Raw genomic sequence first — 1,153,433 nt, forward strand, 5'->3', positions numbered from 1 at the left:
TGTGGTCCACCGACTATGGAATCAGTTTGAATCCGAGGATTCTGTGTCTAGAAGACATATTTCAGACAGATCTAGAGTTACAATACCTGCGGTAGACCGTTATTTTTTCTCTTTCGGCCCGAAGGAGCAGTAACATTACTGTGCCTCAGCTTATGGCAGATCATTTAGTGGCAATAGGAACTAAAATCTCAGCTACTTCAGTACGTAGACATCTGCACAGTACAGGTCAGTATGCAAGACGACCAGTTGTTTGTGTCCCCTTGTCCCGAGATTACAGAGTGACCGTTTATGTTGGGCAAGAGAACACGTCTCCTGGACCAGTCAATAATGGACCTCTGTTCTCTTCACAGACGAGTCCAGGTTCACATTGGAGAGTGATTCAGGTCGTCAGCTGATTTGGAGGGAACAACGCACCAGATACAACCAATTCCACGTTGTGGAAAGAAACAGTTACAAAGGTTGCTGCTTTAAGTCCTCCTCCAAGGTCGTTAGATAAGCTTGAACAGGGATTACTCCGTGTCTGGTCGTTGCTTCCCATTTCACTGACCGACAATTTAATTGACACCATGGAACATCGCTACGGCCAATTTATTGCAGCTAGGGCTGGACACATTCTTTATTAGAAACCACTTTTGCAATGTTATCCTAAAAATTTTTCCTAAAAAAACTCCCAAGACTGGATTTCTCTGCCAAGAGTGCAATTTTTTGTTGTAATTCATGTTTGTGTTGAACTTTAGAAACATTCTATGTCGGATTCATTAAAGACTGATAAGTGAAAATGTTCTTTAAATTTCTGGTTTCTATGTTTCTTCGCTCTCAAATTAGACAAAAAATAAAACAAGCTGTCCTTAACTTTTGGAGGACAACGTATGTATATCCCCTCTGTTACTCGGCTCAGTGAGTTCAGTTTTTCTTATTCTTATATGCTGGTAAATTGTGCATTTTTTGCTTTAAAAATGATTGAATTATGTTGTTTTTATCTTCCGGTTAAGGTTTTTATGCACGTAAGGCTTTAGTAATTTTTTTCTGCATGCAATAATTGTAGAACTATCAACAATTTAAAAATTGTTTAACCGCTGCTAAGCCTAATTTTTTACCATAGCAGCCATATTTGTTTACATTTGAAACTTAGCGAAATAGTGAATTAAGTCTTTCTGCACCTTCAGTGTCTTCTTGCCAAGTGGAATAAAAAAAAAGAAAAACTTTTAGTTTTGTGCACTTAAAAATTTGCCTTCTTGCATGTTGACCGAATTGCTTGTTTTTGCGTTTTAATTGTAAAAATTGTTTTTTTTAATTGTTTTAACTGTATTTGGTGTTTTATTTTTTCTATATTTTTCAATTTTTAATGAAGATATTTTGAGGTTATATGCATTTTTGCCTTATCGCGAAGTGAAAACTGATTTCATTGAATGACAAATATATCTCTATTAAAATTCGATTAAATAAATTTAAATGAAATATAGCAAAAATGAATATAATTTAATATTCCGTATAAGGAAATCATGTGGTGTCCACATCTGATTTTTTTCACATGAATTACTTATAATCTTCAAAAGAACGTAAGCTCTTCTGGTAATTGAATTTTTAGTTGAATATAGAAAGCACATCAGATATATCTGACGTACGAGAAGTGCTTTCATAAACGATCTTTACAAGTCTTCCTACTTCTGCTTTACTATACGCCTAAGAAAAGCTGTTAAATTTCAGCCGTAATTAAATGAATATTTTTAGCTTTCTTTGGAACTACATTCGATTAATTCAATTTGCAACTGCTTGATTTATTCTAGTGTATTGTGTATTGAGAATACGGCAAAGCACACTAGAGCTATCTGCCTAAGGGGAGGGATGCCTTTCGTGGAGGACTTTCTAAGGGAAAGTGGCTCGTATACACATTTATTCTAGAAACGACTGAAACTGGCGGAATTCTGTAGTTTTATCTGCGTCGATAAAATAATTAGCTGTCTTAGGAAAGCAGAAAATTCTGAAGTATTTTGGAAAAACTTTTTAAAAGATTTTCCAGATAACATAGATTTTATTTTTTAAGCCATAATATTTATTAGGTAACTGAATCATATTTAAATGAAAGCAGAATTTTATATATTCTTGTCTTTCATGGTTTCCCATTTAGTTCTTACTGTTCTTGGAATATTCTGAAAATGTAGTTTTAAATTATATCTGTATTATAAGACTATAATGATTAACAGTTAAAAACAACAAACAGAGTGAATTTAATTTACCATAAATATTCGCTTCAGCTTTAGCATTTTAAGTTCAGTCTGTGAAACCTTTTGAAACAAAGAAACTGATCACTACGAATAAATATTCGTAGTATTTTTAGTAGATATTTTAAGTAGCATTTAAATATAAGTTAGATAATTTGGTTCTCTAAATGAAAACAAAATGTTTATAATAAAAGCAATTCTAAAGCTAAAATTTTATGGTGATAGAAGATGACATTTAAGCCATGTAACGATGTACGTAATCTATAACATTATAAATATATTTTATTAATTAAACTAATGTTTCATATATTCATAATTATCAACTGGATATATTACAAATTAAAAGCATTTAAATAATATCAGTTATACACTATTATAAATAAAATAAATGTTTAAATTACTAAAAATGCGTTAAGTGCTTTAAACTGATTAATTTGTTAATGAATACATTAATAATCTAAAAAATAAAGACATCATATATGTTGTAATGGCAGTATTTGCCAGGTCATGTGGATCATAATTGGCATCCAAGCGTAACGTAATGTAACAGCTCAAAAATTTGAAAACATTTCATTAAGGAGATTTTTAAAGACAATTTTTTTCCGAATTATGTGAGTATGAAAAATTAGGCTATTTATCATTAATTCGATATTACGAAATAAGTAACAGAGTTGTTTTCATATAATTTGTGCGAGAAACTGAAAATCATTACTGCGAGTTGTCAGTGCAGCCTATTTGTCTGGACAAGATTATTAATATAACGTCATAGTAAACAGTGCGATTTAAGATTGCAATAAAATTTTTAAAACATCCGTTCAAGTTAATTTTGAGAAATTTCAGGAAAAATTGTTTTATACAGAGGAAGAGCTAAATTCGGTAAGTAGATAACCGAAATAAATATTTTATATTATTTCTAAAAAAAATTATCTATTCGCATAAGTATCATATTATGTAATAAGTAAATGAAAAATAATAAAAGCAATTCCATAAAAAGTAACAAAACACAAAACCTCATTTTGAAATAATAAAGCGCCAAAGAGATGCAGCGCTAGAATAGCATTCCAATTATAGCTGCTCTCGCAAATGCTTAGTCTTTATTTCTTTTATTACTTTCATCCCAGCAAAATGATCAAAACAAAATTTCACCGCAAACAATTGTTTCCAATACTAGTGCAACAGGCTCAAAATTCCCTCCTCGCTCCGACAGGGGTCGCTTTACATCATGCCGTGCGTATCGGCATCCCATGTATGGATTCTCATATCTTCCGTTAAAAGCTTTACAACTGCAGACTGGTTTGGCGTGTTTACTCGCGGCGCGCTCCTTATAATCCTTTGCGCCCGATTTCAACAGTTCATTAATGTGTCCGAACGTCACACCTGTTGCCACCCAATTTCTTTGCCGTCCTAATTTTGAGCTACGTTACTTTCAAGAAACGAAGGGAAAAAAATATTTTTCAACTATTTAGTAAACTTTATGATATTTTTACAATTTTTCTTTCAAAGAGTGCAGTCTTTAAGTTTATGTAATTTTTATTTGGCTTTAAAAAGGAATTTTTTCTAGGGGGAAAAATATTTAAGAGAGAAAAAACTGTAGAATGTGGTTCGTTAAATAATTACGGATCGTCTGCGTGTGTGTTACCGCGTAATTCTGAAATAACGGATTTTTCATGGAGGAAGTAGAAGGACCTAACGTGGTGATGATGGGCAACGGTGTGGAGCCCCCAGATTTCGAAGTGACCCTCCTTGAACCTAGACCTTTTAGACCCTTCAAAAGTTCTGAGGAATATCTATATGCCATGAAGGAAGATTTGGCCGAATGGCTGAACGGATTGTATGAAGGTCTAGATCTGGACGCCGACAACTTCCTTGAGCAGATGGAAACCGGCGTTATCTTGTGTCAGCATGCAAATAATGTGGTGCGAAAAGCTAGAGAATATTACAGGTATGATAAAGAAGAACGTACTTTTTGCTCCTCTATTTTAATTAAAGTAAAAGTTTTTAACTTTATTTAAAAAGTAAAAGAATTTTTCTTTTATAAAATCATTTTTCAATATTCTTTTTTTATTAGTTTTCTATCATTTTTAAATATTAATTTCTTTACTCTTCTTCTGCATGCATTAAAATGTTTTAACATACTTATGTACACATTTTTTTCAATCACGTAATTCAAAAATTCCTATACGCCTATTTTATACCTAAATGATTACGAATACTTTTTATTAGTATTATCAAGGAAAAGTTTTTATGTAAGTTAGTCATTTATGTATTTTAATTAAGATTTTCCTTATTTAATTACATGCTTAAATATCTCTTTTTTCTATCTTTTTAAATATTCTCGCCCATAAAATTCTAGATAAATTTCTAATGGACTTTTATGTAAATTTTGCTTCTTATTCGTGTAAAAGATTTTCAACAAGCCTAATTTTTAATTTACATATAATGAAATGTGTTTCATATTATTTTACTTAAAATATTGCCGTTTTGTTGGTGTAAATTTATTTTGCTTGTTAAATTTTAGAAAATAATTTGCAATGCCCTCCCTCCAAGGAAAAAAAAAAGTGGTATGGAGTATGTGTGGTTCTAAACTGAAATTAGCGAGAACTAATAAAACAAAAAATTCTGTTAATATTTCATCTGAAAATATTTTTTTGCTTATCATTATCAAGATGCCTGGCGCTAAAAAGCGACGAAATGCCAGAAAAAAAAAAGTGTTTTTTGAACAATGTGCAAAGTGCAATGGTAAAAATTTATTTTCTTTGCAATCTCAATTGCTTAGAAATTTTCACTTTAAGTCCAGATTACAGAATCCCATCTTAATTTTTATGCTCAATTATGTTTTGCAGTTTTGTTGTTAATTAATAACTTGATTCAAACAATGATTATGAATCTACAGTGCTTATTTATAGAATTACTGTCACTCTGTAAGCCATAATGTTCACTAAAAAATTGAAAATTAATTATGTTGGACAAAAATATTTGGATTGAAACAAATATCCGCCCGCAAATAATTGCACAAGTGTACGGGTATAAATTTCATATTTTAATTTTGATAAAAGATTAATTAGTGTCATAATATACATAACGTGGACAGAAGCATACATGAATGCTTTATGAAATTAAAAGTAGTAAACGTTCACATTGCCTTTTCCCAAATCCTCTGACCTTTAAGTTAAACCGTTAAACTTGAGATTGTAAAAATTCATTCTCCATTGCTTTTTCTCTTGAGTATTTGATTCTATACCTTCTAGAACATAAAAAATGTATTTCGATAAAAGCCGGTGTTGAGGTGTTTGTTGTCTGATCACATACATATGCATAAGAGTTACCTGTATAAAATCCTGTTGTATCTGCTTAAAAATTCTACAATAATTCCATACTTATGCGTTTTTTCCTCTCAAATCTTGATAAACAAACACGCTGTTGTAAAACAATACTGAAATCTGTATAGAACAAGGATTCTCAACTTTTTTTGGCCTCGTGCACTTCTTACACTATTGCTATTCCTCCCTCCCTCCCCAAAGCTCGAAAAATTACGTACACTTATCTGGATTTAGATTAATTTTAACGTGTTTTATAAATTAAGAAAAACGTAGAAAATGTTGATAAATACCAAAGCTTGAATAATAGTAGTTTTGTATACTGATAAACTAAACCTTAAAAATTAAATAAAAAGCTGACAGCATTTTCCCCCTGAAACTATGAAATTTGTCCCTTAGGAGAATCAGTGCTTCTCAACCAGGTGGCCTGGTTGGAAACCCCTGATATAGAATAATATAATGCAAATCTTACTTTTAATTCTGTTATCCATTGTTTGTTGATCTTTTGTTTTCTGAATCAATTTTTAAGCGAAAGACTTCTCAACAATTTTAAAATTTAGACAATTTGTATAATTGTAAAACACGAAGGAAAAAAAAAAAAAAGAAACAAAAAAATTCTAGACAACGAATACATGTGAGATGTATTATGTAATTTTTAAACGAGTACATTCCAAGAATACAGTATGTAAATTGAATTTCGCGCAACTAATTATTATATTTTTTCGATTATAAGCCGACTCTGCTTCGAGGAAATTGAAAACAAAAGTAAATAAAAATGGATTGTAACAACCATATTAATGATACTGATTCGAAGCCGACGGACATTTTTGGAACACTGAGAAAAGTTTTAAAAAAAAGCTCGGCTTGTAGTCGGGTAAATGCCGGTAATATTAAAAGAAATTTAATAACGACGGTCTTTATTTCTTGAAATTTATTTGAATATTTAGTAGCACTTTTTGGTTTTGGACAACTAGTAAATTTTTTTTTCTGTTGTCATTTTACTATCCATTTCCATCAGAAGCATTTATTAGCCTAAAAATGTAATTGGCCTCATTTGCATTAAAATAAGCATTGAAATGTGTAAGTTTATGAATGAATGTTAAGATCGAATTTTGTAGTTTTTCAAAAGTTGCTGTATAAATTATTTCTCCCGCCTTCTTAGCATGCCTTCGTAGTATAGTGGTCAGCACGCTGGATGCGTATTCCAGAGCTCATTTTTTATCTTTCCTGCTTCCAAAATACCTAATGAGTCTACAGTTGTTATCTTGTCCATGTATTTCATGGTAAAATAGTTGCCAGAACCTCAAGGAGATTAGGGTTCTGCTTCCATCCCACTTTTGAGGAAGAGCACGCCGGGGGGGGGCGAGGGTCTACCACCGAACCACACAAAAGGACTTTCAGCATCCTATATTTAGAGTAGCTCCATGCCGCAAAGGCACTATAATATTTACAAACATCCATGCCTACTCCGGGATTCGAGCTCGGGTCCTTTGGTACCGCAGTAGGCTTCCTTAACCATTGTACTGTCTGGATAGCTGAAAAGTTCTTAATTTCATTTATCTACAACTTTCTAATTTTATGAGTTGCCAACGGTAAAGTAATGTAATTTCTTCAATATAATCCAGATTAATGGTATTTTACTGCTAGATAAAGCGTAATGTAACTGAGCCAAGATGAAGACATAATCAGATAGTGGCTTTAATTTCAGCGTTGAGGCTTTATAAATTTTATTTATCATTTGTTTGCATAATTTATCCAGACTCGTGGAAATAAGAAGGAAGGACGCGTTATAATGAATTTAAGTAAATACAGGAATATCAACTTAAGAGAATGAATTTTTATGCCCTTGTTCTCTCTCTATAATATGCCCGGTGGCGCAGTGGCTAGCGCGTCGCGCATCAGCCCCACAGGTCCGGAGTTCGAACCCAGGTCTGGGCAAGGTCGACTCAGCCTTTCATTCCTTGATTTCCATCTCTTGAGTCGATAAAATAAATACCAAGTTCGCTTGGGGACTAAATACTGGGGGTCCTGCGACCAAGCTGACCACTTGTTCAGGGCATATGCTTATGCACCCCGAGGCCCACGTTCAAGAAAGCAGATTTCGGGGCACTGCAGGTCTTGTCCCATTAGGGCTGTTTGCGCCACTGAGTTTAGTTTAGTTCTCTCTAGATAATCATTCATTCTTAATTTCTGATTCAGCATTCTGGAGCAGGTGTCTTGTTTTGCAGCCTAAATATTTGCGTTTTGATAATAATGTTAAGTATTATATGTCAGAATCGATTAGTTGATGGCAAATGTCCTTGAAAACTCAAGCACGATGATGGGAGAAAAATGCTCCCGCCCTTCAAGAAGAAATTGATATGCTTTTATTGATATGTTTTGTACCTGCGGCTGTTCTTTTTTAAATGGAATTTTTGCTCTGTACTATTTTCAGTTGTAACATAAACATTTAGAATATTTGCTTCAATAATTTATTAGGAATTATTATTTTACATATTTTATATGAACCAATATTGAAGTAAAATTCTCATGCTATTGCATAAATGTTCGTTCTATAGGAAATTAAAATGACCGTTATTTGCTGATCTTAGAGACATCTTTATCGAAGTTTTTCCATTTCGCGTTTAACCAATTTAAATTTGGCAAAATGTAAGATTTTTAGTTCATCTTTCTAATTTAATCAGTGTATAACTGCGTAATAAACTGAGTGACCTAAAATAATATATGTAATTTTGAAACTTTAATTTTTAATATCTAATTTATGTAAATTAAAATACGTTAATGTAACGAATTAAAAAAAGATGTTTTTAATGCCGTACAGTGTTTCCGGCACAGAATCGTGTAATTTTCTTTCTTTGCAAGGGAATAAAAAATGAATAATTTATGTACGATCTTAAATATATTATGACAACTAGTGTTACTTTTATCTGAAGTTAATTATTTTAGGCAACAAAATATTCATTCATATAAATTTAATAATTTCGTTTTCCGTTTGCTTGTACCAGCGAGCACTGATTTTTAACTCCCATTGATTTTTCTTGAAAAGCCATTTCTCCCCAACATCTTATCGAAACATTTTATCGATATGTATGATTTATTAACCACAAGAGTTGTAATGCGAGCCTTAGCTTCGAATAGCAAAGAAATCGAGGGCGTCGTATCGAATTCTTACGGAATACGAGAACGTTTAAGAAGCGGAAACTGAAATTACTATTCCTTTCACGCTGTCAAAATGTGCTTTTCTTCTTTGCCAACAATCAAAGCCGTGTCCGAGAATCATCGTTGTAGAAATGGTTACATGTATGAGCTTTGCACATTATTTCCTGGTATTCCAAAGAAAGCTAAGGCGAAAAGATGAATTAATGGACAGGAATCCATCTGCTTAATGGATGCTGATGTAATAATCTGAATGGAAGTCCCTATTTTCCTGTTAGGATCTGTGCAGGGCGTTTCCGTATTTCTGTCACGGAGATTTAGCACTTTATTGATTCATAGAAAATAGAATATTTACTTAAAGAGTTATCATGAAATGAACCATGGCCCATGTCGTGTGGCATGTTTCCTGTATTTTGTATAAATCGCATGCTTTTTAAAATAGCTCCTTCTTTAAATTAATGGTATTAAAATTAAATCGCATAATTAGCGATAAAGGATTTTATAAATGAATCCTAATATAATTAATAAAATTAAATCAGTTTTTAAAACTGATTTACGAATTTTTTTAGATGAATACAATTGTTATTTCATCTTCATTATTTTCATTCTTAGTTTACCGTATACTTTCAAATATAAGCATGTCTGTGTTTAATCCAAGCGGTACGATTTTGCTACAGAAATTCAGCTGAAATTGAAACGTCGTACAAAAGTCACATATGAAATTGCTCTATAAATTCAGGTATATATTTTCAAAGTTCAAGTAATTATGTCGTCTAACTTAACTAGATCTATCAGATAAGCTGAAGGTGAGCCCATGTATTCTATTATTCGTAAAATGACTCAGAAACGACCACCGGATCATTCGAAAAATGTTGTATCAGCAATGCTTCTTAGTTTCTAAAAAATACATATTTCTGTTTTGTTTTTATTTTTTACCGACGTTTTATATCCGATTTCACCATCTCTGTGACACCTGTTGGTTATATACAGCGTTATCTTTCTTTGCCTATGTATGTAAATTGAGATTAGCCACTGCTGTTGTCATTATCCTATTTAAACTTCCTAAAGTAAATTTCTCGCTATCATATTCTTGATATGGGCAAGAAGTAAAAATGTTATCACGCTTCACGCAAAGAAGAAAAAATTTGTGAAGTCGGCAAGTGTTAAGCATTTGCATGCCTAGTATGATTTTTTTAATCGCACTTTTGACGTGTCTGAAAAATTGGAAAAATGAAAGTATAATTTAATATTTATTTAACGATAAAGTTTGATTTTTTATAATGGCTGCGCTGTTGCATCTTAAGGTCCATCAACACGGGAGGACAAAGTTTGCTCATAGAACCAACAAGTGGCGTGTTATTTTGTTATTAGAGTCAGCATGTTATATTTGTTATAATTGTAGTAAATTTTCGCCGTTGACTTATTGGTATTTTGTCCACACAGGGCGTTCTAAAAGTTTTTCTGATTTTCTGAGTTACTCAGGCAGTTGTAGAGGTATACGTGACGTGTTTTATATCCAATAAGAGACTTCCAAAGAATTGATAAAAACTCAGTGGCGCAACAGCCCAAGGCCAGCAGTGCCCCGAAATCTGCTTTCTTGACCGTGGGCCCCGGGGTGCATAAGCATATGCCCTGAGTGAGTGAGTGACTGAGTGCACCGCTATGATGGCTTCCGACCACGGACATGAACCAAACGGAATTATATACCATCACGGCGGGGAAGACTCCAGAGTAACAAGGTTGAACATTATAAACTAATAACAGTTTTTACATATTGTTAACTGCAAGGCACTAAGCGTTATTCTGGTTATCTGCTTTAAGTTCTGAACTTTTGATACATTATAATATTATCCACGGTTGTTTCTGCTTAGGCAGTGTCCTGAGATTTTCTCTATTTTATCAAGGGCTATTCTGTTTTTGAGTGTGTTAGTCGTCCACATTGCCCAGGCACAGTCCGCTGGTTTCTTCAAGTGCCAGGTTCTTGTATGTACACAATGGAAGTAATAATGGTCCGTGTCGCCTTCCTCTCCGCATTCGCAGAAAGGAGTATCCCTAAGTCTGAATCTGTTCAGGTATACTGGGAATGGTCCAGTGGTCAGCAGGGACCCCCAGTGTTTAGTCCCCGAGCGACTTGGTACTCATTTTATCGACCCAAGAGATGGAAATCAAGGGATGAAAGGCTAAGTCGACCTTGCCCAGCCCGGGGATCGAACTCCGGACCTGTGGTGCTGCTGCGAGATGCGCTAGCCTCTACACCACCGGGCCGCATAGAATTGATTAGCAAACTTAAATTTCGGCGGATGATAGCTTAAACACTACTGTACAGCCGCTTTTTACTTCATTTTAAGACTTTCTTCTTTAAAGTAACTTTTTACTAAGAATAAAATTAGGCATTTTATTTAATAGCATTCCTATCTGTTGATTTTACTCAAGAAGGAAACTTGTAAGAACAAGCTCACTCTCACAATGAAATGTGACCGCTTAGATGTAGCAATTAATCTCGTCAGTAAAACGGATAAAAACCATTTAAGAATTCAGAAAAAACTTAAGTTTAAAAGGAAAACAATGTATATTTTAAACTTTTCGAGATAAGTTAAAATTTTATCTCATTTTATTTAGAAGAGCAAGCCCATCGTCTGATAAACTCATGTGTTGCTTTTGTTTTCCATTACTTTTCTGTAATGCACAATTTGGATTTTTTTAAATCATTTTTTGGGCGACTATTTTATGTAGTACATTAGTAAAGTAGATAACCCTCTATCTAACTCTGTATCTACTGTTATTGTATCATTAGTTTGAAGTAAAAAGAACGTTTAGATAAATATACATATTATTTTTAAAGAAACCGATTGTAACCTATTCTTTACGTTTGCTTCATTTTTTAATGACATGCATCTCATCTTTGATATATGAATTAAAGTGAATAAAGAGACTAGTTAAAATTAACAAAGGGTTACTACAAATGATTAAATGAATTTATGAAAATTGTATTTTATAAAGTAAGACGTATAAGGCAATGAGTGCTAAGTAAGAAAAACCATAAATTATCCGAATCTTAGTCCTAATAATTTACGTTCGATGTCATATCCTTGCGTTAGTATAGTTTGGCCCACATGCTTTGTAGCATTTTCTCCTTGATGGTCATTATGTGAGATCTAATGTGTTTGAAAGCATGGAATGCTAAATATATCTACTTAAGAGTTCGTATCTGGTGACTTCTCACACAGGCGCGAAGATGAACACAACAGGGAAATTATGTAAAAGATCCTTTATAAGGTATTTCTCCCGCCTTCCTATCATGGCTTCGTGGTGTGGTGGTCTGCACGCTGGGCGCGTATTCCAGAGGTCCGCGGTTCGATTCCCAGTGAAGGCGTTGCTCATTTTTCAAGTCTCCTGCTTCCAAAAAAATACCTAACGCCTCTACACCTTTATTAATCACAAACTGTACAACATGCTTACACGAAACACCGACCATTTGCGGAGAGAACTTAAAAAAATTATTTTAACAATAAATTTAAAGGTAGAGATGTAGTGCTTGACTACATAGTTTAATTTAATCTAACACGTGACTCAGAAACCTGCCCCGGCGATATACTGACTAGACGACCAGAATGCGTAGCCGCAACTAAGATTTAATAGATGGAGGACAAAAATAGCAAATGTGCGCTTCACTAGCGAAATCACGCTTTGTCTAACCTTCCCTTTTCAACCGTTTAAATACTCTCGTTCACGTACTTAATTTGCATCATGGCCAGGAAATAAAAGAATTCGGGAAAGGCTCAATTAAAATAACTGTTAGTAAAACTAAACAGGATCCTATAATTAAAGCAGCATTAATATGGATCTAAAGTTCATTCAATATTGATGGCATGTAAACGACGCCTTCAATGTATTCCTAAAGGCAAAAGTGGAAAAATGTAAGTAAGATGGCCATCTAATGGTCGTCTTAGCATCTAATTTAGTTCACTCCAACAGCATGGAAGTTAATTCATCGTTAGATTATGTCATTAGCTTGACATATCTCAATATGCCAATGCGTTAGTGCCCAAAATTGCTGAAATAAGTGGTAGTCAGAATCAGTTTTCAATACATCGAGAATGTCATATTTATTAAGTGGTATTAATGAAATGAAAGGAGCCATTCCCCTTTTTAATGAAAATGCGTCCCGAAGGCATGAATTTTGTGAAACATGAACGAGTTTTGTCAAAAATCCCGTTATATTTCCGAAAAGCGTCTGACATTTCTATAGTCAGACACTACGACAGTTCACCTTTGCATTTAAATGAAATGACATTTCGTCACTGAATGCTAGTAATACTTCTTGCACGAAATTATAAAATTCGTATCGTTTAAGGTAATCGCCTTTTGTAAATATTTGAACACATATGATAAGGTGTTTCAATTATAATCGACATCATGAAATCGTTCAAAAATACGTAAACTTCACAATGCGAACATTTGTAAACTTTTATGTTCTACGTTCACAAAGTTTCTGTTAGAAACGCTAGGAGCTTTTACCGAGACAGCCTATGTTCATGAACAGTAAGAAACTTTTAAATTAGTCTGACTATTTGTTATATGATACTGTCTTAGAAATGCACAAAAACCAAGGTATTCATATTTTCCACATTCCGAAGCGCAAAACGCTTCTGTTGCATAATTGGCAACTTCTAAGAGTTTGTTTTGTCACGTAGAAATGCGCTACTGCTACAAGGGAGTTTGTAAATGCGAAATTTAACATTTGAGATGCTTTTTCCATAATGTGATTAGTATGAAAGAATGCATTTGATAAGATGGAAATTATAGAACTTCAAAAACTATTGAATCATTAGTAATAACACGAAATTATGTACTTAAACGATTTTAGACTTAAAATTATTATTCCTCATGAAAAGTATAACTGAGAAACTAGCAGCCTGAAATTTCAATTTTTAGTAAACAACAGTTTACCTATATGAGAATAATCGCGCATGAAGTAAAAATAGCGCTTCATTTAATAAAGAAATCTTTGGCTTTTATTTTTTTAGTTTTAGTAAAAATTATTATTGTTTATTATTATATTATTTAATAAATATTCCTAATTTTTTTAAGGAGTGGCAATGCAATTCACGGGGATGTACCGATCCCAGATCGCGATGTGGTATATCGCTACGACGTTTTGCCGGAAACTTTCCATGCGAGGGACAATGTGAGCAATTTCATTAGCTGGTGCCGTTCTCTCAACATCAAAGAATGCTTGTTATTCGAAACAGACGACTTAGTGCTTCGCAAGAACGAGCGTAGTTTCATTTTATGTCTTTTGGAAGTAGCCAGGAGAGGAGTGAAATTCGGTATGCCTGCACCCCTTTTAGTGCAACTGGAGCAAGAAATCGATGCTGAGATTGCAAATGACGACGATGGCTACGAGACACTCTATACCAGACAGCCCCAAGTTGTTACCAATGATCTTAGAAGCCTTCACGAAAGAGTAAGTGGAATTGTTTTTTTATAATGTAGTAAGAAATTCTGCAAAGTTCTTACGTTTTTCAGACATGGTATACTTAAATAGGTGGTATCTTCTAGTTTTTCTTAAAACTTTTAAATAAGCATTAAAAAAGATAAGGGTACGATTACATAATGAAAATTCATATGATAATCGTGTAAAGATCTTCGCTTCAATTAGGATTCAAATCCAGGATCAATTTTCAGTTAGTTAACTCCTTACCGTTGCATTACCAAAACTGGCTACGAAATTTTGTTAAAATCGTATTAAATGTTTATCAGTCACGTGAGACTTCAGTATCTCTTTTATACTGTGGAATTTGAAGAGTTCATCCTTTTACCATTAGTAGAGGACTTCTATTCAATTAGGGATCTGTTTTAGTTAATTGCGTTTGCGCCAACAAAATCCGAAAGCCTTTTTTAGTATTTCTTTGGAAGCTCGATGAAATCTGCATTGTGAGTTTTTTGGGCAACGACAACAGACATGGGAACAAAACATTTTAGAAAAACATTATCTTGATTTTTAAAATTTATCTCTTATATTTGTTTATTTTTAACGTAAATATATTTTTAAATAACATCCATGTGTCATTTTAAGAGAAAACAGGTACTAATTTATGAATTTAGAATTATAAACAAATCTGAAACTCTTCAGATTTTAACGGTCACTCAAAAGGGACTTTTAAGGTTTTTTACACTCTCCGTGAGCTCGCTGTCTACCACTCTTCTATTGCACTTACTCCTACGAACCCATTCTTTTTTTAGGGGGAGGAGTCTTTTTAACTTTAACATTAAACATTATTTTCTTCGCACTTACTCCAGCAAATATACAAAAAGTTTAAAAGTAGCAATCTATGATTACTGCTATAGCAGCAATCTTTAGAAATCCCGATGCAATGTTAGTTGTCGGCATACATTTTTCTTTCTTTTTTTTTTTTTTTTTTCCAAGTCTTTTCTAAGTTCATCATATCAGTGTTCAGTTTTCATTGACTTATTTTATTAAATAACACGATAATAATCAATAGACATTTATTAAATAACACGTTCTTTGCATTTACCCCACATAAAATTCAACTCAACAGCAAAACCACAAAATACTTAAAAACAGCCTATCTTTAGAATTTCTGATTGACAGTTTCTCGCGCTGGAGATAAAATGTTTTATTCCGTATAGTGTTGCCAATATTCGTTTCTAAATCGTTGAGTTTCTTAATAAAGAAATTATTAAAATTTTACAACATATGAAATGTAAAATTCGAAATTCAAAATTCGGGCTTCCAAGTGCACATGTTCGGGTAAAGGATTACGTTATTAAAAATTTGATGGCTCTAGGAACCGTCCGTTTTTTTTAATTGAAGGGAATATGCATCACATGCCGACTCTCCATTATTTAATTTTTTTAATACAGGGCGTTATTATTTGGTGGCAGCAATTTGAAAAGTGATGCAGCCGTTTATAGCGGGTGACACAAAATTCCATTTCGAGACTAATAACCTATTCGGAGTAAGGCTCTTTCAGCCTAATAATTCGTTTGATGCTCATTTATTCGATTTGAAGCATGTTTTCGAGGGGGATAAAATTACAGTTAGTAAATTTATTAGTAAAAACATCCAAATTAGGTTTTTAAATTTTATATACAACGATCATCTGAAAGCCTTTCTGTGACGTCGCCGACGAAAGACAAAAATCTTTCAGATGTTCGGAAGCTTAAAGTAACCTACCTGAACGTTAGTGAAGCACTACCTTCACAAGTAATATCAATCTCAATTTAACATTATAAAGTTTGTAACGGGAAGAGGCAGTGTGAATGCATACAAATCGGTTTGCGAATCATTTAGTACCTGATTCGCAAACCGATTGTGCAAACTGATTGTGAGCTTGATTTCTGTGTAAATTTCGGAGTTCGGTGATTCCAAAAGTTCTCTGATGTCATCATTTGTTGTATCGAATCAGATGTATTAACACTCTAACCAAAAATTTTGTGGGAATACCTATTTCATCCTATTAAAATGTCTCAGTACAATAGGCAGAATACTTGAAAGCTTGTAAGTAGCGTTGCCACCTCTTAGCTGTCAAAATCCGGGAGAGGAAAAAAAGTTTCCGGGAAAAGAAAAAAAAGTTTCTTTTCAGTCGAAACTGAACAAAATCTCTGCCTCCTTAATCTCGTTTAAAGTGTATTTTTTAAGCTGCAGGAGCAAGCACACTCTCCCAAACACTTGTACATTTTGTTCTACCACAAGAAATCGTTTTTGGCAAAGAAGAATCTGGAAATAGAGTGCTATACAATTTGTGCAATCCTGGCTATTAAAAGTGTGATGGTGCTTAATCCTATGATAGACTGAAATAATTTCAATTGCTGATATACTGTCTTGTTCTTCTGAAGATTTCTTCATAAAAAAGTTCCAAAACCATTGCGAAGAATCCCTATGCAATATTAACGACTGGTGTTTCTTGTTTTGTGAATGTACAGTTAAAGCTCTAACATCCTCGTACTTAATATTAACCGTTTTCCGACATACTTTACATTCTCCGTTAAAATTGTCTCTCTTCATAAGCTAATCAAATTCAGTTAACCACTTGTCTTGAAACGACGGTGAAAAATACGCACTTGTTTGTAGATAGATAGCTAGCTAACTGCACAGTAAATGAAAGAATGGATTGAAAATGAGAGGATGAGGGGAGACGACGGCGCGTGCGCGCGACACGCCGGCATGAAACCACGATTCATCCCGTAAGGCGCTTACTCACCGCTCACCGTAAATCGCTGCTGTAAAAGAATATTGTATTGACATTGAAGTTCTTTGGGTGCTGTGCGCGGTCGTGTTTGATGTTCGATGCTCTCAACCATTTCGTGCCGTGCACATTTTGTCATTATTTTCGAGAAACTTGATATTCCGGGAGAGTAATATTTATTTTAAATTCCTTCCGGGAGCCGTGAGATTTTAATTTTCAGGCCTTAATTCCGGGAGAAATGGGAACCCTACTTGTAAGTAATAAGAAATGCGTTCACGAGCCTATGTAAATGATTATCACTACCATTTCAGACGTAAGACTAACCGAACTGGCATCTTGATTCATTATTTCTAATAGTTATTGCTAATACAACTATTAATTATTTAACTAAGCATATTTTAATATAGATTAAAAAAATAATTAAAAATCTGAAAGCCTTCAGATTTTATATTACGCCCAAAGGGGCTTTTTTTTTAATGTTACCTTTATTTATTAAATATCATGTTCTTCCAACTTAAACCATAACATTCAATTCAACAGCAATATCACAAAATGATTTTAAAATAAGCATATCTTTAGAATTTCCAATACACAGTTACGCGCGCTGGAAATAAAAAAAAATTTTTTTTCGTACAGTGTTGCCATTGCTCGCTTTGAAATCATTGAGTTTCTTAATCAAAAATTCGTTAAAGTTTTACAAAATATGAAATAGATTAATGAAGCAAATTCCAAGTTCGGGCTTCCAGATCCCCATATTCTAGTGGAGGACAACTTATTGAAAATTTGATGTCTCTAGGTACAATAACTCTAGGTACTACTATAGGTACGTCGTTTTTTCGCAGCGCGAGAAACATACATGCATTCATGCAGAGTCTTCATTATTTAATTCCTTTAACTATAATGAAGGGCTCTAATATTTGGTGGCAACAATTTGAAAAGTGAACCGACATTTACAGTGAACCAACGCAAAATACCAAAACGAAATTAATAGCCCTTCTGAGCTAACGCCCTTTGGGCTAAAAAATGTTGTATTTAAAGTTGCAGTTAAATGTGATCAAGAATTTGCAGTCCAACGTTAATCATCTCGTATGTTTACCATAAACCTAATTGCATTATAATATTGTCAGTTATTTTTATAGGGACCATTGAGTTGTTTCAATGCATTCCATTTTACTTATTCATAACGAATTAAAGCAGAGGTGGCTAATCTTTTTTGAGAAGAGTGCTACTATCTTAAAAAAAAAAAAAAAAAAGTTATGCGTGCGACTTCCAACATACTATAAAAAATATAAAAAGATAAGCAAAATGTTATTTATAGGCGTATTATGGGAGTTTTACGCAAATAGTACATTTTGTATGGAAATGGACATTTAAAAAATAATATAATAAATAAAAAAAACGTACACACTGGGCTTTTATTATCAATAATTGTTTTTATTGCTAATAAACATTTTTAAAAGTCCAATCAGTTAGGTTAAATATAGTCAGTTAGTTATAAAACAAAAATGAATAATTTGAAACATTTAATTCTAAATAACTGTTAAGCAATCAGTTCTTAATTAATATAGTTTTTGAATATGTAGTTTTTTAACCAAGTTGTCTACATTAGGGTTAGTTCTTGAAGATACCAACAAAATTAGGTGTTTCAGTTGCATATCAGTTAATGTTGAACGATATTTTGATTTTGTTATGTTCACGATAGAAAGCATTTGTCCACAAACAAACATATGTTGATCCAAACCTATAACGATATCTAACAGCCAAATCGTGTAAATTTAGAAAATTGCTTTGTTGGTAAAAGTTTCCAAAATTCAATATAATTTGGTTAATCTGTAGTTGAAATAAGTTCCTTATATTTGCTTTTCATTGTAGTATGCTGTAGGTCAGTAATTTCGATTTGGATTTCAGTTGGGTAACAATTAACATCTTTCAGGGAAACCGAAAAAGGATTTGTGAAAGTATCAGCATTTTTTTTTATCATCTTGAAAATCACCAAATGTAGCACTGAATGAATCCTGTAGAATGGATATTAAATTTTTAAATCTATCATAGTTCAGAGCATAATTGACATGATTGCCAATCCCTGCATTAATGTGAAATATGTTAATTTTATTTCTCTGAAATCGAGTTTGAAAAGCAAACGCTTGTTCACAAAAGAAAATATATGACCAACTAGGGTAGAGAAATATATAATCTTAAATTTAATAATTCCCTGTAATCTTAAATTTAAATTATTTAAATGTCCCATAAGTGAGAAAAGCTAAATCTCATAGCCAATCTTCAATTCTGAGCAGCAAGCACTCACTGGGCATTCATAGTTTTCTTCCAGATATTATGAAACACACTCCTTCAAATTCCAAAATCTCGCAAGTGAACTTCGAAAGCTAGCACACACTACAGTGAAGGAGTAACTCGCCATCCTCTTCCATTTCTTTTAGGTTTTCTAAAGCTCACGAAATCGTCATCGATTCAGAGTTCGAGCTGGTACTTTGTTGATACAGCGCGCTACAGGGTCAACAACAGAAGACAGATTTAAGTCTGTGGCACAAAGATCTTCTTGATGAATAGTACAATGGAACTTAAAAACTTCCCTAATAATTTTCAAACAGTGTAACGGAAACTTTTATCCTGATAACCATGTAAGACGCAGCATCTGTGCAAGCAGTATCTAATTTTATTCACTCTACTTTCTTCAGTTCAACCTGTAGTTAAAACTAGTTAGCGCAAATCAAGAAGTTCTTCCACAATATCAAAGTTATCATTCGTATAACGCACAAGTATGTTTAACTGAGGACTGTCTGTGATGTCACAGCTTTCATCCATAGTTAAAAGTATCTGGAAAGTTGAAAAGTATTTGCAATATTGTATAGTCTAGAGACAATCTGTGTGATAAAATCCTGGCCCATGTCATCTATGCGACGCATGACGGTATTTCTAGACAAAGCTATTTTATCAACCATATTTTTGACATTTATATCACCGATATTTTGGGTAAATATTAAAAGGCTATTTTTTATTATCTCTACCTCTCCGTCAGAATAGGGTTCTCCCATAATACGTATATGGGAATATAATCTAACAACAAAGAAAGTTCATAAGAAACCTTCACTATACTTTCCATTTTGTCATTTCTTTTCTGGATTGTTGCCTGGCTGCAGATTTTTTTTAACTGATAAATTCCGTTCACAAGTGTGATCCGGCAGGATATTTTCTGTTAAAATGACTATGCAATTCTTTGACTGTAGGTCCAGTTTAAATTTTTTAAATACAAATTCCACATATCAGACAAACAGCCTTGAAAGTATTCTGATGTGTAAACAAAAATTGCTCTTCCCAGACAGTTTTAAAATCACGAATTGCAGTGTCCTCTTCATATTTTATTTTCGATAACAAAGATTTATTCATGGACATAGTGAAAATAAAATTAAGTGAAAATAAAATTAAAACAACAACGCTCGAAGCTAAAATCTCAAAATAGTTGAAATAAGTGTACTAGGCACTTTAAAATCAACTGAGCCAACGAAATAGTGAAGGAATATGCCTGCAGTTTGTGTGAATTAGAGAACGCTTAGGAGCGGCGCAAACGTCGTAAGCGACGCTCAAGCGTCTCTGAATTTTTTTGAATTGTTTTATTTCTCTTTTATACCACTGGAATTTATTTTGGTATTTCCATAGAACATGTAGCAACGATTCGATAACTGATCATGTGATATATTTGCTTCTGCATTCCACTTCTGTAATGGAGCTGTAGTTGAACTTCGAGAATAATGCCGAAGTGTCACTATAGTGAAATAAACCTAAAATTCAAAGAGTTATTATACTTACTCTAATGTGTTTATATGTGATCTGTCGACGGAGTTGATAGAGATGTTTCAAATTTTTTAATTTTTCAATAAGTCTTCGCGTGCCACTATTAAAACTCCACCGTGCCACACTGTGGCACACACGCCGCAGGTTGGCCATCCCTGAATTAGAGGACATTTTCTTCTTTCAAAATTTAGTAATTCTTTTATATTGTTCAAATGTTCCAAACCTTTGCAATTAAAAAAGACTTTCTGTTCGCTTTATATCCAAGATTTAAAAAAATCTGATGTTTACACCACATGATTTTCCTGTACAGAATATTAAATTATACGCATTTTTTCCCACCTTTCATTTAAACTTACTTCTTCGAATTCCGTTAGAGTTATATTTCTCATTCAATCAATTCAGTTCTCACTTCGCGACAAGGCAAAAATACATAAAACCTCAAAATATCTATATTAAAAATTGGAACATATAGAAAAACATAAAACACCTTATGCAGATAAAGCATTAAAAAAATTATATATAATTAAAATTACAGTTTCTACGCAAAAACAAGCAATTCGGCCAACGGGCAAGAAGGACAAATTTTCGGTGCACAAAACTGAAAGTTTACTTTTGGTCTCATTCGGTAAAAAGACACTGAAGGCATAGAAACTGACTTGATGATGATTTCAAAATGCACTAAGTATGATTTAATTCGCAATAATAAAAGACGACGTTACTTTGTTGTTGCGAAGCTTAGTTCTCTAGATTGGCAACAAATCCATGTAAACAAATACGGCTGCTATGGTAAAAAAGTTAGGCTTAGCCGCATTTAAAGAACTTTTAAACTGTTGATAATTCTACAGCTATAACATGCAGGTTAAAAACCTTAACTGGAAGATAAAAACAACATAATTCAATCAATTTGAAGCAAAAAATACACAATTTACTAACATATAAGAATAAAAAAACTGAGCTCACGGAGTGGGAATTTACCAGTATGGACTAACTCTTTTAAAATAATTCTACTTTAATTAAACTTAGGAGATAATATAATCAATTAATCAATATTGTTTAGGAAATAAATTATTATTAACTTATTTTGCAGCAATTGCGCAAGTAGTAGTAACTTGTTTTCGCACTAAATGAATTTAAGATCATACAACATTTGTATATATATATATATATATATATATATATTTATATATTTTTGATGTGGCCGATTACCACCAAAAAGGGAGGTGCACAGCTACAGGTTATAGCAGTCCTATATACAAAATTTCAACGTTCTGAGGTTACTCGCTTTTGAGTTATGCGAGATACATACGTACAGACGCCACGAAAAAAATCTCTTCTGAATCCATTTTAAATCAGTTTTATAATTCATTTGGGGAAAGAGAGTCCCTTATTGTATCCTTACGTACAGATGTCACGCAAAAACATCGTTAAATTGCAATCGATAGCGGTCAAAATGGATATTTTCTGTGAAATATGGTACCCGGAATTTTTCGTGATTACAATACTTCCTTTACTTCATACAAGGAAGAAATAAAAATGTCTCTTAAGAATTTTCCCTTTATTTTCTTTCATTTTTTTCTAGCAGATAGTCAAATAAAAAGTTTTTTTAAAATGGTGGGAGATATCCTATGTCATCATTTTCTGAATATATTGCTTAATTTCATATGTATCTTATCAATGGTTCTGTTGAATTAGAAGAACCAATTTAAAATAGTATTTTATACTTAACTCATAACTAATTTAAAATAATATTTTATGCTAAACTGGATGAGATATTTTTTTCTATTTTCTTCCTTAAAGTCTCTCCTCCGACTATTGAAAAATATATTAAACGGAGAATACATAATTTATGTACCTGAAATGTTTTCTTTTGATTAAAATATTCTGTCCTAAATATTCTATCCGTTATTTTGATTGAAATATTCCGTCCTAAATATTCTATCGGTTCTTTTGATTAAAATATTCTTCCTTGACTTCCGTAATTTAATCGAAATGTTTGGGAAATTGAAAATCATTTTCCATTGTTATCTTAAGAATATTTCATTCCTACTTGAAAGTACTTCCTTATAATAAAAACGCTATCAGTTAAATAGAAATCAGCCTTTTCTCAGATAATAGATGGCTATGCATAAGTGGGCTAATGTTTAAAGATGTTTCTGGGTTGCCTGGCAACTGTTCAAGCAGAATCAACTTCATAAACGTGATCCTAGTGAAACGACGAACTGCACCCTGTTTTTAATCTCAGAAGATCAGTTTCGTGACAGACTTACTTATTAGATACAACATTTTTATTGTAGCAGAATGTCTTTTCGACTGCAATTTAGTTTCAGTAGAAATCAAATGTATTTCTTTGTTAATCACGGAACTCGACAATAAATGGCACTGCAAAAAATAATGCAATATTGTTTCTTATCATTTCATTGTTACATGGTAGTATGTTCTCACTTGTAGGATGATGAAAACAAATGGTAGAAAATTTTGATAGTATTGTGAATTAGTTAAATTCTAACAGATATTAAAATGGTCCTCATCCGATGTCTCAGAAATAGTTCATTTAATCATCTGTAAAACAACGTTGGTTTCCTTCCTAAGCTGTATTTGTGCTCTTATTTAGGCTTTCATATCTGAATCGAATCTAAATGAAGTTCTGTATAGGGCTGGGAGCTCAGAAATTCAACTGACTTTTCTAACTGGGTATGATGCTACTATCAATCATTACTGTAAATATGAACATAAATAAATTTAAAAAAATCGTAGGACAGTTTTGCGAACCTTAATGATTATTTTAAGGAAATTCTTGAGGAGTATTTGGTATTAGCGTAACCACCTTGGCGGCACAGTTTAGCGGTCCCCCCCCCCAAAAAAAAAGTGATTTGGTGAGTTTTCTGATTGCGGTTTACAATGGATATGGTGGTTACCTAAAGAACTGTTATGCGCATGGCTGCGATTTCTACTAAGGTAGTTGCAGTATTGCGTAAGTGCCGAGTATTTTAATCATTATTTAAAATAATTTTATTAAGCCGTGGCAGTTCAGATTAGTTCTGTTTAAGTTACGTTTTTGTTTATTTAATTTTTTAGCTATGTGTGTATATTTTTTAGCTATGTTTTATAGCTCTTAAGTTTTTAGCTACATGTCATGTTCAATCGAAATTTTTCACATATTACCTCTGAGTGCTTCATTGAAATAAAACCAAGGTTCCAAGATCTTAAACCTTTGGGACCCAATTTTGGTATGCGTTTGGATCTATATGTCCCTATGAGGCCAAAAAGGTTAAATAAAATGTTTTTATTTCAAGAAAAAAAAGTCCAAAGAACATTCTTTCCTTTAGGCAAATATATTTGAAATGTTTTTCTTTGATCTATTAAGAACCAACCAGCTGAAGGAAAGTGGTTCGTAAAACTATAATTTAAAACTGTTGACTATGAAGATAACAAGATAAGTTATTTCATTACAATGTCTCAAATCCAAATGCTGGTAAAACCAGAAAATTGCAGTGATCACATAAAGTAAAACACCATATCCTTTAGGAAATATACGTTTTCTGAATGACACCGAATCTGAATGAGGATGGTCTTGTCTAGCGTTTGGTTAAAACAAAGATGTAGGAAAATATCCCCCTTTTCGATTATCAATTGTATACTGAGAGAACCAAATACCAAATACGAAGAGGTCTATGCCAGTTGGCAGTACATGAGAAATGTAAAACAGAATGTCTATTCTCATATCTCATTCTTTACAAGAATATGTTTGAAACTCTAGAAAACAGTTAGGAACCCTCAAAATATGGAAGTTTAGTCTGGGAATCTCCGTATTCCGAAGACTACGAAACAGTTTCATAAGTAAAAATCAGGATCAAATTAAAAGATAATTCTTGAAGGCTTCGAGTATTTTTACAGCTTATTTTTAACTCCGAGCTATGCTCTGGACTGGTGCTTCAATGAGAGAAGCAAATTTCCTCTATTCGTGTAAAAAATAATGGCTAAGAAAATAAAATTCGCTAGTTACTTAAAATTGCAATAATTAAAATGCAACAGTTTCATATGCCTTTACTAATTGAAACTAATTTAACGTGTGCACATTGACTTTCTTTCCCTACTAATTTGGAAAGACTAATCTATGATAGCTCTCAACTCAGTAACTAATTTGGAAAGACTAATCTATGATAGCTCTCAACTCAGTAACTAACTTCTACTATCCTATCTGAGCGATCGAATAAAATGAATATTCACTCCTAAAGGATTACTGTCAAGGTTCGGAAATCAATTATGCTGCCAAACTTTTATTTATGTTTGAAGCAGGAATAGCAGAAAGTATTCAGATATTCTTCAAGGTCTGATAATAGCACAGGAATCAACTCAATAATTGAGTTGATTCAACCCATTATATCAATCAATCAATATTTGTTTTTCCTGCCTTCTTCTAAAAAAGACATCTTTTTTATGTTCATTAAATGCTCTGGAAATCATTGTTCGGAATCATTTTTTGGACATAGTTCATTGAAAAATAGTACATATAACAAAAAAGTTATCTTTTTCGCATCTTGGCAAGGATAATTAGGATAATCCTCCTTGGCAAGGATGATTAGGAACGTGGAATAAATTGTTAGATATTTTCACTCTTTTAAATAATTTCAAACACTCACAGCTACGTTTTTCTAATCTTTTTTTTGCTTATTTTGCTTTTAGAAGAAAACTTTAGAGATGTATGTGGTTCAAATTTTTCAATTGGTATTCCTCGAAACCAGGGTTTATGCTAGAAACAGCGATGTATAAATAAATAACATATCATGATTTATAATAATTTTTATAATAAATCTTTGTGACATGATTATTATTTCCGAACTTCCGTAAGGATGGCCGTTAGCAAATAATTACTGTCTTTCAGATTATGTTACCTGGTTTTCTTTAGTTAACGAAAGTAAACAATTAATCAGTAAACAAAAACGCTAATATGTAAGTAACAAGACGTGATTTTCTGAGATCCTAGCTAAATGTGGCTCTTCAATCATCATTGATCCTTTCTATCTGCACCTAGCTTACTTTTCATGTCTTCCTTTTTAAGTTCTATGTGATCTTCTGCGTGAACGTGATCACTTATTCTGAGTTTTCGGTAACAGAGGTTGCATGTCGGCCGAACATAGAAAAATATGTAAAATCCACGAGAAAATTACGAAAGTAGTATCCGTACCTAATACTCGCAATACACGTTTTTTTTCTAATCTACGTCTCTGAATTCGTTCAAAATCTGTTCCAAGTCTGAAAGATTGTCGGTATCCATTTATTTAATTTTGTGTCACTTCCCCGAAGTGCTGTGTTTCAGTATTTGATGAAATAACATTCTTTATGTTTTGGTTAAAAAAAGAACACGATTGAATTATTATGAATGGCAAATTCTTTTGGATTGCACATGTATAAAAATAATCAATACACAGTATGATCTTTGCTAAAAGTCCAAGAAGCAGTATATATGTGTTAAGATTGCATTTTCCATGTATCACGCGTCACTTGAAGCATAGCACAAGAACTCTTTTTCTTTTATCTTTATTGACAGTTTTGTATATCTACAGGGTTTTTGATGTCTTTGTTTATATATAAATTTTTATGAACAGAAGTTTTCATCTTAGTGTGGTATATATTTAAAAGGAAGGGAAACAATTTGTCAGTTAGAAGTACCTTGTGCATTCAGTACACATGCACTAAAAATTTGCATCATTGTTGTATTAGGAAACTCAATGGATATTGGGAATATGAGAAACTTAAATCCCCAGGGAAAGAACAAAAAGTCTTTATTTAATACCTATTACTCCTGAAACAAAAATGTTTTCTGGAGAACTGAAGATATTGAAGATATTTACAGGTGTTGACACTGAACAACTAACTGTTAAGAATAAGTGTAAATTTTATATTAAAGGTAAAAAAAAAGAGTCCCTTTAATGTATTCATGATTGCTGTGGCTTGACACCAATAACGTTCATTAGCTTACAATTTACTTGCATAATGACATGCTATTAAGGTTCTCTGTAGGCTTCTTTCCTTTGTATAATTTCTCTCAGATTGTGAAGAATCTTCGAATAATTCGATTCTTTCATAATTTTCGAATATGCATGCACGTTCTTCGAAGAAAGAAGGAAAAATCAGATTGTGAAATATCATAAATGAAATATCAGATCTTTCTCTCAGATTGTGAAGAATCTTCGATAATCTTCTAATATCTCACACAATCTCTCAGCAGGCACAATCTCTCAGAATGTGCATGAATATTGGAAGATTGTGTTAAAAAAAATGTGGCCAATGGTAACCATAAATGAGTTTGGCTGACGATGTTTATTGTGAAGAAATGGCATGGCGTCCGTTTAATACCTTGCGGTCATCAAAGAAAATCAGAAACATTTTATAGTTGTTCATGATCCGGGCCCACTGCGCATACAGCGAATTGCATTCGTAGAATTCTTACCTGATATTGCCTCTGGATTTAGACTAAAAATGTCTTTTTTTTTTTTTTTTTTTTTTTTTTGTACTGTTTTTATATGGGAATCTAAATATAGAATTGTGCTTTCCATTAAACATATATTAGTAGTGTGAGTTACGCTATTAACATGTTATCATCAGTGCCGCATGTTAAATATATGTTACATACTAAATACATGCTACATATTAAATGCATGTTAGCAACAGTGATGCAACTGTCGATTAAAAAAAAATATTTTTATTGGAAATAGGAAAATCAACAGTTGCATGTTTTTTTCCTATGAGTGCTACATTTACTTCTCGTTGTGATGAAAAATATAATTTAATATCGAATAAAATTGTGCTTAACGGCTTGGAAATAATTTTCTGTTATGTTGAAAACTATAATTTAAAATTCAAGAATAGACGGTTTTCTTAAAGTGGCAACTTTTTAAATGAAAATTGTTATCCGATGAAACTGAACATTTAAATCTATCCTGGTCGTTCCAATGATCAAAGCTAATGTGTACATGTGTAGGCAAAGTGAACAGAAATCTTAGCCTTGAATGTTTTCCATTTATTTGATTAAATCCAAATAAAAAAAATTAGAAAAAGCATAAATATCTAGATTCTGGTTATGAAAGAAAATTATTTAAAAGAGGATCTTCGTAAAGTAAGAAGCACTCATATTGCAGGGATCGATGGAAACTGAATTCTTCTCTGAAAAATAAACAAAAATATCGTAGGAAAATGTAACTACTGAAGTGATAAACGTAATTGTGCAAACAGGAAGTATTTGCGAAAGGAGTGCCTTTTTCGGATGTTGTGTACTTGTATATCAGTTTTTAAGTAATGAAATGCTGCTTGGTTCGAAAGAAGTACGAAATGTTAACTGAACCTGCATCCACTATGCATACAGTATTCTTGATTTTATCATACAACGAAGAATGGTAAAGCATCATGTCACATTTAATTGTGTCATCGTCTACTCTACGTTATGTTTCATCAAATCGATTCTCAGAGCTCCTTGTCTTTTTTTCGACTCAATTTCTCGTCTTACTTTTATAGCTTACTGAAACAGAGTTGCAGTTCCTATTGTAAATGTCCTGTCTAGTTTCCATTTTGAGTCCCATTCCGAGAAGAAAAATTCATTCAAAATTAATGTAGATTCTCCCATGATCTGATTAAAAGAAAAACGATGTACACTTCCTGTGAAAGCTCTCTTCTTGCAGTGCTTGTTCAGCTAATTGGAGAATATAAGGTCTCGCTTGCCGTTGCCATTACTAAGCTTGGAATGAATACATTAAACAAATACCGGAATTTTCAACCACAGTAATAAGCTTCGCCGACAGATCGTCAGTTGAGTTAATAAATGGCTAATTGGTGATTCAGCAAGCAGTAAGGTCGAATAAGATGTAATCTGCAGTGGAAAAGAGGAACCCCACTTGCTAATTCGTTAGCAACTGAGGGTGATTCATTCCGGTCTTTGCCGTATTCGCAGAACTTCCGTGCTGGTCACAGCGTCTAATGTATAAATGCCATGTTAAAATCCAGCACGATAAAAATAATTTTTAGAATTCGGCTCATGAAATTGAAAATGGTTTTTAAAAATCGGAATTTAAAATTGTACGTAAATCGAAATCTTCCGAATAGCTCTTGTTAGCAAATATTATTAGTGCATATAAAATACTTTTATAAGTAACGTAAATATCGTGCTCTACGCCATTTTTCTGATCCTATAGAGATTGGTTATTCGCACATTTTTTGAAACGATGTTGATTAAGCAAGAAACTGACATGAGCAAAGCATAAAAATTGCCATTGGCAGCAGCTTTTTTACACTGGGAATAAATTACCATCTATTAATAGTGTCCTCTATCCTAAATCACTACAATTAAAATTTTCAAATCTCAAAAACTAATATAAATTCATTTAGGATTGAATACTACATTTTTACACTTTCCGAAGGAAAATATTCTTATTTTTTAATATCAGAACGTTGTAAAAATCTAAGAATCAAAGTATCTATAGGCACAAAGGACTCAATATTATTTATAAATAGAAGGAAAATCGAAAATCACTGGTATCTACAAGAAATAGAAAGTTAAATGTTTGTCCAAAAACATTCGTTCTTCTGAGATCATTTGAAATATAAATCATTTCGAATTATCCCAGATCATTTGATAAATAGTTCTAATAATCTACCTACTCACCTGGCAATATCATCGGCTTTAAATTGATGTCTTTGTTGTGAGTGAAATGATAAACAACGCTTTAAACTTTAAAAAAAAAAAGTTTAAAAATATTTAGCAGCGCATAAAACCAAATGTAAAATTCTTTATGAAAGTTATTTTTTGTAGGAGAAATGGAAATTTGCTATAACATGAATGAAACATGGCTATGTTTCAATGATAATCATAAAGAGCTATTAATTTACTATTGTAAAACAGGAAATTAAGAAAGCTTTGAGAGTCTTAAGGCTTTTATAATCATACCTGGTTATCAAAACAATAAAAATTAAGAACAGTCAAAAAAAATGTTATATTAAACTTTACATATTACCAAAAATTAGATCTGGCCTCTTACTCTTACAATACTCAGTAGGTAACGTGGTGTAAAAGAGAAACCACAGTCACACGTTTAAGACTAAATTTCTAAAAAAGTGGAAAAAAAAGACTGTACATAGCGCATAATCTTTTCACGTATTCCAGCAGTCTCCTGGTAAAGTACTAATAGATTATACTTTCGAATCCGTTTTCTACATGTCCACTGAAGATAATTGACGGAATATGAAAAGTAGTACGAACAGAAGGGGGAAAACAATCTCACGACAAAATTAAAAAAGGACATTTTGTCTTGTGAGCAGTTTATAATAATATATGTTTAGTAATTTATTTATTTATTGGTTAATTTATCTTGTACTAAATTAGACCAAAAAGTGCGCGAAAATTTTCTACATTTGAATTATGGTTGCTCTGATTCATAGTTCGAAAAATATCGAAGTAAGAATTTCCCACAGACAAAGTTTATTAAAAATCTATTATTATTCATTGCTATTTTCTTTCTGGATAAGCTGAAGTCGAATATTATTTTCAAATATGGAGGTCAGGCTTCGTACCTCTTTGGTAAGACCTTTAAACATGAAGTAAGTATTATGAGCTACTCTGACTTTCCTGACGCCTCTAAAAATTCCCTTAAACATTTTTAATCATGTATGTATTTAAAAAAATCTGATGTGCACACCACATGACTTCCTTGTACGGAATATTAAATTATACGCATTTTTTCTTGCATTTCCTTTAAACTTATTGGATTGAATTAAATCTACTTCGCCGACAGCGCATAAGCCACAATAGAATAAATACATTCTTTAAAATTCACTCTAGTATTTGTTTACCATAGCAACACTCTCTGGCTAGATTCACTTAACAGTATTATATTTCGTTCATATTATAACTCATAATGCACAAAATTTATATCATTTAAAGAATAGAATTATCTAATCGTTGCCACATGTTCTATTCAAATACTATAATAAAGCTAGAATGATGTATAAAAGAAATTAAGAAAACAAAACAAAAAAAAGAAACAGTTTTTCACAGACGATTGAGTATTTCTCATTCAATTAATTCAGTTCTCACTTCGCGAGAAGGCAAAAATACATAAAAACTCAAAATATCTATATTAAAAATTACGAAGTAAATCTTAAACACTTATTTCCTCGAAAAAATTCCAGAAAGGATTAAACATGATTTAATTGGCAATAATAAATGAAGCCGTTATCTTTGTTGTTGCGAAGCTAAGTTTCTCTAGATTGGCAACAAATCCACTAGTCTGCTGTTTCAAATATAAGCAATCAATGGCTGCCATAAAAAAAAGGTTTAGCGGCACTTAAACAACTTTAAAATTGTTGATAATTCTAAAACTGTTGCATACAGATTTACTAAAGGCACAAAAACCTTAACCGGAAGATAAAAACAACATAATTCAATCATTTTTAAAGCAAAAAATGTACAATTTTCAAGCATATACGAGTAAAGAAACTGAGATCACTGAGCCAGGTAACAGAGTGGATATATATATAAATACATTTATATACGTTTAGTGCGGCAGATTGCAACAAAAATACGAGGTGCACATCTACATGTTATAGCAGTCCTATATACAAAATTTCAACGTTCTGAGGCTAATCGTTTTTGAGTTATGCGTACGTACATACGTTCGTACAGACGCCACGAAAAATTATCTTCAGAATTAATTTTAAAGCAGTTTTATAATTTTTTTGGAGGAAACGAGTCTTTTATTCTGTCCTTACGTACAGATGTCTCGCAAAAACATCGTTAAATTGCATTCGATAGCGGTCAAAATTGATATTTTCGTTGAAATATGCTGGCTGAAACTTTTCGCGATTACAATACTTCGTACAAGGAAGTAAAAAAAAGTGATTTTAAAATTTTAAAATGTCTTATAATGAAAAATGGGTTTTATTTTAGAAGTGCGGTATGTGTTTTTTATTTGGAATAAAGCAAAACTGAGGCAATTATTTTTTTATACTTTAATGATTACATATTTAATGCATTTTCTTTAAGAAATCGAAATATCATGTCATAAAATATTGTTTATATCGAACTGTTCACAATCATAATATTGTTTTCACGTAATATTTCTGGTTTGGGAAACAAATCTTGAGAAATGCAATGAAGCATAGTCTTAACTTTCATTCGCATATGGATGTACTATATCATCCAATTCTGCATTAGAAGTAATATAATTTCATTCTATTTTCACTTTTTTCATTCTACTGATTCTACTATTAATCTTTTTACTATCAGTCGGGTACTATTTTGTAACCGTTTTCGAATGCAAGTAACCGATTAAAATTTAAAGTCTTGATTTTAATCATATTTCAACATCTTTTTCTTGTATCGAAATAATTTTTCATCAATAATATGCAAAATAATATTTGTGCTACTTTTTAACTATATCTGTATACCTATTCCTGTAGAATCACACGTCTTTTAACAATTTTAGCATATTGTCCTAACCGGGGATATATAGTGAAAAGCACGATTTAAAAAAAAAGAGAGAGAGACGCGAATTTCAGAAATAATGGCTTGTAGAAAATTTAATACGTAATTTAAAAAATTTTTTCCCTTTCCTTCTATAGCTGCAAATACAACATACATTTGATATAAATATGCAAAAAATTACTTTCAAAAAGTCAAAAGAATTGTTCAGTACTTGTATAATGGATTTATTTACATTAAATTTGATCTTAAGCATGTAATATGATGGCAGAATTCCTTAAAATGAGGTAGAAAAGGATGTAAAAAGCTTAATAAAAATAATCTCAGCAGAGTGGATGAAAAAGAGTTCTGTGAAAATATACCCAAATTTTTACATTGTCTCGTCCAGTATAAAATTCTGATGATAAAACGTTCACTGTGCTTTCAGTAATAAAAATAGATTCCATGTACAACATTTCCTGAGATATACGAGAACGAATTTATAAACTGTGGTCACCTTATATGTTTATTGCACAATTAAACTCGAGAATTTCTAAGAAAATTTAGACAGCAGGTACAGAAGTGAAGCTGAGCGTTTTGGCGTTTAACTGTTCGTTTTGGATCAAAATTGCATGCGTTATTAAATTTTTAGGCAGCTGTTTCATTTTCGGTGGAAATATTTATTGAATGCATCTTTATGTGATTTCCATATGAATATACACAGCTTTTTTTTTTTCCAAAGTAATTGAAGAATAGTGAATATTTCGTTAGCTAGAAATTTTTTCTGTAGATAGACCATAAAAAAATTAATTTTCTTAAAGAACTGTTGAACCCACTATTTTGAGACCATCTGCGTAAAATTCGGCACTTTATTTTAAAACCCTTTTTTAAACTATGTATTTACGAAGTTATATGGCAAGTATAACCTATGAAATAAAATCTTAGCCTCAATTTTTTAACATACTTTGCATGTATTTGTATAGTCTCGTGACCAAGGGAGAAGAATTAGAATTGGCTTTTTATATCGTTTTCCTTATCAGACGATATTTCTTCGATTACCTTTAATTTCAATATATTCCTTATCTTCACCGTTGAAAGCTTCAGTTATAATTAACCTTTTGTATTCTCGTTAATAATCATTCAAACGACATATAGAATAAAAAAGTGGAGATATGTCGGCAAGTGTTATAATAGCAGACGGTATCAGTAGTGCAACAGACTTATATTTTCAGTTTAAGGGTTTTTTTTTAAATTATACCTGAAAATATGAACTTTACATGGAGAGCTCCAATTTGAATGGTTCGGGCTATGTTGACGTGTGAACACGTTGAATATTTATCTGATATTGCTTATTTTGAATTTATCTACACAAGTAATTTATTTCATGCACTCTTTTCTTTGTTCTTAAAAATAAAATAGATGACCATTAAGACGAGATAACACTTCAAAACCAGTTTTCTATTTAAATTGGGAAGATTTCACTGCAGCTGCATTCTGCCCACGCGACAATACATCGCTTGTTTCTGTCATCTCAATGTTATTTTACCATTTTTCAACTTTCAGTTTTAATGAAAAGGTTAATACAAAGTAGTGCTTCTAAATTTCTATATACAGCGGGAAAAATATAATTTTTGAGTAATGAATGTTATGTTCTTTCTGGTTTGTAGCCAGTTTCTGAACATAACTTCTAGGAATTTTATATTCACAGTTTATGGTTTTCTTGTTTTGTTATCTTTTATATATCACTTACATAGTTAAAAAATTTCATCTTTATCACAAACAAATTGCGCATTTAATTGGTGATATCCCTTTTGACTTAACCCTTTCAAAGCATCTGTACTCCATCACTGACGTCACTAGTCTTCTGCAGTAATCCGCATTGCTGTAAGCATTCGCCCCGTCGCTATTCGGGATTCAAACAAAGGATCCAAGCTTATAAATGCTTCTGCTTTATACGCGTTTTACTTTTTCCCTGCTGTCGCTTTATAAGCACATAATTAACCACTCGGTATATTCATCCATGATGACAATGTAATCTGCTTATATAAAATTGTGGGGTGCAAATTGCATCCATTGTACTGTGCCAATCAAGAAGCTATATCTTAATTGATTAGTTGTAAAGTAATAATGTCATGCAGTGGTTATCCAGTAACTTTTGGGTTTTCCTGAATTCCATTTAGTCGTCTACGCAACAGTTTCAAGCTATCTGCTATCACCGTTACCACCACGACTTCTACGTAATTGATTTTCTCATCTGCCCAAATTATTATATATATGCATAATTTACAGCATAAACTAGCAATAAATGATAATATATGTAATATTTTTCATTTATTGCTGATTTTCTGTTCATACTTTTAGAAATCATTAAATTAATATTAAAGTTTAAAAATAAAATCATGCGCATGGCTAAGAAATGGATACTAGCATATGAAATCCAATATCAGTAGGCTTAAAATACAAAATATATTTATAAAAGGAAGTTAAAATTCAAATTTTAAAATCAAAGATATATTTATTTGTTAGATTATCTTAATTAGCTATTTTATATATAATTTAACGATGTGTTGTTCATATTCCTGTATATTAATATTGATTAATTCTTTTTTCTCAATGTTCCTAAATTTTTCTTTGAAATTCCGATCTGTTTTCCAATACTTCTCAAAGCCGTAAATTTTAAGAAAACAAGCATATCGACAAGCAATAATCAATAATTTTACTAGCTCTCACGTAATAGAAGTAGTTACTGCAGCAACTAGAGCACTGAAGAATCGTTTAGCAAAAATAATTTTTTATAGTATCAATGGTATAAGAAATATATCATTTTTATAATATGTGTAAAATTGCTTGTTTTTATGGCATAAAATCAATGTAAACCAATTTTAAACAGAGCAACGGTAGTGGTTGAGTTTCCATTTCCATAAAATGTGCAGTATAGATAAACAAAATGCGTTCACTTGAAGCATAAAAAAAAATTATGTGATGCAAAGTTATAAAATGTTCTATTGATTAAAGTCGTGTATTCAAAAAGCGAATTATAAATAAAAAAACAAGTCTTCAGACTTACATGCTTATTTATTTGCTAAATATATTTGAAAAAAAAAATACAGTTTTTACTTTTATAGACAACCAAATGTTATTTATAATTTTTTAGTTTAATACCGTTTTCTTCAGAGACAAATAATCGATATTCTCTTTATTTTGTTTTTATTTCATGCTGTTTATTCTTAACTTCACTACTGTACTGTTTTTTTAGTATTTTATGTTTACATTAGGATTCGTTTCTTTCCTATTCACAGTATATCTAAGCAGTATTCACAGTATATCTTCAGAATTCAGTAGTTAATCAATTATTTTAAGATGTAACTTGTTAACTTATTGCAAGTTAAATTCACAGTATATCTAAGCCTGTATCTATCTGAGTAAAAATTGAAACGTGCGTTATTTAAATATAAATGCATATCAGAGTTTATAAAACTGTACTGACAATTTACTATAAAAAACATACTGTAAAAAAGGGCAATTCAATCTGGCATTTTAATTTCAATTTATTAAGAAGGTATGACTTTAATTTCTTTTAACTTTAATTTTTGAGCATTTTTAAACTTTGATTATTAATTTAATTTACACCGAAATACATTTACTTTCAAATTAACGTTTAGACTTCAGTATTTTTAAAAGAAAAGCTATATTTAGTGCATATCCTATATTTGATGGATTATAGTTTTAAGAAAACATAAAGTAGGATTTTAGTGGAGGCGGTAAATGTGTAATAAGGTAATAAATAAGTTTAACCTGTTTTGTGCCGCGTTTTAACTCGGAGCGTTAACCGCATTGAGCTGAGTTTTTATCGGAGTTAAGCCAAACGTGCGTCAAGGCTTAGAAAAAGAATTGTTTCAGCCCGAGTCTTCTCAAGAGCGACACTGAACGGGTTAAAGAATATTTAATAAGAAATTTAACACACTGTGCAAGTGCATCCATTGGTGGTGTAAGTATATTCATATTCCAGGCTTTAAAATATTGGCAATATCTTTTCCCTAAAGCTTTATTTTTAAATAAATGACATAAAAATTTTATTCCTTGCTAACCGTAAATTAAGCTTAGTTAACTAATTAATTATAGTGAAAAATCTTTTTATATATTATAATAATACCTTGTACTATATCTGATTTCTTCTATCTTCAGAGCAAGCATGTTTCGATCATTAGTAACCACATGTTTGCTGAGGATAAATAAATACAGCTGTGTATTTAATAATTAATAGTATTAAACTTCTGATGGTGACCCGGTAAACGACCACTTCTAAAAGTTACCAGTACCACTTCAATGTAAAGAACACCGTTTGGAACCGTGAGTGGGGTATCTTTAGGAAATTTCATTGTAATATTAGTATGTGGGCATTCGAAAGAATCCAAATGAACAGCTAAATTCTTTGAAATAATAATATTATGCTTCATCATTTGAAATAATAATATTAAGCCTTCTTTATTTTTAGCTATTTTGTATCTTTATTGTTTATTTATGTCTTCTTCTTATTATTATTTTTGAAATCGCCAAACTTTTCTTGTCTCGGATTGCTTTGGTAAAAAGTCTGGTCCTGGTCTGGTCACATTACTTCTGGAGGAAAAGGCACGGAGAAAAGAACCTGAATGAAATTAAAATATTTTTTCAGCTGCGTCTCGTCAAGATGAAAGAGGCTTTTTCGTCTTGGCACGACGAGAATTTCGATCATGCTGTTATATGACTCGCGCACATTTTTTTTTCTTGCTAGTGATAGGGCTTCTGCTTCACTGGCAGGAAATGTGACGTCATGTTTCTATTTCTATAAAAACTGAACATCTCATATCAAGCGTTTTTAAAAATTGAAGCGTTTCTGGGGCTTTTCAAGGTGTTAAATTCCCTTTTAGTTTTCATAACAGCATCTATAAGCATAAGTATTTCAATACTTAGGTTGTTATTTAAGAAACATTTTCACAAAATTTTGTGACTTTTAAATGTTTTTTTATAAAAATCTGAGGTCTGATTTGATACTGAGAATTTCGCATGTTTTTTCAGTCCTTAGAACTGAACATTTTCCTGGATGCTTACCAAGAATATCGGAATTAACTTACATTTATTTTTAACATAATAAAATGAAATAAATCCTTGCCAGAACAATTAATTTGATAACAAATCTTTAAACAGTCTAAGAATAAAAATAATTTACAGCTGTGTTTTTCATTCAGGTATTTTCTCTCAACAGTACTCACGTTTAGTTTAAGAAATTTCTCAATCAGAAATCATGGAACTAGATTCTGAAAAGAGAAACGTGTTTTGCATTAGTATACTTAATAATCCTCGAACTCATTGAATTCCTGATCAATTAATTAGCAGGTAATATTAATCTACGGAATTCTTCTATCCACTCTGCTTACGTATTCCTCTTTCCTTTACGAGCGCAGAAAAACTCTTCTGACTCTAAGAGCTGTGACGACAGCTTATATGAAATTTGATACTGAAGATTCAATTTGGTGAGACGAAAACCTGCTGACAGATAATTAGAAGGGAATATAGATCGATTTTGACCAGAAGTAAAAGGCATAAAAAATCCTCAGAATGGGGGGAGGGAATGGTTATGTGTTTAAAATAAAGATTATTTTAAAAATACAAAAAATAAAGTGCTCTTTCATTGCTAAATAAAACTTGAAATAAAAAAGGCTTCGGTTTTTCTAACAAATGTAGAATATATAATTATTATAGGCAAAGTTACTTTAATGGCAGAAGAAAGCAGAGAGTCTGATCTCTTGTCTGGTTTACTGGTTTGGTTTATTTAATTACGGCAAAGTATTGGAGGCTACCTGCCTAAGAAAAAGGATGCATTCCTGGAGGACATTGTAAGAGGAAACTGATTGATAAGCGCATTACGCATGGGAAGACACACGAAAATGCCCATGCAGCCTTCCGTTCGCCGGGATTCGAACTCAGAGTCGAATTACCACACTTCAGCGACTTTACCGTTCTGCCACAGGTAGGCCTAATATCTTATCACTGTAAAAATTACTTTCCTTACTATACGTTGCCTAATTTTTACATACTATAATTTTAATATAAAATAATTTTTTCTGAATTTGCTCAACCGTTTGTGGAATCTCCAGAATAATAAAACTTCCTCGAAATTTTCTTAGAAATATCGAGAAATACAAGACTGGATAGTTGAAAAGTTTCAATTCTAAACTACTGAATTAGATGCACACTGTAGAAATGTCCGTCATTTAAATTGAACATCCATTTCGATAGTTGCTACAACCTTCGTGTATTTTTATCAGTTCCATCAAGCAAAAAATACCTCAAAAGTTTATTTGTGAAGAAAACTGTTTTATATTATTGCAGCACTCGATTACGACATTAAATATTACTCGTATGGCTTTTATGAAATGTTAACATTTTATTAATATAATTGTCGAGTTATTTTACGTTGAAAAGTCTGTTCTTCTCTGTTTGTATATAAACAAATAAATAGGTTTAGTTTATTTGATTACGGCAAAGCACTCGAAGGCTATCTGCCTGAGGTGAGGGATACCTTCATGCAAGTCTTTCTAAGAGAAACTGACTCGTATACACGTTATACTTTTCAAAAACCACAAAAATGCCGATGCAGCGTACCCGTTAGCCAGGATTTGAGACCCAGACAGAACTACACGAGTGTTCAGGGACTACGAGCGTGGCGCTCAGGCGCTGGTTGGCAGGAAAATATTAACAGTTAAAGTATTGCAATCTGAATGATATGTTTGGCATTTTTAAATGCTGTTTTTGATCTTGTGCAAATATGTATGGCTTTTGAATTTTCAACTAGACGTTATGACTTATTTAAAAAAAAGTGGGCCTACGGCTTGCGCCCGCCGCTTTCCAGTCTTGCAGATTTCTTTGCTCCTGATGAGAGGGACCTATATCTGTTTGCTCTCGAAATCGGTAACGTTGTTGCATTGCTTATTTTATTTAAAATAATTCTTATTTTTATAATGCAAAACAAGGATCGTTATAGTAGTTCAATGTTATAAGCTCTTTAAAGAAAACTGTTTCATATTCAGAAGAATCAGAAGTGTGAAAAAAATATAAGCATCAAATTATTCATGCTATTAGTAAAAGTGAAATATTCTGTAAAATATCATATTAGCGAGTAGGAATTCCAGAAATTTTACCAGTACTTTCTGAGATAAAAAGAGACGAAGATTTCTGTATAATTAATTTAAAATCAATTTATTTGTTTGTACTCTTAAAATATTTTAGTAATTTTAGTCCAAAGTAGCTTTGTTCCTCAGGGACTATTGTTTTCGTTTTGCGATTTTTCATCGAATCACTCTGAATGTCAGTTTCACTTTTCAAACTGTTGCCACCAAATATTATCGCCCTGTATTATACTTGACGAAATTAAATAATGAAGAATCTGCATAAATGTATGCATGTTTTTCGCATTGTGATAAAACAACGCTACCTAGAGCCATCCAATTTTGAATGACGTAATCCTACTGCGAATATGGGCATTGGGAAGCCCAAATTTGAAATTTGGAATTTGTTTTATTATCGATTTTTTATTTCGTAAAACTTTAACGAATTTTCGATTAACAAAAGGATTTCAAAGCGCATTTTTATCTCCAGCGCATGAGACTGTGTATCGGAAATTCTAAAAATATGCTCAATTTTAAATTATTTTGCGATATTGCTCTTGAACTGAATTTTATGGTTTAAATGCGAAGGACATGATATTTAATAAATAAAGGTAGCACACAAAATATTTTAAAAACGCCCCCTTGGACGTAATTTATAATCTGAAACTTTTCAGATTTATTTTTGTTGTTTTTTTTTATTTTAGATTTAAATTTGCTACGGTATGCATTTCTTGTAGTAATTTATCATTATTATTTTTAATTTGTAACCAGTTTTGGTACTGTTTGTTATTTCTATGGTACCGTGAGCATAGTTTACCAGTAAATACTATATCCTATTGAAATCCCATATAATATTATGTATTTCTAGCTAATAAGTATACAGGTAATATCCGCTTCTTTCAAAGGTAATTCCTATCCTTTGATCATATGGCTGACCTTCACTTATCAATGTTCCACTTTCATAACCTGCTTTCATGACTGATGTACATATAATCTGAATACAAAAACTGGTAGTCTGCTAGTTTCCATCCTAAGAAATTAGGGAAAAGCATAACATACTACTCAGCAAACTGAGTGGAATAAAACAACGTTCATTTATCAATTCGGTAACTGACGCCAGATAACGTTTGTTTTATTTGTAATTAGTTTTACTTGATGTGGCATTCTTTTCCCTAATTTCTTTAAATGAGAATTAGCAAGCTCCTAATTCTTTGCCAATATAGCATAATTTTTTTAAAAAAGCTCATGACACTGTAAACTCGAAAGACGTTTAATCATGAAACTGAGGACGGAGGAAATAAAGAAAGGTTACATACGCGGCTAGCAGGAATCAGCTGTGATTATAAATAGTTTCAACGGGTAATCATATATTAATTAAATTTTCACCAAAAAAAAAAAAAAAAAAAAAAAAAAAACACTCAGGCATTATTATTAGTTAATGTTCCTTATGGGCACAGTTATCTGTAAATACGTAAGTATCTTTTTTTATATCCAACTATAAAAATATGAAACGAATCGTAGAACTGTATATTGGATTCCAATATGATAGATTCCTGCTGTAAAAAGATTTGCCAGGGGCCGAGCGGTAAAGTCGCTAAATACTGGTAGCTCAGTCAGGGATTCGAATCCTGGCGAACGGGCTAATTATCTGAGTGTTCTCGTGGTTTTCCCCATGTGTAACTTTTATACGAGGCAGTTTTCCAAAGAAAGTTTTCCATGAAGGCATCCTTCCCGTTAGGCAGAAAGCCTCGACTGCGTTTCCGTAATTTAAATAAACAAACCCAATGCAAAAAAACCATAAGCAAAACGTAATCTCTTTATTTCAAATAAAATTTCATAAATTTTGAAAAATTAAAAAAAAACATTAAGCATAAAAATTAAAAAATAATTTGTATATATTCATAATTAAATGTTCAAAAGTAATTTTAAAAATCAGTGAATATTAACTTGTTTAATAGGAAAAGCGAGCGTAGAATGCTACACATAATGGCTAAATTAAAATAATTTGAAAATCATAGACCATTCCAGAGCAATATGTATTTTAAGTGATAAATAAAAACCCATAATATTTTATGATACAGAATTACCAAAGTTAATGGGTATTAATAAATTCTCACATGTTTTAGTACAAATTTGTTCTGTATTTCGAACATGTAAGAGTTTAAGACGTAAGTATTACATGTATCCTAATACATAAGTCGAATAACATGTACAGAGAGTTTCACGTATTTGCAAAATAGTCGAATTTATGAATGAAAATATATGGCTTGCGGATTTATTTTTACTTAGCAAAGTTTATTTATAGAAAGAAAATACTAACAATGTCTTAAATGTAACGCAAGCCCCCTGACCTAGAAAACTCCAGATTACAATATCTTGATCTACGCTTCCTGAATTGTAATGATTTCCTTGATGCTGACGGATATGGATTCTTCTAAATCTTTGATCTTGGCTGTTGATAATTCTGGAAAAGATGCACGAGTGGTGCCTGTTGATGTAGATCGAGTATTCATTGGGCTTGTCTCGCAGTTAATACATCATGGTTCATCATCATCAGGCATAACAAAATCGATTCAAATTTGCTTTTCCTTGTTGCATTTTTAGCCACATATCTTCTACTTTTATTGTCACACACTTAGAAGTAACGTTTTGAAATAATAAGTTAAATACTGCGTGAATTTGATAGTAGATATTTTAAAAGAGTCAGATATTTATTTTAGAATGCGATTTGTATAATTAAGATAATTATTCCGAAGTGTTGAATTTAAATTTGGGATAGCATTGAGAGGAGAATAGTGTAAAACTTGATGGCCTACCAAAGGAGCATACTTGCTGAAAGTTAAACTTTAATGTGTGCTTTTCTTGAGCTTAACGAAACCGATGAGCAAGATATGTTAACCGACGACATGTGAGGAATACATATATGATGAAGATGGATAACAGGTGATTAACTTGACTAATATGTCAGCAGGTACTTGGCTGCAACAATTCTATACGATACTTCATATAAATGCTGTCGGGGACACTCTGCTATATTCTTATGCCCGTTTCAGTCTTAGACAGCTATTTAGGATTCCATGCATCACATTGCCGAACCACGCTGGAGAGAATCACAGCTACTCGTCCCGTCGATAATCACGTACGGCATACACTACGGAACTTTACGCCTCTTCAGCACTGCGCGGTCGCAAGTGAGGATGCAAATTTCTCAACACAAAGCAACTGTATAATTATGTCAAATATTACTGAAGAGACAGGGTTGTTTGGTATATCTACTGGAATATTAGAAGTTTAAACATGACTAGGAATAGTAAAAAAAGCACTAGAATAGGACAAACTTAAATAACGTTCAGAAAAACAAGATTGTAATCGATTAAAAGCCATAAAATATGTTTAAAATCGCAAGTAAAACTGAAAATGCATGTACCCATGGTAAATATACAAAATATTCGAGAAGTGATGGCATTGGTTCCTTTTCTTAATTATTGATCTTAGATACACATTTCTAATTGAAGTATTTCTTAAAATATGAGTCAGAATTATTGAAAATAGTTTCAGCAGCATGGATGGGAAGGAATCTGGAGGAAAATGGGAAGAATAATAACAATAACTTAACATTTTATGTAATTTCTAGTGTGAAATTTTGAATTCGTATATTTATTCTTTTTTAAAAAAATAATTAATTTATGCCCAGTGAATATTAATTGAGTTTAATAAATATTTCCATTTAGAAGAAAGCACCCATTTACCAATTTACTACTGGATATTGTTTTACTGAAATGGAATCTTTACTCATAAAGACAAGTATTTATATAACTGCTAATCAAAATTAGTTCTGAGAAGTTCTGAATTTAAAACGGTAAACAAACTGGTCAGTAATTTAAAATGGAATCTCTCTCCGAATTTTGCATATAAATGGAATGGAACATTTTAACTAATTAAAACATGATGCATATTTCATTAACTAGAAATTTTACTTTACTGAGACTATATAATAATTAGATTTTATTTTTTCAGTATATCCTTCCACCTGTAGCTTTGAAACTGTCTGCGTAAAACTCTGTTCTTAGTTTTAAGAAATTTTATAACTGGAAGTATACAATTATATAGATAAATAAATGTCTATATTATATTATATACTTGAATGCTTAAAGAAATAAAGCCTGTAACCGCCTTTTCCAGACGTTCTGTCTGTAGGAATTGCGGGATTAAATTATTACTGTATTCGAAGAAAAGTTAATTCTTATGAGAAACTTAGGATATCTATGAATTTAATTTTTGTATATTATGGTTTAAGTTTTCCCCTTATTTCGAAGTTTTTCATTTTCCTTTGCACGATTTTTTTTTTTGTAACGCAAAAGCTTGTAAAGTAGGCCATTCAAAGTTTTACTGAAATGGTTGGTCAGTTATTTCATTATAGCAAAGCATACGAGAGCTCTCTGACTAAGCAGTGTGTTGCGTTCATGGAGTATTTTTAAGGGGAACTGGTTTGTGCAAGGGCATTCATATATAAACGCGACTATTGGGGTTACAAATCACTATTCATGCACAGCGTTGTGTATCGTTTAGTGAGTACAGCCACTATCCCCGCCTTACCTCCTGTGCAGATAATAGCATGCTTAGTCAAATTAAGCATTCGCGAGAGTGATGATCGAACAGTAGCTGCCTCGGAGTGCGAAACAATGCATTGTAAGTAAACTTCCCGTTCGAGAAAAGGAGAAAATCTCACTAGGGGGAAGAGTGTCTTTATAGGACCCATGGCTTGAGTAGTGTGTGTATAAATGCTTCACAGAGGAACGAGAACATCCATCACCACGACAAACACTGATCCTATAAATGTGGTTATTCGTGAGATAGACGCATCACTATCAAAGAACTTACTTCGATGCGTTGAATCAGTATTGGTAGGGTACAAACCATTGTGAAAAAACATTTATTTGCACTATGGCAAGGTGTATACCCAGTGGATTCCACACATGTTGATAGACGAGAACAAAGTGCAGGTCTCTTCTGTGGGGGTGTTGAAATTGGAGGAGATGCATTTTGAAAACCATAGTGACCGCAAAGAAGCGTGGGTCCACTACTTCAGTGCTGAGTCCCAGGCTTAAATCCCACTTAAAAGGAATGCAATTTGTGGATAAAGATGTTGTCAGCTTAAGTGTTCAGGACTGGATTCGTAACTCTTCTATGAAAAGAGCATGAAAATGTTTCCAGAACGCTGACAAAACTGTATCAGCTATGGAAGGGAGTACATTGAAAGATGACATATTCAATTCTTTTATTCACAATAAAGGCTTTGGTAAAAAAGATTCCTGTCATATTTGAAACACCTTGTATTTAGTAATTATTATATGGTAAAAGGTAAGAAACCACCCACGCAGCCGACCATTCTCCGAGACTTAAATTCGTGTCGAACTACCATTGTTCAGCGATTTTACTGCTTGACCGCTGGTGGATGCTACAGAAGTGATTTAATTTAAGCAGTTTTTTATGGAACTAAAATTAGGAGATTTCACTGTCTAGTTTATTCGCTAATGCTTTTCGTTTTAAGAAATTCATGATCCAGTTTACTGTATTTATTCGAAGTTTTAAATTGTAAGTTAGGAACAGAAATTTACATGAAACTTTAAAAAGCTTTGCATGTAGAGTTCCTTTGTCGAAACATTAAAGGTAAATATTCATTTATGACATCCATTAGTAAAATGCATATTTCTGACTCTGACATCATTTATTTTCAATTCAGTTAATCATGCCTAATTTAAGTGAATAAGTTTTATCTGATATTTAAAAAAAATCATCTGGCTATTGGGGAAAGAATTCGAAAATTGCTACGCTGATCGCCTGACGGCCTCACATCTCTGGTCTTGGTTTTTGATGTAAATGTTTTGATGAATTTGTTTTTTAAATTTGAGTAAAATCTGTTATTAACCTAAAAAGGAAATATCGTTTTAGCAATAAAAGTTGGTAAATAAATTTAATTAAGACTTTTCTGACAATGAAAAAAAAATCAATTTCCAGCATGCATTTTAAGAATCAGGATCTAATTGAAGAAAAATGTCTCACTTTGTAATCTTTATTATACGCAACGGGAAAATTTAGAGCACGATGTTCTCAAAACGGTGAGGAATTATAAATTTATAAAGAGAGTCAGTTCCGTGTTCATTCATTAAATAAAAATATAAAAATCCATTTGTTATTTTCTTTTTCAGCTATCAAAAGTGAAAGCTTTACATATTCTAACACAAAATTGCTACGATTAAATTTTGCAAATAAGAAGGAATTTCTAATCAATAAATAGAAATTCATCAAAAGAACCTTTTATTGGGTTATTTAAGATTTAGGAATATTTAATTTAGACAAATACATGAGAACTATCTGCCCAAGCTGTAAACCCAGTTTGACTCGAAAGACCAGATGATGAAATAGAAGAGTCTTGTACTCTTTTTGCCTTAGTTTTAGTCTCTCGAGAGGACTTTCAGATAGATGTATTTTAAGTGCTTCCATTTTGTGAAGATACTGAGTTCCAAACATCCATACATTGTCGTAATACATTCATATTTTGTCAAATAAGCGATTAGTGGGTGTGCAGTCCAGCCTTTGTAAGCCATAATATCCAGAGAGACAGAGTTACTTAACGTTGCAGGGCTTACAAAATGAAAATTTAGTCTAAAATAGGAGACATACACAAGCTTGAAGTTACTTAGCTAATCAGTGACCTCATCTTCTAACTTAGCCAAACCAATGTTTCTCGCATCATGCCTTACTTTACAGTTTTTCGCAAATCAATACTAGACCACTTTGCGATATTCTTTGTCTGGAATGCTCCCTTAAAAGTTACAAACAATGAACTGGCATATCTCATTAAAGCTAATTGTACGCTGTCAGCTAGAAATTAAATTAAGTATTCTTCTCTTTGCAGCATTCTTTAAACATTTGCCATCTATTACTTAAATGACGAATTGGTGGCTGAATTTAAAGATAAAAGAAAGCTTTAGAATTAAAAATGTGAATTGTTAATTTAAATGATATTTTTAGTCTTTTACGCATTTACTTGAATGAGTGTAATTTCTTTCGCAGGTGGTGGAACTACTGAGTCGATGCACATGCCCGTCTCAGTTTCCTATGATACGTGTAGCGGATGGAAAATACAGAATTGGAGATACCAAGGTTCTCATATTCGTTAGGGTAAGTTTTCTACAATATTTTACAGTTTCATTCATTGAAGAGGTAACAAATAGTTGTGGTATTTTCTTTGAAATTATAACGGTTAAATTTTATTGCGTTTTTCATCCCGGAGGGACGGGTCCGAGGATCTTCCACACCTCTTACCCTGCCACCAACTTAGAGGTCTTTTGGCTCGCCGCATATTTCCAGTGCCCCCCCCCATGCCGCACCGACATTACATTTACAAACATCTATGCCTTCTCCGGGATTCGAACCTAGGCCTTTCGATACGGCAGACAGCTTCCATGCTAACCACTTTCCTGTATGGACAGCTATATTTAATGTATTACAAATGACTTATTTCCAGTTCTAAACAAAATTTATTAACAGACGATACTGCACTCTTTATTATTCGTTTGTAGATTATCATTACTTCGTATAAAGTTATTATATAAATTACGTCATATATAGAGAGGCATCACATGAAAGTTATAATAAAAACTGATGGAACTCTGGCTTTCTAGAAAAAGTTTCAACAGAAGAATTTGACTAGAATTTGACAAGATGATGATAAAAATACACACAGACACAAACAAAAAAAAAAAGTGTCCGGGGACAGTCTTCATACAAATGGTACTAGTTAGACAATCATTCAAAATTATCCGAAACAGTTTGAAAATACCCAGCTTTGTTTTATCCGAAACCAAATAAAATGAATTGACGGCTGCGTAAAATATCTGATATAGCTAGCATAATACCTTTCGCTAATTCCGTGTTTTAAATAGCAACGAGCTTAAAATAAAGTATCATTTCCGGTTAATTGTGTATAAATAAAATCTAATCGATTGTTCCAATAAATATAAAGGATGGTAATACGAAATGTTGGATTATATCTCATTAGGTGTAATGGGCCATGTGTAAAAACTTATTTTTGTGAATTTATATTAACACAATCAAATGTTTGCTCCTTTATTTCTTTTCATTCAAAAATTTATTTTATTTTCCAAATAGGCAGTTAAATGAATGTAATTTAATTGGTTTTTATTTAAAGCAAATTAAGTATTTATAATATATTTGAAATAATTACTTTGAAACCAATACCATTATTTACTTTTCTTCTATGTTATTTCTATAGTATCACAAATCTGAATTGTTTTACTCCCCGTACGTATCAGTGAACAGTGCTTGTTAATTTTTGAAATTATAGCTAAATAGTGACTACCGTGCGTTTCGGGATCAGTAAGAATTAAAACAAGAGGTATTTTCTAATTTTCTGTTTGCTCTTATGCCTCGTCATCATTGCAAGAGAATAAGAAATGCATTTTTGGTAACATGCGTGCCTTGAATTTCTGAAAATGACACACTACTGTAAAAGTCATTCTCTTCCACAGCTTGATACAAATAAATATCATGCCTAGATACAACAAAACAGCTTTAATATGTGGTGCATTATTTAAGATTAAATTCTTATTGTAGTCATTCTATGTATTTCCACGAAAATCTGTTAAGAGTTCAAAGTAAAGTACCACTTCTGTTTTATCATATGTAGTCAAAGGCAAATATATTATTCTTAGTCATGATTTTATATTCAACGTATGTGCATATTCGAGCTTTAAATACAAAATCTGAGAAGTTTTGGTTTATAGTATAATAGAATTTTTTTCATGAAAACTGGTTCAGAGCTTCAAACAAAGTATCAAAATCTAATATGTCGTTCCTGTTCATATAAGGGTCTTAACTACTGAAATTGAGAAGTTTAGATTATATTTTAATACATTTTATTCACCAAATTATTATAAAATTATGGGCGTCTAGTAAAGTAACACTGCTCGGTTGTACATTAAAATCTCTTTTGGGCGTGACTTAAAGTACTAATTCCGGTTGTCTAGTTTTACCCAAAATCTAATCAACTCTTTAAAAGAACACAGAAAGCATATATACGAAAAACATAATTTTTTTGGAAATTTTCATTGGGTTTTTAATAATGGGTAAAAAAATCGTTATGCACATACACACAGAAAGACACATCGTTCTAAAAATAGTAAAAACGTGATGTGGGGACCCTAATTACTGTTTATTCACTGAAAACTCACCATCGAATTTTTGGACCTAAATCATTTGTCTTCCTTACTTATATGTAATAGGTTGACGGAAGATAAGAAGTATATTCCTGCTGTAGTCACATCAGGAATGTTACTCTAATGAAGATACACTAAAATTTAAGGAAGAAACGGGAAAGAAAGAAAGCGTGAAGTACCGACTTCAAAGGAAAAAACAAGAGAGAATCGAGCCACAATAAAAAGGGCTGCAGGAAACTCGTTAAAAGCGGAATCCAAGAAAAATAATAAAAAGCGCAATAAATATTGTAATATATCTTCTGAAAAGGAAGATTCGTGGGAACCATCAGGCAGGAGTAGTACAAACGATAAGTTAAATTCAGGAAAAAGAAACGATGAATGAACATTTTCTAGAAAATTTGAAACTTCTTATTGCAGAAGTCTCATCGGAAAGTCTTAAAAAAACTGTAGAAATAAATGCGTGGCAAGAGAAGTTATTCGGAAAATTAAAAAATAGTTTGGACGATGAGTATAAAAATTAAAAAATTGTTTCATTTTTAAAAGTTTCATCGTAATACCTGATAAAATAGCGTTATTGAGGTGTTGCTAAAATTTTCCGGATACCTTTTATTTAAAAGGAATTTTGCCTTCGATTTGTTTATTAAGCAAATAAATCAGTACAAATATGTCTACAGAATTATAGTGATTCACAGAGTAATGAAGCTCCAGTCATCACTTTTGTAGTGTTTGATTATAGTAGCTATCAAATAACAGTAACTATGTGATAATAGTAATTATCAAATTCTATACCGAGTAGAAACTGATGAATAATATATAAGTTCGCTAATTATTATTACGCTAATTGGTTAAAATGTTCTTTGTTCATGTGCCTGACTTCATATTACAGTTTTGGCTTAATAATTTGTAGAAAATTTTACATTATGATTGAAAGTGGCAATTTACACACCTGCACATAAAGGATACCTAAAGATGAAATCTAGCTGCAGCGTAAAGAAGTCATTTAATCGCATTTCTTATAAAATTAAGTACTAATTACATATTGTAAATATCTTATACTCATTTTTAAATAGGTTGTAGAGACATTAGGTATTTTTAGGAAGCAGAAAAGATGAAAAATATGCAACTCCTTCGCCGGGAATCGAACCACGGACCTCTAGATTACTGGCCCAGTATGCAGAACCACTACACCACAAAGGCACACTAGGAAGGCGGGAGAAATGCTTTATATACTTCCCCTTTTAAAGGGAGACTAGATGTTTTTTTAGGGAACCCAATCGCCAAATCCTGGGTGAGGAGAATTATCATCCAGCAACCTTTCAGTTCGGGCACCACTGTAGAGCCATTAGGTACTTTTAAAAAGCAGACAGGATGAAAAATATGCATTGCCTTCGCCGGGAATCGAACCACGGACCTCTGGAATACCGGCCCAGCGTGCAGAACCACTACACCACGAAGGCAGGCTAGGAAGGCGGGGAAAATACCTTATGAGGTTATATTTAAGGTAATAAAAATTTTAAATCTGTACCTCTAATTATCTTTTCTTTTTTCCATACCTATAATAACTGCAATAAAAAATGTGATAAAAATAAGAAGTACGTCCTGTTGTGAGAAGTTGAATCCAACATTAGATTCTCTCAATTTTCAATTTTCACAACCCAAAATTTTTAATGTTTAGTATAATGCTATTAACATTAATTATTCTTCATGTGCATACTTTCAAAGTAAGACGAGCGTAAGAGGATAAAACAAACGAAAATGTATTTGTTTATGTGATCTAACACACTTAGCCAGAAAAAACTCCAGTCATAAGAATGTAAAGTATAATATAAGAATTAATAAATATAAGAATGTAAAGTAGCGAAGGGTTATAGTACCCTTTATTAACTCTTTAAAATTTGCAATGCGTCAACTCGACGCTAACAAACTTCGCCTCTGCTTGGGCGGAAGATAATGAAACTAAAAATTTGAAGATATTAACAAGTGATAGAATTAAACTACAGGGCTCAGCGAGATCCTGTTACTTAAACCTCCTTCGAAACTAGTGGCAGCAAGTAAATGCAATTAAGCCACGTCAACCAGCAACAAGCAAACGTATCTACAGCAGAGGTAGCGGCTGTAACCTCTCTTCTCTTTCCCACTGAAACTCGGCTTTTAAATACTTTCCTCAAAGTAGAAATTTGCATTCCTTCACGCGCGCTACAAAATTTAAATATTCTGGCACTGACAATGAGGGGAATAAAGGCTTACAGGAATGTTTAAAATTAAACTTTAACTTGTTAGTTAAAATAAATATAAATCCCTACAAGAAAGATTGAAAAGAAAATACACTTATATTTACTTTGGTGAAATCTGCAAATATTATCTACGTAAGAAGAAGGATGGCTGTGGAGGATTTTCTTAGGTAAACCTAGCATTGTAAGATACTCTTGTTTCTAAGTCTTAACTTAAGGCATTACTTTGCCTAGTAGATGTTAAGTAATCTACAGGCGTTTACACATAAGAATAACTAAAATTTCATACAGCTAGGCCATCTCGCGGGCTGAAGTTAAAATCAAATTACGCTAATTTTATTGTTAAACAGAAATTATCTAGAGTTTCGGGTGATTGAGTTGTTAAAGATCGCTCAGAGTACATTTTGGATGTTGGATAATAATTTAATTAATGAGTTAAATTCAAATTAAATTTTTGCTATTTTTATTCACTAATTAAAGTCTATATTATTAATTAAATTGTATATTATCAGTTAAATGTTTCCATTCATTAGATTCTTACAACTCAAAAATCAGCAGTCCGAAGAGCAGCTAAGTGATACTTTATTTAGTGAATTAAATTATTATGAATTTAATGAAATACATGTGAATGAAATTCAGATTGCTCATTAGTTTAATTTATTTATAAGTGTCTCTCATTTTACTACATATTCCTTCATATGTGCATCAAAAGTTATGAGCCGATGTTATTTATACTAAAATATAAGAGTTGAGTAAATTTTGTCCTTTTGTTACCTGAGCTATTTCAATATTCACATTTTAAAGAGGGATTTAAAAAATTCTTAGCAAACTTATAGAAAAATTAGCACTCCTCTATAGTAGAAAATGCCAAATTAGTCACTCAATATTTCTGTGTATTCTAATTTAAATGCAGAACCATCCCATTATCGCCATATCAGGAAAAAAAGAAGTCAGGTAAATGACAAGCATGCTAGATAAGTTCTTAAGTTCTTGGAAGAGGTAATCGCTTCCTTGTGTTGGTATTGGACATCAACCTTTCTGAAGAACTCTGTCATTCCAGACTAATCTGTTGATGGTAATTTCCTCTGGACCCTAATAATTGCCTTCCTCAAATAAGGTAATCTTGCGTGGTGTGTATGTTATCTTATTCGATATTTACATCATTTTCCCTGTTTCGATTGGCTGATCAAATATCGTAATCACATGTTTTATCAAGCAACTGCAAATTAAACCCGCGTTGAATGATACACACAACGACAGTTTAAATTCTTCTGCCTAAATGAAAGTTTGATGGTTGTGTACGGAAGGAGAAGGACATTATTAGATAGTGTTCATAAAGATCTTAGACCAAAATTCATTGAATTGGAAGGCTTACATATTGACGTATTCACAAATATTTTGCTTTTGATAACAATAGTAAATAATTTAAGAATAATTGCTTAAGAATTTAGCTCATCTGAAAACAGCAACTAAAATTACTGCTGCTTTTCATAGTAAAGAATAAAATTTTACGGGGAAATTTGTAAAATTCTTTGAATGACAAATTCCCGATATTTGATCGCACACATTAGAATAGAAATATTTGTGTAAATATTAATTGAAAATTATTTCAGTTATCGTGTTCAGTATCATTTCGAGTCATCTTATGCAGCACCTTTAGCAGACGGAGTAAATTATTTACAGAGATCTTAATAATAAGTTTTATTTCCTTTCTTTCATTAATTTTTTTAAACCAACTAGGCAGACCCTTGCCTCTTAATAAATTTCTCGGAATGGTTAAACCCGTTAGTCATTTAACTGACTCGTCACCAGAAGCTTTATCCAGGGTGCATCTCAATGAGCAATGAATATTACACCTGTTGGAAAGGGGGGAAGGAGACACACAGTACCCAAGCATTCCGCGAGATTCGAGCCCGTACTAGAGTTGGGACTAAACAGTCAGCCTCCGCTAACCACTAGATCGTCTCGAGTGACGCTAGATGGTAGCTACATTAAACTGTCTCAATCTCAGGCGTTAATATTCATTTTAAACTACAGATTTCTAAGCTAATGTTTATCTTCTCTCGAGTGTATCACTTATACAAAACGTAACACTAGTTTCTGTACCTAAAAGTTGTACCACAAGTACAGCAGTTACTTTCAAATCTGTCTGAGCAAGGCCTTGGTTGTAAATTGTTACTTTTACTGCTGAGTAAAATTTCAGATTTTTATGCATTTCTGTTATATATATCTATTGACTTAAGTCAGAGGTGACGGATACTCATAAAAGCAGTTTGTTATTAAATAGGCTGCTTTCTGAGCTTTTAATAAGGATTTCAGTTCTTCAGTACTATTTTATGTCCTAATAATACTTTAAATAATGAATCTACGTCTTTACAGTTTACGAAATCATGCTTTTTGGAAAATAAATGTTTTAAAATTAACTCTTTTGCCGAAATCTACACCCTTTTGCGCGTATTTCTAATACATACTATACCTTCAACTTTGACGCAAGTTTTTCATCCTGACCTTTTGATAAATTAATATCATGATTAATGCCATTCAAGCCAGATTTATTGGAACATTGTATGTCGGGACTGATAATGGCTCTAAAAAAATCGTCTAATATAAAACAATAACATCGATGAGGCAATTTGTTACAAGAGTGAGGTCCTAAGGAAGAAATTCTGACGTCTTAATAGAAATACCGTAGTCTGCGTAAAATACGTAGGAATCGCATAAAAAAATTCTATAATCAAATCACTATTGATCAGTGCGATCACACATTTGAGTCGCTTGGTTAGAAATCTTGTTTCATTTTAGTTACCTTTAAGGTCTGTAATGTAAGGAATTAAAGGCGTTTTCTCCCCTACGTGTTGTGTGTTATAACGGCCATAAAAATCCTAAGTTCGATCTCCAGTAAAAGCACGATTCATTTTCTACATTTCTTCCCTCCCAACCTCTCTTCTCATTCACGGGTTTATCACTTATGCTTCAACTTTTACTTTAAGAAGAACCATATTGGTTGAGTTTTACTTCAAGGCATGCATTTCAGTTGCTTAATTATCTTTATTAAAGAAGGAACATCTGCAGCACACTTAAATACATTTTTAATACTTTTGAAAATACCCGATAACTTATGTTTCAGCTTTTTCGCACAAGAATACGAAAATTTTCTAAACTTATTCTCCTTCGCTTTTTCCTCTCCTTATCATCTTGAAATACAAAGAGGGAGAGCCTCTGACCGTTTTTTCAGTTTTAATGGCTCCTTTGTCTTCTTATAGTTGAATTTTCACATTCTGTATAGCAAAAACTGTTAAAAAAAATTGGAAATGCGTTCAGAAGTAAAGAATCAAAACTGTCTGTTTTTTTGTTCTTTCATGATTTATATATATATGCTAAGGTTTGTGTTACTGAAAATTAACTGTTAGGGCTCAGATTTAAAACTTTTTTATATCGGATTTGCAGATGATTTCATTGAGAAGATTAGTGGCAACGTACGAGTTGATGAATTTATGTGTCATAATTCATAGTAAACTATGATAACAGTGGAATATATATTTCACTATCGTCTCTTTCTCCGGATTTCTTTTCCAGACGCTCTGTATATACGACCCGGGTAATATTTTCCAGATGCTCGTTCTGTGACAACCGTAGAATTTTTTTCTTCTTTTTTTGAACCTCAGATACACATGTCAAAGAAGTTCTTTAACCACCCAATACACCTGCTGAGTATCATTTACTGAAACGATTTCATTAAGCTTTTCTTTTTCTTTTCTTTTTTGGCTTGCACGTACGTGTTGACATTTACTTTTGCAGCTTCTTAGCTAAAATAGTAGGTTCTCGACGCGAATCTTTGATGTAACCTTGCTACTATTTTTTATAAAATATCACAAAGCTATGTTCAAAGACAAGAAGCTCGTAGTTCTCAGTCATCAAACCGTGTTTTAATGATATTTGCATTATTTCCATTTGGATCGTGTTTGAATCGACCTTAAATAATTAAAAAAATAAAGATGAACCTTCTGCCGATGCAGCCACATAAGTTTTATAAGTTATTAGTTTATTTGATTATGAAAAGACACAGTAGGAGTCTGCCTAAGGAGAAGGATGTATTCGTGGAGGACTTTCTAAGGGGAACTGGCTCTATCCACGTTGCACATGAGGAAAATCACGAAGGCGCCCATGCAACCTGCCCGTTCACCTGGAATCGATTCCAGGTCGTACAGTCAGTGTTCAGAGACTTTATTGCTCGGCCGTTTGTAGGCCCATTTTATAAGCAATAAAAAATATAATAGCTAAGTTCATAGGAATATCTTTAGTCTCCATAAGGTAGTACATCTACAATCGCCCAGAGATTTATATAATATGAATGTGTACTATAGAAAATTGCCATTTAAATAGGCTGATTGCAGTTCTCTGAAATATTTAGAAGTGCTGAAAGTAAAATAATTAATTTATATTTTTTATTATATATATATCTTTTATAATTCTTTTTTAAGCTAATTCCAGGCGTTTTCTGTTTCTTTACCTAAGGCAAGTGCATCACTCACTTCACACATACTCCTAACCTATCTATTCTTTTTCGTAACTTCCTCACTTCGCTGCTGCGAACGTTAAAATTGTTTTGAACAAATTGATAAATAGGTAAACAAATAGAAAGACTAATTTATATATGTATGTAAGGTTAAAAATAATAAAGCAAAATACTAACTTTAATCTTCAATAGTCCCCTATCTCTATATTGCTAACATCTTTAATACAACTTCTACTTTATGCATCTTTATGTCTTCATCATCCAAATTACTGTACCTGCTCATATTAAATCTCACTGTACTGCGTTATTTCAGAATTAATCCATGTCATATATTGCATAACGCTGATGACGCAGTTACTTAATAATATAATATTGTAGCCAATAATACTTTTAAAAATTTAACATTAACTTACCAGAATAAAGCTAAACCAAAACTAAACCATTATGAACAGGGATATATGCGCATGGCAAATAATGCAATACTTGATGGAGTTCAGATGTGGTTGCTAATCGGAAGTAATGTGAACAACAGTGAAAAAATTCAAAAATAAATCCCCCCCTCCAAGCTCCCAAAGGAATGACATGGTGCGAGTAAAGAAATCTCATCTCCAACAATAGCCCATCTCCTCTTCCATTCAAACTCAGCAGTCTGCGTTATATGCCCCTATAGTAAGATAAATTCTAAAGATAGATAATGTTCTGAAACGCTACCTGTGCGATATACGATGAAGTTTTTGGCGCTGCATTCATTTCTACCTGCCTACCTAGACACGTCGTATTCGCTCAGTGCTTCTGTGGTTAGTTAACTTGTCGTTCCTGCTTGTGCGACAGCTTCTTAAAAATGTAACAGTTCTTCAAGAATTGTCGTGCTTACTGCGCTAGTTTATCAGTGATGTATCAAGAAGTTTCATCTTCAACCAAACCAATATTTTATCAAGAAATAATAAAACCATATTATTCTATTGCTTGCAAGTATCTCATTCTTCTCTTAAAATTCCTTACACACACACACACACACACACACATATATATATATATATATAGTATAGTATTTACAGTGTTAATTAAACGCATAAAAATGCAGTTGAACAAAGCGATATGAAAACTAAACGAATGATTTGTCTTTGAATTTCCTTTGAGTCATTCAAAGACGACTCGAAAACGAAAGTAAATGCGCCACATGGAACTAAAACTATTGCAGTTTAATTAACATATGCGTGAGAGTATCAGCTGAACAGATTCACTTGAAAACAAACACAAACCAACAAAGCATGTTTTCCGTCATCAATCGCAGCGGAACGTTTCGTGTAACACTAACTCATTAAAGGTAGCTTCACCTCTTTTTTACTCACCTTTTTTTTTTTTTTTTTCCTTAACAGATTCTGCGGAGCCACGTGATGGTAAGAGTTGGAGGTGGATGGGATACCCTTGAGCATTACCTGGATAAACACGACCCCTGCAGATGCAGATCAGGTAAGTTTTGAATTTTATATTCGCCAACAGGAAACACATTCGCGCCTTTTTGTTGTGATGTCCTTGCATATTTGTCCCTGAAATTGTGCTGCGCTATTATGCAACCCTGTCTCATCGTTATTTCCTTTTAAAGATACTAATTTGAAAATGAAATGCATCATGGAGGAAGTGTTCTAGTTGACGTAAATACGTCCTCTTAGGGGGGTTTTAAAAACTACAGAATTTTGTATTGATATGCGTGTGACAATGCGGCATAAGATCCGGAACAGAATTTCATACATATAAAAGATTTAAATACCTAGTTGTTAATCTAAGCGTTACCAATCATCTTGTCAAACATTAAAATACATCCATCTATCATATGCGTATTTTGCAAGAAGACGATCAAATTTAAAATCTAGACAGCGATTTGTTTTTATTAATGTAAAATTTTTCATTAAGCACTTGTCCTTTATAGTAACTGAAAAAAATTACGTTGAATTATTTTTATTTACATTATGTAATTGAATACAACGACCGTTTACCCTTTAATATCACAAAAAGGATCGAAAGGCGTAATCCTTTTAGGAGTTTTAAAACACAATTAAAGTTACATGTTTGCGATATCATCAATCTATGAGTGTTTTCCTGTAAATCTAAATAATTTCTTATTTCGTGATATGTAACAAAGAACGTACTTGCACGTTTCTAATTTAAGCACTTAACGACTACGGCCTTTGTTATAGTTATCATCACAGATTTAAATATTAAACTTACCTGAGTTATGATTATTTATTAACGGTTTAGGAACGGTAAAATACTATTTATAGATTAGGAGCGCAAAAATGCTATAAAACTCACACGGACTATATAAGCAATAGAGACAGTCTCCAAAGAAATTGAAACTTCTCAGACTCTAAAAATGCACATTTAAGTAACACAAAAATTATCGTTAACACATATGAGAAATTAAGCTTTCAGAGGGACTAATTATAAAAATGAATTATTCGTTTTATTCCTTCCATTTTCACTGTTTATCTTTAAAACATTACTTATATGATTATGATTAATCCCACTTCGTTGCGTGAGCTAGTTCATCGATATTCGTATAACAAAAGGAAAAAAAAAAGGAGTTTTATTTTGAACATATACAGTATTGGTTTGTGTATGTAATCTTAACAAGTGTGATGAAATCAACTTGTCTTATATATTTCAAATCGTAGTAATGTGAATTAATTTTTTTTAGAAAACTAGGATAGCAGGTTAAGAGAAAAGATTCCGCATCTTCAACTGGTATAGAAATAATCCTATAACTGTGTATGAATAAGATTTACTTTCCCTTTACATTAATGGGTATTAAAATGAAGAATTTTCTCAATACTTAATTTGGCTGTTACATTTATCACACACTTGAATGGAGCGATCTATATCACGTGGCATTTGTTACCAAGGAGACTACATTAATTCAACTTCTTATTCCTTTCACGCTGTCCAACACTACAAGTCCCGACATTCTTCCAAATTGTTTTCGGCGTCATTTGTTTCATAAAAACTGAAGAAATGGTGAAGCCCAAAACTGAACGAAATGGTCCATCCTACACTGTTCGTCAAAACAAACTAAAGGATATTGACAGAACTAAACTGATATTTACTGATAAATGATTAAAACTGATTTGTAAAAAAAGCATTATTTGCATAAATTACCATTTTGTATATTGATTAATCTAAAACTATAGAATTTTTGTCGCATTCATAAAAATTACAAAATGAAGGAATAATTATCTCCTCTGCTTTGCTACAAATCTTTCTTTATTATGGGGGTAGACGTTATTATTTATTTATTATGTTTCTTTATTATTTATTATATAGTCATCGCTTACAGAAATGCAAATCTCACATGTTGATTTCATAGAATTTTTCGAACTGTTGTTTTCGGTTTGGTTTGGTCTTATTTGATTATGGCAAAGTCTTTTAGGACTATCTGCTTAAGGGCAGGTGTGTCTTCGGAGAGAACTTTATAAGGGAAATTGGTGTGTATCTACTTCCAAACTGTTAATAAGGTTTGTAGAATTGCATGCCACTCTTCTGAAAGTGCACTTTTCAAATCCTGGAAGGTTTAGCAAAGCATTTGCGGTGCTACAGTTTGGCGACCTCAGCTTGTTAGGTGATTATTTGGTTACGTACACGTGCTTGGTTGAGTTCAAAATCTGCTGAGTAAGACTGCTAACCTATTCAAGTGACATTGTTTCTAAATATTCTGACCCCAGGGCTACTTGATGCGGACGATCATTTTCGTTCATTAATAAAAAATATGGAACAACTGCATTTTTAAGCAGCTTTATAAGGGGTCTTCAAAACTTCATTTGCATACCTGTGACCGTTTATAGAACCTCCATCAATTATCTACAGCTCAGTGCAACCACATTTAATGATTCTGTCCCAAACCATGAAACCGCTCCCTTAGGAATAGCATCCTTTATAAAAAAGGGAAGGCAGGTTTCATGTCTTTCCCTCTTTCTACATCAAAAGATGACTAGAATCGCAATTCAGAATATATCTGGATTCACTAGTAAATGGTACACGGGTCTCATTTTCCTTGGCTTCGCTGAAACTCACGACGACATCGCCTTAAAAGAGTTTCTTTGTAAAATGGAGTGGTACAAATCTTTTGTTTTAAAGTCCATCCTCATGAAGCCTTTGAGCAGTAATAGGAAGTTCATCAGGGGTTCTCAACCGGTGGTACGCGAGAGAAAAATAGGTGGTACACAAAGAAGCAAAGTATTTTTAACTATTAAATTTAAAAATTAAAACTCCAACATCCTAATTGAGTTTTTTCTCTAACACTCGTAAATTTATGCGATCTGAGCTTTGTTCAAGAGTGGTGGTGGGAGTAGTACTTTGTAGGGATGGTACTACAAGTTTTCAATTTTTGTTTAGATGGTACGCGTTATTCAAAAGGTTGAGAACCGCTGGAATATATGATTCTGAGATCCTTCGGCAGCCCAAAAGTACTGTTTTAATCATTTCATTATTTATCTAAGCCGGCATGACGGTAGACGGTCTTCAGTTGCAGTTGTTGCTGTTGGCTGTCCTTGATCAGGCTATTTACTCACGGATTCACTGCTAGTTCTAAATTCTTGATATAAAACCTTGAGGAATATTCAAATCTCAGATGACCTCCACTTGCGTCCTCGAGTCTACAAATGAATCACCACTTTAGTCCTTCACTTGAATGATAGAGTCATATATGAACTGTCCTTTTCCTCTACTAGAGTATTAAAATGTACCTAATTTAAAATATTATGTGCATTCTATATCATAGGTATAATAAAGAGATATTGTGCATCACTCAATAAATCCTAATTCCATCTGGCAGTAACCATGAGAGATGGAAAAAAAAAAGTCAGACTGCATCCAGTTACTTTAAAACAGAGCATCAATAATACTTTGAATGATTTTCTTTTTCATCTCAGCCCCAATTGCCTGTTATATCACAACCATTAACAAAACATGGAAAATAATTAATGTAATTAAATCATTGCTTCTTGGCGCAATGATTATTCAATTATTGGAATTTTTGTAATTTCAGTAATTTTTTTCGCATTCAGTTCCTATTTAATTTCAGAGTTAAAAAATGTCCAATTTAAAAAATCATTCAATTGTCATAAATGTAAATTTTACGTTGGTAACTGCTTACGAAAACGTTATCCATTTTTCTATCATAAATTCATGGATGTAAATATAAGCAACACAAGATTTTAGCAAGCGGAAAATTTAACAAGAAAATAATAAAATAAAATTCCTCTACTTTAAGAGCATTTAAAAAACATGGCGCTTAATACAATATAAACTACCGACTACACGAATAATCAGCTTTTTTCTTGCCACTTTCATAGTCTATAGCACATTTTTTAAATCAAAATATGTGCTTCAGATACTATTAATATTTTTAGTTCTAGTTATTATTATCTATGTTCATTGTTAGTTTATTATTTTCAAATCTCTCAGTTTTTAAGATGATTTAAGTGATTAAATTTGAAAGACAGTTATAAAATCTGGATATTTGCGGGTCCGCGCTTAAGATAAATTCAAAGGTAGCTTCGCTCAGCGTCAGCGTCTGTTATGGTCGGTAAATAATATTTATTACATTCTTAGATATCTCATTTTATGTATAGTAAGTGCGTACATGATTAGTTTCTTGTATTTAATCTGAAAGCTTGTTCATTATACTTGATTAAGACCACTATTACATCTGTTCAGAGAATTGCTGAATTTCAGCAAGAAATCTGCTAAATATTGTACAAGCATAACTTTTATGTACATCGGCTCTCTGAAAAATACACGAGACTTCTTTTATTGTATTAATACTTGATAGATTGCCTTGTACACTAGATGGGCGAATGGCTGAGTTATTACCCTCTTCCTTTTCAGTCGTTCAGCTGTCTTTTTAGTTTGTTTTCTGTCATGGGACAATGTCAACGTCTGGTTGTATCCGTGAAAAGGAATATATTAAGGTGTGGTCATCATTAAATCTTAGATGAAAGAATTCGTATGCGAATCCAGTTCTGTGCTTGTCAAATGCCAAAGAAAGTCCGTCACTTAGAAGGAAAATATTTGTATGCATTTATTTGAATACTTCAGTGACGCATCGGTTTGAACACTTTATGTGTCAGCTTGTTCATTAAAGTAATTAGAAAATAACAAGATTTATATCAATCAAAATTTTAACATTCTTTCGAATCTTCTATTCTAATTATATAAAGCAGGTGTTCTCAACCGGTGGTACGCAAGAGAAAAATAGGTGGTACGCAAAGAAGCAAAGTATTTTTAACTATTGAATTCAAAAATTAAAACCCCAACATCCTGATTGAGTTTTTTCTCTAACAATCGTAAATTTATGCGATCTGAGCTTTGTTGAAGAGTGGTGGTGGTAGTAGTACTTTGTAGGGGTGGTACTACAGGTTTTCAATTTTTGTTTAGATGGTACGCGTTAGTCAAAAGGTTGAGAACCGCTGATATAAAGCATTCAAAAATTGGATATGATGTTCGTGATTACCCAAAGGAAGCTTTTCATGAAAAGTAAGGACTTCCAGTCAGGATACTGCTTGTATAACTATAAGAACTAAAAGATTATTCTGTATTTATTCTTCGCGATTTGTTGCAATTCTTTAATCTGCCTCATTTCATACAAAATTTTGTGTAATATTTAAAACTTCTTATTTGAAACATGTTCTGATTAATCTTGTCCTTTTTAAATCTTTCGTACAAGCAACAATTTACTGGAACTGCTAAAAATGAATGAATCGTGCGAGCAGGTTCTCTCACAAATTAAATGTAGCGAATTATAATTATAACATAAATGGTACTGAACCAATAAACTGGAATAGCATACTAATATTCTTTAAATTCAAATCATGTTCATAGATTTTTAATGAAATGAATATGCATTTATCTTAATATTAAGTAATTAACAAGTTAATTTTTGTTTTCATAACTCATCTAATTTTATTTTAAAAGAATATAATTTCTTCTTTCTTATTTTATGTTGTTTATCTTTGATTATTCAAATTTCCTTTATTCAAATTTCCTTGAAATAATCTCAAAATATATTTTCGTGAAGGCTTTTAATTTATATTGTTGCGAAAGGCCTAGCTGCGGTAGGATAGCTTTCCCGCAAAGCGGGTTTAGGGTTGCCATAAAAAAGGCAAGGTTGCCAGATTTGATACGAAATCGCCCTTTTGGCGACATTTGAGGATATGCGATAGACGGATCGAGAACATTCTAGAGAGAATTCTTACCGTTTTTCCTCAGAATATTCTCGAAGGCAGGTCAAAAGCTGCATAAATCCTGCGTGTACGCGGAGTAGCAGTTTGATCGAGTAGTTTATAGTAAGTGTTATCATCAGTTACTATAAATCCACGAACCCGGAGAACGCAACAATATGAATCATATTAGAATTACATCTAGTAACAGAAGTATATTTCCTTATATACAAGACGTATTTTTTCTTTGGAAAATTTTTACCTAAAAACTGGATGCTCGTTATACAACGGTGGCGACGCCGCCGACAGAAACACCAAGATTGTCGATGGTATATTCGCGGAATGCGTGTTAAACCTATTATGCATGCATAAACTTTTCCAGCTGTTACATTATGACTGGAAGTTTTCCGATTCCTACATTTTTTTTTTAAATTCCTCTTTACTTTATTCGCTTGGCTGTCGCGTAACTGGACATAATCGTTTACCCCATGCCGTGCCGACTTCCGAAATTTCTCTTTACTGAGAGTGGGACTGTATGTACCCACGCGTTTCGAGAACATGCAAATACAGAAACGCGGAAGAAAAATGTTTTTCAGCTTTCTGAATTTGAATATGTAACTTATTCACGCGATTAAAGGGCAATTGCTTCTTCAAGTGCATGCTGATCTGCAGTAGTTTCTGAAGTACGTAAAGCTACTCGCTTTCTTCTATTTTAGTTCGGTTACAAAAGTAGACAACTGATAATTCCGAAGGATGAAAAATAGTTGGAAAGCTAGGAACCATAATCCCTGAGTGAGATATGCATAGTACTGAGAGATTTGCCTCGGAATATTTTGTGAAAACTCAGGACTTCCGATTCTCTAAACCACTGATAAAGTTAAAATCTTTCCCTTCAACTCACATGGCAGAAAACTTTTTTTTTTTTTAGCCCAAAGGGCATTAGCCCAGAAGGACTATTAATTTCGTTCTGCCATTTTATGTCGGAAACTTTAAATGTCCGTTTCACTTTTCAAACAGTTGCCACCAAATATTATCGCGCTGTATTACTTTTAAAAAAATTAAATGATGAAGAATCTTCATAATTGTATGTATGTTTCTTGCATTGGGATAAAATAACAGTACCTAGAGCCATCCAATTTTGAATAACGTAATCCTCCACAGGCATCTGGACTCCCTAATTTGGAATTTTTTTTATTATTGATTTCATATTTTATAACACGTTAACGATTTCTTGATTAACAAACTCAACAATTTCAAAGCGAGCAATAGCAACACTATTTAAATATATATATATATATATGTCTCTAGCGCGCGAGACTGTGTATCGGAAATTCTAAAGATATGCTCATTTAAAAATTATTTTGCAATATTGCTGTTGAATTGAATTTTATGGTTTAAGTGCGAAGAATGTGATATTTAATAAATAAAGGTATCACACAAAACGTTGAAAAACGCCCATTTGGGTGTAATGTAAAATCTAAAAGCTTTCAGATTTTTTTAAAATTTTATTTATTCATTTATTTATTTTTAAATCTCCGAAATAAATTATTCTTTGAAATAAAAACTCATACTATGACAGATAGCCAAAAGGCTGTTTTAAAAAAATAGTAATTTAGTTTTTTAATTACGTTATGCGCATAATAGTATAGTCGTAACGCAGTTTTAAACTGTGCACCATGCTGCAATTATTTAATGTAATTAAAAAATCTGATGTGTATACCACATGACTTCCTTATACAGAATATTAAATTATATGCTTTTTTTCTTGCATTTCATTTAAACTTATTGGATTGAATTAAATGTACTTCGTCGAAAGTGCATAAACCACAATAGAATAAATGCACTCTTTTAAAATTTACTCTATTTGTTTACCATAGCCACGCTTTGGCTCTAGGTTCACTTTACAGCGTTATATTTCGTTCATATTATAACTCAGAATGCACAAAATTTATATCATTTGGAGAATTATCTAATCGTCGCCACATGTTCTATTCAAATACTATATAATAAATCTAAAACGATATATAAAATAAATTAAACAAACAAAACAAAAAAGAAACAGTTTTTCACAGACGATTCACTATTTTTCATTCAATTAATTCAGTTCTTACTTCCCGTTAAGTCAAAAATACATAAAAACTCAAAACATGTATATTAAAAATTACGACGTAAATCTTAAGCACTTATTTTCTGGAATAAATTCCAGAATAGATTAAGCATGATTTAATTAGCAGTAATAAAAGAAGGCGTTGTCTTTGTTGTTGCAAAGCTTAGTTTTCTAGATTGGCAACAAATCTACTATTCTGCTGTTTCAAATGTAAACAAATATGTCTGCCATTTATTTAAAAATTAGGTTTAACTGCACTTAACAGCTTTTGTTGATAATAATAATAATTTTGTTGATAATAATAATAATTTTGTTGATAATAAATTGTTGATAATTGTACAAATATTTTTGCAGATTTACTAAAAGCACAAAAACCTTAACCGGAAGATAAGAACAACATAATTCGATCATTTTTGAAGAAAAAAATGCACAATTTACAAACATATAAGAGTAAAGAAATTGAGATCACTGAGCCGGGTAACAGAGGGGATATATATATATGTGTGTGTGTGTGTAAATATTTATATGCGTTTGGTGCGGCCGATTGCAACCAAAATACGAGGTGCACATCTACATGTTATAGCAGTCCTATATACAAAATTTCAACATTCTGATGCTAATCGTTTTTGAGTTATGCGAGATACGTACGTACGTACAGACGCCACGAAAAATTGTCTTGAGAATTCATTTTAAAGCAGTTTTACAATTTTTTTGAAGGAAAAGAGTATTTTATTCTGTCCTTACGTACAGATATCACGCAAAAACATCGTTAAATCGTAATCGATAGCAGTCAAAATGGATATTTTCGTTGAAATATGCTGCCTGAAACTTTTCGCGATTACAATACTTCCTTTTTTACTTCGTACAAGGAAGTAAAAAGCGAAAATATCATGTGACTTATTATCGTAGTTATGCTAATTTTAGAACAAGTAACGGTTATGGTGACTGCAAAAAAGTGCAAATACGGGTATGTAGGCAACATTCTGCGTTGCTAACGCACCTCAAATCTTTTTGAATGATGCTGTATCAATTGCATAAGGTAATGCGCAATAATCTATTTTTCATTTATTGAATTAAATTAGTTATCTAATGAATCATTTAAAAATTTATAGAGTGATTTACCTTCATTTAAGTTGTGGTGCAGAAAAAACAAACAGTTAATTTTAACCAAGACAAACGTATGTAAGTTGATAATTTAAAAATAATTTATAAGTGTTTTGAATTTACGTTTTTCCACTGTGTGAGCTATCTCGCCTTACTTGCTTTCAACATTTCCTAAAGGAGCATATATGGGTAGAAGGGAAGAAAATCTGTTACTTCTGTTTTTCAAATTTGTTCGTTAATTATCATTTGAGTGAAGAATATTTTACATTATTTTAAGAAAAGCTGTATCTTCTTTCGTTTTTAATTTATTCTCGGTAAAATTAGGTGACAAAAATTCTTCGAAATCTCGGATCTCTGTTTCCCTGCCATTCTATAATCTAGTCATTTAAATCGTTTTTATGATTGTCGGAATCACTGTTCTGCTAGGTAACTATTCTGCTTTGCTTTTAAACATGAAAATCAATTATCCGAAACCATTCATCGTCCCACTCGCTTTCAAGGAGAAGGGCTTCACTGTATACATAAAAGGTTTAGTTTCAGTCCTTCCACTGTGATCATCCCTGTATTGTGTAATCACGCAAGTATTTTTTAAAACTTGGCACATTTTTGTTTTCATTAGTTGCCTGCATTTCTTTCGTACTAGCGAGCTGCAAAAGTCTCCCGATTTGTTGCAAAAGTTTCGAATTTAAATACATTTCATAAAATTCAAAGGCGTTGCACGCAGTAACCATTGCATATTACCTAGAAGTTATTTATTAATGTATGGGTAATTATTTCTTTGAATATTGCCCAAAAGTGTATGAACACGACAACTGAAATATTAGCAATATTTCTCGGGCTCGGTTCCCGGCCCTGAATGGGTTAACTGTGCAGAGCTTCCGTGGCTCCCTCACGTGAAACGTAAATGTGAATCTGTTTTCGTAGAACGTTTTTCATGGAAACATACTTATTAAGCAGTTATTCGTTGAAAGTTTTACTGTAATTCAGCAATATTTCTTTTCGTATATTTGGTAAATAAGATGTCACTGAGTTAATCTTTTGAGAGGAAAATGAAGAGAATATACATGAAAGAAAGATTTCCTACCACATAATCGTCTTTATTTATTTGAGATATCATTATTTAATGATCCATAAATGCTGTTTTTTACAATGAGTGTAAGAAATCTAGATAAAGAAATAGACTAGTGCATCTTAAAGATGATTTATATGTTAATCGTAGCATAACGTCTTGACAAACTGTATTAAAACCCGAGACAGAGCAGAAGTGCTCCAGGCGACCCTCAGTGACAATTTTTTCATCAAGTTAGAGAAGTGTTTAGTGATTTTTTTGCCAGTTTGATGGTTTTCTGAAACTTTTAGGAAAATTAATCTTCGAAGTTCTGGGCGTGATTTTTTTCGTAGCTTCCAGGAGTGTGCAATACTATATCCGTACGATTCTGTGAGCCAGGACGAGTCAGTCTGTAATCGATTTTGATTCAGTTCCGAGTGCTTCAGAGAAAGACTGCGTTTAAAAGCGTTAGCTGAATTGCATTTTAGAGATTACTCTGTGACTAATATCGGTAATGTACGCTATTTCTTGTGTGTTAAGGGGGATTTGCGTAATATCTGTATTCTTCTTGAGTTATTTTTAGCTGTTTATTTGCTTATGTCATAATTATTTGTAATACTTTGTCAGTTTCTTTCGGCTCATCCGGAGTGATTATTTAGAGACACATACACAAACCAGCAGTTCGCAATTATATTCAGAATATTAACACAGTAGACGCTGCTTAATGTGATCGCGGCTAATGCTATTATACGGATATTGTTATGGAATTGCCCCAAGTCCCGCCGACTTGTGTACGAAAATATAAAAAAACAGATCGCTCATTGGAATCAACAATTTGGTTAATATTATCAAAGTATGATTCGAATAATTTTTTAACAGGTGTGATTTGCAGAACCATCAAGTTTTTCTCCTTAATACAGGGCTAACCAACCAGTGGCACGCGTGCCACAATGTGGCAGGGCGCCGTTTTAACAGTGGCATGCGAAGACTTAATGAATTAAAAGATCTGAAAAAATAACGATATTATCTATATCAAGGGTTTTCAACCGGTGGTACGCAAGAGAAAAATGTGGTACGTAAAGAAGCAAAGTATTTTTAACTATTAAATTTTAAAATTAAAACCCCAGCATCCTGATCGAGTTTTTTTTCCCCCTAACACTGGTAAATTTGTGCGATCTGAGCTTTGTTCAAGAGTGGTGGTGGTAGTAGTACTTTGTAGTGGTGATACTGAAGGTTTTCAATTTTTGTTTAGATGGTACGCGTTAGTCAAAAGGAACCGCTGATCTATATCAACTCCGTCAATATATAAACTCATACACACATTAGAATAAATATAATAAATCATTATCTGCAAGATGTTAGTTGCTACCCAACTGAAATCTATATCGAAATTATTAACCTACAGCAGCGTACTACACTGAAAATCAAATATAAGGAACTTATTTCAAATGCGAAATATCCAAATTATATTGAATTTTTGGAAATTTTTACCTACAAGCAATATTCCAAATTTGCACAGCTATTGCTGTAGGATCCAAATATGTTTGTGAACAAATGCTTGAACATAATAAAGTCAAAATATCATTCAAGATTAACTGATAAGCACCTAAAACACCAAATTTTTGTTAGCAAAAAACTACATATTCAAAACCCACATTAAGTACTGACTGTTTAATAGTTATTTAGAATTAAATGTTTCAAATTATTCATTTTATTTTATACTTAACTTAACTGACTGAACCTTTAAAAATGTTTATTAACCAACTGTACGTAAATTTTATTTAGTATTATATTATTTCTTAAATGTCCACTGCCCAGACTTGCATAAAAAATATGCTCTTTGGGTAAAAAATCCCATAATCAGCCTATAAATAACATGTTTTTAGCTTTTTATATTTTTTAGTATGTCGGAAAAATTGGAAGTGTCTCGCATACCTTCCCTCCCTCAGATAGTGGCAGTTTTCCCTTAAAGGTTGGCCATCCCTGCCTAAATACATACCTCTCTCTCCAAAATACCCCGAAAACAAGAATTAAAAATAACACACTCCAGATTTTATGAAGTAATACTGCATTTAATAGACTTCCAACTATGTTCCTTCAATATCCATTTGTTCGAACTGCATTGATAAAGCATATGTAATGATATAATAAAATGATTTCTTCTCCTGCAAAACAACTGAGTTTGTAGATACTTTGAGCTTTACGTTCGCTAAGCAATTATTAATTCGAAACTGTACCATTAGTATGTGAGATACTGGTTTTAGGTCAGCTAATACTGACTTAATAGGGCTACTTTTCACACCAAAAAGGCAAAAAAAAGCGTAAACAAGTAGCTACATAACTGCTGACGCAATATCCTTTGAAAAGAAATTCCCGTTACCTTTCAAATAAAGTTTTAACTTTTTTTATTTTTTCTCCTCTCTCTTACTTTCGTTGTTTTCTTAAAACCATCTTTTGACAATAATTACATTTCTAATGAAAGTGGGGAAAGAAATATGTACGTCTGACAAAAGGCACGAACGAAGAAATTGAGGTCAGATTCTTTCTGAGTGTTGAGGTCGTTAGAGGACGGAGATGCGGGGCAGTTCTATTCCCTCTGGGCGTTGTTTTCTTTATTTCTCTCTTTTCGTACTTGCTTATGTAGAGAAGTGTTCGTGCGTATGACATCTTTACGCCGTCACAGTTTCGATTTTACTTTCATACCACCCAAGAACGTGAATTAGTTGCGCAAAATTTCTTTGCAGGAATCTGCGTAGTAATTTCTCGCAGCGTGTCCCAATCATTTTTATTTTATGAACTATTTTAAGATAAAAGCTCTAGCTTCGAATAAAGAAAAGAATGATTGTCAGTCTTACAGAGATTGCTGAATTTTCGAAGTCTGTTTGCCAACAGTAAGCGACGCAGCAAAAAATGGTTTAGAGGTAACTCTCGTAATAAATCAGATGTTAAAATGTCTGATATGTGGAATTTGACAACCCATGAAATTAACTCTTTTTTGAATATAGCTAGAATTCTATAAAAATAAATAAATAGAAATGATTCTACCGTTAAGTGTTATAAATAATGTTGTTGCTTCATCTGTTCTTCTAAAGCCTTTCTCGTATTTATGTCTATTACACTTTTTAAGGCTCTTTCTTAATCACTTCTAAAAGATGGTCAAGCTAGTCTGAAAATTTTGAAATTATATGTTTCTTGAATATGTAATTAGCCTAATGTATTCCTTAGATTTATTTCGGAATAATTTCGTGCATAAAATTTTTAAATTCATTACTTTATTATGTACTTTAAAATGGATTAACTTTTTATTGATGAAAAGAAAGCATTTCTCAGCAATTGGTAACGAAAAACAAATTCGGTGTGCGTGCTATAAAAAGAGTTCCAAATTACAAAAAGCAGATTAAGTTTCGTGAGCGAAATCCGTTGAAAGATAAATCTTGTTTCTTCTAAAAATAATTTCAGAAGGTTTGCTTAAATTTCACACTTTATTTTATTTTCATATATTATGTGTGGTAGACAACATTATTGAGCTCCTCCTTAATAAGTGTATTTACCATACATAATTGAGTAATTACAAGCTTCAGGTTATTAATGATAAATTTTCTATTTGTTCCGAGAATATTTTTTATGCGATTTAACTCTTCTAAATTTATCATATTATGAACCAGAATTTTATTTAGTTAAAAAAAATTGATGTGAACATCATATGATTTATTTGTACGACCTATTAAATTATACGCACTTTTTGCTGCATTTCATTTAAACTTATTTTCTCGAATTTTTCTAATTTAATTAACCGATTCTTCAAGACAAGTTAAAAATGACATCAAAAATTTCAAGTTTTGAAATTAAATATCCCACTCAATTTCTGTTGTAGGGGAATCAAACTTCTTATAATTTATTTTCTTAATAACGAATATAAGTTTCCCAAATATGAGTATAGAGGCAAAAGACCGTATTAAAAGTTAGATTTCGTTATTAGACAAAAATTAATATTTTTTAATATTTGACATTGCTAAAACATGAATATTTGAGTCATTTAAAACACCTTTGTAACTGGGAATATATGACTGCGACCAACGATTACGAAAAGGAAGGACAAGTAAGGACTTTTAAGGAAATAACGGGAGGTGTATACTATATGATGCTGTAGTTTTGACAGTAAGTGGAGGATGGTGACAGAAAATAGCTGGAATATGTAAAGAAAGATGAAAATATAAATTATGGTTTAAATTAACAGTGGCCCTTTAATGCTTAATTTTAATTTGGTATTCCCCTTCTCTATTCTAAAATGTAGTAATACTTTTTCGGCACTGCGTCATTTCGAGACTAATCCATGTCGTATGACTCTTACATAATGCTGGAATGTCAATGGAACTAAAACTCAAACAGCCAATAATTATTCTACCACATTATTAACCATTCAATCAAATGCGTTGAAAACCGAAACTACCTTTTTCTGAATTGAGATTTCATCCTGAACGCAAGAACATTTGCTTTCTGCACTCCGGCCTAGATAGACTGCTGCTTGCTGCTTCTCGTTTTACTGTAAAGCTGTCCGAAATGCAGATGTTCTTGAAAAGGCCCGAGTAGTGTGGCAGTTTGTTTGTAGCCGCAAAATTTTTGCCGAAATAAAAATGAATATTTAATCTGCCTTGGCTGCCAAGTTGCTTGTTCATTACGGATCAAGACGTCAAGCAGAAAAATCGACCAAATGGATTCTATCAAAATGGATATTTCCCTTGAAATATGATACCTAAAATTTTTCTTCATTACAATACTTCCTTTTACTTCTTACAAGGAAGTAAAAATGTAGCAAAATTCAGGGTTTTCTGTTTCTCCCCTGCGCAGAATATGAGCCAGGTCCCCTTAAAAATTGCCCCCACGAAGTCATCCCTTTCATTAGGCGGATCTGTAATGCTTTCCCTTAATTGAAACCAAACAACTAATTAACATTCTTCCCACTTTTATTCGCTTTTCAGAATGAGAGAGGCTTCAAATTCATAGTAATTTCCTACCATGAAAGTATTGAAAATTCAGCAGTTAGTTCAGGTAGCTACTTTTTTACGGCAAACGTAAAGAATTTCAATGCTGCGTTAGTTAAAAAAAAGTAATAATTTGTAGCTGCTATATTCAGGCTAGGACACTGTAACATCATTGTGCACTGTGCGTTTTCGGTATTTATGTGTCGCCAGTTTGAGCTCTTTGAAAATGAAAATTAGTATGCGAGAAGCGATAAAGATGTCATTCCAGTCTTTTCTCAGTCTCGTGTCAACCTTCAAGGCGACCAGAAAAACAAGTATCGAGTGACCTTATTTTGAATTTTCATGTTTAAAAAGGGGAAAAAAAGATATTTTTATTTATTTTTCTTTTTTCTAAATCTTGTATTTCGACAATAGTTAGAACTAAATTTTGTAATTATTTCATTCTCTGTGATGCACGTTAATTATCAGAGTCTGCGTTCTTAGTCGGAAGAATTTGTGCTTCAAGTGACTTAAATTCTAAAAATATTTATTAGAATATCTCAAGACTTTATTCCATTGGATACTTTATTTATTCACATGTCCTCTGTAAGCAAGGAATTTATTAAGACACAATAACACGCCGAATAAATACTAATTCAGAAGTCAAACAACAAAAATCAGCGTTATATTCACAAAATTTTCACAGGACTAGTTTCGATGGTTTTACCGAACCATCATCTTCAGCTGCAAAACCGCAAATGAATAAGATAGGAAATAATGATTAGATAAGATAAGAAAGCCTGGACAAGAATAAGCAAGTGGCGCCATCTGCTTATTCTTGGCGAAACCAGAACTAAAACATAATTTCTCTAAAAGCCGAAGGCAAATTTGGATTGGAATTAGGATCCTTAACTAGAACACAAAGATTTTTATGAATGTGAAATGCCTCTAGAAAATCCAGTTCTCCAATGGAAGATGTTTTTTGAATAATTTTGGCAGCAGAAAAGTTGAAAGTGTGATTTTCGGACCAACAATGTTGAGCAACAGAAGACTTCTGTGTTTCCTTTTTTCTAACATATGCCTCATGTTCTTTGACGCGAAATTTTAAGGCTCTCTTAGTTTGACCAATGTAAATTAAACCACACTGGCAAGGAATCCTATAAATACCCCAGGAATTCATATCCGGAATGGGGTCCTTAAGTATAGTGACATACCTTGAGTGACATTCGCTTATCCCATCTGTTGCGAATTGTGCCAGATTATATGCTCTTCCCAAAATTCATAAAAGTGGTATTCCTTTCCGCCCTATTGTATCAAATTTAGGTACTGCCTCGTATCCATTAGCTAAATATTTAGTTTCTAGATTTTCCACTCTATTAGACAATAACATTTACACCATAAAAAATTCAATAGAGTTTGTAAAAAAGGTTAAAAACATTTCTCCTAGTAATTTACTCATGGTTTCTTTTGATGTAAAATCATTATTCACCAATGTCCCAGTGGAGGGTGTATTAAGATGTCTAGAAACCAGACTTCGCGAATTTCATTTCTCTTGCATCGAAATTGATGAGCTAATTTCTCTCACTCAACTCTGTTTGAAACAAACACATTTTGTTTTCCAAAATAAATATTACAAGCAAACTGAGGGATTAGCCATGGGAAGCCCCCTCAGTCCCATCTTGGCTGATATCTACATGCATTATTATGAATCAAAATTGTTTGAAACTTTAAACTTCCCGGGATGGTTCCGCTACGTAGACGATACTTTTACCCTGTTTGAAGGTAATAAAGATGATTTAAATAAAGTTCTTTCAACAATGAATTCTATTGATCCTGCTATTCAGTTCACTTTTGAACTTGAGACTTGCAATTCTCTTCCGTTTCTCGATATTCTGGTCACACGTAACACATCCAACTTCAGTACTACAGTTTACCGTAAACCTTCATCGGTTTGCCTTCCACCACACTTTAAATCATGTCATCCGACTAAACAAAAGTTAGCTTCATTTTATTCCTATGTTTTCCGTGCTCTTCAAGTTTGCTCCTCCAAACTAGCCCTTGATGAAGAACTAAATTATTTAAAAGCAATAGCTGTTGACAGGGGCTTTTCACCCAACATTATTAATCAAGCAGTTAAAGAATTGTCATCTCAACACACTAAAAGCCACACTCTTATTTTAGGAGATTATAAAAATTCTGTTGTCATTCCCTTCTTTCCATCAATTAGCCATAAAGTTGCACATATTTTGCAGAAATTTAACTTTCGGGTTGTTTATTCTCCCATCAATAAAATTCCAACTTCTATACTCAAGGACCCCATTCCGGATATGAATTCCTGGGGTATTTATAGGATTCCTTGCCAGTGTGGTTTAATTTACATTGGTCAAACTAAGAGAGCCTTAAAATTTCGCGTCAAAGAACATGAGGCATATGTTAGAAAAAAAGGAAACACAGAAGTCTTCTGTTGCTCAACATTGTTGGTCCGAAAATCACACTTTCAATTTTTCTGCTGCCAAAATTATTCAAAAAACATCTTCCATTGGAGAACTGGATTTTCTAGAGGCATTTCACATTCATAAAAATCTTTCTGTTCTAGTTAACGATCCTAATTCCAATCCAAATTTGCCTTCGGCTTTTAGAGAAATTATGTTTTAGTTCTAGTTTCGCCAACAGATGGCGCCACTTGCTTATTCTTGTCCAGGCTTTCTTATCTTATCTAATCATTATTTCCTATCTTGTTCATTTGCGGTTTTGCAGCTGAAGATGATGGTTCGGTAAAACCATCGAAACTAGTCCTGTGAAAATTTTGTGAATATAACGCTGATTTTTGTTGTTTGACTTCTGAACAAGGAATTTATGTTGTTTTCATACGTGTTATGCAAATATGGGTGAGTTTGTAGGGTTTTACTTGTGTAGAAGCTTTTGAACAATGTCCTTCAGACTCTACTAGACTAAGAACGAGTTAAGACACTTGTCTGAATTAAAATAAAAAGTTCTGTGCTATCCAAAAAGGCCCTACAAAGGTTTAAATAACCTCTTTATTAACACTACATGTAACAGAAGGCACCACTTGTGCTCTAAAACAAATTCTGCTACTTGCGGTTATTTAAAATAGCGCAAATGAAATTCAAATTCAAGTCAAATAGTCGGAGACTCACAAATGGTCTATTTAAACAGATGTCAGCTAACAAAGTGGCTAAAGCCGGAGTAAAGTTTGGAGATAGGACGTAAACTCAGCGACACAGCCGAAAGCTTTCAAACCCTGTCCTTAAACTCAACAACTAATTCGCATTCTAGTAAGGACTACGAAAAGAAGAATAGTAAAATAAATCATAATAGTTGAAATCATAATAGTTATTTAATTAACAAGTTTAACTTTACAAATTTCCCTTTAAAAGTTCTCTACAAAGACATTCCTGCCTCAAGGTAAAGAGGTGAAGGAGCGGCGAAGTCATAGTAATTTAGTAATTATCTGATATATAAATTGATGAGTCAATTGTGATTATCATCTTGTTTTAATTAATCTTTTTATGACTTAGAAATAAAATTTTTCTTTTAGAAATAAAATTTTGCATAAGTTTTCCAATTTCCTTGTTAACAAAATAACAAAATGTTAATAATGAACTTGAAAAATGGATACCTTTCGAAGCTGTAATGTAGTTTTTATTGAATCAAAAATTATTTTTCGTGTCTGTATTATGTGATTTTTCCAGATTGGACTGTAATTGAATATTCTGTGTGTATATAAGTGAAGCAGAGCTTCATATATGCAGATTCTAGATATCCGGAACCTAACTATCCTTCACTTTAGACACAAAGATTGCTTTTAATATGTTTAAGTGTTCTTTTATTTTTTTTCTTTGATTAAAGTAGTATCTGAAAAGTTAATGCAATGAGGTATGCATTTTAAGGTGTTAAATTAATTTACAATCCAGTTAATGGCATCTGCATTGGCTTATAAAGCTCGGCAAAGAAGTGGGCTATTAACATTGGTGGAAAAGCAAGGTTCTCGGAAAGAAATGTAAAGGCAGTTAGATAGGACTGAAATAAACAGATTTTAATAGAATGTGTGTGCCCAAATGGCACATTAAGATCTTATAAGGAGCTGTTGAGCAGAAAATAAAAGCGGTCTGTTCACGTGAATTGTCATTTCATTGTGGATTTCGACTGGTATTCATCAGTACCTGAAAGCGCAGCTTGCCTACATTTACTTCATCTGCAGAGCCGCTGATGGAAGTGCAACATTTTCTGAAAAGCTGTATATGAGAACTTTTGTTGTAGCTTCTCCAGGAGTCGACTGGGGGCAACCTCCAGCGTTATGGCCAAGACCTTATTTAGACAGACTCGGCTTCTGGGATACATTATCAGTCTTCACAGTGACTAGAACCATCGATTCTTCGGTAATAGGTTCAGGCTCGGCGGGAACCGCATTGGTACTGTCTTGTCTGCCCCTTGGTTGTGGGGACGCTATAAGGTTAGATTTCGCAGGTTGTCCTTGGAGGTTTGTCTTCCCTTGATCAGCAACGGCACAGTCTTTGACCTGACTTGGTTCTCACTGTAGGTGACCGGCTGGAGCCCGGTCGCTTTTGACTTATGTTCTTGTAATTTTGACTGTGTGCAATTTTGTTCCCCTGGGTTGACCAGGGGCTTCCCTGGATCTTCTCTGGAGGAGGAGGGGCAGTAACCGTGTTAAGGGCTTGAAAAAGGCCCAGGTCTGGGAGTCTCCCTCTTTGGTGTGTTGTCGTATACTTCTTTTAAAACACTACTCCGTTTTAACTGCAGCTGCAGAGAAAAAAAATTCATGTCGACGAGCTCCGCGTTCGTGTATCAATGCATACCGTTTGAAAACTGCACTGGGAATGACAGTGTATGCCTGATGATCGTTTTTATCTCCCTCTCAGCAGCGCTATGCATCACTTTAGTACGCTATTTTGGCTCACATATTCCATTACAAAATCTGCTTATTTCGGTCTCCACTGGTATGCCTAAATGCAATAGCCATGCCTAAATGCCTAAATGCTCCATCGTATGCAGGGTTTCAAATGGGGCCTAAATCCACATATAAAAGGAGATATTAATTAAAACGATCACCTTCAGAAATATTATATAAGGAGCGTCAATATGGACGCATCCAATGACTGCTAGGAAAATCGTAACACATAGAGCGATATAAAGACCTTTCTTATTGCAAATCACAAGGACCTACAGAAGGTGTTCTTTGCTTGCTTTGCCATGCTAATTACCTTTCTTCCATAGATGTACTAAACCAATGGTAGCCACTTTCATTTGTCTCCAAATCGTCAAATATATCTCATAGTCTCAAACTTAAAGAACTTTATTATTTTTTTTTTAAAGTTTTGTATTAAAAAACACTTGTTGTCATTTGATTAAGCCTTTTATCGTAAATTGTAATAATATAATTTATTTTTTAAAAATATGGTATTTAATTTGTAACTGGATTTGTCAAAATGTTTTATATGCTATTAGAAGTCCATCTTCATTTCTAATATTGTAATTCTGAGGCTATTTAACAGTATTGCTTCAGTTAAACTGTTCCTTGAATGGAGCTGATAATCTTCATGGCAGAGAGTCTGTTTCTCAGAAATGGGTACCATTCTTATTGCAGTAATTTTCGTAGATCAGATTCTAGACCAAAACCAGTATTTTGTTGAGGGATGGATTACATTAAAATGCACATTGTGAAGTTATTGCTAATCCGTAGCCTTGGCATATAACCCCTGTAAGAAACTCATAAATGATCATGGAATTTTAAGTGCTCCGTGATGCAAAGACTTTATGCATTTACATGCATTCTTGCCGTCTGCGAGATTCAAATCCGTGATTTAATTTAATGGCAGCTGACTTCGTTAATCAACTTTTCCGCTTATACGGCGATTTTTCCGCTTATACGGCGATGCATTATTAAAACATATCGAAATTCACATTGTTGGATCAAACTGATTTGCAAAAGTTTTCAATTTCGGCAGGTTTCGAATATTCTATTATATAATTTTCTTTGCTCTATCGGAGGCCTGGAAGCATATTTAATCTGATCAAATAAAATAGTCATTTTGCAACCATGTCCAAGTATGAGATAGGAAGTAGCTACTCCAGCAGATTGAAAATTAAAATTAATTGAATAAAATAAGATCAATACGATGTCCGCTACTGATAGATTGACGGGCGGCCATTCATCCATCGCTGGGTTCTTTGAATATGGCAAAGCACATGAAGGCTATGTGCCTAAAGGGAGGAGGTCTGTCTAATGAGAATAAAATGCGTAGTAAAGCTATTATGAATTAAATGAGAAGTAGGTTTTGCACTTACAAGATCGCCTCGAATAATGTAGAACATCAGTTAATCGGCATTCTATGCGTGTAATATCCACGTGTGTTGTTCGTGTTATCTGTATTTTACGAAAAGTGTGATATGTATATAGGTGTGCGAACATCAAAATTAATTTTCCTGTTCTTTTCCTTCAAATATATTGCTTTAGTTACACAGTTTATTTCAGTGAATCTCTAATATTTAATTAGAAAAGAAAATCTATTTTTTTATAATGTAAAGAATTAAAAATGTGATATCTGCTAAAGGGCTAAATTTTTTTCTAATAGGGCACAGGCTAGCAACATCGGCAAAGCTCACCATGCTTCAAGGAAAGAGCTCAATTCCCAGCATGCATGTTACTTACAACAGGTAACGAGCATTTCAGTATTCCTTTGTTGTCCTTTTGAAATCGTTTTCTTCTTGTTATTCTGCTATGTCACCTTTGGGCTAGAATCTGAAAATGTCACATAATTCACAGTTTAGCAGACGGCCTTGAATTGAGAAAACAGGTTAAATTCTAGTGGCGATATTTACGCTTATATTTGTAACACTCGTATACGCTGTTGCAATGTTAAGCAAAATAATTTTAATGTGATTTTTTAGAACTGAATTCAAAACACAGAGAAAGTAATGCGTCAAATATGTTTGAAAATCAGTAGTAAATATTAAAGACTCCTAAACGTGAAAAAATAAAATCGCTTAATGTTAATATTTTGTCTAATGTTTTTATCTCGGAAGACATAACTAAGTGAATGAGTTTCTCGTTGTTTTTTCCAAATATGAGCCATCAAAAGTAAGAATTGTTAATATACTTTTTGATAGTAAATAAATCTAAATATAGTAAGAAATACGAATTTTAGTTCTATGACTATTGGCAAAAATTGAACAATTATTTATCTGTGATAATCATTATTGTAAAATAAACATTTTATGCATCCATTTTGAATATAGTATATTAGTTATCTGTACTATTAAAAATCTTTGCGCCTCTGTCTATTTGATTGTTTGTTTGTTTGTAACATCATCATCTCCGTGACGGCGGAAGGAGTTGAGAGTAGGTATTCCCGGATTCCAAAATTTCGTGGAAAGCCATTTAAATCATTCTCATCTTCGTACGATTTTAATCAGCCGAGATATTAATTAAAAATTCTGAAAACCCTATATTGGCAACAAAAAATTTATTTACAAATTGGTTGTTGCGGGTTGCTGCGAGATATTAAAAACTCTGAAGACGCTAATTTGACAATAAAACATTTATTAATGAATTAGTAGTTTGCTTGAAAAGCCCGCTCATCTGGCGAGCTTTCCCAATAGTTCTTGATATGAGCTGTTTAATATTTATTTTTATATTTTTCTACTATTACTTGGATATTCTGTGATTTACGATGAGACATTGTTCACAGCCGTTAAATCTGATTGATTTTCATATACTATACACTCTAAATTCGAAAGAGTCCTATCCGACTCTAAAGGAGTGATATCCCACCTCCCTGTAATGCCAAAATGGCACCAACCTCGAAGGAGCGATATTTCACTCTAGTAAAAAGCGGTCCCTTTTTACACAAAAACAGGAGTGACTCTTCCTTCGTTCGCTCTTCTTCGATAGTCAGGTATCGCCCGATATTCGGGTGAAACCAAACACATTACAAGGAGTTATAATAATAGTCTGCTCACTCCTTGATGGTGCGATTTTTATATAATTATTTTATAGGCAAACTAAAAATTGGTATTTGCTATGTAAACTTTATAGCTGATATATTTCGCATTCAGGTTTTTTTCATTATCCTACAGTCTAAATTAATCTTTTATAAAATAGAAAAAAGGTTGTTAAACCAATTATAACACTCAATGAAAATACAAATTGTATGGGATATTTTTATGTTTTATTGTCTTTAGAGCATTTCTGTTTCTTGTAGTATTGAGAATGTTGTGATCATAGATGATGACAAAGTTGAGACTTTAAGGTTTTTCGGAAACGTGAACTATGCCTTCGACGGCATATCTTCCACATATCTCACAACTGCAACCTGGAGGAGCTACCGCTTACCCCACATAAGCACGCAAGAGAAAATGCAAAAAATTTCTTATAATTGTATTTAAAATTGTCTACAATAATAGTAGGAGCTAAAGTTACAGCTCCATAGGAAATTGCCGTATAGTTCAATAATAAAACCGCGTTTCGTACCCATATTGGGATTACATTTCAGCAGGAAATAGAATAAGCCCATTTTTAGAAGAAAGTCATAAAAAATCAATTGCTTTACATGGCTTCACTGTAGTGATAGGCATTTTCTTGCATGACCCATCAATGCGTACAATGTGTTGAGAATTTTATTGATTTATATTCACAAGTGGGTAGTCGATAGCATTCTTAATGTTTTTATTCTTGATTATATGGCAGTATATGTTTTACGTCACTGAAATTCTAAAAGGTGAACATAATTGTGTCAATATCTGAAAACATGTTCTGAGAAAATATTTAATTTGAAAGCCTTTGAAAATAAGCGACATTCTGTTTCTTCTCATGCGACATTTTGAGTGCTTTGGGTCACAAAAATGTTGAATTTTGATTTTAATTATTTTGCTTTAGTTTTCATGTTAATGATTTAAAAGAAATAAAAAATGCTTGAAAACATTAATTTGCAGTATTACCTAATATAGTACCATCAATAGATCAATCACCAAAGCTGCATAAATAAAGTGAAGGAATGCGTTGAACATATAAACCTTGAACCTTGGTAAAATTTTATTTCTGTACAGTTTGCAACATGTTCCAGAAATCCAGAAATCTTCCGCAAACACACACCGTTATGTATGTACGCAGATGTTTCCGAAATTTATAGAAATGAATATAACGGAGTACGGTTATTAAAATAGAAATGGCAAGAAGATGTATTTAGTTAACTATACAAGTGTAAAGTAATAAAGAGAACAGAACCTTGTAATAGGTGTTGTAAGTTTATACTCTTAACGTATGTTTCTAATGACATTTATGATATATGACGGACTTCTTGTATTCTATATAAATCTTTTCAGGATTATTCTGTCTCTAATCGTTATTAGTAATGTAGTATTATCAGGTTCTGCGTTCCTCCTTACTTGCTTAGGGAACATTGACTGTCCTGACTCGGAACAGGGAGCTTACTAAAGCTATGTTCAATAAATTTGGGAAGTAGACAATGCACACAAGAAGGGTATACGAAACCCTTTATTTTTCTCTCTTTGCAATGATTTCCGGACTTCGGAATACAGAGACCAACCACTTGTGGTCTGAACGTAAGAATATAAAAATATTAACTAAACTCTAACTAAACTAACTTTGGATTAATCAAACAAGTGCCTAACTCCAAGAATGGCCGTATATGAACAAAAAGCCGTATGTAGTACAGAGAACTGCTAACACTACGATACGTTTACAATTACCACGAGGATTAAACCTCTGGCCTTGAAGGCAACCAGCAACCGAGTAAAACTACTATGGCAAGCGGCCTGCTTCTAATAGCTCCTTCCTCCCTCTTGCTTGGCAAAAAGCCACAACTTATTTACTTGGCGTTCGCAAGACAAATTTGCATAAATAAGTTAAAGCTTTTAATTCTGGCCGGAAGTAGAAAATAAGAAGTGATAGTAAAGATTTAAAATAAAATAAACGTTAGTAAAACTTAAGATCCTTACAATATAGCGCCCTCTTTTGGTGAAAGTTTATTAAACAGTTACCTCCTGTTAACATCTCCTTGCGCTTTATTCCATGTAAACACATTCCATTATACTTCTTTGTTTGATTTGAAAATTAAATTTAAAAAACTGTACATTCTTTTCGCTATTCTCTCGCTGTCTGTATATATACTTATTTTTTTTATTTTAAAATTAAAATTAAAAAAAAAAAAAAATGTATACTTTTTGCTATGCTCTCTCTCGTTGTCTGTATATAGCAGGTATTTTTCATTATTATGTACTTTTCACTACCCTATATATTTAATATTGTAAAATTATATTTCTTAATGTCTTCTTCTTTTGTAACAAACGCTTTAGGCATCAAAACCTGAAAAAGTAACTTAATACTTTCATCGTTTTGACGCCTGATTCAGCTAGTATATAGTCTTTGCTAAGCAACAAAACGCCACCCAATAATAAAAGGATCTAGGACTTTTTGCCTTTGCCATTTTACCGTGGCCGTTTCGACGTCGGGACGTTTCGCCATCAAGCCATATTTTTCTTTACATGACTGTATTATATCTTGCCATATTATATTCGTATTAAAGTTATTTAGTTTAATAATTCTGTTTACGTTAATAAATGTTGCTTGTAATATATATAGTTATTTACAAGTATGAGATATAAAGAAATTACACATAGTTAGTTGGAAAATTATGTCAGTATCAAAGACAACTGATATAACAGAAGTTATATTATAGATTTTTAAATTATGTGGTTACGATACTTACATAATTAGAAAAAAATTCTTGGCAAAAATTTAATCGGCTAGTTCAGAGAAATTACTCATACAAGCAGGAAATTTACATTTTTATGAAATCTGAATCGAAAATGAAATTACTTTGGAATCTTGTCAGCACATTACTCTCTTAAATTAATATGTCATGTGTAACGGTATATTTGTATAAAACTGTGTACAAAAACATTTTATATATTACATTATATAAAATGTTTATTAAATTGAGTTATTAAACTAAACAGAGTTATTAATTTAAATCAACTTAATATAATACGGCAAGTTATAATACAGTCGTGTAAAGAAAAATATGTCTTGACGGCGAATAGTCCCATTCCCTAATGAAATGCGTTTAAATCAACTGCACGTTCAAGGCGTTTTTTCAGTATCTATAATATCAATATCTTCTTGTAGCTTTAATATTTTGCTCTTTTAAATTTTGAGCTGATTTGACTGAACTGGATTCTTGTATGACATAATCATAAAATGACACCGTTGCTTAATCTATTCTCTATTAACCCGATAAAATTCTAATTACATATGTAATGTTTAACTGCCGTCTCATATTTCATGCCGTGAAAGTATCAGTAGTTGACAAGAACTATCGGACAACACTCATGATTTGTCCCTGGAATTATCGGAAACCGCCCAATGAACAAGTCTGTCTGAACCAAAGGTCTATCAATCAAAAGAAAATAAGTTTTTACTAGTTGACAGTTATACTTATCGAATTTCCTACCGTTTAACTTACCAATTTAACAGTAACCTTATTATTGAACCTTGCCGAACGATTTATATCACGCGATCAGCACGTGCGCGTCACCAAGAAGCCGGAATTTTATAGAATTAATAATGGATGAATGAATGATAAATATAACCAATAACTTTTCTTTAATTTCGAATTTATGTGTATTAGGTAGTAATGTGCACTGTGTGTTAAAATATGTTATTATTCTAGAAGTGTTTTTGTCTGAGGGGTAGATTGTCTTCAAAATGTATTCCCGGCCTCAGTTTTGGATTAGGAAGATCTTCTGACAAAATAAGTTTTTTACCTTTATCCTTGATATCTTAATCGGAAGATAAAGTTCTTTTTTAACATTATCTTCCTATTTGAGAAGCGAATGGAAAAATAAACACGTAGTGTGACATTGCGGACCACCAACGTGATATGAGCAAATAACTTCAAGGAAGTAATTTTGACCCTGGACACACCCCTTCGCTTTCCTTTTCCTACATAAAAAATTATAAATAATAAATAAAATTCGCATTAAAAAAAGTCACCTCAGCGGGACATGACAAAATGTTATCAACGCTTTTTTCTCCTGAAGGCTTTCTTTCCCCCCCCCCCCTGTTTAACTTGGTTTTTGACTTACGTCAAATGACTGATGCTCAAAACGAGAGTTCATGATTGCCTGCAGGAAGTCAAGAAAAGTAAAAAGTTTCTTTGCTCTGCCATCTAAATTATACAAGCCCAGTGTTTAAAAAAAAATGTGTAAATTTTGCTCTCTTGTAATTTTTTTTATTTCTTTTGGGGCAAAAATGCGTCATGCATCACTTGACTGAGAAGAAAGATTTTTAAGGGTGCAAGTGAATGTAGCTTTGGATTGGTTGAAGTGAGCAAGATTTCTATGTGTTGGCCTTCAAAATTCAAACCCTTCCCTGTAATTTTTCTTTCGAATTCATCAGCGATACCATACACGTATCATCCTTGTAAATCACATTATAAAAACGAAAGCCACTTTTTGCTGAAGTGCATTGCATAGCTTTTGCTGGGTTCGATTGCATGCGGTATGTTATTAAATGTAACGTTAATATGTAAAGAATCCCCGGTATGGACTATCGGGATAGCATATTCAGATAGCAAATGGGAGATCTGTGGTTCGAATCCCGGCAAGGGCATAAATGTTTTTTTTTTCCTCACTTAGATTTAACAAAAAAAAAAAAAAAAAAAAAACTTATATTTCTTCATTATGCATATCGAATGTTTATAATGCATATCGAACATTATGTGAGTTTTATACAGTGAATGTCTCGCATAGTGTGTGTGATTATGGCAAAGCTTCAAGGACTATCTGCCTAAAGGAAGGGATGCCTTCGTGGAGGACTTTCTAAGGGAAACTGGCTCGTATACACGTTACACATGGGGAAAACCACGAAAACGCCCGTGCAGCCAGCCCGTTCGTGGGATTCGAACCTCGGACCGAACTACCAGTGTTCAGCGACTTTTACCGCTCGGCCGCTGGTGGGCCGAATGTCTCGCATAGAAAACATTCATCATAAAATTCATTAATGATTAGGTTATTTAAAGTCCAAAACTAATGTAGCAGTGAAATCACGGATACGTAAATATTTCTTAATCTTTTCATTTGCAATTTGCATTTTAAATGATATTTAATAAACGTAGTGGAATTTCAAAATTTATATTTACGACAGTTAAAGGTTCTGGGATGATTCACGCATGCGCACTTTAGCCGAACGGCGCGCGGTTTCGCCTCTCTCTCACGTGACGCAGAGTTGAGAATATAGAAGAGAATGCATGGAGGTAGGAAAGGGAGGAGGGGCCATTCCGCGCTAGAAGTGAAGCACTGCTTTGAAGCTTGGGTCATCAGAGGGGGTGTTCTTTGTTTACATTCAGAAGCTCGCTTGACAAGATTCTGATAGTATTTCGACACACGACAGTTCCATAGAAATCGAAAAAGGGACACTCTCGCATGAAAGAAACATTCATAGTGTGATGGATAATAGCAATTTGTATAGTTTACTGACATTTACGCAAAAATCACATCTTGGTTATTTTTCGATAACTAACAACAGCGATTTTGATTATGAATTTGTTTTATAAAATTATAAGCTGTTGCACTACAAAAGTATAGATTTTAAGAAAATTGCTAAAAGAGATCTGCCAAAATTTATTTTCTAGAAGATTTGAAAAGTTTGAAACTTGATGGCTAAATGTAAATATAAAATTATGTATGTTAAAATATTTGTAATTAGGCACATAGGTCAGATTAAGTTTTTATTAAATAGAGTAACGCATGCAAGGGCTATCTGCCTAAAGAGAGAGATGCCATCGTGGAGGAATTTTGAAGAAAAACTGACCTTTGAGTGGGTATTAAAAATAATACTTATAATTTTCATTCAAATTATATTCATATATATTTTTCAGGTAAAACTTTCGGGTGTATGCTAAATTAGTGTAAATTACTTTACACGAAAAATATAGTGAATGCACAGAAATTAAAGATTTGCACATGCCGGAAATGATAAATAGGAAATATGTATGGGTATTTATGCATGTGCTTGCAAAAAGCATGTATCTGCCTTTGACAAAATACTTAAATATTCATTAAATTATTTATAAATGTATTTGAAATGAAGAATTTATTCACTTATAAACAACTGTGAAAGTACTGTGAAGAAATCTAATGATTAAATGTATCTAATTTATAATGATTATAAATGTTATCTAAATATATAATAACCTTAATATTGAATTGTAAACATAAATTGAAATCCTGTTGACAAATACGTTATAAAACTATTTAAGCAAGAATTGTTCGTATTGGAAAGCAATCTGTTAAAAGGTATTGTAAAGCAAATGCTATGAGATGCGCACTTAAGAACGTAATAAAGAGTTTTGGAATATGTATTGTTGAAATGAAGGGTAAAAAAAAAAAAAAAAAAAATCTGATAAGTATAATTAAAAGAATTATTCCCTTTACATTTTATAATAACTCAGTTACAAGTTTTAAATAATACTTAAAAAAAAAAAAAAAACTTATTTTACTCCCTTTCATTCAGAAATGTTCAGAGAAAGTCAAATACTATTTAATTATTAGGAATTAGCGAAATACTAATTCTCTAATTTAAAATGAACCGAATAGAGCATTAATTATAAATTGACTTACATTTTTTGATTTAAAAGAAGCCAAAAAATCATGTCATATTTAAGAAAGTGTTTTAGGAAGAAGCTCTATAAATAGAAAAGAAATAATGCATAATTTTAATATTAATAATACAATAAACTTTGATCTTAATTTTTGTACCTTAACCGAATAAAATCGAATTACCTTAATTTTTTTTTCTTATGTAATTAACGAAAACTTGTGAAAATATTTCATTCAAATTAAACCATTCTGAGAAAACTGTCCTGTGAAAAGTATAGCATTTAATTCCGTTCAGAATGAAATGTTGTTTAAAAATATGTTGTTTTCACATACTTAGGACTCTGAAGTGTTGTAGAAAAAGAAAATATATACATATATATGTATATTTGCGACGTAATTACAAAATATTTACACCCGAACGCGTCAAATCCCATAGAACTCAATGGTAAATGACCCAATGTTTTGGTCACCACGTAGGGATCGCCGGTGCTTCAGAGCAGGAGGGCCACTCCATCTTACTTCCTACCTCCATGAGAGAATGTTACGATAATGGATGTTATGGCGCTGTAATTGCCAGCGGAATATTATGTTATTGATTTTAAACTATATTTGTTTTTGTTCTTGTTATAATAAAGTGTTCGTCCTATTAATACATATACTACATGAAAATCAGGTCACTTTCATGTAAAGCGTATCTCATGACGAATATACGACAGGAACACTGCGCGCAATATATATATATATATATATATATATATATATATATATATGTTTAAAAAATAAAAATCTGAAAGGTTTCAGAATTCAAATTGCATCCAAAGGAGCGTTTCCCCCCCATTTTGTGTGTTACATTTATTTATTAAATATCAGGTTCTTCTTCGCACTTAAACCATAAAATTCAGTTCAACAGCAATATCGTGAAATAGTTTTAAAAAGAACATATCTTTAGAATTTCCGATACAGAGTCTCGCACGCTAGAGATAAAAATGTTTTTTCTGTACAACGTTGCCTTTGCTCGCTTTGAAATCCCTGAGTTTGTTAATCAAAAACTCGTTAAAGTTTTACAAAATATGAAATCGATAATAAAACAAATTCCAAATTTCAAATTTGGGCTTCCACATGCCCATATTCGGAGTAGGATTACGTCATTCAAAATTCGATGGCTCTATGTACCTTTGTTTTATCACAATGTGAGAAGTATACATGCATTTATGCATATTTTTCATTACTTAATTTTTTCAAATACAATACAGGACTCTAACATTTGATGACAACAGTTTGAAAAGTGAAACGGACATTTATAGAGAACCAACGCAAAATCGCAAAACGAAAATAATAAGTCGTTCAGGGACAAAGCCCCTTTGGACTATAAAAAAAAAGGAACAGTTCTATTTCCTGTTCTACTTGGGCGGATTCAACGAAATTGAACTTGCGTTATGTATCAGATTTATATATATCATATGTTCTAATATAGATATTCTAACGCAAAATCAGACTTTTTCTGAAATGGCATGCAAATTTTTTTCCATATTTCGATTCTACGACTCAAATTATGTCAAGTTTCATAAAAATCGCGAGCAGTTTTTAAAAAATTAGCTCTCAAAATTTTAGCTCCTCAATGTTAATTGAATTTGATATATATTTATTAATATCTCTTTTTTATTAAACTTTCTTAATTCCTTCTTATAGGATTCAAAATTTAATCCAAATGTAATTTGCACGTTTTTATGATTTATTTTTAAAATTTGCATTTAAAAATATTTTTTATATTTTTTTCGAAAATTTTTTCCATTATAACCTATAAACGTTTTAACATCCTCTTTAAAGAAGATGTATTTCTAAGAATACTTGCAAAAAAATTAAGAGATTTTTTATTCAAAATTTCCTAAAATATACGGGAATGGTTAAAATTATTTGAAAGAATGAACGATGGATTTTTTGTTATTTGTGTTGTAAAGCAAATTTATGCTTGGTCCTCACTCGAAGTTCTCCTATTTTTATGTTTCAAAGATCAGGACCAGTGAATGTTTCAGGAATTTTGGGGGCCCCTGGGGCAGATTTTAGGAGATGGGTGCCTTTTGTCAGATTCCCTTTTAAAACTGTACTTCCTGTTCTATTGTAAGACTGTTACGTAAGTGATTATCACTAATCCTTTTAATTCGTACAAAATTTCAGAAAGTATTGTTTCAGTGAGAAGTTTACCCTATTTTTAATTATAATTCCTCTCAACTGAGTTCGTTTTGGGGCGCTTTAACAGGCTCTGATTAAAAGTAGACTTTTATTTTTATGTGATAATTTCAGAATCGCTTGTTGTAGACCTCTGATATGACATATTTTTGTGATATTTGTTAGTCTCACATGTATAGTTAATAATGAATGAAAATCCCGCTCTGGGAGAGGGGGGTATAACAAAATAAAGGTCAATGACAGCGGAAGTGCGACAGAGAAGGTTGCGGAGGATCTACGCCCCGGTATTATGCTAATTGTAGCAGTGGGTCGAGCAAAATGTGCCGATTCTTGAGAGTCAGATGCGCCTCTCTAATGCACTCTTCATGAATTTTCGATAAACTAAACCGGAAACTCGAATCGTTATCATCTCCGGAATCTACGTTGGCGTTGCAGGGATGTTCTGAAGTGGTGCTAATAAATACGACAGTTTGTTATGCTAGTGTCACTGGCTGTATTTATAGTCAGCTTTAAAATGCAGTTTAATTTTATTTATTTTTTAAGTCCATGCGTTTTGTATTTCGACTGTAAACTTTTGAATTCTTGAACGTTGCTGTTCAAGAATTCAAAAGCACGAAAGATGGGTAGCTAATTTATTACGTGAAAAGTACTTGAGGGCTAACTGCCTTGAAAGGAATGTCTTTGTGGAAGATAGTCCCCCCTCCTCCAAAATAAAATGTATTTTAAATTAACTAGCTGGTTGCATAAGAAAACTCAGCAAATTATTCATATGCATTGTCCGTTTTGCCATGAGTAATTTCAACATCAGTATTTAGACCGCTGAATACCGGTATTTCGACCCGCGTTCGAACCCAAGAAAATGGGCTGGCTGGCTGCACGTTTGTCTTGCGCTTCCCAACGCTGAGCTGAGTGTATGTGTATAAGGTATTTCTCCCGCCTTCTTAGCATGCCTTCATAGTGTAGTGGTGAGCACGCTCGGCGCGTATTCGAGAGGCCCGTGGTTGGAGTCCTGGCCAAGGCATTGCTCTTTTTTCACGATTCCTGCTTCAAAATAACCTAATATGACAAGTGATGTCACTTCACTTGTAGAAATGAGAGAAACAAAGACACATGTTTGGAGCAGACGATGAATTAGTGACGTCACACGCCGAAAGATTTCTGGTCAGGAAGAGCAAATCTTGTAGTACATTAACCTAGGTTTTCTCCATGTGTAACATGAATACTAGCCAGGTTCCCTTAAAAAGTTCTCCATGAAATCAAAAGCCCTCGTGTGCTTTACCCTATCCAAATAATCCTAACCTTTGTCATGGGTAATAGAAACTGGAACAAAGCAAGAATATGTAGTTTTGAGCATCTTTTGGAACCCCAAATTAGAAGTAGAAACGAAGAATTGGTATTTCTTAGAACTAAAAATTTAATACCAATGCTAACTAAATAATATTAATTGGCATAGCCAAGCTAATAGTCTTGCAACTTTAGCCTTACACATAAATTTGTGCATACAGTTTTAATTTAACAAACTTTCTTAAAAAAATCAAACTAACTACTCAAATCGACGCCATATCAATAAACATATTTGGTTTGGAATTTGTGGTGTTAGATATCAAGGCTTCCTCAAGCCTTTAGTATTCCAGCAGAAGCATTCTGTTCCGTTTGTATTTCATGTACGTAGAAAAATACGGAATAAAAACATTGCGCCATAAGTATTATTGATAAACTGCATCGAAAATTTGTAAACGTCTGACAATTGTTTCTTAAAAGTGTTTACTGCATGTTTTGCATTCCTTGAAGTTTCTATTTTTAGCGCATCATATTGTCTGCTACATTTTTTTTAAATTTATTTATTTATTTATTTTATGTTTTTTTTTTATTTTTATTTATTTATTTATTTATTTATTTATTTTTGTGTGTGTGTCTTAAACATTTAGTAGTAGTTGAAGGGGAAAAACTATTGATCGTTCCGCTTTCTGTGTACCGAACTTGTTCTGTTAGACTTATAATAGACGTTTGTATCATGATTAAATATCAACTTTAATTTTTAGCCCAAAGGGGCCTTAACCCAGAAGGGCTACTAATCTCGAAACGGCATTTCGCATCAAATCACTAAAAACGTTAAATCACTTTTCAGATTGGTGCCACCAAATATTATCACCCTGCCTTATATTTAAAGAAATTAAATCTGCATGAATGTGCGTGAATGTTTCTCGCATTGTAGAAAAAAACAGTGATACCGAGAGCTATGAAATTTTGAAAAACGTAGTCCTCTACCCGAACATGGGCACCTGGAAGCCCGTTTCAATTTCGATTTTGTTTTATTTTGCAGCGATTTTGCAGCGGCAACACTGTGCGGAATAAAATATTTTTAACTTCAGCCCGCATGACTATCTATCGAAAATTCTAATGACGTGCTGTTTTTTACATATTTTTAGCCCAGATGCTCTCGAAATGTGTATGTGTGTGTAAATGAAGAAAAAGCCCCTTCGAGTAAAATATAAAATTTGAAAGCGTTCAATTTTTTTTTTTTCCCGTTTTCCTTTAAACAATACATAATAAAACTCCTGCACTGAGAATTTGCACCATATTAGACATTCGAATGCCGGGATATGGGGAAACATTTGATAGCGTACTGTGCGTCATTTATTGTCATTTACTGTTATTTATTATTTAATACCAATGCTAACTAAATAATATTAATTGGCATTAAATTTTTCTCAAAAGCTAATGTTTAAATGGGCTAGGACATCATATGACTGCGAGATCATGTTCAGATTTTGAACACGGTCTGTAGAAAATAGCAATTCAAATTCGTAAATGCAACACTTGTTCCAAATTCAGAGCTCCCAAAATAAAGGTTCTAAGAAGATGGAATAAATTAATGATAAGATGGAAAGTTCCTTCGATGCTTTTGAACTTGCCATAATATAATAGTGCAAAGACCGAAGATTATGATTTCTTGCTCTTAAAAACTCCGTGGTCGAACGCGTCTTGCACTTTATGACTTACTTCGCGTAACCACTCGAGAATTATTCAAGCAAAGTTAAACGCCAGTAACCCTTTAAGATAGCATCCTGATTGTCGGAGAGGGAACTTCAAGGTCAGAATCATGACCTTCACTTGAATTTTCGTGACTGAGAATTCAACAGCTTTTGATATGTTGTGTCCTCGTGTTCATCCTAAAATCTAGCATCTTTTCCCGTTTGACAGCTCAATTTTTCAGCTTCAGTTTCCTCCTTTTTTTTTTTCCTATTATTATGAGGAGAAAAATCGATTTTTTCCCCCCTATTATTCGAGATGGTTGAATCAACACACACACATATGCATATATGTAATATAAAAAATATTTGAATCAAAATTATAATTTAAACTAACGGTAACTCTTTAATTCTCTCTCTCTGCTTTAAAAATCGTAATAACTTCCCTGAATTGCGTAATTTCTAAATCATTCCATTTTGCACGGCCTGTGCAGCGCTGATGACGTAATAATTGAACACTGAACTTTTTAACTCAAACCAAAAACTTCTCGTGTACTTCTATCTTGCATAACTAAGCGCTTCAGCTTCACTCTCTACCCTGCTACGATGTAACATCTGTCTTGCTTGCTGTTGCAGTAATATCAAAAATGTAAATGTTCTGTAAAAAGGCGCGACTAGAGTGCCAAGTGATTGTGACCACAACTGTCAACTGGAAAATAAAAATGGAATTAAAACTGCCTCGACTAAATCAACATATTAGCATACTTGATCTTAGCCAAAAGGCCGAGAAGCGATAACATATTAGCATACTACGCAATCAGATATCTTCGTCTTCAATATGGATCTATACGTACGCATCATTACTGCTCTGTTTTCTCCTTGCTATTATGTCATATATACTATATTGCGGTGTTATTGCTTTTGAGCTGTTTCAAAAACGCTAAATTTTTCTCAAAAGCTAATGTTTAAATGGGCTAGCAGATGCTTTAAGGGGATTCTTAAATGCTGGTGACAGACAAAGGTTTACGCATTTGATGAGGAAAAAGCTCAACAATCAAGCGAATGGCGCTTGAAAAAGATAAATTGTTGCAAAGGAAACCGGAGCCCTAGACTTATGAATTTAATATATATATATATATATATATATATATAAACATATTTTAGTTTCTACCTGTGTATAAATGCATATATATATAATGAAACTAGGGGGCACTACGCAAAATTTAAGTTGGAATTTAGGTGGCCATTATGCATTCAGGGACTGAGAAGTGAAAAGCAAGAAAGTTTCCTTCACGTGCTTATGGTGTTTGATAACAAGTTGCCGTGCCTGTTATCAAGCAGCACAGCTTGTTATTAACTGATTGTAAACAAAATTATGACCGTTCTTAATTAATCACCTTATTTACCTAGTTTTGATATCTTCTGGCTATTTTCTGATCTCTTAGAGGAAAATTCACCCTTAAGATGCTCATTTTGAGAGACTTTCAAAAATTGAGAAAATCATAATGACATAGTGACATAAAGAATGAAAAGTTACTTTCTGTGAATCATTGCAGAATTTCTTCTAACATACCAAGAATTGTGTAGCATGAGCTGGAATGAAAGTTTAGTTCTACAACGGCAAAATTCTTTTCGTCCAGTCCGGATCCTTTTATAAATTCAGTATCAAAACTCTGTAGAAAAGCTTTGTGTACTAAACTTTGAAACTTTTCAACCTGAATTTCTGTTGGCTTACGGGTGTAAAAAATTGACCTTATATATGAAATTTCGAATAACCAAATAGTTTGAAGTCTGTTGTCCCTATATATAAAGTTCTACTGCGTATATAGTTTACGGCAATTTTAATTCATTTAGCTTGCTGAGCACTGTCCTAATATTGGGAAAAATCACATAATATTTATTTTTCATTAAATTCTGTTTTCTCTGGCAAGGCATATGGTTCACCAGATGTTTTAGATTGCCTCTTTGATCACTGATAAATATTTTGGAAACTCTAGCTTAGTTAAAGCTTCTAATATGGCAACATTTCAGTGCTATTAACAAAATTCAGTGCTATTAGCAAACATTTTCACAGTGCTTAGCATCATTTTGTCCTATTTCCATTCATCTTCAGTTGCAATTTTATTAAAAAATAGAGAGAAATAGAGATAAAATAGTGAAATTTTGTCTACTGCTAAAATAGAAAATGAGCCATATATATATATTCTTTGTAATCCCATCTTATTAGCTATTAAGAATGAAGCTGAAAATAAATCAAGATATGATACAAATTCCTCTAAAGGGTAACTCGTAAAACCTGCTTACGAGTATATTGAATAGCCTTAGCCATTAACTACAATTAAGATTTTCAAAATATAAATTTAATTGTAAAGATTTGAGAGAGTTATAACGAAGTACTCTTAATTTTGCATTATAATTTTAAAGCAATTAGTCAACTATTTGCAACCACTGACATCTAAAAATAGATGGTAATGAAACATTTAAAACCATATAAAATTTTAAGTGTTGTCTTTACCCACCTGTTTTTAAATGACTAATACATCTTAAACTGTAGGAAGCTTATTTACGGAGTAGTGTCTTCGGTGCGAGTAATATTGCACCATTCATATATTGTATTTCACACTTGCCTGTATTCTAAAATTTTAGAGATGACCCATGCTTAAATGTCAACCTTGTCTCGAACTGTTAAGGTGGGAGGCTGATGATTTAAATAAGATTTAAATTTCATCTGTTTCATTCCTAGACCACCTCAAGCTCCCTCCAGTACTCCGTCGTCTCCTCAAGGTCCTCGTCGTTCTCTTGCCTATACATCACCCACGACAAGCCGTCGTTGTCATCATCCTTCTTCCTCTCCTCCATCGTCCCTGCGTTCCTTGCCACCACCTCCCTGCAGTGACGATTCTTCCACTTCCAGTCTTCAAGACACTTTAGAAAGGAAATCTCCCAAGAAATCCATTCGCCGTGTTTCCAAGAATGGGGCCTCTTCGTCTGATGAAGAAGATGACGCGTCAGACGATGAAAGTTACAAAAGAGCCCCCAGGAGGCGAGAGCCGAGGAGAGAGCTCATACTCAAAGACACAGTCCCATCTTCATGGAGGTATTCACCAGGAATACCTAAGAAAGAGTATCAGCAACCTGTTGCCTTCGGAAGTAGTCAACAACGAAAAATCGGGGATAGTCCTTGCAATAGTCGCTTGCCAGCGTTGACACCACGGTCGGAAATTAAACAGCCTCCAAAAGTAACTCTTTTTTTTTTTTTTTTTTTTTCATTTTGTTGATTTGTTGCTACGAAAACTCTGCTTATTCAGAAGTCACTTTGGGGTTATAAAAGTTTATGGTTCCTTAACATTTTAAAATCAAATGCATAAAATATTTTCAAGAAAGTGATAAGGAACGCTTAAAGTCCTTATTTTCTTCAGAAAGTGTTCTTGCAAAATCGTTTTAGAGTTTTTTTCATGAATTCATCCATGCTTCAAAAAAAGCGTACTTCAATTTATCTTCTTTAAAACATTTAATAAGATTATAATAAATTTGGAGATGAAATTTTAAAAGACAATCATTTATTATATAAATAAATCTATATCATTTATTATATAAATATATATTTATTATATTTATATCATTTATTATGTAAATAAATCTAATATTTCATATTATATATCTAACATTAACTCGAAGCCTCATATAATTATTTTATCGTAAATAGTATATTATATTGTAAAACCTTTTACAGTCCACTTCTGTGAATTAAAATTCACAAAAGGGGACTGTATAAGGTCTTGCCTTGAATTGAATTATTTATCAGATAAGTACATTATATACTGAAACTTTAAATTCAATATATAATGTACTTATCTGATAAATAATTCAATTCAAGGCAAGTATAGTAAAAGTAAATTACAGCTAAAACCCAAGATGAGGATATACTTGTATATACATAAAATTAAAATACAAGCACTGTTTTTGCAGCAGTCTACATTTTTTAGAAAGCTCACCACCGCTTTAACAGGATTCGACTGGTTATCTGATTCTGCAGTTGTGGAAAGTCTTTCTGCACATTAATACAAATCCATTTCTGAAGTTGAAATAATTAAGTATTTGTGTTCACTATTTAAATAATAAAACAGATACACCAAAACCAAACCCATACACATTTAAACCAAACACATACACATTAATAAACAAATGTTTATATATAAAATACCCTGAAGAAATTATTGTAGAAAATTTTAGAGTAATATCTGTCATGGAAATATTTGTGTTCTTAAAGAGAATTCAGTTTAATATATGCGTGGTATAAGCTGAAGTATTAATCTTTCTGGACCGAAGTTGTTTTTATGAAGTTTCTTTTATTTTTCTAGCATGTTTTTGATATCATACAATTAAACTTTGAAAATAAAAATATGAATCAAAACACCGTTTCTCCCGACTTTGATATCTACACTTTATAACAACAACAACAACAAAAAAAAAAAAAAAAAAAAAAAAAAAAATCGACGCACCAAGAAGGAGTTGTCCCAGAGTTACATAGTTAAAAAGTAACGAGCTCATTAAGGTGTTGACCCAACTCTAACCTGGATGCAAGCTGACACACGCATGGCATTGACTGATAAAAACTCCCGGATGGTCTTCTGCGGTATTTCTTGCCAAATTTGCTCCAATTGTCGGACTAGGTCATCAACATTCTATGGTAGAAGCAGTCGCCCTCCCAGCATATCCCAGATATGCTCAGTGGGAGAGAGATCTGACGATCTGGCTGGCCGAGGAAGTGTTTAACAAGCTGTAAGACAATTCATAGCAACACTTGTCGTATGTGGTCTGGCATTATCTTGCTGAAAAATAAGGCCAGGGTACTGCAAAAAGAAGGGTAGCAAAAGAGATCTCAAAGTGTCGTAGACGTACCGCTGTGCTGTAAGTATGCCTCTAATGATGACCAAAGAGGTCCGGCTATCAAGGGAAATGGCCCCCAGACCATAACTCTTCGTTGAGGGCCTGTGTGGCGTGTAATAGTGAAAGGAGGATCGGCATACTGCTCTGGCGTCTTCAGACACGTCTTCGATTATCGTTACGACACAGTTGAAAGCGGGATTCGTCACTAAAGACTATGCGTCCCCGATCAGCATCATTCTAACCTGATCGATGGCTCGACAGTGTGTGGCAGCTGGCGTAACGGTCGCTACGAGCGTAGATTTCGCTCTATCAACCGTCTGTGAATGGTCAAGGTGACTCGGACACTCGTGTGCGGGTCGCACGTCTCATGGTTGATAGGATGAATCAGGCGCTGTGACAACTGATCTAACAATCTAGGTTCTCCCGATCTGACTATGTTCTCTCGATATGTTGTTGCCCTAGGTCGACAGCTACCATCATGACGCTGGGATCTACCACTACCACCCATTCTTGCCAGTATCTTCTAATTCCACTCATATAATGAACGATTCTCCGATTTGCCCAACCTGCCTCTTTCAATCCAATGATGCGACCTCTTTCAAATTCTGACAGTTGCTCGTAATGAGCTCGCATCCTGCGGCGAGGCATTTTTTCAGTCGTTGAAAGGTATCCCAAACCGCAATGCAACAGAAATTTTTAACAACAGTTCAAGAACAGCACATTATATACATCTGCTGGATGCGCAGTTCCTATGCGCTGGAGATCGCACTCTTCATTCATTGGAAACTAAATTTTAATAATTTGCATATTTGGTCAAAACATGTATGCCTACGAAATTTTAGAGCAATCGTATGATTCCTTCTTGTTGCGTCGATTTTTTTTTTAGCGTGTATTTTTTTTTTTTTTTTTTTTTTTAAGTTTGTTAGGAATATTTCTTCCTTCCCATATATGCATTTCTGAAAGGTAATTCAAATTAACTACATTTAAAAATTTCTAGTATTACTTAAAAATTGAAAGACTTAAAAAATCTGGCTTGGATGATGAAGTCTGTGTAAGAGAATAAACAAGTAAAACTATAAATAATACAATTGAGTAGAGATTGAAAGTAAGCATTATTTGAACACAATGAAAAATAAAATTATGAAAATGAAAAAACATAATTATCAGAACTATATAATAAATACTTCGTTATGAAATGGAATTTAAATATATCAGAATAACTGAATGCGGAATTTTAACAGGAAAGTAATTTTAAAAGTGAATGTTTCCTCAAGCACAGGACAAAAATGTGGGATTTCTAGGAATGTAGAGAACTTTATATTAGCCTTACTAAACCATTTGTAAAAGTTTAGTATTTTGAATGCGGAATCTAAATAAAAATAATGATGACAAACGAGAATTAAAATAAATTATCCATACAGAAAGCTGAACAAAATGCAGGAAAATAAATCATGCTTAAATGAGCCTAAGTGATTCTCAGTCTGTCACTGCAGTTTATAAACACTTAACTTTGACTATAAATCGAATATCTTGCTGCCTATAAAACTATAAAAGAAACCTAAATCACAAACTATCGAAACTAGTGATTGTGCATTTTATCAATTCCTTATTTCATTTATTGGATTCTTTGACTTAACTTCAGGCTGACCAGCAAAAATTCTTCTTTCATCGCTGGTTTCTTCATCATCATCTTAATAGCAGTATTTTCTGGAACAGAACCATGCCAGTTTCAAATTCAAACCGGGAAAACCATTTACAACGGATTGGTAGAACAATTCTGTACTTTCAAGAGAGATTGTCAAGGAGTTGTTTATTCTTCAAGGAGCAAAATTATTCCGCAATTTCAGTTGGGGCATTTAATGTGTTTACGCTGAATACTTTTCCTCCTTTTAAAAAGAGGGATCTTTTTCGTATCTCATCCAATTGTATTGAGTCTTTCCATGAAAAAGCATCATTATCAAGTAGAATTTTGCCTGAGTTTTGAGTAATATTTTACATCATTAAATTCTATTAATAGATTAGTTAGTAATTATTAGGATAGTTAAATTAATAGATTAGGATAGTTAAATTTCTGCGACACAATTTTTATCGTGTATTATTATTTGTTTCATAAAAGGCTTTTCTTTCAGCTTACAATGAGTTCATCGGTATCAACACAGATATCACTAATAGTTGAGGATTTAACACTTGCAAGATCGTGATTCAGATAATGAATTTTATAATTTATCAAAAATGTTGAAATATATTAAAAAGAAATGAAGGTACTATAAGATTGGACTGAAACTTTCGCCACTCAGATACCGAATATTTTAGTTTCTTAGAAATACACAAAGAAATTAATGAAATTACCGAATTACGTTTAACCAAAAAAACTAAAACTTGAAATAAAGGAAAATAAATATTTATCGCATATTATTATCTGCATAATAGGCATATTACTTTAATGTTTTGCTTTTAAACGAACTCATACAGCTTTCAATATAGATATTAGTAAAAGTTGGGCATTTAGCTTTTACATGATGGAGGCAAATAGCCACACAAAGATAACAGATTTTATTAATGATATTAATGAATGGTATCTTACTGTAATACATATTTCTAGCCATTTTTCTGTTTTCTCCGCATATAATCGCATTCATGAAATATTTGATATACAATAAAATAATGTATAAAAGTGAGAACATGACTGTTTTCTTTTAATAGCGTTCTCTGGCCAGAGTGAAGCTTTTGAAAAATGTAATTCGCCTCTTTTTCAGAGTTAATGCTAGTTCATTCTTTGACAATATTAATGAAATTTAAAAATGATATTACTTATTAATTTGAATTTATAGTTTATTAAGTATTCTAAATGGCATTTTTGCTTTTTTCCATCTTCAGCAGGTAGGAAAAGTATCCCCTCGCCCTCATTATCAGCAGGACTGGAATGATGTGCGATCCCAAAGCTCAGAAGAATTATTTCAGACTCCGTCTTCGGGTCCGGTGCAACCGAAAAGTTTAGTTTTTCACTCTAGGGGACCATCACCTGTTAATGTTAAGGGTAGGAATATGGTTGAAAAGTACCAAATTGATGCAAGCTTCCGTAGAAATGATCCAAAGCGCCATTCGTCTCCTCGAATCAACCAGAGGACGGATCCTAAGCTTAGACTGTCGCCTCCAAAACCCCCTATTAGAAGAGTGTCAACTTCAAATAACATCCAAAATATCCAAAATGGTTCATCCTCGAGACGAATGTTCTGGTCTCCTGAAAGACAAACCCAACCGAAAATCGCAGTGACTCGTAAAAACTCAGCTCCGTCACCGGAAAAAATTTCACCAGTCTTGGAGAAACTGCTGCAACATAGTGATTTGTGCTCGGATAAGAACTTCGTTATGAAAATTGAGCAATTAATTGCCGAATTTCAAGCGAAAACTAAACTGGATGAATCTGATTATGGACAAATTCAGTTTTCATCTCTACCCACTATAAAAAGTGAAGAAGTAAAACCGGTCTATTTACATCCAAGGAGGTCTCCTGTTGAGCACAACGGTGGGAAATCGCCGTCTAAAATACCATTGCCTACGTGGAGCTCTAAATGCCATACCTAAGTCACTGTGAAATTATCTATTTTTTATAGGAATCACACTTACGCAATTTTGACTATACTCTGTCGTTTTCTTGCTGTTAGGAAGATCCTGAAAAGTGGAATTTTCTGGAAATATAATCTGGAGTAATATAAAAAATACTGAATATATTATTAAACGCTTATTTTATACGTTTAAGAAATAATGGACATTTTCTCAGTTTTTATATGGGACCAAAATAATTGTTTCTCATAGAGGAAAATAAAATGTACCGGCTATTTTTCCGTTTATAAGTTAAGTCTATGCATCCTCATTAGCCAATCAGTATGACTCAGTTTGCTTCAGAATAATTTTTCATTAATTTTGTACTCCAAAGTATTTTAAACGTGCTTGCTTCCCTTGCTTTTGATGAATGACCCAAAAATAAATTTTAAAAAATAGCGCATAAAATTGAAAAATGGATATTTATTGCTACAACATTGCTCAAATCGCATAGTATTCGATTTAGAGTTAATGAATAAGTAATCTTTTATTATATCATATATTAATTTTTGAGTGACTCCCATACAATATTTTGCTGTTAATAATAACTACTTTTTCATTTCCTTGAAAGGAAATGAGAACCTCCCTTTTGCAGGGGCTCCCACCTGTGGCCAAATGTTTAAGACCACTTAATACTAGTTCGACCTGGTGTGGGTTCGAACAGGCTGGCTGCATGGTTGGTTTTCATGGTTTCATCATGTGTAATGTGAGTACGAACCAGTTCCCCTTAGAAAGTTTTTCACGGAGGCATCCCTCATCTTAGGCATATAGCTCTCGTGGCTTTGCCTTATTCAAGTAACCTAACATTACCTACCCTTTGTCAGGATTACCCCTAAAAGTCAGCTCTATCAAAACTGTTTATTCGAAACCATCTGAAGTGCTAGAAAAAGACTAAGTATTACACTAAAAAGCCAGACCTCTTGTTTGACTTTGTTTTGATAAAGAATTGTTGTATTTAGCTGGATTTTTCCATCTTAAAAATCGCAATACTAATTTTTAGAGAAAATAGTTATTCATTAAGAAACCTTGAAAACCTTTGTATAAAAATAATATGGACAGCAGGCTAGTCCATTTTAATTATATCGCAGCAGATTTATGTGTATATATGTATGTTCGTATTTATTCATAATTTGGGTTCCATACTTTCTCTCTAACAAAAAGGTTAAAGGTAATTAAAAATTCTTTGTATCTTTAGTGTAATATAAAGAATGGTTTCAGTATTTGATAACAGGTAATTTAAAAATAATAATGTATGTGCTGTTTTGAAATAGACACAAAACAGTATAGTAAGTAATGCGACTTTTGATTAAAAATAGTAATGGATTTCAGAATAAAACAATTATCATTTTTATGTTTCAGAGACTTAATCTTATATGCTTGTTATTAAAACAATGTATGATCGATAACAAGATTTTGAAAATTAAAAATTTTAAATAGTTACTTTTTTATTTGCAGAAAATTTATTTTGGATATTTTTATCAAAATTTTTTTCCTTTACAGATTTTAAATATTCTTCTTCTTGAAAGTTAAATAATTTTGAAAGTTTTAGCGATGTTTTGATAAAAAAAGACACTTTAATAGGTTGTAGAATAGGGTAAAATTAAAATTAATTTCTGTAACATAGAATTATTTTCAGTTTCCTGTTTGTCATTCCTGTTATTATATTAATTTCGTTCATTGAAATATATGTCATTCCTGTTGAATCTTTTCTGAGCCCTTATCTCATATTAATAAAATGATTTATCTTTACTGTAGGTTATATAACATTTTATAAGAACTTTTACTAAAAATTATTAATATACCTGTGTTGATGTTCTTTTAATATATATTAAAGTGATCCAAAAATTGTTTATTACTGTAGTCATGCCAGACGTACGTAAAATTGTTTTACTAATTTTTTGTACAGAAATGTAAAATTCTGTATACATGATGCAGTTGGCTGGTTTGCGTCTGGAAACTAAATACTGTAGAGTTCGAGAAAATAAAACAATGAATGGACTTTGAAAGAGTTCGTGCCAAAAACGATCTGCGGAATTTTTTGAAAAGAGTATGTGTTTATATATTACTTGTAACTTTTGTAATAAATAATTTTATATTTTTCCTCTGCATCTGTCATTTATTTCTTGCATAATATTACATTTGAGAAACCACTTCTAATTTTACATTTTAATGCAGTTATCTTTCCCAGAAGGTAACACTCTGGATATACTCTGTATGTTGCCGATTTTGTCTTTACTCTTTCAGTTTTTGGCTGACTGGAGTGTTTAAGAAATGCAGAAGCAAAATTTACTCCTAGAGTGGAAATTATTATGATCAATTCAAAGCACGTGCAACATCTCTCTCAACAATTTGGTCTTGGAAAAAAGTAAAATAGACACAAAAAAAATTAATTACTCAACATTTTAGAGAAATTTATATTTTGTACCAAAAATATGCAATTTATGCATAGCACGTTGACAAATGACTTGAAAAAGAGAGAAATCCAAGGCCATATTCATGAAATTATGAAAATGGTTGCTTTTCTGCTAGCTGGGCGCAAGTGATGATAGCCTGAAATTTACAGCTACAGATATTAACAACTGATTAAAAGTCACCAGTTTTATGAATCTGTGAAATGAAAATTTTAATTATTATGAAAAGAAAATATAATTATTTACAGACTAAATTTGTTCTAACTTATAATAGCATTGCTTCATAATGTTATTAATCCAAAGATGACAAGAAAATTATTTAAATACTAAATTTATGACGAATTACGATCAATATAGCTTCGTATAAAACTGAATTTAATAAAGGCAACCAGAAAGTGGCGATTTAAGATTAAATTTTCTTCTAAGCATCATTCAACTATTTTGCTCGCGATTGGCACATATTTACTTCTAAAATGCTTCCTTTGCAAGTTATTCAACCAGCGAGTATGTATACTGACTTTCCGAAGTAATGGGAGAGCAATACGCAAACTTACAAGTGGTGTTCACTTTGTGTTAGGAGGTTATAAAGGTCCTTATTTGAGGTATAAAGAATGGTGTTGTGAATGTTGTTCGACTCTTGAATATCTTGTATAGCATTTAAAAACATGATAATGGCTATTTTATAAAATTTACTGTGTTTGAAGGTAAAATGAACATCACATTGTTAATTCAATGTTTTCTCCTTGCTTTATTCTTCGCGATGTTTTTATATGACGGCGTTTTCGCTTTGCATTGTTTTCTCCGCGACATCTTCGTACGCGATGTTTTTACCGCGATATTCTCGCCTGTAACCGTTTCAAGAACAATGAATGTTGATTGATCATTCATTTTCAGAGCTAATTTCATTCTTAATGTTTCCTTGATTGGCTTGTGATATTCTTCTGCTGCAATCTGTGTAACAGACGATTTTTTCTTTTATCTCTTCTTTTTCTAAGATTTCTCAAGTTCGCTTCTTTTTTTCCCTTATATATATTTTTTAAATAGTTACATATCGTATATACCGGCGTATAACGCACACGTATAATTTCAAACTACAATTTTTAATTTTTTTATTTATTTTAACTACAATTTTTTAGGTATATTCGCCATATAACACGCACCCTTTTCTTTACGAACAAATCTAAAAGCTCTTGTATTTTGAACGCGATTTATATTTTGAAGGTTTGATACTCTTATGTTTTGAAGTCCTGGGAAAAATTTTCCTAGGCTTCTGAACAATGTTATATTGAGTTGACAAACGGTAAGGGAACAATATGTGTGTGGGGGAAATGCTTGAGGAAGTAAATAAATCTTCAAAGAGGGTGGATTGTTTTCAATGCTGGTGTGCACAAGAATGTTATTCTAGGGTTGCGATAAAAGGGGAACATAATTTGGGGTAAGAACAGTCTTTCGACCCGAATGAATTAGCGGTCTGATGCTTTAGTTTTTTGAAGTGAACATCGAAGTAATCATATTTGCTTCCGTTAAAATTCAGTTGAACTACTTTTCTTTTTAGTAGTAAATATGGCTTGGCAAACGATACAAATACAGTACTGGTTTCAAATGCAAAGTCATGCGAGTCATTTCAAATGCAAAATTTGCGAAGGAAAATGGAAATCGTTCTGGAACAAGGATGTTTTGTGTTGGTGAAAGCTCCATACGTGAGTGGAAGAATAATGAAATCACAATAACCAATAGGGCCAAAAAATAAGTATGCTTTGCGTAAAGAAGTAACGAAATGGCCAATCCTAGAAGAAGGTGTTCCGAAGTGGATTCTAGAAAATAGCAAGTATGAATGAAAATTGCGTTCGTTTATTTACCTTAAAATGGGCAAAAAGAATGCAAATAAAAGTGAAAACTTTAAATCAACTTTGAGGTTCTGCAATCGATTTATGGTACGGAATAATTTAGTTTGACGAGAAAAACCAAAAGATGTGATAAGGATCCGAGAGATTTGGACAACAAATGGATCAGTTTCCAGATGTACGTTATTAACCTACAAAGGGGGAAAAAATTATTATTTGCTCTGACATATTGGAAATACGGATGAAACAGAAGTAATGTTTGATATGGTAGGAAATAAAACAATTGATGTGAAAGGAGCAAAAACTGTTCACAGAAGAACAACAGATCATAAAAAATTGCACCTCACTGTAATGTTTTCCAGCTTAGCGGAGAGTACAAATAAAAACCAGTGGTTATTTTCAAAACGAAGGCAATGCCGAAATGTAATTTCCCGAATGGTGTTTTCTTTCGTATTCACGAGAAAGGATGGATGGACATAACGGTGGGTAATTGGCGAAAGCGTCCTGTTACCTTAAAGAATTCAGAAAATTTGGGACATGTTCAGATTTCATCTAACGGATAATACGAACAACTTGTTGAAAGATTGTAATACAGGCATGTCATTTATTCCAGGCGGATTATTGCCATTTAATCAGCCTCTATATGTATGTATCAATAAATCATTCAAATAAAATTTAAAACAACACTGGAATACATGGATATTAGAAGGTGAAAAACATTTGCAAAAGAAAGCCAAATGCGTCGTGCCAGTCTAGAAATAGTGTGTGAATGGGTAATAAAATCATAGAATGAAATTAATCCCGACATAATTCGAAAGTCATTTGATAAAATGTAGTATACCCAACAACCTAGATGGCGCGGAAGATGATTATTTATTTATGGATCAGACTAACAGTGACGATGAAGATGAAACAGAATTCGATGATGTGCATGAAGACAAATATGACGAAGTTTTTTCATGTTATCCAATAATGAAAATTTTTTATATTCATAAATAAACAGTATTTAGGTACATGTAGAAATTTAATTTTTATATACTCATCATTTCCTTACATTTAAATCTATCATTTTCAGATCCAGCATATAACGCACACCCGTAAACTTCGACCTTATATTTTTTGCATTAAAAGCGCACGTTATACGCCGGACTATACGTCAGTACTAATTCTGTTGACGGTCTTGCGACTCTTGAATCTGTACCTGGAATAAGAGTACATGAATTACATGAATAAATAATCTCCAACTGAGAATTTTTAAAACTTCATTTGAATAATTTTTTGCAATTTTAAAAACATTATTCTTGATTGACTTTAAAAAAGTTTGTATAATTCATATTTTAACTTCACAAAACTCTGAAGCCGAACTTTACTTGTTTATTGCTTAGGTATATTCGCCGTATATCTACGATCCGCAAATATATACGATACATACGATCCGGATCCGCAAATCTGAATAATTATCTAAGATTTGCGGATCGGGTACAAGTCGGCGATTTTTTTTAAAGATCCCCAAACTATTGATACATATGGAAAGTCGGCAAATTGTCAACATGACAAAAGAAAACAAACTTCAGCAATTTAAATTACGAATTTTAATTATTGAATAAGAATTATGCGATGTATTAAAAATAAGACATTTTATTGTTCTCCCCATGTATACAATAATATTTTCTAAGCTAAAAAATTCAAAGAATTGCACAAACTGGCCATTGCGTACCAACCATGATCACCGAATAACGAGAGTAAGATTAGCAGAGTAAAAAAATCATTATTTAACAGCGGAATCACTAAATTTGGTGCGCGCGCATGTTTCGCTTTAGCCGCGTTTTTAATGGTTTGGTTCAGTTTGGTTTATTTAATTAAGGCAAAGCACTTGAGGGCTACCTGCCTAGAGGGAAGAACATCTTCGTGGAGGACTTTCTAAGGGAAACTGGCTCCTATACACATTACACAAAGATAAAACGCCCATACATCCTGCCCATTGAGGGGATTCGAATGCCGGACCGAACTAGCCAGTATTCAGCGATTTTATCGCTCGGCAACTGGTGAGCACTCGTGTTTTTTAATGCTATTCATAACTTACTTTTTTTTCATTTCAAATGGAGTTTTTTCTTCTCTTATTTGCTCTGCGTTCCCTTTTTGTTTCGAAACTGATTTAATTTAAGTACAAAAAGAACATATTCTCTAGTTTCTTCTTTCTTGTGTTTTTTATCCGCCATGGATTAACGTGATTTTGAGTTAACCGCGGATGTTACCCCTGATAAATTAAAAGTTCTTATAATTTAAAATTTTTGGCATTTTCGGGCATATATTCTACTATGCGTGTCATTCAAATTGCACTTCAAAGGGCTATACATGTTTGAAATTTTCATTTTATTTCTTTATAAGTAACACTTAATGTGGTTTTGCAAGTGAAATTTTTTCCCTTTAATGTGGGGAAGAAAGAAGAGCGAAAAAAAAATTTTTTTTCCCTCTGCAGGACCCCCTTCTCCCCCCAAAATAACTGTTAAACGCAGCGCAATTAAAAGAGTAGAGAATCTGTAAGTCATAAAATTTACTAATTGGCCTACTTTGAAAGTATCGTAAATCAATGCTTAAGTAATGTTAGAAAGGGAAAAAAGAAATAAAATTAGACTAAAAGCAAAGAAGGAAATGGCTGCCAAATCTCCGAAATACCTTTCATTTTTACTGTTGAAAAGGGGTCGAGTAAAAAGCTACGATTATTATGAATGCGATACGTGATGTTTCCAACTTGAGTTCAGTTTTTCGCATGCATGCAGGTAACGAAGTGAACTGAAAAGAAAAGATTATGTAAGTTTTCCCCGCTTGCTCGAGTAGTTATAATGTTATCTATCTTCTTCTTGTTGGCTTAGAGGGGGAAAATATGGTCTAATTTTGATATTTGTTATAACTTTTCCGTAAAACTTGTCTGCAGATTATAATAAAAAAGATGTTTTACGTTGTCTATACAGTTTCCTCGAGCACATTAGATAATCAGGAAGAAAACAACTGACGTAGTATCCCAAAGATTCAGGTAAGCGTTGTTTTACTTACCTCCTATCTGAATACTTTCACCAAAGAAAAAGTATCATAATATTGTCTTGGGACACAATATTATTTGGCATTCCTGCCGGGACACGAGTTGTTTTGAAACGAAATCTTATCTAATATATTTATTACTAGAATTACTATAAGTGTTATGGATCAGTTAAAAAAGTTAAGAACACCTCTTAGAAGCGCATTTACGGGCATAGCTAATGGACTTTAGAACAATGTTGACAGGGAAAATAAAAATATTGAAGAGATTGTAGTTTCGTTTGCCCAGTTAGAAGAAAAATAGAACGAGCTTAATCTTAAGGAAAAGGGAACTATAAAATCTTCTAAAAAATGAAAGTTGTTCTCAAGCGGATTTTGGTAAAGAATATGAAGGTTTTTAGTTTGTATGAAATCTGATTTGTTAGATTAAGAACAAAAGTGTACAAAATTTTAAGGTCGAAAATGATTCTCAAATAGTTGAAGAGTGATTGAAATAGAAGTTTAATCTGAATCTGTTGTGATAACTCACAAATCCTAAAATAGAATTTATTTGTTCGGCAGTGATATCAAAGAATGGTTGTCATTTTGGACACAATTTGAGAAGATACATAACGATAATGAAATCGCAAATGAGGATAAATATCAGTATTTATTAAAAGCGACTTTAAAGGTTTCAAGAGCGCGAGAACTTGTTGAATCATTTCCGGCCACAGGTGATAGTTATAGAAACGTAATACAATGTTTAAAGGGGAGATTTGGCGAACTGACATGTTAATCGAAGTGTATATTAGAGAAGTTCTTTCATTGATGATGAATAACGCAATCGGTCAAGGTCCTAAAATGCCTCTTTTTAAATTGTACGATAAGATTGAAACTTATTTAATATTTTTAAATATGTTAGATGTTTCCAGCGCAAATTATTCTTCGATTTTTTATCCGTGGGTTGAATCTCTTCTGCCTTGAGAGTCTGAGAAAGAAATTTGAATTCCATATCTCTAACATCTAAAGAAGAAACCGTTGATAAGTTTAATAACCTGCTATGCTGATGATTTGCTTTATGAAGAGGAAAAGCAAATATTATTTAAAAAAGGGAGCATGTTTTAGATGCTTGGCAGTAAGAAAAGTTTTTATGGTGGGAAGGTGGTGATTCTGCCAAGCCTAAAGTTTTCCAGCATAGACGGGTTGTGTTCGGACTTTCTTGTTTCCCTTATCTTTTGGGCGCAACCATTCGATTTAGTTCACAGAATGTTCTTCACCGTTTTGAAGAAACAGCCAATAAGCCAACAAGCCAACAAACGGAATCATTTTACGTGGATAACTGTGTTACCAGTGTGGAAAATCCCGAAGAACTTGAGAAATTTATTCAGGAATCCAAACTGGTTCTTAGTATACTGCCAAATTTGAACTTCGAGGGTGAGAGCACAGTTATAATAATCAAGAACCTGAAGATCCTTTGGCAGAAAATAAAAAGAATATTCCAGTTCTAGGGCTTGTGAAACTTAAAGAACAATGTTTTGACGGTAGATTTACGAGAAAATGTTAAAGACGATACAGCTGTGACCAAGAAAAAAATCCTGTCAGCCGTATATAAAATCTTTGACCCCCTTGGCCTGTCTTGTTATCTGTATCTTTGACCTATTCTGTCACATTGGGACCAAAAGTGCTGGAAATTGAAAGTATCATGGGATATTTAACTTCCTACCTCCATTGCAAAGAGATTTGAGAAGTGGAGACAAAAACTTTGTAAGCTGAAAGAAATAGAAATTCCTCGATGATTTATTCCCAATTGTGAAGTACCAAGAAGTCTAACATTGCGTATATTCTGTGACGCGGGTAAAATAGCTCATGCTGTAAGGATCTTAAGTTTTACTAACGCTTATTTTATTTTAAAGCTTTACTGTCTTCTCTTATTTTCCACTTCCGGCCAGAATTAAATGCGTTAAATTGTTTATGCAAATTGCACTTGCTAACGCCCAAGTTGTGGCTTTTTGCCAAGAGTTAGAGAGGGAAAGTGAGCCGCCTTGACACTATATTCTGCACGAGTTTTCAATCAGCTGCTGTCTGCCTTTAAGACCATAGGTTAAGTCCTTTTGATATTTAAAACGTATTGTAGTTTCGGCAGTTCGCGTACTGCATACGTCATAATTTAAAAGGGCAGTCTGAGTGTTAGTCAGTTGTGTAAAGCACTCGAAGTTCACTCTTATTTTTTAGTTAGTTAGTAGTTTTTGTATTTTTACATTCAGATGACAAGTGGTTGATCTTTGTATCCCGAAGTGCGGGAGCACCTGTAATATTGTGGACAATAAAGAGTAAAGTTAACCCTTCCTGCTTCTGTCGTCCATTCCACATATATTTGAATATAGCTTGAGTAACCTTCCTGTTCCTATTCAGGACACGCAATATTCCCGAAACAAATCAAAAGACGTACAAGTCCTGACAATGCTACCTGTGTTTTTTTACGAAATGAGACCGAAACTTCAACGACCTGTCAACTTGTTCAGGCGCGATGTAGAGTTGCACCGATGAAATCAATTTCTATTCCGAGAATGGAACTTCTCTCCTGCAACATTGGAGCTAGATTAGTTCAGAGTGTGACTAATGACTTAAAAATGGAAAATGTGCCGAAGGTTTTCTAAACTAACTCGGCAAACGTTTTGCATTGGATCAAGGGAAACAAAATTGGGCTCCCTTTGTTTTTAACCCAGTGCAAGAAATTCGTTCTATGGCAAATACTGAAGACTGGCATCACCTCCCAGGTTCATTGTATTCAGATCTTCCATCACATGAATGCGATGCCAAAAACCTTACGAAAATCTCAATGGTGAGAAGGACATCGTGGCTGGAGGGGAAAAAAAAAAAAAAAAAAAAAAAAAAAAAAAAATAGAAGAATGGCAAAATTTTAGCTGAAAAAAGAAAAAAGAAAGACCATAGTTAGCACAGTTAATGACGAAGAATCATCTCAGGAAAAATATTATAACCTATTCTCTTTACAACTACTTATTTTATCAATTGCAAGTTTGAAAAGTCTAATAGAATTTCTGGAATCTTGACACTAGACGAAATAAATAAAGCAGAGATCGCGTTGTTAAAAGTTGTTACAGAAGGAATCGTTTTCAGCCTGCCCGTTTGCCGGAACTCAAACCCGGACCGAACTACCAATGTTCATTACCTTTACCGCTCGACCACTGATGGGCCTTTATATTTTGTGGCAAGACAATATATTTCAAAGTTTTATTTTGTGACAAACATATTTTTTTTTTTCATTTCTGTGGCAACAACTTCTTGAACGGCGCGTCTTGAATGATATCAATTTTAATTAATGTTCCTTTATTATTTTTAATTATTTAATTGTGCAATATTTTTAATTATTCAATCTGTCATTATTTTTGATGGTTTAATCTGTGATAATTTTAAATTAAGCATCTCATTATTTAATCTGTAATTATTCTTAATTGATTCTATCATTTATTTTAATAACAATACCTTTTCTATGAATTTTAAAAAGTTGGGATTCAAACCCATAGCCTTTCACATGAGGCTCGCACACTCAACCATGATGTCACTACGCTGAAGAACTGTGCATGTGCAAGCGTGTTCCAGCTTACCCAAATCTTCTAACGCCTTCTAACGCAGCCGCGACAGCGAACGAATATATGCTTATAAAGAAACGAACCCATACTTTCAAAGAAGTATTATTTGATAAAATAATAAATACCAGATCCATGTAATTTTTCGAATATATTTGGCACTTAATTTATCAAGAGCATCATACGTAATAAGTAATTGAGATATATTACACAAAGTATGAAAAACATTTTCTTCCTCTTTTCACCATTTACTAAAGTTAAATTTATTATTTTTTCACTCCATGCTTTTTGTTTTTATGCGAACATAAATTTTATTTTTACGTCTCTTTTCTTTCTACGTGTAAATTTCTGCAACAGTTTCTTTCCAATTTTTAATTTCCAGTTTTTTATTTTACAAAAGTAATATATTTTCACAAGTTTAATTTTTCCTTTTAGCCATTTTTTTTAACTATAATTGTAACTCGTCTTTAATCTGCAACTTCAATTTAACCTACCTTTCAATAACTTCGTGAAGAGAAATTTTCTGTAATAAGGAACAGCAATATCTCAGGAGATACTCTCATGCTGATGAATATGGGCTTAAAATTCTGCAATAAAAATGAAAATAAATATATAAATGAAAAAAAACATAAAAAAATCTGAAAGGTTTCGGATTTTAAATTACGTCCAAAGGGGCGTTTTTTTTAACGTTTTGTGTGCTACCTTTATTTATTAAATATCATTTCTTTGCACTTAAACCATAAAATTCAGCTCAATAGCAATGTCACAAAATAATTTTAAAATGAGCCTATCTTTAAAATTTCCGATACACAGTTCCGCGCGCTGGAGATAAAGAGTTTTTTTTTTTTTTTTTTTCCTTTTTTTTTTTTTTTTTCTCCTGTGAGTGTTGCCAATTGCTCGCTTTGAAATCCTCGAGTTTGTTAATCAAAAATTTGTTAAAGTTTTACAAAATATGAAATCGATATAAAACAAATTCTAACTTTCAAATTTGGTCTTCCACGTGGATTCACACATTCGCAGGAGGATTACGTCATTCAAAATTCGATGGCTCTTATGTACCGTTGTTTTATCACAATGCGAGAAATATACATACATTTATGCAGATTTTTCCTTATTTAATTTCTTCAAATATAATGCAGGACTCTAACAAATTGGTGGCAACAGTTTGAAAAGTGAAACGGACATTTATAGTGATTCAACGCAAAACGAAAACAACAATCCTTCAGGGACGAAGTCCCTCTGAACTAATTCATTAAAAAAAATGTAAATAAGAAGTTAAATAGCAAGTTCCTGCGATCTTCTAAATATATTGTCTCGCGGTGAAACGCTTTATGACAAATTATTTTTTCTTTTAATATTTATGGTAATTCTTCGCCATCATGCGAATATGTATTAACCCAGTTAACGGCGAAGGTCGGTTTTAGCAGACGGAACAGGTTGAGACGACAGGTTCTCGTTGCCATGTTTGGTCACTGCAAAGGGCGAAACGGGTTCATCAGACCCGAGGGCTCTTTGCCACGCGCCTCCGCCGTTATCAGGCGTTTAAACGGCGGGGACCACGCGAAAACCAGCAATGGCAATAAAGTGCGACGCAAATGAGCGCAAAACCTCCGCATTGAATGACTCAAAAACCGGGTTTTAATTTACTTCATGATGATTGCCGAAAATTATGAGAGCAGATATTTCATAAACCTGAATATTTATAGAACATTTATAACAAATAAAAGAACATTTTTCAAACTTTTTTTGCAATCATTTTTTAAATATTAGTTATTTGATAACCAACGAGAAATACCCGAACTGAATTATTTGTTCAATAAAGATGCGCGACAATAACCGAAGTTTCTAAAGGTTGCATTTAGGAGAAAATTCATTCAAATTTCTGTTTGAACTTCAGAACGGGATATCCAGTTAGGCTTGTAAGTACGTACGAATTATACTCAAAAACTCCGAAAGTGCAGAGTTATCTGGTCAATATTAATAGTAAAGCAAAGATCCCATGTGACGTTCTTGTGGTCTAGCAAATGGAAATTCAAGAACATTTCATTAAGAAATGGCATACGAGTAGAATGTACATACTCGTTAAGATAACATTTTCCAGTACTAATTTTAAATCCTTTCTAACATAAAAGCTTTCAAAGAATGTACAATAAAAGATACCTACATATATGAATTAATTCAGAGTCTGTTTACCGAATGCGTATTTGTTATGTACATTTTTTTTTTAATTACAGATTTATCTCATATGATGTAAAGCGTTCGGATAGCGTGCAATATACAGTTTATAAGCATGCAAATCAATTCAGAAAATATTTATTCAAAACTTTTTCTGAATGCCTCTCTATTGCTAGAAATAAATCAGGATTATTTGAATAATGTCAAAGAATGCAGGGGCTATCTGCGTAAGAGAAGGTATGCCTTAATGGACGAATGTTTTAAGGGAAACTAGCTTCGTTTCGCATTACCCAATTAAGAAACCGCGAAACCCCCATGGTTTGGTTTCGTTTGTGTAATTACCGCAAAGCACGCGAGGGTTTATCTATCTAAAAGGAGGAATGCCTTCATGAAGGGTTTTGTAAAGGAAAATAACTTGTATCCACATTGTATATAGATAAATCTACGAAAAGCTCATGCAGTCAGCCCATTCGCCGGGAATCGAACCCGTATTGAACTCCCAGCATAAAGCGACTTTACCGGTCGGATGATGGTGAGTCTAGAACTTCAACTCGTTCCCCAAGATTGAATCCGAATCACACTGCCAGTGTTCAGTGACCTTACCGCTCGGCAGCAGGGTTAAAAGAGGAGAATCAACCATGGTTTATGAAAAAATGCAGTCTAAACAAATTGCTTAGTTAATTGAGTTTTCTTTAAGTATATACATTTACAGAATAATATGTAATATCACTGGCTAAAAAGCTATTTAGAAATAGATTATTGAGAGTTTACAAAAGGTGTCGTATCTTCGCTAACGCAATGATATATTATGTCTGTAAAGAAAATTTCATAGAGATTTAATAACCAGTCTTTATAACATTGGATAATTCTCGAGATATTGATCAAGCCGTAAACCTCCGTTTACTTTCGTATCATACTTATAATTCTACCATTTTTTGTCTACCATTTATATATATTTTTATATACTATTCTACCATTCATGTCTGGAATAGACAGTGTCTTCAGATATCATCTCGTTAACTTCAGTGAGATTTAACTCTTCGTTCGGTGTTGACATCATTGTATCCTCCTCCCTTGAGCTTAAAGATAAATTCCTAAATTTCTTCAAGAAAGCTTTGACTCCAAATTTCCAGATGGTCATCAAGTGCTAATTCCCGTTAATGGATATTCAAGAGTTTTGAAACATTTTTAGCATCGATTCTCTAATTAAATTCTTTTTCCATGAAAGGAATCCACTTATTAATAATGTTCGCTTCTGCGTTATTAGATGCAGTGTTCGTTATCTGTTTGAAAATATTATGCGTAATTTCCACATCAAAAACATATCTACATTGAAAGGAAATACTACTGTTTGGGCAAGAGGATACATAGTATGTAGGATGTTGTAAACTGAGGTATTGCATGCTGTATTTGATCTTAAAATTACAAAGCATTTCTAAAATAAGGGATCAGGACAGTATCGTCGGTTAATATGATAGCTGCCTTCTTTAAAAAGTTAGGAAACCTGTAGTACTGGAATGAAAAAAAGAAAAGTCACAGCTAAGTATTATACCAAGCAGTGCCTAGCTAGAACATTTAACTTTCGTGAGGTCCGAAGTTAAAGGATCTTTAGGGATCGAGCAGTACGGGCCTTCATTTATCAGTTTAGAGACTCCAGTAATATATGTGTGTTAGTCTATAACAACGATCTGTCCGCCCTTATCAGCTTTAGAGATAATGATATTAGTTACAGAATGAATTTCACGTAAGATCGCATTTTCCTTTTTGCTAAGATTCGAACCCAAACATTTATTGTTAAAATTAACGTTATGAGTAATTAGGTGGCGGATTGTATCCTTCTGCGTTTCCGAAATTTTGGAGAATTTAAAGGCTTTCTCTATAGGGGCTATGATTTGAGGAATTGAAGGTTTAGATGTCCTTGAAAAGTTGAAATTATATTTTAATACTTTTAACTGATCCTCCGAAAGATTCCTATTGGAGATATTAACGATGGGGTTAACGTTAACAGTGAGAAGATTAGCTAGATAGGTGGGACTACTCGACTGGTGTGTGAGCTTAAGGAATTTAGAAATAAGCACATTATTATGCCGTTGACAAACGGTATTGGTTCTAGACCAGGATGTATGTTCAAATGAGGAAAAATTTCCAGTTGAATTAGCAATTTTAAATGGAGGTAATATAATTCAAATTCAATTTTAGCTAAACGTTTGCGCGTGTCCCTTATAATATGACGAAAAAGTGCCAATTTGAATTTATGCACAATTTTTGAAACGTGAACGGAAGCTTTAAGGCTACATTTCACATGTATAAATTTGGGAATGATATTTTGATGTTTGCATTTAAGTAGAAACTGTAGATGATTCAAGAATTTCGTACGCTTAAGGCGTAACTTACAAAATCGGTTCCTGTCACTGGACATATTGTGAAAAGGGTACAAGCAAGAAACAAGTGAACAAAAGAAATATAATTCCGAAACTCCAAAAAAAGGTATTACTTATAACATGAAAAAACACCAATAAATAATGAAGACAATTTTCATCAACATATGACAAAAACGTTCCAAAAGGAGAGAAACATCCAATACTGAAAACCAATAGCCACGTGGAAAGAAGCGACGATAGTCAAAATCGTGCACGTGGTAAACCGATATAAAGTAGAATTTCCTCGAAAATGCCGGTTGATAGCATAAACCAAATCAGAAAAACTAATAGCCCCGTGGAAAGAAGTAAATAAAATGGTGCACGTGGTAAAACAATACACAGTAAAATATTCTCGAAAATGCCGGTTGATAGCACAAACTAAACTAGAAGAGAAACACGCTAATGTGACAATCAAAATCGTAAAAACAACCTTGTATTTAGCGTAAGTATATTGAAATACTCAATCGATTTCGAGGGCAGCTAAAGGTCCCTCCTCATCAGGAGAAAGAAAAGATCTTTAGCCGCCAAGGATGAGGAGGGACCTTTAGCTGCCCTCGAAATCGATTGAGTATTTCAATATACTTACGCTAAATACAAGGTTGTTTTTACGATTTTGATTGTCACATTAGCGTGTTTAAATATAGGCGTTTGTTTAAATACACTGGTGTGCAAAAATTAAGGACGAAGTCGAAAAATTAGCATATCAGCTGAACGAAGAGGCAGAGCGGACAGAAAGACCAATCAGGAGATTAAGTACGGTGATGTACGGTAGCACATGCGCAGATATGCAGGTAGACGTAATGGGGGAGTGTCTGAGTAGTATAAAGCATGTTATCGGTGTAAGATCAGTATTTCTGGCAAAGAGATTGCACGCCGTATAGCAGTTAAAATCACACCGAGTTGCTGCCTCAGCGAAAAATGGCGAATAATCAATCTGTTAGACGACATCTGGATGCTTTTACACGAGGTCGAATCATTGGGAAGTTGGAGGAAGGCCGCAGTGTGACAAGTGTGGCTGCAGAGTTCGGAATTGCTCACAGCATCGTTTCACGACTTTGGAGACAATTTCAAACTACAGGAACAGCTATCCGGGGGTTTAGTAGTGGTCGTCCACGAGGAACCACACCCGCAGATGACCGGTATATTGCCTTACAGGCCAGAAGAAACAGGCGGCAGACAGCGGGAGAAATCGTTAGACACACGACACAGGCGACTGGACGACCGATATCGCGTTTTACCGTGGCCAGAAGACTGCACGGTGGTGGTCTGTTTGCACGACGCCCTGTACGGTGTGTACCTCTAACGCCTGCCCATCGGAGAAGGCGTTCTCTGTGGTGCTGGGAACACCGGAATTGGAGAGACAATGAATGGATCCGAGTACTCTTTACAGATGAGCGCAGATTCAGTCTGAGTAGCGATTCTCATCGCATACTCATCTGGAGAGAGCGGGGAAGCCGCAATCATCCCTCGAACATCATTGAAAGGGACAGGTATGGAGGTGGCGGTGTTCTCGTTTGGGGAGGCATCATGCTTGGTAGTCGTACAGACCTTCACATCTTCGACGCAGGTTCAGTCAACGGGACCCGTTATTGTAACGAGATTCTTCCATATGTGCGTCTTTTTAGAGGCGCTATGGGTCCGCAGTTCCTTTTCATGGACGAGAATGCACCATGTCATCGCACAGTAGCTGCCGAACAGCTGTTAGAGAGTGAGGATATTGAACGTATGGATTGGCCGGCACGATCTCCGGATCTCAATCCCATCGAGCGTGTATGGGATTTTCTAGGCAGATGCTTGGCAGCTCGTACCTTACCACCAGTAACGATTCCGGAGCTTCGATTGGCGCTGCAAGACGAATGGGCAGCAATGCCTCAACAACTCATTGACACCCTCATTCTCAGCATGGGCAGACGCTGTGAAACCTGCCAGTCAGGGGAGATTATATCCCCTATTAAAGACCGGATGTTTCTTCCTGGACACCCATCACAGGGATGTTTCAGCCTTCAGTCGCATTGCGCTCCATGCTACTTTTTCAATAAAGCTTCGTTTTATCCCTCTGATTTCTCTTTTAGTAAGTGTTGCTTACATTACTCATGTCCTTACGTATTGGGGATCTTACGGTATTAAATGTGTTGATTGGGAAAGCTTTTGTGCAAAGTTATATTGAAAAAACCGTCTCGTCCTTAATTTTTGCACATCAGTGTATGGATTACAGTCAAAAGTCGTTCATCCGGACTCGTCGGGACTTCGGCGATTCCGAATTATAGATCATCGGTTTAAATCTGGTAAGATGGCATGCAGAAATTACAAAATTAAAAATATGAAACCGTAATTTATGAAATAAAGAACAATTATGATCTAAAGGGTATCAAAATTTACAAAAAGAAAAAGCTTAATATTCATTTGTTTACTTTATTAAACATTTCTTTCAATGTAAGTTGTTTAAGTTGCTTCGTTTCATGTGATAATACTTTCTCTTTAATTCTATTAAACAGACATAATTTCTTGTTTAGTTACAAAGTTCCGTTGTTCAAGTCCTATAATTGCTGTGTCGAGAATACCGGTTAATATGTCAATCGAAATGTTTTCGTTTTCAATAACCTCTCTGTCACTTTCTTCACCACCGGAAGCGAATTGTAATGACGAGGAACTTGATTTAAATCATATCAAAGACGGAGTACATCGAAATGAAATACTACATTTAGTAAGGAATTATAAGCCAAATGAAATAAAAACATCTGCCCTGAAGATAAGGATAGCGCTGACAGATCAACTTCCAATTCATTGCGCGCCGCTGCGTTTCTCCCCCCCCCCCCGCCGCAGAGCAGCGTGAAATTGATAAACAGATTTCGGATTTCAAAACATACTTTCGCTTTGTAGATCCTTTACATATTAGTAAATATATATCGGAAATTCTATTTGACATAATCGAAAGTTCAAGCTTACTTTTATAAAATTGCTCTAACAGTCTGCAAAAAATAATAAGCCGGATCCAATTCGAAGGTTAAGGAACAACGCAATCTGCAACATTAACTGAATTAGATAATTTAGCTTAGCTTATACTGTCCGTTATACATTAAACGCGCATGCGTAAACGTATTATGCGCTTGCGCACACGCATATTCGCAGCCGTAAAAGTGTTACGCGCACGCGTAAACGCCTATGCGCATGCGCAGAAAGTTTGTAGCTTTGAGCTCCGGATTATAGATCATTCCGAATTAACGACTTTTGACTGTATTTTCAATGTAAATTAAACAAGTATAAAACATGTTGGTGAATACCAAAATTTGAATAAAAGTGCTTTTTTATATTCATAAACTAAATTTAAATACGTAATAGGTAAAGAAAAGGTTGACTAAATTACTCTCTGAAACTTTGATATTCCCCTTAGGGCTGTTCCTCCTAATTGAGGACCCATAGTTAGTTTTTAATAGTGACTGAATATACAGATAATTTAATTTGTCACACTTCTCTTATACTAACTTTTGTTATATAAAACTTCGGATTACATGCATGATTTTTAAAAAGTTTAAAAAAAAAAAAAAAAAAAAAAAAAACTGTTTAAAATTTGTGTTGACTTCAAAAACATTCATTTGGTAGCCAGACCTAATAAGACTAAGAGATCAAATTTGAAGTATACCTTACTTATTCTTACTTCTGCTTAATAAATTATTCTTAAGAAAGAACCTTAAAAATTGGTGAAACATTTCATGCTAGAAAAAAAGATATTAGAAACTTTTGAACTCATTCAATAAGGGAAAAAATTATTCAAAACATAGCTCCATAATTAAGCATTTTTTCTTCTTGATCACAAACCTACGAGATTTATAAGAAATATCTCCTACAAGTTATGTGGCCACTATTTCTGTGTTCTCAGAATATGAAATTTGTATAGGGAAAACAATGCATTTCGAGATGAAGAAAATGACCTTAATTTGATAGTTTTTCTAAATAATAAATTTTTATATGTTTCTTTTTCTTAATCTAAGCGAAATAATATTCAACATGTAATAACAGCATAAAACCCACTAAAGAAGTATTCCAGTGAAATTAAGTTTCTAAATGCTGTTTAAATTTGCTTCATTGAAAGTTTTTGTATATAAATAATTACGGTAAATTAAAATTAACTGTTTTTAAGCGTTTACAGTTAATCGAGTAACATAATATTTTTTATTGAAATAAAAATTATTGTTAATGTGCAAGATTACTTTTCTTACAATGCTGGGTTCATGGTTCTTAAATCCTCTTGTTCTTGAGTTCAGAAACCTTCGTTATTAAAATTATTCGAATAGTTTAACTTTTATATGGTTTCATATTTTTCATTTTCTTCGTTATTAAAATTATTCAAATAGTTTAACTTTTATATGGTTTCATATTTTTCATTTAAACTTTCATACAGTTGCATTTTTAACAATATGAAAGTTAAAATGAAAAATATTACTTTTATGTAAATTTTAATATATGTAATAATTTAATTTTTTTAGAAATAGTTCAGTAGTTTTACTTTTAAACAATGGATTTGCTTCAATATAACAGACATGTTTAATTAGTTCATCAAAAAGTTGTTAGAGACACTATCGAATCAGCAGCTAGCATATTTTCCACTCTGCAGTTTTACTGCAAAAACAGTGAATTATCCCTTTAAAAGTGGTTAAGAAATATTTAATTCCTTTCGTTTTCCAATTACTGAAATTCTGACCAAATCCTTAGATAAAAAGTTATTCAAGAACTAGACTTAAGAAATGCAAGAAAGGGGTTAACTTCAGTTACAAGCGGAATTTCAGATATTGTTATTTTCTAGTAACTAACAAAAAACATTTCAAGTCCTCTTTAGTTTACTCCTGATCAACCTTTAATTGCTCTCCTGCCCACCCTCCATTCTAAGGCAGTTCTTTGGCACCCCAGGTTCGATTGGGGATAAAGCAATTAAGCAAGGCTCTCCTCTCTTTAACTGCATTTTCGCACAGCTGGGGGCAAAAGAAAAGGAACATAATGGTTTCCTGCCTGAATAGCCAGCAGCCAGTTAGAAAACTGCATGACAAAAGCCCACAAGAGGAATGCCCACTTAAAAACAGCACACATTTTCAGGAAATCCAAAATAGCTATGACTTCCTGAAAAATTTTACGAGTAATAATTATGTATTATGATTAAAAATGAAATTTCAAGTGGGAATGAAATTAATTTATGTAAAATCCAAATTGTCAAAATTTAACTAGATTATTTGAAACCGTGCTTTTAATTCATCATTAAAACAGTGTTTGTGATAGTAAACACAAATGTTTTCTTAATCATAATAGAATACAGTACTTTTATTTTTTTCGTTTAAATGAAAGTTTGGCTTTATTTCTCCATATTAAATTCATTATATGCAAAATTTTCTGCAGTGTTAAATTATTCTCTGTATCTGATGAAAATTTATATACATTTTATACAATTAAAAGAAGCAGCGTGGCCAGTATTTCCTTTCACTTGTTGGACTTATACGAGGGCACTTCCATTTGTCTCGTAAATATAAAAACAAAGTTACGCATACATGTATAAGTTTTTAATTATATTATTTTGATTGACTCTCTGTTCTATATACATATAGGATTTTAATTCAGCCGGAGCCCAAAATGAAATGTGTTCTGCTACTTAAATTATCTGTTATTCTAATTTATTTTATCTTTTTTCATGAATCTGCTTTGTGAAGCTGAAGTAAAAAGGGAAAAAATATTAATTTTAATGTAGCATATATATGGGTATGGTTTTTTGTCAGTGTGGGCTTTTATCAGCGTGTGCTTTTATTAATGTGTGCTTTCATCAGTGTGGGTATTAGTCGTGTGAGCAATTATCCCAGTGGGGTCTTTTTTGTGGGTTTTTGTTGCATGCACTTTCGTCCAGAGGGCTTTTGTCTGGTCACCATTTTGAGGTAACATTTGACAGATTGACACAAAATTAACACTTACAAACTTCAAGAAGCATTAGTTTACTGTTCTTATTCTTACTGGCAAAATCTGGCAGTAAATAATTAATGAGATTACAAATCTGACTTTGAGGAAATTACAAGCAGATTTTTTTATATGGATTTTTTTTTTCTATTTATATCATATCTCTAATGTAAAATCATGGGCTTGGAAGTTAACAATGATAATCAGCTCAGCTCACAACTGGAAGAAGCAGCAAGTAAAAGAAGAGAAGAGAATTTTAGTTCTTTTATTCACAAAACAGATTATGGTGCAGTTTCATAACAATTTAACTGTGAATAGCAATTCACAGCATATGTATTTTTAGCTATGACTTATCTCACCTTACACACATTTTAAAAGAGAAACAAAACAAATCATATTGGACCAATTTTTTGACAAGACTGAGGTCCACTAAGCCTGAAGTCAAGTGATGCTAACAGCAAGAGGAGAAAAGAAAACCTCTTTTTATAGATAGTGTAGTGCTCATCAAAAAAGTAACACCTCTTCTGTTTACATTTTCAATCCCTTTCTAACTACTCATCAATTCTCCTTCATAAATTTAATCTTTTTAATTTAATGATTTCTACTCCCCCCCCTGAAATTATACATGAAGTACTGTTCTTCTTCAATGGACAGACAGTCCAGGATGGGCCCTTGCCTTCCTCAGAATTGAATTCCAAGCTCTTCTATTCCTGGCCATGGACATCCACTTGGTTATTTTTAAAATTCTTAAGTCTGTTTCCAAACAGTTGAGCCACCTAAGTTTAGGTCTCCCTCTTTTTCGGGTGCCGAGAAGAGCTTTTTAGTTACTCGATTTTCATCCATTCTGCACAGGTGTCCTGCCCATTTAATTCTCTGAATCCTTATATATTTTACTATATCTATTTCTTTAAAGGATTTATAGAGTTCAGAGTTAGTTTTTCTTCTCCAGATATAGTTACATTTTATGCCACCAAAAATATTTCTCGAAATTTTTCTTTCAAAGACAGAAATAATACTTTTAGCTTTTTCTGTCATTGCCCAGGTCTCAGCAGAGTAAGTAAGAATGGGATTGATTAAGTTTTTGTAAATTAAAATCTTCATTTTTTTGCTAGTGAAGTTCTAGACTTCAAATATTTTTTTAGACCAAACATCGGTTAATGAAGTACTGTTATAGAAGTTTAAATAAACAATCATCTATGGTCTAGAAACAAATTAATCCATTTTACAATTTCTAATTTGAACATTAGGGTGACAAACAACCTGCAGGCAGGAATTTGTGAACCTGAAGTTCCATTGTATCACTTAATCCTCTGAGCGGCACGGGATTTTAGATCCGTCAAAAGACCTGTATTTAAGCAGCATTTTTTAAATTGAGTTTGTATAATTACTTATTTTAGTCTGTATTTTTATAAACTTACATTCATTAAGATGATATTTACATTATTAAGGAAAGTAAGGAAGCAAAATATGTTAAATTATAAGCTAATACAGTCAAAAGTCGTTAATTCGGACACCCTTGATCCGGACATCAAAGCTAAAAACTTTCTGCGCCGCGTTGACACATGCGCATAGACCTTTACGACTGCGCATATGCATGTGCGCAAGTGCAGAATACGTTTTCGCATGTGCGTTTTATGTATAACGGATGGTATAAGCTAAAATTACCTAATTATCTATTTCAGTTAATGTTGATGATTGCGTTGTTCCTTAATCTTCGAATTGGATCCGATTTATTATCTTTGCAGACTGTAAGAGCAATTTTATAAAAGTAAACTTGAACTTTCGATTATGTCAAATAGAATTTCCGATGCTGGAGCTCCCAAAGGATCTACAAAACAAAAGTATGTTTCGATGTCCATCAAACAAAAAGTGGAATTGCAGCAAAAAATGGATAAAGACATGAAGAAGGTGACAGAGAGGTTAGTGAAAACGAATTTCGATTGACAACTTAGTCAGTATTCTCGGCACAGCAATTACGGGACTTGAACAGCGGAACTTTGTAACTGAACAAGAAATTATGTCTGTTTATAAAATTAAAGAGAAGTATTATCACATAAAATGAAGCAACTTAAACAACTTACATTGAAAGAAATGTTTAATAAAGTAAACAAATAAATATTAAGCTTTTTTTTTGTAAATTTTGATACCCTTTAGATCATAATTGTTCTTTATTTCATAAATTACGGTTTCATATTTTTAATTTTGTAATTTCTGCATGCCATCTTACCAGATTTAAACTAATGATCTATAATTCGGAATCGCCAAAGTCCCAACGAGTCCGGATTAACAACTTTTGACTGTATAAGTAACCAAACTGACCAAGTAACAAAACTTCTGATGACCGGATAAAGCCAGTCATAATGCTCAGAGGGTTAAAGCAGTAGCTACAATTGTTCTTTTTGGCAGAATTTAATTTATTTGAGAAGAAAGCCATTCTACACAATAGTTTTTCCTAAAATAACAATCATATTTATTGATATAAATCATAATCAAACAAACAATAACAGGAAGAAAAATGTACTTCATTATAAAGTGACTACTGGAAATTCTGACTGCAGATTGGATAATTAAATTTGCTATATTTGTTAATAAGCGTGGTAGTCACTTTAATGTGAAAGCAAAAGAAAAACAATGATTAGGCAAAGTATTTAAGTGAAACAAATTATAACTACATTTGCTTAGACTGTCTTTTTTTATACACCCAATAAATTTCTGAAAAAAAAAAAAAAAAAAAAAAAAAAAAAAAAATTATATTAGTAATATATTAAAAAACAACAAATTTTTCTTTTCTAAAATATCCAAAAGAGCGTTTCATAAAACATTTCATGAAAGTTACCCTCAGAGAAATAATTTTTACTGTTTAGGCTCATTATTAAATCAATTGAGAAACAAGTTTCAACAAGACAACTAGCATTCATAATACATATTACAGAAAAATATGTTGTACTTTGAGTTTTTATAAAAGTAAAAATAACATTCATAAAAAAATGGCACCTATAAATGCACTGATATAACGTATTTCCTCATGTATTCATCCCCCACCTAGCTTTTCAGTGGCAAGTTCTGAAAATAAAAAAAAATATTTGCATAATTTTTCTCTTTCTCAATAACAGTCATTTCTGTCACACTAACAAAGACAAACCCTAATTAACTACCTGCAAATGTCACACATTGCTTTTCCTTTCTAACTGTTGAACTTATGCCAGCATTATACAAGAATCAAACAATCATAGAAGTAAGCACAAACTGACGTCTATGATTTCACTGATCTTCTGCTCATTCATCTTCTCTAACTATTTATATTTATGGATGACTTGAGGCCTGAGTAGCACAGACAACAATAAGAAGGAGCAAGATTCAAGTTACGGAGAAACAGACATGAAGTTGTCTTATTAGATACTGTAATGTTAATATTACTACATATTCTTATTGAAATGCTGATTTAAAGAAATAATATTGTGATAGTTGCCTGTAGTTTATCAAAAACTAATTTTATTTAGTATGTTCTTAAAGTAACCACATCCTTCAGAAATGAAATTATTTGTTCAATTCCCCCCCCTCAATTTTTGGGTGATAAAACTAGTAAAATAGGGCGGAATATGCGAGTAAATATAATAATTATCATTATTGAGCTATAACAAGTATAAAATACACTAGAATAAGTAAATTTTTAATAAAAATTAGGACCATATAAAATTTTTCTTCAAGCATTAACACTATAAGAGTTTTAACATTTTAAAATACAATTTATACAATTTTAAATGTGCAGCATTAGAGCTTTGGTTTCTTTGAATTCCCTCTAATGCCTAAGCGCTTTCTTTTTGTGCTCAGTTTACTTTTGTTTGTTATATTTGATTTATCGGGACTCTGTTGATCAATAACTGCATTTGCATCAACATTTTCGATTTCTTCTGGATTAGGATGATCAGTGATTTCTGAGTGTGTAGTATTATCACTCACCGATTCTTCATTCATAATTTCAGCATTTTCCTCTTGCTCAGGAACAACAGTGATTGCAGCTGCATTAATACGAAAATCTCTAGCAGTGCTAAGCTTCATATGACTGACTAAATTTTTCTTGAATTTCTTTGATAAAATAATCAGATTCTTTTCATATGTTTCAATCTCAAATACTAAAGCAGGAATTGTTTTAACTTCCCTTACTGCTTTGAATGTCACTGTTTTGCTTTTAGCTTTTTTTTTCTTATCTGCATCTTCCTCACATATCATCTGTATGTATGTAATAAATGAATACACCTGTGTAGTTAGTTTAATACCAGACAATTTCACAACTTTTTCAAATGCAGGTGGAAGTGATGAAATTTTATTTCCATTAAGTGATAAGTAATATTTTGTCAATGAACATAATATTTTGTAAAATTTCGTAACTAGTTTTAATATGCTATTTGCAGTATGATCAGGAGGAACACTTGTTTGTACTAGTTCATTAAAAATCAGTATTATATCTGCAGTGCGTGTACATACTCCTATTTCTATACTTTCCCTATCATAAGTTTCTTTTCTGGGTATATTGCTAAATTCTTCGGGTGTCGACACATTTGCTTTCATAAAATTTAAAACCCATTCCATGTCATCCAATACTTGTTCTAAGTTACTAATCAGGTTAAGAACAGCAGTACGGGCTACTTCTGCTGCAATAATATTATAATTAGGAGTGCCTTGTACTGTTACATCAGGATCTGTATCACCCAAATGATAATGAATATCAAATGCCATATCTCGTAAAAGGGAGAGAAAGTGTTTGTCTTGATGACCAAGTGTCAGGCATAAAGATAAAAAGGTTTTAGAAAGTGATGCATTTTGAAAAACTTGTTGAGAACACAACTGCTTAATCCATTTGAACATATCTTCACCAAAATCTTGAGTAAAATGGGAATATAATATTTTAATCACTGATATTAGAGGAACAGATTCTTTCAAATGAGTATCATTTTCAGTATCAGACAAAAATTTCATTATGGATTTTTGAATAGATTTTAAAACAAACTGCAGTGCTTGAGTAGAAGAAAGACAATCTTCATCACAGATTCCTGTAATGAATTTGCTCATATTATTCTTCTGAAATGTACTTACATAATTAAACAATGAAGCCAATCCCTCAGAAATTAACAAAGACAAATTTTCCCATTCCAGAGATGGAAAATTAGCACTTAGCCCTTCACTGTATAGTTTTAAGTAAATTTTACCAAATTCTATAATATATTTGAATGAATTTACCATGACTTGTGAAAAACCATCACTTACACCAGATTCACTTAACCTTAAAAGTTTCTGATTACATAAATTTACCATTTGAATTACAAATGCAGAATCAGCACGTAATATATTAAGGCCCTGTTGATGTTTGAAGATACCATTAACAAAAAGAGAATTGATAATTTTTGAAAAAAAATGAAGGGTTAAATGAATTGCAGTTGTAGAAGACATAGAGTTTGTTTTCATTTTTGAAGTTTTATTTTGTTTTTTAATATTAACTTTGTCAGAAATTTCTTTATACTTACAATATAATTTCAATAACTGTTCACATCCTAGAGGTTCAAAATCTTCATTCCTAATTAAAGAACACTCCATTAATGATTCATAAATATGTAGCAAAAGAACACCACGACAATCATTCTCATCAGAAGTTTCATCATCTTTATTGGTAACACATATGTCATTTATATCGATCTCACACATTCTGTTTGTTAAGTTCTGAAAAATGTCTTCTAACATTTTTTGAGCACTTTCATTATAATCCTCCTCCAAATCATCATTTGAAGTTCCTTTGTTGGCTTCCAGTAAAATGAGATGAATTGAAGTTACTAAATGAGCAAGTGGTTCTTCTAAGATATTTTTTCCATCTTGAAAGCACATATCAAAATTTAGAGGATTTTCAGTATTATCAACAATATAATATTTTTCAAATTGCCCTAATAAGAGTTCTAGAATGATATCTTTGAGAGAAATATTTTGGAGAATGACATCATAGAGTCCTTCATACAAGAGTTGTCTTATTTCCCCCTGTTGCATTAAAGCTCTTTTTAATAAGCCCATAATTTCCAAGCACATTGTTTTAGCACTAAGATTACTACCACCGACATAAACATCTGCTTTCACTTGAGTAGAAATCAAAGATGATGATGATGCCTGACTGCTCACCGATGTTTGACTTTGACTGAGAGAAACTTTTCCAAGGAAATGGATTTTTTTAAGAATCATTAAATATCCACAGATAGCAACTTTTCTTGCTTCAACATCACGGTGGAACAATGCTTTTCGCAATACTAACATTAACGTGTCTTTCAAAGGCAAACTAATTTTTAACAATGGAGCAAGAGAATGTAATATATTTTCAGCATTAGATGATGGTAAAAAATGTATGTAATCTAAAACTTCTACTAATTTGGGAAGTACATCTAAAAGAAATAAAGGGTCATTTTGCACAATCTGAGATAATATATCAATATAATGAAAAATTGGTCGTTGTGCTTTGGCTATAATTCTATTTAGAAGTTGCTCAAAGATTTCAGTTCTAACAATACGATGACTTTTAAAAGTGTCTCTTAAAATCTGGCTACCTAATTTGCAACCTTCTTCAGATACAATTTTGATTACATTTCCTAAAACATATTTAGGTCCAAATGCATCCAGTGCAGCAAAACCAAACTTCACAAGTCCTTGGCAAATATGATCCCAGCCATACTCACTACTTTTAATGGCTTCTTTCGTTAATTCTAAAATATCTGAAGTGCATGGTATTAAGTTTCTCAACCAAATTGAATTATTTCTTTTTTCTTTAAGCTGAAAAGCAAGAACTAGGGATTTCTTTAAGGAATCAAATATGTTATTTACACCATGATGCATTTTTGACAAGGAAAGAGAAGTAGCTAATGAAAATGGTGATAATATTATCTCTGGTTTATGCTGCAGTTGTTTTAAGAGATGTAGAAATTCCTTTTCTATACTTTGATCGTGCTTAGAGCTCACTGAAATCATAAGTATTACAGTTCCTTCAGTCTGACGATAAAGTGTTTGATTTTCTTCATCAATATTATCAGAATCCTCATTATCATTAGCTAATTCTCGCAAGCGGTTATCTTTCTGAATAAAATATGATACGATTCCTTGCAAAATTTGACGTCGTTTTCCTTTCGCAGACAGAAGCAGGAGCTGATAAATAAAAGGTGGCTGTTCAATTAATTCAACTTCCGGCAATAATTCAAGCAGTTTTTCAGCAATCAGTTCCATTTCATTTTCTGAAAGATCAACATCTTTAAGAACAGAAGCCAGCTGCACTATACCAGGAATATTTGAGTTTGATGAAAACAAAGATGATAAAATATTTTTTCTTAGTTCCACACCAGACATGTCAGTTCCATTATATACAATTGTATCCCTATGTGACAAACATGATAGTATTTTTGAAAATATTTCCAATCCTTTCGAACCAAAACTGTGATTATTTCTAGCATGTTCAATAAATAACTCGGCTAATTTAATTAAGTTTGACGTTTGTAAGGAATCTATTTTCAGCAGTAATACAGCTTCAAGTTCGGATGCAATATTCGTAGGTAGATTTTGATTTTGTAAAAGAGATAAAACACACTTAAATGTTTCATAACGTCTTTTCTCGCATTCATCATTTTTAAGAGTGGAACATAAGAATATACCCCGAATGTAACCTACAATATCTTTCTTCCCACTTGCTGCCTTCGCCTGGATGCTTTGTAAAAGATTCCTCAACGGCACTTTTTCAAGAATATTATTCAGATTCCCTTCAACTTCCATTGTTGAAAATATACGGAATTAAAAAGTTTCTATGAAGAACAATATTTGCTACAAATCAACCGCCAAAATAACGTTTTCCAGTTACAGTTGATTACATAATTTGAAAATTATTAAAATAAGGTTTTTTATTTAAAAAATAACGATTAAAAATGCTTATAAGGAATTTATAAAATATTTTTTTGAATGTGTATTTTTATTTTATAAGAACTATTATAGCATTATTTCATTTTGATATTGTTACATAACTTTTGGTCACGCAATCATCGCTACTTACGTAACGAACTATTATGATGTTTAGAACAATTTTCTTTTTGTTAAATTCCTCGCAAAACTGTCGAAAAAGGTGTGTGAAATCGAAGAATTATTTACTGCGCATCGACTACAGAATTTTTTTATTTTTTATTTTTCATAAAAACCTATTCTTGAAACATTTTGCGACAGCTACAACGGCAATGTGTTTTAAGTGACTAGCAGACGGTTTTATTTATTTTGTAATCACAGGGAAAACTTTGATAAAGAGCAATGTTAGGTATGCAAAACATTTTACTCATGATTTTTTTAAAATATGAAATATTATACTATCTTGTGCAATATTTTATGTGTGTGATGGTATACGAAGATTATAAAATAAGATAATTTCTTGTTTGTCACCCATTTTTATCTTTTTCATGCTTGTAGAGTAAACACAATCAAATAAACTATTTGCCTTTTATTGATATAATAATTTATTATATAATTTTGTATTTCTTGTTATGCTTTATAAAGTAAAAGAAACAATAAACATAATTAACAGTTCGTAATTGTGTTTGGTATGAATTGTAAAAAAAATATTTCGTATTGTCTTGCCTTTGAAATTTGTAATAAATCATGTAATATACTTCTTTATTTATATTTATTTGTTTTCGTTTAAAATGCATTTCTTTCATATCACAAGTACGTCAGAGATTTGAATTTTTTTTCCAATTAAAATGTTTCACTTCAAAGATATTTGAAAGATAACGAGAATTTGAAGATGATGGCAGTTGCCTCCAGAAATTTTGGTATCATCAGTTGATGATTAAATCTTAAAATCAGAATAAATATTTTAATGACAGCTAAATTTCTAGCATGATAGGATCTGGTTTTAAAGATAAAGGCAGAACATAATTATAAATGATTCCAACAGGAGAAAAAGGAAAAAAAAAAAGTAATTTTATCATAATCATTAAATTTCTTTGAATTATGTGCATTAATTATCAGGGCTGTGGAGTCGTTAAGGAAAATGACCAACTCTGACTCCGACTCCTGGAATTTTAATGACTCCGACTCTGATTCCAACTTCTTCATATATATGTAAACATATAAACATGGGTACAGCTTATTTTTTTAATATAAAAGAAGTAGTAGATGCTACAGATAAAAATTGATGCATAGCAAATTTTGTATATTAATAAGCACTTGTTATGAAATGTAAAAACTGGCTTTGTAATTTCTAAGAAACAGTAAAACTTTGGCAAGATCTTCTTTGTTAAAGGACCATAGATTTGATTTGATAAACTGCAGAATTGAGAAGAGTCTTTCCACATTGACTTGAGTAGGAAGAAGAGCTGTTACTGTTATGGCTATGTCCTTTAACTTTTCAGAATAGATTTTTGTAAGTTCTAAAAGAGGTGTCTTGCAAGAGCAATCATATTTATCTATTTCTTCAAAAGCCATGTATAAATATTGTTTGTATTTTTTCATTTTTATGTCTAAATTTAATTCATAAGGCTCTTGGTTCTGTGTTTTCATTCACTTTGCCCTAGCCTTTTCAATATTATCCAATATTTTTCAAAATCTAATTCATCAGTGGAAGAACATGATAGAGACTCAGTTGCAATATCTGCAGTTTGACTGTCCTGATTTGAACACTCCAGCTGTTCTGAGAATAATTTCATTTGTAATGAAAGTTCATAGATGGCTTTCTTTGCCTTTTTAATTTGTTTGTCATCCAACAAAATTTGGCGTTTTTGATCTACATATATTGAACCCAGCGTGATATTATTGTCTATAGCAAATTAGTTTCTCTTTTCTTCATTGAAGAAATGATTCCTTCTGCAATAAACCCTCCATTTCAGAAAGAACAAACATCGCATTCTTCCAGTCTTGCCTCTTGTTAATTCTTCAGATTGTAGCTTTTTAATGGCTATATACGATATAGAAAGAAGAGTTTCCAATTCTGCAAGGTCATTCTAGTCTTTCTGTTAGTGAAACATTAAGGTTATCTTTATCTTCTAACATTCTTGTCTCTTGTTAATTCTTCACATAGTAGCATTTTTATGGCTGTATACGGTGTTGAAAGAAGGATTTCCAGTTCTGCAAGATCATTCCACAGTCTTTCTGTTAGTGAAATATTAGGTATTTCAGAAGATGTAGGGTTATTTACATCTTCTGAAAAAGTTCTTAATCCTAACAACCACTATATCATCAAATATGTACTTCTCCATTGCGTTGCTCCTTTTCCTGCTCGTTTCCTAAGAAAGGCATCAATTTTGGGAGTTCTTGCTACTTACCTCAATTCACCATGAGATTAGTTACTAAATGAATCAGTTTAATCAATAATGACAAATATTACATCCATCCTGCTCCCTTATATTTATTTACTATTATGTCAATAAAATAGAAAATAACTATTTATTAATGTATATAGTCCATAAATAAAAATATTAACTCTGTCATTAATTTTTTTTCAATTCACTTTAATTTCATTTCAAATTCAAACTGTCTAACAAAAATTGGAGTCGATATGTTTTTTAGCGACTCCAACTCTGACACCTTTTACCCAAAAATCTACCCGACTCCATGACTTCGACTCCACAGCCCTGTTAATTATAATATCATTGTATTTTTTGTTGTTGTGGACATTAAACATTCTTAACAGTAGCTAGGATAATATGCAGCATCTTTCTCTTTTTGACAGTGGGTTCCAAATTTTAATTGTCCGTCCCCAATCAAACGAATGAATGACTATTTATTACAGCCTAGTCAGTTTTGTGAGGGAAACTGTCAGTTTTGTGAAAATCATTTATAATATGCAATTAAGTATACAATTATTGGTCTAAAACTGTCAGTTAATGGTTTCAGTATTTCTAGACAGAATAATGTGCAAGTGCTGATTAATGTTACACAGGAATATTAGTTTCATAAATATTACCTAATCAAATTAAAGTCTTAAATTGTGTTGTGCTTCTGTTAGTGTGTTTCACTGATGAAAAGAAAAGCCATAATTTGGCTACTGTTTTATTTATAGAAAGTACATTTTTTTTCTAAATTTTGTTACTTCCATCATGTATTAGGATTATTTTATTACTGTTGATTGTAATCTTTTTCTAAATTAGATCGATGCTTGAGACTGATCATCCAAAAGCAGCGGTATTACTCCACAGCTGTTCCAAGAATCACCACACATTATACCATAGTTTCCCGTGAAACAGATCCAAGATGGCAAGGTGAGAATTTGTTTTGGTAGGCATATTTATTTTTAAAATAGTATCATGTTTAGAGATACTGATTTTTCAAAATTATTAGATGTGACTTGTCTAAATAATTGTTGCACATTATGTTTTGGCAGAGTTAGAAAGCTAGATTTCTTTAAACATTTTCACAAACGCTTGTCTTATGATAAGTTTATTTTCCAAATTCAAGGCAATACCTTATAATATTTTAATGAATTTTTCTGCCAAGTGTATTCAACAATATTAATATGTGTTTATAACAGCAGCAGTATAATATGATTGTATAATTAATTAGTTTGTTTACGTGTATACAAAATATTTAGCCACTAACAATAATTATTAGGTAGTGTATTTATCAGGTTGCAAGTCAAAAATGATGCTTAAAAATTTTGTAAAACCTTTTAGTCTTGCACTTATTGTTATAGTTAGGATTATTGTATTTTATTAGTAAGAATGCAGGATCATTGGCATTAGCTGGTGGAGTGGGAGATGGAGTGCATTTACCCTTTGTAATCAAGTAAAAAATATGCTTTTTATTGATGCATGTAAAGTGTATTAATAATTCATGTGCTCTTATATTGATGCATTAGTATACTCTATGATCTGCATGTGACTCTCCAAAATAAACATTTAATAAAAATTTATTGATGCACAGTGATTTCCTGAGTTATGTAGGTAATGCGTTCTGTAAATCCTTACATAACTTGAATTTTGTGCAAGTCAAATTTGAAAATTGTTTAATTGTAACTTCATAAAAATTGCATTATTTATTATATTTAAATATGAATATATGTATGCATGTTATTCACACAGTATAAGTTACAATTATTTTACAGTTATTTATAAATGGAACATCATGAAGCAATAATTACTTGAATATAAAATATAAAAGTATGGGAAAATATCTAAAAGTGTATTTAAGAAAACTCAATTAACACTTTTCAAATTAAAAAAGTGTCTTAGAACAGCTGTCAATAATGGGGAACTGGTGCTGTGGAGATGCCTGTTTGTGAAGAGAATATCAGTTCTTGAGGAACTTCTACATCCAGTGGTGTAAATAAGGGTATGCAAGGAATGCCGTCACATAGGAGCCTGAAGGCTTAGGGAGCCCTTATTTATCTTTTAAGTCCTTAAGGGTCTATATATGACACATATAGGGAGCCCTTGGAAGCAGATGAAACAACTGTGATCAGTGTTGCACACACCAAAATTTCAACTGAAAGCAAAACAAGAGCTGTATGCTTTTGTTTTGATTCCCCATTAGTGGACAGCTTTCAAGTTATTAGTAATAACTGGGGCCAGTTTGTTGCCTGTTGCTTGGGTCCATATGAACGAATTTTGAATTTCTTGAGGCGAGCATGTGAATTCAGGACATCTGAAGTTCATTAGAATTTCCAGATCTCCCAGTTTTAGGAAACAAATTTATATTGCAGCCACATGGAAAATTTTCTCATAAATATGAAAAGAGGGACTTGGCTGAAGAAAAATTGGTACTGTTGTGTTATCTTGACCAGATTCAGAAATGTATGAATGTATGCACTTGTGTATGTATATATGTGCATACATGTGTATATGTATGCACACATACATTCATGCTCACATACATGCATATGTGAACACATACATCCACATACACATTCATAATTGCATACATACATTTCTGAATCTGGTCCTAATAACAGAACAGTACCAAAAAATTACTATTTCTGGGAATCGTAGACTTCATCAGTTCTTGTTTTAAAATTTGGTTATTATGGTTCAACATAGAATAAAATTTAAAAAAGTTTAAAGTCTTTCTTCTTCCTTTCTTTCTATTCATGTTTAACTACTTTCATAGTTTTTCACATTATTTTTCAGTAGACTGACTTGAATAGTTTATAACTGTTCTGATCCACATTAATTTCAGCAGTAGTTTTTGAGTATATAATTTTAGGGAAAAATATCCAAACCTTTTTGCTTAATTATTTTTTAAACTGATAATGAAATCTTATTTGATATGATTCATAAAGTATCAGTGTAAATATATCTGAACCCATTGCATCACATTGAAGAAAAGATAAGTTGTAACAAATGATTATGGTGAAAATTGTCCTAATATAAACTCTTATCAATTTTAGGCATTTCATACTAGTCATTGTAATAGAATGGCTGTTATAACAAGTGTCGATTGTACTAACATTTCTAGCATATAGTTTTTAGAATCTAACTATTTAGACATTTACTTTCAAACTATATATAAAGGGGACAGACAACAGTCATCTATTTATTTTGTAAATTCCCTCTTGTTTTCCCCTCAAAAGTGAATGTTAACTCGGGGCAAAAATCTTTCAATGTGTTTTGCCATATTGCTATCTGGAAGAAGCAAAATGCAATGCAATTCAATGAAAATGATATTTTTTTAAGTAAAGGATAATGTTAAAAAAATACACACGTTAAAAAAGAATTTTTTTTAACATGTGTATTTGTAAAAAAAAATATACACAATTAAAAAAAAGGAAAGCTATAATCACAAAAACACAAGAAAGAAAAATGAACAGTGATATAGTTTGAATGATGAAATATTTACTACAAAGGAGGAAAAATCAATAAAATGTATTATTTAAACTAGACAGAATATTGAAAAGAATATTCAGATGAAAGAAGAAAAAAAGATTGTAATATTAAAAAATTGCTAGGGTATTTGGTTAATATGTATGAATAAAGCTAAAACATGATCGAGCTTGTTTCTCAATTTTCATAAAATTGAATGCGAATTGCCGATTTTATAAAAAACAAATGGTCAAATATTTATTTTCGTGTATAAATTAAAACTGTTAATCAAGACATATAATTCTAAATTATATTCACACCTAGGAAATATTTGCTACCAAGGCCTATTTTCTACAGAATTCAGTGTTTGCAAAAGTTAAATGTCCCATCATTCGTCTATGAAATAGTAACTTCGTGAAGTTTCCCTAGTTTAGGAATATGAGTCAGCAGAAAATACAAGAAGTTCCACTGTATTTCCTTGTCTCTTATCTGAAAATTAAAAAAGGTGACCCCCTAAAGGAAAGCAATCCCAACTGAGAAGGGAGTGGAGGTGCAAATACAATGTCACATAGGTTCCAAAAATGTGCTTTAGTAATTGAATCTTCGCAAAGTCTGCACATAGAGGTATGGATATTTTTATTTAATTAATTAAATGATTTATTAATCAGAAATTTGTCTCGGTGAAGTCCGTATGAAAAGTTTTTAGTATATTTATTAATTTTACATAAAGTTTTGCCCAGGGAAGATGAGAGAGTTGTGTAAATTATTTACATATATTTTTACATGTGTAAATAATTTACACAACCCTTCCTACTATTCAGAAACCATTTTCATAGTATTATATGATTTATTTTAAAGATGTATAAGCACAGAATCAATATGTAATAAAATCAGCTGCAAAGACCTATTCGAACATTCTCTATTTTACAGTAAACAATTTAAAACTTTCTGTCTTTCTAAATTTTGTGATGAAACTCTTTGAATAGATATTCAGTCTGCCTTTAGTGCTGATAATTTTTACAAGTCAAATTTGAGGAAAATTTGATGTTTTAAACAACTGGTTTTACTTATGTTACATATGATAAAAGTAAATATTATCTTCAAAACTAAATTCAGGATAGTAGTGCTAGAAATGTTCAGCAACCTTACTTTCTCAGCTATTAGTCATTATGCTTCCATCAATATAAACAATAAATTGATTGAATAAGAGATATGCAAAACATTTACTTTTTAATCTGGAATATTAAGTATAATACACATGAAATGATTCTAGTAAACCAGTATGACTTTTAATAAAACAAAAACCACAACTACAAGAAACTGACATCCAGTAGATTTTATAAAAAAAATTACATTAATGATTTTGCTTCACTAAAAGGAAGAGTAATTAAATTACAGTAATTAAATAATAAGACGCCTGAAAACAGTATAATATTTTTTATTATATGGTTAAAATTATTTTTATGTAAATATTTTGTATATTAATTTATTTCTATATAATTCTTTATTATGATCAAATAACCAATAAGCAGATTTTTTTAAGTATAAATCAAAGAACTAACTAGGCATGATTCTGATACTTAATTTGGAATGAAGTTTACATAAGAGAAATCGTGGTATATTATTTACAGTTCACAATTTTCATAATATGCCTTTCACAATATTGAATATGTTACTAGCATTTCCATTAAACTAAAGTCAAAAATCAGTCCTGTAATATTAAATATAAAATTATATTTATTAATATGAATGATTCTTACAATTTATAATAACATGTATAGTGTTGGTTCACTACAAACGGCATATTACTTTTCAAATTATTACCACCAAATATTTTCTGCCTGTATTATTTAAAAAAGAATTAAATAAAGAAGAATCTGCATGTTTGAATGTATGGACCTCGCATTGCGAAAAATGATGGTACCTAGAGCCATCAAAAATGGGACAGTTCTATCTCCCGCTCTACTGGCCCTATTAACGAAATTCAACTTGCGTTTTTCATGTCTCGAAAGCGGGACATATAATATGTATTAGATTTATATAAAGCATTGTCCTAGTATAGGTATTTTGACACAAAATCAGACTTTATCTGAAATAACATACCAGTTTTTTTCCATATTTCAATTCTACGACTCAAATTACGTAAACTACCAAGTTTTGTAAAAATCTCAAGAGTAGTTTTTTTTTTAAAAATAGCTCTCAAAATTTTAGCTCCTCAATGTTAATTGTGTTTGGTATATATTTATTCATCTCTCTTTTTTTTTTTATTAAACTCTTTTGATTCTTCCTTTCACATTTCAAAATTTAGGTTCATTCCAAATAAAATTCACCCATTTTTTATGATTTATTTTTAAAATTTGTATTTTTAAATTTTTCAAAAACTTTTTGAATTATAATCTATAACATTTTTACCATCATCTTTAGGTAGACGTATTTCTAAGCATATCTGCAAAAAATTACAGTTTTTTATTCAAAATTTCCTAAGTAAGTTGAGGTGAGTAGGCAGCATTTAGTAGTGCTGGCTACTTTAACTGCCTCTTTTGGAGAATAGCCCTTAGGCGTTGGAGTACTAATTTTAATAAGGCGGTTACGCCGCGCCAATACTAAGCGAAACTTATGCGTATTGCATGTAAATGGAAAAGCATCTGGAGCCGTTCGAGCTGTGGCAGTATTAAAATAAACTAATTGGCAGGAGTCTCTGTCACGTGGTGGTTACACCATGGAACAGACCCCTAGAGTTTCATCGAAGTCAATGAAATAGTGAAAAATTAATTACAAAGTTTTGAATCAAATTACTTAGAATTCTTTAACACTCTTTACCCTAGAAGATAGTATAGTGGCACAAATGAGGAATTACAGCAATATGAGTAGCACTAACAGTTTACTAGTGAGAGTATCTGAGATTGGACAGTGGTAGTCACGTGCGGAGTCACCCTCCCGTGAACTAACCCCAGCCAACACTGCTTAAAGCACTTCGAATTTCACATCACAGTGAAGTGAAAAAAAGTCACATCACAGTTGCATTCATTGAAATTATTTACACTATTTACAGTTCCAAGACACACTAGGTCTTGAAATTGAGTCTTACTTGCACATAGCACAGCAGCGAGCGGTGGAAACACACACATTATTTAAATACATTTCAGTAAATTCCTAAGAGCTTAGGCTTGAAACCACAAGTTCGCATTAGATAAAGTCTCTGTCAGAACACACTGTTATTAAGAGTAAACACAAAATAATTGAAAAATAAGTAGGAGAATAAAAGTTTGCCGAGCTTGTCAGTGGCTTGAATCCACAAGTCCATTAAATAAGCAAGACTTATGCAAAAATAACTATATACAATATTTACACATGTTTCACCATCTGCTGCTGTGAAATATACTTCTCCGGCGCTTAGCTGCACATTCAAGGGTGAGATCATAGTTTAATAGCTCCTTAATATGTTCGTACTTTGAGTGCTCTATTTTCTGATAAAAATTATGGCTTGTAGAAAATTATTTGGTCCGCTATACGTCGAATTTTTAGCTCTTTGTGAATTTGGAAGTTCCTTACAAACCACTATCTCCCGAAGAATTTTATTTTGAAAAATTTGGAATTTATGCCTGTACGTCTTATAGACGGTGGCCCATACAGGCACTGCATATAACAAAGTAGGCCTAATTAGTGTGACATAAATTTTCTTCTTTAGGCTGTAATTTAACTTCGCATTTCTTTTGATGAGTGGATAGAAAGCCATTTTTGCTGCTGTAGCCTTGCGTAGCGAGTATTCCGTATGCTCTTTAAATAGTAGTTGGGAGTAGAAAATGACCCCCATAGGTCTTGGTGCTTGTGACAGTAGGAAGAGGTTGGTTGTTGATCTTAATGCATACATTAACTGGCGTGAACTTACGATGCCTTCTGAATAAGAGGATTTGACTTTCTGTAGGGTTGATTTTTAGCTTTCAGGAGTCGCAATAAAAGGCTATTATAATTACGGATATTACGGCGTTTTCCAGCTTATCAACTGCGTTTTGAGGCTTAAGTGACTTCGCTAGAATAGCAGTGTCGTCTGCATATTGGACGATCTTGGTGTTTAGCGGAATGGGTATGTCATTAGTGAAAATATTGAAAAGAAGGGTGCCCAAAACGCTTCCCTGTGCAACTCCACTTTTTATCCTTTTTCAGGTGGAGAGAGTATCATGAATCCTCACCTGGAACATTCTATTTTTAAGATAACTCTGCATAAGTTTAATGAAATTTATAGGCAAATGAGCAAGGTGCAGCTTGTAGAGGAGACCCTTATGCTACACCTTGTCAAATGCCTTTTCGAGGTCAAGAAAACAGCCTGCTATAGTGTTTTTCTTCGTAAACGCATCTGCAATATATTCCGTGACGTTTAGAAGCTGATGTACGGTGCTGTGTCCAGCTCTGAATCCATACTGCTCTCTAAGGATAATTTCCTTATCTTCAAGGTGCTGAATCAATCTTTTCTGGAGAACTCGTTCAAACACTTTTCCGAGGCTAGGGAGAAGGCTGATGGATGGGTCGATAAGAGTTTACGTCTCTAGGATTTTTGCCCGGTTTCACAAATGTGATTACATGAGCATGCTTCCACTGTTGTGGGAAGTAGTTCAGTCTCATGCATGCATTTATGATGTTAGTTATGAGGACAGTATAGCAAATTGGAAGCATTTGAAGGACATAGTTCGAAATGCCGTCATATTGTGGAGCCTTTCTGGGTTTCAGGTTTTTAATAATATTTCTAACTTCGGGGCGCGAGGTAGGGTTAAAATGAATCGCGTCAATCCGGTCTGGTATATGTGTAATGAAGTTAGAAACCTATTCTTTTGTATCCTCGTTATGAGTCAGATTATTTGTGAAGGTATTTTCCAGGTGCTGAGCAAGCGTTTCTGCCATATCACTGTTGGAGTACATAATTCCGTTTGCAGTGTGAAGAGGGCCGATATTATCATTTTGGGTTTTTCGTAAGGCTTTTCCAATTTTCCAGACTGAATTGGGGGCTGTAATCCATAGATTCTAGGAGGTCCTCCCAACAATTAGATCTGTGTTCACAGGGAGAGTCTTCAGATGCTTGATTTTTCTGTTAAGGATCCTCTTAATGCTGGGGGTCAGCGGTCCTGCGCCACATTTTAGCTGTACGATTTTTATCCTTGATTTTATCCACAATATGACTTGGAAGTTTGCTTTTACTGTACTCTACATGGCTATTAGCAACCTCAAGGGCTTGATTAATCTTCCTATTAATTTTAGTAATTTGATACTCAATGTCCGCGATGTCGGCTAAATCAGAATGAGCAGGAAGTCTGTCTAGGGTGTTGTTAAATTTATTCCAGTTCGTAACTTTCCTGAGGGGGAGAGTCTTCTCAAAGCGATAAAAGGTGAACTTGACTGGGAAGTGGTCAGAGGTAAGTTGATGGATGACCTGCAGAAACGGAACTTGCTGTATATTTTTCATGATCACTATATCAAACACGTCCGAGCTACCTGTGTAATTATACCGAGTGGGATCACAGGGTCGAAAGATACGAATATCATTGGTAAGAGCATAGTTGCATAGAAAGTTTCCATTAACATTGCTGCGACATGAATTCCAGGTTGGGTGCTTAGCGTTGAAATCCCCAGAAATAATTACTAGAAGGTTTAGGTCTCTAAAATTTTGCATATCATTGGCCGTGATACTGTTTGTAGGGGGATCGTAAGCCGATATAAAGACAACAGGCTCATTAGTATGCGAGTGAACTATAATTGCAGTAGTCTCTATGGTCCTGCTGCTATTAAGCTGAAAATGAGTGGCCTGCAGATGTCTATTGATGAGAATCAAAGTGCCACCTCCCCTGCAATTGCTTCTATCTGTTCTAAAGGTTCTGTACCCTTGAACTTTGAAGCCATCATTAGCTCGAAAGTGTGTCTCGTTTACGAGAAAAACGTCTCTATCATGAAAGTTCAGAAAATTGGTGACTTCAATTTTGTTTCTAATGCAGTTAGCATTGAAGTAATAAGTTTTTGAACCAGAGGAGGAAGTTCAGGGCGGAGCCTGTGTGTTCACTTTCTGCTTCTGCGTTCTGATTGGTCTACTGATTACATGCCTCATTAACATTTTTCGCGCTGTTGGGAGGGTTGTTCTTAGCTGGGAGTGGGGGAAAATTTTCTAAGTCTAATTACGGAGGCAGATTTTTCGCCGTTCTCCAAGCTTCTTTTTTATCCTCACGCGTAGCGATTTTATGTTTATGTTGTCTGGGTGCATTTTGCACCCACGGTACGAGCTGACGTGTGGGTTCCGCAGAGACTGCACTTGTCTGGGATATTCCTGTCCTTATTACAGTCAGTAGTGATATGGTTTTGTCCACATTTTAAGCAGCGAGGTTTGTGTTTGCAGTGCGCACGACTGTGGCCATATCGTTGACAATTATGACACTGCTTGTGTCCTGGAGTTGGTTTAAAATGCACAATTTTGACTGCTAAGTTCAATATATGAGTTATTTTGTAGATAGCCTTATCTTCAAGGCCACGTTTAACTTTAACCATAAAGGTAGTTTCACAATTTCATTATCAATTTTTTTGGTGATTTGCCTAACTGATTTAACAGGAATTTTATTATCCACGAGTTCTTGAAAAATGTCCTCGGGCTTGGTATGCACTGACAGCTTTTTGATAATTACTCGTATAGGCTTATCCTGAGAGAGAGGGAAGGTGTGGTAGGGAATTTCTTTGTCATCAAGAAACTTGGTAACCGCACGATAGTCAATATCCGACTTAACCTTTTATGTGGATGTCCCCACCCTTTTGGTGGCATTCCATGGAGAAGGTGAAATTTTTGATGCTATCTCTCAACGGTTTCCAATCTGTAACATCCGAGATAGTAATTGGGGGAATTCTATTGGCAGTTTTTCTGGGAGCGATAAATTCGCCGCCATTATTTCCGCTACTTGCTTGGGAATCTTGAGAGCTGACCAGATTAGTGTCTGGTAGATAAGTTGTTAGCATAGAAAATTTACAAAATAGGTCCTAAAATACTTCCTTGTGGAATTTCTGCTGAGATAACCTTGGAAGAGGTATAGGAGTTGGCGTGTCTTACGATAAAAGTCCTGTTATCCAGGAAGGACTTGAGTATCAGGATCAGCTAACGAGGTAGGTTCATTCTAATAAGCTTGTAGATGAGTCCCTCATGCCAGACGCGGTCAAAAGCTTTGTCCACATCTAGCATGAGGACCGCAACACTGAGCTTGTTGTGTAAGGAGGCACCCACGAATTCACAAATTCTGGTTTACTGCTTCGTAGTTGAGAGTGCCTTATGGAAGCCGTATTGGACATCACTGATGGCATGCAAGTACTGTTGATGTCTATGATAGATAATTCTTTCAAGAAGTTTTGCCTATGTAGAAAGGAGACTGATGGGACAATAGCTAGTAGGAGAATCCGGAGACTTGAGAAGGTTTAAGAATCATGAAAATGGATGCTTGCTTCCATGGAATGGGAAAGTAGCAGTTCCAAATACATGCATTGAAAATGTTGCATAGCGTAGTGATGTACTTATTAGGAAGGTTCTTAAGCGTTTGATTGGTGATGCCATCTTGACCTGGAGCTTTACGAGAAGGAGAGTGCTTAATAATGACCTTAATTTCAGCAGGAGAAGTAAACTTCATGATATTTTTGGGGGAGGGAGAGGAGATCCATATGCTAACAAATTTCGTAATTTCTTGATCAGATGTAGGATTTGTGGGGAAATTATTTGGTCTAAATAATTTTGAAGAAAATCAGCAGAAACTTTAGCTTTCTCGTCGTCAGTGTAAGCAGTGGAATGCTTGCTCCTGATTGGCTGGGAGTGGGGCCTGCTCTTTTTCAGCGTACGAAGGCTCGTTTTCAGCGTACGATGGTAACGCCAAAAGGAACCATGTTCTAAATTGAGTTGGTCGATCTTCTTCTGCCAGAGAGTTGAGCTATATTCGCTGATGAGATGTTAATTTTGCAATTAAGTTGATTGATTTTGGTCTTAACATCAGCATTCCAGATGCGATTAAAATTTTTCCTGAGCCTGTTGCCTTCTTTAATAACATTCCTGATGTGCAGGGAAAGCTGACCATAATAGCGATCCATGTTACATGTGGTAGTAGAATTTTCAAGAAAACTCTGAAGATTGCTAGTAAGGCGATTAATTGCTTTATATGTCCTCATTGGTACTGAAACGTGCGATGTTGTGGGAAGAGGCAAAGGCGAGATTCCTGAAAAGGTTCCAATCCGAGTTCTTCTTCACAAGAGAGCCCTTGGGGATGCTTACTCCTAATTGGGCGATCACTGGCACGTGATCGGTAGCTTAAATACCGGAGCAGCTTCAGAGGCGTGGCTATCCAAGTCATGTACCGCACTGGAAGCGAGGTTCTTAACAGACTGGTTTTTGTGCGAAGATTTTGGCTTTTTTCCTGAATTTTCCAACTTCGACGGTGAATAATATGATGAAAGAGAAGTTTTTTCTTCGTAATTTGCAAGAGGAGCGAAATGATTATCAGATAGTCTGATCTGTTGGGATTTCGTAGATGGAGGGCTTAGCAGTCGCTTGTTTCGAACTGTAGTCCAGTCCCTCTCAAAATTTGTTGTAGCGACATTTTGAGGTGAAATACTCTGCGGGAGAGGTACCGTAGAGGCTTTCCTGAGCAGGAAAAATTCTGTGATAGCCAGGAAATCTTGCAAGTTGTTATCATGCTCGTCTAAAATATCCTCCTGATTACGGCGTCGATCTTGGCGATCTGATAATTCACGCATTCGAGCATCATCTCAAGAACAGTCATGAAGAACCAGATCAGAGTAGTCGCGAGAAGGGAGAATGCAAGTTAAACAATAAATTCAGGAAAACTCAGTCACTAAGAAGTAAAATCCAGACGGCCTACTGTTACTGCGTCTGACAGTCCAAACTTGGTAAAACCAGTCAGAGCGTCAAAAAGAACAACCTTCACTCAGGAAGGGAAACCATCAACTGAAGGTCTAACCAACAATCTCAAGAGAAGAGCAACTTGCATTTACTTACACGTCGAGAAACCCTCCCGAAAAAAAAGTTTATGCAGTTACATTATTCTCTAGGTTTGGTACCTAGAATGAACTACTACTTCTCAATAGTCGTAATCACTTTGGTGAGGCCGCCTTAGTTTTAGCTAATGCAGATGATAGAAGATGGAATGTAACAGTTAAAAATATTGAAACTAATATTCAGATTCGAAATGAATGTAAAGAAAATTGCAAAATAAATTGCTCATCATTTTGAGAAATCATGCAAAATATACTGTTTCCAATATGCATAAAATACTGAAAGATGTTATTAAAATATCTTGAATTAAATTATTTACTGTTCCTGTATGCCTTTTTATTTACAGACTATAATATTAAAAAATCTTATAATATGGAGAACAAAGCTTTGAGTGGGGCTCAGGAAGGAAAGAAGAAAAAGCTAGAACAAGAAATGAAGAAAATTAAAACTGTTGATCGGTATTTCCAAATCGAAAATTCTGATCGAGAACACCATCAGACATCAAAAACTCATAGGAACAACCATCAGTAATTAGCGAACATTTAAAAGAAGCATCAGATAGTTGAAAAACAATTTTAAGAATTAAAAATGTAACAAAAATATTTCGATTGAAGACATTGAAGTAGACGAACTATTAGAAAATATTTCAACTACAGTTGTAAATGACAATGAAAGGCCAGAAAAAGTCCCGACAGCATTTCCAGATGTAAAAAAAAAAAAAAAAAAAAGAAAGATATCCATCCAATTTTAGTCCGTATTCACAAAATCTTACGAAGGAGATGAGGAGATTTATTTTAAATTGTGGTCCATAGACCAGTGGTTCCCAAACATTTTTGACCCATGGACCCCTTTTTAAAGTCAAAACTGGCCCACGGACCAAGTGAACAAGCTACATAAATGCATAGTATAAAAGTTACGAATTAAAAAAAAAAATTTGTTGAAGAATTATTTATTGAAATTATAACTTTTGTTTAAAATAAAAAGTAATTAATGACCTGGATGAACTTGATGAGATGTTATGAGTGTTATGATATCCAGCTCAATGTTTGTGAGTAGCAACCGCAAATCCTCATGAGCACTAATTTCTTGTTGGTTTCTTATTTTTGTGATGAGGTTCATAACAGCACTGAATCCACGTTCTACCAAATAGGAAGACGGGAAAGCAGTCAACAACTTCTGTGCAAAAATCCATAACACAGGATAAAAATTGGGGTATGTTTTTGTAACCAGAATTTGTGATATCATTGTTCAAACATTGGTTTAAGTTCCTCTTTGTGGATATATCAATAAGCTGCTGCTGTATGGATTATTATGTGTTTGGGATCTGAGTTTGTTCACGCGCAAAAGGGTTCAACACCCAGTCGGGAATATCCAAGTGAAGAATGTCTTGAAATCTTTGGTTCAGGTCTGCATGAAGTTAAGTGTTGATAGTAAGCAAGCAAATCTTCATCTCTATTTTGCAATTTCGAAAGATTTTGAAACTGAGAACATTCTCCTCTTCGCAAGTTTCGTTTGTACAGAAAAAGTTTTGTAACAAACGCAGGTATTACGCTTTTAGTTTTGATTAAATTTAATTGGTCACCTTGTAGTTTCAAATTAGTTTCCTTAAATTTGGCTAATAAATCAGTCATATAGGCTATGTCACTTTTTGAGTTAATTAAAATGTGTCGCAAATCATTGTCTTTGCTTTCCGGGAACTTCAACACTGAATCAAAGAACACATAATATCGATTTAAACATGCACTTTTAGATAAACAACGTACTTCTCTGTGAATAGTAAACATGGTAATTTATGAATCATAATTTATGCAAAGTGGATAAATGACAGCGAAACCAGCAGTAGACGCAAAGATGTTGGACGTCCAAGTATCATCAAAGAAAAAGAACGTCGGAGACTGTCTTGCTTGGTACAACAAATTTGGCGCCAGATGGTGACTCAGCCGACAGCCCAATACAATGCAGGTCCAAGTGGAAATGTTTTGGAACACAGAGTTGACCGGACTCTGTTGGATATATGGGACTGTGCAGCAGATGTCCCACTCGTGTATCTTTGTTGAAGTGTCATTGTCAACTATGCCTACAATAGGCCCGGGAACATCGAGCCTGGACCATGGATAAGTGGAAGACAGTTGCCTGGTGGGATGAATCACGATTTCTCATTCATCATGTTGATGTTGATGTCAGGGTATGCCGTCTTCTAGGCGAACAGCTGCTCCCCCCTGTACAGCAGGTCGTCCACTTGCTGGTGGTGGCAGTATTATGCTTGGGGAGACGTCCTTATGGGCAGCTCTGGAACCCTTAGTTATAGTAGAACAGATCATGAAAGCTGTAGACCATCTGAACATAATTGCAGATCAGTTGTACCCTTATATGGTGTCTGTCTTCCCATCTGGAAATGGAATGTTTCTTTCCAGATGCCCCGTGATGCAAGGCTGGAATTGTGTTGGAGTGGTTCAAGGAGCATACGGATGAATTCCATTAATTGGAACTATGTCTTGGCCACTTAACTTGCCGGATCTTAACCCGATAGACCACATTTGATGGAGCAGCAGCTCAGAGCTCAAATACCATGTCAGAATATCTCGACTTTGCGTGATCGCTGCTTAGACACTTGGTACAACATGTCTGCAGTGCTCTATCAAGAACTTGTGGCTTCCATACGTAGGCGAGTTGCAGCTGATTTGCGGGCCAAAAGTCTCAAAACGCGTTATTGAGTAGGCGGTCATAATGTTTTGGCTCTTCAGTGTATATAAGGTAAAAATATATAAATCTGAATTATAACTTAAATTAACAATAGCCCTTTATTTCTTCATTTTAATTTGGGTGTTTCCCACTTCTATATTTATTCATTTTAAAAACAACAATTATTTTCTGGATTGCGTTATTTCTAAATTAACGCATAGTATGACCCTTAAGTAACGATGATGGCGTAGCTAATTCAGAACTTAAAACAAGAACTGAAGCCTTTCTCTTAATAAGCTTTCATTATTAGATGACCAGGTACTTTGCTTCTTAGGAAGTCGTCTTTCTTTTAAAAATAACCATAGGTTGTAAAGACCTTATTTTGTACTAATCAGTTATTTTTTATTTTAAGAAACTTTCCCTTCTGATTTCAATTTCCTGCCAGAAAGCAAATTTAAATGATGCATATGCAAGTCTAAATGAGCTCGGAAATAGTATTTAACAGTTCGCCGTAGAGAAGTTAGTTACGAATTTGTGTCGCATGTTTGCGATTATCTCTGTAGCTGAATATTTTGTGCTAACCTCTGACTGTAATTCATATTAATATTCTAGACTCGGCTTTCCTGTTTGCAGCCGATAAAGCAGATTTAAATTGAAATAGGAGGCAGTCGTGTAGTTAAAATTGAATTTATTCTGACTGTATGTACTATTTTGTGTTAGGTTACTTAGCTATAAATGGTGGTTAAATTATGAGCATCGACTGCATGTTCTTTTCAGTTTAGTTAAAATACCTGACATTGAAAATGCTACATCAAGAAGAAATGGCCTGAAACTTGTGGAAATTTGAGAGTAGACGTACGTCACCGAGTTGAATGCAGCTCTCCAGCGAATGTTGAAGAAGATATAAGAGAAGGAACCTGCAGAAAGTTAAATTTTTTGTGCCGTTATTTTTGCTAGGTAAATCATCATAAAAAATTTGTTGTCTCAGAGGACGCGTTTAATAGCAGAGAATGCCAGGCCATTGTCAACGGATGCAGTTCCAGTAGACAGTTGATTGTACAAGGGGCACGTGACCGGACTGAGAAGGGCAGGTTGGTCCATACAGCAAATCTCAGCTGATACACACCTGGACGCATCCACAGTGCACCAGCTGTGGCGACAATAGTTGGAACAAGGAAATATGGCAAGTTCAAGAGGTGCCTCTGCAACCAGAGTGACTTCAGCATGCGTGGATCGACGCATCCGCAAGCCACTTCTACCTCCATTCTGCAGCATGTCCAAGACACTCGTGGATGTTACCATATCGACCAGATACATTTGTCATTGATTGGTGGCTAGTGGCCTGCACTCGTGGCGTCCGTTAAGAAGACTGCCCTTTACCTCACATTATAGATGCCAATGTCTGCAGTGGTGCCGGGCTTGAGCGATGTGGACGACGGAATGGTATAGAGTCATGTTCTCAGGTGAGTCATGCTTCTGTTTCTCCAACGACAGTCGCCGCGTACAAGAGTGGCGTCGATGTAGAGACAGATTCAATCCTGCAGCAATTGTGGAGCGCCCCACCACGCGACAATGCGGCATCATGGTTTGTGGTGCAATTGCGTACAATTCCTGGTCACCACTAGTTCGTACTCAGGGCACTATGACGGCCCAAAAATACATATATGATGTGCTGCCGCCGGTGACACTTCCCTACCTTACGTGAGTGCCCGTTGTCCTTTATCAGCAAGATAACGCCTGACCACACGCTGCTGCAATCAGCCAATGTGCTCTGCAAGGTGTACAGCTGCTTCCCTGGCCACCGTTCTCTCCTACCCTCTCGCCAATTGAGAACATTTGGGATGTGATTGCACACTATTTGCAGACCCTGTCATTGCTGCGTCCAGAAGACGAACTGTGGCAAATGATTGACAGAACGAACGTACGCTTATGAGACCTATCACTTCTTAAGCAGCTCATTAAGACGATTCTGAAGGTGTTTTTTTTTCGTAATAATTTGGACTATTTCTTCCCTTTTTTGATTTTGTTGTTTCATCTCATTTTTACAAACAAGCCCGAAAGAAGCTTTTCTCCTTTACAAAGGGAAGGATTCTGAGACGACTCTCCCCCTTCCTCAGGGACAAGTACCGCTTTCAACGGACCTTGTGGTTTTTTTGACTACACAAAGCGTACTGGCTGTTGTTTCAAAGGAGTAATAATTCTACGCTTAATGAATGTACATTTATGCGACTTGTGTCTTCTTAACCAGCTCATTAAGATGATTCCAAAGCTGTCTTTTTCATAATTATTTGGATTCTTTCTTTCTTTTTTTTTTTTTTTCCAACTACACTGTGATTAATGCAGATTTCCTTTTAACAGATGAAACAATGGTAGCAGGGCAGCAAAGGTAAATTTTTAATTTTCTTTATCTTGTTCGGGGTTAATAAGTGCACTTTGAATACGGAAGAAGTACCTCCTCCCATAATTTAAATACAAATTTAAATTCAATTACATTGTGCATTCATGTAGGCCCTTTTTAGGCATTTAATTGCATTAACTAAAATCTCACCTTTTCTTATCTCCATTGGGTTTAATTTTCGTTTTTGTCATTTTCTGAAAGTAATTTAAAATAGGTGTAATCTAGGGCTGCAAATTAAGTGCTGCGCTGCATTAACATAGTAGTGACAGTTAATAAATAGTATTGCATAGTTATATAATAATATAGTTCTGATTCAATTTGTGACAATTTTATTTGTAATATGACTTGGGTAATTTTAAACTGATATTTATATATTTTTTTAATAATAGCTGCTCCATTGCATTATAGTAATGTGTTTTTGATAATTTTAAATCCACGTTGTATGGCTAGTTCATTTTATTTCAATTGACTAATAATACCATCCTGTGCATTCTAGTGTTTCACCATTGAGTGTTCTATTTAAGCTCAGTGCAGTAACACAGAGCTTCCTTCATCTGTTACTTATGTTATATTATGTTCATCTGTTACTTATGTTACTTATGTTCATCTGTTACTTATGTTATATTACGTACTTGTGTATACTGATGCAATTGTGTAAATTCATTCCGTATTAACGTGTTATATTCCAATTGTAGTTAAGATTCAGTTTCCATCTAATATTATATTGAAATAATGTATTCCAGTGGTCCCGCCTCTGTTTTATGTTCTAATTTGTGATATGTGTTATTATCCGATAAGAACATTGTGTGTTAGTTTCAATTTGTGCAAATTAATATCATTCTAACGAAGTCAGGTAGTTCATCCTCGCGTTAAATTTGTGTATCGCACCCCTTTTACAGTTCTTCAGCTGTAGTAAAATTGTTATAATTCAAGCAGCCTAAATTAGGCAATGCCTCTCCGTGAATTTCACCACAATAACTAAGAGTTTACTATCAGTATATTCCATTTTGAAGTGGCTACTTTCAAGTTATGCTAACTGCTTTTTTTTTTTTTTTTTTTTTAACTGTTACTGTTACAAGCTGATCTCACTTACTGTAATTGTAAACTAATTTGTATTGCAGTGGATTTAACCATTTAATGCTTGCTCTTTATTGCATTTTGTTATTGTCAATTCTTTGTATTCACATTAATTCTGAGCCATATGGTTTTGTTTTTAATTCTGTAAACTGTTATCTCTAACCTCAACACTGTGTAGCACATGCCCGTTAGTTCTCAAGAATTACCAGTGTAAGGTCCTTTTTCACTATTATTATTTAATTACCATTACCATCTGCCTTTCGTTAATGGCTTCTACAGATCAGCAGTTGTCCGACTTAACAGTGCCACTAACCGGTTCAGATACAGAAGCCGCAGCTCCAGCAATTGATCCTGAGCACACGTGTGCTCAAAACTTTGTGTCTAGCAGTGCCTATGTTCTCAAACATCTGGGAGCTGGTAGCAGCCGCTACAAACTTAGCAAGGCTGATCAGGTCATTTATGACGTTCTAGAACTGGCACAAAAATATATAATCGAGCAAGAGACTATTATTGCAAATCTTACAGGGCAGAAAGACTCTCTGCTTGCTCAAATAGACTCATTACATAAAATTTTATCAACCACTGCACCCTCTTCTGTTAGCCCGGTAGCTTTAGGCCTTCAGCCACCACAGGGATCTTCAGGACATCACCAGCACCTATACTTCCCTCAGAGGTATTGCAATCCCCTTTTACACTGGTCCACAAAAAAGCGGGCGACAGAGACCCATACCTTCGGATCTCGTACTTATCGTTTCTACGAAAGATCAGAGCACCACACCCTCTAATATTCAGTGCCAATTAGCCTCGGGCATTAATTCAAAGAGTTTGGAATTCCCAATCCAACAGATACGTCCAACAAGATCGCAAGACCTATTAATTCGGTGCTCTACACGGGAGCAGTTAACGAAAGTAAAAGTGTCAATTACGTCTGAAAAGAATCTGAGTGAGTCTCTAACAATAAGAGAGCCCAAGCCCGTGGCAGACACTATAATTCTCTCCGGGGTGCTGCCAGATTACATGGCGGAAGATCTCAAACTAGAACTTGAAGCGCATCAGCCATCTGATAAAGAAGGAGCTATACAGCCCCGCACACCACTTCGACGTCCAGATTCTCTTGTCAACTGGGTCGTATCTCTAAACAAGGAGTACTTCCTCAAATTTGGCCCGCAAGGATGCCTTTATGTGGGTTTAACTCCTGCCCTTTCAGAAGGTACGCCCGGCCTACGTGGTGCTACAACTGCCAAGGTTTTGGTCACCTAAGCAGGAACTGCTACAACTCTCCATGGTGCATACAGTGCGCAAAGGTGCACGATAAAATTGTCAAAACTTGTAAAGAACAGCTACAGTGCACGAATTGTGCAAAATCCAACCAAGAAAGGGACACTGACTTTGCTTGCAATTTGGCAGACTCATTATGCCCGTCCTACAAAGACGCGCTCCAAACTCTCCTGAGGACCGCAGACAAGAAAACGGACATTCCATTCAGCAGAGCTATACAGCATTAGAATTTCTGCAGTGTAATTTGCAGCGCTCTTCAGTTGCTTCCAGCCACATGATTCACAAACAGTGGGAATTGGGGGCTGATATTGGGCTCTATCAGGAACCTTATGCTGTGTCCAGTTATCATTTAATAAGCACTACTTCGCATAACAAGACGTACCTGTCGAATAACAGACTAGCAGCCATTATGTACAATGGTTCACTAACACCAATGCTCTGGCTAAGCACCGAGCATATGGTATCTTGGACACAATTGAAGGTAGACTCCTAATTATCTCGGCTTACTTCCCACCTAGCCAAGATATCGACACTCTGCTCTTTGAACTAGATTACTACTTTTAATTTCTATCTGCTGGGTGGTGATTTTAATGTGTCTAGTGCTCTCTGGGACACACCAAAAGAAGATGCTCAATCTACACTGGTAATTGACTTTATCGAGTCACATCGGCTAGTGATCCTTAATACCTCAGATTCACCACCAACTTATGATATTATCAGAGCTAAGGGATGGCCAGACCTAACCCTTGCTTCGAATAGTATTGCATCTGAAATAAATGATTGGGCTGTGCAGGACTTCATAACACTTAGTGTCCACAATGCCATAACATTTAGTTTTCAAATGACACAGAGTGTGCCCATGAAGCAACATTTTAAAACAGCATATGGAGGACTCGAAAAGTTTAAGATTACCTTTTACCCATATATCAGTCTCCTGATCGATAACCTCCAAGCATGTAATTCTACAACAGATTTGGACAAAGCTTATGAACATCTGATAGATAGTTGCACCATGGCTTGCAGTCAAACGTTCCAGATGAAAAATGACAGAAACCGCACCAGTGCCTCATGGTGGACAGTAAGTCTATCAAAAGAAAGAAGCAATTTGCGACGCGTGTGGAGACTAGCACAGGCCGAAAGAGACTCGGACGCATGCCGTAGCCTATGTGCACGACACAAGCACGCACAAGCCAAATATAAAAGAACCATAGCAACAGCTAAACGGGATTTTTGGCACAAGTACTGCTCCACCAACCTAGATGCATATGGTATCACCATGCAAGGTCTTCCAAATAGCAGCGAACAGGGTCTTTAGGCCTACACTTTTACCAGCAGGCATCTTACCATCAGCACGAACTCCAGGAGACATTCAAAGATAAGACTGTTCCAAGAGGATCTTCCAAGCAATGACACAGCAGAACAAGCATACCTGAGACATAACTTCAACAACTACGTTCCCTCCAATAGGTCATCCAAACCTCTTCCCAGCAAATACAAAATTGAACGAATCGTTCAAAAGCTCAATCCAAAAAGGCCCCCGGGCCTGACAGCATAGATAATAAAATAATACAAGACGCCTTTACATATAAGACGCCTTTGACTCCATGTGGTGGCCAGACATCATAGATGCTGTGGTTACTATGGGGTGCCCGGGCGACCTTGTAGATCTAATAAGAAGTTATCTACAAGATCATACAGTGCAAGCAACTTTGGACTCTGAAATCGTCGATCATAAGATCCAGCGGGGATGCCCACAAGGATCCTGTTTCGGTCCTGTTCTCTGGACAATCTTGGCAAACACCATCCTTAAAAAACTCAAGAACTTTCCAAATTGCAACATCATCGCATACGCGGATGATTTCCTGTTAGTCATAAATGGCAGATCAAAACTAGAATCTACCGTGCAATTAGTGCTAGACGTTTTTAGCAACTGGGCAAAATCTCACAAAGTCACAATATTGATGACAAAAACGATTGCAATGTGCATAGGGACTAAACGCCCACTTCGAAGAAAACCTACAGTGAAATTATTGGGAAGCTCCATCAAAGTCATAGACCAAATTAAATACCTGGGTCTGGTTCTAGACATAAGATTGTTGTGGATTCCCCACCTGAAATATGTTAAAAATTGAATAGGGATACTAAATAATCACATGAAGAGAGTCACGGGAAAGAATTGGGGCGTTTCCTGCCCAATGTTGAAAAGGTGGTATCTAACAGTTACAAAACGAATTATCCTTTATGGCTCGGGCATATGGGCCAAAAGACTCAATACTCACCAACGTAGAATTCTATCATCTATCCAAAGGCAACATCTCCTGCAAATAAGCAGAGGTTACCGCACTACATCAACAGCGGCCTTACAAGTTATGACCGGCATCCTGCCACTCGACTTGACTGCAGAGAGAGAGGCTACCCTCACTAGAGTTCTACGACTCAGACAAGATAGCCAACTGTGGAATTTCAACCTACGGTACTCGGATTTTAAGGCTAAAACCTTCGAGATTCCATGCCATCCCTCCAGACACGATGTACAACGCAACGTCAGCTTCTCGCCATTGTCAGTACCAACAAACAGCATCACAACTTTTACAGATGGCCTGCGCATGGAAGCAGGTACAGGCTGCGGCCTTTGTATCATGGAAAGAGACGAATACATACAAACATGGTGAAGAAGGCTTAACAAATATAACTCCATCTTCCAAGCGGAGCTCACGGCAATAAAGAAGGCAGTTAATCTAACTCTCTGTTTTAACGCACAGACTAAAATTTTCAGTGACTCCTTATCTAGCCTAAAGGCAATTGCTGGCGCTATCAGCAGGAGACCCATTGTCCTCGAAGTTCAAAAACTACTTCTGAGCATGCCACTTGATCATCGATCGCTAATGAGCTGGGTTCCAGCACATACTGGCATTACCGGTAATGAGCTAGCCGATCAATTGGCTAAAGAGGCAGCAATGGGTGCATACTGACCGAAGCCGCACTACCTCTCCCAGGCTTTTAGCTCAAAAAAGTAACCTATGAATGGTTAATAACACAATGGCAAACGAGATGGGATACTTCCAGCACTGGACGACAGACGCATGGCTTCATAGCTAGGGTATCAGGTACAACCTTTTCGTTTTCATCTGCCATCACGACGTTTCTTACAGGGCATGATCCATTCCAGACCTACTTACATAGATTTGGATTTATGTACAGCGAACTATGTGAATGTGGGGTGGTGGGTTCACTGGACCACTATGCCTTCGACTGCCCATTAACTAGATGTCACCACCTAAAAAGACCCTCAGAGCGTTACTGGAAGGAATGGACCCTTCATCTTGTGAAGCACCCAGCAACACACACAAAACTTATCAAGATGCTACAAATTTGCATTGAAATAAAAAATAGAATTTCATCGACTTAGCATTTAATCTGCATAAAGTATGTGTAAAATTCTATTCTATTTTAGTCCATAAAGTATGTGTAAAATTCTATATGTTTTCTAATTTGAACATTATGTATTCTGTCTGTATATACCTATGTAGTAAATGTACGCTATCTCGATATTGCCCTTTCTTGTAAATACTCATGTCATTTCTAAATAATATATTCTAAGTAATCTCAGACAGTGCACCTGATATTAATGTATCATATACCGTACGGTATACTTAATGTAATTTATTATATTATTTACTGTATTGTTTCTCATCTGCATATTTTAAATGAAGTGTAAACTGCACACTAATCAATGCATTGTATCCTCATGTAATGTAATATATGTTCTGTACTATTTTATCATCTGCTTAATTTAAATGCAATGGAAGTGCAGAATTTAACTTTGCCTTCTAGGCAGCGCATTTTTATTATAAGGAATATACAGCAGCGAATTGTACGCAGCATCACCATGCAAGTACAGTACTAAAGTCTACAGTACTTAAGAGACAATTGTTACCTCAGTGTAAGTTACAAATGTCCTGTCGGCCAGGTTCTCTCAAATTTTCCTCTGAGCTGGCATTACTCCGCTTGGTTTGTCCTTAGGACGGAGGCCTTCTCAGAGGGTTTAACCTTTACCCTACTGAGCCGACGCTATTCTATCTCTGTGTTATGCATATCATTTCAAAATAAAGCTTACGTATTGTTTGTTGTTGTCCCTGAGTTTAATAACTTTATGGCTACTCCTTCTTGGTGTTGCATTTTCATTATCGGGTAGTGTAAAAAGGTTGTTATAACTTTCCTCGGCAGTCATCTGTTTTCTTCAAGACATAGCGAGAACACTATGTCCTGAAGTAAACAGGTGACTGCCGAGGAAGTGAAGGCAATGTTTAATATGAAACTTAATGTTTAATATGCTGCTGTTTCATCCGTATTTCCGATATGTGACAATAAATAATTTTTTTTTGCCGTAGTAATTCAGTAACATATTTCTGGAAAATTATCAGTTTGTTGTCCAATATTTCGGAAGCCTTTGTGAAACTTTTGTTTTTTCTTTGTGAAACTAAATTATTCCATGCCATAAATCGAATACACCAACTCAAATTTGCGTTAAAGTTTTTAATTTGATTTGCTTTCTTTTTTGACCACTTTAAGGCTAATACATGAAGGCTGTTTCTTGTTACAATTAATCCATTCTGGCGATTTTCAAGGATCCAGTTCGCAACACTTTCTTCTAGAATAGGCCACTTCGTTACTTCTTTATTCAAAGCATATTTATTCTTTGGCATATTAATTCTTGCGATTTAATTTTTCTTCCATTCACGTATGGAGCTTTCATAACACCAAACCTTCTTGCTACAGCATGATTTCCATTTTCTTTCGTAAATTGAATGACTGCATTTGATACTAGCACTTTGTTTCTTTTATCAGGAGCCATATTTAGTACTAAAAGGACTATACTAAACCAAGTGACAGACTTCCACTAAATCAACTGTATTTTAACTAAAGCAGACACAATGTGCTAAACCCTTCAATGTTTTCTTCAAAATCATGCCTTCAAATGACTACGGAAACAAAAAAAAAAAAATCACTCCTAATTTTGCGAATTCATTCATGTCGGAAGAGTATTCTTACCCCAAATTATGTCCCCTTTATCTCAAAACCCTAAAATAACATTCTTTTGGACAGCTACATTGAATACAACCTACCTCTTTGCATAATTATTTACTCCCTCAAGCATTTTCCCCTTACACATACTGTTCTCCTTATTGCTTGTAGAAAAGATGTAATCTGAAATTATAGGTGTGCATTATATGCTAGAATAATTGCTATGTTACTATATTTATATGCATGTTATAAAATTTTGAAATTTGTTGTGAATATTCAAAATTAAGTAATGGCTGTATAAAATTTGTACATTTGTGGTATTGTGCGAAAAGTTTTGAAAGGCCTTCCATGAACAAATATGATTATGTTTGGATTATGTATTATAGTATTACATATGGATTCTAAAACGTAAAGACTTTGGACTCAAAATTTTACTAGGCTTCTGAAATTATTATCAAGGTTTATATTTTGCAGTTATTTAAATAATTACTTAAGTCAAAATTTTTTTATATATTTCAGATTATGTTTCTCTTCATTTGTTAATGCTTCATCATTTTATTCTCTTAAAAATTCTTTTTCTCTTTGAAGTAGGAAGCATTTGTAAGATAAAAAATATGTAAATCAAAGGTGTGACTTGAATTAGTAATAGCCCTTTAATTTTTCATTATAATTTGGGTATTTTCCCTATTTGTTTTGAATATAGCAATTATTTGTAAGTTTTTCTGGACTGCATCATTTCTAGTTTAATCCATATCATATGACTTTTACATAACAATGACAACGTAGCTAATTGGGAACTGAAAATTTTGAAAACCGAAACCTTTCTCATAGTAAGCTTCTATATTAGATAACTACACACTTTACTTCTAGCTCTATTACCGTTAAGATGCTGCCATGTCACTTTCTTCCTATTGCATTCTGGAAATAGGCACCGTTAGAGTGCCAAGGGAATTGTGGTCACAAATGTCAACTGAAATAAAAATGAATATTTAATCCGCCTTGGCTACCAAGTTTGCTATTCATTATGAATCAACATCTGCAAAATGCGATATTTCTACATCTGTACCAACCATTAACTTATCTACATCATTACATCTAAGTCTGCTTTATTAGATAAATATATATATATATATATACTAAATGTCATATTAATGTAGATAGTTATGAATTGAAAATCCATATTAATAAAATAATAAAGTTTTATTTAATGTTTTCGCAAAAATCAAGACTATTTTTATAACAAACAAAATTTATTAACGATAAAATGACTCAGAAACATTCTTAATAAACATAACTAACTGGAAAAAAGTGCTAATCAAGTTACATTCGCAATAATAAATGGCTTAGAATGGTTGCTTGCAAGTTTTTGTTGAGGAAAAAGAATTTATATTTTTCAGGCCCGTTTTTCTTGCCTCTTTGCCCTTGATGGCAAGAATGGTTTAGCCGTATTTATCAAGTCATACTTCGCTAATCTTTGGTAATTTTTAGCTTTGAAAATGATCTTTTTAAATATGGCAAAAGTTAAGGAATTGTTTAAAAAAGTAAGGAAACTGTATACATTTAACAGAATGATATTTTTTAAATGATATTTTTTAAAACCAAGTTCCCAAATTTTTTAATGGTCATATTTTCATCAAGGTCATCTTGATACAACTGTGATGCCTTTATAAATTGTAAATTCTGGCGACAATATTTCAGAATAAATATCTAATAAATTGTCACACTTTTGTAGTAGTTTAGTTTCCTTAAAGTGGGTTATATAATGAGGTTCCAAAAAACCAAATCGATCTCTCATATTTGTCATTCCAATAAATTAATAATTTATTTGTGTCTAAAATGTAGTAAAATACTATATTCATTTTAAAATATTTTTCACTGGATTGAAATTTATGATGTATTGAAAACTCGTCAAAATCATTTGTCTTATTTTATGTTTTGGTTAGAAATTATGAAGTAATAGCGTATTTTCCATCATTTGTTTAGATTCTGCTAAAATAAGTTTAAATTCATTTCATAGTTTATTTGTATTTATGCGGGCATTATTTAAGCATTGCGTAGCTCCATCTAGACATACATTAATTTTTGTAATATATTTTAAACATAATTTATTTTATTTAATACTTTATGCATATGTATAGAAATAACAATAGCTTCAACGAAATGTTGCTATTTTCCTTTATATCTGCATATATATCCTTTATATTTTTTATTGTTTTTAAGGTGGATCTCAGTTTAAATTTTTTAAATGTCAATGTAATGTAATTTTACTGCATTTAGTGACATAATCCTACTTGACCTATGAGATGGGTTTAATTTTATTCAAAGCTATGTCTGATTCAGCTGTAAAATATGTTAACGATTCCCATAATACTTTATAAATTTATAATTTTTCCTCAGAATAAATATATATCTTATAATACATCAAAAAATGGTATAATTTCTTTACAGCCACTTACAGCATCATCATTGGCGAGGTTTAAATTTTGCGATGAACAGTTGATACATTCTGCATTTGCTGAATAGTTTATATTTTTTGCTGGAGATCATTATTGACACATAACATAAGCACCTGTCATAACATTAGCACTATTATTCATTACATAAGCACTGTCATATCATTAACTCATAATTCTTTTTAATTGAAATTTCGTTTTCGTTAAGAAATTGAGAATGAGATAGTTCTGTGAAGGGACTGAATTCTTTCAGTCCTTCAGAAGAATTATCTTTTGTAGCATAAAATCTGAGAAATGTTCTTGAATTATAAAATTTAGGAGTTTTAAATTATCATCTATTTCAATATGAACATATCTTAAAATAATGCTGATTAATACTTTTTCGATATATCTTGAGTAGTGTCTAATAATAAAGAATAAAAGGAAGATGCATTGATTTGGTTCATCAAATTTTTTTTTAAATTATGACCAGCACATTGAATTAATTTATTTTGTATGGTATGGCTCAAATATTGTGCACCTCTTACTGGTATTTCCAAAACTTGTTTCATAACATTGTCATATTTACTTCATAATTTAATCTGCAATAAAAATTGCCATTATAACTAGTAATCTTCACTATGCCCATGAAAAGCTAACCCATTTTTCATAATGTAAGTTTAATGTTAAATAGCCTTCCGAAAACTGTTTCCATGTGTCATACTTTTCATGCTTGCTTACACATGTGATTTTCAAGAATTGTGGGTTTTAGTTCATACCGTTGAATTTTTCCATTCTCTAATACTTGAACACCAACTAGTATCAGAGTTAAAAAACGACCGACAAGGTTTGAAATATGTAGCATCATTTATGGTAACATAACTAATGTCATGGCACTTGGCTGTACTTCATCATCGATATCTAATATGCTGTACTAAAATGCCTGTTTTCTTCTTTAGTGTGTTTTGAAAATAGACCCATAGGTTTTTCTTCATTATCGTCACAACTAATTAGGAATCTCATATTATCAGTAATGTTTTTAACTACGAGTATATAATTACTTATGTCTGCTGATGGGCACATATCTCTTTCTTTTGTATTTATATTGTAAGTTTTTCTAGTAGAAGCCACACCAGTCAATAATATATTTTCTTGTTCAGATTGTTTAGCCTTACTGGCATAGACAATATGTACTGAAGAATCTTTTACAGAGTATGATGTTTTCATAATAAAGTTGTTTAATTTTGTGACATTTTTGCTTTCTTTTTGTTTTTGGTTCCCCTCCTTTGTTTTTCTTGCTCTTTTTGACTAATAATATGTGCCGTATTTTATCAATCATTATAAATATTTTGATATTTCTTACTTCAAATTTTATTAGCAACCAACAACTAATAAAGCAGTTCTTAAGAGTTTACAGAACTGAATATACTAGCTCACAACATACTATGGGACATAACCACTTAGCTGTTCTGATTGACCCTTTCATCAAATGCCTGTGAAAAATCTAGCTAAAACAAGCCTATATGGTTTGTGATAGCAATTTGTTTTGCTATGCTTTATTACCTTCTCATGCTGCAATATAAAAAACACCATAAAAACAAGTACAAAATGATCATCACATACAAAACTGGCTAGTTTTGGTTAGATTGTGCATGCACATTTGATGGCAAAGAGACTGCAGACAAAGAAATCCATGTAAGAATGCATTATACAGCACTGGAATTAATAACAACAAACACACACACACACACACACACACCCAAAAAAAGTGGCTACAGTGCCATTCAATTTTATTTATAATTTTTATATTATTCAAATATAAGATGTAACTGTTGTTTATAATTAACAACATGATTTATTCATAAAATTTTAAATTTATATATGTAAATATAAAAGATGAATTTTGGCGGGAAAAACTTATTACTTTTTGAATCTTCAAAAATAAAAAAGTAAAGGGCTCTTAAGCATTACCTAATCTTGCCTATCTATAGCTATGCCACTGATTCTTAGAGCAGTAGGTTTCATCCGAGTTGTCATCTTGACTTTGATGTGAGCAGAATGCATTACTTACTTGCTTATTTTCAAAAGATTCTTTTGAAAAGATAAAGAATTTTTGACACTGATATGCTTTACCTTGCAAAGAGAGTAACAGACTACAACAAATTTACTTACAAATATTAGAAAAAAATTTAAATAACTGTAAATTTCCAAATTAGGATTCCGAATTAAAACTGTGATAAAGTTATTCGTTGTGTGTGCCATTTTTATCTTATACATTCTTTAACAGACTGATTTTTGCTGATGGAAAAGATGTAATACATTTAACATTTTCTTGTTAAATTTAATATTAAATGCTCCATTCAAATCTTTCTCTCATTGCAAATTTTTTATCTATATTCTATTTCAGGTATTTCTATGGAGAGGGTGAGTGATGAAACAGATGTTGTTATTGTGGGTGGAGGTCCTGCTGGTATGACAGCAGCCATCAGGTTAAAACAGTTAGTAAATGAAAAGGGAAAGGATGTTAGAGTGTGTTTAGTTGAAAAAGCTTCTGAAATTGGTAAGTTAGTTAAATATTTTTAATTAATTATTCTAATATCTGAGTGTATGTTTTTACTGCTTTCTGATAGTAATTACAGCATAAACTCCGAGATCCGAAATCGTCGGGAATTTTTGAATTTCTGAATTTTAGATCATCACTTTTAATCTATAAGATCACATGTAGACATGGCAACAATTGGGCTTCATTTATCGTTCAAGTCAGATAGAAAACTGCTTCCCTCCCACAACCACTCAAGGGCTGAAAATGCGATCCTGATCGTCATCAATGCAACGTCAATCAGTATATTGTCATTGGTCATGGTGCAATTTCCTAGCCAGCAGGTGTCTGAAAGTGACATGCAGGAATCTCAGTTAGTTCACAGAAAAATCTTTTTATGGCACCCCACTTCCTGTTATTGAGTATATTATACTAACTAGACTTTGTAAGCAGAAGGAGGGATTTTTAGTGCCATAGGTGCTATTAATCTCGGTGCTAATATTTCTCCATATCCGATTTGTGTCCGATTAACTTTTCAAAGTATTACTACCAAATATTATCTCCGTGTATTATTTCATAAAATTAAATAATGAAGGATCTGTATGTCTATATGTATGTTCCACTTATTGTGGAAAAATGACACACCTAGAACCATCAAATTTTCAATCACGTAGCCTTCTACCCAAATTTGTGCACCTTAAAGCCCAAATTTTGAATTTTTTTGTTTATTTCATATTTTGTACAAGTTTAATGAATTTTTTTTATTAACAAAGCGACTTGAAAGCAAGAAATGGTAATACTGTACAATCTAATATTGTAAAGTTTTCATCTCTTCTTTAACAGATTTTTGGCCAGCTTTCATGTCTTCTTTGAATGCTGCAAAGGCTGCCACCAGCTGTCTTAATTGCTCAACAATCGCTCTTGTCACTGGCATTCAATCCCACTTCTGACACACACACACACACACCCAAAAAAAAAAAATGTTGCGTGCGTTATCATAATAGATTGAAACACACAGGTCCGATGATAGCTTGATAAAATATCTTTTATTAAAAGAAACACCTCAGCGTTCTGGAACTTTCCACAGAAATACTCACACAGATGTTCTCAGTATCATCGAATGCAATCAGTAGTTACACTTCAAACTACTAAGAACGTTGAATACAATGCAATGCTAAGCGCATCTAAAGAGCAAAGCTGATCTGGAGATATCCCAGTACTCTGAACTCAACTCACGCTGAACTAACAGTATATTATAGTAGTTTTCACCCAGCCGTCGATATATTTCTAGCATTTTCTGCTTCTCAAAATTGCTGAAAAGGTATACGAGGGCCAGATGCGGTTACAGCTAATGTAGTGACCAATTACATTTATTCAATTATAATAAGTATTATGGAAATAAAGGGACCAAAACCAAAATGATCACCAAGTTTGGCTAATTTTGGAAATTTCTCGGCAAATTTGGCAGCCAAAATTAGTTGCTAAAATCGTTGCCAGCAGAGCATCTTTCCTCTAGATTTTCATATTACTTTATATATTTAAAAAAAAAAAAAAAAAAAATCACTAAAATTATTTGTCTATGTTCAAAATTTGTAACAATAGTTGTCACTGACTGCGGTATGATTCCATAGCCAGCAGGTGTTTGAAAGTGACTTGCAGGCATCTTAGTCTGGATAAAAATTGTATTTATGGCACACTTGCTTCCTTTTATTTAGTATTATACTAACCATTCCTAGACTTCCTAGTGGAGAGGGAGGATTCTTAATTTTATATATATTGGCTGGTTGTCGGGATATTTATGTCATTCTTGGACATCTGAATTTGGCACTTTATTCTGTATTGTTTTAAATCACTCAGTTCATTAAGCAATGTATAGTTTTAATTTGAAAGTTAAATAAAGATCTTATACGATGTTGACTTGCAATTCCGTTTAAACTTTAAATTTTGTTAAACTGTTAGGATGGTTAATGTTCTAATAGCATAACATAATCAAATGTAACATGCATCATTTAATGTTATGTATCAAGATATGAAAAATGGAAACGGTAAACTGAAATCATTCTTATATCAGTAAATTGAAGCAATAATTTAATGGATTGATGAGTTAAATCGAGATTCTCTTTACCAATAAAATGAAAATATTTGTTTAATAAGCTCTTTGTGTTGAAAATTAAGATTTTTATTTTAAACTTGTAGCATTGCACAGTAAGTAATATTTTTTTCCAGATTAATTAACAGTTGAATGTGTTGAAGATATTTATAAATTCACTTCAGAAACGACTTAGATATATGCACTGTATATAATTTTTTTTTTTTTTTTAAATCGATGCAACAAGAAGGAATCATTCGATTGCTTTGAAATTCCGTATGAATAAATGTTTTGACCAAATATGCAAATGATTAAAATTTTGTGTCCAATAAAGGAATAATGTGATCTCCAGCGCATCGGAACTGCGCATCCAGCAGATGTATATAAGGGGCTGTTGTTAAAAATTTCTGTTACATTGCGATGTAGGATACCTTTTAACCCTTTCCGGCACGCAACCTTTTAAAGTCGGAGTTTTGATTTAAAAAAAAAAAAAAAAAGTAGTGCCCAAAGTGAGCGCACTAATTGAATAGAGCTTCGAAAAGAGTGCTGAAACGAGCATTGTTGGCAATGAACTGACCGATAAAATGCGGAGAAACAAAGAATACAGACTCTCAGTTGTTCTAGATTATCGATGAGCCCGGCCTGGGCACACCTAGGATTTGCCGTTTGATTTTAGACAAGATTTCAAGGTAAAAATTTAAAACTAATATAGAATAAGGAGATTAGTATACAGCCAAAAAATAACATAAAAATTTATTTTCAAACAATTCCTTTTATACCCTAAAAAAAATCTGGAAGATTTCTTTGAAAAATGAGGGTCTTAAAAAATAAACATGGCTAAAATTGAGCTGCCATCTACTGTAAATAAAGAAGGTTCAGAGTAACCTATAGTAACTTATAAATCTTTTTTCATTCAATTTTTCTGTGCGTACAGAAGGAAATTTTTAGGTGTGTCCAGATCGGACACACTATGCCGCAAAGGGTTAACAATTGCAAAAATACCTCGCCACAGGATTCGAGCTCATTATGAGCAACTGTCAGAGTTTGAAAGAGGTCATATCATTAGATTGAAAGACACAGCTTGTACAAATCGGAGAATCGCTCGTCATATAAGTCGAAGCGATGTGGCATTTAGAAGATGCTGGCAAGAATGGGTGGATAATGGCAGATTTCAGCGTCATGGATGGTAGCGGTCGACCTAGGGCCATAACAGATCTGTAGGACAGAATGATTGTAAGATCAGCTGTCACAGTGCCTGATTCATCACTATCAACCATCAGACGTGCTACCCGCATATGAGTGTTCACCATGATCATTCACAAATGTCTGATAGAGCGAAATATATGCTCGTACCGACCGTTACGCCACCTGCCACTCCAGTCTGCACACTGTCGAGCAAGATTACAGTGGTGCTTGGCTCGATCAGGTTGGAATGATGCTGACTGAGGACGTGTACGTGTAGTCTTTAGCGACAAATCCCGCTTCCAACTGTGTCGTTACGATCATCGAAGATGTGTCTGGAGATGCTCGGAGCAGCATGCCGATAATGATTTCATTATTGCACTCCACACAGGCCCTCAACCAGGAGTTATGGTCTGGGATTCCATTTCCCTTGATAGCTGGACCCCTTTGGTAACCATTTGAGGCACATTTACAGCACAGCAGTACATTGACGACATGCTGAGGCCTGTTTTGCTACCGTTCCTTTTGCAGTACCCTGGCCTTATTTTTCAGCAAGGTAATGCCAAACAACATATGGCACGTGTTGCTATGAACTGTCTTACAGCTTGTCAAACACTTTCTTGGCCAGGCAGATCACCAGATTTCTCTCCCATCAAGCATGTCTGGGATGTGATGGGTAGGCGACTGCATCTATCAGGGAATGTTGATGACCTGCAATCGGAGCAAATTTGGCAAGAAATACAGCGGGAGTTCTATAGTATATGTCACACCACGAGGCAGCTTGGATCCAGGCCAGAGGTGGGTCAACATCTTATTGAGCTCGTTACTTTGTAACTACGTAATTTTAAAATAAATCATTCAATTCTTCTGAAATTTTTATCATTTTCTATTCAGCACATAATCTTCCACCAATTTTTTTCTCTATCGGGCAGCAACTTCTTGGTGTGTCGATTTTTTTTTTTTATTTATTTTTTTATTTATATAGAGTGTATATTCACTTCAGAAAAGATCTAGAAATGATACTGTATAAGTCTATACAGTACTGTATAGACTTATACAGTATTATTTCTAGAATTTTTAGTCAAAAATTGATTGATCAAAAGCAAGTATTAAAATATTAGTTTAACTAAACAGAACAAACCTAAACTTTTATTTTCTGCATAATGCCAGATCTGTTTAGCTTTTGCATGATATTAGCCATTATTTTCCGATCAGCTTGCTTTCAAATGTTTAAGAGTATTTCTTTTATAAAATATTTAAAAGAAAACATGCAAAATTATTTTTACAAATTATTTATGTTTCAGAAATAACATAATTTTCTTAGTTAATATTCTATTTTCATTTCGTATAGGTGGACATATTTTATCAGGAGCATGTATCGAAACTCAAGCACTGGACACTTTGATTCCAGATTGGAAAGAAAGAGGGGTACTGTTTGTTTTATTAAAACTTATTGTTGTTTTAATGAGTGTTTATTTATTGTTTTAATGGGTATATATTTATATAAGTTTTGATGTCTTGATCTTTAATAATTTGAATTTTAGAAAAGCAGTTTTGAGATGAAAAATTAGGAATGAACTAATTTATGTACTCATTGTATGCAAAATTGTCATTATATTATATTGATGCAGTTTTAACAACAATGCAAATGTCCTTTTATATAACACATATAAATCAGTTACTCTTAGAAAAATGGTACTTTCTGATGATGCTTATATGTTTTATCTTAGTTAAGTCAGATTTTAGTTACTTTGGATTCTTGGGTTATTTGAAAATAGGCTTCCAAACAACCTTGCATCATATCATGTTTTTATTCATCTTTTGCATAAACATTTACAGAATGTTTGGGTATGTGTACTGTTCTTTACTCATATTTTGGGAATCATCTAACAATTTGCTTTGGAATAGCATGTTCAATTCCAATGTATGTTTTCTAACGGTAAATTTTTGCTGTTGTAATAGTTGCATGTATCTATTTATTTATTTATTTTTTTTTTTTTTTTTAATATATTAAGGAATTTAGTTTCTTCAATGAAAATTTTGGGAAAGAGTAAAAAAATGTTGTTCTAGCTTAATGCATGTAAAGATGTTCATTTTGAAAATAGGAAGTTTCAGGAATTAAATTTTAGCTATAAACAATATTGACAGTTTACTTTTCCTCATCATCATTAATTGCTACAGTATTAGACTAATCCAAAAAAATAAGAGAAATCTAGGATGTTATACTGTTCAAATTTAGTTTTAATTAATGATTACATTTATGGAAATTGTTGTTCTGAATTATGTGTATGTAAGAAATTCCCCAAAGATTTGCACATCAAAATATTTCCAATGGAGAAAAAAAAAAAAAAAAAAAAAAAAAAAAAAAAAAAAACATTGCATTTTTTTTTAATACAATACCTGTAACAAAACTGTAGCAAATTATTGATTTCTGGTAATTGTTGCATCAATTTTCTGTTGATTTTTACTTTAGGAGCTATTGAAATGGAAGGATTGTTCATATTTGTAATACTTTTTCTTATAATTATTTCTACAGGCACCTATAAAAACAGCTGTTAAATCTGATAAATTTGCCTACTTAACAGAGAAGAAAAGGATCCCGATTCCCATATTTAAAGGTAACGAGTTTTTTTTTAAAGAAATTTCTCATAATGTTTTATAATTCATTTAGATTTATAAATTAAATTAAATGCAGTTTTCTATGCATAAAAAATCTCATTTCCTGTGAGATTATGTAATCTGTTCGAGTTTCTCTAAAGTAACAAGTATAAATTTTTTTAAAAAATTTCTCAATTCTTCTTGATTCTATATTCTTTAAAATTTGTACAATAAACTAAATAAGAATGAATATGCAAGTCAAGTTTTCGGCAAAAAGAAGGATTTAGAAAATACAAAAATAAAATTTTAATTGCTTGAAATTTTTGCTTGAAATGTATTTCGCTTTTTATTGTTTTTAGGAGGGGAAAAAATATGTGTGTATTTTTATTTCAAGATTTGGAAATTTTTATAATTATTACCGAATAATGATACCAATATTGTAATATAGTATTCTGAACCTAATTTAAGTAATGTAACTTAATTTGATAGGTTTACCTATGTATAATCATGGTAACTACATTGTGAGATTAGGAAATGTAGTTCGATGGCTTGGTCAACAGGCTGAAGAATTAGGAGTTGAGATTTATCCTGGATATGCAGCTAGTGAGGTAAATATCTTATTTTCTCATGAGTTATTTAGGCATTTCTGATATAAATTTAGATCTATATATGATGTGGATATAAATTTCTGTGACTAAGTGCATTTTAAATATTTATTTTTTCTGATGGTGTTTTAGTATTTCATTATCATTTCACTCATAATCATAACAAGGATGTCTCTTTTCTGTAGTTTGCTAATAAGACTAGTGTTTATCAGTAAATTAACTACTTCTACAAATCTGTCAGAAGTGTATTTCCAACAGAATAGAGAGGGGAACATCTGCAACTGGTATTTCATTTTGCTGTATATAGTTATTATAATTGAGAATTTCCAATTGAAATATTTTTATGATATTTTCCTACTCAAATATAGAGATGGTTAAAATGTAAGAAAACTGAGTTTGTAGTTTTATGGATGTGTAAATTATACATATGAGGTGTTTTGTCAAAACTGAAGTTCGAAAACTGTAGAATTCCAATAGAGACTTTCTTCTGTATTAGGAACTTTTGAAAAATTCGTATTGTTTTTTAGTTTGTAATGATAGACGAAAATAATTCAGAATTTATTAAAACTTTTGTTTTAGGAACATTTTCGAAACAGTTAGATATCTGTCTTTGAATATAAAAGCGTTTTATGAGCGAAAAAACATAAAATTTATAATAATTCTGTTAGTGAATATTAATCTCTCTACAGTAATCAAATGCATAATCCTGTTGCTTTCATACCTTCTTAATTTGATGCATTTAATAAAACATAGTAGAAAATAATTCTCTTCATTAAATTTGCAGTGTAAAAGTACAGAAGAAAATGTTTTTCTTAATTACTTCTTTGTCTCAAACGATTTTTCCAACCCTGCAGATTTATATCAAAATGCCTTTGATTTGAAAACTTACAAAACTACATACTGGTATTCAAAATGTTCAAAAATATTTTGTTGATAGATATGCCAAACTAAGACACCTTAGCTGTAATTAAATTTACATTTTGTGTGCCTTTTCATTTCATTAATCTTGCTTGAATTCTAAATTTTTGGTGTTTTTAATGTATATATGAGAGGGAAAAGCTATTAACTTATGCATTATTATCATATTATGATGGAGATATTTTTAACTGAAGCCATTCTTATTATTTTATGATACAGCTATGCAATTCAAACAGAATTTAGTTTCGCGAACTATATTTTCCAAAAACAGCCCAATGTTTTCAATGCAAAGTATATCTCTACATACTTTTGATAGTGTTGAAATATGCATAGGATCCTGAAGTTTGCGTGCTGTTTAAGAATGAGAATTGAAATATATGCATATAATATTCTTTCTGTTATATATATAATGATTTAGATATTAATGCATAAAAATAATAACAGTCATTCAGGCTGGTTGACCATTTCTTTTATTGTTGACACATGCAGCCACAAACAACTCAGTACAAATAGTGTATCTCTTGTTGAAGAACTACAAGAATACCTTATAGATTTTAATATATATGCAGAACACAGAGTAACAGGCAATAACAAGTTGGCAACTACAAAGAGAGAGAAAGAATTTGATGTGTGATAATTGATTGATGGAAGCTTAATTCAGATTGATTAAGCTTCAGTTTAGCTTTATTCTTCTTTCATACTAAAGTTTTGGTTCTGAAATTAGAAACCATTATTGGCTGAAACCTTATGTAAGTACCTGCATCATTAGCATTATACGAGAATTATATGAGAATGATAAATTTTGAAATGACCTAGTTCAAGAAGCAATTATTATTTTTTCAATAGAAAAGGGAAATAACCAAATTAAAACAGAGAATTGAGGGACTATTATCAAAATAAAGTTAGATTTTTGATTTACGTATTTTTTATCTTTTATGTGTGCGAGATGATTTAGGTGGTGAAGATGGAGATACTTGCAATCACGGCCTGATGAGCAACTTCTTTATTATTGACATATGCAGCCACAGATAAACTGGTTTTAAGCACACTCATTCTTTAATAAATTTTTACATGGCTAACATCTGAATTAAGAAAGCGCAGCTGACAAAGCAGAGAGAATGCAAGAATTTGTAGGTAATGGTTTTTCTGCTTTAATACTTTTAAGCTCAGAAGAAAAACTTGTAGAATCTTCGTGTTCTTTAGCAAATTCTCATTATTTATTGAATAAAAAAAAAAAAAAAAAAAAAGATGACTGCAGATGAAGGTTATAATGACCTTTTTATTTTACTAAACTGAACAGAACATGCACTCACTTAGTGCTCACAAATTACCCACCACTTGAGGCTAAATAACTTGAACACAATATAGTATGTACAGTCTCAATGAATTAAATTTTAGCTACATGACTGGCTACTATTCAATCAAAACAGCAAAACCAAGTCCAGAATATCAATATAAATTAAAGTAAATGGCTAGCACAAAATATTCAGCTACAGAGCTACTTTCAAACATGCTGCATAAATTCAGAACTAATCCTCCTACCCCTAACTCTCAAGTTCTGCTTTTTAAATACTATTTCTGAATTCATTTGATTTGCATATATATCATTTAAATTTGTATTCTGACAGAAAATTGAAATCAGAAAGGAAAGCAAAGTTTTTTTTAACAAATTTAAATTTAAGTTAATTGTTTAGTACAAAATAATGTATTTACAAACTTACCTCTTGAACTTGTCTAACAAAATATGATATGCTGTATTCTAACTCTTTCGTAGTTAGGAATCTTATTCCTTCTTGCCAGTGGCAATTTGGCGTTGTTGATAAATCTCAGACATCACACAATCACTCTGCAGTTTTGTGAAAGATAAGATGTTTGAAATTCCTGGTAACTCTTCTATATTTATTTACTCCAACTGCGCATAAAGGATGCTTCCATTCTTCTTTCAAAGCTTCCTCAAAATTTGGGATTTTTTAACAAAATGGAAATTTTGTTGTCTTTAACCACTTTGGGCTATTCCACCAAAGCTTATGAACTAACAAATTACTTGGATAAAGTCCCCATGATGCACAATCAGATCCTTTCCTTGAATGTGATTTCAATTTTCCACTGGACCAGTAGCCTGAATCTCTGACACTCAGTGTGCTACAAATAGTTGCTATTGGTTAGGTTCAGACATTATGAACAGCTGAGTCATTAGATGACCTAACATAACTAACTGCACCATAACCTTTCTCCGATGCATTACAGAAACCAAGCAGTTGGATTTTCAAATGCTCAGGTACCAGAAAATTTCTTGGAATTCGAATTAAATTTAAGTGTTGAATTTCTTTACATGTAATCCTCCACTTTTTCACAATCTCTTCTGGAATTGGATCATCCCAGGCAAGTTTAAATTTTCAAAGTTCTTGAAGAATTTTCGTTGATATGACAAAAGGGGAAATCCAACTGAAAGGATACAACACTTTTGCTATTGAGGTTAATATGATTCATTTTGTTTGAATTTTTTGAGAATGCAACATCACAAAATTGCAGAAAAATTGTTAGGATCCCACTATAGGCCAAGAACATTTATAGCCTTATTTTTCACAATTATATGAGGTTTATCTTTAGTTGAACTCCTTATGTCTGCATTTTCTAGCACTAACTTTTCATTAGTGGACCACTTGTGGAGTTCAAACCCACTTTTCTAAGCATTTGCCTCATTTTAACAACCAGCTCAAAATCATCTTGAACATTATGAGTACGTTAAGGTACAGTAACATGTCAAACAAGTATTAATTTAGAAGTCAAACAACAAAAATCAACATTATATTTTAAATTTTCACAGGACTAGTTTCAATGGTTTTACCGAACCATCATCCTCCTCTGCAAAAGTGCCTTTGTGCTTTTGCAGCTGAGGATTTTCTATTTAGTTTTAAGATTCCATCATCTAGGTTCTCTTGAATGTTAAATTATTCCTCAACATACTTCTCAATACCATTTTCTTTGCACTTCACACAACTGATCACAAATTTTAGTTCACTACTAAATACATTATACTAATCTAAAAGTAATTCATATGCACTTGTATGCTAATTTTATCCCTACATTTCATTACTCGCAGTTTTAATACTCTCTTTTTTTTAACAAATCTTCCTGATTCATGCTTAAGATAGCTGAAAACACAACTTACCACTGTAGATTCATCAGCTAGCTACCTTTTTTATGGGAACATTTACACAAAAAGTCTCCGCTATAGGCGGACCAATAGCATGGTGTTTCTGCATAGATTCTGGTTAGAACAAATGAAATTACACCATGTTGAGGTGGACTGTAACCCTTTTATTTCTGCTAGAAGACTCTAGGTTACAGATATGATTAGCACCAGTTTATCTGTGCTGCATATGTCAACAAGAAAGGAGTTGCTCAAGTGGACATGAACTACAAGTATCTCTCTCAACATCTAAATCATCACATGAATATATACATACTGTATTTTGCTATATTTTATTGTATTATATTACAAGGTCTTATTCCATGAAGATGGGAGTGTCAAAGGTATTGCAACAAATGACGTTGGTATTTCAAAAGATGGGTCTCCAAAGGTAAAAGAAAATTTGTGTTTGATATAAAGAATATTAAAAATTATATTTATCAAATTTTGAATTTTATTTTTTTAAATAGTGGCTGTGCAAATGCCCACGTAGTTACTTATATTACATAAATTCTTGTATTTCAAATACTATAAATTTTGATACTTAAAATCATAATGGAAAGTCCAAGACTTGAATACCAGCTGTAAAAATTAAGAAGAATTATATAATTACTTGAGGAGATCTTGATGAATGTGTAGGATATAACGCTATTATGACAGAAAAACAGTTTATATAAATTTTCTTTTATGTGTGTTATCTTTTTAAGCCTAATAATTTAGTTAACCACCTGTGTAAGTCTGTCTGTCAATCCAGCACTGTAAATTTGGTAGTTTTAGCTTTCATACAAAGTTATAAATGCTTACTTCCACATTATCCAGGGATGAGTCCAGCTCTTCCATACTTTTTAAGCTTTCATCAATATCTAGCTTTTCATCAACGCAGTAGTAGTCGTTGTAGAGGTGAGTCATGCCAACTTTTAGTTCCTTGACGTTCTCTAATTTTACTTCTAATTCAACTGAACTTCCTTCGGATTCTTTGACATTATTCACGAACTTTTCCAGTTTCGTAATTTTGCTTTTTATCATGCCTCTTTGGTGATATAGTTGCGTTAATTTATCCATTTTATTTTCCCTGCTTTGAATGGGCCCTGATCTCCGGCTTGACGGACCACTGTGTATGGACTGTATTCCATTAATGAATAATTTTATTCTTCTTCTAAGTATATACAAAAAATGCCGCTAGAGGGATGAGGTGCATAGGTTTAGCTAATGATGTAACAGTCAGAATGTTTGATAAAATTTTTTGACAATTTTTTATAAATGTATTAATAAATTTTTGTTAATATTCTAATTTAGTGAAAATTTAATGTGTATTCTAGTAATCGGCATTTAAATGTTTATTTCTTGTTTTCATATAATATACTTTGCAGGAATCATTTGAAAGAGGAATGGAGCTTCATGCTAAGTGTACTATATTTGCTGAAGGATGTCATGGTCATTTAAGCAAACAATTGTATAAGAAATTTAATTTAAGAGCCAACTGTGAACCACAAACATATGCCATTGGTTTGAAAGAAATATGGGAAGTTGAACCATCTAAACATAAGCCTGGAACAGTTGAGCACACTGTTGGATGGCCATTGGTATTCTCTCTTTTAATGTCTGAATATAATTTATTTCTTTTAATAAGTTGTTTTTAATTAATCTAGGACTAACTATTGTAAAATAAATTTAATGTAACTTGGGGTGGTAAAAATTTTATATCTGTGTTGACAAATTCCTTATTTTAAAATTGCTGTTATACTTTTAAATACTTTTATTTTGCATAATTTTTTAATTTAAATTTATTTTGCATAATATATTTGTACACAAATAGTGTATCGAATTTAAAACTATGTACACAAATTCTTTCTTCTTTTATAAGTGCAAAGGGCAGAACTTTGCGCAGTCTAATTTTCTTTGTTCATTTCTGCTGAGCTGCTTTTCTTGTGTGCTTGTGGTTTTGCATCCTAATTATTCTTTTGCGATCTTTCAGTTAGTAAGTAGTAACAGTAAAACTCAAATAAACAGAAAGCCCAGTGAATGCTGAATTATTCTGGATGCAGGAAAATTGTGATCAGTTGAGCTTATAAAAAAGGGATTCACGTTGGATAAGATGGGAAAATTTTCTCCTCTAGAGTATAAAAATAATTATTTTTTGTATTACCAACTTAAATATCAAAGCCTGCATTTAAAATTATGTAAGGTTTTGCAAGGGAAAGCATGCATTTCAGGCATAAAATTTGATTTATTTGTAGACTTAAACATGAAAGTAAAACATCTGATCAGAATTTGAAATCTCGCTGAATATGAAAGTTGATAGAGATGTTGTCAGTCTCTGCAACAGAAGTTTAAATAAACAGATTGTTCTTTATTTATTTAGATAATGAACAGATGCAGATGAAGGAGGAAGTATATTAAAAATTTAAATCGCTTTTCATATTGGCATTGTTTATCCACTTTCAAGTTGCATATCATGGCTCCTCCCCCCGATGCCTGTAGAGCCGGCACTAGACTTAATGCCATCTGGTGCAAACTCCACAACTCCAAAATTCTGTCGTCGTATTCCTTCATAAATTTTAATCTTTGCTGTCCCCAAATTCTGCCACCTGTTGCATCCACACTGCTAACACACGCTCGGATGCTGGCCGTGGATGCCTGGAACCTCTAACGTTGAAAATATTTCACTCTATCCCAATTATTAATCTTTCTTCCAAAATGCCCTAAGAAGGTAGAACTTATATCCTTCATTTCAAATATTAAACCGTTTTATTGAGGATTAATTAAGCTTAGATTAAATAAAAACAAACTTCTTATGAGTATTTGTGCTGTCATGCTTATCCATTATTAGCATTAAATCATACTGTTTGGAAACAATGTATATGTACTAATAGTATTATGAACTCTATAATGGCATATACATATGGCATATATAATGGCATATAATAATATACAAATCTCTTATTTATTATGTTTTTTTTTGAGGGGGAGGGAGGTATTAGTTAGTTAAATGTAATGTAGTTGGGCTTTTACTATATTTGTGTTTTTTTCATATTTGTCAAGCTATTTAAGTTGGAATTTAATACAAAAACATGCTAATACACACTCACATATATCTATTAAATTCATTTCTGTTATAAAGTTAACAAACAGAGTGATGGCTAATTGAATTTTGAACTTTATTAACAAAAAAAGTAAAGAGAACTTATGTACGTTTTATTGTTTACATGACAACTTTTTAGAATGATGAAAATCGCCATCAGTATCTTATGTCCATAATCATTTCGTATAAACAGGCAGTTGTCGGATTTACTTTGTAACATGCCATGTTCCTTCAGCACGTCAGTAAACTTCTGGAAATGAAACTGCGGTGCTGGAAGCGCTTTCGTCAGAATGTCTGCTCGTTGTTAATTACTTCTGACATAGCTTAATTGAAAATGTCCCTTTGAGAACTTATGTTGCACAAACTTGTACCTTTGGTCAATGTGTTTTGTGCGTGCGTGGAACGTTGGATTTTTGATGTACTTGATAGTACTCTGATTATCATTCATAGAAAGAAATAACACCTGTTCGAGACCTGAGTGTTTCTGCACAGCTGTTGTTATCTGCATCACTAAACAACATCAAACTTCTATCATCTTCATTATTGTACACAATGCCGTGTCCTACGGTATTGCGAAGGTACCTTAATGTTGTTTGTATGATTTCCGAATCAATCTCTGTAGGATTGTTCAGCTTTCGAGACATCAAACTCAGTGCATAAGCAATATCCAGTCAGATCTCCATTGCCAAGTACAGCAAACTGCCAACTACTGATCGGTATGAAATTTCACTGCTGAGAGGCTTCGCCTCCTTGATCTTGATCATGCCATCGTCATTTGGTTGACCATAGTCGACCTTGAGACTCGACTTCTTTACTGGGATGTGTGATGTCTTAGTATCTTCACTCTAATATCTTTCTTGTAAATGCTTCTTGGTACAGGAAGAGTGAGCCATCTTTCAAACGTTCAACTTGTAGACCAAGAAAACAATTTAATGTTGTTACTCAAAAGTTAAAATGTTGCTTGAGCTCGTCCATAAATGTGAAGAATGCTGCTTTGCCCTGAACAGTGACAATGCCATCATCAACATAAATCGCCATCTGCATCTTATGTCCATAACCATTTCGTATAAACAGGCAGTTGTCGGATGTACTTTGTATCATGCCATGTTTCTTCAGTACGTCAGTAAACTTGGCATTCCAACATCGTTCAGCTTGTTTCAAGCCGTATAAAGGTCGAAGCATCTTGCATACACGCTTACTTCCATCATTATAGCCTTCGGGTTGATACATGTAGATCTCCTCAGATAGGTCACCGTAAAGGAATGCCATCTCCATGTCAGTTTGATATAAGTTGAGATTCTCCTTGGCTGCCGTTGCAATTAGAGCTTGAATAGTGTCAAGAGACACATCAGGCTAAATGTGTCTTTGTAGTCGATATTCACCATTGGGGTGTACCCTTTTGCTACTAAACGGGCCTTGAATCTCTCGATTGAGCCATCGGGATTTGTCTTCACTCTGTAAACCAAGCGATTGTCAAGGATTTTACGTCCGTTAGGTGGCTCAACAAGTTGCCATGTTCCATGTTTGGCATGCGAAGCCATTTCTTTGTCCATGGCTTATTTCCACTCGGCGTATTCAGGAGACTTTGTTGCTTTGTCATATGTTTTAGACTCTTCCAACTTCAGAATGCTGTTATACATGTCATAGTCATTAAATCTGATAGGCCGTTGGATAGCTGAATGGTCTCGCAATGTACGCGCAGTCATCTGTGTTGGTTCATCTTCATCAGTGCACAATTCACCAGCCCCCTGTGTGTCTGCATCATCCATGTGCATCTTCCAAAATAAACTTCATACTGCTTCATAGACCGGTGTTAGATGCTAATTTTGAAGGTTGGGAAGTAGGGCAGATTTGCTGCTCATTGAACACTACATTGGCACTTTTTATCGTATCATTCCTTGATGGTATGAAAATGCGATACCCATCGTCATCAGAATAACCAACCAAATAGCCCTTTATAGCCTTGTCATCTAATTTACCTCTGTTGACATTTGATACATGTATAATGCAGCTGATCCAAAAACTCAAATTCTGTTGATTGCCAGCTTGCGTCCAAACCATTCCACAAACGGAGATTTTCTCATAGTCTTACTTGGTCCGGTTCGATTGAGAACGTAGGCAGCTGTAGATGCTGCTTCTGCCCATAGACCTGAATCCTTGATCATAGTGTGAACTGCATTCATTATTGTACGATTATCTCTTTCAACCAATCCGTATTGTTCTGGTGTATATGGCATAGTGATTCGCAGCTTGATGCCTGCATCATCAGTCAGTTTCACCAATTTATCATTGTCAGACTCATGACCACCATCTGTGACCAGTTCTTTTACATTTATACCATCTTTGTTGGTCCGAATAAGAAACTTCTTGATTTTATCCACAGCCTCGTCTTTATGTCTCAGAAAATCCACATGTCAAAACTTGGAGTAATCGTCCTTAATCACTAACATGTACTTCTTTCCACCTTTGATAAGACTGGCGATTCGAGTAACTCTGCATGTATTATCTCACCAGACTTTTGTGTTTTGAATCATTTTGATTTAAATGTTCGTCGACTTTGTTTATCATATGTACATGGCTCACAAAATAGTCCATCATCGATAAAACCTATACCATTTTGGCTCAAGTACTGTTTCACGTACTGTATTCCTTGATGCCCAAGTCGCCGATGCCAAAGTGATAATGGCAATTTTGTCCTCGTCTTCATTATTGTCTCAGGAAAAGAAGTTGTCATTTCGTTGTCAACCAAGTAGGCTGCGGCAGCAGAACCCCCTTGTGGCTTGACTGGTTTTGCACGTAGTTCAAAGAGTCCATTTGATGAACATGGGGCTTCTAGAAGTATACTATCTGGGGTCTCCTTGCGAAAGAAATGACAAATTATATTGTCTGAATTACCAAAGTTCGAGATTCCTCACTTCATTGCCTTTGAAGCTGATAACAAATTTTTGCCAATTTCTGGTGCGCTCACTCAGTGAGCTCAATAAATTTTTGTACGTTTCCAACCATCACACACATGTGATTGTCCCCACAGCCATATGCTGGTATTGTCTGTTTGTTACTGACTGTGATTTCTGCTTGTTTGTTAAAGTGATGGTACGTCTTGAAATACTCGGCTGAATTTGTAATGTGTGCTGTAGCTCCATTGTCTTTAAGCCACACATTCGGCTACAATCATCTTCTTGACAAGCAAACGCACTGCATTGAGTATTTGCAAAGAAGGTCTGCATTTTGCCATTTGTCGTGGTTGGCATGTCAGGGAAAAACTGGGCAAAATTTACCAATGTGCCCGGGTTTATTACAACGAAAACAGAAGCTATTGAAACCTTTCACACCATCACTGGTCTTACTAAGTCTGTTCATCGTTTTGTCATTATTTGTTGTCAAGGGTTGGGATTGGTTGACCATCTGAGGTTTCATACCACCCTTCTTCCATTTCTTTCCACTATGTTTTGCGCTATAATTAGTATTTGCCACAAATGTTATCATACTTTCATTTCTAAGCTCTTGATTTCTTATTTCCAGCCGCATGTTGATCTCTTCGATCAGTTTTTAAGGTGACTTTTCCGTCTTTGGCATTGAGTCCCACTGTGATTTGAACTCGATATATTCGGCCACAATCATCTTCTTGACAAGCACATTTTGGCCACAATCATCTTGACAAGCAAACGCACTGCATTGAGTATTTGCAAAGAAGGTCTGTGTTTTGCCATTTGTCGTAGTTGGCATGTCAGGAAAAACTGGGCAAAATTTACCAAAGTGCCCGGGTTTATTACAATGAAAACAGCTGCCATTGAAACCTTTCACACCATCACTGGTCTTACTAAGTCTGTTGATCGTTTTGGCATTATTTGTTGTCAAAGGTTAGGATTGGTTGACCATCTGAGGTTTCTTACCACCCTTCCATTTCTTTCCACTATGTTTTGCGCTATAATTAGTATTTGCCACAAATGTTATTGTACTTTCGTTTCTAAACTCTTGATTTCTTATTTGCAGCTGTAGTTGTGATAAGTTTTTCAGGTGACTTTTCCGTCTTTGGCATTGAGTCCCACTGTGATTTGAACTCGATATATTCGTCATCAGGAAGAATAGATAAGTTTCTTGGTGCTAGTAAGTTCTGCGGCAACTTTCCTTCGCCACTCAACTCTTGCACACGTTGAAGATCCATCCACAGTGTATGTAAACATGCAAGTGATTGCATTACACTTTCATCTTTCTCGATCCGAAAAGTGAAAAACTTTTGCAGAAGAGTGTCCAATTTCACGCTTGACACCTTCTCAAAATTACTTAATAACTGATTCTATGTCGCTAGTGCAGAATTACCATGCATACGGATCAAATTTAACACATTCGGTGATACATTTGTGAGAATGATCACAGCAACTTTCGCATTTGCCTTTGCATACGCTTTTGCGGCTTCATTGTACTCGCGTATCGTTTTTTCATTCGCGCTTTCTGCTGGAGCTTTTAGCTTGATAAGGGAATTATCAAAGATGCCCGCACAATCGTTGGTGCTACTTTGGTAGACGGTTGCACGGATTTTTGGCGATTTACGTTGGCGCGATTTTTACAATTGTCAGCCATCTTGAAAAACGCTCTTTTTACGCATAGTAAAGTATTCGAAACTTTAAAAAAAAAAAAAATAAATAAATAAATATCGTTAAAAGTAATGGATTAATTTTTTGTTGAAAATGTCTTTTTTTAAGATGACAGGCAAGTGTAAATAAGTACATTTACTATGAGTATAAAGTACTAAAGTAAGGCTATTATTACGTTCATATAGCAAAAAAGAGAATAAAAACACCGCTATAAAAACATTGTGCCAACGTTTAATTAGATTAAAATATTACTGAAATTGAATATCGAATTAAAAACCATCCTACCAACATTTAAAAGAATTAGAATATTATTAAATTCAAATACTTTAAAATACGTTATATAAAATATAATTAACATTAAAACATATGTGACAATAATTATCTCCATAATTTTTGAAAATAGTGTATTAATTTTTTTAACAAAAATTGAAGTATACAATTATAAAATAAAAGAAAAATATGTACTTACATTTTTTTGAGTAATTTAACCTCTTGTTTATTGATAAGTACCACAAAAAAAATCGAAATCATAATTGAATCGGATCTTTTAACCATCTTCATCTGTTATCCAAATATCTCGCACTTCATTGAAGAAGCAATTAGCGAGGTTTCCTCCAAAATTTCCTTTGACGCTATTAACAATTTATAAATAAATCTTTGATTAGGAAAGACAGGTTGGCCAAAATAAAGTCTCAAAGGGCAATTTTTTTATTCCAATACCAGGCCCACCAGCGGCCGAGCGGTAAAGTTGCTGAACACTGGTAGTTCGGTCCGAGGTTCGAATCCCGCGAACGGGCTGGCTGCATGGGTGTTTTCGTGGTTTTCCCCATGTGTAACGTGTATACAAGCCAGTTTCCCTTAGAAAGTCCTCCACGAAGGCATCCCTCCCCTTAGGCAGATAGCCCTAGTGAGCTTTGCCATAATTAAATACACCACACCACACCTTATTCCAATACCAATAATTCTTGGTAATTACCAATGGCAACATTCGTCTTCAAAACGGAGATATCCATTCCATTTGAAATCCGAGGAATTCGAAGAGATGAATAATAAAATTTTAAAATGGCGCGGTAATGCACAAATATTCAGTAACCAATCAGGGAGCTGATTACATCACGCATAGAATTAAAATTATTTAAATTATAATTCATAATAAAATCATTTTTAAAACAAATACAAAATTAAATTTCATTTTAATATTTAACAGCCATAAATAATGTTTAAAACATTAGATTAAATTTATAGATATTAATAAAACCAATTACTTTTTAAGTAAGGTGATGTCATTGATTACATCATCCACAGCATAAAATTATATAAAATATTATAAACAACAAAATTTTTATTTCAAATAAAAATGTAAAATTAAATTGATTTTTAATATTTAGAAGCCATAATTAATATTTAAAACACGGAAGTTATGCATAATAAAATGCATTATTTTTTTAATAAAATGACAACAAAGTATCAGTTACCATAAATAACTTATCCAGCAATGGGTTTACCATAAGTTGTATTACTCGCCAAAAGGCAAATCGCCAAAAAGTCGCCAAAATCCGTGCAACCGTCTACCAAAGTAGCACCCAATCGTTGAGCACAAATAAAGAGTTTATTTCAAATTTCCAATTAGTTCAGTTAGATAAACCATCCAATTTGGTACACTGAACAAAATATTTAGCTTCCATATTACGTCATCATTAACCAGGAAATATGCAGGAAAAAAAAAAAAAAGAAAAGAAAAAAAAAGAAAAAAAAAGGTATCGGTACACAGTAGCATCTACCTACACACTGTTCAGGTGGAAGTATCAAAATCGAAAACGAAAGTAAAAAATATCCGTGATTCAAATACATCAACATAGCCATCGTTAATTTATTTGCGCAGTTAAACATCGGTAAAAACCATAACCTGTTATAAAATTAACAAACAGAGCGATGGCTAATTGAATTTTGGACTTTATTAACAAAAAAAAGTAAAGAGAACTTACATACGTCTTATTGTTTACATGACTACTTTTTAGAATGACGAAAATGATAGTGATGCCAGATGCATAAAACATATTAAAACAATAAAACAATGATGCCACTGAAACTGCACATAATATTAATTAAATGGTCGATTCTCAACAATTTCTAAAAATAATTTTTGTAATATATATATTGTTACGTAGAACCAGGGAAGAAATAAGCGGAAGAGACACACATTTAACACAAGACTACATTTATTTGCAGCACTGAATAAACAACTTGTACTTGCACATATGCTTACTCAGCTTCAAATTTTATGGACATCAAATAGTGGAGGATTTGGTGTGAGCTTAAAATAGACATCGTTAACATATATTTAAATTATTTTGCAGGCATTATAATTTTAACAGTATATCTGAAAGCAGTGTTAAATTTTGAATCTGTAAACTTTGTTAGCCTTTTGCTAATTATTAATTATCGTGTACATTCCTATGACTTTCCATGTATTTTTTGTTCACTAATATGTATATTTAAATAACCAAAATCTGCTACTAAATTTAATTTCCAAAAGTATTTTTTACATATGCTTTAATTTATATTGCTTTTGTGTAAGTTATATTATACAGAGAAATCTCTCACAGTGACCATCTTTCTGAGATGTGGACTTCACTAGTGGTGGCGTAGTTGTGATCCCTGAATACTAATTTTGACATGGGTTCAAGCACAGACAAACATGCTGGCTGCATGGTAACATGAATACGAGTCAGTTCCCTTAGAAAGTCCTCCATGAAGGAATCCTTTCCCTTAGGCAGATAGCCCTCATGTGCTTTTCCATATTCAAATAACTATAAACGATTAAGATGTGCATTTCTTAAATGCCCAGTGTTTCTGAAAATTTATGTTATAGCAGTGTGAATAATTAATTATAATACTAATCTTTGAAAAATCCATTCCGAAACCTGACCGTCAAATATTTATTCGGACTGCCATAAGAATGTTAAATTTTGGTATTGAAGTCTTATGTTTAATTATAATAACAGATTCCTTTATTTTGTTGTTTTGCTCTGTGGTATAATCTGTCGTCTAGATTACTAACTATTATTTTCTTTTTGCATAATTAGTCATGAATAGCAGGATTAATGTTCAAGTGCTATTAAAAAAAATTCAATGCTATTCTTGGAACTGCAATCAGTGGTGTTTGTTTCTTAGTCCATTATTTATATGCAGGAATTGATTTACAAAGCCAAAACCTGTGACAGAATTTTTGGTAGAGGTCACCTGTTCTTAATTTATTTATCATTATAGTAGGTAGTACTAACACAAATTATTTCATGAAATAATCTAATAATTGAATATTTAAAAATTTTTTTTTAAATTATACTTTACTTTTTTATACACTTTGCATCCACAGCTTCTGTTTATATGTTATATAAAATATAAGTTTAGACATTTTAAACTAATCTTTCCCTCTAACTGAAACAGGAAAAAGAAAAGAATCTAAAAAATTCTTTTTGAAGGCAAACCTTAATTATTATGTTGCAGAGATAAGGCCAGATTAATCTAATTAAAGTGCTTATCAGTTTAATACTCCTACTTGTAATTGAAATATAGATGTTACATAAAATATGTTAAGTTAACCAGACGTTCTGCTACCACTAGTGAAGGACAAAAACCAAAAGAATAAAAATTAAATTCTTATATATATGTGGAACTGCATAATTGATCTAAATGAAATTAAATCAATAAATACATACCTTTAAAACTATATTAATTCAAGTTCAAATTCAAACTTATTAAATCTATAACCTGAAAATCAGGAGGAATAAATCTTCTCTGATGCCTTGATATAAAAATCATAAACTTTTGTTTCAATAAAAATGAAAATTACATTTCATTAAGCATAAATATCTATATGTTTACAAATTCTGAAAAATCCTGAAATTCCTGAAAAGACATTCCATGTCACTGATACATAGTTATTCCAAAACTTTAGAAATAGCCATTAACTTAATTCTTGTGATACCTAGATACACTACACCACAAAACACCATAGAAGAAATATCCATACATAGATAAAAAATTTGTCACAATCAGGTCACTTTTCAAGTTGTAGTTTAATTATTACTCTATTAATCAAACTTTCTTATTCCATTGTGCTTTTAATTTTTAAATCCAGGTTCAAGTGAAGCTCCATGTTTCTAGAACCTTCTGGTCAAACAATTTGAGTAAGTTGATAGACCACACTTATAAACTAAACACCTTTATTAACTTTTTAGATTAAAAAATAAACCTTAAGGTTAGGATAGCTGGCCAAGTCCTTACAGCATTTAAAAAAAAAAATAATAACTCGTATTTTAATTGCTATAAAACATTCATGCTCAGAATATTGAACAATAAATTATTTAATATTCCCTCCTTTTTCTTTAACTTAGTTTAGGACATAACTTATTGCAGTTAAGCATAAATATATATATATATATATATATATTTCTCAAGTATTAATTCAAGTCTCAATTTACAATCAGTCAATTTTCAATTACCGTTTAAGCATTAGAACAAACTGATCATTACTCAGTCACTAACTTTCAGAATCTTTATGATAATAATTAAAAACAAATGAGAAAAAAAAATCACATACATGGTGAAGTCTGAAACATATAAATCACTCCCACAGATTACAGGCCCAACTGCAAAATCCCCCAAGAATTACCTGGAGAATATGAAGATCGAAATGATTGTCCTGACAGGTGTTTGTAGTCTTGTCAGATAGAATTTTTTTCTTCTTTTTTTCTTTCTACTAGTTAGCAGACCCACTTCCAGAATTCCTGTGCATGTCTTCGAAACACCTACACTCCAAGGTTCCATTTCCACAGTATAATACTTTCGAACTGCAAGCCTTTCTTGCATGTGTTTCAAACTGGTCAAGAAGATGGGGATCAAGAAAACTGCTGGCTCAAGAAAAAGGCCCTGTTCATCAGCTGCGGGGACAACTGCACATAATTTCTCAGATGACAGAAGATGAAGCATCAGAACCTCATCTTAAACCTCATTTTTGAAGTATATAACCTAAACATTAGTCAGAAGATAAAGAATAAGACTTTCCTAAAGACCGGGGAAGCCAAGATTAAGATTATCTTACTGGGAAACAATACTCACCGGTTAATGCATCAGAATAGCTAAGGAGAAGTAGGCAACATCTGCGAAAAAGAAACCTTCTCTGTGGAAATGAAAGGGGTCCAATGCACTCATGCAGGTGAGCCCACAATAAGAAAATTGCCCTTCCTTTTTTTCTATTTCTTAATTCTTTCTTATTTCTTCAAGAACCAAACAAAATCTGTTTTCTATGCTGTACAGCTTCTGAGGAAAACTAACTTTCAATGCCCATCTAAATATTACTGACTGGAAGATAAAATTTAAATCATGCTGTGACTAATACAGTGTGAAAAATTTATCCTCACACCATCTGAAAGAAAACAGCTGTCATCAAAGCCTGTCATCTTGAACCCCATCAATGAGTTGCCAAATGCATGAGAAACAAAATACAATTCCTCTTACCTTTCCAAAATGGGAAAACTTCACTTCATGTCCTTAATGTCAGAGAAGAAAAACTTGTTACCTTTCCCTTCATTCATCCAGTGAATAATGATTGGAAAAATCCCTTCATTTCACACACCCAGTGACGAAAACCCTTCATTGGCTATGCAATGGAAAAGCGCAATTTATCTAACAAAACTTGAAGCTTCTCTCTCTGGTCAACAAAAGCTGAGGCAAAAGATGACTAATAAATTGCTTAAATTGAATAAATAATAATAAATTAAATTAAATAAATAATAAATTGCTTCTTTCTTATGGCAAAAAGTGAAGAATGGTTGACATCAGAACACTGACCAGCGTGATTAACCCCCCTAATAATATTTGCGACAGAGGATAGAATTAAAAATTTAGTTTCTTCTCATTGGGAAGAAGTAATTTCTTCTAGTATTTTTTTCCCACCATTGATGATAAACGAGTCATCTTTGCTTTAAAAGTCATAAAAATAGACAGTAACTTAAAGAATGAGCACATGATTCATGTACTAGATTGAAGATTAGTTGTATGCTTGTGTGTGCGTGTGTGTTCCCCCCCCCCCAATATATAATTTTTTTCTAAGATGTTTGTAAAGCATAAAATAATTGCTGCACAGGAAAGCATTTAAATGCTGAAACCTGATTACAAATTTTGAAAATGTTGCTGAGAATATTTCTTAAAGAGAACAGGTGAAAAAGTACTAATATGGTAAGACATTAATTTTAAAACAAATAAATAAAAGACAATTAAGCTATAAAAATAGCTAATAAATTCTAGCAATAAAGGTATAAAAATGGAACCTATAATTATATAGCTTATTATTCAAGCTGCATAAAGAAAATGACGTGATTTTGGCATCATTCTCATGCATGAAAATTCTTGCTTAGTGCTAAAATTCTTAAAGAAGTTGTTTAAGTTTTGTATAACTTGAGATCATTTCTTCATTTGATATTGTTCAATCAAGAAATTTAAGACAAACAACTCTTGTTTTTCAGGTTGTTTGTTCCTGTTTATCAGGTATTGTTTTCACTGACTATATCAAAAAATGTATTTGCAAACTAAAAAAAAAAAAAAAAAAAAAAAAAAATTACAATGTACTATTAATTTTATGCAATGCTTCTTTATCATCAAAAGATTTAATAACACTGATTTTTTTTGTATACCAATACAACTACTTCATAACCTTGGTGCCCAGAATTATAAATAAATTACATAAATTTCAATATCAACTCCATATAATATCTCTGATTGCGATTAATCAGTAGAAAATGCAGATGAACTGATTAATTAGAAATAAAAAAAACATTTGACAGATGTATTTGAATATGTGCAAAATGTAAGGAATAGGATGGATGAAAATATGTTCAAGAAATAATTTTAAAAATATGTTATTACATGATGAAAGTAACAATTAAAAAATTATAATTCTAACAGAGAATAGAAAGCAAACATTTAAATACTGAATTAAATGTTGATATAAATATCAATTTTAATGTAGATTACTTTAAATCTATCTAGATAATAATAAAAGGATTGACTTACTTTTGAAGTTCAATTGTTTTATATATTTGACTGGTAAAGGTAAAACATATCAAAGCTATCTGCGTAATGGAGGGATGATTTCATGGAGGCCTGAGACTGTTTTAAAAGATAATGATTGACCAAAAGACAAAATCAGTTGGCTAAAGAATGAGTGTTTTGACATAAATAAACAAAATTATACCGTAAAATTTTGGTATGTTTTCCTTCGTGTTAAGATCTCTTTTCAATATTTTAAAATTCGGCAATTAACAATGTATGAAAAAGTAACTGTAAGATTTTTTTCCCTTATTACTTTTATTACTCACTGACTCATATCTTTTTGTAATTAATTCATAGTTTTATTACTTTTCTGTGTTAATTAACTGCTGTATTGCACTTCTCAGTATTTTTAAGTCATGTTAAAAGCCATTATGCTAATGAATAACTATCATCACCAAAACCTGTTCTGTGAACTGATCACCTCCACCAAAGACCAAAATTATCGGGAATGATAGATACTTGTCTTAAGAGATTTCTCCATATATATTATATTATATTAAAAATTCAGTTATTTTTTTGTCTTTTTTGAGATATAGAAGGCTGCATGGAATACATTATGTATGTGTGTATATCTTAGTGAAAAATGATCATCATCCCATCGTTATCTTTCCGTCAATATAATGTTTTAGGACCCTTTTGCTTTAGATATCAATCAGATTTGAAGCAAACCTTTTTTTCCTGCCATTTATTCAACTTGGCTGTTTTGTAGAAAAGGTAGCAATCTGTTAGTGCAAATCCAAGGTTGCATGTTGAAATAAGCCAACTTTCCAGCCGAGCTTTGGTAATTTCTGGCAGATCATTCATGGTGCTTGCTGTGATGCATTATTGTGCAGGAATCAAGTAACACTGTTCTGTTTAGTGACATTTTCTCTGAAATACTGTAGCTGCTAATAGTTTTCAATGAAATACTGTAGTTGCTACAGTTATGCTTGCATTTTAAGCGCTTTTTACATGAAGGACATATCTCTGAACAATTTTCCCTCACAGACATGTCTCCTGATAGCATTTCAAGTACACAGGGAGATTTTATATATAAGTTCCTCTGATCTACTAAGCCAATCAGAGTAGTCAAAGAAGATGATGTTATTTATATCCAGTAGACTTTCATTGATCTCACAACAAACATAATAATCTGCAAAGTTTTCAATGCCTTTATCTTTTAAGGTTCAATTTTCTAAAAATAAGTTGCAGTAATAATAATAAAAACAGATGGCTTAATAGCAGACAGAAAGCAACAATGATTAAAAAGACCAATAAAAATGAAAATAAATAAATAAATAAATAAATAAGAATTATAAATTTTGAAAAATATATAAATATAATTAATCAAACAGGAAAGGAAAGCAATTAATTATGAAATATAATACATGTACGTATATATATATATATATATAAACATTATGTGAAAGTAGAAAATAAATCGATTACTTCATATATAGCAAAAAATATAACACATATTGCTGATAAATAGATTAATATTAAAGCATCAAAAAGATGCTTTAAAAAAAGTACATGAAAAAAGAAAAACAAATTTTATCGCTTTATAAATAATAAAAAAGCTAAGAATTATATTTATATAATTAAAATAAAATTATAATGCAAATAATTAATTGATATAAAATTTTATATATAATAATAAAATAACATAAATAATATTTTATGTAGAATAATAAAATAACATATATAATATTTTATGTATAATAATAGAATAACATATATAATATTTTATGTATAATAATAAAGCAACTTGTGATTATTGTATGTTTCAAGTAAAAAATTTAATAATTTTTATAGTAACAGAACTTCGCTAATTACAAAAACAATAAAATATTTATTTTCAGTAGGGAAAAAAAAAAAAAAAAAAAAAAAAAAAAAAAAAAAAACAGAAAATATCTCAGTTGTTTTCGAACTCACAATCTGCAATTCACAGAAAATTTAAATACTTCAGTAAATGTGCCAAACGATTGAGTTAGTTAGACGTAGTTCAAAAGTTGAAAAATCATTAACAATAGAAAATTGGAAATATAATCAAATGCAAACAGATGATAAATTAAGCTTTTCTTGTCTGTCAGACTTCCCAGAACATAAGAGTATAGTAATCCCCTTAAACAGGAAAAATATTTTAATTTATTTGTTAATGCTAACAATTGAGGTAAAACAATACATTGCTGTATAGCTTACAATAGTGTCAAGGTGAAAAAAATATTCTGTTTATAGAGAAATCAATTGGAAATTTTGATTCAAAAGAAATATTGCATCTTAAATTGATTAATTTTGTCAAAATAAATGCAGAAACTCCAAACGATTTATGTCATGCTATTCAGCAAACTAAATGCTGAGAGTAGCTACCCTTTTTCTGGATACATGATTTCCTTATGCTATGTTATTGGCTGTCACCAAATATGTTTCCACTGACTATGTATCCTGTTATGCACAAAGATTATGACTCCTGGTGTAGTTACTGTATCTGACGTGCCAAAGATGTGTTTCCCTGTGTAGATGAAGTGGCACAGGCACATGTCTTCCCTTGTGTAGATGAAGCTTTAAAGGATTGTGTTGACCAAATCCATTAGAAGCACAGTATTTTATTATATTGATGAATTTTTGCTTTGGCTGATGCCTAGACAATGTGTACTTTGTTTAAATTCAAATGAGCTTTATGCTGGCTTAAAGGAATGAGCCAAATTTTAGTATGGCAGTAAATCATAGAAGCAATAATTTCTACTTGCTGTTATCAATGGACAGATAATCTCATTGTTCAAACTTGATTACAGTGCCAAATTTTTGCAGATGGTAGATTTTACCCCCAAGATCTTTGCAAGATCTGTGGTGGATCATAGTAAATCCATATTTTATATGTGGATCTACTGCAATTTCCTTTTCATTGAAAATGCGGATAGTAACATATGGTTTTTAAATTTTAATTATGGACATATAAATATGTAATAATTAATATATGCCATAGTAATATAAATATCAAATAGGTATGAAATCAAAAAATTAATTTTAATTTGGTTTTAATTCACATTTTAATTAAGTGAATTAATTGATGTCATGGAATCATATTACTTTTTATATCAATTTAAGTGTCATCCATTGTTTGTTTTTATGTACTTTCAATGACTTTCATTTTATTGACTTATTCAAGGAGTTATTTATATTTTTTCTGTTTAGAACTACAAAACATATGGAGGATCATTTTTATATCATCTTGATGAAGGTGCTCCTCTTGTTACTGTTGGTTTTGTGATTGGTTTAGATTACAATAATTCATACATCAGCCCTTTTCAAGAATTTCAGAGGTTTAAATTACACCCTTCAGTTAGACCTCTGTTTGAAGGAGGAACTCGTATTGCATATGGAGCAAGAGCTCTAAATGAAGGAGGATTCCAGGTAATTACTATTTAAAAAATTAAATAAGGAACAAGACTGAAAAATTAAACAATTTTTTAAAAATCTTATTCTTTTCAGCCAAATATTTAGAGCCAGATTCTTAAAATGTTTTGGATCACTTTTTAAAAATTCAGATTTTAAAATAAATGCATAATAAATATAATAAATAGGCATGCTCTTGACAGTTAAAAATATATATTAGCATTCTTGCTATTAGTAAAATGGATTCATGAATGAGAAATCATTAAAACAAATTCTTGACTTCTTAAAATTTGTATTTAAGAGTAGTGCAAAAAGAAAAACTATGTGAATATTAAATAATGTATTATTACTTTATATTTCATCGAAAAATTGAAGTTTTTTTTTGGGGGGGGGGCGGGATATTTTTCTAACATATGCTATTATTCTCATTTCTAAATTTTCTTTTTTATAATCTTTATTCTGGTTGTTCTTTCAGTCACATATTGTGAATTGTTTAAATAAGTTTAATGTGCATATAGGAAAGTAATAATTTTATATACACTAAATACACACCTCAAAAAATTTCAAAGAACTTTAGATCACTGCTTTTAAAGTTTGAAATGAGTTGTATAAATACATATAAAAGGATATAATTATAATTAATGTTGAATATGCAATTTAATGCATACCAAGCAAAATCTCATCTTAGATATTTCATGTTTTCTTTAATGCATTAGCTTTCTAATTTTTGTGAATCAACATAATTTTCATTAACAGTATATCTCTTTAGTTTGTGAGCTTTGGCATAGAATATTAAATATATTTAATTGCTTTTGAAAAAGCTATGAGAGAATTGTTAAAATTAACTAATCATCTCTCTTTTTATGTCTCTGTTATAATAATTTTCTTCAGCAGTTAGAAAAAAATTTAAAGTTAGGGAATTTGTTAACTCATTTGTAAACAGTAGTACCTCCTGTTAGGGTACCTTTGAATAGAGACCTTAATGTGTTTAACTCTTATTAATGAACATATTAAAGGGGGGACTTAAGGGAAACTGAAAAAAGTTTCAAAAATAAAATAAAGTTAGAGAATAAATAAAAATGGAATTCTTTGTTAGTAATCTTCTGGGATTTCAAAGGCTAGTTTATGCTGAGTGAAAAATAGTCTTGTGATAAAGGAACAATGAAATATAAAAGTTTATCCCTCTGGTTTAAAAACTGCTTTACAGTAGCAAAAAGGAGAGCAATACATTGGGAAAAAGCAAGTTGTGGTGCAATCCAAAGGATATTTCACATTTTTAGAATTCAAAATCCATTTAATCTTGCTACAGTTTTCAGTATGTGAAAGAAAACACGGTTAGTGAGTTGTAAGGTAGTCCAAGACAGGTACCAATTTAAAAGAAAAGGTGGTGAGATGATTGGACCATCTTTCAAGGCAAAGGGAATCTCACAATGTGGATAGGGTGAAAACTTCTATATTAAATTCTTACTGGAACTGGGGAAAAAAAGAAATATAGTTTTGTACATGTGAGTTATTTTTACATGTGTTATCTAGCACGGCTTCAAAGAAGAAAAAATTGAAACAAAAAGTTTATATAATTCATGTAGCATAAATTAAGAAGCTTAGTTTGAGAGATTTAGGGCAGGAATTTGGAGTAAGTAAAACCGAAGTAAGTCATGTACTAAAGGATAGAGAAGAAATATAAATATTATGGATTACTAATTCAAATGAACATTCTGAAATTTAGAGAAACTTAAACATGTGAAAGTGATACAGTAGCTTTCAGTTGGTTTTATTCTGCAGGAGCAAACAGTATTCCTGTAAATGGAGTATTATTGCAAGAAAAGGCAAAAGAAGTTTCGAAAAATCTGGGACTACAGAACTTCAAAGCATCAAATGGTTGGTTAGACAAATTTAAGTAAAGACACATTACTATTAAAACTACTAGTAATGAAGAAAAATAAGTCACATGTAACAGACTGGATAAAATAGCTAAATTAAATTTGTGAAGGACATGAGGCAAAATCGACTACAATGCAGATAAAACTAGATTATCAAATTTTGCATAGTATAACTCTATGCTTCAAAAGAGGAAAGTGTTGTAGTTGTAAAAGCTCCAAAAAAATCTCATGGTGCTATATTGTAACTTAGATGGAGAGTCTGAGCAACCACTTGTACATGGAAAAGCTTAAAAACCAAGATGCTTCAAACACATCATTTAAAAAAACTATCAGTTCATTGGTATCACAATAAATAGTCATGAATGACGCAAAGCATAATGTCAGAATGGTTGATTGCTCTTGATGAAACAATATCTAGAAAAAATAGGCAGATTCTGCTATTTCTTGAAAATTCGCCAGCTCATCCATCAAATGTAAAACTAAAATCAGTGAAATTAGTGTTTTTTGCATCTAATGCAACATCAGTATTACAGCCTTTGGACCAGGGTATAATTAGAAGCTTTAAGATTCGTTAAAGAGAAACTGTTTTTATGATATGTTCTTTGTCAAGTGCTTGTGAAAAGCGTGATCAGCTTACAAAGTATATCAATGTATTGAATTTAATACAGTCAATATAAAAGGCTGTTAAATCTATATCACAAGCACTGTTTTAAGAAAGCAGGTTTTTGAAATTCCATTTTCAAGTGCCCTCAGTGAAAATACTAATGAAGAAAAGGAATTATTTGAACTTATCAAAATTTGTGGCAGTGTTCAAATGCAAGAATATTCAGAAATTGATAAAAACTTGTATACTGAACACACCAAGATTGGCATAAAATCCTTTCTTTCAACTGTAGTTGCAGATGTTAGCTTTAACAAAACTAGCTGGGAAAGGAGTGAGAAAGATGAAGAAGAGCCAGATCAAAAAGCATGACATAGAAAACTATACAGGTGCCTTGAAATATAACTCCTAATTAAAAAAGTTCACAATGACTGTTGGAGATGGTGAAAGACTTAAGATTATTAGTGACTTTAATATACACGAGAGAAAAGTGCTTGCAGCTCACAGACTTTCCAAAAATATTTTAATAAATTTTTGTAAGTCTGAAATACTATTGTTCATTTCGTACATCTATGCAATAATTAAACTTTTTTAATTAAGAATTTTCATTTTTCATTAACTTCAAGTTCAAATAAATACCTGTGACTAAGATACTTATTTATATATATCATTTATTTAAAGCCTGATTCAACCTAAATTTCTACTTAAATTACAATTTATTTATTTATTTTTTTAAAGAAGGGATACCTGCATTTAAGAGAAAAATATCTGGTCCAGTAGATATCCCTTATTGGGAGGTACTATAATATATAAGGAAGGATTTACACAGTACAATTATTTTACTATTAGTACCTAAATGAGGCTCACCAATGGCCGAGTGGTAAAAGCCACTGAGCACTGGTAGTTTGGTAAGGGGTTTGAGACCCGGCAAATGAGGTGGCTGCATGGGCGTTTTCATGGTTTTCCACATATGTAACATGTATGAGCCAATTTCCTTAAAAAGTCTTCCACGGGGCATTCCTCCATTTTCAAAAGGCAGAGCCAATAAATGCCCAAGGGTGGAACATGCAATAAGTAATAAATAAATAAATAAATAAATAAATAAATTAACAATAAAATTTAGAAGTATCTTGTAAGATACCTTGTAATGTACCTTGTATTATATCATTGACATACAATAAATGACAGATTTTTGAGTAAGACATATTTTATCACTTTATTTTGTAAAGGAATTATTTATACTATCTAAAAGATTATGTAAAATACAATAATGCATTATAAAGTATTTCCATTTTGTATTTAATTGATACCATTTTAGTTTATCTTCATATTCACAGCACTGGCAAAGATATTTTGAAGATTTAATGTATTTTTAAATTAAGTTATCATTTCTCTAATGTCAACATCCATTTCATTTCTTTAGCTTTGTCTTTTTGAAATGTATATCCAAGTGATTAATTATATTGGATTTCTTTATTCTGACTACTGTCTTAGAGCATTCCTAAACTTACATTTCCGGGTGGATGTCTAATTGGCTGCAGTCCTGGTTTTATGAATGTGCCTAAAATAAAAGGGACACATAATGCTATGAAGAGTGCCATAATAGCTGCAGAAACTGTTTATGACCTCATCACTTCAGATAACGTAGAATCAGCAACAACTGGTAAATTTTCTCGATATTTATCTTTTGATTCATTTTACACTTTTATATCAGAAAACACAAATGCTATATTAGAATATTATGAATTCTGTGTTTATATAATATACTCTATGTATTGTATAATGTAATGTTTAATGGATGAGAATTTCCTTCAAAGGAAAAAAAAATAGTTATAAATAGCATCACCAGAGGGCGTTTTACTTTGAAAACCTGTAGTAAAAACATAAATCTTTGTCGATGTCATGCAGTAGCTGTTATAAAACCTAGAAACATTCACAGAGATTTTGTTTTCAATCTGCTTGTTGCTCACAATGATGATAAAGTTTACTAGATTGCACTTTATTAGTAAAATTGTTTTGCCAAAACAGTAATTCCATAACAGCTACTCTATGGAAATTTCGGACTTTGTTTCTATGAAGTCCAAATAAATGTTAAAAACCTTCTGAAAGTGATAACAAAATAAGAAAACAACAAGGTCATTTTCTGTTCATCCTGGAAGAGGAAGGGAAAAAAACTGGTCTGCAGGAGCAGTACATAAGTTTGCACTTGAGGTTAGAGGACACAGCTTCAAACTTTCAGGCTAACACCAGTGTCCTGCATAAAGCAGAGGCGCTGAGTAGATCACGTTCTATCGATAAGATCTAGTGAAGAATAATCCGCAAGATCTTATTGATAAATGCAATGGCTGCAATGAACGTTTATAAGGATATCTTCCGATATTATCCTTATAAACTTTCACAAATGCAGCGGTTGGTTCTACATGATTTTGATGCTTGACTCTGGTTCTCACTTCGGTATCGTGTTCGTTTTGAAGTCGATTCACAATGGCCTTGGAATATCCTCTGACAGACAAAGCGCATTTTCATTTGGACAGTGCAATGAATACTCACAGCTGCCAAATTTGGGAATTAGAATATCCACATGGTGTCTTAGATGTTCCATTGCATTTTACCAAAAGTGACAGTATGGTGTGGATATTCTATGCCATTCTCTTCCTGTATTTCTTCGAGAAGTTGAATTCCACAGGCCCAGTGACATGCTTGATCACCGGGCAGCGATATGCATTGTTCTTAGAGAACAAAAGTGTTCCATCCCTGTGTGTGTAAGGCACACACAATCTTTATGCAACATGGAGTTCCTCCACATATTGCATGGTGTGTTATGAATGTTCTTAAACATCATTTTACAAAGCAACATGTTATTAGCCAGCACTTTCATAATGTGTGGCCTCCCCAATCCCCCAGACCTCAATCCATATGGTTTTTGGCTCTGAGGGCATTTGAAACATCTGGTAAGTCATGATAATCCAGGAACTTTACCTGATCTTAAAGCCAACGCCAACATTGTACGCCAGATGCTGAACTTTTCCCAGCACACACTTCGATCAATTGTGGAACATGCCATCTTGCGATTACAGATGGTAGCTGAAAATGATGGCTATCATGATGTGGAGCATGTTTTTTTGTAGCAAAATTTGTAAAATTATAAAACTATATTAAAGGCATGGCTAAATGTGTAATTTATTAATATAATGTGTAACCTATGGTGGTGCTATTTGTAACTTTTTTTTTCTTTTTTCTTTTTTGGCGAAAGAAATTCTTATCCCTTCGTTAAGTCCACCACAAAAATTTCGCAGTTTTCTTATCACTGGTTTCGTCTGTAGGCAGCTTTGAAATAAAGCTGTTTAATTATAGACACCCTGTATAAGTATTACAGTATTACAAACTTTTTATTTTAAAACAAATTATCCCAATATTATTTCTGCACAATATGCTTCTGAAAATTAATTATAGGCAAAAAATAAGAAATTTAAGACCAAATTAAACAGTTGTGGTAGATGCTGCTAGGTTCAATAAGCTTATTATTGTTGTATGTGATAATATCATCAATAGATCTGAAAGTGTGTTAAAATTTTTTAAAATCATTATCTGAAATGTTTTAAAAAATTTATGTTCTTTTGAAAACAAATAGAGGTTGCATAAGTAAGCAGAATAAGAACTTCCCATTGGAATACCATTTGTTTGTTTGCCATCTCTGAAAAGTCAATGCTGTAGTATCTGCAATATCCGATTAATCATCCCATGGGCCTCTAAGTAAAGCAAACTTATCAGCCTCAGTTTCAGAGTAACAAATGGTACTGGAATTCATTCAATAATGAGTTGGACATGGCAATTATTGTTGGATAAATTCTGCATATTTATATACACAAACGCACAGCTCAAGTACTGTCGCATCTCAACTTTAGAAGAGAAGTAACTTTAAATTTAATTTGAATGAAACTGAAAATTCATAGTATTCCGTGTGCACATCACTTACAATCTTAAAAAAATGTGAAAAAAAAGGTGCTTTGAGTCCAAGAAATGGTTTTCCCAGTACTCAGGCAATAAACAAAATTATGATTTTGTTATGAATAAGAAATTAAGTTGTTATTTTTTATTTTCTTAAATATTAGTCTTTTTACATAGGTGTAAATTATTATTTTTTTTTTTTAGTCTATTTCTATATATCTATTTGCTTTCACATTTTTCTATTCATAATTTCTTTTATAAGCATATTGATGAAGAACTTTATCTTTATAAATGATTAATAATAAATATAATATATATATATAATATATATTATATATATATATTATATTTATTGTATTATAAATACTTTATAAATGATTAATGTTTAAGCTATAATTTATAATAAATAATACATTTTATAATAAATATAAAAATTTTAGTCAGAACTCTTTCAGGTTTGTATATATAAACTGTCTGTTTTCATTTTTTTCTCATCATATTTTCTTTTGTAAGTGTTTAAAACCAACTTTATATTTTAAAGATATGCTTGGATCGTACAGAAATGTTTGACATGACAACTCTTAATGAAACTATTACACTATGCGAAGGAAAAACAAGAAAAATAGACACAAGGGGGCATGAGCTGCTCAAACAACGTAGATGGAGCTGGCCGCAAGCAAACATTGTAAGTTAGCGCCCGTCCCTTTCGCCGTTGTCATTGAGAGCTTGGACAGCAATGATGGAAGGTGATTATCACAGTCAGCGTTGGACAGTATGGTTCCTATGGAAAGAAGGGATACAGAGTAGTGAGATCCATCGTCGTATGGTGTCGGTGTGTGGGAACAAAGCATCCTCAAGGTGTACCGTATCCTGATGATTGGCCAATTTCAGCAGTGGATTGGAGACTGGAGCCAAAGGTGTCAGCACGGGATGACCAGCAACATCGCATACAGCAGCAAATGTGGCAGCCGTGTCAGATTTGATCGTGGTGAACAGGCACTTAATGTTCAACAAGATGAAGGAAGAGACAGGACTTGCACTAGGAACATTGTAGACAATTGGGCATGATGATTTGGAGATGATAAATGTGTGTGCAAAGTGGGTGGACTCGGACTATGTCTTGCTTGACAAGATGAAAGACGCAGTCAGGGGCCAACATGTTGAATCTTCTGCCGAATTGCATGCAATTGTCTATAGGTGGTGCACCAACACCCCCACTGACTGGTTTACCAAAGCCCTTTGGGATTTCCCAGCCAGACGTCAGAAGTGTATTGACATAGGCGGGAATTATTTCTAACTGATGTACTATTAGTTTTTTGTTAATAAATTGTATTTTGTTCTGTGGTAGCATTTGTGTCATTCATTTCTGTATGACCTAAATATTAATGCTTAATATATGTAACTCAGTAATAAATTTTAATTTTTAGTCAGAACTATTTAAAACTTGTGCATGTAAGCCAAATTTTAACGCTAATTTATTATGATTGCAAAACATGTTCAAAAACATATCGCTACAGGCCAATGTTCCCAAATAAGAATATGTTGAAAATTAATGACCACTTTTTCCCCCCAGAAATTCCTTTTTCTGTAGTTCTTATAACTGTGTTTTAATGCAATTTTTATGAATAAATAACATTTCTTGCTTTTCAGTCATAGCATGGGATTTAAAAGGTTAAACCACCAATGTGAGTGCAATGAAAAGCTTAACTGTAATAATATTAATCATTGCATTTAGCTTGTACTTTCATCCCCCCCCAGAGTATTTATTATTTAAGGCCACACCAAATATTTAAGGCTATGGCCAACTACAGTCACAAATATTTATGCTTGTCTAACTATTGATAGTATAAGTTCTCTTTCATTATTTTATTATTGTTTTTTTAAAGGCACACAGTTAAGAAATATGCCAGTTTTTAGCATACTGTCTAACAATATAGCATCTTCCAGACTTATGTAACAGATAGTACACTGCAAAAAAAAAGGGGGTACAGTTCGATATCTCCCATTCTACTAGGCCAATTGACGAAATTAAAATTGCGTTTTTCATGTCTTGAAAGCGCAACTTAAAATATATATTAGATTTATATATTGCATTGTTCTAACATAAGTATTTTGACACAAAATGGGGCTTTTCCTGAAATAAAATACCAATTTTTTTTTCCTAAATATAAAGTTTTGTAAAATTTGGTGCAGAATTTATAGAGAAATTAAAAAATTTAACTTGGCGCATTTTTTTTTTTAAATTTGCACCAAAAATAATTCACTTGGCGAACTTCTTAACATATGGCAACCTATTTTCCTTTCCCTTCCATTTTGCAGGAGCAGAAGAAAATCACAGCGTTCCTAGCTTTTTATATTGTGGTTGAGCGGAAAAAAAGTCACATTGTTTCTACTTTCAAATAATTTTAACAAAGTGCATACGCCACCTTTGATGTTATTAATTGCTTTCAACAAATATGCCAAATTTCAAAACGCGCCAGTATATAAATTCACATATATCTTCGTAAATTTTGAATTTTTTTTTTGCAGGTATGCTTAGAAACACATCTACTTTAAAAGATGATGGTAAAACTTTTGTAGATTGTAATTCAAAATATTTTTCAAAAAATTTATAAAAATTATTTAAAAATACAAATTTTAAAAATAAATCATGAAAAAATAGGCGAATTTTATTTGGAATGATAAAAAATTTCAAAATATCAAAGGAAGAATCAAATAAGTTTAGTAAAAAAAAAGAAATATTAATAAATCTAAATCAAATTCAATTAATGTTGAGGAGCTAAAATTTTGAGAGCTAATTTTTTAAAAACTACTCGAGCGATTTTTGCAAAACTTGGCAATTTGGTTACCTATATTAGAACAATGCTATATATAAATCTAATACATCCTAAGTATCGCTTTCGAGACACGAAAAACGCAGTTTGAATTTCGTCAATCGGCCTAGTAGAACGAGAGATATAGAACTGTCTGTCCCCCTTTTTTTGTGCAGTATACATCCAGATATGCTGTCTGGGTGAGAGTGATTGCAGTTAATTGAAATAAACACAACAAATTAACCGTAGTAATTAAATTTATAACCATCATTCAACACATATCAACACGAAATAGCCAACATCTTTCAGGAATGTTATTTGATTTATGTACTATATTTAGCTTGTCTGTGGTAAAATATACAAACAATTCAGTTTCTTGAAATTTTTTATTGGGGTGCTTTGAATCTTTTGTCAGGCATTGTAAATTATATATAGCTGTTTAATTGGCAGTGAACTAAAATATGGGCTTTCGTTCTTCTATGAAATATGTTAAAGAAAAAAAGGTCATGTTATTTTTTATGCAAATAAAATAAATCTATATTACATTATTGTTAAGCATGAAAAAATTAGAAACGTAGTGCTATTTAAATTACTGTGTGTTTTAATATGATTACAATGTTGTAAATTTTTAAGTAATAACAATAAACAATTTAATTTTTTAGCTGATGAAATGAATAAAAGTTAACACTACTTAAAATGTATATTTAAATCTAAAATAATACAATGATATTGTATTTATATGTATATTTAAATATGAAATCCATATATATCCATCCTTACTTAAATATACTTGTTAAATTGTTTTTCTTATTATTATAGCTCCTGAACCTGTAGAATATGAAAGGAAACTTAAGGAGAGTGATGTTTGGAAAGAACTGAAATCTGTTCGGAATATTCGACCCTCTTTTCATTCTCCTCTGGGTGTTTATGGGACAATGCTGTATACTGGCATATTCTATTATTTAGGAAGAGGGAAAGAACCTTGGACATTATCACATCACGGTGAGACTATGCAAAATAATGCTGTATATATTATTTCAACCAGTGTTTATCATTGTGGGTCCTAAGCTCCACAGGGGAGCAATTTGATTCTTAAAGAAAGCAAGTGGAAAATAAGTTTATGTGTTTTTGCATTATTTTTATATATATTTAATAGTCTGAATTCAGCAATTTCTTTGTTTTATTCATTTATTTGAAAAAGCATATAATAATTAATTTTTATGTACTAAAATTAAATTATTTTAACACAGTTTTTAATTTATATTATATTTATATCTTTCAGTCACACAGTAAAAGGAGTGTTGCAAGAAACAATTCATCAATATACAGAATATTTAAAATTTGGTTTCATACTTGCTATCCACGATGGTGAATGATCATCTTTTTGTCTTTTAATGGTGAATGGTCTTAGAATGTTTGACGAATGAATTAGTGAAATGAAGCTGACTTAAGACACATTTGAAGGCAAAACATAATAATGCTCATGTAAATTACTTTTAAAAAAAGAATTTTATAAAAGAGTAACATTAAAGTTTCTTTTCATTACTCACACTGCAGTTGTCAATCATCCTTAGGCTAGATATGAAATTTCCGTACTCATAATCAATCTATATATAAATCATACTGTAGAGATAATTTAATCAAACCATCAATATCAATATTTCTTAAAACAATTATGGAAAAAGATGACAAAGACATGAAAGCTTTGCCACTCAGTAACAATACTGTTAGTGGAATAGATGAAATACAACTAGTTGAAAAGCTGGAAACATGAAAATTCTCAATGTAAATGGATCAACTCTGAGAGACAGTGAAGCATTACTGATAACTACATAAAATGTATTGCTAGGGATTATTTTTCTGAAGAAATGTTATTCTGTAAATCATTAGAGGGCACCTCTACCTCCAAAGATATATATAATAAATTGCTTAGATATCAATTATATACCAATGAAAAATGTAACATGTGCTGCAGATGATCCTTCTAGTAGTATGACAAGCAAGAAGAATGGCTGCTTAAAACTGACGAAAGATGCGAATCCAGAAATGATTCTTGTGCAATGCATTATCACAGTGAGAGCTTGGTAGTTACAAAAATTTTTCCTGTTCTTAATGAAGTTCTAAAATCATACTAAAATCAGTTATAAAGTATATCAGTACTATTAAAGCTAGTGCAAGATGGCAGTATCTCTTCAGGCTGTCTAACATTTAGAGACCATGTGAGACTTTTAGTTCAGAATTCTCTCTTGAAAAGGAACTTCTTGAAGAGATTTATGGAATTACCTGAAATGAAGCATTTTTTAATAATCAATGGTAATGGTTTGTTAATGATATGAGTTATTTAGTCAATATTTTTGAAAAACTAAATATATTAAATCAACAGTTTCTAGGAACAAATACACTTTTGTTGATGCAAAAGCAAAAAGATATTCAATTTCTTTACATTTATTGAATTTTGTCAAAAAATATGTTTGTAAGAAAAATTTTGAAAAGTGTTATTGGCTGTAAAAGTAGGAAGTAATTGATACTTGTTATTGTCAACCATCTGAAAATTCTGTGGGCTAATTTAAAGATTTTCTGATTTAAAACAAATTCATTTTTCGACCTGGATGGTGCAAACAATGTTAGTGGATTTGTTTGATGTTTCACAGCAATACCAAGAAAAATTTCAAAATAATAAGTTAGTTAAAACTTTATTTAATATGAAAGGAGTGAAGACATAGCTTTGTGATGAAACAGAAATTAAATACGTAAATTAAACCAACTTTGCAAGAAAACTATTGTTATCATTTCAATCTCCATATTTAACTGAATGAGGATTTAGTTATGTAAATGATTTTTTTGCTGAAGATAAGAAATTGACTGGATATCGCAAAAGGGAAAGACTTGAGAGTGAAGCTGATTAAATTGGAGCCTAATATCCGCAAGCATCAAGCACAAGGATCTCAATAATTTAGTATATTTATCTAGAAGAGACCTTACATTGTATCCTGAAATTATTAAATAATTAAAATATTGTTAATAATTAAAATGTCATAAAAAATCTTTCACTAGAATTATTTTGTACTTGAATATCAGATCTCAGTTACATGTTTAAAAAGTTATATGTTTTAAAAATTTATTTACTGTTTTTTCTTTACAATTTCACAGTGATTTCTTCCTTAAGCCTAAGTCCTGTATCCTGAACAAGTTGTCATTTAGGCTTCATTCAGTGAATAATTCAATTTTTGAATATTCAAAATTATGTATATATTACATAGAGGGCATCAAAATTTAAGAAAGGCTTAGGTGGGGCTTGGTGGGGGGGGAAGTTTGAAAACACTGATTTAAACTGTTTGCAGTGAGTATCAGGCTTTAATAAAAATATGTAATCACCATTTGATATTTGAATGCTTTTCTTTGTTGGTTCTTATTAAATATAATTTCAGGTGCTGACTATGCTAAACTAAAGCCTGCATCCGAATGTAAACCTATAGTATATCCAAAACCTGATGGTGTTATAACTTTCGATTTATTGTCATCTGTAGCACTGACAGGAACAAACCATGTAGATCAGCCACCTCATTTAACTTTATTAGATGATTCTGTTCCTGTTGAAAGAAACTTGAAAATTTTTGATGGGCCAGAGCAGAGATTTTGTCCTGCTGGTAAGTATTTTCAGTACTTTAGAAAAATAACTATTTAATCATACTACTATAAATTAATGTTCTAAATTATGAGATGAAATGGATTTATTGATGAAATGGTAAAGCTTTATTTTTAAAAACAAATTAATTTTGCTAAAATTTAATACTAAAATCAAATTTAGTGAATGATAAAAATAATTCAAATGAAAGTTTATAAATTAATAAAAAAAATTGCTATATAACAAACTTCTTTTCATAAAATTAAGAGAAAGGATATCTCAAGGAACATAATTTAAGATATAAGGCATGGTGCGCATATTCATTTTACGAAAAATATTCACATTAAGTACAAATAAAAAGAGTAATCAGCTTGTTGTCACGCTTATTAAGCAATCTGTCCATCTGAGTTTTTTCACATCCAGTCACGTGATACAGAGCAGATACTCCAATTTTATTGGTGAGTGACAGTCATCATGTTACAGTATCTGTTAAAAGCAAAGGCATACCCTGAGTTTTCTTAAAGGGCATGCTGCTGAATACCAGATTTAAAAAAAATATATATATTTATGAATGGAAGTTAGAATTGCTTGTTTTCGAAAGTTGGCTATAGTACTGCATATTAGTATATTGTTAAATATTGCATGATGTGTAAAATTATAAAATGCATGCAATAAAAATTTTAAATTCATCAGATTTAAGGTACGAAATGCTGAAATGGAAATTTTTTCAGATAAAATTTGTTAATAGTTTATATCCAATTATTACAAAGAGTAACAAGTTTATAAACAGTTTAGTTTTTGCATGATTGATGCATATCACATTATAATATACTTTGAACTATAATCAGTAAATAAAGTATGTTAATCAGTTATTGATTCATCTTTGTGCCATATAAAAGTTGAACACTAATGCTGTCGGTGCTGGTATTGGCAAAATCAGCATCTCATTCTTGTAAGTTTCATCTGAATACTAATGGTATTTCCACATGATATAAATTTTTATGTGCAAGTTTATTTTCAATCTCAAGAAAAAAAAAAAAAAAAAAAAAAAAAAAAAAACAGAAACCATTCAGTTATAGTGTGTGTGTTGTTAAATGTATTTAAGAAAATTTTGGATAAACTGGAATAAAGAGGAAATTTCTCATTTGAGAAAGTTTACAGATTTACACTTATTTTTAGAATCAAGCTTAACGTTTTTTTTTTCTTGGACATATTGCAATTTCGCAATACAGATAATTGATTTCTCATTTTTCGTTATATATTCTTTTTGAAGGGAAAAAAAAATTTCTTTTGTGTATTGTCTTTTTGTGAAGTGTGACTGTGCTTTTTGGTTGAAATAAATTAAGAAATCACCATTTCCTTTATATGGTATTCAGGTGATTTTTTAATTGCAATTTATAAATCATTTAGTTCAAGCAATAAAAAATATTGGTATAATTCTGTTTTAGGGACCAAAAAAAAAAAAATTCCAGTAAATATAAAAAATATATATGTGAAAGCGCCAAATCTAGTAAACGATTTCAGCAAAGGTTCTCTATAACTAGGCTTGCCAGATTTCAGAAATATTCAACCGGGACACCGGAATGCCCCCTGGAATCGCAGGTATTCTAGGATACACACCCTTGGCAAGTTTTTTAGAATGTTTTAGAGGGTCGTTCATTCGCAATGTTATGAATAAATGGTTACTTAATAGGAACCTAATGTGTTCCTATACTTAATAGGAACCTAATGTGTGTAAATAAATGACACAAGCCTATAAATAAACCAATCCTTTCACAGGATTCAAACCCTCACCCTGCCATTTAGACTAGTATTCAGCCTCTGCTAATAATCACTTTACAGTCTAAGCGGACAATAAATCAAAAATAAATATTTTCATTCTGAGAAAAATAAAAATGCATTTATAGCTAGCTTAGTGGGGGAAAAATTCTTTTCTTTGCACTGAGATATATATGGATTTTTATTTGGGTTTCTAATCCATTGAAACACATTTTGACCAAATGAGTGTAGCTCAGAAAAATTTTTGGGAGGTTCTCATTTGGACTAGAAGAATTTTCTTCCTCACCTGCTGAAAATTTCTGACACATTTTGCTCTCCTCATGGAAGTTGAATCACTCATTTTGTTTGTAGTACCAAGATCAGGTTTGGTAAATATCTAACTCCTAAATAAAATACGGCATAAATATTTTCTGTTAACAATGCTTTCTGTTATTATTGCTATTCAAGTGTACAGTGGAGTTGATTTGAAGCTCCAGTAAGCTCTGGCTAGAATTACTGTTTCATTAAAAGAAAAACTGATAAGTACTGGAACCAGACTTTAGCTGAATTCAAGTCTTGATCTGAGAGAAATTTGCATGTTTTAGAATAAATACTAATAACCCACTGACATTTTTAAATTCATAAGTTAGAACTGATCATGACAAAAGAAAACCTATCCTTAATATGATAAAATATTAACTAGCTAGTATTGAGAGTGGTTAGAGTGCTAAATCTGCTTTCTCCTTATAAACCTTTTTTCACTAATTTATTTAGTTACACAATTTTATGACAAGTCATGATGCATACAATCTAAAAAATGTCTTTGGAACAGTTGCCTAGTCGAGAGGCATTTGGAATACGGTTGCAGTTAGAATTTACATCACAGTCCTTCCACCCTTTGATTAATAATGATTACACAATTAGTAATCAAAATATGCAATAAAGTTCTTAGTTAAAAATAATAATTTACTTTAAAAGCTCAATCCAAAAATCTAGGAGGTAACTTAATAATCTTTCCACTTCTTGTCACAACAGTTTTTGGTTCATTGGTGGGGCACGAAGAGATTAATCAGGCAAGGAAAGTTTCTTTTCTTTGTTTGGATCCTTTTCAACTGATGCAGATGTTTCCAAAAGAAAAATTTTTTGAATGGGTTGTACCATCTCTGTATACTCTGTTTGAACTCGAACTACTCTAATCTTTCCATCTTTACTTGGATATACATCAATTAACTTAGCCACTGACCAGAATGTTCTCCGTTTTCCTTCAGTTTAAATTAGGATGATGTCTCCAGCATTTACATTGAAGCAATCTTAAGGCTTTTGCAGATGTTGAATATGTTGACCAAGATACTCACTTTTAGATTTCTCTCTCAAAATATTTCTGAAATCTTGCTGACATCTTAACTTTTTTTAAGGTTTATTTTATTGATTTGATATAAGTTGGATACTTCAACTTCTTTAGTTTCTCCCAGAAACAATGCTGGGGTCAATGGAATAAGGTCCTGTGAATCATCAGAGACATACATAAATGATCTAGATTGTTAAGTCCACTCCACAGATCTCAAAAACAGAAGCGTCTCGAACTATATTTTCGTTAGTTAAAGATACTGGAATACTCTCCATTTTTTTAGCTTTATGATTTTTACATTTGATGCATTGGGATATAATTCTTTGAACTGCTTCCTACTTTTAAGCATCCAGAATAAATTCTGTTAGCTTATAAGGCAGCATGGCGCATCTTTGAATTCATATCTTATATTCATTCATTATCTTAATGATATATCCAACAAAGTTTATGATTACTTGGAAGCAGCATGGGGTAGATAAAATAATTTTCATTATCTTTTCTTTCAGTCAGCTTGACGTTGACTCTCATTATATTTTCTCCGTCCGTAAATAAGAAACTTATTGGTTTCAATTTCTTAACGGTTGCTAGGTCAAATATTTCTTATTACATTAACTTCACAAGAGTTTTCTATGCTGCAAATAGTTCATACACTTTCAATTCTCCAGTTTTTACTTCTTACCATTTTGTGCATTCCTAATGCATCTAAGCATCCATGCTACCATTCTTAAAATTTTCGTGTATGTCGAAAAATAACCCGTTTTCCATGAATTCATATAGCTATCGCAATTTAATACTGAAGTACCCTTTTCTTTTCAGCTATTCTTTCCTTTTTATTTTCAACTAGATTTGAGGTAGGCCAATATCTTTAGCCAATCCCAACTAACATGGCCCCTACCACCTTTTGGAATCTATTAATCTGTTTACCTCTAGAGCAGGGGTTCCCAAACTTGTTCAGTATGCTGCGCACTTACAGTTTATTTTTTTCAGGGTGCCCCTGTTGCAATATTTCTACCATAACAAAAATCAGGCTTAAAAATAAAAACAACATTTTAGTGAAAAAAGTGTAGTAATTTTAATTGATCAGAAAACATTCAAATAAAGGAATAAAAGAAACCTTCAATAAGAAATTAGAAACTCGTTCTAACAGGTAAGCTTCTAAATCCACCTGCAGTTTTTCAAATCACGGAAAATGACTCGAGACAGCTATTTTCATTTTTTGCTCCATATTGATTTTCGATTTGGTCTTTATTAGAGCGACAGCTGAAAACCAAGCTCTGCACAGATAGGATGTCGCAAAGGGAATGAGGATCCTTAGAGCTTTTTTGATTGAAATCCAAAACTTCTAATCACCTTGCAAATGAAAAGGATCTTTAGATCCACATAAATTTCTCCACACTATCTTCCGAAAAGTGTTGTTGCATGCATACGGGTTCGTAATGGATTGAATGCGCAAGTTAATAAAAAGTTAATAAAATTTTTCTTATCCCAAGAAATAAAAGAAAATGCTGAAATTTCCTCAGAGATATTCGTACAGTATCGCAATATCTCACAGTAGTTATATTTCAAACTACTAAAACATTTAATAGAACTCAATTAAAAACAGAGAAACCTAATCCGATTTCACCACGAATTCGCTGCAGTCAATAACAGCACTAAGTAAACAACTTTGCAAGCAACTGAACTGATATGTTTTGATCCGGCTTTTATAAGCTTTTTAAATGAGAATATTCTGGTAATTTTTATTTCTCGAGTTTTCTGGAAAAGCAATTACGAGATATTTATTTATTTATTAAATTTACGTGCTCCTGTATTTTAACTTTTCCGGCGTAGCTTTCTCTTCAAATAAGTCTCGTGCTGCATTGCACGGGGATGTAAAACAATTTAGTAACAAATTCTTCTAAAAATAGCCAACTAAATACAAAAGCCGTAAAATTATTTTGTGAACCAGTCAGTGAGCTTTGAAAGACGTTCCATGAAAAGAGACAGCAATTCCTACAGAACGAGAACTTTATTAGAAGTTGTGTATTGTTATAATGTAGAAAAACAATCTTGAGAGAAAGAAATGTAGAAAAACAATCGTCATTCAGTTTTTTTATCCACAACTTTAGCTTTTTCCTAAACGCTGAAATCTTTTCTATAAGTTTCAATATGTGCGTAGATTGCCCTGTAGTGACAGATTCAAGAATTTTAGTTTGTCGAAAATGCCGCCCTAATATGCTAGTGTCAGCAGAAAGTCGGGTTCGGCAAAATTCTTATCGATCGCGTGACCTTCCTTTTGCAGAAACGTGTGAAATTTTTGATGCCATCCGAAGGCAAGAGACTGGACGTTGTCACACAAAAACCATCGTGAACAATACTATAAGCATAGAGCCATGTGTTCAGCTTCCATATCTTAACATAGGTTTGTGAAAAAAATTGCTTTCAGCGGTCTAGTTTTTGTGTAGTTTCCTACATCTATGACACATTCCAACAGCATACACAGCTGAGGGCTAAGCGACTTTGACGCAAAAGGCTCCCAGTAAACAATGCCGGCGTTTTGCTGCAAATAAATGCCTGTAGTCCCGCATAGCGACTGTACATACACAGATGCACTTTTTTCAATCTGAATCATTTTCCATTATAAACTTGTCAAGCACTTTGAATAAATCACGAGCCTTTGCACTTCCAATGTTTTTTACATAACAGAATTTCTTCAACATTATCATCCAGGAAGCATACATAATGTATAATTTATTTGCATCTTTATTACTGTCAGTACCCTCATCTAATTGCAGACCGAGATCATTTTGTTTCATTTTCTTTATCAGCTGATCATTGAGATTCTGAGCTATACATTGAATTTTTCGTACACACTAGCTACACGTAGAATTTTAATAGTGTTGTTGCATGCAGGTACCTTAGAAATGAGTTTCTGTACCATAATATTAACTATGTCGATAGCAGTTTTTCTGTGATAGTGTGCGGTTTTTTGCATTTCATCACTGACGCTAGCTGTGAATTACTTGAGTTACTAGGAACTGACATTTGTTTCGTGAACGCACAGCTTTGCTTTTGTAAATCTTGCAACTTCCTACTAAAAAGAATACAAGATTTGTCAACCAATTAAGAGTGAATGGTCTCAAGATGTCCCTTTAGCTTAGTTGGGTGCATTACATATATCATCGTTGTATTTCATTGTTATTTACATCTACTGAAGTTAAAAGCAAAATCAAAGTAACTTTTTTTGTAATTGTGACGTTTTCGTTTCTTTTATTCTACACCAGTTTCGAAGCCTTGTCACTCAAACTTCAACTATCGTTACTATCTGCTTTCTTTTTTAATAAAAATCTTTTCATTTTGTGAAATATCGGTATGGATTCGTCGATTTATTGCAGTATTTCATCGAAATCAATACTTTTTTTCCATAGACATATAAGATTGTACAAACTTCTCCATCTGTTACTGAGTTTGATACTGACGGTCGCAAGCGGAAAAACGCAGCCACTGCTGAAAGCCAAATACTGCAGTCTTGTGACAGGAAGTAATAGGTGCTAAAATATATGAGAATATTCGAGTACAATCTGATGCAACAACATAAAATTATTGCAAAGTGAAAGAACTAAGTGACAGAATAAAATAGCGCTTTGAAAAACAACATTGAGAGTAAGAATGACTTTAGATTAAAAGGAGAAATAAAAATGTTAAAAATATAATTTTATATTTTAAATATAATATTTGTACCTGTTAATGTACTCTAATCTAATAGATGAATGGCGCTGTCCATCTAAGTTCTACGATGAATCTAAATGCCACATCTAAATTTCTATATGTGCATTTTAGAGGTATTTCTGCCTAAATCAACATTCAATTTAGTTTTAAAGGGAATTTATTAAAATACCAAACAAATTAATCTAATCTACATCTCATCAGCTGCGTTCAAGCTGCATCAAAACAAATCAAAAGTCAGATTCTGACTGTTGCCATTCCGAGACAGAAAAAGTTTCTATTCAAATCGGAACATCATGGCCACCCCCAGGAGTGGGTTGATATTGGAGGCTGCTCGACGAAAGATTCCATCTGATGTTCTGATGTCTACAACTCGTACTAGTCCAGCTACGTAGGTAAGTTGAAAAATAAGTTTCCCCTGTCGACTGTGGTCAGAGTTGTGTATGAAAGTCAAAAAATAGAATGAGACATTAAAGATATGACATACCTTTATTTTATTATTCACGTATGAGTACGTTGAGACATTTGTCATATCGCTTGATAAGCTTCAAAAAGTCCTCCAAGAAAAATTCACGCTTGCATATGGAAGAAGCGTTGAACGGCTATGGGTGAAAGGCGACACAGCAGGAAAACACGCAAGTCACCGATACACCATTGGGTAGAGGTTGCTGGAAATCAAGCAGATGGCGCTGTTGCAGTGCCTGCGCAAAGCGGAGACCAGCCTCTCATTTGAGCCCTGGTAGGTATGGAGAGAAAGTGCGTTTTGAATTCGTGGTCAAAGGAGGAAGTGAGAGCGGTTATCCGCTATGAATGGGCACGTGGAGTATCAGGAACAGAAATTCATAACTGCCTCGTGGAAGTCTATGGGCCAGGTGTGATATCGAAGCAAATGGTGCGGAGATGGTGTCACACATTCAAGTGATGGACGTCAGCAAGTGGAGGACATACCGAGAGCTGGACGGACGCGCACGGCCACTACAGATGCAAATGTCAGGAAGGTGGATGACATGATTAGAGCGAACCGGCATATCACCATCGATGAAGTAGCGGAAGAACTTGGAATCTCACATGAGCGAGCTCAAAACATCATCCACGACATTCTTCGATACAGAAAAGTGTTAGCACGATGGGTGCCCCGACAATTGACCTCGACACACAAGGAACACAACACATGGGGGTCAGCCTGGAACATCTCGTGCGTTACCATGAAGATGGCAATGACTTTCTGTTTCGGATTGTGACGGGGGATGAAACGTGGGTCCACCATTTCACGTCAGAATCGAAGGCCGCATCTATGGAGTGGAAACATCCGTCATCACCTTTCCAAAAGAAGTTCAAGACAACTCCCTCTGCAGGTAAAGTGCTCCTCACAGTTTTCTGGGACGCCCAAGGAGTTTTGTTGCTGGACTTTTTGGAGGTTGGAACCATCAATGCTACGCGCTACTGTGACACCCTGTCGAAATTGAAAGAGGCGATTTGGAAAAAGCGGCCTGGCCTTCTGCTATTGGATGACAATGCCAGACCACATTCGGCGACGGCAACGTAAAACCATATTGCAACTCTTGGTTGGGAGCGCCTACACCATCCGCCATACAGTCCTGATCTCGCACCAAGCGACTTCCATCTGTTTCCGGCTTTGAAGAAAAATCTCGGGGGAAGGCGCTTTGGAAGCAATACTGAAGTGAAACAAGCCGTTCAACGCTTCTTTCATATGCAAAGCCCTGATTTTTTCCTGGAGGGCTTTTTGAAGCTTATCAAGCGATATGACAAATGTCTCAATGTACTTGGTACCTATGTGGAAAAATAAAGGTATGTCATATCTTTAATGTCTCATTCTATTTTTTGACTTTCATACACAACTCAGACCACAGTCGACAGGGGAAACTTATTTTTCAACTTACCGTCGTAGAACAGAAAAGGTCTCCTCAATGCAAGCTAGTGTCCACTTAATGGGCATCTTGTTTTTCTCCTTCAGCAAAACTATTTGTCCTTGCCTTGAGATTGGATTTCACTTGATACCATTGGAACGGGTCTGCAAATGATTAAGATATTCCACACTACAGCCGTTCCAGAAATTAGATCTAAGTTTTTGAATTAAGGAGACAAAGGATCTAGAAGGCAAGGACAAAGAATCTACAGAATTATTTGGTTTTGGTATCGACAAAAATGGATCGCCTGTTAGGAAATGGAGTCAAAGCCTGAATATCTGTTTAATCAGCCGAAATAGGTGACAGACGTCGAGAGTTCAAGCAAGCTTCTATTTGTGTAATTAATATATAAAGTTCTTCGAAGTTTAAAATTGTTGTTTTTGCGACCTTTGTCAAAATTATCTTTATTGATTTATTATTTTATTTTTATTCCTCCTGTAATCTGCCAAAATGCGGTGAAGAAGGAGGAATAAATTTCCATGTTATACTTTTTTCAGAACCAAAGCGTTGAATAGGATCCGATCTACAAATTCTAAGGAGTTTATCAAGAACATTCTTTGTTCTCTTGAAGTTTGTAGCGGTATCAGTCCAAATAGTGGATGGTTTGGATCGTCTGGCAATAAACCTTCCTAAGACATGCTACAGTAGACAAACCCGATACTGCTTCTAAATGAATAGCCTTTGTACTAAAGCAAATAAATATCGCGATATATGATTTTGAAATAGCCATGATTCTTTTCAAGCTAGGCTTGGTGATATCTGAACTTGCAAATTCCAGTCCTATTTCTTCGAATGGTCTAGTTATAACAACTCTATCTTTAGGTAAGTCTCCCATCAGGGTTTATGTTTTGGTTTCTTGTCCGAAAGCAAGTCATGTATTTATTTATAACACATCTAACTCTATCTTGTCCGGAAGTTATCCGGTATAATAGTCTAATAAGAGAAAGTGTTGTTCGAAAGCCGAATGAAGAGATTTTTTTTATGATAATCTATGAGTAATTCAATTAAATGATGTCTTTTGGGTAAAAGAAGTTGATGTTTCTGGACTCCTGAAAGACTGGAGACCATCAAGAAATACATAATATCAAGAAATACATATATATATACCTTAGTATTACTTGGAACTGATCGTTTCGACAGCAGGCACTTAATTTCAGGTTGAAACTCACGTGACAGGAACACGCACCTCCTGCACCCATCCGCCTGGGAGAAAACTGATAAACTTGCACCACCTATGGTGTCTTGCTCCACAAGTGTTAAATAGGCCTAACTAGTCACATCCAATGAATGGAGCTGAACACAGACCATCAACGCAATGATCAATCACATCGAATGCAGGACTCAAAATACAGCAACAACTCCCTCCTCATTAGCATACATTTGCTGGGGGGGGGGGTTGTATGGCATCCACAGAGCCATCCTATACTTGCAAATTTGAAAAGTCAGAATTTTTTAATCTAGCACAGTTTGCCCTAGTGGTAGACTTCAGTGACATAGACTCAAGTGTCCTCTCGCACTTCACTTCTGAGTTGACCCACAGATATCACCATGAGTAAGCCTCTGCTAAAAACACCCAAAGCATCACACAGCTGCGAGTGATAAATTAACCACAGCCACTACACTAGCTGAATAAAATTAGAAAGGATAGCTGTGTTGATTAGTCAAGTCAAATGTTTTTTAATAGAGTGATTAAGGGTGCTGATTCATGGATTTAAGAATATGAAGTTACAGAATAAAGAATGGAAAAGGCAAAGGGGAAAAAAAAGTTAGAAGCAGCTGCTTCAAATCAAAATCATGATATTCATGGATTGTTTTGACCAATTCACATTGTTTTGACATTCATGAAATTATGTATCATCTGCAGTAGTTGGGCAGAAACAAATGCACTTTGCATCATAGTTTTGCTATCACATACAATATTAATTGTTCTTAAATTCCTAGCGAATTACTGTTAGTTACTGTTCTTGAATATTCTTCCTGTTTCCCTTATCTGGATGTCTATGGATTTTTTCCATCATGTGTGCTTGTCCATTATTTGTGAGTGGAAGAATAAAACTTGTATTTGGCAGTTTTATTTGCAAATACAAAAATACAAAGTTTTATTTATAAAACTTTGTATTTTTGTACTTGTACCTCTAAGGTTTTACACCAGAAATTTACTATCACTTTTTTTTTCCTATCTCTGAAAATCAAAATGGTGGTTCATTGTAAGAAACATCAACTGCAGGTGATGAAACAGTTGAAGGACCTGTCAGAAATAAATTCACAGCACTGCATTAAAAAAGGCAAAAATACATTAATGTAGGGGATTGTTTTGAAGATAGATAGATGCATTAATAAATGCCTAAATAAAGTCAAAAGTTTTACTTATTCTTTAATCCATGAATTTTTTGGATATACACTATATATATATAGGACAACAAAATCTAAATTATGTGTATTTTAATTGATACTGTCATATTTGGTAGTAATTATTTTGCTTACATAAAAATATATGTGCATTATATCAAACTTATCAGTTTTACTTTGGCAATTTATCAGTTTTATTTGCGAACTAAAAACCTTCAGTTCCAAATATTTACAAATTACATATATACTCTTAGAGATTAATAAATATTTTATTAAAAAATCACTTTTTTCAGGTGTCTATGAATATGTGCCTACAGAAAATGATGATGGAAAACGCTTGCAGATTAATGCACAGAACTGCATTCATTGCAAGACATGCGACATTAAAGATCCTAGCCAGAATATCAATTGGGTTACACCTGAAGGTGGAGGAGGACCAGCTTATAATGGAATGTAAATTCCATAGAATTCATATATGAAGTGTTCTTCCCATGCAAAATATATTTTAAAATATTTTTTTGCATAAATTTGTATTTTTAATAAGTTATTATAAGTGTTAATTAATGACTATAAAATGATATGGTTTAAAATCAAAATCACCATATAAAAAGGAATAAATTGATGATATTCTCTGATAATGAATGTATATATTATCATTCATCTAATATTGTTTTCATCGAGAAATTACTTATAAGTGTTACTTAAACTTTGCAGTATGTCTAAACTACAATCATATTAAAAGTTATAAGTGTTAATTAATGACTATAAAATGATATGGTTTAAAATCAAAATCACCATATAAAAAGGAATAAATTGATGATATTCTCTGATAATGAATGTATATATTATCATTCATCTAATATTGTTTTCATCGAGAAATTACTTATAAGTGTTACTTAAACTTTGCAGTATGTCTAAACTACAATCATATTAAAATTTCTCTTGTAAAATTATTTTATATTACTTACCCCAAAACAATACACATTATAATTAGCATTTATTAACAGTCAAAGTAGTAAATAAAACTAATGATAAAAAGTTTAATAAAAATTAAATTCATTTATAGGCGTGGATATATTAAAAAAAAGTAAAGCAGAGAACAATTCAATAACATTATATTTTTCTTTGTAACAGGTATTACAAATTATGTATTCTTTAAAAGTGCATAATAGCATGCATGCTAAAATTGTCCTTTTCTTTTTTGTAATAAAACTGAGATTAATCATATTCTAAAAATAAGAAATAAAATTAGGCAAAGATTTTGATTCTGGATGTATTTCAGAAATTTCACACTATAAATTTTTGTTTTGCTAACAGACATTTTACATAACACTTGTTCTCTCAATTATTGGACAGCTAAAATGTTTTGCAAATTTCTTGTAACGTCTTTTACATATTTAAAACTCTTCAGACTATCCTTAAGATCTCCAGCATGTTGTTCTATTATCTCTGTTTATATATATTTGGGAGTTCTATAAAAAAAACTCCCATATGTATATAAACAGAGCAGCTGAATGTGTGGTTTTTTTCATCAACCATAAGCATATGACTACTATAATTTTCAGATATCCACAAATGATTGCTGTTGCAAGTGATAAGAAATCATAGAAGATTCTATTCATCTTGTCATCTAATACTCATAATGTAGCCTGGCAATTTTTATTTATTTCTTTATGTTTGCATGCAAGTAAACACAATCATATTATACCTATATTTTTTTAGGTAACATCATTTTCAAGTTTTGTGCGATTTGGGCTTTTGCTTATTTTCTATTTACATGGTGGAAAGGGAGCTCCAAGATTTAAAGTAATCTTAGCATCTTATCAGTGAGGTTTTATAACTGATTTACAGTTAAAAGGGGAAACACGTATAGTATCATATGTGGACAAAGTATATTATAGTTCCATTTAATGCATTTGCTGTTGAAATTGTTTAGTGATCCATAATTCGTTTTTGATGTACAAATAATAAAAACAATTTTTAATATGTGTTTTGCACAAGTGCAATTACCAACTACAGTGCAATAAAAAAACACTAAAACTGTTATTAAACCCTTTTTTATGTTTAAAAAATTCATTTAAGATTTTTCTGAATTATTTAAATATTTAATCTTACTAAATATAACTAATTTTAGGTAATCAATTTTTCTACCGTAACTGCTATTTGAAAACATTGCATATTGTTTTTATTGTACTCCTGATAAAAAAATGACCTTTTACACTTCAACCAATAAGCTTAAATGATTTCTTTTAGACAATTATAAACAACTGGGCTTTTCTTTTTTCCTCTTTGCTTATTCCGTTTCGATGAAAATAAGAGGACTACTAGTTTTTAATTTCTCTTTCATTGCTAATTTGCAATAAATACTACCAGAAAATTCATAAAATTAAGAAATGTATCATTCAAAATTTTAATATATGTAATATAAAAATATAACAGATGCAAGCAGTTTTTTTTTATATTAAACAACCAGTTTTTTTTTTAATTTCAACATTTGACCATAACTTAAAAATATTTCAAAAAACTAATTAAAGCCTCTGAATGTTTAATAATTTATAGTGCTGTCTTTATTTAATAAGCAAACCAAATTTATCTTTTATTACTATTATTAAAATCATTTTTAAATTAAAAAATACTTTTAAAGCTATTTCAATACTATAAAACAAATTCTGCTATTCAAGGAAACCATGAAATGTATTGATGATTTTTGATTGTACATGTAACTTATCTAATTATCATTTAATTTAAAAACAAATTAGATATGATGAAAATAATATAACCAGATATAATTTTTATCAATATACGATTCTTCGTATATTGATAAAAAAATAGAATTACTCATAGAATTACTAGCATGAAACTCTGTTTCAAGAAAATTTTTTTAAATTTTATATGGAATGGTAATAGGGTGGAAAATAAAAATCTGTTATGCACTAGTTGCTGCTGCAAAAAATGTAATAAAATAAGAAAATTAAAAGATTTTTTTTTAAATTCGTCATGGTTGCCAAGTCTAGAAGGCACTTTTTTTTTTCAAAATTTTGTCCTTTGCCTTCAATGCTTACCATGCAAGATAAAAAATTGTCTTGTCCATATATAATATGTATGTATATGATAAATATTATATTAAAAATTAATAGTGCAAAAACTCAAAGGTTGCACCCCAGGCAGTAATACAAAGAAAGAATATATTTATAATAATAATAAATGACACAGATTATCGAAACCTAATTAATTCAACAAAGTTAAATGAAAATAAATGATTTTTTATAAGCATGAACCAGGGTTCTCTAATGAAGATAAATTTATTTTATGTTTTGTATTTTCATTTAGAAATTTTGACACTGCATATTTTATATATAAAAAATTCTATTACACTCACTTAATTTTATCAGATTAGCACATATGTACAATGAGAGTATTACAGTTACAAATTTCTAATCATTTAATATATTTTTTAAAGATTTTGTATATTATAATCCAGTTGTGTCATTTCTCTGTTTGGATATTAAAAAGTCCCTTTCATGCTTTTTCCATTCCAAATATTCTAAATTCATTTACCTAACCTAAGAAAAAATTTAAATACTATTAATGGTTGTACTTTAAAAAAAAATATTTGTATATATATCTTTTCTTCATTAATACTATAGTTCCTTTGTTTTATTATTTTATTATGCATTCCTTTAAAAGCACCTCAAATATTTTTTCTTTAGAGAAACTATTCCCAATTTATCTATTTATCTCTACTAAAAAAAAAAAAAAAAAAAAAAAAAAGGAAATACTTAATTTTATTCAAATTGTATAATGAAGTTACTAAACTTTTTATGATTTTCCTTTACCAAAAAATTTTAATCAATTCTTTCAGGTCTAAATTAGATTCTTAATAAGTATAATTTTTTTTATCACAATCCTTTCATAAATGCTTAATCTGTAAATTCTCATGCAGCCTATTTTATGCTACCCTAAAACTTGCATTCTTTTAATCTTGTATTTTCCAAACATTTGAATGTGTATGCTTAAAAGGTTTGCAATAACTTTTTAAAAGTTAATATATACAAGGTCTGTTATAAAGAAAAGTACAAAATATGTTAATTTAAATTTTTGAATTGCGCAAATATATAGCACTGCCTTGCATTTTTATGAATAATTTATATTATATAGTGTAACTGAAAACAGGAATACAACATTAGATATGAATATTGATGCATTATTTTATATGAAACAGGTTTTTATTGTAATTTACATTATTAAATCAATATATTGGTTATGACTATTTAAGATATTATTTCCTAATTTTTTTCAACAAAGAATAATTAATTATATGCACTAAAAACTGAATATTGTATTTTCCTCCTAAATTTGGTATATATATATATTTTAATATGACTATATTTAAAAAATTATGAATTTGAGCTATGTATTTTTCTGTGTGTGTTTAGTGATATTTTGTAAAAAAATAAATTATTTTCTATTTATTTTTTATTTTACATTATTTGCATGATTTTTTCAGACAATTAGATTAGTCAAAATCAACAAAAGCACAGTTATGGTATATAATTATAAATGAACCCATTTGTATTTTAAATGCTGTATTTCATTATGCCTTTCCTTAGCTTCTTCTTTGACCTACATATCATTATATATATTAAAACAATTTCATTTTGCTATATATGGCATTTTAAAGGAATTTCCATTATAGCCTTCACATTTGTTCAGGTGAATCCACACTAGATCATGCAATAATAGTTGTAAGAAAGTATAATTTTTAAAGGTACCAAAAGAATCAAATGATTTTAAAGAAATAAAAGTGTGTTGAGAATAAGATATGAAAGTTGATAACTGATATATAAATATCAATCTGCTGGACATTTTTCTTTTCCCAAAACATGGATATTGTATTTCAATTTATTTCTCTTCATATCATGCTAAAAATTTTGTGAAAAACAATCAGCCCTCCTAATAATTATTGCTATCTAGAAATAAATTATATACAATACTTACGATATTCAGTAGAATAACAAATTTTGGTTCATATCTATTTGTTCATGATTTGTGAGAATAATTTTTAACATTTTAAATATTAAGAAATCAGATCTAAACCAAGTGTACTTTCAAAAAATAATTTATTTATAAATAAAGGCACAGACTGAAGGCGCTTATAATTTATACAAGATTATTTTGGGTTATTTCATAACATTTAAATTGTAAATTGCAAAATTCAAATCAATATAAAAAAAAACTATCCATAAACACACACATACAAAAAAAAAAAAAAAAAAAATCTTTTAAATTTTGACCATTAATGTAAATAATTAAAATATTTTTTGAATTATATTTAATAACACAACTTTTGCACATGTAACAAAATATACTGATAATGAATCAAAAAATTGAAATTATGAAGGAAAAGTTTTCTTTTGGTCAAAATTTATTCAGGTATCTTTCTACAATTTGTAATGTGATGTTGAAATATTGCCATTCTCTACATATTTAAACTTAAGTGCTAAAATAATGATAACAAGTTAAAACTTTAAAATATATATCAACTGTATTCTGTGCTAATTAGATCTATACAAGAACTATGTGTCGAAAGCACCATACTAAATCAAATGAAAGTAAATCCTTTTCTTTTTGAGATAAATGTAGATTAACAAATACATAAAGTTGTATAAAATTAATTAAAAAAAATATCTGTTTAAATAATTATAAGCAAAATTTATTTTAAAACACTAGTATAAATACTGATTAGAATCTTTATACATAAGCAGACAATTTAACATTCATAGTATTAATTTAAAAAGAAAAAAAAAAAAAAAAGCCTACTTGTTACCTTTTTTTTTTTTTTGGTCATAGGATGAAATTTTTAAATATATTTGCATCTCTACATAATTAAGTTTCTTATATTTATTTTGTCATTTTTGATTACAAGTTTTTACATTTATGGGTTCGAAAAGATGAAGCACATCATGTTTCAGCTATAAAAAGAAATTCCCTTGAATTTCAAGTATAGATATTAAGCCATTTTTTTAATACTGTTGCATGATTATCGAATTTTAAGCTCATTATAATGTCAGATCAAAAGTACAGTATACCAAATTAAAGTTAGTAATGCATCTAGAGATCTCAGTGAATTTCCTTTAACCAGGAATTTATCGATAAAAAGAAGTCTAAAAATAGACATATCCAATCAACTTTCAAATAGTACGGTCAGATTTGAAGAAGAGATCTCTCTTAGGATCTGAAAAAAACTGACCTATTAGCCTGAGCAATCAGTTACCTAGTATTTTACGAGTAGGTCACTTTAAATTCAAGTTAGCAAAATATTTTTTAAATAAAACAAAATTGAGAATAATTCTCATTCAGTATTGAAAATGTGCTTTAAATTACTTATATGAAAAAGCAAAATTATATAATATACACACACACCATAATAATTCTGAAATGTATGCTCATTTCTAAAAATCACTTTCAATAATTCTAAATTGAATTTTATGTAAAATTGTGATATTTTGATGATGCCTTCTCAGTACATATGAAACTTTTTAAGGATATCCCGACTCTAAGATATCCTTTTTGGTTGATGTTTTTTAGACTGTCACGTTCAAAAGCTCTCCCATTACTCTAAACACTTACAGCTTTGTACTTTACAGCACATCATATGTTAACTCTTTCTAGGAAATCAGCTAACATATTAATGCAGTTTGAAAACAATTTCTTCTCTTACGTGGTGGCCGAACAATCAGGGTCTGTAAGATGCTGCAATAGAATTGGGGGGGGGATAAACTGTTTCCCTTCTGATACATAAATTGTTCACAATGTCAGATTAAATGTGACTTGATGTCCAGGTTTAATATCTCAAAAGTGATGTAATAAACTCGTACATGTTACATACAAAAAGATTTGGTTGGGAGCCCCCACACAAAACATCTGAGTTAGTAAATGAAGTAAGTGATCTGCTGTCTGAGTGATCTCCTAATGATATTTGACTGTATATTAATTCCTATTTGGTACATACAAATATATACAAATTTTGTTCTCTCTCTGTGTGTGTATATATATATATATACACACAACTTATGTAACTTATATATATATACACACACACACACATACATACACCATAGCTGCCAACCTTGAAATCTGAAAATCCAGAAGATTTTTACAGGAGAAATCAGGTGGTTTCTATGCTGCACATTGATGCAATTTCAAGATTGACTTAAATCCAATTTATAATGCATAACTTAGATTACTGAACTATTTATAATACAAAAATGATGTAAAACATATTAATATTTAATTAAGATATTCTAAATTACAATCCAATTTCATTTAATTTTGAAATTTTCTTTGGCAAAATCTTGGCCGAGGAAGAAAAGCTTTTAGAGTACCTTTAAATATGATAAATATTAAATTAATAACTAATGCCAACATAAAAACTAATAATTAACTTCAAATTAATTAAATAATTAGAATGCCACACATGCAGCAAAGAAAAAAGCAAAACAATCCCTTCACTTCATATTGGTTATGTTTATAATTCTTTTACTTCACTTTGACTGAAGCATTTTAGTGCATTTGGCACTTGATATTTTGGATGAGAAATAGTTCTTGTACTCTTCTTCACCTAATGCCTCATATGGTCGTATCAACTTTTCAGGTTTGTTCTGTAATTTGATAGATAAAAGAATAAAACTGCATCGGTAACTATAGTATAAGAGACTAAAAATTAAAAACTGGGAAATTCAGTGATCTGTTGGAAGACAGGAGGAAACACTAAGTATCTCCTTAGTAGCTATGATATATGTATATACAGTGTTATAAAAATGTGGCTACAAAATTCTATTTCCTTAAATATTCATCCTAGATGTACACACTTCCAACTATAGTCACAAAATAAGGTACAGAAATTTATGGACACAGTTTCAACACTGATGATAGGAAGGAATTCTTAAATGTAATTTCATAATATCTTAAATATAACTTCATCATTCTTAAATATAAATCTAACTTCAGAAGTATAATGAATAGATTTTAATACGCATGATGAAACAAAATATCCAGTATTATATTAAATGTAAAAATGTATATCCTTTTACATTCAAAATTTATGGACATAAATAATTAATAATGTTATGGGGACAGCTACCCATCCCCCCAAAAAAGACCTGTTTTACCAATTATGAAAAACCATTAAATGCTAAACTTGAATTCGCTGCTACTTTCTAAAATTAATTAGAAAAATGTTAAACTTCAATCAGTGACTGGCATTGAAAACAATAAAACCAAGTAAATTTATTTTCAAAATATCTTTGTAAATTTTATGAATACATGTACGGAATATTTTGTATTCATCTTATTAAAGTATAAAAGAATGCCTTACTAACTGTAAATTTTGTTTTATAAAGAATATATAAAAAGCCAGATTTTGTATTTACAGAAACTTCCCATTAAGAGGGTTGAAATTGTTTCCGTAAGTTCTCTAGTATATTTTTAAAAACTTTGCAATAAATTCATGCCTAGGATCAATATTTAATGAAATAAAGCCTGTAATTACATTTTTCAAATAGTTGGCATATATAATGTATTCCTGATATAAGTTACACAAATAAACTTTAGACACTTTAATATGCACAGATGTACTTGTTTTTAGGCTTTATGATATTCTTAACATTTTGATATTTTTTGTGCAGTGGAGAAATAAAAAAAGATTCTCCATTTAAGAAGCAAATATGGCAGTTGTAGCAGTCTGGGTACTATAAAAATTTTTACTATGTCCAACTCATTAGTTGTTAATCATCCACCGATCAGTTATTGATGCAAAATTATTTCCCTTTAAATCTTTACAGTTTTGTTAGAAACCACTGAATGTGTTCAGCAGATTAAAAAAAAAAAAAAAAAAGAAAATATGCAGTAAAGATGTATTAGTTATAGTATAAACAATAAAATTGAAGGATTCAGGTGCAGTGTTTTGATGATAAATGCATCCTAACTAAGAGAATTCCAAATTGCTATGAATTCCAGAAAAACAAAAATTTGGCTATAGAAAATTTGTTATATATGTTGAATAAATTTTACTTAATTCTGCACAGGCACCAAATTAATGATACAAGAATCAATCATGCTTATTTTACCATTCTAAAGATCCAAAATTAGGAAGATAAATATAATCTACTGAAACTGACCATTTTTATTTCTACAGTGTGTGAAAACAGTACCATAGGCAGTATTTAATACATTTTTAGAAATCTCTTAATTAAAAAAAAAAAAAAAAAAAACATATATATATATATATTTAAACAAATTTAAATTTAATTTTTAACAAATACGTATAAAAGTAGTGCCTACTCAACGGTCATTCACATATGCATTTAAAAAAAAAAATGTTCAATTTAATTTTAATTTATTAAATTAGTAAATTTATTTTCATGGATTGATTTTGCACTTGATTTGCTTATGCTTCTGAATTTAAATGATATTGTAGATTAGTTCGAGTATTAAATCTTTTATCTGTTTGCACATTTTTTTAAAAATTATTTTGGCTTTTCTCCTTTTTTCAGGATTTAAATTTGCTTTTTTACTTTTATACGTATTTGTTAAAAATTAAATTTAAATTTGTTTAAATTTAAATTTCATTCCTTGCAGCAATGGCGCAAAGAATATTTAATTAAATTTGTATTTAAATTAAATTTTTTTAATTAAATTCAATTTATTCTTATATATATATATATATATATATTCAAATTACAGATGAGCTTAATCTGTCACGCAAAAGGCATAAATAATTTTAAAAGTATATAGTTTATTTCTCAAAATATCTTTTTAAACCAATTTAACAATATTCTCAGTAGCAATCTGTAAATGCGAATGCATGAACTATGTGATATTATTTACTTTCAGTAAAAATTGCATTTACTCAAGTTAACAGATGCAGATGCCTTGGTTAGGAAGATATTTCTTACCTAACTTTACTTTTGAAGTGACAGTTGCATTTTTAAAAATTGAGACAAAGAAGTTAAAATAAAAAAAAATTCAGAAATTATGATGTAAAATTTTAGAAATTATTCCTATTTATATTTTACTCTCAATGCTGAAACTCATTAAAATACATTTTAAAATGTTAATAATATAGAAAAGAAATTTTATCTATAAATAGAAATAGAAAAGAAATTTTATCTATAAATATGTGAAAAAGAAAGATAATTTTATTGATGATTAATCAAAGAATATTTAAATTTCAAACACATCACAACATGCAAGAAGTAGATAACCATTACTATACATAAAATTACATGCAATATTTTTAAAAAGCTTAAAGAAGTTCATAAATTATATACCATATTGAGCTAAATATAATACAATTTTCTCCTTAAAATGTCTTACCCCATAGTTTATACATGTGGAACCTAATATTTTAAAAATATATAAAGATCATCTATTATTGATCTCTATTTATTTACACATCAGGGTATGGTAAATTATCTTTCTTGTGAGACATACTCAGCATATCAAGCTCATGTACATAAGGCCATCTTGTATGCTAGTAATCTTTTTCTAGTAAAGTACCCTTAGAAATGGGAAATCATTTTATATTTAGGCTAATATGGTTACATAAGTTTTATTTGTGCATTTCAGATGCATATTTTAAGTGTCTTGAAATTAGCAATAAATAAATAATGCATTTTGAAATATACATTAAGTATTCAAATAATAGTGTAAAACAATATATTCATCGTTCAATATTACACTTTGTTACAATAAAAAAATATTTATCTATGATAAAGGGGAAATATAACAAACAAACAAAAAAAAAAAAAAAAAAAAAAAAAGTTCAAAAAACCTATAAAAATAAAGTAATAGGTATATATTATCAAAATTATATTGGCACAAAGTTTCGGATTTGAACCAATTCAAAAGGCAATCAAATATGAATAATTTCACACAAAATGGAATGCTCAAAATTTAAATTTGCAGGAACTAAAAAAACTCCAACACAGAAGAAAAACCTAAAATAAATTATGATCACCAATTGTCCAATGCAGTTTTGTTGTAAGTTTCAAACCTCCATTTTTGAGTTTTTATATTAATATCACATGGGCTCATAAAAATCTCTTTCCTTTCTATATCACAGTCCAAACAATGACCACTTATTGGGTGAAAAAGCTGTAAATGTTCCTGTAAATATTTTAAAATGATTAAACAAGTTAATAAACTGCCATTAAGATGTTCTAGTTACACTAAACTGAAATAATTTCTTAAAAAACATAACCAAAATGAAAAGAAACATATCCACAATTATTTTTCCTCAGTTTTGCAGTTTTAACACAAGTAACTTATAAATTAATAAACCAAAATCTTTAAAATTTTTTATTGGTAATAACAATTCAAAATGCAACCTGCTGAGAAATTCCAAATATTTTATTATGAAACACACTTATTACTTTAAATTAAAGAATAATTGCTCCTTTCTGATTATCTGCACCCCCACAGAAACATTGCAAACTGGTTGATGACTCATTTTTCACCAAGTTAATAAGTGAAAGGCTACTAAATTAGGATTTGTACCTAGGCAGTCTCGGCCATGGGTCTTTAAAATCTGTCTCCATAGGACTGGAGTCATGAGCTGACGAATTCAGTGAGCCTTTTAACTGCTTGAGGCTTCCAACGGGTGCCTGGAACCTCAAAAATGCATATTCATATCCTTCCCTGGAGCACCTAACACCAACATGTACGAGGGCCATCCAGGAAGTAGATTACGTTTCCGTCTGTGTCCGCTAGGGGCGGGGCTAGCGCGGCCATCTTGGGGTCAGAGCGTTGCGCAGCTCAGTCTGCATATAGCCGTGCTAGTGAGAGGTTCGTGCTGTGCTCCGTTCAGATACTGTGACGGTTTGAAATGTCTGCGTTAATTGAAAATCCCGCGAGCTGCGAGGTGCGCTCAGTAATAAGGTTTCTGACTGCAAAATACTGTAAACCGATAGAAATCTATCGGCAGCTTCGTGAAGTGTATGGGGACAACATTATCACTGAAGGTGGAGTGCGTCAGTGGGTCATAAGATTTCAAAATGGCCGAACCAATGTTCACGACGAAGATCGAAGTGGGAGACCCAGCATAGTGACCGCCGAACTTCTCGAAAAAGTCGATGCTAAAGTCCGTGAAAATCGAAATTTCACAATAACGAAACTTTCTTTGAGTTTTCCACAAATTTCGCGAAGTTTGTTGCACGAAATCATCAGCGAAAAGCTTGGTTACCACAAGTTTTGTGCAAGATGGATTCCAAAAATCTTGACAGAGGACCACAAAAATCAGCGAATGGCTGCAGCGTTGAACTTTTTGGACGCTTACCATAAGGATGGTGACTCTTTACTCGATCGCATCGTTACTGGTGACGAAACATGGGTGATACATGTGAACTGTGAAACGAAATTGCAATCAATGCAGTGGGGGCACACAAGTTCTCCCCAAAAACCCAAGAAATGCATGCAAACAATGTCGGCAAGGAAGATGATGGCGACTGTTTTTTGGGACAGAAAAGGTGTAATTTTGGTGGACTTCCTGGAAAGAAGCACTACAATAAACTCTCAAAGGTATTGCCAAACTCTCCAAAAACTCAGAAGAGCAATTCAAAACAAGCGCAGAGGAATGTTGAGCTCTAAGATCTTGTTGATTCACGACAACGCCCGGCCCCACACGGCAAATGTCACTCGTAAAGTTCTTGAATCTTTTAAGTGGGAGTTGTTTCCTCATCCGCCGTACAGTCCCGACCTGGCACCGAGCGACTTCCACCTATTCCCAGCAATGAAGAAGTGGCTGGCTATGCAGCGTTTTGATGACGACGCACAGCTGCAAGAAGAGGTAACGAAGTGGTTGAAGGCACAGGCGGCCGAATTTTTCGACGAAGGAATTTCCAAGCTCGTACATCGCTACGATAAATGCCTTAATTTGTATGGTGACTATGTAGAAAAGTAGTATTTGAGTGTGGCTTTCATCTGTATATAATAAAATTTGTTTCCTATACTTTGTTTATTTTTTTATTCCAAAACGTAATCTACTTTCTGGATAGCCCTCGTATATCATGCCATAGTGTTAGCAGGCTGGATTAGTAGTCCGGTCTGTCTGACAGTGTTTAAGTGACTTCGTTCTGCTGTCTGGGGTTGAGGCCCCTGTTGATGGCAGATGTTTCTACCATCCCTTCAGGACGTGGACGTGGGATGTAAGTTGCTGAGTATTCCTGTCGACTCAGCTTAGTCTTAGCTTGTGGGTTCAATGGATAGGTTAGCGGCCTCTTAGATCATCTCTAGGGGGTTGTGACGTTTAACTGTGTTAAGGCAGCCTTGAGCTTGCCAGATCTGAGTGCCCCTTCCTTCCATGTAGCACATTATCTTATTTGACTGAAAGTTATAACCAGGGCAGAAGTTAATCTCTGGTATTCTCTTCTGTTTCAATTGAACGTGAAAATACTTGATGCGTATGTAAGTGCAGAAGCATTCGACAAATTGCTTAATCCTTATTTTGTGTCTACTATTGCAATCGCAGTAATTTGTGCAACATCTATCTTTTTTGCGATTGCTAGTTGTTGTTGTTATTCTACATAAAAAAAGGTATGTATAGTTAGTTACATATTATGTTAAACTTAGATTAACTTTTTTAATCAGAAAAGCAACAATTTGAGCATAATAACTCGAAAACTATTTGCTTCCCATGGTTGAATAGTTGTCGTATTCTTGGCCAAGTAAATTACTAATATCTAAACCAAAGTGTTTAATAAGAATGTTGTTTGTCCTTCACCGGTCGTATCTGTTGTAACATAAAATACTAAAAAACTTTCTTCAATACTCATGTCTGTATTTTCTAAGTTAAGATACCTCATATAAATTGATATCTGCTCTTGATGGCTGGCATCAGGGGTACAATCAAGCAAAATATTTTGCCTGTTTGACCTTATTTAAAATAATTTGCTTTATACTGCCCATGATAAGCTAATTGTTTCATTTTGAATTTTAACTCCAAGGTAATGAGGCGTATGTTTTTTAGTTTGAATTTAATATATACCGAAATGATAGGGTCAGATTTTGTGATCATTTCTATACACTTTAAAAACTTATTATTTCGTTCGAATAATTTGTTACTGGAACCAAGGAAGGCTAAGTTTTGTTTGGCTAAAAACTGAATGGCATAGATAATTCTTTCAATAACATCTCACCAATGTTTAGTCTCTTTTTTTTAAATAAATTTTGAAATTTGAATCAACAGGTTTATTCTTTCTTAATCGTTGTAAGAAATCAGACCAAAGATACAGATTCTGGAAATTAGTTTTATTTTTTTCATGAAGGTTTAAGTGCTCAATTAAGTGGTTCTAGTCATTAAATTCAGAACTACTCAATTTTATATTGCTGAAACTGTTAAAAATTTTGCAATAAAAACAATAAACAAAATTTTTTTCATCAGAATTAAGAAACCAATCCCTTTTAACTCTTGCGTTGTTTAGCAATTAAGGTTGTCCATTTCAGTAATGGACTTGGGCATAATCTGGAATCACCAGGCACAAGCAAATGCATATCTACTGCAGAAATTTTAGATTTCACTAGTATTTTTTCTGTTTTTTTTCAACTGGCTGTATTGAAGTCAAAAGGTAATTCTCTGGTGAAAACACTTTCTAATTCTTTCTGATTATTAGGTTCTTTTGGTAATTTCGATGGTAGCTGACACATTGATGCATAACTAGTGCTAGCAGCGTCAGCATGGGTTCTCTGGGTTTTGCAAAAACTGAGTAATTTTAAAGTTCTGGTTTATTAAGTCTTCCTCTCACTTTCTCTTTCTTAATAGAACTATTACATAAAACACTTCTTCAAAACACTCGGAGAGTCACTGTTTGAAATATTTTACCTTCTGAAAAACTGAGTATATCTTAAATCATTGCTTGGAAAATATATGAATTATTAGAATTAGACCATACCAAATAATTCAAGGAAGTGATGGTAATCTTTAGTTTATTAACGTAAATAAATCAATTTAAAATATCTATTTAAGACGTGATGAAATAATGAAACATTTTCCTTCGGTTTTCCGTATCGCTAAAACTCAGAAAGTGGCCAATTTTTGATTTTAGAATACCTTGTATATTTTTACTTCACTTTATATCTCAAATAGGTATATTTTAAATTCAGTGGTATTCCATAAATATGTCAATCCTTTCTTCTAGAAAGATAATAATTTTGAGTTTAATAAACAAATGGTTCATGTAAAAAAAACATTTTTCGAGTAATTAGGCTCAAATCGTCGCTTTTCTGAGTTACAAATCTAACCTAAATTTAACATAATGTGTAAGTGCACTTACCCTTTTTCTATGTAGAATAAAAATAACAAGCAATCAGCAAAAAAAAAAAAAAAAAAAATCAGAAAAAAGTTAAATGGTGCACAAATTAGTGCGATTGTAACAGTAGGCACAAAATAAGGATTAAGCAAATTGTCGAACACGTCTATAGCACAGGCCTCTAACCTTACGTACGCATCGGCATCGCATATTTTCATTCACATATATTTATTTACGATCAGCTCGTAAATATATTTATTTACGAGATCAGCTCAACTTATATCAAAAACTGCAAAAAGCAGTAACTCATAAAAATTAAATTGATATAAATCGCCAGTTGAAACTCTAAGCTATATCATAGTCAACAACATTAGCCATGTGCAGAAAAGAATTTTGGATATATCCCTAGAAATCAGCCCTAGAGCATCTTTTGTGCCCTGTTGCAATCACAGTTTGAACCTTGTCTTAAACTAGGCTGTGAACATCAATCTACTCAGTACAAACTTCTTAGATATGTAAATTAATTTGGTTTAATTGCAAGGTAATAAATAGTATTCAGCAATATATTTGGTATCCAATGCGTTTAGTATATTATTTCACTTCGCTTGCAGTGTTACTTTTGTACATCATGTTATTGTTGTTGTTGACTAATGCTGACTTATCTGACCTACAGTCAGCCCAAGCCCACGAGATTCCTTGGGGCAAGAAGCTCAAGATATGCCTGTCGTTCGCAACAGCCTTCAATATCTTACAGGCGACAGTGTGATTTAGCTCAGTTTCGCCTCCAATTTTGATGGATGGGGGGGGGAACGGGTCCAAGCGTCTCGCACAACTGTTCCCCTACCACCAACCTATCTAGAGGACTTTCGGCTCACCGCATATTTAGAGTGCCCCCATGCCGCACAGACACTACACATTTACAAACATCCATGCCTTCTCCGCGATTCGAATCTGGGCCCTTCGGTACGGCAGTCAGCAATGCTAACCACTATACCGGTTGTGCGACTTTTTATAACTTAATTATATGTATAAGTCTTCAATAAATATGTTTGAGTGTAGGTTTTAAAAAAGCACAAAATGTTTGCATATTTAAACAAATTAAAAGATAAAAAGTAATTATTTTTTTTGTTTTTCATATTATTATGTTAATAATGCTTCATTTTAAGTGTTAACTATAAGCAATTTCCCTTTAATATCGTCTCTAAACTGCTATTTATCATATAAAGGCACTCGCTAGACATTTGCATGGCGGCGCCGATTAGGCTTGGCGCTGGCCTGCTAAGTTGTAACAAAAATACTTTTTGCCAGCAATGTGGGTATCCAGATAACTATTTTAGTAATATTACTGCTTTGCCTTATGAATACTGCGCTGACAACATCTGGCGGGGATATCAAAAAGTACCAATTAATTATAAAATAAATAATTCAATAGTTTTTTTTTATGTTCTTTACTTTAAAAAACTTTACAACTGTAAGTCCCCAATCAAAACTTGTACACATAAAGCTTGTAGCTAATTTTTTAAACACTTTCCATGTTAATGAGCATATCCTTAGTTATGTTTTATTTAAATCGCTATTAAAGATTCTTTTAGACAGAAAATCTAATAGCTTTCTCACAGTTTTTATATTTTAAAGCTAATAGCTCCCAGGAATATTTTAATATAAGGCTTTCAATCTAAAGTTCTCAAGAAGCCTTTAGATTTTCCATTGCAAAAGAAGCACTAATGTAATATTTTGAAAGAGCTAAAAACTAAGAACTGCTTTAGATGAATAAACTTTATATTTGCATCAATTAATTATTAAACAAAAAAAAAAAAAAAAAAAAGATTGCTTTAAATAATTTTTAAATTCAGTATGCTGCAGCATTTTTATTATTAATAATATTTTGACTAAAATATTACATTACTAGAATCAGTTTCCCTATACTTTATCAAGTTATTCATGTATTAACTTATGTATTTTATTTTAAATTACATTAGTAAGCTGATAAATTTTAAGTAACTGAATTATTTACAGAAACACTACTTTAAATTACATAAAGAAGGAGCTAATTTTTATTAAAATAACCCCCCAAAAAGAATTTAAAAAATTTATTATTTATTAAAATGGCACAATTTTAACCCTGGAATGCTACTCTTTGAAAAACTTTCGGGAATAGTAACCATTCATCTACAAGACTAGTTGTGCGTAAGCATGTTTAAAACCTATTTTAAAAGTTCATAAAATAAAAGTATACTACCCGCAGATGATTTCAGGACTCTGAAACTTCAAGTTAGCAAGAAAGTATTATTTATTTATTCTCAAAGCAGTCTTACCAGCATGTTGTTCTCTGCGCATTACTCTGGAACATGTTTGACAAAAGTTGGAAGTCATTGTACGCAAACTGTATGGGAAAAAAGCACATTTTCTTCTTTTTTACTGTCAGATTGTTCAGGAAGTTTCAACAGTTCGCTTATAGTTGTTCTGGTTGATTGAGGCAAAGTTGGTGTGTTGTAACTCTTCTTCATCCATGGAGCAACAGCATCTTCACTTAGCTTCATTGCAAACTTTTTCCTCGATAATGCCTTTTCGAATTTTAAATTATTCACATATATAACATGTGCATGCATTAAACTGCTATTTATCATATTGCGAAATGCAGAAAAGAGGCTTCGGCGAGTTTTCTACTACATGACATCTTGTTGCATTCAATGTGTCTGCAGTCCCTTTTACGGCTCAGTCCTTTGGTTCTTTAATAAATTGATAATATTGTGAGATGCTGTACTTGTGTTGCTTGATTTAGGAACACATGATAAAATATTAAATAACAGATTAATAATAACAGATGATAAAATGGTAAATAACAGATTTTTCATGACTGAAAAAATTTTGGTATTTTTCAAATTTTAAGAATTTTCCTTTTAGGCTCTGTATTTCAAATTTAATTTTTTAACTTGTTTAGCATTTTCTTTTTTAACTCCATATTTCAAATGAAAATTTTCATCATCCTGAGTTTATTTTTCAAATATTATTTCTTATTCATCTTTATTGTCAAGTGATAATTCCTCATTTCCATCTTTGTTGCTATCTGTGAATTCGTGATTTTCAACCTCGGCAAAATCTTCTTTCTTCGATTCATTCCAAGAAATAGAATTTTATTCATCACTTTTGGGTAGCCTCAGGTCTACCCCAAAAAGTTTTTGCACAAAAACTCTTTGACATTTTCAAGGCAACACAGAAATGAACTTAAGTCGGATTCTGAAATGAAACATTACAGCTAACCATTTGTCTGTGAGATGAATATTGTTCTAAAAATGCTTTATGAGAAAATATTCTGGTATGAAAGAGTGTCTTAATCTATAGCGGAATGGATCATATAAAGGTACTTAGTCACACTTCCCAATTCCATGTTTTATGGAAGACCGGGCAAGGTTAATTGTTATGAGCTTCGTCCAGGAGACGAATGGGTAGTATTCTAGGGTTAAGTATATCTAAATGACACATGATCTTCACTATCCAGTATAGCTAAAGATATTTGCATTTGAGAAAAAATTCTATTCACTTACATAATTATACTTCCATTCTTGATTTCCTTGCATCCCATGGCAACTCCATAAGACAACAGGTGCATGGTTGTCAGATGATGACACATCAAAACATACTGTTCTTTTCTTTGGTCTAATATCTCTATGCCAAGTCAATTCAAACTGCTGTATTTAAAAATTAAATTAATGCTTTATATAAACACATGAAAGAGCAATCTTCAGCTTCTCAAAAGAAAAATGGTAATCAAGTAAGAAATTAGACAAAAAAAAAAAAAAAAAGTAAATTGAAAACAAAATTGTATCTAATTTAAATAAGAATAAGACTGAAGGTTAGTGCAGCCATTTTATGAAAGAATAAAATGAAGAAAAATTAAGCTTACATGATATATTGTAATTACAAAAAATATGCATTTTCAGATTTGAAATACAGTCAAAAGTCGTTAATTCGGACACCCATAATCCGGACCTCAAAGCTAAAATCTTTCTGCGCATGCGCATAGGCGTTTATGCGTGCACGCAAGACCTTTACGACTGCGCATATGTGTCTGCGCAAGCGCAGAATACGTTTTCGCGTGTGCGTTTAATGTATAAAGAATGGTATAAGCTAAAATTATCTAATTATCTATTTCAGTTAATGTTGATGATTGCGTTGTTCCTTAATCTTCGAAATGGATCCGGCTTATTATTTTTTGCAGACTGTAAGAGCAATTTTACAAAAGTAAGCTTGAACTTTCGATTATGTCAAATAGAATTTCCGATGCTGGAGCTCCCAAAGGATCTACAAAACGAAAGTATCTTTCGATGTCCATCCAACAAAAAGTGGAATTGCTACAAAAAATGGATAAAGGCATATCCTTTGTTTATCTAACCGTTCCGAAATCTTTTATCAATTTTACACTGCTCTGTGCGGGGGGACGTTGCGGCGCGAAATGAACTGGAAGTTGATCTGTCAGCACTATCGTTATCTTCAGGGCAGATGTTTTTATTTTATTCGGCTTATAATTCCTTACTAAATGTAGTAGTATTTTATCTCGATGTACTCCGTCTTTGATATGATTTAAATCAATTCCTCGTCATTATAAATATCATGAATACAAATCAAATAGTTTTCTGGTTGCAATTTTCTAATTTCGGCTATGCGTAATGTATGCTTTACGCATGCTCGTGTTGAAAGAAATGTTTAATAAAGTAAACAAATAAATATTAAGCTTATTTTTTTGTAAATTTTGATACCCTTTAGATCATAATTGCTCATTATCTTATAAATTACGGTTTCATATTTTTAATTTTATAATTTCTGCATGCCATCTTACCAGATTTAAACTGATGATCTATAATCCGGAAAAATCGATAATCCGGAATCGCCGAAGTCCCGACGAGTCCGGATTAAAGACTTTTGACTGTATTTGGTGCAAAGAGCAAAATTTTTCATATAACATAATTCTAATGCTTTTTATAATTTGTTTCCTTTTTTCCCTTTTGCCCTTTCCAAACAGACATAATTGTATTATTATATTGTCAACACTGTTATAAATACTGGAAACTACAAAAGAAAAGCTTAGAACAATAGAACTTATTTTTGAAGTATATACAGTATGACATGTTCTTTTAAAGTTCTTCCCATTTCCAACATACCATTTGCTGAATGCCTCCCTGGTAGAACGGTGTTTGCAACTCTAGGGTGCCTGAGAACAAGGTTCTACCCCTTGTAGAATAATTTGGTGATTGCGAAAGGTTATAAGCAATAACCGTAAAGAATAATTTTAATTATTTTTTTTTAAATTTATTTTGTGAATTTTTTATTATAGTTTTATACAGTTAAAAATAAAAATTGGGAGAAGGGAGATGTTAATAAGCTGATATAAACTATGAAAACCCAGAAGCTGACAAACTGACTGGTAACCCACGATAAAGCAACTGCAAATTATGGCAGTTTGAATCTGTTAACAAAATATGTACATGAACACAAATACAAAAGAGAGAATACAAAGCACAATACTAAGGTATAAAATCTGAGAGTATTATGGGTGATAGAATATATATAGCTTATATTTACATAATCCATACATTTAATTTGGCCATCGGCCTTGTCAATATTGCTTAAGCAGTTAAAGTCATAATCACAAATTTTAATACTCGAGTTGTCAATTTGTTGCTGCCTTTCATGAAATTTTTTATCCAATTTATAGTAATGAGTGCGGAGTAACTTAAAACCTAATTCCTCATGAATCATGTTGTTCTGAATGTTGCATTAATTATTTGGCGTAGAACACTATTTTGGCAGACTTGCAACTCTTTTTCTATTAGTCATTTTAGTATATGTCCAAACTAGACTTGCATAACACAGTAATGGATGTAGAATGGACTTGTAAATGAGTAACTTATTACCTATAGATAATACACTGTTTAGTGCAATAAGGGGCATAGTTCAGCTTTACGAACTCAAAACTTCTGGATAATAGCTGTAATTTGTGGGGACCATGCAAGAGTTTTATTGAGGATCCCCCAAGATAAGGGACTCATTTGCTGAATGATAATATTTTGTATATACCCAAAAGTTCAACTAATAAAAATAGCTAAGGAAAAATTTACTCCTAACCTCAACTGTTATCACTTAGGTTCCTAAGTGCTATTAATCACTTAGGTTCTTTAAAAACTGTGTTTTAATAATTCGAGCTATTTCTAATTATCCTCAATATTAACCAGCATTTTCAAATTTTATAATAGTGAACTTACACCATTCATGCTATACTATTCAAAAATCTAACACAGTAAATACAAACATTTTTTTCCCTTAGTACAGTTTAATGAAACTGTACATTCATATAGCACTAACCTGTTCACCCCCTTGGGCAGCATGATCTTTGATGCATTTTTCAAGACCAAATCTATCATTTTGATTACGGAATCTTGTATCAATACACAAATTACTAGCCACATTTCTAACCTATAAAGACAGAAAAGTAAAACTAATGAATTGAAGAAAAAAAATTCTTTTTTTTGCAATATATATATGTTGAAACATTTACATTCTCTATACTGAGGATGGTTAAACTTCATGTCAGTAGGAGCCACATGTTAGAATTCAGAAAAACTGAAAAGCCACAACTGAATATTCATATCATTTTAAAAGCATAAATTTTTTTTTTTTGAATAAAAAGTATTTTACGGCTTTAAAAAATTTCAACAAATTTGTCAATGATATCATATTTTATGATAAACACAGTTTACATATAAGTAATTTTGTCTACTATATGCAACATATATATTTCATTGCTTTTGTATTGTATTTAGGAAAGTATGTTTCTATGTTAAACAAATTTTAAACTTTACGATAAACTTAAATATTATAACTAAATATTTTTTTTTCTCAATAGAAAACAAAGCATTTTCTTCTAGTTTCCAATCTACCTCCAATTCTGATTACAACTGGTTTTAATAAGAGCAAATCGGAAAAGAAGGAAGACATAGTGGTCTTTACAACAATATAAAAAGCTTTGCATTCATTTAAAGAATAATTCAATGATTTGAGAAATACTGTGTTATTCTTTTCACAAATGGAATCAAGAGATTTTACTTTATTTGAAATGAAATGGAGAAGACACTCTGACAGAAATAAAATAATTATTAGAGATAAGCTATCAGCTTAGCAGATTTTTTGTATAAAAAATAACAGTTTAGTTTTCTCACACAGTTAACTTAAGGACCAATATATGAGAAGATAGAAGCATTTGCATTTAATTCCTTAAACACAAACAGGACCCTAAGATAGATTTTGTTTTTCCCAATGAAAATTACAAATAAGCATATTCATTATGAAAATGTGGAAAGCACCTACATTAATGAAGTACATGACAGATGCAGTTTACTAAATACATTTGTCTTTTCTGCTGTTCTGATAGGCTTACATGCTTTAAAAAATCATAATCTATTAGTAAATAACAAAAATTTCACACAGTATAGTATTCCTTAAAACTGCTATACATATAAGTACAAACATAAAATTACAGTTTATTACGAAGTATATTTTAGCATCAATTTGATTTCAGTTGGAATGATAATTCTAAAACAAAATTATTTTTGTTACAATATGGGCTATATTAAATGTGAATCATGGAGTCACAATTTGGTCATGCTTGTTCTATATTATAATTGAATGATGACATAATTCTTCTTCAATAACTTCAATGGTTCTAAAAAATTTTATTCTCAATTCAAAAAATAAATTTTTTTTGGGGGGTGTCCCCCTTTTTTTGGTGTGTGTGTGTGTGTGATTTTTTTAAAGGACTTGCATGAAAAAGATTTATTTCAGAAATATTTACATTTGGACTTTTTCTACTTTCAGTTTTAAATTAATGAATATATGTGGTTGTACTGAAAGTTTTTGCCAAAATATTTTCTTAATGAAGTCAAGGGAAAAAAAACATGAAAGCAGTATCTTTAGCGCGAGTAGTAATCACCACCCAAATTTATGATTTTCTGCTAATATTTGGCAGTTTTTGAAGTCTTCGGCCCAGATACTTGGTGACCACGAGTCCCAAAACAGATCAACCTGATTTCCGGTGTCCTGTGCAGAATGGAAGATCACACCAGCAAGATATAGCTGCAGATGTGGAAAAAAGGTAAAAATCTGAAGAAGCGATGTTGGGGCTATATGGTGAGTGTGCCAAAAGATCTCATTTGAGTCAGTATAGAGGCCAGCCGGTGAATGCAGACACATGTGGTCTTGCATTATCTTGATGCATTACCTTTTTGTGTTGGAATACAGTTTGATGTTTTTCCTTGATAGTAGTGTCAACACAGACTAGCATCTCAGTGCATGCCTTACTCTGTCAATGGTTTTAACTTTTTCCACATACTCTTTGTGGATAATACTACAGCAATCCTACCAGATACAAAGCATGATCTTTTTTTATAGTTAAATTACGCTTGGTCATGCTGCCGACGGGCTCACCGGGAGTAGACCAACTCCCTTTCCTGCTTGTGTTGTTGAAGTAAATCCACTTTTCATCACAAGTGATGATCACGTCCAGAATTTTGTCCTCGCATTGATATTTGAGCAGGTCTGAACATGTCTGTCTTTATCTGCTTGAGTCAGATCATGCAGCACTCAGCGACTGAACTTATACGCCAAGTTTATGTGATGCATTGTGCGACTAATGGACATGACATTGTCTAACTCATCAGTAAGCTCTTGAATGGTTGCAATACAGTCAAAAGTCGTTAATCCGGACTCGTCGGGACTTCGGCGATTCCGGATTATCGATTTTTCCGGATTATAGATCATCAGTTTAAATCTCGTAAGATGGCATGCAGAAATTCTAAAATTAAAAATATGAAACCGTAATTTATGAAATAAAGAACAATTATGATCTAAAGGGTATCAAAATTTGCAAAAAGAAAAAGCTTAATATTTATTTGTTTACTTTATTAAACATTTTTCTTTCAATGTAAGTTGTTTAAGTTTTGCTTCGTTTTATGTGATAATACTTTCTCTTTAATTCTATTAAACAGACATAATTTCTTGTTCAGTTACAAAGTTCCGCTGTTCAAGTCCTATAATTGCTGTGTCGAGAACACCAACTAATTTGTCAATCGAAATTTTTTCGTTTTCAATAACCTCTGTCACTTTTCTTCGCTATCGGAAGCGAATTATAACGACGAGGAACTTGTTTTAAATCATATCAAAGATGGAGCATATCGAGATGAAATACTACATTTGGTAAAGAAATTATAAGCCAAATAAAATAAAAACATCTGCGCTGAAGATAAGGATAGTGTTGACAGATCAACTTCCAATTCATTACGTCGCGGCGTTCCCCCCGCCGAGCAGCGTGAAATTGATAAACAGATTTCGGATTTCAAAACATACTTTCGCTTTAGATCCTTTACATATTAACAAATATATATCAGAAATTCTATTTGATATAATCGAAAGTTTAAGCTTACTTTTATAAAATTGCTCTTACAGTCTGCAAAAAATAATAAGCCGGATCCAATTCGAAAATTAAGGAACAACGCAATCATCAACATTAACTGAAATAGATAATTAGATAATTTTAGCTTATACGTCCATTATACATAAAACGCGCACGCGAAAACGTATTCTGCACTTGCGCACACTCATATGCGCAGTCGTAAAAGGTCTTACGTGCACGCGCAAACGCCTATGCGCATGTGTCAACGCGGCGCATGCGCAGAAAGCTTTTAGTTTTGAGGTCCGGATTATAGATCATTCCGTATTATGGGTGTCCGAATTAACGACTTTTGACTGTACTGATCTTCTTCCACAAGTGCCTCATAAACATCAGTAGGCAGGCCAGAGCACTCTGCTTCTTGCATGTCATAGTCCTTGTTTTTGAACTTTCAGTACCAAACCTTCACAGTGTCTTATGATACAACATTGGTACTTAAAGCAGGCATGAAAGTGCAAGTTGGCAAAAAAAGCTGAACAATGCGCGGACACAAAATTACACAAAAACTTAATGCACACATGTGACCTCAAAAAAAAAAAAAAAAAAAAAAAAAAAAACCTTTTAATATAAAAAGTATTAAGCATACACACAGAATTAAACTAAAATAATACTTGTACTTACTATTTTTGCTATTAATTTTATCTTCCACTTGTAAAAAAAAAAAAAAAAAAAAAAAAAAAAAAAAAAAAAAAAAACTTAATTTAACAGTTGATACATGAATGCTGTACACCTGTACACAACATTACAACACACTAATATACATATTTATGTTATATATTACTGCCCATTTCCAGGCAATGACAAGTTTTAGAGATAATATATATATATATATATATATATATAACTATTACTATAGCTTTCAAATAATTTAAGAATAATAAAGAATTTAATTTTATCTTCCACTTGTAAAAAAAAAAAAAAAAAAAAAAACTTAATTTAACAGTTGATACATGAATGCTGTACACCTGTACACAACATTACAACACACTAATATACATATTTATGTTATATATTACTGCCCATTTCCAGGCAATGACAAGTTTTAGAGATAATATATATATATATATATATAACTATTACTATAGCTTTCAATTATCTTCACTTTTAGTTCAATAAACAGTACTTTATATAACAACAGAAAAGTAGTTATGTGAGATAATATAGTAACAAAATAAGATAACATATAGTTAAAGGAGGAATTTTAAAAATAACTATTTTGTCTGTCTCACTCGATACTGATTAAAAATTTTTAGGGAAAAAGCTTTTTATTTTTTGCTACTTTTGCAGCCAACTTTTCTAATTTCCGTTTGCAAGCTAGTTTTAATTTCTTTTCAGCAGCTTTTATACAATCCATTGATACTTTTTTATTTTCTGCAATGTTTAATTGCTTTTTTTTTTTTTTTTTTTTTTTTTAATTCTCGCTCCTTTTTTATCTCTAGCTCTTCTTTGTACAGTTTATGAGCATTCCTTAAATTTTTACGTAGAGTTTTGTGTACTGGAGAATGCAAGTGGTTATCCGTATGTCCGACAGATGGTGCCAGCACCGATCACTGCAATTATTGAAGTCAACTCTCGTTTGACGGTTGCTTGCTCTTCTATGATTCAATATTCGTACGCATCTAGTTCCGCCTTTCTACATAAGCCCCACCTACTTCGCCTTGATGTAAAACAATGTATTTCGCGATCTCTGGCATGATGTAAAGTTTTTTTACAAAGAAAAGAGGGAGAGAGCGTGTCCTCCATTTACCCTCCCCTCACATTTGCCGGTCGCAATTTCTCAATGGTTCTACATCGATCTCAGAAACAGCCCGAGTGATGTTAAAAAAAGCGGAATACCGCGAAAACGCGGAAAACTTTCATGCCTGTTAAAGCTATACACATGATTTGAGGACATTCTGTAGCTGACTTTTTGCAATAGAACTGGAAGTAAATATTTATTCTAAAATGGTAGTATGATATTTCCATTTCAGACAGCTTGTACTTAACAATAACGATATTTTTACAAACTTCACAACACGTTCTAAAGCAAGCCTCTTTTTTTTTCAAATGCCAAATATTGTTTAATAAAATATGATTAAACACGTCAAAGTGGACTGTTTGCGCAGAAGATATTTGCGGTGGCGGGAAACTTTCGTTAAACCCCAACATATTTAATTTTTTATTATGATCATCTGTCTATTAAAACTGCATTTTGCTTATAACTAATGCATCTACTATACTGCAAAATGATCAACTGCAACCCATATTTCAGATAATATACAAAAATATTTATTACTTTACTTGTTTAGCAAAATAATTATTATGACTACTTTAAACACTAACTCCAGGTTCGTAATGACAGTCAGATGACTTGTCTCAGTAAATTAACATAAGAAGGTTTAAACACAGAAGAATGTTTAAAATAAAGTTATTTACCACTTTCTCAGGCTTATAGATACACAACCAATGTATACAAAAATCAAACACCATAACTTGTAGGAATAACTGCAATAAAATAAAATATGAGCTTTACTAGACAAAGTGCTCCTGTAAGCTTTGGCTTATGCACTCACTTTATACGAGCAATTTTGTCTAGCAAGATTAAAGCCAAGTTAAGCAATTCAAACACCAGAAAAAACAACAGCAAGGTTGTCATTGATAGTTGCCACACGCTATCTGTTTAACTCATGAGAACTCTAATACTTTATGAATATCTTAATGTGTTTAAGTAATTTGTATCCTAGTATGAACCAGCCAAAGCAGAAGAGACAGTAAAGGCAAAATGATAAGGTAGCTGATTAATAAACAATTCCACCAAATTAGATAGTTAAGTATTTTGGAATAATGCAGATTTTAAATATATGAGAAAATAATTCATGTAACTTAAAATAAAAAGTAAGCATTTCTTAGTATCAATAATAAATATCTCAATACAATAAAGTAATCAAGAAAGAAGTTACATTTAAAAAAATATGAAAATTATTTATTTTTTCTTTTTGTTTTGTTTTATGGTATACTATAATATCATATTTTTATTATTTGCTCTAATCCTTTTCAAATACTTGTAAGCATGCATGCATTTTTTATAATTATTTTCATCACAATGTATACTTATATGCAGAGCCTGACTAAGACAGGGGCATACGAGGCAGTTGCCCCAGGCCTCCTACATCAGGGAGGACTCCCAAATTGAACAGAAAGTTGATTTTATGTTTCCTTCTTTAATGAACATTTTTCTAGCTTTTCTCTAAAAGCTTTTTTCAAGTGTATAGGACTTGTCTATGGTATTTTTCATTAATTAATTCAAATTGCTAAAAAAGTCTTTACATTTTCTAATTATACATTTAAATAGCATTTTTGTCAAATTTTGGCTCTTCAGATGTGCCATATCCTTTTAATGATGGACATAGAATTATAAGAAAATCAATAAAATGGATAGAACGATATTTCGACTGACCATTGAAAGGAGGGGGGACTTTATAGCTATCGTAGGTTCTAGTCAATTTTCTTATTACATATCTATAATGAAGTGAAAAATTTAAATATGTCCATAAAGTTTTGTTCTTCATTACTGAAGTAGTGAGGCAGAAGGGGGGCACAAAAAAGTTTTTGCCCCAGGCCCCAATTAGGCTAAGTTGGGCCCTGCTTATATGTGTAATAATATAACAAATGATTTTGAACAAAAAATTCTAAGAAAATAATACAATTTTATGAATTAATTGCACTTGAAAAATGAGATACTTTGGTTTCCTTTAAAATCAGGGGAAAAAAAGATGCATACCTCTCCAGATGCAAAATTTGGTGGCTCTATAGGTGGATACTTTTTTGGTTGATCAAAAGCTATCTCTTGCATGAACCATTTGAAAGGCTTACATTTTAATTTTTCTCTCAAGGCCTTTTGTTGGGAAATATCACCAGGATCTATGTCTCGATAATGAGGCCTCCGTAGGTATAAATACTCTTTGTACTCATCCATCCATACTTCTGCAACTCGCTTGTAATTCTGCAAAAGAAAAATATTTTAAAAAGGTAACTTTTAAGAGCAAAATGTTCATAAAAGAATTCATTTAGTATTTCACTTTTATTTATAAAATCCTTTTAATTAATTCAGTAAATGCACAAAAATAGTCACACAAAACTTTTCCAATCATCTTATTAGTAATTTAGTGAAATTTTATACCAGCTCACATACATTTGATTTCTTTCTTAGCTTACCTTTATGAAAATTCTGAAGATAGGGACAATTTATATTTTGAAGGTCTTTCTGAATAATCTTTTTTCCTTCTCTTATATATAGAATTAGATTTAAAACTCATACAGTATGAAAGTTAATACGTTATTAATATCTTGTGTTAGCTCCTCATATTTTATGAAATATTCTCATGATGATTATTTATAAAAGTGATGAATACTTCTGATAACAAATAAACACAGGTATTAAAAACAAAAATGTTTTCTAAGCTGGGACCTCTTTAATCAGACCAAAGCAATCAAATATATATAAAGTTAAAAAAAAAAAAAAATCTCAAAGTTTTCAGATCTTATATTATGTCCAAAGAGGCCTTTTTTTTAACGTTTTGTGCGTTACCTTTATTTATTAAATATAATATTCTTTGGACTTAAGCCATAAAATTCAATTCAACAGCAATATCACAAAATAATTTTAAAAGAGCACGCCTTTAGAATTTTCAATACACAATCTTGCGCACTCGAGATAAAAATGTTTCCGTACAGTGTTACCATGGCTAGCTTTGAAATCATCGAGTTTCTTAATCAAAAATTCATAAATGTTTTACGAAATATTAAATAGATAGTACAACAAATTCTAAATTTGGGTTTCCAGATGCCCATATTCGGGTGGAGATGTACATTACTCGAAATTTGATGACTAATTATCACAAGGTGAGAAACGTACATACATTTATGCAGACTCTTCATTATTTAATTTCTTTAAATATAATACAAGGCTCTAATATTTGGTGGCAACAATTTAAAAAGTGACTCAACGTTTATAGTGAATCAATGAAAAATGCCAAAGCGAAATTAATAGCCCTTCAGGGTTAATTAATGCCCTTTGGGCTAATAAGACAATCAATTAAGTGTCTAATTTGACTAACAATCTTTATTTAAACCCAAAATACAGACATGTTTCAAATTATCTAAATAATCAATATGAACTAAAATAAAATGTACAGCAGTAGTAATAAAATTTTTGACAATTTGATTTATTTCAAAAACTTAAGGAGAAAATATACACGAAGTTTAACAACAGAAAATTTATTACTTTTGAAGAACAAAAGCTACAGTTATGACATTCTTAAGAATTGTGAATCAAAATATCTGCTTTTCATTTCTCATGCTCTGAACTTTTGATTTTAATTGCTTTAGAAATTGTGTACTTAATTTTATGGAGGTTTGCTTGTTTTTACAAACATGTGCATACATATGATACACAACACATGCCCACATTAAAAATTTGTAATTTTTTTGGCATACACTGTAATAAAACCAAATTATATTAAAAAATAATATTTAATATAAATATATAAAATTATTAATATTTATTTAACATACTCGCCCAACAAAATCTCCTATTCCGGGGTTTGGAAAAGGTGCGAATTTCCTGTATATATGGCCAATTCTGGAACAAGGAGCATCTACCATTTGACCTCCACACTGCCAAATCTTGAAAGACAGTTCATATTGTTCACCTCCCCAAACATCTAATCCTCCATCATAGCCACCCAGCTCCCAGAAAAAAGAACGATCTATGGCAAAAAGTCCACCAGCCATAACAGGGCTTCTAAATTATTCACAGAGAAAAAAAATTAACTTTACAAAAGTGTTGTTAAAAAAATCAATGTAATGCTAATATATGGTGGCCCAAAAGTCATGCTATCATTTAAAAACAAAATAACTTTTTAATTTTTTATTACATGAAATAATGTTTCTGTATGTGAGAAGGTAGCAACAGGAAATATTTTGGCCTAATCAGAGGACATGATATTATGCAGATGGTCTTGATTTGCTGTGCCTTTTCCAAAGCATTTTCTATGACAGGGATCATTATGCCTGATTCCATTATATGAATTCCTCCACTCATCAGTATCAATTATACTGACTCAGGATCACATTTGGTGTACGTTAACTCAGAAAAAATAATCAGCTGATGCTTTTTCAAAGATGAGAGAGGTAACGTAGGATGGGACACAATGCCATGAAATGCTAGAGAAGTCTGCGCATCTAGCTTTCCATGACACACCAGACTTTCAATGACAGCAAGGTGGAATAATTACCTACACCATGAGATAATAATATCCTAATAAATTAATTTCAAGAAATACTAACTTTAGCTGGCCCGCAAATTCCACTTCTTTAACCAATACAAATCTTTTTCTTTGGGGCCATCTAAAGAATCATATTTACAATACTACACCTTGCAATATCTAGCAGCTGAAGGAAAGCATTCAAACAGAAATTCACTTTCACTGATTTACCTCATTAAAAAGCATTCAATTAAAAAATTAACAATTTTACTTTCTATGAGAAAAATTTGTTTTAAAATTATTAAATTACCAACAATAGAAAGAAGGAGGTTAAAAAAATCTGTTAAAAAAAGTCTTCAGCAGATTTTTTACTGTTTTACAAATAAATAAGTCAGGGAACTAGCAATTCCAGACCAGGATTCTAAAACTGGAAACTTAGTTATTTATAAAATATTGTTAAGTTTTTTAATTGAATATTTTTATACACTGCATTTTACTGTAACTATTTATGCATTTAAACTCAGGTGCTATTAATTTTCATCATGTATTTCTCTAGTTCCATCTAAAGGATATTGTATCAGTAATTAAAAAAATAATAATAAAAGTTCATTAACTATTTTCTAATTTAACAATTGCTTATTATTTTCTTTAATGATTTAGATGGAAATTAAAAGCCTAGAAGCAAAATTTCAATGTTTAGTTTCAATATGTTCAACACAGAAATCTTGAAAACAGTATGTACAAAAATAAGGCATTTTGATTTTTATGAACATGAACCTGATTATAGATTTATCGTAAAAGGTTTAGCTGACAGCAGTTTGCATAAACAGAGATTCAATTGCACACACTTTTCAGTGGGAATATGAGCTTAAGAATATAAAAACAAAAAATTTGATGTGTACACCACATGACGTCCTTGTACAGCCTATTAACACTAGCATTACTATGTTTTCCGCGTATCTATAACTATGATCAGCGGTCATGACTGCTTGTTTCGAATAAAAGAAAAGGTTTGCTTTTCGCTAATATTATATAAAGTTAATGCTTATAGCAATACATTTTGCTTGTTTAATAAGTAAATAAAGTAAACCGAGTAAATACATGCAACAAAAGTAATTTAATGTAACAAAGGGCAGAATAAAGCAAAGTGAGTAAATATATTAAAAGAAGGATAATTTAATATAACAAAGGGCTAAAAGAGAAAAAGAATCTAGCTATTTTAAATGTCTTATTTAATAAATTGCCTCATACAAATTTTCAATATGAAATAAATATATAAAAAATCACACATATTAGTACATGCATTACTCGGTTTTGCAGTGCATACAGATTACTAATTTTTTTAATTTTACCTGTACAAGTTCCACAAACACATTTTTTACAGTATTCACACCTATTCGAAGTTTTGTTACCTCTACATGCATTTATTTGGCATTGTTTATGCTTACGGGAAGGGTTGACGCAATTCTTTTTTTGCTAAAAAAAGAAAGTTTCTGAATTTTAGAATGAAATGTACATCTTTCAAAGCTCCTCAGCCATATTCAAAATAAAATCACAATGGCTGATACTCTTATATACAATATATTCCTTATAAATTATCCATGCCTTTATCATGGCCAAATCAAGACTATAAAAAAAATAAAAATTTGAATTGGCCTATGGCTGGATAAGGACTTTACTGAGTATTTTCTGGCCATTGGGTCTTAACCATCAACTTTAAATTTGGTTGAATTGTGAAAATTCACAAATTCTGGTGTATTTTCTTCATCAGATGCAATTTCCAGTGTTGGGTGCATGGTCCTCAGGCGCAGGACATTCTTGTTTCTTTTTTTTCCCCCTTGGTAAGACATAAGTTTTATATTCTCATGCTTAGTAATCCTACTAGAACAGAGCTCATCCGTCATATTTTTGGAAGAATAAGGTACTTCTCTTTTTTAACAACTTACTGTGCCAATGCAGCTTATCCCTGAATTCCTCTTTTTTTTTTTTTTTTTTTTTTACTAATTTCAGCAGTTCCATCAAGCGAAAAGCTGCATGTTTACCTACTGTTTCTCCAACTGGTCTTGTTTCATCGTTTCCCAAATAGGGAAATGCATTCAATAAATATTTTGATGGCACATCAGTAGCAAAACTTTAATGCCAAATTTGTCCGCCGTTTTAGACATGTACTGAACAAATCGGCATCGAGTCTTCAGGGAAAATAATTGTTCATCCACTCTTAAATTTTCGCCCGGTTAATAACATTTCAAGCAGTTTTCTATAAAAGCATTCCAGATATCCGAAAGAAGGGCAAATGGATCAGTTTGCAGTCTTTAGGATTTTACTTTCCTTTTTCTGTGTCGTGTATACATGTTCTCCATCAGATGAATTGGATTCACTTGCACTAGTAGGAACAATCCAGTTCTTGATAACAAAACTATTCAAATGAAGTAAGGTACATTTGTATCCATTGAAAAATAAAATTTCTAAATCAAGCGAAATGCACAGACATGTGGTGCACAAAAATTTGAAACAAGTGTTTTTATTTCCCACTCACTTCTGTGAAATATGCAATCTTCCTTACCAAAAATACACTAGTTTATCTATCAGCTAACCAGAAATAACTAAAAAGTCATAAATATATTGAGAAATCTATAATTTTCTGGATACAGTCAAAATGACTGAGAGCTGTAATTCTATGAATAAACAATAATATTGTCGAAAATAATTACTTAAAATGAACAATTAAATAATTACTTAAAATGAACAATTACTTAAAATGAATTACTTAAAATTGAAAATAATTACTTAAAATGAAAATAATTACTTAAAATGAATTAATTATCATGTAATATTCATAAGTTTTTATAAAAAGTGAAAAAATATCAAAGTTATAAATAAAGAATTAAAAAAGTTATGTCCAATTAAAATGGAAATATGGTGCAAATGACGTTTCCTGTCAATCTAGTGTTATATTATACACATTTTTTTTCTGCATTTCATTTTAACTTATTTCCTTGAATTATTCTAACTTAATCAATTAATCCCTCAAGTCATGCTGAAAATAAAATAAAAAATGTGAATTTTGAAATTAAATATTCTGGTCAATTTCTATCATCTTGCATTTTTATTTTTTCATAATGCATATAAAACTTTCCTAAATATAAATATAAGAATCAAGAGACTGCATTAAAAGTTAGATTTCATTATTTGTTCAAAATTACTATTATTATTATTTTGTTTTTATATTTGACATTGCCAAAACATGAATATTTTCATCAAAACACTTCTGTAATTGGAAGTACAAGTCTACCAGCAATGACTGCAAAAGATAAAAGCCAGAAAATGGGTACACAGTCAAAAGTCTTTAATCTGGACTTGTCGAGACTTTGGCGATTCCGGATTATCGGTTTTTCCGGATTATAGATCATCAATTTAAATCTGGTAAGATGGCATGTTGAAATTATAAAAATTAAAAATATGAAACTGTAATTTATGAAATAAAGAGCAATTATGATCTAAAGGGTATCAAAATTAAAAAAAAAAAAAAAGCTTAATATTTATTTGTTTACTTTATTAAACATTTCTTTCAACGCACCCATGCGTAAAGCATACATTACGCATAGTCAAAATTAAAAAATTGCAAGCAGAAAATTATTTGATGTGTATTCGTGATATTTATAATGATGAAGAATTTGATTTAAATCATATCAAAGATGGAGTACATCGAGATGAAATACTACATTTAGTAAGGAATTATAAGCCGAATAAAATAAAAACATCTGCCCTGAAGATAAAGATAGTGCTGACAGATCAACTTCCAGTTCACTATGCGCCGCGACGTCCTCCCCCCCCCGCAGAGCAGCGTGAAATTGATAAACATATTTTGGAATGGTTAGAGAAACAAAGGATATGCCCTTATCCATTTTTTGCAGCAATTCCACTTTTTGTTTGATGGACATCGAAACATACTTTCGCTTTGTAGATCCTTTGGCAGCTCCAGCATCGGAAATTCTATTTGACATAATCAAAAGTTCAAGCTTACTTTTTTAAAATTGCTCTAACAGTCTGAAAAAAATAATAAGCCGGATCCAATTAGAAGATTAACCCCTTCGCGCCAACTGCCACGTATAGGTGTCAGCAACGAACACACTTATCTACCGGCCGACATGTAGGCGTGCCAGAGCATTGTTGCATTTACTACCGACTGTCACGTATTTGTGCCAGTACCTTGGAACGTTTTTCAAACTATAATTTCTGCCACAAGATGGCACTGTATGTCCATATGGTTTCAGATACATGTACATTAGACCTTCTACTCGAAATGAGAGAAGCATGACTCACATACATGTGTTTTTGATTGTATAAACAAACGAGGAACTAAATTTTTCCGAATGGGATTTATGACGTCTCTTTAAATCGCACTTTATTCGCCACATGGTAGTTGTTTATTGTAAGTAGAAGTTTTATATGCGCTAAAGCGTTGAGTATTTCGGTTTACAGTTCAGTTTTTAGAAAATAATGAGATCTTGTTAGACGTGAATTCTTTTTGTTTTTACCGTTTCAATGTCGAAGCATCGAAAATGTTTAACAGAGCATGAAATAGCAGAAATGATGCAAAATATTTCAGATATTGATTCTGATATTCTGATATTGATTCTGAAAGATTAACTGAAAGACATTTTCCAAAACTTTGTTCAGAAGAGACTGATAAGAAAATGAGACGACAATGCTTCATTTGTTCACATTCCCAGAAAAATCCTCCAAAACGGCAAATGAGTTATTACGAGTTCAAGGAATGTAACGTAGGACTGTGTGTAGATCCCTGTTTTAAAATTTTTCATACGAAAAGAGAATTTTAAGTAATATATTTAGTTTTCAGATGTATAATGTTAAAAGTCATAAAATGGTAAGTAATTAAAATAAAATGTGTAAAATATGCATTTAAACAAGAAATAAGGTAATTAAAGTATATATATATATAAACATCTATAAAGCATAAGCCGTTTAAATACTCTATGGAGCATTATTAAACAATGCGTTGATACTTCCGAAATTTCATGGATTTAGGCTTAGTAGCAAAAAAGCCCCCGGCCCTGGAGAGACGCTCACGAAAGACACTGCCTGCCTCCGCGATAAGCGCGCATTTTCGCTACCCGGCTCGAAGGGGTTAAGGAACAACGCAATCTGCAACATTAACTAGAATAAATAATTAAGATACATTTAGCTTAGCTTATACCGTCCATTATACATTAAAAGTGCATGCGTAAAGGTATTACGTGTTTACGCGTGCGCAGAAAGTTTGTAGCTTTGAGGTCCGGATTATAGATCATTCCGGATTATGGACATCTGGATTAAAGACTTTTGACTGTATATATGTATATATACACATATATACTTCTGATACTGTGGATTGCGATAAGAAAGGGAGGTACAAAAACTAGATATTATTAGCAGTCCCATACACTAAATTTCACCATTCTATGTCTAATCATTTTCGAGTTATGCAAGATACATACAAACGTTTTGAAAAATTGCATTTTGAATCCACTTTACAATCTGTTTTAGAATAAACAGTTCTTTTTTCTTTCTATAAGTACAGACATCATGCAGAATGGATATTTCTGTTGAAATCTTAAAAACAAAATTTTTTGCAATTATAATACTTCCTTTGCTACATACAAGGAAGTAAAAAGTTAAAATTAGCTTATATTTTTTTTTTCTGAGATTCAAATTCACAGTAAGGTAATTAAAAATAACTACCATTGTAATGATGTGATAGACTTTTATTCCTAATTTTCAAGTAATGGTAAAAAGAAAAATATTAACAAAAACATCTACAATATAAATTAATAATGTCTAATATCACTCAGCTAGCTTGAACAGAAATTTTTTGTGCATTAGATTAGATTTAATTCTATTTTTATAGCAATTGGAAAACAGATGAAAATAAATTAATACAAAGCACATAAAGATATATATTTTGCAACTCAGAAATCTTAATGCCAAAAACAGCTGGAAACTATCACTAATTTATCACTAAAGGGATATAACCTATTATTTTAACAGTTCTAGTGCTAATGTGCAAAACAAATCTACTTTCCCTTCTAGCATGTGAATAGGCATTTTTATAAATATTTCTCATTACATTCAAAATAATATTTAATATTCATTTTTCAGAAATCACAGACAGCAGGATTTTTCAAGTTACTTGAATGGTTCAGAAGGATGCTTGAGATCCTCAAGTAACAATGGCAGTCTCTTATAGTACAACTCCCAATCAAAAGATCCTCTGGCACCTTCATCCTGTGCTCTGTATGCAAATGTTTCAAAATCTATGACATCAATGAAAGGACATACAACAGTTCTCCTGTCTTTAGCAATAGGTTCTGTTAAAAAAAAAAAAAAAAAAAAAAAAAAAAAAAAAAAAAAAGGTGAGATTTACAAAATACAAAATTTTATAAAATACAAATAATGTTGTGTAATTAAATAAGTTACTCATTGTAGAACAAATCTGTTTCTTTCATAATAATGAAAGTTTCTTTTCAAAATAATGAGATCAAATATGGAGATGGTGATGAATAAAAAACATTAAGAGCAGAGAAAATATTTAATATGTATGCTCAGTATGAATGACAGCATTTGATTACTTTTATAAAAGTGAGGGTACATAAGGCAACTAACTATAGTGACTAATGTTCAAGGTACATTTCTGGACAGAGCAGGGCTGGCATCAGAGCATGTGCAGCTGCATTGTGCATCAGAATTTGTAAAATTCAGGGATTTACTGGGTGGCAGATTCCAGGAATCAAAATGTTTGCACTGCGTGGTGAAAAGGCTAGAGCCAGCACTGGGATACAGAAAGAATTCTCTTTCTTTTAAAGAAATTATAATTTATGTTCAATTATACATTTTTGTTACTTATTTGCACATTAGTTTTCCTATATACTGTTTTATTAAGTTATGGAGCTGAATTTATTTACTTATTTTGCAATTACCATAAAAACTAAATAATTTTGAAACCCCATCATATTAAAATCAGAATCGCAGTTTAAATTTTCTGTTTTGTAAATATATGAATATACACACAAAATGAAAAAATGCACTTCAATCTGCAATGTGCATGTATAAATTTAATTTTAACATGCATATTAATTTTAAACTAGTTTACATGTTTGGCTAGTTCATAATTTGTCAAAAAATAAATTTTTTCCTATCATTTTCCATTCCAGGACTGAGAATGAAATATTAAGTATTTCAATAAACATATAATGTAGACGAAATTTAAGAATTTTAGCATTAAATCTGAAAAATGATATGGCAAAAAGAAATGCAAATTAAAACTTTTATATCTAAAGTCCTAATTCATTAGTGCCTCACATAGCAAATGTAATCCAGTCCATCATGGTGTTTGTAATGCGAATCATTTTTTATATACAACACTGTTTCCCAGAGTTTATAATGAGAACAATTTTAATCCACAGCCAAGCCTGGTCTAGAATCATAAAACATTATAAAAAATTTCACAGAATATAAAAAACACCATTAAATGTTGGAAATTATATGAATTTACTAATTTATTGATACAAAATTTGGCCACCACACTTAGTTGCCTAAATTGGCAACCTCACCAAAAGCTTCAATTAGAAGTTTCAAATATTGCCAAAAGCTTAGCTGGTGGCAACTTTTAAAAGGGAATACTAATTTATTAGTTATAAAAAACACAATATGTGTATACACTCTAAGAGTCAATTTAGCCTACTGGACTTTTATAGCCTACTGGAGGTTGACTAGACTCTCCTCCTTCCATCATTATTTTTTAAGAAGGTCCTGATTTCAAGATCATGTTTAAAGTGGTTTCTCTTTCATAAGATGATTCTACCTGTTGTTATCTGAACTTCTTTTATACTTTTAATTGGACAGTTTTTCATTTAAAAAATGCGAGTCCTAATTCCACTTTTTTAAAAGGTCCTTGATACTACAGTTGGCATAGAACTTTATCATTCTCTTCCTTCTCATCAGAAGAAAATTTCCCTATTGTTCTTCGTGTTCTTAGTCAAGAACAGAATGCAGTTCTTCAGCAATAATATTGTTACGAAATGTACCGGCACAGTGAGATGGCTTTCCCACAAAGCAGTTTTAGGGTTGCCATAAAATGCCAAGGGAATGCAAAGTTGCCACATTTGGCAAGAAATCGCCCATTTGGCAACAAAATTGGCGATATGCCATGGACTGATGGAGAACCCTCTGGAACGAATTCTTATCGGTTTACCCCAGAATGTTCTTGAACACAAGCCGAAAGCTATATAATCCCTGCTGGTCCGCAGTCAGTCAGTTAGTATCGAGAGTGTGTGCCTCGTCTAGAGTGTGAGTTAGACGGTATCAAGTTGGTGTCTCGTCTAGCGAGTCAATCCCTGCAGAGTTGATCGAGTCGACAGCCTGGCAGTGAGTGCCGAGTGGGTCGTCGAGTGCACCGAAGGAGTCTGTTAGTGTAGCGCTATTAGTGCATCAGCGAGAGAGCGTGTTGAGCTCCGGGAATGACTGAACCGAAGAGTCGGGAGCTGTGCTCTGAGTGTCGTCGAGTGCATCGCGAGTTGTAGCATGGAGAGTCTCGAGAGTGCGTGGAGTTCCGAGAGCGACCAAGCAGAGTTGCGAGCTGTACTCTAGTGCTTCGCCATGAAGCCATCTTCACCGTGATAGCCTGATAACCTGGAGACTGTGTCGCTGAACGTGTCAGCATGTTTATAATAGTTCATCGCCGACTGTAAAAACGTGTTTTGGAGCTGTCCTGACAATACTGGCCAATAAAGTGTGTTTCGATACTTCATCAAGTGTCGTCATTATTCATTCCAAATCTACGAACCCCATACGAATGTGAAGGAAGAAAATAACGCAACAACTGGTGTCAGAAGAAGAAAAATGCAACAATATAATAGTAAGGAATATATTTATTTGCCCTCTACTCTGCTCGTTATCTATGTTTACACACAGATAATTTTTAACATTTATGTGCAATAAAACAAATAACAAAACAAATTTAACTCCAGATTTAGTGTGTGATATAATTTGTGGAGGATTTGTAATGCAGCATATTTTTTAACCTGTGTGAGTATCCAGTATGTGGCATTGCTATTCAATGTAGTATCTATCAGGCAAGGTACCCCTGTGTATGCAGAAGACAGGCACAATATAGCTATTTCCTATCCTCTTCAATTCATCACACTACATGTGTTGTTATATAATTTTTTTAACACGATCCATGTAAAAGGAAATTATTGTTACAAATATAAAAATCATTATTATTATTATTATTATTATTATTATCATTTTAGAAAGAGAATTTGTTTAAGATTCATATGCAAAAAGTTTTTGTTATGGTTCCTTTGATAAAACAATTATAGTTCTGAAAATAATTTATTACATCTATTTTAGCTACTATTCTAACAATTATGTGAATTTTACATAGATTAGGCTTCCAGTATCAGAAATAAATATTTTCCTCTTTTAATCTTATCTGAATAATTAATGCATATTTTTTTTAAAGTCTAATATTAAAATTATGTATGATACAAACTACTTCCACAGTACAGAAATAAAAAAGTACTACCTAAAAAGCCTGTAACTTATTTTGAAAACAATTTTTTCTATACAGATAATCAGAGTTAAGCAGCAAAACTACACTTTAAATTAAAAACAGTATGAAAAAGGATTCAGTTAATTAACAACTTTAATTAAAATATGCTTTATTAGCATGATAAAAACATAATTTAAGCCTCAAACATGAGATAAAATTTTAAGAATAATAAATTATTAACTACTGATTTGTTACTTATTGACAATATAAAAATAACAAAGAATGTCCACTGAAATGTCTGAACTTTCTAAACACTTTGATAATTTACATTTTAATAAATCCTCACTTTTACATAGGAGTGATAACTCCAGAAACATTATGATGCATATAGGATTTAGTACCCAACAGAGGAGGTAGCCAGTTGACATTTGCTTCAGTATGAGAATCAAGGAAAATCAAAACATCACCAACTGCTGCTTTTGCTCCAATTAGCCTAGCTCGAATTAAGCCTTCTCGTTTCCCAGCTCGTATCACTCTTACTTTTGGCAGATGCTTTTCAATATAATTTTCTAATTCTGTTTTCAGCTCAGCTAAGAATGAAAAACACAATTTTAATTCCCTGGCAATGAAACAGTAAAATATGCAGAACAAAATATATCTATTAACTATTTCAAAATCAGGGTTAACTTTACTCACATCCATGGCACTGCTAAAGTCACATGTGCCCCCTGGGTGGTGCTAAATTAGTAAAAGTTAGAGGCTATGGCTGCTCACTTTCAGAAGTTGCTTCAACAATGTGAATTATTTACCTTCAGGGTCCTTCAGTGAAATACAGGTGGCCTTTTGACAACAAGGCTCTCCGAATTAAAGAAAAGCATTGTTGAGATGAATGTAGATGACCTGGTTGTCCAAGAGACTAACATCATGGAACAAAATATAAAATATTATGATACAGTCAAAAGTCGTTAATCCGGACTCGTCGGGACTTCGTCGATTCCGGATTATCGATTTTTTCCGGATTATAAATCTGGTATAAATTTAAATCTGGTAAAATGGCATGCAGAAATTATAAAATTAAAAATATGAAATCGTAATTTATGACATAAAGAACAATTATGATCTAAAGGGTATCAAAATTTACAAAAAAAAAAAAAAAAAAAAAAAAGCTTAATATTTATTTGCTTACTTTATTAAACATTTCTTTCAATGTAAGTTGTTTAAGTTGCTTCATTTTATGTGATAATACTTTCTCTTTAATTCTATACACAGACATAATTTCTTCTTCAGTTACAAAGTTCCGCTGTTCAAGTTCTATAATTGTTGTGTCGAGAATACCGACTAATTTGTCAATCGGAATTTTTTCGTTTTCAATAACCTCTGTGTCACTTTCTGTACTATTGGAAGCGAATTAGAATGACAAGGAATTTGATTTAAATCATATCAAAGACAGAGTACATCGAGATGAAATACTACATTTAGTAAGGAATTATAAGCCAAATAAGTCAAAAACATCTACCCTGAAGATAAGGATAGTGCTGACAGATCAACTTCCAATTCATTGTGCGCCGCGGCGTTTCCCCCTTCCCCCGCAGATCAACGTGAAATTGATAAACATACTTCGGAATGGTTAGAGAAACGAAAGATATGCCTTTATCCATTTTTTGCAGCAATTCCACTTTATGTTTAATGGACTTCGAAACATACTTTCGCTTTGTAGATCCTTTACATACAGTCAAAAGTCGTTAATTCGGACACCCATAATCCGGAATAATCTATAATCCGGACCTCAAAGCTAAAAACGTTCTGCGCATGCGCCGCTTTGACGCATGCGCATAGGCGTTTAAGCATGCGCACAAGCGCAGAATACGTTTTCGCTGCACGTTTAATGTATAACGGACAGTATAAGCTAAAATTATCTAATTGTCTATTTCAGTTAATGTTGATGATTGCGTTGTTCCTTAATCTTCGAATTGGATCCGGCTTATTATTTTTTGCAGACTGTAAGAGCAATTTTATAAAAGTAAGCTTGAACTTTCAATTATGTCAAATAGAATTTCCGATGTTGGAGCTCCCAAAGGATCTACGAAAACGAAAGTATGTTTCGATGTCCAACAAACAGAAAGTGGAATTGCTCCAAAAAATGGATAAAGGCATATCCTTTGTTTATCTAACCATTCCAAAATCTGTTTATCAATTTCACGCTGCTCTGGGGGGGGGGGAACGTGGTGGCGCGCAATGAACTGGAAGTTGATCTGTCAACACTATCGTTATCTTCAGGGCAGATGTTTCTATTTTATTCGGCTTATAATTCCTTATTAAATGTAGTATTTCATCTCAATTTACTTCGTCTTTGATATGATTTAAATCAAATTCCTTGTCATTATAAATATCACGAATACAAATCAAATAGTTTTTTGGTTGCAATTTTCTAATTTCGGCTATGCATAATGTATGCTTTACGCATGCGCGTGTTGAAAGAAATGTTTAATAAAGTAAACAAATAAATATTAAGCTTTTTTTTTGTAAATTTTGATACCCTTTAGATCATAATTGCTCATTATTTTATAAATAACGGTTTCATATTTTTAATTTTATAATTTCTGCATGCCATCTTACCAGATTTAAACTGATGATCTATAATCCGGAATCACCGAAGTCCCGACGAGTCCGGATTAAAGACTTTTGACTGTATTAGTAAATATATATCGGAAATTCTATTTGATATAATCGAAAGTTCACGCTTACTTTTATAAAATTGCTCTAACAGTTTGCAAAAAATAATAAGCCGGATGCTATTTGAAGATTAAGGAACAACGCTATCTGCAACATTAACTGAATTAGATCATTTTAGCTTAGCTTATACCGTCCGTTATACATTAAACGCACATGTGTAAACATATTATGCGGATGCGCACACTCATATTTGCAGCCGTAAAAGTCTTATGCGCATGTTAGAAGGCGACGCATGCGTAGAAAGTTTGTAGCTTTGAGGTCCAGATTATAGATCATTCCGGATTATGGGTGTCCGAATTAATGACTTTTGACTGTATTACAAAATATAGCATGTATGGACTTTATAAAAAAAGACAGTAGCCAGTGGTATACTTGTTGCAATTAAGCAGAATTTGACATTGTAAAGAAGTATTGTGAAGTATTGTATTGTAAAATTGTAAAGAAGATGAATGACAGTGATTTTGTAGAGATAATGGCTATTTCCCTTTGGAAAGATAAAGCACGGTTTAAGATATATGGAATCTACAGTCCTCCAAATAACAAAAATTTAAATTTGGCCACACTGGCGCTTTTTAGAAATTCTATCATTATGCGGGATTTTAATGCCACTTCCCCAAACTGGGGAATTATCATATTATAATCATGTCGGAGAAATAGTGGAGGATTATACAGATTCAAATGGACTGTTCATCTTATATAATGAAAAGGGTCCTAAGACAACCTAACAATCCGAAGACTTAACAGTTAACTATGTATAGTGGTAGTTCGACCAAACCCAAACCTGGCTATGATTACCTGATAACTATGGCTATAATTACCTGATAACTATGGCTATGATTGCCTGATAACCAAATATTCCTGATAACTGTGAGAAATGTATGCTGGGTGATGCAGGTAGAAGACATAGAATGACTTTAGTGACGTTCGCTTCAGAGGTGATGACCAGTTTTTCCCACCCAAGATGTATGATCAATTTTAAGAAAGCAAATTGGCCTGGTTTTTCAGCTTATTTCGAAAACTTTGTGATGGATATACCATTATAGGTAATGTTCCATCAAGATAATGCAAGACCCATGTATCTGCATTCACCGGCTGGACCCTGTACAGACTCAAATGGGATCTTTTGCCACACCCACCTTATAGCTGCAAAACATCGCTCCTTCAGATTTCTACCTTTTATTTAACACCTGCAGCTACATCTCACTGATGCTATTTTCCATTCTGCACAGGACATCTGAAATGAGGATGGTCTGTTTTTTGACTCACAGCCACCAAGTTTCTGAGTCGAAGACTTTGAAAAACTACCAAACCATTAGTAGAAAATCATCATAGACTTGGGTGGCGATTACTACCCACACTAAAGATGTTGCTTTAGTTTTTTCTTTTACGCGCCACCCGGACAGTATAGTGATTAGGGAAGCCGAATGCGATATAAAAGGGCCTGGGTTCGAATTCCGGAGAAGCAATGGGTGTATTTGTCTATCCCCTCATAGGAGGGGCAGAGGTGTCTTACCCATTAAGTGCCTCCATATAAACATGACCACCGCTTCTGGCCTTAGTAGTGTCCAACGTCTGTGGACAGTTTGGGCCTACCATTGGGGGGGGGGGGGAAAGTTTTTTTGACACATAAAAAAGCATTCATTTTGACTTAGTTATGTTTTATTTCCTAACTTTATTAAGAAAGTTTTTTGGCAGAAAACTTTTGTTACAACCAGATAATTAACATAACAGTCCATCATTTGCTAGTCTTTCTGCCTGCCACGCGATTTGTGGATTTTGTGTGTTTGAACTTCCTTTCAATGTTGTTTTCAAGACACAATCACAAGATCATGTGCTTTTTCTCATGTTATTACTGTACTGCTCTTTCTATGCAATGGTCAAACAAATAAATATCAACAGAGTTTTTTCCCTCTTTTATTATCAGAAATTAATTAAACACAATCTTTCTACTGAATATTAGCATGGAAAGACAAAATACCTAAGAAGAAAAGATTAATACCTCTAAGGACTTCTTTCAGAAGAAAAAAAAAAAAAAAATGTACGGATAATTTAAATGCTTATTTAGCAAAAGAAAATATTTCCTATGAATGTGGTTTTAAAATATGTTATACGTTTACTCATCTTATCAATTTAATGATTGAACAATGTCTATAAATGACTAACCTAGAAGGCAAGGCCAAACTTTTTAAAAGTGTAGAAGAAAAACCTGTAAATACTATTCAGATGAGAAGTAACAGACTTATGCCAAAAAGGCAGCAAAACCAGCACACAAACGAGCTAGATCTAAATCTAGATCCTTCTTGTGCAATAGAAAAGGTGAAGAAGAACATTTAGTTCTAATATAGTCAAAGAATCAAAACGAAACTTCAGAATTAGTAAAGAATCACTTAGTTCAAAAGTAAAGAATCACTTAGTTCAAAATATTGATCCAACAAAAATAAAAGTCACTGCTAAGTTAGTTTGGAAAATTAAAAAAAAAAAAAAAAAAAAAAAAAAGTGGCATACTAATAGAAGTAGCTAGCAATGATGATATGGCACTTACTGAACAAGCAATACAAGAAAATGAAAAGCTTAAGGATATAGGGTGTTAAAAGACCCAATAAAATTATAACAAACAATGTAAATGAAGAACTTACAAAGAAAGTCTTTTAGATACTACAATCAAAAGTCGTTAATCCGGACCTCAAAGCTACAAACTTGTTCATGCATGCACATAGGCATTTACGCATGCGCGTATGTGCATGCACATAATACATTTCAGCATGCACATTTAATGTGTAACAGATGGTATAAGCTAAGCTAAAATTATCTAATTATCTATTTTAGTTAATGTTGCGAATTGCGTTGTTCCTTAATCTTCTAATTGGATCTGGCTTATTATTTTTTGCAGACTGTTAGAGCAATTTTAAAAAAGTAAGCTTGAACTTTCGATTATGTCAAATAGTATTTCCGATGCTGGAGCTGCCAAAGGATCTACAAAGTGAAAGTATGTTTCGATGTATATCAAACAAAAAGTGGAATTGCTGCAAAAAATGGATAAAGGCATATCTAACCATTCCGAAATATGTTTATCAATTTCATGCTGCTCTGCAGGGGGGGGGGACGTCGCGGCGCGCAGTGAACTGGAAGTTGATCTGTCAGCACTATCCTTATCTTCAGGGCAGATATTTTTATTTTATTCGGCTTATAATTCCTTACTAAATGTAGTATTTCATCTCGATGTACTCCGTCTTTGATATGATTTAAATCAAATTCCTCATCATTAAAAATATCATGAATACACATCAAATAATTTTCTGCTTGCAATTTTTTAATTTCGACTATGCGTAACGTATGCTTTACGCATGGGTGCGTTGAAAGAAATGTTTAATAAAATAAACAAATAAATATTAAGCTTTTTTTTTATTTTGATACCCTTTAGATCATAATTGCTCTTTATTTCATAAATTACGGTTTCATATTTTTAATTTTTATAATTTCAGCATGCCATCTTACCAGATTTAAATTGATGATCTATAATCCAGAATCGCCGAAGCCCTGACGAGTCCGGATAAAAGACTTTTGACTGTATATAGACACAAAACTATGTACATGAAGACTCTGTGTTGGATTTAAAATTTTCAGTGAAAGGTTAATTTGGTAAAAACTGGGTGTTAAAGGTGGTCCTTGTTTCTTTTAACCTTATGGTTAAGAATCAACATGTAAATCTAAAATCGACAAAGAACATGGCAAGAGAATTCCTTAGAGTGACAAAAATGCTTTAACTATGGGCATACTAAAAAATATTGCAATGCTGAGCAAAGATGCTCCAAATGCAAAGGCAAAGGATATATCAGCATAGATAGTCTAGCTGTGGAATCTTGTTGTATTAATTGTAAACAAGCAAATCAATAGTATAAACCCCTCAGGGGGCTCACTTTTGTAAGTACGGGTGTGGCAATCCCGAGGTACCCTAGCCCTTCAGGGGATCACCTTCTTGATGAGACGGGTGTCACGATCCTGAAGCCCCAGTGATCTATCCTCTTTTCCGTCTCCTCTCCTCTTGGCTGATACTTTTTCCCTTCCTTTCTCCCTTGTGGTTACTCGATATGGAGTTTGGGGCTCGTCACGAGAGACTGGAACAGACCGTCTCTAGTTTTCGAGTGGCGAGAAAACTGCCCATGTGTCTGCCATGCGTGGAGACCTGTGTCGCTGGATAGGAGGGTCCTGGTAGTTGAGGGGCGAGGTACTGTCCCCAACACACTGCTTTAGCCTCTGCTTCAGCTAAACGGGATGCACCTTAGTCGTCCTCACGGGTGTCAATCAGCTGGTCACTAGTCCTTGTGTCAGTGGCTTGGGGTCAAGCTCTCGGGAGTACTTGCTTTCGGGAAAGCCGACTGTGGGGCTTCAGTTTGCGTATAGGTCCGGCTAGCCCTAACACAGGAATCTGTGTTCCCTTGTTGGGTTCTCCGTGGTGGGCGGGGCTGTCGGACTCGAATCTTTCTTATCTTCAATATGGCAAACTCTCATATTTATCTTATAAAAGATTTTGAAGTTACTCCAGTCACTCAACCGAATTCTGAAAAGTCTACTGCTAAACCAGTCACTCAACCTAGTCCTGAAAAGTCTACTGCAAAAAAATTACGATCAGATGCAAATGCAAATAATCCTACTAGTCCCCGTTTCCTAGTTATCTCTAGTCCTTCTGGCGAGCTGCAGAAGATGTCTCCTTTCATAATAAATAAATATATTCATTCTTGGTGAGCCGAGAAATATAAAGCGTCTCCGCTCCGGAGACTTGCTTATTGATACAAACTCAGCCAACCAGTCTGCTTCTTTACTTCAAATAACTAAACTTGGGCAAGCGAATGTCACTGTAACAGCACATAAGTCACTAAATTATTGTCGTGGTGTAATCTCGGAATTCGACCTACTTTATGTTCCTGAAGAAGAGATCGCTTCTGAGCTATCTGACCAAAATGTCTGCGTTGCTAGGCGGATCAAGATGCGTAAGGAAGGTAAGTTGATCGATATGAAACACGTGATCCTCACCTTCAACACGCCTGATCTGCCTAAGAATATTAAGGCCGGATATTTAAATTGTCCTGTAAGACCTTATATTCCCAACCCTATGAGATGCTTCCAATGCCAGCGTTTCGGCCATTCTAAGACGTCTTGTTGTGGCAGCCTCACATGCGCCCGATGCTCACAGATTGGCCACGATTCTGAAAATTGTACTGCTTTGTATAAATTGCAAGGGTGAGCACCCAGCATTTTCACGCCTCTGCACAAAATGGAAATTGGAAAAAGAAGTGCAGACTGCAAAGGTTACGAGGAACATCTCATATGCTGAAGCCAGAAGATTAGTCCAAAGCACACAGCTACAACCAAATACATCTTACGCCAATGCTCTTAAAAGATCTCGCACAGTTGCCACCCAAACATCAGTTAGTATGCAGACTCCACCAAACAAAACTGAACAGACTAGAAACAACAGGAAGAAAGAAAACCCAACCCCTACAGTACAAAATAAAGAAATAGTAATTCAAAGCAAACCCAAAACTACCACACAAAAAGAAACAAATAAAAATAGAAGTTCCAGCAATAGCTCTCTCGATGGAATGGTTTCTGAATCTGCGGATTCAGACGGTATGGAAGTAGAAGAGGGTCTGGAAGTTCCCAAGCATCTACTCCCATGAAAAACCAAAAAAGAGCACAGAAAAAACAAAAACCATTCATAATGGCCACCCTCATCTCATGGAACTGTCGCAGTTTCCACCGAAATTTGCTTCACATCAAATCTATAATAAATGTGTATCATCCTGTGTGCTTAGCTATACAGGAAACAAATCTGAAACCAGAACAACATGCAAAACTTCGGAGGTTTTCTATCGTCAGAAAGGATAACCTTGCAGGTGAGCGTGCCAGTGGAGGTGTAGGTCTCCTCTCCTCACTGGATTATCCCTCAAATGTACTTTCTTTGACGACATCCCTCCAAGTTGTCGCTACTCAAATAAATCTTCATATTGTTGTTTCATTTGTTTCTTTGTATTTGCCTCCAAATGAGCACATTTATCATCAGGATTTAAATAATCTAATAAAGCAGCTGCCTGAGCCTTTTATCATAATAGGAGATTTTAACGGCCATAGTCCACTCTGGGGTAGTAAAGATACAAATTGCCGAGGAAGACAAATTGAGCAGATGATTGAAGATCATAGCCTTTGTCTCCTAAATAATGGGCAGGATACGTACTTCCATGAGCCTTCAAGGACATTCCACACTCTCGACCTTGCCATCTGTTCACCATCTCTGTTGCCATTTTGCACATTTAGTGTCGGAAATGACCTGTACAACAGTGATCATTATCCCCTTTTTGTATCTCTTGCACGAAGAGGAGCAAACCCGATGTCGAGACTCCCTCGGTTTATACTGGACAGGGCAGACTGGGAACTCTTCTCTTCCTCCGCAGAGCTCACACAGGAAATGGTAGAAGATGTGCATATCGATGACGCTGTGGAAGCTGTTACTAATACTATTATTCAGGCAGCTATGCTTTCGATTCCTAGAACATCAGGAAAAATACTAAAATATTCGAAACCGTGGTGGAATCGCGACTGTCATGAACCACTGAAAAAACAGAAAAATGCATGGGGTATTTTTCGTAGATATCCTACTCTGTGAAACCTCATAGCCTTTAAAAGAGCCAAAGCAAATGCACGAAAAGTAAGAAGGCAGAGCCAAAGGAATTCTTGGATTTCATATGTGTCGTCAATAACATCCTCTACGCCTAGTAAGCGGGTTTGGGAAAGAGTTCGAAAAGCATGCGGAATATATAAAGACCACTCATTTTCCTTTTTGGAAAAAGATGGCCGAGTGATTAGCTCTATAGAAGAAATTGCAAATACTATTGGTGAGACATTTGCTGCCGTTTCTTCCAGCAGAAACTATTCACCTGCATTTCTCTCTATCAAGCACCATTCTGAAATAAATCCCATCGCATTCAACTCTACCAAATCTGAGCCTTACAATAGAGCATTTACTATGCTGGAATTAAAGAGAGCTTTATTGCAGACACATAAGTCTTCTCCGGGTTTTGATGGCATAAATTACGAAATGCTAAAGCATCTGTACTATAAGTCACTGACTGCCCTTCTCACTCTTTACAATAGAGTGTGGAAGGAGCATATTTTTCCCAGTGCATGGAGGAGAGCTGTTGTTATTCCTATTGCTAAGCCAGGGAAAGATCCAAGGAATCCTGCCAACTATCGGCTAATTGTACTTACCAGTTGCGTATGCAAACTGTTTGAAAACATGGTAAACAGCCGCCTAGTCTACTTCTTGGAAAAGAATAATATTATATCACCTTATCAAAGTGGTTTTCGAAAAGGGAGAACAACCGTAGACAACATGCTCCTCTTAGAGACGTCCATTCGAAAAGCTTTTGTAAGAAGAAATCACCTTGTCTCAATTTTCTTCGATATAGAGAAAGCTTATGATAAGGCATGGAGATACGGTATACTTCGCGATCTTCACGAGAGTGGCTTGCGTGGCAACCTACTAATTTTCATTCAGAATTTCCTGAACGTTAGAACTTTTCAAGTAAGAATTGGCTCTGTTTTGTCAGATGTTTTTGAACAGGAAGAGGGTGTGCCTCAAGGCTGTGTGCTTAGTGTAACCCTGTTTAGTTTAAAAATAAACTCTGTATTAAAAGAACTTCCTCCCACCATCTTGGGATCACTATATGTTGATGATCTGCAGATTAGCTGTCAAGGGGAAGACATGAGATATGTAGAGAGGCAACTGCAGATGGCTCTGAATAAGATCCAGGAATGGTCAAACAAACAGGGATTTACTTTTTCCAAACAAAAAACTGTGTGCGTGCACTTTTGTAGGAAGCGAGGTCTCCATCCTTAACCTGAGTTATATCTAAATGGTACAATTATTCCAGTTGCACCCGAAGTAAAATTTTTAGGAGTGACGTTCGACCAGAAATTGAAAATCCTTCCTCATGTTTTAAACCTGAGAAAGAAGTGTTTAAAAACATGAAATATTTTAAAAGTGTTGGCAAACACCTCCTGGGGTGCAGAACGTTCCTCTATGCTTCGCATTTACAGAGCCCTTGTTCACTCTAGACTGGACTATGGCTCAGTTGTTTATGGATCCGCTCGGTCATCAGTTTTGTTAAAACTTGATCCTGTTCACCATCAAGCTCTGCAGATTTGTTCAGGAGCTTTCAGGACTTCTCCTGTCCAGAGCCTGTATGTTGACTCTAACGAACCATCACTTTATCTGAGGCATGAGCAATTGTCCCTTTTGCAATATTTTAACATTCTATCACAACCTGAACATCCCAGTAAGCTGTACTTACTTGATAATGTATGTAACACTTTATTTGAAACACATCCATCCTGTGTTCCTACCTTTCCTTTAAGACTTCGCCCTATTATTGAGGAACATTCCCTCTCTGATATGCACCCCCAAGCAGTACAGAAGTTTGAAATCCCACCTTGGGAAAATTCACAGATTCAGCTTCTTGATGTTTTCAAACATCACGTGAAGGCAAGCACTAACGAGATCATTTACAGACAACTCTTTGCTGAGCACAGGCACAAATATAGCAGTTATTATCCGATATACACAGATGGATCAAAGTCAAATGATCATGTCGGGATGGCTTTTGTATTTGAAAATTACATAGAGGGCAGATGCCTGCACCATGCTTTCTCAGATATACTGCAATATATTATGGTCTTTTGTACATATCAAAGCTCTGCCACAGAAAGTTCATGGTTTATACAGACTCGTATAGTGCTCTTTAATCCTTGGTAGCTTTTCCCAACACTCAGAATCCTGTGGTAGTGGATGTTCTCAAAATTCATATAAATTTAACGATTTGAGGATATGAAGTTCTGTACTGCTGGGTTCCTGGACATGCTGGAATAAAGGGAAATGAGCTTGCAGACATCGCACCCAAATCTGCTATTGAACCGTCCAGTCACCTTATCCCTTTCAGAGACATCTGCTGTGTCATCAAGGGAAAGGTCCGAAAAAAATGGCAGCAAATTTGGGATGTTCAGCATCACAACAAGATGAGAAACGTCAAGCCTAGAATTGAGCATTGGGATTTTGCTGGAAATCGTAAGGAGGACGTTCTTTTGACTCGCCTCAGAATTGGACACACTAGAGTGACACATAACTATCTTCTTAAAGCTGAAAATGAGCCTTTTTGTTTTAATTGTAATGTTTGTTTATCTGTTCGTCATATTTTAATTGATTGCCCATGTTTTAATAGTCTTCGCCAGAAATATTTTAATAGCTGTGACTTGCCTCTCGACCGTTTAATCGGAAGAGAGGTCAATAGTAATTTATTTTATTATTTAAAAGAGATTGGTTTTTATTACCTAATGTAATTTGTTTTGAAGACTGTGTCTTGAATTTTAATGTGTGCTTTCAACTTGTCTTTATTTGACTTCATCCTCTGGATTTGGTACATTTTTCTACTTGTTTTTATTTATTAAATTTTAATGTTATCAATTGTAATCATCCCATTTTGTGTTTGGCGCGTCATAATCATCTCTGGTTTTTGCGCCATAATCACTCACTCACTCACTCAATAATATAAATTAGATCTCGGTTTTATTCATGATGTTAAAGAAAGAATCAGATTATACAAAACAAAAATAAATTCTGGATAAATTACGTATTATTCAATTAAATATACAGCGTGGACCTTGCTGTGGACAGCGTGGATTCAATTAAATATACAGTGTGGTTAGAGGTGGACCTTGTTTCTTTTAAGCTTATGGTTAAGAATCAACATGTAAATCTAAAATTGATAAGGAACATGGCAAGAAAATTCCTTAGAGTGACAAAAATGCTTTAACTATGGACATACTAAAAAATATTGCAATGCTGAGCAAAGATGCTCCAAATGCAAAGACAAAGGATATATCAGCATAGATTGTCTAGCTGTGGAATCTTGTTGTATTAACTGTAAACAAGCAAATCAATAGTATAAATTAGATCTCAGTTTTATTCATGATGTTAAAGAAAGAATCAGATTATAAAAAAGAAAAATAAATTCTGGATAAATTATGTATTATTCAATTAAATATACAGTGCTGCAAGAGTACAACTCTACAATAGTGCAAATTTAGATTAATAAAAATCCCTGGTATTGGCTTGTAGTCAAAAACCATATATATGTCCCCCCCCCCAAAAAAAATACATAAAAAATAAAAAATATATATAATTGCACATTTTCCACTCAATTATAGCTAGTACAACAAAGACTCTAATTCAAAAGTGGCAAACATAGTATCTAATTTCAGTTTCTCAGTCTTGGAGATGTATTGTTCAGAGTATACTATATCAGTCTTAATTGCAAGACCCAATCCATTTATATTATTGTCCTATCTTTTGCCCACCATCTTTGCCTTTAGATGATATACTGATTGACATAAGTCTTTCACGGAAGTTTAATAATACTTCAGTTATCATTACAGGTGACTTTAATACCAAATATCTTCTCTGGGACCTTTCTCACAAAAACTTCAGAGGAATTCAAGTACATGATTTTGTAGCTGCAGGTTTTACGTTGTGGAATGACCCTAATAGTCCAGTCACATACATAGCCAATTGAGGCGAGTCGGCTAGATCTCACTATGGTAAAAATCGATGGGGATTTATGTATTAATTACTGGAAGTTAGAAGATAATATTAGTCTAAATGACCACTGGATCATTTCATTGAAATTAGACAAGGTCTTAATTCTGCAAAATAATAAGCAAAGAGTGAAACTGTATCGGACTGACTAGATACCTTTAAGGAAAGGTTTATCTATTGACTTTCAATATGCTGGAGATTTACATACAGAAAATTAAATAGACAAATTAATTAAATACACTACACAGGAACTACATAATCTGTATAATAACACAATTGCAAATAAAATTACCAAAACCTTTCTAAAGTCAAATAAAATTACCAAAACCTTTCTAAAGTCAAATTAAATTTCCAAAATCTTAAAGTCACATCCTTAGTGGACAAAAGAATTAACCCACAAAATCAAGGCTAATTATTGGAATAATTTTTGGGAAAATCTTTCCCCCAAGTCACCATTTGGCACTTACTAGAACTTGTCAAAAGGGAAAAGCATCTCCCCTTTGCAACTTTATTAAATACAAAAACAAGATGGTTCATTTACAATGAATGTCCAAGAAATTTTGAATACATTATTTCCTTTCAATTTCCATAAGATGATATGTTGGCAGGTACTGCAGAACATGCTTCAATAAGAGAAAAACTAAGTCTACTATTAGAACTCAAAATGATCTCTACTTTACTCATAATGAGATTAAAGATATCTTTAAAATGGGAAATAAAAGTAGAGCACCAGGTATCGATGGAATTACTTTAGAATAGGTTGAAGAACTTCTGACAAAATAATAGTGAACTTTTCTTTTATAATAGACTAATATTATCTTATAACTTCCAGTTTTCTTGCATATCATGAACTCTTGACTTAAGTTTAGCTCTTTTTCCGAGTCATGGATTGGAAAGTCACTAATTTAGTGTTATTTCCCCCAAAAGGAAAAGATAAATCAGGTTCTAGTGCCTACTGACCAATATGCCTTTTTTCTATGTGGGGCAAAATTTTAGATAAACTATTAGCACAAAGACTTGCATACTTTCTCTTGAGTAACAAACTGTTACATCAGCATCAATTTGGATCTATGCTGAACTAAGGAACAGTGGATGGATTAGACAATCTCATAACTATCATGAAAGATAATTATGTTTGAAATTAGAACACTTGTGTAATTTTTCTAGATGTGATGTCCGCCTTTAATAATCTTTGATGGCTGGATATACTTGCCACAATCCAAGATCTTAATTGTTCAGCAAATCTCTATAATTTACCAGAAAATTATCTTCATAATAGAAAAGTCATATACAAAAGAGATCAATGTTCAATGGATTATCATACAAAGTGTCAATGTTCTGAAAATTTATTACAAGGGCGTACCTAAAGGATCTAATTTAAGTCCAATTTCATTCAACATTGTAGCTAATATGGCATTAAAGTTAAAAAATATGCCACTCTTCAAGCACACGCCAATGATTTCATCATCATTACTGGTGGTAGAAATTGTACAGACTTGAAAAGAAAAGCAAAGAAAGCATTAGAGAATAGAGAAAAATGGAGTAATAAATATAAACTTAGTTTTAATAACACTAAACAAAAATGACAACATTTAAGGACTCAAAACTGGTAAAAAATCCACCAAGGTTATGATAGAGGTGTGTCCCTATTAAAAATAACAATACTTTAAAATATCTAGGGTTCGTTCTTGAGAAAAGATTAACCCGGATTCTGCACTTCCTACAAGTGCGAGATCGAATACATACAATTGATTGACTACATACATTTAATTAATTATATCATATATTTAATCTTATGATCATATATTTAATCTTATGATGCACAAATGGGGACTTAGAGGGAAAGTATGGAAAGAACTGTATGCATAATCCTCATACAGAACAAGCATACAAATACATAATTATTGGTTGCAACAAAGCCTTATAAATGAGTAATTTGTAAATAATAGACAGAACAGACTTCTGAAAAATGAAGGCGGATAACTAAAGGAGGAAACATATGATGCTGTCAGTGAAAGAATTCATGAAGGAGCCAACTGCATGATGACATGCACTGAATTTCTTAAATCATGGAATTGCAGTATAGAATATTGATACAAGACCATTGCTAAGACAAGTGTGAAATAGAAAAGAGAGAAACAATAAATGATGTTTCAAATTGAAAAATAGAGTCTAAAAATTACAAATGAACCTTGAAGATGAAACTGGCTCATTTTGTCATTTTCAGAACTGAGAAATAATTAAAAACTTTATGTCATGCAAATATTTATTTTCACACATTCTAGTATCTTTTCAGATTTGCTTTTGTACTCTTCATATTTTCAGTATTGCCTGGTGTGCCAGATGATCCCAGATTAGCCAAAATGTGGTGCCTGCCTCTGACAACAGATGTGCTCACTTGTCACCGAATGGTAGTCCATGCTTCTCTGTTCTATTGTGTGAGAGATGAACTTAGACATAGATAACAAAAGGCATACTTTGAAGCACTGGCAGCTATTGCCATTTATGTTTTGCAGCTGACAATCAAATTCTGTCATCATCCATTGCTTTGTAAATAACCTATATGTGAACATTAAAATTTTGATATAATATAAAGACATTGTAGTTGTTGCCCATTATTGGCTATACATATTTCTTTTTCATTAACTGGCAAACTCTACAGCCTCGTTATAATTCCTTATGAGAAAATTAAAAATGTATTCATATGAAAAAGCACTAATCATAAAAATAGCCATTAAATTTGAAGGTGAAAATGAATTCTCATTTGTATGTGCATGCCTGTATTGCCATATAAATACATTTTGGCAACACAATGCATTGCTTCATGAATACTTTTTGGCAGCAAGCCTGTGGATAATCAGAAAGAACCAAAAGATTTAATGGTTTCAGATGTAACTAAGTGTTTATTTTACTGGATCATTTATGTATAAAGTTTGTGACAAACATTTCTGCCAATACTTTTTACTATGTCAGGACATAAAATTCACTTACTGGAAACAATAAATAGATCTGCAAGATGTTTAATATAAATATACAAAAAGAGAAGGAATAATAATTATTAAAAACATAAAATATGCAATTACAGAAACTTTAAAAAAAACTGAAAATAATTCCCCCCCCCTAAAAATTACAAATTTATATTTTTATATTCTTAGAATGCATGTTCTCCAGACTCCCTTGAAATTTTATCATGCACATTTTTTTAACTTTGGGAAACATTACATATTTTCTGCCCCATCATTTACTTTTGATAAAACAAAGCTTTATGTACAAGACCTAAGTGTAGTCCTTAAATCACCATAAAACTAAATTATTTAGACTTTTATGTTCTGAACCTAGACAAACAGAAAATAACAAAATAATTAAATAAATAAGGTGATAACATATAAAAGGTTTTAAAAAATAATAAATATGGGTAGTCTATATTTTAGAGTACCCTTTGGATTATCATCAAGTTGTTGTTTATTTATGGTAACCTGAGTATTTTACGTTTAATGTTTTGGAACCCCTATTATGACGTGATTGATTGTAATATGTGATTGCAGTGGTTTTGATTATTGAGAAAATATTTCTCACGGCTTATTTCTGTATTGGCTGTCAGTTAGAAAGTACATAGCTTATTTTGTGCTTACTGTAAAATGGTTGTCAGTGGTAAGATTAAACTGAAGTTTCTGTACGATTTGGAATGAACAGGATAGAAAATATTGATTGATTGGTATGTAAATGAAGATTTAAATGGTTCTGTTCATCTCTCAGTAAATTATGCAGTGACATTTAAGAATTCGGAAACCATAGCTCATATCAACTACATGCAAAGTATGTGGGGTGTAATAAAAAGGGATTTTCAAAAGAAATGCCACTGGCAGTATGGAGGATATTTTTGATTTTATTTTTTTAATGCTGTTAAGAAATTCTGTGTGTCGCACACAGAAATTTCTAAATAAAGTAAGTCAATATTTCATTTTTGTACTGTGCGGATTAGTAACACGTATTTCCATTTTTTTTAAAAATTTAAAATGCAGTTTATTGAGATCATAATTTTCTTATGTTTTAATCATGTTTTGGACGCTATTTTACTTGGAAGGATATTGCACACCAACAGGAATGGAGCCAAAAAAATCGCCAATTTTTATCAAGGGTTAACTGAAATATATTTTTCCCAAAAATATTTTTAAAACATTGAAATTCTCAAATATTAGACATCAAGAGATCAAATTAACAATTTTTTTCTAAATAATTTAGTTCCTCACCTTTTGTACTAAAATCATCAACCAATATCACCTCTTTAATAAGGTGTGATGGTGCTCTATTTATAACACTGGTAGCAGTCCTTAACAAAGTTGACAGATGTTCATTGTGGAAGGGAACCACAATGCTAGCAGATGGAAGCTTCCTTAGATATTTTTTTTTCAAACAACTGGTTTCATGGAATAAAACATAAGAATTAAAATAACATTTATGATAACAGAATATATAAAATATTTGATTATTCATTAATACTAATTATTTATCAAAGCAATAAGGTCATCTCAAATGTCCACAGTAGAAACTTTCAGATATTTAACCATGAAGAAATTTTACAAAAGTAATATGCTTCTCATATAGGTGGAAAAAAGGAGAGAAAAAAAAGTTTGGTAATAATGGAATTCAGATCATTCACTAAAATGGGAAAAGTACACAATAAATTGTTCCAAAATAGCTGGATCCAAATAACAAACATATTTCTTGAAATGGATCTAAATAAGGATACATGGATATGAACTTAAGCATATGACCTTTTCAAGAAAACCTCTGATAAAAAAAGGCAGAGCTCACGACAGTAGACAGCAATGACAAAAGTGAATAGAACATTAATAAAAAATGCATCAGTAAATAACAAAAGGAGAAATTATTAGCTAGATCATCAGCCTTGGATTATAAAAAATGGAAAATTTTTCATGTATTTAAAAGAAAAATGTGATTAGCAATTAAAAGACTTCGAAAAATCAAAAACTAGAATGCAAAAAATAAGCAATGAGCAGAATTGTAGACAATCTTATTCAGAAAACAGGATATTCCTCTAGAACACACTTCAGCTCCTCTTGTTTCTGAAAATAATCAAATATTCTTTGAATAATATTAAAAAACTAACTTACAGAAATTAAATGAGTTCAGTGAACAGAGATAGCATCACATGAACTGCATAATCTTCTGCATAATTGAGGAGAGCATTACTTTGCATATGGGCTCTTCTCATTCTACATTTTGTTAGGACTTTTAAAGCTAAAATAATGGCACAAATGGCAAAGTTTGATAAAATTTCATTAACTAATTAATCAAATTTTAAAAAAAATTCAACAAATATTTATATCAATTTATTAACTTACTCTTTATGCCTGATATCAGCAACAGATCTGTTTATAGCAATAAAGTCACTAGCCAAACCATTGAAACCATTAACTTTATAAAGTTCTTCTTTCCGCTTTTCATTTCCAGGGGGTAAGTAGAATGCAACGCCTTGCTCGCCAGGGCCTTTACTTTTCTTTTCCATTTCAATTTGAGAATAATCATGCCAATCAATTCTTTCGTTGTCCTAAAAGAAGATCAGATATTAGACTTTCTGAATACATAAAGAAAGAGAAATATAAAGATTCAAAACAAACTTTTTTTTATCACAATAACACAACAGAATGAAATAAAATAATAAAAAATATTAAATCTGAACTTTTACTTGAGGTAAATATTTACATGTCTCAATAATTCTCCCATTTTTAATTCTAAAACCAAGAAACTTGAGTGAGTGAGATTTTTGGCACCAAACAAAAACCAAAGATGATTATAATGCGCCAAACATGAGGTAGGATGATCTAATTTGATGAAATAAAAACAAATTCTTAGTACATAAAAAGGTGGACAAATGTACCAAATCCAGAGGATGAAGTCATAAAAGTGCACATTTAAATACAATACACAAACTTTCAAAACAGATTAGATTAAGTAATAAAAGCCAGTCTCTTTTAAATAATAAAATAAATTACAATTGACCTCTCTTTTGATTAAATGATTGAGAGGTAAGTCACAGCTAGTAAAATATTTCTGATGAAGACTATTAAAATTATTAATATTAAATTATAATTAAATTATAATTATTAAATTATCAATTAAAATATGATGGACTGATAGACAAACATTACCATTTGAACAAACAGGCTCATTCTCAGCTTTCAAAAGGTAGTTATGTATCATTCTAGTGTGACTAATTCTGAGGCGAGTCAAAAGAACTTCCTCCTTATGATTTCTGGTAAAATTCCAATGCTCAATTCTAGGCTTTACATTTCTCAACTTGTTATGAAGCTGAACATCCTTGCTGCCATTTTGTTTCAGATCTTCTCTTTGACAACACAACAGATGTTTCTAAAAGAGATGAGGTGACTGGACAGTTCAACAGCACATTTCGCTGTGATAGCTGCCAGCAGTACAGGATCTCATATCCACGACTCATTAAGTTTATATGAATCTTGAGAACATCCACTATTACTGAATTTTGAGTGCTGGGAAAAGCTTCTAATGATTTAAGCGCACTATAGGAATCTGTATAAACTATGAACTTTTTGTGGCAGAGCTTTGAGATGTAAAAAATACTATAATATATTGCAATTAGTTCAGACGTTAAGACTGAGAAAGCATGGTGCAAGCATCTACCCCCCATGTGATCTTCATTACAAATGCCATCCCGACATGATCATTTGACTTGGATCCATCTGTATATACTGGAAGATAACTACTAAATTTATGCTTGTGCTCAGCAGAGTTGTCTGTATACGATGTCATTAGTGCTTGCCTTCCCATGATTGTTAAAAACATTAAGAAGCTGGTTACATGCATTTTTCTAAGGGGAGATTTCTAAATTCTGCATTGCTTGAGCACATATCTGAGAGGGAGAGTTCCTCAATGATAGAGCGAATTCTTGAAGGAAAGGTAGGCACGCAGGATGGACGTGTTTCAAATAAAGTGCTACACACATTCTCAAGTAAGCACAGCTTATTAGGATGTTCAGGTTGTGATAAAATATTAAAATACTGCAAAAGAGACAACTGCTCACACCTTAGATAAGGTGGTAGTTCGTTAGAGTCAACATTAAAGACTCTGGACAGGAGATGTCCTGAAACTCCAGAACAAAACGGCAAAGTTTTATGGTGAACAGGACCTAGTTTTGACAATACTGATGACCGAGCAGATCCGTAAACAACTGAGCCATAGTCCAGTCTAGAGCAGACAAGCATTCTGTAAATATGAAGCATGGAGCAACGCTCTTCACCCAGGAGGTGTTCGCCAAGATTTTAAAAATATTTAATGTTTTCAAACACTTTTTTCTCAGGTTTAAAACATGAGAAAGGAAAGTAAATTTTCGGTCGAACGTCATTCCTAAAAATTTTACTTCAGATGCAACCAGAATAATTATACCATTCAGATATAACCCAGGCTCTGGATGGAGACCTTGCTTCCTACAGAAGTGCACACACAAAATTTTCTGTTTTGAAAATGTAAATCCCTGTTTGTCTGACCATCCTTGGATCTCATTCAGAGAAATCTGCAATTGCCTCTCTACGCATCTCGTGTCTGCCCCTCGACAGCTAATCTGTAGATCATCAATATAAAGAGATCTCAAGATGGTGGGAGAAAGTTCCTTTAATACAGAGTTTATTTTTAAGCTTAACAGGATTACACTAAGCACACAGCCTTGAGGTATACCCTCTTCCTGTTAAAAAACATCCGACAAAACAGATCCAATCCTTACTTGAAAACAGTTCTAGGGTTCAAGAAGTTCTGAATGAAAAATGGTAGGTTGCCACGTATGCCACTGTCTTGAAGATCCCAAAATATAACGTATCTCCATGCCTTACCATAAACTCTCTCAATGTCAAAGAATACTGAGACAAGGTGACTTTTTCTTACAAAAGCTTTTCGAATAGACGTCTCTAAAAGGAGCATGTTATCTATGATTGTTCTACCCTTTCGAAAACCGCTTTGACCAAGCAATAGAAGGTTGTGATAAAGTAGACTACGCTGCATTTAACCACAGCTTGCATATGCAACTCGTAAGGGCAATTGGTCAATTGTTGGAGGGATTCCTTGGATATTTTTCTGGTTTAGCAATAGGAATTACAACAGCTCTCCTCCATGCACTGGGAAAAGTAAGCTCCTTCTATACTCTATTGTAAAGAGTGAGAAGGGCAGTCAATGACTTATGTCAGGACAGATGCTTCAGCATTTCGTTATTCACGCCATCAAGACCTGGAGAAGACTTATGTGTCTGCAACAAAGCTTTCCTTAATTCAAGCATCGTAAAGTCTCTATTATAAGGCTCAAAGTTGGAAGAGTTGAAAGCGATGGGACTTCTCTCAGAGCGCTGCTTGATAGAAAGAAATGCAGGTGAGTAATTTCTGCTGGAAAAAACGGTAGAAAATGTCTCATCAATAGTATTCACAATTTCTTCTATAAAACTAATCACCATGCCATCTTTTTCCAAAAAGGAAAGTGAGTGGTCTTTATATATTCCACATGCTTTTCTAACTCTTTGCTAAGCCTCTTTACGAGGCATAGAGGATTTATTGATGACACATATGCCATCCAGAAATCCCTCTGGCTCTGCCTTCTTACTTTTCGCACACTTGCTTTGACTCTTTTAAATGCTATAAGGTTTTGCAAAGTAGGGTATCTGCAAAACATTCCCCATGCCTTTTTCTGTTTTTTCAGTGCTTCATGACAGTCATGATTCCACCATGGTTTCGAATACTTTAGCATTTTTTCTGATGTCCTAGGGATGGAGAGCATAGCTGCCTGAATAATAGCATTAGTAATTGCTTCAATTGCATCATCAATATGCACATCTTCTACTGTGTTCTCTGTGAGCTCTGCAGTGGAAGAGAAGAGTTCCCAGTCTGCCCTATCAAGTATAAACCGAGGGGATCTTGACATGGTGTTTGCTCCTCTTCGTGCAAGAGAAACAAAAATGGGATAATGATCGCTGTTGTAAAGATCATTTCCGACACTAAAAGTGCAAAATGGCAACAAAGATGGTGAACAGATGGCAAGGTTGAGAGCGTGGAATGTCCTTGAAGGTTCATGGAAGTATGTATCCTGCCCATTATTCAGCAGACAAAGGCTATGATCTTCAATCATCTGCTCAATTTATCTTCCTCGAGGATTTGTGTCTTTACTTCCCCAGAGCGGACTATGGCCATTAAAATCCCCTATTACGATAAAAGGGTGAGGCAGCTGCTCTATGAGACCATTTAAATCTTGTTGATCAATGTGCTCATTTGGAGGTAAATACAGAGAAACGACTGAGACAACAGTATGAAAATTTGCTTGAGTAGCGACAACTTGAAGAGATGTCATCAAAGGTAGTGCATTTGATGGATAGCCCACTGAAGTGAGGAAGCCTACACCCCCACTGGCATGCTCACTTGCAAAGTTATCCTTCCTAATGAAAGAAAACCTCCAAAGTTTTGCTTGTTGTTTTGGTTTCAGATTTGTTTCCTGTACTGCTAAGCACACAGGATGATAAGCACTGATTATAGCTTTGATGGCAAGCAAATTTTGGTGGAAACCGCAACAGTTCCATGAAACGAGGGTGGCCATTACGATTGATTTTTGTTCTTTTGGTCAGGATCATGTGTTTTGTATCGATCAACCGATCTTCTTTATGCATCTTGATCTGCTTAGCACCACAGACATTTCGGCTAGATAGCTCGGATGCAATCTCTTCTTCAGGAACACACAGAAGGTTGATTTCCAAGATTACATCGCAACAATAATTCAATGTCTTATGTGCTGTTACAGTGACATTTAATTACCAAAGATTTGTTACTTGAAGTGAAGAAGCAGCCTGGGTGGCTAAATTTGTATCAACAAGCAAATCTCCAGAATAGAGACGCTTTATATTTCTGGGCTGACTAATACAAGAATAAATGTACTTATTTATCACAAAAGGAGATATCTTTTGCAGCTCGCCAAAAGGACTAGAGATAACAAGGAAATGGGCACTATTATTAGATTATTTGCATTTGCATCTGTACATACTTTTTTAGCAGTAGATTTTTCAGAACTAGCGCTTGAAGCGACTTGAGTGACTTCGAAGTCTTTAATTAGATAAATGTGAGAGTTGGCCATATTGAAGAAAGAAAAGATTCAGGTCCGACGGTCCCGCCCACCATGGAGTTTAACAAGGAAACACAGATTCCTTTGTTAGGGCTAGACAGACCTATATGCAAACTGAAGCCTCACAGTCGGCTTTCCCAAAAGCAGGTACTCCTGAGAGCTTATCCCAAAGCCACTGACACAAGGACTAGTGACCAGCCGATTGACACCCGTAAGGATGGCTAAGGTGCCTCCCCTTTAGTTTAGCTTGTTAATAAAAAATTCATTAAAGATTTACAAGATATGAAACAGATAATAAAACAAATTTCAAATCAGGGCTTTCAGATGCCCATATGCGGGTGGAAGATTAGGCTATTCAAAATTTGATGGATCTAAGTACCATTGTTTTATCACAGTGCGAGAAACATATATACATTTATGCAGATTCTTCATTATTTAATTTCTTTAAATATAATAGAGGGCTATAATATTTGGTGGCAACAACTTGAAAAGTGATACAGCATTTAAAGTTTTCAACGCAAAATGCCAAAACAAAATTAATAGTCCTTCTGCGCTAGCACCCTTTGGGCTTAAAAAAAAAAAAAAAAAAAAAAAAAAAAAAAAAAAAAAAAAAACTGAATATTTTCAGATTTTAAATTATGTCCAAAGGGGTGTTTTTTTTAACGTTTGTGTGTTACCTTTATTGATTAAATGTCATGTTCTTTGCACTTAAACCATAAAATTCAGTTCAACAGCTATGACACAAAATAATTTTAAAATGAGCATATCTTTAGAATTTCTGATACCCAGTTCCGTGTGCTGGAGATAAAAGGGTTTTTTTACCCCCTTAGAGTGTTGCCATTGCTCGCTTTTAAATCGTTGATTTTGTTAATAAAAAAATTCATTGAAAGCTTTACAAAATATGGAATTGATAATAAAACAAATTCTAAATTTGGGCTTTCAGATGCCCATATTAGCAGCAGGATTACGTCATTTAAAATTGGATGGCTCTGGTACCGTTGTTTTATCACAATGCAAGAAACATGCATACATTTATGCAGATTCTTCATTATTTAATTTCTTCAAATATAATACAAGGCGATAGTATTTCGTGGAAATGCTTTGAAAAGTGATACACCGTTTGTAGAAAATCAACGCAAAATCGCAAAACAAAAACAACAGTCCTTCAGGGACAAAGCCCCTTTGAACTAATAATATTGTTACGAATTTTGATATATGTAAATGATTCTAGTGAGACATATACGAAATTGTAGAATTTTTTGAATAATGTATCATGAAATGCTTGAAAGAGACGAAGCTCTGCTGGAATAATAAGACTGCAGTGGCTGCTCTTTCGCTAAACTGACGAGATATCGCCAAGCTAGTGATGATTTTGGCGACTAATTCTGGTCGCCAAAAGTAGCCAGACTTGGCGATCATTTGTTTCACTGAACATATAATGACTTTCTAGATGCTCTATAAAATGAATTCAGTAGTTTTAATAACGAACATTAATCTCATCTTAGAACATATGTATCTCATGCTTTTGAGACTGATACAAAGGAAGAAAATGGTTATAGTACAAAAACCTGTTAAATGTTAATATAAATAAATATATGTACCAAAAGATACACAGTCAAAAGTCATTAATACGGACTCGTCGGGACATCGGCGATTCCGGATTATCGATTTTTCGGGATTATAGATCTTCAGTTTAAATCTGGTAAGATGGCATGCAGAAATTATAAAATTAAGAATATGAAACCATAATTTATGAAATAAAGAACAATTACGATCTAAAGGGTATCAAAATTTACAAAAAAAAAAAGCTTAATATTTATTTGTTTACTTTATTAAACATTTCTTTCAACACGCGCATGCGTAAAGCATACATTACGCATAGTCAAAATTAAAAAATTGCAAGCAGAAAATTATTTGATGTGTATTCGTGATATTTATAATGATGAAGAATTTGATTTAAATCATATCAAAGATGGAGTACATCGAGATGAAATACTACATTTAGTAAGGAATAAGCCAAATAAAATAAAAACATCTGCCCTGAAGATAAGGATAGTGCTGACAAATCAACTTCCAGTTCATTGCGTGCCACGACGTTCCTCGCGCAGAGTAGCGTGATATTGATAAACAGATTTCAGAATGGTTAGAGAACCAAAGGACATGCCTTTATCTATTTTTTGCAGCAATTGCACTTTTTGTTTGATGGACATCGAAAAATACTTTCGCCTTATAGATCCTTTGCCAGCTCCAGCATCGGAAATTCTATTTGACATAATCAAAAGTTCAAGCTTACTTTTATAAAATTGCTCTAACAGTCTGCAAAAAATAATAAGCCGGATCCAATTCGAAGATTAAGGAACAATGCAATCTGCATCATTAACTGAATTAGATAATTTTAGCTTAGCTTATACCGTCCGTTATACATTAAATGCGCATGTGTAAACGTATTATGCGCGTGTGCACATGCATATTCGCAGCCGTAAAGGTCTTACATGGATGCGTCAATGCGACGAATGCGCAGAATGTTTGTAGCTTTGAGGTCCGGATTATACATCATTCCGGATTATGGGTGTCCGAATTAACGACTTTTGACTGCATATAAAATTAATTTCATTTATGCCTAAAGTGAGACATTTCAGAGTAATTAATTGCTGTTTTGCATAATTCTAAACACCAAGAGATATTACAAATATATTTTATGCTACAGTAAATTGAATCTTTCATAGAAATTCCAGTTGTTTTTTCTAGCCCCCTAAAAAAACAGTACTATTAGAACTAATTTCTTGGTTAATGCATACTAGCATTTAACCAAGAAATTAAATAAAGCAAATTAAATAATTACCAACTATAAAAATATTTCATCAACAATATTTTAAATGCACAGAGAAGTAAGAAGTTTTCCTTGCAACATATTTTCAAAGCATGGTCTATTTCCAATGCAGTATGTAAAAGATAAAAATAGAAAAAAGATAAAAATCTTGTATTTCTTCAAATGGGGAGAACTTTAGTTACAAAAATTAACATCCGAGTTTAGTGGCTGATTCATAATTACGTTATTCTTTTCATTTTTTAATTACATTCCAGAAAGCTTGGAAATAAAAACAGGAATGAAGTAAAATGTTCTAAGATATGCTAAAGGTATATTGATACATATGATATTATTTCCACAGACTTAACAATCAAAACTTTTCTAATAACATATCATCAGCTGTTGTCACAAAAGTATGCCTACAGCAGGATTTACATATAAGCTACACAAGCTATAGCTTAGGGTCCCACATTCTTTGCCCCCCCAAATTAAAATATAGTATAAATAGAGTATTCAAATATACAATAACAGATTATAAAGGGCCCCATATTTCACATAGCTTAGGGCCTTATCAAGTCTAAATCCGGCTCTACATGTCTACATCATTCAAACCATAATATAACTTAAGGAAAGCCATGCGTTATTACAGACTTTCTTTCCTGACCTTTCTCATTATATGACATATTTTCATTTTTTCTACAACAAGTACCTTATGTACAACTTGGTAAGATTTCCCCATTGATGAAACTATTTCAAACCAAATGTTGCATTAGATACTTTGTTTCAACAAGCAAAAAAATACATTCCACATGTTTCATACTTGCTTGTAGTAGGAATAAAAATTAATATGAAATAAGCAATAATAAAGTAATATAAAAATATTATTTCCACAGACTTAACAATCAAAACTTTTCTAATAACATATCATCAGCTGTTGTCACAAAAGTATGCCTACAGCAGGATTTACATATAACTTACTTTTAAAAAGTCTCAAAATGTTACCAGAAAAAATAATAAAAGTAACATATTAATAATCACTGTTTATTTTCTTCAAAATAATTTATCTTGAGAATTGACACGTTATTTTGAAGAAAACATCCACACCTAATGTTTTCACCACTGTTCTGGAATGCATTTGCTAATAGCAAATTGCTTTGTCAGAGCTGATTGTATAGCTGAAATATTTGCATGGTGTGGTTCTTTGAACAATCATTTTATCCAGGAGAACAGAAAGTAATCAAAAGATGATAGATCCAGAAAATATAGCTATGCATTTATCTGATGATAGACCAGAAACTATTCCATTGAATAGCCAATACATGGCCTCATGTTATTATTACGGCACAAAAATTACTTCTCAGATGCTAAAATTGCTAAAAATAGCAATGAATATATAGGGTTGTAAGTATTCTAACCTTTAGAGAATTCCTGATTTACTGTTTTTGCCCAGGAATTCAGAGCTTTTGTATAGAAATACACTTCCCATCAAATATAGCTATAAGCATCATTTTATCTACAATAACTGCATAAGAATTTGCTTGGATAGTAGCAAATACGTATTTATACTTTGCAGATTGTACTGCTAGGACTATGTTTCATGTGCAGCAGCATATGCTTCCAAAAATCTGAATTCTTACTTGCATTCAGCAACAAATATAAAAAAAGACTAATTAAACAGCCTATACTTGCTCACCAGTCAGAATACTTAGTACCAATGGCACTGAGTTTTATGTTTCTTTTTTAACAATGTGTATATTTTTATGTAGTTGTTTTACACAGTTTCAAACAAAATGTGTTGAATTAGCTATCTGCTGTTCCACAGCAAAGAAACACAAATGCATGCTATACATACAAATTTCCTATATACAACTTTGCAGAAATGTGATAAGTGGTTTCTGACATTTAATTATTAGACAATGTTATGTTATTAGACAAATGTTTAGTTATTAGACAATTCCATGAGTTCTTGATGAAATGATTTTCACACTATTATTCTAGGAAATTCTTGGATACAGAAATATAATTAGCAATTTAACCTTAAGAATCTCACAGTAAGTCACATCTGTTAAATTTCATTACAGTCATTGCATTGAAAAGTACATATGCTCTACTGCAGTGGTCTTAAACTTCAAAGTGCACGCAAGTCAAATGTACAGTCTGAAAGCAGCTGATGGGGAAGAACTTTTTTTTATACTTATGTATTATCCCATTTGAAACTGTCATCAAGCAGTGCAATTTAGTACCAATTATGGATAAGTGTGACATAACAACACTTTTACAACATCTGCACTTTTAACCCTGTTTGGTTCTCGATAATGTTTGGTTTCGTTTTTATGAACAAGGCTAACAACTAAACATTATTGCTGTATTTTTAACTTCTGTTTCCAAAAAAAAATTATTAAAATTTGACATCTGCCTTCAGCAGAATAGCAAGCAGTGGATTATTTTTAAAGTTATGAGATACTGCCATAAAAATTAGTGCGTGCCTTAAAAATACCTTCTCAGAGTTACGAAAGGAAAATTCCGCATAGAAGTATGGCTTTCTTATCATTACACAGGAAAATTTCTTCAAGGTTTTAACTTATCTAATTTCAGGTAGGATGTATATCGGAAGAAAAGGAATCGCAGTGCAAAATGAGAGAGTTGATTTTTAACTGTAATAAAGAAAATACCATTTATTCAAAACATTTTTAGGAACTTGAAAATTTCAGGGCTAAACCCATTAAGCTCAGACGGCTAATGGACACAATATGGTATTTTATTTGAAAATGGATAAACAATGACGATGCAACATTTTTGACTTAATTACAGTTCATTTATAGCTGGTTGACAGAATTAACATCCATTAAATAGTAAAAACAACAGTTAGATAACACCAACAAAACAGGGTTAGCTTGGAATAATCCCTTGTGAGAAGTCTGTATTCCTAAATTACTAAACAGAACCACCAGTAAAATCCGAGATCTAACAAAATAGTAGAAATTGATAAAAGCCTTTATATCAAGTGCAGAAACAAAGCAGATCAAACACTGATTTTTTACTAAATAAAGAGGTATCATACAGAATTCTGCAGGAATAATTTGTGAAACTTTGGTAGGATCTCCATCAACTTTCTTGATTCAATGGAGTCAGCAATCACAGTTGATGGAATAAATTATAAACACTTTTTTTTTTCATTTTAAAATTTTTAATTAAACTCTAAACTTTATTTACTAAATAAATTTACCAAAACATTGTCATAAACAATAATAATAACACAAAGAAAAAATTCAAATTTATATTTATTTTCCATTTGAAATCTAAAGGTTGGTATCTGCAAAAAATTTCTTTTGGTTATGCAGTCAAAAGTCTTTAATCCGGACCTCACAGCTACAAACTTTCTGCGCATGCGTTAACGCATGTGCATAATACCTTTACACATGCGCATAATATGTTTACGCATGCGCGTTTAATGTATAATGAATGGTATAAGCTACGCTAAAATTATCTAATTATCTATTTCAGTTAATGTCGCAAATTGTGTTGCTCCTTAATCTTCTAATTGGATCCGGTTTATTATTTTTTGCAGACTGTTAGAGAAATTTTATAAAAGTAAGCTTGAACTTTCGATTATGTCAAAAAGAATTTCCAATTCTGGAGCTACCAAAGGATCTACAAAGTGAAAGCATGTTCCGAAGTCCATCAAACAAAAAGTGGAATTGCTGCAAAAAATGGATAAAGGCATATCCTTTGATTCTCTAATCGTTCCGAAATATGTTTATCAATTTCACGCTGCTCTGCGGGAGGGCGGGACGACGCAACGCACAATGAACTGGAAGTTGATCTGTCAGCACTATCGTTATCTTCAGGGCAGATGTTTTTATTTTATTCGGCTTATAATTCCTTACTAAATGTAGTATTTCATCTCGATCTACTCCGTCTTTGATATGATTTAAATCAAATTCCTCATCATTATAAATATCATTAATACACATCAAATAATTTTATGCTTGTAATTTTTTAATTTCGACTATGCGTAATGTATGCTTTACGCATGTGCGCGTTGAAAGAAATGTTTAATAAAGTAAACAAATAAATATGAAGCTTTTTTTTTTGTAAATTTTGATACCCTTTAGATCATAATTGCTCTTTATTTCATAAATTATGGTTTCATATTTTTAATTTTATAATTTCTGCATGCTATCTTACCAGATTTAAACTGATGATCTATAATCCGAAAAAAAAAAGATAATCCGGAATCGCCGAAGTCCTGATTAAAGACGTTTGACTGTATTTTATAATTCAAACATACTAAGAGCTAAATACCACACGTAACCCATCTGGACTCGTTGGGACTTTGAGGTAACTCTGGATTTTTTTTTTTTTTTTTTTTTGGGGATATTAGATTATCAACTTAAATCTAATATGATGACATGTAGAAATTATAAAATTAAAAAAAAATGAAATAATGAAGCATTTAGAACATTAACTTTTTCAAGCTGTCAGTACAACTGTTGTACTGGGAAAATTATTTCCTTCAACACCAGCTATGGTAAAACTGTCATACCATTATTTCCTTCTTCATTTTAGAGTAATCACCTATCTTTAGATCTCTGAGTGGTCCATCAACAATGTTCAGAGTAACTGCTGGCTATGCATTGTTTTCCATTTCTTGTCAGTTTGCCTATGATTTGGTGAAAACCGCAGTTTTGTCTTGTCCCAGTATGCTTGAAAATCGAATAGAAGCTACCTCTTTCTTACACATTAAAGCACTGTTTCATAATTTTAGAGTGCTAACTTTTTATTTCACTATTTAATACTTATAATGGCACCTTGTTTCAAAGGTCTCGGTCAGAACGAGAAGTTACCGAGAGATTTAGGAAAGGAAAATTTTGCTGATACCGATTCTGACTATTCAGATGCAAACAGAACATGTTTCGAGCAATCTTTTAAAAAAGGTAAAGACTTGGAATAAATGTATTACTGAAAAAAAAAGAAAGGAAACTATATTTAGAAGATCCTAGTATAAAGAAATATGGAAAAAATATATTTAAGAGTGCCCCTCGGCAATAATTGTCTATTGTTCGGGAAAAAAAGTCACCCCCCCCCAAAAAAAAAAAGAAACCGAAAGAAGGGCACCGGAAAATAAGTCACCCTTGGTTCGCAATGGGAAATGTAAGGCATGTTTAAAAAGATTGCCAAGCTGAGAGATAAAAGTTTTATCACAGTAACCATAGCTTTGGATAACCGGGAACTTCTGAGAATGATTGCAAAAAGATGTGCGAGCTACTGCTTCTCCCTTACGGTCAAAATAAGAGTGGTGTCCAGCAGGCGAAGGCAGGTTGTCTAGCAGGTGTCATTGTCAGGTCATTAGTAATTGCTCCCCTCGCACCCCACCTAGTTATAGCCTTAAGCTGTGGTTTAGAAGAACATTGATTGTTGCATAATTGAAAATGAACTCATCTGAGCTTTGGTATAAAACAGTATTATAACAAACAGTTGTAGATGCAATTTAAAGTTGCGATTTGCAATAAGAATAGTATTCAATTTTTAGCTAATTAATTGTCGCATATTTTTTTTCTCATTTGACTTAAGTAACGTATTTGCACAGGAATTGTTTAATTAAAAGTAACGTATTTGCACAGGAAGCAATTGTTTAATTTTGCATTTAAGGCAATTAAGAGGTTTATTTCAAAATTATATTAAAATTTAAAAATCTAATTAAAATGGATCCTATAACCATGCAATCTGGATTAAAACATTTAGCATACAATGAACCCTTTTGTGGCAAACTTTTCCAAAAGAATTTCCCAGAGTAGAAATAAACGCTTGGTCTTAGCATTATCTCTCTAAGACGATCACCTCCACCAAAGACCAAAATAATTGGAAATGTGGATGATCGTCTAACAGAGGATTTAATATACTTTTACGATGCACCAGTATGTGGTCTACCTTGTTCCGGACGCGCAATGGCAGACCGCACATTCAGTTGAACAGTGTTAAATGAATTCTGCATACTGCGCATGCCCAGAAGAGAATTTGGCGCAATTTGAAAAGAAGATAAATAAATATATGGTTGATATTCTGTTATCTGGATGTAAGCAGTTTGGGGTTTTAAAATTTGTTAGGTTGTAAGTTACTTTATTACATAGAATGTACGTATCAATTGTAATCTACAGAAATTTTCTTTTAAGAAGGATTACAAAACTGGAAACATTACAAGATATATTAGCTGAACGTTAATTATACTTCTGAAGAATAAAAACAATCGAGTATTTACCATAAATTTCATTCGTACATACTTTAAAAAATTAAGAAATAAATCCAGTTTAAATTACTGAATTAAATTCAAAGAAATTATTATAAATAACTGATATTAAGTGTATGAGCAAAATAAACCAAAATGCAATGAAACAGAAGCAAATGCAATAAGCACAAAAAAAATTCCGTAGTTTTTTCAATTGTAAGCAGTCGATAAGACTTACATCACGAACAGGCTTGTATAGGGTTGCTATGCCCCTTAATCGCCAGTATTTCCTCTCATGCCAACAGTACATCACTGAGCATGCGCAGTAAGTGAAAATCGTTAACATTGAGCAACTCAATGTATGGTTTGCCATTACGCGATCCAGACCATCTAGTAGCCCATAAATGATTGGCATTCACCTTTCTAAAATGATCACTTCCAAAAGTGACCAGCATTTCTAAAAGCGTAAATAAACACCTGCACTGAACATCATCTTTCTAAGGTGATCACCTCCACAGAATACCAAAAATCAACTAGAAGCATGGATGGATATCTTAGAAAGATTTTTAGTCACAGTAATTACATTCATTACAATTATGTGTAAAACTTAAGGAAACTTATAAGTGGCCGAGCAGTTAAGTTGCTGAATACTGGTAGTTAGACCTGGGTTTGATTCATAGCAAAACTGCTTTGCGTGGTTTTTCCCACATGTAATGCAATTACAAGCGAGTTTTCCTTAGAAAGTCCTCCATGAAGACAACTCCTCTCTTAGGCAGCTAGCTTTCATGCACTTTGTTATAATTCAAACAAAATTAAAGAAACTTATTCATTTTACTCTTTAATTGCACCCCAAATAAATCATCCGTGGGAGCTTTTCATATTCAGAACCTAAAACGTATCAAAATGAAAAATTAAATAAATTTAATTATTTAAATTAATTATGCAAAATTCCAACTTTTAATTTATCCCTAGTTTCCAAAAATCTGAGTATGAATAATCATGTGATAAAACATAGATCGATAACTTTGATGACCTTCGACCACTAGCAACCGAGAGGTAAAAATCGTTGAATATTGGTATTTCGGTAGTAGAATATTGGTACTTACATAATTAAAATAAAATCAAGTCTAAAATTTATGCATTATTTAACATCAGTACTACATTTTGCATGTTAATATTTAAAAAAACTACCTGACTAAATTACTCCTGAACGACTGTTTACAAGCCTATAATTTGTTTGATCAAGTGTGACTAAGCTGTAAAGTACTAAATCATATATTCTCTTGCAAAATCTTAAGGACTTTGTGATGCCTTGGAAAAACAGAATTGCAAATTATACGTATGATTGCTAAATGTTATATTCATAATATTATTAATTGAATGAATTTCACAATCATCATAAAGACAGCCTGAAATGCTCTAACATACACATTTTCAAAACATAAAGTATGAAAAACCACAAATGCGATGGAACTCGGAGACATGAAACAAGCAGTGCTTATTAACAAAATATTGCTGATGCACTTAATCTTTGCTGGATTGTAAAAGAATACAGTACTTGCAGAACAAAATAAAAAGGAGGAAAGAGCATAAAATATGTGAAACACACTAAATTACTGGCAGGGGGGGGGGGAATTTGAAGCTATTTTACGAATTATTCTAAGGGTTAAAAATATCACTACTGTTGAAGTAGAATGTCTTTAAAAAATCATTGACTTACCTAAAAGATAAAAAGAAAAAAATACAATTACACTATAAATTTATAAAGTATTTCTCCCGCCTTCCTAGCGTGCCTTCGTGGTGTAGTGGTCCTGCACGCTGGGCCGGTATTCCAGAGGTCCGTGGTTTGATTTCCAGTGAAGGCATTTGCTCATTTTTCATCTCTCCGGCATTTTCAATTAACCTAATGTCTCTACAAATTCATTAATACAGTTGTTCTATACAAGTAAACAAATATTTAAAAATGTTTTTTTTTATTAATTTTTATATCTTACGCTGTTCATCTTTCATATTAAATAAATTATACTGTTGAACATTGAAGAATAAGGGACCATAGAGATAGTTCTAATTATTCTAAGGGGTGTATCCGTAATATTTTTTTACCAGTAAGACTTTTTCCATTGCTTTTCTTCTTCCCTTTTTGTTCTAGTGTTCTCCTGCCGAAGTTTTATGACATTCTGTGAATATCTATACGGTATTTGTCCTGCCTTCTTAGCATGATTTCAAGTTGTAGTGGTCAGCTGACTCGAGGTGTATTTTTGCTCCAAAAATCACCGCTTCGCAAGCCAAAATAACGAGTCAAAGAAAAGCACAAAATCGGTATCCATGTACCGCCAAAAGTCGGCAAGGGGTACCCTAAACTATTCTTTTACCCCCCAAAAAATCAGAGAATTGCACAAACTAGACATTGCACACTCCCTTGACTTTGTGCACATACACATCGATTTATGTTCACTTAAAAAGTCAAAGGAGCAATCAACAAAAAATATATAATCTAAATACACTTCATTTTAAATCAAAAAATGAAATAACACCAGAAAGGAAATTCATCCTAGCACTACACAAAGAAAATATCCACACTACACATAGGAAATTTATAAATAAGGTAATTATTTACAAATTTCTGTGTCTTCAGTCAAACAAAATTCCTTAACAGCATCCATAAATTTCCTAAAATTATCTGAACTAGAATCTGTATACTGGCATTGCCACATAAATTTGCAAAAATAAGACTAAAAAATATCCTCTGTAGTGCCGGTATCCTCTGATGTTCAACCACACGCATTTCCTTCCTACAAACAGGACACTTGTAATGGCTACTAAGTAAACCTTCATTTACACACCAGTTAATGAATGCTTTTCTCCCTTTCATTCCAAACTGTATAGAAACTTCAAGTTAATCTAACCACATTCAGCCATTTTACTGTGTAAAACACAAAATAACAATGGACTTCTTATCCAAAATCTGACACACAAACAAGCCTTTCCAAATCTTTTCCCATTACTCAAATTCACAGTAATCATGCAACCAATTATGTCATAATAGGGTTTCCGTAGCATTCAACTATTCACGTTATAAATGAAAGAATAACGATAATCTAAGGGGAACCTTTAAATCTACTCCAACCAGAAATGCATAACACTGAATTTTTCATGTTTTCGCCCAGACCTCGGTTCAGGTGCCAGCAAATTGTAAAAACATAAGGTAGCTATATAGTCCTTTTCCTGGTTTTTTTCATTAAAAATATGAACCGGAGGCAGTTATTCTCAGTCCTCTACAAAAGTATCACTCTCTTTAGCAAAAAACCCATATTCTACTTTGCCTTAATCAAATAATCCAATTGATGTTTATGCTTCTTCCTTCAAGCCAGTAAATATTGTTTTTAGTTACATCGTAACACCCAGTTATGCAGATAAGATCATTGAAAATCTTGTTAGATAACAAGTATCTAGATTCTAATACAAGCAAATGAACAGACTTCATAGGCTCCCTCCCCATGTGTGACGTGATTATAAATCACTTTCTCTCAAAAGTCCTCGTCGGAATTTTAACGCAGGTTCAACTGCCAAGGTTCAGTGATCTTAACACTTTTGGTGGTTCCCTTTAAGGAGGCATCCCTATTTTAAGGCAATTAGCCCTAGACTGCATTGTCAAAATCGAGTAAGCAACAAGCATTCTATTGTTACAATGGACAAAAATCTTTTGATTTGGCTAATAACATTTGCTGCATATGCATATATATTTACTTATTTAACGTTTTTAAAAGCCCTTTTACAAAGTAGATAAAATTACTTTTATTGTTTATGCTGCATTTTATACTGCAGCCTTACGTATTATACAATGCTATTTTGGCCTTTTTATTGGAGTGCGTAAAACCATTAAGCACTGTTAACTTCGTTCAAAGTTCTTCTATTATGTATGCAATTTTGTCTGGTTAATGAGGAGATAAATAAGGGACAATTGCCTGCATAATAGATTTTGTGATTTTCATCCACTGTTAATTAAATAAAACCAATTTATCCTTAGACACTCTTTTAGGATGACATCTTCCAAAAAGTATTTAAATATCACTAAGGCTCGGGTAACTCCTAAATTGAATCAACACATTAGTTACTTAGCATAAAATTTTAACCAGTTTTAATTTACTGAAACTCTTACATTTTTCAAGAGATAAAAGTAATTCAGATAAGTTGAATGATATTTTTTTTTTCTTTAAAAAAGGTATGTTGTTTTCTCGATAATAATTTCAACCAGTTTTATTTTACTGAAACTCTTATATTTTTTAAGAGATAAAAGTAATTCAGATAAGTTAAATGATAATTTTTTGGTTAATCTTTGGATCATGGTAACTTTGCAATTTTTTGGCGAAAATTTTGGCGACCAACTCTGCTACAGCAACCTGCTAGTTTTTGTTTGGACGCCATTTTGTTTTCACAAAGTAAAGGCTTTCTTTTTTTTACCCAACTTTTTTTTCCAACAATCTGCTAGCTGAATTACGCTTATGCTAGAACTTTTATAGAATTAAAGTGCTTAATCATGATGAAGATCAGGTGCGAAATTGGGAGAAAGTGCAGAATCGCAAACTGCTTGCCGCATTTTTAAGAATTGCACATACACGGTATCCATGTATACGTCGACCAATTTTCACTTAAAAAAACATCCCAGAATTGCACAAAAATGGCATTGCGCACACTCTTGACTTTATCCATGTACACTGCTAAAGTCCTAGCTAATAACCTTTATCGCCTTACCAAAATGTCGCCAAACTACCTGTTACCATATTCCAAAGATTAGCCAATTTTTTTTCTTTAAAAAAGGTATGTTGTTTTCTCTATAATAAGGTGTACTCCAACTTACTTAAACAATGCATAAAAATTAAGTTTGGATTATGACAAAGCACGCAAATGCTATCTGCTTAAAGGGATAGATTCATTCATGGAAACCTTTTTAAGACAAAATTTCTCACAGTTACATTCATGACAGAAAATTCCGCATGTAATCAGCCAACTCTCTGAGACTTGATTTGATTCGCTTACTGGATTATGCCACAACACATGACAGCTATCTGTATAAGGTGAGGGATGCCTTCATGAAGGGCTTTCTAAGGCAAGCTGGCTTGTATTCCCATTACATTTTGTGAAAACCATAAAACAGCCATGAATCCAACATGTTTGCTGGGATTCGAACCCAAGCAAGTTATCAATGTTCAGCCACTTTAGTGCTCCACTCAAGAGCTCATACAAAATTGATCCAAGAAAAATTCTTAAAAGAACTAGCTTAATTTACTAACCTATATTTATCAAACAACAATGCATAAATTAGACATTTGAGATGATTATTTATGAATAAATAAACTGTTTTGTACTTTTCTCCAATATTTAATATCATGAGGGAATTACTGCACTTCGAAGTTATTTCTCATGAGTTAATTTTGTTCAATTTTTTTAACACAAAATTTCATACTTTAAAAATACATGAGAGGATATTTCATGAAAAATGCATCATAAACAATTTTCTTAATTTTGCTTTGAAATTATTATACAGTAATCATTTTGATCACTGGAAGAAATATAAAAGATAGATTTACTACACTGTAAATGTAAACATCCAGTATGACCTTATTCTTTTGAGGATATGAAAGATTACTTTATTTAAAACAAATTAGAAAATTTAGTATGCAGAACATATGTACATCCACCTCATTTAAAATCAAGCTAAATTCAATCTTTCAATATAACGATGATTTTAGATGAAATCTGCCTACAAAAGAAAATTGACATACAATTCTTTATAATCGTTTAAAACTGTTCTGAAAAATACTTTTGATGAATTTATATTTTCTAAAATTTTAAGTCAAAGATTCGAATTCTCTTTAGCAAATATTAAAAAGAAGCTTCTGGGCAACTTGCAGGAAATAAATTACAAAATAACACACTAACAATATATATTATAAGATTTATCAAATTATGAAAAATAATAGATTTATCCTACTTTTGAAATGCCTAATAATGAGAATCACTCAGTAACTAACAAACATATTTATCTGTTGCTAAGGGAATAAAGGCAAGTTAACTTTTATCCACTTCGTACTTATTTTTAATGAACAATTTTTATTTAGAAAAATGTATGAACATAACTTCTCTGATAACACAACGAAAGAATAAAATATTAAAAAATACGATTTTTCTAAACCGCACTTGTAATCAGTAAGAACTGGCTTGCATAACCCTTTTAATATTATGTGAAATTTTACCTATATTAATCTATCAAAGAAAATAGATGTGTACTAGATCACAACTGAAAACGTGTGTCAGATTTACCCGTAATAAATCGTATAATAAAGATTAATAATAGGTGAACACAGTATACTAGAAATTATATTTTAACCATACCGATGATGTTTTGTGATTATTCGGAGCTTTAGGTAATCCTGAATACTTCTCCCGACTTTTCACGTTATTCACATCAATATCAGTTACTGAACTAAAAGATCTGAAAAATACTACACAAGCTGCAAGCAGGATTGCCGCTACAAGAAAATATTTTAAAAGTTTACGCGCATTTCTTCTCAACATATTTTCTCACCGAACAGTTAACAGGTGCAACAAGTTTAAACACATTTCGCTCTTTAAATTCCCGTAGAGAAAATCGACGAAAGCATTGCGGTTCTCTTCTTCTTTCGTGACGTTTTGCCAAAGAATCTCTGTTTGGTTTTGTTATCATTTTAAAAGTGCTCTTTTGTTCGACAACGTTCTTTAAGTACGCAAGTCTAAAAATTATAACCATGTTTGAAAGAAAGGACAAGTTATGTCAAATTCAAATACAAGCTCTAAATTATAATGTAATCATCGCGTACTAATTTGAAGATACTGTGAGACCTTCTTTTTGAAGAGCGCGACGGATAATCCATTATTAGGTTAAAATTTAAAAAAAAACGAAACACTTTTCATTAATAAAGAGGGAACTATCTGAATAAAATTTGCAGGAGCGGCTTTCCTCTTCATATTTTTTGCCCAAGAATACACTTTGACGAAATTGAGTTCAGAGATCACTAGTCTACTTACTAGGACATTACTTAAAGCGATTGCGTCAGTTATTTGTGAGAGAAGAATCTTCTTTCATCATAAAGTTAACACAAGCTAATTATTCTCAAAGTTGGATCTTCTTTTTCCAAAGAAATTGATTTGGCTGGAAAATGAACTTCCGGTGGCAGCATACTGAAATGCCCATTTCCAATTTGTGTCTCCGTGAAAAGGAAAACCAAGTGTTATACTCCGTGGGAAAATCCAAAGAGTTGTGTGTATGGTAACACTGAAGCTGTTTGATCGTGAAATAGTGTAAAAGAAAAAAATAGAGTGCAATAGGGTATCATAAAAAGTTTTTTTTTATAATTTCAAAGAAAGGTTAAAAACAAATAACACACCGTCCCAATGTTTATTGTTGTATAAGTAAACAAGCATAGTAACCAAAATTGTTTACGATATTTACAACGTCTCAAGTTATGTATTTTTGTATATGGAACTTTTTTTTATTCGAATAAAATATGACATCTGTTGTCACAGAACTGTTGCAGTCTGCAGGTGAATATAATTTTTCTGTGAGCCCAGCAGTGGCTAAGTTTTGTGTGAATATAATAGAAAATTTTAATTTGCATTAAAAAGAGGAAACAAAACAAAGATTTAAAAATCCCGTAATTTTTTTGAATTCGTGTATTTTGTTATGAAATAATATGATTAATCAAGTTTCGTACTTCTGTTTGTAATTTAAGATTGCTTTTAGATCTTATTTACAACATGAATAAATTAAAATAGGATTGATTGCGTTTATTTTAAGTGTGCGGCTAAGTAATTGTAGAAACTTTCATGTATTAGTATTTCAGTATGTAACTCATAAGTTAATTGTTATACATGCAGTAATATATATGCTATATCGTGCATTGAACTGCATTCGAGTGAAATGCAGAATTGCCCACTTATTTGGTGCTGGATTTTTGTGAATTTCTTTTGACATTTTAAGTAAAAATAGATCAATGTGTACATGGGCAAAGTCAAGGGAGTGTGCAATTCTCTGATTTGTAATTTACCGCCCGCCAGTGTCCGAGCAGTAAAGTTGCTGAACACTGGTAGTTCAATGAGGTTTGATTCCCACAAATGAGGTGGCTGCATGTGCGTTTTTGTGGTTTTCCCCATCTATAAAGTATATGCAAGCCAGTTTCCCTTAGAAAGTCCTCCATGAAGGCATTCCTTCCCTTAGGCAGATAGCCCTCAAGGTTTTGCCGCAATCACATAAACCAAACCAACCTGGCATCTAAATAAGATGATTGCTCAATTTTTTTATGCTTAATCCATACATGTCTTATTGATATAGCCTGTTTATAAAGGTTACTAAGAGGCTTTATTGCATATATGTTAACTTTTATTTTAAAGCATTTGATGGTACTTCCTTGTTAAAGCGACCAGCTTGTTGAGTAATCAAGACTGGAGAATTACTCATCAGAACTAGCAGACGTAATTGGCAGATTTTTAAGTTGCAACAGGTTTAGTTTTCAGACTTTTGCGTATGAAGTTGTCCATATGATGTTATCGATTCAGTATTTTTCTTTCTCTGAAATGTTTACTATTTTTAATTTATAGTCAGTTGGAAAAGAAATTATTATTATTTTTTTTTTACTTATAACATGCAAGATAGTTTTTCACACTCTCTTTAGGCCATGTTATATGATTGCTTCATTACTTTTCATCTAAAATGTTGACCATTTTTGATTTTCCGCTAAGTGGAAAGTAAATAGCACAGTTTCATTTAATCTCTCCTATTTTTCTTTATTTTTGCTGTTCTAAAATGTTAGCCCTATTTAACCAACCATCAAATGAAAAAGAACCAATGTCTCCTCCTCTTCTGATGAGCACAGAATTTTTCATACTGAATGAAAATGCGAAAATGGCAACCAGTTTAGTAGGAGGTAAGGTATTTAAAGATGCAAGTAAAAATCAACAGAGGATCTTCTTGCCATTAATTTGTTTTATGATTTCATTATTTCTTTTCTTATTGCTTTGTATATTGTTGGGCTGAAGAATTAACATTCCTTAGATATTGCAATAAACAGTTCAATCTGGCTGGAAATCAGACAGTATCAATATTTTATTTTATAATAACAGCAGCTGCCGAATTATGGGCAGTATAAATATAAATAATAGTATTTTCCCCAATACGTTGCAGTTTTTCCATTTTTGAAGGTTGCCATGGTGCATTTCTATTTTTCACCAAATAAATTTTAAGTATCACCAAAGTGCTTGCCGTGGCCTCTAAAAGTATCCATTTTATTCAGTTTCACTACAAATATGTATTTAATGGTTTTGTAGACATTTTTCATGTATGATGATGCCTTGTGCAACTTTTCTTATGCTGCTTTCTTTATGAAATGTGAAAATAAAAAAGGGGATTAAAATAAGTGTAGGTTAATCTTATATCTAAAGGTAACTTTTGCTGAAATTAATGTGACAATTGTTAGAACTGCTTGATGCTATTTTAATGTGTAATGAATTGCCTTCTTCCAAGCACTTTTCCTAAATGGCTTCTGAAAATTGTCAACACATTGGAACATAAACGAACAATGGCACTGATAATTATAATAATATTTCTAAAATGACTGCACTTCAACCCAACTGTGCCCATCAAATGTGCAGTATGATGTTAATCAAATTGTCTGATTCTGCTTACATACTGAACTACATTATGATCAATATAAAACAGAGTTATATTTCCGGTTCTTATTTTAACTGTAAAATTATTATTACAGTCAAAAGTCGTTAATTCGGTCACCCATAATCCGGAATGATCTATAATCTGGACCTCAAAGCTACAAACATTCTGCGCATGCATCGCGTTGACACGTAAGACCTTTACGGCTGCGAATATGTTTGTGCGCGTGCGCAAAATACGTTTACGAGTGCACGTTTAATGTATAATGGACGGTTTAAGCTAAGCTAAAATTATCTAATTATCTATTTCAGTTAATGTTTCAGATTGCGTTGTTCCTTAATCTTTGAATTGGATCCGGCTTATTATTTTTTGCAAACTGTTAGAGCAGTTTTATAAAAGTAAGCTTGAACTTTCGATTACATCAAATAGACTTTCTGATATATATTTACTAATATGTAAAGGATTTACAAAGCGAAAGTATATTTTGAAGTTCATTAAACAAAAAGTGGAATTGCTGCAAAAAATGGATAAAGGCATATCCTTTGTTTATCTAATGCCGCGGCGGGCGCGCTATCAATTGGAAGTTGATCTGTCAGCACTATCCTTATCTTCAGGGCAGATGTTTTTATTTTATTTGGCTTATAATTCCTTACTAAATGTAGTATTTCATCTTGATGTACTCCGTCTTTGATATGATTTAAATCAAATTCCTCGTCATTATAATTCGCTTCCGATAGCGAAGAAAGTGACAGAGGTTATTGAAAACGAAAAAATTTCGATTGACAAATTAGTTGGTAGACACAGCAATTATGGGACCTGAACAGCGGAACTTTGTAACTGAACAAGAAATTATGTCTGTTTATAGAATTAAAGAGAATGTATTGTCATGTAAAAAACGAACCAACTTAAACAACAACTTGCATTGAAAGAAATGTTTAATAAAGTAAACAAATAAATATTAAGCTTTTTTTTTGTAAATTTTGATATCCTTTAGATCATAATTGATCTTTATTTCATAAATTACAGTTTCATATTTTTAATTTTATAATTTCTGCATGCCATCTTACCAGATTTAAACTGATGATCTATATAATCGGGAAAAATCGATAATCCGGAATCGGCGAATTCCCGACGAGTCCGGATTAACGACTTTTGACTGTATAGAATACGGTTGGATCCTAGCAGAGCCCACAACTTTGGCGCACCCACGTATATGACGCGTATCGATGTGTACATGCACAAAGTCAAGGGAGTGTGCAATGCCAAGTTTGTGCAATTCTGGGATGTTTTTTTAAGTGAAAATAGGTCGATGTGTACATGGATACCGAGTTTGTGCAATTTTTTGACTTGTTATTTTCAAGTTGGCGATTTTGAGAAATGCACGGAGCAGTGGGGGATTCTGCACATTCCCAGTTTGTCGCCATTTTGCCTAGAATACAATAGTTAATTCAGTGTAATTGTTTTTGTCAGTTTGTTTAATTGAATAGTGATGACGAACATGATAGATATTGGTTCAGCATCATGTAATTTATAAAGCTGGCTTCATTTTTAAGCAGCTTACTTTAAATGACTAACTGCATGTAACTGTGGTGTTTATACTGACTTTATAATTTGCGCTCTAGGTAGCTGATGTTAAGTAATAAATTTAATGCTGAAATGGTACCAAAAGTAAATAAGTGTTTTTTTAATGTTATAAAAACTAGATTGATTTTGAAATTGATGGTGCAATCTATCCATATGTAATATAATGATAATTAAAAAAAAAAAAAAAAAAACCTTGGATTTAAAGTGATTAAAGAACTTGAATTTAAAGTGATTAATGTTAAATAAAAATGTTTGAAAATCAGTATGTAAATATGTAAAGGCTTTACATTTGAAACATAGCTAAAAGTTACTAATTATATAATTATATTGCTGGTTGTCTTTCTCAAATTCAGTCGATATGTAAGAATGAATTCTTTTAGAAGTGTAGAAGTTACTTGTCAGCTGCAGGTTGGTGATCTTGGCAACTATTTTTTTTTAAATGATTGTAGAGCCATCAATTTTTATTGTAAATTGGCATATGTTGAACATATCAAAAGAAAATGTGAACAGTTTAAAACACAACTTTTAATTATTAAACAAGAATTACATGATTTATCAAAAAATATAAATGCTTATCTATTTAAAAAAAATCCTTCTGTAATTTTTTCCCCCATGGTTTTCTCCATCTACACAGTGATTTCATTCAGCTAGAATAAATATCAGGGAATTACACAAACTTGGCTATATACACTGACCATGATCACAATTACCCGATAACAATTGAAACTCTTGTTGTGAAAATAAATGAGAGAATTTATTTTCATTGTTTTAAAATAAGGCATTTTAAAAATATCAAATAGCAGTAAAAAATGGAGGATACATGACTGAGAGAGAAAAATCCTACAGTTGCAGTTTATTTAAGTTATATTTATAAATAAATAAAGTTGCCAGCAAAATATTATCATGGCATATGATACCTTTAAGAAAGTTACAGTATGCTGTATAATGCAGAAAACTGAAGTCTGAGTTATCACTGAAAATGACAAAAAATGTTGTATGTGGTCCATTGCTATGATAAAATGGCAAAATTACCATATGAGGGATCATAATCTGCAGCTGCACTAGTGAATATTAATATTAAAAGCCATCCCTTGAGAGGATGCTATGCACATACAAAATTTGCTACATATTTTTTTAGTTATAACTTGTATTGCCACATAATTACTTTTTGGTGACGTTATGTGTTGCCTCATCAGTACTTTTTCATGGCTTTTCAGTGGACTGTTATAATCAGAAAATTAACCTGGTTTGCTACATGTTGTGTTCTTAAGGGTTCGTGGATTTGGAGTGATTAATGACAACACTTGATGAAGAATGAAAACACTATTTATTAGAAAGTATTACTCAGGGCAGCTCCAAAAACATGTTTATAGTCATAAAAAAACTATGCCAAACATGCTGAAACAATCAGCAATACAGCCTTCAGGCTATCAACCTGTAAGGGTGAAGACAGCTTCACGGCAAAGCACTAGAGTACAGCTCCAGACTTGGTCGATCCCTGTTGGAGCTGAACACACTCAACAAGGCACTATGATATAGTGCTACTCCACCTACAGGCAGGGTTAATATAGCTTTCGGGCTGCCTTTGAAAATATTTTGGGCCAAATCTGTAAGACTTCATTCCAGAAGCTTCTCCATCCGTCTAAGGCATATCTCTAATATTGTTGCCAAATGGACGCTTTCGGGCCAAATATGGCAACCCTGCCTTCCCTTGCCATTTTCTGGAAACCCTAAACTTGTCTTGCGGGGAAGCTATCATACGGCGGATGGACAGTTTGTAACACTGCCCCCTCTCAAGGACTGCACGTCCTGGGCAGTACAATCCTTGGTCAAATTCGATACAAGCAAAACATAATAAAACAAACAAATAAGATAAATACAGAAACAAATATTTACACTATTTACAAGTTATATACTCAGACTAACCATAACAATTTTAAATTTTATAAATTAAAGCTCAGAATGAATTTCAGTCTGAGGCTTTTCACTAAGTTATACCGGGTCAAATACTCTTTTACTGCAGTTCTGAGATGCACTTCTATTGTGCATATCACAGTCTGAAGATTCAGTCCTTTCAGACTTTTCATCTACAGGAAGATCTGAAACAGTTCATTCACTTGTCTGTAGTTTATTCACATCATCTATACAGTTCATCTTGGTATTTTCAGCAGCTGGTACATGCTCATTTTCCTCTGTTTTCTGAGAACTAGTTCTGAATTCTGCATCAGAGTCATAAATTGAACCTGATTCTTTGCAAACTGAAGCATCCTAGTTTAGAATTAAGTTGGTGTATGTGCAACTTGTATTAGGAGACACACACATAGTTTGTGAAGCGGGTGAATTTTCTTGCAATATTGGAGCACTCTGTGTATGCTGTACGTCAGCTTCTTTCATGTCAGCATCATGTGAATTTTCAGATGATTCAATACTCGCAAACTGTGACTGTCACTATCATTATGTGACTTCACTATCAGTTTCTACGAACTTAACAGTCACATTTTCACTTTCTTCCACTTCTACTTCAGGCACTTGAGAATCAGATTTCTTTCCCATTTTTTATTTCTTCATGTTTTCCGTTCTTTTTCTTTAATCCCGTTAGATATTTCATCTATCATTTTAGGATATTTCTCAGACACTTCACCAGCTACTTCCTTAATTTCTTCATCCTTTGATTCTTCAAATGCCACTTCTGTCATTTCCACATCTTCTTTTTTGGCTTCACTTCTGTCATTTCCACATCTTCTTTTTTTAGCTCCAATTTTTTCTATAAGCTCCACTTATATCTGTTGGAGTTGCTCTAACAGCTTTTCTTGGCCGACTTTTATTTCTTGTCTGGCTTTCATCTCTTCTCGTCCGGCTCTCATCTCGCCTCTCATCTCTTCATATCTGGTCTTTATCTTATGATATCCAGCTTTTATCTCATTATATCCGTCTTTTATCTCTTCTAGTCCGCTGCTAAGAAATCTGTCAATTTCATTTTCTTCACCATGGTTTTTCCTGTTGGCAGGTCACTGGCATTCCTGGTATTCACTTGCAACTCCCACTTCTGACACCGGTTGTTGCATTTCTGTATGGGTTTGTGGATTTGGAGTGATTAACAACAACACTTAATGGTGAATGAGAACACAATCTATTAGGAAGTATTACTCGGGGCAGCTCCAAAAATATGTTTACAGTCGTCAAAAAACTACGCCAAGCGCACTGAAACAATCAGCAACACAGCCTCAGGCTATAACAGTGAAGATGGCTTCACAACAAAGCACTAGAGTACAGCTCCCAACTCGGTTGATCACTGTCGGAGCTGAACGCACTTGACGATACACTATGGTATATTGCCACTCCGTGTACAGTCAGGGTTTATGTAGTTTTTTGGAGCTGCCTTTGAGAACATTCTGGGACAAACTGGTAAGAATTCATTCCAGAAGCCTCTCCATCAGTCTACTGCATATAACCATTTTTGTTGCTAAATGGGTGATTTCGTGCCGAATATGGTAACTCGGTCTTTCCTTGCCATTCTCTGGCAACCCTAGACCCACGTTGTGGGAAAGCTATCTTACCTCAGCTGGACATTTGGTAGCAATATTGTTTTGCCGATATCATGGATTGCCACATAAATACTTTTTGGTAATACAGTCAAAAGTCGTTAATTCGGACACCCATAATCCGGAATGATCTATAATCCGGACCTCAAAGCTAAAATCTTTCTGCGCATAGGCGTTTTACTCGTGCGCGCAAGACATTTACGACTGCGCATATGCGTCTGCGCAAGTGCAGAATACGTTTTCGCGTGCGCGTTTAATATATAACAGACGATATAAGCTAAAATTATCTATTTCAGTTAATGTTGATGATTGCGTTGTTCTTTAATCTTCGAATTCGATTCGGCTTATTATTTTTTGCAGACTGTAAGAGCAATTTTCTAAAAGTAAGCTTGAACTTTCGATTATGTCAAATAGAATTTCCGATGCTGGAGCTCCCAAAGGATCTAGAAAACAAATGTATGTTTCGATGTCCATCAAACAAAAAACGAATTGCTACAAAAAATGGATAAAGGCATATTCTTTGTTTATCTAACCGTTCCGAAATCTGTTTATCAATTTCACGCTGCTCTGCGTGGGGGGGGAAGGGGAATGTGGCGGCGCGCAATGAACTGGAAGTTGATCTGTCAACACTATCGTTATCTTCAGGGCAGATGTTTTTATTTTATTCGGCTTATAATTCCTTACTAAATGTAGTATTTAATTTCGATGTACTCCGTCTTTGATATGATTTAAATCAAATTCCTTATCATTATAAATATCACGAATACAAATCAAATAGTTTTCTGGTTGCAATTTTCTAATTTCGGCTATGCGTAAGGTATGCTTTACGCATCCGCGCGTTGAAAGAAATGTTTAATAAAGTAAACAAATAAATATTAGGCTTCTTTTTTGTAAATTTTGATACCCTTTAGATCATAATTGCTCATTATTTTATAAATTACGGTTTCATATTTTTAATTTTATAATTTCTGCATGCCATCTTACCAGATTTAAACTGATGATCTATAATCCGGAAAAATCGATAATCCGGAATCGCCGAAGTCCCGACGAGTCCGGATGAAAGACTTTTGACTGTATTATGCGTTGCCTCATCAGTACCTTTCCGTAGCTTTTCATTGGGAGTGTTATAATCAGAAATTACCAAAATCTCATTATTATGAATATTTTAAACTACATTTTTAATTCAAAAATTTGTTTTTTTATTTCATTTGAAGTGTGTACGGTAAATAATAGTAAATGCTATTTGAAACAGAATATTTATTTAGAAGACATAAATATAGTTTAATTGATAAATTATTTTCTGTTATTACCAACATTAAATAAGGTAATAATAATGCTTATTGTACACGGCATGGTGTATTGCTAAATAAAATAAAACAAAATACACTGTACTCCATAGTTTATGATGCATCTTTCTTTGGTATTTAAAGCACTGTAACATTTTCACCTACTATGTGAAAGATGATAAAAAATAAAGAAGCTCAGTTTCTGTATACTGTATATGATTGCATCAGAGCATATCTTTGGACCATGGACCAAGGTGTTTTGTTTACGGAGTGTCTTTGTAGTATAATTACAATGAACTCCACGTCCTCAAAATAAAAATTGAAATAACTAGATGAAGTATGAAAGAAAGAGCAGAACGCTGTTATGGGTTTAATAGCAGAATTAGATAAAAAGTAAAATGTGTGCAAGTCCAGAAATGTTTTTCTGATTTTCTTTGGTATCAAACTCATGAAACAAGTCACTAGAGTGCAAGTCTGCGATAACTCTGCTCAGCTGTCAAGCTCGCCCATCTTTTTTTTTAGATGAATTGTAATTTTAGTGAGAGCCCATCAGTAGCATATATGAAAATTTTTTTAATATCGAAGCATTTTATTTTAATAATAAGTAAGGCTTTGAAATCAGTATTAACTTCTGAATGCATTCTTCTTTTTCTCTAGGAAACTTTTTTTTATATATAAGCTAAAAAAATCAGTAGTAACTTCTGAATGCATTCTTCTTTTTCTCTAGGAAACTTTTTTTTATATATAAGCTAAAAAAATCAGTAGTAACTTCTGAATGCATTCTTCTTTTTCTCTAGGAAACTTTTTTTTATATATAAGCTAAAAAAAATTCTTATTAGGGAAGATGTTTTAATTGTTGGACGTGTTTATTATAGGATGGTGTTGCATATATTTAAAGGAATTAAGTTTATAATTTGAGTGTATGTATGAAAATTATTAAAAATAGTGTTATTTTATTGATTTCTGGAAGACTACTATTTCTACATTTTACTTTCCGAAACAAGGATGTGCCATAAATTATACTTCGAAAAGTTAAATAAGGACTTTCATGCAGTGGCGTAGTTAGGGTGGAGCAGGAGGGGGCATCTGTCCCTGGGCGCAGCATTCAGGGGGTTCCATTCTTGGAACACAGAAAGGGGCACAGAATCTTTAGGACACCCCGGGGGCTGAAAACCTTAGCTACGCCTCTGCTTTCATGTAAGGAAATGTGTAAAAAATATTCATGTGCACGTACTTGGCTGTTGGAAAACATAATAAATGTTAAAAACATAGAAGTTTTATTAGTCTCTTTGAGTATGTATGATATTATTACTTTGATCAATTCTAGATAATGTGTACTTATTGATTTAAAAGATATTTATTTCAATGACAGTATCTTTAATAGTTATAAATATTTTCTGATTGTCTGTATCACAGTTCAAGGTTTGTAAGAATTGTTGCGTTTTTTTGCGTATGTTCAAGTATACATGCTAAATAGCCAACCTGTGCATATTCCTACAACACACAGGTTTTAGTACATTTTTATTACTAGCTTTATATTTACTGAAGCCTATGACTGAACAGATAAAATGTATATGCACCATAGATAAATACACATTGACTAGCTCCGTATTTGTGTAGCGATGCATAACTATCAAAATCCTCACAGGATGATTTTTAGATTCACATTCCATTTCAAAATCTGCTTATTTCTGTCCCTTCTTCCTGCCTTTGTATTTTTGCCAGATATTTTTAAAACACTCTGTATAAAAGCATAAGAAGATTACAAAATGAAACTAGTCAAAGAACATAAAATTTAAGAGATCCTATTAAATATTAATATACTTTACATCAGAATCATTTTAGAAATAGGTGGTACTTTTCCAATTATATTTCAACGTAAATCTCGCCAAGCAGACTTTATTGGTGAGAACACACAGTATACACATAAAAAAATATTAATAATGCTGCAGGTCTTCCCAAGCAAGCTTTATTGACGACAGCACACAGTATACCCGTACAATTTGTTAACAAATGTTAGTTTTAAGAATTTTTTACTTTGGAGGCATAAAAATTTTAATACTGTTTAGCATTTTTTCAAATGGGTCTTTTGCTTCCCTTCTTTACGTAAATTCTGTGAGATAACATTCCAGATGATGACATGTCCTTCCTCTGTGTTCCATATCGCCATTTGGTGCTACCCCTCAGTCTTTCTATTTTTTTGTGTGTGCGCTCTAGCTTCCAGATCGACAAAATTGTATTTACTTTGAAATGTTTGAAACTTTTCTCTTCCAGTTTTCCAGTGCAGTATGATTTCCACAAATCGGAATATATTACAGTTCCTTTTTCAATATTTTTCTTAATCGCTTTTAATACAGTCAAAAGTCTTTAATCTGGACTCGTCAAGACTTCGGCAATTCCGGATTATCGGTTTTTATCCTAACTTTAGATACCCTAACTGCTTTTCACACTATTTAACTGAAATTAATTCTTTGCTCCAACCATAAATAGACCTCGCACACTTCAAGGAACTCAGTTTTGATGACTCAAACGATGTGTCTTCCCAGATACTTCTTTTACTGCAACAAGTTGAAAGGTTGCAGCACCATTGAATTTTGTCTCCAAAATACAATTTCAGTTTATTATTATTATCACAAGTAGAAATTTCAGGCAAAACACCTTTTACTTGAAAGAATCTAACAGATTCTTCTTCTGTTCTGGGCAAATCCCAAATTTTTGTTGATTTTTTCATCTATTTTTGACATATTAGGAAAAAGACGTGACTGATAAGAAATGGCCACAACTTGTTTTGAAAATGTGGCAGTAAAAGATAGCGGGATATTCCATTTGTATCCAGCGGGGATATTCCATTTGTATGGGTTGTATCATTTTTGGAGACTTATTCGCTTGCGCCGGTGAAATGGAAAAGTACCAATAGCTTAATAGCATGATTAATGCATTATAAAGTGAATTTAATTTACTGTGGAGGTCTTTCAAAATGACATCACCGTGCAGTTCAAAAACCTGCTGGTTTTCATATATCGAGGTTGGGAGCTATAAAAACAGCACCAATCAGCTATAAAGATTGCAAAATAAGAGTTTTGTAACAGTTTACAAAGTTGTCAATGAGTTGCCAACTTTGCCTGAGTATACAAATAATCAGAAAATAGTACCTGGTTTCATTATTCTGCAATATTTTTTAAAATTCTCCTTGCAGGAAAATTAAATAGAGAAACCATAGAATTAAAGATTAATGATTTAAAGACAAAACTTGAAACTATTAAACAAGAAGTTCAACATAGTTTGGAAAATCAGTACAAGGACTTTATCCCACAGTATCTCAAGCTTGATGATATAATCAAAAATTTGGATAAAATTAGTAGTCGATATGAAGCATTACACAACCATATTGAAAAAGAGGTAATATTTATTTTTGTTCTCAAAAATTGATGTACTTTACATAATTTTATTATATTGAAATATTATGAAACAACTGAAATTAATATTCCTTTTGATATTTACCTTCTGCAGCCTTTGTTTTGATAATTATTTTCCAAATTAATGTTTACTAATTCTTGATTGTTTTCAGTACTTTCATGCTATCTGCCCAATGGTGAGAAGAATGAACAGGTGGTGTAATATATTGCCAAAGTAGGGGTGGGCAGCCCAGAATATCATGGACTCGTATTTTATCTCGCAACCCTTGAATAAGTGCATGCATATTGTGCCAGTACATAATGGTGGCCATTTTGGAATTTCCATGAAACCAATTATTGAATTTTATGATAGTATATTGCTAAAGATTGCCAGCAAAGTATCTGAATGGGAGTAAGAAATTGGTTTACCTGAATGTTGTTTACGATAGCTTTGCTTTATTGCTTTTCTAAAGAAAATATATCTGTTAAGTTTTGCCATTTTTGCAGTTCTTATTGTCTCAATATATCTCCAAATACAGCTGTGGATTGATACAGGTATCTGTGAGAAGTGGGCTGTGGAAAAAGAATGTCAAAAAAATTGTTTTTTCTGAATAAAAGCAATTCTCTTACCCCCCCCTTTAAGTTAAAACAAAATCAGTATATATTTGAGAGCAATCCCAGTTTGCTCTATCAATGCTAAGAATTCTGCAATTCTCTAATGTCTTTTTAAAAACAGCTTATTATGCACATGTATTTAAAAACAGCTTATTATGCACATGGACCAAGAAAATAGAAAGTTAAGTGTTTTATTGTGGATATTTGTGGCACCTTTAATTTAGTGAATTTGTTATTGCATTATAAAATTATAAGTGTTTTATTACGGATGTTTCTATTATGTAATTTTTACTGTTTCATTATGGATGTTTCTTGTATTTTAACTTCGTTATTTCATTGCTGTTTTATGTAATTTTCAGCACGCTTTTAATTTTTTTTAAATGGATGCTGTTTTTTACATGTTAGGTTGACAAAAAAATAGTCACTAGGGGCTGGCAACTTTGCAAGAGTGCTGGGCAGATAATACTAAAGTATCCTGTTTTCTTTTAAATAATATGGAATATATGATTATTTGCTATTTATATACTCTGTAAGGTTTCGTCCTAGCCATATGAAGGAAGAATTTAAAAAAAAATTAAGCCCAGTATATTAACAAGACTAAGCAATGAAAGCTTTTATAAATACTATTGAATATTACAGTGAAAGTAAACATTATTAATGGAAAATTTCAGCAGTTACAAAGAAGTTATGACCCTGTGTGACCCCCCCCCATTTGTTTGAATTAAAAATAATTATTAAGAAGATGCTGAAATTTTCCAGTGATAATGTGTATTTTTTGTTTTCAGTCCTTTTGACCTAGAGGACTTCTTGATCAGGTTAATGAATTCATTGTGATGCAGGGGCAGTGAGTATTTGTAGTTTACCAGAGCCTTGGACACCTTACAGATGATAGTATTGCCCAGATCTGTCCCAATTCTCAATGCAAACCTCCCCCTCTTCCTGGGATAAATCTGAGTGTCTCCTTCCTTTCTTCTCTAGCACCAACTTCTCAGTGAGGCACCCATGACATCTCTGTAATTCAAAATTTAAATCTAGGCTCAAGGCTGTGGTAGGCATGCTAATGGGACGGCGTTTTTTGTTCTTACATATCTTATGCACTATTTTTATGTAGCTAAATTTTACAGTATTTTAGTTATAAATGTAAGTGATATCATTAAATGTTAAATAAATTTTCTTTTTTAAAATGTATGTTTTTGTAATTTTTAGCTCCTTGGTGTGTGCCACTTCAGTAAGATAATATTTTCACTGGGATCATACTTAGGGAAAAAGTTTCACCACTTAGATCATAAAATTGCTTCCTATTATTATTTCATTACGTTTTAAGGTACTTACATACTATCACAACAATCTTGGTGCAACATGGTGATCTTTTACAGATGAAAATGTAAAATTTACTTAGCATGTGTAAGTTGTTGGTTTTCGTGCTTTCTTTTATAGAAAGATTCCCAAACTATTGATATTTATTGTAAGTTTGGTAAACAATATCAACATAGGGAAAGGAAATATACTTTAGCAACTTAAAATACAAATATGAATTAATAAATAAAGATTATGTCATACATTAAAAAAATAAAATATTTATATTCTTCTTCGAATCTCTCTGTAGTTTTTCTTTTTTTTTTTTTTTTTTGGTCATTATTCTTATCCTGAAATACACAGTGATCTGTTTTCACTTAAAAAATCAGAGAAATGTGGAGATTTGGCTTTGTGCAATCTTCGACAACAGCGGCTATCTCGGAAATGCATTTCCTTGTTGGGTACTTTTCCGTTTTGCCGGTGCAGGTGATAAAGACGCCAATAATGGTACTACTGATGCCTAACAGAATATCCTCGCTAGTAACCTTTTACGCCTCATTTTCAAAACAAATCGCAGCAATTTCTTATCAAATTGATTATTTCTTTCAATACTGGCATACAATTACATAGAATTTTTACCAGATAGTTCAGTTTTATGCCCTAAGGCCATTCACGGTAATTAAGTTGATTAGGATGCAATCACACCGCTCACCCGAAGGTGAAAATATAGAAAAGTCAAGGGTTAAATTCATCAATTCTAATAAGAATGCACTAGCGAAGTAAACCACTATTGTTTTACATAATTTCTGAGTAAGCTGTTTGTATGAATTGAAATAATTCTTGCACTCCAAATTAAGATTTAACTTGAAATTAATGTAGATAATTACTAAGAGAATTATATTTTTGTAGTGTAGTTTAGAGATGAGATCACTTGGGGTCACGTGATATGAACCAGCGAATAAGGATGCTAAACCATGAAAGCATAGTAAATTCTTAAATTAATGTCTTTTTATAAACTTATTGTCTTTATTTATTGGCTTTTTACAAAATTTTAATCGATATTAAAATGTTTATACCTTCAAAATAAAAAATTCGTAAAACATTTTTTATGTGAATACTGTATGTTGTCTCCAATAAAGTCTGCTTGTCAAGATTTGTGCCGGCTAAACGGAAAAGTACCACTTGTTCCCTTTAAAAAATTTTCTGCAAAATTCTGTATTACTGCTGAAATTTTACCTCAGTTTCCTGCATTGCTAGTGAATTCAACAAGCTCATATTTTAAAACTAGTTTAAAACAAAAAATATCACGATTTGTGTATTGGAACTTGGAATGCAACAAAACAGAACGTATATGAAAATAGCGGCACTGAATGACTGAAACAATTGTCATGAGCATTGGTTGCTGGAAGAATAGTTATGCACATGGTTGCCTCAGTTTGGCACTTTCTGAAAGTTTGGGTGCTTCTACTAAGATGGTTGCGATAGTACGTAAGTACCCGTTTTTATGTTAGACCTACAAAATTTAATATGGCAAATTAGTACTTTTTTACTATAGTGACCCCAAAATTTAATCAGGAATTAACTGAAGTGTAACATACAGCAAGGTATAAGAACATATGGCGAGATTTTGACTAGATATCTTGGTTGATAGCAATTTATTCTTGGGGGCCATTATAATAAGGAAGTAATCCAAATTTGTGGTAAATGATTTATTTACTATTATATGTTTAACTTTCCTTTAGAAAATAATGCATGATATTTGCATATTTTATGTAGGATGTGTAGACTATCTTGTGTTTATTTCTCCTGAAATAAACTTAAAATTATCTGATTAAGTATTAAAATTAGTTTAAAACAATAATTTTATTATTATTGCTGTTTTAAGTAACTAAACATTGTAGAATAATACTAAAAGTACTGCAATAAATAAGTTTTCAAAAGTGTAGAATACCTTATATTTCTTTCCTAAAAGATTACATTAATGATGAGGAAAATTATTAATCTGATTAAATGCTAAAATTTAATCTTTAACATGCAGTTTAGTGCTTATTTCTTATCTTTCTAAAACAATGCTCTTTCAATAAAAGATATATAAGAGATTAGAATGTACAACTGTATGATATTGTGAATCATAGGAAAATTGGGATTTACTAGCAGGTTAACAACTGTAATTTTATGTAAAATCAAGCAAATCTAATTCCCCTTTAGCAACTAGATGAAAGGTCTTGTAAATACAAAGAAAATGACTTTTAATAGTTAATTATATAAGTCTAAAGTTCTATTAATTGCTATACGTACCTTTCTTTTCTGCACATTTTCAGATCTGAATGCTTAAGTTTCCTTCGTGTTTTTTCAGTAAACATTTATTAGTTAATTCAAAATTCTGAAATGCAAAGCTAAAAAAATTTCAGTATTATCCAAACTGGCAATCTACCGAATTTCATTAGTTAATTAATCAGTTTTGTACTATTGTTTATGCTTATTGTTTATTTCACATGTAATTTTTCCATTGAATTTGCAAAGAGTTTTTAAATACTGTTTTCGAATCTTTGTTATCAATTTACTCTCAAATAGAATTTTTTTTTTTTTTTTTTTTCATATTTACATTACAAAGAGTTGAAATAAGAAGCAAATGAAATAAAAGTTATCTTAAGCGACAATAGTGTTTAAATCTCTCCTAAGTGCATTATCTCTCTTTTTTAATACTCTGCTTACAACAAATTGTTTGCAAATAGGTTTTGAAACAATTAAATGTAGCAGTACAAAATTGGGTGTATTTTGCCTTACCTCTTATCTGTTTCATTTACTGTATGCATGGAATTCTTGCTATAATCTGTATCCATAACATTTAGTTCACTTTTAGTTATATTAATACTGAGCAATTCATTAAGATATTTAAACCAACTAATTTAGTTTTAAAAAAAAATTCACCCTTTTATTTGCACATTGAAAGTTTTCTTATACACAGCATAAAATGCAGCAAGAGATAAATATTTTGTAAAATTTAAATGCTAAACATAACATAAAGTAACTACACAGTTAAGGTAGATCGCCCATTGGGAGAATACGAAAATTCCTTTTTTCTTTATTTACTCATAAATTATTGTAAGAACATATATTTTAAATGTTTAAAATTTAAAAACATGTCTGCAATGTTCTCATTATGCGAAGATTTGTAGTTGCTTTATTTTTAGTTCTATAATTTACGTGCCAATGTTTGAAAATGCAGTGTTTTTGAACTCCGCCTTTATTTTCTACCTCAATATCTTAAAACTGTGATGTTTTTACCTTGCTTTAGTTTTTCTCATAATGTTTTGTATGATGATGATTTCCTTTTGCATTGTTTTCTTTTTGATGTTTTCGTCTGCATTGTTTTTGTTTCAATGTTTCCAAATGACAACACAGACTCTTTCTAAAGAAATTTATCCTAAAATGTGGATTTAGACTAAATTTATTGATAACAACCCACAATTTATAACAATCAATTCAGTTTTCAAGGAAATATGAGCAGATTTTGACATTAAAAATTTGAAGAGCACCCCTGATCAACCACAATCTAATACTATTGTGGAGCAGGTAAATAGAAAATGTAATTAAAATTACTTTTTGAATAAAACATTGCTTACTGATTATATGCTGCATGATATTGCAAATAATAGGTGTCCACAAACAGATTTTTTGCATCTTGAGAAGATGAATGTGTGTTGGATCATGCACGAAATTGTAACTTAACCAAATTAAAACCTTACTTTTTTGCCTAATTTTAAATTTAACATGTGTGTCTTATTCTAATCTGTTAACCTAAATCTATAAAGCAATAAAAGCATAGCACTGACAAATTAGCAGAAAAGTATTAGTTTTCAACACTTCAGTGCATAAAGCTGAGCTTTCCCAAACTGCTATTCAGCAATGCCTAGTTCAATTTTTCTCCATCCACTGCATTCACTAGACCTAGCTTCAGGTGACTTCCTTTTGCCAAAAAAAAAAAAAAAAAAAATGAAGCAGTATTTATGTTGTTCACATTATAAAAACAGCAATGACTTGAAGCATACCATTCTGGAATCTGGAATCCCTTGGAAGTTGTGGCAGATGTTTTTTCCCCCCTCTCTAATTTTTTTTTAAATCTTATGTTTAATGGATTGTCGTGCTTAATTCATTGAAATCAAAGGAAAACTATATAAAAAACTGAGAATATAATTTTAGACATTTATCTTGTACAAATGTATTGGGATTAAAACTTGCTGAATGCTCACTTCTGTAAGTATATCTTCATTTGCATTAATTTACAAAAATAAGGGCAGTGATCCTCTTTTAGACAGAATGTTTATTATTTGTATTTTATATGTATTTTAATATGCAGTTATTGTCATTCATTGCATTCTTTGCCATTTAGATCAATGTAATTCATTGCATTTTTTGCCATTTTAGCTCAAACCACAGATGGTCAGTTCTGTTACAGAATTTCATGATGTTGTAGAAGACCTAAAGAGGGCAAAAAAACTGGAAATCATAGCATCAAACCTTATTTTATTGTATCAGTATTTAGATAAAGAAAAAAGCGCATTGTTGCAAACTTCATATGTTAATGCTGCTCAATATCTAATAGACTTTGAAAATGTGTATAATTCTGTAGATTTAGAAAATCGAGCAGATATAGCTGTTTTACATTCTCTCAGAACTGAGTTTATACTGGCTAGAGAAAATCTAATATACCATTTGGGAAAAGTTTGGCAGCAAAAACTTGTAATTAGCTGGTTTGAAGAAGGTAATGATAGAAAAGTTGTGTTTACAATACATAAAAATGCACATGAAGATAAAGAATTGTTTAGAGCTTTGAAGTTGCTCAATAATCTTTTGCCTCTGTTGAAGCAGTTTGGAAAACTATTTTTAAACATGATTTGTGATACTGTGCTACTGAACACTATTAAAATTGAAAAATCAGAAATGTCATCTGTTTTAACAATCAATATTATCAGTGTACAAAGTCCAACTCCAGTAAAAGTATTTGAAGCGCTAAGTTGTATTTTTAATTTTCTTTATGAAGAATTCTTTCATTTACCAAATACTGCAGTAGAAAATACACATTCTTCTTCAACCATGAATGATTTTGGAATGGCAATTGGTGATGATTTTTGCTCTTTAGTAATTGAAAAATGCTTGAAGTCAGCAATTCCCAAACAAAGCAACCAACTGGAAAATTTTCGCAAAGAAATTCAGGCAGCTGAAAATTTTTGTAATACTCTGAAACAGCTGGAATTTTTTAGTATGTCTGAAAATAAACTTCTGAATTTTATACATAATGTTGACACCCTGCCAGTAAATAAGATGGCTCAGGTAAGCATTTTCATTTTTCATTTTAACTGAACTTTCTCTCTGTTTTTTTTTTTTTTTTTTCTTTTGATTCCCCCTTCTTCTTTTTATGTTTATGTGTGGCAGAGGGGAGTAACATTTATTATTATGTAAAAATTGAGAATTAAAAAAACTTCAAGATCATGGATCTTTACCTGAAAAGAGTTTTACGGCTTTATTAGTGGAGGGGAAAGTATTGTTCAATCTCAGTTTGATTGGCTCATATTGTAATAAAAAGTTCATGGTAAAAATTCCATCTGATGTGGTTAGAATTGACACCCAAAAGGGCAAAAAAGTTGAATGTAAGTTTTAATGAAACCAGCAAAAAATGTATTCATATTCCTTGCATAATTTTTTTACTATGATAATAATTTGTGTTAATAAATATGTAAATAAACTGGTCCTCTTAAATATAATTTCTTAATCTTTTGTGTATGCGAAAAGAATTTTTACATTTTACATTAATTTAGTTACGTTAACTACATGGAAACTAAGACTGACGCAAATGAGCCTCTTTAAAAGATAACAGAATTTTGTCACTAAGCTTAACGTACAGAAAACTATAATAAATATCATTGTTTGGGAAAATTAAATAATTGTTTTCTTTCTCTATAACTGAAAAAAGCTTTTACTAAAATAAAGTATGTTTTACTTTATTTTATTAACATAAGCAAAAGTAACGATGATCCAAAAGTAGCAGAAATAGTAAAAATTAGCAAAAATTTAGTAAAGATTTAATGATTTAAAATGTATAGACAGTTGCGAGATGTTGTTATAGAAATGCGCAGAAAGACAGAAGCCTTTTTTCTTTTTTATTAATGAAAAATAGTATTGCCAGAATAGTTTAATTTTACTCCAAGTCACATATAAGGTCATTTGTCGTCATGTTATAGAAATAACAGTTCAACCCTCTTTTATACTACACAGAGTGTCATTCCATGTTGAACAACCATTCTTGTGATGAACATTTCTTCTCCTAGCTGTGTTATGAACTGTGCTACATCAATGTATAAACTTATAGCCATCCTAAACAGTATAAGAGTAAGTGATGGTGGCTTCCATGTCATGAGGCCCAAGTTCCAATGCTGGAAAAGATTGGATCATTTTAAGTTCTCTGTGGCATAAGGAAATATTGACAAGTCTAAGATCCATCCTGCAGAGTGTACAACATCAAAACTGGAAATGGAATTGTACAATTGGCATAAGGAAATATTGACAAGTTGAAAGTCTAAGATCCATCCTGCAGAGTGTACGACATCAAAACTGGAAATGGAATTGTACAGTGGGATCATACCTGTGAGACTATATGGTTAAATTTTGGTGTATGCAATTTTCTAATGCAACTGAAGCACACCTGTGATTGAGAAATGCAGTATCTGGGCAGTGAAAATTTTCACAATTTAAAAAGAATTCCCATGCTTTTCTGGACATTTTTGTAATTGTCTATACTTTTCAAATTATTGAATTTTTACTTTTTCTGTTAAATTATTGAATTTTTACTTTTGGGTTACCCCATATATATTTATTCACATTCCTAAAGTTGAAAAGATTTTTTAAAAAATAATACTGCTTTTAAAAAGGCAAAAATATTTAATCGATTGTACCACATATCTTGTTGCAAATTGTGTAAAATTTAATGTCAGAATTTATCTGAATTCTTATGCTGTGAAGAAAGTGATTATAAAAGAGATTCTTTAAAAATGGTAATCAGGCTTCATAAGATGCCTCATATGTTGAAACTATTTCTGAACTGTGAAGCTAACTTGCATTTATAAGATCCGCTCTATTATTCATTATTTTCTGTTTGTTGCTTGAAAAATAAGATATGGTCATACAACAAATAATATGATTTTTTTTTAACTCCCACTTTCATTCTTATACTTTCCTCAGGTCCTTCCTAAGCATTCTCAAATTTCACACTAAATTTTAGAATTAAGGTATTATTTGATAATTAAAATGGTAACTAATTATTAATTTAATATTTTTATATGTGTGCACATTTAATATAGCCAATAGGTTGTACAAATGGCAAAATATTTTTTTTATTATTATTATTTCTATTGAGAAACTGAAAAATAATCAATTGTAAAATGTAGTGGTGGTACTAAAGTTTTTCAATTTTTGTTTAGATAATATGTACTATTAGTCAAAAGGTTGACAACCGCTGGTCTAAGGAATCATGAAAACTTTGAGTGATATATATTACTGTCACAGATTGTAATAAAATAAATTTATTAATTTATAGATTTTTAAAAATGTGACTTTCCTCATAGAAAATAATGTTTGGATATTTTATGACTAACTGCTTTACAGAATTGCTGTATTCAAGCAGAGAATATGTCTTTCTTTACAGCTGAAATAAGTGCTCTTTATGCACCTGAAGATGCTTTCTATTTCAAATTTCTTGTCTTGTGCACAATTTATTTCAGAGTAACTTGAAATAAATGAATTTTATCTTACAACTGTAGTAGCCTTACTGTATGCAGTGGCTTCCAAAAATTAAACAACAAATTTAAAAATTGCTATAAATCACTAAAAGTAGTTTGGAATTTGAATATGTTACAAATTTTAAGCAAACTGCATCAAGTAGCATTATAGCAAAAGAGTGGCACATGAATCGCTTTGTGTATATATGATGCATCTTAATACAAGCTTAGGAGTGTATAGCTTTTCAATGAACATGGTGTATTGAACAAATTCAAGGTATACAAAGTGTGCTAGCAGAATTACATTATAGGGCCATAGGCTAATTAGAATCAAATCAGCGATAGTAAAATGTTGCAAGTTGGCTAAGTGTTAACCATTCCATGGTGAGCTGGCTGTGGAACCAATTTCTAACTACTGGTTCAGCCTTTCGAAGTGCTTTCAAAGGTAGGCCAAGAGTTACAACTTCTGCAAGTGACCAGTATTATTGACTGGATGCTCGTCACAACAGGACCGAAAATCCATCTTGGCTAGATCCACACTTATTTCTATTCTTATTTTATTTAATTTTTTTGTCTCTTTGTAAATGTTAAACATACATATTTTAGAAGTTTCTTATGCAATTTATATTGCATTTGGTGAAACAATTTTGAAAATTTAAGTCATTTATAATTTTATGTTTCTGCTTGGTGCGAGTATAATGTGCAGTAATGAAATCATCAAATTTTGTTTATCTGAGTTGATGGCTATGCATGGAAATTATTAAGTTGACACTTTGATTATTGTATCTCCTGTAGCTGTAACCAACTATTAAATTCATTTACAAGATGAGAATGATGCATTGTGTTTGCAGATGTGTTACAATGGTTATATCCTTACTCGGTATAATACTTTGGTTAAAATTCCTGATGCAAGGCATATTTGTAAAAAATTTGATCGTTTGATTGCATAGATGTTGATCCATGCTTTTGTAAATACTTGGAGTCAAGTAGATGCAATGAGAAGTAGTTTGAAGATGTGAAAGATTTAAATATTTATTTTAATTTTAATTGATATTTATGGCCACAAATAATTTGGCATACTACCAGATAACCAAGAAAATTCATTTGAGAACAATTACTTTGGTGCATTAATATGGTAAAATTGATTCTGATGACATCATATGTTTACATTCCTTTCAGACCTTATTCAGCAGAGAGATGTTCAGTGCATCACACGTTTTGCTATGGGTTTCGTAAGAAGCACAGCCTTTGAAAACATGTTGTTGGAAAAGGAGACTTTGAGGGCTGTTTTACTTTACAAGTACAAATTAAGAAATGAAGCTGAAGAGGATGCTTAAAGAATGTAATCCATGTTTGTAGAGACATTAATGAGTGAATGGATTTCTCAAAAGTGGCTCAGCAATTTGTCTTCTGGAGATAAAAGCCTTGAAGATGAGCTTTGTGTTGGTCATCCATGCATCCTTGACAGTCCACCTGGAGGAAGAATCAAGCATAACCCTCATCAAACTGCCAGGAGTTTGCACACAGGTTTGGAGTATCTGACAAAACCATTTGATCGCATTTTCATATCGTTAGGATGACATGGAAACTAAGTAAGTGGGCTCCTCATGTCCTGTCTGAAGAAAACAAGCTGCAATGGTTGAACATCTGCTTGTCATTGCTGCCGTACCATAATAAAGCTTCATTCCTGGTAAAATTTTGGCATGTGACAAAAAGTGAATCATGTATGATAACCAGACAATAAAATATCATTGGTTGACCTCTAGTTCGTTCTCAGTGGCTGCTAAAGCAGGCATTTACCAAAAGAAGGTAATGCTGTGTGTTTGGTGAACCAGCATCGGCATAGTCTTCTATGAATATCTAGAAAGCAGAAAAACCATAGCAGCCGAGGTCTATTCGTCACAGTTGTAAAGAATTTCAACTGCACTGCACCAGAAACCTCCAGCACAGAAGAGTTCTTCTCCTCCAGGATAATGTCAGATCTCATATGCCGAAAGCTACCAAAGAAGTCATCAAAACACCAGGCTAAGAGCTTCCCGAGTGCGACGATGTCATAACGCCTGTATCACAATTTTTGGACTTCAGAAAAAAGGATTTTTTCAAAAAGGGCATTTATAAGCTTGTGTTTCATTGGGAAAATGTAATTAAAGCCATTGGTGATTATTTCGAAGAATAAAATGAATGTTTTAGATTTTTGTGAGCAGTTTTGATGATGACGAAAACCGCATGAATTTTCTTAGTTACTTAATATGCATGCCTGTTTCAGAACATTAAAATTTTTGATATCATGGTGAAAAGAGAGTACAGCAGCAGTCTGGGTAAACCAAGAAGCGAAAAACAAATGCAATATGTTCAGGATGAAGTCTTAATTCATTGTGGGTTACTTTTGATTTTGATTGGCCAGTTAATATTAATATAGAAATTGTTATTGGCTCATTGAGTTTCAGTTTGCAAAGTGTCACTAGCCATATGTAAAAGTCATGTAATATGGATCTGTCTGAAAATGGTGCAGTCCAGAGATGTTTATTATAAGCAGTTACTATTTTTAAAACAATATAAGATGCAGATTTAAGTTAAAATTTTGATTTATGCATTTTTTATGTTGCACATATGTATACAAGTCCAAGATTTGAACGTCCAATATCCGGAATGACCTAAAATCCGGACCTCGAAGTCATTAACCAACTTTGTAAAAATTTGCTTATTTTTTGTGTGCTTTACGCATGTGCATTTGATTCTCCCCACGCATGTCGAAAGTCCTGATTCATAATTTCACTTTGGCACTAAATAAAATACCTCGTTATTGATGAAACAATCATTTTAGCATAAATTTGTATGATCAATAATTTGCCTCCATAGCTGCATCTCTGCTTGGCATACATCTCAAAATGAAACATTCTACATAGATACATCATTACGCCAACCTGGCGAATCATTATTTATTATATTTTGCTTTCATCGCCGCATGTTTATCAACACATGACAACTGATGAAGCAACAAGCCTAAACATTTTTTTTATATTAGTAATTGAATAACAAAGAGTATGGTGACATTACGCTCGGCAATGATTAAAGATTTAATGCGCTAAGAAATGTTGACAGGCAAAATTTAATAATTTCTGTACGTATGTTAAAAATAAATTTAAGCTCATATGTGCACCGAGCGGCAGAATTAAGGGAAGACAAATGGAGGCACTTGGTAGCAAGAATTTAGGACCCTCAGAAACCCTTAAGTAGAAATATATTTATTCAGGACTCAGATAAACCTTAAGCATGTGCAAGGAATAGGTGTAAGTATAACAAATAACTACTACAATTTTAGGTTTGATTGTCTCAGTGCACGATAGAAGCAAGATAAAATTTAACGGAATAACTTGTCTTTAGTCTCCAGTCTCATACATAGCCAGATGTGTATAGTGAACGATAACTAAATTTAATGATGATAGCTGCGAATCTGAAGGTTTTTGGATATCACAAACCAATGGTGAAATTTTCTAATTAATGGATTTTGTAAAGAAAATTGGAGAAGCAGTAATAATGGAAGATGATATAAAAGAAGTTTTTCATTGTGATGACAATGCTCCTCAATCATCAATCAATTAACGGATGGCAAAATCTGTAGTATGGTTCTAAATCTGGAAAACACCGCTACCGATAGTGAAGAAAGTCACAAAGAGGTTACTGAAAGTGAAAAAAATTAGATTGACAAGTTAGTCTGAATTCTAGAGTCTCGACGTGTCCAGATCTCGGACTTTGTATTGTATACATATATATATATATATAAGATCAAAATTACTTTTATATTTAACCTTATACAGTCAAAAGTCTTTAATCCGGATGTCCATAATCTGGACCTAAAAATAGCTAAACTTTCTGCGCATGCGCCAACGCATGCGCATAATATGTTTACACATGCGCGTTTAATGTATAATGGACAGTATAAGCTAAGCTAAAATTATCTATTTCAGTTAATGTTGCAGATTGCGTTGTTCCTTAATCTTCTTATTGCATCTGGCTTATTATTTTTTGCAGACTATTAGAGCAATTTTATAAAAGTAAGCTTGAACTTTCAATTATGTCAAAAAGAATTTCCGATTCTGGAGCTACCAAAGGATCTACAAAGCGAAAGCATGTTTCGATGTCCATCAAACAAAAAGTGGAATTGCTGCAAAAAATGGATAAAGGCATATCCTTTGATTCTCTAACCTTTCCGAAATATGTTTATCAATTTCACGCTGCTCTGTGGGGAGCGGTGATGACGCGGCGCACAATGAACTGGAAGTTAATCTGTCAGCACTATCCTTATCTTCAGGGCAGATGTTTTTATTTTATTTGGCTTATAATTCCTTACTCAATGTAGTATTTCATCTCGATGTACTCCGTCTTTGATTTAAATCAAATTCCTTGTCATTATAAATATCACAAATACACATCAAATAGTTTTCTGTTTGCAATTTTCTAATTTCGATTATGCGTAATGTATGCTTTACGCATGCGCGCGTTGAAAGAAATGTTTAATAAAGTAAACATTTTTATTATTTTGTTATTTCAGTTTGCAAAGTGTCACTAGCCATATGTAATTAAGCTTTTTTTTTTTTTTTTTTTTAAATTTTGATACCCTTTAGATCATAATTGCTCTTTATTTCATAAATTATGGTTTCATATTTTTAATTTTATAATTTCTGCATGCCACCTTACCAGATTTGAACTGATGATGTATAATCCGGAAAAACCGATAATCCGGAATCGCCGAAGTCCGGACGAGTCCGGATTAAAGACTTTTGACTGTATACTATACTGTTTTCGGAAGGAAGAATGTAACTCCTCCAGTCACTTAAATGACAGTGTTTTCACTTTGATATCATAATCATATTATTTAAAGTTGTAACAGTCATTTGTATAGTTTTTAATTTCTGACAGATAGATTGATATGCTGTTTTCGTTCTTATCTTCAGTGAGTAAAAATATAAGATTGTTTTTGTGGTAATTCAGTCTGTTTCTGGGTTTTAGATGTATTTGATGGTAGAATCCAATTAAAAGACTGCAGTTGCCAGTGTTTTCTCAAAGAATCTTATATAATGTAACAGACATATTTTACAGACTAGAGTCATAGTTGTAAAATTTTATCTTTTAAACATTATGAATGATCATTAGTCATATCTTTATAATAAATAATGGATAATTTATAATTTCTGCAGATTTTTTAAATTATTTAAGATTAGGCTAAACAGGAAATTATGTCTTAATTATTTAAGGAGATCATCTTATCATGATTCATGTTTAAATATATGGCTTATTACTCGAGTTAAAGTTTCAGATTTTTTTATATTAAATATCAATGCTAATTTAACATATTTAAATTTAGGATATCTTGAGTAGAGCCCGATTATTGATGCGAAAGGGTTTACATGAAACTATGACCATTGGTGAAGAATCTGCTGCAGTCTTGGAAAATGAAAATTCTCATGATTTGAATGAAATCGCTAGAACAAAAAGTGGCCTCAGTAAAACTACATTTTTGTTTCCTAAATGCCAGATAAGGTATTGTGTATGTATGTATCTAAATATTTGTTTAATTTTATTAAATCGATAGTATTAAATGATAATTTGCTGTAATTTGTTCAAAAAGCATTTCAAAAGGGGTGAGACTTGTTTCTCTAAAGTAATTGGTTTAATGTTTGTATTTTATTGCTTATTTTATAGCAGAGGTTGTTTTATGTATCTTACAAATAAAATCTTGATGTAAACCATATATATATAACATTAGACTGGATTTTTAGTCAATCTAGATCATGATTTAATTCTGGGGGAAACACAATCAGCCTTTTAATAACGGCTCATACCTTTTAACAAAATCACTGCTGTATAAAATCAATTGCTTGTCAAAATCAAAACCCAATGGATGAATTCAAATTAAGACAATATGATTATAAAATAACCGCTTAATAAAATTACTGCTACTGCTTATAAAAATCAAATCGCTTTTAAAATTATAAAATCAAAACCCCAAGATCACGTTTCAAGTTTAGTGATTTTGTTCAAAATCAATTCACTTTCGCATGTAGATGCTAAAATGTTTTTATCTCGGATTGTCAAAATTCCAAGTCTGTGTGTGAAGGAGGATTCAGTTTTACAGGTGGAGCTGCAAATGCTGGAATTTTATTATCTGAACCAACCACGGGTTGAGGGTGGGTCAGTAGAGGTTTGTTAGAACTGTCTTTGGGGAAAGACGAAACATTAAAAAAAAAAAAAAAAAGTTGGGGAGAACCTGTAAAAAAAATTGTCTTTTTTTGCTTACACAGTTCATTCAGTTCATCCATCTACATTGTGCTTCTGTTGTTTGTCATGCTTCAAAATGTCCAAACACAAAGTCTTAAGTTTAAAAGATTAAAAAAAAAAAATTGAAGCAATATAATGCTTTACCAAAATGCAGCCAATTTGAAGCTTCTGTATAACTCAAAATTTCACAATCTACATTACGTACGTTGTTGAAAAGAATGAGGTAATTTCAGATGAACAAATGGCAAGTACAAATGTCTGACGTAAGTAGAAGCAAAGTGGAAAGTCTACCAATGTATGAACTGCTCTCTTGGAGTGGTTTCAAAATGCCAGGAACAAGAATGCCATGATGTTGCAAGAAATCCTGTATCAGAGACAACAGAATTTGCCAAAATGCTAGGAGAGGAGTTTGTCTCTTCTGTTGGATGCCTCACTAGATGGAAAGATAAAAACAATATTGTTTTCAGAAAAATTACATGGCGAGAAAGAAGATGTGGATTCTAATGAAGCAAATAATTTGATAGAAAAGAATTTAGCTTGACTTTTGCAAGAATACAAACTGCATTAAATTTTTAACACTGATGAGACTAGTCTTTATTACGGAGCCGTACCTCAGCACACTTTAATGCTTAAAAGTGAATTGTCAACTAACTGTAAAGGAATGAAACAATGTGTTACTGTATTATTACTGTGTAATATGGATGAAAGAGTTAAAAAGACTCCATTAGTCATTGGTGCAAGCAAAAATCCTTGTTGTTTGAAGGGCACCATGGATTTGCCTGTGTTTTATTAGAACAATGAAAATGCTGGGATAACAAGTAGTATTTTTAATGATTTTCTTATGAAGCAGTGTAAAGAACTTCAGCAAGAAATGTGGCACTCTTGTTAGATAACTGCACTACCCATCCAACTATATTTCTGGTTGATAAACATAAAATTAGTTTTTCTTCCTCCTAATACAGCTTCCATTCTTCAGCTATTAGATCAGGGTGTTATAAACACATTCGAGAGTCGTACACAGAGGAATTCGTTCAAAATGTTATTAATGAAATTGATATGACTGATGCAATGTTTTCTTCTAAGGAAATTGTTAAGCTGATTTCTTAGATGCCATGCATGTTATTTTAAATGCAAGGGATGAAGTAACTCCACAAACAATTTCAAAATGTTTTAAAAAAAGGGCTTCCATCCAACGAAAATTTATAATTCTCAAGATGTGCCATAAGACAAAGGTGACTATGAAAAAATGCATGTTGAAACTTGAAAATTTCTTGTTCCTTGAAAATTTTAGGAATCGTAGAAAATATCCAGACTTGCTGCAAAAAGAGTGATGCAGAGATCATCAAAGTTATTAGAGAAAGCCAAAGAATTAGTGACCACGAAAGTGATTTTGAAGATGACAATTCCTGATCTTGTACCAACAGACAGCAGCAGAGTCTTGAAAAGCATAAAAATTCTGAGAAAAATGCTTGAACATAAAGGTGGAAATACAGAAAGTTTACAAGCAATGTTTTATCTCTGAAACCACTATTGAAAAGCTACTAACAGGAAATATGCTACAAACTCATATGGATAATTTTTTAAATAATGTTTGATATGCTTTCATATTGTATTGTTCTGTGTAACATGTTGGAATAATTACATTTTTTCTGAATTTAGGTGGCTTTTTATTCACAGGGGGAAAAAGTAATGAAAGCTTTATTTAAATTAAAAGTGTATGTAACTTCATATTAAACAGCATGTAAAAAAAATGCTAATCTCAACAGCATAGCTGTGTGAAAAAGTATTAATCACAACAGCATAGCTGTGTGAAAAAGTATTAATCACAACAGCATAGCTATGTGCTACGCAAAAGAGGTTCAGGTATCTGCATTATTGAAATCTTATATAAATAAGTCATTTTTAAAAATTTTATTTTTGTATCTTCCCCCCCCCCCTCTGAAAATATACAACCTTTTATTCCTAACAAAAATTAAATCCTGCATGCAGTCCACCACCACATATAAAACTCAACCACTTAATTCAGTCAAATAGGGTTAGAAGGAACATGATCATATTTAGCAGTACCCACTGTACCTGTTAAATATTTAGTTTTATTCTGTGAAGATAAAAAAATTCTTTTCTTCTAATTTTGGTATTTTTATCAGCATTTTCTTTACTTTTTTTGTTTAATTTATAAACCACATTAAAAAATAATGTAAATTTAAATCATTGAATATGTATTTTTTTTTTTTTTTTATTTTTGGAAGTATCCCTTTTCTAATGTCAGTTCAAACTCTGTCTTGTGGGACAACTTTTCATTAAACCTAAATCTTTAAAATTATTTTAATCACGTAAACAAAATAATGGAAATCAATCATTAACTGTAAATTTATCATATTTTACCAAACCATGGCTGAATATAAATTATATTACATAACATTAGAAAAGTTTCAATGTCTAGCATTTTAGCTTTTAAAAATAATCAAATGAAATAGTCAAAATGCTCATTTCAAAATTAGTGACTTTCAATCATATTTCCAGTGAGAAGCAGTTAATCGGGATAGTAAATCTGCATTAAATATGATCTTTTCCTTTTCGATATGTAATCACTGCATGAAACTGTTAGAATGCTAAAGACCAGTGTTGTAAATGGGAATTCTGTGAGGAACACTCAGTGAGAAATGTAAAGGGTTGTGGTCACTAGCAAGAGATATTTGGTTTTGATTTCAGAACCAAATATGTAAGTTTTAAATTTAGGACAAGGATAACAGCAGAAGCTTCTTTTTCAATAACAGAATATTTTTTTTCCATCTCAGTCAGTTTTTTGCTAGCAAAAGCTGTTAAGTAGTCTTCACTGTTTTTATCTGTCTGAGCCAAACCAACTCGTATGGCATATACTGATGCATCCATGTAAATGATGAAAGGCAAGTTAAAACTTGGAGAGTAGCATTTTGGAGCATCTCAAGTAGCATGTTTCAGTTGGGCAAATGCATCTTTCTCTTTCAGTCGGTGATCTCATTTGAAGGTCTTCTTTTTTGCCAACATTGTTAAAGGTTGTGCTGTTGCAGAAAATTTGCATATATAAGTTCTGTAATTTGGGTATATAAGATCTGAATCTGAAATTTGGGTATGTAAGATTTGTAGATAATAGTCCTAAAATGCTACTTACATTTTTCTTAGTGTGAGAAATTTCTGAATTCTTAATGTCTTTAAACTTTTCTGGATTACACTCATATAAACCATAATGGCTTTTGTGAACCAACTATATGTCTAGGAATTTGATTTTATTCTTTATGAAGTCACCTTTTTTTCTTGAAACTTGCTTAAAACTTTATCAAGATGTTTCATATGCATATTCTAGTCATTGGAAAATATAATTACATCATCAATATAAGGTACAACACAGTCTTTATGTTTGGCAAGAAGTTTGTTCATAGTCCTCTAGAAAATTGTGCTGGTATTTCTTAATTTAAAGGATAAAATTAAAAAAGCATATTATCCTTAGTGAGTCACAAATTAAGTCAAATCTTAGCACTCATGTTTTAGTCATGTTTGTCAGTATCCTTTAAGAAGATCAATCAAAGTGATGTAATTGAACTTTGTAAATTAAATCTATGAAATGTTTCATTGAAAACAATTAATTTTATTTCATGAGTTCAGGTAACAGCAGTCCACACATAATCTTACAGTTACATCTTTCTATGACACACAATATTGGATGTGCATATTCACTTTCTGATTCAACAACTAGTCCCAGCTGTAATAGCTCATCTGTTTGCTGATCAACTTGATTTATTTAGAACTTCAGTTATCTGATCTGGATATTGGCTTCTGATTCTTTGGTACATTTTCAGGCTTGAGTTTATATTTTGCAATATTAGTGATTTTCAGAATATCAGATCTTAGACTGGTACACTTTCTTAAAACTTCTATGAAATCTTTTCTTTTGCATGGTTGAAGGTGCATAAGATGAAATTCTTCATCAGAATAATGCTCTGCTTTCAGTGGAATAATTCATGGAATGTTTTCAATGTCTCCAAAATCAATACCTGCATCATATATCACGCTGACATTATTTGCAGCAGTCTTGAATTCTCATATCTTATTTGCATGAATGTGTTTCAAGGTGTTATCAGTGTTTGCACAATGTAATTGTAATAAATATGCTTTTTGATGATCGTAGCAGGTCCAGTCCATCTTATATAAATTTTGTGTTCACTGTCAGGGACTAAGACTATAACTCTTCTTCCTTAAATTCTTTATGACAAGTCTTTTGGTTATGGTTGCGTGCATAAGTTTGTTGTTTGGCAACAGCTTAAGTCCTGCATTTTCAGCATTTTTTCCTAACTTCATCTTCATGTCATTCAGGTAATCAGTGATTGAGCTGATACTCTATTTCTCATGAACATGAGAAATAGGGTTTCATCAGTCCATCAGTTTTCAAGACAGAGCCAATGGAATATAAGACATCTTCCATAAAGCATTGTGGATTTCTTCAATTTCTTGACTTTGGAAAAACTAAATGATTCTAAGTGCTGCCCAAAATAAAAGATGGTGGACAATAATTTGTCACCACCAGGCTTTGCAGAGTGGGTCCTCTAATGCCCAGCCACCCTTCAAATGGAGGTATTTTCTCCCTCCTTTTTTTTGCTGGCCTTTGGGGTGTAACTAGATGCACACTCAATGCATATTCAATAGGTCCAGATTTTGAATCCCGGCAAGGGTACTGCAGATTTTTTTCATTTTTCTGACTTGAAAAATTGTAATGACTTTACACCCTATTACAGGGTTGCCACGCTACCTGGAAAACCGGAAAAAGTCAGGGAATTCGGAAATAGACCAAAAAATTCAGGGAAAAGTCAGGGAATTTCATACAACGATCCCGCCAAAAAAGGCGAGTTTTGCGCCGACGTCGGAAGAGATCACTTTTTTGGCGAATTGTGTATCACGTGAGTGTCATTCGGGTAGCTGGCATAGAGCCAGTTTTCGCAGCTCCAATTTGATTGTCTTTTAGAAAGGCAAAGCAAGTTTCCCGCAACTTTTGGTTTCCAGTAACCTCGAGAATCGCATGTGCAGTGCATGAACTATAAAAAGTACCTGTTCTCGTATAAAACAAAATGGGTTTAATCCTAGTATACGGTACCATGAAGGTTAGAATCAAAGAATATGTATTGTAAAGAAGGATGCGCGATATATCTGTCGCCAAAGCTCGAAACCGGTGTCGAAGTTCGAAGGTCACGTTATCAAGAGTTCATAAAATGAATATCGTTTAAAATTTCTTTAAACTCTAAAATAAAAGAAAATATTTTTTGCCGCAAGTAAATTAATTCATGGATTAGTTATTTTAAGGGAAAAAAAAAAAAAACTACGAAAATCCGTTTTTAAAATTTATTGCGAAAAATCCAATAAGAAACGTTTTATCAAAGAACGTTTTTTCCCGGATTTTTCGCAATAAATTTTAAAAACTGATTTTCGTAGTTTTCTTTTTTGTCAAAGAACGTTTCTTCTTAACACGTGTTTCTCAATTTCCTGTACACATCGCAGAGAGGGAAATTCTGGCCGCCAGGTTCCGTCGCCAAATCCCTTGACAAATTTTCCCTCCGCTTTCTAGCGGCGTAATAGCATTTACTTGTATGGAACCTTTTCTTCTTTACGTAGTAGACGTTCTTTGGTTAGAATAATCTCCATGTGTGGTAGAGCGGGATTTGGCCACAATTTTCAAAAACGTGCGAAGGCCGTACTGTATAGTACTAGGATTTTACCGCAAAATCTTTTCTAAACCTTTTTTTTTTCTTTTCTTTCTAATAAATACCTTGTCATTTTGCAGTAGAATAAAAAGTATATAGTAATATGACTGAGACTCAATATTTTATAGTAATCAGTCATCTAGGCTAACCATGTAATATAACTAGTATATTCGCTAAAATATCGTTGATTATTCTAATTCAATTTTTAAGTAATTATCTTTATTTTTATGTTATTCATATCATTTAATGTTGCTTCTTCCCTCTAAATTTATTTATCATTAGTAAATAATATTTCCAAATTTCAGGAAATTTTCTCTGGCACAATCCTGAAATTAATTCTAGCAGTATGATGACATACCATCACGAAATTTAATGCACATATTTTTTCCTTATGTATGTTGCGAAATAAATATAAAATACCTCAATTTATTAAAAAAATATTAAATAGATTTCTTTCTTTTGTTTAGCTGCAGAATGTTTGCACAAAAAGCCTTATTTTATTCCAAATTGGGCAGATTCTAATCTCAATCTTCATTGGAGAAAACAACTCCTATTATAATTATATTTGTATTTTCAAATGTTAAGGTGCCTTTTAAGAAGACACCTCACACAAATTAAATTTACCTAAAATCTAACCTAACTATTTAGCATTGTGTTGTGATTTATAAGAACCGGATTAGCCTCGTTTTAAACTGGTGATGATAATGAGTAATAATTAAATAAAATGTACAATTGTTATCCAATGTATATATCTTAAATTTTATTGCGTTTCTTAAGTGGAAAAGTAAACAAAGTGTACCAAGAATAATTAAGAATAAATATCCTCTGGGATTTATTGAATAATTAAGTGAATTTGCTACACAATACAAGTAATACCATAATTAATACAGTCAAAAGTCGTTAATTCGGACACCCATAATCAGGAATGATCTATAATCCGGACCTCAAAGCTACAAACTTACTGCACATGCGCGTAAGACCTTTACGGCTGCGAATATGCGTGTGCGCATGCACATAATACGGCTGCGAATATGCGTGTGCGCATGCGCGTTCAATGTATAACAGACGGTTATTAGTAAAAATTATCTAATTCAGTTAATGTTGCAGATTGCATTGTTCCTTAATCTTCAAATTGGATCCGGCTTATTATTTTTTGCAGACTGTTAGAGCAATTTTATAAAAGTAAGCTTGAACTTTCGATTATGTCAAATAGAATTTCCAATATATATTTACTAATATGTAAAGGATCTACAAAGCGAAAGTATGTTTCGAAGTCCATTAAACAAAAAGTGGAATTGCTGCAAAAAATGGATAAAGGCATATTCTTCGTTTCTCTAACCATTCCGAAATCTGTTTATCAATTTCACGGTGCTCTGTGGTGCGCAATGAATTGGAAGTTGATCTGTCAGCACTATCCTTATCTTCAGCGCAGATGTTTTTATTTTATTTGGCTTATAATTCCTTATTAAATGTAGTATTTCATCTCGATGTACTCCGTTTTTGATATGATTTAAATCAAATTCCTCGTCATTATAATTTGCTTCCAATAGTGAAGAAAGTGACACAGAGGTTATTGAAAACGAAAAAATTTTGATTCACAAATTAGTCGGTATTCTCGACATAGCAATTATAGGACTTGAACAGCGGAACTTTGTAACTGAAGAAGAAATGATGTCTGTTTATAGATTTAAAGAGAAAGTATTATCACATAAAACGAAGCAACTTAAACAACTTACATTGAAAGAAATGTTTAATAAAGTAAACAAATAAATATTAAGTTTTTTTTTTTTTTTTTTTTTTGTAAATTTGATACCCTTTAGATCATAATTGTTCTTTATTTCATAAATTACCGTTTCATATTTTTAATTTTATAATTTCTGAATGCCATCTTACCAAATTTAAACTGATGATGTATAATCCGGAAAAATCGATAATCTGGAATCGCCAATGTCCCGATGAGTCCGGATTAACGACTTTTGACTGTATACCTCTGAGCACAGCCAACGTACATTATGTGGATAGACTGGAATTTTCTCGAAACATACCTGGAAAAGTCAGGGAATTTAATTGTCCTGTTTGAGTGGCAACCCTGCTATTATGCTAAAACATTTTTTTCAAAATCTTCAATTTCATAAATAGTCATTTCAACCAAAACAGCATTAATAATGTTTATGTTTTTGTATTTGTAATTGAACATTTGCTTATCATCTCCATTTAACTTATTAAAAGCATTTAATGACAAAAGTAAATCATTACATAATTTACCAACGGTTACAGCCGAAAATGTCGTGGGAGAAAATAAAGCAAAGAGAAAAACAATGCAGTTCTGAAACACCATGGTACAAAATATCATCATAGAAAATAAAGCACTTAAAATCTTTGCAGTTTAAAAACATGGTTGTCGAAAATATCATGGTAAAAAATAAAATACCTACAAGTCATCGCATGACAATAACATCATAGACATGCGTTTTTTAGGCTTTAATAATTGTAAATGGATATTCGCATAATGATTTGTGAGCACAAGATGGAAAGAAGGATAATTTTTACTTTCATATTTTTATTAACAGTTTGGGAATCCAATATGATTCCATCCTGTTTCATGCTGAAGCAAAGTGATTTTCTATGGAAAAGGATTGACATATTTGATTTAACTGCATGCAGATGTAGCAGCATTTTTAATTTACCATAGCTTTTTACCAGAGATGATAGTAAATGATAAAGTCAACATATGCAAACTGCCATATTTGGCTGACATTTTTAAAATTTATCAAAGAAAAAATACCACAGTTTTTGATGAAAATATCTTACGTCTTCTTCATAAGAGAAAACTTATGTATTGGCTGGATGTACATAGGAAAGGAAGATATTGATTGCTTTTTGCTTGCAAAAGCTTCTCGAATGAAAATAACATCAAGATTTAGGGAAATTAATAGAAAAGCATTCACCAGCATTTCAGAGTATTGAAATGGTATATGAATAGTATTAAATATTTGAATATTAAAGAATTGCATGTCAAAATCAAAGTTTGTACAAAAGAAATTCAAATGTTGTCTGAGAAAGCAAAATTAGTATTTCTGCCTTCGTGAAATATATATCTTTGTAAAGCTAGATTCTCTATCTATTCAAGTACCAAATAAAATACAAAAGCCACTTAAATGCAGAATTATAGTTATCATGAATTTAACTTAAGATAATTGTGCACAAGATTACAATCACACATATCTCATTAGACATTTTTTATTACAGTTTATTCCAATTAGTAAAGTTAAATGTTTTCTGTAAGGAATAAAAAAAATTTTTTTTGATAACAAATATTGAAAAAAAAATGTGTTTTGATTGAATTGAATATAATAATTAAACTGGGGGAGCTATGTTTATTGTACAGATCTCTTTTATTGTTGGTATCAATAATCTGTTGTAACGCAAGTGGTTTGATTTATTGAATTTTGAAATAACTTCTTTTTGCATGGCAGCATTTTGACAAGACCATGGACATTGATTGGCAGTTGCATATAAGCTGAGATACTGTAAAATATAAAAAAATAATTTCATTGCAGGGATATTGTGCAGTTGTTCAGATAGATATATCTTTACTTTATATTCCATTACTATATGTTGTTTCTTCCTACCCTAATGCTACTCTTTCCTTTATAAAGTTGCACAGGGTATTATGAGCAACTTGCTGATATGATTTTCATAAAATTGAAATGCAAAAAATAGAAGTGTTTGAAAAATAACTAAAAATCTGTGTTTTAATGTAATAATATTTCATTGATGAGAATTTTGTGGCTAAAGTAATTTTAATTTTTGAAAATTATATTTTGAAATTTGAATTATATTATTAAATACATGTTCTGATTTTTTTAATTGTTATAATAGAGAAATGAAATATAAGAGGTCAAAGATAAGTGATATTTTTACTGTTGCCAATATATATAATAGGCTTTATTTTTGTATACTTTAATCATATTTAAAAAAAAGTTCTGTACTTCATATAGTCATACTAAAATGTGTTTGTAAATACAACTCTTTGAAAAACTAAACAAATGCAATATTTAGGTCTTATATTTCTTTTTCTGTGTAATCAACCTACAAAATGGTGGAATAAATAATTTCTTGCTTAGAAATATATGAGCCCTTATTCTATTGCCTTTTCATTTAATAATTTTAATATAGTACATCGCTTTCTGCACTTTTAATATTTTATTATTTTTTTATTTTATTTATTTTATTTATTTATTTATTTTATTTTATTAGCAGTTCAGTTTAAATAATAGTCATGGTTATATTTTTCTTTTAGTGTTTCAGTAAAAGAACTGCAGAATCTTCTTTATGAAGTTAAAAATGAAGCAAAAATTATTGGATCTGTACATTCTGTGCGACTGTATTATGTTGCCAGAAATATATGTGAATTGTATTGTTGTGTTGTACCTACTTTTCATAAAGATGAAATTGAAAATATACCTCTTCAAACAGGTGAGTGTTATTTATTGGATGAATAAGGTGTTTTCTTGCAGCACTCTGTGACAATATTCAACTTCCCCCCTTTTTTTTTAGCTATATTCCACAATAATTGCATGTATTTAGCACACTGCCTTTGTACTCTTGGTAACCATTACAAGTGTGATCTTACACCAAATATTCCGATGACTTTTATTGACTTGGTGCCAGAAATTCGAAAACTGGGGACAGAAGCTTTCCTTTTTCAAATGAGACATCAAAGACAACAGCTTCTTCAGTTATTAAAAGAACAGAAAGGTAATTAGTAAATTAATTTTACTAGTGATAATATATATAGTGAGATATATTTTATGAGTATTTTTAAAACATAAAGAACACACATTTTGTTTATCCAGTCAATGTAAAAAAATTATCTGAATTTATATTATTATAAAAACCAAATTTGTGAGAATTATATTTCTCATAATATTTTATTAGAAAATTTTGTAATTTTTATATTTTTTATGTGTTTAAATTGCAATAATTTTCATATAAAAATTTTCTGCTATTTAAAGTACCTCACTGTTTAAAAAATAAAAATGTGTGTTTTAATTTTATTCCAATGATTTTAGGGTATTTTTGTTGATTTGTTCTTAAATATGTGTATATAGTATACATGTTTACACATATTAATCACTTGCACATGTCTTAGTATATGTGTTACAGTCTATGCCATTAATAGTTTATTATTAATAATAACCGAATAAAGTAGTTAAAATGAGTAATTAATGAGAATTTATCATATGATCTGGTTGTTAATAATTTCTAACAATAAATGGTAAATATTGTTGCGTTCTACAGGTTCGTGGATTTGGAGTAATTGATGATAACATTTGATGAAAAATCAAAACACATTTTATTCAGCAGTATTACATAGGACAGTTCCAAAGACATGTTTACAGTCATAAAAAAACTGTGGTTATTCACGCTGAAACAATCAGCAACACAGTCTTCAGGCTCTAACAATGAAGACAACTTTCTGGCAAAGTACTGATGTACAGCTTCTGACTTGGTTGATCGCTGTCAAGCTAATCTCTGAACTCAAGATACTCTACTCCCAGGACAGGCAGGGTATATAAAATTTTAACCTACTTTCAAGAATATTATCAGGAAAACCACTAAGAATGCATTCTGGAAAGTTCTTGCTCCACCTATGGCATATCACCAGTTTTGTTGCCAAGTATCACAAAATGGACACTTTCTGGCAACCCTAACCCCACTTTGCAGGGTTTGCAACACTGCCCTCTGCCAAGAACTTCACGTCTTAGGTAGTACACTCCTTGTTCAGAAATCAGATTCAATTTTTCTTGTCCAGCTTTTATCTTTTTTTGGAGTGCAGCAAAGCCAGTCACCAGCTCTCTTAGTTGTGCATCCATATGCTTGTCACTGGCATTCAATCCCTTTTCTGACACCTAAAAGTGTTGCATGCATGTGGGTTCATAAAATATTAAATGCACACAGCTCCGGTGATAGGTTGGTAACATTTATTTTATAAAATGGAACACTTTAGAGATCTGGAACTTTCTGCAAAGATAGAACTCTTCACAATATCACAGAGCACAATCTATAGTTACACTGTAAACTACTGTGAATGTTAAACACAACGCAGTGCAAAGCACAGCTACAGAGAAAGCTACGCAGAGGTATCTCAGCACTCTGAACTCACGCTGAGGTAACAACAACTGAAAGCAGATGCTGTATCTAGCCTTATATAGTTTTCACCCGGCTGCCAAGATAAACATCTAGTACTTGCTTCTCGAAATCACTGGAAGGCAATATGAGGGTTGATTTACAGTTACAGCTAATATAGTGATCAATTACATTTTCTCTATTACAATACCTGTTACATGTGATACAGGGATTGTACCAAAATGTCACCATGTTTGGCAACTTTTGGCAATTTCTCACCAAATTTGGCAGCAGAAATTAGTTGCCAAAACTGTTGCCAGCTGACACTATCTTGGCAAATTACCAAGATACTCATTTTCTCAATGTTAACTGGATTTACCCTGTATTCTTACTTTACAGGTATAGCTAGCTCTCTGTAGATTTTTTATGTTACATTACACAGAAAAATACAATAATTTCCCATATAATTGCACTAAAATTATCTCTCTATTTACAAAATTCGTAACAGTAACTTTCAATGCGTACAGTTTGAAGTTTGAAATAAGGCATGCATATAGTTTTCCCACATCAGTGCTTCCCTATTGTTCAAACGTTTGTTTCTGTTGGCAACAGACAAACTTAGTTGTTTATTTTAGATTGAGGCACCTGCATTTTTTGAGATGATCACAAATACTTCATGCTTAACAGTTTCGATTGCTCTACATGCTTTGCAGTGGCAATTTAATGTTACTTTCATTATTAGTTACTAGCATGTGTGTAATTGTTTTGAAGTTTCCACAAATTTTACTGTATTTTTATAAGCACATTGGGTGCTGATTGTGAAGTCATGAAATCACCTCTTGATAATGATTTTGAAATCCTGAAATAAAAAAAAAGAGAAGATTATCAGTCATTTACTAGAGAAGAGTGTAATTCTTTTTTTGGCAAAAGCTAAGATAAGGCTTCTCGCAAATCACCTGAAGATTATCAGTGGCTATTTAAATATGATATTGTAAGACTCGATAATGTTGAAAAACTCATCATTCCATAAAAAGTAAAGCTCTGATTATTTATTTTACTTTTGTGGGGGACAATTTTAATTGAATTGAATGAATTTTTAATTTAATGAAATTCATATTGTGTACAGTTATGGAAGACAAAACATAATGATGGAAAAGATTAATATAAAGTATAAGAACACAGTCAAATTGTAGTCATATATTTGAACCTTTGTGGACCTTGTCAAGAAAAAAAAGAGGCATTTCACAAAAAGGTCATGTTATTAACCAATTAAAAGCAGTGATTTAAGTTCAACATGTGAAGGTGATCTCATTGACATGCAATTGCAAGCGGACAGACACATTTCAGTTTATAATGATATATATAATGATTAATGAAATTTGTTGAGCGTTAAAAGCAAAGCAAGCCAAGGCCATTGCTTATCATCTTTTGGATGTATATATATAGTGATCACTGGAATTTGGATCACTGTGCATCTTGCAAATGACAATAGCCGAGAATGTACTAATAAAATTATTGAAGTTTATAAAGACATTATCAGCCACAAGACTCATTTATATCTGGATGGAAAACTAAATTAGGTTTAAGAACTACTTGCAGTCAATGCTTTATCAGAAACTGCAAGTGAAGCAGGCCGTGGTATATTAAGCAATCACTGTGATAATGATGTCTAACATCAGACTGTAATGCCAAATAAGGGCGAGGATATAGATCTAATGAGTGATGACAATATGGAAGTAAAAGAGGATATTTTGAGTGAAGACCTGAAGGTGATAGTCAAGGCTCGGATTTTGATGACATATGCTTTCCTTTTTTTTTTTTTTTTCCATTTTTAGTCCAAAGGTGCTTTGTTCCTGAGGGACTATTGTTTTCGTTTTGCAATTTTGCGTCGAATCACTCTGAATGTCTGTTTCACTTTTCAAACTCTTGCCACCAAATATTACTGCCATGTATTTTATTTAAAGAAATTAAATAACGAAGAATTATACAATCTGCATAAATTTATATATGTTTTTCATATTGTGATAAAACAATTGTACCTAGAGCTCTCAAATTTTGAATGACATAATCCTACTGTGAATATAGGCATCTAGAAGCCCAAAATTTGAAATTTGGAATTTTTTATTTTATTGCTTTCATATTTTGTAAAACTTTAACAAATTCAAGGATTTCAAAGCGAGCAATGGCAACGTTGTACAGAAAATAATTTTTTATCTCCAGCGCATGAGACTGTGTATCAGAAATTCTAAAGATATGCTCAATTTAAAATTATTTTGCGATATTGCTTGAATTTTATGGGTTAAGTGCAAATAACATGATATTTAATAAATAAAGGTAACACACAAAATGTTAAAAAAAAAAACCCTTTGGATGTAATTTAAAATCTGAAACCTTTCAGATTTTCTTTCTTTCTTTTTTTCTTTTTTTAAATCCTTTCAAGGTTGATATATAAAAGAATTTAAATTGTGGTAAAATATTGCATGAATTGTAACTTATGGACCCTAAGAACACAAAATTGAAATATAAAAAAAATGTCTAGAGTGAAATCCTAAATTTTGAGGGCCGGTATATATTTTATACCTCTGGCCCTGTAAGACATTTTGTAACTTTTGTCTTTAAATCTATTTTTTGCACACTTCTGCTGTGCATCGGTAGTGAATATAGTTATGTAAGTCTAAAGTCAAAAACTTTTAAAATTTTGCTAGAAATTTAAAATTTTAAAAATAAAATTTTTGTTTTGAGGCACTTTGATGATGCCACCCAGCTGAACTTGCTTATTAAAATATGGCTAGAAAGCTTTTGAAAGTGATTTAAATTTAATACTATTATTTTATGAAAAAATTAGTAGATGTAACAACACTGTATGCACAAACCGTTATCATGTGACAACAAGCTAATGGTTTATGCATGCAGTGTTCTAATTGAACATTTGTAATTTTTTATTGTCGTAAAGTATTTGTTTGTGATGTAATATGTTTGTAATAAATAATGAATTATCTTATACATAAACAGTAATCATTAGTCTAAAGGTTTTTTTTTAATTTTTTTTATTGAGCAAATTTCATTGCTAATAAAACTATTAATGTGTGTAATTTCTTGCACTTCATATTACATGACATTAAAATTATGTTGGTGTTTGGGATTTCAATCTGTATGCTTAATAAATCACAGTGACTAAACTTCATTGTTAATTATTAATATTTACTGTAAATGTGAGTATTATGCATTATTTATCACCTTCACCAAAATCATGGTTATTATTAATAATAGCCATATTTTTTTGCTCTTACCGTCACATATGCATAAATACACATGCTAAGATTAATGCAATTAATATGGTTTTTTTTTTTTTTTTTTTTTAAGTTTTTGCTTTTTTATTTGGTAGTTGCTTTCTGTTTTTGTAATGTTAAGTTACCTTCCCCCCCCCCCCCCGTGGTTATCTGTTTGACAGAAAAATTATAATTCTGTATGAATTTCAATTACTATTAAAAAGGAATCACTTGCATTAAAAACATTTTTTTACCATAGCATAGAAAACATCAGTGGGAGTTCTGTTAGTTGTCACCTTATTTTAGAATCAGAAAGCATCTCACCACGAATTGAAATCTAAATAATTTTTCATACCTTTTTATTTCATCAGTTCATGAATTCTATATGACATCATGAGGCATTTGAAGTCCAACTAATTTTTTAGTTCCTCTCTCTCCTCTTTAGCATTTCAGTCTGTATTAATATTGAAATTTATATGCTATTTACTAGACATCATCAGGTCCCTTTCCTGATTTTATTTAGTTGTTCCTAAATTTGTGTTTATTCTGGTTTTGCAGATTACCAAAGTATCATGGTTGATGATGGTCTAGTTAATAAAGCTGAAAAAGCCATTCGACAGTGCCTTTGCCAGCTGCAACTATTAAAAAAAGTGTGGTCTGATGTTCTACCAGTGGAAGTATATTTTAAAGCAATTGGGACTTTACTGAATACTTGCTTAGAAGAAATAATTGCAAATATATTACTAATAGAAGATATAGCAGCAGAAGCTGCTGCAAAATTGGATAGCATCTTTGATATACTTTTAAAGGAAGGGCCTGACCTTTTCAAGGTATGCATTTATATAATTTGTTTCTTTAAATACCTAAGTAAAGGCAAATCATATTATGATTTAGATAATTAATGTAGATTCAGATAACTTGATGTAACCTTATATATGGCAGCTATAAAAAAATTGTCTCCTTTCAAACATGTGATTCAAGTTCTCTGATGAGAATTTTCAATGCACTTTCATTTGGCCAATATATGTGAAACCACGCTGACATGATAGATCGAAATTCTCCAAAAACTCAAAGATGGGATCTTTAAATATTGAATAATGTATTTTACTGATAAGTGAGAAAATGACATCAGACTTATGAAAATTCTGTAAATAATAGAAAGATTAAACAGTATTATGGTAATACTGTTATGATTATTTTTAATTGTGAAATACATTTTATGATGACAAGAAGTACCTGTTGCCAAGCAAGTACAGCTATGCATTATATATTTTTTCTTTTTACTTCCTTGTACGAAGTAAAGAAAGTATGTAATCACAAAAAATTCTGGGTACCGTATTTCAACAAAAATATCCATTTTGACCGCTATCAAGTGTTATTTAACTCTGTTTTTGCATGTCATCTGTACGTAAGGACAGAATAAAGAACTCTTTTCCCCAAAACGAATTATAAAATTGATTTAAAATGGATTCAAAAGAGATTTTTTCATGGTATCTGTATGTACGTATGTATGTATCTCGCATAACTCAAAAACGAGTAGCCTCAGAACCTTGAAATTTTGTATATAGGACTGTTATAATATGTATTTGTGCACCTCCCTTTTTGGTTGCAATTGGCTGTACCAAAAGTATATAAATACAGTACAAAGTCCATAATCTGGACGTCCAATATCTGGAATGATCTATAATGCGGACCTCAAAGCCACAAACTTACGAATGTGTGTAAAATGTTTGATGCGCGCGTCCACTATGCATGCGCGTAAAGCCAGTAAAGTGTTTACCCATGTGTGCTTCCAATAGTGAAGAAAGTAATAGAGAACATTATTGAAAATGAAAAAATTTCGATTGAAAGTTAGTCGGTGTTCTTGACACAGCAATTACAGGACTTTAACAGTGGAACTTTGTAACTGAACAAGAAATTATATCTGTTTATAGAATTAAAGAGAAAGTATTAGCACAAAAAACGAAGCAACTTAAACAACTTAGATTGAAAGAAGTGTTTACTAAAGTAAACAAATAAATATTAAGCTTTTTTTTTTTTGTAAATTTTGATACCCTTTAGATCATAATTGCTCTTTATTTCGGTTTCATTAATGGCTCCCAAGAGTCTTCCTTATGACCTTTCTGTTGGTCTTCCTCTTAGAAACTAAACTTTTGGCGCCTCTCTGACTGAGAGTTAGCGCCCTCTATACATCTTGTTTGTTGGCGTGACCCATACATCACATCCCCCATTCAAGATTGAAAGAGGGTGAAAGCCTATTGAAATATGACAAATTATGGTGGCGTCAAACAAAAGAGTTACTTACCTACTACAAAATCAATGAATACTGAAGTTGAAAGATACATAACACAATACTTATACAGGTTACTTCTACACCTACTACAAGACTTCTTCTAAAACTGTAACATACAAATTAGTAATCAAACAATTTTAAATGAAATAGAATAATACTTAAAGTCTCTATGAGAGTAGCTGCAAAAGAAAACACGCACAAAAAAATAATAATCTTAGAGTCTATAAATATCTATAAAAAGTTCTTTCTTTCACACAAATCACTCAATAGTCTCTAGTCTCAACAACACATCAGCATTGTTCAACTTAGTCCCTGGGCAAAGCAAAATTGTAGTATCATACTTTTGTAATGCTAAAGCCCATCTCTGTAACTTAGAAGATTGTGGTGCATTCTTTGTGATGAAAGTTAATGGATTGTGATCAGTTATCAGTTCCACGGGTGATCCAAAAATGCAGGTTTCAAACTTTTTCAGGCTCCAAATAACTCCAAATAACAGCATAAGCTTCCCTCTCGATAGTTAGCCATGCTTGTTGTGTTTTGGTTAGTTTCTGGCTGGCGTAACTAATCAGGTACAACTTTCTGTTTTTCCTTTGAGATAAGCGGGCTCCAGCACCTGTTGAAGATGCATCACACTGAATTGTAAAAGGTAACCCTGGAACAGGACTAGGTGCTTCCATTAGGCATTTCTTTAAATTCTCAGATGTTTCGTCGTGTTTTTCTGTCCAGCACAGCTCTTCAGGACTTTTTCTTTTAGTGAGCTCGGTGAATGGATAAGCTGTTTCGGTGTAATGTGCAAAATAATCTCTGCAATAATTACGTAGGCCTAGAATACTTTTCAAATGTTTCTTTGTTTGAGGTCTAGCTAATTTCTGTATAGCCTCCACTTTCTCTGGATCAGTATGATGACTGCCGGAACCGATGATATGTCCTAGACACTTAATGTGAGTTTTAGCAAAGGAACATTTCTTGAGATTTAAGGAAAACTTTAGTTCTAACAGTTTCGAAAAAATGGTGTCAAGATGTACTGAATGTTCAATCCAACTATTTGAATAAATTGCTATGTCATCGACATAGGCTCGAGCAAAATCTTTGTATTTAGCAAGGGCTTGGTTCATCACTCTCTGAAATGTTTAAGCGACATTGCGTACCCCGAAAGGCATGACTTTAAATTGATACTGAGCCCGATGTGTCTTGAAACATGCTAATTCTTGACTTTCTTTTTCTAATGGTATGGCCCAATAGTCTTTGAGTAAATCAATGGTGGATATCACTTTGGCTTTTCCAATGTGGAATAAGAGCTCTTTAGGATTTTCCACAGGGAAATCATCTGGTTTTGTTACTGCATTAAGAGATCTAAAGTCAATGCAAAGACGAAGATTACTGTCTTTCTTCATAACGCATACAATAGGGTAAGAAATTTCAGCATTGGTTTCTTCAACCAATCCCAAGGACAACATTTCTTCGATTTGTTTGTCTACTTGCGGCTTCAATGCTTCTGGGATTCGATAAACATATGGTTTCTTTCTTTCAGTGACATTTAATCTTATTTTATGTTCTCCTACTTTGGCAATTTGTACCTTATTTATAAATAAGTTGTCATATTTTCTTAACAAGTTAATCATGTCATTCCTTTTATCATCATTTAAATGGCTTAAGTCTACTTCGCTAAGAGGAAAATGATCAGATTTGTCACTCACACTGGGTGTGGGGTGGACTTCTCCTAATTCTTCTTCGTTCTCAAATATTACACCTACTGCATGTACCTTTGGATTAAATTTTCTAATTTTATTTATGTGTACTCTTCTTATTGTACCATCTGCCAGTTTGACTGTGTAAGAATCTGGATTACAATGAGATACTATTTCTGCAGGTCCTGTCCATCTGGCATATAATTTATTAGTGAAATCTGGAATCAGAAAGTACACTTGATCTCCAGGATTGAATTCCTTATTCCTTATATTGAATCCCTTCGATTAGCATATCTTGCATATGCACCTTCTTTTAATTCTGCAATTATAGATGCTTGCTCTCCTGCTATTTCTAAATTCATTTTTAGCTTCTGTAGATAATCAACAGCACTTTTATCCAATTTTATTGGTAATGGAATTTCTCCTGACCATGACGATTTTAATACTGACAACGGACCTCTGGCCTCTCTTCCATACATTAATTTAAATGGGGATACTCCCATAGTACAATTTGGAATTTTGCGGTAAGTGAATAACAGGTATGGTATGTGTTTGTCCCAATTTTTAGAGTCGTTTTGGTGCCTTGATTGCTAGCTATTACCCGAGGTATGCCCATTCTCATAAAGATTTCTAATAATGCGTCGCATGTTGATTTTGCTGTAATTGTTCTCAAAGGTTGGTCGACTAAAAATAGTACATATTTGTGTTATGTGCTGATGGAGGTTCAATTGGACCGATTATATCTACACTCACTGTGTCAAATGGAAATTCAGGTCTCTGAACTGGAACTATGGGTATATGATCGCTGCTTCTTTCTCTACTTTGTAATTGACATTGTTTACAAGTTTTACAGTATTCCTCAATACTGTAAAACTTGTAAACAATGTTTTACTGTATTCTTCATTTTGTTGAAAGCAAATTATTTCAGGAAAACATGGGATCAGGTGTAACTTCAAGTTTAAAAGGAGAAAAAGTACGTAGATGCAAAATGTTGTGGTTTCTTCAGTTAGTTGTAGAAGCAAATAATTTTCGAAATATTATATGCTGTTTATTTATTACTTTTAAATAAATAAATGGATGAAACACTTTATTCAGGAATTTCTGTGTGATTCAGAAATCAGTAACAAAAATTTTTAACTCTATGTATTTAAAAGATATATCAATGTAATTAGTATTGAAATACAGCATTTTTTAAAAAATTATTACGTAAAGTTTTAATTGCAATTTTAAGATGATATTGTACTTTGGATTCTAGCTTATGGTGCTTTATTTTAAACTTCTGTGACAGAAGGCAGCATTTTACTATCTTGCTATGAAATAACGTAGTATTTAGAATAACATAGTATAATGTTTATTTACCCAAAAGGATAGACGTTAGATTTTTAATATATATTCAGTTTGCTGCATCATCCTGTATATTTATTGTAAAAACTTATTGACTGTTATTTTTTTATTTTAAGAAAAAAAGTATTATTTCAGATATAAATAGTTATTTAGAATTTCAGATCTAAAACTCTGTGATTTCTTATTACGGAATTACTTAGAGTCAGGATATAAAAGATGACCAGATGTCATTGGCAGTGTTGAAAGATGTAACTGATAGCATATGTAAATAATTTCTTGAGAAGTGATTTTAATAATTTTACTCGGGTAGTTCTGGATAATGTCTGACATATTCAACATTTAAAAGGTGTATTGCGTTTTCCTGTATGTATGTCATCTGCTGGACATAACTGTAATTAAAAAGTTTATATGATAAAATTCTTAATACCTCTGATACTTTGTATATTTCTATGTTACTTGCATAATTGTATAAATTCACTGTGATACAGTTTTTTTAAATGTGTACTGCATTTTGTATTTATTTTTTATCAGAAATTTTTTTAATTTCTCATGAAACTACTGTACCATTTTATTATTGTATTGTAAATTATTTTGTAGCTTTATCTTTTAGTATATGTAAAATATCATTAGTAATCACACACTTTTGAATATGTTTAATGATGTTATATTGTGAAAAGTTTTAGTATTTAATATTATTAATGTATGTTTTTATTTCAGGTATCATCCATAGATAAAAGTAATTTAATACATCTCTATGTCCGAAGCTTGTTCAAGTTCCAGGAATTGCAATTAATATTCAGTGCTAGTATGAAAGAAATTGTTGATCGATGGGCTAGTGGCAAAGGTCCTTTAGCTACACATTTTAAATCAGAGGAAGTAAAACATCTTATTAGATCTTTATTTCAAAATACTGAAAGACGAGCTGCAGCTTTAGCTAAAATAAAGTGATATCATTTGTATGAGAAAGACCTTCAAGTGCCATCTAAATATTTCATATTTTATAAATAATTATATAAAGAAAGATCTTTTTTAACACTTTTATATAGAAAATTAAATGAATTTGTTTATTTTGCATTCTACATAATTGTTCAAATGTTTTCTGGAATTTTTCTGATTTGCTAGTAAAACACCATTCTAAGTGTTTTTTATCTCATTTATTGAACTGAACATTTGATTGAATAGATAATTTTACATGGAAAAAAATATAATTTGTGTGCAGGGCAATAAATATCTAGAGAATACAGAAATAGAAAATCTCAGTCAAATGTAAGCAATCAAAACCAGTTTTCTTTAATTACTGAAATAAATTAATGCTTTTTCCAAGTAAGTATTCAAGACTCAAACAGAATCATTAATTACTTCACATAAATACTACTGAAATGTAGGCATTCTATCCAAATGTGCTGCACGAACACCACAGCATTACAATTAGAACACTCAGTTTTACAATTGACTTCTAATATGTTATTGGTGACAATCATGATATCAAGGAATCTCTGTGGGTCTGCTGTCTTTCTTTTCCCTGTTTTTTTTCTTTATCAGATTTGATAAAGTGGGTTACCTACAAAAAATTCCCCAAGCTTCTGTCTATTGTCTTAACATTTCCTGGCATTTTTGGTTCCACTGTGGTTTTGAATTATTTGTACCTTTCCTAAGGTTACAGGTGTAGAGACCACAGTGGCTTGAAAAATAGCACCGGCTTTCACTGTGTCAATAGCCATGTCATTTACCATTTCTTCTGTGAGCTTTGTAAGACATAGATGAGTTCCTAATCAGCCTTATCAAAGACAATATATTGTATTTACTTCTGCTTTTGCGAGAAAATTATCACTATTATAAAGATCATTTCGAACACTAAAAGTATAAAATAAGAAGAAAGAAGGTGAACAGATATTAAGATCAAGTGCATGAAAGAACTTTGTAGACTCATGAAAGTAAATAGCTTGTCCATTATTGAAGAGACAAAGGCAATCGAGGTTGAGGATTTGTGTTCTTCCCCAGAATTGACTATAGCCATTAAAGTTCTGTATTTTGATAAAAAATTCAGGCCGCTGCTCTATGAGGTCATCTAAATCTCGCTCATTTCTGTGGTAATTTGGAGACAGATGAGCAGAGCAGACTGAAACAAAACTAGATAAGTTCGTTAGCATAGAGCCAGCTTGGAGGAATGTTGTCAGTTGAGGTGAAGAGACCTACACCTTCATTGGCACGTCCACCTACCTATTACCTTTCGTGGTCAAAGAATACCAGGTTGTTCATCTTTCAGCATAGTTTTCTGCACTGCTAATCTTGCAGGATATGCATTGGTCATATATTTAATGTTAGAGAGATTTTAGTAGAAATTGTGATCAGCTTCATGAAATGAGCACTACCATTATGTATGATGTTTGTTCTTCTGTCTTATGTGGAAGAAGGTGCTTTATGATAAGGTCTTCACCCATGACAAACATGTAGGCAGTTTCATTTGCATGAGAAGCTTTATAAACATACCGTGTTCATAAAATTGTTAATAATTTTAAAGTTTTTCAATGCTTTTTTGAACTGGTTTTCATATCCATTGTCAAACTTTCTGAGATTGTTTTACAAAGTTTAATTTTAATTAATTTTTCTAGCAATGACAAAGACTTCGAACCTTACGGGCACGTGAATGTCCAGTGACATTATGTAATATTGCAATAATTAAAGTTACTACTCCTCTTTTTCTATGCAGTTACCAGGTTGGTTCAAAATACATGGAGATGCAATGCTTTCATTTGGCAAGCAGCTTCTAAGAAAAATGAGGTGAAAATCGGGTCAAGTCAATGAACCTATCATGTTATGACTACAAAGGTAGTTAATGAATAAGTTGTGAAACAAAAGTTCCATAACAAAATAAACATATTATCTTGCTTCAGCTTTTGGGGTCCTGATGCCAGGCTGCCTAAATATAAACATGTCTCTTGATAAGGCAAATGCATTCAGATTTCACTCGATAGTACAAAATATTTACAGATTTATAAATGAAACAAACAGTGTAGCAGCACTTTCATAACTTTAATTTGTAAGGTTTAGTTTAATTCATTAATTACCTTTTTTATTTGTACAATCACTTCTAGTTTCGTTGCTTTTCACTAGAGTCCAAATAAGTTACATGAATATAAAAATGGAAGTTTATGAAAGATCTGTTCATAATTTAATAACTTTGCCCAATTGCTTTGATACACTGTCTTTAACCCCTTGGGTAAATTTGACGTCTGAGACACATCATTCACTTTTTTCCCCCTAGGAGCGGATGACGTGTCTAAGACGTCAAACCAAATATAAAACTCTTGGGTACATTTGATGTCTGAGAGACGTCATTCACTTGTTTTCCCTAGGAGCGGATGATTCACATACTTAGCACGAAACATTCAAATGCTGATTTGATAAACACAGGCAAAAGGAGAAAAAATGAAGGTGGCGATAGCGAAAATATTATAAAATCGGCATCTGTGCTTGAGTATAATAAAGGTATGGGATGCGTTGATAAACAAGACCAATTGCTAGCGTGCTTCTCAGTTATGAGAAAATTTGTAAAGGGTTATAAGAAAATGTTTTTTCATCTAATAGATATGGCCTTTTATAATGCTCATGTTTTATATTCTAAAATCAACTGCACAACCAAGGCAGGCATTACTTCCTTTCGTTTAACTATTGCCGAAGAATTGCTGGAGCAATTGTCATTGCCAAATTATAAACGTTGTTGACGCCCGTCAAGTAGCGATACACCATTTCGTTTGGCAGCAAAAAATTGGGCACACTTTCCTGAGAACATTCCGTCAACTAAGCCAACACCCTGGAAAAAGGTGCTGTGTTTGTTATAAGCATAATATTAGGAAAGAGACTACGTGGCAATACAAACAATGCAAAGTAGCACTGTATTTACTTATTTGCTTTGAAAAATATCACACTCTGCATAATTATTAGTAACTGGATTTTTGTTATAGCTTTAATTTATTTCATTTAGTTTTATTTTGTTGTCATTAATTTATTTTTGTTTTGCAATTATAATTACTTGAAGATATCTTAATACTACATATGTCATCAATATTTTAGAAATAAATAAATTCTTACGTAAAATGTGCTGCTTTTACATTCTACTCCAAGCAACCAAAAATTATATCCGTTCCACATGCAAAGATTTTCTCAAATAAATCCGTACCCAAGGGTTAACATACTACCGTAATGACACCCAGTCTGAATGAAGATGCCTGGTGATTCAGCTATTTCTGTCTCACGTCTTGCAAAGCTGCAAATTAGATGAATGCCGGCAAGCCCAATGGAAGGTTTAACCCATTGCCGTTTTTCACTTTGATGGCGAAAACAGACCAAATTGTCTCACAAAAGTTTTCACTTTTGTCCTCAAACCGGGGTTGCCTCCAAGACTCAGGGTGTTTCAAAACGGATTTGCCTTCAGCAGAAACATTTCTTCCTCCCACTTGTTTTCCGTCTGTTAAGCATTCAAGATAAGAGTTGTAAAACTGAAGCATAGTCAAAGCTTAGATCCTCCTAACTTTCCCCTCAGGCTATTTGGGCAGGGATGAACCATAGAGTCTTCAACTTTTGTTCTGTAAAAACGTTACCCCATCTCCCTGGCTTATTCTATGACTGAGGTATTTGTATGAAGCAGAAATTAATGTTTAGAGTTTCTACGATGTTTCAGCAAGATAGCCTTTCCAGGGTTCATAGCCACATTTTAGTTTAAAAAAATAAGCACCTATAAGCACTTTTCAAGCACATTTTAAGAAAAAAAATAAGCACCTGCCTAATTACATCATACACAACTGCGTAACCTTAAAAATTAGACTTGTAATTTAAAATATGAGAAATGAAGTACTTATTAAGAGAGAATAAGCATTACCTCAACCATGGAAAATAATTACTTTTTTTTTTGTTTTTAATTTTAAATAATAGTTCAATTTACAGAACTAGTTTACAATGAGAGAAAAAAAAAAAAAAAAAAAAACTATGAAGAACTAAACTATATTACAAGATTTAATGATGAAATTTCAGTTCAAAATAGAGAAAATAAATAATAATAAGGCATATTTATTGTATTCACTTGGAACCTAATAATAAATATAATTTATTTTTCCACTCATATTGATATTTAAATAATTTAAATCTAAATTCTGAACATTTTCTAAATTTTCATTGTATATCAGTTTTCTCTTAACAGATATTGCAAGCAAAGTAATTTAAGTAAAAAAGAGGAACATTTCTGTAATCAGAAGGCAGAAATTTGCTTCATGCAGTCATCTTTAACAGTAAAAGCTTAACTAACCCGCATACTTGGAAATTGGCAAATATTCGGACAGTCGAGCGTAACTTGAAGGAGCGGAGTCGGGGGGGGGGGGTAGACTGTAGCTGCTCTTTAGATTTTTCCGCTAAATAAACGCTTTTGACATTTCAATATGTGCATCATATAAAAATAAACCAACGGAACTAAAAAATATTCCGCTTAGCAAGCACAGTAAAACTCTTTTAAGTGCTCATAAACAAATCTCGGACTGAACATCAAAATTAATTATCTCTGCAAAATATCACAAACATTATTGCGCAATACGTGCGCCGTAATTCTTCCCTACGTGATATTACGCAATCGGAATCAACAACTGCCGGTATTGGAAGAAAAAAGAACTAAATAACTGGGGTGTTTTTCATTCTAATTTTCAACAGACAGCGTTAAATTTTTGGAATAGAATCATTCTTCGCTTGGGTTGGTAGACCGCAGAACTTTTAGTCCTATTCAATCCAGATTGAAAAGTGATCCCCCCCCCCGAAAAAAAAAAAAGGTCCGTTGCTTATTTTGCAGCGAACTGTAACAGTTTCAATATTCAAGATTTTGCGGAGAAAGGGGAGACCTCCCAACCTTCGTACTGTATAATGTATTGGCCAAAAAAATTAAATTATTTTGACTATTCGATTACTTTCCCTTTATTTAAGCCATTCCCAATATTATTCCTTAGAAAGCTAATCTGTGTTAAAACACAACCATTTTTGGAAGTTTACTATACTTCAGCAGTTACTGCAACTATGTTATTATAAACATTCATACGTATGCTCATAATATAAGCATAACGATCACAATAAACATGAATATGAACTGACCAAGCAGAACGAGAATGCAAATTTTTAAGATATTGATAGAAATTCAAACGTGTGTAGTATTTGGGTGGGAGGAAAAGAATGCTGAATGTAGCGGAATTTTCTACTGCTTTAGCAATTCTTTTACCAATAGAACGACGGGCACCTGTCTGTACTCTTCGTGCACACCAAAGGTTAACAAAAAAAAAAAAAAAAAAAAAAAGCATTAAAAGCAAAAAAATAAGCACTAAAAACAAAAAATAAGGGCTTTTAAGAAAAAGTAAGCACCTATAAGGGCCTTTATATTTTATTTTCAAATATAAGGACTTATAAGCACTTATAAGGACCGCTACGAACCCTGCTTTCCTATTAATCTAGATATTACACTTGAATTTTTAAAAACAGATTTTACAACTTACTGGCATAATATTTTATGTTTAATGTTGCAATTAAGGGTCAAAAGTTTTGGAAGGCTAACACATAAACATACAAACATATTATATATGTAGCCTTTCTTAATAATTGATACTTGCACATTACTGCATATACAAAAAGACTGACTAGGATTGAAACAAAACCTTTATTAACAACCTTTTACAACAGAACAGAGTACAGACTTTGTTTCCAGTAAATGAGATTAAAATAATCTACCTTGTTAAATATTTTGTCATATTAGAATAAAACAAAAGTTTAAATTTGGAAAATTATGTGACACACTGCTTGGAACTTTATGATACATTAGTGTCAAAGGATGTAAAGGTTTTCTTTCATATTGCAGAAACTGAAAAATAAAATTGATTCAAGGGAAAAAAAATCATTTAGCATCACAAGGAAAAAAGGAGTTTATTATTTACATTTACACAGAGTAAATTTAAAATGAGAGAACATTTTTAAATATTTAAAAAATTGAAAGATATATAACTTAAATTAGCATAAGCAATAAATAATTTAATAAATCTATGTAGAGTATGAAATGCCCATTACAGTTTAACATAAACTATAAATTAAATTTCAGTCTGCGTGGTGTCATAAATGTTTTAACAGTATTATCATCAATGAGTTTCCGTCGTTCTTGATGCTCAGCAACAATTTTTTGTAAAATGGATATCAGTTCTTTTTTCAAATGGCCAGTTAAAAGTTCTCCACTTGTATATTCCTAGAAAAATAAAATAAAATAAAAAAATAATTGTGACTTACTATGTGTATTCTGTATGACTTATATATGTTTAAAGGCAATAAATTTATTTAATATTCTACATAAGTCCTACAAAAATCAACATTATCCTGATACAGTAGTAAATCACATCAAAAATTTATTTTCAATTCATAATGAAGGTTCTAAGTTTTACAGATAATTATTTAAATGGCTGCATGAAACAGGTTGCTATCAGAATTAGGTTGTAAATTTTTGCAAGACTGCAATCCAGAAAATATTATTTCAGTATTTCAAAAATACTACATGGGTTTTCTTTGATTCTAGTGAAATAATCGCATATACTATAAAAAAAAGGGGGGAGAACACTATTTTCTAAATTCCTTAACAATGGAAAGATGACTGCTTTTTTTTTTATCATTTTGTATTTACTTCTGATTGCTATATCTTTATTTGTGGACTCGGATGAAGTTTTCAGACTTTTTCTAACTTTACATGATACACCTTTACAAAATTTTATACAATTTAAATTTTGTAAACAAAATTTGCATATATATAATATGCTACAAATGCAAGAGACCAATTAGTGCAAAAACCTGTAAAAACATAATTTGTATTGACTATAGCATATAAAAGAAAAAATATCTATTGGAACTTCATCAATGGAAAAAGAAAAATTAAATATAGCATTTCTCTTAGTGGTCATACTGTATATACAGTAAAAGCCAAATTACCTGGCATTAAACTGAAAAACGCAAGTAACCACAATATTTTCAAATTTTAAAACCTTAAAAAAGGAAAAAAAAAAAAAAAAAAAAAAATTAAGCAAATAAGAGATTTATAACTTTGTTATAAAGCAAGAATAGGACTAATATTTGGATAAAACAAGAACTGTAAACAAGCAGGGCTAATTTAGCACCAATAATGGATAAGTGAGACATACCAATTTCGCTTTATGTAAATTCCATTAATTCTTAATAAGTTGGTTTATTTTTTGTAAAAAATGATACAACTTAACTGCTGTTACCTGATTCAACTGCATTTTGAAAACAAAAAATGAATAAAGTTTGGGATTTGTCTTCAATGGAACAAACAGCATGCAGTAGAATATTTTCAGGAATCTGATATCAAGGGAAGTGCTATTTATGTGAAAACGAATAAACATTGGCTGTGCAACATTAAAATTATGACAAGCAATTTAATATTCTTTTATATGACATGTCCGTAACTTGCATATGTTGATTAATGAAATAAAGAGCAATCTATTCCTTCAAATTCTGCCTGAGTGCCAGGCACAATTTTGGCAAGATCTTTGCCAAATTATTATGGTTGACGGAACTTCATAATTAAATATGATGTTTTATTTCAGCATTTCTCAAGCTTTTTGGAGAATTTACCTTTTATTGTACTTCATTTCCAATTAATGAAATTTATAAATAATATTTTGTGCACATTCATTATGCATAAAATTCTGAATAAATTTTCATGCATTTAGCTTATGTTATAAGTAACAGCGACAACATTATGTTTCCTTACTTAAAATGTCTTTGAACCTCATTATATATGCTCATAGAAATATTATATTCATCTATTTTTTTACAGTTTAATATTAATTGGTGAGAAATAATCTTGAATTTAAAATATGAAGCCACTGTTTATAAAAACGTACACATAATGCATTACATTCTTGATTTTAATTCAACCCATCAAAATGACATCTTTAATTAGTAAGGGAAGGAATCTCATCTTTCTAATCTAAATATAGAGATAGTCTTATGGTGATTTTTTCCCTGGATGAATACAACTGAAAGTAAACAGTATTTAATATCATCTTCATTAAGGTAGGTAAAATATATCTTTAATTAGTAAGGGAAGGAATCTCATCTTTCTAATCTAAATATAGAGATAGTCTTATGGTGATTTTTACCCTGGATGAATACAACTGAAAGTAAACAGTATTTAATATCACCTTCATTAAGGTAGGTAAAATATGGAAAAGTTTGGTGTAAATTGTTTCTGATTAAGTTACAAAAATATAAACAAATTCATAATAAAAATTTGAGATATTAAAATTACAATACAAGGCTTTCATTTCACTTTTTACTAACATTCTATTTTTAACGGTGACATCAAATGACATTTTGAGAACCTGATATTAATAAAAAAAATTGTAATAAATAATTCACCTTTCGTATAGTTTCTAATCTGTCATCATCTTCTAAAAAGAATCGCAGATACTGGTATGATATATCTACATCACAATTACCTCCCTTTTCTCTGTGCTCTTCTATAGTAGCTCCACCACCAGAAAAAGCATATTTGTTTATCTAGTCAAATGTAAGCAATTTTTATTCATGATAAAAAATATGAATATTATTTTAATTAACAATAAAACATAAATTATATTTATTTTAAAATTTCATGATTGTCTTATTTTTCTATGCAAGAATAAGCTGTACTTACAATACTTGAAATAACAAATACAATAATCAAACTATCTTTCTGTGTAAAAAAAAATGTGCAATTTTGAATTTATTACTTGTTTAAAAAATTAAATGAACAAGAAATGTTAAAACTGCAGCAAGACTATAATTTCGGATAAGAAAAAAAGGCAAATTTTACATGAGAATACAATTGTATTAATTTTAAATCAAAATTAAGTACAATTACAATAATAGTTAACTAGTATCACAGAATTGTCAGAATAATATAGGAAATGCATCATGATTTCAAAGAGTACATACAGTAATTTCAGGATGTATATAGAATTTATGTCACTTTAAATAGTCTATGTTACCCAAACTCAACACACAGCCCACATGAAGCTAAGCTCAAATAAAATTTACTTGCTATTCTTACAAATAAAGATTGGATGCCACCAATGCGGTATAAAAATTTCTCAAGTGCATGTTAAAATTCAAATTTTGCATGTCTTGTAAAGCTTTAATTTTGTTATGCCACAGGTACAATTACTGTCAGATGCAATAAATATAGCTGCATGGTCATATATGCATAACCTGAACAACCTTATACTGCACATGCACAAAGTGTTCTGTAGTTATACTTTGTGGCAGTTTTTGATTATTTTAATTTCATACATTCACAGAATTGTACTATCTATAATGGCTAGAATATTTTCAAAAAACAAACAAAAGTTAGCTCACAAAAATAGATTATTTCAAAAGAAATGAGAAGGGAACTATTTTGTTGTACAAAATTTAAATGATTCAACAATTTATTTGTTTTTCTGTGAAATAATGTAACAGTTATTGTCATTACAGTATGCAAAGAAAATTACTTATAAACATGTTCCCTCATGCGTCTTTAATAACAAGTGAAAAATTAACTTATTTCAAGAAATCTTTACCAACAACAGCAAAATACTATTTTGGCAGTGAATACAAGAGATAAAGTGGTGACAAGAGCATCATGTGAAATTTATAACCTACTAGGAAATATAAAAAATGATTTACTGGTGCAGAAAGTGTAAAAAGATTCTTTCAATGTATTATTTGATAAAGTTAGTAATAAAAATCAAATAATTGCACAAATAAAAATATGCAATCTCTCGAAATTTATCTGCGATGGGCATGCTGAAAATACTGTAAAATAACTTAGATAAAAGATTTAAAGAATTGTACTTATAATTTTAGTTTGATCTTTGATTATAACACAGCTATTTCAGCAGCACAGTAGTTTCTATTTATTAGATATCACAGTGAAGGGAATTTAATTCATGAAGATTTTTCAAAACTACTTCCTGTAACGAATTAAACCAGATGCAAAGATTATCTCAATATTATTACTGAATTTCAAGAAAAAAATTACATTGATATAAAGAAATTAGTTTCTGGGTTTACAGATGGATGTCCATCAATGATAAAATCTGAAGCCAAATTTATTTTCTTGTTAAGACAAAAATATAACGTAACTAATCTCATCATTTTGTGTGTCTATGCCTGAACTACACACACCATGATGAAAATTGTAATAAATATGGTGAATTCATGAAAACTGAATCATAGAAAATCGTGTAGTAATTATAAATCTGATTTTTCAAAAACAATAGGAGGTTTGACAATCTATCAAAAATCACATCAATTTTTAAATAAAAATTTTAATATATTAAGATTTATTTTTTATTATTTTAATATATTAAAATTTACTTTTTTATTATTAATCCAAGGTATTTTATTCTATGTTGCAGCCTGTATAATGCAGCTCAGTATTAAATATTTTAAGTATAGAGACTATTAACCAAAAATGAAGGAAACTATTTCAAAGGCTAAATTTAAGAAAATTATAAAATGATAGTTTTTTGTTACATAAATATTCCTTTCCTGACATGAAATTTTACATATAAATTGTATCTCACAAAAAAGAACTTTTATAAAATGTAACTGTACACAATAAATAACATTTAAGATTACAAAAATAAGCTTGCATGTTTTCCATGTATAAGAATAGGTGCACTAATTTGTGACATACTTTGGCAGAATAGAGTTAAATTATATTATTTCAGTAGAAAAATGCTTTTTGTTCAAGATTCAGAAACTGTAAATAATTGTTTTCTATAATTCAATAAGTATTTATTTTTTAGTTAATAAATAGGTAACATTACTCCCTCTAAGCAGAATTTTACAAAATATTCTAATTATAAGAATTATTTTATAGAGGCGGTCATGATTTTAAGTATTCTCAAAGGGGGAGGGGGAATACAAATTATCAAAAGATCTCGCTTCCCTAATTAACATTTGACATATTGACAAAAGTTAAGCGCTAATCATTTTTTATCATTTAATTGTATATTTAAATCTTGCTTACAAATTTATTATTTTATCAAGAAGTTATCAGTGAAGTCATGTGTTCAGCCATTAATTTACATTACTAACATTATAAACATCTTTAACAAAGTCTTTTCAAAATTTTAGGACACTTACAATCCATTATGCTACCATGATACTTATCATTCATATTGATTAAATGGTCATTTTGTAAGTGTTGTCATTTGATATGATTTGATATCTTTAAATTATACCAGAATTTTTAGCAAGCTGAAAAATTAAAAAGCAATAACTACACTTCTGAATAATTTAAACTTTTATTTCTAATACTCTAGCTAATTTATAAATTTAAAATATGTTTAATTTATAATGCATACAATTGATAATTATGAATATTTGCATCATTACTGTAAATAATAAACTAGTTACATAATGTGTGTTATTAGAAACAATTTTTACTAATTACAAAAATGTTGAAAATATTCATAAAAATATGACATATTAGAAATCTAATATATTTAAAACTTTATCTATTATGTTTCTAAAAATTAAAATAAAGATTTAAATTAATGGGAATGCATTTACTGCTTTTATATCATTCAGCTTCAGAATGATTAACCTATTAAGCTGTTATAGCCGGAGTGAACTTCAAAAATAAGCAGAAAAATCTTATGCTTTGTAAAAAGCAACACTAAGAACTGGCTATGCATATATATGCAAAATACATTAAAGATTTTATATTTTGCATTGTGGTAATGTCTGCAAAGGACAACGGATGACACATGCTATGACAATAGATGACGGTGTCATATAATATAAAGTAATGAACATAATGGTCTGGAAATTTCTGAAGATCTCGATAACAATGTATTAAACATGAATAAAATCTACCGAGTGTTTTTTTAAATTCAGTATACATGAAATGTAAAAGTTAGTCCATGTAACTAAAAATGAACTCTTTCCTAATCACAATAAATTATTTCAGCACTTGATATACATGTTTTTCACTCACACTGAATAAATTTCACACTTATAAAGAAATCAATTTATGTGTACATAAGTACATAAAGAAACCTGATATGAGGTTAAAAATTAAAAATAAAATTTTTATATCTGTCCTGCGCTATGGCTGCAGGATTGAAGTACAATAAACTTAAAGCATTTAAAGTTAAAAGTAAATTGGAGTCAAAGCAAGGCAACTCCTCAACAATATTAATAATTACAACAGTGTATAAGAGGTTTAACACAATATCTAAACAAATAAATAATAATTCATAGTAGTACAAACTCGAAAAACAAAAGTGCAAAAGAGAATATACAAGATAATAAAAACATAAAAATTAATCTCCTTTAACTGAAACTCTAATTCAGAGGCAGAAAATATATAACTATGAATTAAACATCAAATTAGCAATAGCCCGTTAGTTCCTCTTTTTAATTTGGACACTTTCTCTCTATTCTAAAAATAGTAATAGCTTTTTAGAAACTGCGTCACACCTGAAAACTAATTCCACATTACATCATCTTAACCTTCTGAATTGCATATAGTTCTTAACCAATCAGATTAAAGACAAATTTTACTACAAACACTACTGCAATTTAACTACACTCTCTCTTTCACCTTAATTTCCTGCCCTATGTTCTATGTGCTGCTCAGGTTGCTGTATCATTTGCTGTTTGAAAATGGGCTAAGTTTTAAAATTGTGAAGGTGTATAACACACCCATAATTCTAAGCTAAGCAAATACTGTGTCTCCAAAAGCGCTTTATCCAATAATAAAATTAAGTTGAATTCGGTCATCTCTGTCTGCAAGTCCATCATTTTTCATCTCCATGGCTCTGTCAATCTATGTGCACAGTTTGGGAATCAATAGGTCATCTGCACCATCGAACCATTACAGTTATGCTTTAGCCACCAGGATTTACACCTGTCTCGTGAAACTTCAGTGAAAAATTCTTCAATGGAGAATAAAAGTGCAGTTTACCTACAAAATTCAAATAAGTATGTGTGTTCATCTGCAAATTCAAAAGTCCGATGAAATGAAATGTGGTTTTACTACTCTAATTCAAAGCTAATCTGGTCTGTCAGTCACCTCTCCAAAATTTAGAAATAATAAAAACAAATTAATAAAAGTGTGCTTAATTCATCAAAGTGACTTCATGCTTTACAGATTTAGTGATTCCAAGGTCAACGATTTGTGTTTAATGTACTTCAAGTATGTGTGCCAGAAAATTACTATCCACTAAATTACACTTCCACTTCAAAATTATTACCTTCATGTGAACTTACTCAGGTTCATTTTCCAATTAAATAAAATTATTAAATATGCTGCAGACTCTACATTTTACACCTAAATTTTGTTTAAAATTTCTGCAAATTGATTATGTTGTTTTGAAAAAATATAAAATTATTGTTCAAGCAGTGAAAGCATAGCAACTCAATATTTTTTAAAATGGTTTTGAATACATGAATTTTGTGAGTTTAATCCTTTTTAAATGTCGCTGTCATAATTTACACCAAATATTTTTCTTGAAATAAATAATTTGATCATTCATAAACATAAATAAAATTGTTTCATAAAACAGAAAACTACTAATAATTCTTATTATTTTTCCTTTTACCTGTTCCTTTTTATACTAGATTAAAAGTATAGTACTCTTATGGAATTGAAAATGATATGGTATTAGAAATTCAAATTTTGCCAATCTGGTTAACAAATTAAAGAATTTTAAAATTTTACTTAAGTATGGTTATTAACATGAATAATCCATTTTACATTATTGTTTAAAAATCTAAATTCTAAGAATTATCGAATTATTTTTAAAATAAACTGAATATAAATATTGAAGGTTTTCAACTTATAATTTTTATACATAATTATTATTTATATATATTATATACATAATTATTATTTATATATTTGAAATTAATTTTGCCTAGGCCCCCTTGGCCACCGATGTAGAACACCGGTTAATTCAAGTGAATATGCTCATAAGGTGGATATTTTGGTACTTCAAGAAAGATGTAGGGTCTTCCAGTTTGTACCAATAAGTAAATTAAAAATATCATAATAAACAGCATAATTTCAGCAAAATTACTTCAAAATGATGTTAAATTGATTGAAAGTCAGTTACACCATTTTGAAATTTACTGTGATCATGCACAATAATTAATGCACATATTTACAATTTTTACATTTATAACATTGTGCGGAGAATTTTAAAAGGCCTTCCCTCAACAAATATAATTATAAAGATTCTAAATTTAATTAATATTGCTGTAAAATTATTATTGGCTGGTTGAGTTTTAGTTCCATTTACATCATCATAATTACGTAAAAATCATATGACACAGAATAATCTCGAAATGATGCAGTGCAGAGAGAGGTTACTATTTTTAGAATAGAGAAGGGAAATTTATGTTGCTAATTTAATCTTTAACATATTCTTTATTTTTCTTACATATCCCCCCCCCTCAAGAAGAAAAAGGCGTACGAAGGAAAGGCTTTTTAAAGAGCAAGCGTAAAAGCACTAGCAAATGGGGAAGGGGTAAAAAAACATAAATCATACAATTTTGATCTTGTAAAAGCATAATTTATAAATATCAGTTTTCTACAATAAATTCTAATATTTAGAGTCCTGTTGAATTTTTCAGCATTTCAGTCTAAAAATCTTTTTGTTTGAGAGTTCACATAATCATAATTCTTCAGGGAAGGTTCTTGTTATCACAGAATATCACAAAATAAACTTTTACATAATCATTACTTATAATTAAATGTAATGCACATAAATATTTATGATACTAATTTCCATATTGATAAATTATATTTTAACATCATAAATATAATAGGAGTAACAGTTTCAGAAATTATGGTTTCACCGTTATTATCTTTCATTTACAATTCCTGATTTTACCAAACTGGAAGGCCTCGCAATACTTCTAAACAAACATATCCATCAATAGAGCTGCCCTCTTAAGCTAACCAGTGTGTTTTCTGCTTTGGTGGCCCAGGGCGCCTATGCAGTTACCTGAAAAGGCCTCCGTTTCTTGCATAAGGTAACTGGCCTTTGAGAACTGCACTAATACATTCCACAACAAAAAAGTATAATATTATATATATATATATATATATATATCTATATCTATATGGGTTCACTCTTTTAAGATACTTATACTAAAATTAATATTAGGAGATAATGTAATCAAGATTTCTTTAGTAAATAAATTATCATTATCTTACTTTGTAGCTATTGCGCAAGTATTAGAATAACTTATTTACGAACTTAGAGAATTTAAGATCATATATATGTCATAATAAAAGCACAAAGAAAAGATGGAGCAGTGTCGATGCATGATTAGATCCATATTGAAGAAGAATTTTGATTGCGTAGAAGAACTTGGCAGTCAAGGCAGTTTTAATTCCATTTTTATTTCCAATTGATATTTGTGGCCACAATCACTTGGCACTCTAATCGTGCCTTTCGACACAAGATTTACATTTTTATATATTGTTAAGATAGAAAGCAAGCCAGCGAAATTACATCTTAGCAGAGTAAAGAGCAAAGCTGAAGTGCGTAGTTATGAAAGATGGAAGCACGCGAAGAGAAAAGTTTTGGTTTACAATTCGGTGATTGGTTGTCAAGAGGCATCTGGTATTAACGGTTACGTAAGATCGCATGATTAATTTGAATCACGCAATGCAGATAAGTTATTACGATTTTAGAATAGAGAGGAAGAATTAATGTTTATAGTTATATTATAATTCTGATTCATACATTTTCATCTTACATATATATATATACACACACACTCATAAAATGAGAGCCTCCAACATTATCTTCAACATTGATTATTATCAACTCATAAAATGAGAACCTCGAACATAAAGAGGGTAAAAGGAACATCTGTAGAGAGGTAATTACAGGCCTCTGTTTAGGAACCCAGTACTCCCTCAAAATACTCTATACTTAACACACACCCATTAATTTTAACATGCATTTACCATAATTTTATAGTACTTATCTGTACTAATTTCACTTATTTTTTACATCTACTTCATTTTTAGAATAAAATTCATATTCAAAATTTTCAACAAAAATTCAAAATATAATTATTTATCTTAATAGCCTTCCTTAAAAATAATTAAAAATCTAAGAATTCTTTACTTGCTTAACTAAATTATTAGAATTCTAATTTCTAATTTCATTAAATTATATTTTTTCATATCACAGGGTTACATTTTTAATGTCCCATTTATTAAGAAAAAATATCAGTTCCCAATGGAGAATTAATTATGCAAAAACAGAAGCAAAAATAATTTTCTGGCACCTACTTTAAGTGCAAATTTAATCCCATAACTGCGAATTTATTCGCATAAGAGCTGGATCAAGATATGGCGTTCGGTGACCTTGAAAGCACTGGTAAGATTTGAAACGTCAGCCTCAGAAACCATTCATCATTTTACTATAAACAAATGATGAATTAATTTTGAAAGGCTAGTTTTTTTTCCACATTTTCATATCGCTGTTCAATTACTACGTTGCACTTATTAAATCACTGTATATGCTAGATTAAATTTCGAAGAATGGATTTTGACTTAAACATTTAAAACTTTTAACATGACTTGCTGATTCCAGGTTGTGCACATAGATTGACGGAGCCGAATATATCTTGAAGATTATAACATGAGGACAATAATTAACTAATTCGCTTTTACAATCGTAGCCACAATTTTGATGATAACACTTCTGCGGAGCACAGGTACACTTTGATGACTTAAAACACTTTTCCCTAAATATATGTGATAGTCGTACACTTCATTTTCACTGACATTAGCACTTTTGGACTTGCAGATACTCAATATCCATTATGAATTTCGGTTACACATGGGAGTTTGAAGAGATGGCTGGTTATTGCAGACACTGTGATGGCATTTCCACTGGAATTCCAACGCACAGGACATGTATCCTGTCAACTCAGGTCTAATAAAAATAAAGTCAGCAGTAACTGAAGAGCAGAAGGAGGAATTTTGATGGCTTAGAAGTGTTGATCTATAATGACTAGGAAATTGAAGACGAAGGCAGATTAAATCTTCAGTTTTATTTTTAGCAACAAGTTAAGGCACATTAAATGTGCCTGTTCCAAAAGGCTTATATTTTTTATAACTTTGTAGCAAGAAAGCAGCAGCAGACAGACAGCAGTATAGCTAGGCCAAAGCGTGGAAAGCAAGTGTGTAATATTCAGGTCAAACTGAGTTAGTTTTGGTTTTCAAAACATTTTGATTAGACAGTTAATATTGCTGTAAAATTATTATTGGCTGGTTTAGTTCCATTTACATCATCATAATTACGTAAGAATCATATGACATAGAATAGTCTCGAAATGATGCAGTGCAGAGAGAAGTTACTATTTTTAGAATAGAGAAGGGAAATTTACATTGCTGATTTAATCTTTAACATATTCTTTATTTTTTCTTACACACACACACACACACACACACACATATATATATATCAATCACAGCATAATATAAAGTATTATAATTAACATACCTTATTTTTAATTTGATTTGGTGTGTCTGTTAAAAATACAGAGCTGTTTGGATCACTTGCGCTCATCTTTGTTTCAGCCCCTTGAAGAGCAGGAAAAAATTCAGAGTGCAGAAGGGCTGGCTTAGGTAAACCTAATCTTGGAGCAACATCTCTTGTCATACGAAAATAGGGATCCTTAGATAAGAAAGGATAGATAAGAAAAATTATTAAAAATTAGAGAAAGTAAAAGAGAGAGGGAAAGGAGAAAAAAAAAAAAAGCAAATGTTTTCATATTTATAAATAAAAATACATGATTACATTAGAACTCCAATTATTGAAGTTTTAGTGTTTTTCGGGCTCAATGCAATAAATAAATAATAATAAAGAGTGTCAAAATAGACAATCTATAGACTTTTAGCAATAATTCAAACCATGAAGATATGAACACATTTAAGCTCAGCTGCCTTGATTTTTGCCTGCTTTGATTTAAAAATCAGTTGGTTTTTAGTTTTTGCACTACTTTAGCTGGTGATAGGTGCGATATGGGATATTTTTTTTACCTGTAATGTTACACCTGATTCAGCCTTTGGAACAACATATTTTAGAAAAACCTAAGAAAACCAAGTTCTTGAAACATTTATTACAAAATCTAGAAAATAACAAAACTGTTGTTGAAAGCCTAAAACAGGATAATCTGAAAGATGTCATTTACTGGCTGGGAGAATCGTAGAACGAAAGGAAACAATCTACCATTCTGAAAAGCTGGAAAAATGTTTCACTGAATGATGGCAACAGAAGAAAGGCACAAAATTAAAAAATAGATGATGAAGACTTGGGGGCTATCTTAAATCAGCCACAAGTTACAGAAGGAACAACAAATGAAAATATGAATAATTGGATGCAAGATGATGAACAATTTGAACTTCTCGTAAGGCCATTATAAATTTAGTCAAGCATACTGACAGTTTGGCCTTTTAGCAATATCATGCAGTATATAATCCTTGGTATAGAGTTTACAGTAACTAGAAAATAATTCCAAAATCCTATAATTTACAAAGAGGAGCTAAAGCAACAACTATTAGAGGAGCTAAAGCAACAACAATCAGCATAATATTCAAAAATTTGAAGGACTAGTTTTGAAGGTTTAAATACAGACTATTCTTCAGCTGCAAAAGTGGTAATGATGAAAAACAAGCCAGAAATAAGATAAAGCGATAAGGAATGACAGGAAGAAAGTTAAGCTACTGACATCATCTACTGATGAAAAAATAAAAAGAACTATGAAATAATTTCTTTAAAAGCTGAGTGTAAAGCTGGACTGGAAATGGGATCATTAATTAGAATTGAAAGATTTTTATGAATGTGAAATGCCTCTAATTTACCAATTGAAAATGTTTTCTGAATAACTTTGGTTGCAGAAAAATGGAAAATATGATTTTCTAACAGGGAATTTATGTGCTTCTTATTTTCTAACATATGTCTCATGTTCGTTCCTTAGTACAAAATTTTAAGGCTCTCTTAGTTTCACCAATGTAAATTAAACCACATCTGCAAAGAATCCTGCAAATATCGTAAGAGTTTATATTTGTAATGGGGGTCCATAAGTCAGTCTGGAAACAGCAAATTTTACTGTCAGAAGAAAAACGACTCAAAAGTTGAATGCCTGTTAAAATACATGAAATTTAATAGATAAGCGATGGAAAGGAAGGAATGACAATAGAATTCTTATAATCTCCAAAAACAAAGAAGGTGCGCTTTGATGTGTTGACATACAAATTTTTTATCCTCTCAGTAAATAATGCCAGGTGAAAATATCCATCAATAGCAACTGCCTTTAAAAGTATTTCAGTTCTTGATCAAAAGAACCAAATTGAGCCAAATTGGAGAAGCAAACTTGAAGTGCATGGAAAATGGAGGAATAAAATGAAGCTAACTTCTGCTTAGTCAAATTACATGATCTGAAGTATGGTGGAAGCAAATAAATGAAGGTTTACAGTAAACAGTATTACTGAAGTTGGATATGTTGCATGTGACCAAGATGTTGAGGAACAAAAACTTTATTTAAATCATCTTTATTATCATCAAACAGAGAAAAGGTTTCATCAGCGTAGCAGAACCACACACAGAAGTTTAATATTTCAAATAATTTTGATTAATAATAATGCATGGATACATCTAAAAGAGCTAATCCTTTCATAATAATGCATATAGATATCATCAGGACTAAGAAAGTTTCCCATGGCTAATCCCTTCATGATAATGCATATAGATAACAGTAAGAATATGACTAAGAGAGCTCCCCATGGCTAATCCTTCAATTTGGTTATAATGTTTGTTTTAGACAAAACTGAGTAAGGGAAATTAAATCATAAATTGCAACACAAGAGAAATGAAATTTATGAAGTTTCATTTCTAGACATTTAAGTACACTTTCCACTGGAACAATGGTGAATAATGATTTTACATCAAAAGAAACCATGATGAAATTTCTAGGGGAAATGCATATTTATTCTTTATAAGCTTTACTGAATTTTTATGGTGTATTTGTAATTAACTAACAAAGTCAAAAATCTAGAAACTACATATTTAGCTCATGGGTACGAGGTAATGACTAAAATTGATACACTAGGATGGAGTGGAATACCCCTTTTATAAATTTAGAGCATATAATTTGGCACAATTCACAGCAGATGGGATAAGCGATTTTTTTAGTGGTTTGGAAGGATCCACTTACAAAAGAAAAAAAAAAAAAAAAAAAAAAAACTAATCCCCTAGTTCTGCAAATTTATGAATATGATGCTGATTATTATTGTTTTAACTCCTCCAATAACTGTTATTTAGCATGTTATTTTAACTCAGATCCAACAAAGTATACTTTAAGTTGAAATATGAAACAGAAAATTATAAAGAAAATAATGAGATACAGGGTGATCAAAAAGTCAGTATAAATTTGAAAACTTAATAAATCACGGAATAATGTAGATAGAGAGGTAAAAATTGACACACCTACTTAGAATGACATGGGGTTTTATTAGAAAAGCAATAATCTGATCAGAAAAGCAATAATTAGCATAACAAATTAAGATAAAGCAAAGATGATGTTCTTTACAGGAAATGCTCAATATGTTCACCATCATTCCTCAACAATAGCTGTAGTCGAGAAATAATGTTGTGAACAGCACTGTAAAGCATGTCCGGAGTTATGGGGAGGCATTGGCGTCGGATGTTGTCTTTCAGCATCCCTAGAGATGTCGGTTGATCACGATACACTTGCGACTTCAGGTAACCCCAAAGCCAATAATCGCACGGACTGAGGTCTGGGGACCTAGGAGGCCAAGCATGATGAAAGTGGCTGCTGAGCACACTATCATCACCAAACGATGCGCGCAAGAGATCTTTCACGCGTCTAGCAATATGGGGTGGAGCGCCATCCTACATAAAAATTGTACGTTCCAGCAGGTTTTTATCAGCCAGGCTGGAGATGATGCGATTCTGTAACATATCGGCGTACCTCTCACCTGTCACGGTAGCAGTTACAAAACCAGAATCACGCATTTCCTCGAAGAAAAAAAGGCCCGATAACAGTTTTTTTTTTTTTTTTTTTTTTTTTTTTTTTTGTTCTAATAAAACCCCATGTCATTCTAAGGATGTGTGTCAATTTTTACCTCTCTATCTACATTATTCCGTGATTTATTAAGTTTTCAAATTTATACTGACTTTTTGATCACCCGGTATATACTTTCATGCAAAAAAAGATATAATAGATTTTGCAAACAGGCTGAAAGAAAAATCTGTACCTAATACATGAAAAATAATGTCTCAAATAAACTAAGAATTACATTTAAGAAACTGATAGAAATAAATACAATGTACTCTCAACTATCTGGGCTAAAGCTGAGAAAACAGGTCATAGATAATAATTCAAAAATGCAGATATTCCAAATTATCAACTTTCATGCATAATGTATATGTTTATTTCTTAGTTGAATGTGCAACACACACAGATAATCTGCAAATCAGATAATTCACATCCAGATAATTGAGAGTACACAGTAGCATTATAAATCAAACAGGATAGTTTCATCATAATCAATCAAAAAACTGAATACCTGATCAATAGCACAAGGTATAAGGCAAGGGATATCAGCTTTCTTTCCAAATATACTTGGAAATGATGAACTAAATGAGGGAGCAGCTTGAACTGCAGGAAATGCTATTTTACCAATGGAATCACTATCTCCAAATCCAAAAATCCCTTTCACTTGATTAAATGTAACACTTCTTTGCACTCTTACGACATTTTGATAAAACTGCGGACACTCTCTGTACAAAGAGAATATTTTTAGTAATATAACTTTTGATAAATTATTTAATGATTAAACATGGTTTCAACATGGTTCGTACACATTTCTGCGTACAGAAATTAAAGACTATTAATGAAATAAATTAAGAACACATGAGCAAATGGGAATTGAATAAATTAAATAAAAAATATTATGTATGCCTGATCTTCATTTTTGGTTACACCATCCTAAAAATAAAATAGATCCATAAGTATGATGCATAATTATTAAACATGAATTAATTAACATAATTATTAATAAGGTTGAGAACAAAATAAACTTTATGAAATTTATAAAGCTTCATGTAGAGTTTCAGGGGATGTTCCAAGTTTTAGATGAATTTTTACATTTTTGTGTTTTATCTTGTGATCACAATAAGGATTAATGAAAGACAATAACTATCTTTAATATGCAGAGATAATTTCTGAGGGTAAGCAATTAGGGTACAATTTGGTTTCGGGGACCGTAAAAAATTGCAGCGGAAATGCATGCGCAAAAGCGCCAAATCTAGCAAACGCGACCATTTAACAGCGCGCCAAATCTAGCATACGCGCTGATTTCAGATTGCGAAGTTTAGATAGTTCTATATTTCTTAAGACGCCATTGAAATACTAGTTTAATTTTTTAAATCCTTTTTTGATATCCTATGGATTTAACAATTTGGGAATTGCCCATGACGAAAAGTCTGCAATAGAATATTTTCAAAAGAAAGGCATCATTCAATATAGAAAATTACATTTGAACAACCAACGAGATGAAATAATGCTTTAGCGATAACTCGGTAGCGAAATAGCGATGCAGGAATCCATTCAGTTATGTTTAGTTTTTTTTTTATATAAATTACAATAATGATCTGAAATAGTTATTTACTCGTATGCTTCCATTCAGTTATGTTAAGCCTTTTTTATATAAATTATAATAATAAAAAAGCATTATATTAAATTAAATTTTATGTAAATTAAAACAATAATCTTCAGATAGTTATTTACTATTATACTTCCTTCCTATCGTTAGGGTTGCCGCAACTAATTTTGGCAGCACTGGCATCAATAATAGTTTGGCGATTTTTTACGGTCCTCAAAACGGAATAGTACCGCAATTAGTTATAAATAATTAAATTAGGTAACCTTGGCCACTATTAAATTTTATTTATTTTTAACAATATTTGTTAAAAAAGCCCTATTAAAATCATAATCTAATAAAATTTCACAATTTAAAATACATGTAACTTATTGATTCTCAAATGATATTATGATATTTACACATTGAAAGCTACAAAAATTTATATTTTGTAACAACAATACTCACCAAAATATGTATGTGTCTTTTTAATTTGAAGACTTCTCAGACATTTTGGCTAATTTGTATTGATTTTCTTCTCTTTAAGCATCTTTTCTAACAATAAAAAATTTGCCTCAATACGCAAAGCAATATTCTCACTAGTTTCTGCGTGCTTTATCTTCTAACTTGTCAACCTCTCTACAATGTACCTATGAGGGTTTACTGGATCTGGTAAAAGTTAAATAGTCCTAAACCCCCCGACAGACAAGAAGCAAATTATTGCTATGTCTGAAACTAACTATTGCCAGACAAAGGTTTAAATAAGCCTCTTATTTAAAAAGAACTTAGAATATAAAGGCATGCTATGATGCTAACAAAATCAATTATAGTTCGCGGTGATGTAATTAAACAAGAACAGTCAAATTCAAATTAAAAATGTGGACTAGTGGTCACAGACTATACAATTTAATTTTAATTTAAGCTGACTCAGTAACTCTACCCATAAGAAATAGAAATGGGAAATTAAAGTAAAGGCTAAAATTATAAACAACTGGGTAATTTACAAAATAAAAACTGTACATATCTTTGAAGAATAAATTTCTTTATGTTTACAGTTTTTTTCTTCATCACATTTCCTTTTCATTTTTGAATTTTTGGATTTAATTACATTTAACCCTAAATGGATTTAGAATATATAGTAAAAGCTGCTAATTTTAATTCTTTAGTAATATGAACATTTAGAAGAAACATGAAATATACACTGCTGGCCACCGTAAATGCATATAAATAACATGAAATTTACAAAATGCATTAGCGGTATATGCGGTTAGTATATGCAAACAATTAGAATTTCAGCACAGACACACATAATGTGCGCCTGTGGCGCCACTTCAAAGCGCTGTTTAAGGCTTGGAGTCCTCGACGATTTCAAGTTCAGCAATTTAATCAAAAATTTCTGTTATTCTAAAAAAAAAAAAAAAAAAAAAAACTAAGTGCATTTAGAATATATAGTAAAAGCTGCTAATTTTATTTCTTTAGTAATATGAACATTCAGAAATATACACTGCTGGCCACCGTAAATGCATACAAATAACATGAAATTTACAAAATGCATTAGCGGTATATGCTGTTAGTTTATGCAAACAATTAGAATTTCAGCGCAGACACACATCATGCGTGCCTGTGGCGCCACTTCAAAGTGCTGTTTAAGGCTTGGAGTCTTCGACGATTTCAAGTTCAGCAATTGTGTTTTTCTTGTGGTTTAAAAAGAAAATTATCAATTATGCCTTGTAGTAAACAGCGATCATCGTTTGATCAAGTATCTGAGTTCGACAGAGGAAGGGTAGTGGCCTACCGAGAGTGTGGATTATGTTTCAGGGATATCGGTAGTCATGTTGGACGAAATCAAACAACTGTAATGTGGATATGTGACCGTTAGGTGCAGGAGGGTACGACGGACCGACGTGTTCAATCGCATCCACCTCAGTGCACCACTTCACGTGATGACAGGAACATTGTGCGCATGGCAGTGATGGATCGCTCAGTCACATCACGAACCATAGCATAGCACATTCAGTCTGTAATGCATCATCCAGTGTCTGCGCGTACTATTCGACACTATTTACAGTAGAGTGGTCTGTCCGCAAGACGTCCATTACTTCGTCTACCCTTAACGCAGAATCACAGACGTCTCCGCTGCCAATGGTGCCATGAAAGAAGGATGTGGACGGCAGAATGGAATGAAATTGTTTTTACTGACGAGAGACGCTTCTGTCTGCAACACCACAATGGTCGGATTCAAGTCTGGAGACACTGTGGAGAGAGGATGCTGAACAGCTGCGTTATACACTACCAGACTGGTTCTACACCCGGAATTATGGTATGGAGCGGTATTGGATATCACTCTCGCACTCCTCTAGTATGCATTGCTGGTACTTTAAACAGCCAGCACTACATCTCCAAGGTGTTGGAGCCAGTTGTCCTTCCTTACCTTCAGGGCTTTCCCACAGCCATATTTCAATAGGATAATGCGCAACCACATATGGCATGCATTATCCAAGGGATCTTCATCAATCGACAGATTGAATTTCTTCCCTGGCTGGCTCGCTCTACGGATCTTTCGCCGATAGAAAATATGTGGTACATGGTTGCTGAACGATTGACCCAGATTACATCCCAAGCTGCAACACCAAATCAACTTTGGCAACATGTGGAAGCTGCTTGGTCTGCTGTAACCCAAGAACACATCCAAAGTCTCTTTGAATCAATGCCGAGGTGTGCAGCAGCGGTGATCTCCAACAATGGCGGCTACGCTGGCTACTGATTCTGGAAGGAACCACACTTCACAGAAGTCTATAAATTTAATCATTTGATAATTGGTCACCATGTTATCTACTAAATAAATTTTGTTGTGATATCTCATGCCTTTCTTGGTGTTGCAATTTGGTTGGCCAGCACTGTATACGGTACGGGCTGGTTACTGAGCTGGTGTGGCAGAATTTTTAGAATTTAGTGACACACTTAGCAATAAAACCTAGAAATGGTAAAAGTTTTAGAATTTCGAGCAGGCATTGGCAGCAAAATTCAGGATCCACAGAGACTGAATCGGGTGGGAAAATGCCTAGCACCAGCTCTGTGTATGATGCATTAAGATATATTTGCCAAATTTTTTAAATTCTTTCAAATTAAAAGTTTTCAATTTCTTTATTAATAAAAAAATTCCTTTCTATATAACGCCTGTCCATGTGATAAGATTAGAAGCACCTTTGATATTTTCCATGCTTCCGCCTAGTGAAAAGTAGAGAAAATATAAGGAAGATAAACATGTTAAGAAAAAGATTCTAGCATCAGATGTAAAACATTCAAATATTACATTTTCATTGTTCTTCCAGATGTTCTCCAAAAAGTAAAAAATTCATCGCAAACTTTTTGTAAAATACACCATTACAAGTCAATACCAGACATTTTTCATTTTGTCACATCTGGAATCTTCTAGAGTCATGGGTCTATAAATCTTGCCTTCAAATCCTATTAAGTTTTCTAAGCTGAAATGCCTAAAATTTTAAAGAAAAATTATCCCTACCAATTCAATTCTGTAACAGCAAAAGGACAGAATTTTGTGGGGGAAGAAAAAAAAGGGGGAAAGAGTGTAAAATTAATTTTACTGAGAAAACTCGTGCATATTCTGAGAATTCTGAATATTCTGAGACAAGTACATGGGAATAACTCTTACTATGAAAAAATTAAAAAGAAGACATTTTTAATTAATTACATACCTAATTTAGTTTTTGCTAAGAACTTTTTGTAAATTGTGCTTTATAGCATTATATCTTCATTTTTCAGATTCAAAATATTGTATAATAAGACGTCAAAATGGAACATTATTATATGATGCCAAAAAATAAAAATGCTGTATTTTAATGTTATTTTTTAAATATAATTTCAATATATTACCATTATTTTTATGAAATTTATCAATGTTAAAAAATATTGTTGAAAAATTCCCAGATCTTAGAATTAAAAATTTTTCTATAGAAACTGATTTTGAAATCATTATGTTTAAAATGTTGATAAGTCGCCAAATTTAGAACCATTTAATAAAAGATTTCACACCCCCAAAAGTCAAAAGTTGTTTTCGCCGTAAGAGAGCTCTTCATTAGAAAAAATTAACTTTGAAAAGCTTAACCCATGAACCCTTTCACTGATTCAAAAGACAACCCTATATGTCAGCAAATCGCCAAAAATATTCCTCCGAAATGCTAATTCCCACTCAAAATGACAGTCGTAAAAACAGACAGAAATTTCAGATGATTAAAATTAAGGACCTTCTGCCGATTTTGGCTGAAATTAAGGACTTTTAAAGACCGAAAATCGATTCCAAGAAACCTAGGGATTTTTAAGGACTCTTAAGGATTGTACCTGTTTAATTGCAACAATTTTTGCATTTCATTAAAAAATAATATCAATTTAATCAAAAGCAGGTTCTGAAACTCAACATATATTTAGTTTAAAAATTATCCAATTAACATGGCAAACTATGTTTTTATGCAGAAAGATAGAGAAACTTATTTTACCGCATTGTACACAACTACTTTTTCAGATCAAAGGCATGTGTTTTCAGGAGATTAATTTGCATTAGACTAATATATATATAATTTAAACTCCCCTAAGGAGAAAGTAATCTTGTTCCCTAAAGAAAGAAGACTATTTTTCTCCTTTTAGAGGAGGGGAATTGCCTAACAGAATTATTCTCAGAAAGGTGAACAGCCTGTATATGTGTGTGTGTGTGTAACTTATATTAATCATAAAATATAAAATGGTTATAACAATTTTATTTGTGAAGGACTGTGTTTAACACAGTGTTTGTTTATATGATCAAACAATTTAAGTAGAATTCAGTAACTTTTAGAAACAATAAAATTACTATAAAGTAATCTAAGTTTTATTACATTAATAATGCTAAATTATACTTCAAATTAAATTTTTCCTATAAAATTGATCAAACCTTAAAATAATTTCTGACTTGAATGAAATTTTTTTTTTAAATTAAAAATGTCTCCAATAACTTACCCCATATACTGGAAATCAGAAAAAATAAATGTTTTTTCGATATCAAATCCACAAGCAATAATATCTTTCGCATTTTCAAATGCCAGTCTCTGTGCTTCTTCTACTGTTAAGTCTTTCCATAAGAATTTTTCATCATCTGTTAATTGAATGACCAAAGGAACATCAAATGTTTCTTGAAGCCATCTATGAAATACAAATAATATTTTAATAACAATTTATAAAGAACATTTTTATAAGATTTCTTTTCTATATGTTCTATTATAAGGAAAGCTCAGATTGTTACTGCCTTTAGCTGTAATTGCGCCAAACTTGGCGATCTTACCATTAAAACTGAATGCCGCCAACTAGGCGGGAAAATTGTTAGTTCGTTCGTCGGCAGACACAAAGTCACATCGGTGTTATTTGTCGAGAATTTCGGTTCTAAGTAATGTATCACTTATATTATTGTCGAGTTTTAATAAAACTACTAAAAGACATTATCGCCTCATACAGTCCACATTTCGACACAAACATTTTTTGGTTCTTCGAGCCGGAGCTTGGAACTGGCTTGTGAAAATTTTGTGTAGAACTTTAGTTTCGTTTAAAATTCCCTGTCACATTGGATATGGATGAACGTTCATTTTCTTGAGAATTCTTTGTCTCTGGATATCGTTATATAGTGATCAGCTCATCGTTACCCTGAAAAAAATGGGTAAGTGAATTTTGATTTTACTGTTTTCAGTTAAGAACTGTATAATTTAAGAATTTGAATCCCTACATTTGTTTAATTTATATATTGCTTTAAATTTCGAACTGTTTGAAAAATTGTTTTATTTGAATATTCAATATGGAATTAAAAAAAATAAAGGGCTTCTTTGCGAACTATTACTACGAAGGTATTAGATAAACTCCAAATTGAAACTGAAAATTCAAATCCAAACAGTGAGGTTATAGAAGAACAACTTGCTCAGTTAATAGCTAAAGAGCAAGCCTTATATTTAGTAGATAGCGAAATAGAAAAAGTTATTGCAATTGATGATTTGGAAGATGAAATTAATAGAACAGAACAGTATAAAGAAAGAATAATTCCTTTGAAAACGCGAGCGCATAGACTGTTAAGAACTTAAGACAGCAACCAATAATAGAAAGTCAGAATTATTCAACTGTTACAGATACTGGGAGCAGAATTAAATTACCGGATATACCTTTGCCAACATTTTCTGGCCAATACTAGGATTGGAACAATTTTAAAATTCAATTTAATAGCATAATTTCTAACAATTCTCACTTATCGGAAGTTGAAAAACTTTATTATTTGAAATCGTCTCTACGAGGTGTAGCAAAACAAATTGAAACAGAAGACGAATCCTTTCAATCATTATATAAAGCATTAGAAAATCGCTTTGAAAATAAGCGCTTAATTGTTGACAGACACATTAACTCCATTATAAACATGGAAAAAATAAATCATGAATCGCCGGTCGAGCTCAGAAAGTTAGTGGATAATATTTCGGGAAATATTAGAGCTCTTAAGCATTGGAGCATTGAAAGGCATACGTTTTCGGATCTCATACTGATAAATTTAATTCTCCCTAAATTAGATAAGGAAACTCATAAATTATTCGAAATGAGTTTGAACAAAGCCTAACTGGGCAGACTTTATTACATTTCTTGAAAAAAGATGTCAGGTTCTTGAAAACACAAGTAAAATTACCAATCCAAATTCTAAGTCTTTCACTCCTAATATCAAGGCAAAGGGATTTTTAGTTAATTCGAAACGAACTTTGACAAACAATTGCAAATTATGTAAATCGACGCATGAAATTTATATGTGTGATGAATTAAAAAATTTAGCTGTAAACAAGCGTTTTGAGACTGTAAAAAAATTTGATCTCTGTATTAATTGCCTTAAACCATCGCATAAGGTGACAGAATGCAAATCAAATAGTTTGTGCAGTTTATGCAATTCACGCCATCATAGCCTGTTGCATTTTCCTCAGCGGAAAACATTTGCCGTCAAAGCGCAAAAAGAAAATCAGAAGGATTCCCGCGCAGATCCCCCCCCAACCGGAAGTAGCTTCTCACACGTCTTCACTCACCGCCTCCTACGCCCAAATTTTCAAAACTGTTTTCAAAACTGTTTTGAAGAATTTCAAAACTGTTTTGCTGGCGACAGCTGTAATTTATATCAGGAACAGAGACGGTGAACTTTGTCCTTGAAGAGCAATCATTGACAGCGATTCGATGTGTAATTTCATGACTGTTGAATGTTCAACCAGACTTTGTTTAGATCGTGAGAAAATAAATGTTTCGGTTGCTTGCTTAAATGATAAAACCTTCAATATAAAACAAAAACTTAATGCCACTATCCTTAATAAAGAAGAAGAATATTACAGAAACTTAGAATTTTTAATAGTGCCTAAAATAAATTAATTTTTAATAGTGCCTACCCAGAAATTGGATATCACATCCTTAGGAAATTTGAATTCTATTCAACTTGCTGATCTTGAATTTTACAGACCTCGAAAGATTGATCTGCTAATAGGTGCTGAAATCTTTTTTGATTTATTAAAATGTGAAAAAATTTCACTGAAAAACTCTGCTCTTATACTTCAAAATTCAGTATTTGGGTATATTATCAGCGGTAAAATTGATAGCATAACGAAACAAGATTCAGCATATTGTGGGTTAATCCAAGAACTGGACGATTTGAATCAAAGCATAAAGAATTTTTGGGAAATTGAAAGGATAGACGAAGATAAACCTGGGAAGAGTTCAGAAGAATTATTATGCGAAAATCATTTCTTAAGCACACATTCTAGAGATGAAAATGGAAGGAATGTGAAGAGCGAAGGACATTTACATCTAGGAAATTCTAAAGATACCGCATTAAAGAGATTAAATTCGTTATGGAGCAAACTGCTGAAGGAACCAAAATTATTATCCTTATATCAAGATTTTCTCAAGGAATACAAAGCTTTAGGCCATATGGAAGAAATACACGAAGATGTAAATTTGGAACCATCATATTATATTCCGCATCATGGAATCAAAACAAACTCTTGTCTGGACGATATATTCCATGATGTGGAATATATCGTCCAGACAAGAGTTTGACAAAACTGAGAGTGGTATTTGATGCTTCTGCGAAGACATCAACTGGTACATCTTTAAATGAGCAGTTACTGAATGGAGGCATAGTACAGGAAGATTTGTTTTCCATCATGATAAGGTTCAGGAAACATACTTTCGCATTTATTGCTGATATAGAGAAAATGTAGCGTCAAATTTTAATAGATCCAGACCAGAGGAAATTTCAACGAATTCTTTGGAAGAGAAATTCCCAAGAAGAAATCAAGACATATCAGCTGAATACCGTTACATATGGCACTACTAGTGCCCCTTTCCTTGCTAACTAGAGTCCTACGACACTTAGCTGAAGACGAAGGAAAGGAATTCCCTTTAGCTGTTTCAGTCGCACTTCAAGATTTTTATATGGATGATGTTCTATCAGGAGCAGAAGATTTAGAAAAAACTAAAGAACTGCAAAATCAGTTAGTGAATCTCTACAGTCGAGGAGGCATGAAGCTTCATAAATGGTTCGCTAATCACAAGGAATTGCTGATTAATGTTAATACTAAGGTTGAAGATTATTCGTTTTCCAATGAAATGAAAAATGAAACGAAGGTGTTAGGTATTTTATGGAATCCAGCTTCAGATGCTTTCACATTCAACGTAATTACAAATTTGCATGATTACTATACTAAGAGATATATTTTATCAGCTATTGCTTGAATATTTGATCCACTCGGTTTAATTGGACCAGTTATTACGAAAGCCAAAATTTTTATGCAGAAGCTTTGGCTTCTAAAAATTGGCTCGAATGATGTGCTTCCCGAAACGGAATCTCGTGAATGAAAGAATTTCATCACGTCGATGCCTAAAATTAATGGTGTAATTATTAATCGAAAAATTTTGTCTAGCAACGCTGTTAAAAATTGAATTGCATGGATTTTCTGATGCTTCAGAATTAGCTTATGGAGCATGCATTTATGTCAAATATATATTGCAATCGGGTTCCAGTTTAGTAGTTCTTTTGTGCAGTAAATCAAGAGTTGTGCCGTTAAAATCGGTTTCCATCCCAAGACTTGAACTCTGTGGTGCAGTGTTACTATCGCAGTTAATGAATAAGGTGCGAAAGGCACTTAAATTGAACTTTGATAAGATATATATGTGGTGTGACTCATCTGTTGTTCTTGCATGGATTCGGAATTCTACACATGTGTTAAAGACATTTGTAGCTAACCGAGTTGCCAAAATTCAGCAACTTACACACGAGTTTCCATGGCAATATGTGAAGTCAGAAGAAAACCCTGCTGACTTGATTTCAAGAGGTGTTAGCCCAGATCAAACTGAACATCTTAAAATTTGGTGGAATGGACCTTTATTCTTAAGAACAGAAGTAGTTGATTTGTCCCTAACTGTGTCTCAGTCAGATTTAGATGAGATTTACCGCAAGGAACTAAAGCAGCTATCCAATCAAACTACTTCAGTGAATAATGACTCTAAACTTGACTTTCATTCAACTCATTTGCAAAACTTTCTAGTCGAACCATTAACTAATGATCTGTTTTATAATATTCTAAATATTACAAATAACTATACTAAATTATTGCATATTGTAAGTTATATTTTCAGGTTCGTTTATAACAGTCAACCAAGAAAAAAGAAGGGGAATTTTATCAGTAGAGGAAGTTAATGGGGCAGAGTTGTATCTGATTCAGGTAACTCAGAGTGAAATATTTCTGGAGGATATTAAAAACCTGAAGGGGACATCTCAGGTTACAGGTAAAAGCTGTTTGAAATCATTGAACCCATTTTTTGATGAAAATCAGTTGCTAAGATTAGGGGGACGTTTGCAAAATGCTTATTTAAATTTTACACAGAAGCATCCCATTATTCTACCAGCTAATCATCAGTTTACTAAATTAGTAATGGAACATTACCATAAGAAATATCTGCATATAGGTCCACAAGCATTGTTGAATTGTGTCAGACAAAAGTTTTGGCTTCTTAGAGGTCCAAAACTGGCACGACAAATTGTGCATAAATGTGTAGTTTGTAGAAGGGCTAAACCAATTCTAGTTGAGCAAATAATGGGACATCTTTTTCAGGAGCGGGTGAGAATACGTGCACCTTTTAATTGCACAGGGATCGATTTTTGTGGTCCATTTTATATAAAGTATAAACATCAACAAAAGGGACAATTTCAAAAGATATATGTGGCTATTTTTGTTTGTTTTGTCACTAAGGCAGTGCATTTTGAATTAGTATCAGATTTGTCATCTGATGCCTTCATTGCTGCATTAAAAAGATTCTTCTCTTGTAGGTGTAGAAGCTCGATTATATTTTCTGACAATGCAACGAATTTTGTTGGTGCTAGTAGAGAATTGATTAAATTGTATAATCTTGTTAAAAACCCAGATGAATCTTTAGGAAATTACTTGACTTCTGAAGAAGTAAAATGGAACTTTTTGCCTCCTAGAGCTCCCAATTTTGGAGGACTTTGGGAGGCAGGAGTCAGATCATTTAAATATCACCTTAAATGTGTCGTAGGGGAAACAAAACTTACGTATGAAGAATTTCTGACAGTGAATTTCTTCAAATAGAAGGTATATTAAATTCTAGGCCCATCACTCCATTACCGGCAGATGACGATTGTATTGAAGCTCTAACTCCAGGTCATTTTTTAATTTTTAGACTTATTACAGCAATTCCAGAACCAGAACTTCTAGAGAAGCCTGAGAACAGATTAAGCCGCTGGCAAAAAATTACCAAAATTATCCAGGGTTTTTGGAAAAAGTGGAGTAATGACTACTTAAATCACCTCCAACAAAGAAACAAGTGGCAGTTTCAAAAAAATAATGTTAAAATTAATTCTGTAGTTTTGATAAAGGAGGATCATTTGCCCATTAATAAATGGTCCCTTGGTCGTGTTGTAGAGGTTTTCCCTGGAACTGATGGCAATATAAGAGTAGTCACTGTTCGAACCTCAAATGGTCTGTTGAAACGACCAGTAACAAAATTATCTATTTTAATGTAAATAGCTGAATTCTTGTGAATTTAGAAATAGTGTAATATCTTGATATTTTTTTTGTATTATTTAGCATATATTTACTATATTAAGTTGATTGTAATGTCATTATCATACATGTTTATTGCTGTGTTTTACAACCAATACGGAATGTTATGTATTTTTTTAAAGTAAGTATTTGTTGTTATAACTTAATTGATATTTTCTTGTATTATTTGTTGAATGAAATCATTCAACGGGGGGCAGAATGTTGCTGCCTTTAGCTGTAATTGCGCCAAACTTGGCAATCTTACCATTCAAACTGAATGCCGCCAACTAGGCGGGAAAATTGTTTGTTTGTTCGTTGGCAGACACAAAGTCGCATCGGTGTCATTTGTCGAGAATTTTGGTTTTAAGTAATGTATCACTTATATTATTGTTGAGTTTTAATAAAACTACTAAAAGACATTATCGCCTCATACAGTCCACATTTCGACACAAACACAGATAGTGCAAAATATATGTTTATAATTCTACCATAATGTAATTTTTATATTTAGAAGTAAAATATCTACTCTATTTGAATATCTGAAATGAATAATATCTAAACTTCTGATACAAATTATGTATATTTATGCATATTGTAAATTTTATACGATTACTGAATTCTTAATGCACTTTATTATTTAACAGTTATGTAGCTAGAAGTACTAAATCTGCTAGTGCAGAGAAAAATTGCTGCCTTATTTGGGTAATTTCAAGAGAATATGCTGCTTGAAGCATGCTGGTTTCAACTCAACCTAATTTCTCATCCAGATTAGTGAATGAAGCCATGTAAGGGAACAGAAGAATTCATATACCAAAAAGGGATTTTTCAGTAAACTCTTCATTCACAAAAAAGAGATAATTTTGAAATGTCTATGTTTTGATTGAGGTAAAGCCTCATGCCCAGACACTCAAGTACTGTATCTTTTAATATAAGAAGTAAGAATGAATTAAATTGATAACATGAAACACATATTTGTCAATGAATCAACAAATACATTCTTCGAAAATGTTAATTCTCACTCAAACAGGTGTAAAAAACAGAGAACGTTTAGATGAGTAAAATTTAAGACCTATTGCCAATTTTGGCCAAAATTAAGGACTTCCTATATTAAAGAGCAAAAAATCGTTTAATAATTAATCGACTGTTAAATAAAAAATTCTACAGACATTTAAGGACCACTCAAAACTTGGGTAAACATATGTATAAAACAACTAAACAAAATTTTGATTTTTTTTTAAACGTTTGTCGACTATATACAACAATAATAACAATTTATCAACTATATATAACAACAATAATAACAATTTATCAACTACATGCAACAACAAAAATAATAAAATTTTGTCAACTTACTTGGTGAACACAAAAGGAATTAGATGACCAAAATGAAGAGCACTAGAGGAGGGCCCTCTACCAGTATAAAGAAAAAATGGCTTTTTCTGCTCATGCCTCTTCAGAATTTCATACATGTCCCTATAAACGATAACCACATAAGAAGTTCAGAAATCATTATATTTCAAAAACTTTAATGACTAATAACTCATTCCATAATTTCTAAGCTTTGTAAACTTTGAATAAAATGTTACACATATTAAAATAGAATGTTAGACATATCATTTTAAATGGAATGTTACATATATTACACTAAAATTTTACTCTGCTTTCATTTCATTTTATGGCAAATAAAGACTTGCAAACTATACATGTATTAGTATACATGTATGTTCTTTTGAAAAGACTCCATTACTACAAAACTTTCTAATGATGATTAATCATAGACTTTTGTCTCAAAATCTGCCTGCATATCAATTAAGGAATTTTTATGCTCTGCATTTCTTATTTTCACACAAGCATTATCCCCAACAGAATATTCTGAATTTCTTTATAATCATCTAATCTATCATCTAATAGCAAAAATTTCATTTTGTATTTTTATATACACACATTAAAAGAAAGAAACATGCAAGATGTAATTAAAATTCTTTCTATCTGCAATAAAATTTGGCCATGGTTAAAAAAATATGGCCCACTGAGTCCATATGGAGGAAACTTCTGAATGCCGTAATTTTGTTCTAGATTTGATTCCTAGAATAAACTGCACATGATTTTTCTATGTACTATATAAATATGAAAAGTTATTCCAAAACACCCACAAAGAAATATCGGGTTTTATGAAAGTTTCCCGCCACCGAAAAATCGTTAGCGCAAACAGTTCATGCTGCCGTATTTTATCATATTTTATGAAATGATTTTTGGCATTTGAAAGAAAGAGACTTGCTTTAAAACACTGTGTTGTGAAATCTGTAGAAAAATATCGTTAGTATTAAGTGCAAGGTGTCTGAAATCAAACTATCACACTACCAGATTAGAACCATCATTTCCTTCCAGTTCTGTTGTAAAAGTCAGCTACAGAATGTAACCAAACCATTTGTACAGCTTTAGGTACTAATGTTGTATCACATGGCACTGTGAAGGCTTGGAACCGGAAGTTCAAACACCAGGCCTGAGACATTAGAGAACCAGAGCACTCTGGACGGCCTACTGATGTTGAAAAAGCCTGTCTGCGAGAACTTATGGAAGATCAGAATGCAACCACTCAATAGCCTGCTAACTGCCATGTCCATTAGTTGTGCTATGCAATGCATAAACTTGATGTACAAGTTCATTTGCAGGGTGCCGCATGAGCTGACTCAAACAGATAAGGAAAGACTTGTTTGGGCCTGTACTAATCTGCTCAAATATCAACACAAGGACAAAATTCTGAACCAGATCATCACTTGTGACAAAAAATGGATTTACTTCAACAACACAGGGCAAAAAGGAGGTTGGTCTGAGCCTGGTGACCCCATCGGCAGCATGGCACTGCAAGATTTGATAAACAAAAAGATCATGCTTTGCATATGGTGGGATTACCGTGGTATTATCCACAAAGAGCATCTGGGAAGAGGTAAAACCCTTGACAGTACGGTGCACAGTGATATGCTACTTTGTGTTGACGCTGCTTTCAAGGAAAAACATCGAACTGAGTTCCGTCACAAAAAAGAAATGTTCCATCAAGGTAATGCAAGACCACATGTGTCTGCATTCTCTGGTTGGACTCTACGTGGACTCGAACAGGATCTTTTGCCACACCCACCATATAGCCCCAACATTATTTCTTCAGATTTCTACGTTTTTTCACACCTGAAGCTACATCTTTCTGGTGCTATCTTCCACTCTGCACATGATGTTCGAAATGAGGTTGATCTGATTTTGGACTCTTGGCCAACAAGTTTCTGGGCTGAAGGCTTTGAAAAACTACCGAGACGTTGGCAGAAAATGATACGCATACTACCCATACTAAAGGTACAGCTATCAAGTAGTTTTTTTTTTTTTTTTTTCCCGAATTTTAATAAGAATGTTTGTTGGAGCAAAACTTTTGTTACAACCAGGTATCCTGCATTTCTACCCTGTATTTAAGATTACACAGATGCCTCAGATACTGCAATTTCAATTTAAAATTTTGAAGTTATCATTTGAAAAAACTTTCTATATGCAAAATAATGGTACTTTCTGATTATCTGCACCTCCACTGAAAAGCCGGAAAAAGAAAGAAAAAAGCATTCATTGTGCAATACAATATGTCACCAAAGAATACAGGTTTGCATATAGCACATATATATTTTAGCCCATGTGCAATACCAAAGTTGTGCATGATGCTGAGTTTGTGAAATTCTCCCATTTTTCTTTATAGCAAAAACAAATCAGAGTGTGCAATAGCAGCTCAAAAAATTACAGAAAGACTTCTCGAAAAGGTAAGTATTTTATCATGGGATTATCTAACATGACCATAAGTCCCTGTTCCAATTTTTTACAACTCATTTTTTGGTTCTAAAAAATAATCATGTGAGAAAGTAAAAGTTTAAATGCATGTATTTTTTTAAATAGTGTAGATTGCAAAATGAGAATACTTGCACAAGTTAAGAGACACACATCATACTGGATGTATAAACAGAGGATTCCATATCTAGTACTATTTACCTTCGAAAAAATGTAATGAAGAAGTTCTATTTCTTATTCTAGTATTTCTCTCCCCATCCCCTCAACATACTCAGAATTTATACTCACAGCTCACAGTTCCAATTCAGACTTGCAGACAGCACTGCAATTTTAATTGATATATTAATTTGATTGTGATTTGAATTTATAATATATACATATGCTAATGTTTGTGAAAAATGCAACACCATAAAGTAATTATGGAAATGAATGAAATTTATTCCCCATGTTTTTTTACTGGGAGTTATACAAATAAATGATCAAATGTACAAGACACCCCCCCTCTCCAAAAAAAGGATCATCATCGGCAATCGGTACTTTGTGTGTCCGCCATGCTAAACAATGAGAGCCTGTACAAGTTATGGAATTGAATCATACAGGTTCTGAATGTAATCCTGGAAATGGATCAATCTATTTTCAGGAACTTTCTGTTAAAAACCAGGAAGCTAAAATGAAGTTAAAACTATCATAGTAACCAGTAGTTTCGCTAACATTATCAATATTAGGGTTCCTGAAAAACCTACTTCGAGCTGCGGGCTTCCATATTTGGGGAACAACCAATACCCCTTGGTGATTTTTTCAGAAAAAAAAAAAAAAAAAAAAAAAAACCCAAGGGGTACCGTAGAACAAAGATTAGCTCCAAAAAATATACATAAATTACAAGAAGAGGGCCAAGTGTTACTATCTACATTTTATTCTACAGAACTAAACAGACAAGTTATTCCCAAGTACAATAAATAAATATCATATGGGAATTTAAGTGGCAAGCTTTAAACCATGCTTGAAAAAAAGAAAATAAACTCAAGCACAGAGCAGAGAATGTTCATTGACATTAGTTGCAGCCTGACAAATAGTACAGTCCTTCTATATTATTAAAACATTTTCTTTTGAGTTTCCAACATAGTACATAAGTAAAATTTCAATTCCTAATTTAGTCATAGTTTAATCTCTAAACTCTATTCCTCATATTTATTGCAGAATTATATAAATAAATTCAATTTTTGTATTATATTCAGTGCAAAGTACAATTTCAATGCTTTTCTATATAACATTTGTACATACACATACACAAGTGGGGGGGAAAGCAGAAAAAATGTCACTAGTGTTCATGGGTGAGCAAGAACATAAAATAAAGATTTCATCTAAGCAGGCAGGTTATAATGATCAAATGTTAAGTGAACTACAACTGAGACTATCTGCTCCTCTTGCTCTTTAATAGTGTTAAATTTCACACGGAAGTTATATTTACTAAAATATAATTTTTTAATTTCTTCAAATTTCTTTGTTATTTTAATTTATTAACTAAGTTTAGTAATCATGGGTTCTAAGTATGAAAGACATAGTAAATGATACACTGTGCTTGTCATTGTTAGTAACATAAAATATACTGAACTATCATTAATTAGAAATAGATAGGTTTATGAAAATATTACTACGTGAGGACACTGTTGTAGAACAGATAGCTGGAACTTTAACCTTCATGTTATAGACAGGCAGCTGGAAAAGTAACATTATGGATAAAAAGTACTTTTCTGTTATTCGGACTGCACTCAGAAAATGTGTTTGCATGTATGTATGTATGTGTGCATATAAATATGTATGTACGTATGTACATACATATGTGTGCAAATACACATTGGTTTCACATTTCTAGATCCGGTTTTGATAACAGAAAAGTACCAGATAAAATTCGCAATTTAGAAGACTTTTATCAAGGACATATAATAAGTGCTTGATATAAGAATTATTCAATTTCAGAAACAGTTTTAAAATTGAGGTTTTACCCATTCCATAGTATCAAAAGTATTGCGAGAGTGCACTGACAGCAGATGCTAGGCACTTTGCTGCCCAGTGCAATTTCTGCGAGTCCTATATTCTGCATCCCACGACTTCCCTAAATTCTAAAAATTTGCTGCCTTGTGCCTTCCCTAAATCTTGTTGCTTGATGCTCCTCTAAAAGTTCTAAAAACCTTCCCATCCCTAAATTTTGAAAAAAGGTGTGGTCACACCAGCTATGAGAACAGTACAAAAAGAATAATTGGGTACATTCCACAAGACATGCAGCTTTGAATGATCATTATCTTTGAAGATTCAGCCATTTTATACATAATTAGTGACATTAAATTTTAGCTTAGAATATCACTTAACAGAATAAAGGATCCATTCTAACAGGCAGCAGAAACACAGTTGCACTGTACAGGTTTCAGCAGTCAAATCAATGAGAGCACTATTTTTCTCTGCATACACCACGCTAAAAGTCTTGCAAAGTCCCAAAATACTATGATACTAATAATGTCCCATAATACTAACAATGACTGAATCACTGAGAACTGGAATTGAGTAGCACAGAGTAATGAATTTCAATTATGACATCATGCTAAGCTAAGAATATGGCACCAGCCTTATGACGCACTGGAACTACACAGGATTATGGCAGCATAGTGATTATTCCGGATGTTTTCTTATAGCAATATTTGGTACCTACATACATCTACTGAGCAATTATTTACATTTCTTGATCTGTTTTTGCCATCCAGATAGAAATTAAATGTACCAACAGGATAATTGTTTCTGACAGTTGGCTACCACAAGGAGTATTCTACTGAATTCTTTTGCGACTAAGAAGTCAAACTTAAACCCCACAGAATACCTTTAGAATTTTATGGAAAAGGGTCTGCAAATATGTCACCCACCACAAATATCCTTTAACTGATTTATGGGAACTTTTAGAAACTCTTTAACAGGCCATACCTCAAGAGCAAGCCTATAAATTTACCAAGTCCATGCACTGTCAGTTGCGAATAGGGTTAGCAGGATACCAGGCAGACGCCCTGTGGGCCGGAGATAGGCCGATCAAGAAACTCCAACGATCAAATCGACACAGATGACTCTCAGCGAGACAGCCCTTCATTTGAGAGAGACATGAATCAGCGGACCACATATCGCACTCAAACTCACATGAGATACATTAGCTGCAGGCTGTAGGGTAGGGGTAGAGTAGAGCCTATAGTCGACAGTCTTAAAGTAGATTTATGAAAATGCAGAGCAGTCATGTTCTAATTTAATTGTGAAATTGATAATATTGCATTATAACTGCAATTAAAAAACTTTCCAGCGGATTTTACTGTGTCATTGAATAATGTAAGTTGATGCCAAAAAATATTGGAGTTGAATTTATTTACATTATTTTTTAGACACATAGAATGGATAAATGAAAAATCAAAGGAAGAGTACAGAAACTTCAAGAAAAGAATGCTCTAAAATAAACTTTTGGCATGTTCGACTGCAAAGATAATTGTTTATACGTACAATTAATACATGAACTCAAAAGTATTTCTTCCAATGATATACAAAATGCACAGATACAAGAAATGACAAAATCTATTCCAGACAAAATAACAAATTTTAGAATAATTTGTATCATGTATATTTGAAAATATTTCAATATACTGAGCCAGTAACAAAATATTTGCAGACTAAAGGATTAGATTACATCATAACATATAATATGTTAGGCAAATTACAATCTCTTTAAAAGCCATTTCTAGAAACGTTGATTTAATATTTAACACATCAAACTCTTTTGCAATGGATTGCAATAATAAACTAGATAGGCAAGGTTGTGATATGATTATAGAAGAACTACTTCCTAGGAGATTCCAAAAAGTGAAGCAAATGAACAACGAAGAATTGTTCGACTATAATTTCAATTACCTTATCAAACAATTCGAACTTACTGTCTTCAACTTGTTAATGGATAACACCATTTCATCAATGGAAAGTAGGTTTAAAGAACATGGGAAGTTGTATGAAGACATATATCTTCTCAATCCCCAAAATTTTTGAAGCTATTTATGCTGAACTCTTTTGACTGTTTAATTATATTATTAGGGCACTATGCAGGTGTAACAACTGATAATTTTAAGGATGAATAGCAAGATCTAGGAAGTAAATGAGAAATATTCAAAATTATTATTTTCAATCAGATACCAAGTCAGAAGAGAGGGCTCAATCCATTAATGAGCATTCATTCAAAGCTAAATGCATATTTGCAAAAATTGTGTCTTATTGAATTGAATGCGAAAGAGCTTTTCAAAATTAAAAAAAGTAAAAAGTAGATTAAGGAGTATTATGAAGCAAGCTAATGTGGAGTCATTGCTATTGATGAACATAGAAAAGAATATTTTGGCTAAAGCAAAAACTGAATATATAACAGAGGAAATATTTGACCAGGTGCTTGGCATTAAAAAATATTTAAATGGCTAATTATGAATCAACAGCTGTTTTATTTATATAATTATTTAGTCACTGTTATTTACTGTTTGCAGTTTATTTGTATATATATATTTATAAGAATAAATTGAATTTAATTAAAAAAATTAAATTTAAATACAAATTTAATTAAATATTCTTTGTGCCATTGCTGCAAGGAATGAAATTTAAATTTAAACAAATTTAAATTTAATTTTTAACAAACACGTATAAAAGTAAAAAAGCAAATTTAAATCCTAAAAAAAGGAAAAAAGCCAAAATAATTTTTAAAAAAATGTGCAAACATATAAAAGATTTAATTCTCGAACTAATCTATAATATTATTTAAATTCAGAAGCATAAGCAAATCAAGTGCAAAATCAATCCATGAAAATAAATTCACTAATTTAGTAAATTAAAATTAAATTAAACAATTTTTTAAAAAAATGCATAAGTGAATAACCGTTGAGTAGGCAGGAGACAGACTTATCAAGGGGAAGTTGCCTCCAAACCAAACTCTCCAATCATTCAATTTGTGTTTCGTCATTCATGCAGGCAAGGGTAAAAGTCAAAACCAAAAGTAATACCAATAAAGTGGTACCCTTAGAAATTAACATTTAAGAATTAACAATTAAGAATTAAAGTTCTAAAAAGAAAATACTAATGAAGTCTTTTGAGAAACAAGTAAAGTCAAGAATTAAACTTTTTTAAAAAATTAATTTCTTAAAAATATAAGAAAAAAACCAATGTATTTTAGAAACCCTTGTCTACAGAAACCTCCCCTACACGAATATGCATATCAATATAAAGAAACTAAAAAAGAACTAGACATAATCCATATAAACCAATAAGAAACAAAAAGAACTAATTCACAATTTTTTAAAAAACATATATATATTTAAAAATATAATTTCATATTTAGAAAATACTTAAATACTACATAAAGAATTTTAAAAAATACTTAAAGCAAGTAAATAGTAAGTTTTAATTCTAACTTACCTACTATATGAGTGTTGGGGTCTGCAAAAGTGTTGTTAAAGAGAAGTAAGTGTGTTTTTCAAATTATATAGATGGCGCTTATGTAGTTAAAGTTGAGTGTCAAGCTGCTATCTTTATTATAGTAAAAAATTTTTTGTAAACATTAATATTAAAAATTAAAAATCCTAAAGGTAGTAATTATCAATTATTTAGGGAGTTAAGTAACTGAGCCAATCAATGGATATAAGTTTGCTTGAAGGAAAATAAAGTTAAGTGGTATTGTGAATAAAAAATGTAAACTGTTTGAAATGTGAAATGTGTGTTCTGTTGAAAAATTGTGTAAAAATTGTAAAAAACGTTAAGTGAAAAAGTTTTTGTGAAAATTTCAAATTATTAAAGTAATTAAGAAAAACTGAAATGTGTTAAAATTAAAGTTTTAAAGTAAAATTTCCCAAAATTTTTTAGAATGAAGTCCCTTAACCCTTTGCGACACGCATATTTAAAATATATTTTAATCTTTAAAAAAATGCCTTAGAATAAGTCAGATGGACTTACTTAAGTGCCTTTAAGGCTTGAAAAAAATTCTGCGCTTTTATTTTTTACGGTGGAAGGTGGGATACCGTTTGTCCCACCATGCAACTAGCACATGTCTTACAGCATATTGGTGTATAGCAGGGAAAAAAAAAATCCTATGTGGAATGAATAAACAAAATAAAGCGTGCATTCTAAAATATTCATAATAAACACACTAAAATGCATTTTGTACTTATTGCATATATGCATGACTTGTAAAATTTTGCATATGCACATTTTGCATACATATATTTAATATTTTTAAATTTTAGGAACAAAAGAAAATATTTTCTTGAATATTATTTTAAGATTAAAATTTGATACTCGTACATATGATACTAAATAAAATATTAAAATTGGCACTTGATTCAAAAACATTTATATATGATTAAAATTGAAAAAAAGTCATTTTTCATGAAACTTTGAAAAACATGTTTTTTCATTCTTTTGTAAGCATAGAGGCACTTCACATGTTTCACACACCCAAAATTTCGTCATTCTTCTTTCGATATGCTGCAATATGCACATCTTCTCCTGCTCGTTCTCTTTGGCGTTTTACTTACATTTTTTAGTCTCTTTTCTGGTTGTACGAAAGAGTTTTTAGTTTTTATTTGAACTGGGGATTTCAGTTTTCTTTCAGCTGTTTCTTGCCTGCAATTGCCATTAGACCTTTTATAACTGAGAGAAGAAAATCTTTCATTGTTTTTACATCATGATCAGGTTCGCGAACAAACTTAAATAGAATAAATGCGTTTACTATACTCGCATCTAAAAAGTAAAATAAAAAAAAAAATCATGTGCCACCATTTCTTGCTTTTGCGGTCTATTTCATATAGTCCTTTCAGTTGATCAATCAGTCGACATATCCCATATTCTTAATATATGACATAATGCTGTTTGGGCACAGTACTTTTTTTTTTTTTTTTTTTTGTTTGTCTTTCCATTTAGTTCTTTTCTATTAATTTCTTTCATTTCAGTTGCCTTTTCCAAGCAAGACAGGATAGAAACGGATCTTTTATCCTTCCATTTTATGCAATAAATTGAATCATCGCTAACTGAAAAGTCTATATATTCTCTTGACATAAATTTGTCTTTTAAATTTTTGGGTAGATACTTCCGATCCATATTTACAGTGCCACATGCATAGATGAGTCTATCTTTAAAAAGCGAAACAAATTATAACTACTTCCTTTTCTTCTTCAGCAATAACTTCAACCTCAGTTATTCTTTCTTGGATTTCAATTTCATCTGAATCAGAACTGACATCTGAAGCATTTGAGTTGCAATCGGATGGCAATTCAGCAAAAAGATCCAAAGCTTCCTGAGTTGTTAATTTTTTTCTAGACATTTTAGCACATCAGAGCATACAACGGATGTAAAAGCGAGCGCAATCACGAAAAAAAAAAAGATGCAAAAAAGAAAAGAAAAAATAATCGTGAGTGCTGCCATCTATTGAGCGGAAATTCAAGTGTGTGGTGGGACAAATTTTAACCCACTTATTTCAACTGCAAAATTAATGTTATAAAATATTGAATCCAATTAAGATTTTTTAAAATAAAATACCTTTGAATATTAAAAAGAATCATACATATCATAAATTGTATACCAAAATTTTTAAAATATTGAAAAATGCGAGATACATGGATATCACTTTTGTGATCCTATTTTGAATATTTTTTGCTTATAAACTTAAGCCCTGGTATAGTAGTAACATCTACTGAGAAAAATAATAAATAACTAAAATAGATTACTTTTAAAAGATTAGAAAATTTCTAACGGAAATTGCTAACTGAGAAAATAAATATTAATTAGGTGGGACATATATTGACCCACCATGTCGCAAAGGGTTAAAAAAAAAAAAAAAAAAAAAAAGAACAGAAATTTCTCAAAAATTCCTTTCGGAAGTTAATTAAAAGTTATATTTAATGAAAGGAAATATTAAAAGTTTAATGAACTTGATTTCAATTGGTATATCAAAACTTAACTAAATACTGGCTAAAGTACGGAAAGTTAAAAGAAGATTAAAATCTTCACTCAATTCGGGCTATAATTGAGACTTTTGAAAAGAGTTGGCCCTTTATTAGTAAAAGGAAAGAATCCAGTATTGATTAAATATACATATTTACAAAATATTTACAATAAAAATTTACAAGATAATTTCTCTACTCTTTTATATCCTTCATTACCTTCCTTTTTTTAGGATTTAAATTTGCTTTTTTACTTTTATACGTGTTTGTTAAAAATTAAATTTAAATTTGTTTAAATATGTATATTTATACGTATACAAATAAACTATAAACAATATATACACATGAATAAAGTGTTACTTTTCTGCAAAGGTATATTTTTATAAAATGATTTTTTATGATACTGATGATGACAGTGATAACCTATATGTATAATGACACATCATACGGGGAGCCTTAGGGCTGGCATATTTTATCTTGCCAGGGCCTATTTCTTTGTCCAATCCGCCACTGTGCACCGCCAAGTGGCAGTCATTATCAAAGCCAAATGAGTGCCAAGTGGCAGTCATTATTAAAGCAAATGAGCAGAATAACTAGTTAACTAGATATTCGCCATTCAATATATTATAATTGCCACTGCAAGTACTGGTGATGCCAACCACACAGTTCTTATCAATAAAACAAAGAATGCTGATACTGCTTACTATATTCTTAGTAAAGCCACCATCCAATATTATTATTCACCTCCTAATATGATACACTGAAATTTTTATTCATAAAATTGTAGCTAAGGAAAGATAAATTAGCACATGACTTGACAATGCAGAAATAAAGTAGAATGCTGACTTAATATAATAATTTTCCTTATATAAATAATATAATATAAATATATAAAAATTTTACAATTATTATTACAATTACAAATGTTATAAAAATTTTATACAACTGATTTGAAAACTGAAAAAAAAAAAAATAAATAAATAAATAAAAGTATCATAAAATATCTGATTTCTGGATATGTTAATACAAATCAATATTAAATTAATGTAATTCAAGTTTAGGTTAAAGAGCTCCATATAAATCTGAATTGAAAATCATAAGCCCACTGAGTGAAGGACTACGTAAGTACACATGTCAATTAAAAACAGAATTCCAGTAATAAAGAGGTATCAGTCATGGTGACAAGGCACTCACCTATGAGAGAAAAATATTCCCCTTCTCAAAAGATGATGTACGGGTTTTTGTGTAACCCTTTCAATCTCCTGAAGTAATTTATCGTCAATTTTTGAACTTCCAAAGCGGCCTGAAAAAGAAGGATTGTTAAGATATTTTTCTGATTGCAAGATATGTTTTTAATTGCTTCGTCATATAAGTAACAATATTTTGTCGTAATTTCTTACTTACTAATTAATTTATCATAATCAACTCCAGTAGCTGAACTACTAATAACATTCCAGGGATCAACAAAGTCATCACCGGATTTCTTAGATTGTTCATTATGAATTTCATTTCCGTTTTCAACGTGTATTTCCACGTTTTTATCAGAAACAGAGTCTGACATCATGAAATATTGAAAAGTAATGCCGATCTATTGAACAGTCAGACTAAAACTGCAACATCCTCTAAATAACACATAATAAACTTTTATTTTTGTTTTTCAAGTTAAATCAACTCATTAAGTTAAATCACTACACTATTTACCGTAACTATGATACGGAAGCTGACGAAACTTATGCATTTCACTTCTCTTCTTTAGTAAACTAATATTGTGCTCAAGGCGTCCTTAAAATATCAGAAAAATCCTTTAAAATGAGTTGTAAATAATTATTTTAACTTTAATTTGCATACAAATCTATAATTTACGTGATATACATCTTAAAGTTGTTTTCTTTGACAAGAAATAGTAGGATTATATTTTTTCATTGTTGGTTTATCGATTACACAATTTTCATCGTTTTCAATTTTAAAGGGAATGATTTGTTTATGGTTTTTGTGATCTAGTTAAATAATTTTTCATTTAAAGTATTTTAAACATTTCTTTTGATCGAATATATTGTGAAATGAAGAAATATAAAAATCAAAGACTTCTAATTTGTCCTAGTTTAGCTGCTAATTTACGAACTTCGCAATATATGAATTTATTTCTCTCTCTTAAGTGTCTACCTATATTTTTATGGAAATGTTTTTAATGTTTGATCTATACGTCAGATTTATTAAAGCTGTCATATAAACTAATGGTGAGACAATCTTCACTGGATACGGTCCAGGGTGGACTACTGGATATTAATTCAAGTATGGATGCTAACGTTATGTTTCAAAATCTTTTGGATTACAATGCAGCGAAGCGAGTAGAAATATTAATAGTGATGAGAAAGCTGTTAAAAAATGGTAATGGCCATTTACCATTTCAAGATTCGTCCACAGATTCTATATTTGACGTATTATACCACGTATTAGATGACTCTCGGTGGGAAGTACGTTATCAGTGTTTGTTATTAATTGGAACTGTTATTCCAAGCAGTACTTCTGAAGTTGATTCTTATATGATGCATTTGATGCATAAAATCATAGCAAATCTGGGGCATGAAAATGTTAATGTGCGACGTGCTGCTTTGCAAGTACTTCATGTTTACATGAAGCACACAAATAACCTCCAGAACTTTCAAAAAATGTTTATTCATTATGGCCTAGAAAATGCTGAGTACATAGTTCGAAAAGGATGTATTATGAGTATTGGAATTCTCTTCACAGCTGATTTTGAAAATGAGAATTTATTTCCACTTATAGAATGCCTGTCAAAGCATTTTGTTGATGGGGATGCTTCTTTGTTCTATCCCATATTTTTAGCAATGCAAAAAATAAATGATCTTGTTGGAGCTTCAATATTTGACCAGTATCTGCAGAAACTGGATGAAGAAGCTGCAAATACATATCGAAGAGTTTTAAATAAGTTTACTATCAATGATTCTCATTTAAGTAGCAGTTCAGGTAGTCGATCTAGCTTCTCTCACATTAATGGTCTTACTTCTAACATTGGAAATAAGCTGCTAAAGTATGATTTTGGTATATTTCAACCATATATTACTGAAAAAATTAAAAATGATGACTGGAAAACTCGAATTGAAGCAATAGAGCACATGAAAATTGTTATTAGAGAAACTCCAGACTTTTGTGAGAAAATATCAGATATGGATGAATATATGGTATTTTTATCAAAACTTTTAGAAGATTCAAATTTTAAAATTGTAATTCAAACTTTAAGTATATATGATTTACTGATTGATAAATTTAGGAATCAGATGAGGCGGTTTCTAAAAACATTTGTGACATCAGTTTTGAAAAGACTTGGTGATTCAAAACTAGTTGTTCGTGAACATGCTATAAGAGTGATTCATAAATTGATGCATTATATTAGGCCTACAGAGGTTTTAGGTAATCTTCTACAGTTCAAAGACAGTCGTAACCCACGTCTAAGAGAAGAAATTGTAAACCGTGTTACTGCAGCTGTTTTAACTTTTCCTAGTTACAACTTTGAATTTCTTCCTTTGTGTGAGTCTGTTGCACCTCTTCTTGCTGATATTAAAAGACGTGTAAGGCTTTCTGCATTGGAGTGTTTTGCAGCTCTTGCTCAAGCCATGGGACCGACTCGCCTTGTGCCCTTAGTCACAGCAGTTGATGCTGTAGAGATAAATTGTGATGCTGATGGTTTGCTTGCTGCTGTGCAAGCTCGTTTAGCTCGCCGTATACTTCCCAGATGTAATGAGGATGGTGCTGTTACATATGCAATCACACTACCATCATCTGCTGGAACCCAGAATCGAAATGCATCTGCTTGGGGTCCAGATATTGACTGGATAATGGCAGCATCTGGATCATCAAGTTCTTCCACTCCTCCATCAAGAAGCAAAGAAATATCTGATATTGATCAAAATGGAGAATCTTCCATTGGTAAATTGACAGACATGAATAAGTTGAAGAGTCAAGATGGAATTTTCCTTTTCAAAAGAGATAATAGTTGGGTGAATACACCTGGTGATATTTTATCACAGACTATTAATCAGGTGAAATTATTAATGCATAATGCCATATTAATATATACTTTTTAGTGTTGAATCTTAGAAAAAGTTTTAATAAATCCAGTCAAAAACTAATGAAAATATTCCAAATTTTATAGAATTTTCAAAAATTAATTTTAAAGTTTCTTGCTTAAATTTGTATGCAGAATTTAAAAATCAAGTAAAATTTAGCAGTATAATATATCCATTAGTATATTGTGAGAATGCAATCTATGCAATGCATAAAATGATTATGGAGAAAATATTTAGCTAAAATAGACCTACTTTAGTAGTATAAAAGTTTCATTTAACAAGTTGAAAAAGACTTCAGTTGTATCAAAAATTCAATGAAGCTAAGCATAGTATTATATAGTCAAAAGTCGTTAATTCGGACATCCATAATCCGGACCTCAAAGCTACAAACTTTCTGCGCATAGGCGTTTACGTGTGCGCGTAAGACCTTTACAGCTGCGAATGTGCATGTGAGCATGCGCATAAAATGTTTATGCATGTGCGTTTAATGTATAACGACGGTATAAGCTAAGCTAAAATTATCTAATTCAGTTAATGTTGCAGATTACGTTGTTCCTTAATCTTCGAATTGGATCCGGCTTATTATTTTTTGCAGACTGTTAGAGCAATTTTATAAAAGTAAGCTTGAACTTTTGATTATATCAAATAGAATTTCCGATATATATTTGCTAATATGTAAAGGATCTAAAGCGAAAGTATGTTTCAAAATCCGAAATCTGTTTATCAATTTCACGCTGCTCGGCGGGGAGAACGCCGCGGCACGCAATGAATTGGAAGTTGATCTGTCAGCACTATCCTTATCTTCAGGGCAGATGTTTTTATTTTATTTGGCTTATAATTCCTTACTAAATGTAGTATTTCATCTCGATGTACTCCGTCTTTGATATGATTTAAAACAAGTTCCTCATCATTATAATTCGCTTCCGATAGTAAAGAAAGAGACACAGAGGTTATTGAAAAGGAAAAAATTTCGGTTGACGAATTAGTCGGTATTCTCGACACAGCAATTAATTATAGGTCTTGAACAGCGGAACTTTGTAACTGAACAAGAAAGTATGTCTGTTTATAGAATTAAAGAGAAAGTATTATCACATAAAACGAAACAACTCACATTGAAAGAAATGTTTAATAACGTAAACAAATAAATATTAAGCTTTTTCTTTTTGTAAATTTTGATACCTTTTAGATCATAATTGTTCTTAATTTCATAAATTATGGTTTTATATTTTTAATTTTGTAATTTCTGCATGCCATCTTACCAGATTTAAACTGATGATCTATAATCCGGAATCGCCGAAGTCCCGACGAGTCCGGATTGTCTTTTGACTGTAGTATATTAAATATTTAAGAATTTTAAAAAGTAGAATTCACTCTTGTTTCAACATTGATTTTAAACAGAAAAATTTAGTGCATTTTGAGGGAAAACCTTATGTTGGATTTTCTTTGTTGAGGAGGAATTCTGTTTTGGTTGAAATACAACAAATCTTTTGTTGAAATGCATTAAGCACTTTTTAAATATGATTAAGGAAAAGTAAAGGTATGAGTAATATTAATATATATATATATATATATATAAACAAGCTGTAAACATGCAAAAATATCTAAAACAGGACCTTGAAGTCAAACAATGAAAAAGGCGGAAAGTGCAGAATCACCCGCTGCTTGGCACATTTTTAAGAATTGCACGTACTCAGTATCCATGTACACATCGACCTATTTTCACTTGAAAAAAATCCCAGAATTGTACAAAAATGGCAATGCGGCACTCCCTTGACATTATCCATGTATATATCGACCTATTTTCACTTAAAAAGTCAGCGAAAATTGACAAAAATCCAATTGTTCTTACTCTTGTAAAAAGCGCGAACGCCAAACAAATAAGCGGGAGATTCTGCACTTTAACCACAGTATTTGAAAGTTAATAACTATGTATTTTATAGGATCAACAATATTAAAAGTTTTTATAATATCATATACCATTTTTAAGACAGTAGCAAAATGGAGTAAAGCATTTTATCACGAAATTTAAGAAATTGTAATAAGCAGTAAATGAGCAATAAATGATCGGAAAGCTTTGATTCATATTTAAGCCAAGAGATTAGCAGATTTGGCACCATTTCGCTTCACTTGCCGACTGGACCATAATCTCCAGTCTAGCCAATTTTGGAAAAGGGTAGAAATTTCAAAATTTTTACTGGCTCATCTCTAAATGTTCTTACGTCAACTGTATGTGAACTTCGATGCTACTAAAATATGAATATGAAAATTATATAGCATGTAAAAATAATATGAATGTATCCACATCCTGAAAGAGTTGCATGTTGTATATTTCAAGCGATATGAAAATATACAAAATATCTGAAATGTAATTTTATTTCTTACCATTTCCTAAAATTTATCAGTGTCTATTTTGTTTCAGATTAGCAATATTTTTAAATTATGGACTTAAAAATAATATTCTAGGCTTATTATTTCATGCATCCATATTATGAAAAATTTTTTAGAAATTTGTGTAATTCTTCTTCAGGTTATTGGAAATGGAACATGCTATGAACAATCACGAAAATTCAGTGAAGATACTAAGGAAGACAAAGTTAAGCAGGTTATAAATTGTGAGAAATGTAAGTTACTTTTTAGATTGCTATTAGAAACAAATGTGTACAGTACAAAGTCCAAAATCTGGACATCTATTATCTGGAATGATCCAAAATATGGACCTCAAACCATTGTTTTTCTCGTAGGCTTCATGCACGTGCATTCAATTCATGTATAATAGAACAACTGGAGAGTCCCAATTCTTAATCTCACTTCAACACTAAATAAAATACCTTGTTATTGAAGAAACAATTATTTTAGCATAAATTTGTACAATCAGTAATTTGGCTTCGTTGCTGCTTATTTGTTTGGCACACATCTGAAACTGAAACATTCATACTGATTCATTCATCCACATAGATACATCATTGATCTGATGCCAACCTGGCAAATCATTATTTATTACACTTTCCTTTCATCACCACATGTTTATAAAATCATGACAACTTGAGTAATGACTCGTGTAGTGATGCCTAAGCAATTTTTTTATGTTAGTAATTGAATAATAAAGGAGTATGCTAACCTTTTATGTTGACGTTACATTTGGCAATGATTACAGATTTAAGTTAAATGCTCTAAAAAATGTTGAGGAGGAAAAATTTACCAAAAATTTCTTTCCATATGCTAAAAATAGATTTTGTTGAGGATACTTATAGACCCAAATATTACATTAAGGGCTATTTGAATTAAGAATAACTGATTTGTTATTCACATAAACCCCAAAACCAGTGCCAGGGCTCGTATGGCTGCATAATTTAGGACCCACAGAGACTGCATTAGGCAGTAAGCTATCTAACGCTGGCCTTTAATAAGGCATAAGTATATGTGGGAATTTGTTTATTCAGAACTCTGATAAGCCTTAAGCATGTGCAAGAAATAGACATAAGTGTAATAAATAATAAGCTAATGCAATTCAGGCATAATTGTCTCATTATTTTTTGCACACTGCACGATAGAAACAAGATAAAATTTAACGGAACAACTTGTTGTTAGTCGCCAAGCTCATGTTGCATAGCCAAATATGCATAGTGAAGGATAGTTAAATTTGATGATGATAGCCACTAATTTTAAAGGTTTTCGGATATCGCAAAACAAAGGTGAAATTTTCCAATTAACGGATTTTGTAAAGAAATGTGGAAAAGCAGTAATAAATGAAGATGATATAAAAGAAGTTTTTCATTGTGATGACAATGCTTCTCAATCATCAATCAATTAATGAATGGCGAAATCTGTAGTATGGTTCTAGACGTAGAAAATACAGTCAAAAGTCGTTAATTAGGACCCCCATAATCCGGAATGATCTATAATCCGGATCTCAAAGCTACAAACTCTCTGCGCATGCATCGCGTTCACTCATGCGCACAGGCGCTTACGAGAGCGCATAAGACCTTTACAGCTGCGAATATGTTTGTGCGCATGCGCGTTTAATGTGTAACGGAGTTATAAGCTAAGCTAAAGTTATCTAATTCAGTTAATGTTGCAGATTGCGTTGTTCCTTAATCTTCGAATTGGATCCGGCTTATTATTTTTTGCAGACTGTTAGAGCAATTTTATAAAAGTAAGCTTGAACTTTCGATTGTGTCAAATAGAATTTCCGATATATATTTACTACAAAGCGAAAGTATGTTTTGAAATCCGAAATCTGTTTATCAATTTCACGCTGCTCTGCGGCAGAGGGGGGGGGCAGAAACATCATTATTAGATTATGATAGATTAGAAAGATTTTGTCAAATAGAATTTCCGATATATATTTACTAATATGTAATTTGTATCTACAAAGCGAAAGTATGTTTTGAAATCCGAAATCTGTTTATCAATTTCACGCTGCGGATTGGAAGTTGATCTGTCAGCACTATCCTTATCTTCAGAGCAGATGTTTTTATTTTATTTGGTTTATAATTCCGTACTAAGTGTAGTATTTCATCTCGGTATACTCCGTTTTTGATATGATTTAAATCAAGTTCCTCGTCATTATAATTCGCTTCCGATAGTGAAGAAAGTGACCCAGAGGTTATTGAAAACGAAAACATTTCGATTGACAAATTAGTCGGTATTCTCAACACAGCAATTATAGGATTTGAACAGCGGAACTTTGTAACTAAACAAGAAATTATGTCTGTTTAATAGAATTAAAGAGAAAGTATTATCACATGAAACGAAGCAACTTACATTGAAGGAAATGTTTAATAAAGTAAACAAATAAATATTAAGCTTTTTCTTTTTGTAAATTTTGATACCCTTTAGATCATAATTGTTCTTTATTTCATAAATTACGGTTTCATATTTTTAATTTTGTAATTTTTGCATGCCATCTTACCAGATTTAAACTGATGATCTATAATCCGGAAAAATCGATAATCCGGAATCGCCGAAGTCCCGACGAGTCCGGATTAACGACTTTTGACTGTACTGCTTCCGATAATAATGTGGCAGAGAAGTTACTGAAAACGAGAAAATTTCGATTGACATGTTAGTCAGAATTCTTCAAACAGCAGTTACAGGACTTCAGCAATGTAAATGAACAAGAGATTATGTCTGTCTACTGAATTAAAGAGAAAGTATTAGCACAAAAAACGAAGCAACTTGAACAACTTACATTGAAAGAAATGTTTAATAAAGTAAACAAATAAATATTAAGCTTTTTTTTTTTTTTTTTTTTTTTTGTAAATTTTGATACCCTTTAGATGATAAATCCCGATTTTATATTTTTAATTTTATAATTTCTATATGCCATCTTACTAGATTTAAAATGATGATCTAATATCCAGAAAAATCCCAAATCCGGAATAGCCAAAGTCCCGACAAGTCAGGGTTTCGGACTTTGTACTGTATTTTTTGTAGCAGGAAATTGATTCTAAAATTTTTGGTTCTCAGTTTTTAAAAATTTTAGTGTTACTATGTAGTACTTGTAATTTTTAATTAGCAATAAGTCAGTAATATGCAGTGCACTTGATGTTTTTTTTTGTTGTGGGATCAATAAAGAAATATAATTTGTATATATTAAATCTATGTATCTGTATGAGTTTCTTGCAAATATGGCCATGGTTTTGGTTCAGTAACACAAAGATTTGAATCTTCCGGGATTTTCTCAGTTTATAATGCATATTCCTTATTTGATATGTTAAGAAAAAATTAAAAATATTCCTGTTGGCAAGCATTTTTTATAAAATAAATTTTCGTAAAAGAAAATTAATCTTTGTTAATAAGCATGCTATTCAAATCCAAAATGTCATTTGAATTTTAAAAAAAGAAAAAGATTCTGTATTTAAATAATGATATGTAAAAATAACAGTATCAGCATTTTCTATAGAATTAACAGTTTATTGCTTCATTCCAGGGCTTAATTTCTAAGATTAAAAGTGCCGGAGCCCTATGGAAGACTGTCAGCAAAGAGGAACAAGAATAAATAAATAAATAAAATGACTATTAAACTCACAATTTTAAAATTAAAGAGTTAATTATTATCAAATTAATTAATTGATAGCTATTCAATTAATGTTTATAAATTGTTATTTAATCAATAATTATTATATAATTAATTAATTATCATTTAATTGGTAATTATTAGATAATTAATTATTATTTATTGAAATAATTAAAGATTAAAGTAACTAAATAATTAAAATTAAATAAAATGTAAAGAGATAAATTGAAATTTAATACGCGATTTTTAATATAATTTTATTGTTAAAATAAAATTTTCGAGATCAAATTTCTACTGAAATTGTTATTGAATTACATAAAAGAAGTGCCGAAGTCTTCTTATTTAGGGCTCTGGTGCATTCCGGCTAGAATTATTTATTACAGAAGCTAAGAAGCACCGGAGCCGAGACCCGGTGGGCTCCAACCCAATTTAAGCTCTGATCGTAGGGGGGGGGGAAGTTATTTTATCATCCCTAAAAACTTAAATATACTTATAGCTGATGAAAATTCCAAGGCAAAACAGAATGAGGTTATAAGTGGGTGGAAACAAAAAAATGAGGGGAATTTTGGAGAGAAAGAACGTTCTCTTTGACCGCGGCTCTCTGCTGATATAATTATAGCCATCAAGCAGATGAGTGTAAGGGGTAAAATGAGTCCTGAATCTGACTCCTAAGGATGAATGGAAGGTTGCTGGCTACGCTTCCCCCAATTAGCGGATACTTTGGAAAGACGATGTATAGGACTTGCTTCAGCAGTTTATCTCAGTATTTTACTCTTATTGTACTCGCTGTCACTAAACGCACATTTAACAACACAAATTTTCCTTTCTGCGAGGATAACTAAGTGTAAGCATCAATAACAATACACTAGATACGATGGCATGGCGAGAAATTTACGCGTTCCTAAACAAACTCCCCCAAATTTATTGCTTTTCTTAAAGGGAAAGGTTTTCGCACGTGAGTGAGGGGACTTTACTTGAACGTCTCATGTCCTCATGAGTTCGTATTTCTAGGGAAATAGAGTATTGCAAGGTCTAAAACTAAACATTAGGAATTCTAAAGTTAAGTAAACTAAAACATTAGGAATTCTAAATTTTTTCAGTTTAAATTGTGGTTCAGTTTTATAAAAAGAAGTACCGGAGCTCATCTTATTTAGGGCTCCGGTGCGCTCCCGCTAAAATTGTAATTTATCTTAAAAATTGAGAAGTACCGGAGCCGGGCTCCGGTGCAATTTAAGCACTGCTTCATTCTGTCACATATTTCCTTGTGGCGATAGAGTATCTAAATTGTTTCATTTCTGAATGATTGAACTGAGACTAGTTTTTTGTGGTGTTTTGTGTGGACTAGCTATGGTGGCATTTGATGTCAGAATTTTTATAATGCCTTTGTTTTTTGTCAAATGCAGAGCACAGTATTTTGAAATTCTTGCTGTTAAAATGATTAGGTAATGCTCTGTAGTATATACAGTCAAAAGTCTTTAATCCGGACGTCCATAATCGGGAATGATCTATAATCTGGACCTAAAGCTACAAACTTTCTGCGCATGCATCAACACATAATTTGTTAACGCATGCACATAATACCTTTACGCATGCACATATGCGTCTACGCATGCGCATTATACATTTACGCGTGCGCGTTTAATGTATAACGGATAGTATAAGCTAAGCTAAAATTATCTAATTATCTATTTCAGTTAATGTTGCAGATTGTGTTGTTCCTTAATCTTCAAATTGGATCCGGCTTATTATTTTTTGCAGACTGTTAGAGCAATTTTATAAAAGTAAGCTTGAACTTTCGATTATGTCAAAAAGAATTTCTGATTCTGGAGCTACCAAAGGATCTACAAAGCAAAATCATGTTTCGATGTCTATCAAACAAAAAGTGGAATTGCTGCAGAAAATGGATAAAGGCATATCCTTTGATTCTCTAACCATTCCGAAATACAGTCAAAAGTCGTTAATCCGGACTCGTCGGGACTTCGGCGATTCCGGATTATCGATTTTTCCGGATTATAGATCATCAGTTTAAATCTCGTAAGATGGCATGCAGAAATTCTAAAATTAAAAATATGAAACCGTAATTTATGAAATAAAGAGCAATTATGATCTAAAGGGTATCAAAATTTGCAAAAAGAAAAAGCTTATTAATATTTATTTGTTTACTTTATTAAACATTTCTTTTAATGTAAGTTGTAAGTTTTGCTTCGTTTCATGTGATAATTACTTTCTCTTTAATTCTATTAAACAGACATAATTTCTTGTTCAGTTACAAAGTTCCGCTGTTCAAGTCCTATAATTGCTGTGTCAAGAACACCGACTAATTTGTCAATCGAAATTTTTTCGTTTTCAATAACCTCTGTTACTTTTTTTGGCTATCGGAAGCGAATTATAATGACCAGGAACTTCTTTTAAATCATATCGAGCATATCGAGATGAAATACTACATTTGGTAAGGAATTATAAGCCAAATAAAAACATCTGCGCTGAAGATAAGGATAGTGCTGACAAATCAACATCAATTCATTACGCGCCCGCCGCGGCGCGGCGTTCCCCCCGCCAAGCAGTGTGAAATTGATAAACAGATTTCGGATTTCAAAACATACTTTCGCTTTAGATCCTTTACATATTAACAAATATATATCGGAAATTCTATTTGATATAATCGAAAGTTTAAGCTTACTTTTATAAAATTGCTCTTACAGTCTGCAAAAAATAATAAGCCGGATCCAATTCGAAAATTAAGGAACAACGCAATCATCAACATTAACTGAAATAGATAATTAGATAATTTTAGCTTATACGTCCATTATACATAAAACGCGCACGCGAAAATGTATTCTGCACTTGCGCACACTGATATGCGCAGTCGTAAAAGGTCTTACGCGCACGCGTAAACGCCTATGCGCATGTGTCAACGCGGCGCATGCGCAGAAAGTTTTTAGTTTTGATGTCCGGATTATAGATCATTCCAAATTATGGGTGTCCGAATTAACGACTTTTGACTGTATGTTTATCAATTTCACGCAGCTCTGCGGGGCGACACATCGACGCGGCGCGCGATGAACTGGAAGTTAATCTGTCAGCACTATCCTTATCTTCAGGGCAGATGTTTTTATTTTATTTGGCTTATAATTCCTTACTAAATGTAGTATTTCATCTCGATGTACTCCGTCTTTGATATGATTTAAATCAAATTCCTCATCATTATAAATATCACGAATACACATCAAATAGTTTTCTGATTGCAATTTTCTAGTTTCGACTATGCGTAATGTATGCTTTATGCATGCGCGCGTTGAAAGAAATGTTTAATAAAGTAAACAAATAAGTATTAAGGTTTTTTTTTTTTTTTTTTTTTTTTTTTTTTGTAAATTTTAATACCCTTTAGATCATAGTTGCTCTTTATTTCATAAATTACGGTTTTATATTTTTAATTTTATAATTTCTGCATGCCATCTTACCAGATTTAAACTGATGATCTATAATCCGAAAAAACCGATAATCCGGAATCGCCGAAGTCCTGACGAGTCCGGATTAAAGACTTTTGACTGTATATAGCAAATTGAAAGAATTTAGGAAAAGGAATTATATGGGTTGTACAAATGTGATCAAGAATATTATTAAACACAGAGTAATGATTACTTTTCTATGCAGTTCAAAATAATACTTATACAAATAACACTGTATAAAATTCAAAATAATACTTACCTTTCTGTTATCTACCATTTCATATCTTGTTGCTATTAATTTGATCACCTTTTTTTTATTATGACTTCACTTAATTTGTGATATTTTAATTTTTTAATTCCCCATTTCCCATTACCTTAATTTAAATGAAATAAGTTTGCACTTGTATCTTAATATTTTGCTTAATTTTATTATTTATTATTCTGTTCATTTATTTTTGTTTGTTTATTTATCTCTTCTCTAATAGGACTCGGGCACTTCCAATATTAAAATTTAGACCTTGTGTTATATGTTAAATGCGAGAAGAAAAAATTAAGTTATACTGATGACTATTACATTTGACTATAATTTCTTTTTCTAGTGGTAAAAATATGTGTTTTTATTGTTGTTACTTATCTTTCTATTCTGAGAGAATCTTGATCAGGCTTACGAATTCATCATGGCTAATAGGAAGAGCATGCTTATCACTGGCCAAAGCGTCCGTCACTTTTAGGTAACCACATGACACATATCAGTACAACCATGCTGATGTAGTTTAGTGAATTTTTGCAAAAATATATATATTGCATAAATACATATGATTACACGTATAATATATGTTTTTTTTTTTTTTTTTTTTTTTTTTTTTTATCTTGAAAATTAATCAGTAAACTTACTTACAAACGGATTTTTTTATGTTTCTTTTTGTGAAAATTGTTTGGCAATCATTTTAAGAACAGCCAAAAATAATTGTTCGCTTTAGCAATTTTATGATAAAATACTGTGTTCCTGCAGAAATATTATCATAGGATTCAAAGTGAGGCCCAACAATATTTCAGCTAGCACTGCTAACCATCATACTGATCAGGTTGATAAGAAATTATGTTTTAAAGTTTACAGAAAAGTACCAAATTAACTAACTAAAAAGTTACATGCCTTTCTGTTAAATTTTTAAAACATTTTCTAGATGTCAGTTACTTGTTGTTTAATAAGTTTTACAGTTAAAGAGAACAAATGTCAAGTTTTTCATCTTCAAAAGCTGATTTTAATAGTCACATTTGATTCTAATATTATCATAATGCCAAAATTACAGATCCTGTATATGTATTCCTCTCTATTCTCCAGTTTAAATAATTAATTTTAAATTTAAACAATTATCTGTTGTTAATATTTAGTAGTACTCATATGTACGTATATAAAAATGGTCATTGACTAGATGTGTCTAACTGTGCAAGAAAATTATGCATATTTTCTACTAATTGGTTGCAGTTCTGTAATTTAACTAATACTGTGTTCATTTATTATTAAAGTTCCATCTGTTTCACGTGTGATGGTACACTCATCAGCATCTAATGAGAAGAAAACCTATCCAGAATTTACAAAAACAAGGCCTGTTATTGTAAACAGTAAAATTCCTGTCTTGGCTCGAGTTTCAGGTAAAGTATATATATTTATACTTCTAGCTTAGTTATACTTTATATACTCACTTTTTATTCAGTTGTTCAAGCATCATTATATATTTAATTTAGATATATTCAGATGCGAAGCAGTGGATTAATTAAGAAAGCAGTAGACACTTGAGATTAATTGTAAAAATATTTTAGCAGGATTATTTGGTATACTGTTTAAAAAGTCACAATTGAAGCAAATTCGTTTTTAATGTATAATGTTTATGTAATAATATATGTTACTATTTTCCTAGAAAAATAAACACTTCCATCTATTTTGATTCAAGTTAAACTGTCAACTTTTTTCTTCCTATGAATATTTCTAGAGAGTAAATATATTAACTTAAATTAATTAGCTTAAAATTATGACATGGAATAATTTCCTATAAATTGGTCATAAAAAGTTCATTTATCAGTCCAACTGACAGGGCATCATATAAAGATGTGTTTGAATTATGAGCTTGAAAAGTAAATAAGATATTCAGATGCTAAATTTCACAGATTTTATTATGATGATTAACTTGCTAATGATTTGATGCTGCATATTGTTAATGCAGAATAACTTAGTGTGATGTAAATAATGTTTTCTAAAATTGGGGTATCAGAAAACCTTAGAATGTTTCTTTAAAGCAAAATGCATTTTTTTCTTTTGAGTTAGACTGATTTCTAATATCAGTAGTAGCTGAATATTAATTGCATCCCATTTTTCCTTTTATTGCAATTTCTTAATTTATAGCTCTTAGGTTTCACTCATAATTGTAATGTGCCTACTAAAATAGCTCAGCTTGATCTAAAATCTTTAGTTTGACAATATTTAAAAAATCCTGAACAAAAAAGTAATAAATGCCTTTTGCTATTGGTGGTTAATGAGCAGTATTCAGCATTTAATACTGAAGCCATCTATTTATAAAATGATTGAAATGAGCAGTGAAGAGGATGATCCCAGCTCACACATCCATAAACTAACCAGCTCATACATCCTAAAACACCTGAGGATAGTGAAGTTTGCTATCCTGGAAAATGGAAAAAAGCATTAATAATGTTTAGCAAGAGGAAAACATATTCTCAAAAAGAAATTGTAAGTAAATTAGTTTATGGCTTTGCATTAAATGCTTTTACAATATGCTATTTTGTAGGATAGGCAATACAAAATAAAGAATACTTATACAATCACCTTGATGCATTGTGGCACATTTTTACGAAAGGATAAGAATGGTGACTTATAATTGAAAAGAATTATTTATGACACACATACATATTTTTTATTTTAATGAGGTATTTTATAGGTGATTCTCAACTTTTGTACATTCCACTTTCACACAGTTTGCTATTTTGCACAATTTTAAAAATTCACTTTTAAAATATTTTTGTCATCAGGATAAAAATTGTTCACTTCCATGCAATCACTTCCACTGAGCTCACACTCACTCACAGACTGTCTTCAAGACTGTCTGGTAGCTCACACTCACTCACAGACTGTCTTCAAGACTGTCTGGTAGCTCACACTCACTCACAGACTGTCTTCAAGACTGTCTGGTAGCTCACACTCACTCACAGAGTGTCTTCTAGAGTAGCAGACTTCTCAGAATTTTTGTCATGTCATTGGGGTTCTGACATGATTCTTTCTAATAAGGTCTATGGATTTCGAGGCATGGTGGTGGGGACAAAATATATGCAATGTATTGAGCAAATTTAGTGTTGCATTAGGGCACATGTTCATTGCCAATTTATTTGTTTACATTTAAATATTCTGCCCTTATAAATTTATGAACATAAGTGAGAAATAGAGAAACTGTGTTGATGCAAGGGAGGAGTTAAGGATTCATAAATTTCATACAATTGAGAAAAAGATGGAAATAATTAAACATTCTGAAACTAAGACAAAGATGGAAGTAATTAGACATTCTGAAACTTTTGCTTCAGTCAACCATTTGTATGACATGAACAGGTCTACCATATGTTTAGTTTTGAAAATAAAGAATAAAATTAAGGAATAAGTTCAAAATTGTGGAAAATATCTTAAAAGAATTTTTCCAGAATAACATGGCATTGTGATGGATGAAATGGAAAATTCTATGTCATCATGGATTCATGATCAACATCAAAGCAATATCCCTCTGAGTTTTTCAATTATTCAAGCTAAGGCTGTTAGTTTGCATGATGATGAGAAGACTAGATTAAAAAAAGAGGTTCTAATAGGATGTTTCAAGCAAATAATGAGTGGTTCAACAAATTTAAAATGGGGTATTTTGTACATGATATTAAATTAACTAGAGAATCATCTGATGCTGGTAAAGATTCTGCAAAAGAATTTACTTCTTTGTTGTCCAGAATTACTGTAGGCGGAGAATATTCTCTTAGCCTCTCAATTCAATGTAGATCAGATGGCTTATTTTGGAAAAAAATATGCCTAGTCTTACATTCTTATTGAAGGAAGAATCAATTGCTTCTGGACATAAACCTTCTAAAAACCAGTTGACGTCTTGTTGATAGAAACTTTGATGCTGATTTAAAATTGAAGCCAATGTCATTTATATCAAGCAGAAAATGCCAGAGCATTGAAAGGGAAAGACGAATTGATTCCAGTCATTTCGAAATTGAACAAAAAGCATGGGTTACTGCATTCATATTTAAAGATTGGTTTAATTTCATTTCATGCTAGCAACTAAGTAATATTATAAAGATAAAAGTTTACAGATTTATGGATTATTAATTTTGAACAATGCTTCAGGATATCCAAAGTCTCTGCTGAATTTATACTTAGAAATCAATGTACTGCTTTATACAGCCCATGGATCAAACAGTGATAGCTACATTTAAATGATATTATATGAGGACAGTAATGAATCAGGCTGTCAAAGTAAACTGACAGAGAAGGGAGGTCTACATTAACACATTCGCTGCTGAGCAACATTTTCAAAAAAATGGTTCCACCACACCAACAAATTTCAATCAATTAATTGTAAAATAGAAATACAAAACATGTATTTATGGGAAATATATATAACTGAGATAATTTTTTAACTGCTTTATTAATTATATGAGTTATATCGTAGTTGGTTTTTGTGATAAAATGTTTTATGACAGCGACAACTACAAGTATATTCATACTTGGCAGTTGCTTATAACCAAGCTTGATTATTTTTACAATTATTATAATAAAGATTATTATAAATTGCTTGATTATTGTTACAGTTCCTATGTTATTTACTTTATAATTACTTATATTATACTTATATTAGTTATAATAAATCTCTTGAATTGTACCAAACTGTTGTGTTTTTTTTTCTAATCCCCAAAGCCAAAGAAGCATGAAAAAGAGCATGAAGTTCAAAGAGCATGAAAATACTATGATTTTGATCATAGTGTAAGTAAAACAAAAACATTCTATGAAGTAACTCGTAGCTGGTGCCTAAACACAAACTTTGACCTACGACTATCCCGATAACTTGTGTTTGGCATTGAATGTTTGGAAGACCCATAATATATGAAATGCAGTATTAGAGACTCATGGGTTGAAATAAAAGAGTCAACAATAAAAGGTTCCTGGAAACAACAATACCCACTAGTTATGAGTGATAAGCTAATGCAAATAAAATTTTGAGCCTAATGAATGAAATAAATATGGATGTCAACAATGAAGACACTAATGAGTTTTTTTAATTACAAAGGCACTTGAACAAAATAGTAATTAACCTTATTACAATAACAGTAACTACACCAAAACTGGGAAAGAATAACAAATGACTGTATTAAGCATTAATAATAATAATAATAATTAATATCTGGATGTGGGAACATCCAGGAGAAAGTAGTATGATTTTAGTTTTAAAACTTTCTGAATTGAAAGTTTGAACACATTTTCAGGATCATTTATGTGAAAGTTGAGGGCTGCATATATTCCAAAAATTAATCAATAAACCTGCTTATAAGTTTTTTTTTTTTTTTTTTTTTTTTTTTTTTTTTTTTTTCATTTCTTCTGGTGAAAATTTTGATCACTGGTAGCTGCTGTTATAGAGATTCAAAGCAATTGTTCGTTTTAGATTTTTTTTTTTGCCAAAACAGTGTATTTCTATAGAAATTTGTTGTAGTTTTTTTTTACGACAAGCATATCTCACAACCACCTACTTTAAGTTGAGTTTTAGATAAAAAAAATTATAACCATGTGAGTGCATACAAAAACAGTGACATTGCTTATTAAGATTAAAGATCTGTTATGTTCAGGATTGACAGATTTTGATACATTCATTAATACTTAAATACCAAACAAAGGTTAAACTCTTTTTATAGTTCTAGCTTTGTAATATTCTTAAATCATATATATAAGTAGCATAATGCAATTAAGGCATGTGTTAGAAAAGAAACTTTGATGGAATCTCACTTGAGATTTAGTAATTATTAATTTATGAATGAATGAAAGAATGAATTATTCCCAAGAACTTGAAAAAAAAATTTACCCAGGAAATTTGCAGAAAATTCTGGAAAGGAAGAAACTGCATATTTGAGAAACCTTAGCTATAATCAACCAGAAGCTTTTCTTCTTAGATAGGAAAAAATACATCTCCTATGAATGTTAAAGTCACTGTATAATTATGCTTAAGAATGAGTTTCTGTATAATAGAATAGAAATTAAAATTTCTTTTTCTAAAGTTATTTTATCTTCTGCTCATTTAGATCCTTTGTTTTTGTCAGATTTGTGATAAATGGAAATGTTTAGTATTTTGTACAGTTTTTTAAACTTTTAATTTATTCTTTTCAAAACTCTAAAAAATTGATTGGTACTTATTTTGGAAAAAAATATGCCTAGTCTTACATTCTTATTGAAGGAAGAATCAATTGCTTCTGGACATAAACCTTCTAAAAACCAGTTGACGTCTTGTTGATAGAAACTTTGATGCTGATTTAAAATTGAAGCCAATGTCATTTATATCAAGCAGAAAATCCCAGAGCATTGAAAGGGAAAGACGAATTGATTCCAGTCATTTCGAAATTGAACAAAAAGCATGGGTTACTGCATTCATATTTAAAGATTGGTTTAATTTCATTTCATGCTAGCAACTAAGTAATATTGTAAAGATAAAAGTTTACAGATTTATGGATTATTAATTTTGAACAATGCTTCAGGATATCCAAAGTCTCTGCTGAATTTATACTTAGAAATCAATGTACTGCTTTATACAGCCCATGGATCAAACAGTGATAGCTACATTTAAATGATATTATATGAGGACAGTAATGAATCAGGCTGTCAAAGTAAACTGACAGAGAAGGGAGGTCTACATTAACACATTCGCTGCTGAGTAACATTTTCAAAAAAAAATGGTTCCATTTTTTTTTATTCCAATATTTCATTCCAATATTTCAGCATATCTGTTATAAATTTTATATAAGTATTAATTCTATAGTTGGCTATTTTTTAAATATATGTAGAAATGCGTGGTTTTCTGCTTATTGGCTCAATTTCCTTTCGTCACAGTTTTAATTAATCTGAGTTGTACCACATATCTTTACACTGTAAGGTAGACAGGTAGTCAAAATTTAATTTTGCTACATATGGACATGAAGATTTAACTTTGATATGTAAGTTGTATAATAATATTTGCTTTGCTTGTTTAAAATGTTGTAAAAGAAAATTTAATGAAACATTTTTTCTTCCCTAAAATATTTAAATCAAAATTCTCTTAAATCACTCAACTAATTACCTTTGTGAAAGTGCTGGAACAGTTCAAGAACAAGGCAAAAAAATAACTATAAAGCATTAATAATGTAATTTAAAAATTGATAGTACTTTAATTAAGATTCAGTTAAATTTTGCACAATAGCAAAATTGGTAACCTGTTGTGTAAGGGATTCCCATGAAATCTGGCATGTAATGAAATTATAGATCCTATCTAGTTTCTTATGTACATAATATTATTTTCTTTAGCTTAGCAAACCTTTAAACATAGGAAGATTGGATGTAAGGGACTTTATTGATGCTTTAAAAGGTTTTTTTTTTTTTTTTTTTTTTTTTTGTAAATTTTTTTAGGATTTCTGTAAATTTTAATTAAAAAAAATTATTAATGTTATAGCATTTAAAATTGTATATATTTAGTGTGCAAAAATAGTGATAAATCTCTTTATTCCCTCCAATCTTCGCCTCACCTTGTAGAGACATTAGGTATTTTTTTGAAGCAGGCAAGATGTGTGTATTTGTGTATTTAATTATGGCAAAGCACACTAAGGCTACCTGCCGAAGAGGAGGGATGCCTTTCGTGGAGGACTTTCTAAGGGAAACTGGCTCGTATATACGTTACACATGGGGAAAACCACGAAAACACCCATGCAGCCAGCCCGTTCGCGGGATTCGAACCTCGGACCGAACTACCAGTGTTCAGCGACTTTACCGCTCGGCCGCCGGTGGGCCTGAAGCAGGCAAGATGAAAAATTAGCAATGTCTTCACCGGGAATCAAACCGTGGACCTCTGGAATATCAGCCCAGCATGCAGAACCACTACGCTAGGAAAGCGGGAGAGATACCTTATATACTTCCCTTTTTAAAGGGCAACTGGAGTTTTTAGGGGACCCAATCGCCAAATTCTGGGTGCAGAGAATTATCCTCCAACACCCTTTCTAGTTCGTGTGACACTGAAGAGACATTAGGCATTTTTGGAAGCAGGCAAGATGAAAAATGAGAAAACACCTCTGCCGGGAATTGATTTGCGGACCTCTGGAATACCGGCCTAGCGTGCAGAACCACTACACCATGAAGGCATGCTAGGAAAGTGGGAGAGATACGTTATAACGTTTCTTAATGTTTTTGGGAAAAGGTCATATGAGGGGATTTCTGTAAGTTCTAATTTTAAAAAATTACTAATGTTATAGCATTTAAAATTGCATATACTTAGTATGCAAAATAGTGATAAATCTCTTTTTTTTTTTTTTTTTTTTTCTGTCTAATCTTTTTCCCACCTTTCTTAATGTTTTTGAAAAACGTTCATAGGAGGTAAGTGCAACATTCTGCTTTTAGAAAACCAGGATATGCAATAAACATATTTTGGAGAGTGGGAATACACTGTGGTTTAAGATTGGCCAGGATCGGATTGTAATGAAATAGCCTTCTTTTCCAGTTTCTCAAGATGTTTGTAACTTTTTATTTTTTGCTTGAACTTCATGAACTTCTAATGTATTTGTTAAATTTTATGGTGTCAAAAATTGATCCATATGTCCAGATGTAAGCACAACACATTGTATTTTGATGAAGATATTAACATCATTAAAAAAGTAATGAATGTAGCTAACATAGTATCTGTTGGGTCTATAATGTATCCATATGTGCAACTGGTGCTATATAGAAATTGTGATTTGTAGATTTCTGTTCATTAAAAGTGAAGAAAAAGTTGACAAAGCCAAGCAAAAGGATGCTGAAGAAATTGTTGCAATAATTCCCAAATCATAGAAATTGTACTCTGCTATCATTGAGATCAGTGTTTCAGAACAGGCTGATGAATTTTCGAAATTGTGTTTAGAGGCCATTTTTTAAGCTCAAATGACTGGATGGAGAGGTTTAATAAATGAAATTATTACTTTATAAAAAATTATCAGGGAATTAAAGATTTTCAACACCTTATTTTGAGATTTGGATGGCAAAAAATTGGAGATATCTTTCACCCTTATAATACAAAAGACATTTTCAGTAAAGCTAGGTTGTTTTGTAAGATGATAGTAAGTTAAATGTTAAAATTTTAAAGCAAAAACTGCTATGATAGAAAACTCTGAATGTACAAATTTAAGTTCTTGCATAATGTTAACATGGAGCGAACTAACTTGTGAGCATCTAGTGGTTAAAAAATTTCAAATACCAAGATGCTTAGAAAATTAGAGAAGTTTTCCTATTTTCTATGAAACCAACTCGTGGCAAAATGTATGCTAAAAACACATCAATGCTGTTGGAACTGTTTGAAGAATGAAAGTGGGATGAAGATATTCATTGATGAAGTGAAGGATTCTTTTTTTGATTGGCAACTGCATTGTTTATGCATATGTGAGAAAGTTACAGTGACTAAGATTGCTTTTCTGCCACTGAATGTAACTTACATCATGCAGCATATAGACAAATATAGATAACCTATATCTAACCTATAACCAACCTACATACAAGAGACTGAAATGTAATTATGACAAGCAGTTCATGGTACACTGCTCAAAAAAAAAAAAAAAAAAAAAAAAAAAAAAAAATTGGAACAGTGCTATATCTCCTGTTCTACTGGGCCGATTGACGAAATTTAACTTGCGTTCTTCATGTTTCGAAAGCGCGACTTAGGATATATATTAGATTTATATATAGCACTATTCTAACATAGGTATTTTGACACAAAATCGGACTTTTTCTGAAATAACATACCAATTTTTTTACATATTTCGATTCTACGACTCAAATTACGCCTAAATATGAAATTTTGTAAAATTTGGAGCGAAATTTACGGAGAAATTCACAAATTTATGTTGGCACTTTTTGTTCAGTTTGCGCCAAAAATAGTTCACTTGGCGAATGTCTTAATGTATGGCAACCTTGTTTCCTTTCCCGTGAGAGGAAAAAAGTCACCATCATTCTTTTTTCCAAATAATATTTATATATTTTTTATTATAACTGTTATTATTTTAAGTAATTTTTTCTTTTTCGAATTTCATTTTAATTGTTTAAATTGCATTTTTTTTCTTCGAATAACTGTTTTAAAAATTTCTATTTACCTATTCAAACTGCGTCAATAACGGTGCAGCGTTTATTTATTTATTTATTTTTTTTTTCAAATAGTTTTCTTTATATATATTTATTTGTCATAGTTATTATTTTAGGAAATTTTTAAATTTTTATACTTTTATTTTAATTGTTTGTGTTGCATTGTCTCTTCAGATAATTGTTTTAAAATTTTCTATTTATTCCTTCGAACTGAGCATTTTAAATATATTTATTAATATAAATTTTCCAGAATTTGATTTTATTTATTTGAATTGCGTTTCTTTCCGAAGAATATTTTGTAACCCAGACTATGATGCATTTGAAAACTGCATATATTAAAAGAGAAATTACAGTAAAGCACAGTTAACACGCCTTTCAATGTTCCGTTCAGAAAAGAAATATATAAATAAGAGGGATGTATAACGGACATTTTAACATAGGATGACGTGCATACACTGCTTTAAACAGTTTAATCATTGTGCCCATTGCTTTACACAATTTTATCCTACATTTGGTTTCTTAAAATGTTATTCATATTTTAGTCAAATATTTTATTTTTGAAATCGCAAGAATCAAATATCATAAGATTAAAAAGTTTTAAATTAAAAAAAAATGTAGAAATATTAAATTTTACGCAAAAATTTATTTTTTCTTTCCTTTTTCTTCAGGCATTCTACTTTATTATTGCTCTTTTTCTTTAGGCATTCTGCAAGTATATTAAAAAGCATCCAACTTTTCGAAATAATCTTGGTATTTCTGACAATCATTTTAAGTAAAGTTATCGCCTTCCATTTCATAAAGGCCTACAAACGGCCGAGCGGTAGAGAATCGTTGAACACTGGTAGTTCACTCCAGGGTTCGAATCCCGTTAAACGGGCTGGTTACATGGGCGTTTTCGTGGATTTTCTCATGTGTACCGTGTATGCATGTGCCGTGTATATTTCTCTTAGAAAGTTCATCACGAAGTATTTGGTCAGAGCCTTTATCAGTCTTTAGAGGCTAAACATTTTGAAGGTATGAGATGAAAGGAAAGTCTGGTTTCATCAAGAGGTTTTGGTTTATTTAATTATACCTAAGGGAAGGGATGCCTTCGTGGAGGACTTTCTAAGGGAAACTGGCTCGCATACACGTTACATATAGGGAAAACCACGAAAAGGTCCATGCAGACAGCCCGTTTGCGGGAGATTCGAACCTCGGACCGAACTACCAGTGTTCAGTGATTTACCGCTCAGCCGCTGTTTCATCAGGAGGAAAAAAAAACGTCTTTAGGTGACATCCACATACATCACTGGATAAACTCCTGAATCTTCAAATAATTCGACTGAGAAAATCACGAGATTCTCCATTTATGATACGATATGATGTTCTAAAACGTAATTTAAATTTATACAACCATATAGTCTACAACCAGTCGCTCTTCACTTTAATCTGTAATGATATCGTTTTTGTCTTTTCTGTTAACACAAGCTCAATTGATGGTATTTGGTGGTGGTGGTGGTGTACACGTCCAAGTGTTTTCTCTTTGAACACCTAAATTCTTTGAAGTATCCTGAAGGTATATTCAAAAGCGTCCAACTTTTTGAAACATCTTGGTATGTCTGACAGCCAAATTTCCCTGCAAATTTTTGCTTACTTTTCTCCCTAATTTTCTTCTTTCCTTCTACAGTTATTTTCAGTGCTCACACAAAAAAATTAAGATTTTTCGATTCCTAGACTTCCATAAATTTTGCATTGTTGTCAATTTTTTTAAAATATCAATTGCATCAACTGCGTTTCAGCTGAAGACAGCTTTTCATTTTCTAGACATTTTAACTATAAACAAAGTATAGAGCAAAGTCCAAAGCATAAATATTTTAATTAAAAGATTTTTGCTAAATGACAAAGAAATAAAACAGTCTAGCAGGGTTTATTCTGTACCACCGAGTGACCCGATTCTTATATCGGCAGAAACAATCTAAATCATATTAAAGATCATGTTTTTTTATACAATCTATAACGCGAGAGAAAAATTAGCTTCTTAAAACATTCCTTCTAAGAGGATTAATATAAAATATTATATTTAAATATATATATTTTTAAAGCTGGGACTTGAACCAAACTGTCAGACTTTTAAAGTTTAATTTACATGGTGGTTATAATTAAAGTTCCAATTTGAAATGGTCATAAAAGGAAAACTACTGGACCAAATGTTATCAAACTTGGGAATCGTGTAAAGGAGGTTATGGAAATTTATTTTCCGCGGGGAAAAAAAAAAAAAAAAAAAAAAAAAAAAAGAGTTCAAAAACTCACCACCAGTGGAAAAATGGCGCTGTATACAATATTGGTAAATGAAATAAGACATGAAAACATCTGTTTAAAATGTGTTTAATAGTTTCCGAAATGTGTTACAAAGCATGTTCAATGTAGCGTCCAGCATTTTCCGAGAGCAAGTTAAATCCTGTTACTGCATTCTTAACAGCAGTTCTTAGTATATCATGAGGAATGTTACGGACATTTTTCATTTCTGCCAAATTGTTTAGAATATCACCATAAACAGTGCTTTTGAGATAACCCCATAGCCAAAAGTCACAGAGATTAAGGTCTGGTGGGAAGAGGGAATTGTCGGCCTATAAGACGTTCATTCGTGAAATGTTTCCTAAGTAACTGTGCGACACACGTGAGGTGGGGCCCAGCCCTGCATAAAAATCGTAGTATCTAAAATGCCATGTTACTGCAGTTCCATGCAGTTCATGTATCACGAAACATTTTAACATTGACTCTAAGTGAGCTGCAATCACAGTGGTCCAGCTGTCGACTGCTCTTCAGAGAAAAATGGTTCCGTTATAAAACTTGCTGTCATTCAACACTAAACGGTGTGGAATGACTGCTATGCAATCGAATGCAGTAGGAGAATGCAATGGATCTAGATAGATAACATGAGGGATTTCTTTGGCCCAAATCGATTAAAAGCGTTTTGAATCAGTATCTTCCTGTTTTAGGGCCGAATTCAGGCTTCAAAAATTACAAATTAGCGATCTGTAAGAAAACGATTTCCAGATTGTACGCACTTGTGCGAGTGATTTGCGATCTCACATTTTCTAATCGCTAATTCGTGGTTTTCATGGACGAATTTCTTACTTACACGGATGGCGCACTTGACTTTTATCGAATTCAACGCTTTTAAATGGTAATTTGCCTACTTCAAAGTTCTTAAAGGTATGCAACATGTTAAACCCGTGTAACAAAAGGTTAAGTTAGATTCCGACCCATATTTCGTTTAACAATATTGCATACAGCGCCATTTTCCCCCTGGTGGTGAGGTTTCCAACTTCCTTTTTTTCGCGGAAAATAAATTCCCATGACCTCCTTTACACGATTACCAAGTTTGATAACACTTGATCCAGTAGTTTTCCTTTTATGACCGTTTCAGTGTGGAACTTTAATTATAACCACTCTGTATATTATTAAATTTTAATTTGAAGCTATGCGTTATATGTATACCAAGCGTAAATTTTTAGCTTTTATGGAAAAATAAAGAATCAAAGCAAATATACTTAGGATAATGAACCAAAACTGAAAAAATTTCCCCTCCCTCCGAAAATAAAATATTGAAACTTCAACCTTGAATTTATTGGATTATCGAAATATTTAATACTAGGACTTAGAAGATAAGTCCTAGTTCCGACAACAATTCCGTCAAAACTTCCGAATTACTTAAGCTAAAGTAAAATATTTAGTATATATTCACTGTATGTTAATAAAGTAATCAGAGTGGAATAAAAATAGATTATAAAATTTACGCTGATGCAACTTTTTGTCTGACTGCACAACATGTAATGGAAGAGAAGGCTTGTAGAGATCTGTTTTTGACATGCCTCTAAAAGTAGATGTCATACTCCTTTTGCCTCTTCGATGTCAAAAAACTTTCCTTTGAGAGGCAACTTTAGTTTTTGGGAAAGAAAAAAATCACAAGAAGACAAATTTGAAGAACATGCAGGACGATTGAGTACACATACTTATTTTCGGAACACAAGCGGTTCTCCGACTGGTTATTGAATAATGAAAAGATGCATTGTCATGCAATACAAAACATTCGGAATAGGTTTTCTGACTGAAAACGTAAGATTAAAAGTCATCTGCTTAATTCACAGTCATTTACAAGTCAACTACTCGGGAAATTGCAGAATCGTTTTGATCCTGATCTTGTAAGACAAACCTAATATCACTGGATTTAAACACTTCTTTAATCTTCCGAGAACGTTCCTTCTTTAGCTCATATTCCAAGAATATTAAGTGAATACAATTATTGCAAAAGCAATTGAATATTCATTTGCACTACGGCTTGGTAGTTTACTAACGAATTAACAAAACTTAAATTCTGCTTTTTGTGTCTAACAATACAACAATATTTTTAATATTTAGAAATAAAATATTAAATTGGAGATTTAATTGGAGCCTCACCAGTTTCCTAGCATTTGAAGATTGTTAAATACTAATTGTTTGTTGCGAAGTCTAACCCAGGCTGCATAGTTGGTTTTCGTAGTTTTCTAGGTTCTCTTTACAAAGGTTCTCTATGAAAGCATCTTAATCAAATAGCTCCCATGTTCTTTCTATGTTCAAATAACCAACTAACCTAGTTTAAGCGCGATTTCTAAGTGAAGTTACTAGCAAAACCCGAATACTCTTTAAAAATCATGTAACTTGCCAATCGGGAGTAACATGAAAGATGCGGCGCCAATAATTGAATTGCTGCTACGGTACGCTGTTTTTAAACTTAGATGGTCGTTCCTTAATTAAATAGCCCACCAGCGGCCGAGCGGTAAAGACGCTGAACACTGGTAATTCGGTCCGAGGTTCGAATCCCGCGAACGGGCTGGCTGCAGGGGCGTTTTCGTGGTTTTCCCCATGTGTAACGTGTATACGAGCCAGTTTCCCTTAGAAAGTCCTCCACGAAGGAATCCCTCCCTTTAGGCAGATAACCCTCGTGTGCTTTGCGATAATTAAATAATCCAATCCAATCCTTAATTAAATGTAATTGATTTGTAACTTCTACTAGAGCTGACGGTTAGAATTGAAGTGTAAATAAATAATATCGTGTGCAATATTTGCAATTTATAAGAAGGATTTATTAATAACCGTAATAATTATTTATTATATTACTAATGATTAGGATTCAGTTCTTGACAGTTACATTCTAAATTAGAATTTTAAGAATATAATGAAAATACGCTACGCACAAAAATACATTTTAAGATAAAAAAATGAGTTGATTTTTTATGTTTTAAAACTTCTTGAATTCATTTAATAAACATCGTATCCTCGTTGTTAATTGAATCCAGAATGTTGGGTGTCGTTTGTATAATTATTCTTACTTGTCCACAGAATCTGCTGACTTATTCAGCCATTAAGTAACTGCAGATCATTTCTACACAACCACCGAACTTCCATTAATTCAGTCTCTAGAGGGTTGTATGTTTATATCATAATTTGACTTTTATAAAAATGATTATTCTAAATCTTATGTGTCTATAAAAATATACTGTGCTTTAAAAATATGTATCAGCCGCTCTTTCAGCCACTTCAAAAGCAACAGTTTGTTTTTAGAAATAAATTATGCAGTTACTGTCATAAAATTCAAATAAACATCAAACAAAAATTCTCAGTTTTAGACAATTCGATTTAAACGAAGTAAAGCAGCAGACGATAAAACGCCGAAGGTAAAAATTTACTCATACAAAAATTTACTCTTATTTTTTTTTTAAAGATATAGAGAAATTAAAAAAAATAGTTAAAAATTTGAATAATATCATCTATAATTTAAAAAAATAGCTTTAAATATAGTATTAATAAATATTTATTACGCATCATTGAGGGAAAACAATGTCATATAATTAATTCTCCGTAAAATTTTACTTGAAATTTAAGGTTAAAAATAGCTGTGGCATGTGGTGATGGCGATAAGGAGCGCGCCTTGCGCCCTCCGATAAGTGTGGCAACCCTAGAGGAGAAGTTTCTTACGAGTAGCGAGCAGAGCGAAACAGGCAGGCTGTCGGGGAGTGTGCGCGAAGTTCCGAAATAAAGCATAATTTTTATTGTGCACTATGTCTTGTTAATATTTATATTAATGCAGTAAGAACATAATCTGTGATATGGAATTCGAGGATTGGTGGTAAAACATAACAGGAAATCTCCATAATGGTAACCCGGACTGTGTTAAATCGTATGAACAGTTCTCAAGCACTTTCGGTTTTGACTACAAGCCATCACTCAAGATCTCCAAACCAGAAGTAATGGATTACATCGGTTTTCATCCTCCGGATCACAGATGAGTAGTAATTATAGATCATTTTATAATTCTGTTTTCTACTTATCATTTAATTTCATTTTCTTTAGTTAAAATTTTTGCTTTTATTTTGGCTTAAAAACCTTGCACAATGTCTGATGTTCATGCCGTCCAAATTCCGGTTTATAACCGATCAGACCCATCTTTATGGTTTATTATGTGTGAATGTACCTTTGCTCTTGTCACCCCCAAACCTATCACAGAATCCATTACTAAATATAATTATGTAGTTGCTCATCTTCCTCCAGATATTGCATCAATAGTGCGGGATTTACTTATGAAACCAGACCCTATTGATCCATATGCAAAGCTTAAAACTGAGTTAATAAATCGTTCGGGAGAATCTTCTCAGCAAGAAATTCGCCAATTATTATCTGGAGAGGAATTAGGTTCTCGAAAACCTTCCGATTTGCTTAGAAATATGAAACGTCGAGCAGAATCTTTAAATGTTCCTGATAACTTAATGTTAGAATTATTCCTTCAACGTTTGCCTTCGACTGTTCAGTCTATTTTGGCAGCGGTTTCCAATTTAACTGTAGGTAAAGCTGCAGAAATTGCCGACAGAATTTTAGAAGTAAATCCAACTCCAGGGACTTGTGCTGTTTCTCGCATAGTCGATCAGTCTCTTGAGGATAAATTATTTAAACAAATAGAAAAATTAAACAAACGTATTGATCGCATTTCTCTTTCTCGTGGTCGCTCGCCAAATCGCGGAGATCGCAATAAGGAAAGAAGCAATTCCAAAAGGAGAGATTATTCTGTTTGCTGGTATCATAGACGTTTTAGGAAAAAGTGTAGAGATGACAAATGTACAAAACCTTGTTCATGGCAGGGAAACGAAACCAGCAAAGAATAGAGGCGACTTATTCTTTGCCTCAAGTTTCACGTCGCCTGTTCGTTCGTGACCGTAGAACAAACCTTTCATTCTTGGTCGATACCGGCTCTGACGTGTCCTTACTTCCAGCAAATAATTCTCAAAAACGGAATTCGTCCCAACAAACACTTTTCGCTGCTAATTCTTCTACTATTCATGTTTATGGTCAAAAAACACTTTCTTTGGATTTCAAATTAAGACGACAGTTTACATGGACTTTTCTTATAGCAAATGTTAGTACACCCATTCTTGGAGCAGATTTTCTCTATTTCTTTGAATTGGTGCCTGATCTCAGAAACAAATGTCTCAAAGATTTAAAAACGCATTTTAAAACCGTCGGTTGCGTGAAAAATGCAAGCATTTATTCAGTAAAAACTGTATTTAGTGATACACCATATCACAACATTTTAAAAGAATTTCCTTCAGTTACTAGATTACCAGATCCTAACCAACCTGTTAAACACAACACCGTTCATTATATCATAACTAAAGGTCCACCTGTGGTTGCAAAACCTCGTCGGTTAGCTCCAGATCACTTAAAAATAGCAAAACAAGAATTTCAAACTATGATGCAATTGGGGCATTTGAGACCTTCGAGCAGCAATTATGCATCCCCACTTCACATGGTTCCAAAAAAGGGAAGTCTGGAATGGAGACCTGTAGGAGATTATCGAGCATTGAACGCTCAAACAATAAAAGACAAATACCCTATTCCATGCTTAGCCGATTTTACTGCTGCATTGCACGGTACTAAAATTTTTAGTCATGTCGACCTGATTAAGGCATACCATCAAATACCAATTAACCCAGCCGACATCCACAAAACCGCCATATGCACACCATTCGGTTTATTCGAAAGTACCCGTATGCAATTCGGCTTATGCAATGCATCCGCGACTTTTCAACGTTTTATAGATGAAGTCACGCGGGATTTAGAAGGTGTTTACGCTTTCGTCGATGACTTGCTCATAGCCTCTAAAGATTCTGAGGAACATTGCAGGCATTTGAAAGCTTTATTTTCCAAATTTCAGGAATATGGACTTTGCATAAATGTTTCAAAATGCACCTTTGGTCAAACTTCTATTGATTTCTTAGGTTTCCACCTTAGTGGAAACGGAATTGAACCTCTTCCTGACAAAGTCAAATGTATTTTAGATTTTCCTCAACCTACCACTCTCACTCAGCTTCGCCGATTTTTAGGCATGTTTAACTTTTACAGATGTTTCATACCTAAAGCAGCACATATTCTTTCTCCTTTAATAAAATTGTTAGAAGGCTATATTAATAAAAAGAAATCTCGTTCTCGTGTTCAGGATTCATCCCCACAATTAAATTGGAACGAGAATGCTGAACAAGCCTTTATTGCTGCCAAAAATGCCATTGCTCAGGCTACCCTTTTGAGACACCCTATTCCCGGAGCCCACCTAAGCATCAGACGTCGCAATAGGCGGCACACTTATGCAGTTGTCTCAACAAACATGGGAACCTATAGCATTTTTCTCTATGAAACTCAATAAAAGTCAACAGAAATGGTCCGCGTACGATAGGGAATTATTTTCTATTTATTCTGCAATTAAGAAATTCCGACACATGTTAGAGGGCAGAAATTTTATAATTTATACGGATCAAAAACCGTTAATATACGCTTTTAAACAGAACCCTCATAAATGTTCACCTCGACAATTGCGACATTTAGATTTTATTTCTCAGTACTCTACTGATATTAGGCATGTGCAAGGTTCAAAAAACGTCGTTGCTGACGCTCTTTCAAGAATCGAAATTGATTCCATAACAAAATCTCCATTTTTGGATTTTAAAAAATTTTCGGAAGCTCAACAGCATGATCCGGAGGTACAAGACCTTCTCAAAAACAACACATCATCTTTGAAACTGAAATTTAAACCGTGCCAATATTCTGATGGTAATATTCTGTGTGACATATCAACGGACATTCCTCGTCCATTTGTTCCGAATTCCTTTCGCAGACTCATCTTTAATCATCTGCATAATCTGTCACATCCAGGAATTGCAGCTACTACGAAGCTTATTTGTTTTCGTTATGTATGGCCCGACATGAAACGTCATATCAAAAATTGGGTGAAATCCTGTGAATCTTGCCAAAAATCGAAAATTACTAGGCATACTAAAGCACCACTAGGCACATTCTCTCTTCCTGATGCACGTTTTTCAGAAATCCATATGGATATCGTCGGACCGTTACCTCCATCAGAAGGCAACGTGTACCTTTTGACTCTAATAGATAGATTCTCCAGATGGCCTGAAGCCATTCCCATCCCGGATATGAAAACGGAAACCATTTGCAGAGCCATCTTCAACTGTTGGATATCTCGTTTTGGCTGCCCATCGATCACAACAACAGACCAAGGTTCTCAAATGAGATCCGCACTTTTTGCAGAATTTACGCGCATTTTAGGTCACGGAATCACAACAACAGCCTATCATCCAATGTCCAACGGCATTGTTGAACGATTTCATCGACATTTAAAATCTTCTCTCAAGGCTCACGAGACCAATAACTGGACTGAAACACTACCAGTTGTTATGCTTGGTATTCGGACAGCCGTAAAGGAAGATCTACAGTCATCTTGTGCTGAACTGGTGTACGGCACAACTCTCAAGCTGCCTAGTGATATGATAACGTCATCTAAGATATCTCCGTATGACACACAATTTATCACGAATCTTCGGCATAGAATGCAACAATTAAATCCAATAGCAACATCTGCACATTGCCAAGAAAAATGTTACGTAAGTGCTACCTTAAAGTCTTGTACGCATGTATACTTACGTGTCGATCGAGTAAAGCTACCTCTGTGCCAACCATATACAGGTCCGCATAAAGTCCTTTCTAGAACGGACAAAACTTTCACAATTGATATTAACGGTCTGAAATCTACTGTGTCTATAGACCGTGTGAAACCAGCCTATTTGCTTTCGGACTCTAATTTGCCTGAACTGAAAACAAATAAAGACTTAAAGACAGTTCAGCAGAATAAATCTGCAAACGAACTCTCTAAGACACAAACTGTCACCAGATCGGGAAGACATGTTCACTTCCCTAAGAAACTTGCTTCTTACATAACAATTTAAAACACTTTTTTAAAATTCATATCTTAACATATTTCTTGTTATTTCATGTTTATTATATGTGTCAATACTTTGTTATATATTGAATTGCATTTTGATCTTTTCTAATTTTATATTCTAATTTTGTAATCATGTAAAAAATACCCGACAGTACGGATCCTCTGAGATAATTTCATAACCTATGTCGTTCCTTTGAATAGCCATTAAAGGAACTGGGGGGAAACTCTGTGGTGATGGCGATAAGGAGCACGCCTTGCGCCCTCCGATAAGTGTGGCAACCCTAGAGGAGAAGTTTCTTACGATTAGCGAGCAGAGCGAAACAGGCAGGCTGTCGGGGAGTGTGCGCGAAGTTCCGAAATAAAGCATAATTTTTATTGTGCACTATGTCTTGTTAATATTTATATTAATGCAGTAAGAACATAATCTGTGATATGGAATTCGAGGATTGGTGGTAAAAACTAACAGGAAATCTCCATAGGCAATTTAGTGTACAAATTTCCATAGACCACATTTGGCGTTATTATCGCTCAAAAAAAGATGCCAAATTTCAAAACTCGAAAATATGTAAATTCGTGTATATCTTAGAAAATTTTGAATAAAAAAGCCTAATTTTTTTCAGATATGCTTAAAAATACACCTACTTTAAGATGGTAAAAATTTTATAGGTTATAATTCAAAATTTTTTTCGAAAAATTTATAAAAATTATTTTAAAATAGAAATTTTAAAAATGTAACACAAAAAATGGGTAAATTTTATTTGGAATGAACCTAAATTTTGAAATGTGAGAGAAAAAATCAAAAAAGTTTAATAAAAAAAGGGATATTAATAAATATTTGCCAAATTCAATTAACATTGAGGAGCTAAAAATTTGAGAGCTAATATTTTAAAAACTACTCGTACGATTTTTACAAAACTTGGTATTCTGGCATAATTTGAGTCGTAGAATCGAAATATGTAAAAAAATTGGTATGTTATTTCAGAAAAAGTCCAATTTTGTGTCAAAATACCTATGTTAGAATAGTGCTATATATAAATCTAATATATATCCTAAGTCGCGCTTTCGAGACATGAAAAACGCAGGTTGAATTTTGTCAATCGGCGCAGTAGAACGGGAAATATAGCACTGTCCCATTTTTTTTTTTTTTTTTTTTTTTTTTTTTGAGCAGTGTACATATTTTAAAGGGTATGACAAACATACAGATTGTAATATATTCCTTTTTTGTGCAATACAAGTGCTAAAAATATTATTAAATGTTAATAAATTCACCATTTAAGATAGTTTTGGTAAATTTGTCTAACAAAAGGTGTTGAAGACAAAGATATAAAGGAATTACTTATCCTGAGGTGGCTAGGAAAAGCAGTAGTTCAGCATTTTTAGGATATGACTTGAAGCTGTTTCAGATATGTGCTAATGATGATGATGCATATAAAGATGTAAATGTCAAAAATATTGTGATAGAAATTAATTAAAAAATGTTAATATTGAAGACTTGAAGAAATACAGCTTGTGGAAAGTACACTTCTGACCACTGTGAACCACTGGACTCCTGATCATCAAAGTAGCAATGCATGTTATTAACAATGTCTTGTTTCCTTAAAATCTAGAACCAAGAATGCTGGAATAATTTTAGTTTTGGAATAAAAATTTAAAGAAAAATTTTCTGTGATCTGCTTTATATGAATAGGAAATTATATTTTTTGTAGTGAATTAATTATTATTATTTCTTTATAGTCCATTTATTTATTTATTCTCCCCCAAAAGGATTGTTTATAATTATAAATGTGTGGTTTGGAAGGGGATTATATATATATTTTGAAAGTCATCTGTCAACTTTTGCAATTTTTGCAAGACTGTTAATTTTTCTTATCAGATAACCCTCAAAATTTGTTTTGAACCTGAGATATAGCAAAGCAAAAATTTTGTGCATGTTTCTTGAAGGTTTGCTATAGTAAGGGTTGACTGTGTTTATAAGCAATCATTATTGACTGAATTTTTGTTTGAAAATTTTGATAGAAAATCATAAGAGAAAAAAATTTGAAAATGCTTTTGCATAATTTTATTTTTTAATGTAGAATTGTGATATGTAATGTGATAAATAAGACATCAAAGGCATGTTAATTATTTGGTATTATATTTATTATAGGAAGGAAGCAGACTTCTGAAGAACCCATAGCCATGACAAAACCTTTTCCTGTACGAGCATTATCAGCTGAACGTCATAACACTCTGCCGTCATTCCAAGTTAGGTATTCTGCCACACAAAGGCGGGCTTCAAATGGTGTGACATGTGAAGTATGTGTATTTACCAGTTTGTTTACACTTAGGTAGTGAAATATTAGTATTTTTTTAAGTGATGTGTTATCTGTTTACCTTTATAAATAATGCATAGAAATATATATTTATTTTCTTTCATATATAGTATTTTATTTTGTGCCAGGGGCATAGCTAGAGTTTCCAGCGCCTAGGGACAACTGAAGAATTTGTGTCCCTTTCTGTGTGCCAAGAAGGGAAAACATTTGATTAAAAAATTTCGTAGCATCAATTTGGCGCCCCTTGGATGCTGCGTCCGGGGACAGATGTCCCCCCTTTGCCCCACCCTAGCTATGCCACTGTTTTCTGCAGATTAAAAATATGTTAATTCTATAAAAATAAAATATGAATAGCAATAAACTAATTTTGTTAAATTAGCAGCATTTCACACCTGAACAAAGGATTTCAAATGTCATTTGATTTATCTTCTGTACATCAAGTTTTTAAACTGTAAATTGCTGGCCTGATAATCTTTACCATTGATGAGATGAAGTATATCATATTCTTATTTTTCACATTAATTTCTTTATATTAACATTTTTGAATTTTTTATATACTTAAATGTTACCAATATTTTTTCAATTCCTCATATTGAATTATAAATGTGTGGTTTGGAAGGGGATTATATATATGTAATGCTTAATGTTTTATTGGATATTCCCAGTGTTTACAAAAGTGTGCTGTATTCTTTCTTTATTTAAATCTGTTGCTGGTCTAAAATTTGGGAAAGAATTTGTTTAGTAATAATAATATGAAAAGTGTATAATATTTTTTTACATATTTAGAAGATTAAATGGAAACTATCAATTTATTGGTATCCATGTCTAAAGGGAAAACATTCAAAGATAACCAAATGTAATAAAGAAATTGAAAGAAAATACAGACATTCTTTTTCAAATTTTGGTGGAAATATCTAGTTTTGTCTTGTCATATTAATGTTAGCCCTGCTAAGGAAATGTCTTTAGAATGATTTACTAGAGATTTAATATTTTAGTAAGTAACTCTAAAAAGGTTTAGGAAAATTTGAACAATCTTAATCATGATTCATGCATGAAAATTAGTTGAACTTGAAGTAATAATCACAAACTAATGTAGTCTTTGCCCTATAAAAGCATAAGTTGATTTCTGTAAGTATGGAATAAAAGTAGATATTAATCAAGGAATTTTAAGTATCATGATTGAAAAAAAAGTCTGTGACTTAAAATTACCTTTTTGGTACTTTATCTGCAATTGCATTTCTCATAAATAATTCAGTTCTAAAATATTTAATAACTTTTTTGATATTGGAAGAGAAATAATTTTTATTAAAAAGTTTTCAATATACTGAAACAACATGTATTTAATGTACCATCTCATAAGAACTAATTTGCCCCATCCTGTGAACTTATCAACATTTCTGTATGATTGCAGTAGCATCTTCAGAAGAATCTATTTATTCTGATAAATTACACTGCTGGCCACCGTAAATGCAACACCCTGAAGGAAGCATACAAATAACATGAAATTTACAACATGCATTAGTGGAGGTGAGATATGCAAATGATTTCAGTGCAGAAGCACATCGCACTCACCTGTGGCACCACTTCAAAGCGCTATTTAAGGCTTGGAGTTTTTGATGATTTCAAGTTCAGCAATTGTGTTTTTCTTGTCTTTAAAAAAAAAAAAAAATAAAAAATAAAAAATAAAAAAAAAAAAAAAAAAAAAAAAACGATCAATTGTGTCTCGTAGTAAACAGCGATCATCATTTGATCAAGTATCCAAGTTCAACAGAGGAAGGATAGTGGCCTACCGAGAGTGTGGATTATCTTTCAGGAAAATCGGTAGCCGTGTTGGACGAAATCAAACAACTGTAATGTGGATATGTGACCATTGGATGCAGGAGGTTACGACGGACCAACGTGTTCGATCGCATCCACCTCAGTGCACAACTTCATGGGATGACAGGAACATCATGCGCATGGCAGAAAAGGATCGCTTAGTCACAACACGAACCATAGCACAGCACATTCAGTCTGTAATCCAGTGTATCATCCAGTGTCTGTGCGCACCATTCGATGCCGTTTACAGCAGAGTGGTCTGTCTGCAAGATGTACATTGCATCGTCTACCCTTGATGCAGAACCACAGATGTCTCCGCCACCAATGGTGCGATGAAAGAAGGATGTGGATGGCAGACTGGAATGAAATTGTCTTTACTGACAAGTCATGCTTCTGTCTGCAACACCACAATGGTCGGATTCGAGTCTGGAGACACCGTGGAGAGAGGATGTTGAACAGCTGCGTTATGCACTGCCACACTGGTCCTGTGCTGGGCATTATGGTATGGGGCGGTATTGGATATCACTTTCGCACTCCTCTAGCACGTATTGCCGGTACTTTAAACAGCCAGCGCTACATCTCCAAGGTGTTGGAGCCAGTTGTCCTTCCTTACCTTCAGAGCTTGCCCGCAGCCATATTTCAAAAGGATAATGCACGGCCACACATGGCACGCATTGTCCAAGGGTTCTTCATCAATCGCCAGATTGAATTGCATCCCTGGCCAGCTTGTTTCCATATCTTTTGCCGATAGAAAACATGTAGTGCATGGTTGTTGAACGATTGACCCAGATTACATCCCAAGCTGCCACACGAGATCAACTTTGGCAATGGGTGGAAGCTGCTTGGTCTGCTGTATCCCAAGAACACATCCAAAGTCTCTTTGAATCATTGCCAGGATGTGTGGTAGCAGTGATCTCCAACAATGGCGGCTACTCTGGCTACTGATTCTGGAAGGAACCACACTTCACAGAAGTCTATAAATTTAATCATTTGATACTTGGTCAACATGTTATCTACTAAATAAATTTTGTTGTGATACCTCTTGTCTTTCTTGGTATTGCAATTTGGGTGGCCAGCAGTGTAATAATGTAGTATATTTAGGTAGTAAAATTATGTATGCAAAATTGTCATATTTGTTATGTATATGTGCAGAATTTGCTATCTATAAATAATACATAACCTTTCTGTCTTTTATTCTATATGTGCCTCTGTCAAACATGTGTAAATATTTCAAATTTATTTTTTCTTTTTCATCTGTGGTTGAAAAGAGATATTGTACCTGTTTCACACTGAGATTGTAGCTTCTATCAGATAAAAATTAATAAGGCACTTTTATTTTATTTTATTTCATGAAATATTTCAAAAGCATTGCAATGATTATATTATACTTTACTATCAAAATGAATTCATTTTATATGGCATAGCTGCCAGCTCTTCCAGTTTTTTCATTATGTTTCCAAATCTCCCAGGGAAATCATCAGATCTCATGTTTTTTTTAATTTTCAGTTTTTACTAAAGAAAACTAGAAAAATATTTCCGAGCAATAAATTAAACTTATTGTACAAATTCCTTTGTCTTACCGCTAGTGATTTGCAGCATAATTTTCCTTATTAAACTACATGTCATCTAAATTTTTGAACTATAAGGCATTTGCAGAACTTTTTTTTGAACATTCAACCAATATTTAGTCAGTTAATATTAGTATTTAATTTTGTTTCACATTAATAAATAGTACCATATTAACTCTAATTTTATGTTCATTAATTTTATTTTATCACATTAAAAAGTACTAAATAAAAGCTTTTCTTCCATAGTTTTTTTTTTCAATGTAAGAGTGTAAGAAGATTACAAAATGAAATTGTCAAAAAAAACATAAAATTTAGAATATGTAATTAAATATTAATATGTTTTGCATTATAATCGCATTACAAATAGTTTAGTTAACCGAATTATGTACTACAAAGGAAATTTAGGTCAGTTTGGTGTTCTTTTGAAATGGTGTCATAAAAATTTGCTGGAAATTCCCCAGATTTTATGAAAATGCCTTCTGGTTTTCATCGTTCAAAGTTAGCTGATATGGTGTAGCTTTCTCTGTTAAATAAATGTAAAACATTCATATAATTTAAACATTTCTTAGGCTTAAATAGCCTAAAACAAAGAAGCTATTATTATTAATTGATAAAAGAAAATTTTTTATTGCATCCAGGCCAAAAAATAACATATGAGTAATAGAATGATACAAAATAACAAATAAAACTTAACACAAACATGTTATCAAAGAAAGTATGAGTAAATACATAGACTATTTAAAGAGAAATAATATATCATGGATGTATAAGTAATAAAAATACTTGGGGGAGGGAGATGCCCTTTCACCACACTGAGCAGAGACTTCAATGAGAAAAACATTTTAATAAAATAACATCACAAAAACATTCTAATTGTATGTTTATTTAAAACAATAAGTTTTCCCTATTGAATTTGATACTTCACTGAATATAGTGCTACAAGTAATTGTCCATATAATGAGCATTTTAATCTAGCTGTTACAACAGAGATTCATCCTGCATAATTGGGAAGACACTTGAATGCATTAAAAAGCTGAGATATAGAGATTGGGATATTAAGATGCTTTACGTTGAATGTCATAGATTATATGATAGAAGATGCAGGAGATCAGAATATAAAAAAGGGAGAAAAAGAGCATTTTTAACGTCATTCTTTGTTTAAATCAATTGAATTTGTTATGTCTACAATTTCTGTGTGTCCCCACTTTATTGCCAAAAGTATTGTCATCTTCTGAGATTAACGATTCCATATTGTTGATCACAATATGTGATGTATTTTATATGTTTTTGTATACAAACAGAACAGACTTTCGCAAATCAATATTCATATCTGAATGATAACATTAACTGCAGTCGTGTTAAGTGGTGTCTAATGTTGTAAGGATTTTAAGTTTTACTAGTGTTTATTTTATTTTAAAACTTTGCTATCCTCTCTTATTTTCCATTTCCAGCCAGAATAAGTGTGATTAGTTTTGTTTATACAAATGAACTTGCAAACTGTTACGTATTTAAGATACGGCTTTTAGGCAAAAGAGAGAGTTAGAGAGAGACTTCTTGCTGCCTTACCACACACATGCTTTTCAGTCCTGTCTGCCTTTAAGGCCAAAACTTAATTATCGCTGATACTTGAAGATGTATTGTAGTTTCCTGCATTCTGCTCACTACTTATGTGGAGTTAAGAGGCCAGTCTTTGCGTTACTAATATTTGTAAAGTATCTAAGTTTAGTTCTCATTTAGTTAAGTTAGTTTGACTTCTTATTTTCTATGTTTTAGACCATAAGTGCTGGTCTTTGTATCCCAAAGTGCAGGAATGGATGTAAACTGTGAGAAATAAAGGGTATTTTAACCCTTCTTATCGTTGTCGTATCTTCTACATGCACACGAGCATAGTTTCTCTGCTCCCATTCAGTATTTGCAGATGTTTCCAAAGATAATTAGAAAGAACAGTAGTCCTGAAAATGTATGATTTTCCTATAAATCTGTATATGCAGCTGTATGCAAATAGTGTATATAACTGGATTACTCTTCATAATAAGCTCCCATCCTTTTTTTTTTTTTTTTTCTTTTGCAAATTGTGTTAAGATATTTTTAAAAATAATCTCTCAGTGTTATAAATTCTGTCACTTAAATTACTGATGCCTTATTAATATTCTATTGAAATAATTGAATAATATAAATAAATATTTATAGCATGTATCATGCTCAAATGATTTGTAACTTTAGCAGTAATAAAATGAAAGCTAGCATATACTATATATATATTTTGGTGCATAACATTTCAAAATGGTGATGTGGTAAAAACTGTTGAATAGTTTTCATGGCACAATTTTTGCAGGCTGTTCAGAGCATTCTAATTTTTTTTTTATCAATTTACTATCTATGACTGAAGATTTTTCTAGATTTATATTTTCAGAGTCATAAAAATAAAAATTTTGATATGATTTTCAGATATGCATAAAACTGCATTATGTTTAATTTGATTTCATTCATATTGTGGAATGCATTTAACGCTAATTAGATTATTTTGTGGTATCTTTGCAATATAGTGTTAATGTGATATTGAAGAAATGAATTTAGGTGTATCACATTAAAAAATATTTTGTGTAAAATTAATTTTTATCATGAATAAAATGTAGTTTAAGTTCATGTTGAAATTAATTCTAAAGCTCTGTTATAGTAATATATAAAAACTAAAAAGATATGTACAATAATTAGACTATGAAATAGTGGAATTGGCAGTTTTTTAATATTTTTGTAGCACCTTTTCACTAAATCATATTTAAAGACTACATTTATTCTTTTTAAAATACTATAAATATTGCCATAAAATAAATCAGTGGTCTCAAATTCAAATTACATGAGGGATGAATGCAAAATCTAAAAGCAACTGATAGGCCAGATTTTTTTTAAAACAAAATAAATTTTTAATTAAATTTTAAATTTATTAATTTATCAAAACATACATAAACAACAATAATAATAACACAATGGAAAAATTCAGATTTATATTTATTTTCTATCTGAAATCTAAAGTCTGGAATTTAAGGAAATCTCTGTTGGTGTTGAAATTCAAATGTATCAACAACTAAATTTTGAATTCTCAGCCTAACATTTATTTCAAATAATTCAGGTATCTTGAATTAATTTGCTAAACTTGCATTGAATAATTTGCTAAACTAAAAATAGACAAATTATGAAAGTTTTCCAAATTTTCAGCAAAACCTTTCCAAGTGGGATCAAATTTAAGAATAAATAATTATAATGTATTCTGTTCTTTGATTTATTAAATTTTTCTTCCACATGTACAGAAACACTATGCATGTGTTCGTAACTAAATACTTTTAATTTTCTTTATTTCTTAATACAACTTAGTAGCACTTGGATTCTGATTAAGTTTGTAGCCTTCAAAAAAATACTGGAAACTATCTTCATTATGGATCATAGATGCTTATCAGCCAATAGAGTTTCATTGAATTGGGATGACATAAAGCTATATTTATATATATTTAATAGCTATATCAGCTGTATAAACTTTTGGAAGCTGTGTACCCTAATAAATAAAACCTGTAATTTTATTTCATGCAAAATCACAAAAGTGTATAATTTCTAATTCATCTTGGAAAAAATAATACTACTTCCTTTCTCTTCTACTTTTCTTTTACATTTTTCTAAAGACATTGGGTTGCAGTTTAATTTCTTACTTCAAATTATTATTATGACTTTATTTGCAACTTTTAATTCAACAAGATGAATTTTTAAAGGAAAGTAACACTCAAAATTTAAACATAGTTCTAAACAATCATTGTTATCATAATGTAGATTTAACAACAAACACAAGTAAATTGGTTATATATGATGTATGTTAATTTGCATCCATGTTTATAGTAATATAAATTGCACAGCTGTTCATCCAGCTAAAAAACTGACTGCCTGAATGACTGAATGTATTCATAAAAAGTATCACCTCAGTAAAAAAAATGGAAACACTAGGATACTGAAGTTGCACTAGTTGTTGTATGGTGACCAAAATGCACTGATTATATTCATGCAAGAATTTCTCCCACCTTTTTCCATTTATGGAGTTTGGCATACAAACACTAGTATGTGTCATACAGTAACAAAGCCCCAACCTATTCATTCTCTTTTTATTTTAATGGCAGTTGTGTACATAAACTCAGTCCATATCTAAAATTATAAAAGCAGTATTGATAACAATACATAACTAAAATGTAGTCATGAGCAATGTAAAATTCCTTTAAGGACTACATGCAACCCATATACCTCCAGTTTGAGACCACTGATATAAATGATATCTTTTATTTCTTTTTTCATCTGGTAAGGTTCGAGCATGTAATATTTTTAGAAAAGATTTGTGTCTTTTAAATCAAAAGTAGTGTTGTCTTATATTGTTTACTTCTAAATTTTTAGAGCAGAGGTCAAAACATATTGATGGACAGAAGTAATAAAGAAGCTGTTTTGTAAGTTCATTGAATTTCTCATTTAAGGTTTATATTTTTAAATTCTCATTATGGTAATATTGTAATCATGAAAAGCATATGTGCTTTAAATGATCTTTATTTAAAATATCTTGTGTAAAACAGAACAATTTTTTTTAACTTCAAATATAAACAGGTATCTAATGCCAAGAGAAGTGAAGCTAAATCAGAAATCATTAACAATTAACTGTGGAAAATATTTTTTCATGATAATGTCTGGCAATCCAAATGTGTTTTTAATGTCATTCTGGGAATCATTTGTCTCTCATTCCTTCAAATGCCACCTGTGTATTATATGAATAGGAAAGTATTGTGATAGCTAAACAGTATGTATATACATATATATATAATTCCTAAAAGTCCAAAAAGAATTTTTAAATTAAGTTCTAAGAAACCTAAGAGACGAATCTGCACATATGCTACTAGACCAAAATTAATAAACATTAAAAAGGAAATGTCGAAACAAAACGAAAAAATTATTTCTTCTTATTGAAGACCTAACCAATTTCTTCTCCAGGAAAAGAAGTAAACAAAAGAAGTACATTTAAAATTAAAAGAAATTTCAAATGCATAAACAAAACTGAAAATAATACAGAATAAAACAAAAGCATGTTTTAATCTCCTCTGTTTAAGGCTTCAAGCAGAACTTGTCAAGGAAAAAGTGTTTTGAAGTCTTAAACCTAGTTGATTAATGAGTTCCGAATACATGTTCCTCTGAATCCTTTGAGACCCTAAACCGCCTTAATAGAAACAAATTTTCACTTTAAAGCAACACTTTAGTGTTTCCAAAATGATCAGATCTTTTCCCTACATGTATTCGCAACCAATTGACACCAATATATATGACAATATAATATACAAAAGTTAAAAACCAAAAATAAAAACCTAAAAATATAAAAATAAATTTTTTTGGCAAAAAAACCGCAGAAAAATCAAAATGCTAAAAAACCTAAAAACACCAAACAAACTAATTACAAACATTTACATTAAAAGAAAACCCCCAAGAATTTTTACAATTGAAAAAACTTATTTGGGCTAGTAGTTTAAGCCTAAACAAGGGTGGCTCGAAAGCATGTTAAATTAAGCTTTTTTTCTGAATCAAATTATTGCCTAAAATTACACATAATAAAATTATTCATAATAAAAGGCTGCCAAGAACAAATGAAGTTTTAATTAAAAGGCATTATTTTTAATTAAAATTGAAAATAGGGTTGCTGGAATTTAAACCAAACTTAGCAGTATATATATATACGTATATTGATTTTTTATACATTTATTTAAACAAGAAGTTGTGTGCTATTAATATTTTAATATTGAAAATTAAATATGGTAATATGCAGGAAACAAATAATATATTTTCATGTCAGTTGTAGGCATCAGTACATGAGGTGTTGTACACAGGTAGCCTCTAGTGAATGATTTGGCTTATCTAGAAGAACAAGTAAATAAATGAGCAAAAATATGTGATACTTATGTTTGTGAAAAATGTTTTGTGGTAAATTTTGGATTTTTAACTAATGAAAAAGTCATAAAAGAGGTTTAGAGTTGCCAAAGTGTTCAATTAATAGCACTTCATTGCTTTATATAATTAATTTAATTTGTTTTGATGAAAAAATGAAATTGTATTATGCAGTCCCAAATTTTAATTTTAGTGTAAACAAAACAAAACAAAACACAAAAATTACTTAGTTCTTGTGCAAGGATTTCTTAAGTCATCAAAAAGAGAGCTCTAGGGAGCACTCGTGTCAAGAGAAAATTAAAGAGTGAGGAGATTTTAGTTAGGTGATTTGTTTTGGTGGCTAATGTAATTTAGTTAAATTATTTTAGATATGCTATTTTTTTCTGTGTATAAAAATATTTTATACACTATATACACTAATGTCTTAGTCCATGATTATAAATTTATAATTAAGGACTAAAATATGGATTAAGTTATTCTTTTTTCTTTTCAGTAATTTCCTTATACTTTTTAAATCTGTTATTTTTAATTGTATATTTGCAGTACTGATTGAATCTCAGTACCCTCATTTTCTTTATTCTGTTTTTATTGAAATTTTCAATGACATGCATCATGACTAATGGTCATCAAAACTTCCTGCTTTTATCATTTCCTATTCAGTATTATTAAAAAAGAAGCTTAATGAAAGCATCATAATACTAAATGAACTAGATTTTAAAGACTGAAAAGTTTTTCTATGAATGATTTGTATGTGCCCAGACAGTATTAATTACATTGTAAGTTTTAAAATAGTTCACTGATAATTTATGTAAGAAATAATTTTCTGTTGAAAGATTATCATTGAGGAATTTGTTAAATATGAAGGGTGTTAATGCAGTGGATAAGGTATGTGAATATAGAGTGCTCACATTCAGTTATTTAGTCAGCTAGTATAATATGCAAGGAACAATAATAAACATAAATCAACTCCATTGACCATTATTTCATTAAAAAAAGACATTAACGTCTCCATTGATATTGGTTGGGAGTTTGAGTGTAGTAAAATGTCTCCAAGTCTCTACACATTCTTAATCTGATTTAATAATTATAGGAATTAAGCTGATTAGTATATATGCATGATGACCTTTTGAAGTTATTTTTTTCCTTAGTAGACCTTAGGAGTCACTTTTGCAGTATGAATGTTTTTCATATTGAATCACAGATACATTTTTAAAGGACCGGAGTATTACCTGTGGATTTTCAGTTTCTGAGTATTTTATTTGTCACTACATAGAGATCCACAATTTTTCTAAGAAATATCACCAAACATGTATCTATCTCTTAATGATCTTTTTAAGGTATGTTATGATAATGCCTAATAATACTTTCCATTTTTTAAAATGCTTTGTAATATTGTGCAAGTAGGAATATGTGAAAATGATTAATTTATGAATGATATGAACTTCCATTGATCTTCAGTTCATTTCAGATAATTGTATGCCTTACTCAACTGATCTTCCTTCTGAATTTTGCTAAGAGATATATAAAAATAGCTGCATAGTATACAGATTTCTGCTAATCTTCAATAAAGCTTTCTGTACATGATAGAAGCTGATAACTCTTCAAGTTGCTGTTACAAGAACAACTTGTATTACTCATGTACTAGTTAAATATTCTGCTCCATCTCGACATTAATTGCATATACTGATACTAAAACAGAAATTTAAAGTTTCTGTTTTCTTTAACTAAGAATTTGTAATGATAATTTACATTTAAAACTTATTTCATTTGAAGTAAACAGAAACTTGTCTCACATTCAGTTATTGAGCCATGTATGAATAACTTTAGTGTGGCTTGAGCAGATCTGTATTACTGACATCACTGTACCATAAAGGCAAATGTCAGTTATTTATATTTGATTTAGCAAATGCTACATTGACGTCTTTCTTGTTGTAATGAGGTCTTTATTTTCATTGTGGCCATTTAAATTTGTTAAACATATTTTGAACATGAAATAATAAGCCAAATGGGCAAAGTATCTTTTTTTTTTTTTTTTTTTTAAATCTGTTGTAAATTGCGGCAGTTTGGACTGATTTTCATATGGTATGCTAATGTAACATTTTTTAAAATTTATTATGTAATTCATTATATATTAAGTTGTCACAAATTTTGTGATTCTTCTGTAATTAATGAAAATTAGTGAAATATATACAATACACATGAACAAGTTACTGAATCTCCTTCAAGTCTTCAGCATTTTAAATCTGCTGTACTAGTTAGAGGTTTGTGAACTACAGCAACATCCTTTATGGAGTAATAATTTATGTATATGTAATATAATTTGATAGGGAAAGATTTTAATATTGTTCAAAATTTGTGAAAATACTAATAATTTTTTATATATAATCATTTTATCATATCGCAGTGTAAAATATTTTATATGTATGACCACTTTTCTTCACTAGTGTCTAAATCGCTAGCAGAATTGAAGTTATTAGATTTTATGATAATTTGATGATATTCTGGAATTTTTAGCAGCCACAAAATTTAATCAGTATTTTCAAGGAGAATAAAAATCTGTAATTTTCCTCCATCTTTGTAAGTTGTATCTGTTAAAAGTAAAATATGTTATACTGCTTGATAAAACTGAACTCTTAACTTTTCATCACATCAGTTTAAAGCTATTTTCAGGTTATGTATAATTATTTTCAATAAGTGATTTAGAATACATTTTCGTTCACTGTTTTTAAGTAAGACTGCTGAGCTTTTTAGCAAGAAATGTATATTTCATGATTTGTGTTTATTAATTTATAGTGTAGTTAAAAATTTATGAAAAGGAATATTGTTTCAGAAAAGTTCAGAGCTAAACAAAAAGGGTAATTGTAAGCACATAATGTTTCCGTTTCAGATTTTTATCTAAGAATTTTAAACATTACTTTTCTAAGATTAAAAAAAAATCAGACTTAAATTATTATTTTTGATAGAAAAACCTTTTTAAGTAAAAAAAAAAAAAAAAAAAAAAAAAAAAAATTTCTTTAAAACGAGTTTCACCAGAAGGTTGAATTTTAGTTATTTTTAAATGCTTAATTGCCATCTTTCTGTTCCATTTATTTAATTAGTGATTTCATATTCATTTTTTTCGTTTTGACAACCCCAATTTAAGTATACAAATTTTAGAAATAAAGTTATTTGAAACCGAATCCACCATTCTGGATCACCCTTTTGCAGGTATATAATATGTGCAGGATATAGGATATATGTACATGGATATAGGATATATGTATTTGGAATATTTTTCTTATAAGGTGAATGGATCTTGCGCATCATGAGAAGTATTCACAATCAGTCTAATTTCAGAAAAATTTGCGTTCATAACAGTATTTTTGTACCTTTGGAGAAAGCAATTTTTTATATCATTATTCATTTTACTGAACAGTTCCAATGTGTTTTTTGTATTTAATGTTTTCTCTAGAATATCACATATTTGAATGACTGTCAGTAGTTTCTGAATTTTACATCAAAACTCATTTTTTTTAGTACGTTAAACTGTTCATTAGAATAGGAGGTTTTGCTTGCATTGCTGTTGTATTTATATTCTTGTTTATTTTTTAAAGCTTCATACATCATTTCAATTTCAGCATTACGGTGGAAACCTAATTGTTACTTTCTAGTATAGGAAACCTTTTGAGGTAAAGAAAATTTCTTTGAAACCAATTATACCAGAAGATTGAAGTTTACTTATTTTTAAATGTTTAATTGCCATCTTTATGTTCCTTGTATCTTTTGAGTAATTTCATAATAAATAGGTAGAATCGCATTTTTGTCTCTTTTTGGTTAAATTCTAAATTGCAGTATCTACATCATAACCATTTTGGTTAGGAAGGGCAGTAATGATGCTTATTAAATCCCTGGACATGCTTTAAAGCCATGAAACAATACCTTTTAGATTTCTTTCGAAATATTTTTATTAATTAATGGGAATGTTATTAATATAAATCTGATAATGAAATTTCTAATTTTGCTATTGACTTACTTGGTGTTTCTCTAGGAATGTACATAAATTCTATGAAAATCTAAGCTTAAGGAAATGTGATACCTTTAACATTGTGAAAGTTATATGCAAATGAGAATGAAGAAGTATGATGAGTTGCCTTTGTTCTGGGAAAAATAAATCTGCATTTTTCTTAAAAGGAAGCAAAATTCCAATGCATAAAATGATGATAGCTATTAATTACAAACTGATTTGATTTAGTTTGTTTTATTTAATTATGGCAAAGCATTCAGGAGCCTATCTGCCTAAGGATAGGGATACCATCAGGGAAGACTTTCTAAAGGGAACTGGCTAATATATCTGTTACACTTGAGAAAACTGGAAAAAATCATGAAAATACTCTCGCAGCCCACTTGTTCATGGATAATTGAACCCCAGGCAAAAAACAGTGTTCAGCGACTTTACTGCTTGGCCACTAGTGGGCCTAATAAGATAAGATATGTCCATTTATTTACATTATTTGTGTTGTTTTTATTATTTTCACAAATAAAAAAAGGGCAAGAATGTAGTGTGCATTCTAAATTATATGTATTGTAAATTTACATGAGTAAAATGCTTCATGAAAGGTCCTTTATGGAGACAATACTGCCTGATTGTTTATGCAATTATACCATTTTACTATTTCATTACTAATTATACCACATTCAACACATACCTTTTTTTAATAGGTTTATCTTCTCAACAGAGTAGTACTCATTCTTGTCTACATCAAAAATCCAATTTTTTAAAAATCTGTTTATTTCCTAAACAAATAATATTCTAAAGTTCTGCTTATCTGTACTTAAATGAACATATTCTTCTCTGCAGTAATTATTAGGGCTCACCAGTGGCCGAGCTGTAATGTCGCTGAATGCTGGTAGTTCAGTTCGGGGCTTAAATCCCAGTGAACGGGCTGGCTCATAGGCACTTTTGTTGCTTTCCCCATGTGTAACGTGTACACATTTCAGTTTTTCCTATAAAGTTCTGCCATGAAAATATCCCTTCCTTTAGGAAGATATTCCTTAAGTGCTTTACCATGATCAAAGAAACCAAACCATCCAAAGTAATCAATATTTTTTCAATTAAGTTTCCAAGGACTAAGATTATTATGTTTTCGGTACTTACGTATTAACGCCACCACAGCTGCAGATTTGGCAGTTTTTAAGTGCTGCCAATCTACGCCTAAAATTTTTGCAACAAATCATAAATTAAAACGCTTTATTTAAAATCAAAATACTTTCAAAAATCAAAACAATTTATTTAAAATCAAAGTAGTACATCGGATTTTGGTGGAAAATGGGCTGATATAGAGTTTAACGTAAATTCAAAAAAGTCTCTATATTTTCTTTGACCTGATACTGTCGCCATATGAACTCTGCTAAATAAGATGCTAAATGATGTCTCACTGTTCCCCTATGTCTCTAGTTTCTCCATTTAGCACTCTTCTACATTCTCTTAACTGTTTGTGTATGAACTCCTGTATCAGGATCAATAAAATTGTATTTATGATTAACTTTAGATTGTAGGAATCCTTCTTTTTCTGTTCTATTTGTTTGGTAACCTTTCCAACTGTCAGTTTCCACTTTATTTACTAATATTAATCAGGACAGCTCCAATAACACGTTTACACAGTCGTCGAAGATTTGCTACTATAAACTCGCTGGAACAATCAGAGACACAGCCTTCACACGATCAGGCAATAACGATAAAGACAGCTTCACTGCAAAGTACCAGAGTACAGCTCATGACTCTGCTTAGTCATTCCCGGAACTCCACCTACTCTCCACTTAGTCCCACTTATATATAAATATTATGATATCTGACTTTTTATACGGTCTTAAAAGTTATTTTTTATAATGAGTCTTAAAATATTCCTAAATATAAGAATAGAGGATCGAGAGGAACATACCAAAAACTATATTTCGTTTTGCAAAACTGATTTGTTTAAATTTTAGCTTGACTATTAGCTTTATTTAATACATTTTTGTATTCGGAAGTATTGTAATAAGTATTGTATATTGTAATTAGAAGTATACGACCAATGTTGCGTGAATAAAGGCCAGGTATGGACTTTTATGGATAGGGTGTGTGTATATAATATATTTGTTCCATTTATTAAATTTTTTTAATAGCGTGCTCGGTTTGTAAACGACTTTCAAATGTTCGAGCATATTATAGTGGCGAATATGCATGGTGCATATTGTGCATATTTTGTATATTGTGTGTATGCAACTGATATATCTGGAACGAAAGTTATGAAGAGGTTGTAGTCATTAAGAGTGAAGCTCCTTCTCCATATTGTATCGTAGACTCCCTGGAAATCAACAAAGAAAGCTCCTCCTCGAATTGAAACCGGTTTTAATTTTGTGAACCAACTTCAAAATTGAATTAGTAGTTGTCATGTCTTTTCTGAAAGCAGACTGTTCTTCTCCTAGAATCTCATTTGACTACAGGCAAAACCTTAGTCTGGCGGTTATCATTCTTTCCAACGTTTTGACTATAATGGAAGTCAGTGAAATTGGTAGGTACGATTCTGTATCTTCAGGTCGTTTTCCCGACTTTAGAATCGGAATTATCTTTGCCTTCAGCCAGTTCGTTGAGAGATTGAGTTTTGCATCCCAGAACTTATTGTAAATAATTAAAAGAAAATTCCTTTCAGATTGTCCCAAATGTGTTATGAATTCAGGGAATATATTATCTGGTCCTGGTTATTTACCGTTTTGAATGTCCTTGATAGACTTATTCAATTCCTTCATTGAGAAATCCTCTGCAAAACGTTTGTCTAAGTTCACTATACTTGATTTAGTACTACTTTCATGTTTTTGGCATTTCTTTTCCTGCCTCTTTTGCTCTTTACTGAGTGAGTGTCGTTCAAGATAGAAGTTATTGAATATTTTATCAATCTATCTTGGATATATATAAATAATTTTAGTGAATTTGTGTTTTTTTATTTATATATTTGATTATGGCAAAGCACCCAAGGGCTATCTGCCTAAGGGGAGGGATACCTTTGTGGAAGACTTTCCAAGGAAAACTGGCTCGTATACTCGTTATACATGGGGAATACCACAAAAACACCCATGCAGCCAGTGTTCAGCAACTTTACCGCTTGACCGCTGATGGGGTAGTATTTTGTTCAGTCCAAAGAGGCGTTAGCCCGGAATGGTTATTAGTCTCGAAACGCCTCTTCGAAATCACTTTTCAGACTGTGGGCACCAAGTATTATCCTCCTGTATTATATTTAAAGAAATTAAATAATGAAGAATCTGCATGAACGTACGTATGTATCTCGCATTGTGAAAAACAATGATACTTGGAGCCATCAAATTTTGAATAACGTAGTCCTCCACCAGAATATGGGCAACCGGAAGCCTGAACTTTAATTTTGAATTTGTTTTATTATCTATTTTATATTTTTTAAACTTTAACGAGTTTTGATTAAGGAACTTAGCTATTTCAAAGCGAGCAGTGGTTGGTTGTGTGTGGATTCAATCCATTATGAACCCGTATGCACGCAACAGTATTCAATAAAAATTAAATATGGTTGATCCATTATTTTATTGTTTTATTTTACAACAAAACTTTTCTCAACAAACGTTTCTTGGTGAGTAGTTAAGTAACAAAAACAAAATAAGTCAACTGCTAAAATAAATCCTACTAAAATAGCCTTCATTGTACACAGTGTTTCGGATAAAACATTGTTAAACAATAATAATAATACCCAAAACTTTATTTCCCTAAATTTAACGCTAAAAATTGCACTTCTAACCGATGCGATAAATGCACCGCATCCTAATAGGAAACAATTTGACTGCTGTGCCCCTTTCAGGGATTATAGGAGGGATGAAGAATTTCCCCTAGACTCTTCTAAGATCAAGTGAATGCGTTCAAGCCTCACACATTTTTTACTCTTCGCCTTTTCTAATAAAAGATTCCTGAAAGTTTACCAGAATTTGTGATTGCCGCTGGAGACACTAAGACAATATTTATAGCCAGTCTATCTCAGTAACACGAGCGGCATTCTGCCGACATATTAAAATATTTAGGCTTAACAGCATGTTAAAATTTTAGCCATTCCAATGGAAGATTTTAAAATCTAAAGAACATTGCGTTTTTAAGTGCGTTAAAGACATACGTTGCCTGTAACGCTTTAGACGAAACCAACGTTCATTCTTTCTCTCTGTCTTTCTTTTTTAAGACTTTAAATATTCTATTAACAATAAGTAGAAATCTGGAAAGACAACAAGAGCCTTTCATCTTTATTTTGTTATATATACTTAGTTTTCTTTATTGAAATTATTCAGTGAAGTAAAAGTTTGCTAAGCAAATGGAATTACATCAAAAGAGATTATGTCACGTATGAAAATGTTGTTGTTGTTTTGCTTCGCTTCAGCTTCGGCAAGTTGCATTTGCTACGCGAATATTAAAAATTGAGCCAAGGTTAATTCAGGGTGTGCTACTTTGTGTTTCATATTCAGTTTGACTTGAACATCGTATTCTGAATTTCCCGCTGGCAGCCGAGATAATTTCTGTTATACTAAATTTTATGTCTTCATCAGATTGACGTGCTAATAAATACGTTTATTTTAAACTTTTGCTTTGAGTGTGTGATTACTGTAATCAAGAAGGTAAGACGGGATGATAATTCGTCTATATGATTCTAGTAATTTGGTACTTTAAAGTTTTGTAGAGGGCGTACAAGTTCAGTATCTTGATCAAAATATAATAGTTAAAACTCTTTTTCAAGTGAGAATTGATTTTTGCCTTACAGACGGTGTGTTGGCAACCTCCCTCCCTCCCAAATGAGATACCAAATATCCACACGCAAACTTCGCATTTAGCTGCAAAATGTGTGATTTATCGCGTTGTTTTACTATTATTCGATAGCCATAGTTTATCTTTTTTTTTTTTTTTTTTTTTTTTTTTTTTGTAAAAATCGATAAATATTACATCACATGTTATTAACTTCTATCAAATAGCTAAACTTGTTTATCTTGGCTGCATGGGCGTTTTCGTGGTTTTTCCCATGTGTAACGTACATTCCTAATGACGATGCAATTTTCTGATTTTATGATTTACGTTAATTTTTACACGGCTTTATCTAATTTGAATTCTTTGTTTGTCTGAATCAGATTTTTTTTTTAAATTCACTTTTACGGAGCTGATTTTGCACGTATAAATATTTTCGACGAAAATGCTATACTTATTTCAAGCCATCCTTTTTCAAAATTCTGTATAGTTATATTTGCACAATATTGACACGAATTTTTCTTTCATATTGCCTTGTAGAAAACAAAGTCGTCATTCCAAAATTTTGCTTTCTGATGAATCGGAAAATAGTATTGCAAAGGAAGTTTATTTTGAGCCCATAACATAATGCCCTATTTTTTGACGGTATTTCCAAAACCTATTTATTAAAAAAAAAAAAAAAAAAAATATATATATATATATCCAGTATATAAAATTTCCTATATCAGCAAATCTATTACCTGTAACGTCTTGAAATTTCACAGTTTTAAAACAGACCGTTGAAACGGATGAGAAAAATAGCAATAAATAGGTGATTTTCTACCATTCGTTTTAAGTGTATTTTATTGTGATGTAATAACGCTGTAGCCTTATGTTTTGTCACATTAGAGGGATCACGTGATATTGCTTGAAATGCAGATCTTCGAAAGGAGAAATATGATATTTTTGTTATATTGATTACAAAGAATACCATAGATTCCTAAATGTAATTTGAGAATTTTTTTTTTTTTTTTTTTTTTTTTTTTTTTTTTTTTTTTTTTTTTGAGATTTTGCTGCAAAAATTCAGCCAAAATTTAAAAAAAACTGCACATAAACCGAATTTTATATTCGCCCTATAAATCTAACTATAGGTATCAGCGAAACTAAGACTCTAACTACCTATTAGATGGGCGGCCGAGCGTTAAAGACACTGAACACTGGTAGTTCGGTCCGAGGTTCGAATCCCGCGAACGGGCTGGCTGCATGGGCGTTTTCGTGGTTTTCCCCATGTGTAACGTGTATATGAGCCAGTTTCCCTTAGAAAGACCTCCACGAAGGCATGCCTTCCTTTAGGCAGATAGCCCTCGTGTGCTTTGCCATAATTAAATAATCCAATCCTATCAGATGAGTTCCAATTCATCTCCAGCTTCCATTCGAAAATAGAATTAAGCAGCATTTTCGCCACTATAATAACAGGTGCGGCAATGAAACATGCGATTTTGAAACCTCTACAAGAAATACAAATTTATTCACAGCAATGTTAAAGAAGTACAACATAAATCTGCAATGCTTGCAGTTTGTGAGGAATGCTTCTGAACAACTTGCATAGATATGTCACGGTACAAAATGGTCCATCACTTGGAAATGACATCATGTAGGAGGCCCCCATTTTTCTTCACGCACATTTCAAGTCTTTAACGGAAGTTAGACATAACATCTTACAAAGCTGGCACTGGAATTCAATTATTTTTCTCCCATATTTGATCCATTAGTTCCTGGATGTTGTGTGGTGGGTCACACTGGAAGATCTGAGATTTCAAATGACCCCAAAAGAAGAAATCGCACGCTGAAAAGTCAGAGGATCTTAGAGGCCAGGAAATGTCTCCGTTCTTAGAGATGAGATGACCAGGAAAAGAATTCTGTAGCGCGTTAATGGAAATCAGCGAGCTATGGCATGTGGCCTTGTGTTGTTGGAAGAACATGTTTCCAATTACAGGAAAATAAACAGGCTGTCGCAACGTTTTGTATTCACATTGACACCATGCCGCGATCGTTTTAGAAAATGAAGCATTTCAGAATTTTCATGTGATCAGTATCTAAAGTTTTGCTCGTTAACAAAGCCTGACACATAAAAATTGGCCTCATCGCTTATGATCAGATTGTCGCACAGTCCTGGGCTGTCATTTATAAGTTTCCAACAAATCCCGGTAAAAGTGTTGTCTCTTCTGCAGATCAGCCGCGTTCAGTTTTTTCATTTTGTGTGGATGCTATTGCAGTTCCTTTTGCAATATTCGCCAAACACTGCGATCCAGTATGTCAAGTTGCAGCGCATGCTTGCAGAACGCTTGGGACTTAAGCTGAAGGCTTTTTCCACTCTTGCAACATTCTCTGGTGTGCACATTCGCCCCTCTTTCTCTTCACTCAGCTGTTTCCTCAAAATTTGTATCCACAATTTGGTAGCATGCGCAGACGGGACTGGAGTATGACGTGAGAGATTGTAATGAACTGGAAATACACACTGCGGGACCACGTAGCTGTTGTTGTTTTTGTAAAACGCTTTCACGGCAAAAGCGCGTTGTTCACCGATCTACGGCACCATTTTGATTGAATACCGATATCAGGGTCAATGGCAAAGGTTTGTTGTCCAGATGCCACCACTCCCGTTTCCTAATTCCTAACGTAACTTTCTACTTCCAAGGGTTGCAAAATCTTCCGTTTCACTGCCGCACCTTTTAGTTTCTCCCAACTTTGGGGCATGCGCAACATTCAGCACTTGGGGAACAGCATGGAGAATTTTACTATGATTCTAAGCTGCAATAACCGTTCCCAATTAACAGTTGTCAGTTGCGCTATCAGTTTTTAAGTAAAGTGCATTCTCTGCTAAATAGGAAAGACGCCCGAACTGAAAAGTTATCACTTTTGTTGAGCACTGCTGTGCACAGATATGATGATGATGTAGGCTACGAAACGGATAACAACGATTTGCTCAGACTTGCTTCCGACAGAGACAGACTTCAGAAAATTTCTAGGAAATTCTGATTCAGACGCCGAAATTAAAGAAAAAAAAAATATTACTCTCTGCAGCGAAATCTCAGTTCACGCACATAATTCGTTCCTAATGTTCGTAACCGAAGCTCTTTCCCTTCTAGGAATTAATGTAGAATGGATTAATTCGTGTTTTTACCACACATGAAAGCTCTTTTAAACTTTAGAATAGTACTTTGCTCAAGCACAAGTGTGTGCATATTTTTTGTTCATAACGCAGATCCAATGGAAATTATTAAATAAATTTAAAAATAAATTTGAAATATGAATTCAGTTAACATTACAATACGCATATATTCAAGTAGTCTTTCCGTAGCATTGTATGCATTTCATTTTTTAAAGCAAATAAAAAACAGTATAAAGTATTTGATCAATTTTTGAGCTGCGAATTGTAACCGTTGCTAACAACCTTGAACAGCGCAATGTTCAGCACCGTACCACAGTTACAAATGTACATGTCTTTTTGGCTGTATTCAATTGCGCTTTTAGCTTATTTTCGAATGTTATACATTATAATAAAATGTACATATACATATTTTCTACAACTTACGTAAAACGGAATTATTATTTTGTTTATCTCCAATTTCGCATGGCATTGTTTATCTCCAATTCATCATGGACAGGCCTCATGAATAATTGTAGTTGGGTATATTTATTCATATCGTTGGTCTTTTTTGCCCGTTATTGAGTAATTAAAGTTGGATTATTATCAAGTGCCTTGAATACCATTGGCCGAAGCTAAGCCCTGCTGCGTCCCAGTTTCAATCAAGAACACCCCATGTGATGAAATATGAAGATATGCATTTTCACTTTTTACAATTCGCAGGAAGATTTTTCGAATATTCGAATTTGAATATCCTCACAGCGCAAATACAGTAATGTCATAAAAGTCTCTGACTTCTATGGCATTTAGTGACATTTCAGCATTAGTGATTATTTCAGCATTTTTATGGCTTTCAGCATTGAGTGAAAATAGGAGCAACCTTCGCCGAAACTGCATCGATCGAGTGGCTAACTCTGTCGTACTCTATTTTAACTGATACTCGGTACAACATCTTTATACAATTTTCTCTTGGAAAGAACTGTTTTGCAAATTCATTGTTTGGCTTTGTGCTTATTATTTTTTATTCATATTTGTCGAAAAGTGTTGTAAATTGTATTATAAATCGTTATTTGCCACATTTTAGCGCAATGAACTTTTTTTTATGAAATTTTTGAAACCACGAGCAAAGAATTCTTTGCAAGACTCATAACATCACTTCTGGATTCCAGATTATTTTGTATTCTAAGTACTTAAAAATATTTTCAGTATTTCAGAACAGGAATCAATGTATGTATTGAACAAAAAACCGTAACCATGGACAACATTTGTTGTGCATAAATTTAAATGAATCGACAATATAGTTTTCAAATCCAGTATTAAGGAGACTGTAGGAGTAAGTACATACAATATCTATATATGAAATTGCAGACTGTAAGTTTTTAATAAGAAGAATGAGTAGTTTTTTTCCAAAAATTCATAAATTTAAGTACATGGGCTTAAATGACTGTATTTGTACTTCAGTTCTCAGAAAACATTTATGAACATGTTTTCTTTTTTAATAATCAAGATGATTCTTAAGGGATATATAAGATATCTAACGACGTTTTGTTTTCGTTTAGATTCGACTGTCAGCAATTTTACTGTATTTGGTGCTCACAGTTTTGAATAGATTTAAAGACAGTTTATCATATAATAAAAAAATTGTGAAGAAAAAATATATTTTCATTCATCTGCCCTGTTTATTGCTGAAAGATGGAATTTATTTTTTAATATAATAATATATTTGCATGTAAAAGGATTAAAATATATTTAAAATAAATATAAGATTGTTAAACATGACAGTAACGTGCCATGACGATCACCAACCAAAGATGTGGTGTGGTGTATTTAATTATGGCAAAGCACACTAGGGCTATCTGCCTAAGGGGAGGGATGCCTTTCGTGGAGGACTTTCTAAGGGAAACTGGCTCGTATACACGTTACACATGGGGAAAACCACGAAAACGCCCATGCAGCCAGCCCGTTCGCGGGATTCGAACCTCGGACCGAACTACCAGTGTTCAGCGACTTTACCGCTCGGCCGCTGGTGGGCTCCACCAACCAAAGACAATCACCTTTAAGAGTGAATGGTATTTCTGTGAATATGAATAAATTGTAGGTATTGAGCATCATTTATAGTTATATCTGTTGAGTCTCATCTTGACAAAAGACCAAAATGATTTAAAACCGTGGGTGTTAGGGAAGCTCTACACTGTGGTTCCAGTTGCTCCAAAAACTGAAAATTATTTTTAAAATTTTTTTATTTATTTCTGCTCTGCAGATATTGGAGTAAACTGTTATGCTAGAGTAGAAATACTACTCTGTTATTAAAACATTGATACTTTTAACTAATGGTTGTTAATTTAAAACAATGCAAAATATCCTTTATTATATTGAGTATCCGTGTAGGGTTACTGTTGTAACTAGAAGCTAGGAATAAAGTCCTGCAGATCCTACTAGACACGATAGCAGGTGGCGTGTTATCGATATGTCTTAAATACTCACAAAGTACTGAAGATGGTTTAAATTAACCTTTTTATTTTAGTCTAAATTGAACATAAAGGCATTATTTGCGCTACAGGGAAAATCATTACTTGTGGCAATTTAAATTAAAGTATTTTCTTCCTCTTTTCCGCATACCTTCGTTGTGTAATTGAAAGCTCACCCGACGCGTTGTCGGGAAGTCCGGAGTTCGAATCCTGCCGACGGAACTGCAAATTTCCTCAGTCTGCTGCTTCAGACAAATGTAATGATCCTACCAGTAGCGCCCGAATTAAAAGGCGGTGGTCGACAATTCTTCGCCACCAGGATTTGTTGATTGGGTCCCCTCATTCCCAGTCACCCTTTAAAAGGGGGTATATAAGGTATTTTCTCTTTTCTTTCCGCGTGCCTTTGTGAAAGTACGTCTGACGCGTAATTGGAAAATTCGAATTTCGAATCCCGGCGAAGGCTTTGCACATTGTTCACGTCTTCTACTTCAAAAAATTGTAATGACTATACAGGATAACAGACAATTAAATTCAAATGTTGATAACTTACTATAAGACTACACATTTAATAGAATAAGCTGGTTGAGTTGTTTTACAGGCACGTACTAGCGAGACTGCTAAAACCGAAATATCAATTTTACGAAGAGCTGGGGAAAATATACTAAGAGCAAACGCGATTGCCAATGCAAGCTTCAAAACTCTCAGCTTAAAGCTAATTTACGTTCTGGCGAGGAATGCGGAAAGGAAAAGTTACAGTAAAGATCAGAATCATAATAAATGCTTAATTTACATAATTGTACCAAAATATATTGCTTACTGTAAAGTTTTTTACTTGTAAAAGAACTTGATTAACTATGTAACGTAATCAAGAGAAATAAATTATCTAATTTCTCCAGTAGCGGAGTAGATGAGATTATTGAGCACTGGTAGTTCGACCCAAGTTCGAATCTTGGAACACAGAATGTCACTTGCACGGACATTTTCATGATTTTTTTCCCTGTAGCATAAATATGAGTCAGTTTTATTTTAGAAACTCTTCCTTTAGTTTTTTCCTAACGCTGCATTTGTTTCGCAGTGGCAATAGATCCTGGTTTTCTATTGGTTCTGCGGTGCACACATCTTATTCCGAAGTTTTTAACACTTAATATTCCCTTATTGCTGGAAGAATTTTTTATATATCAATAATGATTTACATATCTGCAAGACTCTTCTGCGTCCCATACTCCGATATGTTTATTTTGCTGAAACATTTGTCAGTAATATAAATATGAATATTTTATAGCCACTGCACAATACATGTTACTATATTCAATTCAAATATATCTGATAAATTTATGATGTCAGAATTTACGAGGAATTTAAAGCTGAAATTCTATACATTCCATCGTGCGTGCTACTAAGATGTAAGTGGTTAGCACTTCCACCTAGCAATTAGAAAATTTGTGATGCAGATCTCTGTATTTGATTTTTTCGGAAAAACTTTATAATATCTAACAGCAGAGTTTCATTTTTATTATCATATGATGCTGTCTAAAATTGTCTCCCTGCAATCCAGTGTCTAAAACCATTATAATTCCTCCTTTTCTTTTATAAATTAATTTAATATGAATTTGTAAGTGAACTAAAGATTCGAAGACTTCAATTCTTTAATAAAATATCCAAGACCTCTAGAGTATTATATGATGTACAGAGCAAAAATATGCATCATATAGAAAAATCTACATAAGGTAATACAACGTTCATTCTTAAACGTACGTTATTAAATACATGTTTTTATTCTGTCCTTATTAGACATATTAAAACATGTATTTAAGTGAACATTGGCAAAGTTAAACTCAGCAGATTTTGCTGCTACTGTCTTACGATAAATAATCCAATTACACAAAGTATTTTGAAAGTTAGGTATATTAGTAAACTTTTCTATTTAAGTATACCAGTTGCAGATTAGACATAATAAATGTAATTTTTGGCACCATTTATTGTATATTACAAATTGCTCCTTTTTAAGCAACATTATTTAAATATTAAAAAAAATCTTTACAGACTTCATGATACACAAACATATACATACATGATACTTCATGATATGCAAAAGTTATAGAATTTGGTATTCTTTTGTTGCATAAACTAAATTCAAACTTCAAACTAACTTACAAGGAATGACCGTTATGTCTGAAAGCAACTGCGAACTCTTGATTTAAAATCAAATCTTTTTATTAAACGACAACTTGGAACATAAACGCCCTTCTCGTCCTTGATAGGATCAGCCACCACTCGTGACGATGTAACTTACAGCTAAAAGTCAAATTCAAAAACTGGAACTACGCTTAGTAGTCAAAAGACTACACAATTTAATCTAACTAAGTTGGCTCAGAAGTTTAACCGGCGTGACAATTCAAATATTGGCAGCACTAATGCAAAGCCGAATAAATTTATCTGAGCTGGAGAAACCTAGTAACGTGGCCTCGAGTGACAGAAACACATTCTGTCTTACAATCCAAAACCCTCAACTTCTACTCTCAAACTAAATTTGCATGCTGGTAGAGAAAGAGAAAGGAGAGGTGACGGTAAAGAAACTGGTTACGAAGATAATATTAACCGTACATAGCGGTCACTAAAACTTTTGCTTTTAAATATTAGTTTACGTAGCACTCGTTTATCTTTAAATAACAGAAAAGACTTACCGTGAAAAATATTTTACTCTCTTTCTTTAGCTTTTTTTTTTTTTTTTAAATACTATGTCGCCGATGTTTCAGATTATATTTTTATGCTTTTTCCTAAACAGATTTGAAATTCTTATTGATAAACGTCCTAAACATGTTCGACAAATGACTAAAATTCATTACATAGAGTGAAATGAGCTGCTGATTTATAAAACAAGATAAAATTATATCATTATTTCGTCTTTTTACAGTTTCGGTAGAGAAAATTCGTAATTTTTTAAAAAATGTATGTTACGCAAAATTAAATTTACCATAAAGCTTAGTTAGTATTTTACTCATGGTTGGAAAATAAAGTTGAACGCTAAAAATGAATACAATACTGGCACATAAATTCTTTAAATCAATTATCGCCATCTAAAGATTACAGTTTTTGCTAGGAAAGCAGCCACGCAATGAATAAATACATCATCGTTAGACATACGAATAAAAAAAAAAGTAAATAAAATTTTTGTTTCCGGAAATAAGTTTGCTCCTAAATGTAAATTTCAAAAATGATTGAATCTATCCGCGAAGCGTAAAGAAGGAAAAAATTGCAGCTACCATCAAAACAAAAATGTGATGCGAGATTCCCAGAAGACTCAGGGAGTCAATGCACCAAAGCAAAGGCGATAATGTAACCACCTTCTTTTAACGCACGAGGATCGATGTTGCTGGCCTACTTTCTACTCACCGACACAACTAGACTGATTCTCTCGCAAAGAGATATTTCACTGAAATAACTAACATCGATTCCCCCCCTTTTTTTTCCTTATCTTCTTTTTTCTTTGCTCCCTTCATAATAAAAGAAATTTCACAAGAAGTGGGACATATAATACGTGATTACACTTTCCTCTTACTTGCGGTTATTTAGATGAACCAACAACTTCTCTTGATCAGCTAAGAAATTAAACTCACGAAAATAAAAGGAGGAAAACGGAAACAGGGCATTACACAATGAAAGGGAAGGATCTACTGCAAATACTTAACAAAGTGCAGTAGAACATAAGCTGAAGTTAGTATACATGAGAAAAAAATTAACAACAGTCATATTTTTTAATTTTTAATTCAGTTATACAATTAAAAAAATTAGCCTAAGCAGGGGAACTAAGTAGTATTTACAAACGACTCATATTTTATAAAATGTATAACATTCCAATAACTGTTATTTCTCCACATGTTAATAGCATTCTGATTTTCCAATTTCTCTCCCTCGTTGTTCCCTACCTTTAAAAAAAAAAAAAAAAAAAAAAAAAACAAGAATATTGGACACAGTTCATAAAGCAATGAATAAATAATGGACAGACGCTTTCATCAGTAAGAAAAATTTGAATATATTTTAAAATAGCAGGTGTTTAGAAATGTTATTTCACTTTAAAATTAAATTTAGTAATTGCATTTTAAAAAGATGGCGCTCGTGCAGCTATACATTCAAATTAGCAAATTTTTACAGATGGCGATTTTTAAATTTTTTGGGATTCTGAATCGGTGAATTTTTTGTAACAAAATGGAAAACAGTCTGCAACTTCTAAATAAATTTGATTAAAGTCACCAGTGTAATGAAATCAAAAAAGATTTGAATGTTTGAAAATGAATGAAAGAAGACAATGTTTATGAAGCTTAAATCTATGAAACCTATGAAAAAAATTTGAATAATAATGCCAATTTATGAAGCCTAAAATTAGTCAAAACTGGACTTTTCTTTCTCTTTGAAGACAAATGAGAAAAGTGTTACTTATTTTTTTACAGCTAACAATACAAAAAAAAAAGTCTTCTAATTAATATACTGAACGCCTCTCATGTTATATGAAGACAAAATCAGAAAACGTTAAAAAATAATGATTCGTTATGAAATGAAAGTACTTAAATGCGTTTATGCACTAGCTACTTCAAAGGACACATAAACACATGCTAACTTGCTATATTCTGCCCTCTGCAGGATTCTCGGGGGGGGGAAGAATGAAATTTCATTTATTATTGCTTATGTATCAAAAATGATTTTATACCTATTAAAAAGATGAAAGAGGACTGTGTTGCAGCCGCTTTTAAAGCAAATTTCTTAATGCGTTGATAAAACAATGTCTGAACAGACCGATCTCAGTGAGTATTCGGTTGTATCATAAGAGAACATACGTTAACAGATAAGCTAAAATATAGGTGGAAAGGCATAGAGAAACATTACCAAATCCGAACTTACAAGTACAACAGGTTTTTTTTTTTTTTTTTTTTTTTTTTTTGTGCTTAAAAAGGAGCAATTTGTAATATACAATAAATGGTGCCAAAAATTACATTTATTATGTCTAATCTGCAACTGGTATACTTAAATAGAAACGTTTACTAATATACCTAACTTTCAAAATACTTTGTGTAATTGGATTATTTATCGTAAGACAGTAGCAGCAAAATCTGCTTAGTTTAATTTTGCCAATGTTCTCTTAAATACATGTTTTAATATGTCTAATAAGGACAGAATAAAAACGTATTTAATAACGTACGTTTAAGAATGAACTTTGTATTATTTTATGTAGATTTTCTATATGATGCATACTTTTGCTCTGTACATCATATAATACTCTAGAGGTCTTGGATATTTTATTAAAGAATTGAAGTCTTCGAATCTTTAGTGATAAGCAATTAAAACGAGACAGTTTTACAGTTTTATCAACAGACTGATATCTGGAAATTGTTACATCACAGTCTTCTCTTTCTTGCTGCAGTCTAAGTTTAAATGACTTTTTAAATTGCATAATAATTTTTTCTTAACATAAAAATGTGTCTTAGTATGACGCTTTCCCTTACATACGCTTTTGACAAATCCTTGTACAGTTTCCATATATTGTCGCGCTGCGGTAAATTTGAGATTTGTTTATCCAACAGGATGTCTTCCAATGTTAATATGAACCTCTTATGCATAGAAAATTAACGCTTTCAGTTCTGGATATTTTGAGATGCCTGAAAAAAAAAGTTAACAAAATATTGCTTGTAGGTGTTAGAAGAACTCCTTTGCAACATATTAAACAAGTTCCTACTTGAGTTGTAGAAGCATCAAGTCTCAAGTTAAAATTGCGTGAAAATATAAATATGGATTATAATGTGACTAACATTTGTTGTACATAGATTTTTTTAAATAATTTTTATTTATTTATATTAACAAAGTTTACTTTGCATTTTTCACACTGGATTCTTGAACGTGCTCCAAAGGTTTCCAGTTTACAACTTTGTTCGTACTCATTTATGTATTGGCTAATGTTCCAGTGTTGTCATATTTAAGGTATGTATAGAAACTAGATATAGCTTCTGACTTTTTTGCTGGAATGGGCGAATTCCTGGATACGTAATTACAGTCTGCCTTGTCTTTATGCCATGTTGACAGCGAACCCAGAAAATGTTGAACTTGCTGCGATTTTCATAGCAAATTGCAATAAATTTATTCAGACATTTTTGTATATTTTTGTCTAAACTTGCTGTCGTAAACAATCTACCGGTAAAAAGGACTCCTACATATGAAGGTTACAAACGCCACTAGCATAGCTGAAAGGGTTACGATCTGGCGCAAAGCTATTTCAGTGTCCTTTGTGTCATGCCAGTTTATAGACATCGTGTTAGACCTCCATCACGTTGGCCAAATTATTGCAAGTTTTGCTACATCGCATGTCACATTCGGAAATGAAAATCTGCCTTCTAGCACCGCGCTGAGGTGGCAGGATCGGATGTTTTCCTCATTCCGGTTGTTTTTTTGTTCAGAGTTACATTTTATATCTGATCTCGCTTGCTGCGGTTTGCTTGTGTCACAAATTACACAAATTATTTAGAACAAATTCGGTTATCTTCAGGATCATGTAAAAATGTGTACATATAATGTTTCATACCTTGTTTTGGAGTGTACGTATAAATATACAAAAAATGTCTGAATATGTTTTGCCTGTAAAACACGTTTCCTATTCTGCATCGTCGCTATGCAGGAATGCATTAAATTGATCCGAAGTCAACTGCTGTTTTTGTGGAAAATGTGATTTCACATTGTTCTTCGAATACATAATTTTAATTTTATTTGCTGTGAATAATAACCTCCAAGTCCCAAACGTATTGCAGAAGAACAAAATGATTTGTATTTTCTGTATGAAAGTTATGGTCGTTGATGTCAGATTATCGAATTATTTATAATCGAATTACACCACACACACACGCATATACACGCATATGCACTATACATCTACAAAGTAATATATTTAATTAATTAATTAATTTTAGCAAGTAAATTTTAGTTAGAGCAAAATTTTAATGAGATTGCTATAAGAATTAAACCATTCATCATAAAAATGTCCCACAATTGTACTTTACAGCTCTAACGGAAAATTTTTGTGCGTTTCGTTATTCAGTTTCTGAGTCCATAGTAACAGGTATAAATTAAATTAAGAGGGAGATGTACTCTCAATCTTCTTTCCATAAAGGGAAACTGAAATACATAAACAATCATAGCCCATAATTATCATCTAAATAGTTGTGCTAAGATAGAGAAAATTTAAACTCTTAGACTATGTACGTCTATTAATTGTGAGGCAATTTATTTAAACATGTCTGTACTTTTCAAGTTAAAATTAAATGGTTATTTTTACTTATTTTAGAGATATGATATAAGAGTGATAAAAAAAATTCATAATCATACTTTTTCTTTTCTCTCTCTTTTTTTTACCACGAGAGGTGCTATTAATCTCGATCCTTAATTTTTTTGTTCATATTGCTTTTCAAATAAGAGGATTCTTTTACCAAATGTTATCGCTATGTATTATTAAAATAATAATGTAGCGAAAATTTAAAAAATGCATATTACTCTGTCTGAAATTCTAAGCATATGCCTTTTTAAATATTTTGACGCCTTCCATCCGGGATAGTGGTGACCGCTGACTGCTGTACCGAAGGGTCCGGCTTCGAATCCCGGAGTACACATAGATGTCTGTAAATGTATAGTGTCTGTGCGGCATGGGGGCACTCTAAATATGCGGCCAGCCCGAACTTCCACTTGAGAGGTTGATGGTAGGGGAAGAGGGGTGGGAGACATTTGGATCCGTCCCTCCGCGGTGTCCTCCATCAAAACTGGGGACTGAATTGAGCAAAGTCGTACTGTCACCTGTATGGTGCTAAAGGATCTTGCCAAGGACAGGCGCAATCTTGCACTCATTGCCATGATGAATTTTGTGGCCTTGTTCTGATGTTACAGTCAGACAAATGAGATAACTCACAACAATAACAATATTTTGTGATCTTACAGTTCTTTGAAATCCTTGAGTTTGTTAATCAAAAATTCGTTAAAGTTTTACAAAATATGAAATCGATAATAAAACAAATTCCAAATGTCAAAGTTGGTCTTCCATATGCCCATATTTATAGGAGGATTACGTCATTCAAAATTAGATGGTTCTGTGTACCGTTGTTTTATCACAATGCGAGAAATATATATACATTTATGCAGATTTTTCATCATTTAATTTTTTCAAATATAATGCAGGACTCTAACATTTGGTGGCAACAGTTTGAAAAGTGAAACGGACGTTTATAGTAATTCAACGCAAAATCGCAAAACGAAAGCAACAGTCCTTCAGGAACAAAGCCCCTTTGGACTAATAAAAGAATAATAAAAGAAAGAATAAAAAAAGAACACTGTAGTCAAAACTTCCCAGGTTTTTTCGAATTTATTACATACAAATTTCTTTTTGTGTCTATATAATTAACTTCTTTTTTTGCTTTACTTTCTTTCTCTTTTCTTCTACTTTTGTTTATTAATTCGAAGGGCCGTTAGTCCAGAAGGGCAGTTAGTCTCGAGACGCACTGTTTGTCGAATCTGTAAAAGCGTTGAATCACTTTTCAAATTGTTGATGATAGTTATTATAAACCTGTACTGTATTTAAAGAAATTAAATAATGAAAAATATGTATGAATGTATTTTCTCGCATTGTAAAAAAAGAACGATACCTACAGTCATCAAATTTAGAGTCATCAAGTTTTGAATAACGTAGTCCTGCACTCGCATATGGGCTCCTGGAAGCCATAATTTTGAATTTCCAATTTGTTTTAATATCTATTTCGTATTTTCTAAAACTTTAACGAATTTTTGATTAAAAAACTCAGTGATTTCAAAGTGAGCAGTGATATCACTATACGGAATAATACATTTTTATCTCCAGCGTGCGAGGCTGTGTATCAGAAATTCTAAAGGTATGCTGTTTTTAAATATTTTTAGCCCAAAGGGGCATTAGCCCAAATGCTATGTGAAAGACGTAATATAAAATCTGAAAGCTTTCAGATTTTTTCGGGGGGGGGGACTTGGGCAATTTTTTTTAGCCCAAAAGGCGTTAGCCCAGAAGGGCTATTAATTAAGTATTGGCATCTTGCGTTAGTTCACTATAAATGTCGGCTTTATTTTCAAATTGTTGCCGCCAAATATTAGAGCCCTGTGTTATATTTAAAGAAATTAAATAATGAACAATCTGCATCTGCATGAATGTATGTATGTTTCTCGCACTGTGATAAAACATCGGTACCTAGAGGCATCATACTTTGAATAATGTAATCTTCCACTGAATTTGGGCATCTGGACGCCCGAATTTGGAATTTAAGATTTGTTTTATTATCAGTTTCATATTTTGTAACATTTTAACGAAATTTTGATTAACAAGCTCAACGATTTCAAAGCGAGCAATGGTAATAGTGTACGAAAAACAAAACAAAACAAACAAACAAAAACAAAAAAAAAAAAAAAAAACCATCGAGACTGTGTGTCGGAAATTGTAAAGATATGCTCATTTTAAAATTATTTTGCGATATTGCTGTGGAATTGAATTTTATGGTTTAAGTGCGAAGAACATATTTAATAAAAAAGATAATGCACAAAACGTTAAAAAAAGCCCTCTTTGTTAGTTCATTACAGTGGCATTGTCTGTATTCATTTTCCCGTAGAAATTGACGGAACACGATTCCTCCCACACCCACAGGAGATTAAAAAAGTATTATTATACATCATACTATCTGTACTTTTTTTTGCCAGAGTTTTGATTAAAGATCATTCTCTTTATGATCTTTTATGAAATATAGCTACATCTTCTTTACTTGCACACTGATGCGCCTCTTCAAAGAAAGATCTGGGGAGGAAAGAAATTAAGCTGAAGAGAGACCGAGTGTAACCGTTCTGTTCCAGTTAACTTACTTGATCGTCCAAAAAAAATGATAATAGTAATCTGCCTTAGACAGCTTGCGATCATTTACTCGCCATGTATTCTGGCTGTATAGGTCATTCAGCATCAACAGATAACGCATACGTATAGTTTATGTGTGTGCTTTAAACTGAGATGTGTTTCAAAATGGTCAGTTTTTTGTTGACCACTCTCGCTGCCATGGTGATGATATCGGCGGAGCAATTGGTTGCTTACCGAATATTCCGTGACGCGTCAACTGAAGACTTGCGCTAACGAGCGATTTTCCCCTAACTCTCACTGTTTTTTATCATTATCATAATGTTGATTGTTTCTGTACACGCGGGTTTTCAACGAAAGGCCTCGAAACGTTACTGATCAAAACGATGCATATTGTGTGCACCGTATATGTTAAATCCATCGTTCCTATGCTTCTTCATGTAGTACAATGATGAATTATATTTATTTTAATTGTATAGTATCTTTTGGAATTATCAACTGTGGAGCCTTGTTCACTTAAATGTTTAGTTTATGTCACGTTATTAGGAGAGAATTTGTCAGATAGAAAATTCTCAAATGAAATTTCCTTAAAAATTTAGAAACTGCGAATTAAATTGTCTGTGATCGACTTATGTGATATTTACCTTGTATGCACTGTATTATTAGTTCGTTTTAAATAGGAGACAGATTAGGCAAAAGAAAAAAAAAGTTATCACTTTTGAATGAAATTCAACCAAGATTGAAATATCGAAAATATCTTCTGTTGTTGGAACTGTGAAATGAAGATGGCACTGTGATTTTTTTAAAATTTTGTTTAGTTTTAGATATATATCTAAGCCGAATTCTTTCTTCTGTGTCTGAAGTGACCTGTAATACAATTTTTAAAAGAATGGAAAGCTGTTATATTGATACGGAATGCAAAAACACATTGTACAATAGAAATTTTCTGAAATTTACGAACTTAGTTTATGAAATGATGCTTGATGAAAATGATGCTTTATTATGAAATGATGCTTATATTATTTTAAGACGATGATAGCTCAGTAGTTAATATTCAGTAATTATTTCTTTGAGAAAAACTATGCCATTTTAACCAGTTTGTTTTTTCATCCAAAACCTTTCGTTATGAAATTTGATACTTAATATCTCTTCTTATGTTGATAATATAAACTTGGATTTCTCATCATACTTAACAACCTTAGTGAAAGATGTATATGCAAATACGTACGTTTTGAGACGCTTTTCGAGCTTAGTTTTATTTAATATTTATAAAATATATGTATATATAAAGAACTTACACTGTGCAGTGTCATCGTTTAAATTTCTTGCATAGTTTGAAATAAACAGAAACCAAAGAATAACAGTTCTGTATTGTAGCAATAAAAGCTGTATCATAATACGAATTATTTCTCAGTTTTAGAAAACAATGTAAAAATTAAGAAATTTCGTCCTGCAATGGATAAAATAACACTTTAATTTGAGAATTCGTTTTTTTATATCATTGTTATTTTGGGATGCATTATTTACTATTTAAATTTTATTCTGAGAAGATGATTAAACAAATATAATTGTTTCTGTGATCGAAAAATATCCATCAAAAATTAAGAAAACCGCCAACTAGAGTAAGTTTGGTCCGAAAAGTGAAAAAAGCTTCTGTGCTCATTTGGTATGATTTCAGTCGCCGCCGGACTGCCGGCGAAAGCGGAAGTAGAATAACTGTTCCGCTATCCATAGAAATGAGTTGAGGGTTCTATGAAGTGCTGCTTCACGTTGGGGTAAGTAACCTATTATTATGATGATTCTGCACAAGTTTAGCATACTAATGCTTGAACATTTCTCTTCATGTTAACTTTTCGTATCATACACGTGATTTAAAAGTGTCGGAGCGAATCTGCTGGGCATATTAAATAGCAATAACATTTTCTTCTTCCTACTTTTTGTAGATAGGGAAAAAAGGGCAATTATGAAAGCTTCTGACTTGGGAATAAATATTTTTTTTTCATCATCTCTAGATATAATTTTTACATTAACAGTATTTGTGAATGTGCGCAATTCTGTATGCTGTAATTGAAAAATGGAAGTCTAGAAAATTACGAAATTTATTGCCATTTGTCTTAAATCTAATTCCCTTGTTTCAGTTTTATTCCAAACTAACTGAATATGTAATGGGTGAGTTTTCTTTTAAATCCAACGTCAAATACTATATTTTGAACTTGTATTGCAAAAAATTAAAACCTCATTATATTTAAAAGAGCTTCTTTCGCTATCCTTTGTTGTTGTTATAAATACTGCTAGTAAAATAATCTCAATTTCTTCATCAGAATTACCAGTTGTATGAAGTTTTTATATTTTAAAAATGAATACGTATTATGTTCTCAGTCAAAAATCAAGCTTCTTTTGGGATTTCACTGACGAGTAAAGTAGAGTTTTTCTGATGCACAATGTTTCATACTCTCTTTAATCATTCTTATTACATTCTTTCACATTTTCTTAAAATGTATGAAGTATAATAATATTAAACTTGAAAACTGGTAAGCTTGTAAGGTTGGAATTCTAAGTTAATGTTGGAAGTAAGGAACCTAAGAAAATGTAGGGTTTATATTTATTTTATTTAACATTTATTTTAAGTTTAAACTATCTTTCCTGTCAAGCCTTACTTTCCCCTGGAACTGCCAATGCCAGAATATGTAAATTTTAGTAGAACGCGCAAGGATTCAAATTATCAGCGGAAGTAGTATGATTTAAATAGAAAGGAAACAAGTTCGGTGTGTGATATTCTTACTTCACGAGCGCGGAGGTAGTTAGCGAGAAATTGAAGAACCCCGCGTTTCGGCCTATGTGCTTGGCGGGAAGTAGTGTTAATCGTTCAAGTGAGCTTCAAGTCTGCTGAATTAGCAGCGGTATTGTAAAACGCGGTGAGTTAGTTATTTTAGAGAGCCTCGTAGTTAGAGTCTTGTCTTTAGTTTCTTTTCAGGTTATTATTTTTATTTGACCGCCGAGTTGGCGCAGTCTGTGAGCGTCAAGAGCACGCAATTGTAATTTATTACGTTGAATAAAAATGGACTTAAACCCTTCACAAGGCTCTATCTTTTATACAAGTTTTCTCAGTCACCTCTTGGTTGCGTGCAAGTTGGAGGCGCGCAACGTTATAAACAGATAAGCGAATAATCGCTAGAATTCGATGACAAGAAACAACAAGAGATAAGGGTAACTAACCCTTTATTATTTCGATAAGATTTAACAAAACTCCGCCTGGGAGTGTACAAGTAAAGTCCACACTTTGGATTTGAACTTAAAAGGCTAAGAATTAAACTAAAACTAAGATTAACTAAATAAGTATAGCCAAAGCTATCAAGGTTCAATGAGAGTTGACCCCTTAACTTATTTTACTACGAAGCTTAGCAAGGGCTTGAGTACGGCCGAGCGTAAAAACAGCTTTGAGAGAGAGAGCGGCCAAAAAGGCAGACACGCGTAGTTCAGAAAACTCTGATTCTCTCTCTGTCTCGGTAAGTAACTTCGTGGTTTAAATACCTCTCCTTCTCATTAAATATTCAGCAAATTCCAAAACTACGTTCTGGTCGGAAGTAGTAAGTTGAAGTTAAGAATTTGACAGGAAAGGAATTTTAACTTGAAATTTAACTGTTAATAAAGTTAACATAATCCTTACAAGCTTTTAAAAATAATATTATTTATTGTGTTTGGCATGACTATTTTTTTTTTTGTAGGTAAGCTGTATGTGAGCTCAGTCCCTATTGTTAATGGAGATTCTTTTTGTATCATTTCAATTAATCAGTTTCACATAAATTTCTTAAAGAGAAGAATCTTTGTTTATTTCCTTTAATTTATTCAGTGGACTTTATAGCTGTTTGAAATTTTTCCTTTAATTTATTCAGTGAACTTTATAGCTGTTTGAAATTTTTAGAACTTAAACATCAATAAACCTATATCATTGCAGTAAATGCTAACTGTTGGAAATTTTTCTTACTATAAAATATAAAATGCATTTTTTAAACCAAGGGAAAAAATCATTAAAATACGAATTGCTTTAATGCACAATTTTTATTTAGTCTTTAAACATTTCAATATGTTTTCCTTTGAAAATATTCCTGACCTGCCGTACTGTATATCAGGTCGTTAAATTTATTTCGATACAAAATATTCGACTGTTAAGGAGCATTAGAAGACCAAAAAGAAATGCTTTTTTTTCCTCGGATAGCGCGTGACGTTTTCTTTAAAACAATTCTGATTTTTGCAAAAACTATATTGTGTGATTGAACATTTATGGGTTCCATTCTGTTTGAGAGCGCGTGCTTGAAAAATTAATAAAACTGTGCTCCTCCATTCATTTCAAGCCTGAAAGCTCGCAATTTTTCTCATTTTTTAAGCAAAATGCTGTTTCTGAGGTTTTAAGTGAAAAAGAAGCTTGGATTTCGTGAAAAATATTCTGCGTCTGTTTTGAATGAATAGTAAATTTTCAAGTAAAAATATAATTCATTAGAAGGCGGAAAAAGCTAAAATCAATTTAATAACAAATTTTGTATTTTATCCTTGCATAAAATGCCCCGCCAGCAGCCGAGTGGTTAAGACCGCTGAATACCTAGCATTGGACACAGGTTTGATTCCAGGCGAACGGTCTTGCTGCATTGTTTGTTTTCGTGGTTTTTTTATTAATAGTGTGAATACGGACCAGCTTCCTTCATAAAGTCCTCCACGAAGGCATCCCTTCTCCTAGATACTGAACAATCGTATTTTTTCGTTAATATTGTTACGAATTTGGTATTTAAAAAAATTAATGTTAGTTCAATTATAAATTAAATGGTTTTATTTATCGCTCAGTGCAGCGCGTGACGAATATTAAAAGAAAGCTAAGCCGGAAAATTGAAAATACAAGAGCGCGTGCATTAAATAAATAAATATCTCTTTTTGATTTCGAGAAAGTACTAGAAAATTCTAGCGCGGGATTTTAAAATCTTATAAAAGGAGGAAAACATCTCAGTTCGTGGTAGTTGCTTAGTTTGTTGTTGTTTAGAAAACTGCTCTTGTTGACTGTAGCGAATTCGCGGATTAGCTTTCTTTAGCTGTTTTGAATTAAGTTCTCTTGAATGTTTGAGTAGTTAGAAGATAACTACTGTGATATATTGTGATACTGCACGATTATTTGAGAACATTTAATCATATTTGTTGTGATAATAATAAATTTTTGTTCATTTTTCATCGGACTTGTGCATTCATTTCGTAACGAAACCGAACGCACGCAACAATATGCCCTTGAATGCTTATGGATAAAACAGGAGTGAGCAAAATGTGAACTTTTGAGGTTTCAAATGCGTTGTTCTTACGCTGATTTTTCTTAAGGGCAAAATAACGTATTTTATTTAATTACAAAGAACTAAATTAAGGAGTACTTTAATATGTGGAGCGGAAAAAATCTTTCAGTTTTATTTTTTAAATACTGGACTTAACATACACGTGGGATGTCATAAATTTACTACTGTCAAGCGTAACAGTCTAGGAAAGAAAATATTATAACGCTTTATACTTGCTGATTTATATGCTAAGATGTACAGAATTAAACAAATTAAAATTAGGAACTGTTAAAATTCCGAGATCTGCATAAAATCAATGGTATCATAAATTAGCATAGACATAACTTCTGGTTTTAAATAAAAATAATGCTTCCTTCTGCCTTGTCATGGAAAAAAAAATTCTACAATAAACAGGAATCAGTGTTTAATTTTGTAAAATTTATGTTTGCTCTTTTTTCATGACACTACATTATCATATTATGAGTATACAATATCTGTAAATTAAAAGAGTACACTCAAATTGCATGTCCATAAAGTGGTTTCAAGAAATTTGTAAAATTACAAACGGTGATATACACTGTGTGATATTTCTTTGGCGAAATGAAGCAACTCCAATGATGGAACACAGCAATAACTTTTATTTAACACTAAAAAAAATGGCGACATACAAACAAGAAGATAAAACATATTCTCACATTTAAAAATAAATTACATTCTTCATGCGAGAGTCGCACGTGGCACTCGAGTCTGGTTTCAAATATTGCCATTCACAAATACCTTAATGTTCATCTATTTAAATTATTTAAACGATAAGATTTTAATACTATTTAAAGCTGTTACAACCTCTCCCCCAACGGAGAGACTTTTTCCGAAGGGAAAAGTTCTGTAAAATTTGACAGTTTAATAAGCTCGGCTTGCTCATTTGCTTAAAGAGAAAAGGTAACTTCTCTCATAAGTTTCCAAATTTCAGGTCAAAAATTTAAAGTTTTAAACAAATATTTTTACACCACATTTAAATAGGAAGAAAATGGACAGTGTTCAAATTAGTCTTCTATTTTTTTCTTGACGGCGCTAGATCTCTTCCAAGTTGATGTTCTAGATCTCTTCCATGTTGGACCAGTTCCTTGGCTATAATTCACAGCAAAGCCTTTCCTCAGTTCCTCTGTACCTTTCGGATAATATTCAATTGCCATTTGTTTCGGCAATTGTTTTCTTCGTCTATTAGTAGCGACTTTGATATTAAATCGAAAGCCGAAAGATGATGATAATGCTGCGTTGCAAAATGATTCTCAATATTAATTTCTTTATCGTTTTTCAAATTTACGTGAAAATCTTCCACGTTTAATTCCGGTGATTTAACTTTTTCTTCAAAGATATCTCTGGATGCTTTATTTTCTTGCTTCATAGGTTCCAACATCTACTCTTCAGCTATTTTTGTTTTCCTTTGAGCACTAGTAGAAACGGTATTAAAATGGTATCACTAAGTTTACGTTCAAGTGATGAATTAATAAAATAAGGCAATTTAATATCAACAAGAAGTAATAATCTGGTATCACTAATATTACGTTCAGTGATGAACTAATAAAATAAAGCAATTCAATATCAACAGGAAGTTACGTTCAGTGATGAACTAATAAAATAAGGCAATTTAATATCAACAGGAAGTAATAATCTGGTATCTCTAATATTACGTTCAGTGATGAACTAATAAAATAAAAATACACACGATTATTCGATCTCGGTCGGTGCCTCCAAAATAATTAAGACTGTGATGCTTCTTTGGCGAAATGAAGCAACTCCAATGATGGAACACAGCAATAACTTTTATTTAACACTCAAAAAAATGGCGACATGCAAACAAGAAGATAAAACATATTCTCACATTTAAAAATAAATTACATTCTTCATGCGAGAGTCGCACGTGGCACTCGAGTCTGGTTTCAAATATTGCCATTCACAAATACCTTAATGTTCATCTATTTAAATTATTTAAACTATAAGATTTTAATACTATTTAAAGCTGTTACAACCGTGTCAGAAAATCTACGCTTGAGGAAAAATCGTGAGCCTCGAAATTTGAGATGAAAGGCTCAAATTAGGCTGTAAATGAAAATAATGAATTTACGGAGCGATTTAGGGCGACTTGTTTATATTTAGTGTTCTATAATGCGTATTTTGACCCCAAATAGAACTTTTTCTGGAAAGGCATACCTTTTTAGTCCAAAGGGATTTGAATCCCGAAGGACTATTAGTTTCGTTTTGGCATTTTGCGTCGGACTCATAAATGTCGGTTCACTTTTCAAACTGTTGCCACAAAATGTTAGAGTCCTGCATTATATTTGAAGAAATTAAATAATGAAAAATCTGCATAAATGTATGTATATTTCTCGTATTGTGATAAAACAACGGTACATAGAGTCATCGAATTTTGAATAACGTAATTATCCAACGAATATGAGCATGTGGAAGACCAAATTTGAAATTTGAAATTTGTTTTATGATCGATTTCCTATTTTTTAAAACTTTGACGAATTTTTGATTAACAAACTCAAGGATTTCAAAGCGAGCAATGGCAACGTTGTGCAGAAAAAACATTTTTATCTCCAGCGCGTGAGTCTCTGTATCGGAAATTCTAAAGATATGCTCGTTTTAAAACTATTTTGCGATATTGCTGTTGCACTGGATCTTATGGTTTAAGTGCGAGGAACATGATATTTAATAAAGGTAACACACAAAATGTTAAAAAACGCCCCTTTGGACGTAATTTAAAATCTGAAACATTTCAGATTTTTTTTTTCTTTCATATTTCAGTTTTACAACTCCTCAAATTATACGATGATGGTTGATACTTGGTTTTTCACCAAATTTTAAAAACTCGGGGAGTAATTAATTCGAGAATATAGCTTAGCGCAATTTTTTCACTTTCAGCGAGAATAATTTCACTGAGAAAACTTCTCAGTTTATGTTAACCCTTACATTATCCGTTTTGCTTTGCACATTTCTCCTTTCTTGGATATATTTTTAGGCTGTATTATATTTTTTAACTACAGATGTTATTTTTAAATATTTTTTCACTTTTTAGAATTCTATTTTAAATATGTGAGTTGTATGCTTGAATTATAGTTCTCCAAATAATTATTTTAAAAACTTCCGTTTATTCATTTGGACTGTGAACTTTAAGCATATTTATTCATATATATATATCTTAAAATTTTTATTTTATTCATTTGATTTGCATTTCTTTCTACTACTTTCAAGACTACTTTTGTGACTTAATATCCGTCACGATGTCTTTGAAAACTGCATACTATCTTGAAAGGGAAAAACCGTGAAACACATATATTACGTCTTTCATCGGGCTGTCAGAGAAAAAAAACATATAAATGATAAAAATGTTTAATCGACATTTAAATTTGGAATGATATCCGTACACACCACTTACCATTGCTTTACAGAGTTTTATCATTGTGCCATTGCTTTACACTGTTTTATCTTCTCTTTTTTTAGTTTGTTAAATATAAACCATATTTCTGAATAAGTTTAAATATTTCATATATTAAATTTTAACAATCAAAAAGAATAATATTTTTAAAAAAAAACTAAATTTCAAGGAGGGGTATTTTTTCTTCTTAATGCTTTGATTATGTCTCCACTTTTTTAACACCTTATTCTCCCAAGAAGACCTTAATTATTTTCTTCGGGCATTATGCAGATATATCAGCAATAATATTCTCTTTTTTTATTCGCTATGTTACCATAAATACTTTGGAAACATCTTGGTTTTTGTCAGTGTTATGAATAGACGTGTTACATTCCGCTTCATCAGTATTTGGTCGCTTGAGTCGCTTGAGTAAAATACTCAAGCGATCTAAGCAAAACACTGAACGCCTTTGGAGGTAATATAATTTGAAGCATCAAATAAAAGAAAAAAACTGCCCTTAATTTAACCTAACTGGGGATTATCAACAGGCACGTACAATACGGCGGAGCGCAGTAGATTTAAGAACGAAGTAGCTGGACGGCAAACACCCGCCACTAAGGACTCCTAAGCACTCTCTCTCTCTCGAAGTAAGTTGAACCTTCCTTAAATATCCCTTATAACTCATTTGCATAAAACGCAATACTAAAAATTCATTCTGGTGGGGAATAGTAGATGGAAACGAAAATAGACAGTAACACATGTTTTAAAATTAACTGTTAGAAACTTAACCTCTACTTCGTAACATACGTTTCATTTCGGAAAGTTTGCGTTAGTATCTTCATTTTAATCCTTTAACATTTCTTATCTTGCATCACAAGTAAATGTTCGAGCACAAATCTTAAAATTTTCAGTTTATTTGTTACCTGCGATATCGTCTCGTTTTCAAACCGTTTGGGGAAAGTTCCTTTTGGATAACATTTTGAATACTTCAAATGTATTACCTCTTTCTACATTAGCTGGCGCATCATCGAATTTTCATATATTTTCCCATTTGTTTTGGTAATGCCTTTTAAGGAACAAATTGTACTAAATAGTTGTATTGGATGATTTAAGAGTTTTGTTACATATCTGGAAGATTCAGATTCAACACTACCACCACTCTAATTTAGAAAGGAAAGGAAATTTTCTTAATTTACTACTATGATAGTAATTGTCTGTGGCATTGATGTTTTCGCATGTAGAGATTTTTAACACATTTTTCTCTGAATTTTTTCCAATTTATTACAATTTATGACTTGCATTGCCATCGACTTTAAGAAAAATGTTTTATACTAATTTCTTAAGAAGCACGTCTAAGAAAATATCGTAAAATGTGCCTCTTTGACTCAAAATTATTTCTTTATCACATTCGAAACGAACAATTAACAATACATAATCACTGTATTGCACTGATTAACCAGAGTTATAATTTTAACTTACTTTATTACGTATCAAGTGAGTATTTAAAAAAAAAAGTCATGTTTTTCTTCTATCCGCGCAATTTCAAGTCAGTTTTTACTAACACATAAAAGTCTTCACTGCAATTTTAGTAAAATCTTAAAGGCTGAGTTGAAAGTTTCAATGCTAGTTTAGTAGTTCTGACTTCATTTGAGTAAAGCATTCATGACTTTCCGAACGCCGCCTAAGATAACCACTGACCTGACTTTGTTGTAAAAGTCTTACAGTGTTAATAGTCATCCTGGCAGAAGGGATTATTTCTTCCGTGTAAAAATATAAATATAAATATTACATGGGCATACAAGGCCTGTGTATAAGAATAGATAGTATGTTAATTACAAACATTGTCTTGAACAAGTTACATGTGAAAGTTACATAAAATCATGACAGTTATGTGCATATTTAAACATTATCTGAATTCATATTTACGATACGTTCACTGAGATTAATCAAAGAAAACTTGTAATGCATTTACATATTGACTGGATTTTCAATGTCATCTTTAACTGCTTTACAATATTTTTTTTAACAAGTACATACAAAATTGATAGTAATAAGCTTACATTACAACAGTTTTTGCTCTTACAGTCCTGTTACTATTCTACGGGGTGAGCTATTTGTCTAGTGTTGTAGTACTGTCTGGCTTAAATTGGGTGGGGAGTTATGTGACTCAGTTTTCTGGTACTTTAGCTGAATTGCTTGGAAAAGTTGCAACTGCTATTAAAGTTGTAGTGCCTATCAAGGGAGTATCTTTGTTACTGTTCAGTTACTTGGATATTACTGCAAGAGTTAACTACACTAATCTACTGCTCCGGTAACTGCGAGTGGTCTGCTCAATGTACTCCACTTTTGTAAGGCCTCTTCCCAGCACTTTGCATTGCTATTAAAATTATGCTGCGAAGATACAATTCTCAAGGGAGGTGGAAGAATCTCTTAGTATCATGCTGATCATAGCCTGATCACCTCCTCTATCTTAGTTTTCGTCTGCTTGTTGCCACAGGTATTCTCCGCCCATTGGGGCCAGTATTCACTGCTTGGCATTTTTAAGTGTAGTTTTTCGGTTTGTGGGCAGTTGAAGAGGTAGTGATCTGCATCACCTACCACACCACACAATTCTGATGCTCGGTTGCCGAATCTTTTAAGATAATGTTGGAACGGACCATGGCCAGTGTAGAATTGAGTTTGTGCTCCGCTGTATGTATTAATTGAGCATGTAAACTTTCAGAAAAAACTTGTAGGTTCTCCTCCCTGTGCTTTCCCTTTCCCATCTTTTCTGCCATTCTTGTAAAAGGCTATTGAGCGTAATTTTTTTTAAATGGGACTGCGGAACAGTTACTGCGTTTTCCAGTCTACTGGAGTAATTGGCTGCTGATTTCGCAAGCACGTCTGTTGCTTCGTTGCCAGTAATACCCACATGAGCTGGAACCCAGATCAGGATAGGCCTGTATCTCACTGTATAATCACTGTATTGCTGGTGGGATTCTTAGAAGAGTTTTCTGAATATCTTGCATCAAAGGACTCCTTGTCTCATGCCCTCGGATGGACTCCACACTTGAGGCAGAGTCGCTATCTATATTGACCTTCATTTCTAATTGATATTTTGCCAAATTGGTGGCTGCTCTTGATGCAAGTAGCTCCGACTGAAAGACGGTATTTTTGTCTGCCAGTCGTCTTTCCTAAGTTTTAACCACTTCTCCTTCTTGGAGTATACAGTAGGCGCAGCCTGTGCCCTTCTCCATCTTTGAGCCATCTTGTATATACAGCTAATGCTTTCTCATTTGACGGGGTGTATTGCAGGTGTATTTTGGGCGATAAGTCTGTATCTGCAAGGTGTCCAATACGCAGAATAATTTATGCATGTACTTTGACACACGTATTTGATTAATTTTCAAACCATTTCCTTATTTGCGAAATTCTATTCGTAGTCCAGTTCTAAAATATTACTAATTTTATCTCATTTCGTATGTCACAAATACTCAGTATAGAAAACTGCACTTGCTTAACATTTGTACTACATTCATAGACTGGGGTCATGTTTTAATTTTTTATTACATATTATCAGGTTCAGTGTTTCTCCTTACTTGCTTCGGGAACATTACATGACCTGACTCGGAACAGGGAGCTTACTAAAGCTATGTTCAATAAATGTGGGAAGTAGACAAGATACACAGGAAGGCTATACGAAACGCTTTATTTTTCTCTCTTTACAATGATTTCCGGACTTCGGAATACAGAGACCAACCACTTGTGGTCTGAACGTAAGAATATAAAAATATTAACTAAATTCTAACTAAACTAACTTTGGATTAATAAACAAGTGTCTACCTGAAGATTGGCCGTATATTAACAGAAAGGCCGTATGTAGTACAGAGCACTACGATACGTTTAAAATTATCAAGAGGATTAAACCTCTGGCCTTGAAGGCAACCAGCAACCGAGTAAAACTGCAATGGCAAGCGGCCTGCTCCTAATCACTCCTTCCTCTCCCTCTTGCTTGGCAAAAAGCCACAACTTAAGTACTTGGCGTTCGCAAGACAAATTTGCATAAATAAGTTAAAGCTTTTAATTCTGGCCGGAAGTAGAAAATAAGAAGTGATAGTAAAGATTTAAAATAAAATAAACGTTAGTAAAACTTAAGATCCTTACATACTTCCTGCCAGAGTTAATTAGTTTGAAACTGAGGTCTAAAACGACCTTGTTGAAAACTTTTAGCTCTAGAATCTAACGCGAGGCCAATCTTTTACAAAACATCTCTCACTAGAAACTAGAAATTTAAAAAAAAGAAATTTGTTTTTACAATAGCAGCTCCAAGGACACGCAATTTTTTCATCTGTACTGCATCTAAACAGGAGCTTTTATTCAAATCTGGTTCCTTCCAGAGATCTGGAAGGAAAACTAGTTTAATGAAATGTTACACAATTAAATGGCAAGTAACATGAATATTTATATTTCTCTTAACATTCTTATTTCATTCATGACTTTATTTAATTATCTCTCCCCGTGCTCTCTGACATGTGTTGTAAAAGAAAACACCAAACACGAATGTGTTTATGTACAAGTGTTCAACACTACCGCCTGCAATCGAAACATTAACGTGTTAAAATTCAACATAACAAGACCTCATAACACACCTTATATTCATCTCTAAACCCTGAGGTACTATTCTGAAAGTGGCTAACTCTGAAGTGTAGCGTCAGAGAGCCTAACTACATTCATTCAACCTTTAACACATATTCACAATAATTTTCTCTTTTTACAGTCACACGAATAAGTTAAAAATTTTTTGGCATTACTTTCACTTTTAACATATCACAGTATTTCTTAACGTTTAAAATAACAGTTCACATTGAATATAAGAACATATTAACATGCCGTTAATTTTACGCATTTTAAAACATACATTAGTAGTACATTGTTAACTTCTATTCTTTTCCAAGCAAGTGCCAATTCTTCTACATTGAAATACTACATTTCAAAAGTCTTTCAGACTAAAACTTTTTTCTTGCCAGAATCTTTTAAATAAAATTTTATACAATAACTTTTACAATATTCAAGTATTTACACATTCCAACATCAACTTTAGTTTTACTCGCGAGTAATTGAAAAACATAATACCACAATAGGTAACAACTCATTTCTCGCCTTTTTGGCGATAAAGGTAGACCTCACATGAGGTAAAACGTCTTGAATTCTGCCACTTGCAGTAAGAATGAAAGATTAACTTAAGGTTGCAAAGTAACATAAAATTTCACTTATCTTTGTGATATTCGGACATTCTTTTTTCTGCCCAGTCCTGGAAGGTAGCAAAGATTAGCGTTTGGTTTATCTTCCTTCTTGTGCGGGCTCCCCCTTCAGTACCTTCCTCTATGAGCTTTCTTTTCCCTCCAGTTCGGTCACCCTTGAAGACCTTCTTTTTCGCCTCTGCCTGTGGTCTTGGCCGTTTGATGGCAGCTGGTCTTGGCGGAAACGGGACACTTCTCTCTCGTTCCTGCTTGGATCTCGTTGCTGGCCGTTCAAATTTTCCTTGTATCTTTGCCTCCGCCGCAGGTGTTCCTTCCGCAATTCGTCGACATTTGCTGCGTAGAGTCCTGTCCGATGGGTAGATCTTCCGTTTGGGAGCCGGGTTATAGTTCCCGTTATTTCTCCTGGCTCTCTTTGCATTCGTCGTACTTCTCCCTTCTTCATTCTCGGGGTGGTCGTGCGCTCTCTTTTCTGGTCGGTGGAACGGCTTCTTTTTCTTGTTACCTTCAATTTTCCAACGGGGAAACTTTCTTTTCAATTGCTCCTGCCTCCTAATGGCTTGTCGTTGTTCCACCTCTGGAGCTTGTGCCTGCAGTGCCTGCCGTGCCGGATCCTGCAAAAGATCTTTAAATATTTGCATTTTATTACGGTCATAGTATGGTTTTATCTCGTCAATCTTTGCGGAGCATGTTTCACCATTCCTGGCTTTTAACACCACTACAGCATGAGTTATTTTTTCTATGACATATGGTCCTTCAAATCGTGGAAAACATTTGGCGGTTTTATCTTCTGGTGCTGAAGAAAGTGAATGCTTAATTTTTAATACTTCATCTCCTACTTTATAAGTTACTCCCCGTCGTTTCAAATCGTAATAAAGTTTTTGTTTTCTCTTTGCTACTTCAGTGTTTTTTTTTTGCTTCTTTAATTAATTTTTCTATATCACCCATTTTAAAATCTGGGGCTCTTTGTTGAACATAAAATAATTTATCTAACGGCGTTATAATCTTTCTGCCTAAAAATAAATCAGCAGGAGTTTTGCCCGTTGTATCATGTTTTGCGGTCCTAAGGGCGAAAGCTAATTCATTGACATAGTTATCCCAGCTTTTATGAAAATTTTTAACATAACTACGGATAATTTTCACTGTATTTCTATTGACCCGTTCCGCTATATTTGATTGCGGCCGATACGGGACCATTTTTAAATGACGTATGCCCAGTTTTTGGCACATGTCTTCAAATATATTACAAGTTGAGGACCATTATCCGATATAACTTTTAGGGGCGCCCCGTATTTTAAAATATATTTATTTAAAATAGAATCAGTAACTAATTTCGCGGAGGCTTGTTTTAAGGGAACAATTTCGGTCCACTTACTAAAATGATCAACCATAACAAGGAGATAGCGACTTTTATTTAACTGACTTTTTGGGAAAGAGCTCAATAAATCGATGCCAATTATTTCATTTGGAAATTCGGATTTAATACTATTTAGAAACCCGGCCGGGCGGAAATTAATATAATTAACTGCTTGACATGTTGGGCAGGACTGGACATACGCCCTTGTTAACTTTTGCAGTTCAGGAAAGTAGACTGCCTCGCGTACGCGTTGGATAGTTTTTCGAATACCAGCATGAGAAGCTAATGGGCTGTCGTGTAACTCCTGCAGGATATTTAATCTAAGACTAGCTGGGATAACAGGTCGAAATTCGTTGTTGGAATTTGTAGTTTTTGTACAAAATAATAGACCATCTATTAGTTCGTAATGGGCCGCCCTATTTCTTATCGCCACAATATCTTGGTGGCTAAAATTTTCAGGATCCTTTAAATATTCATAAATGTTTCTAAACTCAGGATCCTTACCCAGTTCGGTTATTACAGTTTCTCGGGAGTTTATTGTACATGCTGTGAGCATTACCACCTTTACAGTATTACCTTCTTCCTCTATTTTTATTCTGGATAGGGCATCTGCTACGATATTTTCCTTTCCGGGGGTGTACTTGATTACCAGATTATACTCTTGTAACTTGAGTGCCCATCTTATTAACCTTGGGGATAAGTTTTTCCCTGAGTACAATCTAGTTACCGCCGCATGATCAGAATACACTGTTATTGGCGCCCTTCCAAAATAGACTCGGAACTTTTGCACTGCTAACAGAACTGCAAGTGCCTCTCTCTCGGTCGCGGAATAATTTCTTTGTGTTTGATTTAAAGTTCGACTAAAAAATGCCACGGACTGCTGATTTTGCGAAAGTACCGCTCCTACCGCATAATCCGAAGCATCCGCTGAAATTTCTAAATTTTCATCCTTTTCAGGAAATTTCAAAACCGGGGCTTGCGTTAATGCTTGCTTTAATTTTTCGAAAGCACTATTGGCTTCGGCCGTCCACGAGAATCTTGCCTTTTTCCTTTTTAATTTTAACAATGGTTCAGCAATAGCTGCAAAATCTTTTATAAAGGAATATAAGTCCTAGAAAAGAACAGAGCTTCTTCGCCGTATTTGGCGGCGGATACTTTTGCACAGCGATTATTTTTGATTCGTCTGTCTCGATTCCTTTCTGAGATATTTTGTAACCTAAGTATTTTAATTCAGGGGCTGCAAATTTGCACTTTTCGACATTAACTTTTAGACCGGCCTGATTTAATAATGAAAACACCTGTCTTAAATCCTGTACATGTTGGTCCAGATTATCACTAGTAATAATGATATCGTCTAAATAGATAAATGTGGACTTTCCAAGAACAGGCCTTAGCACAGTGTCCATACATCGCTGAAATGTTGCCGGTGCCCCTGAAAGGCCAAACGGCATACGCAGGAATGCATAAGTGCCAGACTTGGTTATAAAAGCAGTCTTAGGCACATCTTCCGGTCTAACCCCTATTTGAAAATAACCAGTCGTTAAGTCTAAAGTCGTCATGTATTTGGTAGACGTTATGTTCCTTAGAATTTCTTCAATAATAGGTAACGGATATACCGGATATTTAGTCATGGAGTTTAATTTACGATAGTCAATCGCAAAACGCCACCTTTTTGGATGTGTTACTGGATAGTCATTGTTTTTCTTACATAAAACAACCGGGCTAGCATAACTACTTGAGATGGGCGTTATGATCTTTTTACGTAACATATCTCTAATGTGCCACTCTATAATTTTTTCTTTATTCTTATCATACCGGTATGGTTTGTGGCGAACTGGCAGTGAATCTCCGGTGTCGATACTATGGTTAGTAACTTGAGTAAATCCTGGAATATCACTAAATAACCAAGCAAATTCACTTACCACTTGTCGGATTTTTTGTTGCCGTTCCTTAGGCAGGTTGTCAAGGTTTAACATTGGTGGTTCTGTTTTCTCTTCTCGAACTGGTTTCATCGTCAGCTTAAGGGACGCTTCGTTAAAATCCAGCGTTGCTTCTGCCTCTGAAAGAAAATCTATTCCTAAGATGATATGTGCTTGCAGATTCTTTACTATAAAAAACATAATTTTTACTTGTTCGTCCTTGATACGAACGTATAGCGGTAATTTACCTATGCACTTACATCTTTCTCCCTCCGCAGCTAACACTGTCGTATTATCCGAATTATATATGCGGTATTTCCGAAAATACTTCCTAAAAAAATCTTCTGCCACACAGGAACACTGCGCGCCTGTATCCAGGAGTGCGGTGGCTGGGATGTTATTCACCAACACTTCAATCTTTGGAAGAGTCAAATTTTTCACCATTACTGTATTTAACTTGAAGGAAGAGGGTTTTTCTTGGCCTTCGAATTTCCGCACCCTCCCGTCAGCAGAAATCCGTTTTAGTTTAAATCTTGTTTTTTCCTTTCCATGCTTTCCTTCTTTTTCCACTGGCCTTCAGACTTTTTTCCTGGATTGCTATTGAACTGTCGACGTTCGCCGGCTGTTTTTGGATGCTCGGGTTTCCTTGCCCACTGATTCGCTTTGCTTCCGTAGCCGTGTGCTTGACTTTGCTGTGGTCTTGGCGCACCAAATTGGTTTCGTTGCTCATATTGGCGTCTTCTTTCAATGTGCGCCGTTCTTCTACTTTCAAACTGGATTGCTAGCTCAAATAACTTTTCCAGTGTAGTCGGATTCCTTAATTCAATAAAGTCTTGTACTTGGGGAAGTAACCTCGGCAAAATCACTTGAATTATCTCAGGATCCGGACGGTTTCCATACAAGAGTTTGAAGACATGAATTTTTCTTAAAATAAAGGTGGAAAGATTTTCGATTCGTTGCTGATATATGCTGAAAAGTTCCGTTTCTAATTTTGCACCATCCCTTACGACAGGGAAGGCTTTTACTAGGGCAGTCTTGAAATTTTCGTAAGTATAGGTGAGACTTCCCGCTTGACCCAAGAGACTTCTGCCTATAGATTTGAACCAATTAAGCGCTTGGCCCCTCAAAGCGCTGGTAGCTAAGGTGACTTTCTAGAACTCGTGCACGGGATACATCATGAAGTGGTCATCTAGTTTTCCAAAAAACTGGTTACCGGTGAGTTTCCATTAAATGTTGCTTCTGGTTTCATCGCTGCGCGCATGGTCTTGACTATGTAACCAAATCCTTCCAGGGCGACAGCTGGCATTTCTGGATTCTGAGCCGCTTCTGCAGGCAGAACAGGTTCTTCTTGAAACTCGGCCATGGTTATTCTTCTTCGTCGGGCGCCACTATCAGGTTCAGTTTTTCTCCTTACTTGCTTCGGGAACATTACATGACCTGACTCGGAACAGGGAGCTTACTCAAGCTATGTTCAATAAATGTGGGAAGTAGACAAGATACACAGGAAGGCTATACGAAACCCTTTATTTTTCTTTCTTTACAATGATTTCCGGACTTCGGAATACAGAGATCAACCACTTGTGGTCTGAACGTAAGAATATAAAAATATTAACTAAATTCTAACTAAACTAACTTTGGATTAATAAACAAGTGTCTACCTGAAGATTGGCCGTATATTAACAGAAAGGCCGTATGTAGTACAGAGCACTACGATACGTTTAAAATTATCAAGAGGATTAAACCTCTGGCCTTGAAGGCAACCAGCAACCGAGTAAAACTGCAATGGCAAGCGGCCTGCTCCTAATCGCTCCTTCCTCTCCCTCTTGCTTGGCAAAAAGCCACAACTTAAGTACTTGGCGTTCGCAAAACAAATTTGCATAAATAAGTTATAGCTTTTAATTCTGGCCGGAAGTAGAAAATAAGAAGTGATAGTAAAGATTTAAAATAAAATAAACGTTAGTAAAACTTAAGATCCTTACAATATCATGCGATTATTTAAGAAAAGTCATGTTCTTTTTCTTCTTTCTGCAAAATTTTATGCAGTGTATTGCTATTGCACAGACTTCTTTAGTTTGTTTTTTAGGCAAAACATTAAAGATACGACATAATATTTCATTGCTAATTTGGAAGGTTCTAGCCATACTCTTCTCAAAAGAAAATAACATTAAAATTTATGCATGTTATTTATTGTATTCTTGGTTTATTTTCAAACGGCTTTTTATCTATGACGTTCGATTCCTAGTCAAATATTGAAGTGATTACTAACTTTTAGCTTTTCCAGTGCATTTAGTAGTCAGATATGTCAGTCTTATAAAGCCCTACACGAAAGCATCCCTTCCCTTAGGCAGATAGCTCTTGTCTAAATCATATGATTTTTGACAATTTTCAAGACCAATTACTGACATATTAATGAGCATATTTTTTTAATTATGTGTAATAGTATGAGGGAAAAAACTAGATCTTTGAAATATTTTTTGTAAGAGAGTTAGTATTAAAAAATTGTATTTCATATATTTTTACCAAATGATGGGATATAATAAGTGTCAAATTCTTAAAGCTTAGTTTACTTTGTTAGATACTTAATTTAAAACTATGCGCTATATCGTGCATACGATTTTCGCTTTTATGATAAAAAGACAAGAATCTGTGATGTCCAAATATATTCATGTTTTAATAAGGCAAAAGTGAAGGGACACACTTCTTAAAAATATTAAAAATTAGACTTCGATTTGATATTTGTTTCAAATGGTATTTTTCGATGTTCATTTTAACATCCCTTCAAATTCCTAGTTCCGATAGCAGTTCTATCAAATATTCCAACTAACTGAAGTTCATCGACGTTTTAGTGTACGTTCACCATATGGCAATTAAGTAGTCAATATGTTTTTAAAAAATGGAATAATTGCAGAGTTTACATTGAGGAAACGTCTTGTCTTGGTGCAAATACGATAGTTAATTAAAGAGAAGGCTTGTAGAGGTCTGTTTTAGGCAAGGCTCTAAAAGCTGAATGTCACATTTCACTTATCTCTTAAGGTTACTTTGGTTTTCGGGAAGTGAAAATAAATCCAAGGAGACAAATCTGGTGAACACACGGGATGACTGAGTACACATGCTCAGCTTAAGGATAGATCGGCTCTGCAAAGTGGTTATTTACCGGTGTGGAACACATTATCGGGCAACACAATGCATTTCGGGAAAAGACTTCAGATTAAATAACGTAAGATTAAAAATAGTCTGCTTAATTCTAAGCTATATTAAAATCAACTAAGCAAACATTTAAATCTGCAGAATTCTTTTACACCTAGGCTTGTAAGATAAACCTAATATCATTTTCACCTAGGGAAGATTGAACACCTGTTTAATCCAATTCGCAGAGAGATAATCACCCCCTTTTAGCTTGGATTCGAAGAATATTGATTGACTACAATAGCAGCAAATGTAACTGAACATTCATTAGTACTACTATGACTATTTTGTAATTTGAAAAACTAACGCGTTAACAAATTTTAAACTTTGCTTTTTTGGGCTTGAGAATATAATAATATTTTAAATACTTGCATGTCATGTAGTAAGTTAGAGACTATCTGGCACCTAAAATATGGTAGTGGGTCCCGGACGCATATTTTATAAGTGCACAACTGTATCGCCACTGAGGGAGTGGCTTCTAGAATAGATCAATGGGCTTCCAATAACATTTTTGTCATTTCACACGACCTTTACCGCATGTTAAGCAAGATGTTTGAAAATGTTTTGCCAGGCAATCCTCTGTACAAAATAATTAAAGCTTCGTGGATTTCTTGTGATAATTTTCAGTGCGAAATTAGATCAAATGTAAGCAGAATTATATATATATAAACAGTAGAAGTCATATCATTTTTTATTGCAGTCTATATGAAAAAGATATTTTATAATAATAGGCCGTACACAGTTTTATTCAAAGTGAATTTTCCTAATTTGCATTCCTACACATTTAGTGTGTTAAATTTCTCATTCATAACAGTTCAATCTTAAATTTATTGAATATATTTAATTTATTCATATATAAATTTTTCAATCAGTAAGTCAGCCGAAGATCCCTGAGATATTTTAACGCGTAGTTGGCTGTTGGTCTTACCACCGACTTAGATTAACCGGCAATTAATATGCACAGCCGTAAAATAACAAGCTCGAATAGCATAGAAACAACGTGGCCGAAAGGCAGAACATGCTGTGTCTGGAGTAACTGCATAACAGGCAAAACCAAATTCTCATTCTGGCAAGAAAGCGTGAGTTGAAAACAAGAGTAATGGGAAAGGTTGCTTGAAAATAAATTTAACTGCTAAGAAAATTAAATAAAACCTTACAAATCTCTTGATTTTGTGGCATAAGTTTTGGCTTTCTCAGTAAGTCAATGTTAGAAAACCTCGAATTAATGGCTGAAAACATGCTCATGAATACTTATATGTACATAAAAATTCAGTATATAGCCAAGAATGTCTAAAGGGAATGTTTGAAACGTCACTGCAATTACATACTAATAAAATTACAGATAAGGAACTTCAGTTACAAGCGATAAAAAACGAGACCATTGATATAAAGTTTTAGAACGTTTAATGAGTATCACTTGGTATTTAACTGAACGCAATTTGGCTTTCAGAGGAAGTTCAGATATATTATTTGCTCTGCACAATGGACATTTTTAGGTTTTGCTGAACTACTTGGAAAATTTGATTTAACAATGAGTGAACATTTATGTCGGGCCGTGTCTAGAAAAACTTACGTATTGAGGTAAAAATGTTCAGAATGAAATAATTTGTTAAGAAATTCTGTTAAGAAAAATATATTGTGCCGACTTACATCAGCAAAATATTTTAGCAATATTGATTTTCTTAGAGATAGTAACCTAAACTTACATAATTGCAGAGGCCAGGACTGCGACTTTGGTTCAAATGGGAAAGAGGGAAAATAAAAGGGTCTAGTAATATTAATATCGACTTGAATTTTTCAAAGAACAGTGTCTCTCTTCTACTACACTTAGTTTATACCTAAATCTAATGGAAAATTTGCAGGAAATGAAGGTTGAAGTGGTATATGCTGTTTTTGCAAAATCGTATTAATTAATTGTCATTGATCATTGATCTGAATGAAGCATTTCTACGTCGTTTAACTGAACTCTCTACGTGAAACTGATACTGCTAGAATAAGGTGAATGGCCAGTAATCGCGAAACATTGGTAATATAAACCCTTGGTTTCATTCCTAGCAATTGAACAAGCAACCGCTTAAGGTATTTGTGGCTTTCGTTATTGCATTGCGTTAAAGGAAGTAAGAGCTGTATAGACACTTTTGGGCGCGGAGCAAAGTCTACCAGTGTAAGCTACCGGGTGTTCTCATCCTCCATTACCTGTCACCTACCTTTCAGCGTTGCCATAACTAATTCAATTCAGCCTAATTCAAAAATAAATTTATCAAAATATAACTTTTGAGAATTATTTCTGAAGAGTATTTGAATGCTTCTATTTTATTTTCCTCTTTGTTGTTCATATTTATGTATTTGTGTAAATTTTATTATCTATGTGAATGAGATTAAACCTACTAAAGCGTTCAAAGTCATGCAGGAATACACCTTATTGTTGACAAGATTATGACACAGAAACCCTGACTATCATTATTTCATTTCTTTCCTATTTTTAAATCCTGTCACTAAAACGTTTTGCTGTGCCCCATTGCTTTCCCACTTCTAACTTTCGTGCCGTAAATCGACATGATTTTGCTTCAGTTTTGTTAGTTTAGTCCCAATGTCAGACGTCTGTATTTCCATTCCCATTGAGTCTTCTTAATTCTCATTGCGTGATCCAGCAGTCGTAATATCGTGACTCTCCCATGACGTGTGAGCGAGCTAACAATTCGCACGCGTCCATCTTAAAAAATCTATTAGGACTGTGATTATTGCGGTGGGATTGCTTACATTCCAGTTTCAACGTAGGTCTTTAAAGAAAGATCGATCGTTCTTGTACTTCACGTGCTGAAAGGGATGGTAAAATGATTTCATGCTTTATGGTAATGAAATTCATCAATTTTCATTCAGAACGTATTAAATGATTGTAATTTTTTATTCTCCTGTTGTGTGTGTATACTTGTTTTTCTATGTGTCTGTGATTGAGATGATCTATGATTTTGTTTTACCTCATTGCAATTGCATTTCTCATGGATATCTACGAATTTATTTGTTTGAAATTTGGAATTACTGAGAAAATAGATTTAAAGATGGTGTCTTCTAAAGACTGTTTTAAGGATAAGCAAAGATTTTATTATTATTATTATTTATTTATTCTTTACATGGAAATGCGTTTTGAAACCGAAAGTTTTTCCGAAATACTAATTATTCTGTAGTAACAAACTTTTCGAAATTGCTAATTTTGATTTTGCTAAAGATGATTGTTAATAAAATATTTGTTAAGTGTATTTCAGTGTTTTACTTATATATTTTCTTTCCTTAGAATTTCTGCCTTAGAATAAATTTCTTCTTTTAGTAATACTTAAATAAAAGGATGCGCCTTACACTGAAAGAATTACAGTATTTTTTAAAGTTGATTGTGTGGATGTAAAATTGAATTCTAGTGATATAAAATCATAAATGATTTAATGAATAAAAATGAACAAATAAAGAAATCTCGGTTACTTTAAGATGATTGTTACGAAACAGAAATATATATATTTCAGAAATATATATATATATATTTGCAAAGAAGAGGAAAGTTCTAAAAAGCTTTTGCTTGTACATTTGATACTGTAATTCCAGAGTAAAAAAGTTACACCATGTTAGGAAGACTAACCTAATGCGGAATAGGAACTGTAAAGAGTATCAAATTACTTCCTTGCTAAAGCTGGGAAAATGTAAATTGGAAAATTTCAGTAAATCCAATAAAACATTTTGCGCATAAAGCTGCGAAAAGGGAAATACAAAAGTAAAAAGTAGTACACGAACAAAAGAGACATATATACAGAACTTATATTTTAATTATATTTATATATACAGAACTTATATTTTAATGCAGAATTTTATAAGGTATCTCTCCCGCTTTCCTAGCGTTCCTTCGTGGTGTAGTGATTCTGCACGCTGGGCCAGTATTCCAGAGTTCCGTGATTCGATTCCCGGCGAAGGCGTTGCTAATTTTTCATTTTTCCTACTTTCAAAAAATACCCAATGTCTCTACAAGTTTCTGGAAAATCTTAAAACTCATTTGGCATAAATCATCCGCTTGATCATTGAAGGACTCTTCAACATTACTTGCGTTATGGTTGAAATTTCTTTTTTTATAGCAAAGGGGACACTACTTGACGGGTTTTATTAGCTAAAGAAGCTTGAAGTATGCTGAACAATTAACACTTTAAGATTTCCAAGGAAGCACGGACCTGAGGAAGCTGACGCGAGACAAAGGCGCACCAATCATGAATTTACTCGTGGCCGGTCAACAATGTTATGGCGTGCTGTCACGAGTGTACTCGTGGCTTTTCAGCAATGTTTTGGCATGACGACACAAGATTTTACGTGGCCGGTCAGCAAAGTTTTGACACGACGTCACGAATTTACTCGTGTCCGGTCATCAACGCTTTGGCATGACGTCGAGAATTTTCTCGTGGCCGGTCAAGAACTTTTGGCATGACGACACGAATTTACTCATGGCCGGTCAACAATGAGTTAAAACAAGTATACTTACTGTTTCATAAAAATTAATTAGTGGTTTGGAGGCCGCTGGTGATTGAGACATGTGCCATATACAGAAAACATTGAATATCATACGATAGGAAGAAATGTGTCATTTATGGAATTTCGCATGAACTATGTAAAATTCATGTATGTAAAAATGTTTAAGATTAAATTTCAGTAGAATTTCAGCAAATTTTCTCGTCTTTTTTAGTTAATCTGTTCAAAACTATAAGTTACTGCATGCAATAACTAAAAAAATTTTAATTTTATTAATATGTTTTTTATAATGATGCAGATTCAGTTTTGTAATTTAATTTTATTTTTTTTATTCAGTTTTTCTTTTCTACTCTTTCTAAACGATTATGTAATTTCGCTATTTTTGTTATCAATGTGAACTAAAATTCAGTTTCAAAATCCATCTAAACTCACAGGTATGAAAGCAGATCTCATAGCAAGTGTATATAGAAATCGGTGAGTTTAATTTACGAAGCTATCTTAGGCATGCTAAACTGACATGACAAAAATTTTGAAAAACAATGAAGATTATTAATTTTTTTTCTGTATGTAGAAATTTAATTACAGCTTTTAACAGTTGTTTATTACGAACGTATTCAAAACTTAAAATATTTTGGCATCGGGATATCGAATAATAATCGCTACTCATAATTTAATTTTTCTTTTTTCATCCTAAACAGAATAAGATTAATCCATTGCAATGTGTATTAATTCTTTCATCATCGAAGCGAATTCATATTAAATTAACATCTATAATGGAAATTAACACATAAAACATGGGAAATCGCGGATAATTACAGATAACGTTTGATTTTACAAGAATTACTTAAATAAAAGACCAGCAACTGCAATATATATGTAACGGTGAAACACCGAAATGTGGAGATTGTCGACTTTCACCGGTGAATGTCAACATTCACATAGTCGCTTGGTGTATGTCCGAAATATTTTCCAAATACTCTTATTTCTGACTACACTGGTGAATGTCGACATTCGCCATGTACTAATGGTGAATGTTGAACATATAAGAATATTACATTTTCTTCTCCATAATTCAGTCGCGAAAAAACGCACTTGAGACTTGAAAAAGAACTTACGAACATAAGAACGCAGTACATTCAAAATGAGAAAGGAAAATAATAGAATATTAAAAACTTACCTAATTATATAGTACGTTCTAAACGATAAAATAAAATAAAAAAAAGCAACAAAAAACTTACTAAATTATGTGATTCAAATCTTATTTATTACAACAACTTATGAAAACTAAACTATTATGACCTCTCTTTTCGACCGACACCAGAGCATATCTGTGATTGTCGACATACACCGGTGAGGGTCCGAATGTACAAGAATGTAATGCAATATTCGATCTTTTACCGACGTATTCGGTGAATGTTGACATTCTCCGGTGAAAGTCGACATTCTCCAATTTCGGTCTTTCACCGTAACATATACATCACAAGGATGATGAATCTCGTTTAAGAGACGCAGGTTGGAGTTCCTGAAAACTTTCTCAACATCGACAGAATTAACATCGCTGTTGTAGAAATAGTAACATCATCAACTTCATCGTTGTGATGCAGTTTGGGGTTATTCATTTGAAAAATTCTTGTAAATGTCAAACAATATTTTTTGTAAATACCCGTATTAAAATAACTTTTCATTTCCCACGTTCTTACTTTTGCCATGTTCTATCACCTTTTAAAGTTGTGACCAGCAGTCCTGTTATACCCTATTTGTAATTATAGCGATATTAACAACAGGTATTGTGGCTATAACACAGCTAATAATTTTTTACCCATAATTTTGTTCTATTTTTATTATAAATAGGTTTAATTAGCAAACATATGCTGTACTTACCATTGTCTAGCTATTTGTGACAATTGAGTTCATTATTATTATTCGATAATATTCATCATATAAGCACAAACAATTTGGTGAGCCAAACCCGCGGGAAAGACAAACGTCGCAGATAACTGACATAGGTATCTGTTTGTTTTACGTAGTATTAAAGAGTGGAAGTAGTTTACATTTGTGACATATTATGTTGTCAGTTATGTTAATAACTCTAAGGTCAGTTTATTTAAATATTCTGTATGCGTAATTTTATTTATGTAGTAAGTAAAAAGCTTTATTTTGGGTCACCCGATAAGAAAACCCAATGGAGCAGCGCAAGGTTTTAATAAAGAATATTCTAGTACAGTAAGTGCCGCTTAATGTGGTCACGTTTGTCTTCAGCTATTTAAATAACATTAACCAAATCATAACATTGAACAGCGAGAATAAATATCGTTCAAAATGGCAGTGGAATTCAACTAATTTAACATGAAAATACCAAGAAACAAATAAATAGATATTTTCACTGCATTTTTTAACTAAGAAAATGTAATATTTTTTTTGAAGTGTTCATAATATCTTTAATGCTAAAGTTCATTTATTAATTGTTTATAACGTTTCTGGAAATTATTTGACCAATGCTTTTACTCTTATTATGCTGAAAGCATCCCTTATTGGAAGAGAACATGCCGAGGTAAAATTTTAAATTAAGCAAAATCGCAACCTTGTTTGTTGTAGATGTTTTCAGGGGATTTATTATTAAGGGGAAAGAAAAAATTCGTTGGGTTTTTTTTATCATGAAAAGAAACACTTGTGTCTGATCGCCCTGAAAATCGATACAGTTACTCTATTTTGACATTAATTGGCAACTTTTGTTTTAAAAAAATTATTCTATAATAATTTTATCATATTAACCGATTAACCGATCTGTTGATCACAACACACGATGTATTTTCCATGTTTTTGTTTGCAGACTTCTACAAATTGATGATAATATCCGAATAATAATAATAACCGTGATGCCATTAAGCGGCATCTGTTGTATATTGGTTTTAATTGCCTAATTGGTTTAATAAGTCTTTCGACTCTACAAAACCGACTGTTTCTTTTTAACTTTTATGACTTTCTCTGTATGTAACCTGAGTTCTTTTAGAAATCTTTTATAAAATCCTCTACTTCAAACTATTCTTTTCCTTAGGCAAAGAACTTTCGCGTATTTTGCCGTAATCGATTAAACCTTAATAGTTTTTTCAGAGTGGTTAACTTTGGTGATGCATTATAATGTTATTTGTGTTAATAACTCTGAGGTTAGTTTCTTTAAATACTTAGGTGCACAGCTTTGTTTATGGAGAAGAATAAAGCTTTATCGCAGATACGGTAGGGACTTGGATAGAAAATCTAACAGAGCCAAGCAAAATTTTAGTGAAAGATTTTTTTTTATCATTTTTCTTTTATGTTATGTGAATACGAAGTAGTTTTCCTTTAAAATTCTTTACGAAGACCTTCCTTCCCCTGGGCAGATGCCCTTCGTTGCTTTGCCATAAATGATTAACTTTTTATACTTTTTCCAGCTTGGTATGGAGTTTCGATATTCGGAACCAAAACTTCCAGTTTTATTAAAATGTTTTCAAAGATTGGACGTTCTTACGAGAACTCAAGAATAGGTTTAAAAAAAGGGGGGAGGGGAGTTTCATGTGATGAATGCAGATTGTTCTCTTTCTAACTTCATTAAATATCATTTGGGAGCCGATCTATGCACAAGGAAACCGTATTCTGAAATCGATTTAAATTATACTCATATCTAGTTTTGTTAATAAGTAAATGCAAAAATTTATTAGAAGAAAAAAGCGGAAAAAAATAATCTAAATTGTTATTTTAGAATCATTTAAAAAAGTAGCTAGCTTTTACATCCTTGAGTCTTTTCTACACCGTGATACACTTAGGAACCTTTTGCGATTGCTATCGCACGTTGTTTGAAAAGAACAGCTGTAACGTAAAATATCAGAAAAAAAGAGAAAAAAATCGTAGCAATGTTGTTAAGCGTAAAATGTAAGTCCATATTTAAGGAGGACGAATATTGATTGTATAGAATACTGAAATGCCAATCCACAACGAGTAAAAAATTAGGCATTCGAGGTAGATTTAATTCCTTTTTCATTCAAATTCACATTTTTAGCCACATTTCACTTGGCATTTTAATCGTACCTATTTTTAAAACATTTGCGTTTTAAAAATTTTTTAATGCAATTGCAACAGGAACATTGCACAGCGAAATAACGTCAAAGCAGCAACAGAGTTACAAGCGAAGTGCCTTTATCCAGTATGGCAGCTAACCAAAGGAAGGTTGATTTTGGTTTACGTTAGAAAGGTGTCAGTTCTTGAAGTTTATGTTCCGAAATAACTATGTCATCAGAATTACGCAAGTTCTGGCATAGATTAATCTAGAAATGGCGCAGTCAAAAAATGTTATTATTATTGTTAGAATAAAGAGGAAATTATCAAATTAAAAATGAGGAATTAAGAGGATGTACATATGTTACTCTAAAATATTAATAGGGAAGTCATCTTGTGTTCTATAAAGAAAAATTGTACATAGAGTTATTGAAAAATATTGAGAATCGGCAAAGTAATTTCACACACATAAAACAATTTCCTTGAATGAATAAATGATTGTAATAATAAATGGAATAGTGTTAGGCAGTGATAATTCTAAAATCTTCATGAATATCTTAATTGTTACACACGAAAACGTAAAGAATTGAGTCTGACGTAATTGTTATTTTAAAGAGATTTGTTAGATTTGAATCATTAGGGCGAAAAGAGTTTGTAAAAAAACTTCCGAAACCTTAGCTGCAGTTTTATGTTTTCGATCATTTCTACTTTGGTAATCACTATGTTCCGAATGATTTCTTTCTTCAGTGTTATAGGTTGTAAGGTAATTCTCCCATCTTCTTAGCATGCCTTCGTGTAGTGTTCAGCACACTCGGCGCGTATTCGAGAGGTCCATGGTTCGAGTCCCGGCGAGGGTATTACTCATTTCTTATCTCTCCTGCTTCGAAATAACCTAATGCCCGTACAGTGGCGCCCGAACTAAAATGGATGGTGGATGAGGATTCTCCACCACCAGGATTTGGCGACTGGGTTTCCTAATCTCCAGCCCCCCTTTAAAAGGGGGATATATAAGGTATTTCTCCTACCTTCTTAGCATGTCTTCCAAGTGTAGTGGTCAGCACACTCGACGCGTATTCGAGAGGTCCGTGGTTCGAGTACCGGCGAGGGCGTCTCCTGCTCATTTTTCATCTCTCCTGGACGCCTATTCTATGATCACTGGATCTGTCTACAACTTGAGCGAACAATATTGACTCAAAAGAACCGGTATGGACAGCCATCCCAACTTATCGGAGAAAGCCATTCTGTGGTCCTCAGTTGGAGGGCGGGTGGGTCCATTTAACTTTACTGGAAGGGGACAAGGCTTCAAGGAGCTTTAGACCAATCGCAGTACAGACCGAGTGACGAAATTTATAGCGCGCGCTGGCTGAAGTTCTAGGAATATTCTCCTATTATTTCACTAACTCACACGCTGCATTTGTAGTTCGAAAAAATTGCACGAAACAGTATTATGACCAATACATGCTGAATATGCTGCTGTGCTATGTGAAAGAAAATCTCGTTTTTTAATGGGAAAGTTAACGCAGGAATTTAGAGCTAAAAAATAAAGAGTGATATGGGATACCACGAAAGCAATGGTAATAGATAAGAGTAAATGAATTAAGCTTACTTCAAATCCTTTTAGAAATAAACCATTTTAATTATTTAAATTTATAATATGATTAATTTGCATTACAATCTAATAGCAAACTAAGTTTTTTTTTTTTTTTTTTTTTTTTTTTTTTTTTTTTTTTTTTATCCATGTTTACATTAAAACTGTTTTCCCGCAATTTATTTTACAGTTACTATTTGAAAAATATTTCTTTAAATAAGAAATTAGAAAGAAAATATTTCTTTCTTAATATTTCTTCCCTTTTTTATTTTCTTTTTCTATGAAAATTATTTCTTTCAGGAAAAGAAATAAAATTCATTCGCTATTACAGTATGGCCGATTGCTGCTGCATTCAGTTATCAGACACGCATCAAAATGCTTTATTTTAAATAATTTATTCTATAATTAACATGAAAGAAAATATTTTTTCAATATAAAATATATAACCAAAATAAAATTAATCTATCCTGTATGTGTGATTAATTCGTTTTGCAATTTTTGTCACACAATTACTAATATCTTTTTTTCAATATTACATTGCTGTTATTTTAATTTTGTATATATATAAGAACTGCTCAGTTTAATTATTCTTCCTTCTCAAAAGATTTTGTTCTGTGAAAATAATTAAAAGATAGTAATATTTTCACAATGGAAGTACTAAAGTAAAAATAATCACTGTAGGTCTCCTGCAGTTCAAGTTCCTTTTCAAACCAGCGTTTCGACACATTTTAAATAGAAAACTAATAATAATCAATATCTCTTTTAATATAAAAATAAGAATGCTATGAACAGTATTTTTATTATTTATTTATTTATTTATTTTTTTAAGTTTGCAAAGAAACAATGATTTTTTAATACTATAATAGGTTACAAAAGTACTATTCCATGAACAAACCCTCAGTCTTATAGCATTGTTACTTTATAGCATAATACAATAATAATACAGTATAATTCTGCTAACAAGCCCACCAGCCGCCGAGCGGTAGAGTCGCTGAACGCAGGTAATTTGGTCCGAGGTTCGAATCCCACGAACGAGCTGGCCGGCGTTTTCGTGGCTTTCCCCATGTGTAACGTGTATACGAGCCAGTTTCCCTTAGAAAGTCCTCACTTAAAAACCAGTTTTAAAACGTATTAAAATTACACACACACACACACACACACACACAAAAAAAAAAAAAAAAAAAAAATGAAAGCCTTCAGATTTTATATTACTCCCAAAGGGCCATTTTTTTAACGTTTTGCGTGTTACCTTTTTTTATTAAATATCATGTTTTTCGCACTTAAACCATAAAATTCAATTCAACAGCAATATCATATAATTAAAAAAAAGCATATCTTTAGAATTTCCGATACATAGTCTCGCGCGCTAGAGATGAAAATGTTTTTTGCCATTGCTCGCTTTGAAATCGTTGGGTTTCTTAATCAAAAACTCATAAATGCTTTACAAAATATGATATATGAAATGGATAGTAATACAAATTCCCAGTTAAAATTTGGCCCTCCAGATGCCTCTATTAGGATGGAGGATTACGTTATTCAGAATTTCATGGCTCTAGTACCGTTGTTTTATCACAGTGCGAGAAACATTCATGCATTCTGCAGATTCCTCATTATTTAATTTCTTTAAATATAATAGAGTGCGATAATACTTGGTGGCAACGATTTGAAAAGTGAAACGCCATTTATCGTGAAACGCCACAAAATGGCAAAACGAAATTAATAGCCCCTCTGGGCTAAAACTTATTTTTAAAAGTATCACACTAATAGTAGTACAATTACTGAAAAAAATATTATAAATCTATTTTATAGTTTTATAATTATTATTATTATTTTTTTTAAATTTTATTTTACAGTAGTGTGAATTTCGCGTAATAATGAACGGCATTTTTGTGTTCACAGTATTATTCGTAAGGTATTCAACTGTTAGATTTTAAAGTAAACGTAATTCTTGCTGTACATAAATCGAGTAGAAGCTTATCGGATGTCTATATTTGTATTAAATGAAGAAGGTTTATGTGCTTGATAAACTTATTATCTTCTACATTTTTAAAGCGTACAATTACAATTTATATCTATAATTTCAGGAATAGTATAACCTTTCTTTTAGTAGAAATTGCGTTCTTGTTTTCTGAATGTGGCTCCAAATACTCTCTCAGTTCACCCCAAATTAAAATAACTATAAATTTTGGGAATCTGAAATACGCAATGAAAACTTCTTTTGGCAGAGCAAAAGCATCAACATATTTTCTATAAATTCGCCACCGATTCAGAGATCTACGACCGTATTCTTCGTTTAAATATGAAAAAATCAGCGGCGAAAACGCATACAAAGTCATTGTCTACGTAGTACGTCAACTGGACAACCCTGATTGACGACGCGGCAACATTTTTTCACGCGCTTTCGACGACTTCCGTACTCAGAGAATATAGGATGTCGGGCAGACCTGTTTTTTACTAGCAGCGACATCTGGCGGCCCACAACTTGCTGTCGACTCTCGTAGCGTAGAATAACCGTCCTGCTTCGAAATAACCTAATGTCTCTACAAGGTGACCAAATTTCGTCTATTTCTTCCCATACATAGATTTTAGTATTACTTGAAATTGTCGTCACTATTTTCAAGGAAAAGATCCATTTGTGTTTTTAGTTTAATTTGCTAATATAATATCTCATCTTTTGAACCAAAGTAGTTATAATCGAAAGTAACCTGTGGACTGGCTAGAAATATTTTGGGTTTCTTTTTCAGTTTTTCTTTTTCTTATTTCACTTGATTTTGATTTGAATTTAATTATTTTTAACAGTAGTTTTTGTAGACAAATATATTGAAGTTCTTGATGATTGATAAAAGACAGAAGTTGAAAATACATTTTGCTTAAAGGGACTAAATCATTACCGGTAACCATAGTAATTAAGCAAACAAAATCTGTTTACTTAGCTATATCTTTTCTATGTATACATATATTTCAGGGCATTTTATTTAATGCGTGACGTCAATCCATTGTGATACGTCATGAGTTAGGCCACTCCTTATTCTCCCCTTTACACAGATGTCCTGTTGTTAGCAACAGAGAATGCTAGTCAGACTTTGTTCCAGTTAATATCTTGAATCTGACATTTCAGGATATGGATGTGTAGCAAGGTGTTCTTTAAGAATTAATTTTTTTTAAATGGGGACATTTTGGGAGGCATGTGCGACCATACGTCATGATCTAACAATTCCTTTCCGAAACAGTCCCTTCAGAAGGTGATAGTTACAATTCGCTCTTCTATTCATTTATTTGTTAATATTTTATTCTATTTTTATCGAAAGCCTGTTGACATAAAATTTAATGGAATAATCTCATTTGTTTATAAAGCTACATTAAGTAGCTTTAGGTAAAATTAAATTGGTGAAAAACGTTTGCAATCATAAACTGATTATTAGGTGAGATTTTGCATTCAAATTGATGAATTATTTCCATTTAGGTAGCATTGTCGTACAAAATTTTCACACTTATGAATATTTAGCTCAAAATCTGTATATATATGTAAGGTAAATTTGAATTTAACAAATATTCTCTGTTGTTTGACTTTTGAATTAAATATTCTGTCATTCGTATAAAGCTAATTAAAGCTAATTTTAATTTAAATTTTAAATTATGAAAATTTAATTGTATACAAATAAAAGACAAATTATTGCTGCGAACTAATTTGAAATATTATTTAAATTCAGAGAGCATATGTAAATTAAATGAAAGTATCTAAAACCATGAAAAAATATTTAATAATCCAAAAAATTAATCCTAAAAATTTTAAGAATTTTTAAGACTAAATTAATTTGCATAAAGTGAATAATTGTTGAGGAGGTAGGAAACAGATCTTTTCAAGGAGAAGTTTCCTCCAAACCTATCTCTTCAATTACTCAGTTCGTGTGTCATCATCCATATAGGCATGGGTAAAGTATTCAAAACCAAAAGTAAAAACCGAATGTAGCGAATTGTTTAAATAAGAAATTTTAACATATTAGTGAACTTCGAGAAATTTAGTAAGCATATCGACTAAAAAGCAAAATTATTAATTAAAAGTACAGATATGTAAAGCAAACTTCTGGTTGTAATTGCCTTTTTAGTCTTTATTTTAATTTGGGTATATCCCCTTTCTGTCTTAAAAATAGTAACAGCTTATATCACTCTAAAGTGCATCATTTCAAATTAATTCACATCTTACGATCTTACACAACGGTGTGCTTCGCTAAGCCCGGGAGCCAGCCGTTTCGGAGGATATAATGTTACTTCACCCCATATATAATGCGGCTTAAGTGTCTGTTTGTCGCCGATAGTCTATTGGTTGCTTGCTTAACTGTACTAGCCAATGGGGTGAAGTTGCCACTGCATAGGGTTGCCGTTTCAATTGAGACATAGACAATTTCTTGTAAAACTTGCCCTTGCTATGATCGTCAATAAGTGTCAGGGCCAAACGCTTAAGCGTGTTGGCATTTTTTTACCTGAGCCTTCATTTGGACACGGTTGCCTGTTCAAGAGTTCGTGAAAGAACGGACGTAAAATTAAAAATAATTGATGGTCCTCTGCAAGGCGAGCTTAAAAATGATAGAAAGATATACACAAGAAATGTTGTGTACAAAGAGATCTTTGACAGGTGAATTAACATTTCATTATTTAAATCACCTTTATTTATTGAGCTAGCGGAGGCTCTTAAGAAATGTACCGCCAGTGGTTTCCTTCAATGCACTTTACTTTAAGCAATTAAGCAAGTAGAAGGGGGTAACCCCGTGGGGCAGTAAGCAAAGGGGCGTCCTCGCCGCCTTCCCTGGGTAATTCAGTTTAAATTAGCAGACACCTTTGCATAAATCATTTTAATTACAATTTATAATATCTAGAACAGCGGTCATTTCGTATGACCGCCGGGCTTTCTAGTTTATAAATATCAATACTGTGGGTTTTTATATGCATCAAATGCGAAATTTAAGACCGCGTCTCTTGAAATTGAACACTTTTATTAAACATGTAAAATAAGTTACTTATTAATATACATATTGTATACACGTATGTTGTAAAAGTATGCAATTTATGCAGTTTTATGCTATAAACGTTTATGCTATACCTCTCTTGAAGTAGTTTATTTACATTAAGTTTATTTTTTTGTTTTTCCCCCCTCCAGGAGAAAGATCTCCCCAGCTAATTCTCCTGTCGGAAGACAACCTATTCTTGTACGCTCACCATCGTTAAACAGCTTAGGACAGTTACAAAATGATGTAAATTCTAGTAGTCAAGTCCTCTACGGGGCATACACACCTCATCCAAAAGGCATGGGCAATATTGGCTCTTACTTTCGTAATAGCCCAGGCGGTGTCGTTGTGGCACAGCCAGCGCCTGTGCATCTGGATGATGTGAATGTGTTCGGAGTTGGTAAGTTTCTAATCTAATTTTTTGCTTCTTTATTGAATACTTTATTTACCTTTTTAGATAAAAATAATATTAAAAAGCATAAATGGTTACATATTCTATTTCCGCACTTTCCTCAGCGATACATTAATTATGTTGGTATAGAATAGGAGTGGGCAAAAGCCGGCCCTCGCCGAATGCGACCATTTTGATTACTTAATTCAGCCTGTTAAGGAATTCTGCGCAACGACATTATATTTCTTCCTACCCAATTCCGTATGGAAATTACCAAAATCATTTGCACGAGTGCGTATCTATTGCACCATACATACGCATGACTATACTAGCGGTCAATCTGTAAGTTGAGAACATTAGATATTCTATAAAACATGTTCATCCTCCGAGGAATAGTTCTGTCATTTTTAGTATATTTAAAGTAAAAAAATGTGAAATTGAATCTTAAAATTAATTAAAATTGTATTTTAAAATATCTAACTGGAAGGAGTGTTCTTTTCTCCTCCCATCGCGTCCTGGCAAAATAACTTCCTTGTTTTACATTCGATTTTCTGAATTCCTGAATGCTGTTTTATTTGTTAATTTGCGCAATGAAGGTGATATTTTAAAAACTTGAAAATTTTATTTAGGTTATATCAAATTTAAATTTCATGTCGGTTTAATACTCTAAGTATAGTGTAAAAGTGAGCCGAGTAACAAAAGAATGTTATAGTAGTCGTATTCTACATCGTCTCCAGGAGTCCTCGTAACTCAGACTTCAGTGTCATAGAGAGCTATTTTATTGTAAATTGAATTTATTTATTGAGTACATAAAATAGTAGAGTACTTACATGTATGAATTATGTATTCAACGAATTTGCATATGAGCTATTTTAGTGTAAATTGAGTTCATTTATTGAGTACATACAATAGTTGAGTACTTACATGTACGAATTATATATCCAACGGATTTGTATGTGGTCCATCGCGCTGTACGACCATCATCGAACTAGATATACACTGGTGAAATAAATTAAGAGAATTTGCATATTTGATATACGATCTCCAGAACTACCGGACAGATTTTAATAAAATTTGATGTGAACATAGGTTGATATAATACAAACAAAATAAACATTCAATAGTTATAATAGACACACATGTTCGTGTGTAACACTCATGGGAGTCCGAAGGTCTGAAACAGCGATTGCAGGAAACACAAAAGAAATGGGTTAATAGGGGGTATGGTCTCCTCTTACAGCCATACAGGCCTCGTAGCATGATGTCATACCTGAAATAAGGCAGTTTTATCAGTGCCCGTGGCAATTGATCTCACTCATTCAGCAACGCTGTTTTCAGTTCCTGGATCTTTCTCGAAAGGATATTGCGAGTTACAAATGCCCTCCCCAGAGCGTCCCAAATATGCTCTATAGGGCTGAGGTTTGGAGACCTGGCTGGCCAATCCATCCGGCAAATATCCTCACACTCGAGAAATTCTTCGACCTTAAGAGCTGTATGTGGCCTCGCGTTATCGTCCTGTAAGACTAACTCGGGGGCCCACTGCATCCTGGAAAAGGCGAACATAGGGCTCCAAGACCTCATCCCTATATCTCACAGAGCGTCTGTCAGAGACTGGAGAGTTGTGCGGCCATCCAACACGATGCCTGCCCAGACCGTTACACCGCCACTGCCATAATTGTTGATTTCGCGGACATTAGAAGGTAGGTAGAGGGTCCCTGGCTCTCTCCATTTGAAAGTACGGCGAGAATCGATGTTTAGGCTAAGGCGGGACTTGTCGGTGAACAGAACGGTCTCCCATTGCTCCGTACTCCAATCACTATGCTGCCTGCACCTTGCTAATCAGACTCTTCTGTCCGTAGACGTGAGCGGGACACAAACAGCCGGTCTTTTGGCAAAGAACCCTCTCTCATTCAGTCTTTTGGAAACAGTCATCCTTGTTACATTTTGGCTGCATACAGGTCCGAGAGAGCTCCAGCCCCTCTATTACACCTCGCTAAAATGGACAAATAGCGATCTTCTCTGGCCGTCATGGCTCTTGAACAACCTTGACCAGGTTTTCTCTTGATGGATCCAGTATCCTGGAACTGTTACCATAGGTTATGCACGACGCTGGGTTTAAAATTAAACTCTCTGCATATCTGGGCTTGCGATTGGCCTGCCTCTAGCCTCCCCAAAATTCGCCACCTCATTTCATGATCTAAACGTTGGTGATTAATCATTTTTACTGTTCCAATGTGAATTTAACCGATTGCTGCAAGATAACACCAAGAAATTCGCCGAGGTGTGCTAGCGAACGCAATTTGTCTTATCCTCCACGCGCTTATAAAGTCTGTTTTTCTGCTGGCTCCGCTTACACACACATGTACGCTTACATATTTGCCGTACAAGATTTGCATTTTTATCTAGAAGCAGTGGTTTTTCCTTCAGTTCAGTTCTTTTCGTGCAATTCCATAAAATATGCAAATTCTCTTAATTTATTTCACCAGTGTATTTCGATGATAGTGGCTGTACTCATGGATATATGCATCTCCATGTCTTCGTTGACATGAAGACATTATATATTTTCGGAACATCCTTGACATGCTGCGGAAACATCTTTTGAAAGCCTTCCTCCACACTTTCTGGCTCTTCATTTGTTCTGTTCTGATGATGAGAAACAGGTATTAAGTAAACAAAAAAAAAAAAAAAAAAAAACTATTCACATATTATTCCTCGAAGTGAAATGGCTAATGCTGAAAGGTCTGGCCTTCATGGGAATATACCATTTCAATGGAGATGTTGGAGAACCACGTCTAATCCAACGCCTAAAGATTTTTCATTAAGGAAATCGTGCATCTGAAAACAGCATGGGCTGGAGCCCTCCCATTCTGTATCCAGACTCGATCCACGATTCCCTTCTCTCGCTGTCGAGGTGTTAATCGTGTTTGTTGCATGTGTAAACAAGAATAGCCATTTACATATTTTTCTGGAGAAAATTAATTAGAATATCTAATTTAGATAATTAAAGTAAATTTATAGAAATGCAATTAAACAATTCTTCCTCCTGCTTTATAATCAGGAAAATATATTCTTGTGATGGGCAAATTTTAAAGTAGTATAAGATAAAGATCACGTTCAGGTTTAAAAGAACTGAAACAATTGCGTGATACAATTGTTTTTCAATTTCCAGTATCAGAATAGCCTGAGTATTAACTTTTAGCCATAGTAGAGCTAAAATGTTACGATGAAATTCTGTATTAGAATACAATTGTCCTGCTAATGAATACGAATTGTGAAATTGTTCAAAATTACTGCAGCTTTTTAAAAGGGGAATCGAAACACGCAGAAAAAAACACTTGTTTCACAGAAGAAGCTAATGAATACGAATTGTGAAATTGTTCAAAATTACTGCAGCTTTTTAAAAGGGGAATCGAAACACGCAGAAAAAAACACTTTTGTTTCACAGAAGAAGCTAATGAATACGAATTGTGAAATTGTTCAAAATTACTGCAGCTTTTTAAAAGGGGAATCGAAACACGCAGAAAAAAACACTTTTGTTTCACAGAAGAAGCTAATGAATACGAATTGTGAAATTGTTCAAAATTACTGCAGCTTTTTAAAAGGGGAATCGAAACACGCAGAAAAAAACACTTTTGTTTCACAGAAGAAGCTAATGAATACGAATTGTGAAATTGTTCAAAATTACTGCAGCTTTTTAAAAGGGGAATCGAAACACGCAGAAAAAAACACTTTTGTTTCACAGAAGAAGCTAATGAATACGAATTGTGAAATTGTTCAAAATTACTGCAGCTTTTTCAAAGGGGAATCGAAACACGCAGAAAAAAACACTTTTGTTTCACAGAAGAAGCTAATGAATACGAATTGTGAAATTGTTCAAAATTACTGCAGCTTTTTAAAAGGGGAATCGAAACACGCAGAAAAAAACACTTTTGTTTCACAGAAGAAGCTAATGAATACGAATTGTGAAATTGTTCAAAATTACTGCAGCTTTTTAAAAGGGGAATCGAAACACGCAGAAAAAAACACTTTTGTTTCACAGAAGAAGCTAATGAATACGAATTGTGAAATTGTTCAAAATTACTGCAGCTTTTTAAAAGGGGAATCGAAACACGCAGAAAAAAAACACTTTTGTTTCACAGAAGAAGCTAATGAGTACGAATTGTGAAATTGTTCAAAATTACTGCAGCTTTTTAAAAGGGGAATCGAAACACGCAGAAAAAAAACACTTTTGTTTCACAGAAGGAGCTAATGAATACGAATTGTGAAATTGTTCAAAATTACTGCAGCTTTTTAAAAGGGGAATCGAAACACGCAGAAAAAAACACTTTTGTTTCACAGAAGAAGCTAATGAATACGAATTGTGAAATTGTTCAAAATTACTGCAGCTTTTTAAAAGGGGAATCGAAACACGCAGAAAAAAACACTTTTGTTTCACAGAAGAAGCTAATGAATACGAATTGTGAAATTGTTCAAAATTACTGCAGCTTTTTAAAAGGGGAATCGAAACACGCAGAAAAAAACACTTTTGTTTCACAGAAGAAGCTAATGAATACGAATTGTGAAATTGTTCAAAATTACTGCAGCTTTTTAAAAGGGGAATCGAAACACGCAGAAAAAAACACTTTTGTTTCACAGAAGAAGCTAATGAATACGAATTGTGAAATTGTTCAAAATTACTGCAGCTTTTTAAAAGGGGAATCGAAACACGCAGAAAAAAACACTTTTGTTTCACAGAAGAAGCTAATGAATACGAATTGTGAAATTGTTCAAAATTACTGCAGCTTTTTAAAAGGGGAATCGAAACACGCAGAAAAAAACACTTTTGTTTCACAGAAGAAGCTAATGAATACGAATTGTGAAATTGTTCAAAATTACTGCAGCTTTTTAAAAGGGGAATCGACACACGCAGAAAAAAAACACTTTTGTTTCACAGAAGAAGCTAATGAATACGAATTGTGAAATTGTTCAAAATTACTGCAGCTTTTTAAAAGGGGAATCGAAACACGCAGAAAAAAACACTTTTGTTTCACAGAAGAAGCTAATGAATACGAATTGTGAAATTGTTCAAAATTACTGCAGCTTTTTAAAAGGGGAATCGAAACACGCAGAAAAAAACACTTTTGTTTCACAGAAGAAGCTAATGAATACGAATTGTGAAATTGTTCAAAATTACTGCAGCTTTTTAAAAGGGGAATCGAAACACGCAGAAAAAAACACTTTTGTTTCACAGAAGAAGCTAATGAATACGAATTGTGAAATTGTTCAAAATTACTGCAGCTTTTTAAAAGGGGAATCGAAACACGCAGAAAAAAACACTTTTGTTTCACAGAAGGAGCCGATAACAGTAGATTCGCAATACAGGAATTACAAGAATTCTAAACGTCTACCAACAGCAGCTGCACCAGATACTATAATTAAAAATACATGTGTAGTATTTTGTTCTACAAATGAACACGAGTTCGATAAAAGTTCCTTATCTCTAAGTGATCATAAAGCTTGTTTATTACATCTTGGATATTGCTTTAAATTGCTTGAAAAAAAATCTCATTTTTCCAGATTTTGCCTCTATAGCCAACGGCAGTGGTTCTCAATCCGTGGCTCTTCTCCGTGAAGCCACTTCAAAGTGCTCCGCGAAAAAAATTAAATACACAATCAAAAATTGTTTCAAAAGAGAAATCAATAAAGGGTAAAATAATATTTGTATGGGATTATAATTAGCAAACGCGATTAATTATATAGAATATCGTAAACTTTGCACATTAATGCTATGACCTCATTGATATCTCTTATACTTGCTTTCTATACTTTTATACTTGCTCTTTATCTTGCTTTGTATTATTTATTGATAACCAAAAGATAATAAATTAACTTTTATGTTAGAAAGAACTTTTGGTTCGTACTACCGGCTTGAGTTTTTTTAAAACTGTAACTTTGTATCTGAATAAATTAAAATTAAAATCATCATAGAATCAATGTAAACGAGGTAAAGGCCTCATTTTTCACCCCTCTCTTTTTTTAAAGCTCCTTACTCGAACACAAACACATAGTTTGTGTTCATGAGGTTTCTCGCGTCTTCGGTTATTTGAAGGTACTAGCAATAGTGTTAAATTTTTAGTGCTCATGCTAGAGTAATTTATGTGTTCAAGTATCAATAGGCTCAATTGTATTTGTATCGACAGAGCGGTGTCTATGACACCATCAATCAAAGGATTTGTGACCTTAAGGAAAACAATTAATCCGAATAAAATATTTCATCACTGTTTTTTGTTCCGAAAAGTACTTGTCATAAAAATAGTGCCTAAGAAACTGAACGAAGTATTGAATCCAATAGTTTCCGCAATTAATTTTATTAAAATGAACCTGATGAAAAGCCTAATTTTCGAACAACTTGAATCTATAGAAACAGACCACAAAAGTTAGCTTCTGCATACAGAAGTGAAGGTGGCTGTCATGTGGAAAGGTTTCAAACATGAGTTTCAGTTAAAAAAATGAATTACTGATTTTCCCTCTTTGAAACAAAAACACAAAACCTTTGCAAAATATCTGAAAACTAATTGTTGCAGCATTTTGGCGTATTTGGCTTATATTTTTGCGTACTTTAATAGTGTCTGTATAAATATACAGGCAATAATAAAAACGTTCTTACATCGGCAATTATGTGTAGTGATAAAAAAAGAACTTTTGCTATGGAAGAGATACGTGGAAAAAAAAGAAAAAAGAAAGAAATACAGAAATATTCCCTTTGTGTAAACGAATAAATCTGCAGACTTCAATAAATGAAGCAATCACTTTATAAGGTATTTCTTCCGCCTTCTTAGCAAGCCTTCTTGGTGTAGTGGTCAGCACGCTCGACGCATATTTGAGAGGTCCATAGTTCGAGTCCCGGCGAGGGCATTGCTCATTTTTCATCTCTCCTGCTTCGAAATAACCTAATGTCTCTACAACTTCTTTAAGAATTGAACATTTAACGACAATAGAAGAATATTTTCCATTGTTAAACACTGAACAGTTCGATTAGGTAAGAAATCCTTTTGTTTCTCCAGTTGTATTTTGAATAAAAAACTGAAGTCGATCTCTTCAGATCGCAGATTAAATTTGGAGTTAATTGAAAATATTCCTGAAAAATTCTGGATCTCTATTAAAGATGAGTGCCTGGGTCTAGCAAAAAAATCAGTAAACACATTATTATTATCATTTTCTGCATCATATCTTTACGTTGCAAGATTTTCAACAATGGTAAATATTAAAACAAAGAGGCGTGACAGCCTGGAAAATTTAGAAGTGGAGATGCATGCGGCTTTATCGTTTTGTCATTATAATATGGCTGAAATGTGCAGAGATCACTAAGCTCAAGCATCATATTAAATTTAACAACTTTTTTCAAGCGTTGGAATTTTAAATGATTAAATAAGTATGTTTGCATCAATTAATGTCGTTATTTTACTCTTTTATAAAAGTAACACTTAGAAGTTGGAGTGGCGGCCATAATGCGACCTTGAGAGGATCTTTTTTTTTTCGCTTCATTAATGGAGTTATTGTTTAGAGCAGTGTCTGTTTTTCTTTGATTACGCCCTTGATTTCAAAAAGAATGGCCGTCGCTGCTTTGAAGTGTATGTTGTGTAGAGACATTAGGTATTATTTTGGAAGAGGAAAGATGAAAAATGACCAATCGCCTTCGCTGGGAATCGAACTACGGACCTCTGGAATACCGTTCGAGTGTGCAGAACCACGACACCACGAAGGCACGCCAGGAAGGCGAGAGAAATACCTTATATACTCCCCCATTTAAAGGGCGACTGGGGTTTTAGGGGACCCAAATCCTGGGTGTGGAGAATCCACACTAGAAGGGTGTGGAGTATAGTATGTGTTCCGCGCAAAAAATTATCTGAGTTTAGTGTTCCCTGATTTAAAAAAAAAAAAAAAAGAGAACCAAGGGCCATTTTTTTCACTCTGGTCATTCTTTTCACTCTGGTCGACAAACTGAAATGAAAAAACATTCTTTATATTTGGGAACAGTGACAAGAAGCTAAACGGGGAATGAAAGAAGGCAGTTGACATGAGCAATGTAAATCATATTCAAATCATTCCATTGCTATTGCAGAGACTGTCAATATGCATTTATAGATAGCTATTGCTTTGTTGATTCGGAAAGAACGGCAAGGAAAAATTAAATGTTTATTCGGAACTGAAAGCAAAAAAACTTTTATTGATAAACAGATATCTCGTAAAATAAAGTTAGAAATTATAGGTCAGAAATGTTTAACTATTTTCGATTTTGATTCGAGAGTACAAGAAATTAGATTTGTACAGTCCGCTCCGGTACTGATTCAGAAAACCAATTTGCTTTACTGAACGAATAAGCAAATTGGATTCTAGAAAGCGAAGTTGTAGCTCTTTCACAATTCACGGAAAGCTTTTGTTCAAAGCGGGCTAAAAACAGAGATGTGCTATTCGTTCGCGAGCTGATTAATTTTATTGAGCAAGCGAATGTCTGATTCACAGAAAAAGAACGGAGCTCGTTTAGGAGGCTGCAGTTGCTATTCTGACTACAGGAATCAACAGCATCAGTATTTTACTAGCATGGAAAAACTCAATAGATTTCTTTCTCTTGTTCCTCTGGATCTCAAAGACTTCATTAGACAGAAAAACAGGGCCAAGAATCTTTGGCAAACTACCTATGACCTCATGCATAAACGTATATACAACTATTTCCAATCCAAGCTAAAAGAACAGCTTAAAAAACATAGCTAGACTAAATGCAACGATTTTTTAATTCATTTAACGACTGAAGATAATACTGTTTTTGGCTCCAAAAGTTAACAAAAGTTTAAAACAAATTCTGAGGAGACGATGTGCATCGTGTACTCTGACGAAGAAAATGCTATTTGGCCTTGCTGACACTCTCGAAGACACTTTTCAGAATAATACTGAACCTTTGGACGAGACCATCATTCGGAAGTCAATCGCACAGTCAACTCTTTTCTCATGACCTCTCGCAGACTTCCTTTGGTCATTATGCGACCACAAATTCAGCTTACCACTACACATCTCAAAACTAAAAAAGCTGCTGATCCTGACAAGATCAGTAATGGAGCCATTAAGAACTGCATTTTTAAAATTATCACATGTGCCACTAAGACCTTCAACACCTGTCTTTTAACTCCAGCACTTTCCGACAAACTGGAAGTCTGCTACCGTTATTCCCTTTTCAAAGCCAGAATGAAATCTTCCATCAGAACTCTCGTCCTGTCAGCCTTTTCAGTACTTTCTTCAAAGTCTTCAAACGCATTATTCTTTAGATACTCATCACCTAACTGCAATTCTACTGATATTCTCCTTCCAAAACAATTCGTATTTCGTACCCGTTATTCTACAATTCACCAATTATTACTTCGGGTCATTAATACTGGAGTCAAAGGTTCTAACACCGAAACATACATCGGTGCTTTTTAGATATCTCATTCTACAGAGTTTGCCACTTTGGAATAATTTATAAACTTATTCACCTTAAAATCCTAACATCATCATTGACTCCTTCATCTCCTTCTTGATGATAGTGATTTTTCATCTTCATCATTGCCTCCTTTCTGAATATATCCTGGGTCGCGCTTTCGAGAGTAGTAGAATGCAAGCCGAATTTTGTCAATTGACCCAGTAGAACGGGAGATATAGAATTGTCCTTTTTTTTTTCGGGGGGAGTAACTGTACATTGCCTGCGAAATACTTGCACCTATTTTTATCCTTCCCATTGGATGGCCCACCAGCGGCCGAACGGTAAAGACGCTGAACACTTGTAGTTCGGTACGGGGTTCGAATCCCGCGAACGGGCTGGCTGCATGGGCGTTTTCGTGGTTTTCCCCATGTGTAACGTGTATACGAGCCAGTTTCCCTTAGAAAATCCTCCACGAAGGCATCCCTCCCTTTAGGCAGGTAGCCCTCGTGTGCTTTGCCATAAGCTTTGCCAATCATAATCCAATATCCTTCCCATTCGTAGCCAACCAGCGGCCTAGCGGTAAAGTCTTTGAACACTAACAGTTCGGTCCGGGGGTTCGAATCCCGGCAAACGAGCTAGCTGCATGGACTTTTTCTTAGTTTTCCCCCATGTGTAACGTGTATGCGAGCCAATTTCCCTTAGAAAGTCCTTCACGGAGGCACCCCTTCTCTTACGCAGATGTTATGTATTAATTGTTATTATTTTCAAGCTTGTGCTAACTTAATTCGGTTTTGATCAGTAATTGAAGTTCTTAATTTTTTGCTTTAGTTGTTTAAAGTTGGTTGTAAGTTTAAACTGTAACTTTTGTAAACTTTAAATTTAGGTTTTGTTGCTTTAAAAGTTTTCTTAAGTTGTTCAGTTTTAATTTGAGTTTAGGGACTTAAGTTTTGGTTTTTGTACTTTTTGTTTTTGACCCTTAAGGTTGTTTAACTTTTAATTATTTTAAAGTTTTGTTTGCTGCACTTTTAGTGTGTTAATTTTTTTTTAAATTAAAGTACTTTAATTTCTGCCCCTCTTTCTATTAAAGTTGTCGAATACATATTTTCTGACTGTTGGTAAGGGAAACCAATAGTAATTGAAACTCAATCTGGATAATGAGTGTGTATACTCAATGCTACTCAAGAAACAATCTATATTATGCTGGCATTTTTAATGAATTATATTGTTATGTAATAGTTTAAACTTTAATGCCCCAAATTCGTTTGTGTTGAATAACTATTCACTGGTTCTGAAGATTTTTTTATCCCAACCGTCGGCTTGGAATGCATTCTCAGAATCCCTTATCAGACGATTACTGCACACCGAAATTCTTTCTGCACCATCTAGAGTTGTTTTACTTAAACGGAACCTCGGTTTCGGTGACATCTCTAGCAAGGAAATGTACTACAGCGAACTATTTATGAGGGGGGAAAAGTCGTTGGATAGGAAGCTCTCCATGTTGGAGTTGCGCCTCGAGCGAGGCTAGTGCCCCCCCTTGTTTTCATCTGCAAAGAGTTGTTGACCCAGCGGAGTGGTCTTAAAGGCCGAATGGTTGAACTGCGCTTGCTAGTTCTTTCTGGTAGTCGGGAAACCTCTTCCCGTGAAGATTTCTCTGTTTGGGTTGCTGTGCTTGGCTTCCTGCTGATCATCTTCTTTGCCAAATTTTTCAAAAGCGCGCCAGCTATTAAAGTGGCTGGGCAACGTTTTGCAGAGAGCAGAGACGGAGAAGGAGAAAAGATTTTCTGTTACACCCTTTTTTTGACGGAGCTTGAGCCAGAAAGACGGAGAAAAAGAAATTTCATGAGACCTTCGAAGCACAAGAAAAATAAAAAGATGTCAACTTTACCGTTCGGCGGGGAGGGCAGCCGCTTCGTAGACGAGGAGGTGATTAGCAGGAAGCCAAGCACAGCAACCCAAACAGAGAAATCTTCACGGGAAGGGGTTTCACGGCTACCAGAAAGAACCAGCAAGCGCAGTTCAACCATTCGGTCTCCAAGGCCACTCCGCTGGGTCAACAACTCTCTGTAGATAAAAACAAGGGGGCGACTAGCCTCGCTCGAAGCGCAACTCCAACATGGAGAGTATTGGTATTGGTATTAGTGAAAGAAATTTATCCTTCATTTCTCTTTCACTGATTCTGCTTTCTCTCTTAATCTCTCTGCTTGAAAACTTATTTTCCTGATCCTAAATTAAAATTTTGTTTTGATTAACATTTTAAGTAAGATATATTTGTGATTATTTTGGTTAAACGTGTCAATTTTCTTCCTGAAAATGCTATTGTTATTTCGATTTTAAAGAGAAGTCTAATAAATGTTTTGATTCCTCTTAGTATCATCTACGCTCCCTTTGGAAACAGTACAGACAAAATTAAAGAAATTCTTAATTTATTGCTTACCATTTATTATATGATTATTTATTATTTGAAAACTAAATGAAAGTTTCTTCCCTTGGTTCAATTCTTTGCCAGGAAACTGTATTAATCAATATTGAAAGCGAATTGTAATTTTTTATAAGAAATTCTATGCTATTACTGAAAAGTTTTGTTTGAATACAATGATTTTTACCTGCCCCCATCCCAAATAAAACGCACCTGATAGGGCGGGTAGAAAATGCGGGGGGGGAGGAATCCGATTTTCTATTTGTAGAAGATTTTGAGCGATGTTATACGTAATTAGAAATACAGAAATAAACAATGTACTTTTATGAACTTTTATTTTCTCTTCCGCTCTTCACGAACAGATGCAGAAAGATCTTTTCTACAGTTAAAGAATGTTTGCTATATTTGTATTTTATTTTGCAAATTCTAAAGTATATGATAATTAGCTTTTCTTTTGTGTAATGAAAATGTTTCTGTTTCAGCTGTTCTGGATGAAAATGGGAAAATATCATCTAATCCTGCTTCTGAAAGTTGGGAGATTCTGCATCAAAGTTCTCACAGTAGCAATGATGAAGCATGGCAGAAAACTGTAGAAGCTATGCCAGAAGTCTATGAGATGCATGTTGATACACCTATTACTTATAATCAAAAAATTGTGTCTTCTCCACTGAACATCGTTGTAAGTTGTCGCACTATGTTTCATAGCATTTATTCTGAAGCAAATTCGGTATTTTTTTAAAGTTGTTTTATTTAATGTTTGATTTATAAAGTGAAGAGAGCAGGTATTGATAATCAATGTTATGACTTCCAAAGCCTTAGCAACTTTAAATTGATCTAAAAAAGTGGCTGTTAAGGATATTTGATCCATTTTTTTAATTGTGATAAAAATATATGCACCCAGAAGAAATTGAGCCACAATCACAAAGCTCGGCAGGAATGTAGTCTTGTAAGAGATATATAAATTATTTTAATTTCGCCGCCTGTGAGTAAGTGCGCTGTGCGCATATGAGATGCGCAGCCGAGAGAGTTTAAAAACGTGAGTGCTTGTGCCGTAGGGCTATTCAAACGAATCTGTCGACTTGGATGCACAGTATTGTGACTAGAGATGCCTCTGAGACGTAACCGGTAGCAGTACGAACAGTTATCGGACTTTGAGAAGGGGCGCAACGTAGACCTCAGAGAAGCAGGTTGGTCGAATAGGCATATCGGCCGCCACCTCGGTCGTAGTCATATGGTAGTTGCTTGGTATTGGCGACAATGGATCTCGGAAGAGATAGTCTACCGTCATGGAGGATCAGTGCGTCCCAGGAACACAAATGAGCGCGAGGATCGTGCAATCATAAGAACGGCCGCTTCTCGGAATAGAGCTCCATCAAAATCAGCTCCAACAAAGTCGCTAGCATCGATTCAACGCCATTTGCCACCTTCTAGCGTTCAGTGGTATGAAGGGAAATCATTCGGAAATGACTGCCCGACGCTGATATATGCTGTCGAAGTCCATTAAAATGCCTACCACTAATTATTTTGGTATAGGCAATTTCGATTGGATTTCTGCCAAAATCGGGCAAGCTGGAATGTGACCAACTGGAGGCGTGTAATCTTCAGCGATGAATCCCGATTCAAAGTCAATGCTGATGACCAACGCACACGCGTATGGAAGCGGGCAGGCCAGCTGCCCAATTTTTTTATAAAATAAAATAGTTTTTATAACTAATTTAGTTATTATAACCCGATAGTTTTTATAAAATAAGCTTTTGTTTAAAATTCATAAAATAAATTAATGACCTAGAAAAAGAAAAATGATTTATCATGTAGGTTGAAGTGTAAGGATTTATTGTATTCTAACCAGTTATTTTTAGTTTTCTTTCCTTTCCCTTCTGATTTCAGTTTCTTGCCGGGATGTAAATTTTGTATGACGTAGATGCAAATTCTAAACGTGTTTCAGAAGCAGTAGTTAAGCTGCATTTCAAGAGTTCAAAAGTAGTAGCAGTGGACTTAATTCCGATGTTTATGCTGCGAGTTTAAAATTAGCTGTCTAGTTCAGTGTTCGGCACCTTTCAGTTTATACTGATATTTCTCGCATTGGCTTAGCTGTGTGCGTTAGTTTAAACTAAGGAGCCAGTCAATAGAATTTCTTAATTTACTAGTGATTTGTTACATTCTTATTTTTCTGTTACGTGGCCATAAGTGATGATGATTTGTGAGTACGAAGTACGTGCATCTGTTTTAATTTAGTTTAAAAAAAAAAAAAAAAAAAAGGTTATTTAAACATTGCTTCTACAGTATTTATTCTTAAAGCCATAGCGAGAATTCGCAACTTCGTCTTCAACGTAGAGTTCAGGGTGTATGCTACCAAAGAATACACATAGACTCTATAGAAGGGAAAAGCGATTAAATAATTCTCTTTACAAAATTCGTATGCAATTTTATATCACGAATAATAAAAAGGTTGGTGACCTCAATAACGAAATCGAATTCTTTTGTCTAAAGAATAAGCCATAATCCTTATAAATTTATCAAAAGCGTCATGCTTTTATTATGCGTGATATAAAATTATAGATGAATAAAGAGAGTTATTAAATCGCTTGTTCCCATCAAACTCTATGACACGCTACAAGAATGCTATCTTATGAACAGGTACAGAAACTGCTTACTAGAATGTTTTATTTGTGCTGCTTACTTCAGATGAGCCCATTGAGCAAGTAAAGCATCAGATTCGGTCTACATTTCTTGCAGATTTTAGACATACAAAATCGGCTTCAAAGCTTCAAAAGCTGCTTTTTAATAGAAGTAGGAAATTTTTCGTCTTAAATTCTCCATTATTTTTAAACACTTTATTTTCATAGTTTCACATTTTATGTCAACACTGATGTCCCAGCACTATGCGCAGTACTTTAGTAGCATCAATAATTTTCAAGATGGTATTTTTAAACCATTAAAACCATTTTTTAACGTTCTGAGTTTATCCTTCCAAGGTAATTTTTAAGTAAATTACTTGGTAATATTTCTGCTGTGACGTAATTTGTAGCATTCGTGCACTGGAAAAGTAGTATCTTTGAAAAGCCGCTGAATTACACTGAACCATTTGATACTTAACCAAGAGTCGGAACTTGAAGTATGATGCATAAAAATTACCACAACATTTTCGTTTTATTTTTACCTCCTTTTTGCATGCCGTCATGGTCTAACGGTAGAGCACTCGGCGCGTATTCGAGAGGTTCAGGTTCGAGGGCAGTGCTCATTTTTCATGTCTCCTAATTCAAAATAACCTAATGGCTCTACAACACGATAAGAGTTAGATCCGAATATAGATTTGTAAAATATAATTCAAAATAATATGTGAATTAAACTATTTAATGTAGAGAATACAAACTTCAAAAGAGCATTACAAATTATAATAAGTTTTGAGGTTTTTAGAGAAACAAACAAGAACCTTGAAATGATACTGAGTTGAAAAAATAATAATTTTTTTGACAGATGGTTTCTTTTTTTGTTCAAAGTCATTATCTTGACCTTTTAGAGCAGAGGAATGTTTAAATGTAGCAAAATGAAAAAATTTGTACAATACAAACCGAAATGATCTTTTGCTTGCTGAGAAATGTCAGATTGAAAGTTCGGACTGTATGCAGAATGCATATTTTTGTTAAAATAAGCTAAATTATCATCCTATTCAGTGTCATGTTCTTTCAAACTAATCTTTCAGGTTTATATTTTTTTAATAAATTTTAAAATAGGCTTTTTTGGAGGATGAAAACTATTATCTATCGGTAAATTTCATGCTTACAGAACTTTGTCATCCTAAAGTCTGAAGTTGTTGACATAAAAATTTTAGAGGAAATTTGCGACTGAAACTACATGTCAGAAATCAGCATTTCAGGAAATAAATCCCGTATCCACCTTTCTTGAGCATCATATCTAAGAAGCGCAATATAGACTCTAGTTATTGCAACTAACTTTACTTGAAAAATTTATGTTGATAATTGGTAGTGATATACAGATGGAGGACAAAATAATGCGAAAACCTGTGAAAAAGTATGACTATTTCACACCTGCACTACAGCCGCGCCACCTGCAACAGAAGTCTGCCACCTAGTGAGCGTGAAGAAGATATCAGTCTCTCAACAGCAGTCACCTGCGTTGCATGCTTCGATCGAACTGTCTGTGAGAAGTTGAAATGTCAGACCTGTCAGAGTTCCAAAGTGGAATGATAGTTGGAGCGCGTTTAAGTGGAGCATCAGTTACGGAAACAGCAAACCTTGTGGGGTGTGCAAGGAGTACGGTATCAGCCGTTATGACAGCATACACGAAAAAGGGTAAGACGACGTCTTCAAAGCACAACAGTGGCTGATAGGGATCGACAGGTCTTGAAGCATATAGTAGCCCGAAAGCACAAGCAATAGTTATCCGAGATAACATCCAAAATGAACAGTCATCTCCAGGACCCCGTTTCAACAAAAACTGTCGAAAGGGAACTTCATGCTGCGAACATTTATGGCAGAGTGGCAATTCGTAAACCCTTGGTGAAAGTAACTAATGCTTTCAAGTGACGCCAATGGTGCAGAGATCACAAAGGCTTGTCCCCACAGCAGTGGCAACAGGTAATATGGTATGAATTGTCATTTACCCTATTTCAGATGACCGGACGCGTTTATGTCTGGAGAACGCCCAAAGAAGCGTTTCATCCTGACTGCCTCTTGCCCACTGTGAAGCAAGGGGATGGCGCCATTATGTTATGGGGTGCGATATCTTGGCGCGGTCTTCGGCCACTTGTTATTATGCATGGGAGGATCACATCCAATCACTATCTAAGGATTCTAAGAGATTTTGTCCAGACTTTATTCCATGGGGAGCGAACGCTTTTTCAAGACGACAACGCCCCTATCCACACTGCTAAGTGTGTATTCAAGAATGGTTCGAAAAGCATGACGACGCAATTGAACATCTCGCTTGGCCCCCTCAATCTCCGGACTTGAATATTATTGAACATTTATGGGTATATTTGGAATCCAAACTTCGTTACCGATTTCCACCTCCATCCGGACTTTCGAAATTAGAGATCGCTCTGCAGGAGGAATGGCTTAATAATCCTTTAAATGTTGTCCATGACCTTTATGCATCTATCTCACGTGGCATTCAATCTGTACTTCAGTCAAAGGGTAGTCCAACCCCCTATTAATAAAAATTTTCCATTATTTCACAGCTGTTCGTAATATTTTTTCCTCCATCTGTACATTTTTAAGCTTTAACATTTCAGTTTAAATTCTCTTTCAATATTTAAACTTCTAACTAAATGATGCATGTATTTCGTATCTATTCCTTCCAGATGTGATTCTTTCTAACCTCGAATAGTATTTCTGTATATATTTCTTGAAATCTCCTTAATTCAGTTTAGATTGCTGCTAGAATTTTATCTATGAAATAATGCCGGAATCGAAGTTTTTGCGTCATTCTTCTTCCTTTTAATTAGGTTATCAGGGCTCGTGTTCCTCTTTACTTGCTTTGGAAACATTAACTGTCCTGACTTGGAACAGGGAGCTTACTCAAGCTATGTTCGATAAATTGTGAAGTAGACAATACACACAGGAAGGGTATACGAAACCCTTTATTTTTCTATCTTTACAGAGCCTTTCGGAACTTCGGAATACAGAGACCAACCACTTGTGGTCTGAACGTAAGAATATAAAAATACTAACTAAAACTCTAACTAAACTAACTTTGGATTAATACACAAGTGCCTACTTTAAGATTGGCCGTAAATTAACAAAAAGCCGTATGTAGTACAGAGAGCTGCTAAAACTACGATACGTTTAAAATTATCACGAGGATTAAACCTCTGGCCTTGAAGGCAACCAGCAACCGAGTAAAACTACTATGGCAAGCGGCCTGCTTCTAATAACTCTTTTCTCTCTCTTGCTTGGCAAAAAGTCACAACTTAAGTACTTGGCGTTAGCAAGACAAATTTGCATAAATAAGTTAAAAGCTTTTAATTCTGGCCGGAAGTAGAAAATAAGAAGTGATAGTAAAGATTTAAAATAAAATAAACGTTAGTAAAACTTAGGATTCTTACATACTTCCCGCCAGAGTTAATTAGTTTGAAACTGAGGTCTAAAACGACCTTGTTGAAAACTTTTAGCTCTAGAATCTAACGCGAGGCCAATCTTTTACAAACATTTCTCACTAGAAACTAGAAATTAAAAAAGTCGTTTTTACATTATCAACTCGATGGACAAGATTTTTCATCTGTACTGCATCTAAACAGGAGTTTCTTAGTTGAAATCTGGTTCCTTCCAGAGATCTGGAAGGAAAACTAGTTTAATGAAATGTTACACAATTAAATGGCAAGTAACATGAATAATTATATTTCTCTTTTAACATTCTTATTTCATTCATGACGTTATTTAATTATCTCCTCGTGCTCTCTGACATGTGTTGTAAAGGAAAACACCAAACACGAGCGTGTCTATGTACAAGTGTTCAACACTACCGCCTGCAATCAAAACACTAACGTGTTAAAATTCAACATAACAAGACCTCAGAACACACCTTATATTCATCTCTAAACCCTGAGGTACTATTCTGAAAAGTGACTAACTCTGAAGTGTAGCGTCAGAGAGCCTAACTACATTCATTCAACCTTTAACACATATTCATAATAATTTGCTCTTTTTACAGTCACACGAATAAGTTAAATTTTTTGGCATTACTTTCACTTTTAACATATCACAGTATTTCTTAACGTTTAAAATAACAGTTCACATTGTATATAAGGACATATTAACATGCCGTTAATTTTACGCATTTTAAAACATACATTAGTAGTACATTGTTAACTTCTATTCTTTTCCAAGCAAGTGCCAATTCTTCTACATTGAAATACTACATTTCAAAAGTCTTTCAGATTAAAACTGTATTCTTGCCAGAATCTTTTAAATAAAATTTTATACAATAATTTTTTACAATTTTCTTAAGGTACCTTTCTCAAAGATTATCAATGCTTTTACAATATTCAAGTATTTACACATTCCTATTATACATTAATTTTACTTTTACTCGCGAGTAATTGAAAAACATAATACCAAAATAGGTAACAACTCATTTCTCGCCTTTTTGGCGATAAAGGTAGGCCTCACATGAGGTAAAACTTCTTGAATTCTGCCACTTGCAGTAAGAATGAAAAATTAACTTAAGTTTGCAAAGTAACATAAAGTTTTACTTATCTTTGTGATATTCAGACATCCTTTTTTCTGCCCAGTCTTGGAAAGTGGCGAAGACTACGGTCTGGTTTATCTTCCTTCTTGTGCGGGTTCGCCCTTCGGTTCCTTCCTCGATGAGCTTTCTTTTTCTTCCAGTGCGGTCACCCTTGAAGACCTTCTTTTTAGCCTCTGCCTGTGGTCTCGGCCGTTTGATGGCATCTGGTCTTGGCGGAACCGGGACAACTCTCTCTCGTTCCTGCTTGGATCTCGTTGTTGGCTGTTCAAATTTTTCTTGCTTCTTTGCATCTGCAGCTGGTCTTCCTTTATCCATTCGTCGACATTTGCTGCGTAGACTCCTATCCGATGGGTAGATCTTCCGTTTTGGAGCCGGGTTATAGTTGCCGTCATTTCTCCTGGCTCTCTTTGCATTCGTCGTACTTCTCCCTTCTTCATTCTGGGGGTGGTCGTGCCCCCTCTTTTCTGGTCGGTGGAACGGTTTCTTTTTCTTGTTACCTTCAATTTTCCAACGGGGGAACTTTCTTTTCAACTGCTCCTGTCTAGTAATGGCTTGCCCTTGGGATTGTCGTTGTTCCACCTCTGGAGCTTGTGCCTGCTGTGCCGGATCCTGCAAAAGGTCTTTAAATATTGGCATTTTATTACGATTATAGAATGGTTTTATCTGGTCAATATTTGCAGTGCATGTTTCACCATTCCTGGCTTTTAACATCACAACAGCCTGAGTTATTTCTGTGACATATGGTCCTTCAAATCGTGGATAAAATTTGGCAGTTTTATCTTCTGGTGCTGAAGGAAATGAATGCTTAATTTTTAACACTTCATCTCCTACTTTATAAGTTACTCCCCGTCGTTTCATATCGTAATAAAGCTTCTGTTTTCTCTGTGCTACTTCAGTGTTCTTTTTTGCTTCTTTAATTAATTTTTCTATATCGCCCATTTTAAATTCTGGGGCTCTTTGTTGAACATAAAATAATTTATCTAACGGCGTTATAATCTTTCTGCCTAAAAATAACTCAGCAGGAGTTTTGCCCGTCGTATCATGTTTTGCGGTCCTAAGGGCGAAAGCTAATTCATTGACATAGTTATCCCAGCTTTTATGAAAATGTTTAACATAACTACCGATAATTTTCACTATATTTCTATTGACCCGTTCCGCTATATTTGATTGCGGCCGATACGGGACCATTTTTAAATGACGTATGCCCAGTTTTTGGCACATGTCTTCAAATATATTACTTACAAATTGAGGACCATTATCCGATATAACTTTTAGGGGCACCCCGTATTTTAAAATATATTTATTTAAAATAAAATCAGTAACTAATTTCGCGGAGGCTCGTTTTAAGGGAACAATTTCGGTCCACTTACTAAAATGATCAACCATAACAAGGAGATACCGACTTTTATTTAACTGACTTTTGGGGAAAGGGCCCAATAAATCGCCAATTATTTCATTTGCTTTCATTCCCAATAAATTGCAATTATTTCATAAATGCCAATTATTTCATTTGGAAATTCGGATTTAATGCTATTTAGAAACCCGGCCGGGCGGAAATTAATATAATTAACTGCTTGACATGTTGGGCAGGACTGGACATACGCCCTTGTTAACTTTTGCAGCTCAGGAAAATAAACTGCTTCGCGTACGCGTTGGATGGTTTTTCGAATACCAGCATGAGAAGCTAATGGGGTGTCGTGTAACTCCTGCAGTATATTTAATCTAAGACTAGCTGGGATAACAGGTCGAAATTCGTTGTTGGAATTCGTAGTTTTTGTATAAAATAATAGACCAACTATTGATTCGTAATGGACCGCCCTATTTCTTATCGCCACAATATCTTGGTGGCTAAAATTTTCAGGATCCTTTAAATACTCATAAATGTTTTTAAATTCAGGATCCTTACCCAGTTCGGTTATTACAGTTTCTCAGGAATGTATCGTACATGCTGTGAGCATTACCACCTTTACAGTATTACCTTCTTCATGTATTTTTATTCTGGATAGGGCATCTGCTACGATATTTTCCTTTCCGGGGTGTGCTTGATTGCCAGATTATATTCTTGTAACTTGAGTGCCCATCTTATTAACCTTGGGGATATGTTTTTCCCCTGAGTACAATCTAGTTACCGCCTCATGATCAGAATACACTGTTATCGGCGCCTTTCCAAAATAGACTCGGAACTTTTGCACTGCTAACAGAACTGCAAGTGCCTCTCTCTCAGTCGCGGAATAATTTCTGTGTTTGATTTAAAGTTCTACTAAAAAATGCCACGGGCTGCTGATTTTGCGAAAGTACCGCTCCCACCGCATAATCCGAAGCATCCGTTGAAATTTCTAAATTCTTATCGTTCTCAGGAAATTTCAAAACAGGGGCTTGCGTTAATGCTTGCTTTAATTTTTCGAAAGCACTATTGGCTTCGGCCGTCCACGAGAATCTTGCCTTTTTCCTTTTTAATTTTAACAATGGTTCAGCAATAGCTGCAAAATCTTTTATAAAGGACCTATAATATGAACAAAGTCCTAGAAAAGAAGAGAGCTTCTTCGCCGTATTTGGCGGCGGATACTTCTGCACAGCGATTATTTTTGATTCGTCTGTCTCGATTCCTTTCTGAGATATTTTGTAACCTAAGTATTTTAATTCAGGGGCTGCAAATTTGCACTTTTCGACATTAACTTTTAGACCGGCCTGATTTAATAATGAAAACACCTGTCTTAAATCCTGTACATGTTGGTCCAGATTATCAGTAGTAATAATGATATCGTCTAAATAGATAAATGTGGTCTTTCCAAGAACAGGCTTTAGCACAATGTCCATACATCGCTGAAATGTTGCCGGTGCCCCTGAAAGGCCAAACGGCATACGCAAGAATGCATAAGTGCCAGACTTGGTTATAAAAGCAGTCTTAGGCACATCTTCTGGTTTAACCCCTATTTGAAAGTAACAAGTCGTTAAGTCTAATGTAGTCATATATTTGGTAGAAGTTATGTTCCTTAGAATTTCTTCAATAATAGGTAACGGATATACCGGATACTTAGTCATGTAGTTTAATTTACGATAGTCAATTGCAAAACAACACCTTTTCGGATGTGTTACCGGATAGTCATTATTTTTCTTACATAACACAACCGGGCTAGCATAACTACTTGAGATGGGCGTTATGATCTTTTTACGTAACATATCTCGAATGTGCCACTCTATAATTTTTTCTTTATTCTTATCAAATCGATATGGTTTGTGGCGAACTGGCAGTGAATCTCCGGTGTCGATACTATGGTTAGTAACTTGAGTAAATCCTGGAATATCATTAAATAACGAAGCAAATTCACTTACCACTTGTCGAATTTTTTTTTCTTGTTGCTCTTCCTTAGGCAGGTGGTCGAGGTTTAACGTCGGTGGTTCTCTTTTTTCTTCTCGAACTGGTTTCATCGTCAGCTTAAGGGACGCTTCGTTAAAATCCAGCGTTGCTTCTGCCTCTGAAAGAAAATCTATCCCTAACATGACATGTGCTTGTAAATTTTTTACGATAAAAAACATGATCTTTACTTGTTCATCTTTGATACGAATATATAAGGGTAATTTACCTATGCACTTGCATCTTTCTCCCTGCGCAGCTAACACTGTCGTATTATCCGAATTAGATATGTGGTATTTACGGAAATACTTCCTAAAAAGTCTTCTGCCACACAGGAACACTGCGCGCCTGTATCCAGGAGTGCGGTGGCTGGGATGTTATTCACCAAAACTTCAATCTTTGGAAGAGTCGAATTTTTCACCATAACTGTATTTAACTTGAAGGAAGAGGGGTTTTCTTGGCCTTCGGATTTCCGCACCCTCCCGTCAGCAGAAATCCGTTTTAGTTTAAATTTTGTTTCTTCCTTTCCATGTCTTCCTTCTTTATCTGCTGGCCTTCAGACTTTTTTTCTGGCTTACTATTGAACTGTCGACGTTCGCCGGTTGTTTTTGGATATTCGGGTTTCCTTGCCCACTGATTCGCTTTGCTTCCGTAGCCGTGTTCTTGTCTTTGCTGTGGTCTTGGCGCACCAAATTGGCTTTGTTGCTCATACTGGCGTCTTCTTTCAATGTCCGCCGTTCTTCTACTTTCAAACTGGATTGCTAGCTCAAATAACTTTTCCAGTGTAGTCGGATTCCTTAATTCAATAAAGTCTTGTACTTGGGGAAGTAACCTCGGTAAAATCACTTGGATTATCTCAGGATCCGGACGGTTTCCATACAAGAGTTTAAAGACGTGAATTTTTCTTAAAATAAAGGTGGAAAGATTTTCGATTCGCTGTTGGTATATGCTGAAAAGTTCCGTTTCTAATCTTGCACGATCTCTTACGACAGGGAAGGCTTTTACTAAGGCAGTCTTAAAATTTTCGTAAGTATAGGTGGGACTTCCCGCTTGACCCAAGAGGCTTCTGCCTATACATGTGAACCAATTAAGCGCTTGGCCCCTCAAAGCGCTGGTAGCTAAGGTGACTTTCTGGAACTCTGCACTGGATACAGCATGAAGTGGTCATCCAATTTTTCCAAAAAACTGGTTACCGGTGAGTTTCCATTAAATGTTGCTTCTGGTTTCATCGATGCGCGCATGGTCTGTACGATGTAACCAAATCCTTCCAGGGCGGCAGCTGGCATTTCTGGATTCTGATCCCCTTCTGCAGGCACCACAGGTTCTTCTTAAAACTCGGCCATGGTTATTCTTCTTCGTCGGGCGCCACTATCAGGGCTCGTGTTCGTCTTTACTTGCTTTGGAAACATTAACTGTCCTGACTCGGAACAGGGAGCTTACTCAAGCTATGTTCGATAAATTGTGAAGTAGACAATACACACAGGAAGGGTATACGAAACCCTTTATTTTTCTATCTTTACAGAGCCTTCCGGAACTTCGGAATACAGAGACGAACCACTTGTGGTCTGAACGTAAGAATATAAAAATACTAACTAAAACTCTAACTAAACTAACTTAATATTAATATACAAGTGCCTACTTTAAGATTGGCCGTAAATTAACAAAAAGCCGTATGTAGTACAGAGAGCTGCTAAAACTACGATACGTTTAAAATTATCACGAGGATTAAACCTCTGGCCTTGAAGGCAACCAGCAACCGAGTAAAACTACTATGGCAAGCGGCCTGCTTCTAATAACTCCTTTCTCTCTCTTGCTTCGCAAAAAGCCACAACTTAAGTACTTGGCGTTAGCAAGACAAATTTGCATAAATAAGTTAAAAGCTTTTAATTCTGGCCGGAAGTAGAAAATAAGAAGTGATAGTAAAGATTTAAAATAAAATAAACGTTAGTAAAACTTAGGATCCTTACAAGGTTGTATCTAATTATAAGCAAATTACTTAAGTTTTTTGAGAGATCTGTATTGAAAAACTAAAAATCTTAGCTAACTTTTATTTAATTTTAGATCCGTGTTAAAAGTAATATTTTTTTAATTTGATTCGTAAACATTTCTTTGGCAATCTGTTCAAATTCATTGTAATAATCGTTCTTGATATTCACAGTTCAGCATATATAAAATAATTCTTTAATTCATACATATTTATTCATTTCAGGATAATGGAAATATATCGATTGCAAAAATAACTCGTGAAAAAATGTTGAAACGTCAACAAGAAATAATGAAAGAAGCTGAAGAAAGGAGAATAGTTCGAGAGCGTGATCAATTGTTATTGGAGCAAAGAATTCATGAAGAACAAAATAATCAAAATACAACTTTAAATGTTGTGGACTCTAAAATTTTAGAAAATGTTAAAGCAGACGATCTTTTGCAAACTAAAATAGAAACCATTAATACTAATACTGATATTCCTAAGCAAAGTACGGATATCCCAAACCTTATTCCTGAACCTGATACAACAACAGTTAAAGAAATAAAGGCTTCCCCTGTTGCTCAGAATAATAAAAGAAGAGATTCTGCTACAAATAAAGGTAAAATTATGTACTAAGAAAAAAATTATTTATATATTACATGTATTTTCAGTTTATTTGTAAAGCAAATGTATTCGTGATTTAGAATATGTACTTGGTTTTAAATCTCTTGGTTTCTTGGTTGCTAAATCATATAATGAATTACGTAGAATTGAAGAGGAGCAGTAATGTTTAAAACTAGAACTATCTGCTCATGTTCTTAATATATTACATATAAAATTCCTTATTTTAATGTGTTTTTTGAGCGTTCAGTATGGCCAGAATATTAGAGACTCTGCTTTATTTGTTATTCTGTGTCATAACTGGTAACCTAAATTCACTGACATATACTAGTATTGAATAACTCTAAACAATAAGGTCCTAAGTCTATGTGTTATTATATGTGTCTATGTGTACGTATGTTACTGATTTTGGGAAGCTACCAGGTTAAGTTATTATCATAACTGACAACTAAATAAAGTTTTTTGCTTTGAATTATTTATTTGTGTAATTTATATGGGGCAGTAACTGCTCATATTCCCTGGGATGCCAAAGATAGTGGAGCCAATTTGTTACATTGTATAATCACTAACGAGTTAGGAAAGTAGTCATATTCTTTAAGAGTCTCTTCTTTCCGGGAATGACTATCTATTAAAGCGTGGACTTTGCCATATGCTAAAAAATAGTCCCACCTTTTAACCACAATATGCTACCAGTAATGGATTCATGAATGTTTTGCTCAGTAATACATGTGAAGAACGTCCTCAGTGTAATAGTGACTTTTGTGGAAAAGGAGCAGATATGGGATGTTGTATCTTCTTAATTTCTTATTCCCAAAGAATTTCATGTGAAAAAACCAGATGCAATACATGCAAAGCTTTTGGATTTAAAATTTTGTCATCTGCAGTGTGCATCTGTGTGTAAAATCTGCAATGTACAGCAGTTATAAAGCACACATAATACACCTTACAGTGTACCAAATGGAAGAGAATAATCAGTTGGATAATATTTTTAATGCTAGTGGTTATAAAATAATGGAAATATTAAGTATTAACATGAATTTTTGTATTAATAATGGTACAGGACGACGTTTGCCATGTAATAATGTCTAAATGTTACTAAGAGGATCACAGTCTAGGCTGTATCTAGATTTTTCAGTAAATGATCCTGTTCCTCTTGGCTTTATTGAACATGATGATGACAACTTAAATGGCCCTCTTCGGAAAAAGAAATAAGTGTGAAATAAACCACTGCTTTTTTTCATGTAAAGGCCAATGTTATAAAGCGTTGCTTAATGACTTCTGTGAGTCAACATGACAAAAAATGATCTCCAGATGCAATTGTTTCTCTTGGCCACCCTTGACCAGACTGTCTACTAAATGATTTGACGCTTAAAAAGCGGTTGCATCTGGTTGCATGTACTTGATGTAACAGTTTGGGATATTACATTGGGATCTTGGGGCGACCTCCATTTGTGTATGCCTATCCCCCTCAAGTCTATGACAGGGTTCGTAGCGGTCCTTACAAGTGCTTATAAGTCCTTAAGTTTGAAAATAAAATATAATGGCCCTTATAGATGCTTACGTTTTCTTTAAAGCCCTTATTTTTTGTTTTTAGTGCTTATTTTTTGTTGTGGTGTGGTGTATTTAATTATGGCAAAGCACACTAGGGCTATCTGCCTAAAGGGAGGGATGCCTTTCGTGGAGGACTTTCTAAGGGAAACTGGCTCGTATACACGTTACACATGGGGAAAACCACGAAAACACCCATGCAGCCAGTCCGTTCGCGGGATTCGAACCTCGGACCGAACTACCAGTGTTCAGCGACATTACCGCTCGGCCGCTGGTGGGCGTTTTTGCTTCTAGTGCTTTTTTTTAATGAACGCGCATTTTTCCCCCGTACCAAACCGAAACTAAATAAACAACTTTTCTTCCTTATATGGAACGTCAAATGGTGAATCATACTCCCGGAAATAGCTTTTCCCCCTTTCTGTGCATTAACATAACCTATGGTGCGCGCGAGAGTACAGACAGGTGCACTATTGGTCAAAGAATTGCGAAAACCGTAAAAAATTCCGGTACATTCGGTATTCTTTTCCTCCCACCCAAATATTACACCCGTTTGAATTTCTATCAAGATTTTAATAATTTGCATTCTCGTTCCGCGTGGTCAGTTCATATTCGTGTTTATTATGATCTTTATGCTTATATTATGAGCATATGTATGAACATTTATAATAATATAGTTGCAGTAGCTGCTGAAGTGTAGATAAACTTCCAAAAATGGGTGTATTTGTACACAGATTAGCTTTCTAAGGAATAATATTCGGAATGGCTTAAATAAAAAGAAAGTAATCGAATAGTCAAAATTTTTTTTTGCCAATACATTAAGTACGGAGGTTGGGAGGTTCTCCCCTTTCACCGCAAAACCTCTAATATTGAAGCAGCGGACCCCCCCTTTTTTTTTGTCACTGTTCAATCTGGATTGAATAGGACTAAAAGTTTTTGCGGTCTACCCAACCCAAGCGAAGAATGATTCTATTCCGGAAATTTAAGACAGTCTGTTCAAAATTAGAATCAAAAACACCCCAGATTAGTAAGTCTCTTTCTTTTCCTTTGTTTAGTTCTGTATTTTCCAAATACCGACAGCTGTTGATTCCGATTCCGATTGCGTAATATCACGTATGGAAGAATTACGCCGCACATATTGCGCAATAATGTTTGCTATATTTTGCAGAGATAATTAATTTTGATGTTCAGTCTGAGATTTATTTATGAACAGTTAAAAGAGTTTTACTGTGCTTTCTAAGCAGAATATTTCTCAGTTCCGTTGGTTTATTTTTATATGATGCACATATCGAAATGTCAAAATCATTTATTTAGCCGAGAAATCTAAAGAACGGCTACGATCTCTCCCCCCCTTCCTCTTTTTCCAGTTACGCTCGACTATACGGAATATTCGACAATTTCCGAGTATGCGGGTTAGTTAGCTTTTACTGTTAAAGGGACTGCATGAAGCAATTTCCCGTCTCCTGATTTCAGAAATGTTCCTCTTTTTTACTTAAATTACTTTGCTTGGAATATATGTTAAGGGAAAACTCTTATGCAATGAAAATTTAGAAAATGTTCAGAATTTTGATTTAAGTTAAATTATTTAAATATTGCTATGAGTGGGAAAATGTATTTATTATTAGGTGCCAAGCGAATACAATTAATATGGCTTATTATTTTTTTTTTCTATATTTTGAACTGAAATTTCATCATTAAATCTTGTAATATAGTTTAGTTCTGCATAGTTTTTCTTTCTCTCATTGTAAACTAATTCTGTAAATTGAACTGTCATTTAAAATAATAAAAAATAAATAAATAAATAAATAAAAGTTAATTGTTTTCCATGGTTGAGGCAATGCTTATTCTCTTAATAAATATTGCATTGCTCATATTTTAAATTGCAAGTCTAATTTTTCTTTTAAGGTTATGCAGTTGTGTATAATGTAATTAGACAGGTGCTTATTTTTTTTTCTTAAAATGTGCTTGAAAAGTGCTTATTTTCTTAACTAAAATGTGGTTACGAACCCTGTATGAGTTAAACACCACTTTTGATCTTCACTGAAATGATGCCTTTGAGTCATGTCTAATGAATATTGATCGCTTTCAGAAATCACAGTAGTTTTAAACAACATTATAGAGTTATATTCATGTTATCTGTATTGAACAACAATTTGTCTATTAACTAATCTTAAACTGTCTTGAATTTGTTTAATCTTTTGTTACTATCAGAAAAATTATAAAAAATATCTTCTATAAACATTTCTAGATATGATGGTAATACCTTTACTGAATAACTAGCACATAATACAAAAGGATGCCGAATGAATCCCATAATAAATACTGATGGTAAACCTTTTTTAGCAATGACTGGAACCTACTCTTAGTATCCATCACAGTGGCTCAATGCTCACTTCTAAAGCCAACGAGATTTCTTATTGGGATGTTTTTTCTATGGAAAAATCTTTTATAGCTTCATAAGACCTTACTTAGTACTATTTTTGTCCTAAGCAGTGTCAAGTAACACATCTACAACTTCAAAATGTTTTAATATCAAAATATCTAACACTAAGTAGAACTTGTTGTGCAAATATATGTGCACTTTTATGATTAAAATTTTATTGTTTCTGCAAATGCATGTTTTTTCATGATACGCTATCTATCTTACGTAAGATAATTTTTTTTTTCACTTTAGTCGTCTTCATCTCAATTTGTTTTGCAATCTTGCTATCATGAAATGCTTTTTACATGCTTCTGTAACATGATCCCATAGTGCAAATGTAATATTATGCCCAGAAACAAGAACAGTTCTGCTTTTGCTATTTCTTTTTTTCTCTGCAGATTTACCTTTTGTGAAGAATATTTTGTTAATTTTGTCTTTGGAATATTTTCATCTTTTTTGTGTTTAACCGTATTTTTATGCGCTAGTGACATCAATTTATTAACATTCTTTAATTTCATCTCACTACAAAAACAATTAGATGCACCTTCTTTATTACACTACTACCCGACATTGAAAATGCATCACCAAGAAGGAGTGGCCAGAAAGTGATGAAACTCGGCAAACAGAGAGAGAGAGAGAGCAACGAACAATAAGTGTTCTTTCTTTCGAAATGATATGCATAATACAGAGCGAGAACAGCTTCGGCTCAGTAGGTTTGGCACCACTGTGTAGGCTTCCGACCTAAAGATATAACCTAACGGAATGATGCCTACACAGAAGGGATCTACTGCCAGCTACCGCCACTGCCAAGTTGAACCCGACAGATTAGCGGCATTTATTGTTTAAAATTCAAAAAATTTTGCAAAGTCACAAATTATAAGTACATAAACATCTTTGCGAAATATCGCTAATAACATGAAAATAAAAAAGAAACTTTCAGTCAAACAATATTTCTTTTGCTATTAACTATCCGTCATATATTACAGAGAGAGTGGATATACTAATTGGTTGATCATTGAAGAGATGAAATATAGTCTATCATCTGCGTATGTAATTAATTATTAGCAAATATTTTATGTAACATTGTCCATCATTGTTCTATACTTAGTACTCAATGGCAAAAAGTCAATTACTTGTATATGATGTTCGTTATTGTAAGAAATCATATTGCCAATTAATTATTAGAAAATATATTATTTAAATTGTCCATCATCGTCCTGTACTTAATACTCGATGGCAAATAATCTATAACTTGTTTATGAAATAATATTGTTAATTAATTATTAACAAATATATTATTTATCATTGTCCATCATTGTTCTGTACTTAGTACTCCATGCCAAAAAGATCTATTACTTGCATATGATGTTCATTATTGTAATAATCATAAGGTCTTATTTTAAGGGCACAGAATTCAGCTAAATGTTATTAGTAATATATCACATGGTAAAACGGACTTCCAAGTAGAGTACAAATTTTGTAAGTAATAGCACATTTACACCAGAACGATCATATTACAGTAATTCTATTAAAAGCTACAATTTGTTAATAGCATAGTTCGTAAAAAAAAGATGGTCAATTAATCTAAATTTCCGTAATACAATAGGCATTATAATACATAAATTTTCAAGGATAATAATAGCACACATATACCATAGCAGTCAAAATATCAATCAAAGTAACATTCAAAGTACTGTAGCAATCAAAGTACATAATTTCAGCTAAAAGTTTAAGGTATAATGTTGTATCAAAATATCAGTAATACAATTGACATAGTAACACAACAGAGATTTTCTAGAAGAATGTAATATTTTAACTCTTCTACCAGCTTTAATAATTAAAAGTCAACAATTTATCATTGTTTCAAAAATGTGTTTTTCTCAAAGTGGGGTATATATGAAATAATACTTACATAAAAATCAGTTAATACATCATTGTACTGATTTAAAACCCGAACTCAACTATATTAAAGTATACAAGCGTACAAGTTCAATTTCCAAACAAATTCAACCAGTTTCAAAAAGTTTTCTATAAGTTAATACCACCATGTTATCCAATGTTCACTATATCAATTCAAGCTATTGAATGAGTTTCCCTGCTAAAACACAATGTCTGCAGTAAAATCAATTTACAGGCATTGAATAGATCTGAAGTATAAGCAAATAATACTAAGTCATATCATTAATTTTCTATTAAAGAAACCAACTGTAGATGAGCGTATCCAAAATTAATTAATCTAACACAAATGTAATAAATTGAGGAAAGAGTAAATCAAAGGATTACGTAATCCAGCAAGTGAAAGGAAATGTCAATCTACGCTCATTAGAAAACCTTCGGGAGTCCGAGAAGTGGCTTTAGAAGCTAGAAATTTATATAAATGGGTTTTGTGAATAACTCTTAAAATAATTATAAGCAAGTACTGAAATTTAAACATTGGTTGTGTTACAAAAGTGCAAAATTTTCACTATTTTTTTAAGCGCACTTGGACGATTCATTATATGCAAGGTCCATTGCTTCCAATATTGGTCTAAAGGTTTGCTTAGATGAAAAGTGCTAGTAAAGTACACGAGAAGGCGTAATGGTCTGAATGGCGTTGTTGCCCACATTGGCAACAAGGCCATACAGGCCTGCTTTTGAAAGTCCAAATCTGTATAAATATGTAAAAAAAAGGGCCATGACCTGTTAAGAAAGTAGTAAGTGCTGAAGAGTAAGAAAGCATATCCATGGATGCCTTTGGTAGAAATTGAAAGTTAGTCTTTCTGTTGTCGAGGTGTTTCAACGGTTTTGCGATTGCTTCACAAAATTTTGCAAGCTATTCTTTTCAGGTATGAGACTGGTAGCGGAAGTGAGTAAGAAGGAAGAGGCGTACCGTTGCATCTTATTTCGTTAGTGAGTCAGCACACTCATTTCCCTCAATTCCAGTGTGAGAGGGTATCCAGTAACGATTTAACCTTTATTGAAGGGAAAGATTAAGAACCAGTTTTTGAATCTCAAAGACTATTTGATTTCTGCAATTATAATTTTTTATAGCTGTTAAGCTTGATTGTGGGTCGCTACAGATTTGCACAAGATGGGAGAAACGTGTGTTAAGTTGTGGAGTGATAAGTTGATAGCTTTATTTAGTGAAACCAATTCTGCTTGAAATATGGCGTTTTCATTTTGCAGTCTTCTTCGCCATTGAAAGATGTTATTATAACGTATGCATAATCCACATTCAATTCAAACTTCCTTATGAGAATCATCTATGTAAATAACTATATCTGTAGTTGAATCAGGTAGTTGATCAGTAAAGATATATTCCTGTCGATTAAATTACGAAGCCTGGCACAAATATTCAGATACCTTAGCTTCACAGTCAGAGTAAAAGAAAGTAGTGTCCCATAGTTTGCAGTCTGTTCTAAAGCGTAGAATTTTCGTTAGAATACTTTCTCTTTCGGCTGTTAAATGTAAGTTTGGAAATCCTGTAAGGCTTTGCAATGCTGAGGTCATTGTCTTTCGGTAGGACGTACTAATTTGGAGAAGCTGTGGTTTTTGCAACGAATTCATTATACGGCGTTCGTAACTTGTCATTGCTGTTGCCCAAATACCAGAGCCATAATGAAAAATTAGGGATTAAGAGTTTTGTACCACTCTTTAAGAAGTGTAGAAAAAATTCCCCAGTTTTTATTAGTAGTGCGTTTCATGCTATTGTTTAGAATACTTGTTTTATTTTTTATATATTTAAGGTGTGGTATCCAAGAAAGACTTTTATTAATAATCAGACCTAATTATTTTAGGTTTTTAACGAATTTAATTGGTAATCTTCGATATTTGAGAAGAGACTTCTTTCGCATGTGATTTGTAGGCCCTATGATCATGCCTTGCATTTATGCAATTTACGTAGGACCAACTTGGACGGCGATACAGGAAGCAACACGTCTACGTACTGAGTCAGTGAGACTACGGATGGTGTCCTGAGGAATGGTTCTCCATTCCATGTCAACCATTTGCTACAGTTCGTCTTTTGAACGCGGCAATGGCAGAGTCTGCAAACGGCGTCCAATCACATCCTAAATGTGTTCGATTGGTGAGAGATCAGGAGAGAACAGTAGCCAGGGAAGCATCTGTATACCTTGCAGAGCACGTTAAGTGATGGGAGAAGTGTGTGGTCGGACATTATCCTGCTGATAAAGGGCACTGGGCACTCCTTGAAAGTAGGGGAGACCGACCGCAGCACATCATCCACGTATCGTTGAGCCTGAATACGAACAAGAGGTGACCTGGAATCGTACGCAATTGCGCCCCAAACCTTGATGCCGCGGTAGGGCGTTCCATAATTGCTGCCGGACTGAAGCTATCTTCACATCGACGCCACACTCGTACGCGGCGACTATCATTGGAGAAACAGAAGCGTGACTCATCTGGGAACGCGACCCTGTCCCATTCCGTAGTCCATATCGCTCGAGCTCGGCACCATTGCTGACGTTGGCGTCTATGATGTGGAGTCGACGGCAGTTTTCTTGGAAAATTTGAAATCCTTTTACACTTTTAGTATGTTGTATTAGTACTTGAAATATAACAAATTGTAATAAATATTTCTAGAATACAGTTAAGACAGTTGTAAACTGTTTTATATAATTTACAAGAAATAAAAAAATTTGACTTTAAAATTTCCGAAAAAAAGTCAGAAAAGGAGTTATTTTTGTGATGAAAATTTATCAGTCAAGATGATAATAAAAAAATCCGTTGTAGATGGAAAAACCCAGGCCTAAAAATCCCATTCTGAAGCATATGCTGTCTACTTGTTTTTCTCTTTTGTTAAATTTAGATTTTTTGAGAAATCTAAACATTTCAGACTTCAAAGATACCCATTTTTAACATTTTTAAGCTGTTAAGTTGAATCGAAGTAATTAAATTGCAATATATGTCTTCCTCTTTTTTTTGACAATATTTTTTTCCCCCGATTTCATTGAAGGTTCTGCAAAACCTCTTTCGCGGTCTTCATCTTTAAAGACTCCCAGTACAATGCGGAAATTTTCACAGTAAGTGTTTGATTTTCAAATTCTTGTAACTACCTTTTACATTTCTGTAATATGCAGATGTTCAAATTCCTTTGACTGTGTTTGATAAAAAAAATTTAAAAATTGTTTATTTATTGCTATATACTGTTTGTTTAATTTCATTTGATAGTAATGTTGTTGCAGAATACATGTTGTAAATTTAATCCTTACCCAGAGCTTAATTTCTAGTATTAAATGTGCCGGAGCTCTTTGGAAGACCGTTAGGAAGGAAGGAAGAAATAAATGAATAAAATAACTATTAATTAAAATAATTCGGACCTCGTCTTATTTGGAGCTGCCGTTAGAATTACAATTTCACTCAGACACTAAGAAATGGCTCAGGTGGCCTCCGACTGAATTTAAGCCCTGAATGTACGGTATAATGTACTATTTAAAAGGATAATAGATTTAAAGGGGGGATCTGCAAGCTTTCAGATTTTATATTACGCCCAAAGGGGCGCTTTTTTAACGTTTTGTATTTTACCTTTATTCATTAAATATCACGTTCTTTCCACTTAAACCATAAAATTCAATTCAACAGTAATATAAAAGAAATATTTAAAAACGCTTAGCTTTAGAATTTCTGATACACAGTCTCGCGCGCTGGAGATAAAAATGTATTTTTTTTTTTCGTACAGTGTTACCATTGCTCGCTTTGAAATCATTGAGTTCCCAACGAAGTCCAAATTGCAAACTTGGGCTTCCAGTTGCCTGTACTCGGGTGGAGACGTACGTTATTCAAAATTTGATGGGCCTGATTCAAAATTTGATGGGCCTAGACGTACGTTATTCAAAATTTGATGGTACCGTTGTTTTATCACAATGCGAGAAACATACATACATTTATGCAGATTCTTCATTATTTAATTTCTGTAAATATAATACAGGGCTCTAATACTTGGTAGCAACAATGTAAAACGCGATTCGCCGTTTATAGTGAATGAACGCAAAATGCCAAAACGAAATTAATAGTCCTTCTGGGCTAACGTTCTTTGGGCTAAAAAAAGTTCTTTTTCCAGCAGACCAATAAAAAGAGATAAAATGATTAACTCGTCACTAATCAGAATAGAGAAAGACTAGAAACAGATGAAGGATTCCCAAATGTATACTCTTAAGTTAGAGATGAATGTGAAGAATCTTAAGAACTAGTAAGCGAATAATTGCTTGAGTTTGTGAGGTAGAAAACAACAAGTTAGAAGGGTGAAATAACCCTTTATTATTCCAACTAAAGTTTAACAAAACTCCGTCTTGGAGTTGTGCAATAAAGCCGACACTGGGGCTTTAACTTAGGAAACTAAGAAGTAAAACTTGAGTAATCTTAACTAAAAAGATATAGCCGAAGCTATCAAGATTTTAACGGAGTTGGCCCCTTAACGCTATTTGACTGCGAAGCTATCAAGGACCTAACGTACGGCCGAGCGTAATAATAGCTTACGAGAGAGTAGCCTAAAAAGGCGGACGCGTGCTAACCAGAATATCTGGTATCTCTCTCACTAAGACAGTTGAACTTCGCGGTTAATACCCCTCTTCCTCATTAACATTCAGACATGATTCTAAAACTACGTTCTGGCCGGAACTGGTAAGTTGAAATTAAGAAGCGATAGGACAGAAAGTTTAACTCAAAATTGAACTTTTAATAAAATTAACATAATCCTTAGTATGTAAATACTGAAGGAAGTTTTAACGGAGAAGGTGTTGCTTCGATTTTTTTCCCCCTTAATGGCGGGCACTTGCCTTTAACGGCATTGGCCACCCCTAAGGCCAGAACTGGTGGCCACTTTATTGTGGAGGCACCTAATAGGCGGTCATTGTTACCTCCAATGAAGGTACAGACAATTTTACATCCATGCCTTCTCCGGGATTCGAACCTGGGCCCTTCGGTATCGCAGTCAGGCACCGCCTACCACTATACCGTCTGCGCGGCGATTCGAAAATAAAAAGAGAAGAATCTAGCTCTTTTTGATCACGATGCGATATAGTTAAGCCTTCAAGCATACATTTTCCGTGAATCCGACCCAATAACAACATCAGAATAAGCATAAGACTCCTCTGTACAAGTAATAATTGTCGTCCCCCATGTTTGGTTGCATCATTCAAGCCTGCATTGAGAAGATTTACCACTATGTCCTAAATCCAGCTCTTAGTTGATAAAATCTGAAATCTGGAATTAATTTTAATTGTAGGTTACATATGCATTTTCCTTATGTAGCTATTATTCTTTTTCATTATTTGTAGAGCTGTCTAATTTGTCTTTCTTTTCTTATATGTTACTGATAGATGGAATTGCTGTTTTCTTAATATGCACAAAAATTCTTCTGAAGTGTTCATGTATATTTTTCATAATTTTTATTTATCAGAATTTTTTTAATATGCGAAGTTTCATTTCTTAATTATTGCAGAAATCAAAGTTCAACAAAAAATTCTCAAACTTCAAAGTATAATTTAGCTGCCAGTTCATTAGCTCTATTTGATGAGTCATCAAATGAAGTTGCATCATATCCAAATCCTAATGAAGCTTTGAAAAAAGCACTGAAATCGCTTTCTACTGATACATGGTATGTTGTTTGTTTCATAAACATCGACATGAATTCTCTGTTACATATTAAAATCAGTTATTCATATAACTAATTAGTTACATAAATTTCCTTAACAGTTACGTGAATTTCCTTCCTTGAATTTCCTCAGTTCAAAATTTCCTTAACTTATGCAGTGGATACATTTTTCAATTTTAAGATGTCAAAAATTAAAATTGTTATTATTAATTTATTAAATTATTATTGGTAAAATTAAATTATTATTAATAATTAATAAACTGATTTAAATTAGAGAGTATTTCAGAAATATTTCTTAATAATATTCTCAGTTTGTCAAGTATTCTTTTGTATGCAACTTAAAACCATGAATACTTTTTAAATACGAACTTTAACATTCATGCAATGTAATTATTTTCTATTTTTGGTTATGTGGTATATATTATGTGAGTAAGATAAAATATATGTAAAGCAAAATTTTGATTTTAATTTGCAATAGTCCCTTAACTGTCTCTTTTAATTTGGATTATTCCTTCTTGTCCTAATAATAGTAACCATTTATAATAAACTTCTCTAGACTGCATCATTTCAAATTTGGTCTATGTCATATGATTCTTGCATAATGCTTATTAATCAGGTACCATAAGACTTCAGCCGATAAAAATTTTAAGAAGTTCTTGGTTAACCAGTTAAAATAAAGCAAACCAAAATTAACTCATTCCCACCCATCATGAAACTGTTAAATTCTCACTCTGTCTTCATTGCTGCTAATTTGCTAGTGGCTGCTACTTAAAATGCAATTCTAAAATATCAAAAATACCAAACAAGTTCTTCAAGAGCAGGACCTTATCGTGCCAATTTATATGTGTTTGTTAAAAAAAAAAGTGCTTTTCAATGAGGGTGAAAGAATTTTAAAATCAACGTGACTGGTAATATCTCTAATGCAGTTACTTCTTTATGAATCGGCTGTTATCAGTCAACATCTGCATCTGCCAATAACATTACAAATTATTTCACACGTCTGCATATGTGTGCAGGTAAAAATTTAGATGATTTTGATAGGGAGATGCATAAAGAAGTAATTGCAGTAATAAAGTGGTCGGTTAAACATTTCTTTAATCTTGGTATATGCAGCCAAACATAACTTGGTGCCTGTTCTTGAAGAACATTCACTAGATATTACGGTAAGAAAAAAAAAGCAGAAAAAGTGATTTAACTAGTACACATTAAAAAAAAGGAGAGCGAATGCAGCATGTCCCAGATAAAATTTCAGTTCAGAAGTGTAAGCTTTGTGCATGTGTAAGCTTTGTGTAATTTTCTTTACCGTAAGAATGAATATGCTGATTGTCTTCAACTCTTGCTTTCAATTCATGATTTTGGAGCTTGGAAGACACCATAATTATGAACTTGCTCTTCAGCAAAGGCAAAAATTCATTCATTGCTTGAATTCTATCACAAGCTGATTTCACTCGAATGGTTCTCTGTCTGATTTTTATATATCCTTGCCATTAGGAGAGTTGGAAGGCAATGGGAGTTTTGGAAAAGAGCTAGTCTAATGTAGTAATTATGCACTATGACTTTCATAAAATTATAAAATTTTAAACAACTGGTCTAATTAATTCTCTCACTCAATACAATTGATTAAATTCTCTAAACTGGTTAACTAGTGGTTCCTAAATTGAAACTCTGTTGAAAACTTAGACCTTTTTCCTTGTTCAAACATAATATTTTGGAAGGCTATTGATGTGTATCACAATAACAAAAGTCAAAATCTGCTCATCTGTTTAACCCAGTAATGACTGATATTGCTTTTTGCATCATTTTCTTTCATCTTCTGCATAGTATTTTTTACTTTAGCTTTTTTGTATATTGAAGATAAGATTTCACTTTTTCTTGGGCAAAAAAAAGCTGTTTCTTTCACACTAAAAATATTTATAAAAATAAATGATCGTTTTGGTACTTTTTTTTTTTTTTTTTTTTTTTTTGCATAGCTTTTTCTTTTGAGTATATCTCATAGAAAGCAACACCAAACAAATAATTTTAATGCAAGTCTTCTAGAAACATTAGACTGTATAATGGAATTAAAAGGTAAGGTTAATATTTTATTTTTGTTGGTAAAAAGATGCATTTTTTTAAATGTTGTGAAAATGCAACATCAGTTCAAAGCAGTATCTTTGTTATTATACACAAATTTTCATAGATAGTGATAGTTTCTTTTACAGATACCACAAAACAACTGCTCCAAAATAACAAATATTCGAGGCAATGGTTTTTAAACCTGAATGAAGCATTATAATTTATTAAGGATTGGATAAAACCGAAAAACTGGCTAATGTTCTTTCCTATTTAAATATTTTAAATGGCACTTTCATGCTACATGTGGTTTTTTTTTCAACACATCTTTCTATAGGTGAGCAAATGATACCTTACTTTGGCAGACATTTAAGTAAAATATTTTTCAAAGGAAAAACCCTTTGTTTGGTGTTTTGTGTTCCTATGAAGAGCATTTAAATCCTTCTGATATTTATTCAAGGATATCCTCAAAAACACTGACTGATCTTGGACTAGGTAGAGATGTTGTAACAGATCTTTTAAGATTAGTGGAAGTTTCTTAAAATCATTACATAGATTTGAACAACTTTTTTTTACATCACATGTGTTTTTGTTGGAATTGAGTGAGCCCATGTGGCTGGAGCAATTCTTGAGTGCAGATTGGGAAATGGTCTTATATCTGTAAACAAAATGAAAAAAAAAAAAAAAAAAAAAAGATAAAAGAAAGTGGAACATATGATACTGCATTTGATAAAGAGCATGTCGTCGCAGTAATGACCAACAGATACTCAAGAAAAGAAAAATGTCTGTGTCCGTAAAATAACCTTAACTTATCATAAATTGCATTTCTGCTTATGTAGCTAAATAAAATATATAAACTTCATAAGATTAATTTCATAATATAGAAACTTCATAAGATTGCTTTAGACCTCAAAGTTTCTCTGTTGGATTTTCAAAGAACTGTTGAATTGGGATTCCTGAAAACAAAGAATGTTCTGAAAACTTGCAGCCTTCATCTTCATATACTGATTGTGTTTGTCGACCAACTTTCCTCCAAAATTTAGCCTCAAGCAAAACGAGAAAGGTACCCACAAATCACATTATCAAGAAAAACTCCTCAACAAACAAAACTAAAAGCTGCAAATATTGTGTTAGTCAAATGAGAACTGTTTGTAATAAATGTTATGTGCCCTTTGTATAGCAAATGTTTCAAAGATTTTAAGGTATCACAAATGTAATCATTTTGACCGACAGTTCATAACATGTTGTATCTTTAACAAAAATAAATATTTCATTGACTGTTTGAAGAAGATACTATAATAGTTCATTTCCTGAATAAAGGAGCATATCATTTTTGTTTATAGTTTATATGTAAGTATTTGAAAGATCATCTTTGTAAGTGATGCTATAAATTGTAAATAATGTCTGATTGATTTTTTTAAATGTCCAAAATAAACTTATTGATGCGAATTAATATTTTGTGACTCAAGAAACAAATTAAACATGTTAAAGAAATTCTGTCATGGTTTTTGAGTGCTGGTAAATAATATAAGATTATGTAAGTAGTACTATGTTATTGCAAATACTCGATACTGTATTTCTGCATTGAGAAAATATTATTTCAGAACTCTTAAGATTTAAATAACAATTTATGTATAATTTTTTTACTTTAAATATGAAATAATAAGAAATTCATAATAAATCAAATTCTTTATAAATGATTTCTTTTAATATGGTGTATTGTGCATCTAGAATTAAAAGAGGCTTCTCATATACAGGGTGTAAAAGTACTAATGGGCACAATTTTAAGGGCTAATAGAAATTGGCAAAAGGGAAAAAAAAAAACTTGTATTCAATGCATGCGATGAATAGATATTTACAAGAAATAATGATTGATATTTATCAGAATTTTTCAAATGAAATGACCAGAAACTGCAATACATTCACCACAATGACAACAGATTTTATTTATGAGATAAACATTGAATGTCCTGAAAAGCTCGTCTCTCGTATTAATATTTCTGAATCAGAAATGTGTGACAGACTAAAAATTTTCTGCAGTGTATACCAACAGATTTAAAGTTTAGAAATAAAAACAAATGTAGTCGCAGTGTTAAATTTTGTATTCTAATCAGTTTCAAACATATTTGTGCTATCTTTGTCTTCATTAATAGGGATAATAAATTTGCCCAAAATTTTCAATTATTGGTAATTTAGTAAAGTTGTAATACAAAATCAGTTTATCAGTAATTTATGAGCATTTCTTAACAAAAAATTTATTGAGAGTATCAGAAAAGTGGCACAAAATAGATACTTTATTCAAAACTTAGCATTATAGAAAGCATATCAAACTAAATTATAATCTAAAAATGAAATTAAAATGATAGGGTATATATATGCATAATAAAGAATTCAAACTCTTTCCTGCTGTTGTACCAAATTGTATATATATATACTTGTATAACATATTATATGCATGTATAATTAAATATTTTTTATTTATACGCTTTTGAAAAACTATGCAAACCAAAATACAGTCAAAAGTCTTTAATCCGGACTCGTCGGGACTTCGGCGATTCCGGATTATCGATTTTTCCGGATTATAGATCATCAGTTTAAATCTGGTAAGATGGCATGCAGAAATTATAAAACTAAAAATATGAAACCGTAATTTATAAAATAATGAGCAATTATGATCTAAAGGGTATCCAAATTTACCAAAAAAGAAGCCTAATATTTATTTGTTTACTTTATTAAACATTTCTTTTAACGCGCGGATGCGTAAAGCATACCTTACTCATAGCCGAAATTAGAAAATTGCAACCAGAAAACTATGTGATTTGTATTCGTGATATTTATAATGACGAGGAATTTGATTTAAACCATATCAAAGACGGAGTACATCGAAATTAAATACTACATTTAGTAAGGAATTATAAGCCGACTAAAATAAAAACATCTGCCCTGAAGATAACAATAGTGTTGACAGATCAACTTCCAGTTCATTGCGCGCCGCGACGTGCCCCCCCCCCCCCGCGCAGAGCAGCGTGAAATTGATAAACAGATTTCGGAACGGTTAGATAAACAAAGGATATGCTTTTATTCATTTTTTGTAGCAATTCGTTTTTTATTTGATGGACATCGAAACATACTTTCGTTTTCTAGATCCTTTGGGAGCTCCAGCATCGGAAATTCTATTTGACATAATCGAAAGTTCAAGCTTACTTTTAGAAAATTGCTCTTACAGTCTGCAAAAAATAATAAGCCGGATCCAATTTGAAGATTAAGGAACAACGCAATTATCAACATTAACTGAAATAGATAATTAGATAATTTTAGCTTATACCGTCCGTCATACATTAAACGCGCACGCGAAAACGTATTCTGCACTTGCGCAGATGCATATGCGCAGTCGTAAATGTCTTGCGCACACGAGTAAAACGCCTATGCGCATGCGTCAATGCGGCGCATGCGCAGAAAGATTTTAGCTTTGAGGTCCGGATTATAGATCATTCCGGATTACGGGTGTCCGAATTAACGACTTTTGACTGTATAATTTATCCAAACCATTATCTCTTAAATGAAAGTATAATTTTTTAGAAAAAAAGCCAGCCATTGACAAACCTCTTTCATGTACTGTACTTGCTGGTTTAGTAATAATAAGGAAACTATATTTTAATCTAATTTAATATATTTTTCCGTTACCTTTTCCAGCTGAAAATACTTCTGTTTCCGTTTTGAAGAATTGATTAGATTTTCTTACATAATGCCAATGATGCTGATATATTGAAGAGCCAAAACATTATGACCACCTACTCAGTAATGCATTGCGTGAACTTTGGCCTGCAAAACAGCTGCAATTCGCCTTGGCATGGATAGCACAAGTTCTGGGTAGATTACTGGAGACAGGTTGTACCAAATGTCTGAGCAGCGGTAACACAAAGTCGAGATATTCCAACATCGTAGTGTTTGAGCTCTGAGCTGCCGCTCCATGACATCCCAAGTGGGTTAAGATTGTTATTGGATTAAGATGCGGCGAATTAGGTGGCCAGAATTAGGTGGAATTCATCCTTATGCTCTTCGAATCACTCCAACAAAAGCGACATGGGGCTTTGGCCTGCTGGAAAATTCCATTTCAGGTTGGGAAGACGGACGCCATTTAAGGGTGCAACTGATATGCAGCTATGCTCAGATAATCTGTAGCTTTCATGGTCTGTTCTAACACAACTACGGGCTCCAGAGCCGCCCATGAGGTTGTTCCCCAAGGCATAATACCGCCATTACTAGCTTGCGTATGACCTGCTGTACAGGGGGTAACAAATGTTCGGCTGACATGACCATCGGCATGGTGAATGAGAAATCGGGATTCATCCGGCTAGGTAAACTGTCTTCCACTTATCCAAGGTCCATTCTCGATGTTCCCTGACCCACTATAGGCGTAGCTGACAATGACGCGTGGTCAACAGAGGTACATGAAAACAGGACGTCTACTGCGTAGTCCCATATCCAACAGTGACCGTTTAATTGTGTGTTCTAAAACACTTGCACTTGGACCTGCATTGTATTGGGCTGTCAGCTCAGCCACTGTCTGGGGTTGATTTTGCTGTACTAAGCAGGACAGTCTCCGACGTCCTTTTTCTTTGATGACACATGGACGTCCAACACTCTGGCGTCTAGTGTTGATTTCACCATCATTTCTGCACTTTGCATGAATACCAACAACGGCAGATCATGAGCAGCCTACCAGTCATGCAATTTCGGAGGTACTCATTCTGAGCCATCACGCCATTACATTCTGCCCTGCGAGGGCATGGTTTTAACTGCCCGTCCCTTTATAGGGGGCAACGATGGCCACCTATTAGGTGCTTCCATAATGAAATATGCAACACTTCCGGCATTTGTATTGGCGCAAGGCTAATAGCTATTAAATAAAGCACCCGGCCAATAAAAAAAACTGCCCTCGAATCAAATTCGCTTAGATCAGCAGCTTTTCCCATCACTCACAAAAGTAAGTGCAAGAATGATTCCTTATCTTTTCCAGCAACAGTGAAATGCCATTCCCACTTAATCATGTCCTCTCCACGTCATCCAGACGAATTCATTGAATAATATGGGGATGGTCATGATGGTTTGGCTGATCAGTGTATAAATGTATGCTTTAATATGCATTTAACATTGTGTAATACTAATAAAGCATATATTTATTTCTGTTAAAATTTGCCGTTCTTCATAAAAAAATGAAAACCAGAAAAACTTAAAACTTTTAGTTTAGTTCCGAGTCAGACTGAACATCTGTGTTTCCATAGTAATAATAATTATCATGGAAATAGGACAAGTTTTAATTTTTTGTAATATTTTATGATTTTAGTTAAAATAATCGTTTTTGTGAAATAATATAATGTTTTTGAAACAGGCGCATGTTTAACAGCATGTGTCTTATAAAAGTCTAATCAGAGTACACTACAAAAATAATTTTTTACAAAAGCATCACAAAACAAGCTGTATAGCCTGAGAAACATCTAAAAGTTAAAAATCGGAAATTATTCCATTTTAAATACATATTAAAGTCTAATTGGTTGCATACGGGGGAGAGAGTTTTAAAAACTATCAAAATAAGATAGAGGATTCAGTTTCTTTCCAGTACTAGGAGTCTTTAATAGCAAAACAGTGAAGATATCTGATAAGAGCTTTTGAGCAAAGACCATAACACTGCTATATTTGTGATGCAGGAATAAAGGGGCTTAATTATATTGACAGGATAATAAACAATGAAATAAAGAGTGAAAGTTGAAAATATCAGTAGTATTACATAAATGTGTCTTTAATTCGCTGCATCTGATAAAAAGTTACAGTGAATGAAGATGCTAAACTAGGGTGGATAGTTTTTAGGAAGGTTTACATATTGCCTTTTTAATATAGTCCAAATCACATATAAACTTTTTAATTACTTACATTTAAATCCAACAAGGATCTGGGCATTTAAAAATTTTGATAACATATTTGATTTTTTTACCAACAAATGTGTGCCTAAATGTAATTGGGAATTTTTGCTCTAGAATCTCAGGATCCAGATCTTCAACAGCTTTACTGAAATCTCATAACTTTGAGTGAAGATTACAGTCTACTTTTTTTTATGTTAAATTTATTGTTTAGTTTTACCAAAATGCCGTTAATAGTCTATCTGTATTTCAAGAGAAAATATAGTGAATACCATAGATATTTGTGAATTTTTTTTCATATTATTATACTATAATATATGCTTCCATTATCAAAGATACACCTATTTTTGTAACACATTACCATCATCAATTCAGGGCTGTTTGCCAGAGTCTGCATCATCAGTTCACTTTTGTTTGTTATTGAACTTTAGAAACAATAACCATTTTCCTTAACCTAAAAGATTTATAATATGGCTTCTTGGCCAAAATTGTACTATTAACAATTAGTAACAGGAAGCAGCATGGGTGATCTCTGGAAATGAACCTTTTTTTAAACTAATATATCAGGGAGTTGAAAGAAATACGAGTAAGATCTGTTCAAGACTTTCAACAATTTTTTTTATTTCTTTCAGAATCTCAATAGAGCAATTTCAGGTTTCAAACAGACATGATTAAATAGAAATGAAATGTTAATGATTTCAAACAATAGTTTTTAATTTTTAGGTATATTCATCAAATGACTCGCACCCTTTTCTTTATGAAGAAATCAGAAAGATACATATCCGAAGCTGTTCTTTTTTCATTCATTTGAAGACTTTCCTTAGGCTTTCGAACAATTGTATACTGAATTGACAAGCGATAAGGGCAACAATATGTGTGTGGGAGAAATGCTTGAAGTAGTAAAAAATTCTGCAAAGAGGATGGGTTGTATTCAATGTAGCTGTGCACAAGAATGTTATTTTAGTGTTTGGAGAAAAAGGGGACATAATTTGGGGTAAGAATATACTTCCAACATGAATGAATTCCGGGAATTAAGAATTGTATGTTTTCTCTTTTTGTAGTTGTTTGATGTCGTGATTTTGAAGTGAGCATCGAAGGCTAAACTAAACTAAATCGCATTTGCTTTAGTTCAAAAACAGTTGATCTAGTGTTTTCTAGTAGTAAATATGGCTCCCGATAAAAGAAACAAATACAGTACTGGTTTCAAATGCAAAGCCATTCAGTTTGCGAAAGAAAATGGAAATCGTGCTGCAACAAGAATGTTTGGTGTTAGTGAAAGCTCCGCACGTGAGTGGAAGAAAAATGAAATCATAATAATTAATATGCCAAAGAATAAGTATGTTTTGCTGAAAGGAGTAACTAAATCTCCTATCCTAGAAAAAAAAAAGTGTTGCGAACTGGGTCATAGAAAATGCCCAGAATGGATTAATTGTAAGAAACAGTGTAAGTTCATTTGTCTTAAAATGAGAAAAAAATGAAAATGAAAACTTTAAAGCAGCTTTGAGTTGGTGTAGTTGATTTATGGCACAGAATAATTTAGTTTTGCAAGAAAAACAGTTTTGCAAAAGCTTACGAAAAATTTAGGCAACAAATTGGTAGGCTTTCAGAAGCATGTTTTTGACCTACGAAGACAAAAATATTATTTACTGTCTTATATTGGAAATATGGACAAAATTCCAATAATGTTCGATATGGTAAAAAAATAAGACATCATGTGAAAGGAACAAAAACTGTGCACATGACAACAATTGGTCGCGAAAAATCTTACCTCATCAATTGTGCTCTCCTGCTTAGCGGACGGTACAAATTTAAAATGAATGACAATGCCGAAATGTAATTTCCCAAATGGTGTATTCATTGATATTAAAAATATATATATATATAGATGGACGATAGCTATGGAAAATTATGGATAAGAAATGTTTGGCAAAAGCGTCCTGTTGCCGTAAAGAATACAGAAAGTCTTTTAGTTTGGGATATGTTCAGATACCATATAACGTATAATACAAAGAAATTGTTGAAAGAAACTGTACAAACATGCCGTGTGTTCCGTATGGATTAACACATTTATAGATGTCTGTAGCAATAAAACATTCAAAGAAAAAGAAAATTTAAAACGACGGTGGCATACGCGGTTGTTAGAATGGGGTAAAACATTTACAAAAGGAAGCCAAATACCGATCTAGAAATAGTGTGTGAGTGCGTAATAAAAGCATGGAATGAAATTAAAACCGATTTAATTCAAAAGTCATTAAGAAAATCTAGTATATCTAATAATCTTGATGGAACAGAATATGATTATTTATTTGTAGATCAGAGTAACAAAGATGATGAAGATGAAATAGATGTGCCTGAAATAGATGAAAATAGATGGTATAACGGAAGGCGAATATGGCGAATTTTGCTTGTTATTCATAAGCTATATCATTTCATTTAAATAAACGGCATTTAGGTACATATAGAAATTTAATTTATGTATGCTCATCTTTTGCTTATTTTTAAATCCGGTGTAAAACACGCATCCGTAAATTTCGATCTTATTTTCTGTATTAAACCCCTGAATATACGGTACATGTACTTGATTAAAAGTAATAGCATTGTTGTTTCAGTTTACCATTGTATTGCATTGATGGAAATACTTTAATGTAATTCTGATTTTCAAAATATGTTAGGAACTCTTCAGAATTTAATTTTAGCTATGCATTTATAAATAATAATTCATATATTAAGTTATGGCCTATTTTTCAGCAATTAGCGTTTCGTAAGCAAGCTTTTTTCCTCTGCGACATTATTACCTCGTATATTATATATTTATGCTCGATTCACTTGCATGCCAGCTTTGAGTGAATCTTCATGAATTATATGGAAGTGCTATAAAAGTTTTATGTGAGAAGATAATCCTTACAGAAATTTTGTAATGATTTATTGAATTCTGTGTATAAAGCAATTCAGTATATCCTCATTGAATTCGTTCTACTCAGAAAAATGCCTTTAGCGTAAGAAAGTAGTTTTAGATAGATTTCAATTTACTTAACCTTAGAAAATTAGAAAAAAAAAAAAATATTATTAGAATTAGGGGGGGGGGGAAGAAAGAAAGAAAAAAAAAAGAAAATGGTATTGGAATGTCCTTTAAAATTTAAAAACTTTCTCGCAACTTGATACACAAACGTATAATTTATGATATTGTTTTATGTGTGTATGTTGAAAACTGAATTAAAATTTTGCTGCGCATATGAATTAAATTCCCTTTCTTCTGATATTATTGTATTTCTGTAATTAATTATTTCTTGAGAGAAAAACTCTTATGAGCAATACAGAGGTGAACAATAAGGCAATTCACAAGTAATATCCCTTCCATTAAGGATTTGCAGTGATTTATGCAAATATAAACTGGAAGATATATCTTTATTATATTGTCGATAATCTTTATAGGAAAGATAAATGCAAATTTGTTTTCTGCGATTTGTTGTTTAGTAAGTTAATTTATCTACAGTTTAAAATGTTCTTTTCTTGTTTAATATTTAGGATGGGGAAAATTGAAGGTATTCGTACAGTTCAAAGATTAGCAAAGAACCACCCAGATATTCTTTTAAGCCAGTTACATCCAGTAGTTCTTGCCTTACTAACTGAAGTAAAGAACTTGCGATCATCAGTAGCCAGAGCAGCTATTCTTGCCACTGGAGATCTCTTCATTTTCCTTAAGAAAAATATGGAGCCAGTAAGTTTGTTTTTAATATATAACAATTATATATATTATACATGCTGTTAGTATATATATATAATATATTTTAAAATGAAATATGCATGGCTTGATATACAACTTTTTAATAATTTGACTGTATTTTCTTATATTTTCAAATGCTGCCGTTTATGTAAATTTATGATGGTGCAAAATATATGCTAGCATCAGTGATGTAATAATAGTAGATTTTTAACTTCAGGAGACATAGAATAATGGGAACTGTTGAGACAAAATCAGCCATGTATACAAGTCAACTGAGAACCATTTTTCTTAATGAATTTAGATTGAAGGAGTCTGAAAAAACTGCAGCTAAAGTATTAATAAAGTTCTTGGCAGAGAAACCATTTGGTGTTAGTCTGCAAAGTTTAGATTAATAGTTGGTTAGCAAAGTTTAGATCTGTAAAATAATCCCTTTCCCTTTTTCTATTTATCCTGTACTAGAAACCTAAGACTAAAGTAAACTGGATGTATACAAAGGAACAGCAAAGCTGTATTGAAAGAGATATGTTCCCTTCTACTTTTATCTAGCACGTATTCTCACTTGAAATGGCGTTGCTGTAAAAAATCTGCGTTGAAGTTGAAAATTTTGAATTAAGAAACCAGCACTAGTCAGTAATCATGGTGTCTTGATCTTTAAGGCCAATTTTATATTTAATGTTGTACTCGAAATGTAATAGATGTACCTACTAAGATTTGAATTGTGTCTTTTTTATCGATGTTATCTGGGCTTTTTTCTACGGATAATGATTTAGATTGTTTTCTGAACAAGAATTGCTTTAATACGTCTATCTTTTATGCAGTTAAATGTCTAATCGTTTCTAGAAATGCTGAAGTTTCCAAGTGCTGCATGAAAACCTGTTTATCTGTTGACAGCAATATGCTAATGCTTTGTCATTTCAAGCATTCATTGTATTCTTTTTAAAGGAAAGAAATATTTAATTTTCTTATTGATTTATAGTATTTTATTGTGTATTTGAAAATGCTGTTGTAATCAACAAAAATAAAATTCTTCAGTAAGAATTATTATTTTTTAATTTCTAGGATCTGGATCTTATAGCAAGTACACTTCTCAGTAAATGTGGTGAGACTGTTGGATTCATCCGTGAAGATATTGAAAAAGTTATGAATCATCTAATAGATGTTATAACCCCTTCCAAAGCAGCTCTTGCCATCATTGCTGGAGGTGCTAGGTAAACACATTTTGAATTATTGTATGTATTACTCTTGTACTAAAACTTCTTTTGCTTTTTATCTGTTTAATGAATCTTGATAAAAGTGGTAAGATTAGAAAATACTTCTATTTGAGGTGTGGTCTGGAAATACTTTTATGATTATAGAAGAATATTAATTATATTAAATCATAAAAACCTTATTGTTTAGTAATGAAGCAATGAAAATTAATGCTTATAATATGTAGAAAGTAATCATTGTCTATAGTGGCTGCTGACACTATGGATGAAGCTGTTGGTAGCCATACAACTGTAGTGGCTTGCTTACTGGATAGAAGATTAGCAAGATTGTGTTGAACTTGTAATTTTTATAAACTGCATTCTTCAGTAAATTTAATGTATTTGAACTAATTTGTGAAGTTTATAATTAGTGCATATGTTATGATAAGTGTAGAAAAGTGTTTGGCTGCCTGTTTAAAATTTTAGAACATGAATACATTGAGTTTTACTAGATGTGGTATGATATAATCTAATCTTGTGAAAATATACTACAAAAGAGACTAATCAACAGAGTAGAGCTCATTGAGGGCCTTATTTAAACTTAAAATTGGGCATAATAGCAACCTTAACCTGATTAATTAAGATATAGATATACCCACAGTTTAACTTGATGCATATTTGAGATAAAACTATTGATTTCAAGGGTGATTAGACACAGGTGTTAGAAATAATGATTATTCAAATATTACACTATGGCCTAGGTATAAAAAAAGTACAAATTCTTAATTGAATGAATGACTAAACATTTCAAAATATTCAGAAAAGCAAAAAGTTTACATTCTGAATTTTGTCATTATATTGAAATATTTATATTTAATAAACTAAATCCATAATTTATCATTTTTAAAAATTTCCATTTGAGTCTAATAATTTATCCCTAACTATAAGTGTTTGCATAATTTTTAATTAAATAATTTTCTTCGTGATTAAAAAAAATTTCAAAGAAACCTCTTTCAGATGTTAACTGTTTTCAAAATTTGTGGATTTCATATTCTGTCAGGATAGATTTTCATTATTTGAGGGAAGTATTTATTGCAAGTCTCATATGTGACTCCTTATCTTTATCAATGCTATAAATGCTTATATCTTCAACAGTTAAGTCTTCTATTTATTAAATGAGTGCACAAGTTTCCATGTGACATTATTTAAAACAAAATATTGTAACAATTCTCCCCCCTCCATCTTAAGAGGTTATTTTCATTAGAAGATTTCATGTTTTTATATCTTTAATTCTGAGGAACTAATTCATCAGCTAGTATGCCTATCATACTTAGCTTAAAACCATTTTAGGTTTTAAGGTGACATCCAAAATCAGATTGCAATTTTTTCTTAATGTTATTATTTTTTATATTTTCTAATTTTAAAAAATAATTTTTGACTTTTTGAAACTTAAGTGATAAAAACTCTTTGAGATATTAGACAATATATTATTGTTTTCAGCTGAGATTTTTTTTTTTGTTTGTTTTGTTTTGTGTGTGTGTGTGTTAATGTGAATGTAAAAGGCAAAAAATAACATTTTGCTATCATTTATCATTCATTTGAAATATATGCTGTCAGGGAATATTTTCAGAAAATTGAAATTACAGTTTCATTTATATACTTTATGTTATATATTACTAAATTGAGTAAAATAATATTTGTACAATAAATACTATATTGCTTCTTAAAGTAGCAGAATTGGCTTGAGAATTTTATTGAAATTAACGTTATTAACTGGAGAAAAGCAAATTTGATCAATATTAAAATCTTCAAATAACTCCAATTCACCAAGCCTTTAAGATGTTCATGAAGCTTTTCATATTTACAAAAATTTATCGTCTTTAAAAAATGAAATTAATTCCAATCCACTTTCTAATGTTTTCAAAATTCTTACAACTTAGTTTTTTTAACGTTCCATTAGTTTTTTTGACAATTGGGATTTTGATCATTTTTGCTTCACTGCACCCAATGATTTCTGTATAAAATGATTGTCACTCTTCTTAGATTGCTCTTTTTTTTTTTTTTTTTTTTTTTTGCTTCAGGAAAAAGGAATTTGTATCTGATTGTTCTTGATAGTTGTATTTAAAATGTATGGTAATGTTAAGTTTCTTTTTTTTTGGGGGGGGGGGGAAGGAGAAGCAACTTAATTTTAAATTTTATTTTAGCATGTTAGACTTCCTATTATATTATAGTTTCCCCCCCTCTTTAATTTTTAGCCACAGAAATGGTGCTGTACGCAAAGTTGCTGCTCAGTCATTGTTGGCAGTAGTTGAAAAAATGGGTGCTGCTCGAATTCTTACTTCAGCCAAAGATGTCACAGAGCGTTTGATACCAATAACAGCTCAGTTTTTAATGGATGGAATGCCTCTTACCAGGTACACTTCTGAGTTTTGTTGTATGTTGTAAGATGTAAGAAATATAAAAAAAAAATATTCAAATAATATATCAACAAAGTAATTAAATTATATATGAAGTTACTGAATAGAGATGTGACTAAAATAATTGATTTCTTTGCGTAAAAATATGAAATTGCTGTATCTATTACATAAATTAAAAAAATTTTATAAAATCATGTCATGCAGTATTCTCAGAATAATTTATGTGGCCTCAATTTTGCATTACGGTTTCATGTGAAAAAGAAGAATTTCAGAAAGATTTATGTGGTCTCATTAATTTTTTCTTCATTTTAAACTATACCAATATTATATAAATTTAAACTAAGGAAAAATTAAATTCAAAACCAAAACTCAGATTATGCACTGAAAGTTGCATTAATTCAGTGGTAATATTTAATAAATTCCAAACATCTTTGGAAATTAAAATACCAGTTTTGAAATAATCAATTGGCACCCAAAATTTGTTAATGCTACTGAGCTAAGAACTATTGTAAAAATGCTAAGAACTATTTTAAAAACATAAAAAGAATGCGAGAGCTCTTCCAAAATCCCGGTGTTTTTGCATGGCATTGGTTTGTCTGGGATTTTGGAACAGCTCCTTATATCCTTGTTAATTTTTTCATTAACAATTTTGATTTTTTGGGAGTGCATTTACCAATTTATTATTCTGAAATTGAATATACTTGAATTTGCTTAGATTATGTTTTGAGTTTAATATATGTAGACATATTTCAGTATGAGAATTATTTTAACTGTCAAGAATTTTACTTGATTTACTTAACTGAGAATAATTTTGTCTTTAAGTATTCTAAAATGATAGAAAATCGGTAATAGTTGATTAGTCCATCATGGAGCACCAGAAATACAACAGGGCATGGGCTTCACGAGCTTGTTGAAGTATTTTGTGAGCAGAGAACAATATAATGTTTACTGCAAAGCAGTGTACCATTAACATTCTCTTGTATTCTGATGTGTAGAATTTCTGTATTTTACAGGGTGTTGCTTGGCATCCCAAACACATTTAATAATATTGAGATCTGGTGACAATAGCCAAGACACTAAACTCAGATTAATGTTCTTCTAATTTGGAACATCTAGTATTGTATAAAGGCATATTGTTCTATTAGAAGAGGCAAACTAATCTAAAAGAAAAAAAAAAGCAGCATAAATAAATATCATCATAAAGTCCATATATAGTATTCACCTGTCCCAGACAGTTTTATATTCAGGGAATTCTCAACATAAGGCCTATTATAGAATTATCTGAGGTTACTGGGAAGTGCTACTTAGGATGAAAAACCCCCAGTCTACATACAAATGTGTTTAACATTCGTATGTAGACAGTTATAGACACACTGAACCTACAGAATGCTGATTAAATAAATGTCTTACAATTAAAAATAAATACTAACCTCCTGTTCACATTTAGAATACAAGTTTCTTGAATTTTCTTCTTTACGTGGATCTTCCTATCTGTATGAAAAGCTGGAAATATGACTCTTACAACCAAGTTACGCCATTTCAGTATGAAATATTCCATGGAAGTTTTCCAAGCTCAAGCAAGGCACATAAATTTGTATCCAGCATCCATCAAGGATACTTGGCATAAGTTTCTAGAAACCTATATTTTTTTAAACCTCCACACTGAATTCTAATATTTCTTGAGAATGTGGTACATGCTTGTAGCATGAATTGGATCTTTTAAGCTGGCACTGGTCATGTTTGTTCTTTTTTTAATTGCAGCCCTCCTGTCAAAAATTTGAGATTCTGCTGAAATAGTTACATTACATCACTGAAATAGCCATATGTGAAAAATTGGAGCTTTGCTTGTACTATATTTGAAATGCTATGACTAAGCGCATTAAGTTGTACTGAAAATTACTTAATTGTGATAACTTGCCATTTTCACGAAAGGTAACAGCTCTAGAAGTTTCCAGAGATTGCAGCTGTTTATATACACATTGGCATAACTAGTGACATGCACAGATACTGTTGCTATATATTCTACATAATAAAAGTTCTGGTATTTTGTTCTGAAAAATAATAAAAGACCTTAACAAAAAGCAACAAATTAATTATGCCATAACTGCAATAAAAGCTGTTGTGAAACCTAGAAATAAGTTTCAGAAATAAAATACAAAAAGCAAGCTGCTGTAAAGGGTCAATAAAGAGCTAAGTTTGCAAATATGTATTGATATTATTCTATAAAAGTAAGAATACATGGACAAAGTAATAGATTGTAATCCTGAGTATATTCGTACATCCCAAAAATCAGAAACTAACCCAACAGAACATTTGAATTTGAGAAAATTTTCTGGATGCTAAATATTCTTAAGCAGTGAATAAAATAAATATGTAGTAAATAAAAACTAAATCTCAAGAAGAATAATGGTTTACATGGGTCTTTCTGCAAATCATTATTACATCTTGGGAATTTTTTTTGGGGGGGGGCTGATGGGTTATAATTTGCTCCTTATTTTTTAGTCAAAAAGATAATTTACATTCTGATAAGAATTACAAAAAAGAGAATTTATGGTAAATTTCAAATCATAATAACAGGTTAGTTAATATAAAACCTTGCATACTAGAGAAAACAAAATGTGTATTTAGTTTCAAAATAGACTGTTATTTTTCATCTAGTCCATCATGTCTGTAATAGAAATAACTAAATATTTTTAATTATCTGTTTATAATCCTTAAATTGCTTTGGATGTCTGAAATCAGAGTTTTTGTTTCACATAAAGTACAATTAAAAGATGCATTGTTTGTTTAATGATTGATGATGGATTATATTAGAAACATAATAATTTCATGGTATTATTAAATGCTCGAAAAATTTTAAACTCTTTCTTCTGTTAGGTATTATGGTAGACGAATTTATCATTTATTAATGCAACACCCTGCGTTTGACAAATTATTGCTGAGACATGTCCAACCCAGTACACTGCGCAACATAAACAGTATTCTAGATTCAGTCAGAAAAAAGGTAAGTGGAATCATTGTTAGTATTTTTCAAAGAAAATGTAATACAGAGATGGTTCACACATTGTTTAGATGATTTTCATTGTATTTACAGAAATATTTTACCTAAAATTTTTGTGTTTTAAATGTTCCATTTGATAACCCTTATTCTTCACTATCTTTTTACACCGTAATTTACAAGACTTTAATTTACAAGACTATTTAACTTTTTTTTTTTTTTTTCCCTGAAGAGGTATTTTATTCCATTCCTCTTGAACAGCTTTCCAAAGTCAAAGGAGGGTTGTAGGTTGACGTCTGAACAATCTGCTTTTTAAAAGTCCAAAAGCGCAAAATTCCGTGGTTGATACATTAGGAGATTTAGCAAGGATATGAGTGAAGGGCCTTGATACAATTTCCATTTTTTCCAGGAAATTAACAGTGGATTTTGATGTGTGGCTGCTTACTTTGTCTTGATGCAATTCTACTGATTGATGGCACTGTGGGTAAAGAGAAGGTGTTTCATATTTGAAAACTGGGCATAAAATATGTTCCTGATAATATGTGAAATTGTCTTAAACAGTTTTCTGCTCTCTCTTTTAATTTTTATTTGTCGCTGTTTCAAAAACCAACAAAAAATTGATTATCCCTTTGGAAAACTTTCTTTAGATTCTTTGAACCATGTTTTAAGAATTGTTTCTTCTCTTTGATAATAATAAATGGATCTCATTTTATTGTGTTCATTTAAAATATACCCAAGATTCATCTATTGTGACAACATTTTTCAGTTTTGTCTAAGTATTTGTTTCTCAGAGCGAATTCTGCAGAGCGTTTTGCTTTCGGCGATATGTCATGGAGAAAAACTATGCAAATTATATTTTTTTGCCTTTTTAAGATTAAAATCAGCAATAATCATGTTATTTATAGTTGACAATGAGCATTTTAATGATTTTTCGACTGTCCTTTGACTTGGCAGATTTCCTTTTAACATTAAAGATCTTACTCTTGCAACATTCGAAACATTTCGTTTTTTTACTTGGCTGTGCATTTGGAACAATTTTTCCACTTGAAGCCAATGTTTTTTTTCCTCTCTTTCTTGTTGACAATATTACCTATCATAGCTTTATATATAGAAAAAACATGGTTTTGCACAGTGGTTTTTAAATAACTAGATACGAATAATTTTTTTCGGAAGGAGCACGAACATAGGCTATCCACTGCTTCTTTAAAAGCGCCATTTTGCATGAAAGCAAAATTGTCAAATAGCAGACATAATTTACACTTTCAGAAATATAGTTGCAGCTAAAAAAGATTTTTCCAAGCAGATGATTTTTTTATAGAAAAAAAAAAAAAAAAAAAAAAAAAAGTGAAAACAGCCTCTGTAAATGCATAAAATGAATAAATTCAGTTGAATTTTTCTTAAGCATTTTAAGAATAAAAATTTTTTTGAGTTTGGGATGCAAATACTTTATTGCACACTATAAAACAGGTGCATGTGAATAACAACTCTGTAATAGTTGAAAATATTTTGCATAATATAGTTTTAAATGTTTTTATGTTACCAAAAATTAATTAATTAAAAATAAAAAAATAAAACCAAACAATTATGTACTATGTATTTATGCTATTAAAAACAGCTTTCATGAATTAAAATGATTCTACAAATGTTCATAACCAAAACTACCAACTACGAGAGGTATTCAGAAAGTAAGGAACGTTTTGGAATTAAAAAGAAACTAAGTACAAGAAAAAAAAATATTATATGCATCAGAAAGAGCGACTAAAATTCTACTTTTCTACATAGTCACCAAACAAATTGAGGCACTTATCATAGCAGTGGACAAGCTTTGAAATTCCTTCGTCATAGAATTTTGCCGCCTGCAATCTCAGCCACTCAGTGACACGCACCCGCAGCTCCTTGTCATCGTCAAAGTGCTGTGTTGCTAACCAGTTCTTCATTCTTGGAAACAAGTGAAAATAAATAGGTGCAAGTTCGGGACTATAGGGCGGATGAAGAAAAACTTCCCATTTGAACGAATTAAGGAGTTTTTGAGTGCGATGTGCCATGTGAGGTCGAGCATTGTCATTCAAAAACAAAATTTTGGACATCAACTTTCCTCGGTGCTTGTTCTGAACTGCTCTCCTAAGGTTACGCAAAGTTTGACAGTACTGCCCAGAGTTTATTGTGGCACCACGTTCGAGAAAATCAACTAGAAGCACACCTTGCCTATCCCAAAACGTAGTCGCCATAATCTTCCTTGGTGACAAGGTTTGCAAACATTTTCTTAGTCTTTTGGGGGAACTTGTGTGCCCCCACTGCATGGACTGTAATTTTGTCTTACAATTCATGTATCTCACCCACGTCTCGTTACCAGTTACAATTCGACCCAGTAATGAATCACCATGTCTCTCATAGGCCTTCAGAAATGTCAAAGCTGCCCCCATTCGCTGACCTTTATGGTGGTCTGTAAGCAATTTCGGCACCCATCTTGCATAAAATTTGCAGTAGCCTAGCTTTTGTGTGACAATTTCAAACAATAAAGTCCGTGAAACTTGTGGAAAACTAGGCGAAAGCTCCGTTATTGTGAAACGGCGGTTTTCGCGAATCTTTTCATCAACTTTAGCGACCAGTTTGTCAGTCACAATACTAGGGCGTCTACTTTTCTCTTCATCATGAATGTTAGTTCGGCCATTTTTAAACTGAATGCACCATTTCCGGATGGAACATTCATTCATTACATTGTTTCCGTGCACTTCACACACTTGCCGATAAATTTCCATAGGTTTTAGTTTTTTTGCCAACAAAAACCGTATCACAGACCGCACCTCACAACTGGCGGGATTTTCAATTGCAGCGCACATTTTAAATTTGAATATCGAAAAAACGGGCAGCGTGGAAATGTTCCCGTTGTAATGGCTGGATGCCGACTGAGATACTGAGCACACAGACACCAAAATATATGTGATCAACGTGCACCTAGCGATGTCAGACAGAAACGTTCCTTACTTTTTGAATAGCCTACATAGATATATTGTAAATTAAGTACATTTTAAATTTCATAAGTCTAATACAGTCAAAAGTCGTTAATTCGGACACCCATAATTCGGAATGATCTATAATCCGGACCTCAAAACTAAAAACTTTCTGCGCATGCGCCGCGTTGACACATGCGCAGAGGCGTTCACGCGTGCGCGTAAGACCTTTTACGACTGCGCATATGAGTGTGCGCAAGTGCAGAATACGTTTTCGCGTGCGCATTTTATGTATAATGGACGTATAAGCTAAAATTATCTAATTATCTATTTCAGTTAATGTTGATGATTGCGTTGTTCCTTAATTTTCGAATTGCATCCGGCTTATTATTTTTTGCAGACTGTAAGAGCGATTTTATAAGAGTAAGCTTAAACTTTCGATTATATCAAATAGAATTTCCGATATATATTTGTTAATATGTAAAGGATCTAAAGCGAAAGTATGTTTTGAAATCCGAAATCTGTTTATCAATTTCACGCTGCTCGGCGGAGGGAACGCCGCGGCGGGCGCGTAATGAATTGGAAGTTGATTTGTCAGCACTATCTTTATCTTCAGCGCAGATGTTTTTATTTTATTTGGCTTATAATTCCTTACCAAATGTAGTATTTCATCTCGATATGCTACGTCTTTGATATGATTTAAAACAAGTTCCTCGATTGAAAACGAAAAAATTTCGATTGACAAATTAGTCGGTGTTCTTGACACAGCAATTATAGGACTTGAACGGCGGAACTTTGTAACTGAACAAGAAATTATGTCTGTTTAATAGAATTAAAGAGAAAGTATTATCACATGAAACGAAGCAAAACTTAAACAACTTACATTGAAAGAAATGTTTAATAAAGTAAACAAATAAATATTAAGCTTTTTCTTTTTGCAAATTTTGATACCCTTTAGATCATAATTGTTCTTTATTTCATAAATTACGGTTTCATATTTTTAATTTTAGAATTTCTGCATGCCATCTTACGAGATTTAAACTGATGATCTATAATCCGTAAAAATCGATAATCCGGAATCGCCGAAGTCCCGACGAGTCCGGATTAACGACTTTTGACTGTATTAGATAGATATAATAAAATTCAAATCATTGAAAAATGTATTTATTGCTTTTTAATTTCGCAGTTTGATAATCAATTACAGAATGTCTAAATTTAAAAAATGAATTAAGGTCTTTTGTTTTACAGAAAGAAATATGTGTACACCATGTTGTAGTTATCCTTAGGAGCCTTTATTTTCAAAATCATTAGCTGTAGACGTATAAAGTTTTTTAAATGATACAATGTTCATATTTTAATGTTTTCAATTTTAAAAAACCAGTTTTGTAAAAATTATGAAGTATAACTTTTTACATGGTCCCCAGTAAGAGTTTATACTCATTACAAAAAATAAAACACAAAAATTAATTTACAACTAAAATTGATCAAAATATTAGAAGTTTGAAATCATGTTCAGGGGTCATACACAAATTGAAGATAGAAAGATTTAAACTCATTCCTCACTAAAAATGAAATATCAATGTAGAAAAAAAAAAGTTTCTGATGTCGAAGAATTAAATGATGAATTGATAAAAAGATTAATTGGTGTCAAAATATTAACTGATAAGTACTACTATGCAGACTGTCATGAAAAGTTTTGATCACTATAATTTTTTTTTTTTCAATAAAGAGATCTTATTCACAGAACCTGGCAGAATTATTTTTTTAGAAAACGGTAGTTAGCTTCAGTATGAGCGCAGAACCAATCTATAATATTTGCATTAATAAAAAACAAAATGTTAGTTCAATGTATTTTTTTAATTATTAGGTGATAATTCTAAAATAACAGAACTTCATGCAAATATCACTTGACATATTTTTAACATATGAAAATTTATAAATTACCTAAACGAAAATCTTTTGCCTTATCATGTACAGCAAAATTATAAATTATAGAATGTTGCATAATAATAAATCATTTAAAAAATCTTTGAATGATATTATATGGAAAAAATCAATCTTGAATTATTTTAATTTATTATGTAATTGACCCCTAAAAATGGTAACAATATCAGAAGTTATTTCAAAATTTTAAATGAAATATTTCAGTCAACTACAGGAGTGTCAAACCTTTGTATTTTATCTTGTAGAATGCATATAAACTTTTGCTAGACATAACTATAGTGATTGAGAGACTGCAAAAAAAAGATATTTTATATTTAAAAATGCCAAAACAGAATTTGTTTTTCATTCAAAATATGTTTTATGATAGGAAATAATAACTACAACCAACAACTGCAAAAATCAAGGCTGCATAAGTACTTTTATGAACAACATATTGTCCATAAAAGTGCATAAATGTAAACAATACGCTATAGGAAATGTTTGTATATATAAGCATTTTCTATAGCATATTGTTTAATCACCACAAGTTTATTAAATATCAGAGCTTTTTGCTTCCTGTACACTTACAAATTTTTTATATGCATGTTCAGTTCTCTGTGACAATATCAAATAGTCTATTAAAAACCCCAATATTGGCTTTTAAGAATATTATGCAATCTTATTAATATATATTAAGATATTTATGTGGTCTCTAATGTGGCATGGAAAAAATCTGTAACTTAAGCTTGTCCTACGAAAAAAAAAGAACACATGCTTATGGCGTGTAGATAATTTTGGGCAGTCATTCTTGGCTAGTGATGCTAAAAAAATATCAATTCCATTTCATTTTAGGGACAGAATTAACCTTTTAATAATATTCTGAGAAGATTAAACATATTTATCTAACATTATGAACATAATACATACATACATCCAAATAACAAATTCTATTCCAAATATGGTATTTTAACGTTTTGTGTGTTACCTATAATGAAATGAGGTTTTGGAGCTGTGTAATTAATATTAGAAAAGAAATCACTTGCAAATTGTGGATGATGATGATTTAAGACTAAGGCAAAAAAAAAAAAAAAAAAAAATATCTAATGATTAATATTATCTCTTCATCCAGATAATCCATTCCCTTGATTAAATAATAAAATACAGATATTAATATGACTATTGTAAGACTTATTTTTTTACTATTGTATTAATTAATATTAGTCTCTTTTAGTATTATTATTATTATAACTTTGTATATATTATTTGAAAGCAAAATAGTATGTTACTTATTATTCACTTGTATAATTTTTTGCAAAGATAAGCATTAAATAAGTCTTAAATATAGGAACTTCATTATTAAAGTGGCCTTTATGATTAATTGCTAAAATTGGCACATTTAATTGCCAAAAATTTTTAATGGAAAACTTATTTTCTTCTCAAGACGTTATTCACCAAAAGATGCTGAAAGACTGCAGTTTTAACAAGGAAGTACTAATAAAAAGCAAGCTTTAAAAAATGTATTTAAATGAGGGATAAAGACCCCAAAATTCTAAGGCATGTTTAAGAATGTAAAAAACATTTACACATTTAAAAATTTGTTGAATAACACAAATGAATCAAATAAGATGGGCTTCTAGATAATTTTGGACATTCAAAATTTATTAGTAAATTTTATGAAATTAAAATTTTTATGTTGATTGTCTACAAAGAGAGTAAGTTGTTCCTTGTCCTATTTAAGATATCTCAATGGAAAGTATACATAATATGCAAAATTTGCATTAGGTTACAAAAATAATATAATAAAAGTGACTTTTACTTAAAGAAAATAAATTGATTTTATTCTGTATAATACTTAACTCTGCTAATTAACTGATTTGAATTTTAGTATGGAAAACTTCGAAATTTACCAGAGATGGTAATTTGAAAGCAGTGCTTTTAAATTAATATTTCTTCACATGAGAGGTATCTTTTAGAAATTTATATTAGAAAATTTGGTACGCATAGCTGTCTTTAGTAATCTTAGGATACAATAACAAAAGTTTTGATGATACAGAGGGTATTTACACATTTTTAGAATAATTTCAATAAAGAATTTAAAAAAATAAAATCTGAAAGCTTTCGGATTTTACATTATGCCCAAAGGACGTTTTTTTAACGTTTTGGGTGTTACCTTTATTTATATAATATCATGTTCTTCACACTGCAAAAATAAAATTCAACTTAACAGGAATATTGCAAAATAATTTTAAAATCAGCACATCTTCAGAATTTCCGATACACAGTCTTGCACAGAGATTTTTTTTTTTTTTTTTTCAGTGCAGTGCTGACATTCCTTGCTTTGAAATCATTGACAATGATTGTCTGACAAAATATGAAATAGATAATAAAACAAATTTCAAATTATGGTTTTCAGATCCCCATACTCGGTGGAGGATTACATTATTCAAAATTTGATGGCTCTAGGTACCGTTGTTTTATCACGAGAAACACATTTATGCAGATACTTCATTATTTAATTTTTTTAAACATAATACAGGGCTGTATTATTTGATGGACACAGTTTGAAAAGAGAATCAATGCAAAATGCCAAAATGAAATTAATAATTTTTTAAAGCCCTTTGGGCTTTAAAAAAAAATGTTTAGCAACAGCTTATTATTTGAAATGAGAAATATCATTTGCTACTTTTAATTTTACTCTTCTTTCAAAATGTCACATGGAAACAAGCTGTGGATTGAAGAATATGTTTTTGTGCTTTCTGAAGAGAAATATTCGCATTCCATAACTCAAAAATGTTGTAAAATGCACAGTATTAAAATTTCTATGTGCATAAGTAATGTTATTAATTAAAAAGAGAAAAATTACCCTACATGAAAGGAAGACTCCAGATGAATACCCAGAAAGATACGCAGTGCTTCTAATGTTAAATCATTGGTAATAAGAGAGCCCACCAGTAAAATTACTGAACACTTGTAGTTCCAAGCTGGATTTCGGAGGCTTCCATCCAGGCAAACGGGCTGGCTGCACAAGCATTTTCATTGTTTACCTCATGTGTAATGTGTATATGAGCCAGTTTTCCTCAGAAAGTCCTCTACAAAGGCATTCCTCCCCTTAGCGTGCTTTATCACAATCTCATTAAACCAAATCAAACCAACCACTGGTAAAAAAGAAAAAATCTGCTGATGCAAAGTCTTTAAATACATCTGTAGCTACAATAAATAAAATAATAAATAAAGATTTACAATTTAAAAAGCATAATGTTCATCAGCTTTTGCTAGGGCATGTGGCCCACAGGTGGACAGTTTGTAGAATCTTGTATGAAAAGTATTTAGCAGGAGGTAAATGAAAATACATTGTGACCCTTGATGAAACATGGGTTTACCTAAATGACTGGGGGAGGGAGAGACTATTTATTACCAAAAACAAAGCGAAAAAAATATACAAACCTAATTTTGTGGATGAAAAGAATATTTCAGTAAGGGGTTAATGATTGTCGCAGGATTCTCTTGCACTAGGAAATTAAAAATAAGAAGAGTGGGAAAAATGTTAAAATCAACTCAACATACTATCAAGAGAAAGCTTTATGTCTGATATTTATACAGTCAAAAGTCTTTAATCCAGACCTCAAAGCTACAAACTTTCTGCGCATGCATAAACACATTATGTGTCTACGCATGCACATAATACCTTTGCACATGCGCATTTAATGTATAACGGACGGTATAAGCTAAGCTAAAATTATCTAATTATCTATTTCAGTTAATGTTACAGATTGCATTATTCCTTAATCTGTGAATTGGATCCCGGTTATTATTTTTTGCAGACTGTTAGAGCAATGTTATAAAAGTAAGCTTGAACTTTCGATTATGTCAAAAAAATTTCTGATTCTGGACCTCCCAAAGGATCTACAAAGCGAAAGCATGTTTCGATGTCCATCAAACAAAAAGTGGAATTGCTGCAAAAAATGGATAAAGGCATATCCTTTGTTTTTCTAACCATTCCAAAATCTGTTTATCAATTTCACGCTGCTCTGTGCGGAGGGAGGGGGGGGGAGAACGTTGCAGCGCACAATGAACTGGAAGTTGATCTGTTAGCACTATCCTTATCTTCAGAGCAGATGTTTTTATTTTATTCGGCTTATAATTCCTTACTAAATGTAGTATTTCATTTCGATGTACTCTGTCTTTGATATGATTTAAATCAAATTCCTCGTCATTATAAATATCACGAATACACATCGAATAGATTTCTGGTTGCAATTTTCTAATTTCGACTATATGTAATGTATGCTTTAAGCAAGCGCACATTGAAAGAAATGTTTAATAATGTAAACAAATAAATATTAAGCTTCTTTTTTTGTAAATTTTGATACCCTTTAGATCATAATTGCTCTTTATTTCATAAATTACGGTTTCATAAGTGAATTTCTGCATGCCATCTTACCAGATTTAAACTGATGATCTATAATACGGAAAAACCGATAATCCAGAATTGCCGAAGTCCCGAAAAGTCCGGATTAAAGACTTTTGACTGTAGTAGAAATTCCATTTCTTTAGCCTAATGGCTTTTAAAGAGTGAAACTTCAAGACAAAGTAACAAGCCATACTTTGAAAAAGTACCACTGCATTCCTTGAAAAATACAGGTATTGCATATATACCATTCAACATAATCTTTCTAAACTTTCTATCTAAAGTATCTAAAGTAATTTGTAGATAAAAGTATCTAAAGTAATCTGTAGATAAAAGTCTAACTTTTTATCTACAGATTGTGCCTCTTTCTTGAAAAGAGGTCTTTTTGAGCACAAACCCACCATGATTGATGAACTCTAGAAATTAGTGGAAGAGGAATGGAAATCAATACACCTGAAAATTTAATGAACAGCCCTTATACCATAGAAATCATGACGTAGACTATGAAAAAAGTCCAGAAAAAAGGCTATCGGATCAAACATATAAGAAAATAGTCTTTACATTTTAAACATTAATTAAATAGCCTTGGAATAGTTCTAAAAATGTTTAAACACCCTCTGTATCTCTGTCCATTTTGATTATAGAATGACATTTAATTTTTTTTTTTTTTACTTCGCATGTGGGAAAGAATTTTGTCAATATTTTCCCCCTAGAGAGTCTATACAAAACCTTCAGTGTGTATATTTTTGCTAAAATCATATAATATAACCAAAATTGCAATAATCTAAAGGTATATCTCACTTAATTCCTTTAATTAGATGCACGGGTCTATGATTATAAAATGCAAATTTTGGGGCAGTTTATTTAATGCATATTAATCAAAAAGATCATTGTGAAAATATTTTATTTTTTAAATTTGAAGCTTTTTTTGTTAAATGCCATAAATATGGGAAATCATTATTCAAAAATAGTTATATTTAGTTTTGATTCATGAACATGTATACTTTTATATATATTTATGAATATTTTAATTTGTGATTTTAGGGTCCTGGTGAAATGCCAAAAGAAGGTGTGTCTGCAAAAACATTGAAAAATGAAACATATCGCAGTGCCCTCTTGAACAGGACTATGTAATTAAACCACCTGCTTGATTTTAAAATAAATAAAAAATAAAATAAAACAATAAAAAAAAAAAAAAAAAAAAAAAAAAAAAAAAAACCGTCCATGTGTGCAAAAGGAGTTGAGTTAAAACTTGTCATAGGTATGAACCAGTGTGAAAATGGGGAACCTAAGTGTTTGTGGAAAAACAAATCTGTGATTATACAGAATACGGCCATGGTCTCAAGCCTATAAATGTTCTATAATACTATGGTAGAAATATCATCCTGTGAAAAAGCTTAATTTGATGAACACTGCTTTTCATTTTTCTTACGGAATAAACAAACTGCATTGAGAATGCTGGTTTTATCTGAACAATATTTGGTTTACTCCAAATTGTGATATATGCTATTTCATTGCATAGAATATTCATTTTGTAAAGTACATTTACATATTCTACTTCTGTCATCATCAATTTACAATAGGATATTTTGAGATGCTATATATTATTCACCCATTTTTGTGCTGAAACCATTGGTTATGAGAGAATATTGCTGAGAAAGGTTTGTTTTATGTTAAATTTTATGACACTGCTCCGAGATTTAGCCATCTGCCCATCGAAAGAATGTACATATTAATCATTTCTAATTACTTGACCCATTCTAGAGCCTCATGGAAAAATGCTTTTGAATTTCTAATATTCTGTATTCATGTACATTTGAATAATGAATTTTAGACTGCATCAGTTTGTGACTACTGTAAAATTCATATGGATTTGAAACACTAAAAAGAGGGAGACTGATATTCCTTTTTCTTCCAAATGATGTAATAATTCTTTTAATTTAATATCAAAGAAAATTTGTAGCAAATATTTTTACAACTCTTAATACTAAATTGTTATGTTGCCTTGCAAATCAAAGACTTTTTTTGACTTGATATTTAAATGATTAGTTGACTGTTTGGATTATTAATGACTTAATTGACTGACAAAGCAAAGGAGAGCTACCTGCTGCATGAGAGATGTCTTCAAGACTTTAAAAAAAAAAAAAAAAAAAAAAAAAAAAGGCTTATATTCATATTTTACATATGTGAAAAATTACAAATACCCTTCACAGCAGCCAGCTCATTCATCAGTGACCAAACTAAAGATTAACTACCATTCTTCAGTTGTCGTATCCACTTCACCTTTAGTCAATATTTAAACAGATACATGCATTATATAATATTCTAGTCATTAATATATTCATACTAAAATCTAATACATGAAATTTACTGAACAGGGTTTGTAAATTTATCTTATCTAGAATTTTCATAATCTGAAACAGAGATCTTGCACTAGAGTGGGCCAAGTAAACATTATTTTTAAATCTGTCAAAATGAAGAAAAGTTTTTCTTATCTTCAAAAATATTCCTAAACTTTCTGGGCCCAGAAAGGGAAAAAAAAAAAAAAAAAGCCCATTTATCTGTGTTCTAAAAAAAAAAAAAAAAAAACTCTTCTTGCATTTTTACTACATAATAAACTGTATAGAAATATTTATACTAAATTCAATTTTCCTAAAGTGAATGATTATTTGATTAGGAACATTCTTTGAATACTTAATAAATATATAATTCTTCAGTAAACAAACAGCTGTATATAATACATACACTGTTTGAACATTTTTAGTGAAATTTTATTGCTTGCAATATGGAAGATAAAGAAAATCAACCAAGTAATTAAGTAACATTTTTTTGTGGAGAGTGCAGCAAAAATAATTTGATTTGCTGTAGATTTTGGATGACATCTACTAATTTAAGCGCCTTTCTGTAAAGCTTTTGAAAAGAAAGTCCTTTTTAAAAATACCTTTAAGAAAGTTTATGGGTAAATGTAATTAGAATTTCTAAATGCATTATTAAAGTTACTTTATTAATTAAGATGCAAAATGAGTATGCTTTGATAGAGAGAAATCATTTACCATTCTCAAAATGTTCACTGAATTTGTATTTTTAATTAAGCAAATGTGAACATTTTTTAACTATTCTTTTCACATCTAAATGTACACATACATGTGCCACCTGAATTACCATGGTTATTTTTTTAGCAAACATGCTGAAATAATTTATTCTAAATCAAAGACCAAATAGCATTATTGAATTCTATTCAATTTACAATTTTCCCCAAATAAGATTAATTTTAATTTAAACTTTTAAACAAGTATTTGAAATAGTTCTGTATAATTCTGAAATTTTACAAACACTGTATAACAATCATTCAGTTGGACACTAGTTATGAAAACTTAATTAGATTTCAGATAAGGAAGCTGTAAAAATCAATGGGTATAACATATTCAATTTAAACGCAATTCTCAGTTGCTGCAAATCAATAAATCAGTCCCTCTTCTCTCCCAGCAAGGAGAGAAGAGTTTCAAATACAACTAGTTTGTTGTCATTTTACTTGAAATCATTTTCATGCAGTTTATTCTAGTCACTTTGCACTGAAGTTCCTCGATTCAAATATATACCTTTTAAATGTCAATTATAGAATACAGGCTGCTATATTCTTTTCCTCTTTTTGAATTCCTTTCATATTTATAAATGAAACATTCTGATTCAGTTTAATAAATTTCCATACTTCATGCTTATTAAATCAATGTTTTTAGCGAACTTCTCAGTTTAAAAAAAAATGATAAAAATGTTTAAAAATCCATGAGATTAAAACAAGTACTGTATGTTATGCTTCAAAAAATTTTAAAACCATTCTATTTTTTGTTTTCAAAATTTTTAATCTGAATTAGCTTCTTAATATATACAAAGAGGCTTGCATTACTTGATACAGGGGTTGGACAAAAATATGTTTCTTTGCTTAATATGGTGTAGGAAAACCGTTGGCATATAAAACAGTTTGCAGTCTTCTCGGAATGGATAAATACAGTTCCTGTATGTTTGCCAAGGGAATATTATACCATTCTTCCTGCAAAACGGTGGCAAGTTCAGATAACGGTGGATAACGAGAATGCACTTTCCGTTCCAATTTAGACCACAAAGGTTTGATAATATTCAGGTCTGGTGACTCTGGTGACTGTGGTGGCCAGGGGAGATGGGACAACTCCTCCTCGTGCTCAGAAAACCAGTCCTGGACAATGTGAGCTGTGTGAACAGGGGCTTTGTCTTGGAAGACACCATCACCATCGGGGAACAAAGTTTGTACCATGGGATGAACTTGATCGGCCAAAATGTTCACATAAGTCTTGGCAGTCATGTGCCCTGACACAGTTATCATGGGGCTAGCAGAGAACCACGATACGGCTGCCCAAACCATAACAGAACCCCTGCCATGTTTCACTCTTGGCAACAAGCAGTCTGTATTTTAGGCTTGAGATGGCGTTCTCCAGACATAAACTCGGCCAGAAGTAGGAAACAATGTGAAAGAAGACTCGTCAGACCATATTACTCGCTTCCACTGCTCTATAGTCCAGGCTTTATGACTTAAACACCACCTTTTCGTGTTACGGGCATTAGCATCACTGATGAGTGGCTTCTCAATTGCAGCACGGCCAGCAATTCCCTGTTTATGAAGCTCCCTTCTAATTGTTTTGGTACTCACGGGGTTCGGTAACACAACATTCATTTCAGCAGTAACTTTTGCAGCTGTTGTCTTTTTATTTTTCGTCACAATTGCCTTTAATGATCGTCTGTCACGATCACTCAGGACACACTTTCGTCCGCGCTGTGATTTAGCAGATGATGTTTTTTCGCTTTTCAAATATGCGGAATAAATCTTCGATACAGTACCTCTTGAAACACTAAACACCTCGGCTACCTTGCTCACGGAAGCACCTACCATACGTGCTCCAACAATTTGCCCACATTCGAAGTCTGTTAACTCTGACATAATGCAATGACAACCTCACATAACAGTACTCCGACAACAACTGAACTGTTTAGCACATTTACGAAGTTGTATAGGTGGTGTCAGTAGTCAAAAACGCCAGCGCCACCTACATATTTCATTAAAATCAATCTTTCTTTTCAAACATGCATTTCACAAGGTGTTTCCATATTTTTGTCCATCCACTGTATGCCTCAATTCTGAAAGCATTTAAACATTGAAATTATGAATTAATCTCTAAATACATATTGAGTAAACATAAGTACAGATATTTTGATAGAAATTCATCTTAAGCTCAATGTTTTTTCATTAAGGAAATTTTGTTTGTAACAAAAAATAAGTAGAACATTATAAACAAAAATAATCTTATATTTAAAATAAAAATTCTTTGCTTCTTTTGTAAACATTAATGATGATTGAGAATTCTCAGGAATGCAATTTTAGACTGTGTTTTAAGTTTTCAAGTAGTTTATTACAATTCACTAACAGAAGCAAAATATTTTAAAGACTGTTTATTATTTATTTACACTTTTATGTCTTCATTTTCAACCATATATTTTTTTCCAAAATATATAATTTAAGCTTTAACACTATTGCAATTTATTTATATTCACATGGCTTCTTTTAATGCAGAAAAAATGTTCACAAGTTATTACGGCATTGCTTATAAATCTAGTCAAGTATCAAAGTCTTAGTATATACAATAATTATTTTTTGAGCAAAGTTTGTTTATCTAGTATTTTCATGTGATTAACCTGGTGTTAACTATTATAAAAATTTTCCTTGTTTTTATTTGTGATATGTGAATATTGTAGTCTATTATAGAGAAATCTATTTTCTGTTGTAAAATTGTTATACATTGAAATAAAACAAGTTCTCGAAGAAGGGTTTTCATTTATATTGTGAAATTTGAACACTTAAAAAAGTTTCTTTTTATTATCAGTATTACAATATGTACATAATATGACACGATATTTTAAGTGATCACTTTAAATTTGCTGCAAAATATTGTGTCCTTAAATAAGTGATTAAGCACTCCTGCTATGCAGCATGAAAAAGTTCCCAAACAATCAAACAAATGGACAGAATATATTTGAAATCTATCACTCTCTTCAAAAATTAAACTTGCTGGTCATGGTTATCTCCTCCTTGCTCAGGAGCAGAATGACCCTGCTCTTGAAACCTCTGGAGCCGCCTGCGCCGCAATTCTTCATGAGAATCACTGACTGTTGTGGTTGACTGCAAAGGCTCTGTACTGCTAATGTGACCTAAAAACAAAAATTTGCATTGAAAGAAAAATATTGTAAAACTCATTCATTACTATAATTTCCAAGTGATTATGGATTTCTAGAACATTAAAATGAATGTTGAAAATATATCTGATTCTCTATCTAGTAATAAATTCTTAAGTTATAAATCAGTTTGCTTTCAGTTATATTAGCATTATAATTAATTTATTAATCAAGATGAACACTATTCCTAATTGCACTGGCAGCATATATGTATATTATTAAATTTTTTCATAAAAATTTTAGTACTTTCTGATCAGCACCCCACCCCCCAACATTTTGTCACCATAATAGGAACTATGTTAATTGGTGAAAATTATTTCTTTGGCTACCTTTATAGCACACTAGTACTATTCTGTTTATAATAAATAAATAAAATAATAAAAAAACATTTCATAAGAAACAAATGTAATGAGGGAAAAACAAACATCTATATATGCCCAATATAATCATTTTTATAACAGATACTGTTTAGTTATGGCTTTTAAAATTTCTTTAAAACAATCTCATCTGTTGAAAATTTGTGTGTGTAATATGCACTCACAATGGTTTTTTGTTGTCAATATGACAAACAAATGACAGTTCTTTTGATTATCGAAACTATTTAAAAGCAATAGATGCAGTTAAGAATATCTTTTTTTTTAAATTTTTTAAATCTGATTTAAATAAAAATGCATTTAATTCATGATATTTCTATTTAAAAACATTACATATTTTCATAGAATTCTACTACATATTTTTTTTAAATTTTAAAATATACAGAAGATATATGTTCCCATTTAATATCCTGTAAAATGTTTTGCCATTCCTCCTGGGCCAACTTGATTGATAATCTCTGTAGATAAACAATATTAAACTTTAAAAGAGCCCTTTTGGGCAATTGTAAAAATCTGAAGTCTTTCCCTTTTTCAAACAAGCTTAAATGATTTCCCAATTTATACAATTACCCTACCACAATTAAATCTTTTTTTTTTCATGCATTAATGAAAAAAAAAAGTCTCTATCAAAAAATAAATTTATGAACTCGCTGAAAGGCTTGCAAACTATTACTGTCTTATGACACTTAATTTTTTTGTGGTACCCAAATCTGGCAGCCTATCATGTCCTAGACATGTTCGATTGGTGAAAGGTCTGGTGACCTTGCTGGCCAAGGAGGAGTAAGAACCACACGAAGGCAGTCCAGAGATATGCGAGTGGTATGTGGCCTGGCATTATCTTGTTCGAAAATGGTTCCAGGATGATGTGCCATGAATGGTAATGCAACTGGCCGCAGGATGATATCAACATACTGTTGAGCTGTTAAAGATGTATGGAGGATGACTAAAGATGACCTGCTGTCATAAAAAATAGTGCCCAACACCATCACACCAGAATTTAAGGCTATATGCCTTTGTGAAACAAAGGCTGATTGGGACCGATGTCCTCGTCCTCTCCAGACACAAACACGTTGATCCATCTGCTTCAAGAGTGAAGCAGGATTCATCGCTGAACACTACACAATACCAGTCTGATGGCAGCCATGATGATCGTCTGTGACGCTACTCTAGACTACTCCACTGATGTTGTGGGGTAAAAGCCAAACGTCCTAAAGGGCTCTGTGAGCATAACCCTGCCTTAGACAAGAGCCGTGAGATGATGAACAGTACCACAGGAGGCTGTAATGTGTAGAATAGTCGATAATGATACTGTTGGGGCGGTTTAGGGCCTGGCGAACAATCATCCTATTGCCTCACATTTGTGCTCCTTGGTCTTCCAAAGCCTTCATTTCATCGATAATTTCCTTGTAGCAACCATTGCTGCCAACATCTTTGCACAGCAATGTCTGTACGCTGCAGGTGGTGGCCAGTTGCTCGGTATGACCACCCAGCTTCATGCAACCCTACAATGCGACCACGTATGAAGTCGTTTAGTTATCTGTAAGGTGTTCGATATCATCATAATGACATTTAATGGCAGCAACAAAAAAAGATAAATTTTACACGTCTGTTGCTGGTTTTATACTTTGCGAATTGTGCACTAGAAATGTGCATTATGATCGAAATTCCTGCTCATTTTCCTTGAACTTTGATCATTTGCCTGTTCGATTAAGATGTTTTTGCATACCAAATTCCATCACGATTGCAAAAGTCATTCTTGGTTCTTAGATTTTTTTGCAGCAGAGTGTATTTTGAAAAGTAAAAAACAAATGCAGACCTTTGAAATTTAATATCAAGTTCAGAAATCAAAAGATATTTAAAAGCTATAAATCCAAAATGCTGTGTGGGCTTTTTTTAACTTATGGGTTTTGCATCCTTGATTTACGCATCATAAAATTCTTTTTCATCAATACTTTTTAAAAATAAGTGCTCTTAAGCTTCATTTACACTATGGTTTTAAAATCATAACAGGTTTAAGCTGAGCTTTGTTGCTAAACAACCAAACATTGACGTATCACAAAAACTGCTTTAAGGATTTTGCCTAAAAGTTCTAACTTTTCAACTTTATATAAAGTTGGTATAAAAATCCCTAGGCACAGCGAAACAAACATCGGCCGATGGTTTCACAGAGTCAACTACACATTTATGTATGTGCACATTTCCTTTCCCTAATTGTTTATGGCTTAAACCCTGCTAAAAGACCTGTGAATGGACTTAATGATATTTATGCCTTAAACCACAAAGATTTATGACGACAAAACTGAATGAAGCTTTACAGATTTCTGATACTGCTAAATTTTCGCAAATCCTTGAACAGCATTTTAATATGAAATTATTCAAAAGAATTTACATTAAAAAACTCCACATCACTATTTTGATAAGTAATATATCACTGCAGCCAATTTTTATGGTTGTTTTTAAAAATTTATTTCATATGATAGGCATGGCTTCAATACATTATATTTTGCATTAAGTAATAACACAGTCACTCGACATCACTGACTCACGGTCTGCTTAAAAACAGCTATTCCCTTTATGTCTTTGTCTTCTCTACATCTATACATTAAGTGATGTCACTGAACTTGAGAATTAAAAAAAAACCCTTATGGTTACCGCCTCTATTGGCCTTGGACAAACACAATGTGTTACACATTACGTTTTATGCCTAAATGAAATGAGTAGCAATGTTATATACTCACTTTCAAAAGTTAAACACGGAGAGGAAAATGCTAACTTTTGGAAGCCAATCAGAATTGAAGAGGATGCAATTCGCTGCAGAGGTAGGTGGAAGTATGCAAATATGTTAGGTAACAGCCAATCGCAGTTTCATGTCAAGAAATATAAAAAAAAAAAAAAAAAAAAAAAAAAAAAAAAAAAAAGGCAGTCTTATAAGAAGCCAGCTATATGAAGGGTTACAGAAGTTGATTGTAAGTGCTGATAGAAGGTGTTTAAAATTTTAGTACAATTTGTTTTCAAGAAATGCGTGTTTCTATGACTTCTAAAAGACGAATGGAAGATTCTGAGCGCTGGCGTGCTGTGGGGTGTATTGAAGCAGGACAGTCGATCACAGATGTTGCTCTTTTCTTCGGCGTTCATCATTCTGTAATTTCACGTTTATGGAAACAATTCCAAACCACACAGATAGTTGTCCAAAGGCCCGCAGAAGATCAATATATTGCTATTGTATCCAAGCGGAATCGCAAAGCGACCTCCACACGTGTGACATCTATGGTTACAGCGTCCATTAATAAGCCAATATCAGCGCTAATGTACGCCGAAGATTACATATGAGTAGACTGTACGCTACTTTCCTGCCGAATTTTGTGTCAATCAAAGCAGTATTTGTTGATTTTTTTGCATTTTACAACTTCGTGCTTAACTTTTGGAAGTGAGTGTAGTTTTTAAGAAAATATTACGAAGAGGCATTATTATGGATTTCAGATGCTGATAAAATATACAAAATTAATGCATGAAAAAGCTAAAAAAATAGAAAATATATACCTCCATTCATAGTTGGCACATTTTCAGATTTTGAGATATTTGGATTTTTTGCAACATTCTGACTTGTTGAATTCACACTGACAGTTCTGAAAAAATATAAAAATCATCACGGATAAAATAGTACTAAAAGTATTTACAGTTTTTAAATAATGGTATTAAAAATCAAATTCTTACACTCCATAACAAATATCAAGTTCTATGTGAAATATTTTTAATTAAATTTCTTTTTTTCTTTTCCTATAGAATTTATTTTTGATAAAATATTTCTTAATTTGAATTTTCATTTTTTGTGTTAATATTACATATGGACATATATTTAGTCCAATTTTATATCACATACTGCAAAACATCTGCAAGTATATCAAAAATGTAATATAATTTTCATAAAATGAAATACGTTAGTGTGCAAAACTTAAGGAACTTTTCTAATTTCGACTAATTCCAGAAAAAATCAACTGTGAAACATGAAATTCATGCTACAAAGGCATAATGTAGTATTTAAAGAAAGAGAAAAGTACAACAGAAAAAAAAAAAAAAAAAAAAAAATGAATAGAATGCATACAGTATGGAACAAACAGAAAAAAAAAGGGGGGAGGCTTTATTGACAGTATGGTATTGGTACAAAAACTTGTCAGTCCAAGACAGAGAACAACAAGCCAAAGAGGCTTAGTAAGAGGCATGACAAACCTTAACTGCAATGGTTGCACTCCATCGTCTGTCAATACTCAACATCATATTATCTAACAGTTATTAGTGTATTTCTATTCTTCAAGAAGCATCTGTCTCAGTTGCCTGGTGTTGTCCAGAGGGTAAGACTTTTCGCAGGAAATCTTCCTAAAGTATCCCACACATTTAAATTAGGGGAGCATGCTGGCAAATCCATTCTGTGGATATCTTCACTTTCTAGAAGGTTTTCAACAGAATGTGTCCCATGTGGCTGTGCACTGTCATCCATAAAAAAAGTCGGGATCAATGGCACCTTAGAAAGATTCACATGGGAGAGGATAACTTCATACTAGCAATCTTTGGTTAAGTGAACCTCTGTCAACAACATGGGGCTCTGTCCACTCGTTCATCATAACACCTCACCATATAAATATGCCAGAACCATCCCAGCAGTCCTGATGTTGGGATGAAAGCACATCTCTACCTCTCTCCCTCATCAACTGGCCATGATAATCATTTGTCAGACTGATATGACTTTGATGGATAAAGAGGTCATGATCAGGTGTCCATTCTTTGTGTTCTTTTTGTTTGCATTGCTGCCACTGGGCCATTGTCAATGATATGCTGCATTTCAGACAGTGGTCAAATAAGGCCACCTTTATGAAGTCATATACAAAATGAACATTTTAAGTCATGGCCATAGAAAATCAGCAAACCTGTTGTCCATTTACCATGAACAACTGCTGAGCAATGTTGCCTGCTGCTTGGTTTTGACACCTTTTCACCTGCAGGGTGATATAAATGTCAGCAGTCACTGTTGTTTTCCTTGACCAACCGGTGATAACTTTTCGGTCATTGACTTTAATTTTTAAAATACAATGAACGTTTCTAAAAAAAAATGCATTGAAACGTTTTTGTTTTTTCTTTGTATTGTCTGATCTTTATCTATTTTCAGATACATTATGTAAAAACATTTGGTAATTATAAAATTATTATAATAATTTAAAGAAATATCAAAATTTCTAAATTTCTGGCGACCCCCTACTTCAAGTCCCGCAACCCCAATTGGCGTCGCGACCCGCAGTTTAAGAAACTCTATACTAGACTAATAATCAGGTGGTTATGGCATAACTGTGTAGTAGAAGGATGAATGATTTGCAGACAATCATACTGTGAGTAAGCACATAATTTATTTTTGAACATTACGGCAGTGAATAATACCAGAATTTATGAAATCATATTTCTGAAACAACAGAAGAAACCAAGCAGCGACAGACGATGCAAGTTTTTCAAATGAGAAGAGAGGTAGAAGTTTAAGTACACGGTTATACAATATGAAAGTTCACACACAAAAAAAACTATATATAAATAAATAAAAAAAAAAAAATAAATAAATAATAAAAAATAAAAAATAAAAAAAAATAAAAATAAAAAAAAAATTAGAGAAGTTCTGAATTAGAGAAGTTTCGAATTAGTTATGTCCTCAGCATTATTAAGTTATTGGATTTACCTAGAAGTGACACAGTCGAGATGCACATTGCAGATGCTAAGAGGAGAACATATAAAAATCTAAAAGAGGAAATTTAAAGGACTATTGCTAATTAAGTTAGTAATTTATTTTTATATTTTACATATATTATTATATGTATATAGACTTTATCTTACACTTTACTTTTCCCATTTTTATATTAGTTACATATATGTATGTTTTTACAAAAACAAAATTGGTTTGAATTTTTGTTGTACTTTCACATTTGACACTGTAGAAAATATAATTATGATAGCTTTCAGATATTAAACTGAAAAACAGATTATTTATGTATAACCTTTAAATCAAAACTATTAACTTTATAGTGATGCCACAGACCACACAAAGATTAAAAAAATTCATGTGTGCCCTCTCCTCTCCCCAGTCTTCCAGCTGTTATCAGATGTGAGATGACATACTCTGACATTACACAAGCAAAAACTTGTTCCGTGATGCTTCCACTTAAAATTACAAAGTTTCATAACCAGTGTCAGAAGACTTTTGTGATCTGCAGTGCATCTGTCATCAAAACCTCTAGACACAGGAGGGCTGACCAACTAATGATTCTGCCAGCTCTCTGGCATCATCTTCAACTACAATGAATCAGATGCCATAAAACACAACCAAAAAATTAAAAAGGCGTGATTAATTCAATCTGAAAAATGTTCCATACAAAGCAAATACTCAGAATGCTCCGAAAGTCTTGTCTACAGACTCTTGCCTCTAACAAGATCTTCACATAATGAGGAAAACTACTGTACTTACCTTCTAAATAATTGCTTCTATGTATTTAATCTTGATAATCAATTTGTTATCATGATGGAAGGAAGTGCATTTTGATCCTGAGTATCAATTAAAAACGACTGCAATATGAATTAACTCAAATATTGGAAATTAATACAGAAGCTCTGTTGTGATAGCAGTATAGCATTTTACTGCCAGGTAGCAGATCCACAATTGAATCCAAAGGTAATTTAACATCACAAGGACATTAGGAACTTGCACTTCCCATCAATGCAAATACATGGCGATACAAGCAAGCAGCAAAGATCGAAAAGTCACAGAGAGCATCACCCCTTGAGACCACCACAGTGGTGACCCAGACATAATAAGAACACCCACCTCTGCCTATCTGGAAAGAAAATAAGGAACTATATCGCATGTGCCATGTTCCACAACAGGCCCAACTAGACATACTGACAGCTCATGGCCGGCCAATGCAGGAATAAATCAATCATTTCACATGGCTCGCAGTCATGCCCACAAAAAAGGCTAAATTATAATGCAAAGTCGCAGCTCCTCATATCGCATTAAAAATGCTAGGGAGGATGTAGTGATTTCAAGAACCAATCAAAAATGTTTGCACCACAAAGCAATTCAAATACTGGAAACTTTTGCAATAGCAGCACGGCATTTAACTGCCACATAGCAGATCCACAATTGAATTCAAGGTCATTTAATGCTACCAAAGACATCAAGAACTCTTACACTGCACTTCCTATCAGGGCGAACAGATAGCAATATGAGCAGCAAAGACCAAAACTTCACATTAGGAAGCATCACCTCTTTGGACTGCTGAAATGTCATTCATCCAATTATAAAAATTAAAAATACTAGGAACAATGACTGGCACAAAAATGAATTTGAAAAGAGAATAATATGGATGCAAAGTAAGTTACACTATAAAGCTGTTACAGAATCAAGATAATTTATAAAAAATATGAAAAGGAAAGTAAATGATCATGCTTACATGAAAAATAAATCAATAAATTATTAAAAGTCAATGGAGAAAGATTAATCGTCATAATGTTAAGACGGATATTATTTTTTAGTAATAAGTACAGTTTTAATGTACCACAAAATTCTGACAAATATTATTAAAATAAAATCAAAATTCTTATTTTCTTCATTCTCTTTATCAAACAGAAATGAAGCAATCGGAATTTTATCAAATATTCTATACTTCCTCTGACATTTAGCTTTGTTCTCATCTATCTGCCATGTATTACAGATGCATTTCTGATTACATAATATTACACATGCCCAAGAATGAACACATGGGACTGAGGGGGCTTCCCATGGCTAATCCCTCAGTCAGCCATGAAAAGCCCTCTCAGTCCCATCCTGGCTGATATCTACATGCATTATTATGAATCAAAATTGTTTGATACTTTAAAATTCCCGGTATAATTCCACTACGGAGATGATACTTTTACCCTGTTTGAGGGTGATAAAGATGATTTAAATAAAGTTCTTTCAACAATGAATTCCACTGATCCTGCTATTCAGTTCAATTTTGAACTTGAAACTTGTAATTCTCTTCTGTTTCTCGACATTCTGGTCACAAATAATACATCCAACTTCAGTACTACGGTTTACCGTAAACCTTAATCGGTTTGCCTTCCACCATACTTCAAATCATGTCATGCGACTGAACAAAAGTTAGTTTCATTTTATTCCTGTTTTCTGTGGTCTTCAAATTTGCTCTTCCAAACTATCCTTTGATGAAGAACTAAATTATTTAAAAGCAACAGCTTTTAAATAATTTAGTTCAGGGGCTTTTCACCCAACATTATTAATCAAGCAGTTAAAAAATTCTCATCACGACACACCCAACAGGCAAACTCTTGTTTTAGGAGATTATAAAAATTCTGCTGTCATTCCCTTCATTCCATCAATTAACTATAAAGTTGCACGTATTTTGCAGAAATTTAACTTTCAGGTCTTTTATTCTCCCATTAATAAAATTCCAAGTTCCATACTGAAGGACCCATTCCAGATTCTTAGGGTATTTACAGGATTCCTTGCCAGTGTTGCTTAATTTACATTGGGCAAACTAAAGCCCCGTTCACATGCAATGCTCCTTTGCACAGCTGCTGTTAGCAAGAGGAGAAAAAGGAGACATGAAAAAGTTTTGTCTTTAGGACCCGTTCAGAAGACCACCGCCTTCCTTCCCTTTACATCTAAGACTCGGTGAACAATCACGTCTCCGAATTGGCCGATTTCTAATACTGTTTACACATTTTTAACGTTGTTTACTATTGTTAATTTTGTAATCTTTACTTTCACAACTGGTATCTGAACTTTTGTAATGGTTCCTGACAAATATATGCTTTTTAATTATTATTATTATTTTATAAGCTGTTATTTAGTTCACTCTTGGTGCTTGTCGTTATGGTTAAAGATTGTCATGGATTTTTAAACTGCTTCCCGATAAGATATAGAACTCAAACTTTGTACATACACTGCTTGTGGATGTGGTGTCATGCTTTTGATTTTTAGAGGAATAGATTTTTTTTTCAAATTTAAAGTTGAAACGATTTTTTTGCAAATATTAACAAATAAACAGAGAATCTCAGAATATTATAGTTTGCACCATAACACACACACACACACACACAGAAAAAAAAAAAAAAAAAAAAAAAAAACAAAAAAAAAAAATTAGCATAATTTTTTTAAAAAATATTTTGGGAGAATTTTTTAAAATCGTTCCTGTTTTTAGACTTTCTGACGGCCATTAATTTTAAAATTTCATATCTAAAAATATATCAGTTAGAAACTTCCGACATTTTCACAGCTTATAAAACAAATTTTTCGCATTTAAAAAAATGATAAAGGAAATTAATTAGATGTTTTTTTCACTTTTTTAAAAGATATGCAATGAAGCAGAATGGGAAATATTGGTTCTTCTCTGGCATCAATTCAAAACATTGGTTTCAAAGTAATAATCTCATTATACCACACTATTTCTATGACATTACTTATACTATATAAGTTGTTATTGTTGCCAGTTGTTAGTTCAGCATGAGATTGGAGATATTTCTGAGTTAACTTTCTCTTAAGATGCGTTTTGCATTCTGTTGTGTTTAACGTTCTTATTAAATTGAAGCATAACTACTGATTATACTTAGTGATATTCTAAACACTTGTACGAGTATTTCTGGGGAAAATTCCAGAACTTCGAAGTGTTTGTCTTCATAAAATAAATTTAATTAAGTTATCATCGGGTTTGAGTGCAATGACAATCATTTATGAACTATTATCAAACTATTACAAACCCGTACGCACACAACAATATTATAATTAATTAATGTATTAAAATTGTTTTGAATGTGTTTTACAAAACAAAAACAGGTAACGAAAAATTCTGCTTGCGTTTTATGATTTTTTGAAATTTTTCTGGCCACATAAGGTTTTAAAAAAAGGTTTGTAATTTATGTTTATATTTACCAATTGAATAAATAGCACTAGGTTTGATTTATATATATATGTGCGTATTGAAATTCAGTAACAACATATACAAGTATGGACTAAATTATTTATTTTACTGCTTATTTAAAATTATATACTTTATAGAAACAAGGATGGGTTTCGCAAAATACTGAAAAGAAAAATTATTTGAAATGAAAATGTGACTGAGATTATATTTGTTTTAAAGACTTTAGATAAGAGAGTATTTTTATTTTTTTCTCAGAAATTAATTCATTAATTGCAAAATCATTCCTTGAAATTATTAAGAACACTCTAATAAATACAATAAAGAAAAACTGGGGGGAAGACACTAATGTTGTAGAAGAAGAAAGACATTTTAATTGTAAAAGTTTTCTTCAAAAATTTAAATTAAAAAAAATTACTAGCAAAAACTTTTTTTTTTTCAGCTTAAAATTATTTTGTCTCACAAAACCATTTAATACGAGGGCTATCCAGAAAGTAGATTACGTTTTGGAATAAAAAAATAAACAAAGTATAGGAAACAAATTTTATTATATACAGATGAAAGCCACACTCAAATACTACTTTTCTACATAGTCACCATACAAATTAAGGCATTTATCGTAGCGATGTACGAGCTTGGAAATTCCTTCGTCGAAAAATTCGGCCGCCTGCGCCTTCAACCACTTCGTTACCTCTTCTTGCCTTCCATCTTGCACAAAACTTGTGGTAACCAAGCTTTTCGCTGATGATTTCGTGCAACAAACTTCGCGAAATTTGTGGAAAACTCAAAGAAAGTTCCGTTATTGTGAAATTTCGATTTTCACGGACTTTAGCATCGACTTTTTCGAGAAGTTCGGCGGTCACTATGCTGGGTCTCCCACTTCGATCTTTGTCGTGAACATTGGTTCGGCCATTTTGAAATCTTATGACCCACTGACGCACTCCACCTTCAGTGATAATGTTGTCCCCATACACTTCACGAAGCTGCCGATAGATTTCTATCGGTTTACAGTTTTTTGCAGTCAGAAACCTTATTACTGAGCGCACCTCGCGGGATTTTCAATTAACGCAGACATTTCAAACCGTCACAGTATCTGAACGGAGCACAGCACGAACCTCTCACTAGCACGGCTAGATGCAGACTGAGCTGCGCAACGCTCTGACCCCAAGATGGCCGTGCTAGCCCCGCCCCTAGCGGACACAGACGGAAACGTAATCTACTTCCTGGATGGCCCTCGTAATATTCATACAAAGTAGATGAAAATGCTTAAATTCTTTTTTAAAAAATCATTCAAAAGATACCGAGTTCCTTGTCGTGTTGAAGCCGATATGCACTTGTCTTAACTTTAGTTTTAATTCGAACGATATTTCTGGAATACCTAGCATCAGATAACATTGTCTGTATTAGTCTATAATTTCCGTATCTTGTACAGTTATATCTAATTTTTGAGGGGATGCACGTCTATCAGCGCGATTGTTTCACTGACAGTCCAGCGAGCAGAAACTAAAATTAAGTGAACCGCACAATCGCGCAGTATAGTACGGGAAATCTTCCCATTTGCCCTGCTCCCAAGAGGTAAGGAACATTCGACCAAGTTCTACCCCCAATTCGGCAAGGCAGTTAATGCTTGTTCCCATGTGAATGGGACACGTTGGAAGAACCGGTTTTCACTACCGGTCGAATATGCTCTTGTGAATGGGGCTTAAGAGAGCCTTAAAATTTCGTGTTAAGGAACATGAGGCATATGTTAGAAGAAAGGAAACACAGAAGTCTTCTTTGGTCCAAAAATCACACTTTCAATTTTTCTGCTGGCAAAATTATTCAAAAAACATCTTCCATTAATTAGTGAACTGGATTTTCTAGAGGTATTTCACATTCAAAAAAATCTTTCTGTTCTAGTTAATGACCTTAATTCCAATCCATCTTTGCCTTCAGCCTTTAAAGAAATTATGTTTTAGTTCTGGTTTCATCAACAGATGGCGCCAGTGGCTTGTATCCTGTCCAGACTTTCTTTCTTATCTAATCATTATATCTTACCTCGTTCACTTGTGTTTTTGCAGCTGAGGATGATGGTTCAGTCAAACCATCGAGACTAGTCCTGTGTAAATTTGAAAATATAATGCTGATTTTTGTTGTTTGACTTCTGAATTAATATTTGTTTGGCGTGTTACTGTATCTTAATTACTATCAGTATGCATAGTATTGAAAAAAAAAAAAAAAAAAAAATTGCCATACAAAAAAGTGAAAATTGATTCCACAGTTTAGTAAATGAAATCACTTGTATTACAAAATATTATTAATAACAGCAACAATAAAAAACATGTAATTAATGCTGATCCATCAGTTTAATCATCGTATCCAGTTCAATTAAAATACATATTTGTTCATTATTTGTTATCTAATATTTTTATATTTCATTACAAAAAACACCTTCAATTCTTCGATTTAATTTTCCTAACTTACACGTCAACTACAGTGAATTGCAGTGGAACATTAAACCTAAATCACGACATAACATAAAATAACATATAAACTATAATGAAATATGTACGACTGCATTTTTTGGCCAATAATATTATTTTAGGTTTCTTATTTTAGGTTCAATGGATGATAATTGCAGATGAAAACCTGGTTCTGCATTTAAGCATCTTCTGTATTTTCTTTTATTTCTTCTACAGATAGAGAATTCTGCTTCACAGAGATATAAAGCTGAGAAATTAGCAATACAGATTTTGTTTTAGGTAAGATTTTGAATATACAGCTGAAACTCTGGTTGAAAACTGATGGTTTTTTAAAACCACAATTTTTGGTTCACTGTTAGATGTCAAATCTACTACGATTATGCACTTTGCTGATTTTACGCAGGATAGTTTTTTTTTAACCTGAACCCATTTAATGTCTGCAAGCACTTTCATCACCTGCCAGAAAATAATGTTCAAATGATTCTTTCAAAGTTTCAAGATGCACATAAATATTTTATTTCTTGAATTACTTTATTTTCATTAAAAATCTTTTTGCAAAAGGGATGTATCTTCCTTTTCCATGCATTCCAACTAATACGGTTTTCTCTTAAAAGGTTTCACTTAAGTGTTTGCATTAAAAATTAAGGCACTTTTTAATGGTAATGGTAGATTTATTTCAATCATTTTGTTAAAAATGTCAGCCAGGGTAAAAGTATATTGTAGGGTACCTCTTGGCGAAACTTGGCAATTTTTGGCAGTACGTGGATACCGAATTTGTGCAATTCTTTGATTTGTTATTTTGGTTTATGTAGCGGTGATTTTTAGACACTAAAAACCAGAATAACAAGAGAAAGAATTGCACAAACTCGGTATCCACGTACACATTGAACTATTTTCACTTAAAAAAAATCCCAGAATTGCACAAAAATGGCATTGCGCACTCTCTTGACTTTATCCATGTACACATTGACCTATTTTCACTTAAAATAATCAGAGAATTTCACAAACTAGGCTTTTACTTTGTCCATGTACATATTGAACTATATTCACTTAAAAAGTCAAAGCAGCAGCCAACAAAAAAATATATAATCTGAATAAACTACATTTTAAATGAAACAATGAAATAACATAAAAAAGGGAATTCATCTTAGAACTACACGAAGGAAATATCCACTTACCTTATTTACGAATTTATGCGTCTTTAGTCAAACACAATTCCTTAACAGCATCCAAACACTTCCTAAAATTATCTGAACTAGAATCTGTATACTGGTACAGCCACATAAATTCACAAAAATAAGAGTAAAAAATATCCTCCATTTGAAAATATCCGATGTTCAACCATACGGATTTCCTTTCGCCAAACAAGACACTTAATAATGGCTACTAAGTAAACCTGTATTTACACACCAGACAATTAATGCTTTCTTCCCTTTTGTTCCAAATCCTACAGAAACTTCAAATTAATCTTACAACATTCAGCCAATTTACTGTGTAAACCACAAAATAACAACGTACTAATCCATCACACAACAAGCCCTTACTCAAAATCCTACACACACTTTCCAAATTTTTTTCCCATGATTCAAATTCACCGCAACCAATTACGTCATAATAGGGTTTCCATAGCATTCAACTGCTCAGGTTGTCATAAATGAGACAACAACTTGGCGATAAATGAAACAACAATTTTGCGATAATACAAGGGGTACCCTAAAGTCAACTCTTAACAGTCAGCCAGATATGCCAGTTTGTATATCTCCAGGCTTCATCATTTAAAATAATTCCAAATCCCAGAAAGAGGCTGCCAATCACTTCTGTTAATCACATGTTTAAGTATCTTTCTTCATATTTTTGCTTTTTATTGGAGACCTACTTCGATCGTATTTTGCAAACAATAACTTAGTGACACCACAGATTCAGAATTTTTCTTTCTTTTCCTAGGAAACTCTTCAGACAGAAAAATGTAGGAGTGCAATGACTGTTATCAGTTTTTATTTTGTTCTGTGAAATTTCACTACTTGGCCACAAGTTTTTCCATCATACACCTCATTAACTGGTGGTACATTTGAGTTACAAGAATATTCTGAGCCTTTAAAATCATATTATGTTTATTCTTTCAGTAATAGACTATTTTTCTAAATGTGCAGCCAGTTTGAACTGTTAATACACATCTGTAGCAGGTATGAGATAACTACAACATTTATACACATGACTAGTGCCATCTTAGGCACTTCTGTGTCAAAATCAGACATCTATTATATCCCATGTTTAAAATGATTCTTGTAATTTTTCATTTTAATTTATCCTCATGAAAAGCTAAGAAGACAAATTTAAATTTTAAAAAAATTCAAGTTGTTTATTTTATTTTCAAATAATAATTTTTTAAACATTTTTCCTCTAAGGTTTTATATCTCCTAATCAAATGGTTTGATGGCATTTTCAAATATAAGAAGGGAAAATATAAAGATACTAATTACTGTCTACCAACTGTTACCTTAAGGATGCTACAACAGAACTGTATTGTTGCATTTGCATTACTGCAGCATCCAGCAGAGTCTGTATATTTCGCAGACATCGTATTCTTGCTTCTAAATTCTCTCGTTCTTGACCTTCCAAAGCTTGAAGTTCTTCTACAGACAAAGAACTCAGATCTGTAGCAGGAACAGGTGGAGGTGGAGGTAGTACTGAAATTCGCAAAATATAAATTGTGTTATATATAATAAAAATACTTGAAATCACCTCTATGTTAAAGACTAACATAAACTTCGTTTACTCAGGGCACTAAAGTTTAACAAGACTTTTCATTATTAATTTTTAAATCCTTTTCTCCCACTCCATCTAAAAATTATCACAGAAACAAAAAAGTTATCTTGCATATTTAAATGAAAATTAGTTTATTTACAAAAATGTTTAAATCTTAGTAAAATTGGGTAGCATATTTTAAGAATAATTTTAATGCAAACTGAAATTCTCTTTACCTATAATTTATATATGTGAGAATAACTATAAAAATTAAAACACCATTTGTTATACATTTGATTTAGAAATTTAATAGTCTCTCAGGACTTGGCTTCAGTTGTTAATATGAAGATTCCTAAGGTTTTAAATACATAATATCCACGACAGCAAATACAACTGTATTATTTATCAATTAACCCTTTGGCTGCTCATCCTACAATTTCCACGGGCAACTCAAATGTAGCAAAATCTGCCCATTCTGCGATTTCCGTGGGCATGTGTGTTTTTCTCCCTTTATTGAGAAGCACATCTCGTTTTTTCCCCGTTTAATGCCTGAAATAAATTATATACAGTATTTGACATTTAGTTTATGTTTTGGCCAACAGATATTGTTAGTCATCCACTAAATTGCGGCGTTTGAAGGCACAAGGTATTACCGTTCAAACTCCACTTTTTGCAATTTTTTCTTACAGAAATGGCTGCTAGAAAACATTCAGCGATTATTTTGATTATTTAATTGAATTATTGAATTATTAATTAGATTTATTGATTAGATTAATAATTAGATTTATTGAATCTGGTGCAAAGACTGTGAAGTTGGACTTTGCCTTGAACCCTATTTTGAACTCTATCATACTAAATTGCATTTCTAAGGTATTTTTCCCTCAGTGCTTTATATTTTCTTAAATTTTATATGTTTTATTTTTTTATATTATGCAATAAATAGAAATTAACTGTAATTCGACTGAAATTTATTTAAAAAAATTTTTTTGGGGTGATAAATTGGTTTTTCTGGCAACTTACATTCTCATGATAAAAATCTATATAAAAAAATATTTTCTAGAAAGGAAAAATGCATTTTTCAATTCTCCAATATATATAGATTTAAAATATGGGGGGAACACAATTTTTGAAGCGATTTTGGACCACTAACTGAAGAGTCACAGGGTTAAAATGCAAGTCAAGTTTGACATGTAAAGCATTCGGCTGTACTGTGTTACGTTTCTAAAACTCAATTATTTTCCAGCTTCTGATGTGCATTAATTTGCAAGATATAATTATTTATATCTCATGATTACTACTTTTAAATTGATGCATACTTACAGAAGGGCATACATGGGAAAGGAGGCATAAATACAGGACTGGTATTAGTAGCATGAGATCCACTATTGGCAGCTGATGCAGATGCTCCTGCAGCTGATGATGAAGATGCTTCAGTAGATGCACTAGCCTGACTTGAGGCAGGAGCTACAAATAAAGATCACTTACATTTTAAACCAGTTTTGATAGATGAATTATGTACATTAGAATAAATAAAAGAAATCAATATTTCCTACAGCTTTTGATGTATCAAATTGATTCAGCTAACAAGACTGTAAAAAGAGGAGATAATACGTAAAATAAATATTGATGTATAATCTACTGTTTTTCAGAATGATAACTGGTGGCATGACATGTGAAAATCAGTGGCTCCAATAACATAGCAGTTTTTAAAAAATGTTGTTTATAACAGTTTATGGATTACAATAGATTGAAGCAATATACTTTTAAGCATTTTCAAATAAAAATGTAGAACTATTAATGTTTTTAGTTACCCTATATATCATGTGTTGGATCTATCTACTGACAAATTTTTTACTGTTATCAAAGTAAACACGTCTAGCTTTATTTACTTCAAAAAAGATCATTTCAGCTACCGTTTTATTTCTGAAATAAGATGTTTTAGCATCCACTACATTCATCATAAATTTTTTAATCCCTTCATTCTTTTTCATAAAGATGAAAGCGTTCAGGAAAATTTGTTGGAATTTTTGATAATTTTAGAAGAAAAGCAGAATGAACTTCTAACTTTAAACTTGAAAATCGAAGACCTGATTCATGATAGTACAATGTTCAAAACAGAAATTTGAAATTCACTCGATTATAATGAATCTATAAGTAATGTTAAATTCAAAAGAAAAAAAACTTAAAAAGGTATAAAACTAAACATTTTAAATCTTCTCAAAATGCTAACGTTTGTAATTCGAATATTCACAATACATCATAATCTATCAAGTTGCATAAATTACGTATTCCCATTTTTAATGCTGATTCTAGAATTCTTTAATAGTTTCTCAAGTGTAATTGACTCTAATGAGCCGTTAAGTCATGTTGACAGGTTCATATAACTAAAATCTTTTCTTTCGGGTGATGCTTACAAAATTCTTTTGGGATTCATGGTCACAGACGAAAATTATAAATCCTGTTTGGATTTGTTAAAGGAGTGATATAGTAAACAAGAACACTTGATTAGTTGTTTCATGAATAAACTATTAGAAATTGAGCCAGTTAAGTTTCCTTTAAATATCCTTGCACTTCGAAAACTGTATGAAGAAAGTGAAATTAGTATAAGAAATTTAAATTCTATGGGAGTTGCATCACTCATCTGCTAATACCAATTTTATTAAAACAATTACCTCAGGATTTAGTAATAGAATTTTATTGCAAGAAAGATCCAAAAAATTCTAGTGATATAAATCAGGTAATGAATTTTATAAAACTTGAATGTAGGGAAGCTGCAAGAACTGTTTATGGGCTTTCTTTAAAGACACTTGAACCTTTAAAAGGAAAGGATCACTCTCAACCTCAGGCTAGATTTAAAACCAATATTCCAACATCAGCTGCATTAAATACAGTACTGAAGATGCGCGACTTTTGTAATTCTAATTCTCATTCTGTATTAAAGTGTAAAACATTCACCAATGAACAAAAATGACACACACTAAAAAAAGAGGGATATTGTTATAAATACTTGGTTAACAAACATTTAAAGTAAAAATAGAAGCTTGTGAAATTTCTCAGATTTTACAGCATAATTCCTTATTCTGCCCCACAACGAGGAATAAAAATGCATCGGAAATTAAGGCCCGTTTCCACTGCTGCGTACACGTTGCGGTGTCTACGCATTTCTCCAATCAGCGAGCGAATTCACTTTGATTGACATCTGCAATCCGGTCGATGTGCGGTGACGGGTGACATACAGATGGAGTTCAACAATGTTCAACTTCTATCCGTATGTCTGCGGATGTATTGGGGTCATGTGGTAAAAAAAGGAGCAATCAGGTGTTGTCACCAAAAATAAATTGCGTCAGAAGTAGTGATGAATGCTGGCTTAGGGAAAGAATGTTATGCTAAAAAATATTTATTTCTAAATTAACATTATAAAGAGAAATCTGAAAAAGACAGCAACCAGCTGAATTTAGTAAAAAAAAAAAAAAAAGATAAGAAAAATAAAATAACTGCAACTACAGTACTAGTTCGCCTAGAAAATCAGGAAGTCAAGAAATTCAGTTCAAGAAAAATCAGGCGCAAAAAATATAATTTCAAGTCCAGGAAATAGCAAAATTTGTCCTGACAATTATTTCCTAGTTCTGCATACGCATTTACCTTTAATGAAACTGAACGTCTGACTATATCAAACTGCTGTAGCAAATCAGAAATAGCATTAAAAGAGTTATTATTTTTTCTTTTGAAACAGGTAAAAACTAAAAACGTTAATTATAAATTAAATTTGACAGCCTTTTAAATATTCCACTGCATTAAAGAATATATTAAATTTGTATTTCTCTATTTATAAATATACCTTTTTGTCTAACATATATTTGTAAGCACATGGAATATATTTTTAGCACCCCGTTTAACTTCAATCAGAATGCCACTTTAAAAGATAATATTTTTTGTAAGAAATGTCCTAGAAGCTGAAGAACAAACTCTGGTGAATTTTTTAGACGATAGCACACTGAAATAGGACCAAAAAATGTAGTTTTAAGAATTCATTTACTTGATGAGCCAAACTTGCATAATTGCAGTGTGGTATGCAATTTTGTCATAGAAGCCAAAATTGCATAGCTTAGTGGTAAAGCTGATGGTAACGTGGTTTAACTTTTGGAGTCGCGAGTTCGAATCCCATACACTTTTTCCAGCCTGTCTGCAACTTTCTTAGCTTCTTGTTCCAATTTGATCTATGTTTATGTTTTATAATTTATTTCTATTATTATATGCATTAAATTTATTGTTTTATTTATGCTCTTGTTTATTTAAATTTTCCCCACAAAAAATTTTGACAATTATATAATACGAATTTAAAGCGTATATATATATATATATATTTTTTACATATATATACATTGTACGTATATATATATATATATATTTTTTTTTTTGTTTCACTTTTATGTAAATGTACATACATGTGCTCAAACTTTGTTTCCAGCTGTAAGCTTCCACTAACAATTACCATGAGGCAGTATTAATGTACTAAACATTTAAAAAAAAAAAACTTACTAAAATAATTGCTTTTAAATTCAGTCCTCTCCAGCTGAAGCAGAGGAATTAATTAATTAAATATTTCCATTTTCATTACCTAATTTGTGTATATATATATATATATATATATATATAAAGCTTATTTTTATAACTTCTATAAAAAGAGATATGAGTATTTGGTATGAGTATTGAGTATATTTTTAATTAAAAATAATATTTTATGGATTATGCATAAAATATAACTGTGCATAGTGCATTTAAATCAAATGAGATTTCTAATAAATTATCCAGCTATGACCCTGAAGAAATTAAAAATGAAGAAATCGATGCTAAAATTTTATATATTACCTGCTTTCTCCCTAAATTTGGGCATATTTTAAAAATATACAATCTCACATTGCAGTCATATCACATGGCATATTGTGAACCTTTCTTTACAGTTGCTCTGCATTTTTAAAGTACCAACTAATTTTTAATTCATTTAACTTTATTTTATTTATTTATTTTTAGTTTTAATAATACATACATTATTTTATTAACATTTAAGGCTTCTAGAAATGCAAAGAAATTTTTAAAATTTACTTCAGCTTCTATGCAATTAGTGATGTTCATAATATGCATTATAACCTTACTTATCTAAAAATTGCTAGCATACTTTACTTTCGCAGTTCGTAAGCAGAAATAAAAATTTCCAATAACATGGAATTTAGTAAACAAAACTTTTCTGCATTTTACGTCAGGATTCATATCAAATCCAAAACAAACAATACTCATCTAAGCGGGAAAAATTCAGATGTTCATCGCCGTAACTCGTGAACTGGTTGTTTAGCGCCAAAATATTACAGTGACATCTAGTGGCAGAAAATGAAAATAATCTATGGATACACGGCAATGGAAACCTTGGTACGGATGCCATAGGCGTGTCTTCAATTGAAGCAACACGTTTGTATGCAGTAGTGGAAACGGGCCTTTAAACCATCAGAAAAGGCTGTATTCAAAATTCTGATAAACAAGCTGTGATGTTTTTTGTATTTAAGTCACAAAACTATGTACAAAATTACACTACTTTACTTCAGACTGCTTGCGTACAAATGGAAAATAATTCAAACGATTAAGTGGTTTGATGTTTATTTGATTCGGGCTCGCAGAAATCATTTATTCAAAAAGATTTAGTAAGGGCTTTAAATGTGCAACCCTTAAAAAAAGAAAAGTTTTTAGTTTATACTTTTGCAAAACGTAATCCTTATGAGAAGGATTTTGAAGCCATTAATATCACTCTTAGAAGCAAATATCCTCCTTAGTCTAGCATAGACATTCAAGTTTTAGTAACTGATGAAATCAGCAGAGTTCATATATATTCTAATATTAAACCTAAATTATTAAAAGATTTAACTCCACACGGCTATGAAATTTCTGAAGGATTACAAGATAACAAACCAGTCCAGGTACTCTTAGATGCCGATTTTATGTATTCGAAGTTAAAAAAACTTATATATTCAACAGACATTATTCGATGATACTATCACAGGGCAGATTCAGGAAAATCATCTGCATAATTCTACTTCCTGTTTGAAGATTGCATGTACTTTGGTAGAAAATGATTTGAAATGTTTATGGACTTCTGAATCATATTTGCTTGAGAATGGAAAAGAGAAAATCTTGGATAATATTACAGAATTTGAAATGCAGTTACGGTTTATAAATGAAAGGTATGAGTCACCACTTTTATGAAAGTCAGAGACTTTACGAGGAAATCTGTTTAGTAATTCAGAAATTACGGCAAAAAGATTTGCTGCATTAGGAAAGACGTTTAAGGCTGATGAGTTATTATTAGAGAGATACAATGCAGTTATGAAGGAACAACTAAATGATGGGATTATTGAAATGTGCAACAATAGTTGTTTCACTGGATATGTAATGCCTCATAGAGAAGTTTTCAAGATTCTTCTAGTACTAAAACTAAAGTAGTTTATGATGCCAGTAGTAAACAAGGAAGTTGTAATAGTCTTAATGAATGTTTCCTTCCCGGAAAGAATTTAAATGCTAATCTTTTGGATATTATTTTGAAATTTAGAGAATGTAAAATTGGATTCTGTGGGGATATTGCATGGGCATTCCTTCAAATTCAAGTCATGAGAGATGACTGAAAATATTTGTGTTCTGTATTATAAAAACAGCCGCAAAAATACAAAAGCTTTGATCCATCTGGACTTATCTCTCCATTTCTAGTTCGTGTGAAGTGTATGTTACAAGAGCTGTGGCAGTTAGGTCTAGAAAGGGATGAAATGTTTTCCGGAGAAATTAAAGAAAAATGGCAAGCATGGTGTAATGAAATTAAAGAACTTCAAAATTTGAAAATTCCTTGATATTTTTTCCTGCCACAAATTTGAAGGGGAAGAAGATTAGCAGATCCATATATTCTCTGATGCTTCATTAAAAGCGGTAAAAGCGCAGAATAGGCTGCATCAACAAAGTTCAGTAGGCGGAGCTGTGTGACGTCCATAAATGGGTGGGACTAAGCTTGTGAAGTCGCAATGTAGAAGGTCCATGGTAAACTCGGATTTACACTACGCGTATTTTCTCTTAAAAATAACAATAATAAATTGTTTATATTGTAAATTAATATCAAATTCTTTACTTTTAATTTACATTTATAACATTTAAGCTTAGGCATTACTGATAATAAGTATAATAAATTGTTTATATTTAAAATTACCATGATACAGTGAGCGAATTCTACCAATTATTAAAACGATAAACAACGTCGCAGTCTCTAATACATGTCAAGCTTCAATATTTACAAAGATTTTTATTAAAGCATTTATACAAATAAAAAAAAATTTAATTTAAATTCATATTGTGGAACATTTCAATTTCATCATTTTTACAAATTACCTTCTTGCTACGTAACGACATAATTCCTGACATACCAATAATTAGACAATTTTCATTATTTTCTAAAAATTTTAAACTTTACATTAATAAAGAAAGAAGAATATTTTTATTGCATATAAACATCATTACACAGCTTTCATATCAGTTTCTAACATTCCTAAATCCCGCCATATTCTGTGTATGCATACTAGAATTCTACGCATTAATAAATAAAAAAATCAAATTTCTCAGAACGAAAGAAAATAATATAATAAAAGAAATACTACAAACTTGGAACACTAAGCAATGCTTCACATACGCGCACACACATATTATCAATGAACTCATATTATCAAGTGCAATTACGATACCAAACACTACGTATTAAACTATGAGGTAAACGTTACTTAAAGGGTTAAAGTTTACAGTTTTGCTGATGTTGAGTAGATCGTCAGGCTAGCGATATATAAGTCGGAAAGCATTATAAACATCTCAAAACCAAAAAATTAAAAATATAATTTAAATGAAAAATGATGTCTTAAATATAATTCACAATTAAAACAACAATACAAATTTAAAATACACAAACGATATGTTAAACATTGCACATAAATAAAGTTACATTACTGCTCAGTATCACACACAACCTCGCTTTCCCTTTTACACAACGATCAGTATTCGCTGGAAAAACATCAAAGAATTCCACAAACTCGGTATACATGTGCTCATCTATCTATTTTCACATAAAGAACAATCAGAGAATTGCTCAAACTCGGCACTGCCCACCACATTGACTTTGCCCATGTGCACATCAATCTGTTTTCACTTTAAAAAAAATCCCAGAATTGCACAAACTCGGCACGGACTACACTGGCTTTGCCCATGTGCACATCAATCTATTTTCACTTAAAAAAAATCCCAGAATTGCACAAACTTGGCATTGCACATCACATTGGCTTTCCCATGTGCACATTGATCTGTTTTTACTTAAAAAAAATCAGACATTGAATAAATTATCCATTACTTATATACTCAGAAAGCTGCTTTCACTTAAAGAAATCAGAGAATAGCAGAAACTTGCGCGTAACCAACTCCATTGATTCGTGTTGCAAAAAAAATGTGTCCAGAAAAATGATACAAAACAAAGCTGCCAGAATAAAGCAACTACCGAACATTCAAATTGCCATATTAGAAAAGCGCCCAATATTTTACTTAAGTCAATAATAATAAATGAAACTTACCTTCAGTCATCTCCTTTTGCAGAATATATGGCTGTGATCTCACTGAGAAATATATGAATCAATTGGCTGGGGTCGGATTTCTTGTGTTTCCTTCTCCAAATGTATTCTGCAAGATGGGAATCAAACTGTCCTTTTGCCTTAATACAGCCACGGAAACTTCTTTTGATTGCTGCCCAAGTTCCCTCAATACTATTGGTATGCGCACCTGTTTCTGGATCTTTAAAACCCAATATTAATAAAATGCAAGCTATGATTGACTTTCAGATGCGCATACCCTTCAAACTCGAGACAGTCGTACGCTTTCCAACAATCCGATATAGCAATCGATTCTGGTAGAACATTCTCTTTAATTATTTCTAGCAATGTTTCGGCACCTCTGTTTTCAACAACTCTAAAGACGCATTTATCTGTCCCTCTCTCAACCAAACCAAAAACCTATCTTCCTTTGACTCTTTTCCCTCTATGATACTTTTGCTTGCCAAACTTGCTTTCTTCGATTTTGACAATGACGCCTTCCCCACCCAACATCACATTCTTCTTCAAACATAACTCCATGCATACTTCCCTACAAAAACTTTTCCAATCTGTCACCGTATGTTTAGCAACACGTAATTCCGTTCATTTAAAATTATTCCTGCACTTACCCAACCACATATAGGTAACTCGCAAAACATCACACATGCTCAATTTACTCTTCGCAAACCAGGAGTTCTTTCAAACAGACCTTGAAATTCGATGCCTACATTCGCCTCCAGTAACTCTACACATCCACTCAAAACCGTCTATACGGTTTTTTCGCTCTACTAGTTTCATATTTGTTACACAAATTGGCCACTTATACAATATTGCAATCAAACTTTTCTCCATACACCACTCAATTATGCTCTTTTTACCTCTTCGCTCCAACTGATAAAAAAAAATCCAGATTCAGATACTCATCCATTCTGCAGCAAGCACCGATTTTGACACACTCATCAATAATCAAAACATTCTTTCAGCAAAAGAATTCTTTTCTATATTTTCAGAAGTTACGGTTATAATTTTTAATTCATGCATTCAATATTTTCAGTCATTTGCTAATGATCGTTTTCAATCGTTTGGTATCTTAATATTACATTTGTGAGAGATAATTCATTGCATTAAATGCTAATGCTACCACACAACACACAAAAGTAGATTTATAATTAAAAAAAATCTCGCGCAGAACATTATAAGCCTACCATTTAAACTCAGCTAAAATATAATTTAAGTTTTCTTTAAATACGAAGCTATAGCATACTTATAAGTTGTTTTTAAGAAGAGGCGTAACCAATTTTACGTCATAAAATAGCGTGCCCAAGCATAAGAGAAGTAAACACAGCATCGACTGATGCAGCCTATTCTGCGATTTAGCCATTAAAAGCTTTTGGAGCGGTTGCATACTTTAGGTACAAGACATCGCATGGCACTTTTAAAAATAGCTTCACAGTTTCCAAATCACGAGTTGTGTCAATTAAAAAAAAGAGACGTTGCCCCAACTAGAATTAATGGGTGCAGTAATTGTGGCAAGATTAGCCAAATACTGTAAAAATCTTTTTAAAAATTTAGAAAAGATTGTTCTGTGGAGTGATTCAACAATTGTGCTACACTAGATAAAAAGTACGGCATCTAAGTGGAAGCAATTTGTTTCAAACAGAGTATTGTAACGGGTATATTTACAAATACCTTCTCTTTTGACGCACTAGAGGGCACTACATTCTTAGTCAGCTAGCGCCACTCCCATGATCCTCTGGGAGCACAGTATTAATGATGTAGTCGTAGTGATCAGTCATGTTTTGTTTAGTGTAATTTTGTTTCTTTGTTATGTCCATGTGTTTATTATGTTTTGTGAATGTGGAGCTTAAAATCTAATTAAAATATATCTGCTCCTAAGAATGGTTATTTTCATTTGCTGCAATGTTTATCAAAAGTTTTGTCACAACACAACGGGCATAGAATTAGAAATTCATGAAACTACAGATCTCAGTGCATGGAGACACTGTATAGGTAAAGAAAATGCTACGGACTTGTTAACAAGAGGATTAACTAGTAAAGATTTGCTAACTTAAAAAAAATGGTGGCAGGGCCCAAAATGGTTATTGTTCCTGGAGAATACTTAGCCCCAGCCGAAGAGATTTGAATATGACTCAATAGACCAGGAGATTGAAGCTAAATATAAATCTTCTGCTATAATTAGTTCCGCAACTGTTTCCAAACAGATGATTGATGGTAATTAGTTGCTTATGAAAACTACTGAAGGTGACTTCTTGAGTGTTACAGTTTGCTGATGTTCTTAGAAGGAAAACTAGTACAATGGGTCCTCTTACTACTCAAGAATATAATTGTGCTGAACAGTTTTGTGTTAAAGCTGTTCAAAGGAATGCTTTCTCTCAGGAAATTAATTGTTTGAAGAATAGCAATCCTGCGAAGAACAGCAATGCGCTGAACTTGAACTGAAACAAATTTGGTCAGTAATAAATCATCCAGAAGTAAAAACTTTTTATGCTGCCAATGGAATTGAATGGAAATATATTGTGGAAAGAGCGGCCTGGTGGGGAAGCTTTTCTGAACGCATGGTGCGTCCCATGAAAGTCACTCTATGGAAAATCCTTGGAAAGTCATCTATGAGCACTGAGCAGTTGCAAAATGTTCTTATTGAAATTGAAGGTACCATTAACTCTCAGCCAATTTCCTATGTTGAAAGTGACTTAGATGAACCACATGCTTTAACTCCATTTCCTTTTAGGAAAAAGAATATCATCGTTGCCTTTAGGGAGACTTCACCTTGATTCAGATTTTTCTTCCATGAAGTCTTTGATAAAGACCTATAATTATCGTGAAAAATTAATGAATTCCTTTTGGTCCAGGTGGAAAAAAGAGTATTTGTTGAATTTAAGATCTGCCCATTCAAGTTTGATTAAGAATAATGTTCTCGCATTTAAAGTTAATGATATAGTTTTAGTTAAGGAGGATCATTTACCCCGAAATTTCTGGAGATTAGGGAGAATCCTTGAGTTATTTCCTGGGAGAGATAGCAAAGTGAGGGCTTGCAAGGTACAAACCGAGTCATCAGTTATCAGACGTCCTGTACAATTTAGAACTTCAGAACTCAAGTTTTATCTTCAGTGTTAATTTACAAATGTGTATTGTGAGTATATCTTTTTACGGCTGTTTATTGTTTTTTGAATTATTCTGTTAAAATTTGTAATTCTAGTAACTTCCATGCACAAATTTAATAACTTAAAATGTACTTAAGTTCACACAGTCATGGTATGCTCTCTTAGGGGACCATTGAATAATCTTTAAAAAAAAAAAAGGTGAATATTGTCTTTTTGAATATAGATAATGTTATAATTAAATTGCCTAATGTTTCATTTAAATTCTCAGTTAATTAAATGACATATATATATATGTTCTTCTTGTGTCTGGAACTCCAATGTTTTTGCAATATGAATGTATACTGTTTATATACAACTCCCTGTGGTTCATGGGAGGCAAGTAGTTAAAAATAAATTTTCATGTGATCAGATGGCGTGATTAACGGTCATCTGAATTTCCGGCAGGCCTTGTGGCAAATGTTCCCGAAAACAATCTTTATATATCTATGTAACATATTTCTTGGCTTACTAGGATGGCTTTTAATTTCCTATTCTCAGATTAATTACACTTGGCTTTTTCAGTCTAATATGCTTTTGCAAATAATATGAATAAAAATAAGAAAAAACTGGACAACATGTTCTTCATTCAAGAATCTTTTTAATTTAGTGATGGTATTATTATGTTTTCTCAAAAACCTTACCCTTATAACTGATACCAATGACTTTTGTCAAGAACAAGAAAGTACATGTTTAATTTTGTCCTGTTTGAATGATGATTAAAATTCATTATCCATAACTTAGGCAAAACGAGTGCATGACAAGTCTAAGTTCTCAAATGTATCCAAAGGGTTAAAAGGGTTTCGAAAACCACTACAAAAAAAAAAAGTTTTTCTAATTTTTAGGTGGATGTGGATGGATGTGCATCAAAAAGGCATATTTCAGATGACTGCCACTATTCCTTTTAAAAGATTTTTTTTTCAGATCTTTTTTAATAGCTATGAAATGAATACTGATTAATTTATCAAGCAGGGAATTATTAATATAAAAATTTAACTGTAAAACTAAGATATTTTGTTAGTTTATTGCAGTATATTATTGGTGCCATACAAAATAGCTTTTAAGCACAATACCAAACTTCATAAACAGTACTTTAAGTGCTAAGAATTTTATCAAATGATAACTTCTAAAATTGAATAAGATAATATCACACAAATACAAATTTTTGATAAAAATTGTACTTTCAAGTTTTCTGATGATCTCAATCAGTTCAGCAGGATTACACACTATGAATACAAGGTGTGTTCGAAAACCTCAGTGATTGGTCTCATAATTAAAAAACTGCGCCGGTTAGGATCTTGCACTCACATAGACGCAGTGAGAGAAATGTTATCTAGAGCCATCTAACGGCTATTTTGCAACAGATAAGAGGAAGCGCACGCTATGAGCAGTTTAACACAGTCAGTGTGAGAAAGACTGTCAGTGTGACATGGAGCAACGCATAAACATAAAGTTTTGCTTCAAGTTAGGCAAAACAGCAACTGAGACACATGACATGTTAGTGAAAGTTTATGGTCAGGAAGCAGTGAGTAAAAAGTGTGTTTATGAGTGGTTTAAACGCTTTACAGATGAAAAGGAGGATGTCAAAGATAAGCTGCGGTCGAGACCCCCTACAACAAGCACAACTGCAGACAATGTGGAACGAGTTCGACGGATGCTTGCGGCAGATCGACGACTATCTTTAAGAATGATAGCTGGCAAATTGCAGATAAGCCTAGACAGTGTGAGCACCACTGTGCACAAACGTATGATATGCGCCCGGTTTATATCGCACTCACTGTCAGATGAGCAAAAGCAATACCAGATGGAAACCTCTGGAGATTTTATCGACATGTGTGACCGGAATCCGCAATTCTTGGAAACAATAATTACAGGGAATGAGTCATGGTGCTATCAATATGATCTGGAGATCCAGGCGGCAATCCATGGCATGATGTTCAACGTCGTCACCCTCTCCAAAAAAAGTCGTTTGACACAATCCAGGATCAAGATGTTCATCGTCTTTTTCGACAGTAAGGGTTTGATCCATTGTGAATTTGTACCCGCGGCTACAACCGTCAATGCGGAATACTACGAGGGGGTTTTGAAATGGCTGCTGCTATGCATACGCCGGATTCGGCCACAGTACCGGAATGGACAGTGGAATCTGCTCCATGACAACGCCCAGCCGCACACTGCGATCCGTGTAACCCAATTCCTCGACAGGCACCAGGTTCCAGTTTTGGATCACCCTCCATATTTTCCAGATCTGGCTCCCATGGACTTCTTCCTGCTTCCCTGCCTCAAAGGAGTTCTAAAAGGCCAACACTTTTCCAACATTACTGAGATCCAACAACGGTGCTTCGAGCCATACCAAAAGAAGCGTTTGCAGACAGTTTCCAACAATTGTACACCTGATGTCAAAAGTGTATTGTTTCTAATGGCGAATACTTTGAAGGCCAGTAAAGCTATTTTGCTTGTTTCTCTTGTTTCCTTTTTTTTTATGGTAAAATTCACCGAACTTTTCGAACACACCTTGTATGTTAATTTTTTAAAGCTTTCAACAGTAAATGATTCAATGATTTAACCATATAGTACTTGTTACCTGATGGCTGCTGTGGCGTAACAGGTTGAGCAGCTGGTTGTTCAACAAGTGGTGGTGGTTGTGGGGCTATGTGAGGTACCAAAAATGGAAAAGCACCAGGAAAAGCACCAGGCATAAATCCAGGCCCTAAATTGTGATACAAATATTTGTATGAAATTCATAGTACAAAAGAATATTTGATAGATCTAAATAAGATAAACACACATACAAAATGATTTTTCAGTATCATACAGTCCTGATTATCTAACGTTCTGTTATACCTGAAAATTTCAATTTATCTACAAAGATATTTAAGTGAAAATTTCAGACATTAAATATAATTTAATCAACTCAACACATGAAATCAATTTTTAAATAACTTATTTTCTCATGTCTCTTCTAATTAAATCTAATAAATTCAATTCTCTCTCCTAATAAGCTAACAAATTTTTCACTTTGACTAATGTGATGGTTAATTTACTACAGAATAAACCTATAAAAACTTCTTAATTACTTTCATACAAATTAAAAATTTAACTAGAACTATAAAATTATAAACACATCTGTTAACAATCATCTACTTATTTTTTATTAACTTTTTATACCTTCAAAATTAAAGCAAATTGTAAAAACTATGAATTAAAATGGATGAAGGTTTCTTACTTTTACATTTCCAAAGTTTAGACCAGTTCAACAAAGATTATTACTTTGAATGCTTTTCTAAACTTCTCAAAACAAATTCCATTCTCCATATAAAGACAGTTGAAGGTAAAAGAACAAATAAAACAAATGAGAATTTTATTAATATAACAGAGGCCCAGTAATCTGTACACCGGTAGACAAAATGATTTAACCCAGATCAATAAGCATTATTTTGAATGCTTTCTAATTTCTAATCCCTTAAAAAAAAAAAAAAAAAAAAAAAAAAAAAAAAAAAAAACCTTCATACATCAAATAAAGGCTGCTGATGGTAAAAGAACAAACAAAACCATTCAGAAGTTTTAGGAGTGAGTGAGTGAGTGCACCGCTATGATGGCTTCCGACCACGGTCATGAACCAAACGGAATTATATACCATCACGGCGGGGAAGACTCTGAAGTAACAAGGTTGAATATTACATACTAATAACAGTTTTTACATATTGATAACTGCAGGCAGTAAGTGTTATTCTGGTTATCTGCTTTAAGTTCTGAACATTTGAAACATAATATTATTCACGGTTGTTTCTGCTTAGGCAGTGTCTTGAGATTTTCTTTATTTTATCAAGAGCTATTCTGTTTTTGAGTGTGTTAGACGTCCACATTGCCCAGGCAAAGTCCGCTGGTTTCTTCAAGTGCCAGGTTCTTGTATGTACACAATGGAAGTAATAATGGTTCGTGTCGCCTTCCTCTCTGCATTTGCAGAAAGGAGTATCCCTAAGTCTGAATCTGTTCAGGTATACTGGGAATGGTCCATGACCTGTCAAGAACTGTGTTAGGCTAGCACAGTGGGTTTTATTTCAATGTTAACTTTTGGCGGTAAACGAAATGGCCTTCGTCCTACCTCTGCCCATCTACTTTGCCAATTTTGTAGCAGACTTGTCAAACATTTGTTCATTTAATATGAGACCAAGGAAGTTTAGTTGGTCTTTCTAATATATCTGTGCAGTTGGCTGCCTGCTTGGCCAGTAGGTCAGCGGCTTCATTGCCTTGAATCCCTGTGTGAGCGGGAACCCATTTTAAAGTGGGTCTTTGCGAAACAGGCATTGTCAGAAGCTGTTTCTGAATTCGGTATACCAAAGGACTCTGGCTGTTTTGACTTGCGATAGCCACCAGACTTGATGCCGAATCAGGAGAATTTCTCCTATTGACATGTGTTCGCATATCTAATTGCAGCACTGATAGCTAAAAGCCACCAGACTTGATGCCGAATCAGGAGAATTTCTCCTATTGACGTGTGTTCGCATATCTAATTGCAGCACTGATAGCTTAAAAGCTCTGTGTGGCATTTCAAGTTGTTCAAGGCCTAGTTTCTTTTTCCACTCGAATGTTACAACTCCATTTTCCAATCTACAGAAGGTGCTGCCCATGCCATTCTCAGTTTTGGAGCCATCTGTGAAAAGGTTATTGCTGTTCCTCTGAATTGGTTGGTCGTTTATGCTGATACCGTCGGAGAGATTAAAAGCTGCTGAATGAAAGTTATTGCAGTTGTTTTGTTCCTCGTAGTCTGAGTGGTGATAACTATGACCCCAGAGTGTTGAAGTTTGACCCAGCCTGGTAATCCTTATGATACCTGCCTCCCTTTCTACTTTCAAATCTAGGGGAGGAATTCCTGCCAGTTGTTGCAGGGGTAGTGTTGACATAGTACGGTAGGCCCTGCATACTTGAAGTAGCTGCTGTCTCTGAATAGAAAACAGGGATCTTTTCATATGAGAGGTAAGTTCGCCACCCCAGATTGCTGCTCCATAGGTTATGACTCTTTCTGTAATATTTATGTGAAGTCATGCGTCTCATGTTGTTGATTAGGATGCTAATTCGAGTCTTAAGATTACTGACATGTGGCATCCAAGAAAGTCTGTTGTTGAGTTATACCCCAAGATATTTCAATTGGGGGAAGCATTTTACCGGTATCCCATGGAGTTACGTCTTAGTTGCCTTCTGCATCCTATCAGTAAAGCTTTAGTTTTCTCTGCCGAAATCTGAAGCTTATGTGCTCTGGCCCATTGGGAGAACAAATCAAGACAGTATTGAGATCTCATTTCGAGGTTACTCCTTCCTTCCACAACTAGCATAAAATCGTTCGCATAGACTATGATTCGAGCGTATTCTACGCTCTCGAACTGACTAAATACAGAGTTTGCCACTATATTCCACAGTGTTGGTCCAAGGCATGACCCCTGTGAGCACCCACTAAAGACATTTTTGACATAAATGCTGCTGTCTGATGTTACTTGTGCACTTTGATCCTGAAGGTACAAGCGAAGGATGGTAATAATGGCTGTTGGGCAGGCCATGTTGTGCAGCAAATTTATTACCTCTGACCACCAAAGGCAGTCCTAGGCTCCCTTGATGTCAATGGCTATTGCCAGTGAGTGCAAATTGTTATCCTTGTTCTGTTTGATAGTGGCCATTATGTCTTTTATGGCATGCTCAGTTGAGTTGCCCATTCGGAATCCATATTGGTTGGGATGCAGGGCATTGTTCCTTTGCAGGAAGAAGTCCAATCTGTAAATAATTACTCTTTCGAATACCTTACCGAGTGCTGGCAGTAGACAGACTGGCCTGTAAGATGAAGGTTCTGCCTGATTTTAGGAATAACACCACTTCTGCAAACTTCATATTTTTAGGAAAGTACTGATGTTTCCAGTAAGCTGAAATGACCGCAAGGAATAGTTTTGGGAATTCCCAGTGTATCTCTTTAATGATTATATTATCAATTCCATCCGGACCTGGAGCTTTTTTGGGTGCCAGAGTACGTATGATGTTATCCACTTCCATTTGTATAGGAGAAGGTTTGTCTCTTCTGGTAACTTGGTGAAATTTCATACTGTAGGTTTTTCTCGCTTCCTCTTGCTCCTCTAAGAAATCCTCTTCATCATCATCAGGAAAAACTGCATTTATGATCTCACTGATTACTTCGACGTTGGATGAGGCAGTGCTATTCACCATAGGTGAAAGGGTCATAGGACAAAACACCTTGTTATATGTTATCTTTTGAGTAGGTCCAAAGGCTTTAGTGACATTACAGTAAGTTCTCCATGAGATTAACTTGGCCTCTTTAATTTTTCTTTGCTACTTTTCCATTTTGCCGGCGCAAATTTCGCCAAGCAAACTTTGTTGGCGACAACATACAGTATACACATAAAAAATGTTAACAAACATTAGTTCTAAGCATTTTTTATTTTGAAGGCATAAACATTTTAATATGGTTTAAAATTTTGTAAAAAGGCATTAATTTAAGAATTTACTAAGCTTTCATGGTTCAACATCCTGATTCGCATCACGTGATCCCAAGTGATCTTATCTCACGTAAACTGCGGTACAAAAATCTACTTCAGTAATTATCTACATTAATTTCAAGTTAAATCTTAATTTGGAATACAAGTTTAAATGCAAGACTTATTTCAATTCGTACAAATAGCTTACTCAGAAATTGTGTAAAATCGCAATGCTTTAATTCGCTAGTGCATTCTCATTAGAATTGATAAATTTAACCCATGATTTTGCCTTTTCTTTATTTTTGGGTGAGCAGTGTGATTGCACTCTAATTGAATTAATTACCGCGAATGGTCTCGTCTTAGGGCATAAAATGTAACTATCTTGTAAAAATTCTATGTAATTGTATGCCAGTATTGAAAGAAACAATCATACTGATAAGAAATGGCTACGACTTGTTTTATAAATGAGGCATAAAAGGTTACCAGCGAAGATATTCTGTTTGGCATCAGTTGTACCATTGTTGGTGGCTTTATCAATTGCGCTGGCAAAACGGAAAAGTACCTTTTCTTTTATATAAAGCTCTGGCTTTATTGTATCTTATCATTTTGAGTTGCCGTAGATATGGATATACCATGGATTGCACTTTTCTGCGAAGTGCCTGAACTCTGCTCCTCTCTGTGTTAAGCCCTGGTGACCACCAGGATATGGAGTGTTTTGCCTTTACAGATTTCAAACGATATGCTTTGTGGGCGGCTTGCACTATTTTTGTAACTAGTAAGTCGTAGAGATTATCTAAGAAGTTTCTGTCCTCGCAGTTGTTGAAATCTTTGATAAATTTCTCTACATGCACTCGAATGTGTTCCCGTAAAATGGAATGTCCTCCGAATGCCGTTTTGAATCTTTTCTTTATTAAGTAGTCTATAGGAGTATTGAGCCTGTAAGTAATAATTTTGTAATCGCTGAGTGACGAGAAGTTTTAGGAAATAAAGACAGCAGAACTTTGATAATCAGCACAAAATGGGTTAAAGGACTGTGTGGATTAGTGAATTTTGCAGATTATAGATCATGCTTTTTTGAGTTCTATTTACATTTTTCTTTTTCTAATTTTTACATTAAATTTGGATAGTCTACATTTAAATAACTAGCCAAATTAAATAATCAAATTCTTTAATCACGATTTAGTGAATATAAAAGTATTTCATTCACCTATTAAGTGACTTAAACCATTCTGAACTGGGTTTTCATCTTTGGTATATCAAATTTCTATCTCTGTCTGCTACAACCAACCTCCAATTTACTCTCGGTAGCTGCATTTTCTTTCTTCAGATACAAAAGTTTTAACAAATATGTATATCCCATTTCAAAAACAGGTATGCAGATTGCACTTAAGCTCTATATATCTATGTCATGAACTATTCTGTCCAGTAATTAAACTTCTGAATAACACAAATGCAAGTATCTCCATCAGCAATACTTAAGTAATTACATTTATGTACAAAGAAATTGTCAATACAAGGAAAAAAGTTGCTAGGTATAAAATGGAATAAATGACGAGTGTTTTCCTGAGAAAATGAAGAACTCTGTTGTAAAAATGCATAAAAATATTTTATATAAAAAAATACAAAGTATATTTACCAGTGAAATTGCTTTTTTAAATAACTTTACTGCTCTTAAAAGAATGAAAAAGGGATATATGAATAAATAAGACCTCAGCAATATGTTTTTTGCTAAACTGAATTCATGTTAAAAATGTTCAATTAATAACACCATTAGCAGTTTACAAATGCTACAACCGAAATTTTAGATTTCTTAAAAGATGAATTTTTTTATTACTCTTGTTACTATGTTTTTAATACAGAAACAATTTAATACAAATGAATCTCTGCAAAAATTATTTTTAAGAATTTATCCCTATTATCTCACAGTACTTTCCTCATTTAATATTAATTCCAAATAAATCATCAACTCACAATTTCCAATATTTGCAGCTTGAGGTTGCTGAGCTTGTGCACCTTGGACTCCTGCACCTGCAGCTGGAATATTTTGAGTAGGTGCCGGTGTAGGCACCCTTAAAACATCCATACGGCAAGTTGGGCATGTCTGTTGCCTCTGAAACCATGATCTCAAACATGAAGCATGGAATATATGATTACAAGGAAGTTTCTTACTGCTTCCAGAACCCATCATTTCTTCTCGGCAAATGATGCACACATTATCTACGGTAGCCAGTTCTTCAGCTGTTGCATCAGGATAACTAAAGAAAGTTATTTAAAATTTAATAACTAAGAATAATAAATAACAATATTTTTATACTTGAATGCATTTCTAATAAGGGGGAAAAAACAGCAATTTTAAGGCAAAATTCATGTTTTAACCATATGTATACTAAAAATATCAGATAAATAAACTGAAATTCTTAAGAAATTTCAAATGGATTTAATCTTAAATGCAAGAATACTCTGCTAGCAAAGCACTAAACTGCAAATTAAATATTAGTCAGTAAAAAACAGGCAAATCAAAATAGCCAATAAAAACAGTGATTTATACACTGAAATTTCTACTTGATTAACTTATATATGAACAGTTTAGAAGGGGAGAAAAAAGACAAACTTACAGAGTGTTCATATTTCGTATAGCACGCCTGGACATTATGACATCATTGACAGCTTTTTTCAGTGCCCTATAAATAAAAGTAATCAGAGAACAATAGAAATATTTGTAAGCAGTACATATTAATAAGTATTAAGGCTCATTTCTATTACTGCACTGCAAACGCGATGAGTATGCATTTCTCCAATCAGCGAACAAACTCGCTTTTATTGACATCTGAGATACATTGATGAATGAAGGACTGCAAAGAGTCAAACCATGTTCAGCGTCTATCCGTATGTCTGTGGAAGTGCTCGGGTCACGTGGTAAAAAAAAAAGCAACCAGGTGCTGTCACCAAAAAATAAGTGCAGCAGAAGTAGCTATGAAAGCTGGATCGTGAAAAGAATGTTTTGCTAAAAAATACTTGTTTCTGTAATAACATTATAGTGAGAAATTTGCGTACTGAAAAAAACAGCAGAAATTAGTTTAAAAAAGAAAACTGCAATTATAGCACTAGTTCGTATACAACAGTGATAACTGTCAAGAAAATCAGTACAAAAATACAATTCAAGTCCATGATATAGCAAAATTTGTCAGTCCTAATTCTGCACATTCATTTACTTTTAATGAAAATGAAAGTCTGACTATATCAAACTGCTATAGCACACCAGATAAAGCATTAGAAGATTTTTTTCTTTTGAAACAGGTAACAAATTAATAATGTTATTTATAAATTAAATTTGATAGCCTTTTCAAATATTCTACAGCAGCAAAATGTATGTTAAATTTGTATTTCTCTATTTATAAATATACTTTTTTGGCTAACATATATTTCACATCTTCCACTTGGAATATATTTTTAGCAGTCTGTCTAACTGCAATCTAAACACCACTTTAAAATTAAGTTTTAATAAACTCGGGAAAATTTTTTAGGTGATACACAGTGAAATACGATTCCAAAATTTATTTTTAAGAATTTATTTACTTGATGATGGATATAAGCAAAAATTGCAAATTACGTCTGTGTGATCACAACGTGGAGGTAGTAATGCGGCTTGACCTTTTGGGCTTGTGAGTTCGAATTCCATACTCTTCTCTCACCCTGTCTACAACTTTCTTAGCTCTGTGTCCCAATTTGATCTATATCTATGTTTTAAAATTTCTTTCTATTATTATGTGCATTAAATCTAATGTATTATTTATATTCTTATTTATTTAAATTTTCCCATAAGAATTTATTTTGAAATTTATAACATAATAGGAAACTAAGCATACTACTTGTATATATATATGTATTATATATATATGTATGTATATATACAGTCAAAAGTCTTTAATCTGGACTCGTCGGGACTTTGGCGAGTCCGGATTATTGATATGGTCGGGACTTCGACGATTCTTGATTATCGATTTTTCGGAATTATAGATCATCAGTTTAAATCTGGTAAAATGGCATGCAGAAATTATAAAATTAAAAATATGAAACCGTAATTTAAGAAATAAAGAACAATTATGATTTAAAGTGTATCAAAATTTACAAGAAAAAAAAAGTTTAATATTTATTTGTTTACTTTATTAAACATTTCTTTCAATGTAAGTTGTTTAAGTTGCTTCGTTCTTTATGTGATAATATATTCTCTTTAATTCTATAAACAGACATAATTTCTTGTTCAGTTACAAAGTTCCGCTGTTGAAGTCCTATAATTGCTGTGTCGAGAATACCGACTAATTTGTCAAATGAATTTTTTTCGTTTTCAATAACCTCTGTTACTTTCTTCGCTATCGGAAGCGAATTATAATGACGAGGCATTTGATTTAAATCATATCAAAGACGGAGTACATTGAAATGAAATACTACATTTAGTAAGCAATTATAAGCCAAATAAAATAAAAACATCTGCCCTGAAGATAAGGACAGTGCTGACAGATCAACTTCCAATTCATTGCGCGCCCCAGCGTTAAAGATAAACAAAGTTTAGATAAACAAACGTTAAAGCTTAGATAAACAAAGGATATGCCTTTATCCACTTTTTGCAGCAATTCCACTTTTTGTTTAAAGGACGCCGAAACATACTTTCGCTTTGTAGATCCGTTACATATTAGTAAATATAAATCAGAAATTCTATTTGACATAATCGAAAGTTCAAGCTTACTTTTATAAAATTGCTCTAACAGTCTGCAAAAAATAATAAGCCGGATCCAATTCGAAGATTAAGGAACAACACAATCTGCAACATTAACTGAATTAGATAATTTTAGCTTAGCTTATACCGTCCGTAACGCCCATTCATAAACGTATTTTGCGCACGCGCACATGCAAATTCGCAGCCGTAGAGGTCTTACGTGCACGCGTCAACGCGACACATACGCAGAAAGTTTGTAGATTTGAGGTCCGGATTATGGGTGTCCGAATTAACGACTTTTGACTGTACAAACTAGTACAAAAAGTATTAAAGATATATCTGGCAAACCTTAGAATATATTTAGAAATTTTATACTTTTCTCAAGACACATACCAAGAACTCGGTTTTAAATGTCATAACAGAAAACTTACTTCAAAATTCTGTAAACTAATAATAATACTTTGATATAGAATCATTCCTCATTAATTCAAAATAACCTTTTTAACTTAAGTACATTGTGCATATATAGAAATTGAGGTTTAGAAAGTTAAATATTAGGTATGTTAAGAAATAATCTCTATAAACAATATTAATGAAAGAAAATAAACATAATACTAGCATATAAAGTTCTTAAATATACTTACCGTAAACTCAAGTACATAGGTCGTATTGCAAACAGTGGAAACGTATGTATTTTTATCATTATTGTCATAAACATGAAGTACAGTAACACTTTAAACAAACCTAAAGAAAAGTGAATAAAAATTACCAAAAGCAATACATACTGAATATTAATAGACTGTCACTTTTCTAACTCAACAATAATGTTTAAATTAACATTAACTTCATTTTAGTAATTGCATATAGCTTTAAAAATCTTACAGTATTTATAAGTATAAAGATCCTATAAAAATAACTCCTTGCAGTTACTATGAAAGAAATTAGAAATGATACATAATAAGCATGGTATATCTCTTTCCACAATAATTTATCAAATAAAATTTTAGTTTCTGACAATAAGTTTATGATTTATACTTATGATATACATACCCATAACTAATTCACTGTACAGAAGAAATACTGCCTTATTTTCCCAGGGATTCTCACTTTGCAAGTCATATGAATGCAGAACATACTTCATAAAAATATTCAGCACAACACTTAGTAAGATAGCATACTGGAAGAAAAAAAAAAAAAAAAAAAATACAATACAATACACTTTAAAATTTACAACTTGATTGATACCAAATAAACTTATTGTGCAAGTTAATGACTACAGTTCTTTCAAAACAGACATTATTATTATTTTTTATAATTTAACAAATGCATTTTGATCATTAAAAAATTAGACTTTGTAGCATATAAATAAAGTATGTTTAGTTTTCCCAGACTTCTAGTTTTCATATACACTGCCAAAGCTTGCCTTTAAAATTTATGAAATTTGATTTGTTCGATAGAGCAGCTTATAAAGAGTTATACACCATTAATTTCAGGTAGATAAATCACAGCTTAGATATGTTTAAAAGCTGAAAATTCAGGTCTGTAGCATATCTGCCATAGCAGCATATATGAAGAAATTTTATTTTTCCTCTGTTTATAGAACTTTGCTAGTTTAAATCACAAGTTAAGCACAAGCAAAATGGTTATTTGAGAATTCGCATTGACATTTTAACCCGACATGAGCCCTCAGGTTGCTTTAGGGCAGTGCAACAAGTCCAAACTCGCATGAACTTGCCTAACTATGGCAGAGTGTGATCCGTATAAAGACATCATAGCATGTGTGTATGAACTCTATGGTTTTGTCTGTGTTTTCTAATGACCACCATTTTTTTTTCAAACGGTCATAGGAAACTTTTATTTTGCCAAGTTCTGTCTTCATTCTTACACACGACTCACTGCTTTGTGGCTTGTTGGTTATTTGTTGCAAAGCTTACTTTGTTATTCACTCCACTTGAATTTTAAAAATTATTATTATGGCTTCTAATGAGAAAAAAAGTTATACGGCTGTTTTGAGGCTTTTGGCAATAAAGAAAACAGTAGAAATAGAAAACTGGGCTTCGACTATAGAATTTCAAGTTGATGACATATGAACTGGATGGTGGAAATCCGAACAGAATCAGAGAAAATGTATAAAAGATCCTTTTGAACTGACATCATGTTCTGGCCTCTTCTGGAAAAAAAAATTAGAGAAATGGATGATGTAGCAGAGAGAAAAGGGATTATCAACATCAACAAAATTCACCTGTTCAACAAATGGGTATTAGAAACTTTGTTGGAGGACCTAATTAGTATTTCAAGTTCATGAAATAAAAGAAATTATCTGTCAGAAGCAAACCAACAGTTTGACAGAAGCTTCCTATGCACTGGCTAGGGGGGGGGGAAGATATTTTGGATTGAATAAAGAGCAAATAATTAGTATGGATGGCATGCCCATTACTTTTGTTTGTCTTTCATATGGAAGTGCTCATTCAACAGGTGACTATTTCTGTGTTAACAATCAGGAACGAAAAAACTTCTTTTACTTGTGTTTTGTGTTATGCCGCTAATGGAGGAAAATGAATGCCTTTGACAATTTTCAAAAGAAAAATAGTTCTGAAAGAAAACTTTCCTAAAGAGATCATTATTTACGCACAATGAAAAAGGAAAGTTGTGCAAAGAAGTGATGAAATTTTGACTGAGAGAAATTTATTGAAAAAGTAAAGGTGCTTTTTTCCCACCTTGGGAACTCATCATTCTGCATTCAATGCAATCCCATTCAGCAGACACAGTAAACTCCAAAGCAAAAAAACTTAGCACTGATATCTCGATGATACCAGGTGGGTATAAAATTGCAAAATTTCATAGCCACTGGATATTGCCATCAATAAAACCGTATAGCACGAGCTATGAAAGGAATAGGCAGAACGAATACAAAGTGGATTCCATTCCTTCACAAATTCCAGATGAGAAATGCATCCTATGAGAAGGTTTCCTTGTGGGTATATAAAGCATAGCAATCAATCCAAGCTGATCTGATTGTATCAGCTTTCATTAAATTGAAAATAATAATAAAAAAAAAAATGATGGTAGCAATCTTGAAAGTGATTTAAAACAGAGTGATGACAGTGACCTTAATGGCCATTTGTTAAGTTTATTTAATTTTGACATTGACGAGTTAGATTTTGAAAGTTTTGTATAAACAAACGTAGTTTATTTTAATTACAATATTATGTTTTTCTAATTTGCATATTATTTTTCATAATAAGAACTTATGATGATAAACAAATTTTACTGAGCACCATAAAAGTAACATCTATTAGGAATTAGAGTTTGTTTTTGCTAAGTTCAAGGTAAGATGTTTATTTACTTTTTTATTTTTTTATTTATTTTATATCATTATTTATAATTATATAATTACATTGTAAATGTTATCAATGATGATTACATCAATATGGAAGGGAATTAATAAATGAATATTAAGTGTATGTTTCACGATACTTTCCTGCAGTGTTTATGGCAATGCTGCTTATCCAACTAACTTTCATTTTGTTTAGTCAATTACCACGTCTATGGCATATATGCCAGGTTGGCTTATCTACCTGAAATTATGGTACATTATAATTGCAACACCAACAAAAACAAAAAAAAAAAAAAAAAAAAAAAAAACTTATTTTACAGAATGCCTTACAACACAAAGATGAAATCACTCATATTTCAGGTACGCTGAGCAAAGAGACAATGTTACGATCAATACAGAAAGAGGCCTTCATGAGCAAGTATAACTGCTGCTTACAATGAATTAAAAAAGACTTTGGATGCTATTTTGTAATATTGCAATCTAAACAGCCATATCATTCACTGCCAAAGATGATACACAATAGTTGCTGAGGTCTTCATCATATCAACAAGCATAACACCACAGACCAGATGTGTTCAAGCTGGAAAGGATATGGTGAATGCACCAGCCAAAGCAGAACTATAATCTGGTCAGTGTGAAAGAAGTATCAGACATTAAGTACAATGTATGGTCATACTTTTCTTGTTATATGGTGGCTCTAGAATGTTTCAGAAGAGCAAGCTTTAGACCTTAACACATCCGTAATATAATGCTGACTGGTCACAATACATACAGGAGCATAACAAACAGGAGCAGGAATTTTACATTATTACACCTTATTTCAAAATTCACAGGACTGAGTAATATGATACTGCATATGCTATGTTACGAACAAGCAATCCATATAATGGTACTATACATTCCATCATGATATAAACATACAGAAGTGACTTTCATCACAGAAGACAATATCTTGATATTCAAGTGTATCAGTTAACACATCATTTTAAGCAAAATTACCAACACTATATTGCTAAAGGTGGACAAAGCTCTGGCCATTCTGCAATGAATCTGCGATTCTCAAGATATCTTACCATACACACAAATACTTTTTTTCATCATGCCACACACCAATTTTCCTGTATTAGAATGCATGAAGAGGCTATTCAAGCCATTCACACAAGATATTTACCGTCTTGGGCATTGATATGTAGTGGTCAACAGAGCATGTTTATTGGCTCCATCCATTTTTTCTTGACGCATCAGTTCAATATCAGACGGACAGTAATCATTAAAACATGCTGCCATAAGGTACAATTTCGTGCTCAAGGCATACTTTACCCTTCCAGCTTACAAACATGGAAAGTACACAATTCCCAAATGGAAAACATATACTTTCTTCTCTTTTTCACCGATTCTAGATGGCAGTACAAGCAATCATTATATGCATATCAACTAATTATTTTCATGTCCCATCATGCCCTAAGGCTAGCAAATATACATATATAGTACAAAGTCCAAGATCCGGACTCGTCGTGACTTCGGCAATTCCGGATTTGGGATTTTTCCGGATATTAGATCATCAGGTTAAATCTAGTAAGATGGCATGTAGAAATAATAAAACTAAAAATATAATATCATGATTTATGAAATAATGAAGCATATGCTACTGTTATCAATAATGGAATTCTCTTTACTTTTGAATTACAAACATATGCTATTGTAGTTGTTAACCCATTAGCCGCTGGTGTTGCGTTGATGCAATGGTCAAAATAAATGCGTATATAAATATAACTACCTAAGATATTTTATATCAGCAGATAATTTTGTGTAGGGAATATTATGAAGATTATTTCTGTAAAAAAATATTTGCCTTCAACAATCATTTTGTTTGTAATAATTAATCTCATACTTTAAGCAAAATTTTGACCGGGTATTTTTGCTGAAAATATTTAACGAAAGAATCGCAATCTTTATGAGTGATCTATTTTTAGTCAAGCTCACCGTTTATCAGAACATTACATCAGTCACATGTTTATATTTGTGTTAGGAAGGAAGGGAAAACAGGTGTTGCGCTGATGCAACGTCAGCAGGAAACGGGTAGTCAATCTTTTTCACTCATTCCTTTCGATGTTCTGGTTCATGTTTTGGTTGTTTAAAAATGCCTAGAACGAGGTAGAAGAAACCCTTCAAAGATTTTTTGATGATAATGTTAATAATAACCAGAATGAAACTGATATTGTTGTTGTTCCCCCACAAATTGCAGAAGCTAGTGGGGAAGAAGAAAGGAATGGCAATGTTTTAAATAATGATAATGATATTTTACCAAATGATACTGCTGGGGAAGTTGAAATTCACGTAAGAAGTAAGTTTCAGCCTTCTAAAAGCAGTTATAGTCATACTAAAAAGTTTGAAAAGCAGAAGACTGAAATCTTGAAGTGGATAAAAAAGGAACTGTTAGTTATGTCTCAGGAAGAACACGAAGAAAGAGATAGAAGAGAAATTATAAAAGATAAAATACAAGGTAAAATTAGTGCACAGATTTTTGATTTTCTTCTCGGTTTAGACATTTACTCTCTTCTCGTTAAACAGACAAATATATACACTCAGCAAAAAAAAAAAAAAAAAAAAAAAAAAGCAGCCCGGAATTTATTGCATCTGAAGCTTATATGAGAAGATTTTTTGGAATATTATTGCTTACAGGATATCATTCTTTACCTCAAAATAATGTATTGGTCTTTTGATAAGGACATTTCTGTTCCTGTTGTACGAGAATCAATAACATGTTTGCAGTACAGGAATATGAAGCAGAATTTACGTTTGACAATAGTCAAATTGACTATACTGATAAATTATATGAGGCGAGACTGTATCTAAACTTACTAAATATCAACACTTTTTTTACTACTGGAAGTCTCTTTTAGATTTCAGACGCGAGAATGCATTATTCCTTTTGCAAACTCCTATTGAGAGTGTAGAATTAGCCAGAAATAGATCAGCAACAGGAAGACCTAGTAAATTCAGCATTCAAAAACCATTGCATGGAGATGGTAGATATTTTATCGTAAAGTCCGTTGATAACAAAAGACTTTGTTGTAAAGAGTACCATAGCCAGAATGTTTATAGATGCAAAGTATGTAATGTAGCTTTACATCATGATTGTAATCAAGCTTTTCATGCTTGAATCTTTCAATTGAAATAATCTGTACTTGTAAAAGAAATACAATGTATATTTTAATATTAAATTAATTACAAGTAAAGTGATTTGAAGATTTATAAAACGTTATACAGCTAAAAAGTAATCCTGCGCTCCATTCGAAAGAAACATCACACGAGTTCAATCCTACTCACTAAACATCCGTAGTCTTATTCCGCTGACGTTGGCAACACTCGCTTTTTCCACAGGTAAGAGCATTTTTTTCATTTTCAATGTAAATTTATGTTATAAATGCTTAATTAAATATTTGTTATTATTTTCATGAGAAAAGAAACATTCCTTGTAATTTTGGCAGTTAATGGGTTAATAAAAGTTTTACTTGGAGTCAATAGGCAACTTTTCTCAGAGTCAATAGCCAACAACTTGATGGATTTTTATGAGAACCATCTGCATTCTTGTTTATAATTGCATCACCAGAAGTTTCCATTTTTGTTTTGTCCAATTGCTGATTGATGGTGCCATTGAGGAATAAGTGATGATTATTATGTTTACAATAATTAAAAATTGGCTGCATAACACTTTCAGTTTATTGATATTGCTTTGCGTTTGCCAGTTTGTTCTTGCTTTACATGAAGTTCCTTTTCAGTGATATGGAAATGTGAAGCTTTCTGTACAAGAAAGTGCTTTTCATATAATTTTTCAATGCGAACAAAATATGTGTATTAGCGAGATGTTAACAGTGTTTTAATTGTTACTCATGATCAGGGGCATAGCCTGAATTTCCATAAATGCATGCTCCTAAATACCAAATGTTTCAAAAATTATATTAACAAATGAAAATTGGAATTGCATGTACTGGAAAGTTGAATATTGTTTTTAACGTCTGATTTAAGGGTTTTTTTTTTTTAAATAATTAGTGGTTTGCCAAATATAAAATTATATATGTAGTGGTCCGTGAAGTTCTAAGGGTTGACGACCACTGATCTAAAGGGTATCAAAACGTAGAGAAAAAAAGCTTAATACCTATTTTTTTACTTTATTAAACATTTTTTTATGTTGCTTTTTTTCCCCAATACTTTCTCTTTAATTCTATACAGAGACATAATTTCTTGTTCATTTACAATGCTCCATTGTTGAAGTCCTGTAATTGCTCTGTCTAGAATTCCGACTGACTTGTCAGTCAAAATTTTTTCACCTTCAGTAACATCTCTGTCACTTTCTTCACTATCGGTAGCAGTACATTCTGGTTCTAGAACCATACTCCAGATTTCGCCATCCCTTAATTGATTGATAATTGAGGGCATTGTCATAACAATAAAAAAGTCTTTTATATCATCTCCATTTATTACTGCTTCTCCACAATTCTTTACAAAATCAGTTGATTAGAAAATTTCACCCTTGGTTTGCGATATCTCAAAATCTTCAGATTCGTGGCTATCATCATAAAATTTAGCAATAATTCACTATACATATTTGGCTATGTATTATGAGATTGGCGACTGAAGACAAGTTGTTCGGCTAAATTTTATCTTGCTTCTATCGTGCAGAGACAAATTTAAGCCTAAATTATGTTAGTTTATTTATTATACTTACGCCTATTCCTTGCAAATACTTAAGGCTTATCCGAGTCCTGAAGAAATGAAATTCCACATATACTTAAGGCTTATTGAGGGCCAGTGCTAGAAATCTTTGTGCCTGATGCAGTCTCTGCGGGTGCTAAATTGTTGCTACCAAGCACCTCTATTTGTCTTCCCTAAGTTCTGCTGCTCGGTGCGGCCATTCGAGCTTTGGCGCTGATTCTGGGTTTATGCGAATAACAAATCAGTTATTCTCAATTCAAATAGCACTAAATGTAGTAATCTTTTGGCCTATCAGCATCAACATAATTTATTTTTAGCATATGGAGAGAAATTGTTAAATTTTTCCTGTTAACATTTCTTAGTGTATTAAAATTAAATCTGTAATCATTGCCAAGCGTAATGTCAACATAAAAGGTTACCATACTTTTTTATTTAATTACTAATATACAAAAAAAATTTTTTAGGCGTCACTATATGAGTTGTCATGTGTTGATAAATATGCAATGGTGAAAGCAAAATATAATAAATAATGATTCGCCAGGTTTTCATCAGGGATATAAAATATTAGTAGGTGAAAAATCATCTATGTAGATGTATCCATGTAGAATGTTTCGGTTTGAGATGTATATCAAGCAGATACGCAGCTACGGAGCCAAATTATTGATTATACAAACTTATGCTAAAATTTTTATTTCTTCAATAATGAAGTATTTTATTTAGCGCTGAAGTGAAATTAAGAATCGGGATTCTCCACATATGCGGGAAGAATCAAATGCACACAAACACACACACAGAAAAAAAAAATCTGAAAGGTTTCAGATTTTAAATTATGTCCAAAGGGGCATTTTTTTAATGTTTTGTGTGTTACCTTTATTTATTAAATATCATGCTCTTTGCACTTAAACCATAAAATTCAGTTCAATAGCAATGTCGCAAAATAATTTTAAAATGAGCATATCTTTAGAATTTCTGATACACAGTTCCACGTGCTGGAGGTAAAATAGGTTTTTTCCCTCAAACAGAGTGCTGCCATTGCTCACTTTGAAATTGTTGAGTTTGTTACTCACAATTTCATTAAAGCTTTACAAAATATGAAATCGATAATAAAACAAATTCCAAATTTGATCTTCCACATGCTCATATTCATAGGAGGATTATGTCACTCAAAATTCGATGGCTCTATGTATCATTGTTTTATCACAATGTGAGAAATATACATACATTTATGCAGATTTTTCATTATTTAATTTCTTCAAACATAATGCAGAACTCTAACATTTGGTGGTAACAGTTTGAAAAATAAATTCGTTTGAAAAGTGATTCAACGCAAAATCGCATAACAAAAACAATAGTCCTTCAGGGACAAAGGCCCTTTGGACTAATTAAAAAAAGTAGGTGGTGGCTTTGAGGTCTGGATTTTAGATCATTCCGGATATTGGACGTCCAGATCTCGGACTTTGTACTGTATATATAAATAGTTTTCTTAAGCATAAATGCATTTTTTAAAATTCTTTCAAAAATATTAGCAATGAGCAAAAGATTAGAATAATCGGTATTTTCTGATTACCTATACCCCCATAAAAATTCACTAATACGCACTGCCGACTTTGAGAATTGGTGAAAAATGTTCGGCTATCCTTACACCTCTGAGGTCCTATTCAAATTATAAATAATAATAAAATTAAGCATTTTAGAAGAAAGAAGAAATTTTGTTTGAAAGAACAATAATCTATCTTAGAAATACGTTTATACAAACAAGAATGATCCATAGCTAAATCAAGTGAAATGAAAGCATGCAAAACCACATCAACTAAAACATACATATGTTATATGCATGCATGAGTTGGCTGTTGTGGCATGCATATTAAAAAAATGTGTTGGAAATATGCCAGTTCTACTGAATGTTGAAACAAGGGGGCTGCAGGTAATCAGAGAGTACCGAATAACTGTGCAAGTGGTTAGAACATACTTCAAATCCAAATACTAATTGGACTGAAGCTCCTTTTGTTATTGTGCTGTGATAAGCATGGCTTACAAAGAAATAATCCAAGACACCCAGCAGGATCAAGAGAGCTAGTTAGAAGAAAATACATAAATAAGTAAATGTAAAATAAAACAAACACATAGAAAATGTCTAAGAAAAATACATATAGTAACACCCTGACTTATGCAAACTCTAAGTTATGTGGCTCTGAATTTATTTTATCATTGTACTTAACCCTACATTGCATGGTATTACTGTTTCTCAAAAAAACTTAAGATTACTTTTAACGGGCACTTATCCTGTTTCCAATTGGAAATAGTATGTATCTACAGAATGTTCACATGTGTTATTGGCATGCAATTCTTAATTACATTCATAGATGCTGCAAGATGTTTTATTTGCATACAAATGTATAGATGATGTCTACACATTTTTAAAACAATTTCAGGGCTGTTTAATTAATGTCTAAAATGTAAAGAGTACTTTTGTAAATGTTCAGTCTGATAGTTTTTTTCCTGGATTATAAATCTACACCATAATTTCCATGATAGAAGCACTTTTCACACAATTTCCAGGGGTACTGATTTCCATTAGATTCAATCAATCATGGTGAACTGATGCTTAAAAAGAACTCTCTTCTAGAGGCTAAGGGCACAAAAGTCCCAAGGTGAAAAAGATTTCATGGGAATACCTGAAAATGTTTTTATGCAATACCTATACGAGTCATTTTTTCAAGGAATGCAGTGGTACTTTTCAAAGTATGACTTGTTTGTTTTGATGAAGGTTTGAAAGTCACTGGGATAAAAGAAATTGAAATTCTTCTGCAAATATTGGTGATAAAACATTCCCTTGATGGTACACTGAATTGATTTTAACATTTTTTCCAACTCTCCTTATTTTTATTTCCCATTGTAACAGAATCCTGTGACAATCATAAACCCCTTACAGAAGCTATCTTTCAATTGACAGAACCAGCATATCCCCCCTTCATTTTTATTTATTTGGACCTTCGTTGCATGTAGAAGTAATGACTGATGGTTTTTCCCTTTCTGATTAGTAATTGCTTATTTTACATTTACAGATTTTAATACCATATATTTCACAACATTTTTTAATTATGGAATAGCAAAATTTCTCTTTGAAAGTGCAAAAACATATCCTTCAATCCACAGCTTGTTTACATGCAATATTTTGAAAGAATAAAATTTAAAATAGCAAACAATATCTCTCATTCCAGATAAGTTGCTACCATAAATTTTTATTCCAAAGCATTTTTTTTTTTCAAATTCTTTATTGAAATTATTCTAAAAATGTATTATAGCTAATTGCATGGTACTAAGTGTTACCAAATACTGTATATACATTTGCTATAAATTTAAAAACTGACATGATTTTTGCTGCTTTAAAAACCATATTAGTATTATATGTATGATAGAAATAGGAAGAAATAGAAAAAATAACAATTTTGTCCATGATTAACTCTTTTGATATATAAAATTCTGCATTGTTATTTAGCAACATCATGCATTCAGAGTCTGATGGTTCACCAATATAATTTAGCTGACTGCTCACTGCTCCTACATTTCACACTGTTACTGTGATTTTATATCATAAAATATAACTAATGAAAAATGTTTACATTGTGAAAAGATGATCAGTAGAACTGACTGATCAAATATGGTTTTCAATACCAGTGAAGATAAAAGTGGAGATGATGAAGAAATTTATGACTGAGGCAACAAACACACGAGAACAATTAATGACATAGTGAATCTTGTGTGCTATCTACACAAAATCTTCAAGAGAAAATGCCTCTGCTGGGTCATCAGAAAGTGCAGGTAATATGTCAAGTGCAGTACTGCAAATGAAATTGCTACTGGAGATGTTCCAGAACCATTTGTAGAAAATAAGGCATCAAAGAAAGTAGGAGATGTATTAAGGAAGACAGAGAAAATGGAGTAAGTGCAGCAACCTTTCCTTAGAAGAAAGTCCAGCTGAAAATATATTAGCTAAGAAAACACCTTATTATTGACAAAATTTTAGGTGTATAAAACTAATTTATATACACATTTTCTTGTTTGTAATTTCAACTGCATAAGTGGTAGGATTAAAAGACGAGGTGACATTAAATGCATGTTGTTGAAAATAGCAACAAGTAATAAATAACTCAGTAAACAAAATAAAATAAAAAATATATATTTTTAAAAAATTTTCTGTTTTTAAAAGTCCTTTTTTTAAGCTAAAATAAAGTTATGTAATGTAGGGTCAATCTGCATTTGAAATTGTCAGTAATTCAAAAAATGCTGCAAAAAAAAAAGCATTACTCTGTCTATATTAGAATTAGCTTTAAAGAAATAAATGCACATCAAAGCATAATTTTTGTTAAATGTTCTAAAAACTCTATACACCTCTTCAAAAATTACATTTAAGTTATAGTTATGTTCACAAACAATGCTGTTATTCTACACTTACATACACAGCATACACTTACATACATAGCAGCCATTGTTTTGTTCTTTGGCATAGGAAAGCAAACAATGATGCTTGATGCTCATTTTCTACCACTTTATAATTCTGAATCGAGTCATCAGACAAGTTTCTTAAATTTTATGAAGCTGTTGGCATTGAAATAAGTCCATTTTATGATATATATGAACTCTGTTTGCATTGATATGTACAAAAATTACATCCTTTATTATGCACTTTTCATCTACAGCCCTAAGTATCAAAGTAAAAAAAAAAAAAAAAAAAAAAAAAATTTAATGAAACAGTTTTTTTAAATTTAAATTAAAATTAAAACAAGAAATATAACTTGCACAAGTGGCATTGCTGTAAAAATTAGAGGAGGAACCTCCAAAAGAGGTTTTGGTCAAGGCCTCTGGTTTTGAAAAACAGACCCTATCTCCTGAGTGTACCAATCAGATTAAGTAAACTATTTAAACAAATTAACACAACCAATTCATAGCTCTTAGATACTTGAGATACAGTTTCATATTTAGTGAGGAATTTTGTCAAAATGAAAATTAGTAAGTAATATGAGATATATTCATGTCTATTTCTCTATTAAAAGTGGCAGATTTTGCAGTTTTTATGTGCAAATAAAAATTAATAAAAAAGGCTGCAATGAAATAAGTCAACTGCAAATTGATACTGATTGAAGTAGCCCCAGGAAGTATGTTAGTAACAAAAATAAGCAGCAGCTATATATACCTTCTGAAATGGAACACATGAAAATACCTAAATATTTATAAAATACTTTAATTATAAAAAAAGGGGAAATGAAAAAATGAACTTCAAGAAGGCAACAAATCTTTCACACATTATGCAAATATGAGAATGTCATTATACTGAAGGTAGTCAACCAAGTTAACTCAAGTAAAAGAAACTCAAATTTTCCTGTTTAAACTCATTCAAACTTTGGTTCCATATACAGACATCAAATGAATATTTGATAGATAATTTCATATGTATGTCCTCTCACCCAAACAAAACTGCATGTTTGCACATTCACTCTACCACTACTTCCAGTCTGTATTTACTAATTCATTATTGACAATGCATGTTCTGCTAGTGTTAATGACTTTTTACTTAGACAGGTTATTACAATACATTTTTTATCATCCCCTGAGGTACATACATATATAGCATAATATTTTGGTTTGAGGCTGCATTGTTGTATCTATTGCCTTGAAACGGATAATGGTCATGATTGGTTATTTAGCTTAGATCATGGAACACTTAGACGATAATTGTAGTGATTCACGAAATGATGCTGTTTTTGAGGATAAAAGAATTGTTGATGACTATCTTACTGGTGGACAATAATGGTATCTAGTCCCAAAATGCTCATGCATCTCCATTCTTCTCATTCAAAGTCAATCAGAGTAAATTACATACATTTACATATGTAAATTTCTTTAAGTGCAATGTTTTCAATGTAACTGATTGATTCAATATACTGTGGATAAAACAGGCAATTAGTTGGACCTGTAATAAACCAAATATTTCTTCATGTAAAATGAAAGCACATATAGAGAATTTTTGGCTGTTATAATTTTACAAAGTGAAAAAACTGGAATACTGTCCCTACAGAACAAAAAAAGAAACGTGATTTGGTATACTATTTTCTACCAATTATATGAGCAACAGATGATTCAAAATCATAAAAAAATTCTGTATTTTTTAAACAACAATGAATTTAATCCAGCAAAACAATGTAGCTTGGTAAAATAAGGCCTATTTACAAAAATCTAAATAACAAACTTTAAGATTTCATTATATCAGAAAAACTTATAACTATTCACCAAAGTTTAATACAGTCAAAAGTCATTAATCCGGACTCGCCGGGACTTCAGCGATTCCGGATTATCGATTTTTCTGGATTACAGATCATCAGTTTAAATCTGGTAAAATGGCATGCAGAAATTATGAAATTAAAAATATGAAACCGTAATTTACGAAATAAAGAACAATTATGATCTAAAGTGTATCAAAATTTACAAAAAAAAAAAAGCTTAATATTTATTTGTTTACTTTATTAAACATTTCTTTCAATGTAAGTTTTTTAAGTTGCTTCGTTTTTTATGTGATAATATATTCTCTTTAATTCTATAAACAGACATAATTTCTTGTTCAGTTACAAAGTTCCGCTGTTAAAGTCCTATAATTGCTGTGTCAAGAATACCGCAATAAAATTTTTTTCGTTTTCAATAACCTCTGTCACTTTCTTCGCTATCGGAAGCGAATTATAATGATGAGGCATTTGATTTAAATCATATCAAAGACGGAGTACATTGAAATGAAATACTACATTTAGTAAGCAATTATAAGCCAAATAAAATAAAAACATCTGCTCTGAAGATAAGGACAGTGCTGACAGATCAACTTCCAATTCATTGCGTGCCCCAGCGTTAAAGATAAACAAAGTTTAGATAAACAAACGTTAAAGTTTAGATAAACAAAGGATATGCTTTTATCCATTTTTTGCAGCAATTCCACTTTTTGTTTAATGGACGCCGAAACATATTTTCGCTTTGTAGATCCATTACATATTAGTAAATATAAATCGGAAATTCTATTTGACATAATCGAAAGTTCAAGCTTACTTTTATAAAATTGCTCTAACAGTCTGCAAAAAATAATAAGCCGGATGCAATTCGAAGATTAAGGAACAACGCAATCTGCAACATTAACTGAAATAGATAATTAGATAATTTTAGCTTAGCTTATACTGTCCATAACGAACATTCGTAAACGTATTTTGCACATGCAAATTCGCAGCCGTAGAGGTCTTACGCTCATGCGTCAACGCGACACATGCGCAGAAAGTTTGTAGCTTTGATGTCCGGATTATAGATCATTCCGGATTATGGGTGTCCGAATTAACGACTTTTGACTGTACTCTTTTATATTCAAGAAAAGTAAATAAGAAAATAAAAACTGGCAGAAAATCGATTGCTGTTTTTAATTGGTGCATTAGGGAAATAAACTGGCTAAGACAACTGGTGTGGAAATTGCAAAGTTCTCTTGTAGTTACGAGGGCTATCCAGAAAGTAGATTACGTTTTGGAATAAAAAAATAAACAAAGTATAGGAAACAAATTTTATTATATACAGATGAAAGCCACACTCAAATACTACTTTTCTACATAGTCACCATACAAATTAAGGCATTTATCGTAGCGATGTACGAGCTTGGAAATTCCTTCCTCGAAAAATTCGGCCGCCTGCGCCTTCAACCACTTCGTTACCTCTTCTTGCCTTCCATCTTGCACAAAACTTGTGGTAACCAAGCTTTTCGCTGATGATTTCGTGCAACAAACTTCGCGAAATTTGTGGAAAACTCAAAGAAAGTTCCGTTATTGTGAAATTTCGATTTTCACGGACTTTAGCATCGACTTTTTCGAGAAGTTCGGCGGTCACTATGCTGGGTCTCCCACTTCGATCTTCGTCGTGAACATTGGTTTGGCCATTTTGAAATCTTATGACCCACTGACGCACTCCACCTTCAGTGATAATGTTGTCCCCATACACTTCACGAAGCTGCCGATAGATTTCTATCGGTTTACAGTTTTTTGCAGTCAGAAACCTTATTACTGAGCGCACCTCGCAGCTCGCGGGATTTTCAATTAACGCAGACATTTCAAACCGTCACAGTATCTGAACGGAGCACAGCACGAACCTCTCACTAGCACGGCTAGATGCAGACTGAGCTGCGCAACGCTCTGACCCCAAGATGGCCGCGCTAGCCCCGCCCCTAGCGGACACAGACGGAAACGTAATCTACTTCCTGGATGGCCCTCGTATAATATTCCATTTTCTGCCAAAGAGTATATCTTCTACACATACCACAGATCATTAAGAACAAGTTACATTCATTCTAAAAGGAAGCAACTAGCTAGATATATAATATATAATAATCAACATAGAATGGTTAAATAAATAATGTATATACTGTTATATTAAGTACATTATGAATTAAAATCACGGATTAAAATTTTTTTTAAAAAGAATTATCTGTAGTAAAACAGTTACAGTGATTAAGGACGGTTGAAGTAATATCTATAATGATCCAATTGTTACTAATGTAACTAATACAGTTACTAAATGTATATGTCACTGTCAAAGACCGAAATTGGAGAATGTTGACTTTCACTGGAGAATGTTAACATTCACCAAATACATGGGTGAAATATTGAATATTGCATTACATTCTTGTACATTCAGACCCTCACGGGTGTATGTCGACGATCACAGATATGCTCTGGTGTAGGTCGAAGAGAGAGGTGTAGATGTACATGCTGTCATTGCAAAAGGAAGTATTCCACAAATAAATGCAGTTGTAAAAGCAAGGGCCTCTTGGGCAATTCAAAAGGTTGTTGACAATTCATAGTTTAAGTTGTTGCAATAAATAAGATTTGAATCACATAATTTAGTAAGTTTTTAACTTCTATTATTTTTCTTTCTCATTTTGAATGTACTGTGTGTTTTAAGTTCTTATATTAAGCCTCAAGTGCATTTTTTCGCGACTGAATTACAGAGAAGAAAATATAATATTCTTATATGTTCAACATTCACCATTAGTAAATGGTGAATGTAGACATTTACCGGTGTTAAGTCAGAAATAAGAGTATTTGGAAAATATTTCGGGCATACACAAAGTGACTATGTGAATGTTGACATTCTCCAGATTTCGGTGTTTCACAGTAACATATAGATTATATTTAGTTTTGTATATATTAAGTTTAATGAAAAGATGCCAAATAACAGTGTATAAACAGCAGGGCCTACAATAACGAGAAGAAAAAAAAAAAATACTAATGAAAGTTGTCACGATAGGTAAAAAGCATAAAATGGGATAAGTAAAAAAGTTGGCTGGTTGGTTATTTTAATACAGCAAAGCATTTAATGCCAATCTTTCTTAAATAGTGATGCCTTCATGAAGAACTTTCTCAGAGAAACTTGCTCATATTCATACTCATCGTGAAAACCACAAATACCAATCCAGCAGACAGCTGGAATAATTAAGAAAGGATATACATGAAGACAGTTCTTCTTTTCTTACAACTTATTTCATAATTCCTATATTAACAAAAACTAATTCATATATTAACAAAATTTCATAATTCCTGCAGATGCAAAGCATTGTATACAGGTGCTGCTGTCTCCAGTTTTTCATTTACTCAGAATAAATTAAGAAATTCTCTTGGTTTTGAAGCAACAGTGAAGGAGATCATCTTCCACACACTACATTGTGGAGAAAAGGTCAGATTGAACTTGAATAGTGAATCTCCCACTATCTAAATATTGAATACATATGATCAAAGTAACAAAAAGCTTAAAATATATTCCCCTCTGCTATTTACTTATTTATTTATTTATTTATGGCTGAATTTCTGCCTGTTGTCCCTTTCAGAATACAAATTAGTTTATGTCATGTCAGTTTTAAATCTAAAATTATGCCCAGGATGGTACTATATCTTATTTAAATTAATACATCAAATTTCCATTTTTTTTTAATTTATACAGATGGACACATCTAATTATTTTTAAAGAGAGAGATATCTTACATGAAACTCTTATATGAAAAAGCCAAGAGATTACAGGACTCCTTTCCATCTGAAATTAAAATATTTCTGAGTATTTCTTCTAAACAAATAAATATTACAGTTGAAACTTAGAAATTAGAATAAATGTATATTGTTGATTTATTTTTATAAAAATGATAGTAAAAACTTACATAATCCACTCTGTCTTCTGCGAGCCAATGAAAACACTTCAGAAATAAAAGCAACGTAAATAGAGCCACAAACTTTGGGCTAAAATCATCTCGAAAAACAGTGAATGCTAAGCATGTTTCAGTTACAGCATACCATGATCTTTCAATGAGGTGCTAAAATATATGTATACAGTTAATCGAAAAAATCCTTAAATTTTCTAAAAAAATAATTACTTTAGAAAAAGACAAACCTCCATTTCTGCAGCTCTCAACTGGCCAAAGAAAATTTTTCGCATTAATTTGCCCATCATGAGGACGAGAACAAATGCTTGCAAATAAATAACCTAAATAAATACATTTAAGAATCAAGAAATTTTAACATGACTGATTAAAAGGACACAATATAGGAATTAATGATTATACATTATATGTACCATGCAAGCCTAACATTTTAAATCAATTTTCAGTTCTTAAAGCTGTGCTTAGTGTTGTAAAAATTGATCATCGCCTAATTTTTTTTTTATTCAAAGAAACAACAATCAGTTCTTTTTTGTTAGCAAAACACCACTTGCAACCAATCACAAGTTAACAAGAAATCTAACTAGATGGTGTCAACACTAATGATACACAAAGCTTCATGAAGAGAATAACTATTTTACCCACTGAATATACATAATGCTTAATGTGCGCAACGCCAAATTGTGTAATTATCTTACTTTTTTTAACCCTTTCACGTCTAATGGGTTATATATGTCCCATAACAAAATCAAAAACATTCAAGAGGAAAGCACATCTATTACAAACACATATGTCTGTATCAAACTTGAGTACTGAACTTTGATTAAAGGTTTCCCACGAATTTCGCCATGCTCTCCAAGTCAGTCTACGTCTAGCAACAAAACAAACGGGTCCTAACCTGTACCTGTGAGTTGGTTAACTTGTGTTTGTTTTTTTACTGTAAATTGGGGGTTAAAAGTGCAAACTATTTTAAAATGGAAAGGTATGTCAATTATTGTATTTTTATTCCCTTTTTTGCTGAAAATTTCAACGTCCCTCACGAATTCTCACTGGGGATAAATGTGTCCAAATTGGTTTTTGTTGTCTGTGTGCTCAAAAACATGCATATGTATATTATTATTATTATTTTCAGAAAGAGGAAGCCAGACGACACAGAACTACAACAGCTTGTCTTTTTTTGGGGACGAGTCCAAAGACGATGCGAATCCACTTTAAGATAGTGGTTCTGTATGTGCTCTTCCACCGTAGAGATGACTTCAGAATCAGACATGGACAAAAGTAACTTCAGGAGAATCCAGAAAGCTCAAGAAAATACTGAACCAGAAGTTGATGGTGGGACCTAAGGAAACCTAAAGAGATATTTATGTCCCATGCAAATTTATTGAAAATATATATATATATATAAACACTGCTCTTGCATATTTGTGTTGCCATTTTATTACTTAATCGAAAAAAGGAAAAGTTTTTATAAATAAAAAATTTGACGTGAAAGGGTTAAGGGAAAACAGATCACTGTGTACATAGAGCAAACAAAACTGCTCTCTCATGTACAAAGCAATAAAGTTTTGCTTAACTGATAACGCCGCACATTATAAGTGCGTCAATTCCGGGACTCGCAGATTTCGCCACATGGCATATGTTTTGTCCATATTTTGTTTATTAGTTCAGAGTTTTGCCAACAAATGGCAAAAGCAGGTCACTGAAGCATTGTCCTTATTCTAGCACTTTTGTTTTCGGAATTCATGGGAAAATATCTTTGTGTAGAATATAGAAAGAAAGTTTTTCTGAAACAAAGGGGGAAAGTTTTGGGGATGAAATATCATGCTGCCCTAATGTTAATAAATAATAATGAAATTGTAATATTATATATATATTATTTATACATATGTATGTGTGTGTGCACATGCATATACATAATTTTTATTTATGTAGCCATATGGTTATGAATGACATGTTCATTAAAAATAATAATTTCGTTTTTTTCTTTTTCTATTTCTTCATAAAATTAACTCTAAATGCTTAAATTTAATAACTGAGGGCATTTAAACTGAAATTAACCTCTGTTGAAGCCAAACTTTAACACTTTCACTGCTCGTCATGTGAGGTTATACTAATAGTTAATTCTGTGTCATAGTAACAGATTGTACCCTTATGCCATCTTACTCATTATAGGAAATATTAAAAGAGATAAGAAAAGATTATTATGTGTACCACATTGATTACTAAGCCTTTAAGCATCGAATCTTATAATTACGCGTCAGCGTGCAATTGGCACTAGAGGAAAAATTACTTCTGAAGTGCCGCATTACGCGTTGACGCATGGCATTTAAAATTGAATCAAAATAAGTAACAATATGCATTATTTTGGTGTATATCACAAACAAATATATATATATATATATTATAAATGAATTTATTAGAAGATAGTTGCAATGATATTATTGCAAACTATATATTTCAGAATGTTACTCGTGTATGATATTTGCATGAAATTAAACTTTGTTTCCAGTCCAAACCACATACATTTACAACTGGTTTCTAGCCTTCACTCCACACCAATATCAGCATACACTATATTCAAAACTTAATGATGAGTGAACGTGAAAATCAACAATGAGACGTTGCTTTGAGCGCATAACTGGCACCTGAGACATCGTCCCACATCATACACAAGAGCGTTGATTGGCTCTTCAGCAATGACGCCAGTCATGCGCCAGTGTGTGATCGGCAGCGAATGTGTTAAACGAAACTTTCATAAAAATAAATGACCTTTTTTTTTTGACCAAATTGGCAACAAAATAGAAACATTTTTTAAAAAAAGGAAACATAAATTTAGCATCAGGCGCAAATTCAGAAAGGAATGACTATCTGCATTTCAACAAAAAAGCACTGAAAATCTAGGATGAAAAATTACAGGACTGATGTACATTCTTCCCGCTAATTCATAATGACACTAATTGCTGACATGATGTAAACAGGCTACCACATTTATGATTGGCATAACTTTAACAGAAGAGTACTACACAATCGAATGCACCAATCATACGTATCTATAGTCTAATAAGTTGCTCACATGATTTTAAGCATTGCCATAAACTGCACTTTAAGTAACATTTGAATGTGAATATCTTAACACAGAATTTTCATGTTCAGGTCTTGCAAGTTTTCTTCCTTTGCATTGGGATAAATCTACGAATGTTCAGCGAAACTAATAAGAAAAACTCTGCATTTTACAGATAAACGGCACACCCTCAAGCCAGTCCTCCTAAAACAGCAATACTTTTTCCAGAAATACCACATCAATTTAATGTTTCATCTTTGCATAATTTTTCATAGAACTGGTAATTTGAGTAAAATCTTTAGACATGTGAAGAAATACTACAAAACCAAAAATTCATAACATTAGTATTTTGTGAAACAAGTAGAATTATATTTTTGAAAATAAAATATTTTATTTTTTAACTTTAAATAAATCGTGGGATATGAATTAAAAAATAAATCTGATTAAAAATTATATTATTCCAATTTGCAAAAAAAAAAAAAAAAAAAAAAAAAAAAACTTATTTTATGCTGCTTATTTTTAGCTTATTTCATCTTGAATACTTAGAATGCAGTTCGAATTTCAAACTATGAAATAGACTATTATTAAATAGGGAAAAAAAAAAAAAAACTTACAACATGAACTATATGTTAAATCACTTTTACCATTAAAGAGCTTTGTGAAGTGTTTGTAAAAGAGTAATGTGATAAGTTTGTTAGCACTTTTTGAAAGTAGATATGTATACCACAGCATATTAAAATTTCACTAAACTCTCATTATTTCGGTTAGAGTAGATTTAAGGGTACCCCTTTGATTATCGCTAAGTTGTTGTTTCCTTTATGGTAACCCGAGTAGCTGAATGCTATGGAAACCCTATTATGATGTAATTGGTTGCGTGATTGCAGTGAATTTGAATGATGGGAAAAGATTTGGAAAGCCTTGTTTGCGTGACGGATTCTGGATAAGAAGTACATTGTTATTTTGTGGTTTACATGGTAAAATGGCTGAATGTGGTAAGATTAATTTGAAGTAGTTGTACGATTTGGAACGAATGGGAAAAAAGCAATAATTGACTGGCGTATAAATGAAGGTTCACTTAGTAGCCATTGTAAGTGTTTGTAGGAAGGAAATATGTATGGTCAAACGTCGTAGGATACTGGCAGTAGGGAGAATATTTTTACTCTTATTTTTGTGAAATTCTGTGCCACTACCAGTATACAGATTCTAGTTCAGATAATTTAATTTTAGGAAGTTTTTGGATGCTGCTAAAGAATTTTGATTGACTGAAGACACAGAAATTTGTAAATAAGGTAAGTGGATATTTCCTTTGTGTAGTGCTAAGATGATTTTTTTTTTTTTTTATGTTATTTCATTGTTTGATTTAAAATGTAGTTTACTGAGATTATATATTTTCTGTTGGCTGCTCCTTTGACATTTTATGTGAATATAGATCAATGTGTACATGGACAAAGTCAAAGGAGTGCACAATGCCTAGTTTGTGCAATTCTCTGTTGTTTTTTTAAGTGAAAATAGGTTGATGTGTGCATGTATACCAAATTTGTGCAATTCTTTGACTTGTTATTTTGGATCTGTGTAGCGGCGATTTTTAACAAGTCAAAGAATTGCAAAAAATTGGTGTCCATGTACCACCAAAAATTGCCAAAGGGCACCTATAAATATATTTTACCATTATTTAAAAAAAAAAAAAAAAAAACTTCATACTCACAGCCATACTGGGATTTGACTTAGTTATATATACCACAGAGGGATAAAACTGCTTTTTCTGATAATAGGCATTTCCGACTACAGCAACAGTCAGAAGAAGACTGCTCAGACTCAGCAAAGCTGCCCTCATTTTAATTTTGTTACAATAACATCTGCAAACAATCATAGTAACAACATATTAAAGTAGCAGCTAAAAAAACTGGAATTATTATTATTAAAACAAAATAAAAATTCATAACCTAATGAACTAATAATATTTTATTCACAAGAAGTTGTTAGCAACTTTTACTAATAGCAGTTAATCACTAAACCAGTTTTCACAGAATACAAATGTAGCATGGCTGCACAATAAACTTCTCATCTGAGTTTGTTACAAGAAGGGGGGGAGGTCATTAGATATTGTTACAAATGACTACTAAAACACATAAAACCTCTGCTGTTCATACCTTCTGCTATTTTAAGCATTTGGGCAAGTTTAAAAATAGGAAAAGGGAGAAAAAAATGTCTCTCTTTCAAACAAGATGATAACATAGGAAAATTAAAACAATACCTCATTTCTATTTAGTATTATTAAAATATAATGTTTATTGCCAGCCCATGCCACATATTTTTTATTCATATTTTGATTCTGAGATTGTTTATTTCACTACTAAGGTTATTCTCAAGATACATGCTCAGATAAATAGATTAAAAGACGCCCTCTCTTAATTGCCTTCTGAGCATAATTAAATAAAAATCATATATTTCAAACATGGAAAGCAAAAATAAAACTAAGAACAACTAACTCCTGCACATGACTATCATCTAAAAAATCTTCACCAAAATGCATGCCTGTCTGTATGCGTATGTGCATGCATGTATATCTATATATACATGTAAGATATAACAAAATATGATAGCTGTTTCAAAATATAATTGATGATCTCAAAATTAACATTCTAAATTTGTTAATCTTCCCCTAAATTCATCTCTTCTCACAGGTTCCGGACATTTTTATCTTATGTAACATTTTAATGCAGATGCCTCTTGTCCAATCAAATTACATCTAAACCAAAACTGTGAACTGAAACTTCAGCCTTCTTGCTATGAAAGTACTATAACCTTTCCTTTTTTCCGTGTTAGTTGTTCTGCTGGTAAGGCACTTTTCATCCATGCTGCTGCCGCTTACTTGCTTAAGATGACGTCGTACTTCAAAATGGGAGTTTTCCATTCAAATATTATTAAGAAATATCTTTTCTGAAAAAGGATGATTTGATATGCATAGAAAAAATAAAGATTGTGATTTTTCAAGATATGTTGTGCTAAATTGCGTCATCATGCTTTCCACTCTGCCACCTTCAAACCACAGTTTCATTACATACATATATGGTTACAGTCGAAAACATTGCAGAAAAAACTTCGCGGAGAAAACAATGCAAGAAGAAAACGTCGTGGGAGAAAAGGAAGCAAAGAGAAAAGGTCGCCAGTTCTAAAACATCGTGGTCAAAAATAAAGCTAATCAAAAACTTCGCAGTTTAAAAACATCATCGTTGAAAACATCGTGGTAGAAAATAAAGTACCTACAAAGCATCGCACACATGCGTTTTCAGGTTTTAAAAGTTGAAAATGCATTTTCGCATAATGATTTGGTAGCACAAGAGGGAAAGTAGATGAAAATGTTAATGACACTTTAAGAATAAATGGAAACAAAACAAGATGTAATTTTCACTAAAACAATAACAGATTAAAAAGTGTGAAAGAAAATAATTTGATAATTAACTAAGCAATTTGTACAGAGGTAACCTGATGCAGTTATTTATCTTCCTTTTTCTAAAGATATTTAGATTGCATTTTTCATGAGAAATTATCAAACTTTACAAAAAAATTAATAAAATTTGTAACTACCTGTGTAAATTTAAAATTATGTGCTGTAAGTTGCATTAATTTTCTTTTCATTTACAGTTTTCAAATGCTTACCTTTCCTTCTTAATTTTCAGCAGGAAGTTATTAGTTCATTCAAAAATATGAGATATAGAAGTAAAAATATCCCTCTTGCCCTCCCAAATCATTATGTGAAAATGCACTTAATTTTAAAACCTGAAAAACGCATGTGTGCGGTGTTATAGTCATGCGATGATTTGTAGATATTTTTCTTTTTTTACAAAAACGATGTTTTTAAACTGCAAAGCTTTGAAACTGCTTTATTTTCAACCATGATATTTTGTAATAATGTGGCCAGCCCATTTAATCCTTTGGATTTTTATGCATTTCACGACGTCAGGTTCTTTGTAGATTTGAGTACTAAATTTGAGTGTCTGTGCCAAACACCATCAACTTGTATTCCTCCAAAAATAGCTCTTAGTATTTGCCGCTCAAAGAAACCAAGGACATTTTCATCTTTTTGTGTCACTGTCCAGGTTTCTGAAGAACATGTGAGTACAGGTCTGATTAGACACTTATAAATTAATAACTTTGTTTTTCTTTTAATTAAATTTGATTTTAAATATCTCTTTAATCCGTAAAAGCATCTATGAATAGCTTTAATTCTCCTCTGTACTTGAGGTGTGATGTTGTTATTAATGTTAATCTCAGAGACCAGATATAAAGCTATCGACTTGCTCAAATTTATAAGTACCTATTTGCAGGTGAGTAGCAGAGTCTGTTACCCTGGTGCATCGTGTGTATTTAGTTTTTTCATGGTTTATAATAATGTGCATTTTACCTGCCTCTTTTTCCAGGGCCAGAAATGCCTGTTTCAGATCAGAAGGTGTTCTGGTAATGATGTCTATGTCATCAGCAAATGCAAAAGATTTGCACAGATTTATAGGTTTATTATCTTTCCTCTAGTGTTGGTTTTCGAGTTTCGAATATTTTTTTCTAATGCTATGTTGAAGAGTAGGCATGCCAGCGCATCACACTGCCTAACCCCATTTCTAATTTTCATTGCTTTAGAAAAATCCCCCTGGATTTTAACTCTCTGCATGGTTTTAATCAGCATAGGAGCAGTGATTAAGACACAATAACACGCCAAACAAATACTAATTCAGAAGCCAAACAACAAAAATCAGCATTATACAATCAAAAGTATTTAATTCGGACTCGTCCGAACTTCGACGATTCCGGATTATCGGTTTTTCAAGATTATAGATCATCAGTTTAAATCTGGTAAGATGGCATGCAGAAATGAAACGATAAAATTAAAAATATGAAACCTTAATTTATGAAATAAAGAGCAATTATGATTTAAAGGGTATCAAAATTTACAAAAAAAAGCCTAATATTTATTTGTTTACTTTATTAAACATTCCTTTCAACGCGCGCATGCATAAAGCATACATTACGCATACGCATAGTCGAAATTAGAAAACTGCAACCAGAAAACTATTTGATGTGTATTCGTGATATTTATAATGATGAGGAATTAGATTTAAATCATATCAAAGGCAGAGTACATTGAGATGAAATACTACATTTAGTAAGGAATTATAAGCCGAATAAAATAAAAACATCTGCCCTGAAGATAAGGATAGTGCTGACAGATCAACTTCCAGTTTATTGCACGCCACAACGTTGCACGCCGCAATATGACAAACTGCATCAAACCAGTCCTTTTCTTGACTTCTTTAATTTTTCCTACTACGGTGCTACCTGTGTCCAAAAGAGCTTCTTTAAAAACACCCCATTTTTCATCTATATTTTCAATTACTTTATCTTCGAGTTTTTTTGCTAGTTGAATCTGAAAATCATGCCTAACTGAGCTATTTTTTAAATGTTCACAGTCAAACCTTTCAATTCGTTGGCCATGATGTTTACATGCATTAGATATTCTGGCCTTAATCTTACCGATTACCATATAATGGACTGTGTCAAAATTAGCTCCACGATAGGTTCTAATATCTTGTATATCTGTCATATGTCTAGAATCAATCATTATATGATCAATTTGGTTAAAAGTTTCTCCATCTGGAGATCTCCATGCCATTTTGTTAATTCTCTCGTGTTGAAATACTGTACTTGATATGACCATGCCTTGTTTATCAGCAAAATGAATAAGTCTTTGTCCGTTGTAATTAGTTTTCTAATGTAGACTACATTTTCCAATAGCTGGTATGTATTCAGCCTCTTTCCCAATCTTGGCATTAAAATCGCCTAAGATAACCTTGATGTTATATACACTGGTTATCATAAATTAAGGAAAAATCGCAAAAATCACGATTACTGAAAAAGTTACATGTAGAATTTTATGAAACTTACCCACAATATACAACATATAGTAAGGTATCAAATAACATAAAAATAAATTACCAGACAATTATGGTAGTATAGAAATTAGCCCATGTATAAAATGAACAAATCGAAGGTGTCAGTTTGCTATAGGAAAAGTACCTTCAATAGGTAATATGGTTCCCTCTAGAAGCAATACAGCACATACAGTGATGCATGATGCTTTCAATTATGCAGCAGTTCCATAGGAAGCGAGAGCCATTGCTCTTGCAAAGCTGTTGCAAGCGTGGCAAGGGTCGGTCTGATGGGGCAGGCTGAGAGCAGCTAGACATCTCTCTAAATCATCCCACAGGTGCTCGATAGGATTCAAGTCCGGGAATCGAGCTGGCCGCTCCATGCGCATAATTCTTTCCTGTTGAAGATAATCATCTATGATGCGAGCTCTGTGTGGTCTTGAATTATCGTCTTGTAACAGGAAAGCATCACCTATTGCTCGGCACATGGGCGCAAAATAAGCATCAAGGATGTCATCTCTATAAACCGGAGCATTCACAGTTTCGGTTGGAAAGACATGGAGGTCTGTGCGTCCACCCAAAGAGATGCCACCCCAAACACAGAAAATGCCTCTTCCGTATGCATCTCTTTAATGGATGTTTGATGGATGATAAAGGGTTCCAGGTTCTCTCCATATCAAATAACGCATACTATCGCTTTCTAGACTAAACCTGGACTCATCCGTAAAGAGAACAGCCTTCCACTGATCAAGCATCCAGTGGACATGTTGTCATGCCTACTACAAACGGTCTCTCCTATGGCGTGATATGAGCGGCAAGCAAATGGCTGGTCGTCTCGCTGATAGACCACCTTCGTGAAGCCTTCTACGCACAGTTGACGTTAACACCAACCTTGCAGTGGCTGCAGCAAAAGAGGATCTACGAAGAGTCGGAGTAGCGGTTCTATTCCTGTGTGCACATAATGTCAAATATCGGTCAGCGGCGCTCGTCGTAGCAGTTGGTCGTCCTTGGCTGAACCTCCCAGAGGTCGAATCTGTGGTTTGAAATCGCCTGCAAAGTCTATGAACCACAGAAGGAGTAACATTTAGCCATCTGGCCACTTCTGTTTGACTTTATCCTGCCTCTAATCTCCCAATGGCTCTCCATCGTAGTTCTGCAGGCAAATGATGCCTGGAGATCAATGTTACGAATTGGCTATCTCGGATTTCTGATGTCACTATCACAGTGAAATATGTGGCCTTGCTCTCGAACATGGGCTTTTATTCTCCTAGCAGATGACGTATTTCGAGTGCAGCGCCACAAATTTGCATATTGCAGTTTTACTCAGCTACTCTTACTTGGCAACATATTCAAATTTTACACGGTTTGGCTTATTTTTGAGAGATTTATCGCTATTTTTGTGATTTTTCCTTAATTTATGATAACCAGTGTATATAAGACCCTACAGTTTCTATCAGTCTCTGAAGTTTTTCCCACTTGTTCAGATTCACTCTGTTCATATATATAAACTGGTGTGCAAAACTTAAGCAACAATGTAAAAATTTAGCAGATAGCCATGAAATTGCAGAAAAGGAGGTCTGGAGATCAGTACAATGAACACTTAAGTCAGTAGAAACGTCATGTGTATGCAAATACCAGGAACGAAACGTCAGAGGCGACGTGAGCGTACACAAAATGCGTGATGTCGGCACGCGCAGCTCAACAGTAGAATAAAAGGAAGGATGGAGACGCAATTCAACATATTCGCTGCAAGTGCCAGTGAGTCAGTTCGTAAAATATGGCTAGAAGAAATCACCTGGACAACTTCACACGTGGAAAAATGATCGGAAAGCTGGAGGAGGGGCGTACAGTCACCAGTGTAGTAGCTGCAGCATTCGGAATCAACTAAAGTGTAGTTTCGCGTGCTTGGAAAGCATTCCAAACCACAGGTACAGCTGTTAGAAAGGTTGGTGGTGGCCGCCCGAAGACGACAATTGCAGGGGATGACCGATATATCGTCCTGCAGGCGAAAAGAGGCCAACAGCCATCAGCAAGCGCCATAGCTCAGTAACTCTGTACAGCAACAGAGCGACAAGTGTCGCGGTTTACTGTGGCCAGACGCCTTCACAAAGGGGGCCTATTCGCCCGACGTCCTGAACGCTGCCTCCCATTGAAAGTTGACCACCGACGCCACCGTTTACAGTGGTGCAGAAAGCAAAAAAACTGGACAACTGATCAATGAAGTCATGTCCTCTTTATGGATGAGAGTTGGTTCAGTACCAGAAGCGATTCTCAAAGCGTTTTGATTTGGAGAGAGGTCGGGACCTGGTTTTATCCCAGTAACATCAAGGAAAAACACTGTAACGGTGATCCTGGAGTTCTTGTCTGAGGAGGCATTATGCTGAACGGGCGAACTAAGCTCCACGTTTTTGACAGAGGGTCTGTAACCAAGGGATCGATCGCTATTGTGAGGAGGTACTCCTTCTCTATGTGCGCCTGCTCCGAGGTGCCATTGGCCCAGACTTAATTCTTATGGATGACAATGCACGGCCACATTGGACTCTTGCTGTTGAGGAGCTACCGGAAAGGGAAGATATCACTCGAATGGATTGGCCAGCATACTCCCCAGATTTAAATCCAATCGAACATGTGTGGGATGCTTTGGGGAGACGCATTGCAGCACGCTTACATCCTTCGGAGAACACCCAACAACTCAAACGAATGCTGATTGAGGAATGGGCACTCCTACCACAAGAAATGTTGCACCAGCTGGTTCTGAGTATGTGGAGACGGTGCGAAGCAACCATTGCAGTGAGGGGAGGGCATAGCATATCCAATACTAAGGAACATCTGCTTGTTGTTCTTCCTCTTGGATAGACAATCATGAGTCACGATACCATGCGTTCAATAAAGCTTGTTTTTGTTTGATTCCATATCGTATGAATTGTATTCCTTTTTTAGCTCCGATGCTTTTGTCATCCTTTACGTACATAATACTCTCCTTCATTTCTGCATTTCATGTCTCTCGGTTGATTTCTCGTGGAGTTATGGCAAAAAACCCTGCTGTTGCTTAAGTTTTGCACACCAGTGTACATATGCATGCATATATATATATACAAACACACACGTACACATATACAGGGTCTTTCGTGGGCAAAAATTCAAAGGTGATAAAGACGTGTATTAAAAATGCCTTCATGAGTAAAGATGCAATCTGCAAATAACACATATGAACTGAAATTAGGCTGCACTGCTAGCCGTTGCAAAAAACAACATGAAAACTCGACACGTGGTGCATAATCTGCAGGTGTCAAGGCTTGCACTTTTGGTACATGGTAGGGAAGTAATCCTTTGTCCCGTAATACTCGCCAAATGATTAAGCGGCGTCTATCTACATCATGGAAAACTTACTTTACATGATAATATTTGGACAATCTCCCATTCTTGTAAGAATGTCTTCTACAACTTGTGGCATCCGCACACTCCTGCCACACCTTGCGTCATGTATGCCAGTGACAAAGGATCCTGTTTCACACAGGCACTGATGCAATCACTCATTTTTCAGTCTGGCACATGTCTTTTCAGAAAATATTGCCTGTACAGTATTTTAGCTTCTAGAGCATATCCACCTGCAAGACCATATATAAAATGCAGATTCACCTTTTTTTGATTACCGTACGTCAACATGCCTTCTGAAATTCACGCTAGAAATGATGATGTGTGAGAAAACTCATGCTTTATGCTTTCCATTACAGCGCCATCTAGTGGTTCACTACTTGCTTTCTGCCCATGCATTGTACAGTGAAACTGCTTGTTTGGATGTTTTCTATCCCCTCCTTAAATCATTGCCCATGAATTTCGAAAACACCCTGTATATATATATACATATAAAATTTAAATTAAAAATTTACTAGAAGTAAATTAAATCACTGTAGAAAAATTCTAAAAATGTATTCAAAATTCCATCACATTTTAAAAAGTTATGCAAAAGTTAAGACAATCACATACTATTTTGAAAATTTTATTAAGTTATTTAAAGTGAATTTACCAATCATTAAAATTTTATAACACATTTTAGATTATTCATATTTTCTTCTCAATCTGAAACATTAAAACCTGAATAATACAAGAGAACGGAATCATGTTTCGTTTCGCATGACCTTATGAGCAATTAAAGATAAAAATAAACAATAAAATGAAAAGTCTTATACAATATTTACACCCCACGCTAAAAAAATTCATGAGTATCCTAATGTGAAACAGTTTCTCTCCATACATGTATGTATTATATATTACATATATACATATGAAAGAAAAGTAAAAGCAAAATGGAATAAGAAAGGAAATATCATTAAATCCAAATACTATCATACTAATTTGCTGCATTCTCAGAAATAAGTGATTTACTGCTTCAAAGACATATTATACATGGAAAATCAAAAGGACAAACATTCAAAAATAATAATAATTTAAATAGTGTGCTTTTTAACTTGGCAATGAATAAAACTACTTACTCTCCTTATCTACATGAATAAAACATCTGCCTTTGAAGAGGTTAAATAAACATAAGTATATTTAAAACTTCATTTGTAAATTTGAAATTTTTGGTTTTTATGAGATTTACTAAAAATAAACTACCTTTCCCATAATTTATTACCAAAAATATATAACTTATATTCAGGTTATCAACACTTTTCTATTCATAGTCTGAAACTTCTCTTCCCCTTTTTTGGGAGGGAGGGGGGGCACAGCTCCAAATTCCTGTCCTTCCCCACCCCACCCTTTTTTTTCCAATCTCTAACTCCAACAGACAAACAGACAATTCTTTTTTTTTTTTTTTAAATCCAATGACAGGCACTTACCTATTCAACACTTGTCACTTCTAAGAAGTGGTGGCCATTTTATTGTGAAGGCACCTAATAGACAGCCATCTCTGCCTCCTAAGAGACAGACAGTTACAACCATGACTTTTCAGGGATTCGAACCCTGAATATAAGAAACACACATGAATTTTTGCATCTGAGTACGAATCCATTATATCTTCATTTGAACATTGTATATTTAACTCCTTATTTTTCATCTATTGATCCTAAATCTTTGTCTGAAACCAAAATGGTGCAAATGCCATAAAAAAATTCCTTTTAAATTCCAAAATCTCACATCACTATCATCTAATCATACCTAATCTGTGCTGTGTTGTGACTTACCTCACTTGTCTGACAGTAATATCAGAACAAGCCCACGAAATTCATCATGGCAAGGAGCGCAAGATTCGTCGTTGGCAAGAGCCTTCAGCATCATACATGTGACAGTACGACTTTGCTCAATTCTGCCCCCAGTTTTGATGAAGAGTATCGTGGGTGGACAGATCCGAAGGTATGCCACCTCTCTTCCCTTACTACCAACCTATCGAGAGGACTTTTGGCTCACTGCATATTTGGAATGCCCCCATGCCCCATGGACACTATACATTTACAAACTTCCATGCCTTCTCCAAGATTCGAACCTGGGCCCTTCGGTACTGCAGTAGGCTCCCCTAACCACTATACCATGTGGGCAGCACACCTACTTAATCTAATAACTTCCAACTGTTAATGCTAGTTCCATTAAAAATTTTCTAATGTTAATATTTCAGAAGATTAGACAAAAGCATTAAAATATAGCTTCAGTTTTTCTGCTGTTTTTGAAAAAGTATTAAATTCAGCAAAATTCTGAAAGCTCAAATAATTACAATCCGTCATTTAATTACTCACAATGTTAATTTCATTAGCACATAGTTCACTTCATATCATAAACCAAAAGAAAAGACCTTACCCAAAAGTAATTATAATCCAACCATTATAATTTTATTTATTATTAAGTTGCTAAGAGTAGACAACTCATTATGAACAAACAGAAATATGGAGTTGTGGAAAAAATTCCTTCGGTTTTAGACTTCTCAAAATTTAAAACAGATATTAAGTTCTCATATACTTCCCACTCAGTTTTAAAAATTACTCATTCCACCTATCGTAATTGTGTTGAAATTTACACTGCTTAAAGTTCATAAAACTGAAATTCCTTTGCACAAAATAGTTTCTAACTCTTCGGGAACAGCATCATATACCAGCATTTTTTAAACTACGGATCACGATGTTGAACGGAGGCGCAAAGCAAAATGATGGACTTAAAACTTAATTTAGTTACATGAATTTAAAATTACATTATTTAACATTAATTAGTCACATGCCACAAGCCAAGAAATTTGTTGAACAAGTCAGAAAATTTTATGAAAAATCAAATGCAGATTTGTACAGACAATATCCTCTGCAGATACAGGTACAAGCTTAAGCAAGCCTGGTACCTGTGCATTTCTGTAGGTAAATTAGGTATTGCCAGACTTTGCTACTCTAAAGCTCTCACCCTCATTTTTTAGGATGAATAACCCAAGCTGCAGGCCAAAGGTCTCTCACTCCTTGCCCTACCGTCAGCTTCTCAATAGCATTCTTAATTTGTTGTGTATTTGAAGCGAGTTTCCACAAAAATCCTGGCTGAATTTTGAATTTGAGCTAGACCCGAAATTTTGCCTAATTTTTGAAATTATATTCAATGTACTTCTGCCACTCAGCATGATATACTTATGTAAAACAGCTTATTCAATTATAGCACTTATTAAACCAAAATGCTGCTCAAGGCTAAAAAAAAATATTAAAGATGCTTTACATCTAACAATGACTTTAAGGTAACCCTTGTATTATGGTGAAGTTTTTGTTTCATTTATGGTAGCCTGAGTAGTTCTATGTTATGGAAAAATTTATTGTGACGTAATCGGGTGCATGATTCTGGGAAATTTTAAATCATGGGATGTGTTGTAAGCATTTTTGTTGTGTGTGTTGGTTTGATTCTTTAGACGGTAGAATGGCTGAGCGTAGTAAGACTAATTTACAGTTTCTGTACGATTTGGAGCGAAAGGGTAAAAGAGCTTTAATTGACTGGTGTGTAAATGAAGGTTTACTTAGTAGCCATTATAAGTGCCTTGTATGTAGGAAGGATATGCGTCTAGTCAAACGTAAAAACTGTTTAGATGGATTTGAATGGGTTTGTAGGAAGAAAGGTTCAGACAGTTACTATGTGAAGCGTTTAATCAGAAAGAGCACCTGGTTTGAAAAATGTCGTTTGAGTACGATTGATATTTTGATTTTTATGTGGCTCTGGGTGTACGAAGCAAACTCGAAAATCATGGTAAATGAATATTTGCTTTTGGTAGTGCTTAAAATATACAACATGTTTTTCCTTTTTTATGTTGTTTTATTGTTTGGTTTAAAATGTATTTTATTGAGATTATGTATTTTTTGTTTGCCTATATTGTAAAATTTGGTGCTCCTTTGACTTTTTAAGTGAAAATATATCGATGTGTACATGGACAAAGTAAAGGGAGTGAGCAATGCAAGTTTGTGCAATTCTGGGATTTTTTTAAAGTGAAAATAGGTCGAAGTGTACATGGATAAAGTTAAAAGAGTGCGCAATGCCATTTTTGTGCAATTCGTGGATTTTTTTTCAAGTGAAAATAGGTCGACGTGTACATGGATAAAGTCAAAGGAGTGCGCAATGCCATTTTTGTGCAATTCGGGGATTTTTTTTTAAAGTGAAAATAAGTCGATGTGTACATGGATACAGAGTTTGTGCAGTTGTTTGTATTATTTTGGCTTTGTGTAGTGGTAATTTTTGGTGCAAAAATCGCCGCTTCGCAAGCCAAAATAACGAGTCAAAGAATTGCACAAAATTGGTATCTATGTACCGCCAAAAATCACCAAGTTTTGCCAAGGAGTCCCTAAACTATACTTTTACCAACAGTGTCAAATATTACATTGAATTTTAAATTGTTACACAAAAAGAAGGGAGGGAGAAAAAAGGAAAAGCACATCCACTTCATTAAAAATGCGCTTTTCTTTCAATAATTTTTGTATATTTGAAATAAATTATAAAACTGTTTCTTTCTGCATGTATATTGTTTACCAAATAATTATCTATGGAAAAACATCTATATTTAATATCAGTAATGACAGATTGTGCAATTTTTTATAATTTTTAGCCCAAAAAGCTATTAATTTTGTTTTGGCATTTTTCGTTGTTTCACTATAAATGCTGGTTCGCTTTTCAAATTTTTATCACCAAATATTAGAGCCCTGTGTTATATTTAAAGAAATTAAATAATGAAGAATTTGCATAAATGTATGTGTGTTTCTCGCATTGATAAAACAACGGTACCTATCAAATTTTGAGTAGCCATCAAATTTTGAATAATGTAATCTTCCACTGAATATGGGCATCTGGAAGCCCGAATTTGGAATCTGAAATTTGTTTTATTACCGATTTCATATCTTGTAACACTTTAACAAATTTTTGTTTAACAAACTCACAATTCCAAAGTAAATAATGGCAATACTGTATGGGGGGAAAAAAACATGTTTATCTCTAGCACGCGAGACTGTGTATCAAAAATTCTAATGATATACTCATGCGATATTGCTCTTGAATTGAATTTTATGGTTTAAGTGCGAAGAACACGATATTTAATAAATAAAGTTAGCACAAAAAAAAACCCTTGGGGGCAACATTTTATTTATTTTTTATAAATCTGCGCTACTGAAATTTATGTTGACGTTTTTACAAATTTTACGCAAATTTATTTTATGCTATTTTTTGTTACTTTAAAAATTTTTAATATAACATAAAATGCTTATATATAGAAATAAGTATCTATTAAAATTAATTCATAATAAAAAGCAATAAACTATTTATATTTAAATGGCAAACAGTAATCCTGCAACCATAATACATGTGCATTCAATTTTCCACACTAGTCATTGGTGTTTCCTTGTATCTGATTGATTGCTTTAACTTTCTAAAGTCGCTGACACAACAGTTGCACCGCGATATTTACTTGCTTTTATGCCAGCTATGGTACAAGTGTTGTACCAAATTTTCTGTTCCCCTTTTAGAGTAATCACCTATCTTTGAACTCTGGGTTTGTTTCCCAATTCTTATCCGGCTGACTATATTCTTTTTATCATGATTTCAGTGTAACTTTTTTTCTTGCGCTCTTATTCAGTTCTTATAATAGCACCTTAACCCTCCAGGCGGCAAGGCGGTATATATGCGTTCGAAAATAATGGCTCTCATAGTGGCAAGGCAGCATATATGCGTCCTATATTTTGGTCCTCATAACGGCAAGGCAGCATATATGCGTCCAAATATTTTGGTCCTCACAATGGCAAGGCAGCATATATACGGCCTGTCTCAGAGTGCCCTCCCCTCTCTGCTCTTAATATAAACTGGCAGGTGATAATTTTTCTCTGCAGGAGGTAATTGAGGAGAGGGAACTATCTATTCCCTAGGGGCAAATGGGTTTTATCGTTAGGTTTTAAATAACAACTCGGAATAAATAGCTTCTTCAAAACTTCCAGCTGTTCTGTGTTTATACCAGCTATAGTAAACTTAAATGTTTATGTTCGTAACGAGAATTTTCATTTTCCAGCCTAATTATTCTCCAAATTTTAGATGCAGTTTGGCAAAATGTAATTGGAATTAGAATTAAAATTGCAAGAAACTGCAACAATATTTTGAAATATGTGATTTCAATTATACTGCAATTGTAATTAGCTTCGCAATTACAATTAGAAAGTAATTTTTAAATGCTACAATAATGTATGTAATTGCATTTTAATTCTTAAGTCTTACAATTACAATGCAATGATAATCACAAACATTATAATTATAGAATCTAATTAGAATTACAAATTTTATTGCATCTAATCACAACTACAATAATATTAGCTAATTACAACGTAATTTTAACTGCAATTGCAGTAGGTAATTATAACTACGTAATTAGGAAAGTATTTGTCTCCGATAATTAGAATTCCTTAACCTAGTGAAATCATGATCATAATTGTAATTCTAAGTGTAGTATGCAATTGTAATAAAATTATGCAATTACTAAGTAGTTATAGTTAAAAAGTAGCTTTTTTTAATTACAATTACAATTTACATAATTTCATTTAAATTACAATTACTCTATATTTGTGGAATCCAATTTCATATTCAATGCAACTGCAATCATATAATCTAATTACAATTACACTGTCATTGTAACTCCAGTAAGTAATTATAATAATGTAATTATGATAGCAATTGTTTCTGAAAAAAGCAGTTACGTAGCCCAGGAAAATCATAATCTTAATTGCAAATGTAATTATAGAATGCAATTGAAAACACATAGTAATTGTAATAATATTATGCAATTATTTTGTAATTACAATGTAACAATTTTTAATTACATATACAATTTACGCAAATGCATTTTAATTATAATTGCATTTTAATTGTGAAATCTAATTGAATAAACAGTATAACTGTAATTATATAATCTAATAAAAATTACAATGCAATTGTAACGACCTTTTAATTAAAATTGTGCAGCAGATGATTGTAATTATTTAATCAGAAAAACAACTGTCCCTTATAATTTCAGTGACATAGACTAAGGAAATTGTGATAATATTTGAAAATTACAGTCAATAATATTATATTCGAAATGTTTCTGCATTTTGGATAATGAGTTTTTAAATAATACAATGGGATAATAACCTATAAGAAATATATTAATATTTTCTGTCATGTCTTTTGAATCATCTTACATATATTGTAGTTTGTGGTACCAGCATAAATTGGAGTTTATTTAAAGGAAATATTTTATATAGACCGTAATGCACATAACGTTAGTAAGCAAATATGTATGCTTATGATCTTCGATATACATGTGAACTTAAATTACAAGATTAAGGAAAAGCAAGCAACGAGTTTATGCCAGTGCAAAGGGATGTTTTCGCAAAGGATTTGTTACGGGAAGCTTGTCTTGTATTACATTACGCAAGAAATAAATCCTAAAAATTACATTTATCCTTTTATTTTCAGAAAGGGAATCATCAAGGACTAAACTAAGTCTCATAATTTTATCCAACCTATTGCTAGCTAAAGCAATAGGTTTTTTACCAGCTAAGGTAAAAAAAGGATTCTGATCAGCAATCAGTATGCTTAATTGCTGTGTGTACTAGACTTTTTACTAAATCCATTTATTATGAATTACCGCCCAGGCAGTAAAGTAGTTCGTGACTCTGGTTGCCGTACCGAAGAGCCTGGGTTCGAATCCCGGATAGGGCATGAATGTAATTTGTTCGTCCTCTTCATAGGTGGCAACGGTGGCCCACATATTAGTTCCCTCCTTAATAACATGACCTTCCTTAGTAGTGATCAATGTCTATACATGGCTACTACCTGCCATTGGGGAAAAAAAAAAGTACGAATTGGTCTTTTATTCAACATAACACACATTTTCCACAAATAGTTAAAATGCATTATTCAGTTACAAGTGAAAGTGCTTGCATGAACTATTTTCCATCATTGTTTCACGTAAGAACAAATAAAAGTATAATTTTCTTATGCACCTGTGATTGTTATATTATTTGGATTGCGGTAAAGACTGCAAAGATGCTTCTGTGGAGGACTTTCTAAGGGAAACTGGCTCATGTTCACATCACCCGTTAATAAAAGCAGGAAAAGATCTTTATTTAATTGAATGCAACAAAACGTTTAAGAAGAATGATGTACTCATAGAGAACTTTCTAAAATAAAATTATTTGTATTCATGTCACACATAAGGAAACCCACGGAGCTATCTAAACATTTAGAATGTTTGCCGAAATTGGCATCCGATTTGAACTAGTAGTATTCAAAAGCCGACTTATTACTCTGCTGAGAGAAAAATCTAATTGCTTTTGAAGTTATATTGTAATTCAAACAATCATTGTATTACAATTATTTTTTTATTATTATTATTTTTTTCCCCAATGGCAGATTGTGAACAGTTACAGTGTAACACAGTCCATTAGTTTATACAAGGCAAGATGGGGTGGTCTCTTTATTATGGAGGCACCTAATATGTGGGACACCATCGCCTCCTATGAAAGGACGAACAGTTATAACCATGTTTTCTCCAGGATTCGAACCCAGGCCCTTCAGTATCGCAGTCAGGCTTCCCTAACCACTATACCATCTGGGCGGCACAATTACAATTATAACTGCATTAGTTGTAGTTTTAACTACAAAGTAACTACAATGAATTACCAGCTTTTCTCAGTCAATAACAGATAGCTTAAACTTTAAAGATAAATGGAAGGTCTTATAATTTGTCGAATTGCAACATTCTAAGAAAGTGTAGTCTCCAGGATGGTCGAAGTTTAATTACAGTCTTACATTTCGCATACTCGCAGCACTTGCCCAAAGGCTGTTCCAAGATTATTTCTGTTCATCAAATCCATTAATTTTGGAGACAATCATGTCTAGAGACATTTTTTTCCGAGGACAGTATTTTATATAATAGAAAAAAAAAATAATGCGTCTCCCTCAAGGTGCAGGAAACAACGAGTACTGATAAATTTAATTGAAATTACAATTATAATTCTAGTTAATACAAATACAATGTTACTTTAACGGTTAGAATTACATTATAGTTCTAATGGCAAAAATATCAAATGAGTGTTATAGATTAGTATACTCATCACAATATTAAACTTTTAAGACCGTTTTATTTTATTTAGCTTATTACAATATTGAGCTTTTTAATACCGTCGGTACTGAAAAAATGTTTTATTACTGTCATGAAATGTATATTCATTTATATTTTCTCATTGATGTTTTTCTGATATACTTTTCTGCATAATTCATAAAAGTTTGCAATGGAAATAATTCTGAGGCTTTTATAATGCTTCTAAATTTTCATGAAATAAAGTTCCATTAAGGTTTACTTGAAGGAGACTCTCAGTGCAAGCACTCGAAAAGAAGTTATGCTACATTTACATATTATGAAATGGTTGAATGTACAGTATTTACTTGTAACAGCGGTGCTCAATATATCGCGTTTTCTGAAAGAATGCATATGTTGCCTAAAATCGAATTTAAATCACTATAATCAGAATAATTGGCTAAAGTATTAAATTGTAATTTTTACAGCATCAATCGAATTAGTGGATTTTATTGAAGATGAAAATGTGTTGATATTGACAAGCTATATTAGTTTTTGTACTATAATGAATGCTAGCTAGTAGCTATATGAATATAATGAATGTACTATAATGAATGCTAGCTAGTAGCTACTCTAGCTAATAGCTAGAGTAAAACTCAGGATATGGTAACATTAAATAAATAAATAAATAAAATAAAAAAAAGAAGAATCAGGAAACAAAAGCAAAAAGAAACTGAATACATTCAGAAAGAGAAGGCTTACTATGGTGAAACATTAGAAACGTGTAGACAAAGTGTTAATACCATATGTGAGAAAATACTAAGGACAAATTGAAATACATCATAGCTACGTTTGGTGCTTTCTATATTATCTGTATCAATATAAGTACCGAAAAATACTTAAAAAAATAGGTATTTCGTAAATTGCAGTCTGAAAATTTATAGCATAATATCTCAATGAAAATTTTACTATCAAAGTTTTTAAAATTAGAATATTTAAAATAATTTTTAAATTAGAAATGCCATAAAGTTGTTATTTTTATTAATATTATTTTTCTTTTAATTAAAAATGATATCAAGTGTCTACTTCCTAAAATTAAATTTGCATTGCTATTTACTTAACACATAAATCAGCTCGAAACGAATTATAGCATTAAAAGGTCGAGCATTCGTTCTGCATTTCTATTGTTAGAAACATCCCCAGTAGAGTCCTTCTAAAAATTTTTCACTGTTACATTCATTTCATTCTATTGGGTTCCACTAACATGCGTATTTCTTCCTGCCGTCTTGAGAAGAGAAACGCAGCATTCTGCAGAGTCTAAGATCTTTAATTTTCCTTTCAATTTATTCAATTTGCAATTATTTAGTAAACTGAGTTACTTAAAAGCGATAATTATATTTCTAAATTTTTATTTGATTTATGAAAAGATGTAATACAAGGGTCTAATTCGTGCCTTCCTCGCATTTTAAGAAAAGGGAAAACTATATATCGCAGTTTAATATTACCTATTACACAGGGTCTAATTTTTAAAATTTCACAGCCCTATGGAAGACCATCCGGAATGATGACAAAAATACATACATAAAATAATAAAACGTCAATGATTAAAATTAAATAAAATGTTAAGAAATAAAAATATTAGCAAATTAAATAATAAAGTAAAATATCCGATTTCAACCAAGATCAGGCTGGAATTACAGTTTCATTGAAAAACAGAGAAACACCAGAGGCGGTGGTTTCCGGCTTTTTCAAGCACCAATAATGGGAATAGAAAGAATGCTAGATAAAGCATGAGAACAAGTAAGAAAAACATGTTCCTAAACAACAAATGCCCTGCCTTTCTTACAGCTGTTAAGAACAATGTGTGACAGAGTAGGAAAAACTGCTCTATCTCTCGACTTCCATTAGTGGTTACCCCTTATATGCTGCACGCTTCGATAGATGAAATCTCTACTTCAAATGTACCTGAACGACTCCTTTAAATACAGGCTTAGCAATTTCGCTCTATCATTTGTTCAATTATTTTCGATTATGTGGATGTAATTGAAATTTAAATGTCTTGGTCCTTAGTCCAAAATTGACCTGTTAGCAAAGAACAAACCTAAGTTTGGCATAAGTTACCTTTTCATCCCCTATATTTGAACTGTGAACTATTATACCTCTTTTTTTTTTTTTTTTCATCTTGTTATAAACAATGGATAAATAAAATCGCTAATACTGTAGCAATACCTTCGGGATGAATGGTAAATTTACTATTACCACAGAAGTTAAAAAAAAAAAAAAGAAAGAAGAGCTGAAATTCCTCTTATGTAGGTCTTCTATGCACTCCGTTTAAGTGATGCAGTTATGTAGATAATTCATTCTGTTACAGAAATCCCATTCATAAAGTAAATAATGTGTACTGCGTAATATCACATTGCACAGAATAATTAATTGCTAGAAACACAGCAATATCGATTTTTTCCTTATTTCTATTATCTAGTATAAAAAGAATCGCTATTTAATTTAAAGTGTGAGTAGAAGTTTCAGCACTTAATTAAAATAGAAATTGAGGATATCGCAAATAAGTCAATGTATAAAGTATTCCGAGGTAAAATTTTACACTTAAACAGTTGAATCTAGAGGGCCTTTCTTTTTTAATAGTAAAATTATTAGGATAAATATTTAAATCTGCTTACGGAAACTTAGAAATTTGTGTTTGATTAATTAGCTTTGGGTAAGGATAACTCACATTATTGAATACTTTCTTTAAGCTTATATAAGAACATTTAAATCTGTGTACACATTTTTTTCTCAATCGATACAAAACTTTTTTTTCATACGGTATTGAAATCTAACTATCTATTTGTGTGCAATGCTGTCTTACTCCATGCCCTATTTTATCCAATAAACTTAGAAACATAGAAACGTACAAAATGATTTTATTCATCTCAAATAGAAGAGAGTTTTGAAAAGGGAGAGGAACTTTTGAAGTAATTTGATGCCTTCTGAAGGTCGCCATGAGCATAACAATTTATAACTGTCAGCTTTTACAACTAGGAATCAGATAAACTCTATTGTTTGGTAAACCGGACTGTCTAGTAATGTTTTCGGTACTGTCTAGTTTCCGGGAATGGCGATGTATGCAAGCTTTTTCCTCTTTCTGCCCTAAGAATAAACAGCTCATAGATGAATTCTGAAAAATATATAACCCTTTCATATATGTACTCATGCCCTGATATTCACAATAGCGTTTCTTTACTTAGCTTTGAGCATGCAAATTCAGTAAAAATCAGAAAACAAGTACAATAGTTATAACAAAGCAGGTTATGTCAGTAAATGAAGGGAATTAAGTACCGGCGATGGCAAGATTTTCCCATGGTTTGAAGACTAAGTAATTTATTCCTTTCAGAAAATTTTCTCGGAAAGCAAATCATCACTTACGGATAGAAAAATGTTCTAAGAACTACGGGATAAATTTATAATGGGAATAAAAGAATGAAAGAAATCGAAAACTCTTTTCTAGTAATCATTTTACTCCTCGAAAGTTGGTTTCAGTATCACCTTTTTAAGGAAATGACACATGAAATGGATTTCAGAAACTGAATCTAGAAATCATCAATAGCTATCCAATATTCTGCATTTGTAAATATTTATTTAATTTGCATTTCAACCAAATGTTGAAAACAAAGCAGAAAAAAATCTCCTTACAAAAGGAAAAAAAAAAAAAAAAAGATTCCCATTCTTTTACAGTGATATTCCATTAAATTATATCAGAAAATCATATCACTGTTGGATGCAATAAATACTAATTTCAGACATGTTGCGTGTTTATGGATGCAACTCTCTTTTGAAACTGAACACTGGTAGTTTTGCCTAAGATTGAATTCTGGCGAATGCGTTCGTTGCTTGGTATTTTGGTGAATTTTAGGTTGAATATACCAAACAAGTTTCCCTGAAAAAATCATCTACAAACGCATCCTTTTCCTCAAGCAGGTACCCATCGTATGCTGCCTGACGAATGTGCAAGAATTTTTCGTCTTTTACACAGTTTTCATAATCACATGTTACCCACCAGCGGCCGAGTGGTAAAGACGCTGAACACTGGTGTAGTTCGGTCCGAGGTTCGAATCCCGCAAACGGGCTGACTACATGGTTGTTTTCGTGGTTTTTCCCACGTGTAACATGTATACGAGCCAGTTTCCTTAGGTCCTCCACGAAGGCATCCCTCCCTTTAGGCAGATAAACCTCGTGTGCTTTGCCTTAATTAAATAGTACCATACCAATAATACCATAATCACATATTATATTATTGAACATTTTTAATTTGCAAAACTACTAGTTACGGAAAACTCAATGGCATATTTATTTAGATTAATAAAAAGGTAAAAATTAAATGCGTCATCGGCGTAATTTTGTTAGTAATATCATTATATAATCTTTTTTTTTTTTTTTTTTTTAAGTGTACTGGGGAATTAAAGAAAACGTCTCAAAAGTATCATCATGTTTTCCTAAACTGATATATAGTGTTAAATTATTATATTAAATTTCAGTTTATTATAGCAGAAATCGTAAATAGCTGCTCGCAAGTTAATCAGCGTCCATCCTCATAATCGAGAAGCAGGTCGATGCTAGAGATTTTGCTTCTCAGTGCAATCGCTGTGGGATCTTAATTCTATTGACCGATGTTCTATAAATTTAAAATATTTTGCCCTGCCTAAATTCTGTAGCTCTCTACATTCTAAAACTTTTGCCGTACAATAAATTTTTGTTGTCAAGTGCCAAAGTCTTAGAATTTTGCCATCCCTAAATTTTCTTGCTCGATGCCTCTTTAAATTCTAAGAATTTTTCAGCCATTAATCTGCCTCCCGGTCAGATGTGTTTTTCAATGCCACATATGGCACTGAAAACAGTTGAAAAATCGGAGTTTTAAAAGCAAACTTCCTACTTTTCATCAAATAAATTTTATAGATTAGCAGTGCTATGGAAGCATTAAAACATTTATGGGTACTATTCGGTTTTGAGGGCCGTAAAAAATCGCCAAACTATTGTTGATGCCAATGCTGCCAAAAATAATTGCGGTAACCCTAATCATTGTGGCAAGAAAGGAAGTATAATAGTAAATAACTATTTAGGATTGATGTTTTAATTTAGATGAAAGGTTAATTTCATATAATACTTTTTCATTATTATAATTTATATGAAAAAGGCTAAACATGACTGAATGGAAGCATAAGAGTAAATAACTATTTCAGATCATTATTATAATTTATATAAAAATTGCTAACGATAACTGAATGGATGCCTGCATCGCTATTTCGCTACCGACTTATCGCTAAAGCATAATTTCATCTCGTTGGTTGTTCAAACGTAATTTTCTATAATGAATGATGCCTTTTCTTTGAAAATATTCTCTGTAAAGTGCAGAATCGCTCACTTATTTGTTTGCCGCTTTTTACAAGGGTTAAAAACAATTGGATTTTTGTCAATTTTCTTTTACTTTTTAAGTGAAAATATGTCGATGTGTACACAGATAAAGTCAAGGGTGTGCGCAGTGGCATTTTTGTGCAATTCTAGGATTTTTTTTTAAGTGAAAATAGGTCAATGTGCACATGGATACCGAGTATGTGCAATTCTTAAAAACGTGTCAAGCAGTAGGTAATTCTGGACTTTACCCAAAATTCTATTGCCGAGTTTTCGTCATGGGCAATTTCCAAATTGTTCAATCCATAGGATATCAAAAAAGAATTTAAAAATTAAACTAGTATTTCAATGACGTCTTAAGAAATATAGACCTATATAAGCTTACGCAATCTGAAATCAGCGCGTGCGCTAGCTTTGGCACGCTGTTAAATGGGCGAGTTTGCTAGATTTGGCGCTTTTGCGCGTACATTTTCGCTGCAATTTTTTTACGGCCCTCGAAACCGAATAGTACCCATTTATGTAATAAATACACAAATACTTCTGAAACATTTTTTTCTCTCTACTGAAGAAATGCCTGTCTCTGACTACCTGCGAATTTGATTAAGTTTTATCCAAAATCTACGTCAAAGCGTTTCTTTTTGGCCTAATATTAAATTTTACATTGGCATGTTCCTATCCCTGCTTGATGTTGACAAGATTTATTCAAAACTTACTGTTCTTATTTTTTATTTTAAAACAAACAATTTAAATGGAAATCCTCAGCTTGCTTTTATTTATTTAAATAATAACATTTGATAATGTGAATTGAGATCTCTAAGTAATTTGCGTATTTGAACCCAAAAAAATGTTAAACACCAATTTTGAAGCTTTTGTTTTGGTTTGTTTTATTTTTCCTTCAAAGCACGCGAGAGCTATCTGCCTAAAGGGAGGAATGCCTCTGTGGAGGACATTCTAAGAAAAACTTACTCGCGCCCACATTATGCACAGGGAAAACCACAAAAATTCCCCTTTGAAAGGTAAAAGTACCTAATTTTTTAGAGCGAGATTTTCCTAACAATGAATTTTAGCAATTTAATACAAGTACTATATTTAATTAAGAATTAAAACAATGTTCTTTTGTGATTTACATAAGGTAACTTTTTCTGTCAAAAATAATCATATGAAAATGCATCGAATTTCAGTGCCATGTAATTCAGTTTGGAAACTGAGAGGTATCCATGACATCTTGTTATTATGTAGGAAATTTTTCATAAGGTTATTATGACTGAAATTTGTTTCAACATATTCAATATTTCATAACTTCTATCAACCAATAAATGCGATAAAGGTAAACTGCCCTTTTATAAATATGAAACAAGATAAACGAAATAAATTTGTGGTAAAATGAATTACAAACATTACGTCGAAATAACTGACACTGAGCATGTGTTTGTTATTTTAATAGTAATTTAATTATCAATTTCATGTAGCTTTCAATAGGAATTAGGTATTTAAGGCCTCTTATAAATTTTTTCTTAACATTAAAGCTCGATAGCATGAATCAAAAGCAGAAAATTAGTTAAACTACACTGTCTCACTAGTCATAAGATTATATTACTGAAATATGCATATAAAAACAAATTAACATTCTATAAACGTGCATTAAAATACCGAAACGCAATAAAAATCAAATTGCACGGTATTTGTGCAATTCTGGGATTTATACTTAAAAAGCAACAAAGCCGGGAAAAGGGGCAGGCATTCACTAGAAGAGGTGCCGAATTGGCTATACGAATTCGAAAATTACTTTAATTATGTTTTTTAATTTGTCAGTAATTATTAGGGGAAATAGGCTTCATCAAACTTAAATCAATAAAACAAACCCAAAAAAAAATTGCAAGAAAACCTGGAAATTAATGCAGTATGCATTTCAGTGTTATTTCTTATTTATCAAAAACAAATTTTTTAACGTTTTCATTTGAAAATTATAAATAATTAATTGGCTACATTATTTTTCTGAATTTATAAAACTACGATTAAAAAATACTTTAAGAATTATGGTATAATTATGCTATAAGAATTATGATATTTTGATTTAATACAATTACTTTTGCTTAATACAAATGTAGTTACTTTTATATTTATATGGACGCGCATTTACCTTTTTGCCTCAGGTGAAAAAATAGCTAGGCATGGCTCTGATAAGCAATTAAGATCAGAAATATGCACAAAATTAGTAGCAAGGCAATACAAAACAGCCTTTTCTGTTTTGGATTTCCAAAAAAAATATCTTTTTTCGTCTAACCAAAGCATGGACACAAAATGTGTTCCTTCCTCCGTAAGGGCAAAACCAACCCATCTTCTTAATCGCCTCCAGGCAGTAATCAAAGGACAGTAGGAAACCATCACTTAAGTGAAACGATTTGTTGATCGCCCTACAAGGAGGGGAGAAGAAAATCTAACAAGGGCCGTTTTCAGGACAATTTTGTGCTAATCTTTGGAATATGGTAACAGGTAGTTTGGCGACATTTTGGTAAGGCGATAAAGGTTACTAGCTAGGACTTTAGCAGTGTACATGGATAAAGTCAAGAGTGTTGTGCAATGCCATTTTTGTGCAATTCTGGAATTTTTTTTAAGTGAAAATAGGTCGACGTGTACATGGATACCGTGTATGTGCAATTCTTAAAAACGCGGCAAGCAGTTTGCGATTCTGCACTTTCTCTCGATTTCGCACCTAATCTTCGTCATGATTAAGCGCTTTTGTTCCATAAAAGTTCTAGCATAAGCGTAATTCGGCTAGCAGATTGTTGGAAAAAAATGTTGAAGGGGGGAAAAAAATGCCTTTACTTCGTGAAAACAAAATGGCGTCCAAACAAAAACTAGCAGGTTGCTGTAGCAGGGTTGGTCGCCAAATTTTCGCCAAAAATTCGCCAAGTTACCATAATCCAAAGATTAACCTCATAATTTTGTCGGGTTTTTCCATATTGTTTTCTAAATGCAAAAGTTTTTAAATCATTAAAAATTTGTCTCATGACATTATGTTATTAAAAAATTAGTGTTCAATTAAATCTGTGAACCAATAATCTCAAATGCTATCTTTTTCAATATGTTCCACGAGTATCTGAAGCTCGTTAGATGTAACTGACGTTCAGTTGCTTTCTTTATTTCTTTTTACTGCTTATATTTGGCCACGACTCTAAGAATTGAGAAGAATATCGATCAGTTTCTCTGGTTAAAATTTTAAACAATTCATCTGAAAAGTATAATTTAAAAAAATCCATAGCAAGATGAGTTTCTGAAAATTCAATCTTTATACCAGGATTACCAGTATAGGGCTAATGTTAGCTTTGTCATGCTCATTTGGCTGTCTCCATTCAAATAAATTAGCATTGCATTTGAAGTCATCAGCAACTTTATCTTCATTAAAAAATTGATTAAAACATATTTATCACTATCTGCACAGTCTAAATCTGTATCAGCAAAAGTTTTCTCTTATAAATCTCTTAGCAACTTATTAATTTTGTCCTGACCGAGACCTTTAAATTAACCCACCAGGCAGCTCACATTCAAATCTATTTACGTCTCGAAAACTGCAGTAAAAATTAACCATGTTTACAATTTTTTTCTTCCTTTAGAGTGAACCAAAATTGGGTTAATCTTTGGATTATGGTAACTTGGCGATTTTTTGGCGACCAACCCTGCTACAGCAACCTGCTAGTTTTGTTTTGGACGCCATTTTGTTTTCACGAAGCAAAGGCATTTTTTTTTAACTCAACATTTTTTTCCAACAATCTGCTAGCCGAATTACGTTTATGCAAGAACTTTTATGGAACAAAAGTGCTTAATCATGAAGACGATTAGGTGCGAAATTGGGAGAAAGTGCAGAATCGCCCACTGCTTGCCGCGTTTTTAAGAACTGCACATGCACAGTATCATCCATGTACACGTCGACCTATTTTCACTTAAAAAAAAATCCCAGAATTGCACAAAAATGGCATTGCGCACACTTTTGACTTTATCCATGTACACTGCTAAAGTCCTAGCTAGTAACCTTTATTGCCTTACCAAAATGTCGCCAAAATACCTGTTACCATATTCCAAAGATTAACCGAACTTATAGTCACAAAAATAGGTAACATATACAATCATCAAAATATTTATTTACTGTTGGTACTTTCATGATCATACATAACAGCAACATTAAGACAGATGTTTATTAGTTAGTTCCTATCAATAGAGTCATGCAAATAACAAGTACCCATTGAAAAGGTAAGTATCTAAATAAATTTCAATTTACTCAAAACTTTTACTGTGTGCTATTTTCTCCCAATTATAAATATATATATATTTTTTAAAGTATGTAATCAATCTAATTGCTTAAACATTTTACCATTATAAGTAAATCATTACATTATTCACACCAAAAGGATACTAATCAGTAATTATCCAGAAAGTCACTAGAAATTACCAAAATCTAGAATAATTCCTGCTCATTTAAAAATTATTTAAGCTGCATTTGCATTTCTAGTAAAGCAAATATTTTATTACATGGACATATAAAGATACTATCTCATATCAAAATTGGAAGCATTAGCTTTAACAGTTATAACATATATTACGGATTTTTTATCACTTCTCCATGAATCCAAAAATGAACTACTACAAAAGGACAGTTAACATTTAGTAATTAATGCAAATCATAGCTGGCATTATGACTTCATGGAAGTTAACAGACTACAAATTTGAATTATACTAAAAAAAGAGTGCATATAAATTCAATTCATGTAATCAAAATTTGCATTACAAAAGATAAACCTCAAACGGATCCTACAGGAAATCAGGTGAAATACTTAAAACATATAACTTAAATAAAAAAGTAAATTAATTGCACTGAAATGCATTAAAATTGAATGAACAGCAAAAGAACTGAGGTCTCTGTTATTTACAATTTACAAGTTTATTAAATGCAGAATATTTTGAGCCACTACGTTATAAACATAAGCTTTACTGTCAGTATTTACAGATTTGAGACATCTAATGCTTTTATTGACTATTTATAAAAAAGACAAGCTATTATATGTATTAGTTTCATTCATATGCTTCAAGCACAGCTATGTTTTAAAAATAAATTGTTAAGGTAAATTATTATAAACTTGTATTTCCCTACGTCTAAAACTAAGCAGACATAAAAGAAGTACATATAGCTGTCATAAAATAATTTCAAATTTGTGATATTACTAAAATATAATTGCAAAAAAATTTACATGCTAATGAAAGAAACTATAATGAATTTAAACTTAGGTTATCAGAAACTCCCAACTACTTACAAGTATTATATATCAGAACTACAAATTCACCAAAACTTATCTTATATTTTAACTCGAGTCATCAATAGAAACATCAAAAGTCTGTCGTCTCTGTACCGAAGTTGAAATTCGACGTGTAACAACAGTTAGAGGTTACGTATTCAAGTACACCTTTACGTTTTAGCTGATTTATTGATAAATATAATTAAAGGCGAAAAAATTCAGGCATACTGTAGATATTTTAATTCAAATCGAAAACTTGAGTTCATAAATTACATCCTTCAGGTAGTTTACCGTTTTCTAAATATATGGGAAAAAATTAGAGAAAACACTTCAACTTCAGCTGTAAAGCGGTCTGCTAGAATCTGCTGCTTCTGCGTGCTTACATTCATTGAACCTATGAATGTTTTATTATTATGTAACTGACTTTGAGGTTAAGATCTGGTGCTATAACTGAAATATAAAGTGTATTAAGCTGTGCTGCTGTAATGCAAGTAAATTCTTGAAGCGTTTTTGTTGATGCATAATACTCTGAAATACTTTCGAAATGAAATCATCATTTTGGTAATAGTTTTAAAAATTACACTTTATAAATTTATTTTCGTTTCAAGGAAAATTCATGAAATTTCGTTGTACTTTTTGCATTCACTGTGGAAAAGTTTTTAAACTTTTTTAGTAAATTTAAACATTGAACGTTGCTTTATTTGTTAAATTTTGTTTTAATTTAAATATGCATTTGAAATTTTCCGTCTCAATCTTCTGAATATTTTAGGAACGTGTGTATTCAGGTTACAGAAGTAGATGCTAAATATTTTATTAAATATCTCGTGATAAATCGCTGTATTTTTTAGGAGTATTATATTTTTCTACTTTTTTCCTTTTTTAAAACATTTTTCAGAAAATTGTATGTGATAAAAAAAAAATGTGTAATATAAGTGTTTGCTATTAATATGTATGGAGGAATTGTCGTTGACATTTGCGCATTTAAATTGATTTTAATTCCATCTTTACCAGAATTTCTTAAAGTGTGGGTCACGGGACCTGCAGCAAGGGGTCGCCAAAAATTTTAGCAGTTTTGATATTTCTTTAATTTATTAGAATAATTTTACAATTACCAAATATTTTTACATAATGTATCTGAAAATAGATAATGATAAGACAATGCATACAAAGAAAAAAAAAATGTTTCTAAGTATTCTTTTTGTAATATAAATGTTCATTTTCCTTCCTTTGAACTTGACGGTGTTATTTCATCTGTTACTTATTTAAAATTTTCACATTGTTCTATGTCTTAAAATTAGAAATTAGTGACCTAAAACTGCAATAGTATGTTAAGTAAAAATGAAAAAAATTGACAGTTTCACTCACGGGGGTGTCGGATCTGCGCAATGCTTATGGAGTGCCACAAAATTTTCGTAAGTTTTATGGGGTCCTGAGGTCGCAAAAAACTCTCGGTGATAAAAAGGGGTTGCGACTGAACAAAGCTTAAGAAGCCCTGATCTATACCAAAAGCAGATAAAACTTAATGGTGTAAATATATTATTTAATAATTTTTAACAGGAAGTCTGCTTGTAAAATGAAAATACTTATTGTCTCAATATCATATTATTTTTTATTAATAATCCTTAGTCATAATTTTTTTTGTTACTTGCATATTAATGCAACCACCTTGGCACAGTATGGTAATCTTTGACTGGTGAAAAAGTAAAAATTACTTAGAGTGCAAGTTGGCAATTTTCATGATAATTTTTTTTTAAACATTCTTAAATGATGGATGTTTATTGTAAGTATACAAGGAAAACATTTCGAAGTACAAATTTTAGGGTAAAAGTTTACAATAGGGTGCCCCTTGTTTTTTAGGCGATTCTTTTTTTACGCCAAGATCGGCACCAGGAAGATCCAATTTCAAGATGGCCGCTACACAAAACCAAAATAAGAAGTCAGAGAATTGCATAAACCTGGTATCCATGTACACATCAATCTATTTTCACTTAAAAAACAATCAGAGAATTGCACAAACTCAGCATTGTGCACTGCCTTGACTTTGATCATGTACACATCGAACTATTTTCATTTTTAAAAAATCAGGAAGCTAAAACCAAGTTAAAACTATCAGGGTAACCAGAAATAGGGTTTCATCACCAAAATTGAACCGAATTTCTCACCAATCGAAGAGGACCCAATTCTATACTAGAGGCAATTTGACTATTAATTAAGGATTATATAATAAATTTAAAAAATAAAACACGTAATTTTTTTTGCAAATCCTTGTCTAATTTAGTACTGCTCTTTTTTCCATATATACAGCAATTTGTTTCTGCTATAAAAAAATAGAGAATTGCACACCGAGTATCTACCAAACTTACCATTGATCCCTTTAGTGTTTGTGGCAAAATATTATATTCCAGCAAAACTTTTTTATCGCGGCTTCTTCCATTGCTGACAAATTCTGGAAGCACTGTTTTAAAATTAATTTGAAGACAAAAAATATGATGATTTGTCTATAAAAACCTTTGAAACTCGGAATACAGTAAAAAGAATACATATGAAAATGGGGACATTGCTTGTTTGAAAGATTGTTAAGAGCATGGTTGTCAGAGGAGTATAATAAAAAATAAAAAAAATGCCTACAAAAATGGTATTTGTTGTGTGACTGAAGGATTGTTATGAGTATGATTGCCAGCATTTGGCACATGCTAAAAATCTGGTAACTTCTAGTAAGGTGGTTGTAATAACACATAAGTATTTTTTTTTTAATATTTTGTAATATATCATAAAATGTGTGTAAGAAATATGCAATATACTTATATTTCAATTTTCCTTTATATGCAGAGTATAAAAATCATGAAGCCATCAGATTTAACTATTATTTTAAATGGTTTGGAGACAGTGACTCGAGCATTAATCAGAATCAATGAAACAGAAATCAATAAAGTATGGAGAAATTCAACTGTCAATACCCTTGCAAAATCAGTTGCTACCACAGTGGAAGAAACATTCAGTGATATCATAGTCTCTTCTGGAAAAGGAAATGTAAGTAATCAAGTTTTTATTTTTGTTAGGTTATTTGTTATAGAAAATACAGGGTTTAGAGTTATGTGGATATATTTACATTTTTTTCTCGAACTTGTTCTTCATATGTGTATAAAATAGGAATTTAAATTTGCCTTACTTATTTTAAATCTCTTATGATATGTATTTCAGAAAGATTATATGATTTATTACAGAGGTTCTCGACCTTTTTTTGCCCCATGCGTCCATTTCACCATTGCTACATCGTCCCCCCTCCCTCCTTTCCAAAAACCGAAAAATACATATGTATACTGCTCAAAAAAAAAAAAAAAAAAAAAAAAAAAGGACAGTTCTATATCTTCCGTTCTACTGGGCCAATTGACAAAATTCAAATTGCGTTCTTCATGTCTCGAAAGTGCGACTTAGGATTTATATTAGATTTATATATAGCACTATTCTAACATAGGTATTTTAACACAAAAATCGGACTTTTTCTGAAATAACATACCAATTTTTTTATATATTTCGATTCTACGACTCAAATTACGTCTAAATATGAAATTTTGTAAAATTTGGAGTGAAATTTACAGAGAAATTCACAAATTTATACTGGCGCCTTTTTTTTTTTCAGTTTGTGCCGAGAATAGTTCACTTGGCGAACTTCTTAATATATGGCAACCTAGTTTGCTTTCCTGTGAGAGGGAAAAAAAGTCACAATCGTTCCTTTTTTTTCAAATAATATTCTTTATATGTTATTTTTAATTATAACTGTTATTATTTAAAGTAATGTTTTCTTTTTCGAATTTTATTTTAATTGTTTAAGTTGCATGGTTGTTTTATGAATAACCGTTTTAAAAATTTCTGTTTACCTATTCAAACTGCATAAATAAAGGTGCATCGTTTATTTTTTTTTTCAAATAGTTTTTTTTATATATATATTTTGTCATAGTTATTATTTTAGATAATTTTTATACTTTTATTTTAATTGTTTGTGTTGCATTGTCTCTTCAGATAATTGTTTTAAAATTTTCTATTTATTCATTCGAACTGAGAATTTTAAATATATTTATTAATATAAATTTTCCAGGATTTTATTTTATTTAATTAAATTGCGTTTCTTTCAGAAGAACACTTTGTGTCCCAGACTGCGATGCATCTGAAAACTGAATATATTAAAAGAGAAAATACAGTAAAGCACAGTTAACACGTGTTTCAATGTTCCGTTTGGAAAAAATATATAAATGAGAAAAATGTATAACCGACATTTTAACTTAGAATGACTTGCATATATTGCTTTAAATAGCTGTAGAGACATTAGGTATTTTTTAGAAGCAGAGGAGATGAAAACTTAGCAACGCCTTCCCCGGAAATCAAATTTACGCACTGAGTGTGCTGACCACTATACCACGAAGGGTCGCTAAGAAGGCGGGAGACATACATTATATAGTTTTAACATCTTGCTCATTGCTTTGCACAATTTTATCATTCTATATTAAGTTTCTTAAAATGTTATTCATATTTTAGTTAAATATTTTATTTTTGAAATCACAAAAATCAAATATCATAAGATTGAAAAGTTTTAAATTAAAAAAAATTATATTCAAAAATTAATTTTTTTCTCCTTAATGGCTTGCTATTTTTCTTCGGGCATTCTGCAAGTATATTAACCCATTAACTTCCAAAACTACAAGGAATGTTTGTTTTCTTATGAAAAAAATAACAAATAGTAAATTAAGCATTTATAACATAAGTTTACATTGAAAATAAAAAAAAAATGCTCTTACCTGTGCAAAACACAAGTGTTACGTTCGTGCAACATCAGCAGAATAAGACTACGGACGTTTAGTGAGTAGGATTGTACTCTCGTGATGTTTATTTTGAGTGGAGCGCAGGATTACTTTTTAGCTGTATAACGTTTTATAAATCTACAAATCACTTTACTTGTAATTAATTTAATATTAAAATATACATTGTATTTCTTTTAGAAATACAGATTATTTCAATTGAAAGATTCAAGCATGAAAAGCTTGATTACGATCGTGATGTAAAGCTACATTACATACTTTGCATCTATAAACATTCTGGCTATGGTACTCTTTACAACAAAGTCTTTTGTTATCAACGAACTTTTCGATAAAATATGAGCTGATCTTTGGAATATGGTAACTGGTAGTTTGGCAACATTTTGGAGGTTATAAAGGTTACTACCTAGGACTTTGGTAATAATGTGAGAAGTACTCATTTTCGATTACGCATTATTTTATGTGAGGGAAATGAGAGATCATGAGATATGTCATGTGACATTAATGGACGAATTACAGTTCTTTAATCGGAAAAGGGGGGGAATTTGGAAAACTGTAGTACTATATTATTTTGTATTAAGCTTCATTGTGTGTTGTGTGAAATAGTGGAAGTGCACGTGCCACGTAATGAAGATTCTGAAGATTAGGTAAGTTAGTATTTTTAATCATTTGAGGATATTATTTTTATGCATTGTTCTAAATGTAAGGAGTAAATAAATTAATATGATATTATTGGAAAATTGTTATTAGCAATGATGGTACTTACGTATTATCGCATCTAGGTTGGCGCGATTTGTAAGTTTGAGTAAAAAAGTATGAATAGAAAGAAAATGTACATTTTATTAATTACAGATAATTTTTAATACAGTTTTTTATATTATTTTGTTTACCCTACTTAGGGCAACCTTATGGTAATTTATTAAAGCGAGGTGTGCATAGTTCGTAGATTCGTTCGTTGCCTACATTGTGCCATTCATAGATGTTTTTTTAAGTTAAAACATGTTGCTGTGTACATCGATTCTTGTCAAATATTTTTGGTTAGAAACTTTACGTTTTTGCTATCTAAATTTTTTGTTTTTGTTTCGGATTTTTAGCTTAAATCGTGTGTTCAAAACATAGTTTTTGCATGTTCGAAAACCGCGTTTTTGGAGACATTTTAGGCTTAAAGTTCGAAATATAGACAAGAATCCATGTACACAGCGACATATTTTAACTTAAAAAAACATCTACGAATGGCACAATGTAGGCAACGAACGAGTGTAATTCGGCTAGTAAATTGTTGGAAAAAGTGTTCAGTAAATAAAAAGAAAAGAAACATGTCTTTACTTCATGAAGACAAAATGGCGACGGAAAAAAAAATAGAGGGTTGATGTAGCAGAGTTGGCTGCCAAAAAATCGCCAAGTTACCATAATCCAAAGATCTACCGAAAAGAAACATGTCTTTACTTCATGAAGACAAAATGGCGACGAAAAAAATAGAGGGTTGCTGTAGCAGAGTTGGTCGCCAAATTTTTGCCAAAAAATCGCCAAGTTACCATAATTCAAAGATCAACCAGAATATGTACCATCTCCATGCAATAGTTTTTGAATGCTGAATTTACTAGGTCTTCCTGTTGCTGATCTATTTCAGGCTAATTTCTACATTCTCAATAGGAGTTTGCAAAAGGAATAATGCATTCTCGCGCCTGAAATCTAAAAGACACTTTATATTTCCAGTACTAAAAAGTGGTGATATTTAGTAAGTTTAGATACAGTCTTACCTCATATAATTTATCAGTATTGTCAATTTGACTATTGTCAAATGCAAATTCTGCTTCATATTCCTGTACTGCAAACATGTTATTGATTCTCGTACAACAGGAACAGAAATGTCCAATACATTTTTTCTTGAGGTAAAGAATGATATCCTGTAAGCAGTAATATTCCAAAAAATCTTCTCATATAGGCTTCAGATGCAATAAATTCTGGGCTGCCTTTTTTTTTTTTTTTTTTTTCCCTTGCTGAGTGTATATATTTGTCTGTTCAACGAGAAGAGAGTAAATGTCTAAACCAAGAAGAAAATCAAAAATCTGTGCACTAATTTTACCTTGTATTTTGTCTTTTATAATTTCCCTTCTATCTCTTTCTTCGTGTTCTTCCTGAGACATAACTAACAGTTCCTTTTTTATCCACTTCAAGATTTCAGTCTTCTGCTTTTCAAACCTTTTAGTATGACTATAACTGCTTTTAGAAGGCTGAAACTTACTTCTTACATGAATTTCAACTTCCCCAGCAGTATCATTTGGTAAAATATCCAATACATTTATTTCATTATTAAATCATTATTTAAAACATTGCCATTCCTTTCTTCTTCGCCACTAGCTTCTGCGATTTGTGGGGGAACAACAACAATATCAGTTTCATTCTGGTCATTATTGACATTATCATCATCTGTTTCTTCATCAAAATATCTTTGAAGGGCTGCTTCTAATGTAAGATACCTCGTTCTAGGCATTTTTAAACAACCAGAACATGAAACAGAACATCGAAAGGAATGAGTGAAAAAAGAGATTGACTACTCGTTTCCTGCTGACGTTGCGTCAGTGCAACACCTGTTTTCCCTTCCTTCCCAACACAAATATAAACATCTGACTGATGTAATGTTCGGATAAACGGTGACCTTGACTAAAAATAGATCACTCTTAAAGACGGCGATCCTTTCATTAAATATTTTGAGCAAAAATACCCAGTCGAAAATTTTGCTTAAAGTATGAGATTAAATATTATAAACAAAATAATTGTTGAAGACAAATATTTTTTTACAGAAATAATCTTCATAATATTCCCTACACAAAATCATCTGCTGGTATAAAATATCTTAGGTAGTTATATTTATATACGCATTTATTTTGACCGTTGCGTCAACGCAACACCAGCGGCTAATGGGTTAAAAAGCATCCAACTTTTCGAAACATCTTCGTATTTCTGACATTCATTTTAAATAAAGTAATAATTCATTTTAAATAATCGCCTTCCATTTCATAAAGGCCCACAAATGCCCAAGCGGCAAAGTTGCTGAACACTGGTAGTTCGCTGCAGGGTTCGAATCCCGGCGAACAGGCTGGTTGCATGGGCGTTTTCGGGATTTTTCTCATTGTAACGTGTATGCCAGCTGGTTTCCTGTAGAAAGTTCTTCATGATGGCATTCTTCCTTTTAGGCAGATAGCCCTGCTTTGCCGTAATTTAACCCTTTGCGCTCGAGGCGCTTTTCTGTGCACACTGTCCATTCTGAAGGTTCAGTCTCTTCTGTACAATCACTTTGGCTTCCAGATTCACTATCGATTATTCGGATTTTTCGTCTTCTTGCTCCTCTAACATCGTCACTATCTTTATCACTTTTGTCTTCGTTCTCATGGGCAAGCTGTCTATGTAGTGATGTAATTTCATTTCTTATTGCCGAAAAATTAAACTCGTCTTCGCTAGAAGTAACTTCGTCGTGTTCCATACTTATTGGGCTCAGTAACTTTGAAAGAAATACTGCGATCGGCAAGAAGGTTGAGTTTGAACTGATGTCGAAGACAGAGTCCTACCTGCGGTCGCAAGTATTTTTGAGATAAGACATTTAATCGCATAAGCATTGCAAAGACAACCTTTATTTGAGATAAGACATCCTTATAGCTATTCAGACACCTTGTAATATGATCTGCAAAAGGCCAAGTAGATCTCTCAAGGGATATTCCTTTGGTCAAACACAAATAGGCACATCGATTCGAATGGTGCCTCTCGGGCACCGCTCGAGTTATCGCATCACATGCAGTGGTGCCTGAGAGGCACCACTCGAGTGCAAAGGGTTAATAATCCAATTCAATTCATTTCATCAGTATTTGGTCAGAGCCTTTATCAGTCTTTAGTGGCTAAGGATTTAGAAGGCATGAGATGAAAGGAAAGACTAGTTTCATCAAAAGGGCAAGCGTCTTTAGATAATATCTATATACGTTTTAGAGACATTGGGATTTTTGGAAGCAGGAGACTTGAAAAAGAGCAATGCCCTCGCCGGGAATCAAACTACGACCTCTCGAATACGCGCCGAGCGTACAGACCACTACACTAAGAAGGCGGGAGAAATACCTTATATACTCCTCTCTTAAAGAGCTATTGGGAATTAGGGGACCCAGTCGCCAAATCCTGGTGGTGAAGAATCATCATTCACCACCTTTTAGTTCGGGTGCCACTGTAGAGACATTAGGTATTTTTGGGGGGGCAAGTAGAGGAAATGAAAACTGAGCAATGTCCTTGCTGGGAATCGAACCACGGACCTCTCGAATACGCACCGAGCATGCAGACCACTACACCACGAATGCAAGCTAAGGAGGTGGGAGCGGGAATTATCCAGTGATGTTTCCTGAATCTTCAAATAATTCGACTGAGAAATCATGGGATATTCCGTTTATGATACGATATGATGTTCTATGATGTAATTTAAATTTTTACAACTATATAATCGCAAACCAGTCTCTCTTTAATTTAATCTGCAATGATATGGTTTTTGCTTTCTGTTAACTCAATTGCTGCTATTTGCTGGTATGCACGTCCAAGTGTTTTCTCTTTGTGAAGTAGATTCCCCTTTAAATTTTTGCTTCCCCTACCCCCAATTTCCTTCATTACTTCTACATTTGTTTTCAGTGCTGACATAAGAAATTTAAGATTTTTCAATTGTTACACTTCCATAAATTTTATATTCCTGTCAATTTTTTTTAAGTATCAGTTGCATCAAATGCAAGTTTAAAGTAAAGTCCAAAGGATAATTATTTGAATCAAAAGATTTTTGTTAGATAAAAAAGAAATAAACCACTCCAACAGCACTTTTCCTGTACCATGGAGTGGCACAATTTTTATATCGGGTGCAAACAGTCTAAATCATATTTTTTAGAGTTTTTAAGCCTAATAATTTTATATTAAAGAATATTTTTTTATATAATCTACTACACGAGACAAAATTACTATTTAAAACATTGTTTCTAAAAGAATTAATGTAAAAATTTATATATATATATATTTAAAGCTGGGACATGACCCAAACTGTCAATGTCCTGTATGCTTAAAAACATTGTGAAAATAAACATGAAACGAACTTTCTCAGTTTTAGACAACTCAATTTAAATGGAATTAAAGCAAAGTAGCATACGATTACACGGCGAAGGTAAAAATTTACTCTTACAAAATTAATCCATATAATTCATATAATTACATTCATATAATTAATCCTTTTTAAAAAATTATTTGAAATTTAAGGTTAAAAATAGCTGTGGCAATTCACTGTAACAAAATCCAAAAACCACATTTGGTGTTATTACCGCTCAAAAAAAAGATGCCAAATTTCAAACTGCGAAAATATGTAAATTCGTGTATATCTTAGAAAATTTTGAATAAAAATCTCTAATTTTTTTCAGGTATGCTCAGAACTACACCTACTTTACGATGATGGTAAAAATTTTATAGGTTACAATTCAAAAATTTTTTTCAAAAAATTTATAAAAATGATTTAAAAGTAGAAATTTTAAAAATAAAACACCAAAAATGAGTGAATTTGTTTTGGAAACTTAAATTTTGAAATGTGAAAGGAAAAATCAAAAACGTTTAATAAAAAAAGAGATATTAATAAATATATGCCAAATTCAATTAACATTGAGGAGTTAATTTTTTAAAAACTACGATTTTGTGTCAAAATACCTATGTTAGAATAGCGCTATATATAAATCTAATATATATCCTAAGTTGCGCTTTCGAGACATGAAGAATGCAGTTTGAATTTTGTCAATCGGTCCAGTAAAACGGGAAATATAGAACTGTCGCTTTTTTTTTTTTTTTTTTTTGCAATGTACATTTATTTAGATTTAGCTTATTTTCTGGCATGCTTTATAAATTACACAACAAAAAGTGGGGAAAATGTTGATAAACAGCAAAATTTGAATAAGAGTAGTTTTTTGTATTCATAAAGTAAAACTAAATAATTAACAGCCAAATAAAAGAGTGACTGCATCCTTCCCCTTAAACTGTGAAAGTCTCTCCTTGGGTGATTCCCTCTGGTTGAATTCCCTTGATTTAATATATCTTGAATATTTATTTAGAGACTTGTGGTCCCAACTTCAGAAATTAATCAAAAAAAGTATGCTTTCAGACTTTGTCATTTTTGGTCATTAAATGTTTTTAATAAAAATTTGTAAATTTAACAAATGTTTTTCACAGCCAAATGATTCAAATAAAGATATTTATGTTATGTACGTAATTAAAATGTTCTTTTATGCATCATATTTGTGTTATGTAACCATTAATTAAAACTATAATTTGAATGACTGTCAGCAAAGATGAAAGATAATCGTGCAAATCAGTTTTTAAATATAAATGTCTAATACATACTTTTTACATTAACAACATTGAATATATGAGTATGCATTTTAAATTCTCTTTCATATGTATGCTAAGATTAAGAATTTTTCATTTAAATTCAACTTGTATGCCTCTAACACTGATATTTACACTTATGCGTTTTCATCGGGAAAAGTGCTTTTTATACCATATAATTTAAAAAATTCTCTCGGGATCAGTTTTGCAGGTGTTCTTTAAAATAACCTTCAGTGGGATAAGTAATGATTTAAGTATTTGAAATTTTGTTTGTAGACAATAGACATAATGTTTATTTTTTTCATAAAAAGGACTTGCATGACCAAAATTATTAAGAGTCTTAAACCTAAGTTATTTCATTGATTTTATAAACTCCACCATCAGTCTGCAGCAGTTTCATGAGAAGATATTTAATCATGCATTTTTTAAAATTAGTTTAAATACTATGCGAAAAGAAGGTTAAGAATATTCATTTATGTTCTATGTTTTCAAACCATTTTCAGAATGTTTGTAGCCAGCTAAATAGCTATGCCTTTAATACTAAATAATTGATATTGTAAGAAATTAAATATCTGTATTCTTGTTTCTAGCTAATTTTATGTAAAACTATTCCTCATCTTTTTATTTCTTTATTTATGTCTTTGTTAAAAATGTTGAAAGGAAAATTTGCTTTATCTAAATCAAATCACTGGATAAATATGTTTAGTTAGACTTTATTTCAACTTTATTTTAAAAATTTACATTTTTCCAAAAAAAAAGAACTTTTATCTAAATCCTCAAATTAGCAACTGATTTAAATTACATAGTATTATATAGTAGTTAAGTTATATAGTATTTTGTAGAGTATAATTTTTATATAGTATTTTAGTTTTGTGAATGTGTTTCCATTATTAGCACATTGTAGTTAAAGGGCTTTTATGCACAATTTATCCCATTAATGTCTTAAATTTTGTCTATGTTGAGAGAATTCCACTGGACAAATATTACATTTTAGGTGTACAAATCAAAATTCAGCTGTAACCTCTCAATATTATGTTTAGGCTGTCATATAAATTATTGACTAAAAGTATTTTCTACCTTCTTCCAGCAAGCCTTCATGGTGTAACAGTAGCACATTCGGCGTGTATTCGAGAGATCCAGGTTTGAGCCCCAGTGAGGCTATTGCACATGATCTACATCTTCTGCTTCAAAATAACCCAATGATCCTACAATGGAGCCCGATTAAAAGTTGGTGGTCATAAATTCACCACCACCAGGATTTGGCACCTGGGTCTCCTAATCCCCAATCGCCCTTTAAAAGTGGGAATATATAAGGTATTTTCTCCCTCATTCCAGCACCCCTTTATAGCACACTCTGCACATATTCAAGAGGTCCAGGTTCGAGTCCTAGCAAGGGCATTGCACATTTTCCATGTCTCCTGCTTCAAAATAACTTAATGACTCTACAGACTGTAGTTTAAACTACTTCTGGAACAAACAGACCACAAACTAAGAAACACACAGACGACATGAAAACTTTAGTTTATGTCAGCACTTGTGAGTGCTTAAATATAGAATTACAAAAGAAAAATAAGTCTAGCCTTTATAGCAATTAATGGGATGTGCAATTTAGATAGCTACAATACAGGTAGTTTTAATTTAATTATTTAACAATTTAAGTATTTTTAATCAAAGCTACAGTATCCATGGGCCAGACAATATAAATGTAAGCCAAATTATTTTTCCAAAATAAACTTATGTCCATCAACTGCCTCAATCAAGCAGTGGTTATTCTGGATATGCAACAACCGGTTAAACATTCAAAAGTCTATCTATTACCAAGCCATACATGTAAGATGCTTCCTTCCAGTTTATACTCTGCCACTTACACAGTTGATTTGGCTAAATCTCTGGACAAAGTGAGTCATAGAAAAATCTTTTAAGTACATTTTTAATCCTAGTTTAACTCAAATAAATTGTTCCAAATTTGTGATAAAATTATGACACAGTTAATTAAAAGAACTATATTCCTTTGAGTAGAGGCTTCATAGTTTAAAAAAAAAAATTAACTGCTGAAATATTTACTTGTTTTTCTAATTTATAAAACAGTTATTTTTGCATTATATTTTTCAGTTGCATTAAGAAGTGGTCAGCCTATGTATGTCATTGTTAAAATTCTTAGCTGATCACAAACAAACTGCTTTTATAGAAAATATCCTCTATTAGCAAATTCTAGTTCACAAATTAATTGTTGATGTATTTCTAGCTTGTTGCTTTATCTTTTCTATTTAAATATAGGATACTTGCATGCTGTCGCAACCACCCTGGTGCAATTTGGCGATTTTTTATGGGTGAAAACATAAATGTTACTTAGCATGTGCAAGTTGGTGGTTTTCGTGCCTTCCTTTTTAGAAAGATTTCCAAACTATCGATATTTATAAGTTTGGTAAACAAAATCTACTTAAGAAATGAAAACATACTTTAGCAATTTAAAATACAAATTTAATTATTAAATAAGGACTATATCATACATTAAAAAAAACAGTTACATTCTTTTTTGAATCTTTCTGCATTTTTTCCCCCATTATTCTCTTGAAGTACACGGCGATCTGTCTTCACTCTTCACTTAAGAAAGCATCAGAGAACTGCCGAGACTCATCTTTGTGCAACCTTTGGCAACAGCGGTTATCTAGAAAACACATTTATTAAATAATTTATATTATTTTCCCTTTGGAAAATTTTCAGCAAACTTATATTACTGCCGAAATTTTACCGTAGTTTCTTCCGTTGCTGGCGAATTCCACAAGCTCAGATTATAAAACTAAGGCAAAAAATTATCATGATTTCTGTATAGAAACTGTTGGAACTTGGAATACAACAAAATAGAACGCATATGAAAATAACATTGGTACTTGACTGAAACAACTGTTATGAGCATGGTTGCTAGAAAAATGGTTATGAGCATGGTTGCTAGAAAAATGGTTATTATGAGCATGGTTGCCAGAGTTTGGCACTTTCTGTAAATTTGGCTACTTCTACTAAGATGGTAGCGATAGTATGAAAGTACCAAATATATATTTAAGGGGACCATCATTATCATTGCTGTAAATAATTTTTTTAATGAGCTCAAATAAAACTTTATTTGACAGAAACTACACATAAAACAGAACACTAAATGACACGTTGTGAGAACATCGTATAAACAAAGAGTAACTGTTGCCATTCCATGTCGTATAATTTTGATACTGCTTGCCTCAGATCTGCTAGGGCATGGTAAATCACTGCTTTGGGAATAATCTTCTATTAATTTTCTTACATTTATTTTATATGGGTTCAGGAGCTGCAGTATCCAAATCTTCATTCTGTTAAGCAAAAGAATTTGAAAGTTGCTGGTTCTCATCTAACCTGTATCCTGGGCATGTATTTCCTTTGTTGAAACATTGGTTTCAGGACCATTTGGAAGTTTAACATAAGCATAATCTGAGTTAGCCTCAATCAGCTATTCTTCCTGCACAATAAGCTCATATTTAATAGTTTGTTAATTAATAGCAAATTAATTAATATGGTTTATCCAACTCGTCATTAATACATGTGTAAACCATATAGGTAAAGAGTGCCTGTTGTAGGCTCCTCTAGTATGGATGAGCATACATTCGTGTAGTGTGGCATTTATTGTTCTTCATAAGCAGAGCTTAAACTGTGCCAGAGCCCACCGGAACCTGGCTTTGATACTTCTCAGTTTATGAGATAAATCATAATTCTAGCTGGAACTTACCAGAATGCTAAACAAAAGGGCTGCAGTACTTCTTTTATGTAAGAGAAGCAGAGTTTCAGCAGACAAATTTTATTTTAAAAATAAATATGCCTCTAAAATTGATTATATCATTCTAATTTATGCCTTTTTTTCTCTTCAAAACAAACATTTTGATGGCAAAACTTTTAAGGAAAGAAAAGCCCCATCCACATGTCAAAGTGTGGTCACGTGTCAAAGTTCCAGGTAGTGCAATAAATTTATGAAAGCGGGTAAAATATTTTGTTTCCAAAAAGTATTAACAGTGATTACCTTGGTCTTCCATATTCAGTGATAGTGTCCTCTCATTGCAGAGCTCCTACAGACTTGAACTAGGTAATGAAATTTGGGGGGCAAAAATTGTCACTTATGCAGACCTTACATTTGTTCGCATGTTATCATTGGATTGGATTCAGGTGAAATTTTTTTGTCCAGTCACATTCTGCTTGACAGCTAGAATTATATTGGCAGGGCAGCTAGAATTGTCTTGGCAGAGTCAGAAAGCGCTTGACTCTTCTCTGTTTTCAAAGCTACAATTCTGTATTAAAATTTCTTTCCATACTCTCATATTGTGTCTAGCCTTCTCTATTTTCATCAGTGACGCTTTAATAGTTTTACTTTTTTCTACTGGTGTGTTGGAAAAGAAGTACACCACCAATTAAAATTGTGTATTGTACTATATATTTAGGGTCTAAATTCAGTTGGGGTACTGACTGAGCTAATTTCTTAGTTTTTGTTTGAAATTTAAGTCCAGTCGGAGCATCAAATGAGGCGAAATCTGATATTTCTTTTATTTAGCTATTTATAATTAATTTAATAATTTATATCTTTATATTTATGAGCCCAGAGGGCTAATAATTTCGTTTTAGCATATTGCAATGAAAACTTTAAATGTTGGTTCACTTTTCAAACTGTTGCTATCAAATATTACAAGCCTGTATTATATATAAAGAAATTAAATAATGAAGAATCTGCATAAATGTATGTATGTTTCTTGCATTGTGATAAAACAATGGTACCTAGAGCCATCCAGTTTTTAATAACGTACGTTTCCACATCAATATGGGCTTCTGGAAGCCAGAATTTGAAATTGTTTTATTAGCTATTTCATATTTTGTAAAACTTTAACAAATTTTTGATTAATCAACTCAATGATTTCAAACTAGCAATGGCAACACAGTATGGGGGAAAAAACATTTTTATCTCCTGCGCGTGAGACTGTGTATCAGAAATTTTAAAGATATGTTCATTTTTAAATTCTTTTGCGATATTGCTGCTGAACTGAATTTTATGGTTTAGGTGTGAAGAACATGATATTTAATAAGTAAATGTATCAGGTTCAATGTTTCTTCTAACCTTCTTCGGAAACATACAATGACCTGACTAGAACAGAGAGCTTACTAAAGCTATGTTCACTAATTGTAGTAAGTAGACAGGATACAGACGAAGGGTATACAAAACCCTTTATTTTTTTTCTTTATATACAATGACTTCCGTACTTCGGAATACAATGACCCTCCACTCGGGGTCTAACTTAAAAGATATCAAAATAAAACTAAACTCTAATTTAACTTTAGAATAAGATTGGCCTTATAATAACAGAAAGCGTATGTAGCACAGAGACTGTGAACACTACAATACGTTTAATTTATCAAGAGGATTAAAACCTCTGGCCTGGAAGGCAAAGTAGCAACTGCGTAACTTCTAAGGTAAGCGGCCTGCTTCGAACTCACGGCTTCCTCTCTTCTGCTTGGCAAAAAAGGCCACACTTAAATACTTGGCGTTCGCCAGACAACTTTGCATAAACTCCTTCACGCTTATAATTCTGGCCGGAAGTAGAAAATAAGAAGTGATAGTAAAGATTTAAAATAAAATAAACGTTAGTAAAACTTAAGATCCTTACATACTTCCCGCCAGAGTTAATTAGTTTGAAACTGAGGTCTAAAACGACCTTGTTGAAAACTTTTAGCTCTAGAAACTAACGCGAGGCCAAACTTTTACAAACATAACTTAGCTAGAAACTAGAAAATTTTAAAAGAAAGAAATTTGTTACAATAGCAGCTCCCGGAATATACAACAATCTTTTTTCTTTTTCATCTGTACTGCATCAAAACAGGAGCTTTATTCAATTCTGGTTCCTTCCAGAGATCTGGAAGGAAAACTAGTTTAATGAAATGTTACAGAATGACATTGTAAATAACATATAGAATATACTTTTCTTAACATTCTTATTTCATTCATGACTATTTTAATTATCTCTCCCCGTGCTCTCTGACATGTGTTGTAAAAACACCAAACACGAATGTGTTTCTGTCTATGTGTTCAACACTTCCTCCTACAATCAAAACACTAACGTGTTAAAATTCAACATACGAGACCTCTTAACACACCCTAATTTCAACTCTAGACCCTGAGGTACTATTCTGAAAGTGGCTAACTCTAAAGTGTAGCGTCAGAGAGCCTAACTACATCATTCAACCTTTAACACATATTCAGCATGATTTAATCTTTACAGTCACACGAATAACAAAATTTTTTAACATTACTTTCACTTTTACCATATCACGGTATTTCTAAACATTCAAAATAACAGTTCACATGTATACAAGAACATATGAAGATGCCGTTAATTTTACACATTTGAAAACATACATTAGTAGTACATTGTTAACTTCTATTCTTTTCAAAGCAAGTGCCAATTCTTTCTACATTGAAATAATACTACATTTCAAAAAGTCTTTCAGACTAAAACTTCTTTCTTGTTAGAATGTTTTAAATAAAATTTATACAATTTAAGTCTTTATACAACGCTATTATACATCAACTTTAGTTTTACGCGCGAGTAATTGAAAAACATAATAAGAAAATCGGTCACAACTCATTTCTCGCCCTTTTGGCGATAAAGGTAGACCTCGCATGAGGTAAAACTTCTTCAAATCTGCCACTTGCAGTAAGAATGAAAGATTAACTTAAGTTTGTAAAGTAACACAAAATTTTACTTATCTTTGTAATATTCAGACATCCTTTTCTGGGCCCAGTCTTTAAAGGTGCTGCAGACCGTTGCTTGGTTGATCCTCCTTCTTGTACGGGCTCGCCCTTCAGTGCTTTCCTCTGGAAGCTTCCGTTTTTCACCACTACGGCCACCCTTGAACATCTTCCTTCTGTCCTCTGCTTGTGGTCTTGGCCGCTTGAAGGCAGCTGGTCTTGGTGGAACCGGGAAACTTCTGTCGTGATCCTGCTTGGACCTCGTTGTTGGCCGTTCAAATTTTTCTTGTACTTTTTCCTCCGCCGCTGATGGCCCTTCCGCAGTTCGGCGACTTTTGCTGCGGAGAGTTCTGTCGGATGAGTCAATCTTCCGTTTCACAGCCGGGTTATAGTTGCCGTCCTTTCTCCCGGTCTTTTCCACATACGTCGTCCTTCTCCCTTCTTCATTCTGGGGGTGTTCGTGAACTCTGTTTTTTGGACGGTGGAACGACTTCTTTTTCTTTGTACCTTCAATTTTTCCGCGGGGCAATTTTCTTTTCACTTGCTTCTGTCTCTCATTGGCTTGCCCTTGTACTTGTCGTTTTCCCACCTCTGGAACTTGTACCTGCGGTGTCTGCCGTACCGGATCCTGCAAAAGATCTGAAAAGATTTGCATTTTATTACGGTCATAGAATGGTTTTATCTGGTCAATGTTTGCGGAACAGGTTTCGCCATTTCTTGCCTTTAATACTACAACAGCGTGAGTTATTTTTTCTATAACATATGGTCCTTCAAAGCGTGGGAAAAATTTGGCAGTTTTATCTTCTGGTGCTGAAGAAAGTGAATGCTTAATTTTTAGTACTTCATCCCCTACTTTATAAGTTACTCCCCGTCGTTTCAAATCATAATAGAGCTTCTGTTTTCTTTGTGCTACTTCCGTATTCTTCTTTGCTTCCTTAATTAGTTTTTCTATATCACCCATTTTAAATTCTGGGGCTCTTTGTTGCACATAAAATAATTTATCTAACGGTGTCATAATCTTTCTGCCTAGAAATAACTCAGCAGGAGTTTTGCCCGTTGTATCATGTTTTGCGGTCCTAAGGGCGAAAGCAAATTCATTGACATAGTTATCCCAGCTTTTATGAAAATTTTTAACATAACTACGGATAATTTTCACTATATTTCTGTTGACCCGTTCCGCTATATTTGATTGCGGCCGATACGGGACCATTTTTAAATGACGTATGCCCAGTTTTTGGCACATGTCTTCAAATATATTACTTACAAATTGAGGACCATTATCCGATATAACTTTTAGGGGCGCCCCGTATTTTAAAATATATTTATTTAAAATAGAATCGGTAACTAATTTCGCGGAGGCTCGTTTTAAGGGAACAATTTCGGTCCATTTACTAAAATGATCAACTATAACAAGGAGATAGCGACTTTTGTTTAACTGACTTTTTGGGAAAGGGCCCAATAAATCGATGCCGATTATTTCATTTGGAAATTCGGATTTAATACTATTTAGAAACCCGGCCGGGCGGAAATTAATATAATTAACGGCTTGACATGTTGGGCAGGACTGGACATACGCCCTTGTTAACTTTTGCAGTTCAGGAAAGTAGACTGCCTCGCGTACGCGTTGAGTAGTTTTTCGAATACCAGCATGAGAAGCTAAAGGGCTGTCATGGAGCTCTTGCAGGATATTTAATCTAAGACTAGCTGGGATAACAGGTCGAAATTCGTTGTTGGAATTCGTAGTTTTTGTATAAAATAATAGACCATCTATTAGTTCGTAATGGGCCGCCCTATTTCTTATCGCCACAATATCTTGGTGGCTAAAATTTTCAGGATCCTTCAAATACTCATAAATACTTCCAAACTCAGGATCCTTACCCAGTTCGGTTATTACAGTTTCTCGGGAATTTATTGTACACGCTGTCAGCATTGCAACTTTTACGGTATTACCCTGTTCGTCTAATTTAATTCGTGACAGGGCATCTGCTACGATATTTTCCTTTCCGGGGGTATGCTTGATTACCAGATTATATTCTTGCAGCTTGAGTGCCCATCTTATTAACCTTGGGGATAAATTTTTTCCAGAGTACAATCTAGTTACCGCCGCATGATCAGAATATACTGTTATCGGCGCCTTTCCAAAATAGACTCGGAACTTTTGCACTGCTAACAGAACTGCAAGTGCCTCTCTCTCGGTCGCGGAATAGTTTCTTTGTGTTTGATTTAAAGTTCGGCTAAAAAATGCTACTGGCTGCTGATTTTGCGAAAGTACCGCTCCTACCGCATAATCCGAAGCATCCGCTGAAATTTCTAAATTTTCATCCTTTTCAGGAAATTTCAACACAGGGGCTTGCGTTAATGCTTGTTTTAATTTTTCGAAAGCACTATTGGCTTCGGCCGTCCACGAGAATCTTGCCTTTTTCCTTTTTAATTTTAACAATGGCTCAGCGATAGCCGCAAAATCTTTTATAAAGGACCTATAATATGAACAAAGTCCTAGAAAAGAAGAGAGCTTCTTTGCCGTGTTTGGAGTGGGATACTTTTGTACCGCGATTATTTTTGATTCATCTGTCTCGATCCCTTTTTGCGATATTTTGTAACCTAAATATTTTAATTCAGGGGCTGCAAATTTGCATTTTTCGACATTAACTTTTAGACCGGCCTCATTTAATAAAGAAAACACCTGTCTTAAATCCTGTACATGTTGGTCTAGATTATCACTAGTAATAATGATATCGTCTAAATAGATAAATGTGGACTTTCCGAGAACAGGTCTTAACACAATGTCCATGCATCGCTGAAATGTTGCTGGGGCGCCTGAAAGGCCAAACGGCATTCGCAAAAATGCATAAGTGCCAGACTTGGTTATAAAAGCAGTCTTAGGCACGTCCTCAGGCCTGATCCCTATTTGAAAATAACCATTCGTTAAGTCTAAAGTTGTCATAAATTTGGTTGATTTTATGTTCCTTAAAATTTCTTCTATAATCGGTAACGGATATACCGGATATTTCGTTATGGAATTTAATTTACGGTAATCAATAGCGAATCTCCACCTTTTTGGATGCTCCAAAGGATAATCATTATTTTTCTTACATAAAACCACCGGACTAGCATAACTACTTGAGATAGGCGTTACGATCTTTTTACGTAGCATATCGGTAATATGCCATTCTATAATTTTTTCCTTATTCTTATCATACCGGTATGGTTTTTGACGAACCGGCAATGCATCTCCGGTGTCAATACTATGGTTAGTAACCTGGGTAAATCCTGGAATATCACTAAATAAGGAAGCAAATTCACTTACCACTTGTCGGATTCTATCTTGCTCGTCATTAGGCAGGTGGTCGAGATTTACCCTTGGCGGTTCAACCTTTTCTACACGCACTGGCTTCATCGTCAGCTTAAGAGACGCTTCATTAAAATCCAGTGTAGCTTGTGCGTCTGAAAGAAAGTCTATTCCTAGTATTAAGTGTGCTTGCAAATTCTTTACTATAAAAAACATCACCTTTACTTGTTCGTCCTTGATACGGATGTACAAAGGTACTTTACCTACGCACTTACATTGTTCTCCTTGCGCCGCTAATACTGTTGTATTATCCGCATTATATATGCGGTATTTGCGAAAATACTTTCTAAAAAAGACTTCTGCCACACAGGAACACTGCGCGCCGGTATCCAGGAGTGCGGTGGCCGGGATATTATTTACCAAGACTTCAATCTTCGGAAGAGTTAAATTTTTCACCATTACTGTATTTAACTTGTAGGAAGAGGGGTTTTCGTGGCCTTCGGATTTCCGCACCCTCTCGTCAGCAGAAATCCGTTTTAGTTTAAATTATTTTTTCTTTCGGTGCTTTCCTTCTTTCTCCACTGGCCTTGAGACTTTTTTCCTGGGTTGCTATTGAACTGTCGACGTTCGCCGGCTGTTTTTGAATGCTCGGGTTTCCTTGCCCACTGATTTGCTTTTTCTCCGTAGCCATGTGCTTGAGTTTGCTGTAGTCTTGGCGTACCAAATTGGTTTCGCTGTTGATATTGGCGTCTTCTTTCGACGTCCGCCGTTCTTCTACTTTCAAACTGGATTGCTAGCTCAAATAATTTTTCCAGTGTAGTCGGATTTCTCAATTCAATAAAGTCTTGCACTTGGGGTAGTAACCTCGGCAAAATCACTTGAATTATTTCAGGATCCGGACGGTTTCCATACAAGAGCTTGAAAACGTGAATTTTTCTTAAAATAAACCTGGAGAGGTTTTCCATTCTTTGTTGATATATACTGAAAAGTTCTGTTTCTAATTTCGCACGATCCCTTACAACAGGGAAGGCTTTTAGTAGGGCAGTCTTGAAATTTTCGTAGGTATAGGTGGGACTTCCTGCTTGACCCAAGAGACTTCTGCCGATACATTTGAACCAGTTAAGCGCTTGGCCCCTCAAAGCGCTGGTAGCTAAGGTAACTTTTTGAAACTCGTGCACGGGGTAGAGCATGAAGTGGTCATCCAATTTTTCCAAAAAACTGGTTACCTGTGAGTTTCCATTAAACGTTGCTTCTGGTTTTATCGAAGCGCGCATGGTCTGGACAATATACCCAAATCCTTCCAGGGCGGCAGCTGGCATTTCTGGATTCTGAGCTGTTTCTGCAGGCAGCACAGGTTCTTCTTGAAACTCGGCCATGGTTATTCTTCGTCGGGCGCCACTATCAGGTTCAATGTTTCTTCTAACCTTCTTCGGAAACATACAATGACCTGACTAGAACAGAGAGCTTACTAAAGCTATGTTCACTAATTGTAGTAAGTAGACAGGATACAGACGAAGGGTATACAAAACCCTTTATTTTTTTTCTTTATATACAATGACTTCCGTACTTCGGAATACAATGACCCTCCACTCGGGGTCTAACTTAAAAGATATCAAAATAAAACTAAACTCTAATTTAACTTTAGAATAAGATTGGCCTTATAATAACAGAAAGCGTATGTAGCACAGAGACTGTGAACACTACAATACGTTTAATTTATCAAGAGGATTAAAACCTCTGGCCTGGAAGGCAAAGTAGCAACTGCGTAACTTCTAAGGTAAGCGGCCTGCTTCGAACTCACGGCTTCCTCTCTTCTGCTTGGCAAAAAAGGCCACACTTAAATACTTGGCGTTCGCCAGACAACTTTGCATAAACTCCTTCACGCTTATAATTCTGGCCGGAAGTAGAAAATAAGAAGTGATAGTAAAGATTTAAAATAAAATAAACGTTAGTAAAACTTAAGATCCTTACAAATGTAACCCACAAAACGTTAAAAAAATAAAAATGCCCCTCTGCGCATTATGTAAAATCTGAAAGCGTTCAGATTTTTTTTTAAATTTCAGTCTAATTATTTTAATTATTAGTTATTTTATTTATTTTTCCCCCTTCTTCCTGATGGCCGATTTGATTTTCCTGATGATTTCTATAGGGCTCCGGCACATTTGTTTATAAGAGTGACTGGATTGAATGTAAAGTGGGTTGTAGAACTCCTTCCCGAAGTTCAATAACCATTTTTAAGTTTATTGCCAAGTGGATGTTTTTCTCCACATGATTCCATTATAACTCTGTACTTGCTATTTCCTTAAGGATTATGTGCATTTGTGCAACTTGTTGCCATCCAAGTGAAATTAAGCAAAATTTTTAATTCATGAGATGCAAATAAAGGTCCTCTATCAGAATGTATGTAGGCTTGCATCCCCAAAATTGAGAAAATATTCTGCTGATCGTCAATAAGAGTAGCAGATGACATATTAGAAGCAGAGTATTGCAAAGGGTAATGTCAAGAACTCGTCCACTATAGTAATAAGGAATCAGTTTCTGGAAATTGTAGGCAAAGGACCTTTAAAATCTAGATTTAGTCATTCAAAAGGGGCCATTGCTTTAATTCAGTGTCCTTCAGATCTGCAGAAGCAAGGTTTTATTTCACTGCAACATAAACATGAATTCACAGTTCTTCTAATTTCTTCTAGTGAAAAGAAAAATTTTTAGATGTTATCCAATGATACATTTGAGTTATTCTGCGTGACAAAAACATCATGTAGGGAATTTAGATCTATTTGAAGTTTTATAGCTGCATTTATTCTTGATAAAGTGTTATTTACAGGGCAGTATATAATATCAAATTTGAAACAAACGAATTCTAACTGCCAATGCATAATCTCACTTTTAATTTTACTGCAGTGCCACTGACCACTCATCTTTGATCTGTAAAACTTCGAAGTGCTTGTCAATTAAACAGTGTCTCCAGTTTTATGAAGAATCAATAGAGGAGTGTTTTCATTCTGAAGAGTTTAGTGTTCTAGAGAAGAAAAGCTAAAGGACACCCAGCTTGGCTCAGGGATGCATCAACTGCAAATTCAGAAGCGTCAGTTAACTCTGAATGATATATCATCCTCATTTGCAGTTAAAGAAGCTTTGGCTGTATCTTTCTTAAGGAAATTGAAGGCTGTCTCAATGACCTTCCTAAGGGTAAAAGATTCTTTAATTAAAAGAGAGTGAGTCTTTTTAGAAAAACTATGAATCCAAGGACAGTAATGAGCAAACATTCCCAGTGCTCACTGTAAAGATTCCATATCATTAGGAATTGGTAAATCCAGCAGTGGTTTCAATCTGCCAGGATCAGATTTTATTGTACTATTAGCTATAAAGTAGCCATTTACAGGTTTCATGGAAAATGTTCCCTTTTTCCTTATTCAGGGTTAGGTTATACGAGGGCCATCCAGGAAGTAGATTACGTTTCCGTCTGTGTCCGCTAGGGGCGGGGCTAGCGCGGCCATCTTGGGGTCAGAGCGTTGCGCAGCTCAGTCTGCATCTAGCCGTGCGAGTGAGAGGTTCGTGCTGTGCTCCGTTCAGATACTGTGACGGTTTGAAATGTCTGCGTTAATTGAAAATCCCGCGAGGTGCGCTCAGTAATAAGGTTTCTGACTGCAAAAAACTGTAAACCGATAGAAATCTATCGGCAGCTTCGTGAAGTGTATGGGGACAACATTATCACTGAAGGTGGAGTGCGTCAGTGGGTCATAAGATTTCAAAATGGCCGAACCAATGTTCACGACGAAGATCGAAGTGGGAGACCCAGCATAGTGACCGCCGAACTTCTCGAAAAAGTCGATGCTAAAGTCCGTGAAAATCGAAATTTCACAATAACGGAACTTTCTTTGAGTTTTCCACAAATTTCGCGAAGTTTGTTGCACGAAATCATCAGCGAAAAGCTTGGTTACCACAAGTTTTGTGCAAGATGGATTCCAAAAATCTTGACAGAGGACCACAAAAATCAGCGAATGGCTGCAGCGTTGAACTTTTTGGACGCTTACCATAAGGATGGTGACTCTTTACTCGATCGCATCGTTACTGGTGACGAAACATGGGTGAAACATGTGAACTGTGAAACGAAATTGCAATCAATGCAGTGGGGGCACACAAGTTCTCCCCAAAAACCCAAGAAATGCATGCAAACAATGTCGGCAAGGAAGATGATGGCGACTGTTTTTTGGGACAGAAAAGGTGTAATTTTGGTGGACTTCCTGGAAAGAGGCACTACAATAAACTCTCAAAGGTATTGCCAAACTCTCCAAAAACTCAGAAGAGCAATTCAAAACAAGCGCAGAGGAATGTTGAGCTCTAAGATCTTGTTGATTCACGACAACGCCCGGCCCCACACGGCAAATGTCACTCGTAAAGTTCTTGAATCTTTTAAGTGGGAGTTGTTTCCTCATCCGCCGTACAGTCCCGACCTGGCACCGAGCGACTTCCACCTATTCCCAGCAATGAAGAAGTGGCTGGCTATGCAGCGTTTTGATGACGACGCACAGCTGCAAGAAGAGGTAACGAAGTGGTTGAAGGCGCAGGCGGCCGAATTTTTCGACGAAGGAATTTCCAAGCTCGTACATCGCTACGATAAATGCCTTAATTTGTATGGTGACTATGTAGAAAAGTAGTATTTGAGTGTGGCTTTCATCTGTATATAATAAAATTTGTTTCCTATACTTTGTTTATTTTTTTATTCCAAAACGTAATCTAATTTCTGGATAGCCCTCGTATTTCTTGACAACAGCCATAAATCTCTCTAAGTTAGTATTATGTTCAGCTTCATTCTTACCACGTATAATTATGTCATTGAGATAGGGAAAGGTTCCTGATAGTTTTCTATTTGAAATTATTCTCTGGAAAGAAGCAACTCTATTTGTTACAGCAAATGGAACACATAGAAAATTATATAGTTTTACCATCGCTTCAAAAGCTGTGTAGTGCTTCTTTTATAGGAATCTGATGATAAGCATTTAGGAGGTCAGATGTACTGAATATTTTATGTTTTGATACCTGTGAAATCAACTGTTCAGTTTTGGGAAGAGGGTAGGCATCAAGCATAGTAAATTTATTTATAATCTGGGCGAATAATCTGTAACCATTCTGGGTCTGTGATGTTCATTCACCTTCCACAACAAATGCTTGTGCATGCCAAGGAAAATTACTTGTTTAATTAAACTGTCTTTAAGTAATTTACATACTTCTATAGCTGTGAATTTTTTATTTTCTTCAGTTTGGCGTCTTGGCTTTGTAACAACAGGTTTACAATCAGGTGTTAAATTAGAGAACAGTGACACAGGGGCTAAAAGGGCATTTGCCACTGGACAGATTCTAGGAGGGGGTTCTGTCACCTTTAATTTTTATCTCCAGAAAAATGATCTTTTAGTGAATCATGCTCGATAAAAAAGTTTGCTCGGAAGTTTTTTGTAATTAGTATCTCTGCATTAGTATATGCACATGGGTTTGCAATTTAATAGTAACTAAAGAACAACCTGTAGTATCTGAGCTTAGAGAAGAGTTAGGCATGGCTATTCTACCAAAATATGGTTTTACTTGAACCCGATATCTTTTTACAAAATATTGATTTATAAAACTGAGTGAACTGCCAGTATCAATTAGGCCATTAAGCTGAACCCCGTTTACTAGGACTTACTGACCTTTCAAAACATACACTGAGCAAGGAAACACTGAAACTGATGCTAGTGTGTAAATGCACCCTTGGAATTAATAGTATTGGATACAAATTTGGATTTGCACATCTTTTGGTAATGGCCCATTTCACCATCCTTGACATAATGCACCCCTAGTTGGGCAAATACGCCATATATAATGGTCTCTTCTGCAAAAGAAACACTTGCTGGAACGAACAGGAGCAACAGCTGCCAATTATTCGTCATCATTGTTTGTTCTCAAACTGTTCAGCAACAGCTACCGGTGCTAAGGAAAATGTTAAATATGAGGCAGAATGATGTTCAGAAAGCTCTAATGCTCTAGCTTGATAATAAGCATTTTCCAGTACAATAGTGGCATTCATTAATAATCGTTCTCGAATGCTAGCTTCTTCAAACCTTGGATAAATGCATCTTTGATATATTTATTTTTGTATTCTTCAGCAGTAACATTCTTAAATTCACAATCCTTGTTCAATTGTTTTAATATTTGTAAATATTCATTTACAGACTCACCCGTTTTCTGTAATCTCAATGGCAAACAGTGCCGGGCAAATATTTAATTTCTTTTAGAATGTAAAGTACAAAGTCCGTCATCCGAACATCCGGAATGATCCGAACCATTATCCGGAATGATCTATAATTCGGACCTCAAAGCCACTCTCTCTCTCTTTTTTTTTTTTTTTTTTTTTTTTTTTTAGTATATTTTGAGCATTCGCATTGGGAGGATGTGTCTCCAGATACGTTAAAAAATGCTTGGCATAATTTATGGCCAGCTACCATATTTCATGGTGAGGACGATGAAGATGATAGCTACGAATTTGAAGGTTTTCGGACATCGCAAACTAAAGATGAAATTTTCCAGTTATTGGATTTTGTAAAGAAATGTGGAAAAGCGGTAATAAATGAAGATGATATAACAGAAGTTTTTCATTGCGACGACAATGCCCCAATCAACGAACGGCGAAATCTGTAGTATGGTTCTAGATCCAGAAAATACCGCTTCCAATTGACAGAGAGGTTATTGAAAACGAAAAAATTTCGATTGGCAAGTTAGTCTGTATTCTCGACACAGCAATTACAGGACTTGAACAGTGGAACTTTGTAACTGAACAAGAGATTATGTCTGTTTATAGAATTAAAGAAAAAGTATTAGCACAAAAAATAAAGCAACTTAAACAACTTACATTGAAAGAAATGTTTAATAAAGTAAACAAATAAATATTAAGCTTTTTTTTATTATTATTTTGATACCCTTTAGATCATAATTGCTCTTTATTTCATAAATTACGGTTTCATTTTTTTAATTTTATAATCTCTGCATGCCATCTTACCAGATTTAAACTGATGATCTATAATCCAGAAAAACCCCTAATCCGGAATCGCCGAAGTCGCGACGAGTCCGAATTACGAACTTTGTACTGTATAATGAATCTAGAACATTAATTGCATTATCGTAATGCTTCTGAATCATTAATATATTTATAAACACTTGGAAATACGAAATTACATAACAGCTGTAATTTTCTTTTCTCAGTTGCCTACATCGTGTGTATGAGGAAATTTTAAAAGTTCTTTTTTCGTGTTTCCATTTAGATTCTGCTCCAAAACATATGGGGTCAATATCAAATTTTTCTGGTTTCAAAAAGCTTTCCATTTGTGAAAATTAAGGCATAGAATCATTTTAGTTGATTAAATTGTTGTAAACGTAATAAATTATTTTCTTTATAGCTCAGATAAAGGTTTAAACAACTAAAACTGCACATAAAACAGAACACCAAATGTTGCATTGCGAGAACATCATGTAAATAAAGTAATAATAACTGTTGCTGTTGTGTTTACGCCTTGGGTTCAATTTATCATTTACATGTTAATGGGCAAGTTATCCTCTTCTAATAATAATGAAAATTTACCTCAGTAAAAAATAACATCAGTGTTGGTTCGAAAAACTTCCATTTCAAATTTATGGAACTTAGATGTAATGGGAATTATCTATTCAGTGCAGAAGAAATCAAAGCCAGAAGAAGATTTTAATAAGGAAATGAATTTTTTTTTAATTGGTAACTATGAACGAGCGAGGATGCTATGAAGTTGTGCTGCCTGGGAAGGAAGAACGTCTTTTGTTACTTTCATGTAAAGATTTAGCCTTAAGAAGGTTAGAAAAATTGACAAAAAGGAATCTCTTTTGAAAACCTGTATGAGAAATGTGATGAAATGCTAGAAGAGGAGCATAATTTGGGGATAATTGAAGAAGTGGCATTATCTCGTTCATTTCCACTTTGGCAACTTAGGTTGACGTTTCGGTAAAACCATCGAAACTAGTCCTGTGAAAATTTGCAAATATAAAGCTGATTTTTTGTTATTTGACTTCTAAGTTAACGAAAAGGAACTTTTATAGTTCATAAAGGGAAAACTATTGTGGCAGAAGAAAAATTTAAGAGATTGGCAGTATATAGAAGAAAAAGATGAGCCCTACAACTAAAATGTGTTGGGCAGTCTCGGGATCACTCCACTTCTGAAATGAAATCTTATATTGATTATGGGAAAGCGTTAATGGCTGTGTTGTGTGACGTACTAGAAATAAAAAAGTGTAGACGACCCCATTACATCCACAGTCTGATGAGATGGTGGAGAGGTTTAGTGGTTCAATTCCAAACCAGCTTTCACTGGTAGTTTTCAACAACCAAGAAGACCAGGATCGTAAATGGCCTTTTTTCCCGCTTGCTTACCATAGTGCCATCGACGAGGGCAATGGCTGTTCTTTATTCAGATGCTCTTCGATAGTTATCACTGTCTGATGATTACAGCCATCAATAGTGTTGGGAATATCTTCAAATCGAAAAGATGAGAGACTGTTCCTAAAATTAGATTGGCTAAAGTATTTTCAGTTGAGTGACATTACTAAAAGATCAGTTTTATCAGTAACACAGTATTTATCACGTAGGATTCCCAGTCTAGCTTTGTTATTCCCAAAGTTGCTGCTCCAGAAAATATGCAAACATGTAATCTCTTGCAATTCAAAAGTTTATGCTGGCACTAAAAATGAATTTCAGAGTTGGTTTAAAGAATATCGTCTATTTGAGGATGTCATCGTACTACGGTGGGTCAGCATTTCTTCGTATGAAAGAAAAGATATTAGTATTCACACATTCTGTGATGCTAGCCAACATGCGTATCCTGCTGCCATATTTTATTAGAATGGAAAAGGAGCATATTGTAGAAGTTAGTCTTTTAGCGGCAAGATCTCGAGTAGAGGACTCAATTGTTCTGATCAAAGAGACTCAACAATCTTGGATGCAAAATAAATTGGATACAAAATGAAGAAGTATGATCATTATTTGTAAGTAATCGTGTGAAAAAAATCAGAAATCTCACGACACCTGAATGTTAGGTATATATGCCAGGTGAAGTTAATCCAGCTAACCTCCAATCTAGAGGCTGCTGTTTCCATCAGCTAGTGACATCTAGGTGGTGGGAAGGTCTTTCACAGCTGAAAGCTAATTCAACTAACTGGCCTTCCAGTGATTCATGATTTGAAAAGCTGTAGAGTAATTAAGCTATTTGGAAGCAGGAATCCATGAAAAATGAGTAATGTCGTTGCCAGGACTTGGACCTCTCGAATATGCACTGAGTGTGCTGACCATTGCACCATGAAGGCGGGAGCAATACCTTATATACTCCTTCTTTTAAAGGGCAACTGGGGATTAGGGCACCCAATCGCCAAATCTTGGTGGTGGAGAATCATCATCCACCAGCTTTTTTAGTTCAGGCACCAGTATAGAGTTCCTTTTTTTTTTTTTTTTTTTTTTAATCCTGTTAAATTAAATGAATAATCGCTTGGTTCAAAGAACAGAAAGCGAAAACTCAAGAAGGGTTAATTACCCTTTATTCGTTTAAATTAAGATTAACAGTCGGCCCCTTCTTCGGGCGTACAGCAAAGCCTTCACTTGGGCTTAAACTCAAAATTAAGGAATACGAACTAACTAATGTCTGATTAACAGATTTAGCCAAAGCTAACACAGTTCTAAAGTAGTTGACCCGTAATCTTAGATTAGCTGGCGAACTATCAAAAGGCATCTAATACAGGTGAGCCTAACAACGGCTTAGAGAGACGTGGCCCTGAGATGGCAAATGCGCACTTCTCAGGAATCCAAATTCTTTCTCTCAAAGTCAGTTAAACTTGACTTAAGTACTATTTTCTTCCTCATTTGCATTAGCAGTATTCTAAAAACTCATTCTGGTAGGGGGTTGTAAATTGAAGCTAGATAAGACAAGAAGGGTTCACTAAATTAAAATAACTGTTATAAAATTGAAATATACCTTACAAGCTATATTGCAAGAAAAAAGAAAAATCAAAATTGCTTTGACCACCTGTTTCTCAAATCACATCTCTGTAATTCTTCCCTAGATAATAACCTCTGTGAATATCATGGAAGTAAGTGGTACTACAGATACTTCTCATGCTGGGTTGAAAAGAAAATAATTAAGCTTGTACAAGATGAAATGTTTACATGTCATACAAATAGGAAATTAAAAACTTTGAATGTTCACCGAAATGAGCAAGAAATCCTCCGTTTCTCACAATTCAGATCATGACTGACTCATAATGATAGAACATAAGAAATGCATATGCCGGTATGAAAATTTTGTTAAATATCTTAGGGGAAGGCAGAAAAACTACTCAAGGAGTCAAAAGGTACCACCTGTAAAATATAAAGGACAACATTTGAACGCATTCACAGTTCCATTTTCAGAAAGTAGACTACATGATTCAGCTGTATTAAAGTCATAGGAATGGACAAGAATGTCCATTGTTTTTGAAAGGAGATATTAAAGCATGGATATGTTTGTTCACGTATGCTGTCTACTGAGCTTAGAGCAGGTGATAGCTATGTCCATTGGTTCATTTTTCTAAGCTCTAATGAGATTTATTTCTAGAAGAGGAAGACCCAATGTTTTATACTGTGATAACGGTACAAACTTTTGCGCTTCTATTGCCCTAAGCGCTGGTGATTGGAATGAAATTCTTAAGCGTAACATCCTGCAGAGAATAGAATTGCAATGTAATCCTCTTCCTGCTCACTGGTGAGGCAGATGATGGGAGGAATTAGGTGGCATCGTTTTAAAGCAAATACTACGAAAAGTGTTGAAAAAGGCATATCTTTTCTTTGAAGAGATGACAGCCGTTTTACGCAGTGTTGAATCTGCAATAAATACACATCCTCTTATATCTCTGAGAGCAATAAATTGGTTGTACTCACACCAAATTAATTTTTACATAATATCCTTAATGTAAATGTTCAAGATTGTGATGATTTAGATATGAAAACCTTAAATAAACAGTTCCACCATCATCCAAAAAAAGGGGGGGGCAGATTTGCGTAATTGTTTCAGATCTGAATATCTCTGTTTTTTTAATTCAGCAAAAAGGAGTCAAAATTTTATAAGAATGAGATATCTGTAGGTGATACGTACTCATCTGCTGTGAAAATATCAAATGCATTACCTGGCCAGTAGGATATCGAATTAATTCCAAGATCGGACAGGCTAAGACGTATACAAACAACTTATTATTGATCAAAATCGTAAAAACAACCTTGTATTTAACGTAAGAATATTGAAACACCTTCTTTTTTGATCTTCCTCTTATATTTATCTGGCTTTTCATACCTTATTAAGTATTTCTACATATTCTTTTTCCAGTGCTTCATTTTAGGATGGTAGATTTGCTTTTGGGTTGGCCTCTGTTAGACTGCTTCTGAGATGAAGCCTTAGAAAGAGGTCTAATCTTTGAGGGATAAAAATCGATTTTTTATTTTATTATGCAAAGAAAAGGAAGCTTTATAATCGTGAAAAATTTCGGATATCATATTTCAATGGTATTATTCATTTGGACGATTTTTTGAGGTACATGCAGAAAGAATAAAGGACTGTTTTTTTCTTTTTATTGTTCAAAAGTATTTTCTGTGGCATCTGTACGTAGTTATATATTGTACATTTTGTCTAGAAATGTACATTTTCTAGTTATACATATGTATGTATAACTAGAAAATTATTCGCCATAAAACATTGAAATTTTGTGTATGGGACTGCTGTAATATCTTTGACAATGTCAAATTTTTAAAAAAGTTAATTTTTGACAAATAATGAAATCTAACTACATGTATGATATATAACATTGTCACATGAATACAGGTTCGTAATGGATTGAATACACGCAGGATTGAATATAGTCTGATAAAATTTATTTTTACGAAAGAAGCATTTTACTGTTCTAGAACTTTCCATAAAAGTACTCGAACAGGTTTTCTCGGTATGACAGAGTACAGTCAGTAGTCACTGCTTTAAACTATTGAGAACGTTAAGCAGAATGTAGTGCAAAGTGCATGTGAAGATTGAAACTCGCATGGAGATCTAACACTGAACTAAAAACTGAGAACTGATACTTTGATACTAATATTTACGTTGGTGTCCGAGTAAAATTTTCATGTTATTACTAGCACCTCAAATAACCCCGATTAGGTGAATCACATTTATCAAAATAATTAGACCTTGAAACTTTATTCACCTATATAAAATCTGCAAATAAGTCTTGTAAGATCTAATCTTCTTTGCTAGCATAAGCCGATTCTAGACCTACATTGAAAGTTTGTGTAGTGACTTATCGCTAAGACTAGAAAATGAATACAACAGGGGAAGGGTGCAAAAGACCCTTTTAATTGAACTCTCTTATTTACAGATGGCATGTTCCTACGTGCTTACAGTTTCACCATCCACTTGTGGTGAGGAGCTTAAAAATAATGGTAATAAACTAAATTTAAAAGACAAGCTAGTAGTTCAAGACTACACAAATTAATTTAACCTTGCAAGTTGACTCAACCTACACCGGCATGATATTAAACTTCGGCGGCAGGAATGCAAAGTCAAGATTCAAAATTCGAACAGCTGGTTAGTAGTAACAGTGTGCACAGCCAATACCGAAAACAAGCTCTAACCTTTTCAATACTACAGCTTAAATACACTCTCATTCACCCTAATGCATTTACATATTGGCGAGGAAATGTGAGAGAAGTAAAGACTGACAAAAAAGGCTAACAAATTAAAATAAGTATTTGTAAAAATAATAGGTTAGGTTATTTAATTATGCTCGAGGGCTATCTGCCTAAAGGGAGGGATGCCTTCGTGGAGGACTTTCTAAGGGAAACTGACTCGTATACACGTTACACATGGGGAAAACCACGAAAACACCCATTCAGCCAGCCCGTTCACGGGATGTAAAAACAATATAAACCCTATAGGCTGAGAACTTACGCTCTCTCCGGCCTTATGTAGTTTTCCTTGGCTTCCGAGAAATATCTAGTATCTTACATGTCTTGAAATTACTGGAAGGTATATGTGGTTAAAGTTACACGTAAGGACCACATGTGGTTATAATCACATATAGGAATCAATTATAGTTATTCAATTAGAGTACTAATTACAGTTACACAGGGAACCAGACCAAAATATCGCTAAATGGTCTTGAGTCGATCGAGTTGACAGCCGGGTAGCGAGTGCCGAGTAGGTCGTCGAGTTCACCGAAGGAGTCTCTTAGTGTATTGCGGTTAGTGCATCGTCGAGAGAGCGTGTCGAGCTGCGGGAATGACTGAACCAAAAAGTCGGGAGCCGTGCTCTGTGTGTCGTCGAGTGCATTGCAAGTTGTAGCGTTTAGAGTCTCCAGAGTACATGGAGTTGTGAGAACGACCAAGCAGAGTCGGGAGCTGTACTCTGGTGCTTTGCCTTGAAGCTGTCTTCACCGTGATTGCCTGAAAACCTGGAGGCTGTGTCGCTGATCGTGACAGCGTGTTTAAAGTAGTTCATCGACGACTGTAAAAACGTGTTTTGGAGCTGCCTGACAATATTGGGCAATAAAGTGTGTTTCAATACTTCAACTGTCATCATTATTCACTCCAAATCCTCACGAATCCCGTACGAAACTGGTGTCAGAAGAAAAACATAACAATAAGAATTCATTTATGGTGCATTTTTTATCACATGTATTTTTTAGTATTTTTAATGTATGTATTTTTTTTAGATGCTCCTTCAGAGACCTATAGGTAGTGTTTTTCATACATAAACTGGTATTTATGCTTTTATGCTTATTTTTTATGGCTAGCAGTAATATTAAATTATGATTTTTCTTTTCAGGTCTTGGTAAAAGTTGCCTCTGAAGTCAGAGAGAGAGGCTCAATGGTAACTGAATCTGTGAAACATTATGCTACGTATGTTGCAAACAGAAACAAAATTCCTTCAGCAACTGAAGAAATTTCTGATTTGCATATTGATCACCCTATTTTAAATGAAAATATGAATCTTTCTAATCCAAGTACTCTTCAGGGAAATAGGCAGATAGAAAAAGAATCTTTCAAAAGTCCTGAGTACACTGAAGTTGTGTTTACTGCACCTCAGGGAAACATAAAAACTGAAAAGGAATCTCTCAAAAGTCCCGAATCTACTGAAGCTGTGTTTACTTCGCATCAAACATTAATAGATATCCAAATACCTAAAGAAATCTTGCCACAGCAAAAGATTCAGAAATCAAGAATTAAACCTCAGGTAAAGGGTAGAACCTTTATTTTTCTTGCCTTTTTTTTTATTTTATTTTATTTTATTTTATTTTATTTTTTTATTTTTATTATTATTATTGAGTAGTTTGTTAAATTCACAAATAAATTTTAACTAGAAATTGTAAATAATGCTATTTTATACTATTTCTGAGAATTATTTTCTGGATCTTTTTTGTCACTGTATTTTATTGTCTTGGAATAGTTAGAAATTAAAAAATTAAAAAAAAAAAAAAAAAAAAGAGAGAGAGAGATTTTGTATTTTACTAAAATTGACAGTTTAAAGTTAGTTTGCTGAACTGATATTCAGCAGAATTACAAAATAAATAGGGATATAATTTAAATTATGATGGGTGAGTTGTTTCTAAAAATTTCTTGGAATACTAGAAGGCATTTTTAAAAATGGATGGGTTTTCCCCCCATGGAGATTAGTTAATCAGCAGTGTCAAAAAAGGCAGTCACAGACTCTTATTAGGTCATATAGAGATTATTAGGAATAAATTAATTTTTTTATTTTCATGAATTTAATTGATTTTTGAAAGGTATTTCTTCATTTTTCTATGCTTGTGTAACCATTTATGACAAACTCTTGTGGACTATCTATCTGCTTGAGAAGAATACCTTTTGAAAGACTTCAAGGAAAACTAGCTTATGGAGAAAATTATGAAAATATTTGCATAACCAGTTCAACTACTGGCATTCAGTATGGGCCAAGCTAACAGTATTCTTCACTTTTAAAAACCTTCTATTTTTTAATAAATTGGAATTTTCAACGAAGTGAGCTTTTGTTGTAGAATTTAAATAAAATTTTTAAAAAAACTGCAAGAGAAAATATCACTCTATAATGAAAGTTTCCCGCCACCACAAATATAGTCTGCACAAACAGTTTGCGTCGATGTGTTAAATAATATTTTGTCAAATGATTTTTGGCATTTGAAAGAGCCTTGTTTAAGAATGTGATGTTGTGAAATTTGTAAAAAAAAATATTAAATACAGAGTGTCTGAAATGAAGCTATCACACTACCAGATTAAAAAACTGCTCAGTGGCATAACAGCCCCAGTGCGCCAATGCCTGCAGTGCCCGAAATCTGCTCTCTTGACCGTGGGCACCGGGGTGCATAAGCATATGCCCTAAACAAGTGGTCAGCTTGTCGCAGGACCCCAGTGTTTAGTCCCCAAGCGAACTGGGTACTCATATTATCGACCCAAAGGGTGGAAAATCAAGGGATGAAAGGCTGAGTCAACCTTACCCAGCCTGGGGATCGAACCTATGGTGCTGCTGTGCGATGCACTAGCCACTGTGCCACCGGGCCTCACGCTACCAGATTAGAACCATCATTTACTTTCAGTTCTGTTGCAGAATGTCACCAAATTATGTGTATAGCTTTAGTTACTAATGTTTTATCATATGATACTTTGAAGGTTTGGTACCGAAAGTTCAAAAAACAAGGACTATGACATTTAAATATCAGAGCATTCTGGCTGCCCTACTGATGTTGATGTGACCCGCCTACGAAAATCTGTGAAAGAAGATCCACTCGTAACCACTCGTAAGCTTGCTAAGGAGTTAGACATTAGTGCCTTGTCCATTAGTCATGCTGTGCATCACATAAACTTGACATACAAGTTAAATCGCTGGTTTCAGCATGAGCTAACTCAAACAGATGAGGATGTGTTCGAGTCTGCATTAATTTGCTAATATCAATGGAAGGACAAAATTTTGGACTGAATCATCATTTGTGATGAAAAGTAGATTTATTTCACTAACACAGGCCAAAAAAGGGTTGGTCTGCATCGCAAAGCACAGTTTGACTACCAAAAAGATGATGCTTTGTATCTAGGGGGCTGCTGTGGTATTATCCCCAAAGAGTATCTTTAAAAAAGATAAAATCCTCAACAGTAAGTTGTACAGCAAGATGCTAGTCCAACTTGACGCTGGTATCAGGGAAAAATGTTGAACTGAGTTTCGGCGAAAAAAGGTAATGTTCCGTCAAGATAATGCAAAACCACATATGTCTTCATTCACCGGCTGGACTCTGTATAGACTCAAATTCGGGATCTTTTGCCACACCCACCATATAACCCCGACATCGCTTTTTCGGACTTCCAGCCTTTTATCACACTTGCAGCTACATCTTGCTGGTACTATCTTCCATTCTGCACCGGACGTTTGAAATGAGTATCTGTTTATGGACTGGCAACCACCAAGTTTCTGGGCTGAAGGCTTTCGAAAAATGCCAAAACATTTGGTGGAAAACCATAGATTTGGGTAGTTACTACCTGCACTAAAGGTACTGCTTTCATGTTTTCCCCCTAACTTTATTAAGAACATTTATTAAGAAAATCTTTTGTTGCAACTAAATATTTAATGAATGAACCTCATGGGATGAGTGCTTTGACTTGGTGATGAAATTGTGTGTGTTTATTCAAATTTGATAGATAGCATTTGTGAATACAAGATTTTATTATTAATGTTTCAGTATTGCTTTGATTTTTCTTAGTTTTAAGTATGGCTTCCTCCTCAGGGATTGAACAGGCCGAGACGTGCAGTGCTTAGGAAGGCAGCAGTGTTATGAATTTTATACATATGCAAATAATTTTTGAAATTACATCTGAAACTGTGGTTTTTTTTTTTTTTTTTTTTTTTTTTTTTTTTTTTGTTGTTGTTGTTGTTGTTGTTGTTGTTGTTGTTGTATAATGTAACTTTAAAATCTAAGGAAGCAAAGCTTTGCCGGAAATGTAAGAATATTGGGCCAAGTTTATTTAACATTATGTAAATGGCTGTCTCACTAAATTGGTGATGGTTTGAGCTACTAACTTCTGTTGCCAAACTTGACGACATTTTGATTTGGTCCATGTATAATTCTAACTAGTACTGTAATTGATGCTATATGTCGCTATAACCTTATCTGGTCCTGATATGCCTTCCACTAATTTCAAGAAATGGAAGGTTCTAGAAATCTCTTAGCGGCAGGGAAAAACTATGTAAGATCAGGGAGAGCATCAGATCTGAGTAGTAGTTGCTAGTTCAGAGCTGAATTCTGAGTACTGAAATATCGGTGAGAGCATCGCTTTTTCGATGCGCTTTACATTACTTTGTGTTTAACATTCTTTCTTAGTAGTTCGAAGTGTAACTACTGATTGTACTGTATGATACTGAAAAGAGCTGTGCCAGTGTTTTTATGTAAAGTTCTAGAGCTGATAAAAAGTTTCTTTTCGTAAAATAAATTTTATTAAGGTATCATTGGTTCTGTGTATATTCAATCCATTACGAATCTGTACGTAAGTAACACATATGTATACATATATATATTCACACTTATAAAGAGTAGTCATAATTAAAACAGTAACAAAATAAAAAAGAAAGGAGATAAATCTGTGCAGAACCTGTTAGATCATAATAAATTGATAATGAAGTTAAAGGTGGGAACGTTAAAGGTCTCAAATGGTTCCGAGGAATGAAATATGTAATCGGAACTCATTAATCAACTTGATTATTATGCCTCAAACCTGTTTATTATGCTTACTATGCCCAATTATGCTTCAAAACACTTTTCCCTTGACAAGTTCTGTTTGAAACGTTAAACAGAGGAGATTAATTTTTGGTCAATTTTATTGCAGTTTGTACTTAAATCTCTAACTCATTAATCAACTTGATTATTATGCCTCAAACCTGTTTATTATGCTTACTATGACCAAAATATGCTTCAAAACACGTTTCCCTTGACAAGTTCTGTTTGAAATGTTAAACAGAGGAGATTAATTTTTGGTCAATTTTATTGCAGTTTGTACTTAAATCTCTTGTTCTGTTATTTTGGAGATTTTTTTAAACACTTCAACTTTTAATTTGTACTCTTTATAAAGTATTTCTCCCGCCTTCTTAGTGTGCCTTCGTGGTGTAGTGGTCTACACGCTCGCCGCGTATTCGAGAGGTCCGAGGATTCCCGACGAGAGCATTGCTCATTATTTAAGTCTCCTGCTTCAAAATCCTAATGCTCTGCAGTGGCACCCAAACTAAAAAAAGTTGGTGGATGACAATTCTCCACCATCAGGATTTGGCGATGGGGTCCCCTAATCCCCAGTCGCCCTTCAAGGGTATTTCTCCCGCTTTCTTAGCATGCCTTTGTGGTGTAGTAGTCTGCACGCTCGGCGCATATTCGAGAGGTCCATGGTTAGATTCCCAGCAAGGGCATTGCTCAATTTTTGAGTTTCCTGCTTCCAAAATCCTAATGTCTCTACTCTTTTATTCTCTTTTGCTCAATTTTTGTAACCTGTTCCCAGAGATAGAAATAGGTAGACTTTTATAAATTTTGTATCTAAATTTATATTTAATTTACGTTTCAACCTTTAACTTCATTATCAATGTGTTATACAGTCAAAAGTCGTTAATTCGGACACCCATAATCTGGAATGATCTATAATCCGGACCTCAAAGCTAAAAACTTTCTGCGCATGCGCCGCGTTGACGCATGCGCATAGGCGTTTAAGCGTGTGCGTAAGACCTTTACGACTGCGCATTTGCGTGTGCACAAGCGCAGAATACGTTTTCGCTGCGCGTTTAATGTATAACGGACGGTATAAGCTAAAATTATCTAATTGTCTATTTCAGTTAATGTTGATGATTGCGTTGTCCCTTAATCTTCGAATTGGATCCGGCTTATTATTTTTTGCAGACTGTAAGAGCAATTTTATAAAAGTAAGCTTGAACTTTCGATTATGTCAAATACATTTTCCGATGCTGGAGCTCCCAAAGGATCTACGAAAACGAAAGTATGTTTCGATGTCCATCAAACAAAAAGTGGAATTGCTCCAAAAAATGGATAAAGGCATATCCTTTGTTTATCTAACCGTTCCGAAATCTGTTTATCAATTTCACGCAGCTCTGCGCGGGGGGGGGGGACGTGGCGGAGCACAATGAACTGGAAGTTGATCTGTCAACACTATCATTATCTTCAGGGCAGATGTTTTTATTTTATTTGGCTTATAATTCCTTATTAAATGTAGTATTATGTACTTCATCTTTGATATGATTTAAATCAAATTCCTCGTCATTATAAATATCACGAATACAAATCAAATAGTTTTCTGGTTGCAATTTTCTAATTTCGGCTATGCATAATGTATGCTTTACGCATGCGCGCGTTGAAAGAAATGTTTAATAAAGTAAACAAATAAATATTAAGCTTTTTTTTTTTTTTTTTTTTTTTTTTTTTTTTGTAAATTTTGATACCCTTTAGCTCATAATTGCTCATTATTTTATAAATTACGGTTTCATATTTTTAATTTTTTAATTTCTGCATGCCATCTTACCAGATTTAAACTGATGATCTATAATCCGGAATCACCGAAGTCCCGACGAGTCCGGATTAAAGACTTTTGACTGTATATGCTTTCAGAAGGGTAGTAGCAAAATAACCATGTCCTTAAAGCATCAAGGAAAAGTTGTTGCAAAAACTTTTCAGCGCTGATTTCATCATGGAATATATAGGGCAGCTAATCTAAGACTAAGAAAGTGGAGGAAAGGTCATTATACTGTAAATATATAAGAGGTCATCAAAAGTTTTAAGTTCTTAGACCCTCTATAAGCCTTAGTTCTCTGTAAGTGTAGGCTCTTCCTGTGAGTTAAAAGAAATTAGCTTATACTGATATATTGCATTTTACAGCACTGTTTTTCTTCTTTTTTTTGGGGGGGGAGTACTATATTATTAATATTTTCTTAAACGTTATAAACATTATAAAATTACATTTTATTCCTTTTCTTAAAATTTCTTTTCTGTCCCCATCATTTTGTTACATGAAATCACTTAACTTTTTCCTTCTCTTTGCCCTTTAGATAAGTATTCTACGTTACTAACTTCAATTTTCATATTTTTGCTTTTTCTAGCAATAAACATTTAACTTGTCAATATCTAACAAGCGTGCAATCTGTCTTTCTGTTGTTATTTGTTCTTCTGTTGTTATTTATTATTATTGACAGATTCCTTATTTCTTCTTGTTTCACTAAAAATCATAAATAGTTTTTTATTAACTTCAGTTAACTGAGGCCAAAGCCATAAACATCTGCAAACTTTCAGGGAGGTTGGCATGTTTGGGAAAATATCTTTCAACTTTTTATCATACATGTGCCAAAGTATTGTTAGACACTTAATGACAATTTGTTGTAATATTGGGACTCTAACTTCTAATTTAGCTGTAAGAACTGATACATTTATGTCATTTGAGTTTTGTTTTAAATCTCTTGCATCATCAATAGGACTAGTTTAGGATCCCTGCAACATTTACAGTTGTAGGTCAAATAAGATTTTTTGTACAAGATAATTTTTCATACATATACAGCAATTTCGCACAATACCGATTGCAAATTACATTGCAACTTTGAAAGAGAAATGAAAATTGTGGATAAGGACTACTATGTAGCAAGCTTAGGTAAAAATTAATAAAATTAATTGTAATTTCTCACTGGAAACCTACTTCTGTTCTCAAATTCAAAATTGTCAGTCGCCAGAACCCTCAGTTGACTATTGGGTAGAAATCCGTTGATAATTGGTGATATGGAATACATTAAATGGTCAATTGCCTTTTTCTTTTTAGGGAACAGAAGAAGGTTTTGGGTTTCTGTCAGTGACATAAATTTTGGTATGTAAAGCACAGGGGCCTAAAACCTTGAGGGGCCCTTCAGTGTCTTGCTACTACATATGCATGTTTAAAAAGGAAAAGCTTTCTGTAAATATATATATATATATATAACAGAATTGAAGAAGGTACACTCTTTTGTTTTGATTCCTGACAGATGAGTGCTTTCAAATCATTAACGATGGAGTTATCAGTGGCAAATGCTGTGAAAGTGAAACTCAGGCTTAGTGAAACTTGAGAACAAATATACAATTTCTCAAAGGCAAACATGTGATAGTGCAACAAAAATGAGGACAGAACCCCCATGTAGTTCAAAAGAACTTTCAATTCTAGGAAGTAATTTTGTGTTTATTGCTACATATCAGATTGTTTTGTAAATGCAAATGAATAAAATAGCTTTGGATAAGGATTACTAATTTCTGCTGGGCATTGTTGATCGCATATGAAGTTTTGGTTTCAAAGCTTAGTGGTTAGACAATTAACTTGTTTACATAGCTTAATATGGAATAGAATACACATATTATTAACATATTATGTATTATTTACATAGATTAATATGGAATAAAATACACATATTATTAACATAGCTTAATACGGAATAAATGATAATAGTTTAATACGAATAAAATTTAGAAGATTTGTAAATCTTTTCTTCTCTCTTTCCTTGTATTGAGTATCTTATTTCTGCACTTCATAGTTTCCTGTTTTATGGGACTTTTTTTTTTCCCTCAGTTGGCAGAATATTTTGTTACTTTTTAATATAATATATAATGTTATGAACTTTGTACATAGGTATATGACTTAAGTCTAGTTATATGTGAAATTGTTTTATTTTTCTGTGTAATATAACATGAAAAAAAGTCTAAAGAGACAAGCTATGCCGGAAAAGTAAGAATACAGGGCCTGTATTCAACTCTCTTCAACTGTTTATTAGAGTATTTAATACATACTCTGTATTTAACAGAGTAAATGGGTATCTCGGTAATTTTGCAAGATATAGTCAAGCTGGCAACGGCTTTGGAATTTCTGCCGCCACATTTGGCGAGAAATCACCAAAGGTCGCCAAATGTGGCAAATTTTGACAGTTTTACTAATATTTCCAGTATGTTTCCCGTGGAATCCAAAATACGCAGACATTCATTTTCTCATCAAAGAAAAATTAAAGTCAAAAGGCAATCAAATATTTTATATAAACAATTCATGTTTTCTTGAAAAAAATGAAATGATTCAATAAGTTGTTTCTAGAAAATTGAATGATTTTATATCTGGATATTATTAGAATAGATTTAGAATTTTACAAACATTTTTTAGCCTACAAGAATTTTACCTAAAAGTTTTTCATATGTTATGGGCACGAGTTGGAAGATTTTTTTCATATTGTTATTAGAGATATTTTTATGTATTTATGCATCTAATCATAGCTATGTTGAGAATGGGTCAAGGAAGACACTTTTCTGTGTTAAGAAAATAAGGAGAAATGTTAATTAAAGTATCATAAATTAACAACCAATGAAGAAATAATGTACTGAAGTATTTATATGATTCAGTTTTCAGATGTGTCTTAGATTTAAATTTTGAGCATAATTCTGTGTCTAATAGCGTAATTTTTTCCCCATATCTTAGCTTCTAGAAAATTAATAGATTAAAAAATATTATGCTCTGTGAATATTAAATTTGTGGGTATGAAAGGAATCTTGAAAGGAGGAATCACAAAAATTAAAACTAATTTTGATTTGCCCCAAAAAATGTACAAGGAACTAACTCAGAACCAAATGCAAGACCTCCCAATAACTAACCTCATGCGATGAAGGTTCTATAAGATTATCTAAGAATTTAATTCTGTACAAATATGTTATTAGAAACACTTAGCCAGAATAACTTTCATGAGTATTTAGAGAATTTCATTTATCATTTGACTGCATTTGTGAATTTTTATTGAAGTTTTTTTTTTTTTTCCATACTAGTTTTATTTAAAGTTTGAATAACACTTTAATTTATAAAGTGGAATTTTTTTACGTATGACCTAATTTACCAACAGCAGTTTATAGTTTTAAGCGAATCCAGTATAATATTACAAACCATGGTATGAAGAACGGCATTATAATAGGGAAGCATTTTGGAAAGCAATATAAAACATTTCCTGCAAATTTAAATATTTTATTTACATAAGAGTACACAGATTTTTTTTTTATGCAGAATTTTTTTTTTGGGGGGGGAGAGATTTTCCTTTCGAAATGCATATGCACATAAGACTTTAGATGGTTTAGTATATTTTCATGCACAAAACTTGGGGAGGGGGAAGAAACTTATGAATGCACTTAAGCAGTATGTTCTGATATCTTAGAAGACCTGCAGTCTGCTTAACTGAATGTGATATGAATAATATAATCTCATCTACTGTATGTAGTTTCAATTTTTTTCTACTGTTTTGAAATGAAAGTAATTTTTTTTTTTTCTTTTTTTCTGTGCATTGAATGCACACACTAGCTGGTATATGAGCGTGGCAACATACACAACTACAGAGGAGCCCCATCATACATAACTATTAATAAAGGTAGACAGAATTTCCCTTTGAAATAGAACTCCTGTAAATTTCTGAAATCTTTCATACATTAAAGTTTCAGTTCAGCTGTAGTTTAATCACAATGCTATACTGAAGCAAAATTTTATACTGCTATATTTGTGGTTCAGTTGCTGATGTTTTGTTTGAATACAATAAATCTCATGATAGCTATCTGACAAAGATTTGTATTTATGTTAGACCTGAGAATTGATTTAGATTACTTAGATTATAACAATGTGTGCGAGTGCTATCTGTCTATGAAGAGAGATGCCTTTGGTGGATTTGGTTAAGAAAAACTGGCTTAAGTTCATGTTATATATTGTTAAAACCAAGGGAACTCCCTTGCAGTGAGTCCATTAGTTGGCATTTTTTGTGCTAGTATTGTTCTTAGTTGTGCTAGTATGGTTCAGCAGTTTTACTACTCGGCTGCTTGCTAATTCAGCTAACTAGCCAGGATTCAAATCCAGGTTAAGCTACCATGTTTAGCGGTTTTACTGGTGATCTGAAGTTATAGTAAAAATTTGTGCTTAATTTTGGGGTGGACAATTTGCATTTTCTTCATTCTCCTAAAGCATTTAAATTTCATGATGTACATAGGCATTTGTTTGCCTTGTTAAATCATTATTTAAAATTATTTTTGAATTATTATTTAAAATTAAATTAAAGTCCTGGTATTCTTCTGTGTAGAATTTTTTTTTTTTTTTCTTTTCCTTTTTTTTAAAAAAAAAATAATGCAAAATACAGTAAACCCTCTTTCATTGACCCTTCACCATAGATGATCATCTTTGAAAATGAGCAGTACGAAGTTATTTTAAGTAATAATGTAAGTATAGTGGAAAAAAAATTAAAATAGCCGAAGCAATTTCTGATTTATACAGTATGTGGTAAAAATTTTATTTTAATTAGTTTCTAACTCTATATGAAGCAAAAGAAAATATTAGTTCTTCTAAATGTACAATTGACTTCAAAAGTCTGGGAACAAAGACTGTAGATTATGTTTTAAGAATTTATTTAGTTAAAGTATTTTTTGATCGGATTCTCATCATAGATATCTATGATGAGAACTTCAGATTTCTCACAAACAAAAAAAGTATGTCACTTTACAAAAAAAAGTGTGTTCCTGTTATCACTTCTTTAATTCGCTTCGAAATGGTAAGAAGGTGAAGAATCATTTATTGACTTGCATACCCACACATAAAAGATGCTGTGTGTTGCTATTGTTGTAAATTGAGTACTTGTGTATTAGCGTAACCACCTTGACGCAGTTTGGCGATTTTTTTCAGAAGTAAAGGTGATTTGGTGAATTTTCAAATTGAAGCTTACAATGGATATGGTTATCAACAGAACTGATGTGCATGGTTTGCCAGAGTTTAGCGACTTCTACTAAAGTGGTTGTAATAATATGCAAGTAGAGTAATTATTCAGCTCCATTTGTGGATTCTTGTGAGACATGCGTACAGAAACTGGAAAGATTCTAAGCTTCTCTTTAGTCGTAAATTGTCTTAAACCACTTAGCTCATAAATGCAAGTGGAAAAACTTATCTCTAAGAGTCCAAATATTTGAAATTAATTAAAGCAAGATGAAATTGAGAAGGAAGAAAAAAACGGAGGTTAGTCTTAGAGAAATTATTCTTTATCATTATGTTTCTAATGGAATGGCATTTTTGTTTAAGGGCTCAGAGAAGCTAAGAAAACCAGCCAGTGGCAATGTTCCAGGATAAATTAAGTTTATGGCCAAATAAGATACTGAATAAAAATGTCTAATGAGCTGCGAAACTTTTAAGACTGTATACACCGTAGCACCACAGCAAGAACATTCAAAAGAAAGTTATTCTAGTCGTAGCTAATGAAATTATTTCTGTTATGAAAAATATTGAAATCAGAAACAAAGATTATTCAATAGTTCTATACTACACACTAGACTAGTCACGAAGAAGAGGTAGATGTGATTTATAAATTTTTTCATTCTTCTTTTTAATTTATTTTTGGGGGGGACGGCAACAAAATGATGCTAATTTTGAATGCACAGTAATTCTTGACGTATCCTAGACATGTTAAACTAATAACTTGTCTATACCAAGTTGCTAATTGTTAATTACTTTAAAAAGTTTTTATTATCTCTTATAAATTATATATAATTTACATTCTTTATTACGTAGGCATTTTTAAAAAGTGGTTTTGTTAAATAGGTGTAATTTATATTATTTTGATTTATTTCTTCTAATGGCCACTTTGTTATTACAACTCTCTGTCCATCTGTTAACTAAGCTGTGTTTCTGTTAAATGATCAACTAATTAACAATTTTTCTATCATGCTAAATATATTATAATACTATGAAACTCTTCACTTTCAAAATAGCATAAGCATGCTTTATAATGCAGACTTCGTTTTGGCCCCATCATTCCAGATAAGTGATAAAGCATTGTCAGTGGCATAGTGAGAGGGGACAAGGGGGTGTATGATGCCCCGGGCACTGCTTGCAGAGGTTGGGCAAATGGTTCCCAAACAAGATTTTCATCATGTCACTGTGTTTTTTACGGGGGGGGGGCGCTGAAAAGGTATTTTGCCCCGGGTGCCAGTTATGCTCACTTCTCCACTGAGCATTGTGCTGAAGTTACATATATGTATTTCTTTGCTTTAAGGCTACATTTTTAAATTTAATAAGTAAATATGGATTTGATTAATTGTAGTAATGTGTTTTCATAACTAGTATTTGTATATTTCAAGTTATTTGAATAAAAGGTGGTTGGTTTCTAAAATTATGATTCATTAACAAGAAAGTTGTTATATTTGAATTATACTCAAGATCTCTCTTGCAGTTAAGCGAACGAGCTCGAGAAAGGAAAGTACCTTCATCACGCTTCAGTCGTCTCCTTTCATATGGAGGTAATACTGTTGGTTTCACACTGTGTTGTGAATAGTATGCCATTTTGAATTTTATTGTAATATATTTAAATTACTTAAGTTAATGTTTTTTATCCATGCTTTATTTTTGCCTAGCAATACATTTCTTAATACACAAGTCTTTTCTAAGCTTGTCTTTGATAAGCTAGGTATTTCCACAATAATTCTATATCTATATTTACAATGATCTTTGATTTTTGCCACAGCTGCTTTATCATTGTTTATAGCAAGTATGATAACTCTGTTGCATTGTTAAATTTTAGAATTATGTAATGAAATAGTGTTACCAAAAAATTCCCATAAATGATTGCGTAGATGACTTTTTGATTATTATTATATTTTGCTTAAATATATTGCTCAAAATATTATAAAATGTATGTAATATATATATATATATAAATTTTCTCTCGTTTACAGCTAATTTTCTTCAATAAACCTTTTACCAAAGAAAATGTAGAATTCTTTTTTTTTTTTTTTAATATTTGTTTAAAGTTTCAAATATGTTTCGCTTATAAGGCTCAAAACAGATTTCTATCTACAACAAGCTTTCACAAATCATGGAAGATTTCCTGCGTACCTCAGCAGGTTCTGCCATCAAAACGTAAAATACGCCTGCGGGGCTTCAGCTTCTTCAGCAGACATTTCACGTTACATCCACAACTGTCCACTTACTTCTCCCATTAGAGCCTCCCTTCCTCAGCTTCAGGGATCACATAGTTTCAAAGACCTTCTTCAAGATTACTACGGACAGCGGGGCATCAGAACTATCATAGAGTATGTCTATTCTAAGAGAAACATAATCATAGCAGATAACCAGGTCTAAGCACCTGACGAAATGTAAAGGCAGCAAGCCTCAACTCATGTAAATATATAAATATCTCTAAGCTAACTAACCCTTTTTGCTAATTTTATACTAACATTCCCAAAAAATTGTAAGTTGGAGCACCCATTTGTACTATTGTTAAACTATTGTTAAATCTGTTTATCTTTAATAAGGTTAAAAGATAAACAACCAAAATAGGTTGCTGTAGCAACTATCAAGATAACATGACTGACCTGTTGTGCCCATTGAAGGGTGAAGCAGGCGGAATAATAATAAATAAATTATAAATATGAATTCTTAAGACCAGTAATTCTTTTTAGTTTTCTTTCTTTTCCATAAGTTCTTCTTTAGAAGTTGAATCGGTAATCTTATTCATATTGCTTTACCAGTGCTTTTTTTTTTTTTTTTAATTTCTCACATCTATATCAGAAAAACTTTGGAGTATTATTACATTTTTTATTGTTATTATTTTACTGTCATAAATTATTTAGGATGCAGAGTTTACTTATTAGTTCACTCAGAGATGCTGTTGACTAAATGTAACAGTCACTAGAAGTATTTGTTACAGATTTGAATTTTCAATTAGGCAAAAAATCTGTGTTTTTTCTTCTCCCTTAGAATGATAGTTCCTGTGTCCCTGCAATAGTTATGCATTATTACTGTGTCAACAGTACAATCTTTTACGCTCTTAAATCCTGTTTAATTTTCTTTCAGCAAAATAAAATTTCTGTTGTGTGATTTTTTTTCCCACTTCTAATGTACAATTATTGTCTGTGTTAGTTTTTAAAAAGAAAGGATCTATAACTTTTTGTAAACCTTCTTTTGTTCAAATATGTACTTTATATATATGTAAACATTTGATTGTATTATTAAATAAAAATTTCAGTTTGAGTTAAAAAATTAACAATTACTACTTCATGAACTGCATTTAAAAGGTTTTTGTATGATAAAATTGTATCAGTTCATAAATATTTTCAATTTTTGGAATTGCATAGTTAGTTAGATCTGCTTAATATTTATAGGTCTTGCTGCTGGTATGGGAATAGGTGCTATAGCAGAAACTGCAAGGAAAAGATTAGGATTTAAGACTGAAAAGATTTCAAGTGTAGGTTCTCTTTTATCAGAGAATCCTTTCCTTTCTGAAGCAAATGCTAATCGAATTGTTGATACTTTATGCAAAGTGCGGGGTGCTGCTTTAAAACTTGGTCAAATGCTGAGCATACAAGGTAGTATCGTATTGTAATTAAATTTAATCAGTATGTGCATGTGTGATAAAATTAAAAATCATTAATGATTCTAGTAATGTAAACCTTTTGTGTGTATGTATGTACAGTCAAAAGTCGTTAATTCGGACACCCATAATCCGGAATGATCTATAATCCAGACCTCAAAGCTAAAAACTTTCTGCGCATGCGCCGCATTTACACATGCGCATAGGCGTTTACGCATGCACGTTAGACCTTTTACGACTGCGCATATGTGTGTGCGCAAGTGCAGAATACGTTTTCGCGTATGCGTTTTATGTATTATGGCCAGTATAAGCTAAAATTATATAATTATCTATTTCAGTTAATGTTGATGATTGCGTTGTTCTTTAATCTTCAAATTGGATCCGGCTTATTATTTTTTGCAGACTGTAAGAGCAGTACTATAAAAGTAAACTTGAACTTTCGATTATGTCAAATAGAATTTCCAATTCTGGAGCTCCCAAAGGATCGTACAAAATGAAAGTATGTTTCGATGTCCATCAAACAAAAAGTGGAATTGCTGCAAAAAATGGATAAAGACATGAAGAATGTGACAGAGAGGTTAGTGAAAACGAAAAAATTTCGATTGACAAGTTAGTCGGTATTCTCGGCACAGCAATTAACGGGACTTTGTAACTGAACAAGAAATTATGTCTGTTTATAGAATTAAAGAGAAAGTATTATCACATAAAACAAAGCAACTTAAACAACTTACATTGAAAGAAATGTTTAATAAAGTAAACAAATATTAAGCTTTTTTTTTTTTTTTTTTTGATACCCTTTAGATCATAATTGTTCTTTATTTCATAAATTACGGTTTCATATTTTTAATTTTAGAATTTCTGCATGCCATCTTACGAGATTTAAACTGATGATCTATAATCCGGAGTCCCGACGAGTCCAGATTAACGACTTTTGACTGTATTTGAATTTTCATAATACAAGTGGCCCTCGACTTTCACCCGTAATGGGTTCCTAAAAATGAGTGCGAATGCTGAATGTTCAAAAGCATAAGAAAAACATTAAAAATTGTATATTAAAATATGATAAGTGGTTTCAGATATTTTCTTTATAAACTTGTGAAGAGATAACTGAATACCAGCCTTTATATATATATATATATATATATATATATATATATATAAAGATTTCTATAACGTGTCTTTATTAGTCGCCGTAGGTACTTAAGCTTTATTAGCTCCATTGGGATATTTTTTTCATGATAGTCGAAAATTTGTCAAGATGCATAAAGACTTCATTCATATTTTTGGTTGTCAATGTCTTGATGATTTTATCAGCTTCTTCTTCTTCACTTATTTGTATTCATTTAATTCTTTTAATGATATTCATTTAACTCTTGTTGCTCAGTTAAGTATTCATTTATCAGAGATACTGAGTAAAATTCAATCAACTCATTAACATCTTCATTGTTGATGTAGAAGTTAGATTAATTTATTAGACTGAATCACCTGTGATAATTTCCAAAGTTTTTCAGAATGTATAAAATTGTTCATCTTTTGAGGGGATAAATGTTTCCAGAAACCTTTCATTGTTGACTCTTTTATTTCAACCCACAAGTCTCAGTATTGTTTATTGTGTTCCATATATTACAGTCCTTCCAAAAATTTCTTAATGGACTCCCTTTCCCTGCCAGTTGCCTTGATGATGCATTCATTATTGTCTTCATATGATATTTAAATTCCACTATCACTGTTTAGCCTATCAGCTGCATGAGGCAGGTAATATTGGAAAGGAGAAACACAACATTGATTTCTTTGTAGTTCTGGTAGTAGATAAATTCTGCAGAGATTTTCTGTATCCTGGAGCATTGTCTAAAATTAATACTTTAAATTGTAAATTTTATCCTTATAATATTGTTTAACTGCCAAAATGAGACATGAGCTTATCTTTAATTTTAAATCACCAGCTAAATTTCTGCTGTTTGTGAGGATGTAGCGATGTCGACCAGTTCTTAGGAAGTTTATGTCCAGGAGCAACTGATTCTTCCTTCTATAAGAATGCATGATTAGGCATTTTTTCCAAAATAAACCCTTCTCATCTGCATTGAATATTTCGCTTAGAGAATATTCCCTATCTACAGTAATTTTTTTGCAGCATCTTTATCAGCATCACACAATTCACCAGTTAATTGAGTATTATGTAAAGAATATCTTATCTTAAATTTATCAAACCAGATATTATTTGCTTGAAACACCATTTTAGAATCATTTTTTAATCTAGTCTTCCAATCTTTGTGCAATTTAAGAGCCCTAACTTCAGTAAGTGAAAAACTCAGAGGAACATTGCTTCGATGTTGATTGTCAATCAAGATCCCAAAGGTCTTGCCATTTTATTCATCATTAAGCCATGTCAACTTGAAGCATTCTTTGAAGATATATTTCCACAATTTTGAACTTACTCCTGCATTTTTTTTTTCTTTTTTTCAAAATTTAATGTTTTGAAACCCTCGAGACATCACAAAGATTCTTAAAAATCTGCTACTGTAGAAGACAGTGTGTGAAGCAGCTCAAGCTCCCATGCTTGATGCAAGACACTGCATGGAAGTTGATATTTTTTGTAATATTGGACAAAAGTCTGTAAAAAATTTAATTTTGAAAAATGTGCAAAATAGCAAATTGTGCAAAAGTTGTGGACTACCTGCATATGGTTTAAATGACACAGATTAGTATGTTCATTAGATTTATTAATTAAAATACTACAGTGTATCTTTTAAAGGAATTTTAGTATAATGCATTTCTAAAATCCCAAAATTCCATGTAAAAGTATTATAAATAGTTATGAAACCTTCTCGTTTCTATTATTATAACATGAAAATATTTACATGTGACTACAATTGTTCTTACATGAAACAAAACACAAAATTTAACAATTAGATCTTGGAAGTGTTTACCATTAAGTTCGAGGCACAAACTTATACAGTGACACATATTAGAGGTCACTTTGTGCAGTGTTGAGACCAAGGTTTCGCTAATTGCTTTGGTTATATTCTCCTGCAGGTCCTGGATTGTCTTTGAATTTTTTGTTTACATTATGTTCTTAAGATAGCCCTACAACAAGTCTGGAGAGCGAGGTTTTTGATATCAGACAATCCCTGAAGAAATGCCTGATTTATTTGATGTATGGCTCGTTGCTGCATCCTGTTGAAACCTATAATAATGTTCATCTTGCTCAAGCGAAGCTACAAATTAAGTGATAATATGTAGTGTCATTGACTGTATCTAGACATATTACTTGTCTAGATATTATTGTGTATCTCCATCCAGTGTGGTCTTACAACCTGTCATTTATTATCCATTGCTGTCTTTGTCTGTTTGTCGAGTTTCAGCACTTTCTGGCCACTCCTTCTAATGTTGCATTTTCAATGTTGGGTAGTGTATTTATCTTACGTTTCCTTTGTTTTCCATTTCTCTATGTTTGTATGCAGTTTATGTGCTAGATTTTCATACTTTGATAGAATGGATTAATATGAAGTACATTCTTTATTTGTGGGAAGGATTAGTTAGGTAAAATAGAACAAACAAAAAAAAAGTTTTAACAAGCATCCATACTATCTTCTAATAGATGGTATGATTTAATGTGCATAATTGTTTTAGTAATAGTTGATTTATTATGACAAGAAAATGAGCATTATTAATTAAATAAAACTATTGTAATAGAATTTTCTTTCACGAATGAAACATCAACTGGATGCAATCTCATAGTTTTTGAAATCTTGTGTTTTATGAAAAGTGTCCATTTTCTGTGAAAGGTGCAGAGTTCATTATTAATTACTCATTGATGCAGTTTAAAATTCATGTGCAATATGTTACTTTGAATGAGTCTTTAAATCTTCAGTAAAAACTTTTGCAGCAGTTTAAAAGTATACACAATTTGCTATTATTTTACTATCTTGCATTATTCTTTAGTTTTGAAAATCATATAAGTAACAGTATTTTTTATCGAAACATTTGAAGTAGCTTATGAAAAAGATTTTTCATAAAATGTTATTTCTTGTTGTCTTGTCTGAAGAGTCTGTGCAGAGGAGTCAAAAAGGACCAAAAGTATCCCGAACATCCACAGCAACATCAATAATCTTCGAAGAATATAGGAGTTGGTGCGAGGGAGCTACATCTGTATTGAGGAGCTTGGCCAAAATAGCAGGACAGTCAAAGAGATGGTCTGGAGAAAGTTGGATATCAGTACAGTGAGGACAGCTATTGTCATTTCGTTGGCCATCAGCAGATATCTTTATTCCTTTAGAATGTTTTCTCCTCTGTCTGGCTATGGTAGAGGAAATGACACAGTTACAATTTAGGGCAGGAATGGAGTTCTTCTTGATTGTTTGGGAAATAAGTCTTTGGCTGGCTATTGAGTCAGCATCAGTAAGGGTTAAGCTATTGGAAAGTTAAGAACTTATTCGGGTCTCTTTGGCAAGGCCATCAGCTTACTCATTTCCGTAAATATCAACATACGTTGGTATCTACTGTAGTGTACAAGTCCTTTGAGATGCAGTAGTTTTGTTCATGAGCATTATAATGTCCCGGATAAGTTGAGAATTATCCCTTAGAATGGCTTGGAGTGCAGATTTAGAATCAGAGAATAATAAGAGGCCACTGCAGTTTTGGATTGCCTTGGAAAAATAGATATATAAAGCCTTTTTAATGGCCACAAGCGCGCAGGTATAATTTGAGACAATTTTACCAACAGGTATTTTACGGGATTCAGATTCACCATTAGCATGAATGAAATAGATGCCAATGCCACCCCTGTCAAAGTCTGAGTCGGAGGAACTGCCTGTATATGCAATAGCTAGATTTTGAAAGTTTGTTGATGGTGTGGATGCTTTTCTCCTTGATTATTTGATTATTGCAGCTGGCTCTTTTTTGTTACAAGAGGTTTAAATTTACAATTACTTGTGGGGAAAGACTGATAGAGAGAAGAGCTTCTTTAATGATATCAGTATCTTCATGCTGTAAGTTAATTTCTCTCCTGATTTCACTATCGAATTGTTGGGTGGAGGACAATTTTAATTAATTTTTTTACCTTCCACCACGCCTTGAAGGTTTTGCTGGAGATATGAAGATCTGTAAGGCTTCTAATTTTATTTGTGAACTTGATGATGGCCAATTTTCTTTTGTTTTCTAAGGTGGTTAGACTGCATTCAGTTTCTGCTTTGTTGTTATTTGTAGATGAGATAGCACCAATAATGATCTTGGATGCTCTGTACTGGACAGTGTCGATCTTACCCTTTGCAGAAGATGAGGCTGTTGTCCATATGGCGGTAGCATATTCTAGAATGGGCCTAACAAGCAAAGTATAAGTATTAAGAAGAGTTGTTGGTCATGATCCCCAAGATGCACCACATATTCTCTAAGGATATTAAGCCTTTGTAAGGCTTTGTTAGAGATTTGTTCGTGGTGCTTTGAAAATCTCAGCTCATAATTAAGATGCCAAGGTACTTGGGATATGTGGTTCGTTTGATTACAGAGCCACATAGATTTATAGTAGGTTGAAAGGACTTTCTGTTTTTCCTGTCAGTTGAGAAAATACAATAATTAGTTTTGTCAGGATTTAAAGTGAGCTTGAGTTCTTTTGACCAATCTTCAGTGCCTTGCATACAAAGATTGAGAATCCTTTATAAAATGTTATTTTTATTATGTAAGTGTTTTATAGTTCAAGTTTTTCATCAGTTGACTTATCTAAATAATTTTTTTGCATGTTAATGCCAGAGCATCCATTGATAAAACAATGTAGGTTCTATATATATCCTCACATGAACATAAAAATGGATGCTTTAAAGATTAAAACAGTCTTTTATTATCTTATATAAGTGATAAAAATTTAATAAACATAGATTTTCATAAAGCTTATGAGCACACACTTGACATAATGCTATCTTATGATTTATGGGAGAGTTCATTTTCTGAGAGGTGTCCAGGAGTGTACAGTCATAATTAATCACTTAATGCTGCGATTAAGCATTATTAGATGAGAAGTATATTTAGGGAAAAGGATATTGTGCTTATAGTAAAATATTGTGAAATTCAGTCTTTGGTCTTTTAAAAGTGTAGAACTATGATATAAAGTGGAATTTTTTGTTTTGCTCCTTCAGTTATTACCTTGATAATTTTCTCCTTTTATTAGATAATGCTATGATGAATCCTCAGCTAGCCGCTGTTTTTGAAAGAGTTCGCCAGTCTGCAGATTTTATGCCATCCTGGCAAATGGAAGTAAGAAACATTAATAAGGAGTAATCATTCCATTATACTATTAATTTCAGTGTAGTTGTTTTCAATCCCTATTTTAAATAGTCATTAATAAATAAATGTAAAAAACAGGTTTAAAATGCTTAAATAGGTATTTAGTAATGTTAATTATAAATGGTATTAATTTTAACATCTGAAAGATATTAACATCCGTCAATACTAATGAAGTAAATAAATTAAAAATTATTATAGCCCTCTTTTGTGAAATGGAATGCCACTTAGCACCAAACTTAAACATGGAATGCAAAATCTAACTAACTGTCAGCAACCATAACGATGTATAATAAAGCTTCATGAAAGAAACAACTATTTTATATCTAATGAATATAATTTGTAAATATAATATGTTTAATGTACACAGGGCCAAATATGTTCAATTTTGTAATGTTCTTTTAGCACACTTAGCACCAGACTTAAAAATTGGCATAAAATGTAATTACTAGATGCCTGCAACCTTAATAATGCATAAAGGTCTATGAAAATAATAATTGTTTTACATATAATTTATAAATATAATGTTTAATGTGTGCAGTGTCAAAACAGTGCATGATGGCAAATTTATGCAGTTCTGTAATGTTTTCAATGGAAAACAAATAGTTGTGTACATGAGGAGAATATTTTCATCCTCCTTGTGCAGACAGTGATATGTTTTCACTTTAAAAAAAATTAAAGAATTGTGCCAATTCAGCAGTGCGTACAGCATTAGAACTGTGCTCATTAAACATTATATATACAACATGAGCCCATAAAATAATCAGACAAATTAAAAGACCAAAAAATAAAATAAAGTGAAAAAATAATGTGTGCTTAGAAAGAGTTCTTGTTCTATCTTAACTCTTGTTAAAGCTAGTTTAATCTGGTTGTTTTGTCGTTTGCATATCAAAACACCATTCATTTACTGGGAAGACATTGTGCAAAAAAAAATATTTTGAGATGAAACAACATTATAACATTAAATTTTAATACAAATTAGGTTATGTCTGTTATCAAAATGTCAGAGATAAGAAAAATATATGGGGATCGTTATCAAGAACACAAGTGTATGAGTGGTACAAACACTTTAAATGTGGGCACAAAAGTATTGAAGATAACCAAATATAATGTGCCTATCAACTTCAAAGAATGAGGGAAATATAGAGAAAATTAATTTTTTTGTAAAAGCTGATATACATTTAACAACTTAACAACTTTCAGACATGCATGGGATAAGCAAAGAAAGCTGTAGGTTAATTTTAATTGAAAATCTGAAAATAAGGAAAGTTTGTGATCGATATATATCTTGGATTTGGACAGAATAATTAAAAAGACAGAAAAGCTTCCTGTGAAATTTGCTAAATACTTTCGAGACAGGACAACAGTATCTTAAAGTGTATCATACCGGGAGATAAGACATGGTATCTACAGTATGACACAGAAACAAAAAGACAGAATGCACTATCTCCTGCTACAGGACAGTCTCATCCCATACAAAAAAAAAAAAAAAAAAAAAAAAAACACACACACACACACAGATGTTGAAATCAAGGACTAAGGGGATGATCATTCTGTTTTTTTTTTATTACAAAGGATTTATTTACCATGAATGTGTCCTAAAAATGAGTCAATCAATCAGTATTTTTCAAGGAGGTGCTTTGTTGATTAACGAACAGTGTAAGGGTGAGATAAGAAGGAACTTCTTGATTCTGAGCAATGATTTCTTTTCCATAATAAAACTGGGCTCTATACAGCTTTGTTTGTACAAAAATATCTTGCTAAGCATTGAATTGTATTGATAATCCCCCACCATATTTTTCTGACTTCTCACCAGCTAATTTTTTTCTTCTCCGACAGAGATACAAAAACATCTCAAGATATTAAATCAAAAGTTATACATATTTTGTGAACGATTAGTTCCAACCCCTATAAACAGTATTTCGATGACCTGAAGAAACATTGGAAATATTGTATAGATTCCTCTGATGATTATTTTGGAGGAGATAAATTTATTTAAAGGTTAGTAATCTTTTTCTTATCTGTAAGAAGTTGTTATAGGCACACCTTGTGTTATTATAGCACAGCTATTCATGACAGGATATAAATAGGCATTTGACAACTGTTCCCGCTTTAACAGAAAAGTATTCTGTTTCCTTAATCATTTGAAAAAGTAAAATATTGAGTTTAATGTATGTGACAGAATTTCTTCAAAATAAAAATAAGGGTTTTAAATTATTTAAAACTGTGGTCTCAAATTCAAATTGTGGGTGAGCCAAATGCATGATTTGAAAAATGCTGACAAGCTAAATTCTCTTAGTAAAATATTGAAACTTTTTAAGTAAAACTTCATTTGCTAAATATTTATTTAAATGTACGTAATCAATAGTAGTAATAATAACACAAAGAAAAATATTTTTGTTCTTTTGAAATGTATGAGTTGGTATCTGCAAGAAATTTCTGTTTTTATGCTTGGTAATTCAAATGAACTGACATATTCCGACTTTCATTAATTTAAAATAATTCTAATACATTGAATTGACCTCTAAATAATTTGTTTTGAACTTAAACAAATTATGAGAACATTATTTAAGTGGGACAAGACTAAAGAAATAATACCTTTTTTTATTTATTAATTTTTTAACACAAAAATACATATGTTTGTACATATGTATTTTTGTGTTAAAAAATAAAGAAAGAAATAAAGAAGTTTATTTATGTTTATACATAAATAAACTTCTTTATTTCTTATTGCAACTTGACATTTTAGAGTCTTTCTGATTATGTTTGTAGCCTTGGAGAAAAATTACCAGAAATTATCTTCTGTGCAGACTATAAATGTCTATTGGTTAATCAGGTTCTTGTTATTTTTAACTGAAAAAAAAAAACTTTTAAATTAAGCAACAAAGCAATCACTTTTTATAAAAATTCCTTACTTGAAAGTATTTAACTTTTGCATAAAATTTAATTAAATCCGTATCATCAAATCTTTGAATCTTCAAGTTTTATATCATAATATGAATTAGTAACTCCATTTGTAGATTTCTTAATGTGTTATTCAAGTTCTTTCATTTTAATAGTAATGGAAATAATGTAAAATCAGTCTTCAAATCATTAAATCTTTAAATTTTTCTTAAAATTCTTCTGATAAGAATGCTATTCTTCTTGCATATTTTTGACTTTTTTATTTGAAATAATAGGGCAGAGTTTAAGATATAGGAAATGTATAAAATTTGTTGATAAAAAGTTATGTGGCTATAGTTACAGTTTAACTTTAATACAAGCATACATGTTGGTGATCAATTTCTTTTTTCCTTACAGTTTTCTATTAGAGAACATTTTAACTACCAGTTTTGTCAACAAAAAATGCTAAATATGGTATTCATGTATCATTTTGTAGCTCTTTGATAGTTTTATTTTTTGTGTCATGAGAACTTTGATGCTTAAACATGAATTTCATTTATTAAATTAAAAACCATTTTAGTACAGCTTAATTATCTCATCATCTTATTCGCAATAATTTTGTTTTTCCATACCCACTTTCAGTTTAGTCAAGAATTACAGCAAATTCTTGATGGTTCACTTTTTTTTTCCTTTTTTTGTGATGAAGTTTATTGTTTGTGTACACCTGAAAACTTCAGCCTCAAAATGCTTCTTGATAAATAATGCAATGTATGGTGCAAAACTTATTCAGAAATTTTTCTTCTTTCACTGTATTTCATAACATTACAGCTACTCTTACATTTTTACCGAATATAGCAGCTGCACCATCACTGCAAATACAACTATTTTATCCCACCTTAATTTATATTTACTTATTAAAGTTTTTAATTTGGAAAGAATATCCTGTGTACCAATTTTTTGCTTTCATATGAATTATTTCCTTTAATTCTTCAAATACTTCAGATTCATCAGTAATGCTTGTACAAAACTGGCAATTTATATTATAATTGTCACTCTCATCAACTGCTGTTGATGTTGCAAAATCTTTACTTTTTTTCTTTTGATAGACATGGTACATCACTAGAAAATTTATAAATGCATTGTTCTACCATGTTTGCTGGCAAACTAATACGTACTTTTAAATGATTGTTGTTTGTCAGGACAAAGAAGTTCAGCAGACTTATATGAAAAATTAAGGAATAAAAAATCAGAAAATCAATCATGATTAATCAAAAATATTTCTGGAATTTTCCATCAATAAATGATGTTGATTATTCTATAGTGATGTCTTTTGAAGTAAAACTTGCATAAACTGTTCTTTCATTGAATTGATTTCCTTCAGTTTAAAAAAAAAAAAAAAAAAAAAAAAAAAAAAACCCCAGAAACAAAAAAAAACAAAAACAAAAAAAAAAATTGTTTTAAGTTACATTTTAGAAACTGTAGCTTTTCTTCTCTCTGTGCTTTTCATTTTTTTTTTTTTTTAATGGTGGCATAGACTGTATTCTTTTGGAACTTATAATTTCCTTATTGCAGGACAAACATGCAATTCTATTGTACACAAACTACAAAAGTGCATAAATTCCCCCTTATCTTGGAAAACGTGTCTTTCTTCATCCATTTTTCATTTACCTTTCATTAAAACATAGTTTAACTAATTTAATCTCTTAATTAAAATCACTATTATAATTTTATTTATGTAACTTTAATCCAGAAAACTGAATTTTCTCTTTAGTAACAGGTTTTGATAGAAACACTTAACTGAAATGCATTAAGGCTTGACGCAAGTGTTCTGTCATTTGAAACCACTGATTTAAAACTGAAAGAAAACATTTTTTGAATTGGAAAAAAAAAAAAAAAAATACTCAAATTTGCCAGAAACATTTCAAGTTAATAAAAACTGGTAAAATGATCCAACTTTTGAAGGTGAAAGGCCAAAAACAAAAGGCAATTTAGCAAACTATTTGAGGATGAAATAATTAGTTCAAATTAAGCATGCATACTTGTGGTGGCAAACCAAAACTGCTATGGAGAGATAATATTGGATATACGGTCAAAAGTCGTTAATCTGGACTCGTCGGGACTTCGGCGATTCCGGATTATCGATTTTTCCGGATTATAGATCATCAGTTTAAATCTCGTAAGATGGCATGCAGAAATTCTAAAATTAAAAATATGAAACCGTAATTTATGAAATAAAGAACAATTATGATCTAAAGGGTATCAAAATTTGCAAAAAGAAAAAGCTTAATATTTATTTGTTTACTTTATTAAACATTTCTTTCAATGTAAGTTGTTTAAGTTGCTTCATTTTATGTGATAATACTTTCCCTTTAATTCTATAAACAGACATAATTTCTTGCTCAGTTACAAAGTCCCGCTGTTCAAGTCCCGTTAATTGCTGTGCCCGAGAATACAGACTAACTTGTCAATCGAAATTTTTTCGTTTTCAGTAACCTCTCTGTCACATTCTTCATGTCTTTATCCATTTTTTGCAGCAATCCCACTTTTTGTTTGTTGGACATCGAAACATACTATCGTTTTGTAGATCCTTTGGAAGTTCCAGCATCGGAAATTCTATTTGACATAATCGAAAGTTCAAGTTTACTTTTATAAAATTGCTCTTACAGTCTGCAAAAAATAATAAGCGGCATCCAATTCGAAGATTAAGGAACAACGCAATCATTAACATTAACTGAAATAGATAATTAGATAATTTTAGCTTAGACCGTCCGTTATACATTAAACGCGCAGGCAAAAACGTATTCTGCACTTGCGCACACGCATATGCGCAGTAGTCAAGGTCTTACGCTTACGCGTAAAACGCCTGTGCGCATGTGCCAACGCGGCGCATGCGCAGAAAGTTTTTAGCTTTGAGGTCCGGATTATGGGTGTCCGAATTAACGACTTTTGACTGTATTTGGAATGCCCATTTTCCTATGCTGTCATTGGCAGTTTATAAACCATTTGTTATTCAGTTTTTCAAAGAAGGTTTTGGTTTTGTAAAAATTGCAAATAATTTAAATCATGGATTCATTGGATACTTGAGCACAACTTTAAATGTTTATTATGCATTGTTGGATATAATTTTGAATCAAATTGCTTTCAAATAATGAAAAATTATTAACAAAGTTCTAAGAGCCTAAGCATATTTTTTACAAAAAAAAAAAAAAAATTAATATCTTGTTGTAGAAAGTAATATAAATATGTTTGCTGTTGGAAAAATAAAAGCATTAAATATGAAATAAATTTAAAATGAAGGTTTAGTTTGGTATAAATACCAGTTAAATCTAAATAAAACTGTTCCACATGATTTTCTACTTAGGTGTAATTGCCAGACAATTTTGTAAACTTAATGTAATTTTTTTAATGTCATGTAGTATTTACTTAAATATACAATTGTGATATGTATTTGAAATTGTAAATATTCTTGTGTATTGAATTGTTATATTCCCTGCAGTGTAAAAAAGCATTACTTTTATTCTTTGTAATATTTCTGTTAACCTACATTTTTTTAGTTATTATCTTTTCCTAGTGGAAATAGCAGTGTATTTCTTAATTTGATAGCACTACAAATTAAAACTGATTCTATTTCAGAAAGTTTTGCTACAAGAATTTGGGCCAGATTGGAGAGAAAAGTTTTCGGAATTTGATCCAAAACCATTTGCAGCTGCATCAATAGGCCAGGTGCACTGTGCTAAGCTACTAGATGGTACAGATGTTGCTTTAAAAATTCAGGTATTTAACTTTAGAAGATTCAGACATATGGCATTACAATTTTGAAACATTGATGGGACACTTATATATTTTTTTTCTGTTCCTAAAAAGAAGTATTAAATATTTTTATAAAAGATATGTTGTACAAAACTGATGCATTAATTTAATATGGGAAACTATTCAAATTAATTATATTAGGAGTTGTAATAATAAGAATCTTTAAAAATCGTTATGCTCTTACTAGGAACCAAATTTGGATCTTTAGTAAACCAGATTAATATGTCAGTTACTGCACCATAAGAATATACGGTAGAACATTTTTAGTTCATTTCATTCCACTCACATTTAAAGGGCATTTTGGGGGAAGCAATCCCAGTAAACCATTCCAAGTTAGCTGTACTTTTTGATAAACTACCGTTTGCTACTTTCTATCAAGTGCCACTGTATACAGACATTAGGAATTTTTGGAGCAGAATTTCTTTGTTAGAAATCAGATCCAGGTCTTCTCTTACATTTTGTGTTTTTAGAGTGATTACCAAAATGATATGCCAGACACTATACTAAAAGACAACAAGGGAGCAGTGTCTTTAATTCTTCGCACTAGAAATGAAATTTGCAAAATATATTATTCCTTTAACTTCCATGATGATAATGCCAAGCCTTACACTGTAGTTAAAATTAGTGGATATTGAGAGAGAACTGTTGTCAGACTCAACCTTACACATACGGGTTATCATTTTTCCAGTCTTCTTCACCGACATGGAAGATATGAAAATAACATGGCAAAACCTTTTTGATCCATCCTAAAATAAAGTAATTTTTATATATAGGATTAACATCCTACTGAGATGTTTATAAGTCATATATAACAATGGTAGTTATGTGAAATCATAGATATTCATTTTCTATTTAATTTGCCTGCCTTTTTTAATTAAAAATGTTGAACTTTTGCACTCATCATGTAATAATAAATGTTTTGCTCTGTTATTAATTTAAACTGTGGCACAGGCTCAGTTGTATATATAAATATTACCATTTAAAAGTTATTCTTAATTAATTGTAAATAATTATGAATTTTAATAATATTTCTGTTAACTTTAATGAATACTTCAATATAATTAATTTGCATAATACTTTGACATGATTCATTCATCTATAAAATATGTATGTGCATAAGTTTACTTTAATTCACTCACTTCCAAAAGTTAAGCACGGAGAGGAAAATGCTAATTTCCGGAAGCCAATCAGAATTGAAGAGGTTGCAATTCGCTGCAGAGCTAGATGAAAGTACGCAAATATGTTAGGTAACAGCCAATCGCACTTTCATGCCAAGAAATATGCAAAAAAGGCAGTCTTATAAGAAGCCAGCTTTATGAAGGTTTACAGAAGTTGATTGTGAGTGCTGATGGAAGGTGTTTAAAACTTTCGTACAATTTGTTTTCAAGACATATGTGTTTCTATGACTTCCAAAAGACGAATGGAAGATTCTGAGCGCTGGCATGCTGTGGTGCACATTGAAGCAGGACAGTCAATCACAGATGTTGCTCTTTTCTTCAGCGTTCATCATTCTGTAATTTCATGTTTATGGAAACAATTCCAAACCATGCAGACAGTTGTCTGAAGACCCGTAGCCGGTCGCCCAAAGGTTACAGCCCCCTCGGCAGATTGATATATTGCTATTGTAGCCAAGCGGAATCGCAGAGTGACCTCCATACGTCTGACATCTATGGTTACAGCGCCCATTGGTAAGGCGATATCTGCAGCTACTGTACGCCTGGGTACCTCAAGTTTGTGTTCCTCTATCCGTCCAATCAAGAGGGGCACGGTTACAGTGGTGCCAGAAATATGACAATTGGAATGTGTCTGACTGGGGCAATTTCATGTTTACTGATGAGTCATGATTTGATCTGGAGCCAGATAACAAGCGTATAAGAATATGGTGTGAACAACGAACACGCAATCAGTCCCAAAACATCACCGAACATCAAGCATTCCGAGGCAGAAGCATCATTGTGTGGGCAGGGATTTCATTAGGATACTGCATCGACCTGCACAATGCACACTGGGGTTCTTTGACAGCTGTCCGGTATCGAGATGAAGTCCTAAAACCCATTGTGAGATTGTACGCTGCAGCAGTTGGCCCTACTTTTGTTTTAATGGACAATAATGCACGTCCTCATAAAGCTGACATCATCGATGACTACCTGGAGAGTGAAGGGATTGCGCGTATGACGTGGCCAGCATATTCGCCCGACCTTAATCCCAATGAAAATCTTTGGAATGCTCTTGGTCGTGCTGTATCTTCACGTTTCTCACCTCCAGCCACTATTATTTAGTTGGAAACTACTCTGCAAGAAGAATGGCGATTACTTAATTCTGCAGTGTTTGACCACCTAATTGAAAGCATGGCCACAAGATGTAAAATTTGTATACAGATGTGAGGGGATCACATACCCTATTAATGTCCTGTTTTTTCATATCATGCTGTTTATTTTCATTTTATGCTTAATTCTTTTAAGTCTCCAGTATGTCATTATCTGATAATTTACAAAAATTTAATATTGTTTTCATTTCCGTATATAATTATTGATTTTGTTTTGTGTATAAATATATATACTACTTTCCTGCCGAATTTTGTGTCAATCAAAGCAGTATTTGTTGATATTTTTGCATTTTACATCTTCATACTAAACTTTTGAAAGTGAGTGTATGTATGCTTTTGGATTAAATTATCCATAGCTTTAAATTCATTTAAAAGTAAGTTTTTCTGTTATATTATTATGAAATATTGCAATTCAAAATGAAAGAAGTAAACATTTTTTAAATAACTCAGAGCATCCTTGACAGGAAGGTTTTCTGAAATTAAACAATAAACTCTTGAGTAATACATTAGAATAAATAAAAGCAAACTGTAGGAGAAAAGGCTTCCAGCTTTTCTAATTCTGACTTTTCTCCTCTTTTTACTTGTCTTGTGAATATTTCTTGGGACATCATTCAACATTTAAATCACATCAAATTTTGTAAATTTTACATTTCAAACACTTGTTGAAAGCAATTAAAGCATAACAAAATATAAGCTATAAGGATGAAAAAAATCTTTCTGTAAAATAGGAGTATGATTTCATCATAGTATGAAAATTTTATCTTTTTGTTTGTTTGTAGATTTTCCTCTCCTCTTTTAATTTTCACATCAAGCAAGGGTAATAACAGTTTATTGGATTGTCCAGAAAGTTCTGACTTTTAGAGAAAATTACAGCATATAACATTAACTTTTTGCCTCTGTATTTTTTGTAAACTAAGAATATATTCTACAATATCCAAAAGCATACTATAGAAAACTTAATATATATGTACACTCTACATAAACAAAAATCGATGTAACAAGAAGGAGTCGTCCAATGGAGACAAAAATTGGTTGACAGGGAGGTTATGTACAGAATAGAAAATTATTAAAATTTTAAAGAAATTGAATGATTTATTTCAGAGTTACAGAGTTACAAAGTAACGAGCTGAATAAGGTGCTAGCGTCATGGCATAGACTGATAAAACTCCTGGATGGTCTCCTGCAGTATTTCTTTCCAAATTTGCTCTAATTGTTCGGGCTAGGTCATCAATATTACCTGGTAGGTGCAAATGTCTTCCCATCATATCCCATACATGCTCGATGGGAGAGAGATCTGCCGTTCTGGCTGGTCAAGGAAGTGTTTGACAAGTTGTAAGACAATTCATAGCAACACTTGGCATATGTGGTCTGGCAATATCTTGCTGTAAAATAAGGCCAGGGTACTGCAAAAAAAAAAACGGTAGTAAAATAGGTCTCAGAATGTCATTGATGTACCGCTGGGCTATAAATGTGTCTCTAATGACGATCAAAGGGGCCCAGCTATCAAAGGAAGTGGACCCCAGACCATAACTCCTGATTGAGGGCCTGTGTGGTGTGTAATAATTACAGAACGCTGCTCTGGGCATCTCCAGGCACGTCTTCGATGGTCGGCATGACAGTTGAATCAGTTGGATATGAGATTCATCGCTAAAGACTATATGTCCCCAGTCAACATCATTCCAGCATGATCGAGCTAAGCATCAGTGTAATTTGGCTCGACAGTGTTCAGGCATGAGTGGCAGGTAGCATAACGGTTGGTACGACCGTAGATTTTGCTCTATCAGCTGTCTGTGAAGGGTCATGGTGAACACTCATGTGCGGGTCCATGTCTGATGGTTGATAGCGATGAGTCAGGAGCTGTAACAGCTGATCTGACAATCACTTCATCTTGACGATCTGTTGTGGCTCTAGGTCGACTGCTTCCATCATGACGTTGAAATCTGCCATTGTCTACCCATTCTTGCCAGCGTCTTCTAATCGCCACATCGCTTCAACTCATATGACGAGTGATTCTCCGATTTGCTCAACCTACCTCTTTCAATCCAATGATATGACCTCTTTCAAACTCTGACAGTTGCTCGTAATAAGCTGGAATACTGCGGTGAGGCATTTTTTTCAGTCATTGAGAGGTATCCTAAATCACAGTTGCAACAGAAATTTTTAATAATAGTTCAAGAACAGCTCCTTATATCCAGCTGCTGGATGCACAGTTTCTGTGAGCTGGAGATCACATTATTCATTCAATGGACACCAAATTTTAATCATTTGCATATTTGGGCAAAACATGTATGCCTACGAAATTTCAAAGGAATCGGATGATTCCTTCTTGGTGCATCGATTTTAAAGCATATCTCTTAACTTAATAACAAAAGCATACTATAAATTAAGAGTGTATTCTACAATATCCAAAAAATGTACTGTAGAATAATCCTGCAGTAAGCTTTTAGATTTGATATTGTTCATGCAGTCTTCTGAATCCATAAAAAAATGTTTAAAAGTGTTCCTTATTGTAGTATCCTGGAGTTGCTGAAGGCATTAAAAGTGACATAAGCAGTTTGAAGCGCATCATAACTATGTTGGATATTGTGCCAAAAGGTAGGATCTTCAGATTATTCTGATATGTAACAAATTTTGTGAATTGTTAAGCAAAGACAAAGCTAGTTGATTACAATATATTATTTGCATTAATATACAGGGTGAATCTGAAAAAGTGAGCAAAATTTTAGGGGGTGATAGAAGGCTTCTATATGAACAATGTTTGTCATAGAAATGTATAGTCAGAAAGCAAGTGATGAGAAGTCAAAGGGTAATTTTCCATTGTTGCATTTAAAGACTAGACACAAGACTAAGAAGAGATACTTCAGAAAACATTTTATCAACATGAATGTAATAGATGTACATGCTTCCGCCAGCTGTAATGCAAGCTTCACACCTGCAGAAAAGGGAATGACAAACATTTGCAAAGACACCAGGTCATTTCCCAAATATCAGCGGCAAAAACACCGATCCTAGCAACTAGATCCATATCAGTTTCAGTGGGACATTCGTAGATTAGGCTTTTCATGTGGTCCCACAGGAAAAAGTCCAAACATGACAGATCTTGGTAGCCAAGCTATAATGACTACCTCCACCAATCCATCACCTGGAAATTCATATAACTAGCCATCCTGTTTGTAATCCAAGGTAGAAAATGCCGTTAGGTGCAAGGACCAACTCTTTTATACCATTTACAATTACACCTAGTGGCTCGCCATTTGCTTTCAGACCGTACATTTTATGATGAATATTGCTTGTTTAGCTGCCTTCTATCATCCCTAAAGTTTTGTTCACTTGTTCAGACTCAGCCTGTATGTATGCTTATTCATATATATGTCTAATATATAGATATAAATAATAGACATATTTAACCTAGTTTGCCAATAAGACAACTAACTGCCTTAACACTGTGGAAAATTTTTCAAAATACAGTCAAAAGTCTTTAATCCGGACGTCCATAATCCGGAATGATCTATAATCCGGACTTCAAAGCTACAAACTTTCTGCGCATGCCTAAATGCATTATGCATTTACGCATGTGCACGATACCTTTACGCATGCACGTTTAATGTATAACGGACGGTATAAGCTAAGCTAAATTTATCTAATCATCTGTTTCAGTTAATGTTGCAGATTGCGTTGTTCCTTAATCTTCTAATTGGATCCGGCTTATTATTTTTTGCAGACTGTTAGAGCAATTGGCGTGCAATGAACTGGAAGTTGATATGTCAGCACTATCCTTATCTTCAGTGCAGATGTTTTTATTTTATGCGACTTATAATTCCTTACTAAATGTAGTATTTCATCTCGATGTACTCCATCTTTGATATGATTTAAATCAAATTCCTCGTCATAAATATCACGAATACACATCAAATAGTTTTCTGGTTGCAATTTTCTAATTTCGATTATGCGTAATGTGTGGTTTACGCATGCGCGCGTTGATAGAAATGTTTAATAAAGTAAACAAATAAATATTAAGCTTTTTTTTTTTTTGTAAATTTTGATACCCTTTAGATCATAATTGCTCTGTATTTCATTAATTACGGTTTCATATTTATAATTTTATAATTTCTGCATGCCATCTTACCAAATTTAAACTGATGATCTATAATTTGGAAAAATTGATAATCCGAAATCGCCGAAGTCCCGATGAGTCCAGATTAAAGACTTTTATTAGACACAAATTGGGATTTCCAAGGAAACATCAGGGTGTCAAAAGTAGCAGTGGACAATGAAATTACACGTCTCATAAGGAGAGGGACATACGTTCAACTTTATCAAGTATGTTTCTAAATTACAGCAATATTTCGTAAACGTGTCTGCTTTATTTAAATGTAAAAACTAATAGTAGAGCCAAGTATACTTTTTAGAAATGTTTTAATTTTTTTATTCCCTTTAAGTGTTAAAATTATAAAAAGAGCTATCACACAACCTCATAGTAAGCAGTATTAATATGGAATTGCCTCTACCAGTCGTAAAGTAGGGTGTATCGCTAAAAATACACGTGTTTCTTGTTTTTTTTTTTTTTTTTTTAATTTTCCTCTTTAATTATCTGTTACTGTTGCTTAAAAATTAAAATATTCATCTTTTGTCACATATGTTTGCTTCTTATTTTTCCATAACTTGTTTTTAACTAGGTTTGGTATACTTTCTCAGTCTTAAGCTGATTGCAGGAGTAGATACAAATTTTACTTATTCCAAATGTAGTGTCCAACTAATGTATATATTTGCAGGTTCCTTGATTAATTTCACTGATATTTTACTGTATATTTACACTGCAACCACCCAAATTGCAACACCAAGAAAGACAAGAGATATGACATCAAAATTTATTTAGTGGATAACATGTTGACCAAGTATCAAATGATTAAATTTATAGACTTCTGTGAAGATTGGTTTCTTCCAGAATCAGTAGCCAGAGTAGCCGCCCATTGTTGGAGATCACCGCTGCCGCACGCCTTGGCATTGATTCAAAGAGACTTTGTATGTGTTCTTGGGGAGCAGACCAAGCAGCTTCCACAGGTTGCCAAAGTTGATCTGGTGTGGCAGCTTGGGATGTAATCTGGGTCAGTTGTTCAGCAACCATGGACCACATGTTTCCTATCGACGAAAGATCCGGAGAGCGAGCCAGCCAGGGAAGCAATTCAGTCTGGCGATTGATGAAGAACCCTTGGACAATGCGAGCCACGTGTGGTCACTCATGTTGAAATATGGCTGTGGTCAAGCCCTGTAGGTAAGGAAGGGTAACTGGCTCCAACACCTTGGAGATGTAGCGCTGGCTGTTTGCCAAGTATCGGCAATGCATACTAGAGGAGTGTGAGAATGATATCCAATACCACCCCATATCATAATACCCGGTGCAGGACCAGTGTGGCAGTGCATAACGCAGCTGTTCAGCATCCTCTCTCCACAGTGTCTCCAGACTTGAATCCGACCATTGTGGTGTTGCAGACAGAAGCGTCTCTCGTCAGTAAAAACAATTTCATTCCATTCTGCCGTCCACATCCTTCTTTCATGGCACCATTGGCAGCGGAGACGTCTGTGATTCTGCGTTAAGGGTAGACGAAGTAATGGACGTCTTGCGGACAGACCACTCTACTGTAAATAGTGTCGAATAGTACGCGCAGACACTGGATGATGCATTACAGACTGAATGTGCTATGCTATGGTTCGTGATGTGACTGAGCGATCCATCACTGCCATGCGCACAATGTTCCTGTCATCACGTGAAGTGGTGCACTGAGGTGGATGCGATTGAACACGTCGGTCCGTCGTACCCTCCGACATCTAACACTCGCATATCCACATTTACAGTTGTTTGGTTTCATCTAACATGACTACTGATTTCCCTGAAAGATAATCCACACTCTTGGTAGGCCAGTATCCTTCCTCTGTCAAACTCGGATATTTGATCGAACAATGATCGCTACGATCGATTTACTACAAGGCATAATTGATCTTTTTTTAAAAAAAAAAAGCCACAAGAAAAACACAATTGCCGAACTTGAAATATCTCACCTCCGCTAATGCAAGTTGTAAATTTCATGTTATTTACATGCTTCCTTCGGGGTGTTGCATTTATGGTGGCCAGCAGTGTATTTACAGTTATATACAAGCTTATGCCACCTGGCATATACATGATACAGCTTACTTGTTTTTCTGCCACCTGGCAGATGCAGTGCATTATATCGTTAGCAATAACATACCCGACATCTTGGCGTGTCCACTTCCTTAACATTCTACAACTCAACTAACTTTTCTTGTGCAGTGCGCCCTCTGGTAAAAATCACCACAATCGGAAGAGGCCCCAACCATACCCCCTGATGAATTACATTCATCTCATTGCAGTCTTCAGTATATGTAAACGAGTAAATGAAAAATATAGAAATTGAAAACATACAAAAATCTTTAAAGACTATAAAATTACATATTACACTTACCAGTCTTCTAGCAAAACAGCTAAACAGCACATAGTTTGCTATATTGAACAATTAACTATAAGGGTTAAACTAAAACAAACAAAAACATTAGTACAATGAACAATATAAAAAATAATAAAACATGGAATATAAATCTGGCACTTAAAATTTAATGTACTTCTTCATTAATTGGCAAAAGACACTGTTTAGTAATATGAGGTTTAAGGTTCCCATGCACAGTTTTTAGTCTTACCCCTCGGACGTTATTGTCTCTTCCAGGAAACATTTCTATCACTCGCCCAAGTTTCCAATGTAGTGAAGGTATATTTTCTTCTTTAATGAGAACCAAATGATTTAGATGAATATTTCTGCTAGGCTGTCTCTATTTGCTGCGCTGCTGTAATTGGCACAAGTACTCTTTAGACCTAAACTAAGTGGCATAACAGCCCTAATGGGCCAAGGCCTGCAGTGTCCGAAATCTGTTTTCTTGACCGTGGGCCCCGGGGTGCGTAAGCATATGCCCTGAACAAGTGGTTGGCTTGTCGCAGGACACCCCCCCCCTCCCCAGCGTTTAATTCCCAAGCGAACTTGGTACTCATTTTATCAATCCAAAGGATAAAAAGTTGGGTCGACCCTGCCCAGCCCGGGAATAAAACCCCAGACATGTGGTGCTGCTGCGCAATGCTCTAGCCTCTGCATCATCGGGACTCTTGACAACCACTTTCAAAACCCTTGGAATATCTTCTGTGCTAGTTGGCATCTCTGCAATAGAGAGACTCGTATTTCAGTTAAGTTCTGATGGGGAATAACTGTTAAAGGAGTCTCTATAATAAAATGGCCAGGAATCAGAGCTGTCAAATCACTGGGATCGCTGGAGACTGGTGTAATTGGACTCGAATTTAAGCATGCCTCAATTTGTGCAATTAGAGTAAGGAACTCTTTTAAGTCAAAATTTGAATTCCAACACATTTCTTTAAATGCAGCTTCATGGATCTAACAGCTGTCTCCCATATACCAACCACCATTATGTGGAGCAGCTGGCAGGTTGAATGTCCACCTTATGTTTCGATTCGATAACCACCTTTGAAATTCTGAATTTGACTGCAAAGAAAAAATTGCTTTCTTGAGGATTTTATTTGAACCTATAAAATTAGTTCCACAATCACTTCTTATTTCTTGAGTTTTTCTTCTCCTCACTTGATAAGTTGCTGACAATCTCTTAATAAATGATAGCCTTGGTAGCTAAACAAATGAAAATACAGACATAACACTTATTTGGTCTTATACCTCTTCTTCTTTTCATTTGCACAGCAAATGGGCCTGCATAATCAATGAAAACCTTTGAAAAGGTTCTACTTGGAATCACTCTACTTGCAGGTATTTCTCCCATTAACTGAGTAGATGTTGCTGCTCATACTCTGCAGCATTTTATTCATTTCCAAATACATTTTTAACTTCATTCTTTGCACTTATTATCTAGTATTTCTGTGCAGATAACAATAAAAGCAGTCTTCCATGTAAATGTTTTTCATGTTAATGTTGCATTAATAATTTTGAAAAGGGATTATTATTTGGTAATATATTGGGATGTTTGTTTTCTCTGGTGATTTCTGCATCTATTAACCTACCTCCTACTCTTATATTTTGTACTCATCTAGAAATGGATTAAATGAAATGATTTTGCTACTAATCGATTGTCCTGTCTTTAAAGCCTTGATTTCTTCTGCAAATGTGTTAAGCTGAATATTTTTTGTAATACATTCTGAAGCCTTCCTTAACTCATAGGTGGTAAGCACACCAAATTTCTTTTCACGAATGGATTTATAGTTGTTCATGAAGTGCAGAACCTATGCCATTATTTTCAAAACTTTGTTTAAATTTTTGTAAAGCTCAAGATTTAGTAATGGTTCTGTAGATTCCACAAGTCTTTTCAAAGTTATATATTTTTGTTCTTCACTAACGTTTTCCATGTCAGTTTCGGTATTCATTTCAGTTACGTGACATCAAATATATGTCTCTGAAAACCAAGGTGGCCCAGAAAACCAAACACTATCATTAATTAGAGTTTCAGCATTCATCCCTCTCTGAGTTTATCAGTGAGGTTGTCTTTCAATTTGCAAAAATACCAGTTGTTTAAATTAGTTTTTTTCCTTGATCTCTAGTACACGATTTCTAACAAACTGTTTCCTTTCATTAGTAGGTCCCTTGATCCAACGGATGCAAATTTGAAAATCAGTCTATTAAAGTATATTTCCCTTATCCAACAGCAGAAATATCGATTGCAAATATGAACCTAATCTTGCAGAAATTAATGTTCCCAAAAGTTCAAGACTAGGAAGTGTTACCTTTTTTAATGGAGCTAAACAGGATTTTGACATTATGAAACTTGTTTTGCATTAGACTTTCTTCTCAAATCTAAAATACGCTACAGTGTCATAACATTTGAGACTGGCATCAGAAACCTTATGTGAACTTCTAAAAATTTCCAACAGACATTACTGAAATATTGTTTGGGAATTTTGACAAACTTAATTTTTTCAACTTCTTTTAACCATTCCTGAAATATGAATTGTGTATAAAATGGAACACTTTCATCCCAATGAACACCTTTTTCCCACATAGTTTACATTAAGAGTTTAATTCGAATCGTAATCAGATTCAAGATTCCTAAGGGATCAAACAGCATACTGCATGCTGCTAAAATGATGCATTTAGTTATTTTAAGATCTTTTAACTTCTCAAACTAAGATACATCTATTTTCAAATTATTATACTTTGTCCCAGATCAGACCTGAAACTTTCAATGGTATCAAAGAGTCTTTAAGTATTTAACCGTCTGCCTGGTTATCTCAGGTTCGTATATATTGCAGTTAATTATTAACCCATGAAAACTCGGGCGAAGCAGAATTTGTTAGTATGATTTGTTTTATCACTGTTTTACTCGCCCTGGAGGAAATGAAAGGAAATATTCAGCTTTGATTGGTAGTTTGCCAAATTTTGTTGGTTGCATGGTTTTTTTGGAGGGACTGGTCAAGTGTTTCCCTATTGTATAGTATACGTCGACTTGTGGATTAATAATGTATAAAGAGGGATACATGCGTTGAAAAAAATAAATAATGGTGATGTTGCAAGACAGCAAAAACGATGATGTTTCAGATAGTGATTATGAAGATGTGGAAAAAATTTTTAAAAAAAAATCAAATCCAATGAGACAGTGTACTCTGTGCTCCTGTCAAAGCGATTCCAGCGGTAAGCTAGTAAGAAAAGAGACCAGATACCAGTGTAACCAGTGTAGAATATCAGGTATCACTTTATGTTGTCCCTTGTTTCAAAACCTATCGTACAAAGACTAATATTTAACTTTTTTTTCATTTGCCCTAGATAACTCGGGATAATAAACTAATATTAAAACTAAATGCTTTTACACCTTCAAAAAATTAAAAATTGAACTTAAAACCTACATATTTTGATTTGCTTTGTTTTGTTGTATTAAATAATAAAATTAAAAAAATGTGATGATTTTTTGCAATTTTTTTCAAAAAAATGTGTAAGGGAAGCAGTTAAACCTAGCACACACTGTTTTGCAATTTCATAATTATTATTTAATCCTTCAACACCCTCTTTCCACAATAATCGAGTCTCATACTTTTTATTCTCATAGGTCGTATTTCACTCGAACGACTTTAGAATTTCTTTATCCAAACTTATCCCAGTTGCTTCTAATTCTCATAATTTTTTAACTTTTTCGTAATCTAAATCCTCCTTTACAATGGTTATATGATTAGCTCTTGCCTCCTTACAATTTGATCCTTCATCCTTGCCTTGAATTATGAAAATGAAAGTACTTTCTGTAGTGATTAATTTTTTGCAAATCTTCATGTTTCATTCTCTAAAAATTTCCCAATTATAATTTGAACCTATTAGTGCTTGAATTTCATTACTCATACCAATATCTGCTAATTCTATTCCCTTATCAAAGGCCATCTTTTATATCTGCTGATAAGGAATTTTTACTTGCCCTTGTGCTGTAAAATCAGACTATTGTGTTAATTTTTATCATTTTATTGGGATTGTTTACATTCTGCAACTATTTATACGATATCATACAAACTATCTTGTGCATCTTTGCATCCAAATGTGAAAATAATAAGCACTTATTTTCAACTCCAGTGAATCACTCACTTCTTGCAAGATGAATGACTTTGTTGACCCTGAATCTAGCATACAACGTAATACCTTTTCACTCTCCTCTTTACAACTCACTGTCGCGAAAAAAACGGCTGTAAAAGAATCGAAGTCGGAGGTTTAATGTTATTATTTTCATTACATAAGAGCAAAAGAAAAGCTTCAGAGATTGGCATTTGTTTTGTCTGATCAGAGGTATCCACCTTTAAATCTTTCTATGCAATGTCGTATATTAACGAATTTTGTAAACCCTGGACATTGCATAGCCTGCATTTTTCATCTTTAAGAACAAAGAAATGCCTTGGATGCCCCTTTGAAAAGCAAATAAAACATGAACCTCAATCCATCAATGCCTTTTGGCGGGCCTTTACATGAAGTAGGCAGTCATGATTCATGTGACAAGAAGATGAACAAAAAATGCAGACATTTTGATTCTCCTTCTTTGGCTGGCTCAACTTTCGGTTTTGATTAAAATGCAATTTTTGACAGTATTTAGAGGGAATTCTGTGCTGACTATTTATAACTTAAGCACCTTGCACGTTCGTTATGTAATCATTCCAGACTTGCCAACTCTCCCGATTTAGGCGGGAGACTCCCGATTTTCGACCGCTTTCCCGCAAACCCTATTTACAATATATTTCTCCCGACTTTTCTTATTCTTAAAATTTCTCACGATTTTTATGGAACTTGGCTTAATACTTTGTTATATAAACAAAAAAAGTGATTTTGGACGTCCGAAGCAAATGAATTTTCTCTAGATTATATCTAAAACAAAACCTTGCAAATTAGATAACTTCTGCTTTGTGAGTGAGAGCATATACGTATCCAGAAACATCCTTTCCCAGTTCTTCAATGGGCATCGTGTCATCTGGCATATATTAGCCAATGAGGACAAAACAAGCTGTTATTTGGATGTTCTTTAGTTATTTCGGTCATTTTGTCCTGAGTTGTGTGAGTACACGTGCCTTCGGGAAATAGTTTTAGAAATTATCATCTTTTGTTATGTCTGCGAGAAAGGTGAAATACTCGTGTACATTTCAAAAATCGTACACAGTTGACTTTCCTTCCATTATTTTCTCAAGGAAATGTCATAAATTTGCGATGTGTACCGCCTGTCGTTCCGATTTTTCAATTTCGCATGGTAGAAGGGCGGATGTTCTCAAACATGTGCGTACACAAAAACACAAGGGCAACATGAGTTGTTTTGAAAAAAAACGAAAAATTAAATTTTTCTTCGGAAACAAAGGACCAAAAAGTTATTAATGCAGAATGTCTGTTCTCTGCCTTTTTACTGGAGCACAACCTGCCACTGATTGCATTGGATCACGCTGCAACTTTATTTAGAAAAATGTTTCCCGATAGTGAAATCGCTAAGAAATACTTAAGTGCAAGAACGAAAAGAGGTGCAATTGTTAAAGAAATGGATTTGAAAAATAAATTTTCAGTTATTGATTGCATTAAAACAGCTCCGTTCTGCCTCTCTACGGATGGAAGCAATAATACCGATTCAAAACTGTATCCAATTGTTGTTTCTTTTTTTAATCCAGAGTCTTCAGAAATTGAGAGCAGTTTACTTTCTGTCCCCACTTTAGAAGGGCATTTGACAGGCTTTAATATAGCACAGCTAATTATTAAAACTTTAAAAGAAAATGCAGTCCCTCTGGATAATTGCTTAGCACTTGGTGCCAATAAAGCACCAGTATTGGTAGGCTTGAAGACTGGTGTTGCAGGCATCTTCAGAAAGGAAAATTCAGATTTGCAGATTATGAGGTGCACCTGTCACCTCTTAAATTTAGCAGCTGAAAAAGGAGTAGCTTCTTTACCAATAAATGTGGATGAACACATTGTTGATATTTATTATTAACTTGAAAGGAGTTCTGAAAAGGAGGGAAAATTGAAACAGGTCCAACAGCTGCATAACAGCAGTTTACAATTAGAAAACTTGGATGAAGTTATAAAATCAGCTAGGATTGACACTCAGTGGAGTTTAATTGGAAAACTGAAAGATGCTGATGGAATTTTAAAATATAGCGAACTGTCTAGAATTATGTTGGCCATCTTGACAGTTCCCCATAGTAATGCAGAATGTGAGAGGATTTTCAGTGTTGTTGCAAAAACGAGGACTAAACTATTTAAAGTTAATTCATTATTAAAAACTATATTTTCCTCATTTAAAAAGTCTTTTTAACATTGTGAAAAATCTCCTGATTTTTGAGTGTCATAGGTTGGCAAGTATGTCATTCCTTTTAGAATGCATATAAGATTTATTTTGATAACCTAGATGGGAACTTTTGTTTTTTAATGATTGCTCATTTACATCCAAATTTTTAAAACGCACTAACATCGATGATGTTTCCCCTGCATTCTACTTCTGTTTTTAAGAACATTAGTAGTTCATTAACATCGAAATTTTGTTATCACTTCTTTTTCTAGTGAATTCTAAAATTCTCAGGTATTATAACTTTAACAAACTAGGTGATAATAAATGTCCATAAGAGCTACTAGTGACATTTAAAAATCTAAATTTTTTATTTGTCTTTCAAGATCATCATAGAGTTTCGTCAAAGCAGCCGTATTTCCGGAACATTTTACAGGATCTAAACAATTTATTCATATGTGCATTAATTAGGAGGTCATCTCTGCCAAAACAGTTTTTTAGTATATCAACAGCCTCCGTATATTTTTCACTAGTAAATGATAATCCACTGATAATATTTAAAGCTAAACCTCCCAAAAGGGATTTTAAATAACAAAATTTGTCAACCGAGCTGAGACTTTCATTTAGGTGTGTGGAATTATGAAACTGATTACAGAAATAACAAGGATCTCCATAATATTTTGTAATCATTAATTTCGGAAGTTTTAAAGTATTCACTTCAGAAATTTTCCACTTTGCAGATACATTTTCCTCTGTAAAATTTCTAGGTTCAATTATATATGTGTTTTTCCTTATTTTTTTTCTGAATTTTATTTTTAAAACTTATAATTCTTTCCTGATATTCCTGCATATAAATTACTTCCGTTTCTAACTCCTGTTCCATAACTATGAGTTTTTCAATCTCAAAATCATATTGTTTTAACAACTGCAATTTTTCAAGTAACATTTTGAGTAATTCTTTTAATTTTTCATCCTCTTCTAACAATGCAGATTCTATTTTGCTGATCAATTTAGTAGTTAGGCTATGTTTCACTGTATGCAACTTCTTTGCCTCATTCATAGCCTCCATTTTACCAGTAAATGCTATCATTTATAATAATCAACAAGTAATAGATTTTTTTTCAATAATTCTATTCTGATTGGGAAAATGGAAAAGGGCCTACCTCATATTCCTTCCCATGAAAATATGAGCTCTTTGGTTATCCTTTACCTCATTCATAATGTTCGGGTTCACCAGAAAAAATGTATTGCCTAACTGATGTGTATCTTTGCATGTTCCTTGCCACCTGGCAGATGCAATGCATTATATCATTAGCAGTAATACGACCGATATCTTGGCATGTCTGCTCCCTTAACATTCAGTAATGCAACTAACTCTTCTTGTGTGATGTGCCCTCTGCTAAAAATCAGCACAGTTGGAGGAGACCAAAACGCAAACTATTAACTCTGTGTTAAGAGTTAAAATATCAACCGTACTCAATAATATATTTGACTCTGTTATTTATTTTTATATTTAATTAATAATTTTCTTTTTTGAAATACAGTGTATAATTCAGAAATATAGTAGGTGAAAGTGTGTGTATGCTAATCCTTAGCCTATTAGCACCCAAATTATTTTTTTCTAGGAGCAACTGCACAAAAATCTTGATTCTGAAGTATTTTGCCTTCAATATGAATGTTGTTATTGAAATTTATCCAAACTACCAGTAGTTATTTTTTTTTTTAAAGGATGTATTGGGCATTGGCATGAAGTTTTTTTTTTTTTTTTAGCATATTGCAGACAAATAAATTGTACTTGAAAAAAAAAATGTTTAAAAAGGGAAAAAATAGATAAAAGCAGAAATACATTATTTTTAAAACATGCATCAAACTACTTATAAATGTGTAAAAAATAGCTGGTACAATAATAATGAAACACAATAGTTAATACTAGGCTTAAAATATAATATTCAGTTTCTAAAGCTTTTAAGAGAAATAAAATGGGAGAAAACACAAACAAAGCATTTAAATATATGTATAGTAGTATGAAGCCTGAAAAACACATAATAAATGGCTATAATTCTAGTAAAGATAATATTTACAATTTTGTGGGAAGTTTTGTAAAGCTATTTTTATATAAAGTTGTATTGCACGTTTTACAAAATGTGAGAGGTCTTGATTGACAACCTGTAAACTGGCAGCATTTTTGTGCATTTGCCAGCCTATAATGTGATCTAGCATGTCATTAGAGATATCATCACTAACACTGCTTGTCTAAGTTGAAGGGAAGCTCTAAGGTTGAACTTTAAAATGTTTTTCCTGATTTGCAATTTAAAATATTTTCAGATGCTTTAATGTTGTCCTGAAAGTAAATACACAATTTACTACACACACACACATATATACATAACACACACAATTCACAATATTTTATTTAAAAAAAAAAAACTAAATGCCACATTTTTTCCTTTAACTAAGTTGTGGTGAAGAATAACTGCTCATTGTAATTCGAGGCCCCCCCCCCAAAGTCCTGCTATGCTGCCTCAACGTGGCGGGGGGTGTCACTGGGCAGAACGGGCGAAGTATGCCGGGAGCATAGCTCCTGGTAGGGCCACCCTAGGCGTGAAGGCCGTTCCAACATGCCCAGCTAAACCATAGCAGGTGAAGAACCCTCAGGAGATTTGCCGTCTTGGTGATCGGGTGTCACACTCACAGGGCCCCAGTGACCTTTCCTCTCCTCTTGTCTAGCTTTCTCTCTTTCCTATTTCTCTCCCTTGTGGTTTCCTCTACTGGAGGTTGGGGCTCACTGTGAGATTCAGCTACTACTCTGGTTTCTGTTTCACCATGGTGAGAATACTGCCTATGCGTTTACCGTGCATGGTGACCGTAGGGTGGGAAAGGAGGATCCTGGCAGTTGAGGGACGAGGTACTGTCCCCAACACACTGCTTTGGCCTCTGCTTCTACTTAAAACGGGAGGCACTTAGCTGTCCCCGCTAGTGTCAATCGGCTGGTCACTAGTCCTATTGGTCAGAAGCTAGGGGATAAGCCCTCGGAAGTCTCCGCTTTCGGGAAAGCCGACTGTGGGACTTCAGTTAGCGTATAGGCCCGGCTAGCCCTAACACAGGGATCTGTGTTCCCTTGTTGGGCTCCATGGTGGGTGGGGCGGTCAGGCCCGAAACTTTCTCTCTTTTCAATATGAAAACTTTAACTTTCTCTCCTAACCATATGGATACGAAAAATTCTGGAGCTGCTAAAAGAATTTGCACTTCGACCTTAGTTATCACAAGCAAATGTCCAAAGTTCTTAGTTATTACTGGTGAGCTAGAAAATTTATCACCATCCTTCATCCAAGCATATTGTGGCCTCAGCAGGCGAGCCAAAACACATAAAAAAGCTCCGTTCAGGATCTCTGCTCATCGAGACTACATCTGATGCACAATCTTCCTCTCTCCTAAAAATGACCAAAATGGGGGAACGTTCTATTACTGTATCCCCACATAAGTCTTTGAACACGTCAAGAGGTGTCATTTCGGAAATAGACTTAATATCAGTCTCTGAGGATGAACTTTCAAAAGAACTCGCCGAGCAAAATGTGTGTGGGGTCCGCTGAATAAAAGTCCGTAGAGACGGGCAACTCGTCAACACAAAACGTCTTATTCTAACTTTTTCATCTCCAGAGCTACCGAAAGCCATTAAGTCAGGTTACCTGAATTGCCCCATCAGACCTTACGTGCCGAACCCACTGCGCTGCTTCAAGTGTCAACGGTTTACCATGCGAAGGCCACATGCCGGGGAAACCTGGCATGTGCTCGCTGTTCTGCAGGTGGTCACGAAAATCAGGACTGTGTAGCTGATCCAAAATGTGCAAACTGTCATGCCGATCATCCAGCATACTCACGAAACTGCCCAAAGTGGAAAGAAGAGAAAGAAATACAGTATATCAAGACTATAAGAAAAATCTCCTATCCTGAAGCTAAGAAACTTTTTAGCATGGGTCAGTCAAAAGCAAATGTCTCCTATGCACAAACCACTAAATCATATCGGTCAATAAGTACACAAACATCGCATAGCACACAGAAGAAGACACCTGAACCAAAAACAAATGACAAAGAAAAAGTTTTTCCTCTACCTCCTCCGAAACAGACAATAGAAAGTCGAGAAATAAAAACACAAGAAACAGAGTGTTCAAAAAAGAAAATCAAAAGCTCAGAAAAAAGAAGCTCAAGCCGAAGCTCTATTGAAGGGATCTTTTCAGACTTTATCGAATCTGAGATGGAAACAGATGGAGGCAGAGATCTCTCGAAAAATGTTCTACCTCACAGAACAAAGAAACAGCATCGAAGCAATAAACATTCCTAATGGCTACTCTCATTTTGTGGAACTGCCGGGGCTTCTATCAGGGTATTGATGGCATTAAGCAACTTATTAATAAATATCGACCTATTTGTATAGCGATACAAGAGACATTCCTCAAACCTGGTAATTTTGCAAAGCTACGTAGATACTCGATGATAAGAAAGGATAAGACATTCAGTGAACGCGCAAGTGGTGGTGTCTGTCTACTTACCTCAATTAATTGCCCTTCGAGTGCTCTCCCTTTGGATACTCCTCTCCAAGCAGTTGCAGTACAGTTGAGCATTCGAACACTGACTACTGTTTGCAGTATTTACATCCCGCCTAATGAGAACATTAATTTAAGAGATTTAGAGGTTCTAATTGCCCAACTACCAGTTCTGTTTATTCTAGTCAGTGATTTCAATAGACACAATCCGTTGTGAGGTAGTAAAGACACTAACCCACGAGGGAAGCAAATTGAACAGCTACTCCACGACCACTGTCTCTGTATCCTTAATAACGCAGAAAGCACTTATTTTCATCAGCCAACAAGGACCTTCCATTCCATTGACCTTGCTATTGTTTCTCCACAGCTTTTGCCATTTTGTTTCTTTAATGTCGAGAATTATCTATATAATAGCGATCACTTTCCTATTATCATAAGCATTACAGGAATAGGAAATAGGAGTGTTTTTATACTTAGAACACCACGCTTTTTGTTGGACAAAGCTGACTGGGACTCTTTCATACATTATGCTCTTTTCACTGAAGAAATAGTAAAGGCTGTGAAGATCATTACAGATAAAATTATTCAAGCAGCTGATATATGTATACCAAAAACGTCGGTAAAACAGCCAAAATACCCAAAGCCCTGGTGGAATCCTGAATGCCAGGATGCCATCAGAAAACAAAGGAAAGCTTGGAGCATTTTTCGGCGATATCTTTCAGAATCAAATCTCATAATATTCAAAAGGGCTAAAGCAAAAGCTCGGCAGGTGTGAAGGAAAAGTCAGAAGAATTCTTGGATCTCGTATGTATCTTCGATTAGCTCTTCAACTTCGAGTAAGAAGGTCTGGGAGAGAGTACGGAAAGTGTCCGGTATCTACAAAGAGCACACACTTTCCATTTTAAAGACAAGTGGTGAAGCAGTTACTAGTAGGGAAGGAATTGCCAACGCTATTGGACAGAGTTTCTCAGCCGTCTCACACAGTAGTAACTACCTTCTTGAATTTCTTTCCGCAAAAAAATTTATTGAAAAACAATTAATTAATTTCAAATCTCCCAACACTGAACCATATAATCAGGATTTTACTGTGCTTGAACTGAAAAGAGCTCTGTTGCAGACAAAAAATTCATGTCCTGGTCCAGATGATGTTGCCTATCCTATGCTGAAACATCTTCCTTCCAAGTCATTGGCAGCCATCCTCTTTCTCTTTAATAGAGTATGGAAGGAACAAGTCTTTTCAAATGCCTGGAAAACAGCTTTTGTCATCCCTATTGTTAAACCGGTAAAAGACCCTACTAATCCGTCAAATTACCGCCCCATCGCTCTAAATAGCTGCCTCTGCAAACTCTTTGAAAAGATTGTCAACACTCGTCTGGTCTATTATTTAGAGACAAATAATTGTATCTCCCCTTATCAGAATGATTTTAGGAAAGGAAGAGCAGCTGTCGATAATATCCTACTCTTAGAAACAGGTATCCGTAGAGCGTTAGAAGAAATCATTATGTTTCTATTTTCTTTGATATAGAGAAAGCCTATGATACCACCTGGAGATACGGTATCCTTCGTGACCTATATAGCAATGGTTTACGAGGAAACATGCCGATATTCATCAAACATTTCCTACAGGATCGGAAGTTTCATGTGAAGATAGGCGATACACTTTCTGACATGTTCCATCAAGAAGAGGGCGTTCCGCAAGGAAGTGTATTAAGTGTTACATTATTTAGTATAAAAATTAACTCTATTTGCTGGAGGCATAAAAGCATATCTTTAATAGCTTTTAAAGATATGCTTTTATGCCTCCAGCAGTCCAGGGTATGCTCTACGTCGATGACCTGCAAGTCAGCCAGGGAGAAGACCTGAAAGACATTGAGTGTAAACTGCAGACATCTCTCAATAGAATTGTTAAATGGTCGCAGGAAAATGGTTTTAGATTCTTTACTCAAAAGACTGTGTGTGTACATTTCTGTCGAAAGAAAATTCCTCACCCTGACCCCGAACTTTATCTGCAAGATGTGCTGATTCCTGTAGAAAAGGAAATAAAATTCCTAGGAATGATATTTGACCATAAGCTTACATTCCTTCCCCATATTACCTATCTAAAAAAGAAATGTTTAAAAACTATGAATATTCTGAAAGTACTGTCAAATACTTCTTGGGGTGCTGATCGAGGCTGAATGCCTCTTATATATAGAGCTCTTATTCGTTCGAAACTAGATTATGGATCAATCATTTATGGGTCGGCAAGGCCTTCAGTATTAGCCAAACTTGATCCGATACATCACCAAGCACTTCGAATATGCACTGGTGCCTTTAGAACTTCTCCAGTGGAAAGCTTATATGTGGAAAGTAACGAGACCTCCCTGCGGTTAAGACATGAAAATCTTTGTCTTGAGCATTATTTCAACGTCTTATCACAAACCGAAAATTCTACGCGGTCAAAATTGCTTAATGACATATACTCCCGTTTATATCAGGCACGACCATCATGTGTCCCATCTTTCGGCTTGCGGATGAGTGCTTTTGGTGGAGGAGTATAATTTGTCTAATGTAGATATACAGGTGGAGGATTTTTTTGGAATTCCTCCCTGGGAGGATTGGAGAATCCATTCTCTGGATACTTTCCGACACTGGAGTAAATCACAAACTAACGAAATCATCTACAAGCAGGTTTTTTTTTTTTTTTTTTTTTTTTTTTTAATATAGAAACAAATATAGGAAATATATCCCTCTATATACAGACGGATCAAAATCCCAAGATCATGTTGGTGCCGCTTTCGTCACAGAGAAAACAGTAGTAGGGGTTAGATTACATACAGTTTGCTCTGTGCTTACTTCTGAGCTTACTGCAATCTATCTGGCTTTGACTTACCTTTTAAAACAAAAGTACATAAAGTTTATTATCTACACAGATTCCATGAGTGCCTTAATGTCATTGGAAAATCACGCTCAATGTACTCACCCAGTTGCAACCAGAATCCCGAAGTTGAATCATTCTTTAAAAATTCGAGGATACCAGATTATTTATTCATGGATCCCTGGAAACGTTGCCATTAAGGGGAATGAATTGGTGGATATTGCAGCTAAAACTGCAACCACAATGTACATTCTTCAGATTCCACTAGCAGACATCAAAGGGTTTGTCAAAAGCAAAATTCTCAGCAAATGGCAGAAGCAATGGGATGACAAAGTATATAACAAGCTGAGAAATGTAAAACCCACCATTGGATACTGGCCATGTATGGCTAATAGAAGGGAGGATGTCCTCTTGACTGAGAATTGGCCATTGTCGCCTGACCCATGAGTATCTTCTGAAGGGAGAAGAGAATCCCAGCTGCCCAAATTGCAATGCAGATCTGACAGTCCATCACATCTTGGTGGAATGCCAGAGTTTTAATTATTTTCGCCAAAAACATTTTAATTGTTCAGAACTGGACTTAGGAAATTTAATTGGAAAAACACATCATCATAATTTGTTTCTGTTTTTAAAAGATATTGGCTTTTATAATGGACCTTTAACCTATTTTTTAAAAGATATCAGCTTTTATCATAGATTGTAATTTGTCTCTTTTTACCTAAGCTGGAAGTTTCTACAAATGACTAATTGCATTGTTACCATTTGTCTGGTGCAGATAACCTTGACAGGTTTTGTGCCAAATTACAATAATCCAATCCAATCCTGTAATTCGAGGTAAAGTGAAAATGCCATAGTGCTAAGTGTTAAGAATTAGCATTATGGCATTTTAAGGACTAGGCATTTTGTGTGTCATTCATAAGCTTAGTAGTATGGGACAGAAATGCCATACAAAATGTTTTTGCTGCAATTTTTACGCAGCAGAACTTATACAGTTACCATATGTAGTGTAATTAACCCTTTGCAGCAGTGTGTCCAAAGTGGACACACCTAAAAATTTCCTTCTATACCCACAGAAAAATTGAGTGAAAAAGGATTTATAGGTTACTCTGAACCTTCTTTATTTATAGTAGATGGCAGCTCAACACAAACCAGTCCATATATTTTAGCCATGTTAGTTTTTTAAGACCCTCATTTTTCTAAGAAATCTTCCAGTTTGTTTTAGGGTATAAAAGGAATTGTTTGAAAAGAAATTTCTATGTTATTTTTTGGCTGTATGCTAATCTCCTTATTCTATATTAGTTTTAAATTTTTACCTTAAAATCTTGCCTAAAATGAAACTGCGAATCCTAGGTGTGCCCAGACCGGGCTCACCGATAATCTAGGACAATTGAGAGTCTGTATTCTTTGTTTCTCCGCATCTCATCGGTGAGTTCATTGACAACAATGCTCGTTTCAGCACTCTTTTTGAAGCTCTATTCAAACAATGTGCCACTTTGGGCATACCCACAGAATTAAAACAATAGGTGCTATCTTCACAAAATTTTACTTGTGTACTCCTCTAGGCCTAATTAAACTGCCTACTTTTTTTTTTTTTTTTAAATCAAAACTCCGACTTTAAAAGGTAACATGCCGGAAAGGGTTAATAAGTTTGCCCACATTCAAAACACAGGTATGTTTACAGTCATAATTATTGCAGTCCTTAACAGAGAAGTAAACTATAAACACTTTTATATTTTATGTGCAAAGTTATTTTACTGACATTAGCAAGTAGCGGTATGGATGTTTGTAAATATATATTGTCTGTGTGTCATGGGGGCACTTTAAATGGGGGCACACAGCTAGTAAAAAGTCCTCTCAAGAGGTTGTGGTAGTGTAAAAGGATGGGAGAATCTCAGAACTGCTCTCCTCAGAGTGCTCTTCATCAAAACTTGGGGGGGTGGAACCGAGCAAAGTTGTACTGTCACCTGTATTGTGTGTACTCAAGGCTGTTGCCAACGGCAGACGCAATCTTGCACTCCTTGTCACAAGGAATTTCATGGCATGTTCTGATGTTACTGTCAGACAAGTGAGAATAAATCACAAAAACACAAAAGTGGGAGGAAAATGAAAATACATTTATTTAATGGAATTTTATGCTGACTTTATTCATCTGCATTATATAGCTTATTTGGACAAAAATTTTATATTTCTATTTTCTTAATTTTTTCCCAGTATTGAACCAAGATACTAGTGTGTCAAAATATCTCATTTAATAGGAATGAGTTGTATATGTTTGTAATTAAATTTTAAAAAGAGCCATATGTATAATTATTCTATATGTATGAACCTGTGTATGTATTATAGTTGTACTTGCATTATGTATGTGCAACAAATAAATCTAAGAGACTTCTGTGAGGAATGTTTCTGTCCATTGGCATAACTAGAACTCTTGGGCCCCTATGCAAAAAATTTTCCTGGCCCTCCTGATAAACTAACTGTGCTTAAAAAAAATGGAAAATTGAAAAAAATCAAGTATTCTAGAAGCTAATGTTTTCATGATGATTTTTATAAGATCATGAATAGTTATTAAAAAATAAAAGCACGTTTTTAGGGAACCAGTTGAAAGATACGTAACATGAAGAAAGAATAATAAGGAAAATATTTTCCCTTCACCAACTGTAAAATGCAAATTTACTTTACTCTGGGTGTAATATTTGAGATCAGATAATTTTAACTAGTTTATTTAAGATATTTTGTGAGCGTGTGTGTGAGAGACAGATTTTTCTCTCCTTTCCCTGAAATACATACTGATAACAAATGAATAAGTCTATATGAAAAAAAGAGCACGACGTTGTAAAGTATAGCATTAAGAAGATGAAAAAAGCCAAGATCTTCAGAGGTTTTTTTTTAAATAAAATCCAGTAAGTTTTACATACAAATATAATATAAATAATTTATAAAAATATTTTATATAAAATCTGTCCCAATCTACTTTTTTTTTTTTTTTGTTTTTTTTTTTTTTTTTGTTTAATTTAGAAAACTAATAAATAACCGGTTATGCTATGAACTCAGCATAATAGGTAAACGTACAAATAAGAAATTACACTAATATATAGTGCTCTGTGATTTACTCTCTGTGCTCTGTGAACATGACTTATGCAATGATATATGCAAGTAATAAATAAGAACTTTTATAATGTAAACGATACATTTGTTAAATATAAAACTTATTTATCAAAAATTTCATAAAGAAAATTATTTGAACATGCAATCTTTGTAGAAAATATGGTGAGTGGTAAATTTTTTTTATGGAATGGTATGGTAAAGTTTTTCCCCCTCTCTTTTTAAAATACTTTTTGGTACACTCAACTAGTTAAATACATGATTTTCTTAAAAATATGTGTAATCAATTTTTGCCTTTTTCTTGGTCCATACTGGTCTTCTCTAATGTTTTTGTTAATTAAGTATAATTATAACACTTGTGGCCAAAATTCGTCATAAAGACAAAAACTCCTTCTTTATTAAAATTTGCTGCTTCTAACCTCCATGTCCGCAAAATTATTTATCAATACCTGGGCGTCTATTTTCTCAGACATCTCAGCTTCAACACTCAGTGATAGGTCTGACAACCGATCTTGTGTCATAGTGTTTCTCAAATAAGTTTTTATTAGTTACAGTTTTGAAAATAATCTCTCACTCGTGATTGTGGTTACAAGTAATGACAAACACAATACAAATAAATAGCACACTTCTGAATAACTGCTTGCCATGTCATAGTATTTTAGCACTGCTAATTTAACTAAATCCTTAATGGATTTCTGATCTGAAAGTATTTATAAATCACAGCAGTTTGCTTCCAGTGCATATATTTTTTCTGTATTTTTGAAATATTATTAATAATTTCTGCATTTGTTAATGATGACAGATTTTTAGATCCAAAAAAGGAAAACATTATTGCAATTTTTGTCCTTCCAGTCATTCTATATGTTAACTGAGTATTTAAAATAGTGACAGCAACATAAAAAACAGTTACTTTAAAAGGTATTTCGGAATTTTCAAACCTGTAATCCTCACATTAAACCATAAAAATTTTGTTTGTCTTTTTTTTTTTTTTTTTTTTCAAGTTTAGTTCCTGTGCTCCATTTATTGGCAACAAACTCAGCTTCTTTCATAATGTATTCAAATGTGTTTCTCATATTTTGCATACTGATAGAAACATCTTTTAGATATTGATGAGATTGATTTTCTTTGTAGTACTTGAGACGCTGCATTAGTAAAATATAAAACGTTTTTTTAAAAATTGTTAAGAATAAAAATTTAAAAGACTCCATTTTTTTAACCCATTCGCAATGTCTTTTCTTTGCGCTTTCTTTGACGTTAATATAACTTAATTTACTGTTTTTAAGATGTCAAAGTATCTTAGTTTAATTGCTATAAAAAATGATAATCGTCCAGCTCACCTTGTAGGATTTAGAATTTTGAAAGTAGTATTAGAGTTTCCTGAAGACAATAAACTCCATCTTCTTAAACTTTCTCCGAAATGCATGTAAATATTTTGAAGAATTTCGAAATATTTGCGTATTTTTCTTACAACTTGGACTGCATCTTGCACATGCCCGCCTCAAGAAATTTCGAACTTGTTCTTACAATAGATGAGCAACAGCCTGGCCTCGGTTGTTATTAATAACTTGAAAGCTGTTTTCTAGAGGGGAATTGAAACGAAAGCATACAGCCTTTTTGTTTTCCTTCAGTTGAAATATAGGTGTCTGTAACACTGAATTTAGCTGTTTCATCTGCTTCCAAGGTCCCCCTATTTGCGTCGTATATTAGGGGGGCCCTTAGAAACTTAAAGGAAGAAGGTTCTATTATGTATGTGTTGATAGATAATAGAATCTGTGGTTTAAGCATGTAAATGTAGTTCAGTAGGACACTCAAGGGCCCCTATGCGACGGCATTCCTTGCATACCCTTATTTACGCCACTGTTTCTGTCTTGAAAGATTGACTAGGTCTATCCTCTTGTGATTATTTATTTTCTTGAGGTTTTAGGTATCCCTAAAACAAAATCTTTAAAAATAAACTGCAGACTTTTGAAGACTGAAAAAATGCTATTCATGCTGAGATTGTAATACAGTACAAAGTCCCAAAATCAGGATTCATCAGGATTTTGGCGATTCTGGATTTTTCCGGATATTAGATCATAAGTTTAAATCTAATAAGATGGCATGTAGATATTATAAAATTAAAAATATGAAATCGTGATTTATGAAATAATGAAGTATTTATGATATAAAGGGTATGAAAATTTACAAAGAAAAGCTTAATATTTATTTGTTTTCCTTATTAAACATTTCTTTCAATGTAAGTTATTTAAGTTGCTTCGTTTTTTGTGCTAATACTTTCTTTTTAATTTTGTAGACAGACGTAATCTCTTGTTTAGTTACATTGTTGAAGTCCTGTAACTGTTGTGTGGAAATTTCCGACTAATTTGTCAATCAAAATTTTCTCGTTTTCAGTAACTTCTCCGTCACTTTCTTCACTATCAGTAGCGGTATTTTCTCGACCTAGAACCATACTACTGATTTCATCATTCATTAATTAATTGATTGATGATTGAGAAGCATTTTCATCACAATGAAAAACTTCTTTTATATCATCTTCATTTATTATCGCTTCTCCACATTTCTTTATAAAATCCATTAATTGGAAAATCTGAAAAACCTTTAAAATTAGTGGCTATCATCATAAAATTTAGCTGTCGTTCACTATACATATTTGGCTGCATCATGAGCTTGGCAACTAGCGACAAGTTGTTCCGTTAAATTTTATCTTGCTTTTATCACGCACTGAGACAATTAAACCTGAATTGTATTTGTTTAACTATTTATTATACTTAGGTCTATTTCTTGCACAATATGTCATGCACTTTCTTCTTATCAGAGTTCTGAATAAATAAATTCCCACATATACTTAAGCCTTATTGAGGGCCGGCACTAGATATCTTCGCCGGATGCAGTCTCTGTTGGTCCTAAGTTCTGTGACTCGGTATGAGCCCTGGCACCGGTTCTGGGTTTATGTGAATAACAAATTAGTTATTCGTAATTCAAATAGCCCTAAGTGTAATCTTTGAGTCTATGAGTATCATCAACAAAATCTATTTTTAGCATATAGAAAGAAATTTTTGGCAAATTTTTCCTCATCAACATTTTTTAGAGAATTCAACTTAAATCTGTAATCATCGCCAAGCGTAATGTCAACATAAAAGGTTATCATACTCCTTTATTATTCAATTACTAACATTAAAAAAAAAAAATTTTAGGCATCGCTACATAAGTCATTACTCAAGTTGTTATGTTTTGATAAACGTGGTGATGGAAGAAAAGTATAATAAATCATGATCCGCCAGGTCAACGATGTATTTGTGTGGAATGTTTCGGGCCAAAGCAGATATGCAGCAATGGAGCCAAATTACTGATCGTACAAATTTATGCTAAAATGATTGTGTCTTCAATAACAATGTATTTTATTTAATGTCGAAGTGAAATTAAGAATCAGGACTCTCCAGATGTTTCATTATGAGCGGAGGGGGGAATTAAATGCACTTGCTTAAAGCCTGTGTGAAAAACGTCATTGGTGGTTTTGAGGTCTCTGATTTTAGATCATTCCCGATAATGGACGTCTGGATTTCGGACTTTGTATTGTAATAATAAAGGCAATGATGACTAATGTACACAGCAGAACTTTTGGATGGAGATTAAAGAGTGAATTTTTACGAACAAGCATTTGGGACATATCTTTAAAGCAGAGTGAAGACAAAATGGCTAATTATAAGGTCCGGATTTTAGATCATTCCGGATAATGAACGTCCAGATTTCGGACTTTTTATTGTAATAATAAATGCAATGACTAAATGTACACAGCAGAACTTTTAGATGGAGCTTAAAGAGTGAATTTTTACGGACAAGCATCTGGGACATATCTTTAAAGCAGAGTGAAGACAAAATGGCTAAGCAGAGTGAAGACAAATGGTTCTGCCTGTTGGTAAAATAAAATTTGGGATAGGACTTGTGTTGCCCTTTTCATTTTTTTTAAATCGGAAAATTCAGTTATGCCTTTACATTAAAAATAAAAAAAATTTGTACTAATTGTATTTTGTTCTCTTTTTATTGCCCAATGTCACCTGCTGTATGATGTACCTTTTAAGTGTCAGTCATACATTTATTATTTATTTTTTGTTATCTAGGCATGTATTTAGAAAATGTTTTGGCAGTTGCTGAACGTGAATTGAGAAGGGAAGTTGATTACATTAATGAAGCTCAGTCTGGGAAAACTTTTAAGTATATCTTTAGACATATATACTTTCACATTTTATTCCTGATAAGATTTTATATATACATTTATGTATTCTTTATGCATAGCTGTGGAGTTAAATTGTTTACATTATGCTTTCTTTTAGAAAATTGTTAGAATCCTATGAAGAATTCTTAGTTCCAGAAGTTTACGAAGATTTATGCACTACAAATGTGCTTACTACAGAATTGGTTTATGGAACTCCAGTAGACAAACTTCAAAATGCTGATCAAGCTTTGAGAAACAAGGGAAGTGCATCATTATCACTGCTAACAGTGTTTTCTTGTATTTACTGTACTTAATAAAAGCACATATTTAATTTGCAGTATTACAATATTTTTTTTTATAATTTTAGGTTTGTGAAAATCTTTTGAATCTGTGTTTGAGGGAAATTTTTTTATTCAGATTTATGCAAACTGATCCCAACTGGTCAAATTTCTTATACAACTTTGATACAAATCAAGTGAGTATCTGAACAACTGGTTCTGTATTGTTTTTAAAGAAATAATTTTAGGTTAAAAATTTGAGTGTAGGAAATTTTCATTTTTCATTCAGTTCCTCTTAATACTTCTTTGCTGTTGATCCTATTTATTTATCACAGTTATTTAAAGCTCATGAAATTCTGTGTTAAAGGAACACAAGAATGCAGATATAAATGAAATACTGTAATTGATCATCATTTCCATTATATTTTTCTTAAAGTAATATAAAATTGAAAGGAAGTAAAATAAAACACATAAAAATATTATAATTTATTATTATATGAACAAAATGAATCTGCTTTTTCTTATAAAAGTTATCTAAAATAGTTTGAATAAGCTTTTGTTTCACTTCTTTCATGCTTTTCCTCATAGCTGTTGCATGCATTTTCAATCATACTATGAACTTGACTATTTCTTTCCTGGGCTGAGCCCCAAATTCATAATTTGTGTTTTGATTCTTTAGTACTGTGAAACATTTCCTAAGACTGCTCAATGCTTATTTGAATTTACAATTTGCTTCCTTAGTAAATTTGTCAGGATGAGGTTCAAGTTCTTTTATTTCCATGGAAATATTTTTAAGTATTGCTGTACTGGTGAATCTCGTTTTGTACTAACTGTGAATTGATGAAAATATACAAAATGGTCATTGAAATCAAGTATACAAACAATTCAATTGTAATTATAATCTCTTTTATAATCCTGTCTTGACTATGCTGAGTGGCATTAATCCCATATTAAGTTAAATCAAGTTTGTGCTTAGTAAACTGTGTGAATTTGAAAATGTGCTAATCAAATGTGTGAATTTGAAAATGGACTGATCAAAATCATATTAATTGAAGGATTCCTGTATATTATATATTTCCGTAAAGTTGCATGCATACTAAAATTTTATTTTACATAATTTGTTGAATGTAAATATTAAGCACAATAGAATGCAAAAGTGTCTAGAAAAAAATAATAATTTCTGAATACTGTTTCTATGCATACAGATTTAATTTTACTAATTTGTATTTATTGGGTATAAAAATTAAATTTAATGGAGCACATAAACATCTTGAAAACAAGATAGTTTCTAAATTCTTCTCTATGTTAGTGGTAGTTACTTCAGAAGCTAATATAATTAGATGTGCTTTGTGCAGATGATATCAACACTGTATTAAAACTAACTAATAATCAAGTAAAACATAATGTTTTCATTGATGAATTGTTTATTGCAAGTCATGAAATACAGTATAAATGTTGAAGAAATTAGTTTTGAGAATGGATGCTTAGGAACCAACATTAATGATATGTTTTAAGCAAAGAGGTTTCCTGATACCGTCTTTTTCCGAAAATAAGACACTGTCTTACTTTCTTTTTTGGTCCAAAATACACGCTAGGGCTTATTTTCGGGGGAGGGCAAAAATAAAAGTATATTTATATATTTTTATTTAATATTTATTTTACACAGAATACAGAAATTTAAATTTATTCAATTACAGTCATGTCATCTTCTTCTGGAACATCGTCATAAATAAAATTCTGAATTATATTCTGATTTTCATCTAAATCCATTTCCTGTTGAATCATTGGTCCAAATCTCTCATGTCTTGTGATATAGCTATTGTTAAATGAATACTTCTTGTGTAAGTAGCCTGTTTGTAGTGCATTGGAAACATCACTATCAGTTATTTTGTCTAACGGATGACGGTGCCTTTCCTGTGAATGTATCTCTCTCGGGGCAAACGGTGAACTGGTTAAGATAAATTCCAAGAATTAATTTGAAACGAACTGTAGAGGTAAACAATTAATTTCTCGGAATATTTTGTTTCAAAAATTTCTCTGAAATACGAGCATTAGGAAAGCTAAACATATTATTACTTATACTTAATAAATCAGTAGCATTTTTCAACAAATTCTTTTTGTCACATTCTTTTAACTAGGGATTATTTTCGGGGGGGGGGATGTCTTATTTTACAAAAAATTCCGAAAATCACGATAGGGCTTATTTTCGAAGGATGTCTAATTTTTAGAAAAAGACATGAAGCTGAAAATTTCTTGAGATATGATTTTATTAATTTAATGAAAGTAATTGGAAGATTAGTTTTTGCAAGCTTAGTAAAGAAGGCCTTGATGACAGATGCATTTGGAACGCATTCTCAGAACCAATAAAACATGCTGTGATTGCTGATTCCCTGATGAAAGTTTTGACTTTGTTTTCGATTGCATTCAGAATTTGTGAACTGCTGTTATGTTTTTTATATAAATCGAACAGAGTTACAATAAATGAGATTGAGTTCATCAAGGTGATGAAGTAAATCTATCATAATATTTTCATACATATCATTGGTTGCTTAAAATGTCACACTGTTTATTTCCTAACAATTTTAATTTGCTACCTTTGCCAGTTTTTGAGAATATTGATTTTGAGGTGTTATTCAATATTTTATAATAAAAATTGTTTAGTGTCTTATCATCAACACTCAAGGACAACTGTTCAACATTAGACTTGATAAAAATTCTAAGTACTCATGTTTGTGAATTTTGTGTTGTAACTGTGATCAAAAGTATATTATCAAGGTTGATTTTAAGTAATACATGATTTCTTATAAACTATATAAAACATATGAACCGTTTGAACAATATGAAAGTTTGCAGTTGTAGATCCAACACTGTCAAAATTTCACTAACCATATATTTTTTGAAAGGAAAGAATTTGTTGTAAAATTCGAAAGGAAAGATTTTGCTGCAAAAATTGAATGAAAACTAAAAACTCATGCATAAGCCAAATTAAAAATCATACCTATAAATTCAGCTGTATGTAGCCAAAAAATAATTGATCAACCTAGAGGAGCTGAAGGTGGGTGCAGAGTTCTCATTCGTTCAAAACAAAATAGACCAGAAACAAATGGGGGATGGTGCCATTTTATCCAGATTTAGCAGAGAAAGGCTTCCAAAAATTACCAGAAAATTCCAAGTTGGATTCTAATATTGCGAAGTTTGATTAATATGTAATAGTATTAAAAAATATAAATATTTCCAATTATTAGTATTTTTCAATTATCTACTTTTGGGGTCAAATTATTTGTGGGTCATTCTAAGCTAGTATATAAACCAACCACCAAATTTCATTAGCACACCATTTGCTAAAAATTCTCGTCTTATACACAGAATTAAACAGTTTTTTTTTTTTTTTTTTTTTTTTTTTTTTTTTTTTTTGACTTTACAAAAATATAATTATCAACAGCTTAAATTCTACTGAATTAATACACACATTCATCTCCACATTTTTAAAATTGACCCTTAAAAAAATGCATTTAAACATTTGTCATGTACTTAGATTTAAGAAAAAATGAGTTATAACTTCATAGTAACTCTCATAAAATGTATATCTCTTTCTTTTAACATATTCTAAAGTACTGAAAAACAACACAGAAAATAGATGTAAATGAAAGCAGAAAAAATGTGCAGATTGGTGATTTTGATGCAAAGCTGATGATATTTTGTTTGGCATGTTATACAGCTTTCTGCTGTATGCATTGAAACAATTTTCAATTTACGTGAACCCAAATTTTAAATGTGGGTTATTTTTATGAGATAAATATATTTGAAAAACTTCTTTTACAGCTAGGAATGCATGTGGCAATATGAAACCTGTCAAGTAGAAGAGACATCAGCATGTATTTGTGCACATCATCTGCAAACTAATTTAAAAGTATGGGATTTTAGAACTTTTGTAATAGATGTTAAGTCAGCTACTGGTGTTTATCAGTTTAACAAACCAAAATTCATCTTAAGTGGAATTATCAGTAGATTTAAAAGGCATAATAAACTTGCTATATAATGGGCCTCTGTTTGAGTTCCTCTTTTTTGTTGTTTGACTTCTGAATTAGGTTCTAGGCACGCTGATTCTTGAGTCATTAGGTTATTTCAAAGCAGGAGATGTGAGAAATTAGCAATGCCCTCACCGGGACTCGAACCACAGACCTCTCGAATTCACATCGAGCGTGCTGACCACTACACCACAAAGGCATGCTAAGAAGGCGGGAGAAATAACTTATAATCTTATGGTAAATGTGATGGTAATATTCACTTGATTTCTAGTTATGTGATTTGTGGATCATTTGGCGATAAACCTGCATCTTAAAAAATAAATAGCAATCCTAGAGGCTTTATTAGAAGGTGGGAAACAGGAGATGCAAGCTATCTCATGTACATGAAAGGAATTTATATATAGATAGATTTAGACAGCATTAATGGAGAATGCGTTCACAGTCATCATAAATTTAGACGATAGCATTAATGGAGAATGTGTTCACTGTAAGAATAATCAGAAAAATAATTGGATCAAATTAAAAAAAAAAAAAAAAAAATAGAAAAGAAAACTTTTAAGCTTAGGCGACCATGTGATAACACATAATCTATGATTTTTTATTTGGCTTGTTCCTAAATGGTGTATGTAAGTGGTACTTTCTGTGTCCTTTGTGTTTCAATCAGTCTAACTGAAATATTTTTTATTTTTGTTTAACCATGATTAAAATGAAAATATGCTTTAGAGAAAGTTGATTAATAGAAAAAGAAAAGGTGCAATTTGGAAAATTTTGCATTTTTTTCATTTCATTCACTTATACTTGTTTGATCATTTATGTGTTGGATTGTTAAGTATTGTAATCCATGCCTGTGTCAATATTTATTGGATTAAAAAAGGATTGTATTTATAAAATAGAATAGTCTATTTTAATTTTTGATATCTGTTATTAAAAACGTTTTAGGGTCAAATGATGTAACAGTTGTGCATAAATAAAATACTGTTCTTAATGTCAAATATTTGAAATATTTAAGTACACTTAAATTCAAATTAAGTAATGAAACATTAGATTTCTACTAGCATGAGATTATGAACACACAATGCGTAATTTTCATACAGATTTAACAATAGTTAGTTCCTCGGTCATTATCTTTGTTTACTCTTTGTAATGGTAAATATTCTGTTAAATTTTTCTTAATATTTATGAATTAAACTTTTGTCTCGTCAGATTATTTGTGTAAACAGTTTTTGCCAGTAAATGTGTATAAATAGATGGTCATGTAAGAACGATTGTAAATTATTTAATTGTTATTAGACAAAATATCTATTGAGAAAATGGCAACAGTTAATTTCTGAATGTCATTCTATTTATAATTTTAAAAATATACTTTCAGATGATGTACGCTTCAAATGTTTAACGGTACGATGCAGTAAGTACGTTTGTTATGTTATGTACGTTTATAAATACGTTACGTATAGGTTATTAAGATTTATCTTCAAATAAATGTTTGTCTTTTACAACCATTTTACGAGTGATTAATTTAACTACAAAAGGAAGTTAACATAAATCAGAAGCGGGATTATTCTGAAACCTAAGCCTAAAACTACAAGAATTTGCTATATGTAAATAAATTGAAAAGAATTTGAATTTCAAGGTATGTGCATTAATTGATGTAGCATATTTATTATAGAATTTAATTTTGTTATTTTTTTTACCATTTTGGAAAGAGAGTTTATTATTTTCATTTCTTTAAATTTTTAAATATATTTAGAACGTCAAACAAACTTATAAAATACCAATAACTGTGTTCTACTAAGTTGTCTAATTGGAAGTTAATAATAATAGCATATATATATAATTTGCATTTTAATGAGTACGAAAATGTCTATTTTCGGTAAGGCAAAGAAATGCGATTTAAGAATATTAGCTGAAGAATTGGAAGAAGATATAAATGAGAGTCATAAAATGAGCAATTTGAAAAAGATAATTTTGGCTAGCAAAGAGTACGATGAAGAATGCGCCAAAGAATGGTTAAACATTATAATAAATGAAAGAAAAGAAAAAGAAGAAATTGAAGAACGTAGACGAAAAGAAGAATATGAGGAACGAAAATGAAAGTATGAAATGGAATTTAAACTGCAAAAACTACGTATTGAAGCAGAAATTAGATCTACAAATTCTGGCACCAATGAAAATGCTAGTGGTACGGACATGAATCCAAAGTTAGAGCTTCATCGTTTGATGCAAAAATTTAAACCTGACGAGAATGATATGAGTTTATATTTAATCATGTTTGAACGTTTGGCTAAACAAGTTGAAATACCAGAAAATACATGGGTTACTCATTTGTTTAGCTTATTGCCGTATGATATTGCTCAGTTAATCGCCATAGAAATCGATGCGATTGCAAACGATTATAAAGAAATTAAAAGGATCTTATTAAAACGGTACAAGATGACACCTGAAAAATTTCGCCAAAACTTTTTTACGCACAATAAGAGTGTAGGAAACACATGGAAGAATTTTGCGTATGAGTTAAGAAATTTTTTTAATGAATTGATAAGCGGAATTAAAGTAGATACTTTTGAGAAACTTAGCGACCTTATTGTAGCGGATCAGATAAAACGTAAAGTGTCTCCAGAACTAAAAGAACATTTTATTGACATATGGTCTGAGTTGATTTCACCAATTGATTTAGTTGGAAAACTAGATGATTATGATACCTTGAAGTCAACTTTCAACAATAAACAACCGCGTAAAGAAGGGTCTTACGACAAACGAAACTCCTTTAAAGATGGTCCAGTTGCTACAATCAACGAAAAGAAAAAACTCTACGGTGTCACACATAATGGAAAAGATGAACCAAAATGCTTCAGCTGTAATAATTTTGGACCTATTTCAAGGGACTATCCACTGCCCAAACCAGTAGTAACATGCCGAAAATGTAATAAAACAGGTCATGAAGCTAAAAATTGTGTTAATGAAGCTGAAAATAATCATTCAAATGATAAAAATTATTTTGTTGAGCACTTTGGCGAAAATTTAGAAGAGAACAATTCATATTTGAAGAAAGCAAAACTGAATAATTCTGAAGAAGTACAGGCTTTAATTGATACGGGGAGTTCTTGTTGTCTCTTAAGGACTTCAGTTGCTCAGAAACTTTAAGTGAAACCAGAACCTGCTATGAATGAATTGTACGGTTTTGGAAATCAAAGGGTGCCTGCAGTGACCTCTGTAGGAATGATTAAAGCCGATATTGAAGTTGACAATGTAAAAGGCCAAGGCATAAATATATACCTTGTACCTGATAATGCACAGCCAGTTGATCTAATCATCGGACAGACATGGCTTGATCTACCTCACATCGCTTATGTCAGAATAGGAAAAAGATTTCACTTCGGGTATAGAGAAGATGAAATATTTAGTAACCTCCAAATTGATGAAAAAATAAATAGAGTCTGCCTTAAAGCTCTTGAGGAAAATGAATTAGAGAAAAATAGTCCTAATGCTGCAAATAAAAATCAACACTCTGGCCAACTGTTCTCTAAACATCACTTCATGCCAAGGCAAAGACAGAATGATGAAAGTGATTCTGTCTTTAGTCAGAGCCAAGAGAATGTAGATGATAAGCAGCAACTACAACCTCAAAGGCTCGTATGAAGGCAATTACGTCATCCTTACTTCAGGCAATATTGCAGTTATATATCCATAGGACTTCCACGAAAAGTTGAACGTGATGGAAGTGAAGATGAACAAAATGAAAGAAAAAACGAACAAAGAGTTTCAGGAGGTGGAAGAGACAATCACTGGAATCCCAGACGATTTTATCAAAGGTGCTTTAATAGCAAAACCCACTATCATAGGAATGACACTCAATGCAGTCAAAGTAGAATGGAAGGAGAAGCAACTAGTAAAGATACTGAAGCAAATGACGAAGAACAGCAGCCACGTGGTCAAGGATATAGATCTTGTCCACTTTACAGATCAAAAATGGGTTGTTGAAAGCCCCACCAAGCTGATTCACGTGCTAAAAACAGATCTTCGGAGGCCATCATTTCCAGAAATACAGAAGATGATGATAATGACAAGGTTGACAGCGAACTTAAAAGGCCCAAGCGAATAGTGCGCAAACCATTGCGCTATAGAGACTTTGTGTAGAAATTTGTAAAATTTTTTTAAAATTATATTTGATTTTATTTTTTTCCTACCTACTTATTATATTTTGTTGTTGTTTATTTGTTTCTTTAATGTATGACAAGATTTGGTTCAATTGAGGACAATTGAAAAGTCAGGATGGTCGAATGTAAGAATGATTGTAAATTATTTAATTTTATTAGACAAAATATCTATTGAGAAAATGGCAACAGCTAATTTCTGGATGTCATTCTATTTATAATTTTAAAAATATACTTTCAGATGATGTACGCTTCAAATGTTTAACGGTACAATGCAGTAAGTGCGTTTGTTATGTTATGTACGTTTACGAATACGTTACGTATAGGTTATTAAGATTTATCTTCAAATAAATGTTTGTCTTTTACAACCATTTTACGAGTGATTAATTTAACTACAAAAGGAACTTAACAGTCAGTAAATGGATGTGAGTAAGTGGATTTGATTATAGCAAACCACTCTAGGACTCTTCATGGAAGACTTAGGAAGGTAAGCTTGCTCATTTTGATGATGGGAAAAACTATGAAAATGCCCATTTAAGCAAACTGTATACTGGTATTCAGTAGATCAAACTACCAGTTCTTAGCAGCCTTATCTGCTTGGCCATAAATAATCCTGTACATAAGTACAGGATATTTCCATTAAGCAACATCTTATATGTGTTATTTAATATAATAATTTTGCTTATTTGAAAATAAATGGCATTAATTTTGACAGGGTTTTTTTCTTCCTTTAATTGTAAAGGTTACAAACATAAGTGATAAAATACTAACCACAATATCTTCCCCTCCAATGATGCATTGAAATATTTTCTTTCCGAGGACTGAATGCCTTCTTGCAATATAAGCATATCAGTCACAAACACCTATGTCTTATCAAGGGATAAATCAAGGCCTATGCAGGAGAATCAGCCTTTGCTAACCACCATCCTATCTGCTTTGGTTTCTTTCAGAGAAGATAAACTCTTTTCAAAATTATGTGCATTGCATAGCACATTGCATTGCATATTCTGTTCCAGAACAATTAAAAAATGTTTATGGTAACATAATAATTTTGAAAGTTCAAGAAAGTTTTGATTCTTTCTATTTTCAGATAGTCTTGCTGGATTTTGGTGCTTGTAATGAGTATACACCAGAATTTGTTGATATATACATGAGCATAATCAAAGGTGCTGCAGATCAGGACAGAGAAAGTGTTTTACACTTTTCAAGAGATCTGGGATTTCTAACGGGTTATGAAACAAAGGTAACAAACTTAATGAATTATAATATGAAGACTGCATTAATAATATGTGGCAGAACGATGTCTAATTTGTTTTTCTTTTATATAATTCGTGATTAATTTTTTGTAGATCATAAATATACATTTAATTACACAAAATAATTCACGGGAGTATTAACAACTGTTTTAAAGTTTAAATAAAGGTTCTTCGTTATAGAAAGTTAAAAAAATCCTCCTCTCCATTTCTTTCTACTGATTCTATCAATTAACAATTAATTTGTACTGATAGTCCAATAAAAAACAGCTATTGTTTATTCATGTTTTTATCTATTTCACTGGAAAATTGCTGATAGTTTTTTTCCCCTTTTGTTTTCTTATTGAAGGAAAAGTTCCTTAAATTTCCAAAATAATGGTAATTTATGTAATTATATTAAATTACATTACGCATTAAAACTTTTTTTTGTTCTATTACTACATAATGATTCTTTCTATATATAAATTTTGCTTGTTAAATAAGTGAGTAAAAAACTTATTCAAATGCAGTTTTCTCTCATTATAATGCTTTGACCTATAATTAAACTAGCTTTATAATGAAAGCGAAGATTATCCCAGTGGAAAAAAAAAGAGTATTTTGTAGTGTAAGAGAAGTTTGTATATACAGTGGCTCCCAAAAGTGTTCGTATACTTATGATTTTCATTGAAATGAGGCTGTACCCATTAATTAAAAGTAAACTTTCTGAATGAGATTTTAATAATAAAAATATGTAATCTATTCGTAACAAAATTACATGAAATATTTTTTAAATAAGCAAAACTTTATTTTTAAGAAATTAATAATCAAAAAAAGACAAACATTTTATCTCACAAAAGTCTTCGTACACTTCAAAACAATCTTGACATATTAGTAAATATTTTCATATTTCGTTAAATTGTAGCATATCCTTTAGCATCCACAACAGCTTTTAAACGTCTGGGAATAGATTTTATAAGGGTTTTTTATTTATTTATTTATTTATTTATTTATCAATGTTCATCCATCCATTCTTCCATCATGGCTGTTTTGAGTTCGCTTTTTGTTTTGATTTCGTGTTTTCATACTGTAACCACCAGCTCTGTTCTATGGGGTTTAAATCTGGTGACTGAGGTGGTGTTTTCAAAACCTGTGGACAATTATAGAGACACTACAGGCGAACATTGAGAGAACTTAGAATCGTTATCATGATTAAAAATAAAGTTATTTCCAATACCCAAATTTTGGGCTGATAATTTTAAATTGTCTCTTAAAATATTTAAATAAAGATAATAATTCATTATGACATCAATAAATACCAAATTACCTAGTCCTGATGCTGTCATGTCCCCCCCCCACACACACACACAAGAACACCTCCACCGCCATGCTTAACTGTCCCAACTAAGTTCTTAGAATGAAGTTCCTCATTTTTTCTTCTCCATACAGTTATTTGACCATCGGAACCAAAAATGTTAAATTTGCTTTTTTCAGCAAATAGGACATTATTCCAGTACATTCCGGGTGTATTTATCATTGATTTTGCGAATGAAAGCCTAAGCTTTTCGTTTTTCTCATTAACAAAATTTTTTTTTGCCGGCAGAAGGCCCATGTAATCTAGCTTCTCTGAGAACTTCTCATCAAACAGTTTAAGGTGAAATTGAAGTAGAAAACTTTGCATTAAATTCTGCAGAAACTTTTACAGCACTCAAATGTGGGTTTTTCATTAATTTTTTAATAATAAATCTCTCATCACCTTTAGTTAACTTTCTCGGTCGACCTTTTCTTACCTTGTTTTCAATCCAATTTTCTTCTTTAAAGCGTTTCATCACATACTTCACTGTAAAATGGGATAAATTAACTAATTTAGCGATATTTCCAATAATTTTGATTTTATCCAAAAATATTTCAGTGTACAAAGACTTTGAGATAAAATGTTTATCATTTTTTGATTATTAATTTTTTAAAAATAAAGTTTCACTATATTTAAAAAATATTTCATGTAATTTTGTTACGAATAGATTATAGATCTTATTATTAAAATCTCATTCAGAATGTTTACTTTTAATTAATGGATAGAGCCCTATTTCAATGAAAATCATAAGTGTATGAACACTTTTGGGAATCACTGTATATGAGTATTTAATGCTGTGTTTTAAAAATCATTTTAATGCATTCAGTAAGAAAAAATCAACAAATAATATATAAACATAAAAAAATACAATACATATTGAATAATAATTAAGTATACATATGATAACATTTATGTGCATTTACTTGATGCATATGTAATATTGCTTTATATACATTTAATGCTTATGAATAACTACCATTTTGTAGCTATGTGTATTATTACAGGACTGTATCTCCTGCATATTCTCAGTAATGCTTGGAGAATTGCTTTTTCTTTTTGCATATGTTATTTCAAAGCCATATTATTTATGTGAGACTTTAGGTAACTCCTGCTTAATACCTGAAGTTATTGTATTATTTCATGCTATGGGAATGCTATAGAAATTTCCCTGAAGAACTAAGTTAGGTAAACATAAAAACTAGAATTTTTACTAAGATAAATAGCAATTTATACAATAAGATAAATTGTTGTTAACTCAAAGTTGGGATGGGGAGCAATCGGGCAAAATTCTATTTATCATACTAGGAGTACTGAAAATCATCAAAATTTCTCACAAAGGAAATTCCAAAGCAATAATCATAGAGCAGGAGTTCAACCGTGTAAACATGCTAAGAACTTTAATCAAACTGTGTGACAACTGTTCACAGTTTACCATTTACTCAAGGGTAGTGATGAGTTGGTACTACCGAACCGGGTATTTTGTAACGGGTACTGAAAAGCAGTACATCCAAGTACCCGTTACTTCAGTACTAAAATCGGTACTTTTCGGTATTCGTGACTTCTGTACCGAAACGGGTACTTTTCGGTATTCGTTACTTCTGTACCGAAACGGGTGCTTTTCGGCATTCGTTACTTTGTAATGAAAATATGCGTCTCTTATCGGTATTCGTTACTGGAGGATCGATGAGGGTTCAGCTCACTTCAGTTTTGGTACGAGGACAGTAGTATCTGGTTGTATTTGCGAAATGGTGATATGCGCTCCTTGTGTCCATGAATGGTCTGCTCCTCAGACACTTCTGTAGTTGACATGTTTTCTGATATTCAAAATCTTACTCCGTACAGGTAAAATCAAACACGTGGTGACGTGGCAGAGTTCCTTCAGTGCGCAAAATCGTTAGCTGCGTATTTCGGTACTCCAAATCGTTACTAGGGTACTTCGGTACTCCAAATTGTTACTAGGGTACTTTGGTACTCCAAATTGTTACTAGGGTACTCCGGTACAGCAAACCATTACTAGGGTACTACGGTACAGCAAACCATTACTAGGGTACTACGGTACAGCAAACCGTTACTCCAGTATTTTGTTACTTCGGTACTCCAAATCATTACTTGGGTACTCGGTACTTGAAATCGGTTTTCAGTACTTTTCAAAGTAATGGTTACTTGAGCAACGGGTATTTTGTACCGGGTACTTGTCTGTACCCATTACTCTCGTACCGGGTACAAGAATGTACCGAAGTTGCCCATCACTACTCAAGGAGAGAGGGGGATAAGAACTTCTGGAAGCTTAAAGTAATAAATCACTGTTAGGGATTTAAAAACATGTTTTTCAGTATGTTGCTAAGTTGGTGAGAAATCACCAGTTGTCCCTAAATAGCCACTCACCCCATATCTCTGGTTGTACTTGAGTTATCATATCACCCCAATATCACTCATAAAAGATCTATGAAATGCAGCAGCTAATACATGAAATAAATAGATATAAATTTCCTTAGAGGTCACAAATTCAAAATTATTTAAAAGGCACAGTAATGAGAAGTCACCAATTGTCCCTAAATCGCTACTGAGCCGAGGAAGAGAATTTAGCTCATATCTCTGGTTGTATTTTAACTTTCTTATCAATCCAACATCAGTCAACTCAGAATTAAAAGAGCTACAAAAGCATGCAGCTAATGCATGAAATAAACACATACAAACACACAGCCCAAAATTCAAAATTATTTAAAAGCCACATTAAATGAATATAAAGTTTTTATTCAATAATAATTCATATTAGGGATTTGAAAACATATATGAATATAATGAATATAAATTGTGTTTAAGCCATGTTTGTTTATATTTTGAGTCTTACGTCTGCATTTCAAACTCAATAAATGTATTTATGCTGTAATATGTCCTTCAAAGTAGTAATTTTTCTTGATAATTTTTGAAGATGCACTTGAAATTAAATCACCGTAGCTATTTTTTACTAGTATTCCACATATTTTAGTAACATTTTATGCTACTTTAGTGCTTTGTAGTAAAAGCTGAATCCACTTTTTTTTTTATATAACTAGTTAGCATGACGACTCAATTTTGAGTACTATGTGTGCATTCAGATAAGTTTTATCTAGCACTGCGCTGATATGGCAACATCATGTAAGGATTGGTAACTGACTGATTTTCAATTTGTTTAGGTCGCATGCTACTAAAATGAAAAAGAACTTTAAAAAACTATTATAAATATATGAAAAACCCTATTATTAATAGAATAACGACAGTTAACAATTAATACTGAATGCATAGGCAAGATAAGAATTGCAAGTTATTGTCCTGATTAAGTAAGAATCTTTGCAAGCAGCCAGAGTCTCCAGTCGAGACTTCTGAGTTCTTGCTTTTTCTTAAACATTTTGCAGACTGAATTAGTGATGCTGTCTTAATTTTTCAGTTGTAATTTGTCATAGTTGGAACAGTATCTGAGAAGAAAAGGGATCATAGGTTCCTTATCCTCCATGAAATCAAAAGGTTTTGGTGACAGATAGAGTGCAGATCTCTTGACACTGAACGTGAACTTATGATTCTTGAAATGTCAGGTGAAGCTGTAACTGAACAAATTATGCTTCTGCAATGTCAGAGCCTGTCGTCTCATACCTCATAAAAAGTGGAACACTGTGACCTGTGCGAGACTGTGCACATGAATTTCTTATCTTTGTGCAGTCCACTACATACTCCGCTTCCAGTATCATTGTGATGATATGTAAGAAAGGAAGGTGCGCAAAAAAATTTTGAATATTTGTTTTGACATGATTTGCAGGTCTAGGTTGTACAGTATAAGGAGAGTAAGTATCCATATCCGTATTAGACATAAATGCTGGTTTCACATGGTCAGTTGAGAGTGAAGCTATTTTTCCATGAATGGATAATTTGGAAACTTTTGCACCACATTGGAGCATTTTAAAAACGCCGTAATGCTGCATTACACATGTGAACTGTTTTTAAATCTTCGTGGGTAAACACTGTTTTTGTTCCATGGGATCCAGTTGGTTTGGGTTTAAGCTGCTGCATGCAGTTTCAAAGTTGTTCGATGTATTCAGCTAGATCAGTTTCAGCTTTCAGTGTGCTGAAAAAAATCACCTGGAAGTTGAATTATAGTTCCATATACAAGTTCAGAGGGAGTGTAACCAATGTTTTCTTTGAGAGCTGTTCTCAGCCCAAAGTAAAAGTAGTACAGTTGGTAAAATTTCTGCCCATTTCTGAGTTTTGTGACACATTAATGCAGATTTAAATGGAGGGTGGACTTCCTCAACTAAGCTTTGAAGATGACAAGCAGTTGTGCACATTCATTGTTAGCCTAACAATTTGGTTAGAGCCTTCAATAAGGAAGACTCAAGTTGATATTGATTGGTTGTAATAATAGCTAGAACACCAAAGCGAGAGATCCAGTTCCTCTGCTACTGTTGTAGCTTGATGATGGAGATAGCTTCTGTCCATCTAGTGAACCAATCGATAGCTGTTAGACAATATGTGAATCCATTAAGTTGGAAGTGGGCTGATGTAATCTAAATAAATATGTTTAAATTGTGTAGAAGTTTCATTAAAAAACTATGAAGGCATTGAAGCGCGTTTGTGTATTTTGGCTTTCTGACAAGGACTGCACTATCTTGCCATTTCACGACATCTGTTGATATTTGGCCACACCTATCAGCAACAAGCCAATTTTGACGTTTTTAGAATGGCTAAATGAATTAAATTATGTGTGCAATTAAAATACAATTTTTGGAATGTCTTAGGAATATAATGTCTTGCTAAGTCAGTAGATATATCACGATGTAATTCTGTTCCTCAATTTGGAAGTTTAACTTTTTTATTTGTAAATAATTGTTAGTATTTAGTGTTTCTTTTAACTGATCATCTGTTGTTTTTGCCTGAGCAGTTTCTTCATAATCGCTAGAACCCCTAATTTTAATTTCATGAATGTGAGATAATGTGTCGGCAACAATATTTGGTTTCTTTTATGTATTGGATATCTGTTGTAAATTGCGAAATAAAGTCTTATTGATGATTTTGACATGGGGAGCATTTTTTAGGTTTTTGTTTGAAAGCAAATATTAGTGGTTTGTGATCGGTAAACAGCATAAATTTGTGTCCTTCTATCATGTATCTAAATTTTGGACTGGATATGTAGATTTCTAATAATGCCTTGTCATATGCACTGTATTTCTTTTTCAGTGATTGTTAGCTTTCTAGAAAAAAATGTTAGAGGTTCCATTAGTAGCTTATTTTAGAGATCCACCAGTAGCGTAGTGAGATGCATCAATTTGAAGAATTAGAAATGTATTTCCCGAAGGATATGCTAATAATGTAGCATTTGGTAACTGTTTAGCATTTTCAAAAGCTTTACTTGTTTGAACAGACCAATGAATTTAGCGTTTCTCTTTTTTTTTTTTTCTTTTTCTTTTTCTTTTTTTTTTTTTTTTTAACCTTTTAAACATTCTATGAGTAGTGCTTAGTTATCAGCTGCATGGTGCACGTATCTACAGTAAAAATTTAGTAACCCTAAAAGCTTTCTGAAATCTTTAACTATTTCTGGTCTTTTGAAGTTCACATTTGCATCTGCTCATTCAGGTAAAGGTTTACTCCCATTCTTGGTTATTAAAAGGCTTAAGAATTCTTATTTTAGCAACACCAAAAAGGCACTTTAAGTCTTTAATGTAAGTCCATATTGGAACAAATTACAAATGCTAAAACGTTATTTCCTAGATACTGATTTGTAAAGAATTAATGGAACTTGTTGCACTAATAGCTACAAACTTAGAGTAAATGCTTGAAAAATAAATAGTAGAGAAAGAAAAAAGTATATTTAATTGAAAAATCCAGCGCTTAAGCTTCAGAGGATTGAAGTAAAAGCAATTAGTACAAAAAGATTTTTTTAATTATTAAAGATTATTCTATCTGAAGAAAAATTATGTGCACCATCACAATTGTATCATGTTAATTCCAAATTTTAGATCATCAGTTTGAATCTAGTAAGATGACTTGTACACATGACATCATAAAGGCTTCTTTAACTATTTAGGTCAAATAGAAAAATACTAACCCTCCACAACCACTAAAGGACCAAAAAGTATGATCCTGGCAAACATCAGTATATCATCAATTAATGTAATAGTATTGGCCATCGTGCCACTTTCCTAGCCATCAGGTGCTTGAATGTGATATGCAGGAATGTCAGTTAGTCGGGAGGAAAATCCTCATATTTATGGCACACTTGTTTCCTTTTGTTGAGGAAGCACGTGCTTTAATCAGTATTCTTCATTCCTAGAATTTTTCATGTTGTTTTCCTGCTGGGGATTTGGATATTGGACTTTGTACCGTATATATATTTAATTCCATTACATACTTATGTATCTATTTACCTATCTCTCTCTCCTGTTATATATGTGTGTGTAAGAGAAATAAAGAATATGTAAAAGATTAAATTAGCAGCATATATTTAATTCCATTACATACTTATGTATCTATTTACTTATCTCTCTCTCCTTTTATATATATGTGTGTAAGAGAAATAAATCTCTCTGTACTGTGTCATTTCAAGATTAATCCATGTCATAGGACTCTCATATAATTTGGATGATGTAAATGGAACTAAAACTCAAACAGCCAATAATAATTTTACAGCAGTATTAACTATCTAATCAAAATGTACTGAGAACACAAATTATATATATGTGTGTAAAAAAAATAAAGAATATGTAAAAGATTAAATTAGCAGCATAAAATTAATTTTTCTTCTCTATTCTAAAAATAGTAATCTATCTGTACTGCATCATTTCAAGATTAATCCATGCCATATATGACTCATATAATTCAGATGATGTAAATGGAACTAAAACTCAAACAGCCAATAATAATTTTATAGCAGTATTAACTAGTCAATCAAAATGTACTGAGAACCAAAACTAACTCGGTCTATTAAGATTTCACCCTGAAGATAACGCTGCACTCTGTCTGCTTCATCTATCTTACTGAAAATTTATCTAAAATATAAACGTTTTTTCAATAGGCACATTTAATGTGCCAACTTGATTGTGGCCAAAGCATGTTTACTGAAAAAAAGTTGAATTAAATATACCTTGACTGCCAAATTTCTTATTCTTTGTGGATCGGCGTTTCAGCATTTTACAACATCAAAACACTCGCTGTTCATTACAAATTAAACCACCTGCGTTCTACTACAGAATCTATAAATGAGAAAATTAGTATGGTGTAAAATTTTGAGGTGTATCATTATTCTTAATACAGGGTGATCAGCGAATAAGCCCTGATTTCAAAATTAAATATCTCTACAACAAAGATGGATAGAATTATGCGGTAAACTGTACTTTTATTAGCAAAACTGTAAAAATGGTATACAAAAGTTTAGAAAATTTAGTTATGAAAATCGTTAACAGATGGCACTCTGTGCTGAAAACTCTTTCTCTGAAAGGAAAAAAAATAAATAGAATAAAGTGAAGCAGCCTTTGCAATCAAAATACAGTTTTTTCAAAATGTTCACCGTTCGAAACAATGAGGTGGCGTAAACGAACAATGAAATTTGACATCACGTCTTGCAATGTCTCAACGGAAATGGAATCACATGCAACACCAATCAACGATTCAAGCTCATCTAGAGTAGTGGGGTTGTTTCAATTGAAGGTGTCTTTCAATGCGTCCCACAGAAAGAAGTCACAAGGATTTAGATCGGGAGAATATAGACGCCAAGCTATTCCTGTATCAATAAATTGCGGATTTTCTAACGCAATTACTCTATTCCCAAAATATTTATGAAGAAAGCGAAAAACTTTATCTGTTTGATGTGGTCGAGCCCCATCTTGCATGAACTAGCCGATACCTGATCGATCCTCCAACGCCAGTTGAGTGCTGCCAAATTGTTCCAAAATTGAAACGTAACGTTCAGTAGTTATCGTTTCTCATACGAAAAAGGGTTCGATAATGCCTCTGGCGCATACCGCAGCCCATGTAGTAACTTTAGGAGAATGCAGTGCTTTCTCTTCACATAAATGAGGATTTTCGGAACCCCAAAATCTTCAGTTTTGTTTATTGATTCCATTCAAATGAAAATGTGCCTCATCTGTGAACCAGATGCAGCTCACATCAAATCTGTCATTGTCGATCGTTGTTAGAATCTGATTCGCAAAGTCAACCCTTTGTTGCACAGCTTTCATGGGTATAGCCTGATGATTTTGTATGGAAACAGCTGTAGGCTATTTTTTAATATTTTTTGCATGCTCGTGTACTTCAACCCTGTCTCTGATGCAATCCATCGGATGCTTTTCCTAGGATTTTGCTGAACAATTCCAAAAACTTTGGCTGCATTTTCAAGAGTGACTACGGTTTGCCTAGGCCCAACATTTCCCTTTCGATCATTGGCCACGCTGCCAGTCCGTTCAAATTTCGTGAAGAGCATGCGAATGGTTTTTGCATTAGGTCCAACTGGAGGGAACATTGAATCAGTTTTGAAAACTGCGACGTTTTGCTGTAGGACTGTGTTCTAATCGGTGAAATTCCAGAACCAAAAAACACGTTGTTCAAAGGAATACATTATTTCACTTTCTACGCTAGCATTTTTTTCACTAGCCAACAGTCGAACTGGTCACTTTCGACTTCGAAGCACATTTTAAATATATTGATTGATAGGACATTGTGATTAGAGCGCCATCTGTTAACGATTTTAGTAACTAAATTTTCTAAACTTTTGTACACCATTTTTACAGTTTTGCTATTAAATGTACAGTTTACCGCATAATTCTATTGATCTTTGTTGTAGAGATATTTAATTTTGAAATCAGGGCTTATTCGCTGATCACCCTGTAATTAATGGGTATATAAAATTGTTATAATTGCGATATTGTGTGTAAAAATTTTTGGAAAGCCTTTCTTGAAGTTTCAAAATTGTGATGTGAATGCTCCAGAAACAAGAACTTTTTACAGATTGGAATCAAATCTTAATAGGACTCTAAAAATTTGCAATTACATTAAAAGAATATAGTGCATAAAATTATTATTGAATTCAAAATTTTATGACTTATAACTTTTTTATTGTTCAAAAGTTAATTTTACGTTTTATATTTTCAAAATTATAGCTATCATATTTTGCTGCTCTAATGCTTTTCCTTCCACCTTGCTCTCTCAACGTTTCTTTTGAAGGGAGGATATGTAAGATATAACAAAATATGATGGCTTTTTTAAAAATAGTTGGCAACCTCAAAATTAACGATTCTAGATTTTATGCTCTCCCCTTAATTCATCTATTCTCTCAAATTCAAGATCTTTCCATGTTATGTAACGCTTAATGCAGATGCCTCTTGTCCAATCAAAATAATTTTAAACCAAAACTTTTCTAACTCGAACTGAAACCTTTGGCTCCAGAACCAGAAGAAGGGAGTTCTTCCTTTAAATTGTGTTGTCCACTTTCACTTAAGCTTTCCTCCTGGCAAGATGCTTTGCTGCTTCGCTTCTCAAATGTGTGCATCATTTTCTTTTAAAAAACTAATGTACGTAGAAATTTACATAGCATATTTAGTTTATGATTGAATAAGTGTCTGCCAAACTAATTGGATATGTGTGAAAATAAAGATTGGTGATTTATTACAAAAAGCAGTTTCATTATCTTCGTCTATGTGCATTGAACCTCTGGGCTATGACGACAGCAAGTGGATTCCTTCTTCTACACTATAAAAAATTACATATATATATATATAATTTTTTTATTTATAGATTATGGAAGAGGCACATATTGATGCAGTCATGATTCTTGGAGAAGCATTTGCTTGTAAAAAGGAATTTGATTTTAGCCAACAGAACATGACACAGAGGATTCATCATTTAGTACCCATTATGTTAAAACACAGAGTAACTCCTCCACCAGAAGAAACATATTCTCTGCATCGGAAGATGTCAGGTATATTTTTACTCTGTACAAAACTTGGATCAAAAATTAACTGCAGTAAATTGTTTGATGATGTTTATGCTACCTATACAGAAAGAAAATTAAGTGTTAATCTTTGAATGTTAGTTACATGTACAGTTGTTGTTTATTAAAAATTTGCTTGTGAAATAAGATATATTAATTAGAGCGTCTGTTTCTTAGTACAAAGCAATAAAATTCATTGAAAATAGTAGTATTGTTCATCTCTCTTGAAAGTTTCATCACTTATTCTTTATTTTATAAACATCTGGGATGGAAATGATAAGTTAGATTCCAAAGATGGGGAATAGAATCAAATTTAGATCAATAAACTGATGAAATCAGAATTTTTTCCTTTGACATTCAAATTTAAATTATTTCGAAAGCGTAATTAGGATATGAATAGAAATTTATAGTGATAAAAATATCAGTTCCGACTTTAAAAAAAAAGCTAAATTAAGAAATCAGAAAAATAAAGACACAGAGATTCTGTGGGTTTTCATGTAAAAAATAAGTTAAAAAAAGTTTTTTTTTTAATTCTGTTTCTAAAATTAGTCTTATTTTTTCAGAATTCAGTTGTAAGACTAATTTTCATTTGCAATATTTAAGTAAAGATTATCATTATGCTTGCTAAGAATCCATCATTGAGGAAAATATTTTATTGAAAAAAAGACACTTATACAAACTGTGGAAACAGCTTCCATATAGTTTATTTTTATGCTTTCTTCATTTATAAGTTAACTGTGGTCAGTGTTTCTGGTATAAAATCCTTCATTGAAAAATGTATTTGTCCATAATCAAGTAAACTCGATTGTTTTTTCGTCTGTAAGTAACCAGTCAATTAACCTGTTTTTTTTTCCCTAAAGATTTGAGCGAAAATTTATTCATAAAACCTTTCAGTATATTTATTTTCATATGCTGTATTTTATAAATAAAGCATTCATCTGTCGCACTTCATTGCTCAGAGATGACTAATAAACGTTCTTATTTATGCAGTGACAACCAGTTGTAATATGCTGAAATGAATTATCACGCTAGTAAATAATTCAAAAGCAGTATAATAAAGTGTCATTTTGGTCATATCTATTTCTTTAACTAGTGATGGTCAAACAGCAGCATGTAAGTCGTATCTGGCCAGTTACCATAAACTAGTGTGCAAAACTTAAACAACGAGTTCATTTCTCAGTATACACCCATGAAATTGTTGAAAAGTTTTTTTTTTTTTTTTCGATCAGTGCTATGATAAATCAACTCAATAGAAAGGTGATTTATATGCAAATATCAGCACTAGGACATCAGAGGGTACGTCAAGACATGCAGAACGCGAGGAATCAGTGCGGTCAGTGCAATACAACTTAAAAAAAAGAAGGGAAGGTGCATTTCCAAGCATTCTTCTGCAATTGAAAGTGAGACTGTACATGCAGTATGGCTACAAGAAAACCTCAGGACATCTTTACGCATTGTAGAATTATTGGCAAACTTGAGGAAGGCCATAGTTTGATGTCTGTATCCAAGAATTTGAAATTGATAAAAGCGTTATCTCACGAGTTTGAAAACTATTTCAAATGACAGATACAGCTTTAATAAAAGTTGGTGGTGGTCAGCCTAGGAAAACAAAGGTGACTGATGACTGATATATCGGCTCTGCAGGCGAAAAGAGATGAAAACCAGATAGCAAGCAAAATTGTTCAGCAGTTGCACTCGGTAACTGGATGATAGATGTCTTTGTTTACTGTGGCCAGACGGCTTCATAAAGATGGCCTATTCGCTCACTGTCCTAAGTGCTGCATACCATTGACACCAGCCCATCGTCAGCACTGTTTACAGTGATGTACAAAGATTGATATCTCATCATTGGAGTCAGGACCTCTTTGCCGAGTCATTGCCGAAGATTATTACTGAAGTTATCCTCCTCCATGAGCGTCTTTTCCAGGGTGCCATTGGTCCCGACTTTGTTTTAGAGATGACAATACACGGCTATAAAAAGACTCATGATGTTGAGGATCTCCTGGAAAAGAATATATCCACAGAAAGTGTTGGCTAGCATGCTTTCCTGATTTAAATCCCATTGAACAGGCAAGATACTTTAGTGAAACGGAGTAAGTAAGATACTTTAGAGTCCCATTGTGAGATACTTTACAGAGATGCCGGGCAGCACAGTCTTCAATAAAGCCTTTTTCTAATTGTTTAATATTGTATGTGTCCTATTAATTTTTTTGTTACTATACTTTCCTCGTCAAGTACTGCATTTTGCCTCTGTATATGAATTTTGTATCCCCCAATTGATTTTTTGCAGAATTACTGCTAAAAGGTGAAAAGCTGCTTGTTTTAAACACTAGTTTATATAGTATGGCCTATGTATTTCTTATTTTATTCAAATAATTTTATAATTTCAATTGTTAGAAATGTAAATTTCATATGCAGTTTGAAGGTATCTGCAAAATTCGGTAACAGTTTCATTCTTTTTCCCACAAAAAGGGTCTGTGAACTTCAGTGTGATCAAATGCTTAACAAAATAAGAAAGTGGATCTGGTATGAAGAAATTATTCCTGTAAGAATAATACCTAGGGCAGAGAAAATAAGTCTTTTGCAATACTCTATATCCATTAATACTTGATATTTGTGTAATAAACTTTTCTGCCATGAAAATTATTAAATTAAAATTTAGAGCCCGATTAACAGATGCTACATTGTCAGTTGTACTCAGGAATATAACAGAAATGAAACTTCAAATCTGTGTTAACAAATTTCTCTGTATATGATGGTTTTTCTTTATATGATGGTTGTACAAATTAAATTATCTTCATTTAAGTAAGATTATAGTAAGTTAAGAATATATGTATTCTTAACTGGGTTCTAAAAGACAATTGAAAAAAAAGTAATTGAAAGGTCTTCCCTTTATCTATTTTAATTGCTCTTAGTGTTTTAGTAATAAGAGTTGCTTATGTCTTAATTTTCTTACCTTTAACTGGAATAATTTGTTTATTACTTCTTGAAAGTATTTATTTTTCTTATAAGTGTTTTTGTAAAAAAGATTGCAAAGAACATTGAAATATATTATTACAAGAACATTTCAGTTTGACCCTAACCAATGGATTTTGCACGCAGTAATTCCTGCATGAAGGTAAATCCTCTTACAATCCTATTATAGTCTCCAGATTTAGCCACCAGTGTTGCTCAGTCGTCAGAGCTGTTCAACACTGGATGTGCACAGAACAAAATACCTTCTTCAAAGAAAGGACTACAAGACTTCCAGAATGATAGGAAAAGGTGTGTTGCAGTATGCAGGTATTACTACAAATAATGACATACTTGCATGTATGCAATATTCCACTTTTTCAATCATTCCATACGTCCTGTTCTAAATTAAAAGGCCATGGCAAGGAATCAAAAGTAGAAATTCATTCATAAAAAATACTCACCTCTGTATTGTATTAAAGCATGAGAGAATTCCATAAAAACCATCTTAAAAGATACCATAATTTTTTAAGAAGTAATTAGGCTATCAATGTGTAAATCATTGCCAGCAAATCTTTGTGTGTGTGTCTAATAACTGTATGAATTTGTGATTTGTATGAAATTTCAGAGAGATTGGTTTGCAAACTATCTCTTTAAGAGCTCCTAGTTAAAATAAGCTTTCAGATTATGGCAGTTTCATGTATTTGACAGTTTTATATATAAAGGTATATTAATTTTGATTTGGTTTCTCTAGGAAGAAAGTTCAGTTAGTAAGCTGTTTTTATTTCTACTAAAGATCTTTTAAAACCGAAATGGTCTAGTTTACATAGTTAGAGATGCGAGGGGGGCACTTCTTATGAAACCACTGCTCCTGTAACTGATGTATGGAATGTTGTTTGCATAGAGTTAGAATAGCATAAAACCAAAGAGAGAGTCCTGTGTGACGCCTGCAGAGATTTTTCGACCTATGGACTTAGTGTTGTTGCAATGAACGACAAAGTAATCTGTAATACAGATAGGAATTGATGGTGTAGTCTTAGAAACCCAAGAGAATTAGTCTGCGTGTGAGTCCCTGCAATCATACGCAATCAAAGGCTTCTAATATGTGGAGAAAGAGCACTCTGATGATGGATCAATTCGTCAATCTTTGAACAAGGAATTTAGTGAGACGGTAAAGTTAATATGTCCTTAAGTTCCTTTTCAGAAAATCGTGCTGCTGTGGGACTAAGGTATTGTTCTCCTGTATAATGTCATTTATTCTTCGTAGAATAACTTCTTTTGCAATCTTGGTGATTGTCGAGAGCAAGCTTGTAGAGTCCAGTGAATGAACTTCTGACTGTATACTGGCGTAGCAGGAAACTACACAAGGGAAGGGTTAAAATACCCTTTATTAAGTCTTTTCAAAATTTACAATGCGTCAACTTGACGCTAATAAACTTCGCCTCTGCTTGGGCTGTAACTGAAAGTCAGATAATTGAAACTAAAAGTTGAAATGTTAACAAGTGATAAAACTAGCCTACATGGCTCAGCGAGATCCCATAACTTAAACCCTCTTTAAAGCTAGTGGCAGCAGATAAATGCAATTAACTATAATAATGCAGATAAATGCACCTGAACTAGCAATAAGCAAACGTACCTACGACAGAAACGGCAGCTAGAGTCTAAGTCTCTCTTTCTGCTACCGAAACTTGGCTTTTAACTACTTCCTTCAAAGTAGAAAATTTGCATTTCCTTCCGCGTGCTACAACATTTAACTATTCTGGCACTGACAATTAGGGAAATGAAGGCTTACAGGAAAGGTCTAAACTCAAACTTTAAATTGTTAGTTAAAATAAATATAAATCCCTACAAGTTTATCGGCCGATATGCAACTAGATCATTTGAGTCCTTTCCAGTCTTGAGAATAGCAAAGGTTATAGCAGTTTTCAAATGGTTGGAAAGTGATGGACTCTGATCATAACTGTTGATAATATTCGTAACTTGCAGAGGATCTTTGAAGACTGCAATCCTTAATCATCTTATTATTATTATATCTAATCTAGAGCTTTTCTGATTTCTTCTCTTTTCTTCTAATGGGCATATGAATGAGGGTATGTTGTTCGTGTGTGTGCTTGAAAAGAATTATGTGTTGATAAAAACTAGTATTCTGTTTATGGAGGGGAAATATTGTTAGGGCGATAGTGAGATGCATAGTTATCAGTTAGTGACTCAGCTTTCTCAGTTTCTGTGTATGCAGTCACGTTGGGACGTTAAAGGATGGAATAATCGTGTTGCATCTCTTAGAAGCAGAATTCCAGACAGAATTGTCATCCGAAGAAACTAATTGTAAGTACCTGATCCAGTCGTTCTTAAATATGGGCCCCGACCGCTTGATTGAGCGTTTTTAAAATTCTGTCGTCAGGGCATCGTGATCTTTGTTGCATTTAACGTGTATAATTTTGCCTTTTAATGACCTCCCTAATGGCATAATTTGTATACCTTTTGGATTCAGGAACCTTTTTGCTGTTTTTGATGAGAGCAGTGTGCAACTCATTTGTGAATTCAATAGTTGAAATATCTCGCTCATTTCTCGTCTGCATGGTACGGATAGTGTAGTTAGTATTGTTTAGAGCTTTGCCAAAACCTGTTCAGTTAGTAATTAGTGATCTTCTGTGTGACATACTGTAGTTGTTGGCAATTTTCTCAACCACGACCGGGATGTGATCGAACTATCATTCGTTCATAGTCTGGATATACATAAGAGCACTGACGTTTACGAATAGATAAAAATCAAGGATGTTGGCATATCCAGCACTATGCCATGGTTTTCCTAAAATAGCAGCTAGAAGATTAACCCATTGGGAAAATCTGTATATTGTGCGCCCACAGCTATTCGTATCATTGCAGCTCCAAATGCGGTGGCGTGCGTTAAAATCTCCGCCTAATATAACTAGAGTGTTAGTGTTGTTTAGAGTGTGCTGATCACAATACACATCATCTACTAGTCTGTTTGATGGTATGTAGGGGGAGATGCAATTGATTGAGCGTAGTGGGATGCCGTGATGGTGATGGCTAGAGCTAAAAGGTTGGCAGTATTATGGAATAATGAGAAATGGGATGTTAACTAAAATCAAAAGGCCTCCTCGAATGGGGCGACCTTCAGTAGATCTGTAAGTCTGCGTGGCATAGTTGCAGATTTTAAAATGACTTTACGGGACAAGCATGTTTTCTTCTAGGACTGGATTATCAGGGCTGTAGACATGTAAAATTCCTTGAGCTGATATGCGTTGTTAGAGAATTTTATGATAACTAACCAGTTATCTATAACTTCAGTCTTTACTACAACTTTTCCTTTCCGTATTCCTCACCAGAATGCAAATTAGTAGTGAGCATTTAATCTAAATAATTAACACGTTTTTTTCCATAGAATATTAACTTTGCGGGAAACGATTTTGCTGTAAGCGGAGTACCAGATAGAATAGGACGCATTTGGCTCGTATTCTCCTTACGCATGAAGAGAACCAGGAAAGTATATGTTCACCCAATCCGGTGTTCAAAACCAAGTCGAATTATGTTAGTTCTGTCTTGTCCACTCGGCTTTTGGGAGATTCAAGCATGTAAGGAAATCTAAGATTCGTTCCGTACATAAAATTTCCTTGCAAATACTTAAAACAAAAGTCATATCAAAATATTAGATTTCATATTTGTAATTTCCCCCCCCCCCACCAGAGTTGGGTTTTACTTGGCTTATCCATTTGTTTCTTTGGATCAAACTCGGAAACCAATTTTTTACCTTCTGTTAATTGGATTTTCTTGAAATATTTTCACGTACGTATCTGATGACAATTCCACAGAAAATTTTCAAAATCATGAGTACAATTTTTATTTAGTGTTAAATTTTTCTCGTGTATCTTTGTTTAACAGCCAAAATAATCCTTAGAATTTCGAATTCTACGCCATTAGATCGGTCAGAAATAATATTTCAGAATTTTTTTGTGAGACTATTTGGAACATTTAAAATGCTTTACCAAATTTTTGGTGGTTTTTCAAAAATTTTTTTTTTTTTTTTTTTTTTTTTTTTTTTTTTTTAATCCTTGAATATTGATAGTTTTTTTAAGCAAATGATTTAGCCCTTTATTGTTACCATCCCATAATATTAAGTGATGTATATCTAAATCACACAAAATTGTTATTGCAAGTATTTAGAGTGGCTATTAATTATGTTAGCCTCTAAGAAACTTCTCTCCAGCAGGCAGGTTCCTAACTTAGAGAGTGGGCTGCCCATACAGAGATCTGAAATATTTGTTTGCCAATTTTTATATAAATAAAAATCTAGCAACACACACAGCCCTAGACGAAATTCACGGTAATCGAGCGGTTGCTGCTGCGCTCAAGCCCACCACTGGTCGAGCGGTAAAGCCGCTGGCACTGTTAGTTCGGTCCAAGGTTCTAATCCCGGCGGAACGGTCTGGCTGCATGGGCGTTTTCGTGGTTTTCCTCATGTATAACTTGTATAAGAGCCAGTTTCCCTTTGAAAATCCTCCACGAGGGCATCCCTTCCCTTTGACAGATGGTCGTCGCGGTGCATTGCCGTAGTTAAATAAACCAAACCAAAGCTGCTGATCTCAAACGAACCACATAAAAATAATGGTTCTAGTCACCACGAAGGCAGCAAATGTTCCTCGTAGCCTGCGGTGAACAGACGCCGCAAGAAATCAGTTATGAGGGGGGGTCTAGGCTTTTGGCTGTATATAGTGTATCGAGTACAGCACTATAGTGCACTAGGTTATTACGCACTTCGTTTTACTGGAAGAGAACTAAGTCACTTAACTAATTAAATCATTAATTCAATCTTCGTAACGTAACAACTTTTTTATTAAGCAAAAACAAGTTACAAAAAGCAATCGCCTGCATGCGAGTGCAAGCCGAATTACACAAGTCACTGGATACAGATACAGATCTTTTCGTAACAATTAAAGTTAGTTTTAGGTGTATGAAATAATACAGTTAAGAAAGTAAATAACGGTTCAAAAGTCCTTTTGTGAGGCATAACTTGCGTGCTATCGAGCACTTCTTATTTTAGATTTTGACTTGAATTATATTCTACGTTTTTAGTTTCATCGCAAGTGTACGGTGCCTTTGTAACGAGAATTCACCAGGTTCAGTATAGAATCTAATTTAGTTTATGTGGAATAAGAGAGAACGAACCTACAAGTTTGGTTCATAATATGTTGCACTCTGCATGTCTCTGTCTCTTCATATATTGCACTCTGCATAGAATTCGGTGACTCCAAGGACGAATGAAAACATGGACCTTATAAGAAATAAATCAACCCAAAAGGCTTTTCTCCCTCTTCTGATGCATTCCTGGCCTGTCACCTTGACCACATCCGGAGGAGTAGGGACGACTTGCAGAAACTTGCAATGGTTGGCTATTGCAGTGTGCATAATTGTCAAGAAAAAGTTGGTTGTAGCGCCTCATTTCACAAATTAGAATTTTTAGATATTTTTATTTTTGAAACTGAGATTGATTTTTAAAAATTTAGCATATTTATCAAGCATAATTAACTTTCCAAATAATTATAAAGCTGTTGCATGTTTTCAGGTCTGGTTATTTTTTTAGCTTTTCCTATGCTGTAAGGAAATTTGTAACTTCTTCTTTTAGAAAATAATATTTTAAATCTGAACTAACAGAAAATTTCAAACAAGCAATTTTCTCTTATAATTTTTATTGGTGTAAATAAGTAAAAAATACTAAAATATCTAAAAATGAATGTTTGAAAGTTTTTGCTTACAATTCTAAGTTGTGCTGCTTTCTTAAGATTATAGGTGAATATTATAGCGTATTTTTTATAAAGGAGTTTTATTTCAATTATATTTCACAATACATCGTAGTGCTAAACACTTTTAACATCTTAATAATTTTTATACATTTAATTCTAATGTCAAAATTGTAAACTGTAATACATTTTATAGTTTTTTTTTAAATTTAATTCTGCATAAGATTTTTTCATTTACTGTGAATTTAATTTATTAGCCCAAAGGTGCGGTAGCCCAGAAAGCTATTAGTTTTGAAACGGCATTTTGCGCTGTTTCATTATAAACGTCCATTTCACTTTGTAAATTGTTGTTGCCAAATATTATCCCCTTGTGTTATATTTAAAGAAATTTAACAATGAATAATCTGCATGAATAATGTATGTTTCTCGCACTGTAAAAAAATGACGATATCTAGAGCCATCAAATTTTGAATAACGTAATCCTCTACCCGAACAGCCGAATTTCGAATTTGTTTTAATCCATTTTATATTTTGTAAAACTTTAACGAATTTTTGATTAAGAAACTCAACGAGTTCAAAGTGAACAATTACAACACTGTATAGAAAATAACATTTTTATCTCCAGTGCAGAAAATCTAAAGATATTCTGTTTTCAAATATTTTGTCATACTGCTGTTGAATTGAATTTTGTGTGGTTTACGTGCGAAGAAAATGGTATTCAATAAATAGAGGTAACAAGCATTAAAAAATGTCCGTTTGAGCGTAGTATAAAATCTGAGTGCTTCCAGATTTTATTTATTTATTTTCATTAGACTGAGAAAAGTTTATGCTCCGAATTTTATGAATTATAAAATAAATAATCAGCTTATGATGTTAATAATTAATGATCATATGATCAAATAAATGATCATCTTGTAATGTTATGACAATTTTAAAAACCACTGCCTGAAAATTCTCATAAAATTTTAAAAAAATATATCAGTTCTTGTTTAATTTTGCTTTATTTATTTCATGTGCTATCATTCTTATTTAATTTTACTTTATTTGTACTCAAAAGTAAGTTCATAAATTTTATGCTTATAGTTTTTACAGTTTCACCGAGTAAATCTCTTTATACAAGAATTAAGCTTGAAAAGAATGTGCAAAATGCAGTAAAAAGTGCTTTAAAGAGATTATTATATTAAATTTTATTTGAAAAAACTGTGACTTTCCTAACCTCATCACTTATACAACGTATTACATTTAATAATTAAAAACAAATATGTGATACAAACGCCATAGGTTTCAATGTTAAAGTAAACCAGATCGTCCCTACTCTTGCTTGCGGATATGTGAGTGACGCGCGCCCCGCCCACTGGGTTAGTCTGTCTCTTACAAGGTCCATGAATGAAAATTGTTTTCGGTCATGCACGATTCTCAAAAGTATCAGATTCTTTGGCGCCAAAAGAAATGGAGAAGGAGGATATTGGAACTGAGCCGACACTTAATGAAATTTTTAAGTAAGTTTCCGTATTATTGGACTGTCCTACTATATTATCGGAAGAATTCGTTGCAGTAGTTGATGATAATGTGTGTACAGCCCCAATTACGGCAGACAAAGACATTTTGGAGGTTGTTCAAAGCTAAAAAAAAATATCATTGATGCAGATTCATGGATCTTATAAGAAATAGACTAACCCAAATGGGTTTTCTGCCTCGTCTGAGGCGTTCCCGGCTGTCACCTTGATGACATCCGGAGGAGTAGGGACGACTTGCAGAAAGTTAACAGTGGTTGCCTATTGCAGCGTGTATAATTGTAAAAAAAAGCTGGTTGTAGCGCCTCATTTCACAAATTAGAATTTCTACTTATTTTTATTTTTGAAATTGAGATTGATTTTTAAAAATTTAGCATATTTATCAAGCATAATTAACTTTCCAAATAATTATAAAGCTGTTGCATGCTTTCAGGGCTGGATATTTTTCCTATGCTGTAAGGAAATTTGTAACTACTACTTTTAGAAAATAATATTTTTAATCTGAACTAATAGAAAATTTCAAACAAGCAATTTTCTCTTTCAATTTGTATGCTTTTTATTGGTGTAAATAAGTAAAAAATACCAAAATATTTAAAAACGAATTTTTGAAAGTTTTGTTTAAAATTCTAAATTGTGCTGCTTTTTTAAAATTATAGATGAGTATTATAGCATAATTTCTATAAAGGAATTTTATTTCAATTATCTTTCATAATACATCATAGTGATAAACACTTTTGACTCCTTATTTATTTCAAAGCATCACATACTATCAATCTTATTTACTTTTAAGTATATTTGTACGCAAAATTAAGTTAATAAATTTTGTGCTTAGAGTTTTTACCGTTTTATCAAAGTAAAGATGTTTGTACAAGAATTAGGCGTGAAAACATTGCGCGAAATGCAGTAAAATGTGCTTTAATGAGATATATTAAATCCTATTTATAAAAAAGTGTGGCTTTCATAATCTCATTACTATACAACGTATTACATTTAATAATTAAAAAGAATTATGTGATACAAACGCCATAGGTTTCAGTGTTACAGTAAACCAGATCGTCCCTACTCTTTCTTGCCGACATGTCGGTGACGCGCGCCCCGCCCACTAGGTTAGTCTACCTCTTATAAGGTCCATGTGCAGATTCCGATGACGAAAATGAAACGAATAATGCAGCTCCTGTTCCCACGTCATTTGAAATGAGGAACATCATGCACAGTTATTTTAGAAGCACATTCCAATGGTGAAATTAATAAAAAAATGGACGACATTGAACAATTTGATGCTAAAAAAGACAATGCAAAGAAAAATATCAGATTACTTTCCAAAAACTCAATAAATACCAATTCAGAAGAATTGAATTTCTGAATTAGTATTTGTTCGGCGTGTTATTGTGTCTTAACTCAATAAATGTTTTTTTCCAAAAAAACTTGAAAGTTTTGTATTAAAACATGAAAATTATTTCAGTCCCCTCTTTTGTGTTAAAAGATTTTTCACTGTAATTTCCTTTTCTATTGAAGGATCGTACCTTTTTCTGTATCATGCAAATATATGATCTTAGTAATAATGCAGGTGACTTCACGCAGGGACGTGAAGAAGTAGCTCACAGGAAAAGGGTTTAAATTGCCCTTTTCACAAAAGAACATCACCTGGACACACAGGATTACTTTTGCATCGACAAGAGGGCAGTCTATCAGTTGGGATTTTAGCATGTCGGTTACTGAACCGGTCCCCGCTGTTGTTTACCTCCGTAATAATTTTGATGAAGAATTGCTTCGGGGGACAGATCCAAGGGACTCTTATCCCTCTCTTCTACAGTGAATCCCTCCACAATATTTTCAACTCGACAGTTTTTAAAGTGCCAGTACCGCAGTGATACTATATACTTACAAACATCTACGTCTTCTGCAGTATTTGAACGCATTTCTAAGGCTAAGGCAGCCCGTTACCCAACCAACATGCCCACAGTGTAGTCCTCTTAAGCAGTTGAGAAATGATGTTCATTTTGTTCCGCCACGATGAAACTTTTTTTTTAATATGGAAAAAAGGAAAAGCATTTTATGTGTTTGTGCTGTACGGTTTTTTTTTTTTTTTTTTTTTTTAATTTATTTATTTAAATAGTATATGTCGTTGATGTTTTCTTCAGCATTGTCATCTATATGAACAAAACTCCCTATATTCATTTTTACAATCAATTCTAACAGGAACTACAGGTAGCCCTCCTACAACACGGCATCCTGTAAAACGGTTAAGCTATAACATGATTCATAAATTGCCAGAACCCTCCTACAACACGGTTTTCCTATAACACAGTTTCGCTCTAACACGTTAAGAAAATTGCCCAAGCAATCCGAAGAAATTTAACGAACTCCGCACCGTCCAGGATAGCGCCATTAAAATCTCTGACAATACCCCGGTTAGAATTGATGGCCTGTTGCATTGGCGCGAGACTGGTTCACTCAGTATACGCCGCCTTAGACTTGTCTGATTTGAAAATTATTGCATGGAGTGATTCTATGGTAGCTCTCTGGTGGATTGAGAACCGTGGTGATTGGTCAGTTTTCGTTGTGAATAGCGTAAAAGAAATAAACAGTTTGATTCCTTCTCAGTGTTGGCGCCATGTTTCAGGTGATTTAAACCCGGCAGATATGCTTTCAAGAGGCAGTTCCCCTCGTTCCTTTTTCTATTCTCTTTGGTGGGAGGGTCCGTCCTGGCTCCTGGAACCTAATAACAACTGGCCGTTTGGCTTACGAGACCTCTGAGGTAGAACGAGAAAAAAGGAAGGTTAGATTGTGTAGCCTTAATTCAGTTGAAGAGGAAATACCTTGGTATGCAATTAGGTTTTCGAATTTTCAATCCATCATTCGATTAGTCGCATGGATATTGCGGTTTGAGAAAAACGCAAAAGGTAAACGTGCGTTTCGAGAGACTGGAGATTTAACCGTTTATGAGATGGAATATGCCGAAAAAACTCTTATAAAAATTGTACAAAATAAGTATTTTCCCTCAGCCGACTCTATTCCCAATATGAGTGTCATTTCAGACAGTGAGGGTGTAAAAAGGGTGAAAACAAGCATTACAAAGCGATCAGACGACCCTGAATTTATTTGTCCAATTATTTTACCAGACCGGTATATTTTCACTCAGCGTCTGATAAAATATTATCATTTACAAAATTGTCACGCTGGAACCCAAATATTACTCGGAATATTAAGGGAGCGATTTTGGATAGTGAGGGGCAGAAGAGCGGTCAGGAAAGTCGTAAAAAGTTGTGCAAGATGCAATCGATACAAGGCCAAGTCTCCTGGTCTCGAGACGGTGTCGCTACCAGGCGATCGTGTCAATGACGCAGCGGTGTTCGAGGTGGTAGGAGTTGATTTGGCAGGACCCTTATATGTGAAGGGAAGTGAAAAAGTTTGGATTGTTTTGTTCACATGTGCAATATATAGAGCCTTTCATTTGGAACTGACTTCCTCATTGTCTACCGACGCATTCTTGTAGTCATTGAGACGATTCGTAGCCAGAAGGGGGAGGCCGAGAATAATTTATTCCGACAACGGAACTAATTTCAGAGGAGCACAAAGAGAACTTAGTAACATCGATTGGGAAATCTTTTGAGGCAAACGGCTGTACAACGCATAATATGGAAGTTTAATCCACCCACAGCCGCTTGGTGGGGAGGCTGGTTGGAGAGCTTAGTTCGTGTAGTAAAGGAACTGATGAGAAGGACACTCGGTAACGTGGTTCTTACAACCGAGGAGTTGTACACAGTATTGTGTGACTGCGAGTCAATAATTAACTCTAGCCCTTTAACTGCTTAAGACGTGTTTAAACGTTTTTGGAATTTCTTTAAAAATGCGTAAGACGACTTTACACGAATTTCAAATCGCACGAAAAATGCTTAAGACGTGTATATACGAAGCCCGAATTTCGCGAAGATTGCTTAAAAGACGTGTTTAGACGACGCGATCTGGTCTTCCTTCCCCTACCTTTCTGCAGGCGGCTGTCAGTTGACACAAAGGTCTTAATAGGGTGTGAAGTCTCTTTGAAAAGAGCACTTTAGGAAAAAGTCCTTAGAGTGAAGTATCTTTGTCAGACAGCAGGTATGTATTATCTGTGTGCCGACTAAAATTTTGCGAAAGAAGATAAATCGTTTTACAATTGTTTGCCTTGTGGTACTTTATACAAATGAAAGTCAAACAGGATCCGACGTTGTTATAGTACATTGCCGAATTTTAGTAGAAACAAAAAAAAAAAAATAAGAATTGTAACGGAGGACGCCTTTATGCCTATATGTTATAGAATCAAATATTTTATTTTTGTATTGAAAAATGATTACAATTACTGATTCGTCAGGAAAAAATATAAAATGTTGCAACCAGCTTTCTTGTTTGCCTTCGTATTTCAAATGCGCGTTATTATAATGGTATATTCTTCTTTTTACATTCTTAAATGTTAAAACTGTGCTATCAGAAAGCCTGAGTTTTGTACTCGTATGTGTGGCTCTATGCTCCGTAGAAATGGCGAACTGACATATAAAAATTATATGAATGTTGAAAGAAAGATATTCTACTCGAAACTTCAACTAAATGGAATAAATGAATACGCCGAAGGAAAAGAGGCCAAGTTAATCTCATGGAGAACTTACTGTAGTAATGTCACTAAAGCCTTTGGACCTACTCAAAAGATAACATGTAACAAGGTGTTTCGTCCTACGACCCTTTCGCCTATGGTGAATAGCACTGCCTCATCCAACATCGAAGTAATCAGTGAGATCATAAATGCAGTTTTTCCTGATGATGAAGAAGAAGATTTCTTAAAGGAGCAAGAGGAAGCGAGAAAAATCTACAGTATGAAATTTCGCCAAGTTACCAGAAGAGACGAACTCCCTCCTACGCAAATGGAAGTGGATAACATCATACGTACTCTGGCACCCAAAAAAGCTCCAGGTCCGGATGGAATTGATAATATCATCATTAGAGGGATACACCGGGAATTCCCAAAACTATTCCTTGCGGTCATTTCAGCTTGCTGGAAACATCAGTACTTTCCTAAAAATATGAAGTTGGCAGAAGTGGCGTTATTCCTAAAATCAGGCAAAACTCCGGCAGAACCTACATCTTACAGGCCAGTCTGTCTACTGCCAGCGCCCGGTAAGGTATTGGAAAGAGTAATTCTTTACAGATTGGACTTCTTCCTGCAAAGGAACAACGCCCTGCATCCCAACCAATATGGATTCCGAATGGGCAACTTTACTGAACATGCCATAAAAGACTTAATGGCCACTATCAAACAGAACAAGGATAACAATTTGCACTCACTGGCAATAGCCATTGACATCAAAGGAGCCTTTGACTCCCTTTGGTGGCCAGACGTAATAAATTTGCTATACAACATGGCCTGCTCAACAGCCATTATTACCATCCTTCGCTCGTACCTTCAAGATCAAAGTGTACAAGTAACATCAGACAGCGGCATTTATGTCAAAAATGTCTTTAGAGGATGCCCACAGGGGTCATGCCTTGGACCAACACTGTGGAATATAGTGGCAAACTCGGCATTTCGTCAGCTTGAGAGCGTAGAATACGCTCGAATCATAGCCTATGCGGACGATTTTATGCTAGTTGTAGCAGGAAGGAGTAACCTCGAAATGAGATCTCAATACTGTCTTGATCTGTTCTCCCAATGGGCCAGAGCACATAAGCTTCAGATTTCGGCAGAGAAAACTAAAGCTTTGCTCATAGGACGTAGCTAAGACTGCTTATGCAGCTAAGACGCAACCCAAGCATTAAACTCCATGGGATACCGGTAAAATGCTTTCCCCAATTGAAATATCTTGGGCTATTACTCGACAACAGACTTTCTTGGATGCCACATGTCAGGAATCTTAAGACTCGAATTAGCATCCTAAGCAACAACATGAGACGCATGACTTCACATAAATGGGGTATCTCATCTAAGCTACTAAAAATTTGGCATAGAACCATTACAGAAAGAGTAATAGCTTATGGAGCAGCAATCTGGGGTGGCGAACTTACCTCTCATATGAAAAGATCCCTGCTCTCTATTCAGAGACAGCAGCTACTTCAAGTATGCAGGGCCTACCGTACCACGTCAACACTAGCCCTACAACAACTAGCAGGAATTCCTCCCCTAGATTTGATAGTAGAAAGTTAGGCAGCTATCGTAAGGGTTACCAGGCTGGGTCAAACTTCAACACCCTGGGGTCATAGTTATCACCACTCGGACTACGAGGAGCAAAACAACTGCAATAACTTTCATCCAGCAGCTTTTAATCTCTGACGGTATCAGTATAAACGACCAACCAATTCAGAGGTACAGTAATAACCTTTTCACAGATGGCTCCAAAACTGAGAACGGCACGGGCAGCGCCTTTTGTAGACTAGAAAATGGAGTTGTAACATTCGAGTGGAAAAGGAAACTAGGCTTTAACAACTTACAGTTATACACGCAAAAAAACACTATACAGGGAAGATCAGATAATGATTATCAGTTGATATGAATGACAATTAACTAACATAACATCTTGAAGATATATTAATAAATAACTCAAGGCAAATTTTGAGTTACTGTTTTCAGTTAATGGAATTTTGCGTCCAAAGAAAATAGAATTGTTTTATACTTGAGAGGCATATTTATTCCAGGCCTCATGCGTAAGCAGCTCAGTGAAATAAATGCATAACTATGCCTTGAATAATTCATTTCTATATCAAAGAAATGCGAAATTCACCAAGTAGAAAGGGAGGCAGCTATCGTAAGGGTTACCAAGCTGGGTCAAACTTCAACACTCTGGGGTCATAGTTATCACCACTCGGACTACGAGGAGCAAAACAACTGCAATAACTTTCATCCAGCAGCTTTCAATCTCTCTGACGGTATCAGTATAAACGACCAACCAATTCAGAGGTACAGTAATAACCTTTTCACAGATGGCTCCAAAACTGAGAACGGCACGGGCAGCGCCTTCTGTAGACTAGAAAATGCAGTTGTAACATTCGAGTGGAAAAGGAAATTAGGTTTGAACAACTCGGTATACCAAGCAGAGCTTCTAGCTATCAGTGCTGCAATTAGATATGCGAACACATGTCAACAGGAGAAATTCTCCATACTCAGTGATTCGGCATCAAGTCTGGCGGCTATCGCAAGTCAAAACAGCCGGAGTCCATTGGTATACAGAATTCAGAAACAGCTTCTGACAATGCCTATTTCGCAAAGACTCACTTTAAAATGGGTTCCCGCTCACACAGGGATTCAAGGCAATGAAGCCGCTGACCTACTGGCGAAGCAGGCAGCCAACTGCACGGATATATTAGAAAGACCAACTAAACTTCCTTGGTCTCATATTAAGGGAACAACTTTGACAAGTCTGCTACAAAATTGGCAAAGTAGATGGACAGAAGCAGAGGTAGGACGAAGGACATTTCGCTTACTGCCAAAAGTTAACATGGAAATAAAGACCCACTGTGCTAGCCTAACACAGTTCTTGACAGGTTATGGACCATTCCCAGTATACCTGAACAGATTCAGACTTAGGGATACTCCTTTCTGCGAATGCGGAGAGGAAGGCGACACGGACCATTATTACTTCCATTGTGTACATACAAGAACCTGGCACTTGAAGAAACCAGCGGACTGTGCCTAGGCAATGCGGACGACTAACACACCCAAAAACAGAATAGCCCTTGATAAAATAGAGAAAATCTCAGCACACTGCCTAAGCAGAAACAACCGTGGATAATATTATAATGTTTCAAAAGTTCAGAACTTAAAGCAGATAACCAGAATAACGCTTAGTGCCTTGCAGTTAACAATATGTAAAAATTTTGAGTTACTGTTATTAGTTTATAATATTCAACCTTGTTACTCTGGAGTCTTCCCCGCCGTGATGGTATATAATTCCATTTGGTTCATGTCCGTGGTCGGAAGCCATCATAGCGGTGCACTCACTCACTCACTCACCTTAGGCAAATAACCATCGAGTACTTTGCCATAATCAAATAAACCTTTATCCATAAACATGCTTCAAATATTTTTATGCTGAAAAGTTCATGCGCCAAAGTTGGCCCCCGTTGAATGAAATATGTTGTTTATTTTTTCTTTGTTTTTTATAACAACAATGTTCTTGTTTTCAGAATCTAAATTATCAATAAAATTCTTTTAATAATATGCGATTCTTTTTTTTTTTTTTTTTTTTTTTTTTTGTTTGTTTGTTTGTTTGTTTGTTTGTTTGTTTAATGAAAAATTAATTTAAGCGACAAATCTCTTACATTTAGAAAAATTTTCGATTTTCGAAACGAGTTGCTGTCAAAAGCGCATCTTCTCGTTGCTGCATATGTTTATTTAAAGCAAATTGCTTGTCGCGTGTGCTTTTATATTTGAAAATATTCAGAGAATTTTCAACCGGGAAATAAAGTTATTAATTTTACTGAATTTTGTGGATTTTTTGTGTTTTGAGGTAAAAGTCAAACCATCAGATATGTGATAACCTTAAAATAAGGGTATATATAATCAGAATTTTGCGGCCAGACATTCCCAGCGAAATACATTACAAAAAATTATCTATGTAGAATTAATGTATATTCCGTTTAGTATTTTAATTTATCAGTGTTATTACACATCAGTTTATGTGTAAGTTATATCGAGTTTTAGTTGTGTTCGATATAAGAATTTTATTTGGTTTATATAAATCCGATTCGTTTAATAATATTATATTTATTAAATACTGTTTATTAGGTTTCCAAATCTGTCAAACCCAATCAATGGCCTCCAGGCTAAGATATCTGATTATCGCTATTTCGACTCATATTCGAATCCAAACAAACGCACTGGTTGAATTTTGTGATTTCCCCTCATCTCATGTAACATGAACTCATGTAACATGAACATGAGTACGTTTTACTTAGAGAGTCGTCCATGGAGACATTCATTGCCTTCGGCTGATAGATCTCGTTTCCTTTGCCATACTCAAAAAATCTAAAAATTTTTCAAAAACACTAACAGATGCATATAACAAAATAAAATTAATTAAATGCATATAAAAAAACTGAAGTAAATGTATATAACGAAAAAAAATGAGGTAAAAACAAATTTTCAATAATTTTACAATACAGTAGTTTTTAAATTGCTTGTTTTCAAATTTTATTTCATTTTTATGTATGTACTAATATACAGTGTATGTGTGCGAAAGTGTGCTTGTTCGGCATATCCATATATATTAATTAAATAAATCTGATTTGAAAATGCATGCACTAACGCTCTATTCTCGTAATTTGAAAAACACTAAAGTATTGTCTGAGAAAAATATTTATAAAGAAAATTAAATTTTGTCTCCTTACTCGGTGCTGTGTAAAAAATTTAAATAAGCTTATTAATTTTTTTCTTCTTTATTAAAAACAAATTAGTTTCTTTTCATCTATATATGAAGAATAACAAACTCTTGCTGTCAGAATGGAAATTCTTAAAAATATAAAACTCGTTTTTTTTTCGAACAAAAGTTTCTGAGAAATTTCTCTAGGTCAGCAGGTACCACTGACTGCTTTGTTTGAAAAACCCGATGAAGTGGATGATTTTACCCCCAAAAGGTTTTCTTTAACAAAGCAGATGCGGTCCAAATGGCTTTGCTGAGAAGCGTTCGTATTTGAATAGCTTGAAGCTTGAAAGCTTGAGTTGGAAGACTTATTGTTTCTGAAGCAATCAGTCAGACAGCAATAAAATTTGTTATAGATATTTCTCTCTCTCTGTGAGTTCTTGAAATCTTGGAATGGGTGAAAGTTTATTTTGTTTTACATATATAAGGAAACTGCATGTAAAGCAAAATAATTCAAGGCACATATTGTATGTTAATCATTGTACGTCCCCTCAGCTCTTCGGTTGGGTATTAAGAAAAGAAATTCCCATACTGCTTTTGTATTACTTGTATATTGAAAGATTTGAAAAAAAAAATAGCTTCATATGAAAAGTTTTTCTCCGATGAACGAATACAGCTGAAACATGTTTCTGTCTCCAAGTATATCCACAAAACATGAAATAGTATTGTACTCTTTTGTATTCTATTGCACTTTTATATTACTTCGTGGGAAATTTTTTGATTCTAAAATTTCTCTCTCTCTTTTCTTATAATACACAAGTACTCTTTCAAATATGGCTGACCTATGAACCTAAATTTTTATACTATAAATTTTATATAAAAATCAGCCGTAATCATTAGACACAGCTTTGTGTATATTATATTCTTGAATACATGCCTGCAATTAATACTAAGAATACTATTGATAAAATTCGTGATATACTTAATAATGAAAATACTGTTTAAGCTAAAAACCGATTTGAATCTTTTTTTCATTCTAGGGTAACATGAGCGAAACAATTTTCGTTAGAAATATACAATTATGCTAACTTGACACATCAGATAGAAAATATTTTGTCGTCATCATCGGCTATGATAAAAGATTTTTACGCTTAAGATTTTGGATTATGATAAAGCACACAGGACCTATTTGTCTAAGGGAAAGGAAGTCTTCGGGGTAGATTTTTTTTGTGGGACACAAAATGTTAATTCACAATCAATTGTACTTATGAAAAACCCTTAAACCCCCCATGCAGCCGCTAGAATTTACCGGTGCTCAGCTATCTTACCGCTCGGAGACTAGTTGGCTTTCTGAACTCATGCAATACCTATCTGAATTTGAATATTTGCATAAAAAACGAGCAAAATAAAATGACACATTGTAAATAGTACATTTTACTGAAATCAAATCTTCATTGAAAAAGGAAAATTAATTGTAAGGAATAAGATGGATGCATTTAATTAAACGGCGGGCAATAACAGCGCTGATCATATGTTTCGTATAGGAAATCATTTTCTTCGTGTTATCGTATAACGGAAAATATCCACAGATTATATTTTACAGTTTTTAAGAAGTCATGGGTTATCTGCTTTAAGAGAACACCTTCGTGGGCAATTTTCTAAATAAAATTGGCTTGAATTCACGTTACGCATCGGGAAAATCATAAAGACCACAAGCAGCTAAACTGTTCGGTTGCCAACAACAAAATACCAACATCCAGCAATCTTATTCATTCAACTATAGTGAACTTAAACTAATGTTTGTATATATTATTAGTAGTATTAAAATAACGAAAATATTTATTCTAATAAAAATTTTTGTTTGAATATCCTCCCTAGTAAGTTATTTCCTTTGGTTGGAGATTTGTCAAGAATAAATGCTATGTTTAAACAAGACATTTATTTAGAGCATAATGCTTCAAAAATGTATGCTGGGATCCCTAGAAAAAAAATATCGCCGGAAAATATATCTCCGAAAAAATATTTAATTATTCATATTTTTATTATTAATTATTAAATAATTAATAACTTTTATAATTATTAAATGAAATGCTTATTTATACTTTACCAAATGTACAGCAACACTCTTTCTTTACAAAAATACCATATTGAATAAATTATATTGTAAGCTAATAAGTAACAACATTGCTTTGTTTAATTAAGATACAATAACAAGCCGAACAAACATTAAATTGGAAATCAAACAACAAAAATCAGCGTTATATTTTCAAATTTTCACAATCTAATTTTCATTATATCTTATCTCGTTCATTTGCGCTTTTGCAGCTAAAGATGATGGTTCGGTAAGAAACTAGTCCTGTGAAAATTTGAAAATATAACGCTGATATTTGTTCTTTGACTTCCAAATTAATTGCTTTGTTTGTTATTAATATGTCTCATCTTTCCTATTTCAGATAAAATTTACTAGTGTTTCTTGGACAGGAAAGCAAGAATTTTTAATTTGAATCAATAAATTTATGATACACTGAAAACGGTTTCATGCTATAATTCCCTTTCTGAATATCTTGAATGTATATGAAAAAGTAAAATGCAAATTTAATATTAATATTATCACCCTTAAAAACACCCAAATATTTCGTTTATTACTCTCTTAAAACTACGTAATAATTAAGGAAAAAAGAAATTATTTAAAATAATTATTAGTTGCCTGCAGTTGAGAAAGAATATAGGAAAATGCTGAAGGTTTTAAAGATTTTTAATTAATGACAAAAATACAGAAAATCGGAAATAATACGAAATGTTTCTGCAATATCTCAGAAGGAATGAAAGTTGCACCAGATATTTGTCAGAATATAATTTTAGTGATAGCAGTTTAATCAGTCTGCATTAAAATTCCGGTGATAATCATTGACATACAGATTTAGGTTACTTAGGTTAAAAATGCGTAATAATTTAAAATTTAACCGGGTAAATTTTAAAACCAATTTATTTGAAAACTAGCAGCTTCGCTGCGAGCATTCGTCTGGCTTTTAAATGTACCGGGAAAATGGCTGAAGGGAACTCCAAACGTTAAATTAAAAAACTGCGTAGGATTTTACTCTGCAGAACAACTTCATAAAAAAAGTTATTACGTATAACAAAATTACAATGTCCCTTAATACAAATATTAATTATCCTAATGAATAAATTAACCAAATTCCCTTTGCAAAATCTTAAGAACTCAAATGGTATAAAGGAGGTTAAGAACTTTGTTTCCTAAAAAAATCAGTCAAAAACGTTTCAATATCTTAAAAACAGTGAAATGAGCAATAAACAAAATAAAGGAATGCAAAAAACAAAAAATTCTGAAAAGCAAAGTATAATTAATGATATTTTATCTTATGTTTTCAAGGAAAAAATTACAATGAAATAAGCTATATCTCTTAATACAAATATTAATTATCCTAATTAAAAAATTAAACAACTTTCCGTAGAAGAACAAAAATCATGCAAAACTTTTCAATATCTTATAAACAGTGAAATAAGCAAAAAAATAACATGAAAGCAACTCAAAAAACATAAAATTCCGCGCAGAATTTTACTCCACAGAACAACTTTATCAAAAAAAAATCAATAAAAATATATTATATTTATATAAAAATGACAATGAAATATGCCAATCTCTTAAAAACAGTGACATAAGAAATACGATGAAAAATTGTTGCCAAACCCATGTTTCTAAAAGAATGAAACTATTCAAAATGATGCGATTTCATCAAAAATCTATCAACAACAATAAGACAGGAAAATTGTTGCCAAAATCACATTTTTAAAGATGTTAGATGTGAGAAATGTACTCGGAAGCTTCATTTAAAAAATCTTTTTAAAATACAAAATATTATCATTTTTCCAAAATTCTTTTTGTAAAAGCATTCGCAAGGATGAAAGTTTAACGTGTCCAAAAACCAAAGAAAAATAAACTGTACATTTTTAAAAATAAACTTTTTTAGAAAAAATCCCATTGAAAAAGTGTTAAGCTCCCTTTGTTAAATAAATTCGTATTTAATCGATTTATTGAAACACGAAATTTATTTTAAGTTCGTAAAATAGCTAAGTGCCTACGTTTCATGACGATGTGAAAATGGAGTGTGTAGAGTAAAATCTCGCTTTCCTATAGCCCATTATGTTTCAAAATGACACGATTTCGTCATAAACATGAAATAAAAAAAAATTCGAATTCGAATTTCGAAAAAATCGCTTCGAAGTGCACTGGCTCTTGTGTAGATGTACCTATGTACCAAATTTCGTAGCCGTGAGTCTATTAGCTTACGCGCAGCGCGAACGAAAGGCGCACACACACAGACTCTTTCTTTTATTATATGTAAAGAAGATATGTAGAGATAAGATTGTTTAAGGGAAGGAAACTTTCAAGTTTCGCAGCTGTAGCCTGTGGCATTAAGACGATCATCACGGAGAGTCTAGCCTTTTACAATTCTCTTAAGAGCTCACAGCTACCGAACAATATATAGCAATCAATCTCACTTAGCGGAATCATTGAAGTAAAATTCTGGGAGGGATGGGAAATAACAAAAGAACTGCTTGACAATTTTCAGAGGTTTAGGGTTATTTTCGCGAAATTTTACGGGAAGTTCGGTCCAAAACTAGCGACAGTTTTAAAGGGATTCGCAGAAAATCACTCGACAGGCTAAGGGCTAGACCTCTTACCTATCTGTCGGAAAATACGGATGATTTAATCCCACTTTCTCCAGCGATGTTTCTCATCGAGAATCGTAGCTTAGGTGTTCCTGATGTTGATTTCTGCGATTTCAAAGGTCTTCGAAAAAGGGCTAGACATCGCCAAAAACTACTTAATGATTTAAGACTTATATTTAGGAAAGAATATTTAGGCATTCTGGTCCAAAATAAGAAGGATCCATCGTCAGAGCTACGGTTGGGTGAAATTGTCCTGATAGGAGATGATATCAAAAAACGGATGCATTGGCCTTTAGCTAATGTCATTCGACTAATTCCTGGGAAAGATGGCAAGGTGAGAACTGTAGAACTAAAGACTCAAGCTGGTACGCTGCTTCGTCCCATTCAGCGAATCTTTCCATTGGAAGTGCAGTTAACGGACACACCCACTGATCCCATACACGATAACGCTTTTACTAATCCTATTTCTTCTATTTCTAGTGATGAGCATTCAGATTCTAATGACTCTTCAAATGACACTAGTAACATCCTGCAAGGTGCTAAAGTGTCAAGATTTGGACGTGTGATCGAGGTGCCTCAGAAATTGTATCTCTTCGACCGGGTACTGTATGTCTTTGAGCCAACCTGAAGTCGACTGAAAGAGGGAGAGAATGTTGGAGACTGCTGCTGCAGACAGACGATTACGTAACGGCTCGGCGAAGGTCGACAGACGGAGCCCCGCATTTCATTGGACTATTTTTTATTATTATTTTTTTTCCTTTAACTGCGAACTAAGCGGGGAAATTCCCTTTTTTACTCAGTTATGTGTATGCACTAGTTAGAGTAATGTAACGTTTTCAGCTTGTGTGAGATATCCATATTAAATCTTTATATTTATAATTCCTGCTGTGATTATTTAATTTGTAACCTGCACGTTGTAGCCCTGAGAGTTGCAACAATAATATCAGAGGAATATTCGTTTATAAAATCCCAAAGTCCATTGATTTTTCGGAGTAAACTATTTTTATTCCATGTGATTATACTTAATGATGCATACAAATTACATTTACATTTATATTTGTTATATTTGAACTAAATGCATCTTCGAAGATAGAGAAGAGTGCTAACAATTTGCCTATTGAATTGCGATCACCTCTCTTAACACAAGGCTATGAGATCCCATCAAGATGGCCTTGGTTAACCCAAGGTCTCAAGGTGTACGGACCTTGAGTTAACCATCCTTTACCTTCATTATGTCACGCCATAACACTGACCAAGAAGGTAAACATAGAAGAAATTATTACTAATAATACTACAAACAATAACAAGTGAAATAAACCTAATCATTTTTTGGAAGACGTTTAATAAATTTTCTTCTTTGCTCCAAGAATTATTAAAGCAAGCAGAATTAATGTTTTCATATTCAAAATGTAATTAAGGTTATGATGGTTAAAAATATACGCTGTATCAGAAATCAGCGTATATAAATTCCTATAATTTCAGTAAAAAAGAAATGTGACAAAATCTGTTCAAAGTGGAATTCACCCAAGGAAGTTCATTTTAGCATGTTGTTCGCTAATGTTACTTTATTTCTCCCACAGCCGCTTGGTGGGGAGGCTGGTTGGAGAGGTTAGTTCGTGTAGTAAAGGAACTGATGAGAAGGACACTCGGTAACGTGGTTCTTACAACCGAGGAGTTGTACACAGTATTGTGCGACTGCGAGTCAATAATTAACTCTAGACCTCAAACCTATCTGTCGGAAAATACGGATGATTTAATCCCACTTTCTCCAGCAATGTTTCTCATCGAGAATCGTAGCTTAGGTGTTCCTGATGTTGATTTCTGCGATTTGAAAGGTCTTCGAAAAAGGGCTAGACATCGCCAAAAACTACTTAATGATTTAAGACTTATTGTTACGAAGAACACAGAAAATATATAAATCAAATATATTTAAAACAGTTCGTTCAGTTGCGGGCCTGCCTCTACCCGAGGCTGGGTGCATTATGAATAAAGACAAAAAAATTCTTAATAAATCATTCTTTATTTCCATCAAAACAGTATCACTCTTCCGAGATCAGCTTTCGTTCGTCCACAAGCAAAAACAGTCGAAAACACTCAGCACGCAGGCTGACGTCACAAACAGCAGCGCCTCGCGCCGGTTATTACTTCAGTTCATTTCACAACATCCTCCCCCCCCTTGAGACTCAGGTTGAGTCTCAAACTCATAACAAACATTATTTAAAAGATCAAGTCTTTTTGGAGCTTTTACAAGTCGTCCAGAGGAGGAATATTGTTGCATCACCATTTTATCAGGTGCAATTCCCTTTTTTAACGTACACCCAGCACTAGAATTAGATTCCTCTGCACCCAGTTTCTTATCAGGAATTATGTTTCTATCATTGGACTGTATCTCCAGAGGAAAGATGCGTTTTATTGGTCGTATAACTATTCCATGCCGGGTCTTAAGTTTAACCGTACGAATCTTTCCATCACGTCCAGGGATCAATTCTGTAATTCGGGCTAAAGGCCAAAATAAACGTTTTCTGTTATCATCCCCCATCAGTACTATTTCTCCTACTACAGGTTCCCGAGATCGTTTTTCATTATGCTTTTGAACCAGTTGACTAAGGTATTCTTTTCTAAATCGTTGCCTCAGATCATTTAACAATTTAGATCTATACTTTAATCTCTTATTAAGACTTGACGAATTTAATTCATCAAGATCTTCAACATTGGAATTTCTGTTCTCGATAAGAAACATGGCGGGTGTCAGAGGTACTAATTCTTGCGGATCTTCAGAAACATAAGTTAAGGGTCTAGAATTAATTATAGTTTCACAATCACAAATAATAGTATAAAGTTCTTCATATGATAACACTGATTTACCTAAAGTACGTTTCAGCAATTCTTTTACTGTACGAACCAACCTCTCCCACCAGCCACCCCACCAAGCTGCAGTAAATGGAATAAATTTCCAGATTATCCTTTCAGTGCCTGTTTCCTTTAATACTTTAGCCCAATTTAGTTTTGATAAATCATTAGATGCACCCCGAAAATTTGTCCCGTTATCACTATAGATTATTCTAGGGCGTCCGCGCCTAGCAACAAATCGTCGAAGCGCCAGGAGAAACGCATCAGTAAAGAGAGAATTTACGAGTTCAAGGTGAATGGCACGGTACACAGCGCAGGTGAACAGCGCGATCCACACCTTTCCTCCATTTTTTAAAAACAGCGGTCCGGCCAAATCAATCCCTATGATTTCAAATGGCGCACAATCCGTAACTCGGTCTGGTGGCAGAGGTGTCGGTTCGCTTGACATAGCCTTAGTTTTAAATCTTTTACAAACGATACAGTTAAAGAGGACATTTTTAATGGCTTTTCTAGCTCTGACTATCCAAAATCTTTCTCGTAATATGCATTGCATTATCTGAAGACCAGCATGACAGTTCTTATTATGCACATTTCTGATTAATAACTTAGTGAAATCACATTTTTCTGGTAACAGTATTGGATACAGAAAGGATTCATTGTCATCTCTATTTAGTATTCTCGTTTTAACTCTTAGAATACCATCATCATCAATAAGCGTTTCAATAAAATTATAATATTTCTTATCAGATAATAATTTTGAACCAAACGAATTAAATTTTTCTCAGAATTTTCAATTTCATACTGTGAAAGTTCAATGTTTCCGTTCTTTTCAGAACCACCTTTACAATTATTTACAAATCTAAATATCCATGCAAACACTCTAATCATTTTATCATAATTGGATACACTGATTCGATGCCAAGGGGGTGCGTCTTTAGATAGATCAATATTCACTCTTTTTATCTTTTTTCTCTCCAATTCTACTTCTTCATGCAAATAAATAATCTCACCAGTGGGCCAGTTTTCAGGGCAATCCCACCATCTAGACCGAAGCATTTGCTTCGCAAAACATCCGCGCGACAACAAGTCGGCAATATTTAGTTTCCTTGGGATATGTTTCTATGAATGACCTCGCGTCAACTCTCGAATCTCTTTAACCCTATTTTCGACGAAAACGGACCAATTTCCTTGCTCTGTTATCCACCAAAGGGCAGTGGTTGAATCAGACCAGAAGGTAACTTTTAAATCGGGCAAACTGAGAGCCTTGATAATAGAATTTGCAAGTCTAGAACCTATACAACAGGCCATTAATTCTAAGCGAGGAATGCTTGAAGATTTCAAAGGCGATACTCTAGACTTCGCCCGTACGAGATTTATTTTTACTTCAGAATTAAATATTGATCGAACAAAGACGCACGCTGCATACGCCCCCTTGCAAGCATCCACAAATATATGTAATTCAGACGTGTCATTCATAAGCAAGTATCGAGGCAAAGTAACATCTTTCAAAACATTAAGTTCTTTAAACCAGTTCAAAAATATATTTACATCATTCGGAGACAATTCATCATCCCATGCAATTTTCACTTTCCACAATTTTTGCAACAACAGTTTTGGAAGCAATGTAGTTGGCGTTAATAAACCAATAGGATCAAAATTTGTCTGCACAATTGCCAAAATTGTCCTCTTTGTGATTTTCGTATCACAGGTCAATGTATCTGTGTCTGTGCAGCACTTCAGCATATCATTATCCAAATTCCAAATTACCCCCAAAACGGAAGTATCCCCTGAATGTTTGTCAACATTTGTACCAGCCACATTGCCTTCAAAACCGCGCAAGTTAAAACATCCATTTGACATGATTAATTTGGAATGTTCAATAAACGTAAACTGTTCATCAATACTAAAAACACTAGATAAACAATTATCAACATAAAATGACGATTTCAGTTTTTGAGCAACTTCACTATATTGACGTGGACAGTTTTCTAATAGATGCATTATAGATGCGTTCAACAAGTAGAGGCTCGAAGAAACTCCAAACACAACTCTGCAATGCCTATAAATTAATTGCTCTTCATTGCATGGGAAAAAATCTGAGAAAATCTCTATCTTTAGGTGCGACGGATAACATTAAAAAAGCCTTTTCAATATCGGCACTAATACCAATCGGATACATTCTAAAACGATCTATAATATCAGGTATTAATTCAATAAGATTTATTCCTTTACACAAACATTCGTTCAAAGAGAGTTTCCCTTTCTCAGATGCAGAAGCGTCAAAAACAGGACGAATTTTCGTGGTTTCACTTCCTAATTTGATTACAGGCCTATGCGGCAAATAATGACATTCATTATTCAGTTCGGTTTCTGGTACGCGTTCAATAATATTCAACCTTTCCCATTCCTTGAACACATTTTGATAATCATCGAAAAATTTACTACATCTGAGTTTATAGTTCAGCTTTTGATACCTTTTCCAGGATAATTCTTTATTATCGGTTAAATGTGTCATATCACATTTCCACGGAAGTTCTACTTCATATCTTCCATCTGGAAGAATTTTCATTTTGTTCTCAAATTCAGATAAATTAAAACTTTCATTCATTTTAACAGTTTCGTTTGGAGCGCATATTCCTATTTTTTCAAGTTCCCATAACTCATTCAGAGGAATTCTCCTGACATGCATTGAAAATGTTTTCAAAATATTATCCTTTTCACCCGAATTTCGTTTGCCAAATACCGTCCACCCAAGTTTCGTTTCGACAGCCGTTACCCCGGACTATAATTCAATAGAATTTCCCGTCAATAATTTTCCTATAACATCTGCTCCGATTAAAAGGTTAATTTCAATTTCCTTTCGCGATGGATCAGAAAATTCGATTTCTTTTTCTTTTAATTCATTCAAAATCTCTTTATCTTTAACCTTAGGAATAAAACCGCAAATCTTTTTTTCCGATAATGCCTCAAAACTACATGCGAATGTTCCTTTTAAATTGCTGACCTCGACCGAAAACACTTCATGCTGTTTAGGTTTCGTTTCGTCCCCCCCCAAACAGTGCATGTATAACTGTCTCCTCCCGAAGTGGAGATGCTTTAAGCTGACTCATCATATTTTCACTAACGTAGCTACTTTGGCTTCCGCTATCAATTATGCAGCGAATAATTTTCTCGCGACCTTAACACCGAATTCGAACGCAAAGCGTTTGCAAAAATACAGTTTCGCTTCTGCCACAGTTAGAAAGAGAACTCTCTTTTGAAACATTTATCTGATCATTATTTTTTAGCTTTTGATTACACATTACATCAAAATGATTACAACTTTTGCAAATAGAACAACTTAACTTACCTTTGAAAGGACAAAATTTACTAATGTGACTCGCTCTTTTCAGACAAGAAAAACAAGCACCTTTTTTCAACAACAATTGTTGTTTTTCAGCTAAAGTCATTTTTTTTGCAGAGTAACATTTTTCACTAAAATGTTTCTTTTCACAAAAATTACAGTTTGGAACACTCTTACCTGAATTCTCAAGACTTACTACAGCTGATGCTGTTACGGGATCATTTTGCTTTACCTGTTCGTGGTTAAAATCTTTCTTCCGATGGTTCTGTTGGGAAGCGAAACCAGTTCTTGCGAGGAGAACCATCTCTTCCCCCTTAACTTCATGTTTTAAGAAATTCATTAAATATTTCAAAGATCGATTCCCTTTAGTTTCAATGGAGTCGTGATTTCTGCTTCTTTCCCATGCCATCAATACTTCTTCTGGTAAGCAACTTTCCACTAAGGGAGTCAAAAAATCCCCATATTCTTCTTGGGTTCTCCCCAAACTTTCCAACGCTCGCAATTTTCCTTCTAGTTCATCATACAGGGAGGGTAGATCCGTTTTTGCTCTTCCGGTTACAGCGTTCTTCATCTCTAGGCTTAACAAGTCTCTCACATTAATTTGCACAAGTAAATCTTCGCGTCCAAATCGCTCTCTTAGTTGTTCGATGGCTTTAGGATAATTAGCTTCCGTTGCCGGGAAGCTAAGGACTAGGCGTTCTGCTTTCGATTTGGGTTCCATAGCCTGCAACAGATACTGCATTTTATCTTCATCCGCGATACTTCTGTCGTCGTGGATTTTCTGGAACTGACTCCAAAAAGTCAGGTAATCTTTAGCTTCACCACTGAATTTTTTAAGCTCAATTTTAGGCAATTTAAATTTCCTAGATTCGGAATTATTTGAAAGAGAGGAGGCTTGTATTTCCGCATCTATTTGAGCACACTGTTCTAGAAACTTACCTCGATAATTCTCCGCTTCTTGAAAATCATCACTAAATAATTTTTCTCCATCTTCAGTCTGCAGAATTTGCTGCGATATAGCACTCTGGCATACGTCAAGTCTCTGGAATTTATCACAAAGTTAACACTTCAAAATCGAAAGTATTTTTAAATCTCTTACTTCTTTAGTTAATTCACTTTCGGTTTTTCTTGAGGTTTGCGTAAACGCAATTCTAAGTCCTTTTCTTTGGGCCTTTAAAGCGATCAAATCCATCTTCAAAGTATATTCAAAATCGAAATTCAATATCAAAAGTTCAATCGGAAAATTCTAATTTAAAGCAGCCGGGCCCACCGAGGGTACCATTATGTTACGAAGAACACAGAAAATATATAAATCAAATATATTTAAAACAGTTCGTTCAGTTGCGGGCCTGCCTCTACCCGAGGCTGGATGCATTATAAATAAAGACAAAAAAATTCTTAATAAATCATTCTTTATTTCCATCAAAACAGTATCACTCTTCCGAGATCAGCTTTCGTTCGTCCACAAGCTAAAACATTCGAAAACACTCAGCACGCAGGCTGACGTCACAAACAGCAGCGCCTCGCGCCGGTTATTACTTCAGTTCATTTCACAACACTTATATTTAGGAAAGAATATTTAGGCCTTCTGGTCAAAAATAAGAAGGATCCATCGTCAGAGCTACGGTTGGGTGAAATTGTCCTGATAGATAGGAGATGACATCAAAAAACGGATGCATTGGCCTTTAGCTAAGGTCATTCGACTAATTCCTGGGAAAGATTCAATTTATTTAAAGATTTAATGTTATTTGGTATTTCCTGGCTAACTTTATTGGGTTATTCGCTCAATTTAAGAGATATCTCACACTGGGTGTTATTTTCAGAACCGTTTCGTGGAAAATGTGTTGAAAGCTTTCTATAAATAACTTTTAAATATGGAAATTAATATGGACCTTTCGCTCGCTTTTACAAATTAATAATTAATATTTAAACTGAAAAATCATGCTGGTCACCTTCTTCAATAAATTATCTTTTTCTTTCCTATACTAACTTCAAATTTTGTGAAAATTCAGTTCCGCGACCTTACTGTAAACATTTGAAGGGTGAATTTAAGGATCGGGCAACGTTACTTACGGACATGGCTGGCATTAGTATCTACTCCGGACGGCTTTTAGGAAAAAATATTAGGACATTTTCGTTTTCTCGGTTGTCTAGGATTACTCTTAAGGTATAACAGTGTTTTCCAGCATGTTGCCCACATTTTTAAATCATTATGTTACATAGTTTGCTTTTTAAATCATTCTGAATAACGTATCTGAAACTAAAACATTTGTACCTATATTAACATGTGTTAGCAGTCATAAATATTAATAAGTATTTACAACTGCTGATTGAACTTACATTTTGTATTAAATAACACTGTAGGTAATCTAATGTATAAGATTACAAGATAATCTATTAATTGCTTAATTATTTTCATATATGTGTATGCTAATAAAATCACTAACTTAATTTTTTAAAAATGTGCCTGTAGCTATATTATTGATTAGTTGAAAAATAAAATTTGTAAAGAAGTTTTTTTTTAACCTTGTGACCTTCCAATGAATTTAATTATAAGCTCCAGTTTTTATTTATAATTTGTGATCTTCAATTATTTATTAGTACTTTTAATTAAAGTTAAAAATAACTTGAAACTATGAATGGATAAAAGGTTTATTATCCATTAATGGAAAATATACCTGAACATAAAAAAAATAAGATGTTATCATAAGAGTTGGTCATTTCAATAATTCAGAATTTAAAATAATGTTTTTGGGTAGATTTTGAAAGAAATTATATAGGTTTTGAGGGCAGTCAAACCCTCTTCTCTCTTCACTGATTTCTCATCTTCAGGAGGTTAAAAATGAGGTTTTTTTTGCCAAATGTTTATTTTGCTTCTGAAGAAGAAAGATCTAATTCTTTTCAAAATCAACACAGTTTTATATAGAATTAATGCCAGAACTAAAGTTCCTTTTCTGGTGAATTTAAAAGTTTATATTAGCCTTTTTTTTTCTTCTTAATTATTATGATTAGTATTCATATTTAGAAAAAATTTAAAAAATGTATAGTACCTCTTAAACAACTGAAAAATTAACTACTTTAATAATTTTAGATTAATATTTTTAATATTAATGGAAATAATGATATGAATATCAAGTATGATTCTTGTGTCTTATTTTAGAACAAGTCTCACTGGACACGATACTGTGCAGCTGGTATGCATTTGATTTTCTATTATTAATTACATTATTTCTTTTAAAATTTTTGTTTACATTGCCTTTATAGTGAATACATAAACAGTATTTTTACAAATTTCCAGGGCTAAAGTGCATAATCCCCCACTTATTTGTTTGGCGCTTTTTACAAGATTAAGAAGAATTGGATTTTTGTCAATTTTCATTGACTTTTTAAATGAAAATTGTTCGATGTGTGCATGGATAAAGTCAAGGGAGTGCACAATGCCATTTTTGTGCAATTCTGGGATGTTTTTTTAAGTGAAACTAGGTCAATGTGTACATGGATACCGAATGTGCAATTCTTAAAAATGTGCCAAGCAGTGGGCGATTCTACACTTTCCCAGTGTTCCAGTTTTTTAGTAGTAAATACTAGCAAGTTTTAGTAGCAAGTTTGCAGGTAGATAGTTTTCCTTTTAACTTTATTGGGTACTTTTCCATTAAATGAGCATCACAAAATCATAAAATGTTTTTAATTATAACAGAATTAATAAATTTTAAATACATTCACTGCCACCTTCTCGTCTGTAGGTAATTTCCAGATTGATAAACTGATTTGCTATTTTTCTTTCTCCACCCCCTTGTAAAAACATGCTTTTTGTCAAGTAATGTATATGAATGTTTTATGCAGTTCTACAAAAGGTTGCAAACCATAACACGTGAATATTTGGCTCTTTCACTTTCAAAACCAGGGTGGCTCAGCTGATCACATTGTTGCTGTCTTTGACATGTTATCACACATTTTAGCAATGCTTTTTCATAGTGCCTATATAATGGAAAAGTATCCTTTGATTTTGGATAATGGAAGTATTGATTTTTTTATCTTGATTTTTAAACTTTTCTGTCGTTGAAAAAATTTTCTATTATTAGTGACAAAATGCAACTTTTTCCAAGATCCTTCTATGTTTATAATATTTTGTCATATTTTCTTTTCATAGAATGTATTTATAGGGCAATTTTGTATCATGTGCAGATTTAAGCAATGTTTAATGAAGACAATATACCTAATGATATATTTTTCTCATTTCTTTCATTTAGGCTCAAGGTCACTTTTTTTAATTAAGTTAAATAAGTAAGTATACATATACTTACATGTGTGATTGTGATTTTTGAAAATTGAATTAAAATATAAAATGCACTAATTTATAATGTGTAATTCACACAAACACTTTTTTGTGTCTGTGTGAATTTAAAAAATTAAGACAAAAGATATGATTCAATCCTTGTTAAACGCACACATATAAAATTAACACATGGAGCCTACTCTGTCTTTGCTATACATCATAGACTATGAATATGAACAAATCTTGTGATGCCACTGATACAAGGCCATAATTAATCAGATAATACTAAATTTTAAGAAGTTTGTACTAATAATATCTGAAATTCATAGTAATAATGGAGAACAGTGTGTCACAGGTACAGGTACAGGTACAGGGACTGAGGAGAGTAAAATAATAGCAGTCAAACCTGTTTTATTGAATATTACATGTCTGAATGATAAAGGCCAAAATATGTTAAATGAATGGACTAGGAAAAGCTTTAGTTACAAGTAGGATATTGTGGTACTGAAGAATCAGTCTTTTGCCAATCTGAGTTCAAGAAATGACAGGTCTTTTTTAAATCAATTAGTATGTTTTTATTTTGGTTCGTGGAAATCTGAATTAATAAGCGGCTGAGTTTATTAACCAGTGAGTTTAATAAACATTGAATATTGTACTTTAAGTGTATTACATAAATATACTTTAATAAAGTCATATAATTTTTTTTCACATTGAACATTCAAAGCTGAACAATAATTGAAAGTTTCTGCTAAAAATATTATATTGTTTATCCCTTCTCTAAAGCAATATATATATATATACCGTCTTTTTCTGAAAATAAGACATCCTCCGAGAATAAGCCCTATCGTGATTTTCGGAACTTTTTGTAAAATAAGACATCCTCCGAAAATAAGCCCTATCATGATTTTTGGAACTTTTTATAATATAATTTGTTTTTGTATGTAATTCAGAATTTTATTTATGACGATGCTCCAGAAGAAGGTGACTGTAATTGAATAAATTTAAATTTCTGTATTCTGTGTAAAATAAATAAAAATATGTAAATATACTTTTATTTTTGCCCTCTTCCGAAAATAAGCCCTATCGCGTATTTTGGACTAAAAAAGAAAGTAAGACAGTGTCTTATTTTCGGAAAAAGACGGTATATATATATATTTTTAATTGAATGCCAAGCACCTTTCAGCATTGTCTACTCCTAAGGCCGGAAGTGGTGGTCATTTTATTGTCGAGGCACCTAATAGGCGGCCACTGTTATCTACTGTGAGAGGACAGACAATTTACATCCATGCCTTTCGCAGGATTCAAATCTGGGGCTGTGTGTATTGCATTTGGCTCTCGTAACCACTATACCATTTGTGCAGCAAGCAAGAAATATAGATGTTATTTTATTAACTGCTAAAAAATCTGGACTTTTCATATGAAAATGCACATCAAATTTTGCTTACAGTTTAATAGTTGATAAAAACCATGATATAGAAATAAGAAAATGTTTCTTTTTAAATTTTAAATAGATTTTTTTGTTTTACTTGATTACATAATTATTTACTTTATTTTTCAGCACATATTCTCCCTCTGTTATATTGTCTTCTAGGAACTTTGAAAGTTGCTGTTACATACACACAAGTCAAAATTTACGTATGTTTTATAATATTTTTATTTATTTATTTATTCATGATTTTCTTAATCAGTATTTTTATCTGTTCTTATGATGCTTTACATTTGAACCTAATTTTTGATATCTGATTCTAAAGATGCTTAACAAGGGAAACATATGATCTTTTTCTATTCATATTCATATAATTATAGATGACTTTAAAATATATGTATGAGTAAAGAAAGAGCATATGTCTTTCAAAATTAAGCAAGAAAATTGAGGCTTAATGTCTTAAGTAATATTCTGTTCTTGGTAGGAGCATTGTTAGTTTTATAGTATATAGCTGCAGAATTTAAGTTCTTAAATTCTGCTGTTGTAAATGTTTTCTTTCACTTGTTTTCTTAATGCATTTAATGTTATTTTATTGTAGAATAAAATTTAGGTGTTTATCTTCTTTAATGTCCTTATTAAGAGAAAATAGCATTGGTTTAGTTTGAGCATAAGAAGTGATGGAGAGTATAATAATAAAAAGAAACAAGTGTTCTTGTAAATGAGATTTTTCTCAGGAATAACTGAGATTCCTGCATTATCACTTTCAAACACCTGCTGGCTGGGAAATCACCACTGTGACCAATAACAATGCATTGATTGGCAGTGTATTGATTTTGTCTTTAATTACATTTTCAGCCTTTGAGCAGTTGTTGGAGGGGAGCAGAGTAGTCTCTTGAAACATTTGCCTCCCAGTGCTAAATTCAGCTACCCGGTACCTCCATAAATTCTAAAGAATTTTACTGCCATTAAACTTTAAAAATTACGCTATCTCTAATTTTTGGTGCTTGATGCTTCTAACAAGCAGGAAATTTCTCCTTTGTGGACCCTAAATTCAGACATGATGGGGCAGGAATTAGAATTTTTTTGTTTTTCTGTCTGACCTAAAAAGTAAGTGAAGCCAAAATATTGCCATGTCTACATATCACTATACTAGATTTAAACTGATGATCTAAAATCCAAAAATTTTCAAACTCCAAAATTACTGAAGTCCTGACTCTTTCGGATCTTGCACTCTGTTCTGTAATTACTTAATAACTATAAATAAATAAGACTAAAAGTAATACATTTGTCATCTGGGCAGCCGTAATATTTTCTAAGCTTCCAACAAAAAAATTTGAAGTTATATGTTGTTTCACATCAGCATATATGTCACTAGCTACATGTCTTAATTTTTGCTGTAAGTAGCAACTAGGTAAGTAATAACTATGTAAATTCTTAAGGCAATTCTGCAGGCAAATTTGTTTCTATGATGACAAAGACGATAGATATCATGCGATAGAGCTTTTCTCAAAATTTATACTTTTGGCCGGTGGCATTTAATAACAAGATTATGAAAAAGTCTTCTTTACTCATAATGAAATCACTCGGAAATATCGAGAAGTGGTATTGTTGTGGTAGATTTAGTGTTAATGAGGGTACATTATGAGGAGACATATCACATAAGAAATATGTTTATAAATACAACAACTGGTATAAAATTTTTTAATGAATTATAATCCTTTTAAGCCATTTTAGTTTTATAATATATTTTGGTGGGAAAATGGGAAGAATTAGGAATTTATTTAGGCAGACTCTTACAATTTTAAAACATCAGAACGTATGGACTTAAAAATCATTCAGAACTGCTAAACCATGCATACTTGCATATATACCCAATTAAATAATAGTAAAAAAAATGACTCCCAAGGCTTCATCTTAGGATTATCTTGATGAAGCAGACTGTTATGGTTAACAGTATTCTGCATGGAATGATTTTTTTGGGGCATATACATTAGTAATTATAGAATGTGATTATTATTTTTTTCTAAATTTGTAATTAATTTTTCTTTTAATGCAGTAGCTTAGTATTTTTTAGGTTCTCTCTGATTATCATTTCATCCCTGACAAGCATCACTGGGCAAAGCATTTTGTTGCCAAAGTAGGTAACCTAGAATTTTATAAAAATGTATTTATCTGGTAATCCACTAATGTTTGCACACACTAATGCCAGTGTGTATTATTGTGTGCTGTTTTCAAATAGGAGGGTCATGTTTATGGTTTCTGCTCTGAGATTTTTTCATGAAAATACCTTATTCTAAATTTGTGCAAATCTCTGGTGTTTTTTTTTTTTTTTTTTTTTTTTTTTTTAAAGTTTAAACAGATTGATGTGTACACGAAGAGCAGTGGCAAGTTGTTCTGCAGTGCAGAGAATTCTGTAATTCTCTAATATATTTTTTTTTAAGTTAAAACAGATCACTGTGCACATGGGAAGATGATAGGAAAAAAGAAAGTTAAAGATTTTATTATTGATATTTGTTACGTATCTAATTTAGTTAATTTGCTATTTTATGTAATTTTCAGTGTTTTATTGTGGATGTTTTTTACAGTTTTTTGTAATTTTTAGTGCACTGCTATTTTTTTAAATGGTTACTGTTTTTTGTGGTGTTAGGTTGGCGACAAATTTGTCACCAGTGATTTCTGACATTGCAGTAGGGTTTGGTGGATAATCAGAGAGTACCATTTTTTATAATTCAATAGGCTCTTACCTACTGAAGTATTCAGCGGTGGCAACAACTTGCTGAATAATCAAATTGCACAAATTATTCATATCAAGCAAAAGACTCTTTTTATCTGTATGTAGTTACTACATAAATAATATATTTTCTGCTTGTATTTATAGGAAATGAAATCAGAGAAATCAAAGTTCCACAGCTGGCAGAATCTCTAAGTGAAGGTGACATAAGATGGGATAAAGGTGAGAAAGATATAGCATGTAATTTCATTTCATTCATTCTTTTAGTCATTGCCAGATTCTGATGATGGACATAAGCTAATTTAAAATGCTTCAGGTAATGCATTGCTTAAATGTTTTTTAGCATTTCCCCCTTTTTATTTGAATTAAATACCAAGTTTAATGTTGTACTAGAAAAGTATTCATTATTATGATATAAACAGTTTAAAAAAAATTAAATCATGCACCTTCTTTTAGTAATACTTTGCTTACTTTTAATTTTCAAGTTCTGCCAACTGATGCTTCAGAATGGAATTTCTTCAAAATGCAGCTACAATTGTCTGGATATCGTAAATAGTGCTAAATTGAACTTTTTTGAGCACCATTTTCAGTTTTGGAAGCTGAAAGTAGTTAGTGGAATACATTTCATGTGGGAAAGGAATTCAGAACTTAATTTTAGTAGCAGAAACTTGTGAATCATTGCTATCAAATGAACTGGAGTAAAAGATTGGCATGGTTCTTACAGGGTGGGACATAAAATGTATTTGAATGCACAAAATAGGCGGTCTAAAATATGTTTCCTGTGTTTCGTAAACTTTTCTACATGAAATTTTTATAAATAACTTCTTGTAAAATATATATATATATGTGTGTGTATTCTTGATTTGTCTAAATAGTATTAGGGGAGATATATATGTGTGTATTCTTGATTTGTGGAAATATTAGGGGGGGGGAATAAGGCTGCATCTGCTTGGACATACATCTGACTAAATAACTCCAGATATCCTTTTATGTCTTTGCATCAAAATATTATTATGGCTGGTACTGTTTATTATCAAATTATTATTAAAATTGTACTGTGCCAATTATTTTATTTCTTTAGTAATATGTGCCAAAGTATTATTAAAATTGACGAGTTCTCCAGAATGCTGTAAACCACCCTGCCGATAACCGAAATCATATTAGCACCATTTAGAATCATAGTCTTCTAAGATGATTTCTAATATACAGGGTGCATAAGAGAGTCCCTTTAACCTGAAAATTCTTGCAAATGGAGAGAGCTACAGCTATGCAAATAAAAGAATAATGTAGTAAAGCAACTATGCCCGACCTAATGCAAACAACAGCAGCGTTGCAAGTGGGAAAATTTGGAATATACACATTTCAAATCGAAAACAAAAAGAGGTAGAACAAAGTTTCCAATTAGAAAGTTTTAGAGCGTCAATTAATTAGTACGGAATGATATTTGGTTCACACGGATAACATAAATTGTCACCTGTATACCCAAGATACAGTCAATGCATTCCATTTTGTGTAAACATTTGAAAGGAATAGCTATAGGTATTAAGAAACACATACCTTTTTATTGAAAGGTACATAAAATACAAACTTACACTACAAGGCAGCAGATGGAATTGGATTACGGAATCGTGGAAACAACAGTGTGTGACATTCTAAAGCAAAAAGACAAACTAGTGAACTTTGCATCAATGTCGGACAGTGCTTCTGTAATGAAAACGCGAAAAACTTTGAAGGGTTCTACCTTTGATGAGCTAGACATGGCATTGACAGAGTGGTTAGCTCAAGTTCGAAAAGTGGGTACTCTTGTAAATGGTCCTATCATTGCGGCGAAGGCAAAAACCTTTTTTGAGTTGTTAGGCCTGAAAGAAAATTTTAATGCGTCTTTTGGCTGGTTGACTCGCTTTAAGCAGTGACATGGAATTCAAAAAATTGGACTTCATGGGAAGAAACTTGGTGGTGACCAACAAGCAGCCGACGATTTCCACCATGAGTTTGAAGAATTTGTTTAAAAAAAAGAGCTATCTTTTGAACAAATTTACAATGCTGATGAATCGGGACTTTTGTGGAAATGTCTTCCCACTTTAGCATTTGAAAATGAAAGTAAAGCGGCGGGTCATAAAAGCAGCAAGGAAAGGATCACTATCACATAACGCTACTGGTGGACATAAACTTAGACTTGTTGTCATTGGAAAGTAAAAAAAAAAACAAGATCTTTCAAAGGCATAAGGATAGAAAATTTGCCTGTTAATTACTTTAACTAAAAAAAAGAATAGATGAACCGAAACATTTTTCAAGAATGGTTCGAAAACATCTTTTTCCTTCAAGTGCATAAACATGTTAAATAAAAAAAACCTGCCTGAAAAAGCTGTGCTGTTGATAGACAGCGCACCTTCTCACCCAGCAACACACATGCTAAAGTCTACTGATGGACAAATTTTCTCTTCCCCAACGTTACTGCACTAATCCAGCCCATGGAACAAGGAGTTGTTGCAACAATGAAGAGAACATATGGAACCAAGCTGCTAATGACCAAAATCGAAGAAGGTTATGATCTGAAAGAGTTTTGGAAACACTACACAATCTTGGACTGCATCTGGATGGGACTCGGTGAAACCGTCAACCCTCATAAAATCATGGAGAAAACTCATGCCTAATGTTGAAGCCAACAACAACCTGACCCCTTTGAGTTGTGAAGAAGAGAATGAAGATGTAGACATGCCCATGGCAACTCTTGCTGATATGGTGAAAACAGTTCCGGGTGGTGAGAACGTCGATGCTGAAAACATTAACGAGTGGTTGCAGTGTGACATCAACGAACCTGGCTTCGAACGCTTGACAGATGACGAAATTGTGAAGAAAGCAATGTGTAAGACAAATAATGAAGGACAGCCAAGAGAAGGCGAAGAATAGCCTACTGTGCAGATGCGGAAGACTCATGAAGCGGCTTTGCAACACGTCGACGGATTGCTGAGCTATATGGAAGAACAAAATGACGTGGAGTCGGCCGAGAAACTTATGCTACGAAAAATGCAATCTCAGATCAAGAGAAAATGCTTCCAAAGCAAGAAACAAACACAAATGACTGATTTCTTCAAAAAGGTGTAGTTTTACAGTTATGCTTTTGTAATTACATAACACATTACAGTATTAAAACAGTACATATGTATTAATTTTTCTGTGTGTCCTTCACGCCTCTCGTAATTATACAAAGCACTTTTCTGTTTTCATTAACAAAATGCATTTTAGGTTAGTTTTGGGTGATATACTAAAATATTAAGCATTAGTTAAACATTTTCTGCTGTTTATTTTACGTTTTATTGTGTATAAAATGATTTTCCAAAGTTGGAATGACTGTCTTCTTGCTGTATCCATTTTTAGCTTTTTTTCGGATTATCTGCGATTTTTGTTATTTGCGGTGGCTTCGCCACCCAATTCCGCGGATAATCGGGAGTGTACTGTAAAACTAAATTCTTAACATGTAAATAAAAAGCTGACTGCAATTCCCCCTGAAACTGTTTTCCTGCTGCTTATTTAAAAGAAACCATACAAAAGTATGGTTTCTTTTAAAATGATAAAAATCATGTTAATTGTATAAGTTAAATGCTCAGCGTGACCTTCACAGGTGGTTTGTCTTTTAATAAGAAAAAAACAACCACTAGGTGGATAAATAAATCCATTTTAAAATTCAAGGGACTTCACTTTTTAGATGCATTAGGAAGAGGAAAAGGAATCTGAGTATTTAAAAAATTTTCAAAACTTTGTCTTAAAATGTTAGGGAAGGGGGAATATACGAGAGGGAAATACCTGAATAAATACAGTTCAGTACAAAGTCTTTTATCGCCGGGACTTCGGTGATTCCGGATTTTTTTTTTTTTTTTTTTTTTTTTTTTTTCCGGATTATAGATCATCAATTTAAATCTGGTAAGATGGCATGCAGAAATTATAAAATAAAAATTATGAAACCATAATTTATGAAATAAAGAGCAATTATGATCTAAAGGGTATCAAAATTTACAAAAAAAAAAAAAAAAGAAGCTTAATATTTGTTTACTTTATTAAACATTTCTTTCAATGTAAGTTGTTTAAGTTGCTTCATTTTATGTGCTAATATTTTTGCTTTAATTCTATAAACAGACATAATTTCTTGTTCAGTTACAAAGTTCCGCTTTTCAAACCCTGTAATTTCTGTGCCGAGAATACCGACTAACTTGTCAATCGAAATTTTTTCGTTTTCACTAACCTCTCTGTCAATTTTTTCATGCCTTTATCCATTTTTTGCAGCCACTCCACTTTTTGTTTGATAGACATAGAAACATGCTTTCGCTTTGTAGATCCTTTGGCAGCTCCAGAATCGGAAACTCTTTTTGACATAATCGAAAGTTCAAGCTTACTTTTTATAAAATTGCTCTAATAGTCTGCAAAAAAAAAAAAAAAAAAAAAAAGTCGAATCCAATTAGAAGATTAAGGAACAATGCAATCTGCAACATTAACTGAAATAGATAATTAGGTAATTTTAGCCTAGCTTGTACCGTCCGTTATACATTAAACGCACATGCGTAAATGTATTATGTGCATGCGTAAAGGTATTATACGCATGCGTAAACGCTATGCATGTGCAGAAAGTTTGTATCTTATTCGAGGCTCGGATTATAGATCATTCCGGATTTTGGACGTCTGGATTAAAGACTTTGTACTGTATTTGCTTGTTTAGGTTATATCATCATAATCTTTTTTGGTTTCTTATGTGCAGAGTAGTTTTCATGAAATTTTGCACACACACACACATATTTGCAATTACAATTTACTATGAACTCCGATTTTTTTTAAATGAATGGATATTTTTTAAAATTTAGTAATGAAGTTTTTAAAAGTAATTAGTAATGAGTTTTTCATACATATCCTTTATTAATTAAAAAAGTATGCATGAAAGAATGATTACATTCCAGTTACTTCAAATTCTGATTTAAAATCTTTCATTTTAAGGAGTCCCATGATTTTATTTCAAGCAGTATAAGAAAAGTATTTTTGTATATTAACAAATTGACCTATTTCAAATTAACCTTATTCAATATTAACCTATTTCTTTTGGCATTTGTATTGCTTTTTTTTAATGTTTTGTTTAGAAATAAAAATATTTTTTTATTTAATGTAGAAAGGAGGATTGTATTGCTAGTATATATGTATATTTGTTTGTTTGTTTATTATTACATTGAGCAATTTTTGAAGTACATTGATATTTGCTTTTAGACATATTTTGTTATTTTCAGTTAAAAAAATGAAAACAGTTATTATATTGGAATTGTTTTTACAAATTCAGTTTGCTGTATCAAGTTTCAAAATTTATTATTTATTTGTAAAGGTTACTAGGTTTTGAAAAAAAAAAGTACTATTCGGTTTCGAGGGCCGTAAAAAATCGCCAAACTATTGTTGATGCCAATGCTGCCAAAAATAGTTGCAGCAAGAAAGGAAGTATAATAGTAAATAACTATCTAAGACTGATGTTTTAATTTAGATGAAAGGTTAACTTCATATAATACTTTTTATTATTATAATTTATATGAAAAGGCTAAACATGACTGAATGGGAGCAAAAGAGTAAATAACTATTTCAGATCATTATTATAATTTATATAAAAATTGCTTAACATAACTGAATGGATGCCTGCATTGCTATTTCGCTACCGACTTATCGTTAAAGCATAATTTCATCTCGTTGGTTGTTCAAACGTAATTTTCTATAACGAATGATGCCTTTTCTTTGAAAATATTCTCGGTAAAGTGCAGAATCGCTCACTTATTTGTTTGCTGCTTGTTTTACAAGGGTAAAAACAATTGGATTTTTGTCAATTTTCTTTTACTTTTTAAGTGAAAATAGGTTGATGTGTACATAGAAAAAGTCAAGTGTGTGCGCAGTGCCATTTTTGTGCAATTCTAGGATTTTTTTTTAAGTGAAAATAGGTCGATGTGCACATAGATACTGAGTATGTGCAATTCTTAAAAACGCATTTAACAGTGGGTAGATTCTGCACTTTACCCAAAATTCTATTGCCGCGTTTTCGTCATGGGCAATTCCTAAATTGTTAAATCCATAGGCTATCAAAAAAGGATTTAAAAATTAAACTATTATTTCAATGGCGTCTTAAGAAATATAGAACTACATAAACTTACGCAATCTGAAATCAGAGCGTACGCTACATTTGGCACGCTGTTAAATGGGCGCGTTTGTTAGATTTGGCGCTTTTGCGTGCACATTTTCGCTGCATTTTTTTTATGGCCCTCGAAACCAAATAGTACCAAAAAAAATATTAATTCCTATGAAATAGAAATTAAAAGTATTTAAATTTTATTCTTTTTGTTTTGGATGAAATAATTGTTATGCATATTTGCTGTTTTGTTATTTATACTTAATGGAATAGTATCTTATTACTTTGAGATTTTATTATTATATTAGTATATTTTAATTAATATATATTATTTAATTTTTATTATATATTTACTTATTATATTTAATAATATATTTTAATGTTTTTGGTAGCTGTTGGAGACCAAGTTGCTGAAGATGAAGTGATATGTGAAGTGGAAACTGATAAGGTAATCATTTAAGACTTTCAGAATATCAGTGTGTTGAATTAAAAATACAGATATTTCTTGGAAATAGGTATAGATTGTTCTTAATTGATGTATTGATAAAGTGTTCAAAGAACTTGGAGGTTAAATAGTTTGTTTATTTGATAATCTGTAAGTTTATTTTTCTACCAGTAAATGTGAAGAGTATAAAAACTTAAAAATATTTTCTATAGTAAATTATTACTTTTAATTTATAAACACAATTTTTCATATTTTAATTTTAGATTGGTCATAAGTTGTGATGACTGTAATAATATCAGAAAGATATTAAATGTAGTGTAGTTGTAATCTTATTAAAAATTAAATGTAATACTTTAAAAATGTTTAATTTTTTTAAGTGCATTGAATATAAAATATACTTTATCAAAAATTAAGGAAAATTAACTAAATTACTTTTTTTATAATATTTTAGAAAATAAAAATTTATCATCTTTACATGTTAAAACCATTTTAAGTTGTGTAATTCCAAATTTTCTGTTATGAACATTCGTTGGTACTTATGTATTAATGCAACCATCTTGTAGAAGTCATCAGAATTTTCAGAATATCCTATATGTCTGTAATGGGTATAAGAATTCTTAGTTTTAACAAGCAATGGCACCATTTTCATATTGATTTGAATGTTGTAGTCTGAACTCCAGTAATTTTTAAGCATGATTAGAGACAACAAATCATACTTTTATCTCATGTAAATTAAAATGTATGTTCATGAGATTTGCCTGTAGTGAAAGAAAATGAATTAAAATTTCTGCAGGAATGCAGTTGCCACAACATCACACAAGGGAACAATTGTTTTAAGCCTGTTCGTAAAGTGATAGCCTTAAAATTTCCATCACAACATAATAAGTAAAAAATTATCTATAAGTTTATTGATTGATTTTTCAGAATAAGTATTAATTAAAAATAAAACATGCATATAATAAATAATTCTTTACAATTAATTATGAGTCATGATTCTTTTTCTTCTAAAAAAATCACCAAATTATATGAAGGTAGTTGTGCTAATATTAATATTTAAGCACCCATTCTGTTATGATAATTCTCTTCTATACTTTGGAATCAGAAGTCTGTAATGTTAGCAATGTAACATGATGTTAAGTAAAATTAGTGTTTTTAAATATAAGTTTTTTAAATATACTTTTGAAAATTTGTGCTAGACATACAACATGCTTTGAGTTGCATTATAGTACATAATATATTTTAACTCCTTCACGCCGATTGTCACGTATACGTGCCAGCACCGAACACACTTACCTACCGGCCGACACGCAGGCGTGCCAGAGGATTGTTCCGTTCTCTACCGACTGTCACGTATTTGTGCCAGTACTTTGGAACGTTTTTCAAACTATAATTTCTGCCACAAGATGGCACTGTATGTCCATATGGTTTCAGATACATGTAAATTAGACCGACCTACTCGAAATGAGAGAAGCATGACTCACATACACGTGTTTTTGATTATATAAACAAACGGGGAAATAAATGTTTCTGAATGGCGTGATTTATGACGTCTCTTTAAATCGCGCTTTATTCGCGCATGGTAGTTGTTTACTGTAAGTAGAGAAGTTTTATTTGCTCTAAAGCGTTGGGTATTTCAGTTTGCAATTCAGTTTTTAGAAAATAATTAGATCTTGTTAGACGTGAATTCTTTGTTTTTACCGTTGCAATGTCGAAGCGTAGAAAATGTTTAACAGAGCATGAAATAGCAGAAATGATGCAAAATATTTCAGATATTGATTCTGAAATTCTGATATTCTGATATTGATTCTGAAAGATTAAATGAAAGACATTTTCCAAAACTTTGTTCAGAAGAGACTGATAAGAAAATGAGACGACGATGCTTCGTTTGTTCTCATTCCCGGAAAAATCCTCCAAAACGGCAAATGAGTTATTACGAGTGCAAGGAATGTAACGTAGAACTGTGTGTAGATCCCTGTTTTAAAATTTTTCATACGAAAAGAGAATTTTAAGTAATATATTTAGTTTTCAAATGTATAATGTTAAAATTCATAAAATGGTGAGTAATTAAAATAAAATGTGTAAAATATGCATTTAAACAAGAAATAAGGTAATTAAAGTATATATATATAAATATTTATAAAGCCGTTTAAATACTCTATAGAGCATTATTAAACAATGCGTTGATACTTCGGAAATTTCATGGATTTAGGCTTAGTAGCAAAAAAGCCCTTGGCCCTGGAGAGACGCTCGCGTAAGACACTGACGGCCTCAGCGATAAGTGCGCGTTTTCGCTACCCGGCTCGAAGGGGTTAGTTAAATAGCTGTAGTATACGTGGAGAGATTGCAGTTCATGCATTTGGTGACTTCATAATTTGTCTTAAGCAACTTTTTAAACGTTTGATCTCATTTTCACTGAAAGCTGAGGTCTAAAGTTTCTTATCTGAGGCCATCTATCCTCTTCTACACTGCAAAAGAGTTGATGGTAGGTGTGATGACTGACTATTGAATTTATAATGCTTAGCAGGTAAATAAAATGTAGTTAGTATCACATATAGTAAAAAATATAAATCTGTATACTTTTTTTAGCGATTTTCAACAGCAAGTATAACTTAAACTGTTATATGTAATTTGGTTTGGCATTCTTGATTTTTACATAATAAATCATTTTTCTGTTAAGTTATGACCTTTTAATCACTGTTAAATTATGGTGGAAAATATGATTAAAAACTGGCGAGAATAAGTTAGATTATTTTGGTTTGGTACAAATCTGTTCATATAATTTATAGACAAAATACATAAAAAGTTTGACTTTTCAGAGGTGCTTCAGCTTTGAAACATTCCTATTTACTATTAATAGACCTTTTCAATGTAGTTTCTATTGTTGGAAGAAGTGCTGCAGTCCTATTTTAATTACTATCGGTTTTGTTCTCTTGGTCTTCTTTCTTTATTTTTTTGTTTTATAAATGCTGCCCTTGAAGCTCCATTTTGACTTTTGGAAAAGGGAAAATGTCACAGAGAGCTAGATCAATAGAACTAGCAGAATATTCAAGTTTATCCATGCCTCGCCAAAAGAGTAATTAAGATCACTGAATACTATTTTCTCAATCCGAGATCAATTCCAGGTGAACAGGCTGGCTGCATGGTTAGTTTTCAGGGTTTTCCCCCTATGTAATTTGAATACAAGCCAAATTTCTTTAGAAAATCATCTACAAATAGCAGATTCCCTTTAACAGATAGCCATTACTTGCTTTGCCATATTTGAATATAGCGTATAACCAAATCCATCAACTATAGTTGCACAATCTTAGTCATCTCAAGACATTCATGTAGAAAGTTGATTTTGTAGTCTGCCTTTTTTTGGGAGGGGGGCAGTGAATTCATAGAGCACTATTCTTTGAATGTTGAAAAAATTGACTGTAATTTTTGATTTTTTTATCTGCTTCTTCAAAATTTTTTTGCTCACAGAGTTCTTTAGTGTTCTCTTCTTTGCTCTATTGCTTTAATATTTGATCATATTTGCAAACTCAAGCTTCATCACCCACACCGAGAAAATCATTGCTTAATCGGTCAACACAGCATTCCTTCCATTACAAGTTTTGTTTAATTTCATCCAAAAATGTCCGTGCCATACATGTTGGGATGATTTTTGCATTCAGTTTTCTCATTCTTAATTTCATTGATTGAAATAGTCTAAACTGTCATTTTTTCAAAATTTAATTCTTCAAAAATCATTCTTTCACTTGTTAAACATGATGAGTAAAGTTTACATTGATGAGTGGAGTTAAAGCATCCTACACTCACATCATCAGTCATATCTTTCTTTTTTGAAATTTTTAACCCATTTGAATGATGCTGATCACTGCATTGCAATTTCATGTTACCGTATATTCTGCCTTCTGCCACATAATGCACACTTTCAGTACAGAAAATAAGATTGAAATTTGCAGGTGCGGCCTATACGCCGGTTATAAAAATGATAGATCTGAGACTAAGGAATGAGCATAAAAAAAATTTTGAGTTCTATATGTATCTAAATACTGCTTATTTAAAAGAAATGACATACTCTATGAACTTAAAAATTTTCATTACCGGATGACATGCTAAGTTCGTGCTTCATATTCGTCTTCTAACATGCTTCATATTCGTCTTCTGTTATATCATCAGGCGGGCACATCATCGAATTCTGTTTCATCTTCACAATCACTGTTACTCTGATCTGTAAATAGATAACCATCTTCTGTTCCATCTAGATTTTTAGATATACTGCCCTTTTTAAATGACTTTTGAATTATTTCTGGGTTAATTTCGTCCATGCTTTTATTATCTACTCACACACTATTTCTAAATGACATGATGCATTTGTCAATTTTTTTTTTAAACATCCACATATTCCACTGTCGTTTTTAATTTTCTTTGAATGGATTATTGAGATACACCCGTCTAACAGGTTTCCATGCTATCGGAAAAAGTCAGGGAATTCTAAAATTGACTAAAAATTTTAGGTAAAATTCGGGGAATTTCGTATGGCAAGCCCCCCCCCAAAAAGCAAGCTTTGCGCCTTGTTGGAAGCGATCACTTTCTTGGCGAATTATATATTGCCTGAGCATCATTCAGCCAGCTGGCATAGAGCCAATTTTCGCAGCTTCAATTAGATTATCTTTTAGAAACACAAAGCAAGTTTCCAGGAACTTTGGTTTCCAGTAAACTCGAGAATTGAGAGACTCACATGCACATGTGCAGTGCGTGTAGAAAATGCATATTCTCGTATAAAACATTTTTTTTTTAAGTGTTCAGTGCCATGGAGATTAAAATAGCCTTCATGTATTCTATTCTATCTTTTTTATTAATGCCTTATTTGTCATTTTGCAGTAAAATAAAAAAATAGTAATCAGTCACCTAAGCTAACCATTTAATGTAACTATATTTGGCAAAATAATCGTTGATTATTCTAATTAAATTTTTAAGTATTTATCTTCATTTTAATGTTATTCGTATCATTTAATGTTGCTTCTTCTTTCTAAATTTATTTATCATTAGTAAATAATACTTTCAAATTTCAGTAAAGTTTCTCTGACATAATCCTGAAACTAATTTTAGCAGTAGGATGACATACCATCATGAAATTTAATGCACACATTTTTTGCTTATGTATGCTGCTAAATAAATGTAAAATACCTGAATTTATTGAAAAATATTATTAAATCAATTTCTTTCATAGCTTCACAATGTCTGGGGGAAAAAAACAAACAAAAAAAAAAAAAAAACGACATTTTTTAATTGACATTGTGCGGATTCTAATCTCAATCTTCTGTGAACAAAACAACTCCTATTATAGTTATATTATTGATGCTGTGGGGATGATATATCTTATATATATATAAGAGTGAAGTACATTTAACACGAAAATGCTAAAGATGAAATATTGGTTAATATGAAATAAATAATACAACGGTCCCGACAAACTACTATATATTTTCATGCATTTTGTTTCTCTTAACATGAAACAAAAATTGCTTAACACAAAAAGATATCCTTTCTGGGAATGAAAAAAACATGGAAAACACCAACTTCGCAGGCCAGATTTAACAGGGTTCACATGTTTTGTAGAAAGGAGGCTAACTTGGTTTTTAAATACTCTCAGAATAGCCTGAAACATGAGCCAGTTTTGCTTATTTAAACTGCTTTCACCTTCCACCCCCTACAAATGCCACACAAACATCTCATCCCTCATCAGTTGGCTTTGAAATTTAGTGACGAGTACATCACAGTGCGAGTGAAAATCTCTGAGTATGGTAATGTGTTGCACTCTGCATGTCTTTGTCTCTTCATATGTTGCACTCTGCATGGAATTCAGTGACTCCAAGGACGAATGAAAATTGTTTTCGTCATGCATGATAATCAAACGTATCAGATTCTTTGATACCAAAAGAAATGGAGAAGGAGGATATTGAAATTGAGCCGACACTTAATGAAATGCTTGAGAAAGTTTCTGTATTATTGGAGTGTCCTACTGTATTATGGGAAGAATTCATTGCAGTAGTTGATGATAATGTGTGTGCAGGCCTAATGATAATAGACAAAGACATTTTGGAGTTTGTTCAAAGATTAAAAAAAATCATTGATGTAGATTCCGATGACGAAAATGAAATGAATAATGCAGCTCTTTTTCGCATGTCATCTGGAATGAGGAACATCGTAAAGAGAATGCGCAGTTATTTAGACGCACATTTTCCAATGGTGAAATGAATAACAAAATGGACGACATTGAACATTTTGTTAACAATTTGATGCTAAAAAAGGCAATGCAAAAAAAAAAAAAAAAAAAAAAAATCAGATTATTTTCCAAAAACTCAATATAAATGTTTTGTTTTTCAAAAAACGTCAAAATTTGTATTAAATCTCATTAAGTTCTTGTTTCGTTGAGTTTTATTAAATACATGCATATATACATATCTATATAAATAAAATGCACTCTTATAAACCTAATTTTGTTGAATGTATGTTTTATTTTCAATATCCTTTAACACGAAAAAATATTTCAGCCCCCCAAGTTTCGTGTTAAACGATTTTCACTGTATATAATTGGCAGATTTTTGTGTTTTCAGGTGGTACCATAATTAATTTACCTCTTAGCACAGCCAATGTGCATTATGCAGATAAACTGGAATTTTCTTAAAAGACACCTGGAAAACCTTGAAATGTCAGGAAATTTCATTCTCCTGTTTGAGCGGCAACCCTGGTCTAACCCTGGCTGAACTAATGGCGTTAATCTGCCTGGAACAACTGCCATGTCAGCATTACATTCTTTCAATAATTCCTTCATGTTATTCATTATATGAGATCTGAACATGTCCCAGACTAAAGACTTTCTGGATTCTTTAAGGCAAAAAAATGCTTTTGCCTAACATTTCTTATCCACAGTTTCCCGCTATTTTTGTCCATCCATCTATTCTGGTGAATATGAATGAAAACACCATTTTTGAAATTATGTTTTAGCATCATCTTTCTTTTAAAGATAACCACAGGTTTCAATTTTGAGTCATCCAACTCAGCAGGAAAGCATTACGGTAAAGTGAGATCTTTCATGACCTGTTGTTTTTAAGTAAACTGTTTTTGTTTCTTTCGCATCAATTGTTTCATTTCCTATGATATCAAACATTACTGGATTTTCACCTGTATTTCCAGTATGTGACAGTAATTTTTTTTTTTTTTCCCTTCGTAGGTCAATAATATACTTCTGAAAAGTAATCAGCATTTTTTATCTAACTCTTTCAGAAGCCTTTGCAAAACTTTACTTGTGGAACTAAATTATTCCATGCCGTAAATCTACTACACCAACTCAAAGTTGCTTTTGGCTTTGCATTTGAAACCAGCACTCTGTTTGTTTCTTTTCGCGGAAGCCATATTTACTACTAAAAGGAACTCTAGATCAACTGTATTTCAACTAAAGCAAATGAGATTTACTAAAGCCTTTGATTTTTCCTTCAAAATCATGCCTTCAAATGACTATAGAAAGCGAAAACGTCCAACTCCTAATTTCATGAATTCATTCAGATTAGAAATTCATTCTTACTCCTAGAAATTCTACAATAGCATTCTTTTGGACATTCACATTAAATACAATCCACCTTCTTTGCAGGAGTACTTACTCCCTCAGGCATTTAACCCACACACATATTATCGCTTGTCAATTCGGTATACCAATGTTGGAAAGGCTAGGACAAATCTTCAAATAAGTGACTCAAAAGATAAGAGCATTGCACATGTATCTTTCAGGTTTTTTTGTGAAGAATTGGGTGTGCATTATACAACGATATGTGTAAAAATTTTAAAATGTAGGTTGAAATTGTAGATACATGTTATACATCGATGCACATTATACGCAGGAAAATATTGTAATTTCTTACATGGTTAACATAATGCTCTCCATCTAATCCATGCACGAAAAATGTTTAATTAAAAGTATCGTTATTTGATTTATATATGTGTCACAGAAACCAAATATATTCTGAGGACAAAGAATTATCCAGTTTTACCACTCACCTTTCTTTCTGCATCACGCTAGTATTACCAAGTATAGAGAAACAATATCAGTCTGTTAATTTTCTAGACAGAATTCCATATTCAATGGTAAATAAAACTTCATGTAATTATGAATGTGTGGTATGTTTATATTATTTTTTTTATATTTTATCCATTAGACTTCAGTTCCTGTACATGCTCCTGTTGCAGGAATTATTGAAGAAATTCTTGTAGAAGATGGATCAACAGTTCAGCCAGGAATGAGTATTTGCAAGCTTAGAGTTGGAGGTATTTTTTATAAAATTATCTTTTATACATCGATTGAGATAGTTTTTGTGGCATCATTTTGTTATCTTGTTATTCATAATTTTAATTGTTCATGTTTTAAATCCTACAATATTATGTTTCAATACTTTGACAACATATGGTTGCAAAATGTTGCAATGTTGTATTTTGGAAACATAACTGATGTGGGGCCAAACAAATGTAGCTGTGTTTTATATTTAGTACAATGAATTCTATGCTAGTTAAGTAGATGGATTTTCACTGGATAGTTTAAACTCACTTCGATTACTCTCTTAGATAGTTTAAATTATATGAAAATTAATTTAGCAAATTAAAGGGTATATAATATTTTGTATTTATGTATTGTATAACTATAATAAGATTCATTTGTAATAACAATCTACTTTTAATCAAATGAGCACAAATTAATATTTTAAAAATTCAATATTAAAATCAAACATAATCATAAAATACAAGATCCTGGTTTACAAAAAGAGGAGAAAACATTAACAAAATCAGCACCTCCAGGTCAGATTTTTTTTTTTTTAAAATAAATTTTAAATATTTTTCAAGCATTTGAATAAAAGTCACCAAAACATGCAGTCTTATCTTTGAGACAAGTAACTTTAATTCAAAATTAGTTTAAAATATAAAAATTATTATATCTGTGACTTTATGATATATATATGTATATATATATATATATAGGTTTTTAAGAACTTTTCCATCTTTATATTAGCTGGACAAGTGGCAGCTACTTCTAAAGAAGCAGCAACACCATCAGCACCTACAGAGAGTCCAGTTACACCACCTGTTGTAACACCTCCTGCCCCACAAGATAGCACTCCTATTCCTATAACACCACCACCAGTACCACCAAAGCCTTCTGCACCAATTTCATCTAAACCAGTTTCATCAATTAAAATACCTGTAACGCCAGTACCATTGCCACCTGGGCAAGCAGAGTCCACTATAACAGGAAGCAGAACAGAGCAGCGAGTAAGTTTACCATATTTTGCAGAAGAATTATCCAAACTGGGCATCTAAGCATTCTAATTTCAAGCTGAAACTGCAGATCAGAGCGGTTTATAACAGAAGTATTACATTTTCAAGAGGCAAAAAAAAGTGTGTATCGCTCTAGAAAGATTAGCTGTCATATGGCACAATCGCATCATAATTTATATTGAAAGAAATCCAGATTTCAATAAAGGTGAAATAGATAGTTAAAGTAAAAATAGCACACTGAATAAGGATTATTGGAAGTGTTATGGCAATGAGATTCAATTGAAATTTGCAGTGCTAATAAATAAGCCTAATGTCAAAACACACTTTTGAAATATTTCTTTTTTAAACTCTTATTAATCCTTGATATGCCAATTAAGGTTTGGAAAGAAACATATGAATTAACTGTTGTACCGGAATAGTGTTAAAACTGTTAATGCTGACATTAGAACATACAAAAAGGCTCAAAATAAATAAATAACAAAAAAAGTACTAAAGTATTCACCAGATAAAAACACAGATAATATTCTTTTCTCTAAAAGCTTTTTATTACGTATATTTTTTTTAAACTCTTCACAACATCATTATTTTAAAATTTTGGCCACTCATGCACAACTTGCCGCCCCAAAAAGAAGACATTAAAAAAACATAAATTTAAAAAATGCAAAAAATAGTAGCTATATTTTCTGTTTGAAATTTTTAGAGTATTGAAACTATCTTGTGATATTTCTCTATCCCCCTGAATTTTAAGTTTATCAGATCAACACTCTTTCAGTCAACAAAGAAAGGATAACATCCTCCCTGGTGTTTTAGTAAAATCAAAAGATCGCATTTCCCAGCTCAGATAAACTAATTAATCAATGCGATCATATAGTGTAACCCACTTAGAATTATTTTTCCTACTACTTAAGTTACCCAGGTTCGAATTAAGAAATAACTATGTTTTCCATAAGGATCACAAAACAATAATAAATAAATAAAAGACATTCATATAATATTCCAAAAGATTAACAATTTAAATAGCTGGCCAGACTACCCCTAAAAAACATTTTCTGAAAGTTACTCGTTATTTTTCATTTGACAATGTACAACGATCACTATTGTACCCCAGCTACTAGTTATGTAGTTTACTATAATTACACAATTTTTATTTTAATGTCATTTTTTAAAATTTTTCAAAAGGTCCACCAGCGGCCGTGCGGTAAAGCCGCTGAACACTGGTAGTACGGTTCGAGGTTCGAATCCCGCGAATGGGCTGGCTGCATGGGTGTTTTCGCGGTTTTCCGCATGTGTAACATGTATACGAGTTTGCCTTAGAAAGTCATCCACGAAGGCAAACCTCACCTTGGGCAGATAGCCCTTGAGGCTTTGCCGTAATTAAATAACCTAACATTTTTTTTAAATCCTGCTAAAATCATAATGAAACACCTCACAGTTATTAATCTTTCAAACGGATAATCAAGAATTTAAATAAACTGCTTGGTAAAATCTCACATTTATTCTCCCTTAATTTAAGTGATGACTCATGACAATTAAACATTTAAAAAATAAAATTCGTTCCCTCAAATTGGTTAAATCACTAGTAACAAATAAAACGAGTGTAAACAAAAATACATTCGCAGAATCCGCGTACACAACAGTCTAAGGGACTCGGGGTGCTGCGGGATCAAGTCATTAAATCGTCGAAAACATAAACAGCCAAAACTTCTTAGTTGTCAGAAAACCAGTACAAAAGTCTGTGCAAGGCATTAATGGGAAATACTTTTCTCATAGTTCAAGCACAGTACTCTATCGAAGAGCATTCTAACTCAGTATCAGCCTTCCCTTTTATTTCGAAGATCCTCAAGGAGGATAACGGCAAGCAAAAGACGACAACCTACTTTTCCATATTTTTATCAATAATCTGGATCTTCAGTTCGAGCATTTGAACTCAGTTTTCCACAAGGGAGAAAAGCATCAGCGATGAAATCAAAAGTAAAAGTTGCTGGTGAGGGATAATGCTGGACCTAGCCCCAACTCCACTAACACAGATGCAGACACGTGTCATGATGAAAATTTGCAACATGCTCAGACCAGTCCTGCAGCAACCAAACCTCGGGAGGCGGTAGCTGGCCCGCCCCAAGCGGCCGCCTGGCTAACTACGTTCCCTCCTCTCTTAAAAGCAGAAGAAGACTCGAAAATCTGCTAAACAAAATTTGCACCTGCCTCTCGTGCAACTATTTTTGAAAACTTGGCGACACTCAGACCGTCTCTAATTTCACAATTGGCTCAAAATAAGAATAAAATTCAAATTAACCAATCGTACACAAAACAGCAACCCTGTCTAACCACTAGAACAAAAGCAATAAATAGCCTCCAGGTTTTGAAGAAAAATTAGTCCCCTCTTTTACAGAGGCTGTTCACACATTATTAGACGATGTATATTGTATTCACAAAACTAAATTACATAAAATTCTTGTGTTTTTCTATTTGACATTCCTTATTCTGAACTATCTTTCGAAATCTTTTAAAAGTCCGAAAGCACAAAAATCCATAGGTGACACATCGGGAGATTTAGTAGGGATATCGGTGAAGGATATGGCCTTGATACCAGTTTTTTGTTCCATTTCTTTTAGGAAATTTACAGTGGATTTTGATGTGTGACTGTTAGCTTTGTTCTGATGGAGTTTTACAGATTCATGGCACTGTGGCTAAAGCGATGGTATTTCATTCAGAAAAATTGGCGATAAAATATGTTCCTGATAGTATTTGGAGTTAATGTTGACATTTTTTTTTGCACTCTCTTTATATTTAACTTGCCATTATAAGAAAAACCAGCAACAATCATGAATCCCTTAGAAAAACTTTCTTTCGATTCTTTGAACCATGTACTTAAATTTTTTTCTCCCCTTTTATGATAATAAATGGCTCTTTTTTGTTACAATCATTTAAATACACCCATGCTTCATCTATTGTGACAATTGTTTTCCATTTTTCTTTGGATAAGTGTTTCTCATATAGAATTCTGCAGTGTGTCCTGCATTAAGCGATATGCTTTGGAAGAAGATGATGCACATTGCGTTTTTTGCTTTCTTAAGATTTAAATCAATGTTTATCATTTTGTTTACAGTGGACACCAAGCATTTTAATGATTTTGCAACTGTCCTTTGACTAAGGGGATTTCTTTTAACATTAAACAATGTACCTTTGCAATAGTCGAAGATGTCCGTTTTTTCCTTGGATACTTGTTTAGAATTTTTGTCCCACTTGAGGTTCCAATTTGACATTTTTTCCCTTTCTTGTTGATCGTATTACCTATTGACGCTTTAGATATCACAAAACCATGACTCTCACATCGTTTTTGGATAACGGAGTATGCGTATTTCTCTTCTGAAAGAGTGTAAATGTAGCCTTCGAACCACTGCTTTGTTAAATTTGCCATTTTGAATAAAAACAAAACTTTCAAACCACAGACAAAAATTTTGACTTTTAAAAACATAGTACAATTGCAATTACTTCTTTTGCAACAAACGATTTTTTATTACCGCTTACCAAAATCATCTAAAAAATGTGCGAACTGCCTCTGTAACGTGACATCCCGCTCAACATCAAGAATGTTTTCAATCGTAATTCAGTTAGTTGCGACACCAAGGTAATAAACATTTCACGCAGTTCTCTTCTTCAGAAGAAGCTGAAAATACTTTCTTGCCTCCCAAACAAACAAAACACGTGGTCAACCCCAAATATATCAAACTGTACTAAGAATTTTCTGCTAACAAAGAGCTTTACTGAAATCAAGTGAAAGAAGTTTAAACAATACTATATATTAAAAATTAATTCTCAAATATGAACATTAATATTTCACTATTCATTTAATATATTTATTAAGCTCTGTAAAATAATACATGATAATTCTACACAACAAATAGAGGCCATGCCATTGGCCAAGTAATTAAGACCGCTGAATGCTGAAAGTTCAAATTTGATTCCAATCAAATGGACTGATCACACAGTTGGTTTTTGTAGTTTTCCCCAAGTGTAATGAGAATACTACTCAATTTCTCTTAGAAACTCTTCCATGAAGGCATCCCTTCCTGTAGGCAGATAACCCTTTTGCCCTCTGAGGCATTCAAATACCCTAACCTAACTTACCTGAATAAAGAGCAAAGTATTCCTTTAGACTTCTGACAGAATGATTGGTGCAGGTCTGGGGGAATCTCTGCTAGCTTTCTTCGTTGATTGAAAGTGCATAAATAGGAAAGAAATTTACAGTCTATCCAATTATCCAAGTCTCAGTATATTCCAACTGGAATAGATCTTTAATTTATATAATTGGATTTTTTAGACAGCTGATTAGCACTTAATACTTTTTTTTAATTTTTAAGTGCATTTTATATTTTAAACTTTTAAATATATTCTTCTTATTTTTAAACATCCCTAACAAAACTATTCAAAAGCAAAATTCTTAAAAAACATATGTATTTTTTGTCAAGTATAGCAGAACAGTCAAAGTATCTTTAATACTTTGTTTTACTGTCTAATTGTATTTAAGTACTAATTTCATTTTTTAGTGTATATTAAATTTTCATTCTATATATCTGTATTTATATATCTATCTGTCTATGTATATATATATATAAGGAGATAATATAATCAATTAATCAATACGGTTTAGGAAATAAATTATTATTAACTAACATTGCAGCAATTGCGCAAGTAATAATAACTTGTATTCGCACTAAATGGATTTAAGTTCATACAACATTTGATATGCTAAATAGCAGCTATTAGCGCTATTTATCTCTTACCTAATGTACCCACTTTATATATATATATATATATATATATATATATGTTGTCTGGCGGAAATATCTGCCTATCTTTGTTATCTTGTGAAGAAAGTGCCTTGCCATGAGAAGATGAAAAAAATAGAACATTCTGCATGTATAGGTAGTCAAACTATTGTAGAACAATTCATTTAATTTTTACATAAAGAGAGGGTGATTTAAAATATAGGCCAGTGGTCTCAGACTCAAATTGCATGCAGGCTGAATGCAATATCTGAAAACAGCTGACAGGCCAGAATGATTTTTTAACAAAATAAAAATAAAAATTTTAAATAAATTTAAATGTCACTAATGTTTTTATCAAAACATATATAAACAATAGTAATAACATTGGCCACGAAAAAATTCAAATTTATATTTTCTGTGTAAAATCTAAAGTCTGGGAATGGTTTGTTGTTTACTTTTTGTAATTCAAATATATGGACAGCTAAATATTACATTTTCAGATTGACATTTATTGCAAATAATTCTTATATATTTAGTTAAACATTTAACTTTAATATAAGCTAAAATATATTTATATATATCCTTAATGACTAGGAAACTTGGCAGTTAAGATGGATAAAATTCCATTTTTATTTAAATTGATATTTGTGGTCACAAACCACTTGGTGCTAATCGTGTGTATGCAATAGAAAGTGAGCGTAGTGAAATTGCATCCAAGCAGCACACAGAGAGAAGCTAAAGTGCACAGTTATCTAATATGGAAGCTCACCAAGAGGAAGGTTTTGGTTTAGGTTAGAAAAGTTTCAGTTCTCGAAATTTTGAATTTAGGTTCCGAATCGGCTACGTCATAGTGTTACGCAAGCCATGCAAGATAGATTGATTTGGAAATAATGCAGAAATGCTATTAATTGTTTTTTAGAATAAAGAGGAAATACCCAAGTTAAAAATGAGGAGTTAAGAGGCTATTCTTAAATTAAATCATAAAGCTGATTTACATAATTTTTACCTTATCTATATAATTACAATACAATTTTTTTAAATCTAATATAATCATATCTAGTATTTTCGTGCATCAAGCTGCTGAAAAATACTAGTAAACACATAAAGTAAGAAATTCAGAGCCAATTTTATATTGACCAAAATATGACATTCATAAGTAATAAATTTTATAAAATCCAATAAATACAAAAAAGAATTTAATCGATGTTAAAACTAAAAATTTTAAACAAGTAATAGCCTACTTTAAAAAAATCAATGAAATTTAAAGAAAAGAACACAATAGAAGAGGAATTCAATTTTCTTCATTAGGAGAAGGAACACTGAAATCAATTGAAATCTCTCTTTTCCTTGCTTTTCTGTATGAGAATTAGCCAATGAACCATCCCAATTTATTTCAGTTATGATAGTTCACCCGAAAATTCTGGCCCCTCTTCAAGGCAGGGTAAAAACAAAGTAAATTCTAAACATAATTCTACTTTTAAACAAAGAGTACTCAATCCAAAGAATTAAAACTGAAAATGAAATAATAAAATACTTTAATGTAAATTTCAAATCAAAATTTTACTTTTAAACAAAGAGAACTTATCCAAAAAATTGAAAATGTAAGTGAAATTACTAAATCCAAACGTAATTGAAATATACATCAGTATAAAAACTTCAAGAATTTTCAGTTAGAACCCTACCTAAATATGAAAAAAGATCTTTACAAGTAGTGATTTTTGGGTTTGCCAGTTTAATTTATTACTTATGAATTTCAAATTTTGGTCTTTGTAAAATTGGTTCTAAATTCCTTACTATGTCTTTACTCATATATATGAATAATTTTTTGAGAAAATTTTCTAAGTGTGACAAAACTTGAGAATAAATGATGAGAACCTATTCTATTTCTTTTCTGTATTAAATTTTTATTCAATGCATAAATAAGAAACACATATGTTTATATGTGAGTAATTATAATTTCTTCATTTTTTAGCACTTTCTTCTTTTTAGGCATTTTATATCCTGATAAAGTTTATTGCCTTAAAAATGAAATTAGTAAAAATTATCTTCTTCATTGCTTGTAAATGCTTATCCATCATTTGGGGTTTTTTCTTTCTTATTAATTTTTCAATTGAAATAAAGCTGTTTACATAAGCTGTTTAAATATAAATAAGCTGTTTAAGCTGTATAAATGTATTCCCAAACAAAGCGATTATTTTTAGGGCAAACATTTATAAAAGAGCTTGTGGTTGTTGCCATTGCTTGCTTTGGAAGAAATTGTGATTGCTTGCTTGAAGAAATTGTGTGCAGGAATACAGTATTTTGTCACAAAATTACTAAAAGAAACAATTATGTTTTACCTCTTCTTAAAGCTATCACCACAAAATTTTCACCAGAGCAAAAGGAGAGAAAAATCCAATATATGAATAGGTTTATTGATAGTTTTTTGGGACTACCTAGCCTGCTAAAAGATGAAATATCTCTGTATTATAATAGTAACATTTTTACAATTAGAAGATATTACTCTTTTCTGTAAAATTCGTCAAATTGCACGTAGGTTGTTGCACTAATACTTACGTACTGAAATCTATATCCTTAAATCTTTGAATAAGATTTATATCATATTGTAAATTAATTAGCTCCATTTATAGATTTTCTCATGTGTTATTGAAATTCATTTTTAATGATTATGAAATTAATATAAACTTGGATTTTAAATTAACAAAATCTTAAAATCAGTGTAAGAAATATATAATTGAAATACATCTGTGGCCGCATGAAATTGCTTCGGGGCCCGCCATTTTGAGAACACTGATATAGGATGTCAGAATGCTATACATGTACATGTTATATATTATAAAATATGATGAATATTAGTGGTATCTGCATTTTGAGTAGTGTTTTGCTGAACCCAACATGCTATAGATCCTGAATGTGTCTGAAATTATTCGTATGTAGCAGGATATTGTAGATTATGGAATGTTGATCTGAATTCATGATTCTTCATTTCAAAACAAACTCCTACCATGTGTGTGGGAATGTATTCAGCTAACATCCATATATTATAGATTTTTTATTGGTTTCAGATCAGGGATTTGAACTGACCCCCCCTAAAAAAAAAAAAAAAAAAAACTTTTACACCTTGAAATGAAAGTCCATTTGAGCAGTGTGAAGGGAAGCATTATCCTATTTTTTAAAAATTGCATTTGATATACTTTGCAGTTGTTGCAGTGAAATGAGCTGCAGCACGCATCAGAATGATAGGGTGCCATTATTGAGACCTTAATATGACCGTTTACTATGTTTAGACCTTTCACTAAAGATAACAGGCTATTGGATTCGATACCACAATGGTTGATAAATGAAAGGGAGTATGTGAAAGGGTTTAAGGGGCAAGGATAGATTTTGAGCTTTGAGTTAACAGTGCTGTGCACTTCCACCCTACCAGCAGAACCTTCTTTCTGCCAGTAAGTCAGTTTACTTTGAATTTGAAGTATTGTGCATTGGTGTGCCTCTGCAGTTCACGTTTAAATTCTGAGCAGTCAGTGTGGTTGATTTTGATTATTTCCAGTTATCAATTTTTAATTAAATAAATTTATGTAAGTGTAATAACATCTTGCATCATATTACCAATTTATATTTTTCAGAAATATTTTTATGCCAGATAATTGATAATTTCGTCATAAAGAAATCTAGTTTTGAAATCATTGATGACAACATTAGCAACTAAAAAATTGAAGATGATGCAGAAAAGATAAAAATTCTGAAATCAACTCAAAATGCCAATCGTTTATACATTGAAGAATACTTAAAAGCTGGTCTAGAAATACAAGTTATCCAATTCCTCTTTTCATTGTATGTGGAAAGAAACTTTCCAGTACTGCATACATTAGTGTAGGAATTTATATCAAACATTTGCTAATATTTAGAAAACAATTTTAAATTATACAAACCTGATAAGCAGGATAATCATTTTAAATTATGCAAGAGTGATAAAGAGGATAATTGCTGTATTCCAGCATCACAGTTTATTAGAATAATTCTTTTTGATATTAGTTAGTATTATGTCAAAATATTTTTGCCATTTATCTGATCGTTTTAATTATTTCACATATTTGGTACTAAGGAACTGATTTTAATATTTTTTGCTTTGATTGCAGGTAAAAATGAATAGAATGAGACAGCGTATTGCACAGAGATTAAAAGAAGCACAAAATACATATGCTATGCTGACAACATTTAATGAAATTGATATGTCGTAAGTGTAATTTTTTCTCCATCTATGCGCATTTAGTTCATAATTGAGTGTTTTAAAACTAGTACATATTGAGTTTTTTTCTAATTATTTTAATAAGAATTTGTAGTGAAATATGGATATAATTATCGTTAAATGTAGAAAAAGCTGCAAATAATAAGTGTCACAAATAAAATTTGAAAAGTTGCCTTTAAACCAGGAAAGTTAAAAAAAGTTATCCATTTTTGAAGAACAGTAGGATGTAAAAGGATAAGAGTAATGAAATATATGTATGCAGTATAATAGTTTTTACAGTTCCTGTCTGAAGACAGTATAGATATTAAGAAATTTATAGAAGGATTAATTTTCATCAAGTATTATTCTATGTAATGTCCTTAAATTAATGTTAGATTTTTTTCTCCTTTGGAAATTTAATAGTCTCAATTTTAATACTATGGATTCTCGGTAAGTTAAACTTGATATGACTTGCAAAAAATGTTGTATTGTTGTAACTTTGGCTTTTATAGTAGAAGGGAATAAGGACATTGTAAAAGATTCGAATAACTTGAATTATCATGAGCTGAGTATATAACAAAATATATTTTATTAAAAATGCTCTCTTAGCATAGGTTGTTTCCATATGAACTAGGTTAAATCTAATGCATAATAAAAAATTTGAATGTAGAATTATTCAGTAGATGGTCATTATAAAGGTCAGTATCTTAGTGTAAGCATCAATTTAGAGGGACTGTCCAGAACACTGTTCTCAAAAATGTGTGTTTTTTTTTTTTTTTTTTTTTTTTTAAATCTTTAACTACACAGTAAAAGTAGCCATCACTTTTTTGTGATTATTTTATGAAAATTTCAGTTGTGATTTATGAAACATAGTTCATAATGTAGGAAAATGAGTGATTTGATAGAGTTTCAAGGAGGTAGATTTTTGGTGTGTCAGCATATAAAATTATTGGGAACATTAGTTATAAAATTACTGGGGATGTTGAGAGGTGCTGTGTTTGAAGTTATGAGAACATATAATATTGTAGGCAAAACATTGCCTGTGCAATCCAGTTGTGAAAAGAACATGAAACTTACTGACTGAATGAGAAAAATGTGAAAAAAGATTGCTGTGTCAAAAAGAACAGTTTGTGAAAAAAAGTGACTGCTGAGCTTAATAATATGTCTGCGAAGAACCCAATTTAGGCATGTAGAGTATGAAGGAAACCATGTAAGTGAAATATATATATATAGCAGAGTTGCTATTCCAAAATATTGATATGCAAATACACAAATATATGTAAAATGCAGTTTATAATGGTTTCATGAACATAAAACTTGGAATATGGTTGAACTGAAATAAGTATTTTCAAATGTGTCAACTTTCACTCTATATTCCCCTCAAGAACAAAAAAAAAAGGGGGGGGCAGAGGTTCTGTCAAAAAAGATGTTCTGCTGTTAGAAATGACCATAATAATACATAATAATGTTATTTTGTTTTATCCTTCTATCAGTTATAAAATATCTCAGATTCTCCAGAAATTCAACTTGAAGATCAATTTTTTGCATGTCAAAATTTATTTATCAATTTTTAAAGAACCCATTTCTAATTTTAACTCTTGGGGAATTGGTAGCTTATTTTATCAGTGGGGTTTGTCATATATTGGCCTAACTAAACAAGCATTAAATTTTCACATTAAGGAACAACACATATCTTATGTTTTAAAAGGTGAAATAAATCTTTGATAACTAATAACAGCTGCATGCTTGATCACAATTTTGATTTTGACTCTATAAAGATTATCCATAAATTTCTTCAGTTGGTGAATTAGATTTCCTTGCTGTTTCACATTCACTAAAAATTATCTGATATCATCGAAGACATTAACCTTCCAATATGTGTATGTTGTATTTTTTACGACAGCTGTTATTTTACCCGTTTTTGGCACAAAAAAGGACAGGTTAAAAATATAAATTAAAGGAATACAAGTCAATTAATAACACAAAATTACAAAACACCTGAGAATAAAATATTTTCTGAATTTTCACCCACAAACACAAGCAAATTGTAACTTTTACGAAGAAGCTGCCATGTAGCACAAAAGCCCAGTTTAAAAAAAAAGTCATGTTACTTCCTGTTGGCACATTCCATGGTGTGGAGAAGGTTTGAAAGGAGGAATAGATATCACTTTCACATGTCCCAGCTGCAATATGTTCACATGTCCCAGCTGCAATATGGGAAAAAAGTGCATTAAAAACCGTTTTTGTCATGATCTTTGCACATGACACGCCTACTGGAAGGTTAATTCTAATCTAGTCTTTTCTAATGCTTTCAAAATTTGCACATCTTAATTTTTCACATTTCATAACTCTTTTTCTCTATAAATGTTGAAATGCTTTCGATATAAATCGGTTATTGCTCATGCCATTTTGCAAAAATTAATTTGCACCTGAAGAACAGGAACCTAGGTTTGATCACCCTTAAAATTGATAGAGTCTTGATCAAATCTCTGCATATCTATGGTTTTTTTTGGTTTTTCATAATCTCAAGCCTTATGTATTCTGTATTTACTTAAGTATTCCCCCCACCCCAATTTTTTACTTATTTTATCATACAAAATTCTAGAGGGGAAAATTATGCAAACTTAATTTCCAAAGGACATGTTTTCAGCAAGAACAAAATAAATGAAAAGTATTTATGGATAAACTATTGGTAACTATCACAATATTATTTCCTTAAAATAAGCCTACACTGTAACAAGCATGTATAGTAATATTAACATTACATTACTTTATATGAACATTTCATTTCTACTTCAGTGTGTCTTAAATCTAGCCACTTTCTTCTTATTCGCTGCTACTCCTTAGGTCTGTAATTTATTATTGCCAGATCTCTTGTATGTGCCATCTGCTATTGCTTGTGTGTTGTTGGCATTGTCACCATTGTCACCATTGTCAGTGTCTTCATCACCATTCACTCTGTCTTCCCTTACAGAGATTTTCAAAAGTTCATTATATATTTCTGTTTTCTTGAAGTTTTCTGAGTTATTTCTCCATCAGCCAGAGCCCATGCAGCTAAAATCCACAAGGAAATTAGATGAAATCAGTCACTAGTGGACGAATCCATTTTAACCACTTCGCTGTCCCCACCCCAAACACAGACTCATCACTTTGAAAAGTGTCAACAGTAGCTTTGAATCCTAACACAACATATATACAGAGGTTATTCAAAATTAGAAGAACAAACTTTTAGGAGGGGTAGGGTATATCTAGATGACTTGTAGTCCCAGAGCTATGCAGGGTCGGAAATGCAGTCCAAACGAGATACGGGAGGTTGTTGTCGACAGCTACCAGGAAAAGTTAGGATGGAAAATATGAATATATTGTAATTGCAAATTGACATTCGAAGATCATAAGCTTTAAGTAAATCATGACAATTTTTATGAAAGTTGCAGAAGTTTCATAACATAGGCATCCCATGGAATCTCGGTTGGTTTGAAATATGGCAGGCATCTGTCAAACATTGGCTGGACATTTGCCACTGGTTACAGTGCAAATTTGCTATGTCTGTTTGGGTGTCGTTCAGCATACAATCAAGCCTCTCTGTTACAATGACCGTAAGAATACACAACTGCAAGTCTGCCATTTCCTTGTTCCTAAATTGTTTTATGCACTTCGTACATAATCAGAACATGAAATGACTAACGCTGCATTCCAGCTACAGCTCTGGTGAACAGCAGTCTCAAGCAGGTAATCAGCATCCTCAAACATTCTAAACTGTATATTCTAAGAACCAGGTACGTAGCCAAAACACTTTGAGCAACTTCAGTATTGGGAAGGTCATGATTTATTTTAAGCTTATGGTGTCTAGTTTAAGTGCCAATTTATGACGACGACGTATTCATGTTTTCTATCCTAATATTTCTGCGATGGCTTTTGTCGGTTTTCCTGCGACAGCCTCTAATATACCCTCTATCTCATTAGGATTGCATTTCTGACCCTGCATTGCCATGGGATTCTGAGTCATCTAGGTCTACATTACCTCTTGTAAAAGTTTTTTCTCTAGTTTTTAATCTCTCTGTATATACATATTTTACACAATTATTTGGGTATTGAATCATTGATCTTTTTATATTATTTAAATTATTAAAATCATTCAAAATTACTGATGACACTTTTCAAATTGACTAGTCTCTCACAAGAAACGCTGTGGTAGTATTTAAAACTTTGAGAAGCTCTCTTTCCAGACTCCTTGAGAAAGGAGAAAATCCTGTGAACATTAAAAAAAATTTGAGAACCCTGTGCTTAAGAAGGGGGATATGCAAACAAGTGCAGCATACCTGCTGCTACCATTATGTTAGTATACAAACTTTAAAATTTAATGCCATCACATTTTAGAGTGTTTGTAAATTAAGATGCATGATTATCTTATACAGACCATGCATTTGTATGCCATGATTTCTATGCAAATAAAAATCACAAAATAATAAGACACTAAAAATACAAACTTATAGCTTTATATATTAAGTATTTCCTAGTGGAGTAATTCCATTGGAATAAAATATAATTTGTTATTACACAGATTCATGTTAACACAATAAAACTGCAGAAAAAAATAATTTAAAATACTCTAATGTTTTATTTTTATTAATCTATTTATATCTATCTTTTCTTTTGCAGAAACATCATTGAAATGAGAAATCTACACAAAGATGCTTTTCTTAAGAAACATAATATAAAATTAGGCTTCATGTCTGCTTTTGTGAAAGCTTCTGCATATGCATTACAGGATCAGCCAGTTGTTAATGCTGGTAAGAAACTGGAAAAATATTTCTATAATCCTTCCTCTCATAGATGTTTCTTAACCTTCCAAACATTAAGGGTTTGGCCCTAAAACCTAAAGTTTCCCAAAATGCCATGAATAAGTGGTGTTTTCATGATAATAATTCCAAAATGACACACTTTGTACCTTTTCTACCAATGTACATCTGACCGGAAATTGAATCCATCAGGAGCTGGCAGAATTTTTCATGTGTAACAAATTGGAAGGCCATCTTTCTATGTTGAATTTTATGCCCACAACCTTTGGGGGTTTAAATAAACAATACTTGCAATTTATAGAAATGTGTAATAATTTATAACTGATTAATTTGATATTGTTAGAGGTTTTAGGATGGAAAATATGAATACGTCGTGATCACAAATTAATATTTTAAATAGCATAAGCTTAAAATAAGTCGTGACCTTACCAATTACCTGGTGAAAATAGGATATAAGAGGAGGGAATTTAAATGCTGAGTATTTGAAAGGTGAGCATTGCTTCTGTTCTTAAGTTTACGACTTGGAAAATGCAGCCATTTAATAGTACTAAAAGATGTGCTAATTCCTGAACACATGCTTAATTGCTGGCTGCAATAAAAAGCATAAGTCTACAACAGTGGTTATGAACCTGTTTTGCCCCATGCACCTCTTTCACCGTTCATTCATCCTCCATCTCCTTTCCAAAACACAAAAAAAATACATATATGCTTATTTAAATTTAGATTATTTTTATGTTTTGGAAAGGAGATATGGAAGGAATGAATGGTGAAATAATAAGAACAGCAGTACCATGCATAATCTGGATTCATGGTTTGGTTTGAAAATTTCAAAGCAAACTAAATTTTAACTGAGCAAAATAAAAATAAATTCTAAAAAATTATTTTTTATATTATAAATGATCAGTTTTTCTCTTTTTATGCAGTTGACTATTTTATTGTGCAGTTTTCAAATTAAGATGTAATCCATATTTAAATTTTTTTCTGGGATTCCCATTGCTTGTGTGTACTTGCAAAACAGGGTGAGAACCACTGTCTACTGACTTATGTGTTTATTGCGGCCAGCAATTGAGCATTTTTCAGGAATTAGCACATCTTTTAGTACTATTAAATGGCTGCATTTTCCAAGTCATAAACTTAAGAAGTAAAGTTCTCACCTTTCAAATATTCAGCATTTAAATTCTCCCCTCTTATATCCTGTTTTCACTAGGTAATTGGTTAAAAGTTGCAATTTGGTGGAAACTTAACGAATGGGTGTTATGGTTTGGTAATAACTGGTAGAACTAAAATTGGATATTTCCAACTCTAAATTTCAAAATTTTGTTTGCATGTGAATTTGAAATATTAAATATCACCAGTTTTGAAAAATTTAGTATTCTTTATATTGAACATACTTAAATGATTACTGACCTTAAATGATCACATGAAATATTACACTAATATTGTAATATTTAACTAACATGAAACAATTTTAATTTGGTATTTGCAACTTTATTTATATATTAATCCATTTTATTTCAGTGATAGATGAAGGAGAAATAGTTTATAGGGATTATATTGATATTAGTGTGGCAGTGGCAACACCAAAAGTAAGCAGGACATAATTTATTTTAAATAATCATTTTGTTATATTTCTGTACTAACTATGCTTAATACTTTAATAGGGCCTTGTTGTACCTGTCATTCGTAATCTTGAAAAAATGAACTTTGCAGATATTGAGAAAGCTATTCATGCATTAGGAGAAAAGGTAGTATGTCTGAAAGTACCTTTTTTATGAAATTAACTGCATCTTGTTTCTTTTAGTATGAGTTGTGTTTGCTGATGCTTACTCTGATTTTTTTATTAATGGTAAAAATTGACATTTTTAGTCCTATTAAAATTGTGTAATTGACTTTTTTAGTTCACAAAAAACAAAAAATATGTCATCATATAAAGCAAGTAGTAAAGACTCCTTTGCTCTTCTTTATTTTTATTACATAGATGATAAACAATTTGAGGATTGAAAACCATTTTCTCATATCATTAATGTGTTTCCTTAGCCACTGCTATAATCATATTTATGTTCTACAATATGTGTAATTTATATGAGATAATAAGTACATCAATACTTTGCATAGTCTGGCTTCCCATTGCCTGTGTGTACTTCAAGCTGTTTGTTCCTGAGCTCTGGCATTTATCACTGCAGGAAGATAGGAGAACACTATTGAGGCATGCTTCTTATTGGCTTTTATCTTGGTTTAGCAGCCACTGTATCTTTAACATATAAGCTGTGTAGCTTATGTAAGCAGTGTAACATTTTAAAATTTTATTGTTGAATTAATTTCTGTCTATCAGTTTCCAATCTGCAGATCTATAGAAAGTCCATTTGTGATAATTAAATTTTAATACTCATTAAAAAAATATGAGTATAAAAAGAAAATGTGAAAGTGATTATGCCACAAAGAAATATAAATGGCTCACTTTAGAACAGAAACTTGATGTAATCAAGCATCATGAACAAGATACATCATTTGCTAAAATAGGGTGTTAAAAGGACAAACGAGTCATCAGTTTGAAAACTTCTCACATAAAATGATACGAGGGTAAGTTAAAAAATAAGTTTCCCCTGTTGACTGTGGTCAGAGTTGTGTATGAAAGTCAAAAAATAGAATGAGACATTAAAGATATGACATACCTTTATTTTATTATTCTCGTACGAGTACGTTGAGACGTTTTTCATATTGCGTAATAAGCTTCAAAAAGTCCTCCAAGAAAAGTTCACGCTTTGCATATGGAAGAAGCGTTAAACGGCTATGGGCGAAAGGCGACACAGCAGGAAAATGCGCAAGTCACCGATACACCATTGGGTAGAGTTCGCTGCAAATCAAGCAGATGGCACTGTTGCAGTGCCTGCGCAAAGCGGAGACCAGCCTCTCATTTGATCCCCGGTAGGTATGGAGAGAAGGTGCGTTTTGAATTCGTGGTCAAAGGAGGAAGTGATAGCGATTATCCGCTATGAATGGGCACGTGGAGTATCAGGAACAGAAATTCATAACCGCCTCGTGGAAGTCTATGGGCCAGGTGTGATGTCGAAGTAAATGGTGCGGAGATGATGTCCCACATTCAGTGATGGACGTCAGCAAGTGGAGGACATACCGAGAGCTGGACGGACGTGCACGGCCACTACATATGCAAATGTCAGGAAGGTGGATGACATGATTAGAGCGAACCGGCGTATCACCATCGATGAAGTAGCGGAAGAACTTGGAATCTCACATGAGCGAGCTCAAAACATCGTCCACGACATTCTTTGATACAGAAAAGTGTCAGCACGATGGGTGCCCCGACAATTGACCTCGACACACAAGGAACAACGCATGGGGGTCAGCCCGGAGCATCTCGTGCGTTACCATGAAGATGGCGATTAACTTTCTGTTTCGGATTGTTACGTGGGATGAAATGTGGGTCCATCATTTCACGCCAGAATCGAAAGCCGCATCTATGGAGTGGAAACATCTGTCATCACCTGTCCAAAAGAAGTTCAAGACAACTCCCTCTGCAGGTAAAGTGCTCCTCACAGTTTTCTGGGACTCCCAAGGAGTTTTGTTGCTGGACTTTTTGGAGGTTGGAACCATCAATGCTACGCACTACTGTGACACCCTGTCGAAATTGAAAGAGGCGATTCGGAAAAAGCGGTCTGGCCTTCTCACATCTGGCGTTCTGCTGTTGGATGACAATGCCAAACGCAAAACTGTATTGCAACTCTTGGTTGGGAGTGCCTATATACCATCCGCCATACAGTCTTGATCTCGCACCAAGCGACTTCCATCTGTTTCTGGCTTTGAAGAAAAATCTCGGGGGAAGGCGCTTTGGAAGCAATACTGAAGTGAAACAAGCCGTTCAACGCTTCTTCCATATGCAAAGCCCTGATTTTTTCCTGGAGGGCTTTTTGAAGCTTATCAAGTGATATGACAAATATTTCAATGTACTTGGTACCTATGTGGAAAAATAAAGGTATGTCATATCTTTAATGTCTCATTCTATTTTTTGACTTTCATACACAACTCTGACCACAGTTGACAGGGAAAACTTATTTTTCAACTTACCCTCGTATATACAAACACAGGGTATGGCTATGACTTCTTATTCATCAAAAGGAATGACTAAAACCAGAAGCAAACCAAATAGTGAATATGGAGCAGCTTATTATCCATATGGATCAAAGACTTAAATAAAAAATGAATTCCTCATAATGAAATAGAAGTTCAACATGAAGTCTTTTCAGCGATTTGAAGACTATTGATAGTAGAAAGTAAAAGCATGAAAATTAAAAATAGTTTTTCTCTCAAGTTGAGGATGTTTATTTTCATTTTAAGCAAAAAAACTCGTAATTTTTGAAGTGTTAGTGAATATGCCCGAGTTGATAAAGAATGCATGAAAAGTGTAGATAAAAATGCGTGAATATGCCAGTGTTTCAATGTGTTAGAAAGAATGGAGTGTAATCATATTGAAAAATGAAGAAATAGTTAACATTCATGAAGCCAGTTTATTCTGAGAAAAAAGTGTAGTCATGTACTTTTTGTAGAGGTTAATGCAGTGGATATAAAATTCCCAAACAGGATGCTGCACTGTTGTAACATAAAAGTGCCTCATGGGATTTCAAAATAAAACTAGTGCTTATTGTGGGTCAAAAAGCAGTATTTGAAGCTTGGTTCACTAAATATTTTTGGATTACTATAGAACATTGTTGCAGAGGAATTTAATTAGATTTTAAAGTTTATAGGTTATAGATGTGTTCCAAATCTTCCAGTTCATCATTGTGATTTAAACGAAAATGTACAAATGACATTTCCCCCCCTCCAAATATAATGTAGTTGATCCAATCAAGGAATCAAGGTGCCATTGCAAAATTTAGTGCTACATCCTATTTTTTTTAAGCCATAAGAGCTAGGACATGAAAAAATGTATTTGTTCAAGACAACAGTATGGAAATATATCATATTATGTTGTGCAAATAATTTCATCAGTTATGAAATACATTTGGCTTGTATTGCAGTGCTTTTGTGAAATTTAATAGCTGAGCAACTGTAAAAAATTTTTTGAGTGGTTGAAATCTTGTAAGACATAGTATAGGAGTTGATCCTAACACTGAGCATAGCCTTTAAATTCGCCAAATTATAAACAATACTACAAAGAAATATTTGAGGAGAAACAGACAAAGAAGAAAAATGTCCAGATATCAGTATTGCAGTTTTTAGAGAATGAAAAAGAATAACAAATATGCTTTTTAAAAATTATGTATAATAAAGACATTTGAATATGTTGTGATTTATTTATTAAAAACAGGGAGAAATATTTTTTTATTGCTAGTTATCAATTTTTGAATGTTATTTAGTTCTTTAATTTGCCCTCTTTCAAACAATCTGCTATATTGGCAGAATCAGTTACTCATACTATAGAAGGTATTGATGTATTTGTTACGCAGTTTAAGTACTTGAATGACACCAAATTCGGATATTGTAGGCACGCACGGGATCACTAGCAATAGAAGATATGGATGGAGGTACATTCACTATTAGTAATGGAGGAGTATTTGGATCACTTTATGGAACTCCAATTATTAATCCCCCACAGTCAGCAATTCTTGGTATGCATGCTATAGTAGAAAGGCCAGTGGCAATTAAGGGAAAGGTATTTTTTAAATTATATTAATAATAGTTCTTTCTCTTTGTGTGATTGTATTATTTATTTTATAAGTGAAACAAATTATAATTTTTCAGCATTGTATCATACATATTTTAAAAAATTTTAAGCATTATTCATAAGATTTATAATGTAGTTCAAATTTACAAGAGATGTGACTGAAATTTTCTTAATGATAGGATAACAAACACAAATGTAGTATATTATTCTTTTTTGTGAATGAAGGAGTGTACACGTTTTTAGAGTGATTTCAGGGCCATTTAATTAATGTTTAAAATGTAAAGAGTATTTTTTAAATGTTCGAGCTGATAGCCTTTTTTCTGGACTGTAAGTCTGCATTGTGATTTCCATGATAAAAGGGCTTTTCTAAAATTTCCAGGTGTATTGATTTCCATTCCTCTTCCACTACTTTTCAGAATTCCTCAATCATAGTGGGTTTGCACTCAGAATGATCTCTTTTCAAGAGACTAGAGGCACAATAGTCCATAGATGGAATTTCATAGGACTTTGCAGGAATATATTGAAAAGACATATGTAATACCTACAGTCTTCATTTTTTCAAGGAATACAGTTGTACTTTCCAGAATATAACCAGCTGCTTTGACTTGATGAAATTGCACTTTTTAAAAGTCACTGGAATAAAGAAATATTCTAGTATATATATATATATTGGATGTAAAGCTTTCCCTTGAAAGGACATTGAGTTGATTTTAGTATTTTTTCCCCTCTCTTTGTTATTAAGTTCCAGTTGTAAGAGAATCCTAAAACAGTCATAAACCTCATATTAAAGCTTCTTTGCGTTGCTGGAACCAGATTTGTACATATTTTTCTTTTTGTTTTTTATAACGAGTTGACCTTTTTTTGTTGCAAACATTTAGGCAAATTCCATGCTTCATCAAGTGTCACAATGTATTTCTATTTATCTTCTTATAGTTTTTAACACGGTTCTGAAAATTATTCTGCAGTGAGCCACATGCCTTGGCAAAACTGGTGAACATATTACTTAGCTTTTTTAAGTTGTAAGTCTTGGTTTATTAGCCCAACGGGACAATTTGCCCATGCCCAGAAGGGCTATATTTCATTTTGTGTTGTTCACTATAAAATGGCGTTTCACTTTTCAAATTGTTACCACCAAATATTAGAGCCCTGCGTTATATTTAAATAAATTAAATAATGAAGAATTTGCATGAATGTATGTGTGTTTCTCGCATTGTGGAAAACAACAGTACCTAGAGACATCAAATTTTGAATAAGGTAGTCCTCCACTCGAGTATGGGCATCTGGAAGCCCAGATTTCGAATTTGTTTTATTATCTATTTCATATTTTGTAACACTTTAACGAATTTTTGATTAACAAACTCAATTATTTCAAAGCGAGCAATGGCAACACTATATGGAATAAAAAAACATTTTTATCTTCAGCACACAAGACTGTGTATTGGAAATTCTATAGATTCTACAGAAGTATTTAAAGACTGCAATTGATAGCTGTACTGGCAGTACCAGTGATTAAACTTTAGAAGCATTAGAAACAATACATACTTACCTTTTTCCTGTCCAGGTTTGGAAGCTTCTTTTGATGTAGAAATAATGATTAAAGGTTTCATATTAATAATGTTGCTCATTTTGCACTTGGAAATTTTAATATTATGCATTTCACAATGCTTCTGAATTATGAATAAAAATATCTCACTTCAGAAAACGCAAATACATATCTTTAAATTCACAGCTTGTTTACAAGCGATATTTTGAAAGAAGAATAAATTTTAAATTCTCATACGATATTTCTCATTTCAAATAATAAGCTGTTGCCATAAATCTTTATTCTGAAACATTTGCTTTTTTTTTTTTTCAGTTCTTTAGAAATTGTTCTAAAAATGTGCAAACACCCTCTGTATGATGTACAATACAGCTAAAATCTAAATTGTTTTCCTTTCTAAGCCTAACAAAAATGGTTTTATTTTGCTAGAGATTGTTACGTAACTTTTATAAACCAAAATAATTTTAAAAAAATTTCAAATGGTGCATTTAAGTATTAAGTTTCCTGTGTTTGTGAATCTAATGGGAAATATTCTTTACATAAAGATGTATATATATACTATAGTATTATTGATTATATATTAATCTTTTGTATAATCTGGAATTTTTTTTTTTTTTTTTTCACAAAAAATGTTGAGAATGAGTGTTTTCAAAGTGAATGATCTTAAAATCTATGCACAAAATTTAATTATCCTAAATCCTCCCAAATTACTTTCTGTCCATTTCACTTTATAATTTTATTTTTGTTCATATTTAATTTATGGAGGTTTGATTATGAAATAGTGGACTGTAGTTTAAAAAGATGAATTTATTTCCGGTGCACAGTTTGCATTGGACAACGTATTACACTCTGCTAGTTGCTGGAGTTTGAGCAGATACAGAGATGCTATTGATACATCCACCCTGCTAGAGGGCACACCTAGTTAATAGTGGTGGTGCTACAATATACATTACGTAAGAGCCTCCGTTGAAATTTTGAAAATTTCAAAATACATATAATGACATATGAACATTTTAAACAAAATTATATGAAGTTAGTACAAATCATATTACAAAAATAACAATTAGATAAATATTATATAAATTGAAAAAGTCTCTTAAGATATATACCAGATTTATAAATAATTAACAAGACTAATTATCATTTATGAGGAACAAACAAATTTGAGTAATTACTTGTTTTACTACTCCATTAGCTGTTCGGATGTACACAACTGTAACAGCGTTGTCTGCACCTTTAGCAAAGATTAGATTCGACCAAGTTTCCATTTGTATGGAGGCAAATCTTTATCTTTAAGAATAACCATGTCATTGGGTTTAACATTATTTTTTAGAAACATCCATTTGTTTCGCAAGTTTAAAAGATTGAGGCAATCAAGTGACCATCGTTTCCAAATACATTGAACAAATTTTGTTGTTCTTTGCCACCTTGTTAAATAGTTGTCTGGTTTATCAATTATTGTTTGTTCTGCAATAGAATTTAAGGGATGACCAATTAGAAAATGACCTGGGGTCATTGCAGTTAAATCACTGGGGTCTGCTGACAATGGACTGATTGGTCGGCGATTTAAGATCCCTTCTGTTTGTGTAACAACTGTCAATAATTCTTCAAATGTTAATTTAGATGAACCAGTTACTCTTCATAAGTGGTATTTGAAGGATTTAACTCCTGATTCCCATAATCCACCGAAGTTTGGAGATCTGGGAGGGATAAATTTCCATTTAATTCCTTCGGATGTTAAATTGTTTGCTAAATCTTCCTCTGAATTATTCATAAGTTTGTGTAATCTCTTTAGCTCTGAATTTGCCCCAGTGAAATTCTTAGCATTGTCAGAGAATATACACAAACATTTTCCTCTTCTTGAGAAGAAACGTTTTAATGTTGCTATAAGAGCCTTTGATATTAAATCAGTGATAAGCTGTAAATGGATTGCCTTGGTGGCAAAACGTACGAATATTGCTACATATACCTTTTGGAAGGTTCCTTTACGTTGACCCTTATAACTTGTAAGAAAAGGACCGCAGAAGTCAATCCCACAGTTAAAAAGTTTTATCTTGGATTGGCTCGCTCCATTGGTAAATTTCCCATTAACTGATTTGAATTGATTTGTTTGGTTTTGAAACAAATCACACAAGCATTTACAATCTTTCTAGCCAGATTTCTGCCTCCGATGGGCCAAAATTCTTGTCTGACAAAATGCAAAATTGACTGTGGACCCACATGCAAGTTTTTCTTATGAAAATATTCCATAATAATTTCAGTGAACCTATGCCTAGCCAGTAATAGGTTTGGGTGTTTTGAATCCCTACTCAATTGAGAATTTTGTAATCGACCTCCAACTCTAAGAAGTTCATTTTGATCTAAAAAAGGATTTAAATTTCTTACCTGACTCAGCTTCAAGTCCTTGTTATGTTTTAAACAATTAATTTCATGGCTAAAAGTTGCATGTTGAACTAATTTTAACTAAATGATTAGATGCCTTATTAGTTCTGTTGTTAACTTACCTACTTGCCGATTCTTAGGACATTTGATATTATTTACAAATCTGCAAATATAACTAAAAACATGTACAAGTTTAGTAAAACTGTTACTAATATTTAAAAAAAATCATCGATGAAGTTATTAATAGTGTTAGAAACTAAAACATGATTATAATTAGTCTTTAGTTCATTAGAATAATCATTATCAGTCATGTCAATAGGTTCCTTAGAAGATGGAATGTTCGAGTTTAAAAATGAAGGGCCAGTCCACCACATAGAGTTCTGCAGAAGATTGGTCGGACTGGTTCCTCTAGATATGAAGTCAGCTCCATTGCTTTCTGAAGAAGTATGTCTCCAATCATAGTCAGGACATAGCTCGTTGATTAGTTTAACTCGGTTGGACACAAAGGGTTTGTCTTTCATGAGGAGTTTTTATCCATGCCATTGTTAACATAGAGTCCGACCACAGGTACACATGATGAAACTCAACTTGAATAATGGAGATGACCTTTGAAGTTAGTCAAGCAAGAAGCAACGCTGCACATAATTCTATCCTGAGTATTGTTAAGGTTTTTATTGGAGATACTCTAGATTTGGAGCATAACATGTTGTTTGCCACTGTCCTTGGCTATTTTTCGAGCTTATGTAGATTGCTGCACCATAGGCACGTTCCGATCGCTGAATCCATGTAATTCAATCATTATGGGATTTGTAATAGTCACATGCCTAGGAACCTTTACTTGATTTAAAGCAGGAAGTTGGGTTAAGAAATTTAATTCATATCATTGGGAGGAATTGGATCAGACCGTTTTAATTTTTGTCTCCACAGATTTTGTAGAAATATCTTTGCTTTTGTAATCACGGGACCAATTAGTCCGAGAGGATCAAACAGGCTTGCTATGGTTAGATAGAACATCTCTTTTTGTGAAACTTGCCTTTGATTCTATATTAACCTTAAAGGTTAAATTATCGGAATTACATGCTGAGAGTTTTCACAAGATGAGAATCTGAAGAAAAGTTATATTCAGTAGCCTTGTTGTTATTTAACAAGTCTGGATGGTTTGAAACCCATTTATGTAATTGCATGCCACCCTTGTTCAATAGATTTATTAATTCAAATTGCAAAGAAATTGTGTCTTCTAAATTTTCTGAACCTGATAAAATATCATCCACGTAGACGTTGGTAATTAAAATTGCGGAAGCAGGGGGAAAACACCTTTGCTCCTCCTCAGCTAAAGCTTTTAAAGTTCTAGTGGCCAAATACAGGACACATGTACCATATGAAATTGTTCTCAGTCTGTAAATTTTAACAGGTGAGCATTAACTTGATTTCCACAAAATTCTCTGCAGTTCTCTATCAGTTTATTCAACAAGAATTTGCTTGTGCATTTTAGTAATGTCTGTGCTAAATACATAATATGTATGTGTTCGAAAACGAGTTACTATTGAGAATAGATCTTGCTGCACAGTTCCACCATTGAGTAATAAGGAGTTGAGACTTACTCCATTTGCGCACTTAGCTGATGCATCAAACATGACGCGAAAAGGGGTAGAAATGCTTTCTGGCCAGAACATTGCGTGATGTGGGATGTAATAATTTTCACTACAGTTCTCGCAATTTGAAGTAACCTTTTCCGTATGATTTAACACACAATATTCATCCATGAATGCCATATATAAAGCGGGCAGTTTGATTTTTGTCCAATTTGTTCCAGAACAAATTTAGACGTCTTTCTGCCATTGATTTAGATTATCCTGAACTAGAACGTTTGCCTTCCTTAATGATAATCTAACAATAAATCTTCCAATGTCATCGTGCTTGTGAGTGGCCATAAAATGTTGCTCACAATATTCTCTTTCAAATGTTTGAGAATCATCATTTATATAATCTCCTGGAAAGGACTCAACTTCCAAGAATTTTTTGATAGAATGTTCTAAAGAATCCTCTTGAGAAATACGAGTAAGACCAGTAAAATTGTAAGAAACTGTATTTTTTACAGTCCCCGTGACCAAATACCCAAAGACACTGTTCTGAAACATTAAATTATTGTCGTGTGATTTGAATTTTTCTGCCATGAGTAATTCAAAATAATACCTCATAACCTACAAGTAAATTGATTTTACTTGGAATGTAAAATGTAGGGTCAGCTAATTTTTAATTCACGAGATATACAAATATTAGAAACGTCAATTTTCTTCACAGTTGTTAATTCTGTGATTTTAGGTAGCACAAGAAATGATAATGTTTTTGAAAGTTATCTTCATTGTTAGAAATTTTTGCTGTTACTTTACTTTTAATAAAATATTCTCCTCCGTTAATTCCTGAAATAGAAGGCTTAAATTTTTCTTTCTTTAACCCTTTCAGGATGTTCGTCCCACATACGCATTCCATAAGAACGTCTTTTACAGCCGGGCGTCCCATCCACACATCACTAGAGATTGCATACAGAGGACGGGTGATGCATATATGCATTTTAAGCTTGAACGTTTTTCTGAAAGCCACTAGATGGCATCCTGTTTCCATCACTTTTGAAATGAACACAGTTTTAGGTTCCTGACCTTGAGTTTGATATATTCTGTTTGACTTTGGTATTTTTCTCATCAGCTGTTGCGAGAGTGGGAGGGGAAGGGAAAGCGTAAACAGGTGGGCTCTTTAAATCGCTGCGTGCTAATGAAAACATTCGTGTGTCTGATTTATATCCAATTCCTTTTTTTATTCAGTTTTTTGCCTCTACTATGTACAGTCTTTTAGGTTTACTCTGTGGGGTTCTTTTACGTTTTGCATTGCCTTTAGATATATTACTGTTTCTTCTCTTTTTATTTCGGAAAGCCTCACCTCCAGTCTATTATGATGAGAAGGTGCTATTTATCTGAGGAAGAATGTCCTCGTATGGTTAATGAACCATTCACTAACGCAAATGAGAGTGATGAGTCATTTTCTAAAGAATTAGAAAGTGATACTTTTTCTAAGAGTTAGAAAGTGATACTTCTCTGTACTTCAAGATTTACCACACTGTCTTTATTTTAAATTTTGTTACTTCTTACTGTAAATATTCTTAATTGTGCTATTTTATTAATTTTAAACTTTATTGATGGATTTTATCAATTAAAACTTTGGAATAATTTAAATAGTGCTTTCGAAAATTATTTTACAAGATAAGCAATTTTTTTAAGTATATTTTCATGTAAAATAAAGAAAAAAACGTTATTAAGCGCTCATTTTAACATATATAAGAGCTCTAGTAATAATCTAAAATGATGCAAAAAATTACGATGCTAGAAGCGAAACTTTTGTTTTTCTGATTTTTTTATAAAAATTCTAGATATTTAATCACTAAGCCTAATTTATTATACTTAGTGATGCAAAACCCTGTCCTGTACAGTGACTGCCTTCGATTCCCTTCCGTCCCGCACGAGCATCTTAAACAAAGGTGCGCCGTCGCGAAAGGGTTAATCTCAAAATATGAGCCACTTCTTATGTGCATATAGAAACAGAACTTCCACTATCTAAAATTGCTTTTACTTTTTCACCAAATGAATTCTTAATAAATAACATCGCAGTGCATAGAAGGCTGCTTGATGGTAGGCAACACTTATCCACATCCGTGATTAATGAGGTGCCTGTAACATTTTTATTTTGATTGATTGGCGACACCATATGTGATGAGTCATCATTATGAGTGGGAACTATCTTCGAGTTATTTATAGCATTAGAAAACGGAATGCTTCCACTGTCTTGAATTGAATACATCGAGGTACTTTAATTTATTGACGAGGGGAAATACTTATGAAGCAGTGAATGATGATTAGATTTTTTACAAACAATACAAACTCTCTTAGACTTACAATCATAAACAGAATGACACTTACTTAAACAATTATTACAGAGTTTATTAGTTTTAACCAAATCTAATCTGTCTCTTAATTTCATTTTTTAAATGTATCACAGTGATATAATGGATGATTAGTTTGGGTTTTACAAGCTACACATATTTTGAATGAGTCATTAGAATTGACGATAAAGGTTTTCGACCATTCGCAAATGTGCTTAGATGGAGTGTTGGTGTTAACAATACTTAGAACTTGACACCTTCTTTCTAAGAATTGTAAAAAGTTATCAAAATCTGGGACTTCATTGTCCTTTAACGTGAATTCAAACTGTTTTCTTTTTTCTCTATTTTTTCGAGAACGACAGTTATTAACAAGGCATTAGAAAATTTGTCTCTTTCAAAATCTAAAATTTTCAGCTATCTTATCTAGCAAGTTTCGAAATTCTTTGGCTGACTCTCGTTTGATAGATTGAAGATTGAGAATGTTTTTAATGTGATAGTCAACAATAATTCTTTTGTTTTGGTACCTTCGCTTTAGAGCTTCATCTGAGGTTTCTATAATGTTTGCTTTTCCTTTTAATGACCCACGTGTTTTCAGAAAGCTCTGAATTTTCGTCAATTAGTTTAGAACTAAGTTTTGTTTAAAAGTCAAACAAATTGACTTTTAAACAAGTTCAACTCCTCAAATTTTCCAGTGAAAATAGGAAAATGGATTTATGGAAGTTTTATTGACAGTAGCTTCAACTGATCGTTATTGCTCGAATTCAAATAAGTAGAACTGTCAGTGTTTTGATTTAGATGCAGAATTATTTTCACTAACTTTAAGCTTATTAATTAAAGTTTTTAGACTTGCATCTGAATTTTGCAAGTCTTCATCTATCTGCAACAGCGTTTTTTCAATTTCTTCAAAATCTTTTTCGCTGACGATTTTGTAATATTCTTCCTTAACATTGAATTTTTCTTGAAGTTTCAAAATCACATCCAAATGAGCTTGTAGCTCGGAGATATTTTTATTATCCTCACATATAGTAATCTTCCTTAACTGTCCTTTTATATTCCTGCGTTTGCGATTCAGCATTGTACTGGCTGATTGAGTCGCCATTGTTCTTATGATTTGAACCGTTTAACTTAATGCACTGGTAAGACCTCCGGGTGTCTAGGACCGAATGTTACGGAGGTTTGATTATAAAATAGTGGACTGTAGTTTAAAAAAATTTATTTATTTCCGATACACAGTTTGCATTGGACAATGTGTTACGCTCCGCTAGTTGCTGTATCTTGAGCAGATACAGAGATGCTATTGATACATCCACCCTGTTAGAGGGTGCACCTAGTTAATGGTGGTGGCGCTACGATATGCATTACATAACAAATATATTTTTATATAATTTAATTTCTATTGAATTTTACCTTGAAATATAAACTGCTGGCCAGTAAAATTGTTGTATCGTGAAGTATAAATGCAACAAAATTGTATTTATTTTACAAATACCTTATAATACAAGAATGGAGTGGTTATATTTTCAAATAGTTTTGAATGCGTAAAATATATACAGAGTTAGTAATACATATTGGTTAGTGTAAGGGTATTGAATGAATTCTTTGCCAGAATCAGTCTGTTACTGTGATTTTTTGTTTTGTTTTTTGTTGTGTGTGTGTGTGTGCAAATATGAATCAGGTATGTTCAGTCAATGAAAAATCTTGTGAAATGTTCCAGCTAAGACAAAAATGGAATGTGCCATGTATATTAAGGAAATGTTGGACACTGTTAACCCTTTAAGCGTGTAGCGTTTGCTCCTGCGCGTGCACTGATGACGAGGTGAGTTCGTCAAGCACGCTTAAACGGTTAATGTGATTGTCTGTTGGTTTCATTGTGTGATATAAAATGATATGGGGCAATGACACAGTCTGACTTCTGTGATTAGCGTGCTTTTCTGTCAGATTAGGTTAATTTAAAATGGTGCAGCATTTGAAGGCTATCTGCTTAGAGGAGAGGGATGCCTTATATTCATGTTACACATGAGAAAAGCCACAACAGCCAATCATGCAAACAGCCCATTCACCTAGGATTGAACTTCTAGTATTCAGCAATCGTATCCACTCAACCACTGGTGGGACTTTGGCTTATCAGAATACCAAACACATGTAATAGAATTGTACTCGTATCTAAGAATAGCTAAACAGTGACATCTTATACTATTTATTAGCTGCTACTGCAGGCCAGTATGGCAGTGCTTAACAAAAGACAACAATGATCAGTGTTGTTCAATATTCTTTTGTTATCCATAATGTGCTGTACAATATTCTTTTGTTATCATAGATACTTTGCTGTACTGTCAAAGCAATGGTTCTAAGCTGGTGGGGAAATTAATTTCTGTAATGAAGAAGGGAGGGAGGCATTTGACCTCAGATTGGTAGATTGAAACTAATGAAAGCTCTTAGCAAAGAATAGCTAAGAGCCAAAGTCAGCTAGCTATGAGTCAATTAGCTGCTTGCTAAAAACTGCTTAACCCTGAAAAGGCAAAATCAGTTGTAATATTCCCTTATTAATATTTGTTAAACATGGCAATTTATATATTAATAAGGGTGTAAAGAATATTTATTTATTAAATATAGTAAACCTTAAATTTATATGTACTTTTATAATGTACTTGGAAAAAAAAAAAAAAGAAAAAACTCGAGTTTTATGTATTACACTGGAACAACTATGAAAAAGTATTTTATATTTATTCTATTAAATTAAGTTTAATGAAAAGTAGAAGGTTGGTAGCATGACATCAAGATTATTATGTAGTCTAGTACAGAGTTTCTTAAAACTTTGGGTTGCAGGGGGTCATTTTACCAGTTTTGATATTTCTGTAACTTATTATAATAAATTTACAATTTCAAGGTTTGTACGAGTAGTTGAATGAAATTTTCAGTGGAAAATGGAATATATTGAGATATCATGTAAAGAATCTGGAAACTGTTCAATGACACTAGTGACGTATGCGCAGACCCTGAGGTCAAAAACTTGTTACAGCAAGACCACTATTTGACAGCAATTTCTAAAAAAAATGGACAACTAATTTCAGCCCGAATTGCAAGAACTCAGTTGTCCAGATATACCATGTATAACAGGTGTGTGAAAGAGAAATGTATCTAAGGGAACCTATGATTTTATGAAATTTTATTCACTTCTATTATTATCTTCATCTGCATTTTACTTAGATACTTTAAATGAGCAAGTTTTTTTTATGTAACCCTGCTTTCACATAAATATATTTAACTTTTAAATATTTGACCATTATTACATACTAAAAAGTTAGAGTGATATAAACATAAAAGAAAACAGCTGCCAAATGTATGTAAAATTCAAAATGACTTGCAAAGGGCTTGCTTTCCAAAATTTCATGTTTTAGCAATAGCCGAATTTTAAAATATATAAATCTGAGAGAAATACTTTAACTATGCTTCTTTATGGCTTTGTCAAATTCGTATTTCACTTGGCAGTTGAAAATTCATGCAGAATTAATACGAATGGTGCTTAACCCTGTTAATAAAAATTTAATTTTGTAGGAGCACACAAAAATTTTAATAACTATTTTATAATAAAATGTGCTAATATTTTAATTTTTAGAAATTCTCTTATTTTGTAGGAGCACACAAAAGTTTACTAACTATTTTATAATAAAATGTGCTTAATATTTTCGCTGAAAAGAATGAAGATAACGTGGCACATCATATTCACCTAGGCATATGTCATTACATAAAAGATATGATTTTTTTATGTACCTGATGTACCACATGAATTAAATACTCACTATTTTTTGCACCATGTGAAGGATGTGATAAGAAGCTATACTAAATTTTAAGGTATCATGATAACAGGTGTGTGATTCTTCTAGTTAGATTTTTATTTAGTATCAATTAGTTCAATTAGGGAACGTGATTATTTATTTAATGGTAAATCCTGTCAGTTTAAATTACATTTGTTGTAATACTAACCTAATTAACTAACATTTGCAAAAATGCATGCTGATTTTTTTTTTTTTTTTTTACTCACTGTACTGTGTGCTGTACTATTAATTATTTGCTAATAGTATGTATGTATATATATTACTGAGAGAGAAAGAAAAATTTATATGCTGTTAAATACTCTCTCTTCTTTATATGTAGGAAAGAATATCATTTCTAATTTATGTTATAATCTAGGTTGAAATCAGACCAATGATGTATGTAGCTTTGACATATGACCATCGTCTCATTGATGGACGTGAAGCTGTTCTTTTCCTTCGAAAAATCAAAGCAGCTGTAGAAGATCCAAGAGTTATGCTGTTAGATGTTTGAATGGCGGACTAAGTTAATTATAGAATTTAGGTAGACTTGATGACAGGATGGAGCTTTCCACTTTGCCCAAATGCAGTATTTTCTGAGAGCATTCATTCCAAGATCTGATAGCATTAAAAGATATTAATATGCTATGTTTCTTAATGCCCTGAATCCAATATATTAATTTCACCAAAATATTAATTTATCATATGTAATTTAATGAAAACATGAACCAGATATTTTGCATCATTTGTTTAGAAGTGAATATTATTTTGGTACTATAATCACAAGTAAATTATTCTATTCTGCTTTAATAGGTGATAAATTAATAAAACAATATTTATGACAATTTTCAAGAATGTTGAATTTTTATTTTAATATAAAATATCAAAATACCGTATATGTGTTTTTTAAGGTATTTTCAGTATACCGTTTTAATCTAATATAACATGTAATCTAATTTCATAATGAAAATGCCTGTTGAATTACATTTGTTTCGTATTCAGACTGGGAATCAAAATATTTTAATTAAAATAATGGTATTGCTATAAAAAATATTTATTCATGTTCGTCTTTTTAATACAAGTTTTAATTTCTTTTGTTTAAGATTTACTATGCAGGAAATTTATAAGGCGATTTTAATGGGAAAAACTTATCTTAAAATGTAATTAATGGTGAATTAAAGAAAATTAGCTAAAGTGTATACATTAAAAAGAACTGTTATCTATTCTCCAATCATCAGCCAATTTACTAAAAGTCTTAAATAATTTGTATATCTAGAGGGGAAAATATTACTACCTTAACAAAAGATTCAGTTATACATTTTCCCACCAAATAAGAAATTCATTTATGTACAAAATAGAAAATTAACTAAAATTTATAATACTCTAGTGCATGTGTATTGCACAGAATTTATACATTGTTATATAAGTTTTGCAGTATTTATTGAAATGAAGCTCCGAAACAAAATCTATTACTTTTATTATAGTTATGCAATCTTCTGAACTCATTCAAGTTTCAAACATTAATAAAAGTATGCATCACTTTTAAGGGAAGGTTTCTTTCGCTTTTAATGAATTCAGTTATTAGTCATTTTCCAAAACCCCAGCAATTGTTCATCTAATTTTAATGTGTAGGTTAATGTATTTAGCTAGGGGATCAGTCAGTAATTTTTTCTGCATGTATTTTTCCTCAATTTTTAATTTTGCTTCGGGCAGGAAATATATAATCTGCTTAATCTTCTTCACAACATGGACTGTTTTCCAGTATTCAGTTCTGCTATTTTATCATTTTAAAAATATATTTATAGGATATATCACACTTGGTATTGGCTTGAAATCTATTCACAGTATACAGCTCAATTATAAAGATGTTGAAAGCCAAAAAAATTATATGAATCATTTCTACATAGCAAAAGGTCTTGGATGAAAATATTACGAGGGTCAGTCAAAAAGTTAGTTGCACTGCCTAAGAAAACAAAACAGGAGCAAAATTTTACAATTACTTTATTTATATCTTAAAGTTCCATTCAAAATCTACTTTTCAACGTAATTACCTCCGTTATTTAAGCATTTGTCGAGGCGTGGTACAAGTTTTTCAATGCCTTCTGCAAAGAAATCCCGTCCAATGTCCGATAACCATTGTTGGGCTGCAGCTTTCACTTCAGCATCTGAATGGTACCGTCGCTTTGAAAATTCTTGTTTCATGGGACCAAACACATGGAAGTCGGGAGGTGAAAGGTTTGGGCTATAACGAGGGTGACTGCACACTTCCCACCTAAACTTTTTCAGAAGGTCACACGTTTGTTTTGCTGCATGCGGTCTTGCATTGTCATGCAGGAGCACAATGCCGTTTGACAGTTTACCTGGCCATCGATTTTTAAGTGATTATCGCAATCGTTTTAGTGTTTCACAATAGGAAGATGCATTAATTGTGGCAACCTTCAACTCTGTATGTACCTTGCCTTCTCTCTCGAAAAACAGTGTCATCATCATTTTTCCTGCAGATGGAACAGTTGGACACTTTGTTTGTGTCGGGGAACTGCATCATTTCCACTCAAGCGAGCTGCGTTTCGTTTCAGGTGAGAAGTGGTGAATCCAAGTTGCATCTCCAGTCACAATTTTGTCCAAAAACTCATTTCCTTCCATTTGGTAACGTTGCAGAAATGCAAATGCAAACGCATTTTCAATTTGGACGCTATTTGCAGCTGTCGAGACATGTTTGCGACTGATTATCAGAAAAACTAAACCTGCCTCGTTGAAGCATATATGTCACACAATAAAGGTACATCTGAAGCGTTGCCACACAGTGTCATCCAAATAATCTTAGACAAAACATATTTACGCAGTAGTGCAACAAACTGTCTGATGGACCTACGTACATCACTTAGAAGATATATAAGTGGATTTAAAAATGCCCCCTAAAAAAAATCATATTAGTGACAAAATTGCTGAATATTGTTTTACTTATATATTTTAATTTTAGAACTAGTAGAATATACACTGCTCGACATTGAAAACACCAAGAAGGAGTGGTCAGACAGTGATGAAATTTGGAAAAAAGACAGACAGCAAGCAGCAATGAGTGATCTTTATTTCAAAATGATAGTCGGAATACAGAGCGAGAACGGCTTTGGCTCAGTAAGATGTAGGACCACCATGGACAGCGATGCACAAAGAAACACGCCTAGGCATAGAGTCAGAGTGCAGATGGTGTTCTGAGGGATGGCTTTCCATTCCCTTTCAACCATTTGCCACAGTTCGTCTTCCGAACGAGGCAGGGGGAAAGTCTGCAAACGGCATCCAATCTTATCTCGCACATGTTCGATTGGTGACAGGTCAGGAGAGTACGGTGGCCAAGGAAGCATCTGTATACCTAGCAGAGCATGTTGGCGGATGCGAGCACTGTGTGGTCGGGTGTTATCCGGCTGAAAAATTGCATTTGGCAGCCCCTGAAGGCAGGGGATTGCCACCGGCCGCAGTACATTATCTAAATATTGTTGGGCCGCCGTAGTGCTCTGAATACGAACTAGAGGTGACCTGTAATCGTAGGCAATAGCGCCCCAAACCATTATGCCACGTTGTCATGTGGTGGGACGTTCCACAGTTACTGCCTGATTAGATCTGTCTCCACGTCAACACCACATATGTATGCGGCGACTGTCACTGGATAAACAGAAGCATGACTCATCTGAAAACACGACGTTTCACCATTCTGGCATCCACATCACTCCAGTCCGGCACCATTCTAAACGTTGACATCTATGCTATGGGGTCAATGGCAGTCTTCGTAATAAACGACCACCACCCTTCTCAGTTTGATCACAATACCCCTCGTAAATTTGTCTCTCTGCTGGAAGTGCCTTGATTGACAGTGGCATGGCATTCTCTCTTATTACGGGTATCATCCAGGACAAAACCCAACTCTCTTCGATAATTCGTCTGGCAGAAATAACGACACAAATACTGCCCATTCTGCATGTTCCTTCCCTTATATCTTACTTCACGTGCGTCGGAGAGCTGTGCATTTCACATCATTCGCATAACTTATTGACGTGCGTCTACTCTAAAATTTGCATAAATTTCTGACCACTCTTTCTTAGTATTGCATTTTTAATATCAAGCAGTGTATAACTCTGCCCCACCTGTCAGTTTGACAGATAATTCAAAAATAGGATTTCATATGCAATTTTTTATAAAAATTATGAACAGAACAATTTTTATTAGGAAGTATACAAAATTTTTTAATTGAAATATTTAATATTAATAGATTTCTTAATTATGTCTTCAGATTGAATTCATTTTGTTCTTCTTACACAGTGCTATTGATGGGATTTGCTAGCGTCGGAATTTCTCGTGAATTCTTTAAAATGTGTTATACTAAATCACATTCTTGTTAGGTAAAAATTCTGCTCTTGCTCCAATATTTGTTTGTATGTTAGCTGTATATAACGGTCAAATAGTTCCTAGAAATAAATTATAGTAAAAGATTGCAAATGACAGGAGTACTTTGCAGATTACAGTATAATGTAAATTATCTGATTATACTTTTCTTTACTACTTGAGGTAATTTTTATGTAAAACTGTATGTGCTTTACGAGATGTTTAAGGGAAAATGATGTCAAAACTGTGTAATGCATCAAGAAACTATATATTCTGTATACTGAAAAAATTCGTATCTTTCTATCATCCCTGCATCCAATGTTATGACACAATAGGTAGCAGAATAGATTTAGACTTGTTTACTATCTCCAGTCACATTAGATTAAATAGATTCTTTCATGGGGAGCAGGAACTTTGAGATTAATTTCTAATATGTTTCTTCCCTCTCAAATATAAATATGACTAACAAAAGCAACCACATTTAATTGTGCAATGGTCTTTAACAGGATATATTATGTAACGATATTCAGAAACATCTTTATAAACTTGTCAAGCTAACTTGTATACTTCTATACAGGGTGTTTCATAGATCATGGGACAAACTTGGAGGGATGGTGGAGCATACTAAAGCATGCATTTTTTTATAGGAATGTAGGGTCGGTCTAAAGTGACTGGTTAAGGTAGGAACGGGGGAAAAAAAAAAAAAACGACACGAGGGTAAAATGTGTTTATGTACAATATCAATGCAAGGTGCTTTTTTGTAGCAATACAGTATTCACAATAAATGTTCAAAATTGTGACCACCAGCAGTAATGCATGCTTGGTAACGTCGCAGAAGGGACTGATGAACATTTTGAAAAACGACAGGCATTTCACGCACGCTTGCAGCTGCAATGGAGAGTCGTGCAACGAGGTTCTCCAGTGAGTCAACGCGAGTCTCGTAAATGATGCTCTTCAGATGGCCCCATTAAAAAAAATCCAAGCTGGATAAATCTGGCGAACGGGGTGGCCATCGAGCATGTCCACCACGGCCAATCCATCGGCACAGAAATGTTCCATACAAGTAATTGCGGACCCGCACGTGGTGATGGGCTGGTGCGCCATCATGCTGGAAGCACATGCGATCACGAACGACAGCCGGAACATCCTGCAGCAATTCCGGTAGCACCTCTTACAGAAAAATATTACAACATAAGCCATTTGTACTTGCAGGTAAGAAGTATGGGCCTATGAGGTAGTCGTTAACAATACCCGCTCTCACACATTCACGGAAAAGAGGGTTCGGAATGCATGTGGACGCCGTGTGAATTATGAGTTGCCCACATGTGCATGTTGTGGCTATTGAAGATGCTGTCCGTGAATAGCACTTCCAATGGGAAATCCACCTGCACCACATGCTGCTGCAAGATTCAGTGACAGAAATGAACTCGAAGAGGGTAATCCGTCTCTTGCAAGGCTTGGACTCTCTGCAAATGGTATGGGTGCAAACTATTTTCATGCAATACTCTTCAAACTGTAGAATAACTCATTTGCAGATGACATGCAATAGCTCTTGTACTTGTCTGAGATAATTCATGCACAATGTTCAAGATGGATTCTTCAATGCGAGGTTGTCGTGCACTTCTTCCACTCCTGGGTGGCTTCAAATGACCCGTTTTCAAACAGACACCGATGCAACCTCTCGAACATTGTGTGCTTCGACACATGCCTGTTTGGAAACCGTTCCTGGTACAACAGTAGCGCTGCTCTGCCATTCCCGTTAGCAGCACCATACATGAGATGCATGTCAGCCTTTTTCTCTGTGTGTAAACTCGCCCATCACGCTCAACATCAGAGTTGTGAATGATCCTGTGATGCAACGGATCATGGTTTGTCCGGCTCACTACCGCTGCAGTTCCTATTACTGTTTCCTTTTTTGAACATTTATCGTGAATACTGCATTGCTGCAAAGAAGCACTTTGTGTTGATTTTGTACATAAACAACCTCTCGTGTCGTTTTTTGCATTTCTGCCTTAACGCGTCACTTTAGACCCTATATAAAAAATGAATGTTTTAGTATGCTACACCACCTCTCCAAGTTTGTACCATGATCTATGACACACCCTGTATCTATAAAGGCAGCTTGCTGAATTCCTGTATGGTCAGTTTTTTATGGTTTTAAGAACTGAAATATAAATTACAATTTCACTTAATATCACTTTTTCCTACATCTGTTAAAAACATTTAGATTAAATGTATACATTTTAATTTCTTCAGTGATGTTCATAATTCTATTATACATCTTGGTACAACAGATAATTATAATAATAAAGTGTTAATAAGGTATGTATTTTAAAAAAGAAAATATCTTGGGCATAAACTGTGAAGAAACCCTTGTCTATTAATAAAGTTATATTTTTAAATATGTTACTAGTCTTGATCTGCATTTGCAATATAATTTTCCTGAATATTTTTTTATAAAAAAAATCAAGATTTTGTTCAGAGGATTTACATGCTTGATCAAATGGTACTATGTCTTTGTTTAAGTGGCCCAAGTTGCTTAGTAATATTTTCTTACTTTACAAATACTTCTAAATTTTTATTTTGCTATTTTGCATTTAATTATGTAACTTCAAGTCAGTAAGAACTGCTTGTTCAAAATCGGGAAAGTTCAGCAGCCGCAACTAGATTTTCCAAAAGCAACAAGTCTATAATTACATCATTTTCAAAGTAGTGAAACAGGTTTGACATGGAAGGGAACATCCAATTTTAAACGATCAATGACAGTTTGTCTTCAGCATGTGATGATGTATTGAAGATAACAAAGTTTCATAGCATCTTTGTTTTCTCTATTTCGAATGCAGAAAAAAATAATCTTTTTTAAATACTCTTAAATCTTCCTGTAAATGTTAATTTATCACAGTTTGTAAACTTTGGATTATTTTTAAATCTATGCCACAGCAACTCGTAGTTTTTTTTGCTACCTCAAAGTTATCCTGTATACTTGTTCCATAGCAAATAACCTTTATATCTATTGTATTCTAATTTTAAATTGAAATTTTCTACAAGTCTTACTGTCATCGTTTATAAAAAATTCCTTCCAATTACCATAAATTTCTAAATTATTTTTAACTTGTGTTAAATTCTGTATGATATTAAATGTTTTTTTTTCTTTCACACTGTTCACAGACAGTTTCTACCACTAGTAATGATTCAGAAATTCGGCAGACCCATCCTGTAAAGCTCACACATACAAATCCAACTTTTAAAGATTTTCTTTACAAAACTCTTCGATAGAATCAGTACAATATTTATATTTTATTAAATTACATTTGGAGGAAGATACCTATACAAAAAATGCATGTTTTAGTACATTTGGACATTGATCAGTTTATTTCATTTTGCAATTATTAGTAAACTAATTACAATACAAAGTCCGAGATCTGGAGTGATCTAAAATACAAACCTCAAATGTCACTACCAAATTTTTATATTTTATTTGTTTTGTGTGCTGTATGCATACGCATTTGATCCCTTCCAACACTAAATAAAATACCTCGTTACTGAAGAAGCATATTCATTTTAACATAAATTTTTATGATCAGTAATTTGGCTTCGTAGCTGCCAGTCATAAATCTCAAACCGAAACATTCTACAGATACATCGTTGATTTTACACCTATTAATTTTTTATACCCCTGATGCCCAACCTTGTGAATCATTATGGCATGTTTATTAACATGACAACTTGAGTAATGACTCATGGAGTGATACCTAAACAGTTTTGTTTTTTGTATTAGTAATTGAGGAACATCATGGTAACCTTTCATGTTAACATTATGCTTGGCAATGATTATAGATTTAAGTTAAATGTGCTAAGAAATGTTGACAGGCAAAATTTAACAAAAATTTCTTTCCATATGCTAAAGTAGATTTGTTAAAGATACTCATAGGCCAAAAGATTACATTTAGTGCTATTTGAATTAAGAATAACTGATTTGTTATTCATATAAACCTAGAACCAGTTCATATGGCTGCACCGGGCAGCAGAATTTAGGGAAGACAAGGGGAGGCGCTTGGGTAGCAAAATTTAGAAGCCTCGGAGACTCAATAAGCCTTAACTATATGTGAGAATTTATTTATTCAGGACTCAGATAAGCATTAAGCATATGCAAGAAATATATAAGTATAATAAATAATTAAACTAATAACAATTCAGGTTTAATTGTCTCGATGCACGATAGAAGCAAGATAAAATTTAGAGGAATAACTTGTCTTTAGTCACCAATCTCATAATACATAGCCAAATGTGTATAGTGAATGGTAGCTAAATTTTACAAGGTTCGTACACTTTTCTGCACACAGAAATTAAGTACTTTTAAGAACCTATGAGCAAAAGGAACTGAACAAACTAAATTAAAAATACTATGTATGCTTGAACTTCACTTTTGTAATATCATACTAAAAATAAAAGTAGGATACATTACTATTAAACATAATTATTAATAAGTTATAGAATAAAATAAAACTTTATGAAATTTATCAAGTAGCATTAAATACGAGGGCCATCCAGGAAGTAGATTACGTTTCCGTCTGTGTCCGCTAGGGGCGGGGCTAGCGCGGCCATCTTGGGGTCAGAGCGTTGCGCAGCTCAGTCTGCATCTAGCCGTGCTAGTGAGAGGTTCGTGCTGTGCTCCGTTCAGATACTGCGACAGTTTGAAATGTCTGCGTTAATTGAAAATCCTGCGAGGTGCGCTCAGTAATAAGGTTTCTGACTGCAAAAAACTGTAAACCGATAGAAATCTATCGGCAGCTTCGTGAAGTGTATGGGGACAACATTATCACTGAAGGTGGAGTGCGTCAGTGGGTCATAAGATTTCAAAATGGCCGAACCAATGTTCACGACGAAGATCGAAGTGGGAGACCCAGCATAGTGACCGCCGAACTTCTCGAAAAAGTCGATGCTAAAGTCCGTGAAAATCGAAATTTCACAATAACGGAACTTTCTTTGAGTTTTCCACAAATTTCGCGAAGTTTGTTGCACGAAATCATCAGCGAAAAGCTTGGTTACCACAAGTTTTGTGCAAGATGGATTCCAAAAATCTTGACAGAGGACCACAAAAATCAGCGAATGGCTGCAGCGTTGAACTTTTTGGACGCTTACCATAAGGATGGTGACTCTTTACTCGATCGCATCGTTACTGGTGACGAAACATGGGTGAAACATGTGAACTGTGAAACGAAATTGCAATCAATGCAGTGGGGGCACACAAGTTCTCCCCAAAAACCCAAGAAATGCATGCAAACAATGTCGGCAAGGAAGATGATGGCGACTGTTTTTTGGGACAGAAAAGGTGTAATTTTGGTGGACTTCCTGGAAAGAGGCACTACAATAAACTCTCAAAGGTATTGCCAAACTCTCCAAAAACTCAGAAGAGCAATTCAAAACAAGCGCAGAGGAATGTTGAGCTCTAAGATCTTGTTGATTCACGACAACGCCCGGCCCCACACGGCAAATGTCACTCGTAAAGTTCTTGAATCTTTTAAGTGGGAGTTGTTTCCTCATCCGCCGTACAGTCCCGACCTGGCACCGAGCGACTTCCACCTATTCCCAGCAATGAAGAAGTGGCTGGCTATGCAGCGTTTTGATGACGACGCACAACTGCAAGAAGAGGTAACGAAGTGGTTGAAGGCGCAGGCGGCCGAATTTTTCGACGAAGGAATTTCCAAGCTCGTACATCGCTACGATAAATGCCTTAATTTGTATGGTGACTATGTAGAAAAGTAGTATTTGAGTGTGGCTTTCATCTGTATATGATAAAATTTGTTTCCTATACTTTGTTTATTTTTTTATTCCAAAACGTAATCTACTTTCTGGATAGCCCTCGTATTTTACACTTATAATAGTTGGTCATATTGGAAAAAACATAAGTGACATTTTATTTACATTTTCTTTATGTTGATTTTTTCTTTTATGTCTCATTTTGCCACATACTTGCTCAGTCTAGAGGTTTAGTAAATAGTAGGTAGATTTTATGCCAAGGTTGAGAAGTAAAACAATCGGCATGATTCGTAACAAAAGACTGGCTGTTGTCACCGCTGCTGCTTGTCTACAGAGAAACCTGCTGATCAAAACTAACCTGAAAGGCCTGATGTAGGCACAGCTGGCAAGTTTTGAAAATTAGTTGGGCGTGTAGAGCTACAGAGGTTGTAACCCATTTAATATACATTAATGCTACAAAACATGTTTAGCAACAGTACTCAACAAAACAGTTATGCGTCTTTTTAATTTGAAGCCTTTGCAGACATTCTGGCTAATTTACATTAATTTCATTCTCTTTAAGCATATTTTCTAACAATTGGAAATTTGTTTCCAATATGCAAACCAGTGTTCTCACTAGTTTCTACATGCTTCATCTCCTAATTTATTAACCTATTCCCATTGTATATATGAGCGTTTACTTGATCTGATAGTTAAATAGTCCAAAACCCCCAGACAGATGTGAAGCAAATTATCGCAACATGTTAAAGTAACTACAAAGTCAGACAAAGGCTTAAATAAGCATCTTTTTTTAAAAAGGACTTAGAACATAAAGGCATGTTCTTATGCTAACAAAATCAATTACAATTAAACAAGAAGCGTCAAATTCAAACTAAAAATGTAGACTTAGTGATCAAATACTATACAGTTTAAATTTAATTTAAGCTGGCTAAGTAACCGAATTTTCATAACAAATTCAAATGTCAGAAGCGATAATGCAAAGACGAATAATTATAAATTATCAGAGCTGACAGGAACTAATGCAGCGAGTAAGTGGAGGTCAGAAACACACTCTGTCTCACACACCATACACCTCAGTTTAAAAACTATCCAAGCGGTTTGCATTCTGGTGAGAAAACAGAAATGGGAAATTATAGTAAAGGCTGAAGTTATAAACAACTGGGTAATTTACATAATAGTAACTGTACATAATAATAGCAGCTTTTAAGAATAATTTTCTTTCTTCAGCACATTTCTTTTTCATTTTAGAATTTAAATTAAAGATTTCCATTATTCTAAAAACACTAAATTTAAAATGCATAGAAAAAGCTGCTAATTTTATTTCTTTAGTAATATGAACCTTCAGAATATGAAATATATATGGTAAGGGCTGGTTACAGAGGGAGTGCGGCAGAATTTTTATAATTTAGTGACATACCAGGCAACAAAATCTAAAAATGGCAAAACTCAGAATATAGAGCAGGCATTGGAAGCAGAATTTAGAAAGGCACTAGGCAGCAGAATTTAGGATCCACAGAGATTGCATCATGTGGGAAAATGCCTAGTGCCTCATGCTAGTGGGAATGCCCTGTGTATGATACATTCAGACATATGAATCATTTAAATTGTCAGTTTTCAATTTCTTTACTAAGAAAAAAATTCTTCTGCCTGTCCTTGTGATAAAAATAAAAGCATTTTTGATATTTTCCATGCCTCTGTCTAGTAGAAAGTAAAAAAAATAAAGGGAAGATAAACGTGTTAAGAAAAAGATTCTAGTATCAGAATTAAAACATCCAAATATTATGTTTTCTTTGTTCTTCCAGACCTTCTCCAAAAAGTAAGAAATACATCGCAAACTTTCTGAAAAATACATTCGTTACATGTTAATAGCATGGAGACATTTTTTTTTGTAACCTACTAGAATCATGGGTCTATAAATTTTGCCTTCAAATCCTACTTTCCAAGCTGCAATGTCTAAAATCCTAAAGAAAAATTCTGTAACAGTAAAAAGCGAGAAATATTTTGGGGAAAAAATATCAGAGGGAAAAGGTGTAAAATTAATTTTAAAGATAAAACTAAATATTCTGAATACTCTGAGACAATTACATGGGAAAAACTCTTAACATGAAATTACCTTTATATTTTAAATTATTTACATAGCTATTTTGCTTTTGCTAAAACTGTAATAAGTGAAGGTGATATAACAACTTTTTCATTGTGATGACAAAGCCCAATCATGAACTAACTAATGGATGGTGAAATCTGTAATCTTTTTAAGTGAAAAGAAATTATGTTTGTCTGTAGAGAAAATATTAGCCCCCCAAAATGAAGCAACCTAAACAACTTACATTGTAAGAAATGCTTAATAAAGCAAACAAGTAAAAAAATGAGTTTTTCTGTAAAATATACAATTTAGTTAGCAAATACTAAATGAAAATGTTTTATATATACTGAATTTCTAATAACCAATTAATACCAATAAAATATATGCAGAATGCTTAAAAAAGTGTTTCCTGCATTAAAAAAATGCTTTTGATATGCTTCTCACTTGTTTTATATAAACTGATAAATTTCTACCGTGAACAAGATTCTAAATCATTGTATCATTCATATGCTTTTGCAGAATGAGTGTAAAAACTGAGGGAATGAGACTCATATTCATGAAAAGACTAACCCTTTTCCAAGAAATCAAAACATAAAATGAGAACATTTACCAAAATCAAAATTTGCTTAAAATAACTAATAAATTATTTCTGAAAATAAAATAATTCTGAATAGTCAAACAGTACTCAAACAGACAATACACTGGTTGCTGGTTAAAAATGGTTCTTTTATTAGACATGCTCAGACATTTAAGAAACCCGAATTCAAAAATTATGGAAGAAAAGTTACTATTTTGTATTTTCCATAACAATTCTTCCACGTTAGTAAACATTTTATCTTAATATCTTAACAAAAATCTATAGTCGTCAGTGGGTAAGACTAGCCTGAATGTTGTCGTTTGTTGCATTATTATTATTATTATTTTTTAAATAGCTTAATAAGTAATTTTTAAATAGTAGCCATAGCTTCCATACGATTCTGAAGTTTAAATAATTTAGAATATATATCGATCATCACAGAATGCAAGCTTATCAGCCAAACATCCAACAAAAAAAAGTTTTATAATATGCTTTTTACTTGGTAACTGAAAACAATATTAAAAAATCAGCATGATTATAATGTAGTTCTAAAATGATAAAATGAAAAAACTGAGTAAAAGAAATTTTCTTTTTGGAAGACAATTTTACATGTAGCAGACTTATGGAACGGCAAGAACAAATAGGAATGGGAAACCTCAGGTATCTCTTGAGAACTATTCTTCAGTGCCCTAAATATTGTTTTTAGGAAAAGAATCAAAATACAGTACTGTGAATCAATACCAAAAATGAAAATGAAATGATCTTGTAATATAGTACTAGTATCATGAACATGAGTTTAAAATTAACAATCGGACTGATGCAGTTAAAAGAAACAACACAAAAATCTAAGATTTTTTTTATGTACAATATATGTACAAGTAGAGATTTGAAATTAACTCTTAAATAAATAGTTTATGTACTCCCTGAAAATTCAAGATAGAGATCAGAATTCTCTTCCAGAGAAGAAAAACCTATCATGCCTAAGGTTAAAAACCTATAAACATACCCACATGCGATTTCATTTTCAAAACCCAACCTGGAGGCAAATAATTTGGTTACCATACTCAGAGCTTTCAACATATCACGGAATAGAGAAATAAAACTAAATATACAAAAATTTTGAATGCCTTTACAATCTTCCAGTTCCTTGCGAGTGCAGACTCCTATCGTCAAGAAAACCTTACTCGGAGGAATCCTGCAAAGGAGAAAGAAACACAAAACATGTCCATGTGTACATAACACAAATTATAAATATATAATTATTAACTAGAGAAGCATTAAGTGTTACATGAATAGTAACTTAATAAGAGTGCATATGTAAGTCTGCATTGTATCCACATCATTAATAATATGTAATTCAAGAAATGATATCATAATTGTGCTGGAAATTATGCAGACTAGCTAGCATCCACAAAGTCAGAAATTTTCACAAAGATGGTGGCATCTTGACAAAGTCAGCTTGTAACTTGAAATAATTACTTACACAGCAATGGTTAAGCATAATTGTGTGGCAATTTTAGGAAGGTCTGTTTTCAAGTTAAAAACTAGCTTTCATAAAGATGCTTTTAAGCTTGTTAAAAAATTCTGCCCTAGCACAATTATGCTGTGCACAAGAGTTTTATTGTGCTTTATGGAGAAACTGACAACCAACAAAATATATATATACTAAGAATTCTGTAATCTTCATTTTGTACTGATTACATTTCTGTTTCAAAGGATTTTTTACGTACACACATGATGATAGACATTACTTTCTGAAAGACATGCTTTCACTGCTAGTCAAACTATGCATGAATCTTTCATTCATTTTCAGTATAAATTAACCGTCTATCTGCTCATCCCACGATTTTCGCAGGCATGTGTTTTTCTTTCTTTATTGAAAAGCACATCCCACCTTTTCAACGTTTAACCAGTAAAATAAAATATATACAGTATTAGATGCTTAATTTAGGTTTTAACAAACAGATGTCGTTAGTTATCTACTAAATTGCGGCATTTGATAGTACTTGGTACAGTCACTTCCAAAAGTTAAGCACGAAGATGTAAAATGCAAAAAAAAAATCAACAAATACTGCTTTGATTGACACAAAATTCAGCAGGAAAGTTGAATGTATATTTATGCATAAAACAAAATCAATAATTATATACAGAAATGAAAACAATATTAAATTTTTTTAAGTTATCAGACAATGACATACTGGAGATTTAAACAGAATTATGTATACAGTGAAAATAAACAGCATAAAATGGGAAAAAAAAAAAAAAAAAAAAAAAAAAAAAAAGGACATTAATAGGGTATGTGATCCCCCCCCCCATCTGTATACAAAGTTTACAAATTGCTTTCAATTAAGTGGTCAACTACCGCAGAATTAAACAATCGCCATTCTTCTTGCAGAGCAGTTTCCAGCTCAATAACAGTGGCTGGAGGTGGGAAACGTGAAGATACAGCACGGCTGAGAGCATCTCAAACATTTTCAATGGGATTAAGGTCGGGTGAATATGCTGGCCACGTCATACGCGCAATCCCTTCATTCGCCAGGTAGTCATTGACGATGTCAGCTCTATCGGGAAGCGCGTTATCGTCGATAAAAACAAAAGTAGGGCCAACTGCTGCAATAGGAAATCCCTGCCCACACCATAATGCTTCCGCCTCGGAATGCGTGATGTTTTGGGACTGAATGTGTGTTCGTTATTCACGCCATATCCTTATACACTTGTCATCTGGACTCATCAGTGAACATGACATTGCCTCAGTCAGACACATTTCAATTGTCATGTTCCCGGCACCACTATAATCGTGTCCCTCTTGATTGGATGGATAGAGGAACACAAACTCGAGGTACCCGGGCGTACAGTCCACTCATATGTAATCTTCGTCATACAGTAGCTGCAGATATTGCCTTATCAATGGACGCTGTAACCATAGATGTCACATGTGCGGATGTCGCTCTGCGATTCTGCTTAGCTACAATAGCAATATATCGATCTTCCGCAGGGGGTTGTAACCCTTGGGCGACCGTCTATGGGTCTTCGGACAACTGTCTGTGTGGTTTGGAATAGTTTCCATAAACGTGAAATTACAGAATGATTAACACCAAAGAAAAGAGCAACATCTGTGATTGACTGTCCTACTTCAATGCGTGCCACAGCACGCCAGCCAAATCTTCCATTTGTCTTCAAATCTTCCATTTGTCTTGAAAACAAATTTTACGAAGGTTTTAAGCACTTTCTATCATCACTTACAATCAACTTCTGTAACCCTTCATAAAGTTGGCTTATAAGACTGCCTTTTTTGCATATTTCTTGACATGAAAGTGTGATTGGCTGTTACCTAACATATTTGCATACTTCCATCTACCTCTGCAGCGAATTGCATCCTCTTCAATTCTGATTGGCTTCCGGAAATTAGCATTTTCCTCTACGTGCTTAACTTTTGGAAGTGAGTGTATTTACCACTCAAACTTCACTATGTTTGCTGCCTTTTTCTAATTAGAAATGGCTGCTAGGAAACATTCAGTGATTGACAGTATATATTCCTGATGATTTATCAGATTCTGAAATTGATTTTAGTTTTGATAGTGGTATAGATTTTTCGGACTACTCCTCAGACTGTGAAGCCTTGAATCCTGTTTCAAACTCTATCATACTTAACTACATTGCTAAGGTATTTTTTTCTCAGTGCATTATACTTTCTTAAGTTATATACATTTTACTTTTTTATATTATATAATTCAATTGAAATGTATTAATTATTTTTTTTATTTATTTATTTATTTATTTATTTATTTTTTTTGTATGTGTAAGATAACATCCAAATGCACATTTATATACATATATACACACAATTTTTTAATTGATTTTGGTCTACAAATTGAGCAGTCAGAGGGTTAAACACTAATTCAGCCTTGAAATAATTATTAGTACCTTAATTCCCTAAAATTCTTCATGTTAAAGATAATTTTAAGGTATTAGTTAACTCTGCATGCTTTTCAAAATGAGCTACTAGTCGGAGAAATTACAGAAGTGCCCCTGTGTCAGTGGTTAATTCTGTTTCAGAACCAGTGGGTAATTCTGTTTCAGAACATATTGCAGATACAGCAATCACTATGTAGAACACATATAAATTTGGTGGAGATTAATTGGTAATAATAAATTATACTGTGCTGTTAATACAATAATGCAAAATCTATTCCAAAATTGTTTCTTTCTCATTTATGGATCACAGCTTTAAGTTTAGTATAACTACTCTTAAGCTCAGAAGCAAATGTAAATAATTTTCAGAGTATGACAACTGCAATGTCACTAATGAGAACAGAGAAACTGTTAAGGCCCGTCTACACGTAGCAGTTTACACGGCCGACTTTCTCGTAGAGCAACAATTTCAAGGATCTGTGCATGTGCCAAAAATCGGTCATGTTTTCTCCCACAATTTCAGATCCAGTGTTCACTGCTCACTAGGGTACTATAAAATCGGTGTCTTTAGCCAATACAATTGCTTTGAGCGATCACTTGTTTTTCTCCTCATTTTGGAATAAATAATAAACATGGTGCTATTTCGTTGGAGCAAAACTCAAATTTTTCTACTGATAGGTATTTATTTATAGATATAGTTGTGGGACGCAAGTAATGTAAATTTGAAAAATAAAAAATTAAGGGATTCCCTAATTTTGATAAGTTTTATTTTCCCCATTACTTTATATATTCAAATATTTTCTAGTGATGGTGAAAATTATTTTATGTATGTATATTATCTTGTTGAAAGTAAAAATTTCCAGAAAAACACAGTTTTGTGTTAATAGATGTCAGCATATTACTGAACAATTTAATACAATATCACTTAATTTTATTAGCTGATTAACTGATATAACCACATGTTTATAGTTTTCAGATTGTATTAGTTACTTAATAGTATTCAGATTGTATTAGTTACTTTCAGATTGTATTAGTATTTCAGATTGTATTAGTTACTTAATAGTATTTCAGATTGTATTAGTAATGCGAATAAAAACATCCTGTAACATAATAATAAAGATTAACATAAATTCATTAAAAATGATGCAATGAAATAATTATCATAAAACTCATTAAAATTTCTCGAAACGAAAATAATATTGATTAAAGCTATTGCTTACATTTAAACTTTAGTTTTAGTGACTGAGACATACCAATTTTAATAAAATCAATTAGTTAATTTCTAATAATATAAAAATTAACTTATCACCAGCTAGAACACGTAGAGTAACGTGCAGCCTCTCAGATGGCGAAATTAAGAAACACATAATTGTACCAGTTCTTTCAATTTGCTGGAAACTAAATTTAACAAAAAATCAAAATCACACCCCATCATCCAAAGCCGTCTTCTTTTTTCTCCTTCTGCATCAAAGATAAAAATTGCAGCAATTAAAGGGAAATCTTCATCATTTATTTTGACTATTTGCTAACACTGTAAGCTCTACACAATTGTAGACAGTGTTACGCTGTAGAGGGCAGGAATTTTTTCCTTTCACAGTGATCGGTTGAGTGAATGCCTGTACTACTGAGAAAATTATTCAGTGTGGACGGGTGAGCTATCTCAGATATTGTAAGGCAAAGTCGGCTGTATATCATTTTTAAAAATATTTTATCATTTAATTTTTTATAATAATTCTGAAGAATTCCTTTTTCCTGTTCTAAAAACAGCACTATGCTAATAATTAATCTTTCTGATCAGTGTCATTCCTAAATTAATGATTTTCATAAGCTATTTTTACAATACTGCTGATGCATCAATAGCAAAAAGTAAAATATCAATCCTTTACATGAATCCTCTTTGCTTAATTTAAAAATCAATAAGGTTGTAACTGTTATTGGCACCCATTTTATTAGTGAAAAATTCTAATTGTAATCTCTTTTGTTCATATTTTTGACTGCTTATTCAAAAAATAATCCATTTTGATTTATCATAAAAAATTTCTCCATCATAACAATCAGCTTAAGTACTATGTCATTACATATATAGTGATATATATATATATACAGTGGGTTATTGGTTAACAAACGGTTCGGACTGCAAACAAATCAGACAACGAACACTCACGAAGGATTTTTATGTTCAGACAACGAAATAAAACGAATTCTAATGAACACTTCTTGGCTCTCGGAGCATAATGTGCAGGGTTGCCAAACCCAGCGGACCAAAAATCATTTTTCATCTTTCTTGAATTATGTTGCTTGTCTATTAAACTTAATTACAAAAGTTCTATATTGGGGGGAAGAGCTCATAATGGAATATGAAGATGAACTGACGACAGAAAAACTCCAACAAATCTTGAATGAAGAACACCAAGAAACACAACAAAATGTGTCTGCTTCTGAACATGAGGAAGATGAAAGAGGACCAATGCCGACATCTGCCATTAAAGATCTTTTGAAGAAGTGGGAGGATGTCAAAGCAATGGTCTTAGAATGGCACCCAAACCAAGCTGAGGTCAGTAGGGTTGGGGATCTTTACAACAACAATGCTATTAATCACTTCCAGAAAATCCTGAAAAAGAGAGAAAAGCAATCGACATTGGACATGCTCTTTAATGCCCCATAAACAAAAAATGAAAAGGATTGATTAATATGCAAGACTATTTTTAATAAAACTACTAAAATTTTACATCCTTTTTTTAATTTAATTTTTAGAGTCTCTAGAACAAATTAATCGATTTCACACACACACACACACACACACACACACAAAAAAAAAAAAAAAAAAAAAAAAAAAAAAAAAAAAACTATGGTAAATTGACGACCAGTTAGCAAACAATTCGGATAACGAACATAAGTCTTATAACAGATTATGTTCGTTGAACGATTACCCAAGTCTTGTAACAGATTATGTTCACTAACTGATTACCCACTGTACATATATATATATGTGTGTGTAGTATCTGGAAGTGCGACACAACCACCAGAGGGCCTCACCGACGCGCCAGCAGCGAGGTGAAAGAAGTATGACAGAGACTCTTCTGCTATCCCACGCGAAGGTTGTGAGATGTCTGCCAGCACGTGAAGGTGTAGAATAAGGAACTGTAGTTTTCCACGCGAAGGTGGTAAATTGAACTGTTTAATACATCAGCAAATGCGAGTAGGCACTAATCGGTTATGTGGTAAGACTGGTAAAACTATACAGAATCCTGTTTGTATCAAACGGCACTTGTAGTTAATCTAATTTGTACCTTTTCTGATTATCTTTAAATGTTCTGTGGTGTGGAAAACAAGGTTTGAATTGTTATTTAGCATCTTCAACTCCCCCACTACAGAAAATCTGGGGGCCTGTCCGAGATATTTGAATACTTGATATTTGGATACTTCAGAGAAGGTACTGTGAAAACTTTGCTTTATTTCTTTCTTGAAGATAGTGATACTTTTGTTTCGTTTTTAAAATGAGTTTCCTAAATAATTTAAAGAAAAGTGATTTAATAGTAATTGCAGAACAAATTGGACAGACTGTTCCAGACAATGCTAGAAAAGCTGACATTAGAAAAATTATCGAAAATTCTGATGTTTTCAAAACGAACGTTGAATTTGTTCGTGGCGTCGTCAAGTAGATCGCAGAGGATCGGACGCCTAAAACAAGTAATGAACACTATCTGTTAGAGATCGAACGTCTTAAATTAGCTCAAATTGAGAAGCAGATTGAATTAGAAAGTTTAAAATCACAATCATTATCGAGTGATAGAAGAAACTAGTGTTGAAGATATTATTAAAAGCGTCAAAACACTAACTATAGCTGTACCTCAGAAACCGGAAGCTATGCATTTGTTTTTTCAGTCACTTGAGAAAGCTTTTACTACTAAAAGTGTACCAGTGGAGTTAAAATCAGAAGTGTTGATTAATATATTAGGTGATACATGTAATAATGTTCTAACGTATGTTTCTGAACAAGAAATCGCGGATTATGATAAGTTAAAAACTCTAATCTTGAAAGAATTTCAGCCAACACCGCGTGAATGTTTGAACAATTTTAAAAATGCACAGAGACATTCATCTGAATCACATGTTCAGTTCACGTCTCGACTTAGTGCAACTTTCAATTATTATTGTAAGTTAAGAGAGGTAGATGACTTTAAGAAATTGTGTGATCTCATTGTATCTGATAAGTTGTATGAAACTCTGGATTCTAAAACAAAGGAACATATTAGTGTTCGGGAGGGTTAGAATTTATTGAACTGTTGATTGATGGTAAGAAAGTAAAATGTTTAATAGATTCTGGAAGTGAATTGATAGTTGTAAAGAAATCTCTTTTTCAGAATAAATTATCAAATTGTTGTATAGAGCTCAAAAGTTCGTTTGGTCACGTGGTTAAAGCAGAAACGGCTAAGTTTATTTTTTTCTTTATGCGAAAGCAAAAAAGAAAAAGAAATAAAAGCAGCGATGGTTTATGACTTGATAACAGACTGTATTTTCCCCCCTTTCTGTCTAAAAATGATCTGTTGTGACCAGGTGATGATTACGCAATATGAAAATGATTCCGTCTCTTCGGAAAGGAATTTTTTGTCTTTAATTTCTGCAGCCATTGAGGGAGACAGCGAAATAGATTTATGGCATATTAAAGGTGTCTATTACGCAATACTGTTTCCACTCTCATTAATGAGTATAAACCGTTAGAAAAGCCGCACAGTACAGACTTAAAAATGAAAGTAATATTAAAAGATGATATTCCAGTTTCTCAGCGTTCGAGGAGAATTCCTTTTGCTGATCAAAAAATTGTTGATAATCAAATAGATGAATGGTTAAAGGATGGGATTATAAAGCCGTTAAATTCAGAATATACTTCGCCAATTGTTTTGTGTAGAAAAAAATCGGGGAAGACACGGATTTGTGTTGACTTCAGGCAGTTAAATAAAAAAATAGTTAAGGATTCTTTTCCTATGGCACAAGTAGAAGAGGTTTTAGATCGTTTGGGTGAAGCAAAGGTTTTTTCGACATTAGACTTAAATTTTTTTTTTTTTTCATGTTCCAGTTGAGGAAAACTGCACTAAATATTTGGCATTTATTACTCATGCAGGCTTGTACGAATTTCTAAAAGCACTTTTTGGTTTGTACACGTCCCCTAGTGTGTTCCAAAGATTTATTTATAATGTGTTTAGAGATTTAATTCGGGATGACACTGTTGTTACTTACATGGACGATTTTATTATTCCAGCACGAAATGAGAAAGAAGGCTTAGAAAAGTTGAAACGCGTTTTAGAAGTAGCCAAAGAATATGGTTTGGAGATTAATTTTAAGAAATGCCAATTTTTGAAAAGAAAAATAGAATATCTCGGGTATGTTATTGAGGATGGTACAATTCACACCTCTACTGAAAAAACCAGGGCTGTTGAAAATTTTCCGGAACCCAAAAACCTTAAGCAGATTCAAAGTTTCTTGGGCCTTACTGGGTATTTTAGGAAATTTATTGCCAATTATTCAAAAATAGAGAAACCATTAAGTAATCTTCTTCGTAACGGAGCAGAATTCAAATTTGGGCCTGAGCAAAAAGATGCATTTAATAAATTGAAAGAACTTTTATCCACAAGTCCGGTTCTTCATATTTTTAAACAAGGAACACCATTAGAATTGCATACAGACGCAAGCAGTCATGGTTTCGGCGCTGTATTGCTACAAAAGTCAGATGATGGACAGTTACACCCCATTTACTTCATGAGTAAAAAAACTAGTCTCCAACAAGAGAAGCTATCTAGTTATGAGCTTGAAGTTTTAGCTATAGTAGAAGCTCTAAAGAAATTCAGAAATTACCTTTTAGGATCTAAGGTCAGGATAATTACGGATTGCGATGCTTTCCAGAAACCATGTTTAAGAAAGATCTAACCCCTAAAGTGGCGAGATGGGCGTTACTTCTAAAAGAATTTAACTATGAAATTATTCACAGATCTGGGCAACAAATGAAGCATGTGGATTCGTTAAGTAGAAACGCTGTTATGATGGTTACTTGTTCTCAGGGAGAAATTACAGCCAAAATTGCAGCTGCGCAAAGAAGTGATGAGCGTCTCCAGTAGCTAAAATCCTTAGTCGAGCAAGCACTAAAGAAAGATTTTCTAGTGAAAAATGGAGTGTTATACAAGTTCGACAGTGGTCGTGAGTTACTTGTGGTACCCGAAGTATTAGAGCTAGAAATCATACATAGTATCCACAACAAGGGACATTTCGCAGTGTCTAAAACAGAAGATCTGCTAAAAAACGACTTTTATATTTCTAACCTTAGAAAACGAATTGAGCAAGTTATTTCAAATTGTGTAGAATGTATTTTGCGCGACAGAAAACGAGGTAAGAGCGAAGGATTGCTGAATCCCATACCAAAAGATAGTATTCCTTTGAGCACTTTTCATATCGATTTTATAGGACCATTACCGTCGACAAATAAGAACTACAATCACATCTTAACCGTGGTTGATGCATTCACAAAGTTCGTATGGCTCTATCCAGTAAAGTCTACATCAGCTCAAGAGGCATTGCAGAAGCTGAAACTGCAACAATCAACTTTCGGTAGTCCTTTGAGAATTATAAGTGATAAAGGTACGGCATTTACCTCTAAAGTCTTTGAAGATTACTGTAGTCAAGAGAAGATCCAGCACATATTCACAACTACCGGCGTTCCTAGAGGAAATGGACAAGTGGAAAGAATTCATCTCACTCTGATTCCAGTCTTATCTAAATTATCCATAGATGATCCAACCAAGTGGTACAAATATGTTGGAGATGTACAAAGGATCTTAAACAGCACTAAAAGCAGAAGCACAAAGAGTTCTTCATTTGAGCTTCTCACTGGTGTTAAAATGAGAAATCGAGAGGACTTAAAGATTAGGGAAATTCTTGAAGAAGAAGAAAGAAATACTATGATGAAAGATCAAGAAGATATGAGAGAGGAAGCAAGAAAAAACATTCTAAAAATTCAGGAAGAGAATAGAAAAACATACGACAAGAAGAGAAAAGAGGCACAAGTATACAATGTGAACGACCTAGTTGCCATACAAAGAACGCAATATGGAGGTGGACTAAAGTTAAGGCCAAAGTTCTTCGGCCCATATCATGTAACAGCGAGGAAAGGCAAAGATCGTTACCAGGTGGAAAAAGTGGGACACCATGAAGGTCCTGGATGTACCACTACAGCAGCTGATCTCATGAAGCTGTGGGACCGTTCTACTATATAGAACCATGTGTGGTTCTTTCACACTTCTTTCTTTTTGTTTTTTTTTCCTTTTCTTTTGTTTTTTTTTAAATTTATTTTCAGGTGCAGTCTTGATGTTCCAGTGTTGCTGATCCGTGTTTTCGAGGACGAAAAAGTGTCAGACGGCTGAGTTGTAGTATCTGGAAGTGCAACACAACCACCAGAGGTCCTCACCGATGCGCCAGCAGCGAGGTGAAAGGAGTATGACAGAGACTCTTCTGCTATCCCACGCGAAGGTGGTGAGATGTCTGTCTGCACGTGAAGGTGTAGAATAAGGAACTGTAGTTTTCCATGTGAAGGTGTTAAATTGAACTGTTCAATACATCAGCAAATGCGAGTAGGCACTAATCGGTTATGTGGTAAGACTGGTAAAACTATACAGAATCCTGTTTGTATCAAACGGCACTTGTAGTTAATCTAATTTGTACCTTTTCTGATTATCTTTATTAAATGTTCTGTGGTGTGGAAAACAACGTTGGAATTGTTATTTAGCATCTTCAACTCCCCCACTACATATATATATATATAAAGGAAACAATGTGAAAATATTACTCTTAATAGCCACGAAAGTGCTGTACATAAAAAGTAATGAATACATATATGCAAAATGCTTTGCACAATAGAACCTGAAGCTGTTTTATTTAATGATTCTCATTCACACCAAAATAATCAAAATTTATTGTGCAAAGAAATCATAAACAGAAAGACATACCATAATTCTGCATAAGACATAGCATTGAAGGTGCAATAAATACCTTTACAATTAAGGAAAAAAAAAAAAAAAAAAAGATATCTCTAAGTTTCCCTGAAACAATTTTAAAAGCAGCAATTGAATGCAAAACTCTAATGCTAAAGAAAAAAAAATCTATATTTAAAAATCCTGTTATTTTATAGTTCTTGATTTCACAAAGCATTTTCACTAGACCTAACTGCATATGATTTCATTAAAGAGGAAATAACATGCTTTTTTCTTTACACTATTATCTAGCCTGGATTACTATTGTTTCAAGATTGCAGAGTCCAGTTTTTATCCATGATGAACTTACAACTAAAATAATATGTGGGACGTTCTATAATTAACGTTGCAAAAGTACTTCGTTTTTCATTAAAATGAATTACTCATCACATGATAATAAATTGAATTATTTCATTTATTATCAAGTGATGAATAATTCAGTATACCTTTTTGGGCTCCATCTTAATTTTTTGACTCAAAATGAATTAATCAAAATAAATTTTTGATTAAAATGAATTATTAATCACATGACAATAAATCGAATTATTTAATTTAGGCAAATCAGAACATGATACCTTTCTACGCTCCATCTTAATTCTAGTAATGATAGAAGACATTAAAGGAGGAAAACTTTTTATAGACAAACTACATAAAACAAAAGTTAGTTTTTTCCCTAATAAAAAATCACATTATATACATATCAAATATTTAAAAATGCATATCATTATACATATTTGTTACAGAATCTGACAACTTGTGATTTGCACATTTAAAATATGTGCAGTAGAAAGCCAGTAAGTAATTCCCTGTTCTTCACATGGTAACTTAACAGCAAATGAAAAAATAATAATAACGCTATTGATAAAAAAAAGATATGCTGACATAGTTAAATAGATAGCAGATAAAAATGTTAATTTTCAAATGTATATTTTAAATAGCACTTTGAATATGTTACTATTGCAGGTAAAGGAAAAAGAAAATTCTCTTACCTGGCAACTTTTGATTTGAATTCTTTTTCTGACCTACTTTGTATTAAAAAAATATTGAACAGTATATGCTAATGACTTATTATACATTTTATTCCCTGTAAGTACTTTCATGGATATTTGTAACTGTTCATGCTAACTGAATGCATAATTAATTATATTCTATAAATATTACACCCAGCTAGTAAATATAATGTAAAATTCAATATCAAATAAGTCACAGCTTAGCAATTTTATACCAATTACAAACTCAACTGTCACAATTCAAAAGTAAAAAAAACTATACTCTCAGCTTACCACAGTTACATAGCCTATATAACAAAATCTGCACTGATATTCAATGAAATCAAGAAAAGTCTGAAAAACAGCTACAACTCTATTGACCTTCAGACAATTCTTCAGCTCCCCCTCCCCCATTGCATAATTTTTAAAGAATTTTTGTATTGTTAGGTAGGTCTTCATATATCCATCTTACAGTTACTGAAATTTTGTCTAAGCAATTCATCTTATGAGATGGATTAAGAATAAAATCCTGAACATTCCATAAAACAAAATTTTATAGGTATTGATGGATGGACACACACACTGAAAATTCAATTCAACAGAATCAAAGCACACACTAAATAAACATATGACACAGCAATTTTTAAATTAATTAGTGTTTAATTTAAACTTGCTTAAATGCTAAGAAGTTCCAGTTCCTATCACCAAACTGCTTGTGCTTCAATAAAAATACCTTGAATTACATAATAAAAAAATAATGTAAATCAATGCAGATAGAAACTATGTATTTAGGAACGTTGACTTTGAGAATACACTCAAAAACTTTTTTTCCTAACAAATATCTGCTCAAATCTGGCATTAGCAGAAACACAAATAACAAGCTGTTATGACTTGCTGATGAAAAGCTGAGAATAAAATAAATACATTAATACAGGCAATTATAATCATGTTCCACTTAATTTTTTTTCTCAAAATCAATTCCTTTGCATGGAAAATAAGTACTGTGAGAAGTTTTCTTTGAAAAATCCTCCATGAAAGAGTTTTTACTACTGATTTCATAAGGTTTTTCTCATAATTAAATTTGACCTGCTTAAAGCTATACACGAATGTAATAAAACATGGATTTCCTTCAAAAGAATCATCCTGTTCAGGATTCAAATCTGCATGCAATAACATAAAAAGCACACATATGACCACTATTCAAACAGGAATCTTTTCATACACACTAATACAAGATGACATCTGACCCTCAAACTACTATTTCTTAGGTACAAAAAATTTAATCTTTAACATTATAAGAATACAAAAGTTTCTGAATGAGAACTGAAAAATATCTGTAGAAAGAATAAAGTTATGTCATGATAATAATCCTAAACCTAGTTTTTAAATCTTGCTTATGGCTATTATGATTATCCTGAAGTAATGAAAAGTATTCTCTAAACATAAATCTTATTGAAACAACTAAACAGGAACAAGATAATTATATTTCTTCAAACACCCAACTGCATACATTTTGACAGAAGAATGGGGGGGGGGGAAGACTACTCCAAAGAAATAAGTTGAAATGCATGAAAAGTATAGTTTAAGCTAAAGAACATCCAACCAGAGATTTAAATATCCTGTTGAATGCATTTTTATCTTAAATACTTCTATTTCTTTTAAGTGTTTGAAATCTTACATGAATTCCTTTCCAGCACTTTTTTTAGTAATTTTACTTTAAGGAAGGTTTTCAGAGCACTCCTTTCTCCTCGCCCCTGAAACAAGTAGGTTCAGAAAGAGAAAAACAACAGTAATGGGGGGGGGAGAGGAAACTTTAAAGTCCCTTCTGTAATTATTAGTATATGTTTTTACACAAAAATTTCAAGAACATAAGTGTTTGAATACAAATGTCAGCTATTGTACATCATTTTATTACCTAAAAAGCTATCAAAACTACTATTTTGTTTTCACATTACAATGCAATTAATTAAGTAAGCAGTTTCTGTTTCTTGTTGTTAACTTTAAATTGGGCTTTGGCTTGAGTTAAATACTTGATTTAGAGAATAATGTATTTCAACTTTTATATCATTATAAAAAGATATACAATCCATAATGCACCAATAACTTTTTATAAGATTAGAAATGAGACAATAATTTTCTAATTAATTATTTAACATTATGCTTTTGTATACATCTAAAAATACTACTGGAAAAAGAAACAGGAACAAAAGCAGAAACACACATTACAAAACATACCTGCAGAGATTTGATAACCAAGAATTTGTCATCAATACCGTCAAGATGTCATACTTAATTCTTCTTTTGTCACATTAGAATTTTCACCTATGCAAGGAATTAGGCCACTGGATGTTTCCAAACTTAACTAAATAGAATGAAAATGTTGTAATAATGTTTAGAATGAAATTTACATAGGTATTCTCTAGCCCTTGACTGAGGTCTATATTAATAGTTAAGAATGCCTCAGAATCTCAGAAATAATCTTTAAAACAAAAATAACATTTTAAGGTAAACATAAAACATTAACAAATTATATATACACAAGGAAACATTATATCATATACTTTATGGCTACATAACTTACAAAGAAAAGTCAGCCAATAGGTTTGCTAATCAGCTTTAAAGCCTACAGAAAAAAAAATTATTAGAAATATGTAATGAGATTTCATAGTATCTCCTTTATTATCTGTGACATAAAGCCAAGAGTGAGATAAATGTACAGATTTTAAAAAAACCTAATTGGCAGGAATTTTTTTCTTCTAAATTTAAAAGAAAATAATATATTTGAACACTTTACTTGAGTTTCATCAGTATCAACAGCATTATCTCCACAAGAATCCAAGAAAGGTGGGGTTATCTTTTTTATGGACTTATTTTCAGGACCTTCTTCTGGGTCCCTTTCTCTCTTCAATATAGGAGAACTGCTTTCATCACGTGGAAGGATTATACATGTCTTAAAAAAAAATTTAAATATCTTAACTAAAAATAATTGTAAAAAAATATGGTACCATCATAGATTTTGATCATTTTTTTATATAAATTATATTTTAATGTCAAAAATCTGAAAATAGAATTTAAAAAATGTTTCAGCATTACCTAAATTCACATTAAGTTAAGCCTTAAAGAATCCTGACAAGTTCTTATTCTAATGATAAATTTAGTAAGACAAGATTATTTGACCACAGTTTGAATAATCACTATAAAGAATTTGGCATAGCGAGATCTAGAAGCTATAGATGTTTTTCAGAAGCTGGGTAATCTGACGAACGCAGAAACTAGACAAAACAGACACATGATAAAATTAATTTAAACGAAAAAAATAGTTGCACAGCTGCTAGAAACCTAGCTTTCATAGAATTGGTTTGAGGGTAGCTCTTTTGTAATCACGTTAGGATGCAATCACACCTGGCAGTTCTAAAATGAGATCTATTAAATACAAGAAAGGGAACTCATATCACATATCATTAAGAATGACAGTTATTTGGTATAATTATTTAAACTAAGTTGTTTGCATTCTACTGAATAAATGAGAAAAACTGCAAAATACAGTGAGAATAAATTCACTGCAAAAGACATTTGTATTGGAACTTACTAAAACAATACATAATCAATGGTATTTGTCACAAAATAAATAAATGCTCCATAAAGTTGGATGTAAACCAGAAATGTAAAAACTTTACTGCATTGATTACAGGTAATGTAGCAGGTAACTAGATAATATTATAAGAAATGAGGAAAACAGAAATATACACAAACAGTGATGCTAATGTTTCCTTCAGATGTCAAAGTAGGCAAAGTGACCAAAGATAACAGAAAAGTGGCCTTTCCTTGAAAGTTCTAAATCAGGAGGAATTATTGCACAAAAATATCGAGACAATTTGTACAGTAATACATTATGCAATTCTAAGTTTAAAAATGATGAAACAAAAATTTATGCCATGTTACAAAGCATAAATATTAGTGACAGTAGAAAAACAAAACTGTTCCTACGTGCAAAATAAAGCAATTGGACCACTTACTGAGCTGAAACTGAAAATAAGAGTATAAATGACAAACTTTTACAGGCAACAAAAAATAAACTATATATATTGCTTATCCTTACATTTTTGCCTGTATTTAACATATTAAACTTATCTATTCTTCCCACTATGTACAGTCAAAAGTCGTTAATTCGGACACCCATAATCCGGAATAATCTATAATCCGGACCTCAAAGCTACAAGCTTTCTGCGCATGCACCAACGCACATAAAACTTTTACGGCTGCGAATATGCGTTTGGATCTGGCTTATTATTTTCTGCAGACTGTTAGAGCAATTTTATAAAAGTAAGCTTAAACTTTCGATTATGTCAAACAGAATTTCCGATATATATTTACTAATATGTAAAGGATCTACAAAGCGAAAGTATGTTTCGAATTCCATTAAACAAAAAGTGGAATTGCTGCAAAAAATGGATAAAGGCATAATCCTTTGTTTATCTAACCATTCCGAAATCTGTTTATCAATTAAACAGATAAATAGAACCGGCAGGGGGGGGGGGCGCTGGAAGTTTATCTGTCAGCACTATTGTTATCTTCAGGGCAGATGTTTTTATTTTATTTGGCTTATAATTCCTTCCTAAATGTAGTATTTCATCTCGATGTACTCCGGTCTTTGATATGATTTAAATCAAATTCCTCGTCATTATAATTCGCTTCCGATAGTGAAGAAAGTGACACAGAGGTTATTGAAAACGAAAAAACTTCGATTGACAAATTAGTCGGTATTCTCGACACAACAATTATAGGACTTGAACAGCGGAACTTTGTAACTGAAAAAGAAATTATGTCTGTTTATAGAATTAAAGAGAAAGTATTATCACATAAAACGAAGCAACTTAAACAACTCACATTGAAAGAAATGTTTAATAAAGTAAACAAATAAATATTAAGCTTTTTTTTTTTTTGTAAATTTTGATACCCTTTAGATCATAATTGTTCTTTATTTCATAAATTACGGTTTCATATTTTTAATTTTATAATTTCTGCATGCCATCTTACCAGATTTAAACTGATGATCTATAATCCGGAAAAATCGATAATCCGGACTCGCCGAAGTCCCGACGAGTCCGGATTAATGACTTTTGACTGTATATATCCTAATTCATACATCGATAAACCTTTTGGGTCATAATTGATTGATTCATTCTGAACTACTCATTTCTTTATCAAGGTAAATTTTGTAATGTATTTGCTAAAACGACCTTGCATACACTATCATTGATTTAAATTGCATAAAAAATAAATAATACCATAAACTAATTCAGTATGACTTCTAAATAGCTCTATGTAAGCAAAAAAACTTTTAAGTAACTCTAATAATTTTGAAGATTCAATTTCATATTAAGCATTAAGGTTAAAAACACTTCCTCTGCAGCATAAATACTATTTATATCCATTTTAATAGCATAAATCTTAATAAAACTATACTAAATACATCATAGAAAACTTAAATAACTACATCTTACCGAATTTTATAAAATGACAGATTGCATTAAGATGAAAGCAAGGGAGACTGATGTAAAAAGCATACTGTAATTTGTCTGTTATTATATTGCTAATCCATAGTAATAAATCTCATACTATTAAAACTTTCTAATAACATGCTCAATAATAAATATATACACAGTTTTTTCTTGCTTTTCAGAATTGTTTAAATAAATAAAAACTTGCATCTCAATGTTGTATACAGATTGAAAAATCAAAATGTACACACAATATTTAACACATCTTGTGCAGGAAACGACTATTTTATGCAGATTGGTACTCGAGCGCAGGACGCAAGTAAAGTTGTTTTGTATAAATTGGTAGTCGAGGGCAAGTAACGACAAAAGTCATTTCCTACAAATTATTGTTAATGGTGTAAGTTTTCAAAAGTCAAACCACTACTGAATTACTTTATTCCCAAGCCTATCAGCAGTTTTCTTTAGATGAAGGCATAAACCTTGGAGGGGAAGGTTATTCTTCAGAGTTTACAACGCAATGAAAATTGTAAAATATGGAATTTTATTTCGTATACTGTGTGAAAGTACTACAGACTACATGTGTCATTTTGAAATATATGGTGCTCAAGGAAAGCAATTGATAGAGTAAACTCAAATGGTTGTATCACCTCATACAGACTTGTGGCACCTTCTCTACATGAATAGCTACTACAATAGTGAAAAGCTATTACCAAATAAAATTTGCAGCACTATTAAAAAAAACAAGGGATTTCCGGATTGCCTAAAAACCATTTCATTAACAACAGGAGAAATGGCATTCAGAAGAAAAAGAGACATTTAGTACACGTACAGTAATCAAGGAAAACAGTGCCACTCATATCGACCATACCTTCATTGTATTGATCAAAAGTCATTGTATTGATAGAAATATGAGGGAAAAAATAATGATGCTTAACGTGATGATTAACTATAAGTACATAAAAGGTGTTGATCGAGTTGACCAGCATCTATCACATTACTCCCTTTTAAGACAAACAATTCAAATTGCGTTTTTCATGTCTCGAAAGCCTGACTTAGGATATTTATTAGATTTATATAAAGCACTATTTTAACATAGGTATTTCGATACAGAATCGGACTTTTTCTGAAATAACATACCAATTTTTTTCCATATTTCAATTCTACGACTCACATTATGCCAGAATGCAAAATTTTGTAAAAATCGTATGAGTAGTTTTTAAAATATTAGCTCCTCAATGTTAATTGAATTTAAAAAATATTTATTTGTATTTCCTTCTATATTAAACTTTTTTTGATTTTTCCTTTCACATTTCAAAATTTAGGTTCATTCCAAATAAAATTTACCCATTTTTTGTGTTTTATTTTTTCAATTTCTATTTTTAAATAATTTTTTGAAAAAAATTTAAATTTGACCTATAAAATTTTTACTATCATTTTAAAGTGCGTGTATTTCTAAGCATACCTTCAAAAAATTAGACTTTTTTTATTCAAAATTTTCTAAGATATACATGAATTTACATATTTTCACATTTTGAAATTTCGCATCTTTTTTTTGGGGGGGAAGCGATAATAACTAATAACGCCAAATGTGGTTTATGGATTTTTGTTACAGTGAATTACCACAGCTATTTTTAACCTTAAATTTCAAATAAATTTTTGCAGAGAATTATATGAAATTTTTTCCCTCAATGATACGTAATAAATATTCATTAACACAATGTGAAAAAATATTAAAAATATTATTTTTTAAATTATAGATGATATTATTCAAATTAAAAAAAATTCTTGCTTTCTTCCATTTAAAAAAAAAAAAAAAAAAAATATTTGTAAGAGTAAATTTTTCTCTTTGGCATTTTACCGTCTGTTACTTTGCTTTAACTTCATTTAAATCGAATTGTCTAAAACAGAGAGCTTTCATTTGATGTTTGAATTTTATGACATTAATTGCATAATTTATTTCTAAACAAGGTGTTGCTTATGAAGTGGCTGAAAGAGCAGCTGATTGATCCGTATTTTTAAAGCACAGTATATTTTTATAGAAACATAAGATTTAAAATAATTATTCTTATAAAAGTCAAATTATGATATAAACATACAACCCTCTAGAGATCGAATTAACGGAAGTTCAATGGTTATGTAAAAATGATCTACAGCTACTTAATGGCTCGATAAGTCAGCAGGTTTTGTGGACAAGTGAGAATTATATAAATGACACCCAACATTCTGGATTCAATTACCAACAAGGGTATGATGTTTATTAGATGAATTTAAGAAGTTTTTAAACATAAAAAATTGACTAATTTTTTTATCCTAAAATGTTTTTTTTTTTTTTTTTTGCCTTCGCGTATTTTCATTATATTCTTAAAATTCTAATTTAAAATGTAATTGTCAAAAACTGAATTCTAATCATCAGCAATATAATAAGTTATTATTACGGTTATTAACAAATCCTTCTTAAGTAATTGCAAATATTTCAAAAAACTGTCTGTCTGAATGCAAATATTTCTAATTTTATATTAATCAAGATTGCACACGATATTATTTATTTGCACTTCAATTCTTACCATCAACTCTAGTAGAAGATAAAAATCAATTATATTTAATTAAGGAATGACCATTTAAGTTTAGAAACAGTGTACTGTAACAGCAATTCAATTAATTATTGATGCGGTATCTTTCATGTTACTCCCGATTGGCAAGCTACATGATTCTTAAAGGGTATTCGGGTTTTGCTAGTAACTTCACTTGGAAATCATGCTTAAACTAGGTTAGTTGGTTATTTGAACATAGAAAGAACATGGGAGCTATTTGGTTAAGATGCTTTCATAGAGGACCTTTGTAAAGAGAACCTAGAAAACTACGAAAACCAACCATGCAGCCTGGGTTAGACTTCGCAACAAACAATTAGTACTTAACAACAATCTTCAAATGCTAGGCAACTGGTAAGGCTCCAATTTAATATTTTATTTGTATAATTATTTATTTGTAATATTTAAAATACTGTTGTACTCTTAGACACAAAAAGCAGAATTTAAGTTTTGTTAACTCGTTAGTAAACTACCAAGCTGTAGTGCAAATGAATATTCAATTTCTTTTGCAATAACTGTATTCACTTAATATTCTTGGAATCTGAGCTAAAGAAGGAATGTTCTCAGAATATTAAAAAAGTGTTTAAATCCAGTGACATTAGGTTTGTCTTACAAGCTCAGGTATCAAAACGATTCTGCAATTGCTCGAGTAGTTTACTTGTAAATGGCTGTGAATTAAGCAGATGATTTTTAATCTTACGTTATTCAGTCAGAAAACGTATTCCAAATGTTTTGTATTGCATGACAATGCATCTTTTCATTATTCAATAACCAATCGGAGAACCGCTTGTGTTCCGAAAATAATTATGTGTACTCAATCGTCCTGCATGTTCTTCAAATTCTACTTGTGATTTTTTTCTTTCCCAAAAACTAAAGTTGCCCCTCAAAGAAAAGTTTTTTGACATTGAAGAGACAAAAGAAGTATGACATCTACTTTTAAAGGCATGTCAAAAACAGATCTCTACAAGCCTTCTCTTCCATTACATGTGCATTCAGACAAAAAGTTGCATCAGCGTAAATTCTATAATCTATTTTTATTACACTCTGATTACTTTATAAACATACAGTGAATATATACTAAACCTTTTACTTCAGCTTCAGTAATTCGGAATTTTTGACGGGATTGTTATTGGAACTAGGACTTAGAAGATAAGTCAAAACTGAATATTTCGATAATCCAATAAATTCAAAGTCATATTTTATTTTCGGAGGGAAGGGAAATTTTTTTCAGTTTTGGTCCTTTATCCTAAGTACATTTGCTTCAATTCTTTATTTTTTGAATAAAAGCGAAAATCTTGTGCATAATATACATATAACGCATAGCTTCAAATTAAAATTTAATAATATACAGGGTAGTTATAATTAAAGTTCCACTTTGAAATGGTCATAAAAGGAAAACTACTGGATCAAATGTTACCAAACTTGGTAACTGTGTAATCGTTTGTCATGGAAATTTATTTTCCGCGAAAAAAAGAAAGTTTGAAACCTCACCACCAGGGGGAAATAGCGCTATACGCAATATTGTTAAACAAAATATGGGTTGGAATCTAACTTAACCTTTTGTTACACGAGTTTAATATGTTGTATACCCTTAAGAAACTTTGAAGTAATCAAATTATCATTTAAAGGCGTTAAAGTCAATAAAAGGCGAATGCGCCATCCATGTAAAGGAGAAATTTGTCTGTGTAAACCCCGAATTAGCGATTAGAAAATGTGAGATCGCAAATCACTCACACAAGTGGCTACAATCTAGAAATTGTTTTCTTACAGATCGCTAATTTGTAATTTTTAAAGCCTGAATTCGGCCCTAAAACATGAAGATACCGATTCAAAACGCTTTTAAACAATTTGGGCCAAAGAAATCCCTCATGTTATCTATCTAGTTCCATTGCATTCTCCTCCTGCATAGCAATCATTCCACTCTAGTTTCATAACTGAACCACTTTTCTCTGAAGAGCAGTCAACAGCTGGACCACTGTGATTGCAGCTCGCTTAGAGTCAATGTTAAAATGTTTCGTGATACATGAACTGCAGTAACGTGGCATTTTAGATACTAGGATTTTTATGCAGGGCTGGGCCCCACCTCACATGTGTCGTACAGTTACTGAGGCAACATTCACGAATGAAAGTCTTATAGGCCGACACTTCCTCACTTCCCACCAAACCTCAACCTCTGTGACTTTTGGTTATGGGATTATCTCAAAAGCACTGTTTATGGTGATTATCTAAACAATTTGGCAGAAATGAAAAATGTGATACACCGACATGTCCGTAACATTCCTCCTGATATGCTAAGAGCTGCTGTTGAGAATGCAGTAACAGGATTTAACTTGCTTTTGGAAAATGCTGGACGCTACCTTGAACATGCTTTGTAACATGTTTCGGAAACGATTAAATGCATTTTAAACCAACGTTTTCATGTCTTATTTCATTTAACAATACTGCATACAGTGCCATTTTTTCCCTGGTGGTAAGTTTTTGAACTAATCGAAAAAAACCATGCAACTTAAATAATTAAAATAAAATTCAAAAAAGAAAAAATACTAAAAATAATAACAATTATAATTAAAAATATAACATAAAGACCATTATATGAAAAAAGGATCAATAGTGACTTTTCCCCTCTCACGCATGAGGTAGAAAGGAAAAGGAAAATAGGTTGTCATATATCAAGAAGTTCGCCAAGTGAACTATTCTTGGCGTAAATTGAAAAAAAGTGCCAACATAAACTGTTGAATTTCTCTGCAAATTTTGCACCAAATTTTACAAAATTTAGTATCTAGGCATAATTTGAGTCATAGAATTGAAATATGTAAAAAAATGGTACGTTATTTTAGAAAAAGTCCGATTTTGTGTCAAAATACCTATATTAGATAAATGTTATACGAGGGCTATCCAGAAAGTAGATTACGTTTTGGAATAAAAAAATAAACAAAGTATAGGAAACAAATTTTATTATATACAGATGAAAGCCACACTCAAATACTACTTTTCTACATAGTCACCATACAAATTAAGGCATTTATCGTAGCGATGTACGAGCTTGGAAATTCCTTCGTCGAAAAATTCGGCCGCCTGCGCCTTCAACCACTTCGTTACCTCTTCTTGCATCTCTTGGAATCCATCTTGCACAAAACTTGTGGTAACCAAGCTTTTCGCTGATGATTTCGTGCAACAAACTTCGCGAAATTTGTGGAAAACTCAAAGAAAGTTCCGTTATTGTGAAATTTCGATTTTCACGAACTTTAGCATCGACTTTTTCGAGAAGTTCGGCGGTCACTATGCTGGGTCTCCCACTTCGATCTTCGTCGTGAACATTGGTTCGGCCATTTTGAAATCTTATGACCCACTGACGCACTCCACCTTCAGTGATAATGTTGTCCCCATACACTTCACGAAGCTGCCGATAGATTTCTATCGGTTTACAGTTTTTTGCAGTCAGAAACCTTATTACTGAGCGCACCTCGCGGGATTTTCAATTAACGCAGACATTTCAAACCGTCACAGTATCTGAACGGAGCACAGCACGAACCTCTCACTAGCACGGCTAGATGCAGACTGAGCTGCGCAACGCTCTGACCCCAAGATGGCCGCGCTAGCCCCGCCCCTAGCGGACACAGACGGAAACGTAATCTACTTTCTGGATAGCCCTCGTATATAACTCTAACATATATTTTAAGTCACGCTTTTGAGACATGAAGAACACAATTTGAATTTCGTGAATCGGCCCAGTAGAATGGGAGATATAGAACTGTCCTTTTTTGGGGGGGAGCAGTGCACTTTATAAACTGCACATTATTCAAATCCTTTGTTGTTTATAATTCCATGAAGGAAAAGAAAATACGGTACAAAAATTTCCTGAAACTCATAGCTGTGGCTTATTGAGGAAATTCCACCAGAAGTTGGTCAAGACCCAGAACCAATACCATCAATTAGAAAAAAAGCAGCAGAGGACGAGTCTCGACGGAGACTTTCTCTGGACATGAGGAAACATATATTAGAACTCATCGTGGAAACTGGAAAAAAGAAAAATACTTTGCAACAATGTCATGTATGCTCCATCACGAAAATGTGCAATGTAACACCGTATATGTGTAAATTTTGCAATGTACCCTTGTACAACGAAAAGTGCTTTGAAAGAAATACACACTTTAAAACATTTTTAATTTTTTTTTTTTTTTTTTTTTTTTTTTTTTTTTTTAAATTTAATTTTGGGAAAATATTTTTACTTTTTTTAAGCAAATACAGAAATAGATTTTTTAAAAACTAAAAGTTTTATTTAAAAAACTTAAAAAATTACAGGTATTATTTGCACAAGTAATTTTGTGATTGTCCACTGCCTGGTGAGAGATTGGTGGGAAAACACCTGCACATTTTGACTGAAATTAGCCATAAAAGATTATTTCAGAGGTCATACATTGTGTTTTCTAAAATTAGCAATATTTTTGACTGATTAAGCATTTATTAAATATGTTACTAGATTTTAATCCTCTTTAAGAAAATGTAAATTTATCTATCTTCAGAACAGAAATATGTTGCCATGTTAATATTTTGATAATAAACCTTTACAAAGGTTATTTATATAAATTTTACCATAAAAAAATAATATATATATAATTCTCTATTATCTGCCTGTTATTTATGATTTCTATCCTGCTAAAATATTAATTTTACAGTGTCGTTATTTATTCCTTGTTTGCATTCAAATACAAAGTTCTAGCATTGGATAACATTTAATATACATTTCAGAGATTAAAATGGAAAAATTCAATTAACTACTTTTTCAATTACATTAGAATTTGTAACATCGAACTTGGATTTATACCAAAGTGAAGTGATCTAAATTTGAGAACAGAAAATTGATAGTGAGAGCAGATCCATGCAAAAACAATATTTAAATTTTGCACAGCTAAATTATAAATAAGTGTCTCTACTTCCTAATACATTCAATAATCAGCTGGAAAGAAATTCATAAATTTTTATACTAATTTACATAGTTCTACGCTATTAAAACACATGCATTTAAAGTAAAAAGCAACAGAAGATTTTAAGTACCTACGACGTTGTAAGAGTTTCCCAAATACACACACACATATATATATAGCACTTCTAGTTATTAATTACGCACAATTAAAAGTTAAAATACAGCTCCTGGACTTCCTCATTTAGAATATTTTACATGTCTGTGTTTGAAAAGTGCCACTCATTTATTTCAACATTATTTCACCAAAAATTACTCTAAATCAAATTTCATATCTGATAACCAAAAAGTTGAGATATTTAGTGGCTAACAAATTTGACAGCAATTATATACCTATACATTATATTACTGTCAAATGGAATGTACGTAACTCTGATATCACATAATTCAATAAATAGTATATTTATAAGGGGGGAGTAAGCCGACTTTTCCCAAAAATATACAGTTAATAAACAGATAAATATGAAATTTAATATAGAAAGTGTATAAAAACAAAAAGAAAGCATAAACAGCCCGAAATAAAAATTCATGGATTATAATCCTGGAACAATAATGCCGAGAAAATAATCTAATACAATTATTTAACTTGCTTAAAAAAAATGTGAAGTGTTAATGCTTACATTTCTGAAAATTGTGGAAAATTACATATAGACAAATACTAATAAATGGATTTATGATTAATATAAAGAAGATCCAAAAGTCAATACATGACATGAAATAAAAATCCATCAGTATTCACTCCCACTGATGAATTAGATTACGCTAATTTTACACCAGTATGGTGAAATGTATTTTTTTAAACAGAACAAGAAATGAATTATGACATTAGTTATATATATTCAAATTATGCTTATATGCTCTATGTTTCTTGAATATACATGACATCTCTTTACTTAATTCAGTTCAATCAGAACTGAACAGAAAGGAAAATGTATATAAGTTAATGCTTCATTTAAATTTTCAAGTTAGACAAACATAAGAAGCAAAATGAAATTTTACTTGTTGCTCCTTACTGAAATACAAAGTAGACACAAAATCTAAACTGAAATTTCAGATATGAGAAGAATAAAATTACTTTTATAAAAATTCTACACGCTGAGATTTAAAGAAATGCCAAATCACTAAAATTTCCACAGTTTATAGTAAATGTAAGCAGCACTACATTTTCTCGACACTTGGCTTTACGTGCAAGAAATTAAGAGAATGCTATAGCTTTATTTAAAAATTTATGCATATAGACTCAAATTTTACACAAGTCCAACACAAGATTTTAATAATGTAATTACAGTTACAACCTGCTATGCCCTTCTTAACATACTGTACAACAAAATGTTTGTCTTGCCATTACTTGGTTTACTTTAAAATTAAGATTACCATTTCTGATGTTAACATGCTAAACAAAATTAACAATCTCCCCCCTTTCAATAAAAGAGAAGCTATACTAAGACCTGAGGATTCACCTACTTATCTTAAACTACAGATAAAATAATTTCATGTAGATAGTTTAACTTTTCCAATTCTTTTACACTGTCAGTACATTATAGCATTCTACTCAAATGCTATAAAGGTAGATAACATTTACGACGAAGTTACAATGTACTCTTGATAATCTGGGCTAATCCTGGGAAAGCAGGTCACAAAAACTTGAAAAACAATAAATTTTCATGCATATATATGCTTGTTTCTTTAAAAAAATCAAAACATTTTTGAGAATGTTTAAATATTTGTTGAATTTTGCTGCATACTTTTCTATTTTATCTAAGTGCTATTTTAGTGTTGTATTCAAATTTCCTTTGGTTGATGAAGTCAAATAAAGTTCATAAGCGAATATACACTGTAGTCACATTATGGCTTCCAATCCAATGACCTTATGCAGACCCTAGCAAAACTAATACTATCATTTTGGCAGACTCCTTAACATAAGCATATTTTCACATGTTGGTTTCATTCTTTTGTCAAATGAACTTAACGAAATACAACATTTTATGGAACAAGACACTGTTTAAATAGAACCTACACTAATGACTAGCAAAATTACACAATTTTTTTTCTTTCTATCTTTCTGTCAAGAGATAAGACAGATACTGATTTCTTAAAAACTAGTGATAAAAAAAACAGGAGGAAGAGATGAGATTTTTATCAGCAAAATTTCATCAATGATTAGAAACATGTGTATGTATGAACCCACTTTTTCAATCATAAAGGGAATTAAATAGTCATAAAAATAATTTACTAATGAAACTCTTAAAATTTGTTAAAAATATCAAAAAATGTGATTGAAAAATCAACAAATTTTGAAGCTGCTCTTTTTGTGTACATTAACTTGCGAATCAATATTTTATGAAAATTAATTTATAATGACATTCTGAAACTTTTGATATTGGTACTGTTTGACCTCGAAAATTGTTTATTACAGGGATGGGGAAGAAGAGAAATACATTTGCAGCATTGTTTGAAAAAATATTACTTCTATTGAAAAAGCCTGATGTTATTCCAGGATGGACTCCTGAATATTGGCTTTAATGTAATCACAATACCAACATGCAAAATCTTTACATGCATAGAAATTATCAACTTCTGCTGTACTTTATTTAAAATAGTGGTTGCAAACATGCACTACATGTGCTCAGACACACATTAACCAACCAAGTTGCACATTATGCAAAGTCCCTGAAGCTTAATATACACACATTTCCTATCACTTTTATGTAAGCAGGAAATATATTTCAAATCACACATATACAAATAATTGCAATGATTCCAATAGCACAACCAAATCTATAATTGCTAAGCTCATTTCAATAACTTGAAAGCTACTGCATTAATTGAAAAACATGGAATGCTTTAAATGAAGAACTCTCCCATTCTTTTAGTTAAATAAATATATTTAAACATGCTCTTATTTAAAATTTTAGTTTTGTCTGAAAAAGGTCTATCCCCTTTTTGTAAACATTTATATAATGGTGATACATTTCAATTTTTACTCATTTTTTAATGAATTCCAAGTTTCACTATAGCTTTTAAAAAATATATAGTACACACACACACACACACACACCACTTACGAAAAACTTCATTCATGTTTTAAAGATCCTATTGATATAGTACCACTAACTGGCTAAATCTGTTAAATTCAACATATTTCTGTTTTCAAGTTAACCCTTTAAAGGGCACTGGTATATAAAATATACCGGTTGTTTGTCAACTTTTTAACCTTCCCCAAAAATGCTAATTTTTCTACTCAAAAGCTGTAATTGTCAGTTTTGTGTGTTTCTTTTTGATTCTAAATGGCAGGACTATCCTATGAATGCTCAATACTTTGCAGTTATGAAATTAATATACATAATTCCAAGGTATCATATATGAAGATTCACAAATTCTATTGGATGGGAAGAAAACATTTAAAATCTATAAATGCATGGTGTACACATGCTGAATCTTATATATTTGCTGTATTTCAGTTAGAACTGATAATTAAAGGAAGATTATTTATACAATTTTAAATAATGATCCTTTAATTATCAGTTTACATAACTGTAGTTTACATAGTTCCCTTAATTATCAGTCGGTATCATTTATCCCATACCGGGGCTACCATGCCAATAGAAAGCAGCACCAGGCATCTCCTTCTCTACTCTGTGAGATGACAGATTTTCTTTATATTATAATTGTTTATGATTAATTTACAGTTGTTTAGGATTCAATATTTTGTTCATAGGGAGGGACGGGTTTACTGACCCTGTACTGAAAATGAATAAAATTATATTAGTTTATTTTTTCCTTTGCTTACATCAAAACGTTGCACAATTGTAGGGGTTAAATGTGGCATGTTAGCCTTGAAAGACAAATGTCGCTTCGTATTTTATAAAATCCTAGAATGCAGCAAAATTGGGAAGAGGTGATTGACAGCTATTTTGTAATGCTATCTCCGCAAAGAGGCTGTGATATCATCACACAGAAGAAAAGTTCACTTACAAACAGGGGGAACAGAAATGCATTTTAGGATTATCTCTTAGTGGAATGGAAAAACTGCTGATTTAAAAGCATGCTTTTATGCTTTGTTAATTTCAGATGAGAAACTAGGAAACACAAGAGAAATTTTTCCCCTGAGTTAGAATAGAAGTACATGGTTTTCGAAATAAGTCTTCACAGTTAATGTGAGACAGTTAATGTAATGTCAGTTAATGTAATTTCAAAGGATAGTTTTAGATGCAAAACATTTATTTTTCGAAGGAAAAGAAAAAAAGGAGGGAGTAAAGATTTGAGTTTTTTTTTTTTTTTTTTTTTTTTTTTGATTGATTGAAATAAGGGCTTTGCATCTAAAAGTACTTTGAATATAAAGACGAAAGGAAGTTTGAAACCTAGCAAAAATCATTAAAAACAATTGTAGTATCCTATCAAAATTCCTGAAATGCTATGTAATATGAGTGATAAAGCTAATTTAAGAATTAAAAAAAAAAAAAAAAAAAAAAACTATCCAAACTACAGAAAATATTATTGTTAATCTTCTCTGTTCAAACAGAACTTGTCAAGGGAAAAGTACTTGACGCCTTCAACCAAGCTGATTAAAAGAGATCATGCAAACATGTTTCGTCTGACAAAACCATCGAGACTCCAAACAGTATAAATCGAAATCAAATTTCCTTTTAAGTTAAAACTAACAAGTTATGGCAAAAAATAAAACCGTTTAACAGCTTTTCTTCCCAAACAAAATGATATATTTCAAAGTACTTTGAATATAAAGAAGAAAGGAAGTTTGAAACCTAGTAAGTTTCAACCTATATTTACACAATTAAAAAGGTGCTCTAATGGGGTCCGATAATCGTAAGTGTTTGGGGGGGGGGCAATTCTTGCTTTCACGGCATGAAATATGCTCTTTTTATATATTATCTAATGCATAAAATATAATTACAAAAATGCAACAATTTTTCAGCTGTGTCGTAGTGTTTCATTTTCCGCCTGAGTTACACCTCCTTATAACATTCTACTAGTTCAATTACAGCATGATACAGTTTACACATGCAATGTTATATATGCTAAATTTTTTCATAAAATAATAATATTGAATTTAAATCACTTTCAAAAGCTTTTTACCTATATTTTACATTAGTATATTCAGCTGGGTGGCATCATCAAAGTGCATAAAGACGTAAAATCTATTTTAAAAATTTTAAAAGTTCTTCTAAAAGACTTCAAACTTGCATAACTATATTCAAGCACCAATCCCTTTAGATGCACAGCTATACTTAAACATTTATTGTACACAAAGACAGAACACTTAATTATTAATCATACTTAACATTTTCAGTAGTAACCTAAAATTTTCTAAACATGCAACTAGTACCCAGTACTCATAATGAACATGTCAGAGGTTCAAATTTTGAATTATAAATGCTGTTAATCCATATTTGTTTTATATATATTGTATATTAAATCAAAAAAGAATTATATGATTATGCAACGCATGGTTATAACCTTGTATGAATCAGATATAAAATCATAAGAATGAATTAATGTAATATGAAGTTAAGTATATTAATAACTGCTGAATTTTTTAAACAGAATTACTTATAATAGCAAGACTATCAATGATAAACAATATAATAAGAACTGGAAAAAGCATCATAAGCAAAAGTTCTGTATGCTCTTTAAACTACTATAATAATATAAAACTTATATTCACATACTCGTTTTTCCTTACAATAGATATAAGTGATTTGATTTTCATTCATTTCAGAATTTATTTTATATTTTTATTTTATTTGTAGTGATTTTTTCATCTAAATTTCTGCAATTATTTAAGTGCTATAAATAACAACACAATAAAGTTAATTAATAAGCATCATATATCACCCTAGATACATCTTATGAAAAATGATTTTTATCTTTATTTCCCTAAAGGAACTTGGGAGGAAGGAAGAGAAATGACACAAAGTAAAAAGGAAAATTCATACTGCAAAGTTGAGATGAACGAGACATTAATTTTCACTTTTCCTTTATGTTAAAGTAATAAAAGATGTTACATAAGAGAACAATATTTCTCATCAACAAGAAGAAAACTATTTTAAAGCACATATAAACTATGTATGTATTTAAAGATAAGAGAGTAGTTACTTTCTTCAGATTCCAAGTAGTATTTCTAATATCTGCATTTTCATACTTCAAGAAACACTACTTGATATTTTATAGTATGCGAATTAAGATAAATAATGAAAAATCTGAAGTTCAATACCCAAATTCAAATTTTTATTTGATACATCATTCATCAAATTCAAAAACAAAACTCATATTATAAAGTAATTGTGTATATATTTAAAACCAAAAAAATAAAAGAAACAGTGTCAAATGGGAGAAACACCCTCTGGAAAAGGGCATGAAAAGGAACCTTTAAAAGTCATTTATGAAAAGGGAAGCGGCAAAAGTTTGCTATGCTTCAATCTTTAAGAAATACATCACAGTTATTTAATATTTTACTCTGAGCTAAAATTCACGGTTCATTCATGATGGACATTACACTAAATGGAAAAAATCTTTCACTTTTACCAGTTTGGTATGTGGTTCTCAAAAACTTCGATACTAAAAGAGAGGTTCTGCAAAGGCAAGCAGTGTCACAAGAATATAAATTATTCTCTAACAGAAGTACTATCAAAAGACCTTTTCATACTTTGCTTAGTACTTGAATATATTTTTAAAATTCTGGATAATAGTGATATGTTTTTATTAAATATATAAATACACCGATTAATCTAACGTTTCTAGAAATTCACACAAATTTAATTTGAGTACAAGTCTAATTTCTCAACTGCAAAGTATCTCAATTTAAGCTTAAAAATTCAGCAAAAACATGTTTTGAAATTCTAATGACATACAAAACTAAACATAATTTATAGGTCAGAAAGAAATTATAGTATTATTTTTAAATATAATGAGTAAAATAATTTCCTTTTATACAGTTTTACTAATGAGGTTACATTCATATAATTGCATAATAAAATTTTACAGAATTAAGAGTTATCAATCACCAAATGATAAAACTAATGAACTCAATAATGATAAATAATAAACTACGCTTTACTCCCCTTACTACCCCCAAAAAATTCACAGAAAATTCATGTAAATAAGAATGCCGCCCTCCCCAGATATTATTAAAAATCAATAAGTTATTTCTGCAAGTCCTTACAGTCAAAATCTTTAATTTTTACGAGAATTCATGTCAATATAACTTACTACAGAACTTTTTTTAAATATTTAAAACAGACAAAGTGAAGTACTAAAATATTTTAATATTATATTACAAAGTATATTACAGAACTAGCATGTAATAATTCAAGTTGTGAAGCCTTTACAAGAAGAATAATTTACATCACTTACAAATTGACATAACAGCACAAAGCTTACTATAATAATATTATAAGCTATATTTTACAATATCAAACCTGCATTAAACATATTAAAGAGGTTATACACATTGAATAAACAATGTTACTATGAATAAACTGGCAACAGGTAAACAAGTAAATAAAGGCTAATGTTTATCCATTGTGAAATATGCTGCACAACAACATTAAAAATTGATTTCTAAGCAAAACCTGACATAATATAACTTATCTTAACCTTTATATGTAAGGCATAAATAAAGCAATACAAAAAGGACTTCTTGTTCTATTCTTAAAAATCTGAACACAGGGATTAAAATTTTAAATGACAATACACAAGCTCTTATCACTGCACACAAGCACTTAAATGACAACACAAACGTATTGCACTTTATATTACAAATATAGACAGAAGAAAAAGCAGGATAGAGTTGGCATTATGCATGAAACGTGGAGGGGAAAAAAAAAAAAAAAAAAAGAAAGAAAGAAAGAAACAGCATTAAAATACAATTAAAGAAAAATGCAAGAAGCAATACAATGCTAGCAGTAAAGTTTCAACAAAATACTTTTTTTTTTTTTTTTTTTTTTTAAGCAAACATGCATGAACTTGCAGCTAAAAGAAGCATTTTAAAGGAAGTTCATTACTTTTAGAGCAATAATCTTTATGGGGTTTAAAAACATTCTTTTGGAAGCCATTCTTGTTGGATTAATTAAATTACATGCATGAGGCGTGAGGGGCCTGAAGCATGAGGGGGCCTGTAAATTGAAGCTCGAGAGAATCTGTAAACTGAAGACAAAATTTGAGGTTCTACCTGAGAGTCATCAGTAGCAGAATCATTTCCCCTTTCCAAGAAAGGGAGTGGAATGTCTCTTTGCAATGAAACTGGTGAGCAAGACCTACGTTTAGCTTTTGAACTACTATCATCTTCTATTGGCCTTTTTTTCACTGATTTCTCTGTATTAGCTGAAGAAATGGAATCATTTAACTGGAAAATATAAAAAATTAATACAGTAAATTTTTAAGAATATATGAAATAAAAAGTGCAATTTATCAATTACTTAGATTTTGCAAAACACATTCAAAAAGTGCCCGAACTTATTTTCACACATATTATTTGACTCGTTACCATTAAAATCTTACCATTTGCCACTTTCTTTGTTTTAATGTGGTTTTCTACACTAAGCCTTGCAAGTCTGATTTTGGCTTCTTTCATGGCAATAATTGTCTTTATAACCACTGAGTGCACAGCAACATTTTTTCTCTAATCAGTCTTCCCCCCCCCAATGAACTTCACTATTTGGAGTATTTCACAATATTATTATTTCATTGTTTCACACATTAGGTGTCTAACATTTAATGAGTGTTCGTGAGACAGTACATAATGTCACAATAAATGACCCCCCCCAAAAGGGAGAGATCTTTCCCCCTATTCTCGTTTTTCTTTAATTAAAAAAAAAAAAAAAAAATCTGAGATGAAACCAAAAGAAATCAAGCAGAAAAAAATCCACACACAAATTTATTAAATATTTAGGGAGAAACCTAAAAAAACTAAAACAAAAAGTTTTGGAATACCGTTATGGTAAAAAATATACTTACTGCAATGGCTTTAATATAAAAGTATCGTTTTTCATAAATTAGTTAAAAAACTATTTATTATTTTTGGGTAATTAATCCTTGCATTCTTAAAATAAAAACAAATAACTACAATATAGGTAGTTACTATTTGATACAAAAATGCAATATTCAAAACTTTAATCCATGTTTTCTGTTACACAGTATCCCAAAGTAGCTAATTTATGTTATTTCAGCAAAACTGCAAAAATTAAGGCATTAACTTTTTGTGAGGGATTAACATATAAACTTTTTAATAGAAAATTTCTTTCTTGCCTATAATACCACTATAATTAAATCTACATAATACTGGATGACATCTAGAAATTTTATAATAATGTAAACTGTTGCTGAAATATTCATTTCTTGGTTGCTTTTCTGAATTTATTAACATCACAATTTTAGTTTCAAAACACAAAATAAATGTATTCACTCATATTCATTTGTTAAAAATTCATTCTTTGCGCAAACTCAAATCATTAGTTAATGAAAATTTACATCCCTCTGTTTATCGGTAAGCCAGCAAAGGAAATCACCAGCAATAGATGAAATAAGAAAAAACCCAGATGCATTTTTCTTAATTCACAGGCAAAATTCCTCTCAATTATGCAAAATGATTTTTAGCGCTTGCATCATTACATATATATTCACTAAATTCCATTTGTGTGAAATGTTACTCAAAGAATTTTTGATTATTTTAGAAATAAGGTCAAATCACCAGTGCACACTCCTGATTGCAGATACAGTACTCATCGAAAGCATGTTAAGCTTGTTCATGCCCACCAATAGGTTACGCAGAAAGCAAAGATTTGATTACCTAATTATTATTTCTTTCACAAATTATTCTACAGGCAAATATTTAGCACATTTTTTTAAAGGTTAATGGTAAGTTAATTGACAATCATTACAAACTGAAGAAAATATACATATAGCTATGTCAGACATAAATGTAGTTACGGCAAATTGAGCAGCGTGAACCTCATTTGTTGAATTTTAGTGCACAAGTAGATGACTTAAGTTCTGACAGGCTGTATCGCCGGGTCTGAAAGATCCAGTTCAGCTGGTTGGCATTCTGACCAACATAAAGATCACAGCAAATAGTTTGACAAATCAACAATCTGGGGTTCGATGTCTTGTGGAATCAAAATATACTCATTGTATGGCTAGAAAGCAGAGGATGTCAATGTTTCAGAAATTGTGAAAACTGAAACACCAATCACTCAACTTTACACCAACAACCACATAAAATCTATAACTATGAATCTATAAATATGGATCTATCCATCCAAGACAATATGAAATGATTTGCAAAATATCACTTCATTCCATCATACATGAATGATCAGAGGCAGCACTGCATGAAATAAGAGTCTTCAAAGCAGACATATAATTTCCAATAGGCATCAATGACCAGCATCTTAAAAATACCCTTTGTTATGGAATACCATACATCTTCCATGCCTGATGTCTATTAAGGGAACCATATCCTATGGTAGATATGTGAATTTCCTTCTGAATTTCTGAAGACCGCACAATGTGACAATGACATTCTGCAGCCACTATGGACAATATTTATTAAAAAATATTCTAAGGCTATTTTTCAAGAAAATAATTTGTGATTCTCTCTATATTTTTGCACTTATTTCAAAATATCTAAATCCTGGCCAATCAATTTTCAAAAATCTAACATGCCTCACGCTTTTTATTAACCGCATTCACTTGCATCATGCAAATTATTATTACTTGGATCCAAATCAAATGCAGGAGTACAACACACTCATCTCTAAATTTTGTAGCTGTTTCATCCAAATAAACGCTCTCTTCACCTCCAGTATCATAATTTCCTTTCTTTTTGTGCATATTACGCATGCATCACCCCCATTTGGAGAAATCGCTGCTGATGATATTCCTTTCAGGAACACATCAAAAAGTATATTAATTGTTTTACTTAACCTTTTGATGGTCATTAACAAGCTCAGCTAGCATTCCAATTATGCACTGCAGTGGGTGCAAAGGAATCCAGCTCACATTACAAATTTAGAACAGATATATAGGCTGCATATATGGGAAGAACGAATTGCTTTATCTTGCAACCAGTGAACCCTACAAACATCTTTTCATATTTTGAACAACGATACTTATTAAAAGAATTTTATTCAGCAACCGTAATCTTCATGAGGTTTAATGACTGAAATCAAATAAAAATAAGATTCAACATCAATAAAAAAATTTAATTTTTACCTCTGGCCTCTCAGGAGACTTCATTTCAGCTGAAGAATCATTACCAACATTTTTCACTGATTTATTTTCACCAGCTGGTACAGTTGTTAAATTGCTAACATTGGAATTAGACTAAAAAGGACATATACTTTAAGAACAGCTTTATATATATATATATATATATGTACACATATATGTAAGATATAAAAAATATAATAGTTGCTTTAAAAATAATTGGAAACTTAAAAATTAACAATTCTAGATTTGGTGCTCTCTACCTAAAATCATCTGTTCTCCTAAATTCGAGATCCTTCTATGTTATGTAACAACGCTAAGATTAAACAATCATAGTTTGTCTCTACAATTACATCAGACTTAGTATAAATACTCTTGGCACAAAAAACTATGTCATTCCTTTCCTTAGTTTCTACCACACCAACATTCACGCTGCTTTGCTTCCCCATCCCAAATGTCTATGCCATTTCTTTAAAAAACCAATGTACATAGCAAGTGAAAATAAAGATTGGTAATTAATCAAAATCCAATTCATTATCTTCATCTGTTTTTTGCCTTAACCATAAGCCATGACGATTGCAAGCTTATTTCTCCTATGCAGTAAATTATGATATATATATATATTGTGTGTGTGATATATATAACAAATACTGCATATAATTTTACTTCTCACAAAATTATAAAAATCAATTAAATATATAATTATGAATCCTAGCCTATGAATTTCCTAAACAATTTTTAAAACAAAATCAGAAAAATTAAGTTTTGCTGTATTCATTACAGACAATAAAGACAGAATTATAAAATTATTCACAAGTGAGATAAATTTATATAAAATGTTTTATTCACTTATTATAGTTATTAATATTATGACAATTTATAATTCAATCAATATTATAAAAATACATTTTGAACTCTATTAAACATAAGCACTTAAAAGAGTACACTGTAATTTAATAATTAATAAAATTTACACTTACATGTTAATAAAATGCTTGATTCACTAATTGATATTAAATAAAAGTTAAATTTATTAATCATGCAAAATTGTATGAAAACTGTGGCTTCATGATCAAGTTCAAGTTTTCATACAATTTTTGCATCAAATGTCCAACACAAGTTGAATTTTTGCTTATTATTCAGTAAAGTTCCATAAAAATACTTGTCAGCTTCTGCAGTATTTTAATTTAAAAAATAATACAAAATTTTTAATGAAATTCCATTTTAATCAGTTAAATATTTTCACAAATAAAATTTTAGAAGCATAATACATTAAATTTTTTAAAGGAAAAATACTTACAGTTCTATCTTTCTTTTTATTCTTTCCAAGAATACTAGCAGGAAGATATTTGGACAACTCTTTTCTAAATACATGAATGATATATTAAGCAAACTAATGACTAATAGCCCATACAGAATTTAAGAAATAAATCTAAATAATGTGGTTATGAAAGATTTAAACAAACTTACCTACGTACGTGTTTTGTTTCTATTTTCATGCCCTTTTTATATACATTAATATTCGATGCTTGCCTTGTAACTATAAAGAAAAACTATTTTGAAAAAGGCCAGCTGTCTCAACTTTATATTACTGAAAATTTTATTAACTGGTTATATTTATTGAAATTAATTTTGAAATTCATCTAAAAAGTTTAAAATAATAGGAAAGTAATTTTCAACTCAGTCATTTAATATACACAAATTACTACAAAGCAAAATGGCTTTTTATATAAATATTTTCCCTAAAATAAAAACAATAAAGAAAATAATTAATAAATTCAGTTATATAATTACAAATTACATTTTCAACAAGACTGGCAAGTTCCCCTGAAGTGATTAAAGACACATTCGCAAAGCTTTCTGCCATAAAATGGCAACAGTTGGCAAAAATTCCTAAAATAATTAGAAGTTACTTTTGGAAAATTTAATCAAAATATTGTAAACAACAGAGAAAAATACATTTTAAAATAAACATATTCGGCTATAATGTTTACATTATTTATTCAAAGGTTACATTACAGTACTTATAATTTATAAATCAACATTTAAGTTTATTCTGACATTTGAGTTAACATATAAAAGAAGACCAATTAAGCTGGTGTTTCAAACCCAAAGAATTTCTCAATTTACTATGAATAAATGAGAAGATGGAGAATATTCTTTCAAGCCCAGCACTACTTGCAGTATCAACATTGTACAAAAAAGAGTTATAAAACCTTGTTTTGCAAATAAACATTCTTAAAACATACCAAATTTAAAAGTTAAAACATTTTGTAAGACATTAAAAAATGTGCATAAAAATTTTACTAGAACAGCTTTGATGTAAAAGCATAAAATATAGATTTATATCATGAAATAATGCTCTCACACTTTCTTGCTGTCCACACATTAGGCGATTTAGAATTTAGATGAAACAAATGCTTGTCTTTTATTAAATTTATTTCATTCCATTTTAATGGTCAACATACATTATTGAGTTATTTCTTCTGTAATGTTTTTTATATTTCATGTTGATAACTCACATGCATTGTATTTATAAACACTATTATATATTCACAATCTCTATTATTTTTATTGAAACTATGCCCTTTTCTACCCTCTTGTTTTTTGAGATTATTTAACAATTCCAAGTAACTGTAAAATATTTCAGTTCGAACAGATGTTCATCTGACCTGCCAACCTCTCACCACGGCATTATAGTCTTACTGTTAGGTTTTCCACTGAATGACACACAAGCAGCATGAGGTGTATTGATATGGTAAATTTACTGGCACATAACTAGTTTCTTTTAAATACTGAAATACATTAAACATTATGTCTTGATCTCATGCAGCTTGCCAAGACTAACCCTAGAACCATTGAAATACTTCATACAAAGCCCAATAAAGCTCAACTAAAATATGCCACACCGACAGAACAACACTGTAGATACGTTTTGAGCAGATAGGTTCACTCTCAACTTTCAGAAGACAATTATGAGTAAGATGAGAGGGACCAACTCTTAGGCGTGTTAAAAAAAAACCTCCTCCCTCCAACTTTTAGTAGCTTCCCACTATTCCATTCTGGGTTTGACATTTCTTAGTTTGTTATCAATCTGAACATTCCATAACAGCTGCTATTTATTTGGAGTTTTGCTCTTAATGAACAAGAGGAATGACCCGAGTGGAGAATTCTGGTGCAGACATTGCTCTGATATCCACTAACTTGTTTCCCTTTATCCCATCATGTCCAGGAACCAAGCAATAAAGAATCTGTATAGGTTTTTTATACAAACAAGGTTATTGTTTAATCTACAATGCCAAAACAGTCATTAAGAAGGCTTGCTTTTTTCATTTTTGGGGGTAGAAGATGTTTGGGGATACCCATTTCTAAGTAAAAATCATCTGAACACATGCTCTCTGAGGAGATAGTGCTCTTTGGATTTTTTTTTTCTTTAATAATTTTTATTATCTGACCATTTTGCATCTGTTGTACACTCTTCTGGATTGAAAGCTAAGCATTCTGAGTTGCTGGTTTTCAGTGCTACAGCATTTTGGGATGATTTTTGGAATTTCATAAATTTATAACATTATTATAGAGCTTATAATACTATAAACACATATATATTGTCAATAAGCAATGTGATTTAACACCAATAATGGATAAGAGTGATGTCACAATGCAATCAAAAAAATTTGTTTTGGTTTAATGCAAATTTGGTTAATTCTTGATAAGGCAGATTAATTTTTTGTAAAAAAATATATAAATTCACTCTTAGCCTTTTGAAAAAGTAATATCTGGGGCTGCATGAAATGTAGTATTTTCAAAGTTACAGGATCCAGGCATCAACAAATGACACAATATGGCAATTTGAAAACGATAAATGGTGGTGTAACATGAAAAATTATGATATGCAATTAAATTTTTTTATGTGCTAACCATTACCTACTTAAACTTCTTCTGGGATGATTGGCGACAACTCGGCCATTTTTCTGTTCAGAAAGATTTCATAATTGGATTATGCTTTATTTTAATGTTTAAGGCCTACGGAATATGTCAGCTTTTATGTCTAAAAAATATATATATATTTTTTCACAAATCCCTTACAGTTTTAAATGTAGGCTTTTGATAATAAAGTCAGTAACCAATAAGATGATTGATTTTATAATTTTAGAGCGGAAGTTTTTCCTCATTGATTTGGCTTTTCTAACTTAAAATCTGTTTTTTTTTTTTTTTTTTTTTTTTTTTTTTTTATACACTATCTCAAATTTTCATATATTCAGAACTCGCCACTTTCTGGATAGTTGAGCTTTTGTTGTACATACAAGTCGTAGACAAGCGGAAGGTGCACATTTAAGAATATAAGTACATGTGATTCTACCAACTGTTGCCATTTTCTACTGGTTACAACTAGCTTCTGTGACAGCAAGGTAAAAAATGTTTTCTGATGATGCAAAATGAACCCTGGTTTGAACACACATTATTTTATTTAAGTACATTCATATTTAAATAACGGATAGACTTACTTGAATCGGTGAATGTTTGAATGTCATATGTCAAATCAACATTAACATTCCCCGTTTTTGAAAACTGCAACCCCATAAACCACATAGACTGGTATGTGTCTCTGAAATAATACATTTAAACTGTAAATGCCAGATAAAAATATATTGAAATATATGGGAACCTTGTCAATGTAATGAGAAACATATAAAAGGAACTGTATTTTCAATCATTGCAAAATTTTGAATTTAATGCATCAAAACAAATACAAACTGGAAAAGAAAAAAAAAAAAAAAAAAAACTGGAATATTATTAAATAAGCTATAACTTACAAGCAAAGCTTATTAAATCAAATTCGTTTAATACAGGTCAATGACTTCTTTCAACTCACATTATGACAGAGCAAATTTCTTAACCACTTGCGCTAAAAAGACGTGCCACGCACGTCGATAGGCATTTATTGCAAAAATGAAAATAACTTGGTACACATGTCGCCTAACAACGAGATTGTTTATTTCTTGAGTTACAGTTCTGGATTGCACTTGCAGACGTGGAGTGGCATAAATGAGACACTTTACCACTTGTTATATTGTAGCGCATGGTTTAGCGTGAAGTTTAATCGTAGCGCAAGTGGTTAAACATCCAAATAAAAATGTCTTAAAACTAGGCATTCAAGTAAAAATGAAGTGTTCGATGTTGTTAAAAATGCAGAGAAATTGTATGCATATATATTACTGCAAAAGAAGTGCACAAGTTTTTGGAGACATTTATATGGGGAAAAATTCATTTAATAATCAACGAAATACAATAACTATAAATCTCTTAGAAAAATATATTTATACATATTTTCAGTTTTGAAATAATTTTAATTACATTCATTATGTAACAATTCCTTTTTTCACAATTCAAAACTTAGAATAACATTTATTCACCCTTAAACTTTACAGTGAAAGATTTCTTGAAAATAATTTTTAAGTTAAAAAAGCTTATTACTTAAAAATGCATTATTTTATTTAGGCAAATCTTATAAGAGGTATCCAAGTTACATCACAAATTTAACCGACAGAAATCTAGAAAATAAGCCACAATTGTCATGCTTTATCTAGAATTCAAACTTGAATCCGACATCATGAAAATCCAGCTTCTGTTAACTGTGATATTATATGAAACTGTCTTTATCATTAATTCTTGACACAACTATGACTCTCTAATAAAAATATAATTCTCTAATAAAAAGTAATACTTATAATTAATATAAAAAAAAATTGGAAGAGTGAAGCCTAAGATAAAAATAGTTGACAAACCTGGCAATGAAGTCGTTAGGATGGAACGTTGCAAATCTTTCTCAACTGCTTCAAAATTAATACTTGTCATACAATTCCTCTAGCATTTATGACACATTATGTAAGTAAATGTACTTTTAATCAACTAACACAATAGACAGAACAATAATTTCAATTACTTTAACCTAGTATCAATATTGAAATCTTCTCGCAATGCTAAGATGTCGTCTGCCATCTTTTTTCTATCACTCAAAATTCTGTGAATATGCAAAAAGTAAATTAATAATTATGGAGTACTGGTATTTTGCCCCAATTTAGAAATGTTATATTTAAGGAATATTAGATGTCAAGAATAAAAAAAGCTACAGGCCATGGCTGCCTTTCATATAACCATCCAGCTTTCTTCATAAACGTCTATGACATACTCAAATTATACATAAAATTTATGAAGATAAAGAATCACTATTGCTATAAATGTAAACCAAAAGTACAATTTCACATTTAAATATGAAAGTAAAACGAATATAAGACATACATAGCTCTTAAATATTACAAGTTCAAAGATCTATTACTAACATCATTTAGAATTTATAAATTAAGGAACTACAGAAAATGATTCAAATTTTTTCATTACTTATAATATTCATGATAAATGCTATGTCGCACACAAAACAAACTATACTTACGATTCCACTTCCAAAGGTGTAAATGCCTCTGGATTAACATGAGCCAAATTTATATTTGGATGCCTTTCTAAATGAGATATTAAAATTCTTATCTTTGATTCCACTAAACCATACCTGAAAGCAAGGATAAAATTAATACTATAATTTCTAATTTCATCTTAAATCTAAGAATATACAAACGATACAGTAATACCAGATTTTAAATTTGTGAAAGACAGTTTAATAATTCAGTATACATTTACATGCATAAAAAATATACTCACCATTCTAGATGTTCTTTTTTTGTAGGTGCAGTGGCTGTCAATACTATAAAATGCCTATAAGATAAAGTGATACAAAGTTTGTATATATGAAACCGCATTTAAATATCAATAAAAGTTGAATTCAAAATTACCACATCCATAAATATAAAATTTCCTTAGATATTTTTATTGTGAATAACTCAAAGGTATAAAAACTACAATTAGACCAATTCACTTTAATATTCTATGCATTCATACAGAAAGAAAACATTAAGAAAGTTAGATTAGTACAATTTTTAAAATTCTTCTAACTTCTACTATCAAAGAATATTTGTTTTACTTTTTTAAAGAATATTTGTTTTACTTATTTGTTTTATATTTGTTTAAACTGTAAAGAAAACAAAGTGAAATTCTTACATACAGAATTAACATTTAAAAAATTAAACCACAAAGTGAAAATTTCAAACTACAGATCACCTTAGGGAATTAACTAATCACGTTTTTTTTAATTGCAATTTAATCTCTGTACTTATCACATTTGATCACATCCACCTCAGTGCCCCACTTCACGTGATGACAGGAACATTGTGCGCATGGCAGTGACGGATCGCTCAGTCACATCACGAACCATAGCACAGCACATTCAGTCTGCAACGCATCATCCAGTGTCTGCGCATACCATTCGATGCCGTTTACAGTAGAGGTGGTCTGTCCGCAAAACATCCATTGTTTCGTCTTCCACTGACGCAGAACCACGGACATCTCCGCCACCAATGGTGCGATGAAAGAAGAATAAGGACGGCAGAATGGAATGAAATTGTCTTTACTGATGAGTCACGCTTCTGTCTGCAACACCATGATGGTTGGATTCGAGTCTGGGGACACCGTGGAGAGAGGATGCTGAACAGCTGCGCTATTCACCGCCACACTGGTCCTGCACTGGGTATTTTGGTATGTGGCGGTATTGGATATAATTCTCACATTCTTTTAGTATGCATAGCCGGTACTTTAAACAGCCAGTGTTACACATCTCCAAGGTGTTGGAGCCAGTTGTCCTTCCTTACCTACAGGGCTTGTTCACAGCCATATTTCAACATGAGCGACCACATGTGGCTCGCATTGCCCAAGGGTTCGTCAATCGCCAGATTGAATTGCTTCCCTGGCCGGCTCGCTCTCCGGATCTTTCGCTGATAGAAACATGTGGTTCATGGTTGCTAAACAATTGACCCAGATTACATCCCAAGCTGCCACACCAGATCAACTTGTCGAAGCTGCTTGGTCTGCTATACCCCAAGAACACATCCAAAGTCTCTTCGAATCAATGCCGAGACATGTGGCAGTTGTGATCTCCACCAATGGCGGCTACTCTGGCTACTGATTCTGGAAAGAACCATACTTCACAGAAATCTATAAACTTAATTATTTGATACTTGGTCAACATGTTATCTACTAAATAAATTTTGTTGTGATATCTCTTGTCTTTCTTGGTGTTGCAGTTTGGGTGGCCAGCAGTGTAGTATAGTGTTGACAACCCTATTAAAATGTCTAGAAACTGTTAAATAAAAATAGGAAATCATAGATGGGCAATGCATGTGCTCTATAATATTTTAGATGTGATTGTGATCAGATCTTGAATTGTACAAAGAAGCTACAGAAAGTACAGTTCTTACAAGGTACATTTTTACAGCAAGTTTCCAAAAAATTTCAACGAAAACTTACGACTAACAACTGGACTTTGTGCTCTTCCTGATCAGAAGTCAAGATTAAATTTTACATATGATGCAAACTCAGGGTTCATACACATGGAAATTAAGTACTTTTAAGGACCATTAATGAAAAAATTAAGGACCTATGAGCAAATGAGAACTGAAGTATTCAATTAAAAATATTATCTATGTCTGAATTTCACTTTTCCAACACCATCCTAAAAATAAAATAGATCCCTAAGTAGTATGCATTATTACTAAACATGAATTAATGGACATAATTATTAATAAGATTGAGAATAAAATAAACTTTATGCAATTTATCAAGTAGCATTAAATATTTTACACTTATAATAGTTGGTCATATTTGAAAAAAGATAAGTGGCATTTACATTTTATTAAGTTAGCTTTATGTTGATTTTTTTATGTCTCTTTTTGTCACATACTTGGTCAGTCTAGATTTTAGAAGCAGGCAGATTTTATGTCAAATGGCATAGGTTAATATGAGAAGTAAGATCATAAACAGCATGATCCATAACAAATTTTAATTTGAAGCTTTCCCAAACATTTTGCTTAATTTATATCAATTTCCTTCTCTGAGCACATTTAATAGCAATTAGAGATTTTCTCAATATGCAAACCAATGCCGTTCTTAGTTTCTGTGTGCTTTATCTCCTAACTTGCCAACCTCTCCACAATGTACCTGTAAGGGTTTACTTGATCTGGTAAAAGTTAAATAGTCTAAAATCCCGGACAGACATGAAGAATTTTATCGCTTTGTCTGAAAGTAACTACAATATCAGACAAAGGTTTAAATAAGTCTCTTATTTAAAAAGAACTTGGAACATATAGGCAAGTTCCGATGCTAACAAAATCAATTACAGCTTACGGCAACGTAATTAAACAAGAACAATCAAATTCAAACTGAAAATGTGGACTAGTGGTCAAAGATTATACAAATTAATTTTAATTTAATCTGACTCAATAACTCCATCATATGAGGAAACAGAAATGGGAAATTATAGTAAAGACTGAAATCATAAACAATTGGGTTATTCTAAAAAACACGAAATGCATTTAGAATGTTCAGAAAAAGCAGGTAGTTTTCTTTTAATAATATGAACACTCAGAAGAAATATGAAATATATATGGTAAAGGCTGGTTACAGAGCTGAGGTGGCAGAATTTTTAGAATTAGTTCAGAAAAAGCGGGTAGTTTTCTTTTAACCTTTTAACTGTCATGCCCGAGATTATCTTGGGCACAGCACTGGTGTTCGAAAATGTCACGCCCAAGTATTTCTCGGGGTAATTTTTTTTTTTTTTTTTTTTTTTTTTTTTTTTTGAGTGCATCGTATTGTCATACCCGAATATATATCGGGAGATGTTTATTTCGGCTTCATATCTTTGTCAAACCCGACTGTATCTCGGCTAAAGTTAATGTGCGCTCAATTCAATAGATGACAGCACTTTACTGAAGATTTCAAAGGTTGGAGGTTATAAGTTCTTTGGTGCAAAGTGCACGGGATCTTTTTGTTGTAAAATGGCATCCAGTTCTTTGAAACGTTATATAGATGATTTAGATTCTTCAACCGAAGATGAAGAATGTGTGTTTGATGAGCAGTATTTATGATACTTCCATGGTCAGCCTCAAAAAAAAAAAAAAAAAAAAAAAAAATGAAGATATACTCAAGCCAAAGATTGTTTCTGACTACAGTCTAACTATGGGTGGTGTAGATCACTGTGATTAGGAAATATCCTTTCATCCAACAATCCGAAAACGTCAGAAAAATATTTTTACATTTTAACTGTCATGCCCGAGGTACTTTGGAATTGATATTTGCTCTAAAAATGTAGTTGAGAAACGTATTACATTTTTAAAATTTCGAATCCAAGTTGTAGAAAAGCTTTTACATAAATATGATGATGCAGCTTCTGGACAAAAGAATGTTGGCAGACCTCTACAAGGGATAACCCTGCCCGTCTTACTGAACGACATTTTATTTCTCATATTCCTCCTACTCCTGTAAAACGTGAGCCTACAAGACAGTGCAAAGTGTGTTGTTCGAAAAAGGATAAAAATAGGAAAAAGATAAGGAAGGAAACACGACTCCGATGTAGTGATTGTGGAGTTGGTTTGTGCTTGGAAAAGTTTTTCCAGTTGTACCACACAAGACTGAATTACTGAACTACTAATAGGTATTTACTTTTATTTATTTTTTAGAAAATAATTAATTTTTTTCATTTTTAGATAATAATGCTCGTCATGTTGAGTGGCAGCCGCCTCAAGCAAATATGCAGTGGCTACAAAACTTTAAAAATTTTACCCATGTACTTCAAAATATCAATTTTTAACTACTTAAGTATATTTTATTTGGTACTAAACATTTGGTTTTTCCAATAAAAAAATTTGACAATTTGTGTACCCAAATCATCAAAATAACTTGACAGTTAAAGGGTTAATAATATGAACACTCAGAAGAAATATGAAATATATATGGTAAAGGCTGGTTACAGAGCTGAAGTGGCAGAATTTTTAGAATTTAGTGACACACCGAACCCGAACAACAAAATCTCGAAATGGCAAAACTTTTAGAATTTAAAGCAGGCATTGGAAGCAGAATTTAGAAAGGCACTAGGAAGCAGAATTTAGGATCCACAGAGATTGCATCACACGGGAAATGCCTAATGCCAGCTATGTATATGATGCATTAAGACATATTAGATGAATCTTTTAAATTGTAAGGTTTCAATTTCTTTATTAATAAAAAAAATCTCTTTTATAATGCCTACCCAAGTGATAAGATTAGAATTTTTTATATTTTCCATGCTTGAGTCTAGTGAAAAGTAGAGAAAATAAAGGGAAGATAAATATGTTAACATTCTAATAACAAAAGTAAAACATTCAAATTTTATGTTTTCATTGCTCTTCCAGACCCAAAAAGTAATAAGTTCATTGCAAACTTTCTGTAAAATACATCCATTATGTGTTGATACCATGGAGACATTTTTCATTTTGTGACATATTTCTCGAATCATGGATCTATAAATCTTGCCTTCAAACCTTTCTAAACTTTCCAAGCTGCAATGTCTAAAATCCTAAAGAAAAATTATCCCTACCAATTCTGTAACAGCAGAAAGCCAGAAATATTTTGGGAAAAAAAAGGAGGGAAAAAGTGTAAAATTAATTTTATAGAGAAAATTGATGCATATTCTGAGAATTTTGAATATTCTGAGACAATTACATGGGAAAAACTTTTACCATGAAAAAGTTAAAAAGAAGACATTTTTAATTAATTACATAGCTAATTTTGCTTTTGCTAAGAGCTGTTTCATAAATTGTGCTTTAGCATTATACCTTATTTATTTTTCAGATTAAAAATATTGTATAATAAGTTGCCAAAATGAAACTTAAAAAAAAAAAAAAAAAAAAAAAAAAAAAAAAAAAAAAATTATAATATGATAGCAAAAAATAATAATGCTTTATTTTAATGTTATTTTTTAAATATAATTTCAATATATTACCATTATTTTAATGAAATTTATTAATGCTACGATGTTTTAAAAAAATCGTTGAAAATTTCTTAGATCTCGGAATTAAAAATTTTCTATAAGAACCAATCTTAAAATCGCCAAAATGTTGACAAGTCGCCAAATTTAGAACCGTTTAATAAAAGAATTCCCATCCCCAAAGCAAAAAGTTGTTTAAGAGCTCTTTATTAGAAAAAATGAATTTCAAAATGCTTATGTTTCACTTCTTGCTTAGAAACTTGAGTATCCCATCATTTATATTAGAAACAGAAACAAATTATAAACCATGAACCCATTCAAAAAATAACCATATATGCCAGTGAATGGCCAAAAATATTCCTCCAAAATGTTAATTCACACTCAAAATGGCAGTCGTAAAAACAGACAGAAACTTCACATGATTAAAATTAAGGACCTTCTGCCGATTTTGGCCAAAATTAGACTTTTAAGCACCAAAAATCGATTAAAAAAAATCTAAGGACTTTTAAGGACAGTACGAACCCCGATATAAAATTCAGTTTGTTTTCTTGCCGGTTAGCAAGGTATGATGATCATAAAGTATCTATGGTTGGCCATAATGTGTGGTCATTTCTTCAATTAGGTATTTTTTTACAATCCATGACACTGTGAATCAAAGAACACTGAATGGTTTTAAATATAGTGCACTCCTGATTATTGTGCTAATGCTGTGTGAAAACCACAGATAATCCAGACCATCAATTCCCATCCATGTTGTATGTGTCAATTTCTTTCAAAAATCAGAAATTTTACTTTTTTTTTTTAGAATGTTTAAATATCTGTCAAATTTCTCAGTACATGTTTTAAAGCACATTCTGTCACTGTGTTCAAATTCCCTTGGTCGACAAGTCCACCAGAGTTTTAACAGAAGTCGTTATCTCGGCACTAATGCAAATGTAAGTATTTTCTTGTATTTTCTGAATCTCACGCTGCCATTTCTGTTGTGACAACTGCAATGATATCCATGTCAATCAAACACCGAAAGCTCAGCTCAAACGAATCACTGTCAAACAATTCCTCAATGTTTACATGACTGACACTTTTAAAAATTTTTTATATTTTCAGTTTTTTTAGCATACAACAGCATACTTGCCAACCTATGACACTCAAAAATCAGGAGATTTTTCACAATGTTAAAAAGACTTTTTAAATGATAAAAATATAGTTTTTAATAATAAATTCGCTTTAAATAGTTATTAAGTCTTAAATGTAAGCAACACAAAAATACCTTAGACATAAAAAACATTTTTATTACTTGCATCGTTAAAAAAAAAAAAAAAAAAAAAAAAAGGACACTTTAATCAGTTTTCATACAAATGTTATGAACAGTGGCAGATTTTGCTTTTGTTAAGAAAGAAACTTCATAACTTTGTTCATAGCAATTGCCACGTTGGCCTGCTTTCGCTAATAAAAGTTTTTCTAATGTGTCATCACTAATATTAGATCTAAATTTAGTCCTCGTTTTCGCAACAACACTGAAAATCCTCTCACACTCCACATTACTATGGGGAACTGTCAAGATGGCCAACATAACTCTAGACAGTTCACTATATTTTAAAATTCCATCAGCACCTTTCAGTTTTCCAATTAAACTCCACTGGGTGTCAATCCTAGCTGATTTTATATCTTCATCCATGTTTTCTAATTGTAAACTGCAAAATTGTGATTGCAGTATATCAGTAGCAACATCAATATCATCATCTTTCATGACTAAACGAAGTAACACAGGAAATCTGTTCAAAAAGTACCTTATATCAGAAAAAGATGCATTTGCTAGAGCAGAAACATCACAAACTTTAGCATGCAAAATCACTTCATCATTTACTGGAAATTTATGTAGTATGTAATCACATACTCGACAGAAATAACTTCTAACATGAAGATAAAACTTATTTTTGTCTTCTGAAAGTTCTTCCACTACTTTTGTAGTTGCAGCTCCTATTACAAAATCTTAATCTTTCTTCTTATTTTCTATTTCACCATAAATCACATCATATATAGAATTACAAGACAAATCACAGACTGGTTTTACAAACTTTGATAAAATATCTTTAAACAGATCATAAATCATTGATTGCAAAACATGAATTAATGGAATTCTGCTTTGTAGAATTGTGTTAAGAACATCGAATGATGGCAAAATGAATTGTAAAAAAAAAGCAAAAAGCTTTGTTAAGGTCCGAAGAGAAAAACATAAATATTCGTTCTTCACAAGATAAACTTACAGTAATCGGAAAATGTTTTGCATGTTGAGCAATATTTTTATTTTGAGAGAAATTTGTATCAGCTTTACGCTTACATTTTGCAGTATTATTTTGAGAACTGCCAGTTGAATTGCTGAATGATGCAGAAATTACTTTATTTTTCTCAAACCTATTTTTAACAATGGAAGTAGTAACTACATCTCCATTTACTTTAGGTATTTTATAACTTTCGATAGAGCCTTTTATCTTAACTCTCGAAGCATTTACTTCTTTAAAAAATGCAAGAAGTGGGTTCCATTGATCGAGGATTCTAGATAAGCATTTCTTTAAAGACAGCCAGCGTGTACACACGTTTCAAAATTTTTCTCATTTCAATATTATGCAGCTGTTGGAACTGTTTCAATTTTCCTTTCTTTTAACTCCTTTCAAAATAATAATAAATATCAACAATGTGTTCATCCACATTTATTGGTAAAGAAGCTGCCCCTTTTTCAGCTGCTAAATTTAAGAGGTGACAAGTGCACCTAATAATCTGAAATTGCCTTTCTTAAGATGCCTGCAACACCAGTCTTCAAGCCTACCATTACTGGTGCATTATCGACACCAAGTGCTAAGCAATTATTCAGAGGGGCTGCATTTTCTTTTAAAGTTTTAATAGCTGTAATAATAGTGTTAATAGTTTTAATAGCTGTGCTATATTAAAGCCTGTCGAATGTCCTTCTATAGTGGGGACAGAAAGTAAACTGCATGCAATTTCTGAAGACTTTGGATTAAAAAAAGAAACAACAATTGGATACAGTTTGAATCGGTATTATTGCTTCCATCCATAGAGAGGCAGAAATGGAGCTGTTTTAATGCAATCAATAACTGAAGATTTATTTTTCAAACCCATTTCTTTAACAATTGCACCTGTTTTGATCCTTGCACTTGAGTATTTCTTAGCGATTTCACTATCGGGAAACATTTTTCTAAATAAAGCTGCAGCGTGATCCGATGCATTCAGTGGCAGGTTGTGCTTCAGTAAAAAGGCAGAGAACAGACATTCTGCATTAATCACTTTTTGGTCTTTTGTTTCCGAATGAAAATTTAATTTTTCGTTTTTTCAAAACAACTCATGTTGTCCTTGTGTTTTTGTGTATGCACATGTTTGAGAACATCTGCCCTTCCACCATGCGAAATCGAAAAATCACAACGACAGATGGTACACATCGCAAATTTATTACATTTCCTTGAGGAAATAATGGAAGGAAAGTCAACTGTGTACGATTTTTGAAGCGTGCACGAGTATTTTACCTTTCTCGCAGACATAACAAAAGATGATAATTTCTAAAACTATTTCCCAAAGGCACGTGTACTCACACAACTCAGGACAAGTGAACGAAATAACGAAAGAACATCCGAATAACGGCCAACGGCCTTGAGCTTGCTTTGTGCTCATTGGCTAATATATGCCAGATGACACGCAGTGGAGCTCGATGCCCATTGAAGAACTGGAGAATGACGTTTCTGGATACATATGCTGTCACTCACAAAGCAGAAATTCTCATCTGATTCACAAGGTTTTATTTTAGATATAATCTAGAGAAAATTCAGTTGCTTTCATACCTCCAAAATCACTTTCTTTTTTTGCTTTGTTCATATAACGAAGTATTAAGCCAAGTTCCATAAAAATTGTGAGAAATATTAAGAATAAGAAAAAGTCGGGAGAAATATATTGTAAATCGGGAGCCTCCCGCCTTAATCAGGACAGTTGGCAACTCTGCAACAGCAATTACTACTGTCTTGACTTCTTCACAATTAGACATATCTTTGATTTCAATATTAGCTTTCTCCATGATCTAATCAGTGTTATTGGTTTTACGTCTGACCAAGCTTTTGCTTCTCTCATACATAGTGTTTAAAATGCATGCATGGGCACTGTCATGCATGGATAATCCACAAATCACATAATCTGTACACTGTACTTTTTTTGTCTATTCATTCGTCTTAAGAGTTTGGCTAGCATTGAGATAGATATTAATGACAATGATGATATTTCTTAAGTGGTGGAAAGTCACACTTATAACTATTATAATACGGATATATTATCCAGGACACCATCTTGGTTGACACTTCAAAATTTCATTTATTTAATTGACTGTGGCAAAGCACACTAGGGCAATCTGCTCACAAGAATGGATTCCTTGGTGGAGGACTTTTGAAGGAACACTGTCTTGTATACACATTACACATAGGGAAAACCACGAGAATCCCAGATCAGAACTACCAGCATTCAATGATTTTACTGCTCGGCCACTGATGAGTCAATCCAATTTTTGAAACCTTTTGATTTTGTAGGAATTTGAATTTATCAATCAAAGAGGTGGATCTTGAACTTCGACAAATAAACAATACCAACATGTTTTTACTGTAATGTGGTTTTACCCCACAAAAACGCTATCCACACAGGAAGTCGTTACAAAGCAACAATTAACATTTGGAAACCCTTCCAGAATTGCTTTTACATTGAGAGTTTAAAGCTAATGGCACCAAAGAAGGAAGAGAAAACAAACATTACCACTAGAATTACACAGTGAAAACGAGCAGATCAAAAACATTCATGTGATTCTGATACCTGTTTTATCAAACATTCCTCAGGAAGATCCGACCAAATTATTCAGGTATGTTGCAGTCATACAGAGAATAATAAATAGTATAACTACAGGAAGTACAAGGTATATGCATTTAATTGCTTTAATTTAATTCCATTTTAATTGCTTGTCAGTATGAAGGTGAAAAATTAAGAAGACTTACGGTCCAAAGAAATATTTAAATCAGCTAATGCCAGAATGTGATGTCATGAGAAATAGCACTAAGAGAAAAATCATGAAATTAAAAGAAGAAAATAGGTAACACTTTAATGAGTAGAGAAAGAAGCCTAGAATTTACAAGATAAATGATTCACTATTCCGAGAATGCAGCACAGGACAGGTTTTAACCTCAGGTAAAAATTTTATTGTCCTCATCAAAGTCACAGTTGTCAGACACATTAATCGATATGATGAAAAACCTGGATGCAATGATGGATCAAATGACATCTACTACAGGTGACCACATGAAACCATGGTCAAGTAATCACAACAGCATTTTACAGATTGTAAAAGGACCAGATATATTTTTTCTTTCATCGGTGATTTTCAGATTCACTTCTGATTATGATGTTGATGTTCAGTTTGGCATTCCAGGCCAGTATGATGGAGTACAGATGCAAGGCTGAATGCCGGACAGCAGGTATAGCAACACCATGGGGTCTTACAAGAGCTCCATGTTGTTATTTTTCATCACTGCCTCTTCATTCAGGAAGTGGGTAATTTGCACACCTGCTGCTTTCCTTGGATGAGGAAGCCACTTCTCGGTTCCTTCTCCAGAATTGAATCCTGATCCCTGTCACCCGTTATTGACCATGGTAGGCCCATAACTTACCATCGGCAGTCCAACCATTCTTTATCTTCAAAATATGCAGATATGAATCTTTTTCCTTTTTATAATGTTAAATATAATTTTTTGTTGGCTAGTTAAGATTGATTTCTTACTCTATTTAAATAGTCTGGAACAGCTAATTTTTATGTAAATCAATTTAAGGCAACCCACCTTGCATGTTTTGTACAAAACTAAAAACTGAAATCAGGGTTAGTAGCCGCATTTTAGTTTAAAAAATAAGCATCTATAAGCTCTTATCTACATTTTAAGGAGGAGAGAAAAAAAAAAAAAAAAAAAAAGCACCTATAAGCTCTTATCTACATTTTAAGAAAAAGAAAAAAAAAAAAAAAAAAAATAAGCACCTGTCTAATTACATTATGCACAACTGCATAACCTTAAAAGAAAAATTAGACTGGTTATTCAAAATATGAGCAATTCAATATTTATTAAGAGGAAATGAGCATTACCTCAACCATGGAAAATAATTACATCTTTTCTCAAATTTTAAATAAAAATTTAATTAACAGAACTAGTTTACAATGAGAGGACAAAAACTATGCAGAACTAAACTATATTATAAGATTTAAAAATTAAATTTCAGTTCAAAATAGAGAAAATAAATAATAAGCCATATTTATTATATTCGCTTGGCACTTAATAAATACAATTTATTTTTTCACTCCTGCTAATGTTTAAATAATTTTAAAAATTTTCTAAATTTTTATAGTATAACAGTTTTCTCTTAACAGATATTGCAAGTAAAATAAGTTAAATAAAAAAAGGAACATTTCTTAAATCAGAAGACTGGAAATAGCTTCATGCAGTCATCCTTTAACAGTAAAATCTTAACTAACTGGCAAACTCTGAAAATTCCAGATAGTCGAGCATAACTGGAAAAAGACGGGGGAGGGTTTATTGTAGCCACTCTAGATTTTTTGGCTAAATAATGCTTTTGACATTTCGATATGTGCATCATATAGAAATAGCCCAACGCAACTGAAAAATATTCTACTTAGCAAGCACAGTAAAACCCTTTTAAGTGCTCATAATCAAATCTCAGATTGAACATCAAAATTATCTCTGCAAAATATCACAAATGCTATTGTACAATACATGAAGCTTAATTCTACCGCACGTGATAACATGCAATTAGAATAAACAGCTGGCGGCATTTGGAGAATAAATAACTAAATAAAGGAAAAGAAAGAGACATACTATAATCTCAGGTGTTTTTCATTCTAATTTTGAACAGACCGTGTTAAATTTCTGGAATAGAATCATTCTTCGCTTGGGTTGGTAGACCACAGAATGTTTAGTGCTATTCAATCCAGACTAGATGACCCCAAAAAAAGTCTGTTGCTTGTTTTGCTGCGAACTGTAATGGTTTCAATATTCAAGATTTTGCAGAGAAAAGGGAGGACACCCCCCCAACTTACGTACTGTATAATGCATTGCCAAAAAAAAATTACATTATTTTGACTATTCGATTACCTTCACTTTATTTAAGCCATTCTGAATATTATTCCTTAAAAAGCTAATTCATATTAAAACACACCCATTTTTGGAGTTTACCTATACTTCAACAGTTACTGCAAATATATTATTACAAATTTTCATACATATGCTCATAATTAAGCATAACAATCATAATAAATGCGAATATGAACTGACGACGCGGAACGAGAATTTAAAATATTAAAATTTTGAGAGAAACTCAAATGCGAGTAGTCTTGGGTGGGAGGAAAAGAATAAGAATGTACCAGAATTTTCTACGGCTTTTGCAATTCTTTGACCTATAGAACGACATGCACCTGTCTGTACTCGCGCACACAAAAGGTTACATTAATACAGAGAAAGAGGCGAAAAGTTATTTTCGGGAATATGATTCACCATCTGACGTTCCAGATAAGGAAGAAAAGTGTTTATTTAGTTTCGGCTCTGGTACGGGGGAAAAATGTCGTTTGTTAAAAAAAAAAGCACTAAAAACAAAAAAATAAGTGCTTTAGGGAAAAGTAAGCACCTATAAGGGCCTTTATATTTTATTTTCAAATATAAAGACATAAGCACTTGTAAGGACCACTAGGAACCCTGTAAAATACACACTTTATCTTTAAAACTATGCCTCAAAAAAAAAAAAAAATCTTGACACTGTAATTAATTATACTTACTTATACTTTGAAAAGAAATTTGTAGGTTCAAACAATTTCACCCATCCACATTTTCCAGTCATTATTTCATCAGCAACAGAAAGACCTACCACAAAAACATTTCTACTATTTTAGTGCATAATTTAATCTTTATTTGAGATTCTGACATAAGCAATCAAATCTAGTATTAAATAAACATTCAAAAGAATGAATCAAAGCTAAATGAGCAAAAAGGTAAATAATATAAGACATAAAAAAATCAATTCTGAAATCCATACCATGTTTGAAACTATCCTGCATGATAGTTCGTGTAGAAAAAGAAACATTAAATGTGGAATTCTGATGCGGATAAGCAGGTGTAATAATTGGCATCAAATGAAATCTGTCACCCACATTTATCTGGAAAAAATTTCAAAATTTTATTAAATTTTAATCTACGGATTTTATTTTTTACATCAAATACAGCTTTGTTCAACATTTTTTAAGAATACATCTGTGAAGAAATGCTAAGCAAACTTTTTATCTTATACTTTAAGTTATATGTTAAAGTTAACAGTTAAATTAAAATTTTTAAAACAGAAAATGAGATGTGCTGCTTACATGCTTATCAAAAAACATTTATTACAATCACATAAAAAAATCTTATCAGTATCAAATATTCAGTTTTATGCCCAAATTGTGATAAGATAGAAGAAAACTGTTCAACAACAATGAAATGCATGTTGTTTTCAATTTTCACGAAAGGTTATCCATGTTAAACTTACCAAAGATGTTACTGTTTGACAGAAATTTTGATGCTTTACTTTTACTGAGTTATAATACAGAACAATATGATGAATGAAGAACAACGCATTTTTTCACTGACAAAGGCCACTCGGAGTTGGGAAACTAAAAATTTACAGAACATGCTACTGAAATATACTCAAATGGATCTAAAATTTAAGAAAATTCTAATGAGGAACAAGTATAACTTCGATGATTGGCTGCAATTCAGACCAGAAATCCCCAGGTTATTTTTTGCCCATATGAATATGTTGAGTTTTTTTTATATCAACAATAACCAAGCAACAGTGTAAATGCACCCTATGAAATTGAAATATTTCATTTTTAAAAACCTATTTTTTATTTATATTTACCCTATTTTTGAAAAATCACTGAAAAAAAAAAGAATTTTAGATTTATCAATCAGAATAATTAAACTAAAACATTCTTAGAACACAAAGTTATTTTTATCATGCTAAAATAGGAACTGTGCGATATTTTTTCGATTCCTTTCTGAACACACCTACTAATTACAGTAAAACGCTACAATAATAGTAAAACAATACTACTATCCTACACGTAACCATTGTAGCACTAGCAAAATAGCCTATATTACAAAATAAATGCTAAAAACTGTATCAAAAGATTCATATTTACACAAAGACTTAAGCTTTTTTTTATAATTTTCACTTAAATTAAAGATAAGTTGGCTCAAAATAAAACCAGTAATAAAAAATACTTACTCTAGGATCCCACACATCAAAGCCAAGTTTATTTTCTTCTGGCTGTTTCAGAAGCACAGGTTTTGGCCAAGGCCTAAAAAATTCCCCGAGAGTTATCAAAAAGTTCCAAAGTAAATAAAAAATGCAGTTCTATGTTCTGCCTTAAAAACTGCATTAAAAAACTACTAACATAGAATTTATATATCTAATTTTTCACCAGAAAGTTATATTCAAACATTCACACATATGTACAGCTTAAATACAAAACTTGGTTCAGCTTTATACACTTGATGAACACAGTACTGATGTGAATACAACGTCTAGATATAATAAAAGGATCTTGCGGTAGAAAATGAGATGAGCTGCAGTGCCCTCTGCCATTAGACTTGCACATGAAGGTATTATATATATTCTTTTAGCTTAAAGAGTTTTTAACTAATGAGCGGCATTCTGTTTATGCACAACATGAATTTTGTTTCATGAATTTCAACATGAATTTTAAAAGCTTATGCATATGCAAGAACCTCAAATCAAAATATAAATGCAATTGGAGAACAAATCAACAGCTTTAGTGGTGCTGCTGCTGTAACTAGTCACCACTCTACTTATGAGAAAGAAAGTAGAGTTATCTCCCCAAGGAAAGGAATGCCTTCATGAAAGACCTTCGAAGGGAAACTGGTTCTTAAACCTATTACACATGGCGAAAATAATGAAAACGCCCATGAAACCAGCCTGCTTATTGGGAGTCAAACCCACGTTGAACTATCACTGTTCTGCGACTTTCCCACTTGGCCATCTGAGGGTTCCTATAAATTTCTGCAGAGGGAAATTAAGTACTTTTAAGGACCATTAATAAAAACAAATTAAGGACTCATCAACAAATAAGAACTGAATAAATTCAATTAAAGATATTAGCTATGGCTGAACTTAACTTTTGTGATACCATCGTAAGAATAAAATAGATCCATAAGTAGAATGCATTATCATTAAACATAATTTAATAAATATAGTTATAAAACAAACTTGAGAATAAAATCAGCTTCATAAAATCTATTAAGTAGCATTTAATATTTTACCCCTATAATAGTTGGACATACTTGAAAGAATTTTATTTACTTCTAACAAACAGTTGATTTTTTCTTTTATGTCTCATTTTGTACTTGCTCATTTTTAAGGTTTAGTAAATAGCAAGTAGATTTTATGTCAAATGGGGTAGGTTAAAATAAGAAGTAAAATCATAATCAGCATGATTCGTTACAGAGGACTGGCTGTTGCCACCGCTGCTGCTTGCCTAGAGAAAGGCCTGCTGATCAGAACAAACCTGAAAACCTGATGTAGATATGGTTGGCAAGTTTTGAAAGTTAGTTGTGCTCTGCCTGTATTATGCAGTTAATGTCATTCCCAGGAACTTCGTGTAAAGTTCCTGGGGTTGTAACCCAGTTAATATATTTTAAGGTTCCAATAAGCCTTAAAAAAATACCAAACAACTTAGCACCAGAAGCGATAAATTGTTTTGCATTACTTTAAAACTAGATGCAAAGAACTAAGTTTCACATTTTTGTGCTGTATCTTGTGACCATGGTAAAGATTAATGAAAGGCAATGACTCACTTTAATATGCAGAGATAACTTTACCAGTTATTTACAAATAATTAAATTAGCTAGCTAGATACCCTTAGCCATTATAGATTTACATGGGCACTACCAAATTTATTTTTTAAAATATTTTTAAAAAAAAGTACTATTAAAATCGCAATCTATTAACATGTCACAGTTTAAAATACATGTAATTTATGACATTGATACTTAAACAATATTAAGATTTATTATATATACATATTTAAGCACATTAAATATACATATTTAAAGCTACAAAACCATTTACGTTTTGCAGCAACAATACTGAACAAAATATTTGTACATCTTTTTAATTTGAAGTCTTTTCAGACATTCTGACTAATTTATATTAATTTACTTCTCTTTAACCATCTTTTCTTACACTTAGAAATTTGTTTCAATATGCTAACCAATATTCCCACTAGTTTCTGCGTGTTTTAGCTCCTAACTTGTCAATCTCTCGACTATGTACCTGTGAGGTTTTACTTGATCTGATAAAAGTTATATAATCCAAAACCCATGACAGGAAGCAAATTATCACTATGTCTGAAAGTAACTACAAAGGTCCGATAAAGGTTTAAATAAACTTCTTATTTAAAAAGACCTCAGAACATAAAGGCATGTTTTGATGCTACCAAAATCAACCCAGCTTATGGTGATCCAATTAAACAGGAACAATCAAATCAAGCTAAAAATGTATACTAGTAGTCAAAGATTACACAATTTAATTTTAATCTAAGCTGGCTTAGTAACACATTGTAAGAAACTTGTAAAAACAAAGTTACCTCGTAACAAATTCAAATATTGGCAGGAATAATGCAAAGACAAATAATTAAAAATTATCAGAGCTGATCAAAACTAATGCAGCATGCAGATGGAGGACAGAAACAAATTCTATCTAACAAATTAAAACCTTAGTGATTTTCATTCTGGTGAGGATATGGAACATTATAACAAAGTCTGAAATTACAAGCAACTGCTTAATTTACATAATAATAATTGTACATATTTGAAGAATAATTTTCTTTATGTATTGAGTTTTTTCTTCAATACCTTTCTTCTTCATTTTAGAATTTTTGGATTTAATTAAAGATTTCTGTTATTCTAAAGAACTAAATGCTTTTAGCATGTATAGGAAAAGGTGCTAGTTTTGTTTCTTTAGTAATACAAACATTTAGAGTAAATATGAAATGATGTATGGTAAGGGCCGGTTACACTGGCGGTGTAACAGAATTTTTAGAATTTAGTAACACACTGAGTAATAAAATCTAGAAATGGCAAAATTTTAGAAAGGCACTGGGCAGCAGAATTTAGGAACCATAATAAATCATTTAATAAAGAATTCATATTTCCAAAAGTGAAAAGTTGTTCTAGAGCTCTTTATTAGAAAAAATTAAATAATTTTGACACTTATGTTTCACTTCTTGCTCAGAAACTTGAGTATCCTACCGTTTATTTTAAAAATAGGAACAAATTATAATCCATGAGAACCTATTCACCCATTCAAAAGATACCTTTATTTATCAATGAATCCCCAAAAACAGTTGTTCAAAATGGATGTCGTAAAACCAGACAGAAATTTCAGATGATTAACCCTCTCAGCATAACGACCGGAAAATTCCGTACAGAAGGTTGCCTTCCACATTCATTATACATGAAAATTTCTGCTAGCTTTTAATGTATCCGATTTCAGTTTGGATGTATATTGGAAAAAAGGAATCAAGGTACAAAATGAAAGAATATTTTTTTAATTAAAATCAAGAAAATATCACTTATTCGTGACATTTTGAGGAACTTTGAAATTTCAGGGCTAAACCCGTAACGCTCAGAGGGTTAAAATTAAGGACCTCCTGCTGAATTTGGATAAAATTAAGACTAAATCGACTCTAGGACTACATAAGAAATTAAATACACGACATTTACTTGCATTTTATATCTACATTATCATATCAGCATACAAGAGCAACCCCTTTCATATTCATGAACATGACGGAGATTTCTTTTTAAAAATACGAATGTGCATTGTATCCAATGGTAACCTCTTACAGCATACGTAACCTTTTCCTGTGCCAACATAGATACCAATTTTTTATTTATTATTGCCATTTAGTCAGATTTTTTTTTACAGGAAGCAGCAGAAAAACAAATCAACAGGATCTTACACTTCCTACTTCATATTAAAGATTAAATTTTAAATCTCAACTTATTGAAATTTCTTGACTCATTTAACATTGCGCATGTGCAGGACATATATGTCCCATTCCACATTACCTTGCAAGTAGTGCAGGCCTATTTATAAATTTTGCACTGGTTGATTATAAATTTTGCACTGGTTAATATCATCAAGTTGTATTGATACAAAACATCCGGCTGTAACGATAATTCTTTCTGCTAAAAAATGTTCTTAATAAAGTTAGGAAAAAAACATGAAAGCAGTACCTTTTGTGTGGGGAGTAAGCACCACCCAAATCTGTGATTTTCTGCCAATGTTTTGGTAATTTTTCAAAGCCTTCAGCCCAAAAACTTGGTGGACACGAGGCCAAAAACAGATCAAACTCATTTTGGACATACTGTGCAAAATGGAAGCTAGAACCAGCAAGATGTAGCTGCACGTATGAGAAAAGGTAGAAATCCAAAGGAGCAATGTCAGGGCTATATGGTGTGTTTGGCAAAAGGTCCCATTTGAGTCTGAAAGTCCATTTGGAGAATGCAGACACATGTGGTCTTGCATTATATTGATGGAACATTACCTTTTTTGCCCTGGAACTCAGCTTAATGTTTTCCTTGATAGCAGCCTCAACACGGACTAGCATCTTGCTGTACACCTTACTGTTAAAAGTACCTTACTTTTCCCAGATACTCTTTGTGGATAATACCGCAGCAATCCCACTAGATACAAAGCATGAATTTTGTCAGTCAAATTGTGCTTTGCGACAAGCTCACCAGGCTCAGACCAACCCCCTTTTTCAGCCTGTGTTGTTGAAATAAATCCACTTTTCATTACAAGTGATGATCTGGTCCAGAATTTTGTCCTTGCGTTGATAATCGCTCAGATTAGTGCAGCCCCAAATATGTCTGTCCTTATCTGCTTGAGTCAGCTCATGCAGCACTCAGCCACTGAACTTGTACGTCAAGTTTATGCAATGCATAGCATGAGTAATGAACATGGCATTAACACCTAACTCCTTAGTAAGCTCTCAAATAGTTGCATGCTGATCTTCCACAAGTTTTCGCAGGTGGGCCTCATCAACATAAGTAGGGCAGCCAGAGCATTCTCCTTCTTGAATGTCACAGTCCTTGTTTTTTTAACTTTCAGTACCAAACACTTCACAGTCACATGATACAACATCAGTACCTAATGCTATACCCAAGATTTGGTGACATTTTGTAGCTTACTTTTTGCAACAGAATTGGAAGTAAATGATGGTTCTAATCTGGTCACATAATAGTTCCATTTCAGACACCTTGTATTTAATGATAACAATACTGTTTTACAAATTTCACAGCACAGTGTTCTTAAGAAAGTCTCTTTCTTTCAAATGGCAAAAATCATTTGACAAATATGATGAAACATGCCAACATGAACCGTTTGCGCAGGCGATACTTGTGGCAGAAGGAAAGTTGTTAAAACCCGATACATTCACTATCCATTATATTTTTATACTAATGACTGCATCTTTATTCTTGAAATGACTGCAACAAAATGCCAAGCATCATTTTCAGACAATTTAGACAGTAAAAAAGAATATTTACGCTACAATGCTTATGTGTTTTGATAATAAATTGGTGATACTTTTGATACTAAACTACAACTTTCAGTTTTCCCCCTCAATCTCTTTCATAATTTTTTAGATAGGAGTGCTAAGCTTTGAAATTTGTCAGTACAAGACATCGTGATTGTTGTCATTTCGTAGATGTGTTAATATCTCTGCATGGCCATTTTACCACAGCTAGAACACTATATGAATAAATGTAGCTGGGTCTGTTCTGCAGTTACTTGGAGATGAACAGATTTTCCAAATACTAAGCATGGCCTTTAAAAATAACAGCCAAGCTTTAAGTCCACAAAAAATTACGTACTTTAACCATTAATAACATGGCACTAATTTAAAAGACAGAATTGCAGATCAACATTATCAGTTCCTGATAATTCAGTCATCATCTAACATGAGAATAATTCTGACAACCTTTCATCTTGAAATACGAGTTTTGCTGCGAAAATTCCAGATATCTGGAAATGGCAGTGATGAAAATTCACATTAATCCAACAGAATCATTTGCAACCTTTATGATACTTGTGCTTTATTAAATTTCATTCGTTTCCTCATTTTAAACAATATCCACTTACTTGGAGGTATTGTTTAAGGTAGAATAAATAAATCAACAGTTAATTATATTATAATGCAACCATCAATAATCTGGCAAAACCACTTACTCAGGACATTATCAAGCATAATGATATGATGTCAAGAGTAGTAATCAACCTACACATATAACATTTATACTTCAATAAAATTAACACATGAAGCTTAGATTTTTAAATAAGTAAATGCACTAATCGAAAAAGATTTGATGACAAAATAAAGTAATACAAATTTTCTGCATATTTGTATGTATATCCTGTCTCTTATTATCAAAATTTTAAGTAATAAAAAAAACAGCTTCTTTATTTTCAAGGCTTCTGTTTTTAGGGATAAAAATGGTTGTTTCCTATGAGATATAAACATTATATCTGTCAAAATTCTAAAAATATTACTTTTTATTAGCTACTATCACAATAAAATATTGGGTTGGAGGGAAAGTTCTGTCGTATTTTAAAGAAAATATTTGAATTCATTTATAAAAATATGTGTTTAATATTAATCAATTATATATGCTCCATTATTTGTTACAACCTGTTGCCATCTTCCAGGTAACCTGTAAATTCCTGTTTTGTAGAAGTTCTCATCCATGGAGTTAAAATAGTCAGCAACTGCCTTAGAAACACTTTCAAAAGACTTGAATTTTTTTCCCGTTAGATAATTTTGCAGAGATCTGAACAGGTAATAATCAGAGGGTGCAATGTCAGGTGAATACAGGGGGTGACTAAGGATTTCCCATCCTAACGCATCCAGTTTTTGTAGCGTCACCACTGCAGTATGCGGGCGAGCATCATCGTGATGGAACACTATTCCTTTTCTGGACGCTAATGCTGGCCTTTTTTCTTTGATAGCTGCATTCAATTTATCCAGCTGATTGCAGTACAGATCCGCGTTGATGTTTTTTCCCTGTTTCAGCAACTCGTAATACACTGGACCTTTCCTGTCCCACCACAAACAAAGCAGTACTTTTCGTTGACGGATACTTGGTTTTGGAACTGTTGCTGATGATGTTCCTGGTTTGCAGTAAGATTTTTTTCTTTTAATATTCTCGTAAAGAATCCACTTTTCATCTCCAGTAACCAGCCTGTCCAAAAACGGCTCCACATTGTGTCTAATCAGATGTGATGAACATATTCTTACACGATCAAACAAATTCTTTTCCATTAATTCATGTGGAACCGAAACACTTTGCTTTAACACAAACCCAAGAGATTTAATGTGATCTCCAACAGTTGTATGATGAATGCCAAACTCTTCTGCAATTTCTCGACTTGTTAAATGTGGATTATTTTCCAACATGGATCGCAAAACATCATTTTCGATCTTGGATGGTCGTCCAGATTGAACACTTTCTTTGAGGCTCAGGTCCCCGGAACGAAATTTGCTAAACCATCTTTGACAAGTATGAACATTTACAATATCTTTTCCAAATACTGCACATAAATGTTTACATGCAACAGATGCGTTGCTTCCTTTTTGGAATTCATATAAAATGCAGTGTCGTAAATGCACTTTATCTACCCACATGTTTTTCCCTTTAAATATTGCAAGTAAATGATGAACAGTAAAAAAGGGCACCTTTTATATTATACAGCAGCTAAAGAAACAAACAAAAAAAAAAAAAAAAAAATCCGATTGAGTCACTAGCCAGATGTTTTTTTTATTTACAAGAAAAATCACCTGCCTATTTAAAATACGAGAACTGTATAAGCTTCAATAATACCAATAGTTATGAATCTATGAAACTGGTTAATAAAAAGATTTATTTAGACTTATCTTCATTCTATTGCATCATTGAAGGAAAACACTACAATATATATTAAGAGCCATTTTGCTACATAATAAGTATGGAACTTACCACTGAGAAAATACAAGAAAGAACTTATGAACTAAAGTAGCTGCAGAGGCATTAGGGTACAACTGGCAAGTTCTGGCTACCAACATGGCCCAAGATACTCCTCCCAAATAACCCAAAACATTAGAATATACACCATGCTCTAAAAAAAAAGATTTTTGAGGGGTTTGTTAGTTATGCAATTTAAACTAACTTTGAAATTAACAAAATGTAAGCATATATTTGCATGTATCTACATGTACAAAAATTACTTACTTTTAGCCCAAAGTTTTATAGAGCGCAAAGCCAGCCTGAAACTTTCCCGATTAGGCACTAGATGCAGTATTTCATCAGTTACACGGCAACCTATAAAAATTAAAACATACATAAACTTTTTTTTTAAATATTATCTTCATTTATCAAAAACTTTACATTTCTTTTGACATGGTTCATTTTCCTCAAATTCCAAATTTATTGTCATAGTCCAAATATCACATAACCAAAACGCACCATAAATAAAAATTATTTTGATGTTATTTTCCATTACCAGTCAACTATTACATTAATAACAATACTGTATGATGAAAGAAAGCACTGTCCTTTATTTTTTCCACTTAGATTGTGAAAAATATCTCTTAAGAGCTTTATTACATTAATATCCATATTACTAAAAAATAGTTATCGACATTTTTTGAAACAGGGTTGCCACTCAAACAGGAGAATGAAATTTTCTGACTATTCCAGATGTGTTTTAAGAAAATTCCAGTCTATTCCCGTAATGCACATTGGCTGTGCTAAATTGTAAATTAATTATGGTATTACTCGAAAACACAAAAATTTGCCAATTAAATATGACTTATATCCCCAAAGCATTACTATTATAATTATAATAGGAGTTGTTTTCTCCACGGAAGATTGAGATTATAATCTGCCCTATCTGGAATACATAAAAGTTTTTTTTTTTTTTTTTTTTTTTTTTGCAGACATTTTGCAGCTAAATGAAAGAAAGAAATCTATTTAATGATATTTTTTAAATAAATTCAGGTATTTTATATTTATTTTGCAGCATACATAAGCAAAAAATATGTGCATTAAATTTCGTGATGGTATGTCATCATACTGCTAGAATTAATTTCAGAATTATGCCACAGAAAATTTCCTGAAATTTAGCAACATTAAATGATACAAATAACATAAGGATAATTACTTAAAAATTGAATTAGAATAATCAATGATATTTTAGCAAATATACTTATATTACATGGTTAGCCTAAATGACTGATTACTCACGATTTTGAAAATTGTCACCAAAACCAAAATGACCAGCTTACTGCTCATTGTAATGTTGAGAATTCTCGTGTGTACCGAGCATAGAGGTTACTCTAACTAAAGAATGTCTATATACAGAAGAAAAGGTTCCATAAATGTAATGCTATTACGCCGCTAGAAAGCGGAGGGAAAATTTGCCAAGGGATTTGGAGATGGAACCTGGCACCCAGAACTTCCCTCTTTGCGATGTATACGGGAAATTAAGGAGCACGTGTTAAGAAGAAACGTTCTTTGACAAAACGTTTCTACTTTGATTTTATGCAATAATTTAAAAATGGATTTTCATAGTTTTTCTTTGGCTCAAAATAACTAACCCATTAATTAATTTACATGCACCAAAAGATATTTTCTTTCCCTTTAAAAGAAATTTTAAACGATATTCATTTTATGAACTCTTGATAACATGACTTTCAAGCATAACAAACTCCCTCATATTTGCATTTACACTATTAGTAAGGATTCTCAGAACTTTTTAATAATTTTTTTATCAAAAACATTGAGGAACATTTTTTAAAACATGCTGATTTTAAAAAAGATGATCATAATACACGTTAGAAAAAATAGTTATTACACTAATATTTAATAACTGATATTTGCAAATAAAACCCCAAGACAAGTATCTGAAAACAAATATCTGCCACTGCACATTACATTTTATTCCCATCCCTCCTGAAAGAAAAAAAACTGAAAAAGAACAGAGAAAAGGAATTGTATTTCATTTGAAATATTAACTTAATTATTCCTGAACCAGTACAGGGAACTTCCGTCTAGAAATCTCCAATTAACGAACTGCAGTGCACTCCCAAACAGTTTTTCTTCTTTTCCACAACATTTCCCTAGAAATTAAATAATTTGACATTTTCAAAACACAAAATTTACAAACTTTTACTCAATGATCAAACAAGGACTATATTTATCAGTCTTGCATATGCTTTTCTGTTGCCAAGTCTTTTTCTCTTTGAAGAAGGGAAAATATGTAAGTTCTAATTTTGAAAGAAAACTACCAACTTTAATTTGAAAATAGTCCTTTTTATTCCTCATTTTAATTAATTCCCCTTCCTGTCCTAATGAATCTAAATTGCATCATCTCAAAATCAATCTATCATGTTATCACACATATCATGCAGCATTGTGGGTATTTTTTTATCCAATCACACATCAATATTTTAACAAAGAACCAACTCAAATGATTAAATATCACTGCTGTTAAATAAGCAGTCACTTTCGAACTTTCCTCTTGCTCTATTTCACCTAATGTCTAAATATCTGAGTAACTATAAAATATTTATGTGTGATTGAGAATATGAAACTAAAGACTGATCAACAATAAAACTGATATCTTGCCTTCAATAATATATATATATATATATATATAAGATAAAAATATGTAAAAGATAAATTATAATTTAATTCAGCAATAGTCGCTTAATGCTTAATTTTAAATAGTTTATTTCCTTTCTATTCTACAAACAGTAATCTTTTTCTGCACTGTGTCATTTCCAGACTATTCCATGTCATATGACTCATGCATTATTACACTGATGACTTAAATGGAACCAAAACTATAACACCCATTAGTTATAATTTTATGCTAGTATTAATTATCCAATCAAAATGCATTGAAAACCAAAACTACTCAGTATGAATTAAGATTTACTCTTGATTTCTATGCTTTCTACCCTTCCGGTTTAGCTGGGCTGCAGCTCTCTTCTTACTACAAAGCTATAAAAAATGTATATTTTGAAACAGGAACAGTGCTAAGTTGTTTGTGGCCACAACATGAAGAAAACATTTGTGGTAACACCAATTGAAATGAAAATGAAGATTTAATCTGCCTCAGCTGCCAGTTTCCTACTCACTATGGATCAACATTCTACACCACCAATATTGTAAAGTCTTTTTCATAACATATATAAACTTCATTTTATGTTAAATAGAAAGTGCAAATAATATATCTACAAATATATAGTTATCAAGCACATCAGAGATATCAACTAAAAAGTACTGTTTAAGTACTTTTTAAATCAAAATATTATGTCTTGCAAAACAAGTACTGTTTGCCCATTCTATAATTTAGTACTAGATGTATCTCTTTAAGCCAAATTTCCTTAATGATTTCTTAGTAACATGTTCATCAATTATAAATACGGGTTTGGAAAGTTGCTTAGTTTAAAACCCCAAAGAGGTAATCCCTGACTTTTCTTAAAATTCTGTTTATGCATGTGTACACATTTGTTCACTATAAAGTGACTTTAAATTATGTCAAGAGAATAATGATAATTGCAAAATAAAAGATAAAATTTAGTCTAATAACACGACAACAATTTGAATTGTATCACAGATTTTTTTTTTTTTTTTTAATACGAGGATGTTAAAAGGTATTGAAAAAAGAGGAAAAATAAGGAATAAAAACAAACACAAATTTCAAACAGATCAAATTTATAAGCAGAGATTTTCAAATATCTTTTTGCTGGATGTTAAATATACCAGATTAAAAATGTTTACTTTCAAATGTACTAAATGTCTCTAAAAGTGATAGTAAACAAAATACCAGATACTTACCATTTAAACTTCTAACACACTTTGGATCTAAATTTTTTAACAGGCTAACATCTCTAAGATCCTGATTTTCTGGTATGTCTTTCAGAGCCAAACGAGCAAACAACATGTCAAGCTAAAAAAAAAAAAAAAAAAAAAAAAAAAAAGATAATTTAAAAAAAAGGGGGGGATCTCATTCTATCTTCAAATCATAACTACACAGGAACAGTATAACAACTTAAAGTTCTGAATTTGAACATTCAGGTACAGACTACACATATCAAAAGTTTAAAAAATATTCATAAAAATCTCAATATGATATGTTTATAAGACATATTTTGTTTATCAAAAATTGGTATTCAAATTACTCTTAAAATTAAAAAAAAATTAAGAGGCAGAGCATTGGTACAACCTCTAAAAATATGAGACTGAGCTATTCTTTACAATATCCTTCCAAATATTTTAAATAACATCTTAAGGAACATGTAATAGCCTTATGGTATTTTCTCAATATACTAAAAATATTTAAAAAATAAACTAATAAAAGAAAATACAAATTTCATAATATATCTGACGAATAGTAGTATATTTAAATTCTTATAAGTATATAGTGTTACAGACTTTCTTTTGTGGCTAGTAAATACTGTTCTGTGAATTTATGGCAATTTGAACTTTATGAATAGGTATATATAGAACACATATATTAAGCACATTCAGATAGTAATAGTCATATGATATTAAAAAAATGAACAAAATATTTTTACTTTCAAAGTACATACACTTTGGAATCAATACATGGGTACAATGTATGAAGAATATACTTTAGCCACAGGTAAGTTTTTACACAAACTTTTATCTAACATAATTTCTGTAAGACAGGGCACAACAGCCTAAACGCTGCACACAAGGTGTTGAGTGGTGTATTTAACTACGGCAAAGCACACTATGGCTATCTGCCTAAGGGGAGGGATGCCTTTGTGGAGGACTTTCTAAGAGAAACTGGCTCGTATACACGTTACACATGGGGAAAACACCATGAAAACACCCATGCAGCCAGTCCATTCGCGAGATTCGAACTTCGGACCGAACTACCAGTGCTCAGCGATTTTACCGCATGGGGGCCAGCCCTGCACACAAGGAAACTAGCAGAAAAAACTAAGATTGCACATAAATGCCACACTAAATTCAACTGCATGTACCATTGCCATAAACGTCACAGTTGCAAAATCTTGACCAATGCAGTAATATACATAACACATTAGTTAAAAAAAAAATGCATGAAATAAAACATCCCCCCCCCCAAAAAAAGGGGAAAAAAAAAGAAAAGAAAAGAAAAATTACAGGTTAAGGTCCATATATATAATAGTCATAATATGTTATAAAAAGTACTGAAAGAACAAGATATTAAATTGAATGATATGAGAAAATTTAATTTTACTTTTGCCAACAAAAATAATTGCACTAAACTGTACATCGTATGAAGCCATCAAAATACGATTCTTCACTATCTGAATTTAAAAAGATTTAACAAATCTTGATTTGAGTATGCCAGTATCCAAGTATGCCAGATTGTCACATTCAACCTCTTAGTTTACAGTCTTTTTATCCGGAGATATGACTTCAGCTTCTTTGAATCCTGATACTACAGACAATATTCTCACTGATTTTCACACACCATTTTGCAACTTCTTCAAAAGATGCTTCATGTATTTTGCCACCCTTTCTGATATACATACATAATCCTTCACACAACCAACGCTCCCATCATGTTTGGACCTCAACTTTGAAAGATTTATTGATTGGCAATTCTAATCGTAACAAGACTTTTGTCAAGCCATCAGAAATTACTGCTAAGGTCTAAAACAATTTTTGACATCTGTATTTCACTGAATAAAGTAAATGAAAATGCATGGAATCCATCATCAATGATCATTTTAGTTGGAAAAAAAGATACCTTAAAACACTGCTCAACTTTTTTTAGCCACTCGTGCATGACTTTTCCTCACATCCAATCCATCCATTTTTGCTTGTGCAAATAATTACAGCACTAAGAAAATCTCTCTTCTGAATAGTTTTCCTTTTAAAAATTATCATTGACATGTCGATAATCAGATATAGCTAGCCACTGCATCAAAGTGATCCAAGCTATTTACAATCCCTTGCAGAATATTTAAGTTCATGTAAGCACTGCATCAGTAGAAAATACCTCGTTCTGCTAAAAGCTTACGTTTTAAACATGTAAATGCTGCAGTGTTTCCTTCAGAAATTACAGTACTTCTATTTCCAAGCTAATGAGAAATGCAGTCATTATTTATTCAAGCTCTTCACTGTTCGCAAGATCTTTTCACCAAAAATTCTGGCTGCATGCAGCAGTACTTATGCAACACTTCTGATAGCACATTCTAAAGTAAATGGAATGGACTGCCTGCAGTGATTAGCATCGTTTCAAAGAATTAAAAATTTTTCAGGGTGGAAAGCACTTTGTTGATAGGAACAAATATCAGCAAATAGTAACTGAATTTCCCTATGGATTGGTGACGAAAATGTGTGATGAAATTACACTAAAACTTATCTCCCTACATAGTAAATGCCTCCTTGAAACAACAACTCCAAGTATAAAAAAGTATAAATTATAGCTCCAAAGTAAAAAGATTTTGTTTAATTAAATTTCCCCCTCTCCTAAATAAATAATTCTTTCTGAGCATGGTATCTATACAAAAATTCCTATCTAGAATCCAGTTCTTGATTCTACAGATAAAAATTCGGAAATTACCTCAGGTGGAAATTTACAACAACTATTTATATAATGCTTTTCAATTTTGCAAATAATGCTATCACTAGACAATGAATTTGATGACTAGCAAATATTTCACATTTAAAAAAAAATTCATAATATTTATATATTTTCAAAATCTGTTAAAGAAATTCCTATTTAAAAATAATTCTACAAATCTAATCTTTTTTTTTTTTTTCCCAAACATGTTATTTAATTTAAAATAAAGATTGATTCTATTTGCAGAAATAACTATAAACATATTTAGAAGTATGCACATGTTTGCACAGAATTTCAGTCAAAGACGGAAACACACCAAAGAAAAATATCACCTATTGCTGCTGCACTACGAGACCAGATGATGTTAAAAATGAGACGATTTAATAAATACAATAAATTCATAAAACGAAGCTTGTGCAGAGATCTTTTTAAAAGAAAGGAAGGTTGCATTTTAATTGTGAGCAAGTTACTGCATAAGATAGAAGAAAAGAGATACTATAAAGCATTCAAAACTTTACCTCAATTCCATCAAAAGTCATTTTGATGACAGGCACATATGCTTCTTCTACAGTCTAAAAAAACAGATAACACATTAAATACGAGCCATAAAAGATAAAAATGTTATATGGCTACTAATTCTTAATTAATTCATATAAAAATACACATTCAGAATTTTTTTAAAGATGTATTTAAATTGCCTTCAACTTCCTTAAAAAAGATTTAATAGCCATGATACACTAACAGATGGAATTTCATTTCATTAACACAACTCAAAGCAGTAGTACTTAATCCTCATATACTAAGTAAGCCATCCACTATAAATGACTTCCCATTTAAAATAATTACTTATGTTTCACCAAAAAATAAATAACTTACAGTGTGCAAAAAGGATGAAACATAAATAATCCTCAAATATGAAAATTCTTAAATATGTACTTACAGTCTCGTGTCACTAAACAATAAAATATTAACTACATGTATTTTACCATAGACTCCCAATTCACTGAGGTAATAATTGGTACAATCAATGTCCATGCTTAATCCAAAATTCACAGTTAATCCAACAGTTAAAAAAACAGAGGAAGAGGAATAACAGAAAACTAGCAGTAATAATGTACATGCATTTTTAAGCAAATTAATTTGAAGAAAATTCTTTTGACTACATAAATTAAAAAGCATTCAAAACAGGAAAAACAATGTGTTTTTTTTTTTCTTCACAATGCTTCAAATATTAGTCTTATATTTTGATAAGAGTAAACGAGAAACAGAAAATTTATGGCTGTATAGTGAAATTCATTTTTACAATTTGGGAATTTATTTTCAATGGATGATTTAACATTGTTTATATATTCCAGATTATGGATAATTTAATTATGTGCTGCAGTAGATCAAAACAATGCTTGGTACTTATGCATTAGCCCTTCAACAATGAAACTGTCACCAAGCAATGTGATTTAGCACCTGTTTTAACAGATATGATATAATCAGCTGGATATGGCCAACAAAACAGTAAAAGAATGAAACAATTACCTGCGAGAAGTTTGTACTCAATCTAACAGAGCTTCCAGTAAATCTTAGAGCTAACAAAACAGTAGAAACTTGCAAAAACCTTTACACGAAGCACAGAAATAAAGCCGAATACTGATTGTTTAATTAATAAAAAAGAGTCATTTCCTTCTAAGCAGGGACGATTTACACATCTCCACCAACTTTCATGGTTGACAAGAAAATATGTAAGAACCCAATTCCTGAATCTTCTGACATCATCTGCTGTTATCCCATGTTATTTCAATTTCCTTTTTTATTTCCTATAAAAGTGTTTTGCATATTCTGGTATTTTGTGATAGTAATTTTTCCACTGTTCTACAATAAACAAACTTAATGTTTTTTAAACAAGGTCCAATTAACTAGAGTTGACCACAGTCATTTCCACTCAAATAAACAACAGACATATCAAGTTATTGCATATTTTTACAATACTACAAAAATCATAATTAGCAGTGATCAACATACAACTAAGACTGTCTATTAATGCATGTAGATAATAGATTCAAAGCTTCTTCTTGACGTCAGGTACAAACAATTTATGCATTCATACTTACTGATGTTGGTGGAAAATAGAAAACATTTAATAGAATAAACATAAATAATATAGAAAACCAATTTATACTCATAACTGATAAACAGTAGTTTTGGAATAATTACACACACAGGTTTGTGCCACACTGTTACACAAACTTTGCAAAACAATAATGGACCAAGAATCGAAATGGAAGAAGGTTATTTACCAAACATAAAAGCTAAGTTATTCATCTTTATTTGAAGCAAAGGATATTTTACGAGATTAACAATTTCCCTCACATACCCAAACAATACTTTTAGTATTTCTTTGAAATGTATCTTAAAGGATCTACAATATATTTAGTTTCTGGGAAGTATGCATAGAAGAACTAAAAAAAGAGTTACAGTTGAGAACTTAAAATTTGCTCATAATACATTTTCCATATTCAGATATCGGCTAATTATCCAAAAAGACACCCACTGCTTATTTGTCAAGGGTACTTCGTAATTTACCAAATTTCCTGCTCTTACATATTACGAATTTATTCTGTATCCAGCTAATAAACAAGTATCAAAACAGATGACAGGAAAACAAAAAAAGAGACAAGCCTGCAGCTACTGATACTTTATATTTAATGCTACTATAATTTATAAGCACAATTCTATACACTCAAATACAGCTTAACAAAACTTATGTATATAACAATATTTTACATTATGATAAATTATTTTTCTTTAATCCTTATTACGAGTGAAACTAAGTATATAATAATTTATTAGCATGCACAAAATTAAATGACTACATAAAAACATAATTCATACTTACAACACTCTCTGAAATATAAAATTCAGAAAAAAAATCTGATAAGTAATATAAATGTTAACTTATTATTGCAAATAAATAATTCCAATATACATTCCTCAGGCTTACCCGGAGATCTTTCACTTCACACTGTTCTTTCAACAAGTCAACAAAAGATGTAAAAAAATCTGATCTGTCTACATGTCTTGGCGCAACGCACAGCGTATCAATATCAGCACCTGAAATATGAAAAGCATTTTTAATTTTTAATGAAGTCATATCTCGAAAATTTTTTTATATATGTATACATTTTTCACAACAATAATGTGAACTCATTAAAGAAATAGAAGTCCTTCTATAAATACTTTTTTAATTCTTATTATTTCTAATGGTGGGCAGTAGGCAGTACTAAAGTTGGAAACGGTGGTCCTTTATTATAAAGGCAACTAATAGGTGGACCACCGTTGCCTAATATGAAGGAACAGAAAATTAACGTCATGCCTTCTCCTGGATTCAAACCTCAGCCCTTCTGTACGGCAGTTATAATCACTAACCTCTTTCCAGCCATTCTAAAAATATATTATTTTAGTTCTATTATAAGCTTTAATTCTCCTCGTGAATGGTCTCAACTTGTTGCTGTTTACTATATTGCTTCTCCTGAATATATCCTATATAACAAGGGTGGGCAAACTTCATGACAGGAGCTAGATGTTGAAATTCAAATATGTTCAAGAGCCATAACCAGATTTTTGAAGAGTTGAAGTCTGTATTCATATTACTTAAGTTTTTTTTTTTTTTTTTTTTAATGGAAAGAAATGTTAAAGGTAAATGAATAAGAATTTCCCTTTTTTCTCTTTGCATAAAAAATCAGTTTATATATAAATATATAATTCTTTTTTCCTACACTTTAGTCAGAAAAGTATGTTCCTATGATATGCAAATTTGAAGTTACTGTACAATGTGACAGAATGCTCTTTTCTCAAAAACATTTTTTTTTCCTCCTTATTTACTGTTGCTGACTACTTTTAGCAGAAGTAAAATTGATGAATGACATACCCTTACTAATACAATAATGTAAAAACTTTATTATATAAAAAATAATATAAGTGAAGAATAAAGCACTAATTTAAAAAAAGACTCAGTGATTTTTCTTCACAGTTCATTTTTAATATTTCCTGTATTGAAAAAGCCCGTCAGTCTCTGTGGGTTGGCACTTCAGCTAAAAATGTTGTGGACAATAGCTTATTGGTATATGGATTTTAGAACACACAGATCACCATGTAAAATTCTTATTCAGTTCATGCATCACCATGCTTGTAAAGCAAGCATGCATCACCAGAAATTAAAAATTGGCTGTTACTTCTGTAACTGGATGGAATAAATGCAGAATGCTTTTCGAATAAATAGCTAAATATTTTTTGGATTTTGCAGCTATTTGCTAAATTGTCTTTGCACATTAAAAAGTCTTTACCTTCATTTTCTAATTAAAAAAAATTCACACGACAGCATACAGCTAAGATCCAGAACTTTTGAGGCTTAGGTGACATCAGATTTTAAATCATTAATTTAAATCTAGTTAAGATGACAAAGACAGACAGTATAAAATTAAAAATATGAAATTAATTATTTATGACCTTAAGAAAACCAAAATTTGTAACACAAAAAAAGGGAGGGAAGATCAACGTTAACATTTATTTTACTCAATATTTCTTTCAACATAAGTTGTTAATTTTGTTAGGTGTGTATGTTAATACTCTTTCTTTTAGAAATGGGCATAATTTCCTGTTCAATACAATTAGCATGTCAAGAATATCTAATAAATAGTCAACTGAAATCTTTTGAATATCAATAACTTCTGTCACTGATAGTGAAGACACAATCAGTAGGATTATTTTCTGGATTTACCTTCATATGTTCCATTAATCAACCTAGGTGCTTTTTTGTTTCGCATATTTTCACAGCCCCCTAGCATCACCAGTTTGGTTTGGCTTCTTTCCTAACATAAACATGATTTTATCCATTTAGTTTTTTCCCCCTTTCTTTCTTTCTTTTTAAATGAAAGGGTTTATTTATGATTCAGGATTTGCCAAGCAATAAGAAGCAGTTATCCTATTTTTTCAAGAAAGCAATATTCTGCACAATGGAAGACTGTTGAAATAACCACTTCATAAAATTAAAATGCTATTCAAAGCCAAAATGGTAATATTTTTCACCAATTTGGCTAACTACAGATTTCATCACCCATTAAATGATCCATGATTAGGACACTAACTACAGATTTTGTCACCCATTAAATGATCCATGATTAGGACAATGTCATTGTAATAGAGGTCTAGTTATATTATCTTTGATTAGCATTTCTTCACATACTCCATAATAAAAAAATTTTGCTATTTATAAGCAATATTATCTGAAAATCTCGAAATCTGCAGCTTTCACTATCATGAAATTGGGTAGATAGCTAAAAACAATACTAAGTATTTTTAAAACATCTATAGATTTGTCTTCTCATAATCTTGCTGCACAGCAGATTTTTGTATTAAAATACATCAAGAATCCTTGAATTATCTTAAATCTGCAATGACTTTTAAAAGGCTATTTTATATTTGCCTTTCAGAGCATGCAAAATTCCAATACTCATTAGATGATTGATGGATGTAACAGATTATAGGCAAGAGGAAAAAAAAAATGTATCAGGTAAATTTTCTCCTACCTACATGAGGTAGCTCATTGAAGCAAATGGAAGCACATTCTTTAGCATTAAATTTGACACAATTTATTATTATGTTTTAGGCATTATTATTAATGTTTAATTATGTTTTTACACAAGAAATTGTGAAGTTTTTGATTAATTTTACATTTTGTTAACTTTTCTGCACATGGTCGTGCAAAGTTTAATAAAGTAATCGATTCACCTTTGCTTAATCTTTCATTTAATATTATTTAATTATTATTTAGTTTTACTCAATCTTATTTTGTTAAGTCTCAAACTGTATATATAACTTTAAAATTAGATTTATTTTCTTCTGTTTAATTCTCCCATCCTCAGTACCATGCATTTCAAACCATAGCAAAATTCACATGTTCATTATTTGATTGTTACAGAATCGCGGGCTTATTAGTTATTAGGGTCTTAAAAACGAAGAGCTGTCTGCTGTATTATAACCAGGGCTGTGGAGTCAGGAGTCATGGAGTTGAGCAGATTTTGGTGTCAGAGCAGGAGTTGCTAAAAACAGGTCAACTCCAGTTTTAGGAGGACAGTTTGAATTTGAAATGAATTGAAAAATAATTAATGACAAGCTGAGTTATTATTTTTATTTATGGACTACACACATTAATAAATAGTTATTTTCTATTTTACTGACATATTAATAAATAAATATAAGGGAGGAGAATGGATGTGACAATTGCCATTAGTGATTAAACTGATTCATTTAGTTACAAATTTCACTAGTAAATTTAAGTAAGCAGCAATAGCAGCAAGAACTCCCAAAATTGATTCCATTCTTAAGAAGCGAGCAGGAAAAAGGAGCAATCATTGATTAAGCAATGCAATACGGAAGTACATATTTGATGATAAAGAAGTTCTTAGAATTAAGAACTTTTTTAGAAGATGTAGATAACCCTAATGTTTCACTAACAGAAAGACAGTTGAATGATCTTGCAGAATTGGAAACTCTTCTTTCTACATCATATATAGCCACAAAAAAGCTGCCGTCTGAAGAACTGACAAGAGGTGAGAATGGAAGAATGTGATGTTTGTTCTTTCTGAAATGGAGGGTTTATTGCAGAAGGAATCATTTCTTCAATGAAGAAAAGAGAAACTAGTTTGGTAGACAATGAGATCTTGTTGGGTTCAAAATATGTTGATCTGAAACACTGAATTTTCTTGGATGATAAACAAATTAAAATGGCAAAAAAAAAAAAAAAAAAAAAAAAAAAAAAAAAAGCCATCTATGAACTTTCATTAAGAATGAAATTATTCTCAAAACAAATGGAGTATTTAAATCAGGATAGTCAAAATGCAGACATTGCAACTGAGTCTCTATTATCCTCTTCCAGTGATGAATTAGATTTTGAGAAATATTTTTGGATAATATTGAAAAGGCTAAGGCAAAGCGAATGAATATAAAGAACCAAGAGCCTTTAGATATAAAAATGAAAAAATAAAAACAAGATTTCTACACGGCCTTTGAAGAAATAGAAAAATATGATTGTGCTTCAAGACACCTCTTTTAGAACAAACTGGATCTATAGCCCTCCAACAATGAGGATCTTGCCAAAACTATACTGTTTCTTAGAAATAACTAATGCCAGTTTTTCCATTTAATAATAAATGCTAATATGAATAATTTGCTAAGGCATCATTTTAAAAGTCAACCTTTATGATCAACTTAATACTGTTTGTGTGCACTGAATAATGCAGTCATTTCTGCTATTCCCAAACATTTACATATACCTAAAATACCAATCACTGGTAAAAGGGTACTGAAACTTTCTACAAGATTAGATTTTTTAATTTGATAAGCTCAAGAAATGAAATTCCACACAAATGATATTGTAGAGGCAAAAGTTTATAACAAACAAACCATGTATAACAATAACATTTATAAGGCACCGATATAAGCAGTTTATGGATTAAAACATATTACACAGTAAGCAGCCAACCCTGAACTCCAAACTGACATAAATTTAATTAATAATGTACAGTTAAGGTTATTAACATTTTTTGTCTAATTTCATTGTGTAAGTTTCTTATATTTTTACAGCAGGAAAATACTGAAGTCTGTCTGAAAAAGAACTTTTAATTAATCTAAGTATATACAATAAAAAGAAGCTTAAAAAATAATGCCCATAGTATTATGTGGAAAAATTTAGCCATGTAAAACAAAATTAAATACAAAAATTAACTGATTAAACACTTTTCGAATCCTCACAAAAATTTCTACCAACGCCTACAGTAATAAGACAATTCAGATCAAATAAAAATCAGTAAGAAGCATTGCGCTGATAATCCCTTGTGGTGTCTTTGTTCTGAAGAGTTGAGCCATTTAATTCACAGTAGTTGTCTTTTGATTATTTATTGTTAACAGTAACAAACATGATTAAAACAAATATGAAATATCATACATGGCACAGTGCCGGATCTATACATCTTCCCTTATCATCATTTCGTTCTGTTTCAACTGTATTTTCCCCCCGCCGTGGGAAAAGCGAACATCAGTCTATTCCTTCAGGGAATTTTAGTTAGAACATTCCTAAAGGAATAGAATTTGTACAAGTTAAGTTTCATGAATACCTGACAGGTATTTTCCACAGAAAAAACTAAAATTTAAAAGCCGGGAAATTCAGCGCTCTACCAGAAGATAAGATGAACTACGACACTGGTATTCAAAGTATGGGTCGTGACACCATTCAGACTCTCGAAAATTTACAGTTGGGTTGCAAAGTGGATAGAAATCCTAAAATGTACGTAATTAATGGTCAATGCTCTGACTGGAATATTAAAAAAAAAAAAAAAAACTTTTTGGTGGGGGTAGGGGTGCCGTTTGCATTTTTATAAGGTTGCATTGCCATAAAGTTTTGAATACTTATGATCTGCTAGATGACCAGGAAAATCTCCCAGTAAAATCAGGCAATTTGACAGCTTTGTAACAGCATGGAAAAAAACTGTCCATCATATACAATTAAATATTTTTCTTTCTAGTCTCCTGATTTTAAACTGAGCAAAAGTTTGAATTTGCACATATCAAAGGACACTAACTTCCATTACAAGAAATAAGAAATAATGTACTTTATTCTTTTATCAATTTAAAAAATGAAAATTTAAACACTTACCTTTAGTGTGAACTCCTAACCTATAAGAGCCAAATGTGTATATTTTCCCACCAACAGTTTCAGCTACATTTGGTGGCATGTTCTGAAAATAAATGTTTAACATTACTACATTTCCTTTTAGAAATAACAAAAGATAATTTTAAAAATGCTCCATACCTTTTTTACGCTTATGTCCCGTATCCATAGCTTGACCAATTCATTTATTTTACTAAGAACTTCCATTCTATAAAAATTTGCAGATATTAAAACCAAATTACACATACACTGTTTTTTTAAACAAAACTTGCTCTGAATGCAAAATTATATAAAATGTGGGCAATACAATTACATCACTGAAACTAATACAAAAATCTGCAGTAATGGCATCACACATTACCTATGAGCCAATTCTTCATCAGATTCAAAAAGACCATATTGCCTCAGCACTTCTTCCAGTTCCTTGGTTTTCTGGATATCTTCCGGCCTGGGCATGGCAGTACTAATAGGAGAAGTGACACCAAGCATCTTGGTTGTGGCTTGATTGCTAGTATTATTTACAGCATTACTACCCATCTTCATGTTTTGGAAAAATGCACTAGAAAGTTTAAAAGCACATATTTCAATAAAGTTTGCATCATCAAATGAACTTTTCAAACATAACAGCCTAAAACGTTCCTGACAAAAACCCAAAGAACTCCCACACTTCAGATACCCACAGAGAAGAGTGCATATAAATACATGATACAGTCTGAAATCCAAACACTGATCTAAAATCTGCAAACTTTTCATTTAAAAAAAAAAAAATCGCTAATCTTTGGAATATGGTAACAGGTAGCTTGGCGACATTTTGGAGGCGATAAGATAAAGGTTACTACGTAGGACTTTGGGAATAATGTGAGAAGTACTCAGTTCCGATTACGCATTATTTTGTGTGAGGGAAATGAGAGATCATGAGATATGTCATGTGACATTAATGGACGAATTACAGTTCTTTAATCAGAAAAGGGGGGAAATCTGGAAAAAATCTGGAAATTTTGTATTTAGCTTCATTCTGTGTTGTGTGAAACAGTGTTGGTTAATTTTTGGATCCCATGGCGCTATCTAAAGTGAATTCGAAATGGGTATTTAGTGGGATTGAAAGGGATAGTAATAAGAGTTTTCTAAGGTTGTGCGAGATAGAAGTAAAGATTGCTTATTAAGTTTTATTAAACAGTATATTCTACCTGGTACAATAATCATATCTGATTGCTGGAAATCATATGCATGTTTGGAAGATGAAGGTTTTCAACATCTTGCTGTGAACCATAAGTATCATTTTAAAGATCCTGAAACAGGCACACATACGAATACAATAGAGGGCACGTGGAGTGCTATAAAAAGCAGCATTCCGAAGCATTATGATAAAGAGAATTTTGCTTTTTATTTAGCAGAGGAGAAGTATGGAAAAAAAATTCGCAGAAAAAATCATTCAATAATTTAATTGAATCGATTAGAAAAGCTTATCCGCCACGTAATCAAGATTCTGAAGAAGATTAGGTAAGTTAGTATTCTTAATTATTTGAGGATATTATTTTTATGCATTGTTCTAAATGTAAGGAGTAAATAAAATAATATGGTATTATTGGAAAATTGTTATTAGCAATGATTTAGTTTAAAGTAATTAGGATTGTAAGCTAATTTTTATTAATTTAATGTATGTGCTTATTTATATTTTAAGTAGTTTTTTTTAATTTAATTATATTTTAATTAAATTATAGTTATTTTGCGAATTATATGTTTGTACGAATTTGGTATACATTTCAGTGGAAGTAAACGTGCATGGCAATAATTTAAGTATTTGACACTAAGTATTTGCAACCATTTTTAATGTTTGCGTTATGAATTTGTTGGCGACGTTTATAATAGATAATTTAGAGGTAAAAGTTTTTGGATATTTTATTTATTTTATACGTGCAAATGTTCATCCTTGGAAAGGGTATATACTTTTTCGCGATCAGGTAATTTCATATATGTCCTTTTTACCAGATTTAAATATTCACAAAATTTTCGTGCATTTTCGTGAAATTTTTCTAATTTATGAGAAAAAAGCAGTGTACATGGATATAGTGAAGAGTGTGCGCAATGCCATTTTTATGCAATTCTGGAATTTTTTTTTAAGTAAAAATAAGTCGATGTGTACATGGTTTAGTGATATTTTAATTAAATGATAGTTATTTCGTGAATTTTATGTTTGTAGCAATTTGGTATACGTTTCAATTGAAGTAAACGTGCATGGAAATAATTTAAATATTTGACACTAAGTATTTGTAACCATTTTTAATGTTTGTGGTATAAATTCGTTGGTGACGTTTATAATATAATAGATAATTTAGAGGTAAAAGTTTTTGGATATTTTATTTATTTTATACATGGAAATGTTCATCCTTGGAAAGGGTTATACGTTTTCGCGATCAGGTAATTTCATATATGTGCTTTTTACCGAGTTTAAAGATTCACAAAAGTTTCTTGCATTTTCGTGCAAATTTTTGCAATTTATGAGAAAATAGCAGTGTAGATGGATAAAGTTAAGAGTGTGTGCAATGCCATTTTTGTGCAATTCTGGGATTTTTTTTTTTTAAGTAAATATAAGTCGATGTGTACATGGTTTATGTGTATGTGCGATTCTGAAAAACGCGGCAAGGAGTTTGCGATTCTGCACTTTTCCCCAATTTTGCAGTTAATATTTGTCATGATTAAGTAGTTTTGATCCATAAAATTTCTAGCATAAGTGTAATTCGGATAGCAGATTGTTGGAAAAAGTGTTCAGTAAATAAAAAGAAAAGAAACATGTCTTTACTTCATGAACACAAAATGGCGGCGAAAAAAAAAATAGAGGGTTGCTGTAGCAGAGTTGGTCGCCAAATTTTCGCCAAAAAATTGCCAAGTTACCATAATCCAAAGATTAACCAAAAACATTTTGTATGCTATTTATGCATGCCTTTTGATATTTTTTCATAATAAAAGTGGAGAGTTCAGATTCTCAATTTCACTTTGGCACTAAAAAAATACCTCAATAGTGAAGAAACAATTTATTAGCCTAGATCTGTATAATCAATAATTTGGCTCTGTAGCTATCTTTCTGCTTGGTATCTATCTCAAACCAAAACATTCAATATTGAAACATCCCTGATTTTACATTTACAGAATAATTTATGTCCCTGACATCAAGTTGGCAAATATTCATATAAAAATATATATATATTTTTCTTTCATCACCACATAGCAACTTGAGGAAAGACTCATGCAGGGATGTCTAAAAATTTATTTCTTTCTTTTTAATGTATTAGTAACTGAATACCAAAGAGCAGGGTAACCCCTTTTATGCTGGCATCACGCTTGGTGATGATTACAGACTTCAGCTAACTGCACTGCCCAATGCTATGTATTAACAAGAAATTAACAAAAATTTATTTCCATATGTAACAAATTAATTTCGTAAATGACAACTCAAAGCAAAAGATTACATTAAGAGCAATCTGAATTGGGAATTATCAATTACTTATTCAGATAAGTATAGGACCAGTGGTAGAATTTAAGAAAAGCAAAATTTTTAGACCTTAGAGAAGCACTCAGCATCAAAATCAAGGGATGGCAAAATCTTTAGAATTCAGGAAAGGTACTGGGAAGAAAAATCTTGAGGTGAGAATTTTTTTTTTTAAATTTAGGAAGGCACCAAGCAGCAGAATTTAGGACACACAGACTACACTGAGCCACAAAATGCTTAGCACCAGTCGTGGATAAGCCTTAACCCTCCGCATACCACCTTCCCCCTCGCAATTTCTGCAAGATACAAAATCCATCTTGTAATACTTGAGAATAGCACGTGCATGTTTATTTCTCTTTATTTTCAATATGGATCCTGCTTTTTTTCCATATGGCTGAGAATATTGTAATATTTACAGTTTGTTTTGCACCTAATGGTGCTACCGATTTATATCATTATAAGGAAGTACTATTGTTTCTTCACAGCCGAACATGATTAATGCTGTTGCTTCTTTCATTGTGGAATGGTAAGAAAATAGTAAATATGCTGAGTTCTTTTCATGATGCATTATTTGGAGGAGATTATACTCCATATTGAAGGTAATTTTCTTATACCAAACTGACACATCTGGTTTATTCATTTTATACATATGCTAATTTCTATGACCCCATAATTGTCTGGTAATTTCTTTTCATGTTATTTTATAACTTACTACATGTTGTATACTGTGGGTCAGTTTCATTAAATTCTACACATAGCTTTTTGAGTAATCATTACTTTTGTGATTTTTTCCTTTAAAAAATTAAGATAGACAAATTAAGATTAACAGAAGATTTTCATTGTTATGATAATGCCCTGAACATACGACAACTAACACGTACAAAATACGTAGCATGGTTCTAAAATATGTAGCATAATAAATATATAATAAATATGTAGCATGGTTCTAAATCCTGAAAATAAAGCAGACGTTAAAGAAGAAAGTGACAAAGAGGCTGCTGAGAAGGGAAAAATTTCGATTAACAATTCAGTGGAAATCATCTTGGTGATCAAAAGGTAAGAAGAATGAAACTGTAACTGAACAAGATTAAAATTAAAGACAAAGTATTACCACAAAAAACAAAGCAACTTAGATTTAATCAAATGTTTAATAAAGCAAACAATATTCAGCATATTTGCATATTGAGCTTTTTCTTGTAAATTTTATTCCCTTTAAGTCATAACTGCTTCATTATTTCCTAAACCACTATTTCATATTTTTAATTTTATAGTTTTTACATATGTCATCTTGCTAGATTTAAACTGATAATCTAATACTGTAAAAATCTGAAATGCTGAAATTCCGATGAGTCCAGATCTGCATAAGAAAATTATTCTACTAGCTTCAATTTATACAGAACATCTTATTTCAAAATTTTTCTCATTTAATATGTTTCAAAAGAAGAATATATCCCCATACCCCTTTGGACATTTCCTAACATTTTACTCTCATGACTCAACATGATATATAATTTATATCATGTTAATAATTGGTCAATATACTCAGTTACGATATACAAGGTGTGGCAATTTCCAGCACTGCTCTAATAACATCAGAACAGATTACGTGAAAAACGTAACCTTTTAATATGTTTCGAAGTAATCCCCATCTGCCGTAATACACTTCTGTGCTCAGCTGTATAAGTTGCGAAAACAACTTTTAAAGTTCTCGTTCGGAAGGCTCTTCAAAGACAATGTCACGTTCTTGATGTCTTCAACATCCACAAAGCGTGTTCCTTTAATCACAGTTTTGGGTTTCGGAAACAAAAAGAAGTCTGCGGGGGCTAAGTCATGCCAGGAGCAGATGACTGCAACTCCACGACCTCATGCTTTGCCAAAAACTTCTTCACTGGTAACACAATGTTGTTATGCAACGGCGTTGGGAGTTGTTATGCAATGTGACGTCGACACTGAAGTGCCTTCCGAAAGAGGACTTTAAAAGTTGTTTCCGCAACTTATACAGCCGAGCACAGAAGTGTATTACGGCACATGGGGATTACTCCGAAACATATTAAAATGTTACGTTTTTCACATCATCTGTTCTGGTGTTATTAGAGCAGTCCTGGAAATTAATAGAAACACCTTGTATAATGATCTAAATGCACATAGTTGCTCTCAAAAAAGGGGTAGACTGAGTAACCAGAATACATTACTGCAATAATGTACTATATTACTTGCATATTAATATTACTCCACCCTTTTTTTACGAATTCTGGATTTACTTCTGTGAAGAACCTGTTGGTGATAGTGCCTTTTTAAACACAACACTCACCAATGGTAACAGTTTTAGTAATCTGTGGTTACGGTTTAGAAATAAAATATGATGTAAAGCATATATAAAAAAATTCAGCATTTTAAATACGATATTTATTCTACAACATCTTACTAAGCACACATAAGTTAAATCTAGCTAAAAATTGGCTGATTAAACATATTAAGCACATGAAAGTTAAATTCAGCTTGTTAAACATGATAATTAGCACAATTAAATTCAGTTAGCATAAAAGCACAGTATTAAGCACATAGCAAGCAAAAATCAGCTGGTTAAACATTTGTAGAGTCATAAGGATTTTCTCGGAAGCAAGAGATTGAAAAATTAGCAACCGCCTTCGCCGGGAATCGAACCACGGACCCCTGAAATACTGCTCAGTGTGCTGACCACTACATCACGAAGGCACGCTAGGAATCAATACCTTATATATTCTCCCTTTTAAAGGGCGACTGGGGTTTTTAGGGGACCCAATCGCCAAATCCTGGGTGTGGAGAGTCATCATCCACAACCCTTTCAGTTCGGGCGCCACTGCAGAGACATTAGGATTTTCTCGGAAGCAAGAGAGATTGAAAAATTAACAACCACCTTCGCCGGGAATCAAACCACGGACCTCTGAAATAACGGCTCAGTGTGCTAACCACTACACCACGCTAGGAAGGCGGGAGAAATACCTTATAAGTTAATTTAACATAACTTAGGTTGGTAGAAAAGCATGATGCTAAGTGTACATAAGTTAGTATTATTAAAAAAGTTAAGTAAATGTTAGTATTATTATTGAAATTGATTTCTGTTATAAATGTTATGACAGATTATAAATCTTAGTACAGGCAAATACTGAAAATCTGCTGACCTGAAATATGACAGCTTCTGAAATCGTGTTGCCTCTCAAAACATTTAATTTATAGGTTCCGGGAACCGCTACATGGAGAACGAAATACCGAAGAAAAATAATTACGGAATAAAAATGAGTCATAACAAGAATACCAAATTACTGACATCATGATAAAAGCTTTTTCCCATCCAATCTGCATTGAGGTAAAAAAGCAGATGATTCACTCAACTTTTCTTTCAAGTTCACGATTTACGTTGCATTTTCTGAGCTTTGTTATTTCACAAGATTGTTTAATGCTGCTGCTTTGTTTTTTTATCCAGATATTCTGTGGATAAATTAAAAATATTTTAAATTTCAGCACTTTTGACACAATGACAGAGAAACGCGTTCATGATTTTACTGATTGCAACGTTGAAAAACGTATACATGTTGCACAGACGGTAATGCAAAAAGTGGAAATTTTGCAAAAAGTTGGGGGCAGGTACTACTCCTCGGTTTATAGCAAAAGCGTATGGAATTGCTACACAAACGGTGTATGATATACGGAAAAATAAAGAAAAGCTGTTGAAATTTTACAGCAGCAGTGATTTTAACACTGGAATTTGAAACCAGAAATCTTTGCACGAGGCGAAATCGGCAAACCTCGATGCTGTCTTGTACGAGTGGTTCCGGCAATGGAGTAATGGACCAAATTCAGGACTGCTCCTGAGAGAATATGGAAAACAGATTCATGCTGATTTAAAAATAGATCAATTTTTTAGCATATCTTTTTTTCACGTGCATATGTTCATGCTTTCCACTACGATCTCCTCCATGCTCCCTGTAACCTATTCAATTAAATTTTTGGCCACTTCGGCTCATGCACTGTTAATGGCGGATAAATACGTATAATAGCATCCAAGAAAGCCATAAATAGATACCCCCCACAAGCCTTCTTGTGCCACACATATTCGGCCAAATAATAGTCGAAGCCATCCTTCAATTTTCTCCTGGCTAAACCTCCTGGCTTCAATTTTCTCTTGGCTTAACTGCACTCCACATTCCCTCTATTTTATTAATGTTGGCACCTGTATACGGGTCCTTAAATTGCAGACTATAATTTACCGATAAGTGTCCAAAGCCTTCATCTGAAAGGTGGTTAACATTTACTCTACAGTACCCCTTGGCGAATCATCTTTTTTTTTTTTTAACGCCAAGATTGGAACCAGGAAAGATTGGCACCAACTTCAAGATGGTGCCGATCCTTCCTCCCGCTACACAAAAACCAAAACAAGAAGGTCAAAGATTTACACAAACTCTGTGTTCATGTACGCACCGACCTATTTTAACTTTAAAAAAAAAAAAAAATCAGAGAATTTCACAAACTAGGCATTGTGCACTGCCTTAACTTTGTCTATGCACATATCGATCTCTTTTCACTTAAACAAAATCAGGAAGCTAAAACAAAGTTAAAATTATCATGTTAACCAGAAAAAATGGTACTACAGTCAAAAGTCTTTAATCCGGACTCCTCGGAACTTCGGCGATTCCAGATTATACATAGATCATCAGTTCAAATCTGGTAAGATGGCATGCAGAAATTATACAATTAAAAATATGAAATCGTAATTTATGAAATACAGAGCAATTGTGATTTAAAGGGTATCAAAATTTACAAAAAAAACTTAATATCTATTTGTTTACTTTATTAAAGATTTCTTTCACTGCGCGCATGCGTAAAGCATATATTACGCATAGTCGAAATTAGAAAATTGCAACCATAAAACTATTTCATGCTTATTCGTGACATTTATAATGACGAGGAAATTCATTTAAATCATATCCGAGTGCATCGAGATGAAACACTACATTTACTAAGGAATTATAAGCCGAATAAAATAAAAACATCTGCCCTGAAGATGAGGATAGTGCTGCCAGATCAACTTCCAGTTCATTGTGTGAAGCGATGTTTTTCTATAATGAATGAGGCCTTTTCTTTGAAAAAATTCTCGGTAAAGTGCAGAATCGCCCACTTATGTGTTTGCCGCTTTTTACAAGCGTAAAAAGAATTGGATTTCTGTCAATTTTATTTTACGTTTTAAGTGAAAAGAGGTTGATGTGTACATGAATACAGAGTATATGCAATTCGTAAAAACGCGTCAAGCAGTGGGTGATTCTACACTTTACCGAAAATTCTACTGCAGACTTTTCGTCATGGACAATTCCCAAATTGTTAAATCTATAGAATATCAAAAAAGGATTTAAAAATTAAACTAGTATTTCAATGTCGTCTTAAGAAATATAGAAACAACTTAAACAACTTACATTGAAAGAAATGTTTAATAAAGTAAAGAAATAAATATTAAGCTTTTTTTTGTAACTAGATCATAATTGTTCTTTATTTCATAATTTTGCTGTCGGTATCATAAATTACGGTTTCATATTTTTAATTTTATAATTTCTGCATGTCATCTTCCCAGATTTAAACTGATGATCGATAATCTGGAATCGCTGTAGTCCCGACGAGTCCGGATTAACGACTTTGACTGTATTTTACTAAGTAAAAAGAAAAATTTCAAAATTCATAAGTTCTTTGAAGTATATAATATTATAATAGTTGTGGGTCTTTCTGTGTGTTTTTTAATGTGCTGTGTTCATAATTATGCTCACTTCAGAAACAGTACACGCCATGTACTCTTCGAAGCAGCGAATTTAGGGAAGCACTTCTGCAAAAAACCTGGTAAATATAAACATTGCCAAAAATGGCGGCTTTACTCTTATATGTGCCCTAATTTCACCGAATGTGCCGATTTTAAACTTGCTATTATTTTGCTGTGGGTATCATCATTTGAGTATGTCTGAGGTGGGTAAAAGAGGATGAATGTTGATTAACTGCAGATGAGCCAAAGTGACCAAAAATTTAATTGAATTGCTTACATGGAGGAGGTGGCAGGAAGCATAATCATATACATGTGAAAACAAGGTTTGGTAAAAAATTGACGTTTCATTTATATATTCCTTTCTGTGTGTTAAATTTTGTTAAAACATTTTTTGGTGAATCTTCGTATTACGGCAACTTGATTACGCAATCTGAAATCAGCGTGTACGCTCTAGATTTGGCGCGCAGTTAGATGGGCGCGATTGCTAGATTTGGCGCTTTTGCGCATACATTTTCGCTCCTCAAAAAGGAATAGTACCGAAAAAATTTGCTGCTGTCTTAACACACAGAGACGAACAAATAACCAAAAATATACAAACAGAGTAATAAAACCAAGTCATAAATAACCAAAAATACATATTTCCTAACATAAAAACATTAAACAACAAATGGGCTAATCTTTGGAATTTGGTAACAGATAGTTTGGTGACATTTTGGTAAGGTGATAAAGGTTAATAGCTAGGACTTTAGCAATAATCTGAGAAGTACACAGTTCGAATCGCAGATTATTTTGTCTTAGAGAAACGAGAAATCCTGAGACATGTAATGTGACATTTTGCGGAAAATTCTGATCGTGATTTTAGCTAATAAGTACTTAGAAAGAATTCCGCTGCTAAAGTGCAAAATCACCCACTTATTTGGCACTTTTTACAACAGTAAGAAGAATTGGATTTTTGTCAATTTTCTTTGACTTTTTAAGTGAAAATAGGTCGATGTGTACATGGATAAAGTCAAGAGTGTGCGTAATACCATTTTTGTGCAATTCTAGGATTTTTTTTTTTAAGTAAAAATATGTTGACGTGCACATGGATACCATATATGTGCAATTCTTAAAAACGCGGTAAGAAGTGGGCGATTATGCGCTTTCTACCAACTTCGCACCTAATCTTAGTCATGATTAAGCACTTTTGTTCCATAAAAGTTCTAACATAAGCGTAATTCGGCTAGCAGATCGTAGGAAAAAATGTTGAGTAAAAAAAAATATGCCTTTACTTCATAAAAAACAAAATGGCGTCCAAAAAAAAAAAAAAAACTAGCAGGTTGTTGTAGCAAGGTTGGTCGCCAAGTTACCGTAATCCGAAGATTCACCACAAAATGTTTTAACAAAATTTAACACACAGAAAGGAATATATAAATGAAACGTCAATTTTTTACCAAACCTTTTTTTCACGTGTATATGATTATGCTTTCTGCCACCTCCTCCATGTAAGCAATTCAATTAAATTTTTAGTCGCTTTAGCTCATCTGCAGTTAATCAACATTCATCCTCTTACCCACCTCAGACATACTCAAATAATGATACCCACAGCAAAATAATAGCAAGTTTAAAATCGGCACATTCGGTGAAATTAGGGTGCATATAAGAGTACAGCCGCCATTTTTGGCAATGTTTATATTTACCAGGTTTTCTGCAGAAGTGCTTCCCTAAATTCGCTGCTTCGAAGAGCACATGGCGTGTACTGTTTCTGAAATGAGCATAATTATGAACACAGCACATTAAAAAACATGCAGAAAGACCCACAACTATTATAATATTATATACTTCAAAGAACTTATGAATTTTGAAATTTTTCTTTTTACTTAATAAAATACAGTCAAAAGTCATTAATCCGGACTCGTCGGGACTTCGGCGATTCCGGATTATCGATCATCAGTTTAAATCTGGTAAGATGACATGCAGAAATTATAAAATTAAAAATATGAAACTGTAATTTATGATACCCACAGCAAAATTATGAAATAAAGAACAATTATGATCTATTTACAAAAAAAAAAAAAAGCTTAATATTTATTTCTTTACCTTAATAAACATTTCTTTCAATGTAAGTTAAGTTGCTTTGTTTTATGTGATAATACTTTCTCTTTAGTTCTATAAACAGACATAATTTCTTCTTCAGTTACAAAGTTCCGCTGTTCAAGTCCTATAATTGCTGTGTCGAGAATACCGACTGTCGATCGAAATTTTTTCGTTTTCAATAACCTCCATGTCACTTTCTTCACTATCGGAAGCGAATTATAATGACGAGGAATTTGATTTAAATCATATCAAAGATGGAGTACATTGAGATGAAATACTACATTTAGTAAGAAACTATAAGCCAAATAAAATAAAAACATCTGCCCTGAAGATAAGGATAGTGCTGACAGATCAACTTCCAATTCATTGCGCGCTTCGGCGTATATTAATTATTCATAACATATATATAATTACACCGCAGGGAAAAAGTGAAAACCTTTCACTTCTTATCAGAAACTGTTTCATAAAACACATTTTGACAGATATAAACAATGTCAAAATTTTGTTTCAATTCATGGAAACTGAAGAATTATACGCATATAAGAATTACATTCAAACCAGATTGTGCATTTTTCATACACTATTATGAAATAACACAAAGTATAGCCACTTCAAAATGGCTTAATGATATCAAAACATATTGTTACCCTCCTTAAAAATTACTAGTTAGTATTTCCATATGATGTTGCTCCTTGAAATTTTTTCTGTTACATTAAAAACACCTGAATAAAAAATAATAAAAAATACCCAGGGGAAAAAATGAAATGATCAAACATTGATCATTTCCATCACTGATTAATATATTTTATTAATGTTAAACACGACGGTTCTGTCAAAAATAGGAAACTAACAACATTTATACAAAATTACATCAAAACAATAAAATACTTATAAAAAATTTAAAAGAATTGGGACCGAGTTAGAAACTTTACTGCTAATGAGCTAATAATGTTACGTTTAACCTCTAATGTAAAAATAATTATTAATTTTAAGACAGTTATGTACTTCAAAATTAGAGCAAAATGTGCAAGCACAAAGGAGGGGGGAATTCCGTTAGATTTTACACATTATAGAAAGAAAGGATAACGGTTCTGTGAATTCTCCAAAATAACCAATAGATAAATAATGTTCACAATATGAATTCTGTTTATTAAGCGTAAACTACTGGAAGAATAACGTTCATACTATAAACTTCTTCCTCACTGCTGATTTATATCATAAACATTATTATTTTAATATAAAAACACCTGCCATTTTGATGTTTTGTAAGGTACTTGCTCTTTGGAAAATTTATTTTAAATACGGTCTGCATTCATTACAAACCCGGAAGATTTTATATACCTGACAGAAACTTTCAACAAATATATATTATAAATAGTTTCGTTACAAAATTATAATACAGAGTAACATAAAAAAACAGATTAGTTTGATCATTATATTACTTACCTCGTCATAATTTATACAAACTATTAGCTATGCGTAAAATTTTGTACTATAGATGACAGATCTTCCCCTCTTGTAATAATACCGAAAAATAATAATGAGCACCAGTTTTTGAACTTAAACTATAAATAATATGAATAACACACAAAATCCAAAAAATTTAAAATGACATTACTATAACAAGGAACATGGCGAGGGTACTGAACTAAGTGAACGCAATTGTTATCCTTCTTCAGCGTGATGCCAGATATAAAATTTATGTTTCATACAAGGCAAGTATCCGCGATTTCAGCGCTCTGATACGCCATCTAGTGGCTAAAAGGTGGAAACATTAAAAATCGGTATTTAGGTTTGACAATGCTTAGTTTATGAAGCGTGTTGTGATCCAAAAGTAATTAAACGTTTTATTTTTTATTGTTGTGGGCATATGCATAACTTAGAAAGAAGTACAAACCACACGTTTTGTTGTGTACACCAGTGTAAATCACGAGCTTGCAAGGAACCTGAGTTATGCTTCCATCGCATTCTTGGTTCGAAAAATATCGAACGAGAAAGCAAAAACTATCCGCGATTCAATTCACCTACAGATGGCGCTTTCACACATTAGTATAGCGTATAAAATTCGGTATTTTGATTTGTGATCTGACTTCGTACATTCAAAAATGGAGTTGCTTAGCTCTTCCGAAATGTTTGATTTTGTTCAAGGAGGCGTAAATTCTCGCTGTATTACTGAAGCAGAAAGAATTTTAAAAAGCTGTTCATTTGGTAATGCACGGAATTTTACTTGAAATCCAATGTACAAGTTTTGGCATTCTATTTAAGGATAAGTTCTATAGCGTCTTGATCGCATGAAATCGAAGAACATTTCATTGTTCAAAAAGGACAAATAAAATTTCTAAAAAAAAATTCTTGTTCATGTAAAGGAGGAACTGCTGGCTGTTGTGGGAAATTGTGTCGCTGTTTTATTGTATTGTGATAGGTAGCTGATTTTAAGGTTCACTGATTGTAAACAAATGATTTCATATGTGTTTTACTTGGGATTTTGAGAAAATCTGTGCAGTCAAAAGTGTCTTTTTCCCCATAAAAATGATATTGAATCATTATATGTATACTAAAAATATATTGATCTATTATATGCATCTATTGTATTTATTATACGCATGATAGCACTAATCATCAGATGCAATTTTGGGAATATCAACAAGCAAAGCACTTAAAAATGACAAGCAAAGCACTTGTTATAGAACTATTAATATTCTGTATGTATAGAAAATACATGCAATGAATAATACCATGACCAAACATTTCAGAAAAAAAAAGCAGATTAAGTATTACCTACCTCAGTACTTGAGAAAGCAATCCTGCCATATAACATGTAGTTAACTTTTGATTACATAATATTACAAGCATTTTCTTTAGATTTGTCCTACGAGTGGTCAAAACTGGTAGTTCAATCTCAGCTCAAATCCGGGTGAACAAGCAGTGCATTTTTTTTTCTTTTGCAAATACGAACTAGTTTCCCCTATAAAGTTCTTCATAAAGGCATTCTTCTTCAGGCTGATAACCAATGTGCTTAGTCATATTCAAAGACCCTAATCTAACCTTACCTTTCCTTTAGATTCTATATTCACATGTTATATCTTTATCTGTTAAGATTTGTTCATAACAGAATCACCAAGCTCCTACCAATCCAGCAAGAGCATACTCAAAACATGTCAAAACCATGTAATTTATAATAAAATCGATTATGTTTCCACCTTGCAAACCTTTATAAATGTTCCAAATTTTCTTAAGGATTCTTAATAACCTTATTATTTAGAAATGTGTTTATTGTTGTTTTTATATTAACAAAAGCATTTAAATATAAAATGTCAATTTTAAAAATAACTGAAGTTTTCTTTTAACCAGTTTTGCTTTTCTAATGCTGTTTTTAATTATTAACATTGTGTCTGAACCAAAAATTTAAGAATAAGTCTATTAAAAAAGTCTGTGTGATAAGTCTATTAATTAATTACATTGTATGAACTTCACCATCTTTGAATATGAAACACTGAACTAACTCTTTGAATATGAAACATCCTAAATGAAAACACCGAGTCCATTCCAATCTAATACAAGAATAAATTATATATATCAAAATTCACAGTACGAGCTTCTCCGTATTATATTACACAAAGATTAGAAACCAAGACTACACTTAAGAAATCATACACTGACATGATGGTCTTGTATTGAAACATAATTGTAGCAACATAGATGATATAAATTACATTATGCTAAAGAATTATTTAAATTTCCTAAATAAATCATAGCATTTAGAGTAACCAAAGACACATACACAAAAAAAAATCAGATTTGTTGTAAAATGTGTGTCATGTCTTTCCCTATGCTATAATAACTTCACACATTATCTACACACTTTCCTGTCAGTCAAGAAGTTTGATGGAAATATTGTCCTTACAAAAATTATTCTGACATATATTTTGAGAAACAGATATTTCTTTTTGAGTTACATGATCAACAGAAACTATACTGATATAGCATATAAAAAACTTTGAAAAATTATATGTTGAAACTTGTGGAAATTTGGGAGGAACTATTTATTTGCTTCGATAATCGACAGATAAAAGTGGTTTATTAAGGATTTCTCAGTGTTATATGAAACCACCGAGAATTTATGAGTACGTTTTGATATCGTGCTCATCCATTATTGGGGCTAACGTACATTGTTATCAGTTTTTGTTAGCCAAAAATAGTCAAAAGTAGAGTAAAAATATTAGGAGTTTGACGATAATCATCAATATACCATAATGTATTTGCATAGAAATATAATACCCAACAACCAAAAATAAATTAAACTTTTCAAATGAATTTTAGTATGCCATAATGGTTTCATGGGAAAATATAACATACCTCTTAAACAACTACAATCATTATATACAACAGCCATTTCATTAAAAAAAGGCATAAATTATATTAATCAGACAAAATTTGTTGTAAGAGCTTCACTATTTGGTTATAATTCTTAAGCAAACAAGAAGCCATTTCCAGTACCATAATATAATTCTCATAAAAACTATCCCATTTCATCGCAGAATATTAAAAGCGTTTTGGTAGAAACAACAAATTTTATGGTAATTTTCCAACCATATTCTAATATTCAGATAGTAGATTTTAAAATTTTATCATTTAAAAAGTACAATTTCATAGAATGCAAATTTGGTACTTTTCCGTTTCGCCAGCGCAAAGCAGACTTTATTGACGACAACACACAGTATATACATAAAAAATATAGACAAATGTTAGTTCTAAGAATTTTTTATTTTAAAGGTATAAACATTTAAATGTCATTTAAAATTTTGTAAAAAAGCCAATAAATTTCCGAAAAGACATTAATTTAAGAATTTACTATGCTTTCATGGTAAAACATCCTCATTCGCTGGTTCACATCACATGACCCCAAGTGATCTCATTTCACGTAAAGTACACTACAAAAATTTAATTCTCTCAGTAATTATCTACAGTAATTTCAAGTTAAATCTTAATTTGAAATACAAGTTTAAATGCAAGAATTATTTCAGTTTGTACGATTTCAATAGCTTAATCAGAAATTATGTAAAACCACAGTGCTTTACTTTGCTAGTGCATTCTGATTAGAATTAATGAATTTAACCTTTGACTTTGCCTTTTCTATATTTTTGCCATCGGGTGAGCGGTATGATAGCATCCTAATTCACATAATTACCCCCTGCGAATGCCACCAGCGGCCGAGCGGTAACGTCGCTGAACACTGGTAGTTCGGTCCGAGGTTCGAATCCCGCAAACAGGCCGGCTGCATGGGTGTTTTCGTGGTTTTCCCCATGTGTAACTTGTATACGAACCAGTTTCCCTTATAAAGTCCTCCACAAAGGCATCCCTCCCTTAAGGCAGATAGCCCTCGAGTGCTTTGCTGTAATCTAATAAACCAAACCAAACCCCCGCGAATCACCTTAGGGCATAAAATTGAACTATCTGGTAAAAATTCTATGTAATTGTATGCCAGTATTGAAAGGAACAATCAATCTGATAAGAAATGGCTGTGACTTCTTTTGAAAATGAGATGTAAAGGGTTACCAGCAAGGATATTCCATTTGGCATTGGTTGTACCATCACTGGCGACTTTATCGCCTGCGCCAGCAAAACTGAAAAGTACCCAAATTTTTTATTCTTTGTTCTTACAGAAAACATTGTATTTGTAAAGAAATCCAATGCTTTCTTTCTTATAAGTACATAGACTAAAGAATTATATTGTAATTCATTATGATAAAAAAGTATTTGTCAGTGAAATGACGTTTAATTATAAAATATGTAAATCAATTTGTGTATGCTGCCTTTGGTCGCATTTGTTCCCAAAATGCATAAAAAAAAGAAAAATCTACCACTTTTATAAAATGCTGAAACTAGGGGTTGGATAATCAGAGAATACTTAAATATTTAGTATTTGAATGAGGTTGATTGTGTATGCTTCATATAGCTTTGTCCAAAAACAATGTACCATTCGTATGTAACACAAAATAAAGTATATTAAATTACTGTTGACAATTTCAGTTTCTTGGTGCATATTTCATAGCTGAGTATACACATGTAATATGAATATGTGCCAGTTTTCAATGGAAAGTACTACACAAGGACATCATCTATACCCTTAGGTAGATAGCCTAAACGGGCTTTGCCGTAATCAAATAAACCAGAACCATTCTACCTTACACTATTCATTTAACAAAATGTGGCAAAATTTGGTACACTTCTGTTATCAGGGCCGAATTCAGAAATGTGTGTATGGATGAATGCGTTCATATATGCATGTATATATGTACGTATGGCATGTATGTTTGTGTATAAACACACATATAAAAGTGCATACACCCATACATACATTTCCGAATCCAGTCCTGATAATAGAAGAGTACATAAATTTTTCTATATATAACATTTATGTGTGTATTTTTTTATAAGGAACAATATTTTTTACTTGAATCAGTTGCCATCAACTAATGTCAAGTGCAAGTGAAAAACAAAAGAATAATTATATAGAATTAAGATGTAATGCATATTTAAAAATTTTTCTTTACTGTAACTGTTCTTTTATTCATAGAACATTATACTTGTATTTTCTTTTATTAAATTAGTAACAGTTAAGAATTGTTCACGTGTGTTTCGTGTGGTTCTATTTTTAGTATTTACTCTGTGATATACTGAATTTCATTTTTATTTGGAAATTGAATAAATTAATTATGATGGTGTGTGCTGAGAAATGGAATTTTGTGAAGAATATTTAATACTTGCCAATAAAAATAGGAATAATTTTAAAGTTTCTATCAACATTTTTAATATTGTTATCAAAATGAGACTTTAAAAATTCTCTTTTTTTTATGGTAAAATGTGAATTACGTTAAAAGAATATCATTTTATTTTAATTCCTTTATGAAAATAGTTAACCTAAAAGACACACAGATCTCATTAACACATGAAAAACATAGCTCAAGTAAGTTTTATAGACATACTGAAAAAAAAAATATTCAAAGATGTTTTAAAGAAAAGAAAACTGTACACTATACAGTGGCTCTCTAAAATGTTCGTATACTTATGATTTTCATTGAAATAGGGCTCTATCCATTAATTAAAAGTAAACTTTCTGAATAATTTAATAAGATCTATAATCTATTTGTAACGAAATTACATGAAATATATATATATTTTTAATATAGCGAAACTTTATTTTTAAGAAATTAATAATAAAAAAATGGCAAACATTTTTATCTCACAAAAGTCTTCGTACACTTCAAAAAAATCTTGACATATTAGTAAATATTTTCATTTTTTGTTAAATTAATATTTAGTAGGGTATCCTTTAGCATCCACAACAGTTTTTAAACGTCTGGGATTTTTTTTGTAATTTCTGTATCAATGTTCATCCATCATGACTGTTTTGAGTTTGCTTTTCGTTTTGATGTCGTGTTTCCAAAACCTGTGGACAATTATACAGAGACACCACAGGCGAACATTAAGAGCTGTATGTTTAAGATCGTTATCCTGATTAAAAATAAAGTTGTTTCCAATATCCAAATTTTGGGCCGATAGTTTTAAATTGTCTCTTAAAATATTTAAATAAAGAGAATGATACATTATGCCCTCAATAAATACCAAATTACCTAGTCCTAATGCTGCCATGCCCCTCCACACACAGAATAACACCTCCACCGCCATACTTAACTATTCCAGCTAAGTTCTTAGAATGAAGTTCCTCATTTTTTCTTCTCCATACAGTTATCCGACCATCGGAACCAAAAATGTTAAATTTGCTTTCGTCAGCAAATAGGATATTATTCCAGTACGTTTCGGGTGTATTTATCATTGAGTTTGCGAATGAAAGCCTAAGCTTTCTGTTTTTCTCACTAAAAATTTTTTACGGGCAGAAGGCCCATGTAATCCAGCTTCTCTGAGAACTCATCAAACAGTTTCAGGTGAAATTGAAGTAGAAAACTTTGCATTAAATTCTGTAGAAACTTTTATAGCACTCAAACGTGGGTTTTTCACAAATTTTCTAATAACAAATCTCTTATCACGTTTAGTATTTAACTTTATCGGTCTACCTTTTCTTACCTTGTTTTTAATCTGATTTTCTTCTTTAAAGCGTTTTATCACATACTGCACTGTAGAATGGGATAAATTAACTAATTTAGCTATATTTCGAATTGATTTACCACTACTATGGTGAAAATTATCAATTTTCGAATATTGTTTGTAATTTCTTTATGACTGCGACCCATTTTTCAATAATAAATAGAATATTATGAAGTAAACAATAAAAGATTAAAGCAAACGATTTGTTTAAATGCCACCACAATTCAAAAATTAAAAAAAGCGGCAAACAATAATTCTAATTTTGATTTTATTCAAAAATATTTCAGTGTACGAAGACTTTTATGAGATAAAATGTATGCCATTTTTTGATTATTAATTTCTTAAAACTAAAGTTTCACTACATTTAAAAAATATGTTATATAATTTTGTTACGAAAAGATTATAGATCTTATTATTCTCATTCAGAAAGTTTACTTTTAATTAATGGATAGAGCCCTATTTCAATGAAAATCATAAGTGTACGAACACTTTTGGAAACCACTGTAGTTCTATTAGCAACTTGAAATATATATTGTGATATATTCTAAAAGCAAAATCATATAATACATAATGATATAAATTAAATGTATATAACAAATATATAAAATTCTATAATGAATAATGATCATAACTGTATAATAAATGTGAACACACTTTATATCACGGTAAATAACACTGCTGCGAAAGGAAGAATATTTGATTAGAAATTTACCTTTTATATATATTTGATAACAAAAAGTTATGAAAACAGGTTATGCAACTTAAAAAACAAGTTATATGAAATGCCTTTTAAGTTACTGCAATATCATGGCACCGTAAATGAGCATATCATAAGACATATTACCAAGATAAATATAATTTGTTCCTTCTTTTACATCAATAATAAGTTTTTCTTTAAAAATTTTAGCAGTGAATGCCAAAACAAATTTATTATCGGTGCCTTTGATGCAAAATCACACAAAAATAAACTTGATTTAGCAAATTTCTGAAAACATTAAAATTAAAAGTGTTAAGTTACAGCAACATCTGTTAAACTATTTTTTTAAGCAATTGCCTGGTAAATTTTAACTTTTATATAAAAAAATTACGAATAAGTGACTAAGCTTGTACAGTATTCATGTTCATACATTGGAAATAAATTGCACTTAACCCTTTGCGGCGCACTATGCGTTAACGTCGGAATTTCAACAAAAAAAAGTTGTATGCAGTCTGTTTAGTCCTAAAGGAGTATACAGGTAAAGTTTTGTAAAAATTGCAATTACCGTTTTAATTCTGTGGGTGTTCCATGAGGTGAACACTGCGCCGCCAGAGCTTTTAAAAGTGCGACTAAGCGAGCATAAGTGAAGCACGAAAATGAGTAGCAGCGTTTGTATAAGAAAGAAAAACTCTGTATGATGGCTGTATGCATGGTTCCCTGGATATACACAATATTCTTGAATATATACGGATAAATGAGATAAATATCTATATACACAAGTCCTATATACAAAAATATCTACAAATTTTCGGAAAGAGTTAGACCTCTCCGCGCCATTTTTGGAAAATTAATAATAAAAAATTAACTACGATTAATGTTAACAAGAAATAAAAATAAGCCTATAATATATACACACACGAAAAATATCTACACAGTTATTGAAAATAAATGGAAATGAGACTAAAATGCGACAGCAAAAAATTCGCGCAGGTCTAAGATGAGTCAAGCTACTAATAAAATTCCCACCTAAAACTACTCCCAAAAAATTCGAGATGCCAATATTAGGGCTTTCATAACACAAAACACACCTCACCCGATGCGTGAACGAAGTTCAGGTTTCTGTGGGCTCCTGGGTTAGAAAACCCTCATCCCAGTCGAATACATGGATCTGTTTCCGAACGTTGTCGATAGTGAATGAAACATAGATAAGCATTGAGGTAAGGCATAAGTTCCTTTTCATGTATGTTGTAGAACAAGGATGTCAAACTCGCGGCCCGCGGGCCGCATTCGGCCCACAACAAATATTTTTGCGGCCCGGCCAATATATCGTCAAATAATAATATATAATAATAAAATAACATATGGACGAAGAAAAAAATGAAATGTTTACTGCTAACTAATTAACGATAATTTATTCAGTGTTGTTAGATTACTCACAGCGAGCTGACACACACACTATTTAAATTACAAATGCGTGTGAGTAGCTTGCGTTTAGCTACCTTCGGCTTTTGGGGGACACGTGCACTCAGAACTTGTACGCATCCCCCGATAGCCGAATGTGGCCGAACTCATGGTCTCAGTTTTCCAATCATAGTTTTGTACGATATATTGGTCCATGCATGTGCATGCACTTTGCTTTATTATTAATTATTACTTAATTCATATTGTTACGGATTTCATAGTTATTTATTTATTTAGTTTTTTTTTTTATTTAGAAATGTAATATTTGCTTCATGTTGCCTTAGCAACGCAGACGATTTTTGAAAAGACAGCTGCGTTGGAAGGTTAAAAATAGAACAGCGCGTGCATTTAATACCTAACAAATAAATATCTCGTAATTGCTGTTGCCATCCACAAAAATCCAGATATTTATAGATGTTTCCAGTATATTCGAGAAATTAATTACAAAGCTTATAAAAGCCGAGAACAAACAACTCATCTCAGTAGTAGCTGTAGTTCTAGCGAACTGTTTGTCTTAATGCTGTGATTGATTTGTAGCGATTTCGCTGTGAGATAGAATTAGTTTCTCTGTTTTGAATTGATTTTTGCTAAACGTTTGACATTTTGTGATATTGTTAGAATATTTTTGAAGAAATATTTCAGCCTTTTAATTTATCTCTTGTGGAAAGAATAATTTTTTTTTTAAACTTTTTAACGTTAACCGTGTTTATTCCAGCCCTTTGTATTCAGTATGTCTATATCAAAACCAAGTGGTAGTAAAATTAAACGAAAAATCGCTGATGAACATAGAATATTCCAAGTAAAATGGGAATTAAAATATTTTTGCTGTGAAATAAAAGATAAAATAATCTGCTTGATATGTAATAATACTATTAATGTACCAAAGTTATATAATATTAAACGTCATTACGAACAACACAAATCGAAATATAATGTTACGAATTTGGTATTTAAAAAGCTAATGTTAGTTCAATTATAAATTAAATGGTTTTATTTCTCGCGCAGTGCAGCGCGTGACGAATATTAAAAGAAAGCTAAGCCAGAAAATTGAAAATACAAGAGCGCGTGCATTAAATAAATAAATATCTCTTTTTGATTTCGAGAAAGTACTGGAAAATTCTAGCGCGTGATTTTAAAATCTTATAAAAGGAGGAAAACATCTCAGTTTGGAGGAGTTGCTTAGTTTGTTGTTGTTTAGAAAACTGCTCTTGTTGATTGTAGCGAATTCGCGGATTAGCGTTCTTTAGCTGTTTTGAATTACGTTCTACTGGATATTTGAGTAGTTTAAAGATAACTATGAGATATTGTAATACTGCATGATAATTTGAGAAAATTTAAGAATTTTTGTTGTGATAATAATAAATTTTTGTTCATTTTTCCTCGGACTTGTGCATTCATTTCATAACGAACCCGTACGCACGCAACAATTTTTGGTGTCAGAAGTGGGATGGAAGAACAATTGAGACAGCTCATTACTGCTTTTGCTGCGTTCCAAGAAAAGATGGAAGCTGGCCAATCATCTTTTAAAGAAGAAATTAAGGAGAAAATGGATGCTGGTCCAAAATCCGTACAGGAAAAGATTGAAGCGGTACAGGAAGAAATGAAATTGGGCCAGGAATCCCTTAAGGAAGAAATGAAAACGGCACAGGAACAAATGAAATTGAGCCAAGAATCCGTTAAGTTAAGGAATCTGTTAAAGAAGAAATAAAAGCTGTTCAAGTCAAGATTGAAGAAAGTCAATGCGAAATGAAAAGAGAAATTGCCTGCATAATAGAAATTAAATTCGATGCTATGGAAGGCAGAATAGATGTGGTTGAGAATAAAGTGGGACAAATTGAGGAAAATGTTTCTTCTGTTAAAGAAGAAATAGAAGAAAGAGTTTGTTCCGTTCAGAAACAAATCGAACAACAAATTGATGACCGGGTTATCAGGTTCAATGTTTCTTCTAACCTTCTTCGGAAACATACAATGACCTGACTAGGAACAAAGAGCTTACTAAAGCTATGTTCACTAATTGTAGTAAGTAGACAGGATACAGACGAAGGGTATACAAAACCCTTTATTTTTCTTTATATACAATGACTTCCGTACTTCGGAATACAATGACCTTCCACTCGGGGTCTAACGTAAAAGATATCAAAATAAAACTAAACTCTAATTTAACTTTAGAATAAGATTGGCCTTATAATAACAGGAAGCGTATGTAGCACAGAGACTGTGAACACTACAATACGTTTAATTTATCAAGAGGATTAAAACCTCTGGCCTGGAAGGCAAATAGCAACTGCGTAACTTCTAAGGTAAGCGGCCTGCTTCGAACTCACTGCTTCCTCTCTTCTGCTTGGCAAAAAGGCCACACTTAAATACTTGGCGTTCGCCAGACAACTTTGCATAAAATCCTTCACGCTTATAATTCTGGCCGGAAGTAGAAAATAAGAAGTGATAGTAAAGATTTAAAATAAAATAAACGTTAGTAAAACTTAAGATCCTTACATACTTCCCGCCAGAGTTAATTTGTTTGAAACTGAGGTCTAAAACGACCTTGTTGAAAACTTTTAACTCTAAAAACTAACGCTAGGCCAACCTTTTACAATCATAACTTAGCTAGAAACTAGAAAATTTAAAAGAAAGAAATTTGTTACAATAGCAGCTCCCGGGATATACAACAATCCTTTTTTTTTTTTCTTTTTCATCTGTACTGCATCTAAACAGGAGCTTTATTCAATTCTGGTTCCTTCCAGAGATCTGGAAGGAAAACTAGTTTAATGAAATGTTACAGAATGACATTGCAAATAACATATAGAATATACTTTTCTTAACATTCTTATTTCATTCATGACTATTTTAATTATCTCTCCCCGTGCTCTCTGACATGTGTTGTAAAAGAACACCAACCACGAATGTGTTTCTGTCTACGTGTGCCACACTTCCTCCTACAATCAAAACACTAACGTGTTAAAATTCAACATACGAGACCTCTTAACACACCCTAATTTCAACTCTAGACCCTGAGGTACTATTCTGAAAGTGGCTAACTCTAAAGTGTAGCGTCAGAGAGCCTAACTACATCATTCAACCTTTAACATATATTCGTCATGATTTAATCTTTACAGTCACACGAATAACAAATTTTTAACATTACTTTCACTTTTACCATATCACGGTATTTCTTAACATTCAAAATAACAGTTCACATGTATACAAGAACATATCAACATGCCGTTAATTTTACACATTTGAAAACATACATTAGTAGTACATTGTTAACTTCTATTCTTTTCAAAGCAAGAGCCAAATCTTTCTACATTGAAATAATACTACATTTCAAAAAGTCTTTCAGACTAAAACTTCTTTCTTGCTAGAATGTTTTAAATAAAATTTATACAATAACTTTTTACAATATTTAAGTCTTTACACAACGCTATTATACATCAACTTTAGTTTTACGCGCGAGTAATTGAAAAACATAATAAGAAAATCGGTCACAACTCATTTCTCGCCCTTTTGGCGATAAAGGTAGACCTCGCATGAGGTAAAACTTCTTGAAATCTGCCACTTGCAGTAAGAATGAAAGATTAACTTAAGTTTGTAAAGTAACATAAAATTTTACTTATCTTTGTAATATTCAGACATCCTTTTCTGGGCCCAGTCTTTAAAGGTATAGCTGATAGTAGCTTGGTTGATCCTCCTTCTTGTACGGGCTCGCCCTTCAGTGCTTTCCTCTGGAAGCTTCCGTTTTTCACCACTACGGCCACCCTTGAACATCTTCCTTCTGTCCTCTGCTTGTGGTCTTGGCCGTTTGAAGGCAGCTGGTCTTGGTGGAACCGGGAAACTTCTGTCGTGATCCTGCTTGGACCTCGTTGTTGGCCGTTCAAATTTTTCTTGTACTTTTTCCTCCGCCGCTGATGGCCCTTCCGCAGTTCGGCGACTTTTGCTGCGGAGAGTTCTGTCGGATGAGTCAATCTTCCGTTTCACAGCCGGGTTATAGTTGCCGTCCTTTCTCCCGGTCCTTTCCACATACGTCGTCCTTCTCCCTTCTTCATTCTGGGGATGTTCGTGAACTCTGTTTTCTGGACGGTGGAACGGCTTCTTTTTCTTTTTACCTTCAGTTTTTTCGCGGGGCAATTTTCTTTTCACTTGCTTCTGTCTCTCATTGGCTTGCCCTTGTACTTGTCGTTTTCCCACCTCTGGAACTTGTACCTGCGGTGTCTGCCGTACCGAATCCTGCAAAAGATCAAAAGATTTTCATTTTATTACGATCTAAGTAGGGTTTAATTTGATCCATATTTGCGGAACAGGTTTCACCATTTCTTGCCTTTAACACTACAACAGCGTGAGTTATTTTTTCTATAACATATGGTCCTTCAAAGCGTGGAAAAAATTTGGCAGTTTTATCTTCTGGTGCTGAAGAAAGTGAATGCTTAATTTTTAAAACTTCATCCCCTACTTTATAAGTTACTCCCCTTCGTTTCAGATCATAGTATAACTTCTGTTTTCTTTGTGCTACTTCCGTATTCTTTTTTGCTTCTTTTATTAGTTTTTCTATATCACCCATTTTAAATTCTGGGGCTCTTTGTTGCACATAAAATAGTTTATCTAACGGTGTTATAACCTTTCTGCCTAGAAATAACTCAGCAGGAGTTTTGCCCGTTGTATCATGTTTTGCGGTCCTAAGGGCGAAAGCAAATTCATTGACATAGTTATCCCAGCTTTTATGAAAATTTTTAACATAACTACGGATAATTTTCACTATATTTCTGTTGACCCGTTCCGCTATATTTGATTGCGGCCGATACGGGACCATTTTTAAATGACGTATGCCCAGTTTTTGACACATGTCTTCAAATATATTACTTACAAATTGAGGACCATTATCCGATATAACTTTTAGGGGCGCCCCGTATTTTAAAATATATTTATTTAAAATAGAATCAGTAACTAATTTCGCGGAGGCTCGTTTTAAGGGAACAATTTCGGTCCATTTACTAAAATGATCAACCATAACAAGGAGATAGCGATTTTTATTTAACTGACTTTTTGGGAAAGGGCCCAATAAATCGATGCCGATTATTTCATTTGGAAATTCGGATTTAATACTATTTAGAAACCCGGTCGGGCGGAAATTAATATAATTAACGGCTTGACATGTTGGGCAGGACTGGACATACGCCCTTGTTAACTTTTGCAGTTCAGGAAAGTAGACTGCCTCGCGTACGCGTTGGATAGTTTTTCGAATACCAGCATGAGAAGCTAAAGGGCTGTCATGGAGCTCTTGCAGGATATTTAATCTAAGACTAGCTGGGATAACAGGTCGAAATTCGTTGTTGGAATTCGTAGTTTTTGTGTAGAATAATAGACCATCTATTAGTTCGTAATGGGCCGCCCTATTTCTTATCGCCACAATATCTTGGTGGCTAAAATTTTCAGGATCCTTCAAATACTCATAAATACTTCCAAACTCAGGATCCTTACCCAGTTCGGTTATTACAGTTTCTCGGGAATTTATTGTACACGCTGTCAGCATTGCAACTTTTACGGTATTACCCTGTTCGTCTAATTTAATTCGTGATAGGGCATCTGCTACGATATTTTCCTTTCCGGGGGTATGCTTGATTACCAGATTATATTCTTGCAGCTTGAGTGCCCATCTTATTAACCTTGGGGATAAATTTTTCCCTGAGTACAATCTAGTTACCGCCGCATGATCAGAATATACTGTTATCGGCGCCTTTCCAAAATAGACTCGGAACTTTTGCACTGCTAACAGAACTGCAAGTGCCTCTCTCTCGGTCGCGGAATAGTTTCTTTGTGTTTGATTTAAAGTTCGGCTAAAAACTGCCACGGGCTGCTGATTTTGTGAAAGTACGCTCCTACCGCATAATCCGAAGCATCCGCTGAAATTTCTAAATTCTCATCCTTTTCAGGAAATTTCAACACAGGGGCTTGCGTTAATGCTTGTTTTAATTTTTCGAAAGCACTATTGGCTTCGGCCGTCCACGAGAATCTTGCCTTTTTCCTTTTTAATTTTAACAATGGCTCAGCGATAGCTGCAAAATCTTTTATAAAGGACCTATAATATGAACAATGTCCTAGAAAAGAAGAGAGCTTCTTTGCCGTGTTTGGAGTCGGATACTTTTGTACAGCGATTATTTTTGATTCATCTGTCTCGATTCCTTTTTGAGATATCTTGTAACCTAAATATTTTAATTCAGGGGCTGCAAATTTGCACTTTTCGACATTAACTTTTAGACCGGCCTCATTTAATAAAGAAAACACCTGTCTTAAATCCTGTATATGTTGGTCGAGATTACCACAAGTAATAATGATATCATCTAAATAGATAAATGTGGACTTTCCAAGAACAGGTCTTAACACAATGTCCATGCATCGCTGAAATGTTGCTGGGGCGCCTGAAAGGCCAAACGGCATTCGCAAAAATGCATAAGTGCCAGACTTGGTTATAAAAGCAGTCTTAGGCACGTCCTCAGGCCTGACCCCTATTTGAAAATAACCATTCGTTAAGTCTAAAGTCGTCATAAATTTGGTTGATTTTATGTTCCTTAAAATTTCTTCTATGATCGGTAACGGATATACCGGATATTTCGTTATGGAATTTAATTTACGGTAATCAATAGCGAATCTCCACCTTTTTGGATGCTCCAAAGGATAATCATTATTTTTCTTACATAAAACCACAGGACTAGCATAACTACTTGAGATAGGCGTTATGATCTTTTTACGTAGCATATCGGTAATATGCCATTCTATAATTTTTTCCTTATTCTTATCATACCGGTATGGTTTTTGACGAACCGGCAATGCATCTCCGGTGTCAATACTATGGTTAGTAACCTGAGTAAATCCTGGAATATCACTAAATAAGGAAGCAAATTCACTTACCACTTGTCGGATTCTATCTTGCTCGTCATTAGACAGGTGGTCAAGATTTAACCTTGGCGGTTCAACCTTTTCTACACGCACTGGTTTCATCGTCAGCTTAAGGGACGCTGCATTAAAATCCAGTGTAGCTTGTGCGTCTGAAAGAAAGTCTATTCCTAGGATTAAATTTGCTTGCAAATTCTTTACTATAAAAAACATCACCTTTACTTGTTCGTCCTTGATACGGATGTACAAAGGTACTTTACCTACGCACTTACATTGTTCTCCTTGCGCCGCTAATACTGTTGTATTATCCGCATTATATATGCGGTATTTGCGAAAATACTTTCTAAAAAAGACTTCTGCCACACAGGAACACTGCGCGCCGGTATCCAGGAGTGCTGTGGCCGGGATATTATTTACCAAGACTTCAATCCTCGGAAGAGTTAAATTTTTCACCATTACTGTATTTAACTTGTAGGAAGAGGGGTTTTCGTGGCCTTCGGATTTCCGCACCCTCTCGTCAGCAGAAATCCGTTTTAGTTTAAATTATTTTTCCTTTCGGTGCTTTCCTTCTTTCTCCACTGGCCTTGAGACTTTTTTCCTGGGTTGCTATTGAACTGTCGACGTTCGCCGGCTGTTTTTGAATGCTCGGGTTTCCTTGCCCACTGATTCGCTTTTTTTCCGTAGCCATGTGCTTGAGTTTGCTGTAGTCTTGGCGTACCAAATTGGTTTCGCTGTTGATATTGGCGTCTTCTTTCGACGTCCGCCGTTCTTCTACTTTCAAACTGCATTGCTAGCTCAAATAACTTTTCCAGTGTAGTCGGATTTCGTAATTCAATAAAGTCTTGCACTTGGGGTAGTCACCTCGGCAAAATCACTTGAATTATTTCAGGATCCGGACGGTTTCCATACAAGAGCTTGAAAACATGAATTTTTCTTAAAATAAAGATCGAGAGGTTTTCCATTCTTTGTTGATATATACTGAAAAGTTCTGTTTCTAATTTCGCACGATCCCTTACAACAGGGAAGGCTTTTAGTAGGGCAGTCTTGAAATTTTCGTAAGTATAGGTGGGACTTCCTGCTTGACCCAAGAGACTTCTGCCGATACATTTGAACCAGTTAAGCGCTTGGCCCCTCAAAGCGCTGGTAGCTAAGGTAACTTTTTGAAACTCGTGCACGGGGTAGAGCATGAAGTGGTCATCCAATTTTTCCAAAAAACTGGTTACCTGTGAGTTTCCATTAAACGTTGCTTCTGGTTTCATCGAAGCGCGCATGGTCTGGACGATGTACCCAAATCCTTCCAGGGCGGCAGCTGGCATTTCTGGATTCTGAGCCGTTTCTGCAGGCAGCACAGGTTCTTCCTGAAACTCGGCCATGGTTATTCTTCGTCGGGCGCCACTATCAGGTTCAATGTTTCTTCTAACCTTCTTCGGAAACATACAATGACCTGACTAGGAACAGAGAGCTTACTAAAGCTATGTTCACTAATTGTAGTAAGTAGACAGGATACAGACGAAGGGTATACAAAACCCTTTATTTTTCTTTATATACTATGACTTCCGTACTTCGGAATACAATGACCCTCCACTCGGGGTCTAACGTAAAAGATATCAAAATAAAACTAAACTCTAATTTAACTTTAGAATAAGATTGGCCTTATAATAACAGGAAGCGTATGTAGCACAGAGACTGTGAACACTACAATACGTTTAATTTATCAAGAGGATTAAAACCTCTGGCCTGGAAGGCAAATAGCAACTGCGTAACTTCTAAGGTAAGCGGCCTGCTTCGAACTCACTGCTTCCTCTCTTCTGCTTGGCAAAAAGGCCACACTTAAATACTTGGCGTTCGCCAGACAACTTTGCATAAAATCCTTCACGCTTATAATTCTGGCCGGAAGTAGAAAATAAGAAGTGATAGTAAAGATTTAAAATAAAATAAACGTTAGTAAAACTTAAGATCCTTACAGGGTTTCTGCGGTTGCCAAAGAACTGGAAACTTTAAAGAAATTCGTAGCGACGGCTGGGAGTAAGAGTGATGATTTTAAACTCTTACCGATGCCTGCTCGTCCATTTCTGAAGCTATCCACATATGATGGGAAGACATCCTGGCAAGTGTATAAGACCCAGTTTTCTACCGTGGCGGATGCGAATGGATGGGATTCCCAAGCTAAGGCCTGTCATCTCGCCGCTTCTCTGAGAGCAGACGCAGCGGATATCCTGCAGACGCTTCCCGAAAACAAAAGGTTAGATTTCGAAGCTCTGTCCGGCGCCTTGGAGTTGCGCTTTGGGGAGAAGTGTTTAAAAGACTACAGCAGGCTCCAATTAAAATCTCGTCAACAGAAGCCTAACGAAACACTTCAGGAGCTCGCCGCGGATGTTGAAAGGCTGTCCCATCTCGCCTTTTCGGAATGCCCGACAGAAACAAGGGAAATCCTGTCCTTGCAATACTTTATCGACGGCATCCGAGATACTGAAATACAGAAAGCTCTACGAATGGCGGATGTAAAAGATTTAAAAAGTGCTCTAGTGTACGCCATGAAATTTGAGGCAGCCCAGCAAGCCACTCGTCGAGACCACCACCCAGTCAGAGCTGCTCAAGTCCAGGAGCCAGGGGATCAAGTCACCGCTTGACTTGACGATTTAACTAGACAACTGGACGCCTTGAGACGGAATATTGGTGAGAAGAAACCGACCGTTAAGTGCTGGAACTGCGGTGCTGAAGGACACATACGACGAAACTGCAAAACACCCCAGGGTACTGATGTTAAGACCGCTTCTAACAAGCAGCAGGGAAACTAATTAGTGGCCATCTCGCGGGGCGGAGGTTGCCAGATAATGAAAAGCCCCCGTTTAAAGAGCTTCAGATTTCTGCAGTGAGAGGCGGCAGTAATGGACTTTTCATAATAGGACATATTAATGGAGTTCCGTGCAATATGACTATAGATACAGGAGCCAACGTCACCATCATCCGAAAAGATTTGGCTCAACAACTAGGAAACAAACTTATCTGGACGCCGCCCATCGTTACCCTCCAGACTGTGTCCGGTGAGAAGATCGACATCGACGGAAAAGTAAATGTTAACATCACGTTTGGAAGTGCCGCTTACCATCACACGGCATATGTAGCAGAGATCACTGATTCTTGCATACTCGGATTGGACTTTCTAAGGAAATACAATTTTTCCTTGGATTTTAAAAATAACGAATTGCATTCTACATCTGAGGACATAGCGTTATTTCTCGTTAATGATGAAGATTAAATCTGTCCAAAAAATCATAGCACAAGACTATATTACAATACCGGCAAGAACAGAAATTTTACTTCCTGGATCCATAGCCGAAAATAGAAATTTCCGCTACGGCATCATAGAATATCCCAATAACTGTAATATCCCAAAAGGAGTATTAGTAGCCTCAACACTCGTCGACCTATCCAGAACGGTTATCCCGGTGAGAGTCGCCAATGTAACTGAAAAGTCGAGAGTTATTAAGAAAGGTGAAGTGGTTGCAACATGTACTCCAGTAACCAGCGTTGAAAGAAAGAGTAACATCCCAGAATCCGTGTCCTCAGTGAGCATTACATCGGAGTTATTGCAGAATGCACAATTAAACGATAAGGAGAAAAATGCTGCCGATCGCGTCATTAAAGATCTTCAAGTTATTTTCTCCCGCTCGTCTTCTGACGTGGGTCGAACTAGTTTGACACAACATAGAATAGATACTGGCGATCATCCCCCGATCAAGCAACATCCAAGACGTCTACCGTTTGCTAAACAGGAAGAGGTGCGAACACTGTTAAAAGATATGGAAGAAGGCGATGTCATCGAGCCTTCAGCGAGTCCATGGGCATCTCCCATCGTTCTCGTCAGAAAGAAAGACGGCTCAACAAGATTTTGCGTTGACTATCGCCGGTTGAATGAGGTTACGAAGAAAGACAGTTACCCTCTTCCTAGAATTGATGACATTCTAGACACTCTTTCTGGAAGCAAGTGGTTCTCAACACTTGATTTAAAGAGTGGGTATTGGCAGGTAGAAATCCATCCTGATGACCGAGAAAAGACGGCATTTACTACGGGACAAGGACTTTGGCAGTTCAAAGTGATGCCGTTTGGACTGTGTAATGCGCCGGCAACATTCGAACGTCTTATGGAGACTGTTTTGAAAGGCCTTTCCTACGAAGCCTGTCTGATATACCTGGACGATATCATCATCGTCGGAAAGAGTTTTGAAGAGCATCTAGAAAATCTTAGAAAGGTGCTTCAGAAACTGAAAGAGGCCAATCTGAAGCTGACTCCCGCTAAATGCAAATTGTTTCGAAAGGAAGTGACTTACCTGGGACATGTCATCTCTGCAGAAGGTGTGAGCACGGATCCTGAAAAGATATCAGTGGTTAAATCCTGGACGCGTCCCGAAAATGTCCATCAGCTGAGAAGCTTCCTAGGGCTTTGCACCTACTATAGGAGATTCGTGAAGAACTTTTCTTCCATCGCAAGATCACTTCACAAGCTGACAGAGAGCAAACAAAGATTCTTGTGGACAAAGGAATGCGAGGACGCATTTAACAAGTTAAAGGAAGCTTTAACATCTGCTCCAATCCTGACGTATCCTCAGCTCGACAGACCATTTATTCTCGACACCGACGCGAGCAATGAAAGTGTCGGTGCTGTTTTGTCCCAAGAAATAGACGGCCAAGAACGTGTAGTAGCTTACTGGAGCAAGTGCCTGTCTAAACCGGAGAGGAATTACTGTGTCACAAGGAAAGAGTTACTCGCCATAGTCAAAGCTGTAGAACATTTCCATCATTATCTATACGGGAGAAAATTCCTCCTCCGCACGGACCATGCCTCATTGGCCTGGCTTTTAAATTTCAAAAATCCTGAGGGTCATATAGCCAGGTGGATACAGAGACTCCAAGAATATGACATCACTATCCGTCATCGTAAGGGATCATCACACGGAAACGCCGACGCACTGTCTAGAAGACCTTGCCAAGAAAGCTGCCGATATTGTTCCAGGGTGGAAGCGAAATACGAGCTGCTGACTCCGGTCGCAAGACAAATTACAACATCAACATCGGCTGATCGAGACCCGTGGAGTGATGATGAAGTCAGGAAAGACCAGCTGGAAGACCGCGACATTAAACCCATACTTGATTTAATAGAGTCATCAAACAGAAAACCTACATGGCAGGACATTTCTATCTGTAGTCCTACAAAACAATACTGGGCACTCTGGGATTCACTTCACATTCGAAACGGCGTCTTATACCGGAAATTCGAGTCGGATGATGGGAAGACGTTCCGATGGCAACTGATACTTCCAAGATCCCGGATTCCTGATGTCCTCAAAGAACTACATAACAGCCCTACAGGAGGTCACTTTGAAATTATGAAGACCTTACAGAGAGTTCGTGAGCGCTTTTACTGGAATAATGCAAAGAATTACGTGCAAAAGTGGTGCCGATCTTGCGACGCCTGTGCAGGTCGGAAAGGACCGAGGAAACGCAGCCGAGGCAGACTGCAACGTTACAACGTAGGTGCGCCTTTTGAACGTATCGCCTTTGACATCCTGGGACCTCTGCTACGAACTGCTGATGGCAACAAATACATACTCGTTGTCATTGATTACTTCACCAAGTGGCCTGAAGCTTATCCTATTCCTGATCAAGAGGCAGTCACAGTAGCTGAGGTAATGATACAGCACTGGATTTCCAGGTTCGGAGTGCCTCTTCAGTTACACTCCGATCAGGGAAGGAATTTTGCCTCGGCAGTAATCAAAGAACTATGCAAACTACTTGGCATTGACAAAACTCAAACGACGCCATTGCATCCCCAGTCGGACGACATGGTAGAGAGGTTCAATCGAACCATCCTTAATAACCTCTCATTAGTGGTTTCCAGAAACCAAAGGACTGGGACAAGAAATTACCACTCTTTTTACTGGCTTACCGCAGTGCTGTCCACGAGACTACCGGCTATTCTCCATCACAGATGCTCTTCGGTCGTGACCTTCGTCTGCCTTGTGATCCATTGTTTGGCCGCCCTCCGGATGCTCCTTCATCGTCTGAGGAATATATTCAAGATCTCCAGGCCCGGTTTGAAGTGATGCACAATTTTGCACGAGAGCGAGTCAACTTGGCGACGGAGAAGATGAAGACCCGATACGACACAAGAGCTACTGAACATCAATTCCACGAAGGAGACAAGGTGTGGTTGTGGAATCCGATTCGACGGAAAGGACTTTGTCCGAAATTACAGTCACCTTGGGATGGGCCGTACACAGTCCTAAACAGGCTGAATGACGTCGTGGTTCGGATTCGTAAGTCTTCGAACTCTAAACCTAAAGTCGTTCATTACGACAGGTTAGCTCATTACTATGGCCATAGTACATAATGTAAATAATTGTAAATAGTATAAGACCATGGTCCATTTTGTTTTTAAATGTGTATTTGATTTGAATTTGATAGCATTTGATTTGTTTTTTTGTATTGCATTTATTGTTCATGTTGTTTATTATTGTAATGAAATGCTTATTAATGCATTTATGCCACAGTTGTAAGTTTAGCTTCCTGTCCAGGGATTGTACTGCCCGGGACGTGCAGTCCTTGGGAAGGTAAAAGTGATAGGAATTTGGTATTTAAAAAGCTAATGTTAGTTCAATTATAAATTAAATGGTTTTATTTCTCGCGCAGTGCAGCGCGTGACGAATATTAAAAGAAAGCTAAGCCAGAAAATTGAAAATACAAGAGCGCGTGCATTAAATAAATAAATATCTCTTTTTGATTTCGAGAAAGTACTGGAAAATTCTAGCGCGTGATTTTAAAATCTTATAAAAGGAGGAAAACATCTCAGTTTGGAGGAGTTGCTTAGTTTGTTGTTGTTTAGAAAACTGCTCTTGTTGATTGTAGCGAATTCGCGGATTAGCGTTCTTTAGCTGTTTTGAATTACGTTCTACTGGATATTTGAGTAGTTTAAAGATAACTATGAGATATTGTAATACTGCATGATAATTTGAGAAAATTTAAGAATTTTTGTTGTGATAATAATAAATTTTTGTTCATTTTTCCTCGGACTTGTGCATTCATTTCATAACGAACCCGTACGCACGCAACAATAACAATTACGAAGGATTAATGAGAGAAGAAGAGTTGAAAGAGCTCAAGTTAGGAGTGAAAAAGCAACAGTCCATGTTTAGTAAAGTATTGCAAGAGAGTGAAGCGGCGGTACATGCAAGCTACGTCTTGTCCGAGTTGATAGCTAAACATTCGAAGCCTTTTACTGACGGTGATTTCATCAAGGAATGCCTAATGAAAGCTGGAGAAATTGTTTGTCCTGGAAATGTGAAGGCTTTTCAATCAATTTCATTGTCTCGAAATACAGTTGCGGAAAGAGTTACTGATTTAGCCGCGAATTTAAGTGATCAGATCAAAGCAAAATCATCTAGTTTCGAAAGTTTCTCCATTGACTGTGACGAGAGCATGGACATTAGTGGCAAAGCTCAATTAGCAGTGTTTCTTCGTTCTTGTGACAAGAATTTTAACATTTTTGAGGAATTACTGGAACTAATACCGATACGATATACGAACTAATACCGAACTAATACGATGCCTGGTACTACCACAGGAGAAGATATATTTACTTGTGTTTTTGGACTTCTGCAGAAATACAATCTACCCTTGGCAAAGTTAAATTCTGTAGCTACAGATGGCGTTTCATCAATGACCGGGAAAAACAAGGGCTTCGTAGCATTACTAAGAAAAAACTTACTGAAATTCACGGTTCAAACATTTATCATATGCATTGTATTATACATTAAGAAGTTCTATGCACGAAAGTAATAAATATGGAGAATGTTTTGTCATATATAAAAAAAGTTATAAATTTTATAAGATCTCGAGGTTTAAATCAGTGTCAATTCACTGCTTTCTTAAGTGAGTTAGATAGTGAATATTCGGGTTTGTCCTACTATATCGAGGTACGTTGATTATCTTGCTCCAAGATTCTCAAACAATTCTGGGATTTGAAAGAAGAAATATATCAGTTTTTAAAAACGAAAAATCAAGACGTAAGTTTGTTTTACGATTGAATATGGATACAAGATTTATCTTTCTTGGTTGATATAACCAAACACTTAACCGATTTAAATTTATCGCTACAAGGAAAAGATCATATCATTACGAACATGTTTGACATAATTAAAGCATTCAAATGTCAACTAGTTCTTTGGGAAAAACAACTTAAAAATGAAGACTTGACCCACTTCCCGACGTGCAGCATGAACAAATCAAGTTTAGATGATACTTGTTCGTATCAAAAATACGCAGAAAAATTGCAAATTTAACAACTGAATTTGAAACGAGGTTTAATGATTTTAGTTCCCTCGAAGACAATTTTTTTTTGTTTTCTTCGATTTTCTCAGTAAGTATTGACTCAGTACCCAGCCATATGCAAATAGAGGTGATCGAGATTCAATGCAACTCAAATTTGAAAACAAAATTCATTGAAGTGGGCGTGCCTGAATTTTACACATATTTACCAGCCAGGTTTGAAAATACTCGAAAATTCGCATATGAAATTATTTCCATGTTTGGTAGCACTTATCGGTGCGAGCAGTTATTTTCAGTCATGAAAGGTAATAAGTCTCCTATTAGAAACCGTATTAATGATGCCCACCTTGGGTCAGCGTTGAAAGTTATCACTGCAAACAAAATTTCTCCCGAAATAGGAAAGATAATAGCAGAGAAGAGATGTCAAGTATCAAGACGTAAACATTAAATTTTTCTTGTTCTTTTCTATATAAATATATATATATGTTTATTATTGTATTATTCGAAATAAATCTACGTTTCTATGAATATTGATTTTTTTTTTGGCCCGCCTAAAGTTAAACCTTGTTTGTTTGGCCCAAGTGTACCTATGAGTTTGACATCCCTTTTGTAGAAGATCTTGAGCTTCAATTCGAGTCTGGGAAGCAGAATAAGCAATATGGCAACGGGAACGTATTACTATCGGAGAGTGTCGATGGAAGGAGCTCGCAGGCAGCAGTGGTGGCGGCTGAAGGCTGAGTGAGTTGAAGTCAGGAAAGCATCGAAGTAGACCAGGAGAAGAGCGATGATTGGGGGTGCGTTAGTCACGTGTGCTAGGGGGGGAGGGGCAAAGGCTCTTTTCAGTTCATACGAAATTTTGAAGGGAAGGCCAAAAAGTAATGGGGGAGGGGGTTAAAAATTGAGGAAAGCCTGCTGGACTTAGAATATAATTTGGGCTGTACAATAATTTCTAACTTCCATTTTGTCTGAGGAGGAATACTTTCCTTTAAGCATTACTTTGAAATCACATAAGCATTTGTAGTTGGTTGACAGTGCATTAAATATATAAATATTTGAATTATTTTTATTTATTTATAGTTTATATATATATAAATATTTGAATTATTTTTATTTATTTGTTTATTTTATTTTTTATTTATATATATATATTTATATATTATTATTTTTTATTATTATTAATAATTAGTGATAGTTTCTTAATAAGGCACCTGGCCTTCTTCTGTTGCACTGGTCATTAACGTTATACTGTAATGAGGGAATGGTAGGATTGTTAACTTTAATTATGTTTGCAAGGAATCGCTTTGCGATTATAATCATAGTCTCAACTAGTTGAGGTGTGTTTGTTTCTCTGTGTAAGGCTTCGTTTCTTATGTAATATGTGCTATTGGGGATTTGTCTTAATGTAATGTTTTGAAGTCGTTGTAGTCTTATCAGGGTAGTATTACAGACATAGCCCCAAACTGGGCAGGCATAAGTAATTATTGGAACGAGCATGGCTTTATAAATGAGTAGTTTTTGGTCTAGTGCTAAAATGCTGTTTCGAGCGATTAGGGGATGAAGTGTTATTTTACTAACTCGAAACTTTGTAATTATGTGTTTAATGTGGGGCTTCCATGTGAGTCTCTGATCAAGTACTACGCCTAGGTATTTGACTTCCTTGGCCCAAGGGATGGGAGTGTTGTAAAACACTAGATTTTCCTTCAATTTTCCTTTTCTTGGAAAACATAACAACAACAGTTTTATTTACGTTGACTTAAATTTTCCACCGATAGAGCCAGAGTTCAAGTGCATATATGTGTGTTTGTTGCTGTTGGATAGCTGAGCTGGGAGATGCACTGATGAGGCATCCAATATGCATATATTTTCGATGAGACTTACAGTTACAGATATCAACACTGCATAGAATCGACACCAATTCTAGTTACGAACATATAAGCAACACGATAAAATTAAATTTTATGACATAATCATAGGTAAGAGAATTAATGCATATTTACCCCAGAAATACAACCAAGATAAAATATGTTCGAGATAATAAATATGGTTGCATCGTTAAATAACTATGCAAAATCTTATTTCTTGCAACTAAAAGGCTGTGTATTCGTGTATTATTCTTATTCTACTAAATGTTCTACATGTTCTTATTCTACTAAATAAAAGCTTGTTATAAATAAAACAGGAATACATAAACAATCTAATAAATTACTGAACTGATCTAAATCCACTGTCCTTGCCTTTATTTGCTAACCTGTATATCTGTATACACATGTCTGTGCACCCTGTTTAATTTACTCCAAAGTTATTTAGTTATATGCAATCATATTTTAAATAATGGCTGAGAAATGAAATTACCTAAAAGTCTCTCCCCTATCAATATTTATCACTGAACAAATACTTAGGTGTTTTACATTACAGAACAACAGATTTTCTCGAAAAAGATACATGTGCCCGTTTGATACTTCAAGTCAGAAAAAACACTTTCATCATTAGCTAATTTTCACCATGTAGAAATTTTTTTAAGCTACTTTAAAAACTTTTTATTACTAATACTTACTTCAAAACGAACACTGCTATAAAAGATAAGAAAAAACATTTAACTGTGCTCAGCGAGTAACAATGGTATGTATATCATTCAATAAGAAATTGTTTGGTGCATGCTATTCTATAGTGGAAAATATTTGATATCTGTAATACTTTTTATACTATTACTCGTACCAGATCATCATAACTATTTTCTGAACTGGAAATTTTGGTTAATCCAAACAGGAAATGACTCACACATAGAAATTTCAACATTACTAGAATATGAAATTCAAAGTTCATCATTAACGCTAAAATAATTAACTTTTATTTTTATATGTGTCATTCTATAAATTTTCATTTAAATCATTGCTAACATAAACCGAAACACAATTTAAATTTCTGCAGGTAAAATATGCATGAAAGCATAATTGTATATGTATGTGTATTAATAATATTTAAGAGATTAATGAGCTATAATGATTTATACTTCAATACACAAATATGCATGTTTACTTTCGAAGAACACACATACACATTTATATGTATGATACACGAGAAAGAAATTTTGCATATATAAAAAAACTTTTCTTACGAGAAAAGATGTAATCAGGTCTTTTTTTTTTTAAACGCTTAGAAGGCACGTTCATATAATGTCCAACTTTCTTTGAAATTCAGTAATTTTATTTCATGTATACATTATTCTTGATAATGAACTATATCAGTATCTCACGCTGCCAGCCATAAAATTTTGTACACATGTCATTCTGATAAATGTTGTATGCGTGTAAAAATTTCTACCTGCTGTATATTTAAGTGATGCATTTAATAAGCTTGTTTTTTTGCCTAACTTTAAATGCATATATATCTAAAATTGTGTATATACCTCATTCTACTTAGCATTGTGGGCATGTGTAATGGATATATTATTTATATTCAGCTATTGCAAGTTTCCAAATTTTATCCTTGATATACAGAACTGAACGTTTTCTTAAGTATATATTGTGATTATGAGAGTTATTATTTTTTTGTGTGCTGTTAAAATATATTTTATGATGTCTTTGTCTTTATTTATAACAAACAGATTGATTTAATCAATAGCTTTATCAAAAATTTCATTATTTTCACTTGAAAAATTGAAGTTTCTCTAACACTGAAAATGTAATTGCTGCAATGCACTTAATTCAATTACTAGTTTCTTAATGTTAACATCAATGAAATTTAGAATACAAATGAAAGTGAAGAGAAACACACCTGTGTAATATTAAAATTGATCAAAAAAAGCAATTTTGGGTTTGAGTTTCATTCAAAATCTATGCCACAGTAAGACTTTTTTTTTGCCTAATAATTTTAGAATGTCTGAATATCTGCAATGCAAATACTGCACAGAGATCAAAATCTGCATTATTTAAACTTTTATTGTTTAAGATTTCCTAAAAACAGTTATTTAATAAGTAAAAAAATTATTCAGTATGTAAAATTTAATCTCTTTAAGTAATATTTTTACTCCAATGCCGTAGAAACAGATATACAAATTTTAGATCACGGTGTATTAATATGTTAATTACATCTTTGATAGGGAATACTAAATTATTTTTTGGCCCATTACAGCCGATAGAAATATTTTGAAAATTGTGCACTGAAATAGTACATGATCTGAAGCTATCTGTTAACTTCTTACTATACAAATAATTAAAAAATAAGGTGTATACTCTGAATTACCTTTAAATTAGAATAAATAGTTGTAATGCGTACAATTCAGAATAGCGCATGTCTAGATGAAAGCAGGAATTAAAATCGAGATCAAATAGCTGGTGTTTATGTGTGAAAAAAAAAAAGGTGAGATAGCTTAAAATTCCATGCTTTCCTTCTAATTAAAATATTTTTACTAATAAGAAATCAACAATTTCTGACTACTATGGAATAATCGTTTGTAAACTTTGCATATAACAAGACAGAATTTGTTTTTGGTACTTTTCCGATTTTTGTAAACATCGCAAAGTGTAGCAGAATTGTAACGCCATCTTGCGGTCAGTAGGAATATCACGCAGGCAACCGAAAACACAAAAGAATATTTTCACACTGGCAGGCCTTGAGTATAAGTTGGCCTTCTACAGACAGACAGACAGACAGACAAAGTAGACAGATGTCTTGTTTTGCACCCGCTAAGTCTTTCTGCACCGATGGGCGAAAAATCAAGCATAGGTGCGAAGGAAAGGTATATAGAAAGAGGGGTAATTTCGTATTTGAGGAGAGTAAAAAGGAACTTCGTACATTTTGTACGAGTTCAAAAGGCCAGAAAGAAAAGATGGGACAAAATAAAATTTAAATTAAATGGCCCAAAAATAATAGAGGGGAAAAAAAAAGGGCCTATAGAAAGAAAAGGAAAAGAAATAGAAAATACCCTAAAATACGATTGTGTCCATGAGTGTAGTTAAGGAGTTCATCTTCAAAAATTTTCGTGTCTTTAAGAAGCAAACTTTAGCTAAGTTAAAAAAAAATAAATGAATGAATGAATGAATTCCTACATGGTAATGTGTATGCCGTTATCTTGAGACCTAACAAGAAAAGACATATATCATCACAGAGATGTACATAATATTTTAACTAAAGTAACATTAAATATTACCGTTCCCAAAAAATTCATGCATTTAATTTCATAAAAAAAAAGTAATTGACAAAATCATAAATCCATACACAGTGTGAGAGCATTTCAACAAAAATAAATTACACAGTTTATTTTTCTTAAATATTAGTTAAATATAAAATTAATTTATTAATTTAACCGCTGTAATTTATTATAGTACAACTTTAACAAATTCTGTCACACTGTATTTTTATTTGCTCATAATTCTAAGTTTGAGACCTGAAAAAAAAAAAAAAAGTCGGGGATCTTAGTTACAAAAATCACAATCTATACTCATCAATCTATACCCCATTTTTTCCCTCTCAAGAAATTCCTAAGCACGAAGAGGGGGGCCTCCGAAGGGTGTGAATTGCTGATAAGAACGGATAAGGAATGTGGCGTCTCTACGGAATAGTTACGAAGAAAAGAACCACATGACTTGCTACTATTACTAACTATTGTATAATGCTAGAATCTTATGAAAAATAATAAATAAAAAAATTTAATTGCACTCTAGTGATAGAGAAACATATATTGTATAGAGAACAGAATGTTACTTATGTGAATATTCCGTGTCAGGGCCTCTTTTGGATTTCTCGTGTTGATAGTAAACAGCTAACAAAACACCTGAAGTTTCGATGAAGCGAAGTTTCCTTTTTCAATTTGATGAAAGAGACATTGCATAGGAAAGGTGCATTAAACTTTTTTAGAGAATTGAAAATATTTACTGAAACAGTTATTTAAAAAATTTCGGAGCTATGTTTAGACACTGCCTCCAGCTTTCGTGATCGCAGCGCCATCCAAGAAGGGCTTTCTTAATCAATGCCTTGGCCTTCTACAAGGCGAGGAAAACAGTAGCGTCTCCGCTCTGCGGCGCTTACACTTCACGCACGCGCAGTACATTTTTTTAACACGGCAACCTTCGTCGATTGGCGACAGATGCAGACTTCAGTCAAGGCTAAATCCCCAAATGCGGAGGGAGGTCAAGTGACATCGGAACTACGTGTAAGATGATGAAGATACGCCCCTTACGCTCAGTAAATTTCTATGCATATATTGATTTTTTATTCTCGAGTGTCAAGATTTAGAAACATCTTTTTACTCGACTTCTGATAAGGATCGGTTGGGAGGGGAAAGAGTAGGGTGGAGGGAAGTAGGGGAGGCGGAAAAAAGAGAGTAAGGTCCGCACTAGCGGCGGCAAAAAAAAGGGGGGGGTGGCAAGTTCAGTGTCGTTATAAGATGTAGCCGCAGGTGGTAAACCGCAGAGTCAGTTTAGCGTGAATGAGTCAATTAAGGTTGTAATTCTTATGTGGGTAGGACGTCACGTGCGTACCGATGTTTTTCTCTGGGATGCGGGGGTGTGTCTAAGAGTGCTAATAAGGCTATTACTGTGGGTTTGTTCTGAATAAAAGAAGTTGACCGCTAATCTTTTAATATACTCTTGAATAAGTTCTATTCGAAGGTCTCTGTGAATATAGATTTTGGAATATACCAAGGAGCACCATTGATAATTTCTCGTAGAATTTTTTTTGTAGAATTTGTAATTGTTTAATATTGGTTTTAGCTGCATGTCCCCAGAGTAGTCCTGATAAAAAGTGCGTGTTTAGAGTGATTGAAAAGAGAGGTGCCGAGTGATTGTTAAAAATTGTTAAGAAAACCTCTACCAGAGTCAGCTCTTTCCGACCGCTCAGAAGCCTACAGTTTCCTCAAGTCCGATGGATATAAGAACATAAAAGTGAATCATAGCTTATATTTTAAAGATTCGGTGTCAGATGCGCATACTGACAGTATTGAATTGTCTTCTATCAAAAGAAGTCTCTGTAGAAGGCAATTTGATTCGTGTCTGGTCCAGTACATTTGGAAACGCCGGCAGAAGGATCCAACACCTGTAATTTAATGCAAATATATTTCTGAATGAGATGTCGGCAATATATTCCACAAAGGGAGAGGACTGAAGGCAAGTTTCATTTACTTTTATTCGCTAAAGTGAAATATGTTGACTAAAATGAAATCTCCTTGTTAGGTAATGACATTATTATAGTAGCTTCATTTTCATCGTTGGATCATTGTTCTGGAAAAGTATTTTTGATTTAAAGTTTTATTTTTGATCCCTATTTTTGCCAAAGCTTAAACTTTTTAAAAATATTGAAGCAATCTGAAGTACAATATGCTAGGCTTGTTTTTTTTTTTTTTTTTTTTTCGTTTTAAATTATGGCAAACTGAATTATTCGATCATGCTAACTTAAAATAAACAGTTTATTATATTATTTTCTGAAAAAACAAAGCATAATTGTTAAAAATATAAATTTAAAACTAAGAATTTAATGTTAATTTACAATAATTAGCAAGTCATCATCAGCCCTAAGGGGCATTAGCCTAGAAAGTCTGTTAACTGTCTGTTAGCCTAGAAGATCTGCTCTGTCTTAATTGTTATAAATGTAAATTTAAAATAAAGAACTTAATGTTAATTTACAATAATAAGCTCTGTTATCATCAGCCCGAAGGGACGTTAGGCGAGAAATTCTGTTAGTCTCAAAACGGCATTTTGAATCGAATCACTATAAGCGGCTCTATCTCTTTTCAAATTGTTGCCGCCAAATATTATCGCCCTGTATTGTATTTACAGAAATTAAATAATGAAGAATCTGCATGAATCTATGTATGTTTCTTGCATTGTAAGAAAACTACGGTACCTAGAGACATTAAATTTTGAATAACGTAATCCTCCACCCGAATATAGGCATCTGGAACCTCGAATTTGGAATTTTTTATTGTCTAGTTCATATTTTATAAACCTTTAGCGAATTTTTGATTAGCAAACTTAACGATTTCAAAGAGAGCAATGGCAACACTGTATAGGAAAAAAAAATTATCTCTAGAGCGTGATATATTCTATCAGAAATTCTAAAGATACGCTGTTTTAAAATATTATTACTTATTAGGGACATTAGTCCAAATGCTCTCATAACTGTATATATGTGTAAATGAAAAAAACGCCCTTTGGGAGTGATTTAATATCTGAAAGCTTTCACACTTTTTGTTGTTGTTATTTTATGTAGAAAATAGCAAATACACGTAGTGTAAATACGATAATACATTGTGACGTCACAAGCTTAGTTCGACCTATTTATTACGTCACTAGACTCAGCCGTCGCCGTTTTGCTTATGTTGCGTATACCCCTTCCGTTTTACCCCTTCTGTTGCTGGAAGCTCACAAAAGGTTAGCAAGCAGAACGTATGTTGAGCGCAAAACGGCCTTGGAATTCTTGCATGATTTTTCTGGTTTCAGCAGGGAACATATTTTTGAAAATCTCTTTAACGATGTTGAGAAAGTTCTCACTTCCCTGAAAAACCAACGTGAAAATGATGGAAACCCTTTAGATGTAGACCCTGCCATTCAGATGCTGCATAAGTTCAATTAGAGGCCAGTGGAAAACTTCTCTCATTTCCTCGGTCCAATCAGGAACCCGAGGAGTTCCCTATACTGCCTAGCTCAGATGAAGAAAGCGTGTAAATTGACGACCAACGCCCCTTGCCAGCAAAAGGTTAGGCAGCATCTGATACTTTGAAGGAACTCCTCTAACTCAAGACTCATATAGTGCCCTAGCTGGATTTAAAGAATTCGAGAGACACCGAAATAAGGCAAAAAACGAATTCAACGCCCCTTCCCTAGCCAGACTAGCTACGCCCATAATATTGCTGACTCTCCCGCTACGACTCTTGCTATTTATACTATCACGCCACTCGTACAATATTGGATACCTTGGTTAAAAATGACCACTGCTCTAGCACAAGTCGACAGAAATGACAGAAAGAAAGCCGCGAGTTCATCCAATTTTCGTCTCTACAGGGTGTTTCATAGATCATGGGACAAATTTGGAGGATTGGTAGAGAAAACTAAAACATGCATTTTTTGTATAGGAATGAAGGATCTAAAGTGACGGATTAAGGAGAAAACGAAAAAAAAAAAAAAAAAAAAAAAAAAAAAACGACACGAGAGGAAAATGTGTTTATGTACAAAATCAACTCAAAGTGCTTCTTTGTAGCAATACAGTATTCACAATAAATGTTCAAAACAAGAACACTAACAGTAATAGAACTACAGCTGTGATTGGTTGGCAATGCATCGGTAGTGAGCCGGACAAACCAGGATCCGATGCATCAGAGGATCATTCGCAACTCCTGATGTCGAGCGTAATGGGGGAGTTTACGCTCAGGGGAAAAGTTGACATGCATCTCATGTATGGTGCTGCTAATGGTAACGGCAGAGCAGCGCTACGGTTGTACCAGGAACGGTTTCCGAACAGGCGTATGCCGAAGCACACAATGTTCGAGACGTTGCATCGGTCTCTGTGTGAAAACGTGTCATTTGAAGCCACCTCTGACACTAGGAATGGGAGAAGAAGTGCATAACAACCTCGCATTGAAGAATCCATCTTGAACATTGTGCATGAATCACCTCAGACAAGTGCAAGAGCTATTGCACGTCGTCTGCAGCTGAGTCATTCCACCGTTTGGAGAGTATTGCATGAAAATGGTTTGCACCCATATCATTTGCAGAGAGTCCAAGCCTTGCAAGAGATAGAAATTACCCTCTTCGAGTTCATTTCTGTCATTGGTTCTTGCAGCAATCTGCGGCGCAGACGGATTTCCCATCAGATGTGCTATTCACGGACGAGGCAACTTTCTCACAGGGCGGCATCTTCAATAGCCACAACATGCACGTGTGGGCAACTCATAATCCTCACGGCACACGTCCACCTGCATCCCAAACCCGCTTCTCCGTTGAATGTGTAGGCGGGTATTGTTAACGACTACCTCATAGGCCCATACTTCTTACCTGCACGTACAAATGGCTTATGTTATCATATTTTTCTGTAGGAGGTGCTACCGGAATTGCTGCAGGATGTTCCGGCTGTCGTTCGTGATCGCATGTGCTTCCAGCATGATGGCGCACCAGCCCATCACCACGTGCGGGTCCACAATTACTTGTATGGGACATTTCTGGGCCGATGGATTGGCCGTGGCGGACCCGTTTGATGGCCAACCCGTTCACTAGATTTATCCAGCTTGGATTATTTTATGGAGCCATCTGAAGAGCATAATTTACGAGACTCCCGTTGACTTACTGGAGGACCTCGTTGCACGACTATCCATTGCGGCTGCAAGCGTGCGCGAAATGCCTGTCGTTTTTCAAAATGTTCGTCAATCCCTTCTGCGACGTTATCAAGCATGTCTTACTGCTGGTGGTCGCAATTTTGAACATTTATTGTGGATGCTGTATTGCTACAAAGAAGCACTTTGCGTTGATTTTGTACATAAACACATTTTCCTCTCTTGTAGTTTTTTTCGTTCCTTCTTTAACCCGTCACTTTAGACCCTACATTCCTATAAAAAATGCATGTTTTAGTATGCTCCACCACCCCTCCAAGTTTGTCTCATGATCTATGGAACACCCTGTATATTCCTGTGGAATGATCTTGAAAATAACTTAGACTAAACATGGACTCGCCACTGATGACTAAAGAAGCAAACACTGAAGAGGGAATGAAACTGAAAATCAGGCAGGTTCTCCTCTACAGAAAGGTGCTGGAAGACTTCCTCGACGAAGGAATCCGTATCATTGTTTTAAACTGGATGAACATAAAAACTTGAAGGTAATTACCAGAGATCTACCTTCCTATTTCTTATAGAAAGACATCTAAGCGGACTTGCAAGATAAAGGATACACTGTCATTAGGGTACATCAGCTTAAAAGATGCAGAAATGGTTATATCTCTAATCATCCTCTGTTAATCTACCGAAAGCAGTGTACAGTAAACAAATTTAGATGAAAGATTTATCTTACAAATGAAAGTGAATATAGAGCAGTATAAAGAATGTGTCAGACATTTCCAATGTTATCACTGCCTGAATAAATATCTTTTTCAAAAATTTAATAACTTTTCTGGGGATGGTAAACTTTGAAACATGGTATGCTGTCCTACATTGCAATCTTTACAATAATATCTCACCTAATTCTTTTTTCATTTGCATTCTTCTTTGATAAACACACTTTACATTCGCTGTAAGCGTTTCATTTTTCTTCTGTGGGTGGTATAGGTTCCAAAAAATGTCTTTCAAGTAAACGATTTGATGGCGCTTCCCTGGTGGACGACCTCGTCTTGGAAAATGGATAAAAGTATGATATTTGTCAATTATTTCATCGATTAAATCCAGTCTAAATTTTAAATACGATATTTTTCCACCTAATTTTTTTATAAACTTAAAAAGCATGTAAAACGGCTTGCTCTAAAACCTTAAAAGAATATTTTTTATAATATGTTTTCAAACCGTTTCTTACTATTTGATAATTAGAAATGTACTGATCTACAAAATCCACACCAATCTTGGAAAATAGTGTTATTTGGAGTTGTTTTACCCCTTTCGCTTTTAAACATGAAGACTGGTTTCAGTGTTTAATTCTACAGGGTGTTTCATGGAGGACCGCTAACTTTGAAAATAAATAACTCGGAAACCATGATAGATAAAAGCATGGAACAAGTAGCACGTTTATTAAAAAAAAAAAAAAAACCTTAAGAATCCGATACAGAAACCTCAAAAATTTAGTTACAAATTTTCAGAAGTGATGTATTCCATGGAGTAACGTGTGTTTATTGAATTAGAAACCACTGATTGAGCAGTCCTACTGCCACAAGGAGAAGTTTTCAAACGCGATTTCAAGTCGCAAAAGGTCCAGATGGGAAAACAATTCGTGAGCTATTCCAAAAATTTCAACAAAGGCAAAAGCTGCCGATGCGTCAGTCAGAAATGTGGGTCCCACCCACTCCGTCTTTTCTCCTTGAAGGTGCAACGCAACTTGTTGCACTTATTTAGTATCATTCGAATAAATCTGTAGGCAGACTTGCAGCTAAATCCCGAATCATGCCATCCAGCACTTACAGAATCCCGCGGAATAAATTACACATGTTTCCGTACAAGATTCAGTGCCGACACACGATACCAGTTCAAGCTGAATGGCAAAGAGACAAGATTTTGCTAACAAGATGCTCGACATGACTGATGTTTCTTGTTTCGATGTCGGCCTAGTGTGATTTACAGACGAGGCCCATTGGTGTCGTTAACAGACACAACTTGCGATTTTGGAGTACGGATAACCCACATTTGTCTCGCGCACGACCGCTCCACCACCCCAAACTTATCGTTTGGGCTACACTCTCCTGTAATGGCATCATTAGGTCCTTCCGGTGATATACTTCTTGCGAGAAACGGTGGCGATTGACAGATATATTGCGCTTTTGAAACAATTTGTCATAACTCAACAAGCTTTGGATGATAGACCAGACACGGAGTGGTTCATGCAAGATAGGAATCCCCCACACTGTACATAACATGCTTTTGACTTTCTGGACGAATACTTTGATGCTAGAGTTATTGCGTTGAACTACTCGACAGTTACGAGAAAAGGAATTAATTGGCCTCCTTATTCACCTGACGTTACCCCCTGCGACTACTTTCTGCGGGGCACACTGAAGAACACTCGACTCCTTTAATGCCCTTTATTTGTCAAGCTTGTGTGTCACTGTGTTAATCTCCGGTAATATACTACAGATAGTGATTGAGAATTTCGTTCTTCGTTTGCGACATGTGTGTTGTGTGAAAGGTTCACATTATGAATCGCTTTTGATGTGAATGCAACAAGAGTTTGCATTAAGCTTCGTTCAGACAGGGGCGTAAAGGGCATAAATGGTTAAAGCCAAGCTCCGTTGCCAAAGCAACCAGTCTGTGCAACGTCACAAAATCTGATTAAGGCTCATGGCATAGGGTTCAAAGTTTTCAACTTTTCGCCGAGTTTGAGATAAGCGTCGACCAATCAGAGTGAAGCTAAAAGTAGACAGTGGCGTTCTACAGAAGATTTCGCTGTCACAAAACAAGCAGAGAGAACGCAGAAAATCAATCGAGCAGGAGAACAGCGCGGGAAAGTTGCAGACACATCCACACATGAGCAAATTTAGCTTTTCTCATTGGCCACTGCTTACACGCTGTTCTTGCAAATGTGAACGGGATTCCCGTATTTTATACCCTTATGACTATGCCTCTATGCTCGCTCTTTATGCGACCGTCTGACCACAGCTTTATGCAACTGAATGGCTTGGTTATGTTTCTCCGTATAAGAAAGCGAAAGAATAAACAGTGATAATTTTTTTAGATTCGTCTTATATAGAAAATGCAGTGCACGTAAAAAAGTCTTCAGTAAGATATTCTAGAATCAGATATTTTTAATCTTATTTTTACATGATACGATTGCTTTGTCAAGTTCACTGTTTAAGCCAAATTTAGTCTTTCAAAGAATATTTAGAATAAAACTGGGATTATGGTAACCTCACAGTAAGATTAATAATTTAATTCACAATGGAACTATGTTTGAATAAAAAAAAATATAAATAAACAGTATTATCTGTTATTTTGTAATCAGACCTTAAAAAAGGATTCTAAGTTTTTGAAAATGTCAATCAACTGCATTTTCATATATTTGCTATTTTTTTCTCGTGTCACATCATTCATCATCATGGGCAAACTTGTGAATAAAATTTATATAGTTGCTACTAAAACATCTGTGTGTTTTATTGGATTTATGATGCTTACATAATGACAGATATTTGTTATGTCACCATTCATACTTGTGGATAAATATCTGACTCTCATATTAAAGTTTATAATGATATCAACACAATTGGAAACTGAATTTCTTTGCTCCAGGCAAACTCGGATTTGTGTTTCCTCGCTTTCAAAATCAGTTTAGCTTTATCCAAAATTTAGGCTCCTATTTTTTTTACCTAATTTTAAATAGTTTCCTTGCCAATTCAATAAAGTTAAAAAAAAAGTAGACACTTTTTATTCTCTAACTTCGCAAATCCAACAGATACATAAATCAGAAATTACAGAAAAAAAGGCAGTTTTTTATTGCAAAGATGGATTATTTAGTTTTTTATTGCAAAGATGTTTTTTTATTGCAAAGATTAGATGCATGTGAGTAAAAATTTTATTATACGATGCAATTAAAATATAAAATGAGCAAAATTTCAGGCACACATCTTGTCAATACTATTTGCATCATTAATCATATTTTTCGGTAACTTTTCCGTTTTGCCGGCGCAGGCGATAAAGTCGCCAATAATCGTACAACTGATCGCAAACGGAATATCCTCGCTGGTTACCTTTTACCCCTCATTTTTAAAAGAAGTCGCAAAATTAATGTAGATAATATATCTTTACGCCTCTATGCCCTTTACGCCGTCGTCTGAACACATCCTTTAGGCCCCGTTCAGACGAGGGCGTAAAGGACATAAGTGGTTAAAGCCGAGCTCCGTTGCCAAGGCAACCAGTCACTGCTACGTCACAGAATCTGGTTTAGGGCTCGTGGCACAAGGTTCCAAGGTTTCAACTTTACGACGAGTTTGGGATAAGCGTCGACCAATCAGAGCGAAGCTAAAACGAAGCGGCTTTCTTAAGATGATGTCGCAGTCACATCGAAGGCGACGTTTTTTTTTAATATGGAACACATCGTATCCGAATAAGTTGTAATCGTATCCGAACAAAATAATGAGTTGTAATCATATCCGAACGAAATAAAGAGTTGATCTCGCAAGAAATCTACGATGATGACATGCATTTTTTAATGAGTTTTTAATGCATTTTTAATGAGTTTTTAATGCATTTTTAATGAGTTTTTCAATTTATATTGAAAAATATGGATGAAACTCGTAAAGCGAAAATTAAGCTCAGGATTATGCACGCTGTGTATGATCCTGTAGATGATTGATCCCTTCCAATATTTTTCATTTTATTATGAAAATTCTTTAAAAAAAGCATGCTTGCAAAAATTTTATTTTTTCTGTGTAAATTATTATTATTACTTTCTTTCTGTCTATAATTTTTTAAAATTATTATTGTAATTTTTTTCCTGTTTAATTATTTTTGTATTTAAGAATAAATTTATTAAAAAAGCTGGAAATATTGTATTGGTATTTGTTTCAAATGCTGATTTTCTTTCCAAAGAAACTTCATGAATTAATTTTACTAAAACATCAAATCAATATCAAGAATCTGCTGTTTTTTTTAACAGTAAAAATATTACTTAAAAAAAATTATTTTCACTTATTTAAGAATAGTCACAACAGTCAATTCAATGGTGTAAGCTTTGTATAAGTAATAAAAGATTAATCTTTTGAGAAAAATGCTCTTATGAATTCCAAGAAAGGAAAGATGTAGTGAAATATCCTTAAAACAGCAGTCAACAGTCTAGACAGTTTTGTCTCCTGTTGAAGTCCAGTTTTGTCTGTTCTGTTTTTTAATTACGTTCTCCATGAAAGGAATTTACTTTTAATGAAACTAAATAGCACACATAATTCATAACATGGACTATAATTTAATGAACAGTATTTGTTATTATTATCCACTCTTTATTACTATCATTTGAACGGAGTTTTGATCACTAAATTCATGCTATTTCTCTGGTAGAAATTCCTGGAGAAGGTATGAATGTTTATAATTTTGATGTATTTGAAGACTTGGGTACCTAAAATTTGTCAATGTGAAATTATTTTTGAGATTTGGTCGTAAATAGAAATGACAGCATATCGTGAAATTAAATTCAGGGGTGCGGCTTATACATGCAAATTATTAAAAACAGATGTATACAAACAACTGGCAAGACAGCAAAATGTATTTAATGATTGAGCATAAAATACATTGTTGGGTGAACGTTTCCTAGTATTGTACTAGTTGTGTTTGCTGGTCATTGTGACCAGTTGGATACTAGTACTAGTGATAATTGATACTGGTAGTGCAGCAAACTACTATAGTGATCGACAGGGACAGTGAATGAGGAGTGCTAAGCATACATGTTTCACTGTCACAGAAACATGTTCCTTTTGATTGAAAATAATAATAATAATAATAATAATAATAATAATAATAATGTATGGTAAGTACTGTTTTTAGCTTAACTGCTTTCACACCTGCAAAATAGAAAAATATTATATACAGGCTATCTGTTAGTTATCCTCAAGATTTTTTTTTAAAATTAGGCATATTTAGAATATCGTATTTCTCCTAAGAGAAATTATATATAAAAATTGAAGAAGGTTTTATGTAGTATATAAATAGGCATGTGCATGTTTATAGTATAGAGAGTACTACAGTACAATGCAGAAATATTCCATACTGCTTTGTACAGAAAGATATGTGCCAACCAAGTATTGGTCTTTCAAAACAATATCTCTAGACCATTTTGTTATTTTTCTTTTTTTACCTTCTTCCGTTGTCTCTTGGCTAATGAGAAGGGCAGATAAAAGATCATTCTGTTGAGCCGGTAAAACTTGAGCCGGTAAAACGAGCTGAAAAAGCCATGACACAACGAAAAAAACAAGCAGAGCGAACGCGGGAAATCAATCGAGCGGGCGAACAGCGCGGGAAAGTTGTAGACATTCCACGCACGCGCAAATTTAGCTTCTCTCATTGGCCATGGCTTACACCTCGTTTTCGCAGGTGTGAACGGGTCTCCCGTATTTTATGCCCTTATGACTATGCCTCTATGTGCTTTACGCCCGCGTCTGAACGCACCTTTAGCCACCACTCTGTGCAGACTACTTATGGTAATGCCATCCACAGCGCCATTTATTGGCGAAATTTGCAACTAAAGTTTTGAGGTTTCTGTATCAGATTCTTACCGTTTTTTTAATAAACATACCACTTGTTTCATGCTTCTATCTACCATCGTTTCCGAGTTTTTTATTTTCCTTCTATTATTAATCACTATCCCGTCGTTCGTGAAAATGTAAAGGTCCTTCGTGAAACACCCTGTATCTACTACCGTCAGATATCTTAGTGTGTAGGGAGGTTATTAAAATAATTTCACTATTCTGGTCAAACATCAACTTTTCTTTTTTAAACCAAATATCACTTTCAAAAGTAAAACATCTATCTTCAAGTGCGAGGATCTTCGAGTGAGGGTTTTTCAAGCATGAAGAGCTTATTTCAAGCTTATTTGGTAGCATAGCAACCCAAAGATTACAGTGTGAATATAAAAATACAGGGATACACAACGCAATTATTTCTTTAAAAATTTAAAATATAACAACAGAAGAAAATTCTTCAAAATGTTTTCCACTGTTAGATTGAATAAGAAGTTCCTCAATTTTTTCCGATTTCTCTAATTTAACTCTGAATGAATAAGAACGGTCATTGTACAATGTGTATTAAAATTGAAATTTATTGAAAATACTTCTGAAAAATTCCGGATTTCTGTTAAATACGTATAAACACTTGCGTATAGCCACCCCCCCAAAAAAAATCTGAAAAAAGCTTTCAGATTTTATATTACACCCAAAGAATCGTTTGTTTTTAATTTATACACTTACAAATATTTCGACACTAACGCACCTTTGAGTTCAAAGTATTTAAAAAGAGCATGGCTTAAGAATTTCCGATAGACAGTCCCAACCGCTCGAAATTTTTTTTTTTTTTTTTTTTCTTTTTCGTACAGTGTTGCCGTTACTCGCTTTGAATTCGTTGAATTTGATAATCAAAAACTCATAAGTGCTTTACAAAATACGAAATAGATAATAAAACAAATTCCAAATTTGGGCTCCCAGATGCCCATATTCCGGTGGAGACGTACGTTATTCAAAAATTTGATGGTTCTAGGTACCGTTATTTTATCAAAATACGAGAAACATACATACGTTTATGCAGATTCTTCATTATTTAATTTCTTTAAATATAATGCATGGCTCTAATTTTTGGTGGCAACAATTTAAAAAGTAATTCGCCGTTTATAGTGAATCAATGCAAAATGCCAAAACGAATTTAATAGTCCTTCTGGGCAAATTGCCTTTTAGACTAAAAAAATCTGAAAGCTTTCTGGTTTTACATTACGCCCAAAGAACCTTTTTTTTAAAACCTTTTGTGTGTTACCTTTATTTATTAAATGTTCTCTGCACTTAAATTATAAAATTCAATTCAACAGCAATATCGCAAAATAAATTTAAAATGAGCATATCTTTAGAATTTCCGATACACAGTCTCGACCTCTGGAGATAAAAATGTTTTATTCTGTACAATATTGCCACTGCTCGTTTTGAAATCGTTGAGTTTTTTAATCAAAAATTCCTTAAAGGTTTACAAAATATAAAATAGATAACAAAACAAATTCAAGATTCGGGCTTCCAGGTGCCCATATTCGGGTGCAGGACCACGTTATTCAAAATTGGATGGCTCTGGATAGTGTCATTTTTTCACAACGCGATAAACATACAAGCGTTCATGCAAATTCTTTATTATGTAATTTCTTTAAAAATAATAGAGGGCGATAGTATTTGGTGGCAACAAGGTGAAAAGTGATTCGACGCAAAATGCCGTTTCAAGACTAATAGCCCTTCTGGGCTGACACCCACTAAAAAGCACTAAACATATTACTATTTTCTACGTCATATCTTTTGCGAGGCAGGCTTCTCAACGACAGTTAACATTAAATCAAATAAATACGATAGCCTGGAAGTTTAGCAGAGCAAATGTGAGAGGCTTTATCTCTTATTTGTCCCAATACTGCTGAAATCTGCAAATATCATTAAGCTTATGCACTGTATTAAATTTAATTATTTTATATATTGTAATTTTAAATAAACATGTTTGCACTGATAAATATCGGTATTTTATGCTTTTGTAGAAAGATCACTTTGAGCTTTACAGACGGGATAGTGGTCAACAATGTTGAATGCCCTACCTAAGAGATTTGCTCTTAGTTCAACATTATTGACTATCTACCTAAGGGCATTCAACATTATTGACTATCTACCTAAGAGCAAATCTCTTACTATAGGTTCAAATCCCGTAGTAGGTATGGATGTTTGTAAATGAATAGTGTCTGTGCAGCATGGGAGCATAAAATATACTGCGAGACAAAAGTCCACTCGGGAGATTTAGTTATAGGCGAAGAGTGGGGTGAGATTCTCAGGCCCCCCTGTTTGGAGGTATTTTCCTTCAAAATTGGGGCGGATATGGGTAATGTCGTACTGTCACTTATATGGTGCTCAAGGCTCATGCCAACGACAGACGCAGTCTTGCACTTCTTGCCATGATAAAATTCGTAAGCTTGGTTCTAATTCAGACAAGTTAGATTAGCCACAACAAGAACACTTTGAAGCAGAGCTGGCAAACCCCGCGCCCAAAATGCACAGGTAATGAGATTATGTTTTTTCTCCCTTTTCAAGACTGGAGTTATTTTTGCTGCCAAACCTCCTTTTTTAGGACTCCTTAATTTGAAATAAGTTCGCCACCCTTGCTTTACTTTAAAAGTTATGCTGTATTGCAAGTATTCCACGGGAAAAAAAAAAAAAAAAAAAAAAAAAAAAAAAAATCAGAATTCATTATTTTCCGATTTCAAAATGATTGAGAACGAAAGGTATAACTTACCCATCTTATTCTAATTGCATTCGTTTAGTATTCAAGGAAACTTCGCTGTTCCGCCTGTGGGCCATCTCCGTTTGCAGCCCTCACCTTCAATAGGGCACGGCCAACTGGAAGAAAATTCACGTACGATTCACAAAGGTCACGTACAGGGTCTAATAGTTCATATTTTTTTTTTTTTTTTTTTTTTTTTTTTTTTTTTTTTTTTTTTTTTTTCAGCAGTGGTTTCAGATATACTCAGTTTTTCCGAAGTAAGGTAAAATATTTCAAACGGTGACTTTCCGAGTGTTTTTAAGAAGTGTTTTATTCGATAGTTCTTCTAACAGTTATTTTCTTTTATTTTACTTCAACTTTTTCCCAGATGTCGGAAGAAAAACAGAAAAAACTCTCTGGGTATCAGAATTTACTGAAAAAAAGAAAGCGAAAGGAAGACGCAATAAACTAGAATTTTGAAATTACTTCAGTTTTTCCAATACCCAGGCTCATTCTACTAGCACTAGTTGTCCATCAACGCGTCATTTACCACTGAAATTGCCAAAATTTTCCTAAAAGAAGCCTAATAATCAGAAAGTGTTTTACCTGGGAATTACCTTTAACTTCAATGCAGCCGGTCGAAACACCAGAAGAAATAATAGAAAAATTTCATCAGACAGTAGACTCTCTATCTCGCCACACGACAAGAAAGAGCAGATAGTGCAGGTCATTAGTCCGGTTACGTGGTCAGAGCTGACCATGGAGGTAGGAAAAGGAGGAGGGGCCATTCCGCGCTAGAAGTGAAGCACTGCTTTGAAGCTTGGGTCACCAGACGGGGTGTTCTTTGTTTACATTCAGAAGCTCGCTTGATAAGATTCTGATAGTATTTCGACACACGACAGTTCCATAGAAATCGAAAAAGGGACACTCTCGCATGAAAGAAACATTCATAGTGTAATGGATAATAGCAATTTGTATAGTTTACTGACATTTACGCAAAAATCACATCTTGGTTATTTTCCGATAACTAACAACAGCGATTTTGATTATGAATTTGTTTTATAAAAGTCTAAGCTGTTGCACTACAAAAATATAGATTTTAAGAAAATTGCTAAAAGAGATCTGCCAAAATTTATTTTCTAGAAGATTTGAAAAGTTTGAAACTTGATGGCTAAATGTAAATATAAAATTATGTATGTTAAAATATTTGTAATTAGGCACATAGGTCAGATTAAGTTTTTATTAAATAGAGTAACGCATGCAAGGGCTATCTGCCTAAAGAGAGAGATGCCATCGTGGAGGAATTTTGAAGAAAAACTGACCTTTGAGTGGGTATTAAAAATAATACTTATAATTTTCATTCAAATTATATTCATATATATTTTTTATGTAAAACTTTCGGGTGTATGCTAAATTAGTGTAAATTACTTTACACGAAAAATATAGGGAATGCACAGAAATTAAAGATTTGCACATGCCGGAAATGATAAATAGGAAATATGTATGGGTATTTATGCATGTGCTTGCAAAAAGCATGTATCTGCCTTTGACAAAATACTTAAATATTCATTAAATTATTTATAAATGTATTTGAAATGAAGAATTTATTCACTTATAAACAACTGCGAAAGTACTGTGAAGAAATCTAATGATTAAATGTATCTAATTTATAATGATTATAAATGTTATCTAAATATATAATAACCTTAATATTGAAATGTAAACATAAATTGAAATCCTGTTGACAAATACGTTAAAAAACTATTTAAGCAAGAATTGTTCGTATTGGAAAGCAATCTGTTAAAAGGTATTGTAAAGTAAATGCTATGAGATGCGCACTTAAGAACTTAATAAAGAGTTTTGGAATATGTATTGTTGAAATGAAGGGTTAAAAAAAATCTGATAAGTATAATTAAAAGAATTATTCCCTTTACATTTTATAATAACTGAGTTACAAGTTTTAAATAATACTTTAAAAAAAAAAAAAAAAAAAAAAAAAAAAAAAAAAAAAAAAAAAAAACTTATTTTATTCCCTTTCAGAAATGTTCAGAGAAAGTCAAATACTATTTAATACCTATTTAATTATTAGGAATTAGCGAAATACTTATTTAAAGTATTTCGCTAATTCCTAATAATTCTGTAATTTAAAATGAACCGAATAGAGCATTAATTATAAATTGACTTACATTTTTCGATTTAAAAGAAGCCAAAAAATCATGTCATATTTAAGAAAGTATTTTAGGAAGAAGCTCTATAAATAGAAAAGAAAAAATGCATAATTTTAATATTAATAATACAATAAACTTTGATCTTAATTTTTGTACCTTAACCGAATAAAATCGAATTACCTTAATTTTTTTTCTAATGTAATTAAAGAAAACTTGTGAAAATATTTCATTCAAATTAAACCATTCTGAGAAAACTGTCCTGTGAAAAGTATAGCATTTAATTCCGTTCAGAATGAAATGTTGTTTAAAAATATGTTGTTTTCACATAATTAGGACTCTGAAGTGTTGTAGAAAAAGAAAATATATACATTTATATGTATATTTGCGACGTAATTACAAAATATTTACACCCGAACGCGTCAAATCCCATAGAACTCAATGGTAAATGACCCAATGTTTTGGTCACCACGTAGGGATCGCCGGTGCTTCAGAGCAGGGTACGGAGAAACTTGTTTAGGGCGACTCCATCTTACTTCCTACCTCCATGGATCTGACAGTGGCTACAGCAGACATGTGAGGGTAGCTGGGTGGGCAGAGCGGATATTCTTGCACCTATTGTGTTGTTTCCCTAATCAATCACATGTCATCTGTTGTGTGGTTTCGAGCTTTGCACCTGCTGTAGAGATAAGCCGATACTTAAAGTTTTTCTCAATTTGTCAGTAGATGTCTGATCCTTATGAAGTGTGCATGTCGTTTTATAGCGTCGAAAAAATCTGTGATGGAACCCATAGCCATTTCAACAAAATTACTCTCTACAAAAAATGGAATAGAATGTTTAGTTGTAGATGATTACCCACACCGTTTACACCGAAAAAATAAATTAGGAATGAGTTGGCTATGTGTAAAAGAAAAGACACATCGTTGTAAAGACAAATTTTCAATACTAAGTAACCGAAGAAAACTGAACATTCTTGCGTGCCCAACATTGCTGAGATAGAAGTTGAAAGGAAGTTAGAGGCTTACAGAAAAAGAGTTCGAGAAGAAACATCAGTTCCCGTTCCCAGATATTTCAAGAAGAGCTTTCAGAATTATATCAGAAAGGTTATGGTTTCGTTATTAAAACACCGATATACTCCAGCACCAAGACTGTTTTATGTAAGGAGAGGAGAAGACTTTAGGAGCTACCCAAAATCCTCAAAATGCAACGACAGTCGGATTGCAAAGGATACAGTTATGCTTTTTAATGGAGAAAAAAAACTTTCTTCGTTTATACTTTAAAAATGACCAAGATAACAGGATTTTAGTATTTGGAGGAGAAGAACCTCGGTACCTTTTGGAAATGGAGACTTTTTTCTTAGATGGAACATTTAAGAAAACCGAAACAATTGAGTTGTCCGAATTGTTGTCCTAAACAATTTGCTCAAATATATACAACACATGTCGACTTAAGGAGTTCAGCAACTGCGATCAACATGTATCCAGCGCTTTTTGCATTTCTGCCTGATAAGAGACAAGCAACTTACATTGCAATGCTTCAGGAAGTGAAAAGTTGGTGCCCTAAGTGGAAGCCGGACATTATAAAATTGGATTTTGAAGCCGCAGCCATCAATAGCTGTAAGTTAGAATTTCCCAGTTCGACTATTTCCGGTTGTAACTTTTATTTTAATCAATGTTTGTGGCGTAAGATACAAGAAATGGGTCTAGTAAAGGAACATAAAGAGAACGAAGATTATAAGAAATGTCTTCAGAATGATTTCTGCATTAGCTTACTTGCCAATAGAACACATAGATGATGCTTAGAGCATTTTATGGGGAAAATCTTTTAGCACTGACAAACATACCACATCCATTGATTATTTTGTTGAGCAGTGGATGTACAATCCAAATATGCCCATTAAAGTATGGAATGAATATGGACAGCGTCATAGGACAAATAATTCTGCTGAAGGGTGGAATTCTAAATTAAATGCAACAGCTGTTAGAAACTAGCTTAATGTGCACTTATTAGTTAAAATACTGAAAGAAGAAACACAAAAATTGTCTTTTAATTTGAAAGCCAGAGCATTAGGAGACCCTGGATAAAAAAGGAAAAAAGCATATGTAAAATTGGATGAAAGAATTGAAAATATCCTAAAAGAATTCGAAACATCAAACAATTTAGAAAAATGTCTAAAATGTTTAAGTTTTGTAACTAGTTGGACTAAATCCAATGGTAAATGATAGTTATGCCTTTATAATAAAGGTTAGTTAGTATGTATTTACTTGTACTGATTTTTACTTACATTAATGAAACTAATTAATTTTATGACAACTGCACCTGTCCTAATATTAATTTGACTCTAAAATACAGTTTTCCACAAAAATTTGTTCATACCCTTTATTATACTGACTATTACTTTTTAAATATTTCTCTAAAAGTTTTTATTTTTATTACATTTCGCTATGTTTAAAATGCATTCGCACTATAATATCATAACAATTTAAATATTATTAATTAAATTTGATTGGTAAAAATGTATTTATCCTAGTAATTTGATAATCGAGTGCAAAAACAGACAACTTCGGTAAAAATAAAGTTGTCTCACTTGAAAGAGATTTGCCACTTAAAATACTGTTTTAAATTATATTTGTGATTTTTAAACGTATTTATTTACTTATTTATCTGCACCTTTTATCTGTTCTAAGATGGGGAAATATTCTAAGATGTCTTCTCTGACCACAAAATCGTATGTGTCTGCTCTAACGACGTCCGCTGTAGCCACACCACCATTAGTCCAAGCAGTGATATCTTGTTCAGTCATACAAAGAGAACACGTAGGAGAGTCCACAATGTTAAACAAAAACGATGAGCACGGAGGCAATTGTACTCTGTTAACATTCTAAAAGTTGCAACTGCAGCCGCATGTGGTGAGCCAGGAACAAGATGTGGTCTAGAAAAGAGTACATTCTAGGGTCTGTCATTGGAAAGATGCAAAGCTTGAAAACAGCAGGAAATCCTAGCTATTTTCCACTTATCCTAGCTGAATGGAATCGCAAATAAGTAAATAGTACCGCAAATAAAATGTATAATTTCTTCAGTAGCAGAACTTTCAGCATTTGCCTGTACCTGATGATCCCGGATTATGGCCGAGTCCATTATTGCCATTCTAAGTACAAGCCTTAGAGAACGATCCCTGATATTATCAAAACCTGGTTGCTAGTTTTAGTTTCCCAAAAGACAAAAATGGACGTAAATTTTCTGAGATGTACTTCTGTTGAATCTTGCCAAACAACGAAAGAGTTAAAAGGGATTGATTGCTGTATTCTGTTGAAAAGAATCCTGTTTATTGTTTTTGTTGCAAAATTTTTAATGATTTTAGCAACTTAAAATTGAGTAGTTTTGGATTTAATGGGTGGAACCACTTCAGTGAGCACTTAACGAAAAAAGTAAAATGCATTTCCGGAGCCTATATACACCTTTGGTCCGATTTCATACACCGATTACGAAAGGATAAAACTGTTGATTCGGAATTTCAAAATTTATTTAAGAAAAGAAACTAAGCATCGGCGGGATGTTTTTGAAAGAATTATCTATGCCACTCAGTTTTTAGCCTCTCGTGGTTCCAGTAACAATTATTCGAAAGAAATAATGGTAATTTTTTAATGTATATAGAAATTATCGCAAGATTTGACCCTATCATTTCTGTACATATTAATAAAAATCCAAACAATATGCCTCATTGCCTGTGAGATAAAATTCAAAATGAAACAATTAGCTTATTGGGGGATATGAAGAAATTATTTTAAATAAGATTTAACATTCAAAGTATTTTTCTACTTTACGTGACTGTGCCCGTGATCCCAACCTCCAAGAGCAGATATCAGCTTGTATGACGTATCTTAATTTAGAAAATACAGAAGTGAGTATTGAAGAAAGGTTTTTAGTATTTTGTTCTGCAACAGATACGACGGCTGAAAGACTAACAATATTCTTATTAAAGACTTTAGAGGAACATGGTTTAGGTATTAGCAAGTTACACGACCAAGGATACGACAATAGTTAAAACATGCGAAGTAAAGACAGCGGTGTTTACAAATGAATTCTGGATATCAGACTAGAGCATTTTTGTGCCCTGTTGAACACAGTTTGAACCATGTAAACGACGCTGCGAACAACAATTTATTCGGCGCAAAATGTTTTCGATTGTTTAAGTGCCTTACAATGTTTTATTGGCTTCAACTAATCTCTCGTCCGTTTTAAAAAGGCATGTTTAAAATTGAAGACTGAAACCTTTGTCAGATACGAGGCGGTCGATCCGTATAGATGCAAGAACTCCCTTAAAATTTCGATTAGGAGGGGCTTTTGATGCTCTCTATGAAACAACCGGAAAAAAATTTCATAACACTAAAACAAATCAGGCCATATGTTTAGGAAAAAAAATTCAAAAATTAAATTTTATATGTATGGTATAAAATACTGAACAAAGTTAATGTTGTCTACAATATTCTTAAAACTAAAAATTTTAATATTTCTTAGACTTCTGAAAGTTTAAATAAAGTAAAGTAGATTGTACCCCTGATGCCAGCCATTAAGAGCAGATATCAGTTTATATGAGGTTAAAAAAGGCTCAGATCTATAATCAAGTTTATAGATATGTTAAAGGCTTCAATGATATGCTGACCGAAAGTAAAGAACTGTTATCTTCTTTAGATATTGATACAAATTTTAAAAGCCAATAAACATTAAGACCTCGGATAGTAAAAACACAATTCTTTTACGAAGATCCAAACCAGCCTATACAACAGAATGAAGTAAATTTTTTTTTTTTTTTTTTTTTTTTTTGTGTGTGTGTGGGGGGGGGATTTTAGATGTTTCTATATCATCTTTAAGTGAAATGTTTGATCTCTTTTCTTCTCATTCAGAAGCTTTTAAATTTTTGTGGAATATTTCTGATTTCAATAAATACTCTGGACAAGATCAGCTCGATTTATGTCAAAAACTCCACAAAGCACTAATTGATAAAAAATCAAAGCGGTATAAATAGTTTATATCTTATGCATCAACCACAGTTTTTGCAAACTTTTGGAGAAAATTTAGCATTGCCGGTTGAAATTCTAAACTATATAGTTGTCAACAATTAAACTCACTCCTTTCCTAACATTTATATTGCTTTACGTATTTTATTAACAATTTCAGTCTCAGTAACTACAGCAGAGAGGTCATTTTCAAAATTGAAAATAATTAAAAATTATCTGAGATCTACCAGATCAAGAAAGATCGGCAAATTTTGCAATTATTTCTATTAAAAGTGATATTTTATAAAAATAAGATATAGATTTACTTATAAATCAATTTGCAAAAAACAAAGACCGAAATTTTCAATTTCTGTAATTTCACTCTTACCAAATATTGAAATTATTTTGTTTCAGTTAATTTGTTTATTACATGTGTGTTAGTGTTATATACTTTGTTAACGTATGATCTAACACAATTTATGTGAAAATGGACTTAAGGATTTAGGCCACTTGGGATGTTTGAAAAGCAGATTCAGTTTTCGAGCTTGCTGGATAGGTTGCTTTCAAAACAAGCGCAAACCGACTTTATTGAACTTGTTAGAAACAATGCTTTTCTTTTTGAAACTCAAAAAACAATATTAAAAAAAGAGCGCCCTTGAAGTGGGACTTAAATTCGAAAAAGAATTCTTAAGATACATTTCAAAAACTTCGGGAGTACTTACCGAAGGATTTAAATATATCATTATTGTTGATCAAGTCGTCAATATTTAAAAAACAAAGAATGTTTACTGTAAAAATTCCACTTTTTATTGATTATTGGATTGCTGAAAAAATAAGAGTTATTTAAAAAGTCGCGGGTACTTACTGCTTCCAAAGATAATGTGTCTGAGAATACACGTACATGTCTGAGAATACACGTACAAGGTTGAAGTGAAACAGATAAAAATTAAATTATATACAATGTATGTCAACATGAGAAACATTGCTTCGAGAAAAACGCATTTTAAGTTTTTCAAGACTTTAAATTTAAAATGCATTGCAAAAACTGTACTTTTTGCCATTTCTCAGCTTCTGTGCGTATAGTGCCCCTTCAGGTTAGCATTTTTAGTTAGTTTTATGAAATTTTTAAAAATTCCTAAGTGACCTAAGAGTTAGGTAGGTCACTTAGGAACATTCATTTATTAACACATTATTCTTAATGTGTTAATAAATAAATGTTAATAAATAATTAAAATTAAATTTTAGATATTTGTATACACTTCTTCATATCTCTCTTCAGCTTGACATTTCCCAATATTTAACTCATTACACTGGTGTGCAAAAATTAAGGACGAAGTCAAAAAATTAGCATATCAGCTGAACGAAGAGACAGAGCGGACAGAAATGCCAATCAGGAGATTAAGTAAGGTGATGTACGGTATCACATGCGCAGATATGCAGGTAGACGTAATGGGGGAGTGTCTGAGTAGTATAAAGCATGTTGTTGGTGTAAGATCAGTATTTCTGGCAAAGAGATTGCACGCCGTATAGCAGTTAAAATCACACCGAGTTGCTGCCTCAGCGAGAAATGGCGAATAATCAATCTGTTAGACGACATCTGGATGCTTTTACCCGAGGTCGAATCATTGGGAAGTTGGAGGAAGGCCGCAGTGTGACAAGTGTGGCTGCAGAGTTCGGAATTGCTCACAGCATCGTTTCAGGACTTTGGAGACAATTTCAAACTACAGGAACAGCTATCCGGGGGTTTAGTAGTGGTCGTCCACGAGGAACCACACCCGCAGATGACCGGTATATTGCCTTACAGGCCAGAAGAAACAGGCGGCAGACAGCGGAAGAAATCGCTAGACACACGACACAGGCGACTGGACGACGATATCGCGTTTTACCGTGGCCGTGGCCAGAAGACTGCACGGTGGTGGTCTGTTTGCACGACGCCCTGTACGGTGTGTACCTCTAACGCCTGCCCATCGGAGAAGGCGTTCTCTGTGGTGCCGGGAACACCGGAATTGGAGAGACAATGAATGGATCCGAGTACTCTTTACAGATGAGAGCAGATTCAGTCTGAGTAGCGATTCTCATCGCATACTCATCTGGAGAGAGCGGGGAAGCCGCAATCATCCCTCGAACATCATTGAAAGGGACAGGTATGGAGGTGGCGGTGTTCTCGTTTGGGGAGGCATCATGCTTGGTAGTCGTACAGACCTTCCCATCTTCGACGCAGGTTCAGTCAACGGGACCCGTTATTGTAACGAGATTCTTCTTCCATATGTGCGTCTTTTTAGAGGCACTATGGGTCCGCAGTTCGTTTTCATGGACGACAATGCACCATGTCATCGCACAGTAGCTGCCGAACAGCTCTTAGAGAGTGAGGATATTGAACGTATGGATTGGCCGGCAGGATCTCCGGATCTCAATCCCATCGAGCATGTATGGGATTTTCTAGGCAGACGCTTGGCAGCTCGTAGCTTACTACCAGTAAAGATTCCGGAGCTTCGATTGGCGCTGCAAGACGAATGGGCAGCAATGCCTCAACAACTTATTGACACCCTCATTCTCAGCATGGGCAGACGCTGCGAAACCTGCCTAGCAGTCAGGGGAGATCATATTCCCTATTAAAGACCGGATGTTTCTTGCTGGACACCCATCACAAGGATGTTTCGGGGTTCAGTCGCATTGCGCTCCATGCTACTTTTTCAATAAATCTTCTTTTTATCCCTTTGATTTCTCTTTTAGTAAGTGTTGCTTACATTGCTCATGTCCTTACGTATTGGGGATCTTACGGTATTAAATGTGTTGATTTGGAAAGCTTTTGTACAAAGTTATATTGAAAAAACCGTCTCGTCCTTAATTTTTGCACACCAGTGTAGATATGTAAAATAATTTGTTTTTAATTTTAAGATAATAAATAATGCTAAGCAGTATATTTGGTATTCAATGCATTAAGCATATAATTTCGCTTCGCTTGGAATATTATTCTTATAATATAAATAAATGTATGTATAATTCTTCAATAAATATGTTTGAGAGTGGGTTTTTAACAAAACATAAAATGTTTGCACATTTAGAAAAGTTAAAAGATAAAATATAATTTTTTTCATATTATTATGTTAATAATACTCCATTTTAAGAGTTAACCATAAACTATTTCCCTCTAATATTATCGTCATTGCATAAAGGCGCTCACTATACATTTGCACGACGGCGCCGAATAGACTTGGCGCGGGCCTGTCCGTGTGTAACCGCAATAAAAAATCATCATCTAAATTTGTAGGGATTTATATCAATTACCAAATTATTATTATTTGAATCTTTACTATAACTTCTTTCCACAGCTCTCACCAGAATACAAATTAATTGGGAGAGTACTTAACCCGAGTGTTTTAAATTTTTTAATATTAGTGCTTTTGATAGAATTGTTTGCAGTTACTTATTAATGCTAGAGTTTATTACCGCTTTAGCCATTCTCCTAGCCGAAGTTAAAAGTGCCCCGTTAATTATTTGAACCATTTTATGTAATCTCCGACTACGTTACTTAAAAGTGAATTTGAACTTATGTTTCTTTAAATACCCAGAAAAGCGGAGGTTTTGTTCTACAAGCACAAGAGATGCTGCCTTCAGTTAAATTTAACTATTAAATAAAAGAAATATTTTCACCTTCGCAGAACTTTTTCATCTTAATTTAGATTGGAGCGATAAATTTCTTGTCAGTCTAGTAGGGTTTGCAGTATTGATTTAATCAAAATAATAAATAAATAAAAGCCCACAGATTTTCCTTTTCACATTAGATTTGATTATTATTTTCAGATATATTATGTTCGCATGTTAGTCTAAATGCATATCAATCTAGCATTCTATAAAAGGTTTCGCTATTCCACCCGTGTCATCTCTATTTATTATAGTAATAGAAATCATTATTTAAATTTGCCATGCACTTTTTCTTTTTTCGTTGAAAATTATTGGTTTCTGACATATACCATTCCCATGTTAGTCTGAATATTAAAATGATATAAAAAAATTAATACTTCGCTATTCCACCTGCACCATTTCTATTTATAACTGAGCTACTATGAATACTACCATGAATTAATTTAAATTAAGGCGAGAGAAATAGGTCAAGATCACTAAATATATTTTTGAGCGGTGATGAATGGAAAAAAATTCAGATATATACTGACTTTAAAAAATTCCCTAAGTAATAAAAAGTGTAAAATATAAATGTGAATGGTTCAAGACATTTTCTGAGGTCGCTGGAATAAAAATTTCTATACGGTGATGAATTGGAAGAAACGCAGATAACAACTTAACAGTTGATATAATTCCCAAAATAGGGAAGAATGCACAACCTGAATGTGGATTTTTCAAAACATCTTAGAAAAATCTTTTTCGACAACGTTAAAAAAAATATTTCTCAGTAAAAAAGAAACACTTCCTTTTTTCCCTTTGTGTATTATATGATATGTAAATAATATATAATTAATATATTTTAATACATTCTCTTTTTATATAACAAGGATACCGAACTTCCAAGAACAAAAAGCATGCTTGAATCCTTTACCAAGAATATTAGACTTCCTGGAATAATAAGCATCCACATTACATCAAAAGGATTAAGGTATTAAAAGACATTAAATAAAAAGTTAAAAAGAATAGTTCTTTTTTCTTTATTTACTTAGCAATATTTTCTCTTACGAGAGAATACTTCTCTTATCTCTAAAAAAAAAAGTAAGTAAATAAATAATAATAATAATATATATATATATATATATATTCCAGTCAATTAGAAAAACAGCCTTTCTTTTTGTTCATTTAAGAAACAATGTCTGGTATCTTTTGTTAAGTGAACTCTTACCTTTATATGACTATTTTCTCATTTCTAAGAAAAGTAAATAGCAACAGTATTAGGAGTATAGAAGGAAAAGTATAATGAAATATACTTTATATAATTTGTCATACTGGGTCAGTCGTTGAAAAAATATTCTGGCCAACCCATATGAATATTATACATTCCTCCTACACATTTAGGGAATTGTGTAAACTAATTTATTTGTTATACACTTTTCATTTCCAAGTGATTCTTGTTCCAATTCATATGATTTTTGGACGGGGGGAGGGAAATAGCTAGTTCCGATTTTCTCACTTCTTCTGACCATTTAAACAATAAATATTTCAAACTGGCAAATAAACTCTTCACACAAAAACACATATATGCCGAAACAAGAATTATCGAATCCTTCCATTCATTTCTCCAAGAGAGGAACATCTTAAATGATTTCTTCTTCCACTATTCTCTGGATGAGTCTGGTCTTCCCTATTCTCATTCTTGTGGTCATAGTTATTAATGCTATTGTTAATACTAACTATTGGTACAATTATTGGGCAGGATAAATTGCTCATGACAATCGCCAAATTTTTCTCGATTTTTTCATATCAATGGGATCATTCCGTTCAAAAAATGTCTCTTTCGCAAATGAGTAACAGAGGGAATATATATAATACATATATTTATATACTTTTGGTGCGGCCGATTGCAATCAAAATAGGAGGTGTCCATCTACATGTTATAGCAGTCCTACGAGGGCCATCCAGGAAGTAGATTACGTTTCCATCTGTGTCCGCTAGGGGCGGGGCTAGCGCGGCCATCTTGGGGTCAGAGCGTTGCGCAGCTCAGTCTGCATCTAGCCGTGCTAGTGAGAGGTTCGTGCTGTGCTCCGTTCAGATACTGTGACGGTTTGAAATGTCTGCGTTAATTGAAAATCCCGCGAGCTGCGAGGTGCGCTCAGTAATAAGGTTTCTGACTGCAAAAAACTGTAAACCGATAGAAATCTATCGGCAGCTTCGTGAAGTGTATGGGGACAACATTATCACTGAAGGTGGAGTGCGTCAGTGGGTCATAAGATTTCAAAATGGCCGAACCAATGTTCACGACGAAGATCGAAGTGGGAGACCCAGCATATTGACCGCCGAACTTCTCGAAAAAGTCGATGCTAAAGTCCGTGAAAATCGAAATTTCACAATAACGGAACTTTCTTTGAGTTTTCCACAAATTTCGCGAAGTTTGTTGCACGAAATCATCAGCGAAAAGCTTGGTTACCACAAGTTTTGTGCAAGATGGATTCCAAAAATCTTGACAGAGGACCACAAAAATCAGCGAATGGCTGCAGCGTTGAACTTTTTGGACGCTTACCATAAGGATGGTGACTCTTTACTCGATCGCATCGTTACTGGTGACGAAATATGGGTGAAACATGTGAACTGTGAAACGAAATTGCAATCAATGCAGTGGGGGCACACAAGTTCTCCCCAAAAACCCAAGAAATGCATGCAAACAATGTCGGCAAGGAAGATGATGGCGTCTGTTTTTTGGGACAGAAAAGGTGTAATTTTGGTGGACTTCCTGGAAAGAGGCACTACAATAAACTCTCAAAGGTATTGCCAAACTCCAGCAATGAAGAAGTGGCTGGCTATGCAGCGTTTTGATGACGACGCACAGCTGCAAGAAGAGGTAACGAAGTGGTTGAAGGCGCAGGCGGCCGAATTTTTCGACGAAGGAATTTCCAAGCTCGTACATCGCTACGATAAATGCCTTAATTTGTATGGTGACTATGTAGAAAAGTAGTATTTGAGTGTGGCTTTCATCTGTATATAATAAAATTTGTTTCCTATACTTTGTTTATTTTTTTATTCCAAAACGTAATCTACTTTCTGGATAGCCCTCGTATATACAAAATTTCAACGTTCTTGAGGCTACTCGTTTTTGAGTTATGCGAGATGCATACATATATACGTACGTTACGTACGCACAGAAAATTCTCTTCAGAATTCATTTTAAAACAGTTTTATAAGTTTTGGAAAAAGAGTCCTTTATTCTGTCCTTACATACAGATGCCACGCAAAAATATCGTTAAATTGCATTCTATAGCGGTCAAAATGCATATTTTCGTTGAAATATGATACCCGAAATTTTTCATGATTACAATTCTTCGACTTCCTTTTTACTTCGTAAAAGGAAGTAATAAGAGCGGGTAAATTTTAAAACCAAGTTGTTTCAAAGTAAGAGTCTTTTAGAAAGAAAACTTTTAAGACAGTATTCGCACCTGTACCCTGCGGTATTCGGAAGGTCATTACGGAGAAGTTAGTCATTTGCAACTTTCTTGACAGCTCACATCTACGGGTATGGTAGTAATCCAACTCATTTATAGTCGTAACCCTTGATCTAATATTCTGCGAGGGGAAAGAAATAACAATAGCAATAGCTGGCATTTTTCAGAGGGTAAGGGTTGAAGCTCGGTCCAAAATTAGTGACAGTTTTAAAGATATTTGTAGAAAATAACTCGAGAGGGTCAAATGTGGTTAATTCAGCTGGCATTTTGAACCGGGTTGGGAAGGAGAAACTTCAGGAGTCAATTTCTTGAACCAATTGCATCTCTAAACTGATGAAGTTCTTTATCTTTGTTATCCGTCATCTTGCGAAAATCAGTTTCTGTTTATCGAAACTTTGCGCTGACTGGCTTTCCAGAATTCACTTTATGTTGCAAATCTTCTATTTCTTTCAGCGTTCTGAAAGAAATAGCCTCATCTCCCTTCTCTTCCTTTTAACCCAAATACAGAAGAATAAACTTTGCACGAGAGACATTAATCGGAAAGTAAGTGATACTCACGTTATGTATGCGATGCACGTGGTAAGTACGACAGGAAAGCCTCAATAAAAAGCACGTATCGAGTCAGAGCCAGTGCGGAAGTATAATTTAGGGACGGCAAAGGTTTTAGAATTTAAAGAAGTATCGAACAGAAAAGATTAGGAATGGCAAAATTTTTGGAATTTAGATGAGGCACTGGTAGCAGAATTTAGGCGTGATAAAATTTTTAGAATTTAGGGATGAATAGGTAAAATTTAGAGCCGCAGACATGGCATCGGCATAGCGCTGGTCCTAAGGACATCAGTCAAGAAATAGTATTATTGATTATAAGCCATTATTCCTTCAGTGTCATGTTAGGGTGTTTCTACTCTGATAATAGCGATATTCAAGCCAGTGTGCCACAGGGTTTCATCTCGGCCCGATCCTCTACCTCATTTACGTTCTGGATTTTCCCACGTTCGAACATGATGTAAACTGCTCAGCGCATGTTAGGCGGTTGATACAGCCATTCTCTTGAAATCGCAGAACACTGACACTGCTATCGGTAGGCTCGAAAACAGAATGCATTAGATAGAGGATTGGTGTTCAAACTGAAGGGCCAAAATCATTGAGTAGAAATCAAAAATCTTACTCATCTGCAGTCAAAAAAAAAAAAAAAATGCATCATACAAGATTTCAGTCTGTTTAATGAAAAAATTCCCCGATTGCCACAGCAAGCTATCTGGAAGTCCGCTCCAAGGAAACTCTCATCTTTAATGCTTACATAAAAAATTCTATTTACAAAGCCTCTGGGATGGCTTCAAGATTTAGCGCCTCCTTGTCAGCTCCTCTGCATTGCAATTCACACGCAAAAAGCGCATTTCCACAGCAGTCATCTGACCCACTCACTCATGCCTTGCTTGTTGCCAGAAAAATAGGTTTCAATAAATTTTGCAGTCTTTTCAAAACACCTGAGAAAAATCATTAGAGCCTCTTGCTTCGTTAGAAAGGAATTTTTCATAGAGATCTAAAAATTGATCCCATACCATATCTAGACACAGAATAAAAATTTCTTCAACAAAGCCAGAGATAACGACGTCATACCGTACGCTGACAACTTTTAATACGAACTTATTGATACAGACTAGGCCTTAGACTATCCACATCCTCAGAAATACCTCTTTAATAAATTTTCTCGCTAAGACTGGACCTGTAAAATCATAAAATGTTTCACATTATCCAAATTCATTTACTCTAGTTTCAAGACTTTTCCTGGCGGAAGAATTTCTTCAGTTCTCTCCTATACACATAATTTGACATAGTCATCACCTGACAATCGCTCACATTCCTGACCGGAGAAATTTTTCAGCTCTCTCCCAGGTCCAGATTATGTATGATGCATACAGTGGCGGATAGGGCCGGCGGGCAATCGGGCAGATGCCCGGTGGGTTGGTGCGATTTCGGACCGATCAAGAAACACGAATAATCGAATCGACACAGATTACTCGGCGAGACAGCCCTGCGAGAGAGGGTATATGCGTAGAATTAATACTTTTACTTAAAAGTATATCTTCCAGTGGCATACAAAATGCACAGATATGACAAATGGTAAAATCTATTCTCGATAAAATATCAACTTTTAGAATAATTTTGTCTGCTCACGTATATTTGAAAATATTTCATTATACTGAGCCAGTAACGAAATATTTGCAGATTAAAGGATTAGATTACATCCTAGAATATCATATGGTTAGGGAGGCTACAAGCTCTTTAAGAGCCATTTCTAGAAACTTCGATTTAGTACTTACTGCATCATAATTGTTTGCAGCAGATTGCAATAATAAACAAGAAAGGCTGGGTTATGATTGATTTCTTTGGCCAATCCGCAACTGGATGCATACATCACCTTTTGCCACTTTCAATCCTAGTTGTTTGAAGAACAGTTCTCTGTGAGGAAACTTTCTTCTCACTAGCAAGACCATTTTATTTACAAGACCTGGGTCTCATTTTACTTCCTGCATTTCTCCTACTTTGGATTCTTCATTAAGATTTCACACTAGACTAATTGTAATTATATGCTGAAATTAGCAAACAATTATTTGTAACTTTGATTAGTTTTTCTTCTTGCAAACTAATGACCACCCAAATTAAAGGGAGTCATTCAAAGTGTATGTGGGTGCAGAAATCACTATTTGATTTCTCTACTTAAAATAAATAAATGGCCAGTTTTTTTGTAGTATTTTATGACAGCTATCTTATTTTGCTTTTATTTTCCGTTGCTCTCACCAGACGTAATTTCAGTTAGTGTTTAGAAAAAGAGTTCTGTAGTTCACGAGAGTTTTTCACAGCTATTCCTAACTGTCTCAGTTGTACTTCTCCTAGCAATAATATTACTTATTTGAGCTTTAGCTCTGCTAGCTGTAATTGCTCATGACAGTTTCGAGCCAGATTCAAAGCTTATAAAGGTATTCTTTTGCATGTAAATTAATATTTGAAATTTATTTAAACGTTCTGTTTTCCCACCACAGACCTGATGGTTGTATAACCATCAGGCTAATTAAATAAAAAGGTTTATTTTAAATTTCCTTTTGAGTTCGAGTTATTTTATTTAGAAGCTTAAGATGAGACAATGAGTATAACATAATAGTTCCTCCCTTGTATTTGTTGAAAATGTTTGTATATTTTATATCTTGAAGCAGACTCTGAGCTCTTATTCTTGAAAACCTGCAAAATCTCTCAGGTGGAAAAGCATTCACTGGATCCGAGATGCATATTCACAAAGCCTACAGATCATTTCTTCTATGGTCTGCTCGCATTGGATGAAACATCTGCTTGTCGGTCATATTTGGAATGGCGAGTTATGTACTGTATGTTGTACGCGTGGTAATTAATGTGAAACAAGGCTTTCAGTACAGCAAGGAGAAAGTTTTTATTTCATTCGATAATTTTTTATTTTATGAACGAAAGCTAAGAGGAATTGTGTGGAATATATTTTAAATAACCTACTGATCTTATTAATAGTTTATTTGTATTTGAATTTAAACTGTTAAAAGTACGATAATTGTTTTGCAAGAAAAAGTGTTTACAATCAATACAATTAATCAATTCAATAAACATTTAAGGGCATCAGATACCTATTCTTTTAACCTAAATTATGAGTAAGTATAACTAAAATTATATTTTATTCCATTATGTGCTGTTTCTATTGAAAAGCTTTTCGGAATCTTGGATCATAATCTTGCTACTGGTACCTACTACAAAGAGTACAAACCAGTAGATAAAACTAAGAAAAAATTGCATTAACAAAAATAGAGAAAATGAAGGTGTTAAATTTTTAACACCACATCCAAAGGCAAAAAGACCAATAATGACAAAGTCGTTCAATAAAGTGAGGATAAAAACAAATACGTCCAGGGCAGAGTTCATAAAAGTTCACAAGCGGGGATAGAACCGGCGATATAGAAGTCTGAGAAATTTTTCTATCCTCGTTACCGTTGAGCTGCGGTTTCGCCGTTGGCTTTCACACACAAGGCTGATATACAAATAGTATAGGCGATAAAGCAAAAGTCGCCAAGTACAAGATTCTGTGACCCTATGTTTCCAGTTTTAACCAATCGGAGCAAACAGTAGATGAAACGGTCTGTAAGCTTTGTGAATATGCATCTGAGATGGCTGGGACTTCAGCAATGCCAGATTTTAGATCATCTGCTTAGACCCAGTAAGGCTGGTATCATATCCTTTTTTTTTTTTTTTTTGGTTCCACAACTGTTTGGAACAATTTTTCTACTTTATCACAATTTCCAATCACCGTACATCACTTTGGGGTTAACATGTAACGGGAAACTAGTTCTTGATTATGAATAAGCTGACAGCATTCAAAGCCGATTGATTGAAAACAAAGAACTTGCAGTTTTTTTCAAAAGGAAGGGAAAAAAAAATTGCATCTTTCTTTCAATAGTTAAAACAGGCAGAAAAATCGTCCGAAACAGATGTTCATATGAAACAAATGAATGTGTGACACGAGCCTAAGACAACATGTAGAAATTATAAATATAAGAAACAGGCATTTTGCATAAAAAATATTTTTACTGAATTATCGTCACCTGAAATTAAAATGAGATTCGAAGACAAGATGGTGATATTTTCTGGATTTAAAAATATACTACAGATATTGGCAGCTTTGTTAATTGATTGATGATTAAAGCATTGTCATTGAAAACTAAATTTTCTGTATATCATCTTCCTTACCACTTCTTCTGATATTCCATCAATTGGAAAATTTCACTTCTTACTTGTGGTATTTGTAAACTTCCAGATTCGTAGCTTTCATCATGAAATTTGGTAGCACACCATAAATTAAGCAAACAATTAAAAAAATATATGCAGAGATGTCCTTTTATGATCATGCAGATCACATATGAAATTTTATGTTAATATATTTATGTTTTTATGTAAATATATAATAATATTGGTTTTTAAAAAGCTACTTTGTATCTGCATTTCAGAACTTGCTAAATCGATCGGCTGATCGAAGAATGTACAGTTTCAGTGAAAGAGTATATCAAAGGCATTATCATTTTACTTACATTATGTAATTTTGATAAGATGAATAACAAATGGAACAAAATAACAGTTTCAAATCAGGCAATTAATCAAGAGAGCAATTTGCTGTTAACTGAACTTAAATTACTTGGAATTCTTATTCTCTTCTTCAGTACTATGCCGGGAAAAAAAAAAAAAAAAAAAAAAAAAACAATATGAGCAACATCCCATTTTATATGTCTTAAGACTTAATTGTTTAGATCAGACAGAAAAACATTAATCCCACCATCGTCTCAAAGTGGGGTTACAACTTATGTCAATCAGCATATTGTCATTTGCTGTGGTGCTATTTCCTAGCCCAGTTGTGAATTTCATAATTTCAGGGGGGAATACTGTCAACATTTCATTTACCTGTTAAGTATTTCGTTTTAGTTTATAAATATAAAAAACTACTTTTATTCTAATTTTGGTATTTATCCACATTTTCTATACCTTTTTTTTTGTTAAATTTATAAAGCACATTAAAAATAATCTGAGTTTATATAAATGTATATGTATTTTTCAAGTTTTTGAAGGGGCAGGAGAGAGTGAATATCTAGCACTGGTAAAAGAGTTGCGTGGGGCAAAAAAGGTTGCGAACTACTACCCTAGTCAGTAAATGTTTGAAAGTGACATACAGGAATCTCTATTAGTTCGGAGAAAAATTATTTTTATGATACCTTTTTCTTGAAAAAGTAAATATTTTTAAAAAGAATGTCTTTTTTTTCTTATGGTCCAGATATTCCATATACTAGATCATTCCAGATATTGGAAATTTTAGACTCTGTACCATACAAAACATGGATGGTTGTCTACTTCACTTCACTTTTAACTTAGAATCACATATTACAATATTTTGAACAATGTATGTGACAGTAAATACACTATTTAAGTGTTAACCATGTCTCATATAAATGAACTGGAAAAACCCAAACATGATTTATCAAACTGTGTGTACTCAAACTAATTCTAAAATATGTATTCACTTTCAAACTAAAATTCACAGAGGATAAAATTTTGACATTCACATTATTTTATTTTACACAAAGAGAAAATACACAAAGCTTATCAGCCAAAGCTTAATATAGAAATATGATTATCACAAATGTTTGCGTGCATTACACACATTCAGAATCTAAACACTGTATGCAATACCTAAACACACAACTCAATAGTAATTATTTACCAATAACAAACAATATGAAATGCAATTTCAACAAAAAATTAGCCATAAATCTACTGAATACAAACAAATTGGTTTATAAATTTCTATACACTTAAAATTTAAAGGTTTTATAAATAGAATTTTTACATAAATTCTGTAAAAAGGAAAAGCAAATGTATGTATAAAAGAAAGACTTTAAACAAAAGAAAAATGTTAATGACAGTTTTCTATAAATAATACAAACACTCTACATATGAAAGAAAAAAGCAAGAAAAGCCCCTAGCATTTTGAAGAATTCTCGAATGATTACAGATAATTTTGATTAAAAAAAGTAAATATATGCTTTTACATTATGCAATTAAATATTATTAGAAATAAGATTGAAAATATAATACAGAAATTCAATTATGTTTGACAAACATGATATCTAAGAATATAGGATTTAAAAGCAAATAAAGCAAGTACTTCCTTCAATTATATATATATATATTAATTTTGATTACAGTTAAACCATTTAATACACAAGGTGAGCATAAAAATAAGATTTCTAATATATCATGAAATGAACCAAAAACTCTTCTTTTCAAAATTGCTAAGCATAATTTCCACTACTAGAAAACAATAACATCAAATATTGAGACTCCACAGCCAGAAAGAGTGTTTACACTACAATCAGCTGAAGCTGAATTACGCTATCTCTATTTCTCACATAATAGTTATGTGCACACCAAATGTTTGCGATTCAAATCAGTATCACCAAAACTTCATAAGCTTATGTTAATTATGGCAGAAAATTTAGCAGAGTAGGCAGTATTACAGTTAAACCCTTTTAAAAACAGGACTGTTTCTGTGCTCACCCTATAAAAATTAAAAGTAATTCATTATGATGCTATTCCAGTTAACCAGTGCTATTACAACTCTAATTTTCAACTAGCCAAATATAAATCTAGGCACTAGCATGATGCACTGATTCATAATAGAATCTACTGCTCCAAATTTAAATTACTGGACAGAACTTTCAAGTTTTTAGCAGATGTTAATCAAACAAAAAACCTAAAACTATATTGATGGCACAACTAACACAGAAAAAGGCGGATGAAAAATAACTTTTTTCTTAACAATGTAAAAAAAAGTAAAACTTCCATTAAAAGCATTCACATTATTCTATCAAACTAAGCTGTTAAAAATAATAATAATAATAATTAAAAAAAAAAAAAAAAGAATTATTTAAAAAAAGCAACCATTACATTTCTTTAGACGTTCACTACAAATTGGAATAAAATATTATGGAAATAAAACTAAAAATATCTCTTTGACACTTTCTACATTAAAAAATTACATCATCATTCAATTTCTCTGCTTGGCTTTCAAATAAATATTACTACTGATCAATTACAAAATGATAGTGTAAATACAAAGTTATTGATTCTTCTAATTTCAAATGACATTTTATTCAGTTCAATTAAAACATTACTTTGTTTAATACAAACTTTATAATAAGCCACTGACCTTTGATTAAGCCATCTGAAAACAGTATGCATCATGAATTCAATATTTCAATAGCCAATAACTTCCAAGAAAAGAATTCTGAATCAGATTTCTTTTTTTAAGTCAAAAAAGAAATATTCTCCTTTTTCTTTTTTAGGGCCAAACTGTTAAATTTTTTATAACAATTTTATTTTAGAAGGAGGAAAAATGAGAATAAGATGTTGATTAGATTAGTGCTACTGTCACCAATTCCAAAAAAGAAAAACTCAATATTTTCACCTTCCCTAATAAAATAGGGAAAGCATTCAATTCATAATGATAAAACAATCTTAGTTTTTGCAGAAGGTTTAAATATGAAAATTAATTTTAAAATCATTAGCAGGAAAAATAATTAAAAAAAATAGTGCACATAATGAGTTTTGACACAGCATTATTCACCTAATGAAATTTTGGAACGACAAAAAATTTCATTCATTTTTTGTCGTTCCAAAATTTCATAATGTAAAACAATCCTGTCTAGATTAGCACATCACATTGAAATATGTACCCAATATAAAGTCAGATGTAAACAACATATCAGATTTAAACAATAAACACCTCACTTTCTGTTATTGACTCATTAACAGGTGGTGATAATTCCTGCTAAATAAAGCTTTGTCTGTGACAATATGCATCACTATGAATATCACATCATTTGCTTTAAAAAAGAATCATCTTTTATATTTATTATTTAGGCTTACAAACAATAAATATTAATAAAATGAATTTTAAGAAGTTTAAAAATTTCAGATTACGTGTTTTAGCAAATCATTTTATAACAAAGTCTTATGCTTCCCTCCCCAAAAGCAAATTTCCTACATAAATAAAGATAGATAAACAAAGTACTTACTGAAAATAGGAAAAATCAAATGCTTATTTTTCAACAGAAAGTTGAAAATCAAAGGACTGAGTATCAGAAAAACAACTTGGAATAAATTCTAAGCAACTGATATAAATATGTCTATGGCTGACTTATACATTATATCCTGAACAATTTTTAAGAAAATACCTTTAAAAATACTTCAAATCCACATTATTAAATACTGAATGCCACCAATGCTTTTTACATCACATATAAAACATTTTTCAATAGTGTTCTTTGTAAATACTATAACATTTCCAGCAAAAAGATTCTTATGACTAGTCTAGATTTCAGAATATCTCCTGAGAATAAAAATATACAAAAATACATATATATCAAAAATGTCTATACCTAAATATGCTTTATGAACTTACATGCATAGTTATAGAAAAAATAAATTCTTTTAAATATTAATGTCAAACAGTCTTAACAAAAATGCTATATAACAGCTATCCAAAATATTTATAGAACGTGGACCTCCTTTCAATATAAATGTAGTTTAAGATTTTTTTAACTGGCATCATTGCTAAGGAATTCTCCACCCTTGCCCCCAAAATACATTCATTAACTGCATTAATTAATTTTAATAAATCATAAAATAATACCAAGTAAGAAAGCACTTTTAAGAATTAAAAATATCACCAAAAATTACGCTTTCTGGAATAAAGAGCTTCTTTAACCATAAATAAAATTACGCTTTCTGGAATAAAGAGCTTCTTTAGCCATAAATAAATTTACACTCACTATTATAGTTTTTTGAATATTAGCTGCAATGTTGCTACCTACTAGTTAACAGCTTATAAGTAATTTTGATAGCATTTTTGTACAATAAACTACTTATATTTCTTACTTATGCAAAATTAAAATCTGTTCTAAAAATATGCTTTATATGAAAGCATTTTGTCCATCCTATCACCTATAGTAAAAGTATTGGTCTACCATCAGTATAATGCAAAAGGTTAATCATTTATCATTTTGATAAGTACTATTTGCATTATCCTAGTCAAAACGTTTATTAGAATTCTACTTGTGAGGCTAAAACAATTTAATTTAAAATTTATCATTAGTATGCTGGAAACTCATTTTTTTCTTTAGCCATGATTCCAATTAACTTTGGTCTTTAACCTCTTTGCTGCAAATGCAATGTGAGTGCGTGCATAACTTTTTAGCACTAAACATCACTGTTTATCCAATCATTCAAGACTGACAAAAAAACAATTCCTATGAAATTTGCTTTTCACAGAAATATCTGAATTTTTACATATATTTATTAAATGTTATATCTTATAACAAATTTACAATTAAATAGTAAATAAATTTATAAATCTACAATTAAAATTTAAGAATAGGTTAAAATGCATCATTAGTAATAATGATTATATAATATTTATGCATTTAAGTTATTCCCAAACAATAATGAAGTTAAAGAAAACTTCAGAATTTAATTACTTGTGCTTATTATATCCTATTGTAAATATCCATGCCTGTTATTTCCTTTTTACATTTATATACAAAATGTTAAGCCACATTGTGTGAAACATTTCTATGTACATTGTATAAAAGCATGCTCTACATTCATGGAATAAAACAGTACATAATACTCAAAGGAATAAGGTTAATACTAATGGATATTCTATTTAGTTGCAGAGCATTCAGAGATCATTCATAATAATTTAGAATTTCAAATAAAATTTTCCATTTCAGAAATTCAAATACAGTGGGCTCAGAGATAGAAACTCTTTGCTTCCAGCATATCATGTATGATATGCTGGAAGCAAAGAGGTTAAACTGTTTAACTTCTTACTGTGTGAAATAGAGATTTTATGTTATTGACCCAAATAAATTTGTATCAATGTTTGCTTGATAATTAGGTAAAATTTTAGCATGGAATTTAAAAAAAGGTATGCTTTGATGATCTGGGGGTGGGGGAAAAGAATACTGACACAGTATCACTTCTTGCAATATAAAACCCCTTCAAAAAAAAATAATAATAATAATTTAGCCAAATTTTGCTAAAAGTTTGCTTTAAGGTTATGAATAAATTAATTTTTAAGAATATTTTTCTTTTTTTTAAATTATGTAGCTTTAGAGCCAAATTTTGTCATAAATTACCATATCTGGAGGTGTGTGTGTGGGGGACACTAGTACATAACCTTTCAAGAAGAAATAAATACAAACGTTTTTTAATTTAATCTATTCAAATAATAGATGTAATTACAGTATTTTTCAATCCAATATATAATTAAAATGAATAACAGCAAGCACTAAAACGATTGAAACCATTGTTGCCTCATATATATCAATTTAAAGCAAAGATAATTACATACCTATAAAAAAAAAAAAAATCCAAAAACTATAGCCCTAGCTCTTTCCAACTGATAATTTACTCACTTTCAAAATTTTCATTTTCTAGATCCGAAAATTTAGGCAGTCTTAAAATATTTTAAAAACTAAGCAAAGCAGTTTACTGTTAGCAAGCAGTATTATGTAATGCATGTAACATAGAAAGTGACTAATCTAAAAAGCTTCATGCATTCAGCTGTGCCAATTACGTAAACTGCCATGCTAGTTTTAACATTCCTTATACCCTATGCTTTATTTGTGATAAACTGCAATACAAATTTTAAGAATAAATACAGCTCATATTTGGTATGTGTAAGAAAAATCAGTTTTAAAAAGCAATCTTTCACATCACATAATTTGGCAACTAAATTAGAAAGTTAACAAAAATAATTTATTTGAAAGCAAATTTCAAGCAATGCTATAATGGATAAGTACTTTTAAAATTTAATTAAAATGATCAGGAATTTTTTTCAGTCACATGATGAAAATTACATTCAAATGCCATAAAAAATAATCACATCACAAAGAAACAAGCTTAGGTGGAGCAATTGAATCTGGACTAGACAAATCACTGCTTGAACTTCGTTGTTGACCACCACATGATGATATCACACAAGGTAAGCCACTGCTGGAGACTGGAGTGTTTCCACTCCCATCCAAAAGAGATTCAAATGCAAACATAGCAGTTGAAGGTGTATTTAAAGAAGTGTTCAAACCACTAATATTTGACAGATCAGGAGATGGCTTCAGAGAATTGCATCCGTCTGGATTATTGTAGCTAGAAGATAAAGGCAATGAATCCGGACGGGGGTATGTTTTCGGCCTATTTAATGAAGGCTTTGTATCAAGAGGTTTATTTTTTGACTGGTGAGAATGTTGATTTGTCAATTTGCATGTTGCTTTATGAGCTTCAAGAAGAAATTCAAGTTCTTCCTTCTGGGATGTGAGCAAAGCAATTTCATGTTGAAGAATTTGTCTTTTCTCTTCAAGGCCATCAGTTTCCTAAAAATAAATGGGAAAAAATGCATCAAAATAATGAATATGTATTTAAATTTACTTTTTTCTGATTAAAGCACAAAAATTTTACAGAACATATATATTGAACAGATGTATTGAGAATATGGCAAAGCACACTAGGACTATCTGCCTAAGGGAAGGGATGCCTTCGTGAAGGACTTTCTAAGGGAAACTGGCTCGTATACACGTTACACATGGGGAAAACCACGAAAACGCCCATGCAGCCAGCCTGTTCACAGGATTCGAACCTCGGACCGAACTACCAGTGTTCAGCGATTTTACCGCTTGGCCGCTGGTGAGCCTATATATTGAACAAATGACTTTGATCTTCTGTGTAGGAAAGTCTCAGGCACATTGTGTTCAATATCATTTATTTAATTATGTTTTAAGGAATGCTACCCAATTTCAGAGGCAGTTGTCATAAAATGGTTCAAAGTAACTTTTCGTTAAGAAGCCGTTTTATATTTCTTTAAATTTTCTTTAGAGCAAATTCCAGGTTTTAAATTTATATTAGCCAGTCCCACAGAACTGTGGTTCCTGCTGTAATGATCTTTTTCCTCTAAGCTCATTCAAGTAACTCAGCATATTTCTAGTTTCATAAGAGTAATATAACATTTATTATTTTCCAGTTCAAGACAAGCTATATATTTCATCAGCTAAATAGAATAATAAATGTGATGTAATTCCTTTTGGAATTTTATAATGAGATTATTAAACCCAGAGTTTAGTCTAAATAATACTTCTGTGAAAGATTCTCGGGAAGAATAGTATTTTGAAAACTAGAATGCAACACTAATCTTTTTACAGACATTTCATTTAAAGCTCAAGTTTTCTATTAAATTCCTATTTATGCACACTATTAATTCCTCAAAATCTGACCTACATCATGGCTTTATATTAAGCCAATGGTTGAGTTGCAGAAATTTATTTTAAACAATATCTTTTACAACTACAATATTTCGACCTAAGCTCTCCCAAATTTAATTCATTTTCAGTTACTTCTTAAGAAGTTACTTTAACATTTCACAAAGTTCAAACATACCTTTTCACATATTTGAAGATATGTTATTCAAGGCGTTATTTCTTCCTTTATGTGTTTTATTTTTATTTATTTATTTTTAAACTTTGAGAAATTCTTTGAAGTGAGGATTTCCTAGGCATAGTGAGGTTCTAATTAAACAGCTCATTACACTAAGAATGATCTGTCCATTTTATTGCACTGAGATTTGTTTAACAACCCCCTGAGGGGCATTAAGTCCTTTATTTGGTCATGAGATTCTTTTCTAACTTGGTATATACAGACAGTGAAACCTCATTTAACAAGCATAATTTGTTCCCAACTCTTACTTGTAATGTGAAATTCGGCAGCAGCTACTAGGCAGTAAGTTAGGGTAACTCATTGTACAATGCAATACTTCCCCATGCTCTTAACATCTCTCTTCAATATGAAACTTTACATCTATAACTCTCAGGGGATTAAAATAAAATTGCATCCAGACAGTATAGTGGTTAGGGCAGCCTACTGAGGTACTGAAGGGCCTAGGTTCGAATACTGAAGGAGGCATGGATGTTTTAAGTGCAGAGTGTCAGTGTGGCATTTTAAATACAAGGCGAATCAGAAGTCCTCTTGAGAGGTGGGTGGTAGGGAAAGAGTGGTGGGAGACCCTCAGACCCATTCCCCCCCCCAGAACGCTCTCCATCAAAATTGGGGTCGGAAATGAGCAAAATCACACCGTCACCTGTATGGCGCTCAAGGCTCTTGCCATCAACAGGTGCATTCTTGCACTCCTTGCTATTGTTGAAAATATATGGTCGTCGAGTAGATATTGTTGCAACATCCTTTGAAGCCCCCACTTCCTTAATCCTAACCTTAAGGATAGAGCAAATCCTTGATATATACTGATTACATATATGTGTTAGGTCAGCCATGCTCACATCTCATTCTCATGTCTCGATGATTTGGTATTTGACTAACATCAATTTGCCTCCATATCACACATTCTGTGAAATACCTCTCATTAAAGAAGTCATTTTATTACATTTTGTTCAGGGATGCTCATTAAGTGAGGTTTGACTGTATTTGATTATAATTTTAAATGTTTTACTTTCTTAGTTTCTTTAATAATGTAAATATTTTAATGAATGGAAGTTTATGAAAACAGACTAAAATACAGGTTTTCATTGGCAGATCCAGAAAGCCATCCTATTCAGCGGGCTCAGAAGTACATTCCATTTTATAAAATATTAACAAACAGTTAAGAAAAATCAACACTATCTCTTTCCCCTGGTCTTGTAAATCTTCAATCATTCCAAACTAACATTTTATTAAAAGAGGGAATCTACGATTACTTCAATTTTTACACCTCACAAAATTAACATTTAATAACTTTTCACAGCTTATACATAGATTACTTAAGATAATTATCATCAGCAACTCACCAAAATATCTCGCTATTCAAAAGGGCTGTTAGAGGATATTTAGTATATTTTCCATAGAAGAAATGTATAAGTAACTACATAAACTCTATTATCCAGAGTAAATACTCTGGATAATAGAGTTTATGTCAAAACGCCAAGGCCAGCACAACTGGTGAGGTTGCACTGTGTGGCAGAATTTAGGGACAGCAAATTTTTTAAAATTCAAAGAAGCAGTGGACAGCAAAATTTTAGACTCTTAACAGATTCTACCAGGTGGAGAAATGTCTAATGCAAACCAGGTCTTTCATCCATTTGGGAAACTATTACATCTTTAGAAAAGATGTTTAAGAAGCTTTGGTTTCTTTTATACAGATCTCTGTCATGCAAAACCACATTATTTTCCAGATTTCTCATACTTTGCCCTGATGATCTTTCTTATCAAAATAGTTTGAGAAAGACGGTATTTTCATACAGTTTAAGTTATCCAAAATCTGATGTTGAATCTATGATAGACAGCACTTAAGCTGCTCCTGGAAAAAATATCTTCATACAATTCAAGATATCTAGAATCTCATGATATCCGGTCTTCGGCAGATACCTAAATTGCTCCTGGAAACATCAATACAGAAGGACAGGTCAAGAGAAACAGAACGATTGCTTGCATTCTTACAGATGTTACTTCTAAGGTAATACGGTACGAAATATACTTTATTCATTTCAAACAGAAATGACCAATAAGCATTCTCCATTTACTTTTTGAGTATAAGAGTAATTAAAACATTCATAGGATTCTTAACATACATTCATTAAATTACTCGTAAGCTCCATGCGCCTCTTTCGACACCGAGCTGCAGCCAATTTGTTTCTTTCCCTTCTAATTCGTCTCCTCTCTTCCTCTTCAGGGCTCAACTGTAATAAATTATATAAAAATCATAAATTTATGTCAATAAACTAGAAGAAATTAAAAAAATATATTACAATACTGTTAACTGCATTCATAGCTATACATTTATGCTAAGTTTGTAACTTACTCATTACACTAATCATAAAAACCACATATTTTTAAATACACATTAGTATTACCAATATAATGAATATGTTTCAATTATAAATTATTAAAAAAATTACTTATTTTTTTATGTATCAGTACAAAAAAAATTTTTAACCACTGTGACATTCATTCACAGTATAATAACATGCATAAATGCTAACAGAATACTAATCAAAAATCAGCTGTAGAAAACAATATATTCAAAAACTATTTTTAAATTATCAACATATACAGTTTTTTTTTTTTTTTTTTTTTTTTTTTTTTTTTTTGCCACACAAGGCATACACATCCTAATTCTGTGCAGAAAATAAAAAGCAAACTCAATCTCGCTATAGATGATGCACAAAATTAAATCTTAATATTCTAAGGGATGTTGTCATTTAACCATGAACAGGAACAATAAATATTTTCAATGTCGTACAAACTGGTTAAATACTTGCCAATGAGAGAATATATTTCTGGAAAACTTTATCTGCTACCGATAAATGTAAAGAAGGAAAACATAAAAGTAGACTAGAAGAGAAACACGCTAATGTGACGATCAAAATCGTAAAAACAATCTTGTATTTAGCATAAGTATATTGAAACACTCAATCGATTTCGAGGGCAGCTAAAGGTCCCTCCTCATCAGGAGAAAGAAATACCTAGAATGTCGTGCTTCCATTTTATCCTTCTATTAGCTATAAAATTGCACGGATTCTCCAGAAAGTCAATTTTCAAGTCAGTTTCTCCCCTATTAATAAAATTCACCCTTCAATTCTAAAAGATTGCATTTCTGTCTTGAATTCTTGGGGAATTTATAGTATATCGTGTCAGTGTGGTTTGAGATATATTGGCCAAACAAAAAGAGCAATGAAGTTTCATATCAAGGAACATGAATCCTATGTCAGAAAAGGCGAATTTAACAAGTCTTCAATAGTGTATCATAGTTGGACATTTAACCATTTTGACTTTGGGTCTGCAAAAATTATCCAAAAGGCTTCTTCCATAGGTGAATTGGATTTTCTTGAGGCTTTTCATATTCACAAAGATTTAGCATGTTTAGTTAATGATTTGAAGTCCAATCCAGTCCTTCCTACTATCTTAATTCAGTTATTTTTGCCGATAGATGGCATTACCTTCTCGCATTTGGTACCACCAGAGGGTATAAAAATCCATTTAGTGGTTGCTTTCCATTATTCGAAGTTCAGATTTTGAGCGTGAAGGTGCCCCTCGCTCCCTATTTTAACTCGCTAATTTTTCTTGTCCTTTGTGTTACATGTTTGATCAGATAGCCTGGCTCAGTAAAAGTAGGCAGCCAGTGTAACTCTGATTAAAAATCCGGTTATAAATATGTGCAGTGCTGATAAGGACCACGTGTTTCTGAGACTCCTTCCCCTTTATTTTTCTTCTTTCTAGGTATTTCTTTTTCCTGATGAGGAGGGACATTTAGCTGCCCTCGAAATCGACTAAGTGTTTCAATATACTTACGCTAAATACAAGGCTGTTTTTACAATTTTGAAAACATAAAAGATCACATTATATGGTATCGTCACTCTCCTTACCATATCCCTCTGTGATATTACTGGAAGCAGTTCTGGCAGGCAATCAAGAGATCCAGAGTGCAAATCTCAACAAAGGCACTGTGCTTTTTCCCTACTCCGATAAACCTCATCACTCTACAATGGTATCCAAACTAAAATGTGGTGGACGATGATTTGTCCACCAGATTTGGCAACAGAGTGACTACTCCCAGGTTAAGTGAAACATTTTTTATTTCCTCGCTTCTTACAAGAGATTATGGTATAACTGGAAGCATGTACAGTTGGCAATCAGAAGGTCCAGTATTTGAATCCTGGCTATGGCATTGCATTTTTTATGCTTCCTACTTTAACAAACCAAATGACTATACCATTTTCTATATAAGTGAAACATTGCCTTTTTTTTTTTTTTTTTTTGATACATTATACAATTCAATATTTTTTTACTCCACAGAAACAACTATTAATAACTAATGCAGCAAAAAGAAACTTCATATTACATGGACAAAAAATATACTAAAGCAGTGATTCTCAGACTGTGGTATATGTCAAACATACACAGGCAGCTTTCAGAAGGTGCATGTGCAGTCTTCAAGCAAAATTTTTTTGCTTTATGTTTCATCCTTCAAACTGCCTTAAACTCACAGGCTTTACTATAATTAATCATATTTTTCAGCAATCACTGCATAAAACAAATGCCAAACCGCACTTCCCTTTTCAGTACATTTTTTTTAATAAAAGCAAAAAATTATTTTTAGTTTATTTTGTCAACCAGAAAAAGTACAGATTTTTTATCTTTCATAAAAGCAAATACTTATAACTAAAATTTATGATAATATATAATTTAAATATTAATAAAGTAAACTGTCACATGCACTAGTTCATATATATAACAAAAATTTTCATACATGTTTTATAAACACAAACATAATATATCAGCATGTAGCAATTTGATCACTGGTGGAACATATTAACTCACTGTTAAATACAATTGGGACAATATATCCCACAAAAAGAATTTATTCAAAATTTCTTAAATCTGACATTAAAAATGTTAAATTACTACTTAATAAGAACTATTTTATACTAAATATGCCTTAAATATAATTGTATTTACTGTAAATTAAAAAAAAATAAAAACTGAAACTTGAGTTATCAGCGTGCTCAAAAACATCTGCAATCTAAAAGTATTGCCAGGTTATATATTTATTCCCCCAATTCCTTAATAACACTTCAAAAAACCCATTTATATTGGGTTTTATTTTCCAATAGGGCATGGAATCTAATCTCTGGGACGTATGTGCCCATTAGAATAGAAAGGGTTAACAGATAGTAGAGTATAAAGGTAACGGGCAACAATTTTTAGGGATCGTAAATTTGTAAAATTTATAAGAGACACTAAGCAGCAGAATTTACATGTTGTAAAATTTACAGATTTCAGGGAGGTGCAATTTAGGATATGCAGAGATAGCACTGAGCGGCAACAATTCCCAGCATCATTCCTATATGCATTGCAGGTCACTATTAAGTAATCTAATGCCTCAGGTAAATCCAAATTGTACACCAGAATGTTTCCTTCACATGAAATCAACTTCTGCTCGGCTATCCGTATTGTATTTCATTCACTCTTTGAATTAAAAAAAAAATTTTCTTTAATGGCATTTGGAGCGAAAATATTTAGTGGTAACTGGGTAACGAAAGATGAAACATGCACAACTGCTTTGATTCCACGACTGGGATACATTTCAGCGAGTTTCTAAGTACATTTTAAACCAGCTGTAATTTTTAGACTTTTAGTGGGACATATATGTCCCGTTAGTAATCGTCAAAGAGTTAAATGCCATACCTAACATAAAAACTACTTTCATACAGAAAACTTTTTTCTGTAATAAAATAGTTATTTTTCATCTTGCAACATACATTTTTACACAAGCATTACAATGCCTTTTCCCCCAATCAATGAATAACATATTTTATAATTCTTTACAATGAATTAAATTTTTGGTACTTTATCTCCACCCTCTTCTCAAAAATCACCAGCTGTTGATGACTTTTTTCACCAAACTGATATGTGAAAGGGAGAAATGATTTTGAAAAAGGTGACATAACTAAGAATTCCATAAAAGAGCAGTGAATCAACAAAAATGAACAAAAGACAAGAAACATCTGTTACAACCCCCCTTTTTTTTTAATGCTGTATTTTCCCTCGTGTTGTACACAGCAATCTGCTTTCACTTTGAAAAAAAATCAAAGAAATAGAAAATCTGTCATAGTTCATGCTGTTGCTTTTCTATCATAAACACCACAATCTGTTTTCGCTTAAAAGACATCAGAGAACTGTACAAATTCAGCATCAGTACGTATACTTTTATCATTTGCAAAATCCTGCTGGCTAAAGCTCCTTACATGCATTGTATTCTCTACCCCAGGGCAGAAAGCTATATTTATAATTGAATCTGAAGAGGGAAATGATCTCCTATCTGCTGCATGTGCATATATGCCACATAAATACATTTTGGTGGGTCATTCTGGTGACACAGCACACTGTTTCATTAATATTTTTCAGGGGTGTGCAGATAACCAGAAAGTACTTCTAATAAAGTTCTAATAAGATTTTTTTTCTTTTTAAATTAATGAAAGTACTCCTAGATTAGCTTAAATTTAACTGAGAAATGAAGAGTTAAGAGAAAACATACAACCTTTTCATCTTTCAGTGGTCTTCTGCCACCACTGCGGCCTGTTTTAGAAGGGCGAGAACTAGTTGAACTTTCAGATGGTGGACGAGGTGAATCTAAAGATCTATCTGAAGAATGCAAGCATTCGTCAACCCATCGGCTTTCTTCCGGCTTTGGCAGTCCAGTAAAAGAAATAACAGGAGGTGCAAAACCTGCTTGACGTTGATGCTCCAATGGTGCAGGAGGTACAGAATGTAATTCCATAAAAGATTCTTCAATGTTCTTTAAAGTTGTTGGAGTCAATGTAGGTGTAGTACGAGTTGGTATTCCACATGTCAAACCTTCAATGCTGGAACACTGAAAAAGAGAATACTAATTTTAAAAATTTAGCATAAATAGGCTACATTATACAATAACAGATAATAAAATATGCTCATTATTTCGACATTTACAGTTAATGAACACAGTAATATACTGTCAAATAAAGCTACACAGGAAAAAAAATGCTGCATTAAAAATTACAAAAAGCTTCAAGTATCAGTATATAAAATTTTAATAGCAAATCATTGGTTGATCTTTAGATTATGGTAACTTGGCGATTTTTTGGCGATCAACTCTCCTACAGCAACCCTCTATTTTTTTTTTCCCGCCGCCATTTTGTCTTCACGAAGTAAAGACATCTTTCTTTTCTTTTTATCTACTGAACACTTCTTCCAACAATCTACTAGCCGAATTACACTTATGCTAGAAATTTTATCTAACGAAACTGCTTAATCATGACAAATATTCACTGCAAAATTGGGAAAAAGTGCACAATACCATACTCCTTACGCGTTTTTCAAAATAACACATACACATAAACCATGTACACGTCGACTTATTTTTACTTAAAAAAACATCCCAGAATTACACTTTTATTATGGATTCAATAAAATTATTGAACGATTTTTTCTGCGAATTTTTCCTCCACTAAATAAAAAGCAAAATTCTTTTTATCACAATGCCTTGGAATGGCGCTTTTTATAGCACTCCACATGCCCTCTATTGTATTCGTATGTGCACCTGTTTCAGGAGCTTTAAAATAATATTTATGGTTCACAGCAAGATGTTGAAAAACCTTCATCTTCCAAACATGCATATGATTTCCAGCAATCAGATATGATTATTGTACTCAGTAGAATATACTGTTTAATAAAACTTAATAAGAAATCTTTACTTCTATCTCGCACAACCTTAAAAAAACATTTATTACTACCCCTTTCAATCCCACCAAACACCAATTTTCTTCCACTCTCCTACCTCTCTGATACTTCCGCTTCCCAAACTTACTCTCATCAATTTCCACAATAACATTCATACCACCAAGCATACCCATATCATTTTCGCAAAATTCCACACACACTTCCCTACAAAAAGAATTCCAATCAGCTGCAGTCCTACTGCTAATTTCTAAATCCGAAATCCAATAGTCAACTGGCAATCTATTCACCCAATAATAAGAAATCAATAAAATCTCACCCATACTCAAACAACTTTCAGCAAACCACGTACCCTTCCTTACACTCCGTTTCACAAAATGTCCATTTTCACCATATTTCTTGCACCGCCATTCAAACTTATCAGTAATATCCTTCCTTTCACACAATCTCATTTCATTCCCACATTTTGGACATTCATACTTATCCGCAATTAAACCTACACTCATGCACCATTCAACCAATTCTTTTGAATTTCACACAAACGCATTAAAAATCTAGAATTCACTTTAGACAGCGCCATACAATCCCAAAATTATTCAACCCTACTTCGCACAACACACAATGAAGCTTAATACAAAATAATATACAGCCACAGATATTTTTCCAAATCCCCCCCTTTTCCGATTAAAGAACCGTAATTCGTCCATTAATATCACAATATATCCCATGATCTCTCATTTCCCTCACACAAAATAATGCGTAATCGGAACTGAGTACTGCTCACATTATTTTTAAAAGTTTTATTATTATTATAAAGTCCCAGGTAGTAACCTTTATCACCTCCAAAATGTCGCCAAACTACCAGTTACCATATTCTAAAGATCAGCCAAATCATCTTCATGTGGAACAAAAAGAAATCAAATTGAACTACAGCAGGAGTTTTAAATTGCACATTCAAAAGAAAATCTTTGTCATCGAGTTCCATGTTTGATTACACACATTTACATTATTTGTCATAATAATAATCATAAAACTGATAGATAATCTGTAGAGTTCCTAACTCCTTTTGTCTAAGCTTAACTTTGAGGAACCTAGTGAACTCAGAACAACTAAGACATAGACTCGAGAAGAGTTAAATTACCCTTTTATTTACTTAGAGTAACAGCCGGCCTCTTCTCAAGCTTACAAGAAGCCTATACTCGAGCTTTAACTCAGGATAAGAAACTAAACGAGACTTAGACGAAGCTAGACACAACTATCCAATGTAGCTGGTGGATATCAAAAGGCACATAAAATATGGCCAAGCATAACAGCTTCAAGAGTGGCTGAGTCAGAAGGCAGACACATGCTACTAAAGATTCCTAGTACTCTCTATAGAAGTAAGTTGAACCTTCTGTAAATATTTTTTCTAACTCATTTGCACTAGATGCGATCATAAAAACACATTCTGGTAGGAGTTGTAAGTGAACACAAGAATTGATAGCAAAGGGTTTCAAAATTAAAATATACCTTATAAATTAATAAACCATCCAATAAAAAATTTTTTTCAAAAGAATAAATACAAATTAAATTAATTGTTTTGCACCATTGCTGCAAGGAATGAAATTTAAAATTTAACAAACAATAAAAAATGTTATACTTTCTAATTATCTGCATCCCATGGTTTCAACATTTGATAGAAATGATTCTTTTGTGTATACACGCCCAATAATACCCAACTTAACACGTGCATTTACACATTTTATATTCAATGGTATGGGCTGTAAAAAATCTAAATATCAGCGATTGGCATTCCTTACAAAAGCTTTTAGCATTCTTTTTTTTAATCTGTGAACAGTACAATGCTTATGAATTATAAGGACAGCTAAACAAAAATTTTCCCCCAATTCACAAAATTGCCCAACTTTCCTGGAAGAAGAGATAATTGAGAGCTATAAATTTTTACATCTTAAATTCTTACTATCACATAAAAACACGTTTTTCCTCTCATTAAACCTGTAATTTTCACTAAAGTAACCTGACAGCAAGTGCAAAATAACTTGGATTGCAAAACATATTCAAGTTCCATAAAGATTAACAATCCTAAACACACAGCCTTATTTGTTTGCTTGTGGTTATTAAACAGCTGCCCTGAAGTTGCAAAAACTCCTCAGTATTCTCCGTACTTAAATCTTATCAAACATATATGGAGCAAGATGGAGAAACAAAAGGAAAATATGGCATTTCTTCGAATGCTCTATAAAAAGCAATTTATACAGGAGAAGAGTACAAAATAAAATATTCTTAAATAAAAAAATGGGGAAAGTGCAGAACCGCCCACTTCTTGGCGCGTTTTTAAGAATTGCACAAACTCTGTATCCATGTACACATCGACCTATACTCACTTAAAAAAAATTCCCAGAATTTCACAAAAATGGCACTGCGCACTTCCTCGACTTCATCCATGTACACATCGACCAATTTTTCACTTAAAAAGTCAAAGAAAAACGACAAAAATCCAATTCTTCTTACTCTTGTAAAAAGTGCCAAAAAATAAGTGGGCGATTTTGCACTTTACCAAAAAAAAAAAAAAAAATAGTTGAATCCATGCCAAAGTACATGAAAAATGTAAAAGGAAACCCTAAAAATACTGAATGTCCCACTACTTTCATGTTTTTATTAAATACAAAATGTTTGCTAAGTGTGTCTGAATAATTATGCAAGTTTATTTTCAAAACTTCCTAAATTTTTTTTTTTTTTTAAATCAAAAATGTTTGAATGACTCAAAGCAAGCAGGTTTTAAACCAGATGATTTATTGTATACATGAAAAAAAATAGTTATTTCAATAATATTTAGTCAATGATATTGTCCAAGAACAAGTGTGAGCCACTGTAGCAAGATGACTGTGGTTTCTAAACACAGGAGCTAACATATGTGCTAATGGAACAAATATAGATGTGGTGTTTCAGATTTCCTGCAATATTTCTCTACTGCCATTTTCAGGACAAAATCAAATTAGATATTATCTTTAAGATATGAAGTGCATTCTTAAAATGTTTAATAAATTATTTTTTATCATATGCAGCATATAGCCCAAAAGATACACAATTTTCAAATTCAATTAAACAGTGATAAACACATACACATTATTATGCATTTTATTGCTGAAAGGTAATTTTTCTTTGTTCTCAATTGCATATTATGCACTTTTTTCCAGCTACATTTTCAGAAGCACTCTACATATTTTTATTATAGTAAAAATCAATCACTGCCTTGCAAAAATCTATATTATTATTCATTTTGATAATAATTGCATCATACTGTTATTCGCATTTCTTTATTAATGAAAAATATTTCGACCAAACTATACAAAAATACCTAAATAGGATTAATTCATTTTTGAAATTGTCAATGCTTTGCGTTAAATGCGTTTCTTTCAGTTCATGAGGAACCCACGTATCGAGTTTTTGAACATAGCCTAGTTGTTTTAAGTGATTTTCAATGCATGTATGTGATACATGAAGCTTCTCTGCAATCTCACGTGTTGTACTGTGACGATCCGAATCGATTATTGCTTTGATTAGGTCGTCATCAACTTCAACTGGACGACCAGAGCGTTTTTCATCTTTGAATGAAAAATCACCAGAACGAAATTTGGCAAACCAATTTTGACACTGCCATTCTTTTAAGTCTTCGTCACCATAAACAGCACGTAACTTTTTATGAGCTTGTGATGCGTTTTTCCCTTTGCAGAAATAAAAAAGCAAAATATGACGAAAATGTTCCTTTTGATTTTCCATTTTTCAACGAACGCCATACGAAAACTAAGCAACCGATCAAAAAACTTTTTTTACCGAGTGACAACTGAATTGCCAACTATCAAATAACAAAATGTGTTTTACATTTGTACTATGTCTGCAATCCTAAAAATTCAACTGAAGCCATCTATGAGTGAAATCCGCAATTACTTAGTTACCAACCCAATAGTATGATTCACTCTATTATATATGGACAGGTTAAATTCTTAGTGAATGCCATTTTTTGATTAATTGTATCAAACAGCTCAATAACCAAAGAAATGTCCTATATTTATATATAAGGAATTAATAATGTGAACATTATCCATTCTAAACCTAAAATTATACTACACACATAATTAAACAAGTGACAAAATTAACAAAATGCCAAATCTAACATAGTAATATATAATTAAAAGGATTATAAATAGTAAACGAATAGAAATTTCGTATATTCACTTAAAAATTACATTTTAGTTTCATATATGCAAACTAACCACAACTATTCACATTTTCATAATTCATAGTATGCAATTTAATAAACATGATCATAGCAGATGCTATCAACGCAATGGGTGCTGCACAGGTTTGAGATACACAATGAATTAATTTCTGCAAAGCAGAGCAGAACCATCAAAACAACTTCATACTGTATATGACTGCATATAAATATGACATAAACGCATGCAACAACTAAAAACTACATTACGGTATCTAGCGGTCGCTTTCGTTTCCCACAGTAGGGCATGCAGTATGTCAAACTTACTGTAACAGAAGTAGGTGATTCATCAGCACCATTAGCCATAGATGACAAAATATCAGCTACGGACAAACGATCGGATAAACTTTTCTCATTACCTTGAGAATACATAGGATAATATCACAGTTTAGTTTTCCTCACTATGCAAACTTAAAAAAAGCTTTCATGAAATACAGAAACTACAATCATGGTTCTCAGCTCGTAGTTCCCGAAAGATGAGTCATGCTGTATGACATCATAGGATAAAAATAAAATTTTTAGCGTCATATAGCAACCTTTCTTCTTCTATGCATGTGAAAATTAAAAATATCCCAATAATCCTAAAATTCGATTTTTAAAATTAATTAAATAAATCAGAAAAAAAGTAGGTTAGAATGTTCAAAATACGTTAGCATTTTTACTTCAAAAAATGCCAAAAAGTTATAAACAGAAATCGGCTAAATGTAGTTATTGAAGAGAACTGAATTTAAAGACAATAATTATTTATTATACTTGATAAAACCTAAATTTTACCTCTTTGCCGAACCCTCTTTTTGATGATAATTATTTAATGTTTGATGATGAAAAGGATAAAAGCATTAAGCCTATGAGGCTCGTAATTGAACCCTTCCATGATCCTTGATAAATATAAGGTTAAATCTATCTATCTGTCTAAGGGGATCAAGATCAGTAAAACCACTGATTTAGGATATTTTAGAAACCTTGAGTCTGGACACCGTCGAGATGGAAAAACCGGTCGTTTTTTCCTATCTACTCGACAGAGAGCGAGTCTGGTGTCATCGTCTCGACCATTACAGAGATCGTCGCGTCGGAGATTTTTCCGTCAGCTGTGTAGCTGCAGTAGAGTCGGTGTTGGTAGCTGCCGTTTAATGGCGTCACCCTGATCAACTGAACACCCTGATCTTCACTACTGAAGACTTCTCCATTTTTATGGAATTTTACGAACTTTTACATGTCCTTAGAGATTGGTAAACATCTAATGGTAAAGACCTTCGGGTCGAACACCACTTAACGAATGATGATCTCCGATTTTCGATAGAGCTAAACTGAAGGTGGCGGAGGTCACGGATAGTTTTTAGAAGTGTACGTAATAGATATCTTAATTTCTTAAGATTTGCGAAAACCTCGAGTGTTTCGCGATAGAAATAAAGCATTTGATGCTAACTGTTCTATTTTTATTGGATTATTTCGACTTACCAAAGCTATAGCATGTATCCAACAGTATCCATCACCAACTGTATGAATAGACAATATTTCAAAAGGTTCACTGATCGATGGTAACTTTCTTTTGTTTACTTTTCTTATTGAACTGACATACTTCACAATGCTTGCAATATTTTCTAACATCTTGAAAAATTGCTGGCCAATAATATTGAGGAGATAATAAATTTAGCATTGAGGACACGCCAATATGACCAAATTGTAGATGCGCTTTTTCAAGTAACTTAGTACGAAGAGACATTGGAATTACAATTTTATACAGTCCTCGTTTTTTAACAGTTAATACATCATTTACTTTCTTAGACTTAGGATTGTAAACATTATCTGAATTTTGATATTTTTTTTATTTCTTCTAACGATAATAAATTAACTTGCAATCTTAAATGCTGACAAATAGGATTTCTAGATAGCTTGTCAGCTTCAACATTAGGGAATCCCTTTTTACACTTTATATCAAAATAATACATAGTTAATTTTTAAGACCATCTAAATAAGCGACCTGTAGGATGTTTTATATTTTTAAGCCAAACTAGGGCAGCATGGTTAGTATGTACAGTAAAATAATTACCATGTAAATAATAATAAAATTTATCAATTGCATCGATAATAGATAAAATTCCAGCTCAGTAATTGCATAATTTTGTTCATAAGATATTAATTTTCTAGAATGAAAAGCAATTGGATGTAAATTACCATCAGGATGTTCTTGTTTTAAAACAGCACCATCAGCTTCTTTAGATGCATCAACAAATACATGACAAGGATATTTAGGATTAAACAAACTTAAAATAGGCCTAGAAATTAATGTATCTTTTAATTTTTGAAAAGCTATTTGATATTCCTCAGTCCATTTATAGGAGGTATCTTTCTTAAGTAAATTTGTTAGAGGAGCTCTAATTTTAGCATAATTTTGAATAAATTTATGATATACATTAATACTCCCTAAAAATCTTTGCAACTTTTTAATGTTTTTAGGGGGTTGCAATTTCTTAATAACCTCTATATTTGCATTACTGGGCTAGTATTTACCTGCTTGAATTTCATATCCTAGAAAATTTATTTTTTCTATAGCAAAATTACATTTAGATTGTTTTAATTTTATATTTTCTCTCCCACATATATCAAGTATTATCTTAAGATGGTTTAAATGTTCACAAAAATTTGGATAGACTACTATAATATCATCAAAATAATTTAAAGCAAATTAAATCTGAGATTTGTCTAAGAGCTCTTTGAAAAACAGCTGGGGAATATTTCCAACCAAAAGGTAGTCTAGTAAACTCATAAAGTCCAAAATTTGTAGTAAATGCTAATTTTTCAGTATCTTTTTCATTTAGTTTTATATGCCAATAGCTTGATGCTAAATCCAACGTAGAGAGAATTTTTGCATTTGTTAATTGATCTAAGACAGTATCAGTTCTAGGAATGGGCTGAGAATCAGCTTTTGTAATTTGATTAAGCTTTCTGTAATCAATACACAATTTACCTGTTCATCACGCTTATAAGCTAAAGTTACAGGAGCAGCATAAGGACTATAAGAAGGTTTAATTATACCAGCATTTAACAACTCATCTATTTGCTTCTTAATTTCACTATTATCTTTAGGAGATGCTCGATATGGTCTATAAGCTATTGGTAATTCAGAAGTTAATACAACTGTGGGGAATTCAATCTTAATACAACCAACATCATATTTACTTTTAGCAAATATATGATTATAACTCTTCAACAAGTTTTGTAATTTACTATCAGAAATTTCACTATTTTCAAAGCAATTACTAGACTTTTTAATACTAATATCACTTTTACATACAAAATTTTCACTATTTTCAAAATATTTACCAGATTTTTTACTTATATCAGATTTACATACAAAATTATTTTGAAAAAACTTATCTAATTTAACATTTTTACTCACCTGCTTTCTAAACTGATAAACTTGATAATTATGAAAATTCAGTTGTAATTTGAACAGTGAAACACAAGATGAGGATAATAATAAGTAATTTAAATTAGAATGTACCACATAAAATATTACATCATTTTTGAGTTTACCTATTTTACATGATATTTTAATAATGTTTTCTGCATGAATTTGATTAGATAGAGAAAATAATTTGCTATTAGATTTATTTTCGATTTCTTAAAATTTTTTATCATTGCCCTTAAAAATATTCTATGGAAGAACATTTACCTGGCCTGGGAACCAGTATAAATAATTCCTGGTACATTTTGTTGTCCAATTCGGACATTAACTATAAAATAGAAACATTTTTTTATGTTCATTTTTTGCTTAACAGTAGCTTAAAGAAGGTACTGATTGATAACTAAGCGGTTTGTACGGATATTGAAAAGACCGGGGCCTATACTGATTTGGTTGAAATGGCCGAACAGAATACTTAGGTAGAGTTTGCCTCGGAGCAACAAATATGTAATCACTTCTTGTACTTGGTACTCCGTCTAGTGGCATTGAAATGGGGAAAAGTTTTCTGGCTATCTCAATCCAGTCTTTCGGTGCTTTTATTGTTTAAATCGTTAGTAACATTCGCTGGGCTTCAGGAAGACCTTGGTTGAGGGCTTCAACCATTGTAGAATCATTTAAATTTAAACTAGATCCATATCGTAATTTGGTTCTCAAATACAGATCAATGCTATTAAATTTTTCGTAAGTGACACATATGAAATCGTTAAATCTCACTGCCTCTGCACTGGAAAAGTAAGTTCGAAATTTTTTTTACTGCTTCCCAGTCTTTTTCTAAACACTCTCGAAAGAAGTATGCGAGTGCTTCTTCTCTCAAGCACTCACAGAATACTAGTGGTTTGTCCTCATCTTGAATATTTTTTGCGTTTCATTTTTGTTCAAATAGTAGAATATACTTATCCACAGGAATATCACTTTTGGATCCACCAAAATAGCAAATTGGAATTTTGTTTGTCGAGAGTGGCTATTTCCTCCATATTCGTTGACATGGCTGTCTTGGTTCTTGTATTCATAATCCACACACTACAAAGTTTTTAACGTGTCAAAATTTTAGAGCATTAAAGCACAAGCAAAAAGAATCACTGAGTTGTCTGCAGATGATGAAAGTACTATCCATATGACTGGCTTTGACTCACTTTACGGCATAGTGATGAAAGTTAGAAGCTCTTTGCTTTGACTCACATGGAATTAATAAACAAATCCAGGGAACTTTTCCCCCGCACTATGAAGATCCTAGTCGGCTCATGTATATGTTGTAATATTTTGACAGGCAGGCACTGGAAATGATGAATCTTAAAAATCTGGTCACTTCAGAGTCCGCGTATGGTCGTGGCGAAAGTGGAAAACATCAGAACTGAAGACACAGAAGAATTTAACTTTTTTGCAAAGAATTCAAGGCAAATGGCAGATCATTCAAGATTACATATGCGATAGTAATTTGAACTAAATAGTATTAACTTTAAATTTACTGCGAAACACTATTCAAACAAAGGGAGGCAGATGAGAAGAACGCAGCATAAGTCTTAACAGCAGTAAAGGGAGAAAGCAGTCCTTTTTTTAACGCAAAATGGCGCGAATTCTTCATTTACGGAGCGGTTACGTAACATGCCCAAATGTTCTCGAAAGTACTGGTCTAGGGAGAGATCCTGAAATTGCGAAAAGTTAATTAGATCCTCAAAAGCTGTAGCTTTGTCTTCATTAGAAAGCGTAATTTTATTTTATTTTATAATTGGTTTATTACAAGAATAATTTATGGTTTTGTTGATATAGGTCCTCCTTTTGCTTTTCATTTTTCAGATGTTTGATTTTGAATGAGCTTTTTGATGGATAGTTCTTTCTTTAGATTTGGATCCCAAGTGAGATATCACTTTTTTCTGTAGTAATTAAATTTTTTCATGTGGTATCATATGCTTATAAGAAGTTTGTCAATATGATCACCAGGAACAATTCGGGAAGCGTCAGTGATAACGGAGTTGAATCTATTGGTAAAATTTTCATTCCAGTGTTAATTTCATTGCTTAAGTTTCACAGCTTTGGGCGAATTTGCAAGCCAAATGTTATATTACAGTCTCCAATCTATTGATTTTCTGTGCTCTTTTTCTTTGATTTTAGTAGCACCCGTGTAATCTGATGAAATTTTATATTTAATCTTTAAGTCCATGAGATTGCAGTAGCGGAAAGTGACAGGTCAAGAATTTCTGCACATTCTAACGAGTCCGGATGAAAGGTGTAATCATCTGGGGCAGTATGTAACGAAGAGGATCGTTCAAAATAAAGTTATACAGTGCAATGCCATTTTTGGTTGTTGCATGACGTCCTCAGTCAGTATGCTTAGCATTTAAGTTGGCAGCAAGTATAATTGGTTCACTATCCGAAAGAACCTGTGATATCATAAGTAATTTTGTGGTGAGTTACATAACGCCTTGAAGGCAGGGCAGAATAATCGTTTCATAAAAGGGCAGAATTATCGAAACAGTTATTAATTCGTATCGATGGTTTCCATCTTCCTCAATTAGACAAGATTGAATTAAATTTCTTACATAAATAGCAACACCAGCTTCTTTGTGATTAGGACGATCGCATCTATACCAACCTGTAATTAGCAATCTTGATATTGTCCCCATGATGATATATAATTGATATATAATTGATCATATTTGTCATATTTATTTATTATTGATCATATTTATATGATATATAATTGATATAGCCATTGTCATAAGTCTCTATGATAATGGCTATATCAATTCTTGAAGAAAGTTGTGAAGCTCAGTAAGCTGTTTTAATAACGCTAAAAGCATTCCAGGCAGCTAAAGTGATGAGAGTATCTTTAGGATTGCATTTACACGTTATTGATATTTTGAGAAGTGGCATTTTTAGTTGGATTTACATTCGTAATTTGTTGAGTAATGAGCAAAAAGCGAGTATTTTTAAAAGCTCGTAAAAGTCCTGTTTAATCAGCAGCTAATTTTTTTGGTTTAATACAACAGAGTTTAAACCTGATGTAAGAGCTTGCGCATGTAATTTATTTACAACAAATTTAGCAGCATACTGTTTCGGCTTTCCAGTCTTCTTTCTTGGAAACGTTTTACAAACCTCTGAAGTATGAGGTGTATGACTTAACAGTTTGCACAGTCAGATTATTGTGTCTTATTGCTGTTAAGTGACATGAGAAATGATTTTTCCACATCACATTTTTTTTACATTGGGTTCGTGGTTGCACGCAGCTAGTGTATGAGGGGACCCCTGAAAACAAAAACATGGCAGGGGTCTCTTCACGTCCTCTGTAAACCTTGACTTCTGATAAGTCGAGGTTTACAGAGGACTTCTGATAAAGCTCACATAACTGCGTTTCATTAAATATATTGTTGCGTTTTTCTTTCTTCTGACACCACTTGTTACGTTATGTTCTTCCTTCACTTTCGTACGGGGTTCGTATGGATTTGGAGTGAATAACGACGACACTTGATGAAGTATCGAAACACACTTTATTTAGCCAATATTAATTAGGACAGCTTCAAAGTCACTTTTTACAGTCGTCGAACTGTTATAAACACGCTGACACGTTCAGTGACACAGCCTTCACACTGTCATTCAATAATGGTGGAGACAGTTTCACTGCAAAGCACCAGAATACTGCTCCCGACTCTGCTCGGTCGTTTTCGGAACTCCCCGTACTCTAGAGACTGTCCACGCTACAACTTGCGATGCACACACACACACACAGATCGCATTTTATTTTCGAGTGTCAAGATGTAGAAACATCTTTTTACTCAACTTCTGATAAGGAACGGGTGGGGGAGAAATAGTAGGGTGGAAGGAAGTGTGGGAGGCGGAAAAAAAGAGTGAGGTCCGCACTAGCGGCGGCGAAAAAAGTACAGTGTCGTTATAAGATATAGCCGCGGGTGGTAAACCGCAGAGTCAGTTTAGCGTGAATGAGTTACTCGACGACACACAGAGCACAGCTCCTGACTCTTCGGTTAAGTCGTTTCCGGAGCTCAACACGCTCTCTCGACGATGCACTAACTGCGATACACTAAGAGATTCCTTCGATGCACTCGACGACCCACTCGGCACTCGCTGCCCGGCTGTCAACTCGATCGACTCCGCAGAGATTGACTCGCTAGACGAGACACCAACTCGATACTAACTATCTCGCACTCGACGAGGCACTGTCACTCGCCCTCTCGAAGAGGCACTTACTCTCTGACTTGACTGCGGACCAGCAGGGTTTATATAGTTTCGGCTTGTGTTTGAGAATTCGTTCCAGAAGGTTCTCCGTCCATGGTATATAGCTAATTTTGTCGCAAAATGTCGCCAAATGGGCGATTTCTCGCCAAATGTGGCAACCCTGCATTCCCTTGCCATTTTATGGCAACTCTAAAAACTGCTTTGCGGGGAAGCTATCTCACCGCGCCTGTGCATTTCGTAACAATATCATTAGATTTATCCGCTTTGTTTAGAATGGCTAAGATTAATGGTAGTTTCTTCTGCTGCCTCCGTGGCATCTCACTTAGGAGATCTTGATAACTTCATAATTTTTATTGACAAACTCTTTGTTAATTTCGGCTATTTCTGCAGGTACTGGTAAGCTTCGAAATGTAACTTTAAGAATGTTTCGACGAAACTTTTCATTCTCGAAGTTATTCCTAGGAATGAAATTTCACAATCACTTCTTTAAGCATTTTAGATAAATTTTTGTATGATTGCGCAGAAGTACAAATTAAGGTAATTCGATTTTATGCGGTTAAGGTACAAAAATTAAGATCAAAGTTTATTGTATTATTAATATTAAAACTATGCATTATTTCTTTTCGATTTATAGAGCTTCTTCCTAAAATACTTTCTTAAATATGACATGATTTTTTGGCTTCTGAGGCATCTTTTAAATCGAAACATGTAAGTCAATTTATAATTAATGCTCTATTCGGTTCATTTTAAATTAGAGAATTATTAGGAATTAGCGAAATAAGTATTTCGCTAATTCCTAATAATTAAATAGGTATTAAATAGTACTTGACTTTCTCTGAACATTTCTGAAAGAGAATAAAATAAGTTTTTTTTTTTAAGTATTATTTAAAACTTCTAACTGAGTTATTATAAAATGTAAGGGGAATAATTCTTTTAATTATACTTATCAGTTTTTTTTTACACTTCATTTCAACAATACATATTCCAAAACTCTATTACTTTCTTAAGTGCGCATCTCATAGCATTTGCTTTACAATACCTTTTTACAGATTGCTTTCCAATACGAACAATTCTTGCTTAAATAGTTTTATAACGTATTTGTCAACAGGATTTCAATTTATGTTTACAATTCAATATTAAGGTTATTATATATTTAGATAACATTTATAATCATTATAAATTAGATACATTGAATAATTAGATTTTTTTCACAGTTGTTTATAAGTGAATAAATTCTTCATTTCAAATACATTTATAAATAATTTAATGAATATTTAAGTATTTTGTCAAAGGCAGATACATGCTTTTTGCAAGCACATGCATAAATACCCATACATATTTCCTATTTATCATTTACGGCATGTGCAAATCTTTAATTTCTGTGCATTCCCTATATTTTTCGTGTAAAGTAATTTACACTAATTTAGCATACACCCGAAAGTTTTACATAAAAAATATATATGAATATAATTTGAATGAAAATTATAAGTATTATTTTTAATACCCACTCAAAGGTCAGTTTTTCTTCAAAATTCCTCCACGATGGCATCTCTCTCTTTAGGCAGATAGCCCTTGCATGCGTTACTCTATTTAATAAAAACTTAATCTGACCTATGTGCCTAATTACAAATATTTTAACATACATAATTTTATATTTATAAAACATGTAAGCCCAAAGTGATTATTTTTCAGATATATAAAATTAAAACGATGGGTTTAAAATGAGCAGCAGTAAAGCCTCTCCTCTAAAAAATTTTAAAAGGTACATGTTACAATAATATATGAATGTGAAAAGAATTTGTTTTATTTAAAACATTTTGACGTTTGAAAAATAAAATAAAAGTAGCGAATACTCTATCAAGGGTATCGAAAGACGTATACAATTTTAAATGTACCGTAAGGTATTTTTCATTCTTTAACCATAACATTTTTCTTAAAATCTATATTTTTGTAGTGCAACAGCTTATAATTTTATAAAACAAATTCATAATTAAAATCGCTGTTGTTAGTTATCGAAAAATAACCAAGATGTGATTTTTGCGTAAATGTCACTAAATTATACAAATTGCTATTATCCATCACACTATCCCCCATAGCACAAAACATCCTCAGGATGTCCTATTTAAGTCGCAATATCCCGGGACATACTTAGGATGTCCTAAGGATGTTGATTCTCAGATGTCCTGAGGAGATCGTAATTTAACATCCTGGGGATGTCTTATTTAAGTCGCTATGTCCCGGGATATGACAGGATGTCCTGAAGATGTTGATTCTCAGATGTCCTGAGGAGTTCACCAATTTCACATCCTGAGGACATTCATTCTGCATTGTCCGGAGGACTTTCGTTGTCAAACATTTTGAGGATATTTATTCTCAAATTTACCAATTTTAATTTTTTGACATTGCACATCTGAAACTTGCACATTATTTTATTTTTCATATGTATTTTACTAAGTTGTTTCTAAATGCTGTACATTAAAAAATTGATATGATTGATGATTTATTCTTGTTATTTTGTTATTAATTTTAACTGCTATTTTTTCTGACGTTTTTAAAAATTTATTTAGTCATGGAAAAGATTTTTTTCAATGGATTAGCATTTTCTAGAATATTTGCAAAATTCTAAATAACATATATTTTTTTTATAAAAAATGTATAAATTACATGTATAATTACTTACAGATTACAAACCCTACTACAAATATAGGTAAAATTAGATATAGATATATTTAATTACGGAAACGAATTTTTTTTTTTAAATTTGGGTATAGAGACATTAGGTATTTTTTGGGAAGCAGGAAACATGAAAAATTAGCAACTGCCTTCCCCGGGAATCGAAGGACGGACCTCTGGAATACCGGCCCAGTGTGCAGAACCACTACATCACGAAGACACTCTAGGTGCGGTGGTGGTGTATTTAATTATGGCAAAGCACACTAGGGCTATCTGCCTAAGGGGAGGGATGTCTTCGTGGAGGACTTTCTAAGGGAAACGAGTTTTCCTTAGAAACACTCGTATACACGTTACACGTGGGGAAAACCACGAAAACACCCATGCAGCCAGCCCGTTCGCGGGATTCGAACCTCGGATCGCACTACCAGGGTTCAGCGACTTTACCGCTCGGCCGCTGGTTGGCCGAAGACACGCTAGGAAAGCGGGAGAAATACCTTATATTACTTCTCTTTTTAAAGGCCGACTTTTTTTTTAAGGGGATCCAATCACTAAATCCTGGGTGTGGATATACCTCATCCAACACCTTTTTGGTTCGGGCGCCATTGTAGAGACATTAGGATTTTTTTGGGAAGCCGTAGAGATGAAAAATTAGCAACCGCCTTCGCCGTGAATCGAACCACGGACCTCTGAAATTCCGGCCCAGCGTGCAGAACTATTACACCACGAAGGCACGCTAGGAAAGCGGGAGAAATACCTCATAAGGAAAATTTTTTTCCTCTAATTACAGGACAGAAAATGTTTTTCAATCACGCGATCTGTTATTGATATTGAATTACAGTCGTGCGATAATTTCGCAGTAAAGATACATCTCTGATGACTATCCAAGATTCTAGAAACTTTGGTCTTATATAGAGATGGTCGTCTTATAGAAATAATGCTTAATATCAATATTTATTTATAATCTCAGAACTATTGGTCACTTTCAGAAGTGGTCGTTTGAGAGGCGATATTCTATATATTTATTTACTGATACTCTCAGATTTCAAAATTTGTTTATATTCTCAGAAATATTGGATGGTAGGTGGTCGTCCCATACATGCAAAATTTTACATTTCATTAAAAATGAATTCGGCATTATTTAACTATTTCCCTATTAATTAATTAATTAGATAAAGAAAAAATTAGGAAATAGTACTGTTTATTACGGAATAATGTAGGAAGTTCTACAGAACTATATTCTTTCGCGTCATTGCACATTGTATCCGGCAAACTACTAGTTCCTCGTATTCTTCCGCAAATCCGTAAACATCTGTCTGATTTGAAACGAAATCAAAAATGGCTGCGCCATGAGGTTAACTTGTATGGATATTTTTTGTTGCATGAAAGGTAAGTTCAGTTGCAATACTTGTATGTTTACTTTTTTGCTTTTCGAATTTATGTCATTTTGACAGTTAAATGTTTCACAGCTTTATGAATTGTTACCATTCTGTCGTGAATTACGTGTATCTCAATGGCTGGCTGTCTTTTCAAATATCTAATTTGCCCTGCTATCCAAATGTTTATGACTGAATTTTTTTTAGTCTAGTTTATGCATTCAGTTTCAAAATAATATGTGTGATCAGATTGCTTATTATTTTATTGCAGCAATAAATTTATGTTAAATAGTTTGAACAATTGTATAAAAATAAGAGTTTGCATTATTTTGTCCAAAATATGTATGGTTGAAACATTATCTTAACCTAGTTTGTAATTCAAGTTTTTTGGGGGGTACTGTTCTGTTATTGGGACCAGAGTCCGAAATGTATGAACCTGTGTTCGTAAGTAAGTGCATAGATGTGTATATGTAGACACACAAACATACAAATATACAAGCATACATAAATACAATTCTGAACCCGGTCCTGATAACAGAACAGTACTTTTTTTAAATCTTTTTTGAATATTTTATAAAAGGATTAAGCATTTTTCAAACTGCATATCATTTTAAGATTCGACTTGCAGGAAGACAAAATATGGTCATTCAATCAAATGCTTATGATTGCTTTTGACATTTTCTCATAAATATTGTTTGCATTTTTATTGTATTTTAGATACTTTAGTTATGTAAAGTGAACATGAGAATATTAGGAAAGCTGAAGAATATGAATAGATACCATAATACATGTATTTTTTCATCGAGCCCATTGTTTTAGAAACCAATGCACCATTATTATATGCTGGCTTATTTTATAGTTATATGCAGTTCAATTTTATGTTCATGTTACTGTAGTATTGTCATTATAATAAAAATATTGATAATTTTTGTTGAATCTTGCAAGTTGCCTAACATTCAGAATTATTACTACCGAATTTTACTGATAGGTTTTTTCGAGTTGACATAATCTGTCTGATAAATAAAATAAACTGGTGTTTAAATTATGTGCATTTCTCTTAATGTTTAATTGAAAGTGAGATGGAAATATAAATGCTATCCAGAAAAGTGAATTCTTTTTGCCTGAAATAACAAACTGTACTAAATGATTAATGTTTATATCATTTTAGAAATGTCAATATTAAAGTTTCTCCCCCTTCTCTTCTCTGATTTTGAAATAATTTATAATAAAATATATGCATAAGTGTATTTAATGTAAAGTGTCATTCAATAATATAATTTATTTTTACTGATATTTTTATATTTCTTATCTGGGTTTTCTTTTAGTGTTAGAAGGAGGAAAAGACTGTAATGTTTTAATTAAGGAAATAATTAAAACATTACAGTCTTTTAAATAACACAGTTACAGTAATGTTTATTGAAGCAATCAGTACTGTGTGATTGCCAGTGATTGAATAGTGTTAAAATGCATTGTTCATAAGGAAATTTGCTTATCTTTGTGTTATAGATTTTATTTTGACACAAGCTGAAATTTGAATTATTGGAAGCACTTTGAAAACCCGAATTATTTCCTGAATCATTAATCAGGCCAATATATAACATACAAATTTTCATACAAAATTATTTCTTTGAGCATATTATAAAAAGCTCATTTAATTTTATTATTTGTACAAATTTTAGACAAAAGTAGCATGTAACAGTTAAAGATTTATTGAAGCCTACTTGTTACTTGTGGTAACAAAGAAGTGTGAAAGATATTGCCACATTAGCGAACATGACGATCATTGATGCTTAGTTTAGTAATTTAATAATATATTGAGAAATGCTGGGAACTTTCAGAAGTAGACATTTCGGAAATGATGGGCTTGATAAGAAATTTACATGGTTTTATTATTTATTAAGAATGGATTTTAGATGTTCATGTGAAAGAATTCTGTTTAATTATATGTGAAAGAATTGTTAAAGTTTGACATTTAAAAAAATGAATTAATAATATGCAATTATCTTTTTATTATACATATATTACTATATATTTCTAATGCGCTATGTAAATGTCAGTGCTAAACAATTGAGATACTATTGTCAGGGCAATCTTTTCTTATACATGAAAAATTCTGATACTTTCTTATCATCTGCCCTCACAGCTTCAACTTATGCTAAAACAGCAAGAGTATGCACACGATAATAGCAAACTATGAATATGCATACCACACACATGTATTTACATGCTTTATATTTAATCTTTATTTCTGAATAGTATTCCATTGGATGAAAAATATGTGAATATTGACCCAATGTATATATTTTTGTGTGTGTGCATCCTAAAATTTCTTGTTTCTGATAAAGTGCTTATTTGAATTACTACTTGTAAACAGAGCAGTAGATATGAACCATAAACTAACCATTTTGCCAATTTTCACAGCTTTGCAGATAGTCAGAAAGCACCAAAATTTGTAATAATGTTAAGTTTAAATGATGTTCTATACTTTTGTGTTAATTTTTCTATTCTATTAATTCTATTACTGTGTTATCAAACTTTCTGCAGGAATTTCAACTGGTTAAGATGTTATTACCATGTGGAGAAGAATTTGGTTTTCAAGCTAGAAAAAATTGCAGCTGAAGGATTTTGTAGAAGGTTAGTCAAACTGGTTTTAGTTAATTATAATTTAATTTTGGGTGAAGAATTCTCAAATTTATTTATCATAAGTGTCTAAAGGTCTTCTAAATTAAATTCTGCTTGTTTTTGAAATTTTTCATGACATTCATTCTTTGATTATTATTATTATTATTTTTTAATTTACTAACTTATATCCAGGCACATAATGTTGCATTTAATGCCATACCTTAAATATTGTAAAATGTTAAAATAATAACCACTTAAAAATGTGGTTGTGACAGTAAATTTTCTGTTACATTTAATCATATCTATAAACATTGGTATACATCATTTTTCAATAATCTGTATATTATTTTGTGCATTTCTTTTACATCCAAGATCTGGCATATGACTTGCTTTTCAAACTGATAACATGTTGTAATAATGTAATCTAATGGTTAAAGTTTAGTATGGAACGGGCCAAATTTAATAAATTATTCTTTGATAGAAATTTATTCATGTGTTCAGTGTGTCTCATCTCTTTAAATTGCTAAAGTAAATTTTATGTACTTGCATTTAGGAATTTTGACTGTATCAGAGTAATTTTGTTTCAGTTATTATAACATGCAAGGGAAAAAATTCATTCATAGCTCCATATTTAAAATTAGTTAATTAAAGTCCTTAATAAAGAGGGACGTTTTGTTGTTTTTAATGTCGATAGAGTTTAATTCAAAAATATGCCACATTAAGGGTTACTTTTTAACCTAATTTAAAATTTTCATTACTTTAACATGTCCAATAATTGTTATTTTAACTCCGATGTTGTAATAATATCAAAATTCCTTACTTTCTGATAGGTAATCCAAATGTAAAACAAGAAAAGAAAAAATTAAAATCTAGAAGTATATTTATTTCATACCTCTAACAAATAAAAACAACACAAGCACTTTTTACTGTCTATCTGCATAGTGTGGCATGTCCCGTAAGACTGAGATTTGTATGGTGAAATCCATGTTTCAGTTAAAGGAAAATGCATGCACAATCTTCTGATTTTCCCTTCGATTAAGGATTCTGTATATACTAGCATAAGAAATATATTAGTTAATGCAGTGTTATATGTCAATATTTATAGACAATTATTGTGGCTATGTTTATTATAATTTTGTTCACTGTAATGGCTGGAGTGCCTAAACCATCATGCTGTGTAAACAAAATTCAAATCTTCATCTCTGCATACTGCTCCACTAGTGTTTAAACCACTGAAATGGTGATTATGGTAGAACATCTTTGGTAAAAATTTACTCTACTGTAACCCTTGGCGAATCGTTTCTTTTTTTTATATCAAGATCGTCACCTGAGAGGATCGGCACCAATTTCAAGGTGTCCGCTACAAAAAACCAAAATAAGAAGTCAAAGACATACACAAACTCTGTGTCCATGTACACATCGACCTATTAAAACAGAGAACTGCACAAACTGGGCATTGTGCACTGCCTTAACTTTGTCCATGTACACATTGATCTATTTTCACTTTAAGAAAATCAGAAAGTTAAAAATATCATATAGTTACCAGAAAATATTCACCACTGTCTTAACACACAGACAACCAAAAATACACAAACAGAGAGGAATAAGTTACCAAAAATACATATTTCCTAACATAAAAACATTAAACAACAAATCTTCTAACAAAAATTAACACACAGAGACAAAAAAATAAATGAAACATCATTTTTTTAACATACTTTTTTTTTCATATGTTTAGACTTCACACCACCATCCTCCAGGTAAGCAATTCAATTAAATTTTTCATCTCTTAGTCACCTCAGGCATACTCAAACGATGGTACCCACATCAAAATAATAAATAGCATGTTCAAAATACAAGACCATACCACTTCCATGCAACCAAACACAGCAATTGAAAAGAATGGTAAGAACCAAAAACCTGGGACCGTACAAAAGGTTTACTATTAAAAAAAGTAGCCCAAAACTAAATTTATCACAGCACGTTGGCAATATTTGCAGAAATAACTCCTTTTTATTGACAAAAAAAAAAAATGTCCCCCCCCCAAAGGCTACTTTCGTCAACATTAGGGTTACCGAAAAACTTATTTGACGCAATGGGCTTCCACATTTCACAAACAACCAATACCACTTTGCAATTTTTTTTCAGACAGAAACCAAGGTGTACCATACAGTAAAGATTAGCCACATCTTCATTTACTACTGTTACAAGTACTTCTTTGGTAAATTTCTGCAGTTAAATTCAAAAGTTTAAAATTGCATTAACATGATCAGATTCAGTCATAGCTAGGGATTTCAGCGCTCAGGGACAACTGAAGATTTCGCGCTCCCTACTGCTTGCCAAGGATGGAAAACATTTAATTCTAAAATGTTCTAACATCAGTTTGGCACCCCTTGGATTCTGCACCCGGGGACAGATGCCCCCCCCCTCTAGCTACTCCCCTGATCAGATTTTATTTTCTGCTCGTAGCTAACAATTACTTATGTGTTGTCAGATAAATGTTACCAGATGCAGTTAATTATTTTTTACTTGCCAATCTCATGAGAAGTTTTTTTTTTTTTTGCTCCTGCAAGACTTTACTTTGTGTTGCAAAATAAATTCATTCTCACTCTTTTTGGACTTGCCTATACATTAAATTTAAAATAGTTTTATGAATAGGTAAGATGTGATTATCATAATTTTGTTTCTCTCTTTATCTTGGCAACTTTATATGTTGATTCAGTATCCAGGTTACCTACCAGTGGCTGATTGATAAAACTGCTCATATGTTCAGCTGGTGGTTTGAGTTTATTTTCTGACATAAAAAATTTTAAAAGGCGCATCCCCCATGTTTAATCGAAAAATCAAATAATTGCTACTCTGTTTATAGGTACTAAATGTTAAAAATATTTTAAATGCTTCCTTTAATTTGCATTCTAATAGTCATTTGTTTAAATGTAATTATGAATTATATTCACATATAGTAATTGTGAGTGTTTTTTTATTTTAGGTGCTGTGAAAGTCAGTGACAGAGATCCAATTTATCAAGAGTTCTTATATACATAAGAATACATGGATATAAGATTGTTTTTCATGAATTCAAATAAAATGTGATAAATTGGATTAATAAAAACTATTTTGAATTTTGAAAAGTGTTTTTCCTCTGTTAATCATAATATAGTGCCATAAATTTCTGAATGTGTTTATTTTTCATCCAAAAAAATAGCTTTACAAAAATTTGTCATAATAGATATTGCATAATTTAGCATTATTATAAATATTTATTATAGCAGATTTAGCTGAACTACTTTTTTAGTCTCTTTGCAGATGAAGTCACAAAGGTAAGTGGTTAGATATTTTTCTGTATTCCCTATTAAGTAATTTTATCTGGTAAATTACCATTACTTATATACTAAAGGTGAAAGAATAAGCTTTCCTTGAAGATACAAAAATTTGCAGATATTTCAAAAAATTGGTATATGTAAAAAAGTTCTTAAATTGCCACATATGCGAAACTGAAAATGTTATATATGAAATAGTTCAGAAATATAAATATTTTCACTATTTTTTAACTATAATTCACTGCATTTGTTATATATAATCACAGTTTAAGGTAGCAGTGCTTTTCTCACTGTGATTTCTCATGTATTTTGATTCATAAATCCACGTATTTTGATTTCTCTTTTGAGACCGAATAAAAAATGAACTAAACATTCTCGTTGACATTGAAAGTTGAATAAAAGCTTACCTCAAAATAAAATGAATTAATAAATTTATGGAAAATTTTACATTGCATATATTGAGCAGAAAGAGTAAACTGAATATACTTAATGGAATTAATAATTGGTAAAATTGATAGCAGAATAAAATGCCTTAATTGCATGGTAAACGGTAGATCTTTTGAAGTTTTTCTATGTTGCGTAAAATGCAGATTTAAATTTTTGATATTGATTGCCATATAAATGGCAATTACTGTTTTATTTTGCTCTGAAATTAATGGTTAGTAATAAAATTCTGGATGAGACAACCTTTAACATGCGCTAGAATTTACAAAGTTTAATTTGGTGCTGATTTCAACGGGTAAATTTCATTTTACTGAATTTTGCATAAAATAATACCAATGAACCATTGCAAATTATTTTCAGAACTTTTTTTTTAATCTAAAAGGGCTATTAGTTTTGAAATGTGACTTCATATCGTCAGTCGTAAACTTGTTTCGCTTTTCATTCAAGTCTTGCCATTTGGCAAAATTTAACATATTTACCTTTAAAATCTAATATATTATTGACTAACAAGCCAAGCTATTTAAAAGCATTACACACAGTTCTTAACAATGCTTTTTTAAATTTTTAATCGGATTAATTTAAAATGCATTTAATTCATGATATATCTAATTGAAAATATTTTAATATTTCTACATAATTACATGATCTATTTCTTCATTTTTCAAATATATAGAAGATATATAACTTTCTGGTGTCATTATCTTATAAAATGTTTTGCTATTTCCACTGCCCCATCTGTATTGATAATCTATGCATTCATAAACTTTTAGCCTCTTTGAGTGACTGCTAAAATCTGAGGCCTTTCAGATTTTTTTTTTAATTGTGTGAGCAGAAAGATAGAATTTTAGAAGAGCTTCTTGAGTTACCTTTTGAATGATATAAAGAATTGTTAACATAATGTCAAATTTTTACAACTAAATATTAAATATATAAAAAAGCCTGCAGCATTCTTATGTTACGAAAACATATTTATTTATTCTGAGGCTAGGAATTAATTTATTTTTAAAAATACAATTTATTCCTTTTAACAATTTCCCAACAGTGTCATCAAAACACTAAATTCCTTACATGTTTTAAAGAAAGATGATCCATTTATGTAAAGATTATTAAATGGGTAATTTTATTATTCAATTTTTAATACAAATTAACTGAAATTAGAAACTGATTTTGTAAAATAATTTAATTATGAATAATTCAATTTGGGGGCTATTGGATGTTTAAAAATGATCAAAAGATTTTTAATATCTTAAAAATAAAAGCAAAATTTTCAGTTTTAATATTTTGTATTAATAATTCATTTTAATTTCCTCAGTTTTAATATATTTACAAATTCAGATTTAAAAACAAAATAAGTTGTATAAATATTTTCAACATTTCTGATTTTTCCATAGTAACCATAGGAGAACGATTTGAGACTATCTGTGTAAAAAAAAAAGTAGGTTTTAGATCATCACACCTTCACATACTTTCACTGGAATTTTCCTCTGTATATATACTGGGATGTGACACTAAGCAGTTGAGAGTATGTATTTAAGAGGTTAAAGGGATATTGTAACTAGTGTTTCAAATCCTGATAACATCCCATGCGCTGTCGGTGGGACGTAGATAGGATGTCCTAAGGATATACTGGGATGAGTTTAGGAGGAAATTGGGATATTACGGGATGTCCTGAGGATGTAGTAAGTAGGACTTTAAATATGCTGTCGATGGGACATAGATAGGATGTTTTTAGGATATAATGGGATGTGCTTAGGAGGTTTGTGGGATATCCCGGGATGTCCTGAGGATGTAGTAAGTAGGAGATCATATCCTAATAACATCCCGCACGCTGTCGATGGGACTTGGTTAGGATGTCCTGAGGATATCCCGGGATGTGACATTAAGCACTCGGGAGGAGGTGATTAGGAGGTTCGCGGGATATTCCGGGATGTCCTGAGGATGTGCGCATATCCCGCGAGCAACATCCTTGGGATATCCCAAGGATGTTTTTGTGCTATGTGGGATGAATGTTTCTCTTTCATGCGAAAGTGTCCCTTTTTCGATTTGTATGAAACTGTCGTGTGTCGAAGTACTATCAGAATCTTGTCAAGTGAGCTTCTGAATGTAAACAAAGAACACCCCATCTGGTGACCCAAGCTCCAAAGCAGTGCTTCACTTTTAGCGCGGGTTGGCCCCTCCTCCCTTTCCTACCTCCATGTTGACCATGGGGGGGTAAGAGATAATTTATTCTTACCCTCCACGCTTGGGACTATCTCATCTTCTAAGTTAGATTGCATTAACTGTATCATTTTCGACCTTTTTTTTTTACTTTTGAGAAGTTTTTTCAAAAAGAAACCCGTAGCAGGGAGGAAAAACACCATTTGAACAGCCTCTGCAATGCTGTCAAGCCTATCCATTTATATGAACAAAACAATTGAACCAATTAGGTTTACGAAATGCTGAAATAAAATCCGCCCCTGAAAGGCCCTCGAAGGATCCATTATGCTGAAACACAGAAAGCAGAACGTTAGCAGAAAACCCTGTTTTCAGCTTTCAGTCCACCTTCTCAACAAATCCACACACAGTCAACATCATTCCAGTCTTGCCATCAGAAGACTGGCTGTATCAAGAAGCTGAAAAGAAAAGCCCTAGTCTGGACTCAGTTACAAACAACATGATTAAAACCTTTCCTCTGAAAATTACCTTCTTATGTACTAAGATACTGCAACCTAATTCTACAGTGGCAGAGCTATCCAAGTTCATTAAAAGACGGTCAAAGTTGTTCCGGCACCCAAGCCTGGAAAACCTCAATCTCAGCTAGAATCATACAAACCTATAAGTCTATTACATTCCTTAGCAATATCGATTTCCTCGATGCCAACAAGTTTATAACACCTCACCAGTTTGGATTCAGCAGGAGCCTATCCACCTCAAACCAGCTTTACAAAGTGGTTAAAACAATGTCGGAAGGATTGCCAAATAAAAGGATCACTGTAGGAATTTTTATAGATATTACCAAGGCTTTCGATCGCGGATTGTCCCATAAGGCTCCCTACTTGGTCCCATCCTCTGCAATATTTACGTGAATAACATTCTCACCACACAGGACACATCACTCGCAAGGTATGCATATGACACAGCTATCTTTGCCTAAAGTTGCATTTATCGGTCCAGTCATCCAACGATTACAAAATTGCATCTATGCACTAGAGACTAGTTTGTAAAATTGAAGATTCAAGTAAAGGATAACAAAACTTTAACCATACTCTTCAACAGGAAAAAGAAATTCGAGAAGAATCAAAACTTTTATGGCACCTCAATTCCCTGGGCCAAGCAGGCCCTTTATCTTGAGATGATCCTCAACAATATTCTCACATGGTCCCCACACATCACACCTATTATACAAAAGTTTCGAGCACGTAAAGCTAGCCTCTTCCTTTTAATTGCTCGAAACAGTTTTAAATGAATAACTTTTATCTAAAGATAAAAAGTTACTCATTTAAAAATCCATTCTGCGCCCCATTTTCTGTTCTGCAAATCTAGTTCGAGCATATGCCTATAAATCAAAACAAAGACGCCTGCAAACTGCTCAAAATTGTGTTTTACGCCTGATTACTAATTCCGAATGGTCTATTCGTAATAATGGAATAAATGAAGAACTAAGGGTAGTTCAAGGAAACGTACCTATTCGGAGAAGATTAGTATTTGTGAAGATGCAGGCTTAAATGTATGTATACAATTCTGTTTCTGTAGCACTGTATCAAGTTGAAGACGAAATAATCGAACATGTAGGGGGGAAAGGAGAAGGATGATGAGGAGGAGTGAAAAGACAATAACAGTAGCAGAACAAAAAGAGTAAAATGGAAGGAAACTGACAAAGAATTGAAGCTTTTCATAAGATTACCTGGGAAATGTTTATCTATGTCTATACATGATATCGTGAAGCTTCACTGTATGCAGCAGAATTTAAAACTATGACGATATTCTTGCAGGCAATTCGAAATTCCTTCATACTAAGAAATTCATAACATTCATTTGAAAATAAATATTGCATTTAAAACGTCGTTTAATTTTGATTTCTGAAATGTAAAATCCTCCGTATGTATTTTAATTTTAAATAAATATTTTGTGCGATTTTCGGAGTTATTTATTTAATTGGGGCCAACATATCAAAAACACAACCGATGGACTTCACATGCTGCAATTTCTACAGATGGCAACATAAAAATAAGCAAATAAGTTCTAGAAATATACATTCTGTAAAAACCTTTTATCTGGAGTCGGCACAGTCCCTTTGCTGCTGGTTAAAAGGAATTCTGCTATAATTGGTTTGCTCGTGGGTTTCGAGTAAATGCGTTTTAACTGATGGAACAATAACGGTAAAGATTTCTGTAAAATTCTAATACTCTTGATGGTTCTGAAGATCATTGCATGTTGGAAGACAGATTGAATAGTGACAAAGTGAATGACAACAGTGACGATGTCGACAACTTGCAATCTGTAGCAGATGGCACATACAACAATTCTATCAACACTAAATGGTTTGAGATCAAAGGAGTAATAGTGGTCAACAATAGCAGTCGGGCAAGATTCAACATACAGGGAAGTATAAGAGATCGCTCTCTTGTTAGATAATGTAATGTTAATATTATAATGTGTTATTACTAAAATACGAATTTCTTTTAAATACGTAATGTTATGACAGTTAACGGTTTATCCATGAATACTTTTCATTTTTTTTTTTTTGTGCTCTTATTGAAACTGTGTCTTTACGAATTTAAATTATTTGCATAGTTTTCCCCCTCTCTGTTTCTGTACAAGAAAATTAATAAAAAAAAGAACGGGGAATATGCGAGTATATACGGTAGTATTTTTACAGCAACTGAGAGTTTTCTTCGTGGAATTGCAAAATAGGAGATTTTAATGAATTTTTTAAAAACATTTAGAGATAAAATGTTATCCCCCTTCAAAAATATTATTTGTGGAGGTTTTTTTTTTCTTTTTTTTTTCTTTTTTTTCTTTTTTCTTTTTTAACCTTATAATTTGGATTTTACAGTATTGAATTTCAGATTTACATTGAGGATAAGAATGCTACAGTTAATTTCTCCAGAAAGGTTCATTCATTAATGCATCTTTATGAAATATGTACATATAAATGTTTTAATCAAGTTGAAAGAGGAGAAATAAGTAAAATATTTTTTATTTCTTCAAAATAAATACGTAAATATAAAGTGATAAAGTATGAACAAAAGCTTGTCTTCTTTGCGAAGTTTTGTACATTTCATAAAATCCGAATGTCAAGAGATGATACAGATATAAAACATTTTTAAAATTTTAATTTCCTATACCTACTTTATTTTAGAAATTGCAAAATATGACTTTGCAGAAGAAAAAAGAATGCAAGAGCAAAAAAGTATCAATAGTATTATTAAAAAATATTAATTTTAAAAATTACAGTTAAATCTTCAATTGCCTCATTAGAGAGTGTGTACTAATTGTAAATGTACAGGAAGGATCTGGAAAGGGTTCTGGTACTGGGGTAAATGTACACTTGAAGGATCTAGAAAGAGACTGATTAACAGACGTATGTCAAATAGCTGTATCTGTTGTATATCAAATAGCTTCAATTCTAGTTTTAGCAAGCTCCATTTTAAGTAGTCGTTCACATTTTGATTTGTATAATTTTTAAAATTATTTGCCTCTTTTGCTATTATATTTTAAGGTTACATGCCGAAAAGAAGTTAAAAAAAGTTCTTTGAAGAAAACGTTTTATATCATAAGTAGAATACATTTATTATATCAATGAACTGCAACTAATGGCTTAGAAATCATGACCCTTGTTAGATTAATGAAATTTTTTTACACATTTCTGAATGATCAAATTTGTATGTTTCTTTACTCTTAATTTAAATTTGTAAACATCATAATTAAGTATACAATATTTTAAATATAGTTAGTTATTGCACTGATTTCCTTAATCATGAGTCAAACTAGATGAAGTATAAATGAAACTAAATTAGGCAAGTTATGACAAATTTCTACATTTTTACTATTTTCAAATGGTAAGACCATTTTAGTAAGTTTTATCCAGTTTAAAATACAGATTTCTGATATATTTCCCATTTATACTTTGTTTGAACATAACACATAACAATTAAAAAAAATTAATTGCCTTTGAAAAAAGCTTTTTGTAAACTTTACATTTTATACTCTTTTCATGTCACAGCACATCAAAGTTAAAAACATAGTAAATGCTAAAAATATTTCTAATTTATAATTTTGAATCAAACTCATTATTATGTTAAAGACATTGTTTCAAGAAATCCATAAATTAGCATTAATCCATATATAGAAAATGCCATATTTATCTATCCATTAAGTATATATGTACAGAAATTCTCCATAGAGTTGATTTATTCATCTTTGCCAAGTGCATGATTTGATATCAGCATGCAAGTGTTTGCATATCTTGATCTAACAATAAAACACTGTTTGCATCTTCTACATCAAGTTTAGAAGCCATTGGCGAATCACATATCATGAAGACCCATGTAAATACAGCAAAAGTTGCAGCATTTGTTGGAAATGCCCTAATTATTGTAGAATTAAGGCCCTTGGTAAACACTTTTAAACCTTCTGATTTATAACTCTTTTTTACACATTCCAAGAAGCCACTGTATTTTCTTTTACCTTCAATCATTCCATCTACTTGTAATCGAGATTTAATTACATCAAAGGGATAAATTACTATCCAGGATATAACTCCTGCTAAGCCACCCACAAAAAGTAATGGCAATGTGTTTACTTTTCCTTTGGAATCTGTTACTTTTTCAGTCAAATATTCATAACCAGCAAAATACACTCCAAATCCAGGTGCATCTCTCATAATTGTACAAAGAAGGCCACGATATAAGCCACGTAAACCTTCACTTTTAAACACCTTTAATAAACAGTCCAGTGGATTTTTATATAGAACTCTATTTTTGGTCCAGTAAGAAACCCTCTGTAAAGGGTTAGCTTGACCTTGTAATTGCATTCTAGTTTTAGCAAGCTCCATTGGGCTTGTAACAAAGCTCTGAACAAGTCCTGCTGCACTCCCAGCCAAAAACTGATTTGACAATGAATTAGGAGAAGCAGAGGCTCTGAGAATATTCCCATAGACTCCAAAAACAATGGCATTCACTGCTGCTAGTCCAGCCATTGGAGAGGACATCCCTTTAAAAAGTCCTTGAAACTAGGGAAAAAAAAACATATACTGAAAAATAATATAAAAATGTTAAAAATGTCATATCATTAATAAACGTATGAAATATTTATATTATACGGAATTTTCCCTTTGCCAGAACTTATGACATACATGTACTTATCAACTGAAATAAATTTAATATAAGGATAATCAGGGGCGTAGCTAGGGTGGTGCAAGGGGAGACATCTGTCTCCGGGGGCAGCATCCATTGCCACAGGACATGGCATCCAAGCGGCCCCAAATTGTTGCTACGAAATTTTTTAATGAAATGTTTACCATTCTTGGCACACAGAAAGGGGCGCGAATTCTTCAGTTGACCCCGAGCGCTGGAATCCTAGCTACGTCACTGAAGAAAATTCACCAAAATTTTTGAATATATTGACCAGTGGCATGCCATTATTAAACTAGAGAGACTAGGCTAGTATCGTAGCATTTTATGTATTAACACTTTCAAGTATATTTTTACTTAACATTCAAAAGCATTAAAACAAACATCATTTTACCTCTTTTAAAACTGCAGGCCATTCGAGTGCAGTTGGGTTTCAAAGAAATGGAAGGAACTTCGGTCTCGCTGTCTGTATGGGAGGAAGGACTAGCTGGCTTTCATATGTTCCCCTAACTGCCTAAGATATGTTGTTATCTGCTGATGGTAGGCCATAAGAAATTTTAATTGTCTCGTACTCTTTATAAGCGAAATTAATTTAATTTTTAATGCCATATTTTAATCTAGTAGCATAAAGCATTCTTAAGGTACGTCAAATGATGCAAATTGAAATACATTGATAAATGCAGTAAGTCCAAGTTTAAGGATAGGGGAAGTGGTATGAAAAGCTAGTCCTATACGAGAAATCATTACCAAGCATGCGCAAGCATGCTCTGATGCTATTTTACCACACTACGCTCATTAGATGTTCGCGTCTTGACCCTACAGACCTGATCACTTGCCTATTATGCCTTTTTGGTTATACATTGTCAAATGCAAAAATAATAATAAAAAGTAGGTTTACTGCAGATTTTCTCATATCATAAAGCCTGAAACATTATACCCATTAGTCTAAAGAGGATGCTTTAGTTTGTTTTATTTGATTATGGCAAAGCCTTGAAGGCTATCTGCCTAAAGGAAGGGATGTCTTCGTGGATAATTGTAAGGGAAACTGTCTTTTAAACACGTTATAACCACAAAATTGCCTACGCAGTCATCCCATTTACCGAGACTCCAAATGGAATATTATATACTTTCAAAATTATTAATAATATGCAAAGTAATCATCTAAAGTACTATCAATTTAAAATTATAATTAAAAGCCTACTTGAAAAAGTGTACAACTTTTGATGAAATACTTTTACGTAAATAAATTATGAAAGTAAATAAAAATATATGCATGTACTGCATTTTATCATTTTAATTTTTGGTTACCATCTGATTTCTAAATAAAATACTTCAACACTGAGATAAACTGAGGATCACAGGTTAAGTCTCCACTGCTCCAGTTATCTTTGTAAATTTAAGTCATAACCATCCTCAGCTGCATCGATGCCATTTAAAATTGCTAACAAGAGATTGCCAGATTAAAGAATCTGGCAGCAAATTTTAGGCAAATAAAGCCTGCTTAACATTGCTTCATTCGGGATAATTTTGCTTCCGCCCTTTTCAATCATCCAATCAAAGCAGTGTTCTTAAATGGCATATAGATGCTACATTTTGATCATTTTACTAGGTATACTGTTACAACAGCTGTTCTTGACAGTTTACATGGAGATCTTACCAATTAAAAGTCATGATGCCAGGATGGAGTTCTGATGTTGCTGATGAACAGTAATGGGATGAATTCATTTTAATCCTAATGAGACTTTAAAACTTGCCAGCTGATGAAAAAGAAAGCGTTGCACTTCTTCAGAAGTATGGTATTTTGCCTAACAAATAGAGAGTGTACAAATTAACATTCTACGAAGAGGTACTTCTTTAACTACCGAATTTTGTAGAAGTGAAATGGGAAAATTTGCGGAAGTGTTAGAATGCGGTGGGATATTAAGCTTCTAATTCAAGGAGAGCTTTCTAACTGTATAATCTATTTTAGATTTAGTGAGCTTGTGCCAAATCAGTTTATTCGCTATTTTATGTAATTTCTGCAATATTTTGTAATTCTTATATTTTTGCAAATTAAAATTTTATTTTTTTAAAGATATTTTTTTTTTATTCACGAATATTTGTATTTTCTATTTTTCTAAGATGTCAAACATTTATTAGATTCTGATACTTTGTTTTCATAAGAAAAAGTAAGAGATCTTTGTTAAAATTTTCATAACTCACTGTAGTTCAGTAATCGTATTAATGTGCCCTTTTTTTAAAAATTGAAATGCTTCAAGAATAATTAGAAAAGGACTTAATTCTCTTTTTATCCTTGAATTCTTCATTAAAAAAACCGCATTTTCATCTATAATCATGTAAACTAATTATCTAAATACAATTCAGAACAGAAAAAATAAGGTACATAACGGCTTCGAAATGGAATTAGCATTGAGATTTTCTGTAAGAAATATGAGGAAGCTTACAAAAAGTCTAGCCGTCGAGTGATTTGCTATAATCAAGCAAACCAGAGCAAACAATATAAAACAATAAATAAGTAGCTTAAAAACTGCTATATTTTATGTGTACTTATAAAATAGTATATTATATATGTAAGATAAAAATATGTAAATCAAAATTATAATTTAAACTAACGGTAAACCTTTAATTCTCCCTCTCTGTTCTAAAAATCGTAATAACTTCTCTGGATTGCGTCATTTCTAGATCATTTCATCTTGCATGGACTGCGCACAACTGATGACGTAACTCTTGGGAAGTGAAACTTATCTAAACTAAACCAAAACCTTCCTCTTGGCGAGCTTTCATATTAGATAACTACACACTTCAGATTGAACTTCTGTGCTGCTTGGTCGCTGTTTCGACGTTCGCTTCCTCTCGCAATAATATCAAAAATGTAAATTTTCTTGAATAGGCACGACTAGAGTGCCAAGTGAATCGTGGCCACAAATGTCAATTGCAAATAAATAAAAATGGAATCAAAACTGCCACGACTGCCAAGTTTCTTATATATTACGAAGTCAACATGCTACATTTATACTATATTAGCATACTACGCAATCAGAATTCTTCCTTTTCAATATCGATCTACTTGTATAATATCTAGGTGTTGCGCATCAACGCTGCTCCGTCTTTTTCTTGTCTTCTTTACATGTATAAAGCTTTGTATTCAATTAAACTTGATAAAAGAAATTCTTAAGGCAAAAGTATCTTTTCATTAGTTAATTATGTGAAAATAATGAAAATTTAATGAATAAAATGCAAACAAAACTTAGACATAACCTGTAATCCAGACAACCTCTAATCCCAAAGTCAGTGGCATATCTAAGGGGAAGCAAGGGAAGATATCTGTTTCCGGGCGTAGCATACAGTGAGCGTCAAATTGATGTTATGAAATTTCAGAATGAAATATTTTTTATTTTTGGCAAACTGGAGACGGGGCAAAATCTTCAGTTGTCCCCGAGTGCTGAAAAGCCTAGCTATGGCTCTCCCCAAGGTGTTTGGATTATTAGAATTCTACTGATACTTCGGAACTTTTGCTCTATTTATATTTAGAGAAGCCTTCCGGCATAATATCATAAAGTCTATGACTTTATTTTGAGAAACTTAGTATAGTTGGAAGTTATAATTAGAAGTATGTATCTACGATCAATATTTAAGGAAGTAAAAATTGTAATCACTTTTTTTGAATTCTTCATTTAAATAATCTAAAATAAGAAAATTAAGGTTCCACATTTTAGTTTCACAAAGTATTTTATTAATATGCTGTGTGCTAAGAAGCTTCAAAAGAAATGATTTTACTGACTTCAGTGGACATGCAAAATTATGTACATTCATAGTTACTTTATTATAAATATTGCAAATTAATTCCGTTTCGAAAAGAAAACAAGAAGAAAAATTAGCCAATTTCAAAATAGCAAGTACTGCAGTTTAAAAAAATGCTGTCTGAACTATGCAATTATTTAAGTGGTATGCGAAAATATTTAACTTCTGTATGATTCACAATTCCTATCGTATTGATTCTGCAAGAATTTTGTCCTGCAAATAAAATGTATAGCACCATTTAGAGCTGATTAAAAGAGATTTATTTATTTATTTATTTATTTTTGATATTCATGAAAATTTTAAACTTTCACACCGCTAGATAAAAATCATGCTTATACAAAGGGATTAAAAACATTTTATCTACTTTTATTCCAAGCAAAGGATGTTGCACTTGAAGGTACAGTTGCCAAATCTCAGGTTTTCATGGCGACTTTTAAGCAAGTTTTGCTAAATTTATGTATTTGATTTTATTGCAATATTTATTATATAACAAATCTATGTATACAGATAAAAATGTTTGAATAGTTACTCACAGATTCTTGCTTTATGATAGTTGATATACAGTGAAATGTCCCTCGGTATATTTTATTATTGCTGTCTTGCGTTTGCAGACGAACCTGTTGGGAAACAAAATTGCAATCATACACATTATCATTTCTTTTCAGTTTACAGTGGCTCATATTTGTTTCCGGACACATGTGTTTTTCAATATTCTTTACAAATATCTGTTACTAAATATTAGAAATCTCACCAAATGAATTTATTTTTCTTTCAAGTATACTATTGATCATTTTTTAAAAAACCTGCTTATTTCGAAAAAAAGGTATTCAAATCGTTTTTGATGAAAACAATAATTTATTCAAATAGTTCTGAAAATGAACTTGCATAAGTAATCGAATATCTTGAACAAATGGTTTGTAAGGAATTTAAGTTAATTTTATTTTCAGCCTTTACTATAACTTCTTTCTTCCACATTCCTCACCAGATGTGAATAAGTAACCCATATTTAACTACGATTCTTCGAATTTTAAGAAACAGCGTGTTTTGGTTGTTAATTTCCTGCCAGCTCTGATAGTTGCAATTTGCTTTACGTTGATGTTCCAGTAGAGTAGTGAGTCAGTTTCTAGTAAAGAAATTCTCCAGTAGAGTAGTGAGTCAGTTTCTAGTAAAGTAATTCTCCAGTAGAGTAGTGAGTCAGTTTCTAGTAAAGTAATTCTCCAGTAGAGTAGTGAGTCAGTTTCTAATAAAGTAATCAACTGTGTAATCTTTGACTATTGTTCCTTATTTAACTTAAATCTGGGTGTTCTATCTAATTGAATCAGCATGAGTTGTGGTTTATTTTGCAGTACAAGAGAGTGCCATTGCGTTCTAAATTCTGTTTAAATAAAAAGGCTATGTTTAACATTCCTAAGACTTATCGTTGTTTCAAAAAGACGTAGCGATAATTTGCTTCACGTTTGTTGTCGTGTTTGGACTAATTAGCATTACATTATAAGTGACAACCCTATAAGTTTATATGTTATAAAAACATGAAAATAACAAGACAATTATTTTGTTGGATATCCTTTAGGTCAAAATAGACTTTTCATGCCTTTTGTCATACATTGAACTAATAATTTTGTGTGAGAATGTTCTATTTTGTTCCATTAACACGCAAGATTTATTTATAGTAGAGCTTTCTAAGAAATGTCATGTTATTTTATTCTTTTTTCTCATCTCCATACATATTTAATAGGATGCAAGTCTAGTAAATATGGAAAACTTCTGATTACTTCAAGACAGTTGTATCATAATCACAAGCATATATTTAGGACTTTATGTTTAGGATCCTTATCCTGATAAAAGATGAACATATTTTACATTTTAGGTTTTTTTCAGATGCTTTTAAGAATTTTTGTATATTTAAGAATATTTATTATTTTTGGAAAAAAACTAAATTTTCCTTCAGAAGCAGCGAAACATTCCCAGAACATTATAAATCCAACCCTCGTGCTTAACAGTAGGCTTTTCTGATTCCTTTCTTATTAAGCTATCGCCATACAGCAATTCATCCCTCCAACACAGACATATTAAATCTCGACTCATCCGCAAATACAACATTACTTCAATGTGCTAAATCTTTGCCTATCAAGCATTCTGTAAACGCCAGACATTTTCCTTGTTGACAAGAATTTTCTTCTTGCTGACCGCTTGCTGTATTTGTGTGTCATAATAACTATTCTAACAGTTTCAGGGTGAACTATTATTGCAAACCATTCGTCCTTGCAAATTTTACAATACTAATTTTTGCGTATTGTTTGATTCTTCATGATATAAATCTCCCATTTCTTCGTATTATGTTAGAATGTGGTCCAGATAAGACATTTTCAACAGTTCCATCCCTTTATTGCATCAAAAACTGCTGAATAATTTACATTAAGAATTTTTTCGGACACTTCAATTACTTTTACCATTTTAAAATTTCTAATAGAAATTATTTAATCTGTAGTGTTTTTCCATGTTCACTTCAGATGCGAAACTCTTATTATATTTTTAAAAATAAATAATAATTTATAAGTGCAGAAGATGGTTCTTGTGATATATTTTCACTTAAAACAAAAATTCTCACAAGAAGCATCATCTGCTGAAACATCTCAACAAAATTGGATTATTATACGAGTTACTGGGTAACATTCGTGAATAAATTATTTTATTACAAGGAATATTTTGACGATATTTATTTTGTAATAAGCAAGGCTTAAAATAGAGAAAAATTCATTCGAAAAAACTATCTGTTTGTATTTTAATATTTAGTGCAAGATCTATGCAAATAAATAATGAATTTCCAAAATACAAATGTCCGAAAGCAAATGTCAGCCATTGTACGTAAATTGCGTTAGTAAAGTTTCCAGATATTTAAATTAAAATGCAGACCATTGATTTTAAATTGCATGTGTCGCATGCTTTCCCTCTAAAATTATTTATTTGCTTTAAACTCTTACTAGTTTTGTAAAATATCACTAGGAAACTTATTTTTAAAAATAATATGTCCTGACTTTATGATATTAATGTTACAAAAAGAACATAGTACGTTATAAATATTTTCTCTTTCTGTACACAGTTAGGAAACACGTAAAATTTTATATGGCTAAATTCACTCAACTGCAGCAGTCATTTGCTTTTTTTGCTTTTTAATATTTAGGAATTTATCAGTAGTTATATAAAATGAGAAAAATACCTTAACAGTATCAAAAGGATGACCAACTAGTACACCAGCACAACCTAAAAAAAGTAATTATTATTCGTAAAATGAACAAAAGCAAACATAAAACTACATAATTTATTATTGCTTTTAAATAATATTTGAAATTTTAAACTAATGTTTAACAAATATCTTTGGTAAATTTCTTTCTTTTTACAAGTCTTTGGTATACATTTTTTTTTTGAAAAATAAATTATTACTTTTTTCAATAAATTTTTTCTTTCTACAGTCATATGTTTTTAGTCTTTTCAACTATAGGTGTTCTAAAGAAGATTTTAAAGTGTGAAAAATAGTTGCTGATAAAAAAGAAATGAGGAAGAGAGAAGAGGAATTGCTTATTCAAAATGATTTTAAGCGTGTTTGAAAATGCAACAATAATAAAAGTTAATGATTTGCTATTTGAAACGAGAGACTTCATATGTAAAAATATGCATGAAAAATTTTTGTCATGAAATTCACCGAGTAAGTTACTTTATGCAATGTAAGCTAACTATTTCACAGCTAATTAGAAATGAATTATTTCAGATCGGATTTCCGTTAGCGGAACCAGATTGCTGCAAGGTTTCTTTTAATAGTTTTTCGCTTTTACAAGTCTAAATATGAGCCCATTTTCTGTAGTAATCTTCGCAAAAGCATCTCTTGGCCAGGGACTTCAAGGTGGTTGATGTAAATCTCAAGAGTCAAAGGCACATCATGAAGGGTCTATTCGAAATCGGGGGTCGATGGAAATAAAAGATAAAGACTTAAAAATATACACAGAGGATATTTAAAACAATAGAAATGATTTTAAATTGCTCTTTGATGATTCAGAAAACATGCATACTCCAGACTGGGTTATAGTGCCAGTTTCAACAGAAATTGAAGGCATGGAATATAACTTAAAAAAGGAATTTATTTGATTGTCAGTTGATGTTAAAGCTAAGAAACTCTTAGAAATATGGCCTTAAAGTACTTTCGGACAAACGTAAATGCACAAAAAATACTCTAAACTTTCTGAAGTGGTAATTTCACTTTTGCTAGCACTTCAAAACATGTATATGGTTTGTAGCCTGCTTTGTGCACGCTAATTCCATCTTAGTAAAAAAGGGAAATAAGTTAGACATAAATTCCTCAGAGATTCAAGTGTGAAATTCAATTATCTCGAGCCACACGGATTTAGTCTTGAAAAAAGTCACTAAGCTACCCCGTCACATTGGCAGTACCAATCAACCATAAAAATTTATTATAATTCCTCTCATTGACATAAATGTATTATATGTAGGTAATTTAAAAACATAAACAGCTTATAAAAATCCCATCAGCTTTTTTTAAAAAAGAAACCTATTACAACTACATGTTTAAGTGGAAGGGGTTGATAAAGAGTTCAGAAATTCTTGAAATGTTTTCCGAGCCTGCTGCCATAGGCAGCGAATTTTTTAGTGCTTTACCAATAATTCAGTAAATTTTAAAAAACTTTTCTTATGAAAATAAACAATTAAATGCTTATTACCTAATTCTACAAAATAAGTAAATTAAGTGGTACATTTGTAACTAATGTGGAAACAGTACTTTAATTGCTTACTTATTTTAAACTCGGTAACAGTTTCATTAAAATAACATATTTCGCAGCATTATTTTAGAGTAAAGGGAATTAAACAAGAGTATTTATGTATTTATCATTTCGAATTAAATTCCAGCTACTTGCCAAGCACTAAAAGCCTACGTTAACAAAAAGCAAGAAACACAGAAGAAGACAAAATAATAACAACCAAAAAAAAAAAAAAAAAAAGGTTAACTTACCTCCAAGACAACCTGCATAGAAATCAACTGCCATGTTGCTTTTCGAAAGCCGAATTTCGTTCGATAGAGGAAAAAGTCACCCACGGTTCGCTAATTCTAATGAAAAAAGACGTCTTCGTAAGCCATTGGAACTGCCAATCCAGCACCCGCACAAGGAGTTGGCGCATACTATCACATAGAGATACATTGAGCAGATTGTTTTATGGAATGGGTAATTGCCAGGAACTGAAAACGTTAAAAGAGCAATTTAAGCAAGCAGAAAGTCTTAATATTATTCTTAATTCTTGAGCAGTTAATTTTGAAATGCACATAAACCAAACGTGTTGCATGTTCATGGGATAAACACGTGTTTTAGGAGATAAGGTCTACATCAGGCAAACAAATCGACGTAGCTTGAATCAATAACAAGATTGCCCGCCAAGATATTCATATCGAGTAGAATGAAGTGAATGATCTTAGTTAAAAGTTCACAAATGTTGGCGTTTAAGCTGAAATAAAGTTGGGTAGAAAAGCAGCAAGAGTTTAAGACGGCACGTATCTCTTTCATATATTTGGGGGACCGTTTGTTTATTTTTTGTGAAGGTAAAGCTCACCTACGATTTATACTAAAAGAGTTTTATTTAAGTATTATTAGAATGTTTCAAACTCATTTTGAAAGTAGAGGAATCTTTTCTGTTAAAGGACAACACGTGCCAGGCGGCTTTCAGAAGAAAGCTATATGTGCCAACTTGATACTTCCATTGAGAAAAAATTATCAGTTCATTTAGACTGCGGCATATTTTTTTAAAACCTAAGAGCTCTCTTAGGCAGAGGCAGTTGAGCTGCACCCAGCGGCAGAATTTAGGGGCTCCAAAAATTTTAGAATTTAGAGAAATACCAAGCAACAAAATTTAGAGGTAGCACAATTTTTAGAATTTAGATGGAGTACTGGGTAGTAGAATTTACGAGAGAAAAATTTTCAGAATTTAATGAGGAGTCGGATATCAGGACCCTCAGAGGCACTTTTTATTGGCCGCTTAAAAAACACTATATTGAAAATCCAGTGAAACCTCGGTTCACGAATTTAATTCCTTCCTGAAGGCTGTTCGTGAACAAAAACAGTTTTCTCCATAGGAATTAATATAAAATGGATTAATTTGTTCTTGGAACACCTGTGATGGCTTATTTAAAATTTTACGACAAGGCTTTTTCCGCAAGTTCATAACCTAAAACCAGTAGAAATCGGTAAATAAATAAATAAAAAAAAAACAAGCATTTAATTTTACTGTACTTGTACGAAGAGGTGTTCAGACGGTAAAATTCCTTTCATAAAAACAACAGGTCTTAAGGCGGCATCTTCTTGTACCTTTTCTTTATACCTGACACTCACCGAGTCTTCGTTTTAATAAAAAATTGTGCAGTGTGATTCTTTGTTGCCTACGTTTTAATGATATGTTTCTAAAGTGGTTTGGTTTATTACAGCAAAGCTCACCAGGGCCAGTTGTCTAAGAGAAAGAATGCCTTCGTGAAGAGCTTTTTAAGGTTTCTGAAGAGAGACATGCAATTGTCATTGAAAATGTTTATGCTGTAGGTTGCTACTACTTTATCAAGGAAATATTGATACTCGAAAACTGCATGTTATTCCATTTTGCATAAATTTCACTGATCAGCGAAACTAAAATAATTGTTTTCTTTCTCTTCGTTTGAAGACATTTCTTCTACAGGCGTTCTTTTGCTTCTGTTGTTGTCCTTATTTGTTCAGCTCATTTTCATGGTCCATCTGTACTAGCTTCTCCGCGTCTTCACTGTTAACTTCCTAGTCCATGAGTTTACTTAAGATACAGCGGCAGATCTAAATCAAGAGTAGCTAATCAACACATCATCAGTATCTTAAATAAATAAAAAAATACTCTTTTTCAAAGAGCTCAAAGTGTCAGCTGCATTGGAATCTGGCTATAACTTCAGCCAGGTCAAATTCATCAGTCTGTAATTCATTTTTTCCCAGGCTTCATTAATGAGAATTAAGAAATAAAGACCATTAAAATTATATTTTTAGATGTTCCGGAGTATGAATTATGTAGCATAGGTTGAGACAAAATAATTTTGAGAATCATATGTTATCAACTTTAGTGTTCGAAATTCGAGACACTTTACTTCGTCTGAGGCGTTTTTTATTCACATAATTTGGTAGCGAACTAGTATATTGTTAAAGCTTTCAGGATCTGAGGTTTCACTATTCTTACTTAAACGATAACACAGGCACAAAAGACAAGAACACAGCCGTGGCCAACAGTCAACACTGATATATATGTATTTACTCGCTTATTTCATCTGTTTTTTTTTTTTTTACTAAATTGTTTTTTGAAATTCGGAAAAAGTACAAGGTGTTTCTGAAGCAACGGCTTAAACGATAAATATAGCACATTCAAAGCAGGGAGACACTAATATTAGCATATTATTTATTTCAAAAGAACTTGTCACTTTCAATAGTATTCTTTTTACTTAAAGTAATTTCGAACATTTTACATTGCCACCATAAATCAGAAGTTTCTGAATCATAAGCTGAAAAAACTAGTTGAGAAATTACTCGAAGGCAGTGGCGTACCTAGAACATAAGCCGCCTGGGAGGTCTCTGGGTTTTTCCTGGGGCGATCCCTGAATTTTCCGCCGCTCTTGATATACAAAAAAATAATTTAAGAAAAAGTTCAGAATTACCCGAAGGGAAATAAATTAAAACTGCGTTTTATTTTTGAAAGAAAACTTGCAACTAATTCCAACATTTAAAAATTAATCTTTTTTTTTTTTTTTTTTTGTTTTTTTTTTGTTTTTTTTTGTTTTGTTTTGTTTCTTCGCGATGGTATTGTAAAAATCTATTTGACTGCTCATGTTGCTGCTATGTAGACATTTCAGAAAGATTTCTTAAATGCAGAGTAAAGATTTGTAGTTTTAAAAGTACTTTTACTTAGAAAACACTTCTAAAAAATATCAACATTTACAGCAATTTAGACTAAAATTCCCAGTAGTATTACAATATTTAGATGTACAATAGATCGTGCTTTAAAATAAATTGCAAAAATTCAAAAGGACTACCTTCCACATTTCTGATTTCTGTTTTTCCTTGGGATAACGGAAGTAAAATTATAAAAGATTGAAATTCCTCTTAACAAGAAATTCTTCCGTATTAATGTCATCGTGATTGTAATTTAGTTAATATTCATAATTTTCATTCAAACGTTCGACGGAGTAAAACAAGAACTGTTAACTTCCTAACCATGGTATTACTTGAGACACAGTATCATAAATAACAACAACAACAAAAAAAAAAAAAAAAAAAAAAAAAAAGAGTGAAATCTCGTAGTGGGTACCTTGAAAACTTCATTTAGAACAAAAACTATTTTTTTTTTTTTATATAATTTTATTCCGATGGCAATTTAGAATTTCATTATTCTTCACCTTCCTCGAAGATCTGCATGACTTACCTCTATACAATATTCCATTCGGAAAATGCCACACCTAAAATTATGCTGCTCAGGACGAACCGCTATTTCCACCTCCCTGCAGTGTGCGAAGGGGGGTTAAATTTTATTTGATTACATCTAAGCACTCAAGGGCTATCTGCGTAAGGGGTGGGATGCTTCGTGGAGGGCATTCTAAGGGAAACCGGCTCGTACACACGTTACACATGCGAAAAACCACGAAAAAACACATGTAGGCGTTGGAAGAGAAATATTCTACTTAATCCTTATATAAAAAATTGACATTTTTCTTGTACAATTCTCCCTTGAGAAATAGTCGCTTGGATAAATTTGTTGAACAATTTTAGTTCGACACCAGTTCGGATTCTGCGATGAACAGACTACATAATCTTTTTTGTGGTTCTTCTCCACTTGTAACCTCAATATGAGCCATTATTTTTTTCTGTTAGAAAGTCCTTCGCAAAGACATCTCTTTGCTTGAGGAAGGTAATGGATCCGAGGGTATAAGGCCTTTATTTGCTCAGCCAGATAGCCCTTGCGCTCTTTTCCATACCGACTGAACTGAATAGTAAACAAACTTTCATAATTTGCTACACGTACACGGGAATATATGAATTGATTAAACAAATTTTGATTACGTAGAGAAAGAAATGCTGCTTAAAATTAACATCCTCCTGCAGTTTCCCTCTGAAAGGAACTTATAGAAACCATGTTTTTCAAATTTGCTTCTTTATCAAAGCTTAATTTAGGCATTTAAAAATCCATTGCCTGATGCCGAATTCACCTGATGCTTCATTTCAAAGCTTAGTTATATCTAACATCAGCCAAAGCTTCAGCTATGTTTCTAAAAATTCCTCTTTCTCAAGAGCAAAAATTTTTTTCTGCTGAAGTAGAGGGTCTAGTTGCTGAAGTAGAGGGTCTAATTTACGTTTTTTACACATTTTAAATGCTTGTAACTTCTTTAAAAAAAGATTATTTGAACTCTGTTCTTTGCATACGATGTAGTTACGTGTATGATATGTTATGAGAGTAAAAAGACAAATTCAATATTTTGGTTAATTTTTAGCTATTTTAAAGTCCACCGTCCCCTTAACACAGTCCTAAGTACAGCGAGCTTTCAGTGTTGCCTAGTTAACATTACGGTCATTTTCTTTTTATGCGAGAGACACGCAGAGTCATGAGAAATCTAGTCACTTCTAAAACATAGGCTAAAGTCTGGACCTTCTATCGTAGGCAGTAATCGGTTCATATTGTTTGATTTTTTATTAAACAATCTAAAAATACATGCATACTTCTGGCGATTAACAATTCAAAACTGAAGTCGGAAAATAGTTGTAAAACTTGGTAATTTTGGAATAAAATTAAATGATTTACTTAGTCGAAACCATTGTATGGATGAAAAATATGCGAGTATAAAGGTGTTTACTAGATTCAATCACGGCCAGCGCCAAACACGACCGAACAGCAGAATTTATGGGCAGCAAAAATTTTAGAATCAAGCGAAGAAGCAAGCAAGAAAATTTAGGATGGCAGAGTTTTTAGAATTTAGGGCATGCACTAACCAGTGGAATTTAGGAGCGTCAAAACTTTCAGAATTTATGGAAGAATCGAGTAGCAGAACTTAGGACCCGCGAAGATCGTACTAGGCGGCAAAATGCTTAGAGCTGGTCCTGGATTTAATCCACACCCATACCATGTTTTGAAGTTAACAGTAAGAAACAGAACTAAATGTAACAAGGTAATTACCAACATCTTTTCTTCCCCCTGTTTTGGTGTATTACAGCACTTATATAATTTTGTTTTAATGTGCATATTATTATTATCAGCAATAGATTGATTGATTTTTTAAAGAAATTTTCTTCCAAGTTTCCGCCAAAGAAAATTTAAGATGCAAAGAAAAATTTAAGATTCAATGCCTGCTAGAAAACACGCATTGAAAAAATACAATTGAAGCAATAGGACTGATTAATGTGCTTTAATTGTAATAAAAATTAAAGAGAATGTAAAAGGAAGAGATTGCTGTCAGACAACGATTTGAAGTGCATCACCGTTCACTAAACTTTATACTACACATATAGTATATACAAGGTGATAAAAATATCTCGCAAAACTTTCGTGTAAAGGCAGGTAGCCGAACTGGAATAAGTAGATTCTGTAATGGAAATATGCGCGGAGAAATGGCGTTGTTAAGCTCTAAGTAAAAGCACTGCTGGCGTAAATTGTTACTCCCCTTTTGCTTTTCTAGTGGTATGCATCGCTGCACGAAAGTGAAACTTCATGATTTACATTTCATTTGCGGTGATGCAAGCGGAAACGGAGCAACTGTTCAAAAGGAGTTATTGAGGAATCTTTTTCTGTACCTTCTTTAAGCAGCTGCTCCGTTTTAACCGCGGCGCCGAATTTCGCTATCGTGTGGGGATGAATACCATTCAGAAACCGCACGCGGAACCATGATTTTCGGCAGAAAAACGCTATTATCTACTGTTCAACAACGGTAAATTACTAAAATTTAAAAATTTAATTTTAGCTTCAGACCCCTTAATTTTAGTAGGAAAATTTTCCTTTTCAAATTTCACATCAATAAACCAAACTATTTCATTTCAACTAAAATTTAATCCGTAAGCATTAACTGCTGACCTGTTTGAGAAAACGCTTCGTTAATAAAAAATATCTAATTGCAGCATACATTTCTCTAACCCGCTGCACATTATATAAAGAAAAATACGAACAATCTTTATAATATTTTAAAACGCCGAAAACTCTTCCAACCAAGCCGAAATTAAAACTTTTGTGTAATTTAGATGTCTATCACTTAAAATTATACTTTTCTAAAAAAGGAAGAATCAAATATTTCGATCCGGAAATCAATTACTATTTACCAATGTGATGGGAAAAAAAAAAAAAAAAAAAAAAAAAAACAAAACTGAATGATTTTTATCAAACCGCCAAAATTTGGTAAACTAGTTTGGAAATTCCAAAACAACTCATGTGAAATTTTTTCCTCTCTACCTAATGTTACAGAGATCAAAATTTTTTGACGATTAAAATAATGTTATGAGAGAAAATATCAATACTAAATAATAATAAAACTGCTTCGAATTTTAAACCTTTTTTTTTTTAGTCCAAAGGGATTTGAATCTCGAAGGACTATTAGTTTCGTTTTGGCATTTTGCGTCGGACTCATAAATGTCGGTTCACTTTTCAAACTGTTGCCACAAAATGTTAGAGTCCTGCATTATATTTGAAGAAATTAAATAATGAAAAATCTGCATAAATGTATGTATATTTCTCGTATTGTGATAAAACAACGGTACATAGAGTCATCGAATTTTGAATAACGTAATCCTCCAACGAATATGAGCATGTGGAAGACCAAATTTGAAATTTGAAATTTGTTTTATGATCGATTTCCTATTTTTTAAAACTTTGACGAATTTTTGATTAATAAACTCAAGGATTTCAAAGCGAGCAATGGCAACGTTGTGCAGAAAAAACATTTTTATCTCCAGCGCGTGAGTCTCTGTATCGGAAATTCTAAAGATATGCTCGTTTTAAAACTATTTTGCGATATTGCTGTTGCACTGGATCTTATGGTTTAAGTGCGAGGAACATGATATTTAATAAAGAAAGGTAACACACAAAATGTTAAAAAAACGCCCCTTTGGACGTAATTTAAAATCTGAAACATTTCAGATTTTTTTTTTTTTTTTTTTTTTTTTTTTTTTTTGAATAGAGTACAGTCATAGCAGTACAGTATGTGAAAAGTTTCAAAAAAGTCCGGTTCGCAAAAAAATCAAAACCTGGTTTCAAGATTTAATCCAAACAGGGAAACGAAGTAAAATATAACTTTGTAAAAAACATAATGTGGGATGGCATCGTTCATTATAATCGGACAAGCTGTGAGACAAGCTGTGAGATGACGCAACAAGCTGTGAGAATAAATCTTACTTTTCCGATGATAGGAGTCAGACGATTCCGCCATTAAGACGATGATGCAACTGAAAGATGTTTGCATGTAAAAGACGGTCGATTCTCTTCATCTGTAAATATCATCTATTTCCTTCTACACATGTAATCATTTTGTAGTCTGTAGCAACTATTCATGTTTCATTAAATTATCGAGTTTTCCATAAATCGGACTAGCTTATTAGCCCCTAGACAGCCACCTAAGAAGTAAGTTTACAGATATTATATTCCTAGACAGTAAGTACCGATCCTACAATAATAATTCATAAAAATGAAATTTAACATTTTGATATGGTTTTTTAACTATTTGCATAGTTTTCTTCTAGCTGGAACTTGTCTTCAGTTTCTTTATATGTTTAGATCTCCCAGTGACCGAGCAGATAAGACAAAATTTTAAGTAATTTGACCCGTTTGGATTACCGGAGCACGCGGGCTTTTATGGCTGTTCTTATGTAGAACGTGAATAAGAAACAGTTTCCTTTAGAAAGATAATCCACGAATGCATCCCTTCCCATAGGCAAAAATAGCCGTTGCATGTCTTACTGTCATCAGATAAATATAAAAATCCAGTCTCTTATTTGCTTCGTTACTTTTTTTATTCAAAGGATTTTTTCATGATTTTTTTCGGGAACTTCTATATATAAATTTAGTGTTCTTGTATTTTTATTTTCAGAATCCCAATATTTTGCAGAGATCCGCCTATGTCTACAACTGTTAACCAGTGACCTATGCCAAATGGAACACCGATTTCACATAACATGTTCATTATAACATAGGTAATAATAATAGTAGACATGGCAACATTATTTCTGTGCTAATTTAATACCTTAGTTCTGCCTTTTATGTCAGAGTTGTTAATCTGATTATTCTCATGAAAAATTAAATCATGTTATCATATTGTTGCGTGCGTACGCAACAATATGATAACGGGTTCATTTGGAATTGAATGCACAAGTCCGATGAAAAATGAATAAGATATATTATTATCACAAATAAATAAAACACAATACTTTAATTTTCTCAGATATTCGTGCAATATTACAACATCTCACAGTAGTTATCTTTTAACTACTCAAACGTTCAAGAAAACTTAATTCAAAACAGCTAAAGAAAGTAATCCGCGAATTCGCTACAGTTAACAAGAGCAGTTTTCTAAGCAAACAACAACAAACTAATTAATGATCGAATTGAGAGGTTTTCCTCCTTTGTATAACATTTTTGAATCCCGTGCGAGAATTTTCTGAAACTTTCTCAAAATCAAAAAGAGATATTTATTTATTTATTTAAATGCTAAATGCACGTGCTCCTGTATTTTTAACTTCCCCGCTTAGCTTTCCTTTAATATTCGTCACGCGCTGCACTGCACGAGGAATAAAACAGTTTAATTTATAATTCAACAAACATTAGCTATTTAAATACGAAATCCGTAACAATATGCTATGAATTTCCACTTCTCTATTTAAAATTAATTTGAGTAGTTTCCCGGAAGTAGAAAAATTCATTTGTTATTTATTAAATTTTCTAAACATTGTTGAGATCATGACCATCTTTTGAATCTGAATAATCGTTGAAAATGTTTATGTATGCATGATCGATTTTTTGCATTTCGAATTCTTCAGCCATGGATCTGATATAAATGCTATCTGCATAATATATATATTACCTTCTGCTAATACTTTACTATCAAGAGATCTGAATATGCAACTATGTGTGAACTACGTTAATAAATTTTGGCGCTCGTGAAAAGAACATCGTAAAGCAACAGGTGGTTATTGTCAGGAGATTCCGTTTTCCGCCATCTCAAAACATTGTCCTGAATTGCAGATACAGAGGATTATAAGAGCAACATTCATCAAGTGCTTCAAAATCTAAAATTAAGGAATTTAACGGGGTTACGCACAGGTTTTCAGTGCTTTGAACAGCCTTAAAATTTGTCATCCAAACGATCATCAGTAACTAATGGTCATTTGGATGACTATATCTATTGATTGAATGTATGCGGAAAGTTAGTTCAAGAAAGAAAAATCGAAATAGGAAATTCTAGAGAGATTTAGCTCATATAGGATTAAAATTATTGTAGTATAAAAAGCGAAAAAGAGCGTCAGGAATCTCATTTGTTCCCATTCCTCAACTTCAATAGTCGCTTATTTTGTAGAGACATTAGGTTATTTCGAAGCAGGAGAGATGAAAAATGAGCAACGCCTTCGCCGGGACTCGAACCACGGGGCTCTCGAATACGCGCCTAGCGTGTTGACCACTACACTACGAAGGCGTGCTAAGAAGGCTGGTGAAATACCTTATATACTACCCCTTTTAAAGGGAGACTGGGGATAAGGGGACCCAGTCGCCAAATCCTGGGGGTGGAGAATCGTCATCCACCATCCTTTTAGTTCGGGCGTCACTGTAGACAAATTTGGTTATTTCGAAGCAGCAGCAACTCAGATAAACCCCAGTGCCAACGGCCCGGCGCACTGCAACCATCCGTCGTCCTAACAAATCCCACACATACTCTATGAAATTGAGCTCCGGCGGTCTAACAGGCCACGGCAGGTATGGAATGGTTTCCCTCTCCAGATGACTCCACTGTACTCCAGCTGTATGCGGGCGAGCGTTATTGTCCATTAATATCGCGTCGGTACCCACTGCAGCGATAAAACGAAGCACAAGAGGTCGCAGAATTTCATAATGATATCAGTCAGCTGTGACGGAAACAAGTAGAAGTTTGCGTAGATTTCGGTGCGGCCGTTCTTTTTATCCCAGTCCATAGAAATAAGCGTTCTGTCAGTTTTTATGTTTTAAGTAGTGCCTCTTGCGTTTAAAATAAGCCTTTGAAGATTTAATAAAAGTTTTTCTCCACCCGGACGTAGAACGGATATTTCAGCTAGTTTTAAAATGAAGTAAAAACATGTGTTTTATTTTTTGAGTAAATATGGAAAAGCATGCGAGGGTTAGCTATTCAAAGGGGACGGATACTGTTCTTGAATGCTCTCTCGAAGACGAGGCTTTTCAACTAGGGAAGAATTCTCCTCTCTGAGGAATTGCCTAGTTACTGAAGGGTTCCCCCTGTCATCCTAACTTTTCTGAAAAGTGATCAGCCTGACTTTTTTTAAAATCATCTAAATCTAAATAAATGTGCATGTATTTTTTGAGTTTTGGAAAGATTGAAATGATTTTTTTAGCAATCATAAAAGGGATGAATGGAGTACAATAGATTGAGAACCACTGCTGTAGGGCAACTAGTTCTTTACATATAAGGGAAAATATTAGCCACCCCATTTGCCGGGCTTCAAATCCAGGTCGAACAACCAGTATGTCAGCGGTCTTATCCACGGGCCACCAGTAAGCACTAAAGTAAAAATACATAAATATGTAAAATTAAACTTCCTTTCCAGTTAATTTTTAATTTTAAATTTAGATTAAGCTCTGAAATTAAAGAGAAAACTCTAAAATTCAATTTTAATCTTTTTTAATACCAGTTTATAAATTGTTATGTTTAACCCTTTAAAGGAAGTCTGTCAATTTTTCAACCTCTTAATAAATGTTAATTCTTCTGTAGCAAAAGTTGTAATCTTGAGTTTCTAGTGTTTCCTTTTAATTCTAAATGGCTACGAATGCTCAATGTTTTGCAGTTATGAAATGAATATATCTCGTTCAAAGGTATGATGTTTGAAGATACATAAATTATATTGGAGGGGAGGGGAGAAAATTCAAAATCTTCAAATATATGAAGTAAACATGCTGAACTTTATATATTTACCGCATTTCAATCAATACTAGTTAGTAAAAGATTATTTATACAATTTTAATATCGGTATATAAAATATACCAGCACCTATACTGAGGGTACCTTGCGATACATGGCAGCACCAGGCTTCTCCTATACTCTGTGGGCTGACAGAATTTAATTATATTATAATTGTTTATGAAGTAATATGATACAGTTTTTATGGCTAATTTACTAGTTGTTTAGGATTAAATATTACGTTCATGGGGAATGTGGAGTTTAATGACTCTGTGCTATGAAGGAATAAAAGTATCTTGATTTCTTTTTATACTTTGCTGACTTCAGCCGAGTTTTTATTCATCTCTGTTTAGCTAAAATTTTCATTTCACCACTTCACCCTTTTCCCTGAGAAAAACTCATGGCTTTCAAAATTTTCGTCTGGCATCAAGATGTTACACAATTGTAGGGCCTAACTGTGGCATGTTAGCCCCAGAAGTCACCGTATTTTCCAAAACCCTAGAAAGTAGCGAAAATGAAAAGAGGTAATTCATGGTACAGTGGGGTTGTAATGAGATTATAGAGAAAGGGAAGCTCACTTACAAACACGGGAAACATGAATGGAAGTTATGTCCGTCTGTTTTAACCTGGAAGTAGAATGGAAAAATCTGCTTATTTTAAAGCATACTTTCATGCTTCAGGAGTATCGTCTTTGTTAATTTCAGATCAGAGACTAAGGAACACAAGAGAAATTTTTTCCTTAGGTAACGATACAAGTTCTGGGTAAGGCGGTTTCCGAATAAAAAAATCGGAAACCGCTTTACCCAGAACATTTTTCTTTGGAAGTTTTAAACGCAGAGCATTTCTTTGGAAGTTTTAAACGCAGAGCATTCTTTGGAAGGAAAAAAATCCATTGATTCTACAGGTTCCATGGGTCTGACAATAATAAAAATAAAAGGCTTCGAGGTGTGTTAGTACTTTACCTCTATTGAAGAGATATTCTTCCCGAGGAAAAATATACATTACTACCCGATTTATCGAAAAGTTAAAAAGGGTTAAATTTACCGAAAAATTAAAAGGGTCCCTCTAGCAGCTGAAAATCGAAACAAGGGCTTTGGAGTGTATCAAATAATAAAATTATTTAACCGCTTTTCTTCGTGAAAAAAATGATATATTACAACCTTGTTTACAAAAAATTAAAAATTAGTACTTACGAGGTCCGATAATCGAATAGCAGGTATCATAGCAGGAAGCAAGCACGTTCATTTTATATATATTATCTAAAGCACAAAATATAACTTTCCTATACTATAAAACTTTAATTTTTCTCGTTCAAACTTTCAAAAGCTTTTTATATAATTATATTCAACTGGATGGCATCATCAATGTGCCTAAAAACAAATTTTATTTCTGAAATTTTAAATTTCTGGCAAAATTTTAGAGCTTTTAACTTTAGACATATATAGCTATATTCAAGCATCCATTCCTATTGACACACATCAAAAGCACGCAAAAATATATTTAAAGACAAAAATTAAAAATCGACAGCTATATGAAAAAAATGTATTACAATGCACATCTGTACAGACCCTCAAAATTCAAGATTTCACTCTAGTTTTTTACAAGTATCAATTTGTGTTCTAGGGTTCATAAGTTACATTTCATGCAAAATTTTACCACAGTTTAAATTCTTTTATACACCGCCCCTGAATGCGTTTTAAACATCATGTATCTACTTTATTATATATTCAGTTCCTTTGATATACTGTCGTTGTTTACTACATTTGTTAGCCGCTCTTGTATACTCTTATGATATTCTCAGATTCCTCTAGTGAGACGTCAATTAGGAATACAATGTATTTGACTTATCTAAATCTATAAGTACCAGCATATGTACAATTCGATTAATATCAGGAAATACTGTCTGTATGCGGCTGTTAGTTTCACATTTATTCTATTTTTTTAATTGATAATTGAATGAGAATATGCTGCGTAAGCATACGTCTGCGATACTAAATTTGCAAAAGAATGTTAGCACATACTTTGTGTCTTGTGACCTAATCATTCTAAATAATTCAATCAGCGGTCCGAAGATCAAGGTCAAGGAGTTTAAACTTCAATGAGAACTCACTCAGTTTAACACGAAAATGCGTATTTGTTTCTAAAGATAAAATAGGTGTTTAAACAAGGATATGCGTATGTTCTAGTTCAACGTCTTTCGGATATGTTCTTAAAACTCCAGTCTGTTCAAGGTTTTCACAAATTCTTCGTGGGATTAATAAAGCTTTTATAACATATTTTCGAAATAGAAATCGCATTATATATTTTAATACACACCTAATAATACTAAGAATCTTCTGCTTTATCAATCTTCTGATATGAAAGATTGATTAAATTAAATAAGTCGTTACTTTGAGACAATTATTTACTAATTTAATAACCTAATTTCTCTTTACATTATTGATACAGTATATTTATTATTTTATTTCTTCCTAAAATCAGATTATTTATTCTCTCCGAGTTATATTTCTGAATTCCTAGAATCGTTAAATAAAAATATGAATTACAATTAATCTGCTGTAGACATAATTTTATACAAGCAAACTAAATAAACAAACAATACAAATTTTTTTAAAATGCCATAAATCAGCGATTCTCAACCGGTGGTACGCAAAGAAACAAAATATTTTTAACTATTAAATTAAATACCCCATCATCCTATTTAGGTTTTTTTCTATAACACTCGTAAATTTATGTGATCTGAGTTTTGTTCAAGGTCCATAGCCGCTCACAGACTTTAGCAAAATAATCAGTTTTTATTTTCACAAATATTCTTTAGCCGTAAAATTTCTCATAAATGATGTTTTTGAAAGGTGTAATAGAACTAGATTTTTTATTTAACAGGAAATAAAATTAGTTCCTATAAAAAGATAATCGTATTTCTACTCTTCTTAGCGGTGATGGATTTATTAGCATGTCTACATTTATTCGCCCCCAGTTCCGGCTCATATTGCTCTTTTCATTGAAAATTATTTTTTTTTTACGTCGATTTGCTGTCTCCAACAGCAGGTCTTATTGCTTTGTATTACTTTCCTACGCGATATGAGAATATCGTCGTTTGTTCTTGAAGAACACTTAATATATTGTGCATTTAAATATTGGTGAAAAAATAAAAAAAGTCTAGATTTTCAAAATGGAAAAGTTTTGCTAGGTGGAAAAGTGATGATTCGCAGGTTTTGGATCCAGAACAATCTATTAGAAATAAGAATATTGAAAAGAAAAATTGTTTCTAGAAAATATGATGATAAAGTTATTTATCATTTGGGTTTACTTGGAATGGAGATGAAATGGACCCTGAACCTCAATGTGCTGTTTGCGGTGAACTATTAGCCAAACAAAGTATGAAACCATCCTTTCTTAAAAGATATTTTAAAATCTAAGCATGCCAATTTAAAGGATAAATCTGAAGAATATTTTAAGAATAAATTATCGGAGTTCAAAAATTGTAAACAAGTAATGACAGGTTTTGTTACTTCAGATGTAAAAGCTTTAGAAGCTAATAAGCGTAAAAATTGCCGAGACTGGGCAGGCTCACACCTATTAGAGAAAATCTTACATTACCAGCAGCTAAGATATCATTTTAACATTATTCAACGAAAAAGCTGCTAACGAACTTGATAATATTTCGTTATCAAATGATACAGTAAGTCGGCGAATTCGTGAAATGGCAAATTCCATTAAAGAGACACTTATTCAAAAAATGAAGCACAATGAATATTTCTCATTGCAACTGGATGAAATTACTGACAAAAAAAAAAAAACGAACTGAATTTCAGTTATTAATTTACTTATCTTTCGAAGACGACAAACAAATTGCCGAAGAGAATTTATTTTGTGAATTTCTTCATGATAGGGCAACTGCAAGTGAAGTTTTAAAAGTAATTGACAATCTTATGTCTGAGAATAATGTTCCTTGGAATGAGTGCATTGTCGTATTCAGTGACGGGGCTCGGGCTTTAACAGGAAAAAACATCTGCTATTTCTCAAATAAAGAAAGTCGCACCTGAAACTAAATTTACTCACTGATCTATTCATCGTAAAGATTTAGCAGCCAAAAATCTAAAAATCCTTCTGAATCAAGCTGTGAAAATTGCTAATTTTATTAACAGCCGAGCTTTAACTCAAAAATATGTATGATTTCATGTCAATATGTAGAGACATTAGGTTATTTGGAGGCAGGCAAGATGAAAAATGAGCAATAGCCTTCGCCGGGAATCGAACCACGAACCTCTGGAATACCCGCCCAGCGTGCAGAACCACTATACCACGAAGGCACGATAGGAAGGCGGGAGAAATACCTTATAAAGAGATGGGCAGCGATATGAAACGCTTTTGTTATATTCCGAAGTAAGGTGGTTAAGGCGGTTATTCACCTTAATTAAAATGATTCTTATTTAGTTCTATTTTAAATCTTATTTTGAACTTCTAACAGAAATTCAAATTTTCCTCCGTGATTCAAAATTTGAATTGCAAAAATGTTTACTTAGTGAATTATGGTTGGCGGGCTTAGCATATTTAGCCGATATTTTTGGAACGTTAAAAGAAGTAAATGTAGCATTACAAGGACAATGTGTTAATTTGTTTACCACTAGAGATAAAATAAATTCAATGATAAAAAAAACTCGAACTAATAATCAAAGAATTGGATGATAACACGTTTTAGCACTTTTAGAAAGTTTTCTAACCGAAAATGATTTGAAAATAAAAGAAGAATTAGCATACGACATTAAAAATCATTGTTTTTCACATAAGTAATTTCAACATGCATTTTCCCGAGGATTCTGAAAAGAAAATTGGATTAGAAATCCATTTTGTTCAAACATACTTGACATTTTATCTCTTGAAGCAAAAGAACAATTAACAGAAATTTCCTGTGATCGAACTCTTACTGAAGATTTCAAAAATAATACACTTGTTAACTTTTGGCTAAACGAAAAAAAAAAAAAAAAAAAAAAAAAAAAAACGGGGGGGGGGAATTTAAAGACATTTAAATAAAGTTATTAAATTTTTATTGCCTTTTTGCACAACTTATTGGCGTGAACAAGGATTTTCATTTATGTTATATTTGGATAATAAATACGGAATAAAATTACAAGTGGATCTAATTTACGCTTAAAACTAAGTGAAATAAGGCCAGATATTAAGAAATTGATCTCGCTGAATCAGGCCCAAATTTCGCACTAAATTTTAGAATTAAAGTATTATAAATTTTAAAATGATAACCAATTTTTAATGCAATATTCTTTTTTTGTGCATATTTAATACAAATAGCTAATAGGTTGTTCAAATGGCAATATATTTTTTAATACTTCTATTGAGGAACTGAAAAATAATCGTAAAATATAGTGATTTAAGTTTTCCAATTTTGATTTAGGTGATGCGCGTTAGTCAAAAGGTTCAGAACCGCTGCTTTAAATAATTGAAGACGGCCAATGTTATCACTTTATAGAGATGGGATTAAAAAATACTTTTTACATTATTTTAATAAGTTACCTCCATCCAGATGAACGATATTCTATCTTAAAAATTTACCTACAGGTTCTTTCAAAGTTATGCAATTCCAAAAAATCCGACAAATAACTGTTTAGCATTAAATTTGATTCTAACGATTAATTTTAGAATCGATAAAGTTTTAACATTTAATATATATATATATACTATGAAACTTCTGTGTGCTATAACACGAAAAAAAAGTAAAAATATTAGATTGCTAAAAAATTTGAAAACATTGAATATTTGACTTTCAGAGGATATAATAAAATCCAAAAGTGTTCAGATTTTAACGTCGCCAAATCGGTTCGTTAACTCTTTTTTTATGTCTAAAGGGGCAATTTGACCAGAAGGACTAATAATTTCGTTTTGGCATTTTGCGTTGGTTCACTATAAATGTCGGTTCCCTTTTCAAATTGTTGCGCGAAATATTAGATTCCTGTATTATATTTAAAGAAATTAAACAATGAAGAATCTGCATAAATGTATGCATGTTTCTCGCATTGTGATAAAACAAAGGTACCTAGAGCCATCCAATTTTGAATAACGTACGTTTCCACCCTGGCATCTGGAAGCCCAAATTATGAATTTTGAAATTGTTTTATTACCTATTTCTTATTTTGTGCATTTTAAACGAATTTTTGACTAACAAACTCAACGATTTCAAAGCGAGCACGCCAGCGCGCGAGACTGCATCGGAAATTCTAAAGGTATGCTCATTTTAAAATTATTTTGCGATATTCCTGTTGAACTGAATTTTACGCTTTAAGTGCAAAGAATATGGTATTTAATAAATAGAGGTAACACACAAAACGTTAAAAAAACACCCCCTTTGGCGTAATGTAAAATCTGAAAGCTTTCACGTTTTTTTTACTTCTCTCATTGAGCTCGCAGTCTATCCGTGTGCTCTTGCACTCACTCCTACTAACCCTCCCTTTTTTAGCCTTTAGCTGTATAATTAAGCATAGTTTTTTCGTACTTCGACCATATGCAGTTCAACAGGGAAACCACAGAATTTTTAAAGACAGAATAGGAGCAAATTTTATAATTCCTGATACAGTATTAAGTGTTAATATTACTGTTATTTTTCAGTCTTTTCTCAGTTCATCATATTGTTCTGTTTTCTCAGTAAGATAGCTTACAAAATTTCTTTTTATTATTTTCATTTTGTGTATTAACTTTATTTATTATATATCATGTTCTTCACGCCACATAAAGGTCAATTCAATAACAAAATCACAAATTATTTAAAAACAGCATATCTTTAGGATTTCCTATATAGAGTCTCGCGCGCTGTGGATAAAAATGTTTTTTATCCGTAAAGTGTTGCCACCGCTCGCTTTCAAATCATTGAGTGGTTAATCAAAAATTCGTTAACGTTCTACAAAATGTGAAATAGATAAAAAACAACTCCAAATTCAGGCCTCTTGATGCCCATATTTAAGTGGAAGATTACGTTATTCACGTTATCCACTGTTTTTTTGACAATTAGAGAAACATAAATACATAAATTCATCCAAATTTCTTCATTATTTAATTTATTAAAGCATAATAGAGGGCTCTAATATTTGGTGACAACAATTTGAAAAGCGAAACTCAGTTTTGTAATGGGCGACGCAAAACATATTCGGGGTACACGACTACCTTATTCAAAATTTCATGGTCTAGGTATCGTCGTTTTTTCACAATGCGATTAACATGCATGCATAAATGCAGATTCTTCATTACTTAATCTCTTTGAAAATAATACAGATATTTGGTGGTAGCGATTTGAAAACTGCTATCCCGTTTATACTGAAGCGACGCAAACTATCTCATTTTCAAAACACATACATACCCTTTTCGGCTTTTTAAAAACCTGCGCGCAGAAGATGAGTAATTCGATCTGAGTAATCGAATCATATATTTTTGCCCGAAATATGAAACACAAATAATCCCCATATAGCATAAAACGAGAAAGACAGATATTCCTCTTTTCCTACATATTTCATCATCTGTTTAACAGTTCATGCTACTTCATCTTTTGGGTGTTATTTCAGTAATTGTCGCCCATGATTTGCCTTTTCATACTCTTCTCAGTGATGGCTAAATAAGGATATAAGTTGAAAATCCGTAAAAATCGCTTCAGCATTAATTGAAAAATTTCAATCGAATTCAAAAAAATGTTTTGTGAAAAAATTTATATTATCATATGAAAATACGTATGCAAATTTTGAAACAAATAGGTTGAGGAGAATTAAATCAAAAATTTATTTCAATATCTGATATATATAAATTATTGTAAAAATATGAAGAACCATATAAATACAGTAAAGGTCTGTATACAGCTAACACAACTTTCAATGGATCAATGAAATTGTCTTACTGATGAGAAAGACATTTAATTGAAATTTTTATTCATTATCTAATACGTATATTTAAGTTGTGAAATTATAAGGCTGCTATTGGATTACCTATTACACATAATTACCTAGAGTTTTTCAAATTTTGAATAACGTTGTCCTCCATCCGAACACGTGCACCTAAAAGCCCGAATTTTCCATTTTGAATTTTATATTCCATATTTTGTAAAACTAACGAATTTTTGATTCACAAACTCAACGATTTCCAAGCGAGCAGTGGCAACGCTCCACAGAATGAAACATTTTTATCTCCAGTGAGCGAGACTGTCTGCCAGAAATTCTAAAGATATGCCATTTTTAAATATTTTGTGATTTTGCTGTTGAATTGAATTTTATGTGGCCCAAATGCGAAGAACATGATATTTAATAAATAAATTTAACATACAAAACGCTTATAATAAAAAGACAAAAAACTTAAGCCATCTCACCAATAAAACGGAACATTGATATGATCAACTGAGAAAAAACAAAAAAATAGAAAAATATATGCCACCACTTAACACTGCATCGGGAATTCTAAACATATGCTGCTTTTAAAATTTTAGTAATTTTGGTATTGAATGGGATATGGTGTAACTGCGAAGAAAATGATACTTACAGACGAAAATAAATGGGTTAGCAGAAATGATGGCAAAGCAGACTGGTAGACTGCGAGTTCGACGAAAGTTTAAAAAAAAACCTTAACAAACCCTTTTGAGGAAACGTTAAAAATCTTAAACCTTTCAATTTTTTTTTTAAAATACTATTCATATTTTGGAAAAAAGTTAAAATATTTCATTTTTAAATTCACAGAAATTCAAACTACATAACATTTCGCATTAAAAGTAGGAGAAAATGAGGTTTTATTTTCTTATTTCTTTGCTAATTTTCTTAGAGCATTCTGTAAAAATATCTGCGACTATCCACGCCTTTTCAATCGTTCCATACAAATTTAAAAAAATTATCTTGAATAGACCGAGTCCAAAAACAAAACTTGCAAAAATAGTAATCAACACTTGAAAACAAAACCATATGCAATTTTTTTTAATCTAGTATTTGAAAAACAAAACTATACGCAAATTACGTTTTTTCCTTTTCCAAATTATTTTTACTATTCCAAATTATTATTACTATTAATTATTTCCTTTCCCGATACATTAAATACATGGAGATTTATAAATGGGGCGGTTTCAAAGACAGTGTAAAGAACGCTGCTGAACTCTACTAGAAAGACTTATGATGCTCTTGACTAGAGAGAACGTCGTTAGCAAACTCCTCACACTACAAGTACTATAATTCATTTTAACACCTTATTTAAAGAACTGTAAATGGCAACGACTTAACTGAGAATTACGCATGCGTAAAGAGATGAGATTTCTGTGAGACGCCTGTCAGTGAGAGAGAGTTTTGGGAAGCTCCGCCAGCGAGCTGAGGTGTGGAGACTAAGTTTGTCCAGTGATGACGAGTGCTATCTTCGTTAACGTCTCTGATCGTGTCACCAACTCGGATATGTACTCAAGTTTTTCTAAATGTATTAATTAAATGCTGTATCTGTGTTACGTTGTGTGAATAAAAGTGATGGATCACCACTACCAGTGTTGATACTGAAGCATCCACGACGTCACAACAGCACTTAATCAGTTAAGAGCTAACGCAGCATTCAGTAAAGTACTTTCCTAATATCGATGATAAATGAAATAATATTCATAGTAGCAAAAATATCTGTTTATGTCGGACACGATTTTATCAAAACAGAACAAAAATCACATTTTTCCGACTTGCTGAAAATTGTAACTAATAAAACACGTGAAATAAGAACTTGTATTATTCTTAAAGTAATTTTTTCCCTTTAAGTTACAGTACTTCTCCTCCAGATATTGACATCACTTTAAATCTACTGAGAAGTTTGCTTCATTTGGTTTGCTTGTATTTCAACTGACTTTTGGTTCAGATTCTTGATGTTATTTTTTTTTAATACTTTACTCATTTTTATGGGACTGTTATTACACAAAGCACATTTTAATTGCATAATTCATTAGATAAAGTAGAATTAAAATATATTCCTGAGCTGTGATTTCATTGTTCATTATTTCTGCATATGTGTGAAGTATATACATTGTACTGATATCAGTTACTTTCATTACAAAATACTATATATTTACTTCTAAGTAAATAATAACTGTTAAAACGGGGGGGGGGGTGATTAAAAAATGGAGTTGATTGCGCTTCAGACTCAGTGATTCAATGTTGTTTTTCATCATTTTTGCAATTAATTGAAGTCGTATTATGTATTTTCTTCAATGCTGTTTAAAATTAAACTACTGCCTGCCCAACATTCTGGGTACATCTCCTTTTCTGGCATAATTTAAAGTATCATGGAAAAATATGTTTTGAGATCTTTCATATATAGAAACCGAATTAATTTTCATTATGCTATGCATAAAAATATGCTCAAGTTCTGCCATTTTCTCATCGAAAGCAAGTGCATGGAAGATGGTATCCCAGTGAAACTATAAAATTTAATTGTTATGTCCAAAATTGAAAACATTAAAGCATTAAAATCATCAAGATCGTATGGTGAAGAATACATGCCATTTGGCTATGAAAGGAAATGATTGGTGTATATTATAAACACTATTTGACAGGAAAGATTTTTTTCATTTTGGTTTAAAAAACTCCAAAGAAGCTTTCATGCTTTAATATCTTGCATATCATTTATGTGAAACAGTTTTCTTTTCATGTATTGAAGAAAAATTATATAGGAGTTGATAAGACATCTTTCCTGACACATGAATTCCGGTTTCACAAATTAAATTTTGAAAGCGCTTCCTGTGAAAAATACGATATTTATTTTTTTCATTCAAGAATGTGTTAATGTGTTTCGACTATTACGTAATTTCTTACATTTTGTATATTTATTTTATGTAATTTTGCATGTGAATAAATTATATAAATAAATTATCTAATTTAAAATACTTTGAAAATTAATATTAATTTTCTTAAAATTTCATAATAGGTACCGCTCTAGTTAACAAGTTCGCTTTCTTTTCCTTTTTGCACCACGTAAAATTCAGATTTATTTTAAATTTATTTATTTAATATTTTACTTTTTCTCAAATTTGCTAGTTTATTATCGCAGTTTTTCTTTTTTTCTTCCATACGGAATTAAATGAAACAGCAATATAGATAAGAAACACATTAAAGTGGCATTTTTATACGAATTACTGACAACTGGTGAATAACAATAATTGTTGGCAAGAGGAAGTCGAGAAGTTTTTCCCACAAAAACAAAATCTAGAATCGGTATTTCTTAACATCCTGAATCATCTGGATAACATTTTTTATCATCTTATCAGTTACAGCGTTGAACTTTTGGTGAATCTCATACTAAGAATGAAAAAAAAAAAAAAAAAGATTGAGTTCAATCGATGTCGAAATGTTATATCGTAACTTCTAAATATTAAACATTCGATATAAAAAAAATGTTGAAATATTTAAGACGAGTATTTTTTTCCTACTTAACTACGTAATATCTTGTCTTCTCCTACTAGACCGAAGATAGCATAAATGATATTCTTGCAGGAAAAAAGTATCATTATATCAAAAACACACAAAGCTGTCTTTTCATCATTTTATCAAACGAATAGAAACTCTAATTTCCAAAAGAGATTGCATTCAGCTATACATTATAAATAGATAGTAAAAGAGGCAGCCCTGTTTTTTAAGGGGAAGTAAAAATTCAATGCAACCAACGTATTACTTCAAGATTTTAAAATCTCACACCAATTTTCTTCTTCTCGACTTACTCAGTTCTTTCAATTTGAATAAATTTCATCTAATTACCGGTCTTTAAGCAGGATTCGAACTTAGTTTCCCGCCCATAATTAGACAGAAATACATTAACCAGAGCCGCGTCAAGGGGGAAGTATGTGAGGCAATTACGTCAGGCAAACTGTTAAGAGAGGCAGCAAATTAGCTGTGAAGTTTTAGAAATGTATAAAAATCAATTTAATTGTTTAGTTTCAATTCTGAAATGCATCGAGAAATACTATCTGAAATATCTCATTTGCAACACTGTCTTAAAATATCTCATCTTTATAATAATGCAAAAAATAACTGGTATATAAATATCATTGATGCAAAAATAATTGGTATATAAATAACTGATATATAATGCTTGATAATGCAAAAATAAGTGGTATATGAACATCATTCTAACGCATGACGTCGTAGTTGGTAACGTCGAAACTTATGCATTTAATAACTCTCTTTACTTTTCAAACGAAGTTAGAGCTTATCTATACATAATTACTGTTCGAGGAACCCACTTAATTACTGACCAGAAATCGTATGTATGATTTTTAATTTCCTTTTCCTGTGGTACATGATCTTAAGCCCAGGAACATATCAGTGATTGGAATTTCGTCTTTTATTTGCTTTCTTTTCCCCGCCTTTTTTTTAAACTGTATGCAGTAAAGCACACTAGGGCTATTTGCTTAAGGGAAGGGATACCTTTGTGGAGGACGTACTAAAATAAACAAGTGCACATTTACACGTTGGGAAAATCATACCTCCGCACAACCAACTCGTTTATGAAAATCTGAATTTGAGTCGAGTTACTAATATTCAGCAGTCTCATTTAGTTGGCTGGCGATGGCAAAAAATTTCTCACAATACAAACAGAATGAAAATTTGAATTACAAATCTCGAAAAGGCAGGATAGATTTGACACTCTTGCAAGTGAATTAATATGGATATCGCTTGCTTTATTATAAATTAAGCATTTCTTTTAATCGGGAATTATAGTTCCCTTAAATATATCTTCCTGACTCTGAGAAAGGAAGCAGATGTGAATGACCTTCAATCTTTAAAGTCTAAAAATGTGGCTAATAAATATTAATACTCGATAAATTATTGTTATTGATATTTTTGATATTTCTAAAGGTAATGCGTTTGTTCAGTGAAATATTTCAAATCAGATTTCCTAAGCTTCTAAAATTATAGTATTCGTACATATTACAAGCCAAAATGTTTGAATAGGCACTGCTGGTCGAAATATAAGTGAACGATATTTTACTTCTAGTTTAATTTATAAAGATAAGAAGGATATTTTATTTAGTAAAGATTAAAAAACTCTTTTAACACCGTCAAGTGTTATCAGTTTTCACTCAAGTTGCAAAAGAAAGAATACCTTTGAGATCAAGGAAGATCTATATTTGTATGTATAGTTCTATATATAATTAAATAAACACAAGATAACAAGCATTTATTAATTTAAAGGCAGGTTGAATAAAGCAGGGAAAAACTCAGTATATTTCTGCGCCCAAGCTGTGACACAAGTCTGGCAGTTGACATAATATGCTATGATATGCTGAATGCTTTGCGTATGTTTCTCAGTTTTTACTAAAACCGCGCATCCGGTAGTGGTTAGTGACGCCTACTGAAGTACCAATGGGCCCGGGTTCGAATTCCGGAGAAAGTATGTACGTTTGTAAGCGTATAATGTCTGAGCGACAAGAAGGCTTTTAAAATACACAGCTATCTGAAACTCCTCTCGGGAAGATGAGAAAAGGAATGAAAGATCTTTGGATCCCCCTGTGTCTTCTACACCCTCAAAACTGTGGCTAAACTTAATAATTAGCAAGATCGAGCGATTTCGAATATACCTAAATGAAATGCACAGGTGCTTGCTTCATCCTTTATCTTCACATACAGTATTCAGCATAGATTTGAAATGGCGCGTGATATGTGTCTACCGAGAGAGGACTTTCTTTCGATACCTCCTGAGAATCTTTGAGAGATTTATAACTGAGAATTATGTTAGCCATTCTACTTACAATGAATATGCATGCAATCACCGATAAGTCACTCAACCCGGATTTTAACCTTGCAAGCTGTCCCAGATCTTAAACTTCCAAAATAGGCTATGAGTAGGTATTTTCTTGATTATAATTCCAAAATAAACCTTCCCAGTTCATACGAGTATTTTGACTCCTTTTATTCTAATTTATATACATCTTTAATTGTCTAGCTACATTTTAAGATGCATGTTTGTGTACTTAAAAATATTGCAAAAAAGAATTTACCGTATATTCCGGCGTACAACGCGCATTTTTAATACAAAAAATGAGCGAAATTTACGGGTGCACGTTATTTGCCGGGTATAAAAATGATACCTGTAGCTTAAAAATGAGGAAAAATTTTGATTTTCTACATGTACCAAAATGCTGCTTATTTAAAAGAAATGACATACCTTATGAAATTAAGCATTTTCATTTCCGGGTAACATGAAGAGTTCGTCACATTCTTCTTTCGTTATATCTTCTGGTGTATCTCGAATTTTATTTCATCTTCGTCATCGCTGGTATTTTGATCCATAAAAAAATAATCATTATCCGTTCCATCTTTCAGCAACACCAAACATCCTTGCTTCCATTTTCTTTCGTAAAATGAATGGCTTTGCATTTGAAAACAACCCTGTGTTACTTTTGTTTTTCGCGAGAGCCATATTTACCACTAAAAAGAGCACTAGATCAACTGCATTTCAACTAAAGCAAATGCGATTTACTGAAGTCTTATTTCCATTTCAAATCTCGGCTTCAAATGACTACAAAAAGAGAAAACTTCTAAATCCTAATTCCACATTGGGAGTACTCTACAATTCAGGTTGGAAGTTCTCTAGAATAGCATTCTTTTGGACAACTGCATTGAATACAATCCCTCCTCTTCTCTGGAATATTTACTCCCTCAAGCATTTAACCCACACGCACATATTGTTTCCCCTTACCGCTTGTCGGTGGGCTTTACCATTGTTCGAAAGGCTAGGACAAATGTTCGAATAAATGATCTCAAAAGATAAGAGCATTGCACATATATCCTTTAGATTTCTTCGTGAAGGATTGGGTGCGCGTTATATGGCGAATACACCCAAAAATTTTTCAAAAAAATGTATTTTGAAATTATAGATGCGCGTTATGCACCGGTGCGTGTTATATGCCGAAAAATACGGTATCTAAGTAAAAGAATATTTTAAAATGGGTTTCTTTTACCGAAATGTTAATGCACTTAGAAATACTAGATCAAAGCACCGATCAACAATGGACGGAGTATATTTCTCTGTGATTAATCTCAGCAGAAACGACCAAAGCGTTCAGTGTTAACTTTAAATCACAATTATATGACAAAATATCAGGAACATGTATTCTTTGCTTTTCCAAATGCTAGTGCACCAAACAAATTTACTATATGCTGTTTAGAGCCTCTTTTTAAGAAGGCAAATAATACTGAAGACCGTTATATCTTATACTGCTCAAATGTTCTGATTGATCATAGGATGGATGAGATCCGAAAACATCTCAGCATTCTTTAGAGAATTCTTATCTGAGTGGATTATCCTTTGAAAATCTTCTTAAAGCTATAGTTTATCTGTTTTATTAACGTTTGTTATCAATTCTAAGAACTAGACTGAGGAAACTGGCGTGAAGTGTTATCAGCAGTGAAGACGTTTCATTCGAAAGGATACGGCTGTTCTAGAAAAGTTCCCTTTCCTTCTACAGATGGAGCGTTGTTCCACCTGAACGGCTATGTAAAAATCACGATTATAAAGCATGATCTCCGAAAGTTTAGTGTGCATTCTATAAAGTTGCGGTATGGTGTGCTTTAGCTTGTCAGGGAATAGTTGGTTTTAACTCTGAGTCTGTGACAAATATTCTGTACGTAGAAAGAACCACTCAAGTTCTGCTAAGAAAGAACCACGTAGTTTAAAGCTTTGCAACCTAGAGATAAGCATAATTTTTTGTAATAAAACAAGTTTCCTAGAGACCAGATAATTTTTCTGTGATACCCTGTGTTATCATAATGTTTATGTTAAAGTGTTATGTTCGTATTTTTTTCCCAATAAATATTTTTTGAATTAAAACTTTAGTGTAATTTTATAAAACACTGTACCAAGAGGCAGAAACTGAATTATTGGATATGTTAACAAATTTTTTAATTTTTAAATTTACTTTTTGATTCTGGAAAATTTTGGTATTTGTCATATGCAGATAATATGGAACTGCCCAGTATTCTACGTGGTTGGTGTTGGTGTATTTAATTATGGCAAAGCACACGAGGGCTATCTGCCTAAATGGAGGGATGCCTTTCGTGGAGGACTTTCTAAGGGAAACTGGCTCGTATACACGTTACACATGGGGAAAACCACGAAAACGCCCATGCAGCCAGCCCGTTCGCGGGATTCGAACCTCAGACCGAACTACCAGTGTTCAGCGTCTTTACCGCTCGGCCGCTGGTGGGCGTATTCTACGTGGAAAAAGCTGCTGGTGCAAATATTGTGCGTTACTTTCCAATATCATTTCCGTTACAAATGGCATTTTTTGGGGGGGGATAAAAGAATGATCTAGAACACAGTGCAGCAGAGGCCCTTAGCAGAAAAAGTGGCATACGTATAATCTTTGCAACGAAAGCACATGCCAGCATTGGTTTGAGGCTTCAGCAATGATGAGCGGCAGTTCGAAATTCCCAAGGGTCAGCAAGACTCGTGGAAACGAAAGATGAACATTTGTTGAAGGCTAGGAGAAGTTACAAGATTATTACTGAAGAAATAGTAGATGTCTGGAGTTCATGTTCGAAGAATGTATTCAACCCTTTGTATTTTCAGAAAAATTAGGTATTTATTATTATATGATTTATTGGAGAGAAGAAAGTGAACTACCTTTCTAGGTTTGCATGTTGAATGGCTTCCATACTTTTCTGTCAAATAATAGTTAATAATGAAAAGTGTGTTCTCCTCAAAAATGTCAAATGGGGCAGCTCTCTTTCTAGATCAAATAAATATCCAAGATCCATTGTAAAAGGATTACATCCACAACATATAATACTAAGTGTCTAATGGGATTTCAGAGTATTAAAAGGAAAGTTATACTGCCAGCAAATAAACTCTGTTTGCACTGGTGCGAGAGAAAGGCGCTTATCGCTCTTGAATTGTCAAGGAACTTTATTTTATCATAACAACGCAAGATCCTTCATATCTTTTGGATTCAGAAGATGCTATAGCAGTTTGATTGGGAGCTGGTACTGCAACAGTTATATTTACTATATATTGTCTCTTTGGGTCATTCCACGATTTTCGGACGGCAAAAATATAGAAAATCTCCGATGGATTATAAAACTTCTTCCATAACAGAAAAGAGGCATGAAAAATTTCCCTGATAAATGGTAGCAGCTTGAAATCACCAAAGACCTACCCGGCCATTATACGGCTGAAAATGCTCAGGTATGATTGAAACAACTCCAGAAGAACAAGCTACTATGAAACAACTTAAAACTCCTATAGACTACCTGGCAATGAACTGCGAAAATCTAAAAGCAATCTAAATTTTTTTTCAGGGAAAAAATTTCTCAGAACAGATCTAGCGGCTGAGTGGTGGTAGAATGAACTTAATATTTTCTAGTCCCATCTTCAAGTGTTCTGTACCAGTAACCGGTACAGAATCCCAAGTAGATGTAAAATGGTGCTCTGTGGATGAGTGAACTGCACATGTTTTTCAACGAACACATACATTTATAACTCTCTATACTGATTTGTATTTCTCAGCGTCACCTTCAGTTATCAGGCAGACTATATATAAGTGAATTGTAAGCGAACCGTAAATATGTGTATAACGCAAGTGACTACTATGAATGTGAAGATTCTAGTGGAAAAAATCACATTCTAATGTTCATAGAATAATTCTCACAGGAAAAAAGCCCACACAGAAATATGCCCACATAGAAAAACCTCACATGGGAAAATGCTCTTAGAAATATGCTCACCGGAAAAACGCTCACATGGAATTAAACCCACTGATAAACGAAACACTTAGAAATATCCTTACATTAATCAATTAATAATTAATCGGTTTGAACATCGTACACCTACTTGATTTTTTTAAAGAAAAATTATTTGATCATTTAAAAAATATTGGACAGGTGCTCACATTAACCTTTTTAGAGGCTGTATATAAAAGAATGAAAACTATAGTAAAATTTTGCACGTACAATGCAACAAAAAGAATCCTTTTTCAAAAAAATGCAAGAATTGTTGCACATACCCAATATTTGCCATTTGCCACTGACTTCTATAGTAAACATGCTCTGTAAACTCAATCACAATGCATAAAATATTACTAAAATCCTCATGCAGCACATTCAGAATCTTGACAGGGTCTCTTTAATACCCATCTTCCGAAGTAATTCTACAGTAAAACCTATCAAAGAGAGTAGCTCTGCGTCAGCTGTCAAAAACACTTTTGAAGTTAATGAATTTTTGAAAACTGCCGAATTTTTAATTTCGAATTGGTTTTATTGTCTATTTTATATTTTGCAAAATTTAATGAATTTTTGATTCACAAACTCAATGATTTCAAGGCGAGCAGTGGTAAAACTGACGGTAAAAACACTTTTATCTCCAGTACGCGAGACTGTTTCTGTCCGAAATTCTAAAGATTTCCTATTTTTTAAATATTTTATGATTTTCTGTTCAATTGAATTTTATGTGGCGTAAGTGCATAAAAAAGTTTTGAAAAAAAAAAGTTTTGAGAAGCCATGTTAATAAGAAAAATGAACATTGATATGATGAAATGAGAAAAGATAGAAAAAAAAAAAAAAAAAAAAAAGAAAATGCTGCATAGGAAATTCGAAAAGTATACACTTGGCTGCTTTTAACATTTTCGTAATTTTGTTGTTCAATTGTATATGGCGTAAATGCGAAGAAAATGATGCATAATAATAAAGCTAAAAAGTCCAAAAAAAAAAAAAAAAAAAAAAAAAAAGTAAGAGTGAGTGTAAGAGCAGACTGGTAGACTGCGAGCGTAAAAAACTTTAAAACTGCTTTTGGGCAACTGTTAAAATATGAAAAGTTTCAGATTTTTACTTTTTAGTTCATTTAAGTAAAAGCTAGTAATTTTAGAAGCTTTGGGCTGCTTCTACTGTTTTGAGAACACGATTTTCTAATATCTGAGTTTTGAGGAAAAAAAATAACTTTATTGATCAAAACTTTTCAAGACAGTCTGTGCATAGCAATACTTGTCCCATAATTTATAAAATTACAGACCTTTTTCTGAATTAATATTTCAATTTAAGTTAGGGGCACATGTAAATATTTCCTCCTTCAATCTGTATACCACCTTTGAATTTTCAAGAAAAATGGTTTTAGATTTCAAAATTAAATATCTTGATCAATTTTATTTTACGGGAGTCAAACTCTGTGTGTCTGTTTTTCAATACAAGTAAGGACGTTATTACATATAACAGTGTGTATCGTATAAAAAATAAGATTTCGTAATTTTTTAATAGAAATGATTTAATTTTAAAAATGCCATAACCATGAAAGTTTTTTCATTATTTAAAGCATTTTTGTATTTTGAAAGTATACACCTACTACCAACAGAAGCGAAAATAAAGACAGAGTAAAGACTTTGATCGTCATACTGTAAAATGGCGAAGTTCCTCGACTCGAATTATCAAACTTTGTAAAGTCCTTAAAATACAAATAGCTCTTTTACAGACTTTAAAACTGTAAATAGCTCTTTATTTTTCTAAAGTTCTAAAACCTATAAGTGTCATAGGTTAAATGAATATAAACACATTTGTATCAGAGGCGACTTTTTATCTCGAAGTTTATATATATTGCAGGCAAACTGAGTGAATTAGTCATTCTCACGTCATGACTTGCCATTGCCTTTCCATAATTTAAAGGTAAAAGTGCGCAAGTATAAATATAACACAAAACATTTAAGTAGCAGTTTATTTTCGTTACAACTTCCCTGATAAAGAGATATTCTACGTCGATCACAAGGTTCAAAAGCTGTAGTTTCTTATTTCCCTACTTTGGACTCCAAACATTCGATGAAATAATTGGGTTGCATAATTTTTGTTTTAGAAGTAGTCTCAATTTTAAGTTTTAGTTTTAGTTTTTTTTTTTTCCTATCCTATTTATTTTATTTTAATTGAGAAATATACTAGTAAGGTATAAATACTAAAACTACAGCAAAAATATCAAGCTTGCTCTCAAATATAATAGGCTTTTTATTTATGAAACACGCATTTGCGCTTTGAATTCTTATATTTAACAGTGATTAGAATTATTATATACACTTATTTGGGCTGAGAATTACTATATGTTTTATTTTCATTTACGAAACACGAATTTGTGCTTAGAATAAATATTAAAATCAATATTTTTTATTATTCGTGGCCCCATCAGTGACCGAGTGATTAAGACCACAGAGTACTGGTAATTCGATCCGTGCTCGAAATCCAGGCGAATGTGGGGGCTGGCTGCAATGATGGTTTTCCCGACTTGTAAAGGGCCAGTCACACTGGGGTTTATCTGAGCTAAAGGAGTCATTCCATGAGTCCACTAGCTCCGCTATGCCTGCAGTACAGATTTTTCAACTTAACAGCCCTATGGGGAAAAACTGGTTTTGGTGATGGGTCGGCTACGTCAGTTGTCTCCGTTAGCTCAGATAACGGAGTCAGTTTCATTGTGTCGACTAGCTCCGCTATGCCTGCAGTTTAGATTTTTCAACTTGCTGTGCCCTGTGGGAAAAAACTGGTTTTGGAGATGGGTCAGCTACACCAGTTGTCTCAGTTAGCTGAGATAAACCCCAGTGGGAATGGCCCTTGACGTGCATCCAAGCCAGTTTTCCTCAGAAAGTCCTTCACGAAGGCATTCATCCCCTTAGGTAGATAGCCCTTGTGTGCTTTGTCATATTCAATTAACATAATCTGATTATCCACACTTTACGGTTTCGACTCTAAGCTTCACGTTTTTTGGCATTTTGAGTATAAAGGGACATTCACACTGGGCTATATCTGAGCTAACGGAGTCAGTTTCATGTGTCGACTAGCTCCGCTATGCTTGCAGTTCAGGTTTTTCAACTTGCTGCCCTATTTGAAAAAACTGGTTTTGGAGATGTGTCTGCTATGTCAGTTGTCCCCATTACCTCAGATAAACTCCAGTGGGAATGGCCCTTAACGTGACAACAGCTAATCCCCGCATACGTGTTTTTAAGTGCCCATTTTCTTCTGTTAAACCCTAACGTTAACAGAATATATCTTTATATGTGAGATACTGTTTAATTATTTCGACTGCTTTTTTTTTTTTTACATTTATTTAAAGAATAAGTACTTCTTTTACCTTTCCAACTCGTTTCACGAAAATGCAGCATTTATGTGCATTCGTAACATCTTCCATTGTATAATTAAATTACCTTTTCTATGATCATATACAATCAACGATTTTCATCATGTTTCTATGCATGTTTGTATTTTTGTTTATTTCCGAATGAGATTTTTCTTTTCGAAAGGAGGAGGAATTTATTGGATTATGGCAACGAACAGCTGTATGCCTAAAGAAGAGTTGTCTTCGTGGAAGGCCTTTTTAAAAGAAATTAGCTAGTTTTATATCGTACATGAGGGAAATCACGAAGACTATCTTGCAGCCATCTCATTCGCTGGGATTGGAGCCGCGATCAAATTACTCAGCGCTAGAACCGTTCGATCGCTGATGTATTCCGAATGGGAAAGGAAAAATGTACTCTAATAAAAGCAAATGCATTTAAAACGCTACAAGAAAAAACTTTTGATTAAAAACTATCCATAGGTAAAATTAACGCAATATATACAGGAAACTAAATATATTTACGTAAGGCCATACTTTGCTTCACACGCTTTGAAAATTAGAGAGCTTTCGTTTTGGGAATTCATTACGTAGAACGTTCGGTATTTTCCTATTACCGCTGCACCTGTCACCAAAGGCACTCAGAAGCGCCACTTGCGGGTATAGATTGTCCGTTATCCCATCATGGTTTGGGTTTGGTTTATTGAGATTACGACGAAGCACACTAGGGCTATCTGCCTAAGAGGAAGGATGTCCTCGTGGGGGACTTTTTAAAGGAAACCATGTTACACATGGGGAAAACCACGAAAACAAAGTTTGAAGTAAAGAATTTGCGCAATATTCTGATTGTTTTTTAACGAAAACATCAGTGAATGGCACAATTTCGGCATTGTTCGCCGCTTCGTTACTGTGCACATTAAATATACATAGCTGCCATCCTTGAAATATGAAACACCGAAAGGTTTTCACATCTAAAACAGAGTATTTGGGTATCCCCTCTAACAACAGTGCGGAGGTGCCTTTTCAAAGGAAATTCAAACTGATTTAAATTTGCTTTACAATGCACGTTCAGATTATTCAATTAAATTCGTTATTATTCTGCTGTAAAATATATTAACACTATCCGACTAATTTTATTTTGTAACTTTTATGCGCTAAGAAACGAACTTTCACCCACTTTCATATACTAGATACTAAGAAAATCATATTGAGAAAAGGAAGGTTTTAATGTATCAAAGTACTTTTAAACATAATGAAAATAAAATTAATAATCAATGTGCATACTACTGGATAGATAAACATACCATATAATGATGTTAAACAAATACAAGTATTAAAGTATTAAACATTGGTTTAATCTTCCTATAAAGCTCTATAAATATCTACAGTAGATATAGGATAATTCATATTAAAAAAATTATCTGAAAATCACCAGGATCAGGGAATGAAATCTGTATAATTTAAATTTCATTCATTCAATAACTTTATTTATTGCTCAAGAACGCTTTACTTAGTAAAGACCAAGATTAAAAACTGGAAGATTTGATGATCTACAAGGAGACATTACGAAAAACTAATACGATTCATTACTGTTTCTAAAAAGTTAATTTTACCCCATGAAGCTTTGCGTACGGTTAGGGTTACCACTATCTAGTTAGAATTCCCGTCACATTTATGTTTTATTCACATTTTCCGACTGGCGCCTCGTTAACAGAAAAGTACTGAATTTTACCTGTTTAAAACGTGCGGCTTTTATCTTAATAGTTTTTTTTTTTTTTTTTTTTTTTTTTCTAGCTTTAGCTTTAGTGAACAGCAGACACATTTAGACCTTATTTTACTATTTAGCAAGACTGACTAATTTCGTTTAAAAAAGATCAGAATTACAAGTTTGGTTTGGATTGATTTAATTAGGCAAAACACACTAGGACAATCTGCCTAAGGGGAGAGTTGCCCTCGTGAGGAACTTTCTGAAGGAAAATGTCTCGTATACACGTTACACATGAGGAAGACCACAAAAATGCCCATGCAGCTAGCTCGTTCCCCCGCAATCGAGCCCAGGTCGGAACTACCAGTGTTCGACGATTTTACTACTTGGCCGCTGGAAGGCTGAGAATTACTAAGGCTGATTAATTCAGTTATTTATATTCCAAGTTTAATTCTGCCTTAAAATTTCCTTGAAGCAAAGTACTTAAAGTAATGGTAGAAGGATTGGTAGAATTCTTTGATAATATGGCAGCTAGTTTAAATTTATATGGTTGAAGTTACTTTTGAATAATCTAAAACTAATCAAACTTTCAATGCTGTCAGAGAATAATTTTCGTCACAGCTTCCTACTGTAATCTTAGAATGTTGAATTAATGTAAGAAAATATAAAAGTAAAATAACAGTTAAAAAAAGTAGACTTCAGCTTAAAATACAGAACAAACATAACACTTTATGCAAAAATAACAGGCAAAAACAGAGGATTTTCTTTAAGACCACTGGCGATATTAATCCAATCCTCATTCTGTTACATGCATTTATAATTATGTTATTTACAAATTCTGACAGAAGCAAATGAAACAGTAGGGATTTCAGAACAAATTTTAACATAACCAAAAATGTGTTGATTAAAATAAATCTTACATTATTAATTACAATTTTTAAAGCTTAAAAAAGAACAGATGCATTTAGATATATTAAAAGTAAAAGGCCATTTACTGATTTCATTTATAAAGTACTTGAACAGAGACGTTCCAAATTACAAATTTAGGATGCAAAATATATACTCACCTTTTTGATTTATAAAAAACCAAGCGAATCATTTAACAAATCGCAATCCATAGAAACTGTAGCAGAGAAATATTTTTGTTGAGAATTTGGATTAAAACTGATTTCTAAAATGGAACTTGTTTCAAGATCTGATATTTAAAAACAGAAGATTCCAATCTTACCGGATTGTGTTAAATCCTGCTCAAAGACGTCAGGCGGTGTAAGCATTTCACTCTCTGACGTGCTGTTAAGCCGGTGTAAGTTTCATTGAACACTTCGCTGATCAAGGTGGGAGTATACCGTCAATGCAGTGAAGTGCAACAACAGGTCACTCAGATTTGTCATAATCGTAGTATTTCTAAATAAACATATAAACTTGTGTCACATCTTTGCTAATGCTCTTGAATGTGTGATACTTTTGGAATTTATATATTACAATTTTCTTTTAACTTCTGAGTGCACTTGAGAAATGTGACAAATCTTAACACATTGTCGATCGTGCGAAATGTGCCTGGACTGTATAACGCTTGTTTCTACCCTCTTTTCGCAAACGAATAAGTGAAATTCTTAAATTAAAACATTCATTAAATAAGCAGAATATCTTCAAATGACAGACTAATAATTATCTCACATTTCATATAACACACACGAAGTAAAGAAGATATTTTGGTACGGATAGATTACACAGTTATAGAAGATATTTTGAATCTTTTCCTTTAGAACGTACACCAGACGATTTTCTACAGCAAGATATGCGCCGACGTTGCATAGAGTCCACATTTAAATGAGTAGTTCTTATAAAAATATTTTTCCTTTTAAAATGATTATTGTCAACAGTAAATTTTTTTTATGTGTCATCCGATTTCTTACCTTTCTTTTTACGCATACGAAAATGGCGATGTTGGAAACTGAGTATTTGTCATGCATTTGGTTTCCTGAATAGTTGTTATGCGCGTGGTTACCAGATTTTGGTGTAGCCTGAACCTTTGGTGATCCCTACTAAGGCGGTTGTAATAATACGTTTCTTCGCCCGCGCGTAAGTTACTTCTGTGACTTTTGTATTTTGTGTTAATGAGGCGCTTCACAGAAAGGTTTATGTTTACGTACGGATTAGGATTAATTAGATTAGTATTAATTAGACTGTCAAAGCATTCAAAGGCCATCTGCTTCAGGAGTAGAGTGCCTTGATGGTGAACTTTCTAATAGAAACTGACTTTGATTTCCATTATGCATGAGAAAAATCATAAAAAACAACCACACAGCCTGCTTGCTCGCCTGGACTTGAAACCAAGTCAAACTACCAGTATTCAGGGATATTAACCACTCAGCCACTGGTGGAGCTAATATTTTCTTGGAAAGCGTTTTAAGGAAAACTGGCTGACATTCTCTTTACACAGAATATTGTAGCAACATATAATGACAGGACACGTACATACTCTCCTTTCTTGTATGAATCTTTACAGGCTTTTCGCATTTATGCTTTACGAAAATATTATTAAATGACAATCAGCATCATGTTTTGTTTTAGATTGTGTATTGTTATTTAAGTACTAAAAACATACCTGGATCAATATATTACTTCAGTATTAAAAGAGCGCAATGAATTGCCAAGCAAGCTTTCGGGAACAGAAATCGATGAATCAGCAGCAAATTTGCCGAAAATTATAAGCATTATGTTTTATTCAAAATATACATCCTAATAAATATCAATTATATAAGAATTTGCTGGATGTATTTGATATATTTCTTCTTAGAAAATATTAATCACTGCCGAAATATAAAATTTTGAATCTTTTTCTTTATAGGACGACACGTGTCAAACGATTTTCTGTTGAAAGATAGGTTACTGCTCAGTTAAACGGATTGTTCTTTTCTCTTCTAGTTTTCTTGTCTTTAATAGAAGGTTGTTTCACGTTACAGGTCAACAACATTTCATCAGCTCATTTCCACTGTGGTAACATTTTCATAGACATAAGAAACCTATGCCTTAGGTTTCTTATTTCAGTATAAAAGAAGAAAATAGAATGGCTGACTTTATGAACTTTTACTGACAATACGTACTTTAAAAAGAAACATTGTTATAAGGGATAAGAATAACCATTTAATTTAACGCAAGCAACTATGGCGCTTAAAATTATTTGGCTTATGCTATAGTGTAACCGAAAACATACTAAAGAGAGTTTCGTCAATGAAAAATTCAGAAATATGTTAATATTTTTCGATCTTGTTTTGCTGAAGTAACTAACTTAAGAAGTATATTTCTCATATCTAAGCTTAAGCAGAAGCTCTCGTGTGATTTGCCTATTCAAATAATTTGGCATACAAATTCACGTTTAAAACAATTTTGTCACAGTTAAAAAGATAGAAAGTCATGTTTTCTTGTTGAAAATATCACGTTGGCGCATATATCTTTACGTAGATAACTATTTGACACTTTTTGTCCTACAAATTCTAACTTTTTTAAGCTACATATTTATTTTAAGGTGTCTACGTCTAGACTGTAGAAAAGTGATCTGTACGAGCAAATTAATCTATTGATAAGCGATAAAAGTATCCTTCGTTTTTGCAACGAAGATAAACATAAGTGTTTATTAATGATCACAACTTGGGAAAATCTGCATTTTTTTTCTATCAGCTTTAAATGAAGATTATGTCAATAATCTCAGATATGCAAATGGTAAATGAAAAAAATCTAGGATTAATTCTTTCAATGAAATCCAAACACTGGTATCGGAGAAGTATTAGCGGTTTATGCAAGAGGCATCAGTCACTGTTTAAAACATACTTCTAAGGGAAAATTCTAGGTATAATTAAATGCTGAAATCCAAAGAGAGAATGCTGCTTGAAGCGTATTTCTAACAAGAGATTCCTTGCGTATCAAAAGCATTTTCACTGTCAGAAACAAAAGTCTTCTATCATCTATATTTTCAGTTTTGAAATCGACAAATTTAATCCATTTGCATTATTTATTTAGAATGTAAGCGCTTCTTTTATTGTAATAAATTGACGAAAGTGATTTAATTACAATTTTACATCGAAAATTGTAAATGTAAAATGTAGAATAAAAATTTTCTATTGTTTACATTTAAAAATTTGTAGACAACTTATTCTATTCATTTGCATCATTCTTTTAGAATAAATGATGTGCTTGTTGTTGTTCTTTGATAAAAAATAAAACACAAAAAGTTTGACTCCTGTACGACAAAGATTTATTGAGATGTTTAACTTCAAAATTTGAAGCTTTTGTCATATTTTTCATCTTTTATTTGAGGATCTGTTAAAAATTAAGTTAGAATAAATCGAGGCTGATACTCTTTGTCTCCTTAGCTCTTCAGTGATTAACTAGTATGTAACATTCTTCATAAATTAAAAATGTCAGATTTGCTAGTCCAAAAGCATTTTCTCGCAAATAGTTTATAAGTTTTTAAACAACATTTTTCAATTTTAATTCCTGGAAAAAGTGCAATGAATTGGTTATATACCAATATTGAACCCTATCATTATTTTTCAGAACACAAATTCTATAAAATATGGGAATAAGATTTGCCATTCGGACAATTTTTTTTATCAAAATGTTTCACGAGTCTGCATAGCAATACTTGCCACTTAATCAGTTAATAACTTTCTATAAGTTTATATTTTATTTTGAGTTGCATGTAACTATTTCATTCTTCAATTTCTGAAAGACACTTGAGCGAGGATCTGAAATTTTAAAATTGAATATTTCGATTAATTTTTGCTGTAGGGGAGTCGAATCTTTTGTGTTTGATTTTTAAAATATAAATTTTCACTAAATTTAGCAATTTCAAATGCCCTAACGTAAATAATTTTGCTCATTCAAAGCATTTTTGTTACTTGGAAGTGCCTATGGCACGAAAATAAAAGCCGCACATGAATTGTTAATTATATTTAGTTATGGTTACGAAAATAAAAGCCACATATGAATATAGTGTATATATAGAATAAAAACCTATCTTTTTTTAATAATGGCACCCTACTCATTAGCTTTTTATATATTCATCTAACGGAGGTTTAAGTACCTCTTGCCAGCGTATTTTTTTCAATTTTGGAAGTACTCGGTTTTCAAAAATACTGGAACCGATTATCTTCCAATTTTAGTATGGCTTAAATAACAGCAAAAAGCATAGCTACACAGAAATGTTCTGGCACTTTATAAAAGTGAGATGAAGTGTGCAAAATTAAGAGCTTAATTTAGAGAAGAAATTTTCTTACTTTAATACGAGCAGAAACATTTTTCGACGATCTGGGGGCGGGAGTTCAGGAGGAAGGCTAACAATCTTTGAAAGAAACTCTTAACGATAATAGCCATTTCCAGAGGAAGTATCTTTCTTATTCCAAATTTTAACTTTTCCTTTTTCAAGGTTTGGTTTGGTTAGGTTGATTTTGGTAAAATATCCAAGATATATCTCCCTAAGAGGAGGAATGCTTTTCTAGAGAAATTTCTGAGGAAAATTTACTCGTATTTACGTTAGATACGAGGAAAACCACGGAGACGTCCATGCAGCATGCTCATTCACCAGGATTTTGAACAGGGATCGAACTACCATTGTTTAGCTATTTTACCGTCCGGCAGCTAGTGAGCCCTTCCTTGATAAAATCACACTTTGAAAAATATAATAAACTTGAAGAGGAATTTACCAAATACAATAAAGTCTTTCACTGACATCTAAAATGAAGTAAATGCTGAAAATAAACATACGTTTATGGCATTTAAAAGGCAAAAAATGGAATGAAATACGCTGTAGAGTTGACTCTAAAACTGCTTATTCATAAGCCATTCATAGACTTATTCATAGGTATATTTATTTGTTTAATCTGCTGCGACAAAGAAAAGAGCTGTTATTTATTCATAGACCACTGAAGAGCAGTAGTTCGAATCTTGGCAAACTTGCATTTTCGTGATTTTCCCCATACGTGACGTAAATACTAATCAGTTTCTCTCTATGAAACATTCGTCTTGCTATGCAAATAGCTCTTGCGTGCTTTGCCAGAATCGACTAAAACTTATTCAGAATTATAGAAACTTGATGCAAAGGTTACAGAAGAAGCAACCACAACTGTCAATATCATTGCTGACCCTGACAGTATTACTTTACTGTAAAACAGTGGCTGATGCAATAAGGAGGCATTAACAATGCATGAGCAGTACTGAATTCATTACGGAAAAAATCTCCTATATCTCTGAAATAGTGTTGTTCAATGAACAGGATGCAAATTCAAAGCACATATAAATAATTACTTACACAAACTGAAAATCTGTTTAATCTCAATTCTATTTCAGTTTCATATTCGAATTGGAGTCCTGTGTCTACATGTCTGTACTGAGACAGACTCGCGTTTTCCTTTTTTTATTATAATTGAGTTAGAGGCTTCTATTAGTTGAAATATCGGCTTATTTGAAAATTTCATTCTTTGAATCAGTGTAATTCTACTATAAAATCCATCTAATCTAAAATAAATTCCTTATTTTGGAATTTTTTAACATTTGCTAAAAATTTTAAACTAGATGTAAGTATTAGTGAAGTTCACTAGTTATTTCATCATTAATAAATGTTCTGATCATGGTCATCCTAAAATTACTCTAAATAACTATCCACTGTAATACGAAACATATCCTAAATACCTAGAATTTATTTTTGATCCTGTAATCACTAACAGTAAACATTTTGAGCTCTTAGTGACGAAACGCAGGAAGACAATTTGCTGTGTAAGTCCGTTTTGAGTTACGAATTTTAATCAGATAGAGAGCGGTTATCATTAATTTATAAAAACTAAAAAGAGTAGATTTTAATGCTGCTCGCATCATCATTGGTTTCTTTAGTCTACGGAAGCAAGATCTCCTTTAAGTATATCTTAATAAATACTGTAGTAAACCACATAGTTACCGCACTCTAAACCGAACATCTTGTTTCTTGGCTAGCCATCTTGTCCTCCTACATTTTAAGAATTATTTACAATTAAAAAAAAGTCTGAAGGCTTTCAGATTTTATATTACTCCCAAAGGGGTGTTTTTTAATGTTTTGTGTGTTACCTTTATTTATTAAATATTGTTACTTTTTTCCTGACACCAGTTGGTACGTTATATCCTTCCTTCACTTTCGTACGGGGTTCATGTGGATTTGGAGTGAATAGCGATTACAGCACTTGATGGAATATCGAAACATACTTTATTTACCAATATTAATCAGAACAGCTCCAAAATCACTTACAGTCGTCGAAATGTTAAAAACACGCTGACACGTTCAGCGACACAGCATTTCACACTGTCAGGCAATAACGGTGGAAACAGCTTTACTACAAAGCACCAGAGTACAGCTCCCGACTCTGCTCGGTCGTTCTCGGAACTCCACGTACTCTCGAGACTCTCCAAGCTACAACTCGCGATGCACTCGACGATACACAGAGGACAGCTTCCGACTCTTCGGTTCAGTCGTTTCCAGAGCTTAACACACTCTCTCGACGATGCACTAACCGCGATACACTAAGAGACTCTTCGATGCACTCGACGACCCACTCGGCACTCGCTGCCCGGCTGTCAACTTGATCGACTCCGCACGGACTGACTAACTCGAGACGCTAACTATCTCGCCCTCTCGACGAAGCACACACTCTCGCTCTCTCGAAGACACCCTCACTCGCCCTCTCGACGAGGTACACTGACTGCGGACCAGCAAGGTTTATATAGCTTTCGGCTTGTGTTCGAGAACATTCTGGGCTAAACCGGTAAGAATTCGTTCCAAAAGGTTCTCCATCCGTCCATGGTATATCGCCAAATGTGGCAACCCTAAAACTGCTTTGCGGGAAAGCTATCTCACCTCGCCTGTGCATTTTTTAACAATATCATGTTCTTCGCACTTAAACCATAAAATTCAATTCAACAGCAATATCACGAAATATTTAAAACAGCATATCTTTAGTATTTTCGATACACAGTCTCGCGCGCTGGAAATATTTTTTTTTTCCCCCGTACAGTGTTGTTGCTTGCTTTGAAATCGTTGAGTTTTTTAATCAAAAAATGTTATTCAAAATTTGATGGCTCTAGGTACCGTTGTTTATCACAATGCGAGAAACATGCATGCATGCATTTATGCAGATTCTTCATTATTTAATTTCTTTAAATATAATAAGGGTCCTAATGTTTAGTGGTAACAATTAAAAATGTTATTCGCCGTTTATAGTGAATCAACACAAAATGCCAAAACGAAATTAATAGCCCTTCTGAGCAAATTGTCCCTTTGGGCTAATGATGTTTGAAAAGTCCTTCCTTCTCATAATTAGCACTCCAGAGACAATTGTAGAACTGTGCTATGCGGCGTGTGATAGAAAAACACAAATAGCAGTTTATAGGCTTATCAATGATCAGGACTGGTCGTTCTTTGTAAGCCATTGTAAAAATATTTTAATCTAAATATTTTAATCTATCTAAAATGTTATACGGAACATTTCAAGTCATTATTTCAAACTGCTCCAGGAAGATCTTCCTGGATTTCGGATTTTGTTTTGGACTTCTTGAAAGCGTATGAATTAGTGAGGCTGGTCTGTTCTTTTGCATTACTAGAATACATATTCTACTATATACTGCTCCAGCAAGTCTGCCACACCACTTCGTGATATACTTTCAAGGACACAATAACAGATATCGTCCCAAGTAGCACATGACGTAGAAAAGATGTTGCAAACTGGTCCTTAGAGGTTGAAAAGTGGTCGTAGTAACGTCTTTGCTAGGTCATGTGCTATTTGGGGTGTAAAGCGTAACAGAGCAGATACTGAAGACAAGATGGTGAGAACTGGAATTTCGACCTAACATTCTTCAATTACGAAGGCAGCATACGCTGAAATTTACTAGCGTAGTACTGTTCATAAAAAATCTTAATTACTGCAAATGTGCAATATTTTTTTTTTGTAATCAGGAAAAGACTATGGCTACCGTATTTTCCATTTGATTCTAGTACTTGACGTACTAGAATCAAATGGTCTAGTAAAAACTGTTACAGCTCCTATTTTTTATTACAGGTAAACAAAATACGAATATGTTAAACTCTTCCAGCTGCTTCTTTATACATTATTAGAAAACCAGTCTGCGTGAAAAAGAATAGATTTTGGAGAAATTCAGGTTATGTACAATAAATATACGTAATAATAAGGATCGTGTTTATTGCTTTGCTGCAAAACTAACTCATCAATTATAAAATTTTGAACAACGAGAAATTTCGAAAAATAAATGGGTTCAAATACAGTTCAGATTTTATAAAACATTCTCTAAAGCTATTCATGTAAGGAAATTTTAACAAATACAATACATAAATAAATAAAATGCTTCATAGTTTTTTTAAAAAAAAAGAATTACCATAAAAAGAAGATGTTTCATTTGTTGACAGAGGATCGCATATTATAGCAATATAACAGCCCCCTTCCGCGATATGATCCTGGCAAATAATCCGTTGCCTCAGGTATGTATCAGAAACTCAGAGCCTGCATCATATTGATGGTAGGCAAATTGATCATCAGGCAAATTGATGGTAGCCAATAACAAATTTCCTAGGTTTCTCTTACTTGCATGTCCAGTATATTAGGGGAAAAAGAAAAGAACCTTTCAAGTCTTTAGTCAGTTGAAAGAGTGAATGACGTGAGTTGGTTTACTGAGAATATCGCATAATAATAACAGTATAAGAAATTTGTAGTAAATATAAGAACACAGATTTTAATGGACTATTTAAATTTGCCCATGGGTATAGTAACTTAACGAAATACGGGTCTAATGCTCAATTAAATAAGTAATTATTTTCTTAATTTTAGTTATAAATCAAAGCTCAAATTTTGCTATTTTTAATTACAATAATCTGCAGTTCAATTGATACTTTATAATCATTGTGCTATGAAAATTTATTATCGAATTTCTTTTAAGAATAAATCTGACTAAAATCAAAATTTCCGACTTTGATTTTGCAAAGTTTTAACCAGAGGCTGTATGAGAAAATGTACTAGATGACAGATGGAATTCGGTCATTCCCGGCGAATGTTTTGGAAGCAAGAATTTGGAAGCTGTTTGAATAAAAAAAATAATCGCTGGGTGGTTTTTCTGTTGAGTTTAGAATTTATAACACGCTTTGAAATTCAATTTTTTTTCAGCTTTCTGCAAAGTCTGTTTCTCATGAAAGTTACTGAATTATTGAATATGCAATATATTACAAATTTATGCAAGTTGTATTTTTCAAAATATTGTACTCATTGTATTCATTAACTCAAAACGTTTTCATGTAGGTTCGATGCCCGAATTAGCTTCAGTTAAGATATTTTAACATTGATTACGACCCTTAAATTTATTGCGTGAGCTGCTTCTTAATGAATGAAAACAGACTACCTTGGTTTATTAATTTAATGTTTTTGACGTAAACTAAACCGAGGAACAAAACGTGACTTTTCATTTTTACTTGCTACCAAAGCATAAAAAATTATTTTAATTTATTTGTTGCTAAAGAGATGGGGTTTTGGTACACAATTTTGGTACGGTTTTTATTTCAGCTGATCATTTCGTTTAAGCTATTTTAAGTACTTTATTTATTAAAACTTTCAAGATGTTTTTGTTTTTCTGGTGCCTTTATCCATTTTGTTTGTTTTTACAGTCTTTATTTTGATTTATTATTTTTATTAAATAATTTTAGAAATATGTGAAAAAATTTTCGCAACTTTGTTTACCACTTTCAAAATTTCTGCTTAATTCAATCAAAGTGAAATCAAAGTTTTTCTCTATTTTGATTAATATGATACTCATAATTTAAAATAGTAAACAAAGACATTATCCCCAAAACTTGTTAAAAAATCTACTATCATCCAGAAAATTGTGAGCTTAAACACATGGTTTGTTTGCAACAGGTGAATAAGAACGGCAACATATTGCATAAAGTGCGTATGTTCGTGGCAAATTATAGCATTTCATCTTTAAATTGCAGATAATGCAATTTAGAAAGCTATTTCACTTTAAAACAAGAAAGAAGTTCAATTACCCAATGTAAACTAGATATTTTCTTCTATGCATTGCTTAATTATCGCGTTAACAAATCTGCGGAAGCTTTTAGTGGAGAAAAGTAGGGCACATTATTAAAGGTTCACAGCTCTCATCACCAACCCGTAAACGCTCTCCGTTAGGTGTAAAATCACATTCATTTTGTTATTTTTTCTCCCCCATTTCCTAGTCTTGTTTCTGTTTTGCTTTTTTTAAATATATTTAGTGGATTCTAAGGGGTTTTAAGACAAATATTGTAACATACATGTGCTAAATCAGAATTTTTAATTTTATTTTTCTTTATTATTTATTTATCATTTATTTTATCCCCATATAAAATTAATATATGAAAGTTACATAAATTTAAAATTCGAAAAAGTGGAAATTAATCAGAAATGGGGGAAAAAAAAATTCAGAAAATAAAAACTACCATAGGCAACGAAAGTTTTTATTTTCTGGAACATTTGATCGCTCATCTTTTTTGCTTTTAGTACGCATAGCAAATGTTTTTGGCTTCCAGTTAAATTTTTGTAAACCTTTGCGCTAATATTATTCCACCTCTTTACTAATATTATTCTATTAATATTTCATTATTTTTTTAATTCGAGTTTTGATGAAATTTTACATTACCTAATTTATGCTCTCAATTCTTTCAAAGTACATTCAGTAGGATTTAAATCAGGATACTAAGAAAGTGTTTTGATCAGTTCTAGGTAATCGTTTGACAACCGAACGAATATTTAAAGAGATATGTTTAAGGAAGTTTAAGGCTTGGTGCAATGCAAAATCATTTGTGATACCCAATTTTTGTACTGATGATTTCAAATTCTCTTTTAAAATATTCAAAGTGTTTAAGTAATTTGGCTTTCTAGACGAGCCGACGAAATGGTTTTCTTTGCAAACTAGTTGAGCTGGTTTCGCTTCGTTTCTATTTACACAACTAGATTTCCCTTGTTCTGATAATACCCATTATTAAATTTTCTCAATAGGATATAGGAAATTTTTCACGCGCTTCTTACAATTGATATTATTGTAATATTTCGTGTAATTATTTTTTTTTTCGTATTCTTGTTGTACTTCAAAGGATTTGAGTTCGAAGTAAAATATTGGGTCAGTCCATAAATTCGTGTGCATTTTTGGTTAATTTTTAAATAATATGAAAAAACACAATTTAACATTTTAATCAATTATATATTTTCCTCCATTATCTACAATGTCTCGCCATCTCACGGGCAGCTTCTTTATTCCATTGCTGTAGAAAGACTCTGATTTTGATGCAAAAAAAACTTAAAAGTTCATTCTGTACATCCTGTTTAGAATTTAATTTTTTTCTCAGTAAAAAATTTTGTAAGGCACAAAATAAGTGAAAAATCACTTGGGGGCAATATCTGGGGAGTAAGCAGGATGTGGCTAAAGCTCCCAATTAAATACACTAATTTTTGGCAGCGTTGTTCGAGCCAATATCAAGAAAGTGTTGTTTCATCATGATAACGCTAGACTGCATACGGCTCGAACAACGCTAATCGTGGGCATTTTTTGAACAATTCTGAGTTTAAACGGCAAAGTGGTTCACTATAAACTTCTGAATTAGTCGTTTGATTTGGTTCTAACAGTTCAAAACGTCCTGAACGGGGTCCATCATCAATGCTGCTTTTCCAACTTTAAATTTTTTAAACCATTTCTAGGCAATCCTTACACTAATATATAGTAATATTCACTATATACACTATTATTTTTTATCGCTGCAAACCTGGCAGAGTCACCATACGAAAATAAAAAATGTATCACAGCACGTTTGTACTGATTATCTATATTCATCTTCTATGGATGCTAAAATGCATTCGATATTTACGAAAGTTGGTGATGAATTGAATAATATGTTAGTCAAACGATGACAAGTTTCAAGAGGTTCAAAATTGTATTGTTTTAAGTAAATGCGTCATAGTGAATTCCGCGCATACTCTTAATGCGCAGAAACTTGTGGACTGACCCGATATATTCTCGCAGTAATTCAAAGTTTAAAATATGTAGGGGGACTGAATAAGGTTAGACGAACTCCTAAAAAGAGATCGCTACAGAGAATGCATAAGTAAACATCGACGCCAGTTTAGCTCATCGCGCTGATCAATTTTCAGCATCAATTCGTTGTGTTCTCAAATGCCTTATAAATTGATTCCTTCAGACCATACATTTCCAAAAGAAATTGTAGTTAATAAGAGCTATTACTTTACATATTTTTATCTATATAAAAATGAAACATTATACCTATTATATCGGAAAGAAATTTCCTGCAAATTCAAAATAATAATAAATAAATAAAAAGTAGTATGTCATTCTGTTGACCTTGTTTTCTTTTTAAGAGGAATTTTATACACGCACGCACGCACGCACGCACGCACGCACGCACGCGCGCGCACACACACACACACACACACACACACAACACCACACCACACACACACACACACACACACACAAAAAAAAAAAAAAAATGTTTAAGCATGCAGCAACATCATATTTCTTTAATGTTCCCCTCTCAATTTTCGCAGATTTATCAAAACGAATTGTGCATTATACGGAAACAGTGAGTTACAAATGGAGAAGGCAATGAAGACGTGCATGCAGTTAAACCCATTCGCCAAGATTCGAACCCAAGATGAACTACGAATGACCAACGGTCTCATCCTGTCAGCCATACCATTGAAAATAATGCAAATAGTACAAAGTATAAAACTCGTATCTGATTAACATGAATCATAGAGAATGATTTAGACGATTACATGAACCGTTGAAAATGATTTTGACCAGGGTTTCTCAAACGGTGGTACGCAAGAGAAAAATAGGTGGTACGCAAAAGCAAAGTATTTTAAACTATTAAATTCAAAAATTAAACCAACATCCTGATTGAGTTTTTTCTCTAGCACTTGTAAATTTATGTAATTTGAGCTTGTAGTACTTTGTAGTGGTACTAAAGAATTTCAATTTTTATTTAGATAGTCAAAAGGTTGAGAACCGCTGATTTAGACGATTACTTACTCTTAAATTTAAAACAGGGCTATATTTGAGTATTTGAACATGATATTGAGTTCCACCATTTCTTCAGCTTTATTTTAATTAGTCAACTCTTTCATTGTCACTCTTCAAAACGTGTTTCAATAGTTTTAATTTTACACTTTCAAAGCGTTACATGTGCACTTGATATAAATTCACATAACCAGTTTCACAATATGGTAACTCAAATTCCACAATATGGTAATAATTTAGATTTACCTTAGTGCATTTTAAATGTATAATCGGTACATAATACGAAAATATTTATGCTATTCAAATGCAATTTATCTATACATTTATTTATTTTACATAGGAGCTTTTAGAATTTACAATTTTATTAAGTAGCTCTGTATGCTTTTCACAAATACAAAATGAAAATTACTTTCCCATATTATGGAGATCTGAACTAATTTCAAAGAAATTCAGTTTCACAAAGTTATGGATGAATAAAAAGCACTAATAACTTAAACCCATTTAAATAGTTTAATATTCTTAGAAAAATCATTCAAATACATTGTTTACACATTTTCAATTTTGGCATTATATCTAGATTATGCGTGTTAATATTTTTCGTATCATTCCTTGTCATTACCTTGTAGGAAGGATTTAGTAAAACTATAATAAATTCGTAAGCAATGCACTCTTTTGCGCTTGCCTTCTTTTAAATGCTTATAAGCAAATTTGTCTCTCAGCCATTTTGTCTCTACTACTTCTGCTTTAAGGATATTAATCCAGGGAAGATAATGATGTTAATCTATTTATCATAATTTGGAACAGAAACAGATTTCTTTAGTGTATTATTATTAAATGCATTTTCGCAAAAAGACGGTTCTATCTCTCATTCTTAAAATTTTAAAAAGTTTAAATAATTAATCAAAACTTAGTTTGAACTTTTCATTAAACAAGTTTAATTGAAATTAAAAATAAAATTTAATATTAAATATTATTAATTAAATTTATAAATCAATTTAATTTTTTTATTTCACGAAACAAATTCAGTGCCGGAATAAAGTCCTATTTAAAACAATCATTTACTTTCATAAATGCCCGAAAAGTTATACTCGATTTAACTGATTAAAGGAAAGTCCATGAAGGCTACCTGTTTAAAGGTAGCATGTCTTTGTGAAGGGTTTTCTGAGAGAAACTGGCTCGCATTTACGTTGCAATAAGTTACCTTATTTTATACACACTTCAGTTTTAAGAATAGCATTCTTATTAGATATATGTCCGCTTATGCACTTAGTTATTTAAATTAAATTTGTTCAGTTTGAAAAATTAAATTTTAAATAACTTTGCTTTTACCTTACATAGAAGTCAACAAGGTTTGGTTTTGGTTTAATTATGGCAAAGCACACTAGGGCTATCTGCCTAAGGGGAGGAATTAGACTTTCTAAGGGGAACTGAGTCGTATACACGTTACACATGGGGAAAACCACGAAAACGCCCATGCAGCCAGCCCGTTCGAGGGATTCGAATTTCGGACCGAACTACCAATGTTCAGCGACTTTACTACTCGGCCGCTGATGGGCTTCAGAAGTGAATAAGGAAAAAAAAAATTAAAAGCATTTTAGTGATGAAAATTATCTGAAGCTTTAACTAATTGACTAAAGTTTTAATTTTGATTATGTGTATGGTTAAACTCACTGAATTTTGGACCCTTCTTTAACAGTACCAGAACGTTCATGAACTTTAAGAGCTCATGTTTCTGATTAACACATGCCGCCCAACAGGAAAGTGGCTGGAGACTCCGACTACCGTACGGCCCCTTTTCGAACTCCGGAAAAGCCATGGATATTGTAAATGTATAGTGTCTTTGCAGCATAGGAACGTTTTAAATATATGGGGAGCCGAAAGGCCTGGCGTGTGATTTGGAGGTAAAGGGAGGGGTGGCAGACCCTTGGACCGGTCTCTGAAAATTGGGCAGAACTGAGCAAAGTCATACTGTCACTTGCTCATGGTGCTGTTACCAACAACATATCTAATCTTGTGTTCCTTCCCATGATAAAATTCGTGGACTTGTTCTGAATAGGTCAGACAAGTGAGATTAGTTACAACAGCGATTACTACGTATAATTTACTGTAGTTTACTTTTTGATTCATAAATGGCATTACTGATCCATAGAACAATTTTGTGTGTGTATGTGTGCTGTTTGATTTCTTGTGAAACGCGCGCTTTCATTTGGGTGTTCCATACTACAGTTTGTGAAAGCTTCGTTTCGGTAATATTTGAAGAAAATTATACTTTTATTACTTTATTTTGAAAAATAAATAACAAAACATTTTTTGAAAAAAATTTCAAATTTTATGTTACGCAATTTTACAGTGTTAAATTTTTGTGTGAACCGAAAATGGGTGATTCTTACAGTCGTAGTAACTGTGAAAAAACATAAGATATTGACAGAATTAATGTGGGACTTTGTAATGTACTCTGATTTAAAATATATCATACCGAGTTGAAATATTAACTTTTGTCTAAAAATTTCAAGATATGTGATACATATGAAATGTCAAGTTATGAAAAATAAGTTTGCTAATCCTACCGCCTACGTGAAAAAAAAAGCAAACATTAAAGGGTAATTTTTTAAATTGTATATAATCACTAATTTTTGGCCGATAAATGATTTTTTACACATATTTTGTCTATAAATCCGGTTTTCTTACAATTTTGGCAATAAAAGAAAGACATTTTGGAGACCGGTTTGGGGGACAGCTGGGATTCGAACCTCGGACCGAACAACCAGTATTCAGCGATTTCATCGCTCCACTGCTGGTGGGCATCAGTAAAATGGAATATAGTAAACTGCACAATGTATCTAGTTAGTTGCATAGTTCATCCGCACTACATTGTGCATTTCTTTACATTACGAAATGTACAACTTCTATGTGTCTGTATTAGAAAGGATTTTCATCACTAACTCTAAAAACAAAGTGCCAACATCTACTTGATTCAGACCCCAGACGTAAGCTTTCCAGCATACATCCAAAAAACAGAATAACGATGCGAAAATCTGTAGGTTCATCCATCTCATTAATGTGAATAACAATACTTATTTAATCTTTAGTTAATAAAATAAAAATTATCCAAACTGTAGTAATTTTAAGTTATTAGAAACGAAATAAATCTTCTTTTGTTAACTTAATTACTGAACACCAATATAAAATTAAATTAATTATAATTAACTGTAGTTTAAAAACATAAGTATATTGGTAGTAACATACGCTAAAAAATTGCTTTCCAAGGTGTTAAGAGTAAAGCAATCCGCATAACAAGCTAATTTATAAATGTTGTTTTTATTCGATAAAAGTTTGAGAAACGCTGACTTAAAAAATCCTCCGCAAAAGCATTAGTGTGCTTCGCTGTCATCAGATCCTCTAATCTAATCGGGATTTTAATAATATTAACACATTATTGCGTAAGATCAAGGTTTTAAGTGAACTGCGTTTTAATCCGCTCTGTTTTTCCGTACATGCATATATTCCCTTATCTAACGTAATATCAGTCATCCTATAGTGCGTTTTTGAAGTTAGGAAAGGCGTTTCAGCAACTTTTAAAACTAGCAATATGAGAAAAATATCCCAATGTAATTATAATGTCGTAATTGGCAAAAATTGGATGCTTAGCAAAAAAATTTGAAATTCGGGGACTTTTTTGATATTCACGATATCTCTGAAAATCCGTTAAAATTCGCATAATAGTCTTGAAAATTCGCGATGCGATAAATTCGTTAACTTTGCCGTTATTACTCTTTATCAGAAATGATAATATTCTTCAGCTTGGAATCTGAATTAACTAGTTGCAGTTACTTAAAACATACTTATTGCAAGATAACACTCTTCTTCTAAGTAACTAAGGTTAACAGGACTAATAGCTCTTAATAAATAACTAGATTTCATAAGACTAATAGGGTGAAGTAGGATTAAATTGTGTTGACAGGTTATCTTACCTATATGAACGATCATTATACCCGTTAAAGTTTTAATGATTTCGAATAAATGGCTTTGTGTACACTATGAAAAATCTGTAAACTAAATGATAATAAAAAATAGTATAAACAAAGTTTAAATATAATGATATATATATATATTACGGTGAAACACCGAAATCTGGAGAATGTCGACTTTCACCGGGGAATGTCAACATTCACATAGTCGCTTGGTGCATGTCCGAAATATTTTCCAAATACTCTTATTTCTGACTTACACTGGTAAATGTCGACCATGTGTTAATGGTGAATATTGAACATATAAGAATATTATATTTTCTCCGTAATTCAGTCTCGAAAAAACGCACTTGAGACTTAAAACGAGAACTTAAAACACACAGTACATTCAAAATGAGAAAAGAAAATAATAGAAGTTAAAAACTTACTAAATTATGTGATTCAAATCTTATTTACTGCAACAACTTAAACTATTAGGACACTTTGAATTGCACAAGAGGTCCTTGCTTTTACAACTGCATTTATTTATGGAACACTTCCTTTTGCAATGACAGCACGTACATATACTCCTCTCTTTTCGACCTACACCTGAGCATATCTGTGATTGTCGACATACACCGGTGAGGGTCTGAATGTACAAGAATGTGATGCAATATTCGATCTTTCACCAACGCATTTGGTGAATGTTGATATTCTCCGGTGAAAGTCGACATTCTCCAATTTCGATCTTTCACGGTAACATACATATATATTGTAAGAGACAAGAATTTTTTATTTTTGGATCTTTTTCACTGGAAAACAGGATGCGTAAAACAATGTTCTCCAACTTTACATTTGCACGGCGGAAACATACTTTCATTATTACCTTGTTTTGATAGTGGTGAAATATTACTAATTCTATAAAAAGAGAAATAAAATGACATACTCTATAGCCTTTCTATTAAGAATTTTTATTTTGAAAATAAGAATAATGTTATAAGAGATAAGAATAACATATTTCATTTAACGGTTACAAACAATGTTGTCACAAATATCTTTCTGTAGAAAATTACATGTTATCCAATAACGGAGAAGATCCAAATTTTCTGTATTAATTACATTTACAAATTAAGAAGATTAATTTCTTCACAACTGTTAGCATTGCAGCATTTAATAAACATTATTTTAGTAAAGTTGCATTATTTCGCTCTGAGTATTTTGCTCTCAGTATTTTGCTAGTTGAGAAATGCGCTAGTTTACTTGTGAACTTAGTAAACTAATATTACATACTATTTTATCTATGTGGAAGAAAATACTTGAATTTTAAAGTACAATTACGATACTGTATTTTGCTCAGAATCATATTCAAAAACACATATAATAAATTTAACCACTTTTTAGGAGAAGGAATTCATACGAAATCATCACGAATGCGTATTTTAAGTTAAAGATAATAACTTTGGTTCTATTTAATTAAATCCCCAAAGGTTTTAAATCTATTATTGTTGTTGATTTATATTCTGCTGCAGCTCATCGCTGAAATATAACTATTACAATTGAGCTTTTAAAGATTATTTTGAAGAAATTCTGAAGTTCAGGTCAATAAAGCGTAAAGCAAGGTCGGTAAGTGGAAAATCCTATTTAGAAACACTCGAAATCAAGTAAGCATTGCTTTATGCTTGAGCGTGTACACGAAAACTTTTGATATCTTTTACGTAGGGCGCTAAAATTACTCAGTTAGAAACAATATATGACCTATATTCATTTTATATGCAAATATAAATAAATTACTTGCTGCCTTTCAAGAAGGCGCTGAAAGCGCTTGAATTTCAAATTTATCCAACACGAATATTCCCGTGTGCTAGTTTCACCTTTGAGAAACTTTGACTCAATGTTTGTTACACTCTGTTAATATATGTGTGAAAGTAAAACATGCGCCCATTACGACAAAGTAACGAGTATGTCCTTTAAATCTAGGTCATAAGTGACGTTATACAGTTTATTTTGAAACTGCTCTTAAGAATTTTCCTTAATAAATTTTCAACGCAAATATTCTTTTATTAATATGAAATTCAATTATAATGAAAACTTTGTATAAATCGAACAGAAATGTGTATAAAGTTATCTGACAGTAACGATTAAGGAATTATGAAAATAAGTTTCAGAATTAACTTTTCAATTATAAGGCAAAATGCGCCAAAATGTTTTTATAGAAAGAAGTTATATTGGACATCACCTATTGAACACTGTTAAATTAAATACGTGATTTTTATCTCCTATAACGGTATTCGTTTTCCATGTAAATATTGTCAATAAAAAAAGTTTTAAAATATGTGATGCTATTTCTTTCTTTGTTTATTGAAATAACTACTACAGCGATATATTCAACGTTTTTATAAAAAAAGGCTTTACTGTAGTCTAAATGAGTTGATGAAAAATTGTTTTCTCGCTGGTTGTCTCGATTCGCGAATATATTTTTCTAAACAAAATAGTTTGGCTTGTTTTTTTCTTACAACGAAAAAGGATTCCAGAAATGTTTGGATCGTTTTGAATATTAAAAATGTCATTGTGTATCGGAATTTTTCTCTCCATTATGCCATTTGTTAGTGATTAAATGATTCACATCTGACTATAAGAAACCGTTAAGGGAATATTATTTTCATAATATACATAGTGAATATTTTGTCAACATTATCCATAAATTGGAAGACAAAAATTGCGTAATTTTTATGGAAATTTTAACATTTACGAATAATTTACTGAATCGGTTACTCCGTTGGTATAGAAAAATATGGGCACTTATTAAACCGAAACGCTTTTTGAATGCATTATAAAACTTGACAACAAATTTTAATTTGATGAGAAAAGAGCATTCTAAACTTAAATATATAACAAAAGTCGCATCGCGAGAAAAACTGATAAAAGTAATGTTTGTAAGCGAAACAAAATTGTATTTTATAGCAGTACGAATAATTTTAATTACAATAAACAAATATTTTTATGTTTTTTCAATGGATCCTAGGTCTACATCAAGTGGAATGCATATTTTTGCATTCCTGCGAAATCATCGTGGGTGTAAGACTGAATTTTGCCAAATTTAATTTTTTACTTATATCCTTCGTCTTTGCTACTAAATACTTTTCTTTCTGGAATTCATAATACTAATGAAAATTACACTGAAAGATTACTTATAATTCTTAGGTTTAGATTAAAAATAAGTTTCATGTACTTAAGTATGGAACAGAATTGGACTACCAAATCGCCAAATGGTCAAAATATAGTATAGCAAGTATATTCAGAGAATAGCTTAGTGTCTCCGCTGCTAGTTAATATTTTGGTATTCTGTACATATGCATTACTTACAGAGTAATGCAAAATTTAAAATTAAAATTCATTAACAGGGAAAAAACATTCAGGTTCCGCCCTCACTGCATTAAATCGAAGTAATAATCAAAGGTGTTATTACTTTCAGTCCTCTAATTTGATATCCTAACAAAATAAAAATTGTTGCCACGTCGCTTGCGTGAAATATTTTTCGCAAGTCTTCTATGCAAGAGATTCAGAAGGGGAAGATCTCTCGAAGAATCTCGAAGAATTAAATCTATTGTTTAATAAATAAATGTTAATGTCACCACTCGATACTAATCATAGCATTTTATTTTTTCCTACTGTTTAGCATTGTTATTTTTTCTTACTGTTTAGCATTGTTATTTTAAACTGTTCATTTCAAATACTATATGATTTTATGTTTTGTATTTTGAATTTCTGGAAGTTATTTCTTAGGTCAGTTAAGCTATCGTAATTGTTTAAGATGTGATGACCTTGTTTTAGATGTCAAAGTGCTGAATACGAAGATCAGATGTCAATTTTTGAACAATTTTCTTTTGATTTTTAAACGAAAAATTTTAGAGCATTAGATTTTAATAGGAGAATTTCAAACTGCAACTATTTTACATTTGTTTATTTAAACTTCGAGTCACAATTGACTGCTGTTCAGAATAATATATAACGATACCAGCGATATTTCTTCTTGCTTTGAGGAAAATTTAAATCCCGTGTTTTCGAAAGAATATGTTCCTGCTTCTATACAGTTCACCAAATAAGTGTAGGATACATAATCTTAAAAGAAACCAACTTAAATTTAATAAATGAATGCTCTTAGTTTAAACTGCAAAGGCGATAATCAGTGAAGTTTTACTGGATTCTCAAGTCATTCTCTATCTTTCTAAAGATGTTTTCAATATACATATAATTCAGAGATTATTAAATAAAGAAAGGAAGGAATCAACCGTCTAACCGTAAGTGCACACTACAAGATGGGACAGTTCAATAATATAACTTGATATAATTAATATAACATAATAAAATTGATATAAAAAGTCCCGCTGAAAGTTCCTTGGTCTTTTTCAAGAAGCATCTAAATAATTTTTAACAGAACCCAGTTTCTGAATTATATTTGGATCACTGTGAATTCTTGAAATAATAAAAAAATGTTTAAAATAAAAATTAATTTAATGGATAATATTAAATTAAAGTCCTTTTTTTAAATTTGAATTTTAATTAATTATCAAGTTATAATCTGCTCGAACATGACCCCCAAAATTAAGTGCAAAAATAATGATTTTGAGAAGATTATAAAAAGCATTTTCGAGTAATAAACTAAAATAAGCATTGGGCAAGTTAGAAGCAATGTGCTAAATAAATATTAATTAAATTTATAATCCGAGAAAAAGTAGAACTGCTGAAAGAACTTTACAGATCTAAAGCAACTATTGTAGAGCAAAATATTTCTCATCAAAATTTTGAAGAAACTAATTAATTTAGAAGAAATTAAACAAAAATAAAAAAATAATCAAAGCACAGTAATTTACAAATTGAGGAAGATAAAAAAATCCATATAAAATGGAAGGCTTATAGCGTAAAACGGGAAAGGAATGAAAATTAAAAAGGCCTAAAATGAGAAATATGCCTAAAATTGAGAAAAAATACATAAAATTGAATTAATTAATTAAATTAAACTAATTTGAATAGAATATAAAAAATAAAATAAAACCTGAATGAAGCAAAACATCCACATGACTATTTTCCATCTACTCCTTTCACATAGCTGTTTAGAAGTAAGACTACAGTTGAGTTGCAGGAGAGAAGTTAGAATAAATGGAAATAAAAAAAAAGCAAGAACTGAGTTAAGACGCAAATATGCAGCCAATAAAATTGAAAAATGAAAATTTTGGAAATTGTAATCTTAGTGTTAAATTTGAAATTTTATTGGAATTAATTTCGTTTTGTTAAACTAAACAACAGAAAAATAATAATTAAGACTAATGCATAATAAAATTAATTGGATTTTTTAAATTTATTTTTTAAAAGTCTAAGTTGGGGAAAAATTTTAAATTTTGAAGTAATTTAAATTAATAGACCTAAATTAATTTTTTATGTGTGTGTAAAATTATTTTTAAGCAAAAAGGAATTTGGGCTAAGGGAGAGCAGAAAATGTTTTGAAAAAGAGAAAGGTGGCTAATAGCAAAAATTCCTCACCTATTTGGTGTATACTAGGACTCTAACAGAAATGACCATTTGTTAGCAACGGAAAAAGAGGAAATATACAAATATATTTATAATTTTAAGCGTCGAGTAAATACCTAAAGATTTCATTTAAGTAAATCCTGTTACAGATAATAATAAAAATTAAAACTGAAAGTTGTGTGTACTTCTGGTTAGATGGTTAACTTTCGTGATTTAATTTGCGATTTTATTATTATTCCTTAACTATTTAATTCAATTCTCAGCATATTGCGTGGCTTTATTTAATTAAAAATTTCTAAGCTTTTGTTTATATATACGGGTATGTACTGTGCAAAATTAGCCCCAAAACTATACATGTGACTTAAACCATTTTACTTCCCGAAAACAATCAGAGGAAAGTCAATTTTAAATGTTGTATAAGAACTGAGTTACGTTTGATAAAATTTTCATATTTCTAGGAAAGTGAAATTCAAACTCATGTATTCGTGTCTGTCTGACGTGAAGAATATTTTATAGGAATTCGTATTCTAAAAATTATTTAGATTGCTTTATTGAGCAATATGTTTATGGGGTCTTGCCAAATTATTACTAATTTCTTCGATAGCTTGAACTGCGCAAGATGATTTATGTGATTAAGGGAAAACCGCAAGAGCTATCTGCCTAAGGGGAGGACTGCCTTTCTGAAGTACTTTCTAAGGGAAACTTGCTCGTATACATGTTAGACATGTGGAAAACCACGAAAACGCCCGTGCTGCCAGAACATTCGTGGTCTTTGAACCTCGGACCGAACTACCAGTGTTCAGCGACTTTACCGCTAGGCCGTTGGTGGGCTTAATTGGGCAAGAATATTTCGTCTATAAAAAATGCTTTTTCTGGAAACTTGTCCCCTGATCAAAGGTTTCTTATTTGATTCAATACTTAAACGGTATAAGTCTTTAGGTATAAGTCTGCGGTCAACTATTCAAGAGATACTGTTTAGTTCTCAATCTTAAGGAATGCCCTGTATATGTTATTTATATTATTTGTAAATGTGCTTTTTTTAAAGTAAAATACTGGTGAGGTTTGAGATTTAAAATTTTCCAAATTTTTTACAAACGTGGACTTTTGTAATTTAAACGTGGGCTTTTAAATTTTGAAATTTTTAGTAGACTTTTTAATAGCAGCTAATTTGATATCACTTCACCAAGTGCTAACAGAAAGCCAAACCCCCACAAACAGCATTTAGTTTTCTCTGTTAGAGCATTTTATAAACACTAAATGGCAAGATCTTAAAAAATATTTTAGGGTAAAGCACAGAAGTTATAAAAAAATTGAATATTTACATAGTATATACTTTGAATATTTGAAAACTCAAAATTCATTAGTCAAAACTTCCTTAAAATATTTCTAAATCAAAGTTTAAAAACCAAAAGACGATCTGCGCAATTGCTGCAGGTTAAAAAAACATGTATACTGTCTTAAGAGTTACGAATGCAAGTTGGGAAAAGGTCTGAGCATTTGAGAACAATTGAAAGTTATTTTAAATTGAAAATTTATCTCAAATATCTCAGAGGCACGAAACTTGTATTCGGAACTCATTGATCAACTTGGTTCCAGGCTTCAAAACACTTTTTCCTTGATAAGTTCTTTTTGAAGCGTTGAACTGAGGAGATCAATATTTAATTTTGCTTATTTTAATATTAATGCTTTCCATATTTTAATTTTTACATGTACTACATTTGGGTACTACTTTCTTCGAGGTAAAAAATGGTTAGGACCTTCATGGGATAGGAATTGTAATCTTGAATATTTGCATATATTACATCGAATATTCGATGTAATACATATATTATTATAATGTAAGATATATATTGTATTATATAGATATATCATATATTAAATACACAAATACATACATATATATACAGACATACAAAATGGTGTGTGTATGTATGTATGCATGTATGTATAAAATGGAATATTTCATTTAGCGATTTTAAAACCAAGATCTGTTATTTAATTGATAATTACTAACTTATTTCTTATAAATTTAGGTTAGTTAATTGGTAAATGACAGTGATATTCGCGAAATTACATTCACAATAAGGGTCATGAATATTTACAATAATTTGTAACAGAAATCACATCAGTTTCGTAAAATCATTTTCAAAACTCTCCGAACAAAAGAATATATAAGTCATTGCTCAGGCAATTACGTAAAGTTTAGTTAATAGTTAATGGCCATCCCGTAGAAATAGGCTGATTTTAAAATTTGCATATACCAGACTTTTTCAGTTAAGTCGTCGGAATACAAGAACCTAAGCATGCTTCTTTGCGAATATATTCTTTCATAGAATTTGGAGCTTGAAAAGCAAGTATTTTGTTGCTAAGCGCATTCAATACTTGACCGATACTGACATGAGTTTATACGGAACACTCATGTAATATTCGAAAACGTGATATTTGAGTAGCATTATAATAGGGATTCTGTGTAATATTTTTCATAAATGGTTTTAAAACTAATATTTAAAATTTTGATACTGATAATATATAAATGATATCAATAAAAATTATAATAAATGATGAATAAATGATAATAATAAATGGTGAATAAATCATTTATTATGAAAATATAATAATATTATCTATAATAAATTTATTATTCTCTAATAAATGATGAATTGAAAAAGAAATAAATTCATTTTATAAAAATTATCTTATCAATAAATTGTATTGATCATGTTTATCTGTATTACTACTTTCTTCTTTAAGCTTAATTTATTTTCATCTTAGTGTGGGGAGCAGTTGCAGTTTAAATATGTATAATGCAAATTATTTTATATAGCAATTCGATTTCATTTCCCACAAAATTTATTATATAATAAATAGCACCATTATTCATTTGTAAAGATTCATAGAAAAGGCACATATAATTCAAATAGCTCATATTTTTTTACTGAGTTTACTGATAGACACATTCGATCAGCAGAATTATATCAGATGCCAATCTGTTAAGTTAACAAGTTTAAAATATCAGCCATCGACAATTCTACAAATTAAGAATCATGAAAACCATTTGGATTAAGATTACATATTTATTCCAGGATTATGTATAGTGGTATTTGTCACCAAAATAAACCTTATAAATAGAAGACATATTGCATTTCAAATTTCTTTTGTAAACTGTAAAAAATACATAACAAGATCTTACCTTTTTGTGAGAGTGTTTCTCTCTGGAATGCGCTGAAGAATATGGAGTGACTGGCCTTGAGTTCTAGATGAAGATCCGATATTTATCTGTATCTGATAAAATGAAGCAAGACTCTTGACAGACTAGCGAATTCCCATTCGCAGTCAAATGTGATCCTAATCACCATGACGGATACTCGTCACGTGCACTATAATTTGCGGGTCCTGATTTTCAAGAAGCTGAATAATGACCAAATAAGTGGTAAATATTAAAAAAAGCCTTATATTTTACTTTCTTTTTTCAATCATATTGCAGAAATATGATTATAATTAAAAAGTCTATTTCTCTGTCTGCCTTTCATTTGCTTTTCCCCCTGAATAGGAATTGATGGCTAACTTTTCTTATCCTTTGTCTTTTCTTATTATATCTTTAATATCACGTTCTTCGCACTTACGCGACATCAAATTCAATTCAACAACAAAATCACAAAATATTTAAAAACAGCATATCATTAGAATTTCCAGTAGATAGTCTCGCGCTCTAGAGATAAAAAATGTTTTACTCCGTACAGTGGTGCCACTGCTTGCTTTGAAATCGTTGAGTTTGTTAATAAAAATTCATTAGAGTTTTACAAAGTATCAAAGAGATAATAAAACACATTCGAAATTCAAAATTCGGGGCTTCCAGGGGCACATGTTCAGATAACGGATTACGTTAATCAAAATTTGATGGTTATAGGTACTTTCATTTCTTCACATTGCGATAAACATACATACATTCATGTAGATTCTTTATTATTTAATGTCTTTAAAAATAATAGCGGACGATAATATTTGGTGGCAGCAATTTGAAAAATGATACAGCTTTTCATAGTGATTCAAAATAAAATTCCGTTTAAAGGCTAATTTGGGCTAACGCCCCTTTTTGGCTAAAACGTTTTGTAAGCCACTTACTAAGAAAACTGAATATTGATTAGATAAGCAAAGAAAAGACTGCAAAAAGTGGAAAAAATGTATGCCAATACCTAACATTGCATTGCGAATTCTAAACATGTGCTATTCCGCAGCTTTTAAAATTTTTGCGATTTTGCTGATAAATTGTATATGGCGCACGAAACTTTAATTCGTGAACGTTTATTCACGAACGAATTTCTATTGTATAATGGGAAATTTTTTAAATGTCCCATTTTTAAATTTTGTTTCCCACTGTACATTATCTTTATTATAGACCTAACACATAAATGCCTAATCAGCACACTGAAGGTCATATGAAATGCATATTGTATGCCCAGTGTGAAATTGCAATTTATTGCTGTAAGCAATAAAGCGGCTTCCCCCCTAAAAAAAACTTTATTTGAACCTTAAATTTTTTACTTTATTCCCCCCCCTTCATTCTTTTTCTTTCTTTCTTTTTTTTTTTTTTTACTTTATTATTAAATATTAACAAGTAAGCTAATCAGTATGGACAAAAAAGAATGTGCATCTTATTGCATGAGTTGTTGTAAAATAGGAATGAACATTGACCGATAACAAATATTCACATATGAATAAAATCATGCAAATTAAGATTTAGTATTGATATCTGTTCCTTCGTTAAACATCTGAAACAAAATGCATTGAGGTATTACTGTTTTTAATTTGTAGATTTGGTGTTCTGGAAAAATAGAAAGAATTGCCACTTAAAGGGGAAATATTAATTACAAGTACCTTTTAAAAGCAATCCATTCAAATAAATGCTCAACTACATCTTGAGCAGTAAAGTATTGTCTTCATTAAATAACTACACAAGTTTTCATATAATGTTAATTTAAGATAAAATAATACCTCAAAATTTTCTTTTGTCCATTTGACTTTGACATTTTGAGCATATATTTTAAGTATAAGATTTTATTTCTACGTTTTTATTTTTTTGGGGTAATAAATTCCCAAACCAGTACGCTTATCTACATGACTTCCCTCAGCTTAAAACTGCTTCAAGTGTTAATATCCATTCGTTAACATAACATGCATACCAACATCAGACTACAATTCCTTTTTAATCTTATTTTTATATTTTCACTGTGTACAATAATATATACTATGAAATGAATTTGCTATAATTTTTATATAACTCTGTAAGTTATATATTGGTATAATTTTTTTTAAATTAATATTTAATGTAAAGAAATTAGATTGTAATATCCAGATCGCAATTTTTTTTGAATTTGTGTTTTTTTCATTCTGAGATTCGATCATCTAGGAACTCGAAACATAGCAATTTGAAATTCTTTAAAATCTCCAAATATACGTAGCGCTGTACTAACAAATATTGCTATATTAGGTACATTTTTATGTGCTTATTTACAACATTTTAGCAGCATATTTTTTATTACTATGTATTTTTGAATGAGCAGATTAATACACATATTTTTTTAATATTGCGAATACTTGATTGGTAGATCTTCGTTGTAAGTTTTATTTCATTCATTTCAGTTTGGTTTAGGAATAATTTAAGCCTACATACGCACAAAATTATTTAATCGCGCATTTCATCAGCCAACATTTCAGCTATCCAATGGTTATGTAAGAAAATTTGAAGGAATTTAGTACAATAATTGGAAAGTAAAAAGTAAATCATCGCGACTGCATTACCGGATTCCCATTTGATTAATAATAAGCACTGTATATTTCTACATTTAAACTGAAAATTTTTATTGACACTTTTTTCTGCTGAAATGCGGAAGTAGTTTTATGAATGAATTGAAAATTATTTCTAAATACTAATTTGATCATAAAAATGATAATAATATGAATTTATCCTTTTGGTGTAGTTTAATAATTGAACAATATTATTTTTAAAAATTTAATTCTAATATACATTAATAAAATTTCTTAATATTAGTATCTATCAGATTTTTCTTAAGTTTTTATAGGGTTTGTCTTGATCTGGTAAAGTTAATTAGTCCAATAACTCTAAAAGATGTGAAACAAATTATCGCCGTGTCTGAAACAACGACAAAGTAGCAGAAGGTTAAAACTAACCTTTTTATTTAAACAGAGTTAGAAAACAACGGCACTTTCTTGGACTAAAATACAAGCCAAAACTCGTGGTGATACATCTAAATAGAACAGTTTACCAAAAGTGGGTCCATTACCTGGCTGCTTCATTGAGCTGCCTTACATAGGCAATAGAGCTGCCTTATAATATCTGGCCTTCAGAGACTATCCGGAGAGGCGCCACTCCTTCCGATCAATTCACGGGGACTTTACATGTCGCCATCATCCATCGCCGAGCCTTGACCGGGGGCCAACGCCATCCCCGGACAGCCCTTAATATCTACATCCAACGTCTCCACATCCAAAGTCACAGACACCACAATATCAGTACGATACCTGCCAAGCCTGAACCTACACCAAATAATCGATGGTTCTAATCACTGGGAAGACTGATTATACCCAAAGAATCGAAGCTGTCTAGACACCAGTCCAGCCAGCGGTCTGGAAGAATCCCGGGTCTCCAGTCAAATTTATGTTAAACGTGGTACAGTAGTCAAAGAGTAACACAATTAATTACGATAGTAGAAGATGTCTCATTCTACCTGAGCGTCAGAGTTTTAAGTGTCAGCAGTGATAGACAGCAAATCCGAATAATTATAATTATCAGAGCTAGCAGGAAACTAAAAGGTAGCGAGCATGCGATGACAGAAGCATGCGCTGTTTTAGCTCTTTTCTGTTGGAATCCTAATCAGTTAGAGGGCATTCACTCAAATTAACGGCGAAAGCAGTACTATTTACGCAAAGGTTTCGGAAGGTGATTATTATAGCGTGTTATGCCTGCCTGAAGGGTACGTTTTCCCTTTCTCTTAATAGCTATCTGATTCTGTGGCGTTGAGTGCTTCTAGCGTACATTTTATTTCAAATTCAACATTACTTGCTCAAGTGGGGTCGTCTGTGCAACTATATGTCATTGAATAAGGAATAAGGGGTCATTTACACCCTTCTTCTGACTTTGTCTGTTGTCCTAAGACCTGAGGATAACTCTTCTACAGTCTTTCTAGAGCTCATCAGTTTAACCTACCAAACAATAGACTCTTTCTAAAACTTTTCAAATTCTTGCCACCAAATATTATAGACCTGTATTATATTTAAAGAAATTAAATGATGAAAAATCTGCATGAATGTATTCATGTTCTCACATTGAGAAAAAACAACGGTACCTAAAGTGAGCTGAAGTGTTTCAGATTTTAAATTACGTCCAAAGGGACGATTTTTTTAACGTTTGTGTGTTACCTTTATTTATTAAATATCATGTTCTTTGCACTTAAACCATAAAATTCAGTTCAGTAGCAATGTTACAAAATAATTTTAAAATGAGCATATCTTTAGAATTTCCGATACACAGTTCCGCGCCCGCTGGAGATAAAAAGGTTTTTTTTTTTTTTTTTTTTTTTTTTTTTTTTTCCGTAGAGTGTTGTTATTGCTCACTTTTAAATCGTAGAGAAGAGTTCAAGTTTGAAGTTTTACAAAATATGAAACGGATAATAAAACATATTTTAAATTTCAAATTTGGTCTTCTACATGCCCATATTCGTAGGAGGATTACGTCATTCAAAATTCGATGGCTCTATGTACCGTTATTTTATTGATTCAACGCAAAATCTCAAAATGAAAACAATAGTCCCTCAGGGGCAAAGCCCCTTTGGTCTAATAAAAAAAAAAAAAATGCAGGAAGCAAGAAACAAAAAAGGGTAAAATATAAAGTACCCAAAAATAAAATATAAAATAAATCTAATGGATTAACCCCGTTAAATTTTAGATCTGAACGCATACACACAAATAAAAAAAATGTATGATGATGTACACCACATCATTTCCTTGTATGGAATATGAAATTATGCGCATTTTTCCCACATTTCTTTTTTTCATTTAAACTTTATTGAATTGAATTAAATCTACGTCGATAGCGCATAAACCCCAACAGAATAAATATACTTTTTAAAATTCACTATATTTATTTACCATAGTGATACTCTAGTGCTAGGCTCACTTAACAGCGTTACATCTCATTCATTTTATAACTCAGAATGCAAAAACATTATATCATTTGAATAATTATCTAATCGTTGCCACATGTTCTATTCGAATACTATAATAAATCTAAAACGATGTATAAAAGAAACAGTAATAAACGAAAATTATAATTTACTATAATTAATTGTAATTTATTACCATTTTCGTACAAGAAAATGAGCAGTTCTTCACTTGTTAACTTATCCTCAAAAAGTTCGAGAATAAATTACATTTCCAGTTACTTTTTTAGGTAAGTGACAGTAGTAGTAATATTTTTTATATTTTCTAGATAAATTTATGATAATGAAAGGCCACCTCATAAAAACGCGAAAGAAGAAAACAACTTGTTGAAAACTTTTGATAGCACAGATAAAGTTATTGCCAGAATCTAATCTAACCAATCTAGAATCATGGAGAAAATCTTGTGTAAGATTATCATTTCCTTTTCCTGTCTCCAAATGTATATGTAAGATGTGAAAACGTGACTGAAATATTAAACTTAATTTTAACTGATTAAGTTGATCTGATCTAAAATACTTGAAATGCATATAAAAAAATACCACAAATTTGATAAGTATTGCATTCATATTTTGCAGATTGTTATTATGTAAGTAGGTTCTTTGAGAAGCTAACAAAAAAATGTCAAAAGAGATTATAATGTTCCTCACTTCTTGGTCTGTGATGAATGTAGAGGAATCTAGTGAAATCGGTATCGACTTATTGCTGAGTTCGCGTATTTAACGACAGAGTCCAGAGAAGGGCTAAAATATCCTTTTAGTCACTCAAAGAATTAATCACACATGAACCCCTCTCGGGCTTACAGGAAAGCCTCTAATTGGGCTTTTAAATCAAGATAAGAAAAATAAGAAACTAATCAAATATATATTAAATTGACTTAGCCAAAGCTGTATACAAATACCTAACGTAGTTGGTCATTAATTTAACCTTGCCGGCGATTATCAACAGGTACACTGCAATAAATAAATAAATAAATAAATAAATAAATAAATAAAAATTAAAAAAAAAAAAAAAAAAAGAAGAAGAAGAAGAAGAAGAAGGGACAGTTCTATATCTCCCCTTCTACTGGGCTGATTAACGAAATTCAACTTGCGCTTTTCAAGTCTCGAAAGCGCGACTTAGTTATGTATTAGATTTATATATCGCATTGTTTTAATATCGGTATTTTGACACAAAGTCAAACTTTTTCTGAAATAACATGCCAATTCTTTTTCCATATTTCAATTCTACGATTCAAATTACGCCAAATTACCAAGTTTTGTAAAAATCGCACGAGTAATTATTAAAAAATTAGCTCTTAAAATCTTAATTCCTCAATGTTAATAGAGTTTGGTACATATTTATTAATCTCTCTTTTTTATTAAACTTATTTGATTCTTCCTTTCACATTTCGAAATTCAAATTCATTCCAAATAAAATTCACTCATTTTTTATGATTTATGTTTAAAATTTGTATTTTTAAATAAGTTTTTTTTATAAATTTTTGAATTATAATCTCTAAAATTTTTACCATCACCTTAAAGTAGACGTATTTCTAAGCATACATGCAAAAAGTACAGTTTTTTGTTCAAAATTTCCAAAGATATACGTGATCAGTTATATTTTGGCTATATATCAGATCAGCTATATTTTGGGTGTATATCAGATCAGCTATATATTGGCGCGTTTTGAAATTTGGCATATTTATTGAAAGCGATAAAACATCAAATGTGGTTTAGATACTTTTCTAAAATTATTTGAAAGTGGGAACGAAGTGACTTTTTTTCAGCTCATGCACAATGGAGAAAGGTAGGAAGGAGGTGACTACCGGTCCGGCATAATGGAAGGGAAAGGAAAATAGGTTGCCTTATATTTAAGAAGTTCGCCAAGTGAATTATACTTGACAAACTGAAAAACTTGTGCCAAGATAAATTTTTGAATTTCTTCGTAAATTTCGCACAAATTTTACAAAATTTAATATCTAGGCATAATTTAAGTTGTAGAATCAAATTTGGGGAAAAATTGGTATGTTATTTCAGAAAAAGGTCCGATTATGTGTCAAAATAACTATGTTAGAACAATGCTATATATAAATCTAATACATACCCTAAGTCGCGCTTTCGAGACATGAGACGTGAAAAACGCAATTTGAATTTTGTCAATCGGCCCAGTAGAACGGGAGATATGAACAATGCTCCCCCCTTTTTATTTTCCCGCAGTGTACGTACAATACGGCCCAGTGTACTAGATTCGAGAACTAAGTAGCCTGCCGTCAAACACGCGCCACTAAGGACTCTTTTACTCTCTGGAAGTAAACTGAACCTTCTTAAATACTCCTTCTAACTCATCTGCATACAACGCGATACTAAAACTCGTTCTGGTAGGGAATAGTAGCTGGGAAACGAGAATAGACAGTAAAACATGTTTACAACTTTAATTAACTGTTAGAAACTTAAACTCTACAACGTGATGCAAACCTTGATATTCTGATGTTGATAGTATATTGAATAAGAAGGCTTAAAAAAGGGATCGAAGTGAAATTTTTAAAAGATATTTTGGTCTTATTGATTTCGCCCGTTTTGTCGTGGAATTGATATCGTGATTTAAGACGTTGGATAAGAAAATATGCAAATAAGTTATAATTCTAACACTAAGCAAGTATACATGTCTATTAATTATGTAACGTGTGTAGGTGTTTCTAAAAATATAATATTTAATATAGGGGTATGAAATTTGATACTCATGTAATTCGGGTTAAAGTAGTTAATAATTTCATAAATTTCCTCTGTTCAATCTATGCGCGGTTTGTTTTATTTCATTTAACATAGTGCTCATATTATCTAAATTTCCATATTTAAATAATATATCTCCTTTTATTTAAAGTTAATTTTAAACTGCTATCCATAAAATTTTTTAAGGTTGTAGTAGTAGAGAAAATTTATCAAAAAATTCATAGAATTTTAAACTAACCTTACTCTCACCTGATAATAAATCTGAAAATTACTCACTTGCCAAATGCAAATGAAATGCAACCTTTTGAAATCAGAATAATGTGATTATTTAAATTAAGTATCACAGTATTACTAAACGATTTGGGATTGAAATCTTTTCACGGTATTTATATTTGAAATTTCTGCTGCAATAAGTTTTGGCTGAGATTCTCAGAATAAAACTACATCAATCAGGAATTCAGTAGTTGATGGGGTGATCGAGAGTGTGGGAAATTTCCCAACGCGCTGGTGACTATAGCACCGCCTCGTCACCAGATATAGATAGTTTAAAAACGTATGAAGCATTAATCATAATTGTAGAATTAATGCTGTAAAAAGCAATCAACTTATTGGCTACAACCTTTCCCATCCCCCCCCAAAAGAAGAAACATAAACTAATGGTAAATGTGGCTAAATCCACCATCTGTCATCGTTAGTTTGTCGAAAATTCATAATTTTTGGATCTAATTCTTTACTCCATAGCATACATGCAGAGGATTTTCAAGTCTCAACATCCCGATGATTTCATAATGATGTGCCATCAAGAAGATATTAGTTTCTTTATGCTTGTCAAGTACTATTCGCAAGATGAAGACCCTCACATGGCCCGCCATTTGGGATGAAAAGAAGGCTTAAAAAAGGGATCGAAGTGAAATTTTTAAAAGATATTTTGGTCTTATTGATTTCGCCCGTTTTGTCGTGGAATTGATATCGTGATTTAAGACGTTGGATAAGAAAATATGCAAATAAGTTATAATTCTAACACTAAGCAAGTATAAATGTCTATTAATTATGTAACGTGTGTAGGTGTTTCTAAAAATATAATATTTAATATAGGGGTATGAAATTTGATACTCATGTAATTCGGGTTAAAGTAGTTAATAATTTCATAAATTTCCTCTGTTCAATCTATGCGCGGTTTGTTTTATTTCATTTAACATAGTGCTCATATTATCTAAATTTCCATATTTAAATAATATATCTCCTTTTATTTAAAGTTAATTTTAAACTGCTATCCATAAAATTTTTTAAGGTTGTAGTAGTAGAGAAAATTTATCAAAAAATTCATAGAATTTTAAACTAACCTTACTCTCACCTGATAATAAATCTGAAAATTACTCACTTGCCAAATGCAAATGAAATGCAACCTTTTGAAATGAGAATAATGTGATTATTTAAATTAAGTATCACAGTATTACTAAACGATTTGGGATTGAAATCTTTTCACGGTATTTATATTTGAAATTTCTGCTGCAATAAGTTTTGGCTGAGATTCTCAGAATAAAACTACATCAATCAGGAATTCAGTAGTTGATGGGGTGATCGAGAGTGTGGGAAATTTCCCAACGCGCTGGTGACTATAGCACCGCCTCGTCACCAGATATAGATAGTTTAAAAACGTATGAAGCATTAATCATAATTGTAGAATTAATGCTGTAAAAAGCAATCAACTTATTGGCTACAACCTTTCCCATCCCCCCCTCAAAAGAAGAAACATAAACTAATGGTAAATGTGGCTAAATCCACCATCTGTCATCGTTAGTTTGTCGAAAATTCATAATTTTTGGATCTAATTCTTTACTCCATAGCATACATGCAGAGGATTTTCAAGTCTCAACATCCCGATGATTTCATAATGATGTGCCATCAAGAAGATATTAGTTTCTTTATGCTTGTCAAGTACTATTCGCAAGATGAAGACCCTCACATGGCCCGCCATTTGGGATGAAAAATGTATTCTTTATGGTATTAACTAAATTTCATGTGGGTATCGCTTACCTTTGCCTTTACGTGGCGCACCCTTGTGCTTCGTCAAACAATGGAAAATTCTCAAAAAGTTGGCTGCGTTCTTTTCTCATTCTAACCGTCCGATCTGATCAGCTCCATCCGCCCCAGCAGGAGTTCCTTTAAAAAGCAAAAATTATATTTCGAGATCCAAATGAACACATCTGATCTACCCATGTTACACAAAGCTTTGAAAAGCTAGTGTTTAAGGAAGAGACGAAATTTCATAGACCAACCCATTTTCAAATTGTAATGGAAATTCGATTGTATGCTAACATCCTTATTGGGAGTTAATAAAATGTACTTCTACCAGCACCATTACATAGGAACAATTAATAACAAGATCCACTTTCAGCAGAGTAACGTTATGTTCAGGACCGAGAATTGGTTACATTAAATTGTTAATTATGGCGTTAAGTAAAATATTCAAGGCTTAGACAATGAAATTGAAACAGCGAATATAGCTTTCCAAACTCAAACCAACGCATGAGCTTATGGTTGGAGAGCAGAATGATATCGAATTTTATCAATAGCTGCAGAATCTGAAGTTTGAATTTTATCAGAGGTACATCAGAGAACATCAGTATATCAGAGGTACATCAAAAGCATCAGAGGTACTGACTTTAATCATTAGAAATTATAGGAATAAATGGAGCGTATATCAGATTTAAAAAGGAGATATTTTATTGGTGTTTGTGTAATTAATGTAGCTATTAAAAAATAGATGGCCTGTTTTGATGTATGGCGGATCATAATATCCATGTTTATATCTGTGTAACCAGAAAGGCGAGTAACGTTTTCGAAGTTGAGTAAAAGCAAAAGAAGATCCAGACTTAGCCACGTTCCACCTGAAGAAAAACATAGAGGTAGAATATCAAGATCTGTTCCGCCTTGATTTCGAACAGCCTCGAAATCCTTACATAAGACACCCTGCAGTACACGCAAGACTTAGAATATCTACAAAAGAAAGAAGAAACCCTCAGTGTACCTACATTTCCAGTAATGTACACAGCTGGCTCAAAGATAAACGAAGAAGTAGGATGCGCGTTCTTATCACTCCTCTCAGGATAAGAAACAACAAAATGGATAGGATACCTAAGAACCAACAACAGCGTTTTCCAAGCTGAGCTTTCAGCCATAAAACACGCTATTCTATGGTCTCACGAAAGGCATCTAACATACGTTATCATCTACAGTGTCCCTCTCCAATTTCTGTACAAATCCTAAACATGATCTCCATTTCAATACCAATTATCTCGGTCTATTTTTGTCGTATGAGAGTCAAACGTTTTGACCTTTATTTTTTTACAACGGGAACAGAATTTTCCTAAATATGCGTCGAAGGACCTAGAGACTTTATAAAGTATTAGAATTCTAAATTAAAAAAAAAATAATAATTTCTTTAAATTGTCGCGCAGACGGGAAAGTATTTAGTGACCCTGCGTACCGAAATGCGCGGGTTTGAATCCCGGAGAAGGCATGGATGCAATTTGTCCGTGCCCTTCATGGGAGACAATGGTGGCCCGCCTATTTTGATGCCTCCATAATAAAGAGATCAACGTTTCCAGCCTTAGTTGCCTATAAACAGCTAGAGCCCGCCATATGGGAAAAATATGAATCTTTGCGCCATTTAAAACATTTTTGTAACCAGAAACATATGTCTACGACTAACGGTTGCAAAACTAAAGGCCGGGTAAATTGTTTTGTAGACACAGAGCGTACACATGCATATCCTTTCCTCTCGGATATAACTAAATTCGACGAGGTGAAAATGATCATTCTCGGAACTCCAGATGCGTTTTCAGGTTACAGGTTGCTCCTCAGAGTTGCGCTTTTACTAACGGACTTTTTTTTTCTAATGACGGTTTCAAATATCTGCAGGAAACCACGCCTATCAGTTTTCAAAACATCTGATTCATCAACTCTCGCACTTACACATTAAACAGCTTTTCCTGTTTAATTTCTCTCGTTTCTACATTTTAAAATTTCTCTTTTCAAACTAGCGACATTTTATCACAGTTCTCCAACTCAGAAAATTTTTATTTACGTTCAGGGCTTAATTTCTAAAATTAGAAGTGCAGGAGCCCTATGGAAGACCGTCAGCAAAAAGGAACAAGAGTAAATAAATAAATAGACTATTAAACTCATTAATAATTTTAAAATTAAATAGGTAATTATTAGTAAATTAATTGATAGTTATTTAATTAATGTTTATTAATTGTTACTTAATCAATAATTATTATATAATTAATCAATTATAATTTAATTGTTAATTATTAGCTCATTAATTAATCATTATTTATTGAAATAAATAATTAAAGATTAAAGTAATTAAATAATTAAAATTAAATTAAATTTAAGGAGATAAACTAAAATTTAATAAGCGATATTTAATACAATTTTATTGCTAGAAATAAAATTTTCCAGATAAAATTTCTACTAAAATTGTTATTCAATTGCATAAAAGAAGTGCCGCAGCCTTCTTATTTAGGGCTCCGGTGCGCTCCGGCTAGAATTATCATTTATTACAAAAACTAAGAAGCACCGGGCTCCGGCCGAATTTAAGCTTTGATCGTAGGCGGAAAAAAGTTCTTTTATCATCGCAAAAATTAAATATAGTTAAAGTACAGCTGATGAAAATTCAGATAATGCTAAAAACAGGGCGAAACAGAACGAGGGCGTAAGGGTATGAGTGGGTGGAAACAAAAATGAGGGGAAGCTTGGTGAGAGAGAACGTTCTTTTTGACTGCGGCTCTCAACTGATATAATTATAGTCATCAAGTGGATGTGTATCAAGGGCAAAATGAGTCCTGCTTCTGACTCCTAAGGATAAATGTAAAGTTGCTGTTACGCTTTTCTTCCGCCCCGTATTTGTTTACATTAGTGGATACTATTGGAAGTCGATGCATAGGACGTACTTGAGCAGTTTATCTCAGTATTTTAAGAAAATTTAAGAACACAAATTTTCCTTCTTGCGAGGATAACTAACTGTAACCATCGATAACAGTACACTAGATACGATGGCATGGCGAGAAATTTACGCGTTCATAAACAAACTCTCCCAAATGTATTGTCCTTCTTAAAGGGAAAAGTTTCCGCATGTGAGTGAGGGAACTTTACTTGAACGTCTCCTGTTCTCATGAGTTCATATTTCTAGGGAAATAGTGTATTGTAAGGTCTGCTTATTGTTAAACTAAAACGTTACGAACTCTATTTTTTTCTCCTTGAAATTGTGGTTCAGGTTTATTAGAAGAAGTACCGGAGCTCATCTTATTTAGGGCTCCGGTGCGCACCGGTGCAATTTAAGCACTGTTTACGTTACAATGTCTTCCAACAATACTGTCTTCCAAGAGCATCTTCTGTTGATGCTTTCAACGCTTCTAAACCTAAGACAAACTGTGATGTCATATCCAGTAGCGATAAAGAAAA

The 1,153,433-nt window shown here is 32.6% G+C and overlaps 13 protein-coding genes, 1 long non-coding RNA gene and 1 other non-coding gene across 28 annotated transcripts; 7 read left to right on the forward strand and 8 right to left on the reverse strand.

Annotated features, from left to right (window-relative positions):
• The first annotated feature begins 3,489 nt into the window (after positions 1 to 3,489).
• On the forward strand, positions 3,490 to 102,148 carry LOC118196763 (uncharacterized). Its single transcript, XM_035368227.2, has 7 exons — positions 3,490 to 4,164; positions 13,787 to 14,162; positions 46,390 to 46,497; positions 56,681 to 56,774; positions 78,350 to 78,431; positions 94,299 to 94,794; positions 99,323 to 102,148. The coding sequence occupies exons 1-7, from the start codon at positions 3,890 to 3,892 to the stop codon at positions 100,028 to 100,030; spliced, it is 2,139 nt and encodes a 712-aa protein (XP_035224118.1). The 5' UTR covers positions 3,490 to 3,889; the 3' UTR covers positions 100,031 to 102,148.
• A 19,553-nt stretch (positions 102,149 to 121,701) lies between these two features.
• Positions 121,702 to 129,394, reverse strand: FANCI (Fanconi anemia complementation group I). Its single transcript, XM_035368237.2, has one exon. The coding sequence runs from the start codon at positions 129,241 to 129,243 to the stop codon at positions 125,224 to 125,226; it is 4,020 nt and encodes a 1,339-aa protein (XP_035224128.1). The 5' UTR covers positions 129,244 to 129,394; the 3' UTR covers positions 121,702 to 125,223.
• A 134-nt stretch (positions 129,395 to 129,528) lies between these two features.
• On the forward strand, positions 129,529 to 218,173 carry Etf-QO (electron transfer flavoprotein-ubiquinone oxidoreductase). Of its 2 annotated transcripts, XM_035368247.2 has the most exons (13): positions 129,529 to 129,772; positions 132,600 to 132,710; positions 161,561 to 161,713; positions 166,315 to 166,391; positions 167,500 to 167,581; positions 168,051 to 168,169; positions 172,591 to 172,668; positions 173,648 to 173,860; positions 190,242 to 190,460; positions 194,418 to 194,586; positions 200,504 to 200,686; positions 203,113 to 203,331; positions 214,691 to 218,173. In XM_035368247.2, exons 1-13 carry the CDS (start codon positions 129,766 to 129,768, stop codon positions 214,852 to 214,854), a joined length of 1,794 nt encoding a protein of 597 aa, XP_035224138.1. In that variant the 5' UTR covers positions 129,529 to 129,765; the 3' UTR covers positions 214,855 to 218,173. The 2 variants fall into 2 exon arrangements, with proteins under 2 accessions (XP_035224138.1, XP_035224145.1); XM_035368254.2 differs by lacking the exon at positions 129,529 to 129,772 and having other exon boundaries at positions 132,600 to 132,726.
• A 1,325-nt stretch (positions 218,174 to 219,498) lies between these two features.
• LOC118196804 (putative polypeptide N-acetylgalactosaminyltransferase 10) lies at positions 219,499 to 294,200 on the reverse strand. The gene is made up of 10 exons (XM_035368272.2): positions 293,949 to 294,200; positions 273,744 to 273,949; positions 272,628 to 272,794; positions 255,401 to 255,589; positions 251,637 to 251,814; positions 244,755 to 244,983; positions 242,962 to 243,183; positions 236,063 to 236,173; positions 233,248 to 233,391; positions 219,499 to 225,566 (listed from the first exon to the last, which is right to left on the reverse strand). Exons 1-10 carry the CDS (start codon positions 294,129 to 294,131, stop codon positions 225,414 to 225,416), a joined length of 1,782 nt encoding a protein of 593 aa, XP_035224163.1. The 5' UTR covers positions 294,132 to 294,200; the 3' UTR covers positions 219,499 to 225,413.
• A 575-nt stretch (positions 294,201 to 294,775) lies between these two features.
• LOC118196813 (centromere/kinetochore protein zw10 homolog) lies at positions 294,776 to 344,625 on the forward strand. The gene is made up of 8 exons (XM_035368283.2): positions 294,776 to 295,136; positions 306,864 to 307,066; positions 313,402 to 314,307; positions 322,114 to 322,289; positions 333,060 to 333,235; positions 333,317 to 333,517; positions 338,716 to 338,987; positions 344,200 to 344,625. Exons 1-8 carry the CDS (start codon positions 295,100 to 295,102, stop codon positions 344,428 to 344,430), a joined length of 2,202 nt encoding a protein of 733 aa, XP_035224174.1. The 5' UTR covers positions 294,776 to 295,099; the 3' UTR covers positions 344,431 to 344,625.
• A 5,779-nt stretch (positions 344,626 to 350,404) lies between these two features.
• TrpRS (Tryptophanyl-tRNA synthetase) lies at positions 350,405 to 391,884 on the reverse strand. Its single transcript, XM_035368302.2, has 8 exons — positions 391,560 to 391,884; positions 391,350 to 391,458; positions 379,702 to 379,821; positions 372,248 to 372,430; positions 366,164 to 366,377; positions 362,076 to 362,249; positions 352,927 to 353,067; positions 350,405 to 350,743 (listed from the first exon to the last, which is right to left on the reverse strand). The coding sequence occupies exons 1-8, from the start codon at positions 391,717 to 391,719 to the stop codon at positions 350,585 to 350,587; spliced, it is 1,260 nt and encodes a 419-aa protein (XP_035224193.2). The 5' UTR covers positions 391,720 to 391,884; the 3' UTR covers positions 350,405 to 350,584.
• Positions 391,885 to 392,127: 243 nt separating this feature from the next.
• On the forward strand, positions 392,128 to 562,848 carry LOC118204980 (TOG array regulator of axonemal microtubules protein 1). Its single transcript, XM_085812959.1, has 15 exons — positions 392,128 to 394,216; positions 396,771 to 396,864; positions 405,239 to 405,364; positions 426,545 to 426,693; positions 434,525 to 434,574; positions 495,989 to 496,236; positions 508,559 to 508,755; positions 520,850 to 521,225; positions 530,149 to 530,215; positions 532,633 to 532,788; positions 544,281 to 544,473; positions 545,539 to 545,687; positions 547,922 to 548,080; positions 550,961 to 551,087; positions 561,408 to 562,848. The coding sequence occupies exons 1-15, from the start codon at positions 392,390 to 392,392 to the stop codon at positions 561,495 to 561,497; spliced, it is 4,008 nt and encodes a 1,335-aa protein (XP_085669085.1). The 5' UTR covers positions 392,128 to 392,389; the 3' UTR covers positions 561,498 to 562,848.
• A 3,369-nt stretch (positions 562,849 to 566,217) lies between these two features.
• On the reverse strand, positions 566,218 to 655,814 carry LOC118191962 (E3 ubiquitin-protein ligase synoviolin A-like). Its single transcript, XM_035362829.2, has 15 exons — positions 655,659 to 655,814; positions 628,193 to 628,343; positions 623,660 to 623,752; positions 623,430 to 623,582; positions 623,260 to 623,308; positions 615,177 to 615,280; positions 606,205 to 606,331; positions 605,799 to 605,898; positions 603,056 to 603,121; positions 602,412 to 602,695; positions 596,546 to 596,671; positions 583,473 to 583,616; positions 581,905 to 582,094; positions 570,536 to 570,621; positions 566,218 to 566,597 (listed from the first exon to the last, which is right to left on the reverse strand). The coding sequence occupies exons 2-15, from the start codon at positions 628,319 to 628,321 to the stop codon at positions 566,449 to 566,451; spliced, it is 1,800 nt and encodes a 599-aa protein (XP_035218720.1). The 5' UTR covers positions 628,322 to 628,343; positions 655,659 to 655,814; the 3' UTR covers positions 566,218 to 566,448.
• Positions 655,815 to 656,001: 187 nt separating this feature from the next.
• On the forward strand, positions 656,002 to 794,246 carry Coq8 (ubiquinone biosynthesis protein COQ8, mitochondrial). 4 transcript variants are annotated; one of them, XM_085812963.1, is made up of 15 exons: positions 656,002 to 656,201; positions 658,470 to 658,670; positions 690,759 to 691,166; positions 703,191 to 703,257; positions 705,121 to 705,324; positions 711,490 to 711,575; positions 718,119 to 718,259; positions 723,135 to 723,216; positions 748,041 to 748,134; positions 748,254 to 748,393; positions 748,501 to 748,610; positions 757,683 to 757,835; positions 768,932 to 769,115; positions 771,600 to 771,672; positions 793,848 to 794,246. In XM_085812963.1, the coding sequence occupies exons 1-14, from the start codon at positions 656,157 to 656,159 to the stop codon at positions 771,638 to 771,640; spliced, it is 1,956 nt and encodes a 651-aa protein (XP_085669089.1). In that variant the 5' UTR covers positions 656,002 to 656,156; the 3' UTR covers positions 771,641 to 771,672; positions 793,848 to 794,246. The 4 variants fall into 4 exon arrangements, 3 of the variants coding, with proteins under 3 accessions (XP_085669089.1, XP_085669088.1, XP_085669086.1); XM_085812962.1 differs by lacking the exon at positions 771,600 to 771,672; XR_015040219.1 differs by lacking the exons at positions 768,932 to 769,115; positions 771,600 to 771,672; positions 793,848 to 794,246 and adding an exon at positions 752,236 to 752,323 and having other exon boundaries at positions 757,683 to 757,820.
• On the reverse strand, positions 752,568 to 752,640 carry TRNAS-UGA (transfer RNA serine (anticodon UGA)). The gene has a single exon. It is a non-coding gene; the product is annotated as a tRNA-Ser (tRNA).
• A 7,357-nt stretch (positions 794,247 to 801,603) lies between the features above and the next one.
• Positions 801,604 to 855,878, forward strand: LOC118192722 (dihydrolipoyllysine-residue succinyltransferase component of 2-oxoglutarate dehydrogenase complex, mitochondrial). Its single transcript, XM_035363730.2, has 14 exons — positions 801,604 to 801,727; positions 802,721 to 802,754; positions 803,811 to 803,844; positions 805,395 to 805,471; positions 808,141 to 808,215; positions 814,528 to 814,583; positions 822,782 to 822,890; positions 823,627 to 823,886; positions 832,801 to 832,898; positions 837,549 to 837,679; positions 839,207 to 839,274; positions 839,350 to 839,433; positions 843,189 to 843,356; positions 855,413 to 855,878. The coding sequence occupies exons 1-14, from the start codon at positions 801,638 to 801,640 to the stop codon at positions 855,545 to 855,547; spliced, it is 1,419 nt and encodes a 472-aa protein (XP_035219621.1). The 5' UTR covers positions 801,604 to 801,637; the 3' UTR covers positions 855,548 to 855,878.
• Positions 855,879 to 867,958: 12,080 nt separating this feature from the next.
• On the reverse strand, positions 867,959 to 962,463 carry LOC118192723 (poly(A) polymerase type 3-like). 3 transcript variants are annotated; one of them, XM_085812964.1, is made up of 22 exons: positions 962,239 to 962,462; positions 949,809 to 950,006; positions 949,589 to 949,655; positions 949,433 to 949,514; positions 943,724 to 943,833; positions 941,250 to 941,303; positions 937,983 to 938,094; positions 934,368 to 934,457; positions 934,116 to 934,254; positions 926,302 to 926,374; positions 925,075 to 925,195; positions 924,818 to 924,902; positions 911,757 to 911,810; positions 911,494 to 911,607; positions 909,548 to 909,648; positions 906,513 to 906,582; positions 906,343 to 906,406; positions 905,049 to 905,159; positions 902,008 to 902,181; positions 883,544 to 883,699; positions 882,985 to 883,111; positions 867,959 to 869,025 (listed from the first exon to the last, which is right to left on the reverse strand). In XM_085812964.1, exons 1-21 carry the CDS (start codon positions 962,244 to 962,246, stop codon positions 883,025 to 883,027), a joined length of 2,070 nt encoding a protein of 689 aa, XP_085669090.1. In that variant the 5' UTR covers positions 962,247 to 962,462; the 3' UTR covers positions 867,959 to 869,025; positions 882,985 to 883,024. The 3 variants fall into 3 exon arrangements, with proteins under 3 accessions (XP_085669090.1, XP_085669092.1, XP_085669091.1); XM_085812965.1 differs by lacking the exon at positions 867,959 to 869,025 and adding an exon at positions 869,032 to 874,353; XM_085812966.1 differs by lacking the exon at positions 883,544 to 883,699 and having other exon boundaries at positions 962,239 to 962,463.
• A 63,761-nt stretch (positions 962,464 to 1,026,224) lies between these two features.
• On the reverse strand, positions 1,026,225 to 1,045,763 carry LOC118204592 (uncharacterized). 3 transcript variants are annotated; one of them, XM_035376901.2, is made up of 4 exons: positions 1,045,627 to 1,045,763; positions 1,039,817 to 1,040,149; positions 1,035,348 to 1,035,455; positions 1,026,225 to 1,032,113 (listed from the first exon to the last, which is right to left on the reverse strand). In XM_035376901.2, exons 2-4 carry the CDS (start codon positions 1,040,054 to 1,040,056, stop codon positions 1,031,631 to 1,031,633), a joined length of 831 nt encoding a protein of 276 aa, XP_035232792.2. In that variant the 5' UTR covers positions 1,040,057 to 1,040,149; positions 1,045,627 to 1,045,763; the 3' UTR covers positions 1,026,225 to 1,031,630. The 3 variants fall into 3 exon arrangements, with proteins under 3 accessions (XP_035232792.2, XP_035232791.2, XP_035232793.2); XM_035376900.2 differs by having other exon boundaries at positions 1,045,535 to 1,045,755; XM_035376902.2 differs by lacking the exon at positions 1,045,627 to 1,045,763 and adding an exon at positions 1,045,239 to 1,045,505.
• Positions 1,045,764 to 1,056,845: 11,082 nt separating this feature from the next.
• On the forward strand, positions 1,056,846 to 1,062,720 carry LOC146998018 (uncharacterized). Its single transcript, XR_015040220.1, has 3 exons — positions 1,056,846 to 1,056,980; positions 1,059,512 to 1,059,601; positions 1,062,579 to 1,062,720. It is a non-coding gene; the product is annotated as an uncharacterized LOC146998018 (long non-coding RNA).
• Positions 1,062,721 to 1,068,516: 5,796 nt separating this feature from the next.
• Positions 1,068,517 to 1,140,340, reverse strand: LOC118205593 (mitochondrial basic amino acids transporter). Of its 6 annotated transcripts, none has more exons than XM_085812969.1 (6): positions 1,140,206 to 1,140,329; positions 1,114,677 to 1,114,852; positions 1,079,509 to 1,079,733; positions 1,077,706 to 1,077,749; positions 1,075,022 to 1,075,105; positions 1,068,517 to 1,070,566 (listed from the first exon to the last, which is right to left on the reverse strand). In XM_085812969.1, the coding sequence occupies exons 3-6, from the start codon at positions 1,079,540 to 1,079,542 to the stop codon at positions 1,069,778 to 1,069,780; spliced, it is 951 nt and encodes a 316-aa protein (XP_085669095.1). In that variant the 5' UTR covers positions 1,079,543 to 1,079,733; positions 1,114,677 to 1,114,852; positions 1,140,206 to 1,140,329; the 3' UTR covers positions 1,068,517 to 1,069,777. The 6 variants fall into 6 exon arrangements, with proteins under 6 accessions (XP_085669095.1, XP_085669093.1, XP_085669094.1 ...); XM_085812967.1 differs by lacking the exon at positions 1,114,677 to 1,114,852 and adding an exon at positions 1,136,543 to 1,136,612 and having other exon boundaries at positions 1,140,206 to 1,140,270; XM_085812968.1 differs by lacking the exon at positions 1,114,677 to 1,114,852 and having other exon boundaries at positions 1,140,206 to 1,140,340.
• Positions 1,140,341 to 1,153,433: the final 13,093 nt, after the last annotated feature.

This window comes from Stegodyphus dumicola, chromosome 3, assembly GCF_044657685.1.
Source record: "Stegodyphus dumicola isolate Sdum_Otavi_A_Nest chromosome 3, ASM4465768v1".
Taxonomy (NCBI): domain Eukaryota; kingdom Metazoa; phylum Arthropoda; class Arachnida; order Araneae; family Eresidae; genus Stegodyphus; species Stegodyphus dumicola.

What these genes read in the sequence shown, in the direction of transcription:
- LOC118196763 (XM_035368227.2), top strand. Translation starts at nt 3,890, where the DNA reads ATGGAGGAAGTAGAAGGACCTAACGTGGTGATGATGGGCAACGGTGTG. An exon ending in AAAGCTAGAGAATATTACAG is followed by an intron (nt 4,165 to 13,786) that starts GTATGATAAAGA and finishes AATTTTTTTAAG; the next exon opens with GAGTGGCAATGCAATTCACG. An exon ending in AAATTAAACAGCCTCCAAAA is followed by an intron (nt 94,795 to 99,322) that starts GTAACTCTTTTT and finishes TTCCATCTTCAG; the next exon opens with CAGGTAGGAAAAGTATCCCC.
- FANCI (XM_035368237.2), bottom strand. Translation starts at nt 129,243, where the DNA reads ATGGAAGTTGAAGGGAATCTGAATAATATTCTTGAAAAAGTGCCGTTG.
- Etf-QO (XM_035368247.2), top strand. An exon ending in CAGATTGGAAAGAAAGAGGG is followed by an intron (nt 166,392 to 167,499) that starts GTACTGTTTGTT and finishes TTATTTCTACAG; the next exon opens with GCACCTATAAAAACAGCTGT. An exon ending in ACACTGTTGGATGGCCATTG is followed by an intron (nt 173,861 to 190,241) that starts GTATTCTCTCTT and finishes TTTTCTGTTTAG; the next exon opens with AACTACAAAACATATGGAGG.
- LOC118196804 (XM_035368272.2), bottom strand. Translation starts at nt 294,131, where the DNA reads ATGTTGAGAAGAAATGCGCGTAAACTTTTAAAATATTTTCTTGTAGCG. An exon ending in ATAATCACAAAACATCATCG is followed by an intron (nt 273,950 to 293,948) that starts GTATGGTTAAAA and finishes ATCTTCTTTTAG; the next exon opens with GACAACGAAAGAATTGATTG. An exon ending in TAGGAGATTTTGTTGGGCGA is followed by an intron (nt 243,184 to 244,754) that starts GTATGTTAAATA and finishes TTTCTTTTGCAG; the next exon opens with AATTACAAGCGAGTTGCAGA.
- LOC118196813 (XM_035368283.2), top strand. Translation starts at nt 295,100, where the DNA reads ATGACATCTGTTGTCACAGAACTGTTGCAGTCTGCAG. An exon ending in ACAACCATATTGAAAAAGAG is followed by an intron (nt 307,067 to 313,401) that starts GTAATATTTATT and finishes TTGCCATTTTAG; the next exon opens with CTCAAACCACAGATGGTCAG. An exon ending in AAATATACCTCTTCAAACAG is followed by an intron (nt 333,236 to 333,316) that starts GTGAGTGTTATT and finishes CTTTTTTTTTAG; the next exon opens with CTATATTCCACAATAATTGC.
- TrpRS (XM_035368302.2), bottom strand. Translation starts at nt 391,719, where the DNA reads ATGATGTCAGACTCTGTTTCTGATAAAAACGTGGAAATACACGTTGAA. An exon ending in TGATTATGATAAATTAATTA is followed by an intron (nt 391,459 to 391,559) that starts GTAAGTAAGAAA and finishes CTTCTTTTTCAG; the next exon opens with GCCGCTTTGGAAGTTCAAAA. An exon ending in GGAATATTTTTCTCTCATAG is followed by an intron (nt 379,822 to 391,349) that starts GTGAGTGCCTTG and finishes TATCGTTTATAG; the next exon opens with GGACATGTATGAAATTCTGA.
- LOC118204980 (XM_085812959.1), top strand. Translation starts at nt 392,390, where the DNA reads ATGGTGAGACAATCTTCACTGGATACGGTCCAGGGTGGACTACTGGAT. An exon ending in TATCACAGACTATTAATCAG is followed by an intron (nt 394,217 to 396,770) that starts GTGAAATTATTA and finishes ATTCTTCTTCAG; the next exon opens with GTTATTGGAAATGGAACATG. An exon ending in ACAATGCGGAAATTTTCACA is followed by an intron (nt 530,216 to 532,632) that starts GTAAGTGTTTGA and finishes TAATTATTGCAG; the next exon opens with AAATCAAAGTTCAACAAAAA.
- LOC118191962 (XM_035362829.2), bottom strand. Translation starts at nt 628,321, where the DNA reads ATGAGGGCAGCTTTGCTGAGTCTGAGCAGTCTTCTTCTGACTGTTGCT. An exon ending in TTTTCATATAAGAGTTTCAT is followed by an intron (nt 615,281 to 623,259) that starts GTAAGATATCTC and finishes TCTTCTAACTAG; the next exon opens with CTCTCTTGATCCTGCTGGGT. An exon ending in TGTGCCAACTATGAATGGAG is followed by an intron (nt 566,598 to 570,535) that starts GTATATATTTTC and finishes TTTTGTTTTTAG; the next exon opens with GTCACATTAGCAGTACAGAG.
- Coq8 (XM_085812960.1), top strand. Translation starts at nt 656,157, where the DNA reads ATGCATAATACTCTGAAATACTTTCGAAATGAAATCATCATTTTG. An exon ending in TCAAATGCTGAGCATACAAG is followed by an intron (nt 705,325 to 711,489) that starts GTAGTATCGTAT and finishes TCCTTTTATTAG; the next exon opens with ATAATGCTATGATGAATCCT. An exon ending in TGATCAAGCTTTGAGAAACA is followed by an intron (nt 748,394 to 748,500) that starts AGGGAAGTGCAT and finishes TTTTATAATTTT; the next exon opens with AGGTTTGTGAAAATCTTTTG.
- LOC118192722 (XM_035363730.2), top strand. Translation starts at nt 801,638, where the DNA reads ATGGCTGGCATTAGTATCTACTCCGGACGGCTTTTAGGAAAAAATATT. An exon ending in TTTTTAATTAAGTTAAATAA is followed by an intron (nt 803,845 to 805,394) that starts GTAAGTATACAT and finishes TTTATTTTTCAG; the next exon opens with CACATATTCTCCCTCTGTTA. An exon ending in TTCATGCATTAGGAGAAAAG is followed by an intron (nt 839,434 to 843,188) that starts GTAGTATGTCTG and finishes CGGATATTGTAG; the next exon opens with GCACGCACGGGATCACTAGC.
- LOC118192723 (XM_085812964.1), bottom strand. An exon ending in TGACTTTTGATGGAATTGAG is followed by an intron (nt 938,095 to 941,249) that starts GTAAAGTTTTGA and finishes TTTTTTTTTTAG; the next exon opens with CTTGACATGTTGTTTGCTCG. An exon ending in AAAAAAGAACATCTAGAATG is followed by an intron (nt 911,608 to 911,756) that starts GTGAGTATATTT and finishes CCTTGCTTTCAG; the next exon opens with GTATGGTTTAGTGGAATCAA.
- LOC118204592 (XM_035376900.2), bottom strand. Translation starts at nt 1,045,639, where the DNA reads ATGTATTCTCAAGGTAATGAGAAAAGTTTATCCGATCGTTTGTCCGTA. An exon ending in AATCACCTACTTCTGTTACA is followed by an intron (nt 1,040,150 to 1,045,534) that starts GTAAGTTTGACA and finishes TCTCTTTTTCAG; the next exon opens with TGTTCCAGCATTGAAGGTTT. An exon ending in TTACGAGTAATTTAATGAAT is followed by an intron (nt 1,032,114 to 1,035,347) that starts GTATGTTAAGAA and finishes ATTTATTTTTAG; the next exon opens with GAAACTGATGGCCTTGAAGA.
- LOC118205593 (XM_085812968.1), bottom strand. Translation starts at nt 1,079,542, where the DNA reads ATGGCAGTTGATTTCTATGCAGGTTGTCTTGGAG. An exon ending in ATCCTTTTGATACTGTTAAG is followed by an intron (nt 1,075,106 to 1,077,705) that starts GTATTTTTCTCA and finishes GTTTCCCAACAG; the next exon opens with GTTCGTCTGCAAACGCAAGA. An exon ending in CTATCATAAAGCAAGAATCT is followed by an intron (nt 1,070,567 to 1,075,021) that starts GTGAGTAACTAT and finishes TTTTTTCCCTAG; the next exon opens with TTTCAAGGACTTTTTAAAGG.